Below are 1,153,433 nucleotides of genomic sequence, written 5' to 3'. Positions count from 1 at the left end.
TTAATGTTATCCATGTCTCAGCATTTGCAATCGATCATGAACCAATATTTCATCGCAAAGTTTGTGCTTGTTGCACACCACATCAACTGACAGACAAACACTAACAACAGGAATGTTTTGAAAAGTCGAAACCACATTTAAGGCAAGAAAGGAGAAAATTCTCTCATCGCATAGTAACTATTAATGAGACACGGATCCATCACTTCGCCACAGAGTAAGCGGCACAGCACTGTGTGGGAACGCCCATCTTCACCTGCAGCAAAAAGTTCAAAAGCCAAATTTATGCGGGAAAATTGATGGTGAGAATATTTGAGGGTACGATAGGTCCAATGCTGATTCACTACATTACAAAAGGTGAAATCGTGATACATGAAAGGACCATTGCTGATTCACTACGCTCCAAAAGGTGAAATCGTAATTAGTGACAGCGTATTTTTCCTAAGTGTGGTGTCCGACCTCATACAGCTGGGAAGACGATCCATTACATTCAGAATCTCAGTTATAAGCTACTGGAGCACTCACTGTCCATTCCTAACATAGCTCCAAGAGGTTTCCACCTCTTACGTCCCGTGAAGGAATACGTGCGCAAATCTAAGTTTTCTGAGCATTACGAGGTTGTGAAGGCGGTGTCAAAGAGCATCTCCTAGAACGGAATTAAGGAGCTTGTGAAGTGCTGGACCAAGTGCATAGAGGTGGAGGGAGAGTATGTAGAGAAATGATGTATCTTGCTTTGATATTTTCTTTTAAGAAGTGCGAATTTATTGTTTTATTTTCCCTCACACACAATTCGTCAGTGAGCTCGCTCGAGTTCGACTTCTTGGTGGCCGACTCATACGGCTTTTGTTGAAATGCTCGTCACATCTGTAATGAATGCCTGGAAGCTGCTAGCGTAGCAGGAGGTGCTAGAACAATTCTCTAAATGGCAAATAGATTCATTTATATTTCATGAGTTAGACAATTACACAATAATTCCTTTTTATATTTACAAATATAACCTACTTTGATTCTCATTCATTATAGCACTACATTTTTTTTCAAAAATCTTAAATGATTTGTTAATGTTAACAATTGTAAAGCATTGCGTTAAGTTATTTGCTTTTTACTTCGCGGGAAAGCGAGGTGATGCTGTAGTTACGAGACTACATCGATTTCTGAGAGCAATGGTGGACGAGTCCCCACCAGATCAAGTTGATTTATGCCTACAGTGATTTCCCTAAATCACTGATCTTGGATCGTGAAATAATTGCTTCAAGGAGCTCACAGCGGAATTTCAGGCCGGTTCTCGCCGATCCGAGTAAGCGTTTCACTTCTGATGGCTAAGCCGTCGGCAGACTAAATAAACTACCTTCTTTGTATCTTTCAAATGGGTGTTCTTTTGTAAAGTCGACCGGAAACACTTTTAAGGCATAGTATTTCAATAATTTGTCTCAATGCCATCGTCAGTAAGTTACGTCCTGTTCTTTTGATCGATCGATGAAGAGCGAATGTTTTTTTATGTCAGCAGAGCACAACTGAGCTATAATTGCTAAGTGTTCGGTTCTCCTCCTGTGAACACAACGCTTCCTTCCTGAAGAACTGGTAGAGTTTTCGTGAATTGAATACGAAAACATATTTTTAATTTCTTAATTGATGGGTGCATAACGAGAGATTTTGGTAGTTGCGTAGGCCTGTTAGTTCCTAACGACTGCGTGAGCCCGTGGAGTGAAGTTGTTTTATTTACAAATGTGCTGTATCTTGTTTGAACTTATAATGTAGTGGTCACTTGCGGTGGCAACGAAGTGGGGTATTGTTTTGTGTAGAGACTGCCGAAGCCTCAGCTGAAGAGATATGATAGACTGAGAGAGGCGATGCAGTGGTTAAGACTGAAAACGTTCAAGTACCCATCCGACCAACTAGATTTCGTTTCACGAAATCGCTTACGTTGAATACTGGGATGATTCTTTTCTAAAGAAAAATCTGAACTTGTGCTCCATCTCTAATAACATCACTTAGATGGAACTTCAGACCAAAATCTTTTTCCCTCACGCTGTCATAGACTAAACCTCAGAACCACAAAACAATTTCTGGCGGTGTTTCTCGACTCCAGTTTCTAAAAGAACCCTTTACCCTTACAGTACAAATACATCTCATTGGAATCAGTGTGTCATTTGTTGAAAAGTCTGTTGATTTACTCTCAAAAAGTTAACTCCAATGTGACCCTAATCTCCATAAAACTGTGGAATCACATTCCAAACCCCGACAGCCAGTGAATACATAGTGTCCATGAAGTCCCACTATCATTTCAAAAGATGAAGTCTTCCCTGAGAGAAGGTTGTATATCACATTCTTGTCAGTATTAAGTTTTCAGGTAAATCACATGAGACATGCTACCGTAGCAGCGGATGCCTCTTTTTCTGCTTACATGTTGAGCTGTTTGTAGTTGTAAGACTGACCATCATGGAAGAACGTTGACATCAGAGAAAATTTCTTCCACCGCCATGATTCCAAACAAGTACCGCTCCTCGAGAAACACTGCACGTGTGTGAGTTAGCGACCTCAACCACGGAGGACACGGCGTATCTGCAACTGTTACTAATGCTTGCAATCACAGTTCTAATGCGCAAATCTTGATTTTTCTTAAGCACTGCAGAAATATGTACAATGTTACCTCGTTTATTCTAAGTGGGATAGTAGGTCATCCGAATTATCAAAAATCTGGAGCTTACTTGTTTCAGGAATTAAAATGCTTCAATCTTTTTTTTATTATTTTGAGCAGCTGCTGTATCACCTAAAACCCAGTCACTGGCAGCTGGCGTACTGCATGTCGATCTTTCTACCTTTGTAACCAACCCTGGCTGGTTGTACACTTAGGATCACAATTAGAAAACATCTTGTTTAAACGCATCTCTTTTTCTGCAGTATCGGGCCTGAAATAGGAATCCAACTCTCCCTTTTCGCTCAACTCACATGAAAATTGTGTCATCCATCGATTCATTCTTTGCTTTTTTGGTTGCCTCGTAATTCTCTAAGCTGGTCTTTTTGAAACAAAAGTCTTCAATTTCTTTCCAATTATTCTTCAAGTCTGACGCCATTATCATCGTCATCGTCTTCCTTTCAAGGATTAGGCTGTTGCCTGTTCCGAACTCACAAGCAAAATCATTCCCGTTATTTTCGAGCACTTACAATATCTCTTTCTCCGTTCGGTTTGTAGTTCAAAGTCTTCTGGAGAATTCTGCGACCTCATATTCTCGTGAGGGGTTGTCTTCAATCTTTTGAATTTTTGCATTCATGTTGAAAATATTTCATACTGTCCTGATCATAACTCTTCTTGTGCAGCCCTTCGTCTTTTTTTTTTTTTTTTTTTTTTTTTTTTTTTTTTTTTTTTTACTGAGTCTTCCCATCGTTAGGATCACACTGGAACCGCCATCACTTTACGGAATTTCATGGTGGTTTCATTTTGTACTTTATGGTCCAATGTTCTGCTAATATTAACACAGACGGCTTGGAATATGTGTATTTTATTTTCAACATCAGGGTCAAGATCAAAATTTATAGCAGAGCCTAAATAAGTGATTTTAGAGACTTTTTCTAAAACTGAATCACCCAAAACAACTTTTGATCTGACTGGATATTTTCTTGGAAACGCCATTATTTTCGTTTTATTACTAGAAATTTTAAAATTATACATCTTGCATATTTGGTTCAGTTCACATACGGATCTTTCGAGGTCATCTTAATTCTTTTGAAAAGTAGCGAAATCATATCTAACGAAAGTACATTCAGGTATTGCTGATTCACTACATTAATTTCTTTATTAACTTTGTATTTTCGTTTACGAAGAATGAAGTCACTGTAAATATTAAGAAGTGTGAGTGATAGGCCACATCCTGATCTAACACCTTGGTTAATAATTATTTCTTCTAATCGACCCATGCCTGGGTTTTTTACAGTGCGAGAAGTTCCATCACCAAATTCAGCAGCAATGTTTTTCAACAATTTTTCTTTATCTGTCCTATGCAGAGCATTTATCTTTTTGTCCATGGACACTGTTGTTGTTGTGATCTTCAGTCCTGAGACTGGTTTGATGCAGCTCTCCATGCTACTTATCCTGTGCAAGCTTCTTCATCTCCCAGTACCTACTGCAACCTATATCCTTTTGAATCTGCTTAGTGTATTCATTTCTTGGTCTCCCTCTACGATTTTTCCCCCTCAGGAGACACCGCCTTAACGAAACACTGTCCGTGTTGGCGAGGGGGTTTGTGTGATCCAATGAAGTGGAGGGCTATGCCGGCGGTGTTGTAACTACCGGCAGGGCCTCCCAAGCCGGACAGGTCTCCATAGAGGATCCAGACAAAGTGTGTCTCACAACGTCCCGTCTAGTGTCCTGTCCCATCCTATTCTGTTCTGTCCCATCCTATACATTCCCTTCCTTTCCTTTTCCTCCTTGTGATTGTGTGGCAGCAGACACAGTCCCCTAATGTGGACAGCGGAAGATCCTTGGAAACCAGGACAACGTTGATGCACATAGGCCTTACTGCGAAGGGATGGATAGCGTTCTGTAGTCGTGGTGAAGACAAGCTATCTAAGGGGTAAGCCCCTGAAATAAAACCTTGGCAGGTGTCCAGGCCGTGAGGTGGCAGCCCCACCAGGACACTCGGGGGCTGTGGGCTGATAACCCGCACCACCAAAAAACACATATCACAGAAACTAAAAGGAGAAACAGCCGGATGGATCTTAAGGATATGACCTTTGGCCTGAAAAGGAAAACCCGTATCGGTTTTTGGAATGTAAGGACGTTGAGAGAGGCAGGGAGGCTAAGACAAGTTGAAAAAGAGATGGAGAACTATCGACTAGATATATTGGGACTAAGTGAAGTAAGGTGTCCAGAATCTGGGGAATTCCAAACACAAAATGGTGGAGTGTTGCTGTATGCGGGTCAGACAGGTGAGGACGCGATGCACAGGAATGGTGTAGGGCTCTTACTATCTAAAAGCAGCAAGAAGGGCTTACTGGAGTGGAAACCAGTCTCAGAACGGATAATAACCGCACGCTTTAAAACAAGTGTGCGATATGTCACTGTAATTCAATGCTATGCACCTACTGAAATAGCTAAAGGAGAATTAAAAGATGCATTTTATAGAGAGCTTAACGGAGTTCTTAGACAAACAAATCCTAGGGACATAAAAATTTTAATGGGTGACTTGAACGCAAAAGTTGGTTCAGAAAATGAAGGGCTTGAACATATCATGGGCGTGCATGGCATGGGGATCAGGAATGTAAATGGTGAACTGTTGATAGATACATGCGCTGAACATGACCTAGTCATTGGAGGCACATTGTTTCCACATCGTAACTGCCATAAGATAATGTGGGTTTCTCCAGACCACGTTACCGAAAATCAAATAGACCACATAGTTATAAGCTGCAAGTTCCGACACTCTCTGTTAGATGTCAGAAATAGAAGAGGGGCAGACGTTGGAAGTGACCACCACCTAGTTTTGGCGGAATTCAGACTGAAGATAGTGGCAAATAGAAACAAGCTCAATCATAGGTGCAAGAAAATAGAGGTGGCAAGATTAAAAGACCAACAGATCAAAGAAACATTTGCCCTTGAACTACAAAACAGATTCCAGGTCCTCTCTGAAGAAAACTTTATGGAAGAGGGAATTGAAACATGTTGGCAAAAAATCAAGAACAGTTATTTAGATGTGGGAGAAAAAATTCTAGGATTTAAGGCACATCAAAGGAAGGAATGGATCTCCGATGCTACGTGGAATGAAATCAGCCACAGGAAAGAACTAAAACTTAAGTTAAATTTTTGAAAGACAAGAGCGCAGAAGAGCGAAGCGCATAAAGAATACATGGAGGCGAACAAAAAAGTGAAAACATTGCTACGTCGAGATAAAAGGAAATGGATAGATGAGCAAGCAAAATTAGCAGAAGAGGCAGCAAGACAAGGAAATATGAAAGACCTCTACAACATTACCAAACGGTTGTCAATGAAGAACTTCAGACATGAAGGACCAGTTAAGAACAAGAATGGTGTGATGCTTACAACTCAACAGGCACAGCTACAGAGATGGGAGGAGCACTTCAGGGAACTGTTAAATTGTGAAGACAACCAAGAGGAACAAGTAAGAGATGTTCCAGAGGAAGTCGAAGAAGACCAAGATATAAATTTGCAGTGCCCCACAATGGACGAAATTAGGATTGCCTTGAAAACACTAAAAAATACAAAGGCTCCAGGCCTAGACAACATAGCACCGGAGCTCTTAAAAGTACTCTTGAAAGTACTGTTAAAATGCTCCATCCTTTGCTGAAGCATATTTGGCTTGAAGAGAAATCTCCAAAGGAGTGGAAAAATGGCTTGGTGGTAAAGCTCCCAAAAAAGGAAATTTGTCAGACTGTAACAACTGGCGTGGTATTACATTGTTGTCAGTGCCCAGTAAGGTCCTCACCAGAATTATTTTAAACAGAATTAAAGAATCCCTTGAAAAGCGACCGCGTAAAGAACAGGCCGGTTTTAGGGCACAACGCAGCTGTGTTGATCTTATTAACACTCTTCGGATCATCTTAGAGCAAAGCAAAGAATTCCAAGCAACCATGTACCTGGCATTCATTGATTTTCAAAAGCCCTTCGATTCCGTGAAACATAAAGTGCTCTGGCAGGTGTTGCGGAAGTATGGCATACCACAGAAGATCTTAAACATCATAAAAGATCTATATGATGGCTACGAATGCTGCATACTCCACAAGGGAAATATGACAGAGCCCATAAAAGTAACAACTGGAGTCCGGCAGGGTTGCATTTTGTCACCAACACTTTTTCTACTCATTCTAGACTCTGTTATGAGAACAGTCACAGCAGGCAGGAAACGAGGAATCCAGTGGGGGATCCACGAACGTCTGGAGGATTTGGATTTTGCAGACGACATAGTTTTATTAGCTCCAAGGCTGACTGATATGCAAGCTAAATTAAACTTGCTGAAAGAAGAAGCAGAGACTGCTGGCCTCAAGATAAATACAGGCAAAACAAAGGAAATGAGAGTAAATTCAGGTAACATGGAGGTGCCCCTGTTAATAGGTGAGCAGCGAGTGGAGACTGTCAACTCATTCCTATATATGGGTAGTATAGTGGCAGAAGATGGTGGAGCTGGAGATGACGTGAAAAACCGCATTAAAAAGGCAAATGCTGCCTTCATACAATTATATCCAATATGGAAAAATAGAAATATCACATACAAAACAAAAATCCGTATTTTTTAATACAAATGTGAAGGCTGTCCTTCTGCACGCCAGTGAAAGCTGGAAAATGGATAAAAAGATAACAACCCAGTTACAAAGCTTCATAAATAGATGTCTTCGACGCATCATGAATATCTGGTGGCCATAAAAAATATGTAATGAGGAGCTCTGACGAATAACAAACCAGATACCTGTAGAAGACCAGATACGAGAGAGAAAGTGGGGCTGGTTGGGGCACACCTTGAGAAAACCAGATGGAGCCATCGAGAAAAAAGCATTGGAATGGAATCCCCAGGGAACAAGGAGGAGAGGAAGACCAGGAGGCACATGGAAGAGGACAGTGGAAGGGGAAGCAAAAAGAGTTGGCAAGACCTGGGCAGAATTGAGGCAAATGGCCAAAGACAGAGACGGATGGCGAGTTCTCCTGGATGCCCTATGCCCCCATAGGGGCCAAAGGAATTAAGTCAAGTAAGTCAAGTCTCTACGATTTTTACCCTCCACGCTGCCCTCCAATACCAAACTGGTGATCCCTTGATGCCTCAGAACATGTCCTACCAACCGATCCCTCCTTCTAGTCAAGTTGTGCTACAAACTTCTCTTCTCCCCAATCCTATTCAATACCTCCTCATTAGTTATGTAATCTACCCATCTTATCTTCAGCATTCTTCTGTACCATGGACACTATCATCTACATTTTCTTTGATGTCATTTTATTAAGGGCAACAAACTGGTACATAGTCTATCGTCAGTGTTAACAATTATGTAAATAATAGAGGCGGGGGGGGGGGGGGGGGTAATGATACCAGCTGTATAGGAACTTTATGAGGAATCAGCAGTGACGAGTAACAATGTGTGCCGGACCAGGACTGGAATGCGGGATCTCGGAGCTCCACCTGTCTGCAGTCCCCGCCCTTATCCTCCATGCTCCCTAATTTTACTTGCCAGCCAGAGGACGAACGTTAATATGCATCTGCACTGAAGTTTATGGATTCATTGCACATCGAGGCGAATCAGTTATACGAATGTAGCCGGCCGAAGTGGCCGTGCGGTTAAAGGCGCTGCAGTCTGGAACCGCAAGACCGCTACGGTCGCAGGTTCGAATCCTGCCTCGGGCATGGATGTTTGTGATGTCCTTAGGTTAGTTAGGTTTAACTAGTTCTAGGGGACTAATGACCTCAGGAGTTGAGTCCCATAGTGCTCAGAGCCAAGTTATACGAATGCTCGTAGTGGTTGTTCTTTCGGATGTATCCGAAAGAATAGACGCCACGCAAAATCCGCAGGGGTTATACATATTATGCAAATTGTAGGTGGAGGGAGCAGAAAGGAAAGGAAAGGAAAGAAGCTTAATGATATAAGTTGCATCGGGACTTCATGCGAAATCAGCGGCAACGAGTGACAATGTGTGCCGGACAGGGATTTAAAACCAGTATCTCCTGCTTACTAGGCAGTTGCGTTAACTATACTCATGCTCATAAGTTAAGGATAATGCTGATACATGGTGAAACAACGCTCTGGTGGGCGGTTTGCGGGTTTAAATCACCTCGGGGTATGGCCATGCGGTGCAGTTGACCTGCGGTTGTCGCACGGTGGCGCTGGCAGCAGTCCACATGCGCAGAGGTGTGTTGGTGCATGTCAGAGTACGGTGCAGCAAGTAAGTGTGCAGACATTTCAGACGTGCTAATGGTGACTATGTGTTGAAAATGGCTCAAAGAACACATATTGATGACGTTATGAGGGGTAGAATACTAGAGCGGCTGGAGGTTGGTCAAACACAGCAGGTCGTAGCACGGGCCCTCCGTGTGCCACAAAGTGTGATCTCAAGATTATGGCAACGATTCCAGCAGACAAGAAACGTGTCCAGGCGCTACAGTACGGGACGTCCACAGTGTACAACACCACAAGAAAACCGATATCTCACCATCAGTGCCTGCAGGCGGCCACGGAATACTGCAGGTAGCCTTGCTCGGGTTCTTACCGCAGCCACTTGAACAGTTGTCTCCAGACACACAGTGTACAGATGACTGAACAGACATGGTTTATTCGCCCGGAGACCTGTAAGGTGGATTTCACTGACCCCTGATCACAGAAGAGCCCGTAAAGCCTGGTGTCAAGAACACAGTACATGGTCATTGGAACAGTGGTCCCAGGTTACGTTCACAGGCGAGTCCAGGTATAGACTGAACAGTGATTCTCGCCGGGCTTTCATCTGGCGTGAACCAGGAACCAGATACCAACCCCTTAATGTCCTTGAAAGGGACCTGTATGGAGTTCGTGGTTTGATGGTGTGGGGTGGGATTACGATTGGTGCACGTACACCCCTGCATTTCTTAGACAGTGGAACTGTAACAGGTCAGGTTTATCGGGACGTCATTTTGCACCAGTATGTCCGCCTTTTCAGGGTTGCAGTGGGTCCCACCTTCCTCCTGATGGATGATAACGCACGGCCCCACCGAACTGTAGTCGTGGAGGAGTACCTCGAAACAGAAGATATCAGGCGAATGGAATGGACTGCCTGTTCTCCAGACCAAACCCCATCGAGCACGTCTGGGATGATCTCGGTCGACGTATCGCTACACGGCTTCAAACCCCTAGGACACTTCAGGAGCTCCGACAGGCACTGGTGCAAGAATGGGAGGCTATACCCCAGCAGCTGCTCGACCACCTGATCCAAAGTATACCAACCCGTTGTGCGGCCTGTGTACGTGTGCATGGTGATCATATCCCATATTGATGTCGGGGTACATGCACAGAAAACAGTGGCGTTTTGTAGCACATGTATTTAGGGACGGTTTTCTCAACTTATCACCAATACCATGGACTTACAGATCTGTGTCGTGTGTGTTCCCTATGTACCTATGCTATTAGCGCCAGTTTTGTGAAGTGCCACGTTGTGTGGCACCACATTCTGCAATTATCCTTAATTTAAGAGCATGAGTGTATTACGTGAGTCGGCCGGCGAGCGTGCCGAGATAGTCCACGCATTTGCTATGAACGGTGCGTCCGGGTAGTGCAGTGGTTAATGCAACTGCCTATTTATTTATTTATTTTAATCACGAGATAGCGGGTCCGAATCCCGGTTCGGCACACGCTTTCACTCATCGCCACTGATTCCGCATAAAGTCCCGATGCAGATGATAACTTTAGTTCCTTCCCTTACCTTTCCTGACAGGGTGCAACGATTCGTTTATGGCGGCTAACTGAACTGTCCTCGTCGATTGTTGTACTATTAGTATCGGAGTAGCTATGTTACCAACGGCAGATCCGGGAGACGGTCGACCGGTAACAGTACCAGACTGCTTTTCTAATGGCTTCCAGGAGCGACAAAAATTTGATGTGGAAAAGAAGAAACGATCTGAATGAACCAGGGATTTGCATTAATGAGGACCGGATAATTGAGGTTCCCACGTTTCTGGTGTTCATTTATGATAACCAAACCTTGAGGTGTTCTAGCTTAAGCATATCTGGTTGTACTGTAATGTTAGCCACTTCCCAAAAATGCTATATTTTCGTTGGAACGAGTCAACCATGCGTAAAATAACTAATTGGGATAGGTTACTTAGAAGCCATCATGCCGCCCTTATTGTACGCTTCCTCAATATCCAGGAGGATCGTTGCAGTACAATGACAACTGTGTCTTTTCAGATGTTCTCAAACCAACGTAGTGATTGTTAGACTGTGTGGGCTGAGCAGAAGGGGAACGGCATAATAGTGATGGTAGAACTATCCTTGATCAGGATGGAACATTCCAGAAATTTAAACATGAAGATCAGGAGTGGAATGTGACGATAATTCCGGTGAGAATGGTTCTCATCAGATTTCAATTGGATTATTGAGTCATTAATTTTCCAGATCGCGAAAAAACGTGTCAGGGCTAGATGTAGGTCGTAGACTGTGGTTACTTTAGAGACGATAGAAGTGGTAGATATTTCAGTTAAAGGAAGTGGATCTGATATGTGTCTAGGGATTGTTGTTTCCTAAGTGTGAAGTGTAAGCACTAAACAATCTCAGATCCAAATTCTAGGCCTGCACTAGTTTTTCCTCATATGATTCACAACTGCGTCCTTTCTTTCACCCTCATTGTCTTCTATGTCTGAGTGCCTTTTAGACTGTTCATTCTGTTCCCCGTCCCTATGAACCTCTAGCTAATACGTTGTACTCTACGCAGCTAGCAGTAATCATATAAATGTGAAAGCTTCTTCCATACACGTTGTTTAGAGACTGTCAGATTATAAATGCTTTTCGGTAGGACTGCGAGACTTGTAAAATGAAGAGCGTGCAGCCGAGTCCCTGTTCTCTCTGCGTCACACTGAGCAGCTACTGGCTGTTCCACGAGCTTCTGTTGACCCATCCGCAGTGTCTCGATACGAGACACTTCGAGATAGATGGCAATTACTCACCAAAAAGCCTACGTGGAAAGTTTCAAGAATCAACATTGAGTGACGAATGTAGGAATACCCTATAGCCCCTGCACATCGCTCCTGTAGTGTTCGCGATGACAAGATTAAAACAATTAAAGCCCGTATAGAGGCATTTACGCAGCTGTTCAACTCGTGCAATATTCATAAATGTAAACGCTGAGGTGACAAAAGCTATGGGACAGCGTTAAGCACGTATGCGGATGGCGGTGGTATCGCATACACAAGGTAGAAAATGGCAGCGCATTGGCGGAGCTGTCATTTGTACTCAGGTCATCCACATGAAAAAGTTTCCGGCGTAATGAATCTGTTTGCGAGGCCTCCTCCTCAGCAAGCACAGAAATATTTGTTTTGTAAATACGAGGGCAATCCCAGAAGTAAGGTCTCCTATTTTTTTATAAGTACATGGACCTGTTTATTTCTACAATGGTTTACATCAGTTTACAGCTTGAACATTTAGCTATTTTTCGACATAATCATCATTTCTGTCGATGCATTTTTGTAGACGCTGTGGCAGTTTTTGTATGCCCATGTCATACCAGCTCACCGCCATGCTGTTCAGAAAGTTATGAACCACTTCTTCCTCCTCGTCGTCGGAGCTGAATCGCTTTCCGGCCAAATGACTGTGTGCCAAGTCAGGACTATAGGGTGAGTGGGTGATTGTGTTCCACTGAAACTGCTGCAGGAGAGCAACGGTTTGCCGAGCGATGTGTGGGTGAGCGTTGTCTTGGAGAATGTGTAAGCCCTTGCTCAACATTCCTCTTCTCCGGTTTCGACTTGCCCGTTTGAGTTTTTACAGTGTCACACAGTACCTGTCAGCGTTAATTGTGGTCCCAGCGATTCAGCTCCGACGACGAGGTGAAAGGAGAGGTTCATAACTTTCTGAACAGCATGGCGGCGAGCTGGTATGACATAGACATACAAAACCTGCCACAGCGTCTACAAAAATGCATCGACAGAAATGGTGATTATGTCGAAAAATAGCTAAATGTTCAAGCTGTAAACTGATGTAAACCATTGTAGAAATAAACAGGTCTAGGTACTTATAAAAAAATAGGAGACCTTACTTTTGGGATTACCCTCGTACAAAACGCCTTCTCTTACTGCACTGTATTTTATTCTCCCAGATGCGTTTCGCCTTTTTTCATTTTAAGGCATCATCAGTGGGATCTATAATGATACAGTTATGATACAATTTTGTTTTGATATGTATCATTCGTAGATTATAATACAGTTCACATCTCGCTATTTGCAGCTATTCATGGACTTCGTGTCCCCAAACAAAGATGGAAGTTTTGTGGATGACAGTGTACCATGTCACTGGGCCATAATTGTTCGCGATTGGTTTGAAAAAAATTCTGGACAAATCGAGCGAATGATTTGAGCACTCAGATCGCCCGATATGTATCCCACCGAACATTTATGGAACATAATCGAGAGGTCAGTTCGTGCACAATGACCTGTTCTGGCAAGACTTTCACAGTTATCGACTGCTATAGAGGCAGCATGGCTCAGAATCTCTGCAGGGAACTACCAACAACTTGTTGAGTCCATGCCACGTCGAGCTGCAAGCACTTTACAGTGATTTGCAGAGTTTGTATATAGATGCACAAGGCACGGTAATAAATGAATATTGACATATCCAGTTTAAGGTGGACTTTGTTCCATGGGGTCAACAAATCGTTGCTAGAGGTGACACAAGCAGTAAATGGAAACAAATCCTTGCGCCAAAGCATAATTGAACTTCAACTATTTAGAAAATAATCTAGTATGCCTACTTATCGACTGACCCGCCGACACTGATAAAATCTACAAGCTAAACACACTTAAAAGTACTACGTAAATTGGAGGTGGAGGGTTCAGAAAGGAAAGGAAATGGAAGGAACTAATGATATCAGCTGCATCAGTACTTTTTGCGGAATCAGCGGCAACGAGTGAAAATGTGTGCCAGTCTGGGACTCGAACCTGGGATCACCTGCTTACTAGGCAGAGGCATCAACCACCGCGCCACACTGATACAGCGTTTATCACCGACATGCGGACTACTGCGGCATGCTCCCCGGCTGACTCACATTCCCACCTAGTGCCATCTGTCCACAGTTTCCGTCCTCCATGCTCACTAATTTTTAGATTCCTGCTGAAGGTCAAATCTAGATGTGCATCTGCAGTGAAGGTTGTAGATTCATTGCCCATCGAGACGAATCGATTACATGAATATGTAGTGTCTGTTCTTTCAGGCTCATTTGAACAGGCAACAGCCTAGTAAGTAGGAGATCTCAAGTTTGGGTCCAGATCAGGGACATATTTTCGCTCGTCGCCACTGATTCCGCAAAAAGTCCTGTTGCAGCTGATATCATCAACTTCTTCACTTTTTCCCCCTCCACCTCCAGTTTACGTAATATGTGTCACAGCTCCAGATATCGCGTGGTGCGTGTTCTTTCAGACATATCCAAAAGATTAGACACCACACATTCGTATAAACGATACACCTCAGTGGGCAATGAATCCACAACCTTCAGTGTGGATGCACTCTTACTTTCGACGTCCAGCGGGAATCTAAAAATTAGCAAGCATGGTGGACATGGACAGCGACCGGGAGTCTGCCGAGATATCCATGCGTTTGCAATAAACGCTGTGTCCGGGTGGCGCAGTGGTTGGCGCAGCAGCTTAGTAAGCAAGAGATCCCGGGTTCGAGTCCCGGTTTGACAAACGTTTTCACTCGTAGCCGCTGATGTCCCTAAAAGACCCGACGGGACTAATATTTTTAGTTCCTTTCCTTTCTCTCCCCTCCAACTTCAGTTCACATAGTATGTATCACGGCTGCGGATTTTGCATGATATTTGTTCTTCCGGTCATGCCCGAAAGAACAGACCCCAAGCATTCATATAACTTATACAGCCGTTTGTTAGTGAAGAATTTATTATTGCTATCCAGAAGACGTACGTAAGTCGCGTGAATGAAGTTGACAGGTTTTCACTGAAGAGGGGAAAGGGTACCAATAACTTCAAAAATTGCAGTGTAAGTTCCACTTCAAGATATAACGAGCTGCTGATATATTTCGTCTGCTGGAATTGATACTGCCATATAAGACCGCGAAACCCGGACCGCTGAGACATCTATCGGTGCCATCGGTAATCCACGGTCCACAGCCTGTCTCTGACGAAGTGCTACTTTCGCGAATTAACGATGTGTTGTATTTTTGCATTAGAAACTTCCTCTAGCTTCAATTTCATTAAATCTGCAGTGAAGAGTCTGAGTCACCACGCGAATAGCAGGGTATTAACCTAAGCCGCACATCGCAGAATATAGAATACAGGACAGTGTACCGAACCTACAATAAAATCATCGCAGTTGACATGTGCCCTGTCTTTCTCCACGAATTCTTTTGTTTATCTTCCCTACAACTTAGAAAAATCAGAAATAGTTCTTCTACCTAAATATGTATCTTCTGCGCCAGTAGGCGAAATATGATTCCTTGCCTTGGTCTCTATGCAAACTGACCAGCGGCTACCAGACGCATTTAAATTCAAATTTTGTGACTCTCACAATTTTCCAGGAATGTTCCTGTGCTGCCCGCTACCAGTGAGCTTAACAGTTAACACATTTAATTGAGCCCTGTGACCGCTGCTAGTAATTCGATCCACAATGATATACCTTCTTATCGATATAACGCAAATCTTCGATAGTTGGACCGACGCATTAATCGACATAGCGAACTACGGTGCACATGGTGGTGAAATGTATTAAAGTGACAACATAGTGCTGTAAACATTGTGATTTGTATGAATAACGTAAAATTATTCCAGAAGTAATTAAAACAACCATCGGAAATGGCAACCATCCTAGAAAAGATTGCAGCGATAGAAGCTGAGGTAAATTCACCGACATTGAAAGGGGATAACATGTCTTTGAATTTATGTTAAGAGAGAAAAAAAATGTTTTGACATATTGTTCACCTACATAGATTAACAGAGACATTCCCAATAAATTTTCATTTTGTAAAGTTAAATATAAAGCTAGCATTTTCTTAGGATATAGGGACTATATACTAAGTGCACACCAAAATTTATAGTAGTTTAATTAAGATTTCGATTTATGAGGCATACATTGTAAATGTGATGAACACCAGTGCAAATGTGTTATTCGTGTAGATGGCCAGGACGCAAAAAAATAAAGCTACTGCTGGACATCTTGGCTTGCTAAAAGCTCGGTTAGCAAAACTTCGTCGAGAGTTGATTACACCCAAAGGTGGAGGTGGTGGCCCAGGTGAAGGTTTCGATGTAGCGAAAACAGGAGATGCCAGAATAGGATTTGTCGGTAAGTATTATTTATTGTGGATGTCACTTGTTTACTGCAGTGGTATTAGCTTTCACCCATTATATATTTTTCTTGCTGTTAATTATTCTAGGGTTTCCATCTGTTGGAAAATCTACATTGCTCAGCAATCTCGCTGGAGTCTACTCAGAAGTAGCTGCTTATGAATTTACAACTCTCACCACAGTACCAGGATGCATAAAATATAAGGGAGCTAAAATACAGGTACACATGAAACACAATAGTTACCAGGATTTTACTTGTTAATTTTTGCCCCCTTTGCACATTAGTTTCCTCATGTTCCTACATCAACACTTGACACAAAGCTTTGGGAAAGAGAGAGATGGGCTGATTAGTTATGCATACTACATGTAACATATCCAGAGTTTTTATTTGATATAGGTCTATTACATTACATTGCATTAATACTTGTTCCATAGATATGAATATGACATTTCATAGTGCTGTGGAATGTGTAATTTTTCATTGTTGGTTGGCTATCTGTCACACTTTTAATGCTATTTCACAAGTGACCAAAGATTTTTGTGGCACATAATTCACCCCTTTCTGTGTCAAAGTCAGATTATAGAACATGTAAATTTATTTAGAAGCTTAATCATGGTATGATCACATACAGACCAGTCACATTTATTCATTGCTGACTTGTCCATTAAACACAGCTAAGTTGCAAAGTATTAACTAAAATATTAGAGCAGTTATGAGAGGAACACATTAGATTTATGCAATGGGTTGTTTGGTGTAGTGCAGTTTATCATTTTGTAGCTCTGTACTTACATTCTGAGGTACAGCTAATCCAAGCTGCTGCAATATTTCAAACAGTACCTTGAGTATTTGATTTTGATTGATGTTCATTACTCATCTGCTTTCCCGTGTCCACACTTCTTCACTGGCTATAAATATTTAGACAGGCCTGACACAACGTGTTTGTTAGACACATTTGTGTAGTATTATATGAATATCCAAAAGTTTTTGTACCTATGTTTATTTAATGAATACATTAGCCAACTTAACAGTCCAATAAATAATTGTTTTGTGGTAGATATGTTAGACTGTAGATTTGTTAGATCATTGTCAGATGATAAAATCTTTGAATTCAAGTATTTGATTTCCAAGTAGCTTATGAACTTTTGTAGAAAACCACCTCTTTCATAGTTCATGAAAAAATGTGTTATCTCTCATAAATGACAAACAGATGCCGAGAAACTGTAAATTGTGAGTGCATTGTTATACAGTTACTATTCAAAAGACGTTTCACAAACATGAAGAAAAGTAGGCCATATTCCATTAACATTATTTATCCCAGATAGAAGTTAACTGTTTTAGAATGATGGAAAATGGTTGTGTAGTATTAATCATGCCACAATTTTTCCCTTAGCTACTGGATTTGCCAGGGATTATTGAAGGAGCCAAAGATGGAAAAGGACGAGGTCGTCAGGTTATTGCTGTGGCTCGAACCTGCAGCCTCATATTTATTGTTCTGGATGTCCTTAAACCATTGCAACACAAAAAACTAATAGAGCATGAATTAGAAGGCTTTGGCTTGCGTTTAAATAAATCTCCACCCAATATTGTGTTTCGTAAAAAGGATAAAGGTGGTGTAAATCTTCAGTGTATGGTAAGTGCTCCTGCATGTATAAATTAATTCTTTTAGTTACATACTGACACTTTATTTTTTTATTTCTGAGTTACTTACTATGTACATACAATATCACTGTATTTTAATGATTTATTGCTGACCAGAGACATATTTGATTACTTGTTTTGTAAATAAAACCGCCTTTTCCTGCTGCTACTTAATTTATTTTTCCCAGGCACGTTTCACATTTTTCTTGCTCTAAGGCATCATCAGTAAGATCTATAATGAAAGAATTTTGTTATTTTTAGATTATCAAACAGTTCATGCTGTAATTTTTTATGGAAAAAAGGTAATTTCTTATGATTTGCTGTGGTCTGAGTTTCCTCTCATCTGGTCTGGATGTTGCATTACCACTTTATTACCTAAATATAAGCATAATTTTGAGTTCTGGCCTTTTTCACACTGTTCACCATGTTTTTCCGTTTCTTTTGTGGTGTACTATTTTTGTATTGCGATCCAATAAATCTATTTCTTCGGACACTGCTTTTAACAATGTAAATATTGTAACTTGATTAGGGCCTACTTGTTTCCTCATCTTTGGTGTGTTTACCTACTTGTTGCCAACCTAACAAAGTATATATTCAAGGCCAACCTTCTATTCATGATGTTTATATCGTGTGTGTTTCAGAGAGAGAGGGGGGGGGGGGGGGGTATTAGCGTTAGCGAGTGGTTGGAAGCTTTGGTGACAGCAGATTTGACTTTTTTGACTTTGTTTCAATGTTGTGAGTGTAAAGATGTTGGGTGGCATTATAATTATATTGGATGTTATTATTATATTAATCCTCTCTGGGAGCATTATTCAATTATTTTATCTATTAGTGTAAACAGTGAATTGTTTGGTATGTGTACTTGATCATTCCGCAGGATTTTCCTTCCTGCTTTGGTTTTCTGTATGTGGTAATTTTCTTGCAGGGTTAGGAGGTGTCTTTTATCGTTGATTCTAATTATTTTCATGTCTTCTTCTCTTGTGGTTCATTTATGGTCATGTTCTCAGAGGTGTTCTGCAAATATGGTGTGGTTTGGGAAATACGGAAGCGTCCGATCCCGCCCGTCTGCTTTGACCCATGACATCACAAATATGGCGGAAATGACCATAAACCATGATTCCAATACGGCGCATATAAAGTCGTTACATACACATTTTGAGGACGAAAATACATCAAAAAACAAACACACACACGTTCCACAAAAAGCCTAATGACACTAATGGGACAAGCGCTGGAAATAGGGGGCTTTTGGGTGGGGACAAACTAAATATAAACAAATATAGACACCCACCCCCATACAAAACCACGCAAAATGATGAAGAAAAACGACATCACAAAAATCCCCAAATACCACTAAACACAAAAATCATCTGGAATCTGACACTTCCCTTGACCTATATAGCTCAACAGCAGCTCCCGGTCCCAAAAATTGGGATCGAACACTTCCGTTGACCTATATAGCTTAACAGGAGCTCCCGATCCCATAAATTAGGATCTAACACTTCCCTTGACCTATATGGCTCAAAAACATCTCCCGATACCAATACCAACATTCACAGCCAACATTGGGATCGAACACTTCCCTTACGACATACAGCCGTCCCTGGTCCGAGACGCCGGAACTTTAAGTAAGCCTCATTTCTTCACGACATACTGAACACTTCACGACATACTGAACACTTCACGACTTCATCCGAATAGTTGAACAAATTTTATTAGAGACAACGCGCTGTCCCCCAGCATAGCCGAAAACCAAAAACTGTTGACCCTGTCAGTCATAAAGACATAAAAAAAGCAATTTACCAAAATTCACACACGCCGCCACACTCTGAAACTAAACCAAAAACATCACCTAACACACCACCAGAGAGCACCACTGATCGCATCAAAACGACACCTACAAACACGCCACTCTCACAAAGTAAATTCCGTGCCGACGTGATGTCACACACCACAACAGCCTTACGTCACAGGTCAAAACCAACGGGTGAGATTGGACATTTCGGTCGACCCATGGTTTGTCCCATATTTCCAGGCTCTCATGTGTTCTTTGTATTTGACATCAAATGTTCTACCTGTTTGCCCTATGTATCTGCATTCATAAGTGTTACACTGTAGTTGATATATACCTGCTTTCTGGTATATGTCTCTTTTTTTTCAGTTTTCGGGTGTATTTTTGTATAGAATTGTCTGTTGTGAATGCTATGTTTATTCCCTTTCTTTTGAAAATGTTGGTAATTTTATGTGATAGTTTGTGTTTGTATGTCATTGCTACCATATTGTGTTTTCTTTCATCTTTTTCTGATTATCCTGTGTAGTTGTTGTGGGACTGGGTGTTTGTGTTTGGTTCTGTTGTGTTGTTGCCTGTGGTTTGGTGCTTTCTGATTTTATTTTACTTTTTATTTTGTTGTTTAGCTTTGTGACTATGTTACTATTGTAACCATTGTCTTGTGCTGTTTGCAATATTATGTCCAGTTCTTTGTGGTAGTTTTCGTTGGTGAGTGGCTCTATGTTGAGTCTATGGAGCATGTGTCAAAGTGCTGCTTGCTATTGTGAGTGTGGGTAATTCGAGGATTGGGGAATGATAGCATCCATTAAAAAGGAAACCCATACACACTCTTCAGCTCACTCTCTCTCTCATAAACTCACACGATATAGACATCATGAATAGAAGTTGGTTTTGAACATATGTTTCATTATGTTAGCAACAAGAAGGTAACCACGCCAAAGAGGAGGAATCACGTAATGGAGTTGGAATATTTATGTTGTTGAAAGCACAGTTTCTGAAGAAATAGTTATACCGAGTGGCAAAACAATTTTAGTAGACCACAAAAGAGGAGAAACATGGTGATCAGTGTGAGAAAGGTCGGAACTCAAAATTGTGCTTCTATGTTGGTAATAAAGTGGTAGTGCGACCTCCAGACCAGATGAGAGGACACACAGGCCACAGCAAATCAAAAGAAATTACTTTTTTACTTAAAAATTACGACATGAACTGTTTGATAATAACAAAATTGTATTGTTATGGATTCCACTGATGACGCCTTAGTGCAAGAAAAAGGTGAAATGCGTCTGGGAAAAATAAATTAAGTGGCAGCAGGAAAAGGCGGTTTCATTTACAAAACAAGTATTTCTGTGCTTGCTGCGGAATATGGCCATGCAACAAACTTTTTATATTTGGAATCATTCAAAATTATTTGAACATAAACTTAGGGGTACAAGACACACTAACAGTTAATAAGAAACTAAGCCAAGAAACATTGTCAATACCGAATGAAAAATCTGCTGTTCATAGTACAACTTTGTTGACATGTTGATGCTGTATTGCTTTTTGTAGCATTTAACTTAGAGATGATACAGATCAGCTCAATAACTTCTGAGCACCAGAAGTGGTAAGTATTTTGTAATTCTTCTAGTATATAACAGAAAAAAATACAATAATCCATGTATCACTCACACATAATGTGAATTAATGAAGAGTGTCAATTGTCTCCCTGCCTTCCATCCAATGCAGCCTCTGTGAACGTAAATAGTGGTGTATGTTCTAGGATTTATTGTTTTGCATTATCTGAAATTGACATTATGAATATTTCTCAAAACAGTACTAATCTTACCATACATTTATGACATCAAATGGGACAAAATAAATTGGTCATATTTTATTAAAAGGATTGCACTCATTTGTGGCTCACTTTTGGAAATTATGTTGTCATACGTATGTTACATTTTCGAATTAAAACAGTAGACCCATTGTTTGTAATGGCCAGTAAAACATTGTTGTATGTGTACTTGTAGGGTCATGCAGTGTGAAAGTGGAGTACACATTTGCAGCCATAGAATGATAAGTAGAGTAGCAGTATTTAGAAAAGATGGCGTGCCACCATATAGCATGCTGCTACCTGCCTTCTTGGGCTGAGTGCTGCTGGAAGAGTTGTGGCCGAAGGTCAATGGTAATTGCATTACTGGGCAACAGGCAGCCAAGCCTGTTTGCTGTGAACTTGGGCAAACGTTGCTGGCACACATCTGATAATCTGTAATTATTTAGCACTGCTGTATTAACATGGTCATAAGTGATCCAGGACAGCCATGTTGATATAAGTGCATGTCTCCACATTCAGTTGTTCGCATGTGCGAGACTGTGCATTTTTATAGTGGACAAAGCTTTCAGCCAACAACTGACTCCATATCTTTACAACTGTATCAGAAGTTTATGCTGCACGTCGGACAATCTGATGAGAAATCAAATTGCATACTTATATTACAACAGTGTTGCTAAAATCAAAGTTCATACTACCTAAAATGGTTTAACTCAAAAAATATTCATGCCACCTGAGAGATTGCTTCTAACTGCTCGCAAGTACTTAAATAAGGTGCTGTTTAGAAGTGACACTTGATGGTTCACTGGCTGCTGCTGCTGCTGCACAACCTTATGATTAGTGATACTGTACCAGCAATCATCTGCAGATATCAGTATTGTATTTCTACGCTGGAAATTGTGTACTCAAAATGCCTACTTCTCCCATCTACAGCAATTTTAGTAGTGTGATCACAATTCCATAAAGTTCAAAATGAAAGTAACAATGTATACCTTTTTGCTTCTGGAATTAGGGCAAATAATTGACTATGGAAAAAAAAAAAAATTTGCAAAGAGCGAGAGCTTACTCTGAGCGTGATTAATTCATTACACTGTCATATTAGTGACACTCAGACTGTTCAAGATTTGAGTTTTACGTTGCATTTCAAGCAGTGAACATTTACACAGTTGTAGGTTAATTCTTACAAAGAAGAAAACTGCAACCAGCCACTATTAATACTGCTATTTATTTAGGTAAATAGCACCGTTACCAGTTTCGAACTGGCAAGTTCATCATCTGACGGCTGTTCACATGATTTTTAAGATACACGTTACATTATCGTCCGTTTTCAATTTTTATTGTTCCACTGTTGCGAAGTATTTTTGGTGTGTTGTTGCCGTCGAAAATTCCGTGAGATTTTGTTGCGAAGTTGCAGGATTGTATTTTTCGCATATTCCTAAATATATCCAGCACTAACTTGTACATCACCATATTGTGCAAAGCACCACACACACACACACACACACACACCAAAAAGAATTTGCCACATGTGTAGTTACCACAGAGATTGCAGATTTACAAACACAGCGCTATTTACCTAAATAAATAGCAGTATTACTAGTGGCTGGTTGCTGTTTTCTTCTTTGTAAGAATTAACCTACATTAATTGTACACAGCCACAGTCTCACCATGTCAGTTTTAGACAAAATAACATTTACACAACTATTTCCAACATGATTCGGCATTAAGTGCAGACTGATTTGAAGTGTATAGATTGCAGTTCCAAAATGAATGCACCTGTCCTGTAGAAACATACTACAAACATGAATTTGGATGCCTTAATGACCAATTGAAAGATATGGATAACCTAGGACTGTAGTATCAATTCCCTAACTAACAACTCTTTGGAGAATCCCTGTTTCATTAACTTCTTTCACAATATTTTCCTGATTTGATGTGTCTATTTGTCAGATCATTTGTTTGGACCACTTACTTTTAGCTGAAACTCCCATGCTCTAAGGATCTCAAGATAAGGTCTCTGTAGTGATTTGCATGTAGTTTATTTCATAAATAAAACACAGTTTTCCTTTATTCTATAACCAGGGTTTCACCATGTTTGGGTCAGTCATTATATTTTAATTGTTCAGCTTACCCATCCGTTATTGCTGAAGTTATAGGAATAACTCTTAAACTTTTTGAACAACCACCATATGGAAAGGATGTGGAGTCCAACCAAACATCCAACTAAACATTTTTGGACAGTTAAAGATCCTAATCAGCCTTCATGTATTATATCGAAGGAAGATTAGACTTTATTGTCCCACAGATGATAAATTGTTAGAGATGAAGAACAAGCTCAACTAAAGGAAACTGGCCATGTCAGTTTCAAAGGAACCATCCTAGCATGTGCCTTAAGTCATGTATGGAATCCTCAGAAAACCTAAATGCGGATGGCCATGCAGGGATTTGGTCCACGGTCCAGTGTTTTACACCTTCACCACCTAACTGGATTACACATAGCACAGATAATTTAGGAGAATTATGATGAAATGTTTAACAGACTCTACTGGTGAATAATTAATTACTGTGTACAACTATCCCAGTCTTGAAAAAATTGTTACTACTATGGAAATTGTTTGCCAGATGTGAACTGAAAAAGTGGAAGATAGAAAACTAAAGTGACACAAGGTGAATAATTTTCATGATGAGGAAAAAGATTATGTAGGCATGGAACATAGGAGGTTGAAGATCATGATAACATAAGCAAATGAAGAAAGTATATTTTGAGACAAATCCACTATATATAACTCATGAAATGCAAGCAAGACAGAAATACTAGACTACTGTATAATGAGGGATTTGTAAGAACTGTATATTTAGGAAGTAATGCTGATAATCATTTCTCATGTGAGGTTGCAGGATGTATTGTGTATCTATTTAATAATGTACAAAGCTCTAGAAATTAGAATGGTCCTCATTGTGTTATTATTAAGAGGATTATATGAATACACATGTAGTGCTAGTGGATCAAAGTACTTGTGGAAAGCTTCATTTGATGTACGTGACTGCATCTCTCAATAACATATGCTAGTGACATACCATTAAATAACCAAAAAAGGAAGCCTTAATTAAGAATCCAGTAGCAACCATCTGAAGGTGGCATTAATTAGCCGAAAGCGTTTATGGTGGTGTTTGAATAGAGATTTTATACCTCTCTTTTTAAATTATAATCCTTGTAATTGTTCTACTGTCAATAGAATTGTTCTACAGTCATTTTTATTGTTTGGCCATGAATGCCCAATATTAGCAATATTATGTGACTCATACTAACCCAGTCATTCTGTGAAAATCAGATGTTTATAAAAAGTTATTCAGTATGTCTGTATTATTTATCTTTCTTTTTGGTAACAATACTTTTTTTTTCTTTTCTTTTTTTCTATTTAAAGGTACCACAGTCAGAACTGGACAGTGATACAGTGAAAACAATTTTGTCAGAATATCGCATTCACAATGCTGACATAACTCTGAGGTACGATGCAACTAGTGATGATCTTATAGATGTAATTGAAGGAAATCGAATATATATACCATGCATTTACCTGCTCAACAAAATTGGTAAGTAGCATACTGACTATGAAGCAAAATCTCTTGTCTCTAAATTAAAACACATTTGCTTTTCTACTGTCATCATTATGTAATCAATTGCATTATTTCACATAACGTTATTACAGTGTGGTAAGAGCAGCTCATTATGTATTGCATGGCAAGAATAAAAGGAACTATCATCATCAATGAACAGAGTAAAGGTGCAAAGGTGCCCACTAACATTATAGTTGCAACATGTAAAAAACTGAAAGAATTTTATGAAATGGATAAGACCATTCCTCAAAAGAAAATGCCATTTTTCACTGTGTTTATATTTATGTTCTCTATTATTTATTTCTCATGATCAGCTGATCTCAGTAATGTGCTTTCACATATCCTCGTAATTTTACTAAATCACCAATTGTGAGTGTATACAAATGAAGTCTGTCTTGTAAATAGGTTTCTACTGTCGTCATAAACTTGAATGAGAACAACATTCCATACTGGTCAAGGGCTGTAACAGTGAGCTCATATTCTCTAGCATCTAGCTGTGAATAAAGTCACCACTTTTTAAAGAACTTTCCTATATCTAACATTTCTCAGAAACCATAACAACATTAGGTGAATAGATCTCACATTTACAATATGATCGTATCCAGTCTAGATGTAACAAGTCATCAAATGACAGATAGTAAGTAAGGAAGAGATTACACAATATAGCTTCATTTGTTCAGGGGCTAGACCACTGTCGTCTGGCACCTTCTCTGGATTTGACACTATTCCTAAAACATGACTGCAATGTGTAAACAACTTCTCCATCGCAACTAAAGACTCTCATTCTTCATCATAACTTGTGGATGCACTGGCTCCCTTTTTGCCCATCATATCTGCACACGAATCCAAAAAGCATGTGGACAGTGGGTCCTTCTTCCTGCACAACTAATTAAAGTCATGTTTCTCCATGAACATTTTTCACTAGTCTAGGAGGAAGAAGTGAGACATGTTGCTCCCCACCAAAATGAAAGATGTCATGTAAAATAACTTACATAACTAATTTTGTGTGTGTGTTTGCATTTGTTTGTGTGTCTATCAACATACCAACGCTTTCGTTTGGTAAGATATAATTACAGTATCTGATAGCTTAGACTGTTTAGTAATTTATAATTATTTCTACATCTGGGTCTCAAGGGACCTAAGTTTATTTTGTTTCTCTCCATAGCAAAATACATGTGTTTGGGTGTATTAAGTCCTTATTATGAGCTAATAACCACTTGGTTTGGAATTGGGTGGATAAAAAAATGTATTCACCAACCAGTGGCAGGAGAACACATATATAAAGGTATTTAAATCTGCTAGCTTTCTGGGGCTCCTTTTCCCGGCAGGAGGATTCAAGGGGAAGTAAGAGGGGTGAAAGAAAAGAACTAGTCAGTGTTAGGAAATGGGGAGAGTTAGGAAAAGTTGCCCAGAACCTTGGGTCATGGAGACTTACTGGGTGGGATGAGAAGGAAAGTCCGTTAGTCTCCCGTGACAGGGAACAGAAAAAATAAATCCCGATCCTCCAGTTCTCGTTATTTCATCCATGCCTAATGGTAGTAGCAACAATGCATCTGGTAATATATTTTCTGAACCTTTTTATGTAATTTACTCATATTTCTTCTGGATGCCCACAACATTAACCAACTATGTAACAATCTACTTTCCATAAGGAAAGCCAAAGCCAGATGATCTCTATTTGTTATGTTCTTGGAGCCCCAAATCAGCATTTGAAACTTTTGTATGCTCCACAACAGTTAATAATTCCTTCTCTGTAGCCATATAGTTAAATTCATGTTTGTTGAGAGTTCTGCTGATGAAAGATATTGTCTTATGATCTCTGAACTCAGTATTCAATTCACCTTGAAATAGCTCACAAGCTACACCATATTTGGAAGCATCTGTTGCTAACGTAATGGCTTAATTCATTATTGAGGTTTTATATGGACACATCTACTACTGCCTGCTTAATATTATGAAATGCCTCTGATGCTTCTTCATCCCATATCCACTTGGATCTTTGCTTTAATAATAATCTGGTGTCATTTGTCAGTTGAAGCTGTATGTAGTGACAACGAAATCTAGCTCTTTCCAAAAGAGAGTGCAATTGTTTTACATTTTTTGGTTCAGGACAGTTTTTGATGTCATTCTTCTCTATCCAGTCTTATCACATGGGTTTGTACTAGATGTCCTAAAAATTTTAGTTGTTCTCTTCCAGAATGCCATTTGGATAACTTAATTGTATGTCCTTTTCACTAAACTTGTGTAATGTTTTACTTAACAATACGCAGTGTTATTCCCACGTCTTGGACACAAGTAACATATCATGTACATAGTAATTAACTTTTGTAATAATTATTTCCCGGGGTCTTCATGTATAGCTTGTATGAACACTAAAACATAAATGTTCAGTGCAAAAGTTAATACTCTAAATTGATTCCCATCGAATAAGAATAACATATATTTTCATGAATTTTCACATGGTTTTATCCGCCAATAACTGCCAGTCAAATCCATTAAACTAAAATACCCTCCTTCTTCAAATTTAGCCAACACCTCATCAGCAGGTGTAGCCCTTTTTTGTTTCTATATGTTTGTTAAGTGTTTGTGCGTTGAAAACTAAGCTTACACCTCTTTACTACTAGTAAAAGCTTACTGTACACACTCAGACTGCTTTCTATTATGTTATTTTCCACCATATTGTTTATTTATACATTTGCAGCTGGTCGTAAACTTATTGGAACTGTATACAGCAAAAGAGTAGTTCATTATCTCTTATCTTAAATTGGCAAACATATTCACAATCACCCCTGGTTTATCAGAAAAAAATACTTCTATATTTCAGTAATATTTTATAAAAATTGTGTTGCTGTTCTTCAGTTGGTGAATTAGGTTCATGGACTTTAATCATTATTTGTTCATTTAATTCATCAAGGTTGCCTGTTGTTTCTTCTGGGTGCATACACAAACAATAAAAAATGCCTGGTTAAAAATACACTTTTTTCCAGGTGAAAACACATTATACCCTGGCTTTTTCCATATTAAGTGACAATATATTTTCCTTTGAGGCTATAAAACTTACCAGTCCTTTGAATGGTAAAGGTATTATACATAAGCATACAACTTCACTGCACTTTAGGAAATAAAACCCGCAAAACCCAATGCATTTTGGAAAGTTGTTTAATGTGTGGCAACATGTGCACTGTATATTTTTGTATTATGAAAGTATAAATACAAATTCCACCAAGTGCAGCATGGTAGCTTCCACAGCACTGAAATCAAGAGTATGATGCACTTTTGTCAGCCAATCATAGCTCATGTCATGTGATCTTGTCAGGCAGTGACAGCAGATATTCAGAGCTGAGAACACATGATGTAGTCAGCCAAAGCAACATCACTGTTACGTAGCACAAATACATAAATAAGAAAAGTTTATAGATTAATCCATTAATTAAAACTTCCAGGCTGAATTGCTGTGGTCCATATATAAAACTACTTCTCCTTCCTGATGTTTCATTGCCAACTGCGGGCAACATCTTCCGAGGTGAGTCGGCGACTGGCTGCTAGGCGCTGGAGGTCCCGCTTATATAGAGCGCTTAGATGGTGCCATCACTCATCACGTGCTTTCGACTTTAAAACTATCTCTGGCTAGTGCCATCTCTCTAGATTACAGGTAATCGATTGTCACTTCGTTGGTGGAAAGTCGACCGCTATATCTTGTCTAGTTTTAATCCTTCTTCTTTTTTATTAAAATTATTTTCATGCTTGTAGATCTCTATAGCTTCTCTATACATTCGGGTATAATAATATGAGGTACTAGCTATCACGTTTGTCTCACTAAATTTTATTTTGTGATCACCGTCTTTGAAAAGTGTTCCGCTACAGCTGATTTGTCAATTTGTCGCAATCTACAGTTCCCTTTGAGTTCCGTTAGGCGGGTATTATCACTCCTTTTAGTTGTGTCAATATAAACCGTGCCACAGCTACACGGAATTTTATACACACTGGGGTAGCTAAGGGGTGTCGTGCATCTTTCACCGATCTTAAACTTTCACTAATTTCTTGGTAGGTCGAAAGATTGTCTCCACTTGAAACTTGACCAAAACTTTCCCAATACGGTCCGTGGTGTTATGAATAAATGGAAGAAAGACTTTTCCAACTGACGGTTGTTGTTGTCGTAAGAGCACAGCTGAAATTGCAGCAGCTGAATATTTGTGACAAGCACAATTATAAATTTCACATACGTGCACCAAACATTTCATGAGTTATCTGGCAGAATACATGTTCCATTGAGCGCTTCAACTTTTCCATAGAAAAGCCAGTTATGTGTGAAATCGTTCATTATTTGTAATCTATGAAAGAACTGAGATAAATATGAAAACTACCCTTGAAGTGTGGTCTTTTTGAATGTGTTTACACTTTTAACATATATCAGACACAGGTGTGCTAAGTGACTGACCTCAAAGTGTTAAGTTTTGAATGAGTATCAAATTCTCGATGATTTAAGAAATTCATCACACATTCTCTCACAGAACGTAATTCGTCTTGCATAAAAGAAAATTTACTTCGAAAGTAACGCTTCTCAAACTGCAATTCACAATAGTTTCCCGCAATGTGTTGGAAATGTAAATAGTTGTGATGTCACACTCATCGCAAGCAGTTTGTTGTTACAGAGTATTGCACAGTCTTCATCCTAAAGCCTTTGACACATTTTGCTGTTGGCAGATGCTTATGTGTGCGCTGTGCTTTGTTGTTGTAAATGGCACATTTTCTTTGCAACTTTCTGGTGTTATTCTCCCATTTACATTTTATGGCATCAGTATTATTCTTCCTTAGCAAGCCAAAGTAAAATTCTTCATTAAAGTATCAGTTCTTTCCAGTCAAAATTACAGAAATTTAACTGAAAGCCAAAACATTTGAAAAATACCAAGAATTCTAAAAAGTTCCCAGGTTTTCTCTGTGTGAAAAGAATTCCACATTTTTGCCGGAGTTCCTGGTTGTCGCCCCATGTATACACCCTTTTTCCTTCACTCACTACTTGGGCATTAGCAACTAAATGGATCTTGTTTAGCAATACATCAATATTATTTACTAAGTGGTTTATCTTAAAAAGTGCAGTATAATTAAAACCTTCTTCATTCCAGTATAATACTTTAGTATTGAGGTCTAGCTTTACTGCATATGTCAATAACCAATCAATGCCTAATAGTATCTCTGAATTCACATTTGGCACCACTACTAAAGTGTATGTCAAGTTGAAATTACTTATTTCTAATGGTAGCTGTGTTTCTTCTGGAATTACCTTACCTTTATTTCCATTTATACCTAGAATATATAAACTCATCACAGGAAACATTAGACAATTATTCTTATTTCTAATCATTTCCAAAAATCCTTGGGATACTAAGGAAATTTCACTTCTTTAGTCTTTATACATATCTTCACACTTTCTTCATACTTTTGCTGTTGCAGTAGGTTTGGCTTGTTCTCCCTCTGAAACATTATCTTCTTGTAGTAACCATTCGGATGGGAATAGTTTGTGTGAAGGCAATTAATCTTTCCGTATGAGGGCCTATCATGTGGGTGTTACATCCTGGATTCTGGCCCACATTCCAGGATGTTGTCTGCATCCGGCCATCCTGATTTAGGTTTTCCGTGATTTCCCTAAATCACTCCAGGCAAATGCCGGGATGGTTCCTTTCAAAGGGCACGGCCGATTTCCTTCCCCGTCCTTCCCTAATCCGATGAGACCGATAACCTCGCTGTTTGGTCTCCTTCCCCAAAACCAACCAACCAGGATGTTGTCTGTTTTCTGCTATTGTTATAGGATAACTACTCGTATCTATGTTTTGTTTAGGGAAAGATGTGATGAACTCTATTGTATTGTCAACAGTGCTTGTGTTACTACCTGCAAATACTTGTGAGTTATTATTTAATTTGTTGTTCCTCGTTCTATTGCTTACATTTTTGTGCCTCCTGTTTATACGACAGAAATTAATTTCCTTTCTCCTGGTAAATTTTGGAGGATAACGATTATCTTCACTGTTTTATGTGTGTCCGTTTCCTGTATTGTGATTGTCTCATGATTAAAATCTCTCCGTTATTTATTTAATGTATCCATACCATCTACATATGTTAATAGTTTATCCACACTCATCCATCCACTATACAAGATTTATTTCTGCACAAAATAAGGTAATATCCTCACAAGGACCTGTACCAAATGCTTTTCATCTGTGGATTGTTTAAATGTTTAGACCAAGTCAAATGGCACTAAATATGTTTCTTTTAGCTAGGATCTAATGATTCTAATATTAACTTTTGACATTATTGTGAAAAGGATAGATTACTACTCACCAAAGCACCAAAGGCCTTCATCGGAAATACACACAAACAACTCACCCAAACGCAATACACACACACACACACACACACACACACACACACACACACACACACATGACCACAGTCTCTGGCTGTCAAGGCCAGACTGCGAGCAGCAGCGCATTATGCGAGAAGCAATCTGGGTGGTGGCGGTATTTATTTATTTATTTATTTATTGTTCCGTGGGACCAAATTAAGGAGAAATCTCCATGGTCATGGAACGAGTCAATACATGAAATTATAACACGATATTAGAAACAGATAAAATGAAATATAGAAAAAAAAGAAAAAACATATTCAGGTGACAAGTCATAAGTTTAAATGAAGACAATCAACAATGTAACACTGGAATTTGCTTAATTTTTTAGCTCTTCCAGGAGCTCCTCGACAGAATAGAAGGAGTGAGCCATGAGGAAACTCTTCAGTTTAGACTTAAAAGAGTTTGGGCTACTGCTAAGATTTTTGAGTTCTTGTGGTAGCTTATTGAAAATGGATGCAGCAGAATACTGCACTCCTTTCTGCACAAGAGTCAAGGAACTGCATTCTACATGCAGATTTGATTTCTGCCTAGTATTAACTGAGTGAAAGCTGCTAACTCTTGGGAATAGGCTAATATTGCTAACAACAAACGACATTAAAGAAAATATATACTGTGAGGGCAATGTCAGAATTCCCAGATTTTTGAATAGGGGTCGACAAGAGGTTCTCGAACTTACACCACATATAGCTCGAACAGCCCGTTTTTGAGCCAAAAATACCCTTTTTGAATCAGAAGAATTACCCCAAAAAATAATACCATACGACATAAGCGTATGAAAATATGCGAAGTAGACTAATTTTCATGTTGAAGTGTCACTTATTTCAGATACTGTTCTAATGGTAAATAAAGCAGCATTTAGTTTCTGAACAAGATCCTGAACATGGGCTTTCCACAACAGCTTACTATCTATCCGTACGCCTAGGAACTTGAACTGTTCCGTCTCGCTTATAACATGCCCATTCTGTCTGATTAAAATGTCAGTTCTTGTTGAATTGTGAGTTAGAAACTGTAAAAACTGAGTCTTACTGTGATTTAGCATCAAATTATTTTCCACAAGCCACGAACTTATTTCATGAACTAAATTATTTGTTACTGTTTCAATATTACACACAAGATCCTTCACTATCAAGCTGGTGTCATCAGCAAACAGAAATATTTTTGAATCACCTGTAATACTAGAAGGCATATCATTTATATAAATAAGAAACAGCAGTGGCCCCAGCACCGACCCTTGGGGAACGCCCCACTTAACAGTGCCCCATTGGGACTGAACATCACTACCACTCTCAATATTGCAGAGAATTACCCTCTGCTTTCTGTTCTTAAAGTAAGAGGCGAACCAATTGTAAGCTACTCCCCTTACTCCATAATGGTCCAACTTCTGCAGTAATATTTTGTGGTCAACACAGTCAAAAGCCTTCGTTAAATCAAAGAAAACACCTAGCGTTCGCAACCTTTTATTTAATCCGTCGAAAACCTCACAGAGAAAAGAGAATATAGCATTTTCAGTTGTTAAACCATTTCTAAAACCAAACTGAACATTTGACAGCAAATTATGTGAATTTAAATGCTCCAGTAACCTTGTATATACAACCTTCTCGATAACTTTAGCAAACACCGATGGCATAGAAATAGGTCTAAAATTGTCAACATTATCCCTGTCTCCCTTTTTATAAAGTGGCTTCACTACCGAGTACTTTAATCGGTCAGGAAACCGACCACTCCTAAAGGAAAAGTTACAGATATGGCTAAGTACTGGGCTAACATACATAGAACAATACTTCAGTATTCTGCTAGATACCCCGTCATATCCATGAGAGTTCTTGGTCTTTAGTGATTTAATTATTAACTCAATCTCCCTCTTGTCAGTATCATGGAGGAGCATTTCAGGTAACAGTCTCGGAACACTTTTTTCTAAGAGCGCTATATGATTCCCTGTTGGAATTAGGTTTCTATTTAGTTGACCTGCTATATTCAGAAAGTGATTATTAAATACTGTACATATATGCGACTTATCAGTAACACGGACATTCCCACTACGCACTGATTCTATATCCTCGACCTGTCTCTGCAGACCAGCAACTTCCTTTACGACTGACCATATGGTTTTAATTTTATCCTGAGACTTAGCTATTCTATCTGCATACCACATACTTTTTGCCTTCCTAATAACATTTTTAAGCACCTTACAATACTGTTTGTAATGGGCTGCTGCATTTAGATTTTGACTGTTTCTAACGTTTTGATATAATTGCCACTTTGTTCTACAAGATATTCTTATCCCTCTAGTCAGCCACCCAGGCTGCCTGTTTGTGCTAGTACCCTGTTTTAAACGTTGTAACGGAAAGCAACTTTCAAAGAGCATGAGAAAGGTCTTTAGAAAAGCATTATATTTATCGTTTACTGTCTCAGCGCTATAAACATCTTGCCACTCTTGTTCCTTTATAAAGTTTACAAAGGTCTCTACAGCAACCGGATCAGCTTTCCTGAACAGCTGATGACTATATTTAACACGAGTTGCAGCATAAAAATCTTTTAAAGTTAAAATTTGCGCATCATGATCTGAAAGGCCATTCACCTTTTTTCTAACAGAATGCCCTTCTAGTAATGAGGAATGAACAAAAATGTTGTCTATGGTTGTTCTACTGTTCCCTTGCACTCTCGTTGGAAAGAATACGGTTTGCATAAGATTATATGAATTAAAGAGGTCTACCAGCATCCTCTTCCTTGCACAATCACTTATACAATTAATATTGAAGTCACCACATATAACTAACTTTTTGTATTTCCTATAAAGTGAACCAAGAACCTCCTCTAGCTTTAGCAAAAATGCTGTGAAATCGGAGTCTGGGGATCTATAAATAACAACAGTTACAAGTTTAACTCCGTTAAATTTAACCACACCTGCACAACATTCAAACACCTTTTCAGTGCAGTACTTTGAAACATCAACTGACTCAAATGCGATGCCGTTTTTCACATACATGGCTACTCCCCCACACCGCAAAGAGCTCCTCGAAAAGCAGCCAGCCAACCTGTATCCTGGTAAAGGAAGCCTCTGAATTATCTCCTTATTTAAGAAGTGTTCAGATATACCAATAATTTCAGAGTCAACATCTATAAGCAGTTCACTAACTTTATCCCTAATACCTTGTATATTTTGATGAAATATACTAATTCCCTCATTACTCGGATACCTAAACTTTGTCAAAAGTGATTCCCTTGTTAGAGAGACTTCCCTTAAGCAGGAATACCTATCAGCTGACTTCAATCTAAAAAAGGTGCAGCTCTAACACACACTACTGCAGGAATTTTCCCATGAGTGATCCCACCAACCCCACCTATGCTGTCACCTATAAGCTTTGCCAACCTCCCCTTCCCATACCTGTTGAGGTGCAGGCCGTGTCTAGTGAAACCCGTCCTGCTGATAGACTCCACCGACACCACTGAAATGTGACCCATGCTTTCTGTCATCAGCGCACCCCCAAGTCTCATGTTATTACGCCTGACGGCTGTATTAAGATGAGGCCGATCGTGACGCTGAAACAGTTCCACGAAATGCACATTCGTGTTGCCAGTCTGAGTGGCTATCTTTTCCAGGTCACCATCTATGTTACACTCCCCATCCCTACCAATACTATTACCAGCCCCACCCACAATCACTACCTGATCCTCTTTAGTAAAATCCCTACATAACCCCCCTATGTTAACAGTCACCTGAGCCAACCCTGCATTAGGCTTCACAATGCTGGTGACCTGGTACTCACTTCCCAGCACTTCCTGCAACTGCTGGCCTACACCTCTGCCATGTGAACTACCTAACAGCAGAACCTTCTTCTTCCTCTTCGACTTTGCAACTGTTCTAGGCACAGTAACTACTGAGGTCTGCTGCATACTTCCTACATCTACAGCTACTAGAGATTCCTCTCCACTAGACTCTGACAGTTGGTCATATCTATTGTAAACACCAATAGTAAAACTATCTGAAAATCTTCTTCTCCTAGCAGATCTCTTGCCAACAGCCAGCTCCCATTCCCCAACCCCCTTCTCCCTCCTCATCCTATCTAGCTCCTCCTGTGCGTTTTTCAACTGCACCTGAAGGGCACAGATCTTACGCTCCTGCTCCTCTATCAGTTTACTCTTGCTACATAACCTGCAGTTCCAGGAGAGGATCTCACCAGAATGCCCACTGGCTTCCCCACTGCATTCCCCCCAGTGAAAATACTTCGAACAAGTGTCACACCGCAATCCACTACTCACGAACCTACGACAAAGCCCACACTTCTCACTCATGGTAAAATTTTACTTTTTCTAAGTTCCGCTACTACAATAAGAAGATGCTAAAAACCTGACTACAATAATCACAAACTTACTCTACAAGGGAAGTAACTACTATTATTAACAGTATTAATAAACAACAAATGTGAATATAACAAAAGACTAATACAGAAAGAGAATCAAACGTCTAATCACACAGTAACGAGCTGTAAACAGTTCCCAAAAGGTTCTTCTGAAATTATTTCACCAGAAAACACCAAGAACACCGGTTGAAGACTACTAAAGTTCCTAAATAAATCACTATGCACAAACAATTAATTAGTACTTAGCTTTCGATGCGCCGCTACAGCTGCAACTGGTCAGCGCGGAATGTAAACACAGGCAAGAGGTTAAGTTGCTCGATACGAAACACTCACAAATATCACGTCACAACAGAAGAAAGGCAGAGCTGAATGAAGAAACCACTAATACGTCACTTATATAGTAAATATTATCACAAAAACCGTTAAAATATGTATCTGGAACCTAAAAATATATGAAAACTTAAGAGAGCGATCTCACACGCAGTCACTCGCTTATGACGTCACACTTGGACACTTGGGGCAGAGAGGGAGTGGGATAGCAGTGCAGGGGTGGTGGACAGTAAAGTGCTGCCTGTGGGAGCATATAAGGATGAGATGGAGAGAGGGTAGGGTAGCTAGGTGGATTCAGGAGGTTAGACAGAGGGCACAGGGAGGGGGAGAGGGGTGGCAGTGTGAAAGGAGAGAAGTAAAAAGACTGTGGATGCTTCAGTGGAATAGAGGGCTGTGTAGTGCTGGAGTGGGAACAGAAAAAGTGATAGATGGGTGTAGGGCAATGACTAATGAAGGTTGAGGCCAGAGGGGGGTTGTGGGAACATAGGATATACTGTGAGGAGGATTCCCACCTGTGCATTTCAGAAAAGCTGGTGTTGGTAGGAAGGATCCAGGTGGCACAGGCTGTGAAGCCGTTATTAAAATGAAGCGCATTGTGCAGCATTGCTCAGCAATTGGTGGTCCAGCTGTTTCTTGGTCACAGTTTGTCGATGGCCATTCGTGCAGACTTTAATGTATTTTAATTTATTTATTTAATAAATTTGCTGAAGGAAATTCTCCACTTCTTACTTATTTTTGGTATTTTTAGTTATGATTTCCAGTGGTTTTATTTAGGCTTCAGTCTTTTAAAAACTAAAGAATAGAAGTCTTTGATTTTAAATACCACAGTAGAGCTAGATATATGTCCCGCAGCGTCGATCTTACTGATACTCCTCGTCGGAACTGTTCCACCTGAAATCTCTAAAATGTTTATTTCGCTACAAAGATCATTCGGTACGAGGTGCTATGTTGTATGATGCGTATGGTTTGATGTGTCCAACTTTTTTTATCAACGAAAAGTTTATTACTTCTGAGATATTATCTCGAAGTAAATTGACCGTGAAAAGATGCCAGCTCACACTATCATTCCACACTGCACCTTTGATCGATCTACGTCAGGTGATATCTGAAGAATGTTTGTCAAATCTTTTATAAATTGATAAATACACACCTTGAATGCGTATTATTTTCTTCAATTTGTTTATTGTGCCATGGACTAACTAAACATTCACAATGGAGCTTAATAGCATAGTACAATAATAGCAAAATCTCTCCAACATAAAACACGTCCGATCTCTGTAATTGCTTCACACAGAGTCCTCAGATATACATATTTGGTTACTTATTCCAGAGAGATGCGCCCGTAGCACGGAACGTCCAGTTCTCGCAGGAAGTTTATACTACTCTCGGCATTAATAATTCGCTGCACTTGAGTCAGAGTTTTTCACCATTTACGATCCATTATAGGACACACAGCTTCTTGGTTGTCATGCCCACGTAGAATGCAACACAGTGGTTGCAGCTTAGCTTGTACATCACATGACTGGTTTCAAAGGTAGCCCTGCCTCTGATGGCATGGTGGTGGTGGGGGAGAGGGGGGGGGGGGGGAGGATGTATGGGACATGTCTTTCACCTAGACCTAATACAGGGATATGAGCCCTGAGGTAAGGATTTGGGAGCAGGGGCTGCATTGGGATGGACAAAGATATTGTTTAGGTTCGTTGGGCAGCAGAATACTACTGTGGGAGGGGTAGGAAGGACAGCGGGTAGGACATCCCTCATTTAAGAGCACAACGAGAGGTAGTCCAGACTCTGGTGTAGAATGTGTTTCTGTTGCCCCAGTTCTTCATGGTACTGAGCCATGAGGGGAATGCTCCTCTGTGGCCAGAGAGTGGGACTTTGGGTGGTGGGGGTTGACTGGAGTGATAAGGCTCTTGTTTTTGTACAAGGTTGGGAGGGTAATTAGGGTCGTGAAGGCCTCAGTGAGACCCTTGGTATATTTCAAGAGGGATTGCTTGTTACCACAGATGTGACAGTCAAGGGTGGCAAGGCTGTATGGAAGCGACTTCTTGATATGGAATGGGTGGCAGCTATCAAAGTGGAGGTATTGCTGATGGTTGGTAGGTTTGATAGAGATGGAAGTATTGATGTAACCATCTTCGAGGTGGAGATCAACATTGAGGAAGGTGGTTTGTTAAGCTGAGGAGGACCAGGTGAAGGGAATGGGTGAGAAGGTGGTGAGGTTCTCGAGTAATGAGGATAGGGTGTCCTCACCCTCAATCCAAGTCACGAAGATGCCATCAGTGAATCTGAAGTAGGTGAGGGGTTTGGGATTCTGGGTGGTTATAAAAGATTCTGAAGCACATTATTAGGTAGGCATAGGATGGTGCCATGCGGGTGCCCTTGGCTGAACCCTGGATTTGCTTGTAAGTGATGTCTTCAAAGGAGAAATAATTGTGGGTAAGGATATAGTTGGTCATGGCGATCAGGAAGGAGGTTATAGGTTTGGAATCTGTCAGGCCCTGGGAAACATGGTGTTCAGTAGTGGCAAGGCCATGGGCATTAGAGACCTTAGTGTAAAGGGTGGTGACATCAATAGTAACAAGCAGGGCATCATGTGGTAAAGGAACAGGAACTATGGCAAGTCGGTGGAGGAATCGGCTGGTATCTTTTATATAGGAGGGAAGGTTGGGTATTAGGCTGAAGGTGTTGGTCTACGAGAGCAGAGTTTCTCTCATTGGGAGCATAGTAATCAGCCACAATAGGACATACTGGGTGGTTTTGTTTATGGACTTAGGAATTATGTAGAAGATAGGAGTATGAGGAGTGGTAGGGGTGAGGAAAGGGACAGGCTTAGGGGAAAGGTTCTGAGATAGGCCTAAGGATGTGAGGAGAGACTGGAGATCCTGCTGGATTTCTGAAATGGGGTCACTGTGGTAGGATTTGTAGGTAGATGAATCTCCTGCCAGGTAATCCTTGCAGTTGAAAACAACAGTGGTGGAGCCTTTGCCAGTAGGTAGGATCATAAATTTGGGACCAGTTTTTAGGGGTGGTTTGTGGTTCTTTCTGCAGATGGAAGGTTGGCTTTCGTGTTGAGGGATGAATGATGGTGAGACAAGATTCGAGGTTAAGAAATTCTGGTTAACTGGAGGTTGTGATTAGGGGCAGTTGGATCACAGTTGGATAGAGGAGTGAATGGAGTCAGGCAGGGTTCAACATTTATCTTTGGCTGAGTCTGAATGGTAGGGTTGGCGGTGAAAAAGTGTTTCCACTGTCTGGACCGGGAGAAGGAGAGCAGGTCTTTAACAAGTCCTGCATGATTGAATTTGGGAGTGGAGCAAAAGGCAAGACCTATGAAAAGGACTGATACTCCTCTGTGAGGATAAGACGTTTGGAGGAAAGGTTCATGACTGTGTTTCAGTTCTATGGGATCCGGGATTTTCAGATTTATAGCAGGAGAATTTTACCGATGGAGAGGAGATATTGCAAGAAGGCTTGGGCCTAATTACATGGTGTTGCAGGACTGTGTTGGTGAGGGTTAAGTACTGGTAGAATCTGAGCAGATAGAGGTCATTGTGGAAGGAGAGGTTGCAGCCAGAGGTGGGTAATTTGATGGTAAGGCCATTTGCGAGGATTCCATGAGCCAAGCAACAACTCAGGAATAATATGTGGGGCTGGGTTCTGACTAGAAATAAGTAAACTTTCCTATATTGACACAGATGGAAGGAGCAAGGATCCATGGCGAAGGATAAAAATGTGAAAAACACATAAATAATGTAGGAATACATGCAAAAAATTCACGAAAATACACCGGGAAAAATCATAAAAACGATAAAGCGGATGAAGTATGGGGAAACAAGATGAAACCTGAGAGAGTAGGCTGAAACTGAAAGGCGAAAACCAATGAAATTGCTGTGAAAACACAATGATATCAAAGAAAAACTAAATAAAAATATTGTAATGTGGGTTGAAGGTCTTTAGGTACATAAGTGTGAAGAAGGGGGACAGCAGATGTGACTAGATTAGGTGAAGTCAGTATGTGTAAACTGGAATAAGAGAGGAGAAAGAGTGTGGGGAGTGGTTATTACGATGAGGTGCAAGTTTGTGTGGCACAGGAAGATACAGAAAACAACACACAAAAATTCGCAAGATTAACGCGGGAAGAGTACTCAGTTTACAGGTCTAGGATTGATGAAATTGGCAGTAGTAGTGTGGGACACGAGATACTACACCAACAGTCAGCACAGTCTTGTAGCCATCTGTTGTACTCGGCCAAGGTAGTTGATACAGTGTGGCTAATAAGTAGAGTATGCGGTGCAGTTTATAAGCTGCCAAATGAAACAGAAAAGAAGAGAAAGAAGGATGGACACTGAGTATAGTAATACATTACAAAATAGTAACAAAGGGAAACAACAGTGTTGAAGAAAAGCCATTAGGCAGAATCAAACAATGGAAAATCCAGGATGGAGTAATTACAATACCATGAAAAGATAGAATGCTTCTAGTCACGTAGCAGAGACATTGAGTCACAGATAGGCACAAAAACAAGTAAGCTTTTGCCCATAAAGGCCTTCATCGTAATTAGACAACAAACACACACACACACACACACACGGGAACAGGGAGGGGACAATGAGTAAAGAAGATTGAGGCCAGAAGGGTTACGGGAACATAGTATCTACTACAGGAAGAGTTCCCACCTGTGTGATTCAGAAAAACTGGGTACAGGCTGTGAAGTAGTCATCGTTGTGTTCTGTGCAGCATGGTCAGAAACTTGGTGGTCCATCTGTTACTTGGCCACAGTTTGTCAGTGGCCATTCATAGGGATGTTCATAGGGACAGACTGCTTGTTTGTTGTCATGCCCACGTAGAACTCAGCACAGTGGTTGCAGCTTAGTTTGTAGATCACATGACTGTTTACACAGGTAGCCCTGCCTCTGATGAGATAGGTGATGCTTGTGCCCACCTCGAGTAGGTGGTGGTGGAAGTATGTATGAGCCAGGTCTTGCATCTATGTCTGTTACAGGGATATGAGCACTGAGGAGGGGGTTGGGAGCAGGGGTTGTGTAGGTATGCACGAGAATATTGTGCTGTCTGGATCCTTCCAACTAACACCATGTTTTCTGAATTGCACAGGTAGGAACTCTCCCTTCATTATATCATACGTTCCTGTAAGCGTCCTGGTTTCACTCTTCGTTAATCATTGTCCTACACCCAACCGTCCCCTTCCCTGTTCCCTCTACAGCTCTACACAGCCCTATATATATATATATATATATATATATATATATATATATATATATATATATATATATATTATGAAAGCGCTGGCAGGTCGATAGACACACAAACAAACACAATCATACTCACAAAATTCTAGCTTTTGCAACCAACGGTTGCTTCATCAGGAAAGAGGGAAGGAGAGGGAAAGACGAAAGGATATGGGTTTTAAGGGAAAGGGTAAGGAGTCATTCCAATCCCGGGAGCGGAAAGGCTTACCTTAGGGGGAAAAAAGGACAGGTATACACTCGCTCTAGCACGCGCGCGCGCGCGCGCACACACACACACACACACACACACACACACACACACACACACACACACATCCGCACATATAGAGACACGCAGACATATGTAAATGCAAAGAGGTTGGTCAGAAATGTCAGTCGAGGCGGAAGTACAGAGGCAAAGATGTTGTTGAATGACATGTGAGGTACGAGCGGCGGCAACTTGAAATTAGCGGAGGTTGAGGCCTGGTGGGTAACGGGAAGAGAGAATATATTGAAGGGCAAGTTCTCATCTCCGGAGTTCTGATAGGTTGGTGTCAGTGGGAAGTATCCAGATAACCCGGGCAGTGTAACACTGTGCCAAGATTTGCTGGCCGTGCACCAAGGCATGTTTAGCCACAGGGTGATCCTCATTACCAACAAACACTGTCTGCCTGTGTCCGTTCATGCGAATGGACAGTTTGTTGCTGGTCATTCACACATAGAAGGCTTCACAGTGTAGGCATGTCAGTTGGTAAATCACATGGGTGCTTTCACACGTGGCTCTGCCTTTGATCGTGTACACCTTCCGGGTTACAGGACTGGAGTAGGTGGTGGTGGGAGGGTGCATGGGACAGGTCTTACACCGGGGGTGGTTACAAGGGTAGGAGCCAGAGGGTAGGGAAAGTGGTTTGGGGATTCTATAGGGATGAACCAAGAGGTTATGAAGGTTAGGTGGACGGCTGAAAGACACTCTTGGTGGAGTTCGGAGGATTTCATGAAGGATGGATCTCATTTCAGGGCAGGACTTGAGGAAGTCGTATCCCTGCTGGAGAGTCACATTCAGAGTCTTATCCAGTCCCGGAAAGTATCCTGTCACAAGTGGGGCACTTTTGGGGTTCTTCTGTGGGAGGTTCTGTGTGTGTGTGTATGTGTGTGTGTGTGTGTGTGTGTGTGTTTTGTCTAATTCCAACAAAGGCATTTTTAGTCAGAAGCTTACTTGTTTGTCTTTTGGTTGTACCTATCTGTGACTAAACATCTCTGCTATATGGTGAGTAGCATCTATCCTTTTCATAATATTGTCATTATTCCATCCTGGATTTTCCATGGTTTAACATTAACTTTTCTTGCTTACTCATTGAAAGGGCCCGGGTTCGATTCCCGGCTGGGTCGGAGATTTTCTCCGCTCAGGGACTGGGTGTTGTGTTGTCCTAATCATCATCATTTCATCCCCATCGACGCGCAAGTCGCCCAAGTGGCATCAAATCGAAAGACTTGCTCCAGGCGAACGGTCTACCCGACGTGAGGCCCTCGTCACACGACATTTCATTTCATTTCATTGACCAATACTTTTTCTTAAATTACTTCTGGATATCATCCCATGACTTAAATTCTTCAGGATGGGTTGTATCCCATTCTGCAGCATCAGGTCGAAATGATGCAGTGCAAAATCTATTTTCTTTCAATCCTACCATTTCTTTGGAAGAGATTAAGAGAATACCCTTAAAATGTGTTGGGTGTACATCACCATGTGACTGAAATTTTGGAAACTGTTTGGGTCAACTCATTTCACTTCTTATTTGCAGTTCTGTTACTTTATTAAATAATCTAGTGTTGGATACAATTGTCTTATTCCTAAGTTACTGCTTGATATTCTGTAATTCTTGCCATGATTTTCAAATTCTTTATGATGGTCAGCAGTATCTTCCACAGAATTAGTGCTAGCACTAGTGGTGTACTTTTTCTTGTACCTTTTGTTCTTGTAACACTTGTAGATGCATCTCCAAATTAGTCAAAGTTTTTGGATTGCTAGCTGTTTCAGCCGGTTTCCAATTCTAATTTGCTATCTTGCTGTGTGTATCTAAAATCTGATTATTAATAGTTTTGAATTTATTAATTCATGGTTTCACTAGTTTTTTCAGCTTATCATTTACACCTTTAAATTGTTCCTCAACTTCTTTCCAAATCAAATCACGATGTGTTTTTCTCTTTTTTTCTCTCTCTCCTTATGTAAAGTGACTAAGATTTCCTTTATTTTAGAAATTTTATCCACTTTAGTAGTTGTATTATCTAATTGTTACAACTTATCCCATCATGTTTTCAGTGTAGTCATATCTTCTCTTTGGGCTTTACCGTCTTTTGATGTTTCATCTAATTTATTCATTTTAATAGCTACATTATCTAACTGTTTCAACTTTCCAAATAATTCCATTAGTGTGCAGCGATGTCTCAATGAGACACTGTAGCTGTTACGTAGTCAGCTAACTGACCGCTATCTTGCAAAGTGAAGCTGCTCTCAAGTCATGGAGTGTGACTGCCACCTATGTCATCAGAAGTTGCGGCTTCACTCACAGTCTGAGAAACAGGTTGAAGAAATCTTCAATTTCATGTTGGCAGTTATTTCTACATGTAAATGTTTGTCTATTATTGACCTGGTTGCTATGGTCAACTACTCCTTTTTATTTCTTCTCTTGTGACAAATCACACTTATTTGGTTTTTTCCAAATCAAACATTACTTCTTTTTAAATATTGGAAGTAATTTGGTCAACACTAAAGCATGTGCTGGTCTGTATATTCTTCACCATTTACTTTGGTTGTTCTGGGCAACATCCTGTTTTCTTCGTTACTTTTTGAAAATTTTTCATAAAAGTCTTTTCTTTTCACATCTCTTATCCATGTCCTACACATGTGGTGCCAAAGTGAAGTGGTACAGTTCACTCGGGTTTATGTTTGCCTTACTGAAGGTACCTGCTTCATGAAGAGATCTCTCACACTGATGCTGTTCAGAAGACATTTACTGTAGTAGCCACCAGAAAGATCGCGGGAGGCGCACATTGGCACGGCGCGTCACGGGCGGTAGTTGCCGCAAGTAGAGTCCCGTCCACCAGAGGGCACGCGAGAATTCGGACGCGACCTCTGCCGGCGTAACGACAAGAATAACAACAACAACAACTCCGGCAGCACGGGCCGTGCCCAGTCAGTTAACATCGGGCATGCCTAGGACACAGTCCCGGTCTACGCTAAGTGAAGTGCGACGTAACGTGAACAGTGTTACTACACAATTGGTGACGAGTAGGGTCGTTCTTTCGCGCGTTGCGTCGTTGTTCCGGTTTCGCAGCTTCTCCACGGCATGGAGGATTTGGTGCGGGTTTTGGTGGCGCAGCAGACGGAGCTCATGGCCACCATGAAACAAGTGCTTCCGGCATTGCTCTCCACGCCGTCTGCTCCGGCGCAGTTCCCTCCTCCCTTTCCCCCGTATGACGAGACGGCGGAGGATTGGGACACATATGAACATCGCCTTCGGCAGCATTTCCAGGCGTTTCATGTTGCCGGTGCTCTCTTCTTGTCTTGGATATCTCCCTCGCTCTATCAAGTTTTGCGGCAGCTAGCGCCGTTGCAGGAACCCTCGTCCTTGTCTTTTGACGCATTGTGTTCCTTGCTGTCTTCATATTATCGCCGCCGCACGCATGTTGTGGCGGCTAGGGTCGAGTTCTATCAATGCAAGAAACAGCCCCATCAGTCTTACCGGGCATGGGCCGCTACCCTGCATGGTCTTAGTCGCAAGCGTCATTTTGTCACGGAGCAGTCGCGAGAGTCGTATGTCCACGTTATGGTACGCAACGTCATTGTTCGTTCGGCCCCTGATAGGGAGGTCCGGCAACGGGCCCTGCAGTTAGAAGACCCTTCCCTCAAGGAAGTCCTGTCCATTGCTCAATCGTATGAAGTCTCTCACGCAGCAGGTCAACAGCTGGAAGCGTGGTGCGACGTCGCGGAGGTTCAGGGCGGCGCGGCCGCGTCCACTGTGTCCGGGGTGGACGACGTGCGAGCGGTACAATCCGGCCGTTACGGCCGCTCCCACACGGCGCGTAAACAGAATTCCGGCCGCCGGCCCCTGTTGCCGTCCTGTGCGTCGTGCTATAAACATCATGATCGGTCAGAGTGCCCCTGGCGTTGGCCCGTTTGTCGCAAATGTAATAAAAAAGGTCACATTGCTAAAGTTTGCCGCTCAGACTCGAAAGAATCGAAGGAAGCAAGTACAGAGGACATGGACGTTGACATTCAGGAAGTTTCATCGGGCCAGGCTCCCGACGCATCGGCACGCAAACTCTTTATCGAGGTGTCGGTTCGGTCGCGCCGGTTACAACTGCAAGTAGATACGGGCGTGGCAGTTTCGTTGTTGAATGCACAAACTTATTCCGACCTTGGATCGCCCCCGTTGGCGCCAGTTTACCGGCGTCTCCGCGGTTATGGTAAACAGTTCATTCCCCTACTGGGTCAATTCACTACCGACGTGACTTACAAATCAGTCACTCGGCCTATTACTTTTATTGTTGTCAGTGATGCGAGCTCCGCTAACCTTTTTGGCCTGGATGCCTTTCAAGCTTTCGGTTTTTCTATTGCTGACACCATACAGTTGGTCTCCGAAGACGTTCCCTATCACTCATTGGAATCTTTGATCTCAGACTTTCCAGATATTTTTGAGGAGGGCCTGGGGTGTGTTTCCGATTTTGAAGCTCACATAACGTTGAAGGCGTCGGCTCGCCCGTGTTTTGTACGCGCGAGACAGATCCCCTTGGCTCTCCGCCCTCAGGTAAAGGAAGAGCTAGACCGGCTGACAGCCCTAGGGGTCGTTCTTCCCGTTTCTTCCAGTGAGTGGGCTTCGCCCCTCGTTATTGTCAAGAAGCCCTCGGGAAACTTACGTCTTTGTGGCGATTTCAAGGCCACCATTAATTCCCAATTGGTGGTGGACACCTATCCTTTGCCTCGTGCTGATGAATTGTTCTCCGCCGTGGCGGGAGGCCAATATTTTTCGAAAATCGATCTGTCGGAGGCTTATCATCAGATACCACTTGATGAGGACTCCAAACGGCTGGCGGTCGTCAACACCCCGTTTGGCCTTTACCAATACCAGCGGTTGGCTTTTGGAATATCCAGTGCCCCGGCGATATTCCAGCGTTATCTTGAGCATGTCACGTCGACAATCCCTCATTGTATTAATTACCTGGATGACATAATTGTCACAGGCCGCAGCACGAAGGAACACTTGCACAACCTTCGCACCCTCTTTCTCAAATTCAGGTCTGTGGGCTTGCGTTGCAACCTGCATAAGTCAACCTTCTTCCAACCGTCCATTGAGTATGTGGGCTACACCATATCTCGGCATGGCATCCAGCCACTAGGAAGTTTGGTCCAAGGTATCGTCAACCTTCCTCGGCCCACTTCGCTGAAAGAGTTACAAGCTTTTTTAGGCAAGATAGCCTATTACCACCGGTTCATTCCCAGGGCTTCCACTATAGCCCACCCCCTGTACTGCCTTCTGCACTAGGGTGTTCCTTTTGATTGGTCACCTGCATGCGAGCGAGCGTTCACCTCGTTGAAGGGCCTTCTCACTTCAGCCCCTTGTTTGGCTACTTTTGATCCCCATAAGCCGTTGGTCCTGGCTACAGATGCTTCGCAGTATGGGGTGGGGGCGGTCCTGGCCCATCGCACCGCAGATGGTTCCAAGCAACCACTGGCGTTTGCGTCTAAAACGCTTAGTCCTGCGCAGGCCCATTACTCCCAGGTGGAAAAAGAGGCTTTGGCCATTGTCTACGCTGTTACCAAGTTTCACCCTTTTTTGTATGGCATGAAGTTTCAGTTAATCACTGACCATAAGCCGTTAATATCGTTATTTGGCCCCGCCTCTCAGATTCCGGATAGGGCGGCCCACAGACTACAGCGCTGGGCCTTGTTCCTCTCTAAGTACCATTATGACATTCATTTTCGCCCTACAGGACAGCATGCCAACGCCAACGCTCTTTCCCGTCTTCCGGTGGGCCCGGATCCTACGTTCGATCGAGAGGAGATTATGTGTTTTCATTTGGATGTGGCGTCCCACCAAGCAGTTGATGGCTTCCCGATCACTAGTTCTCGAGTCGCCAGGGAAACGGCGGCTGACTCGGTTCTCCGGCAAGTAGTTCGCCTCATTCAGCAGGGGTGGTCCTCCCGCCCTCCGGGCCGGGCCTCGGACCCTCTTCGTAATTATTTTCTTCTACGAGACCGCCTCTCGGTCTTGGAAGGAGTTCTCCTTCTGGCTACCGATGATACGGCTCCTTGCGTGGTTGTTCCTGCAGGTTTACGAAGGGAGGTCCTCACGTTATTACATGCGGGGCACTGGGGTGTTTCCCGCACTAAAACCTTGGCTCGCAGACATGTGTACTGGCCCGGTATTGACAGAGAAATTGAGCACTTGGTGGCCGCCTGTTCCCAGTGTGCGAGCCAACAAGCATCTCCCAGGGCAGCGTTCTCTTCATGGCCGCCGGCAACCCAAGCATGGGAACGTGTTCACATCGATTTTGCGGGCCCGTTTCTCAATGGCTTTTGGCTCATTGTCATTGATGCTTATTCCCGATTCCCATATGTGGTTCGCTGCTCCTCAACCACTTCAGAAGTTGCAATCCAGGCACTAGCAAAAATCTTTTCTGTGGAAGGTCTGCCAATCACCCTGGTCTCAGACAATGGACCGCAGTTTATTTCGCAGACCTTCCAGGATTTTTGTAGGCGCTTCGGTATTCGGCACGTTTGCTCTCCCCCCTTCCATCCACAATCGAATGGGGAAGCCGAGCGCATGGTGCGCACATTTAAGACGCAGATGAAAATGTATGTGCACGAATTTCCTGCAGAGGAAGCCTTGACGTTTTTCTTTACGGAATACCGGACCACACCAATGGGCGAACGCAGCCCCGCAGAGCTCCTCCATGGGCGTCAACCTAGGACTCTGCTGCACCTCCTCAGGCCTGGTCCTCGCCAGTCTTCACAAAACGGAGTACCTGGCTTTCCACTGGGTATGTCGGTCTGGGCCCGTGGGTTTGGTCGCAATCCATGTTGGATACCGGCGGTGGTCCTGCGCCGCAATGGCCGCCAGCTCTATACCTTGCAGGTGGGGGATCGGGTGGTACGTTGTCACCAAAATCAGCTACGTCCACGTTCGGGCACCCACCCTCCGACCTCTCGGACACCCATCCTCCGACCTCTCGGACACCGGCTTCCCCATTGCCGGCACCTGTATTGGTTTCACAGGGGACGTTACCTCCTCTCCCCGCTGTGACTCTGCCGCACTGTGATGGTTCTCAGCCTTGGCAGCCTCCAGTAGCTCCAGCACCGGCATCGCCATCATTCGAGATGCCCCAGCGAGAGCCGGCCCCCCTAGCAAGCCCGGTTTCTCAGGGGGCTAGTTCACCTGTGGTCGTCCTTTCCCCTTTGTCCCTGCCACGGGGTCTTGCCCCTCCCGAGGTGGAACAGGATCCGGAGTTCGACAGCTTGTCACCCGTACTGTCCCGAGCTCCGGTTGTGGGACGACGGGGGCCTCTTCGTGTGGGTCACTTCCAGCCGTATTCGAAGGTTCCGGCTCGAGGGTTGGCAGATCCCCTCGACTCCGGCCATCCAATGGATGTGGAGGTCATCGCTCCTGCCCGAAGCTCCACCTTCCGCCGCAGTGGATCACAGTGGCTTCACCCCCCGAAGGAGGAGGAGTGTAGTAGCCACCAGAAAGATCGCGGGAGGCACACATTGGCACGGCGCGTCACGGGCGGTAGTTGCCGCAAGTAGAGTCCCGTCCACCAGAGGGCATGCGAGAATTCGGACGCGACCTCTGCCGGCGTAACAACAAGAAAAACAACAACAACAACAACTCCGGCAGCACGGGCCGTGCCCAGTCAGTTAACATCGGGCATGCCTAGGACACAGTCCCGGTCTACGCTAAGTGAAGTGCGACGTAACGTGAACAGTGTTACTACATTTACCTTGAATACCTTCTTACGGTCACCTTTTCACCAATTCTTAATGTAGTAGTCCTGCTGTGCAGTGCACTAATTATACTGTGGGACTTCATTTCCAACTGCATTGGGTCAAAGGCTGTAAAAGAGAGCTCATATTCTCTAGCAACTAGCTACAAAATCACTTAATCACTTTTTAAGGAACTCTTCTATGTTTAATGTTTCTCATAAACTGTAATAACATTGAGTGAACAGATCTCTTATTTACAGTATGCTCATAGCCAGTCTAGACAGTGTCAAATGACAGGTAGGTAGTAGTTAAGAGATTACATAGTATAGCTTCATATGTTCTGGGGCTAGACCATTGCCATCCAGCCACTTCTTCTCTGGAATCCACAGCATCCCTAAAGCGTGACTGCAAAGTGTAAACAGTCTCCCCATTGCAAATAAAGTTACTTGCTTGCCATCGCATATTGTGGATGCACTTTGCTCACATTTTGCCCTTCATATCTGCGCATGAATTCAAAAATGTGTGGACAGTGGGTCATTCTTCCCATGCAACTAATTAAAGTCATGTTTCTCCACGAACATCTTCCGTTGTTGTAGCAGAAAGAAGTGAAGCCTGTTGCTATATTAAATTATAACATATCTCATTACAGGTTGTATCGTACAAAGAGGATGAAAGGAGGAAGATTGGGAAAGAAGGGTGGCTGATGACAGGAAGAGAGAGGTAGCAAGCACACAGGTTAGGGATGTTGCACTTGTAAGTTCACTCTGCCACAAGCTGCGGGAGTTGCTTGTGACCCACAGTTATATGGAGGAGTTGGTTAGGAGAGGGAGGCAAAACAGAAGAAGAGGGAAACTGCTAAAAGGGGAAGGCGAGTGTAGTATCGGTGAATTACATAACATGGGGACAGTGCTGAGATGGGTGTGGACAAGGTTTATAAGGGGTCAAGGCCAGGATGATTGCAGGATTGAAGTATGTGTTAGCTATATAGTTTATAGATGCTGTTATTAAGGAGGAGGAACCAGGTGGCATAAGTTTTGAAGCAGCCATAGAAGCTCAGCAGTGTGCTCCTCTAGTAGCAGGTCAGCTCTGTTCTTGGTCAATGTTTTGCGGTAGCCATTCATTCTGACAGACAGCTGGTTGATGGACATACTCATATTAGTTCTGCGATAGTGACAACAGAGATGCTATAAGCCTATGATGGGGCTAGAATAGGATGTGATCCTGTGTATGTGCGGCGAGGGCGGGAGTACATGGAGCAGGCCTTCAGCAGGGACATGTTGAAGTTCTTCCAAGACAGAGTGTTACTGGGTGATGATGGGTTGCTCCTTTGTAACTGGTTCATGGAGTTGTCTGAAGATTAAGGCACTCTGTGAAAATGGTATAATTCAGGGCTAAGTTTGGTATGTAATTCCTGTCTGTGAAGGTGCTAGAGAGACTTTCAGCATAGTATTCCAGGGATTGCACAGCACTGTTTCCTCAGAAAAATTGATCTGTGACCACGAGACTTGATGATGGGGTTAGTCCATTTCTCTGTACTCGCTTTTCAAAATGACATTTTTCCCAGCATTGGATGACTCGGCAGAGACCTGGGATGTAGAAGTCAGCAGTTTTGGCTGTTTAGGAAATATTCTACCTCAAAAATCAGCTCATTATCAGCCCCACTGCCTACCGCCACACTATGGTTTCTTCGCCCATGGAAACAGGGAGAAGGTACTAGGTTCTGTGTCCGGATAATGTGGGGAGAGGTGGACCAGACTCAAAATTTGATAGAGGCAGTGTGTGACACTGTGGCCTGTGCAGAATGCAAGGTATTGTCAAGGGGCAAAAACACCCCCTTAGATAGCCTCCCACAACACTTTTTCATGACAGTCTCTGGTAATAATCTCATATTTCAGTATTTGGCTCGTTGTGGCAGTTTGTCCTTTAAGAGAATAATTTTTTGGCATCATAAATTGGCAGCCGAAAAAAAAAGAAAAAATCCCAGTGATGATTGGGTCTTCGCCCTTTTCTGTAATGGTGAATGCCTTTTCCACTATTGCTTTGTTCCTTTGTCTGGAAGTCATATATCCAGTCCTCAGAGGTAATTAGGAAACTAAATAAGTCATTTGTATTGGCCCAGCACAGTTGTAACATTTCTGCTGCTGTCGTGGTTCGGCAGGGTTTTGAATGTGTGTGACTAGCCATGGAACCCAATGGGGGTTGCATTTTTATTGCTCAGTTTTCAGTGTCATAGTTTAGTGAACCAACCATGAGGGCAGTTTTTAATGGTGAAAGGTGAACTTTACAGCATTTTAAGTAATTCTGTCTGTGGAGCAGAGTTTGTCCCCTCTCCCTCCCCACAGGAATGGATGACAATTCATAAAGGTGCTAATGCCTGTGCTGTTGAGAGCCCCACATACATCACCACCACCACAATCATCCCAACCATTGTCATGTTCAAAATGTCATGCAAGACATTGATACCTGATTGTCGACTGATTTTCACTTTTCCCTCTATCATCTTGATTGTCGTATTTTTAATACGAGAGCCTCCACTTCTTTTCTGATTCCTGGTTCTTCACAGTAGCCGGTCTGTCACTTTATTCTTCCTCAAATGTATTTGATCACACTGAAAGCATCTGAACCACCTAAGCACTATGTCATGTGATGGTGCATTGTTGCTGTACACTTCCACCTACTTACTCCACTTTGTTGCAGTGATGTTCCCCTTTCAATGCAGAAACAAATTACTGTATGATACTGCACTGTAGCAATGAGCTATGCCATTTTATTTTAGCTCCTCTAGCAGTGTGGTGTAGTGATGTGACATGAGAATTTCTATGTTACCAAACTACTGACATTTGCCTCCTAACAACACAAAAAATTGTTTACATAACTTTATCTTTTCAAGGTATCAATTAAAACTTATGACTTAACCGTTGTATTGATATTTGTATTAATGGGATACAACAAGTAGCTCGAAGTGACAATTTGTACCCCGTACCCCCCCCCCCCCCCCCCCTTCCACAGATTTTTCAGTCTGCATTTTAACATAGCCTTCACCTCAACGATGTGAGCAGTTACCAGCAAAAACACATGGTTCAGATTCCATGTTAAACTTAGGTCCCCTCTCCCCGGTTGGATAAGTGGGGTAGGTTAGGGACACGAAAGTTGCCAAAGTGGGTGTCCAAGACTTGCAACAAGCCATTGAGTTATTATTATTAAAATTATTATTATCATCATCATCATCATCTGTATACATATTTAAGTTTGTATGGAACCCTCTGAGTGTGAGTCCCACTTGCACTTTTTTTAAAGTCTCATGAATTCATAAAGTTTGAATTTATTAACATATTTGTGTTACCTGCATGTGTGACATATTACAGAGCAGATGTACAGTTATGGGATTATTTATTTGTTGATGCTCTTGGTGTATGTTATTGGATGTTTATCATTAGTTAGCTGTCACGGCTTTGGAGTACCACAAGCCCAGACGACTAAAAAACTGCTTTTGAGTAACAGTTTGATACAATTAAACAAATTGTCAGCATGTTGATTCTTAATTGTGTGTAAAGGTGATATGTTACTGAAACATTAATGTTTTTTAAATCAGAGTCCATACCAAGTTTCATAGTGTCATATTTCTAGACTAAATAATATGCCTTACCCTTGAGTGGGTAAGTATATTCCCACACATGTGGAAACACACACATACAGTTTGCTGTAATTACGCTATCTCACAATAGTAAATATTCAGTAACATTTGTTTTTTTATGAGCTATTTTTAGTCTTCAGATTATTTTCACAAATTGTATATATGATATGTATCATTTGTTTCAGACCAGATCAGCATTGAAGAGTTGGACATCATCTACAAAATACCTCATTGTGTGCCAATATCTGCTCATCATAGGTGGAACTTTGATGATCTGCTTGAGAAAATGTGGGAATACTTGAAGTTAGTGCGAATGTAAGTAACACCTTGCGTTCCTTATGATATTGCATATACAGGGTGTTTATAAGTAACCTTTAATTGTGAAAAGGATCAATAACTTACAGAAACGTATGATACAGCACTTACTGCAATACATTTTCAAGTTATATTCCCACCTAACACTGTCAGTTCCCAACGTTCTGGCTAGGTGGCCTGCACGTATGAGTTCTTTTGACCGTCATCATGGAATCGTATTATGGTGCAGAGTGCACACTGTGTTGTTTATGGTTTCATGATCCTAATCTGCTGCAATTGAGCAAGTGTTACATTCATAGTCCAGATAAATCAATGAGACACGGCAGCTTAGAATTGAATATGCCTGATATTACAGTGTGGAAGGTATTACAGAAAAGCCTGTTACTCAACCCCTACAAATTGGAACTGTTTCAGGCTTTAAGAAAAAAGTACTGAAGAAAACATACTGAATTTTGTGTAGAAATGTTGTAGAAAATTCAGACAAAATGATTTTCTTAATAAAATTGTGTTCAGTGATGAAGCCACCTTCCATACCTGCAGTAAAGTGAATCAGCATGTTTTGATGTAGGTTGAGCAGAAACTACATCACATAATCAAACATTTAAGGGACTCGCCTCATATAAATGAATTTTGTGCTGTAAGCAATAACAAAATTTGTGGACCTTTATATTTGCCAAGTCAACTGTAGCTGTCCTGTTGTACCTGCGCATGCTATTTAATGCCTCTGTTACAACAGGATATGGGCAAAGGATTTACTTCCCAGCAAAACCACTTCATCACCCTCAAGCTGTTACGTATCTCTTTAGGAATATGCTGACTTGGATTGGACATAGTGGAACAATATCCTGGAAGCCATGATCACTTGATTTAACCACAGTGGACTTCAGTGTTGGGCAGTGTGTTTGTTCCTCCGCTTCCAGGAAATGCCGACGAGCTGCGAGAACAGCTAACACTGGCAGTTGCCACCGTATATCAAGACTTGCTTCATAATATGTGGCAGGGAACTTATTACAGATGGGACATTTGCCATGTTACAAAAGGCAGTCACATTGAACATATGTAAATAAAAATTGAAGATATACTGCAGTGAGTACTATATCAAACAATTCCGTAAGTTATTTATCTTGTGCATAATGAAAGGTTACTTTTGTATAACTACTTTATAAACACTTTGTATATGATATTCTATTAAAAAGAACCCAAAATTTTGTACCTGGTTACCAACACAAAATAAAATTTGGGTAAAACAGGTGTAAGTGTATTAATGAACAATTAAGGATAAGAAAGCACACTTTAATTGTTCTTAGGTGGACTGTTGCCATTTAATTTTAAAAAATATATCCTAAAATCAAACAAAAATTGTGATAGTCTGTAGCTGAATGATGGGTGGTGGAATCACACACTTAAAGATACAAAAATAACATAACTTCTTAAGCTTTTACAAGGTGTAGAACTTTGCTTCCGCCGTTTGCCGATAGGTGGCGACAACGGTAAGTAGCTGTCGAAAGAAACAGATCGCAGACATCAGGCAGTTAGCTTGGACCTCGGTCAACATAACCTCATTCAAACATTAGTCGATTTGTGTCTGCATCATAAAGTTGTTCTTGATTGGAAAAAAAAAAAAAGTCAGTTTAGGAGCCTAATTCTCGTCATTTGCGGGAAGTCTTACTGTTTTGTTTCAATATGAAGAAAACAGCAGCTGAGTCTCATCGAATGCTCTCAAGTATGTATGGTAAGGATGCTATTAGTGAAAGAATGTGTCGTGAGTGGTTTCAATGCTTCAAGAATGGTGATTTAACGTCGTAGACCGGCATAGTGGTGGAAGAGAGAATGTTTTCGAAGATTAAGATTGAACGGCATTTGTGTGTTCGTGAACAGTTGCTTCAGAGACAAAAACTGAATGGATTTCTGCATCTCATTGTGACCGGGAACAAAAAACGGGTTCATTACGATAACCCTAAATGCAAAAAATCATGGGGATATCTCGGCCATGGTTCCTTGTTGATGGCCAAACCAAATATTCACAGCTCAAAGATCATGCTCTGCATTTGGTGGTACCATCACGGCATCATGTACTATGAGGTGTTAAAACCAAGTGAAACAATCACAGGTGGTCATTATCAAACGCAATTAATGCGTTTGAGCAGACCATTAAAAGACAAACGGCCGCAATACAGCAAGAGGCATGATAGTGATTTTGCAGCGCGACAGCGCTCTACACCCCATTGCAAAAGAGGTCAAAACGTTAAAATGGGAAGTCCTACCCTACCCGCCATATTCTCCAGACATTGCTCCCTCTGATTATCACCTGTTCAGATCAATGGTACATGACCTGGCTGACCAACACTTCCAATCTCATGAAGAAGTCAAAAATTGGATCGGTTCGTGGAACGCTTCAAAAGATGAACAATTTTTTCAACACGGTATTCGTACCTGCCCGAAATATAGGAGAAAGTAGTGGCCAGCTATGGAAAATACTTTGAATGATACATGTTGTAATGGTCGCCTAGTCGTAGATATTGCTAATTGCTATAATCGCACTATTTCACTCCCATTTACGGAGCTTGTTAGCACTTGATGTTAGGTTGGCACCATTAAAATGCATTGTGGTAATCGCTGCTGCTTGCTGGATCGATGCTGTGTCTCGATGCTGATGCTGGCTCTAAATCTGGTTGTCTAGGGTTAAAAACATGAGGTCCCGTGTTTTTTATGTGCTGTTGATGATAAAGAACGAGTGAAACCAACAAATATGTAAACATCAAATATTTATTTCTCTGGTGGCCATGTTAATTCCACTGTCCACCAAAGACCATGACACAACACAAAGTAGTACTTCCTTTACATGTTCTTTGCATTGTTTATCCACCTCAAACAATAACACAGAAACACACTTTACCAAAGTGACATTCCAACTGCCTCCCGATCCTTCTTGCTGCTTGTATTTATAACATTGTCAAAGAACTACTAAAAAGAGATATAGTTTATAAGTCACATGTACATCTGTTATCATAATTTGTGCAGAAAAGTTATTAATTTGCATCGAGTGACATAATTTATCATGTTATTAAAATGACAGACAGATTTGTTGACTTGCCAGAATAATTCTTTGTTACAAAAAGGCCGTTTTATAGAAGTTTGTCAATTGACTTCTCTAATTTGCATAAATAAGTAAATAACATGAATTATTAAGAATTACATTGGTTTTCGTCTAAAATATGATTGATTACTTGAATACTGAGTGAAAACGCTCCTAGTGAACAAATAGGTTTCACTGGGTGATTTTTATTTAAGGAGATCCAAAATACCTAAGTTGGCCACTATTTTTCGTACTTCATATTAATTATTTAAGATGAACTTAGTGTTTTTACATGATGACATTTGCTGTATCAGTGATCAAGTGATATTAACTTTTGTGTGGGTCAGTTATTCAGTATAATTTAATGGGTTGACTGTTTATGGAGACATGTTATGCAATCATTGTTAACATACACAATAACTTTTCTATAATCATAAATACTCGTTAAACTGGTTGAATTTGGAGGGTATCGCAAACTTCGGTAAAGTAAAGCCTTTAATATGTTCCGTTACAATGTGTAACCAATTTGTTTCATTAAAGCCTCAAATGTTGGGGAGAAAACGGCAGAAGCAAAGTTGTACACCTTGTATTCTCTTTATATTAGCACAATGTTTGCTCTAAAATTAGAAAAAGAGCTAAGCTGAAGCAATTTTCAGATCTGTAGAGGGTGCGCATACTTCATCTGTAGGTGAGTGGATAAAGGTTCTTCATTTTTATTTGTTATGTATCATAATCAAATTCTTTTGTGCTCGGTGTGGTCCAGTTCTACCAAAACGTAGTATTTGTAAGGTGTAGACTGAAGTGTTGTGTCCCCCCTGCGGGTCCGGGGTAAGAATAGGCCCGAGGTATTCCTGCCTGTCGTAAGAGGCGACTAAAAGGAGTTTCAACCGTTTCGGCCTTCCATGTGATGGTCCCCCTTGGGGTTTGACCTCCATTTTTCAAAATTCTACAGAAGTACGAGCCTTTTGGGGAAGGACACCATACGTGGTGTACCACTGGTCCTAAGTGCACTAAGACCTTGGCACTCAGCATTGTACCGGCGTTGTAACCATACCCATTATTCCTCAAATTGGGCCTAAACGCCTGATGGGTTGTACAAGTTACGCCCATAGTGCGTCCCCATCTGCACCTACGATCATGATGGACTTTCCATGGCACCAGAAATCCATCACAGTAGCCAGCCCGTTGTGGTGGGGTCGTCATGTACCCTCTAGGTTGTAGCCCCCTGACAACACAGGGATTGTACTGCCGATACCTGAGCTGGACCCTCCCCACGTCGGCCAAGGAGTAGATGCCCGTCTCCTTGGGGCATCAGGACTCCCGGCAACGGTCATCCTGCCAGGTGGCCCTTGCTGAGGCTGGGTGGCGCCCGTGGGGAGAGCCCCTGGTCGGAGTGGGTGGTATCGGGGCGGACGTTTCGCAGATGAAACGTCAACACGTATCAGGTCGCTCTGCGGCCGAGTCTTTCAAAAGAAAAGGTACCGTTTCTAGTTCTGGTTCTCCTGCCCTTTCCCCCTTGGCCACTCCTTGGGAGGAGGGACAGGCCCGCCGGCTTGGGGCGAAGTACTTCCCCCGCTATTTGGTCTGTTCTCGAACCGATGGGGGGACGTTCGCCACCTCCAAGCCCATGTTCTTTGTTCAGCACATTGAGGACATCTTCGGGGAAATCGAGGCTCTCAGCAAGATGCGTTCAGGGTCCGTTCTTATCAAGACCACCTCCGCCACACAGTCGGCGGCGCTCCAGGCGTGCGACCGCCTAGGGGACATCCCAGTGTCCATTGTCCCGCATCTGGCACTAAATAGGACGCAGGGGGTTATTTTTCATCGTGACCTCCTGCTACAATCTGATGAGGAGCTCAGGGCCAACCTGGAGCGCCGAGGCGTGCATTTCGTCCGGCGAGTCCAGCGCGGCCCCAAAGAACGTCGCATCGACACCGGGGCCTTTATCCTCGCCTTCGAGGGAGACGTTCTCCCGGAGAAGGTAAAGGTGATGTGCTACCGGTGCGACGTGCGACCCTACGTCCCGCCTCCTATGCGCTGTTTTCGGTGTTTGCGCTTTGGGCACATGTCGTCATGGTGTGAGGCTGAGCCCCTTTGTGGCGATTGTGGACGTCCTCTTCGTGAGGAACATACATGCACCCCACCACCTCGGTGCATTAATTGTCCTGGCATCCACTCGCCTAGATCCTCAGACTGCCCCGCATATCAGAAGGAGAAGAAGATACAAGAACTCAAAACTTTGGATCGGCTCTCTTATTCTGAGGCCAGGAAGAAGTATGACCGCCTCCATCCCGTGCCGTTGACCACTTCGTTTGCCTCAGTTGTGTCCACTCTTTCCGCGGTATCCTCACCCCTATCCTGTCCCCCCTCCGCCTCCTCCGCCCATCAGGGGGCTCTGCCTCCGCCTCCCAAATCCCTCCCTTCCAAATCCTCCTCCCCCGTGGCCCCCGCCCCCTCTGCCCCAGGGGCCACCCTTCCTCCTCCTCCTCTCCCCCCGCCACCTGAGAAGCGATCCTCTTCTCAGGCATCCATCGGGGAAACGTTCCGGACCCCAGCTTCCGAGGTCCGGCGTTCCAAAACGGACCCCGCGCGTGAGGACCTTCTTCGGGTCCAGCCCACCATCTCTGTGCCTCCTCGGCCTTCCAAAAAGGCCTCCAAGAAGTAGTCTCTATCCCCCTCTCCACCCCAGCGCATTTCGTCTGACGCTCCATCCGTGAGTCGCTGCTCCCGGCCGTCCTCAGTTTCGCCGGGACGCTCTGCTGCCAGGCGCTCAGCTGGCCTCTCGTCGGCAAATGATGCTGCCCCTCCTACACAACCAGGGACAGCGGCTGCAGTTGGCAACGACTCGATGGAACCGGATCCGCCTCCCGCCGGTTGTAGCGTTGTTCCCTCGCAACCTGGCCCTCCGCGGCCGTCGAGGTGACCAGCTCTTCCCCCGTCTCGTTCCCCCAACTTTTTGACTAGCGATGGCCTTGTTACATTGGAACATAAGAGGTATTCGATCTAATCGGGAGGAATTACAACTGCTCCTCCGCCTGCACTGTCCGCTCGTCCTTGGTCTCCAGGAAACCAAGTTGCACCCGACTGACCGTATTGCCTTTACCCACTATACCTCGGAGCGATATGACCTCACCCCTGTGGACGGTATCCCAGCTCATGGTGGGGTCATGTTGCTCGTTCGGGACAATGTCTATTACCATCCCATCCCATTGACCACCCCACTCCAAGCAATAGCTGTCCATATTACTCTTTCTGCTTTTACTTTTTCAGTTTGTACCATCTACACTCCATCGTCATCTGCTGTTAGTCGGGCTGACATGATGCACCTGATCGTTCAGCTTCCCCCGCCGTTTTTATTGTTTGGCGACTTCAATGCCCATCATCCCCTTTGGGGCTCTCCTGCATCCTGTCAAAGAGGCTCACTCTTGGCGGATGTCTTCAACCATATCAATCTTGTCTGCCTCAATACCGGCGCCCCGACTTTCCTCTCGGACTCTACTCATACCTACTCCCACTTGGACCTCTCGATCTGTTCTACCACTCTTGCCCGTCGGTTCGAGTGGTATGTCCTTTCTGACACCTATTCGAGCGACCACTTCCCCTGTGTCGTTCGTCTCCTGCACCACACCCCATCCCCACGTCCTTCGCGCTGGAACATACCGAAAGCTGACTGGGGACTCCTCCCTGGCGACATTTCCGGACCACGATTTTCTCAGTTGTGACAGTCAGGTCGAATACCTCACGGCTGTTATCATCAATGCTGCCAAACCTTCCATTCCTCGTACTACCTCTTCTTCACGTCGCGTTTCCGTCCCCTGGTGGAACGAGGCTTGTAGGGACACTATCCGTGCTCGACGACGTGCTTTACGCACCTTTCGCCGCAATCCTACGTTGGCGAATTGTATTGAATACAAACGACTCCGAGCGCAATGCCGTAGAGTCATCAAAGACAGCAAAAAAGTTTGTTGGGCCTCTTTCACCAGCTCCTTTAACAGTTTTACTCCCTCTTCCGTCGTTTGGGGTGGCCTGCGCCGGCTGTCGGGCATTAAGGCCCACTCCTCGGTACCTGGCCTGACCTCAGGTCATGAGGTCCTTGTTGATCCTGTGGCTGTCTCCAACGCCTTTGGCCGCTTTTTCGCGGAGGTTTCAAGCTCCGCCCATTACTACCCTGCCTTCCTTCCCAGGAAAGAGGCAGAAGAGGCTCGGCGACCTTCCTTCCACTCGCTGAATCTGGAAACTTATAATGCCCCCTTTACTATGCGGGAACTCGAACGTGCGCTTGCACTGTCCCGGTCCTCTGCTCCGGGGCCAGATGCCATTCACGTTCAGATGCTGGCACACCTTTCTCCGGCGGGCAAAAGCTTCCTTCTTCGTACCTACAATCGCGTCTGGACCGAAGGTCAGGTCCCCATGCGTTGGCGTGACGCCGTCGTTGTTCCTATACCCAAACCCGGGAAGGATAGACACCTTCCTTCTAGTTACCGCCCCATTTCTCTTACAAGCTGTGTCTGTAAGGTGATGGAGCGCATGGTTAATGCTCGGTTAGTCTGGATTCTTGAATCTCGACGGCTACTTACTAATGTCCAATGCGGCTTTCGTCGCCGCCGCTCCACTGTTGACCACCTTGTGACGTTGTCGACATTCATCATGAACAACTTTTTGCGAAGGCGCCAAACGGTAGCCGTGTTCTTCGACTTGGAGAAGGCTTATGATACCTGTTGGAGAGGAGGTATCCTCCGCACTATGCACAGGTGGGGCCTACGCGGTCGCCTGCGCCTTTTTATTGATTCCTTTTTAACGGATCGAAAGTTTAGGGTACGTGTGGGTTTCGTATTGTCTGACGTCTTCCTCCAGGAGAACGGAGTGCCTCAGGGCTCCATCTCGAGCGTAGCCCTTTTTGCCATCGCGATCAATCCAATTATGGATTGTATTCCACCTAATGTCTCAGGCTCTCTCTTTGTCGATGACTTCGCGATCTACTGCAGTGCCCAGAGAACATGCCTCCTGGAGCGCTGCCTTCAGCGTTGTCTAGACAGCCTCTACTCATGGAGCGTGGCAAATGGCTTCCGGTTCTCCGAAGAGAAGACGGTTTGTATCAACTTTTGGCGATATAAAGCGTTCCTTCCGCCATCCTTACATCTCGGTCCCGTTGTTCTCCCATTCGTGGAAACAACTAAGTTTCTAGGACTCACGTTGGACAGGAAACTGTGTTGGTCTCCACATGTCTCTTATTTGGTGGCCCGTTGTACACGTTCCCTTAATGTCCTCAGAGTTCTTAGCGGTTCATCTTGGGGAGCGGATCGCACTGTCCTGCTTCGCTTGTATCGGTCCATTGTCCGATCGAAGCTGGATTATGGGAGCTTCGTCTACTCGTCCGCTCGGCCATCCCTCTTACGCCGGCTCAACTCCATCCACCATCGGGGGATACGTCTTGCGACCGGAGCCTTCTACACTAGTCCTGTCGAGAGTCTTTATGCTGAAGCTGCCGAATTACCATTGACCTACCGGCGCGACGTACTGCTGTGTCGGTATGCCTGCCGACTGTTGTCTATGCCCGACCACCACTCTTACCAGTCCTTCTTCGCCAATTCTCTCGACCGTCAGTACGGGCTGTATGTGTCTGCCCTGCTGCCCCCCGGAGTCCGCTTCCGTCGCCTGCTTCGACAATTTGATTTTGCCCTCCCTACCACCTTCAGAGAGGGTGAGAGCCCGACACCACCTTGGCTCCAGGCTCCGGTTCATATTTATCTCGACCTCAGCTCACTCCCGAAGGAGGGTACTCCGGCTGCAGTGTATTGCTCACGGTTTGTCGAACTTCGTGCTCGACTTGCCAGTCACACCTTTATTTACACCGATGGCTCCAAAACTGACGATGGTGTCGGCTGTGCCTTTGTCATTGGGGCCGCCATCTTTAAATACCGGCTCCTCGACCAATGTTCGAGCTTTACGGCCGAGCTTTTTGCTCTCCATCAGGTCGTTCAGTATGCCCGCCGCCACCACCATTCATCGTATGTAGTCTGCTCTGACTCACTCAGTGCTCTTCAGAGCCTTGGAGCTCCCTATCCGGTCCATCCCTTGATTCACCGGATACAGCAGTCCCTCCATTCTTTCGCTGATAATGGTTCTCCTGTCAGCTTTCTGTGGGTTCCCAGACATGTAGGAGTGCCTGGGAATGAGGCTGCGGATGCTGCAGCCAAGGCTGCAGTCCTCCTGCCTCGGCCAGCCTCCCATTGTGTCCCGTCATCTGACGTTTGTGGGGATGTATGTAAGAGGCTTGTGTCGTTGTGGTGGGATGCTTGGTCATCCCTCCAAGGAAACAAGCTCCGGGCAGTAAAACCACTCCCAACTGCTTGGACAACCTCCTCCCGACCATCTCGGCGAGAGGAGGTCCTTCTGACCAGGTTGCGGATTGGGCATTGCCGGTTTAGCCACCGCTACCTGCTCTCCGGTGACCCAGCCCCGCAGTGCCCTTGTGATCAGGCATTAACAGTGCGCCATGTTTTATTGTCGTGTCCCCGTTTTAGTCAATTTCGTGTTGTCCTGTCCCTGCCATCTACTTTACCGGATTTTTAGCTGATGACGCTCGAGCAGCTGCTCGTGTTCTGCGTTTTATAACTTTGACTGGCTTGTCCAAAGACATCTAACCTTTTTACTTATTTTATCTGCATCTTTGTCAGGTCTTTCTGGTGTCCCCCCTCCCCTTGAGTTTTACTAGATTCCATGTGCTCTAACAACAGTGACTGGGCACTAGTGACCTCAGTAGTTGAGCGCCCTTAAACCCCACCAAAAAAAAAAAGTGTTCTGTGCCTTACTATGTGGAGAGTGGGAGTTGTTGAGATAACTATATGGTTCTGTGCTTCATATGACTAGCAGTCCGCCACTTTCAAAGCCATCTGACTGGTCTGATGCAGCTCACCATGACTTTTCTCTAGTGCCAACTTCTTCATTTTATAGTATCATTTACACCCAGTGTCCTCAGTTATTTGTTGGATGTATTCCAGCCTCAGTCTCTCCTTGCAGTCTTTTCCTCTGCAATTCCCTCTTGTACCATGGAAGTTGTTTCTTGATGTCTTAACACATCCTAACATCCTGTCTCTTTGCTGATTCTGTGGAGAACCTCTTCATTCCTTATCTTATCAGTCCACCTAATATTAAATATACTTCTATAGTGCCACACCTTGAATGTTTAGATTCTTTTCTTCTCAACTTCTCCCATAGTGCATGCTCCACTTCCATGAAATGCTGTGCTCCAGATATACATTGTCAGAAATTTCTTCCTCGAGGTCAATGTTTGATACTAGGAGACTTGTTTTGGCCTGAAACGCCGTTTTTTTTTCTGTTCTAGGCTGCTTTTTTGGTTCTTCTTGCTTTGTCTGTCGTAAATTAATTTGCTTCCAAGGTAGGAGAATTCCTTCACTTTGTCTACTTTGTTGTCCGCAATTTTGATGTTAAGTTCCTCATTAATCTCATCTCTGCAACTGTCATCATTTTTGTCTTTGTTCGGTTCACACTCAGTCCATATTTTGTGCCCAGTAGACTGTTCATTCCATGCAATATGTCCTGTGATGTTCTCTCGCTTCCACTGAGGTTAGCAATCTCGTTAGTGAATCCTGTCATTCATACCTTTTCTCCTTGAATTTTGATCCCACACCTGAACCTATCTATTAGTTCCACCATTGCTTCTTTGATGTACCTTTGAACAGTAGAACACAAAGGCTGAATCCTTGTCTTACCCCCATTTTAAGCTAAGCACTTCATTCTTGATCTTAGATTCCTATTGTTCCTTGTCAGTTCTTACATATATTGTACCAATATTATGAGAAGGAAAGTTGCTACTCACCATATAGCAGAGATGCTGAGTTGCATGTGTGAGTTGTGTTTGCATGAGTGTGTGTGTGTGTGTGTGTGTGTGTGTGTGTGTGTGTGTGTGTGTGTGTGTGTGTGTGTGTGCGCGCGTATGTGTGTGTATTGTTGGCAAAGGTCATTCGGCGAAAGCTTTAAGTGTGAAACTCTTTTTGCTGTGCCTACCTGCAACTCAGCATCTCCACTATATGGTGAGCAGCAACTTTCCTTCTCATAATATTGTTACATTCCATCCTGGATTTTCCATTGTTTGACTTAACACATATTGTATATTATCTGTCTTCCCCAATAGCTTATAATGATTTTTTGAGGATCTCGAACATCTTGCACCATTTTACATTGTTTCATGGTATTTCTAGATTGAGAAATCCAGTGAACTTGCCCTTGATTTTTCTTAAATCTTTCTTGAGCTATCAAGTACATCAGAACTGCCTCTAGAGCCTTTATCTTTCCCAAAGTGAAAATGATTGTCATGAACAGATCCTCAGTTTCCATTTCCATTCTTCTGTACATTATTTGTATCAGCAACTTTGATTCATGAACTGTTAAGCTAATTGGGGGATTATTTCTCACACTTATCTGCACTTGCCATCTTTGGCATTGGGTGGATGATAATTTTCCAAAAGTGGATGGTACATCTCTGGTCTCATAGATTTTCAGAAATTCTGAAGAAATGTTACCTATGCCTTCCACCTTGCTTGACTGCAAGTCTTCTAAAGCTCTATTAAACTCTCATTAATATTGAATCAACTATGTCACCAGTATTGACACCCTGAGTCTTCTACTGTAATGTCATCAGTCGGCTCCTCCCCTGCATTTAATGGTGGAATTCCTCTTGTGCTCTTTAAAGTTGACTCCTTTGCTTTTAATTTCACGGAAGGTTGTTTTGACTTTTCTCCATCCGAATCTGTCGTTCCAAATGAGCATTTTCAAAATCCTGCAGCCACTTCACCTTAGCTTTCCCTGTGCTTTTTATTTATTTAATTTCTGTTTTATATTGCTGTATTCAAACCAATTTCCTGTGAGCATTTTTGTATTTCCTTCTTCCATCCATCAGTTGAAGTATTTTCTCTGTTTACCCAAGGTGGTGTTTACATTCCTTGTACCAGTATTTATCTGTCCAACTTCTGTGATTTCCCTTGTTAGAGGTATCCATTACTCTTCCAGAGAACTGCTGCTATGGTATCCATAATCCCAGTATAGAACTTTAGTATCCCGCTTCTTTCTACTTTGATTCTTCCTGGTGATTCTCTTAACCTTAAGCCTACTTCTCATCATTACTAAATTGTGGTCTGTGTCTATATCTGCTTCTGGGTATGCCTCATAATCCAGTATCTGATATTAGTATCTCTGTTACACCACATTGTAATAAAATGGCATCTTCATGCGTCTTCAGGCCTTTTGCAAGTTTATCACCACCCCTTGAGATTTTTCAACAGTATATTCACTATTACGAGTTGAAGATTACTGCAGAAGTCCTGTCTCATTCCTATTACCAAGCCCACATACAGAACCCTGTCTTCTGTTCTTTCCCCTACTACCGAATTTGTCACCCATGATTATCAGATTTTCATCTCCCTTTATGTACTGAAATATGTGTTTAATATCCTCATATACTTCCGTTGTGTCTTCATCTTCTGCTTGTTTTTGTTGGCATTGGTTTGCTGTCGATTCTGATGAACAGTCTTATCACTGAATTGTTCGAAATAACTCACTCACTACCCTACCTTCCCATAAGTAATGAATCCTACTCCAGTTATACCATTTTGTACTGCTATAGATGTTACCCTACATTTGTCTGACCAGAAATAATTATCTTCTTTCCATTTCATTTCACTGATCTACTCGCCTGGATAGCTGTGCACCTTAAAGTGCCTCTTTCAGGATGGGGAGATGCGCTGGCCTTAGATTGAATCTGCCCCGCAGATTAACGATGAGGGTCGGTTTGCCAGCCAGCCTGTATGTGGTTTTTAGGTGGTTTCCCACATCCTACCAGGTGAATACTGGGCTGGTACCCATGTCCAATCTCGGTTACACAATGCACCAACATATAGAAAATTTTTGCTCACTTTCGCATGAATAACTGTATACAGACATTTGGGCTACACACCTTCTGTCCTGAGAGGTAACAGGGTTGTGACAAGAAGGGCATCTGGCCACCCCTTAAATTAACCATGAAAAATCCGTTCATAACGAAGCTGACCCCTGCACCGCTGCAGGAGAAAGACACAAGAAATATAAGTTTTCACCTCACTGCTCTCCCACTACATTTAAACTGAATCTTTACATTTCTCATTTGACAAAGCTTACCTATCAAGTTCAAACTTCTGACTTTCCACACTTCTACTCATGTAGACTGCTGCCCATTCATGGTTATTCAGTCTTCTCATGGTAACCTCCCCCTTGGCAGTCCTGTCCTGGATATCCCAATGTGAGACCAATGTAGAATGTTTTGCCAGTGGAGAGAGCATTATTTCACTCTTTCAGTTATCAGTAAAGAGTGTGTCAAAAATTACATATACTAAGTTTTAGAGGAGATAAACATATTGTTTTTTACATGACAAAAATATCAGAGGTGTATCATTTCTGTGCTGCCGACATCTGGGGAGGGGGGGAGGAGGGGGGGGGGGTTCAGATGGAACCTTTACGAGGCACCGGTAGACGTTCCAGAAGGGCTGGTTGCCTGTATGGATGAAGCTGCAGCCATTATTTAGAAACACTTGGTTGTTTTGAATATTTTAGATGACCACTAACATACAAATTTCAGATCTGCATTAATGTAAGTGGGCAACACTTTCACCAACACCTCTAAAACAACAGTCATCAGTTTGAACACCATCTCTGACTATCAGCAGTGTCAAAATATTCCCGCAGCCCTAGTGAGGAAATGATGCCCCTATGAAATATTTGTTCCATAAAAAAATTTCTTTTTATCTCCTCTAAATGCTCTAAAATTTTGTAAATGAAGTTTATTTCATACCTTGTACTTGAGCAAACAGTAAGTGTTTCCTTGCTTCAGTATGGTGTAACGAAAAATTACTGCATCACTCATCTTTAAATATGGACATTGTTCTCTCGCCATTTGAAGCAGTCGATAAATTTATGAGTGTCTCACTCAAATAGTTATCTCTGTTTTCTAAATCAAACATAATGGTCAAAAGATGCTGACTAGACCAAAGTTAATTCATTGTACTGACCAGTGTTACTTTAATGTGTTACAGATACACAAAACCTAAAGGGCAGCTTCCTGACTACGAGTCACCTGTTGTACTTCACTCTGACAGACGCAGTGTGGAAGACTTCTGCAACAAGCTTCATCGCTCAATAGCGAAAGAATTTAAATAGTAAGTTTGCAGAATTGCAACAATTGAGTATAAATTATATTTTTAGAGTAATTCACCACTAGAGGTGTAGATTACATCCAGAACATTAAACAGAAGCAGTGCAGTTGTCTCAGCATCCATAGTAATTATTTTTGTCTCATAAATAGGAAGCAATAGAGTACATCTGTGTACATATTATGGATGGTGGTTATTACTGAAACAACCGGTCTTCGGTGATATTTTTATTTTATTTATTTATTTTTTTTTCCCCCCCCCCCCCTCCACGCCAGGTTAACCTGTTAGTTAAGATCACTAAGAATAACCTGTTTCTGAAATAACCAATTTTCAGTTTTTTATGCTTTTTATTTCCTGTGATAAATGTTGGAATCAAACAAAGCTTGAAATAGTTTGATTCTCTCAGTTTCAAGATACATAGAATCAAAAATATTAGATTAAATAGGCAAGTAAAAGAAAATTTAGTCCATCAACCGTTCACTTCTTTTCTCGGAAAAAGATAAGTGGTTGAAGAATACAAAAAATCGCCAGTTTTTTCCGATTGATTCTAATTTTTTGAGACTCCGTTCAAAAATTATGTTGTAATTGGGGCTCTCACCCTTACTCGTGTGGCCTAAAGGATGAAAACTGAGGTTGAAGAATTCTGTTTTTCATGTTCATTTGTCCGTTGTCAAGGGCTACAAGCAGATAAAGGTATATTATGTAGACACAGGCAGCAGATTAGCTAATTTCTACTTATATTATTATTTCATAGAAATGGCAGACAGGTCTTTAATCTTTTGTGGCAAACAAAGCAGTGTACTTCATTACAGTGTCACTTGGTAAAAATGTTTCCAGTCTAGGTTTGGTGCCATTCTGAAATACAACAAATGTCTGGTGACAACAGCAAGAAACTACCATAAAGATAAAGTGCGGACAAGTCTTTTGCACAGTGTGAACATGCATACATTAACTCACGACATGCAGCAAAAGGGATACTATTGTATCAGCGATGCTGTACCTGTGCTTATGCCATGTGTTTATTGCTCATTTTTGTTGGCATTGTTGTTAAAATAGCACTGATTGTGTTTCCCATTTTCTATGATAATGCAATATTTTATGAATAAAAGTTAATTCTTTCTTAAAAAAAAACATTTGAAAATGAAAAATTTTAGCACTGCTGCTATGGATAATTGCTATATTAGTTTTTTTACTCAGTTATTAGTAAAAATAAAAAAACACATCTTTTAAGAGACCAAACAAATACAAAAAAATAGCATTTACTCATAATTTAAGTATCGGTATAGGTTTTAACCGTTTGCTTTTTCCCATCTCTAACACACATCCAAGAGCATTTTAATATATCCAGTCTTTAACCAAAACCTAAGGCATGAATAATACGCAGTCTTTCAGTATGTAATAAAACATATAAAATTAAATAACAATGGAAGAAATTTAGAAATGAAAGGGTTTGGGGAAAAATGTGAACTATTAGAAAGACTTACATAAGATAGCAGTATGCCTGTGCTTCTAACAGAAGTTGAATGGCTTGTGGATGACTGTCACTTCTTTATAAGAAGTGGAAGCTGGTGTATTATTAGTGTGTTGTGAGGAAAAGATTGTGTGTAGAATCAGACATGAAATGCGTGCTAAAATTCGACAATTTATTGAACATCTCATTTTAAGTGGTCCGTATCTCCACCTACTTGTCCATGTGTTTGACATTTAAAGTGTTCTGGCAGCTTTTCTTCGAATACTCCGCAGACATAATGGCTCTGATACTTGGATAAACACCGACATAACTATAATAAGCTCTTGCATCATAAATGGAAACTGACCAAGTGAGGCCTCTTTTAAGTGTTCTTGATCATCTTCAAGTTACCCTAAAGACTTGCCCACAAATTAGGAGATAGAAGTTACATCATCATTTACTGTTCTTAATTCTACAACCATCTTTGGGCTCTGGTCTTCGTGGAGAAGAATAGAAAGACAGCTGCACTCCATGTTATTTGGGTGTAACTATGTCCTCTGCCTAATGCATATTATTTCTTAATGCTTGGCCATATACCAGTGTCCACTTCTCTTTTCCTTTTTTTGATTGTAGAGATGTACCAAATGTAATATTCCAGTACTTTGGGTTATAGCAGAATTTTCGCAAAGGGGCCAACTCTCAAAGAAGTAGCGTAGTTTTCAGTGCATTGAGCACTTAAGTTTTCTGTTTAGATACACCTTTTGGCCATTTTCTAAATGAACTTCAAAGTGGGACCAGTTGTAGAAGCACTCATGATTGTGGGGACCTGAAAATGCAGCATCTATTTTTGGCGAAATTAGAACTTTTTTCTTTACAAATGAGCACATGTGTAATTTTGAAATGTTGCACACTACATTCCCAAGGACAAAGCCTCAGTGCTGTAAAATGGATTGCTACAAAAAAGATATTAGAGATAAAAATTATAAAAGTGAGAATAAATTTCCTCTTTGTTTTTCCCTGAAATAGACTTTTCTTGTTTTCTTCTTTTGGCTCTACTTAAGCTTTCACAATTATTTCTGTTAACAAGTGCTTCTCTTTATCTTTTTCCCTCCCATGTTGAGCATTACAGATTCAGCAAAACACTGATCTCAAATCTGTAGCACATAATCCCTGATTAGCATGTTGCAGAGCCCTTTCTTGAATATTCATCATCATTTGACACAGATAGAATTGTAAGATACTTAGAGTAAAATTAAAACTGAAAATAACTCTTTACGCTTCACAGGAAGACTCTCAGCTACATCAAAATTCGTTGACCAGTTCGCTGAACATTATAAACTGGCAGTTGTGTGGGCGCATAAACAAATGAGAACTTTAAATTGCCCAAGGGAAGAAGTGCAGTGAGGGGAAACAAGCCCTGCCACCCTCTTGCAAGGCTGGCAGCCTAACCCTTCTATTGTTACTCCAACTGCAGTCCAGGCTAAAATACTTCTCATTATGAGAGATTCATTGTAGTATGAGAGTGATGTAGTTTTTGTTGTGGAATATTTAGTTATGAACCATCGAATCTCCTCCACCAATAAAGTCCATCAGGGGTTGCATATTGGTGATTTGCCTGGATTTCAAACTTGATGCAAACTTGGATGTTTTTCCAACGTGCAGATGAATCCATTTAACAACAGATGTATTTTCTGAAAGCAGTTACAAAGATATTCACGCAGCAGCTGTTACAGACTTTTCGTCATTACATTGGCTAAACTGTGATGGACTTAAAAGAGCTTTGCATCGCACATTTACTGATTTTATAATGAAAAGTTAATGATTTGCAACAAACTGTACGTAAGGTTCTAAAGACAATAAATCATGATTCATTCTGAATACATTTCTAAATATTGTTCTTTTGACTTGTGCAGAAATTTGGTTATGAAGTTACATTTACAATACTTATAATATCATTAATTACATTTTGATTTCACATTGGATGTACTCTGAACATTAACTGAGGTACAGTACAAAATGCCAAAATGACTGAAAATCAATAGTGTTTACATCAGAATGTTCGAGCACTGTTGGTGAAAAAGTTAATTACAACTGATCTAATTGGTTTTTCATTATTTACATGATACATAAAGGGCAGAAATCACATTAAGTACATCAGATGACAGATAAATGTTCAAAAAGTCTTTTTTTACGTAAGTTGAAATTAACAAATTTTACTATTAATTATTGGTTTCATTACAACATAGATATTTCTCCTGACATTTCTGTGGGGAATGCAATAATGCAATCACGTGAATGAAATTATAAATTTTTCTGAAATTTACAACAGATTACATCATTAGGTTTTATAACTAATTACAGCTGTCTGCTAATTACACGTAAATGATCTGAAATAATTTAAATGATGCTGATTCGGTATATAAGTGAACCATACAGTTTAATTCACTGATAGGAATTATGAAAAACCATAATTTACCACTCTTGTCCCTTACATATTGTGGATCAGGTAATACACAATCACTAAACTTTTAGTGATACTGAAGCTTTGGTTAAATACCCTATAAGTTGTCTATAGCCTGCATTTCATTATTCTGCAAAAGCAGAACTAACAAATGGTTATAGGGATCGATTATCCTTTCTGGTGTCATAAGAGTCAGTCTCAATCAGAAAAGAAATGAATGAGCAACACACAACCCAAAGCAAAGAAGATTGTATGAATCATTTGGTGATTGCTACTGCGCAATTGCTTGTTGAGGTTGGCAGCATTGAAGCAAGATATTTCAGGCCTGACCTCTGTTGTTACCTTATGCTACCATAATTCAAAATACCCTCACCTAAAACTGCGATGTTACAAAATGTGTGCATAATACCAACTTTAGCTAGCTGACAAACATACGTGTTTCTCTGTAATAACTTCAATCTTTCCCAATACATAAAAGTTTCCCTATCCTTAGCCAGAACCCAGTCCCACCTACCGTTCCTGAATTAAGAACGTAGGCTTCTGTGGCCAGTGTCATAGTGATTAAAATTCTTCTGGGTATTATGCCGCGTCATTGCTAAAAACTAACAACAAAAATAAACAAAAACCGACATTTTGGCTGAATTGCAACGGCCTTCCTCAGGGCACGACTGTTTTGCCTGGGGATAGGTGCTTCTATTTATTACAGACTATCGATGTCTGACGTCACCGTTGTAAAACTTTTAATTGGCCCTCTAATATGATTGGCTGGTCATGACATAAGGGAAGAGGGAAAGAAAGAGTCTATTCGTGGATGTCCATGTCGTCAACGATTGGTAACTGTCCGCCAAACAGCGAGCGGTTACAGGGCAGAAGCTACACGGGACACAGACGCATCTGCACAAACAGCTGTGGAGCAACTGTCAGTCCACTTCCACACACACCAGGAGGAAACTTGCCAACCAGAAGCCGAATGCTGATTGGCGGACAGTTACCAATCATTGACAACATGGGCATCCACGAATAGCCTCTTTCTTTCCATCTTCCCTTACATCATGACCAGCCAATCATATTAGAGGGCCAATTAAAAGTTTTACAACAGTGACGTCAGACATTGATAGTCTGTAATAAATAGAAGCACCTATCCCCATGCAAAACCAGTCGTGCCCTGAGGAAGGCCGTTGCAATTCAGCCGAAACATCGGTTGTAGTTTATTATTGTTGTTAGTTTTTAGCAATGATGCGGCATAATACCCAGAAGAATTTTAATCAATGTTCCTGAACTGTTGCGTAGTTCATGGAATTTTCATATCTGGCTGCAACCCCTCCTTCCACAATGATGTCGTGTGTTCAAATTCTGACTGTCCATAGCCCTAACCAACATAGCCATGCAAAACCATGTACATCAGGCTCAAACTTGCCTGCAATACCTCCTCTCCAATCCTAAATTCCTGTACTCCATCCGGATGGAAACTCTTGTGGTCCAGGAACTAGAGCAGTGTGCACAATGACACCTCAAGAAACTCTCCAACCTGTTCATCTCCTCCTTCCGCCTTGAACTGCCATCATCCACATATTTAAAAGAGCCTTCTAACATCACCCACATCCTATCATGGCCAAAAACCCTGTCTTGCAGACCTCCTACAGTTACCTCACTGTCAGAAATTCCGTCCCATCGCCATAGAGAATCCAGAACCTAAACAGACCTGAAACACAGTCATGAACCTGTCCTCCAAAAGCCTAAGTCCCACTGAAGTATCATTATTTTCTAAAGGCCTTCCCTTTTGCCCCACACCCAAATTCAGTTACGCTAGACTTTACCAATCAGACTCAGTCCAAAACCAATATTGAACACTGCCTGACTGTTCACTCCTCCATCCAACCATGAACCACCCCGTTAACCTCCCAGAATTTCCTAACCTCGAAGGTTGCATCGTTCCCCAAATCCCTCAACATAGAAACCAACCTTACATCCACAAAAAGAACTGTAGTCCACCACCTAAAATCTGATCCTAACCTTATAACACTATCTGCAGACAAGGCTCCCCCCCCCCCATTGTGCTTACAAAGTGCAGGGATTACCAGCTGTCAGATTCATCCACCTACAGCCTGCAGCCATAGTGATCCTATTTGAGAAAGCAGCAGGATCTCCTGTCCCTCTTCAAATACTTAGGCACATCACAGAACCTCTCCCCCAAGTCTGTATCTCTCCTCACCCCTACCGCTCCCTGTAGATTACTGCAATCTTCTACTTTTTCAAGATTTTTCCTATGAGGTCATTGATGTCCTTAATGAATGGCAGGAAAACTTTCGATTTCACCAGCGCTTGAGCATCGCTATGATCTCTACGTGGTGGTCTTAACGCTCTTTTCACCTCGGCAAATGAATAACCATTCTTGGGCAATGCATTGGTGAGATGTTTTAATTCTGCATCAAGCAGCTCTGGTTCACAGATTTTCCTTGCTTTGCCTGCCAACTTTTTTTTATGCCTCGCTTTTCTTGTGGGTGGTGGTTCGAATCCCGGTGTAGGAAAACGGTCTGTCTGCGTCGGTTTTCGGTAAACCATGTGGCCCAAGCTACCCTCTTCTATCTTGAAAATTAGCACATCAAGAAAATTTAATCTTCTGCTTGCCACCTCGTCTTTGGTAAACTGAATCTTTGGATTGATCCCGTTCAGGTGTTGTGAAAACGATCCAGTTCCTCGTTGCCATCCTGCCACAAAACAAATGTATCATCGATGTAACAGAACCAAAGATTCAGTTTCTCTTTCGCAGTTTCCAAAGTGTGCTCCTCGAATTTTTCTATAAAGAAGTTAAGCGGGCTGAAGGGGCTCCCCATCCATTTGACCACTGCATAATAGCCTGGAACATTTTATTGTGTGACATTTCTGGCCATGAAAGCTTACATTTTACAGTCAGTTATACTGCCTCCGAAATATTTATGTACTGTCTTCCTTGTTAACCTACATGCAAACATACACTCCTGGAAATTGAAATAAGAACACCGTGAATTCATTGTCCCAGGAAGGGACACATTCCTGGGGTCAAATACATCACATGATCACACTGACAGAACCACAGGCACATAGACACAGGCAACAGAGCATGCACAATGTCGGCACTAGTACAGTGTATATCCACCTTTCGCAGCAATGCAGGCTGCTATTCTCCCATGGAGACGATCGTAGAGATGCTGGATGTAGTCCTGTGGAACGGCTTGCCATGCCATTTCCACCTGGCGCCTCAGTTGGACCAGCGTTCGTGCTGGACGTGCAGACCGCGTGAGACGACGCTTCATCCAGTCCCAAACATGCTCAATGGGGGACAGATCCGGAGATCTTGCTGGCCAGGGTAGTTGACTTACACCTTCTAGAGCACGTTGGGTGGCACAGGATACATGCGGACGTGCATTGTCCTGTTGGAACAGCAAGTTCCCTTGCCGGTCTAGGAATGGTAGAACGATGGGTTCGATGACGGTTTGGATGTACCGTGCACTATTCAGTGTCCCCTCGACGATCACCAGTGGTGTACGGCCAGTGTAGGAGATCGCTCCCCACACCATGTTGCCGGGTGTTGGCCCTGTGTGCCTCGGTCGTATGCAGTCCTGATTTCCTCGCCGATACCCCAGGAGCAACAGTGTCCCTAATTTGCTGGGAAGTGGCGGTGCGGTCCCCTACGGCACTGCGTGGGATCCTACGGTCTTGGCGTGCATCCGTGCGTCGCTGCGGTCCGGTCCCAGGTCGACGGGCACGTGCACCTTCCGCCGACCACTGGCGACAACATCGATGCACTGTGGAGACCTCACGCCCCACGTGTTGAGCAATTCGGCGGTACGTCCACCCGGCCTCCCGCATGCCCACTATACGCCCTCGCTCAAAGTCCGTCAACTGCACATACGGTTCACGTCCACGCTGTCGCGGCATGCTACCAGTGTTAAAGACTGCGATGGAGCTCCGTATGCCACGGCAAACTGGCTGACACTGACGGCGGCGGTGCACAAATGCTGCGCAGCTAGCGCCATTCGACGGCCAACACCGCGGTTCCTGGTGTGTCCGCTGTGCCGTGCGTGTGATCATTGCTTGTACAGCCCTCTCGCAGTGTCCGGAGCAAGTATGGTGGGTCTGACACACCGGTGTCAATGTGTTCTTTTTTCCATTTCCAGGAGTGTATTTTATCAATTTTACACTTCAGTACTCCACATTGATGTGAACCTTAAAATTTAAAAAAAAAAGGACATAACTATGAGGAACCATCCCAGGACCATTTACAGTGTCAGTAAAACCACATTTGTCGGGGGAATGTCTCCTATACTGAAAATAGCTATTGTCCCCAGTCTCTTTTTCACTCCGCAAATGCCTGTGAAACCTTTTGTTGGAAGTGTTATCTTTCATGCATGACAGTTTACAATTGAATCTTCCACAAAATACATGTATCATGCCGACTTTCACAATTTTGAGAACCAATTGCAATAGTGCTGCTCCACTGTACATAGTTGCAGGTATTGAGTCCTACGTATCTTGCCCACAGTCTTAATAAGCCGATGTGATCCAGCATGCTTGTTTACTGTGTTGAATGAATAGTTAATCAACAGTATTTGACATGTAGTGGAAAATTGGAATTGGCTCTTTTTTTATATCTTTGTGAACACAAAGAGTTATGCAAAGCTACAATTTCAAGTTTCCGTGGTAAGTGGGGCATTTGCTACGTTAATATTTACATGAACATGTGAAGAAATTCACAGGCCACATCACACTGTATTATCATTGAGGTCACCCGTTCAGTTTACAGATACCGTTGTGAAGATGAAACATTACCAATCTATAACAATGCCTCCAAAGTCTCAAACATTTCTTGTTTGATAGACTTCCTGTGATTGTTGGATTTGGTAAACAGTTCTTAACTAACATTGCAGAAATTACTTTTCGGTCGTCTTGGTTTATTATCGCATAGTAACATTTCAGTGACTAGCTTGTGTTCAGGAATTTTGGATTTCACATCATCTAAGAGCGGCTAAATATTTTAAAAGTGGCAACATTTTAATTTTATACTTTAACTACATAGCAGTGACTGGCAAATGACATAAATAAAATAATGGCTGAATAGTTTGACTACTTGCCCAATACTGACAAAGTAACTTTGCACTATGATACCAACTGTCTGAAAATTATGTGACGAAACCTAGATTGTTTGCATAATGAATGCTAGCTTCTGACTCGCTAAGGCTTTGTGCATGATGTCTATGTATAACTGCATGTATTACAGGAAATTATAAATTAACAAAATACTGGACTGTTACATTTTAGTTATTAACATATAGGCCACAAAGATACAATAGTTAAAGAAGTACATTTGATTAACCATTAGCTGTAAAACTAACAGATGGCGAAATCATCAGTACTGTTTTATGGAAATCAATTTAATGTGTAATGGAATTCCTAAAATTTACCATGGGTTCTTGAGAAAATTAATTTTTGTAACTGGCCTAATTAACAAATTAACAACTCATTTTAGTGAAAATTGGGGTTACAAAACTATAGTTATGAATTTTGAAAATAATTACATTTAATATTGGAACTCTCTGGAAAACAAAAATTTTGAATACATATAACATCTGAGATATTTATTGAGTTCTTGGAAAAAGTAAAACATTCATTGAAACATCAGTAATAAGAGCTTTTAAATAAACTAGGTCAGTCCTGAAACAATCAAATTTTAAAATCCTTGAATATTGACAGGCACGTGGTCTTTAGGTATCATAAATTATGAATATTTTAGTAAATAGAATATTTCTATGTGAACTAATTAATTATTGTAATCAGTAATTGGGGAAATTAATAAGATTAATATTAAAGTTACTTGAAATATGTGAATAAGAATTCAGTCATTGCTACATGCAGACTATGTTGACAATCGGCAAAGTGGCAAATGGTAGCAACTGTGCCTTTATGGCTGCTCCCATCAGCCACCACTCCGATTGACAACGTAGTTTGCACATACAGTATGTGTGTTATATGTATGATGGAAAACAGAAAAAAATTATTTACATAATGAGTAGAATTGTAGCAAATGGAGCTATTCTGCATTGCTAGGTCTCAAAGTGCCTTTCAGTTGCACTAGTAATTATTTCACAGTTGAAGGTGATGATAGTCACAAAGATGTCTTGGACTGAAATTCTTGGCCACAGTTCAACCATGTGCATGTGGTATTCGAACTCAGGAGGGTGTTGGATGGTAGTAGAACAAATACTGAGGTTGATCTTAAAGTTAAAAGAAGTTAGTTTCTGTATAACGGGTGGATACACTGAGGTGACAAAAGTTACGGGATACCTCCTAATACCATGACGGATCTCCTTTTGCCCGGTGTAGTGCAGTAACTTGACATGGAATGGACTTGACAAGTCATTGGAAGTCCCCTGCAGAAATATTTGAGACATGCTGCCTCTATAGCTGTCCATAATGACGAAAGTGTTGCCATTGCAGGATTTTGTGCATGAAATGATTCCTCAGTTGTGTCTAATGTTGAACAAGATTTGTGTTGGGCTATTTGCATGGTCAAATCATTCACAAGAATTATTCAGAATATTCTTAAAACCATTTGCGATCAATTGTGGCCTGGTGACGCGACGCATTGTCATCCATAAAAGTTCCACCATTGTTTGAAGTCCATGTATGGCTTCAAATGGTCTCCAAGTAGCTGAATGTAACCATTTCCAGTTAATGATGGATTCAGCTGGACCAAAGGATGCAGTCCATTCCTTGTAAACACAGCCCACACCATTATGGAGCCTCCATCAGCTTGCACACTGCCTTGTGTCCATGGCTTTGTGGGGTCTGGACCACACTTGAACCCTACCATCTGCTCTTACCAACTGAAACCTAGACTCGTCTGACCCAGCCACAGTTTTCCAGTCATCTAGGGTGCAACCAATAAGGTCACAAGCCCAGGAAAGGCACTGCAGGTGATGATGTGCTGTTAGCAAAGGTACTCGCGTCAGCTATCTGCTGCTGCCATAGCCCTTTAACACCATATTTCAGCACTCTCTCCTAACGGATATGTTCATCGTACACCCCACATTGATTTCTGTGGTTATTTCACGCAGTGTTGCTTGTCTGTTAACACTGACAACTGTACGCAAATGCTGCTGCTCTCAGCCGTTAATTGAAGGCCGTTGCCCACTGTGTCATCTGTAGTGAGAGGTAATACTTAAAATTTGGTATTCTTGGCACACTCTTGACACTGTGGATCTCAGAATATTGAATTCCCTAATGATTCCTGAAATCGAATGTCCCTTGCGTCTAGCCCCAACTACCATTCCGCATTCGGAGTCTGTTAATCTCCATTGTGAGACCATAATCATGTCAGACACATTTTCATCTGAGTACAAATGACAGCTCCCCTAATGCACTACCCTTTTATATCTTGTGTGTGCGATACTACTGTCATCTGTATATGTGCATATCATTATTCCATGACTTTTGTCGTCTCAGTGTATGACAGCAGTGCACTCAGTGAAAGTTCTTGAAGTCACGAATGGTTAAGCTGACAAGCTTACAAGGCTCATTTATCGTGGGAAGGACGTTTTAAGATAGGCGAGCAATGTTGTAATGGAGAAAGTTTTTCAGTAAAGGATCTGAAAGTCACAGTTGATGCCATAATTGTTTGTAGGACACCCTTATTTAAATATATATGGGTGTTATTCAAAATGTCTTCTGCTAATTTAAAATCCATAATCCATTTTTTCCTTCTCATCCCATCCAGTAAGTCTGCTTTGACACAGGGTTTTCTGTAATTCTCACCAAATTTAAAAAAAAAAAGATGAAACATGTCAGTTGCTCTAAATATGTGGAGCCGGAAGAAATTACAAACTGTTTTCAGGTGGCACACAATGGTGTGTGGAAAGGTACTGAAAGTGGCCAATATACTTGGACTGAAGGGCTTCTCCATATCTAATGGATGGGTTGATAGATTAAAGTAGTGGTATAATGCAGTGTACAAAACTGCATGTGGCGAAGGGGACAGGTAAATGTAAACATTTTAGTGAATGGCAAAAAGAAATATAAACCAAGGGACATCTTCAAGATAAATGAAACTAGGATCTTTTTCAGCATTGCTAATAGTCCTGAAAGAAATTAATGATTGTGTGTGTGTGTGTGTGTGTGTGTGTGTGTGTGTGTAAGGGGAGGGGGGGGGCATTGTTTTAAAAGCATTGCCAACAAACTACAGTGCCAGTAACAAAGCATGGATGACATCTAAACTATTCAAGAAGCAATTGCGTAGCCCTGATGCAAGAATCATAACAGAAAATTCTGATTGTGGATTGTTGCCCTGCACATCCAAAAAATATAAATTTACACATTGTGCGGTGTAAGTTCCTGCTACCAAACTGCAGACCTTCAATGTGAGAATTATTCATGCTTTCGGAACTTATTAGGTTTTAAGTCTGATGACAAATGGAAAAGACATAGCCTCCTTTAAAGTGTCAATCTCAAATGCTTTACTATATTGCTAAGGCATGAACAGATATTAAGGAAGCATACAGTGCAGTGGTGAAAGTATATCTGTTGAAGTGATAGTAATGATAAGTGGGTTTTGTTGTATTGTAGATGTAAATGCAGCAGTGAAGACAAATACTGGAAAACTATTGTAAATTACAAACCACAGTACCTATTTCATCATGTCCCATTTATTAAAGATCATCCAAATGAAAGGCAGTATAATAAATAAAATGGTTTTATAGAACATTAATAAATGTGTGCATAAAAGGTTAAAGAGCGATAGTGGATGGGGGATAACATATGAGGGGAGAGAGAGAGAGAGAGGTAAATGATTTTCTAAAAAGTTTGCTAATAGCATGTTTCCTTATATTTTCAGTGCACTTGTATGGGGATCTTCTGTAAAACATCAACCTCAGAAAGTTGGCAAGGATCATATGCTCATGGATGAAGATGTTGTCCAGATTGTGAAAAAGGTCTGATTTTGTATTTTTTGATGGCACTGAAAACTTAAGGCTTCTTCTGATAGTGCCAACTTATAAACATCAATTCTGAATACTTTGAAATCAATGGATATTTGTGAATGTTGATTTTATCAAAAATAAAATATATTTAGTGAATCCAACCTGTACGAAAATTGACTCTAGAATAAATTTACCTGGTATCCAGTAACTTATGTTATAGATTACTTATCAAAAAGTGAGACTGTACACACAAATTAATTTTGTAATAATTTAATAATTCAAACTTCAAATTTTATAGACCAGTTCAGAAACTATGGTGGTCCACGCAGGTCTAGGTATGGACAGGGAGTATAGAATTGCCAGTTCCAAGCATACAGATGCTTTGCACTTAAAGAAAGCGAGTATCCTGCGATTTATGTCTCACTTGCTTATGTAGAATGTCACACATCACTATCAGCCATATAATTTCCAGTAAATGGAATAAAAATTCATTAACTCACTCATTATGATTATGTTTAATGCTCACACTGGCTACAACATTCATGGCATAATGTTCAAAACACTCCAGGGCTGTTAAGAGTATGTATTACATCAGGTGCACAGAACACACCTAAAGTTGACTGCCATTGTTTGTGACTCCAACTATAGTACATTACTAGAGACTGTAAACATCACTCACAAGAGTAAGGTTTGGACTTAATGTTTATCATGAGAGAGGGACAGAGTAAGAAAGCTAAAACGATGCAATGTTTAAAGAAAAATGTTTTAATTCCTGTAATATAAGAAAATAATGTACATATACAACATATATTAGAAAAGAATCTTTCTTATTCCATGTGCTGCATGAACCACAAAACTGAGTTTATAAGGTTGTCCATTTCCACAGGAACTTGACTAAGTGGATGATTGTCCTCATAAAGCAGCAACCTAAAACAAAAGAAATCCTTATGTATGCATACCGGAAATATTTCATAGCTGAAATAAATTTTCTTTTTTGGTGTAACAATTCATAATATGAATTTTGCACTAAGTACTGCATTATGAGTGTGTCTGTAAAGTAACACCAGTTATTACAGTTGAGAATAATGAAAATCTTTCCTAGGAGAAATAAGTGCTAGGAACTACTGGTCTGTTGCTGAATAGAAAGGGTACAGTCATATGGATAAGAGTACCTGTTACATCCAGTAACCCATTAAATTGCAAGTTGCTCCTTCATTTACTTCCTTCTACCCACTGAGATAGGAAGTATTTTCCTGACACATAGCTACTTAATTCAGTGGGAGAAGCCACCAGTTAACAAATACAGCACTCCACCTTTTAAATGAATGATATTTATTTTTTAAAAATTTCCTCAAATCATGAAGAATGGCCCATTTACTAATTTCCCACAATCACTATCCCTGTTCTCATGATGTAGTCAGCAAACTCTGCACCCATATTGTATCAACATTGGTGAGTTCAGAGCCCAACTGTTTAAAGAAGTCCTTGCACACAATCAAAAGAAATTTCCAATTTATAAATTTGATTGCAGTAAATCCCGTAACATCATTCTCGACATTGGGAACAATTTTTAAGAGTGAACTTTGGAAGATGCTGGAGAAGACTTGAGGTATAAATGTTACATTACTGAATTGGTGCAAATCGTTTCAAAAGATGCAAACATGAAGACCATTACAGTAGTCTCTTCAAGCTTTCATTAAGTGTAAAGTCCTTCACAGTTAACATTAGGGTGAACTGGAATGATGACCACTGGTCACCTCTTGATCCTGAAGACATTCATGTGCTTGGTTGGTTTCAAGTGACTGGTATGCTGGATAAGATGACCTACTCTAGTCAAATGGTATTCCAAGACACAAGCCAACTTGTACAAAATGCACTGTCTTGATAACTGTGACATGTTTTGGTCCCCAAAAGCCCTGATTTGACTTCCATTTGCAGTAATACCGAGAGAGCCTGCAACAAGTCGAGGCATGCCAACACATCCTTTTAAGTAGCTGCTACGTATTCCGGGTGACAGGGGACAAATGAACTGGGCATACTCTTCACTCAGGTGCAGAATAGAGGCAGGTCAAAAAAAATTTTAAGAGTCAACAAAAATATAACATTCAGCTTTTTAGTGTGCCACAACAAACAATTTTATAGTTAAAAGCTTGCTTTTATCTCACTGTTATTACATGCATTTATTCCTGTTCCTTCCACAAAGAGAATTTTTCGTCTTGTTCTTTTGAAGGTAAAGCAGTCACTGACCTAAAAATTGCTTTGAATGAAGGGGTTTAGTAAGTACTGTCCATTTAGTGTTGGTACGGCCTAGTAATCACCAGTGATAGTCATTTTTGATCTCAGGAATAACTGTAGGACCAAAAGAGAGTGGACCACTTGTGAAGTATACTACTACAGAGGCAGTAGAATAATTTCATGATGTCTAAAATCACTGAACCTTTTAATATCTCCAAAGGCTTTTGTAAGTAGAATCAATTACCAGGTAAGTTTTATAAGCATAAAACTCTCATAATATATTAATCACCTGTTTCCGAATTCATTTCAGCTGCTGTAAAATGACCCCCAACTATTACTAGAAAAACTATTTCTACCAAATTATTGTACATAGTGTTCTTTTCAGCTTCAGCACACTTTTTGGCACAACTGCCAACAAACATAACATTTTTTCACACACACGTCATAACATTATGCGTACATTTTAACTAATGTAACAAGCCCAGCTCCATGTATAAATTAAGTAATCCAACTCTCTAGGAATTTCATACTGATGGCTGTTATCTCACATTTCTTTATACACTGACTTCAAGCTGCTCTATTAACTTGGAAAGTGGAATTTTAACTGAAACCTGACTTTCCATACAGTCAATTACGAAAATTTACTTTAATATTCTCTATATAACAATGCCAATAGAAAAAATGGAAAATCCAGGATGGACTGCAACAATATTATGAGAAGGGAATTTGCTACTCACCATATAGTGGAGATGCTGAGTTGCAGATAGGCACAACAAAAAGATAATCACAAAGCTTTTGGTGATTACGCCTTCGTCAACAATACACACACACACACACACACACACACACAAAACTGCAGTCTCAGGCAACTGAGAAGGCTTTACTCGCCGAAAGCTGTAATTGTGAGAGTCTTTTAGTTGTGTCTATCTGCGAATCAGCATCTCTGCTATATGGTGAGTAGCAACTTTCCTTCTCATAATATTGGAAGAAAGATTATGGTATATTTTATTTAAAGAGTTGACATCCATGAGACTAATGGAGGATGGGTTTGGCATTTATTGAACTCTGGTAAACAGCAAATGCCCAAATTTCTCAACAGTGTTTGGACCATTTAAATTAATAATAATAATAATCTAATTGAGTTGCCACCCACTAAAAGGTATTGAAGAATCTTTACAGGTGGTGCACATAGTGAAGAAAGAAGCTTGACCTACTTAAAGAGCTAGAAATATCAGTCAATAGGAGGGATTTGATAATGTGCTCAATGTACAAACGGATGAGACTGGTAACAGATTCTTGAATGGGTTAAGAGATCTTTTTTAAATTTAACTGTAATATGATATATACGAGGCCTGTTCAGAAAGTAAGCTCCGATTGATTGCCAAATTGAAACCACAGTGAACATCAGAAATGTTTTACTTGTAACAATTAGCTACACCTTTCAGCTACTTCTCTACGTAGTCGCCGTTCTGACTTAGACTTTTGTCATAGCGTTGTACCAACTTTTCAATAGCCTCATCATAGAAGGCAGCCGCCAGTGCTTTCCGCCAATTCTCCACGCTGGCCTACACCTCGTTGTCTGTGTCAAAATGTTGTCTTCACAGACAGCGGTTCATGTGACCAGAGATGAAACTCAGGGGGAGACAATTGCGGACTGTATTGTGGGTAATCTAACATTTCCATTTGCAAACGATGCAGGAGCATCTTCATTGCCCCTGCAGAATGCGGCTGAGAATTGTCTTGAAGACGAAACAGCACGACAGTTATGTAATGTTAGCTGCATAGCTTCAGGCGAAATTTCTCACCAGGCCCTCGTACTTGGCGGCAGACGCTATTTTCTAGACATCTTTACGCACTCACTGCGAGCTCAGAAATGAGAAGAGCGACGTGATGCTAACTGGGGTTATACTAGAGACACTACCCAACACATCTGTGCAAAGCTTTATCGGATTTTCATAGTCGTTTCCATTTCGCGACCGATCGGAGCTTACTTTCTGAACGCCCCTTGTACATCAGAAGTTTTCACAAATACAGCGAAACCCCCAATCACGCAAAACTGAGAAGACTGTAGAATCGATGAAAATATTAAAATGCCCAAATTGCAAGCAAAAACATATGTAATTGGTATCTATGATTAAAAATCATAATCTCTCCAATACATTGTATAAAATCTGTGTAAGTGAAGGAAATTAAATGTACAATACAACAATAATATGGACATTTTTATGTCTGCAAATTGTAATTCTGCCAGATATTTCAGTTTCTCATACGATTGCACTAATTTATACATAAATTAGATGCCTATTTACTATTTTAGAAGTAAGGAAGGGTAGCTCTGGAAATGAGATGCTCCTTGTTTGTTGTGGTATACAAGTTTAAGATTTCTGTACCAGCTTCTCTTACACATTTCATCAGTACAACAGAAATGATACTATAACAATAAAAACAATTAAGAAAAACTGTTTCCAACTCAGGAAAAACCCTACAGGTTTCAACAGGGAACAGAAAGAATAAGTACCCTTTCTTCTTCCGCAGCACACGCACACAAATTACAAGTTGTTGTGGATCGCATGAATGTCTTTTACAGTGTTTCTTGTGATTTGTGTATTCAAGGAGCAGCACTGACACATCGGGCCCATTAAAGAAATAAGAAAATACAATGCTACATCATCGATCTCTGCTTTCTGAAATGCTTGCTACAAGTCTTGACAGTGGGTAGTAGCCGTCTTCCTTCCACTGTGTTTATTTCTAGGCAGTACTTTAGGTAGCTCCAAAAACGGGCCGTAACTTATTTTACCAAAAATTCTTTGAGCAGTGAACAATACGTGTAATTTGGTATTCCAACAACAAGAACATTAAGACTTCTGCCGAACTTCAATATTGTGTCATGACGTAAAGACATAATGTCTTCATTCCTTTCAGCCAATTAGGAAAATAAAATATTTGTATAATACACATTATATTTATAATAACACTAAAAGGATAAATTGCTGCTCACCACATACAGGAAGTACTGAATGGCAGACAGGGACGATTATTATGACTGGCCCACAGCTCAAAAATAATAAGTTGTCAATATACAGTATAATGCAATGAAACATCATGAAAATTTCATATTAGGTGGTATGATATAAAGGCAAATTTACAAATAACTTGCAGATCCACAGGGTAGCATTATTATTTGCAACTATTTAAGCGTAATCATTTTTACCTCCCTTCAGAATATCAAACACTTGCTCAATGTCAGATTACCATATACAATCTTATTGCATTACAACACACAATATAAGTAAGAACATAAAACTAAATCACTTTTCTAATTTTTTTTATACTGTGAAAGTGGTTTTCATTAACTGTGGTTATAAATTTTCTAGCACCCCAAGTGGGTGCACCTTGTGCAATCATTTATTTTGTTTCTTCTAAAGAAGACACACTTACTTTGTTTTAACATTGTTAGACCGCAGAAGGTGGTAGTAACCAATTGCTTGACTGCTTGGCACTCTTGCATCCTTCTTCCCAACCATAAATAATGTTGGGGCAACTACATTATTTATATGGTTAACAGGCGAACATTTCTTCATCTTCTCAAATGCTTCAAGGCTCATGTCTTGTAGCACATTGTACTGATAGCCAGCTTCCACTGCCGTCCTAGAATATGAAGTTGCATTTTACGTGAGATTGAAAGATGTAACGAGATTAACAATTCAGTTAACTCTAGTTCCATTTAAATTGCAAAACATAAAATGTAATAATCAAAAAACAGTCTTACTTCAAAACAAAGAAGCAGCATGAACTGGAGTAGACCACAAGTGGAAGAGTAAATACAAATCTCATATTTTCTGGCTAGTAAAAGTGGAGATAATGCTTAAGGTAAATGGCATTTGAATGGTAAGGAACATAACGAATGAAGTCCCAAGTCCAAAAATATTACATCTTGTCTGTCACACTTGCATAGGCTTCACAATGACGGTTTCCACTCTAATCCATTACAGTAGACTCATTATTTCGAAACTCACTTAACCAATACTAGCTTTTGAATCCCTACCGAATAACAGCAAAAAATCTACCACTTAAACCTAATTTTGTATAACTTGTACTACAAACTAAAAGCTGGTCCCCACATTACATGTTCCAGTTCATATTCATCATCTAAACTGAATAAGTATGTATATATGTAGTGCACTACAGTATTTTCCGTTATGCATTTCATGCATTTCACATAATTTTTCTCAATAATGTACATAATTTAATTCTGAAACAATGGCCCAATCGCTTGCTTGCTGCCCATGTGTCACTTCCACAGTGTAAGAGGCAAGGGTGGGGGAACTGAGGGGTTTGTCAGCACATCACATGGTGCGGGACACGCAACTATCAAGAGGGTTTTTGTCACTGTTTGTGAACAGTGAGTTCCATCACTCACAACATGATGCCAAATCAGAAACAAGATCACAATGCTCTGGTATTAAAACAAAAGCAGCAATTCTACATTTGGTCAACAGTGGAGAGAAAATAAAAAAAAAAGTTACAGAAGACTTTCAGATCTCATTGATAATAAGTTCAAGATAGAAAATAGAGGCAAGTCTGGCAAGATCTTCATTTAGCAACAGCAGAAAGTGTATGAGGCCATCCAAACATGAAGAAGTGGAGGATTCCTGTTTGAATGGTTCCAAAACATGCACTCACAGCAAATTCCATTGTCCAGTCCCACGATTCAAGAAAAGGCTCGTGAAATCACACACTAGAAGGTAAATGGTGGGTTTGTGTTCTGAGGGCTGGATATGATGTTTTCAAAAGAGGCATAAAATCAGTGCTGTCTTGCCTGTGGGAAGAGACATAGAGGAAAGGAGGAAGATGACAATGAGTGGACATAGGGGTTTCATTCCAAGGTCTCTAATTTGTATCTCCCAAGAGATGTGCTTAATATGGATAAAGGTGGCGTTTCTATAACTTGGTGCCTGAAAAAATACTACTTGTTAAGGGCAAAAAATGTTATGGACGAAAATGCAGTAAGGGAAGACTAAAGTCCACACTACTTTAAACGCGCCAACTTATTCAATCTGCCATGCCATTACGAAAGTAACAACAGACACTGGAAGGCCAGATCTCTCCTCCATAGCTGGCTCTTGAAGGTTCAATAAGAAATGGCTATGAGGGAGAGAAAGTTTGCTAACTTTCGACCACTCCTCAGCACATCAGTTTGACAGCTTGAACTTCTCAAGAGAGAAGTTGTCTTCTTACCAGCTAACAACACAAGATGTCTGCAGACTTTGGCTCAAGGAATAATTGCTTCATTGAAGTACAATTATAGACACTGGCTTGTTAAGGCTGCCATCTGTGCAGTCGAACTACAAGAAACAGTTCCACATTGAAATGTCCTGCAAGCTATCCGCAACATATCTTCTGCTTGGGATGAAGTTACAACAGACAAAAAACCAACTGTTTTAAGGTGGCCTGGACAGCAACTCATAACACTGCTGAAACTGAAGGGGAAGCCAATGATTCAACATCTGAATTTATTCATAATGTGGATACAAATTAGGATCTGATCTGATCTGATCTGATCTGCTCTTCTAAGGCTTACATCCAGTTGGTTCCCTCTTGTAGTGTCAATATGGAAGAACGGACAGTCGCGTATGACACCATTTATGGTGCTGAAGAACCAGTCATAAATTACGCTGATGATGCAGAAAGAGAAGATAATGCTTTACTATCATCATCTGGTAGAAGCCGACCTTGGGGAAGATCAGTCTGGATTCCATAGAAATATTGGAACACGTGAGGCAATACTGACCCTACAACTTATCTTAGAAGCTAGATTAAGGAGTACAGAAACCAGATGGCAGTTATAAGAGCCGAGGGACATGAAAGGGAAGCAGTGGTTGAGAAGGGAGTGAGACAGGGTTGTAGCCTCTCCCCGATGTTATTCAATCTGTATATTGAGCAAGCAGTCAAGGAAACAAAAGAAAAGTTCGGAGTAGGTATTACAATCCATGGAGAAGAAATAAAAACTTCGAGGTTCGCCAATGACACTGTAATTCTGTCAGAGACAGCAAAGGACTTGGAAGAGCAGTTGAACGGAATGGACAGTGTCTTGAAAGGAGGATATAAGATTAACATCAACAAAAACAAAACGAGGATAATGGAATGTAGTCGAATTAAGTCAGGTGATGCTGAGGGAATTAGATTAGGAAATGAGACACTTACAGTAGTAAAGGAGTTTTGCTATTTGGGGAGCAAAATAACTGATGATGGTCGAAGTAGAGAGGATATAAAAGGTAGACTGGTAATGGCAAGGAAAGCGTTTCTGAAGAAGAGAAATTTGTTAACATTGAGTATAGATTTAAGTGTCAGGAAGTTTATGAAAGTATTTGTATGGAGTGTAGCCATGTATGGAAGTGAAACATGGGCAATAACTAGTTTGGACAAGAAGAGAATAGAAGCTTTCGAAATGTGGTGCTACAGAAGAATGCTGAAGATTAGATTGGTAGATCACATAACTAATGAGGAAGTATTGAATAGGATTGGGGAGAAGAGAAGTTTGTGGCACAACTTGACTAGAAGAAGGGATCGGTTGGTAGGACATGTTGTGAGGCATCAAGGGATCACCAATTTAGTATTAGAGGGCAGTGTGGAGGGTAAAAATCATAGAGGGAGACCAAGAGATGAATACACTAAGCAGATTCAGAAGGATGTACACTCCTGGAAATTGAAATAAGAACACCGTGAATTCATTGTCCCAGGAAGGGGAAACTTTATTGACACATTCCTGGGGTCCGATACATCACATGATCACACTGACAGAACCACAGGCACATAGACACAGGCAACAGAGCATGCACAATGTCGGCACTAGTACAGTGTATATCCACCTTTCGCAGCAATGCAGGCTGCTATTCTCCCATGGAGACGATCATAGAGATGCTGGATGTAGTCCTGTGGAACGGCTTGCCATGCCATTTCCACCTGGCACCTCAGTTGGACCAGCGTTCGTGCTGGACGAGCACACCGCGTGAGACGACGCTTCATCCAGTCCCAAACATGCTCAATGGGGGACAGATTCGGAGATCTTGCTGGCCAGGGTAGTTGACTTACACCTTCTAGAGCACGTTGGGTGGCACAGGATACATGCGGACGTGCATTGTCCTGTTGGAACAGCAAGTTCCCTTGCCGGTCTAGGAATGGTAGAACGATGGGTTCGATGACGGTTTGGATGTACCGTGCACTATTCAGTGTCCCCTCGACGATCACCAGTGGTGTACGGCCAGTGTAGGAGATCGCTCCCCACACCATGATGCCAGGTGTTGGCCCTGTGTGCCTCGGTCGTATGCAGTCCTGATTGTGGCGCTCACCTGCACGGCGCCAAACATGCATACGACCATCATTGGCACCAAGGCAGAAGCGACTCTCATCGCTGAAGACGACACGTCTCCATTCGTCCCTCCATTCACGCCTGTCGCGACACCACTGGAGGCGGGCTGCACGATGGTGGGGCGTGAGCGGAAGACGGCCTAACGGTGTGCGGGACCGTAGCCCAGCTTCATGGAGACGGTTGCGAATGGTCCTCGCTGATACCCCAGGAGCAACAGTGTCCCTAATTTGCTGGGAAGTGGCGGTGCGGTCCCCTACGGCACTGCGTAGGATCCTACGGTCTTGGCGTGCATCCGTGCGTCGCTGCAGTCCGGTCCCAGGTCGACGGGCACGTGCACCTTCCGCCGACCACTGGCGACAACATCGATGTACTGTGGAGACCTCACGCCCCACGTGTTGAGCAATTCGGCGGTACGTCCACCCGGCCTCCCGCATGCCCACTATACACCCTCGCTCAAAGTCCGTCAACTGCACATACGGTTCACGTCCATGCTGTCGCGGCATGCTACCAGTGTTAAAGACTGCGATGGAGCTCCGTATTCCACGGCAAAGTGGCTGACACTGACGGCGGCGGTGCACAAATGCTGCGCAGCTAGCGCCATTCGACGGCCAACACCGCGGTTCCTGGTGTGTCCGCTGTGCCGCGCGTGTGATCATTGCTTGTACAGCCCTCTCGCAGTGTCCGGAGCAAGTATGGTGGGTCTGACACACCGGTGTCAATGTGTTCTTTTTTCCATTTCCAGGAGTGTAGGTTGCAGTAGGTACTGGGAGATGACGAAGCTTGCACAGGATAGAGTAGCATGGAGAGCTGCATCAAACCAGTCTCAGGACTGAAGACCACAGCAACATCATCATCATCATCATCATCATCATCATCTGAGGAGGAACATGAGGATATGACATCGCCACCCATGGCTGAAGCTGCAGCTGCAATTGCTGTTTTCAAGATATTTACTGTCGCTTCTGATGCCTTCATGGCAGATGTGATTTCTTCAGAAACTGCCTTAATGACACAACCAACAACAATTAATGATTCTTTTTCCAAATTAATGTACAGAAGTAAAATGTATTGTGGCTAGTAACTGTTTTAAACTAAAATGTATTTAAACTAAAATTTAGTGTGTTAAAGAACAGTACATGAAGTTGTTTATTAAGATTATTATCATTTGTTGTATTCCATGATACACTAATTCAATAGGTACAATATTGCTGCACAGTATGTATGTAATTATTTTGTTTGAAGAAAAAAAAAAAGCATTTGAAAATATGTACTTTCTCAATTCAATTAAACAAATGCTGTTGTATGTATACAGAGCACCCTTATTTGTTGGCACCCACAACAAGAGAAAAGAGTGAATTCAATAGTTGTGCATAAAAAAAAAAAAGACTTGTTCATTTGAAATTCATTACACCAAACTGTGGATCTACTGTACTGTGTTTATCTGAACCCCTAAAAAAAAAAAAAACCCTTATTTGAAAATTCCATATACTTTTGACAAAAGCTTTTATCGAGTCGCCATCACATAAGATAATATACACATTACTAGTTTCAGCTGATTACATTCATCTTCTGATGTAGAAATATTTCAATAATTTTGACAATGAAATTCACCAAAAAGCAGAAATTCATCAACACATACTACACAACAGCACTTCAAAACATTTCAGTAAATCTGTGACAAATAGCTACAGTTTGTAACTATTTGAACTGTACTGTGATAGATAATACACAGAGTGTTTAAAAAATGTGCAATATTCCCAAGAAAGGTAGTGTTGGTTAAATTAAAAATAAGTTCCTATAATGATATGTCCGGAAACCAACTCCTGTTGAGATATGGGCCAATCTACCCTGTCATTTCCATGGGTTGACACCGTAGGCAGTGCTTTAAGTGGTTAGCACACATCCATCAGCTTTTCTCCATAGCGGATCATGCATACTACTCCATTCAGATGGCATCCCATGCATTGGTCATATGCTCTTATAATGTCTGCACATTGTCAATGGGTTGGGCATATATCAAAACCTTTAAATGTCCCTACAGCCAGAAATCCAACAGATTCAGTTCTGGCGGATGGGAAAGCTATGCTACCAGACCACCTTGACCAATCCCATCACACACAAAACACTGTGGTGAGGTACTGCAGCACGATCTGCAGAAAATGCCACAGTAGTTGTCTTTCTGCAAGGGTAACGTTCTCCAAAAAGACACCATCATATACTACACATTACTCCATCACATGCAAAATGGCCTACACCTCAACAGGTACTGGTTTCCGGATGCATAATTATAGGAAGTTTTCTTCTAGTTTTAACTAATATTACCTACTGTAGGAAGATGTGACATTTTTTAAACACCCTCTGGGTTGACATTTTGCTGCTTTTTGTTGACTCACGTGGTGACAATTACTGCAACACTGAAACATCAGAAGATGGCTGCCTGTGGAAACCAGTTGTGCACATATGTCTTGAGTGATCATGATTGAATAAAAATGTATCTTGTATTGTACTGTACTGTATGTTACCGGGGGCCTAGAAATGACAGACAAGCTCCGTCCCCGCCGCATCCGCAGTGGTCCACAACCCCACGATGACTACCGTAGTCCACTTCACCCCTCCGCCGCCCCACACCAAACCCAGGGTTATTGTGTGGTTCGGCCCCCAGTGGACCCCCTCGGGGAACGTCTCACACCAGACGAGTGTAACCCCTACATTTGCTTGGTAAAGTAATGGTGGTGTATGCGTACGTGGAGAACTTGTTTGCGCAGAAATTGCCGACATAGTGTAGCTGAGGCAGAATAAGGGGAACCAGCCCGCATTCACCATGGCACATGAATAACCGCCTAAAAACCATCCACAGACTGGTCGGGCCGACATAGTGTAGCTGAGGCAGAATATGGGGAACCAGCCCGCATTCACCATAGCACATGAATAACTGCCTAAAAACCATCCACAGACTGGCCGGCTCACTGGACCTCGACACAAGTCCGCTGGGCGGATTCGTGCCGGGGACCAGGCGCTCCTTCCCACTCCGCAAAGTCGTGCGTTAGGCCGCTCAGCCAACCCAGCAGGCTAAATGTATCTTAGTCAGAGTTCTAATTGATGCTATATGTAAATGTTTACTCTTTATATTCTCTACTGATACAGTCTAGCTGAACTGAATATATGCAGTCTTCTTTGTATGTACAAATTATTTACATGTACACTACATAAACTAAATAATCCTTTACAATACAGCGTGAAATGGAAGAAAAAGTTCCATAAAAGATTCCAGCGCTAACAGTATTTTATAAACAAGTTGATAATTTCATTACATTTTTGGTCAGGAAGTTATCATTTAATATTCCTGACTGTATATATCACTACAAGATTTCAACAGAAATGTATTATCACCAGTTCTATCCTGACACTCCTACTGGTCAGAGCACAGTCTATCCGTCCATGTTCGTTGACTGGGGCTGTTAATATCCAAACATGAACAATTCCAGTTATCTACAAGCTACCAAAGAGTTTGGACATTTCCCTATGTGAACCTCTGTTTGCAGGTCCTTATCCACCCACGATGCAGCATTCAATTTAACGACAGTATGCAATCAAACTTGAGAAGTCTGCTGCCAAAATGTTTCCACAGAGTATCTGATCACCACAGACGGCAATGCATGCTCGTCAACGAGGTCACATGCTGGCCACAAGATTAGTAAGACTGAGCAGAAGTGGGACTGGTGCAGACTCACTCTGGCAGACTACTATTTGTTTCCTCACCTCAAGATACCCATGAAAGGAGACAGGTTTGAAACCATCAACAATAACACCTGCTATTGCATCTGCCCCACAGGACTTTCCAATGTGGGTCTTCCCTTGTGTCTGCAACACTTGTAAATCTTGCTGGCAAAAATTATTGATGTGGGGGTCCTATTTTGAATATTTTTGACGCATTTTTCCATTCTGATCAATAAATTAAGTTTTTATGGACTTTTTGACATTACTTTCAGGGCAAAACTTGTATACCTGCAAAAGAAAATTCAATTCTCGTAACAATCAACAGTACTTTTTCTTTATCTGAAAATTTTGCGAAACTTTTATGTTCACTGACATCAATGCTGTAACACAAATCCATTTCTATCTCCACAGTCAGGAACATCTATTTTAGAAATGTGTTAAATTCACAAAAGAGCAGATCGACTGGCCAGCAATTATCTTTAAGAGGTGCAACTCTCAGTACAGTCTAGAAATACACAAATAAATAAACAGTACTACCAACTTCTAGAATCACAGATTACTCAACCAGAGCTGTGACTTTCTCAAGTTGAGTCATGAAATAATATCAACTTCCCTTATTCCCTCCCCACACCACCCACAGCTGCCTTTCATCATCCTTGTAAAAATCTGTAACATCCTTGTCAAATCATATAAGATTTCAGACCACTATCTTTACCCTAGACATGCACCCACCAACAACCACTTCCCCAAGACACTCCCAATCACTACCACCAGCAAAATCTATAACATCGAAGCACAACTACATGTGAGATAACCTATACCATTTACAATCCATCATGTGTTCACTGCAAAGCATTCTGCATAAAAATGACCACCAGTGAACAAGCAGAACACATGAATGCACACAGATGAATTATGCTTCTATGGTTCCATTCTGGTTCAGCAGTGTTAGTTAAGGTTTGCAGGTATCTATAGGCTGCGACACTGTGTGAATTCTCTCTGCCAAACAGTATATGCACACTAAGTCTATGAAATTTAAGCCAACAGCACAGTGTAAAAATATTTCATGGCTGCACTCTCCAAGTAAAATACTTAAGACACTATGTTAATTAAATGAATGTAAAAGACTTAAAGTGCATGTATGCGTACTGATCCTCTGGCACTCCTCAAAATGCAATAAGTGGTTATGAACCTGGCCTGTCACCAATGATAATGCCAGTACACTGCAAAGATCCACATTCTGTTCTGCTTGAAGTGATTACAGCACCTCCAAATGGGCATGTTTGCATGATGTGAATCATGCAGGAATGCCTTCTTTCCCGTTATCAGGAATTTTTTAAAATAATCATGTTAAAGCAACTGATGTCAATATTACAAATCCCTGTTCAAAAATAAATCATAAATCAAGTTTTACTGGGACCTACTTAAAATGATTGTTTCGTCCTGGAAAGAAAGAGAGGGATCATATTTAGATTACTAACTCTGCCGTAACTTCTTTCTCAATTATCTATTACCACAGGAATGGCCACAGAGAAACTTTATTTGTTGCAAAACTGCATTACAGCGGAGTCCCGGTAATCCGAATGTTCAGTTAATCCTAACAGAAAAATGTCAGTCTAAATATGGAAAACTGTGTGGTAAACTGCTGCACATACACACTATTTTAATTTACAGAGTACAGAAAACATGTATTAGAAAAATTGGCAAGAAAACATTAGGTTTAATTAATACATAACAATGAAAGAAAACCTGTCAAACTTACTAAAATAGAGTGGACATTTTATCTCTACTTTTTAGATGACAAAAGCTCAGTCATTGTTTTTTGGCATAATGAAGACAGTCTGTTATATGACGCATAGTTGCACCATCGTCTCAAACATCCAATCAGCAGGTGAGCAGTGGGCTGTTGCTCCAAATAACGTAGCGCGACATCAAGGGCTTCTGCTACGTCGCTGTGTGGCACCAGCTCTCCTTTGTTGCTTTCAAGCTCATTGTCACTTCCATCACAGCATACCACTTCTTCCTGGTCTTTATTCACAGCAGCAACTAAATCAGCGTCAGTAAGGTTCTCCACATATGTCCACCTGCTGCCATCCACTCATCTATGTCTCCTTCACTAGTTTCTTCACATCAAGGGATTGTCTGTATCATTTGTAGCAGATTTTCCTCTTCATTTTCAACTAGGCTGTCCTGAAATTTCATGAGATGTCCAAAGTTTTCTCCACGATTTTCTCAGAGTATTTTATGAAATATTCTGCCACGCCTCAGCGGCCCAATAAACAACATCCTTCACATTGTTATTTTTTATTTTGTCAACTAGAGGAATGCTATCATCTTGGATCAGCATTCTCAAAAATTGTTCTCTGTAAATCATTTTTGATGTTTGCAGTACGCCCTGGTCCATCGGCTGTAGAAGTGGTGTAACATTTGGCGGCAAAAACATCGCCACAATTTCTCCATCACATAATTCCTCTGTCTTTGGGTGAGATGGTGTGTTATCAATCAAAAGGATTGCAGGGAGACAAATGATTTTCCTTAGAAAACTGTCAAATAGAAGGAACAAACCGTGAAACCATTCTTTGAACAGCTTACCATCTATCCAGGCTTTTTTCTGGTTACAATAATATACGGGCAGGGACTTCAAGTTAAAAGTTCTGGGCCTAGCAGATTTGCCGATCAGCTTTAAAGGTAGCTTGTGATTACCAGTAGCGTTGCTACACACTAATAAAGTCACACAATCTTTGCACATTTTAAAACCAGGAGCATGGTCTTTGTTGGCAATGACCTAAAATTAAGGTCCATCTCATCAGCGTTATAAATTTGTTGGGGAGAATACTTTCCCTCTCTTATCATTTTTTCAAACTCAGCCAAGTATTCTTTTGCTGCATCATGGTCAGAAGAAAGCTTCTCTCCAGTAATTGTTAGCTGATGGATTCCATGACTTTTTTGAATCTGTCCAACCAACCCGTACTCGCACTAAAAGACTCATCACCATTCATTAACTTGTTCAGGTAAACAGCCTTCTCCTGAACCAATGCTCCACTCAAAGAAGTTCCCCTTTCTCTTTATCATATAAGCCAAAGGAAAAGAGCTTCACCCACTTCATCATACTGGGACTGTTTCAAAGTCTTCTTCAAGCTTCACTCAGTTCTTCTACCAATCACAAATATTTGCTTTACCTACACCCAGTTCTGTCGCCAGTTTAGATACATTCTCACCATTGTCTATCCACTTCAAAGCATTCAGATTTCCTTTGTCTATCCGCTTCAAAGCATTCAGATTTTCTTTGAAAGTTAATGGTTTATGTTTCCGTTTACTCATGACGAAAATACGTACACCGCTTACACCTGAACGAATACAATACAACTTTTACGCATGCCAGCGATCGATAACTACCATAACCAAGCGCTTTGGGATCCAACTGGCAGTGCACTGACTCAGGCACTACAAAGGTCTCAACAATATACAACAACAAGGGCAGGGAGTGAGAGTGAGCCATTGTTCCCAGATTTGTTCCCATTTGTAACCATGGTGTACCTACTTATCTGCTTGATGTACTTCATTCTAGAAACTCATCACCGTAATTCCGGCTAATCTGAACAAATCGGTAATCTGAACAAGGTCCAGACCCAATTAGTTCGGATTAATGGGACTCTGCTGTATATATTATTATCACAGATAAAAATTTTGATCTGTTTAAAAACTATTCACCAAAACATTTTCTTTATTTTTTTTTTTTTTCCAATAATGAATCAGTTGGGAAACTCACCAATCTGGAATATCAGTGACGGTAAACATTGCTGCCACATCTGTCACTGGATTTCTTGCCACAACTGCTTTATAGTCTTTCTGTAATAAAAAAGAGCAAACACACACACACACTGCTGGAACATTAATTCCTTATAAATGCCACAATTCATGCTTTTATTTTGCAACTTACTGGATACTGCCCACTGAGGTGCGTCACTAGAAAACCACCATGTGAACCTCCAAACAGAAAAAGCTTCTCAGGATTTAAGAAAGGAAACTGTTTCAGTGCTTCAGTTGCTGCATAATGTACATCTTTGACATCAGCATCACCAATTCTGCCTGGCAGTGAGTCTACACTATCTTGCCCTGCTCCAACTGAACCTCTGAAGTTCACCATCAGCACACCAAAACCTGAAAAAAATATTTCTTAGAAAATGTAATTTTCAGACACACACACACACACAAACTCACTCACTCTTGCAACATTCAGTTTTTACTTCAATTACCAGCCATTAAACAAAAGTAGGAAAACTGAACATCTGATGAGAGGACGGAAAAGGCAATCATTCGTAGGAGCATGCTGTGAACGAAGTAGAAGCCACATGAAAATACTTATCATAACAACAACTTTATTTGACCTGCTGAAAAATGATCCACTGGGATCACAATGGATCTGTAAATATTGTTGGCATCCCATGTCATTATCAATTAACACAATTCCTGCAAGAAATTTACGTCCAGTGATGATATATCATCATCTTGCAAGAAGACAGTATAGTCTTTGAAAAGAACTGCTCAATGTGTTGGACATATGGTGTTACACATTTTATTAGTTGCCCATTGGAGTTGCACATGTATGTCATCCTGGTTCTGAACAGCATCAGCATAAAAATTCAGGGACTGAACTGCCATAACAGGCAAGGAATCATTGCTGACCACATGGTGACTGCAGAACAAATTTGGACCAATGTTGCATTCCAAATATCAGGTACAATGTAGGTGGTCTCTGAGCAAGTGCACTGTTCATCAGGCTTGCTCTTTCACCTCATCACTGTGCAGCCCACCTCAAATAATTTGATGAAGACACAACAGGAGGGACAAATTATGCAAAGTTGTAATCACAGACATAATCAGATTCTGAACTGGCATCAGTAAAGGTAAATTGAAAATGCAATCAAGTCGAGCAACTACTACCATGAAGAATATGGTAGTGGCAACAACATAGACCAATTCTAAACATCTAGTGTTCCAGAAGGAAAATACTCAAGTGCAAACATCTCATGCAGGCTAATATGATCTCCAAAATGTGCACTTGCTCCGTTCAGCACCATTACATCTGCCTCACACCAAGTAAGTGTGGGGCATGATTGGCACAAGTGGGCTGGCCTGCTTTAACAGTTATTTCCCTTGCTAACTGTGACAACCTCTATATATTGTTATTGTTGTTGTTGAAGAAGAATATTATTATTATTTTTTTTACTTTCTCAGACGTTAAGTCTGGTTAAAAATGGAAAGTGGCGCGGACCTTGATCAAGCGTCTTTTCCTTTTAACTGTACGGTATGTGTTATATTGCATTTAGGAACTTTCGGGTAATTGAACATGTATCAATAATTACAGATTTCTGTAGTTGTATATATAAGTTTGGATGTAGCTGTATTGCATTGATGTACTGGTGGATATTGTGTGGTATGACTCCTGTAGTTGATAGTATTATGACTATTATTATTATTATTATTATTATTATTATTATTATTATTATTATTTCCCCCCCCCCCCATGAACCATGGACTTTGCCATTGGTGGGGAGGCTTGCGTGCCTCAGCGATACAGATGGCCGTACCGTAGGTGCAATCACAACGGAGGGGTATCTGTTGGGAGGCCAGACAAACGTGTGGTTCCTGAAGAGGGGCAGCAGCCATTTCAGTAGTTGCAGGGGCAACAGTCTGGATGATTGACTGACCTGGCCCTGTAACAATAACCAAAACAGCCTTGCTGTGCTGGTACTGCGAACGGCTGAAAGCAAGGGGAAACTACAGCCGGAATTTTTCCCGAGGGCATGCAGCTTTACTGTATGGTTAAATGATGATGGCATCCACTTGGGTAAAATATTCCGGAGGTAAAATAGTCCCCCATTCGGATCTCTGGGCGGGGACTACTCAAGAGGATGTCGTTATCAGGAGAAAGAAAACTGGCATTCTACGGATCGGAGCGTGGAATGTCAGATCCCTTAATCGAGCAGGTAGGTTAGAGAATTTAAAAAGGGAAATGGATAGGTTAAAGTTAGATATAGTGGGAATTAGTGAAGTTCGGTGGCAGGAGGAACAAGACTTTTGGTCAGGTGAATACAGGGTTATAAACACAAAATCAAATAGGGCTAATGCAGTAGTAGGTTTAATAATGAATAAAAAAATAGGAGTGCAGGTAAGATACCGCAAACAGCATAGTGAACGCATTATTGTGAGCAAGATAGACATGAAGCCCACACCTACTACATTAGTACAAGTTTATATGCCAACTAGCTCTGCAGATGATGAAGAAATTGATGAAATGTATGATGAGATAAAAGAAATTATTCAGGTAGTGAACGGGGACGAAAATTTGATGGGTAGATCACATAACTAATGAGGAGGTATTGAATAGAATTGGGGAGAAGAGAAATTTGTGGCACAACTTGACTAGAAGAAGGGATCGGTTGGTAGGACATGTTCTGAGGCATCAAGGGATCACCAATTTAGTCTTGGAGGGCAGTGTGGAGGGTAAAAATCGTAGAGGGAGACCTAGAGACGAATACACTAAGCAGATTCAGAAGGATGTAGGCTGCAGTACGTACTGGGAGATGAAGCAGCTTGCACGGGATGGAGTAGCATGGAGAGCTGCATCAAACCAGTCTCAGGGCTGAAGACCACAACAGCAACAACAACAATTAACTTATACAGGATGATTCCTGTGTCTGCTCATCATGCTTCAAGCAATCTGTCATTTTCTGTGCTGTTGTGACAGACATGAGTCACCTCAGTCATTGCTAATATAATGAGATTTTGTAAAGTACAGTGTCTAGTCACGTTAATGTGACCAACTGTCAACAGCCTGATAAACCACCTTCTGCAGCATGGACTGCTGCAAGACACACTGGAAGAGAATCAGTGAGGTTCTGAAAGGTACCAACAGGAATGTTGAACCATGCTAACTTCAGTGCTGTGGCCAGTTGCGCTAGGTTTCTCAGTTGAAGATCCATGGCAGATACAGCCTGATCGAGGCTGTCCCACAGATTCTTGCGTGGTTTAAATCCCGGAAGTTTGGTGGCCAAGAGGGTATTGTAACTCATGCTTGTACTCTTCGAGCCACGCATGTACTCTGTGAGTTGTGTGACGTGTTGTATTGCCCTACAGGTAGATGCTGTCATTATGAGAAAAAACAAACTGCATATAGGGGTGAATGTGGTCCATACTTGCTTGGTCCATTATGCTTTGCTGAATGAAGAGATCAGCCAGGGAATGCCATATTAACTTTCCCCAGACCACTATGCTCCGTCCTGTGGCCTCAACCCTTATGGTGTTCATTGCATCATCCTGATGCCTCAGGATGTGTAGTATCAACTGATCCCTTTTATTAGACAAGTTGTGCCATAAATTTCTTTTCCCCAACAATTCCTTTTAGTAACTCCTTATTAGTTATTAAACTTATCCATCTAATCTTCCACAGCACCACATTTCAAAATCTATTTTCTCATTGTCTGAACTGCATATCATCCTCATTTACTTCATACAAAGATACACTCCAGACAAACACCTTCCGAAAAATATAACAAACATTTAAATTTGTATTAGATGTTGCCAAATTCCTCTTTTTTAGAACCAACTTTTTCTTTTACTTTTGTTGAAATTCATCTTATAACCTCTTTTTAAAACACTGTCTATTCCGTTCACTTGCTCTTCAAAGTCCTTTGCCATCTGACAGAACTACAATATCATGGGAAGATCACATAACTAATGAGGAGGTACTGAATAGGATTGGGGAGAAGAGGAGTTTGTGGCACAACTTGACAAGAAGAAGTGACTGGTTGGTAGGACATGTTCTGAGGCATCAAGGGATCACAAATTTAGCATTGGAGGGCAGCGTGGAAGGTAAAAATCGTAGAGGGAGACCAAGAGATGAATAAACTAAGCAGATTCAGAAGGATGTAGGTTCCTGTAGGTACTGGGAGATGAAGAAATTTGCACACAATAGGGTAGCATGGAGAGATGCATCAAACCAGTCTCAGGACTGAAGACCACAACAACAACAACATTATTATTATTATTATTATTATTATTATTATTATTATTACTTATGGTGCTAAACTGCACAATCATCAGAGCCCTTACATAAAGTAAATAGAGATGACCAATTTAGAAAGGTGCCTGATTATTGTGGCTGCATGACCATAAGTGAGACAACCATACTGCAACATGCTAACATCTCCTTCCCCAAAATTTTGAGAAAGAAGCCAGATACCACACAAAATGTTAAAACACATATCACACTCATCTCACTGTCATTTAAAACAGTAGGTAGGTCCAGTATAAAACACAAACTAGTTCTTAAGTCAGCATAAGCACACTGAATTAAAATATTGTGTACCAATAACCCACATTTTACACATTCCACACACTGGTGGCTACTATGTCAAGGGACAGTGTCCCACTCTTAGCGTGTAAGAGCTCCATTTTCTGTTTGAGGTAAGACAAGGTCACATTTTAGATTCCACTGACTGCAGCTGTTGCCTCTCACTTCCAACCACCGAGTCTCCCACAAAAGCACTGCCTTCCTTGTCATGTATTTGGCATCTGGAGGGCTAAGCAGGAAGCAGGTTGGAGAGGGCTCCTCGGCAGCTACCCAGCAAGCTTACCCCAGAGCCCCACTTGCCCCTGGATCTAATACAAAATGCTCTCCTCCTCCTACCTTTGCAAAAGTAGTGTACCCTCAATGTTCTGTACAAGCCTGTCTGCTGAATACATCTATCCAATGAGAAGTAAGGCACAACGGGAATCGGAGCAGATAAAGAATTTCTACCCATAATGTCATTTCAGTTGTTCCAGTGTCCTCAGGTCAGCAGATAAATCCACATAATAGATAGAAAACTGCTGCAGGGTCTTATTCTGGGGATATGTTTTGGGAACACAACAGAGTATCCAATAAAGGCCCCCAGCATGGTCCCAATTGTGTAAACACAAATAAAATCCAGATGCCAATTTAAAAATGTCATAGAACTTATTTTTTGAAAATGTAATAAGGGGAACAAGCCTTCCTACACCGTTTCATTCTAAAGTTAACCTTGACCACATCATTCTAAAGTTAACAAGGGGGTTCCCCTATTCAACGACTGGCTTTGTACCCTGTTCTATCAACTTGTAAAATATCAAGCTTGTCCCTCATAAAGATCTCAAATGGCCTCATTGCTATTGATGATTGTTGAACGTTGTTGAACAAATGTTCCAATGATGGTCAGGCAAGGGATACGGATTCGGGTGCCAGCAATTTTGGAATTGAAACTTCCTGGCAGATTAAAACTGTGTGCCCGGCCAAGACTCAAACTCGGGACCTTTGCCTTTCGCGGGCAAGTGCTATACCATCTGAGCTACCGAAGCACGACTCACGCTCGGTCCTCACAGCTTCACTTCTACCAGTATCTCGTCTCCTACCTTCCCAACTTTACAGAAGCTCTCCTGCGAACCTTGCAGAACTAGCACTCCTGAAGCTGTGAGGACCGGGCATGAGTCGTGCTTCGGTAGCTCAGATGGTAGAGCACTTGCCCGCGAAAGGCAAAGGTCCCGAGTTCGAGTCTCGGTCGGGCACACAGTTTTAATCTGCCAGGAAGTTTCATATGAGCGCACACTCCGCTGCAGAGTGAAAATCTCATTCTGGAAACATCCCCCAGGCTGTGGCTAAGCCATGTCTCCGCAGTATCCTTTCTTTCAGGAGTGCTAGTTCTGCAAGGTTCGCAGGAGAGCTTCTGTAAAGTTTGGAAGGTAGGAGACGAGATACTGGTAGAAGTGAAGCTGTGAGGACCGGGCGTGAGTCATGCTTCGGTAGCTCAGATGGTAGAACACTTGCCTGCGAAAGGCAAAGGTCCCGAGTTCGAGTCTCGGTCGGGCACACAGTTTTAATCTGCCAGGAAGTTTCATATCAGCGCACACTCGGCTGCAGAGTGAAAATCTCATTCTGGAAATTTTGGAATTGACGAGACCATACGTATTTGTCACTTTATGCAAAGAAACTGTTTTATGTATAGTGTGGGGGTCACTAGGCTCCACACACGAGCTAAGAATTTTACTCATGCAGTAAGTTCCCACAGATAACGTATTGAAGAGGCTAATGCGAGGCTAGAATACACACAAAAAATGGAGGAATCGGCAGGGAATCAGGAGCACTCTATAGAGCTCTTCAGGGTAGCCGCAAAAACATTTCTCAATGTGATGAATACCATTATACTTAAAAAACCTCTTTGAGAGACACCGTTCGCCTGCTTAAAATGTTCAGAGAGTAAAGTCTTTACTCGGTCTCTAAAAAATCTTCCCAAAAAAATGACCATAGAACAAAGACTGGAAGGCATCCACAGAAATCACATTTGTGGAGATGAAGCAGCATGCTCTTCGTCCACATAGTGTTGTAGACTCACTCTAGATCAAAGAATGCATCCACAGGGCACAGCCATTGAATTGGCAGTTCCACCCGTCGGGTTATCAAGCTTACATTAACACCTTCTGAACTCATATTGGAAATGACTTAGTACTGACCAGGTTTCAACAAGCTACACCATGTGACAGATGGATAAGTATGTGCTGAGCAAGTGGATTAAGGACAGCTGTGGTTTACGAACGAAAGTCGAAAAATGCTGGGGAAGCAAAGCCTGTTGCACTCTCAGTTCAAAAGCACATAGAAATGATGACAGGCAAGATTTAGCAAAAATTCATCCATTTGTAAAAAGATAACTGTACAAAGCATATAACAACTACCACTGTCATACCTTAGCAAAAGATCACACCAAGAAACAGAGGAAATTCTAGTCCTTTGTAAAATCACTAAACTGGTCCAAGGCTTCTATCCAGTCACTCATTGACCAGCCTGGTGAGGCAGGAGAAGATAGCAAAAGGAAAGCCGAAGTTTTAAATTTCGCATTTAAGAAATCGTTCACACAGGAGAGTCAAACAAACATACCACCATTTGACCATCACACAGACTTTCATATGGAGGACATAGTAATAAGCATTTCTGGCATAGAGTAACAACAGAAATAATTGAAAGCTAGTTACTAGGTCCTATGGAATCCCAATTAAGTTTTCCAAAGAGTGCCCTATAGCATTAGCCTCTTACTTAGATCAGATCACATTTATCGTTAATCTCTCACACAGCACCAAGTCCCAAGTGACTGGAAAAAAATGCAAGTGATTCTTGGTGTAAGAAGATAAAAGAAGAGACCTGCAAAAGTACAGGCCAATATCCGTAACATTTGTTTGCTGCAGAATTCTTGAACATGTTCTCAGTTTGAGTAAAATATGTTTCCTTGAGACCGAAAAGCTTCCGTTCAAGAATCAGCACAGTTTTAAAAAGCACCTCACTTGTGAAACTTAGCTTGTCCTTTTCTCACATGATAGCCTGAAAACCATGGACAAAAGGCAACAGGCTGAGTCCATATTTCTAAAAAGCATTTGACATAGTGCACCACTACAGACTTTGAAAGTATGAGTATACGGAATAGGTTCCCAGATATCTGAGTGGCTCAACAACTTTTTATAACAGAACCCAGTGTGTTATCCTCAATTATGAGTGTTCAGCAGAGATGAGGGTATTTTCAGGAGAGAACCAGAGAAGTGTGATAGCACTGCTGTTTTTTTGTATATACATAAATGATCTGGCAGACAGGGTGAAGAGCAATCTGTGGCTGTTTGCTGATGATGCAGTGATATATGGAAATGTGTCATCCATTGAGTGACTGTAGGAGTATACAACATGACTTAGACAAAATTTCTAATTGGTATGACAAGTGGCAGCTAGCTCTAAATGCAGAAAAACTTAAGTTAATGCAGATGAGCAGGAAAAACAGTCCCATAATGTTTGAATACAGCATTAGCAGTGTGCAACTTGACACAGTCACGTCAATAAAATATCCAGGCGTAATGTCACAAAGTGATACGCAATGGAACAAGCATGTGAGAATTGTAGTACAGCTACAGGAGACCACATATAGGACACTAGTATGACCTATTCTTGAGTACCGCTCAAGTGTTTGGAATCTGCACCAGGTTGGATTAAAGAAAGACATTGAAGCAATTCAGACTTGGGCTGCCTGAGTTGATACCAGTAGGTTACTGAGCTTCTTTGGGAACAGCTTCTTTGGGAACACAAATGGAAATCCTTAGGAGGAAGATGACATTTTATTTGAGGAACACTATTGAGAAAATTTAATGAACTGGCACTTGAAGCTGGCTGCACAACGACTGTACATTTCATGTAAGGATACACGATGATAAGGTAAGAAAAATTAGGGTTTGTCTGGAGGCATATGGACAGTCATTTTTCCTTGCTCTATTTTCAAGTCAAACAGGAAAGAAAATTACTAGTACTGGTACAGGGCACCCTCTGATACGCACTGTACAGCAGCTTGAGGATTATGTATGTAACTGTACAAGGGTGATTCAAATGAAAACCTTGAAAATTCCATAAAATTGTGAAACGTTGTGTGATGGGAGTTGGTAGGTGGAAGCAGTTTTTCTTGAGGTTCAGAAAATGACCAACAGGTCACAGAGTGATGCTACAATACAGGAGAAGGCAGCAGCATCCACAACAAGATGGCCACCCTGCTGTCAACATGCACCGCGATTGTGACGTGTTTTTATGTGTAGTGAGTGTGTCAAATCAACGGAAATTCATCGCAGAATGATAGCGCAGTACAAGGATTAGTGTTTGTCACTGCAGCAAGTGTATGAGTGGTGTGGGACATTCAAAAGTGGTGTAACTTCCGTGCAACATGCCCCAAGACCAGGGCAGGCTCACCATGTAGTGACGGATGAGAACATTTAGTTAGTGGAGGAGCCCCCTAAAGGAGAACAGATACGTGACTTAGAATGGAACAGCCATAGGTTTGAAGATTAGAATTGGTTCAGCACAGAATATTGTTCACAACAAACTGCATGTCAATAAGGTGTCTGCAAGATGGGTGCCACGTCAGTTGACTGCCGAACTGAAAGACCATCGTGTCAATGGCTGAGAAGAACTTTTGCATCATTTCCAAGTCAAAAGTTATGCATTTCTAGGAAAAATTGTTACAGGCGGTGAGACCTGGTCCACTGTCAAGAACCAAAAACAAAAAGGTCAAGGAAAGAATGGCCCCACACCAAAAATTCTGCACTCAACCATCTGCTGGAAAAGTCACATTCATTCCCTTTCAGGATGCAAATGAAGTAATTTTGTGTGTTACACGAATAGGGGAGTGAGGATAACAAGTACGTCTCGTTCAGACATGCTAAAAAATCAATTTCACCCTGCAATCAGGAGTAAACGACAAGGATTTCTGACTTAAGGGGTATTGTCATAGTGGGACAACACCTGGGGCCCTATTCTGTATCGTTCATACCGATCGGTGTGGTAGGTTAGTCTCGGTAGTGGCGTCATTTTTGGTTCTTTATCGAAATATCCTATTCAGTAAGCTTCTGAAACTTGTTACCGAACGGTCCTCCCACCGATTTTACAACAATTGTACCAAGAGGTTTTGGATTTCGGTCTGGTCCTGTCGATCAGTGAGCTGTGGTTTATGTACACCTATACTTTGTTATTTTAAATATATTTAGCGGTTTTAGCTTTGGATTTAGTGATTGTGTTACTAAAGAATCACCAGTAGATGCATCCGGTTGGAAAGTGAGTTCATAATAGACTATTTTCCTTTGTTAGAAATGTGGTTAGGTTAGGTTGTTACTGTGAATGATTACATAAAAAAGAAAAGAAAAGAAAAAAGAAACATTTTTGGTTAATATTCTCTCAAAATGTGTGTTATTTTTATGCAAACAAGAGTTTAAAGATCATTAAATATCAAGACATCGGCTCTGCTTTCGTATATTACATGAGTATGAACTGACATTACTAGTGCCCTTGTGTACTTTTCCCCCAGAAATGGGTTAGTTAGTAATTATCGAAACGTGTTTACAACTTTCAAGTAACAATGAAAAGCAATTATGTGAAGCCTGATATTGGAAACCTTCTAAACTATCACGCATTTATGACTTACGTAGCACCGTTTGGCAACGAAGTCAGCCTACTTTCCTCTGCACAATCCTCTGCAATTGAGCACTGCATTCCTGTTGTTTGGCATGGCCAAGTTGTTAGCGTGCGGGAATGCGATACGGAAGGACATGGGTTCGTGCATGGTTGGATGCAAAAAAAATTTTTTTCCTCTACATGTATGCAGCACGTTCTGAGACATTGTTATTCGTTAAGCTAATATTTTTCTGAAATATTCGTTATTACTTACATGTAAGAGCACACTTCCTCAGTAATGGTTTCGTGATTTCTGTGTGTTTAAAATATGAAATATGAAATTGTTGGAGATGAAATTACTGTGAGTGAAACAACCGACAGTGACCTTTATATTTTTTTCTTGTCAGAAATAATTCACCATTTTTTCCAAATACGTAGCGATTTCTGAGTATGTGGTTAGACAGGAATCTAAGATCACAACTTAAATTACAGGGAATGTAACTAGCAGCAGTCATCTTCATAATCTTGCTTGTCACAATTATTTATCTGTGATCGAATCCTCAACCACACTAGACAGAGATGAAAGATCTCTGCCGTAATATTTTTAGACTGTAGCACCATATACGAAACATTTTCATTCATGAGATGCATGTTATAAACTTCAACGGACTGCAAGAGCTCTCAAAAATGCTTTTTTTTTCTTCTTTTTTTTCAGTTTTGTTTTTAAGACCCAAACCGTTGACGTATGATACAGGGAAGTGGGCTACTTAATCATTTGGATCTCTAGGAGCGAGTTATAACCACATTCTGTTTATCTTCTTATTCTTTGAAACTCTCAGAATCAATTTTTCGGGTGTTTTTATAGATGTATTAGTACAATGTAGTACTACACACTATTCCTAACTCATTTTCCGAAACGTAAAATCCAAAACACAATGTCAGTGTGACTGGGAATAAGATGACATAATGCGGCATTTATGACAATCTGCAGAATACAGTCAAATACGCTATCGTTATTATGCATGCATGGAACATGTAAAAATTTTTATGCATTTCAGCTGAGAATCATGGAAATTAATATACTGTGCCTGATACTTTTAAGGAGGAGGCAAGGGTGATTAAGGCGGGCACGTCAGCTCTATGGAATGTGGCGTCATGCCTTATGGCAACGTAAACGCAATTTTCGGTACTTGGAAGAATAGCACACCTGTGTCATCTACTAGCTGCTTTGTGTTCATGGCGCTGTGCGCGCTGCAGTGCGCATGTGTGGATCTGCGGCCGCTTGCTTTTGACTGGCTTGCGCGACACGAACCGACAACAGCGCTTCGGTTCTCTAGACCCAAACAGTATCACTACCGAAATGCATACTGAATAATGCAGGGACTCTAATTCGAGTACTAGACCATTCGGTGCTCTTCTGTACCGAAACGATCGGCACAACGGTGGAAAGATACAGAATAGGCACCCTGGTTATATACATATATAAGACAGTTGAGATTATTCAGGAAATTAAATCTGAGTGTCTGGTCCATCATTCTCAGTCACCAGATCTCACTCCTAGGGACTGGCATCTGTTTGGTACACTCAAAGAAACAATGGGAGGAAGGAATTTCAGAAGTGACAAAGAGGTGAAAACTGCAGTGCCCATCTGACTACATATGTGACCAAAAGAATTCTTTCATTGTGGCAACTACGCACTTCCGAAGTTGTGTAATATGTGCACTCTAGTCAGGGAGATTATGTCAAAAACTGATGTGTAAGTTTTTTTGTTTATTGTTACAATTAAAAGGATTACAGCACTTTTAAGGTTTCCATATGAATCATCCTCACAGATGACTATGCGTTCTTCCCTATGGAACTGAGACTAATGCTGTGGTAACTACCAATGGAAGTATAATCCTTTTCCTGTGCTGAAGCTGGATTAAAATAGTTGTTTCCAAGTAGTGGTAAATATTCCTATTAGCAAAATTTCAATAAAAAAGATGAAAGACAATTTCTTCTACAGCTGTTTTAATGTACAGGCAACACAAAATCCAACTCTCACAGGGAGAAGAGATAGTTATATATTTCTATGTTGGCTGAATGAAAATCACAATCATCCTTCTTCTGTGCTGCTCAGTTGTGATGGACAGCTGGATACTGGCTGTTGACAGCCATAATACACATGTATTGTCTGGGTAATGCTGTTATTAAAGAATGTCTCTGACATCATATGGCTGTTATCAGCTGTCCTGAATGCTGCCTGGAAATCCTCATAATAGCCACCCACACAACTTATGGATACACAGGTAAGAAAGATCAGAGTGTGACACAACAGTCAGCTTTCATTTGTGACAACAAAGATGATGGATATTTTGAGCTAGAATGTGGCATTATTAATTGTAAAGTAAATGAACAATGACAAACACAAAACCAGTATTTTATTTTTCAGCTCACTAAGTGCACCGAGAGAGAGTGCGAGGGGAGGGGAGGGGAGGGGAGGGGGGGGCTGATATGGAATATTGCACGTACCAGACGTAACTTCACAGCTGAAGTTAACAATATGATAAAATATCAACTTCAACCGTAACTTCATTCAAGAAAGCAATTTCAGAGAGCACATGTCTATACAGTTCACAGGCCTGCTTATAGAGGCAACCTGGGTCGGCCCCCTACTGCACTCTGATGGCCCACCGAAAAAATAGCATTATTTACGCAATCACAAATGAGTTCTCAGCCTATTCTTTACACTGTATTACTGTTGCCCAGTCAATGCATTCAGTGCTATGCACAAACTGTATCTTATGTGTTACTGTATTAAATACCATGTACCAAAAACTGTGCTTTTTCTTGCTGTAACACAATAACAACAAATATTTTCTTTTCATAACTTCAGTTACATAGATCATCTTAAGAATGTCATAAACAGTAAAAATCATCCGAGTCTTTCCTTCAAATAATTTCTGCTACATGGTCAGGATTGCCAAGATGACACAAAAAAATAGCTCCCGTAGCACTAGACCCATCTCGGAGGAGACAGGAAATGCAAATGTAAAGAAGACTAAGCCATTTAGAGTCTACTCTGGTGACATCTGAGAACAGAGGAGCAAGACAGTTTTCACCCATGGCTCTGATTAGTCTCTCATCCTGCAGCATGATTTGATTAGCGGACAGCTTTGCTGACAATGATTTGAACAGGTCGCATCAGTGGAAAGGAAAAAGCTAAAAAAGTTGGCCTCTTTGTAAAATTTAAATAATAAAATTTCTCACATTTGGGCCATATGATGTAAGGAGGCTTCCTTGTAAGTCTTCTTGAACAACATGAACACACAGTGTCCAACATCCTTACAGTGACCGAGTAATCACCAGGGTGGAACCATCTGGTTGCCAACAGAACAGAATTTTGAAACACAGCAGTTTGTTTTAACTGCACAGAGTAATGAAGCCTTGTAAGTAAATTTTATTTTGATTTCATTTAGCATTCCTGATTATGTCCTTTAATTAAGGTCATAATTATTTAATGGACCAAATAAACATCGTAAAATTGAAAAAAACGTTAATGAGTGGAAGGCATCTAATAAACTACTTGAGTAAGTTTTTCTGAGCATTAACCAGAATGACGTATGAAACTGAACAGATTTTAACAGTGAAAGTATAAAATGAGCCAAGTACAAAACATGACACTTCTCACTGCATTAATGTGTCTCATAAACAAATAATAATCCATTTAAAATAAACACATGCAGTGTGATTCCTTTGATCCAAATTTAAATGAAATGAAAACTGTGTGACACCTGCCCAACGTCAAGGGACACAAAAGTGAATCAATAATGTTATGAGTGTTACAGGTTTGTCTGTAATGGGCCTTTACCCTATTAAATTTATTGGAAAAAGAAATTTGATTAAATACTGGACAAAGATCTTTGACAGGGCACAAACAGGTGATATTACACTGTCATTCAATATTTTGTCAGAGTTTCAGAATGGCAGACCACAACTTGTTACCATGCTCTCCAGTTGTGTGTACTACAACCGCATTGTGTTTGCATTTGGAAGATGGGGTTGGGTTGGATTGTTTGGGGAAAGAGACTAAACTGCGAGGTCATCTGTCTCACTGGATTAGATAAGGACGGGGAAGGAAATCGGCCGTGCCCTTTCAAAGGGACCATCCCGGCATTTGCCTGGAGCGATTTAGGGAAATCACGGAAAACCTAAATCAGGATGGCTGGACGCGGGATTGAACCGTCGTCCTCCCGAATGCGAGTCCAGTGTGCTAACGCATTTGGAAGATGAGCAGAAAAAAAAAAAAAAAAAAAAAAAAAAAAAAGGAAAGGAAACATACATGGATGAAGCTTTGGATTTCACAGCAAGATAATTAAAACAAAATTTTTGTGGGAGCTAGAAATCAAGGACGTTAAGTCGTATGAAAATTATTTGCACATAAACAAGACTACATTTCAATAAGTGCTCAGGAAAGTGGCTCCTCATATTGCAGAGTAGAACCATTCACCTCAGAAATGCTGTATCTGCAGAAGAAAGACTTACCGTAACAGTAATATTTCTTGTAAAAGGAGAAAGCTACTCTAGTTTTCAATATAGCACTAATACCACAGTGCACACTGACGAAAGTAATACCAGAAATGTGTGAAGCTATTTAAGGAGGAATGTCTGAAGAAAAGTAACTGATTAGCACATACTGTAGCCGCTAAGAAATATTATTGTTTCTACAAAAGTTGTAGATTTTCTCCTTTACATCCTCAGGGTACATTGTGGCCATATTTCACAGCTAACGGCCTTCGTAATTTTTTTTACAGCTCTCACTTTTTTCTTATTTTATTTTTGTATTCAGGATGCCACAAGTTATACAGAGCTTCATCTGCCTCATACATCCGTCAGTGTCGTTGTCAATGCGAGACATCAAGTAAATTTCAAAGCCATGTTGATAAATATAACAAGTCAGACAGCTGCAGCATTGCTAGCATTCCAAGCAATTACATTTCTCCATGCAGTGAACAGAAGCCTAATAATTTCTTTGATCAAATTTAAGGCGAGGCACTAAACTTGTTAAAATAAATTGGAAAACAGGTGACATGTGACAAAAGTTCCCTAACACACTATGTCCAATATGTTGGACAAATCAACTTTGTCCAATAAATTTGATAGTGCATTATTGGCCTAAAGAACATGCCAGAGTAAGAGTGTTGTGTAATGAGTGTTCACCGTATGAGGTGGAGAGTGAGTAGAAGTTTATTTCTAACAAAATTCCTTATTAGGGATAAAACATGTCATATTACCTAATTACAATATCGTTTACATAGTATGTAGCAAATGAATACTGTGTGTTAAAATAATTTTTGGAATTATAAGAACGAACTAAAACCACATAAGTGCATGAGTTTCACAATAAGTCAATAATTATATTTGTGGTAATATTTTACATTTTATCACCTTACAGTTGCTAGAATCACTTTGGGGTAAAAAAAGACATCTCACATATAGTATGTTTTTCCAGAGCTGATACCATGTCAGGTTTAAGCAGCTCATTTAATCAGTTTTGCATATTAATAATTGACATTACTGCAGTTATTAAGTACCGTACTGACAATGTTTGATCTATAGCATCTTAACATGTTTATATTAGTTTGTGATACTAAGGCTTCTGTCTGTTATACCACCACCTTTCCCTAGCTGTATCTTATGTTGAACCCTCTTTGCTCTGTAGTGTCAATATACTATCTCTTTACATTCAGACAACGGGAACACGTGAATGTTTCTTAAATGTCAATCATATTGTATTTTTGTCATAAATGGCATTAAGCTTCTTTTTCAGTTCCAAATTTCATTACCTAACACTATTTGTAGTTAGGGCATTTTGTAATCTTTCAATCAAGAAACCGTCAACCACACCCGTATGATTACCCTAAATGTAATGTGGCAATACAATGACGTTAAAATCAGATTAGAGCAACTTCAGCTGCATTATTCAATTCCACTACAAGTAACAAGTCAACACCCATTTTCCAGTGGCACTGCCAAAAAATCATGTCATTCAACAAATACAAGTAGTTGCAGTAGCAAAACAGAGAGGAAACAATATTAAGCAATTACTTTTATACATGCTTTTCCTTTGTCATTGAAATTAATGTGTATGGACTTTTATGGTATTTTTAGTAAAAATGGTCACTTCAGCAAAATAAAATAAAAGCATATTTTAAAGAATCCATTTTCATACAAATCAACATAAGAGCATAACTTACCAAGAAGTGTCAGAAGTGCAGCATCTAACATGAAAGCATTGGCAAAGGCACTGTGTGGTCCTCCATGAGGCCATACAATTAATGGTATTTCTTTCTCCTTTGTGCTCTCTGGACCAAAATAAATAGCACAGTATGATTCTGCAAGATCCAATACAAAAATTATGTAATACAATAATTAACAGAAATGTATTTTCATGTATAGCTTCAAACTTCAAATTGGAAAATTTGCTTGCATAAAGATAACAATGAATATAAAGTAATGTCTAATTACAAATGAGGAAACGAAAGGGCTAAAGCAAAATTTAAATGGAAAAAAATTATATTACATGCTGCACAGGTTCTTGAATGTTAAAGAACCTGCCAGTTGTACGACATATGATGCAGCAAGGAAGGAGTTTGTCCTTAATTCAGAGTCCTCTTTCCTTGCAATGCTCTACTTTCTCCTGAGTGAAAAACACGCATTTTCCATGTTAAGTGACAGTATATTTACCCTTATCAATCCTTTCAATGGTTATGGTTTTATACACGCAAGTAGAAATTCCCTGCACTTTAGAAAACGAAACTCAGGGAAAAAATACACGTTTTGGAAATATCTTTGATGTGCAGCAACATGTACGTTGCGTATTTTCGTATTACGAAAGTATACATTGGAATTCCACCAAACACCACATGCTACTTTCCGAATCATTGAAATCGAGATTGTGATGCACGTTTGTAAGCCTGTCATAGCTCATGTCACGTGATCTCACCAGCTGATGGCAGTGGATATTCAGAGCATAGGACATGTGATGTAGTCAGCCAACAGCAACAACACTGTTACGTAGCACAAACACACAAACTGGGAAAGTTAATAGTTTAAATTAATATACATAGTGTTGTTACGAGAAACGCAAAGCTTTCACATATAAAACTGGTCTCTAAGGTTAATAAGCTGCAAGAGAAGCTAAGCTTTTGCATATAATGTTGATCTTTCTTCCGCGTGTTACACTTAAGATATGTCACACAAATGTGGCAGTAAAATTTTTAATACTGACATAAATGTCTGATCTTCAGGGTTCGAAATTCTTCTAAATGGCTCGTCATCAAAGAGTTGATTTTTAAATGCGAGTCAAACACTCTGTGATTTAATAAATTCACGGTACATTCTCGCACATAGTTCAACTTACGTAAAAGGATATTTATTTTGAAAGTAACGCTTTTCAAACCAGCATTCGCAATATTTTCCCGTGACCTGTTAGAAATAGGTTCGTTTCAGCAGTTGTCAGAGAGCGCAGATAACAGGCAACACTGCGCTTGCGCAGCTATCATGACGTAGGAAGCCCGTATGTACGTACGTGTAAAATAGTATGTCATAAAAGAAACAAGACATCAGAGGATACTCCAAGAGCATCGGAATTTCGTGAACCATACTAAAATGTGCACATTTAAAGTGCATACTTAAAGTGCACATTCATATGTTCAGATTCCCAATGAAGTAGACTTCGACCTGATATTAAGCTTTTCAGTGGGCTATTCGGGATGTAAATTTTCTTGGAGCACCAGTACTGTATTATGTTTGGTCTTTACTATGGCAAAATGCCATACGTGCTAGAAGATGAAAACATGCACCTGAACTGCAGTGAACAGTTGAAGCTAGCCAGTACTGTGGAATTAAACATTTCGTTTCAAATACATTGACTGCCTCTGGGGATAAAGTTTATGAAAGTCAAATCTCTTTAGCAAACAGCCAAAAATAACTTCATTGTTCCACAAGGCAATTAATGCTTGACTATCAGAAAAGTGGAAATAAAATAAAATCTGAAACTAATGACATATTTTAACCTTCCATAATTATGTGAATGCATTTTAATTCACTTGATAGCTCGCGGTCACAGATATCCATTTTGTTTTCATTTGACGTGAGAGCAAACGAGGGGGTAACAGCAAAATCACTAAATGTAAACACCGGTCACATGGAGACTAACTGCTATAACTCAGGCTGCTCTGCGCATCAGCCCCGGATCTACGATATTTGCGAACCAGGTCAATACTAAAAAAATTGAATTTTCAAAAATATGTTCATCTTGTAGCGCATATCCTTCTGGAAAGTCTGAAACATAAAACATGTATGTTCGAGGAAATGTAAGACATATTATTTGGTTTTAAGTATGCCAAAGTGCAGTGCCACGCCTTTTCATAAAGCATTCTTCTACCGCAAGTCACTGGAATTCGCTCTGTGGAATTGAAACATGTATATTTTGTAATGGACGCCATCAAATTACATTCAGGACAGTGGAAACTGATATGTCCTGTGGTGCCTCTCCTGCTCCCAGTCGGCCGGTTTGACATCCTGTCCCTCTTTTAAAAAAATCTCACAATTAATAGCGGATGGGATTATCTGTAATTGGGAGAACTCTTCAGAAAATTTGCACTCTTTATTGCCTATTAGCTAATAACTTGCTGTTTTGTGTGATATAAAATTAAATATAGGATACATAAAACCAATAAAGACAAGAGATAAGCAAGAAATAAACACATTTCTTCAACCCTTAGCTCCTAGCATTTTTTTCTCTCTAATCTTGCAACAGCTTTACATGGCGTGCTTTCCTTTCTGCAAAAGAACCTATTACCTCATCAAAGTTCGTCAAACGTTTTGCTATATGAAAAATCGAAATGTCGTTATCTAATACTGAAAAAGCTGTTAACACAAATAATACCCAAGAATGGTGTGGTTTCTCGATCTGATTACATCTATTTTGTCACTGACTGCTAGATAAAACAAAATAGGCCTTTCTAATATTGCAGCAATTTTGTAACACACACCAAATAAATGAGATTGTTTTGGTACCCGTGGCCATTTATATAACAAGACAATGTAATTCACAAAGTACCAATTTCAAATGCCTATTTGGCCTACTACAAGCAAAAAGCTTTATGTTAGGAAATAGTTTCACATTTCATTCATACGCACCAGTTTCTCAAGCATGGGATCGAAAAGTAGTATCACGAAATTTTTATATAAATTCGGAATCGTCTTATTCTTCCATAATTTGTGTGATATCCCTGTTTCTTCTCCTTCCTCGTTCTAACAAACAGTCTTGTCATCATCATTTCTGTAGCTATTTCTGCCATTGTCAAAATTTGTTCGCCGATTAACTTCACTAACCCTGCCAGAATCACAGTTTTAATTATCCCGCGATTATTTTCTGGTTAGGCGCTATTACATGTTCGTACAACACGTTTTCCGCGTTACTTCCAATACTGAATGTAAGCGGCTGCTAGCCAGGGACTGTACAACTGGTCCTTACTAATATAGCGAACTGGCCAAAAATTTTCTGTCAAACTTTCATTTTCTTGGATACACCGAGAAGATAATACGTAATCTTTCTCACCTGTTATTCCTGTCAGTCGTTTATTTCCATTCTGGTAATCTGAATCTATAGATTTCGCTAGTAATTATAACAATGCTGATTATTCGCAAACCCAATCAACCACATAATCAGACAGCGATTGTAATTCATCTGTTCAGCTTTACTCTGCTCAGCTCGTATAGCCCCATCCCCTTTTGTCTGCAGAAAGTTGATTTCTAGATGCAACGAGGATTCTCCTGACAGACATCACGCATTCAAAAATAAACTTATGATTGATACAGAAATCAACTTAAAATGTGTTCAAAAATGTTCAAAAACCAACAGGGAAGCGTTTCAAAATCATATGTATAATCATAGACAAACGTGCGCTGGATGCTAGGCATTTTGTGAAACAAGTTCTTTTCCTCAAGAATATGAATCTGGCGCCCCCTTTTGCCAGTATCATCTAACTGCTTGCATAGCCAACAGCCACATTCCAGCAGCAACTCAAACGTGACTCAACTGCGCATGCGCACGAGCCCGCTCGTAACTCTAAAACAAATCTAATGTAAACAATTGTGACTTCACGCTCATCGGAGGCAGTTTGTTGTTATGAAGCATTGCATAGTCTTCCTAAAGCCTCTGACATTCTGCTGTTGGCAGACGCTTGAATGAGCACTGTGTGTCGTTGTTGTATATGGCGCATTTCCTTTATTTTCGTTTTCTTCTCTCATTTATGTTATATTGCTGAAATATTATTCTGCAGCAGTGGGATACAGTAATATCCTTTGTTAAGAGTATCGGTTCTTACCAGTCAAAATTACAAAAATTTAACTGAAAACTAAAAACAATGAAAAATTCTCGGAATTCTAAAAAAAATCCCGGGGTTTTCCCAGTTTTCTCCCGGATGAAAAAATTCCCGGGTTTTTCCCGGATCTCCCGGTTGTTATACACCGTGGATGAGCATGCGGATGTAAAATTTCTGCTGTTATAGAGGGATTTACTTTGAGTAACTCTGTAGTGATGTTGTCCAGGTCAGAACTGTTCCGTTTTCTTATTTGTTGGGCTGCTTTAGCGATTTCTTCCTATGGCAGTTCTACGTTAATTGACATATCTTGTGGGAGTCCTTTTCCATACACATTCAGCTGAGTTAATAATAATAATAATTCAGCTGAGAAGAAGAAGAAGAAGAAGAAGAAGAAGATGATGATGATGATGAGGAGGAGGAGGAGGAGGAGGATAATTTATTATTATTATTGTGTGTGGCTCAATGGCCATGAGCTGGTCTTCTAATTGGACACCACTTCAGCGAATTGAGTGCCCAAAACCCATCCCAGTTACCCAACTAGGGAGACGGGAATTACAATTTAAAGTGGAATCCAAACCTCTCACATTGTTGAAAGGTGGAGATTAGATTAAAAGCAGACTGAAAATTTCTGTGGTTCAATTGGGATTTAATTCTGCGACCTCTCGGTTTAAAGGAACACATTTTACCACTCAACCACCACGCCCAAGGTAAGTAGATATTATGTGCAAGTGCCGTCAGACACGTCACACTGTAGCCTTCAACTACACCTTTCAATTCACCTCAGCATACTCACTGATATGTGGGAAGGAACTCTATTGCCATCCAGTACAATGGTCTCACAAGACATACTTGAAAATTACAATGATGAAGTTGGCCAATAGTGAAGTATAAAAAGTTTTGTTCAGTAAAATAGAGTATTGAAGAATAAAATACTTCAATTAATGGTATGCTTTAAAGTATTCAGCAAAGCTGCTGATTCCATTTTTCTTCTCAATATATTGCTGGCCAACCCAGTCTACTAATCCACATGCTGTGAGCTTTGTCTTCTTGCATACTCATGGCCTGAAATCTAATTAGACTGAAGTACTACTGGTGATGGGCCACTACCCACAGACAAGTTTGCTGTTTTGTGCCCCATATATCCTTTGATGTTCATTTGCTTTTGGTAGCCTATACTGACATTCCACGAAACACACATTCTCTCAGCACTTTCCAGCTCTGATGGATGAGACGGCCAGAGGGATCTTAAGAAACTGAGTGCTGAATCCCAAGTCTTGCTCAATTTTAAATACTCATACTGGTTTAATAGCTCTTTTTTGGCAACTTATTTTGATAGATCCTTATTTACAGTGACCCAGAAACTTCATATTTCCACCACTATCCTGGTCTCATTGCATTTCATTTTATAGTTATACTAATGGCAGTGCACATCAACAGCTGACTTGCCTCCTTGTTTCAGTCAGGTGTGTGTCTAACGTTCCTCACACTTTGCCTCAACTATTCTAATAGTCTGCCTCACGCACGACATGTCACGTTTGTGTGTAATGTAGTGCACACTCAATTCAATCATCTTGCCATTACAAATGAAACTTTTTATCTCCGTTCAAAATTGGAAAATATATTGGGTGCCATGTTTCCATAGAAGTCTATCAATCTTTCCAGAGATTAAAGCAGCATTCAACAGGTAGTGATTCTTGACTTTTCCTTTTCTTTCTCAGTCTCAACCTCCACCATTGTTGATTTTGAAGCAACACCAACCCAATTTGTAGATCTGAGTACCCATTCCATCGTACCATTGTTTGTAGATGTTTTTATTCTTCGGTGAGGCTCTCATTGTCTGAAAAGGTTTGAGCTTTGTCGATGAGAGTCTTTACCAAAGAATTTCTGTGTGATAGGTGGTGTTGGCCCAATGCTTGGAGATAGAGGTCAATGTGAGCGAGCTTTTTGTATACTCAGAGATCCAGAGGTCCACTGGTTCTTCTCTTAATTAACACATCAAGGAAAGAGATGACAAAACATATTTCATTTGATAAAGGACAAAGAGTGGCAAAAACTACCCATCACGACTGAGAAAGAGCAACAGCTACTCAGAGCTGAAATTAACTGTGGATACTACCTACAATTCTAACCAAACACGTTTATATGCTATGGGCCATGAATCACATCTTTTGCCAAGAAAGCCAAATGGCACTACAATCAGAAATAAGTATGAAGTTCCTGAAACACAATGTTTTGTGTGAAAAACATCAACACATTAGCTTGAAGTGGGTGAATAAGGAGTTGTAGTGGTACAGCACTTCTGAGAGATCTTGCATTCTGTGGGTTGGTCCTGTAGGTGCTGAGAAACAGAGGCAATGGCGAGTCTGCTAGTGAATCTGCAAAGCACTTCTGCGAGTGAGTCTTAAAATGGGCACACCACATGCTCTGTCTCCCCATCCGAATGTGGTGAAATGGTAAGGTGGGTAATACCTCTGTCAATGCAAAAAGTCTGAAACAACACCAAAACAAACTGTGAATCATTATGAGAGACAATTGTCTGGGATAGTCCCTCAATCACGAAAATCTAGTTCAGATCCCATACAGCAGCTTCCACTGTGGTGGTGCGCATGCGAATGACATATGGATAGTGCATTAACTACTATCAACCACACGGAATTACGTTAAGGGCCTGCAAAGCCAATGTGAACACTGTCCCACAGCTTACTGGACATGGGCCACTGAGTATAGGTCTGTGGTGGTGCTGCATGCTGCTCGGCACACATTTTTGCGCTCACGAACAACCTTCTCAATTTCTGAATTAATGCCAAACAAATCGAAATGCAGAGAGCTTCATGCAATTATGCCCCAGTGACCACTGTAGGAAAGCAAGTATATGAGCTGGCAGGACCGGAGGGACAATAATGCTAGGGTCATCGGAGTTGGTGTTAAGGAGGAGAGCATCGTGGATGACTATCAGCTGATGCAGGAAGATAAAGTTGCATATTGGACCAGAAACACTGGGGGAGAATGCTCGGGCCAACCCTTGCGCACAAAATGAACCACCTGACAGAGCACAGGATCCTGACAGGTGGCCTAGGCTATGCAATGACTTGAAGTCGATCAACTACTTGCTGCAAACAATCATTGATCTGAAAGCAGGCACGACAACACATCCACATTTGCATGGTCCACTGTCAATCTATACTACACCTCACAGAGATATGCACTCAAAAACTAAACCCAACACTGGAGTCACTGTGCGGCCATGTAAGGAACGTTTGAACGAGAGCTGAAATGCATCACAAGCAGCTTGTTATCGGTGATTAGATCCAATAAGCTGCCACAGACGAAGATTTGGAACTTTTGGACTGCACACACAATAGCCAGAGCTACCTTCTTGATTTGAGAAAAATAGGGTTGCGCAGCTGTCAACATCTTGGAGGCATATGTGATAGGCTGTTCAGAACCATCAGCATTTTTGTGAGCTAAGACTGCCCCAACCATTTCTTCGCAAGGACAAGCTGTTTAGTACCGAGGCATAGCGATGATTCGAGCAGCAACTTTATGTTGGCAAATGCTCTGTTGCAATTAGCTGACCAAATGTAAGGAACACCTTTTTTATACAACTTACTGAGTGGATGAATGATGTCCACCACACTGGAGAGAAATTTGGAATAATAACTGACTTTACTCCAAAACGAACTGAGTTCCTTCACATTCCGTGGTGGAGGTAGGCTGGCAATTGCTGTGACATGCTCTGCCATAGGTTTGATGCAGCCAAAAAAAAAGGTGGCCCAGATATTTGATTCCCATCTGAAAAAACTGACTCTTGCAAACTCCACTTGAGGCCCACCTCTTGCAGTTTTGTGAACAGGATACAGTTAGCAAGATGTTGCTGCCTTGAGGGAGTGGTGATAACAATGTCATCAAGATAGTTTGCACAGCACAGTAAATCCCACATTAATTGTTCTGAAAATCTCTTAAAAATGGTGGGTGCACTAGCGATGGTGAAAGGAAGGCACATATATCTACATAACATGAAGGGAGTGCTAATGAATATAATTTGTTTACAGGAAGAGTCAAGACGAAGCTGCAGTTACACCTCTGCCAAGTCAATTTTCGAAAACATTAACCGCGTGCCAACTTCTTGAGAATTTAGCTGACGCGTGGAATCTGGTAGCAATCATTAATAGTGGACTTAAAATCTCCGCACAAACAAAGCATCCCTGTAGGCTTACAAACAACCACCTGAGGTGTAGCCCACTGGCTAGAAGGAACTGATCCAGTGATGCCCAGACCTTGCAACCTGTTCAATTCGTCCTTGACAATCTGTCACAAAGCAAAAGGGACAGGCTATAGGTTTAAGGGTGATGTGAACCTTGCAGTCCTTTGCAGTACCCAGCCCAGATGAAAAAAGGGACCTGAATTCACTGCAGAGCTCGTCCAATGCCAATACAGTCAGAACCAAGATGCACAGAGTCCTGACAGGGAACTCCAAAAACTCTAAATGTGTCAAGACCAAACATGTTTTCTGACATTGCACTGTTGATTGCCAAAAAATTATCACCTTCATGTCATAATGATATGTAACATTGATCAGGAACTGGCAGCAAACCAAATGTTAATCTGCTGAGGAAAGAGTGGGGTGACCTAAACAATGATAGGTTTCAAGACTCACTAGAGATACAGTGGTCTCTGTATTGACCTGCAAATGCAACGGCTGTAGCTGAATGTACACTTTAATATAGATGTTGCTGGAAACATTGCTCCTGGCTGCACACCGACATAAGACTATGGACTTCTGTCAATTCCACATCCATGATTGAGGAATGACTGCGCAGACAGCTACGGCACACGGATTGCCACATGACCTTGTTTATGACATGCCAGCACTGAACCTGCTGGTGAGGGTATGTGCATGGAAACAATCACTGCATGAGGGGAACCAGCACTGGACGGGGGCCGTGTCTGACTGCGAACTGCATGAACCCAATGAGCATGATGAAGATGTCACTAAACAACGCCTTTGCTGCAGAAACACATGCACCAATGCAATGTCCAGGACGTCCCCAAATTGTTCAGTCACAGCCTGAGACACCTAAAATCCCTCTACTGTCAGATCTTCTAGAGTGTCTGCATACGAATGTTGACAATGAGCACAAACGAATTTGAATTTCCTACTTAAAACTGTGGATGTCGGCTACCCACACCTGATGGGCCTGGCCCAGTTTCTTTTGTCCCTAGTGAAACTCCATTTGGAAGCAACAACATGGCTTTGCTTAAGATAATAAGTATTGGGCAACTTACACAATTCAGGAAACGACAACTCTGTCAGGTTCAAAAAGGAACATGTTTTCAAAGCAAGTGATATGTTTCGGGCTCAACTCAAGACAAGAAGAATGACTTTGGGAAAGATGGTGCTCTATCTGAAATCTGCGAAACGTTGATGGAAATGGTGTACATACAAGTTCCAATTTCCTTCGCTTCCTGGAATGGTGGTAAAGCCAGGGGAACACTTTGGCGTGCAGAGGGGAGTTGTGGATGGCCAGTTTCACTGTGTGAATTCATAACCAACTGACGAAATCCAACTGCTGCTGCTGCTGTTGTTGTTGTTGTTGTTGTTGTTGTTGTTGTTAAGTGAACCAACACTGAAGCCATCACATTCGTGGAACATGTGTGGAAACAAAACAATCTCTTTGTCAAAAATTGTAGTATTTACAGTTTTTTACCAACAACAACAACACAAGATTATGTCTAACAGCGGTGAGCCAAGCACTGGAATTACCATAAGCATGAGAGAACACTGACTGAAACATAAAAGTCCAGGTTGAGTCTGATCACATGCTATGTCATCCTATAATGACAAATAGCTGTTTGAGTTTGTGAGCTGGACCTTCACCTAGCATGGCTGTGCACACGGGAGCGAGGCCACACTGGCAGCGTGCTGCTGGGAACACTCATTCAGAGGCAGCGGTGCTGCCATCGAGTGAAGCAGGCACCCTCATCTTGTCTTCTCCCAGGTGGTTATGATGGCGGCTTATGTGAGCTTGCCGCCACAGTGTTAGACCTCCTAGCAACAAACAACTGGCCTGAAATTATCTAATCAGCTAACATAGAGGAAAGTTTCAGTTATCATAAGGCTGTGATAGCAACCATGACTATGGGTATCACAAGGAATGTTAAGAAATATAGGAAAATATTTTTGCTTAGCAAGAGTGACAAGACATAAATTGCAGTATATGAGAGTAGTCAGTATCAAATATTCTGTGCTGAGGACAAAGATATGGAGCACAAGTGGAAAAAGTTCAAAGGCATACTTCAATATGCCTTAGGCAAGTATGTTCCAAGCAAGGTCTTAAGGGATGAGAAAGACCCACCGTGGTTTAACAGCTGTATTAAAAAAACTGCTATGTAAACAAAGAGAGCTTCAGCACAGATACAAGAGAAGTCAAAACTAGCAGACGAATGAAGTGAAAATGAGTTTAAAGAGAGCAATCGGAGAAGCATTCAATGACTCTGAAAGTAAAATTCTGTCAATCAATCTGACTACAAATGTGAAGAGGTTTTGGTCTTATGTGATATTAGTAAGCAGTTCAAAATCACCTATTCCGTCATTCAGTGACCATATAGGCAGCAAAACAGAAAATAACAGACAGAAGGCAGAAATACTGAATTCAGTCTTCTGAAATTGTTTCACTATGGAAGATCGTAATACGGTCCCTCCTTCAAATCATCGTATGAATGTCGAAATGGCAGGTATCGAGATGACCAATCGTGGAATAGAAAAGCATCAGAACCAGATGAGGTACCTGCATTCTAACAGTGTTTATCGTAGATCAACAAAGCAACAAAAAGGACCTACTACAGGTCATTCCATTTTCAGGAAGGGTTATAGGACAGATGCACATAATTATAAGACTACTTTGTGGATGTCAAATCTGTCTTAGAATTATCGAAAATGTTTTATGCTCAATAATTATGACGAAAATCAATATGGATTCCACAAACAGAGATCCTGCAAAACAGCTTGCCCTGTTCCTCTATGAGATCCATAGTACTGTAGACAATGGCGCTCACGTTAATGGCATGTGCCTGGACTTCAGGAAGGCATTTGAAACTGTCTCACACTAACCTTTAGTGAAAATAATTGAAGCTTACTGAGTATTGGACCAGATTTGCAACTGAATTCAAAACTTCCTTGCAGACAGAACTCAACACATCACTCTTAATGAAAAAAATCAATAGATATACAGCTAATTTCCACATTACCCCAAGGAAGTGTGATAGTACTGTTTCTGTTTACAATGTGTATAAATGACCTAGTAGAAAGTGTCGGAAGCTCTTTCAAGACTGTCTATAAGAAAGAGCAATCTCAGAAGATAGTATCAATTCGCAGAATAGTATCAATTCGCAGAATGATCTACAGAAGATTGATGAATGGTGCAAGCTCTGGCAGTTGACCCTGAGCCTAAATAAATGAAACATAAAGTGCATACACAGGAAAAGAAATCCACTACTGTACAACTACACTATTGATAGAATGACCTTAAGTGGAATGGCCACATAAAGCAGACATTAGGAAAATCAGATGCCAACTGAGAGTCATATGAAGAATCTTAAGGAAATGTAATTCATTCATGAAAGAACTGGGTTACAAGACCAGGGTGTATACGCGGAAAAGAAAAATATTTCCCGGATTTCTCGGTTAAAAATACACTTTCTCCCGGGTGAAAAACTTTTTCCATGTTAAGTGACAGTATATTTCCTTTTCAGAACTGCAAAACTTATCAATCCTTTGAATTGTTATGGTTTTATACACGGGCGTAGAATTTTCTGGCACTTTAGAAAACAAAACTCAGGGGAAAAGACATGTTTTGGAAATATCTTTGATGTGCAGCAACATGTATACTGCGTATTTTCTTACTACGAAAGTACACATTGGAATTCCACCAAGCACCGCATGTTACTTTGCGAATCATTGAAATCGAGACTGCGATGCGCTTTTGTGAGCCAGTCATAGCTCACGTTACTTGATCTCACCAGCCAATGATAGCGGATATTCAGAGAATAGGACACTTGATGTAGTCAGCCAACAGCAACATCACTGTTAATTAACACAAACACACAAAGAGGGAAAGTTAATAGTTTAAATTAATATACATAGTGTTGCTACAAGAAAAGCAAAGCTTTCACTTATAATATTGGTCTTTAAAGTTAATAAGCTGCAAGAGAAGCTATGCTTTCGCAGGTAATGTTGATCTTTTTTGCGTGTGTTACACTTTATATATCACACAAATGTTCCAGTAAAATTTTTAATAATGACATAAATGTCTCATCTTCAGGGTTCGAAATTCTTCTAAATGGCTTGCCATCAAAGAGCTTCCTACGAGTAAAACATTAAAAGATCATACATTATGTCATAAAAGAAAAAAGACATCAGAAGATACTCTAAGAGCATCAGAATTTTGTGAACCATACTAAAATGTGCACATTTAAAGTGCATAAGGATGTAGGTTGCAGTAGGTACTGGAAGATGAAGAAGCTTGCACAGGATAGGGTAGCATGGAGAGCTGCATCAAACCAGTCTCAGGACTGAAGACCACAACAACAACAACAACAACAACAACTTAAAGTGCACATTCGTACGTCCAGATTCCCAGTGAAGTAGACCTCGACCTGCTTTCCTTTCTACAGAAGGATCTATTACCTCATCAGATTTCGTCAAACGTTTTGCTACATAAAAATCGAAATGTCATTATTTAATACTGAAAAAGCTGTTAATACAAATAACACCCAAGACTGGTGTGGTTTCTCGATCTGATTAAGTCTATTTTGTCACTGTCTGCTAGATAAAACAAAATAGGCCTTTCTAATATTGCAGCAGTGAAGACACTTGTCTGATTGATTCCTGAGTACTGTTCATCAATCTGGGACCCTTACCAGGTAGGACTGACAGTAGAGATAGAGAAGATCCAATGAAAAGCAGCATGTTTCATTAAGAGATTGTTTAGTCGGTGCGAGATCGTTTCACAGACGTGCAGCACACACTAATGGCAGACATTACGAGAGAGGCATTGTGAATATTCACAGAAGTTTAATATTGAAATTTCAAGAGAGTACTTCTCAGGAAAATTCAGACAACATATTACTTCCTTCCACTTGCATCGCACGAAATGACCACGATGAGAAAATTCGAGAAATTAGAACTAATACAGAGGCTTACCGAAAATCATTCTTTCCACACACCATTCATGAGTGGAACAGGATAGGAAAGATCAGTTAGTGATAAGAGAAGTATCTTCTGCCACATACAATAGATGGCTTGCGGAGTACTGATTTAGAGGTCGATGAATAAAGGATTTTAGAATAAAAAGTCCAACAAGCTAATTGCATCAATTCAGTGAAACTACTTGCCTCATATAACTGTAAAAAAAGAAATAAAATTGTGAATTCTCACGTGCTGTGAATTCTCACTTGCAACAATTTTTTTTTTCCTTCGTGTATCTCTCTGCATTGTGAAACACTGTTGCTATCAGTTTCTTTCGATGTTTAGGTAACTTGCATAATATTTAGAGCAGGAAATTATTCCAATTGCACTTACATATAATACGCAATACTTCAACAAAGAGAGAAACTATGAGCTTATTATTTCAACAAAGAAACAAGCAAACAAGCTAGAAAGTAAGTAGGTGAGTAAGTAAATAAGTAAGCACGCAAGGATAGCAACAATAACTTTTCTTTTATCTTATTTTTGCCATTTAAACAATAAGCCACCGTCAGGTGGCTTGCGGAGTATGGATGTAGATGTAGATGTGGAAGAGGGGGGTGAGAACTCTGTGCATACTCACTGACAGTGGCTTCTGAATCATTTTCCTGTGTAAGGGCCAAGGTGTGGCACACGAGGCCATCAAGAGCAGATGTAACCACCCAATTGGTAACAGGGAACCACTGCATTGTCTTTTCACTGCCTGCTGGTGGCAACTTCCCCAGAACAAGGTTTGCAGGTGTTTTCAGAGAACTTCGTGAGCAAACCACTATATCATTCCATACATCAAGTACTGATTGACTGCCATCATCCCACTCCAGTTCTGTTATTGTTTTAGTCTCTGAAATTACAAAATATTCATTAAAATTATATTCATTATTTCCTAACTGAATTCTAATAGCTATAATCTAATAGACATAAATTTTTTGTACTTACTACCTGTGCTGAAACTTTCACTGTAATGAACCATCATATGGCATTAAAACTGAGCAGGACCAAATGGATAAGACAATACTATGAATGTCAAAGAAACAGATTCATGCATCGGTCTAGTTTCCAGTTTAATGTGTCATGAAGGCTTATTTTACTTATTTGCAGAAAATCCCATAACATGAGCAATGCCATGAATAACACCACTTTAATCATGTTTTATGGACATTTAACATAACTGTAATAAGATCTTAATTTCTTTATCTTAGATCTACAGTTTCTCCTCATCTCTCAGAACATACAGTGATGAGCCAAAATATTACAACCACTGCCCACCACAATATTTAGTGTTGCTAGGTGGTGTTACACGTGAGGACATAACATACTAAGGAAAGAATATAAGCAGAGTAGAGAGAAATGGACGAATGGTTCTAGTGACAATTTTTAATTTTCTATTTTACACATCTAATTCCATAAGGCCAAATTGCGGAGCAAATATCCAAGAGCATGGAACAGGTCAGTACATGAAATTACAACATAAAAGTAATAACAGATGAAATAAAATGTTTATGAACCCAAAAAAAGACAAGCCATAAGTTTAAGTAAACATAATCAATAATATAACATAGGAATCGACTTAATTTTTCAGGGAACTCCTTGTCAGAATACCCATGAGGAAACTCTTCAGTTTCAATTTGAAAGTGCATGGATTACTGCTAAGATTATTGAATTCTTGAGGTAGCTTATTGAAAATGGCTGCAGCAGTATACTGCACATGTTTCTGCACAATATTCAAGGAATGCAATCCAAATGCAGACTGGATTTCTGCCTAGTATTAACTGAGTGAAAGCTGCTAATTCTTGGGAATAAGTTGATACTGGTAACAAGAAACGACAGTAAAGAATATATATATTGAGAGGCCAGTGTCAGAATACCCAGACTAGTGAACAGGACAAGAGGTTCGCGAACTTGCACCACTTATTGCCCAAACTGCCCATTTCTGAGTAAAAAATGTCCTCTGAGTTATCCCAAAATACAATACCATATGACATAAGCGAATGAAAATAAGCAAAGTAGACTAATTTTTGTGTCGAACGATCGCTTACTTCAGATACCGGTCAAATGTTAGAAATGGCAGCATTAAGTCTTTGAACAAGATCCTGAACGTTGGCTTTGCACAACAGTTTACTATCTACCTTAATGCCTAGGAATTTGAACTGTTCGGTTTCACTAATCGTATGCCCATACTGTGAAATTAAAATGTTGGGTTTTGTTGAATTGTTTGTTAGAAACTGTAAAAACTGAGTCTCACTATGATTTAACATCAGTTTATTTTCTACAAGCCATGAACTTAAGTCATGAACTGCACTATTTGAAACAGAGCCAATATTGCATACAACATCCTTTACTACCAAACTAGTGTCATCAGCAAACAGAAATATTTTGCAATTACCTGTAATATTAGGGGGCATATCAATTATATAAATAAGGAACATGAGTGGCCCCAACACTGATCCCCGGGGCAGCCCCCATTTGACCAAGGCCCACTCAGACACCACATCACAGTCATTCTCAACTGTGCATAATGACCTTTTGTTGTCTGTTGTTACAGTAAGAGATGAACCAATTGTGAGCTACTCCCCGTATTCAATAATGGTCCAACTTCTGGAGCAATATTTTGTAATCAGCACAATCAAACGCCTTAGTTAAATCAAAAAATATGACCAGCATTCAAAACGTTTTGTTTGATCCATCCAGTACCTCACAGAGAAAAGAAAATATAGCATTTTCAGTTCTTAAACCACATCTAAAGCTGAACTGTATATTTGATAGCAAATTATGTGATATAAAATGATCAATTATCCTTAGATACACAGCCTTTTCAATAACTTTAGCAAACCCTGATGGCATAGAAATAGGTCTAAAATTGTCCCTTTCTCCCTTTTTATAAAGCGGCTTTACTAGTCATAACTTTAATCATTCAGGAAACTGACCATTCTTAAAGGAAAAATTACAAATATGGCTAATTACAGGGCTAACATGTCTAGCACAGTACTTTAATATTCTGAACCAGAAACTGCGAAATCCACAGAAATAGGTGACTTTGACAAAGGGTAGATAGTTAAGGCCTGGCACCTCGAAATGAGCATCACAGAACCAAAAGAGCTGCTCTGTTGTTCACAAGCTGCTGTCATCAGTAGCTATAGAAAGTGGTTGAAAGATGGTGAAATCACAAGTATGTGACAAGGTATTAGATGTTCATACCATATAGCATACAGTGGAGGTTGGAGTCTAGCACACACTGTAAATCAGGATACGTAGCAATCTGTGGCAGATCTGATGACAGAGTACAATGCTAGTTCAGGCTCATTTGTTTTGGAGCACATTGTCCAGAGCACAGTATTGAATATGGGGGCCCACAACAGACAACCTCTGTGTGTTCCCCATGTTGACCCAACAACACTGTCTATTATGATTGTAACGAGCATGGGATCACTGATACTGGTACCATGGATCAATGGAAACATGTCTCCTGGTTGGATGAACTATGCTTCTTGTTATACCAGGTCGATGGTCATGTCCAGATAGGCCATCATCCTGCCAAACAACTGCTCAAAACATGTATTGTGTCCATGCAGACCATCTGCAACCCTTCATGCTTAATGTCTTCCTCAATGGCGATGGGATCTTACGTTAAGAGCTTCGGAGGTCTTAAAATCAAATAAGGCGGAAGGGATGGATCACATTAAATAAGAATTTCTAAAATCATTGGGGGAAGTGACAACAAAACGACTATTCACGTTTGTGTGTAGAATGTATGGGTCTGGCGACATACCATCTGACAATCGGAAAAGCATCATACACACAATCCCCAAGACGGCAAGAGCTGACAAGTCCGAGAATTATCGCACAATCAGCTTAACAGCTCGTGCATCCAAGTTGCTTACAAGAATAATATACAGAAGGATGAAACAGAAAATTGAGGATAAGATAGGTGACGAACAGTTTGGTTTTAGGAAGGGTAAAGGCAGGAGGGAGGCAATTATGACGTTGCGGTTAATAATGGAAGCAATGCTAAAGAAAAATCAAGACACGTTTATAGGACTTGTCGAACTGGAAAAAGCGTTCGACACTGTAAAATGGAGCAAGATTTTCGAAATTCTGAAAAAAGTAGAAATAAGCTTTAGGAAAAGACGGGTCATATGCAATATGTACGAGAGCTAAGAGAGAACGATAAGAGGGGAGGACCAAGAACGTAGTGCTCATATTAAACAGGGTGTAAGACAAGGATGTAGCCTTTCGCCCCTAATGTTCAATCTGTGCATCGAGGAAGCAATGATGGAAATAAAAGAAAGCTTCAGGAGTGGAATTTTAATTCAAAGTTAAAGGATATGAATGTTACGATTCGCTGATGAATTTGCTAACCTGAGTGGAAGTGAAGAAGAATGTACCACAGTGATTTTAGCAGAACAGTAGTGAACTCCCATCATCAACGTCTTGGTCACAAAATTCACCTGATCAGATGGGAAACATCTGGGGCACTATCAGGTGACAGCTCCATGCCCACAACAAAATGAATTTCGTGACCTGTGCCCGACGTTTGGTGCCACATGCCACTAGAGACCTACCAAGGACTTGTCAAATGTATGCCAAACTGCTGAATTATGTTTCTACAGCGGAGCAACACATTATTAGGCATAATGTTTGCACCTTCAATGTACCTTACATTTTAGGTGTCATGTCTGCAAACTATTATAATTATGCCTTCAGGAAACTGATAGCTTTCATTGCATTTAATTCAACTACAGTGTCAGGTTAGAGATAGTTGGGAGTTATTCCACTGAAATCCAACTGAAAGGATTGTGAGGCAACCAATAACTTGGCTCAGAAATTTGGCCAAAAACAGGGAATAATTAAAACAGTATAAGGGTTTGAATCTCATTGCCTGTATTCTGATCAAAATTAAATCCTTTTGGCTCTGAAAACTGAAAAAATCTTTAAAGAATACAGAGCTCTCTTTCCATAGTTCAGTGTTTCTTGAATATTGGTACTACCACATTACTGAAACAAATAACCATCAAAACTATTTAGTCGATAAACTTCATATGGCTTAAAAGTCTTTTTCTTAAAAGTAAGTGAACAATCCTTTCTTGCATCATTTTTCATTGACTGACTGTGACACACTCTCAAGAAATTTAAAACATGCAAATGTGACAATATCACTATAGATGCAATTGTTCACTAACCTAATGGTTTCTATTACACTATTGCCAACTTTACTATAAAGAGGGAGCGACATTGACAGACCTTTTAGGTTTTCCTCAGGAAAGTACGTTGGGACCCTCACTATTCATGTTGTACATTAACGATCTTGCAGACAATATTAACAGTAACCTCTAACTTTTCATAGATGATGAAGTTTTGGACTACTGCGTTAAAAAAGCTACATTAATATTCAGTCTGATCTTGACAAAATTTAAAAGTGGTGCACAGAAATGTAAAATTGTGCATGCCACAAAACGAAAAAACATACTATCCTATGACTACAATATAATTTAGTCACAAATGGAATAAAAACTCATACAAATACCTGGATGAAACAATATGAAGAGATATAAAATGGCACAATCACATTGGCTCATCATACAATGCAAGCAGAGAAATATGCCTCTGACCACAGCCTAATGACCATAACCAGCCTTGCGCACAGAGTTTCAATGAAGCTCACAATTTGCAGGATTGTCTTCAGAACTGATTGTGTGTCCTTGGTGCTGAGTCAAGTAGAAAGACTGAACCAGTGACTTAGAAGGTTCTGTGACAAGCTATGGTGGGACTTCCTGGAATTGGGCCATAGGATTGAGATCGGCAGAGTCCCCATAAAAGGCTCAGGTGTGCACTACACATCAGAGGCTGCTACCATGGTAGTTCACTGTGTGAGGGGTGCAAACAAGAAATTTTTTAGATTAGGAAACTCTCCATCCAATGCAGATAACAATCTCTGTAGGAAACCCAGAAGTATCAGTGTCAGATCAAAAGAAATACCTGCCACACGTCAGAGTATTAAAATCTTAGTGGTTAACTGTCAAATCATTTGCAACAAAGTGCCAGAGTTTGAAGTGCTCATGAAAAGCAGTGAAGCTCACCTGAAATTGATAGCACTGAGATTTTGGGGGGAAATTTAAGTGTATATGAAACAGGTAGGCAAATGGGAAATGGAGGTGGTGTATCTGTCACAGTAGATAAGAAATTGAAATACACCGAGACAGAAATTAAAGCTGCACATGAGATTGTTTGGACGAGACTCAGTATCAGGGGTCAGCATAAAATAATAACTGGATCCTTCTATCGCCCACCAGACTCGTCTCATAATGTAACCGAAATCTTTAGAGAAAATCTCAATTCACTTGTACATCCCCACTTATACTTTAATCACTGACAAAGACTATAATCATCCAACAATTAATTGGGAAAATTACAGTTTTATTAGTGGTAGGCGTAATAAGAATCCCTGTGAAACATTACTAAATGCCTTGTCTGCGAACTACCTAGAACAGATAGTTAGTAACCCCACTCATGAGTAAAATATATTAGATCTAATGACAACAAATCGACCTGACCTCTTTGAGGATGTTCATATTGAAACTACTATCAGTACCAACAATGATTAACAAAGTAGAAAGGACAACTAAAACAAGAACAAAGATATATATGTTCAGTAATAAGGTAAAAAAATTAATATCTCAATGAGGAACTTGGAACTTTCAACACAGGGTACGAGAATGTAGAGGAACCATGGCTCAAGTTTAAAAGAGTAGTTAACAGTGCACTGAATACACATGTACCCTGTAGAACAGTTCATAATGGGGGGACCCACCATGGTACAGTGTAACTGTAAAGAAACTTCTAAAGATACAAAGACTACTGCACAATTGGTGTAAAACAAAGTTTAGGACTGTAGATAGGGAGATGCTGAATGAAATGCATTTGGTTGTCATGAAAGCAATGTGTAAAGCACACAATGACTACTGTAGCAGATTACTGTCAAATGATCTTTCACAAAAACTAAAGAAATTCTGGTTGTATGTAAAGGCTGTTAGTGGTACTGAAGTTAGTGTCCACTCCCTAGTAAATGAGACAGAAAAAAACTGAAATTAAAGTTGGCAAAGTAAAAGCTGAAATACTTAACTATGTTTTAAAAGGTTCCTTTACAAAGGAAAACCCAGGAGAATTGTCCCAATTTAAAGTATTACAGTCATTGGTGTTGAGAAACAGCTGAAATTATCAAAATTTACAAAGGAAAACCCATGAGTATTGTCCCAATTTAATCCTTGTACCATTGAAAAGATGAATGAAATAAGTATTACAGTCAGTGGTGTTGAGAAACAGCTGAAATCATCGAAATTGAACAAAGTTCCAGGCCCGAAGTAAGCCCATTCAGATTCTACTCTGAATTTGCAGCTGAGTTAGCTGCTCTTCTAACTATAATCTATTGTATAGCCCTCAAACAAAAAAACCATCCCCAGTAGTTGGTAAAAGCACAGTCACACACATCTACAAAAAGGGTAGTAAAAGTGAGCCACAAAACTACCACTGAATATCTTTCACATCAATTTGTCGTCGAATCTTGGAACATATTCTGAGCTTAAACATAATGAGGTATCTTGAACAGAACAACCTCCTCAAAGCCAATCAGCATGTATACCGAAAACATCAGTCATGTGAAATTCAACTCGCACTGTTCTCACATGACGTACTGAAAGCTTTTTGGACCAAGGCAGTCAGGCCAAATAGTATTGATTTCCAAAAAGCATTTGACTCAGTAGCACACCTACCTTTATTGTCAGAAGTTCAATCACATGGAGTATCAAGTGAAATATATGATGGGATTGATGACTTTTTTGGTAGGCAGGATGCAGCATGTTATCCTAGATGGAGAGTCATTGTCACATGTAGAAGTAACTTCGGGTGGGCCCCAGGGAAATGTGTTGCTGTTAATGTTTTATATAATGACCTTGCAGGCAACGTTAATAGTAAAATCAGGCATTTTGCAAATGATGCAGTTATCTATAGTGAAGTACTATCTGAAAGAAGCTGCCTAAATATTCAGTCAGACCTTGATAAGATTTCAAAGTGGTTCAAAGATTGGCAACTTGCTATAAATCTTCAAAAATGTAAAATTGCACACTCCATAAAACAGGGCGGGGGGGACGGACTCTAGTATCACTGAGTTTCTGCTGCAATCAACCAACTCATATCAATATCTGTGTGCAACACTTTGTAGGGGTAAGAAATGAAATGATCACATAGTCACGGATAAAGCAGGTGGCAGACTTCAATTTATTGGTAGAATACTGGGGAAATGCAATCAGTCTACAAAGGATATTGCCTACAAATTGCTCATGTGAACCATTCTAGGATATGCTCAAGTGTTTGAGACCCACACCAATTAGGACCACAGCACAGGACACTGAAGGTATATGCAGAAACACAAATGGTCACAGGTTTGTTTGACCCATAGGAGTGTGTCACAGGAATGCAGAATAAACTGAACTAGCCGACACTTTGAGATAGTTTCATGAACCGGCTTTAAAAAATGAATATAGGAATTCAACTCTCTGCATAACACTCATAGGGATCTCGAGGACAAGATTAGATTAATTACAGTGCACACAGAAACATTTTAACAACCATTCTTCCTGTGCTCGATACGTGAATTTAATGAGAAGAAGCCCTAATAACTAGCACAACACTCTTCATAGCAGTTTTCAGAGCATGAATGTAGACGTAGATAAAGAATAAGAAACACAGTTTCATTATAAAATTGTTTCTTACAAACATTGCATACTACTTCAGTACGAAATTCGCAATTTCCCTGAACCAATTTTTGTTGTTTCTGTGAGAAAATTTTATTTCATTAGTTTTCATTGCCACAAAGGGAATTATCTGAGTTGCAATGTAACTTATTTGTGATTATTCCAAGTTCAGCTCGGATTTGCATTTTCATCAACGATTCTTTAAGCTATGACCTCTTGCTGTCTCTGGAAATTCTTTCATTATCATCTTTTCATCACAATTATGCACCATGCCTTGTCATCGTGCAATAACCACAAAAAGTATATGAGAAATCCGAGCAGGAACGTACTCTGACTGTCACCTTTGGAATGTTATAGCAATACATATTGGTAGCAATGATGCATCATGTTTCAAATCAGTCAAACTTCACACTAAGGTCAATGCTTATTTCACTGAAATAAGTAAACAAGAACTGAAGTCTGAATATACCATGCAGATACACAAAATTTGCCTTTTTAAATATGGGTCTGTGTTTAAAAAAATGAAATAAAAAAATTAAAAAAAACCACCACCTTTACCTTTTTGTGAACAACAGTCCATTGCACTCACAATCATGCAAAGTGCAAAGAGAAATGGACCAGGAACCCAAAAAAACACAAACAACAACAAAGGTTCCCAAGATCGGTGGGCACACTGAGGGCAACCTGTATTGAATAACAAACACTGCAACAGTTAAATCCAGTTCCTCAGCTATCCTTTCATGACTCCACAATGACCTTTCGTGACTCCACAATGATTCATGTCTGAAGCAGAATCTCTGAGTAATTTGTAACAAAATAACACAGAACTCCGCTTGTTTCCAACTCCCCACAGAGTATCTAAAAATTCCATGAGATTCCCTACATTTTTCTAGTATATTACATTTTCCTGAGAATTCCCAATTTTCCAGGTTTCCCAGACAAGACCCTAAAAAATGCTGATATTGCTAAGAAACTATTTGTCATGGCCCACCTGGTTTTTTCCTTACACCACCAGGTGTTTCGTTTAAACTGATCAACTCACTGGCAGCGTCCTGCAGTTAACTATAAACATATTCTTGTCCTCCACAGGACATTGTTATGTATAAGGTCAAACACAAAATAAATTAAACTGTTGTTGGAAATTTGTATACTAATCAAGCTGAATTAATGACAGTCACGTTGAAATTGTAAGTCACATATCTACATCCACTATTTCAATATTCACAACATTTGAGAACACATTTTCAACAAACTGTTCATCCATTGCCACCAAGTCAATTATTTTTCCCCCTGAAACTTGCAACAGTGCAAAAACAAAAAACACAGGTCAACATCAAAACAACCTAAAATTAATACAAGATGATAAATAGCACCTTAGTAATATGAGCTGCCTCATTTCTTAGGTTTCAAACGAGAAGACTAAGCCACAGCCTACACCGAACAACTTTAATGTGTCCAGCAAAAGTGAAGATTCAACTTAATATGTGGAGAAGAAAAAAAAATTCCCAGGTTTGCCGGCTAAAAATACAGTTTTCCTCGAATGAAAATATGCTTTTTCCCAGGTGAAAATATGCTATACCTCTAGTGAAAGCATATTCTTTCCATGTTAAATGACAATATTCTTTCTAACAGAGCTGTAAAACTCTCCAGCCAATGACAGCAGACATTCAGGTCATAGGACATATGATGCAGGCAGCCAATAGGAAGATCACTGTTAAGTAGTGTAAACACACAAACAGAAAAAGTTTATGGTTTAAATTAAGTAGCTAGAAGAAAAGCTAAGCTTTCACATATCATACTGGTCACCATAATTCTTTTGCTCGTCCCCCCCCCCCCCCCCCCCCATCTGAGGATGTAGTTATGCAGGATCCTAAGCCCATAACTTAAAGTGCAGCAGCACAATATTTCCAAGAAGCATGATTATAAATTTCACTGCTGTGCAAAAAACATTTTGTGGGTTACCTGGCTGAATACATGTTCAGTCGAGCACTTCGACTTTTAAATATAAAAGCCAGGTACTTGTGACATTGCTCAAGCACTCACTTTGCATTGTTTTTGAAGGATATTTATACTTTTTGGCATCGTCATTGCATAATTTGTAATTTAGGAAAGAACTAGAATAAATATGGAAAAGTAACCTTGATACTTGGTCTTTTTTAGGGGGTGTTACCCTTTAAGATACATCAAACACGTATGTGCCAGTAAAATTTTAAATAATGGCATAAAGGGCTGATCTTCTGGGCCTCAAATTTTTCCAAGTGGCTGGTCCTCATTTAAGTTTTAAATGAAAGTCTAACGCTCCGAGATTTAAGAAATTCATCACACATTCTCACCCACAACATTAATTCATCTTGCCTAAAAGGAAATTTACTTTCAAAGCAACACTTCTCAGATCATCATTCATAATATTTTCCTGCAATCTGTCAGAAATGAAAATAGTTGTCATTCTCATCAAAACAAGGCCCACAAGAAGGACACATCACGAGCAGTTTGTTGTTATGAATTATTGTATAGTCTTTAACACATTTTGCTATCAGCAGAAGCTTGTGTGTGCACTGTGTTTGTTGTTGTAAATGGTGTATTTTCTTTGCAACTAAAGTTTTAGTTTAGTCTCATTCTCTCATTTATGTTTTATTGCTGGAGCATTGTTCTGCAGCAGTAGGCTAAAGTAAAATTCTTTGTTAGAGTATCAGCTCTTACCAGTCAAAATTACAAACATTTAACTGAAAACTAAAACAATGGAAAAGTCTCAGAATTCTAAAATATTCCTGACTTTCTCCCAGATGCAAAAATTGTCAACTCTTTCCTGAATTTCCCGGTTTTCTGGGGTGTATTACACCCTGTTGATGTACTTGTACACCTGGTCAATGTTGGCCTGGTTTGTTCACTGTATCAACGATACAACTGACATGTTGCTGGATATGTAAGAGGACTATATTTTTTAAGGATTAATTTTTAATTAACCCTGGGATGCCTGGGGGGGGGGGGGGTTCGTTGAACCCATAATTTTTTTATGTCTCCTGCTTTTGCCCAAGTAACTTTCATACTACATATTCCCTTTGAGTTATTGTTTGTTGGCTATTTTATGAAATGTTAGTATCAATATATTTCATAGAAAATTCCTGCTTTTTAAAGAAAAAATACATAAACTTATTATGGGGCCAACAAACCCCCCCTTAGGCTTCCATGCTATAGAAAATTTCCCTTAGCAGGATTTCGTATTTCTCATCTCTACAACAATGCAAGTTAGTTTCTTGTTGGTTGGTATTTCTTGATATTCACAACAATCGGTTTACTTTCAGAGAAAGTGATTGCTGGTGTCAGACAGCTGTTACCTATCTTGTAAACTTGCAGTGAGTTAGTGCAGTTCCCATCACGTAGGCCTCCAGTAACTTTGGTGTCCTACATAGCAAAAACGAATTCAAGTAAAAACTTACTGATGTCAACAATGCACCAAGATAAAGGCACTGTTGGAGGAGAAAAGAATAAAACTGAGATAACTGCATATTCTTCTTCTTCTTCTTCTGCTTTTACGGCCTCATTGGACCACTTCAGTCAATCATTTCTGGTCCTCTTCTTTGGTATTTTCCCCTTCCGAGTGGCCCAGTATCTCTTCATTCGTTCCGATGCTTTTCGTCGTTCCTCATCTGTAAATACCCTTTTCATTGTATGTCGTTTGTCAATTTTTGGTTTAAATCTTATTTCTGTGTCCCTCAACTTCTTTAAATTTGGCGTTTTGTTCTGCAAATCATCCAGGGTTATTTCCAGTTCTTCCATATCCTCTCTTATTTCCTTAAGCCATCCTCCTTGTTGTTTCAACTTCCAGAGTTTCTCAATAATTTTCCTTGATAATCTGGTTTCTGGTGTCCTCAGAATGTGACCACAAAAAGAGATCCTTTTCTTTCGTATAGTATCAGTGATGGGCTCCAGTTCTCTGTATACCACTTCATTTGGAACTATCCGCCATTGCCCAGCTTTTTGATATTTCTTATTTATGCATGTTCTAGCAATTCTTCTCTCTACTTTTAAAATTTTGTCAATTCTGTTTTTCTGGGTGACTTTAAAAAGAGTTTCACTTCCGTATGTAACCTCTGGTTGAACCACCGTCTTGTAATGTTTTAATTTTGTTTTAATTGATAGACATTTTTTATTGTACGTAGACCACGTTAGTTTTTGAGCTTTTATCATTTTATTAGTTCTTGCTCGCCATGCAGGTTTCTCGTCCAATTTATGTGTTATAATTTCACCCAGGTATTTAAATTGTTTCACTATTTTAATTTCCCTATTATTCACTGTGATGTGATCTATTACAAGTGGATCCGTTACCATTATTTCAGTCTTTTCAAATGATATTTGGAGTCCTAATTTTTGTGCTATATTTTGTAAGCTTGTTATTTGTTTCGTGGCTTCCTGAATATTATTAGCTAGTAATGCTAGGTCATCAGCAAATCCCAAGCAATTTAGGTTTATTTTATCTTTCTTAGTTCCAATTTTAATATTCATAGGATTTTCCTTGTACCATTCTCTCATTACATATTCAAGAGCACAATTGAATAGCAATGGTGATAAACAATCTCCCTGTCTCAACCCTGTTTTAATCGTAAATGGTTCAGATATTTCTCCTCTAAATTTTACTTTGGATTTGGTGTTTGTTAAGGTTAACTGTATCATTTTTATTAATTTAGGATGAAGTCCAAAATTCCTTAATATTTTCATCATTGAAGATCTATGGATGCAATCATACGCCTTTTTGAAATCTACAAAGGTTATGACTAGTTGTTTTTGCCTTCTTTTGTAGACATCCATAACTAACTTCAGGGTGATTATCTGTTCTGGGCAGCTTCTCCAGGATCTAAATCCTCCTTGATATTCTCCCAGTTCCAGTTCTAGTTGATCTTTACAGCGGTTGTATAGTATTCTTGACATGATCTTATACGTGCAGTCCAAAAGGGAAATTCCTCTATAGTTGTCTGGATTTGATTTTTCTCCTTTCTTATGTAATGGATGTATTATAGCAGTAGTCCAATTTTCTGGTAATTTCTCTTCATTCCAGATTTTTACTATGCATTTGTGTAATGCTATCTTTACTGGTTCTGCTGCATATTTCCAAAGTTCAGCAAACGTTTGATCTTCTCCACTTGCTTTGTAGTTTTTGAGTTCTTTCAAAGCTCTGTAGACCTCATTAATTGTAGGTGGATTTATATTTTCTGCTGGTGTTTTAATCTGCATATTATAATTCCACTAAAGGTGTAATTGATACCATTGATCAAATGGCGCATATGTACACCTACAAGAGGGGAACAAAGAGATGGCCTCTATCTGTATTTTACTCTCTCATCGACATTTGTGCTATCAATGTAACCACCATATTCATCCAGCAACATCCAAGATGGAATGAGAAGAACCACAACAAACGGAAACTTTATCTTCTGCAAGCTGGGATGGAACTAGTGAAATTACAGGTAGAAGAAAGAAGTGCCAATGCAAAAGGGTTATCTAACCAAATTGTTCAATCAATGGAGACTATTCTACAAAAGAAAATCAAAGAAATGACAACAGAAGCACGTCAGCCTCCTGCAGGGAAACGTCGGTGACATATTTGTGTAAGAAAAGCTAAAACAAAGAAGCAGAAGTACAACAATCTAAGTAAACCAAAACAGTATTGTGGGCAGTGTCATAAACATGTGTGTAACACACATTCAGAAAATATTGTGAAGTGTGTCTCTTGCCTTGAAGTTGAGGACTGAGAGTAGTCTATTATATATGAACACATCTGTATTTTGTATTGTAATATGTCAATTTTTTATTCACTCAATCCAATATTTATAACAATTAACAACATTATTGAACTGAGCCTTAGTTAAAATACATAAACCATTTTTAAAGTTGTAATTTTTCATCAGTAAACATATTTAATACCTGTGGGCTCGCCGAACCCCCCTTAGGCATCCAAGTTAGAAAAGAAGGCTTGGGCGTCCTAGGGTTAACACAATCAGTATTACTTCTCGTGTCATCATTGACAAACCAACTATTACCCATTTTCACAAAAATCATGACAATCATCAATGATTATGAAAGAAAGAAAGAGAGAGAGAGAGGGGGGGGGAGGGAGAGATTGGGGGGGGGGGGGAGGGGGGCTGAGGAGGTGTGTCAAAACTGCAAGTATTTTAAAGGTAATTAACAGAGTGCACAAGCATCTGTGGATACACATTGCACAACCATAATTTGCTTCAGGAACCTCAGTTCAGAGTAATTTCTTGAGTGTATCTGTTTAGCAATTCTATTCCCAATCTTTTTTTATTATCTATATGTAAACTGTTCAAAACACAATAAATAGCCTGGTGGAAGACACTTTTCACCACACAATCTATTAGCATTGCATCTCACTCCATTTACAGGTGAAGAATGTGAGGAATAACTGCCTCTATGAGAGAAGATGTAAGTCTAATTTTACTTTCAGGAGATCTGTGAACAGTGTTATTCCAAGAATTTTCTTAAAAATGGGTTTCAAAATTTGTTAGCCATTTTCCTTTGCAAGTCTGCTTAGATTTTTTGTCAAATTTTTGAGTGGAGAAAAAACAAGACTCCATAAAAATTATACAACGGATATTTGTCCAAATTTTCAAAGTCAAACGAAGAGTCCACCAAAAATGTAAAGCCCACTCACCAAACTTGTGCTATTGACACCACAAGCTTCACCAGTTTGAGGGTCTTCTGGATGAATGGCAGCAGCTGATGTTGCAGTAGACACTTGTACTGCTGCCTGAGTGTTTGTGGCAACTGTCCTTGCTTTGTTGTTGTGCTGTGTACTGTAAGTATGTTGTATTTTTAGATAGAGGTTCCAAAAACGCAAGAAACACGTGCAATGATGACACAGGAAACAGTTGAAACTTTGGTGAAGGAAATGGTCAAACAATCAGAGCAGAATGTCACATTACAAAAACCAGTAGACACTTTAATAATGAATAATGGGTTTCAACAGAGTGAACTAGCTGGGATGATACAGGCAAAAGCTACATTCAGTGTAACTGCTCCTTTAGTGGATCTCATTATGGCTAATTTCATGGCTCCTTTCTTGGATAAACCCAAGGATGTGTCAGCCTTTACTGACAGGCTGCAAGCTGCTGCTACTCAGGATGAAGTTACAGTTAGTGGGTGAAGCAAAGATGTACATCATGTATCATGAGGGGTTGAATAAGGAGTGTACGTTTGAACAACTTTACCTTCGGTCAACAATGTGAAGTGCCAAGACATGTTGCACAATTGTGAGTCTTTTAACCCAACTAAGTTTTGAAGTGCAATGCATCACTTTCTACATGTTACAAAAAAATGAAGTACCACGTGTTTTAAATATATACTTCTCCCTCACCACCTACCACTGACACATGCATATGTTTGCCCCCCCCCTTTTTTTTTTTTTTTGACACATACATTGTAGACGGGAGGTTAATTAGGGACTATCAGTGTTACCACAAGCAGAATAGTGTTAGATCCTTAGGGCAGATCAGGAAAATCAATGTGCAAAACTGTAAGTTAACACAGAATGAGGAGACACGTACAATTATTCTTCAAGAGGACCTCCACTCTGTATGTCATGAAGAGAACAGATAAATAATTCCAAGGATTTGACTGCTGCCACTAAAGTTGCTATGCAACTAGAGAAAGTAGACATAGCAAGTCAGTTGCTGGCTAAAAGGAGTGTTTTTTTCCTCAGAAGTGAAATGATATGGCATGGATGCATGGGCAACATTCAGAAACAATGCTGCCAACCACAATGCTATGAATGTGGGGTGGTGGTCATTAGGTGTGAGTTTGTCAAAATAAAAGGTGAAGTTAACAGCATCATGGTAATTGTTCTTTAAAACCCCAATAGAAATTGCTCAACTGATGGACGACATTCCCAACAAAGTGTAATGCTACTAAGGCATATGCAGAGGCAGAGTGCTGCTTGGTGGGCATGGTAAACAGAATGGAACACAGGTTTTTTGTGGACACAGAGGCTCATGTGTCAGTAGCCAGCCTGGACCTCCTGGGCAGCCAGAGACTGAACTCTCCACAACATACACGAGGTGGTATCACTGGAATCAACACTTCTAAGTTTCTGTATTGGAGCAAGGAATTTTCAGGAATATATGGAAAAACTGACCCCTGATGGTGAGGGGTACTGTGTAATATTAGGGCTGAATTTTCTGAATAAGCATCACGCGAAAATTGATTTTTTGCTGCACATTATCAAATCTGGTGGAAGATTGCTCTTGCCGGGGACTGATACTTTCTCACAAGGTTCACCAGTCAAGAAGGTGGAGCCAAGTTAACTGCAGACACATTCACTAAAGCTCAGTTCACATGATAAAGTACCAAGAAGTACAGGGAAGCTACTATGGGAGAGTGTGGCTACTGATTTACTGAACAGTAAGTTCTGTGTTACAGATTGGATACTTTGGACTGTTGTCTGCATACAAGCATGGCATGGATGCAGGAAGTAAATGAGGAGTACATGATTCCACTGAGTGTGAATAATTTTGGCTCTGACTAAGTAGAGCTGCCAATCTGGATATCCTAGACGAGGATGACGTAGACAGGTTGAGTGGAGTCATTGATACATACACAAGAAAGTACGGCATTTAAAAGGAAGAGATAGGACAGTTATGGAAAACCTGTCAATACAATTCATGGATATGTTCAATCTTAGTGGACCGTTATCACCAACACACATGATGCAGCATAAAATCCTAACAGGGGATAATCTTCCGGTCTGCATGAAGCCACTTACAGAGTACCTCTGCACTTGCAACTGATAATGGTGGAATTCAACAATGCACAGTTGAAGGACAGCATTACTAAGGATACTGATAGTTCCTAGGGAGCACCTACTGCCAACATGCAAAAATCATCAGATGGGGTGAAGAAATACAGGTTTTGATGTGATTATTCATATCTGAATCCAAGAATGATGATGGATGCATATCCTGTACTGAATATAACAGAAATGTTGGACAACCTAGGTAAATGTAAATGCTTCCCCATGATGGATTTAAAGAGCAGATACCACCAGTTAGGAGTGGTTTCAAGAAACCGGCTGAAGACCACATTCACTGTTCCATGGGGACACTACCAGTATCGACAGATGTCATCTGGGCTTAAGAATGCACCGGTCATGTTCCAGAGGTTACTGGATGGAGAGCTAAGGGGATCCGGGCGAAGTCAATGTATGACCTATTTAGACGATGTTTTTCTAAAGATCTAGAAGTATAGCACAACAACTGAAGAAAGTGTTTAAGAGGCTGCATTTCGTACATTTAATGTTAAGTACTGAAAAGTGGCATTTCGTGTTTGCAGAGGTAAACTATCTACGTCATGTGATTAGCCAAGACAGTGTGAAGACTGACCCAAGTTTGAAGTGTGCTGTCTGTGATTTCTTACCACTGCAAACAACACAACAACTTCAATCATCTTTAGCCCTATGTAATAATTACAGAAAATTTGCCAAAGGGTTTGCTGAAATCACTAAACCATTAACTCACTTGGCATTCAAGAAATTGAAAGAGGCACTAAGAATCAGCCCCAAAAATTTCCCAATTACGAAAATGAATTCATCCCATCCTGTGTCGCAAGCGACCAGGTGATTAGATGGGTCGTGAACAGAATTACTCACCCAAGGAATTTCTTTCATAAAGAACAGTATCCTATCAATAGGCAATTATTCAAATACCAGCATTTGCTTTGTCTGCAACAGCACATACATAATCAGTTCACTTCATATCCCAAATATAGTTGATTCCTTGCTATTTGTACAATACATTACTGATCACATTTGTCACTCATGGTGTTAACAAAGGCTATTAAATTTTTATACTAGGTTAAGTGCACAACTTAACCTGTCCATATAATGAGCAACTACCAAATATCCATACCAGGTTAATTTGGTCAAAATTCAACAATAATTTTCATTAGATAACAATTCAACACAGATAATCTGACCCTCTAGGACACTGTAAAACTGCAAGTATTACTATGCTGTCAGTCATTAACACATTACAATGAACAATAATGGACCTATTATACTTCATGAGGCACACACTAAATTAGTTATACATCACAGTAGATTCACTACTAAGAATAACATGATACATTCTGCTGTAAAAAAAATTTCAATCTAGTTGCAAGCTGTGATAGAAATGCCATTTCAACGTATTTTGCTTAGGAGATGCCTAACTTAAAAGTTTTTTGTAAGATAACATCTGGTTATTTGTATCCACAGTTCTTAAAGTATCACATGTGAAGAGTGCAGGCTGGTTTCACACAATCATCTGGTTGTCTGTCTGTCCAGCTGTTAAGAACCCTTTTTCTCAGGAACTGGTAGACACATCAAATTGAAATTTTTGTCACATACTACAGTGGCATAAAAAAATTTAAGATTCCACGTCAATTCAATGAAAAGGTACGGCCATTTAAAATACATACGAGGATCATTCAGTAAGTAATGCCCTACATTTTTTTAAAAAGCCATTAACATACACAGACAAACGTTCTTGTTGGTGCTTCACATTTGATGTTTGTTCTGTGCGTCAGTGAAGTTTCAAACCATTCTGGCACAGCGTCAAAATGGTGTCCATATACAACTCATGTTACAGGCAGTGTGCTGCTACTGAATTCTTGTGTGCAGAAAAAATACCTTGGTGAACATCCATAAACGTTTGTGAGCAGTGTATGGCAATGCTGCAGTTCATAGTAGTACAGTTGGGCAATGGGTAAAGAAAGGTACAGCCTCAGGAAATGCAGAAACAGAGCACTATGATCAGCCACACTCGGGACGTCCTGTCACAGCCAACCTACAGTCCAGATCTAGCACCCTCGGACTTCCATCTCTTTGGGCCGCTTAAAGATTCTCTACAGGAAACACACTTTGAAGATGATGAGAGTGTCAGTCATGCAGTGAAAACACGGCTACACATATGGGACAAGAGCTTTTACCAGCAGGTTGGTTGGTTTAAAAGAGGAGGAAGGTACCAACCTGCTTCGTCATCAGTCCCTTGTTCCTAATAAAACAATGCCACGAGGGGGAGAATAAAACAAACAATGTACAACACGAGAAAGAAATCAAAAACCACGAGACTGAAGGAAAGGTAACAAACACTAAAAGGAACAAAAGAGGACCAAAAAACAACAGAGAGACGCAAGAAACAGTTAGAAGAGAGTAAAACAATAAAGCAAATTACAGTGGCTGGCTGACCACAAGAATAAAAAGGAGAAGCCAGCCACTCTGCAACACATTAAAACCTCCACCCTAAAAGCGCTAGGGTGGAGTACGCAGAGGGACAAAGGACATGAGCGAAAACTTAGAGCAAATGATAAAACCCATCCTTACGAATAAAATGTAAAACTAGAGCTGCTGTTGACGCATTGTCGCCCAACACAGAAGGCAGGGTTCTGGGAAAGTTAAACGTCCACCGCAAAGTGGCTAGAAGTGGACAGTCCAGCAAGAGATGGACAACTGTCATTTGCGAGCTACGGCAACACCGAGGTGGGTCCTCGCGACGGAGGAGGTAACCATGCATTAGCCACGTATGGCCAATGAGGAGCAGGCAGAGGACAACTGGTTCCCTGCGAGAGGCCCACATGGAAGACTTCCACACATTTGAATTCTCCTTAAACACACGCAGTTTGCTGTGTGTACTATTACGCCATTCCGTCTCCCAAAGTCGAAAAACCCTGCAATGTAAGACAGAACGCAGGTCAGGTTCAGAGAAGCCGATCTACATAAGCGGTTTCCGCATAGCCTGTTTGGCCAGCCTGTCGGTAAGTTCATTGCCTGGGATTCCGATGTGACCTAGGGTCCAAACACCACTCAATGACTGGACTGTTCCAGGGCATACAAGGACTCCTGGATGGTTGCTACCAAAGGATGATGAGGGTAGCACTGATCGATAGCTTGTAGGCTACTCAAGGAATCAGTACACAGAAGAAATGACTCCCCAGGGCATGAACAGATGTGCTCAAGAGCACGAGACATAGCCACCAGCTCTGTAGTGAAAACACTGCAGCCATTGGGCAAGGAATCGTGTTCTGTATGTCTCCATGGACATACACGAAACTGACATAACCATCAGCCATCAAGCCATCAGTGTAAACAACCTCATGGCCTCGGTACATGTCAAGAATTGACAGGAAGTGGCAGCAGAGAGCCACGGGGTTAACTGAGTCCTTAGAGCCATGTGATAGGTCCAGGCGAAGCCGCGGCCTAGCTGTACACCATGGAGGTGTATGTGAATGGACCTCAAGTATAAGTGGTAAACGCAAGGACTCAAGTTCGGATAGAAGGGATAAGACACGAACTGCAATTGTAAGCCCTGACCTGGGCTGCTGATGTGGGAGATGAACCACATTGGGTGGAAAAAGGAGATGGTAATTCGGATGCGCAGGAGGACTACGAACATGTGCAACGTAACTGGTGAGCAGTTGTGCATGCCTAACTTTCAATGGAGGGGCCCCAGCCTCCACCAGGAAGCTGGTCGTCGGACTCATCCTAAAAGCTCCTGTTGCTAGTCGAATGTCACAGTGGTGTGCTGGGTCGAGTCAATGCAATGCTGAGGGTGCCTTGGAATCATAAACCACGCTCCCATAGTCAAGGCGGGATTGAACATGGGCTCTGTAGAGCTGCTGCAGCATAGAGTGATCTGCACCCCAGTTGATGTTGCTCAGGCAGCAGAGGGCATTGAGGTGCTGCCAGCAGATCCGCTTAAGCTGACGAAGGTGAGAAAGCCAAGTCAATTGGGCATCAAAACCCAGTCCTAAGAATTGATATGTCTTCACTACAGTGAGTGGATCGTCATTAAGATAAAGTTCTGGCTCCAAATGAACGGTACAACGTCGAAAGAAGTGCATAACGCATGACTTTGTGGCCGAAAACTGGAAACCGTGGGCTAGAGCCCATGACTGCGCCTTGTGGATTGCTCCCTGTAGGCGCCGCTCAGCAACACCAGTACTGGTGGAGCAGTACGAAATGCAGAAGTCGTCTGTATACAGAGCAGGTGGGACGGAATCCCTACAGCTACTGCTAGACTGTTAATGGCCACTAAAAATAGAGATACACTCAATACGCAGCCCTGCGGGACCCCATTCTCCTGGATATGTGGGGAACTATGGGAGGCACCAACTTGGACGAACTGTGGGAGGCACCAACTTGGACACGGAAAGTATGAAGCGACAGGAAATTCTGGATAAAAATTGGGAGCGGGCCTCGGAGACCCCACTCGTATAATGTGGCAAAGATATGATGTCGCCAGGTGGTGTCGTACACTTTTCGTAAATCAAAAAAGATGGCAACAAGGTGTTGGCACCTGGCTGTTCGGATGGCAGACTCAAGAGACACAAGATTATCAATGGTAGAGCAACCCTGGCGGAAACTGCCCTGGCATGGAGCCAGTAGGCCACGTGACTCCAGGGCTCAACCTAACCGCCGACACACCATACTTTCTAGCAAATTACAAAGAACATTGGTCAGGCTGATGGGCCGATAGCTATCCACATCAAACAAGTTTTTGCCAGATTTGAGCACTGGTATGATGGTGCTCTCTCCTGGCATTGCAATGGAAAGACACCATTGCACCAGATCCAGTTGAAGATGACGAGGAGATGTCGCTTGTAGTCAGACGAGAGCTGTTTAAGCATCTGACTGTGTATCCAATCTGGCCCAGGAGCTGTGTCGGGGCAATGTGCAAGGGCACTGTAAATGGGGTGTTATAGGGTTCACTGTGGTGTGTAGTGAACGAGAGGACTTACACTTCCATCTGCCGTTTGAGAATTCAAAAGGCTGGGGGGTAATTCTCCGATGCAGAGGCTCGATCAAAGTGCTCGGCAATCGTGTTTGTGTCGGTAGATAACACGCCATCGATTGTAATGCCAGGGATACCTGTTGGGGTCTGGTACCCAAAAACACATCTGATCTTCACCCAGACTTGGGAAGGTGACATACGGCACCCAATGGTCGAGACATACCTCACCCAACACTCCTGTTTCTGCCTTTTGATAAGTTGGCAAACAAGGCCATGGAGCCGTTTAATGGCTATTAGGTGCTCTAGGGAAGGGTGGTGCTTATGTCGCTGTAGAGCTCGCCGATGCTCTTTAATTGCCTCAGCAACTTCCGGCTCAACCACAACATCAATGGCACCATGTGGGGGAAATTCAGCAGTGACAGCAGAGGTGAAGGCTTCCCAGTCTGCCTTGTTGAAAGCCCATTTGCATAGGTGTCCGTGGGCATGATAGGAAGATGGGGACGTGATCACTACCACACAGGTCGTCATGTGCTCTCCAGTGGATAGATGAGATAAGTCCTGGGCTGCAAAGTGATAAATCAATGGCTGAGTAACTACCATGAGCCACACTGAAATGTGTGATGGCTCCAGTATTTAAGAGGCAGAAGTCGAACTGAGACAGTAAAGTTTCGACATCTCTGCCTCGGCCAGTAAGCTCGGTGCCACCGCACTAGGGGTTATGAGCATTAAAATCTCCCAAAAGTAGGAAAGGTTTAGGCAGTTGAGCAATCATTGCAGCCAATGCATTCAGAGGTACTGCACCATCTGGAGGAAGATATACATTGCAGACAGTTATTTCCTGCGTCATCCGTATCCTGACAACCACAACTTCAAGAGGGGTTTGAAGGGGCACAGGCTCACTACATACCAAGTTCAGGATATACATGCAAACTCCACCTGACACACTATTATATTTGCTGTGGTTCTTGTAATATCCCCTGTAGCTGCAAAGGGTCCACATTGCTGGGAACTGATCTCCTGGAGGGCAACGCAGAAAGCTGGTTAAAAGCTTAACAACTGCCGTAGCTTAACCAGGTGGTGGAAAAAACCGCTGCAATTCCACTGGAGGATAATGTGACTGTGAGGCTGGGAAGGCATGGAACATTCAATGAGGCAGTTTACGCATCAGGGTCACCTGCCGCCGCTGACTTATTTCTTGGGTAGTCTATATCCATTGTGTCTGAGGGTCTGGTGAGAGCTAGGTCCTCAGTGGATGGCAGAATCTCCACCCCGTCCTCAGATTCAGAGCTTGTAGGTAGTGGTGGTGTGGCTGCCACTGCAATTCCCTTGGTTTTGGAGGTCTTCTTTTTGGGTTTCTCTCGCTGCTCCTTGGTTTTCTCTGGCTGTGAGGGCTTCACTGATTCAGCTCAGGGACTGAGGGTGATCATGAAGCCCTACGACCAGCTGCTTTTGGGCACTTCAGCCACTGGCAAGTGTCATCTTTCCCACTAGCAGAAACCTGGGAAGGGAGAGACCCAAGGGATCCCTTCCTAGCAAGAGAAACCGAAGAAGACTTCCGACTGAGAAGTGGGAACTGGTTCCCCGATGGTTGTGGGGGCAGTGCTCCCAAGGTAGGTGGTGTGGGAGCAACAGGAAGGGAAGTTCCCCCACCATCAAGGGGGCAGGTGGAGTCTTCTGGCTCTGAAAGCTAACTGGAATTCGTGGAACTGATGGGGCTACAACTATTCTTGTAGCGGCGGCGTAAGAGGAGGTCATAGCCACAGGATTCCTCTTAGCCTCAGTGTAGGGCAGTTGGTCCAGGGTCTTATATTCCACGATTTTCCTTTCTTGCTGTAAAATCCTGCAGTCTGAGGAGCAAGGGGAATGATGCTCTCTGCGGTTGACACAGATGGGAGGCAGGGCACATGGAGTATTGGGATGCAAAGGATGTTCACAATCTCAACATGTGACGCTGGAAGTACAGCGGGACAACATATGGCCAAACATCCAGCACTTAAGCACCGCTTCAGGGTAGGGATATATGGCTTGACAGCACAGCATAGACCATCACCTTGACCTTCTCGGGCAATGTGTCACCCTCAAAGGCCAAGATGAAAGCACCAGTGGCAACCTGATTATCCCTCGGATCCCTACGGACGCGCCAGACGAAATGAACACCTTGGCGCTCTAAGTTGGTGGGCAGCTCGTCGTCAGACTGCAAAAGAAGGTCCCTGTGGAATATAATACCCTGGACCATATTTAAGCTCTTATGAAGCGTGATGGTAACAAAAACATCCCCCAGGGTATCACAAGCGAGTAATGCCCGTGACTGGACAGAGGATGCCATTTTTATCAAGACTGACCCTGATCACATTTTGGACAAGCCCTCCAAATCCTCAAACTTGTCTTCTAATGCTCAACAACAAAACTGAGGCTTCATTGAAAGAAAGGAGTCCCCATCAGCTCTTCTACATACAAGGTATTGTGCCGAATAAGATTCACTGCCATCCTTAGCCTGACGTTCCTCCCATGGTGTGGCCAGGTAGGGGAATGATTTAGGGTTGTACTTCCTTGCGTTGTACTGAGACTTGGAACACTTAGAGACTGCTGGTGTGTGATCACCAGCAAGTGATGACATGGTACGCTTCATCGCGCGTCATCTGCCCTGATGCCACCCACTCTGACCAGCGGCCCTCCCCAAGGGCACCACCCAGTCGCAGCAAAGGCCACCTGGCAGGATGGCCATTGCCGCGAGTCCAGATGTCCCAGGGTGACAAGCATCTACTCCTTGGCATAAGTGAGGAGTTAACAGCACAGGCATCAGCAGTGGTCAGGGGGCTACAACCAACAGGGTACATGGCGGCCCCACCACAACGGACTGTCTACCGTGCTGGATATCAGCGGCAACCAAGCAAACAGGTCCATTATCATCGTCAGTGCAGAAAACGATACTGCACAGTGGATGGAGGAAAACACACCCAGGAGGGTGACCTAACTCAACAGCTGGAGAATGAGTGCAAGTGCAGATCCACGTCAATGAAGGATGCGAGAGGTCTCAGCGCATGATGGACACGAACCACCATGTAAGGCACTCTTTCCCAATTGGCTCGCTCTTCAGGAAAATTTGGAAAAATTGAGGTCGAACCAAACAGAGGACCATCACCTAAAGGCCAAAACGTGTGAGAATCCTTTTAGTCACCTCTTACAACAGGCAGGAATACCTTGGGCCTATTCTAACCCCTGGACCCACAGGGGGAGCTTTTACCAGCAGGCAATACATGCTCTTTCACAACATTGGTGTACAGCCATAGAACGTGATGGAGACGACATAGAAAAATGGGACATGGACAAGACATGTCTTAACAATAAATAAATTCTGAGAAAAAAATGTGGGGCATTACTTGTTGAATGACCCTTGTATTTTGATATCTTGCCAGTATCAGTATCAATAAAATAATTTATACAGAATCCTTCAAGTGCAAGTTGTCCTCGCACTTAACTTCGAATAATCCCCCCCCCCCCCCCCCTAACCAGTAGGTCGCTATCAACTCTTAACAGTGTGCTTTTGGGTGTACTGCTGAGCTGTTGATGCCACTTTTTACACACAACATTTCAATGACCAACTCAGTGATCTTCCTCAGATGCTGCAAGCTGCTCGTCAAAACATTGTTCAATGATACACCCAAAAGTACACCATTACTCAATCAAATCAAGAAAATTGAAGAGATCACTATGAACTCTTTGAGAATTCTCTTAGTTACAGACCGGGGAGAGTGGTATGGGACAGTACATCACTTGTTCTCTCTGTGTTGTAGATGGGTTGACCTATGCTCTCTCAAAATGCCTCCTCAAGCAGTATTTCGTTAATTATGGTTAGACTGGAGGCACCCATTTCAAATTCTGTACAGAATTTGTTGCCTCGTTGAGTGTTTGCAATTTCAGCTTATCAGGTGTAAAATGAATACTGTCAATTTTCCTGCTCACTATTCTTGATATAGACTGAGAATCACAGAGATATCAGACTTACCTATGTCAATCACGTAGGAGTTCACCTTGTGTCTTTGAGGGGTACTCAGTAAGATGCGTTTGGAATCACTACTCCAACAACGCCGTGGCAGTGCCTGATTGTACAGTCCATAAAATGGACTACCACCAGCAGTTTTAACACTGCGACGCACAATGTCAACCAAAACTTCCTTCTGTAAATAATATCAATGGAAATAAATTCTATAATTTAATTTTGCACACAAATTATCAATGAGATATTTTATTTCTGCTTGATATTAAATTGCTATGTTAAAAACAGGATGGCACGAAGAATAATAACTTACAAGTTTTACTTGCCTTTTTTGTCATTCCTTGCCCTGCTTGCATGTGGGAAAGAGAGAGTATTAAAGATGTAAAGAGCTTTATAACTCACTTTCAGCAATGTGTTACTACATATTATGCTACGAGCTCACATAATAATTGTTTTTGCCTCTCCCAATCATTCATAATTTCTCTTCTCAGTATTCAAAGTATAAAGATGCTACAATACCAGCAAAAAATGCCATAAAGACCAATATTTATCCACATTTTTGTCATTTGTTGCTGTTATATAAAAGAAAAAACAGCAGACTTTACAGTTCCAATTCAAGAAACAAAATTCTAACTCTACTTTTTTTAAAAACAGGAAGTTCTTTCATTTTAGCATCAAAGCAATTTATTGCCTGTAGTGGCAGCACCTGACTTTACTACGGAAACTGAGAAGCTGGTGGAATATCACTGTCAACCACTGTGGTGCAAATAGTCAGATGGTGCTGGTCATCAGGAGTATCCTATTACGAGACCACACCACAATCCAGCATATAAGCAAGCCCAGGGCCGCTGTGATTCAGGTTGCGATCTGTAAACTGCACAACAAGTGTGCTACTGGTTAGGCTTTTGTGTATCATGGATCCTATTTTTCTTAGGCAGAACTCTGACATGGCAAGGACATTACTTTGCATTGGAATATGGACTTAAGTTAGCTTGTTCTGTTTCCAAGGACCTTCTTATATTTATCTCTTGTAGACAAACCAGGGTGAGATCTCACTTGCTCGTGTGCAACTCACAATTTACAAAAGTATCAACGATTCATGGCCTATGACAGACGCAAACAGAACTTCGAACATTTTTGTAATTAGACAAGCGTGTGGCTTCCTCCGCCCCCCAAACCTTGAACGAACTACAATTAACACAAACCATGTGGGGTTGTCACACGTTAATGGCAGTAATATTACAGGCAGTGTAAGTATTAGCGAGTGTAACAGATACGTCTTCCATGCACCCCGGTTTTGCAGGCTTCCCCCAACAATTGCAGTTATATTTTTCAGCTTGTCAAATTTCTGATATGGAAAGACAAAAGCTCATGTTCTTGTTGGGAAATCCAGAACTGTAACAACATCTAGTACAAAAATGAAACTTGCGAACTTGGCTTGCCTAGAATATTTTATTTATTGCAAGACCATTTTTAGATGAAGAAACATATTATGCACCCAGATTAGTAATTTAGTTGCTGAAAATGGGCCCCAATCTATATTCTGGAACTGTCACAGACCTACATGGATTAAGTGGATATTGCGATTTCAAATGTTTACGTGGACAGAATTATGAGGACTCTATAAGGGATATTGAAGTGTATCTGACCCCCAACTTGGACGTGAGGAACCATGTAATGCAGGATTTGTATCCTTCACTGAGGGGAAATAATGCAAATAGCTCAAGTCTATAAAACTGCCCATGCAACCCAGAGTTTGTTTCTGATGAAAGATGATGTCATGGAGGTCAGCTCTCTGGCACTTGTCCCAAGGGACATTACACTGCCTCCAGTACAGTCCTCACCTGCTCCATGGTCCAGACAACCTCATAAACAACTATACCAGTTGTGATGATTCAAGTCAGCAGATCACCACCAAATCTTTCTGCCCATGGGCTTTATCATGTGCCCTTGCTAATAAAGTTTCCAGTTTTGCTAACCACCAAGTCACCCATCCAGTACATTTTATAGTGGTAGCTGATCCCACAGTGAACACCGTTTTTGGGAGAGACTTATTTCACACTTTTCGGTTCATGATACACAAAACAGCAAACAACTAAAAAGTGTTCTTTCAGGCAACCATCCGTGAATAGATATGGAGTTTAACCTTCTCAGCCAATGGACTCAAACAAATAAAAATTATGCTGTGGCTGCCCCGAGCAAGGAAACAATTTTGACACCACACCTGTGTTTTCTAGCAACTTACGTGGCCACCATGATCGAAGATCGCAGCCCAGCAGAGTGAATTCAATGGGCACCTATGTTATGTCCACAGCCAGCACACTGCACTGCTTTCCAGGTGGGCACCCCACTGTGGGACCATAAGCACAGACACTGTCGAACTTGGGTCTGCGGAGTGATCTCAGCCTGTCTCAAGTTAGTGACATAGCCCATAGCCTCTGCCCATGGACTTCAGAGATGCTACCGAAATCACCTTCACCTCCACCATCCTGGTTAGCAGCAGCTTGTTTCGCTGCCCCCACTAGACCCTCCAGTCCTGTGGTGATTAGTACAACTACCACTGAGCCTTGTTCTACCCCATCCTTTCATAGCAATGCATATACAGCAATCCAATGTCTTTTCTGGTGGTGGCTCCTCTGGACCAAGGACGACCTATTTTCATCTCCACCTGCAGTCAACCGCTGACAGGGTGGGGTGAGATGCAGGAGGTGGATGGGAATTGTCATGCCACTCGACATTAAAATGGAAAACAAGTAGCTGGTGCAACAATACTGCCGACCACCATTGCGTCACTACTCAGATGGTGCTGGTCATCATGAGCACCCTCTGATGCCGACCATGCCATAATGAAGCATATAAACCAGCCAAGATCTGATCTGAGTCACCCATGATGCAATCTGTGGACTGCATGGCAAATGTGCTATTGGTTAGGCTTTCATGCTACCACAGCAGATTGTGTTTGTATTAGGAGGAACTTTGATGTGGTATGGATTGAACTTCCTGTAAATAAACTGGGATAAGTCCTCAGTGGCTTTTGTGAAACTCATCCACATTTAATTCTTCTATAGAAATAGTAATAATTCCAAATGTTGTAAATGAAATGGTTGATGATCCCCACCTGCATTTTAAATATCATGAACATCACTTCACAAAGTCTAGTATAAACTGCAAGTAGAATTTATTCCTGTGAATCAGCACTTCTGGATGACCACAACTGCAGAGGTAGAAAATTGTTGACACTAACACTCATATTCCACCAATGGCACAATCAAAGGTAAAGTAAAACTTAGTTACACTTTCTAATACAATTATTGTAAATTTGATATAAATAATGTAGTGCAAGGGGGTGCCGAGGTCGGTTGAAATTCGTCCGCTGTGCGCCATAAACTGGGCACTATTACATCTGCTATGCAGATGTTAAGATAACGAACTCGGTAACAATGCACAGTTCTGTTCTTTGTTTTTTTTTTTTAATAATAATTATTGTTATTTTTTCACCAAGAAAAGCTTAGAAGAAAAAGAACACTGACTTGTTAACTACCTAAATTCAGTTTTTTCCTAGTTAACTGCCTTTTATAAGAACAGTCATTGGACATGCAATTTGAGGAAAAGGTTACACAAGGCGAGAATCACTTTATCTACAAAAGATTATCAGTGAAAAATAACCCCTTCACCTGCTATGCAGTCATATGCTATGATGTTTGTTTAATATTAATCCAGACTGACAACATATTTATGCAACAGCCTTTCATACATGAATGAACAGCACTTGCCAGTCTCATCTTAAGTATGAACATTTATTTACTTTATAGTGAGAATTCTGCCTATGGATGTTCTCTTTTATTTTCTGGGCAAGAACACATAAAAAATTCAATATCTGACTGGTCTGTATTCATTACATTAATATCTACATACAAAATACACCTTAATAGGTATGACTGTATCTTGTACCACAATAAAAGTGTATTTAACAAAACCTTTTAAGTAACTTACAAGACAATAACATCACATAACACTTAATCCACATTCAGTTTGTGTACTTTGTTCACGAATAAGATTTGATTATTAAATGAACATATACTTGTGTGTACACCAAGATTTCCCCTTCACTCATTCACCCACCCCACCCCCACCCTACTCTATCCCACCCTATCCCACCCCACCCCCAATAAAAAATTAACTACTGGAGAATCTTAACACTCCTACTAATCCTGTTCGAATAAGTTGATGCTCCTCACTGACCACCCTTGTGGTGGTAGCTAGGAAAGGTGAGGCAGGGTTGAGATGTGTGCAACACAATTTAATCAACGTCTTTATTAACCAGATGAAAAGTGACAATTTAAAACGCAAAGTTAACATTTACAATATAATACTCAAATTATAGTGACCTCAAAGCATAGCCATTAAAAGAAAACCGAAAACAGCGTTACTTCGACAGAAATCTATCATATTTAATTCTCACACTAGCCATTTGGCAATGCCACAATTAAATTAAATGCACTAAAAATCTCAGACCAAATTATTTACAAAACACTCATTACGATTGGGGCCACCACAAAATAAGCAGTAGCTGAAACACGGGCACTAAGGAAGGCTGCAAATTATCTAACACCCTTGGAAAAAACAACAAGGCTCGCAACATAGACCAGATTACTGAATTTACCCGAATCTAAGCCACACTTGAACGTAAGCTGCACCCAAAAAATGAGACTCGAAATTCAAGAAAAAAAGTATCCAAATCTAAGCCACACCTGAAAAACCAGACTCGAAAGTCAAGTTGTAGGCCACACTTCAAAACAAATGAAGTTAGTTCATTCTAACATGCGGCCATTTTTTAATCGGTTGAACCACTCCTTAATTTGTGTTACACCCATCGCATTTTCTCCAAACACCTGGTGAATCTTACAAATTGTTTCGCTTTGAGAATCACCATGTTTCTGACAAAATTTGATGCAGTATTTTTGCTCAACACATTCAGTCATCTTGAGAGAATCAGTAATCTGATGAATGTGTTGTGTAGCACCTCACTCAGCGACCAATAGGCAGTGACTGACACACTGGAAGGCGGGGGACAAAATTCATGCATGCGCATAACACTCTCTTCCTTTACTGTGCACAGTGGAGCCGTACTATCGTCTCTATTTTGCATGGGAAAATCAAAGATCGAATACTTTTTAGACAGACCTCATAAAACATGTTATTTGGTCTTAAGTGAGCCGAAGTGGCAGTGTCACGCCTCTTCACACAGCATTCTTCTATCACACATCACTGTATTTCACTCTGTGGAATTCAAACATATTTATTTTGTAATGGATGCCATCAAATTATATTCACGACAGTGGAAATTAAAATGTCCTGTGGTGCCTCTCCTGCTCCCAGTCGGCCAGTTTGGCATCCTGCCCCTCTTTTAAAAAAACTTGCAATTAATGCTGAGTGGATTTATTTGGTACTGGAAGAACAAGAACTTTTCAGAAAATTTGCTCTCTTTATTGCCTATTCCTTTATAACTTAGTGTTTTGTGTGACAAAATTAAATATAGGATATATAAAACCATTTTTTTCTCTCTAATCTTGCTACAGCTTTACACGGCATGCTTTCCTTTCTATGAAAGGATCTATCACCTCATCAAAGTTCGTCAAACATTTTGCTACATGAAAAATTGAAATGTCACTGTCTAATACTGAAAAAGCCGTTAATACAAATAGTACCCAAGACTGGGGTGATTTCTCGATCTGATTATGTCTATTTTTTCACTGCCTGCTAGACGAAATGAAATAGGCCTGTCCGATATTGTAGCAATTGCAACACAAACCCAATAAACGAGACTGTTTTGGCACAAATGGTCATTTTTATAGCACGACAGAACACAATTCATGAATTACCAATATCAAATGCCTATTAGGCCTACAAAAAGCAAAAAGCTTTTTGTTAGGAAATAAGTTTCACACTTCATTCATACATTCCAGCTTCTCAAGCATGAGATCAAAAAGTAGTAGTACAAAATTTTTGTATAAATTTGGAATCGTCATATTCTTCCATAATTTTTGTGATGTCCCCATTTCTTCTCCTTCCTCGTTCTAACAATCTTGTCATCACTAATTCTGTACTATTCTTGTCAGTGTCAATACTCGTTCTCTGGTTAACTTTACTAACCTTGCCACAATCACCTGTTTAGTTATACTGCATTTATTCTCTGGTTAGGTGTTATTACGTGTTCGTACAATGTGTTTTCCACACTACTCCCAGAATTGAACTTAAGCGGCTGCTATCCAGGGACTGTACAACTGGCCCTTACTAGTGTACTGACTGGGCCAAAACTTTTCTGTCAAAATTTCATTTTTTTGGAGACACCGAAAAGATAATCTTTCTAATCTGTTATTCCTGTTTATCATTTATTTCCATGCTGGTAGTCTGAATCTATGGATTTCGCTAGTAATTATAACAAAGTTGATCATTCACAAACCCTGTCAACCACATAACAAACAGCAACTGGCATTCACCTGTTCGGCTTTGTTCCACTCAGCTCATAAAGCCCCATCCGCTTGGTCTGCAGGGAAGTTTATTTCTAGATGCAACCGGGATTCCTCTGGCAGAGACATAACATACATTACGCACTCATTCAAAAATCAACTTATGATTCATTCAGAAATCAACTTAGAATGTCTTCAAAAATATTAAAAAATCAACAGGGATGCATTTCAAAATCATATGAATAATCGATAGACCAACATGCGCTGGATGCTAGGTGCTTTGCGAGACAAGGTTTTTTCCCCCCTCACGAACATGAAATTGGCGGCGCCCATCCCTGCAACTGCCGCCCACGGTAGACATCCCGGTGTTGGGCGGAGCCAGAACTGGTGAATGCAGGGGCCAGAGACCTTTCATAATTACTCTGTCTCCAAAGATTTCACCGAAGGGGTTGACGTGTCTTATGAGCAGTAGCATTGCCTTGTTGGAAAAATGAATTATTGATCTCATTTTCATTCAGAAGGGCAATAAATGGATAAATTATCTGGGAACAATAGACACCAAAAGTGATGGTAGTATCACAAAAGATCGGCCTTATAATTCACACTCACGTTATGGCAACCCACAGTACAGTTTTCTCTGTGTGCAATGCTGTTTCTCTAAAGGTATGCGGATTTTCTGATGACCAAATTCGTGAATTTTGGGAATTAATGTAGCCAGAAAGGTGAAACGAAGCCTAATCCGTGAAAAAGGTTCAATCTAAAACACCAACATCATTTCAGTTAACAAATTGCTAAAATCATTTACAATACACAATTCGTTTCACATGATTCATAAAATGTAATTGTTGCAAAGCAGTAATTTTATAGGGATAAATCCTCAGTTCTTTGGTTATGGTCTTATGTGCCATTGTACAAGAGACTTTACCCTCTTGCAACAATCTAACTGATTTTGTTGGATTCCGCAATACGATTTCCAAAATGTCGTTCAGTTTCCGTTCTGTTAAAGTAGTGCACCTAACAGTTCATGGTGCATCATGAACTGAACCTGTTGTCTGGAATTTGCGAATTAAATAACAGTGCCATGATGCGGATACCTCAAATCAGGAAAACAATCTAAATTGCCACCTCACATGCTCTATAAAGTTTCTTCCCACATGGAAAACCTCTTCCATAAAGACCATTCTCTCAGGAATAGTAAGCATTCTGACTACATTCAGTTTACACAAGAAGTAGACAATAACACAACAGCTGCAATGCGTACACAACACTACTTGCCCTACCGCCAACCCCAACCCCCCCCACCCCCTACCCACCCACTTTCAATGCAGGTCCATGGAACACATTCAGGTGAGACATGAACCCTACACGCCCCGCAAGGTGAGACACCTGAGGCTCACCGCTGTGGAGAGACTTTGTGGACACATGGTACACTCCGGTCTAAAAATTACTAACTGTTACTAGACACAAAAACATAACATATTGGGCAACCAGGTTACGTATTAGCAGTCACTGGTCATGACAGAGGTGCCGCTTCCCTGGTTTCATAATTGTTTGTCCTATACAGCATTTTCCATTACTCTACACCAGGCTCGTCCAAACTGTGCCCCTGGGGCGCTAGCACCCACGATCGCCCACGGCCAGCGCCCCGGGCGAATTCGTATGTTGTCGTAGTGGCCGAGCCGTGTCGCTTAGCTGGCCATGCGGACCACCCGCCGAGCCTCGCCATGCCACTGTATGCGCGCTTCGTACGTAACTGTCTTCTTTAACAATGTTGACTGTAAGAATTAAAGAGCTTTGTAGCCATAATTCTGTTTTTTAATAAGTATTCAAACTTGATCCGTTAAAATTATTATGTGCAAAACAGCAAACTAATTACATGTAACTGCTAACAGTAAGAATGAGACAGTATATCCCTTACATAAAATTATTTCTAAAATGGAATATTTATGACTAGTTCATTTAAGAAACTGATATTTTTTTTCAGAAGACGCCTATTGTACATAATGACGAATGCGCATGTGCAGTACTAATAGAATGAACCTGTGGGTCAGGAAACAACTAAGATGTTCTTCGATTCTTGTTTTGGATATTGTTTTCTAAAGCTTTGCGTAGTAATTCTGCCACACGAACACTAGTTGTTACTTAAACAGTAAATGGTTTGCTTGTTTTACCGCTCATCAACCTCTTTTACAGAGGTGTGCTTCCTCTGTTACGTTGTTTACGTTGAACCTGACTGCGGGACAGTCCAGCGCAGCTCAGCGCAGTGTCACGGACGGGGCGCTGAACTACACTGCCTTGCACCCGCGGGGCACTGGCGCACCCACCGGGCACAATTCTTGGATGAGCCTGCTCTACACAATGGAAAAAACTTGGAACAGAAACTTCCTGGCACACTGAAATTATATGCCAGACTGGGACTCTAACCTGGGACTTTGCCTTTTGAAGGCAAGTGCTGAGCAATCTAAGCACAATTCACAATATGCTAGTCTCACAAAGCATGCAGGAGAACTTCGGTGAAGTTTGGAAGGTAGAATATGAGATACTGGTGGAAGCAAAGCTGTGGGGGTGTAGAATTCCTCATGAAAGCACAAGTAAACATATTAAAATAATAGTGCATTAAGAAAAAACTTGTATCAAATTAATGATAATTGAATTACAAAGTTTGGATAAATGTGACATTACCTGTGATTGCACCAGCAGTACAAGTATGAATGTTAGTGTCAATAATTTAGTGACACTATAGTACCTCTTCATCTCAAATATTTGCAATGTGTAAAACACCACTAATGTTAAATCTATTTTCAGTGTGTACAAACAACACCTAATTAATAACTGCTGCTTCAATTCTTAGCCAGCAACTGGACAAATGCCAGGCTCTTGCAGAACACAGAGTCCAGCAGTAAAAATACTGTCTGCACAATTCTTTTTGTTATGTACAGATTTGGTGTCAGACATTTGGTACATCCTACATAAAAATTACAGCTCTGTATGAGCTTCAATACAATAGGCTTTGTCACCACATATTTGACTATGTACCAAAATGTAACAATAATTTTAAAATAAATAATTATGGAACATGTTTTATGCTCACAGCAGTTTACTGAACTATTTGGAGACTGTGTATCTCCTCTGCATGAATCATTCATTGATTTCACAGTGTCATGTGAACTCAACTCACTGTACTCATCCATGGGGGTCCCCTCTCTCTCTCTCTCTCTCTCTCTCTCTCTCTCTCTCTCTCTCTCTCTTTCTGTGTGTGTGTGTGTGTGTGTGTGTGTGTGGCCCCGCGCACATGCGCCACCGCGGGTGGGGGGGGGGGTCACATGCACGCGTGTTTGTACCCACATTTTAGGCACACTCAAAGGCGAGGTTATCAGGGCCCTTTAAAAAAAAAACAACTGAATGTCTGTGTCGGTCCTGAGGACAGTAGTTTGCAACACCCAGACTAATGCCACATTCCTTGATGTCTAGAAAGTGTACGATACAGTTCAACACTGATACTGAGCTAATGAAGGATGAGCTTCAGGAACATAGTACCAGCCTCATGATTCGACCACAGCCTTCTATCACACAAAACTCAGGATACCACTCTCAAAATGAGGAAACTGTCAAATGTAAAAGCATATTCTGCCATATCCCAAGAGAATATTATAAAACAAATACAGCAGTGTCCCACTAATCCAAACACCAGTAATCCGAACGTTCGGTTAGTCCGAACATGAAAAAAGTTAGTCAAGTATAGAAAACTGTGAGGTAAACTGCTGTACATACACACTATTTTAATTTACACAGTACAGTAAATATGTATTAGAAAAATTGGCAAGAAAACATTAGGTTTAATCAATGCGTAACAATGAAAGAAAAGCTGTCAGACTTACTAAAATAAAGCAGACATTTTATCTCTACTTTTTAGATGACAAAAACTCAGTCCTTGTTTTTTGGCATAATGAAGACAGTCTGTTATATGACACATAGTTGCGCTATTGTCTCATAAACATCAAATCAGCAGGTGTAGCCATGGGCTGTTGCTCCAAATAACGTAGTGCTAGGTCAAGGACTTCTGTTGCATCACTGTGTGGCACCAGCTCTCCTTTGTCGCTTTCAGGCTCATTGTCACTTCCGTCACAGTAGTCCACTTCTAGTCCTGAGTCACAGCAGCAACTAAATCAGCGTCAGTAAGGTTCTCCACATATGCACCATCTGCTGCCATCCACTCATCTATGTCTCCTTCACTAGCTTCTTCACGTCCAGTGATTGTCTGTATCATTTGTAGTAGATTTTCCTCTTCATTTTAAACTAGGCTGTCCTGAAATTCAAGAGATGTCCACAGTTTTCTCCATGATTTTCTCAGAGTATTTTATGAAATATTCTGCCATGCCTCAGCGGACCAATAAACAACATCCTCCACATTGGTATTTTTTATTTTGTTCACTAAAGGAATGCTATCGTCTTCAATAAAATTCTTCAGGGTATCAGACCGCATCGTCATAATTTAAAATGCGCCAACGTTTCGGCCAGCATTGAAGCTAGCCTTCATCAGGGCCTTACGTTAACTGCTAAATGAACACACTTGGTTCCTTAAATAGCTGCACGAGAAAACCATGTCGTTGCTTGATTGGCTGTAAGAGGAGGAGGAGGAGGGGTGAAAGGTATGCTTTATTGGTGTTTCCTTTATTATCTGTCATTGGCTGAAATAGCTGTTTTCTATTGGTCGTTATATTAATCCACCCCATTGGAGGAGACGGACGAATAGCGAACAGGTGATGGCTGTGACGTCACACTGTTTCCATGCTGTCCAGAAGCCGGCTGCGGCGTGCCATTGCTTTGTGTGCTCGCGACCTCTACTGCGGCTCTCCGCGTGTCTGCATGGGCCGCCACGGCTCTGCCGCCGCTCCATAGCCCTGCTATTGCAGGCAGCCAAGACCTCGGAAGCTTGTACCCGTCCTCTCTATTCATGTTGGCGGGTCTTTTGGCTATTTCTATCGCCTCTCTAATCTTTCTTTTGAAAGTGAGAGGCTGTTTCGCCAGGACGCGGGCTTCTTGAAAAAATATTGGTTTCCCGCACTCGTCTCGGTGTTCCGCCACTGCTGACTTAGTGTGTTGTTTCAGGCGGATATATCTTTCATGTTCCGAGAGCCTTGTGCTAATCGGACGTCCCGTCTCACCTATGTAGACTAATCCACACGCACACCCAATTTCATACACGCCAGCTGTGTGTAGTTTGTTAACTGCATCTTTGGTAGAACCGAGCATGTCTGATATTTTGTTTCTGCTTCGGAAAATTGGTTTGATGTCGGCTTTTCGTAGAATTTTGCCAATACGTTCGGTGACCCCTTGTACATATGGTAACACAGCATAGCTCTGTGCCTCCTTCTCCTCTTCCCTATTAGTCTTCTCCCTTGTCGACATGGTGCTGTCTATCATCTGCTTCTCATAGCCATTAGTTCCGAAGATGGACCTGAGGCGTTCAAGTTCTGTCTTCAGATGTTATTCGTCGCTTATCCTGTACGCTCTCTTCGTTAGCGTGTGCAGGGCGGACTTCTTCTGCGTGGGGTGATGGTGGGAGGAGGCGTGAAGGTACCTGTCCGTATTGGTTGGTTTCCTATACACTGTGTGGCCAAGTTTACCATCAGGTTTTCGATAAACTTCCACGTCGAGAAAAGGCAGCACCCCATTCTTCTCTTTTTCCATTGTAAACTGAATTTTCCTATGCTGTTGGTTGAGGTGCTTGTGGAAGTTCTGTAACTCCTCTTCTCCGTTGGGCCAGATGACGAAAGTATCATCGACATAGCGAAGCCAACAATTTGGACGTAATGGTGCGGACTGGAGGGCTGTTTCCTCAAATGCCTCCATGAAAATTTCTGCTGCGATAGGCGATAGGGGTGAGCCCATAGCTACACCGTCAGTTTGTTCATAAAATTGACCTCTCCACTTGAAATAGGTGGTCGTCAGACAGTGGCGCACAAGCTCACATATATCAGGTGCCACGCGTTCTTCTATGATGCTCACAGTATCTGACACTGGGACATTCGTGAATAGGGATTTGACGTCGAAACTAACCATCAGATCTTGGTCCGTAACACGCATTTCCTTTAGGAGAGACACGAAGTGAGTGGAATCCTTAACGTAGGACTCGGTTTGATGCACTAGGTGTCGGAGCCTAGGTGCCAGTTCTTTCGCTAGGTAGTAGGTCGGCGAATTTATACTGTTTACTATGGGCCTTAAGGGGAAGTCGGTTTTGTGTACCTTCGGTACACCATATATCCTTGGTGCCTGTGTCACTTGCGAGATGAATCTTCTGGCCTTGTCCAAGTTGATTCTAGAGTGCTTGAGCAGTGCCTGCATCGTTTCGATTACCTTGGCCGTCGGATCTCCCTGAAGTTTCTTGTAGATAGGTTCTGCGAGTATATCTTCGATTCGTTTGTTGTAATCAGTTGTGTCCAAGACTACAGTGGCGTTGCTCTTATCTGCCTGTACCACTACTAAGTGGGGGTTGTCCCTGAGTTCCTTGATGGCATGGTATTCCTCAGCGTTGATGTTTTGCTTCGGTGGCTTTCCTTTATTCAGAACTCGGACCGTTTCCTGCCGGATCTTCTCCGCCTCGGCCTGTGGCAGATGACGTACCGAAGCCTCTACGGATTCTATGATATCTTCTTTTGGAACTCGCTTAGGTGCGACTGCGAAATTCATCCCCTTGGCCAGAATTGCTGTGGTTGTTTCGCTCAAGGTGTGGCTGGAGAGGTTGACCACTGTCCGTCGCCTGTCCAGCGTCAATGTTTCGTCCGTGGCTTTCTGTTGTAGTTTGTCGTACTTTCTCATCTGGCGGTTAGTAATACTACTGCTGGTCCTTGATGCTTGCTGATGCATAGGAAAATTCAGTTTACAATGGAAAAAGAGAAGAATGGGGTGCTGCCTTTTCTCGACGTGGAAGTTTATCGAAAACCTGATGGTAAACTTGGCCACATAGTGTATAGGAAACCAACCAATACGGACAGGTACCTTCACACCTCCTCCCATCACCCCACGCAGAAGAAGTCCGCCCTGCACACGCTAACGAAGAGAGCGTACAGGATAAGCGACGAAGAACATCTGAAGACAGAACTTGAACGCCTCAGGTCCATCTTCGGAACTAATGGCTATGGGAAGCAGATGATAGCACCATGTCGACAAGGGAGAAGACTAATAGGGAAGAGGAGAAGGAGGCACAGAGCATTGCTGTGTTACCATATGTACAAGGGGTCACCGAACGTATTGGCAAAATTCTACGAAAAGCCGACATCAAACCAATTTTCCGAAGCAGAAACAAAATATCAGACATGCTCGGTTCTACCAAAGATGCAGTTAACAAACTACACACAGCTGGTGTGTATGAAATTGGGTGTGCGTGTGGATTAGTCTACATAGGTGAGACGGGACGTCCGATTAGCACAAGGCTCTCGGAACATGAAAGATATATCCGCCTGAAACAACACACTAAGTCAGCAGTGGCGGAACACCGAGACGAGTGCGGGAAACCAATATTTTTTCAAGAAGCCCGCGTCCTGGCGAAACAGCCTCTCACTTTCAAAAGAAAGATTAGAGAGGCGATAGAAATAGCCAAAAGACCCGCCAACATGAATAGAGAGGACGGGTACAAGCTTCCGAGGTCTTGGCTGCCTGCAATAGCAGGGCTACGGAGCGGCGGCAGAGCCGTGGCGGCCCATGCAGACACGCGGAGAGCCGCAGTAGAGGTCGCGAGCACACAAAGCAATGGCACGCCACAGCCAGCTTCTGGACAGCATGGAAACAGTGTGACGTCACAGCCATCACCTGTTCGCTATTCGTCCGTCTCCTCCAATGGGGTGGATTAATATAAAGACCAATAGAAAACAGCTATTTCAGCCAATGACAGATAATAAAGGAAACACCAATAAAGCATACCTTTCACCCCTCCTCCTCCTCCTCTTACAGCCAATCAAGCAACGACACGGTTTTCTCGTGCAGCTATTTAAGGATCCAAGTGTGTTCATTTAGCAGTTAACGTAAGGCCCTGATGAAGGCTAGCTGCAACGCTGGCCGAAACGTTGGCGCATTTTAAATTATGACGATGCGGTCTGATACCCTGAAGAATTTTATTGAAGAAGACAACGGCCGCGGAAGCCTACGCTTACATTTAACAAATGCTATCGTCTTTGATCAGCATTCTTAAAAACTGTTCTCTGTAAATCATTTTTAATGTTTACAGTATGCCCTGGTTCATAGGCTGTAGAAGTGGTGTAACATTCAGCAGCAAAAACTTTGCCACAATTTCTCCATCACGTAATTCCTCAGTTCTGGGGTGAGATGGTGTGTTATCAATCTAAAGGACTGCATGGGTAGACAAAACATTTTCCTTCGAAAACCATCGAACAGAGGGAACAAACTGGCTGTGAAACCATTCTTTGAACAGCTTACCATCTATCTATGCTTTTTTCTGGTTGTGATAATGTACCGGCAGGGACTTCATTTTGCAGTTTTTAAAAGCTCTGCGCCTAGCAGATTTGCTGATCAGCATTAAAGGCAGCTTGTGATTACCAGCAGTGTTGCTGCAAGCTAATAAAGTCACACAATCTTTGCACATTTTAAAACCAGGAACATGGTCTTCTGCTTTTGATGCCAGGCTTTTTGTTGGCAAGGCCCAAACATTAAGGCCTGTCTCATCAGCATTATAAATTTTTTGGGGAGAATACTTTCTCTCTCTTATCAGTTTTTCAAACTCAGTCAAGTATTCCTTCACTGCATCACAGTCAGAAGAAAGCTTCTCTCCAGTAATTGTTAGCTGACTGATTCCATGACATTTTTTGAATCTGTCCAACCAACCTGTACTTGCACTAAAAGGCCCATCACCATTCATTAACTTGTCCAGGTAAATAGCCTCATTCATTAGCTTGTTCAGGTAAACAGCCTTCTCCTGAACCAGTGCTCCACTCAAAGGAGTTCCCCTTTCCATTTCCTACGTAAACCAAAGGAAAAGAGCTTCGTCCACTTTATCGTACTGAGACTGTTTCAAAGTCTGCCGAATTCCAAGGGTTTTTCCCGAAGTCCAGCAGTATATTGCTCCCTCCTACGTATATCTCGCGAAGAGACCATGAGGATAAAATCAGAGAGATTAGAGCCCACACAGAAGCATACCGACAATCCTTCTTTCCACGAACAATACGAAACTGGAATAGAAGGGAGAACCGATAGAGGTACTCAGGGTACCCTCCACCACACACCGTCAGGTGGCTTGCGGAGTATGGATGTAGATGTAGATGTAGATGTAGACGCACAGGACTGTTTAAACTTCGCTCGGTTCTTCTTCCAATCACAAATGGTTGCTTAACCAACACCAAGTTCCGTTGCCAGTTTAGATACATTCTCACCATTGTCTATCTGTTTCAAAGCATTCAGTTTTTCTTAGAGTGTTAACGTTGTATGTTTCTGTTTACTCATAACGAAAATACGTGCACCACTACATCTGAACGAATACAATACAACTGTTACGCATGCCAGCGATCGATAACTAACATAACCAAGCACTTTGTGAGCCAACTGGCAGTGCACTGTCCTCAGACACTACAAAGGTCTCAACAATGCACAACAACAAGGGCAGGGAATGAGAGTAACCCATTGTTCCCACACTTGTTACCATGGTGTACCTAATTAACTGCTTGGTATACTTCATTCTAGAAACTTGTCACCGTAATTCCGGTTAATCCAAACAAATTGGTAATCCGAACAAGGTCTGGTCCCAATTAGTTCTGGTTAATGGGACTCTACTGTACTGTTGAAATTTCATTTAAATGACCTGGTGAATAATATCAGAAGCCAAAGCTTTACCAAATGATGTTCCTCTGTGCAGGAAGTCATTAAACAGAAAATTGTAATGAAATGCAGGAAGACTTTTACAACATCATCTCTTTATGTAGATATTGGCAGCTGATCTTCAGTTTAAATAAATGTAATGTATTGAGTACAAATAAATAGGCAGAAGCACTCCTTATTCTCTTATTACACAAATGAATATCAATCATAACCATTAAATATATATGATTGAATGTAATACACCAAAATTAAGGAAACTGACAACATGAAACTGTAATTCATACAAAAAGAAATTTTTCAGTATTGCTCAGCAGCTAAGACCTTTATGAGGTAGGTTTAATAAAGAAGATAAAAAAATAGGCTGTTTATTTCTTTTAAGATACAATTAATATGTGCAAAAATGTCACATAGATGCCCAGTGGTAGATGCTGCACAAGTGAAGTATTGTACATCACAAACTGACTTACTATTTAAATTGAGGTGGTGTATTTTTCAATAACAGTTTACAACAACATATAATTACTTTCCAAACACACCTTGTGAAATGATCACCATTGAAAACATCTGAGGAATTTGAGCTTGTACAGGAGCTTACAATCTTTCTTCCTGCACACCATTCAGGAATGGAACAGGGGAATAAAGGAGGGACGGTCCTAGTAATCCAGACCCTCCACCAGAGAAGCATAAGGTATCTTGTGACATATAGCTGTAGATGTATTATAATGAATTACGAGGGTGGTTTGAAAAGTTCTCGGAATCACCACGAGAGGTCAGCGCTAGTGCAACAAGTTGTTCACGTGATATTCATTGGACTGCTGCCTGTAAAAATGTGCCATGTCAGTGCTCTTGGAAGAGAGCTGTGGTGGTGACGTGGCTCTGTTGTTGTTCCCGCATAGAGATTTGTGAAGATGGGGAAAAAAAAATTGAGATTCAAGCAGTGACTAGGAACTTAGTGCAGTAAGGTATGAAAGCAAAGGACGTTCATGCCAATTTCCAGAATACACTGGGGCACTCTGCTCCTTCATATTCAGCTGTTGCCAAGTGGACAAATGAATTTAAATTTGGTCAGGAGAGCTTAGACAGTGACACGCGCAGTGGTCGGCCAAGATGTGTCGCTACTTCAGAAATCATTGCAAAAGTGCACAAAATGGTCATGAAGGATTGCCGATTGCAAGTGCTTGAAATTGCTCACGCTTGCCAGATGTCATCCGAAAGGGTATGTCACATTTTAAATGAAGAATTATAAATGAAAAAATTATCTGCAAGATGGGTGCTGCGACTCTTGACACTGGATCAGAAATGCACGAGAATGAACATATTGGAACAATGTTTGGCTCATTTTAGGAGAAACAAACAAATTTTTTGCACTTGTTTGTGACCATAGATGAAACTTGGGTGCACTACTATACCCCAGAGACAAAACAACAGTCAAAGTAGTGGAAACATGGTGATTCTCTGCCACCAAAGAAAGCAAAGACAATTCCTTTGGCAGAAAAGGTTATGGCATCAGTGCTCTGGGATGCAAAGGGGATTCTGTTTGCAGATTATTTCCCCACTAGGCAAAAATTACTGGAGAAAACTGTGCTATGACTGGACAAATTGCAACAAAAGATACACGAAAAAAGGCCAGGTTTAACAAGAAAGAAAGTCATCTTCCATCAAGACAATGCGCACTTGCACATATGCCGTCGTCATGGCACAATTACATGAACTAAGGTATGAATTGTTGCCACATCTGCCTTATTCCCTTGATATGGCTCCGTCAGACTTCCATCTCTTCCCAAAACTGAAAATTTTTCTTGGTGGATGAAGATTCACTTCAAACAAAGAATTGATAGCTGGAGTTGACAACTATTTTGCAGGCCTGGAGGAAACTCATTTTCGAGATGGGATCAAGGCACTGGAACATCCTTGGACCAAGTGCATTAATCTACAAGGAAACTACATTGAGAAATAAAAAAGTTCAGTGATGAAAGTACTTTTTTTTTCTATTCCATTCCGAGAACTTTGCAAACCACCCTCGTAACAAAAAATATATGTGCTTACAAACACAGAAAATGAGGTTTGTAATAGCAAATATCAAAAATTTCCCAATGAAACTGAACTGTTCACAAACTTGTAATGCCGATTATGTGCAACACTCACTGAGGACTCAATCATACTTGTTTTGTGACGTACACTGCATGTCACATTGTTGTTGTTGTGGTCTTCAGTCCTGAGACTGGTTTGATGCAGCTCTCCATGCTACTCTGTCCTGTGCAAGCTTCTTCATCTCCCAGTACTTACTGCAACCTACATCCTTCTGAATCTGCTTAGTGTATTCATCTCTTGGTCTCCCTCTGCGATTTTTACCATCCACGCTGCCCTACAATGCTAAACTTGTGATCCCTTGATGCCTCAGAACATGTCCTATAAACCGGTCCCTTCTTCTTGTCAAGTTGTGCCACAAACTTCTCTTCTCCCCAATTCTGTTAAATATCTCCTCATTAGTTATGCCACATTATATGAGCGTAAAACACACCATCAAAATATTACCTTTTTCGTTTCCCAATCATAGCACACAAGTTTGTGTGCTGCATGATGAGGGCCACCAGCTGTCCGCTGCAGCCATATCAAATTCCTGCCATCTGCACTGAATCTCGGAGAGCGGACTGCCTGGCCGTCATCGGACAGTAAACCTTGAAACAATATCAGTGTATCAGTCTATTTTCCCATGCAACATCCAATCAAATGACCTAAATTACTTAGAAGTGATTTAACAAAGCACTAACAGATGCAATGGAAACCAAGAATATGATGCACTGAGAAAATAAATGTTAAATTAAGTCCTATAGGCTAGAGTTCAACGTGTTTTCTCCTTTGCACATTTATAAGTCCTGCTCTAACTATTCCATGCACACGCACGCCTGCACGCGCGCACACACACACACACACACACACACACACACACACACACACACACACACACACATGCGCGCGCGCTAACGCAACTTGCACACGCCTGCAGTCTTAGATAACTGAAACCACAGAGACTACAGACTTGTGTGCAAGTTGCATTTGTGTGTGTGTGTGTGTGTGTGTGTGTGTGTGTGTGTGTGTGTCTATTGCTGACAAAGGCCTTAATCGCCAAAAGCTATAATTGTGTGAATCTTTTTGTTGTGCCTATCACGACTCAAACATCTCCGCTATATGGTGAGTAGCAACTTTCCTTCTCTAATATTGTTACATTCCATCCTGGATTTTCCATTGTTTAAGAAAAAATGAACACCTATTCATAGATTAAAACAAGTTTGTGATCGATGTTTCAGCAAGCGGCAGGAGCCTGCTGCCAGCCAATTTCAGTTCTATCTTGAGCAACAGATACTTGCTGTATTACCTGCTTTGTAGGTACTTTTTGGGACTTGTAATGTGTGAATAGTTTGCACAATGGCATCACCGCCAGCCATGTCCACACTCCCCCCTCCCCCCCCCCTCTCCTCCCCCCAAATTCCAATCCATCAATCACCGAGTTATTTTACTTACACAAAATTCATAACAAAAAATTTAAAAAGCTAATAAAAAGTAGATGTAATACGTCCAATTTTTGAAAATCAGTTACAGAATACTGTAACTAAGTAATAGGCAATTTAAAACAGTGTATTGCAGGGAAAGAGAAGTTATTTCAGAGACATGCTCAGCAAATACTATAAAGAGTGAATGGAAGGATCTGAAGATATCAGATGACTCACAGTAGAAAATATAATTTTAAAGTACTAATAATTTGCTTCATCACCTACAGGTTGCAAATGGAAACAAACTATAAAACAATCAAAAAATGTAGAAAAAGATTTCGGTAAAACTGGGAACCAAATAGAAACAAAAAGGTTAGGAACACAGATACTAAGAGAAAAAGAGAGACAGTGGAATGGAATGGAAATAGAAGAAAGGAAGAAAGAAGGCTAAGAAGCCCTTCTTCCTTCCTTTATCTCTCAGTCAGTGCACAAGCTACTAAAAGAGTTATGGACATTACAACAATGAGGAAGCATTCTCAGACAAACAGTAAGAAAAAGCCTCAATTTCAAGATAAAAGAAGGCAGATGAACAGAACAAACTGGAACCTTCAATTAAGACACGCATGTCGAAGCAACTAGATGACCAAATTACTGACCAGAAGAGGGCACAAGCAGCGGCAGAAGACAACCAAGACAGTTTCTCAACTGAATGACCATTTAGTTATTCTTTCTATGGGATTTGTGTCTGCAGCTCGTGGTCTAGTGGCTAGCATGGCTGCCTCTGGATCACGGGTTCCTGGGTTCGATTTCTGGCCAGGTTGGGGATTTTCTCTGCCCGGGGACAGGGTGTCTGTGTTGTCCTCGTCATTTCATCTTAACACATGAACATGACAAGATTGGACTGTGTACAGATTGGGGCTTTGTACGGGCTCTGATAACTATACAGTTGAGTGCCCCACAAACCAAAGATCATCATCTGGGATTTACTGTTCCATAAGACAGTTTTTCACTTCTCATTAACACAGAAATACTGCCAGTCAGCTGAATTATTACTGAATCCAAGCTAATACAACAACGTCTTCTCATTACGTCTGGTAAGCCGCCTGTCTCAGGGTTCTGGGTAACTTTTCAGAACTGTACCCTCTTCCATAAATCTCTCGAGTTCTTTTCCTTCACCCTCTTCCTTCCCCTTCAACTCTTCTGCCAAAAGAAGGAGCCACTGGCTCCGCAAGCTTGTAAAAGTTAAACCCTTTTGTGTGTGTGTTCCCCTGCCGCCACTTGGTGAGTGTATTTTTTATCTATTCATTTAAATCATATGACCCCAACCTCTGCAAATGCTTGTCAGTATCTCTGGCCTTTCCTTTAAATCCCAGTTACAAATCTCTGTGACAAACAAATAGTACACAGACTTGGTACAAGTACCTGGAAGATCTCAGTTTCTACATTTTGTGTACTCAGTTACATGCCACACACAGCTACAACCACAGAGTGTACCACTAGTAAGGCAGCCCCCAGGAATGGCATCACAAGTGAATGATCAGTCCCTATATGGATGGCGCACTTAACAGGAAATTTATTAGGCTTTTACCACAAGACATTAAAATGGTCTGCTACATGTGCTGCAAGTTATGTATGACACCACAGAGAGCACTGAAACCAAAAATATTTCCTGCATCTGCTACATACAGCACAGATCACAATCCATCCACCGATTGCAGAAAGAAGGGCGGCACCGATCTATCCACCAATAATGGATAAAGGTAATAGCACACCTTCACTCAGCTAGTCACTGCTCAAATGTCACAGTCGCCAACCAATTATCGACCACAGCCAATTATCACAAGTTACTGCAGTTGTAGCCCAGCATCTATCAATGGGTGATTATCAGACAGTTAACACCAAGTGTCACAAGTGTTTATTACTAATCATAATCTAAACTATAAACTGTCTAACTGCAGTTCACATTGGACTATTAGATTAGTTACTCATCACCGAGATCAGTGTCTGTATCTTTTACTCCACTGGCACTCCTGTTCATCATCAAACTAATATGAGTATTTATCTTGCACATTATTTTAATATATGATTATAATTTGTTACTCGTGGTGTTGGCAATGCTGTTGGTGTTTTAGTTACAACAGCCCTATGATGAGATTAGTTGCAAGTGTGCAAGCATGCCATGCCACTTCAACAACCACTTTTCTGTGGCAGAGGGTTCGCTTCCTGATACCGTTTATGTTGGGCGAATACAACATAAAACTACACAAGCATTTATTTAACAGGACTGGTTGATATTTTAAGGGCAGTTGGTTTTAATTATACTTTCTTAAATAGTAAGTACAACAACCAGTTGCAAGGTTTAAGATTAATTCTTATGATAGTCCAATGTTCACATTCTCTCCTTAATCCTTCTACCTTCGTGAATACAGTGATCATGATAGCTTGAAGACAATAAAATTTCCAAGCTCATTCATTAGTACAGCCATCACCAGTAGAAGACTCAGATCTTAAATATGCCTGCGGATCAGGGTGAGAAGTGAACACAATCAGTTTTAAGCCACAGAATTTGAAGTAGCTTCTGCTTACTGTTCATGCTCACATTCTCAAGTTAAGTGACAAATATCTTTAAGAATATCCCAATGAAGAAAAACTAAAATAAATATTGCAAGCAGGATTTACAGGATTCCTGGGCCTTAGTATCTTCAATGTCTCTTGTTACCTTCAGTTTGTTAAACCGTTTGCATTAATGATAACCACACACACTTAAAACTGACTGATTTGCTGGGAGCGGTGTGACTGCATCTGAAGCTATTCACATTTCCAAAATATTGCTTGCTATTTACATTTTCAGATAGCATGACAAAAGCTTCGTCACTTTAAGCAGTGTAATGGGCTTGTTAGTAGGGCCTGACTTCATACTCAGTAAAGATAATCTTCAAATTGTCAGGCAGCACAGCAAACCTGAAAGCAATTATTAAAACAGTTTCATTTTTCAGTTAATGAACATCAATCTTCTTCTTATTTTCTGGACACTGAGATCAGAAGTTAACATCTTGCATTTAGCAAGAGCAGTGGGAAGAGAGATTAAAACACTGAAATACTGTTAATAGATTAATCTCTAGTAATATGGGCCACAGCTTACTCAAAAAAAGTTTAGAAGAAACCACAAGAGTGGGAAACAGACTGGAAGCAAAGATAGACAAGAGAATTATATTACATCAATCTACATCTACATCCATACTCCGCAAGCCACCTGACAGTGTGTGGCGGAGGGTACCCTGAGTACCTCTATCGGTTCTCCCTTCTATTTCAGTCTCGTATTGTTCGTGGAAAGAAGGATTGTCGGTATGCTTCTGTGTGGGCTCTAATCACTCTGATTTTATCCTCATGGTCTTTTCGCGAGATATACGTAGGAGGGAGCAATATACTGCTTGACTCTTCGGTGAAGGTATGTTCTCGAAACTTTAACAAAAGCCCGTACCGAGCTACTGAGCATCTCTCTTGCAGAGTCTTCCACTGGAGTTTATCTATCATCTCCGTAACGCTTTCGTGATTACTAAATGATCCTGTAGCGAAGCGCGCTGCTCTCCGTTGGATCTGCTCTATCTCTTCTATCAACCCTATCTTTGTTTTCGGATTCCATTTCCTAAGGATTCTTCCAATGAATCTCAGTCTGGCATCTGCTTTACCGACGATCAACTTTATATGATCATTCCATTTTAAATCACTCCTAATGCGTACTCTCAGATAATTTATGGAATTAACTGCTTCCAGTTGCTGACCTGCTATTTTGTAGCTAAATGATAAGGGATCTATCTTTCTATGTATTCGCAGCACATTACACTTGTCTACATTGAGATTCAATTGCCATTCCCTGCACCATGCGTCAATTCGCTGCAGATCCTGCTGCATTTCAGTACAATTTTCCATTGTTACAATCTCTCGATACACCACAGCATCATCCTTCAGGTGCTCAGCCACAACAGCTGCTGAGCCAGGGGGCCTATAGAGACATCCAATTACCATGTCTGAGCCTGCTTTAACCAAGACCTTCACCAAAATTATTTCACATTTCGGATCTCCGTCAATTTCCTTCGATACTATTGCACTTCTTATCGCTATAAACACGCCTCCCCCTTCGCTGTCCAGCGTGTCTCTGCGGTATACATTCCAATCTGAGTTTAGGATTTCATTACTGTTTACGTCTGGTTTCAGCCAACTTTCTGTCCCTATATGGGCGTTGTGACCGTTTATTAATGACAGTAGTTCTGGGACCTTTCTATAGACGCTCCTGCAGTTTACTATTAGCACATTAATATTGTTATTCCCTGTTGCATTTTGCCTACTCCTACCTTGCCGCATCTCAGGAAGCGTCTTGTCGGGCCTAGGGAGGAAATTCTCTAACCTAAAAAACCCCCATGTGCACTCCACACGTACTCCGCTACCCTTGTAGCCGCTTCCGGCGTGTAGTGCATGCCTGACCTATTCAGGGGGACCCTACATTTCTCCACCCGATAGCGGAGGTCGAGAAATTTGCACCCCAGATCTCTGCAGAATCGTCTGAGCCTCTGGTTTAAGCCTTCCACTCGGTTCCAAACAAGAGGACCGCGATCGGTTCTGGGAACGATACTACAAATAGTTAGCTCAGATTCCACCCCGCGAGCGAGGCTTTCCGCCTTCACCAACTCCGCCAACCGCCTGTATGAACTGAGGATGACCCCTGAACCCAGACGGTAGGAGTCATTGGTGCCGACATGAGCAACAATTTGCAGTCGAGTGCACCCAGAACTCTTTATCGTCGCCGGCAGGGCCTCCTCCACATCTCGGATGAGACCCCCCGGCAAGCAGACAGAGTGAACACTGGCCTTCTTCCCCGACCTTTCCGCTATTTGCCTAAGGGGCTCCATCACCCGCCTAACGTTGGAGCTCCCAATAACTAATAAACCCCTCCCCCCGTGTGCCTGCTCGGACCTTGCTGAAGGAGCAGCCACATGTCCACTCATAGGCAGAGCGGGCGAAGCCACACAGCCAGCCTCCACATTTACCCTCCGCCTCGTGCGCTGCGAACGCCGATGACCCCCCACTCCCCTTGGCCCAACCGCACCCGGTACCCGCGAATATGTCTCGACAGCAGGGACAGTGAGTGAAGCATGTAACACCTGGGGTGTACCATGCGACGCACCAGACTCCCCACTGCCACTACACTCCGAGGCAGCAGCCTGAAGACGGTTGACGGTGGCCATCAACACGCTCAGCTGTTTGCGAACAGTGGCCAGCTCCTCCTGCGTCCGTACACAGCAGTCACACATCCTATCCATTCTAAGCAATCAATTTACTGTAGAGAGTTAATCAACTTTTAACTGGACTGCTAATTCACTAAAGGCGGCTGATAGTTGACTAAACTGTGATTGCTAGCCACTTCTTGCAGAAAACAATGAAAATAGCACTACCTGTCTCTGGACTGTATTGAAAACAAACACTAGTATTACTGGCACTATGGTTGACTAAGAGGACTCTCTCTGACTATTCAAAACAAACACGAAATCTATGGAACACTATTACTAGGACTCGACAATTAAAGCTTCCTGAAAGCAAAAACACACGGAAGAAGAAGTGATAAGTAAGAAAAATACAGTTAATACTGAAATTAAGGTAGTTCGATGCACAGCACACGTGAAGCAGATGGCAGTTACGATGACACTGACACTACTGGCACTATGGTTGACTAAAGGGACGCTCTGACTGTATTCAAAACAAACACGAAATCTATGGAACACTCGACAATTAAAGCTTCCTAAAAGCAAAAAATTGCACATTATGAATGATTTCGGAACAATAAAAAACTGCAGCTTACAAGTGCCTAAAATTCACAGCTACACAACAGAACTGCTATGCCTCCTTTAAGCACCTGAAACTATGTTAAACCAACAGATACTCCAAAGTCATATTACAAAGTAGGTGTTTTATCACACAGAACTGAATTGAACCTCCTGATGAATCATACAATGAGAAATCAGAGCACGAGTAGGACACCTTTTGAACACACTTAAGCAAATCAATTATGGCATCAAGATCAGTGTTCCGAGCCACATTTGGCAACTGCATTTAAGGCTACATGCACAGCAGTGAAAGAAGTTATGGGACAGTGATATGAACATATACAGATGTCAGTAGTATTACATACACAAGGTATAAGAGGACACTCCATTGGCAGAACTGTTAGTTGAACTGAGGTGATTAATGTGAGAAGGTGTTTGACATGATTATGGCTACATGACAGGAACTAACAGACTAACAAACTTTGAATGTGAAATGGTAGTTGGAGCTAAACGCATTGGATATTCCGTTTTGGAAATAATTATAGAATTCAAATTCTGCAATCCACAGTGTCAAGAGCATCCCAAGAATGCCAAATTTCCAGCATTACCTCTCAACCATGAATAATGCAGTGGCCGACGGCCTTCACTTAAAAACAAAGAGCAGCGGTGTTTGTATAGAGTCTTTAGTACTAACAGACAAGCAACACTTTGTGAAGTAAGCACAGAAATGAATGTGGAACCTACAATAAACATATTTATTAGGACAGTGCGACAAAATTTGGCATTAATGGGCTATGGTAGCAGATGCCAGATGTAAGAGCCTTTGCTAACAGCATGACATCGCCTGCAGCACCTCTCCTGGGCTCGTGACCATATCAGCTAGACCATAGACAACTGGAAAACTATGGCCTGGTCACACGAGTCCCAATTTCAGTTGGTAAGTGCTAATAGCAGGGTTCAAGTGTGGTGCAGATCCCACAAATCCATAGACCCAAGTTGTCAACCAGGCACAGTGCAAGCTCGTGGTGGCTCTATAAACGTCAGCTGGGTTTACACGAGTCACACTGGAAATGGTTATGTTCCGCTACTTGGATACATCTGCAGCCATTCATGGACTTCATGTTTACAAACAACAATGGAATTTTTATGGATTATGATGCGCCATGTCATTGGCCCACAATTGTTTGCAACTGGTTTGAAGAACATTCTGTTTAGCGCCCGAAAACCTCAAACCACACACACAAAAACACACACACACACACACACACACACACACACACACACACACACAAGAACATTCTGGACAATTCAATGGAACGATTTGGACACCCAGATCACCCAACATGAATCCTGTCAAACATTTATGGTACATAATTGAGAGGTCTGCTTGTGCACAAAATCCTGCACTGGCAAACTCGTCCGCATTTACAGACAACTATAGAGACAGCATGACTCAAAGTATACAGCATACAAACTTGTGAGCTAACAATAGAGTTAACTGCGTAAACACAATCTATCAGCTGAGAGCCATGTTAGAACAGAAAGGAACATATGCAGATTTATCTTTATAAACTTGCTCTTTCTCTTTGATAAATTACTTGTGAAGTAAATAGATATTAAGAGATTAGTGGTAAATGAACAAACTCTACTTAGTATAACTGGAGGAAGCAACAGGTCTACTGCAAAATTTGCTATGCCTGTTCAGACAGTGTAAGCACAAAAATAATATGGAAGTTTAGTAGCACTCAATTTTAAAACAATATACAGAATTAGAATCTGACTGCTGCTGCCTTTCACTAATGACTCGTCTGATGTCCATGAAGGTTGTACTTCATGATGAGATCCACAGTACATAATGGATGGATGGTTGGATGGACAGATGGAATGCAGGAGACTTCAAACGACTTGTTGAGTCCATGCCACATTGGGTTGCTGCACTAAGTCAGGCAAAAGGAGGTCCGACACTGTTAGAAGGTATCCTACAATTTTTGTCACCTCAGTGTATGATGTAGAGGCAGTCCAGTGTATGATATGGATCCTTCAGATGTATCTTGGATCACCGTGTTGTCCTAATGTAGTCATTTGCATAAAAGTGAAGCAGAACTGGTAAGGGAACGACAAATCACCAAACCAGCTTTAAATTTAGCATGTGGCATAGCAACACAAATGAACAACATTCATAGCTCTAAAGCAATCAGTACAGGAATCATAATGTTCGCAGCACTAACATATACAAATGGTGACAGGTATGAATGTTGCCGAGTCCTGCAGGTGCAGTATTACACAATATATGTAACTATGAATCAAAAACTGGTGCTGACGCAGTTGGCAACCACCATTTGCAACCTTTGCCTGGCCTGCGCATTATGATTAATTACCCTACAAGCATGCAGGACTTGGATACAAATGTGGTTTGGTACCAGTTACCATATCTGAAATGCTTCCACAATTATGTCAGGCTGTGGGAAGCGTTTTCAGTTACCAAAATTCCTATATTTCTGGAAGCAACACTCAAGTCTGCTAACACAGATCACAGTAATATCTTGTAATGACAGAAGTCAGAATAAAAGCAAACAATGGTAAATCCAGGCTGGAATGTAACAATATGTGTGTGTGTATTGTTGACAAAGGCCATTGGTCAAAAGCTTTATGTGAGAAACTCTTTTTGTTGTGCCTATCTGCAACTCAGCATCTCCGCTATATGAGAAGTCAGAATAAAATTTTTCAGTCATAATAAATGTTTTATACTCCCCAAGCAGTAAAGAAGTCGCGTCAGCTTAACTGACCCACTAACAGACAAAAGCGGACAGACAAATAGGTGATAAGACTGTCAAATCCTAATGAACTTTAACATATCTAACTCCTTAAAAGGGCATTCTGTCCAAACAGAGGTTTTTTTTTAAAAAAAAAAAAAAAAAAGAGTGCATGTTTACACAGGAAATTTCCTAAGAGTTTTAACCTTGCTCTAACAAAATAGTTGGTGCCCTATACTGTATTCAAGATTAAACAGCTCCTACTCTCGGCCCTTATGTACATGGCAATTAAGTAGATGTCCTGTATGGCTTTCTTTTGCAGGTTATTAGTAGAAATGGTAAACTGCTCTCACTGTTTCACCTAATTTGTACGCTGTGTCTAATATGTGAATTTTCAGTTCCAATACACGAATACGATGTTAAATGTCAGAACTGTACGCTAAAGTGAATGTCAAAGGGAAAAACCTATTGCAGAACTTCTAGTTCTCAAATTTCAAAAAAAATACAATGTAATGACTATGTAGTCTCTAAATGATTTTAGTATGAGCCTATTCTCATGTTTGCTAATGTGGTGTCTAAAAGGACTGTATTTATAAAATAAGAGAAGCAGGTTTCATACACTTACATAAAACCATTACACAATCTCTCCAACTCGCATAACATTGATGATTGTGAACATTTTAAACTTCTATTGTGTGTGACAAACATAATAACTGCAGTAAGAACAGGCATAGAAGCTGAACGCAAGAGCATTCTGTACTTTCTGTTTCATTGTAGAAGCTCTAATGTTCGATTATTCTCCTCTTAATAATAAAATTCAGACAAGAATCAAAATCTCCCTACTAGGTGCTCAGCAGTCTTCCGCAGTTTCCCTTTTTTTTCCTTTTCTTCCACTAGTGCAATAAGAATTATTATACTCTCACATAACAGCAAAACTTGTAACCCATAGCGAAATTATTCCATAAGCAAAATGTAGCTTTAACAATCACCCTTTTTCACATTTACAGAAGAGTCACACTAACAAATCAAAACAAAACACACTAAAAATACTGTAACGTAATTCTTAAAAATAATTAGTAATTTAAAAGTAGTGTGCAAAGACTCACTGAACGCCCCATCCATTGTCAAGTGAAATATGTAACTATCTCGGTTGGTGCAATAAATAAGACCAAGTCTGCGAGGCTCATTCTTCCACACGACGCCTATTACTCCTTCTCCATCTGGTGTCCAGATTACTTGACCAGGTGAAAAATGTGATGGTACTCCTTCCAAAATTTGTATCTTATCTGTTTTTGTGTCACAAATACTAACTACTGGTTGGTGCTTGCCGACCAGCTGTTCACCCCAGTCTGGACGGAAAAGATATTCTTCACCCTGAAAGCAAAAGTTATGATTTCACTTTCAGATTGCCCCATATTTAATGTTTAGATGGTGTTGTGAAATAGCAGTGTTTTGTGTCCGGAAGTTTCTTTTCTGATAAATGAAAATTTTTTCTTAAATATTAGTACGTACTGTGTGCTTCATTTTACAATTGAAGAAATGAAACAGATTCCAACTATGTTAGATGAAAAATCTGAAGTTTAGTATACAAGCCTCTGTATCTAGGTTCTCCAATACTTTGTACCAATGGCGAGTTCATTCATCAATTTCAAACCTCAAAAAACCAGAAAACACACTGGGCATATGAGAATTGTGTACACGAAAATAGACAGCTGCCAGAAATGGTCTTTCCTGACATTAATAAGTGATTAAATTAATCCAAGCATCTGCCATTTAGGCCAGAAAAGGAAGTATTCATTCAGAGGAATAAATGACAAAATAACTTAAGTAGCGTAAGAGAGCCCATTTTAAATAAACAGAATCAGATTCTAGAAACAATTTGCTATGGTAGTGGAAAAAACATAAGAATGGAAAAATGGTTCAAATGGCTCTGAGCACTATGGGACTTAACATCTGTGGTCATCAGTCCCCTAGAACTTAGAACTACTTAAACCTAACTAACCTAAGGACACCACACACATCCATGCCCGAGGCAGGATTTGAACCTGCGACCATAGCAGTCGCGCGGTTCCGGACTGAGCGCCTGGAACCGCTAGACCACATATTATGTATGTTGAAGGTGGAGGGGGAGGAAGCAGATGAAACAAAAGGAACTATTCATGACAGCTGCATCTGGACTTTATGCAGAATCATCAGTGATGAGTGAAAATGTGTGCCAGACTGCGATTCAAACCTGAGATCTCCTTCTTACTAGGCAGTTGCATTAACCAATGAGCCATCTGGACACAGTGTTTATTGCAATTGCGTGAACTATATCAGAATGCCTCCCGGCCAACTCACATTCCCATTGAGCACTTTCCCATCTACAATCCCCAAACACGTCCGTCATGCTCGCTACTTTGATGTTCTCGCAGGTAGACAAGCGATATTGCGCATCCTCACTGAAGGTGGCGGATTCACTGCCCATCAAGGCACATCAATTATATGAATGTGTGGTATATGTTCTTTCAGGGAAATGAATCAACCACTTTCAGTGCGGATGAACAATATTGTTTGACCTCAAGTGGGAATCTTAAAGTAAAGAGCATGGGGGATAAAGATGGGGACTGCGGATAGGTGCTGCTAGGTGGGAGTGTGGGTCGGCCAGGAGATGTGCCAAGACAGTCTGCGCAACTGCGATAAACACTGTGTTGAGATGGCAAAGTGGTTAATGCAACTCCCTACAAAGCAGGAGACCCCAGGTTCAAATCCCGGTTTGTAACACATTTTCACTCGGAGCTGCTGATTCCATATAAAGTCTTGAAGCAGCTGACATCAACAGTTTCTTCCCTTCCCTTCCTCTCCCTCCTCTTTCAACTTAAAATGAAACAATGAGGATATCACTGCACTTGAGCACCACATACATCTTAAGCTCTCATCTTATAGACTGATGACCTCAGAAGTTAAGTCCCATAGTGCTCAGAGCCATTTGAGCACTTATCTTATATGTTATTCTCATGATTCTTATGTAACACATACAACACAGGCAGAATTTGTACAAAGGTTATGCCTCTATACTGTTCCTTACATTTAATCAAACAATGTTTATGACAACTTTACTTCATTTCTTGCAAATATTCCCATTCTAAGTCTCATGTTGCTGCTGTAAGTTGTATCAACTGTACCAAATTGAAACAAACCTAGCAATGTGCCTGAATTTTTCCAGTGTCATCCTTCAGGTCAAGTTGATAACAACCTTAAATACCATAGCACTCTTATAGAACAGGTCACACTACAATGTCACATGTGGTATTCTTCACACATTAATACTATTCTTTCCCAGAAGTCTCCCAATAAATCTTAACCTCTCTCTCGTCTTTTTTTTTTTTTTCTATTACTGGTTTTACAAGTTCATTCCAATTCATATCACTACATAGTGTTACCCTTAAGTAAACATCATAATAGGTTCCAGAATTTTACAACTAATGCTGTAATCTGACACTGTTGGCTAACTTCAGCATAACAAGTACAATTACTGTCTAAGTCAATCTGTATTTCCATACAATTATCCAGCAAAGATCCTTTCCTGAAAACAGGTTCATCACTGAACCATTAGTGCTGCTAACTGTAAAAGTCATGCCAAAATGCAAATAGAAAACTGATGTATCAATATGTGTAACACTGCCCACATATGCAGCAGGAACACAGCTGGTAATAAGCATTCCTGTAGAGAGCAAATAGACCACTCGGCATTGGTATCTTCCTCAATTGCTATTTTCTGACTCGCCTCTGCTAGTGCACCTAACCCTACAGAAGCAGGCAACATGCACCTGTACATTCAGCACTTTCCGTAATATTCTGCACAGCATGCTGTTATATCGAATATAATTTCTGGGCTATTTGTAAAGTGGCAGTGCTATTTTCCCATACAATCTTTTTCTGTTTCTCTGGAACATCAGGAGTCACATTTTACATGTTCTCAAGTCTGGCCTGCACACTTACACAAATACCTTCTCAAGGCAGCAATTTTGTAACCATTTTCACAACCTTGCTCCAAAACAATGACAAGTGCAATCCTGTAACTATCACTCTCTGAGCATCCAAACATGGATACATCCGTCATGATGCTGTAGACAATCCAATAAGATGATATTGTGACACTCTTGTGTGTCTGCTACTGTGACAGGAAGTTCCACTCACATTCGCTGTTCTAACAGTCTGTGACACTTCAAACACTTCGGAAAATTTAGTTTCTCCTGTTTTTATAATGCTGACCACAATTTTGGCCTCTTGTATGTTAAATGTCAATTAAAAATCTCTTCTAAATTCAGTTTTTGATTGCATTCTTTTATTACAATCCTTATAATTATTCTAATTATTGAAATAATTGATCCCCAATTTGACACAAAAAAAAATTGCAAAGTCACCTGCCGTTGGAAGTGTAACAGAATTCTTATTACTGGAAGTGTGCTTAGTGCCCAAATAGTGCCTTTTATTCAACTCACCCACAAACTGTCTCGCATTTAAATTGTGGATTGCATGAATATTCCACCAAGAACTATTATTGTTTGGTTTGCGAACTAATAGACAACTTTAATTTGTTGTTGTGGAAGCTAAATTGTTGACCCTAAATGAGGGTTATAGCATTGGCAACAAGAAGGTTGCTGTTTTGGTTCACCAAGCACACCGTGGAGGCCATATTTCTAAGACTTTGGCAGTAACATTAAACCATCATCAGGACTTGACCAAGCAATGAACTAGTTCACCTTTGCAGCAGTCACAGTTGCTGTCTGCTAAATCGACATTTCAGCCATTTAACAAGGCTGAGAAATACTGGTAAGTACATCAAAAACACCTCATGCTGCATTTCCAGGCAAGTCAGGTTAAACACCTAAATCACCAACTGAACTTTTCGCTGGATACATATCCTATGTTATATCACTTGATTGAAAAGTTAGCCCTGTCATCTGAGCCATCTGTGTTACAATTGTATGACATTCTTTTTATGGTCCATGCATTTTTGCAATAAAATGCACGTAGCAACAACAAGACCAAAATTCTCACAACATCGAAAGATGAAAACTGTCATTTATGCATCTTGGATTGAAGATTTGAAGGAGCTGAGTCCGAAATGCAAGTTCATATGCGAGTGTAGTAAATCACACACAGAAAGTTTAATTTGTATTTTAGTGGTAAGCTTAAGCCCAGATAAGAAATTCCACAAACAAGCTTTAAGACAGTCTGATCCATCTCTAGCTGAGGCTCTGCGAATTGCATATGCATTTGAAATACTACAAGCAGCACAACAAAATTTTTCAGCAGTCTGACATTCCACATGTGGCTCAGGGTCATGATGATTCAGTGCAGCAGTTTCTGTAACAGACTCTAAAGTGGTTAATTTCCATTCAGCAGCTGCTAGCCCACCGCATTCTCCACAATCTCTGAGCTAGTGCCAGGTGTCATTTGTGGCAATCTACTTCATTTCCAAGTTGCATGGACTGTTTTTCTTTACATTCCAGATTGAAATGTTCACATTATGAGGACAACTGTTATAAATGTTTACATAGATGTCATACTGCAGAAGTAAGTCATAGCATGGCAGGCACCAGCCATCAGCCCCAGCTAATACAAATCAATAACATTTCAGGTAGTGATCAGGTGCCGGCACTGTGTAAAATTTTGTTGCGGACAACCGTATAGGACACTGCAGTGACTTTTCTTTTAAATACTACCACATAAATGTCAGTTATAAAAAATTCTATATATGTAAGTGCAACTGCTCCCTTGCTCTGTGAAGCACAAGATGCCACTTCTAGGGTGCAACTGACAGTAACTTACAATCAGGTGTCTCAGACATTATCATTTTTGCTGTGGTGTATCTGTCAGTCAAGAACATATTTGGTCTTGATGAAGATTCCACTATCACATTTTCATTGCATAATGCAATGCATTCCCTCAGATCATCAGTATCCTGTGCTGCCACTGACACAATTCGTAAGCAGTTTGCAGTACAGTTTGAACTGTGTTTGGGGAAAGAAATTGACTCTCAGGTCCACTCTGTCTTAAAGCTGACAGGAAGTCCGAGATTCTGCAAAGCAATTCCACTGGCCATTAAGGATGAGATTAAAATTGAACTAGATGCAACAGAAAAACAACAAGTTTTGTCCCTTGCTTCCCAATTAGTGGTGTTCAGGAAACCTGGGTGTCTCTTTGGTCATGTGGAAACTTTACGCAAACCATAAAGGCTCACAAGGACTTGATTTTCATCATTTGTCTTGTTGAGATGAACCCTTTTCTAAACTTTCAGAAGATAAAACTATTTTCAGAAATCGATCCCGCAAAAGCATATTTTCAGTTGCCTCTTGACGAAGACTCATGGATGGTATAAGTCTTGAATGCATCATTCAGACTGTATCAATATAATAGATGGGCTTTTGGCATGACTAGTGGTCCCATCATATTCCAGAGGTCTCCAGAACAGATTTTTGCAGGTATTCTGGTCACTGATCATACAAGATGAACACCTTCACAATCTCTGTCTGGTTTTTGCTGTCCTTGCACAAAAAAATCCTTAATTTAACTTTACCAAATGCACCCTCCTTCCATTAGCTGTCACTTACTTATGTTTTATTCACAGTGAAGAGGACCTTTGGACCACCACAGAGTATGGAAAGGCTATTCAGAATATGCATATGCCTAAATGTGTCGAGACTTTCAGGTATTTCTTGGAAAAGTGAATTACTATGTGTGATTTATTCTCCAAGCAGCCTCCATGTCCCTCCCATTAAATTGTCTTTGTAAAAAGGAAGTCCCTTTTTAATGGTTCAAAGAGTGCCACTGGGGTTTTCCCCACTTAAAATCAGCCCTCAAATCACCATCTGCCTTGTGATTTACCAGCCCCACTTGCTGTTGGTGCTGGTGACACAGTCATCGTCACACAGCCTCATGCCTTTTCTCTCTCAGAAGTTAAGAGGGTAATAGCTCGGGATCATTATTCTGAAATCACAAAGGAAGTGTGGAGCATCATCTTTGCTCCCCATAAATTTTGCCCTTTTTTTTTTTTTTTTTTTTTTTTTTTTTTTTTTTTTTTTTTTGTCACAAGCTCCATCTTATCAGTCAACTACAAACCACTTATGTCACTTTTTGTTCCCAAAGTTAAACTGTCACAGTACGCAGTGCATCACTCTTATCAACAGAATAGACATCTGACGTATTTCAAGTACCCTTTTCATTATTGCATTTTTACTAAAACAGGATGCACTGTCTCACCTTCAAGCCGGTCTAGATCCTGAATCTGAGAACCAGGAAACAATTTATTCTGAGCTCAAAAGTCAATTGGAGCAATCATTCAATGAGTTCCCTATAAATTTTTAGGACATTGCTACAGTATTTATGCATAATCTGCTTCTTCAACGGATACTGCAGTATGTCCAGTCATGTTGGCCTCCCAAGCTATCAAGCGCAGACACACCTGAGCTTTGGAGTTTCTTTCAGCAACGCCATCAACTTCAGGTTTACTCTTCACTGAAGACGAATAACAATGCCAGTTGGTTGTATTGTCCTCCTTGCAACATTTGATGCTTCAGCCCATGCATCAATCACATTGAGGTATATGAAGAAGGAAGCAACTGGCATGCGACTAAATCTTGTACTGATGAGGATATTGTATGGTTGGTGCGACAGTGCGCCTCTTGCCCAGCACATCAGCCAGTCCATCCTAATCATTCGTGCCATAGCCAAGGCCAATGCAGTTACTGGATCAATGTCCAGCAGATAACAATGATGGCTTCTGTGGGAGGCTGGGACCAGATCATCACAACAGAGAGTTTATACCACACACTGATTACCAACAACAGTCCCCACAGCAATCAATTCCAAAAAGTTTAGCAGCCACAATGGAATCAGAGCTGTTAACATACTATCTTTCCATCAACCTCAAATAGTCTGGCGGGCTGACAGAGAGGTTTGCTCACAGTTAAACAGAGTGAATGCTGAAAATCTTATTGTCAATGGTCAAGGCCTCGTGGAGCTCCTTCTTGAGTGCCCTTACAGGATGCTTCTGGATCTCCTGTGTACATCCCTGGAACACAAACACATATGCAACCCCGGAATTTTATTGGCCCCAGTGTGGGCACACACAGTTAAGTGGAATGGATCCAAGGGTCTTTGGCAAAACAGCGGGGGTTCCATGTGGTCTTTGTGGTGGAATGCTGCACCAGCACCACAGCCAGCTCCGGTTGCTGCACCCTGGTGAGTGGGCGCCCTGATCGGGGAGTCCACTGCCGCCACTAAACCATAAGGCTCCCTCAATTTCCGGGTCACAGAGGATGGCCACCTGGTCCTCCCTGCATATTGTGAGACCCACCCAAGGACATCATTATGGCTTAAAAGACTTTTGAATTACCGGACCTGCTTTGCCCAGCAGGGACACCTCCACTCCCATCAGTTTCCAGGCTTATGTAAGAAGCTCCGTATGCAGTACTACTGTTGCTGGTAGTCCTGGCAGCCTTCCAGGAGCCTTCTGTCTTGACTTCACCCAGCTCCCCACCATTTTTGCCATATCGTCCTTCCCTACACTGGCACTACATGTCAGCTCCAGGAGGGAGGGATTTAGTTGCCCTGTCGGATGTGTCATTGGAAGATATGGACATAACGATACACTTAACATTGCTCACATCTGCAAAGAGAACATGGTCGGCACTGCAGGCCAGTCACTTGAACTTCTGTGATGGGCAAATGTAAGGTGTAACGGAACATATTAAAGGCTTTACTTTAATGAAGTATGCGATCCCTTCCAAATTCAACCAGTTTAACGAGTATTTATGATTATAGAAAAGTTATTGTGTATGTTAACAAAGATTGCACAACATGTCTCCATAAACAGTCAACCCATTAAATTATACTGAATAACTGACCCATACAAAAGTTAATATCACTTGATCACTGATACAGCAAATGTCATCATGTAAAAACACTAAGTTCATCTTAAATAATTAATATGAAGTACGAAAAATAGTGGCCAACATAGGTATTTTGGATCTCCTTAAATAAAAATCACCCAGTGAAACCTATTTGTTCACTAGGAGCGTTTTCACTCAGTATTCATGTAATCAATCCTATTTTAGACGAAAACCAATGTAATTCTTCATAATTCATGTTACTTACTTATTTATGCAAATTAGAGAAGTCAATTGACAAACTTCTAAAAAACAGCCTTTTTGTAACAAAGAATTATTCTGTCAAGTCAACAAATCTGTCTGTCATTTTAATAACATGTTAAATTATGTCACTCGATGCAATTTAATAACTTTTCTGCACAAATTATGATAACAGATGTACATGTGACTTATAAACTATATCTCTTTTTAGTAGTTCTTTGACAATGTTATAAATACAGAGCAGTCGGAGGCAGTCAGGGGCAGTCGGAATGTCACTTTGGTGAAGTGTGTTTCTGTGTTAATGTTTTGTCAAAACAATGCAAAGAACATGTAAAGGAAGTACTACTTTGTGTTGTGTTATGGTCTTTGGTGGACAGTGGAATTAATATGGCCACTAAAGTAATAAATATTTGATGTTTACATACGTGTTGGTTTCGCTCGTTCTTTATCATCAAAAGCACATGAAAAACACGGAACCTCATGTGTTTACCCTAGACAACCAGATTTAGAGCCAGCATCAGCAACGAGACACAGCAGTGATCCAGCAAGCAGCAGCGATTACTACAATACAATATTTTGTAATGGCGCCAACCTAACATCAAGTGCTAACAAGCTCCGTAAATGGGAGTGAAATAGTGCGATTACAGCAATTAGCAAAAGATATCTACGACGACTTTTGGCGGTCCATTTACAAAAGTAGGGGCTCGTCCGGGATCTTTAAGTGCATCGATGATAATAGTGCAGCGATAAATTTCGTAAGTGCTTAGCATTCCAAAAAAGTTTATTTGTGCAGTGTGGCAACAGTGAAAATATCTCAAAAATAAATAAATAAAGTGTGTTTGTGCGACTACGAAGAACTATCATCACACCGCTCGGAAGATTAACGTCTGGATTATGTCAATGGATTTCATCAATCAAGACTTCATCTTCGATAAAACTGAATAGAAGTGAAGAAAGCCAACAAGAACACCGATCACGACATCATAGCATAAAGCAAGGTATTTTGTTGTTGTCATTTAAAATAATTATTTGTTAAAATGTCTCTACCTGAGAGGGATGAGAGCGTAGGAAATGTAAAAATTGAACCAGGGGAGGGTGAACAATTAAACTTAACAGAGTGGCTAGCAGGGTTTGCAACTCAAATAAGCTCGCAACTTAAACAATCAAGTGAGAAAGTAAGTTTTGATTTTCAACAATTAAGTGAACAAGTAAGTTTGAAACATGAAGAAAACACAGATAGACTGAATAAGTTAAGTTTGGATTCTAAACAAGCAAGTGAGAAAGTAAGTTTGGATTTTCAACAATTAAGTGAACAAGTAAGTTTGAAACTTGAAGAAAACACAGATAGACTGAATAAGTTAAGTTTGGATTTTGATCTATTAAGTACTCATCTCAATGAGAAGTGCGAGGAAATTAAAACTACCCTCAGCAAGAACACTAGCGAACAGTTGATACACTTCAGAAAAGAATTTCAAGTTAAAGTTGAAAGTTTAAATGAAAACATACAAGCGAACACAGACAGCATTGCTGTCATCTACAACAGAGTAGATACTGAAGCTAAAAGATTAGATCAGAGAATAGACAAAACATCAGAAAACCTTAAACAGGAATACAACCTGTACACCACTAATGTAGATACAAAAGTAGAAAATATACACACTAAATATACACAATTGGAAGATGCATTGATGTCAAAACAAATGTTTGACAATCAAAATACAATGTATGGGCACATCCATGTGAAATGCTTTCCTGGTGAAAATCTGCACCCTATTGACTTTATTCACCAATGTAAGGATATGTTTGTTGTAGGAATGTCAGATAACCTAAAAATTAAGTTAGTAAAACGGTTTCTAGAAGGGGAGGCCCTATCCTGGGCAAATGAGAATAATGATTCTTGGAATACGTTTGAAGAGTTTGAAGCCAAATTTATTTGTAAATTTTGGTCACAGTCCATACAAGCCAGATTAAAGTCAGAATTTCTAAATGGACCAGTGTATAGAGGGAAAGTTGGGGGAATGCAAAAATTTTGCAGAGATCAATTGAAAAAACTTGCTCACTTAAATAATTCTTTTGATATTATGACACAAATTGATGTTTTAAAAAGAAGATTACCAGAGAGACTGCAGTGGGAATTGGTCCATGGACCAGACGATTCAATGGAAGAGTTCCTGAAATTTGTAGATAGATTAGATAGGGCCTTGGAAAGAGAAAATAACCAAAGTTTTGGCTCTGGCAACAACCAGTATGGGGGGGTGGAACAGGAATGTAAATAGAGATTATTATGGGAGGAGAGACTTTGAAAATTCTGGAAATAATGCTCCAAATAGGGGAGATAGGAGATATGAAAATGATTTCAGAAACAATACGCAGGAGGGAGGATGGAGGAGAGATAACAGGAATGATAGAAATAGGTATTGGGGAAGAGAACAAGATAGAAGGGGGTTTGTTGAAACTAGTGAACAAAACGACAGCTACAAACGGACAGACCGAGGAAACCAGCCGGGAAACGGTGGACAGTCCCATTAGATGTCCGTAGTTTTGGGGCTAGACAATATTATGACAGGACAACACATAACCGAAACTGGAAAAGGAGAGGATACAATGTAAAGAGTAATTACCATGAAAATACTGAAGTTGTTAGAATGAATAAATTAGAATTTAATAAAAGGTTTTGGGATACTATGAGTAAAAGTGATACAGTTAATAAAAACTGTGTTCAAGCACAGGTAGTTAGTGAAAGTGCAGAAGTTGAAGGTATTGCAGAGTTCCATAGTTGGGCTGAAAAGGATACTGGTGTGAATAACAAGTCAGACACACCACAAGTAGAATCTATTTTGGGGGGTTTATTTGATAAGAAGGGGGATGACGAAGTGTTTAATGGAACCAAAGACTCAATTGCTGAGATTCAGATACATAGGGGGGAAACTGAAGATGGGGTTGTTGTTGTTGAGGAGGAGGAAGAAGTAATAGAGGGACATTTAAATAATGATCCTAAATCAAGTGATGTTATTGATGAGAGTGTAGAGGAAGAAATAAAAGTATTTGTAGAATTGAAAAGTGATGATGAGATAAAGGTAAGTGATGTGACAAACATGGGTAATAATGAGGTTAATTTAAGTGAAATGCAGACTAGGGAATGTGTATCTGAGGACAAGCTATTGCCTATTGGGAACTATGAAATGCTAATCTATGAGAATGGTAATAAGAATAATATTAAAGAAAATATAAAGGGATGGAATGTAAATGGGTGTTTTCAAGAAAAAAGGGAAAAGTTTTTAGAAGTTTTGTGGAACAACTATGGAAACTGTATAAACAAAGATGCCTTTTGGAAAGAATTAGCAAAGGTAAGTGCAACCTTGTATCCTATATGGTGGATAAAAATCCGTAGTGGACTTTATAAAAAAGGGGGTGAAAACAGTAGGTTGTTAAGTGACAACACAGTGTTAAAAGGAACAGATGAATACAAAGATTTATGTTTAAATGTCAATGCTTTGCAAACAGAGAGGGATGTGTCTAAGTGTAGGAAAGAGGAATTAGACTTAGGAACTAAAGGAATTGAAAATGATCTATTGTTTGAAAATACTGAAGTAGACAAAGATGTTGAGCTAGGTTATCTATATGTTAAAGTAAACATTGACATTTGTCCATTTGAAATAAAAGAAAGCCCACGTCCTAATGCGTATAGACTTATCTTTCCCAGATCAAGAAGGTTATTTGGACTAAGAAACATCACTGAATTGAAACCATATAAACATGATTAAGCACATTTCCCTGTTTAAATACAGTTACTTACCCATTTTCCATAAAGCATGTGATCAGCAAAGATTTTTACTGGATGTGTCAAGTAGCAACTACCACTCATACTACAGACCCTGGAAAAGTTCCAGATTTCTGAGAGAATGTTTTTATATTTTTATTGTCACCGTTGAATATTAAATTTGGAGACATCTTCTTTACTTGCAAGGGGCAAGTTTAACCATGCACCCAAAGAGGTGACAAACATTTATTACTTTCTTTTTGTATTGTTGAATATGGGACATGATTGCACCAAATAAAAGACAATGTAAAAATTTTGGTGCAAGACCCATCATTGTGTTACTATTGTTTTCTTAGACATAAGATTTGTGGACAATTTTCTACAGCTAATCAGATGTTCACCAAGTTTGATGTTTGTGTTATGTTGTGACCAATTTAAGTGTCCAATTTTAGTATTCATATGTTCTTGTACTATCTTGACTATGTGTCTCAATGGGAGACAAGTTTTTTAAATATTTCATTTCCTTTTTAAATGCATATTATATTCATACATGTGACTTCACTAGTGTGTGTATTTATATATCATGTCCATACTTATAATTATGTTCTTGGTTTTCATTTCTTTTATGTGGCTCAAAAGAAAAAGACAGTTGCAAAATTTTCTTATGGACATATGACCTGTCCATCTATGTAATATATTTATGTTCCTTCTATTATCTTGACTAATCTGTGACACAATGAGAGCTGACTTTGAAATAATTTACATATTTATTTTTTATATATCTTAAAATCGCATGTGATATATTTGTGTCTGTTTTTGATCATTTTCCATGTGGCTCACTGGGAGCAAAGATTAACATTTTTTTTACTTTCATGTATTACTAAATATTTTTATTATGCTGTCATACTGATTGACATAACACAAAGTGCATTTGAAACAACACAACTAAAATATTTTCAGGAAAAAGTCATTTTGAAACGGTGTAACGGTTGTTGTATACATACACATCATGCATAGTAATTGACACATTTGTCCTAGTCGGCTAATATCATTAACATTCTGTAAATGATATTACCCGAGGGGGGTATTGTAACGGAACATATTAAAGGCTTTACTTTAATGAAGTATGCGATCCCTTCCAAATTCAACCAGTTTAACGAGTATTTATGATTATAGAAAAGTTATTGTGTATGTTAACAAAGATTGCACAACATGTCTCCATAAACAGTCAACCCATTAAATTATACTGAATAACTGACCCATACAAAAGTTAATATCACTTGATCACTGATACAGCAAATGTCATCATGTAAAAACACTAAGTTCATCTTAAATAATTAATATGAAGTACGAAAAATAGTGGCCAACATAGGTATTTTGGATCTCCTTAAATAAAAATCACCCAGTGAAACCTATTTGTTCACTAGGAGCGTTTTCACTCAGTATTCATGTAATCAATCCTATTTTAGACGAAAACCAATGTAATTCTTCATAATTCATGTTACTTACTTATTTATGCAAATTAGAGAAGTCAATTGACAAACTTCTAAAAAACAGCCTTTTTGTAACAAAGAATTATTCTGTCAAGTCAACAAATCTGTCTGTCATTTTAATAACATGTTAAATTATGTCACTCGATGCAATTTAATAACTTTTCTGCACAAATTATGATAACAGATGTACATGTGACTTATAAACTATATCTCTTTTTAGTAGTTCTTTGACAATGTTATAAATACAGAGCAGTCGGAGGCAGTCAGGGGCAGTCGGAATGTCACTTTGGTGAAGTGTGTTTCTGTGTTAATGTTTTGTCAAAACAATGCAAAGAACATGTAAAGGAAGTACTACTTTGTGTTGTGTTATGGTCTTTGGTGGACAGTGGAATTAATATGGCCACTAAAGTAATAAATATTTGATGTTTACATACGTGTTGGTTTCGCTCGTTCTTTATCATCAAAAGCACATGAAAAACACGGAACCTCATGTGTTTACCCTAGACAACCAGATTTAGAGCCAGCATCAGCAACGAGACACAGCAGTGATCCAGCAAGCAGCAGCGATTACTACAATACAATATTTTGTAATGGCGCCAACCTAACATCAAGTGCTAACAAGCTCCGTAAATGGGAGTGAAATAGTGCGATTACAGCAATTAGCAAAAGATATCTACGACGACTTTTGGCGGTCCATTTACAAAGGCCAGCTGGCAGTGGTCTCTTCCTCAGTTTCTCTTGTCCTACTCACCTCTACCAGAGGACTTAAACGAACTTTGATTACTAAAGGGGAAAAAAAACCACACACACACACACACACACACACACTGATGCAAGCGGCCACTATTTCTGGCCACTTTAGACTGATTAAAGTGGCCGGAGATAGTGTTCATTCATGACAGTGCTGTGCCTCCTGGTGTTAATGTATGCGTGTTTTCTTTTCTTTTCTGTAAAAGACTTCGGCCAAAAGCTTTGTGTGTAACAGCCTTTTTGTTGTGCCTGTCTGCAGCTCACGTGTAATCTTTACGGCACGTAGCAATCTGTCCTTTTCATAACTGCTGATATTCTGACCAGTATTTCCCATTGTTTGATTATTAATCAGGAACTGTCTCATATTAATTTCTACTGTGGCTCAGATGAATATTCAACCAAAAACTATTACTGTTCAAAAACTATTACTGTTATTGGTCTGTGAATTAATACACAATCTAAATTCGTTGCTACACAACTAACTTGTGTTCAATAAGCACTGATGGCACTACATGAGGGTTATAATACTATCTCATAAATCATTAGGTATATTAAAGACATTAACAGTCTTATTACACTTTCTTGCAGTAAAGCTGAACATGCAGGGTGGTACCAACTGAAAATACTTGCAGTCAGTCACATAGCTGATAAGGTACTTCATTTGACTGTGTCTTTGTTTTCAGCTAGTGATGTGGTACAGTGTTGAATGCCTTTTGTAAACCTATGAAAATACTATCTACCTTTATCTTATTACTTTCAAGACACTATGTGCAGCAAGAGAGCTGTGTCAGGGTTAAAGGTAAGATAACGGAATTAAATAATTGCTCATTCTTTAAGATCAAAATTACTGCTGAGGAAGAAAATGGTTCAAATGGCTCTGAGCACTATGGGACTCAACTGCAGTGGTCATTAGTCCCCTAGAACTTAGAACTACTTAAACCTAACTAACCTAAGGACATCACAAACATCCATGCCCGAGGCAGGATTCGAACCTGCGACCGTAGCAGTTGCACAGTTCCGGACTGCGCGCCTAGAACCGCGAGACCACTGCGGCCGGCTGCTGCTGCTGCTGAGGAAACCACTTAAGCCTTCACTGAAATGAGACTACTATTTCAGCCTGTAGGGAAGCAAACACTGACACCTCCATCAAGCTAAAAAAAAAAAAAAAACCCTCCCCCAAGTATATATATGTTGACATATACAGTTAATTACCATCATTCTATCTATTGCTTTCCCTTGCTCTTTCAAAATAGTGCACGCACTGCTGCAGAGTGCAAGATTCATTTTGAAAATAAACCCATACGCTGCGGTTAAGCTATTTTTCTACAGTATCCTTTCTTCCACGAGTGCTAGTCCAACAGAGGAACTTCTGTGACATTGTAATTAAGAGAGGGGTGCTGGCACAATGGAAGTGTGTGGCTGCCCTATAAATCATATCTTAATATATCAAGTCTAAGAGAATTGCCTGGAAGGCAAATTTCTGAGTTTGAGTCCCAGTCTGGACTCAATTTTTATCTAACACAGTGCTTCAGTTAATTTTGTTTCCACTACAGAACCACACTGATAATGAAATCACAAATCAAACATAAATAAAAGAGCAATTAGAAGAGAGGAATGACAGGAAAAACATACAAAAATACCCTCAAAACAGATCTTGGTTCATTATACTTATGGCAGAATGCATTAGAATGGCACATCAAAACACACTGTGAATTACTCTCATGAAGCAAAAGTATAAACAGTATTATTGAGTTAATCCCTGTATTACCAGTGGTTCTATACTTACTCTTAATGGCTTTGCATCACCCGAGCCATTGCCCTTTGTATCCAGTGGTTTTGGTTTATAAAATGGTTCAGTTTTAGGTAATTTCTTTTCAGCTATGTACAGAACCTTTTCACCACATGGTGACCATTCGAATGAGCCAAAATCAGCTGAGAATGGTGAACATACCAACAAATACATTAATTTTTATGCAATGTAATTTGTAAAAATATGAAACAATGTTTATCTAAGTACTCGTATGTAAACTTTAATAATGAGATAACAAAATAATTGAAACAAATTAAATGATTCCTTAATAGCAAAATGTATATGCTCATACAAACTGAGATAAAAAACTTAAAAACCTGCCATTAGAGACTGACAACAGGCTCAAACTAGGCATCAGGTGGGGAAAGAAAGCCGCCATTTTCTTTTGCAAAGAAACTGACTGCAACAGACTTTGGGCAACCATAGAAAATCTAAAGCTTGATGGATGGTTGTATCAAGAAATAAGGCCCCTCATCTTAGGCAAGAATGTAGCAGTGCCATTAAAACAGATCTTTTACTGCCTTTACCTGCCATACCCATTTTGTGAATCAGACTATTATTTATTTAAAAAAGCTCCACAGCCAGTCTCAAAGCACTACAAACAATAAACAAGGACTAATTAATACAACTGAGAAAGCAGCAGCTTTCCTCTGAATTTGTTAGCTTACAAACAGTTAGCATAAGCACAAATATTATCAGGCAGTACAGCGATAGTTCATAGCTAATGCAGTGTACGGATTAAATTTGTAAAATTTGCTTCTCTTTTTTTAGTGTATTCGTTGATGGGCTCTCTGAACACAATGACTGAATTAATCAATAAATAAGCAAAACAGAATGAACGAATGAATAAATGAATGAATGAGTGGGTGAAAATGAACAAATTAAAACATTAATACTGCACACATGAAAACAAAAACGAATAAAAAATGCCTCATGGGATGTTCACCATGGGAAAAAAAAAAAACATTTTTGAGTTAGCAGTCAGTTAACGCAAACCATGGGAAGTCAATTTAGAGGCACATGTCAGAAATATGGTTTGATACCAATACAGTTGTTTTATAGTCAAGTCTGTAAGTAAACTGCAAATGAACTACAACATGCCAGCAGGAAGGTGCTCCATAACTTCCCAAAAAGCCAACATTGGCCAGTCATGCTTGTGCTTGGTATCCAGACTCCATCATCACATCTTTTCTTAGACTATGGTGGAATTTCCAGAAAGATGACTGGTGCAACCTTGCCACAGGCATGGACAAATGCTCATGGTGGATTGCAACTGCATCATCCAAATATAACCACAGTGTTGGTGCCGTTATACCGACAATTTGAAAGTAAATCACCAGAGCATACCAAAAGAAATATTTATCTCACTAGAGTAAATACTGGTTGGTTAGTCAGTCGGTCGTTTGGTTGGTTGATTGATTGATTTGGGGGTGGGGACCACACAGTGATATCATTGGTCCCGTGATCTAAGATAGTATAAATCAAGGGAGGAACAACACAAACAGCACAGTCCAGTTGAGGGGAAAGGATAACGTGCAAACAAAGAGGAAAAGGGACATCAGGGCAACAGTAAGAGGACAGAACAGGAGGGGGGTGGGTGGAAACAAGGAGAACAGGAATGCCCCAGAAATGTTAAGTGCAGAGGGACACTAACATCGCCACCGAACCATCTCGACACCCACACCACACTGTACTATACCATTATCATGGTACAACAGGAAGGGGCAGAAGATGCAAGAAAAGAGGAAACAAAACAGCACAACACACCATATAAAATGTAGGGAAAAGGCGGAGAGAACCTGGCTGGAGTGAAGGCAAGGTCAACAAGGCCTTAACAACCAATGCCTATGCTAACTGAGGGACTCAAATTCCAGAGGAAAATTCAAGAACTTATACCTGCGAGTACAAATCATTTTTGTGAAGAAAACGGAGGACACATCTAATAATGCAAGGTTTGTCCACCAACAGCCAAAACAAGGAAGGTAGGTGGGCACATTTAGTGTGAAGAGCCGAAGCAGGGGCTGTCCAGCAAAATATGGATCACTGTGAGTGGAGCCGCATAACTATAAAGGGGGAGGGGGGGCGGGTAGGGGGAGATGGGAAGGGAGCTCATTCTGGAGTAAAAACCCATAGATCAACCTAGTATGGCCAATACGAAGATGGTAGATTCCACCAGGAGAGGCAGAGGGAGGAATGCCACTTGGAGGGAGTCTCCTTGAAGGCACAAAGTTTATTAGCCCTGGTGAGGGGGGTGGGGGGGGGGGGGAGGCTCCCAAGAGTATACCCACAATTGAGCGAAAAGGGATTTCATGTAATGCCACAAATCTGCTCCCAGAGGAGTCAAAGAGAAAAGGGGGGTAGATGCCCCCCCCCTCCCAAAACAAGATGATCAGCAAGTTTATTACCTATGTGACCAGGAACGCAAAGGAAGTCGACCAGACAAGCAATGGCACCACGATCAGTGAGAAGGTCGTGGATAGCAGAGCTTAAGGGATGGCGGGAGAACCACTGAGTGATATCCTGAAGGCCAGCCACTGAGTCCTTACATAATAAAAATCAGGTGCGGGAGAAGCGTTTAATAAAACAGAGGGCCCAACAATGGCCATCAATTCTGCAGTCAATACCCTACACGTGGCACGCAAGAGACGATGTTCCATGCCAATGGAACACGTGATAGCATATCTCATGAGATCATTTAAAATCATCGGTGTAAAAAAAAAAACAATGGCATTCTGAAACCCATGTAAAAGCATTGGGAACAAACCACGGAACACTAGTGGGGCTATTGAGGCGTTCAGACCCCGGAAGAGATCCATCTGAATCTAATGCCAGGGAGCTACCCAAGGGCGGGTTGTTGGAAGAAAACATGGGGAAGAGGACAAGGAGCGGAGATGGAAGTCACAGTAGAGAGACGGAAGGCAGAGTCCAACCGGTAAACCCAACCGAGGGTGGGCAGCAGGCAGGCAACAGCCCAAAACTCAGAATAGAACAGAATAGGAAGGGTGAGCAGGGGAAGATCAGACAGTAATAGTGTAGGAAAGCTGGAGCTGGGTCCACCAAATTGAAAGGGGACAGATCCCAGCGTCAAAAGAACACTATTGACAAGGGTAGTGAGACAGGAACTGGTGGCTAAACGGATACTACAATGGTAAACTGGGTTCAAGAGAAGCAGCATGGAGGAGGCAGCTGATCCGTAAAGTTGACAACCATAGTCCAGACTAGTCAGAACGTAATGCTCGATAAAGGCAAAGAAGAGTCGAATGAACCACGTCCCGAGAGGCAAGGAAGCAAAGAACACTGAACTCACGAAAACCACCAACTTTCAAACGACGGATATGACGCAACCAAGTAAGCTTGTTGTCAAAAAGAAGACCCAAGAAATGGAACTGGGGGACTACAGTCAGACGTTGGGCATTGAGACAGAGCTCTGGATCATGATGGATTGTAGTATGGCAATAGAAATGCACTACCCTCGACTTAAGGTGAGATCTTTGAAAAAAGTGCGAGAGTGTCCACAAGGAAACACACCGGTTGGCACCCTGCAGCTGTCATTCCACAAAGGCCACCGAGTGGGAGTCAGCCCAAATACAGAAATCATCCACATACAGAGCAGGGGTGACCAACAGTATGGTAGTGGTCACAAGTCCATTAATAGTGATCAGAAAAAGAAGGACACTCAATACAGAGCCATGTAGAACGCCATTCTCCAGGGTCTATGGAGAGCTGAGAACAATACCAGCCCAGACTCTGAACAACCAGTGGGCCAGAAACTGATGAGTAAAAACCAAGAAGGGTCCATGAAGACCTCACTCATGGAGCACAAGGAGGATGTGATGCCACCAAGCTGTGTCGCAGGCCTTACGAAGAACAAAGAAAACTATTGCAAAATGGCAACAATGAGAAAATGCCTGCCAAACTGCAGTGTCCAACTGAGGCAGATGATCTATCAGAGACCATCCCTCCTGAAAGCCACCCTGGTAAAGGGATAAAGGGTTCTGAAATTCAAGGACCCAATTGAGCCGACGAGCCACCATCTGTTCTAGTAACGTACAGGAGACATTGATCAAGCTAATGGGCTGGTAACTAACTTGAGGAAAGACAGATCCTTGCCAGGCTTAAGAACAGGAACCACAATACAGTCCCTCCACTGGGTGCGGGGGGCAGAATGCCTCAGAGCCAAATACGGTTAAACAACTGGAGGAGACACTGGCGTCGTGGAGGAATGCCTCTGAGCCAAATACGGTTAAACACCTGGAGGAGACATTGGTGTTGTGGAGGACTGAGGTGTTGAAGCAATTGGTTATGGATGGAATCAGGGTCAAGAGCTGAAGAGAGGGCCAGAAGACGCTCCCATTCAGTGAAAGGTTCACTGTACGACTCTGCCTGAAAAGGGGTAAAACATAAGCAAGAAGCTTCAGCCTGCTGTTTCCCGAGACGGAAGGCAGCTGGATAGCAGGCTGACACCAATGCTTTTGCAAAATGGGTCACGAGGTGTTCTGCGAGAACTGACGCATCTGAACAAAGATCAGCTGGCACGGCAAGGCCCGGAATTTAAGACTGCCACTTACTACCTTGGAGAGTGCAGGGTGTAATCCACACATGTGACAAAGGGACAGAAGAATCTAGAGCAGAGACAAAGCATTCCTAACACATCTGTTTGCACTGAATGATTAAGTAAGGGGTTTTGGCAAGAAGACATTTAATGGTTAACAAGGCTGTCAGGGACTGGTGCCACTTGTTGCAAGGCATGACGGCAATCATGGATAGCGGTGGCAATGGCCATGCTCCACCACGGAACTGGCAGGAGGCAAACGGAGCCCATCACATGGGGAACAGCAATGCCAGCAGTGCACATTATCTTATCGGACAGATCACGGCCAATTTTGTCAATACAACTTGACAGAGAAGGTGAAAACACAACTTGGGAAGTATATATAGAACAATCAGCATAATGGGAAGGCCAATGGGGTAACCTGTTCAGTGGGAGGTGTGAAGGGAACAAGAGAAAGACAAGTAGCCACTATCGCAAAGATCATCATTTGGCAACCAGTGTACGGAAGGGAAAAGGGGAGGGGAAGAGTGTGAAAGATCAATTGTAAAAAAGTGTGATATGTGGTACTATAGTGAGTAGTGCAAACATTATTAAGAAGCAACAGGTCATGGTCTACAATGGACAATGAGCAGCCCCCGACTAGATGACACAGCACTGCCCCATGAAGGGTGATGGGCATTAAAATCTCCAAGTAGGAGGAAGGGAGGGGGGAGTTAATTAAGGAGGGCAGCTAGAGCAGCAGATGTATAGGTGGCCCCTAAGGACACAGATATAGATTGCAAACCGTGACAGAGGAGGCCAAGTGGATCCAAATGGAAACCAACTCTATAGTACAAAGTGGGGTCCTCGTACTAACTTTATACAACACAGATTTCCAGGTTAAGCTTGAATTTTTACCTTAACATAAGATTGATGCTTTATACAGTCGACCCTGAAAATCCCATGACTACAGCTCAACTGTTGCATTTGGCAGGCTAAAATCCAAACAACTACCAATAAAAACTGCTGCAGATCTCCTTGCTAAGAATTTTATATACACCATAAATTGGTGCAAATATGGACCCAGAAAGCACCACCAGGAGTACAATCTGACCTGAAAACCCACACTAAACCAGAAGACTTTGATTTGTCTTGATATATATGGAGACAATTAACAGAATCCATTCACACCATGGTACATGCAAGAATTTTCTTTTCAGGTGAAATGAAGTGTGTGATCCATCTTCTAACTGCAATGAAAAACCCATGCTATGTGCCACACTTTGCAGGAGTTTAATCTAATATCATAAGTATTTCTCCACTAAACTACTGTATCATATACATGCAATGTCACACTCTTGTTTGATTTTTTTCATTAGTACCATTGCTTTACACCTGTAATGTAGGCCTATAATAACACCATTCGTTGTGCTAACAAACACTAAGCAAATAAGCACCAGTAAGTTAATTAAATTCAATTCATTCTTCAGTACATGCATTTATGGTTTTTGCTTTGTAAATAGGCGCACGTATACATCTACATCCTGCAAACCACTGTGAAGTGCATAGCAGAGGGTACTTCCCAATGTAATGGTTATTGGAATGTCTTCCTGTTCCATTCAAGTAAGGAGCGCAGGAAGAATGATTGCTTAAATGGCTCTGTGTGCACTCTGCCTAGTCTAATCTTGTCCTTATGACCCCTACTGGAGTGACATGCAGAGGGTTATGGTGTATTGCTAAGATTCATCTCTTAAAGTTGGCTTTTGAAACTCCGTTAGCATGCTATCTCAAGATAGTTTGCAACTATTTTCAATTATCTGCCAGTTCAATTTTCTCAGAATCTCCACAGCACTCTCTCATGGGTCAGACATACATGTGGCCATTAGTGCTGCCCTTCTTTGTATACATTCAATATTCTCTGTTAGTCCTAATTGGTATGCTCCCACACAATTGAGCAATATGTTAGAATGGGTTGCACAAGTGTTAAGCAAACTTCCTTGTGGACTGATTGCATTTTTCTGGTATTCTACCAATGAACCAAAGTCTGCCACTTGCTTCAACTACAACTGATACTATGTGAACATTCCATTTCATATCCCTACAAAGCGTTATACCCAGGTATTTGTAGGAGTTGACCAATTCCATTTGTGACCTATTGACAGTATAATAATAGAAAGTTACGTGTTTTCATTTTACTAAGTGCATAACTTTACATTAGCGATTATTTATAGTAAATTGCCAATGATTTGTGCAATTTTAAAACCTTATCAAGATGTGACTAAAAATTTGTGCAGTTTTTAAAAAAGTACATCATTACAGACAACCACATCGTCCGCAAAAAGTCTGAGGTTGCTACATATTATCTGCAAGATCATTAATATACAACTGGAATATTAAGTGTGCCAATACACTTCCCTGGGGCACACTAAAAGTTAATTCTACTATGTCTGTCAAACCTCCACCAAAGATAACATATTGCCTCCTCAATGCCAAGAAATCTTCAATCCAATCACAAATTTCTTTTAATTCCCCATATTATAGTACTTTCAATAACAAGCATAGGTGTGGTACTGAGTTGAATGCTTTTTGGAAGTCAACTTTTACTGTGTAACTGGCTACCCTGATGCACTGTTTTCAGGAGACCACATCAGAAAAATGCACGATGGGTTTCACATAATTGACTTATGACGATATATGACAAAAGCTGACCAATATTGTATCAAAAATTTCAGCATTCACAGTCCAAAGATTTAGAGAAAAAAATGGGATTAATAACATTAGCACCATCACTGTATATAGGCCCCTACTAAAGCAGCAATGCTCACTGAACATACACCAGACACATACGTGACCACTGGCCACAGTGCCACTACAAGATCGAACTCCACAAGATGCACTTCCAGTCCCTAGTAAAATACCGTGTGTTTTAAAATGCATTCAGGGTTTTAAGGCTTTGTTGTATTTATTTTATTCAGCCTACAATTGTAAATAACACAGCAAATGAAAAAGCAACTCAAACTGTTTTTCTTACAAGTGTTCAGTGTGAGCACCATCCATTCTGCTTCCCCAACCATGATCAATGTGACTGGAGTAATTGTTGCAACGACTGTTTCAATCCTGTTTCTTAAGTTGGATGGATCAGTTGGTGTCTGAGGAATATGATCCTTTATGAATCCCCAAAGGTAAAAATCGCATGGCTCAGATCAGGCAAACGCAGAAGCCATGAGAAATGAGCTCTGCCATATGGCCTCTTGCGACTCATCCTCTGGTCAGATACAACATTGTTTAACCAATGGCATACCGAGTTATGCCAGTGAGGCAGCACACTATCTTGCTTCCAAATGAAGTTATGTGGTTCAGCTTCTTCCAATTGAGGAAAAAGCCACAGTTCTAGCACATCAACATAAGAAACATCAGTTACAGCAGTTGCTCCAAAAAAGAGAAAAAAAAGGCCCATAAACTTTCCACCAGAATATGACACAAAAAAATTCAATTTAGGGGAGTGTTGTTGCAGTTGTACCATCTCACAGGGATTTGTTGACTCCCAGATGTGGACATTATTAGTGTTCACATTTCCACTTAAGTGAAATGTCGATACATCACTGAGGACAACATGATCCAGAAAAACTTCGTAGTCATGCAGCAACATTTCATTTGCACACAAACTGCACTCTGTAGGCTTTACAGCTTGCACATAGGTGCAGCTAGAGTTGCTCTTTCATTTGATGTATTATTTATAACAGAAGGTTGAATGTACAAGGATGTGCTGAAAAGTGATACCTCCAAATTTTAATGTGGAAATTCAGAAAGCTTAAAAAATATTTATTAATGTTCTACAATGTTATTCCTCATGCAACTTCCTGGCAGATTAAAACTGTGTGCTGGACCGAGACTCGAACTTGGGACCTTTGACTTTTGCGTGCAAGTGCTCTACCATCTGAGCTACCCAAGCATGGTGCTAAGTTCAAGTTTCGGTCTGGCACATAGTTTTAACCCACCAGGAAGTTTCATATCAGCACACACTCCACTGCAGGGTAAAAATCTCATTCTGTTATTCTTCATGTCTATATATTTATTTCTTAACATAATCACCTGGTGAAGAACACACTTCTCCCAACGAGAGACCAGTTTTTCAATACTGTAACTGTAGAATCTTTTACTTCATTGACTGAGCCACACTCTCACCTCTGCTTGCACTGCTTCATCATTATCAAAGTGAAGTCCTTGAAGGTATTCTCCGAGTTTTAGAAACAGAGAAAAATTGGATGTGGCCTAGTAGGGACTGTATGGAGGATGATCAATGGCACGTTCTGTGGTTAGGAACTCTATAACAGCATGCTGTTTCTCAGGTACTGACATAGTTGCATCACACATCGTCATGTTACATGCTACAATTTGGAGCAATTTAGCAGCAGAGGGCAGCAGATGTGCAGACATTAAGAATAATGATGTAGAATGTAAATAATGTTTGTTTTATTTAACAAAATTAAAGTTTTCACTTAAAAAATTTGGAGGTATTACTTTTCAGCACACCTCAGTAATAAACGTTACAAAGCCTTAAAATCCCAGTATTCATTTTGAAGCACTCGGTATTTAGCAGCATGTTCCTGACAATGAATATTTAGCTTTTTAGTTGACCCATTGCAGCAACACATGGCTTCGTAAAAGTGAAATGGAATGATCACAGATTCCATCCTAGACAATACAGATAGCAGACTTTGTTTATTGGTGTGATGCTAGAAAAATACTTGTCTGTCCCATCTTAGCATGCTGCTCAATTGTGTATGATCCAAACCAAATAGGTATAACAAGGGATACTAAATGTAAAAACAAATATGGGCACAGGACAAATACTTACAAGTAGTGAACAATCTTCCAATTCTGGTGGATTATGTAGAATACGTGTAAATTACAAGCATCAACATACTGGTCTGAGATTTGTTCACAGTCTAATACAGTCTCACTGAATTTCTCTTGCAGTTTTAGTTCTTACAATGAAAAATGTGTCAAAAACGTGAAGTGCACTAAATATGACACAAACAAGGACATCATGATACACTACCGATCAATCTGTTACCACAACATGTATTTTGCATTTAAATTCCTTCACTTCACCATCACACAGTAAATTATTACCTTCAAAATAACTTACTTTTAACAATAAACAATATGAAACATAACAGCTAACAAAAACATGTATTATGTTTCTGCTGTGAAACAGGGCTATGGTACAGACCATTCTGTAACTATAATTAATTTTTCAGTGGGAATCATTAGCACACTCTAGCCCTCCATTGGATTCCCTAACATTCTGATCACAAGTGACTAAAGTAATCAAGTCACCAACTGCACAGATCTTACAACAACTATTTTTGCTCAGCTATCACGACTGCTCTATCTCACTTCATATCCGTAAATTCATGTACAACACAGTTTAACCACAGCACTGAGCTACCATCATTGAAACTAATTTAAAGCACATATATTAAGTTACTTATTTATAAACTACTGCACGCAATAAATGAAGGTTTTGACAACACGAAATATTTAAATCCACTGTTACTTGACACACAGTTCTTATGAATACAATCAGAGCTTACCATCAGCATAAACGTCACCATGAACTTCAAGTGCCTGTAAATCATAGTTTTTCCATAACTGCCTTTGCCTCCAGACCTCAAGGTACTGTTTCTTTTTAGTTTCATCTTGTGGGACTTCTCGAAGAACTGCACGAAACTCTTCTGAACTCGACATGCATGACAGTAACCTACACACATAAAATTCAAGCTTTTGTTAAACTAATCTGGTGACGAAACAAAATTAGCTAATTGTTGGCATTTGCTACATTATATTTCAAAGAAACCAGCTACTTACTTTTAACAATAAACAATATGAAACATAACAGCTAACAAAAACATGTATTATGTTTCTGCTGTGAAACAGTGACTAAAGAACTAACAAAAAATTAATACTACACATGGGACACACTGTGCACAGCTTGGCACTCAGTGAATCCGGTTTTATGTTGACTTGCAAACCATACTGCAATTACACTTAAAGGCAGCCACAATTATAGGAAAATTTTCCAACTTTATCCTTAGCGAAAATTCAAATACAATAATGTAATAGCATAATACACAGCTAACATTGAAAACATTACAACTTACTCAAAAGTAGTGTCCACCGGCACTAGTTCTGTGGGGTTTTGCAATGACGCGTCCACGATGTACATTTGTTGAAATTTTATCGATTTTCCTCTTTCTAGATTCCTTTGTGACCATGATGAAAGCACAGTAACACCATTACCATTCACCAACGACTTTAAAACCCTTGCTGATGTAAGCGATGGGTAATGGGCAACTGTTTTGTAGACATTTACTACTCTATCGATCTAAATAACAGAATATTTAGTCAGCGTCAGTCAGTTACTTTATTTACAGCTGCAGCAAAAGGAAAATAACTCTACTATACCTGTGATTCCATCTTGCCAAGCGCACGACTAATGAACTGCATACAGTAACTGAGGACAGCAGGTATTTATTCTACAGATAACGAAAGCCCAAGCCGTTACAGAACAATGCGCATTAGATAACGATCTCATTAACTTTCGTCCGTAGACACCTTCCAAGCAGCCGGCTGATGAAATTAACACCAACCACCGGTAACCAAAATCTTTGTTACAATCCAGACCATCCAATTATCTTTTGTTGGTAAACACGAATCTACAAACTACTGTCATTCACCTCGCTTAACTCAACATCATATTTCCCGGTCACAGACACTATCGCCCACTCCCAGTGACACACAAATCCTCTGCAACAATCATAAATTACCTCTCAAAGTAAGCAGAGATAATCTTCGACAAACAATGTGTACGCAAGTAATGCACGATTGCCAACAGAACAGGTGGACGGGTTGATGCAATATCCACATCATTTCTGCTCCTCTGTCAAACGTTTTCCTGTAATGCAGAGTTTTGGTGTCATTAGAACTCTGTAGCTTCACGAAATTTTGTATGAATATTGGCTTTATGTTTCCTCTATCAGGTTTCATATAAATGACAATATACAAAATTTTATTTTCCTGTAAATAAGGGTATTTCTTATTAAATTTTTATTTTACCGCAAAACAACTAGGCATTAATTATCATCTGTGAGCGGCCACTCACAGCCGCATACACCAAAATCTTCAGCTATCAAGACCAGTTAATTTGGAGGTGATACCGATTGTAGGTCTAGAGAGAATTAATGACGTATTGCTTATCTTGGGCACAAACAAAAAAAATGAATAAACGTTAGAAAATAACAAAAAAAGGTTCATACATAAACAAAGAGATTTAGCTTTTCATTTAATTTTTCATCAAATTCACATTTTAACTTATTATATCACGGGAAATGTGAATTTAAAAAAAAAGTTACGAGAATCGTCAACATTATGAACAACTGATCACACACTAATATTTTGATTGATATTGACAGTGGCAGGGGACAGTGATGCCATCCTGAAGCCAGACAGATTCAGAAGGTGCTGCCACAGTCTAATATAGCCTTCGCGACACTCCGTCTCGTTTTTATTACTCACAGCGATAGCAGCACCCCAAGCGACCAGAAAGCGACACTTATGAACACTATACCGAATGAGTGCAAATACTAACGTTAATATTGATATGTAACATAGTTTCCACAGAAGGGAGTGTATGTAGCGCCACGAAAATCGACAATAATTGACAACGACACAGCATCTCTCATTACGTATTTTCCAAAGGACCCTGGGAGGTACGAAACAGTACTTGACAGAGCAGTTTATTTACCATTCCCCTGTGACGTACAAATATTTACTGAATACTGTCGTTTTCCATTAATTATAAAACACAGCCAGTACACATCAGAGGAGATGACGTTTTGTAGAAAGACATTATATATCTACCCAAAAACGCGAGGTTGTGTCCAGTACATTCAAATCAGTGATTGTGGAACATAGGAAACCTATATAGAATGTAATACCTACATTATTTAACGCACCAAATAAAACACCACAGCTGTAACTTAAGGGAAGTCTACATAGATGTGATAATAAATCGTTAAAAGCAATAAAAAGGCATCCCAACACAGAAGAAACCAATTCATCATCTGATCCACAAATGGCATCAATCTACAACACAATCGCTTTTGAAGCAAAAATAATTACATTCACAAAAATATGCTTGTACCAAAAAAGGGAGTGAAGCATGAGAATGGGTGAATTGTTAGATTCCATAGCTTTTCTTATAGTCAAGGAAAGTGTCTATGATAATAACAGGTGACAACAGCAGAAAAATACACTGATGAGGCAAAACATTATGACCAACTTCTTAGTAACTTGTTTGTCCGTCTTTGGAACGAAGTACGTCACTGATTCTGCGTATCACAGGTCTGACAGTTTGTTGGTAGGCTTGTGGAGGAATGTGGCTTTAGATGTCTTCCCGCAGCTCATGTAATTCACGTAAATAATGGGTCGCTGATTTGCGAACACGGTGATAGCGCCCGATAACGACCCAGATGGGCTTCTTAGAATTTACATCAGGCGAATTCGGTCGCCGAAACATCAACGTCAGTTCACCGCAATGCTCCTCAAACCACTGTTGCACGGTTCTGGCTCCGAGACACGGACAATTATACTGCTGAAAGATTACATCATTGTCAAGGAAGATGTCAACCATGAAGGTATGCAGGTGGTTTACAGCTGTAAGCGTGTCTTCGATTACTATCACAGGTCATGCGCAACCGCAGAAGAATTTCTTCTGTAGCATAATACTGCTCCATACAGCATGGGCAGAATGGATCAGTGGCGCGCTACACGTTTGGGGCCACAGTTCAGCTCGATGGTGACGTTTGTGGAGACGACCATCGATCTAGTGTAGAAAAAACTTGATTCACCTGAAGAAGCGACACATTTCCATTGATTGACAGTCGAATCCGGATAGTTCCGTGCACTAGTGGCCGAGCGGTTCTAGGCGCCACAGTCTAAAACCGCGCGACCGCTACGGCCGCAGGTTCGAATCCTGCCTCGGGCATGGATGTGAGTGATGTCCTTATGTTAGTTAGGTTTAATTAGTTCTAAGTTCTAGGGGACTGATGACCTTAGCAGTTAAGTCCCATTGTGCTCAGAGCCATCTGAACCATTTGGTTCTGAGCCCACTCCAATCGTAACTGAAGATGTAGCTGCATCAACATGCAAACATGTGGGGCTGGTTTGCTGCTGAGTTGCATTTCCAACAATGTACAATGAACGGTGTGCTCCAGAACACTTGCATGTGCACCAGCATTGTGCTCTTTCACCAGAGATGCCATCCTACTTTACACAGCAGACAAGCCTCTGAACCTCACATTCTGAGAAGAGTCGTGGAGTCCTACCACTTAACACGTAGTGGTAGTTTCACTGCCCTTCTACTTCTTTCTGTAGACGCTCACTATAGAAGCACGTGAACAAACTACTGATCGTCCATGTTTCACTTCCATATATGGCTACACTCCATACAAATACTTTCAGAAACGACTTCCTGACACTTAAATCTATACTTGATGTTAACAAATTTCTCTTCTTCAGAAACGCTTTCCTTGCCATTGCCAGTCTACATTTTATATCCTCTCTACTTCGACCATCATCAGTTATTTTGCTCCCCAAATAGCAAAACTCCTTTACTACTTTAAGTGTCTCATTTCCTAATCTAATTCCCTCAGCATCACCTGACTTAATTCGATTACCTTCCATTATCTTCGTTTTGCTTTTGTTGATGTTCATCTTATATACTCTTTTCCAGACACTATCCATTCCGTTCAACTGCTCTTCCAAGTCCTTTGCTGTCTCTGACAGAATTACAATGTCATCGGCGAACCTCAAAGTTTTTATTTTTTCTCCATGCATTTTAATACCTACTCCGAATTTTTCCTTTGTTTCCTTCACTGCTTGCTCAATATACAGATTGAATAACATCAGGGATAGGTTACAACCCTGTCTCACTCCCTTCCCAACCACTGCTTCCCTTTCATGTCCCTCAACTCTTATAACTGCCATCTGGTTTCTGTACAAATTGTGAATAGCTTTCGCTTCCTGTATTTTACCCCTGCCACCTTCAGAATTTGAAAGAGATTATTCCAGTCAACATTGTCAAAAGCTTTCTCCAAGTCTACAAATGCTAGAAACGTAGGTTTGCCTTTACTTAATCTAGCTTCTAAAATAAGTCGTAGGGTCAGTATTGCCTCACATGTTCCCATATTTGTACGGAATCCAAACTGATCTTCCCCGAGGTCGGCTTCTACCAGTTTTTCCATTCGTCTGTAAAGAATTCGCGTTAGTATTTTGCAGCTTTGACTTATTAAACTGATTGTTCGGTAATTTTCACATCTGTCAACACCTGCTTTCTTTGGGATTGGAATTATTATATTCTTCTTGAAGTCTGAAGGTATTTCGCCTGTCTCATACATCTTGCTCAGCAGATGGTAGAGTTTTGTCAGGACTTGCTCTCCCAAGACTCTCAGTAGTTCTAATGGACCGTTGTCTACTTCCAGGGCCTTGTCTCGACTTAGGTCTTTCAGTGGTCTACCAAACTCTTCACGCAGTATCATATCTCCCATTTCATCTTCATCTACATCCTCTTCCATTTCTATAACATTGCCCTCAAGTACATCACCCTTGAATAGACCCTCTATATACTCCTTCCACCTTTCTGCTTTCCCTTCTTTGCTTAGAACTGGGTTTCCATATGAGCTCTTTATATTCATACAAGTGGTTCTCTTTTCTCCAAAGGTCTCTTTAATTTTCCTGTAGGCAGTCAGAAGGCAGTCAGAAGGATAAGAAGTTGCATATCTAGCTACCTGTCAGCTTTCATGGTTTACTTGTTCAGTCTTGCTAGGATCAGTGCGATTTGTGTGTGCCGTGCAGACACAGGAGGAACTAGCCGCAGTTTGTGAACAGTTTAATGTGGGTTTGGCTGTGGTCAGTCATCTTCAGGCTACTCCTTGGGTTTTTAGGTGATAGCAGAGTATCTGGCTCATTGCCTGGGACTCCTCAGGTGTCGCTCTTTTCGCCCACGGCTCTGCTGCGAAAAAACCTCCTAGTGTACCCAATGCAGTGGATTCACCCTCACACCAGGGTGGGTGGCGGGATGTATCGCATTAGCATCAGTCTAGACTGAGGCCAATGTGGAGTCTGGGCTCTGGCATTGCCTACTCGCCCTGTGAGTGAACTTGAGGCCAATTCTTCAGCAGGGTCAAAGCAAGCACATGTGGGCAAGGACTTGCTAGCTATGTGGAGCTCCAATCTCAGGCTTGTTATGGAGCCCCTGAACCAGACAGCGTTTAACGTGGAAAGAATGTCAATGTGTCTTTGGTATGTCTACTAGGAGGCCACATCTGAGATACGGATGCAGCCCTACCACCAGAGGATGTCCCTGCCCCCCTCCCATTCTCTATCTCACTCCATCCCTCAGCCCCTTCGAGATGCCTCTGGAAGCTTTCCACAGAGTGGGTAGTCACTTCCTCTGATACCAAAAGCCTGGGAAATTAGTCAAATAGCTGAAGACATCCAACAGTAACTGTTTTGTCTTCCAGCGGCCTTGACATACTGGTGGCAGTAAGTCACATAGGATTCTGGCGTACTGCACCCAAAATAATATTGATGAGACCTGTCAGCCTATGGGGCAGTAGAATGTTTTACTCTCCTCTTCACCCTAGGACACCTCTTCCTCCATGCCCCCACCCACCATTGGTTCGCATGTGAACAGCTTCTACTGCCACCACCAGGTCACAAACCACCACATGTGCATCAGGGCTGTACCACTCCCGGCCAACAACCCACCACTCTCCGTGCTGGACATCTGTTAATGATTCCAGACTCGCAAAAGTTATCTTATGCTTCTGAGAAATGTATGCGAACCACACTAACAAAACACCCCTGAACTTTGCCCTTGAATGTATGTATGTATGCAACCTGCACTAGCAAAAGACCACAGAACCCCCTTGCCATACTATTCTCGAGTAGCTGCTTCCTTTGTGAAGTGCACCACTGACCTATCAAGTGGAGTCCAACAATTCCCCACCCAATAATGAAGGTAGAGACCTCTGCAGCGCTACTGAGTTGATGAAGCCTTTGGTTGAGACCCTGCACTCGCCTCCAAACAAAAGGACCCACCAACTTTGGTAATAATGCTGGAAATTGCAGTCTTTGGTCGCACCCCATTCACAAGGCCAGCAGCCTTCACTAGCTCCACAGCCACCTGTATGAACTGAGGAGAACCCATTCGACAGGTGTCAATGGTGCCAATGGGAGCCACAACTGCACCTTGCATTCTCGATAGCTGCAAATAGGGCTGTCTCCATATCCCGGATGTGACCCTCTGTAGACATACCGAATGCACATTGGCTCTCTTTCCACCCCAAATACTGTATGCTTCAGGGGCTCCATAATACACCTAATGTTGGAGCTCCACATAACTAGCAAGCCCTTGCCCACGTGTGCCTGCTTTGATCCTGCTGAAGAATTGCCCATAAGTTCACTCACAGGGCGAGTAGGCAAGGCCAGATCCGAGCTTCCACATTGGCCCTCCATCTCGACTGATGTGGATGCGCTACTTCCCGCCACTCACCCTGCTGTTACTGTGGATTCACTGCGTCAGGTACACTAGGATGTGCTTTGGCAGCAGAGCCATGGGCGAAAAGATTGACACCTGAGGAGTGCCAAGTGATGTGCTAGATGCTCAGCCATCACTAAAACCCCAAGACAGCAGCCTGAGGTTGGATGACCACACCCAAACCCGAATTTAACTGTTCGCAAACTGCAGCCAGTTCCTGCTGTATCCACACAGTATAAACACATTGTACTCATCCTAGCAGGACTAAGTGAACAAGTAAACTATACAAGCTGACAGGTAGCTAGATATGCAACTTGTTACCCTCCTGACATACCACAAAAGAATCTGATAAAATAATGAACTGTGTAGTTGGCTGTTCAGAAAAAAACACAACTGATACAGAATATATGAATTTACACTTACAAAACGCTAGAATAAACCTCCTGAATACAAAAACACGCACGAAATTTGAAGATAATATATTAATAAGAAAGCACATGAAGAACTAGATATATAACTTGCTGCCCTGTAGATGTATCGTAGGCGACAGCTGGAGCCAGACTAAACAGCTTATTAGGCTGAGCTAAACAACCACTTGTCGTCAAAACAAACAAATGAGCTACTACATCACTACTGACTGGCTAAATATACTCTTCAACACGCGATAATAAACCTATTAAATAGAAAAACAAGCTCACAATTTAAGCAATATACGAGGAGCTACTTTTCAATCCGCATTATGTCCCAAAAAGTAAATTTTTCAGGGGAAGCGTAAAACGTATAACGAAAAAAATATTCGATTAATTTTTACGAATTTTACACCACATACTCAGGTAGGGCTGTTGATCAAAATGTGTTTAATGCAAGGAAATTGCTTTTTATGCTTTCAAGCTATGAGCACTTTAATGATCGACAAAATGCGTTTTGATCGGTTCTCTTGGAGAATCTGCCTTTTGATGTAAGCTATTTTGGACATAATGTGTTTTGATTAGTTTTCAGTGACATTGAACTGGTAAATATGTTTTTTATTGTTTGAAAATATTTGTACATTTTTTAGCATTCACTGATACATTTTAACACCAGAAGCAGGAACAAAAACGAAAATGGGCTTCATTTACAAAAACAAAGTTCACAATATTTTTCCCTTTCTAAACAATCACAAATAATACCTTGGGCAATAAGTTCGTTATATAGAAGGCTGATTGAGTGAAAAATTCAAGTATTTAATTTTCTCTCCAGTTGTTTCCATATCTGAGGCTTAGTAGTTTTTCCACATCATCTTTCTTTTCCTGTTTCAACCACATCAGTGATGACACTTTGGAGATGTTTGGTACTTTGTTCAGGTGTATCCACGTTTACCTAATGGCAAAAAGCGCTTTGAAGGGTCATCATAAAAGTAGGTGATGTGTGCTTTGATTTTCACATCAGTTACCCTATCAAATGGATCCTTTTCAGATCACTGATCCCTTCTACAGGCCTCATAATTGTACTTAGTTCCTTGAAATCAAATATTTCCCAGTCTTTCCCTAAAAACCTTGTTCCGCCCACTTCCTGACAAGTGTTTGGATTCAATATTTCTGAAATTAACGAAGTTTCTTTCCTACTCGTCCAAATTCTCTGCCAGGAGGTAAAAAAGAATGTCCTCGAACTGACAAGCAGTGAAGTACATGTCACTTGCACTGGAGATTCTTTGAATAACCAGAAAGCAATTGCATGAATAACGTGCTAATTTTTGTTTTGGCCAGCACGTCCATCTGCGAACAAACTGAGAAATGTGGCAGATATGTCAATGGTCAATTTCTTTAAGAAATCTTTGATCGCTGAGGAAATTTCTTGTGACCCTCTACCTGCCTGCCTTTCATTCTAAATGTAAAATGTAGGTTCTGCACCTGTCACATTTGTTACACAGAATGAGTATAGAGATATATGTATTGCAGAGTATGCCTCACCAATAGATAATTTTGGAACAGGTTTTACCTGCTGTAAACCAAAGGCAAATGTCAGGCTACAGTCATAGGTTTGCTTCATAAATTTGTGAAAAGTTCTAGCTCTTAATTTACGTGACCCAAGTTGAACCATTAGCTTATTCTTTGTGTTGATGTCTGTAGCAGTTTTCATTTGGTGATACATTCTATAGCAGAAGCTACAGGTATCACTTGCTTGAGTTCCAAAACATAGATTAAATTTTGTATTAAACATTTTCGTATAAAATGTTTTATTCACTTTCAGATCAGATGTGACTGAATTGTTATACATGAGGAATAGTTAGTTTATACTCAGAGCACTTGGCAGATAAAGGCGCTCACTCTTACTTCTGGAATAATAACTTCCCTTGCTTGTAGAAGTGAAATGAATTCAGTTACCTTTTTCCTCTCCAACAGTCACACATTTTCCAGCTTTATGGTCTCCTCTCTTGTCAAGCACTCCTTTAGCTGTTTTAAGACCATAAGCGATGGCATGCACTCTTATTTGACCAATGCCAAAAAGCTACCTGAAGAAAGCAGCACAAGCAGGAACCCCACCAACTTTTGAATAAACCTGAGAAGCATTAAATGTAGCAGTTACAATATTATTTCTCTAATGCTTTTATCAGAGTAATAAGTCACAAATTTGACGACTTTTTACTTACTTGATACTGCACTGTTAGAGCAGTTGGTTTATTTATCGGATAATTCCGTAATCTCCTGCACTTAGGACTGCTCACATTGAGAAGGAAGGAAAGCCTTTTTGTTCCTTTTTGTCTGGTTTAGCAAACACTGCCCTTTTAGTTTTGTATAAACAGGAATCGAACAACAGCAAAAGCGTCCTACTTTATGCTGGCAAGAAGGTTCGAAGCTCATGAGATGAGGATCCTTATCCCAGTATCTGACAATAAAAAATTACAATAGAAATAATTATACAGGTCAGTAAAAATAGATTAATTTGTATAGCTCTGCAATAGCAGTAATTTTATTACTCTTTACTCTTATCTGATTTCATACTCTAATTTCCTTTTTGATTCTTTCTTGATTCATTTCCTCTCCAACAGTCACTCATTCACTCGTTATAATATTCTCCATCTTAGCATAACAACGTTTTTACGTCTGACTTCTGTAAGTCTACACAACAGTGCTGTGATACTGAAATCCAATATTAACTGGTCACTGTTGGTGAGTCAAAGGGTTCGTTTTAGGCCACCAGTCTTACATTGTAGCCAACATAGCTTAACAAAACAAAATAAAGGCAACTGTTGGACTTTACGCAGTTTGATTCAATCATACTAGAGGACAAAATACTATTTGTTGCATCTGCAACTTTTCAGCGCTCTTTTTGAAGGTGTTAAAATGCGTTTGGACACAATCTGATTGCAGGAGTGTGTAGAGCAGGTGATAAAATACCGGATTTCATATCAAACGCAATTTTGTCCACCAGTGAACAAAATGCATTTTGAAGAGTTGCTCCTCATATACTACTTAGAAAACATAGGAAAAACTAAATACACAGTTTGCTGCCATGGAGACATGTCACAGGCGACAACTGGAACCAGACCAAATGACTAACTAGGCTGAACCAAACAAGTGTTCACATCAAACAAATGAGCAACTAGTATGCAACGAATTGCCTGAATATACACTTACAATTCACCATAATAAACCTCTTAAATAGAAAGAATGCATAATTTAAGCAAGGTGCACTTCTATAAAAACAAAGGAGAAGCTGAATAAGTAACTTGCTGCCCTGGATATGTGTTACAGGCGACAGCTCGAGCTGTACACTTTTTCCTTTTTAAACGAGGCATAACACGATTTTCTCACTACCAAACAACATTGAAATATGCTTTCTGAATGAGAAACTTATTGTGTATTCTCTCCTTATATACAGAATGTAAGTAGAATTATTCCTGCCTACTTTGTATAGATACGCTAAGATGTTAATCACTTGCATATCCAACCATTTAGTACACTGCTTGACATGTTTGGGGATTGTTGAATAACGCCTTCATGATGGTGACAATATTAATGGCCAGCTGTGTATTTGCAGATCTATCTTTAGTTTCATGTGACACAGATGTTAATATAAAGCTCTTTTTCAAATACTTTGGCTCAGATGTCATCAAAAATTGCTGGGAAAAAGAAAAGACTGCTGCAGTATACATGAAATCGTCATCCATATTGTTAGATAATGACTAATGAATGATCTGAATATTGGGGGCTAACATTGGCTACATTTTTTTTCGGAGAAACCATTTAAATGTTCTCCAAAAAATACTTAACAGCAATGTAGAAAATTTAGATATCGGCGACTGGAAAGCTATTTGAAAATTTTGTCTCCTTAATTTGAATCCTGTCTATTTCATTGCCTAATCTGTTTGATACTGGCTGTGAGATTTTTATCTGGATTAAGTGTTATTGCATAACATGTATCACTGTTATAATTTGATCAACAAGGCACATATATCTGTATCACATTTTAGAGTTGTAGCATAAATATTATGTTTCATAAAATAAGTTTTATTTGTAAATGAGTGCTAATTACATAGATTTTAATTTCACTAATATCATTAAAAATGCGAACAGAAATATTTAACCAAGAAACGAAAACGTTTCCCATATATTACTCTTTACCACTCAATAACAATATGAGAAATTTGGAACATTTAGTTCATACTGTTTCTTAAAAACATCTTAGTCCTTAATGCGTATTTCTTGGCGTAGGATGACGTTTGCAAGTGATGAGTAGACAGATGAGTAGGAACAAAAACTTAACTCTGCAAAACAATCACTAAAAATATAAAAACCACAGCGAATACCAAGAGTTTTGAGGTACAGAAATACAGATAAGTAAAAGTGAATTAGTTAAGTACACTTCACTAACAAATTAACTAATGACAAATGATGTGACAAATCTCATTAGAAAAAACTACTACTAATAGATGAAATCGTAAAATGTGAAGAATGATATTACTCATAACAACATTATCTTCTTGGTCCTATGGCAAAACATTATCTTGACCACTTAAGAAACACAATTAAGTTAGGAAAGACACGCTCACAGGAAAACAGTATTCATAATTATTTGTTAAACAGATAATACCGTGCTTTCCCTGAGAATACAGCGAAATATTAAGAAACCATGTTTTTAGTGCCACATTTTTTATTATAAATGTGGATGAAAATTCCTCATTGAAGATAATTTAGATTGAGATCTGTCCAAGAAGAGATCTGAAAGTAACATCTTATTTTCTTTTCCCCTGGCTGTTTAACAAAACTCACCCAGTCTTTGGAAATCTTTCGAAAATCGGTGAAAGTGGGATAGGGAAAGAAAGAGTCCCCTGAAGGGAAAGAGAATGAGCAACTGAATCAATACAACAAAAAATGTATATTTGTTGATATTTGTTATCAAGCAAATATTTCTTATTACATAGAATAAAATCTATAAATGCATGGTCTCACAGCGATATGAATCAATAAAATATTCTCAGACTTCCAGCCATGTCAAATGGTTAAAATCCCACGAGCTTTCGACTGAGCTGTCCTAGGAAAGTGATAAACGACTGCTGAGTCACTGTTGTCTCACTGTCACAGAGCTCCACTACTGGCTGCAACATCCCTGCTGCCCTCTCCCTCACCAGTTGTGGTAATGTTTACACCCCATATCCACCATGGCAGCTTCAACCTTGTGATGGCTAGGTCCCACGCTGTGCTGAAATGCAAACCGCCGTTGTTTCAGATATTTTTATTTCAGCCACTTGTTTTATAACGCTATCCAACAATCCTTTCATCCTCATAATGACAGATTTTTCATTGAATAGAATTTGGAGTCATTTTTCTAAAGCATGTTCTGCCATAGCTAATTTTTCAGGATAGCATAGGCATAAGCACCTCTCGTGTTCCATCTGGCATTGCTCCACAGCATGTACTATTTGGCTGATATAGTAGCAGCCACACTGATACGATATATGGTACACTCAAGGCGTTCTAAGTCCTAGATCGTCCTTCATAGGTCTCTTGAGTTATTGTGTTTTCACTGGAGCTCGAACAATAATGAGATGTTGTGTCTCATCAGAGACTGATAATCTTTCCCGACATTTTATCATAGAAATGTAGTTTCTTGTTGCCTTCTTCGGTGATGTTTACCCTTCGTGTCTCACCAGAAATTACCTCTGATACCTGGCGGTGACTCTAGCCATTTCCCCAGAAGACTTTTAAAAGAGGGCTTGGTTCTAGTGGCAGATCTTCAGCGTCTGAGACGACCTTAGCACAGTTACTGAGAGTGTTCAGGACGCCACGTTTTTGTGCTAGATGGTGGTGGCTAATAGCGTCCAGATACTGATCCATGTGTGTATGTTTCCTGTACATACTGTGATTGAGGTTTCCATTGGTTTTCCAGCGAACAAAGACTTCAACGAAGGGCTATGTACCACCTTTCTCTACTTCCATCATAAACCTAATATAGTGGAGAATGCAGTTTAGGTGTTCTAAATTCTTCCAGTTCTTCACATCCATGGCGCCATTATGTTCCACAAGTTCTATATGTAGTACCATATATATAAACATAATTACATACTAAATTTTCCATATACAACATTAACACTAATCGATAGCAACTACTATGTACCACAGTACAATGAACTTGGCATAGGAAAATTTTAGAGACTTTGTTGAAATGAAATAACTTATATTGAATTGGGGGTGTTTAGAATTAGTAAATGAAATGTACATCTTAACTGACATTACATACATTCCATAAGCATTATGAATATTCTGTTTATTTATATTTTAATTCATTTACAAATATTTTGTATTTACCACAAAGGTAACTCACATGAAGTATTTCTGTAAATGGATGATGCCTATTCAAAAACACACTTTCAATATTCCACTTTCGTCATACTCTTTAATACCCAATTTTATGTACCAAAAGGCTAATAAACCTTCTAATTTCTGGCAGTAGAGAGAGAAAGTCTACTTCTAAATGAAACTTTCGTAGAGATTTGAAAGAAAGTGAAATTCGAGCCAAAAAGCTAAAATGTTTAGAAAAAGGATTGTGACCTTAGGGAAAATGATCTGCTTAAACGATATGAATCCAAAAGTTAACGGTTTATATTTTCCAGACCCTTCATCCTCCAAATGAATTTGGAATATTTCGCGATGTAGTAGTATGTCTGTCGATGTGAAACTCCTTGTCTGATTAAATTTGTGTGTATGTTAACGACTTGTTTTAAAAATCAAAGTCAACGATGCCTGCATCCATAGTAGTACTGTAGGAGGCTACTCATCTTTTCGAAGACTGGAGAAAGCAGCTGAGCTGAGTCTTGTAAGTTGGCCCAAACAACTAACTAGCTAACTCTAACCGAACGGGCCTCGGCGGCCCCAAAAATACCGACCAACCGGCATGTCATCCTCAGCTGATAGGAATCATTAGATGCAGGTATGGAGGGACATGTAACCAGTACATCGCTCTCCCAGCTATTGTCAGTATTTGTGACCATGCCACATCTTAATCAAGTAGCTCCTGAACTTGCCTTACAAGGGCTGAGTGCTCTGCGCTCGCCAATAACGTTTGGCAGATACAGACGATTACACTTTCACGTGATAGCCCACCCGACAGCGCTTAACTCCATTGATTTGACGGAAAGCATTTGTAATCATCTTGTTAATGTTGTACGCCATTCACTCTACATGCCTATCCACAGCTCCCTCTCTCTCTCTCTCTCTCTCTCCCTATACTGGAAACACATTCACACGAACTAAATACTTCACATGTCAACAATCTTCATAATCCGTGCGGCGCATCCCAAATAAACACGCCACGAAACAAATGAACACTACACAGTCACAACAACACCTAGCGGCGTCGAAAACTGTACTTGGGAAGAAATAATATATAATGAATGTGGAACACAAAAACGAAAGAAATAAGCGTGTTACCCCAACAAAAAAAAGGAAAAACACCATAGCACCAAAAAAATCTAACCAACACGAAAAGCAAGTCGATACACAGTGGTTCTCGGTCGGAAATTCATAACAAAAAATAAAATAACGTGTTACTGTTTAGAGATTACAAGATGTCGACTATATAGTGGGCGCAAAGCTACTAGAATAAATGTCCCATAGCTGCATGTGAGCTATGTGTACAAATGCATACATCACTTTATTTCCAAATGTACTATAATACTAGAAACCTTAGATATATCTGAACAAACAACACAGACTGCCTCAACTCAGTGATACACGTCTCAGCTCTGTACTGTACGCAAACCAATGTAAAAACATTACACAATAATTGCTTATTTCACAGATGTAAATATTTTGTGCCTAAAGTTTCTTTAAAGATTAACATGTAACAATTTTGCAAAACGAAAATAAAAGAACCTCCTGAAGACAGAACAAAAAGGGCTGAAACTTACCTAGATGAAAACAAAACTATGAACGTGTCTTGCAGAAGGCGGAATTCCTCTCCAAGAAAACAAACAGTCACATGTGTCATAAGGATAATGTTTATTTTTGATTATTTTCTGTAACAAAATAGTTGTTATATTTTTACGTTCCATGAGTTATTAAATTACCAAGAGACACGAATTATCATGAAATACATGCAAAACCAGCCAAATCACACTGATTCCATGACATAAGCTACATCATGAAGAAGTACTTTCGAATATGTGTATATGTGCAGCTCACTCCACTGAAGGCGAGGGAATACAAGCACATACCTCATGCATGAGAAGCATACACTGATAAGCAAGAACCTTATGACGACTGCCTGTCGCCAGCCTGGATGCCACCTGGTAACGTTGCAGGCACGTAACGCGCTATGAAAAGTATGTAAGCACAGCAGATGGGGGATCACCCTAACGAAGATATGAGCTGCAAATGGGGAAATCCACTGTGATAAGGAACTTTGTCAAATGATAGATTATTATAACGCAAAGTCTGTGAACCCGTATCTCGAAATCGGCGAATCTGATCGAATGTTCACGTACTACTGTAGTGAGCATCTACAGAAAGAGGTAGAAGGGCAGTAAAAGTACCACTAGGCGTTAAATGGTTGGACTTCACGACTCTTCACAGAACGTGAGGTACGTTGGCTTGTCTGCTGTAAAGTCGGACAGATAGTGATGATGTTGGCAACTCTGCTGAAAGAGCACAATCCTGATGCACACTCATGTGTCCCGGGGCACACCGTTCATTGAACATTCTTGACAATGCAGCTCTGCAGCAAACCAGCCCTACATGTTCGCAGGTTGATCCAACGACATCGTCAGTTACGATTGGAGTGGGCACGGAACCACCGGGATTCGATCGACGATCAATGGAAACTTGTCGGATCTTCAGGTGAATCAAATTTTTGCAACACTAGGTCGATGGTCGTCTCCACAAACGCCGTCATCGAGATGCTCCAAACGTGTAGCGTGCCACGGACCCGTGCTGTTGGGAGAAGCATTATGCTACAGAAGACATTTCCCTGCTGTTGCATGTGACCTGTGATTGAAATCGAAGACACGCTTACAGCTGTGAAGCACCTGCACACCTTCATGGCTGATTTTTTCTTTACGGCGAGGTCATCTTTCAGCAGCATAACTGTCAGTGTCTCGGAGCCAGAACAGTGCAACAGTGGTTTTAGGAGCATTGTGGTGAACTCACTGAGCCGTTCGCGGCTCGTGTTCACGCTGTTTATTGTTTGTCATCTACTCTTTACGGTACTGCCGCCTCGTTTTCTTAGTAAATTTACCGGCGTCACTGTCTTACCTGCCCGTGAATGGCAGCAGCAGCGCTTATCGATAAGAGCACTGTCGTATTATATTTGAAGCGACCGCTAGTATTTCCGGCTCGTCGTGTGCCGGGAGTTCAGTCGGGAGGGCGAAGCAGTCGGGGACGGAACGCCAGTGAGGCGCGGACAGTCAGTACTTACCGACCGCTGGCCACACACATGAACTGTCCGACGGAAGGAGATTGGAGCGGGAACGACCGCCGGTTGGTCGTCTCATTAAGCGACGTGTATTTGGTCTTTTGACCGTTTCTGGGCCTCGTCAGTTGGTCATCTTGTCGGACGTCGGTCGGTTCCTTCCTTGTGCAGAGATGTCGTCGTCGATAGGCAAGAGTTACCTCTGCATGGATGGGTCAGAGCCAGTGTGCCCAGTGTCGCCGTGTCTCCGAGTTCCGAACGGACATCGAGTTGAGTCGGGTTGGAGCTGCAGTGAGCTCCGGACAGCCAAGACTCGCCTGACCGTTGCTGACACTCATAACTTGAGGACGACCTTGGTTGGTCGTTCGGTCGGTCGTCTCATTAGACGACGTGTATTTGGTCGCCAACCGCTTATGGAAACTCAGTGTGTGTGTGTGTGACTTGTCATTTCTCCTTGTTGTTGCACGGTGATTGGTTTTAGGATTTTCAGAGTTCTTGGTGCAGGTGTTTATGTGGAACTGTGTGTAGCTTATGTGATTTCCGCTGAGCAGATGAATGCTGTCGGTGAACTGGAGTAGTAGTTGGTCGGTTGGGACGGAGCAGCGAGGAAGTTTCTGTGGTGTGAGGTCAGACTGGGGCTGCTGGTGGCGTGCACGCGTGGTTGGAGTTGTGTGGCACTAGCTGCGAGAGCTGCAAAGTTCGTCGCCCACCGAACCAGGATACTGGAGTTGCGCAATCAATGAACCTGTTATGAAACCTCAACTGCTGTGACATCTCTTCATTGATTGCTGATTGTTGCTTCCTGGGATGTTCCTGCAAACAGGACGAATAGGAGCTCTGGGTTGTATCCGCAGTGCCACCTACCGCTGTCGAAAGATGAGGGAAGTTTGCTGTCGTGGATAAGTGCCAGGTGGTTTAACTCGGCCCACGCCAGAACGGCTTCACCGTTTTTGTCTTCTTGTGCATATCCCCATACGTGACTATGGCTGTTGAAATCACCGATGATGAAAGCCGTTTTCTGTTTACCGATTTTTACTGGTGGTTCAAAGTGGAAGTCTATATCTGGGGGCTTATACAGTGAGGTCATCGTGTATTCGCCAAATTCCACCGTGATAATCTCGATATCTCTCTCCTCAGTGTGATCCACCACCCTCACTTGGAGATCCGGTTTGGTGAACACGGCATTCCCGTATTGCGCGTGCCGTCTTTCTGCTACTAGTTTCATCCCTGGAACCTTGAGGCGTCGGTGTTGGATGCCCCTATGCGTTTCTTGCACGCAGAGTACGTCACATTTGGTTTTTTGACAAAGCTCGCTCAGCAATTGTTCTTTGCAAGACGAAAGACCTTCTATGTTCACAGAGATGATCGTCAAAGCCGGTTCTGATAAGAACCTATCCGGTTTTTCTCGAGACATTATGTCGCTCTACTGTGATGCTTCTGGTGTGAGAGAATCTGCCAGCTTAGAGCCGTTGCCCAGGGGACGCCCTAATGTGTTATTAATAACACATCCTTCGCGGAAGCTTCTCTCGTGTCCCCCTGCACTTCACTAATAAATTGTAATCATTTCAAAAGTTAAACACAATACAGGAATGTGGCTGCAACATTTTTCCGACTCCAGCACACCATCACATGGCTGCTTGCGGGAACAGCCCAGGAAGCAACAACCAGCAATCAACGAAGAGATGTCATAGCAGTTGAGGTTTCATAATGGGTTCACAGATTACTCAACTCCAGTACGCAGGTTCGGTGGGCGACGAACTTCGCAGCCCTCGCTGTTAGTGCCACACAACTCCGACTACACGTGCACGCCGCCAGTGGCCCCAGCATGACCACACGTCGCGGAGACTTCCTCGCTGCTCCGTCCCAACTGACCAACTACTACTCCAGTACACAGACAGCATTCATCTGCTCAGCGGAAATCTCAAAACCTACACACAGTTCCACGTAAACACTTGCACCAAGAACTTCGACAATCCTAAAACCAATCACCATGGAACAACAAGGAGAAATGACAAGCCACACACACACACACAGAGAGTTTCCATAAGCGGTCGGCGACCAAATACACGTTGTCTGATGAGACGACCGACCGAACGACTCAACTCGATGTTCGTTCGGAACTCGGAAACACAGTGACACTGGACACACTGGCTCGGACCCACCCATGCAGAGGTAACTCTTTCCCGTCTCTGCACAAGGAAGGAACCGACCCACGTCTGGCAAGATGACCAACTGACGAGGCCCAGAAACGGTCAAAAGACCAAATACACGTCGCTTAATGAGACGACCAACCAAACGACCAACTGGCGGTCGTTCCCGCTCCAATCTCCTTCTGTCAGTTCATGTGTGTGGCCAGCGGTCGACGAGTACTGGCTGCACGCGCCTCACTGGGGCTCCGTCCCCGACTGCTTCGTCCTCTCGATTGAACTCCCGACACAAGACGAGCCGGGAATATTAGTGGTGGCGTCAAAGATAATACGACAGTGCTCTTATCGATAAGCGCTGCTGCTGCCACTCACGGGCAGCGAAGACAGGAACTTAGTGACGCCAGTAAATCAAATAAGAAAACGAGGTGGCAGTTCCGTAAAGAGAAGATGACAAATAATAGACGGCACGAACAATAGCAAAATTTGACTTGAACACCATGGCTCAAATCTCACATCTTGTGTCCAATATGGCAACTTTTAGATCAATGTTCTATCACCCTCACAATGCACCCAAGGCGAAGGAGCCACAAAATCCAGAATTTCTGGATCACATATGTCAATGGGTACGATTTCAGTTATGTAAGGAATATTAATAAGGATATACTGTGCAAAAAAGAACTCGCTGGGAGAAGGGAGAGTCAAATGGAGATGAAATCACACGACAGAGATTGGATTAGGGGAAGATGATTTCAGTGGGTACCACAGGATACCATACTTTGGCATGACTTTATAAAAAGTAGGCAAGAAGTTAGCGCAAAGGAAGATAAAGCCAACTTCCTCAGAATCTTGGCCAAAGATTTGTACATAGACTGAATGTCACTTGTGAAAAGTAAAATTCTGCTGGTGTATATTGGATGAGTTGTGACATGTTCTGCAAGGTATTTGGGGTAGACTGGCTGAAGGTTTGGGATTAGGTTTAGGGAAAACCAAAGTATAAACTTTAAGTAACCAGTTACAGGATTTTAGCCACTATGTTACAGGTGTAGCCTATAATTTAAGTGTTACACAGAGAATATAAGGGAAGACCTTCAACATTCTTGAAGATATTGACGTTATGCAGAGTCTAAAAAAAAGTATCCCATCAACATACCATTAATAATCAGGTGGAGTTAAGGCACTACAATGTACTGTCCATCTTCCATTGCTTTCAAGGATATAAAGCCATGGTTTATTGACTGCCTCATATTGGTCCTGGACATTTCTTTAAATTTTCTTGTGTCTGGCATACTTTGTTCTACCCACATATTTTTGTAAAATATTTTCTAGTTTGGAGTGGAGAGTTTTGTAACCGGGTTCTCAATCAGTCTTATGATTTTTGAATACAAGTGGAAATGTTTGTTACTTCCCCACTTCTGCCTGTGTTGGCGCTACTGCCCTCTGCTGTGACACATGTGAGAAGATTCACTATCTGTATGGCCCTGTATGGCAAGGCAGTTGGAGGGATTCTGTTCGCTGCTTCCTGGTATGATGTGAGTTTTTTAATTATTGGGCTCTACCACCACTAGCTGGGACTCTTACTTTGTAGGTTAACACAGTCTTAACATGTCTTTTTCAACTGTTGAATTGCATTCATTAAATCCTGCTTGTTGCAGGTAACAGGATTTTATATGGAGAAGGCTGAGCCTCTCTTCTTCCCATCTTATGAGCTTAGTGTTTTAGCAATGTGTGTTGCTTGTCATATTGATTGTCATGCAGCTTATTCTATTAGAAGTGGTGCTCGTTTTGGGATCATATTTTTTACATTATTCAGATGTACACAGGAAGATGTGATTTGATATAAAGAAACCAGTCATATTCCTACAAATAAATATTCATATACAGCTGGAAGCAGTTTATATGGGAAATATGGTTAACATGTTCATGACACTAACTGAAGACCACCAACAAGTGTGTTGAAAGAAAGGCAAAAGTTGTGTTTAGTGAGGTATTTGTAAGTTTCAATTTCCTATGTGTACATTATGATGATTTGTTAATGCTTCCCATTTTTTATTTCCATATTATATCTTCATTTGTGTTTAGAGAATAGTGTATCTCTGGTACTTCGAATGCTTGCTAAGAAATTTGTAAAGGTTCTGCCTCAGCTGTTTGACATGACAAAACTAGTTGTAAAAGAAACCTATCCTCTGCATGTACTGACTGATGTAGTTATAAAAACTAATTTATCGATAATTTTTATACGTGATTAATTGGAACTACTGTAAGAGGACATTAAAGTGTCATGCAAAAGAAAAGAACGTAGGTCTAATAAAAGAGACTTTTGTGGCGGCGTTCGTAGCGACAAACAATTCGCTGTAGAAACGGCTTACGAAGTCACCGCCACACTTTTAATAGCGGGCCGACCGGTCCGCTGGAACAGTGAACAGAAAGATGAAAACCCAAACACTCTGATTAAATAAAAGTCGGTACTTATCTTTATTAACGAAGATACAGGAACACAGTAGTGAACTCCGTGTCTACAGAAATCTGTCTAGTTCGAGTCGGAGCGGCTAGGTCAGCGTCGGCTGACGACAACAACAAATCTGCTGCGATGAACACACAACTGACTAGCAAGTACACAATTCGGTGGCGAGTATACAACTGAGCGGCGAATACAGAACTGTCCTAGCGCTCGCGACTCCAGCGCTTAAGAAGCCAGAAGCCAGCGGTGGCGCGCACAGACTTCCGGCGATTTCCTGTCTCGCTGGCGCTGCTTATGCGGACGGCGTCCGGACTTTGATGCTGCCAACCTTTTGGCAGCGGGCTCGGGTGGCATTACTGGCTAGGATATAACACTCCTCCCCCCCAAATCGCCGCACCGTCGTTGAATAATGACGTGGCGAGCGTCGACGGCGGGGGAGGGGTCTGGCCGCAGGCGTAGCAGAAGAGACCGGGACGGAGACTGTTGTCGGTGGCAGTCCCCGGTCCGCACCCCAGCATTGGCTGCGCGGGGCCTCGGGAAACACCGACTGAAAACCGAGGTCAGGGTGCACGCCTGTGACCACGGGCGCAGCTTCTGGTACTGGACGCGACGGGGCGTCGGGACCCACGAAGAGAGGCAGCGTCTCCTGACGCTGCGTCAACGGCTGCCGAGTGGGCGCCGGACAAGGCGCTGCGGTGTCAGACTCCTTGGGGGTGCCCAAGGAAAGCGGCTGCAGGACAGGCTGCACAGCCACCGCTTGGGAAGGCGGCCCGGCTGAGGGGTCGACGTCTATCAGCTCCGAAGGCGGTGGCGACTGAAGAGGGACCGCAGGCGCCGGAGCGACCACCTGGGGCGCTCCCGGATGAAGCTGCGCGGGAGGCATCAACGGGACGGGCTGTCGGCGTGGTAGCGGCGACGGCTGCTGCTTCTGCCCTGGGGGCGGCAGCGAAGTCGGAAGGCGCGGCTGGAACCCGCCGCGGACCAAATCTGTGGACAAAGAACGAGCGGCAGAATCCGGGCGGTCAGCGCGGCGCAACTGGTTCTGATGCCTCCTGTGCACCCCAACAGCACCTTGAACAGTATAAAAACCGCGACCCTGGACACTTATCACGGTACCACGTTCCCAACGACGGCGACCGTGATAAACTCTAAAAAAAACGGCGTCGTTGCGCTGAAAACGCGTACGATGCTCAGAAGCGGCGGGTCGATCCGGGGGGTGCAACAACCGTAGTAGGGTGCGATGACGACGGCCGTGGAGAAGCTCCGCAGGCGAAGGGCCGTCGCGTGGCGTGGTCCGGTACGACGACAGGAACGTGATGAGGGCCTGCTGACGAGAGTGCGTAGCACGAAGGCGGTCCATATGATCCTTGAATGTGCGTTCAAAACGTTCCGCTGCACCATTCGATTGAGGGTGGAACGGCGGAGTAAGAACATGGCGAAAGCCATTGGCAGAACAAAAACTTTCAAATTCAGCAGAGGTAAATTGTGGACCATTGTCAGACACTAAAACTTCTGGAAGACCCTCAATACAAAAAATTGAAGTCAACGCCTGTATAGTTTGTGCAGACGTTGTAGACTGCATGGGCACAACAAACGGAAAATTACTAAATGCATCTATCACGATGAGCCAACGAGAATTCCAATATGGACCAGCGAAATCAATATCTACTCGCTGCCAGGGACCGGCAGGGCGTGCCCACTCAAAATAGCGTTGAGGCGGAGCAGCTTGGTGTTCGGCACACGTCGAACAATCTGTAGACATCTGCGTAATCTGCTTATCAATGCCGATCCATGTACAATGACGGCGGGCAAGCTGCTTGGTGCGGACCACTCCCCAATGACCTTGATGCAACAAGTCGAGGACCTTGGATTGGAGCACTTGGGGAACCACTACACGAAGCTGGTCATTCTCGGTGCGTAACAGCAAAACTCCGTGCGAAACAGACAACAGATGACGTTGCGGATAATAGCGACGAACCACAGGATCCGATATGTGCCTTGGACGGCCAACCACGTTGAACAAAACGTAATAGTAAACTCAGATGAGGATCCGTAGCTGTCTCACGTGCCACCTGACGATAATCAATCGGAAAATCCCGGAGGGATTGATGCTCATCGGCGTAAATCTGATGGCAAGAGTCGTCAGAGGAATCGAAGACATCATCCGCAGCAATCGGCAATCTAGAAAGCGCGTCAGCGTTTGCATGCTGAGCTGTAGGGCGATACAGTATCTCATACTGGTATTGTGATAACAAAAGAGCCCAACGTTGTAGTCTCTGAGCTGTCCGCTGAGGAACTGGTTTAGACGGATGAAACAGTGACGTCAGGGGCTTGTGATCTGTTACTAAATAGAATGGTCTACCATAGAGGTAGTGGTGGAATTTTGTGACACCGAACACAATAGCCAACGCTTCCTTGTCCAATTGGCTATAATTACACTGAGCTTTGTTTAGCAATTTAGATGCGAACGCAATAGGACGTTCGGTGTTACCGACTCGGTGAGACAACACAGCACCGAGGCCGAAAGAAGAGGCATCACAAGCTAACACCAGAGGCTTGTTAGGGTCGTAATGGACCAGACAACGATCATTCAATAAAGCCTCTTTAAGCTGCTGAAAGGCTGATTGGCAATCAGCTGACCACACAAACGGAACATTCTTACGGCGGAGACGATGCAACGGTGCAGCAATCTGTGATGCATTAGGTATAAACCTAATATAATATGTCAATTTGCCAAGAACTGCTTGCAATTCATGCAGATTGCGAGGGGCGGGCAAATCACGAATAGCTGCTAAATGTGACTGGGAGGGATGAATGCCTTGAGCATTAATAACATGTCCCAGATACTCCAACTCCGTAAGGAAAAATGAACATTTATCGATGTTGCAACGTAGGCCTGCCTGAGACAACACTGTAAACAAACACTCCAAATTACGGAAATGTTCAGCAGGCGTCCGACCGGACACAACAATATCGTCTAAATAGTTGCAACACGATGGCACATTAGCCAGAAGTTGTGACAAAAAACGCTGAAAAACAGCTGGAGCTGACGCACAACCAAAAGGCAAACGCAGAAAGCGGAACAACCCCAACGACGTGTTTATGACAAAATACTGTTGTGATTGCTCGTCGAGGGGCAATTACAAATATGCTTCACGGAGATCAATTTTGGAAAAGAAACGAGCTTCCCCTAGCTTATCCATCAGCTCGTCCGGTCTAGGCAAAGGAAAAGAATCAATGACAGTCTGAGGATTAACTGTCGACTTAAAATCAGCACACAAACGTAACTTGCCAGACGGTTTCTTTATAATAACTAAGGGAGAAGCCCACTGGCTCGTTGAAACGGGTTGAATAACACCGTTGTTTTGCCAACGACGAAGTTCATCTGCTACAGGTGCCCGGAGGGCATGAGGCACTGGACGAGCACGAAAAAATCGAGGCTGAGCATTATCTTTTAACGTAATATGAGCGGCAAAGTTCGCAGCACAACCTAGTTCGTCTTTAAATATGTCACTGTATTGTTTACACAAATCGGTTATGCTGTCTTGAGGAACAACAACAGAATTAATTTGCAACACATTGTCTTGGATAGACAGGCCAAACAAGTCAAAACAGTCTAATCCGAAAATGTTTACACTGTCTGTAGCGCGGAGCACTGTGAATGAAACTGTTTTTGTATTGCCACGGAATGTGGCTGGCACGCTACATACACCTAACACAGGAATTTGTTCTCCACTATAAGTAGCCAAAGAATGTTTTGCCGCTGAAAGTTTAGGGCGGCCGATAGCCGCATACGTAGCACTATTTATGAGAGTCACAGACGCACCAGTGTCTAATTGAAAATTGAAGGTCTTATCCTGGAGGCGTAGCTTCACAAATAGTTTATTACACTGTCTCTGGATCGGTGCAGCGGAGGCGGAAGACACAAAATCAGCGCGTTTAGCGCGTGTTCGCTGCTTACGACAACTCGTGGGTTGGGCGGGTGGAACAACAACTCCCGCTTCACTTGCAGTCTGTACATTACTTTTTACAGCGTTTGAATTACGCTTGGGTCGCATAGCAGAGGGCTGGGTGGGTGGCTTATTGCGAACAAGTTTATTACCCACCCGAACCGTGGAAGAGTCTTTAAACGCGACCTTCTGGGCGGGCTGGCTTTGAAGAACATGAATATCCATGGGCTGGGCAGCACTAGAATTGTTCTTGCGTTTACGCAAACAAACAGTCTGGATGTGTCCTTTCCTTTGACAAAAGTGACAAACCGCGTTTCTTAACGGGCAACGTTCACGAGGATGAGCAAGTGTAAGTAGGCTGTTTAGGTTTTTTTATTGGTAACGCCACCTCTGTATGAAAATCACTGGCTGTGCTGTGTGCAGTCTGTGGCTGCTTTGCATTGTTGTAATACTCGCCATTGTAGTGTTAGGCAGCTGGCTGTGAACAGCGCGTAGCGTTGGCAGTTGGAGGTGAGCCGCCAGCAGTGGTGGATGTGGGGAGAGAGATGGCGGAGTTTTGAAATTTTATCATGAGCTGCTCTATATATATATATATATATATATATATATATATATATATATATATATATATATATATATATATGATATCAAGGTAAATACATTGTTTGTTCTCTATTAATATCTTTCATTTGCTAACTATCCCTATCAGTAGTTAGTGCCTTCCATAGTTTGAATCTTTTATTTAGCTGGCAGTTGTGGCGCTCGCTGTATTGCAGTAGCTTGAGTAGCGAAGATTTTTGTGAGGTAAGTGATTTGTGAAAGGTATAGTTTAATGTTAGTCAGGGCCATTCTTTTGTAGGGAATTCTGAAAGTCAGATTGCGTTGCGCTAAAAATACTGTGTGTCAGTATAAGCACAGTCGTGTATAATTGTTTAAAAGGGGACGTTTCATATGTCGACCCTTAGCCTAGGATACCTCACTGGAATCTTCTGATTTTTTTTCTTGTAGTTTGTGTAATTAGTGTAGATTTTGTTTATTGCTAGCGCGTAATTGTAGAGAGAATCTCCTTTGTAGTTGCAGTCTTTCATTGTTGTACAGTAAAACAGGTGTGGCACGCATGTAGATTTGCACCAAGTATTTCGCAGCTGCAGTTAACTAGATATTATTTTCAGTGCTATGTTAATGTGTTCCCCTATTTTTGCTCTTCAAATTGTGTTTTTCTGTGTTGTCGTGTGAAATACTGTGACAATAATGGCGTGTGAAAAACGTAATACTAGGCTCCAAAGTAAACCGAGAAATGACAGTGAAAACGAAAGCAGTGTGTTAGCGCCACCGAGTAATGAATTAACTAATGATCAAAGTAGTAATTTGGTAATTGTGCATAGGGAAATGGAGCGGGCGGCAAACAATGGCGTAGACAGTGAAATAATTAGTGTGCAGGGAAGCATTATCGATCGGTCGGTCGACAACAGCCCGCCTCAGGAATCGGGAATGACAGGACACAATTTTGCAAATATTGTAGACTCAGGTTTTGGGTCCTCACCGTTTTCTCAAATGAGTCAAGACACATTTTCTGCTTGTCAAAATGTGAATGTTGACGGTGAAAATGCACTGCAAAAAAGCATAGAGAAACAGATTCCAGACACTAATACATTATTATTGCAATTAATGCAACAAATGGGACAAAATCTTCGAAAGTTAGACACAGTGGAACAAAATCAGAGACAAACACAGCAAAAGCTTGAAAAATTAGACACAATGGAACAAAATCAGAGACAAACACAGCAAAAGCTTCAAAAATTAGACACAATGGAACAACACCAGAGACAAACACAGCAACAGTTAGACGCAATGGAACAAAAGCTTCAAAAGTTAGACTCAGTGGAAAATAAGCTTGAACAAACACGTGAAGATTTAACTACCGAGTTACATAACATTGAATCGAAATGTCAAAAAGTCTGTAATGATGTAAAAACACAAATTTGTGAGCATTTCCAACCTATTTTTTCGCGTCATGAAAATGCACTACAGAATCACGAAGCAGCCATAAAAGAACTGCAAACAACTGTTCATGAAAATCATGAGACCTTGCAAGCTAAATTTGACTCAGTTGCATCTACCGATTCGGTTACGCAACTTGCAAAAACTCAGGAAAACTTAAAGGACACAGTAGATACTCTGAAACTTGGTTCAGAAATACACACACAGGAAATAAGTACACTATCGGATAAAGTAGCCGAACTTTCGGATGAGTTCACTAACTTATCTACAAAGGTAGATGAGGATCTGAATGACACAACACCTGTAGCCTTCACTGACACTGAAGAGTATGAAGAAATTAGAAAATTCAAACAAAATCAAAATCAAATTAATACACAGTACAAAAGAGAAATCCGCGAAGTACAAGTTCAGCTGACACAGGTAATACAAGAATTACGTATTTCAGAGGACACTCGCGCCCCAATACAGGAAGAGGGACATAGAAATACGGAACAGCCACAAAAGAATGGCCCTGACTAACATTAAACTATACCTTTCACAAATCACTTACCTCACAAAAATCTTCGCTACTCAAGCTACTGCAATACAGCAAGCGCCACAACTGCCAGCTAAATAAAAGATTCAAACTATGGAAGGCACTAACTACTGATAGGGATAGTTAGCAAATGAAAGATATTAATAGAGAACAAACAATGTATTTACCTTGATATCATATATATATATATATATATATATATATATATATATATATATATATATATATATATATATATATAGCAGCTCATGATAAAATTTCAAAACTCCGCCATCTCTCTCCCCACATCCACCACTGCTGGCGGCTCACCTCCAACTGCCAACGCTACGCGCTGTTCACAGCCAGCTGCCTAACACTACAATGGCGAGTATTACAACAATGCAAAGCAGCCACAGACTGCACACAGCACAGCCAGTAGTGATGGGCTAAACTGCGATTTTCCGATATCAGTGATTTCAGTGAATGCTACTTTTCAGTATCTGTTACTCTTAACTGCGATTTGTCGCAGTTAAGAGTCGCAGTTAAGGAACATAGGTCGTGTATCCCTCCGCCACTGCTATTTCTGCTACTTCCGCGATTTCTGCGACTTCTGCTACTTCTGTGACTTCTGCTACTTCTGTGACTTCTGTCCTTCTGTGACTTCTGCTACTTCTGTGACTTCTGCTACTTCTGTGACTTCTGCGATTTCTGCTACTTCTGCGATTTCTGCTACTTCTGCGATTTCTGCTACTTCTGCGATTTCTGCTACTTCTGCTACTTCTGCGATTTCTGTGACTCCTGCGATTTCTGCGACTTACCACCATATGAAAAAGTTACATCTGTCAACACAGAAAATTGCATCGCAACAAACCTGTCATTGGCAAGTATGTTTTACGTTTTTTCTTCCGTTGGCTTTAATTTTGTATTAAAGAAACAACTGTGAAAATATTAATAGTGTAATTAATATGTAAGTAGCCGTACAGTACCGTAATAGTTCGTGTTTAGAAAATGAATTCTAACATATTGTTATGTTCACAGGTACCTGAACTACATTTCAGTCACTCAGTAAAGTGATAACTCAAAATATCATTGTCAGCAGATCTGAAGAAATTTGCCACTGCGTCTTCAGACCGTTTTCGTCAGACGAGAGGTTAGTTTCTAAGCGTTTCGATGGACTTAATTACTTCAGTGAGATCGTTCTTGCAAATGTGACATTCATTATAGCAAATATTAGCAATCTACTCTGTCAATTATACTGCTAGTAATTAGTGACAGCAAAAATTGTTTAATAATCCTTGTGTTTTTGCAGACGCAGTTCTGACTCTGATTACTGGCTGCTGTACGTATCTATCCACATCAAGGCTGTTGAGAGAGATTCGTGAAAATTCAAGACAGCTCTTAGAGGATTTGCTGTTTAAAAGTGAAATAATTGTGAAATAAGTGTGTGAAAGATTAAACTGTGTTTTATTGAAGTTGTTGTGCGATTTTAAAGGCATAATAAATGTTAAATACAGTGAGTGAATAATAAAAATCTCATTTTCCACATGTTAAGCCGTCCAATACCCGTAATTTTCCGCCACTTACTTATTGGTAAACACTTGTTGGAAAGTGACATGCCGCCCCCCCCCTTTCTCCACAATCTTGGTGTGACACTGACCTGTAACATATCCCGAAGTCTACAATATGCATTTTGAGGCTTTTGATGTGAAAGTGGGAAGTACAGATCTTCCAGTTAAATCGGGAATAGCTTAAGTGCATTACTTGAAAGTAACACAGGAAAAGGTTACTTATGTAGGTGGTATTAGTGTCGGCAAAAAGTTCTTGTGTGTGAAGTTGCCATGTAGAACACCAGGTGTAAAACTTTTCTCCCGAGTCTTGAACTGTGTCTGAACAAAAGTGAGGCATTCATATGACTGTTTTCATTTCACTACACTTGTACAGATGTCTGAGTTCTGCTGTGTTAACATTGCAAAGCCCTGTAGGCATGTGGAGTATTAACCAAAACTGTCATATTGGAAGCAGAATCAAACACATCTGTTACGTTACTTGATATTTTCAGGAGAAAAAGGCAATGTTGCTTCTTATTAATATAATACATTCAGAGTCACAGCAGTATTTGACCAACCATAACTGATGCTGAATGTGCATGTCACCATATAATATGAAAGGCTTATTTCAATAGTGGTACAAGTCCATTACCTCCACTTTTCTGTCTATAATGCTTCTGAAATTAATGATCCAAGCAAACATAAATAAAGATTCATCTCTAGCAAGAAGCCATATGCTTGAATATTTCTGGTATCTCAACTGCAGATTTTTCAGCGCTCATTTAACTTTACGACTCTATATCTCAAAATGAACAAAAATGGACTTGTACCACTATTGAAAAAGCCCTTCATATGCACACATAGCACATCGATCTCGTGAGGCACAAGGCTCTCATTACGAAGTACGTCCGTCGGTCAAAAGATGGCACTAGGAAAAGTATGTTAACTGCGCTTTTTAGTTGCTACTTGCGACTCTTAGTTGCGATTTGTCACAGAAATCGCAGTTTGACTCGGTAGCGAATAGCGTAGTATGAACTTTGCTCAACAGATGGGAGTGCTAACTGCGCTTTATAGTTGCTACTTGCGACTCTTAGTTGCGACTTGTCACGGAAATCGCAGTTGGACTCAATAGTGTATCGCAGAGATGGGCGTAGTACGAACTTTGACCCACAGATGGCACTGTTAACCGCGCTTTCTAGTTGCTACTTGCGACTCTTAGTTGCGACTTGTCACGGAAATCGCAGTTAGACTCGATACCGTATCGCAGAGATGGACGTAGTACGAACTTCGGCCAACAGATGGCACTGTTAACTGCGCTTTTTAGTTGCTACTTGCGACTCTTATTTGCGACTTGTCACTGAAATCGCAGAAAGCAGTGCTAAATTCGACCAATAGATGGCTCACGTCTTTGAATGTGAAATACTACTTGCGACTGCTAACTGTGACTGAAATCGCAGTTAGATTCTGTAAAGTTGCTACTGTGATATCTGTGACTTCTCAGTCACTGTGATTTCTAACAGATACGCGATTTCCTGCCCACCACTAACAGCCAGTGATTTTCATAGAGAGGTGGCGTTACCAATAAAAAAACCTAAACAGCCTACTTACACAAGAACACGCTTAGGGCAAGACTTAACTCTATCATTTTGCACACGCAGCTGACGAATGTGTTTAACATGACGCGGCCGGCTAGTGTTTACAGTCTGACTCTGCCGGTGGGGCCGCGGGCGTGACATAACTTGCTTAGCACAGGCAATTTGAGAAATACATGGCTGATCTAACTCACACTCAGCATAGTCAAAAGTATCTTGGGCTTCAATAATGTTCATCACAGTCTCTAATGACGGGTCAGGCAACTTTAAGATAGCAGCACGAATACGAGAATCTGCAATGTTTTGAGTAATAGCGTCTCGTAACATGACATCACTGTAGGAAGCTCCACACACACAATTAAATCGGCACTGACGGGTGAGGCCCCGTAAATCTGTTAACCACTGTTTATTAGATTGGTGTGGCAGTTTCTTTAATCTGAAGAACTTGAATCTGGCTGCTGCCACATGAACTCGCGACTCGAAATACTCAGCAAGCTTGTTAACAACAACGTCATAGTCTAAAGCTTCTGGCTTGGATTCCGGGAACAACTTACAATGTAGTCGATAGACTTCCACGCCTGCAGTTGAAATTAAATAAAGCTGCCGCTCAGTACCCGTGATTTTGTAGACTGTCATGTGCGCCTGCAACTGCGCGAAATATTCTCGCCATTCTTCTCTTGATGCATCAAAAGCACGGAAAGGTGGTGCTGCCTGTGCTTGTTCCTGTTGTGTTGGAGGATTAGCCGCTTGTTTGGCGATTGCTTCCACCAGACTTTGTATTTGCTGACTCTGTAACAAGATCAACTGTTGTAATTCGGCAGACATAGTGAATACAAATTAAACCAGCCTCCAAAATTTTATCGCTATAATTAGTATAACCAGAAACAAGTTGAACCAGCCCTGCACACGAGTTCGGAAGCCCTCGTCGCCAGTTTTGTGGCGGCGTTCGTAGCGACAAACAATTCGCTGTAGAAACGGCTTACGAAGTCACCGCCACACTTTTAATAGCGGGCCGACCGGTCCGCTGGAACAGTGAACAGAAAGATGAAAACCCAAACACTCTGATTAAATAAAAGTCGGTACTTATCTTTATTAACGAAGATACAGGAACACAGTAGTGAACTCCGTGTCTACAGAAATCTGTCTAGTTCGAGTCGGAGCGGCTAGGTCAGCGTCGGCTGACGACAACAACAAATCTGCTGCGATGAACACACAACTGACTAGCAAGTACACAATTCGGTGGCGAGTATACAACTGAGCGGCGAATACAGAACTGTCCTAGCGCTCGCGACTCCAGCGCTTAAGAAGCCAGAAGCCAGCGGTGGCGCGCGCAGACTTCCGGCGATTTCCTGTCTCGCTGGCGCTGCTTATGCGGACGGCGTCCGGACTTTGATGCTGCCAACCTTTTGGCAACGGGCTCGGGTGGCATTACTGGCTAGGATATAACAGAGACATTGAAAGTATCGTGTGAAATAATTTTAAATTGCCACTGAAAGTAGTAACGAACTCTTATTCAAGAGAAACTCACCATAATAAGTATTGGACAAAAAATGCGACACATTTTCAAGAATGATGAGTAAATGAATTTGTAATATTGTGTGTTTATCATTAAAAGTCTACCTAAATAGTAATGGAGAAAACATTATGTTATATTCAGTTTAACTTCTGCGCCCTATGTATAGTTAACAGTTATTTTTGGCATTCTTGAAGTATGTAGGTAGTGCTGCCTAACTAGTTACAAAGAAATAATTTTCACACACCAATTTTTTGTGGTCATTGCATTACAAATTCTTTATTCTACATCTACTGCTATATGCTGCAAACCGCCATCAGGTGCATCCTCAGTCATCCACATCAACATCCTCATGAACACTCTGCAAATCACACTCAAGTGCCTGGCAGAGGGTTCGTCGAACCACCTTCACAATAATTCTCTATTATTTCACTCTCGAATAGTGCGCGGAAAAACGAACACCTATATCTTTCCATGCAAGCTCTGATTTTCCTTATTTTATTATGATGATCGTTTCTCCCTATACAGGTCGGCGTTAACAAAATACTTTCGAATTCGGGTAGAAAGTTGGTGATTGAAATTTTGTGAAAAGTATCTACTGCAACGAGGAACGCCTTTGTTTTAATGGTGTCCATCCCAAATCCTGTATCATGTCTATGACTCTCTCTCCCCTATTTCTCGATAGTATAAAACGTGCTACTCTTCTTTGAACTTTCTCGATGTACTCCATTAATCCTGTCTGGTAAGCATTCCAGACAATGCAGCAGTACTCCAAAAGGGGACAGACAAGTGTAGTGTAGGCAGTCTCTTTAGTAGATCTGTTACATTTTCTAAGTGTTCTGACAGTAAAATGCAGTTTTTGGTTTGCCTTCCACACAACATGTTCTATATGTTCTTCCAAAATTAAGTTTTTCGTAATTGCAATTCCTAGGTATTTAGTTGAATTTATTGTCTTTATATTTGACTGATTTGTTGTGTAATCGAAATTTAACGGATTCCTTTTAGCACTCACGTGGATGACCTCACGGTTTACACTATTCAGGGTCAATGCTAATTTTCGCACCATTCAGAATCTTTTCTAAATCGTTTTGCAATTTGTTTTGATGTTCTGATGAGTTTACTAGAAAATAAACGGCTGCATCATCTGCAAACAACCTAAGACGGCTACTCAAATGGTATTCTAAATCGTTTATAAAGATAAGGAACAGCAGATGGCCCCTAACACTATCTTTGGGAACCGCAGAAATCACTTCTGTTTTACTCGATGACTTTCTGTCAATTACTACTAACTGTGACTTCTACAACAGGAAATCAGGACCCAGTCAGTTAATTGAGACGATATTCCATAAGCATGCAATTCACGACAAGCGGCTTGTGTGGTACAATGTCAAAAGCCTTCTGGAAATCTAGAGATATGGAAGGAGCTAGTTGTGTTTCACAAGAACTATGTTTTCCAAATCCATGATGAGTGTGTGTCAACAGACCGTTCTTTCAGATGTAGTTCACAATGTTCGAACACAATATAGGTTCCAAAGTCCTGCCGCATATCGACGTTTATGTTATGGGCCTGTAATTTAGTCGATTACTCCTACTACTTTTCTTGAATGTTGGTGTGATCCGTGCAGCTTTCCAGTCTTTGGGTACGGATCTTTCGTTGAGCAAGCAGTTGCATATGATTGTTAGATATGGAGCTGTTGGATCAGCATAATCTGAAAGAAACCTAATTGGTATACAGTCTGGACCAGAAGACTTGCTTTTGTTAAGTGATTTAAGTTGCTTCCCCACTCCAAGGATATCTGCTTCTATGTTACTCATGTTGGCAGATGCTCTTGATTCGAATTCTGTAATATTTACTTCGTCTTCTTTGGTGAACGAAATTCGAAAAGCTTATTTTAGTAGCTCTGCTTTCGCAGCCCTGCCGTCAATAGTATTTCCATTGCTATCGCACAGAGAAGGCATTGACTGTGCCTTGGCGCTGATATACTTTACTTACGACAAGAATCTCTTATATTTTTTGCCAGATTTCCTGATAAAGTTTCCTTGTGGAAACTATTGTAAGCATCTCTTATTGATGTCCGTGCTAAAGTTCGAGCTTCTGTAAAAGATCATCAATCTTGGAATTTTGCGTTTGTTTAAATTTGGCATTAGTTGTTTCTGAAACTGTGTTCTGACCCGTTTTATGTACCACAGGGGATCAGCTCCGTCGTTTGTTAATTTATTTGCTGTCGATACTACACTCCTGGAAATGGAAAAAAGAACACATTGACACCGGTGTGTCAGACCCACCATACTTGCTCCGGACACTGCGAGAGGGCTGTACAAGCAATGATCACACGCACGGCACAGCGGACACACCAGGAACCGCGGTGTTGGCCGTCGAATGGCGCTAGCTGCGCAGCATTTGTGCACCGCCGCCGTCAGTGTCAGCCAGTTTGCCGTGGCATACGGAGCTCCATCGCAGTCTTTAACACTGGTAGCATGCCGCGACAGCGTGGACGTGACCCGTATGTGCAGTTGACGGACTTTGAGCGAGGGCGTATAGTGGGCATGCGGGAGGCCGGGTGGACGTACCGCCGAATTGCTCAACACGTGGGGCGTGAGGTCTCCACAGTACATCGATGTTGTCGCCAGTGGTCGGCGGAAGGTGCACGTGCCCGTCGACCTGGGACCGGACCACAGCGACGCACGGATGCACGCCAAGACCGTAGGATCCTACGCAGTGCCGTAGGGGACCGCACCGCCACTTCCCAGCAAATTAGGGACACTGTTGCTCCTGGGGTATCGGCGAGGACCATTCGCAACCGTCTCCATGAAGCTGGGCTACGGTCCCGCACACCGTTAGGCCGTCTTCCGCTCACGCCCCAACATCGTGCAGCCCGCCTCCAGTGGTGTCGCGACAGGCGTGAATGGAGGGACGAATGGAGACGTGTCGTCTTCAGCGATGAGAGTCGCTTCTGCCTTGGTGCCAATGATGGTCGTATGCGTGTTTGGCGCCGTGCAGGTGAGCGCCACAATCAGGACTGCATACGACCGAGGCACACAGGGCCAACACCCGGCATCATGGTGTGGGGAGCGATCTCCTACACTGGCCGTACACCACTGGTGATCGTCGAGGGGACACTGAATAGTGCACGGTACATCCAAACCGTCATCGAACCCATCGTTCTACCATTCCTAGACCGGCAAGGGAACTTGCTGTTCCAACAGGACAATGCACGTCCGCATATATCCCGTGCCACCCAACGTGCTCTAGAAGGTGTAAGTCAACTACCCTGGCCAGCAAGATCTCCGGATCTGTCCCCCATTGAGCATGTTTGGGACTGGATGAAGCGTCGTCTCACGCGGTCTGCACGTCCAGCACGAACGCTGGTCCAACTGAGGCGCCAGGTGGAAATGGCATGGCAAGCCGTTCCACAGGACTACATCCAGCATCTCTACGATCGTCTCCATGGGAGAATAGCAGCCTGCATTGCTGCGAAAGGTAGATATACACTGTACTAGTGCCGACATTGTGCATGCTCTGTTGCCTGTGTCTATGTGCCTGTGGTTCTGTCAGTGTGATCATGTGATGTATCTGACCCCAGGAATGTGTCAATAAAGTTTCCCCTTCCTGGGACAATGAATTCACGATGTTCTTATTTCAATTTCCAGGAGTGTATTTCTCTGAATTTAAGTCTACTCTTACATTGTTAATTTGGAAGGAGTGGAGAGTGTCTGTCAGGAAAGCGTCGAGTGAATTTGTATCTGCTTTCTTGAATAGGTATATTTTTAGTTTATGCTTGCAGGATTTGGGGGTTACAATAGAGGGGCCCAGGGGAAAAGGGGCAAATGCCATCTGCGCAGTGATTTTGTGATTTTGGTACAGAAAGACAGACGATGCCATCTAGTATCGTAGGTGTGAACTTCTAGCACAGTGACATGTGCCCGTTACTTTAAAAAGAGCATATTATATTTGCTGTTATTCAGGACTGACACATTCCCAGTGGAAAAGAGGCCCATGCCAATAGTATCTCTGTGTCTCATGAGCCGAATCGTCTCATTGGATGACTTGGGTTCCAAAAGCCAATCAGAAAGAGATCCTCAAACATGTTCATACGTTTCCAAGATGTCGGCAATAGGTGTTGCTATTAATGTCACTCACAAAGAAGATGCAACAGTACATGTAAGAAAAATTCGTATAGAAAATGAGTGGAAATATAATGAAAGGAAGAGGTTAAGAAACAATGGAAAAAATATAAATCCCGAAAAAATACGATTGTACCCAAGAAAGTGTTTCATACTGCCAGTGTTCCATGCTGCAAAACTAGTTTCTGGAAATACTCAACATTGAATGAAGAACAGAAGGAGTTGATATTTACTGAGTTTTAACGGTTGGGAGATTATAATAAGCAAAATGCTTATTTATTTGGATTAGTGCGACCTAATAAGTGCAATAAAGTGTATCCAAAGAAGAGCGAGGTTCCAGAGGAAGGCTAAATGGTTCAAATGGCTCTGAGCACTATGGGACTCAACTTCTGAGGTCACCAGTCCCCTAGAACTTAGAACTACTTAAACCTAACTAACCTAAGGACATCACACACATTCATGCCCGAGGCAATATTCGAACCTGGGACCGTAGCGGTCGCTCGGTTCCAGACTGTAGCGCCTCGAACCGCTCGGCCACTCCGGCTGGCCAGAGGAAGTTTTCTACCAGGTATTTTATTCTTGACACTCCAGTTACTGAGGCTGAAGCGTGTAGGACTGCTTTTTTAGCTGTTCATGCCATTTCTGTTAAACGTTTGAGGACTGTCCATAGCAATGAAGAATGTGATACTGGGAGTCATGAATCTACAACACATGTATCTCTACATAGACCTAGACAGGACAGAAGAAGCAAGCATTCTAAAAGACCTCATGCTATTGGAAACGAGAGAAAAAATAAGGTCAGAAATTACATCAAAATGAAACTTCCTGGCAGATTAAAACTGTGTGCCCGACCGAGACTCGAACTCGGGACCTTTGCCTTTCGCGGGCAAGTGCTCTACCATCTGAGCTACCGAAGCACGACTCACGGCCGGTACTCACAGCTTTACTTCTGCCAGTATCTCGTCTCCTACCTTCCAAACTTTGCAGAAGCTCTCCTGGTAGAGCACTTGCCCGCGAAAGGCAAAGGTCCCGAGTTCGAGTCTCGGACGGGCACACAGTTTTAATCTGCCAGGAAGTTTCATATCAGCGCACACTCCCCTGCAGAATGAAAATCTCATTCTGGATACATCAAAATGTTCCTAGGGTACACATCATACCATAGTAAAACACAGAATCCGAGCAGTCCTACATAACATCTGTTCACTCGATTGCTAGAATGTATTGTTTGTACTGTGAAGATCTTAAAAATACAGATGAAGTCCCAGCAGGGGCAGTGGCAAGGGGGGGGGGGGTGGAGGGCTATGGGGGCTATAGCCCCCTAGGCCCCCCCCATCCAATGGAGTATCATATTACACTGGATAAAATGACTTCAGAAATCAGCGAATAGCAATATAGGTGGCAATGTATATTAACCACATTTTTAACAAAAGGATAAGAGTGGTAAATAGCTTACTATCTAAACCAATAAATATAATTTAGAAACTTCGTGGCAGATTAAAATTGTGTGCCAGACTGAGACCCGAACTCAGGACCTTTGCCTTTTATAGGCAAGTGCTCTACCATCTGAGCTACCCAAGCACGACTCACGACGCGTCCTCACAATTTTACTTCCGCCAGTACCTCGTCTCCTACCTTCCAAATTTCACCGAAGTTCTCCTGCGAAACTTGCAGGACTAGCACTACCGGAAGAAAGGATTGCGGAGACATGGCATAGCCACATCCTGGTCTGGCACACAGCTTCAATCTGCCAGGATGTTTCAAAACCAGTGCACACTCCGCTGCAGAGTGAAAATTTCATTCTGGAAACATCCCCCAGGCTATGGCTAAGCCATTTCTCCGCAGTATCCTTTCTTTCAGGAGTGCTAGTCCTGCAAGTTTCGCAGGAGAACTTCTGTGCAGTTTGCAAGGTAGGAGACGAGGTACTGGCGGAAGTAAACTTGTGAGGACGCGTCGTGAGTCGTGCTTGGGTAGCTCAGATGGTAATGAAAACAAAATTAATTAAATAAAAATAAAAAATGAGTAGCCTTGAAGTCTCAGTCTGAGCTTGAAACCACCTTTACCCCATTTTTCTTACTTTAATACATTAAAAAAAAAAGATGGTAGAGCAGTTGACCGCGAAAGGAAAAGGTCCCGGTCCCGGGTTCGAGTCTCGGTCTGATACACAGTTTTAATCTGCCAGGAAGTTTCAAAACCAGCACACACTCCGCTGCACAGTGAAAATTTCATTCTGGAAATATCATTTAACTTAAAATGAGCGTCTTATTATTTATTAATATACACTGAATGTATATTAATGTGCGAGCACCACTTACAATAATCAAGAAAGCTAAATATGCCAGGTATGCCTACTAACACTTAAATTGCTGACCCCAGACAAAAACTTTGAAATCGCCGGACAACTGGGTCATATCGTATTATTTTCCCAGGCCCACACATTCTGTAGACACGTTTTTACCCTGAACTCCAAAACAGTTACCAAAAACTACTTTAAGCAACACCAAATTTTACCAATTTGTCGGTGGAGGACCCCAACTCTCCTTTTGTTAAGCGATATTCCATTCCCCCAACCCCCCTCCCCCCCCCCCCCCCGGCGATTAGCCCCCCACTTGACTGACTTCTACAACCGTCCCTGAGTCCCAGTGAAACTACATGTGTATGAAACCATTTTCAACACAACTATAATATTGGTTTTAAATTGCTATCGAGTGATGCATATCGTATTTGTGGTTCTGCTAAGGCACGTAATAACACCGAATCCACAGACATCAAACTACACCTTGAGAAAGCTGAAGCTGCATATAGTGCTCTCAAAAGTGACTCAAATGCGTATGGTAGTGATGCACTCCTTTTGTGCCTGAACTTACAACAAGCAATGCCAACACCATATATTTTGACAGAAGCAGTTTTTTTTTATAAGAGACAACTTTGGACATATTATTTCTGTATTCACCGTTGCAGTGATGAGAAGGCAGTGATCTGTGTCTGGTCAGAGAATGTTGCATCTAGAGGGGCCAATGAAGTAGCTAGCTGCGTTTTAAAGGCTTTAGACATGGTGAAGGAAGAACGTCATCGAAGGCTCAACATTTATTCTGATTCGTGTGTTGAACAAAATAAAAACTATATTATGCTAGGTCTCTGGTTGTACCTTCCAGATTAAAAAAATGTTTTGATGTTGTTGGGCACAAATTTCTCCTCCCTGGTCACACGTTCCTGTCATGTGACATGGATTTTGGAATTATTGAGAAGCTGAAAAGAAAGACACAGGCTGTGTATACTCCAGCAAAATGGGTTGAACTTATAAGAAAGAGCAAACAAAAGAACCCATTCATTGTGGTTGAAATGAAGAAAGACGACTTCGTGTCTTTGTCCTCTATAATAAACATTATCGTCAAACCTAACGTTACTGTTGACAAAAAACCTGCAGACATCAGAAATGCAAATGGTGTTTAGATTAGTGAGCGCTGAACATACTGTATATATCAAATATTCACACAATCAAACTGAGAAACCCGTGCGAATTACTTTGCAGAAGAGTCGTGGACGATTTACAAAGCTTGCAGACTGCCAGTTAGTTCCTAAGTATCCAAAGGGACGTCAAATTAAGGCATCAAAGTTCAAGGACCTTCAAAGCTTACTGCAATTTGTGCCTTCAACATATTCAAGTTTTTATCAGTCACTGATAAGTGATGGTAGTGACGCTGCAATGGAATAGGAAAACATTGACGACGAGTTTGACTATAAATGACGTGCTATGTAATGTGTCTACATGTCAATAATTTCATTTTCTGTGCTAATTGTAATAAAGTGGCCTAATATTTAATAGTATTTGCAAAACACCATCTAGTTGCTGTAACAACTGTTGGTACCACAGCAGGAATTCACATTACTACACAAAATCAATTTCCTTGATTCCCATTTCCTGATACAACATACTCTGGTGGCATGTGATCCTTTTCCACTAGGCCCCTCTATTGAATCTCGCTACGACAGCTCTGTGTTCACTGATCCCTGTATCCGTTTTGATGCTCGTTATTAGCTTGGGATTATTTGTTGCTAAGAGGTCAAGTGTGTTTTCACAACCATTTATTATTCACATGGGCTCACGAACTATATGCTCGAGATGATTTTCAGAGAATACGTTTAGCACAATTTCAAACGATGTTGTTCGTGTACCTCTGGATTGAAACATGTTTTTTCGCCAACATATCTAGGATTAACTAAGGTCAACACCAACTATAATTCTATGAATCAGGTGGATTTTTGAAATTAAACTCAAGTTTTCTTTGAACCTTTCAGCAGTTGTATCATCTGAGTCAGCAGGGGGTACCTCCCATTGTGCTAGTTATTAGGGTTTCTTCTAGTCCCATTCACGTATGGACCATGGGAAGAATCTACATCTACATCTACATGCATACTCTGCAAATCACATTTAAGTGCCTGGCAGAGGTTTCATCGAACCACCTTCACAATTCTCTATTATTCCAATCTCGTATAACGCGCGGAAAGAATGAACACCTATATCTCTCCGTACGAGCTCTGATTCCCCTTATTTTATCGTGGTGATCATTCTGCCCTACGCAGGTCGGTGTCAACAAAAAATTTTCGCATTCGGATGAGAAAGTTCGTGATTGGAACTTCGTGAGAAGATTCCGTCGCAACGAAAAACGCCTTTCTTTCAATGATTTCCAGCCCAAATCCTGTATCATTACTGGTAAGGATCCCACACCGCACAGCAGTTTTCTAAAGGAGGACGGACAAGCGTAGTGTAGACAGTCTCCTTAGTATGTCTGTTACGGTTTCTTAGTGTCCTACCAATGAAACGCAGCCTTTGGTTAGCCTTCCCCACAACATTTTCTATGTGTTCTTTCCAATTTAAGTTGTTCGTAATTGTAATACCTAGGTATTTAGTTGAATTTAGGGCTTTTAGATTAGACTGATTTATCGTGTAACCGAAGTTTAAAGAGTTCCTTTTAGTACTCATGTAGATGACCTCACACTTTTCGTTATTTAGGGTCAACTGCCACTTTTCGCACCATTCAGATATTTTTTCTAAATCGTTTTGCAGTTTGTTTTGATCCTCTGATGACTTTATTAGTCGATAAACGACAGCGTCATCTACAAACAACCGAAGAGGGCTGCTTAGATTGTCTCCCAAATCGTTTATATAGATAAGGAACAGCAAAGGGCCTATAAGATAACCTTGGGGAACGCCTGAAATCACTTCTGTTTTACTCGATGACTTTCCGTCAATTACTACGAACTGTGACCTCTCTGACAGGAAATCGCAAATCCAGTCACATAACTGAGACGATATTCCATAAGCACGCAATTTTACTACGAGCCGCTTGTGTGGTACAGTGTCAAAAGCCTTCCGGAAATCCAGGAATACGGAATCGATCTGAAAACCCTTGTAAATAGCACTCAGCACTTCATGTGAATAAAGAACTAGTTTTGTTTCACAGGAACGATGTTTTCTAAACCCATGTTGACTGTGTGTGAATAGACCGTTTCCTTCGAGGTAATTCATAATTTTCGAACACAATATATGTTCTAAAATCCTTCTGCATATCGACGATATGGGCCTGTAATTTAGTTAATTACTCCTACTGCCTTTCTTGAATATTGGTGTGACCTGTGCAACTTTCCAGTCTTTGGGTACGAACCTTTCTTCGAGCGAACGGTTGTATATGATTGTTAAGTATGGAGCTAATGCATCATCGTACTCCGAAAGGAACCTAATTGGTATACAGTCTGGGCCAGAAGACTTGCTTTTATTACGTGATTTGAGTTGCTTCACTACTCCGAGTATATTTACTTCTACATTACTCTTGTTGGTAGCTGTTCTCGATTCGGATTCTGGAATATTTACTTCGTCTTCTTTTGTGAAGGCATTTCGGAAGGCTGTGTTTAGTAAATCTGCTTTGGCAGCACTGTCTTCGATAGTATCTCCATTGTTATCGCGCAGAGAAGGCATTGATTGTTTCTTGCAGCCAACATGCAGGGTGTTTCAAAAATGACCGGTATATTTGCAACGGTAATAAAAACTAAACGAGCAGCGATAGAAATACACCGTTTGTTGCAATATGCTTGGGACAACAGTACATTTTCAGGCAGACAAACTTTCGAAATTACAGTAGTTACAATTGTCAACAACAGATGGCGCTGCGGTCTGGGAAACTCTATAGTACGATATTTTCCACATATCCACCATGCGTAGCAATAATATGGCGTAGTCTCTGAATGAAATTACCCGAAACCTTTGACAACGTGTCTGGCGGAATGGCTTCACATGCAGATGAGATGTACTGCTTCAGCTGTTCAATTGTTTCTGGATTCTGGCGGTACACCTGGTCTTTCAAGTGTCCCCACAGAAAGAAGTCACAGGGGTTCATGTCTGGCGAATAGGGAGGCCAATCCACGCCGCCTCCTGTATGTTTCGGATAGCCCAAAGCAATCACACGATCATCGAAATATTCATTCAGGAAATTAAAGACGTCGGCCGTGCGATGTGGCCGGGCACCATCTTGCATAAACCACGAGGTGTTCGCAGTGTCGTCTAAGGCAGTTTGTACCGCCACAAATTCACGAAGAATGTCCAGATAGCGTGATGCAGTAATCGTTTCGGATCTGAAAAATGGGCCAATGATTCCTTTGGAAGAAATGGCGGCCCAGACCAGTACTTTTTGAGGATGCAGGGATGATGGGACTGCAACATGGGGCTTTTCGGTTCCCCATATGCGCCAGTTCTGTTTATTGACGAAGCCGTCCAGGTAAAAATAAGCTTCGTCAGTAAACCAAATGCTGACCACATGCATATCGCCGTCATCAATCCTGTGCACTATATCGTTAGCGAATGTCTCTTGTGCAGCAATGGTAGCGGCGCTGAGGGGTTGCCGCGTTTGAATTTTGTATGGATAGAGGTGTAAACTCTGGCGCATGAGACGATACGTGGACGTTGGCGTCATTTGGACCGCAGCTGCAACACGGCGAACGGAAACCCGAGGCCGCTGTTGGATCACCTGCTGCACTAGCTGCGCGTTGCCCTCTGTGGTTGCCGTACGCGGTCGCCCTACCTTTCCAGCACGTTCATCCGTCACGTTCCCAGTCTGTTGAAATTTTTCAAACAGATCCTTTATTGTATCGCTTTTCGGTCCTTTGGTTACATTAAACCTCCGTTGAAAACTTCGTCTTGTTGCAACAACACTGTGTTCTAGGCAGTGGAATTCCAACACCAGAAAAATCCTCTGTTCTAAGGAATAAACCATGTTGTCCACAGCACACTTGCACGTTGTGAACAGCACACGCTTACAGCAGAAAGACGACGTACAGAATGGCGCACCCACAGACTGCGTTGTCTTCTATATCTTTCACATCACTTGCAGCGCCATCTGTTGTTGAAAATTGTAACTATTGTAATTTCGAAAGTTTGGCCGCCTGAAAATGTACTGTTGTCCCAAGCATATTGCAACAAATGGTGTATTTCTATCGCTGCTCGTTTAGTTTTTATTGCCGTTTCAAATATACCGGTCATTTTTGAAACACCCTGTACTTCACATACGACCGGGATCTCTTTGAATTTTCTGCCAGGTTTCGAGACAAAGTTTCGTTGTGGAAACTGTTATAGGCGTCTCCCATTGAACTCCGCCCTAAGTTTCGAGCTTCTGTTAAGGATCGCCAATGTTGAGAATTTTGCGTCTGTTTGAATTTGGCATGTTTGTTTCGTTGTTTCTGCAACAGTGTTCTAACAATTTTTGTGTACCAAGGAGGATGAGCTCCGTCGTTTGTTAGTTTATTTGGTATAAACCTCTCAATTGCTGCCGATACTATTTCTTTGAATTTGTGCCACATCTGGTCTACACTTATATTATTAATTTGGAATGTGTGGAGATTGTCTCTCAGGAAGGCGTCAAGTGAATTTTTATCTGCTTTTTTGAACAGGTATATTTTTGTCTTATTTTTCGAGGATTTGGGGATTACAATATTCAGTCTCGCTACGACAACCCTGTCTTCACTAATCCCTATATCGGTTTTGATGCTGTTTATGAACCAGGATTATTTGTTGCTAAGAGGTCAAGTGTGTTTTCACAACCGTTTACTATTCACGTGGACTCGTGAACTAACTGCTGGAAATAATTTTCAGAGAATGCGTTTAGCACAATTTCGGATGATATTTTATGCGTACCTCCGGAATTAAACATGTATTTTCACCAACATATCGAGGATAAATTAAAGTCACCACCAACTATTATCGTATGAGTCGGGTATGTGTTTGAAATCAAACTCGAGTTATCTTTGAAACTTTCAGCAACTGCATCATCTGAACTGGGAGGTCGGTAAAAGGATCCAATTATTATTTTATTCCGTTTGCCAACAATGACATCTGTCCATACTAACTCACAGGAAGTATCTACTTCAATTTCGCGACAAGTTAAACTACTTCTAACATCAACAAACACGCCACGCCAACTGTGTTTAGCCTATCTTTTCGGAACACCGTTAGGTTCTTCACAAAAACTTCGGCTGAGCTTATATCCGGCTTTAGCCAGCTTTCAGTGACTATAAAGATTTGAGCATCAGTGCTTTCTATTAGCGCTTGGAGCTCTGGTACTTTCCCAACACAGCTACGACAATTTACAACTGTTATACCAATGGTTCCTGTATCTATGTTCTTCCTGTGTTCAGCCTGCACCCTTTGAGATCGAACCCCAGCTTGTGTTTTTCCGAGACCCTCTAACCTAAAAAATAAATAATAATTGTTTGAATGCTGTTGGGTGTGTAGCAATTATTCTAATCTTATTCTCATGATCCCTACGTGAGTGACACATAAGGGGTCTTAGTATATTCCTAGAGTCATCATTTAAAGGTGGTTCTTAAAACTTTGTTAACACACTATCTTGGGATAGTTTAAATCTATAAGTAAGAGCCTGCCAGTTCAGTTCCTTCAGTATCTTTGTGACTCTCCTATGGATTAAATGAACCTGCCACATTTCATGCTCCCCTTCAGTGTATACGTTCAATATCCACTGTTAGACTCAGAGGGCCACAGACACGGGTTCCCAGGTAGATGCCGTGTTTCTTGACATCCGCAAGGCGTTCGATACAGTTTCCCACAGTCGTTTAATGAACAAAGTAAGAGCATATGGCCTATCAGACCAATTGTGTGATTGGATTGAGGAGTTCCTAGACCAGAGAACGCAGAATGTCATTCTCAATGGTGAGAAGTCTTCCGAAGTAAGAGTGATTTCAGGTGTGCCGCAGGGGAGTGTCGTAGGACCGTTGCTATTCACAATATACATAAATGACCTTGTGGATGACACCGGAAGTTCGCTGAGGCTTTTTGCGGATGATGCTGTAGTATATCGAGAGGTTGTAACAATGGAAAATTGTACTGAAATGCAGGAGGATCTGCAACGAATTGACGCATGCTGCAGGGAATGGCAATTGAATCGCAATGTAGACAAGTGTAATGTGCTGTGAATACATAGAAAGATATATCCCTTATCATTTAGCTACAAAATAGCAGGTCAGCAACTGGAAGCAGTTAATTCCATAAATTATCTGGGAGTACGCATTAGGAGTGATCTAAAATGGAATGATCATATAAAGTTGATCGTCGGTAAAGCAGATAACCAGACTGAGATTCATTGGAAGAATCCTAAGGAAATGCAATCCGAAAACAAAGGAAGTAGGTTACAGTACACTTGTTCGCCCACTGCTTGAATACTGCTCAGCAGTGTGGCATCCGTACCAGATAGGGTTGATAGAAGAGATAGAGAAGATCCAGCGAAGAGCAGCGCGCTTCATTACAGGATCATTTAGTAATCGCGAAAGCGTTACGGAGATGATAGATAAACTCCAGTGGAAGACTCTGCAGGAGAGACGCTCAGTAGCTCGGTACAGGATTTTGTTGAAGTTTCGAGAACATACCTTCACCGAGGAGTCAAGCAGTATATTGCTCCCTCCTACGTATATCTCGCGAAGAGACCATGAGGATAAATTCAGAGAGATTAGAGCCCACACAGAGGCATAGCGACAATCCTTCTTTCCACGAACAATGCGAGGCTGGAATAGAAGGGAGAACCGATAGAGGTACTCAAGGTACCCTCCGCGACACACCGTCAGGTGGCTTCTGGAGTATGGATGTAGATGTAGATGGCACAGGTCCAACACACTTGAGCGATATTCTAGGATGGGTCACATGAGTGATTTGTAAGCAATCTCCTTTGTAGACTGATTGCACTTCCCCACTATTCTATCAATAAAGCAAAGTCTACCACCTGCTTTAATCACGATTGAACCTATGTGACCATTCCATTTCATATCCCTACAAAATGTTACACCCAGGTATTGGTATGAGCTGGTCATTATGATTTTTTTTTTTTCGTTTTGTGAAGTGTGCATTCTTACATTTTTGAACATTTGAAGCAAGTTACCAATCTTTCCACCACTTTGAAATCTTATCAAGATCTGACTGCATATTTATGTAGCTTCTTTCAGACAGTACTCCATTACAGATAGCTGCATCATCTGCAAAAAGTACAACATGAATAGGAAGAATCCCAACACATTTCCCTGGGGTATGTCTGAAGTTACTTCTACATCTGACAATGACTGTCCATCCAGGATAACATGCTGTGTCCTCCCTATCAAAAAGTCATCAATCCATCACAAATTTCACATGATACTTCATACGATCGTACTTTAGACAATAAGTGTAGGTGTAGTATGGAATCAAATGATTTTCGAAAATTGATAAATACTGCACCTATCTGATTGTCTTGATCCAAAGCTTTCACTATATCATGCGAGAAAAGTGCGAGTTGGGTTTTACATGATCGATGTTTTTTGAAATCCATGCTGGTTGGCACTGAAGAGGTCATTCTGTTCGAGATACCTCATTATGTTTGAACACAGAAATGTTCTAAGATACTACAACAAATCGATATCAAGATTATTGGATGGTAGTTTTGCGGATCATTTCTATTACCCTTCTTGAAGACAGGGGTGACCTACGCCTTTTTTCCTAGAACTGGGCATAGTTTTTTGTTCGAGGGGTCTACGATAGATTGTAGTTACAAGACAGAGTAACTCAGCCGCAGATTTAATATAGAGTCTGACAAGGGTTCCTTAGGCCCCTGGAGCTTTGTTCGTTTTTAACGAATTATGCTTTTCCTCAACAACACTGACGCTAATACTTATTTCATTCATCTTTTCAGTAGTATGGGCGTTAAATTGGGGCAATTGTTCTGGGATTTCCTTTGTAAAGGAACATTTGAAAACGGAGTTAAGCATTTCAGCTTTTGCATTGCTACCTCGAATTTCAGTTCCTGTCTCATTTGCTAGAGACTGGACGTTAAATTTGATGCATAGACAACAGTCTTTACATACGACCAGAAGTCCTTTGGGTTCTGTGAAAAATCATTTGACAATATTCTGCTATGCTAGTCATTGAAGGAATCACACATTGCTCTCTTGACAGTCAAACGTCTTTCATTTAGCATCTCTCTATCTACAGGGTGAAAAGTATTTAAACCGACAAACTCTGGGAGGCTGTAGGGGCCATCAAAACAAATATTTTTCCCTAATGTCATTTTTTCCTATGAGGAGTATTTAAACCGGTGGAGGCCGTATTACGCTCTTCAGATGTTAGAGGCCGTATTACGATCTTCAGTTGTTAGAGGACGTATTATGCTCTTCAATTGTAGGCAACTGCTGTCCACCAGTGTAGTAGTGCATTGTCTCTGTGTACTAATGGAGCGATACACCTGGCGTGAGTACACTGACATGCTTGGTGCGTACTACGTAGCGCACCAAAGCGGGCGAGCTGCACAGCGGGTTTATCAACAACAATATCCTAATCACCGTATCCCGCATCATGCGACCTTTGCTGCTGTGTACCAACGTCTGCGTGAGACCGGGTCATTTAGCAGATTACTTGGACAGGGACGCCGTCGCACGGGAAGAACGTTGTAATTTGAGAAACCTGTCTTGCAGCATGTTGTAACCTCCCCACAGAAAAATAATAATGAAAATCGACCATGAGCCATGCGTACACTCCCCACAAAAATAATAAGTAAATGAATTTGTTAATATTGTAACCTCAGAACAAAATTGGTTTTAATGTAACCTCTGAACAAAATTGGCTCCCATTTATAGTCTGTGTGCAGAAATGCATTCACATTTAATGTAACCTCAAAATTCAATTCATAAACCCGGAAATAATAATAATAAAAAAATTAGTAACCTGGTAAATTTTATAAGGACAGCAACGCTGCCCTTCGGCCCTGTATTCTGAATAAAAAAGCAAAAATTCTTACCTCAATAAAAACTGCAAATATATCTGCTCTTACATAATAATTTTCGACACAGCTTCATGCAATGCTGGAGTATATTTTTTTTTTTTTTGATTCTTGGAAGGAATGATCGTGCATTGGAAATATTCTTTAAATTGAAATGAATGCTTTTCTTTAAAAAATGTTACTTTATATTCTAAAAATTATTATTGGGGCATTTTTTGGAACAAATTAAATGACAAATAACATACATTATTAGATATGCGCAAGGCTGCTTCTTTACCTTCTACAACAATACTCATCCTCCAGAGCCCTGACCAGAGTCCTGAGCAGAACACACAGCTGACACGCGCCGACTCACGCAGACTCAATACTACTGTCGACTCGCGCAGACATGCGCACACTAGCGACAAGCAACAACTAACGACATACTACTCTCTGGTCAGAGACTCTGCCATGCCTCGCCCATCGCCGGCAAAGCATACGTTTTACATAACCCTCCACTGGGGGGGGGGGGGCAAAAATTTGGCAGCGATGGTGAGTCAATTGGACTTGCCATGAGCAACAAATTTTTCTTAATTAACTAAGTTAACAATCACAGAATGTATACATGTATATAAGTGCATAACATGAAATAAAATATAGTGCACATGCAATGAGTACAGAACATATCAGGCAATGACAAAATGTATACACAATGAGTACAAAACATATTAACAAATGACAAAAGTGCACACGCACTGTAGTACCGAACATATCAGGAAATCACAAATGTATTGGCAATGAGTACAAATCATATTGAGAAATGACAAAAGTGCACACGCACTGTAGTTCAGAACATATCAGCAAACCACGAGATGTATACGGAATGAGTAGAAATCATATTAACAAATGACATAAAGTGCACACGCACTGTACAACTCTTTAGCATTTTTACAACCAATAAACATATCAAGGAGTGAAATAAAGTGCACACCCACTGTAGAAGTCTTTAGCATTTTTACATAACATATCATGGAGTGAAATAAAGTGCACATGCACTGTATGAGTCTTTATCATTTTACAAGAATTTAAACGCATTGTATAAGTGTTTACCATTTTACAAGTACTAGGAAAGGAATGGGAAGGATTGCCTCATGGTTGTAGCACTTTAGGTTGCACGCAGCTGCACTGAAAGTCCATATCTTTTCACAGAAGCACAACACCAAGTGAGACAATCCGAAGTTCTTTTCCTTGAAGTATTAATCAGTGTAGCCAAGACACTGAAATGTCGTAATAATATTCCATGTTATCATTTTGGTAGTACATTAGATACACCAAACAGTGGGACCATAATAACATCTCCATCGCTCAAGGTGGTGGACAGCATGTCGTGTCAACACCACGTTCTTGTAAAGTACACCAACGTAGAATTAGTGCAAAAACCAAATATAGTGCTCCATGATCATGAGGATAGACAGGACAAACGGATATTGCAGTAATTTCTGGTAATTAGGTCAGGAGGTGAGGGACATTAAGTCACATACTAGTCTTCGTTGAGAATTACACTAGTCTAACAACTGATTTGAGTAATTGGTGGCACTCATCGCCCAGTTACTGAACATTTCTGTACCATGTATGAAGTATTACAGAATAATGTTCAGAAATGATCTGTTTACAGAGAACATTGGCACTCATTGTCCAGTTACAAACCATCAGAAGTCATCATTCAAAACAGGAGGATAGTATTAACATAATTCATTTAGTTATAGTAATCATTGGCACTCATTGTCCAGTTACAAAACATATAGCAAGTATTGAATAATACAAAACATTTTTCATCATTCAAGTGACATATGACATATTTAAAATAATTATTGGCACTCATTGACCAGTTACAGAGTATTCTTATATTTTTATAAAACCTTATTCAGTGTTATTCAGAAGTTATCATTCAAAATGAGAGTCAATTATTGGTATAGCATTTATAGAGTATAACAAAATATTATTTACAGAAATTATGGGCATAGTATTTATGCATTATTACAAAGCATCATTCAGTATTACTCAGAACTGATCATTCCAGTGACATAGAACATATTGAAAATGTAACATACTGTAACTATTATTCAAGGTCTGTGGTTAGAGAACATTATTCAGTATTACTCAGAATTCATCATTCAAATGACATAGAACATATTGAAAATGTAACATACTGTAACTATTATTTAACGTCTGTGAGTAGAAAACATTATTCAGTATTACTCAGAATTCTCTTTTTTTGTGCTAGCAATGCATTGCGTTGAGATCGATAATTAATTACTGGGGCATAACAATGTTTGCTTTTGAGTTATTGCTGCAAATGAAGATGTGTAACGTCATTTGTCATGAGTCAGCTGTAGCAAGGTTATGAAACAAGTTGAGTATATGTGATCACATTCATAAATGACACAGGTTTAATGACCAACTGCTTACAGCACATTAATTTCATGAATAATTTCACCTGCAAAAAATACAAAATGGATTATTAAACTGAAAGAAGAAACGCATATTATGCTGAAAAGTAGTGAACTTCGAATTAACAGGTAGTGAAATGTGTATAAAATATATATGTTCTCTAGCTGTCCTTTCCAAAACCTTCAGTCATCATACCATGCGATGTAAGACATACTGTCAAAACGAACTGCAACAAATACTTAAATAACTACATAGCATAAATACATAAACTTCAACATTATCCTCATCTGCAAAGAAAAACTTCATTATCCATATTATCATAACTCCATTATTATCATCACCTGTAAAGAAAAACTTCATTATCCATATTAGCATATACTTCATCATTATTCATCACCATTCATTATCATCTGCAAAAAAGTCACTTCATTATTCATTAAACAACTATTCCTTATTTCTAGCATATTTCATCACTAAAACTAAGATGTGTAGTTCTGTCTGACAGCCTGCATCAATCGCCTCGTATTCTGAAAGAAAAAAATAGTTAAGACTGCTATTCTACGATGAATATACACTCCTGGAAATGGAAAAAAGAACACATTGACACCGGTGTGTCAGACCCACCATACTTGCTCCGGACACTGCGAGAGGGCCGTACAAGCAATGATCACACGCACGGCACAGCGGACACACCAGGAACCGCGGTGTTGGCCGTCGAATGGCGCTAGCTGCGCAGCATTTGTGCACCGCCGCCGTCAGTGTCAGCCAGTTTGCCGTGGCATACGGAGCTCCATCGCAGTCTTTAACACTGGTAGCATGCCGCGACAGCGTGGACGTGAACCGTATGTGCAGTTGACGGACTTTGAGCGAGGGCATATAGTGGGCATGCGGGAGGCCGGGTGGACGTACCGCCGAATTGCTCAACACGTGGGGCGTGAGGTCTCCACAGTACATCGATGTTGTCGCCAGTGGTCGGCGGAAGGTGCACGTGCCCGTCGACCTGGGACCGGATCGCAGCGACGCACGTATGCACGCCAAGACCGTAGGATCCTACGCAGTGCCGTAGGGGACCGCACCGCCACTTCCCAGCAAATTAGGGACACTGTTGCTCCTGGGGTATCGGCGAGGACCATTCGCAACCGTCTCCATGAAGCTGGGCTACGGTCCCGCACACCGTTAGGCCGTCTTCCGCTCACGCCCCAACATCGTGCAGCCCGCCTCCAGTGGTGTCGCGACAGGCGTGAATGGAGGGACGAATGGAGACGTGTCGTCTTCAGCAATGAGAGTCGCTTCTGCCTTGGTGCCAATGATGGTCGTATGCGTGTTTGGCGCCGTGCAGGTGAGCGCCACAATCAGGACTGCATACGACCGAGGTACACAGGGCCAACACCCGGCATCATGGTGTGGGGAGCGATCTCCTACACTGGCCGTACACCACTGGTGATCGTCGAGGGGACACTGAATAGTGCACGGTACATCCAAACCGTCATCGAACCCATCGTTCTACCATTCCTAGACCGGCAAGGGAACTTGCTGTTCCAACAGGACAATGCACGTCCGCATGTATCCCGTGCCACCCAACGTGCTCTAGAAGGTGTAAGTCAACTACCCTGGCCAGCAAGATCTCCGGATCTGTCCCCCATTGAGCATGTTTGGGACTGGATGAAGCGTCGTCTCACGCGGTCTGCACGTCCAGCACGAACGCTGGTCCAACTGAGGCGCCAGGTGGAAATGGCATGGCAAGCCGTTCCACAGGACTACATCCAGCATCTCTATGATCGTCTCCATGGGAGAATAGCAGCCTGCATTGCTGCGAAAGGTGGATATACACTGTACTAGTGCCGACATTGTGCATGCTCTGTTGCCTGTGTCTATGTGCCTGTGGTTCTGTCAGTGTGATCATGTGATGTATCTGACCCCAGGAATGTGTCAATAAAGTTTCCCTTTCCTGGGACAATGAATTCACGGTGTTCTTATTTCAATTTCCAGGAGTGTAGTATATTCTTGTTAATGCTTGTTAATTCTGATCCATTTACTCTTCGTCACGAGGTATTGCATCTTCTTTCGTTCATTCTGAATGTGAAATTCCCATTTCTGTTTAATTTATTTCTTTTACACGTTATTTCTTTCTGAAAATGATGAACAAAGATTAATGTCTTGCATTTAAGTCAAATACCCACTAAATAAAAACTGGTTTATAGTAACATAATTGAGCATACAGCATAGCATGACAGAAAACGTAATATGTCAAAAACATAGACAGTGTGCAGGTGCAAAAATGTACACAGAGTATCAAATGTACCAGCAAAAAAAAAAAAAAAAAATGTAAAATAGTCACGATGTTGAGCTATCATAAGGCAAAATGTTAAAGTCAACTGGTGTTTGTTATATCTTTAATATTTGATAGTGCACACAAACAAAACAGGAAAACAATCATACATACATGAAAAATGGAAAATATGTATACGGTCTGATATATAACGACAAAAAATGTGACCTTCTTTGTGTTCAGCTTATATGTTGTGTAGTTAATAGAGGCGAGAATTGAAGACTTTAATGGACAGAGAATTTAATAAAATTAATGTGTCACTAGATAGAATTGCATAATTATTCATAAGATACGTAAGTTTATCTGGAAAAATGTGCATGGTCTGATGTGTAACGACAAGAAGAGCGACCTGCTAGCCTTACCTTGCCGGGCACTTGCCAAGAAAAAATACGATAATCATCAGTACGTAGTCACATAAATATAATTGCATAAGTGGTCATAAAATGTGTAAGTTCATCTGGAAAAATATCCACGGTCTGATGTGTAACGACAAGAAGAGCGACCTGCTAACCTTACCTTGCCGGGCACTCGCCAAGAAAAAATACGATAATCATCAGTAAGTGTTCATGTGAATATAATTGCATAAGTGGTCATTAAAAAATTAGGAAATGGCATTACAGTGTTGTAAATCATAAAGTATGTTCATTCAATAAAAGGTTTGACGTTCGACACGTGGTGGTTCCCTTTGGTTTTTCTGGTTCTCAAAGTTTCGACGTGTACTACATTAGGGTGAGGAATGCTGCGAATTCGATATGGACCTGCGTATAGAAGCTCAAATTTACTGTATCTACTCTTTCCTCTGTTGGATAAATAGTGTGTACGTACTAATATCTTCTGTCCAATGTGAAAGTCACGGCGTGTACAAACCTGTTTTTGCTGTCTTCTCCGGCGCTCTGCGGCACGTTTGATGTTGTTCAGCGCAATGTCAATTATTTCATGGTGTCGTAGTCGACGAGATGTGGGAAAGGTTACTAATTCTTTAATTTTGTTAGGTGGTTCAACATTTTTCAGTATAACAGACGGAGATAGCATAGTAGATTCATTTGGTATGGAATTAATTACATCCTGGAATGAGAGTATGTATGTGTCCCAATCAATATGTTTTTTATGACAGTATATTCTACACAGTTTACCAATTTCTTTCATTAATCGTTCACAACGGTTCGAAGAAGCATGGTACCTGGATATATAGATCGGAGAAATGTTTCTAGCTCGTAACATACGTGTCCATATAGCAGATCAAAACTGTGATCCATTGTCGGAAATTACTTTCAACACATGCTCTACATGAAATAGAAAATGTTTTACAAATGCTTTCGAAACAGTTATAGCAGTAGCTTTGCGTAACGGAGTGAAGGTAACAAATTTTGAAGTGAGTTCAACAGCGACAAAGATGTAGCAAAAACCTCTATTAGTTCTGGAAATCGAACCAAAAATGTCTACAGCGGCCATATGTCTCAATTTAATCGGTACAATAGGATGTAATGGAGGAATATGTGAAGTTGTGTCTGTTTTAGCTTTCTGGCAGATTTTACATGACGCTAAAACTCGTCGTATACGTTTCTTCATGTTGGCAAAATAACAGTTCTGTCTCAGTATAAGAAAACATTTTCTGGCCCCGTAATGTGCGTAACTTAAATGAGTATACCAAATTAATTCGTTAACAAGTTCGTCAGGAATGCATAATAACCAATTGTTGCTGTCAGGATGAGAGCGGCGGAACAGAATATTATTGCGTACAGTGTAATGGTTTCTAATGGTAACATTATTCCTATCTTGCCAAAGGTGTTTAATTTCTTTCCACACGTTGTCTTTACTCTGCTCTTGTGCTATGTCTTGTAATGACGACGAAATGAAATTCTCAAATGCAACTTGTTGAATGTACATGACGCTGAAATTTGCTTTGCAGAAGTTGGTTGCGATGTCTTGCTGATTGTTGCTGAGAGAACGGGATAGTGCGTCTGCTACAATATTTTGTGTACCGGGAATGTGCACAATTGTAAAATTAAATTCCTGTAAATGAAGTTTCCATCTTCTTAATCAGTCGTGTGTAAATTTAGCCGAAAGTAAAAACTGTATCGCTCTATGGTCTGTGTAAACGGTAGTATGTCTTCCATAAAGAAAATGCCGAAATCTCGTAAATGCCCATACAACACATAATGTTTCAAGTTCTGTAACAGAATAATTGCGTTCAGCAGGTGACAGAATGCGGCTTGCAAAAGCGATGTTGTTAATTACTGTACAACCATCTTCTTCAATTTCCTGAAAAATACACTCCTGGATATGGAAAAAAGAACACATTGACACCGGTGTGTCAGACCCACCATACTTGCTCCGGACACTGCGAGAGGGCTGTACAAGCAATGATCACACGCACGGCACAGCGGACACACCAGGAACCGCGGTGTTGGCCGTCGAATGGCGCTAGCTGCGCAGCATTTGTGCACCGCCGCCGTCAGTGTCAGCCAGTTTGCCGTGGCATACGGAGCTCCATCGCAGTCTTTAACACTGGTAGCATGCCGCGACAGCGTGGACGTGAACCGTATGTGCAGTTGACGGACTTTGAGCGAGGGCGTATAGTGGGCATGCGGGAGGCCGGGTGGACGTACCGCCGAATTGCTCAACACGTGGGGCGTGAGGTCTCCACAGTACATCGATGTTGTCGCCAGTGGTCGGCGGAAGGTGCACGTGCCCGTCGACCTGGGACCGGACCACAGCGACGCACGGATGCACGCCAAGACCGTAGGATCCTACGCAGTGCCGTAGGGGACCGCACCGCCACTTCCCAGCAAATTAGGGACACTGTTGCTCCTGGGGTATCGGCGAGGACCATTCGCAACCGTCTCCATGAAGCTGGGCTACGGTCCCGCACACCGTTAGGCCGTCTTCCGCTCACGCCCCAACATCGTGCAGCCCGCCTCCAGTGGTGTCGCGACAGGCGTGAATGGAGGGACGAATGGTGAGAGAGTCGCTTCTGCCTTGGTGCCAATAATGGTCGTATGCGTGTTTGGCGCCGTGCAGGTGAGCGCCACAATCAGGACTGCATACGACCGAGGCACACAGGGCCAACACCCGGCATCATGGTGTGGGGAGCGATCTCCTACACTGGCCGTACACCACTGGTGATCGTCGAGGGGACACTGAATAGTGCACGGTACATCCAAACCGTCATCGAACCCATCGTTCTACCATTCCTAGACCGGCAAGGGAACTTGCTGTTCCAACAGGACAATGCACGTCCGCATGTATCCCGTGCCACCCAACGTGCTCTAGAAGGTGTAAGTCAACTACCCTGGCCAGCAAGATCTCCGGATCTGTCCCCCATTGAGCATGTTTGGGACTGGATGAAGCGTCGTCTCACGCGGTCTGCACGTCCAGCACGAACGCTGGTCCAACTGAGGCGCCAGGTGGAAATGGCATGGCAAGCCGTTCCACAGGACTACATCCAGCATCTCTACGATCGTCTCCATGGGAGAATAGCAGCCTGCATTGCTGCGAAAGGTGGATATACACTGTACTAGTGCCGACATTGTGCATGCTTTGTTGCCTGTGTCTATGTGCCTGAGGTTCTGTCAGTGTGATCATGTGATGTATCTGACCCCAGGAATGTGCCAATAAAGTTTCCCCTTCCTGGGACAATGAACTCACGGTGTTCTTATTTCAATTTCCAGGAGTGTATGTACGCCTAAAGCGGTGTTAGAACTGTCGGTGGCAATGGAAAAATTTCTAGTAAGATCTGAGTACGATAAAAGTGGTGCATTCAACAAGGCTTCTTTCAGGTTCACAAATTCAGAATGTGCTTGCCTGTCCCAGGACCAAATAGTGTTTTTACCTGTCAATTGACATAATCTAGGGGTGTCTAAAGCAGAGTAATGAATAAATTTACGGAAAAAGTTAATTAAACCCAAAAAACTGCGTAGTTGTTTCTTCGTCGTAGGAACAGTAACGTCACGTAAAGCTTGAAGTTTTTCCAGGTCAGGCATAATACCCTCTGCTGAAATTACATGTCCAAGAAATTTTATAGAAGTTTTACCAAAGTGCGATTTACTGAGATTAACTGTGAGTCCTTGTGCACGAAAAGTTTGCAACAGTTGTTCAAGAATCAGATTGTGTTCAGACCAGTTAGCTTCTGCAATAAGAATGTCGTCTACGTACGTTGTGATTCTGTCTTTAAGTTCTGTCGGTAGTATTGTATTCAAACCGCGAATAAAAGTTGCTGAAGAAATAGTTAAACCAAATGGTAATTTACAAAATTGATAACAGTCACCAAAACAGAGAAAAGCCGTGTACTTTCTGCAGTTCGGATGGAGTTGAATTTGCCAAAATCCCGATTTCAAATCTAATGTGGAATAAATAGCAGTACCATGAAATTTCTGTAGAAGTTCTTCTAGTGTCTGTGGGCGATCTGTTTCATTAATAATAATGTCATTGATGTGACGCGAGTCAAGTACAAGGCGAAGTGAACCATCTTTTTTCTTAACAATATGGAGCGGGTTTATATACGGACTAACTGCCGGTTCAATAATTCCTTGGTCAAGCATAGCTTGCAATTCTTTCTTAACTTGTTGTCTGTGAATATACGGAATGGGATAATGTTTCGCTTTAAATGTGTCGTGCTGTTTAACTTGAAATTCATACATAAAACCGGACATAGTACCAGGAACATTGTCGAAAACTGGAGCTTGCTGTAAAAGAATTTTGCGTAGTTGCGTGCGTTCGTCGTCTGTATTTGCACTGCTCTGCTTAACTTTATCAGAAATTATCTGTATAACGTCATAGTCGGCTTCGTCTGGAGTATTGTAGTTGTGTACGTACGTATCTGTGAACAATGTGGAATGACAGTCTAACTTACGTGATGCGGAAATGACCTCTGTACGATTAATTGTTTGTTCTTCTGCAGATAAAGAGTGCTGAAATTCTAGAGCCAGTTGTACATTTTCATCCTTTAACATTAAATAGGAATTTTGAAAGTCAATAATTGCGTCGTGTTGTACCAGAAAATTCGTACCTAAAATAACGTCTGTTGTCAATAAGGGAACAATCCAAAAATTTGAGTGAAATGTATGACCTGCAATACAAAATGATAAACGTGTCTGTAATTTAACATCTACTCCTTTACCAGATACTGCTCCTTTTACTTTCGTTTTACCTAATGGTAACGTAGGATAGGTATTCTCTTTGTTACACTCGTTGAAAGTTTCTTGATTTATAACTGACACAGGTGATCCAGAATCGATTACTGCTGAAAATTTCGATGATCCAATCTTTACTTCGATGACAGGGTGTGAAACGGTTTTTTGAATAACTGGTCTTTCCTACAAAAGAGTGTCTCGGATGTCGTCAAAAGTAATAACATTTTCGTGAACAAGATTTTGTGTATCTGAAGTATTGATTACGTTGCTGGAAGATGCAACCTGTACTGTATCTAGTCAAATTCTATCTGATGTGCTATTATTTTCGGGAGGATGCTGTGGCATTTCCACTATTTGTACTGTTCTGTTATTTCTTCCTGACGTATTACGTTCGGGATGATATCTACTGTCTGGTTCATTCATGATAATATGTTGTTGATGATGTTCTTGCTGCTGATAAGACCGACTATTATTAAATGTACGCTGTTAATTGTGTTCATTACTTTTACGTCTGTCATGATAGTCATTTCTATACGGTGCATTGCGATAGGAATTGAAATAGTGTGTTTTCTGTACGTACTGATTCCCTTGTTGCTGTGCGTTACTATTTGTTGGAGCTGATGCTAGACGTGCACGCGGCGAAACATTAAAGCTTGATTGACCTTGTGCATTACATTGTTGGTTAGGTGTGCTAACCGGTTGGTTTTGTTGCTGTTGCGGAGAAAAACCTCTATTGTTACCAAAATGTGGTTCCTGTTGCTGATAATTTTGACGATACTGATAATTTGTCGTTCCTGAAGCGTCTATTATCTTTACTATTGAAATTGCGTGGCTGATCGTAATTGCTGTATGTTTGTTGACCTTGGTTACTATATGAAAAATTTTTGTTTATAAACGAATAATCCGATTGCTGCACTTCCAAAAGCTGTAACAGATCTCTGAATGCCGAAATATTTTCTTTCTGTTGACCCGTTAGAGGTGACACTCTTAATGATCATGGTAATTTAGAAATACATAATTGAATAAGTGCAGATTCACTGTATGGTTCACTTAAGTACTGGTTTTGATGGACCATGTGCTCAAAAAATTGCATGACAGTGGAAAAATTTAAGTTCTCATAATTTGGTAAACTAATTAATTGATCCTTAATTCCGCGCTGTGTCGTCTTCGACCAATGCACTAACAGAAAAGCATTCTGAAATTCTTCTACCGAGTAGCATTGTCTCGCAATCGGTCTCATACGAGTTGCCGGTTCGCCTTCCAAAAAACTGCAAATAAATTCAAGTTTATGTGTTACGGGCCAGGCCGGTGGAAAAGCAAAGCTAAATTGTTGTATCCAATCCAAGGGGTGAATCTGTGTTCTGTCATTTTTAAATACTTTAAATTTTCTCACAGATAGAAAATGTTTGTAATCAAAATTATCGTCTCTGTATGTCTGAACAGGTTCAGGATTGTATGAGAATCTATTTGTCTGTGATTGTTCGGAATCTAAGTCACGTACTCTCTGTTAATTACATAAATTATACTGGCTGTGTGAGTGTGACAAATGTTCGGAATGTGCCGTATGCTGTGACGTATTATTGACTGAAATATTTTTTATCTCTGTCACCTCTTGCTGTAAAGTTGACAATTTTCTACGTAATGTATTATTGGACGAATCTATCTCATTGATTGCTGTAAATTTTGGAATTCAGGTGTTTGATTAAACGAAATCGGTGAAGTATCGTCTGATTTGGTGTCATTATTACTTTCAATAACATCAATACGACTGGCCAATTCATCATATTTTTCAGTCAGTGTTTTTACCTGATCATCGTTTTTAGTGTCACAAGCATTAATCTGTTTTTGTATTTTACGTGTGGTTTCGTTCAATTTTTTAATGTCTGCTTTGATGACATCGGGATCCTGTATTAGTTCTAATCGTTCGAGTCTGTCGGTCACTGAAAGTCTACTGTGTGTGTATCTGTTTTTGATTTAAGATCGGAAATTTCATCACGCAGTTCGGTATTCAACTGTTTGATAGTATTAATTTTGTCTGATACTGTAGCAATATTGTTGTCTACATATGTTTTTACTTTCGTAAACAATTTACGTTTATCTTCCTGTCTCTGTGCGGTAATTGTTTCCATGACTTGTCGTTTTACTTTATTTTGTTCGTGTATGAATTTACGGAAACGCGTTTCACTGTTTTGTAGGTGGTGATTAAAGCGTTCGTCAATTTGGCTGTTCTGTTGGTCGAATTTCGCGTCTACTTTTGCATCCAGTGTGCGCGAAAGTTCTGCTGACATTAATTTAAACTCGTCGCGTAACTGTGTTGCGTTTTCAGAGCATTGTTTACCGACTGCACTAATTTCGTGTCTAAGTGATTTAGTTGTTTCTGCATGTCTATTATTTAATTCTTGTGCCACAGATCTAATTTCTTCACTACTTTTCCTAGCACAAGCCTTAATTTCCTCACGTAATTGTTCCTTAGCATTATGACATTGCCCGGCAACGGCTGTAATCTGTTCACTAAGCTGTCTGGAATTGTTGTCTAATTTTTCATTAATTTTTTTAATAAGTTGTTTGTGACTGTAGTCTTGCTTATCATCCGACTGTTTGGAATTGCTGTCAATTTTTTCATTCATTTGTCGTAATAATGCCATAACTTGTTCCCAGCCAAAATTATCGGCTCTATTCACTGCGCTATTTGATGGCGTACCTGCAATTGTCACGTTTTGTGTAACCATTTGGTCATTCTGTGATTCTCGAAAAGGTTTTCCAATCGGATGTGCACTGTTAGTCACTACCTCGGAATCAAATTAATCTGACGTATTCTGATTACACTGTTCATTTTCATTAGAAAAATTTGTCTGTACGTCACGTAAATTTTGCAAATCGGGTGTGTCAAACTGGGCAGCGTTCATTGTAACAGAACGTCCCGCGTCATCAGTTGTCTTTAAATTAACAGAGGACACAACTGAGTTTGTTTGCTCATCACTAGGATAAAAATCATTACTAGAGGTCAGTACGCATTGATTGTCTACAATTAGGGGATTATCATCATTACACTGAGTGTCGCAAGTACTATCAGTCAAATTATTTGAGTCGACTATTTCACTCATTACACATCGCGATGTACTGTTAACAGTTTTTGCGGCATTTTTCACAAATCAAAATTAATCACAAATGAAACAACGACAATGCAAAAATACAACAAACACAATTACAACAAAGAGCAACAAATTGCCGATGATCTGTGGAAGAAAGAGTGACAAATTAGTAAATGCGTTGCGCCAGATGCAAACTACATTTAAGTAAATAAGAGCAGATATATTACTACTTCTCAGAAGATTCACAAAGAAATACGATCCTGGCCGGATGTCGCCAAGTGTAACCTCCCCACAAAAATTTTATATGAAACCATTAACCAAGTGTAACCTCCCCACAATATTATATAAATGAAAATGAACCATATGTAACCTCCCAACAAAATTATTATAATTAAATGAACCTTTCTAATATTGTAACCTCAGAACAAAATTGGTTTTAATGTAACCTCTGAACAAAATTGGCTCCCATTTATAGTCTGTGTGCAGAAATGCATTCACATTTAATGCAACCTCAAAATTCAATTCGTAAATCCGGAAATAATAATAAAAAAATAGTAACCTGGTAAATTTTATAAGGACAGCAACGCTGCCCTTCGGCCCTGTATTCTGAATAAAAAAGCAAAAATTCTTACCTCAATAAAAACTGCAAATATATCTGCTCTTACATAATAATTTTCGACACAGCTTTGTGCAATGCTGGCGTATAATTTTTGTTTTTTTTATTCTTGGAAGGAATGATCATGCATTGGAAATATTCTTTAAATTGAAATGAATGCTTTTCTTTAAAAAAAGTTACTTTATATTGTAAAAATTATTATTGGGGCATTTTTTGGAACAAATTAAATGACAATTAACATACATTATTAGATATGCGCAAGGCTGCTTCTTTACCTTCTACAACAATACTCATCCTCCAGAGTCCTGACCAAGAGTCCCGAGCAGAGCACACAGCGGACACGCGCCGACTCCCGCCGACTCACGCAGACTCAATACTACTGTCGACTCGCGCAGACAAGCGCAGACTAGCGACAAGCAACAACTAAGGCCGGTATTACACTATCAAATTTCTTTGTCAAAGATTTGATCAAAGATGTGATCCAATATTCCGTCCAATATATTTGACAAAGATCTTTGACGTAGCGCTACAAGGGGTATTACACTGTCATCAAATTTTTCGTCAAAGTTCAAGATGGCTGACAACAACTTGTTATTAACCGCAGCAGTTCTACGTACTCCAATTGCATTGTGTGCACATGCGGAAAAGAAGTGGGGGAAAAATGGAACCATACATACGAGGTTGACAGTCTTAAAAGTCCTGGGATTACAACTTGATAATAAATTCAGTTGGGAGGAGCACACCACAGAACTGCAGAAACGCCTTAACAAATCTGTATTTGCAATTCGAGTGTTAGACATAGGCAACATAAAAATGAAAAAGCTTGCATACTTTCATTCCATAATGTCATATGGGATAATATTTTGGGGTAAATCTTGAAGCCAAACAAACGTTTTCAAGGTCCAAAAGCGTGTAATACGTATTATTTGTGGAGTAAATTCACGGACCTCCTGCAGAAACCTCTTCAAGAACTGGGTATACTAACTACTGCCTCTCAGTATATTTACTTCTTAATAAAATTTGTCGTAAATAATATATCTCTTTTTCCAACAAACAACTCAGTTCATACATACAATACCAGGAACAAAAATGATCTGCACAAGGACTTAAAAGCACTTACTTTAGTTCAAAAAGGGGTCCACTACTCAGGAACACTCATCTTCAATAATTTGCCAGGAAACATAAAAAATTTAGTTAGAAATAAAGATCAGTTTATCAGTTTAAAAGGAGCCTGAAAGACTTACTACTGGCCAACTCCTACTCCATTGGCGAAATTTTTAATAGAAACAAATGATGTATTGTATTTATTCATACTATTAGTATTTTTATTTCAGCTTAAAAAAAGATCGACATGTTCCACATCCACGAGGATCTCCTCAGCACGGATCTATGGAACGAAAAACTAATCTAATCTGGGTGAAGCCGTGGGTTTTACGACGACACGATAAAAGCATTCAACAAAACTTGTTACGTGAGCTTACAGTGGAAGACGTCAAGTCGTACATCAATTACTTAAGAATGGATGAGCATACATTTCTGTATGTGCTCAATGAAGTGTATCCTCATATCACAAAGCACAATTTTCACTTAAGAACTGCTACATCTTCAGAAGACAGGCTCACTATAACACTCCGATTCCTTGCAACAGGAGAGGGTTATGTTAGGTTAGGTCAGGTTAGGTCTCCAATCTTCTTAATCTATTTTTGTATTCAGGGTGCCTCACGTTGTAAAGCGCCTCTTCAGCTTCAGACATCTCTATTAATTCTGTAGTTGTCGGCACACACCAATTGTATTTACCGGCAATGGTTATAAAAACACTACAGACGACAGAACGCTGCAGCGATGCTAGCGCTCGGCGTGGTAACATATCGCATTGCAGTGAACAGAAGACAAGCGATTTCTTTGATCAAATATACAGCCTCGGCCTAGATTTGATCAAATATTGGACGACATTTGTCAAAGATCCCTATTACACTATCAAATATCTTTGACAAAGATATTGGACAAAGATATTGGACAAAGAAATTTGATAGTGTAATACCGGCCTAACGACATACTACTCTCTGGTCAGAGACTCTGCCATGCCTCGCCCATCGCCGGCAAAGCATACGTCTTACAATGTGGAGCGGGATCCGTCAATCAGCACTCGTGCAATTGCACGTAACATGTGGACAAATCAAAATCCTAATCACCGTATCCCGCATCATGCGACCTTTGCTGCTGTGTACCAACGTCTGCGTGAGACCGGGTCATTTAGCAGATTACTTGGACAGGGACGCCGTCGCATGGGAAGAACGTTGTAATTTGAGGAAGCTGTCTTGCAGCATGTGGAGCGGGATCCGTGAATCAGCACTCGTGCAATTGCACGTAACATGTGGACAAATCAGACGAATGTAAGAACAGTCCTTCGAGAGCAATTGTTACGTCCATTTCACTTACAGCGTGTCCATAACCTGGAACCAGTTGATTATCCACCCAGAGCACAGTTTTTGCAGTGGTACCTGGGACACTGCGAAATGCATCCTACATTTCCATCCTCTGTGTTGTTTACCGATGAAGCAACGTTCGGTCGTGTTGGAGTCTTCAACATGCATAATTCGCGTGTTTGGAGTGAGTATAACCCACATGCCACAGTTACTAGCGCTCATCAAGTGCGGTTCTTCGTTAATGTGTTTAACTGGGCCGTATCTGCTACCTAGGCCATTAAATGGCAGGCACTATTACAATTTTCTCGCCAGAGCATTGCCAGAATTGCTGGAAAACGTCCCGCTCCCAACAATACAACGCATGTGGTTCAAACATGATAGGGCGGCGATCCATCAAATATCAGACTAATATGACACAACCAAAATACATATCTTATAGATGATGAGTGGACATGTTGACAGCTCAGATCACTGGTATTTGTATAAGTGAAGATGATCCAAGAATATCAAAGTTAACTCAAAGATATAGCATAATACACATTAGATGATACGATCCACACTACGACACAATTATACTCTGCAAGATAATGACTGAGGGTATATAAGAGAAGCTAAATAAATTTAGCTGAAATATGAGGAATGTAACGACAGAAACATGAAAGGTGGCCCCACAGATGTTACACATCTTGACTACCCTGATGATGAATGGTAATCAGCTCATAACAACGTTTAAGTGATAATCATCATAACACAGATATCTACAGCCTTGTGATATTCCAGATTAACGGTCAAAGCTAAATAGAAATTCACTGTCATACAAACATTGGGGTGAAGAACTAGTATGGTCGAATAGGGAGGGAGCGTCACACGAAAATCGTCACTGGAACGATGATTCCATCTCCTCATACCAGTACTGTCTCAATCGTCAATGTTAATGGAGCTCATGATGGCAAAGGACATGAACATTATCACGCTAGATAACAGACCAGTTACACGTGCCTCCTCACTGCGTCAATGAGCCTGCCTTTCTATGTGCTGGACTGCCCCTCTTCTTTTGGCATACACCATCCCAATGTGTGAGTGTGCCTTGATGACGTGTGTGCACCAGAAGGGCATGCTTTTTATGCACCGGTTATCAGCATACGTGAGAGCGCCATGAAGTCGAGAGTGCGCTGTGGGACAGCCTGACAGAGCAAAGTGGGTACAGCAGTGGTACTCAGCACACGCCGCTGAGAACATTTGCGAGGTGGCATTTCTCGGCGGTCCATTGGGCAAGGAGGGGCCCCTACACACCCACACCGATGTGGTGACCAAACCAAAAGTTCTACTGTCACCTCCGTATAACATGTTAGTTTTCGAATCAGGAGTCACAGGATGCGGGCTGTGACATTATCCATGCATCTGGGTAAGATTACTCATTTACATGGTCCATCAGGAGACAGAAAGTGGACGAAAGCGATCGAAGGATAGCGGTTGTAAAGGCAGAGGAAAAAAAGAGCAAAGGCAGGCACCAACGGAAAAATCCTCTGCGAAAGTAGGACGAGTAGTAAGGGCAGTAGCGGCTTGCTAGCTGCGACAGTGCATGCAAGGTGAGGTTATGTTAGTGTGAGGTATCGTGCATCGTTACCTATGTCGCTGGGTGTTCGTTATAGCTGGGTCAGTCCGGGTGCTGCAGCTGGTCTCATGTGGGTTCTCCTCGGCCTTCTGCAGTGGCTTCGTCCCTGTAACAAAGGAATTCAGTGCGGCAACGCATGCGTTGCCATTACGCTCTCTACTGTGCCGAGTCATCAGTGACTTGGCACAGCTTCATCAGGGTGGTGCTGAATGGCGGCAGCCCGCCGCCGTTCGGCGTCCTCTGCTACTACATGCTGCAGCTCTGCTGCAGCTGAGCCTCGAGCAGCTCTGCTTGATCGGTGAGCTGCGCCGCATCAGCGTCGGAGAAATGCACGCCGTTCGCTTGCGCTTGCGCGGTGAAGGCTGTCTGTTTGGCTTCTCGGTCCCTTGCGGGGGAGCCGCTGCCTATACCGCTGGGGCGGCGGTTGTCTTCTTTGCACCTTTCACCTGCGGTGCTGCTGGGGCTGCCGCTGGGGCAGGCACGCGAACGTATTTCTGCGAGGTCGAAGGATTGTTTGCAGAAGTTCGAATCCATTCTGCTGCTTGGAGGCCTTGGGTGAAGACTGCACGCACTTGCTTCAAGCCCTCTTCCTTCTCTGCAGCCACGGAGGCTGCGAACGCAGCCCTCTCTGTGGCCATGACGGCTTTCAGGGCTGCAGTGCCCTCCTTCACGGCGATGCTGAAGTCGAAACCACAGCTCTTCTAAGGGGCGTGAGCTACATCCCGACCGCCCGCCTTCGGGCGGTCGTCCTCGCTCCGCCATTGTGCCAATCGTTTCGGTACTCAAGAGCACCAAACGGTCTAGTACTCGAATTAGAGCTCCTGCATTATTCAGTATGTCTTTCGGAAGCGATACCGTTCGGGTCTATAGAACCGAAGCGTTGTTGTCGGTTCGCGTCGCGCAAGCCAATCAAAAGCAAGCGGCCGCAGATCCGCGCATGCGCACTGCAGCGGCGCACAGCGCCACGAACACAAAGCGGCTAGCATACGACACAGGCGCATTATTCTTCGAAGTACCGAAAATCGCGTTTACGTTGCCGTAACTCATGACGCCGCATTCCATCGAACTGACGTGCCCGCCTTCAACGCTCTTGCCTCCTCCTTAACAATATCAGGCACAGTACATCTATTTCCATGATTCTCAGCTGAAATGCATAGAATTTTTTACAGCTTCCCTTACCGCATGTTTCCATGCACGCATAATAACGATAGCGTATGTGACTGTATTCTGCAGATTGTCGTAAATGCCGCATTATGTCATCTTATTCTCATTCACACTGACATCGTGTTTTGCATTTTACGTCTCGGAAAATTAGTTAGGAATAATGTGTAATACCACATTGTACTAATAGATCTATAAAAATATCAGAAAAATTGATTCTAAGAGTTTCGAAGAATAATAAGATAAGCAGAATGTGGTTATAACTCGCTCCTAGAGATCCAAATGATTAAGTAGCCCACTTCCCTATATGATACGTCAACGATTTGGGTCTTAAAAACAAAATTGATAAAACGCAATTACGAGAGCTCCTGCAGTTCGTCGAAGTTTATAATATGCATCTCATGAATGAAAATATTTCGTATATGGTGCTACAGTCTAAAAATATTACGGCGGAGATCTTTCACCTCTGTCTATTGTTGTTGAGGATTCGATCGCAGATAAATACTTGTGACAAGCAAGATTATGAAGACGACTGATGCTAGTTGCACTCCCTGTAATTTAAGTTGTGCTCTTAGATTCCTGTCCGACCGCATACTCGGAAATCCCTACATATTCGGAAAAAAATGGTTTATTATTGCTGACAAGAAAAAATATAAAGGTCACTGTCGGTTGTTTCACTCACAGCAATTTCATCTCCAGCAATTTCATATTTCGGTTTTTGAACGCACAGAAATCACGAAATCATTACTGGGGAAAAGCGCTCTTACATGTAAGTAATGACGAATATTGCAGAAAAATCTTAACTTACACGAATAACAATGTCCCAGAACGTGTTGCATATATGAAGAGGATAAAAGAATTTTTTGCATCCATCCATGCGCGAACCCATGCCTCTAAGTACCACATTTCCGCGCGATAACTACCTGGCCACACCGGACAACAGTCAGACACTCCACCATTCTTGAAGTATTCTGTAGAGGAACGTAGGCTGACTTCTTTGCCAAACGGTGCTGCGTTAAGTCATGAATGCGTGATACTTTGGTAGGTTTCCAATATCAGGCTTCACATAATTCTTTTCCATTGTTACTTGAAAGTTGTAAACACGTTTCGATAGTTACTAAGTAAACCATTTGTGGGAAAAAGTACACAAAGTCACTAGTAACGTCAGTTCACACTCGTGTAATATACGTAAGCAGAGCCGATGTCTTGATATTTGATGATCTTTAAACACTTTTTGTATAAAAGAAACACGTATTTTGAGAGAATATTGACCGAAAACTTTTTTTTTATGTAATCATTCACAGTAACAACCTAACATAAACATCCAGAATGAGATTTTCACTCTGCAGCGGAGTGTGCGCTGATATGAAACTTCCTGGCAGATTAAAACAGTGTGCCGGACCGAGACTCGAACTCGGGACCTTTGCCTTTCGCGGGAAAGTGCTCTACCAACTGAGCCACCCAAGCACGAGTGACGCCCCGTAGAGTTCGAATCTCTGTCCGGCACACAATTTTAATCTGCCAGGAAGTTTCATATCAGCGCACACTCCGCTCCAGAGTGAAAATCTCATTCTGGAAACATCCCCCAGGCTGTGGCTAAGCCATGTCTCCGCAATATCCTTTCTTTCAGGAGTGATAGTTCTGCAAGGTTCGCAGGAGAGCTTGTGTAAAGTTTGGAAGGTAGGAGGCGAGGTACTGGCGGAAGTAAAGCTGTGAGGACGGCGCGTCAGTCGTGCTTGGGTGGCTCAGTTGGTAGAGCAGTTGCCCACGAAAGGCAAAGGTCCCGAGTTCGAGTCTCGGCCTGGCACACAGTTTTAATCTGCCAGGAAGTTTTTAACATAAACATATTTCTAACAAAGGAAAATAGTCTATTATGAACTCACTTTCCAACCAGATGCGTCCTCTGGTTATTTTTTAGTAACGCAATCACTAAATCCAAAGTTAAAACCGCTAAATATGTTTGAAATAATAAATTATAGGTGTACTAGTACATAAACCACAGCGCACTGATCGACAGGGCCACACCGAAATCCAAAACCTATGGTACAATTGTCGTACAATCGGTGGGGGGACCGGTCGGTAACAGGTCTCAGAAGCTTATTGAATAGGATATTTGGATAAAGAACCGAAAATGACGTCACTACCGAGACCAACTTACTACACCGATCGGTATGAATGGTACAGAATAGAGCCCCTGGCAGGTGGAGCTGCTTCTGCGCTGTCCCTTAGCTGTGCCGGGCTGGTCTGCGCCCTACGCCTTTGCTGACGTCGTTTTCTCTTCTTCAGCTGTGTTGGTGCGGCCGCCTTCGGCACGGCTGCGGCTTGAGAAAGCCGGGCAGCTACGCTAGATGGCGACGTGCGGGCCCGCCACACCGGACGCAAGTCGGCAGAACGTTACTGCCGCGGTCGCAGGCGCGGCTGTCGTGCTCGCCGGAGCACTTGACGCACCGCACCATGCTGCGGCAATAATTCGCGACATGGCCCTCGCCTTGGCACCTGAAGCACTGTGTCTGGGGGTCCATGGCGGTCGGGAGAGCTCCTGTCGTAACCGGGAAGCCCAGCAACTTCCGCAAGCCGAAGATGTCGCTCTCGCCGTCGGCCGTTTGCGCTGTCACGGCATAGAGCGGTGCCCTCTTCTTGTTGGTCCAGTTGTGCAACCTTGCGGTTGCATTACCAAACCCGGCTCGCAGCAGCCTTTTCCGGACCGCTGGCTCGTCACAGCACCAAGGTAACCCCCTTAGCAGTGCCTCGGTCGTCTTCTTCCTTCCAACAGAAGGTGCCTTCTCACGCGCTGGCGGCCCGTCGACAATGTGGTCGGCCACGGCGACCTTGATCGTCCTGTGGTCAGCCACGTTTGCTGCCCGAACGCAGATCAGCGAGTCTGTGTCGACAGACTCGTAGACGACCTCGTTCTTGGCGCTATTCGTCATTAAGTCGAACAGCACTGTCCACTCGCCTTTGCACTTGACGTACAAAGGGGGAACAGGCTGCGACTCGTCTTCGGGTCTTCCTTGCTTGGTCGGCAGATTCAGTGAGTTGCACAACCGAAGGACCCCTCGTAGCAGCAGGTTTCCTCTGCGCGTACTTCCTTCCCATGCTCTGGGGCGCAGAACACGACAATCTGCTGGCGTTGTGAAAACAACACACGACAATTTGCTTCCCGCGGCGCCCACAGCACAGGACTTCTTCACGAGCTCACCACGGCCGAGTAAGCGTAGCGCGTAGCGGCAGCGATGCGCACACCTCGCTAGCTCTGCTCTCGTCCAGTGATGGCAGTTTTTGTCTAGGTGCAGCACAACACTTTCGGACGTGACGTCTCCCAGTGGGCCACGGAGGAGCAGGGTGGCTAAGGCAGGGCTGCCGGCGGGTGACCACGAGCGAATAGCTGCAGCCCTTGCACACGACGCTCTCGGTTGCGGCTTGATTCCTTTGCCACTTCTAATCAGAGCGAGCTCTGTGGGTTGTCCCAGTTCACCGACCAGACGTAAGAACTCGACCCACGAGTTGCCTGTAGTCTGCTCCACAACATACAACACCGCTCACAGAGAAAATGTACACATGTTAGTCCAAAAATCTTAACTACTATACGCTTTCCACACTCAAATACAGCAGAACAAGCTATACAGTCGACATGCTCAAACAGCCATCTAAAATGATTCTTCCCTTAATTATTAGAGTCTGAGATGCCTCTACTAGGCAAATTTCTCTCAGTGACAAGTGACAGAAATGAACAATACAATTTACAAATTCTTAATAAACTATTCAGTTAACACTCTTTGACACAACTTTACAAAGGGTTGACAGTGTTCACAGGTTAGTAAACATGTATATATCATACTCTGCCATTACTTTGGGGAAGGGGACCAGGATTTATAACCACCTAGATTAACCCTTATTTACCCTTTAACTTACCTGATACGGCAGTCATGTCTTTGACCTACCCCAACGCTCGAAATGTTAAGGTGGTACTACCACCATGCACTTAACGATGCTCTCTGCCTATCGGGGCGGCATTTCAAAACATTCGTACTTTCAAAACTACCCAGAGACTCTCTGGGGAGGTTTCCGAAGTCGACAAACGGGAATCAATGGATAATTGTCTGCATTGACTGTCTCACCATCTATGCTGTCACTAATGCTGCACCGACTGCCAAAGTTCCGAAAATTGCGAAGTTCTTGCAGAAGACATCATTTCGGAGCACGAAGTACCCCGTCTGATGATGTCTGATGGCAGACAAGTTTTTCAGTTGAGACAAGAATCACAGGGAATTTCACTTTGCAACATCACCCACAATATGAAAACTGTCTACCATCCACAGACAAATGACATCACAGAATGCTGTAATAAGTTGCTGGCATATATGCTCTCAATGTGCGTCTGGCATCGAACAGAGAAATCGGGTTAGAATACTGCCCAGAGTGACATTTACATACGACCCAGCGAAGCAAAGCACTATTGGGTTTACACAGAATTTTCTACTCCGTGGCCACAAGGTCAAAACGACAAGGAACACACTGTTCCCGTTTCAGCCAGACAATATTCAGGATAACTACGTGAACCACCTCAGTACTAGGACCAAAGAAGCAAGACAGTTGTCTCTCCTACGGATGCCCAGGAGAGAGACTGAGAGCACTACAGTGCCAACCACTGACCATTGAGATACAGCCCAGGCGACTTGGTTTGGATTTTTAAGACTGTGCAGAATGTAGGACTACCAGAAAAGTTACGAAAGCGCTACTTTGGGCCATATCCTTTGTCGCTTCTCGGACGTCACATATGAAGTAGATAATTATGACCCTTCATCAAGAGGACAAAAGCACAGAGACGTCGTCCATGTCCTCTGTATGAATCCCAAATACAGTCCAGAGGCGCAGATCGACGATGGGAAGTTCAAGGAAACTGAAGACCCACACGACTATCGCGAAGCATCAATGGGAAGGGCTACCTTAGATGCTCATCGTAGTGAAGAGGATGTAACAACACGTCTAGAAAGAGAGGATCTGCCAGCGCCGCCATACCGGAGACCATTGACCAGATGTAGATCCAGGGAGCTGTAGTCGGCTCCAATGAGGACTTTTGAAACACTGGGACGCAGTTTTTTCGGGAGAGGGAGCAATGCCGCGAGCTCTCGAGCGTGCAATGTGGTGTAGCGTTTAATGGCTCTGGCTTGTTTGCTGTAGATCACTGGTTCAAGCCTAACGACTCGCTATTATTTTATCTTGTATTTATGATTCCTGGAAGGTTTTTGAAATGTCTTATGTTTGTAACGCTTGTTTACCTGGAATGTTTTGTGATTGTATAAATACTAGCATTTCGGATATTTGGTGTTTGTATAAATAACTGCATTCTCCATGCAGCAGTTAAGTTCTGTTCTGCCTGTACTTTGGTGACAGTGAAAAACGTGTTAACAGTTCTAAGTACTGTACTTCACTGACGACACTGCGTTCGGATTTGGATTTACTGTTTCGAAATGACAATACTGAACGGAATGTTTCAGGTGTACTTTCACAACTTCACTAACTCAGTAGCATTTTTATTAGTATTGTTCATCCATTTCCAATAAGACTCACATTTTGTTAATTTGCTGTTTCTCTAACTTCCTAATTAAATTTTGCAGTTTGCCACTGAAACAAATCCAGATGCAATTATAAAATTGCAGTATTATCCATCAAAACAACACATCGGCGTTGCTTGCAGTGTTGCGTGCGTTGACTGGTAACTGCTTTAATATTTCTTACGGCCAGCTGCACAGTTTACATGCAGATAAATACAAGGAGTGACGTACCTAATAGCCCATACACTGAAGTTGCTGTGGTATCAGCACACGGGCGGGAAATGCTTTATGTATCGGTTTTTTACCACTGAGGCTCTAGAAGAAGTGGAACTGCGAAACGGCGGTGTCTTCTTGGGCTATTGTCTTGTCTTTCTCCTCGGTAATTTGTTGTTTAAGAACAACCAAACCGTGTTGCAAATCTGAAGTTGCTCATAAACCGTCCATTGGTATTACTGGTTGACAGAGGAGGCTGCAGACATGGTATAATTTTCTTGAGATTGTGACACTGTCCACACTTTTTTTGTGCTGAAGCAAGCTAATATCTACCTCTGAATTAATGTCATTTTTGTCGCACATTATAACTTGAAAGGTATGTGCTAAGGTCTGATCAGGGTAGCTCCAGAAAATAGGCAGTAGTTGCCAACCGCAAGGTGCAACGAGTATAATATCTTTGAGTAAGAGGATCTTTGATGGTTAAGAGAGCTGGGCGCTCGCAGTAAAAAAACCAAGGAGTCGCAGGTAGGTGCCCGCAGGAAGCAGACGTGTGCAGACAGCTTTAAGGGGGCAGTCGCAGCTAGGTGCCCGGAGGAAGCAGCAGACGTGTGGTGACAGCATTAAGGTAGGTCGCTGCCCCTGACCAAACTTTAGCACATAAATGAGATACATAATCATTTCAAATTGGTTTTGGTTAGATAATGTTCAGAGTTAGGATCTGTATGTCCAAGGTTTGACGCAGTAAGCGTTTTGTAAAATTTTTTGTAAGAGTGATTCGTGCTACAAAAATGTTTGAAATGGTAGGTTTTGTGTATGACTTAAAATTTTAACAATATATATATTGAGATCAACATTGTGTTTAAATCTAACAGCCTGAATCATAATCCACATCCTTTGCTTGTATTGAACATGAAAATGAGTAGTAAAGTTACCCACCAATGAAAGAACCAGGTAAACATCAGGGCCAAAAGTTAATTTTCCAGTACCATCTTAATGCCATTGCACAAACGGTATTATTTTCTTAAACTTGATTGCTGAGTCAAAAGCATGTTGCATTTTTGGCAAAATGGAGGAGTGGAAGAAACAAGTTCACAGACGCAGTCAGATGCTGGTTTTCTGATTAATTAATTTAGAACAATCTTATCAATGATACTTTCACTTGGCGACATCCTCTGTGGTGACGTTCTTGGATATATTTTCTGCAACTGTGGACTTTGTTTTCGAGCATTCTTTTCAACACCACTGTTTCAGCTGTGCGCTGCATAGCTAGTTGCGTAATATTGCGTTTGCTGCTACACCACCGTTCCAGCTGTGCGCTGCATCGCTAGTTGCGTAATATTGAGTTTGATGCTGTTGTTGTTGTTGTGGTCTTCAGTCCCGTGACTGGTTTGATGCAGCTCTCCATGCTACTGTATCCTGTGCAAGCTTCTTCATCTCCCAGCACCTACTGAAGCCTACATCCTTCTGAATCTGCTTAGTGTATTCATCTCTTGGTCTCCCTCTACGATTTTTACCCTCCACGCTGCCCTCCAGTACTAAAGTGCTGACCCCTTGATGCCTCAGAACATGTCCTACCAACCGATCCCTTCTTCTAGTCAAGTTGTGCCACAAACCCCTCTTCTCCCCAATTCTGTTCAATACCTCCTCACTAGTTATGTGATCTACCCATCTAATCTTCAGCATTCTTCTGCAGCACCACATTTCGAGAGCTTCAATTCTCTTCTTGTCTAAACTATTTATCGTCCATGTTTCACTTACATACATGGCTACATTTCATACAAATACTTTCAGAAACGCCTTCCTGACATTTAAATCAGTACTCTATGTTAACAAATTTCTCTTCTTCAGAAACGCTTTCCTTGCCATTGCCAGTCTACATTTTATATCCTCTCTACTTCGACCATCATCAATTATTTTGCTCCCCAAGTAGCAAAACTCGTTTACTACTTTAAGTGTCTCATTTCCTAATCTAATTCCCTCAGCATCACCTGACCTAATTCGACTACATTCCATTATCCTCGTTTAGCTTTTGTTATGTTCATCTTATACCCTCCTTTCAAGATACTGTCCATTCCGTTCAACTGCTCTTCCAAGTCCTTTGCTGTCTCCGACAGAATTACAATGTCATCGGCGAACCTGAAAGTTTTTATTTCTTCTCCATGAATTATAATACCTACTCCAAACTTTTCTTTTGTTTCCTGTACTGCTTGCTCAATATACAGATTGAATAGCATTGGGGAGAGGCTACAACCCTGTCTCACTTCCTTCCCAACCACTGCTTCCCTTTCATGTCCCTTGACTCTTATAACTGCCATGTGGTTTCTGTACAAATTGTAAATAGCCTTTCGCTCCCTGTATTTTACCCCTGCCACCTTCAGAATTTGAATGAGAGTATTTCAGTCAACATTGTCAAAAGCTTTCTCTAAGTCTGCAAATGCTAGAAACGTAAGTTTGCCTTTCCTTAATCTTTCTTCTAAGATAAATCGTAGGGTCAGTATTGCCTCACGTGTTCCAGCATTTCTACGGAATCCAAACTGATCTTCCCCGAGGTCGGCTTCTACCAGTTTTTCCATTCGTCTGTAAAGAATTCGCGTTAGTATTTTGCAGCTCCAATTTTCTTTCTCCTGATAACGATGTCCTCTTGAGTAGTCCCCATCCGATGGGGGACTATTTTACCTCCGGAATATTTTACCCAAGAGGACGCCATCATCATTTAATCATACAGTAAAGCTGCATGCCCTCGGAAAAAATTACAGCTGTAGTTTCCCCTTGCTTTCAGCCATTCGCAGTACCACAACAGCAAGGCCGTTTTGGATAGTGTTACAGAGCCAGATCAGTCAATCATCCAGACTGTTGCCCCTGCAACTACTGAAAAGGCTGCTGCCCCTCTTCAGGAACCACACGTTTGTCTGGTCTCTCAACAGATACCCCTCCATTGTGGTTGCACCTACGGTATGGCTATCTGTATCGTGAGGCACACAAGCCTCCCCGCCAAAGGCAAGGTCCATGGTTCATGCGGGGGAGTTCGATGCTACGCTTGTGAATATTTTTTTTTAGCTCTGCTTCTGCTTATACTGATTTTATGTGTCTATTATAAATATTTTACCTTTTGTGTACAAAATATCGTCTTGTGAATTACGACCATTTCTAGATTCTGTCCGCCGTAGTGTCTCCCTCAAGATGTCCAAAACAAATCGACAGGATATCATTGAAACGCATAAGCGCGAAGTTACCGGCCTTAGGGACTGAATCAATGCAGTACAATTACGCAGTTCCCCAAAATCGCCTAAGCAACAACAACCGGACAATGCCCTAGTTTTGTCAGCTAACCCTCCTACTACACAAAGTGATCAGAAATTTGACAACAATGCTGCGGCAAGTAATGACGCCACAGAACCACAAAATTCCGCATCGGTTCCTCTTCTGCCTTCGGGTTCTCAGAATGCAGTAAGCCAATTAGAAACAGTTTCCCATGACTCGTTCATGTTAATTCAACCTTCACAAAGCCATGTGGTTGATTCCGACAACCAATTTCTCTTGCAATATTCTTCCACAGACAGAGAAATTGTTTCATCTGAGACTTCTCAAACAGTTTTTAGCAACCCTCCCCAGCATTATGAGTTGCAACACCCAAATCCCCAGGTGACATCCCCAGCTCTAGCTGAAGATAAATTAGATTGTTTTCTTCGACTGTTGAGCGAATGTGATGCAAAGCGTGATGAACAATTTGCGCAATACCGTGCAGACAATGCTAAACGTGATGAACAATTTGTTCAGTACCGTGCAGAGAATGCTAAGCGTGATGAACAGAACGCAAAACGTGACGAATACCTCACCGGTAGCATTCAGAAATTAACACAAACTATGGACACATTTAAAGAAATAACTGACAATAAATTACAGGATATCATTGAAACGCATAAGCGCGACGTTACTGACCTTAGGGACTGAATCAATGCAGTACTTCCACCAGAATTTATTGAAAAGTTGCAACAAACTTCCGCTGCTCATTCTGAGCACATACAGGCCTAAGAATCATGTACCGAATCCATGACATCTGACGTCACTCAACTTAAAACAAAGATCAGTGAACAGGGTGAGCAATTCCCCTCACAATTAGAAAACATAACAGAAAGAATAGCCGCTTTGGAAACTAATGCAGAAAATGAATTAGATCAGACAACCCCAGTTCCCTTTTCAGGGACAACTGAATACCAAACTCTGGCTAAATTTAAGAGTAAACAAATTACTATTAATGAACAACAAAAACGAGAACTCAACTCAATTCATAGTAAACTTTCCGATATTCAGCAACAATTACAGGACGACAGTGCGCCTCGTAATTTGGTCCCAGAACAGCAGGAAAATCCGTTTTCATACCAGCAACAACGGCCCCCATTCTTATCTTCACAGGCTCCATTTGCACGAGATTACCCTGTACAAAGCAGTACCTTCCCAGACAATTTTCCTTTGCCCCATGATGCTCCTTCTTTTCCACGCCAAGTCAATGTAGATTACAAACACGTCCTGTCAATCAAGAAATTTAAGACGTTCCGGAATAACCCGAATGATTTACATCCTCTTGATTGGATTCAGCAATTTACATTCGCTTTTCCTCCAAATTGGCCAGTGGCACATCAATTAGAACTTGTCTGCAGTTTCTTCGAAGGCGAACCTGCAACGCGAATGAGATACATTGCACGGCAATGCTTGTCTTTCCAGTCATTCCAACAATAATTTCGTGATGCTTACTGGAATCCCACTTCACAGCGTGCGGTGAAAGATCAGTTGCTAAATGTGCCACTCTTTAATAATTCACAATTTGGCACTTTGACTCAATATTTTGACCACATGATTCAACAGAATCAACATTTAACTGTACCTAACAGCCCTTCCCGTCTCATTCAGCTTTGTATTTCAAAATTACCTAGATCATTGAGAGTTCCTTTGCTGATAGGAAATCGCACAGAAAACTTGAACACTATTCGTGATGTTTTACAGCTTCTTGAACTGGATGAAACACACATTCCACAATCTAGTCAACACTCTTTCCCGGAATCACAAAAGAGTAGAGACAACCGTTTCCGTAATAACGGCAGGCAGTTTCCGAATAATGGACCTCAATGTGGAAACGCAGGTCGCTTTCTTCCACAACCCCAGTATCAGCAGAATGTTGTGAATGCCTACCCATACAGGAATCAAAATTACCATTCCCTTCCATCAATGTCGATCCGCAATGGTCAATATGGCAATACCCCACAAAATAATCGGCGGTAGAGTAACAACCAGAGAAACTGGGAGAATCAGCGGAATAATTTCAACACTTCTTTTGTACAAAGAAACCAAATGTGGCACCAGAACCGCCATCAACCATACGGAACCAATGATTACTACCAACGATGACAAACCTTTGATCGCCCACCCACTCATCAGTACAGTCAATAGAATTTTCCAAATCGTAATGATAGTTATCCAAGTCATAACCAGAGACAAATAAATGACAGTCAACAGAATTACGGCAATGACAGATGACTACCATTTCATCATTTCATCATTTCCCGGTTCCACCCCAGGTATGATTTTAATAATTCATCAGGTAAAACACTGCAGTTCGTAGAAGTTCGTCCACCAAATCCACGAAACAATGGAGATCATCAGCGTCAAACAGAACACCAACAATAGCAACTAACTGTTCTGCCTACCGCGTGCTCGCAGCAGCGCGACCGGTGCCATGATTCTTCTGAAAATTTTACATCACACGTTATCCGTTGTGACGATATACGAGAAGACCTTCTGCTGGAAAAAATCGAACTACACCAACTGTTCATCATTCCCTCATTAATATTTCGATAGCCACACACAAATTCTCTGCAGTCCTTGATTCGGGTTCTCCCATTTCTGTTATTACTGAAGCCGCTTTATAAAAATGCGCCACTGTTTCTACCATTCCAACACTTCCGCTTTCTCATACTAAGGTCAGTGGTGCTGTTCCTGGCAAAAGTATAGATATTAAACAGCAATGTTATCTGCAGTTTCAAGTCGATACACATTTTTATACGCTACATTCTTAATAGTTCCGCTTCTCACTACAGACGTCCTTTTGGGGATCGAGTTTTTGAACAAATATAATGCAATTTTAGATTTTGTAGATCATTGGATTCGTCTCTGTGATGATGGAGTTTGCTTCTTTTTAGATTTTCACAAACATTTGTCGCAAGCAGAACAAGACCTTAACAAAATTAATTTCATTCAGTCTCAGCTCCCGTCGGACGTACCACTGACGTCATTTTTTGTTCCTTCCCCAAACATTGACAATGACGATACGACACCAGACATTGGTAACATTATTCAGGAAAAAATCAAAGTAGTTGATTCAGCTTCAGTTAAAGAAAAGGAAGATTTACATGCCATTTTAACTGAGTTTTCCCATGTTTTTGACACGGCTCCAGGCACAATTAAAGATTTTTTATATGAATTTCAAGTAAAACCCCATACCCCTTTTGCTGTTACAACTTATCCAATACCGCTAGTTCACTGTGACAAAGTCAAATAGGAAATCCAAAATATGGTAGCTCACAATGTTATTGAAACTGCTACCAGTCCACACAATTCCCTAATACATGTCGTGCCTAAACGGGATGGTTCAATTCGTCTTGTTTTGGATTCAAGACAGATCAATACGATCATCATACCAGAGACAGATAGGCCACTAACTTTGGATGAAATCTTACAACAGTTTCACGGCGTATCTATTTTTTCCTCCTTAGATCTTCGGTCCAGTTTTTACCAAACAGAATTACACCCCAACTGCCGCAAATACACAGCTTTTCTCTGTTTTGGTCAGTGCTGCCAATTTTGCACACTCCCCTGTGGGTTAACAATCTCATCTGCAGCCTTTATCCATGGACTAAATACTGTGTTGCCACCTCATTTGAAAGACAGGATTACCACTTATGTGGACGATATTCTCATTGCCATTTCTTCCTGCCAACAGCATAATGGAATATTGTCTCAACTTCTTCACTCGTTTTCTAGCTTTGGTGTTATAGTAAATTTAGAAAAATCTCATTTTGGACAAGCCCAAATCAAATTTTTAGGCCATCTTATTTCATCATCCTGAATTCAACCTGACCCTGATAAGCTACAAACAATCCATGACATCCAATCCTCGCACTAAAAAGCAGCTTCGCAGTTTTCTTGGAATGATAAACTTTTTTCGCAGGTTTATTAGCAGCAAAGCTTTAGATACGCCAACTTTATGTAAATTAACAGGAAAAAATTCTCTTTAGATTTGGGATAATACTGCTCAAAAGGAATTTAAAACACTAAAACAGTCTCTTATAGGTGCACCCCTGTTATCTCACCCCGATCTTACTACTGAGTTTTGCATTTCAACAGACTCCTCAAACACAGCCCTTGGAGTTCATCTCTTTCAACAGCTTATTGAAGGTGAAACTAAGGTACAAAAAAGCATTGCATTTGCTAGTCGAGTGTTATCTTCTTCAGAAAGAAACTATTCCATCACTCTGGCTGTTGTATGGGCATTTTCCAAATTTAGACCTTTTCTTTTTGGTAGACACACCACACTATACACAGATCATAGAGCACTAGAATTTTTGATGTCAGCTAAACTATCTCATGGTCGTTTAGCGAGATGGGCTCTCTTGTTACAAGACTTCTCCTTTTCCATTGTGTATGTACCAGGACCTCAAAATGTCGTTGCTGCCGTTTTGTCACGCACTTTAGACACCGACAATACTGATCCAGCCAACATCTTTTGCCATAACAACTTCAGTTTGCTATATATATGCGCCAGGTCGCATTTGAAAACTTTGTTTCCGATGCCCTGCACAACATTGCTTCAGAACAGGATAAGGATTCCATCTGGAAAGATGTGAAACAACAATGGCGCGATGTTAATAACACCATTCTGCGACAGTATTACTTAACACATAACAATATTCTTTTCCGCCGTATCAAGCCTGATACTACAAATTTGGCTGGTTTGTATCCCAGAAGACCTAATTAACAAAAATGGTTCAAATGGCTCTGAGCACTATGCGACTTAACTTCTGAGGTCATCAGTTGCCTAGAACTTAGAACTAATTAAACCTAACCAACCTAAGGACATCACACACATCCATGCAGGATTCGAACCTGCGAGCGTAGCGGTCGCTCGGTTCCAGACTGCAGCGCCTAGAACCTCACGGACACTCGGCCGGCCCTAATTAACAAACTCATTTGGTATGTTCACCTTAGCTACGCGCATTATGGACCGCGCAAATGTTTTCAGTTGCTCAAACGAACATCTTACTTTTCCAACATGGAAAAACGTATTCGCCAAGTCCTCTCAAGATGCAGACTTTGTCAAAAAGCAAAACCACCCACTGTATCCTTTGCTGCTCAAACATTCCCCATCATCCTGTTAAGTCTTCGCCAGCTAGCGGCCGCTGATTTATTTGGCCCAATTCCCACTACAAAGAGAGGTTATGCCTATGTTTTTGTCTGCGTGGAATTAACTTCAAAATTCGTCACTTTCACCCCACTACGGCGAGCTATGGCCTGCACTGTTTCACGTGCTTTTACTAAACATTTTCTGAAAGAAGTGGGTCATGTAGCATCAGTAATCTCCGACAATGGGCCGCAGTTCCGTTCTCGCACTTGGCGACGTACTCTTCAGACTCACAAAATTTCCCCCATTTATATCTCCAGATACCATGCTTCATCGAATCCCTCAGGAAGGTTAATGAAGGAATTGGTGAAATTATTTAAGATCTTCTGTCATGCAAAACACAATGAATGGGACAAATACCTTCACATCGTTCAAGATGTTATAAATTATTTACCAAATACTTCCACACAGTTGTCTCCACATCTTGTGTTAAAGAATCAACACCCGCCTGACAAGATTAAAGAAATCATACGTTTCCCGAAGTCTCGCTGCCTACGGCATCACGAGACTATTCAAATTGCAATTACACAATATTAAGCGAGCTGCTGACCAACGGCTGAACCAAATGAAGTCACCAAAGTCAAGTAGAAGACAAAGTTCTGGTCCGCTCCCACAGGCTATCCCATAAAGCCCACAATCTATGTAAAAAATTCTTTCTGTTATATAATGGTCCATATCAAGTAGTCCTTATAGTACATCCTAATGCTGTTGAAATCCAAACATTACGTACAAAAAAATCATGTGGTGTACATCATATCACAAACTGCAAACATTTCATTGAATAGACAGTACAGTTTTCGTTGGTAACATTTAGGGTTCACTACAACGGCTTATTACAGTAAATCCCAGCTACATATGTCCCGCTATTTTATTTATATTATTTCTCCCTGTCCTGGGAATGGGTTGCAGACGTGTAGCGCCTCTGCGGTGGTAGCCTGGAACCCTCCTAAGGGCCTGGGTGGCACAAATTCCTGTCACAGCTGGCGGTAGGCCTTAATGGATACAACACGCAGCACTGGCAGGAGAGACCCTTTTCACGTCATTAGGCCTGGGTCGCGTGCATTTCTTTTCCAGCGTGCAAACATTCAGAATATTTCCCCTTGTAAAAGCTCCAAATAACACCACCTCTGTTCTGTTCTAGCATTAGATAAAGACATGAGTTCGGAGACATCATTTTCTGGAGACAGCTTAGTAGTGTGGCCTGCTTTCTTTCCAGAGCATTATAGGTTTCTACTTATTGTAATAACCTGGGATTATTTCAGTACATTGCTGATGAACCACTTTATTGTTTTCTGTGAAACTCTTATCATTCTGGCGTTTGAAGTTGACATTACAGTTGAAAATTTCGGTCATCAAATTGATGTTGATACTTTCTACATGATATCTTTGCTTCTATTTTTTGTTGGATGATTACATCTGTTACTTTGCGATGACTACGGTGAACTATGTTTATATGACATAATGACAGTAACTGTAACAAGATTTTGTAGGAACGAAGGCCACTTTGTATGTTGATGTTAAGCTAGTGGTACCAATTTTCCTGAAGTTTACTTAGGTTTGTCATGCTAAAGGATGTAATATGAGTATTGACAATGTGTATAAGAAGATGAGACTAATGATTTTTATGGGTTTTAGATATTTGAAGAAAGGGTGTGTTCATACGAGTTTTTAAGATGATATTTGAAACTTAAGAGCAGAATGAGATATTGTTAGATTTAGTTCCTTTTTTGAGACTTCGGAATCTTGGATGATTAGCAAATACTATGTGCTGAAGTTGTGACCACAGCAACATGAAGTGTGAACGATGTTATTCTACATTTTCCAGAAGTGTTGATGGTTATTTTCTGACGAGTTTCATAATTAACTTTAATTCTATTTAACAATTAATTTTCTCCGCAGCTTTTAAGATGAAGTATCAACTATTTTACGATGTACCGAGTAACTTTTGTTTCTGATCCTTTCCTTTTTATAATAAGCAAATACTTTTCTCTGGAAACTTAACATTTTGTCTCCAATTATATACTGTTTATTAATTTTCAAATATTTTTCAGATGCCATTAATGAAATAATATGATGACTTGGGATTACTAGAGTCCAATTGGGATTGTTTTTGGACTCATTGTTGAGGATTTAGTCAGGACTTGCCTCATGACATACTACAAGCATTCTTTAATCATTTTTTTCTTATACCTACAGCACCACAAGTATCATACTTCCTACCTTCTATGTTGCCTTTTTCTCTTTTCACGCGTTTTTTCAAGTAAAAGATATAATCATCTGTTAGTATTTCATTGTCTATCACTTGTGCTATGCTTTGCTTTATGTGTCTCTACACTTTTATTTTCTGGAAGTGTTACCTGTTTCAGGATTAAGATAATTTTATGGTCCATGCTCGCAGTTAAAGGTTTTGTTTTGTGTTGGCATGCTATTTTTGCTTTATTATCTGAAGATGACATATTACTTTTTGTTACAGTTACTTCTGGACTTTCTCTGAGTCCTTATTATTTTTTGTTTATCATAGAGTGATTATGGAACTTTTAAACAATGTTTTTGTCTTTGTACTTTGTGATGCTAATTATGTTGCCACTTGCTATACATATATTGTTCTATTTATGCACACATTTGATTTGTCACACTATTATTTTGAGACATGACAGTACCTCTCCTTGGCTGAGCTCAGTGTTTTGTCCATTCCTAATGCCTGTTCCTTAAGTGTGACAGTATTTTCATTCTACATTAATATAACATTATTCCATGACAATTTTTTTTGGTTACCATAACTACCATTATTTTCAGCTACAGCAATTACTGTCCTATTTATTGTCTCTGTCTATCATTTATGTAAGTAAATTTGTTTACTCTTTGTCTCACAAATAATTTCTATTATTGGCATTATTTCAACACTTGATAACAGATTATCCTTGTGGTCTACAAAAAATAAGCTATTGGGGTAGAGGGTTGGTTATTCTTTAACTGACACACCATGTGGTGTTGGTGCCCCATATCCTTGAGCTCTGTAGAACTCATTCTTCCTTTCTGAGTTCTCTGTCTACTCTTCTTACTCTTCTAAATAATTTTCTTATTTTTCTAAGATATCTGTGTGACTGTCCTCTGATAGATAAACAACTTTTTTAATTACTGTACTGAAAAGAAATAATATTTATACTGTGGTGTTAAAATAATTATTCAGACTTTATCAAAACTCCTATTTTAGAAGGTTGTATGAAATTTGTTACGGTATTACCTGTCAATACTTAATGTAAAGTGAACACAAAAATGACGACTGTGATTGTGCAGGTTGTTGTAATCATTAACTTATATATATGACTATGAATCATTTGTAAATAGCGTCTTTATGACGATTTCAATACAGCATTGTTATCAAGTATGTGAAGTAACAAACTGACTACTGCAATTGTGCAAGCTGTTGTAATCATTAACATTATATATATGACTATGAATCACTTGTAAATAGAGTCTTTATGACGATTTCAATACAGTGTTGTTACTGAGTATATGATGTTCTAAAAATAAATACTGCGATTATGCAGGTTGTTGTAATCATTTATATATATATATATATATATATATATATATATATATATATATATATATATATATATGACTATGAATCTCTTGTAAATAGAGTTTTTATGACTATTTCAATACAGCATTGGTATTGAGTAGGTGAAGTTCTAATATTCACTTGTAAATAGGTTCTTAATGACGATTTCGATACAGCATTGTTACTGACGATATGAGGTTCTATTCACTTTAAATACATACAAACATTTATTTTGTAACAAATGTCCACTGAATAGTGTTATTATTATGGTATACTACCTTTAGTAGGAATTTTTTTTGTACATAGATTCTGTAAAACAAATTACTGTTATTGCTACAGAGTATGTGATGTTATTGTTACCATCAAGATATATAAAAATTTTGCAACAAATGTCCATTGCATATAGTTATTGTATATTACTTTTCATATTAATTTCTTGCACAATAATAATTCAATGTAACTAAGATTACGTTTCTGTCACGATGACCAACGATTTTGTAAATGTTTTTAACTTAGTGTCACACTAAGCTGTTGCCTGACAGGACATATGTCCTGCATCTGTGAGAATTTCATGATTGTGTTTAAGAGTCAGAATGGATTACCACCTGACATAACGAGCTGCCTGTGTCTGCGTAAATACAAGTGATACTCAGACTAAACTGTCATCTGACATAATAACTGGTATGAGTCTACGAGAATATAAAGAAAGTCAGTGTGAGCTACCTTCTCACTTAAAATGTGTCCTATAACAAATTGAATATCATGACTTTAAGGGTAAGTCAGTGTGAGCTACCACCTGGCATAATATGTGTTCTATGACTGATAGAATATCATAATTGTAACTGAATGTTAGTGTGTGTTGTCACCTAACTTGACATATACTTTACAATTGATACCACCATGGCTCAGTGTGTCCCGTCACTGGATGCCCATTCTTCTTCAGTCTTATTGTACTACTGATCACTATTAAAGTCAGAGCGTCCAATCACCTGATGTGACAGGTATTGTACAATGGACATTATTTGTGGCTCAGAGAGTTTCATCATCAGAGAGACCTGTTTGTGATATAATATAAATTTTCATTGTGGTAACTGAAACAGGGTGGGTTATCCCCTGACTTAACAGGTATTCTATGGTTACAATAAGGTGGCTTAGTATGTCCCATCACTTGATGCCCACTCTTCTTCAAGTTATTGTACTACTGATCACTATTAAAATCAGTGTGTTCTATCACCTGATGTGACACCTATTGTACAATCGACATTATTTGTTGCTCAGTGTGTTTCATCACCTGAGGTCCCATATTTTACTATGGTTTACAAGTAGAATCTGTGTAAACTGTCACCTGACGTGACATGGGGTGTACAATTGACGCTAGTTATGGCTCAGTGTGTTTCTTCACCAGAGGCCCAACATTTTACTGCAGTTTACAATTAGACTCAGTGTTAACGGTCACCTAACGTGACATGTCTTCTTCATTTACTATTGTCAATAAAACTTGCCATGTACTCTAGGTCTACTAAAAGGTAATGATTGTAACTGAAAGTCAATATCTGCTGTCACCTGATGTGACACAAATTTTATATTTAATGTTGCTATTACTTAAAGTATCTTATTACATTATTTCACTGGCATTAAGAGTTCTCTATGAGACATTTATGCACATTTGCTGTTAACTTCTAGTGGAGATTTAACTGTTTTATTTATTTTACCTCAATTTCTACATTTCTGTTTGATAAAGGTGATGTTATTTGAGGTATTATACCCCAAATTACTATACTTTTATAGAGAGTCTTTATGTCTTTAATACTATTTTGTAACTTTTAATACTATTTGGTACACTTCTCTTTAGAAATTTAAGTATATTCTGCATTTTACCCCACATTCTACATTTTTGTATTATAACTTTTGATGTTATTTGAGACAATTCAAAATCTAAATACCTTATCGATATTACCTCACCTTATTTTCCTCTGTTTTGTAAATTTGATGGTATTTGATACACTTCTCTTAATAACGTAATGTCTGATATCTGTGCCCTAAATTCATGTGTTCCTGTTTTGTACATTTTGATGTTGTTTAATTCACTGTAATTTGACAGTCTAATGATATTATGCATTTTACTTCATATCTGTTTCTATTGGTAAATTTTATTGCTGTGTAATACTCTTTTAATTGGAATACTATGTATATTTTGTATTGTGTCTTACATTGTATTTTTTTTACGAATTTCATGGGGAAATCTGTGCTAACTGCACAGATCCCCCCACAAAATTCTGGTCCAGTGGACAAGGGGGTTATGAAAGATATGTGTTAAGGTCTGATCAGGGTAGCTCCAGAAAATAGGCAGTAGTTGCCAACCGCAAGGTGGAACGAGTATAATACCTTTGAGTAAGAGGACCTTTGATGGTTAAGAGAGCTGGGCGCACACAGTAAAAAATCCGAGGAGTCGCAGGTAGGTGCCCAGAGGAAGCAGACATGTGCAGACAGCTTTAAGGGGGAAGTCGCAGCTAGGTGCCCAGAGGAAGCAGACATGTGGTGACAGCGTTAAGGTAGGTCGCTGCCCCTGAACAAACTTTAGAACATAAATGAGTCAAGATATATAATCATTTCAAATTGGTTTTTGTAAAATAATGTTCAGAGTTAGAATCTGTACGTCCAAGGTTTGATGCAGTAAGCGTTCTGTAAAATTTTTTGTAAGAGTGGTTCGTGCTACAAAAATGTTTCAAATGGTAGGTTTTGAGTATGACTTAAAATTTTAACAATGTATATATTGAGATCAACATTGTGTTTAAATCTAACAGCCTGAATCATAATCCACATCCTTTGCTTGTACTGAATATGAAAATGAGTAGTAAAGTAAAGTTACCCACCAATGAAAGAACCAAGTAAACATCAGGGCCAAAAGTTAATTTTCCAGTACCATCTTAATGCCATTCCACAAACGGCATTATTCTCTTAAACTTGATTGCTGAATCAAATACATGTTGCATTTTTGGCAAAATGGAGGTGTGCAAGAAACAAGTTCACAGACGCAGTCAGATGCAGGTTTGCTGAATAATTAATTTAGAATAATCTTACCAATGATACTTTCAAACTGCTGTTACAACTGCCTCTGCCATGCACTCCGCGCGACTGCTACGGTCGCAGGTTCGAATCCTGCCTCAGGCATGGATGTGTGTGATGTCCTTAGGTTAGTTAGGTTTAAGTAGTTCTTAGTTCTAGGGAACTGATGACCACAGATGTTAAGTCCCATAGTGCTCAGAGCCATTTTGCCATGCACTTTACAGTAGTTTGGAGAGTTTAATAATGTGTAAAATAAATAAAGGAAGAGATAGCAGCCACAAATTGATCCAGATATGACGTAATATTGCCGAATCATCATTTATTGCTCGTATGAGGCGAACACCCCCCCCCATGAAGCATAGACCTCGTCATTGGTGGGGAGGCTTGTGTGCCTCAGCGATACAGATAGCCATACCGTAGGTGCAACCACAAAGGAGGGGTATCTGTTGAGAGGCCACAGAAACGTGTGGTTCCTGAAGAGGAGCAGCAGCTTTTTCAGTAGTTGCAGGGGCAACAGTCTGGATGATTGACTGATCTGACCTTGTAACACTAACCAAAACGGCCTTGCTGTGCTGATACTGTGAACGGCTGTAAGCAAGGGGAAACTACAGCCAAATTTTTCCCGAGGGCATGCAGCTTTACTGTATGGCTAAATGATGATGGCGTCCTCTTGGGTAAAATATTCCGGAGGTAAAATAGTCCCCCATTCGGATCTCCGAGCAGGGACTACTCAAGAGGATGTTGTTATCAGGAGAAAGAAAACTGGCGTTCTATGGATTGGAGCGTAGAATGTCAGATCCCTTAATCGGGCAGGTAGGTTAGAAAATTAAAAAAGGGAAATGGGTAGGTTAAAGTTAGATATAGTGGGAATTAGCGAAGTTCGGTGGCAGGAGGAACAAGACTTTTGGCCAGGTGAATACAGGGTTATAAAAACAAACTCAAATAAGGGTTCAAAAATGGTTTAAATGGCTCTGAGCACTATGTGAATTAACATCTGAGGTCATCAGTCCCCTAGAACTTAGAACTACTTAAACCTAACTAACCTAAATACATCACAGACATCCATGCCCAAGGCAGGAATCGAACCTGCGACCGTAGCAGTTGCGCGATTCTGGACTGAAGCGCCTAGAACCGCTCGGCCACTGCGGCCGCCTCAAATAGGGGTAATGCAGGAGTAGGTTTAATGATGAATAAAAAAATAGGAGTGCGGGTAAGCTACTACAAACAGCATAGTGAACGCCTTATTGTGGCCAAGATAGACACGAAGCCCATGACTACTACAGTAGTACAAGTTTATATGCCAACTCGCTCTGCAGATGACGAGATAAAAGAAATTATGCAGATAGTGAAGGGAGACGAAAATTTAATAGTCATGGGTGACTGGAATTCGATAGTAGGAAAAGGAAGAGAAGGAAACGTAGTAGGTGAATATGTATTGGGGGAAGTAATGAAAGTGGAAGCCGCCTGGTAGCATTTTGCACAGAGCATAACTTAATCATAGCTAACACTTGGTTCAAGAATCATAAAAGAAGGTTGTATACATGGAAGAAACCTGGAGTACTGACAAGTTTCAGATAAATTATATAATGGTAAGACAGAGATTCAGGAACCAGGTTTTAAATTGAAAGACATTTCCAGGGGCGGATGTGGACTCTGACCACAATCTATTCGTTATGAACTGTATATTAAAACTGAAGAAACTGCAAAATGGTAGCAATTTAAGGAGATGGGACCTGGATAATCTGACTAAACCAGAGTTTCAGGGAGAGCATAAGGGAACAATTGACAAGAATGGGGGAAAGAAATACAGTAGAAGAAGAATGGATAGCTTTGATGGATGAAGTAGTGAAGGCAGCAGAGGATCAAGTAGGTATAAAGATGAAGGCTAGTAGAAATCCTTGGGTAACAGAAGAAATATTGAATTTAATTGATGAAAGGAGAACATATAAAAGTGCTGTAAATGAAGGAGGGAAAAAGGAATACATACGTCTAAAAAATGAGATCGACAGGAAGTGCAAAATGGCTAAGCAGGGATGGTTAGAGGACAAATGTAAGGATGTTGAGGCTTATCTCACTAGGGGTAAGATAGATACTGCCTACAGGAAAATTAAAGAGTCCTTTGGAGAGAAGAGAACCACTTGTATGAATATCAAGAGCTCAGATGGAAACCCACTTCTAAGCAAAGAAGGGAAAGCAGAAAGGTGGAAGGAGTATATACAGGGCCTATACAAGGGCGGTGTACTTGAGGGCAGTATTATGGAAATGGAAGAGGATGTAGATGAAGATGAAATGAGAGATATGATACTACATGAAGAGTTTGATAGAGCACTGAAAGACCTAAATCGAAACAAGAACCCAGGAGTAGACATATTCCATTAGAACTACTGACAGCCTTGGGAGAGCCTGTCCTGACAAAACTCTACCATCTGGTGAGCAAAATGTATGAGACAGGTTCAGCTGTAAACTCTTTGTGGATGGTGTTGGAAGAAAGTATTGGTTATAACAAACTTGTTTTCCTGACAGAACCGAATCAGTCAATCGCCACGATCATTTCTTTTGTCTAAACTGTGACAGCCAAGTACTTCATTTGATGAATTGCACTTCCCTAACATTTAGGGTACTCAATCTAGGCAGCTGTAAAGAGAGTCACAAAACTCTTCTAAATCTTCATCATCAGCTGTTGAAATTGGTGCATATGCCAGTAGTACATTTAGCTTGCAAGGTCTGGTGTTGAATTTCATGAGTGTTATTCAGTCACTCATGGGCTTGAACTCAATCACTGTGGCATTCCACCCCTTGTGTACTCACAAGGTAACACCACTGATGGAGTTATCCGGTGTACTAGAAAAATAGACTGTATTGCCATGAGCTGTTTTAATGTGTCCAGTTCCTTTCCAGTTCTTCCTTGGCACACCAGTGTAGAAGTGTGTACACAATCAGCTAAATGAAAAATCCGTGCAATACTGACATTTATTTACATAGAAAAGCTGACTCTGAAATTTTCCTTGGTGTGAAACTGTGTGTAGAAGATTTATGTGTGCTGATCTGATGTTTTAGATTCGTATATTTTTCCATTTGCATCGCTCAAGGACAGGCTCTCATTTAACAGAAACATTTTTCTTAGTATATCAGAGTTTGGTTTCCAGAAATCTTGCTTGACTGAGAATACTTCTTATATATTCAGTCAATAAACATTTCAAGCCTTTGAATCATACTTAACAAACAGAATGGAAAAAGTTGTGGTGGATAATTCAAAAAAATGTGGGGAGGTTAGAAAATTTTATTGACTTGGGAGAAATCACGAAAGGGAGTATCACATCGCTGAATTTTGGGTCACTCCTACTCCTTACATAGTTTATGTAAATACCCTTCCTCTTAAGATCCAGCAAGCAGCATTTGTACTTTTTGTAGATGATACTAATGTTACAATGAATCTCATCAGAGGGGAAGCAACAGAAGAGACTGATAATGACTTTTTCAAGGAGTTATTAAATGGCTTTCTGAAATTGAATTCTCTTCAAATCTTAAGGAAACACAGTATATTCAGTTCTGTTCAACAAATAAAATCAGACAAACAACTCATGCAGCACATGAGTAGAAGTCAGTAAACAGGATTGGGTGCTCCTATTTTTTGGATGCACATATCGATGAAAACTTGAATTGGGACAAGCGTACTACAGAGCTTCTCAATTAATTGAGTTTAGGTACTTTTCCTAGTCTTGGAAATAAATGAATTAACCTCCTGACCTATTTAGCATATTTCTACTCAATAATACATTATGGAATAATTTTCGGGGTAACTCATCACTCAGAATGTAAGTACTTATTGATTGCATAGAAGTAATACATCACAATTTGAGAAGAATAGTGATGTCCATAGCTACAACACTAGCAGAAAAGTTACCTTCACTACCCGTTTTTAAAGTTGTAAGTGGTTCAGAAAGCAGTTAAATATATGTCAACAAAAGTTTTTCATCATTTTTCCAACAACAGAAAATGTTTGACTGATAGTGAATTAAATTTTAAATCTAACTTAAATTCGTTTCTAGTCAACAACTCTATCAATTACATGGAAGAATTTCTATTTTAAACAATAGTAACCTATTAAAAAGAAACTTAGTTTCTAACTATAGTTGCACGAGTAGGACTAAAAAATATGTTCATTAATGTTAATACTGATCATGTATACATATTCTGTAAACAGTCTCTTTCCACATTCTTTCGATAAAAATGTCGTTCACATGATATATGGAACATGCAACTAACTAACTAATAAATTTACTGATGTGTTGCGTATCAAAGTGAGTTGTTGTGAATATGATACACAGAACGTTATTTTTGAAGCACTGAAATGTGTTTCAAACACAACTCGAAACTAAATTTTGATAGTCACCAACTTATTACCAATGTAAGAAGGAAGATTAGTCATGTGAAAGACGAGATCATAAGAGACAAGTATAAGCTCCAATTGGGGGAAGATCGAGAAGTAAATATCAAAGGAACCATCACAGCTTCCACCTTAAAAGATTTAACAAAATAACAGAAAACATAAATCCGGATGGCTGGATGGCGATTAGAACCGTCTCCTCTCAAAACTTAAGTCTACTGTCTTAAAGCCAATTCACATTTGCAGTTACACCACATCAAAACTTCCAACAATATGTTTCAAATGGTGAAATTCATACAAGCTATCAATGGACTGTCCATCAAGGTTTCTTGGGATGAGAGTTCTGACAGTTTCATTATCTGCTGCCACCAGAAATAAACCTACTTCCACGACGCTCACCCTTGTTGTAGTAGTTGAATTTGTGCTTTTATTTTAATATTTTGCATTGGATGTTCCTACATAAGCGAGGCCAGCCAACTGAAATCGAAAAATGATTTAGGTTTTACAATAATAGAACAATACTGATGCCTACATTGTGTACAAGTAACATAAATTGATGAAGTAATTTTCATTAAATAAATTAAACTGAAACGTCAGCTCCATTGAAGGAGAAAAATAAAGTTTTATGATGTTATTTGCTACTTAGGAAAAAAACATAATGGAAAGGTAAACATGCACTACGTTTCCCTTAGAAAGGCAAATTCTCACCATGAGTGTACTTCCGAATTGCGGCCTATAGCACGGCAACCATTTATAGACATGGCGAGGCATTTGGCTACTTATGATGGACCGATTACCATCCAAGTCTTACAGCAAACTCGAAGTATTTCCTGAGTGTATTTTCAAATGTCATGTTCGTCGCGAGTCATTTGGCTGCCTTATCATTACAACAAGTTTTAGGTGTGTCATCATTTTCAATATTTCATGTGAAATCACCTGAAATGTGGCCTGTACTGTGGTTTTCAGCCATGCTCGTGAACAGGAATTTAACTACCTTAAAATCGCCCAGTAGATGTGAAAATTTATACAGCAAATTTCGGGCGGTTCACAAGTTCATTTTCTAAATTTCGAAACAAAAGACCCAGAACTGTGGCGTGTATCGCGGTATGCAGTCATACTCGTGAAAAGGCTTCTGGCTACCTTACGAGTGACCAATACCTGTGAAAATTTATACTGCATATTTCAGATGTTTCACAGGTTTAGTTTCAAACCTGTATTACGGCCTATAGTGCCGTGAGCACCCATAATCGGTAACACCCACTTGGCTACCTTACGATTGCCCTATAGCCGTTAAAATCTATACAGCATGTTTCAGGTTTTGCACAAGCATGTCTTCAAAATTGCGAACCGAAAGACCAAAAATAAAAGTATCTATCACAGTTGCGATCACCAACTGGGATGCTGTGAAGCTCTTGTTCGTTAACTGAATCTTATGCTGTGCAGACGCGTGGCAGAGAGAACAGCGTTGAACATTATCTCAGTTTTTGCGTCCCAACTCGGTTTACCTCGGTTTGAACTCGGTTTACACAAACTTTGCATGCGGTTAACTCGGTTTGGTGGTAAACAACAGTTGGCCCATCGCTACTTTTGCGGATGACTTAATCAACAATGGTCGGATGACGTCAACTGCCAAAACTTTCTTACCGAGAATCATTGAAGGTGCTGTGCCGTGACGTAACGGGACGGCCAAAGTGGATTCCGCCATTTGAAATGCATTGGCGAGTGTTTTAATGGGACGTGACATGAACAGGACAGCCAGTGTGAATCGACCTTAAGCATGGTTTAATATGTTTGTATGTATATATTATCACTACAAATACATATCGATGTTTTTGAAGTTTCACTTCTCAGCACTTTAGCACGAAACACTGATCAAGAACATGCCTTATGGAGTTTGCTTTGGACAGTCATGACTCATGAACTTCGTTATTGTTAGTTCCTCAATTCCGACTTTTTGTATCACAAATAGTATCTCAGAACCTTTCTTTCTCCGTTAGGCACTGGGCTAAGCGAATTAGCCCGATATGACGTTCAGTTCATACCTAGTGTAAACCGGCCTTTACACTTTTACAGTAAAGGAAATGTGCCTACATTTTAGTCAGTGGAAAAAAACAGAAACAGGAGATCATTTGTGAACAATTATACCAATATAATAACAGAGCAGTGCATTAAATGTAACAGAAAAAGGAAGCTTATGACACGAAATGTGTGAAAAAACATTATAGTGTCAGATACAACAAAGGAATAGTCATAGTTATGAAGGAAGCAATATTTGTAGGAATACCTTTAAATATAAGATTACTGCACACAAAATTTTATAACTACAGCCAATTCCACATTAAATCCATTTGATTAGAAAAGTAAAACATTTCAAGTCAATTAACGACCAGTTACTGTGCAGCAGATCAAGACGAGTTCCCATCAAAACCTCATTCAAACAGAACCCAACTTCAGAAATATTTTCAGCTTGAGGCTAAGCCATGGTAGTTTTTCAGGTCTCTGTATCGCCTTGAACTTTGTAAAACACGCGGTTCCGAGCGGAGAAATGGACCACATATCGATGTTAACCACTTTATCTTTGTTTACTCCAGGCTACAATTCAGCAAGGAAAGCTAATTAAGAACTTAATAAAGGATGATCATCTTTCCCCGTCGTTCAGCAGTGCTCTTATTGCTGTTAAATGTTACCCGTGAGTAAACTAATTTTTACTTTAAGATTGTGGTAGTTATCTGCAGACACCTCAAGAGTTCGTCTTCAGCCATCTTTGGTTGCGGCTACAAAATAGTGCATTCAAGGAGCAGGGGGTCGAAGTGAGGCAAAGGTTCTATTGCGCGAAAATGGCTGCTATAGCACAAGGTTTGCGGTGTGTCTTGGCGAGAAATGTGTGTGCATTTAGGACTTTGCCTAGAATGACAGCAATTTGTGTGCAGCAAAAGTATTTACACCAAAACAACCTGTCAGACACAGTTCAAAGGCCAAAAATACTTTCCGGCCAGGTTAGTTCTTGTCGGCATTAATGTTCTGCTTTAACACCTCAAGTCAAGAAAAGTTGCACGGAATGTGTAAACATAGGTTGTGATTTTTCTCAGTTGGCTTATAAAAAATGACTGGTTCGCACAGTAAAGTGTAAAACCTCTCCATCAGGAAATGTGCCACCTTGTGCTGAGTGGTAAACGAAAACACGATATTTCCTGAAGTGCACAGGGGTATTTGAAATCGGCCAGCTGATTTGTGTGTTGGTTACCTCATATCGTGAATAGGCATTTCAAGCAAGATAACACCATGTTCTTTCAGAATAAAATTATCATACCTGTTCTCTATATGATGAGGACCGGTACCAAACATTATTCAGTGCATTGCATTTCGGTTAAGATAGGTTGTAGGCACACATACCTATATTCGCACCTTCTTGTAGATAAATGCTTACTGCCTCACTGCGATTTCGGTGTTAAAGTAGAAGTCATATTTTGTGGTGGGTAAGCATTAGGCCATTGCTCAGGTAGCTTATTCATATAAAACCTGAAGTGTCAAGTAAGTAGGCAGGCGTTTGTGGAACCAGATGTAATAGTGACATGTGTGTTTCGCAAGTATCAGAATCATGTTCGGATGCAAACAATGAAGGTGGCCTGCTTCATTTGTAGAAATTGAGTTACTGTATTTCACTCTGCAGACAGCATAAAGGAATATGAATGAATGAATTGTGTAGTAAGTTCTGCATACAGTGCTTCACATATTGTGAATTCATTGAGTTTGAAGAAGTATTGAAAATAATTAGCAGTTAAGTAGTGATGTACACATACATTATTGGAAAATAGTTTCTAAGATATGAAACTTGCCATCTGATTTTATGATGGATGTAGTTATGCTTACACAAGTCATAGGTCACACGGAACATAATTGAGTATTGGTTCAGTGGAGGAAGTAATTAAAGTACTGTAGACATGTTTCTTAAAGTTATGTAAATACAAGGTGTATTAGTTCTGGGTGGTTTGCAGTCTGGAGATTGTAAATTACATAGCAACTGCAGATTTTTTAAAAGAAAACATTTAAATTTCAGCAGTGTCAACCTTTCAGATGTGAATTCAATAACCCCAGTGACCTTGTAATAGTATACATTACTTGCCATACCTGTTTACTAACCAAGAATAAATTCTTATAATTAACAATCTGTGAGATGTAAAATACAACTACTGGAAGGTGCAAAAGTAAACACTCTCAGTAGAGTTGAGGTCCTGAGTGGTTGGCAGACACATCAAGATTAATATTGTCACTAAGCTTCAGGGCAATGATATTCCTCAGACCTAACAAAAAACCCCGCACACAAACAGTATTTTCCTACCACTGTTTGCAGGTAGTGTATGAGTGTGGAGGGAGGGAGGTTATGCTGTGTGAGAAAAAGACAGTGTCCAAAAGAAATGTGATACCTAAGTCATATGGACCACTGAATTATATGGTATTCAATTTGTTATTTTAAGGATACATTTACCGTAAATGTTTCATTTTCAGTTCTTATGTTTCTTGGTATGGCTCACTATTTGTGTATAATGAAATGATATGTCAGTGCTGATGCTGCAATTACAAAGACTGTTTAAATGTTTGACATAACTTCAGTGTTTTGGCATTGATGATATATGCTTTCTGAGATATGCAGCTAGATATCATTGTAGGATTTGCACAATATTTCGATCTGCATTGTTGAAATTTCATTAGTCCGATTCTAATATTTTACTGCATAACTGAGAAAGTATCAGTAAAAGGTTTGAGATTTCTATTTTAACTTGTAGTTAAGTATGAGTTAGCTATGGACCTTAAGCCATTTGTATCTGATGTTAAATCTTACCTCGATAACAGGGTTTCTGGCAGAAGGGACATGTCCGACACTTTGCCGAGGCTAAGCCAACAATGGACAAGATTCGTGAAAGAGTGCTTAAAGTTTGTGCAGCTTATGACAAGGTCACTGCAGATAAGGTACACTCATATTATTTCTTTCGTTATTTCAGATAACGCCAAAACGATTTTACAGTGCCAAGGAACCACTCACTCTTGAGCTTATAAAGGACAGAGTGCTTTTGGTATTAAGGCTATATGATAAAGTAGATCCAAATAAGGTATGATTGTACATGAAATATAGTAGTGTAAGAAATAATTTAATTTTAGTAGCAATATTTTCTTTGCAATAGAGTAGAAGTCAGTTACTGTTATGAATGAAAGGTCAGCTACAAAACAAGACAAGGTCTGATTTATGTTAAAGTTCTAGTAGCATTTTCCACACAGAACTCTTCCCTTTTGTAGGAAACACTTGTAAGAACCAAGATGTCATGCTTGGGTAGCATAATCTTTGAGAGATTGTATAAAATTTTAATCTGTTAGGAAGTTACAAAGCAGGACACTTGCTTACGCAGTTAAAGATTCGTACTTAATCATGTTATATGTACAGTGTAATGTTCATTACATAACTAAATGACATATCCTTCCAAAGTGCATAATATCTTTCATGACCTAGTTATGTGTGGCATTTGTTATTTTCCAAGTTCTTGAGATTGATTTGCATGCTGGGTTGTCCAATTAATGTTCAGACATTCATTGAGGCATGTTTAACATACGTATTATACAATTTTACAAATGTTTCTCCTATCCACTGTCAGGCTCAAACATAATGGAGATTGGTAGTGTTAGTATAAAGCTTTTAATGTTTACAGCTATAGAAAGTAGGCTATTTATGCTTTGTTGGCCAAGTAGATACTTTTTTTTTTTTTTTTTTTTTTTTTTTTTTTTTTTTTTTTTTTTTTTTTTTTTTTGCAAGATTTAACAGTGACATGAAATTCTGTGTATCTTAAATCAGCTGTTGAAAACCACAATGTGAAAACCTATTTAAAGTTGTGCGGTCCTAATTTTGGCTCATACAAAGCAGAGATAGCAGAAGTGGTGTTTAATGTAGAATTCCATACTTTAGAATATTGTGCTTGGAACTGTGCATTGTTCAACACCATGGGAGTGACTTGGATGCTGTTGGTTTATTTTTTTGTGGAATGGTTTTAGATATCCTGATTAATTTCAGGCTTCTTTTTAAGGGTTACTGGAAGTTATCATTAGGCAGTGTAATTGATAATGTAATCCACCTGACAGTCTATCTTATGACAAACAATTTTATTCCAAATCAAATCTAGTTTTATTAGAAATCTGTTAATTGAATATTTCTGTCTTTAACATACAGAAACCATTTGATTTACATAACTTGTGATGTGCAGGAGAGAAACTGTAAAAAAATCAAAAGTATCATCATAACTGTGGCTCTCATTTTGAAAAGCTGATCAAAATCAATTTCGTGATATCATCTATAAAACGGAATGTTAGTAGAAAATAGTTGTAAACATTCATACAGTAGCAACATGTTTGCACAAGAGTAAACATGGATGACAGTGTTGAATGCATTGGACTTTCATTTGGGAGGAGCAGTGCTCAAATTGTCTTGCTGTCAGTAAATTTAGATTTTCCACAGTATATTCTGTGATGGTTCCTTAAACTCCCACATCCAGTCCATGTTTATGCTTTCATCTCTAATGATCCTCTTATCAGGACATTAATCTATAATCATCCTTCCCTCCTCCCACTTCCTTACATGAAGCATTAGGAGACATTCCAAGAAAATAGAAGAAAGAAGGTATGCATTCGTATAATCATATGGGAAAGACATTGTTCAAATAATTGCTTTCTTCAGTACATTCTACGAATGACAGTGACATGTAATTGGAAACAACGAGAGATTAACTACTTTGCTTCAAAGTCAAGGAAGCTCATGCACTCTCTTCATTGAAAGAATGTGCTGCAGGCTGATAGAATATGTGGCTTGACATTTTGCTATTATTGTATGAAGCTCACATTTGCTGTTACTTATATAAAACATAACCTTCCTTGCTTTTTCATATGCAATATCGGGGAATTCTGGTAGTGATGCAATTCTTATTTAACATGTGGTAGATGATTCACCACGGCCTCAGGCATGAGGCTTTGCTGTGGCCGCCAGGGGGCTCATGGCAGTCAGCGTGTAGAGTGCAAATGTGTGTCTGTCAAACTAAAATCAGACAAATCTTAACTGTCATTTTAACACACCCAAGATACAGTTCAGTTTCACTATTTTTTTTTAAATAAATGGGACATATATATTAACCATTAAGCTACAGCACACAGGAAGATGAACAATGCATTTAACATAATATGCACAAGTACTGTCTAATTCATACAGAGAAGCTCACTCAGTATGAGCAAACAGCATTAAGTGAATGCCATTGTTTACCATGTGTGTAAAAATGAATGCTGTTGACACATGGAGGGTCACATGGTGAGGACACACTAGCATAATAGGTTGCTTGCTAAGGGCATGCTGCCATTGCTGTTTCATGGCAGGTTACATGATATGGTCATGCAATTGTTGTCCCTGTTGTTGTTGGTGAGTCATGTGATGAGAAAATACAATCAGCATATCGTGTGCCATCTCGTGCCTAAAGGTTTAAACACTAAGCTTATAGACAACAGTGTGGTTAGACAACATATACCTCCTATGTGAAAAGAAAATAATTTCTTAATCTCGTTTCAGGTGTATTATTGTTCAGTGAAATACATCCATTGAATTGTCTAATAACTGTCATACGTGTTCAGAATGCCATTGCATTGATGATTTCTGTAGCAGTGAGAGGTAGTTCTATGTGTGTGTCCTTGCAAGTGATCATAATGAGTATCTAATGTTTGAATATGATTAAGTGTAACAGATTTGGTTTAGTTACAAAAGCACAGTTGTGTGTGCTACTTTTATTCCTCAAAAGGATTAGGCCTATTGGTTTTAATGATGTGTTGGCTTATTATTGTGCGGCTCTACAGTTTCACTTTTATTAACAATTTGATGTTGTATTTAAAAACTATGTTAAGAAATAGATCTCTAACATTTATCTAACACAACTGGCATTCTACAAGAACAATGTGCCCATGTCAGTTTCTTGGGAATTGCAGAAGCTGCAGATAATTCCAATCCAAACATCTTCTGTGACCCTCTGAATTGCTTCTTTGTTGTCATTGATTCGCTTTATGCTTAGCTGAATTCTATGACTTTGCCTCCTGTTCAGTTACTGGTTAGCCAGTGACTTGAGACCTTATATTAAATCTAATTGCTCCATTTATCAGCTGCACAGGTTTATTCGTAGTCTCCAAGATTATTGTTGTTACTTCAAAGCACTGCACAGCTGAATAGTTTCAAAACATTATCAGTTTTCTGGCAATTCGGATGTAATTGTGCATGCCTGCATGAGTTTTTCCAAGCACATTATCAGTTTGCAGTAATTAATGAAAGGTAATCCACTGAAAATGCTAGCTGGTCTCATCAGAGCTTAAGAACTGTTTATAAATTGAGCACAAATTCCAGGAAAGTATTAATATTCTGCTTTGTTTGATTTGTATAATAATAGAGATCAACAACACTAATGGCAAAAAACTTTTCTTGCCTTGTTGTAATTTGTTGTGCAGAATACCAAGGAAGTTTCATAAAGTTCTACAAAGCCTAGCAGAGAAATTGAGGACATTGTTACATGTTTGCAAAGTTATTGAATCACATCATTGTTGTCACAATGAAAAATTATATTCATCTAAATTGTCTTTTAGCATCAATAAAACAGAAATTTGTCTTTGCATGTGACTTTTTGTACATTAAATTCCTAAAGAAAAACTATAAAATCTTATTTTTATTTTCAACAGCTCACCTTGGATTCCCATTTTATGAATGATCTCGGTTTGGACTCTCTTGATCATGTAGAAGTCATAATGGCGATGGAGGATGAATTTGGTAAATTATTATTTATGTACTGTAATTAAAATTTTAGCACTGTAATTTTCTCTTGCCATGTACTTATTAAAAAAACAGCCGAATTAAAAAATGGTTAACTCTGCCAAAACGTTGTGCATCAATGTACATCAATGACTGTCAGAAAGACAGTTAACTTATTTTCTATCTTTTTCTTACTTTGGAATAAGAGGATTCAAATTTCCATTCAACCATCCAGTTTTAGGTTTTCTGTGGTTTCTCCAAACTACTTAAGGCAACTTTGTGTATGTATGTTTCCTTTGAGAAGGACATGACTAATTTCCGCCCCCCATCCTTTAGCTGTCATAGGCTGTGTTCCGTCTCTGGTGACCTAGTTGTCAGCAGGAAATTAAACTTTAATCTTCACTTCCATGTAAAAGAATGAAATAACATAAGGAGATAAGAACACACAAAAAACACAAATACTGTGAGATGTGTAATACACAGTACACAGTTTTCAACCATATTCCACTTAACCCTTTAAAAAATAGAAATTTTAATACATAACTGGATAGTTTCAGCCATTAGTGTTTATCTTTAGGGCATTTTACAAAAATGTGTATGGTGTCACATCTTAAGTAAACATTATCTGTGTATACATAAGTTGTTACAGTATTCACCTTGTTGCACAAGGTTCTATAGATTACCAATGATAGTTGAAGCTGATATGTTAGAGCAGATGAAAGTATCAGTTAATAAAACTGCAAAATCAATATGCTGAACATGGCCTTTCCCTTTGATAGTATATCAGTTTTCCAGAACTCTTAAGTTTGGGAGGTTCTAACCATTTTGTTTATTCTTTATATTTGTTGCATGCCATTTTTATCTGACTTTGTACAATACTTGTCATTTTGTAGTTCTCTTTATGAACTCTTACTGACATACTAACTTTTTTCCAGGATTTGAAATTCCAGATTCAGATGCGGAGAAACTAGTGAGGCCCGCTGATATCGTAAGATACATTGCGGACAAAGAAGATGTATATGAGTGAAAGTGTCCTTTGCTTACACCGTATATATGTATATTGTACCGTAGACTGCCCGCCAGTGATTGGATGGAATTTAGATTGAAATTTGAAGATGCTAGCCATCACTTTTAATTTTTGTAAGTTTTTGTTTCCAGAAGTCACTCAATAATTCAGTCACAAACACTGTACATAAATAAGTGTTTAGGACATTTGTGTCATGGAGGAACATTATATGTGAACTAAGTGTGATACTTTGTTTCAATCTGATCAGGTGTTACTGTTGAAGTAAACTGCCATTTTGGCTAAATTCATTTGATTTAATTTATTTTCAGTTTTTCTCCTTTTGTTGAAAATGTAATAAATTATAGCTTTCAATTTTGGCTGTGTTATGCAGTGGAATTGGTGCTAAAGCCAATTATTGATGAAGTTTCTCTTTTGGGCTGGAATATAGATCAGTAAATTGTTATCTCATCTCCCAAAAAATGGTGTAGTCTGAAGAACATATGCGAGTAAGATACATCAAAATATAAATTATTCCTGTCCAGTTACAATTAACTGTGGTTCCTGAAAACCATAATGTCTGTAAGTTGGCATTTCATTCTCTTGTGTTAATGTAGAATTGGAAAAGCTAACAAAACTTAAATGATGTACTTGAGGGTTCCTTTTACCTCCAGTTACACACAGTCAACAACTCATAATGAATGTAATCCATTCATTTCTGTTCTATGTTGTTGTTTATGTGTAAATCATAATTATTGCTATGCCGATTTTATCTTTGCTATTTTGCCAGATTTGCTGTATTTTTGTCAATGAAATAAATACACATTCCATATTTTGTATGCATGCTAAGTAGGATGAAGAAAGCTGTAATTAACATATTCATGTGCTGTTAACAAAAAAGCACTGCTTTGAAAGGGTTTTAGTGTTAACTATTCTCAGAAGGCTCGAGGTTTGGGTAACATGAAGAGTGCGCATGCTATCATAACACAACAAACTTTGAGATAAGGAGAGCATCTCATCGAAGAGTGGAAGGGCTGAGTTGTTGACAAGCACAAAAAACTTCTACAATTTGGTAAGTTGTCTCCTTAACTCCTAGCTTATTTACATAATCCCAGAACTTTCCTTACCGTATTAAAACTTTGAGATGATTGTATCACACAGACAATTAAAATTGTAAGGAGACAGGATGGTTGGCTGCCACTGCCTTCAACAGTTGAAATTCCAGTAGTTAAGAGATGCATTAAAAATAGAGAAAACTATATTTAGCATTTGGATCTGTTAGGTTGTTCTTTCTTCATCAGTGGAGGGTATTTAAAAGGCTTTCTTGTTGTGAGGCATTCTCCTTGATGCAGACAATTACCATTTTACCCGGTTTTCAGATGAGCTTTTTTCCTAAATTCATCAGTCGAGAAGTATGGGGTCAGCTTACATTTGCAGAGTAAGCTACTGCTGCTGAGGTCAACATTTTTATGTTGTTTAATAGATTAATATAGGGCTTGTCCTATATTTACGAATGAAGCTTTGACTTTTAAGTTTTGTACAAATGTATTTTGAACATGCCAAAGGGTAAGACATGTCAACCAATACTTGTGTCTGAATGGGCCCAAGATTTCCTAGTCGACAAATTGCTCAGTACAGATGGACCTTACTCCAATAATCACATGACATTTGACTCACGGTGCCAGTGCAAGGAATACACAAGTATTTGGATGCAGACTTTTTACAGCAATCCACCACAATTCTCACCTCGAGCCTTCACTGCATGTAGTTACCCCACCAGCCTAAAAAGCAGAGTTCCTGGGCCATTACATCCAATACTGGTACTGCTGATCCCTCCAAAAAATAAATTTGGAGCAAACCATTGCTGACCCTGTATTATCCTGGCCGGGAATGTATAAATCAGCTATTTTAACAGGGCCATGACTTCCTAAAATCATGCTCTGAATTGAGATCCATTCTGTCTGAAATTTTGCCCGCCATACCTAGAATAGCTTTCCGTTGCCCTCCCAACCTCCGCAATATTCTTGTCAGACCCTATGCTCCTGCATCCATCTCGCTGTCGTATGGCTCCTATCCGTATGACTGTCCCTGCTGTAAGACTTGTCCTACGCAGTCTCCTACCACCACCTATAACAGCACTGTAATATACTATCAAAGCGAGAGCCACCTATGAAATAACACGTCATATATCAGCTGTTATGTAAACACTGTTCGGCCTTCTACATCGGCATGACTACCACCAAATTATCAATTAGGATGAATGGGCATAGGCAGAGGGTGTATACTGGCAACTCAGAATATCCTGTTGCAGAACATGCTCTGCAACGTGACATTCATGACCTCGGGCGTCTGTTTCACCACACGCACCATCTGGATTCTTCTCCCAGGCACCAGTTTCTCAAAACTTCAAATGGGATCTAGCACTGCAAATTGTCCTTGGTTCTTGCCACCCACCTGGACTTAATTTACATTAATTTCTCCACTGTAACTACTATTTTCTTCACTTTCTAAGTTTTCTACATCTTTCATTGCTTTCCTGTCTATTTTTCACCAACCCCTCCCACCTCTGTTATGTACCATGCATGTAGTTTTTCACTCTTGTTAACTCGTGAATGATGTTTAAGCAGTAATCTCTGTCTGCATATTACCCTGTTGTCCACCTTCAAATCTCATCCAATGCAGTCCCCACCAGTCTGTCTTGCCTTCTTATCCCGTACGGTAAGTCTCCCCTGACCCGCGGTTATTGGTGACTTTACCGAAATCTACCACTTTCCCAAACATGTCCGGTCCTTTTCCTTCACCCCTCTTCCTTCCCCATAACACTTCTGCCTGAAGAAGTAGCCACTGACTCCAAAATCTTGCCAATTACGACAGTCTTTTATGTGTGTGTACTTGCATACTTTTGTTGTATTTGAACTGATTTGTTACAAAAGTTCTCATACATGTGGCACAACTTGACTAGAAGAAGGGATCGGTTGGTAGGACATTTTCTGAGGCATCAAGGGATCACCAATTTAGTACTGGAGGGCAGCGTGGAGGGTAAAAATCGTAGAGGGAGACCAAGAGATGATTACACTAAGCAGATTCAGAAGGGTGTAGGCTGCAGTAGATACTGGGAGATGAAGCAGCTTGCACAGGATAGAGTAGCATGGTGAGCTGCATCAAACCAGTCTCAGGACTGAAGACAACAACAACAACAACAACAATAGCAAAAACCCCTTAAAGGCAAAAAATATTGTTCTTAAAACAATGATTACTTGATTCTGAACCAAAGTCAGTATTTCACTTGGTTATAAGAAACTAATGATGTGGGTTGCAAATGAGAAATTCAGTTGCTGAACACCTTTTAGAATATCAGAGAAAATCATTACCAATTTTTAATTGTGTTTAGAACAAAATGACATGAAACAAGAAGGAATATTAATCCAAAATGAAATGTCTAAAACAAAATAAGTCGTAGTAAAGTGATTGTAATTGTTGTTGCGAGAATAAATTAGAGTGAAAAGACCCATCGTGGATATAGCATAAACAGACTTCACTAGAATGGGGACTAGTGAATGTTTGAGAATTGGACTGGAGATATATATATATATATATATAATTTTTTTTTTAAAAAAAGGGGGGGAACAGTCACTCAGTTTGGCTGAGAATTATGAGTGTGTAGAGGACAGTTAAATAATGGATCCATAAGAAAGGCTACATAAGTACTTAATCAGTGTAAAACTTGGTCATCACCTTTTACTAGAGGTGGGAAATCAAAGCACATGACCAAGAATCTTAATAAATAAGATTTTCTTGTAAAGCACGCCTCACGAAGTTATTAAGGAGGAGAGACTAATTTCTGGTAAAAGCTACAAGTCTGAGGGGCCTATATGAAGATCAACTGGAAGGATTGTATGTAGGTAAAGGTAGTGGGACTGTTGTGGGAAGGGAAAGTCTGGGAGAGGTTATGGGTATAGATATTGAGAGACTTGGTGTTGGAGATGATATGGGAGTTGAGTGATATTGAAGGGATGGCAGCTGTTGAAGCAGAGAAATTGTGCTTGTGTGAACTTCTACCAGTTCAGTATGTGCAGCTTCTGTGAAGTGCTGTGGCCCACAAAGGTTTACTTAAAGTCAAGGCTATCTTAATTCACATAGCCAGCCATCTAATTGTTTCCTTGTATGTGCAGAAATTATGGGAAAAGATGAAGCTGAATGCCATCAAAATTAATGAGGTTTCTGAAAAACTTGGCATGAGTTGTTGGGATACATCAGTGTTTAATGCTGACAACCCAAGTGTATGTCAGATGTTGTGCAGAGGTCACATTGATGATGGCAAGGAAGGTTTGTAGTGGGTGTGGAGGATCTGACACTCCAAGAAGTGGTTGATTCTTATGTTGTGCAAGGTAGGAGGCCATGTGTGATACAATAGAGGTGCTGGTCTATTAGCCGCCCCCACCCCCCCTAGACGCGCGTGCGTCTATGGACACACGTCTCAGTAGCTTAATAATATTCAGCAGTATACTTTCAATGTAGCTGTCTGCTACTCAGTGATTCCTGTATGTGGTGAAAAGCAATCTACTATATTTCATATTATTGGGTAAAGGATTGTGTTACATGGGTAAGGAGTTCTGTACACAGTTCTGAGGCCTTGAGGCCACCACAAGTTTTTTAGGATTTTCTGTGCTTTTATCTGGATAGAAGTAATGGTACAATGAATACTTTTGCATAACGGGTGATCAAAAAATTTCTGAAACTTCTTGGCAGATTAAAACTGTGTGCCGGACCGAGACTCTAACTCGGGACCTTTGCCTTTCGCAGGCAAGTGCTCTACCAACTGAGCTACCCAAGCACGACTCGCGCCCCGGCCTCACAGCTTTACTTCTGCCAGTACCTTGTCTCCTACCTTCCAAACTTTATCCACAGAAGCAGGAGAGCTTCTGTGGGTATGTTGTCGGAACATGCATTGTGTGTAATTTTCTGACATTTGACCTTCATCCCTTCAAAATTCTTATAGTTTTTAGAGCCATGTTGAATTATATCAGTGATACAGCATCTCTTTGTTTCAGCCCTGTGATTGTGTTAATGCTCTTCTCGATTTGGTTTCTGAGCTTCACTTTGCATTTTGAATCAGTGAGACAAACTCTAACTAGACTATAAAGTTTCTTGGGTATCCAAATTTGATTAGGAAATCTGGCAGAATCTTCAGGTGAATGAAGTTTTATCTATGAAGAGCATGTAAAGGTCTTTGCCATAGTTCACTTTTGTGTGTGTGTGTGTGTGTGTGTGTGTGTGTGTGTGTGTGTGTGTGTGTGTGTGGGAAGTCATAGTACATAGATGTTGCCCACAATCAAACAGCTCTTTTACAGTTGGACAGGATCTTACAGCACATGTTCAGGAAGGCAATTCCTCTGTAGTGTGTGGAGTCCAGTGACACCCTCCCCCCCTACCCATCGCACAAAAAAATTTTAAGTACAAAGTAGTGAGTGTTAATACAATCACAGCTAAGTCTTAGCTTCTTGTTAATGCCAAAGTCATCTCCAAGTTAAAGTATACTAGTGTGCAAAACTTAATGACAAAAGTAACTTCCGCATGATGTCGCACTACCAAGTAATATAACTCGATGAAACTTGGACCATACATAGAAAGAACTACTACACTGTAATACAGAAGGTTACTGAAAGTACACGATGAGATGAACAGAACTGTCCGTGTTATTCAAAGACAATAATTACAATGAAGTCATCATAATTTATGATGGCCCCTTGGATATTACAGAAGGTGGGACATGGTTCTTAATGGAATGTATTAGCACCATAGGTGGCTGTGCATACGTTGGCTACAAGGTTGGTAATGAATTCTTGTGGTACAATGTTGTATTCCCCCACCGGTGTGCTTTACAACTGCTAGCTGTTTGTTGGTGCATGTGAACGTGCTGGAATATGTCTCCACAATGAATCCCACATGTGCCCTATGGGATTTAAGTTGGGCAAATCAGCAAGACAGTCCATTTGCTGAGTATCTTCTCATTGCAATAGCTGCTTCACCTGCACTGTTCAAAACGCTCATGCATTGTCCTCCACAGAAATGATGTCTGGCCCAAATGCACGCCTGAAAAGATGCACATGGGGTAGGAGTGCAGTGCCACAATAACATTGACTGGTGGCTGTACTGTGTTCAAAGATTATGTCTCCCCACACAACATCTGGACCACCAAAACGATCATGAGGAGGAGGAGGAGATGATGAGTGTTTAACGTCCCATCGACAACAAGGTCTTTAGAGACAGAGTTCAAGCTCAGATTTGGGAAGAATGGAGAAAGGATAACAGCTATGTCCTTTTGAAGGAACCATCCCAAAATTTGCCTTAAGCGATTTAGGGAAAATCAAAAACCTAAATGGGGACGGCCGGATGTGGATTTGAACCATTGTTCTCCCGAAATTTTGTAATGTCCAGGGGACCACCATGAATGGCGGTAATAGTCTTTGATTAAAAGTATCATTTCTCTTCGTCTGACTGTGTATTTATTTGCTGCTTTACTTTCTGTTCCACGCTGTAAAGCCATAGTACTTGGCAGTGACCCGTCATGCATAAGTTACTTTCGCCATTAAGTTTTGCTCATCAGTGTACTAAAGTGTAGTGCAGTGACTGTAGTGTGTTACATTATAATCAGCCTGAAAATGAGGCTGATCATTTTTGGCAAAGCAACAAGTCTTACTGGCACTATACAAAAATCAAAAAACAGCTACTTTGGAAACAGAATTGGCCTTGCTGTTACACAGGAAGAGTTAGCACAGTTACGATGTCCAGCTCGTAGAAATAATGAATGTCAGGACTAATTAACATCCTTGAAATTAGACCAAGCATTTCAAATCACTGGAAAGTGTCTGGGTTGCTGAAAATTTCATAGTTCAGTGCCCTGAGCACTATAGACTGGTAGACAACATAATATATTCAGAAGCAGTTTGACGGTAAAGATATAATGTGTAAACTAAGATCAAAAAGCAAAGGCTTAAGAACTCTAAGACAGTACAGGTCTCAGCAACATGATCTGTTGATTGAGGCTCTCTGGGGGATAGATCCTACATCAAAAGGTATGCATGCAATCATCTGGAACACTGTCTCAATTACCCAACTGAAAGTAACAACAAGCGCATTACTGAAAACATCTCTCCGCTAATGTGATTCTCCAAGTTGTCACAAGTCCTGCATAAGGCGTTTCATCAAATTTGTTAAAGCAGACACAGTATAATCACCGAAGATAGCGTGATTCATACATTCATCACCTCGTGCCATCACATCGTAGGTGCCAAAAGCTACTGAAAAAGGCTGGTATCCAATGTTTTTACTAGGTTTTCCCCAGGGGCAAATTCTTCAGAAATATAGAACAACATAGTAAAACTCTGTGTTAATCTTTCTATCTGTGTGTACCTGCTGTTCTTAATTTTCTTCAGGATTTGTTAAACATAACTTAATCCATGTATTTCTCCTTCAGTTTTCCTCTCTTCTGCTGCTCCCAGTACAAATTTAGGTATGACATGTCCCATAAACTTTCCCCTCTTTTAATAAGAACTTTTTCATAGATTCCTAATCCATTTTTTTACACTTATCTGTCCATTTTAACATTTTTCTGTAGCCTCACCTTTAAAATACTTCCATTTTTCTTCTCACATTTACATTTCCTTTTCATAAAATATTCAATGTTCTTTCGTTGAAGAAAGTGTTCTGCATCTGTTTCTGTTGCCTACCTTGCAGCGTCCAGCTTGCATAATTTTGCTACCTACATTCCTCTATTCTCTCTTCCTAAATTTTGATGTTTAACACCTTCCCATTTTTTCTCGCTAATATTCATAATTTTCATCTTTGTTTTGTTATCCATAACCCATGCTGTTCACTAATCAGTCCACTAGATTCAATAGTTCCAAGTCTTATCATTCCCAGCCAGATGGACTGTATCATTCACCTACCTTGGTGCTGGTAACTGTTACCCTCTCTTTTATTCCTCTTCCAAAATTTTGTTTATTTCCTCAGTTACTTCTTCAACACCCAAGTTAGGCAACAAGCTGCGATCCTGCCATGTACCACTCTTAACATAAAAGTGTCTTTCTGCATTTTACACTAGCAAAGGATTTCTTTTCAGGAAAAGTTTTAATCATTCAAATATTCATTTTCTTCCACTTTGACCAGAATAATCATTCAAGTTATTTGACATTTCATTTATCCCAAATATAAGACAGTACGTAACAACAATATGTAACTGATGGGAGTGAATTCTGTGAGGGGGGGGCATTCTGAGTCGTGCTTGGAAAGCTCAGTGTCATGACTAGTTTATGATCTGAAGCCATATCCATGCATGTTTATTCTATGGATTCTTGTATTTGGTTCTTAAATGTTATGAAACAATGACGTTGGATCCTACGGGCTTTCCTCTCACCACCAAGAATATCTTCTTTTTTATCCGGAAGAGGGAATTTACTATGACTAGTTGATGTCTGGAAGACCTTCTCCTTGTTTTATCCACTCAGTCCGTAGTACGCAAAATGCACCAAACCTATTAAACGAGACTCAGAAAATCAATTACATAAAGTCATTCATGTGTAGAGTGAATGAGGCTCGATAACAAATTAGCTCACCAGAAAATAAAAATATTAATCACACCTTCAAACAGCATACCATATGCTTTGAAAGGGCCGTAGATAGTATAGAACTGTGACCATCTGCTGCTCACGTACGTCATAGCAGTGTGTGTGTGTGTGTGTGTGTGTGTGTGTGTGTGTGTGTGTGTGTGTGTGTGTGTGTGTAAGTGCGCGTGCGTGCGCCCCCCCCCCCCTTAATGTACATGCCCCTGTAACACACACGTGTGTGATCAGCGCAGTAAGATGATTTGATGTGATATAATGGGCTTGCCTAGGACAACACCATGAATGTCACAGCCCAATTTGTTGGTGTATCAATGCAGATAGATTGTCCGATGTGTCTACAAGGAATGGTGCAGCACTGACGGCCATGTAACAGCATAAGAATAGTGGCCATGAAAAAAACCTAATCTACAGGGTTCACAGACAATTGTCATAACTGTCAATGACAGTTGGTTTCAAACCCGACAGTAATTACTTTTGTCAGTGAATGCAGGTTCATCAGAATCAGTTTTTAAGCCAAAATTGCGAAGGGAACTGCATAAAATAGACATTTGGAGTCAGGTACCTTCCAAAAAGTGATTGCTGCAGCAGCACATGAAGCTGAAAATCTTCAGTGGGGCAAACTACACAAAATGGACAGTAGCTAACTGGAGGCACCTAGTGTTGCCCAACTAGCCAAGCAAGATTTTTTTGCCTCTTTTCAAACAATGAATGTCACCAAGAGCATTGACATCCCAATGATTCATTTAATCTGCTGCTTGTTGAGGGTGTAGTTCAGGCCAGGTGTGATTCTTCGAGTTTTGAGGGTGTTTTTTCAACCATTACTTCTACATCTCCATGATGAATACGTAGTGGACACTCCCAAATTCCATTGTGATGACAGTCATCTTCACTGGGCTGCTTGCATACTTTCGTATAATCTGTACGGCGAGAGAAGAGCTCTGACAGTTGAAGTGGCCTTGGTGCACATGCTTTGCACGTCCACAACGACTTATCAGATCATGAGATTTTGTTCACGTTACCATGGCAGGCCAGTGTTGCTGTAGTTCTAGGCAGCCACTGCTTCAGTGGTGCCATGTGCTTTGTTAGAGTTTGTATGTATATTAGTGCATTCCACTAATTCTGTGAAGTTCTTGCCATGTGTGTGTGCGTGCAAATGGCTTCCTTTAATACAAAGAGGATTTTTGGAACAAGCTACAGTGAAATCTCAAGCAAGCAAATTTATATATACACTGCATGTTTACTTTGGAAGGGAAAGAGACCAATGGTGACCCTTTGATATCAGTGAGTAAAGTGATTGACAGGGCGGCAGAAACACTGAACATTTCTACAGAGACATTGAAGAAAGTCACTGCCCTGTTATTGTGACATGTAGGAAGTTGAGGAAGGAATCGTGTCATGTGACTAAGACAGACAACTTTGACAGAAGTGCAATCAGGCTACATATATACACATACTACAGCAGGAAGGAGTACCAAGCAGTTAAAAATTCGATGGCTACAGTGTCGGACAGTGGTTTGTTCACAGGCAAAATGATAAGTCTCTCCATTAAAACTGTGGGCAGGACTTTTGCCTTTCGTGGGCAAGTGCTCTACCATCTGAGCTACCCATACAGTGTCGCCCCCAAATCCTGGAAATCAGAGAATATCAAATGTGTCCGGGAAATATCAGGGAAATTAGGAAAAAAACAGTGGAAGAAAACTCATTTTTGTCTCTGTAGATGAAATGGATTGTTTACAGAGGTGTCAAATGGTTGCTGGCTGGGCGCAGCTGAGTGTTACGAGGTACAGTAGAACCTTGCATAGCACGTGTAATTCATTCCAGAATCTTACTCTTAGTGCGAAACATTGATTAGGCACAACAATTTATCCCATATAAATTAGTGTAAAGTATGATAGTGTGTCACAGACACTAAATCATAGTCATTCATTACGCAAAACATTACTTGTTAAGTGAGTCATTCTTTTACAATTTGTTTTGCTCGTTATGCGAATTGTGCATTATGGAAGGTGCTCGTTAAGTGCGGTTCCACTGTATTAGTGTACTGTCTCCTGGGAGGCAACTAATTTTTTGTCCAGTATGCTTATGAAGTGTTACTCATTGCTGAAAGAACAACTGAGCCACCTCATCTGCTGGTAGTGGATGCATTGTTACCGTACAGTGTGGATTTGCATAGAGGAGTAGTAGTGGTGGGAGGGGGGGGGGGATAAGGAGGGGGGGCTCCCACGTTAGTGAGGTGATAGTCTCCAAATATAAAACAGTTATGTCTACAAGCAAGTCCACAGAGGAGAAGCAGAGAATGTGCAGACTTCACACAAGACATTTGAGGTTCTACTGGTAACTATTTAACACATTGGTTGCAGACAGCTGAGAGCTGTGTGTCGGCAACAAATAATGCCTGTTGCCTTGGTTCTGAGAGCATCCTTTGTTCCTTTTGGTGGCTGGCTGAAAATTGAGAAGACTGTTAGACCTGACTGTGGTGTGAAATCAAAGTTTATGATTTGCAGCATTGTCCACAGGATTTGCAGTGCCCTTAGGTTTGGAGTCAGGTGGAAGGTTTATACAAGGGACTCTGCAAACAAGCCAAATGTAGATTTCTAGACTTATACAGTTAAGTGGAGAATTGCTGGGTGTACCTTGAAAGGTCCCACAGGCACTACACCTTGGATGTAGCTACTCTAATAGAGTGTGGTATGCACAGGAGGGCTTTTGAACTGTAAGTATACAGAATGAGCAGTTAAGTAGTGCTCTGCAGAGCCATGAAAGGTCATGTGTAGTTGTGGGTCAGGGAAAAAAAATTGAGGAGGAATTGATGCAGTTTATTCAAAGATTTGATAAGTTATATGAAAGGAGAGTGAGATTACTGAGCTTATTGATATTTCCAAAGTTTGCCAGAATTGTGCATTTTATTAATATCACCACAGAAAACAATATTAAACACAAGGTGAGCATGGCACTGGTGAGAGAATGGATTTGTTTCAGTCGGCATGTATTGGATTCTGTGTCCAGAGATATGTATTCTTTGCGTTTAGAAGTAGCAGTAAGACTATCATTGTAGTCTTTCGACTGGATGGATGATGTAACATGGGCCAATGCAAACTGGATCCACGACAAGGCTACGTTGAAGCAGAGTGCGAAGATTGACCGACTTTCCAGGAAATTCCTATTTGACGATCCGGTTACAAAGATGTCTTAATTACGCCCCTACACCTGTTCGACCATCACTAGTAGACTTTTTCAGTTCCATCAAAGAAGCTGTGCACCATCTTCCAATGGATGTAGCAGAGGAAATTCATTGAGTCTTGCTGTGTGTTGACAAGAGCCGCACCACTGCAGCATAACATCTTGCATATGGAAGGAGCAGCCCTCCATAATTTACGAGCAGATGTGGATATGGTAAGTATGTAAGTCGGATAACGGTAATATTACTTTTCTTATGCAATGGGGGACTATATTAATAAAATCAAAGTTTTATTGAGTGACTCGATGTATCGCAAAATTGATAAAGATTCTACCAATTGGTAGATGTGGAAAGCAACAAAACTTCTATCTAATAGTTCTCTACCAAAGGAGGTCATTAGGAGACTGAGACCAAGTAGGCTGTATTGACTCCCCAAGGTTCACAAAGGATGTGTGGCTTTACGTCCTATCTTAAGCTATATTGGAGCAGCCACCTATGATGTGGCCAAATACTTGGTACCTTTACTGAAACACATTGTACGCAAGTGTCCACATCATATAAGAGATTCTAGTGATTTTATCAGCAGATTTCAGTTACTTAAGCTGGAAAGCAACAATTTGTTGGTCAGTTTTGCTTTTTACAAATGTGCCTCTTGTGGACTCACTGTATCTCATCGGCAATAGGTTTGCAGCTTTTTCAAGCACACTCTGTCCTCAAGGTATTTTTTTATTTAACAAGTTTTTGGAACAATCTGACTGTTGCAATGGGGAGCTCTTTGTCTCCCCTATGGCCAATCTTTTTATGGAAGATTTTGAAGAGCAAGCATTTGCCTCAGTTATTTTGAAACCAACAGCATTTTGGCAGTATATTGATGCAACTTTCATAGTTTGGCCTCATGGTTTGGACAGTCCGAGAGTTTCTACAACATCTGAATTTCCTATATGAAAACATAAAACTTACTATGAAGACGGAGAAAGACAGTTGCTTGTCATTTTTAGATGTTTTGGTGTGAAGGAAGAGTGATGGCATACTTGGACATTTGGTGTTTTGAAAGCCCTCTCATACAGACCTGGATCTGCAAGCTACTAGTTGGCATCATCTGACACAAATGATGAGTGTTCTAAAGACCTTAATCCACCAAGCCTATACCATCTTGGATGCCGACATCTGCAAACGGAACTGGACCACCAGCAAACTGTGTTCCTGAACAATGGATTGTCCCAGCAAGTATAGAGAGCACTATGGATGTACAAATGACAAGACAAACAAGAGGATTAGGCCTTCAAAATGACTGCTTATTTACGACATATTGGAAATATTTCAGACAAAATTGGCAGAATATTAAGAAGTCACCGTTAAAGCAGTTTTTCGTCCTCCTCCAAAAATCTTGGCACTATTGGGCTCTGTTAAAGATGACAGAGCTGTGCAGGGCGGGTGTTTACAAAATTCTGTGCAAATGCGAAAAATCTTACACAGGACAAACAATGCAACCAGTGCAGGAATGCATCATAGAACATCAGTGGTATACTCACCTTCATGCCAATAAGTCTGCTATTGCTGAACATTGTATTTCCACTGGTCACTTGATGAAATACAACCAAATGAAAATTGTGGCCCATAAGTCAAACTTTTGGATCTCCGTCATCAATGATTCAGTGGAAATATGACTGCCTGAGCCCCTTATTAATGGATATGGTGGTTTCCAGTTAAATTCTGCATGGAATCCAATCAGAAAAACTTTGTGCTCTGCATAGCCGATGTAATTTGCCATGTGAAGACAATCAATCCGATATCGATGAAGCTAGCTTCCACCAAGGAGGGCACACAACATAGAGCGCAGACTTGCAGACAAACAGTGCATGTGCAACGCCAACTAGACACACCATGCATGTGCTCCGGCAGGGTCTTAAACACGTGAGCTCAGTGCCTTTCCTGTCAGAATCCACCTGAAGATTGCCAGAAGACATCCGACAGTTCACCTAAAATTTTATGGAACAATATAAATCTAAATTAATTGCAGAAGAGTTCAGGCTAAGAACTACTGTTATTCATTGATGGTAAAAGCACACACACCACTTGAGTGTTAGGCATAAATTATGCCCTAAAACAGTAATCACAAGTTTGTGTCATTCATATATCAACCAAGTATTGAAATGTTGGAAAACTTTGGAGAAAACATGTAAATTCTCCAAACAAGATAAAGTAAGGGGCAATATTTCAGTTTATCATTGTTAGACTGAGAGTTGCACGCAGTTAGTGTAGGAGGCAGGAACAAATAATCTCATGGCATTATACTAAATGTAGTTTCTGAACTTTATGAGACAACTGTAAGGGAAACATATTGGATCTGCTGTCAAAAAACAGGATCCAACTTTTTGATTTGATCACAATACAATTCCTAACTTCGACCATTGCCCAAGTGCAAAAAAACAGGTATAAAGGTATATAGGTGCAGATCTGGTGCCTGTTAGATTCTATGTTAAATGCATAAAAGAACTGGTCTCTCTCCTAGGAACAGTTTATCAGTGACTCACTTAAGTATGCCATGTGATGGAAAATTACAGGTCATTCAACTCCAAAAGGGTCACAGGACAGATATATTGCAATATTGTGGAAAATAGTTTTTTGCTGACATGTAATAACTTTCCTAGACATTCAACAAATACTTTGAAGAATCAGCATGGTTTCCACAAACATTGACCATGTGAAAGCAGATTGCTCAATTTGTTCAGGAGATTCAGAAGGCACGAGGTACAGTAGAAGTTGGCGTCACGCTTCTCAATTTCCAGAGAGCCTTTGATAAAAGTTTTACATTTTCACCTAGGAAGTAGCAAATACACTTTGTTCCAAAATGTAGAGACGTGGAGATGATCACCACCTGGTGCATAGATACTCTTAACTACATAGGGTGGAGAAAAATTGTGTCATTAAATTTTAACCCTGGATAGGTGATCCAGTAGGAACCAAAATTACTAGTGTTGTGTAGGTTGACAAATCACCATTTTTAAACTACGGAAACTTGGCGGCGTGCGCTCAGATTGGTTGTGGGACTGCCCTGTTGCTGTTTGTCGGTTGATGGGCAGCACTATGGTTGTCGGTTCACACATCCAAATGTCCCCCGCCCTGTCACTGCCCCAATATGATACGCACAAGTGTCAGATGGGTCTTGCTGTTTGTCTCCACCTATCGGGGGCATTCGAATGTAAGCTTCGCTTCGGAGCTCACACGTCACCTACGATTTAGTCATACAGTAAGCATGGCGGCACAGTATTCGTTTGAAGAACAATGAGATATGGTTTTTGTTTATGGATTAGCTGACGGTAATGCACATGAAGTTCAACGGCTGTATGAGGAATGGTACCCAGCAAGAAGCCACCCACACCCGCTAATGGTTTCAGCAATTCACCAGCGACTTGGTGAAACAGGCTTGTTAGTGGGATATCACGGTGATGCTGGAAGACCTCAAGAACGACGGGAAGCTGTATTTGAAGAGACTGCTCTCGAGCGCTTCAAGGAAGCACCTATGACAAGTACTCGAGTGGTTGGACACAACATGGCGGTCACTCATCAGTTGGTCTGGGAGGTTTTGAGGGTTGACAGTCAGCATCCAGCCTTGGATACATTGCGATCTTCGGCAGGCAATGCATTTGCGGTCATGCGTTGTCCAGACCATCTGGCAACAGGGCAGTCCCACAGCAAATCGGAGCGCATAGTGCCAAGCTTCCATAGTTTAAAAATTGTGCATTGTCAAACCCACACAATAGTAATTTTGGCTCCTACTGGCGTCAGCTATCCAGGGTTAAAATTTCGTGACACAATTTTTCTTCACCCTGTATAATCAGTAGGAGAGGGGAGAGTATCTATAAATATGCACCCAGATCTCTAAGCATATGAGTGAGAGAGAGAGTGGGTGGGGGGAGAGGGGATGGACTAAAAACAGTTATGAGTGTCAAAGAAATGCTCTACAACTGCAAAGGAAAACGCCAAAATAAAAGGTGCAGCTGAAAACATTTTTCACAAAATTTCAAGTGCCTAAATAAAAGAAGAAACAGAACATATCTCCTCTTCCAAAACACACTTTTTGTAACTACAGTAGTCAGTGTAAAAAAGGGGTGTTGACAGTCTTTCTTCCTGCACATAACCTGTAAGTGGAACAGGAAAAGGGGTATTAATATGGTACAATATGTGCCCACTCCATACACACCATACAGTGGTTTACGGAAAGCAAATGCAGAATGGACCATGCCATGTCTGGAATGCTGTTTTGACAGATGGCTAAAACTGTCTGACGACAAAGTAATAGATTTGCAGTGCATAGGCAACTGCATCTCAACGATGAACACTATCATTCACTGGTATAAAATGTACAAAGAGTCAGTATCCAATATATTAGATGCCACACCTGAAAGGTTTCACTTTTGATACTAAGAGTACTTTTATTTATTTTTATAATATGAAATCCTTTTACATACATGCATATTTACTTTACTTCTTACGAAAGATGCAGCTACAGCACTTGCCACTTGGGTCTTGTCTTGCTTTACCCATGGCTCCTTGAGGAGTGTTATAATGAGATGTTACTTCACATAACAAGAACTGACTTCCAATAACAGCCATACCACTTGAAGCTAGCAATGAGAGCTCATGTACAATTGATTTGTAACAATAATGTAATATTGGAAAGCAAAAACATCTGAAGGAAGGAGAAAAGTTTATCACTGACCATATATAGTAAATGGTTACCTTTTCTCCATTTATAAGACTGATTTTTTAACCACGTTAAACCATCCAGTGAACTGTAATATTAGCTATGTACTCACAAGCACATGAACTGCTACACACACTGTCTATTTTGCCAACTGCTCAATTTTTGCTGCCCTTATTTGTTTTAAAAACATCATAGGTCTTTCAAGAAAGTCATTGGTAGGATGAGGGTGAAGGTTCCTAGTAGAAGTTTTATTCAAAATATTCATTGTTGGAAATGAACCCAGTTGTTGAATACGTTAACCATGGTGATACCATAAATCTGAAATTAGTATAATACTGTGAAAAAATATTACAACAATTCTGTAAAATATTTATTAACATATTTACAAGATAAAATAATATTACATTCCTGAATGGGATAATCATTCACATATTATTTAAAATACTGCTTTCAGTCATGGAAGAATATATTCTTCAGTTGATTACTGCAGAGTCTTTTCACCTCATCTGCAAAGAAAGACAAACAAGCCAATAGTTTAGTTAGAGGCATAAAATGTCTATTCTATAATTTTATTATTCACTGAATTCGAATTAATATTGAAATTTTGAAATGTAAGGAACAATTTGCAGTAAATAGATGGAAATATTTTACTGTATTTTAGAGTCACAAAATTGATATTAAGCAAAATGAGAGATACAAGTAAAATATGTAATAAAGCTTATAAAAAAAACTGATCATAACTATATCATGAGGGGAAGAATAGGATGGAGCTTCCATAGATAAAAGGGCAAGGAGAAAATATCTCAACCTGGAAGTCGTAGACAGATTTTTTAGGTGCAAAATGCATTTTTTAAACACATATTTCCCTTCAACATACTTCGCTCAATACTGTTCCTGCGATTACTCACAACTGAAATGTGATTCTACAAAGCCTGCAACATACCCACCAATAGCTGTTACAACTTCTTTGTTGCACCCAAAATGTTTTCCCAGACAAGTTTCTGTGGGTATGGAAATAAGTGGATGAGTGCCAAATATGAACAGGGTGGGTGTTCCAATAATTCTTACTTCAGACGCCTCTATTTTCTCATTGTCAAACATTTTTTGTGGATAGCTGCAATGTCCCAATGAAATATCATTTACAACCCAAAAACTTCTCATTTATTTCCTCACGCAGTTGCTCCAGAAGCCTTTGTGTTTTACCCTTTGTTACATTAATAAATAAGAAGGATCCTCTGTGCATCCAATACTGGCCTCAACTTTTCCAGGAGATGAAACTGACTTCAGCTCTTCTGGTGCAGTAGGTCCCACCTACTGCTTTGATTAATGTTTCTGGCAAGAAGTGATATATTTGTCTCCTATTCCCATCGGCAGTTTGGCATATAAAAATCAACTGAATTCTACTAAACAGAGTAAAAATAAAAAAAAAATTGTTTCCAAATTTTCCTTTTGCCAATATTCAACAAATGCAGCATCCATCTGGACAAAACTTTCTCATAATATATTCTTCTTGTAAAATGTACCATTTCAATCGCAAATCATTCTAGGCCAAACATGAAGAGCTACTGGAGTACTGATCCTGTCATCAGCTGTAATTTTTGTCCCAGTGTTTTGTCAAGAGAGAGATTTATAAACGTTTTATCTATGTTTAACCTCAATGATAACACAAAGGCAAAAAAGAAAGGTGAACTAGGTTTTGATGCACTTTATAAAGTTAGAACTCTTCTCAATTCATTGAGAGAGAAATTCCAAAATATTTATTATCCAGAGGAAAAAGTAACAGTTGACGAAGAAATTTGTCCCTACAGAGGAAGACTAGGCTTCACAGTTTATATGGGCAATAAACCAAACAAATGTGGTATGAAGCTGTACATTTTGGCTGAATCCAGAACAGAATATATCTGGAATTTTGAGGTATACCATGGAAGAGATGAGATAGTAGGCAACAGTGCTTCTAATGTCATGAAGTGTTTGACCAGTAAGCTTCTGGGTAAAGGGCACACTGTGTATATTGATCATTTCTACACAAGTGTTCAATTAGCTGATGATAATATTGGTATTGTTGGGACAGTGATGAAAAAGAGGAAAGGACTTCCAAAACTGCTAAATGATGCAAAGCTGGAAAAGGAGAACATGTCTTCCATCTCAAAGGGAATGTGCTCGCCTTGCACTGGAAAGATAAGAGAGATGTCTGGATGATCAGCACAAGGCACACAGCTACAATGCAGAGTGTCAGAACAATAAGAGCAACAGAGAGACTGAAACCTGCAGCAGTTGTTGACTATAATAAAAATAAAGCTGGGGTGGACCTAACTGAACAACGACTATTGTATGGGGCTCTGGATCACAAGACTGTGAAGTAGTGGAGGAAAATAGCTGTACTTTGCATAATAATGGCAGTATCAATGCCTGCATACTGCAAAACACAATCAAAAAGAGAGGAGGAGGGGGAAAAAAACAACTTGCCACCTCTCAGTCTATTCAAGAAGTATGTGCAGGACTGGTGTTGTCTGCTGGGGATTTGACAAAGATCTTTCCATGTGGATCATCAAAATTAGCACGACTCTCACAAAAACACTTCCCTAATTGTGTCAACATTCCAGAAGGGAAGAAAAAGGGTCAAAAGAGGTGTTTAGCGAAAAGGAGAAATGTTCAACAGGGAAGGCTGGAAGAAAGGACATCTCATATGAGTGCACCAAATGTAATGTCAGGTTGTGTATCTCCCCCTGCTTCAAAGTTTATCACACCATTGTCCACTATGAATGCTAAATTGTGTACTGAACTTATGCTTATTGTTATTTTTCTTCATTTCAAATGTTTTGTAAATATTTTTAGAGGATAATAACATGTATCATTGTATATAACAGTACTGTAATTCTTTTTCAATTTTTTTCTGGCAATAAATGTCACTCACTTGAAATTTCATTGGTGCCTTCAAATTTTAAATTATTGACCCCAAAATTTGAGTACTTAATGTAAAAAGTCCAATAAACATAAAAATGTTTTGGAATTCCAACAACAGTGAGCTGAACAGTAGTAAGAAATTACAGAAGAACAGTGATTTTACCCAGTCCGCTGGTGATGCCAACTACAAACTACATCAGCACTGTAAGTGTTAAATTGAAAAATCATTCCAGGCATGCCCCTTGACTTAACCACCATGCTTTTTAGTAACACAAAGTTTTCACTCTCTTCATTCAGTTCCCCTGAAAACTGTTGCACCTTCAGTTCAGCAGAATCGTGATGTCAGCACTGTTTATTCTTCAGTATTTGTTGGTGATATGAAGGACATTCACTGGTACACTACCTGTCTGCGCAAATAGAGAAGCAGTTTAATGATCTACTGACACAAGCCTTTAAAATTTTTACAGTATCTATTATGCTGTTGCATTATCGTTGGATACAGCAAACTTATTATGATGCAACATTACAGTACAATGCTAAAAAAGAATTTAAAGATTTAGTTGACAACGAAAGAGCAAAAAATTATAATTATCAACAGATGGGATTCATTATTCTGTACATTAAAAAGCACTCTCTGCTAAATTTGCAGACATAGAGCACTTGAAGCAATTGGTGGAATGAATAGTAAAATTTCTGTAGTGGCATGCATTATTCCACTGTCAGTTGCATAGTTTTTGATTGGTATTGAATGAAGAGTATGGAGACTTCACATATTACAGAAAAGTATGGTGGTTACATCAAGGGGTATGCCTGGAATGATTTTTTGATTTAAAACCCACTATTGTTAAAATTATGAAGAAAAAAAGGAGTGCAGCAATGAAAATTAAAACATCCATAACGGACTGAAGACCTAGCATTTTACATAGACTTGACTGCACACAATCCATAGAAAGACACTGCAAGGTGAGAACTGATCTCTGATTTGATGGAGATGTATTAAAAAAAAATATCCCCCTGTAGAAGGGACAAATTCTGACCAACTGAGTCCAAATCCCCAAGCTGACTGGCATTAAGGAAAACCTGAGGTTTGTAGAATTCATTGTGGCCTTGAATGAATTACAAGGATAGTTTTCTAAAGGTTTTGAGGACACAGGCAATTTTACATCTCTTTCTGAGCTGTTTTTGAGACTGTTTGCCATTTCAGTTGAAAGTATCCCTGTGCATGTGCAGATGTAACTGATTGATCTGCAATGTAAATCCCATTTCAAAGGCAAATCTTTTTACATTAAAACTGTTCAGTGTGTTTATATTATTTTCCTCGAGTAGAGTTTCCATATGTCTACAATGAGCTTGCAAAAGTGCTCCAATATTTCGATCAACATATGTGTGTATGAAAGACCTTTTTTTGATTATGAAATGAAGTCAGTTGCAATGACATGGCAACATGAGTGTGAAAATCTGTGAAATTGCCTCTATCCATATGCCAACAGTTTGTACAAGACAAAAATTATGACTTTAGTGCACCAAAATTAATTAAATAATACTCAAAATTTGTTGAATCTGTGATCTCTGTTGTTGAGAAATGTGAAGTATAAAACCAAGTGTATGCAGTGTGACTGAATTGCTTTTTAAATCCAGCATGTTCACAGTTTCCCCTTCTACATGCTTAGACAATGCATCATGGTGGTGGGCGAAATGTGCAGCTACGCTCACTGCTATTGCACTCAAGTCAAAGGACAGCCTGCAAGCTGAATTCTTAGTCGCCCTTGAGATAGATGAATTCCTCAGATGACCTATGTTATTCATAGGCAACACTTGGTGTGTTTAAAATCCAGTGAAACTGTGACCAAATGTGTAATGTGTACTTGAAAAGAAGTATCAACACATGCATTGGTGAAATCAAGAAAAGCTGTCAGTCTGGACAAACTGATATGTCAGCTGTAATTAAAACTGCTTTCCAGTATGGAGACCATGAAATAAAATTTCAAAATTTTAACACTTTAGCCAAAAAAATGCATTGTGTGTGTGTGTGTGTGTGTGTGTGTGTGTGTGTGTGTAGATTGCAACAGAAATTTATAATATCATAATAATTATAAAATAAAGGATATGGGAGTCGAATAAAATAAAATATGGATGCAGACTGCATAATGAATGGATTTTTAATAACTGAGTACCTATAATCCAGTTTGTCACGTATTAATGACTATCACATGCGTTTGACATCACTTAACAAATTGCAGAGCCATCTCTGCAGAATCATAATGCCTCTATGAATACTGACTGAGAGTTAACTAAAGAAAGATGAAATACTGAGGAGAAATGGAAATAACATTAGTGACAAACTTCACATAAAAGTTGGGATCCATAAAGTAGAAGTAGTGAATGAATTGCACTAACCTGGAAGCAAAAAAATGCACAACAGTCAAAGCGCAAGGATGAGATAAGAGGCAGAATAACACTGGCTGAGAGATCATTCCTCAGCAACAGAAATCTACCAGTATGAAACACAGGCATTAATTTGTGAAACATATTTCTGAAAATGTATAGAACATTGTCAAGACATCTGGTAATAACCTTCACAGTTCTCAAGGATGCCAAAGGACACAGAATTTTGTACGAATATAGCCATCAAATAATTGAGAACTTTTGGTGAATGTGATTCCGAGATGTGGTAACTGGCATAGGAGTGGAAATTATGGCAGGGTGCATCAAATTAGTCACAAGACTGGTAATATAAAACCAGTTTTGATATATTCTGTACAGTTCTCAGTGTTTCCATCTCTTAAGATGTCATCTGCAGACAGGGCCGAAACACCAAGGAATAGTTCCACGCAACGATCACAACCTCTCTGTCCAATGGTTTTAACAGAAGTAAACACCTAAATATTGTATTATCTAGAACATGAAAAATGTTGGTTCTGAATGAATTCTTTCTTGAAGACTTCAAACACATCAAGATCAAAATAACACAGCTTCAAAGAAGCCAGTTAGGTGATTTGGTCCGACCTTGATGTAAAACATAAGTATACCCGTTTCTAAGTCCAATACAGCTTTGCTTTTTTTTTTTAAGAAAAAAAAGGAGAGAGAGAGAGAGAGAGAGAGAGAGAGAGAGAGAGAGAGAGAGAGAGAGAGAGAGAGACCAGTTGCAGCTGTAGCGGCGCATCAAAAGCTAAGTACTAATTAACTGTTTGTGTATAGTGGGGTTTATTTAGGAACTTTAGTAGTCTTCAACTGGTGTTTTTGGTGTTTTCTGGTGAAATAATTTCAGAAGAACCTTTTGGGAACTGTTTTCAGTTTCATTACTGTGTCATTAGACGTTTGATTCTCTTTCTGTATTAGTCTTTTGTTATATTCACATTTGTTGTTGATTAATACTGTTAATAATAATAGTTACTTCCCTTGTAGAGTAAGTTTGTGATTATTGTAGTCAGGTTTTTAACATCATCTTATTGTAGTAGCGGAACTTCGATAAAGTGGTTTTCTTGTTTCAATAACTGTAAAATATTACCATGAGTGAGAAGTGTGGGCTTTGCCGTAGGTTCGTGAGTAGTGGATTGCGGTGTGAGATTTGTTCGAAGTATTTTCACTGGGGGGAATGCAGTGGGGAAGCCAGTGGGCATTCTGGTGAGATCCTCTCCTGGAACTGCAGGTTATGTAGCAAGAGTAAGTTGATAGAGGAGCAGGAGCGTAAGATCTGTGCCCTTAAGGTGCAGTTGAAAAACGCACAGGAGGAGCTAGATAGGATGAGGAGGGTGAAGGGGGTGTGGGGAATGGGAGCTGGCAGTTGGCAAGAGATCTGCTAGGAGAAGAAGATTTTCAGATAGTTTTACTATTGGTGTTTGCAATAGATATGACCACCTGTCAGAGTCTAGTGGAGAGGAATCTCTAGTAGCTGTAGATGTAGGAAGTATGCAGCAGACCTCAGTAGTTACGGTGGCTAGGAAAGTTGCAAAGTCGAAGAGGAAGAAGAAGGTTCTGCTGTTAGGTAGTTCTCATGGCAGAGGTGTAGGCCAGCAGTTGCAGGAAGTGCTTGGGAGTGAGTACCAGGTCACCAGCATTGTGAAGCCTAATGCAGGATTGGCTCAGGTGACTGTTAACATAGGGGGGTTATGTAGGGATTTTACTAAAGAGGATCAGGTAGTGATTGTCTCCGATTTCCCAACATTTTTGCTAAAGCTAGAGGAGGTTCTTGGTTCACTTTATAGGAAATACAAAAAGTTAGTTATATGTGGTGACTTCAATATTAATTGTATAAGTGATTGTGCAAGGAAAAGGATGCTGATAGACCTCCTTAATTCTAATAATCTTATGCAAACCGCATTCTTTCCAATGAGAGTGCAAGGGAACAGTAGAACAACCATAGACAACATTTTTGTTCATTCCTCATTACTAGAAGGGATATAGTCATCAGCTGTTTAGGAAAGCGGATCCAGTTGCTGTAGAGACCTTTGTAAACCTTATCAAGGAACAAGAGTGACAAGATGTTTATAGGACTGATACAGTAGACGATAAATATAATGCTTTTCTCAATACTTTTCTCGTGCTCTTTGAAAGTTGCTTTCCGTTAGAACGTTCAAAACAGGGTACTAGCACAAACAGGCAGCCTGGGTGGCTGACTAGAGGGATAAGAATATCTTGTAGAACAATGTGGCAATTATATCAAAAAGTTAGAAACAGTCAAAATCTAAATGCAGTAGCCCATTAAAACAGTATTGTAAGGTGCTTAAAAATGTTATTAGGAAGGCAAAAAGTATGTGGTATGCAGACAGAATAGCTAAGTCTCAGGATAAAATTAAAACCATATGGTCAGTTGTAAAGGAAGTGGCTGGTCTGCAGAGACAGGTCGAGGATATAGAATCAGTGCGTAGTGGGAATGTCCGTGTTACTGATAAGTCACATATATGTACAGTATTTAATAATCACTTTCTGAATATAGCAGGTGAACTAAATAGAAACCTAGTCCCAACAGGGAATCATATAGCGCTCTTAGAAAAAAGTGTTCCGAGACTGTTACCTGAAATGCTCCTCCATGATACTGACAAGAGGGAGATTGAGTTAATAATTAAATCACTAAAGACCAAGAACTCTCATGGATATGACGGGGTATCTATCAGAATACTGAAGTACTGTTCTATGTATGTTAGCCCAGTACTTAGCCATATCTGCAACTATTCCTTTAGGAGTGGTCGGTTTCCTGACCGATTAAAGTACTCGGTAGTGAAGCCACTTTATAAAAAGGGAGACAGGGATAATGTTGACAATTTTAGACCTATTTCTATGCCATCGGTGTTTGCTAAAGTTATCGAGAAGGCTGTATATACAAGGTTACTGGAGCATTTAAATTCACATAATTTGCTGTCAAATGTTCAGTTTGGTTTTAGAAATGGTTTAACAACTGAAAATGCTATATTCTCTTCTCTCTGTGAGGTTTTGGATGGATTAAATAAAAGGTTGCGAACGCTAGGTGTTTTCTTTGATTTAACGAAGGCTTTTGACTGTGTTGACCACAAAATATTACTGCAGAAGTTGGACCATTATGGAGTAAAGGGAGTAGCTTACAATTGGTTCGCCTCTTACTTTAAGAACAGAAAGCAGAAGGTAATTCTCCGCAATATTGAGAGTGGTAGTGATGTTCAGTCCCAACGGGGCATTGTTAAGTGGGGCGTTCCCCAAGGGTCGGTGCTGGGACCACTGCTGTTTCTTATTTATATAAATGATATGCCTTCTAGCATTAAAGGCGATTCAAAAATATTTCTGTTTGCTGATGACGCCAGCTTGGTAGTGAAGGATCTTGTGTGTAATATTGAAACAGTATCAAATAATGTAGTTCATGAAATAAGTTCATGGCTTGTGGAAAATAATTTGATGCTAAATCACAGTAAGACTCAGTTTTTACAGTTTCTAACTCACAATTCAACAAGAACCGATATTTTGATTAGACAGAATGGGCATATTATAAGCGAGACGGAACAGTTCAAGTTCCTAGGCATTCAGATAGATAGTAAGCTGTTGTGGAAAGCCCATGTCCAGGATCTTGTCCAGAAACAAAATGCTGCTTTATTTACCATTAGAAGAGTATCTGAAACAAGTGACACTTCAACACGAAAAGTAGTCAACTTCGCATATTTTCATATGCTTATGTCGTATGGTATTATTTTTTGGGGTAATTCTTCTGATTCAAAAAGGGTATTTTTGGCTCAAAAACGGGCTGTTCGAGCTATATGTGGTGTAAGTTCGAGAACCTCTTATCGATCCCTATTCAATATATGAAGACAGTAACTGTTCTCGAAAGAACAGATTACTGTTGTAGACTGCGCAGCTTTTTCCCTGGAATAATCTTACGGGAATCGCCAAAGCGTGCGCGAGTAATGAGTGAATGGGCAAATGTCTATAAGGTACATTACATTTGTAGAATTGTGGACAGTTGGGAATGTGAGTCTCACAGGAAGCGTGCAAGGGATAGGTCCCTGCAGTCGCGCTATTCATCTGTGTCCTCGGTGGCTCAGATGGATAGAGCGTCTGCCATGTAAGCAGGAGATCCCGGGTTCGAGTCCCGGTCGGGGCACACATTTTCAGCTGTCCACATCGAGGTTTATCAACAACACCTGTCGGCAGCTGAGGATTTCAGTTAGTCATCATTTATCCCTATTCAATAGTCTGGGAATTCTGACATTGCCCTCACAGTATATATTTTCTTTAATTTCGTTTGTTGTTAGCAATATTAGCCTATTCCCAAGAGTTAGCAGCTTTCACTCAGTTAATACTAGTCAGAAATCGAATCTGCATGTGGAATGCACTTCCTTGACTCTTGTGCAGAAAGGAGTGCAGTATTCTGCTGCATCCATTTTCAATAAGCTACCACAAGAACTCAAAAGTCTTAGCAGTAGCCCAAACTCTTAAGTCTAAACTGAAGAGTTTCCTCATGGCTTATTCCTTCTATTCTGTCGAGGAGCTCCTGGAAGAGCTAAAAAATTAAGCAAATTCCAGTGTTACATTGTTGATTTTCTTTATTTAAACTTATGACTTGTCACCTGAATATGTTTTTTTATATTTCATTTTATCTGTTTCTACTATCGTGTTATAATTTCATGTATTAACTCGTTCCATGACTATGGAGACCTCCTTAATTTGGTCCCACCACGGGAAAAAAAAAAAAAAAAAACAAAAGAGAGAGAGAGAGAGAGAGAGAGAGAGAGAGAGAGAGAGAGAGAGAGAGAGAGAGGGGGGGGGGGGGGGAGAGAGATAGAGACAGACAGAGACAGAGAGAGAGAGAGAGAGAGAGAGAGAGAGAGGGGGGGGGGGGACGGAGGGAGGGAGAGAAGCCTTGAGCAGGTGAGCAACAGTATGGCACACAGGTCATGGAGTAAGATATGTTTAATAGGTCTGCCGTGGAATATGGCTAGCCCTAAATAGTCCCACAGCCGACTTACTTCATTGAATCATGGTATGCTATACCTAATAATTTCAGTTATGTTGATCGGGTACCACAGATCCACATTCAACTCAGGATTGTACAAACTATCAGCAAAAAGAAGAGGGCATATTTTTCTTTTGCTGCCTATGCTTTATGTCTAACACTTAAAAAATGCTGGAAAGACCTGTTCTTGGTTTCAGAGCCATAACAATGACACCTTAATTATCAATTATTGTATATGATTTACTGCTGTTCCAAGTCCAGCAGAAGAGTGCGAGAAAAAGTTATCTGTAAGTAAAGAACATTAAATGGAACACCTTTCAATACATGCTGTCATTACTTGCACTATGGACACTGAGCACACTTACAACATTACTTCAATTGGGCGTTCGAAATAATCAGGTAGTATTTCTGTAGTAACCTGCACATTACTATACCTACGCCATGACTACAGCAGTGCATGTCACACATTGGATTATCATGCCGTTTGTCTGCTCCAGGTCCCCACTAGAGGCTGCCAACTGTGGACAGCACCTCAATCACCTGCAGCTGAGAGCCAGCAGTCCCTGGTAAGCAAATGCTTTTTATGCTACCGTGCACTGGCTCTGGCTGGCAGTCTTGTTCATCTCATTAAACTGTAGTGTACTACCTATGTTAATGCTGTCACATCGTGACCTAATAAAAAGTTGTTGGTTTCTCATGATCATGTTTTTTATTGTGTTCAATGTTAGAACACAAGTGGTGATGAGTAAAACTTTCATGTGCTCAGCTTGTGACAGTTTTTTCATGTGGCTTCTCCATGCAGGTGGAACTTCAGTCTCTTCACCAGCAGCAGAAACTTACTGCGGCCAATTTGGAAAGATTTGTGGCTACGCCGACTGTCAGGCTCCACGGTCTCAGGTGCACCCACCATTGTTTCTGCCATACGATGACTCTGTTGACAATTCGGAAGCTTAAGAAAAACGGCTAAGGCAGCACTTTGTTGCATTTAAGTTGATGGATGTGGACACTTGTAAAGCTTTGTTTTTGTCTTCGATTCCACCTCGTAAGTACCAGTCATTGTGTCAATCAGTGCTTTTTCAGGAACTGGCCTCACTCTCCTTTGATGTCATGTGTAATTTGTTGTTTTATTATCATTGCAAGTGCACCCAAGTCATTGCTGCTTGCACAGAATTTTACCAGTGCTGCAAGCAGCTCCATCAGTCTTACCAGGCTTTGATGGCAGAGCTACAGGGTTTGAGCCACATGTGTCATTTACCACTAGAACCTCCAAGGAATCCTATGCAGACTCCACAATTAAGAGATGCAGCCACCCACCTAGCATCCTATAAAGAAGTTCACCAGAGAGGCCTTCTGTGGTGTCACCGCTAGGTGGTAGCTTTAAATCGGCCGCGGTCCATTAGTACATGTCGGACCCGCGTGTCGCCACTGTCAGTGAGTGCAGACCGGGCGCCACCACACGGCAGGTCTCGAGAGACTTACTAGCACTCGCCCCAGTTGTACGGACGACTTTGCTAGCGACTACACTGACGAAGCCTCACTCCTTTGCAGAGCAGATAGTTAGAATAGCCTTCAGCTAAGTCCCTGGCTACGACCTAGCAAGGCGCCATTAGCCTTACATAGCTTGTATCTAAAGAGTCTCACTTGTATCGTCAAGAGCGATGTACCACAAGGATGGATTAAAGTTAAGTATTCCAGGAGCTACGTACTTTTCTTTATAGCATTCATTACGTATCCTGTTTCAGACCTATCTCTAGTAACTAGTATCTCAGTAACGCGTGCCTTTCGGCTACTTCCGAGTGGCGTGGCTGTCTTGTTACGCCACAACAGTTGGTGACGAGGCTTAAAAGAGGATTTAGTGTTCGTATTGCACTAATTTACTTCTGTCATGACTTCGCCACATTCTCCAGATGTACTCTCCGAATTTTATCGCTTGCAGAATCAGCAGACGCAGGCCTTATTGGATGCCCTTGGACAGCTCGTCCAGGGTCAACGTGCAATGCACAGCGATGTGGCAGCCGCCGCTTCACCGCTACCGCAGCCACAACATGCAGTTGCACCCCCGTTCCGGCCATTTGACCCGGCCATGGAATCCTGGACGGAGTGGTCACGCCAATTTGGATTTCATCTCGCCGCCTACAGAATTCAAGGTAACGAGCGGCAGCCTTTTTTATTGGCCTGTGTAGGTGTGTCCACCTACCGTGTGATAGTGAAATTGTTTCCCCGACGCGACGTAGCGACTCTATCCTATGAAGAAATTTTGTCGACGTTAGATGCCTATTTCAAAGAAACAGTCAATGTCGTTGCAAAAAGGTATACGTTCTTTCGTACAAAACGTACGGCCGGTCAGACTAATAGGGAGTGGGTTGCAACATTGCAAGGTCTTACAAGGGATTGTGCTTTTGAGTGTGAATGTGGACTCCCTTATTCAGATACTATGGTACGTGATGCAATTGCACAGAACGTTTCTGATGTTCGTATACGGGAGCAAATTTTGAAACTAGTCAATCCCTCCCTTCAACAAGTGCTAGACATATTGGATAGGCAAGACACACTTGACTTTGCTCAGGAATCATTTGAAACTTCACCAGCCGTGTGTCACATTCACCGGCCCGCCGGGCGCGCTGCACGGAACGATAAACAGCTCTCGCGCTCGTCCGCGCAGCTGCCGCCTCGCTCTCCACGTGTGCTGCGTAAGCGAGCAACGGCAGTGAAATCATGCCCGCGGTGTGCAACTAGACATTCGCGTGACAATTGCCCGTCACGCCAAGCTATTTGCTTTTACTGTAATAAGAAAGGACATGTTCAAAGTGTTTGCCAGAAAAAGCTCAGATCAGACAATCACAACCATTCCAGGCCCTTTGCTTCGCGCCGGAATCGAACCACGAATACTCAGGCTCGTGAACCTTCGCCCATGGTTATTCATGTAGTTAATTCCACTCCGTCCACTGCCACTTTCTCTACCAGTGACTGTGTTCGTCACACAAAAAGTGTGCGTCGACGTCGCCGGAAATCTCGTGAGGTCGCAAGTGCTTCTGTACCTGTATCAGTTCAAATTGCGCGAGAAAGTCGCTCTTGTCGTCGGCAGGACAAACTTTTTGTAGACTTGGACATTAATGGCACCGTGATCCCATTCCAGCTCGATACCGGAGCTGCAGTTTCCTTGATCAATCACGACACGTACAAACAGCTGGGCAAACCTCCGTTGCGTGCCGCAAATGTTAAGTTAAATAGTTATTCAGGACAGAATATCCCTGTGTTAGGACAGTGCACTCTTCTTGCAACATACAAGGGACAAACAAAACTTGTGTCTTTTTACGTTCTTCTTCTGCTGTAAACTTGTTTGGTTTAGATTTATTTCAGTTGTTTAACATGTCTATAGTCAATCCAGTCCTATCAGTGAACCAGACTGTGCCTTCCGCCAGTGTTTCTCGTCTATGTGAAGAATTTGCAGACATTTTTGCCCCGGGCCTTGGTTGCACTAAGAACTATGAAGCACATTTGGAACTGAAAGTACACGCGCAACCGAAATTTTTCAGAGCGCGCAATGTTGCCCACGCATTGCGTGATGAGGTCGCAAGAACATTACACGATTTAGAATCACAAGGTGTAATTGAACGTGTGCAGGCTTCTCTCTGGGCCTCACCCTTAGTAATTTTGCCAAAACCTTCTGGAAAATTGAGACTGTGTGTGGACTTCAAGGCAACAGTGAATCCACAACTAGTGATTGCAACTTTTCCTTTACCCCGCCCGGAAGATCTTTTTGATAAACTGTGCCCGGGTAAATACTTTTCGAAGTTGGACCTAGCAGATGCGTACTTGCAGATACCAGTGGACGACGAATCCCAGCGCGTCTTGGTGGTTAACACGCATCTTGGTTTGTACCGATTCAAAAGACTGCCATTCGGGTGTGCATCCGCCCCTGCATTGTTTCAGCAGTATCTGCAAACTGTTTGTGCGTCGGTCCCTACTGCAGCAAACTATCTGGACGATATTGTGATCTCCAGAAAGACAGCAGACGAACATTTAGCCAACCTCCGCACATTATTTCAGGTCTTGCGACAAAATGGTCTTCGCTTGCGGAAGGACAAATGTGTGTTTTTTGCTCGTGACTTACCATATCTGGGACATCTAATCAATGCCCAAGGCATACACCCCAGTCCAGAGCACCTCCGGGCCATACAAGACTTGCCTTCGCCGCAGAATTTGAAGCAGCTACAGAGTGTGCTGGGTAAAATCAATTACTATCATAACTTTATCCCGCATGCCTCTTCCATTTCAGCTCCGCTTCATCGCTTACGCCGTCAAGGTGTTCCGTTCGTCTGGACGACGGAATGCGAACGCGCCTTTCGCCAGTTGAAATCGGCGTTGCTTTCAAATACTTGCCTTACGCCATTCGATCCTCAGAAACCCCTTTTGTTAATGGTAGATGCATCGGATGTCGAGATCGGTGCTGTGCTTGCGCACAAAGATGGATCGCAGGATCGCCCTATTGCCTTTGCGTCAAAATTGCTCTCGTCTGCGCAAAGAAATTATTCACAGATAGAGGAAGAAGCTTTGGCTCTCGTATTTGGTGTTACTAGGTTCCATGATTTCTTGTATGGTCGTCACTTTACCATCATCACAGACCACAAACCTTTGACATCGCTTTTTCATCCGAACAAGCCTGTACCTCCACGTACAGTGCAGAAATTTATTCGCTGGTCTATTTTCCTCTCGCAGTACCGCTACGATATCTTGTATCGGTCCACTGCTAAGCACGGAAACGCCGGTGCGTTGTCCCGTTTGCCTGTTGCTGAGGATAAAGCATTCGATTCTTCCGAACTTGCTTGCATGTTCATTGATGCGGAAACCAATAACGTGGTCGCATCGTTTCCGATTGATTTTCGTCGTGTAGCTGCAGCCACAGCTGCTGACCCTGTCCTTGCTACCATTTTGCGTTTTGTTGCTACGCAATGGCCCTTGTCAAAGTCGCGGATCGAGGATCTGCTGGTTCGCCGATTTTTTGCTCACAAGGAGAGACTTTTTGTACGACGTGGTGTTTTGTTGTTGCGTTCGGATAATGATCAATCCAGAGTCATGGTCCCACGTTCGTTACAGTCCTCTGTCTTACGGCTTCTTCACCAAGGACATTGGGGTATAGTGCGAACGAAACAACTTGCCCGTCAGCACTGTACTTGGTTCGGAATCGATGCTGCGATTACGAATATGTGCTCTTCTTGCATGGCGTGTGCCGAACAACAATCCGCACCGCCGCGGAGATTCTTTGCTTGGCCGAAAGCCACTTCCCCTTGGCAACGCTTGCACATCGATTTTGCTGGTCCCTTCTGGAATGCTCGATGGTTGGTTCTGGTCGATTCTTTCAGTAATTTTCCTTTTGTTGTCCGAATGTCTTCCACGATGTCATCTGCCACTATCCAAGCGTTGTCTGCTATCTTTTGCATTGAAGGTCTTCCACAGACTATTGTTTCCGACAATGGCCCACAATTCATGTCCGCAGACTTTCAGTCATTCTGCAAGGCCAATGGTATTCAACATCTGACATCCGCGCCGTTTTCACCTCAGTCAAACGGTGCCGCTGAATGATTGGTCTGGACTTTCAAGTCACAGATGTTGAAGTTGAAAGAGTCGCATTCTCGGGAGGACGCGTTGTTGCTCTTTTTGTCTTCGTATCGCTCTCAGCCCCGAGATGGTCGCTCGCCGGCTGAGTTGCTCCACGGTCGTCCTCATCGAACCTTGATGTCTTTGCGGCATCCGCCGCATCAGGTTCCTGTGCAGCGGCAGACTCCTGCTTTTGCTCCAGGCGACGTTGTATTCTATCGCAACTATCGAGGTTCACGGCGTTGGCTCGCAGGGCGCATTCTTAGCTGCCTCGGCCGCGCGATGTATTTGGTTTTGGGGGCCTCTGGTGAGGTGCGTCGGCATCTCAATCAGCTGCGCCTCTTTCGTCGCCCGGGTTCTGCCGCTCCCCGTCTGCTTTCAGCGACGGTGCCGTCCGGTCAGCGCCCTGGGGACCCATCTACTGGCTCGCCTCATCCCCAGGTGTTACCGACGCTGCCTTCCATTTTGCCCCATGGCGACGCGCCACCGCCGCCGCCGGTCCTCCCGCCGCCGCCGCCCGCAGTGGACGCTTCGCTGCTGCCGCCGGGCGCCACCCTGGGTCACGCACCGCCGATCGCTTCCCGTGACCAGCTGTCCTCAGACATGGAACTCTTGCCGGCTCCGGACCAGATGTCGTCTTCGCCCGTCGGCTGCCCCGCCCCGATGGAGGTCGACCCTTCGGCCCCTCCTGTCTCTCTACGGGCGCATACACCGCATGTTGACGTGCACCCTGGACTAGGTTTTCAGGCGTCTCCTAGCTCCCCTCGGACTGAATGGCAGGGTGCGGGTGGCACAGCCTCGCCTGTTGTTAGGCTCCCCACCTCGTCGCATACGTCCACATGGGGTCCTCCCCACGGCGGGCGGAAGCCTTATCACACGACCGTTCGCCGATTTGCGGGGGAGGAATGTGGTGTCACCGCTAGACACCACACTTGCTAGGTGGCAGCTTTAAATCGGCCGCGGTCCATTAGTACATGTCGGACCCGCGTGTCGCCACTGTCAGTGAGCGCAGACCGAGTGCCACCACACGGCAGGTCTCGAGAGACTTACTAGCACTCGCCCCAGTTGTACGGACGACTTTGCTAGCGACTACACTGACGAAGCCTCGCTCCTTTGCAGAGCAGACAGTTAGAATAGCCTTCAGCTAAGTCCCTGGCTACGACCTAGCAAGGCGCCATTAGCCTTACATAGCTTGTATCTAAAGAGTCTCACTTGTATCGTCAAGAGCGATGTACCACAAGGATGGATTAAAATTAAGTATTCCAGGAGCTACGTACTTTTCTTTATAGCATTCATTACGTATCCTGTTTCAGACCTATCTCTAGCCTGCGTCAGTAACGCGTGCCTTTCGGCTACTTCCGAGTGGAGTGGCTGCCTTGTTACGCCACAACACCTTCAGTGTGAGGATCCATCCTTCGAAGAAGTTTTAAAGATTGCTCGGCCTTTTGAAGTCTCGATATTGAGTGGCACTTCCATCATGTCCTCTTGCTTTGTGCAACATGAGAGAGCTGCATGACCCAGGTAGTGGATGTTGAGCCACAAGTGTCACAAGAAGGACACACTGCGTCAATCTGTCATTCTCAGCCTTCCCTTGAACAAATGAACACTGACATTCATTCTAGTTCATCACTTTCTGCAGTTCAGAATAAATTCTTCATTGAAATGCCAGTGCTGAACAAACCATTGTCGCTGCAAATGGATGCCAGAGAGCCTGTTCTACTACTCAACTCTTAAAGGTACACATGACTGGGCTCCCCATTGTTGGCTCCCATAAAATGCAGTCTGGCAAGCTACAATAAACAACATATTCTTGTTCATGGGCAATTTACTGCTGCCACAGCTTAAAAATCAGTAGACCATCCTATCACCTATTTGAGTGTTAACAATCCTCAGACTGAGAATTTGCTTGGTTTAGATACTTTCATTGCTTTTGAATTTTCTATTACTGGAACTGTACATCTTGTATTGTATCAGGTTCCTTACCTGAATTTTCAGATTTGTTTTCTGAGGGATTAGGATGTGCAAATTACTTCACAGTACATATCATACTTGTACCTTCGGTTCAGCAGCATTTTGTCCAGGCATGGTCCATACCTGTGTCCTTACATGAGCAAGTTAAGTCTGAACTGGATCAGTTGATGTCACTACCCATCATTTGATCAATTTCAAATGAGTTGGCTATGTCATTGGTAATTGCCAAAAAAGTGTTGTGTCAGCTCTGACTTTGTGGAAACTTTAAAGTTACTGTCAATGCACAGACTGTTACTGAGACACACCCTCTGCTTCACACTGATGAATTACTTCCGAAATTGGCCAGAGACCATTTCTTTTCCAAAACTGACTTAGTCTGAGGCCTACCTGCAAACTCCCTTTGATGATGCATCATAAATTTGGTTGTCATGAACACACTTTTTGGCCTTTATCAATATCAACGTTTAATATTGGGGTGGATAACACCCTGGCTATTTTCCAATACGTTTTGGAGCCATTCATAGCGGAGGTTTCTTTGCTGTATCAACTATCTTGGCGATATTGTAGTAAGGGGTGATACGACTGAAGAACACTTACATAAACTCCATTATATCTTTATTGTTTTGCAGACCAAAGGCCAGAAGTGTAACCTTATGAAGTTACAATTTTTTCAACTCTCTATTGTAAGTCTCAGTCAAGCAGAGTGTTCGAAACCTGGAACGGCATGTTGCCACTATTGCGGCTTTGCCTTGTCCAACCAATTTGCAGGAATTACAGGCGTTCCTTGATAAAATAGCATATTATCACAGTTTTCTGCTGGATGTATCCACTCTGGCTCACCTTCCGCATTGGTTGCTTCGTAAAAAGGTTCCTTTCACGTGGTTGTTGGTCTGTGAATATGCACTTGAGCAGATTAAAAACAAATTTCACACCTTGCAGTCTTTCAACACAGTAAAAGTTAGTCTTGGCCATGGATGCATCCCAGTATGGGGTGGAGGCAGTTCCGGCCCATCGTCATGCAGATGGCTCTGAGCAAACTATCACTGTTGCATTCAAAATGCTCAACGCAGCTCACAGCACTATTTGCAAGTTGAAGAAGCAGCCCTTGCAATTGTTTATGCCATAAGAGAATTTAACATATTCTTATATGGTGCAAAATTCCACTTAGTCACATGAGCCAAACTTTTAGTTTTCTTGTTTCACCCTTCCACTGCTTTAACTGACAATGTCACTTGTCACCTTAAATGCTGGGCCTTATTTTTGTTGATATATGATTACAATATCCATTTCTGCCCTCTGGTGCAGCACGTAACTGCAGACGCTTCGTCTCAACTGCCCATGGGGCCTAATCTGTTGTTTGATCAAGAAGAATTATTGTGTTTTCAATTTGAAACAGAAACAAGATGGTTTCTCCATTGCCAGCTCCAAGATCACATCTGCAGTAGCTGTGTACCCAGTATTTAAACAAACTGTGTGCATGTGACAACACGAGTGGTCCGACCAACTGCCAGGTCAGGAATCCGACCCACTGCAGAACTTCTATGCTCTCCGTGATTGTCTTTCCCTGTTGGATGCTTTCTTACTCTTGTCAACAGAAGGGCCGGCACCCAGTTGCGATTCTAGCAATGCTGCGTACGGAGGATCTAAATCTTTTCATCTTTTCTCCCGCATAGAACAATTGGCACATGTTCTGGCCTAGTATTGATCACAGAGTGGAGTGCCTGATTGTGCCCACAGCAAGTGTTCAAATCAACAGGTGGCACCCTGCACCCTTTTTCCACCCTTGCCCAGAGCCCACACTACCTTGGGAAAAAAACCTTTATCAGACACTTTTTGGTTGTTGGTGCCTTTTCCAAGTTTCATTATGTTATTTGATATCCATCTATCACAGCAGACAACGATCGAGGCACTATCAGCCATTTTTTCCTACTGACAGCCTACCTTGTACAGCAGTTTCAGACAATGGTCTTCAATTTTTGGCTCAATCCTTTCAAGGTATTTGTTCACGCAATGACATTCATCACATCAAGAAGCCTCCCTTTCATCCGCAATCCAATAGCAAGGCAGAATATCTTGTGCAGACTGTCAAAATGCAAATGGGCAAATGTGTCACAGAATTTGCGGCAAAAGAGGTCCTTACAGTATTTCTCAGCTATTACAGAGCAACTGCTATCCGGAACAAGGGGCCAACCAAACTCTCGCATGGCTGGCCCCCACGGATGCTGCTCAATCTCCAGCTGCCAGACAGATAACCTGCAGTGGCACTAATATTTTCACAGTTTGCACCCAGAATTCTGGTCTGGTCCCTAGGCTTCGGGTAACACCTGCATTGGATTCCAGGTGCCATCCATAGTTAGCACAGGTGCCATGTATTCATAGTGTGTACTGGCGGCTGCCTTGAGAGATGCAACTTCAGTCAGCAGCTCCCTTGGGTGGGCACTGATGTTTCTCTGCGGATAGCCACGCCTCTTCACCAGCTTTGCCATTCGCTGTAGAAAGTTCACCGCAGGGTCCATGCTCACCCACCCTCCCAAAATGGTCTCCGGCTACCAGTGGCCCAGCCCCACATGGGCGACGCAGCTTGGCCTATTAGCAAGCTTACAGTGCCCTCTCTTGTGTGGGGAAAACACAGATGCTGGAGCTTCACCAGCGTGCCTGCCGGCACCATCTACACCACCACAGGAGGCATCTTCTACACTGATGCCGGAACCACCTTCATTACCTACAGACATTGCGGCTTCCCATCTCACAGCACCTAGAGATGAGTCTGATGTCAACATGGCCCCTGCCTATGTGGTGCCAGAGAGCCATCTGCTCTCCTGGAGGGGAGGAGGGCAGGTGTCCTCACTTGCACCACTTCTGCCCCTACTTGCTGGTTTGCTAGCTGGTTTTGGGGAAGGGGACCTAACAGTGAGGTCGTCGGGTTAGGGAAGGATGGAGAAGGAAGTCAACAGTGCCCTTTCAAAGGAACCATCATGGTATTTGCCTGAAGTGATATAGGGAAATCACGGAAAACCTAAATCAAGATGGTCGGGTGCGGGATTGAACTGTCGTCCACCCAAATGCAAGTCCAGTGTTGCTGGTTTACGTGGACAAGGAACTGCTCACGCCCAGGATGTATACACCATTAATGCGTTGTGCAGGAGCCAATGTCTTTTCACTCTTCTCCCCCAAGGAAGGAAGAGTATAGTAACCTGCACATTCCTACACCTCTGCTGCTTCTACCATGGCATGTGTCACACATTTGAGTATTGCACTGTTCGGCTTCTCCATGACTCCAGCAGAGGCCGCCAACTGTGGAGGGGACCTCAGTCACCTTTGGCTGATAACCAGTGGCCCCTGGAGAACATATGCTCTTTATATTGTCATACACTGGCTCCAGCCGACAGTCTTGTACATTTGACTAAATGTATTTTACTATCTATGTTAATGTTGTCATGCTGTGACCTAACAAATAGTAGTTTGTTTCACACAGCGGTCTCTCTTACTGTATTCAGAGTTAGAACAATTTTACTTTTTCAAAAGAGGCTGAAAAAAGTTAATATGAAAAGAAATCACCCCAAGTTCTGCCCATGGAGCTGCCAGAGGACAATGAGGCATCCAGGTATCACAGGGCTTATCAAGATCAAAGGCCACAGTTGTCAGGTGTTGTTCTGATAAGAAAGCCACTTCTTTAGTGATCTTAAGCAGAGTCAGGTAGCCATCTTAAGCAGAGCTAGATAATTAATGCTAGACATTACACTGATAGTGGTTAAGAAGATGATGAGATTCTAACATGCAAGTAAGACAGTAGTTGACCCTTCACTCTAAGCCCTGAGATCTACCATCCACAAATAGTGGGCACTAAGCTACTAAGGTAAATATTGTCTTAAAGAAGTTTCAGGAGGTGGATGATTAAAATAGTGTCCTTCCTAAAATAAAGAAACTGACTATCTGCTAAACCCTATCAAACATGTTGAACAGGGTTTACTATGTATTCCCTGCTAGGTACCACTAAATGTTGTAATGAATTTCTTTCTTTAGCTGGTGTAATGTGGTCTATTTCAGATCATGTATGATGCAGCTCCACATGAATAAACGGCTGCTGTAAGATTCAACGCTGGGTAACCAAAGTTCCATCAATTATCTCAGACTTCCAATGCTAACTGCAGCATCTATAGATCAGATGCAATTTCTCCGTAAAATGCTGCTGACTGAGTGGATAAAAAAGAAGATAAGAGTTGGATGCTGGAGTGAAAACTGTCAACTACTTCCCACATTTACAAGGGAAGGCCGCACTATTGGGATCACAGATTTACTTCAAACTTTGTACATCTTTAGTATGTGATTAAAATAATATAATGCACAAGGAGCACAGTGCAGTATTCTAGCAATTCCGAGAAAACGGCGAGGGCGGTTTTAAGCATTTATTATGTGACTTATGTATATGTGGGTAGGTGTTGGACATTAGAATTCATGATGGTCAAGTGATTAGCGTTCAGGCTTCATAAGACAAATGTGTGTGAGGCGGTGATCCGACTCCCGCTCAAACTTGATATTTAATCTATAGTTTTTTCATCACTGGTCATTATGATTTGCATTCAAACTACTGGAAGAAAGAGAAATTTTTCAAATTGTTAACGAGTTGTGTTTTCCCTTAGAAACTCTAAACATTTCTTGTAAATGTGGAAAGCAGCAATCAATCAATGTAGTAAATGCTGTTTCAAATTATGTTATGACAAATACCACCCTGCAATGTGTGATGTCGAGAGCACATCCGACATGTAATGGTACATTACTGTTGTGGTTTGGCACACTGTCATTTACATCAATCGCATAATTATTTATCAAGATCTGACGTGGATTTTCCAAGCCTGTCCCTCATCCTTGAAAATTTAATTAAAAATAGTAAACAGCCAAATAATGTATGAAATTCACGAGAACTTCATGAAAATGCATGTCGTCTCTTGTTTTTTTCATCATACACACGCACAAAAAAAAGTTTTACATCACCCCGGTTCCCAGAACTCTTGAAGACAGACGTTGATTGTGGATATTGTATCACAGACACAGTCCCTTTGACTGTTCAGAGATATCACAAAACCTGCCCAAAGCTGTAAACAACCATGCATGAGCAGAGGCTATTAGACGGAGGGGGTCTGATAGCTGATCAGTTCCAGTCATTCCACCACGAAGGAGGTACACAGCTCGTGTTGTCTTTAGTTCAACCACACTCCCTCGTGTTTGTAGTTCAACCATGCCTAGATGGTCAATACTGAGGGTTCGATCGTGTCCGCATTGTTACTTTGTGCCAGGAAGGGCTCTCAACAAGGGAAGTGTCCAGGTGTCTTGGAGTGAACCAAAGGGCTGTTGATCGGACATGGAGGAGATAGAGAGACAGGAACTGTCGATGACATGCCTCGCTCAGGCCTCCCAAGGGCTACTACTGCAGCGGAAAACTGCTACTTATGGATTATGGCTCAGAGGAAACCTGACAGCAATGTCACCATGTTGAATAATGCCTTTTGTGCAGCCACAGGACATCATCATGTTATGACTCAAACTGTGCGCAAAAGGCTGCATGATGCGCAACTTCACTCCCGAAGTCTATGGCAAGGTCCATCTTTGTAACCACGAGACCATGCAATGTGGTACAGAAGGGCCAAACAACATGCCAAACGGACCGCTCAGGATTGACATCACGTTCTCTTCACTGATGAGTGTCACATATGCCTTCAACCAGACAATAGCCGGAGATGTGTTTTGAGGCAACCCAATCAGGCTGAATGCCTTAGACACACTGTCGAGCGAGTGCAAGAAGGTGGAGGTTCCCTGCTGTTTTGGGGTGGCATTATGTGGGGCCGACGTATGCCGCTGGTGATCATGGAAGGTGCCATAATGGATGTACAATACGTCAATGCCTTCCTCTGACCAATAGTGCAACCATATCGGCAGCATATTGGCGAGGCATTCATCTTCATAGATGACAATTCACGTCCCCATTGTGCACATCTTGTGAATGATTTCCTTCCGGATAACAACATCACTCGACTAGAGTGGCCAGCATGTTCTCCAGACATGAACCCTATCGAACATGCCGGGGCAGATTGAATAAAGCTGTTTATGGATGACTTGACCAACCAACCACTCTGAGGGATCTATGCTGAATCGCCATCAAGGAACTTGAAACTTTCAGCACACGGCAGGAACATGCAGAGGAATTCTGGCCCAAGTTTAAAAGAATAGATGACCATGAACTGCATGGACATTTACCCAGGAGAACAGTTCATAATGGGAAGGAACCTCCATGGTATACAATCACTGTAAAAAAACTTTGAAACAGAAATTACTGCACAATAGCTGTAAAACAAAGTGTAGAGCTATAGAGACAGAGATGCTGAATGAAATGCATTTGGCTGTCATGAGAGCAATGTGTGGTGCCTTCAATGACTACTGTAGCAGAATATTGTCAAGTGATCTTGCACAGAATCCAAAGAAATTCTGGTCATACGTAAAGACTGTTAGCATAACTGAAGTTAGTGTCCAGTTCCTAGTGAATGAAACAGGAACTGAAGCTGAGGGTAGCAAAGCAAAAGCTCAAATGCTTAACTCCGTTTTCAAATGTTCATTTCCAAAGAAAAACCCAGGAGAACTACCCTAGTTTAATCATTGTACCACTGAAAAGATGAATCAAATAAGTATTAGTCAGTGGTGTTGAGAAACAGCTGAAATTGTTAAAATTGAAAAAAGCTCCAGGTCCCAACAGAACCCCTGTCAAATTCTAATTCTATATTGATTTTGCAGCTGCAATCTATCATAGATCCCATGAACAAAATACTGCCCCCATCCTTGAAGCCGGCCGGAGTGGCCAAGCGGATCTAGGCGCTTCAGCCTGGAACCGCGTGACCGCTACGGTCGCAGGTTCGAATCCTGCCTCGAGCATGGATGTGTGTGATGTCCTTAGGTTAGCTAGGTTTAAGTAGTTCTAAGTTCTAGGGGATTGATGACCTCAGATGTTAAGTCCCATAGTGCTCAGAGTCAATTGAACCATCCTCGAAAACAGGCACAGTTCCCACCCATCTACAAGAAGAGTACTACAAGTGATCCACAAATCTACCATCCAATATCCTTGACATCAATTAGTTGCAGAATCTTAGAACCTATTCTGAGCTCAAACATAATGAGGTATCTTGAACAAAACAACCCCCTCAATGCCAACCGGCATGGATTTCGAAAATGCCGATTTGGTGAAACCCAATTCGCAATTAATGAAAGCTTTGGATAGGCAACCAGGTAGATGCAGTGTTTCTTGATTTCTGGAAAGCATTTTACACAGTACTGCACCTATACTTACTGTCAAAAGTATTGTCATATGGAGTATTAAGTGACATTTGTGTATGGACTGAGGATTTCTTTCTAGTAGGGAGGACACAGCATTTATCTTGGATTGAGAGTTATTGCCAGATGTAGAAGTAACTTCGGGTGTGCCCCAGGAAAGTGTGTTGGGACCCTTGCTGTTCATGTTGTATATTAGTGGCCTCACAGTCAATGTTAATAGTAAAATCAGACTTTTTGCAGATGATGCAGCTATCTACAATGAAGTACTATCTGAGAGAAGTTGCATAAATATTCTGTCAGATCTCGATAAGATTTCAACGTGGTGCAGAGATTAGCAGCTTGCTCTAAATGTTCAGAAATGTAGAATTTTGCACTTCACAAAATGAAAAAAATCTAGTATCCTATGACTAAAACATCAATGAGTCATTGTTGGAATTGGCCAACTCATACAAATATGTGGGTGTAACACTTTTGTAGGGATATAAAATGGATGATCACATAGGTTCAGTTATGGGTAAAACAAGTGGTAGACATCACTTTATTGGTAGAATACTGGGGAAGTGCAATCGGTCTACAAAGGAGATTGCTTACCAGTCACTTGTGTGACTGGTTCTACCCTCATGCTCATAAATTAAGGATAATTGCAGAATGTGGTGCCACACAACGTGGCACTACACAAAACTGGCACTAATAGCATAGGCACATAGGGAACACACACAACACAGATCTGTAAGTCCATGGTATTGGTGATAAGTTGAGAAAACCGTCCCGGAACACAAGTGCTACAAAACTTCACTGTTTCCTGCGCACATACCTCAACATCAATATGGGATATGATCACCATGCACATGTACATAGGCCGCACAACAGGTTGCAATACTCTCGATCAGGTGGTCGAGCAGCTGCTGGGGTTTAGCTTCCCATTCTTGGACCAGTGCCTGTGGAGCTCCTGAAGTTTCGTAGGGGTTTGAAGATGTGAAGTGATACGTCGACAGAGCATTCCAGATGTGCTCAATGGGGTTTAGGTCTGGAGAAAAGGCAGGCCACTCCACTTGCCTGATATCTTCTGTTTCAAGGTACTCCTACACGATGGCAGCTCGATGGGGCCGTGCGTTATCATCCATCAGGAGGAAGGTGGGACCCACTGCACCCCTGAAAAGGCAGACATACTGGTGCAAAATGACGTCCTGATACACCAGACCTGTTACAGTTACTCTGTCGAAGACATGCAGGGGTGTACGTGCTCCAATCATAATCCCACCCACACCATCAAACCATGACCTCGATACAGGTCCCTTTCAAGGACATTAAGGGGTTGGTATCTGGTTCCTGGTTCACGCCAGATGAAAACCCGGTGAGAATCACTGTTCAGACTATATCTGGACTCGTCCGTGAACATAACCTGTGACCACTGTTCCAATGACCATATACTGTGTTCTTGACACCAGGCTTTACAGGCTCTCCTGTGACCAGGGATCAGTGGATTGCACGTTGCAGGTCTCCAGGCGAATAAACCATGTCTGTTCAGTCATCTGTAGACTGTGTGTCTGGAGACAACTGTTTCAGTGGCTGCAGTAAGGTCCCGAGCAAGGCTACGTGCAGTATTCCGTGGCCATCTGTGGGCACTGATGGTGAGATATCGGTCTTCTTGTGGTGTTGTACACTGTATGTAGCGCCTGGACACGTTTCCTGTCTGCTGGAATTGTTGCCATAATCTTGAGATCACACTTTGTGGCACATGGAGAGCCCGTGATACAACCTGCTGTGTTTGACCAGCCTCCAGTCACACTAGTATTCTACCCCTCATAACGTCATCAATATGTGTTCTTTGAGCCATTTTCAACACAAAAGTCACCATTAGCACATCTTAAAATGTCTGCACACTTACTTGCTGCACTGTACTCTGACATGCATCAACACACCTCTGTGTATGTGGACTGCTGCCAGTGCCACAGTGTGACGACCGCAGGTCAAATGCACCGCATGGTCATACCCCGAGGTGATTTAATCCTGCAAACTGCCCACCAGAGCATTGTTTCACCATATATCAGCATTATCCTTAATTTATGAGCATGAGAGTAGAATACTGCCCAAGTGTGTGGGACCCATACCAGATAGAACAAACAGGGGATACTGAACGTTTACAGAGAAGGGCAGCATAAGTGGTCACATGTTTGTTTAATCCACTGGAGCGTGTCACAGAGATGCTGAAGGAACTGAACTGGCAGGATCTTGAAGACAGATATAAACTATCCTGAGAAAGTCGGTTAACAGAGTTTCAAGAACTGGCTTTAAATGATACTCTAGGGATATACTACAACCTGTCACATATCTTTCACACAGGTATCGTGGGGGTAAGATTACAATTACTGCACCACGGAGACATTCCATATGCGAATGGAACACGAAGAAACCCTCAAACTGGTACAATGGGATGTACCATCTGCAATGCACCTCAGATGGATTGCAGAGTATAGATGTAGATGTAGATATTCCTTAGAATAATTTCTATTATTGTAACGTGTAAATGGAGGTGGATAGCAATTACCAAATCACATCTGTATATTTAAAATAAAATAATCTCAAAAATGTTCAGCATGTAGCCATATTTACAAATTAATTTGCTACATGACTAAAATGATTTCTTATCATTACCATATTTTGTGGAAAATAATCCCTGGACCTAACTAACCTAGTCTTAAGACAGACTGCAACGACGCTGATTAAAAATCAAGATAACAAAGCGTCTCGTGATCACAGCGAAAACTTAATCATGATTATGTTGTCTTTGTGCTGTACCAATGTTAAATGCCGGTTAGCGAAACGTGTTCAGCTAACCAGGAATCTGACCAAGGTTAACTCCACCTGTTACAATGGAAAGTGTCCGTTATACATGCAAAGATAATGACAATCGCTGCTTGTGGTACTTACATGCATTTTTTTATTGTTACTTCACTGTGGAGAACAGAAAACGGAAGCCTTATTTTTCAAAACTTGAAATTGATATCCTTTTACAGCTGGTCAGCTGTAACGCAAAAATTTTAGAATGCAAAAAGATGGACATGTGTAGTGTTATAAGATTCTGGGCTCGTCGATGGCTTGAACATCAAATAATGCTGTACAATGACCTAGCATACATACTGGTAGATGTTATTTGTCAATTGAGTTGAACCTACATCAAGTTTTTGGTTTTAAATAGAATATAGTTACAGTATAGTGCCTAATGACAGTCTGCACATGTATAATATCCATACTCGTAATGCTGTATTGACTAACATCACAATGAAGTACCATACTTCATCACATAGATTTCAAGACCGAGATTCATTTTGTAATTTAAATTGAACAGAAGAGGAGATTCTTTTAAAGCTGCTAATCATCACAGAAAAATATATTTACCGATAAGACACAAACATGAAGCTGCCTATAAAACCAAGAGATAGCTATATATATTTTACACAAAGTTTCATAACAAAAACTTCCGGTGTATAGCTTGGAGGAGGAGGAGGAGGAGGAGGAGGAGGAGGAGGGGGGGGGATTAGTGTTCAACATCCTGTCAACAACAAGGCCATCAGAGATGGAGTAATGCTCAGACTGTGGAGGGATGGAGAAGGAAATTAGTCGTGTTATGTCAAAGGAACCACACCGGCATTTGCCTTAACAAATTCAGGGAAATCACAGAAAATCTAAATCAGGATGGCCAGATGAGGGTTTAAACTACTGTCCTCCCAAATGAGAGTCCTGTGTGCTAATCACAGTGTGTAATATGTGTTTACTTTCTGACAGAGCTTGACAGTTATGTTAAGATTTCTGGCCAGTGCAACAAGAATTGCAGAAAATACATTATTTGTAATAAATAACAAGGACTACTGCATGTACTACTTCTATTAAATTAAGAAGACAGACCCAGAATCCTTTATAACCAGAATCTTTTAGAAAAAGAAACATTGGACAGAGGTGAACGCAAACCTGCTACATTTCTCTTTACATCTCATGACACTATCAATTAAGCTACGGCTTAAACAGAGCAACTAGGTGTCAGTATCAGTAAACACTGTGTAAAGAGCATATCTAAAAATGTCATTATTCAATATTTAACTATGGCAAATTGTGGCAAAATAGTGCCATTTTAATAGATCTTGGTGCCACATCATTGAAATACACTGTACCAACGACTCCAGGAAATCCACCCAGTACCATGAAACTATCCATAACAAAGTGTAAGTCTGCTTGAGAAGGAAACTTTATGTATTGTGTAGATATTGCTAATATAATCCCCGATATATCACTGGTAATTCTTTGCGTTTTTGTACTATGTACATTAGCACTATCACCAATAACTATATTAAAAGCACATTGTGACAGTTGCATTCCGGTCTCCATGGCAGCCACGTGTTTGAGAGATGTGCTTGCTTATGTTACTGAAGGTTGTGTGGGATGTGTGTGGGGTGTGTGTGGGGTGCGCGCGTGTGTGTGTGTGTGTGTGTGTGTGTGTGTTTCCTTTTCTGATGAAGACTTTCGCGGAAAGCTAAAGTGTAAGTGTCTTTTCATTGTGCCTGTCAGCAACTTAAGGTGTCATCTTTATGATAATAGCAATCTATCTTTTCCTTATACTGTTTATATTAAAAGCACCTGTTGCATATGCCCTCGGTGTCATTAGAGGTCTCTTCATGGGTGAGACAAGGTTACTCTGACAAGTAGGAAGTTCCAACCTCTCGTTTATTTTACCTAGTAACCAACACACTGTTTCTTTTGAACGACAAGATCTCTCTTCAAATGTCATGTCCCTGTTGCAGTAGCCACCAGAAAGCTCGCGGGAGGCGCACATCAGCACGGCGCGTCACGGACGGTAGCTGCCGCAAGTAGAGTCCCGCCAACCAGAGGGCACGCAAGAATTCGGACGTGACCTCTGCCGGCGTAACAACAACAAGAACAACTCAGGCAGCACGGGCCGTGCCCAGTGATTTAACATCGAGCATGCCTAGGGCACAGTCCCGGTCTACGCCAAGTGAAGTGCGACGTAAACGTGAACAGTGTTATTACACAATTGGCGACAAGTATGGTCATTCTTTCGCGTGTTGCGTCGTTGTTCCGGTTTCGCAGCTTCTCCACGGCATGGAGGATTTAGTGCGGGTTTTGGTTGAGCAGCAGACGGAGCTCATGGCCACCATGAAACAAGTGCTTCCGGCGTTGCTCTCCACGCAGTCTGCTCCAGCGCAGTTCCCTCCTCCCTTTCCCCCATATGACGAAACGGCGGAGGATTGGGACGCATATGAACATCGCCTTCGGCAGCATTTCCAGGCGTTTCATGTTGCCGATGCGGAGGTATGTCGTGCTCTCTTCTTGTCTTGGATATCTCCCTCGCTGTATCAAGTTTTGCGGCAGCTAGCGCCGTTGCAGGAACCCTCGTCCTTGTCTTTTGACGCACTGTGTTCATTGCTGTCTTCATATTATTGCCGCCGCACGCATGTTGTGGCGGCTAGGGTCGAGTTCTATCAATGCAAGAAACAGCCCCATCAGTCTTACCGGGCATAGGCCGCTACCCTGCACGGTCTTAGTCGCAAGTGTCATTTTGTCACGGAGCAGTCGCGAGAGTCGTATGCCCACGTTATGGTACGCGACGTCATTGTACGTTCGGCCCCTAATAGGGAGGTCCGGCAACGGGCCCTGCAGTTAGAAGACCCTTCCCTCGAGGAAGTCCTGTCCATTGCTCAATCGCATGAAGTCTATCACGCTGCAGGTCAACAGCTGGAAGCGTGGTGCGACGTCGCGGCGGTTCAGGGCGGCGCGGCCGCGTCCACTGCGTCTGGGGTGGATGAAGTGCGAGCGGTACAATCCGGCCGTTACGGCCGCTCCCGCAAGGCGCGTAAACAGAATTCCGGCTGCCGGCCCCTGTTGCTGTCCTGTGCGTCGTGCTATATACATCATGATCGGTCAGAGTGCCCCCAGCGTTGGGCCATTTGTCGCAAATGTAATAAAAAAGGTCACATTGCTAAAGTTTGCCGCTCAGCCTCAAAAGAATCGAAGGAAGCAGGTACAGAGGACATGGACGTTGACATTCAGGAAGTTTCATCGGGCCAGGCTCCCGACGCATCGGCACGCAAACTCTTTATCGAGGTGTCGGTTCTGTCGCGCCGGTTACAACTGCAAGTAGATACGGGCGCGGCAGTTTCGTTGTTGAATGCACAAACTTATTCCGACCTTGGACCGCCCCCGTTGGCGCCAGTTTACCGGCATCTACGCAGTTATGGTAAACAGTTCATTCCCCTACTGGGTCAATTCACTACTGACGTGACTTACAAATCAGTCACTCGGCCTATTACTTTTATTGTTGTCAGTGACGCAAGCTCCGCTAACCTTTTTGGCCTGGATGCCTTTCAAGCTTTCGGTTTTTGTATCGCTGACACCATACAGTTGGTCTCCGAAGACGTTCCCTATCAATCATTGGAATCTTTGATCTCAGACTTTCCAGATCTCTTTGAGGAGGGCCTGGGACGTGTTTCAGATTTTGAAGCTCACTTAACATTGAAGGCGTCGGCTCGCCTGAGTTTTCTACGCGCGAGGCAGATCCCCTTGGCTCTCCGCCCTCAGGTAAAGGAAGAGCTAGACCGGCTGACAGCCCTAGGGGTCGTTCTTCCCATTTCTTCTAGTGAGTGGGCTTCGCCCCTCGTTATTGTAAGGAAGCCCTCAGGAAAATTACGTCTTTGTGGCGATTTCAAGGCCACCATTAATTCCCAATTGGTGGTGGACACCTATCCTTTGCCTCGTGCTGATGAATTGTTCTCCGCCGTGCCGGGAGGCCAATATTTTTCGAAAATCGATCTTTCGGAGGCTTATCAGATACCACTTGATGAGGACTCCAAACGACTGGCGGTCGTCAACACCCCGTTTGGCCTTTACCAATATCAGCGGTTGGCCTTCGGAATATCCAGTGCCCCGGCGATATTCAATATCAGCGGTTGGCCTTCGGAATATCCAGTGCCCCGGCGATATTCCAGCGTTATCTTGAGCACGTCACTTCGACAATCCCTCATTGTATTAATTACCTGGATGACATAATTGTCACAGGCTGCAGCACGAAGGAACACTTGCACAACCTTCGCACCCTCTTTCTCAAATTCAGGTCTGTGGGCTTGCGTTGCAACCTGCATAAGTCAAACTTCTTCCAACCGTCCATTGAGTATGTGGGCTACACCATCTCTCAGCACGGCGTCGGACGCCACTAGGAAGTTTGGTCCAAGGTATCGTCGACCTTCCTCGGCCCGCTTCGCTGAAAGAGTTACATCCTTTTTTAGGCAAGATAGCCTATTACCACCGGTTCATTCCCAGGGCTTCCACCATAGCCCGCCCCCTGTACTGTCTTTTGCGCAAGGGTGTTCCTTTTGATTGGTCGCCTGCATGCGAGCGAGCGTTCAACTCGTTGAAGGGCCTCCTCACGTCAGCGCCTTGTTTGGCTACTTTTGACCCCCATAAGCCGTTGGTCCTGGCTACAGATGCTTCGCAGTATGGGGTGGGGGCGGTCCTGGCCCATCGCAACGCAGATGGTTCCAAGCAACCACTGGTGTTTGCGTCTAAAACTCTTAGTCCCGCACAGGCCCATTACTCCCAGGTGGAAAAAGAGGCTTTGGCCATTGTCTACGCTGTTACCAAGTTTCACCCTTTCTTGTACGGCACGAAGTTTCAGTTAATCACTGACCATAAGCCGTTAATATCGTTATTTGGCCCCGCCTCTCAGATTCCGGATAGGGTGGCCCACAGACTACAGCGCTGGGCCTTGTTCCTCTCTAAGTACCATTATGACATTCATTTTCGCCCTACCGGACAGCATGCCAATGCCGACGCTCTTTCCCGTCTTCCCGTGGGCCCGGATCCTAAGTTCGATCGAGAAGAGATTATGCGTTTTCATTTGGATGTGGCGTCCCGCCAAGCGGTTGATGGCTTCCCAATCACTAGCTCTAGAGTCGCCAGGGAAACGGCAGCTGACCCGGTTCTCCGGCAAGTAGTTCGCCTCATTCAGCAGGGGTGGTCATCCCGCCCTCCAGGCCGGGCCTCGGACCCTCTTCGTAATTATTTTATTCTACGAGACCGCCTCTCGGTCTTGCAAGGAGTTCTCCTTCTGGCTACCAATGATACAGCTCCTCGCGTGGTTGTTCCTGCCAGTTTATGAAGGGAGGTCCTCACGTTATTACATGCGGGGCACTGGGGTGTTTCCCGTACTAAAACCTTGGCTCGCAGACATGTGAACTGTCCCGGTATTGACAGAGAAATTGAGCACTTGGTGGCCGCCTGTTCCCAGTGTGCGAGCCAACAGGCATCTCCCAGGGTAGCGTTCTCTTCCTGGCCGCCGGCAACCCAAGCATGGGAACGTGTTCACATCGATTTTGCAGGCCCGTTTCTCAATGGCTTTTGGCTCATTGTCATTGATGCTTATTCCCGATTCCCATATGTGGTTCGCTGCTCCTCAACCATTTCAGAAGTTGCAATCCAGGCACTAGCAAAAATCTTTTCTGTGGAAGGTCTGCCAATTACCCTGGTCTCGGACAATGGACCGCAGTTTATTTCGCAGACCTTCCAGGATTTTTGTAGGCGCTTCGGTATTCAGCACGTTTGCTCTCCCCCCTTCCATCCACAATCGAATGGGGAAGCTGAGCGCATGGTGCGCACATTTAAGACGCAGATGAAATAGTATGTGCACGAATTTTCTGCGGAGGAGGCATTGACGTTTTTCCTGACGGCATACCGGACCACACCAATGGGCGAATGCAGCCCCGCAGAGCTCCTCCATGGGCGCCAACCTAGGACTCTGCTGTACCTCCTCCGGCCTGGTGCTCGCCAGTCTTTGCAAAACGGGAGTACCTGGCTTTCCACTGGGTATGTCGGTCTGGGCACGTGGGTTTGGTCGCAATCCACGTTGGATACCGGCGGTGGTCCTGCGCAGACATGGCCGCCGGCTCTATACCTTGCAGGCAGGGGACCGGGTGGTACGTTGTCACCAAAATCAGCTACGTCCACGTTTGGGCACCCACCCTCCGACCTCTCGGACACCAGCTTCCCCATTGCCGGCACCCGTGTTGGTTTCTCAGCGGACGTTACCGCCTCTCCCCGCTGTGACTCTGCCGCACTGCGATGGTTCTCAGCCTTGGCAGCCTCCAGTAGCTCCAGCACCGGCATCGCCATCGTTCGAGATGCCCCAGCGAGAGCCGGCCCCCCTCGCAGGCCTGGTTTCTCAGGAGGCTGGTTCACCTGTGGTCGTCCCTTCACCATCGTCCCCGCCACTGGGTCTTGCCCCTCCTGAGGTGGCACAGGATCCGGAGTTTGACAGCTTGTCGCCCGTTCTGTCCCAGGCTCCAGTGGTGGGACGACATGAGCCTCTTCGTGTGGGCCACTTCCAGCCGTATTCGAAGGTTCCGGCTCGAGGATTGGCAGATCCCCTCGACTCCGGCCTTCCAATGGATGTAGAGGTCATCGCTCCTGCCCGACGCTCCACCTTCCAACGCAGTGGATCACAGTGGCTTCACCCCCCAAAGGAGGAGTGCAGTAGCCACCAGAAAGATCGCGGGAGGCGCACATCAGCACGGCGCGTCACGGACGGTAGTTGCCGCAAGTAGAGTCCCGTCCACCAGAGGGCACGCGAGAATTCGGACGCGACCTCTGCCGGCGTAACAACAACAACAAGAACAACTCGGGCAGCACGGGCCGTGCCCAGTGAGTTAACATCGAGCATGCCTACGGCACAGTCCCAGTCTACGCCAAGTGAAGTGCGACGTAAACTTGAACAGTGTTATTACACCTGTACTCTTCGAAAGGATTTTCCCTCCCTGCAAGTAGCCAATACGGTTGCGGCAATGCTTTACATAGTAAAACTATAACATTTTTCACCTTCTATGGAATTTAACACATCAAAACAGACCACTTTCTTAATACAGTACATGTTTACTTTATCCTAACTGCTATCCGTTCAAGGTAAACGAGCCTCCAACCTCGATCAACTTTAACTGTGATAAACTCCCTCATTTAACATTAACCGAGGTTGATGCAGTCAAATTTTGTGTTGGCTAGGGTTACCTTCCGGCTTAACTGTGGTTAACTTCTGATCAATGTTGGTGCACTTGGTCCTCAGACTGTCTCCAGGTGAAGATGTCATTTACAGTCTAGTAAAGTCATCAGAAGATCAGTTACCTAGAATATCTGTATGATGAGAAAAGTGGAAATTTATTCTAAGTAAGGAAAAGCGTGAGGTCAACCACATGAGTACTAAGAGAAATACATTGAACTTCAGTTACAGGCTAAATCATACAACTCTAAAGCCTGTCAATTCAACTAAAGGCCTAGGAATTATTATTACAAACAACTTAAATTGAAATGAGCATAGAGTTAATGTTGTGAGGAAGACAAACCAAAGACTGTGTTTTATTGGAAGAACACTTAGAAGATACATCATGTCTACTAAAGATACCACCTACCCTACAATTGTCCATTCTGTGCTAAAGTATTGCTCTGCGGTATACGAGATCATTACACGATAGGATTGATGGAGCTTATTGAGTAAGTCCACAAAAGAGCAGCTCGTTCTGTATTATGGGAAAATAGGGGAGAGTGTTTGTGGATATGATAAGCGAGTTGGGGTGACAACCATTAAAACAAAGGTATTTTTTGTTGCAGTATGGCCTTTTCGCAGAATTTCGATCACCAACTCTCTCCTCTGAACGTGAAAATATTTTCTCAGTGCCAAACTGCAGAGGGACAATGATCATCGTAATAAGATAAGAAAAATCAATTCTCTATGAAAGATTTAAGTGTCAATTTTTCCCACACGCTGTTAAAGGGCGGAACGGTAGACGAATAGTCTGAATGTAGTTTAATTGTATCAGTTTTTAAAAGGACACCATCTATTCCAAGCACAGAATGCAATCTTGACTCCACACCATGGATGCCAGAATAATACAAGTAGGGTTGTGGAGAGATACAATGTCTTCTTGTCTTGTGAACTGCTTTGCCACAATTTCCAACAGTTGTCAGTCCCTTGCGTTTCATTAAGGTGTGTCCAATATCTTAAAGAATTTATAATCTGAGGCTGTACATTAAGACATATGGACTTTTTGCTTATGTAATCTGGATGGACAGGTGTATTTAAAGCCAATAAAAAATCAGTAATAATCTGTGGCTTGAAATTTACATCATACCACTGACAGAATATACATATCTTTCTTCTTTCTATTCACTCTTTCCTATACTTTCTGCGTGAAATTATGTTTCTCTTGAAGTCATAATTTCTGTGAAGCTCTGTCAAGTTTGTTCACTATGAAATAATGAACCTCGGCAGGAGATAGCAGCCCATCATTGGAATCTCATTTCTGAATCTTTTCCTGTCTGTATTTAGTTTTTTGAATGTAGAAATCAAATACCTTTTCATCACTACTTGCTTCACAACTAAAAATACATTTTTGACAATTGATATGTCACTATTTTCTGGTTTAATTGTTACTGTTGTCTCCCAGGAATGAGCTCTTTAATTATTTTAGGGGGAGGGGATAATATACTAAACAAAGAACTCAAATGTCACATCTTTGATACAACTACTAGTCTTTACTAACAGTTAATGAAATAATAGGAAAACATAACATAATGCGGACAGTTTTGCAATTCCTCTAAGTTTAATAGTGTTGTAGGTGTTGCGGAGGTAATTCATTAACACATGTTTCTATCTCAGCAACCATTAAAATACTTGAAAATACATCTAACCTAGTCATTCAGAGATTTTCGACTCATGTTCGTACCATTAATTATGATTCAGGCAAGATGTCTATTCTCTGTTAGATATTATGTTCCACAGCTTAATGTGAAAAGAGGAAGGTAACACTGATCAGCTATTAGTGCGGGAGCTACAGATTCACCTGACCTGAAAGCAGTTAGGTTACACCTTTATTAACAGCCTCGATCTTCAATTTGAGGTTCCTACAATTTTTGGAGAACCCATATTACTCTCTATAGCTTATCAATAAACTGTACTGTTTACTGAAGTATGAATTTTCTTAGAAGCAGCTTTGTCAACTACCTTTCTTCCTCCAATACATTTTAATGAATTCATTGTATTCTACAGAGTACTGTAAACCATTTACACTAGACCCATTTCTTTTAAATTGTATAATTTATACCATAAGCAGTGCTTGATTTGTGAGGATTGTGTCAGTCTGCCACACTGAAATCTCTGACAAAAAATGCATTAAAATAACGTTTCAAGATGTTTGAATTTAAATTCCCCCCCCCCCCCCCCCCCCCCCAATGCCCACTCACAGAAGGTCACAGCACTAGAACTTTTTTTTATACAAATCAAACACTGATTATTACCATGCAGCACAAAAGAGAATAACTATATCTTAACACTTACCATTGATATCTATAAGGTTTGCACTTTTTTGCTGAATTACTGCATAAAATTCTCTTAGATTTGAAATTTTACCTACAACCCAGTAATCACTCATGGTTTTTAAAATAGTTTCTCCAGTTGTTGACATCCTGAGGGGACAAAAATTAAACAAAGTTTCTATATAAATGGCATGGCTTATGGAAATTAGAATGAGTTAAATAATTACAGCAACACATAACTGTTATCTAAAATATAAAATAAAAAAACTCTTCTGGATCAGAAATAAAGATTAGCACTACATATTATTAACCAACCATTTCACATTTAGGACAGCTTTCAGTAAATGTTATCAAACAGAAAATCTAATCGAGTAAACTGCTAAAATTCCAAGGTAATGGAATGGATGACCAGCATTTATCCTTAGGAGCCAAATTTCCTTAGAGTAGAACATACTAGTCAGGTTCCGGAACTAAATGTTCCTTATTCAAGAAGGTGAGACAGGTTAGTTGGGGAAGACTGGAGTGGGGGAGGAGTGGGAGCAAGTCACTAAGATTCTAGGTTTGGAGAAACCCACTACGCAATAGATGTTTCCTTTCTGAAGATGAGAAATTTCCATGGAAAAACTAGACATACTATTTCCTACGTTTTAAGTGTTTCTATGGACAGTACTAGAAATTTTCCCTCTAAAAGATTAAGTACTGGTCATCCATTCTGTTTAGATGTTTTAAGTACATCATTTCCCCTCTGTATCCCAAAAGTACATTTTATAAAGGTTAAAAACTTATCAATTGGGAGAGACCACTCATATCATCCCATAGTCATTCTAGCCATCCAGCGAAACCAATGACAGTCCATTACCGACTCAATTAAACAGAATATGAGGTTACTTTATTAGCCACAAAATATGGAACTGTGACTAAATGGTTCTATAACAATAATCTGTGCAGCCCTTTTCTCTGGTCAACACAGTATACATAACCTACATGCAGCTTTCGATTACACAGAGCTACACACATTACGATGCCAAAAGTCTCTTCTATGACAACTCAATTTTTACATTAAAATGCTGGATATTCAAAAATTATAGCAATTGCACATAAACAGTGCATGTTGATACATATCACGTGTTACAGTTGCTTTTGGTTATGAATGAAATGTTTGATGTGCCTATTGGTCACCTGTATTGGATGGATACGAGTGGACTCTGTGTAATCATGTCATAAATTGAGATTTTCTTTGCTGATACAGATAACATCATTTTAAAAAATATTAAAACCATTAATGGTCTGACAAACACTGACCAAACAACCATCAAGTCTACCACAAACAATCAAAGGTGTCTCCCACATCCCAGAATTCAATTTTCTTAGAAACTGATAGTGTCAAAAAACAAATGGTGTGGAAATGTAATTTTTGCTCTTAGAATAATTACATATAGTGCCATTTTAATATTGGGTACAATTTTAGCAGTAATACTACATTTAATTAAAATTCTCTTAATATACCTTTTATATCTTATTTACACATAATTTAATTTTGCTGCCTTAATCAATTGTATACCTATTATTACTTCAGAACACTTGAATAACTTTGTTTTCAGTGTGTCTATCATACCTTTCCTTATCAGCATTTATGTCTGCTAATAACCTCAGAACTTCAGGTGTAACTGCTATGTTTCCTGTTCTCCTGTTATCAAGATGAACGGTTGTTTTCTGAGCCAAATTAAGTTGGTTAAAGTATACAAATTTAGGACTAGAATCTGGTGAACTTGCACCACTGTTAGCAGCTTGTTTAGAACAGTGTTCTGCTACTTCAGACACCAGTGTTGTCAGCTGTGGTCCCAAGAATATATCGAGGCGTTTAAACAGATCCATATTCAGTATTAATGAACCTGTAATGACATTTTTCATAAAAGTACATAAGACATTAGTTTCTTAATCAAAGACAAAATGTGAAAGCAGATCACCAGAAGGTCCTAATGAATACCACAAAATCTACCCAATTTCCGGGGAGTGGAAAGTAACTTATCAAGCCCACATTGAAGATGTAACAAGGGCGGTGAGGGGGGGAAGAGACATGATTTTATTCATGAAATTAAGACTGTATATTCATAAAATAATGTTCTTAAACTGGATATTAAACACTCCCAAATCAATCCTAAGTTCAAGCAGATGTGTTTCATGTACTCCACTTTCATTTTTACATTGATAATTAAATGCAGACTAGTTTTAATTTGTTATACATACTTCTGAGCTAACAAATTACTTCTTTATTTTGTTATACAATGAAACAATTAAGAAAAACTGGTTATGCTCTTGACACAAAAATTAGATAGGTAAAGGAGTGATTAGTTAAAGTTGTCATCAACCTACAATTGAAATTCACATCAACAAACATTGCCACCAGGTGAAAGAGTTGATAAGAGGCGAATCAAAATTCCTGAAGTGACTGGGGATCAAAGTCAACACGTTTGGATCTGCAGTCTGACAATTTACCATGGAAACACCAAGCCACATTAAGGAGTGAAGGTTATGAATTATATCCAATTCAGCTGTATATCATTTATAAGCGATTTCTGCAATGTAACATGCATACTAACAATATGGGAAATGTCGCACTAGGCTCTGAACTCTACACCTGACAAATGCGCCTTTCCATGAGATTGTATCCACTATCTTCACTACAATGTTACAAGACTAATGGAAGAACAAGAAAAAATATTTACAAAATTACATTTTTTCTTCATTTTTTACCATGGCTGAAGTTTCATGTAGCAAAACTTTATCTGCTAAATCTGCGTAGCAGTAATAACTGTAGCTGTGGCAATAATGAAGCAGAAAGTGACTTGTCAAACTACAGTTTCTTGGATCACTACAAGAATATTTTACTGAAGCAATAATAACAAAATTATGAACAACCTGAACTACTAAACAGTTGCCATGTGTAATTCTGACAGGTCACAACCCTATGTGCAAAATACTTCATGTTCTACTTACCATCAATGAAGAGACAAACTGTTGCACTAAGGGCTCGATAAACCACTAAGTGAAACATTTCAGTAGATGATTCATGGTTGATATACACTTTAGGAACTTTCCCAGTACTACTAGTACCATCTTGTACATTTTGGGGCCCTGTAACAAACCTGTAATGTGTGGACAATATGTTTCATTACAGAGAGTCTGAGCCAGATAATTATATTACAGTTATGGCTACATTTCTTAGATTAATAAAAACTGTGAAATGTTGAAAACATTGCATTTTGCTGTGTCTGGATGGTTTGCAGTATTTCCTTCTCACAACATTCAAATAGAGCACTCTTTGAATTGTATTGATAGGAAATCTGAAGTCAAATTGCAGAAACAAAACTACTACAGTAAAACCATGCAACACAACTATAATTCATCTGTATGAAAGAAAATATCACTTGAATGAGTTCACTTATGAATGAAATGTAATTCCTTTACACTTTAGACTATAATCAGAATGAAGAGTACACCTGTAAATGATGCAAGTTGGCATTTTGTTTTACCAAAACAGTTCCATCACAAGCTTTTGTTTGCCCATTCTAAGATGGCAGACATTGGCTTCAATTTTGTGATGTCATAACAACTCCCCTTGTTACACCTCCATGTTGATTAACTAGAAACATTCTGGATTGTTTTCATAAACAAGGGCAAAGTAACGTTGGTACATGCTGTACAACAAAATAAGTCAATTGTCAAATTGATCTAGAGAATTTTTATACTACTTTTTAAGTAGCTGTGTTCAGTGTGTGTAGTTCAACTGGATCAACAGGAATACTTTGGAGTCAAAATTTCAGACCAACAGAATTTATTTGCAAGTTTTGGACAGTTTATAAAGCACACACTTCCTAATTTTCTACAGTAAGAAATTTCTAATTAAATTACAGGTGACAATACTTCTCTTGAAGACTTTTTGCGGATGATGCTATAGTATATCAAGAGGTTGTAACAATGGAAAATTGTACTGAAATGCAGGAGGATCTGCAACCAATTGATGCGTGGTGCAGGAAATGGCAATTGAATCTCAATGTAGACAAGTGTAATGTGCTGTGAATACACAGAAAGAAAGATCCTTTATCATTTAGCTGCAATACAGCAGATCAGCAACTGGAAGCATTTAATTCCATAAATTATCTGGAAGTAGGCATTAGGAGTGATTTAAAATGGAATGACCATATAAAAATAATTGTCGGTAAAGCAGATGCCAGACTGAGATTCATTGGAAGAATCCTAAGGAAATGCAGTCCGAAAACAAAGGAAGTAGGTTATAGTACACTCGTTCGCCCACTGCTTGAATACTGCTCACCGGTGTGGGATCCATACCAGATAGGGTTAATAGAAGAAATAGAGAAGATCCAACGGAGAGCAGCGCGCTTCATTACAGGATCATTTCGTAATCGCGGAAGCGTTATGGAGATGATAGATAAACTCCAGTGGAAGACTCTGCAAGAGAGACGCTCAGTAGCTCGGTACAGGCTTTTGTTGAAGTTTCGAGAACATACCTTGAACGAGGAGTCAAGCAGCATATTGTTCCCTCCTACGTATATCTTGTGATGAGACCATGAGGATAAAATCAGAGACACTCGAGCCGCCGGCCACTGTGGCCAAGCAGTTCTAGGCGCTTCAGTCTGGAACTGCGCGACTGCTACAGTCACAGGTTCGAATCCTGTCTCGGGCATGGATGTGTATGATGTCCTTAGGTTAGTTAGGTTTACGTAGTTCTAAGTCTAGAGGACTGATGACCTCAGATGTTAAGTTCCATAGTGCTTAGAGCCATTTGAACCAGATTCGAGCCCACGTAGAGGCATAATGACAATCTTTCTTTCCACAAACAATATGAGACTGGATTAGAAGGGAGAACCGATAGAGGTACTCAAGGTACCCTCCACTACACACTGTTGGATGGCTTGTGGAGTATGGATGTAGATGTAGATATCTACTTGAAGCTCATTCTTAAAATGCAATCACAGATGAAAACATCAATGTCTACAGTATTAAAGTGGATAGTCAGTGATTACAGGTGTATGGCATAGCTGACATCACAGGTATATTAGAAGAAAGAGTATGGTCAAGTTTACATGGAGAATTAGCAATGAGATATCTTTGTGCAGGATGGGCACTGTATTTCTTGAACACTAAGCAAAAGCAGATTTAAAAATGAATTTCTTAACATTTCCAAACTGCTTTAAAAAGATCCAGCTGATTTGTACGTATGGATGAGGCATGGGTCCACCAATTTACACCAGAAACAAAAGCAACCAAAACAGTGGGTTACAGCAATGACCTTGCACAAAGAGGTGAAATCAAGTTTTAACTTTTTATTAAAATTTCAAATTATTTAATTTTAATAAGCAGTTGCCACAGATGAATCTGCCTGTGTATTATGGAGCTCATCAGTATGCTATATTTTCCTCGGGAATGCTATTAGAGTTACCACTTCCCTCCTATAGTTAGAAACATTTGTTCCTGTAACTTACTCCTTAAGGAATACATCTGTTCTTGTTATGTACTGTGGGGCATACTTCCCTAGTTTCTCTATCATGGGGAGTACAGCTTGCACTGCTATTGGCTCACAGAACTACACTTTTCACATACATTCAGCTAGTTCCTGGTAAAACTGTACATGGATAAATGTAATTTTCTGACAAAGGACACATGCATTCATCTGGCATATGTTTATTGGCTGTACACTGGGATACTGTACTGCCTAAAACCCATTTGCACAACATGGTCCAATTATTAGCGCAAAAAATCTGGCACTTCTAAAGCATATTTATTACTGATATCAAATACTTGCTTTTGACAAATGGCATGATTAGCCGTCCCATTAGCCAAAGTGAAAAATATCTATTTAACATGAAACTGAAGTGATCGATTTATTGGTACTGCTTTAACATTAAAATTACTGATAATGGTCTTTGGTCAATGATTTTCAAAGACATACGCTCTGTTGTCAACCCAGCTAATTAACAATGTGCAACCACTAATTATGTATAACAAGACCAGCACTCTGACATATGTTCTTATCAACAGGGAAAATACTGACTGGACAAAAAAATTCAATAACACTACTGCAAATAACCTGGGCTTTACTCCAAACAACCTGGATCTACAGTTCACAATTTCTTACAAGACCCCCCCCCCCAAAAAAAAAAACACCACCACAACAACATTGTTGTAGTGACAAACTTATCTGTAGTGTAGCCCGACATCTATTTTCGGCTGGAAGGTGGTGGTAATCTGGTCGAGACAAAGACAACAAATGTGAACACCAAGAAAAGGTTGAAGTAACAGACTGACTTGTATGTAGCATAGCATAATGTTTACATTTGTGGCATAGTTGGCAAACTTTGACACATTTAATGCACTTTTTGTCATAAAAACTAAAACTGGATTACAGACAAGTCTCTGGTGAATTTTCTGATGCATATTATCAATGGGTATTTATACAAATAACAAAAATGAAAGTTCACTATGAAGTTTTTAGTCAATTTTCAAATAAGGCATTCTTACTAGTGTTGCACAAAATCCTACATCCGTGCTCTGCAAACCACCATGAGGTGCGCGGCAGAGGGTATGTCCCATTGCACCACTTATTGCAGTAATTATTCTAATCTTATTCCTATGATACCTATATGAACGATACATAGGGAGATGTATATCCCTTGAGTAATCATTTGAAGATTGTTCTTGAAACTTTGTTAACAGACTTTCTTGGGGTAGTTTACATCTATCTTCAAGTGTCTTCCAGTTCAGTTCCTTCAGTATCTCTGTGACAGTCTCCCACACATTAAACAAACCTGTGACCATTCATGCTGCCCTTCTGTGAGTCCTATCTTGTACTGATACTATATACTTGAGCAATATTCTAGAACCAATTGCATGAGTGATTTGTATGCAATCTCCTCTGTAGACTGACTGCACCTCCCCAGTATTATACCCACAAAATGAAATCTACCATCTGCTTTACCCAGGACTGAACCTATGTGATCATTGCATTTCATACCCCTACAAAGTGTTACACCCAGGTTTTTGTAGGAGTTTGCCGATTCTAACAGTGACTCACTGACATTGTAGTCATATCATCTACCTGGTTGCCCTGATCCAAAGCTTTCAGTATGTCATGTGGGAAAAGTGAGAGTTGAGTTTCACATGATCGGATGTTTTTGAAATCCATGCTGGTTGGCACTGAGGAGGTCATTCTGTTCAAGATACCTCATTTGTGCTCAGACGTTCCAAGATTCAACAACACACTGATGTCAAGGATATCAGATAGTAGTTTTGTGGATCACTTGTACTTAGACTTCTTGTAGACAGGTACGACCTGTGATTTTTTCCAAGAACCGGAAACTGTTTTTTGTTCGAGAGCTCTACGATAGGTTATGGTTAGAAGAGGGGCTAACTCAGCCACAAATTCAGAATAGAATCTGATAGGGATTCCATTGGAGCCTGAAGCTTTGTTCAATTTTAATGATTTCAGCTGTTTCTCAACACCACTGACACTAATACTTATTTCATTCATTTTTTCAGTAGTACAAGGGATAAATTGGGGCAATTCCTTTGGGTATTTCAGCTTTTGCTCTGGTACCCTCAGTTTCACTGGACACTAACTTTAGTGATGCTAACAGCCTCACATATGACCAGAATTTCTTTGGGTTCTGTGAAAGATACTTGTCAATGTTCTGCTACGATAGCCATTGAAGGCAGCACACACTGCTCCCTTGACAGCCAAATGCGTTTCATTCAGTATCTATCTATAGCCCTTTTGCTTTGTTTTTCACATATTACACATTAATCTCTGTTCCTTTCGAAGTTTCTGTGCATGGTCAACTATTCTTTTAAATTTGAGCTATCGTTCCTATACATATTCCTGGTTGGTTGGTACTTTGGTTGATTTGGAGGAGGGGACCAAGCAGTGAGGTTATTGGTCCCTTTGGATTACGGAAGAATGGGGAAGCAAGTCAACTGTACCCTTCCAAGGGAAATATCCCAGCATGAAGCAATTAAAAGGAAATCACAGAAAACCTAAATCAGGTGGCCAGATGCGGGTTTGAACTGTCGTACTCCCGAATGCGAGTCCAGTGTGCTAACCACTGCGCTACCTTACTCAGTTACATATTTCTGTCCTGTGCAGAAAGTTTCAAGTTCCTCATTGAGATATGACACTACTGAGTTTTTTTTTATCTAGTTTACTGAGCATATATATCCTTCTGCATGTTTTAGTTGTTCTCTGCACATTGTTAATCATTGTTGCCACAGCTGGTTACTGATACCAGTTTCGATGAGGACATCCTCATAGAGGTCAGGTCTATTTGTTGCAATTAGATCTAATATATTTCCATGTAGTTTTCAGAGAAGGCATTTAGTAAAGTTTCACAGAATGTCTTATCATGCCCACCACTAACAAAACTATATTTTTTCCAATTAATTGTTGGATGATTTAAGTCTCTGTCGATTATTACACTATGACTGAGGAAATTACGACAAGTGAACTTAAGTTTTCTCTGAAGTTTTCGGTTACATCAGAAGATGAGTCTGGTGAACTATATACGGATCCAATTATTTTATGCTAACCCATGAGATCGAATCTTGCCCACACAGCTTCACAAGCAGCTTCAATTTCTACCTCGGTGGATTTGAGTTTCTTGTCTACTGTGAGAAATACACAATGTCCATTTTCCATTTGCCTAACCTTTCAATATACACTTAAATTTTCCCCAAAATGCTCACTGCTATCAATTTCAGATTTCAACCAGTTTTCTGTACCTAGTATTACATGAACTTCACTAGTTTTCTCGAGTGCTTCAAACTCTGGCACTGTGTTGTGAATGCTTTGGCAGTTTAGCATTAGGATTTTAATACATCCATCGGGGGAGGGGGAGGGGGGGGGGGCATTTCTTTCAATCTTAGATTGATACTTCTGGGTTTCCTCCAGCTATCATTATATGAACTGGATGGAGAGTTGCCTAATCTAAAAAACCCTTGTGTGCACCCCACACATGGTCAGTTAACTCAGTAGCTGCCTCTGTTGTGTAGCGCACACCTGACCTATTTAGTGGGACCCTACAGTTCTGAACCCTACAGCGAAAGTCCAGGAATTCGCAGCCTACCTTGTCACAAAACCTTCGAAGTCTCTGGCTCTGTCCTTCCACTCAACTCAGAACCAAAGGACCACGATCAGTTCTGGAGACAATGCTGCAATTGTTAGCTTCGCTGAAACTCAACATGCAAGGCTGGTCTTCTCAACCTTCTCTGTCAGTCACTGGAATGACCTCTGAGCCTACATGACATGCATAATTTGCTACAACGTGCGCCACAATCTGCAGCTGGTTGCATCCTATCCCCTCAATGGCTGCTGGAACAGCCTCTTCAACATGCTGAATGAAGGCCCCCAGGCATGCACACTGAGTGCACCTCAAGTACTTTTCTGTCCCTTGCTGCCATTCCTTAAGGGGTACCATCATTCACCACACATTTGAACTGCTGATGATTAATAGACTCCTATCCTTTTGTGTTTGCCTCCTCCTGATACCGCACAAAACAGGTTTCCCCAAAACTAGCTCAGTTTGTTTCAGTTTCAGTGAAAGACAGCACCTCAAACTTGTTGGTACAACACCCTGAGTACTCCTAGGTCCTTGTCCATCCTGTACAGGGTGCCTAGATCTATCACTGACATGTAAGGTGCAGTCAAGTGGACAGGTAATGACAGATCCTGTAGTTCCTGCAGAGGAGACAGGATCCAAAGGAGAGGATAGTACTTGAGGTACCTCTCGTATAGGTATCACAGGTACACGACTCTCGGGAGCTCTTTCAACACATTGATTCACAGCAGCCATCAATCATTTGACAGCAGTCAGGGCAATTACCAGCTGCTTACAAACGTTAAAAGTAAGAAAAAGTTTGTGTGTAACTGAAGTATCTTAATATTTTTAGTACGAATTATACGTTACAGTCAAATGGCATTTATGGGAAATTTTAAGCAGCTAAAGCAAACTTAGAGCAGAAAGATTTATTGAGCAACAGTCAATATGTTACAGAGGCAACCAAGCTCAGTAGATTTTAATCACTATGCTGTGAGCTTAACAAGATGCATATTTACCTGACTAAGCATATTATATTTTTGGAAGACATTCAAATTGGCATGGTAGCTCTCTCAACTAGTCATCACTCTTGAAGCTTTCAGTACCACAAGCGATGGTGTATATTATCTGATCTAAAGTACCCAGACACCTATCAGTGGAATCAATTTGGGGTATGTCTATCCTTTGGCTTTATGATTGCTTCAGTTCTGCAGGGGAGAACTTTAAAGAAGTGTCAATGTCTATGGAGGAATGGCTGCCAACTCTACCCCGAGAGCCGAACGCATTGATGTTGGATACTGGCATCTGGAGCAGAATTGATGTTGTTGATCCCAAAGGTGTTCCATTGGGTTCAATTTGGGTCTCTGGGTATGCCAGTTTATCTCAGGTATGTTACTCTTCACACACTATTGCCTCACAGATGTTACTTTATGACAGGGTGCACTTTCAAGCTGATACAATCAATCATTGTGGTTGAAACTTCCTGACAGATTAAAACTGTGTGCCCAACCGAGACTCGAACTCGGGACCTTTGCCTTTCGCGGGCAAGTGCTCTACCATCTGAGCTACCCAAGCACGACTCACGCCCCGTCCTCACAGCTTTATTTCCGCCAGTACCTCATCTCCTACTTTCCAAACTTCACAGAAGCTCTCCTGCGAACCCTGCAGAACTAGCACTCCCGGAAGAAAGGATATTGTGGAGACATGGCTTAACCACAGCCTGGGGGGTGTTTCCAGAATGAGATGTTCACTCTGCTGTGCAAAAGTAGGAGACAAGGTACTGGTGGAAGTCAAGCTACGAGGACGGGGTGTGAGTCGTGCTTGGGTAGCTCGGATGGTAGAGCATTTCCAGTCATCTGCAATCCAGTGGCGATGTTCTGTACATCACCTCAAGCATCACTTAGCAATGACTACAGAAATGTATGTCTTATGAGAAGCTGCTCAGCCATTGTATCCCATTCTTTTTCAATCGTTATGCACAGTCATCGTCCCAGCTGGACTGCACTTAAGAACTGACAAGTGGTTCCTTCCCCTGATTTCATGCAATTTTTTACAACCGCCTTCTGCAATTCATGATCATCCTTATCAGTCTTTGCATGACCATCCCTATCTGTCAGTACATGAGATCTATCTAGTCCTGGTTTAGCTGGGGTTGGTCCTTCAAATTTTCACTTCACAACTTTGTCACCACCATTCTACTTGGGCAGCTTAGAAGGACTGAAATGTCCACATTCAAAATCACTGATGTCTCCTGACCGGCCTGCTCTGGTGGTAATGCTTCTCTAATGACAACACAATACCCCCTCCCTCATTTGGGACCTCTTGTGAAATCGCGTGGTTAATTCTGCATTATATACGCCTGTTTTTATCATATAGTGTATAATCTATGTTGCTGCTGAGATGATGTCATTGTGTCATCTCATTCAAAGAGTCCATTTTGTGTAGACTTCACAAAGACAGAAGGGATATTAGGGGTCAGAGAGGAGACAGAGCTTGGAATACATAATGTTAGGGAAGAATACTGACCAAATCTTTTTTATGTGAATCACCCATAAGGAAATTGAGGAAATCATGAAAAATCAAAATATGGATAGTTTGATAGAGGTTTGGACCCCATAGTAAAACACTGTTTCATTCGAGCATGTAGTACACAACAATATCTGTTAAGACAAGGGTGAGGAGGGGGGGGGGAGAGGGGGAGAGGGGGAGGGGGGGGGAGAGAGAGAGAGAGAGAGAGAGAGAGAGAGAGAGAGAGAGAGAGAGAGAGAGAGATGGTGGAGGAGGGGTTGTAGTATGGACAGGAAAGATTCTGCTTATGTATAGTGGCAGAAAGAGGGGGTAGAGGGAGGCTGTTACATTGCCAATCCTTGAAAAGTGTTATAATGAATGAAAATCTTTACCCAGTGAAGTTGGACCAGAGTGCAAAATGGAGAGAAGTTGGCACTGCACAGTGTTACTCATGGCAAGGTGTGCAGATGAAGAGTAAACTTCACTTGTTACTGACAGTAAATGAAGATGAAATGGGCAGAACACTACACAACTGGGCTGCATCCTTATGTGATGTGCATGACAATGCCAGTTCGTAAGACTTGCCGAATGGGTTACAAAAGAATACGTGACTCAAACTCACTGTGGTCCATTGGAAGCTATAACTACATCAGATCTGCCAATGAGGCAAAGATTTAACAACTGCAAGTCAACTCAATCAAACACTTCTGAATTATGGAATCTCTACAGTACTAAAGGTGCGCGATTTGGATCCACTGAAACTACCAGGTCAGCTTAATCTGGTGACATGGTGATGATGAGGGGGATTAAGTCATAGGTGTGCAAACAGAACACTGACAATATTTCTTTTGCATCTATATTATTTTAAGGAGAGTAGGTTGTGGTGACAGAGTAAGCTGTAGTGTACGGCAAGGTCTAGGTTATGCTGAAAGTTTTATTGAAAGTTGACAAAGCCATATCTAAGTCTTCAGTTAATCTTAGGATTTTGTGTTAGAGAGCAGATTTAGTTTGACACATTCAAACTAGTTGACAGTAATGGACATAAAAACTTAAAACAGAAGACCTCTAATACACTTATGACATGGAATAGTCGAAAGCTGCTTGCACTTGCACTAACACGAACAGGTACTTAAGTAAAATGAAAACATTAGCATTATTAACAAAGGAAGGTCATAATGTTTTCTTTACAACAATCATCTTTTTTGAGATAAATATGAATTATACTAAAAACTTATTATTTAAACAAAGAAAGGATATTTCTCTGTGATTATACAGGGTTATTCTAAAAAATGACCCCATTTTCAAAAAGTCTATGTATTCAAGTACAAATTCAAAATGAACAAGTTTTATACCAATGAAAAGAGGAAGTTCAAAGTTTTTGGTGGGCGGCGGCGGGTGGGCAGTGATGGTTTCAGAAGTGGCCAGTAGAGTTTGCGTGGCAATAGGGCCGTCATTCCATTTCACGGTCAATTGTGAGTCAGAGGGCGACTGTGGAGAACAAAGTTTTCTGCATTCTTGAGTTCGCAAAAATTGAGTGCAGCGGGCATTTCGTACCAAATTTGGTATTCAACCACCAACTTGCAAAAGCATTAGCTGCTGGTTTAAGCGATTTAAACAGATTGGGAATGTGTGCAAAGGGAAAAGCACAGGCTGACCTCATGAGTCTGAGTATGATGACCGACAGATTCAAGAAAGTTTTGTGCGCAGTCCCAGTAAGTCTGCCAATAGAGCCAGTCAAGAACTTGAAATACCCCAACCAACTGTATGGAAAGTTCTGAGGTGGCTTTGCTGTACTAGCCCTACCAATTACAACTCGTGCAGGCTCTCAACCCCAATGACGAAGAAAAGCGTCTCACATTTTGTTGTAATGTGCTAGCAAAGATGGAGGATGTAGCATTTCTACAGCGTGTAATTTTTAGCGGTGAAGGATGTTCCACCTTAATGGAAAAGTCAACAGACACAATGTTCGTATATGAGGTTTGGAAAATCCACATTCACCACTGCACAACGAAAGAGACTCACCGAAGATCAAGGTGTTCTGTGCCGTATCCCGTACAAAGGTTTATGGATCATTTTTCTTTGCGGAAAGAACTGTAACGGGAATCATGTACCTGGACATGTTGTAACAATGGCTGTTCCCTCAAGTTATGAAAGACTCCCAGGACTTCATTTTCCAACAGGATGGAGCTCCGCCGCATTGGCACTGTGATGTAAGAGGCGTTTTGAATGACTCCCTTCCTCAGCGATGGATCCGTCACAGGGGTCTTCAGGACCTGGCTCCGCATTTCTGGCCACCGAGATCTCCTGATCTCACACACCCTATTTCTTATGGGGTTATGTGAAGGAAGCTGTTTATATCCTGCATCTACCAACCACTCTGAACAATCTGCGGAACTGGATCACTGCTGCCATGCACTCATTAACAGCAGATATGCTTTCTCGCGTGTGGGACGAGTTTGGCTACCATGTTGATGTCTCCCGTGCAGCCAACTGTGGCCACATTGAACATTTGTAACATTTATCACATTTCTAATTATATTTACAAATTATTAAAAGCTAATTAATTACAAATTACTAAATTTATTAAACTGATATCAAACATTATGAAAAAAACCTTGACACTTCCTCTTTTCATTGCTATAAGGGTCATTCCATTGAAAATCATCAGATTTTAGCCAAAGTGGGTTGCATCACGGTCACAGATTTCAATTAAATTTGGTAGAGTTAATATCTGCACTAAATTAAGTTCATATCTCTGGTATTGAAATGTGAGACCCCCAGGGGGCTGAGTTAGGCTCTCCCAAAGTTACAATGTTGGTCTTTTTTTTCCTCTTAAAAAAAAAAAAAAACATGTTACCATGTGTGACGTCCTAGCTCCTGTACTAAATGAGATGCAGCCAAAAGGTCTCATTTGAAAGGTAACACCTCTCACTTGTAGGAGAAAGCAAGGATGTGTTGCAATGGGCCATGGTTTGGAAGTAATACATGGGCAAACAGCTACACAAGTTATCAAACTTTTGCGTTCCCAATATTTTTAACCTCATGTGTGAATGATAGTACTGAAACAACATTTGGTATGCACAGACAGCTGATAAGGCTGAATTCATAAAACAAATTTGGTTTTGTTACTTGCATGCACACACTGACTTTTTGGATTTTGAAAATTCAAAAATTGTTGAAAATCACTATTTGGGACCTCCCCTAACACAATGTGTGCCAATCACAGCATGCTGAAAATTGCTTCATTATGTAGCTTGTATGTAAGTCTAATTACCCCCAAAATTTCTGTCCGTTACTCCAACGCGTACTTTTTTATTGTACTCTTTAACAGTGTGTATGCGTCGATACGTGTCGATAAGGACAATATCGTAAGTGCCACAGAATTTGACACAAGAGACCCATTATTCTGCAACATATTCAACCTGAATTAGCAGAAATAATATGTTTAACACTCTGAACACATCAATCATTATCTAAATAGAAAGTTACATAGGAAGCACACGCACTGAAGATCGGTGCCTTTCCTCACTTTGACTGCTGAAAGTTGTTAAACAACTGGAGTATTTCAATTTCATTTGCCCTGTCCAGTGCATACTGTCTGCCTGTTATAGTGTTTGGCAGAATATTTGTGTTTAGAAACACACAAAATGCAAATAAAAAACATTCTGCTATACCAACAAAAATCTGCAGGAATCACACTTCTCTTGACCTATATAGGGCAACCAGAGCTGAGCATACCAAATCATCAATACCTCAAACTAAAACTATGAAAATTGGAATCAGTCATTTCCCTTACTTATATAGGTCAGCTACAACTACTGATACCAAAAAACCGATACGTACACCTACAAAAAATAAAACCAAAACCACATTATCTCAAAAATCTAAACATCAAACTTCGCTACATAAATTAAAACACATTCAATACACCATAAATACACAAAACATCACAACTCGAGAAGAACAGACCTAAAAGCATGGACAATATGCCCTACCACATCTCTGACTGCAACATAGCAAGCACTGTTACATTTCATCGTCATATCCACACCCAACATCAGTAGCCACACAAAAAAAGGGGCACTGCCAGCGACTTCACACACACACACACACACACACACACACACACACACACACACACACACACAACACCACCACCACCAAACAACAAGACGACATCTACAAACATTACAGTTCAAAGCAGACGGGTGGAATCGGCCACTTCCATTGACTCATAAATTATTATTACATGCATCAGGCTCTCCACAAATGACGGATGGGACATTTGGAGTTAGGGAAATGAAAATAAAATGTTTAATTTAAATCCTTGATTTCTTTAGCTGGAATTCAAACAATTATTATTAGATAGATAAGACTGATGGGCAATTTCAGTGATTCACCATTATTTTTGTCTGCAGTTAACTAATAGTTCTGGATTAACACCATAAAAATAAAACAGAGTGAAAAATTAAAAATTTAATGTTGAATTTAACTTAATTCAATTTGGACACTTCAGAAAACATCACTGAAACATAACAGTGTATGGTTTGATGCTTTGGGGATAGGTTTTAACTTAATTATCTCATATAAATTGTCCCATCCATCACATTGTTTATCCAGCAGTGTTTATGTATGAAAAAACAACTTTAATTAAAATATAACTTATAGAATTCAGTAGTTCTTGAGCATGACTCAATGAAATGAAAGTCTTGCCTTACTATCAAAAACCAATGCACGATTTTAGTGACAGATGGGAGAGCTTTCATTGAAAAAAAAAAATTAATGCAAACGAACTTGGTGATGCCTCCTAGTTTAGCAGTTATCTAGCTATGCTTCTGAAAACATGCTTAATAATGAACTGTTTGTCAATAATGTTGGGCAATCATTACAACAATGAACTGTTTGTCAATAATGGTGTTAAATCATTGGAAACTTGACAACCTACTGTTTACTACTACCACCCACGAGTGTAACTTCTCTAAGATTATGGTGATAAATGAAAGGAAAAAAAAGGTTGCAGAATGATTCTATTCTCTACATGTAACTTCAGTGCCTCAGGATTTGATTGAAACTATTCACAGTCATGACTTTCACATTTTTAACTTCCAATCATAGGCTCATTCACTCATGGAATGCGTGGTATAATATGTGGTGTATCTGTATTAGACCATTGTTAAATGACTTACAGTAAATGGGAGTCACACAAAGATATTTTGGGGGGTAATTAGACTTAGAAAGAAGCTACATAATGAAGCAATTTGCAGCATGCTGTAACCTTGCACATATTGCATTTGGGGAGGTCCCAAATACTGACTTTTGACAATTTCGCAATTTTCAAAATCCAAAAAGTCAATGTGTGCATGCAAGTAACATAACCAAATTTATTTTATGGATTCAGCCTTATCACCTCTCTATACACACCAAATGATGTTTCAGCACTATAATTCATACATGAGATGATAAAAATATTGGAAACTTGCAAAAATGTGATAACTTGTTTTAGCTGTTTGTCCATGTATTACTTCCAAACTGTGGCCCATTGCACCACATCCTTGCTTTCTCCTACAAGTGAGAGGTGTTACCTTTCAAATGAGACCAACCTTTTGGCTGTATCTGATTTACTAGAGGAGCTAGTATATCACACATGATGGCACCTTTTTTTTGGCCAAAAATTGTAACTTTGGGAGGGCCTGGCTCAGTCCGCCAGGGGATTCAAATTGCAATACCTGATATATGAACTTACTTTAGTGCAGATATTAATTGTAGAAATTTCATTAAAATCTGTAACCATGATGCAACCCCCATCTGATGATTTCCAATGGAATGGCCCATAAAGCCTGTTCATTTTGGATTTGTACTTGAGTAAATACAAAGTTTTGAAACTGGGACATCATTTAGAATAACCATGTATATGGTGTGGTTTGCTCATTAATTGTACAGTACTTCCACACAGAAATTTACAAAATAAGAAGTGCAACAAACCTTCCATAATGAGTAGTTGAAAACTGTGTTGTTGGATGTCGGGGCATAGATCCACCTTGCAACTCTGTCTCTAAGTGAGCTGGAAGAAGACTTGTTACTAGATACCTATAAACCACTTGCATATCACAAGGTTCTAATCCACTCCTGAAAAATTAGGGAATTATTTCCAAGATGTTAGGGTTTAACGAAACAATTCATTTTCTATATGAATTAACACTTACCAGACTAGTTGGTCATTGTACAGGAAGGCTGTATATTTCACTTGTTGGAACATAGCCTCAATGAGGTTAACAAAACACTGCACTCTGAGGAATGTTTGTTTATCTAATGGAAGGAACTGAATTCCTTGAAATACATCCAGTATGTCACAATGGTTGAGCTTCAGTGTGAGGAGATACTGCAAAGATAAAATTTAATGCCCCTAGGTATTCCTATATTTAATGTGATAGGAAAAATTAAGAAGATCCCCCCGCCAGATATAAAAATATTATATATCACTTGATCCTAAATTTTAAAGAAAAAAAGAGAGATAGACAGACACTGCATTATACATAATTCAATAAGGGGAGAGTGGACTGGAAAAGGGTTCATTTGATTAAACTTAAAAACACCACAAAACAATAAAAACACACTTACTAATTAATAATTTAGATACCCAAGTACATTAAATACCAGGAATATTAATACCCACAGTAAGTTTTCCAGTGCAATTTACATGTGTGTTGATTTGACAATACTCAGAACATTAGGAACATTGATTGTATCAATTACATAATTCTACAGGCAACACAACAGTAAAATCTTACTCTCGAAAAGAAATTTTCCAGTTTCTGTTTCAAGTATCCAACATCTCCATCCTTACTATCAAGAATGGCTGTGAATGAGTTCTTGAACAAGCGAAACATCTGATATGACTGTTTTAACACAGCCAAATAGACAGTGTCTTGGACATCATCACTCTGATATTCCAAATACTCTGTATCATCTTTCGTCTTTGAGACGCAAGGAATGTTGACAGTCTGTAAATTAGAAATTTTATTTTCGAATTAGATTCAAACGAAGTATTTAGCAATTGAAATAATCTTAAGAAAACATTGAGAACAGTGTGTGAGTGTGTGTGTGTGTAATCACAACAACTCTCCCCCACTTGAAAAAATGGTTTTCCGCTCATATTAATGTGTTTTGCTCTTAGAATGGTTTCATATTCACTGAGCTTGTAAAGCCACATGAAAAACAGTAAAACTATTGCCTAGCAGGGGCATTCCTACTGGCAAACAAATAATTTGTGTGTCCACTGTCTCCCAATGTGGCTAGATTGCTCTCAGTAAATTGGTAGGCTTGTGTAATTGTAATGTTTTGTTACTACTTTAAATAAACTCAATGGAAACCATCGAATAGTTACTAACGCATTCAGAAAAATAAATATATTTCGGCTGGTAATAATATGGATTCTACATGTTATTCCATATTGCATGTTTTAACTGATTAGAACTTTGTCTTTTTCTGTTGGTTATATGGCGAAACAACTGTGCTATGTTTTGACGGCACTTCGCCAATGAAATTTTACAATGCCAGGCAAAAATCCTAATTACCATCACCATCCAAAAACCGCTCTCTGGTTCATAGTAAAGTTGCTTCGTCTTCTGTGTATGTAGTGAGTCACATGGTAGGTCTGGACTGAAAGTACTGCAATCATAAAAAGAAAAACAAACAAACAAAATGATCTGTTGACTACTGCTCCAAAAGTAATATTTACTTGAATTGCATCCGATATACTTACTCGGTAAACTTAATTATTGCTTCACTAAGGCCAACATTTTTCATCTGAGTATCGACGTCTGTTTGCGGCGGGTAATAATACAATATATTTTTGAGTTCCTGCAACGAGAATATCAGTTTCCTCTTTACTAATTAAGATTTCCTGTAATTCTCACAAAAATAAGCGTCATGGGTCCTACCTCCCCTTCCTTCTGCCCATACGAAGAATTGTAAACATAGAAATTTTGGAGGTTAATTTCAGATTTAGTTGTCATTATTCCATTTTTCGACACAACTATTGGTTAACGTCAGAAAAACATACTCCCGCAACTACTTCATAATAAATAAATTCTGTCTCAAAATTTGTACACACTGCATTTCCGCAATCTTTAACACGACCTCCTGCACCTGCTTCACAATGCAGTAAGCATCTCCGACATTCATTTCTATGTTATCTGTGGAGGTGAAGTGCTGCCATCTGTTGTCGGCAGTAGACGACGAAACGACATGGAGGGTGCGAAGTGCGGTAGTTGAAAGTTTCAGAACGACGTTCTTTAGAACAGCGAACTTTATGAAGCATCACTGCATTCCCTCTGGTAAGACAACATTAGAAATAAACAATTTCAATAAACGCTTTTCTCCCCAGCAATTATAAAAATATCAGTTGCTATTTTAAAGTGACGTGCGCGCTTCCGTATAACTTGCGACTTATTTCCACTCCTCTATTCTAAATTTATCGCAGTGAAAGAAAAAAAAACTAACATAATTGTTGTTGTACACAAAGACGTTTCGTATCGTCACGAGAGATATTTAAACAATGTTTCCACGCAACTTTTCATAAGAGCGCCGTAGCGCACACTTTAAAAACCGAATAGTGCGCACTATATTCCTGCCAGTTATAGAAAGTGATTATTAATTTTGTTTTACCAGGCGTTTCTTTTTCATTTTCAGTGAGATAACGAAAACGCTAGCCAGCGACCGTGGCATCAGTAGCAAACAAGGTTTTGCAGCTCGACGGTACCAGTTTTTCTGCACTTTCAATACTTCGTAAGTACTCGTTGTAAGCACTAATCACTTTAACTATAGACGGGCTTCGTTGTTTCAGCAGCCTTTTAGCGTAGTTTCGCAGGCATTACAAGCTGTTGAAATTAGAACAGATGCTAACTCTTTGTGCGGTTTCGTATTACTTGCAGCGCGTGGCGTCTAACGCGGACCACTGGTTTGGCTAAACTTGGAAGCGTTGGTCATCTTCGTAGCTCTCAGGCAGGAAATTCCATTGATGGACGTTGAATGTCAAATTAAAGTTAGCTTTCCATAGTCGCTGACATAAATGCAGAGTTCCCTTGTTGTGCATGGAACAGAAAAGTAGAACGCTGTGTGGAATCCATCCATAAGACGGCAGTATATAGCCACGAAAGAAACGAGGTATTTTTATTCCTATTTACATTTCTAAATCTTATGTCATCCTCGGTGTTAGAGATTCGTATTTACAATGATCTGTTATTTGGGTTCTTTAATTCATAAAAGCAAAATGAGGAGTGTGGCGATAATGGCACAACGAACAGTAATTAATTTCTGCCTGAAATTTGAAGGTAGTATGCACCTCACCCCATAAAAATGTTTGAAAGCTTCTCATCCAGTGCTAAAGTGAAAGTAATACAGTACTTAACCACAAATACTGCCAGGCTTACTCCAGCACAGTTATGTGAAAAGTCGATCGTTTTTCAAGATTAGAAGTACACCGTTACAGTTATCACACTTTGCTCTTAGTTATTCATTCAATTTTATTTATTTTTTAAGTATCCAGCGCCACCGGTGTCCTCTCGCTCTCTCCAGCGTAACATTGACGGAACACGAATATCCGAGTCCAGTGAAGAAAGAAAAAAAATACAAAGAACGCGGGGGTTCCTGTCTATAAAAGCGAGGGCGCTGTATGAAATTTAATTACATCTCTCTAGAGCCAATTGAAGTTTCTATTTATTATGGATGTGCTCTCCTACATTCAGAAGTCGGTGTGTTTCAAACCGTTCGCTTTTAAATACTGTGATGGTAACATCAGATTTTTGCTTCAATCGAAATTCTTAAACCTTTATGTTCGTCGAATAGTATATCTTCATAACTAGAGGCTTTTGAACTCTGTATCGAGCAACTAATCGTGCGTATACGGTGGAAAGCTGTAGTGACTTTTAAAGTGGAATCGTTGTTTAATACCATAATGTATAAATGGACGCATCACATCACTGCTCGAAATGGTTCCTCAATCTTTAATTTTTTAAATTAATTTTTCGTGGCGTAAACACAGTATTTGTTTTTCATGCCTTATTCAAACGGTATATACAGCTTATAATTGTCTGTTTCTTTTTTATTTCCTGAGTTTCAGAGAATCTGTGTTACACTGTCGTTTCTAACGTTCCTGTCTAGGTTGAGACCGTCTCAAAACACAAAGACGACCATACTTAGCAACATAGGCTTCTACAGCCTGTCTTGTATAGAGACAAAAACCATTACTACTTTAGACGGTGTTGCATTTTACGTTAAATAGATTATCAGATCAAAATATGTCAACGTAATGATATCCTAGAGCAACAACGTACAGTCCGAATTACAACGATGCGACGTTACGCGCGATTAATGTAATGACATTGAAAACAGTAAGGAAATTGGAAGCAAATTAACTTTTCAAGAATGCGAGGAATACTTGGACAACAACGTTATGTGGAATTGAAATTTTGTAAAAAAATTGCAGTCCCACATTTTGATGTTGCAGCGAAATCTGAATGAGGAAACTAAGGTCAAACGTACATTCATTGCAGTTACGGGATGTGTAGGACTAGATACCATAAAACGGCCTCTAGACTGTCAACAGTACTGCACAGCATTGTGCAATATTATTGACGTTCACACCGGGCTGCTAAACACTATTGTCAATAGTAGCCTAACGTGAAAAAAAAAAAAAAAAAGTGGTTCGGAATGTTGGACGATGAAGATGCTACTACTGTGATGACTGCTCTACTTTGTTGCAGGCAGAAGAAAGGTCGATGGAAAATTAGTTCGAGGAATGTCGAAGTAGACTCACGATAACTTACTGAGAGTGTACGGAAAAAAAATATTAGCGGAACTGTAGGTGTGTTAGTGATCGATACATTACTAGAAATGGTTATCGCTATACATTGTCATAACTTCTGCAGCCGCCCATGTCCTCATCATCAAAAAACAAAATAATACTTTGCGAGGCTCAGTTGCACCAAGTCAGCATTTATTACGCTACGATATCTTGCTACTGGCAGTTCTTTCGAAGACTTGAAACTTAAAAGGGGTTCGACCCTACATTATTTGAGACATGGTAATGGAAACGTACTGTACAACAATACGTGCGCTAAAGGATTATATTCGGGTAGTAATGTATGCACAGAGAAAAATATCTATATATACTCTTATTCACAATTTTACATTAATTAAATTTTTTGGAATCATCTTCCTGCGCAGCCATTCCGTGTATTTTCTGAGGAACAAATCATACTCTTTATCATTCTATCACTTCCAATTTTTTACTCATCTGCCCAAACCTTGCAATCTCGATTTTTATATTACGAGGACTCTAATAATAATGCTATTTTGTCTTGTTTTGAGCTCATTTCCCACATAACATTAGCGAATCTAACCTAACGTAATCTTTTTGGCTTGTGCAACACGCGAAAAGACTGTCAAGCATAGTGTCAATACTGCGCACAGACTACGGAATATTTCCATGAAGCGCAGTATACAGTAGAACCCCTCTAATCCGTCACCTTCGGGACCGGGACCATGGTCGGAACGAAAAAAAGGTCGGATTATCCGAAAAATCTAATATTTATTGCAAAAAATATCAAAAAACATTTAGTACAAGAAATTAAACGATTTAAGAACTAAAAGACGTCTACAGTAATATAAAAAGACGTTTTTTACACAGTGTTAAACAATACATTAACTAAAAAACGTCTACACACACTATAATATGTATTGGTTTTAAAAGGAAAAACGACAAACAAATTACAGTACTGTACTGTACTTAATAACGTATTAACGATATATACTGTAAACTAAGAAATGTTTATTGCACTGTATATAAAAAAGAAATTTTTTACAAAGAAATAAACTACTGTATATATAAACTAAGAAATGATTATAATGATGCATTGTTTTTACAGTAAAAATGAAAACAAATCACTTGGAAAAAAAGTCAATGCTACATTTTTGTTTAGCAGATGTTATGCTAGATTTAGCTGCAGTGTCCCTCCATTTTTTTATCCACAAAACGTCCATTGGAGTTGGATTCTGCTCGACGTACTGAAGGGCGAGGTTAAAAGCGTTTTTTGCATCGTTGTGTGAAATCCGGGTGGGGGGTTCGTCTTCGCCGTCCGAGTCCTCATTCACAGTTTCCTGGCTAACAGCGGCAACAATCTGGTCGTCATTGAGCTCTTCAAAAGTGTCAGTCTTTGTCTTCAACTTCATTCGCAGGGACGTTCGGCTCCAGAGTTTGTAGATCTTTAACGATTTCCAGGGCGTCGTTGCATTGCTCATCTTTGGTATGCTCATTTTCAGTTATAACTTGTGGCCAAAGCTTACGCCACGATTTCCGCAGTGTGTCAGGTTTCAGTTCATCCCATGCTGCAGCTATTGTGTAGATAGCATCTTTGATATTCAGGTATTTCATTGCCTCAAATAAGTTATGACCTCCTTCAGATTGTTCCAAGATTGAGCTGATATACTTTCTGCTATATCGCCTTTTTAACCATTCGATAACGCCCTGATCCATTGGTTTGATGAGTGAGGTCACATTAGGAAGCAGAAAGAGAGCTTTTATGTCCCCTTTCACCAAATCTTCCTCAGATGGATGTGATGGTGCGTTATCCAACAGCAGTAGAGCACGAACAGGCAGATTTTTTTGCTTCATGTCTTTAGGTTGCAGTCCATCCAAACATTTTTGATTGTGGTAATAAACCGGCAAGGAAGTTTATATTTTTAAATGCCCTTGGCTTCTTAGATTTGCCAATGACGAACAAGTGGAGATTGTGGATACCATCTGAGTTACTACAAGGAATGACTGTTGTTCTAAGTTTCGTGCCTACCACAGAATCATTTGAAGCTGCGAGCGTTTTTGTTGGCAACATTTTTAAGTTCCCGTCGATGTTATACACTTGGCAGGGTAACAGTTAATTTTCTTCTATAATTTCTTGAAACTTAACAGAAAACTCCTTAGCAGCTGCGGCATCGGCAGATAGTTTTTCACCGGAAATAGAAACAAATCGGACACCATGACGGGTTTTCCAACGATCAATCCAGCCTTCACTGGCAGCAAATTTACATTCGGCTTCCAGATTTTTGTGCAAGACTATCGCTTTTTCTTGGAGAATTGGCCCGGATATTGGAGTTCCTTTCCTTCTTTCTTGACAAAACTACATACACGATGCGTTATCAAGCAGTTCGAGTTTAGGCTTTTTTAATGTTTTGCGATTCTTCAGAGTTTTCACCATCAATCGTAACTGTATAGGATTCAATGTCTTTCCGATTCTTCCTCCAATCCTTAATTGTCGTAACACCTACATTCAGTTCCTTTGCAAATTTTTGGAGCGATTCTCCTTCGTCTAGTCTTTTTAGCACCGCTAATTTTTCATTTAGTGAAAGAGTTACGTGTTTACGTTTGAATCCAGACATGTTGAAAAACAGACAACTGTACACACAATGAATCTACAGTAATAAGTATTGTAGAGAACACGGAATAAAGCAAACAACGACGTTTTTTAATCCAAACAAAGGATAAAACTGCACAATAACGTAGAGTATAGCAATATGCACAGCGATGGACGCCGCAACAATGGCCCGACAGGCGTCCAGTCAGTGACAAGTCGGCACAGGCTCGCGAGCCTGAGCATGGTCGCACTAACCAGAGTGACGGACGGATTAGAGGGGTTCTACCGTATATCCAAAGTTTTTGATGGTTCAAATGGCTCTGAGCACTATGGGACTCAACTGCTGAGGTCATAAGTCCCCTAGAACTTAGAACTACTTAAACCTAACTAACCTAAGGACAACACACACATCCATGCCCGAGGCAGGATTCGAACCTGCGACCGTAGCGGTCGCGCGGTTCCAGACTGTAGCGCCAGAACCGCTCGGCCACCAGCGGCCGGCAAGTTTTTGATGTTCTCGATATTATTGCGGAATCTCTAGGAAAGTTTAGGAGTGAGACGGTCAATATTACTGCGCATCCGGGAAATATTGTCAATATTATTGACCTTCTAGGGGCCGCTTAAGAAAGGACTCTGTTGCCATGATTACAAAATAGACTGTCATACCTTCTTTTCGTAAACACTACTCATACGAAGGCCACTGCAACAGCCACTGAATTGTTTGATCTTTAATGCTACATGACGGCAAGGCCACATAACTAGAAAAGTTTTGTTGAAAGAGATTTCAGTTTCTTTATTATAGTACAAGAGAAATGATTATGTTAGTCAAGACAATTTAAAAAGAAACGGAACAATAAAAAACATTGAGTAGCTTAATGTAGTTTCCGGTACTTCTGCTGTGACTGTCAGAAACCCGTAATGGAATGATCATACGGGCTCTGTTGTAGGTAAAGTGGGTAGCAGACATCAGTTCATTGGTAAGCTACTGAGAAAATGGACTCAGTCTACAACTGAGATTGCTTACGAAACGTGGTACCCACATGTGTGAGACCCGTACCAAACAGGAGTAGAGGGAGATATGAACGTGCAGCACTGTTCGATTCACGGGAGAGCCTATTTAAAAAGTTTCAAGAACCAAAGGCAAAGAAGTATGGTGGGGTGACCAGTATAAAAGGCGGACCGATTACATTAAACGAAACAGACAAGGCAGCGTGATACGTCTTAAGAATTATGTCTTGGATGGTCACTTTAGCGCAAAAGGAGGTACCGTATCTGTCCTTGATGGTATTTGCTTCTGCAGTGCCGGAAAACAGGGCCAAGGTCATTTATTTGACAAGTGATATGACAGGTAGTTCATCATTATAGGTGTATATGATAGCAAATTTAGACCAAATGAAACACCCAGTCACTGTAAAGTGTGCCCAAACAGTCGCATTAATACGAGGGGCGTTTGAAAAATCTGTCCAAAGTCCGAGAGATGGCACCATCAGCTCGTATCAATGTCATGCATTAGTAGCATCTTTAGAAAGAACACACACCATGTTTCAGCCGTATTGGTCTATTTCTTTGTATTTGGCATTCGTGTGAATCAAGGAAGTCTGATTGTCAAAAAAAGGACGAAAAAGAATTTCGTGTGGTGATTAAACATTACTTTATGAAAGGCAAAACGCCTCAGGAGACTAAAGAGAAGCTTGATAACCATTAAGGTGACTCTGCACCTTCGATTAGAACAGTTTGTAAGTGGTTTCAAAATTTTCGGTGTGGCCATATGGGCACAAGTGATGCTGAACGTTCTGGACGCCCTGTGGAGGTTACGACTCCATAAATCATTGATAAAATCCATGATATGGTGATGGAGGACAGAAGAGTTAAGGTGCCTGAGATTGCTAGTGCTGTAGCCTCTCGAATGAACGGGTACATAATATTTTGCATAAACATTTCGGTATGAGAAAGCTCTCTGCAAGATGGGTTCCGCGATTGCTCACGCTTGACCAAAAACGGAATCGTGTGAAGTGTTGCAGCTGTTCAGGAAGAATCCGCAGGACTTTAAGCGTCGTTTCGTCACTGCCTCCGTGACGAAACATGGATTCATTACTATACTCCTGAGACCAAACAACAATCCAAACAACGGGTTACCAAGGGAGAATCTGCACCAAAAAAGGCGAAGGCCATTCCTTCGACCGGAAAGGTTGTGGCGACTGTCTTTTGGGATTCGTAAGGGATAATCCTCATCGACTTTCTGGAAAAGGGTAGAACTATTACAGGTGCATATTATTCATCGTTACTGGACCGTTTGAAAAATCGAGCTGAAAGAAAAACGCCGGCGATTGGACTGCAAAAAATTCCTTTTCCATCACGAAAAATGCACCAGCACACACCTCAGCCATGTGGTCGCAAAATTAATGGAAATAGGATTCCAACTCGTTTCACATCCCCCCTATTCTCCAGATTTGGCTCCCTTGGAGTATTATTTGTTCCCCAATTTGAAGAAATTGCTGGCGGGACAAAGATTTTATTCAAACGAGGGGGTGACTGCAACAACTAATAGCTATTTTGCAGACTTGGACAATTCCTATTATTCGGAAGGGATCAACAAATTAGAACAGCGTTGGACGGAGTGTATAAGTCTAAAAGGAGACTATGTCGAAAAATAAAAAAAAGGTTTACCCCAAACACGTAAGTAGTTTTTATTTTTGCATGGACTTTTCAAACGCCCCTCGTACATAGCTTACCCTCCTCTGGTGGCAACGCAGGCGTGTATTTTCGAGCGCCTAACGATCATAAAGGGCCGAATGGCAGCCGGCGATAGATTTCCCCAGGCATCTTGCACCATTTGCCTCAATTCGGCAAAAGGCTTTGGAGAACGAGTAATTTCCTGCTTCATGTCCCATACGTGTTCATTTGGTAAAAAAAAAAAAAAAAATCTGCTGATCTTGCTTGGCAGGGCAGTTGTTGTACGCTAGGAAGAGCACGTTCGGTCGCAGCAGCCATGACATCCATTGTCCTGCTGAAAAAGCACGTCACCGTCCTGTCGAAGAACTGGCAGTAGCACGGCGATAACGACCTGTGCGATGTAGCGGGCACTGGTTACTCTACTCTACAGGAGCACCAAATGTGACAGCGTCTTGTAATTGTGGCCCCAATACCATGAAGCCTGGGGCGGGACCTGTGTGTTTGGGTGAATACACTTCAGAATAGGCCGCTTAGCAGATCTACGCCGTACAAGTCTACGTCAATCTCTTGCATACATACAGACCCTATTCTCTTCACTGAAGACAGCACAGTGCCATTCCACTCTCCAGTCGACTCTCTCACCACACCGTAGTAACCATGTTAGGCGGTGTTGTGGTGTCGGTGGTAGTCTGGTCAGAGGTACGCATGATCGTAGTCTTGCTGCAAGCAGGCGTTTCCCAACGCTCCGTGGTGACACATCAGGTGTAACGCGCTCCCAGATTTTTTCTGTGGATGATGTTCGATTGGCCACTACTGTTCTCACCATGCGTCGATCTCGATATGCGTCCGTGCTGTGCGGACGCCCAGAACCTGGACTGCGGGTGGGTGAATGTTCCATAGACCACTGCTGAAAATAGCGACGCACCACCAATACATTGTGCCCAACATGTGCAGCGAGCCGTCGGTACGTCCACCCAGCTTGCCGCAGGCCCATAGTGGCCCACTGTCAAATGGCTGAAGTCGTTCAACAGGAGCACGTATGAAACTTCCTGGCAGTTTAAAACTGTGTGCCGGACCGAGACTCGAACTCGGGACCTTTCCCTTTCGCGGGCAAGTGTTCTACCGACTGAGCTACCCAAGCAAGACTCACGCCCTGTCCTCACAGCTGTAATTCCGCCAGTACCTTGTCTGCTACCTTCCAAACTTCCTTTCTCCCAGGAGTACTAGTTCTGCAAGGTTCGCAGGAGAGCTTCTGTGAAGTTTGGAAGGTAGGAGACGAGGTACTGGCAGAAGTAAAGCTGTGAGGACGGGCCGTGAGTCGTGCTTGGGTAGCTCAGTCGGTAGAGCACTTGCCCGCGAAAGGGAAAGATCCCGAGTTCGAGTCTCGGTCCGGCACACAGTTTTAATCTGCCAGGAAGTTTCATATCAGCGCACACTCCGCTGTAGAGTGAAAATTTCATTCTAGGAGCACATACTTCGGGGCGGGGGGATTGTTGCGCCCTAGAATGAATTTTGCAAACACTGTTCACCTCTAAACTCAGCACAGCTACTGCTTGCGGAGTCAATACACAGACAGGTCTCCAGAGCGCCATCTGATCATCGATGACCGTGATAAATGAATCAGCAACATACAATCCCTCAGTATGGACGTATACCCTAGCAACACTGAACACAGTCCGGGAGCGTGTTGCATTTTTTCCCGGCAGTGTTGACTCAAGTCTAGTCTCCAAATTGTTACACGAAAGCGCTTCAAAATGGACAGCGTGACGCGTTTTTCCGTTTTTTTATTTACCTCAGTACGACTCACTTTATTCTTTGGCTATTATAGCGGCGAATGAATGGAAAGATTTTGGTGGTAAGTACGTTAATACAGCGACTGATTCTGCCGTGAAAAGAGTGTGCGTACGGATTTCTAAATGAAACATCCGACTCTGGATGAGAATTGCGCTTCTTAGCATTCAAGCGGACTATACTGCAGGACGTGATTCGTACGCTCTGTTCGGAAGAGACGACGTTCGCTATAGGAGGCAGTCACTTCCGTCAGACTCAGCTGTTGCTGTTGTTAGGTGGAATGATGCAGAACACACAAATCACAGCCTGATGCCAGGTTTGAAAGAAAACGTGTCGGTTAGTCAAAGAATCCGTATGTCTCTGGCTTCCTTCAGTACGTTAAATAGTTTATGTAACTAGTACGAGGAATGTACAGTCGATGTGTAGGCCTCTTTTACTTATAGTAAAAATTACAATACTTTCTCAGGTATGAACCATGGGCGAGCACGCAGTGGGGTGGATTATATAAGACACCAAGCGCGACTCATTGAGTAACAGATGCCGGAGAGCAGCAGTAATAGCGAAATGTTCGACGGAAACTATAGTAACGTACGGTGAGCTCCAAGGACACGTAGTAGGTCCTCAGATCTCAATATGCATGAAATATTTAACAAACAGTGCCAGTAGCACTATCACATTGTTCGCTGTCCGTACTGTTGGCTACAGAAAATGCAGAGATATACTTGGACAAAATTTTTAACGTATTAAAGGGTTGCTCTTTTTAAATGTGGGTAAATGCAAAATAGTGCCTATAAGAAAGAGAAAGAACCCTACAGTTTTCCGTTACAAGATTAATGATGAACTGGAGCACGCCAAACCGAATAAATATTTGAAGTAACACGGTGAAGCGATATCAAATGGAACGAACATGTAAAGTAGTAGTTGTGAAAGCGACTGGAAGACTTAGTTTCGCCGGGAAGTGACGGGTGCATATGTTAAGGAAATCGTACACAAGACGTTAGTGGGACCAGTTCTTGAGTACTGCTACGACGTGTAGACTCATATCAACGAGGCACGATAGCAGAATTCGCAAGAATTCTGATACGTGCTGCTACGATTGTAACAAGTTGGCATAGTGAATGTATCTGACATTGTCAGAATAAAAGAAAACTATCTTAAGTAGATAATAAAATAACGGTCAGACATAGGTAAAGACTCTTTGGTTACTTGCTTTAGGGTAATTAATGGGAGAAACGTTTTTGTTCGCCAAATTTTTGTGTCGTTGTATTCCGGATTAGCTCTGTAGTGTTAGGATCAAAACAGTACATTCCTTATGTTTTAAAACTGCATCTGCTTTAAAAACAGACTTTGGCTTATTATAAAGCACAATTTATAAAATCTCATTCCTTGTGCAGTTCGGTTCAAAGCTGATTTTGCTCTGAATGAGCTATTCAGTTATATCATTTTTGCGAGTTGGAGAAGCTAGGGTTTTATTTGTGTGAAGACTGTGATACGGCGTATTATCCAGAACAATAATACTACCAGCCTGGATATTAGGAATCAGTTTGTCTTCTAACTATTTGTGATAGTTTTCCTCATTCGTACCATCGTGATAACCTTTGGATTTAGATTTCCAATCAGAAATGAACTCTGTTTCTTCTAGGAAACCCACTGCTCCTCCAGCGTGAGCCATAGTTCTTAGGCCTGCATTGCTGTTAGTCATTACACCCGCAACTCCATGATGTCAGCACTTTTTTACGGTATAACGCGTCTGCACCCATGCTTAGTCCGTGTATACCACTTGTTTATTTGGCCGCTGTTCATTATTTCTAATTGCTTTCACGTATTCTACACGCTTTTCAAGATTGTCGGAATGTCCTGTTAGGATCAGTCTCCTTTTTTTTTTACATTTTGAAACGAAATCCCATCTTTTTCAGAATATTCCTACATTGTTTGTTCTCCTCTCTTGAAAATGTATCTCAGTTTTTGAAAATATAAGAAGCTTTTTCAGTGTTGGGATTTACTTCTTCTGCTCATAGTACTCCAAAAATTTTCTTCAAGTTCGTGCTTTATGGAAGTCATCTACAGAAACTACTTTTCTATAACGCCATTGTCTTTTGGCGTTTTAATCTTTCCCCCTTTTCTTTCGTTTTCTTACATTCTTTTGAAATGTATTTAACTGTTATTTCGGACATCCCTACCATTTTTGCCGCCCACAAGATTGCTTTCTGTAGTTCAGTAATGTTTCACAAGTTACGCGTTATTTCTGTTGTATTAATACTACACTGTCCTCAGCAAGGATATGTTCTAGTTTACAAAAGGTCCTGAAAGCAGAAGAAACTACAAACGTCAAAGCAAATCAGCAAAAAGTCAATGTTACCTCAACTTGTGAAGTCGCTGCCGTGGACGTGACGAGACTCTTCAGTCTCAATCATATTTTACGTTATAATTGGATTTTACAAGGGTACTGTATTGATATTTCATCTAAATTAACGTTATTATGTACAAAGGTAACTAGATAGAAATTATCATTCACCTTAGTTCACATAAAAATCTTACTTTTATCTACGTGACCATGCAGCGTTGTTCCATGCACTAAGCATCCAATTGCAGTTCGATTATACACATTTCAGGCTGATACATTGGTTTCGGAATAACGTGCAGTCAGTACTGACTTCAGCGTATGAAGCACAAACTCTATGGAGCGGGACCTACAGGGTTGACGGGCTGTTGAGTTACATACTTCTACTCCGCCGGGACCCCTAAATCCAGCCAGCAAATAAAGGGCTAAAACACTGAACTTGGAGGAGCGAAGTTAAAATCCCCGTCCTCTTATCATCCTCATTAATTTCTCCACGTTTTCCCCAAACCACTTCAGATGAACGCAAGGAAGTCCCTCAAGTAAGGGCGTGGTAAGTTTCCTTCCCCATTCTTCTCCTGCCCGAGCTCATGTTCTGTCTTCAATAACTACAACGTCTACAGAATGTTACGCTCGAACCCTCATTTCTTTCGTTCAGTTCCTTCACTCGCAGGAAAGTGTAACAGGAATGCATTAAAATAAGAATAGTTGGGCACTCGAAGAAAGACGCCTACTACCACATCAAAACTTGTGTTGAAAATTATACGAACTGACGTCAAAGCAGAACTAACGAACATTCTTCATGGTGCCTAAATTACAGACGAGTACGGAAAGTCGTATTTTTCCGCATCTAGAAGAACCGAAATTCCAAAATAGCAAACCGTTCTTTGCACTGAGTATACCTTACTTTACTGAAAGTTTGGGTAATGCAATGTCTTTTGAAGAGTCATGACAGTACCCTATTTTCAATGACTGGAGTAAGCTGAAGTTCTTGATACTTTTCCGGTTTTTAATGAGATGGAAATGAAGAACTCTAAGAAGCAACATATGAAGGGCGTTCAATAACACTTTTTTTCTGAAAGCAGGTTGGTTTTATTCAGGATTCCAATATACATACTATTCCCCACTTTTTGGCTACAAAACCCTATTTTTCAACATAATCTCCGTTCAGTGCGACGGCCTTACTGGGAGACTTGTATGCCTGCATGCTACCACTCTACCGATCAACGTCGGAGCCAACGTCTTGCTGCATCAATAACCTCCCCATCATCCACATACTGCTTCCCGCGGAGTGCAGCCTTCGCTGGGCCAAACAGATGGAAGTCTAAGGGATACTGGCTGTAGGGTGGCTGAAGAAGAACAGACCAATGAAGTTCCGTGAGCTGATGCGCAGACGGGTGTGGGGCCTTGCGTTGTCATGGAGAAGGAGTAGTTCGTTTGCATTTTTTATGGCGACGAACACTCTGAAGTCTTTTCTTCCATTTCCTAAGGGTAGCACAATACTTTTCAGAGTTCATCGTTGCACAGTTAGGGAAGGCATCAAACAGAATAACCCCTTCAGAGTCTCAGAAGACCGTCGTCATTTCTTTACCGACTGTGGGTGAGGCTTTGAACTTTTTCTTCGGAGGAGATGTAATGTGGCGCCACTCGATGGATTCGGAGTGATAAACACATGCTTCGTTGCCTGTGATGACGTTCGACAAAAAACTGTCACGATCAGCCTCGTAAAGCGCAAGCAATTCCGCACAGATGGTCTTTCGTTGCTCTTAATGGTCTTCTGTTAGGCTGCGAGGTGACCAATGGGAACACACCTTGACTACACCAACTGGTGGACGAATGAGTCAGCATTATCAAACAGAAAAGTCCAGCTGAACAGCGAGGTGTTTAATTGTGATCCTTCGATCACTGCGAATGAGAGTGTCCACACGTTTCAGTATTGCAGGAGTCACAGATGTGTGCGGTCGGCCGGCACGCGCGCGATCGAACAGGTTTGCGTGCGTTGTTGCGAAGATGACGGACGCCTCGCTCAACGACTCACCGTATTTCTTCTACTCACTGCCAGGTCTCCGTAGACATTCTGCAAGCACCTATGAATATCTACGATGCTCTGGTTTTCCACCAAAAGAAACTTAATGAAAGCTTTCTGCTTGCAGTGCTACGTTACAGAGGCCATTTTGAAGGCTACATACAGCGCCGACACCTATCGGCGCTTCATGAAACTATAGGAGCTGAAGCAGGACTATTTCACAATGTCACACAACAAATTACGCATGTTTTCAACTGAAATTAGCTGGCAAAAAATGTATTGCATTACTTATTGTACACCCTTGTACTGTACTTATTGAATGTTTCCTTCAGCTTTTGTGAATCATTCGTGGAAAAGTTACAAACAATGATGAAGATCCTTGGTGTGAATGATCGTCAACAACAAAAATGATATCTGTGTAGAAGGTGCTAAGGTTGCCGACGATCGCTGTTTAATTGTCCGTGCAGTTCCTAATAAAGTAAACTTCAGTACAGGATCACACTTTCTTACTTAATTGTAAAAAATTAACCTCTTATCAGAACAGGCGCTGTGAAACCAATTTACATAAACATCACAATAGAAGTTGACACTTAGGATTGTAATGTTGAAGCTTACAAAAGATTATTTGTCCAAAATAAAAGACAGTTGTTTAAACACAAAGCTAACGGCTGCGATTCACGATTTCGCAGATGAATCTGCATTTTTAGTGAAAATGGGTCATTGACGTTGCATTATTTCGGCAATCTGCCTTGCTGCCATCTTAATGGGAGCCGGAACGATCAAAATGACAAAATTAAGGTTTTTTTGGTTTTTTCATTATAAAATTATTTGGAGTTTTCTGAATAAAACAAATCAAGTTTCACCCTTCTAAGTGTTGTGTTTATTGCTGCAAAGTTGACGCGCCACGTAAACGGTTGTAGCGACTTGGTGTGTCACCTCTGACGGCGCCGCTCGCTGGCTGCAAGCAGGGTGTCTTGGCGGAATTAGACAGTGATTTGTTTTCCAACGTTGTATGGCTTTATCTCTGTGACAAGTGACTGTTCATTTCGGTAAACATAAACTATACCTAGTGTGTTGACTTGTAGAGTTTGCTGTGTTGTTTAGCTGTTCAATTTTGCGTATTTGCCGAATTTTGCTCTTACCTGTTTTACGTATTTGGTTTGTGGATATCAGTATGCCCCGTTTTAACAGTCGAGTGTTAAAGAAAAGGCACAGTTAGTGGAAGAAGACATCTTTTGTTGTTTCGAAGGGAGATACTGCTCAGACTGCTTCACCGACTACTCCAAATGAATTTGATAGAACTTCTTCCAGCAAGAAACTTTGTGACAGCAAAGAAAAATTTGGAAACTATGAAAGTGACAGTAATGATGTGAATGAGATAATTATCATTTCCTTGCTCTCTAATATTTTGAAACATAACGTATTATGCCAAGTTTGCAAAGAAAGGGGACTGGAATTGAAAATAACTTCACACATTGGTTTGGCATGTAAAATGTATTGAAGTGTAACAAATGTGCTGCAGAAGTTCCATTTTCTAATTCTAACAGTATTCCTTGTAGTGGTAATAGTGGAAAGAAGGTGTATGACATAAATGTTAGGCTAGTGTATGGCTTGCGTTGCATTGGCAAGGGCAGTGTTGCAGGAACAATGTTATGTGGAATTATAAACTTGCCAAAACCACCAACCAAGTTTGGATTTTATAATGAATTGGTGGGATCTTCCGCTGAAGATATTGCTCAAGCAACAAAGAAGAAAGAAGTTGAAGAAGCTGTGATAGATAATGGGAATTGTAGAGATTTAACTGTTGCTTTAGTTGGATCATGGTAACGTAGAGGTCATAAACAGAGTTGTGACAGCTACCAGTGGAGACAGTTGCAAAGTAATTTATGTTGCTATTCTCTCAGAACATTGTGGATGTAAGGGCAATACCAAGGACGAACATAGCGAAAGTTGTGAAGCAAATTTTCGCGGCACGAGTGGAGCGATGGAAGTAGAGTGAGAGAAAGCAATTTTTTCCAGATCACAGGAGTGGTAAAATGTACGATAAACTAACTATCTAGGAGATGGTGATTCTAAGGGATATAAAGCTGTAGAGGAACGCAAACCTTATGGCAATGAAATTCACATTAAAAAACAGGAGTGCATTGGGCATGTGCAGAAGTGCATGGGAGCTCGCTTGGGCAAACTAAAGCAGACATTAGGATGCCAGAAGCTTAGTGATGGTAAGACCCTTGGAGAAAGACGAAGATTGACAGATGAAGCAATAGATAGATTGCAGAGGTATTATGGGTGTGCAATTAGGCAAAATACAAGAAGCATTGAGCATATGAGGAGAGCAGTATGGGAATTAATTTTTCATACTGCATCAACAAATGGGCATCCACAACATGCACTGTGCCCCACAGGTGATGACTCATAGTGTAAGTACCAATCAGGAAATGAATATGCCCAGAAAAACAGTTGGCCAAAAGCTATAACTGATATAATTACGCCCATATTCAGCGATTTATCACATCCAAGTTTATTGGAAAAGTGTTTACATGGGAAAACACAAAATCCAAATGAAAGTGTAAATAATTTAATTTGGATTAGGATTCCCAAAAGAGTGTTTGTACAGATTAAAACATTGTATTTTGGAGTGTATGATGCAGTGCCAACATAAAATGAAGGAAACATTATCAAATGTGATGTGCTGAAACGTTTAGGTTTCCAACCAGGACACAACACCATTTCCACAACGCGCCTAATTGCTGAAGAAAGACTAAGAGGTGCAGAAAGAAGAGATAAAAGCCGATAACATGCAGCAAAAGGGAAGAAAAGACCAGTGAAAAGGAAGCTAACACTGGAAAAAGAAGAGGATGCTGATAATCCATCATATGGGCCAGGAATGTATTAAAAAACTTTGGAAGCCATTTCCTGTAACTTTAAAATTTTCGTCTTTGAGGACCATTTTCTCAAAAACTGCTAACAGTATATCAATGAAATTTATACACAATATTGTTTACTTCTTTCCCTTCATTTTTATAACAAATTGTAAAAAAAAGTATAATTCAAGAGTTATAGAAGAAAAAGTGCAAAATATTAGAGAAGTAAATAAGCATGTGTTTAAAAAAATTATACAACAAAAACCAATAAATATTTCTTAACAAGGCATTATAACTTTGTAGAGAAATATTCACTGAACAGGTAGTCCAAATTTCAGAGCAATATGTTTAATGGTTTCAGAAAAAATGTTCCTTCTATTTGCTAAAATTAACATGGAGGAGATGGATCTTTCCGGCGCCCCTTAAGTGCTGATGAAGTGTTCAGTCATTGATGTTGCGAAACATTGAAGTGATGATACTTGTTGGCACTCTCAGCCTACTCGTGATGAATTCGCCAGAGGCGGTACACGAATAAAGAGGTTTGCGCTGTAAGAGAACCGAAACTGGGTGTTACCACGCAATGGCACTCAATCCTCTTGGTCTTAGGTGTTGTTTCATTCTGAAGACAAACTCAGAGTGACTCTGGTTTCGAATTACGCTGCTGCGAAAGAAAGATATGTGCAGCCACCTCAAGGACTGCGGTCAGTGGCACCAGGGTACAACATATGCGTAATGAGAGATTTTAGTGTTAATAATTCGTTTGTCACGAAAATTGGCGATGAGAGGGCGCTCAGAATGCCTACTTGTGCACCCTCTGTTTTGGCTCTGCAGGCAGTGTTCGCAATATTCATTCTAGGGTACCCCACCGACGAGTACGTACTACTGTTGCACAGCTTCAGCCGTATGAACAGCGGGAAGCTCGATGGACGTATCGGTGGATTGTTGCATGTTTTGGTCACAATGTATGGGCGGTTTGCCGTTGCTTTCAGCAGTGGTCTGTGGAACATTCCCACACTGTTAGACCAGGTTCTGGACATCCGCGTAGTGCAGGCGCACGTCAAGATCGACGCTTTGTGCAAGCAGCAAGTCGATTGAACATCATACAGCGACGAAAGCCGGGCACGTGCGACACTTGCTGTGTAATCAGAGAGCGTTGGGAACAATCTGCTTGCAGTAGGATTAAGGTCACACACGTGTGCTTCTGGCCAGGCTACCGCTAGCACCACGGTAGCGCCAAGCATGGCTTATCTGGTATCGTGAAGGAGTTGACTGAAGAGTGTGGTGTGCACTAGAAGTCCCATCCGAGGCTACATGGTGTGTGTATGTGGGGGCGGGAGGAGAGGGGAGGGGGAGGGAGCGGTCAGTTACAACTTACCATAATATTTGGTATATTTGCAGGGTAAAATAACCAGTGCTATCGACAGGGGATGTCAAATTGACTCCATATTTTTAGATTTCCAGAAGGCTTTCGACACTGTTCCTCACAAGCTTCTTCTAACCTGTGATTTCCTGTCAGAAAGGTCTAGTTCGTAGTAATAGACGGAAAGTCATCGAGTAAAACAGAAGTAATACCCGGCGTTCCCCAGGGAAGTGTTATAGGCCCTCTATTGTTCCTGATCTATATTAACGACATAGGAGACAATCTGAGTAGCCGTCTTAGATTGGTTGCAGATGATGCTGTCATTTACCGTCTTGTAAAGTTATCAGATGATCAAAACGACTTGCAAAATGATTTAGATAAGATATCTGTATGGTGCGAAAAGTGGCAATTGACTCTGAATTAAGAAAAGTGTGAAGTTATTCACATGAGTACTAAAAGAAATCAGCTAAATTTCGATTATGCGATAAGTCACACAAATCTGAGGGCTGTAAATTCAACTAAATACTTAGGGATTACAATTACAAATAACCTAAATTGGAACGATGACTAGATAATATTGTGGGTAGACTGCAATTCATTGGCAGAACACTTGGAAGGTGCAACAGGTCTACCAAAGAGACTGCTTACACTACGCTTGTCCGCCCTATTCTGGGGTATTGCTGTGCGGTGTGGGATCCGCATCAGGTGGGACTGACGGATGACATCGAAAAAGTCCAAAGAAGGGCAGCTCGTTTTGTATTATCGCGAAATAGGGGAGATAGTGCCACAGACATGATACGTGAATTGGAGTGGCAATCATTAAAACAAAGGCGTTTTTCGTTGCGACGGGATCTTCTCGTGAAATTTCGATCGCCAGTTTTCTCCTCCGACTGCGAAAACATTCTGTTGGCACCCACCTACATAGGGAGAAATAATCATCACGATAAAATGAGAGAAATCAGGGCTTGCACAGAAAAATTTAAGTGCTCGTTTTTCCCGCGTGCCGTTCGAGAGTGGAATGGTAGAGAGACAGCATGAAGGTAGTTCATTGAACCCTCTGCCAGGCACTTTATTGTGAATACAAAAGGAATCACGTAGATGAAAAAATGGTTCAAATGGCTCTGAGCACTATGCGACTTAACTTCTGAGGTCATCAGTCGCCTAGAACTTAGAACTAATTAAACCTAACTAACCTAAGAGCATCACACACATCCATGCCCGAGGCAGGATTCGGACCTGCGACCGTAGCGGTCACGCGGTTCCAGAATGAATCGCCTAGAACCGCACGGCCACACCAGCCGGCAGATGTAGATGTAGATGCCCGCTACATTGCAGACGCCATTATCCCCGAGCTATTGCCATTTCTTCGACAGGAAGATGACGGGCTTTTCCAACAGGACACTGCACGTCCACGTACGACTGCTACGGTGCAACGTACAACTGCCCTGGTCAACAAGTTCACCAGGGCTCTCACCAACTGAATGCATATGGGGCATGATGCAGAAACTTGCTCTTTCTGCAAAATCTGAGAGAACCATTGCCGAAATGCAGCAAGAGGTGCAAGATGCTTGAGCAGTGTATCACTGGACACCATTTGGCACCTTCATGATTTGCCGTCAGAAGGTGGGGTAGGGGTGGGGGGAAGAGGGGAGAGATACGCTGTGTGTTGATGCGACTGTTTAGGTGCCCCTTACTGTGACATGCGTATTTAATTTGGTCTGAATTTGTTTTCATAGAATGATGAACTGCGTGTCATCCCACTTTTCAATAAAACGAATTTATCCTTGCGGGTTTGCATTTTTTTCAGGCAGTGTAAAATAAAATTAAGAAACATTTTAGAAAAAAACCTGTGAGTAATTGTCACAAACGCATTACTGGAATGGTTACAAAAATATAAAGAATGCTAACGTTACTGCATAGCCAGGAGAGAAGAAAGCGTTGGTTAGTTTTTTGTTAATAAATTTTAAACTTATCAACGCTTATGGATATGAAATAATTAAACGCGATGCTCTTGAAGTCAGTATCTTTCGTGAATAAAATATCAAAAATGTAAAACCTATCTTCCTTGACCCTAATGTCAGCTTCTTCTTTGCGTCCCTTCTCCGATTCTGACTGCAGAATAGGCCACACTCTTGAGTCGTATCAAAATCAGTCTTGTTAGCTTGTCGCTTGACACCTGTAAACAGCTGAACGAAATCCTCTGATCACAAACCAAGAGGAGTGGCACAGTGTTTAGCATACTTGACTCCGATTCAGGAGAAAACGGTTCATGTCAGATTCATGTTTTCCATGGGTTCCGTAAATGTCTTCAGCAATATGCCGGGATGGTAAAGGAGGCTGATTTCTTCCTCAAGTTCGAGCTCGGGCTCTAATGACCTCGTCTTCGATGGTTATGTAAACTCTAATCTTTCTTCTTTCATAGACTACAGTGTCTATTGTTCCTGGCTGTTTAGCATTATTGAAACTCTCGGAAAGCATTCAAACTGAAGGAGAAGTTATATTGTGTTGGAAATGCACACTATCTTTGGGAAACAAATACAAAAAGAGAAAGACAATAAAAATGGTTCAAATGGTTCTGAGCACTATGGGACTTAGCTTCTGAGGTCATCAGTCCCCTAGAACTTAGAACTACTTAAACCTAACTAACCTAAGGACATCACACACATCCATGCCCGAGGCAGGATTCGACCCTGCGACCGTAGCGGTCGCGCGGTTCCAGATGTAGTGCCTAGAACCGCTCGGCCACCACCCGCCGGCAGATAATAAAAGTGGCTTCTTTTCACAGGGCATTTGATGTATTTTACAGAAAAAAATGAGTCTTCTTACAGATTTTCTGGTGAAAGTGAGAACAGTTAAGCACACGATGTTGTTTCATGAAAATATTGTATGGCCTGATAAAGTGAAATGTCTGTATGGAAAGACACTAGTCTGTTGGAACTGTCTGAGTCGAAGTATGCTCAGGATGTAATTTCAGCTTATTATTTTGTGGCATTTCTATGCAAAAAAGTTGTAACTGATATACTCCAATAACACAGCGCGCAACGCAAAATGTGCGATATAAGAAGGTAGACGTAAAACTGTGCGCTTTACCAAGTGCAGAAAAGTCGTATCCTATGACCATAATATTACATAATTAGTCACGATTGAGACTAATTTTTGTGTCTCTGTGTTCGTCGTCGAATATGAGGAGTCTAGGAATCCTATGTACTCGGTTCGCTAGACAAACAATTCAAAAAAATCTTATTAATGAGTTTTGTTACAAAAGGTAAAGATCACAATACTTAACTTTGTCACTTACACAGATGTGTAGCAAGAAAAGGACGACATGCAAAATAAGCAATGTTCTTCAGTACAAACAATCCTAAGTCGCTGCAATATAGATTCACTACTGGCCATTAAAATTGCTCACCAAGAAGAAATGCAGATGATAAACGGGTATTCATTGGACAAATATACTATACTAGAACTGATACGTGATTACATTTTCACGCAATTTGGGTGCATAGATCCCGAGAAATCAGTACCCAGAACAACCACCTCTGGCCGTAATAACGGCCTTGATACGCCTGGGCATTGAGTTAAACAGAGCTTCGATGGCGTGTACAGGTACAGCTGCCCATGCAGCTTCTACACGATACCACAGTTCATCAAGAGTATTGACTGGCGTATTGTGACAAGTCAGTTGCTCGGCCACCACTGACCAGACGTTTTCAATGTGCTGGTCAGGGCAGCAGTCGAACATTTTCTGTATCCAAAAGGCCCGTACAGGACCTATAACATGCGGTCGCGCATTGTCCTGCTGAAATGTAGGGTTTCGCAGGGATCGAATGAAGGGTAGAACCACGGGTCGTAACACATCTGAAATGTAACGTCCACTGTTCAAAGTGCCGTCAAAGCGAACAAGAGGTGACCGAGACGTGTAACCAATGGCACCCCATACCATCACGCTGGGAGATACGCCAGTACGGCGATGACGAATACACGCTTCCAATGTGCGTTCTTCGCGATGTCGCCAAACACGGATGCGACCATCATGATGCTGTAAACAGAACCTGCATTCATCCGAAAAATGACGTTGTGCTATTCGTGCACCCAGGTTCGTCGTTGAGTACACCATCGCAGGCGCCCCTGTCTGTGATGCAGCGTCAAGGGTAACCACAGCCATGGTCTCCGAGCTGATAGTCCATGCTGCTGCAAACATCGTCGAACTGTTCGTGCAGATGGGTGTTGTCTTGCAAACGTCCCCATCTGTTGACTCAGGGATCGAGACGTGGCTGCACGATCGGTTACAGCCATGCGGATAAGATGGCTGTCATCTCGACTGCTAGTGATACGAGGCCGTTGGGATCCAGAACGGCGTTCCGTATTACCCTTCTGAACCCACCGATTCCATATTCTCCTAAGAGTCATTGGATCTCGACCAACGTGAGCAGCAATGTCGCGATACGATAAACCGCAATCGCGATAGCGTACAATCCGACCTTTATCAGAGTCAGAAACGTGATGGTACGCATTTGTCCTCCTTACACGAGGCATCACAAAAACGTTTCACCAGGCAACGCCGGTCAACTGCTGTTTGTGTATGAGAAATCGGTTGGAAACTTTCCTCATGTCAGCACGTTGTAGGTGTCGCCACCGGCGCCAACCTTGTGTGAATGCTCTGAAAAGCTAATCATTTGCATATCACAGCATCTTCTTCCTGTCGTTTAAATTTCGCGTCTGTAGCACGTCATCTTCGTGGTGTAGCAATTTTAATGGCCAGTAGTGTACTTGAGACATCTACGTATCGCTTCATTACGGGGCCATGAGGACAATATTAAATTACATTGCACGTAGTTGCATTTAAGCAGTCATTATTCCCGTGATATATTACGCTATTGGAACGCTGTAAGTTCTAACATGTGGCACAACGTGTGCGTACATAGATGAGCCAGACTTTTCGTCTGGTACACTGGTCTGCATGAGTGTGGTTTTTATAAGGCTGTCTACTCTCCTACAGGCTAAGTTCACACTCCTATCTTCTAAGTTCACAACATGGTCTCAGAATACAGTGTAAAATTAGTAAAATACGAACATACGCTGAACAAAGTTTAAACAAAGTTGCCCACGGCTGTCCTCTCTCAATATGATTAACAACTGCGGAGACGGAAAGGGAATCCGGTTACAGAATTCAAATAAAATAGATACTGCCGAAATAAGGTTGGGTAACTGCCTACTACTTCTGGTCACTGTTATAAATTGAAAAAAAAATGCCTGAATAAAAATAAGAGGGTTAAAGGGGACATGTCGCCTTCATAAACTGCAAGAAGGGAACGATGGGAACTGGGATTTGAGAGAGAACTGGAGCTTCTAAAATGCAGATCAATGTGATTATTTTTAGCTGGCTTCCCAGACTCAACTACGGGACTTCTTAATTGGTACCACCGTTGCGTTTCAGCCCTATGATTCAGAGCAACAGTGCTACATAACAACAGGTGCAACGCAGGTAAATTAATGCCACTCCCAAGAGTTTCTTTGTCGCCAGTGTAAAGTAGTACAATTCGGTAGAAAAGTCAGTCCTGTTCACACTTGTTTATGGTATATGTGGCTGAAATGCTGCACGAATACTGTAGATATCTTAACTGACTTACGAAGAGATCTGAAATCGGGAGAAGATGATGCTGCAGTCACATAAATGATCCGTGGTGCATGCAAGACGTGACGTCAGGAATCCGTGCTCAGTGAAGGCGACGGCGTCGTGACGCCCAACCCAAAAATAACGGTCGCGGCTCCCGCAGCATTGGCCTTGCCGCCAATGACTCTGACGCGGAAATATCTCTACCTATATTCAATCGACAAATGTAGCCGTTCCGAACGACACTACGATCTTTAGTTTTCTGCGTTACAAAGTTATCTCGTGGTTCTGAACGGAAGAAAAGCTTGTTGTAGTAAAAGCGTTCATACAGTGTGTTTCAGAAAGAATGATCTGATTTCAAAACTCCGTATTTTTTGATAAAAAGTACCACAAACATGGAATGAGTTGAAAAATACTGACAAAATTTTAATGTTTAATGTATATTATTGCAAATGCTCTGTGTGTCCACCAGCAACAGTACGGACGACATGTAGACTAGCTAAATTCGTCACAAACTTCACACAATGCATTTGCTTTCACAGAAGTTGTGACGGCTGTTATTCTGCTCTTCACTTCTTCTGTATCACGAAATAAAGAGGAGATGAACACACGTTCCTTTCCAATAAAAAAAATAAAAAAAATTTAAAAAAAATCGCAAGGGGTCATGCCTGGTGATCTTGAAGGCCAAGAATGCAGGGCAGTGTCTCGGGGTACCATGCGCCATATCAGAGCATTGAGCTATCTTCAAATGCTGAAGAACTGGCTTGTTCCACAATTTCAGGAGGACTCCTATGACTTCTTATGCCAACAGGATGGAGCTACACCACACTGGCGCAACAACGTACGTCAGCTGTTCAATGACACACTGTCTTAACGCTCGATAGGATGCACGGGACCCCAAGACACGGCCTTCATTCTTGTCCTCCAATATCTCCAGATATGATCCCATGCTTTTTTCTCTTGTGGAGATAGGCAAAGGAAAGCGTTTCATCTCCCCTTCACCTCGTGACATAGAAGTGACGAACAGAATAACAACAGCTAATAACTTCTGCAAAAGCAGATACATTGTGTAAAGTTTATGACGAACTTAGGTATCGTCTGCAGTTGTTCCTGCTGTTGCTGGTGGACACATAAAACATTTTTGGTTGGCTCTGAGCACTATGGGACTTAACTTCTCAGGTCATCAGTCCCCTATAACTTAGAAGTACTTAAACCTAACTAACCTAAGGACATCATACACATCCATGCCCGAGGCAGGATTCGAACCTGCGACCGTAGCGGTCGCGCGGTTCCAGACTGTAGCGCCTAGAACCGCTCGGTCACACAGGCCAGCAAAACATTTTTAATAGCATAGCTAAGACTCTAAGATTTTGTATTTTACACTTCTTCCCATTCTTGTAGATTGTTTTTATGAATAAATGTGGAGTTTTGAAATCTGATCATTTTTTATTTTTGAAACACCTTGTACTTTTACGTACACCAGTTTCCGAATTTATCAGAAATCTAAGAATTACGAAAATGACTAGGAATTCTAGAAATTTCCCATAGAAGCTGTATTTAACACAGGATAGTTTGCAGTTGCACGTACAAGGACATACAAATGTAGCTGGGATTGCGACCTGACACCTACAGACAAAATTCGAGCCAGGAAAAGGTCTGTGTTCACAGACTGACAGTACATGCTTTTAACAACCAACCTAGAACGGTTCATGTATCTACAGGCACAACTGGCAAACTACAGAAAGTTAAGAAAAGGCAAGATTTTGTCAAAGATGCAAGAGTTTGAGGCTGTTAGAGGTCTGAAATAAATCGCATGACACAAATGGTTCTCAAATTTTTAGAGGAAATAGTGTATTTTTCTGAACTGCAATTTCTGGAAATGTATGTGAAGAAATGCATTCATTGTAATGGAATGATATACAAAGCAGTGTGTATATGTGTAGGCCCATGATCTCCTCGCAAACCCCTGTATCGATTTTAGTCAAATTTGGCACAGAAACAGCATGCCTCATAAGTATCAGTTCCATATGTTTTGTAGCCCCCAGTTCCAATAGGATCAGAGATACGGGCAAAAACATGTTTCTTTTTCAACCCTGGCATATAGGCGTATAAACTGCCCAGCACAATAAGTAGACTTTGGCAAACAGTATAGACCTGCCTTACCACACTGCTTTGAAGGGCAGCCTAAGACATTAAGGGCAAGAGACAGTTTTCCAGCCCCCAAAATGTAGGCTGCTGTGCACAACAGGTGTACTGCGTGGGAGTAGTAAAAGCCTGCTTTACTGACCTCCTTTGCAGCTGCTACATGTGCAAACAGGCACTGCTGAGCAGAGAGATGGAGGGAGAAGATGAATAGTGAGAGAGTGGGAGGATGTGGTGGACAGAGAAAAGGGAGAGGGGTTGGATGGTATGAGCAGAGAGACAGAGAGAGGAGATCAGGCATGTTGTTGCTGTCCAGGTAGCGACAGATGAAGGTGAACAAGATATGGTTGGAGGGAGGTATGGAGGAGATGGGCAAAGAGAGAGGAAGGGCGAGATGGAGACACAGAGTGGGAAGTAGGAGATGGACATATAGAACTGGAAGGATGAGGTGGCCAGACAGATATGAAGGAGGAAGAGGTGAACACAGGGAGGGGGGAAAAGGAGATGTTCAAAAATGGTTCAAATGGCTCTGAGCACTATGGGACTCAACATCTGTGGTCATAAGTCCCCTAGAACTTAGAACTACTTAAACCTAATTAACCTAAGGACAGCACACACATCCATGCCCGAGGCAAGATTCGAACCTGCGACCGTAGCAGTCGCGCGGTTCCTGACTGAGCGCCTAGAACCGCTAGACCACCGCGGCCGGCAAAAGGAGATGTCTGCACTATATGTGTCAAATGCTAATTCAAGCGAAGCTGCAGCAAAAAAGCTAATATAAACTGACAGAAATAATATTGCAAAACCAAGAAAAAATTGTGCAACATAAACGAAAGTTGGTAGGAGTGTTTCTACATCTGAAAGATGACGTCTGTTCAGATTTCACGCCGGTCGCATAAGAGTGGTGCTAGTAGCGTCACTATGAGGATGCAAATCAGGTTTGCTTTAAATACACATTGTAGCGGTCGTGAGCGTTAGTTACCTTTGAGACTGGACGCGATAAGTTGATGTTTGTCAAGAATGCCTTAAAAGCGAAAAAGACGCCATTATCAACACGTCACTGAAATTGAACAAGGTCATGTAATAGGGCTGCAAGAAGCTAGATGTTTCTTTTGAGACACTGCAAAAAGACTTGGCAGGAATGTAGCCACCGTGCATGACTGTTGCCAGCAGTGGTCACGAGAATGTACAGTCACAAGATGGCCGAACTCCGGACGGCCACCCGCATTATTGAAAGGGAAGACCATCGTTGTTCGGCATATGTCTCTGGAGCATCGTACTGCATCTTTAGCAGCAATATGAGCAGCAGTTGGCACCATAGTGACACAACAAACTGTTACAAATCGGTTACTTCAAGGACAGCTCCGAGTCAGAAGCCCTGTGGCGTGCATTCCACTAACCCCAAACCGCCACCATTTGCGTCTTCAGTGGTGTCAGTCGAGGTCTTATTATAGTGTGGAGGTCTGTTGTGTTTTCTGATGAAAGGTGGTTCTGCCTGGGTGCCAGTGATGGTCGTGCGTTGGTTAGAAGGACGTCAGTTGAGGGCGTGCGACCAGCCTGTCTGCATGCTAGGCACACTGAACCTACACTTGGAGTTACAGTCTGGGGTGCGATTTCGTATGCCAGGAGGAGCACTCTAGTGGTTATTCCACGCACCCTAAGTTCAAATTTGTACGTCAGTCTGATGATGCGACATGATGTGCTTCCATTCACGAACACCATTCCAGTGGTTTTTTCCCAACAGGATAACGCTCGCCCCTACCGCTTTTGTAACCCAAGATGCTCTACAGTTGCCTTGGCCTACTCGATCAATAAATCTACCTCCAGTCGGGCACGTATGGAACATCGTTGGAGGACAACTCCAACGTCATCCACAATCAGCATTAACCGACCCTGTAGTAACGGACCAGTTGCAAAAGGCATGAAACTCCATTCCACAAACTGACAGGCGGCACGACACATTCCATGCACATATTGCACGCTTACATTCAACATTCTGGCGGTTACACTGGTTGTTAGTGTACCAGCATTTCACATTTGCACTGGCTTACCTCGCGCTTGCATGCTGCTGCTGCTGTGGTCTTCAGTCCTGAGACTGGTTTGATGCAGCTCTCCATGCTACTCTATCCTCTGCAAGCTTCTTTATCTCCCAGTACCTACTGCAACCTACATCCTTCTGAATCTGCTTAGTGTATTCATCTCTTGGTCTCCCTCTACGATTTTTACCCTCCACGCTGCCCTCCCATGCTAAATTTGTGATCCCTTGATGCCTCAAAACATGTCCTACCAACCGATCCCTTCTTCTAGTCAAGTTGTGCCACAAACTTCTCTTCTCACCAGTCCTATTCAATACCTCCTCATTAGTTACGTGATCTACCCACCTTATCTTCAGCATTCTTCTGTAGCACCACATTTCGAAAGCTTCTATTCTCTTCTTGTCCATACTAGTTATCGTCCATGTTTCACTTCCATACATGGCTACACTCCATACAAATACTTTCAGAAACGACTTCCTGACACTTAAATCTATACTCGATGTTAACAAGTTTCTCTTCTTCAGAAACGATTTCCTTGCCATTGCCAGTCTACATTTTATATCCTCTCTACTTCGACCATCATCAGTTATTTTACTCCCTAAATAACAAAACTCGTTTACTACTTTAAGTGTCTCGTTTCCTAATCTAATTCCCTCAGCATCACCCGATTTAATTTGACTACATTCCATTATCCTCGTTTTGCTTTTGTTGATGTTCATCTTATATCCTCCTTTCAAGACACTGTCCATTCCGTTCAACTGCTCTTCCAAGTCCTTTGCTGTCTCTGACAGAATTACAATGTCATCGGCGAACCTCAAAGTTTTTACTTCTTCTCCATGAATTTTAATACCTACTCTGAATTTTTCTTTTGTTTCCTTTACTGCTTGCTCAATATACAGATTGAATAACATCGGGGATAGGCTACAACCCTGTCTCACTCCTTTCCCAACCACTGCTTCCCTTTCATGCCCCTCGACTCTTATAACTGCCATCTGGTTTCTGTACAAATTGTAAATAGCCTTTCGTTCCCTGTATTTTACCCCTGCCACCTTCAGAATTTGAAAGAGAGTATGCATGAACCTGTGATATTGCAGTGTTACCTGGATAAATGTATTCCCAAAATTTTATTAGTCCTCAATAATTATTTTTTGGTGTTGCGGTTTTTTCGTCAATGTATATATAATAATTTTTTATTATTACATTAAACATTTTGTATATAATATTGTTGTTATTAAGATAATAATAAACATCGATGACACATTAAAAGTGATGACAAATAATATTTTGGGACCCAAGCCTACCCCCACACCCACAGAGAACTGAACTCTGCTTCCGCGACTGCTGCCTAGTAACACCTTAACGCCGTCGTGCCCGTATAATGTTCGGTGAAGGAATCAGCAGTCATTCCCGGCGGGGTCAGGAATTTTCTCTGCCTCGTGATGACTGGGTGTTGTGTGCTGTCCTTAGGTTAGTTAGGTTTAAGTAGTTCTAAGTTCTAGGGGACTAATGACCATAGATGTTAAGTCCCATAGTGCTCAGAGCCATTTGAATCAGCAGTCAGCACCACTGAATCATCTTACATGCCATTAGGTTATAGTGCGGAGCTAGGAAAATCAATACCAGGTTTCTCAGTATTGGAAAGACATCTAGACCTAGTTACAGTCTCTCGTTCGATGAGTTTCACGTGGCTGGTTAGCTTTCATTGTGTAGAACTTGCGCCGGCCGTGGTGGCCAGCGGTTAAAGACGCTACAGTCTGGAACCGCGCGGCCGCTACGGTCGCAGGTTCGAATCCTGCCTCGGGCATGGATGTGTGTGATGTCCTTAGGTTAGTTAGGTTTAAGTAGTTCTAAGTTCTAGGGGACTGATGACCTGAGAAGTTAAGTCCCATAGTGCTCAGAGCCATTTGAACCATTTTTTTTTTTTGTGTAGAACTTGCAATTTAGTCTGTCTTAGGTCCCTGTGAAATGTGTGTGTATTCCTAAGGGATCAAACTGCTGAGGTCATGGGTCCCTAGACTTACACAGTACTTAAACTAACTTAATCTAACTTATGCTAAGAACAACACATACGCCCATGCTCGAGGGAGGACTCGAACCTCCGGCGGGAGCGCCGCGCAAACCTCTAATCGCGCGGCCACTCCGCGCGGCTAGGCCCCTGTAGACATTTCAGTCACTGGAGACGAATTTTCGAAAATAAAGCGGAGACTGCGGCATTACGCATTCCGTTTGATCTGTGGCGTAATGCATCAGACTGTGTAACCAACATGTCGACTATAACGCTATGTTTATGGCCGTACTTTGGATGTTAAATGAAACAGGCAGTTTTGACAGAATTCTGTGGACTGGAAAAAAAAACCATCAAAATACCACTACGATGCCCAGCAGGCCCGTATCCAGCGTTCGATTCGGGGGGGTGGGGGGGCTATATTTTGTCTGTGTCTCCCTCATACCCCACCCTCACTCTCCATCTCGCATGCAATTGATTTATGAAATGTAATAGAAAGAAATTCTCACAGTTTTGACCGTGTGATGTTTTACACAACATAAAATCGCAGTGAACCCTTACCTTTACTTATTAGTACGAGCGTAAACACAGGCCTACAGACCATGGCTAGCCGAATGTGAGTAGAAGTGGGATGCTGTATATGTGAGTCGTTTCCGCCCACGCCCGCGAAGTTAGCCCCTGTTATTTTTCTTTTTTTTTTTTTAGTCTTTTTGCCTTTCTACTTTGCCTCACTCAAATTTCTGTGGTTTGGTGGTTACATCCGCGAAGTCTCGATCCATTTCGGATTTGTTGTCAGCATCAACCATCCTGCCAGTTGCACCTTCTCCTGTCTGGCATGTTGTCTGAAGGCGGTCAGGCCGCAATCCATGCACGTGGCAGACACACAAGCAACTGAAAACTGTCCTGTGACGAACATAGCTTTTAATTTCTAGAATTCCTTGCCATTTTCTTACCATTTAAGCTTCATTAGTCTCTGAAAATTAACGGAGACCTTTTGAATTGGTATGTGTAAAGACATTAACACCTTTAACAAAACGTTTTTTGTGGGGCGATGCCCTTGGATTCGCGTCTGATGTCTGGTCACAGATTAATACAAGAAACATTTATTAGAAAGAAAACGAATTGAGTGTCATAAAAAAGCTCTACAGTTGTTGTAGAAACAGGGGTGCACAGTGTGAACTAAAAACAAGAAACAGTTTATTTATCGTTAAAAAAACGAAGCTACTATCACAAAATAAGCTTTAACTATTTAGCTCAAGTGGAGTCGTACCACCCATGGATAGGAATTTACAATTGGTCTAGGTTTGAGTGTTCAGCTAATTTAATTAGTAACTACGATCACATATTACAAGAGCTAGGCTAAAAGTGCCTTGACAACATCAATTTGTTTCGATAATGAGCTATAATGTAATAATTTCGTGTGACTGAATGGCTTGGTGCAAGTCTTTCAGTTGGACATCATTTCGACGACTCGCATGTTCGTAAAATACTCCAGTTGTCCAACCACAGAAAGGGGAACTACAGTTTAAAGTGGAATCCGAACCAAGTGTCATTTCTGGCGGATCTTCATATCGTTGGGGGATGAGAGCTAGGTTCCATTGCAGACTGAAAAATTTCTGATCCATATCATATTGTAAAAAATAAGCCCTCGGTCACAAATATTAAGTCAAAATTGACCTGGTTTCGACGCTACTATGAGCGTCGTCTTCAGAATTAGACTAGCTGTACTAAACTTGTCTTATTGCAACCCTTGTTCACAGTACGAGCAGCCCTCAGCGGCTCGCCACCTCACAAGTGTTCATGACGCCGCCCTTCCGGCTTAGATCTTTTCTAATATGTGACTTGTAAGTACTGCATCTTTTCGAGTCAGTACAAACTTTAATTTTATTAATGTACTATATACCTAATGTTTTAGTACAGTTAGTCTAATTCTGAACACGACGCTCATAGTAGCGTCGAAACCAGGTCAATTTTGACTTAATATTTGTGACCGAGGGCTTATTTGTTACAATATACGTAATTCTGACACGGTCACTGAACCTTAGCAGCTGTGTTCAAAGTTTTTTTTTTTTTTAATTTCTGATCCGTCTGTGTTCGATCCCACGACCTTTCAGTTTAACAGGCCCGACAGACAATAAGCTGTAGTTGGAAATCAGAACTGCAGTAAGATAGTCGATATGTGGTACTGTAAGGTGCAATGTGTTAACAGTGAAATCTCAAGGCCACATGTTCAAATTTTTGCTAGTGTACAGAATGCGTGAATTAACTTTTGTTGTGAATTTTTGGAAATTTGTAGTAAGGTCTTATGAGACCAAACTGTTGAGGTCATCGGTCCCTAAGCTTACACACTACTTAACCTAACTTAAACTAACTTACGCTAAGGCTAAGGACAACACACGTACCAATGCTCGAGGGAGGACTCGAACCTCCGACGGGGGGGGAGGGGGGGGGGGGAGCCGCCGCGGACCGTGACAAGACGCCTCAATCCGCGCGGCTACCCCGTGCGACTTGTTGTGACAAGTGGACAAGTGGGGGTAGAGTTAGAAGTGTTTCAACTAAAAAGAGAACACAGAAATTCAGTTTTGAATTCAATTTTACTCGTATCACATTTTTGCTGTAAACAGCACATGACAAATAGTGCAGCAAAGCACAGCAGCAGCAGCCCCGTCAAACCAAATAGCGCTGCTAGATACAACTAAACACGTTCATTCACCTTCCGCTCTCTCGTTGCCGATTGGCTGTCATTTTATGAGCACAGTTCCACGACGGCGCATTTCCGACCTGTGGCTATCTGGAAAATTTTGTTTCATTCGACGTCCCCTCTGGGATTGTGAACAGGTTGTTTTTGTCCACCCTGTTTATGTATTACATTGCAAAGCGAACCGTGGGTCCTGCCATAACTGAATCACCTGACTAAGTATAGCCACGTTCCACACAGCAAGCACAGGAAGTCTTCGCGGAAAATGCCTTCACCAACAGCCGCGACGGCTTGCTGTTAACGTGATGACATTTACTGGCGATGATAACCAGAAGGGAGCGACAATGCCAGAACGAGCAAGCGAAATGTTGAAGCCGACTAAGTCGATGGTGCGCAAATGATGGCAGGAGCGACACGAGGGAGAGGAGACTGGGATTTGAGGATCTGTACAAAAGAAGTAGAAGCAAAGTGCACACAATAAATATCCCGTTGACGATATGGGTAAATGTGCTGTTAGGCAGCAAAATCCATCGATATTATGAACAACTCAAAGAAATACCAATTTTCCGGAGTCTTCAGATCTCGTATCTCACAGAACAAGGCTGTCCAGGAAACTGTGAATTGTTCTCTCTTTGTGATGTGGTTTAAAAAGGTGTCAAAATAAACGAGTCAAATGCGAGCGAGACTGCATACTTTCAAGAATGCCATACTGCCTTGGATCTTCAGAAAAAAAAGAAAGCATCAGAATTAAACAGATCAATTGTTTTATTCGTACGTAATATAGATACATACAAATTATACTATGAACAAATGAAGCGTGGAAATATCAAACGTTCTGATGTAAAATTTCACATTTGTCAGAAGATTCAAAAAGCAATGTATCTCCTATTCTACATAACTTATTTGGATCCAATAAGTTGAGAAGCTATTATGATACCACAGAATTATGCTGCTCATTTCATACTGCAAAAAATAATAATACAAATTAGAAAATAAATATTTGATTAAGAACGTTCTAGATGTTGTATAGGGCAACTGTCTGGTTCTAAGTGCCAATAAGAAAGTTTTTTTTTCATGTGCCATTTAGTACTGAACTACTATGTTTTATTTTTGACAATATAGGTACAGAAATACATCAGTAATGTTTGTACTAGTAAAACTGTAGTCAACAAAAACGATTTCTCATATCCATTTTAATTTTTGTAGGAGAATAAAAAAATTAAATTAAAAAAATCTTTCAGTATTGACTTTTGTTTCTTCTAGAACTCTGTCCTTGAGGTCAGATGTTGTAAAGTTTGCTGTAGAAGATCCTGTGTTGTTGAGAAAGAAATGGCAACATTGTGAACAGGTCTTTCTGTTCTGCAAGTGATAAACATGACTCGTCTTACAGACGAAGTACGCCATGGCATACATCAGCCGTGGCCTTCTCTCTTTAGAATGCATTGACGTTTTGCGTTCTTCTGTTCCAGAAGAAGAATTTTGAATAGTTATTTCACATGGATCAGTGTGAGACCCTTTGATCATACTGCTTTTCCCTTTTTCTTCATTTTTGAAACCCAAATTAGATCGTTTGATTACAAGGACGTTTCATTGATACAAACAAAAGCTTACATGTATTCTGCTTGCCACACAAATTGTGCACCAATTGAATAGAGGAGACCTGGGCGTATAGTACTGCAACTCTAAACGAAAGCACTGCTTGGCAGAAACTCCTTACGCCGCCCAGTAACGACTGTATGAAACATTTTCTCTGTCATTTGGCACTTGGAACAAGTCTAGGAAGATGCATCTGAGTGCCGAGAACTCAGTAGATCTGAGAATGCATTGTGTGTAAAAACTGCACTTAGAACATTTGACACTTCCACCCTTTAAGTACGAGTATTATCACAGTGGTAACTTGCGAGAAGCAGAAGTGTCAGTCGTTGGGTAATAGCTGTGCTCTGCAAGGGACCGGCATGTAGACATACAGCACGTGTCAGCGCTCCGATAATAAGAATCCTGGATTATATGATATATTACATGCTGTCACTACTTCCCCTTGCAAAACAAACGGTGCTGCCAACCTGGCAAGGTCTCCAGGTCGCTCTGTCAGGTAACAGACGTAAAGGTGGATTGCTAAAGCTGTCCTCACATGGGTCGCATTAGCTGACATCTATGTGGAGCTGTACGAGTTTGGTAATGTTACTACCTCTTATTTCAAGTCGAGCAGGCATTACCGCTTGTGAAACAAAAAAATAAGTTTTGCGGCATTTCAGCATCTTGCTACGAAAGGTTGAACCAGTAAGAAGCAAGAACATATCACAAGCAGAACTTGGAAGACGCCATATTGGATTTCGCCGTTTTCAGTCTAAGCCCATATTTGCTGGGTTTTATATGATAATTTACGTCCTATGAATATTTGCTGTTTCAAAGCAACAGCACATTTATGGTCTCTCGAAAACCTGTCCTTATTGGTACGATATGTAGCAATAAAATGAAGGGAAACCTCATATCGATGGTTGAACTATTTTTGTATTTAGTTTATTTTTATATTATAGCTTGCGTGTTGTGAAAGGACACCATTTTAAAGCAACGGCACATTGAAGATTCATCAAAAAAGTATTGTTGGCGGTAGTATTTGTTGTAATTAAAAGTCAGTTAATAACATATAAAACAAGGTCAAATGCTGAATTTCAGCTAGAATATTGGATAGAGGTGTCGAGCTATGTAGTAATGCGTTATGGATACATGTCTTCCAGTTGCCAAAATTTTATTATTCACGTTCGCATTTTTAAATGGTTGTGAGACATTCTTAATTTAATATATTTCCTGCAGTATTCGATGTTACGTAAATATAAGTGCACTCTCTCTTATGAGTGAATTTTTTCGATTTTGTGAATTTTTGTAAGCTAATGTCCTTACTGACTGGACATGGAACTTTTCTTTTTGTGTTATAACGTGTTCACGAATATTAAAGTTTTCACTTATGTGTTCTGCAAACAGAACAACATGACTAGCATATGGACAAGGGCGCAAATGTGCGCTTTAATAGACCTAGCTTAGGTATTTTACGCACGTCCATTTTCGTAAACAAATGAGTGATTTGGGAGGTAAATACTACCCAACCGCGATACTATTCCACTTGGCCTCCCATGACCATTATCGGAAACGCGCGGTGACGTTGGAGTATCAAAAACCATGTCCATTTTTTCGACTGTCATATATACAGTATACTGTTGATGTTCCACGAGCATCTTGCCTGGTCGTTAGAACAGCACGTAATACACCGTGTTACAAACCCTCCCACTGACGCCACGTGCAGTGACGAGGGTTTGGGTGGCCGCGAAAGGCCGGAAACGAAGGATGAGTCGAGAAGTAATCAATGAATATGAAATCAGTTGACAGATTCGGCACCTTTTGACGAGGAACAAACCGCTGCTCTACCCATAATTAGCAAATCAATTTTATCTCGAAGTATCTAAAGATTAAACCGCTAAAGAAAGCAGCTAAATAACAACAGAAACCTTATAATATTAATTCCCTATATACAGAGGAAATGAAGTTTGTAAACAGATGTCGGCTATCGTAATTTTGAGAGCAATCAATCAAATCGTTCAAAATGGCAGCGACTGTTAAAAAGATTCAAATTTAATCGAAGAGTCTTCTTTGCCTTGAGGCGCGCACGAACACAGAACGTCCCGCCGTCCCAACGGCCGATGTTGCTCCGCGTTAGGAGACTTTTGGGGCAAAAATGGTGCGGACTGGTCTACCGCCCAGCAGGCGACAGGTAGCCGCGTGACCACGCAGCAGGTTGGCACCGGAACTACTTTTTTCAGCCGTGAACACACTAGTGTGAGATGCCGACAAGCTGACAAAACCCCTGAGCGTCGCCGCTCCATTCCAATTTTGAAATGTCTTCTTGGATGGTCACTAGCTGCCATCTTGCCCGCGACGGTCTATTGGCCTATGATCCTCGGATTGGATCGCCGTTTCGGTCTCTGGAGATCGCGAGTATTTCGCGATACTACGGTAGAGTACCAGCTCTAGCCATGTGGTAAGGTCGACCGAATCCTGCGACCAACCTTTTTATTGCTGAAACCTAGTTCTAATGGTTCAAAAGTGTCCTCATTTAAACTTTTGTAGCTATAGGTGATTCCTATTTGTACACGTCATTCTGTGAATGTGTATGTCTGTGGAGGCTACCCACGGTTAAGAGTACGTTGTACTGTGCTCATTTCAGAATATATCTCTTTGTGTTACTTTATAAATCTTTTATTTTGTGTAGTGAGTTCTACCACCTATCCCAAGTACTTATTCAAATCAGTGGCTCCTAGAAAGTAGGGTTGTATTCGGTGACTTCCTACGGTCTGATACTGGATGGAATAATAACATGAGCTCCCAATGAGCTATCAGTATTTATTTCGTCCACCAACTGGGACAAACTCTTTTCATTCAGACCGCCTGGGATACTAAAACTGTGCTAATTAGTTTAGGTGTGGTAGCGCAAGCAGAACACATTCTGATGGGCTTCAAGCTCACAGCTAAACACGAGAACAGACCGAAGCGCCTTCACTACCAAGTGTAATAATATTGTGGTCGCCTGATAAAGCCGCTAGTTAGTTATTTACGTGTTCCATTGATCAATATCACGGAAAAACCGTTATGATGTGGAACGTGTCAAATGCACAAGAAATGCGCACAGGAAACAAGTTTTCTTTTCTTTTTTCTTTTTTTTTACATTATAGTGTTATACCTAAATATTTCTATTATCTATCCCATTCTCTTAAATGGCACAAAATGCATATATTATATCTCCAGATTTATTTACTCATATTCAAGAATTCATCTATGGTATAGAAGGAGTTGTCAAGGAGGTATGATTTCAATTTGTTTTTGCAACTATTACTGCTGTCTGTCAGACATTTTATTTCATCTTGTAATTTACCAAAAAGTTTTATAGCAGGATATTTTACCCCTTTCTGTGCCGAAGATAGGTTAAGTAAAGGATAGTGTAGGTCTTTCTTTTTTCTGGTATTGTAATCATGAATGTCGCTGTTGATTTTAAACTGGTCCATGTTGTTGAGAAAAAATTTCATTACTGAGTGAACGTACTGTGAAGCAGTTGTAAGAATTCCTAACCTTTTAAACAGATGCCCGCAGCTCGTGGTCGTGCGGTAGCGTTCTCGCTTCCCACGCCCGGGTTCCCGGGTTCGATTCCCGGCGGGGTCAGGGATTTTCTCTGCCTCGTGATGGCTGGGTGTTGTGTGATGTCCTTAGGTTAGTTAGATTTAAGTAGTTCTAAGTTCTAGGGGACTGATGACCATAGATGTTAAGTCCCATAGTGCTCAGAGCCATTTGAACCATTTTTTAAACAGATGCCTACAAGATGTGCGACTATGCACCCCACACATTATTCTAACTACTTTCTTTTGAGCAGTGAATACCTTTTGCCTAAGTGTTGAGTTGCCCCAGAATATTATTCCGTATGACACCAGAGAGTGGAAGTATGCAAAGTATGTTAGCTTACTAATTTATACAGCCTCAAAATTGGCAATTATTCTGATTGCAAAAGTTGCTGAAGCTAGTCGCTTTAGGAGATCCAAAATATGAATTTTCCAATTAAAATTCTCATCTATATGTACACCCAAAAACTCAGTATGCTCTACCCTGGATACTGACTTCTTATGATGTGTTATGTTTATTGAAGGAATTATACTTTTTGCAGCAGAAAATTGGATGTACTGTGTTTTTTCAAAGTTCAGAGCAAGCCCATTCGCAGAAAACCAATTGATAACTTTTCCAAAGACCTTATTTGTATCATCTTCTATCGGACTTTCTTTTACTGGATTAATAATTATGTTTGTATCAGCAAACAGTGTCAGTTCAGCATCTTGTTTCATATAAGAAGGGAGGTCATTCACATATATCAAGAACAGGAGGGGACCCATGATCGAACTTTGTGGAACACCTAATGTAATACCGAGCGAGGTGGCGCAGTGGTTAGACACTGGACTCGCATTCGGGAGGACGACGGTTAAGTCCCGCATCCTGCCATCCTGGTTTAGGTATTTAGGTTTTCCTTGATTTCCCTAAATCGCTCCAGGCAAATGCCGGGATGGTTCCTCAGAAAGGGCACGGCCGACTTCCTTCCCCGTCCTTCCTTAATCCGATGAGACCGATGACCTCGCTGTTTGGTCTCTTCCCCCAGACAATCCAATCCAAACCTAATGTAATTTCACCCCAGTTAGATGATGTGGCAAATTCCTTTGAATTACTTGAAGCAGATAAAGCGACTTTTTGCTTCCTGTTCTGTAGATATGACTTAAACCACTCATATGCTGTTCCATTTATACCACAGAATTGTAATTTCTCTAACATAATGTCATGGTTCACACAATCAAATGCTTTGGATAAGTCACAGAGTATTCCTACTGGGGACATTTTACTATTTAAAGACTCTATTATTTGGACAGTGAAATTGTATATTGCTGTCTCACTGGAACAGCATTTCTGAAATCCGAAATGTGATTTACTAAGTATCCCATTACTGCTGAGATGGCTAACCACTCTTCAGTACATTACTTTCTCAAAGATTTTTGAAAATGCTGTAAGCAAGGATACTGGCCGGTAATTATTGACATCTGTGGTTTTCCCCGTTTTGTAGAGAGGCCTGACAATGGCATATTTTAACCTGTCTGGAAAAATACCCTGAGTCAGTGATGCATTACATATGTGACTCAAAACATCAGCTGAAATTGCTCCACGTTGTTTTCATAACTTGTTAGAGATGTCATCTACTCCAACAGAACTGGAGAGCGCTGTGGGCTCAAGTTCCATGTAACGTGTGAGTCACCTCGTCCCGTGTGAGGACGGCTTAAGGACAGGCGACTAGTTTCGTCGAGGGCGCACCTGAGAGAGATGGGGAAAGCGTGGTGCCCCCGGGCTGGTAGGTGGCCCCTCGCTGCGGCCGCCGTGGGCGCGATCTTCGCCTCGCCTCGCCGCGGCGCGGTTCCGTCAACATGCGGCCAGGCGAGCGTAGCGTCACCGCGGTGGGCGGTGAGGCACGCAGGGGCGCGCATTTATAGCTGGCCGGCCGCGGCGCCAGTGGCCGCGCGAAACCCGCCGACGCCGCGTCGCGCCGCGTCGCCTCGCGCCAATGGAGCTCTGGCTGACGCGCCACCCATGCCGACAGCCCGTGCTCAGGTACAGCAGACTGCAGAGCCTTGCACTGCCGCCTGGCGTCGACCGAGCTCGATACGAGCTACTTTGTCTCGGTCGACTCCTCCTTGCGAGTTTGTCGACTGCAGCGCCCCTGGTGTATTATTCCGGTACTGAGACTCGTGGTCGTTTTTGTTTACACGTCGATATCAAGACTGTGTGTGTTGTTAGTGCTGTCTGCTGTGCAGTTAGGCATCGGACCAGTGAAAGAGTGGTTAGGAGGAACTGTTCATATAAAATAAATGAAATGTATTCGCAGTTGCGAATATGGTTCAACCATCAGCTGTGTAATGGAATGACGACAGTAAAAATTTGTGCTGGACCTGGACTCGAACCCAGATTTCCCCTTATTGCGAGAAGTCGTCTTAACATTAGGCTATCCAAGCGCGCTCCGCGGCAAGAGCCAAACTTCAACATGTCGTCAACCACGTGCCTACACCCAGTACACCGAGAGATCATTATGGTTTGAGGGGGGCAGTGGACAAATGGTTTAATTCATACTTAACTGGAAGAATGCAGAAAGTTGAAATAAGTGGTTCATGTAATGTTAAAACAGCAGCTGATTCCTCAAACTGGGGGGCTATCAAGTACGAGGTCCCACAGGGTTCGGTCTTAGGTCCTTTACTGTTCTTGATCTACATTAATGACTTACCATTCCACATTGATGAAGATGCAAAGTTAGTTCTTTTTGCTGATGATACAATTATAGTAATAACATCCAAAAACCAAGAACTAAGTGATGTAATTGTAAATGATGTTTTTCACAAAATTATTAAGTGGTTCTCTGCAAACGGACTCTCTTTAAATTTTGATAAAACACAGTATATACAGTTCCGTACAGTAAATGGCACAACTCCAGTAATAAATATAGACTTTGAACAGAAGTCTGTAGCTCAGGTAGAATTTTCAAAATTTTTAGGTGTGTCCATTGATGAGAGGTTAAACTGGAAGCAACACATTGATGGTCTGCTGAAACGTCTGAGTTCAGTTACGTATGCTATTAGGGTTATTGCAAATTTTGGTGATAAGAATCTCAGTAAATTAGCTTACTATGTCTTCTTTCATTCACTGCTTTCGTATGGCATCATATTCTGGGGTAATTCATCGTTGAGTAGAAAAGTATTCATTGCTCAAAAACGTGTAATCAGAATAATTGCTGGAGCCGACCCACGGTCATCCTGCAGACATCTATTTAAGGATCTAGGGATCCTCACAGTAACCTCACAGTATATATATTCACTTATGAAATTTGTTGTTAATAATCCAACCCAGTTCAAAAGTAATAGCAGTGTGCATAGCTATAACACCAGGAGAAAGGATGATCTTCACTATGCTGGGTTAAATCTGACTTTGGCACAGGAAGGGGTAAATTATGCTGCCAGAAAAGTCTTTGGTCACCCACCAAACAGCATCAAAAGCAGGACAGATAGCCAACTAACATTTAAAAACAAATTAAAAGAATTTCTAGATGACAACTCATTCTACTGATTGGCTGAATTTTTAGATATAAATTAAGGAAAAAAAACAACAACAACTTCAACATTAGTGTCATGCAATATTTTGCGTAATTAATATCTTGTACAGACATATTTTATTAACCTGACACGTTCCACATCATTACGAAGTGTCGTATTCATGATCTATTGAACAAGTATTAATCTAATCTAATCTAATCTAATCTCTAATGTAGTGGTTAGCACACTGGAGTCGCATTCGGGAGGACGACGGTTCAATCCCGCGTCCGGCCATCCGGTTTAAGTTTTCCGTGATTTCCCTAAAACGCTCCAGGCAAATGCCGGGATGGTTCCTTTGAAAGGGCACGGCCGACTTCCTTCCCTAATCTGATGTGACCGATGACCTCGCTGTCTGGTCTCCTCGCCCACAACAACCCAACCCAACCCAACAACCACTACTCGCCCATTCATTGCAGATATTCCTGTACAGGGGAGACATTTTAATTGAAATTCGCTTGCCCAGTGTCGGCGAATAAATACAACGTTGCAGAGCCTGTGTTGTTCAGCATTACGATGCATTGTTCCTGCAGAGATGCAAGCGACTTTCAATTAAAATGTCTTCCATGTACGGAAATAAGCATAATAAATGTACGAGTGCGCCGGCCGGTGTGGCCGTGCGGTTAAAGGCGCTTCAGTCTGGAACCGCGTGACCGCTACGGTCGCAGGTTCGAATCCTGCCTCGGGCATGGGTGTGTGTGATGTCCTTAGGTTAGTTAGGTTTAATTAGTTCTAAGTTCTAGGCGACTGATGACCTCAGAAGTTAAGTCGCATAGTGCTCAGAGCCATTTGTACGAGTGCAGCTTGTAGACATATGGTTGATGATATAGCGTGCTCGTATAGCCTAATGCTAAGCGGGAAATCGCCGGCCGGAGTGGCCGAGCGGTTCTAGGCGCTACAGTCTGGAACCGCGTGACCGCTACGGTCGCAGGTTCGAATCCTGCCTCGGGCACGGATGTGTGTGATGTCCTTAGGTTAGTTAGGTTTAAGTAGTTCTAAGTTCTAGGGGACTGATGACCTTAGAAGTTAAGTCCCATAGTGCTCAGAGCCATTTGAACCATTAAGCGGGAAATCCGGGTATGAGTCTCCATCCGCCACAAGTTTTCATTTTTCAAAGTCAATAAACTTCACCACAGGCCGTATGTAATTAAATATATATAATTAAAAAACAGTCTTGATCGCAAATTTATTTTAATCGGAGTGACCGGTTTCAGTCCTTAAAGATCAACCTCAGACTCCAGAATGGCAGGTGGAGCGAGCAGTCAGTTCAGCGTCGTGGGCTGGCGCAGCTTGCTCCATGGAAGTCCACCTGCCGTTTTGCAATCCGAAGGTGATCCTTAAGATTTGAAACCGGTCACTCCGATTAAAAAAAATTGCGATCAAGACTGTTTTTTAATTATATATATTTAATTATTTTGTATAACATCGCTGATAATATTCTCAAAAATTTTATAAAAGCCGTACACTTTAAGATATTTTATTCTTAAAGCAACCAGTTTTGGCAATTCAAGTGTCACGTCTTCGTATGAAGCTTTTGTATAACGATTGGAATTCACTATATCAAGTGTTTTGTGGCACTATTCGATAAGTTCGTTTATTCGGATAAAAGCGTATGGGACCTGAAGATGGCAAAATGAATTGCCGAAACTGGTTGCTGTCAGAATAAATTAAAATGATTTAAAGTATACGGCTGCTTGTGAAGTTTGTTGACATTGAATAGTACTTACCAGCCTATGTCCGTCCCCTGGCCAAAACAGAACAACAGAGACAAGTTTTCACTGTCGTCATTCCATTATATGGCTAATGGTTGTCCATATTCGCAATTGCGAATGCATTTCAGGTGTTTCATAACAGCTGTAGTCCCCGCAGTGTTCCTCCTTTCGATACAAGCGACACTGTCTCGATCGACTGCTCGCGGCAAGTTAGTTTATCACAGTGCCCCTGGTGTATTAATCCGGCAGTGAAACTCGCCTGTCATAAGTGGTTGTGCGGCTCCGAAAGAAAATTACATCGTAATTCTGAACAACGTAGGCAGTGGAAAATCTTGTTCTTACAAAAAGTCCAATTACACTATCTGATCAAAAGTATTCGGAAACACCTATGCAGTGCGGAACTGGCCGCTAGATGTTACGAGGGGCACACCTGAAATGAAATGGGTAATGTTCTATTGTTAATAGAGAAGCAGTAATAGCATAATGGGTCGGTCAGTGGGGCTGAGTGATTTCGAATGTCGACTGGTCATTGGTTGTCATCCGAGTAACAAATCCGTCAGCGGACATTTCAACCCTTCTATACCTGCCCAAGTAGACTGTTCGTGATGTGACGGTGAGGTGGAACGTGAAAGAACAACGACAACTAATCCAAGAACAGGCAGACCTCATGTACTATCCAACAGGGACCGCCGAACATTGTAGAGGCTGGGTATAAAAAATCGCATGAAATGATTGCAAGGAATCGCTTGTGAGTGCCACAGTGCGACAAGCAGTTCACCTAGCACGATGGCAGCGCAAAGGGACCTAAAAAGAATAAGCTACAATGGTGGAGCAGCTCCTCATACGTAATACACTACTGGCCATTAAAATTGCTACACCAAGAAGAAATGCAGATGATAAACGGGTATACATTGGACAAATATATTACACTAGAACTGACATGTGATTACATTTTCACGTAGTTTGGATGCATAGATCCTGAGAAATCAATACCAAGAACAACCACCTCTGGCGTAATAACGGCCTTGATACGCCTGGGCATTGAGTCAAACAGAGCTTGGATGGCGTGTACAGGTGCAGCTGCCCATGCAGCTTCAACACGATACCACAGTTCATCAAGAGTAGTGACTAGCGCATTGTGACGAGCCAGTTGCTCGGCCACCATTGACCAAACGTTTCCAGTTGGTGAGATATCTGGAGAATATGCTGGCCAGGGCAGCAGCCGAACATTTTCTGTATCCAGAAAGTCCCGTACAGGATCTGCAACATACGGTCGTGCATTATCCTGCTGAAATGTAGGGTTTCGCAGGGATCGAATGAAGGGTAGAGCCACAGGTCGTAACAGATCCGAAATGTAACGTCCACTGTTCAAAGTGCCGTCAATGCGAACAAGAGGTGACCGAGAAGTGTAACCAATGGCACTCCATACCATCACTCCGGGTGACACACCAGTATGGCGATGACGAATACACGCTTCCAATGTGCGTTCACCTCGATGTCGCCAAACACGGATGCGACAGTTATGATGCTGTAAACAGAATCAGGATTCATCCCAAAAAATGACTTTTTGCCATTCGTGCACCCAGGTTCGTCGTCGAGTACACCATCGCAGGCGCTCCTGTCTGTGATGCAGCGTCAAGGGTAACCACAGCCATGGTCTCCGAGCTGATAGTCCATGCTGCTGCAAACATCGTCGAACTGTTCGTGCAGATGGTTGTCTTGCAAAAGTCCCCATCTGTTGACTCAGGGATCGAGACGTGGCTGCACGACCCGTTACAGCCACGCAGATAAGATGCCTGTCATCTCGACTGCTAGTGATACGAGGCCTTAGGGATCCAGAACGGCGTTCCGTATTACCCTCCTGAACCCACCGATTCCATATTCTGCTAACAGTCATTGGATCTCGACCAACGTGAGCAGCAATGTCGCGATACGATAAACCGCAATCGCGATAGGCTACAATTCGACCTTTATCAAAGTCGGAAATGTGATGGTACGCATTTCTCCTCCTTACACGAGGCATCACAACAACGTTTCACCAGGCAACGCCGATCAACTGCTGTTTGTGTATGAGAAATCGGTTGGAAACTTTCCTCATTTCAGCACGTTGTAGGTGTCGCCACCGGCGCCAGCCTTGTGTGAATGCTCTGAAAAGCTAATCATTTGCATATCAAAGCATCTTCTTCCTGTCGGTTAAATTTCGCGTCTGTAGCACGTCATCTTCGTGGTGTAGCAATTGTAATGGCCAGTAGTGTACATTTCTGTGGCCAGCTATAGGTGATTCTTGAGATCGTGTAAAGAGCTACTCTACTAGAAAGTGGATGACTGGAAACAATGAAGAATCACGCTACTTCCTGCGGTAGTCCTGTGGAATGGTCTGGATTTGACAAATGCCTAGAGAACGTTACCTTGCCATCAAGTGTAGTGCCAACAGTGAAGTACTGAGGATGTGATGGTACTATATATGGCGACATGCTTCCTGGTTAGGGTGTAGTTCCACTTTTACGCTTAGAAAATGGTAAATGCGTGAGGATGTCATGTTACTACGAGGGTTGGAACTTAAATAGTGGCAACTATTTATTCACAACCGATACAAAAGTGTTACACTACTGACCATTAAAATTGCTACACCAAGAAGAAATTCAGATGATAAACGGGTATTCATTGGACAAATATATTATACTAGAACTGACATGTGATTACATTTCCACGCAATTTGGGTGCATAGATCCTGAGAAATCAGTACCCAGAACAACCACCTCTGACCGTAATAACGGCCTTGATACGCCTGGGCATTGAGTCAAACAGAGCTTCGATGGCGTGTACAGGTACAGCTGCCCATTCAGCTTCAACGATACCACAGTTCGAGTAGTGACTGGCCTATTGTGACGAGCCAGTTGCTCGGCCACCATTGATCAGACGTTTTCAATTGGTGAGAGAACAGGAGAATGTGCTGGCCAGGGCAGCAGTCGAACATTTTCTGTATCCAGAAAGGCCCGTACAGGACCTGCAACATGCGGTCGTGCATTATCCTGCTGAAATGTAGGGTTTCGCAGGGATCGAATGACGGGTAGAGCCACGGGTCGTAACAGATCCGAAATGTAACGTCCACTGTTCAAAGTGCCGTCAATGCGAACAAGAGGTGACCGAGATATGTAACCAATGGCACCCCATACTATCACGCCGGGTGATACGCCAGTTTGGCGATGACGAATACACGCTTCCAACGTGCGTTCACCGCGATGTCGCCAAACACGGATGCGACCATCATGATGCTGTAAACAGAACCTGGATTCATTTGACAAAATGACGATACGCCATTCGTACACCCAGGTACGTCGTTGAGTACACCATCGCAGGCGTTCCTGTCTGTGATGCAGCGTCAAGGGTAACCACAGCCATGGTCTCCGAGCTGATAGTCCACGCTCCTGCAAACGTCGTCGAACTGTTCGTGCAGATGGTTGTTGGCTTTCAAACGTCCCCATCTGTTGACTCAGGGATCGAGACGTGGCTGCACGATCCATTACAGGCATGCGGATAAGATGCCTGTCATCTCGACCGCTAGTGATACGAGGCCTTAGGGATCCAGAACGGCGTTCCGTATTACCCTCCTGAACCCACCGATTCCATATTCTGCTAACAGTCATTGGATCTCGACCAACGCGAGCAGCAATGTCGCTATACGATACACCGCAATCGCGATAGGCTACAATCCGACCTTTATCAAAGTCGGAAACGTGATGGTACGCATTTCTCCTCCTTACACGAGGCATCACAACAACGTTTCACCAGGCAACGCCGGTCAATTGCTTTTTGTGTATGAGAAATCGGTTGGAAACTTTCCTCACGTCAGCACGTTGTAGGTGTCGCCATTGGCATATCACAGTATCTTCTTCCCGTCGGTTAAATTTCGCGTCTGTAGCACGTCATCTTCGTGGTATAGCAATTTTAATGGCCAGTAGTGTATTTTGAGCAGCTAGCTCTCCAGCCCACAGGCAGTGAAAATTATCTTAGTCCTTGCAGCTACAAATAAGCCGGATCTTATCGATAATATCAGTACAGAAATGGGGATCAGTGATCATGATGTCATTACAGCAACAATGGTTACCCAAGTTAATAAGTCAGTGAAGAAGTGTTTCTGCTAGACTGAGCAAATAAGCAGTTGCTTGTATCTCACATAGAGAAAGAACTGACGTCACTTATTCCCAGTAAGATGGACGTAGAGGGATTGTGGGCAAAGTTCAAGCAGATTGTAAATCGTGGTCTGGAGAGTTACGTGTTGAGTTACGTGTCTAGTAAGAGGATAAAGGATGGAAAAGACGCACCGTGGTTTAATAACGAATTATCGATGATGCTGCGGAAACAGAGGATGTTGCACTCTCGGTTGAAAGAAGAACGCACAAATGACGACAAGCAAAGGTTAGCAGAAATTCTTGCGTATGTCAAAAGATGTATGCACCAAGCATGCAGGAACTACCAATCATACCTTAGCAAAAGATGTGGAAAGAACCTGAGAAAATTCTGGTCCTTTGTAAAATCACTAATCGGTCTCAGGCTTCCATTCAGTCCCTTGCTGATCAGTCTAGAGTGGCAGTTGAAGATAGCAAAACGAAAGCCTAAGTTTCAGATTTAGCGTTCAAGAAATCGTTCACTCAGGAGAATCGTACAAAATATCGTCATTGACCATGGGACAGACTCCCGTATGGACGACATAGTAATAACCATCCCAGGCGCGGAGAAACAAAGATTTGAGAGCAAATATGTCACCAGATCCGGATGGAATCTCAATTCGGTTTTACATATAGTGTCTACTGCATTGCCCCATTACCTAGTTTGCATTTACTGCAAATCTCTCGCCCAGCACAAAGTCTCCCCAGCGACCGGATAAAAGCGCAGGTTAAGAGAACAGACCCGAAAAATTACAGACCAATATCCCTAACTTCAGTTTGCTGCAGAATCCTTGAACATATTCTTAGTTCGAATGTAATAAATTTTCTCGAGACTGAGAAGCATATGTCCACGAATCAGCATAGTTTTAGAAAGCATCGCTTGTGTGAAACTTAGCTTGGCCTCTTCTCACGTCATATACTGCGAACTATGGATGAAGGGCAACAGGCAGATTCCATATTTATAGTTTTCCAGAAAGCATTTGACACGGTGCCCCACAGCGGGCTGCTAACTAAGGAATGAACATGTAAAATAAGTTGATAGATATATGAGTGGCTCGAAGACTTCTTAAGTAATAGAGCGCAGTATGTTGTCCTCGACGCCGGGTGTTCATCAGAGACAAGGGTATCACCAGGAATGTCCTAGGTAAGTGTGATAGGACCGCTGTTTTTCTCTATGTGCGTAAATGATCTGGCGGACGGCGTGGGCAGTAATCTGCGGTTGCTTTTGCTGATGATGCTATGGTGTACGGTAAGGTGTCGAAGTTAAGTGACTGTAGGAGGATACAAGATGACTTAGACATAATCTCTAGTTGGTGTGATGAATGGCAGCTAGCTCTGATTGTGGTAAAATGCAGGTTAATGTGGATGAGTAGGAATAACAAATCTGTAATGTTCGGATACAGGGTTAGTAATGTACTGCTTGACACAGTTACGACGTTTAAATATTTGGATGTAACGTTGCAAAGCGATATTAAATGGGACTAGCATGTGATGACTGTGGTAGGGAAGGCGAATGGTCGACTTCGGTTTATTGGGAGAGTTTTAGGAAAGTGTGGTTCATCAGTAAAGGAGTCCACATATAGGGCGCTTGTGCGACCTATTCTTGAGTAGTGTTCGAGTGGCGTGTTTGCGATCCGTACCAGCTCGGACTGAAGGACGACATCGAAGCAGTTCAGAGGCGGGCTGCTAGATTTTTTACCGATAGGTTCGAACAACATGTAAGTGTTATGGAGTTGCTTCGGGATCTCAAATGGGAATCACTGGAGGGAAGGGGGCTATGTTTTCAAGGAACACTATTGAGAAAATGTAGAGAACTGGCATCTGAAGCTGACTGCAGAACGGTTCTGTTGCCTCCATCATAAATTGTGCGTAAGGACCACGAAGATAAGATAAGGGAAATTAGGGCTCATATGGAGGCCTACGGGCAGTCTTTTTCCATCGCTCTATTTGCGAGTGGAACAGCAAAGGAAATGACTCTTAGTGATACAGGATGCCCTCCGCCATGCACCGTGCGGTGGCTTGTGGAGTTTCTATATAGTTGTATATGTAGATGTAGCTTATCCCGAACACTCTGCCCCCCAAAAAATTAGTACATCCGTTTAGACGTTTTCATTTCACTCAAGATTTTTTGCTGCAACAGTCCATTTGGAGTATATGTAATGATTACATTTACAGATCAATAGCGTAAGCGGTCGTGAGGTACCAAGTATCGACCCCGGCTGAAACACGTACACATTAGTACGTGGTTTAGCCTCCATTGGCGGCAATTCAGGCGCAGACCCTGGCACCAGTCCATTGTACAGACGAAGAATACAGTTCTGGGATACTTTATGCCATGCCTGCTCGATCTGTTCATGAAGTTCCGTATGAGTTGTTGGTTGATGAGTCACATGAGTCACCTCTTGTCCCTTCACATCTTACACGTGCTCAGTTGGAGACAAGTCTGGAAAGTTGTTGCACGTTTTCCAGAGCACGTTGAGTTCCAGGGCAGTGTGTTAGCGAGCATCATCCTGTTGGAGCAACACATCACTTTCCTGTTGCAAGAAGGCAAAAGAACGGTTCTAACAACATTCTGCACATGCTGGGTGCTGGTTAGCGTCCCCCCCAGAAATACCGAAGGTGAACGAGGGTTGTAGCTCATCGCACCGCAGACCATAAGGCGTGCGGTGGGGTCCGTGTGTCTTGGACGAATGAGCTCTACAAGACAGCGCTCACCAGGTCTATGTCATAGCCGCTAACGACCAATCACTTGCGTGCATGCAGAATTCTATATTCATCACTGAAAACCAAGGCGTGCCATTCCATCTTCAAGAGATCCTCTGACGGCACCAGTCGAGCCAAACCCATCGACGCTGCAGCATGAGTGGAAGACGGAATAGAGGTATGCTTACCCGTAGTCCCAGCGCTCATAACTGGTTCGCAACAGTTCGTGTTGACACGTCTTGGCCCACAAGCTCTCTTATCTGTGCTGCGGTAGATGTACGATCTTCCACTGCTGCTCTTACAATTCGACGATCGTGGCGGGCGTCTGTGCTGCGTGAACATCTAAAACCTCGTCCACGGGTGTGAGAATGTTCACGTGACCGGTGATAACACATCGTTGCACAACTGACGCAGCACGTTCAACTTGTGTGGCAATGTTCCGAAATGATCATACCATCTCTCGGAAGGACACAACCTGACCACTTTCAAACTTGCTCTGTTAGCTGTAGGAAGCACAAGTGCATGCCCGTGGCATGGTTGCCTGCTTGCCTCACACGTTTGCACCACACTCAGCCTTCTGGCTGTGAGCATTCCCTATTGAAGGGTAGACGCAGTTCCCTATTAAAGGGTAGACGCAGATGACACTCTGGTAACTAAGCCACTACGTTATTTCTTGGAGGACAGCATTGAAACCATTACCGGTACCTATACTATCCCCCCAGATGGCATATGCCATCATCGGATCAAAATCGGCGTTGACTTTCCAGGTGTACTATTTTTTTGTGGCAATGTACGTGCAGTCACAATCACTGGAATCTGTAAAAACACGTGAAATATTAGATCAAAACCATATTCAACCACAAAGACGCTTGTAAGAGAACATTAAGTTTTCAGATATGAAATGTATACACTGAACTTTTGAATACGCATCATTAATGACAAAATATATCGTTCTATACTTATATTGAATTGACTGAACATCATCACGATATCTTGATAACTACTTCATAATTATCAGCAGCTATGCTGATAAATAAGAGGCATTAACATCTCTGGTATCAGATACGTATACCACTTACTAAAAAGTATTCACATTGAGGTGGTGGCGGTATGGACCACAGGGCATCGACCTCAAAACCGACACCATAACATTTTCATTAATGGCATCGTCTACTGCTGTACAAATAAATGAATGCATATCATCTCTCAATATGTCGACTGCCTGTACACATCCACATCATCAAATGTTGTACCTAGAGTATAAAATCATTATTTCGATTTCCAAACACCTCAGCAGTGCCTAGCAGATGCAACCTGTTGCCAGTGGTGACCCCAGTATCTGGGTTAATTCAGTGCTTCAACTTGACAGACAATGCATGCTACTGAACAAACCATCCCCTGTGGATGAGGCCGCATACACCAATGTGCCAAAACATTATGATCACCTGTTTAATGGTATCTTGTTCCACGTTTCAAATACGGTACAACAGATGTTCTTTTTGGCGTGGATTCTACAAATCCTTGACAGGATTCCAGAACTATGTGACACCAGATATCTACGCACAGGTCAAGCAATTCTCGCAAATTACTGGATGGTGATTTACAGGCACGTAGCTGGTTCCCGATATATGTTCCAATGGGTACAGCTAAGCACATATACTGGCCATGACATTAGTGTGAGTTCACTATAACGCCCCTCAAACCACTGCTGCACGATTCTGACCTTGCAGCAAGAACAGTTAACCTGCTGGAAGATGTCATCGCTGTAGGGGGGGGGGGGGGGGGAGGACTTCAAGAATGAAACAACGTAGATGGTCTGCAATAACGTTCATGTAGTTCACTGCTGTCATGATGCTTTCGATTACCACCACAGATCCCTTGGAAGCCCAACTCAACGTAAAAAAAAAAAAAAAGCACTCCGTCTCAGGCCACAAGGGGCCCATCAGGGCTATCCGACCGCCGTGTCATCTTCGGCTGAGGATGCAGATAGGAGGGGTGTGTGGGCAGCACACCACTCTTCCAGTCGTTATGATGGTTTTCTGTGACCGGAGCCGTTACTGTTCGGTCGAGTATCTCCTCAATTGGTATGACGAGGCTGAGTGCACCCCGAAAAATGGAAACAGCGCATGGCGGCCCGGAAGGTCACCCATCCAAGCGCCGGCCAAGCCCGACAGCGCTTAACTTCGGTGATCTGACTGGAACTGGTGTATCCACTATGGCAAGGCAGTTGTCCACTTCAATGTAACCCATTGCATAATTCTGCTCTCAGCGGCCTGCAACTGTGGCGCTGTGCACGTTTCAAGCAGCCATTCGCCTGGATAACGGCATGTAAAGACCCAAACATCGACCTGGTGTCGCATGAAATGCGAATCGTTCGATAGGCGACGCGTTTCTATTGGTCCGCAGTGAAATCTCAGTGATGATGTACCCACTGCAATCATAACTGACGACGTAATTGGGTCAGCACAGGAACACGTTGGGGTCATGTGATGTGGAGCTCGGTGTCCAACAGTGCCCTTTGAACGATGTGCTTCGAAGCACTTATGCTTGCACCAGCATTGTGTTCAGTCGTCAGATCTGCCACAGATCGCTGCCTATCCACGACTACACATTGGGGAATCCTCCATCCTCTACGTTTTGTGATGAGAGGTGGTCGCCCAATTCCATACGGCCTACTCGTTATTTCACCATCCTTCAACCACTTTCCATAGGTGCTCACGACAGTAGCACGCCAACAGGCGACCAGCTTCGCCATTTCAGAATTCTCGTTTCCAGCCGCAGCGGCACAACAATGTGCCTTTTGTCAAAACCGCCAATATCAATGCATTGGCGACCCTACCTTCACTATAAAACTTGCCTATTTGTCTCTCTTCCGCTTACATTCTTTCTTTAAAACGTCAGATGCTCACAACACCATCAGGTGGCATTTAAACTCGCGGTGGGCAGTGGTCATAACATTTTCGCTCATCAGTGTATACTGACAATGCTAAGGGTGGGAGGCATTCTAAGGATCACTGCTGCTTAGTTTAGACCACTATATATATATATATATATATATATATATATATATATATATATATATATATATATATATATATATATATATCAAACTATTTAGACACTGACAAATTCAATAAACTACCATACTAACCCTTTACCCCAACATTTCCAGCAAGAGGACTCTGAAATTTTCATCAGATGCCGCAACTCCTAGTTCGTACACAGGGAACAATACCATTCGAAACACATAACTTTCTTATCTCGCCATTAGCACTGAAACCAAGACATCTGCCATAATTTAGAACATTGTGAACCTTTTAGACAATGGTAAAATCAGAAAGCGGAAAGCAGTCAATGAAATAGGCAAAAGTCGCCAACATCAAGCAGTGCAGCACAAAATTACAGGGTATATGTCACCAGATTCCGACAGTGCACTCACAAACGTTTTCTACTGAAGATAACGGCAGGGCGAGAGTCCGTCATCATAACACAAATGGCGATCAATTGGCGAGCCACTTGCTACTATTTATGCTATAACATTGGATAATATGTTACAATTTTACTGTAACACGACAGTGTATACGGTAATTTACGTTTCAATTTCTTATTAACATGTACATAAACCAATTTCAGGTATTTCTTTTACGTACCAGTGATGGAAACTTTGTATCTGTTATGATATATTACATATTTTGGAACATTGAGTGTGGAATTTTAATTGCAATATCATCATTCACATCCCATTTTTAGTTTGTATCTAATGAATTAAAGTATATATTTGAGAATTTTTTGATGAACTATCCATGAAAGTGAAGAGGATTGTAGTTCTATAACCCATTGTCAGTCATGTCATTAAAGACAGAACACACTCTCGAATGGGGAAGGCCTGAGAAGGAAATCAACATTTTCCATCAGTTGCCTAAAAAAAAATTCCAACTGTAGTTCAATAGTATGGAAGTTCATACAACCGTACTATTATCACTTCAAGTTCAAACGAATAGACGACAATGTACAGGATGCGTGTATACCTAGTAGAACAGTTTATAATGGGGGGACAGTCCATGACATACAACCACTGTAAAGAAAGAGTGACTGCAACATAATATGTGTGAAAGCATATGACTGTACCTTGAGAAATACTGACTGAAACATGTTTAGATGTCAAGGGGGTAAAAGTAGAGAAACTGAACTGATAAATATATTTTCCATGAGACTTCGCACTTCCCTTGTTCAAGAGAGACAGGGTCTTAGCAATCACAATGTAAGAGAGAGACAGATTTGATGTTATGTTGGAGAGACTTTACACATTTTGGACATGAGATGAAACTTAGCAGTTCAGTCAATGATATGTCAGAGAGAGAGAGAGAGAGAGAGAGATAGAGAGAGAGAGTTAACAGTTCATACATCTGCAGTTATTTTTACTATGTTAGAAAGACATTGCATTCCATTATTAAGAGAGACGAAGAATTACTCATGTTACAGTAAAATTTTAATAAGCTGCCCAACACTATAGCAAAACTGTAAAAAATTACCCCATATGTCTCCATTGTTTACCCGTCTCTAATTCACACATCACCTAAAGGTATAGATGTAAGTGTCAGAGGCATTGAGAGACAGCTAAAACTGCTAATATTACACAATGCACCAGGATGCACTGGAATCCAAATCAGATTCTATATAGAACCACAGCTGAGTTAGTTACCAGTTTAACCATAATGATCCATGTACCATCTGCCTATAGTTTTAATTACATATTTACCTTTAAGTTGTCAGCTCTGAGTTTCCCTTCTGGCTCATCACCACCAATATAGGTAACCACAAACTACATCCACTTACAGGAATAATATAACAGCTCAAAAAAATTAATGCATATATGTGTGAGCCATACAGTTTGACTGTGGGAGGGAGGAGCCAGCCCCCTCATAAGTGTGATATTTGGACAGGATGGTACGGTGTGACAGTTTCTGGACAGTTTACTATGTTGCAGTTCACAGGCGGGATAGTAGCCTTGCGAGGTAGTAAGGCATGAAGGTACCTGGATGGAGCAGTATCCATACAAGATAGTGCAACATGATTGTATCTGTACATAATAGTACCCTTGCTGTAGAGTTTCGGGATACGGACATCACTTGGGCTACTCCAAGTATCACTTTCATTTTGTACCAAATCAGTGCAACACATGAAAACAACGATCTGTGACCACGCTGAAAATGGTAGTTCTCTTCTGTTGCAGGGAGGACTTAGAAAAGTATGAGTATACACGTATTAGTGTATCAGTAGTTGTCTATAATATTAGTGTAGTAACTGTAGAAATGGGAACCTTGGTAATTTAAATTTGTCAGCATACTCAGTCGGAGCATCCAGTTTGTTAAAAAGAAAATGGTTCAAATGGCTCTGAGCACTATGGACTTAACATCTATGGTCATCAGTCCCCTAGAACTTAGAACTACTTAAACCTAACTAACCTAAGGACATCACACAACACCCAGCCATCACGAGGCAGAGAAAATCCCTGACCCCGCCGGGAATCGAACCCGGGAACCCGGGCGTGGGAAGCGAGAACGCTACCGCACGACCACGAGATGCGGGCATCCAGTTTGTGATTGTCAGTTTAGGAGCCAAGTTAATGCAATGGTAATAAACTGGTAAAGGAAGAGCAACCATGTGTAACATCAACCATTACTGATCGATACGTTCTCGTCACTGGATTAAGACAGAGGCGCATTTCGTCGCTACAAATTCGAACAGTCGTTCTGGTTGTCACAGACCAAGCTGTGTTCGCGAATATGGTTCGCAGAGGACTCAAATAGAAGGCCCTTTTGTCAGGACACCAGTGGTAACTGCATCGCTTCCCTCGCGTCACGGAAATTGTGCGTGTCCTAGAAACAATTACGCACAATGAAAGTCGTTTTAGTGTGTAATTCTACAAAATTAGGGCAATATAGCGTCCTTCAATTGGCAAACAATGTGCAACTTGCTGCCGCCATTCGCGACACACGAAGTGCATGCAGTACAGTTTAGTTGGAAGCACTCTATGTACCATTGGTCACATATTGGAGGCAGACCACTACCTTAATTCGTCTTTTGGTTTGGGGACGTTCTCATGTGGTCCTGAGAAGATGGAGACCATCCAACGGAAACCGCATGTTCAACTAACTAGTAATATGCAAATGCATGAAGGTATGGGGGCTAGCATCACGCTGGGAAAGTGTCATTCAGAGTTGTTGCAATAGGCATAAGTATTTGATAGCAATTTATTTGTCATTGTCCGTTTTTCTGGCAATAAAAATGGCGTCAGTGACTGTCTCCCCTTAGTCTGCATCAGTTTATAACCTCTTAGGTATCTTGCATACATATTGACCCGGATATAAAACTGAATGTTCAGACTACTTACCTTGTCGCTAACGTAAAATACTGATTTTGCTGGAATACACTAAAGTAGCCCTCGAGTTCATATAAATCCCTCCCCATTTGCAAAATTCCAGTCTGCCAGTTCATATTTTCCGTGACGCAGTCTCACAAACCGCATAAACTTGTGACTATTCGTGCTGGCCTTCTTTTTGTACGTTCAATATTTCCTACTAGTCCTATTTGATATGCGTCCTATGCACTTTAGCGATATTCTGGAATGGTTCTCACGAGTGCTGTGGAAACATTTACCTTTGTAGACTGGTTGCATTTTACCAGTATCCTACCAGTGAACTGATGTCTGCTACGTGCTTTATCTAAGCCTATGCTAAGCCTATGTGATCATACCATTTTATATCCGTGCAATCTGCTACGGTCAAGCATTTGTATGAATTGATTGATTCAGATTGTGACTCACTGTACTGTAGTCACAGGATACGCCGTGTTTTCGTTTTGTAAAGTGCACAGTTTCGCATATTCCTACATATAAAGCAAGTTGCAAAACTATACAGTACTGTGATATCTTATCAAGATCTGATGGAGAAATTTATGCAGCGCCTTCATGATAATATTGTACTTCATAATTGGTAACTATATCATCTGCATAATGGTTCAAAATGGCTCTGAGTACTATGGGACTTAACTTCTGAGGTCATCAGTCCCCTAGAACTTAGAACTACTCAAAGCTAACTAACCTAAAGACATCACACACATCCATGCCCGAGGCAGGATTCGAACCTGCGACCGTAGTGGTCGCGGGGTTCCAGACTGTAGCGCCTAGAACCGCTCAGCCACTCCGGCCGATCTGCATAATGTCTGAGGTTACCGTTAATATTGTCTTCCTGGACATTAATATACAAAATGGACACGCTTGCCTAATGCACGACTGAAGTCAGTTCTAAATTTGTCTATGACTCCCTGTTCAAGATAACATCCTTCGTCCTCCCTACAAAGAAATACTCAATGCAGTCACACATTTCGTTTTACATCTTTTATGATCGGACTTTCGTTAAGATGAGCTGGTGTGTGCGTCAAATTCTTTTCAGGTGTCAAGAAATGCTGTATTACTTGATTGGCTTGATCGGAGCACAAAACCAGTTAAATTCTTCTTAGAACTGTCGTATTCATATATTATTTTGGTCAATGTCACAAATTTGGCTCCCGTGTATCATATACCGCGTTCATAGTTATTTCTTCATCTACGGCGTTCTGTGTTCTTTCTTTTGATATGTATGCATGTCACCTTTAATTGCCGGTCGTCCAGTACCATACAGTCCATTACCTCAATGGTTTTTTGCAGTGACTACAGTTTTTGGACGTCGTTCATGTCATTTTCAAGCTAAGCGCAGCCACGTTTGATTTCAGCCACCCATTAATTGTTGGCGTGGAAGGGCTAGATTGCTTATAAAGATTTTAGCTTTGTGACAAATTGTCGCAAAAATGTTATGTAGTCACGATACTCCATTTGATATATTTCAATGACAGACACAACGTCATTACTTTAAAAGCGGCTGGAAAAAAATTTTCCCCCATATTGATATGACTCTTTACTTAGCATATATCAAGATGATATGACAAATTGCATTGAAGTCAATGTGTTACAGCATAAAGTCAAGCGCCGAAACGCCAGTCAGGAACGTTAGAGCAGGGAGGGCTGTGAGGAAGACGTCAGACAATTGCATGGTGACCGACCCCTCTCCAGAGTGACAACGCTACGACAGCGCACTCTACGCAAAGAGAATGTAAGTGCTGCACCCGACTGGCTGCGGTCCAGTTCTACAGAAGCGTCAACACCATCGACCTGGATAGAAGCATCCATAATATTGCTTCACTTGTATTGGAATCGTTATACTGAAGGACACTGATTATATTGCCTGTCGCCCTTTGCTTGCGACACATCTAGGTATTTCTCAAAGTTAAGTACTGTCATTTATTTTTTGTAATAAAACTCTTTATCTAAGAAATCTTTCATTGTCGTAAAAAGTTAGTTTTTCCCACATAATTATTCTCGACTCGCGCTGACTGGCGAATAATGTTTTACTTTGGGTCCAAGGAAGTGGCGTGCAGTCACTGGTATCTTATGTTTCATGTCACATCTCTTTATGGCATTCGAGCATGACTAGTAACAAACTTAGTAGTGGCATCTTTAATCCTGAGACTCTCAACGATTTGTATAATACTGAATGGAGAGATAATTTTCCAGAATGATAGTCCTCAAAAATGGTTCAAATGGCTCTGAGCACTATGGGACTCAACTGCTGAGGTCATAAGTCCCCTAGAACTTAGAACTACTTAAACCTAACTAACCTAAGGACAACACACACATCCATGCCCGAGGCAGGATTCGAACCTGCGACCGTAGCGGTCGTGCGGTTCCAGACTGTAGCGCCAGAACCGCTCGGCCACCAGCGGCCGGCGATAGTCCTCCCACACACAAATTACGTCCAGTAGCCCTGCGCATGAGTGACCAGAATACCTAAAACTATCGGTGAGGTGACACAGCTCCAGGTGAGTAGTTGCAACAAAATAGATGCACATGTTATAGTTCGAGGCATAAAATAGAAAATCAGCCAAAAGTATGTACAAAAGACCCGCAGATAAGAAGAAGGAAAATGTGTTTCGCAGATGGTGTTATTTCTTAAGAAACAGAATTTAGAACTCACGAAAAAATGATATAAGAAACGAAGGTGAGAGTTTAACCTGCCGTTGACAAAAAAAATGGCTCTGAGCACTATGGGACTTAACATCTGAGGTCATCAGTCCCCTAGAACTTAGAACTACTTAAACCTAAGGACATCACACACATCCATACCCGAGGCAGGCGGTCGCGCGGCTCCAGACTGAAGGGCCTAGAACCGCTTGGCCACACCGGCCGGCTACCGTTGATACAAAAGATCAAAACAAGACTGATAGATCGACGTAAATCTTGATGAAAGAATTGTTGCGCTACTGACTTGAAACGATGTTGAATAGTCTGAATTATTATGAAAGGATATAAATTTATTTGTTATTGGTGAACACCACTGCATTACTAGATACGCGGGTATAATTATGTTTTCTACACGAATTATATGGAATATGCTTGTCAAGCAGACATTCAGATGAAACGAAATTCATTAGATCAGCCAGTACAGTAAGACTCAAGAATCAATTTTACAATACAATAGTACGAGATACGTACTAACAAGCAGAAGTCTGTGTCCAGTGGTGAGCCATACTCGGATCGCTAAATACGAAAACATGAAGCAGGGTCAGGCCGATTCGCCGTTAATAAATTTATTAAAAACGTGTTCTTAAATCTAAGGGAGACAGCTGAAAAACAAAACTTTATTGACCATATACGCAGATTAGCCAAAACATTATGATCACCTGCTTAATAGTGTGTTGGTCTAACTTCGGAACGGAATATAGCAACGATTCTGCGTGGAATGGATTTGGAAAGTCTTTGGTAGGTTTTCGGAGGCTTGTGACACCGGATGTCTATGTACAGTCATTTCGTAAATTACGGGCCGGTGGTTTGTGGCCGCCAAGCTGGCTCCAGATAGCGCCCCAGGCGCGTTCCATAGGGTTCACATCAGGCCATTTTAGTAGCCAAGACATCAACGTGAGCTCACTATCATGCTCCTCAAATCACTGTAGCACGATTCTGACCTTGCCACACGGACAGCTATCCTGCTGGAAAATGCCATTGTAGAATGGGAAGACATCGTGCATGAAGGGATGCAAGTCATCCGCAATAATGTTCACATCGTCCACTGCCTTAGATTACTACCACGGATCTCATGGGAGCCTCGGTGAATGTTCCCCACAGCATAATACTGTCCCCACCGGCCTATGTTTCGTAGTGCGGTGCATGTTTCGAACAGCCGTTCGATTGCGCATCCGGACACGTCCATAGACTGGTGCAACGTGAAACGTTATTCATCCGTCCACGTAACAGTTTTACATTGACCCACGGTCTAATCTTGATGATATCGTGCACTCCGCAGTCGCAACTGACGATGTCTTTGGGACAGGATGTGAGCATGTCAGCTTCGAGATTCCATGTTAAAAAATGTGCTCCAAAACACTCGCGTCTCCACTAGCATTGTACTTTGTCATTAGATCTGTGACAGATCCCCACCAATCGTGCTTTACAGAACAGGCAAGCCTTCGACTTCCACGTTCTGCTCAAAATGGTTCAAATGGCTCTGATGAGCACTATGGGATTTAACATCTGAGGTCATCAGTCCCCTAGAACGTAGAACTACTTAAACCTAACTAACCCAAGGACATCACACACATCCATGCCCGAGGCAGGATTCGAACCTGCGGCCGTAGCGGTCGCGCGGTTCCAGACTGTAGCGCCTAGAACCGCTAGGCCACACCTGCCGACTCCACGTTCTGTAATGAGGCGTGGACGTCCAACAGCTTGTCTCCTACTCGTGGTTTCCCCGCTCTTCAACCATTTTCTGTTGATGCTGACAACTGCAGTACGTCAACAGCAGATCATCTTCACCGTTTCAAAGATGTTCATTTCCAGGCATTGGTCCACAGCGACCTGCCCTTTGTCAAAGCCACTTATCTCAGTGGATTGCCCCGTTTGCGGCCTGTATAGTCGTTGGAATGATTCCCCATCCGTCTTTGCTTCGCTTATATACGTACCCTACCGCGTCACCTGCCGGCAACACCATCAGGTGGCATACTATCTTGCGGTGGACAGTGGTCGTAATATTTTGGGTCAGCAATGTAACTGTAGTGTGGGTCTTGACATTCCACATTTCAGTTTTTACTACATACCAGTCTGAATTACAGTTGCTAATGCTACGCCAGTGAGTGCCATCATACGTATGCGCTCACAAAGGAAAGGTAAACTGGTATAATATTCAAACAGACCGTGACGACAACGGGTCACCATTTCTCAAGAGATGTACGCCTGAAAAGAGACCTTTCATTGCAGTGTGCTCCTTTGTCGTGATACACGTACTACGACGTGCTATTCGTTTTCTCTGATGCAACAGTTTCCTATAAGCAGTCAGTGTTAAATCTGCATCCACTTTAGGTCGTACTCGAAAGAAGTATGTAGCTACTGGGTGTAAGACAATGAAATCTTGTGGCATATGGTGGTTATAAAACACTGAAAACTGATTTAAACGAACACCTAGAGCTAATAACATAGATGAATTCTGAGTTTTTTCGGAAAATGCGAAGATTGCATGTTTTTTCAGCGCTGCTGTTGTCTGATATATTATCGTATACGCTATAAAGATGCGAAGTCTTCTCGAAACAATATTTCAATGATGTGCACCTCCATCAAGAGGTCATGATCAACAACGACGTCGGAGTAAATCATGTATGGATATTATTCACAAATTGAAGATGTGTAGTTTTCGTACTAAGCGGCAACTGAGCAAGTTCCGCATCCGTCTCTCAGGATGCAATGACGGTAACTGCTCGAGAACGATATCACTGACTAAGCTAAAATCTTACTAACGCGATATGTAAAGCCAAAGGTGCGATTATGAGCTGTTCCTAATGACATAGAAAGTTCCTATTGTAGCTGAATTAAGCTAAGTAAACAGCCAGTGACGTAAAAAATCTGAATGGATTCATGTGGAGATCAAATAAAGCAGAACAGTTAAGTGAGTAACATGTTGGAGACACCGTAACTGCAGTAACGTAGTGAGAATTCTAACTACAATATCGTAATCGAAAACAGTGTGTTTTTACGCATACTGTGCAAATGTGAACAAATATGACTGTAATCACTAAACCACGAGCTCAGAAATGTTTTTATTTCATTTTTCGTAAAATGAAAATGCATATAATGTGAAGAACATTAAAAAATACCACCCTCCACTACGCGCTGTAAGGTGGCTTGCAAAGTGTGGCTGTAGAAATATAGGGTGTTCCAAGAGGAATGATCAGTTTTCAGGGATATAACAGGAACAATCATTCAAAACAAAAAAATGTCTAGTAAACATGGGTTCTAAAATGCTTTTCTTAACAGCAATGAGCTCTTCTCATCTTCGATACTGTGAAACAAATCTCTTCTACTACAAGCTCTTTGCTTTCAATTATTTGAGAGAAGATAATATGAACCAAAACAAGAAATAAATGTTCAGTAAACATGAGCTCTAAAATGCATACCTTAAGAAAAATGGTTCAAATGGCTCTGAGCACTATGGGACTCAACTTCTGAGGTCATTAGTCCCCTAGAACTTAGAACTAGTTAAACCTAACTAACCTAAGGACATCACAAACATCCATGCCCGAGGCAGGATTCGAACCTGCGACCGTAGCGGTCTTGCGGTTCCAGACTGCAGCGCCTTTAACCGCACGGCCCATACCTTAAGAGAGCACATCATATTCGCTCCTGTGAAACACATCTCTTCTACTGAACAAGGGCTCATAGCTCTTAAAATATGTATTTCAGAGCCCATTTTAGTGGACATTTGTTTCTGGTTTCGGTCCATATTACCTTCTGTCAAATTATTGAAAGCAAAGAGCTTGCAGTACAAGAGATTTGTTTCACAGTATCTAAGATGAACAAGTGCCCTTAGAGCCCATGTTTACCAGACGTTTTTGCTTTGAATGACCGTTGCTGTCATATTTCTGAAAGCCGTCCATTCCTCCTGGGAAACCCTGCAGGTATAGAAGCTCCCCCAGAACACTAGATAATGTTTGTGTGGCCAAAGAGAAACTAAAGTGATACACAAATGGAAAGGCGTCTATTACTGCGGCTACGGAAATAACTTGCAAACCAGAAGAGCGAAAGGGATACAAGAAATGTGTTAATATTGAATGGTTACATGTTTTGCAAACTGATATGGGAAGAGGAAGACGTATCGGTAGGACTTCATGAGCTACCATCTAGAAATAACTGTTGATGGTGTTAGAGAATATCACAAAAGACTGAAAACTGGAAAAAGCGTCAGGATCTGGCGTTTAACTGTTTCGTGATTTTAACAGAAAACTACGCCGCGTACTAAATTTTACAAACCGCTGCAAGCTGACAGTAATATTAAGTGCTTGTGATTCATTTCCAAGTAATATGATACAATAACTGCACTAGAAGTAAACCAATGACTTAAAAATAAAATTTACAAGTATAGGAACAGAAAGCTGACTGAGTTGTTCAATTTTTAGATGCTGAAACTAGATAAAAGTTCAGTGGGATACCGGGGTGAAATGCATCTAAATTATGACACGCGACGGATGCAGTGAAATTCGAAAAGCGACGAAATGCCCTTTTGTCTACTATTGATTAGTTGGCGCTGCAAGAACACGTTGAAGGAGCGATTCTTTGTTCGTCGCCTTCGCCGTGGAACCACAAGAATGCCAGCGCTTTTCTGCGGGAGGCGTGCATAAGTTTTGGTCGGCTATATCGGCACCAGCGACGGTCATCGCAGGGAACTTAAAATAGAACCGGCAGTTCGAGTCTGAAGCCGATTAACTTCTCTCTTGGAAGAGGGCCATGCCTTAGTCGTGGAGACTAAAGATCTGCAGTACACTACGCTACGATTATGCACGAGTAAAATCAAATCGATGCCGGAGGTCAGGAAGTCTATTTCTTGTTTCAGCTGCTGAAAAAAAAAAGACTGCTTCACCATTGTGAGTAACGCAATTAATTACAAGAAACTGTTGCCGGCTGTTGCCTACAAAGACCCCAATGTTGGCTTTTTTTGTGGTGTTAGATTTTAACAAGTTACACAAAAAATTGTTCATCAGTTTGTGTGGACGTTTTGTCGAGAAACTATTATCGATACGTATCTTAACAATAGAACAAAAGCGAAGAAAGGCTGTTTGCATTTCTGCATCGACCTCTACAACTGTACTCTGCAAAGTACTCTGAAGTGCATGGCAGAAGCTAATTCCCATTTTACCAATTATTAGGGCGTCTCCCTGTTCCATTCACGTATGCAGCGCTGCAAGAATGATTGTTTAAATGTCTCTGTGCACACCGTAACTATCCTAATCTTGTCCCCGCGATCCGTGTCGGAGCGATAGGTAGGGCGTTTCAGCATATTCCTAGATTCCTCATTTAAAACTGGTTCTTTAAACTTTGGAGGTAGGGTACCTCGGGATAGCTTGAGTCTGTCTTCAAATGTCTGCCACTTCAGTTTCTTCAGCGTCTCTGCGGCACACTTCCACAGGTTGAACAAACTTCTGACTATTCGTGTTGCCCTTCTTGTATAGGTTCAATGCCCTCTGTGAGTCATGTTTGGTATATTTGCGCAATGTTTTAGGATACTTCGCACGAGTGATCTCTGTGGACGACTGCATTTCTCTAGTATTCTACCAATAAACCGAAATCGGCCATCTGCTTTACCTACGACTGAGCCAACCTGTGTGATCATTTCATTTCATATCACTAGAAATTGTTACACCCGGGTACGTTTATGAATTGACCGATTCCAATGGTCACTCACTGATACTGTATTCCAAGGATACTATGTTCTTTCGTTTTGTGAAGTGAACAGTTTGCATTTATGAACATTTAAAGCAAATTTCCAGACTTTGTACCACTTTGAAATCTTATCAAAATCCGACTGAATATTTCTGCAGCTTTTTTCAGAGTAATAGTCCCAAACCACTTCCCAGGGCACAGCCATAGTTACCTCTACATCTGTCAATGACTCTATAACCACGGTAACATGCTACGTCCTGCCTCCCAGGAAAAAGCTTCGATAGACTACATGTCTTCCAACGTAACTAGCAGAAGTCAATGAAGTAGTACCGTAGTACAGAAAACTAAACGTTGAACCAACATTCCTTTGTTACAATGGTCACATGAATGCAGGCAGTGTGGCCCCCGTATTTGCGGAGCTGTATAGTGGGCACTCCCGCCGAATGCGTGGTTATCTCTTGCTGCCGCCATCGTTCCCGAATAAAAGTGACTCATTGTTATTCTATTGCTACAAAGTCAGTGCCCCTGTTTTATTTAACTTATCATCCTCTTCTTTTCTGCTACAGTTATTATGGTGTCTGTAAATCTCTACGACTTCTTTCGCTACTTCAGACTGCAGATGTTCTGAGAAGACACAGCCACCTCCGGAAAACTGCACAGGAACTTCCTTAACACTTTAGATTAATAACACAATGTCCGAGCACGATCTTCATGAAATGTTCAAGTTATCGTTGAAACAACGAAGGTAACGTTAGTTAGATGGACATAAAAATACTAGAAACGGTTATGTTCAGAACCACGGAGTCAGTGTGGAGAGATAACTTTTCAGTGCATTTCAGCTGCGATTTGTGAATGTATAAAGGAATTTAGATGCAATATGATAGACGTTTTCACGTCTGCAATTTATTAGTAGTTCGTGAGTCAAAATGGGAACATTTGATTGATTGATGGAACCAAGTTTGAGCAAATGTATCGAAGACTGCAGTTATGTTAGACACATCGAGAGTAATAGTACCCATGGGACAATAGCACACAACAACTCGTCAAACACATCAGCAGGGAAAGGAAATGATGACTGGAAACCAATCCTCGGTGACTGGGATCGTCAATCACAGAAGAGAATTTCGTAAACGAAGCGTGGAGCTAATGCGACATAAATTACTTCAGAACTCAGTCAGCAACACAAACCATCTACTCTTGTAATTGCAATCCGATACGATCTGCAGAAAACTGAAGCATCACGGACGTATGTTACCTCCAAATATCCCATAAACAATAACGCAACTGGTAACGGCAACGTGCAACATCGACCCACAAGCATCGGAGGAGCCAAATATGAGCTAATGCGTCATGCCTCACCGTATTCCGAAAGGGTTGGTTTATATGTGCTAGACGGCCAAAGAAGTGGCGAAAAACGAAGCATGAGTAGTTATGTTTGACGTCCCTTCACTGGTGACATCCAGAGCGGGATGTGATGCCCTTGCACGTCAAAGCAGCACAGTGGCTTCTTATACTGATGATCTAGCAGTCCACCATGGCTTGCCGTAATGTCTCTCCTTGCTGCCAACGCGCCTTCCAGGGATGGACGATCGTCAGGATGCAATCCGGTTTAGAACTTCTATGGATGTTCAACAGCATAAGTCTGAGAATCGAACTGTGCTGTTTGTAATGCCGTTGTAATCGCGGGTGCCTTCAACTTGCCGTTGTAATAGGGGGTAACAGGGGGTGACTTCAACTTGCCAGGTATAGATTGAGAGTGTTATGCCATCAAAATTGGTGCCAGAGACAGGGAATTGGCATTGTTTCGGATATATTGTCCGAAAATTACCTTCAGCGGATAGTTAGAGAACCAACTAGAGAGGGTAACGTCTAGACCTCCTGGCAAAAATCAGACCTGAACTCATCGAATCAGTTAACGTAAAGGAAGGTATCAGCAATCATAAGGCTGTCTTATATGTCAGATATATACACATCTGCCTGTGACATTTCTGTTTTGCATGATAATTGTACTGCAACATTTAACATGTCGCCTAGAGTTAATTCAGTTGCAAGCCAACCTAACAAATTCAGGCAGCTGTTTGACAGTCGGCTTACACCAGGAAACAGACATGGCGCAAGAGATAGACCTGTTATTTTTAATAGTTATTTTAGGTTAGTTCTTCGGTGTTTCAAAATGCGTTTGTTGGAAGAATAACGTTCATAGTATGCAACGAATATTAACAACAGACCAACTAACAAAACAAGGAACTTCCACACCGATGGGGAGATATGCTGAGATTTCTTTTACGTAAGCCTGCCGCACCCTCCTTGTCAGCATAAACGTTCCAGTCTGAAATCTGCGTCGGTGGAGCTGGCACGTTAGTCATTCGCCCACACGTATCAGTTTTGTTTTCCTGTCAACGCAGGAATCGCGCCTTGCTCTGATCCCTGCTAACGGACGCTACTAAAGCACTGTTCAAGAACTTGCAGATGTGCGGTCTATTGATTACCTGTAATTTCCTGTTATTATTTGCCTGATTCGCTTTAGTTTTTTATTTATAGGCTTTTGAAACGCGCCTATACAGCCATCTCAACGCAGGAAATGTTATACTACAGTTTATTTTGACAATTCAGAGTATACATCAGTTCACGTGGTACCTGGTACTAAGTTATGTAGGCTAATCAAGGACAGACACCGACATAAAACAAATTTTGCATCCACAGTATACTAAAACGAGTAAACAAGTCGAAAATGTAACATAAGATATGCAGAAATCTTACTGGTAGCACAATAATAAATGATAAATCGTCGTTAATACACTTTGAGATATTCCCTATTCGATCCATATTAATGACTACGTATCTAAATTAACAATAAAAATTTTTTTGTATGTCCTGTAAGACCTGTTTCAAAAGCTGCTGATAGAAATTGAATATTTGTACAGATCTGCATGTACCGCCTAGATAGAGCGTGAGATCAGCATACATGAACCAGATTTGGTATTACAGCTATACATTTCGATGCATAGTTTTCAGAACTGCATACAAGAGGTACATAAGGACATACATTTATAGGCTAAGCAATTCCTATTCTGCTGAGTCGCATGTAGGAACATAGTTAATTGTGCTTTGGTCTTGTGGCATAATAATTACCAGGAACATTAGATTAACGGCGCAGGGAGCTATATAAGGATATTGGCACTGTTGACGAACTCGTTCAGTATTTTATATGTTGCTGTATCGTTGGATGCTAGTAGTGTTTGGAGGCTGCCTGGGAACTGATGATCAAGAGCCCAAACTTGCAAGTACGTTTATGTGACACGTGTTCCGAGGACATTTTAGGAATATATGGTTTGGATTTTCTTCCTCTACGCAAACACATAGAGGGGTGGCGCTTAAGTTGAGCCGATAGAGGGGTCTGTTGAACTTCCAGTGATTAAATTTCACCCCTACTATAAGAGGCGTGAAGCTCCCCGATGTCCGTGTCTTATTATACCATGGTACTCTTGGAATCGTGAGATGAATTAATGCTTAGCGATTGCCTCTGATGTTAGATGTCCTCGACCTTTCCTCGTGCCAGTCCGATGACAACCGCTTTCTGAACGTGGGTATCTTATCTGTGATAGTGCGTATATCGCATTTAATAACTCCACGTAGAGATACTTGCTTTGGTAGGACATCTGCTTGTTCATTTACAGGTATTCCAGATTGGCCTTTCATCCACACCATGACGATATTGCACAAGATCTTCTGCACCCGAAACATAACGTCGATAGTTGCTGCAACTATGGAGTTATTACAATCATTATGATCGTTTATTATCAGCTGCGGGGCTGACACACTATCAGCATCATGACTGTTGTTTATGCTGTGGTCGTCTGTGCAAATGGCAGGGCTGCCAAAATGGCAACCAGCTCGGCTGTCATAATAGTGGAGCGTGGATCCAGCTTGTATAATAGGCCTTGTCGTTTGCTTCAGGTACCCAATGGGCACTTCCTGTTCCGTCACTAGACTTGAACCCAGCTGTATACACCTTGCACGCATCATGATAGTGATATAGGAATTCCATTGCTGTTGCGTTAGTTGGTTCCTGGTTTTGAAACGTTAAACTGGTGCTGCCAACAATCTTCATAGCCGACTTTTCGTGTGGCCTTTTTTAGTGTGATAAAAGAGGACTTTTCAAAACCTTGTGTCTGAATGCCTGCATCTCCATACACTGAGATGACAAAAGTCGTGGGATACCTCCCAATATCATGTCAGACCTCCTTTTGACCGGCGTATTGCAGCAACTCCACGTGGCATAGACTCAATAAGTCGTTGGAAGACTCCTGCGAAAAAACTGGGACATGCTGCCTCTATAACAGTGCAAAATGGCGAAAGTGTTGCAAGTGTAGGATGTTGTGCACGAACTGACCTCTTGATTATGTCCTACAAATGTTCAATGGGATTCATGTGGGACAATATCGGTGGCCAATCATTCGCTTGAACTGTCCAAAATGTTCTTCAAACCCATACCGAACAACTGTGGGTCGGTGACATGATATCGTTGTTTGGGAACATGAAGTCCATGGATGGCTGCAAACGGTCTCCACGTATGCGAAAATAATCATTTACAGTCAATGATAGGTCCAGTTGGGCCAGAGGATCCAGTCCACACCATTATGGAGCCACCACCATCCTGCACAGTGCCTTGTTTACAAATGGATCCATAGCTTCGTGGGGTCCCCGCCCCACTCGAACTCTACCATCAGCTCTTACAAACTGAAATCGGGATTCATATGACCAGGTTACGGTTTTCCATTCGTCTAGGGTCCAACCGACATAGTCACGAACCCAGGAGACGCGCTACGTGCCATGTCGTACTGTTAGCAAATGCACTCACGTCGGTCGTCAGCATCCGTAGCCCATTAACGCCAAATTTCGCCACACTGTCCTAACGGATACGTTTGTCGTAAGTCCTACATTGATTTCTGAGGTTATTTCGCCCAGTGTTGCTTGTCTGTTACCACTGACAACGCTACGCAAACGCTGCTGCTCTCGGTAGTTAAGTAAAGGCCGTCGGCCACTGCGTTGTCCATGGTGAGAGATAATGCCTGAAATTTGATATTCTCAGCACACTCTTGACAATTTGTATCTTGGAATACTGAATTTCCTAACGATATTCGAAACGGAATGTCCCATGCGTCTGGCTCAAACTACCATTCTGCCTTCGTAGTCTATTAATTCCTGTCGTGTGGTTATAGTCGTGTCGGAAACCTTTTTACATTAATTACCTTAGTTCAAATGACAACTCCGCCAATACACTGCCCTTTTATTCCTCGTGTACACGATACTACCGCCTTATGTACATGTGTGTATCGTTATCCCATGACGTTTGCCACGTCAGTGTATATTCAATCGCGACGGGTGGAAGTTGCTTATTTGGTCAGTGTCTTCGGTGCACACAGTAAGATGTTAATTCCCGGAGTTTTTCGTCAAAGTGGCCCCATATTAGTCGAAACAGAGCTGCCAGAGGAATTTCTTGCAGAAGAATATTCGTCACAGCTAGGACGATGGTTAATTCGCTTCATCCAGTAATTCGTTGGTTGGGGTTGATATAGACGCCCTAGTTACTCTACGCAAGACTTTTTACTGCTTAGTGTCAAGTCTTTGAAGTATACTATCGGGTGCTGATCCGTAGCACATGTGTCCATAATCAGAGAGTGTCCTTGGAGGGGACCGGTATAAAGTCGCCGCTGTCCACCGATCTGAGCCCCACCATATTCCAGTCGCAACTCTGATAAGATAGTATAGTTTCCCACATCTAGAATAATATGTCGGATATGACGAGCCCGTCTTAGTTTATCACCGATAATCTTCCCACGGTATTGTGTTGTTTTAGCCAATGAAAAATTATATTGTCCCAGTTGCACTGTTTGGGGAAGTGGAATCCTATGACGAGTAAAGATCATTAGAGTAGACTTGCTACCAGAGATTTGGAAGCCACTTTCTGTTCACCAATCATGCAGACGTACGAGAGCGGTGTGCATTTTCAGATGACAGGACTGAAGAATACTGTCTTTGTATTGTTATATTTGGATGTCACTGGCAAAGAGGTCAAGAAGATCTGCAGAATAGAGACTGAATAATGAGAGAGCCAAGACTGATCCTGCGGGAGTCCTCTGCTAGTTTCTCTGGGTCTCAGTGTAGTTCCGTCTTGCAAAATGGCTGTCTTCCTGTTATGCGGGAAGCTGAAGTTGTTACGCATGAGTGGTTTTGGAATCTGACGTTTCTACTATTTTTCCCCTAAGATTGACAAGACGCCGTTGTCGTACTTTTTCGTCAGTTCTATGAACGGAACTATCATATAATCATTCCGGGAGAAGTTCAGTTGTATTTCAGTAGCCAGCCATAAAAGGATTTCAGTCGTCTTTTTTCCTTATCGAAACACAACTTGTTTTTCTGCTAATATTTTCTTGTTTTCGCACCATCGTTATAACTGCTTAAAATGCCTTTTCATTACCTCCGCCGCACATGGTGGTAAGGTGATCGGCTGGTACAACTCGGATCTGTCACGTACTTTTCTCGATTTATGGATGGAGATTACGCGATATGTTTTCAGCGAGTCGATTTTTATCTTTTGAGTCCATAAACTGTTGTAAATTTTAAGCAGCAGCATTTTCTCTTTGTGTCTGGTGTGTCTTAGAACTGGGTAGTCAATATAATATGGACCAGATGCAGTACCCTTCCCTTGGGAGATCGCAATCTGAAGTTGTGCCAGCGAAAAGGGTTGTGTAAGTACCCTGTTGTCCTCTTCATATTCCGCCTGTCTTCCTTGTCAATGACGTCAAGTAGGGCTATGATACACAACGATTCTTAAAGTTCATAATTTGTGGAGACGTGTGCATGCTCATTGTCAGACCGTTTTTTATGTTCCTTATTACGTTCCAAATCTTGATTAATTGTTTTTCTTTGCAGACTGCAGTGCAGATATTTTGCCACGATTTTCTTTTTTTTTTCCTTATATATTTTCTTGGCTGTAGCTTGTGCTTTTGTAAGATCAGTAAAGTTCATACCATTAGAGTGAATTTTCTATTTCCTTAATGCTTCTCATCGTTCCCTGAGAAGTGCGTCACATTCCGGACCCCCTATCAACAGGGTGATGCCCTACGAGTAGTCGGCTTCTGTCCTTTTTGAGGTATTGAGATTTCCGCTGCTTCATTAATAAGCGATACCAAGACCTCACATTATCTTTCGTAATCCTCATTTTCGATGATCGATTCCAGTTTTTCTACAGTAGTGTTTTGCATAAGTTCCAGTTGACTTTGTTTGTGTTCCATTTGCGTCTAACAGCGTGTCTAACAGTGTCCCTAGGTTGTGCGTTTTTTATGATTTGACCTGGAAAGTGATCGGAACCTAAAGTATCCCGTATTGCTTCCCATATTATTCTGGTAGACAGTGTAGGGGATGCTACGCTCAAGTCTACTGCCGTCATGGCTTAATTTGGTCGAACTCTTCGTGTTGGTGAACCATCATTTAGTATTATAAGATTTTCCAAATCTAGTACATCCACTATCAATTTTCCCATAGCTTTAGCATTTCTGCAGCCCCATAGTCTATGGTGGCCATTAAAGTCACCTAGTAGCAGAATGGTGTTCCTGATGAAGTCAATTGTCGAAGTCTGTTGTTTGGAATGTCAGTTGGTTGGTTGGTTGGTTTGGGGAAGGAGACCAGACAGCGAGGTCATCGGTCTCATCGGATTAGGGAAGGATGGGGAAGGAAGTCGGCCGTGCCCTTTGAAAGGAACCATCCCGGCGTTTGCCTGGAGCGATTTAGGGAAATCACGGAAAACCTAAATCAGGTTGGCCGGGCGCGGGATTGAACCGTCGTCCTCCCGAATGCGAGTCCAGTGTCTAACCACTGCGCCACCTCGCTCGGTGGAATGTCAGTCGTTAGGCGCTTTGTATGCCGAGACAAATTTCAAATGGAGGTCCTTGATCTGCAGGCGGATACCCACCATCTGCAATGTGTCATGCTGAGTGCCAGTACTGACAACGGAAATATGGATATCTCGTTTCACCAACAACACCGCACCGCCATAGCCAACACCTCCATCTTCTCTCAGATGAGCCAGGGAGTGTGAACGGTTCGTTCGGTTTAACCACATTTCAGTGATGACACAAATGTCTACGTTAGTTTCAAGAAGAAAATATCGAAGGCTGTCTTATTTGCCTTGAGCGGTCTTACGTTCCTTTTATGATGTTATAGGCCATTTTGAGGGGTAAAGTGTGGGGTCAACATATTTTAGCTTTATATCCGGATCGAATCTCTTTCTAGTACTGGAGTGAGCCCATTATTAGCCTCTTGGTATTACGTATAATTCACAACAGCCACAATTATTACCTAAAATGTTATTAACGGAGAAATTCCCCACATCTCTCCGTTGGTTGAGTCTGTGATATTATGATGGGTACGGTTTGGGAGCCATTGGAGCAAGAGGAAGACTGCGTTCTGGTTGGTACAATTGATCTCGGGGGTCCACGTTTTGATGGCGTCATCTACGTACTGCGGAATTTACGCGTTGCTGGTGGTATAGATGGGCACGCTGTATTAGAGGAGGGGGCGGTGGTATCGGCGGTGAATCCACTGCGGGCTTCGCTCCTGACGTCTGCGCCATTATCCTCATGACGTGGGTTTGTTGTTGCATACTGGAGATGGCGGTGTGATGGCTGCGTTTAGCTGCTGTTGAGTCAGGAGGGGTGGGAATACAGTGTGTAAACTTTTAGATGGCAGAGCTCTCCCTAGTCCTGAATCGGTAGAAGTCGGTAAACGTCGGAAGGCTTCGGTAGGCACGCAGTTTCGACTGCTGCCAACATTACGTAGCTGACTGTGTTGTACAAGGTAGCCATTGTCGTCTGCTTCGTTATTGTTTTGCGCTGTACTGTTCTGCGTGTTTTTATTGTGCAGTTGTGCTAAACATTATCAAAATGAGTGAAGAGGCAGTTGCTGGTCCATCTCGGGAGTCGCCAACAACCCCTACTGGTAGGCCTACGGTTAGAAGGAAACCAATATTACGTAGCGATGCTCGCAAAATTATATTGCGTGTGATTGAATGCTGCGCGGCACTTTTCACGCATCTCGATGTTTACCACGTCATATCTCCTGAATTATATGTCGTAAAGAGACATAAATTTGCCGGCGCATTTACTGATATATGTGGATACTGTATGCGAAATATGTTGCGATTAGAGTTAATAGTAACGAAATAATACATTAAAACGTCATGCCTACTGCGGCAGATTTACGGTATGTACTGAGAAAATGTAGTAAGCGATAACCTTTTTTCCTTTCATTATTTTGTGGGGGTGTCAGCGAGAAGAATTTTCGTAAAGGTTTGAAATTGTATGTAACGTTTGTTGCTAGTCGCTAAGTGCTCTCATTCTCAAATAGTGGATGCATAAATCTGGGTCTTTTCCCGCGGTGGCATCTCATTGTTTATGACGTCATATCTCCTGAAGAATGTGTCTTATTTCTTTTTTTTCGGCTAGGAACCTTCTTGGGCGTACGGAGAACAACTCACCAAAGTTTCATTGCAATCGGATGAATGGTTTGTGAGTGCATTGTAGACAAACATACATACACTCATTTTTATATATATAGATTTTAATGCACATGATTATTTCAGTTTCGATACGAACAACATTTAAAGCGAGTTTTACTTCCAAGCCTTTCGTCTGCTTTCGTGTAAGCATGACGCGCAATTTGTGGTGCCAGCACTGCAACTGGTAGGGGTGCCTCCCCCCCCCCCCCCCCCCCCACCAACGGCTCCTCTCTCATCGTCAGCCCATGCTTGCTTCCTCCTCTCCCCGCACTCCCCTCACAACTCTGCCATCTTACAGTTAACACACTGTACTGCACCGTGTTTCTTAATGTTTGGGGAAGAAGAAACTGCATTCGCATAAGGCATGTTCACAAAAACAGTTTCTGCTTCTCAGAAGGTAATATTATTGACATAATTTTGTTAATTTCCTTGTGTTTGAGATACAATGTGCGTGTTTCGGACCACCGGTACAATGAATACAGGTACACGTCGGCTGATTAGCCCTCCCACAGGCATTATTTCTGAATGGCCCTGCACAGTACGCTCATCTTGTGTTACTTCTGCACTGTTTGTTGCTATGTGTCAAATCGCAATCACATACAGCTCTGTAAAATCGGAAGGTACATACACGTCCACTGGACAGCGACCTCTGTGAATATAAACAAACTGAGGGAGCGGCTGTGATCTAAATATCAAAATACAAACTGGCGACGGCTGTGTTACCTTTCCATGTTCAGGTTTGTAATTTTACTAACTGCCTGATGGCAACTACTTCGCAGCTACACGCCATTTCCATTATAAATTCGTCTTCCATAAGTGAAATTTCAACATTATTGATAATGCCTTTTTTAGTAGTGGAGAACTTCGTAATATAGACCTCCAAATTTGCTTTGTCTAAGACAAAATGTTGAACGAAGGCATCAACAGTTAATCCTGACACAGTCTCAATTTTCACAGGGTTTTTTCCTGCTGCTGTAATATTGATTGTATGCTTGCTAAATGACTCACATTCCCGTCTAATTAATTTGCCTAGCGCCACAGGGCGGAGCCTACTTTCAACAAACAAGGTGAAAGGCCCTTTGTCGGTAGGTGCGCATAAGTTAAGAGCACAACTTACATGTTGGTAAGTGATAGTTTCTTGTTGTGTCGCGTCGACATGAAACACTTTCTCTGTTTTATCTCGTCGACATGTAACATATTCTCTATTTTGCTTCGTTGGTCGTCGTGTCCTTTCTCCTCCGTACCGTTCCTTTGAAGTTTCTGCGAGGGGTGCAGGTCTCTTGTTATAGGTGCATCGACAAGTGGAACATGGTGGGACGCGCGCTGATTGTGTCACCGATAGCCATTTTACTGATGGGTGCATGAATTGCATCACTATCCATTGCGACACTGTGCATCTGGTTTTGCGAAGGTCATGTACTCGCCTTAGCTTTCCACTGACGTTCTCCTCCTAACCACGCTCACAATTCCTTTGAGTACTTTCTAAGCGATACATAAAATATTGCATTACAATACACTTATGATCAATTAGGTAAACCAGATTAAAAACTGGTCACCTCTAGGGGACCTAAGGCTACGGTAATACAGTGAGAAAACATCCGTCCCACTCTTGAAAATGGCTTCAATTCGATGAGGAAAAGAGTGATCAAGTTTCTTCAAAATGGTTCAAATGGCTCTGAGCACTATGCGACTTGACTTCTGAAGTCATCAGTCGCCTAGAACTTAGAACTAATTAAACCTAACTAACCTAAGGACATCACACACATCCGTGCCCGAGGCAGGATTCGAACCTGCGACCGTAGCGGTCGCTCGGCTCCAGACTGTAGCGCCTAGAACCGCACGGCCACTCCGGTCGGCTAAGTTTCTGCAGGTATGACATATACAGATGAAGTCGCTCATTGTGGATTAGACTCCGTGGTGGTGGTGGTGGTTAGTGTTTAACGTCCCGTCGACAACGAGGTCATTAGAGACGGAGCGCAAGCTCGGGTTAGGGAAGGATTGGGAAGGAAATTGGCCGTGCCCTTTCAAAGGAACCATCCCGGCATTTGCCTGAAACGATTTAGGGAAATCACGGAAAACCTAAATCAGGATGGCCGGGGACGGGATTGAACCGTCGTCCTCCCGAATGCGAGTCCAGTGTGCTAACCACTGCGCCACCTCGCGATTAGACTCCGTATAGCTACCAAATAGCAGGCACGTTGATTCATACATTTAATCCCCTGTTCAAAATAATCCCAGACATTTTCTATTGGATTAAGAAGTTCGGGCGATACAGGGGGGGGGGGGTGGGGGGGGGTGGGGGCATTCTAGGTGAGATAGGGTGCTTGAGTGTTCAAAAACCAAGAACGTGTGTGTTTAGCGCTGTGAACACGGCTTTTTTTTCTAATGCGGGAATGTCCACACCAGATTCATCGTCAAGAAGAAAGGGCAGCAACTGGTCACCGACAATGATGAAATAAGCATGCTGGTTTATGTTCACGTTAAGCTGAATAAATGGATCCAAGTGACGGTGCAAAAAAAAACTTTAAACATTAAAGAATTATCTTCGGCATGAACTATACCCTCCCCAAACTTTGGGTTAAAGGCAATGAGACGACGTGGCATTCGACGCCTTGCATCAATGAGGCAAAACAGTAACTCGCCGGACCGCGCTACACGCATCCAGTCCTCTGCTGTCCAGTTTCTGTGTTGTTTGGCTCATAGAAGACGTGCAGTTCTATGACTACGATTGTTCCTTTGCGATATGGTGGACCAGCATTCAGTGACTGCATCAGTTCCTGTCGGATACGAAACCGACTGCCAATGACAAGGCGTGACTCTCGTGTCCGGCCAGTGGCACACCATTCCTCGTACACACGATGGGCAGTCCGTGTTGATAGCCCAACAACTAGGACAGTTTCACTCACGGTGCCATTCTGTCACGTCTCCACTTATACACAACGCTTCACTTTTCATGTCTCCGAAATGTTCCTCTACTGTACGGAGTACAAAATACTGTAAAATGTGTTTCCGCATTTAGCGTTTTCTTAAGCACAATAAAGGACCACGCCTTAACAACGAAAAATACCTCTATACCGTTGGAATGAGTAACAGGTCACCAGCATTGTGAAGCCTAGTGCAGGGTGACTGACAGCATAGATGAGTTATATAGGAATTTTACGAAGGAGGACCAGATAGTGATAGTGGATGGAGCAGGGAACAGTCTTGATAGGGACGGGGAATATGATGTAGGTGGTGGCCTGGTAAAGATAGCTATTCAAGCGGTGGCACTAATGTGCATTTTGTGAAAGTGTTTCAGCGTCATGATAGACCTCGTCTTAATGCGGTTGTTAGGCGCGTTAACATGGGGCTGGAGAGGGCTCTGTTGGCAGAGGGCATGGGTCACATTTCAGTGGTGCCAGTTGGGTCTATTAGTAGATCGAGTTTTACTAGGCACAGCCAGCACCTCAATAGGTATGGGAAGTGGAAGCTGGCAAAGCTTAGAGGTGACAGTGTAGTGGGTGGTGGTGGGATCACTCATGGAAAAATTATGTAGTAGTTGGTGTTAGAGTTGCACCCTCTGTAGTTTGAAGTCAGCTGACAGGTATACCTACTTGAAGGAAGTCCCTTCAGAGGACGTAATGTTTCCCAGTAGAGAAGGAATTAGCATATTTCATCAAAACATAAGAGGTATTAGTGAAAAATTTAGTGAACTGCTTATAGATGTTGACTCTGAAATTATTGGTATATCGGAGCACCACTTAAATAATTTGACAATTCAAAGGCTTCCCTTAGCATCCAGATTATCTGGCTGTTTTTCATGGAGTTCCTTCCGGGTTGTGGGTTGGCTATGTACGTAAAAACAGTTTCCATTTGAGTCCATAGACGTATCACGGCATTGCATTGAACAGATATTTGAATGTTGTGCAGTTGAATTTAGTGAAACTAAACTTCTAATTGTTGTTGTTTATAGGTCCCCTATGACTTCAGAGCATTTCTGCTCAACCCAGAGAAGGTTCTTGATTCACTTTGTAGGAAGTACCAGAAATTTGTTATATGTGGTGACTTCAATATAAATTTTGTGTATTATGGTGCAAGAAAAAGGATGCTAATATATTTAAATTCATATGATCTGATGCAGACGGCGTTTTTTCCAACTAGGGTGCAGGGGAACAGTAGCACAGCCATAGACAATATTTTATTCATTCTTCATTACTACATGGGCATTCCGTTAGTAAAAGGGTGAATGACCTTTCAGACAATGATGCACAAATTTTAACACTAAAAGGATTTTATACACAAACAAATGTCACATATAAACTATGTAGGAAAGTTAATGCAACTGCAATAGAGAGTTTTTTAAACTTTATCAAGGAACAAAAGTGGCAGGATGTTATTAGTGCCCGTAACATAGATGATAAATATAATGCTTTCCTTAACACATTTCTCATGCTATTTGGAAGTTCCTTCCCATTAGAACATTCTAAACGGGGTACTAGCAGTAACAGGCAACCAGTGTGGCTGACTATTGGGATAAGGATACCACGTAGAACAAAGCGGGAATTACATCAAAATGTTAGTAGTCACAATCAAGCTACAGTAGCCCATTACAAAAGAGTATTGTAAGGTGCTCAAAATGTTATTAGGAAGGCAAAGAGTATGTGGTATGCAAATAGATTAGCTGATTCACAGGATAAAATTAAAACAATATGGTCAGTTGTGAAGGAAGTTCCTGGTCAGTTGTACAAGGTCGACGATATAAAGTCAGTTCGTAGTAAAAATATTTCTGTTACTGATAGATCAGATATATGTACAGTATATAACAATCATTTTCTGAGCATTGTTGGTGAATTAAATAAAAATTTAATTTCTACAGGGCATCATATAACTTTCTTGGCAAATGCCTTCGGAGATTGATGTCTGAAATACTTAATTAAATCACTGAAGACTAAGGACTCTCATGGATATGATGGAGTGCCTAGCAGAATATTGAAGTACTGTACTGCACATGTTAGCTCTGTATTTAGCCATATTTGTAATTTTTCCTTTAGGAATGGTCAGTTCCCTGAGCGATTAAAGTACTCAGTAGTAAAGCCGCTTTATAAAAAGGGAGAAAAGGATAATGTAGACAATTTTAGACGTATTTCTATGCCATCAGTGTTTGCTAAAGTTATTGAATGGGCTGTGTATGTAAGGATAATTGATTATTTTATATCACACGATTTGCTATCAAATGAACTGTTCGGCTTTAGAAGTCGTTTAACAACTGAAAATGCTATATTCTCTTTTATCTGTGAGGTACTGGATGTGTTAAACAAAAGGATTCGAACGCTAGGCATATATTTTGATTTGACTAAGGCGTTTAATTATGTTGATCACAAAATATTGCTCCAGAAGTTGGACCATTACGGAATACGGGGAGTAGCTCACAATTGGTTCACCTCTTCCTTTAGCAACAGGCAGCAAAAGGTCGTTATTCACAATGTTGAGAATGGCTGTGATGTGGAGTCTGAGTGGGGTATGGTCAAATGGGGGTGGGTGGTTGGGGTGCCCAGGGATCAGTGTTGGGGCCACTCCTGTTCCTTATTTATATAAATGATATACCCTTTAGTATTACGGTTATCTCTAAAATATTTCTGTTTGCTGATGACACTAGCTTGGTAGTGAAGGATATTGGATGCAACATTGGCTGGGTTTCAAATAGTGCAGTTCATGACCTAATTTCATGGCTTGTAGAAAATAAACTAACACAGAATCACAGTAAGACTCAGTTTTTACAGTTTCTAAAACACAATTCAACAAAACCTGACGTTTTAATTTCTGAGAATGGGCATATGATTAGTGAAACTGAACAGTTCACATTTCTAGTTGTTCAGATAGATAGTAAACTATCGTGGAAAGCCCACGTTCAGGGTCTTGTTCCAAGACTTAATGCTGCCATTTTTACTATTCGAAAGGTATCTGAAGTGAGTGATCGTTCGACACGAAAATTAGTCTACTTTGCTTATTTTCATTCGCTTATGTCGTATGGTATTATATTTTGGGGCAACTCTCCCCATTCTAAAAGGATTTTTTGGCTCAGAAACGGGCGGTTCGGGCAATACGTGATATAAGTACACGAAGCTTTTATCGACCCCTGTTAACGAGACTGAGTATTTTGACATTGGCCTCTTAATATGTATATTGCTTACTGTCATTTCTTGTTAACAATATTAGCTTATTCCCAAGAATAAGCAACTTACACTCAGTTAATCCTCGGCAGAAATCAAACCTGCATTTGGATCGGACTTCCTTAACTCTTGTGCAGAAAGGTGTGCAGTATACTGATGCATCCATTTTCAATAAGCTACCACTCGAATTCAAAAATCTTAGCAGTAATCCACGCGCTTTCGAATCGAGACTGAAGAGTTTCCTCATGGGTCAGTCCTTCTATTCTATCAAGGAGTTCCTTGAAAAATTAAGCTGATTCTTGTCGTATTGTTGACTGCGTTTACTTAAACTTATGGATTGACTATTTTCGGGTTCATTAACATTTTATTTTTATCTGTTATTGCTTTTATGTTGTAATTTCATGTACTGACACGTTCCATGACCTTGGAGATTCGCTCCTGAATTTGGTCCTATGGAACTTGACGTGTAAATAAATAAATTAAAAAAATAAACTACCTGCGCCGTACTTCGCTATTGGGACTACATATGATGACAGGTAACGTTCTCCAGGCACTGCCCAAGCTGATCCTTCCGGCTGGTTGTCACAGGGTATAGTATGATTCAACATTCCAAATCACTCATTTATAGTGATCCACTGTACAGTGGCGTCGCTCTAACACCACATGGCACTGACTACAGTAACTGGTAGCTTATGAGGAGCCGCTCGACCCTTGGACCCCATTGTTTTTATCTCCCTACGCACAGTCATTGTCCAACATGCACTGTTTGTAGCACTATAGAACTCTCAAGTGATTCGTTCCGCTGATTTCATACGATTTCTTCGAACTACCCTCTGCAGTGATCGACGGTCCGTTTCCGTCAGTACACCAGGTCCGGCTGGTGGTTGTTCCTTCCCGCCTCCACTTCACAGTTACATCACCAGTAGTCGATCTGTGCAGCAGTAGAAGGGTTGAAATGTCACTGATAGATTTGTTACTGAAGTGACTACGAACGTGGAGTTCGTAGTCACTGAGCTCTCCTGACGCACTTCTTCTGTTGTTAATGCTTATCTGCTGATAAAATAGTACTTACCGCCTCCTTTTATACTGACGGACCAACTTCTCGTGACATCTAGTGGTCGATTCCGCATTACTTAGTGATGTTAGGATAATTTTGATCGGGTATTGTACACCTATCTTCACAGGATGTCACTGGGTACAGAGTCTGGCATAGGCGCAGGAACGCAACGATTGGATGCTTGAGGCATGGAGAAAGGTCGTCTGGACTCGTAAGCAGCGGCACACGTTGTTTAATGCCGACGCTATGGTTGGATATCACTATTCACGTTCCAGAAAAATATAATAAAGAAATTGCTTAATGTTAATAACTCTAACATTTTTAATTCTATGTATTCATTACTATACATATCGTCATTATTATTATTATACAGGATGAAAATTTTAAGTTGACAAACTAGACTAACTCGAAAAATAAGCTTCTCTCGAGGAAATGTGTAGAATCCAAAGTTGATTATTTTCGAGGAGGACATCTGCTGGTGCTAAAATTACCCTGCCACCCCAGCCCCTGGGGGTGGGGAAGATGGCAACATTAAAATTTCAAATGTGAACCCCCATTTTCTATTGCAGAATCAGATTCTACATAAAAACTACGTACATTTTGTCTTCAACGTTTGTTTTGATTCTTGGTAGTTGGCGCTGTAATTCAAGAAAATCCATGTTCTCATTTTTACGTGTACAATGGTTACGGATAAATAAAAAGTACTTACTTTCTCCGTAAATTTTGATTCGCTAAAACTAAAACTCTCCCTCTCTTCCCATAGGGTGGGGTTTGAGAAAGAGTAATTAGAGTTTTACAAATGTTGACCCAAACAAAGTTGATCAAATGGTCAACATTTTTACTAAGTAAATAAGTACTTTTTATTTATCCGTAACCATTTTCCACCCAAAAATGAGAACATGGATTTTCTTGAATTACAGCGCCAATTACGAAGAATCGAAACAATTGTTTAAGACAAAATGTACGTAGTTTTTAAGGTAGAATCTGATTCTGCAATAAAAAAATGGAGGTTCCCATTTGAAATTTTAATGTTGCCTCCCGCCCCACCCCCAGGGGCTGGGGTGGCGCGCTAATTTTAGCACCAGCAGATGTCCCCCACGAAAATAATCAACTTTGGATTCTACACATTTTTTCGTGTGACGCTTATTTTTCGAGTTATTCTGGTTTGTCAACTTAAAATTTACACCCTGTATATGCTCATGTACTGTACAAGCTGTAATGTTGACTCACTAAGGATGTCTGGTTAGATGTAAGAGAGAGCCTGAAGATCGTAATTTACCATGAGAAATACACAAATAAATAATGTCTAAGTGTTTGGAAAATTCTAGCAAAACCAGTCACTCTCCTGGCATAAAATATTTCTGCGCGGTGATAATATTTTTGTGAATGCTAACGCAACAGATCCTTTTTACCCATGGTTGGGTATCTTTGGTGCGATAGAATCGAGGATGGCATTGTGGTATCAGAATAAATCAGGGCTTCTGAGAGGTCGAAAGCAACTGTCCCCCCTAATGTAGCACTACATCGTAGCTGCCCTCAGTGCCCTCTTCCGCACTATTTACTATCCGGGAACATGGTCACCACACCAAAGGCTGGCAACGGGAAAGCCTGGCAAGTATGTATGGCTTATCGACCAATAACCTTACTCAGAGCGGGCGCTCCACAACTGATTAACTTCCGCGGCTGGCGGAGGTGGTGGTAGACTCGACGGAGCGCCATGAATTCCTCGGAGCTGTCTTCTTTGGCTTGCCTCTTGTCTTTTAACAAATGCAACATAACGGCCCCCCTTCATTTTAATCAGGGATACCTGTGTTACAAGTCCCTCTCTTCCAAGCATACCTCCAAGGACCGACGTCCCACGTGTACGTCTAGCGTGGGATCTTTTTAGACCGTAACATCAATGCTGGTGTGACGGGAGGTGTTGGGGCCAATTCTCTGCACTCTTGTAACGGCCGATGTGCCAGTAGCAGACACGGTGCACACTCGGCGATCTTCGCATAGAGCACGGATGCCCACCATATTGGCCGACGCCCCCAAGACGTAATCTGTCGTAATGCCACCTTAGCCTGAAGTAATGCCTGGCTTAATGCAAGCTGTTATGACCAGCTATCGGAACCTCCCGCCGAACCTACAAAGCGTCAATGTTCATAGAAGCCCAGTGCGATGGAGCACAACTGCGCGTTAACTCAGCGTCACGCTGAATACATGGTTAACGTGGTGTCAGTATGTACAGGGACTCTGACGGGGGTCGCTGGACTACCTTAAGCGTCTCTAACCTCTGCTGAACCATACTTCATTGTTGCCGCAACACCACGACGTCATCGTGTATAAGTCGCTGCTTCGATCGGGACAATGCAGTGCGGGACAATGCAGCTAACAGACTGTGTCCGAAATCGTGCACTGCGACTGACCGAGGTACTTCCCCACACCGCAACAGCAGCGAGCCACAGTCCCGACGTCAGGAAGCGCTTTCGAGAAACTACATACTTCTAACTGCGTAACAAAAATAAGTTGTTGTCCCACAACTGTCGTATTCAGAGACCTGGACACTAACTCCCATCATAGTACCAATACAAGACGGCCAGATTTGCTTACTGGGTAACCAACACTTGGTGAATGAAGCAGTTAAAGAGATCATAGTAACAGACAACTAAATATAATGCACAAATTACAGAATAAACAAATTGGCGGAAATAGCTAGAAGGCGGCGGACTTCACCTCAATCAGTGTATGCAGAAAAAGAGTCTCTCAGGACTCCACTGCTTGCATCAGTTAATGGATGAGGGCAGATGCGCTGACGCTCTCCTAACCCACGTACCAGGAATAATCTATGAGTATTGTATTGTATGTTAACCGGGGACTTAGAAACGACTGAAAGGCTCCGTCCCCACCGCAGCCGCAGTGGTCCACAACCCCACGACGACTACCGCAGTCCACTTCACCCCTCCGCCGCCCCACACCGAACCTAGGGTTACTGTGCGGTTCGGCCCCCGGTTGACCCCCCAGGGAACGTCTCACACCAGACGAATGTAACCCCTATGTTTGTGTGGTAGAGTAATGGTGGTGTACGCGTACGTGGAGAACTTGTTTGCGCAGCAATCGCCGACATAGTGTAACTGAGGCGGAATAAGGGGAACCAGCCCGCATTCGCCGAGGCAGATGGAAAACCGCCTAAAAACCATCCACAGACTGGCCGGTTCACCGGACCTCGACACAAATCCACCGGGCGGATTCGTGCCGGGGACCCGGCGCTCCTTCCCGCCCGGAAAGTAGTGCGTTAGACCGCACGGCCAACCGGGCGGTATTTATGACTACTGATGGAGTAGTGGGCGAAACCTCCATCCTGTTGGATCGTCGTGAAACAGGAAAGTTGAATAACTGCACTTCAGAAAACTAAAAACTTTAAGGCGTCTTTTTGTATGTGGTATGCAGTTTGTCAAATGTGGAGAGTTGTACTAAAATTTTTCATAACAGTGGAAGTTTACTTTGCTACAACAGTAAACGGTCATATTATGGTCACTCCGATAACTTGCACATTCAATCGAGAAGAACACTTAAGCTTTCTACTTCAGAAGATTGCCACTAAAGATTACGCAACCCTCATAATAACTCTTGGAGCATTCGCTATAGCTTTTTATACTCTCAGAGTTCCTAGTCCAACTTGATATGGACCCCACACAAAAGAATAGTATTTCAGTATGAGCTATACAAGACCTCTCCGCGCAAACCTTTCTTAGAGAACAAGCTATTCGTCAGCATCCTACTAGTCGATCAAAGATTGCCATTCTCTTTGCCAACAGTTGATCCTCTCTGATTATTCTAGTTTCTGTACTCACTCGTTGCTACTACTACCGGGGCCGGCCGAAGTGGCCGAGCGGGTCTAGGCGCTACAGTCTGGAACCGCGCGACCGCTACGGCCGCAGGTTCGAATCCTGCCTCGGGCATGGATGTGTGTGATGTCCTTAGGTCAGTTAGGTTTCAGTAGTTCTAAGTTCTAGGGGACTGATGACCTCAGAAGTTAAGTCCCATAGTGCTCAGAGCCATTACTACTCCCGGGTATTACGTTCTAAGACAAAAAAAAGCACCACGAAGAAATTATCCAAATGGAACGGAAATCTATAGATGTGATGTACTACCTGTACAGACAAACAAATGATTGCAGTTTAAGAAAAATTGGATGATTTATTCGAGAGAAAGAGTTTCACAAATTGAGCAAGTCAATAAAGCGTTGGTTCACCTCTGACCCTTATGCAAGCAGTTATTCGGCATGATACGGACTGATAGAGTTGTTGGCTGTCCTCCTGAGGGATATCGTGCCAAATCCTGTCCAATTGGCGCGTCAGATCGTCAAAATAGCGTGCTGATTGGAGAACCCTGCCTACAGTGCTTCCAAACGCTTTCAGTTGTGAAGAGATCCAGCAACCTTACTGGTCAAGTTAGGGTTTGGCAAGCACGAGGACAAGGAGTAGAAACCCTCGTCGTGTGCGGACGGGCATTATCTTGCTGAAGTGTAAGCCCATGATGGCTCGCCATGAAGGGCAACATAACGGGGCGTAGAATATCGTCAACGTACCGCAGTCTGTAAGGGTGCCGCGATAACAACCGAAGATGTCCTGCTATGTAAAGAAATGGCATCCAGGACCGTATCGCGTGCGACAGTGAGGTTGGTACCCACCGCTGTCCGGGCTTCTCCACCGCGTTATTCACTTTCTCAGTTTGTGAAGCTCTTTCTCTCAAATAAACCATTCAAATTTTCTGAAATTGTAACCTCTTTTTTGTCTGTACATGTACATCCCATTTAACGATTTCCGCCCATTCGATGATTCCGTCGTGGTGCGTCGTTTATTCTTTTTTATATTTTTTCCTCTTTATTGTGTACTATGACATGATGGATCCCAGTTTTGACTTAGCTGTATTTCTGTGGAACAGGAAGTAGTCGTTAATCTTTGCTCCAAACTCATATTATGTCAAGATCTGAGTGGATATTACTACCATGTTTATGGGCGATGGGCGAGCACTTAGTTATTATAAGCCTATCATCTACAGAAAGTCTGAGCCTGTAATTAATACTATATGACAAGTCACTAACAAATGACACATATAATATTTCTTATAATCACATTTGTCTGGGGCACACTCAACATTACTGCCGTACCAGTGGAAGACTCTCTAATTCAGGATAACATGCTGCGTCCTGTCTGTCAAGAAGTTCTCGATCCAACCACAAATCTGACTAGTTACCACGTACGAACGTATTTCCAGTCATCGGTAGGGTCCGGACGGTCACTCAACATATTTCTCGAAAGGCTGCCAAATCACATTATTCACAAATGTTTTGTCTGATTGTGACTTTGGAATTCTAATCTTAGCTTTTGTAACGGCCTTATTGAGATTTTTCCACAGATTTCTCGACTGCTGGAAATGATTCCTGCCATGTTGGTGTGTGTTGTATCCTTTTCTTACCCGAAACGTATCCGGTTTGCAAGAGCTGTTTCCAGCAGCGTATTGCTTTGTCGGAGGGGCATCTTTGAAGCATCTGGCCACAAAGTCGTGTTGCACATCCTTCGCAATATTTTTCTATGTGGTCGTTTGTGTGTATTCAACATTTATCAATGCAAAAGAACTTCATTGAAGCATCTGCCGTGAAATATAGAAAATGACACGAAAAAACTAAGCTACACTATACATATAACGAAATGCACATCTGATATCCGCTCAAAACAATGTTCAAATGTGTGTGAAATCTTATGGGACTTAACTGCTAAGGTCATTAGTCCCTAAGCTTACACTTTACTTAACCTAACTTATCCTAACGACAAACACACACACCCATGCCAGAGGGAGGACTCGAATCTCCGCCGGGACCAGCTGCACAGTCCATGACTGCAGCGCCCAAGACCGCTCGGCTAATCCCGTGCGAAATCCGCTCATTAACTCTAGAGTGGAACCGATTCAACAGATCACTCTGCTTATTCTACATCAGTTATATATCAGAAAATTTTATTAAGGGAGATACTCCGATAGCAACAATCGTCTGTTGCCGCACTGAATTCTGCCACTTTTTAAGCGCCTTTATGAATCCGGCACTGCTGATTACAAACTACTAGAATACCAGTAAACCCCCGATTCTTTAAAGAATCGAAATCTCACTTATGAAACAGCTTCAAACGTCGAATTACAGAGTTTGTTTGTTAAATATTTGCTTTAAGCATGTAAGCGATAAAAAGTTTAGGAAAGGTATGAAATTATGCTTGAAGTTTGTCAGAGGTCGCTAAGTGATCTACTATTAAACGCTGTATGAATATAAACCAGGTAATTTGCGCTGTATTTTAAGCGAAAGCTAGTTTATCGCGCGTCTGAATGTTTATGACATCGTATCTCCCAAACTATGCGTCGTACAATGATATAATTTTGCAAGGGTATATGTGGACACCGTCTCCAAAATGTGTTGCGAATAGAGTTAGTAGTAAACAAGTAATACATGAAAACGTCATACCTGATGCTGATGTTTTAATGCATGCACAGCGGAAACATAGTACGTGATAAACTTTTTTCCGTTCACCATTTTTTGGGGGGCGTCAGCGAGAAAAGTTTCGAAAAGGTTTCACATTTTGCCTAAGGTTTTTCTGGAAGTCGCTAAGTGCTCTCATTCGCAGATACTGGATAAATCAAGTCCGGGCACTTGCACGGCGTTATTCTCGTTGGCTCGAGACAAACACACAGTTTCTAACTGTAATAGTTGTATTATTGTGTTAAACATTTAACACAAGATTATACCTCGTAATGACTATATTATGACAGCGTTTTAAATTATTAAATTCGATCAAAAATTACACGAAATATTGAAAATCTAATTTTTGTTGCCCCTGGAAACCATTAGATAGGCAACCTGTAAATGGGTTTGAGTACCGTGCCCGGTTTCGGCGGTAGTATTTTAGTAACATAGATAGAACTGCAGTAATTCGTCTATTTTCCGGTGAGTTACAAGAAGGCAACGACTTCATGTGTCGGCTTCTACTTTAGCCATTCCAGATCGTTTTGAGGAAATATTCTGCAAACTGTTTTGAAAAATTACTATCCTCCTTGTAGATCCAAGCCTGGGCGTATCATTCGCAATCACCGGAAATATTAGAGAGTGAAAAATGGTTCTGAACACTAAGGGACTTAACATCTGAGGTCATCAGTCCCCTAGAACTTAGAACTACTTAAACCTAACTAACCTAAGGACATCACACACAGCCATGCCCGAGGCAGGATTCGAACATGCGACCGTAGCAGCAGCGCGGTTCCGGGCTGGAGCGACTAGAACCGCTAGGCCACAACAGCCGGCTTAGAGAGTGAGGTAGCCTCTTGTGATCAACTGAAAATCCCGACACTTCGTGGAACTCAGATGAGGACCTATCGAGTTGTAGTCTAGAACGTTAAGCAAGCCGAAGAACACTGAGACTTTCGATTACTGTACAGTGTATCTGCTGAACCTTTTCAATGAAACCAACTTTCGCATCAGAGACATTTCATGCGTTTGATCTCTACGAACACACGGAGCTTTTGTCGAACTGAGTATCAGCACAGGCCCGAGAGAACTAAGCGCTGTTTCATATGAAGAAACTTAGATCCAAAGAGGGAAAAACACGTTAAATTCTTTTAAACTGTCAACGACTCTTTACTGTTGCTACAGGACGAATACGTCGCCCAGTGATACGCTGGGAAAGGAGTTAAGACCTGTGACACACTCTAAAAGCAAGGAACTTCTCTCGTAAAGAATTCTGTTGCTTTTTGCAAAGGTTAACTGGCACAGAAAGGCGTGCAAAATGCAAACATTACAAACTTCAAGCGCGACATGAAATATTCATCGTACAACCAGGATATGATTGCACTCATATACTACTCGTCGGAACAATGAAAAACTATAGATGAGACTCAGGTTTCTAGATGGCGAGGAGATATGTAAAATTGATTAAATGTGAAGCGAAATGACATTTATTGATATACAGGGTGTTACAAAAAGGTACGGCCAAACTTTCAGGAGACATTCCTCACACACAAAGAAAGAAAATATGTTATGTGGACATGTGTCCGGAAACGCTTACTTTCCATGTTAGAACCCATTTTATTACTTCTCTTCAAATCACATTAATCATGGAATGGAAACACACAGCAACAGAACGTACCAGCGTGACTTCAAACACTTTATTACAGGAAATGTTCAGAATGTCCTCCATTAGCGAGGATACATGCATCCACCCTCCGTCGCATGGAATCCCTGCTGCAGCCCTGGAGAATGGCGTATTGTATCACAGCCGTCCACAATACGAGCACGAAGAGTCTTTACGTTTGGTACCGGGGTTGTGTAGACAAGAGCTTTCAAATGCCCCCGTAAATGAAAGTCAAGAGGGTTGAGGTCAGGAGAGCGTGGAGGCCATGGAATTGGTCCGCCTCTACCAATCCATCGGTCACCGAATCTGTTGTTGAGAAGCGTACGAACACTTCGATTGAAATGTGCAGGAGCTCCAACGTGCATGAACCACATGTTGTGTCGTACTTGTAAAGGCACATGTTCTAGCAGCACAGGTAGAGTATCCCGTATGAAATCATGATAACGTGCTCCATTGAGAGTAGGTGGGAGAACATGGGGCCCAATCAAGACATCACCAACAATGCCTGCCCAAACGTTCACAGAAAATCTGTGTTGATGACGTGATTGCACAATTGCGTGCGGATTATCGTCAGCCCACACATGTTGATTGTGAAAATTTACAATTTGATCACGTTGGAATGAAGCCTCATCCGTAAAGAGAACATTTGCATTGAAATGAGTATTGACACATTGTTGGATGAACCATTCTTAGAAGTGTACCCGTGGAGGCCAATCAGCTGCTGATAGTGCCTGCTCAGGCTGTACATGGTACGGAAACAACTGGTTCTCCCGTAGCACTCTCCATACAGTGACGTGGTCAACGTTACCTTGTACAGCAGCAACTTCTCTGACGCTGACATTAGGGTTATCGTCAACTGCACGAAGAATTGCCTCGTCCATTGCAGGTCTCCTCATCGTGCTAGGTCTTTCCCAGTCGCGAGTCATAGGCTGGGATGTTCCGTACTCCCTAAGACGCCGATCAATTGCTTCGAACGTCTTCCTGTCGAGACACCTTCGTTCTGGAAATCTGTCTCGATACAAACGTACCGCGCCACGGCTATTGCCCCGTGCTAATCAATACATCAAATGGGCATCTGCCAACTCCGCATTTGTAAACATTGCACTGACTGCAAAACCACGTTCGTGATGAACACTAACCAGTTGATGCTACGTACTGATGTGCTTGATGCTAGTACTGTAGAGCAATGAGTCGCATGTCAACACAAGCACCGAAGTCAACATTACCTTCCTTCAATTGGGCCAACTGGCGGTGAATCGAGGAAGTACAGTACATACCGACGAAACTAAAACGAGCTCTAACATGGAAATTAAGCGTTTCCGGACACATGTCCACATAACATCTTTTCTTTATTTGTGTGTGAGGAATGTATCCTGAAAGTTTGGCTGTACCTTTTTGTAACATCCTGTAGAGTATGTTCAAGCTCAATGAGTTTTCCTGATGTTTACTCAACTGTATATGCTCTTGTATAGTGCAGGCACACTGGCGAGTTCTCAGCGGTGTGAACTTGGGAGCTAGCTTTTGCGCTAGGCTGAAGTGGCTATAAATCTGCCGTAGCGTCATCGCGTGGCCCGTGTGAATCACTCCGCTGCTGATACCGCCCGCCGCGACCCGAGTCCCGTGCCGCATCGCGCCTACTGACGCATCCTTCCGAAAATATCGCCACCACCACCACCACCAGCTCCAGCCGCGTGCGGGGTTCGATAGAAAACTGTTCCCTGCCTGCGGTAGTGTGTGTGCCGTTCGACTCTGCTTCTACTCTACTTGATAATGAAGAATGAACACTTGTCAACATGTGACACAGAAACATTGTATCTACATGGGGCACTGATAGAGAGGAGCAAAGGGCGACGATTTAAAATACCATTATGTGGGCAGAGCCATGTACTGAGCATGCGTGTGGCATGCTCAAAAGAATGGCGTGTTGTCGTTGTGGTCTTCAGTCCAGTACCTACTGCAACCTACATCCCTCTGAATTTGTTCAGTGTATTCATCTCTTGGTCTCCCTCTACGATTTTTTACCCTCCACGCTGCCCTCCAGTACTAAATTGGTGATCCCCTGATGCCTCAGAATATGTCCTAACAAGCGATCCCTTCTTCTAGTCAAGTTGTGCCACACATTTCTCTTCTTCCCGATTCTATTCACTACCTCCTCATTAGTTATGTCATCTACCCATCTAATCTTCAGCACTCTTCTCTAGCACCACATTTCGAAAGCTTCTATTCTCTTCTTGTCTAAACTATTTATCGTTCACGTTTCACTTCCATACATGGTTACACTCCATACAAATACTTTCAGAAACGCCTTCCTGACGCTTAAATCTATACTCAATACGTCTACATTTTATATCCTCTCTACTTCGACCATCATCAGTTATTTTGCTCCCCAAATAGCAAAACTCCTTTACTACTTTAAGCGTCTCATTTCCTAATCTAATTCCATCAGCATCACCTGAGTTAACTCGACTACATTCCATTATCCTCGTTTTGCTTTTGTTGATGTTCATCTTATACCCTCCTTTCAAGACACTGTCCATTCAGTTCAGCTGCTCTTCCAGGTCCTTTGCTGTCTCTGACAGAATTACAATGTCATCGGCGAACCTCAAAGTTTTTATTTCTTCTCCATGGATTTTAATTCCTACTCCGAATTTTTCTTTTGTTTCCTTTATTGCTTGCTCAATATACAGATTGAATAACATCGGGGAGAGGCTACAACCCTGTCTCACTCCCTTCCCAACCACCTTTCATGTCCCTCGACTCTTATAACTGCCTTCTGGTCTCTGTACAAATTGTAAATAGCCTTTCGCTCCCTGTATTTTACCCTTTCCACCTTCAGAATTCGAAAGAGGGTATTCCAGTCAACATTGTCAAAAGCTTTCTCTAAGTCTGCAAATGCTAGAGACGGAGGTTTTCCTTTCCTTAATCTATCTTTTAAGATAAGTCGTAGGGTCAGTCTTACCTCACGTGTTCCAATATTTTTACGGAATCCAAACTGATCTTCCCCGAGGTCGGCTTCTACCAGTTTTTCCATTCGTCTGTAAAGAATTCGTGTTAGTATTTTGCACCTGTGGCTTATTAAACTGATAGTTCGGTAATTTTCACATCTGTCAACACCTGCTTTCTTTGGGATTGGAATTATTATATTCTTCGTGAAGTCTGAGCGTATTTTGCCTGTCTAATACATCTTGCTCACTAGATGGTAGAGTTTTGTTAGGCCTGGCTCTCCCAAGGCTGTCAGTAGTTCTAATGGAATGCTGTCTACTCCCGGGGCCTTGTTTCGACTTAGAGGTCTTTCAGTGCTCTGTCAATTATTGTTTCGAAAAGCATAAGGGATTAGTCAACACTGTGCATTTGCCAGGGGAGAACGAACGAGATCAATTCGTACAGTCAATTGTATTTCACGGAAATCGTAATGTGAATTTCTGCGTTCATCAGTTACAGGAAATCGTGTTACCTGTGACTGTCAGTGAAGCAGGTATACTGCATCTGTCAAGCAAATCATCGACTTTACTCTGTGTACACAAACAAATACACTTACGCGTTCACTAGACTTCCATATTTCCCACTGGAATTTATTTATTTATGCGTTTATTTCACCTGACAAGGTCAAGACCGTCAGACCCTCTTTTAGATCTAACCAGACTTCCTCAGTGAGTAAGCGTTAGAAATGGCTCTGGGCACTATGGGTCTTAACTTCTGAGGTCATCAGTCCCTTAGAACCACTTACACCTAACTAACCTAAGGACATCACACATATCCATGCCCGAGGCAGGATTCGAACCTGCGACCGTAGCGGTCTCGCGGTTCCAGACTGTAGCGCCTAGAGCCGCTCGGCCACTCCGGCCGGCAGTAAGCGTTACAATTTGTATGTTACATGTGCAGTATAATAATAATAATAATAATAATAATAATAATAATAACATGTTCAATTACCCGAAAGTTCCTAAATGCAATATAACATATACCGTACAGTTAAAAGGAAGTGACGCTTGATCAAGGTCCGCGTCGTCACTTTCCATTTTTAACCAGACTCAACGTCTGAGAAAGTAAAGAAATAACAATGATAATAATAATAATAATAATAATAATAAATAAACCCCGTGGAAGCCCGGGAAAAGAATAGGGCTCCGGTATGTTCTGCCAGTCGTAAAAGGCGACGAAAAGAACAAACCACTAATGGGGCTAACCCCCCCTTTTAGTGTGATTAGTTGGTTCAGGACAGAACTAAAGAAGCCTCGGACAAGCGCTGTCATAGTGGGGAACGACGCTTGAACCACATGCCCGCCCACAATGGTAACGACACTGCTAGCCAACTGGAAAATGATTTAAATCCAAATAGAGGTGTTTTGCGGGATATGCTTCCTGCAACCACCCTAGAAGGAAAACAAAGACAGAGGATGAGATGGTCAGATGAAGTTAACCGACACCTCATGTTCTGTTATTACCAAGCAACAAACCTAGGAACCAACACAACTGGATACAGATCACAAGTATACACAACATGTATTACCAGATACCCAGAATTAAAATTTTTAACAGAACAAAGACTAGCTGATCAGATCCGTGTAATAATCAAAAATAACAGGATACCCCAGTCAGAATTAGAAATAATCAAACAACAAGTACAACAAATACTGGAACAAAATAATGTGCAATCAGAAGAAGAAGAAAATACAGTAATGGACTCAAACATCCCAGTGCAAACAAACAAAGAACAACACGCATCAATTAAACAATCAGAGGAAAACGAAATCTTAAGACAGCCACTAGAACAAGCACAAATAGAACACGAAGTGACACACATGTTAGATATAGAAGAAAAAATTTAGCTAACATATATAGAATACAAAGACACAAATACAGACATTAGACCATTCTTGCATAGACCACCAAATAACCCACAAGTCGAAACAACAATAACAACTATCAACACAATCATACACAACAAAATAAATGAAAACACAACTATGGAAGAGTTACAACTACTGATTTATATAGGAGCACTTACTACACTAAATATACACACAAGGCAGAGATCAGAACCAACCAACACACAGAAGAAACCCACAAAACCAGCATGGCAACACAGGCTACAGATCAGAATAGAAAAACTGAGAAAAGACATCGGACAGCTAACACAATTTATAACAAATGAAATGTCAGAAAAAAAACGAAAAAGGTTAGGTAAAATCTCACAACAAGAAGCGATAGAGCAATTAGATGAAAAGAAGCAGAAATTACAAGCATTGGCCAAACGACTTAGAAGATACAAAAAAAGTGACAATAGAAGGAAACAGAACCAAACATTCAACACAAACCAAAAGAAATTTTACCAGACAATAAATAACACAGACATTGAAATAGACAATCCACCAAACATAACAGACATGGAACACTCCTGGAGCAACATATGGTCAAACCAGGTGCAACATAACAGGCATGCACGGTGGATACAAGCAGAAACAGACACATACAAGATGATACCACAAATGACTGAAGTGATAATTTTGCAACATGAAGTCACCCAAGCAATTAATTCTACTCACAATTGGAAAGCCCCTGGAAGAGATAAAATAGCAAATTTCTGGCTAAAGAAGTTCACCTCAACACATTCACATCTAACTAAATTATTTAACAGTTACATTGCAGACCCATACACATTCCCTGATACACTTATACATGGAATAACTTATCTGAAACCTAAAGATCAAGCAGACACAGCAAACCCAGCTAAATATCGCCCCATAACATGCCTACCAACAATACACAAAATATTAACTTCAGTCATTACACAGAAATTAATGACACATACAATACAGAACAAAATTATAAATGAAGAACAAAAAGGCTGTTGCAAAGGAGCACGAGGATGTAAAGAGCAACTGATAATAGATGCAGAGGTGACATATCAAGCTAAAACTAAACAAAGGTCGCTACACTACGCATACATTGATTACCAAAAAGCTTTTGATAGTGTACCCCACTCATGGTTACTACAAATATTGGAAATATACAAAGTAGATCCTAAATTGATACAGTTCCTAAACATAGTAATGAAAAATTGGAAAACCACACTTAATATCCAAACAAATTCAAATAATATCACATCACAGCCAATACAGATTAAGCGTGGAATATACCAAGGAGACTCATTGAGTCCTTTCTGGTTCTGCCTTGCTCTGAACCCACTATCCAACATGCTAAATAATACAAAATATGGATACAATATTACTGGAACATACCCACACAAAATCACACATTTGCTATACATGGATGATCTAAAACTACTGGCAGCAACATATCAACAACTCAACTAATTACTAAAGATAACATAAGTATTCAGCAATGATATAAATATGGCTTTTGGAACAGACAAATGTAAGAAAAATAGCATAGTCAAGGGAAAACACACTAAACAAGAAGATTACATATTGGATAACCACAGCGACTGCATAGAAGCGATGGAAAAAACAGATGCCTATAAATATCTAGGATACAGACAAAAAATAGGAATAGATAATACAAATATTAAAGAAGAACTAAAAGAAAAATATAGACAAAGACTAACAAAAATACTGAAAACAGAACTGACAGCAAGAAACAAGACAAAAGCTGTAAATACTTACGCTATACCAATATTGACCTACTCATTTGGTGTAGTGAAATGGAGTAACACAGACCTAGAAGCACTCAATACACTTACACGATCACAATGCCACAAATATAGAATACATCACATACATTCAGTAACAGAAAGATTCACATTAAGCAGAAAGGAAGGAGGAAGGGGATTTATCGACATAAAAAACCTACATTATGGACAGATAGACAATTTAAGAAAATTCTTTCTAGAACGAGCAGAAACTAGCAAAATACACAAAGCAATCACTCATATAAATACATTGGCTACACCACTGCAATTTCATAACCACTTCTACAACCCTTTAGGTCACATAACATCAACAGATACGAAGAAAGTAAATTGGAAAAAGAAAACACTACATGGCAAGCACCCGTATCATCTAACACAGCCACACATCGATCAAGACGCATCCAACACATGGCTAAGAAAAGGCAGTATATACAGTGAGACGGAAGGATTCATGATTGCAATACAGGATCAAACAATGAACACCAGATATTACAGCAAGCATATTATTAAAGATCCCAATACCACAACAGATAAATGCAGACTTTGCAAACAACAAATAGAAACAGTAGATCACATCACAAGCGGGTGTACAATACTAGCAAATACAGAATACCCCAGAAGATATGACAATGTAGCAAAAATAATACATTAACAGCTTGCCTTAAAACATAAATTTATAAAACAACATGTTCCCACATACAAGTATGCACCACACAATGTACTGGAGAATGATGAATACAAATTATACTGGAACAGAACCATTATAACAGATAAAACAACACCACATAACAAACCTGACATCATACTCGCCAATAAAAAGAAGAAATTAACACAACTAATCGAAATATCCATACCCAATACAACAAATATATACACCTGGAAATGGAAAAAAGAACACATTGACACCGGTGTGTCAGACCCACCATACTTGCTCCGGACACTGCGAGAGGGCTGTACAAGCACTGATCACACGCACGGCACAGCGGACACACCAGGAACCGCGGTGTTGGCCGTCGAATGGCGCTAGCTGCGCAGCATTTGTGCACCGCCGCCGTCAGTGTCAGCCAGTTTGCCGTGGCATACGGAGCTCCATCGCAGTCTTTAACACTGGTAGCATGCCGCGACAGCGTGGACGTGAACCGTATGTGCAGTTGACGGACTTTGAGCGAGGGCGTATAGTGGGCATGCGGGAGGCCGGGTGGACGTACCGCCGAATTGCTCAACACGTGCGGCGTGAGGTCTCCACAGTACATCGATGTTGTCACCAGTGGTCGGCGGAAGGTGCACGTGCCCGTTGACCTGGGACCGGACCGCAGCGACGCACGGATGCACGCCAAGACCGTAGGATCCTACGCAGTGCCGTAGGGGACCGCACCGCCACTTCCCAGCAAATTAGGGACACTGTTGCTCCTGCGGTATCGGCGACGACCACTCGTAACCGTCTCCATGAAGCTGGGCTACGGTCCCGCACACCGTTAGGCTGTCTTCCGCTCACGCCCCAACATCGTGCAGCCCGCCTCCAGTGGTGTCGCGACAGGCGTGAATGGAGGGACGAATGGAGACGTGTCGTCTTCAGCGATGAGAGTCGCTTCTGCCTTGGTGCCAATGATGGTCGTATGCGTGTTTGGCGCCGTGCAGGTGAGCGCCACAATCAGGACTGCATACGACCGAGGCACACAGGGCCAACACGCGGCATCATGGTGTGGGGAGCGATCTCCTACACTGGCCGTACACCACTGGTGATCGTCGAGGGGACACTGAATAGTGCACGGTACATCCAAACCGTCATCGAACCCATCGTTCTACCATTCCTAGACCGGCAAGGGAACTTGCTGTTCCAACAGGACAATGCACGTCCGCATGTATCCCGTGCCACCCAACGTGCTCTAGAAGGTGTAAGTCAACTACCCTGGCCAGCAAGATCTCCGGATCTGTCCCCCATTGAGCATGTTTGGGACTGGATGAAGCGTCGTCTCACGCGGTCTGCACGTCCAGCACGAACGCTGGTCCAACTGAGGCGCCAGGTGGAAATGGCATGGCAAGCCGTTCCACAGGACTACATCCAGCATCTCTACGATCGTCTCCATGGGAGAATAGCAGCCTGCATTGCTGCGAAAGGTGGATATACACTGTACTAGTGCCGACATTGTGCATGCTCTGTTGCCTGTGTCTATGTGCCTGTGGTTCTGTCAGTGTGATCATGTGATGTATCTGACCCCAGGAATGTGTCAATAAAGTTTCCCCTTCCTGGGACAATGAATTCACGGTGTTCTTATTTCAATTTCCAGGAGTGTACAAAATAAAACAGGAGAAAAAATTTAAAAATACATCCAACTGGCTGAGGAAGTCAAGGACATGTGGCATCAGGATAAAGTTGACATTATACCAATTATACTATCAACTTCAGGAGTCATACCACACAATATCCACCAGTACATCAATGCAATACAGCTACATCCAAACTTATATATACAACTACAGAAATCCGTAATTATTGATACATGTTCAATTACCCGAAAGTTCCTAAATGCGATATAACATATACCGTACAGTTAAAAGGAAGTCACGCTTGATCAAGGTCCGCGTCACTTTCCATTTTTGACCAGACATAACGTCTGAGAAAAGAAAGAAATAAAAATAATAATAATACGTACAGAGTGATTCCTAAGTACCTCCAGGGTTTCAGAGGGCAACTGCCTGAGAATTGTGAGACATACAGAAAATAGACGCACATCAGTGGACAGAGCATCTCTTCAAGTTTTTAACTCAAATTACAGGTGCTCAAAATAGGCACTGTTTGCGACGTGACGAACGTCAGTGCGTGTGTGCAGCTCATTGAAGTTGTTAGCACAAATTTCCCGGGAAGGCGCGACAGCTGCCTGCTTTGGCAATTTATTTACTGGGTTGCCCATCTGCAGGCGCGAACTCATTCGATGTGACCGTATGGAGAGGATAATTCGCCTGCATGTCCTGAGTCGAGCGCGCCTCCAATCTCACCCACGATCACCTGCACAATCACAGTAGCTCTCATCATGGAAGATGGCATTAAGAGTGTTCAAATTTTCTGAAACTGTTCAGTAAAACTAAGAGAGACAGGAGGAAAACTAAAATAGATTCACAGCAATGTTTTGCTGGCTGATCACTAGCGAGGAACACAGAGGAGCAACCCACCCCGATAACACATTGAAAACGTCGCCCTACAGTTTTAGTCAACAAGTCAGACAATTCACAAAATTTTTGAAGTCTTACCACATTCGTTTGATTGTTAGTTAAAATAGACGGCATCTGTCGGCAAATGAGCTGCCGCTCTATGATCCGAAAACAAAATACAGTCTAATGTGGCTCACTGTTATCTGTGGGCCACACATTGGAGAATCCTCTCGTCATAGCAAGAAGCCATGCGTCATAGGGCTGTGGCCTATGCGGAGACGAATAAGGAGTACCTCATCCCGCCTGCGTGGCTGGAAGGCAGTAAGCCACGGCTGCGTTGTTGACTTAAGTAGACACATCTTCTTGTCTGTCTCTTCCAACAGCTCTTCTTCCCATCGACACACGACTCTGTACCTCAACAGCGAGGCTATAGCATGCAAACGGATGGCACACTGAACTGACAGTATCGCGACACGCCCCCTTGGCTGCTACTTCATCTCTTTCGTTCCGCGCAATACCCATGCGCCCTCGCACCCAGCAGAAAGACGCCTCCTTCCCCAGTCTTCGTGACTGGAGGAGGGCGTCCTGGATAGTCTGGACTACTCTACCTGCTCTGTACACGTGTTGTAGAGTGAAGGGCACTAAGGGACTCGGAACAGACAAGTAATTTAGCATTTTAAACACGTATCATTTGCTCCATGCCTGCAAGATCGCGTATAATTCCGGTTCGTAGACATTGAAGTCTTGAGGCAGTCGGATGTTGAGGACACAGTCAGAGAAAACAGCAGAGCAACCGACGGAGTCCCCCTGTTTAGACCCATCCGTCAATCCAGCTAAAACTTCATAAAATAATGTATTAGAAACGTATGCAGGAATGCAGGAGTGAAGCCTCTCTTGTACTGCTGCTCCCCCCCCCCCCCCCCGCCCTCCCCTAATGCCACTACACCACGACACACACTACGAATCGAAACTTGAGAGATGCTCTATCCACTGATAAGTGTCATAATTCTGTATGTCTTTTAGTTTGCGCGCAGTCGTCTTCTGTAACCACGGAGGTACTTACGAACAGCCCTGTACATTAATGAACACGTCGAATTTACAAAATTTCATTATTATTAACATGAAGTAATTTCCTCATTACGTGTATTAATGAATACGTGGAATTTACGAAATTTCATAGTTGTTAACATTTAGTAATTTCCTCTTCACGTTCTTCTCGGCTCTTATAGAGGTATCTGACAGAAAGAATGAAAACAGTATAAAAAACGATCAATGTGAAGAAGAAGTTGCTGATCAGAGAAAGAGCGATAAGTAATTGGGTAAGAGTAGCAGATGAAATGGAAGGAAGAAAAGAAAAACAGAAAGGGACGCGAAAGGCGTAGAAAGTGTAGAGTGTGCTATACTGGTTCGCTATTGGATAAAAAGAAAACATCTGGGATATACAGAGATGGAAGCTACACCGATGATCAAAGATAAAGCTTTAATCTCCTCGTGAATGCAGAATGGTTTTGGATAAGATGCAGGCTACACGGTAATTTCTTCCAAGGTAGTATGGGTGAAATAGAGAAGGAGGTGATGAAAGATTTATTGTTGTGTCAAGGTGCAGCAAGGATGCTGGACGTATCCTGTCCGGCATTGCAATTATGGAATTATGGAAGGTATTTTGTACATGAGGAGAGGTGCCGAGGACACCAGTGACTAATAAATGGATGATAGAACGTGAAAATCACGCCGTCTATCGTGTCACATCCAGCCTGAACATAGGAAGGACTGATACGCTCGAACAACCGAATCTTGTGCACACATATCTTACGCAACCGTTCATCGCTATTCGAGTCGTCTGGAGTTTTCCCCAGTTGTGCCATGTTGAACAACACCACAGTGGTACAGATTTGGCAGGACTAAAGAGTGAGTTAATTTTTTTTTAATGTGAGGGTTAATTTTTCTTTAATGTGAGGTGAAATTACTTTTCTAAATATTTTGATGGCACGTGGGCAGACTTATATCCCCATTCCCCCCCTATTCTGACGTTGGCGGTAAGACAGCCATAACACGAAATCCCTTCCCAAATATCCGCATTGGTACTTCCTATGCCTAACTAGCAGCTTGCCTGACTTCTTACCTGAAAAGATCTTGACTATATATTGGGTCAGAATTCGAACGGCTCGATCTAGCCCTACGGGTTGGAAATGAACAGTACGAAAAGCAACACACTACAGAAGGTTAGATAGAGTTTCTGAAGAAATGTTCATCGCTTTGGATGTGATATGCTACTTGAATATCAATATTGATTCGTTGTTGAACGCCCCTAATCCACAAACCACCAGTAGTCCAAGTTAGGAGTAAACTACCCTCATCCTTTTTCCTGGTAGCTGAACCATTCAAACGTACGACAAACCACTCTATTTCCCGAGCCGACTTCATCTCAAATATTGCATTCAGGGTGTTTTTTATTAAATTAAGGCAACTTTTTAAAAGAAATAACATTAAATACACTGACGGAAAAATTTGCACCACTAAAATATAATTAATGTAGAGTAATGAAATTTCGGGAATACATTTCTGTAGGTAACATATCTAAGTGATTAATATCGCAGGAGCACAGGCTGACGTAAACGCGAGATAAGTTATTGCAAATGTGAAATGATGATACATTAATACCGGTGTAACCGGCAGAATGTTGAATGCAAACTTTCAAGTGTGTATACATTGTTTTGTACACGTGCTGGACGGCAGTTTGTGGGATGGAGTTCTATGCCTGTTGCATTTGGTCGTCCAATACAGGGACGCTTAACGCTGGTTGAGTATGACGCTACGCTGACTCTGTACAACATGTTGGATTATAAAGGCGGTATGTGGGCGAGCGTTATCCTGTTGTAAAACATCTGCTGGTATGCTGTTCATGAGTGGCAGCACAACAAGTCGAATCACCAGACTGACGTACAACTTTACAGTCAGGGTGCGTGGAATAACGACGAGAATGCTTCTATCGCCGTCCGAAGTCGCACCTCTGACCATAAATCCAGGTGCAGGTTCGGTGAGTCTAGCACGCAGGCAGGTTAGTTCCAGGCCCTCAGCACACGGGCATCACTAGCACCGAGACAGAACCAGCTTTCTTCAGGAAACACGATAGTCCTCCACTGAGCTCCCATTTGACACCACTCAAATTGCAAATGGCTGTGTTTGGGGTCAGTGGAATGCACGATACAGGGTGCCTGGTTCGGAGCTGACCTTGAAATGACCGATTTGTAACAGTTCGTTGCGTCACTGTGGTGCCAACCGCTCCTCAGATTGCTGCTTTAGACGCATACGCCGAACACAATGGTGTCCCTCTCGGTAATGCTATGTGGCCGTCCGGAGCTCGGTCATCTTGCAACTGCACATTCCCATGACCACCGCTGCCAGCAGTCACGTACAGTGGCTACATTCCTGCCAAGTCTTTCTGCAGTGTCTCAGAAGGAACATTCAGCTTCTCGTAACCCTATTGCACGATCTCGTTCAAACTCAGTGAGATGTTGATAATAGCGTCTTTGTCACCTTAAAGGCATTTTTGACTAATAACAACTTACCACATCCAATATCAGAACTAAATGACGCTCACGACCGTTACAGTATATGTTTAAAGCAAACCTGATTTACGTCCTCGCCGGCCGCGGTGGTCTCGCGGTTCTAGGCGCGCAGTCCGGAACCGCGCGGCTGCTACGGTCGCAGGTTCGAATCCTGCCTCGGGCATGGATGTGTGTGGTGTCCTTAGGTTAGTTAGGTTTAAGTAGTTCTAAGTTCTAGGGGACTGATGACCACAGATGTTAAGTCCCATAGTGCTCAGAGCCATTTGAACCATTTACGTCCTCGTCCTACTAGCACCAATTTTATGCGAGCGATACGAAATTTGAACAAACATCATCTTTCAGATTTAGAAACAATCATTCCAGTTTTCGGTTTTGTCGCACAACTCCTTCTTGGCGCTGCGATTTTCTTCCATCAGTGTATTAAAAAGTAATAAAAGTGTTACTAATCATCTTGGGAGTTAATGTACCCCTTGCAAACCTGAAATCTTCTTGAAGAACATTAGTTTTTCTTGAAAAATGAAAATTCTTTCGCGGATCTAAGACTTTTTGAAGGATAAAAATCATTTCTTGAACTGAAAATCTTCCTCAAAGAAATTATCATCTTGAAATTTAACCTGAAACTCTATTCTTATTTCGATGTTACACTTACGCATAAGTCCCTTTAATCTACAATCCAACAAACCAGGTAGTTCTGGAATTTGTCCCTTTTCTTGTGTCTCACGTATCTCTTCAACGTCCAAAACTGCAGAAAAAGGTAATCTAGAAACTATTGCGTGCTTGGGTTGTTGCTCTTCATTGTGTAGCACGTGAAATGTTAGGATAGCCAACTGTAAGTATAGCGTTTTGCTTTGGGAAGGAAGTACCATTCAGGACGCAGGATATTCGTGATTTCAATGTATTGAGACACCGTCCTAGGTTATCAAGATTTACTCTTTTCTCGTCCCGTTCCAAATTAAAATGATACTAGAACTGACATGTGATTACATTTTCACGCAATGTGGTTGCATAGGTCCTGAGAAATCAGTGCCCAAAACAACCACCTCTGGCCGTAATAACGGCCTTGATACGCCTGGGCATCGAATCAAACAGAGCTTGAATGGCGTGTACAGGTACAGCTGCCCATGCAGCTTCAACACGATACCACAGTTCATCACGAGTAGTGACTGGCGTATTGTGACGAGCCAGTTGCTCGGCCACCATTGACCAGACGTTTTCAATTGGTGCGAGATCTGGAGAATGTGCTGGCCCGGGCAGCAGTCGAACATTTTCTGTATCTAGAAAGGCCCGTACAGGATCTGCAACATGCGGTCGTGCATTCTCCTGCTGAAATGTAGGGTTTCGCAGGGATCGAATGAAGAGTAGAGCCACGGGTCGTAACACATCTGAAATGTAACGTCTACTGTTCAAAGTTCCGTCAATGCGAACACCGAGACGTGTAACCAATGGCACCCCATACCATCAGGCCGGGTGATACGCCAGTATGGCGATGACGACCACACGCTTGCAATGTGCGTTCTTCGCGATGTCGCCAAACACGGATGCGACCATCGTGATGCTGTAAACAGAACATGGATTCATCTGAAAAAATGACGTTTTGCCATTCGTGCACCCAGTTTCGTCGTTGAGTGCACCATCGCAGGCGTTCCTGTCTGTGATGCAGCGTCAAGGGTAACCACAGCCATGGTCTCCGAGCTGATAGTCCATGCTCCTGCAAACGTCGTCGAACTGTTCGTGCAGATGGTTGTTGTCTTGCAAATGTCCCCATCTACTGAGTCAGGGATCGAGACGTGGCTGCACGATCCGTTACAGCCATGCGGATAAGGTGCCTTTTATGTCGACTGCTAGTGATACGAGGCCATTGGGATTCAGCACGGCATTCCGTATTACCCTCCTGAACACGCAATCGTGATAGGCTACAATCTGACCTTTATCAAAGTCGGAAACGTGATGGTACGCATTTCTCCTCCTTACACGAGGCATGACAACAACGTTTCACCAGGCAACGCCGGTCAACTGCTGTTTGTGTATGAGAAATCGGTTGGAAACTTTCCTCATGTCAGCACGTTGTAGGTGTCGCCACCGGCGTCAACATTGTGTGAATGCTCTGAAAAGCTATTCATTTGCATATCACAGCATCTTCTTCCTGTCGTTTAAATTTCCCGTCTGTAGCACATCTTTGTGGTGTAGCAATTTTAATGGCCAGTAGTGTATAACTGTGTTTCCAAGCACTGAAAAGTTAACTCGGAATCATCTGAGGTGTTTTTTTCCGGTGTCTGAAGTGCCTCTGTGACTACTTCTATACCAAAAACGATGTAATTTGTGGGCAGGGCCGCGGAACGATTTTTTTTACCAAACTCGAGGTCAATCTGTTTGTGTGTGTTTCATGGAAGGCGGTGTACGTGCACGGTGCTGCTCTCCGTACTTCGTCTGACATCTTATCATCCTGAAGATTGTCTCCGATGATGATGCCAAAGGCGCAAGGTTGTATTTAGCGAAAAGAGAAGTTTGTTCCTTACCTTCACTGAGCACCATTTGGGAGTGCGTCATAGTCTAGAAGCGGCTACTACCGAAGTGTATGCGGCAATGACATACAAGACTACATTCCGTGTATCCTAGCGTGTGAAGCCATAGCCTGCAATGACCACGAGCCTGTAGTATTTAGTAGTGGAACAGTGAAAAGTGCAGAACATCTCGAGAAAATCATCCAGCTCGTTATGTTGCCGTCTAATCACCAGGAAGCTGTGCCGCGACAGCATAGCAGCGCTCATAACCGCGCTTTGAAAACGTTTCTCCCTTCTCTTTCTCGGAGCTTCCGTGGCGTCGAACAATGTCCCATTCGCAACAGTGACCAGAATCCACACACTCTTCGCACTGTGCGTCACGCGAAACAAATTACGCTTTAGTTAATATGGAGAAGTTAATTTTTCCGCCAATATCCTGACATTGATCAAGAGAATGAGATGGAAAATAATCCGTAAGTCAGCGTACTGGAATGAATCTAATCCGTAGAAAAAAACTCTCTCTGACTGCATTTAAGAGGGGGGTTCAATACGTAATGCAACACTTTTTTTTCTGAAAGCAGGGTTTGTTTTATTCAGGATTCCAATACATAATATTACTCCCCACTATTCTGGCTACAAGACCCTATTTTTTAACATAATCCGCATTCAATGCACGGCCTTACGCCACCTTACTGGGAACACTTGTAACCGGCATGGTACCACTCTACTGGTCGACGTCAGAGCAAACGTCTTGCTGCATCAATAACCTCTCCATTATTCACGTACTGCTTCCCGCGGAGTGCATCCTACATCCTTCATTGGGCCAAATAGACGGAAGTCAGAATGCGCGAGATCAGGATTGGAGGGTGGATGAGGAAGAGCAATACAAAGACGTTTTATGAGCGCCTCTCTGGTGCGTAGGTTTGTGTGAGGCGTCGCGCTGTTACGCACAAGGAGAAGTTCATTTGCATTTTTCTGGCGATGAACACATTGAAGTCCCAGATTGGAGGAGTCACAGCTGTGTGCGGCCGGACACGTGGGACATCGGACAGGTTTGCGCTACCTTGTTGCCATGATGACAGATGCCTCGCCCAACGACTCGCCGTGCTTTTGTTCACTGCCAGGACTCCGTAGACATTCTGCAAGATCCTACGAATAGCTGTGACACTTTGGTTTACCGCCAAAAGAAAATCAGTGACAGCTCTCTGCTTGGAATGCACCTCCGTTACAGACACCATTGTGACGGCTGCGTATAGCGCCGCCACCTATCGGAACTTCATGAGACTATACGGTCTGTAGCTGGAATACTGCACGGTATCCCACAACAAATACCGCTTTTTTCCGACTGAAATTGGCAGAGTTAATAAATGTGTTGCATTACTTATTGATATCCCTCGTAGTAGCTCTGTGGGAGACTGAATTCAGTAACGACGCATGGCAAACAGCGACAGCGCATTTCAGTTAGAGTAATGCACTACCATATATCGATAGTGGCTATGAAGGAAATTAGTTAGTAGGTTATATACCGGGTGATCAAAAAGTCAGTATAAATTGAAAACTGAATAAATCCCGGAATAACGTAGATAGAGAGGTACAAATTGACACACATGCTTGGAATGACATGGGGTTTTATTAGAACCAAAAAAATACAAAAGTTCAAAAAATGTCCGACAGATGGCGCTTCATCTGATCAGAATAGCAATAACAGAGTAAGGCAAAGCAAAGATAACGTTCTTAACAGGAAATGCTCAATATGTCCACCATCATTCCTCAACAATAGCTGTAGTCGAGTAATAATGTTGTGAACAGCACTGTAAAGCATGTCCGGTGTTATGGTGAGACATTGGCGTCGGATGTTGTCTTTCAGCATCCCTAGAGATATCGGTCGATAACGATACACTTGCGACTTCAGGTAACCCCAATGCCAATAATCGCACGGACTGAGGTCTGGGGACCTGGGAGGCCAAGCATGTCGAAAGTGGCGCGCGCAAGAGATCTTTCACGCATCTGGCAATATGGGTTGGAGCGCCATCCTGCATAAACATCGTACGTTCCAGCAGGTGTTTATAAGCCAGGCTGGGGATGATGCGATTCTGTAACATATCGGCGTACCTCTTACCCGTCACGGTAGCAGTTACAAAACCGGAATCACGCATTTCCTTCGAAGAAAAAAGGCCTGATAACGGTAGATGTGGTAAATCCAACCCATACCGTGACTTTCTCGTCATGCAATGGAGTTTTCACGACAGTTCTAGGATTTTCGGTAGCCCAAATTCTGCAGTTGTGGGCGTTGACAGACCCTCGGAGCGTGAAATGAGCTTCGTCGGTCCACAACACGTTACTCAACCAATCGTCATCTTCCGCCATCTTTTGAAAGCCCACACCGCAAATGCCCTCGGCTTCACTAAATCGCCAGGTAACAGTTCATGATGCCGATGGATTTTGTACGGATAGCATCGGAGGGTACGCCTCAGTGCCAACCAAACAGTAGGTGTATGGAGTGCCGGTGCGACGTGCGACTGGACCAGCGCTGACTTCCCCGTGCATAGACGAACCCACTACAGTCTCCATTTCTTCCTGAGCTGTCTCAGCAGCATTACGCCTTGTGCTCGGTCGACCACTGCGGGCTCTATCGTGTAAACAACCCGTGGCTTCGAACTTCGAAATCATTCTCGCCACAGCTGCATTTGCCAACGGACCTTTACCCGTTAGAATCCCCTTCCTATGGCGATAGGATCGTAACGCTGAACTAACACATTTCCCATTCTGATAATACAGCTTCACTAAAAGCGCATTTTCAGGTAACGTCAACATGCTGCGACTGCTGGCGCATCTGATTCTCTCATTACAGCTCCTTTTATACACGATTGTCATGACAGTCACTGACGTTTTGCTGTCCAGCGCCATCTGTCGGACATTTTGTGAACTTTGTTTTTTGTTTTTTTTTTTGGTTCTAATAAAACCCCATGTCATTCCAAGAATGTGTGTCAATTTTTACCTCTCTATCTACATTATTCCGTGGTTTATTAAGTTTTCAAATTTATACTGACTTTTTGATCACCCGGTACATAAAAATCATAGCAATTTTTAGTTTATGATGCCGTACAGATTACTTAGAATAGTTGAACACTTAGTCTATCTATTCGAGCTTTTAAGAATATTGTATTCTTTATCTGTTCTTCGTCATTCGAGAAGATAATTATTTTCTCTAAGAACAATGTGCATACAAGCACTCAGGGATATCTTATGGAATTTTTTCTCGAACACTACGCAGGCTATGCCGTCCGGGATGCTAGCCGTCCCAAAAATACTCCTGTAAAAAGAGGTTTCCGAGAAACCACGTGTCCGAACTGTTGCTGGCTCGGTGCCGTGAATTACTTAATACTGGCATTATCCGCTGAAGCTCTTTCAGAGGCGTACTTGCAGCAGTAGCATCTTCTCCAACTTTTTAATATGTAATGACACAAACATTCAATATGGCAGAAACGCGAGGAAAAAAGCTATTGTCGCATTCGTAAAATATAAACCTACTCTATCTTGTAGTGATTGTAAAACACCAAACAGGTAAAAAATGACCATACGAATGGCATTGCTGTTGAGCATAAGCCAAGCTCAGCCTACTCCGAGGTACACAAAAATCCACCATGCAAGTCTTAGCACAGCAAAGACTATGCGAAGAAATCTTCCTTGGTTTTGCTAACGTACGTCCATGCTGACATCTTTGCAACAATCGTTTTATATAATGTTATACATTGTACAGTGTGGTCCATACTTGATGATGCTCATTCCCGTTCCGGATTTTTCGCTCTCTGAAAAACTGTAGTATGAAAACTTAACACTGAAGTCCTCTCGCATTAATTTTGACGGTCGTTGGCTTTGTTGTGATTAACATGTTCAAAATGAATCGTATATTGAACTAACGGCCCAGATTCCTTGGTACTCTTTTATTTATAAAACAGAGAGCTTCCATGTTACTTGTGGTCACAGATTGGTTTACTGAGGAGCTGAAAGATATGCTTTATCTCTTATTTAAATATGATGAGAACTGAAATGCAAGTAAATAACGGCAGTAGTGCGATTTCTGATGTTTTCTCGACATGGTTCATTGATAGTTTGTTTGTGGATTCATAGGTGAGTTGACGATTCCATTTTGCACCATTTCGACACCTGACCTAGTCTTTTTCAGTTCTTTAGCGGTTCTGACGAGTCGTCCCTTACGTACTTGATGACTGGACTGAAACCAGCCCGTGAAGTATAATTGGCTGTAGGAATATCAATGTTTCACTTTAAGCAAGATTCTGAATTGGGCGGAGTTTGTTAAGGTCCTTATTATGTCTGAAAGTCTAGTGATATCTAGTCTCTGTAGCACCAATACTTCTAAATATAATACAGCGAATACCAAAGTATTAAAAGAAATGCTAATTAAAATAACAAGTAAGACAGGATTCACTCATTTTTCTTACGACAGGACTATTAAACGATAAACTGTGACATTTAAATTTAAAAAATTCCTGTATGTTCATGTATCACAGACAGTAGCTCAGCGCGTCTCTAAAACAGAAGCAAACTGCGGCGAGACAGACCACAGCTAGAACCAACAAGCATAGTTAACGATCTGTTAGAAGGAAAGCCAGCAAGGAGGGACAACAACCACGAACAACACAACCCCCAGCGAACGTTTAGAGCTGGTTCCCTCAACGTTTTGGCCGGGACTTATCAATTCCTTCCCTCAAACCAGAACACCTAATGTTCACCTCAAACTAATGGTCAGGTGGAGTCCAAGCAGCGTAAAGCAAATCTGTGGCTGAAAAGCGTATGTGCTCTCCATCACCTCCCCCGGCCCCCTTTCCAGAGAAGTAAAGAAATGAAGGATGGGAAAAAAAGTCTAGATGGAGTCCAGGCAGGGAGCACACATAGAACGACTGCTCAGAGCACCAGACCCGACAAAGGGATCAGTCGTCAACTAAATTTTATTGCCATTCACGGCTAAGACCTTTGCAAGAGACTGATCGTCAGCCTAAGCGTGTTACCTCTCCTCCACCTCTTTCAGCGGATGGTTTACCGATTGTGGCTGCACTGCAGGTTCGAGAACGTTTTTCCACTCAAACTAGTCATCATTTGCCGCCTCCCTCCCTCTATTCCCTCGTACACTTTCACCCGTGTCAGTTTTCGCCACAAGTTCTGACATTCGCCATATACAGATCTTGCTCATGGGCGACCTACGAGGGTCACTCCAAAAGAAATGCACACTATGTTTGTAAAAATACAGTTTTCATTCTGCATGTGTGAAAGTTTTACAGTGTGTAAATACATCTTTCCCGCTTGTTTTCAAACTTAGTTCAACCTGTTCCCGTGAGTGGCGCCGTCACAGCATGTCTTCAAGATGACTGCTACACTTGACGTTCGTCGGAAGGAATGTGCTGTCATAGAATTCATGTGCTGTGAAAACGAGACAGTGGGAAACATCCGCAAGAGGTTGAAAAAGGTGTATTGAGATGCTGCTGTAGATCGCAGCACAGTTAGTCGGTGGGCAAGCAGGTTACGTGATGAAAGCGCGCACGGCAATATTGAGGATTGTCCTCGCAGCGGCAGGCCTCGTACTGCACATACTCCGGACAATGTGCAGAGAGTTAACGAATTGGTGACTGCTGACAGACGCATCACAGTGAACGAATTGTCACGCTACGTTGGGATAGTGGTAGGAAGTGTTTGCAGAATACTGAAAGTGTTGGCGTTAAAAAAGGTTTGTGCAAGGTGGGTTCCCAGGATGTTGACAGTGGCTCCCAAAGAAACAAGAAAAACGGTATGCAGCGAACTTTTGGAACAGTACGAGAATGGTGGAGATGAATTTTTTGGAAGAATTGTGACAGGTGATGAAACATGGCTCCATCATTTTTCACCAGAGGTGAAGAGGCAGTCAATGGAGTGGCACCATACAAATTCACCCAAGAAAAAAAATTCAAAACCACACCTTCTGCTGGAAAAGTTATGGCTCCAGTGCTTTTCGATTCCGAAGGACTCTTGTTTGTGGACATCATGCCAGGTGGAACCACCATAAATTCTGATGCATATGTGACGACACTGAAGAAACTTCAAGCTCGACTGAGTCGTGTTCGACCACATCGGCAAAAGCAGGATGTTTTGCTGTTGCACGACAATGTACGGCCACATGTCAGTCAAAAAACCATGGAAGCGATCACAAAACTCGGATGGACAACACTGAAACACCCACCTTACAGTCGTGACCTGGATCCATGTGACTATCATCTCTTTGGGAAACTGAAAGAATCTCTTCGTGGAACAAGGTTTGAAGATGATGACTCCCTTGTGCACATTGCCAAACAGTGGCTCAAACAGGTTGGTCCAGAGTTTTACCGTGCGGATATACAGGCGCTGGTTCCAAGATGGCGTTAGGAAGTTGAGAGGGATGGAAATTATGTGAAGAAATGAAAATATTGTTCCTAAAGGATGTATCTACACACTGTAAATCTTTCAGACAAGTAGAATGAAATATGGATTTTTTTAAAAAATAGTGTGTATTTCTTTTGGAGTGACCCTCGTATGTAGAAATCCCACAGTTGTGGCGCCTCTGGCGTCCCTCTAAGCTTGGCGGCTCAAGCGGCGGTTTCTTTCGCTTGAGCCTGAAATCGGCCCTGCGTAGCTATAGTTGTACTCAGAATGTATGAGAGCGCTAAGACAGGTACAGAAGTTATTCTCTGTTTCTCTCTCTCTCTCTCTCTCTCTCTGAGTCATTTCATCTTACAAGTGGGCGCACTCTCAGCGCCTCTTTTCTATGTAAATGAGTGACACCATATGTAATTCTCAACTATGTCTTACCTGTGGCCCACTTCTAGTGAGAATAACACGAACGAGATTACTTCACTAGCTTCCCTGACGTACCTTCAATCTTTATTCGTGACTAGGAGTTGGACCTCTTTTTCGACACTGATCTCGCGTTCATGTCGGGATTCCATACACACAACAGATAACGACTGAGATTCTCACCGTCGACGGAGTGGTCTCACGAGCTGTTAGTTGTCCAGAAAGTCAGTTAATGCAAAGTGGAAAAAAAGAACACACAAACGAGCACACATAGCAAATATCATTTGTGTGTATTGTGGACGGAAGTTTTAAGGAAACGAGTTTCCTTATCTGCCAAATGTAGCGAGACTACTGTACTGTAACACCTAGTACAAGTAATTTGACAAATTTCGAGAATTTTTTTGTTTCACAGCTGCGAAACAAGTTGCTGCAGTAAAGTAACTCTAAAGACCGGACAGATAGTTTCACACATTGCAGCTTACATCCAGCCACACTCATGAACACTTTAGTAACGGTTTGCGCTTGCTAAACAAGCAGGAGAAGGAACGCGCTGTTCTTGTTTCGGTCATTTCTGTAAATGAAAATTTGTGGTAAGGACTATGGGATCAAACTGCTGAGGTCATCGGTCCCTAGGCTTGCGCACTACTTAATCTAACCTTAACTAACTTACGCTAAGGACACCACATACACCCATGCCCGAGGGAGGACTCGAACCTCCGACGGAGGCAGTCATTCCTGTCTCGTCTCATAATACTACCTGGTAAAAGTTCCAGACTGACAAATAAAACCCATTAATTAATCGAGCAACGATTTTGTAAGCCACCTGTTTCATGGGTGAATTACGTAAGCTTTGAATTCATCCAATAAATCATAGTCTGCCACATGCTTTTCATACTACCAGCTTTTTTGTTCCACCTAAAATCTTTCCGGACACTTACTGTTAGCCGTTTTAACGATTGTGACGGTTTTCACTGACTTATTAATTCCAAATGTAATCAAACAATACTTCGTCCCCTCACCTATTCCTGTGCAGTACATTACGTTTGTTTATGTAGTGAGTCAGCTGTTAGTCCGTGGGTCTCGTGTATCCTCATCACAGAATGACGAAGACGCTGAGGTGTTTGATCTACTACCGGGCGAAGGCATGAATATAGGCGCGTACGCAGTAGGCCAACGAACGACAGCCAATGGCTTCGTAGGGCCGGAATTTGCTTAGTGTCTACGGGCGGCAAATTGGAACCGTCGAAGCGGTTGGCCTTTGTTGCGATTCGGTTTGCTGGCGGTAACGTCAGAGACAGGTGGTGGTTAGCGTTGGTAACACACTGCAAGTGTGGACGCCGGTTCGATTGTTGGATTAGTAGTGATTTGTTGTGTCTGTGGAACGGGTGCGTATTTAAGTTTTTCGGGACTGCCGCAAGTCGCAGTTAGTATGTTTTATTGACAGGTTTCGATCTTTAATTTGACAAGAGCATCATCAGAACTTCGGAATTTACAATTTGAAGTAAAGTAGCTGGCTGTTAAATTACAGAGCGAAACCAGTGAATGAAACATACGACTTGTGGCTGTTCCGAAAAGCTTAACCTGAACAGTCGCTTTTTCCTTCGCACGCAATGTCTGCTCTCGCTAAGGGTGTGTATTTATTGTGTTTAAAAATATTGGAATGTGGAGATAGCATTAAAGCTGATATAGTTTTATCGTGAACGGTAATTTTTATGGGCCCTACGAACTGTTCAAATGGTTCAAATGGCTCTGAGAACTATGGGACTTAACTTCTGAGGTCATCAGTCCCCTAGAACTTTGAACTACTTAAACCTAACTAACCTAAGACATCACACACATCCGTGCCCGAGGCAGGATTCGAAACTGCGACCGTAGTGGTCGCGCGATTCCAGACTGTATCGCCTAGGACCGCTCGCCCACCCCGGCCGGCTCTACGAACTGTGATTATAAAAACAAACTGAAAAGACCAGACGCTTGGAGGGAAATAACTCGATGTTTTTACTGGCATCTTTCCCCCACGAATGACAAAGAGAACAAACAAAACTGGAAGTGACGATTAACTTTCTGCTGTAGGTACAGCTCTCCTAAAAGAGGTGTTATCTTTGGAAATTTAAGGGCCTCCACAGTTGAATAACAATTCGAAATCAGTAGCTTTCATTAGAAAAAAAATTACGAAATGGCCTATATTCCAATTCAGCTTTAAGGCAGACATTAATTTTGTCCCATCACTCACCTCCCTACTTTTCAAAAGAGAGGTCGCCCACCAGCGTCATTCTTTTATGACGATTAGCTTGTTACAGTAAAATAAATGCTCCACGTGTGACGACTGCTAAATCCTCATCTTCCATTATAAAATCGGCCGGTGAAATTGTAATTAAAACGCTACTTTCTAACAACACCAAAACGGGAGCAACGTCGGCAAGTTATCAGATCGAACTGCGATTCCACATGACCGAATTCCTTGAACCCAAGCCCTTGGTTGGTGTGGATGAGAAGCCGAACGCCAGTGTATTGGCGACCAATGTTCGGCCGAATCCAGCCTCTGCCGTTCACTGGCCTTCGTTGGCCTAGTTTACATGCGCCTTTTATGACAAACCTTATGGGAGGCGGAGCCCGACAGAAGCCGTACGCAGCACTGGAGGCCGCTGAAGGCGCCGACTGACTGCGATGTGCGTTCACCACGGGGTCCAATGGTATATACGTCCGCCCAAACGTAGACGAGGGCAGGTCGCTCCGCTATACGGAGTTCTTCGGAACGCGGAGTGTTTACGGAACGGTTGACTCGCAATTTCTCCTGCGAAGACACTCGCCGCCCTCTTCACTGGCCAAGAGTAAACTCCGAACGTAACCATTACGTTCTCCAGCTAATCCATCCGCGTTTAGTCATTGCGGACTCGAACCTGGACTCTCGTTCTGCGCGTGTAGCGACCAGTGTTTGTTTGGATCTTGCGCTTTACATAATGGTCTATCTATCCTCAGTAGGTTATCGCGCATTTAGTTATAATTCTTAGGCGTGAGACTTTCCTTTGTAAAAGAGAAATATTAGCGTGCAACCTCCTCGAGCCTCCGGTGTTATCCAGCACATAGTGTGCAGTAAAGATTCTATAATTTTGCCCTGGAGTACACCTGATGTACTCATCTGACTGTTGCCGGCCGGAGTGGCCGAGCGGTTCTAGGAGCTTCAGTCTGGAACCGGGCGACCACTACGGTCGCAGGTTCGAATCCTGCCTCGGGCATGGATGTGTGTGATGTCCTTAGGTTAGTTAGGTTTAAGTAGTTCTAAGTTCTAGGGGACTGATGACCTTAGCTGTTAAGTCCCATAGTGCTCAGAGCCATTTGAACCATTTTCGAACCATCTGACCATTTCTCAGCGTAAAAATAACGTGCTAACTTCTGTTGGGCACGCAATTTTCGATCAATTCACGAATCAGCTCCGATATTCTGTAAACTTCTATTTTCTTCATTAATTCAACTACTGTCTTGCGTTCTTGTAATTCTATACTTGTAACAGCAATATAATTTTTGTACAAATCCATACATATTATAAAAATAAATGTATGTATGTTTGTGTGTATGTATGTATGTATGTATGTTCCACGTCTCCTCCTAAACCACTGGGCCTATTTCAACCAAGCTTTGTACACGTATCCCTTACTGTCAGGCAACAATCACTGTGCGGGTAAGAACCACCTGCATAATATAGTTCACGAAATAAGAAGTCATAAACAATGAGACACGAGAAAAACGCGGCACCATGCTTGACATTTAAGTTTATCACTTCTTTGTTACTAATTTCTTTCTTTCACTTGCTCCTGTGTCCCGCAATGTTCGCAGGGTCGGCGTGGTTACAACGGATTTGGCAAGGTTAATTTAAAGGGGTGGCCGGATGCCCTTCCTGCCGCCTCCCCATACCCCCCCAGGACGGAATCAGTGTACCCCAGCTGTCTGCGGCTAGTGTAAACCATGAAATAGTGTGGAAGTGTTACAAATGTCTGCGTGTCGTTTAACTGAGGCGGGATGTGGGAACCAGCCCGGTATTCACCTAGCGGGGTGTGGAAAACCGTCTAAAATCACATCCAGGCTGGCCGACACACCGGCCCACGTCGTTCAAATGGTTCAAATAGCTCTGAGCACTATGGGACTTAACATCTGTGGTCATCAGTCCCCTAGAACTTAGAACTACTTAAACCTAACTAACCTAAGGACATCACACACATCCATGCCCGAGGCAGGATTCGAACCTGCGTCCGTAGCGGTCACGCGGTTCCAAACTGAAGCACCTAGAACCGCACGGCCACACCGGCCAGCGCCCACGTCGTTAATCCGCCGGGCGGATTCGATCCGGGTCCGGCGCGCCTACCCCAGTCCAGGAAGCAGCGCATTAGCGCTCTCGGCTAACCTGGCGGGTTTTCTTTGTTACTAACTCTACTCGCAATATATTTCACAGACAGTATCCACGTATTCACCTCAATGTACCTATAGAAGTACATCACTGAGCGACACACGTTTCAATAGATATGACATCATTAACACATAGATGCGTGAAAAAGTGCCGCATTATGAATGAAGTTGTAATAGATTGATTCTTTACCGCTGAGACACTCCTACAGTCGAGTCAACTTAAGGAGTTCCTTATACCTGGCTGCGCTTGTGACAACTTTCAACTACGAAGCGCAAACGGCTGTAGTTGAAAACGACAACCGTCTATAGAGCTATTAAGAAGCGTTGCCGTAGAGACATTGACAAAATCTCGTTGCACACATGGGAAACAGCTGCACCCATCACACAAAAAAAATGGTTCAAATGGCTCTGAGCACTATGGGACTTACCATCTATGGTCATCAGTCCCCTAGAACTTAGAACTACTTAAACCTAACTAACCTAAGGACATCACACAACACCCAGTCATCACGAGGCAGAGAAAATCCCTGACCCCGCCGGGAATCGAACCCGCGAACCCGTGCGTGGGAAGCGAGAACGCTACCGCACGACCACGAGCTGCGGACGCACCCATCATACAAAAACTGTTCAGGATCACCTCGCACGGACTCTACTACAGGAGAACATAAAAGGTTTTGTTTCTAATAGAGAATTGGCAAAATGAATGCATGGGCAATGCCGAATTTGCAGCTAGTTCTATATAAACCTGGCCTATTTCAGCCCTGATAAATTCTTAATTTCAAAGAGTGTATGGCAGTCAAAAGCTTTTTCTAAGTCTACGGCGGTTTACGGTTGCTGAAAGTTCTGATTTAAGAAAAGAAGGCTACGAGTTTAGGAAGTGTATGTTGTCATAACAGGAGAGCACAACAGAATGGTTTGTTGAAATAAATCACCTCTTAGTTGCGCTCTCAAATTACACATAAAATTACAAAAACATTCTTAAGCCATTCTCCTGAAATGCTCATAAGCTTCAACTTTATAGAATGGTCCCTATCATTATCTGATACAAAGGTGTTGTACAGTCTCTACCCTAAGCCTCTCTCATGCTTACGGTTGCAACACTCATCACATAACGATCTTCCACTTCGATTATTATCTACTTAAGTCAACTCTTCTCTGACTATAGCTTCACTTGCTCTAAAATACGCTCTAAAACAGAAAAAAACGACACACCACGAAACAATTACCGAATGGGGCAGATATCGGTAGATGTGATTACCCATACAGAGAAACAAATACAGTAACTACAATTTCAGAAAAATCGGGTGATTTATTCAAGAGAAAGAGCTTTACAAATAAAGCAATTCAATAACGCTTTGGTCCACCTCCGGCTCTTGTGCAAGCAATTACTCCGCTTGGCACAGAGTTATTGCATATCCTCCTGAGCGATATCGTACCAAATTCTGTCCAACTGTCGCATTAGATCTTCAAAATCCTGAGCTAGTTGGAGCGTCCTGCCCATAATGCTCGAAACGTTCTTAATTGGGGAGAAATCCGGCGACATTGCTGGCCAAGGTAGGATCTGGCACGTACAAAGATAAGCAGTAGAAACTCTCGCCGCTGTCTGGAGCGTTTCCAGACACGTCTTCTGCCTGGAATCTCCTTGAATGGAGTCGACCGTCTTCAGTGATAAGCCCCGCTTAGAACTGAGCCCCGATGTCTAGCGAAGACACGTCTGGAGATACACTGGACAGCGATGGAATACCAACGCCACTATCGCCTAAGAACCAGGAATGACGGTTTGGGGTACCATTTCTTTTCATGGCAGGATCCCTGCGGTTGTCATCCGTCGAGCCCTTACAGCATAGTGATATGTCGACGATATTCTACGCCCCACTCTGCTGCCCTTCATGGCAAGCAATCCTGGGCTTATATTTCAACAAGATAACGCCCGCCCTCACACGGTGAGAGTTCCTAGTGCTTGTCTTCGTGCTTAACAAACCCTGCCTTGGCTGGCAAGATTGCCGTATCTCTCCGCAATTGACAACGTTTGGAGCATTATGGACAAAACCTTCCAACCAGCTCGTGATTTTGACCATTTAACGTGCCAAATGGACTGAATGCGACACGTTGTACCTCACGACATCCAAAAACTCTATTAATCAATGCGAAACCGAATATCTGCTTGCATAAGGGTCAGAGAAAGATCGACACGTTATTATCTTGCTCAGTTTGTGAAACTCTGTCTTTATGAAGTCATCCAATTTTTCTGAAATCGTAATCATTTGTTTTGTCTGTACATGTACATCACATCTACGGATTTCCGTCCCATTCGGACAATTCCTTCGGAGTGCGTCCTTTTTTCGTCATAGAGTGTATAATAGTGAATTGTAAAGGAGTGGGAAACCAGCAAGCAATTACATTAGCTTGTCCAGTGCTCGCTGCAGCCGTAAAACGTCGCGTTAAGCGAGAGTATATATAAGTCCAATTGCTGTCTGTTCTAAAGCTCTATAAGCGTTTCCCAACGCTATTAACCTGTATAAGTGGACACAAATGTGCCTTGAACGCAGCTACTCACGTGCAACTGAATAAAGCAAATAAATAAATTCTGGTGCACACATGAAGACTAATGCGACGGCAAGCCATTTCTATTGATACTGGCAGCGATAGCGACAGATAGCAATGTGTGTGTAGCGCACCAGGCGTTCAGCCGCAATGCTATCTGTCGCTATTGCTGCCAGTATCAATAGAAATGGCTTCCCATCGCATGAGTCTTCACGCGGGCACCTGAATTTATTTATTTGCTTTAATCAGGTGCACAGTTGAAGACTCATGCGATGGCAAGCCATTTCTATTGATACTGGCAGCGACAGCGAAAGATAGCAAAGTGTGTGTAGCGCACGTGGCGTTCGGCTGCAATGCTATCTGTCGCTGTCGCTGCCAGTATCAATAGAAATGGCTTGCCATCGCATGAGTCTTCAACCGTGCACCTGAATAAAGCAAATAGATAAATTCAAGTGCACGGTTGAAGACTCATGCGATGGCAAGCCATTTCTATTGATACTGACAGCGATAGCGACAGATAGCAATGTGTGTGTAGCGCACCAGGCGTTCAGCCGCAATGCTATCTGTCGCTATTGCTGCCAGTATCAATAGAAATGGCTTCCCATCGCATGAGTCTTCACGCGGGCACCTGAATTTATTTATTTGCTTTATTCAGGTGCACGGTTGAAGACTCATGCGATGGCAAGCCATTTCTATTGATACTGGCAGCGACAGCGACAGATAGCAAAGTGTGTGTAGCGCACGTGGCGTTCGGCTGCAATGCTATCTGTCGCTGTCGCTGCCAGTATCAATAGAAATGGCTTGCCATCTCATGAGTCTTTGTAGGACGTGTTTTGAGACAAGTATTACCCATATATTTCTTCAATACACTGCTTGCGTGCCTTTACCACCTGTCCATTAATACTCTGGATATCGGACCATCTTCGTCTTTCGACGACTGCCAAGTATCACCAGCCCCTCCTCGTACACCTAGTTTGAGTGAATTGCTGCAGTGCGTCGTCGGCAGCGCAGCCGTCGCCTGTCCCGGCCTGAGCTGACGGCAGGCGTGGCCTGTGGTTTGTTTACAGCGGAGGGAGCGCCGCGGCGGTCGCGGGCGCGGTCCCCCAGCAGCGGCGGCGGCGGCGGCAGCGGCAGCGCCAGCGGGCAGGTTCTCATGGCACGGCGCGCCGCCCATGGCCAGCTGTGAGGGCGCAGGCGGGCTCCTGCACCACTACCACTACCACGACTACCAGCAGCACGAGGCGGCCATGGCGGAGATGCCGCACAACCCGGCGGCGCACGAGCTCAAGCGCTGCAGCGCCAAGCTGGACCTGGCGCGCGAGCGCAGCTTCGTGCGCCACCAGGTAGGCTCGCCGGCGGCACGCGTCACGCGGTCCTCCGCTACACGGAGAGATCAGGAAAAAAAAACAACGAAGTTAAAACACACAAAGACAAAGTAAGACTCATCACGAAGGAATTATCCGAAAGGGACAGAAATCCGTAGGTATGTTGTACATGTAAAGCAAACAAATTATCACAGTTTCAGGAAAATTGGAGTTGGTGCGCCTCCTGCCATTATGCAAGTAGTTCCTGGCTTGATATTAGTTGACAGAGTTGTTGAGTGTCCTCCTGAGCCGGCCGGGGTGGCTGAGCGGTTCTAGACGCTACAGTCTGGAACCGCGCGACCGCTACGGTCGCAGGTTCGAATCCTGCTTCGGGCATGGATGTGTGTGATGTCCTTAGGTTAGTTAGCTTTAAGTAGTTCTAAGTTCTACGGGACTGGTGACCTCAGAAGTTAAGTCCCATAGCGCTCAGAGCCCTTTCAACCATTTTGTCCTCCTGAGGGACGTTGTGTCAAATTCTGTCCAATTGGAGCATTAAATCTATGAAACGTCCCCTTTGAACAATTATATACAAGACTGTGCTTAAACTGACACACAATATTTTGTTAGCGCAACGCAATCTGACTTTCAATAATCCCTACAAAAGAATGGCCCTGACTAACATTAAACTATACCTTTCACAAATGACTTACCTCACAAAAATCTTCGCTACTCAAGCTACTGCAATACAGCGAACGCCACTACTGCCAGCTAAATAAAAGATTCAAACTATGGAAGGCACTAACTACTGATAGGGATAGTTAACAAATGAAAGATATTAATAGAGAACAAACAATGTATTTACCTTGATATCATCATATATAAAGCAGTTCATGACAAATTTCAAAACTCCGCCATCTCTCTCCCCACATCCACCACTGCTGGCGGCTCACCTCCAACTGCGCAACGCTACGCGCTGTTCACAGCCAGCTGCCTAACACTACAATGGCAGACAACAATGCAAACTAGATACAGACTGCACACAGCACAGCCAGTGATTTTTATACAGAGGTGGCGTTACCAATAAAAAAACCTAAACAGCCTACTTACAAATCGTTAAAATCCCGAGGTGCTTCGAGGTTCTTCCTTAATGCTCCTAACGTTCTCAGTTGGGGGAGAGATCCAGACACGTTGCTGGCCGAATAGGGTTTCGCAGGCACGTTAATACAAGTAGTAGAAACTCTCGCCGCGTATGGGCGGGCATTGTTGTTGTTGTGGTCTTCAGTCCTGTGACTGGTTTGATGCAGCTCTCCATGCTACTCTACCCTGTGCAAGCTTCATCATCTCCCAGTACCTACTGTAACCTACATCATTCTGAATCTGTTTAAGTTATCATCTATTAGTCTCCCTCTACGGTTTTTACCCTCCACGCTGCCCTCCAATACTAAATTGGTGATCCCTTGATGCCTCAGAACATGTCCTACCAACCGATCCCTTCTTCTAGTCAGTTGTGCCACAAACTCCTCTTCTCCCCAATTCTAATCAATACCTTCTCATTAGTTATGGGCGGGCAATATCTTGCTGAAATATAAGCCTAGGTTGGCTTACCCTGAAGGGCAACAAAACGTGCTGTTGGATATCCTCGACGTACCGCTGTACTGTAAGGGTCTCGTGGATGACACCCAAACCAGTCCTGCTATGAAAATAAATGCCACCACAGACAATCGCGACTCATGGTTGTCGGGTCATACGGCGAGCGACAGTCAGGTTAGTATCCCACCGCTTTCCAGGGCTTCTCCAGTGACGTCTTCGGCCTCGAATCTCAGTGACTGGAGTAGAAATGTCTTCACTTATGAGTTCCACTTCGAAGTGATCCCCCACGACCTGCAAAGACAGATCTTGAGACGCCCCGGGCGGTGGTGGGATACCAGCCAGATTGTTGCTCGCTGTACTACCTAACAACCAGGAGTGATGGTACGGGGTGCCACTTAATTTCATAGCTGGACCCTTTGGTTGTCATATGTGGCATCCTTACAGAACAGTGGTACGTCGACGATATTCTACGCCCCGTTTTGTTGCCCTTCACGGAAAGCCATCCTGGGCTTACATTTCAGCAAGATAAAGCCAGCCTGCACACGGCGGGAGTCTGCTTGTCTTCCCTACCTTGGCCAGCAATGTCTCCAGATCTCTCCCCAGTTGAGTACGTTTGGAGCTTTATGGGCAGGGCCACCCAACCAGTTCGGGATTTTGAGGATCTAATGCGCCAGTTGGATAGAATTTTGCATGACATTCCTCAGGAGGACATCCAACAGCTTTATGAATGAATGCCAAGCCGAGTAACTGGTTTCGTAAGAGTCAATGGTGGACCAACGCGTCATTGACTTGCTCAATTTGTGAAGCTCTTTCTCTTGAATAAATCATCACATTTTTCTGAAATTGTTATCATTTGTTTCTTTGTACATGTACATCACATCTACCGATTTCCGCCAAATTCCGAAACTTCCTGCGTGGTGGGCCGTTTTTTGTTGTCTTAGAGTATATTTTATTTCTTTGCACGCTCATGCCTGTAGTCTTGGTACACACTGAAATCCACGCCCCACAGTACCGTAGTGCACCGCTAGACGAGCCAAACCAAAAGCGCCACTCGCAGATAAACTGAAGTAAGTGATGTAAAGTCGTGTGGTGTGAATGGCTGGGGGAATCCAAAAGGCAGGTTCAGCCGCCTAATTAGAAAGTTTTCTCCTATCCTTCACGCCCAAAGTCACTTTCCCTTCGTGAAATATAAGATCTGTGTATGTAAGTGTCTATGTGAAGTGTAGGTGACTCAGTGGTTTTGTGTGTAGCGTAGTGCCATATTTGTGTTGGAGATGATGAGATAAGGGAGAGAGACTGAAGCCTGGTGCCGGCACATAGCCTATAAATTTGAATACGTGTACTAACTCCTTTATGGCAGCAAGGGAAATGAAAACTACCTTATTGTCCGGCACAATCACAGTAATTTCGTTCGAAATTACTGGCTTTGGCCAACCACAGATCTAATACGTAAACAAAGCTGTCATCAAACCAAAGATTTGTTTGAGCACCACAGTGCTTGAAGCTTCCTGGCAGATTAAAACTCTCTGTTGGACGCGCACTCGAACCTGGGACCATTGCCTCTCATGGGCAAGTGCTCTACTGACTGACCTATCCGAGCATGATTCACCACCCACTCTCACACCTTTACTTCCACCAGTACCTCATTTCCTACCTTCCGAACTTCACAAAAGTGTAGAAATCAACCCGCGATCCGCTGCGGAGTGAAAATTCATTCTGGGTACAATCTCTTAGGCTGTGGCTAAACAATTTCTTCGTTATAGCCTTTCTTCCAGGAGTGCTAGTTCCGCAAGGTATGCGGGGAAACTTCTGTGAAGTTTTGAAGGTGGGAGATGAGGTACTGGCGGAAGCAAAGCTGTGAGACATGCTTGGAAAGTTCACCTGATAGGGTACTTGCCCACGAAACGAGAAGGTACCAGGTTCGAGTCGCGGTGCGGCATACACTTCTAATCTGCAAGGAAGTTTAAAATCAGCGCACACTCCTCTGCAGAGTAAAAATTCATTCTAGCCACAGTGCTTCGTCTAGCGGCGTGCTACAGTACTGCGGCACGGGGATTTGACTAAGTCCCAGACGTGCACGCGCAAACAAAAAACAAAGTAACTGCGTAATTTAAAAAAAAGCGACAATTGAAATTTTATGGTTACATCTCGTAGTTTTGGCTTCTGGATCACAGACCACTGTTACTTGTGCATACATCTACATCTAAATCTACATGGTTACTCTGCAGCTCACAATTAACTACCTGCTGAGAGTACAGGAAAGAGTCGCCACTAGGGAGTCCTTGCGTAAATGTTCTCGAGTAAATTGCCTCGTCAAATTCGGATAAAATTCCGATCTTCTACCAATGCCTTCAATCATTGGCGTCACGCTCACACTGTGAGCTATGTCCTTACCGTATGGGAAGTTAACATAGATACGAAGGACTTCGCGACGAAGTACTTGGATAAAAACCATTCGTGATGGTCATTTTTTGCACGTAGGTGTCGACAATATCTGCTGTATTAACTGTCTTTTATTTTTCAAACATATTTCCCTGACCAGTGTCGGGAATTATCGATCAACATCTGTGGCTAGAGCACATAAATACAGGGTGTTACAAAAAGGTACGGCCAAACTTTCAGGAAACATTCCTCACACACAAATAAAGAAAAGATGTTATGTGGACATGTGTCCGGAAACGCTTAATTTCCATGTTAGAGCTCATTTTAGTTTCGCTCAATGGAGCACGTTATCATGATTTCATACGGGATACTGTATCTGTGCTGCTAGAACATCTGCCTCTACAAGTACGACACAACATGTGGTTCATGAACGATGGAGCTCCTGCACATTTCAGTCGAAGTGTTCGTACTCTTTTCAACAACAGATTCGGTGACCGATGGATTAGTAGAGGCGGACCTCCACGCTCTCCTGACCTCAACCCTCTTGACTTTCATTTATGTGGGCATTTGAAAGCTCTTGTCTACGCAACCCCGGTACCAAATGTAAAGACTCTTCGTGCTCGTATTGTGGACGGCTGTGACACAATACGCCATTCTCCAGGGCTGCATCAGCGCATCAGGGATTCCATGCGACAGAGGGTGGATGCATGTATCCTCGCCAACGGAGGACATTTTGAACATTTCGTGTAACAAAGTGTTTGGGGTCACGCTGGTACGTTCTGTTGCTGTGTGTTTCCATTCCGTGATTAATGTGATTTGAAGAGAAGTACTAAAATGAGCTCTAACATGGAAAGTAAGCGTTTCCGGACACATGTCCACATAACATATTTTCTTTCTTTGTGTGTGAGGAATGTTTCCTGAAAGTTTGGCCGTACCTTTTTGTAACACCCTGTATAGTCGATGGATCTTCATAGTACCATGTTTACTTTACTAGACGCAAGCGATAACATACACAGTTCGATCACTTTGTAGAAGATTGTTTCCTATACCAACATACAATTAACTTATAAATAAGAGGTTATAAGTTGATGGGTTTTTGAACCGTTTGACTACAAATGCTCTAACCGCAGATGATGGGCGGTAATGCCCGAAACTGCTCCGAGGAAAAGCTTTGAATAAATAAGAAAATCGTACAAGCTGCTTTTGTCGACGCTTAAAGTATGGAAAGTGGCCTTTATCACATACATCGAAGTCACACGGCAAAACTTCAAAGCTTTTTAAAAAAAGTTCTCGGTTAATTTACTGCATCAAATGCGGGTAAAATTAAAGCTTTCGACGAAAGCCTCTACATTCGTTGTTAATAATGCCTCTGATGACCATCACGGAGGCTATAGTTGAAAGCACGGAATTTTATCCGACATGGCAAGTTAGTCGAGACCTTTTGTAATACAGATAACGAGAAATTTCCTTAGGCGTATAAATGGCAAGATGCTTTTCTTTCGTGTCCTCTCTTAAATATGTCTCTTAACTTCAGATCAGTGTAGTGATTTGGTACGGAGTGTAATGACATAACGTAAAAGGTGAAACCCTATGCCGGCCTAGTCCTCTGGAATAGCGGCCAGAGACCAGTTTAGTTTAACATCTTCCTTCGATTGGTGGAACAACGTTAGCAGCGCGACCGCCCTCTACTTCGGGCCGCACTGCGCAGAGATTTGACATTTAAACGTGGCTCTGGCACAAGATCTGCTAATCAGGCCAAATACCGGTAATGACAAATTGTTCTAGCATTGGGATTCGAACTGGCTACCTCTGCGTTGAGCGGCATGCACTTGCAAGCGTTTGCGCCCTAAGGTAGAGTACAGTTCTTAATGGTAAGTACTTACAGAGTCCCTCCGACTTCTTCTGAAGGTATTGTCATCAGCGAATTGCAGTCCCACCCTATTTTTGTTAAGAGATTTCCAGCTGAGCTAATACTAATTGACGCTTATCTGTTTGCACACATACTGTATTATTTCTTTTACTTGTTATACCGAGCGTAAACGTGATATGTTTGGACAACTGTGTTTGCCCACCAACGATTCTGCACCCTCTGCATGGCTTCGCCTTTGCATCGTTATCCGCCACTTTTCAGGGTTCCTGTACAACCACGGCAGCCTACGTGCGCAACGTGTAGGTCTGCAGTACAGTGAATTAGCCTTGTAGCCAGTCCTCTTCACTGTTTCCCTGTCCATTGCAGCACGAGGGGCTTACACACCTCCTGTTCAAATAAATGCAGGAAAAAAATGTGTGGAATTAGCAGAGAACTGAAATCACGAAAAGAACCTGCAGTGTTTTTAATATCCGATGTAAGGAAGGTTTCTATCTTCTGCGAGAAAACTAGCATAAATGTTGTGGTTAAGAATAGCTAGGGCCTCCTTCGAAGAAAAAGAATCGGGCTACGATTAAATAGATCTTAAATAAGTCCGAGACTCATCAGCATCATAACACTGCCCTTAGGATTTTAGCAATGCTCGCTTATTCTTTTAGTATAGCAACTCAAATATGACAACTGTTTGAGCGCAAGACGTGGAAAATATGTCAGCCACCATCACTGTAAAATCTGGGTTTCGTCTCTAGCTGCTTTGCTCGAATCCCGATGTCTGCATGACACAATTCAAAACATTCACGGGACCTTCTTACATTAACTGAGTAAAATTAATACATTTGCGTATTTACAGAACAGATGCTGATACAGAGTCAGACAGGCTTTTCAGTGCCACAGTCACAATTTGGTGAAATTGTTTTCTTCCACTTGTGCAAAGAGTCTGCACACCTTCCTGTGCTGGTGCTTATTCGGTTAAGAACTGACCAAGTCTTGCTTGGCAGTTTAAGGGGGGTAGGACGTAAACGGGCCGACTTGGAGCAGGAGAGGCACCACAGGACATTTTAATTTCCACTGTCTATACTTTTACAAATAAATTCATAAAACTTTGTCACCATGACCAGGAAGGATTGAGGACTCACAATTATCGAAGTGGAAGTTCAAAAAAGTAACAAAACATATGTCTTTTACATGTGAAATTTCATCATTTTTTTCACTTACTACTGGCTGCATTTGTTGCTACAGGTACACTTTTATTCCTAAGTAAGAGAGATTCTTCGATGACTTTTGCACAGCATACAAACCGTAGTTACAGGTGTATGAAACTCTAGAAGTTATTTAATTTATGAAAAAATGAATGAACTGTTACATTTTAAACTTCATGTTTACCAAAAGCTTAAGTTTTATAGTTAATTATCTCAATTTTTTCCACAGTTTTTTTAACAGATTTGGAAAATTCTAGAGTTTCATACACCTGTATCTACTGTTTGTATGCTATGAAAAATCCATCGAAGAATCTCTCTCACTCAGGAAGAAAAGTGTACCTGTAGCAAAAAATGCAACCAGTAATAAGTGAAAAAATGATGAAATTTCACATGTAAAAAAAAGGTGTTTTGCTACGTTTTTGAACTTCCACTTCGATAATTATGAGTCCTCAATCCTTCCTGGTCATGGTGACAAAGTTTTATGAATTTACTTGTAAAAGTATAGACAGTAGAAATTAAAATGTCCTGTGGTGACTCTCCTGCTCCAAGTCAGCCCGTTTGACGTCCTACCCCCTTAAAGACAGGTGGCTTCGTCGACAGGCATGGCATCTTTAAATTGTTCTGTCGTTGCACTAATCTGTCATCTCTCCAGCAGTCATCAGTATTAGAGCCGTGTCCAAATAACATTTTTGCGGTTTCCGGGGGTGGGTGACGACAGTGAAGTCTATCTCTGCTAATGTTTGCAATGTCTCCGTGAAGACGGAGATTAGGATTATTCTGCAGTTTTTTGATCCCAGTTCTTCAAATATCGCGTTTTAATGGAATGTTAAATGTGGCTGTCGGTATCTTTGTCAACCATGTGATCAATAAAACAGGATTCTGCTCAATTGAGGAATAGAAATATTATATTGTATTTCAATTCTGTGAAGATCATAAGATAAATTTTGGCAGTATGTTAGAAACAATGTTTCGTAATCATTAATAGGTTAATATTGTAACTATTATGTATTCAAATCAGAAAACAAATACAAACTTTGTTAATTACCATTACAAACAAAATGGAAAGAAGAATTAGCAAGCTACAGTGCTCTCGACCAAAATCTTGCAACTTCAGTTGCACCCCGTTTCGCAAACGGAACTTCTCCTGAGTAAGATACAAAGTATGCTTGACTATCCAGTACTCGTTCCATCGTCTGTGGTTCTCCGCAGTCACAGTTGATGGTACCCATGGAGAGGTGCCATTTCCGGAGGTGACTCCTGGATCCTCCAACTACAGAACGGGAATGCTTGAGTGACCTCCATATGATCGAATTCTGTTGATGCTTAGGTGGGGGGGGGGGGAATTTCCGAATCGAGACGTCTGGCGGAGTCGAGTGATCGGCAAATGTTTCCTTGCTGTCGCTGCTGTTCTTTGCAAGACTGGAGTGATCTTGAGGAGGCTTCTTCTGGACCTCAACTTTGGGGCTGCCGGAGCGTGGCCATGTAGTGGATGGTTTTCCTGATGACACTGGTTTGTTTTCTCCTCGTTAGCAATCACTTCACTATCAATGTCTGTTGGCGCTATTCCGGGAAGTTGGTAGAGTTTCACAAGTGTCATAGGTTGTAGGCAACCTGTAATAAGCCTGCACGTTTCCTGTAGCGCAGGGGTAGTAAACTTCATTCACCTGCCGCCCACTTTTGTATCCCTGTTACTAGTAAAATTTTCTAACCGGCACCACTTCCACAGTAATGGTGATTTATGAAGTAGGAAAGTAAATTTACGCTATAAAATTTATGAGGGAGGGTTGCAGCAAGTTTAGGTATATAATAATAATTACTTACGAAATACCTTATTTCAAAACGTTATGAAAACCTAATGAAAATATCTTTAACCCCCGTACACCTACCGCGCACCATGAAAGCTGAATCCAAGTTGAGTACTGCCGCTTTTGCGGCTTGTCCACTATGTTTGTGTGGATGCATTTGTACCAGACTAGGTACGCATACTCTGCAGAACTGTAACATGTGCTAGTGCCGTCATTGCCAGGGTTTGTGGTCTAGAGATCCTCATGCCACCAGTGATCTTGCGGAGGATATTGTAATTGTAATAAAATTGAAACAGGGCATTAATTCTGCTGCTAAAAATCTTGAATGCAGATGAACAAAATGTACTAGATGCGGTACTTCATTGTACAAGTATGTTATCTATGTAAAGAACGTCACTGAAATCCATAAACTACGTGCGCTGCATATTTTACATTTGCTTTCAGATACGTTTAAACACTACTGGACATTAAAATTGCTACACCAAGAAGAAATGCAGATGATAAACGGGTATTCATTGGACAAATATATTATACTAGAACTGACATGTGATTACATTTTCACGCAATTTGGGTACATAGATCCTGAGAAATCAGTACCCAGAACAACCACCTCTGGCCGTAATAACGGCCTTGATACGCCTGGGCATTGAGTCAAACAGAGCTTGGATGGCGTGTACAGGTACAGCTGCCCATGCAGCTTCAACACGATACCACAGTTCAAGAGAAGTGACTGGCGTATTGTGACGAGCCAGTTGCTCGGCCACCACTGACCAGACGTTTTCAATTGGTGAAAGATCTGGAGAATGTGCTGACCAGGGCAGCAATCGAACATTTTCTGTATCCAGAAAGGCCCGTACAGGACCTGCAACATGCGGTCGCGCATTGTCCTGCTGAAATGTAGGGTTTCGCAGGGATCGAATGAAGGGTAGAGCCACGGGTCGTAACACATCTGAAATGTAACGTCCACTGTTCAAAGTGCCGTCAATGCGAACAAGAGGTGACCGAGACGTGTAATCAATGGCACCCCATACCATCACGCCGGGTGATACGCCAGTATGGCGATGACGAATACACGCTTCCAATGTGCGTTCACCGCGATGTCGCCAAACACGGATGCGACCATCATGACGCTATAAACAGATGCGGGATTCATCCGAAAAAATGACGTTTTGCTATTCGTGCACCCAGATTCGGTGTTGAGTGCACCATCGCAGGCGCTCCTGTCTGTGATGCAGCGTCAAGGGTAACCGCAACCATGGTCTCCGAGCTGATAGTCCATGCTGCTGCAAACGTCGTCGAACTGTTCGTGCAGATGGTTGTTGTCTTGCAAACGTCCCCATCTGTTGACTCGGAGATCGAGACGTGGCTGCACGATCCGTTACAGCCATGTGGATAAGATGCCTGTCATCTCGACTGCTAGTGATACGAGGCCGTTGGGATCCAGCACGGCGTTCCGTATTACCCTCCTGAACCCACCGGTTCCATATTCTGCTAACAGTAATTGGATCTCGACCAACGCGAGCAGCAGTGTCGCGATACGATAAGCCGCAATCGCGATAGGCTACAATCCGACCTTTATCAAAGTCGGAAACGTGATGGTACGCATTTGTCCTCCTTACACGAGGCATCACAACAACGTTTCAGCAATCAATTCCGGTCGACTGCTCTTTGTGTATGAGAAATCGATTGGAAACTTCCCTCATGTCAGCACGCTGTAGGTGTCGCCACCGGCTCCAACCTCGTATGAATGCTCTGAAAAGCTAATCATTTGCATATCACAGCATCTTCTTCCTGTCGGTTAAATTTCGCGTTTGTAGCACGTCATCTTTGTGGTGTAGCAATTTTAATGGCCAGTAGTGTACTTAAACCTAACTAACCTAAGTACATCACACACATCCATGCCCGAGGCAGGATTCGAACTTGCGACCGTAGCAGCAGCGCGGTTCCGGACTGAAGCGCCTAGAGCCGCTCGGCCACAGCGGCCGGCTGAAGTGTGCATCCACACGCAAGTGACCAATTGCTCGTCCTCCCATTACTATATATAAATGCGGTGTTTGTTCTTTCGGGCATGTCAGAAGGAACGGACACGACTAATTAAAGCTTTATACCCTGTCTCTGAAAAACCGTCGTCACCTCCGTGCCGTTGACATCGTCACTACGATCTGTTCGTAACAACGAGCTTTGGCAGTGTTTCATTGCTCCCAAACATGATTAAAAAAAGAATCTCATTTAGGCGTTGTTTATGAAGTAAAGGTCTAGATGTGACGAAGGTAGTGGTGACGGACGGCAGCAGAGAGCGTGTCCTTGCTTGGCCGTGGGGGCAGCAGCAGCAGCAGCAGCAGCGACGGTGGCTTCCGGCTGGCGGGTATTCCTGTCCCGTGTTTGTTGCTGCCCGAGGCGGCGCGGCGGCTCCTGAGGCGGGCGGGAGAGTTGCGCTGCAGCGGTGCAGGCCCCCTCCCTCATTTAACCGTCTCCTTCCTCACTCACCTCGACCGCATGCATCCCTGTTCATCACACAGCTAGAAGAGATCGATCTACGCAAGTCTTCTGTGTGATTTCACCCCTGTCAAGTCACACCAATATCCAAAAAGGGAAGGTCTATATCACTATCGTCGATTTGCAGTATTATATACTGTATTCGAACATTATGAAGTACCTCGAAGAAAACGATTTATTGACATGTAGACAGCACGGATTCAGAAAATATCGTTCTTGTGAAACACAACTAGCCCTTTATACTCATGAAGTAATAAGTGCTATCGGCAGGGGATGTCAAATTGATTCCATATTTTTAGATTTCCAGAAAGCTTTCGACACCGTTCCTCACAAGCGTCTTATAACCAAACTGCGTGCCTACGGAGTATCGCCTCGGTTGTGCGACTGGATTCGTAATTTCCTGCCAGAAAGGTCACAGTTCGTAGCAATAGACGGAAGGTCATCGAGTAAAACAGTAGTAATATCTGGCGTTCCCCAAGGAACTGTTATAGGCCCTCTGTTGTTCCCGATCTATATTAACGACATAGGAGACAATCTGAGTAGCCGTCTTAGATTGTTTGCAGATGATGCTGTAATTTACTGTCTTGTAAAGTCATCAGATGATCAAAACGACTTGCAAAATGATTTAGATAAGATATCTATGTGGTGCGAAAAGTGACAATTGATCCTGAATAAGGAAAAGTGTGAAGTCATTCACATGAGTACTAAAAGAAATCAGCTAAATTTTGATTACGTGATAAGTCACACAAATCTGAGGGCTGCATAACACCTGGACCACCAAAACGATCACGTTCGACAATGCGACAGAAGAGGAACACGTAATCCAGTCAGGGAGATCGTCTAGCATGGTCGTTTTGGTGGTCCAGGAGTCATGGCGTGAGGAGGCATAATGCTGCACGAGCGTATGTTATGATCGTACAAGTCTTCATTTCTGAAGAATGTGCTAAATCTTCTTATTAGGACGATAATTTAAACCCCAGTTCTTCAAAATTCGAGTCTAGCGCTTGGGTCAGTACAAACCTAACTCAGTAACTTGCTTAAATACTAACCATGTACTACACTACTGGCCATTAAAATTGCTACACCACGAAGATGACGTGCTAGAGACGTGAAATTTAACCGACAGGAAGAAGATGCTGTGATATTCAAATGATAAGCTTTTTCACACAAGGTTGGTGCCGGTGGCGACACCTACAACGTGCTGACAAGAGGAAAGCTTCCAACCGATTTCTCATACACAAACAGCAGTTGACCGGCGTTGCCTGGTGAAACGTTGTTGTGATGCCTCATGTAAGGAGGAGAAATGCGTACCATCACGTTTCCGACTTTGCTAAAGGTCGGATTGTAGCCTATCGCGATTGCGGTTTATAAATCGCGACATTGCTGCTCGCGTTGGTCGACATCCAATAACTGTTAGCAGAATATGGAATCGGTGGGTTCAGGAGGGTAATACGGAACGCCGTGCTGGATCCCAACGGCCTCGTATCACTATGACAGGTATCTTATCCGCATGGCTGTAACGGATCGTGCAGCCACGTCTCGATCCCTGAATCAACAGATGGGGACATTTGCAAGACAACAACCATCTGCACGAACAGTTCGACGACGTTTGTAGCAGCATGGACTATCAGCTCGGAGACCATGGCTGCGGTTACCCTTGACGCTGCATCACAGATAGGAGCGCCTGCGGTGGTGTACTCAACGACGAACCTGGGGGCACGAATGGCAAAACGTAATTTTTTCGGATGAATCCAGGTTCTCTTTACAGCATCATGATCGTCGCATCCGTGTTTGGCGACATTGGAAATGTGTATTCGTCATCGCCATACTGGCGTATAACCCGGCGTGATGGTATGGGGTGACATTGGTTACACGTCTCGGTCATTTCTTGTTCGCACTGACGGCACTTTGCACGTGGCTCTACCCTTCATTCGAACCCTGCGAAACCCTACATTTCAGCAGGATAATGCACGACCGCATGTTGCAGGTCCTGTACAGGCCTTTCTGGATACATAAAAATGTTCGACTGCTGCCCTGGCCGCACATTCTCCAGATCTCTCACCAATTGAAAATGTCTGGTCAATGGTGGCCGAGCAACTGGCTCGTCACAATACGCCAGTCAATACTCTTCATGAACTGTGGTATCACGTTGAAGCTGCATGGGCAGCTGTACCTGTACACTCCATCCAAGCTCTGACTCAATGCCCCGGCGTATCAAGGCCGTTATTACGGCCAGAGGTGGTTGTTCTGGGTACTGATTTCTCAGGATCTATGCACCCAAATTGCGTGAAAATGTAATCACATGTCAGTTCTAGTATAATATATTTGTCCAATGAATACCCGTTTATCATCTGCATTTCTTCTTGGTGTAGCAATTTTAATGGCCAGTAGTGTGTTTCATCTTGACCTAAATTATCAAAATGTGTAAAAATGCACTGGTAAAGTTTGTCACCGGGCATCAGAAAGATTTCTTCCGAAAGCCGAGTGCACTGAATTTGTGGATGTGAAACTTTAACTTGGAACATAATTTTTAATATTGTTACAAATATAGTCACGAAATTGCGTAAATCGTTCACAAACCACGTCGTCCACGATGTCATCGTATTCCAGAGTAATCAGATAAACACTGTGGGCAGGTGTCACGATTTGAAGCAAAGTGGGAAAACGGCAATCTGTCTTAGAAGTAGCTTTAATTACTCCTGTACCATTTGCTTGATTAACACTGAGCGACAACATATTTCCACGCGTAAGTGCGTGGGCTGCAGACGAGGCAAGTGAGTGGCATTTCGTTTAGGAGAGTGGGCTGTAGCGACGCTGGAATGCGGTAAAGCAGCCTTTGATAGCTGCGTGCCAGCTCCGAACTCACTCGGTTGCTCTCATAATCGCTACAGCTATAAAAATGGGTCTAGGTCGCTCATTTGCTAAGCGGCGTAAGAACAGCCTTAAGTTATGAAAGAAGTTTATGTAGCTGAAAACGTTACATTAACAAAACGAGAAAAGTGGTAGAACACATTGCAAGAAAATGGACAGTGACAGGTTAGCAGCACTACCATCGTCCAGCACGCTGTTGCTTTGCCCTGAAGTTAGTTTATCGAAAGAGCTAGAACTGTTTCTCAGCCAGGTTTCGGTCGATTCCGGTCGCCATATTTCTTCATCTGAACTAGTGCTCCGTCTTTAATGACGTCAATACCGATAAATCGGTAAACCCTTGCCTTTATGTCATCCTTGCTTTGGATTTAAAAGTTCACAGTGCTAATCAGTGTTCAGTCTTCATTTAAAGATGAAAAATTCTTATTTTTAATTATTTAATTTCAGTGCAGAAACAACTTTCATTTTACACACATCAAAAAAAGTTTTGCATCACCTCGGTTCCGAAAGTTCCGGAACCTGTTCAGAAAACTGGAATAGAGATCAACATAAACATCATTTCCGCCCTTTTTATTGCTTATGAAAACCGCACACAGCATGTTGTATCACCATAAAGCGAGACCTTCAGAGGTGGTGGTCCAGACTGCTGTACATACCGGTTCCTCTAATACCCAGTAGCACGTCCTCTTGCATTGATGCATGCCTGTATCCAACTTGGCATGCTATCCACAAGTGCATCAAGGCACTGTTGGTCCAGATTGTCCCACTCCTCAACGCCGAATCGGCGTAGATCCCTCAGATTGTTTGGTGGGTCATGTCATCCATTAACAGCCCTTTTCAATCTATCCCAGGCATGTTCTAATAGAGCGATATCGTTATCCTGAAGGAACTCATTCACAAGATGTGCACGATGGGGGCGCGAATTGTCGTCCATAAAGACAAATGCGCCAGTATGCTGCCAAAATGGTTGCACTACCGGTCGGATGATGGCATTCACGTATCGTACACCCATTATAGCGCCTTCCATGACCACCAGCGGCGTACGTCTGCCCCACATAATGCCACCCCAAAACAGCAGGGAACCTCCACCTTGCAGCACTCGCTGGACAGTGTGTCTAAGGCGTTCATCATGACCGGGTTGCCTCCAAACACATCTCCGACGATTGTCTGGTTGAAAGCATATGCGACACTCATCGGTGAAGAGAACGTGATGCCTATCCTGAGCGGTCGATTCGGCATGTTGTTGGGCCCATCTGTACCGCGATGCATGGTGTCGTGGTTGCATAGATGGACCTCGCCATGGACGTCGGGACTGAAGTTGCGCGTCGTGCAGCCTATTGCGCACAGTTTGAGTCGTAAGACGACGTCCTGTGGCTGCACGAAAAACGTTATTCAACATGGTGGCGTTGCTGTCAGGGTTCCTCCGAGCCATAATCCGTGGTAGCGGTCATCCACTGCAGTAGTAGCCCTTGGCCGGCCTGAGCGAGGCATGTCATTGATGAAAGTTCCTGTCTCTCTCTATCTCCTCCATGTCCGAACAACATCGCTTTGGTTCACTCCAAGACGCCTGGACACTTCCCTTGTTGAGAGCCCTTCCTGGCACAAAGTAACAATGTGGACGCGATCGAACCGCGGTATTGACCGTGTAGGCATGGTTGGTCTACAGACAACAGGAGACGTGTACCTCCTTCCTGGTGGAATGACTGAAACTGATCGGCTGTCGAACCCCCTCCGTCTAATAGGCGCTGCTCGTGCATGGTTGTTTACATCTTTGGACGGGTTTAGTCACATGTCTGAAGAGTCAAAATGACTGTGTCTGCGATACGGCATCCACAGTCAACGTCAATCTTCAGGAGTTCTGGGGACCGGGGTAATGCAAAACTTTTTTTGATTTGTGTAATTAAATCTTTCAAACAAATAAGCGAGACAGAGGCAATGAAAGGCTGTGCGTCTTCTCCCAAAGAGTAGTGATTAACTTTTGACTACCAACGTATGCAGAAGTATGCAGGTAGTCTGAGCATATTTACATCTGCTTCTGGTGTTCTGGAATCCAGCGTATAGCGTGCACGGAGATGGATATGATCAATGATAGGCAAGACAAGTGATCGGAACCACGAGTGATGTAGATGGCTGAGTGATATGCTGTTCATTTTGAAGTAATGTAGGTAACGATTGTTCTGTGAGCAGACATACTTAGCACTGTGTGGACCTACGGAAATCACTTCCAATATATTGCTCGCACATGGCTTTCAGTGAAGATGTGGTTTCGACACATATTCTGATGTAGGTACACCATACTCGACCGAGATTGGAATTGACTGCAACCGAAACTGCTTTCGGATTTTATCTCTCTCTTTTTTTAAACCGTGAATAGGGCCAGAAATTAAAATAAATGTTATGGATATTTGGTTCAGCTTAATTATGCAAACCAAAAAATCTTATTGCTCAAACATATACCGGCATATTTGTGCCATAACCATTGGCTCATGTTTTATTGAGGCCTTACAGAGAAGCCTACGAGCAGTGGGTGGCTCATTGTTCGCGCAGCTGTAATAGATACCTAGATGTAACTAATGCTTGAAAAGCGCACCGGCATAGGGCACCATTTGTTTTACCTAAGTACCGAAATGTACTGCAACACCATTGCTAGTCTGTAGAAGGTTTTGTTTTGTAGGACCTTCGTTACGTGGTCAGATAGCTTGACAATGCTTGTCTTGATGTCGTTGCTATCACATGCGTGTTACTCTCTTGCAAACATAATCACCAAAACAAGGTACATCAAGAACATGATGTTTATACTCCTGCCCAGAACTCAGTCTGCAAACTAGGCTGCTGTTAGAACATAAAAAAAATCATTGGATATTACGGTAAGTATGTATGTTAGAAACGGTTTATGTACAGATACTGCATACATATATTGATAGGTTTTCAATTAAACAGTGGGGCGAGTGTAACATTTTCTTAACTGTGTACCGGATTTCGTGTGGTTCTGTCATTTGTAGAACCCTATCGTCACGGTGCCCTGCAGTTTCTTACCTGAGGAAGCCACAGAACTTTATGCCCCTAGGTACAACAAACAACGCTGTTGCATATTATGAGACATCGTGAAGGCTGCGCAGATACATCCAAACAAAAACGCTGTAGTCAGGTGCCTTCCTGCCGAGCGACGATGCACGACCGCATTCTGCAGCATGCACTCGACAGTTCCTTCAGCTACTCAAATGATGCGTGATGAAGCATCCACACCACAGTCCGTATTTGTTACCAAGTAACTACCAGCTTTTTCTGGAGATACAAAAGTGGTTGGACGGACGTATCACCCCGAATGAGTAGGTGGAAGGCTGAGATAAACAGACATCGGTCTCTTTGCAGAGCAATAGGGAAGCTGGTACGCCGGGCTGAATGACCGAGCGGTTCTAGGCGTCACAGTCTGGAACCGCGCGACCGCTACGGTCGCAGGTTCGAATCCTGCCTCGGGCATGGATGTGTGTGATGTCCTTAGGTTAGTTAGGTTTAAATAGTTCTACGTCCTAGGGGACTGATGACCTCAGATGTTAAGTCCCATAGTGCTCAGACCCATTTGAACCATTTTTGAAGCTGATACACGGTAACGACAAGTGTCTCAGTCGCAATGGACTTTATATTGAAAAATAATACGTGTGATTCATGTCTACTCATAGCCCCTTTCCATATTTATATTAATCCTCTGCCTTGTCAGAGAATGAAAATAATTAGAAAATAGTCTTCATACTCATTACGCGTCAGGAATTTGTCCACCGTTGGTCTGTTGCGTCACTCGAGAGAAGTGCCGAAACAAGACTTAGGACGCCGTCAGCTCTGGCATGAATATTCGGAAATGGCGCTCGTTTCGGCTACAGGCGGAGTAGTCTCGTGAGTTCAACTTTAGCATGACGGGGATGATTGCCATTCATTACATTTTATGGATTGATGAGCGAGTCTGTGGTTAGGAATTACCAGCGAACTAACTAGAGAAATATCATACAGTAGTTCCAGTGCAGTAACTGAATAATCGTCCGCCCCCGGTAGATGAGTGGTCAGCGCGGCAGACTGTTATTCCTCAGGGTCCGAGCTCGATTCCCAGCTGGGTTGGAGATTTTCTCCGCTGAGGGACAGGGTGTTGTGTTATCCTAATAATCATCATTTCATCCCCATCGACGCGCAAGTCGCCGAAGTGGCATCAAGTCGAAAGTCTTGCACCCGGCGAACGGTCTACCCGAAGGGAGGCCCTAGTCACACGACATTTATTTAACTGAATAATCGCTACCCCAACATATACTGTATTCAGTTGCGACTCAGAATCTTGCTGAAATCAAAGAGATTTCCTTGTTTCGTCGTACTCCCGTCATAACGTCTGAACGAGATGACGCAGTACCTTATCTTGCTCAAAAAGTTGACAACTCCTTTCCAGTATAGGAGTTACCGTTTCCTACCTGTTTTGCATCTGTGTCTGATATATCGCCTGTTCCAATTGCCCTTAACTAGGAATTGGTCCTGCAGCATCTTCCAACCAAAGATGTTGATGAGCTTATTAAGACAATAGGCTCCTTTTCGAGAGTGACCTTCCACGTTTAAATTTTCCGTTGTTTCTGTAATCTAAGTCACTTCTATTGAAAGAAGAGATTGTCTCATAAGGACGCGGCGGAATACGAGTATACCAGTAACAAGAAATGTAATGTCGATGACACGTTGTGTCTTTTGTCTTTCTAGCATCATCCATCACCTAGTTCTTGTGGCCTGGGGGCTGTGATAATTCCACCATAGCGTACAATCTAGAGCCGTGGTCGTCAAACCCTTCTGCTCAAGAGCCAGTACTGATATTCTGCGGAGGCGCCTCGGGCCACATAAGTGCTGATCTTATTATTGCCGGCCGGAGTGGCCGAGCGGTTCTAGGCGCTTCAGTCTGGAACCGCGCGACCGCTACGGTCGCAGGTTCGAATCCTGCTTCGGGCATGGATATGTGTGATGTCCTTAGGTAGTTAGGTTTAAGTAGTTCTAAGTTCTAGGGTACTGATGACCTAAGATGTTAAGTCCCATAGTGCTCAGAGCCATTTGATCTTATTATTAATTGATGACCTACATAAATATGTTCTCAGCCCCCAATAAGCTAGCTATAATATGGGCGCGATTGGCCACCGACCCCGAAGTATTCGTCGTTTAAAGTCGGCGCCATTCGGACCACTTCGTAGCGACTGCTCTCTGTTACGGGTTGCTCCCACCGTCAGTGACTCCGAAATTGAGACAATGAAATTGCCTGACGAAGTGTTGTGTTGTCTGCATGAGCGGATAATTAATTGATTAATAACAGTAGTTTCAATTATATTTAAATACATTATGCTATATGAGACGCAATCACAGATGATTACTAAGTGTACTGAATGCCATTTTTTCTGATTATTGCTTTGTATTACAGCTGGCTTAATTTATTTCATATTTCTTATTATAAATATGTATCGCATTTGAAGACGATCACCTCTGTAATGCTCAGTCACGAAGCTGTTTTACTTCCGTTTTAGATTTATATTATAGCAGCTGATTGATTCGAGACGAGCACGCCCGTGAGTTGCCAATAATGGAAAATAAACAATAAAACATTCCCCCCCTCGCATCTTCTAGTCCCGAAGTGACTGCGCTACTTACCCCTCTGCCCCTCAGATAAGCGGCCAACCTTACTTTGCTCACGGCCAAATTCACGAACATCAATTAAAATTAAGCACATCTTGAAATGTTGCTGTCTCTGTAAGCATTTAGGACCTTTACTAAATAGGAATACTACAGTCTTAAGAGGCTCTTAACGTTAGTTGAAGTTTTCTAGGTTCGGCTGTTAATTATTAGATGCATATTTCATAAAGTACGGCTGAGAACCACGGGCCGCAGTTTGCCGACAACTAGCGTAGAGCCTCTTGGTTCAGTGTATCGACATGTAGAAATTCTCGCTGCAGTCCGGTTCAAATGGCTCTGAGCACTATGGGACTTAACATCTGTGGTCATCCGTCCCCTAGAACTTAGAACTACTTAAACCTAACTAACCTAAGGACATCACACACATCCATGCCCGAGGCAGGATTCGAACCTGCGACCGTAGCAGTCGCGCGGTTCCGGACTGCGCGCCTAGAACCGCTAGACCACCGCGGCCGGCGCTGCAGTCCGGTTTTGACCCTTTCACTACCAATTGTTTTCTGGAGTGAAAGAAATTAATGTATGCTTTTTTAATTAATGATGTAGTCAGAAGTAACGACATGACAAAAACATTTCCCGCCGTTTCATTTTCCTCTGTGGGGAGTGGTTTGGCATACGGGGTTAACCACAAGCACCTCCGGGGTTTCAGAAGATGACTGTGCCAAACTTACAGAACATACATAAAACGGATGTATATCAGTGGATTGGGCACCTCTCCATGTTTTTAATATATATTAAACGAGCTCAATATAGGCACCATTTGTGACACGGCAACCGTCAGTATGCGTGTGCAACTCATTGAGAGGAGTTGCCCGGGAAGGCGCGACAGCAGATTGCATTCCACATCTGTTCATTGGGTGGCCTATCTGCAGGAGCGAACTAATTAGCTGCGACAATACAGAGCGGATGATCTACCTACATCTTGAAGACAGCACAGCCTGCAGGTGCAATCTGCAATTATAAGAATTCTGGAAAGTATTAACACGCTTTCTTTTATCAGTGCGACATTGTTTCGTAGAAATAACATGCAACAAATTCAGACTCGTTCTCTGATAACCAATGGGGGGACACATACACTAATGGAAAATAATCGGAACACCAAAAAATTTGTTTATGTAGAGTAATGAAATCTCAGGAGTACGTTTGTCTAGGTAACATATTACAATGACTAACATTGCGAGATGAGAGGTTAATGTAAGCGCGAGATAAGCCATTGCAAATGTGGAATACTGGTTTATTAATAATCGGCGTAACCTCCAAGATACTGAATGCAAGCATGTAAGCATTCACGCATCGTGTTGTACAGGTGCCGGACGTCAACTTGTCGAATGGAGTTACATGCCTGTTGAACTTGGTTAATCAATACAGGGACGGTTTATACTGGTTGTGAATGAAACTGGGTTCCTCGGCCGATGATGTCCGATACGAGCTCGATTAGAGACAGATCTGGAGATTGAGCAGACGAAGGCAACGTGTTGACATTCTGTAGAGCATGTTGGGTTACAACAGAGGTATGTGAGCGAGCGTTATCCTATTGGAAAACAGTTGTGATGCTGTTCATGAATGGCGGTACAGCGGGTCGAATCATCAGATCGACGTACAAATTTGCGTTGAGTGTGCGTGGGATAGCGACGAGATTGCTCGTGCCGTCATACAAAATCGGACCCCAGACCATAACACCAAGTGTAGACCCAGTGTGTCTAGCACGCAGACAGGTTGGGCGCAGGCCCTCAACTTGTCTCCTTCTAACGAATATACAGCCATCACTGGCACCGAGGCAGAACCTGCTTTCATCAGAAAACACAACCGATCTCTGCCCTGCTCTTCAGTCAGCTCTCGCTTGACACCAGTGAAGTCACAAATGGCAGAGGTTTGGGATCACAGGGCGTCTGGCTCGGAGCTGTCTTTGAAATATCCGATTTGTTACAGTACATTGTGTCACTGCGGTACCATGTGTTGCTCAAATTGCTGCTGTAGATGCAGTACGATGCGCCAGAGCCATATGCCGAACACGATCGTCTTTCCTCTCGGTAGTGCTACGTTGCCATCCGGAGCCCGGTGTTCTTGCAGCCCGCCAAAGTGGCCGAGCGGTTCTAGGCGCTACAGTCTGGAACCGCGCGACGCTACGGTCGCAGGTTCGAATCCTGCCTCGGGCATGGATGTGTGTGATGTCCTTAGGTTAGTTAGGTTTAAGTAGTTCTAAGTTCTAGGGGACTGATGACCTCAGAAGTTAAGTCCCATAGTGCTCAGAGCCATTTGAACCATTTTTTTTTCTTCTTGCGACCGTACATTCTCGTGACCACCGCCGCCAGCAATCATGTACAGTGGCTACATTTCTGCCAAGTCTTTCTGTAGTATCTCAGAAAGAACTATCAGCTACTCGTAGCCCATTTACGTGACCTCATTAAACTCAGTGAAGTCTTGATAATGCCATCTTTGTCGCCTCAGAGGCATTCTCGACTATCATCACATCCAATAACAAAGGTAACTAACGCTCACGACCGTTACAGCGTGTATTTAAAGCAAACCGGATTTTCGTCCTGATACTGTCGCCACTCTTATGCGACTGGCGCGAAACTGGAATAGACGTCATCTTCCAAATGTAGAAACACGCCTACCAAATGTCGTTTATGTCATATATCTCTTTGTTTGTGTTGCAATTTTTTTCAGCCGGTGTATCTTCCAATAGTTGTTAAAGGGTTAAAAGCTATTAATATGCTCGACTTTTTACGTCATTTTATCGGGGTATTTGCAACAGGCACAGATTTTCTGATGACTGTTTCGCGTTGTGGCATGTCGTGAGTCAGGCAGTTTGTTTAAGACTGCACTGACCCGTAATTCGACAAGGAGACGAACCGCACATGTGTTTAACCGTTTTCCCAGAATCACGGTCGGACAAAGGGACGGTTAGTCGTTATTTACGCTGCACATTCGTTACCGGAGAGGAACAAGGCGCTGTGGAGCCCTTGCACGGTGGGACGTACGCCACCTGCTTGGCCGGCCGCCCGCCGCTGACGTGCAGCTCAAAATACAGCCAGCCTTCTGTAGCTCCGCCGCACGTGCTCCTGGATACATCCAGCGTCCGCTTACGACTTTCGCGGCCGTCGAGTAAAACCCATCCAGACTTATTTATTGCCCACAGCACCTACAATACATACGTAACCACTCCTCGCGTGTGGTTTGAGACAACTCTAACGACCACTTACACAAAATTCTTAATGTTTCTTTTATTCGCGAAGGCAAAGCAGACAGTGTCTAAGAACAAGCACTGGAAGCAATTTCTTCCATAGAATATCATGGGCTACGCGGACCGAGCGATTTGTAGTGGAACGTCCACATACAATTAATCGCGAGTATTGCAGATGCCAGACTGAGATTCATTGGTAGAATCCTCAGGAAATGTAGTTCACCAACAAAGAAAGCAGTTTACAAAACACTCGTTCGGCCATACTCGAACATTGCTCGTCAGTACGGGATTTGCACCAAATAGGACTGATAGAGGAAATAGAAAAGATCCAAAGAAGAACGGCGCATTTCGTTCCAGTTTCATATAGTGAGCACTAAAGCGCCACGGCGTAGTTCATCCAACTCGAGTGGCAGACGCTGCAAGAGGGTCGTTTTGCATCACATTGTGGATTACTGTTGAAGTTCCGAGAGCGTATGTTCCTTGGTAAATTAACAAATTTATTGCTTTCTCCTCCGTATATTTCGCAAAAAGATAATGAAGATAAAATTAGAGACACTCGAGGCCACACGGAGGCTTACCGGCAATCGTTCTTCCCGCGAACCGTACGAGACTGGAACAGGAAAATGACACTGGTGCACGAAGTATCCTCCTCCAAGCCCTGCAAGGTGGCTTGCGGACTATGTAGATGTACATGTAGAAAGGTACTGTGTCCAAGCAGTGCGTGGCAGACAGTGTACGAATCACGTAACGAGCCTAACAACATTGAAGCCACCACAATTACAGAGTGACTGGTACGCTATTTTGAGCATAGTACTTGAAGTTGTAGACATGCCTCGACGGCCTCGAGGCGTATACAAAGTGTAATTTGCTAGAGAGCACAGATAAAGAATCGGTGATTTGTAGCAATTAAAACAACCTAAATTATCAGGTATAGGATAGCCAACGACTGTATACAGCGTGACAACTACTAAAAAATACGAAATAAAATCGTCGTAGCTTCTGAACGGTTTGCATTAGCACTTTCAAACTGCACGGTTGGCCGCGGGGCATGATGGGAATTAGTGTTTGAATGTGGTTTTGTTTAGCGACGAAGCACACTTTCATTGGGAAGGGTTCATAAATAAGCAAAACTGGCGCATTTGTGGGACTGAGAATCCGCATTTCGCAGCAGAGAAGTCTCTTCACCCTCAACGGGCGACTGTGTGGTGTGCAATGTCCAGTCATGGAATAATCGGTGCGATACTCCTTGATGGTGACTACCGAATAATACGTGAAGGTTTTGGAAGATGATTTCATCCCCATTATCCAAAGTGACAAGATGTGGTTCATGCAAGACGGAACTCGAGCCCATGAAAGCAGTAGTGTGTTTGATGTCCTGGAGGAGCACTTTGAGGACCGCACTGTCGCTCTGTTCAGATGGTTCAAATGGCTCTAACAACGGGAGGCCGCCAATTGTGAAATTCAGATCCGATTCATACTGCGCATAATAAAAGCTCATGGCCAGAGGTGTAATGTGGCAAAGCACCAAGATGCACTTCTCAGCCGTTGTCGAGAAAGTCGACAGTTAAAAGAAACCGTTGCGGTGAAATATTCTCTACGATTAATAGTTTTCTACAGCGTCGTGGCGCAGCGGTAAGCGCTCGGGTTCGTAATCCGAAGGTCGCCGGATCGAATCTCGCGCCATGCAGTTTTTTTTTTAATATTTGTTTTTTGTAATTCAAATGTGTGTATACACACACACACACACACACACACACACACACACACACACACACACACACACACATATATATATATATATATATATATATATATATATATATATATATATATATTAAATTCCCGGCAATCAGTTGCAACAATTATGCATATAATAAGTTGTTGAAAGTCGTTTGTCTTGGAAAAACTGGCGACTTCGAACATCATTATGTTTTCCGCAAACAAAGTTGTATTTCACAAATGTTATTAATTGTCTTTATAATGTTAACCATGTATAGTTAACGGAAGACGTAGAAACGATATTCCGAAACGAATAAGTATAGCGTAAGTCAAACGTTCGAATTAGAATAGAGACCCCACGAACACAAATTTGCTGTGGAAGGTATGAAATATAAACTCCGTTACTCGCTCGTTACACTTGAAGGACAGATGCTGAATGGGCCGAAACGAGCCGCCTTATAACAGCGTAGTTGCCTGCTAACTTCGAAAGAAGGTAGATGCGGCCCGTAGCGCAACTTATAACATCGTCGAAAATCAGTGCGGACGTGAGAGCTTTGGTACACCCTGTTAAACAAACGGAAAAATGGAGGCGGTACAATTGGAGAGCGACCCGCCTTCACCAATATGCATAAGCAATTCATTAATATATATATATATATATATATATATATATATATATATATATATATATATATATATACGAGGGCTATTCCGAAAGTAAGGTCCGATCGGTCACGAAATGGAAACGACTTTGAAAATCCGATAAAGCTTTGCACAGATGTGTTGGATAGTGTCTCTAGTATAACCCCAGTTAGCATCACGTCGCTCTTCTCATTTCTGAGCTCGCAGTGAGTGCGTAAAGATGTCTAGAAAATAGTGTCTGCCGCCAAGTACGGGGGCCTGGTGAGAAATTTCCCCTGAAGCTATGCAGCTAACATTACATAACTGTCGTGCTGTTTCGTCTTCAAGACAATTCTCAGCCGCATTCTGCAGGGGCAATGAAGATGCTCCTGCATCGTTTTCAAATGGAAATGTGAGAGTACCCACAATACAGCCCGTAATTGTCTCCCTCTGAGTTTCAGCTCTGGTCACATGAACCGCTGGTTATGAAGACAACATTTCGGCACAAGACAACGAGCCGTAGGCCAGCGTAGAGAATTGGCGGAGAGCACTGGCGGCTGCCTTCTATAGCGAGGGTATGGGAAAGTTGGTACAACGCTACGATACACGTCTAAGTCGGGTCGGCGACTATGGAGATAAGTAGCTCCAAGGTGTATCTAACTGTTGCAAATAAAACATTTTTGATTTTTACCGTGGTTTCCATTTCGCGACCTATCGGACCTTACTTTCGGAATAGCCCTCGTATATATATATATATATATATATATATATATATATATATATATATATATATATATATATTTGAATTACAAAAAACTAATAATAAAAAAAATAGCATGGCGCGAGATTCGATCCGGCAACCTTCGGATTACGAACCCGAGCGCTTACCGCTGCGCCACGACGCTGTAGAAAATTTTTAATCGTAGAGAGTATTTCACCGCAACGGTTTCTTTTAACTGTCGATTTTCTCGACAACGGCTGAGAAGTGCATCTTGGTGCTTTGCCACATTACATCTCTGGCCATGAGTTTTTATTATGCGCAGTATGAATCGAATCTGAATTTCACAATTGGCGGCCTCCCCTTGTAAGTACTATGGTCAGTACTGTGGTCATCAGTCCCCTAGACTTAGAACTACCTAAACCTAACTAATCTAAGGACGTCACACACATCCATGCCCGAAGCAGGATTCGAACCTGCAACCGTAGCAGCAGCGCGGTTCCGGACTGAAGCGCCTAGTACCGCTCGGCCACAGCGGTCGACTGTGGCTCTGTGGTACCCAGAGGCCACTGGCACGGGGCTCGATGGACCGCCATATTCTCCAGATATGAACACACTCGACTCTTTTTTTGTGCGGCTGTATTAAATACAAAGGGTACCGCAATAACCCCAAAGCCATTTCTGAGCTGAAAACAGCCATTCAGGAGGTCATTGACAGCATCGATGTTCCGACACTTCAGCGGGACATGCAGAGTTTCGCTATCGTCTGCGCCACATCGTCAATAATGGCACGCATATCAAACATATCATAACCTAAATCCGAATCTGTAGTGACGTTTACGTGGTGAATAAAGAATAGTTTGTAATTAATTTACGTTTTTTTCGTATAGTTCAATGATTGTCACCCTGTACATCAGGATATGTTGAAAGTTTTGTATTTTGTAACGCTGTGCGTGTAGTGTGTAGTGTAGCACGAAACTAATTACTGAAAAAGTTATTAGTTAAGCTGTGTATTGCGCACTCTAGTGAACAGTGGTGTGTTGCATGATATCACAGTGGGAAATTTTCCTATCTGAACGATATGACAAAATAAAACCAATAAAAATCACACACCAGATTAATCATCAAATATAAGCTGAATAATTTATACAAATTACTTCAATGAAAGTCTACTCCAGATTTACGTAGCTAATTTGCAAAACAAGCCTCAGAATACGAAAAATGGTTCACACACGGATATTCACACAATTCACTGAAGTGTAGTTTGTATAACTTCCAAGCTGAATGTAAGCTATCTGACCTAAGCACTGATTAACTGTGTAATGACACTTTTCTGTATGTATAGTGTAACTGTAGGACTATGTCTCTGAGCTGTTCTTGCATTTACCTTGGTAAAGGAAAGGTTCTCTCTAAATTGGAGCGCAACAAGCAGTTCCGCAGCAAAGCTAAAATAAAATATTAATAAATTAGAAATGATATTGAAAATTGTGTTTACCACCACATGTTGTCTGGACGCAAGCAACATAGTATTTCTGCAGGGGAATAATTTTGAGTGCTAATGTTCTACAAATGATGTTTCTGAAACAATTTTATAGCAAGGAATTTCTTTACAGCTTGATTTTCAAGATCGTGAACCATATTGGCTTTATAGAAAAATGACTGGTTTTTTTTAACAGGTTGATTATTCAAAAAAGCTACTTTACACAAAAGATAACCTGCCCAAATGATCTCTGTTCTTTCAGAAATGTATATGAGGGGGAGGAGAACTAGGACTAACTTCCCTAGCTGTGAGAAATCCGTGAGATATGTTTCAACCAGATTTCGGCACTACAATTTTATAACAGAGTGCTGACTACGTGCAGGTATGCAAAGCGGCAAATTTACCTTAAATGACAATTCTTTTCAGAATCAATAAATATCCTCATCATCATCTAATTCAATCATTTCCAGCAAATCTATATTCAATATTTAGCAACTCAATCCCAGATAAAAATTTCTTGACCTCTCGGTTCCACGTCTACTTCCCAGCACACCTCTACTAATAATAGTGTTTTCTCTGTGAGCGCCCTCAGGCTGCGGCGATGGAACAACACAACCAAAGACCGCGGATCAACATGGCTTGGTCGCTTATGTGTGCACATCGATGTATGAAAATAAGAAGTTAACAATTCTGTAATGACCGAGATGGCACGCACATTTCACACTGTTAGAGACTGAGGATGAAGATGATGAACCATTTTACTAAACAAAAAGAACAGATGCATGATTTTACAGAGCATGTTAGCGACTAGAAACGCCGCTGTGAGCAGATCATGATGTCGGAAATCGTATCGTGAGGGGGTCTGCCAAACCAGGCACCGCGGCCCACAGTCTAGAAAAAAAGATCGTGTCGACGAACGGCTTCTACTCCCACAGGTTTACTCTCGAACGTCCAGTGCGGGCAATATTTGTGCCAACCCAGCCTCTGACACCTCGGAAGTTTAGAAAGAGCGTCAACCCAGTCACTAGGAAGAGAAACATTTGTTCACAAGGGCAGGAACGCACAGAGCACTGTGACGGCTTCCCGGGAAGGGACCTTGGTGTGGCTAGGTGTAGGTCAGGTAATCTGCCTAACCGAGCGTGCGTTCGCTGCAGAGTGGGCGGGGCAGCTTCCTCCCGACGTCAGTGGCTGCCTCTGCAGCTGATGACGCCGCGGGTTTGGCAGCAGGCGCTGGCGGCTCGCTGGCAAGTCGCGACGAGACCATACAAGTCCCGCGGCACGCCTGACTCACGGCCGCCCCCTCTACGCCACGCCACGCCACAGCCACAAGAGGCCGCCTTGTGCGCCGCGGCCCACGTGGACGGAACGCGCTCACTCGCTTTATTTGCTATCGCCTGCAGCGCAAGTCTTGCGTTTAGCCATCGTCACACGGGACGAGTTAGTTAACGTTGACGTGGCGCTCTATGAGCTTTTGTGACGTCACTTCCTGCTGTTTCACGTTGAGGAGTCATTTCGACACCTGAAACACAAAATAAGTTCTGCGAGGTTTCGGCAACATGCTACGAAAAGTAGGACCAATAAGAAGCAAGAACACTTTCTACGTCACAAGCAAAACTTGCGAGACGCCATACGCTGAGATGACAAAAGTCATACACTACTGGCCATTAAAATTGCAACACCACGAAGAAATGCAGATGATAAACGGGTATTCGTTGGACAAATATATACTAGAACTGACATGTGATTACATTTTCACGCAATTTGGGTGCATAGATCCTGAGAAATCAGTACCCAGAACAACCACTTCTGGCCGTAATAACGACCTTGATACGCCTGGGCATTGAGTCAAACACAGCTTGGGATGGCGTGTACAGGTACAGCTGCCCATGCAGCTTCAACACGATACCATAGTTCATCAAGAGTAGTGACTGGCGTATTGTGACGAGCCAGTTGCTCGGTCACCATTGACCAGACGTTTTCAATTGGTGAGAGATCTGGTGAATGTGCTGGCCAGGGCAGCAGTCGAACATTTTCCGTATCCAGAAAGGCCCGTACAGGACCTGCAACATGCGGTCGTGCATTATCCTGCTGAAATGTAGGGTTTCGCAGGGATCGAATGAAGGGTATAGCCACGGGTCGTAACACATCTGAAATGTAACGTCCACTGTTCAAAGTGCCGTCAATGCGAACAAGCGGTGACCGAGATGTGTAACCAATGGCACCCCATACCATCACGCCGGGTTATACGCCAGTATGGCGATGACGAATACACACTTCCAATGTGCGTTCACCGCGATGTCGCCAAACACGGATGCGACGATCACGATGCTGTAAAGAGAACCTGGATTCATCCGAAAAAATTACGTTTTGCCATTCGTGCACCCAGGTTCGTCGTTGAGTACACCACCGCAGGCGCTCCTGTCTGTGATGCAGCGTCAAGGGTAACCGCAGCCATGGTCTCCGAGCTGATAGTCCATGCTGCTACAAACGTCGTCGAACTGTTCGTGCAGATGGTTGATGTCTTGCAAATGTCCCCATCTGTTGATTCAGGGATCGAGACGTGGCTGCACGATCCGTTACAGCCATGCGGATAAGATACCTGTCATCTCGACTGATAGTGATACGGAGCCGTTGGGATCCAGCACGGCGTTCCGTATTACCCTCCTGAACCCACAGATTCCATATTCTGCTAACAGTAATTGAATCTCGACCAACGCGAGCAGCAATGTCGCGATACGATAAACCGCAATCAGGCATCACAACAACGTTTCACCAGGCAACGCCGGTCAACTGCTGTTTGTGTATGAGAAATAGGTTGGAAACTTTCCTCATGTCAGCACGTTGTAAGTGTCGCCAGTGGCGCCAACCTTGTGTGAATGCTCTGAAAAGCTAATCATTTGCATATCACAGCATCTTCTTCCTGTCGGTTAAATTTCGCGTCTGTAACACATCATGTTCGTGGTGTAGCAATTTTAATGGCCAGTAGTGTAGAATACCTCCTAATATCGTGTCGGACCTCCTTTTGCCTAGCGTAGTGCAGCGACTCGACGGGGCGTGGACTCAATAAGTCGGTTGGAACCCTCTGCGGAAATGTAGGGGCCATCCTACCTCTATAGTCGTCCATAATGGCGAAAGTGTTGCCGGAGGAGAATATTGTACACTAACTGACCTCTCGATTATTTCCAAATAAGGTTCGATGGAATTCAAGTAGGGAGATGTGCGCGGCCAAATCATTCGCTCGAATTGTCCACAATGCTCTTCAAAACAATCGCGAATATTTGTGGTCCGGTGACATGAATCGTTGTTTTGGAACATGAAATACGTAAGTGGCTACAAACGGTCTCCAAGTAGCCGAACATAACCATTTCCAGTCAATGATTAGATCAGTTGGACCAGACGGCTCAGTCCATTCCGTGTAAACAGAGTTCACACTTTATGGAGCCATCGCCAGCTTGCACAGTATCTTTTTGGCAACTTGGAACCATGGCTTCGTGGGGTCTGCACCACACTCGAACCCTACCATCAGCTCTTACCAACTGATATCGGGATTCATCTGACCAGGCCATTGTCCTCCAGTCGTTCAGGGTTCAACTGATGCGGTGCCGAGCCAAGAAGAGGCGCTGCAGGCGATGTCGTGTTGTTAGCAAAGGCACTCGCGTAAGTCGTCTGCTGCCGTAGGCCATAAACACCAGATTTCGCCGCACTGTCCTAAGGATACGTTGGTCGTTCCTCCCACATTGATTTCTGCGGATATTTCGCACAGTGTTGCTTGTCTGTTAGCACTGACAACTCTAGCAAATGCCGCTACTCTTGGTCGTTAAGCGATGCCGTCGGCCACCGCATTGTCTATGATCAGAGGTAATGCCTGAAATCTGTTATTCTTTGCACACTCTTGACATTGAAGATCTCCAAATATTTAATTCCCTAACGATTTCCGAAATGTAATGTCTCATGCACCTAGCCCCAACTATCATTCCGCGTTCAGGGTCTGTTAATTCCCGACGTGTGGCCATAATCCCGTCGAAAACCTTTTCAAATGAATCACCTGATACAAATAACAGCTCTGCCAATGCAGTGCTCTTTTATACCTTGTGTGCGCATTACTACCGCCATCTGGATATCGCTATCCCATGACTTTTGGCACCTCAGTGTATTCTATTAGTCGTTTCGAGTTGAAGCCTTTATTTGGCAGGTTTTTTTTGTTATAACATATACCCAATCAATATAAACTTTTTCTGACCACAAGCACATTGAGAATATATCGAAAATGCTAACTGTACGAGGTTTCCCAATGGTTAGCACAATTGACTCGCATTCTGGAGGAAGACGGTTCAAACCAGCGTCCGCCCATCCTGATTCAGATTTTCCGTAATTTCCCTAAATCGCTTCAGGTAAATGCCGGGACAGATCGTTAGAAAAGGCACGACCACTTACTGCCGTAATCCTGCCCCAGTCCGAGCGTGTACTCCGTCTCTAATGATCTCGTTGTCGACAGGGCGTTCAACACTGATATCCTCCTCCTCGAAAATGTTTCGTAATTAGTACGATTTCTTGTGCTAAAATACCAGGAAACGTTATAGCTCGCGTGTTATAAAGGTACGCCGTTTTAAGAAAACGTCACACTGACGCTTCATCAAAAACGCGTCGCTCTCCGCAGGATTTGTTATAATTAATTGCTAGCGAATAACATATCCACGAATAAAGCCTTCAGAAGAACATAACATAAAATACATAACATAACATAAAATACAAAGTCATTCTTTCATAGCGTATTTGGTAGGGGCGCCGAGTTACGGAACATTGTGTAAAGGGTTCGCGTCCAACAGTATTCAGACGTTCTGTAGAACCAGTGCGCTGTCTGTGAGGAGTAAGTTTGTGCGATTTCATGAAGATTTGTAAGTTGATATTCTCACTGACTGGACGTGGAACTTTCCTTTTAGCCCTGTAACACGTTCATGGATATTGAATTTTTTATTTGCATGTGCTACGGACAGAACAACATGGCTAGCATATGGGCAAGGGATGAAATGTGCGTTTTAATAGAGCTAAAGTAGGAATTTTATGCGCGTCCATTTTTGTAAACAAACTATCTGATCTGCGAACCTAATAAAGTCGACAACTGCCGCTGGAGAGCGCTGAGATCGGTAATCAAGTTAACCAGCTCTTCCCGTGTGCCGACAGTGCTGTGTCTCATGAGGCCTGGGCCCGAGCGTGTCCTCGTCAACGTTAGTTCTCTAGTCCTGAGAGAGGACCGCTTAACACTGGATTCACCAGTAAGCTTGGGAGGTGGCAGAAGCCCCCTCTCATATTTCTATCTTACTCTGAGTAATTCGATTTTCATTTCTAATTGCATGCAGTGAAAAGTTGCTATTCCTTCACACGCAGACTTCCCACGCAGCGTCTCTCGTCACCCGGGTGGTCCGGTGACAGGCGGGCTCTGTTGATCTTGAAAGGGTTAAGCCGACGGGTGTGTGGGAGTCGAGTGAATGCTTTCCGGACGCCGACATTGTCATAATAGCCGCGGAGACACGCCCGCAGGGGCCTGAAGGAGCGGCTGGGCTAGAGGTTCCGTTACTTCGCAGAAACTTAGCGAAAACACTTCCTGGCGGGCTACCAGCGAGGCGTGGGAATGTCTTGTGTACCCAGGCAGTCTTGGCGGGCAATTTCCCGCGTTTTCTGCAAAATCGTAATTGTGATTGGCTTGCTCAGGTCATAGCTCCGTGACGTAGCAAAATCGGCGCAGAAATTGGCGCCAAGAATCTCCATTGGTGGAATGGTAGTGCTTCGGCAATAGAGTGGAATTTTCCGCCGGTTTTCGAGTTGCTGATTAGAACGTTTAACCACGGCCACTGTCATGGGGGCGGGAATGTTCTGTGTTTGGTTTGTATGGGTGCTCTTGTGGTAGTCGGCTCTCGCCTTTCGGTCAGAGTAGGTTACAAGACTGAGCTCTCGCTGCTCTGGACAGCCTGCCTTCCGTTGGCTGTCTAATATACTTTTATTTGATTGTAACTATTTAACTAAGTTGCTGAAGTTTCGACTTCAATGTAACTTTCCGAGTACAGTTGGCAATTGAGCGTTCTGCGTACAAGCGGCCTATGTTGTCTGTCTTGGGCAGTTTTGGCTAAAGTTGACTGTATCTGAGTTACAGTGTGAATTTGCTTGTTAAAATCAATCACTGTACCGTCAATGATTGTGTGGCGAGCCTTCTTTGTCTCCCTCAGAGGCGCATTTGTATTGATAGGAAGTCTTTAGTCTGGAACAACCAGACCAGGACAATTTGTTTCGGGCTATACTCGCGACATTATCATCACCACGACGGGACGTCGAAGCAACCAGCGATCACTTCCGGTACGCCAGATCGTGTCCTTGCAGTTAAGAAGACAGCTTGGTAATGTATGTCCGCAGCACCGACAGATTAGAGAATTTGCACTGTGATAATCAGAGCTCAGCAGAGCGCGCCTGTTCGTCTTTTTCTAACTTTGTTCTGTCTTGGGTGTTCATTGTCTGAGTTCTCACTACTGTAGCAGCAATTAATGTTGGGTTGGTTGAGTGTTTCTCTTAAGATTTGAGTTGCAAGGGATTGGCTCCACATACCACTTCGTCATAAATGTCACAATCTAGTTTATGGACAACTTCACCTTCACAGCATTTATTTGAGTATCAAATTTGATCCATTTTGATGTATTGTAAATGTTTCATGTGTTTTGTTTATGATTTTGAGTTTAGTCATAATAAATCAAATTGTTATTTTGGACAGAACTTTCATTCTGTTGATCGGTAGAGCAACCCTTTCATTTCTCACTACGTTACTGAAACTTTCCTTTATTTAATTAATGTCTATCAAATTAAATTATTGCAGGTGCCAAACTCTTTTCTACTCCACTTGCAGGGTCGATTACAGTCAGTTCGCGTTTCTTCTTAATCCATGTGCAAGAGCAAAAGTAGGAGTTAGAAAAGGGGGGGGGGGGGGGGGGCTTAGAGCATCATTTCCATATGAAGATTCGAGAAGAATTTAGTGTTAAATACACTGCTAGCCCCGGCACCTCGCAAGCTCTTTCTGATTTTCGGGATACGGTGAGCTACGACGCCTTCGCCATTGTACACTAAAGTACATTGTTGGCCATTAAACTGTCCAAGGATGGAAAATAAAGAAATTGTACTTATTTTGCTTGTAGTATCAGTGCCACACATACTACTACAACGCCGCGCCAACACAAGGTTGGCAGCCCGTCGTCTGCCGAGCACAGCGCACTCTAGCAGGCTGTGCAGCTCGACGGACCTGGAATGTGCCTCGTTAACTTCTTAGCTAGATTTCAACCTAGTTCAACAAGTTCTGTAATGTTTTCATTGATTCTCAGAGGAGGGCCCATCAGGTTTAGTCCCTGAGAATATGTTGTATTAGTTCATGGTATTCCATGTTACGAGATTGTCAGTTCATAGCCGCAGCTGCGGTCCTAAAAACTACTGAACATAAGTAATTTCATTGTACTGTGTGTTTCTTGAATAATAATCCTTCTCTCTAACAGTGTGCCGTACCGCATATTATTGCAACCTGGACCCCTTCGCTCCTATCAACTCGGCCTCCTACTTATTTTCATTTAGTAACAAGCTGAAAACACCCACGCGTTTTGTGCCTCTAAACAGTGAGACACTCGACCACCGTGTCATCCTCAGCCCACAGGCGTCACTGGATGCGGATATGGAGGGGCATGTGGTCAGCACACCGCTCTCCCAGCCGTAGGTCAGTTTCCGAGACCGGAGCCGCTACTTCTCAATCAAGTAGCTCCTCAGTTTGCCTCACAAGGGCTGAGTGCACCGCGCTTGCCAACAGCGCCCGGCAGACCGGATGGTCACCCATCCAAGTGCTACCCCAGCCCGACAGCCCTTAACTTCGGTGATCTGACGGGAACCGGTGTTACCACTGCGGCAAGGCCGTTGGCCAGATGTTTACAATGCGCGACAGAAATAGAGAACGTGCTAGCTAGGGCGACACTCCAACTTCTTCTGCATCGAGGTAATAAGGCAAGCCTCCACTGGGCACAAGTGGTCTTGAGTTGCTGTGTTTTGTTGAAAGATAACATCACAGAGACGTCGAAGCTAGGGTTCAGCCAATGGCCGTAACACGTCATATGTGTAATGACTGCTGCCCCAATTACGAGCTATTAGTACCAGAGGCGAGTCGCACCAGTGGCACCCTGTACCATGGCACAATGTGCGCGGCCTGTAATGACGAATAACGTTCAAATGTGTGTGTGAATTCCTAAGGGACCAAACTGCTGAAGCCATCGGTCCCTAGACTTACACACTATTTAAATTAACTTATGCTAAGAACAACACACATACCCGTGCCCGAAGGAGGACTCGAACCTCCGGCGGGAGGGGCCGCGCAATCCGTGACGTGGCGCCTCAAACCGCGCGGCCACTCCGCGCGGCTCACAATGTCGAATACAATCTGGCAATGGTTGTTTTCCTCGAAGCAGTGCCGTACAAAGAACAGGGAATCGTCTGAAAAGACGAAGTGATGCTACTCATGTCCATTGTTATAAATGAGCGGTCCACAGACGGCGTACCCTCTACTGCCGCGTCGAGAGAAGCCGCAATAACGGTCGCCGACAGTAAAGGCAGTCCTTTGTGCTCCAGTCGACATCACGCTATTCGCCTCTTTTTGGTGCAAACAAGCCCATTTCCTGACAATGTACGTGAGTTACAAAGGGACCTACTGACCTCCCCTTGATTTCATTCATACTGACACGATGTATGCGAGAATGTATCGTAGAACATTACTTTAACATATGTAAACAGGAAGACGCAACCCTCAATTGTTTTCTAGAAAATCAGGTTTGAAAATTTTAGGTGTGATTATGTTCTTTCGTATGGTCACTAATACTCAAGGAGCCCGCAGGCGTGCGAGTAAGCGCTTAAGCCGTCGGCACACGGACCGTGCATCCGAACGTTGAGCGTTGAGCGTGCCGAGTTTCTGACGTCACAGCATGGATTAGCACGCTCGGGAGTCTTTCCGAACGTGCAGAGCAATATCTGGCATGTCAGATATTCTCAGCGTGCGTCTGAGCGTTGACCAATGACATGGCACAACGCCACCTACGTCACACGCACGCCGTCTCCCTTCAGTACAGAGTTGTGACGCGCCATATTGTCATTCGTTTCAAGCCTATACGTATATATGCCGTTCCGAGCACCATCAAATTGAGAATCACTGCAAAACTCATTGTTAACTGTGTGATTCGTTCCAATAAAATAATGAGAAACATCATATTCGCGGCAAAATAATTATTGTAACTTGCGTATAATGAGAGTAGGCTATTTGAAGGCAGCGACACACTGAAGATCCACCCAAAACGCATTGTTCTTGGTACAATGTGTTATAATTAAATTTCAGTTAGTAAAATATCTACGATTAAAGTTTTTGGCAAGAGTTAAGGTACTATCATTAAATACAGCAGATGTGATGTTGGTATAGCGTAATGAATAGCATCATTGTATACTAATCAGGTTTTTTTTGTTGGGGCGGTGGTTCGCGTCCTGACACGACAAATTTTTTTTTCCTAACATTCGCGTTTTTATTAGGTTCTGATACTTTATTATTAGTTTAATATAAGTATAGACTGTAATGTTTGATTTTATGTAAATACAAGTTCACCTTTTTTTGAGGGGTGACTTTGTTCGATTGGCTTAATCTAAAGGACAGCTTACGCTACTTGTATAAAGGTATTTTTTCTCCTTTTTCTTTTACGCTTCGTAATTGACATGTTGCAAAGATTCTGCTACTGGGTACGAACAGTGATCAAGTAAGACTGACCTTGGGGTTTTACTAAAATGTGGGAATGATGAAATAATGTTTATCTTATGCGGAAAGTATTCCAATTTTGTAACGCACTGCTTGTAATGGAACTTTTATAAGCCTGTGTCCTTATTGATTGGACATGGTACTTTCCTTTTCGTGGACGATGGAAGAAATGTGCATTTTAATAGAGCTAACGTGGGAGTTTTTGCGCCCGTTGAGTAAACAGTGTGATTAACGAACTAGAAACATCCCTCAACTGTCGCTTGAGTGCGTTGCGATCGCGTATACCACGTTGGGGTCCACGTACCGTATGCACAAGTCGCATCGTTCCTGAGCGTTGAGCAGCACGTTGAACTGGGCACGCTCAACGTTAACGTTCGGCAGCACGGTCCGTGTGCCGACGGCTTTAGTTTCATAAGCATGAGGTCTACTGGTCAAGTCTCCTGCCGGTTCTTTTTTTCATTCCATCGTGATTCTAACAACAAATTTATTAAGGCTGCGCAGATTATGAATTCTTAGTGACTTATTTATTACCTTAATAATCTTTATCCTGAAAAAGGACTAAAAGGATTCGTAAAGATACTGGAAATAAAAACAAGGCACAACAGAACTTTCCACCATATCAGTATAGTCAATTCATTCAAGTTATTGTATTTACATTTGTGACAAGCATAATATGTAGTCTATGGACCACCATACGAATTAGGATGACACTGATCGTAGAAACATGGAAAACGGTAATTATTGCGTCATACAGCAAATGTAAGTAATTAACGCCAAATTTTTGCATGTTATTGATTTTCTTCAATGTGTCTATTGCAAAACAACCTGATTTACATTCATAAACAGTTATCGGTCATCGCACTGTTTTGCGGCGTACCATGCGTAGGGAAACATATTACTGGCACAGACAACTAACGGTGAACGATTGATTGAGTTCTCATACAATCTTCTCTAGATGCTATCTACGATCTCGTATTTTATTCAATGATTTATGCGCTATTTTTTAGTCGTTTGCCTGTAAAAATAAACGTCGCAAGGCTCCAACAGTAGAATACATTTTGGAAGATTGCTTTAATACTGCCCGATGGGAGACACTACCTGTCTTGAAAAGTTTCGTCGTTTAAAACCGGGTTCGTTTGCCCTCAATATAAATCGAAGAACAAAATAAATTGTTCTTCTCTCACGTATGACTTCAAGATGCCGGTTAGAAACTTCTTTTATAATGCTGCTATGAGTCTGTCGGACTTCGAAGATAATGTGGTACAGTTTCTGTATTTGCGTTCGTGCTGTAAAGAAGAACAGTACCAGCAGCGAGATTCGATCTAGAGACCTCGCGCTTACGAAACTAGGCGCATATTCGCTGGGCTGCGAACTTCTGGAGAGGCTTGGGTTGGGTTGGGTTGTTTGGGGGAAAAGACCAAACAGCGAGGTCAACGGTCTCATCGGATTAGGGAAGGGTGGGGAAGGAAGTCGGCCATGCCCTTTCAAAGGAACCATCCCGGCATTTGCCTTGAACGATTTAAGGAAATCACGGAAAACCTAAATGAGGATGGCCCGACGTGGGATTGAACCTTCGTCCTCTCAAATACGAGTCCAGTGTGCTAATCACTACACCACCTAGCTCGGTGGTACTTCTGGAGAATTAGCGTTCTTATAAAATATGTAAGCACTCCTAAAACTCGATTTTCTCGATAACTGTTTAGAGCTGCGTCTTCCTGTTTACATATGTTGAAATCTCAAAAAAAAAAAAAAAAAAAAAAAGGTTCAAATGGCTCTGAGCACTTCGGTCCCCTAGAACTTAGAACTACTTAAACCTAACTAACCTAAGGACAGCACACACCCATGCCCGAGGCAGGATTCGAACCTGCGACCGTAGCGGTCACGCAGTTCCAGACTGAAGCGCCTAGAACGGTACGGCCACACCGGCAGGGTGTTGAAATCTCAGTCGTGCCCTACATACCCTGTCAATATGAATCAAATCTGTTATGGGAAATTCGTACGAGCCCCTTTTTAGCTAAACGATTCTGCACTGTTGAGCGAATAATGTGTCTATCCTTTCGGGCACTAGTTGTGCAGGCCCGCTGAAATCTGTGTGGCTTTCAAAACGGCCATCCTGAAACTATCGATCCCATATTCGAATGACAGTCTAGGATCCCGACCAACGAGAGCAGCGATATCGCGTAACGATAAAACGCAGTCTCCATAGGCTGCTATCGTGGCTCTTATCAAGTTCTACACGCGCTGGTAGAGGTTTCTTCGTCTTACACGAAGTATAACACGATCTTCTGACAAATGAAAAACACTCAATCACGATTTCTTAATGAGAAAGTCGCCGAGTAATCTTTCGTTATATACGGAATGTAGTTGGCGTTAATCCTATGTACTTCGTGCGGTTGCGCTAATCATTCGTACAGCCAATCACGTAGCAAATGCCTTCATGGGGTTGAGCTTTCAATGGGCAGAATTGTAACATAAAACTTCCTGTGTCAGACCAACTTCCTTTTCTTTTATCGTGCAGTGCTCTACCAACAGAAACATCCGATGCAGTGCAGCCTAGGTCCTACCCGCTGAAACTGTGCTTCTTCTCGCGTCTCTGCACTGGCGATGTGTCCAGATGTTCAGATGGCTTAGCTTGTAGAGCGAGGGTCAAAGGTCCAGGTTCGAGTCCGTGTCCGACTCACAATTATGTCATTAGGGATCACTACAGGGTACATTCTATTGTACAGAGTGGTTTCATTACCAGTTTCGACTTACTTCCAAGTCTTCATCAGATCATATACACTGAAAAGAAGTACACCTACCTAACATCGTGTAGGGTCCCCGTGTGCACGCAGAAATGCCGCAACACAACGTGGCATGGACTCATGTCTGAAGTAGTGCTGGAGAGAGTTGACACCATTAGTCCTGAGAGTACGAGAGAGTGGAGGTCCCTTCTGAACAGCACGTTGCAAGGCATCCCAGATATGCTCAATAATGTTCATATCTGGGGAGCTTGGTGGCCAGCGGAAGTGTTTAAACACAGAAGAGTGTTCCTTGAGCCACTCTGCAGCCATTCTGGACGTGTTGCGTGTCGTATTGTCCTGCTGGAATTGCCCAAGTGTTTCAGAATGCACAATGGACATGAACGTATTAGGGTGATCAGACAATATACTTACGTACGTTTCACCGGTCAGAGTCGTATCTAGACGTATCAGGATTCCCATGTCACTCCAACTGCACACACCCCACACCATTATAGAGCCTCCACCAGCTTGAACAGTCCCATGCCGACATTCAGGGTCGATGGATTCATGAGCTTGTCTTCATACCCGTACACGTCCATCCGCTCGACACAATTTGAAACTAGGGTCCCCCGACCAGGGCACATGTTTCCAGTCATCAACAGTCCAATGTCGGTGTTGGCGGGCCCAGGCGAGGCGTAAAGCTTTATGTCGTGCAGTCACCAAGGGTACGCGAGTGGGCCTTCGGCTCCGAAAGCCCATATTGATGATGTTTTGTTGAATGGTTCGTACGCTGACACTTGTTGATGGCCCAGCATCGAAATATGCAGCAATTTTCGGAAGGGTTGCAGTTCTGTCACGTTGAATGATTCTCTTCAGTCGTCGTTGGTCCCGTTCTTACAGGATCTTTTTCCGGTCGCAGCGATGTCGAAGATTTGATGTTTTACCAGATTTCTGACATTAGAGGTACACTCGTGAAATGGTCGTACGGGAAAATCCCCACTTCGTCGCTGCCTCGGAGATACTGTGTCCCATCGCTCGTGCGCTGGCTATAACACCACGTTGTAATTCACTTAAATCGTGATAACCAGCCATTGTAGAAGCAGTAACCGATCTAACAACTGCGCCAGACGCTTATTGTCTTATATAGGCTTTGGCGTCCGCAGCGCCGTATTCTGCCTGTTAACATGTTCTGTATTTGAAGACGCATGGCTAGACCAGTTTCTTTGGCGCTTCAGCGTAAATACGTTACATAGAAACTCGTCAAACGAAGAGGTAAGAAGAGGCGCTGACCATGTCTGATTGTTGAAAATGAAGGCTATAGCTGACCACGTAGTGAATGATATAAAGTTGATAGCACTTAAAACGAAGATTTGAGATTAAAAATATTCTCAATGTAAATCTTGTCAAAGCGGAAAACCAATTATAAATGACTTAACAGCTGATGTAGATAAGTTAGATGTGCACTAGAAGCAGAGTCGACGACGGCCATCTGCAGTCGTGATCCAGGTACAGAATATTCGATCTGTTATGGCTTTGTTTTCGGGGGAACATAATATATTATGTAGTCTTATATCTTCTGCGTCTGGATTTACTTAAATCGTGGACATTAGAAACAATTGGTTGGGTTGTTTTATGTGTGTCTGGGCGTGCCCATATTGTTTATGTGTAATGTGTATATAACATGGCCCGTAGTTTGGCTGTGGAAACAGAACACTCGCCACTGTGCAGTGCGCTTGCGGCCAGCACAGGAGCAACAGGAGCCTGGGCGGAGCTGCGAACCCCGCTACCCCCGCGGCTCACATGTCCGCCGGCACTAATAGGGCGTAACGAAGCTCCCGCCTCCGCTGGCTCAGTTTTTCTGGCCGCCTACAGCACGCCGTCAGCGCTCACCTTCCGGTACAAAAATGACATCATTTAGTCAGGGGCCACATAGCTTTCCGGGAGACGGGGACACTGTAAGGCAGTGGACCTCCAAAAATTCACACACACACAATCACACTCACACTGAGGTGGCAAAAGTCATGGGATAGCGATCTGCACATATACAGGGTGAAAAGTATTTAAACCGACAAACTCTGGGAGGTTGTAGGGGGTATCAAAACAAATGTTTTTCCCTAATGCCATTTTTTCCTATGAGGATTGTTTAAACCGGTGGAGGTCGTATTACGCTCTTCAGTTCTAGGCAACTGCTGTCCACCAGTTTAGTAGTGCATTGTCTCTGTTTACTAATGGAGCGATACACCTGGAGTGAGTACACTGATATGGTTGGTGTGTACTACGTAGCGCACCACAACGGACGAGCTGCACAGCGGGTTTATCAACAACAATATCCTAATCGGCGTATCCCGCATCATACGACCTTTGCTGCTGTGTACCAACGTCTGCGTGAGACCGGCTCAATTAGCACATTGCGTGGACAGGGATGCCTTCTCACGGTAAGAACGCTGCAATTTGAGGAAGCTGTCTTGCAACATGTGGAGCGGATCCTTCAGTCAGCACTCGTGCAATTGCACATAACATGGGGACGAATCAGACGAATGTAAGAACAGTCCTTCGAGAGCAGTTTCTACGTCCATTTCACGTACAGCGTGTCCACAACCTAGAACCAGTTGATTATCCACCCAGAGCACAATTTTCGCAGTAATACCTGGAACAGTGTGAAATGCATCCTACATTTCCATCCTCTGTGTTGTTTACTGATGAAGCAACGTTCGGGCTCGATGGAGTCTTCAACATACACAATTCGCATGTTTGGAGTGATGCCACAGTTACTAGCGCTCATCAAGTGCGGTTCTTCGTTAATGTGTGGGTCGGTGTTGTTGGGGACTGTTTAATTTGGTCGTATCTGCTGCGTAGGCCATTAAATGGCAGGCACTATTACAATTTTCTCGCCAGAGCATTGACAGAATTGCTGGAAGACGTCCCGCTCCCTACAAGACAACGCATGTGGTTCCAACATGACGGGGTGCCGGCACATTTCAGTCGTCGTGTGCGTCGATTCCTGGACCGACAGTTCCCAGAAACGTGGATTGGCAGAGTTGGTCCTGTACCATGGCCTGCTCGATCCCCAGATATATCCCCTTTGGACTTTTTTGTGTGGGGAGAGATGCGCGACCTTGTTTGCGCAACTCCTGTTGTATCAGAAGAGGATCTGGTTGCCCGGATAATAGCACCAGCAGGAACAATTCAGGATACTCCTGTAGTTTTTGCCCGTGTCAGACAGAACATGATCCGACGGTGTAACCTTTGTTTACGTGTCAATGGAGGCATTTTTGAAAAACTACTGTAATTGAAATTGGGTTGTGTTAATCTGTTGTCTCTTGGTCATAAAAATGGAAAAGTGTTTGTTGGTTTAATTAATTTGCCGCCAGAGAGATCATCCTCTACCGGTTTAAATACTCTTCATAGGAAAAAATGACATTAGGGAAAAATATTTATTTTGATGTCCCCTACAACCTCCCAGAGTTTGTCAGTTTAAATACTTTTCACCCTGTAGAGATGGAAGTACCATCGCTTACACAAGGTATAAAAGGGAAGTGCATTGGCGGGGCTGTCATTTTTACTCAGGTGATTCATGTGAAAACGTTTCCGACGTGATTATGGTCGCACAACGGCAATTAACAGACTGTGAACGCGGAATGGTAGTTGGAGCTGGACGCATGGGACCTTGTGTTCCGGAAATCGATAGGGAATTAAATATTCCGAGATGCACAGCGTCAAGAATGTGCGAACAGTGGCAAATTTCAGGCATTACCTCTCACCACGGACAACGCAGTGGCCGACGGCATCACTTAAGGACCGAGAGCAGCGGCGTTTTCGTTGATTCGTCAGTGCTAACAGACAAGCAACACTGCGTGAAATAACCGCAGAAATCAGTGTGAGACTTACGACGAACTTATCCTTAGGACAGTGCGGTGAAATCTGGTGTTAATGGGCTATGGCAGCAGACTACCTACGCGAGTGCCTTTGCTAACAACACGACATCGCCTGCAGTGCCTCTTCTTGGCTCGGCACCGTATCAGTTGAACCCTAGACGACTGGAAGACCGTGGCCTGGTCAGATGAGTCCCGATTTCAGTTGATAAGAGCTGATGTTAGGGTTCGAGGGTTTCGCAGACCCCACGAAGCCATGGTTCTAAGTTGCCAGAAAGGTATTGTGCAAGCTGGCGATGGCTCCTTAGTGGTGTGAGCTATGTTTACACGGAATGGACTGGGTCCTCTGGTCCAACTGAATCGATCATTTACTGCAGATGGTTATGTTCGGCTTCTTGGAGACCATTTGCAGCCATTCATGGACTTCATGTTCCCAAACAATGATGAAATTTTTATGGATGACAATGCGCCATGTCAAGGGGCCACATTTGTTCACGATTGGTTTGAAGAACGTTCTGAAAAATTCGAGTGAATGAATTGGTCACCCATCGAAAATGTGTGAGATGTAATCGACAGGTCTGTTTGTGCACAAAATCCTGCACTGGCAACACTTTCACAGTATGGGCACAAGGGCTGCGTCAGTGCATTTTGTTAGTGTGGTTGCCTACATCAGGGGCAAGTATGCACTCAGCGGTAAACCTATTGTTCTCCCGCCAATTACCGAGCGAGGTGGCGCAGTGGTTAGCACACTGGACTCGCATTCGGGAGGACGACGGTTCAATCCCGTCTCCGGCCATCCTGATTTAGGTTTTCCGTGATTTCCCTAAATCGCTTCAGGCAAATGCCGGGATGGTTCCTTTGAAAGGGCACGGCCGATTTCCTTCCCCATCCTTCCCTCACCCGAGCTTGCGCTCCGTCTCTAATGACCTCGTTGTCGACGGGACGTTAAACACTAATCTCCTCCTCCTCCTCCTCCTCCTCCTCCCGCCAATTCCTAGGAAGAGGTGGCAGTCGGATGACTTAGGTTAGTGGAGGTAGCCCATGTGCCCTTTATCCTGCCATTTTCTTAGGTTAGTGGAGGTAGCTGTAGTATGTTGCATTGTCCAGATGGAATTTGAACTTCCTGCCATTTTCGGGGGCGGGTGGGGAGGGGATTTACCAGAGGGGGAGAGGTTAATTAATTGATCAATTTAATTAAGTAGTCAATCAAATTGATAAGAGTGAGAGGGGCCTATTCCAATAGCTCGGACTGAAAGTGTACCTGTAGCAGCGATGGGGGGGGGGGGGGGGAGGAGGGGGAAGAATATGTTAAATGCCTGTCAATCAAAAGGAAGGATCCTTTTAGTAGAACAATAGGTTAAGTACCTGCCAATGAAAGTAGAACAATAGGTTTGCCCCTGAGTGCAAACCTGCCCCTGATGTAGGAAGCCCGCACTAACAAAATACCATGACGCCGCCCTTGTCCCCCTGCTAGAGGCAGCATGTCTCAGTATTTCTGCAAGGGACTCCCAACGATTTATTGAATCCATGCTAAGCCGAACTGTTGCGCTACACCAAGTGGAAGAAGGTGACACAATATTAGGCGATATCCCATGACTTTTGTAACTTCATTGTAAACCGATCTGTGCAGGCTCAGTATCTAGACACACTTATGAACAGATGGTAGTTGAAGCTTCCTCACGTGCTCATGCCGTATAGAGGTGACTATAACGTGTCTGGCTCAACCTTTGCCTTTATTACAGTCCGCAGTCTCAGAGTGGAGCTAACGGTAAGGTTGTGAAAGGTTTCTGCACTGCAGGAGCACATTTTGTACAGCAATGTGAAGTGTCTGCAGTTTGGTCCAATATTTGAGAATTTTCGCCACTTCGGCTGATTGTGTGTCAATGGCGATAACACTCTGCCACATTGTTGAGGAAATCCATCTGTCGCTACAGAGAGTACACACGGCGAAATATTTCCCTTCTCTAACTAGCCATCCCCGTTTGAAATAGATGTCTACTTTCGTGGGCAGTGAAAACATACTTTACTTCTGACTGTACGGTCGAGACTACTACCCTCACAGAAGTCAGTGATTCTCTATTTGTCATGTAATAAGCGACACATGGGCTGTCATTAGTTTCGGGGAACGAATGTGAAAGGAGGCGGATGTGTTACATAACTTTGATTTTATCGATTGCTATTTCTGAATCGGATGCTTAGTCTAAATTAAAGAGGAAAACTGTGTCACCGGTGTCGGATTGTGATAGCCGAATAAGTGCAGGAGTAGGCGAGAGAGAAGCAATCACCTATAGGCGGGAACTGCCAATTCTATTCTTGATATTGATGCTATTAGCTGACAACCATGTGAGTAGGGCTCCCTACTGCAAGTACTGGGCCGGCCGGAGTGGCCGTGCGGTTCTAGGCGCTACAGTCTGGAACCGGGTGACCACTACGGTCGCAGGTTCGAATCCTGCCTCGGGCATGGATGTGTGTGATGTCCTTAGGTTAGTTAGGTTTAATTAGTTCTAAGTTCTAGGCGACTGATGACCTCAGAAGTTAAGTCGCATAGTGCTCAGAGCCATTTTAACCATTTTTTGCAAGTACTAGCCGGTAACAACATAAAGCAGGTCTAATGGCTAACAGTCACGTGATCTCTACCCAAAGTAGAAACTGGGTGACAACGTAATAAGTAAGCCTTTCTATTGAAGCTGCTAGCTAACAACCCCATGATTAGGCCCACCTCCAGGGTGCTTCAAAACTCAGTATTTATTGATTAAACATACTACAAACGTGGGATTAATTGCAAAATACTCACAAAAATCTTTAAAGTTTTAGCCATGCTGTTACAAAAGCTCTATGTGCCCACCAGCAGCAACACGTACAACATCTAGACGATAGCTGAATTCGTTATAAGCTTTACACAACGTATCTGCTTTTACAGAAGTTATGGCAGCTGTTATTCTGTTCTTCACGTCTTCTATGCCAGGAGATGGATACATTTTTCCTTCACAGATCCCCACAAGAAAAAAATAGCACGGGGTCATGTCTGACGATCTTGGAGGCCAAGAACAGAGGGCTGTGTCTCGGGTTCCGTGCGCCCTATCCAGCACTGAAGCAGTGTCATTGCGAAACTGACGTGCGTTGTAATGCAAGTGTGGTGGAGCTCCATCCTGTTTGAAAGTGAGGTCATCGGAGTCCTCCTGAAGTTGTGGAAAAAACCATTCCGCAGTATTTGAAGATATCTCAACGCTAGATAGGGTGTATGGGACCCCGAAACACTGCCCTGAATTCTTGGCCTCCAAGATTGCCAGACATGATCCCATACTATTTTTTCTTGTGGGAATGTGTGAAAGAAAGTGTATTCAGCTCCCCCTTTACCTCCTGGCGTACAAGAAGTGAAGAACAGAATAACAGCTACTATAACTTCCGTAAAAGCGGATACATTGTGTAAAGTTTATGACGAATTTAGCTATCGTGTAGATGTTGTTCGTGCTGCTGCTAGTGGGCACATAGAACATTTGTAATAGCGTAGATAAAACTTTAAGAGTTTGTGGGTATTTTGCAATTGATCTCGTGTTTGCAGTACGTTTTTGTCGATAATTAAGGAGTTTTGAAATCAGGTTATTCTTTTTAAAACACCCTATGCTGTAGGCATTGGCTGACAGCTACATACCTACTGTAGCTACTGTCAAACAACAGTATGACTGTATTCCTACCTACGTACCTGTTGCCTAACAACGACGTGATTAGATCTACTTAACGTAGAAACTGGCTCACAACTTCGTTGGGGGCATACCATGGTTAGCAGACATATGTATTGTAAGTACTGGATGACAGCCACCTAAGAAGTCCCACCTGCTGCGGCTACTAGCTGAGAAACACCTCAGTAGCCGTAAGTACTGCAACTACTGGCTGACACCCACACGAGTTAGTTCTATCTTCTGTAGATACTGGCTGGTGCTAGTCTCGTGCTCAAAAATCTCCTGAACTAGCGTTATGACCTAGTGTTCGAGGCACTGCACACTGTAACGCCCATTCCTGTTAAGGAATATTGACCGTAGGCTAATCGGACACGCAACGTTGTATTAATAAATGATTTCAAGCACATTTTTGAAATAAAATACTTCAATCAAGTCATATAATACAAACAAGATTGAAGAAGATGTGGTTAATGCTTTACAATAATAACATTCACATACATACACACTTACACACACTAAGTTGTTATTAAGCAAGCAAAAAATTTACAGTGCAAATCTTGAAAGTAACATACTATCGAAAGTTTTTAGTATCTAGTACAATACTGAGAAATGACTGTGTCATCTTTCAAGGTGTAATGTTATGAATCTATTTCGTGAAGCAAAAATAAATCTTCGAGAATGAATAAAAGTTGTGAATTTAAATGACACTTTTCAATGCTACCCTTCCATATCAGTGCAGTAGTTAGCTCTAGCAATGTCTATTGCAACGTTTCACTACAGTTCTCTTCGTCTTGCATCGTCTTCGGCTAACTATGCACCACGTAAAAGAATTACTTAGAAGAACAGTTCTTTTGAATCAGGTTCTTCTTCTTTTCTTCCCAGTGCTTTTTGATTCTCTCGCTCTGTTGTTGTTTTTGTTTCTGGATGAAGACCCTTCCATGTTTCTTCTCTTTTTCTTGAAGACTCTTGAAGTCTTATATTTTGGTTCTCTGAATTTTTTTCTGTTTTGGATATGTTCTTCAGTTATATTCATCTCTCATAAATCTTTTCGTCTATCTTTGATCCATCGATTTTTTCTTTGTGTTATTTAAATACTGGAAGATTCTTTCAATTAATCTATTGTTCTCCATTCTTTTCACACGCCCAAAGAAACTCACCGACATTCTCCGAATTGTGTCTAACAGTTTAGGATTCCTTTTGATAGAGTTCTATGTTGCTTCTTACCATTTTCATCTGTGGTGGGTCCCGGAATTACTCTAAGGATTCCCTCTTTTTTCTCCATGTTTTTATTTCTTCTACTTTAAGCTGAAGATGCAGTCTGTTGCATAGAGCGCTTGCGTTTTATAGCTGTATCATAGTTTCTAATTTTTCACATTAGTGGAGACTGCTGTTTTATTGTACGTGTTCTTGGAGAGTTGACATCTCCATCTTCTTGGGTGTGGCATTGTTTGCTTCTTTGGTCAGTCCATTAGTTTGAATAATATCGTCGAAGTATTTAAATCTTTGAAGTTCATTAATTTTTCTGAAATCTGTTTCAACGATTCGGGGATACTTACGATGTTTGTTGTACTTTGAAAGCTGCTTTCTCTTAGGTTCTTCCGAGGAGGTTTATCTAGGAGATAGAGCATTGTTATTTATTTGCCAAAGATAGAAAGATCATTCGCAAAGGTCACGCAGTAGATCTTTATACCATTTTCTTTCGTTCCTAGTTTTATTTGTTGATTTATTTCAGGCTTTTATTAGGCACTTTCCCATTCTCCGATTTTTTTTTCTAAAACGCAGTTAAAGGGCACGGTGGAGAGTCCATCCCCTTGTCGGGCTCCTCTTCTGATATCAAATGTTTCATAAATTTCGCCTTAGAATTTAAATTTTGGTTTAGTGTACGTGGGAAATTATTTGATCAGACAGAATTTTTTATTATGTACTCCAAATTCTTCTAGACTAGGGAACAGCAATGGTGGATTTTTAAAATCCATAAAAGTGGACAGCTGTGCCTCGTCATTGTGTGGTACCTTATTACTGAACTAGGGTGAAGATTTACTCCCAGCATGATCTGTTATTGCGGAAACCTTCTTGATATTCCCCTATATGTTTGTCGACTTACTTTTACAGCCTTGTTAGTATTTCACCAGAAAGAATTTCGTAGGTTATTGGGAAGTGAGAGATTGGGAAGAGTGAGACTTGTCTGTAATTGTTGGCATGTTTTATCTCCTTTTTGTGCGGGAGATGAATTAGTGTATATTTCCATTCTTCCGAACCCAAATGTTTGAACGTTTGTAACCTTCCTTTTCGGAATTAGATCTGCTATTTTCCACATTCTCGCTTATATGTCATCTTCTCCACAAGCTTTATGACTTTTTAGTTTTTAATAATTTCTTGTATTTTTTCGAAAGTAGGAGGTGAAGAATTTACATTTTTGATTTCAGATTGTAGAAAGTTCAGTCTTTCGCTTGGTTTCTTCGTAGTTAAGCAGTTTCTCAAAGTAGTCAGACAGCAGTTCACAGTTCCTTATGTTGCTCAGTGCCAGGGCTGCAATTTTTCTTTCTTACAGCATAAACCTTTCTCAAATGTTTTGTAAAAATCGGTTGTGTCGTTCTTGCGAAAGGATTCTTTAATAAATTCCAACTGCTTCACTTTGAATGTTCTTTTGGCATTTCTTAATATTTTGTCTGTTGACTTTCATTTTTCTATGAAGTTTTGATAATTTTCTTGGGTTCTATTACTGTACTATTTTTTCATGTCAACATACTTTTGGCTAGGGCTTCACCACAATCTGCGTTCCACCATATGTGTATCAGAGATCATCTTAGAAGGGCCACTTCCGCGGCAGCTTCCGTAATTTTACTGGAAATTAGCATCCACTCTACACCGTCAATTTCTCCCAGTCGTTAGCTGAAAATATGGACGCCTTTTTGAAATTTTGTTTTATCTTCTGCTCTTTTTTGTTTTACTGCAGTGTGTTTGCTTGAGGGATAATTCAGATTTTTATTTTCAATGTCACGATGTTAATTCCGCTTTCCACTTTGACATTCATAATTTCCTTCTGGTGTGGTTTAGATATTCCACATGGTCTATCTGAAATTCTCCAAGAGCTGGATTCGCTGATTTCCACTTCTTACATTTTTTGGGAAATTTTTGTGAAGCGGATTGACATTAATTTAATGTTGCAGGCCGAATTCTGTTTGCATTATGCCATATTGGTCTACAATATTTCTAAATAATTTTTCTTACCCTTTTTTAGAGTTTATGTTTTCCAACAATAATTTACGTTTCGCTTGGGGATTTTATTTAGGTACACTTTAGCTCTTCCCAGAATGTTGCTACTTTTAGTGTATTTTCTCTGTTGTCTGTCCATTGGTGCGTGACAATTGATTAGTGTGTAAAACTCGTTCGTACATTTAAAGATTCGCCGACAGGGAGCGAAACTTAGCAAGAGAATTTATTATTGCTCTTTGCTCAAAGAATGCAATCACGACACAATGAATGTTGTCTCCTGGCTTCCTTTGAAGATTGTGTAGTTTTTAGAGTCTACACATTGTTATCTGTAACGGTTGTTTCCAGACATATATATTCTATCTTGATCGGTAAACTAAATGTTAAAACTGCGGAATCTCCCAGAACAGTTTATTCTGAAAATTCAAAAAATATCGAGAGCTGCACTTCCACGTATGTGTGCTGCTGAACATGCGCATTGTCGAAGTAGGTGTCGTACTTTCAGTGGCAGACTGCAATTTCTCCCTGTTTGCAGTGTCTCCAGTATAATTTTGTGACTAATAGGCCATCATAGCGTTAAGTGGCTTGCACCGTCCTCTAAGCATATGCCACTTTAACCGCATCGAGGCACACACCTTCTGGCGGGCACCACCGTTGCACGCGCAACCGCTCGCAGAGACTGATGCAGCTGGCTGACTGCTCGTCACCTTGCTCAACAAGTAATGTATTTACTTTTGAATACATTATGGCAGAGAACAGTGATCAATGTGTTACAAAGATTTACTATCAAAAACAGTCTTGATCACAATTTATTTGTTACGGTGACCGGTTTCGACCACTACTGTGGTCATCTTCAGGCCTACAAGTCGTATACAAAGCTTTAACTAGAAGGAAGGAGGCAATTGGGGAATCAAATATACATAAAAAAACAGGCGTTTACAAAAACTATGTAATGACTGTGAGAAGCAGTATATTGTCCAAACTGGCCGTAACTTTCTAACACGTTTTAAGGAACATACTACTGGTACTGCACGTACCAAATCAATATTTGGTCAACATCTTGATTGATTCAATCATTCTGAGGGTTGCATTTCTAACAATTTGAAAATATTACATACTGTGCCAAAAGGACAACTGCTAAATCCTTTGGAAGAAATTGAAATCTATTCACTTCACAAAAATAATTCGTTATCTGATTTAAACGAACAACTTCAGTTCAAAGACAAACATTTCTTTCAGCTTTTCGATGATCTGCTTTAGAATGTTCACTCTTCTGTCCTTCGTTTTTAAATGGTTCAAATGGCTCTGAGCACTATGGGACTTAACTTCTGAGGTCATCAGACGCCTAGAACTTAGAACTAATTAAACCTAACTAACCTAAGGACATCACACACATCCATGCCCGAGGCAGGATTCGAACCTGCGACCGCAGCGGTCGCTCGGCTCCAGGCTGTAGCGCTTAGAACCGCACGGCCACTCCGGCCGGCTTCGTTTTTAAAATTATTAAGACCTTAAGGAAATATTTTATCTCTACTTTGTAATTTTATTTTACCAAACATTATTTTATGACTGATTATCTGGTTTTAGAATGTTTGCTCATATGCTTTTAGACTGCATATTGCTAATTCACATCCCTTTATTTTTGACACTACGGCTCATAGTATTATAATTTTAAATTCCTTCCATTTTCATTAATTTTATTTGTTTATAAGACTGGCATGCAACATATGACATAGCAATGCCTTTTTAAAAATTGTCACATGTCATAAAAAAAATGAAATCTCCATACGAACTTCATAGACAATATTTTATAAATATGCACAACTACTGTGCCCTCTCGATTTTTTTCATTTTTCTCTTAGTATTGATCTGTAAGAATTATTATGTAATCTGTGTAAATGAAAGTCTCTTATTACACCAGTAAATCGTATCTGTGCAGCATGTACTATACATGTCAGCTAAAGATTATTGCAGCCTACTCACTGAAAATCGTTTCAATAAAGACATGTTGCTCACAAGGGAACCTCCCCATCGCACCCCCCTCAGATTTAGTTATAGGTTGGCACAGTGGATAGGCCTTGAAAAACTGAACACAGATTAATCGAGAAAACAGGAAGAAGTTGTGTGGAACTATGAAAAAATAAGCAAAATGTACAAACTGAGTAGTCCATGCGAACATATGCAACATAAGGAACGTATGAACTCAGGAGCGCCGTGGTCCCGTAGTTAGCGTGAGCAGTTGTGGAACGAGAGGTCCTTGGTTCAAGTCTCCCCTCAACTGAATAATTTTTTTTTTATTTTCTCAAAGTTATGATCTGCCCATTCGTTCATTGACGTCTCTCTTCACTGTAATAAGTTTAGTGTCTGTGTTTTGCGACCGCACCGCAAAACCGCGCTATTAGTAGACGAAAGGACGTGCCTCTCCTATGGGAACCGAAAACATTTGATCGCAAGGTAATAGGTCAACAGATTCCTCCACAGGAAATCACGTCTGATATATTCTATACGACACTGGTGAGGGCAAGTGCGTCACATGACGGAATATGTTGTCGACCCAGCTAACTTGTACACTTGGCGAATGGGTAAAAAGATTCTTCTACATTGCCCGATTTAAGCTTTCTTGTGGATGTGAGAATTACTCCCAAAAAAGTGATGAAAATATAAGAGTTTGTCACATAAACTGCAACAAATGAATCCAACAGTTTCACAGTCGCACACTTTTCCTTGTGCTCTGTCAAAACATATGTTTTTAACGTTTTCAAATTTTTCCGTGTGTAGACCGTCAAATCCTGCATATGTACAAGCAAATCTGAATATGTCCTGGAATTTGGGAAAGCGAAGTTGATTATGTATGAGTGCCTGAGCTTTGATAATTGTCTGAAAATAAAATTTTAGGATCGAAGGAAGACTTGAACCAAGGATTTCTCGTACCACAGCTGCTCACGCTAACCACGGGACCACGGCACTCTAGAGCTCACAATAACCTTGATGTGGCCTATGTTGCCCATGGACTCCTCAGTTTGTATATTTTGCTTATTTTTTCATAGTTCCACACAACTTCTTCCTGTTTTCTCGATTGATCTGTGTTCAGTTTTTCAAGGCCTATCCACTGTGCCAACTTATAACTAAATCGGAGAGGGGTGCGTGGGGAGGTTCCCTTGTCAGTAGTACATCGTCTGACGTGACAGTCTTTGCCATTCTACTTTCGCAACAACTTCGTTAGAAAGAAGCCTGCTGCCACATCTTTGCACTGGCGTTTTTCCTCACCATGGCAACCACTAGTTTGCCTATCGACTTTACAACAACTTCAGTGGAAAGAAGCCTACTGCCTCATCTTTGAAACGGCGTCCAACTTCACCATGGCAACCAGTGGTTCCAAATGGTTCACTAACAGGCCTTGAGAGGCCAACCCATGTACTGTCAGAACGAAGTTCATTTATCCTACATGTTTAAATATTTTTAACGCTTCTTAATTGACAATAGCTGTTAAATAATCTAAGTTTAATGTGTGTTTATTTTTCTTTCTTGACAATGTTCTTTTAACTAAGAAATTTTACATTGTTATTCGACCTATAACCCATTGGTGAATAATGACATCATTCCGTCAGAAGTGGGCGGGACCTCCATTATACATAGTAAGATGTGCACTGGTTCCTCCAGTAGTGATTTTCCAGCAGAAGGAGGTTCTTACTCATTGCTAATTCATCGCTTTATAGCTTTATAACTTTATGTATTTTCTTTAATGTATGTAGCCCTCTAATTAAAGCTTTGTATACGAGTTGTAGGTCTGAAGATGACCACAGTAGTGGTCGAAACCGGTCACCGTAATAAATAAATTGTGATCAAGACGGTTTTTGATAGTAAAAAAAAGTAATGTATTTGATCCACGTAGTGAAGCTCTCTCTCAAATATTAAGAAAACGTTTACAAATGAATATTGTCTTTCACGCTACACATCCAGCTATTTCCATTTAATTAAAATCTTATGAAGTACAAAATGTATCATTACAAAATAATTAAAAATATAAAAATTAAAGTTTTCTGTTGACAATAGAAAAAAGTGAAACATTTCCGCGCACAACCAACAGGTGGCATCGGTTGTTACTTTTATAACTTATTGGCGCAATGTCGAAGTGTTTGAGAAAGAAGAGAGAGCAAAACTGTGTGTCAGTGCTTCGAATTTACTGTGTCATTACAACTCGCACTCGAGAAGAGCGTGGTTCGAATCACTGTCCAGCTGTCTTAGCTTAGGTATATTAGGGTTTCCATAAGTAAGTCCAGGTGAATTTCGGAGTGTTTTCTTCAGCAAGCCCGTAGGCGATTCCTTCTTCCGTCCTTATATAACTGCTCCACTCTTCCGTCTTTCGTGGCCTCGACGCTGTTTTATTCCTACTATCTTATGCCGTATTTAGCGCGTCCATGGTTTGGACTTAGTGGTATCACGCTTCGAGAGAAACCGTCTGACGAACACTTTTCAAAATGTATTGGTTAATTGTGTAGGCCGCTGAGGCGATAAAGCTTCTCGACAAAGATATATTCGCAATATAGATGTGGAGAAGTTGGTGTTGGATATCATTACTGTGAACTTTTCCCATGAGGTTACGCCAACTAGTTAGTGTGAAAAACTCCAGTAGAAACTGAAGAGGAACTGCCTATCTGACTCACTGTGTACCAGACAACATCAGTGTTTGGAACAGTGTGGCAAAATTTTATGTACCATTGCCGATGCATCCATTGAGACTGGCGCTCGTCTTTTTAAGTGCCTTTTTTAGCTGCAGTTGTTGGTATAACGAGTTATTTTTTATGTCTATAAAAACCTATATGTTCATTTTCGACCCGCAGTCATTTATCTCAGACATTCGAGTTGTGATAATCTATCAATAAGTAATATTGACGCTACAGGATACCTGTATAGCGTTGCATTCTCTTAAACTACTCGTTAAAAAATTAGTACTAATAATTCAGAAATGTTATCCACGGAAAAATGTGGCATAAAGTACCTTTGGTCTTTTTATCAGGAATTACCAGATTAATTCAGTGATAATTAAATGTAAATACAAACGGACTTGCAAAGGAGCTGCTGCTTCTTCTTTTCTGTATTTTGCTTTTTAGTGCTTACTTTAGAAAGTGTATAGTGACGCTTTTAGTTTTCTCTTAGTATTCTTTTTTCGGTGTTTGTGTGTCCCTTGTTTGTGTCGTATGTCTTATGCATCGATTGCAATTTCTTTTTAGGTCTGCTCCCGTGCACTTAGTTTGTGGGGGTTGAAGGGACCAGACTACCAAGGCCATCGGTCCTCCCGTGCACTGTCAATTTATATTCACTCCCGAATGAGATTTTCACTCTGCAGCGGAGTGTGCGCTGAAATGAAACTTCCTGCCAGATTAAAACTGTGTGCCGGACCGAGACTTGAACTCGGGACTTTTGCTTTTCGCAGGCAAGTGCTCTACCAACTGAGCTACCCAAGCACGACTCACGCCCCGTCCTCACAGCTTTACTTCCGCCATTACCTCGTCTCCTACCTTCCAAAGTTTACAGAAGCTCTCCTGCGAACCTTGTAGAACTAGCACTCGTGGAAGAAAGGATATTGCGGATACATGGCTTAGCCACAGCCTGGGGGATGTTTCCAGAATGAGATTTTCACTCTGCAGCGGAGTGTGCGCTGATATGAAACTTCCTGGCAGATTAAAACTGTGTGCCGGACCGAGACTCGAATTCGGGACCTTTGCCTTTCGCGGGCAAGTGCTCTACCAACTGAGCTACCCAAGCACGACTCACACCCCGTCCTCACAGCTGTACTTCGACCAGTACCTCGTCTCCTACGCGAAAGGCAAAGGTCCCGAATTCGAGTCTCGGTCCGGCACACAGTTTTAATCTGCCAGGAAGTTTTATATTCACTTCCTTCAGAAGCAGGGACTCTCGTCGGTGTGTTTCGTACACCGCTCTCGGATGTGGTTCCCTCCACAATTTTGTGTAAAGCACAAGTGATCGTGTAAAATCACTGTGTGAACATTAGTACAGATTCGTGACCGGTAAGCATACTCACACGTTAAAGTCTGAAGTGGGAAGCTTTGGGACCAAAATGACGAGACTGGCCACTTCCACCGCGGACGCACTCCGTCACATACCGTCGGCGGCTCAGCACAGACGTGGTTGCGCAGTACGGCGTGGCCTCGTCAGAATTCAAAATACGACGTGACGCGCGCACAGCCGATGGTTCGGTAGGCGGAGCGCGTCCGCTACACTGCGCAGTCACCAGCCAGTATGCGAACGTCCGCCGCACAGGCGCTCCCAGGTCCATGCGCCGAAACTGCTGGGCGAGTCTCGTGTCAGGACTTACACATAACAGCATCAGAGGATGAGATTTACACACATATATTCACTGAGGAGTCGAAATTTATGAGCACTGTCCACCGCGAGATCGAATGACGCCTGCTGGCTTTGCGTGCACTTGCTGCATTATGTAAGTATATGGCGTCTCCCATTTAGCTTGATCATCCCAACTAGTTTTTGTCCGGAAGCAAAATTAAAAATTTATCAGGCAAATGTTGTTTATTTACCACGGGCACATTAACCAAATCATTGCCTTTCTTGCAACTCTGTTCGTTACTATTATATGAACAGCTGTACGTCTTTTTTTAAAAAGCACCATGTATTTTTTATTAGATAATACAGTACCTCTCCTCAAGACTTGTTCTAAAACGTCGCATAGTGTACAATACACGTAAAAATGGCTTTGTCTCTCCCGTACTAATAGAAGTGCGGAAACGCAGCGGTAACATAACTCGTCCAGTTGCAGGAGCTGAAAGCAAACAAATGGGAACACAAGGAGTATTCGCACCGGTCATTCATTCAACCGAACTCGTCCAATTGTAGGAGATGACAGTAAACAAATGGGAACATAAGTATTCGCACCGGTCATTCATTCAACCATCTTCAGTTCAAGGTTTATTTGACTACAGTGCACACCGACGAAGAAAATGTTGGTCATCTATTCAACTGTTTGTACTATGTGGTAATTACATCTAATCTACCTTCATATCTGACTATAGAATTTTCACCAACAGAAGAAAGTCATCAAAATGGCTCCATGGCATTGTTCATTTCTTCAATAAAGAATCATAAAATCTGCTCCTCACACAGGTTACAGCTACAGAGAATTTGGTTCCTTTTTCTGTGTTACCATCTGATGTGAATCCCTGCTTAAACGAGAAGGTTCGTCACGACCTGTGCTGCGCAAATTATAACTGTTCGTCTCTTTTTAGGAACAAAACTAGATTTTGCTACTAGGCTGAGACGGAGAAACAGTGATTAAACAAGATATTAATTTTTTACAGCTGGAGTCCATTTCCACAAGGTTCTTCTGGGCTGTAGACGCGTCGTGTTGTAAAATGATGCCGGCCGGAGTGTCCGAGCGGTTCTAGGCGCTACAGTCTGGAACCGCGCGACCGCTATGGTCGCAGGTTCGAATCCTGCCTCGGGCATGGATGTGTGTGATGTCCTTAGGTTAGTTAGGTTTAAGTAGTTATAAGTTCTAGGGGACTGATGACCTCAAAAGTAAAGTCCCATAGTGCTCAGAGCCATTTGAACCATTTTTGTAAAATGATGAACCAACGTTTTGCAACTATTGCAAGTAGTCCTCGTCGGGGCATGTAATACCACTAAACTCCGTCCGAAGAGGACTCGGAAGGCCCAACCGTACTGACCGACCGCCGTGTCATCCTCAGTCTATTAGCGACACTGGTTGCGGATATGGAGGGGCGTGGGGTCACCACACCGCTCTCCCTGTCGTTGTCAGTTTTCGTGACCGGAGCCGCTACTTCTCAATCAAATAGTTCCTCAGTTTACCTCACAAGGGGTCAGTGTACCCCACTTGCCAACAGCGCCTGGCAGACAGGACGGTCACCCATTCAAATGCTAGCCAAGCCCAACAGCGCTTAACTTCGGTGATCTGACGGGAATCGGTGTTACCACTGCGGCAAGTCTGTCGGTATGTAATACCACTGGGAAATGCGAATTTACCTCCAGTATTGTGTTTTCATTTCTGCCCCTATAATAACTTATTTAAAAATTCATCATACAGGGTGATTCAAAAAGAATACCACAACTTTAGGAATTTAAAACTCTGCAACGACAAAAGGCAGAGCTAAGCACTATCTGTCGGCGAATTAAGGGAGCTATAAAGTTTCATTTAGTTGTACATTTGTTCGCTTGAGGCGCTGTTGACTAGGCGTCAGCGTCAGTTGATGCTAAGATGGCGACCGCTCAACAGAAAGCTTTTTTGTGTTATTGAGTACGGCAATGTCTGTATATTGGGCACTGAGAATCCGCGGGAAACAACTCAGTATGAACGTGACTCGCCTAAGGTGAACGTTTTCTGTGCCATTTCAGCCAATAAAGTTTTTGGTCCCTTTTTCTTCGAAGGTGCTACTGTAACTGGACTACAGTATCTGGAGATGTTAGAGAATTGGCTGTTCCCTCAGCTCGAACAAGAAGCACAACAATTCATATTTCAGCAGGATGGAGCGCCACCACATTGGCACTTATCTGTCCGTAACTACCTGAACGTCAACTACCCGAGGCGATGGATCGGCCGCCAGGCAGCCCGTGACAGAGCACTTCATCACTGGCCTCCAAGAAGCCCTGATCTTACCCCCTGCGATTTTTTCTTGTGGGGGTATGTTAAGGATATGGTGTTTCGGCCACCTCTCCCAGCCACCATTGATGATTTGAAACGAGAAATAACAGCAGTTATCCAAACTGTTACACCTGATATGCTACAGAGAGTGTGGAACGAGTTGGAGTATCGGGTTGATATTGCTCGTGTGTCTGGAGGGGGCCATATTGAACATCTCTGAACTTGTTTTTGAATGAAAAAAATCCTTTTTAAATACTCTTTGTAATGATGTATAACAGAAGGTTATATTATGTTTCTTTCATTAAATACGCATTTTTAAAGTTGTGGTATTCTTTTTGAATCACCCTGTATTATTGGATGCCTTGACTGAGTGGAACGGAGCTTATATTCTTTATTGATATAATTTAAGGCTGAGTTTTATTGGACCACATTGGCGAATGAGAAGAGAGCTTCTTCTGTGACTCGGTGCATCTCCCCTGGTATCCAGTGGCAATTAAAGCGACCAGTTCATTGTTTGCCTTCCTCTGTACTCCTGTCATTCAGTCACATGACAAAATCTATTTACGCTCCTTTTAAGCAATTATGTGGACAGGAATATAGACAGTGTACTACAGTTCCTCTGTTCCAATAGTATTACATACTCTGAATGCCACTTGCATTGTGTGCTGGCCGGAGTGGCCCAGTGGTTCTAGGCGCTACAGTCTGGAACCGCGCGACTGCTACGGTCGCAGGTTCGAATCCTGCCTCGGACATAGCTGTGTGTGATGTCCTTAGGTTAGTTAGGCTAAAGTAGTTCTAACAAGGGAACCTCCCCATCGCACCCCCCTCAGATTTAGTTATAAGTTGGCACAGTGGATAGGCCTTGAAAGACTGAACACAGATCAGTCGAGAAAACAGGAAGAAATTGCGTGGAACTATGAAAAAAAAGCAAAATATACAAACTAAGTAGTACATGCGCAAGATAGGTAACATCAAGGATAGTGTGAGCTCAGGAGCGCCGTGGTCCCCTGGTTAGCGTGACCAGCTGCGGAATGAGAGGTCCTTGGATCAAGTATTCCCTCGAGTGAAAAGTTTCATTTTCAGTTTACGTGACAAACTCTTATGTTTTCATCACTTTTTTGGGAGTGATTATCATATCCACAAGAAAACCTAAATCGGGCAACGTAGAAGAATCTTTTTACCCATTCGCCAAGTGTACAAGTTAGGTGCGTCGACAACATATTCCTGTCATGTGACGCACATGCCGTCACCAGTGTCGTATAGAATATATCAGACGTGTTTTCCTGTGGAGGAATCGGTTGACCTATGACCTTGCGATCAAATGTTTTCGGTTTGCATTGGAGAGGCACGTCCTTTCGTCTACTAATCGCACGGTTTTGCGGTGCGGTCGCAAAACACAGACACTAAACTTATTACAGTGAACAGAGACATCAATGAACGAACGGACAGATCATAACTTTGTGAAAATAAAGAAAGTAAACCTTTCACTCGAGGGAGGACTTGAACCAAGGACCTCTCGTTCCGCAGCTGCTCACGCTAACCACGGGACCACGGCGCTCCTGAGTTCACGCTATCCTTGATGTTTTCCTATCTTGCGCATGGACTGCTCAGTTTGTATATTTTGCTTATTTTTTTCATAGTTCCACACAACTTCTGCCTTTTTTCTCGATTGATCTGCGTTCAGTTTTTCAAGGCCTATCCACTGTGCCAAATTATAACTAAATCGGAGGGGGGTGCGATGGGGAGGTTCCCTTGTAAGTTCTAGGGGACTGATGACCACAGAAATTAAGTCCCATAGTACTCAGAGCCATTTGAACCAGTTGCATTGTGACCGAAAGATTGGTACATCATTTTACAATGTGACCCGGTCTACACCTTGGAGATCTCTATGGTAAATCTTCTTTCCAATAAAAAACTTTAGTGAAATGCGGGGATACTGAATTACTTTGACGTCATCTATTGCCTTCGTACGAAGATCAGCAGGTGAAAGACAATCAGTTTCCAGATGTGGAGATGACGTCTACTATATCTAAAATGGTTCAAATGGCTCTGAGCACTATGGGACTCAACATCTGAGGTCATCAGTCCCCTAGAACTTAGAACTACTTAAACCTAACTAACCTAAGGACATCACACACACCCATGCCCGAGGCAGGATTCGAACCTGCGACCGTACCGGTCGCGCGGTTCCAGACCGAAGCGCCTAGAACCGCTCGGCCACATCGCCCGGCTACTATATCTAATAGGGCCTCTTAGCAATGTTGCCAAAAGACAGTTAATCTTTTAAAACCAGCACAAATATTATGGTTCAAATGGCTCTGAGCACTATGGGACTCAACTGCTGTGGTCATAAGTCCCCTAGAACTTAGAACTACTTAAACCTAACTAACCTAAGGACAGCACACAACACCCAGCCATCACGAGGCAGAGAAAATCCCTGACCCCGTCGGGAATCGAACCCGGGAACCCGGGCGTGGCAAGCGAGAACGCTACCGCACGACCACGAGATGCGGGCGCACAAATATTACTATTCGTTTCTCCATTAACAGAAAGGTTACAGCCTTGCTTGTACCAGGCCAATCGGCGATTAACAAATAACATCTTCGGTCACAAAAACATGTTTTTACTACTGAACAATAAATTAAAAACATCAGGTGATGGTTACAATTACAACATACTTCTGCATCGTCTTAGCGTTGTAATTGAACCAACATCTGAAAATTGATCTGCTGCGCCAGCCGTTGTGACCGAGCGGTTCTAGACGCTTCAGTTCAGAACCACGCGGCTGCTACGGTCGCAGGTTCGAATCCTGCCTCGGGCATGGATGTGTATGATATCCTTAGGTTAGTTAGGTTTAAGTAGTTCTAAGTCCAGGGGGCTGATGACCTCAGATGTTAAGTCCATAGTGCTTAGAGCCATTTGAACCATTTTGATCTATTGCGCCTGAAACTTACTGTGCAGAAGTGGAAACATATTTTTGTTATTGATAATGAGATTTATTTATTAATGAATAATTCTTATTGCTGGAAGAGGATCGTCAACCGTCGTAATGTGGAATACATTTCTTGCATATGGTATCAAATGTGGAAAAAAAAATACTTTTAGCATAATACTTTGCGCCATGAACAGCGTCTATATGAGTCAACATAGAACTCGAAGTTTAGTGTATGGTTGGCGAAGAGGGCAGCTCGCGGTATGTATGAGGACAAATGAAATTTGGCGCAACTAGTGACCTCATACAGTATTCTCTATTATGGTCCCCAGAGAAGAAATATGAAAGACGCTGAGCACGCGATGTTGTCCCAAAACCGTTGTCCTTCCAGACACACTTCGTTTCGTCGGAGTGTCCAGAACATTTGCTTACAGAAACATTTACCGTACCACAATCGACGAAAATATTTTCGAGGTAAAGTATGGCTTAGTCAACGAGTGATTAACGTTTGTACTGAGTTCATATCAAATAAAAGTGAACAAGAAACAGTTTTATGTTTAATATGCATTAATACACAGCGACGGTATTAGATAGTGTCAAGTAGCGAGGTGCCGGGTGGAGAAGAGTTTGTACCTCTTTAATTCTGACGAGTTTTGCATGAGAACGAGACATGCACTCGACCTCCTCCTTCCCTACCACCTAATTAATTATGCGCACAACGGTAACGAAGGGAAATGATGGTGGACCTGCTAATTGGTGAAATACAGAGTGCACACTCACAATAATTTAATAAAAATCGTAATCTGCTCAGAGATAAAAAAGAACTTTATCATAATAAAAAACAGAAAATGGGATTCTGCATATATCTACGAAATGATATGCGTCCTAAATATTACAATGAGATTTATTATACATCAGAACATAAAGGTACATGATTATCGACACAATCAGTAGGTTAAAGGATAGGGTATTCTGAACTATTATGCGAATAAGAATTGGCTCGAGAACAAGGGCTCCTACTCTCTGTGATGCAATAGCGTGACGATAATGACTAGAGGTCCTAATTAATCAAATATTACTCTCTCGACTGTATTGCAGTATCGCGATTATAGTGAGAGCTCACGTGGGATCACATGGAGAAACAAGCAAGGTGGACTTGTGGCAAAGCGAGCGCGCATGCTGCTGAGGACTTCAGTATAAAATTGATAGGTCCTACAATGCCGGAGCCGCAAAATACTCTACCAATCCTGAAATTTGTAGCAGGTCGTCGGTAGGCAGCTTTCTGATGATGTAGGCGCCGACTTCTGGTGTGCAGCAACTCTGTTTCAACCCCTATCCTCGAAGGCTGTCCGAGAATTCTAAATGCTGCCGAAAAAAGTGCGACCAAGTCGCTAGACCGCCCGACTCCGAAGAAGATCAGATCCCGAATCTATTGCGCCCGCACAACGCAGGAGCGAAGTCAACGTTGCTCAAATCCCTACTCTCCTCGAAAACGGCTAATCAGCATTCAGTGCTGATTCCAAAATTCCCCCACACTGTCTCAGACCATCATTCGCGTCAATAGCGACCGCTCCCTCCAATTTCAAGCAGGGCTTTATGACGTCAACTAGCCTGTTTAAGTTGACCAATCATGCCTCTGCTATTCAGCTGAGGGCACTGAACTTGCCGTTTGACCGTCTACGAAAGCAACATGCCTAGACCACCAGCCATCCGGCGCCAGACAGCTGCACCCAGCAGGACACGGTCCACAAGTATTCTGAGAATCAAGAGAACAATGCAGTCAGTCGGTGCCAGGAGTCTTCGTTCTGGACGCGCCGGAACGGTAAACACATAAACTGTGGGGACACTCAGAGGTTTTGCAGGTCGTCTCGCCCTGCATACAATAGGCGAAACTCGGCCGACATCAGTCGTTCCGCCAGGTGCTTAAGCCCATTGTACGACCCTCTCAGTATTCGGAGAAGTGCAGCCCCCAACCGGAAACGCAATGTGCCACGTCCTCCGATGCTCGCCTCGCACAGGCCACCCTTAGAAGTAACCCAACATGCATAGGAAGCAGGTGAAAAGTATTTTGAGCTCTCAGTACAAATACTCTCATTGCAATAACCTTATTCAGTCTGTTACCACCGTGCAATGACACAGAGCATTAATAAAATTGATGAAAATGAGAGGCGACATGCAAAAGAGGGCATGGAACCTCTCAAAGTGTCTACAGAATAATACAATATCCGCACTTTAAGCAGTGCCAAGAGAGACATTGACAGGAAACGCATATAGGCGAATCAACGGAGAAAAACATTTCCACCGGTAGGTAAAAGTAACAAACGGAAGACCAAAGTGCATTGCATTGCAAGGTTCTGACAGTGATAGTAATAATGAGAGACACAGACTCAAAGCGGTCCTGTTTCTGTGTTGATAATAATGAGGGTTTACATTTCGGTACATCCTAGTATGTACGACTACGCAAGTTTTGCTCTTTTTCTCAAAGTAGATCGCTGCCCTATGACGTACACGAGCGAGGGAACAAAGCTAGACACGCAAGCGCTCTGTCATAGATTACTTTTCTCCTGAGTCAGCAGTTTACTTGCGGTCATTCCATACAGGGACTGCTCGCTGTGGTAACTTTCGTGACTCATGAGCATCCTCTAGCGACTGCATCAGCTACATCCTCTGTTTTGGCAGGAAATACTTGCCTGCAGCTGGCCAGTTCCAAATTCCTGTCTTCTCGTACACGTGCAACGCAGTTGCGTATGTGAAAGATTCAGAAGCTATTTCTCTGGGACGTTCAAACTAGCGTCGAGCATACTTGAAGATTACACAGTGCTTTGAAACTTTTTATACACCTAGTTTACCCAGCGAGGTTGCGCAGACACTGGACTGTATTCGAGAGAGGTGTGGGGCAAATTTACGCTTCATCATCTGGGGAATTAGGTATCCCGTTATTTCCGTTATTTACTAGAGTGGGACGGTGGAATGATTCCTTCAAAAAGTTCACAGTTAATTTTCTTCTGTGACTTTGCTAAACCTGACATCTACGCAGTGTTAAATTCAAACCTTTCTTTCTCATTCGTCTACTTCTGTCAAAGCAGAAATTCATTAAAAAAAAAAAAGTCTTACAGAGCAGTTAGCTGATCGACCGACTGGAAGACTGCGAGAGTTTGTAAATGAACAGCTAAATAGCTCAAAACTTGAATTGTTGATGAGCGGGATTTAAGTGCGCTACAACCCACTGTAATTAGATTTTCCGAGCTTCCCCTAAGTATATCAAAGCGAATGTAACCGTAGTACCTTTAAAAACGGGGATGGCTAGCTTGCTAAACCATCCTTGCCCTATCAGAGCTTGTGCTGCGTCTGAGATGTCCTTGTCAGTGACAATCGTTAAACCTTCACCTTCCTTCCTTCCTTTTTTAAGCGGAAATGATTTTCTCCCATGTACATTGGTATATTTTTTTCGCTGTGTGTGTGTGTGTGTGTGTGGGTGGGTGTATGTGGTTGTGTGTGGGTGTGTGTGTGTGGGGGGGGGGGGTGGGTGTGTGTGTGTGGGGGCGGGGGGGTGGGTGGGTGTGTGTGTGTGTGTGTGTGTGGGGAGGGGGTGTGGGGTGTGTGTGTGGGGGGGTGTGTGTGGGGGTGTGTGGGGTGGGGGGTGGGATGTGTGTGTGGGTGTGTGTGGGTGTGTGTGTGTGGGGGGGGGTGTGTGTGGGTGTGTGTGGGGGGGGGGGTTCTCTTAATTGTGTGTCATTGTACTGAGTGCGTATAGAGTTTAGTATAGTGTTTTACTTAGAGTTGATGGCTGAAACGCGATTCTGCCACACAAATCGTTTCTGTCGGACACCATCGACGAAAAATAAACAAGATCGCTACTTCCTGAGAGATTAAAACTCTACTCTGGATTGGGACTCGAACCCAGAACGCTGTTAACCACTACTAATGTTCTTACAAACTAACGAGATGCAATACAGTATCCTGGCTTCCCCTCCTTACAGCTTCAATTCTGTCAGAACGTGGAAGAAAGGGGTGCTAGCTCAGTAAAATATGCAACATTCTGTTGCATGTTGTGAAATTCGAAAAGTATGAGAGATAAATTGAAGGTGTAAGGAAGTGTAGTGAACAGAGTGTGGATAGCTTATTCCATAAGGGAATTTCAAGTGAAAGACACACAATTTTGATCTGCCATAAAGTTTCAAAGCAGTGCACTCTCCGCTACAGAATAAGAAATTCATTCTGAATTCAGACTATTTTTTAACTCTTCGTCGACAAATTAGTTATTAGAAACGGACCAAAAGCTTGAACAGGACCAGGAATTGGAGGAATATAGGCAACAGCCTTTTCAATGTAATAGTCTGGCCATTTTCTGTAACAAACTTAGAGAAATCCGAGTGTTCAGTTATGGATCTGAAATTCTGAACGCCGCTCTTTCTGAATGCGAATGCGAGATCATAACTACTTCCCTACTTGGCATAGTTTCACCTAGGAGACTGCCTAGCTTAAAGAGCATTTTTAGTCTTCAGATCACAGACAGATGTCGTTCCGCGAAGAAAAGAAAGACGCCATCTGATTCGGACAGGAGCGAAGGAAGAATCACTGGGGAAGTGGCACCCAAACGGTTATTCCAGTTGGTGTGTAGAATCTATGAGCCTAGAAAGTAGATACATACCATAAGATATTTGGAAAAATATCATCCTCACAATCCCGAAGATAGAAAGGACAGATGAGTGCGAGAACTATAGCTTAACGTCTCTTGCATTTAAGTTGCAGACAATAATAATAACTGACAAACTGAAAAGAAAATTCAAGATTCCTTAGGAAAGGTAAAGGCACCAGAGAGGCAGTTGTAATGTCCCGCTTGATAATGGAAGCAATACTTAAGAAAAATCAGGGCGCGTTCACTGGATTTGTCGACCCGGAAAAAGCGTTCGACAATGTCAGATGGTCAAAGACGTTCTAAATTCTAAGAAAAACAGGAGTAAACTATAGGGAAAGACGGATAACATACAACATGTACAAGGATCAAGCGGGAACAATAAGAATGGAAGACTAAGAGCAAAGTGCTCGGCGTTAAAATAATGTAAAACAGGGGTGCAGTCTTGTGCTGCTATTGTTCAACCTATTCATCGAAGAAGCAATGACGGAAATAAAAGAAAAAGATAATAAAAGATAAGATTAGCTGATGGTATTTGATGATTACAGCTTAACATCAAAATCGATGGTCACGAAGTAGGCGAAGTTGAGGAATCCTGCTACCATGAAAGCAAGATAATATGTGAAGGGTGAAGCAAGGAGGGCATGAGGAGACTAGCATATTCAAAGAGGGCATTCAAAAAATTGTTCAAATGGCTCTGAGCACTATGGGACTTAACTACTGAGGTCATCAGTCCCCTAGAACTTAGAACTACTTAAACCTAACTAACCTAAGGACATCACACACATCCATGCCCGAGGCAGGATTCGAACCTGCGACCGTAGTGGTCACGCGGTTCCAAACTGACGCGCTTAGAACCGCACGGCCACACCGGCCGGCAAGAGGGCATTCCTGACCGAAAGAAGTCTATTAGTATAAAGGCCTTGATTTGAGGGAGAAATATCTGAGAATGTGTTTGGAACACTGCACTGTATAGCAGCGAATCACGGGCAGTGGAAACAACAAAAGAAAGAGAGTCGAAGCGTTTGAGATGTGATGCTACAGAAGATTTTTGAAAATTGGGTGGACTGATGAGATAAGGAATGAGGGAAACACTAACTAGAAGAAGGGACAGGATGACAAGAAGACATCAGGGTTGCAGTAGAGAGAGCTGTAGACGATAAACACTGTATGGGAAGACAGAGATTGGAATACATCCAACAAATAATTGCGGATGTAGGGTGCAAGCGTTCCTCCGAGATGAAGAGGTTGGTACAAGAGAGGAAAGTGTGGCGGGCCACATGAACCCAATCAGAAGACTGATGAGCCAAAGACAAAAAAACCTCGTTAAGTTCCCGACAGATTAAGGACAGTGATGCTTTGCGCCACGGCTTGATCAGAGACACAACGTTCATCAGATGGGTCGAAAAGCTATGACAAATACAGAATTATTAACAAGGAGAATGTGAGAGACATTGTTTTATGGAATTCCGCTTGTCGCCCTAAAGAAGTACATGACTATGGCGGTGTCTGCGTGTCCCTGGCAGAGGCGGCCTGCCTGTGGGGGCAGCCGGTTACCGGCCTCAGCCGTGCAGGGGGCGTGGGGCGGCGGCGACCGGCGGCCCAGCTGATGCGTGGGAGGCGGCGGCAGCTCAGACAAGGCCGCGTGACGTCGCTGCCAGCCTCGCAGACAATGCGCCTCGCCCCATGCCCAAAACGCGGCCGTGGCGGCCCTGCTAATGGGACCGCTGGCGACGCGCCAGCACGCACTCTTTAAAGGGACGGCCAGGCGGCAGCTAATAGTATACCACAAAGCTCACATCACCTGCAGATAGGTAACAACCGAAGCTTCCGCCAGCACATTGCTCTGATTTCTTTCGAAGAAGCAAACAGCGAGCGAGCTTAAGATATTGCCTCTAATTGTCACAGGCATGGTTCTACACGAGAGAGTCACACTGCTGTGATTCGATCGTAGGTATAGCGCTTGCGGCTAGTAGACCACACCGTATATCATCTGACGTTCACTATACACGAATGCGATGTGGCTTACTCTCTCTCTCTGTCCAAATTAAGAGTACTTCTGTGGTTGGTAATGAGGTGATTTACCGAAAACGCAAAAAAGATTCAGCATCCTTCCGACCAAACGAACAATATTCCCTTAAGAGCAACGTTTATGAGCTGTTTACATTCCTGTGCGACGGAAGTGGATTAAAGGACTACAGAACCAACTTGCAGGTTTTCTGCCAGATTTGTTACCAGTCGCGGTTTGTTCAGCACGAGAACGTTATGAAAATGCTCGATGGACTTCGAAGGGTATCTTCGGAGAAAACAAGTCGATCTTTTCACGTAACTCTACTAAGAAAAAAATGATCGTGTGGTATTGTTGGGCGAGAGGCCACGTCCAGGAACGTTCTGCCCGCTGGGTGGAAGTCTTATTTCAGGCGACGCCACATGGGCGACTTGTGTGTCGGTGATGATGAGATGATGATGAGGACAACACAACACCCACTCCACGGGTGTAGAAACTCTCTAACCCGGCCGGGAATCGAGCCTTCTTTTTTTGTAACCATATATATTTATTCAAATTTTAAACAACTATACATTTTTAACATTTATTTCTATTAAGCCATTATATTCCTACAGCTGGTTAACATTACTATCGTTTTTATAGTTTTTCGTTTGTACATTGTTTTCTTTTTTGATTTTTCCCTTATTGTTGTTCCTCGAACCAGTTTCTGTAGCCATTTGTCGTCTTTTTTGTGGCTAAACCATTGCAGGACAGGCATAATAATTTATTACTTTTGAATGCATTATGGGAACAGCAGTGATCAATGTCTTATAAATAATTACTATTAAAAACAGTCTTGATCACGATTTATTTAACAAGGTGACCGGTTTCGACCACTACTGTGGTCATCTTCAGACCATTGAGTAGGAACCCTTTTCTGTTAGAGAATCACTACACTACTTGTTAAATAAATCGTGATCAAGACTGTTTTTAATAGTAATTATTTATAATAATTTATATCTAGCGAGAACACATAATTTATTATGAGTTCAGATTTGTGTACGCGATGCACTTTATGGTGGCACAGGCACATTGTGCATGCTGGTTTGATATCTTTCTTTAGTCAGCAGCCGACCGTCGTGGCCGAGCGGTTCTAGGCGCTTCAGTCCGGAGCCGTGCTGCTGCTACGGTCGCAAGTTCCTCGGACATGGATGTGTGTGATGTCCTAAGGTTAGCCAGGTTTAAGTAGTTCTAAGTCTAGGGGACTGATGACCTCAGATGGTAAGTCCCATAGGGCTCAGAGCCATTTGAACCATTTTTAGTCAGCACTGTTAGGTGGGACAGTATGAGAGAAAACATCAGCATGGCAAATGGAGCAAACGTGGAAGAAAATTTCTTACATATTCTACAAACTAAAAGCTAAATTGAAGAAAAAAGAAAAACAATGTCATATTATATAAGAGAAGCGGTGACGAAAGTGTGAGTAAACAATATAAGTTTTATAAAGCACACAATAAAGGAAATCATTCAATTTTTATGAGTAATAGGCTCTTTTCACTAAGTAATGCTTGTATCCTAAACAATATAGTACAAATAATGAAGTATACCTGGATGCTATGCAACACCGCATGACAGGAAGTAACTGTTACCTTCCTTAACAAACACACGATTAGAAAACACCTGTAGTACTACTGGACGTACTTTTGACTCTGATTGGGATGTGAACGTGACAGATGTTTAGTGAGGAGCACTTTGTAACACTGATTTCACTGAGAAGAAACACTTTAGAATACTATAATGACTATTTGAGGTGAGAGGAGAAACACTTTATCTTTTTTGTTACCCCCAGGCCCTCTGCATGGTAGGAAAACACGTTACCTCTCAGCTAAGTAAGCAAAGTTTCGTGAACCAGCATTTAAGAAAGACTGCAGAACTATTCCACTGTATCCATTGCTCAACTCACATAACGTCCATAAAGACAAAATAAGGAAGAATGAAGTTCGTCTAGAGCTATGGTTCCAACCTTTCTGAGAGCATTACACCTGCGTAGATATTAGTAGGACACCCCCCCCCCCCCCCCCATTCGCCGCCACCACCAACATTTGCGGTTAAGTAAACTCTGAAATGAAAAACAAATTTCCTTGAACACTTTCATTTTTAAAACGCTGAAATATAAATATTGAGTGTTTGTTGGTTTTTTATTAAACCACGAACTACCTAGTCAATGTGAAAATCGGTACTGCTTATTTCTAACAAACAATGAGGTGTTGATAATGGCGTCTTTATCGCCTTAAAGGAATTCTGGAATAACATCAACTCACCACGTCCAATCTCTAACGCTCACGACCATTCAAGCGTGTATTTAAATCAAACCTGATTTTCATTCTCATAGTGGCGCCTCTAGCGCCACTGTTTGGCGACTGGCGCGAAATCCGAATAAGATCATCTTTCAGATATAGAAACATGCCTAACCACTTTCTTTTATGTCCCACAACTCTTTCTTGGTGCTGCTATTTTTTTTCCGTCAGTGAAGTTACTGTTGTGTTGTGCTGTCAGTTGGTTGGCTGTGTATTGCGAAATGAGTAACAAGGCAACTTCTGGCCCTTTGCGGGAATTACCTACAGCTTGGAAAAGGCGTTTTCAGGAGATATTTATGTATATGTGGCTTATGTGTCTCAATTTTACTGTCGTAGATGCATGGTACAAGGTACAAAATATGCGTAATGTGTTATCTTTGCATTCGTTTCACAAGGTGTCACAAATTTTTTGCGGTAAGATCTTATGGGACCAAACTGCTGAGGTCACCGGTCCCTAAGCTTACACTTTACCTAATCTAACTTAAACTAACTTACGCTAAGGACAACACACACACCCATGCCCGAAGGAGGACTCGAACCTCCGACGGGAGGAGCCACGCGAACCGTACAGGATGCCACAGACCGCGCGGATATTCCGCGCGGCTCACAAGGTGTCATCTCCTCCACATTATGTCACGCGTTAATACTAGTATTTGAAAAAGTAATTAATGATAAATTACATAATCAGTATTACAATCTTACGAAGTAGTGACAATAGTAACGATATTTTAAAAATAATTTAGCTTCGTGCCCGAAACAAGATCGAACCTTCTTGTTTTTACCCTTAGAAATTTTCATTTTATCCATCAGAAGGTAATTACCCACAGGTTGGGATCCACTGGTGTAAATGGATTTAGGCACTAATTTTTCCCTGGCTGCATTTCCGAGTGGAACAGGAAAGAGAATACACTGTCTTGATGTATGTATATAGATGTCGATAAAAGTGCACTAATGATACTAAATGTGGAATCCTTTTAGCTGAAATTTCTAGCTTTCTTTCCGAGAAGGCCGGGGTCTTTCAGCGCGGTAATGCTCCTAGGCACAGCGCTATATGTGTCCACAAAGCGCTTGTAGAGTCCTGTGAGGAATCCAAGTACCTCCTTAGTCCCTACATTACCGCAAAAGGGTCACATGGGGCCTCGCTCGCCCTATGAATTTTATTGTCGCAGTGTCACGCCAGGCACCTTCCAATAGCTCAGGGAACTCCACCTACCGGTGCAGGCCCTGCATCACTCGAATGAATGTCTTCCAACTCGTCTAGCTACTGTATCTTCCGCAGATAGCACTTGCTCTGGATACTAGCAGTACCAATAGTGAGAGAACTAAGAGGGCACTGAGATGAGTAAACCAAGATTTTCCATTTAATCTAGATGGTATCAAATAAATAACTCGGCAACATTTTCATCGGAACAATTGATCGACGTTGCTTCATTTTCACATAATTCCTTTCAATAAAAGAGAGATATTTGTATATGCTGCAAGTTCCGTGGGCATATATTGTATAAATCTTCACTGGAAGAGAGTAAATACTCCACAGTTGCCGGCCGCTGACGGCCGAGCGGTTCTAGGCGCTTCAGTCTGGAACCGCGCGACCGCTATGGTCGCAGGTTCGAATCTTGCCTCGGGCATGAATGTGTGTCATGTCCTTAGGTTAGTTAGGTTTAAGTAGTTCTAAGTTCTAGGGGACTGATGACCTGAGATGTTAAGTCCCATAGTGCTCAGAGCCATTTGAACTCCCCAGTTATGCCTCCTATTCATGATTTTGTGCATTTGCATTGCGCCAATGGTGCTAAAAGTACCCCGAAGAAGTTTCATATGCCTAGTTTCCTGGTGAAAGCCGAGGCAAAAACAGCGGACCAGCACAGTATTGTCATCGGGTGTTACAGAATCCTAGAGAAGGAGGACTGGGAATTTCGAGTTTATACTTCAATAACTTTTCCAAATCACTTCAGTCGAAGTTGAGGATAGTGCCTTTAACGATGGCACTGTTCCTATCTTTCTTTAGTTAGTGCTGCAGTTTGTAATACTAAAGGTAACAGCGACACATCTGACAAAAAAATCTCATAATATTCACTACATTTGTCTGTCAGACTTACAAACATTCCCTTTCACATTATACATTCAGTATCTTTATACTGTAGACTGTTAGCGAGCAATACAATTCCTCTTCTTGTAGAAGAAATATTTTGCTTTACGCTTACTAACGAATAGGGCGGATCAAAGTAACTATCAATACCTCTTACAAGTCTATCATGTTTACGCTTGCACTGTGTTTGAGTGTCATAGCTACCAACTTCAAAAAATTACTCAAGTCACTTGTAAGAAATGAACATTTGGGCACTGCAGCGAGAGTAGAGCACGTAATAGCGTACATACCAGTGAAGTACTATAACACAGAGGCAATAAATATTATACAAATGTGGCACGGTATTAAGTCGGCAGCAGCTGCAAAGACGATGACTCCGAAGTGTTTTTTATTTGCTGAAGTGAAACAAAGAACAGAGACAGCCGTTGTCGCTTGTTACGTGTCTCCCTGCTCAGTGGGAGTGACTTAGGAATGCAGGTGCTAAGCACAGTTCATAAACATGTTACTGTGCTCCGTTGTCCTACTTTGTCGGGTAACATACGACAGTCGTCTGACGACTGGAACATCGTCATATCACGCGGGGCCTAAACAAGAGGCCGCCTGCCTCTCTGTCCTTGGTGCTGCCTCACGCTGGATGGACGACAGGAACAATACAGGCCAATGTCCGGCTGATGTCAACAAAATAGCTGGTCCGGTGGAAGTTCATCCCTTTATGAGAATGGAACAACCAGATTCTCTTAAGCGGACTTACAAGCACTGCTGGACTGAATAAACGGAGACAGTCTATCATCGAGCATCAAGAGTGACGACGTACTCCTAACAGCGCAAGCAAATTTTATATCGTCTAGCAAAACCTTACAGAAAATGCTTCCCTATCAGTACACACGCACACGCAAACACGCACATGCAGATGCAAACGAACTAATCTCCGCTGCCCAGGGATTAAGAAGAGAGACTGTGTATCCACTTCAGCTAACTTAAAAATAAAATTTAAAAAAACTTAAAATGGTGTACACAAAGACTGTTTCATTACTAATCTTGATGATAGAAAGTCGAAGCATAAAACAGCAGTGTGATATCGCATTTGCACTATTTCTAATGGAGTTACGATTTTTTCGCTGTTAGGGTTAGCAGCTAACCTGTTCATTTAAGATATTTACTGAATAGTTTAAGAGATCGTAATTATCTTCGTGTCCGGTTTCATGGAAATGATTGTCCCCTACGACCGTGATGTAATTCAGGACAGAAAGAAAGTCAACATCGGTCGTAATATCATGTGTCTTTTTTATTGCAGCCCTAGATTTCAGCTGACAGTGCACCTATCATAAGTGCGATATAGGCAGTCATGTAGACCCAACGTAATTATAACAACACATATTCCAATACAATTTAGGCATGTACAAGCATTAGTTCAACTCAGTTAATGCTTCTACATACCTAAGTTATATTGGAATATGTGTTGTTATAGTTGTATTCAGCCTACATGACTACTGTAAAGCACTGATGATAGGTGCACTGTCAGCTGAAATCTAGGCTTGCAATAAAAAAGACAGATGATATTACGACCGATGTTGACGTTCTTTCTATCCTGGACCGTAATTCTGTTGCTACCCAAATTAAATGTGAAAAGTCCTCACTAAATGACTCGTAGTCTGTTTCCATGCTTCCACAGGAGCCTCGAGCAGCTGCTCATTCCTACCACGTTCTGACGCAGCCATCGACAAAAAGGTAATATGGGCTAGTGAAAATGATAGGAGTGTCGAAACCGCCTAACCAATAAACAATACTATGAAAATGCTCAGTGAGCTCACGGTGCTCTACGCGACAACATAGCAAATGTGAACTCCGCGATTTGATATTCCTGGGTATTTCTCAGGGTGCCTCAAACATTTTTTGTTAATTTCTGTGTCATGTACATACCCGCTACTGGGGACGGACTGGCAGCCGCGAAATTGCCGCTCTTCAGTCATTGCAATACAAACTTTTGTAATTTTAGTATAAAAGTTTTCACACAGTGAAATACGAGATCACGTTTATGAGGCAACGGCCGGCCGCGGTGACCGAGCGGTTCTAGGCGCTTCAGTCCGGAACCGCGCGACTGCTACGATCGCAGGTTCTAATCCTGCCTCGGGCATGGATTATTTAGGTTTAAGTAGTTCTAAGTTCTAGGGGACTGATGACCTCAGATGTTTAGTCCCATAGTGCTCAGAGCCATTTGAACCCTTTTTCTGAGGCGATGTTAGTGATGTGATGTACATTCCCTTCATTACGAGCATGACATGGTGCGACGCTCCTGGTAACTGTGGGTAGGGCTTGGGATGTCGGGGTATTAGGGAAGGTCTTACATGGAAAATGTTGAAAGGGTACAGTACCGCCCGACATTGAAAATAGGTACAACATACTTCATTATTCTTGTCAGAACAACATATTTTTTCTAATAATAACTCAATTTCAATTAATACAGCGAAGCCGGATACCAGTGTGGGAAAGAATGACAATTTATTTATTTAATTGATCACATGTGCACTCCCACAAAATAAATCCCTACATCCAGTTTGGTGTGATCTGTGAAATGAATGAATGTATGGTCGATTGCTAACTGCAGATAGTGAATGTGAATATATGGTCATCTTTGAGACGGTACTTGGGTCACCTTGGGTGGGACCAAAGAGATGAAATTTACCTGAGCTTTGAGCGCCTGAAATGTGTCTGACCAATACGGTAGCAAGGTGCTCCCCCACTTCGGCAGAGGTGCGAGAGAACCTGAAGAACGGCCATGTTTCAGCACTCTGCCGCTGGATCTAGTGTTGGTAAGACCTGTCTTAGGTGTGCGCTGTAAAAACAAAAGAGTGGAGACGTGCTATGCATGTGAAATACTTAAGAGTAGTTTAGAATAATAATTTTTCTATTTCAGCAACTTTTGTGGGGAGAATTAAATGTCAGGCAGGTAATATTAAGGGGATCGTAGTAATCTTCGGAAGTGACCAACGGTCACAATGAGACCACGTGTAGCAATAAGTTGAAATACTTCCGACTGCTTAAGCTGAATTACTAGCGTGTGTACTATAAGTTGGAAATATTTAAGAAATGGCTTGTGCAGGACTTGAAATTAGAGACGAGTACTTCCACGTGGTGAGTACTGTGTGAGTCTCAATCTGTGTATGAGACAAAGGATAAAGAGAAGTACTCGTCCATGGTATCAGTTGAGGACTCGTGTGTGTGATGAATATGTTCTTATATTACTTTGCGTGTTATGTTTCCGTGTGACGCTTGATTCAAACTATAATACTCTGAGAGAGAAGCAAGGTGAGTCAGCCGTCTATCCAGCAACGCCACTTGTCTTGCATTGCTCAGGAAGACGTGCATATATCCTCCAGAGTTTGTAGTAGGAGAGAAAAGTTACGAAGTGGGGCAGTGTCGTGTGAAACTGGGATGAATACTAATTGAAGTGGGAAAGCTGAAAGTGATGTGATTATAATGTTGTGACTATTCCTTATGTTGTATTCCATGTTGCAGTGTGGTGTATGTCATGTAATTTAAGTATGTGTGGTTTGCATGGGAGAGTAGCAAGGTAGTTTCAGAGGTAGTGGCTTATGCATGTTCCTTTTGTACCGCTCGGTCTGGAGGAAAGTTTCGTGATGATGGTTGTGAGAGTCGAAGTGTGAGATATATATATATATAAAAAAAAGATCCACCATCCTATCCAGAACGTGCACTGTAGCATTAAATAATTACGAGACCATAAGATAGAGAATCACCAATGTAAAGCCATACCCACTGGGCGGAATTTCTCATGTGTTATTGTTGTAGGTTATAGAATTTGTGTGTTTAGGTTATAGAATTTATCGGAATAAATAAGATGGTGAAAAGAAAAAGATTGGTGGCCTTTTCCTTCGAATTGTATGTTGTCATGATATCCAGAATTTATAATGTGTGCGCCATTCATATTCAGTGCGATGGCCACGTGTTGATCAAAGCCGTTAAATAAGAAAGAAAATGTGGTATTGCCAATGCGTAGTGAACATTCAGAGTTCTGTAAATTACTGATTGTCAGATGTGCGTTTCCGTTGCGTAATATTCATACAGGAGGATAATTTGTAACTTAACTGTGAGTACGAGAGTTCATGTTACTCGATAAATAAGAATGAATCCACTCGCTTGGCAGACCACTCATCTTGCAGGCCTGACTGCTTGATGCCACAGTATGAGCAAGGCATGTGGGTGCCTCTCAATGTAAATGCGGGTGTGCATGTGACTAGGGCCTCCAATCGGGTAGATCGTTCACCTGATGCAAGTCTTTTTAGTTGATGCCAATTCGTCGACTTGCTTGTCGATGGGGATGAAATGAAGATGAAGACAACAGCACCCAGTCCCCGAGCGGAATAAATCTCCGACTGGACCGGGAATCGAACCTGGGACCCTTGCGTGGTATTCTGCCGCACCGACCATTCGGCTATTGAGGCGGACTGTGCGGAAAAGAATGTGGTATGTGTATGCGGGAAAGAACTGATAGATAGGCTTTTGGTGTTAAGTGATGAGTGGCTTACCAGCTGCTAAAGAAAGAGCCTTCCTTAAGGATATGGCGGAATGAGTAGGTTAGGTTATGATTGAACGGAAGAGAAGATTTCAAGTATTTCATGGTCTTGGGAGAGCAAGCGATTGTTTATCGCCAGTTAATAGTTTTAGTCTAATGCGCCCTGTCTTTTGAATGGCTAATGGCTGATGGTCCCAACTCATGCTTCCAGTCCGCCAATATATCTCTTCCGCTTTTCCTGGTGCCAAAAAGTCTCTCCTGCGTTCCTAGCTCGAGTATCAGCAGTCCGCTTGAAACTTGTTGCGAGAACATAAAGTACGAGGATTTCCGGGTGAAACGGCGTGCCGGTCCCCGGCACGACTCCTCCCGGCGGATTAGGGTCGAGGTCCGGTGTGCCGGCCAGTCTGTGGATGGTTTTTAAGGCGGTTTTCCATCTGCCTCGGCGAATGCTGGCCGGTTCCCCATATTCCTCCTCAGTTACACTATGTCGGCGATTGCTGCGCAAACACTTTCTCCTCGTACGCGTACGCCTTAATTACTCTACCATGCAAACATTGAAATATTCGTCTGGTGTGAGACGGTCCCCGGGGTTAGGGGGGGGGGGGGGTCCTTCGGGGGCCGAACCGCACAATAACCCTGGGTTCGATGTGGGGCGGCGGTGGAGTGAGTGGACTACTGTAGGTTGTTATGTTATTATGGACCACTGCGGCTACGGCGGGGACCAAGCATCTCCGTTGCTTCTAGGTCCCCAGTAGAATACAATACAATACAAGTACGAGGAGCGTAAATAATGCAACACATTTTTTTCTGTAAGCAGGTTTGTTTTATTCAGGATTCCAATACACCGTTTTATTCCCCACTCCTTGGGCTACAGAATCCTAATTTTGAACATGATCTCTGTTCAATGCGACGGCCTTATGCCTATATGCCTGCATGGTACTACTCTACTGGTCGACGTCGGAGCCAGCGTCCTGCTGCATCTTCTCATCATCGAAGTACTGCATCTCGTGGAACTATCCTTCCTTGTGTCAAACAGATGGAAATCGGAAGGTGCGAGTACCGGACTGTAGGGTGGATGAGGAAGAACAGTCCAGTGAAGTGAAGTGTTGTGTACGAGGTGTCAGCACTACCGGCAGAGACGTCCAGTTGTACAGCGCGGTGACTGACTGTGACCCGTCGATCAGCTCGAATGAGAGTGTCTGAACGCTGCAACATTGCAGGAGTCATAGCTGCGTGCGGCCGGCCGGCACGCCTCGCCCGACGACTCACCGTGCTGTTGTTCATTGCCAGGGCTCCGTAGACGTTCTGCAAGCGCCTATGAATATCTGCAATGCTCTGGTTTTCCGCCAATGGCAGCTCTCTGCTTGGAACGCACGGCATTTTGATGGCTACGTATAGCGCCAGCACCTATTGGAACTTCATGAAACTATTGGGGGTGAAGCGGGAATATTCTACGGTGCCCTACAACAAATTCCACACTTTTTTGACCGTAATTGGTCGAGAAAAAAATGAATTGCGTTACTCATTGAGTGGCCCTCGTAATTAGAGCTACTTTGGAATAAAGAGATATTTTTCTCGTGAGCCCACTGCGTCCTCCTGGACAGCGGCTGTCCGTGAAAGAGAATGCGGAGTGCCGGCAACCCGAGGACGGCGTCCGCAGCGTGTAGCAGCCGCGGGAAGGGGCTGCCGCCAGGGACGCCGCGCGTCACTGCTCGCTGTTGCGAAACGCGCTTCCTGCCCCGCGCGCGCGTTGCACCACCGGCTGGAATGCGGCAGCGCGCTTCACTCTCTGGCTGTTGCCCCTCTACCTGCGGCGCTTCCCCTGTTTGTTTACATACGCACTACAACATTTTGCACAGTTCTCTGTGGGCGGCGGACAACGGCGGTTTCACTCCACTCACTCTGCAGGACGAATAAATACCAGTACCGTCGAGGATACGTGAGGTAACCTTAAAATTACTAGTACACGTGGTTAATGATGACACATTTACATTACTGATAAAAAGCTGGAATTTTTCATCCTCAACCGAGCTGCAATTTCATTTTTTTTTTTTTTTTTTTTTTTTTTTTTTTTTTTTTTTTTTGTCGTGACAGACGAGCATTTGACGAGTTTCAGAGGTATTGTCTAGCAAGCTGTTACGATATGAGTCTACAGTTCATCAGCGTTCCAGTTCTTGGATAAAGTCGTCTTGTTATTATCTTGCCCTGTCGTATACAGACACGTTAGGTCAAGAAATAGTGTCTGATATGAAACTTCCTGGCAGATTAAAACTGTGTGCCAGACCGTGACTCCAACTCGAGGCCTTTGCCTTTCGCGGGCAAGTGCTCTACTAACTGAGCTACCCAAGCACGACTCACGCCCCGTCCTCACAGCTTTAATTCCGCCAGTACCTCGTCTCCTACCTTGCAGACTTCACAGAAGCTCTCCTGCGAACCTTGCAGAACTAGCACTGCTGGAAGAAAGGATATTGCGGAGACATGGCTTAGCCACAGCCTGGGGGACGTTTCTAGAATGAAATTTTCAGCCGGCCGCGGTGGTCTCGCGATTCTAGGCGCGCAGTCCGGAACCGTGGGACTGCTACGGTCGCAGGTTCGAATCCTGCCTCGGGCATGGATGTGTGTGATGTCCTTAGGTTAGTTAGGTTTAAGTAGTTCTAAGTTCTAGGGGACTGATAACCACAGCAGTTGAGTCCCATAGTGCTCAGAGCCATTTGAACCATTTTTGAAATTTTCACTCTACAGCGGAGTGTGCGCTGATATGAAACTTCCTGGCAGGTAGGAGACGAGGTACTGGCGGAATTAAATGTGTGAGGACGGGGCGTGAGTCGTGCTGGGGTAGCTCAGTTGGTAGAGCACTTGCCCGCGAAAGGCAAAGGTCCCGAGTTCGAGTCTCGGTCCGGCACACAGTTTTAATCTGCCAGGAAGTTTCATATCAGCGCACACTCCGCTGTAGAGTGAAAATTTCATTCTAATAGTCAGTCTGATATGTGCTATGCTTGCAAAGATACTTTGAATTTCCATGAAACATGTGATGGGGCGTTGGGTCACTTCATTATGGTCCTAGAAGTGTAGTGAACAATTTTTCAGACGTAACAGTTGTTCTCGATGTGGGATGAAATCAAAGCTTTCATGTAATTATCAAACACGATCTTAGCAGCACGTAACCTCCGGCAGACGTCTTTTATTCCCAATTATACATGGTGATCAGAAACAGTCTAAAAATCTTATAATAATATTGCAGGGTAGGTTGTGCTCATAAATAGTTATAAAAAAAAAGAAATTCGGTACGTTGCGCCGTTTCCGAGTTAATTAGCGTTGAAGTTAGCCAATCACGCCGTCGCGCGTGCAAATTCAAGCGTCCGCCAGATGCGTTGTCGCCAAGCGTATTCCCGTTTGATTTCCTACAACCGAACAAGAGAGCGGTACAAAAATTGGACATGGGGCTGTGGTAAGTATCAAACCCGAGCTAAAATCTGAGCAGTTTTGTACACTGTCATCCACGCAGTGAGAACAACTGACACTAGTTTCATCTGGTAAGCCTCTTGAATTAGCAAGCACAATGGCCTGATTGGCTAACTTCGTTGCTAATTAACTCGGAAACGGCTCAACGCATCGAATTTCTTTTCTTAACAATCATTTCTGAGTACAACATACCCTGCAACACCGTTACAAGATTCTCAGACTGGTTCTGACCGCCCAGAATAATGTTACATATCTATCAATATCTGTGCGCTCTTGTGTCATACACAGTGTGTAAATTTTAAGTTGACAAACCAGAATAACTCGAAAAATAAGCTTCACACGAAAAAATGTGTAGTATCCAAAGCTGATTATTTTCGAGCGGGACATCTGTTGGTGGTAAAATTAGCCAGCCACCCCAGTCCTCTGGGGGTGGGGCGGGAGACAACTTTAAAATTTCAAATGGGAACTCCCATTTTTTATTGCAGAATCAGATTCTACATAAAAAAAACTACGTACATTTAGTCTGAAACATTTGTTTTGATTGTTGGTAGTTGGCGCTGTAATTCAAGAAAATCCATGTTCTCATTTTTGCTTGGAAAATGGTTAAGGATAAATAAAAAAATACTTATTTACTTCGTAAATTTTGATTCGCTAAAACTAAAACTCTCCCTCTCACCCCATAGTCTGGGGTTTGAGAGAGAAGAATTAGAGTTTTACAAATGTTGACCCAAATATTACTTTTTTCCGCAGATTCGGATAAGTTTTGTTTATTTCGTTGTCATGAGGCCACATAACTTTTAACTATCAAAAAAATCATCTGACTACCTAACTAACTAACCAAACATCCTACGAAGTAAATAAGTATTTTTTATTTATCCATAACCATTTCCCATTCAAAAATGAGAACATGGATTTTCTAGAATTACAGCGCCAACTACCAAGAATCGGAACAAATGTTTAAGACAAAATGTACGTAGTTTTTTATGTAGAATCTGATTCTGCAATAAAAAATGGAAGTTCCCATTTGAAATTTTAAAGTTGTCTCCCGCCCCACCCGAGGGGACTGAGGTGGCGGGCTAATTTTAGCACCAGCAGATGTCCTCCTCGAAAATAATCAACTTTGGATTCTACACATTTTTTCGTGTGAAGCTTATTTTTCGAGTTATTCTGCTTTGTCAAATTAAAATTTACACCCTGTTGGTTAGCATTTGACTTTTTTGCCAAGATAAACAATGATTTAAGTAGAACCATTTAGTCTAAAAACCGAGGTATTTATGAGCTCAAGTTTTTGAACTTAAATCACAACAGATTGCCCTAATTACAGCAAAATTTTTTCCCAATTTGACCTTCTCAGTCTAACGTAAATGTTATACAATTCGGCTTATTCTGTGGCTATGAGAAAATTATGTGTTAGAAAGAATGTATTTTTGGATTTTAGCGACTGAACTAGTTAGGAACCACTTGCAACCTGCGGTATCGGTTCTGTCTGCTCTTTCCTCCCTCCTACCATCCAAAACATTTGAGCTGATAGCTTCTCCCGACACATGTCACTTTCATTTGTTACATGTATTAAAGATAGTCATAAATTTAACAACACATAGGTAAAATGATGTTCTGCAAGACGTATGTACATGTATTAGCACGATTTCATGAACAAGGCAATAAAGATAACGCAAAATTGAAGCGTCGATTGCAGTAAAACTTAATAAAATTGTAGTACATGTGTCATGCCGTAAACGGAAAAGTAGCACTCTTGTTCTGGCGGCCACACTTTTCGATACATCGTCCCCCCCCCCCCCTTTTCAACCCCTCACTCCCATAAATATCAGCCTAAAATTGTCTCCTTTAATGTTTGCTTCTCATTTATCGGGTGCATGAATTCCACTTTAGTTTCAAAGAGCGGTAGAGGTACATAATCTAACTTGCTTTAAGCTGATCATGGTTGTCAGAGAGAGGCTCCGATCTCACACTGGCTAAAGGAAGTGTAACTTATTTTCCACTTCGCTGAACAACGCATCATGCCATCTTTGTTCCGCCAGCTTCATAAGAATAAATGCTCACATGATCTCCCCTCCGTCGCCTGTACAGTGGCGCATTGTGTTAGAGTCGCTTGCCTGCCGTAGGTATTAAACGCTGACGAGTGAGCTATTGTATTGGTTTCAGCGAGGCTGATTCAAAGGAGCCTGAATTTCCTCTGCACTCTGAAACAATTCCCCTTTACATCCCCCTCTCCCCCCCCCCTCCCCCGCCATTCTTAACTCAAAATATCAAAACGGCTGTAAAAGCTACCTAACTTATTTATCCCCTTTCCCTAAGAAACTTGCCTATGAATTGCAACCTATAACCATCCCTCACAATACCGGGAAGCTAATAACCGAACCTTAAGAATCACGCACAGTATGCACGTTCCAGGGGCATGAACAGTGTTCCTTAGGGCCCTGTCATCTCTTCAACAGCGAGATTTTCTTCTCCCCCTTGCTATGCACAAACTATTACTCCTACAGAAAAAAGAAAAGGACCTTTTTGCAGGAAATTTAATGTACGAGGGTCACTCCAAAAGAAATGCACACTATTTTTGTAAAAATACAGTTCTCATTCTGCATGTGTGAAAGTTTTACAGTGTGTAGATACATCCTTCCCGCTTATTTTCAAACTTAGTTCAACCTGTTCCCGTGAGTGGCACCGTCACAGCATGTCTTCAAGATGGCTGCTACACTTGACGTTCGTCAGAAGCAGCGTGCTGTCATAGAATTCCTGTGCTGTGAAAACGAGACAGTGGGAAATATCCACAAGAGGTTTAAAAAGGTGTATGGAGATGCTGCTGTCGATCGCAGTACAGTTAGTCGGTGGGCAAGCAGGTTACGTGATGAAAGGGGGCACGGCAGTATTGAGGATTGTCCTCGCAGCGGCAGGCCTCATACTGCACACACTCCAGACAATGTGCAGAGAGTTAACGAATTAGTGACTGCTGACAGACGCACTACAGTGAACGAATTGTCACGCTTTGTTGGGATAGGGGAAGGAAGTGTTTGCAGAATACTGAAAGTGTTGGCGTTAAAAAAGGTTTGTGCCAGGTGGGTTCCCAGGATGTTGGCAGTGGCTCCCAAAGAAACAAGAAAAACGATATGCAGCGAACTTTTGGAACAGTACGAGAATGGTCGAGATGAATTTCTTGGAAGAAATGTGACAGGTGATGAAACATGGCTCCATCATTTTTCACCAAAGATGAAGAGGCAATCAATGGAGTAGCATCATGCAAATTCACCCAAGAAAAAAAAAATTCATACCACACCTTCTGCTGGAAAAGTTATGGCTACGGTGTTTTTCGATTCTGAAGGGCTCTTGCTTGTGGACATCATGCCAAGTGGAACCAGCATAAATTCTGATGCATATGTGACGACACTGAAGAAACTTCAAGCTCGACTGAGTCATGTTCGACTACACCGGCAAAAGCAGGATGTTTCGCTGTTGCACGACAATGCACGGCAACATGTCAGCCAAAAAACCATGGAAGCGATCACAAAACTCGGACGGACAACACCGAAATAACCGCCTTACAGTCTTGACCTGGCTCCATGTGACTATCATCTCTTTGGGAAACTGAAAGACTCTCTTCGTGGAACAAGGTTTGAAGATGATGATTCCCTTGTGCACACTGCCAAACAGTGGCTCCAACAGGTTGGTCCAGAATTTTACCGTGCAGGTATACAAGCGCTGGTTCCAAGATGGCGTAAGGAGAAAGTATGAGGAGAAATGAAAATATTGTTCCTAAAGGATGTATCTACACACTGTATAACTTTCAAACATGTAGAATAAATTATGGATAAAAAAAATAGTGTGCATTTCTTTTGCAGTGACCCTCATAGTCAAATTTTTTACTGGGATATGTTATAGCTAGAGGCCGTAGTTTTAGGGTTATTAAAGAACTAATTGTTTGCACGTAGTCGAGTGAGAGACTAAGAAAATCTCGCACTTGGTTTTTGAAGGCGTTGCGGGTTGCGTAAAACCCATAAGTAGGTGCAGCTGACTCACCCTGTATAACATGGAATTTTACTGGACTGATGTGCTAATGCATGATCGACGCATCAAAAACTCGCCTATCGAGCACATATTGCAGAGTCCTCCCTTGCTGTTATCGCCTGTGGAGAGACTGCGGTCGGCGGAGGGAGTGTTTGTGCTGACCGGAGGCTGCGCTTACGTCCGCGGACTGGCGGTCGCTTGATGAGCCAATTTGTGCCGAGTCCACGCACTGAGTCAGCTGGCCTCCGTTACGCCACTGCCACAAAACCTGACCCGGCGACGCAGCTCCGCGTGGCACGGTGATTAATCAGAAGGCAGAGATCAGCCGCTCGTCGTTCAGTAACGCGATCGCGAGTCGTACCACTGGGGATAGGCTTCATCGATACAGTTTTTTGGGGAAGTTTTCAGCGTTCCTCTCGTCAAGAAAATTGCGCTTTGCAGTTCTGTGGTCTCCAACAGTTTCAATAAATATTTTCACTTCACAAATCAATTTTGTTTACTTGGGTAAGTGAACTTTATTATCTCAGTTATTCAATACAACAGCAGAAACTAAACCGCTAACGTATTTGGCTAACATTAGGTACTGTGCCCCTTTGGTGACACAATATATCATCCACTAACAAACATTCTGGAGGGCAGTGAACTATTTTCAGTTGAAATATTATTGAAAAACTTCAATCAGCCACATATAGATTGAAAGGAGAAGTGCATGTTTAAGACAATGCCTCATTACGAGATGACTATTTGTATTGTAATTTAATTAGATAAATGCCGATGTGTCAGACATCGTACTGTATTTTTGCTGCTGCATAAACCTCTCCATGCGTGTTCTGACGAACTCAATAGAGTCTTAATCATTTAGTAATGTGCACAGTGATAAAGACAACATATTTGTGTTTCGTAGGAGACATGTACAAATCTAACTCTCCTGCAGACATCTTAAGCGCTTAAAACGTGAAAAAAATCGAAAATCATATTTCGTAACCTGTAATGAAAAGTCGTAGAGCACATAAGGTCAAATCTAAGATATGTTGTACCTGTCAGGTATAACTGGGCGTGCAGCATATTTGCGCCAACATTCATTTGAAAAATTGAACACTTAGTACGCTTCTTTTAGTAAAAGATTTTTATTTGACATTTTGTCGGCACATTGATAGGATTTAAATGGTTAAAAAGAGAATGCAGGGGGCATGCTTTTTAAATTATATACAATACAATTATTCGTGAAATTCTCGGAAATAGTTTATTCTCTTGTTCAGAGACACTTAGTGCATATGAATACTGTCTGTCCTTTAAATCTTGGTCTTCTACATCTATACCTTGTGTCCATAACCTGAGGAAAAAGTGCATTAGTTCGGGTAGACTTAAGTGGAACTGGTTATGTGGAACTCTTGTACTTCTTGCGTAGCAGTTCTGCCTCTACACTGGCTGAAGCCTATTTCTCCTTTACTCGTTTTAAGACGAATTTTAAAACTGTCACGGGCCCTCTCCGTAGGTGGTAAACAAAGTTTTAGAACTCCATTTACACTGCGTGGAGCTTAAAACCTCGGGGATCTATCGCTAATAAAGTAAAAGCTTCAGAGCATTAGCATTTCATTAGAATTTCCGCATCGCAATAAAAGTGAAAAGCAATCAGTCAAAACAATGTTACGGTCGGATGTTAATGTGAATTAGGTCACTGAAGTATTAATAATATAAATAATTTCATGTTAATACCTAGTTGATATTTTTGCAGACATCTTTGTCCAACGGGGATAGTTCACCTTATATAACGCACGACTAGACACTGAATTCAAAATCTCATCCTCTTTTCATTCCTCCGACTCTTTTTTTTTTTCCTCATTGCCTATCAATATCGAGATACATTTACTACAAGCCGAAAACGTCATAAGGTCTAAATGCTCCATTTCGTCGTTAACTGACCGAATTACAAAATTAATAATCATTTATATTTTATTTTAAAATACTGCCTGCAAGAATTCTTCACAGTCCTTCCCAGTACTTTCACGAAGCAAAATTGGCGTTAACATTCGCTGCAGCCAGGATAACTTGGCAGTCAAGCACAATTTGGTAGCGATCCACGTTGTCCCGGTAACGTGTGACCGGCCAAAGTGTACGACTAATGAAAGGCTTTGGAATCCCCATAGAGTAATCATACCGATGTAATTTGAAGTTGAAATCACCAAACTGCAAATTACAAAAGGCAGAAGACTGATCACATTATACAAGTCCTTGCGAGGATACAGCAGTAACCAGGCTCTTATTATGTCGATTAAATGTATTCGACAATCAAAAAAAATGGCTCTGAGCACTATGGGACTTAACATCTATGGTCATCAGTCCCCTAGAACTTAGAACTACTTAAACCTAACTAACCTAAGGACAGCACACAACACCCAGCCATCACGAGGCAGAGAAAATCCCTGACCCCGCCGGGAATCGAACCCGGGAACCCGGGCGTGGGAAGCGAGAACGCTACCGCACGACCACGAGATGCGGGCATTCGACAATCATCCGTTCATTCGTTCATTCATTCATTCATTCACATAGCACTGACTCAACAAGTCGTTGGAAGTCCCTTGCAGAAATATAATCTATAGCCGTCCATAATTGCGAAAGTATTGCCGGTGCAGGATTTTGTGTACAAAATGACCTCTAGATTATGTCCCATAACTGTTCGTTCGATTGGATTTACGTCGGGCGCGCTTCAAACCAATCGTGAACAATTGTGGCCTGGTGACATGGCGCATTGTCATCCATAAAAATTCCATTGTTGTTTGGGAACATGAAGTCCATGAATGGCTGGAAATGGTCTCCTAGCAGCAGAACATTACTAATTTCAATCAGTGATTAGTTCAGTTGGACCAGCGGGCACAGTCCATTACATGTAAACACAACCCACACCATTATGGAGCCACCACCAACTTTGCTAGGCCTTGTTGACATCTAGGGTCCACGGCTTCGTGGGGTCTGCGCCACACTCAAACCCCACCATCAGCTCTTACCAACCGAAATCAAGACGCCTCTGGCCAGGCCTCGATTTTCCAGCAGTCTGGAGTCCAACCGATATGGTCACGAGCCCAGGAGAGGCACTGCAGACGATTTCGTGCTGTTAGCAAAGGCACTGACGTCGGTCGTCTGCTGCCGTAGCCCATTAACGCCAAATTTCGCCGCACTGTCCTAACGGATACGTTGGTCGTACATCCGACATTGATCTCTGTGATTATTTCACGCAGTGTTGCTTGTCTGTTAGCACTGTCAATTATGTGCAAACGCCGCTGCTGTCGGCCACTGTCTTGTCCGTGGTGAGTGGTAATGCCTGAAATTTGGCATTCTCGGCACAGTCTTGACACTGTGGATCGCAGAATATTCAATTCTCTTTCAAATTCTGAAGGTGGCAGGGGTAAAATACAGGGAGCGAAAGGCTATTTACAATTTGTACAGAAACCAAATGGCAGTTATAAGAGTCGAGGGGCATGAAAGGGAAGCAGTGGTTGGGAAGGGAGTGAGACAGAGTTGTAGCCTCTCCCCGAAGCTATTCAGTCTGTATATTGAGCAAGCAGTAAAGGAAACAAAAGAAATAAAAACTTTGAAATTCGCCGATGACATTGCAATTCTGTCAGAGACAGCAAAGGACTTGGAAGAGCAGTTGAACTGAATGGACAGTGTCTTGAGAGGAGGGTATAAGATGAACATCAACAAAAGCAAAACGAGGATAATGGAATGTAGTCGAATTAAGTCGGGTGATGCTGAGGGAATTAGATTAGGAAATGAGACGCTTAAAGTAGTAAATGAGTTTTGCTATTTGGGGAGCAAAATAACTGATGATGGTCGAAGTAGAGAGGATATAAAATGTACACTGGCAATGGCAAGGAAAGCGTTTCTGAAGAAGAGAAATTTGTTAACATCGAGTATAGATTTAAGTGTCAGGAAGTCGTTTCTGAAAGTATTTGTAAGGAGTGTAGCCATGTATGGAAGTGAAACATGGACGATAAATAGTTTAGACAAGAAGAGAACAGAAGCTTTTGAAATGTGGTGCTACAGAAGAATGCTGAAGATTAGATGGGTAGGTCACATAACTAATAAGGAGGTATCGAATAGAATTGGGGAGAAGAGAAATTTGTGGCACAACTTGACTAGAAGAAGGGATCGGTTAGTAGGACTGAAATGTCCCCTTTTTTGAACAATTTTACATAACTGTGCTTATACTGACACACAATATTTTTTAGCGCAACGCAATCTGACTTTCACAAAATCCCTACAAAAGAATGGCCCTGACTAACATTAAACTATACCTTTCACAAATCACTAAATCACTTACCTCACAATAATCTTCGTTTCTCCCACTACTGCAATACAGCAAGCGCCACTACTGCCAGCTAAATAAAAGATTCAAACTATGGAAGGCACTAACTACTGATAGGGATGGTTAGCAAATGAAAGATATTAATAGAGAACAAACAATGTATTTACCTTGATATCATCATATATAAATATAGCAGTTCATGACAAATTTCAAAACTCCGCCATCTCTCTCCCCACATCCACCACTGCTGGCGGCTCACCTCCAACTGCGCAACGCTACGCGCTGTTCACAGCCAGCTGCCTAACACTACAATGGCGAGTATTACAACAATGCAAAGCAGCCACAGACTGCACACAGCACAGCCAGTGATTTTCATACAGAGGTGGCGTTACCAATAAAAAAACCTAAACAGCCTACTTACAGGACATGTTCTGAGGCATCAAGGGATCACCAATTTAGTACTGGAGGGCAGCGTGGAGGGTAAAAATCGTAGAGGGAGACCAAGAGATGAATACACTAAGCAGGTTCAGAAGGATGTAGGCTGCAGTAGGTACTGGGAGATGAAGAAGCTTGCACAGGATAGAGTAGCATGGAGAGCTGCATCAAATCAATCTCAGGACTGAAGACCACAACAACAACAACAACAACGATTTCCGAAATGGAATGTCCCATGCGGCTAGCTCCAGTTACCACTACACGTTCGAAGTCTGTTAATTCCGTCGTGCGGCCATAATCACGTCGGAAACCTTTCCGCATGGATCACCCGAGTACAAATGACAGCTCCACCAATGAACTGTCGTTTCATACCTTGTGTACACGACACGATACTACCGCCATCTGGATATGCGCATATAGTTACACCACGACTTTTGTCACCATTCTTTCTAAAAAAAAAAAAAAAAAAAAAAAAAAAAAAAAAAAAAAAAAAAAAAAAAACTATAGTGTATTTCAGCTTAAAGCACTGCAATCATTAGTGAAATACTTTCAGTCTTGATATTCCACTTATTTAGCTGATATCCTTTTCTTCATTAGCTACTGGTTCACAGTGATGACGAAAGAAACCGTTACCTTCAGTATAGAATTTTTGATCCGTGGCTCATATATTTTCTGTGGAAAAGTAAAGCTAGTAAGAGTTGTAATCTGAAAGAAAATTGGATCCAGCTCAAATCACAAACAGAGCATTCAGTTACAGCTGTCAGTCTGCATGGATTATGAAGGCACTGCGTTACAGTCGTCCTTTTGGACTAGCGCTAAAATGCTCCACTACTTTCTTGGTAAACTGTCAGTGAATAAGGCTTATCATCCTGCCTGCCGATGAAAGTGTCAAATGTAAAACTATGTCACTTAGATAACAAGGGAAAGTGACTGAGAAATGCTGTGCTGTTATGCTCAAATGATGAAACAAAGGAAAGCATACGTTGCAAAACCGGTGCAGGCACATACATGCATCTTGAAAAGCACCAAGGTGATCACAAAGCTTAACGACTCCATACGATGAACGAATCACCGTCAACAATGTGTATGAAGAATTCTGTGATCTGATAAGACATTAAAAAAGGTTATGGAGCTCATCCGACTAAATTTGCTCGGAACCTGATCAAGAATTCTACGACGCTGTCATCTCCCTTGGCTCATAAAAGCATCCCATGAAACTTTCTTTTGCTTTACCACATTGGAGGAGACTGAAATCTGGAACCTCTCTGTCTCATTCCCAGCTGACTATGATTTGAATTAAAACTACAGAGAATTGTACAAGTCCATGCAAGCCCTGCTAACTTGTTTAGAGAATTGTGGCTGTAGTAAATAATCAGAACACTGAAGTTCAAAGTTTCGTTGTAGTCCAAGGAGAAACCGAGATTTACTTTCAGCACAACATAGGAAGGCAGTTAAGAACTAGACACAAATTATCAATGAGCACATGTGCTCTAATAGTAGAGAGTATCAAATAAATTGCTGTGACTGTGATCGATATTACAGGTCTTTTCGACATATGTTTCAGGGGGCGTATGTGGCCACAGGATAGGGCTGGTCATTCTATTCTTTGCATCAAGAGAAATTTGCACATTTTACATGCTGCAGCAAAACGTTGTTTTCTCAGTTGATTAGAGGCATTAAAGACTCATAAAAAATAGGAAGAATCAACGTAGAAGAGTTCTCAGCGTACGACAATGCACTAGAACTGTCGTTCTCTTTATCTGTTTTCTGACCACAATCATAGGATGTTCACTTTCACATTTTTCTACGCGTGAGCGACCTGTTGGCCCTGTAGCGCGATTGCTGGCCGCATCGCAAGTTAAGTTACTTCTCCTATTGTCACAGAGGGCAGTGTTGTTTTGCATTTTACGTGCCTTAGCTTCTCCTTGGTTAACATTTTTACGGACTATGTTGTTATCCTGTGCGGAGATAGTGCCTGCATGCCCTCACTTCACGTGCGCTGAATTGTTCCTTACATTGTAACGGTGTTTTTGTCATCCAGTTTATTGCCGAGTTATGTTTGCTTATCAGTAAATTCACCTCTCCTTTTTTAATTTTTATTACTGCTTAATATTTCTAATGCTTCACATTACAGACTGCCGTTATGTTATTACATTTGGTCCTGCGAGGTGTATTATAACCAAGTGCTGTCGACCCGAAATACGTGCTTGGCACAGTGGAGATATGAGATGTATAGGTCACAACTTTATGACCAGCTCTCAGGTGTGATATCTATAGCTGCAAGGTGGTAACCTATATGGGCTACGCACTGGGAGTGCAAGGCCCACATCAATTGCCTCTTTGCATTTTCAAATAATTAATCAGGACAGTAACGACAAACAACATCATGGATGTGAACAAATTTGTGGTTCGTCGCGCTGTGTTAACAGAGATAGCTAACGGATGAGCAGTGAGAATGTGCTGCATTGCGTTAAGTGCAAATAATTTTTGGGGATTGAGTTTCGTGCGGGACTGTACTCAGCCAGTGACGGGATGCCAGCAGCGCGTTAGCCCAAAGTTCGAATTCTACAACCTACAGCACCCCATGGATGTTGGCACCCCAGGGCGATCTCTAGCGGCAGGGCTATACAGGGTGAAAAGTATTTAAACCGACAAACTCTGGGAGGCTGTAGGGGACATCAAAACAAATATTTTTCCCTAATGTCATTTTTTCCTATGAGGATTATTTAAACTTGTGGAGGCCTTATTACGCTCTTCAGTTGTTAGAGGCCATATTACGCTCTTCAGTTGTAGGCAACTGCTGTCCACCAGTGTAGTAGTGCATTGTCTCTGTTTACTAATGTAGTGATACATCTGGAGTGAGTACACTGATATGGTTGGTGCGTACTACGTAGCGCACCACAACGGACGAGCTGCACAGCGGGTTTCTACATCTACATCTACATCCATACTCCGCAAGCCACCTGACTGTGTGTTAAGCACTGGTTTGCTGTATGCCACATATGGATTGGAAGAATTTTGTTTATCAACAACAGTATCCTAATCGCCGTATCCCGCATCATACGACCTTTGCTGCTGTGTACCAACGTCTGCATGAGACCGGGTCATTTTGTAGATTACCTGGACAGGGACGCTGTCGCACGGTTAGAACTCTGCAAGTTGAGGAAGCTGTCTTGCAGCATGTGGAGCGGGATTCTTCAATCAGCACTCGTGCAATTGCACGTGAAAAGGGGACGAAACAGACAAATGTAAGAACAGTCCTTCGAGAGCAATTGTTACGTTCATTTCACTTACAGCGTGTCCGCAACCTGGAACCAGTTGATTATCCACCCAGAGCACAGTTTTCGCAGTTGTATCTGGAACAGAGTGAAATGCATCCTACATTTCCATCCTCTGTGTTTTTACCGACGAAGCAACGTTCGGGGGGTGATGGAGTCTTCAACATGCATAATTCGCATGTTTGGAGTGAGGATAACCCACAATTCGCAGTTACTAGCGCTCATCAAGTGCGGTTCTTCGTTAATGTGTGGGTCGGTGTTGTTGGGGACTGTTTAATTGGGCCGTATCTGCTACCTTGTTGTTGTCTCTTGGTCATAAAAAAATGGAAAAGGGTTTGTTGGTTTAATTAATTTGCCGGCAGAGAAATCTTCCTCTACCGGTTTAAATATTCCTCATAGGAAAAAATGACTTTAGGGGAAAATATTTGTTTTGATGTCTCCTACAACCTCCCAGAGTTTGTCGGTTTAAATACTTTTCAGCCTGTATACCACCCGACAGGCAGGCGGCCTTTCCCTCAGAACACTGCGAGGAGAGCAGAACGTCTCCCTTAAGTGAAGGGCCGTGTCGCCCTGGTCTCACAAAAGCGTCGCGAGCGACATTACCAGGAAGGAATGTACTTCCTCGAATCCCTCACTGTATATTTTTTGAGCATGGGACAGAGGAGCGGAATGTGTCCGTTTAGACGCTGACGCCAAGGAAGCTTCTGGAAAGTTCTTCGGACGAGCGGCGACTCTCACAGGCGACCGCGATTGGCCAGATCTACGTGACATAAGCGGTGTTTCCCGCGCATTCTCAGTCATTCGGGAGTAGCGCTCATTGGTGAAAAATTTGTTAAAATGTTGCGATTGGACAGCCACACCAACGGAGCGGCACGCCGCGCTAGGTTTTTGGTAGAGAGGGCACACTTGCGTTTCAGCGCCCGTCCAATAAGGACACAGTGCTCTGCGCCGGGCGATACGGAGTACTGCGGACTAGCTGTGTACCATATCCGTAATTCCGGATAATTTAGCGGAATTTTGTCGCGTACGCGCGACACTGTGATTGCAGAGACACCGTACCTGATCGGCATAACAACACGACGAGAACAGCCGGCTGGGGACCCTGCCGTGGAGCAGAAGAGCAGAATAGGTAATATACGCTCCTCCGGCTGTAGCACGATCAGCTCTGCAGTACGTAGAAGTTAAACGGGTGATCATTGGCCTATTGAGCATAGCAGCACATTGTCGTATTATTTCCGTAATTAGATACAGACGTAAAGTACGTGACCTAGAATCTTATGTTCTGATTCAGTAAAGGGGAAGTGCCAATCCGCTTCTCTAAGTTTTATAGTTGTAGATTCATGTTTTACTCATTTCTCTTTATTACGATATTAATCTGTCCACACTGAAGAGGCATCACCTCATTAATTCAATTTGTTAGTATATATAATTGTCAAATGGAATAAATCTGATTATCTTTCCCGATATTTTAGACTACACATATATAGAAACAGCTAACAGCAACTCTTTCCTAAACCAAGTCACAAATTTTGATGGAGTTAATTTCATTTTCTATGAGGCAAGCGACCTCACCCCATTAGATTCTTCAACAGAGGCGGGGATTGCATAGTCAGACGTCATTAAGAGATAAGAATCGCATTGGGGGAATTTATAATAGAATTCCGAGTTTAGAATATAGTTCATTTGCACATCGCCCCACGGTAGCAAAGGAAACTCGGAGGTCGCTCCCCATAGCGCCAGCTCATATTTGTCAAGAGTTGACCACTGAGTGTAAGCGTGCTCAGAGGCTATCTTTACGCATTTTTCCCACTTTTGTGTTGGGTAATGGATACGATTTTCTCGAGCTAAAAAAGTGTTAACCATCGACTTCCAACCCAAGGGGATTAGCGTTTCCGAAACGGCGAAGTTCCTTCACGTCTGGGGTGAACATGCGTGCATGTGTCATGGGTGAATTGACGATCCTACTGTGAATAGCTAGCTGCGTGCGCCAGTTACGTCCTATGACAGTGCACGAAGGCCAACCGAGATCTTACAATGTAACAGCTCACGGTCCAAATAAACAAGCAGATAACCAGACTCTGGTACATCACAACTGTGTAACGAGTCCTCCTGAGTATCGGAGTCAAAAGCTGTAGGTGCTGTGTTAAGCTATACAAACGTCGGAGTACCCTTGGAGAAGACTCGGATTCGCTCGTGCAAGAAACAATGCTGAACAACCACGCTTCAGCCACTGAACTAAGAACTCAGAGTGGTTGGCTGCCTGGGAGAGAAGATTGGGGAGATTATGAATCCAACAATCTGAAATCGATCGTCTCAAACCTAACCATGTAGTGCTTAACTGGACGCTTCTGAATCACTAGAACTCCTCCTTCCCTAGTGCAAGCGTATTTAGGCACTCAGCACAATTCGAGGATGATTATTTAGCGTACCTTTTTGCGCTGAAACTGTGTAAAGTGAACTGGCATTATCTTTGACCATGAGGCTCACATTAACAATAAACTTTGTCGCAGTTTTTAAGACAGCGTCTGGAGGCAATGTATATCCATACTGACGGTTTCAAAACCAATGATTCTGTCGGAAGCGCGTACTGCATACCGTGTTTGCAGAAGTCGGCGCTATTCAAATTACCAGCGGCGGCAAGTATCATGACGGCGAAACTTGTTGAGGTACGAGAAGCGCTTCGTTTCTGCTCACGGATGGCAGCATCTCTATTTTCCCTATTTTCCCTATTCCGTGACTTCTAATCCGCTTTTTTTTGGGGGGGGGGGGGGGGGGAGAGTCATCAGTTTTCTGACTGGTTTGATGCGGCCCGCCACGAATCACGAATTCCTCTCCTGTGCCAACCTTTCCCTCTCAGAAGAGCAAAATGTTCAAATGTGTGTGACATATGGGACTTAATTGCTAAGGTCATCAGTCCCTAAGCTTACAAATTACTTAACCTAAATTATCCTAAGGACAAACACACACACCCATGCCCGAGGGAGGACTCGAACCTCCGCCGGGACCAGCCGCACAGTCCATGACTGCAGCGCCCTAGACCGCTCGGCTAATCCCGCGCGGCTCAGAGTAGCACTTGCAACCCATGTCCACAATTATTTGGTGGATGTATCCCAATCTCTGTCTTCCTCTACAGTTTTTGCCTTCTACCGTTCCCTCCAGTACCATGGAAGTCATTCCCTCATGTCTTAACAGATGTCCTATCATCCTGTCCCTTCTCATTATCAGTGTTTTCCACATATTCCTTTCCTCTCCGATTCTGTGCAGAACATCCTCATTTCTTACCTTATCAGTCCAGCATTCGTCTGTAGCACCACATCTCAAATCCTTCGATTCCCTTCTGTTCTGGTTTTCTCACAGTCCATCTTTCAATACCATACAATGCTGTACTCCAGACGTTCGTTCTTAGAAATTTCTTCCTCAAATTAAGGCCTATGTTTGATACTAGTAGGCTTCTCTTGGCAGAAACGCCCTTTTTGCCAGTGCTATTCTGCTTTTTATGTCCTCCTTGCTCCGTCCGTCACTGGCTATTTTACTGCCTAGCTAGCAGAATTCCTTAACTTCATCTACTTCATGGCCATCAATACCTTTCTGATCCTGTCAAGAAGAAGAGGGCGCCGATCACATTTTCTCTGGATGCTGCAGACTAGCTGGACTACTAAAATCCCTTTAACAAGAACTCGTGAAGCTTAATCTTCCATTGCCAACCTGCATGACGCCTTTGTTAGCAGCACAGGATCATACACTTTTCCACGCGATGTACATATTTATCGTTGCTGCAAGCATCAACATCTAAGTCCAATATATCAATGACAAAGGACTGCACAAAATTTTTCTGCAACATTTGACAACAATGATTATGCGGTATTATTTTATCTCAGTTAATTTGGTATCTGTTCGGACCCATTCAGCCATCTCGATAATGGAAAGACGATAGGACAGAGTATTGATTTTCTTGTCAGTCACGATGATACGAACGTAAAGACAACGCAACAGCCAGTCCCCAAGTGAAGATTATAATGTGTTGGTCTATCGGTAACTACGTATGTTCTGTCTTCAAGGTGTGTGTGTGTGTGTGTGTGTGTGTGTGTCCGTACATGCAAACCAATATTCTAACACTAATTTTCTATAAATACCTGCGTATTTTACGTTAGTATGAGCTGGCTATTCGATGTAAACTGAAGGCCAATAAATTCAATTAAAAAGATTTGAGAGCATAGTATCATTCATTGAATATCCATTTTAAAGTCAACGTAATTCGGCACGTACTGAAGCTTGCATCTTCATGGATAGTGCAGAGGAACATAGAACAAAACCGCTGCGGCAGGAGCTCAGTTTCCACCCCGTGGATGTCCCATTGAGACATGCGTATTTTACGTTAGTATGAGCTGACTATTTGATGTAAACTGAAGGACAATAAATTCAATTAAAAAGATTTGAGAGCATTGTATCATTCATTGAATATCCATTTTAAAGTCAACGTAATTCGACACGTACTGAAGCTTGCACCTTCGTGGATAGTGCAGAGGAACATAGAACATAACCGCTGCGGCAGGAGCTCAGTTTCCACCCTGTGGATGTCCCATTGAGACATGGGCGTCGACCGTCCCGAAGGTCGCCGCATTCCTGCGCCAGTGATGCAACGCGCTGGCACGGCGCTACCAGCTACCAGCTAGCTATAGCTGTTCTGTTATCTTCTTTAAACGCCGCTGTCAGACGGGGCTGGTGCACTGTGGGATTCCGGCGGCGGCTGCATTCCTCACGCGTAAGTCTCTCGCCACTTTTACTTCAACGTCGTTGTCACACATTTAAGCAACGACAATTTTTCTTTAATTTTATCGAACTGTATGTATTCGTTCCGCAATGTTTATCTTCGCAGAATCAAAAAAGTTCTCAATCAGTGTAATGCACTTACGCTAGAGTTTTATTTATGTAAGAAAATGTTCCTGGAATGTGTGTTCCAGCAATTGCAGATCACTCTCCGATTTACCTTTCCTTCTCTTACGGTAGCATAAAATGCAGTGACCCGATGTTCTTTTTACATGACAGACGGTAAAGTGACATGCGTCCACATCCAGCAAGTGATGACTCCGCCTTTTATTTATTTATTTATTTATCTGTCTGTCTATCTATGTATTAAGTACCGTGGGACCATGCGAACCAAAGCCACTTGGTCATCTAACGAGTCAGTACATAGTTTATAGAAATCTTCTTAGATAATTTGTAAACAAAGAATCGAATAATTACAGAACACGAAAAAGAAGAGTATAGGAATAAATAACTCTGATTTGATCCATTATAAATGGTTCTGAAATCCTGCAACCGTGAAAACGATAGGTTTGTTTATAAATAACTCATCTGCTACCAGTCACTATTTTCTTTATTTTATTTTTCGCACGACGCATTTCGGGAAATGATTCCCATTTTCAAGTGCGTTCTTTGTGTTTATGTCATTCCTATGTGATGTTGTCTATGTGTGAGATTCTGCTTCATTTTGTTGACTTTACTGCAATATATAAGAAAACACGCGATTTTTAGTCGGTTGTCGATCCTTTTGTGAAGTTAGTGGAAAAATTTCGGCCACAGCGTCCGGCTGCTTACTAAGGAAAGATATCAAACCAGCATTCACAACGTACCTGTGGCACCATAAAGTGCATCACATACACAAAATCCGAGCTCATCATCAATAATGTGTTACCGCTAGATATAAATTATTATGCCTGTCCTGCAATGGTTTATCCACAAAAAAGACGATAAATGACCATGGAAACGGTTTTGAGGAACAACAAAAAGGGAAAAATCAAAAAGAAAATGAATATACAAACGAAAAACTATAAAAACGACATTAATGTTAACCAACTTCATGAATACAATAGCTTAACAGAAAGAAATGTTTAAAAATGTATCGTTGTTAATAATTTAAATAAATATATATGGTTACAAAAAAGAAATTCGTTCCCGACCGGGTTGGAAATTTTACCCGCTCCTGGACTGGGTGTTGTGTAGGCCTCATCATACTTTCATCATCATCACTGACACGCAAGTCACATAATGTGACGTCATCTGAAATAAGACTTACCAACCGCCGGTTGAGCTTCCCCCTTTTGGGCCTCCCGGCAGACAGACAGACATTTCATTTCATTTTTATGCATCCGTCCAGATGAAATGAAAGCAGTCTGTCTCGCATTTATAAAATATTCGCAGTATTTGACATCCAGATCATTTATAGCAAGAAATACCAGCAAAAGCGATGTGAACACTTAAGAAAGCTGTAGGGGATTGCAAGATACAAAAAAAAATGGTCGGCCAGGTTAGATATGAAAACAAAATGATTGTGACACGTGGAAAATTTTATTCTGAGTAATGACTTGATAGCTGAGCAGAATACGACACATTTGTCGCCACACGTGGAAAATTTTATTCTAAGTAATGACATGATAGTTGAGAAGAATACGGCACGTTTGTCGTAATGGAGAGAGCAGTGAGGGGTTAAGCCAGAGTAGTAGTTAGGTAGATGCAACTGAATTCGGGCTCGTTTACTACCTATTTTTCACGTGGCTCATCTGCAAAGGGGGTTGGTAGTAAACCGTTGCATTTGCGCCCCAATTATTGAGTCATATGTTGGCTAGCTTTTGAACAGCAGTGAATTGAACTATACACGTTCAGATTGAAACTTATTTATTCAAAAGAAACACTTTAACTTTGTGGCCATGGATTTTTAAGTTGACAAATAAATTCGATTTATACAAATGATAATCGGTGCGATTCGTACACTGATTGTCCCGCACCTACACACTTTCACGTTGTTCCTTCGCATACACTGGCGTCCATGCTTGCACTCGCGGCACTTTGCCGCTCCCAACTTAACACCACAACGGACAACGACAAAAGACCCCATTTTCCCGCTCATATCCACAGTCTTGAATCGGGTCACATGACACTACATTAGTCAAAATAATCCCTAAGCATGGCCACAATTCGTTTACAATATTTTATAACATTTAAATACTTAAATCTAAATACATTATATAATTTTACACATTTATCACCACACTTTCATAATTCGTTGCAATTAATAGAAAACCAAAACACTACGCAACGGAAATACAACGCCCATCAAAACACAAAATAAGTATTTTCCGGTCTACTTTGCCCAGCATATTATCTCTGCTGCGGTGCTTTAAATTTAAATTATGAACTACTTGAAAGAGCTCCATATTATTCCCTGTTACCTTACATAGATATATGTTACTAAAGCCGTGCAGAGGTGAAGAGGGTGCCAGGATGCAGAAATAATTTGAGGACTATGACTCTAAAAGACCGACGAACTTCAAGCGCTCTTTAAAACATAGCAGAGTAGCTGAAATTGCTGTAAGTGAATTTAAGAGAATACTTTCATGTATTTTTTCCTCCTCAATGATAGTGTGAAGGAAAGACCTAATTGCTGTGATGGTACATAGCACATGATACACGTTCCAGTCACAGTGATGGAGACCACCGCCTTCGTTCGACGTCAACGTGCAATAACCACACACAGACGGCAGGTGGCAGCACTAGAAGTGTAGGGTATATAAAGCGTGTCGGGGGGAGGACTCGGATAACAGTGCAGTCGTCATCGTAATTCGGAGACGGAGTGATTTATCTGATGTCTGTAACGACATGATCATTGCCTTTCGGCCAGGGATGGCAGCATTCCCGAAACGGCTAAGTTTGTAAATTGTTCGCGTGCCGCTGTGGTCAAACTATACCCTGCATGGGAAACTGGCGCTATCAGAAATTGCACCGAAGCAACTGTGGTGCACCACGGGCTATAGATGACAGGGGCGAGTGACGGCTGCGGAGATACGTCCGGGCGAATAGGCGTGCAACTGTTGAGCAACTGACCGCCCAGATGAATCAAGGAGCTACCAACAGTGTCTCCTCAAAGACTGTTCGGCGGTCGTTGCCGTGCATGAACCTCCGCAAGCAGGCGCATGCACCCATGCCGACTGATGGTCATCGGCGACGAAGGCTGGAATTTGCACGCCATTACTACAACTGGACGTTCACTGAATGGTGACAGGTGGTCTTCTCAGATGCACTCACTCCGCCTTCAGGCCACAAGTGGCCCATCGGGACCATCCGACCGCCGTACCATCTTCAGCTGAGGATGCAGATAGGAGGGGCGAGTGGTCAGCACACCGCTCTCCCGGTCGTTACGATGGTTTTCTCTGACCGGAGCCGCTGCTATTCGGTCAAGTAGCTCCTCTGTTGGAATCACGAGGCTGAGTGCACCCCGAAAAACGGCAACAGCGCAAGGCGGCCAGGATGGTCACCCATCCAAGTGCCGGCCACACCCGACAGAGCTTAACTTCGGTTATCTGACAGGAACAGGTGCATCCACTGCGGCAAGGCCGTTGCCCCGAAGTTACTGGAGAGGAGCAATAACTAAGCAAAAGTAATATAGTAAGGAAGGAAAATATTAGTTACTAATTATATTCTTTACGTGCACACTGAAGTGCAGGAGATGCTGAATTCTGTGATGATGCTTAGCTGGCAGAGCACCACCTCCCCGTATTATGCGAACTCTAGAGGACAGCTGGAATGCTGCAGCTATTTTAGCTATTTTTTTTAAAGAGCTGGAGCCCCTCCATCCCCACACCGGCATGATGGCCAACACAAAAGGTCTACTGCCATCTCACATCTCTGCATAAGGGTTAGTTTTCACTACAGTGAGGTCTCGCGGGATGTGAGTACTACGATCTTTGCGTACGTCTGGTTAAGGTTACCCATTAATATGCGCTCATCTGGAGATAGATTGGGTCGAAAGTTGAACGAAGGGTAGCGATTTGAAGGGCAGGGGAGAAAAAGTGCCAAGGCAAGAGTTAAGGGAAAAAGTCTCTGCGATAGTTGGGTCGGGTTGTAAGAGCAGCAGCGGTTTTCTTGCTGCGTGCGACAGGTCATACAAGGGTAGGGTTTGTTAGTAGTTGGTATCATGCAACCTTTGACGTTTTGCGGTGCTGTTGCTCGGCGGCTGCCGCTGGGTGACGGTGTTGATTTCTCGGTCAGCGTCAGCATACCTGTAACAGTTAGGTTCATCGTCGATAGGTCATATATCAGATTCACAGTGTAGGGTAATGTTGGCGGTTTGTTTGTGCGTCAGTGCGCGCGCAAGCTTGTCGGTTTCTCTGTCGGTCGGCTCTAATAGCAGCTGGCATATCCAGTCAACGTTGCTGACATGCAGGGGCTTGCCGATGTTGTCGCTTGTGGGTTTATGTTAGTTTGCCATAGGTGGTAATGTCCTAGCTAGTAGAGTCTTTGGCCGCTTATGTTTCCACCTAAAGTTGTGATATGCTGCAGCTGGGCAAAAGCCCTTGTATATAGCGGGAAGACGGCGCTTCGAATGTGATGTGAGCAGTTCGACGTAGTCGTCCGCGGACAACTCTTTCTGTTCATTCTGCAGTTCAGTGTTCTGTTTTGCCTAATGTATAGGTAGTCGCCTTCTATTCACTGTCAGTTTCCAAAGCATATAACCCTTCTGATTTGACAACTGTACCACAGTGTCTTTACTTGGGTCTAATGCTCACCGACTTCAGTGCTAAGGGAAGGCTGAGTCATTTGCTACTTCTTAAAACACAAGTGTCCTTTTCGTATAAAATGTGTAAGTGTTTACCTTTTGTCCGCATCTCGTGGTCGTGCGGTAGCGTTCTCGCTTTCCACGCCCGGGTTCCCGGGTTCGATTCCCGGCGGGGTCAGGGATTTTCTCTGCCTCGTGATGGCTGGGTGTTGTGTGATGTCCTTAGGTTAGTTAGGTTTAAGTAGTTCTAAGTTCTAGGGGACTGATGACCATAGCTGTTAAGTCCCATAGTGCTCAGAGCCATTTTTTGTTTACCTTTTTGCTTTATAAGTGAGATCTTTTACTGTACTCGAACACAGCTAATATTGTAATTCTCCTTTGAAAAATGTGTGTCTAAATCGGTTCTGTTTTACATTCGAATTGAGCCACTATAGACTAATAGTGAACAATCAATGTTATTTTCCATTTGTAGCTGTTGCCCTCTGCCAGCTTTGATGTCATGTCCGTACCTCTTGAACCGATCTCTCAGCACCTTCTTCTGGTCTTCTGAAGGGTACCCTCCGCCACGCACCATACGGTGGCTTGCGGAGATTGTGTGTAGACGTAGACGTAGAACTGTCCGAGTCTTTTTGCCTTTGGTCTTACGAAATTGTAGATCTCCTTTGTCAGACGACCACTGGACATTCAGAAGACGTGTCCAGAAAACAGCAATCTTTTCGTTTTAATCTATGATGTTACTGGTTCTATCTTTCTTTACAGTTCCTCATTTGGTCTCAAACATTTGTGCCCACTGATCCATCTGTTGCCTAAAATCTTCCCTGATATCCTGCGTTCTGTTCTGCCTGACGTATAGGCTAGTCGCCGTCTATTCACTGTTAGTTTCCAAAGCATACAACTCTTCTGATTTGACAACCGTACCCTAGTGTCTTTACTTGGCTTTAATACTCACCGACTTCAGTGCTAAGGGAAGGCGGAGTCATTTGCAACTTATAAGTCTAGAAACCAGTTTAACTACGTGAGTAGCGGTGTTCTTTAAGTACTATATCGGATGTTCTATCCGTCTGAGCTATGTGTTTATAATAAATTATCATATCGCAAGCAAGTTGCTCTAAGTGTAAGTTAAAGATGTGAGCAGAAATCTAAGAACTGTTGCCTCGAAGACGTCGGGTAGACGAGAAGGCGAACATGACGGTGCATAAGAATGCGCAGGCCAGGGTTTGAGGCTGGATCGATGCTACACATACCGCAAGCCGCCACGTGCCGCATGCCGACCACGCTGTGGTCCATCCGCAACCCTAGCGGCCGGCATATGGCTTCAGGTGTCTGTGTACGGGGGATATCGTTTACTGTTATTTGGTAAGTACTGCAACCTACCATCATTATCATTAAGCTTCCGGTTCGTAATCTCAAATCACCTTGAACAAGCGCTTGTTCTTTCACTGAAATGTTGCGATTGGTGAAGATGTATATTCACGAACAACTATACGTCAAAGTATGTTTCCGAATCTATTATTCAAACACAGTATTCAAACATCTGTTCAACACTACATAATTATGTGCTGCTGTGTCTAATAAACTGCTAGGGTTACTGTGTCTGAACTGCAGAGTGTCTTAGTCGTAACCCATAGAGTAAATATCTCATTCACATGCGCAGAACAGATTTTGTGTTGTCAACATACATTGCCGGCCTGGTCACGTGTTCTCGGGACGTATGTTTGTCCGTATAGCGCCCTGTATAATTCGAATGTCACTACACCCCTAGTACAGACAGATTCTTTTCGTACGTGTCGTGGATTATTTATATATGTGGCGCAGACATTTTAACAAAATCCATTTGATACCGGGAATAAACCAGCTACGTAAGTTTTAAGGGCAAGTGATATTGCATTCTGCTTCTTTGCGATAGGTGTCACAGTTCAGATGCACTCGATGTTTGGTAGTTTTCGGTATGATACGGCACTTTACAGTATTACAGAGCCTGACGTACATTTTTGCAGTGATAGTCTTGCAAAACGATTTTTGAGACCTAAAGCACAATTTTTCTTACTGGTGACACTCTGAAGTGTTTATTTACCGCATTTTACGTACTTGCTCCCATTTCATTAAATAAATAGTAGACTGAGTAAGAAGGGGGAAAAATGCGATCGGAGAATAAATGTACTGTAAAGCAAATACAGTTGGTCATGTAACAGTCAACCATATAACACTATTATGGGAAGTGGAAAGTGACACAAATGAAAGAGTTTGGGGACATGTTTACTAATATTTTACGCTTCTTAATCAAATGGTGAAGGAAATAAATTGAAGGCAAAATACACCAAAGAAGATGAATGTGTACTTTGATTAGCTACACTGTTGTGTTTTTTATTTGATTTGTACAGAAAATGTATTTAAGCTGAATGCAGAAATTGGTAGTCGGTGCTGTGGAAAATTAAAAATAATTGGTATAGTATCTATCTTCAGCCACACACGTCCAAATTTTCTCTGTCTAACCATTCCTCTTCAAAGTGTTTTGAACATACTTCGGAATATTTTGTGGGGACAAAAATACTCCTCCTTATTTTCTGGAGCCACATCTTTACTCACCGAGTGAGGTGGCGCAGTGGTTAGACACTGGACTCGCATTCGGGAGGACGACGGTTCAATCCCGCGTCCGGCCATTCTGATTTAGGTTTTCCGTGATTTCCCTAAATCGCTCCAGGCAAATGCCGGGATGGTTCCTTTCAAAGGGCACGGCCGACTTCCTTCCCCGTCCTTCCCTAATCCGATGAGACCGATGACCTCGCTGTCTGGTCTCTTTCCCCAAACCAACCAACCAACCACATCTTTACTCGTTGTTCATCCTTCGGGAAACTAAAATATAAATCACACATAATCATTCTCCATGTCCTAGACGCACTTAAAATGGTCTCCTTCTGTAACTTTACAGTAAACAAAAAGGTTTGGACACACATATTATACGAAGACAATTACAAACTCCCACTCTATTGAATTTATCTGTCTCCCATCTTTCAAATCTATATACATAATCGGCAAGTCACTGATAAATACATGGAGGATAGTATTTGCTGAAACAACTAACCATTCCCTTTCCTGTTCCACTAGCAAATTTACGAGAGGAAGCGATTGTTTGTAAGCTTTTGTACGAGCCGTAATATCAATTATATAGTCATAAAATCGTAGAAAAGTAGGTCTACAGAATCAAGCCTTAATTATAATGCGTCTCGAAATTTTTAAACATAGTACCCATGTAAAGTTACTGTCCCTCCTTTCACATATTTTTCGTTGCATCCGTAGTAACAACAGTAATTCACCATAGCTATTACACTATCAACAAACGGTGAAAACACAAAAACTCTTGATATCATAAATTTCAAACTCTGCGGAAAGCACACACGCACAGTGAAGTCCCGAAAACACGTGCCAATCCTGGTTTAATGTTGACAACCTGCGCAGAACGCAATGCTCACTCCAGAGATATTTACTCTATGTCGCAACCAATCGCGGAGCTTTCTTCGTGCCGGTACTTCGTTGTTGGCCTCATCTACCACTGTTGCCACCTGTCGTCTATGTCGATGACCTGACGTATGAATCGTGTTACCTGCCGTTCGGAAGAGAATGTAAAATATCGTGGTTCTCTGTGCCTTCCTTGAAATAAAAATGTTCGTCCTATTAGTGAAGATAAATCTCTATATCCACGAACAACTATACGTGAAAGTATGTTTCCGAATCTATTATTCGAGCACATATTCAAACATCTGTTCAACACTACATTAATTATGTGGGGCTTCCATCGTCTATAGTGTCTAGTAACTCTGTTAAATTTCCATGATTCCTAAGTGATAACTAGATAAATGTGCCACATCTTCTGTCATTATATTTGCACTTTTATTTTGCGGGCGAAATTAAAACTACTTTTTTATTTGAAACTTTTTATTCTTTCCTTTCTAGCTGCTGGTTATTATGAATCATTCTAAATTTTAATTTTATAAATGGCTTGTCATTTTTTGACTTTTTCATAAATTATTTACTGATGTTATGGTACTGAAATCTATAATGTATGTAAGTTAATGTTGTAAGCCAAGTTTCTATTTGAAAGAGAGGTGTATGTGGCCTTTGTAAACACACATTATTTAGCCATTGCTCGATCATGTTATGTAGATTATAAGCTTCAAAATTTTCAGTATCCTGTGGGGGATGGATATGCGAAGAATAATTTCGTCTGTCGCCGAAAACTGGGTGGCTGTGTAACCTATCACTCCTCAACTCCAATGAGGTCATCCTGTTGCTAGCAGGATCGCTAGTTCGGCTGATTTTCTCATAGCAATCATTTCGTAAGACGTATATGGGAGGAAGTAAGATGTTGCCTATCTCTTCCTAGAACACACGCTCTCAAAATTCAGCAGTGATGCACAACGCCTCTTGCAGCCTCTGCCACTGGAGTTTGATAGGCATCTCCGTAAGCTCTCGCGCCGATATCTTAATGAGCTGGGCGCTGTTCTTTAGATCTTCTGTATCTCTTCTATTACTCCAGCCTGGTAAGGTTCGTAGATTGCCGAGGAATGCTCGAGAATCAGTCCATCATATCTAGTGGCGCTCTGGATGGTCACACAAGACTATCGTGAGTTCTGCTGCAGGAAACTGCACTAAGAGAGATAGCTTTCACCTCTCTAGTAGTCCTTAAAGCATTTCTGAGGTGTATTCATTTTGAAGATACACTATGTGATCAAAAGTATCCAGACACACCCAAAAACATACGTTTTTCGTACTAGGTGCATTGTCCTGCCACCTACTGCCAGGTACTCCATACCAGCGAGCTCAGTATTCGTTAGACATCGTGAGAGAGCAGAATGGGGCGCTCGGCGGAACTCACGGACTTCGAATGTGGTCAGTCGATTGGGTGTCACTTGGGTCTTACGTCTGTACGCGAGATTTCCACACTCCTAAACATTCCTAGACCCACTGTTTCCGATGTGATAGTGAAGTGGAAACGTGAAGGGACACGTACAGCACGAAAGAGTACAGGCCAACCTCGCCTGTTGACTGATAGAGATCGCCGACAGTTGAAGAGATTCGTAGTGTGTAATAGGCCATGTGTAATAGACCATCATACAGGAATCCCAAACTGCATCAGGATCCACTGCAAGTACTATGATGTCTTCAGAATTCTAGTGTAGCAACACATTTCAAATGTTTCTATTCTTTTCTTGTCTACTTACACTGAAGTGACAAAGGTCAACCGGCTGGAGTGGCCGAGCGGTTCTAGGCGCTACAGTCTGGAACCTCGCGACTGCTACGGTCGCAGGTTCGAATCCTGCCTCGGGCATGGATGTGCGTGATGTCCTTAAGTTAGTTAGGTTTAAGTAGTTCTAAGTTCTAGGGGACTGATGACCACAGCAGTTAAGTCCCATAGTGCTCAGAGCCATTTGAACCATTTTGACAGTTGTGCAGGAGGTGAGAAAACTTGGATTTCATGGTCGAGTGGCTGCTCAAAAGCCACACATCACGCCGGTAAATGCCAAACGACACCTCGCTTGGTGTAAGGAGTGTAAACATTGGAAGATTGGACAGTGTAAAAACGTTGTGTGGAGTGACGAATCACGGTACACAATGTTGCGATCCGATGGCAGTGTGTGGGTATGGCGAATGCCCGGTGAACGTCATCTGCCAGCGTGCGTAGTGCCAACAGTAAAATTCGGAGGCGGTTGTGTTATGGTATGCTTGTGTTTTTCATGGATGGGGCTTGCACCCCTTATTGTTTTGCGTGGCACTATCACAGCACAGGCCTACATTGATGTTTTAAGCACTTTCTTGCTTCCCACTGTTGAAGAGCAATTCGGTGATGGCCATTGCACCTTTCAACACGATCGAGCACCTGTTCATAATGCACGGCCTGTGTCGGAGTGGTTACACAACAATAACATCCTTGTAATGGACTGCCCAGCACAGTCCCTACCAGAATCCTATCTGACACCTTTGGGATGTTTTGGAACGCTCGCTTCGTGCCAGGTCTCACTGACCGACATCGATACCTCTCCTCAGTGCAGCGCTCCGTGAAGAATGGGCTGCCATTCCCCAAGAAATCTTCCACACCTGACTGAATTTATGCCTGTGAGAGTGGAAGCTGTCATCAAGGCTAAGGGTTGGCCAACACCATATTGAATTCCAGCATTACCGATGGAGAGCGCCACGAGCTTGTAAGTTATTTTCAGCCAGGTGTCCGGATACTTTTTATCACATAGTGTACTATGACCTGCACATAGCAATATTTGTATGCAGCCTGACATCGTACTATCTTGTGGGCAGACAATGAAATATCTATAACAGTGCTTTAAGGTTGTGCAAACACTAGAGGTGCAGTCCTACACATCGTCACAGACATGCAGGTGATATGTGTGTCAGTCCGTACTGACGTCAAATTCAATGGTGAACAGCGAGGTTTAAGACTAGAGTTCTTTGAGGCACATGCCCCTACGGAAACACTTCACCCAGTACGGTCTTCAGTTTGTTGATGTACCAAATTACATTCTAGAGAACTGATCCCCTAAAATGTCAATCATATGCTGCCGCTTAAAATTGACAAATAATACCAGATAATGTTCGCCACTGCTCAGTTGTCTTTAACATGTGTGTGTGTGTGTGTGTGTGTGTGTGTGTGTGTGTGTGTGTGTGAAATCTTATGGGACTTAACTCCTAAGGTCATCAGTTCCTAAGCTTATACAGTATTTAACCTAAATTATTCTAAGGACAAACACACACACCCATGCCCGAGGGAGGACTCGAACCTCCGCCGGGACCACTTTAACATGTGTACAGCAAACAATGGGACATACACATCCCTCTTATACACTATTGTATACTAACCTTGAATATTCCGTTCTACACCTCTTTCAGTGTCTTTCGTTTAGAAGTTGCATATCGTTCATTTTGTTACTTCACGGTGCTGCAATTTTCACAGAAATCGGTATGGGATGGAAATATTTTCAGCGGCCACATCGTTCATTTCGCATAATGATCAGAGTCTAAAAAAATTCGTAATGGGGTTACAAAAGTATTTTAACCCTTTCACTACCAATTTCATTTCAAAAACATTAAATATAGTTATTTTATGTCATGTCCAGAAGTAGCAATTTAAATAGTATATTTCCTGCTGATTCGTTTTGCAAGGGCGATGGGTGGGGGGGGGGGGAGAGGGGGGAGGGGTGATACATACAGGATTATTCATAAGCAACTCCAGCGTTTCAGAAGACGACAGCGCAGAAACTGCAAGAGATATAGAAATATGATACACGTCAGTGCACAGAGTATCTCTGGAAGTTTGTGTCTCGCACTAGAGGTGCACAATATGGGCTCTGTTTGTGATGTGTCAATTCGTAGGTGCAATTCGTTGACATGATGTGTCCGGTAAGGCGAGAAGGTGGTGCGCTTCGCCCATCTGTTCCTAGGATGCCTATCCGCAGGTGCAAAGTAATTCGATGCGACAATACGTAGACCAGGGTTAACGATGAAAGTTAGTACAGCACAACCTACAGGTGCAGTCTGTAATTATAAGAAGTCTGCTAACCATTAGCAGGATTTCCGTTGCCAGTGGGACACTGGTACATAGCAAATTCCATCTGTTTCTCTAATAACCCATCGTGGGAAATATACGTCCCGATGGCAGTCAAAGGGTTAACGCAGATGAAGTCAAACGACAGAAATTTCCTCATGTATTGTTTGGCAATGCAGGCCTGCCAGATTGCACGTGTGCTGTTCGCTGTGAATAGAACCTATATTTACGACTTACCCTATTGGCCCATTCAGCAATAATCCGAGGCTCTTGTCCTCAGACTCTGATTCCCGCGGAACTGTGTCAGAAGTGCGGTCACATGCCTTATCAGAGATGCATCGATAACTTTTCAAGTGTGTCGAGACATGTGCTCTCATTTCCCAGCCATATGTTGTGAACTTATGTCAATTACTTAGTGTGTATCCAGAAATGTAGATGCTGCAACGTCATGACTGCACAAATCAACATACTCTGGTGACACCGAAAGCTTCGCCGAGTGCATTAAAAAATGGTTCAAATGGTTCTGAGCACTATGGGACTCAACTGCTGAGGTCATTAGTCCCCTAGAACTTAGAACTACTTAAACCTAACTAACCTAAGGACATCACACACATCCATGCCCGAGGCAGGATTCGAACCTGCGACCGTAGCGGTCTCGCGGTTCCAGACTGCAGCGCCAGAACCGCGCGGCCACTTCGGCCGGCCCGAGTGCATTAAAAGTGCCGAATAGATACTAAATAATTGAAATGGCACAAATGTGTGTAAGTTTTCCTGTGGTTAGTTGCCGGCTCACTACTGGGTTGGAGGACTGGTTTTTGAAGGAAACCTAAAAACATGCGGGATTGCGGCATCTTTTTTGAGAACATGGAACGGTGAAGAGTATCTGCGACTTCAACCACTTTTTCGATTTGAAAATCGCTTATTATGCGCTGATATTAAAGACGATAAGGGTAGCTGACATACCGAATGTTTGCAAATATCGGTAAAAGCGGTGTTTCTATGCTGTTTAGCTTATCGCTGTTCGTACTATGCAATACAGCAGCTTTAACTTACTGTAGGTAACCTTAATAATTAATACGTGACGCACAACTTGAAGAGCTTCCCTGGTGTTATATTTGTACTGCCGTTTGCATGACTTTGCTTCTATCGACTGCCAGCTGGCAGGACTGTCTCATTTAACAGCCCATTTGCTGCCCGGTCTCCGTCTGTGGGTTGGCTAGTCGAAAATGCATCAGAAGAATTTCAGTGCATAGGAGTCAAGTGTTACAGATTGGATTACGGACAGAGGAGTAAAGGGGAGCAAAACTTGTCTACATAAGAAGCGACGCACAAATCGGCGTATGCGTTAAGGAAATTACCAAATCGTGCGGAATATAAGAATAGTCGCTGAAAATGAATAAGCGTTAAACGTTTGCTACACTGGTAACCTGATAACCGCACAACCTCCCCGGCCTTCCGATGTAACGCTAAATCACGACATAAAACAAAGACTGGTGATGTTGACAGTCAGTGAACCATAGCTGACAGCACAAACACAAATTCAGGAAGTGCTAGAATGAAACATGACGACAAATCAAAACTGTGTACTATCCAGGACTCGAACCTTTTACAGATGATACTCTGCCTCTGTGACCGCGTACGATTCATGAACATTACTTTGTAAGTGCTGCTCTCCTATATTTCCACACTCTCCAGAGTGGCTCAGTGATTAAAACACTAGCTTTGTATTCGGAAGGAGCAGATTCATATTCCTGTGTTCCCATCCATGTTTGTTTGTAGTTTACCTAAATAATTCCTTTGGGAAGGACACGGTTGACAGAACGTGTTAGCTTACGGGGCAGAGAAGGCAATGACCGTCTAACAAAGGTTAATAGTGTTTGGTACATTTCGCAATTGACAATGTAATATATTTTACTACTCGGTCGACAACTATCCATATGAAAATCGTCAATCCCATTACTTTCTGTGTCATATTTTTATCTCTGGTGATGTATGATGGATTTTATGCTAATTGGCGCCATAGGTTTTCAAAAAATGGCTCTGAGCACTATGGGACTTAACATCTATGGTCATCAGTCCCCCAGAACTTAGAACTACTTAAACCTAACTAACTTACGCAGACATCCGTGCCTAAGGACAGCACACAACACCCAGCCATCACGAGGCAGAGAAAATCCCTGACCCCCCGGGAATCGAACCCGGGAACCCGGGCGTGGGAAGCGAGAACGCTACCGCACGAGCCATAGGTTTTATATCGCCATGTGAGCTGTTTCAAATGTGCTATATGAGTATGTGACAACTTATAAGGAGCGATCAAAAAGTTTCCGTTTGAGGGCATTGCTGCGTATCTGCAACGCACCGCAACTCCGATGCGGGTATGCAATCACCGACTTGTAGGCAATTGATTAGAGTGGCATTCGTGTCTTTCCCACGTGCGTGCGGTAATTGCGGAAACGTGAACAATGGAGACGTTACCAAATGCGTCCAAACCAGACGAACGTGCTGTTATTCTTTTTTTGGCTGCCGAATGACATCTAGATCTACATCTACATGGTTACTCTGCAATTCACACTTAAGTGCCTGGCAGAGGGTTCACCGAACCATTTTCATACTACTTCTCTACCATTCCAATCTCGAATGGCGCATGGGAAAAAGGAACACCTAAATCTTTCCGTTCGAGCTCTCATTTCTCTTATTTTATTATGATGATCATTCCTCCGTGCGTAGGTGGATGTCAACAAAATATTTACGCATTCGGAAGAGAAAGTAGGTGATGGAAATATCGTAAATAGATATCGCCGCAAAGAAAACCGCCATTGTTTGCGTGACTGCCACCCCAACTCGTGTATCATATCAGTGACACTCTCACCCCTATTGCGCGATAACACGAAATGAGCTGCCCTTCTTTGCACTTTTTCGATGTCCTCTGTCAATCCTACCTGGTAAGGATCCCATATCGCGCAGCAATATTCAAGCAGAGGACGGACAAGTGTAATGTAGGCTGTCTCTTTAGTGGGTTAGTCGCATTTCTAAGTGTTCTGCCAACAAAGCGCAGTCTTTGTTTCGCCTTCCCCGCAATATATCTATGTGGTCTTTCCAATTTAAGTTGCTCGTAATTGTAATTCCTAGGTATTTAGTCAAATTGACAGCCCTTAGATTTGTGCGATTTATCGTATACCCAAAATTTATCGTATTTCTGTTAGTACCCATGTGAATGACCTCGCACTTTTCTTTGTTTAGTGCTAATTGCCACTTTTCGCACCATAAAGAAATTCTCTCTAGATCATGTTGTAATTGGAATTGATCGTCTGATGATTTAACTAAACGGCAAATTACAGCGTCATCTGCAAACAATGTAAGGAGGCTGCTCAGATTATCACCTAGATCATTTATATAAATCAGGAACAGCAGAGGGCCTATGACACTACCTTTGCGGAACGCCAGATATCACTTCTGTTCTACTCGATGATTTACCGTCTATCACTACGAACTGTGACCTCTCTGAGAGGAAATCACGAATCCAGTCACACAACTGAGACGATACTCCACATGCACGCAATCTGATTAATAGTCACTTGTGAGGAACGGTACCAACAGCCTTCTCGAAATCTAGGAGTATGAAATCGATCTGAGATCCCTTGTCGACAGCACTCATTACTTCATGGAATCAAGAGCTGTGTTGCACAAGAACGGTATATACTGAATCCGTGTTGGTTATGTATCAATAAGTGATTTTCTTCAAGGTGTTTCATAATGTTAGAGTACAGTATATGCTCCAAAATCCTACTGCAAATTGAGGTCAATGATATGGGTCTGTAATTCAATGGGTTACTCCTATTTCCTTTCTTGAATATTGATGTGACCTGTGCTACTTTCCAGTCTTTTGGAACAGACCTTTCGTCAAGTGAGCGATTGTATATGATTGCTAAGAAAGGCGCTATTGTGTCTGTATACTCTGAGAGGAACCTGATTGGTATACCATCTGAACCGGAAGATTTGCCTTTCTTAAGTGATTTGAGTTGTTTCGCAACACCTAAGACATCTGCTTTTATGTCACTCATGCTAACAGCTGTTCTGGTTTCGAATTCTGGAATATCAAACACATCGATCAGAGAAGGAAGGATGTATACGGGACAGTGTGTCCGTTGACCACCATTGTGGAATGGAGTGCCGCTGCTTCAAGATAATGCACATTCCCATACAGCGAATGTCGTGAGGCAGAAGTTACGCCAACTCGAGTGAGAGACAGTCGAGCACCCGTCCTGTAGTCCCGATCCCTCTCCCTACGATTGTCACGCCCTCGGTGCCTTAAAAAAAAGCCTTGGACGGCCAACGATTCCTCTCAAACGAGGATCTGCAGCAGGCGGCTACAGACTTATTCGCGCAGCAGTCCGCTGTATTTTACCAAACGAGTATCCTTAATATGGTGCGTCGTTGGGATAATTGCCCCAATGCACACGGCGATTTTACTTGATTTTCATAGCGATTTTGGACTGTACGGACTTCAAACGTACATTTTTTGATCGCCCAGTGTATAATGTGAGTTTCGTGAAGATGCACGTCAGACAGCATTACACTGACAGTTAAGTACGAAGTGCATTTCATGTGTTATCTCCCTTAGTATACATGACACCTGATGATGGTCTGAGGATTGAAACTGGTTATAATAAAGAAGTATGTATTAGCAGCTCTTGGCAGTGAACTACGACTTCTTTTAAATACAAGATGCCGGTCACCAACTTCACAAAAAAAAAACTGACAGACGTAATGTAGAACGTTGGGGTATGGCAAATAGTTATTGGTCATATAGTGCGCAGAACAACGCCAAAAGATCCGTAGATCAATATATCCAGAAAATTGTAGCATTCCACTTCATACTGTGTTCCGAATATCCCATTGATTGTATCCTTTTACTTATAACAATGCATTTCGACAATGTTATAGAATTCATATTGCTCTCTTCGAAATTTCGTATTGCAGGCTGTTTCCGTTGTCTTCTTCCGGTCTGTGGATGATGTGTCAGATTTGTAGCTGTAATGTATGGAAGACTATGTGAGTGCATGTCAGTTCCAATTGGCTTGTGTTATGCACTGATGTTATACACTGACAGAAGTGAAAAGTGTTAAACCGTGAAGCACCAATCCGATATTTATCAAACTTTATGATCTTCACCACATAACGGGTATTAAATAATATAAAACCGATATCTACCATCATAGTGCGGGAGTGAAATGGCGCGGGTAATTGTGAACGTTCTCCAAAGTTGAAGCACGTGGACAGTACGATTCGTGAAGGCAAAATGTCTAAATTACACGCTGACTCACCATGAAATTCTAGCGTGTATGAACAAATGCGACGTCGTGTCCAGCCGTAGTGCAATGGTTTCGACAATTTGAACAAGGCCGCACAGACTTTGGTGATGCCGACCGAGAACGAAGGCCACTGGCATAGACCACAGAGGACAATGTATAGCCAGACGAGAAAGAACATCTGGAGGGAAAAGGTTTTCCAGCCATGACGACCTTCATACAGCGGATTTCGAATGACTCCCAAAAATCAACGAGCGGATTTCTATCATCGAGGAAACGAACGATTCGTAGAATGTTCCTCCGGTTGTTTATAGAATTTTGGTGACTATGCTGAAAAACAGTGTCATGCATCTTTGTTAGACTGAAGCTTACAGCAGCGTCCAATGAAAGTTACTTGGCCTGCCATAATAATGTGTAACTTACTTCTTGAAGCCCCCTTCTAACAATGTCCTTCTGTCTGAAATATATTCTTTAAACAGCATTTCAAGCAATAGGTAAGTCGTGCCAGATTCAATAGGAGCCAGAAGTTATGCTGTATTAGTTTCATCATTCAAATGACAGGGGGGAACATCAGGCTGTTTTGTAATTCTCCCTATTCTCTGTTACCTGCGCTTATTGACTGACAAATAAACAATGGATGTTAACAATTTCGAAGATCTTGGCCGTCGACCGAGTTTATATTTAGTGAAACACTGTATTATTAAACAACATTTCTGGTGGCAACTGGACTAATCAAATGGATTTTCAACATCACTACAGCTGGATAGACTTCTCACAGGAATATGCCACTTGTTTATTTCAAGAGAAGAACCGGATTAATGCGTTTTCCGGACAAAAAATTTGTAACTCGTTAATTCACGTTACAAATCATTTAAAGATTGTAGTGAATTAGGCAATAAGTGATGCGTCTATAGTTTGCAGCTCTCATTGTTGGGGAATAAATCATACGTTATGATGACATGGAACACATGATACTTGGTAACATAGTACAACACTTGCTGTCAGTTCCATTATTGGTCTTACATCGCTACACTAAGAGCATCGACAGGTCTGTTGCACGTCGATGACAGCTTGGAAATAGAGCCGATGTTGCCAGAGCTTGACGTTAGCTCTTATGTGTAGCAAATATGTTTATTCCACTCTGTATCGCTCTTTCAAATACCTTCCTCATCGCTGTGAACTACAATCACACACCTACTACACAAAACAGAGCAGTTGATTGATTCTGCGTTGCTCTCTTCTTTCCTGCAGTTCCATGCTACAAAGCATACGCCACTAGAGAAATATGAACTGCATTCCCAACCTTCTGATGTTAGTAGGCTGCGCACGAATAATATTCCTTTCATACAGTCACCTTGACCGCCGCACTGCAGTAGATGTTACTCCCGGTTATTTGCACATTCACGTGGCGCAGTGGTTTCACTAAATCCAGAATTAGTTCGAATAGATGACAAAGAATACAGATTTTAAAACCGAATGTTTCATGAAACAATAAAATATTTTGTTCAAAAAAGTTTTTCTTTTATTGTTATCACAAAAACTGAAAAAAAGCCCTCGTAAAATGTCTGATAGATAATAAAGAGTGTTCAAAAACTAAACTAAAATTTTTTCATCAACATAACTTACTTTTTAGTTTCATTGTTAAAATAGATATGTGCTGTGTAAGATTATTAAAATACGGGTACGATTTCTTCACTGTATTTACTAATCTGTAAATGGGCAGCAAATAAGAAAATACAGAAATAATGTATTTTGAAGTTCCCTGTGAACTATCTCGTACTACAGCACAAAATTTCTGCAAATTAAGTGTGGGACATAAAATTAACGAAGGAAATGATTTTAAAAAAAGTGAAACGTTGTACAACAGAAATTTAATGTTTATTTGTTTTCCCAGAAGGATGCTTTTTCGGAAACTATAAATTAATAAATTAATGAAACAACGCTTCAGTTGATAACATTTTGTAATAAAATTTAATGCTCTCTTTCCAAAAACTGATATCAAGTGGCGAAGAGTTTGCGTGATAATAGAAATTTCTTATTGTAAATAAGAAACTGACCAGCCACTATGGTTACTCTGTTTATTAATCACACATATGCTGGGCGAGCTACATTGAGAACCATTTTGACATAATTCGCTCGCTGTTTGCTTCGTAGTATTGTTTTTTTTTTGTGTCGTTTACAATGTTACTTCTGTATGTGCGAACAAGTGCTTCATTTTCTAAAGTAACGTCAATAATTTTGCCAGGGTAGTTACTCGTCGACTTACTATTGGGTCCTTGCACTAGACGTGTCAGAGTTCAGTATGACTATGCTCGATGTGTCCGCTCCCTGCGAGATGATACAAATGTTTCTGAAAGTGACATATATAGTCAGAATGAAAAGTATTCGGTCGCACGGATTTTTAGTGCCGAGAAGAATCGTTGTGAGACGCTGTAATGTTCGTTTGTTGCGTGAAGAACGAAAATACGAGCCACATACATTTAACTACATGATGCCCATCATCCATAAAGTGGAGATGGACAATAGCAAATAGGCTTCGCGAAACCATTGCTGAAAACAGCAATGTGAAAGTCCCGCGTGTTTGCAAATGGCTATTGATGAATTCAAGAATATGAGACGCACTTCATGTTAGGTCAAAAATTACAGCCGGTCAGTCGATGCGGTGCAGATATGAAAGTCTCCGGAAAGCGGAATGTAGTCCTGCAAAGTTGCTTTGCAAATCAACATAACCCCGTTAATGCCGTATAAGGTTTTTTTCCGCGAAATTTGGAACAAGATTTGTGTTTCAGGGATATTATTTGCGACATACAAATCCAAAGACATTAGAAGCACTCTTAGCTGATTATCTGTACTCATTACCAGAAAGAAAAACCTAATGACCAAAGACCACAAATATTTTTACTTAACTAAAATGCATGTATCAGAGGTAGGACATTTAAAACATAGCGGCAGCCAGAAGCTTGGTGAGTCACGCGCACAACAGAACACGCCCACAGAAAGGTTTTTTCAGGCTGACTTTAACTGCTACGTCTCTGCGCAGCGTTGTGCTGCCTTGCGGACACCGCTGCCATCTGTCGTCGGACAAAGTATCTACAGCGATGCGCAGCATTTCAGACGTTCATCTCTGACACTTTACTCTACAGGCGTCTAAAGCTAGCGAAATGAGGGATGCTCAACTACCGGACCTACCGATAGATGGCTCTACCAGCTGATTACTGTCGTCTGTATTGCCCGCCATATTCGAATTTGGCAAGAAGTTTCTCTCGGTCTGTACGGTGTATAAGGAATTACGGATTATCGAAATGGTGATTTCTTGTTCCGCTTTCAATTGTACGAAGTGGTGGAGTAAGGAGAGTGACTTACCATTTCACAGGTAATAGGACTACCGATACAATGCGATAAAAATACAGACTTAGTGCGTTTGCTAATTCGATGTTTTTGACCAGGTTTCCTCTAAAGCACCCAGAGCTACTAAAGACGTGGATTACTTCCGTGAAGCGGAAAGATTTTAATCCTACGTCTTGCAGTTTTCTTTGCGGAAACCATTTCCGACAAAATGATTACGTAGTGAGCCCTGTAACGTGGAAGAAACGTCTCAAACCCGAAGCAGTGCCATCAGTTTTTGACTCTCCGACACATTTGATGCCACCAAATAAACAGCCACGACGACATGTTAGGATTTTGAGTGACAACGATGATTCTCCATTTGAGGTAGCTAATTAATTTCCTTGCTATGTGTGTGCTTCTTACTTTTGTGAATTTATTTCGTACGCTACATAGGTCTAAGCAATGTTGTAATACAGGTCCATATTTTTGTTTTTAGCGTTCTGTCATGGAATCTGTGCTCGATTTGCCCATTGCAGACGCTACTGATTGCGTGGAGAATGTTGTCAATGAGAATTCTTCCGTGGAAAGCATGTCCCACTTATCCAATGCAGAAGCTGCGAATTGTGTCAAAAACGTTAGTATAAGGATGTTTTCACACCCCCATCGTTTTCTTATAATATTTTTTTATCAAGCCTTGAGTTATTTCAATCATATATAACGAAATTATTTCTTTATTTCAGAGTGCAGTTGGTTCTTCAGTAATTGATTGTGGTATACAGTCGAAAGTAGAAATGGAAGACATGGCGATCGAAACTCGCATTATTATTATTATTTTTTTTCCCCTCAGACATTGTGCACGAATTAAAACGTAAACTGAAGTGTGTCCATGAAAAACTTCGAAGAAAAAAGTGTTTTCCATGGATGACATCATAAGTTCATTGAAGGAGAAGGGGCATCTTCCTGAGAAGTTACATAACTTCCTCAATCATTAGAAAGGAACACAAGTGGAATTAGTGTGCAATTTAGTGAACACCTCTCTCTCGTCAAAGCGTAATAGATACACAACAAATGTGAAAATGTTTGCTATGACTGTGTACTTTTATTCACCAGCAGCATATGAATACCTGCAAAAATTAATGCCTCTGCCCCATACATCATTGATTTCCAAATGGGTGGCAAGTGTAGACTGTGAACCTGGCTTCTTAAAAGATGTTTTCAAGTACATTGATTTGAACCCAATTGTAAGGGACCAGTTCAGCGATTCATGTCTAATTGTATTACTATGGCTGAAACCTGGACTCTCACAAAAAAAGAGGAAAACAGATTAAGAGTATTTGAACGAAAAATTTTGAGAAAAATATTTGGACCCATAAGAGATAGGATCAGTGATGAATGGAGATTGCTAAATAACAATGAAATTTACAAATTATATAAAGACTCCGATATAGTGGCCAAAATTAAAGCCAAAAGACTGAAATGGATAGGGCATGTCATCAGAGCACCACCAAACAGGACCATCAAGAAAGTGACTGAAGAGATTCCCACCGGAAGACGACCTCTTGGACGCCCACGCATGAGATACTTGGACAATATTCAAGACGATCTCAGAAAACTAGGACATGACAGACAGTGGCAAATTACTTGTAAAGACAGAGCAAAGTGGTTCAACATTGTCCATTCTGCAGCAAAAAGCCTTCATGGATTGTAATGCTTAATAATAATAATAATAATAGTAATAACAGCATTTCATTTCTTTTTTTTATGTCATATGTCCCATATGGAACTGAAATTATCAAGTTACGATGAGAAAGGAAGAAATTAACATTAAGGAATCTTACTTCACAGAAATTATGTAACAATGGCTACATTTTTTGCAAGTTAACTTTGACATAAACCATTTAGTTTTCCATTAAGAGTGAAAGCAGTTGCTCGAGTCACGTAAAGAACAAAGTTTCCCATAGGGAACTAAGGTATTTTACGTTTGAGTTATTGCAGACCCAAAGTATTGTGATCTTCATATTTCTATTTTAAAAAGTTTGTAACTCAAATTCACAGACATTTTGGAATCTGTACATACATGTGTGTAACAAGGTACTTTTCATGTGTCATGTGGAACCTATAATTTTCTGGTTTAAATATAATTTATTTCATGAATTACCTTTAATACCAACAATGTCTGAATGCAATATTTACCATTTAGAAGAAGAAATATTAGTGTACAGAATAACAAACCTCATGAAAAATGCGAGAGATTGTAATGTACAGAACTTGGAATGGCTCTTTATCAGTAGCAGGTAAAAAGAAGGCTTCTATTAAATGTTCAACGAAACCAGTCAGTACCTCTTAATTCACCATAGAGGTGATACAGTAATAAAAGAATTTACTTTTTTCAGAATTTCTGCTAAGTATTAAAAGTGTGAAGACCTATTCAATAAGTATTTGCCTTACCAATAACCTGTAGTACAAGCACACGTTTAAGCAGGTAATTAAGGGAGTCAAGACTTATGTTAAAATTAAAGATACTGACTGGTATTACTTGCTGTACAGTTAATGCTGTAAGTGGTGTACCCAATGTGATTCCTGGAGGACATAATATTCTGTTATCCTATCGGAATTCACTGCTACCGCACCTATTGAAAGTAAGTCTTGCTGTGGAATAGTTGTATCAGACGTCTGTACCAGAAAACAAATCTCCACTGTGACACCCTCATGTTCTTGATATTCTGTTAGCTATTATTACAGGAATACTCTTCACATGAAGGAGGGATATATATATATATATATATATATATATATATATATATATATATATATATATATATATAAAATCATGTTCTTAGAAGGAGCAAGCTTTACAGCAGCATATGCTGTTAAAAGCATAGTGAGATTTTCTTTTTCATCATTTCCAACATTGTACACAACTTTCTTGCACTTTTATTTTATCACATTTTTCCCTTGAGAATGGAGAAGAGAGAGGAGGAAGAAGAAGAAGAAGAGAGAGAGAGAAAATTAAGTGAGGTTTCATAAGAACTGAAAACCCTACTTGTGTCATTTGTTATTTTCAAAATGTTACTCTCTTTTCAAATGCTGTTCTATTTCTTCAAACCAACTCTGAATTTCTCAGGTTATTACATATTATTTACTGTACATTGTCCAGCAATACTTCTGTTGTTACTGGATAGTTTGTAGCTAAGTAATACTTTAATAGTTCAGTTGTAATTTCTGTTGCCAGTAAAGATACCCCTATGCAAACGATGTCAACTTTTTTTCAAGAGACGTCTTCACTGTTTTCCACACTTGATTTTCCGAATTATACCTGCAGTTAAAAGCTTTGGCAACCAAGGTAATTTGTTGAGATCCATTGAATCTTAAATAGTATTTTAAAACGGGCAAATAAGTAAAGCGCTCATAAAATTAATAGTAAACAATTTATAGGCCAGCTTGTTAAACTTCCAAAACACACTCGAATTTAGGAATTTCATAGCAGAACTGTCACTGTTTTTTCTCGCTAGATTAGAAACACTTCATTATGTTGATGTGTAGATATCTAGAACATCCAATATAAAAGACTTATCAGGGCGCAGAACGAAAAACATTTTCATCCGTGTTTTGACACTTCGTTTCTCGCCAAATTCAGATATGGCGGACCACACTCAATGATATGATCTTTGGCCGGCACGTGCTAGAGCCATCTATCGGTAGGTCCGGTAGTTGAGCATCCCTCATTTCGCTAGCTTTAGACGCCTGTCTTTACTCTGTGGGATTCATCGTAACTTAAGATCTTTGTTATATCGCTGCATTCTGTACTTTGGGACTGATGCGACAACCGTTGGTTGCTTCGTCCATTATAGATAAAAGTGGCAAAGAAGGGTGGCGTTGCTCGTTCAGTTCTCTTGCAACTGCGCTTTATAATTTTTTACTGCTGTCGTATTGCACGAAACATGATGAATAACCTCTTCAGATGTAATACAATTTCAGATTTTACTACAACTTGTACTATCATTTCCGCATAATGCGCAGTTCCATCGAGAAACTTTACCTTGTTTAACACCCAAATTCGGTTCCTGTGCTACAAGGAGGCATGTCATCGACAAAAATTACATTTCTTACGTGGTATCCATCCATTTTTAACGATCTTCCATGTGAAATTTCCCGAACGATTGATCGCGACATAGAAACAAAATTACGAAAATTTTGTCACATATTTGGAACAATTCATAGAACTCTCAAATATAAAACAAAACAAAAAACAAACTAACGCTTCGAGTGGTTCTAAACGCTGCACCCAGATGGTTTCTTTCGCTTCTGGATGCTGAAGAGTTTAGGTTCAGGACTCCCTGAGAACGTTTGTGTTTCAACAAACGTAAACTTGACACGGACTCTGAAGAAATACTTGCTCAGTTTGATTTAACAAAATTACGCGTTAAGAAAATGGTGTAATGCGTAAGCTCAGCGCACAGAAAAAGCTGAAGGGTGTTACCACAAAGTAAAAATGGCGCGATAAGTGAAGCCGCGGTAAACGGTGAAAGGTGAGAAGAATCTCTGTTGGTCGAGAGTCACAAAAGTGATTAGAGCGTCCGCTGCACCCGTGACCCATTTGCGTGGATTGTGCGCATCCTTACAAGTCGTGGTGTGTCAGTTTACCACGAGATCACACGAGAAAAACGGCGTAGGTCGTGTAAGACTGACAGTAAGAAGAGAAAAGACGCTATGGAAAATGAGTTATTCATCTGGCTTCAAACTTTCGAATAACAGTAGGTTTTAGAGTATTGTGCAAAGAACGACGTAAGTGCAGGTTAAACCGCTGGCTTTTCATTAGCTACATTGTTCGATATTAAAAGCAAAAGCCGGAGAGTACCATTTTAGTAAAGGCATGTCGGATTCATAGTTTGGCCCGTATACTCTTTACTTCAGGCATCAAAAGTGTTTTTGCAAAGTACGCAATGTAGAAGGTAACAGTGGCAGTAATGGTGCGTTAGTGTGCATCAAAAATCTTAAGACACCATAAATGTTGCTTTAAAGTCTCTTAACAACGCTTTGACGTAGTAGCGTTTTTTTTTTTTTTTCAATAATTGGATTTACGTCGCATTTAGTGCGGAAAACGATCCGGCAGCAGTTACGTTGTAGAGCCAACAGCTAGCTGGAGGAGTACTTTTGCTGAAGAATCGGATTTGGTCTCATGTTGTTTCTGTGGAAAATAGCATGCTAACATTTAAGTGGTTGTAGACTCGAGTTTTTCTACTGTCCTGTGACGTTTCGCCCGATAGATTCAGGAAGATAGGATTTATGTAGAGACACAGGGGGTGTTTAACTACTGGTCCGATGGTCGTATTTGGAATTTTCGTAAGTGCAATCATTTACCGACGGGTTTTACATCAATAAAACAGAGGCCGAGAGATTGGCTAGCCTTGCCTCGGTCGGCTGGGAGCCTCGTTAAAACAGATTAACGGAGATAGTAGTAGAGGATGTGGACTCGTTATGCCAATAAAATGTTTTCTTTCGCTAATAATGGTAGCCGAAGACCATCTGTTGCCCATCCTCTGCAGTAAGTGCATGACAACAGCGATCGTTCTATCTCGTCGGCGCAGGAGCATTTCAGACTGTCAGTGTTCCTTCGTCCTTCAGGATGAAAAAGAAATTTGAAACAACGATAATCCATTTTTTGTTGCGAGTTTTTCTTTTGAATTACCATCATTTTGTCACGACGAATGACTCATTTTGTACTCTGTAGGGCAGTAAAGCAGAATTCTCCATACGAAGGGCGACATTTGATTTATTCTGCAACTACAATTGCAGAAAACGTTTTAAGTACCCTAACTTAATATGCCATAGAGTATAACGATAAAACGTCCAGTGGAAATGAAACCATAAATTCTTTTGCGGGAAGTCAGAGCTAATGAAAGCTTTTGAAGGAAGCGCGTATTACCTTCAAATAGAGATCTAGAGCACAGTTTCCATAAAGAGATGAAGACAGAACAACAACATGGGTAGAGCTATCTCAAAGAAATCGTCCCAGCATTCACTTAGGATCATTTAGAAAAACAGTGGGAAATTTAAACTACGATAGTCTCCCGCATACTGGCTCACTGTATAATGCGTTTATTAATAATACTCTCACTCCTTAATGTAAAACGCCAAACAACGCGATATAGGCATATTTTCAGCATTTAACCAACTTTTTAAAATTCGAATTAATTACAATGAAACGAAGCGTGGCCATTAGGTCTCATATTTACGGATTCAGTTTTCCTGTTCTAACTTACACGGGAGAAACCACATTTCGTCTGTTCTAAAGGGACCCATTCTTAACACAGAAGTTCCGGGAGGAAGCGAAGACAGCAGTGGGCAGCCATCCGCAGCGCGAAGGAGAGAACAATGACTGGGCAGGACTCACTGGAAATATTTATTTACTGCCCATTGTATGCTGCCAAGTTATTAGCTCCATAATGAGGGAGCTGCTCGTAAAGAATAAGACAACCGCTTACCATGCATTTTGACCGTATTGTTTGAGAATTCTCATATTTGCTCTTAAGCACGGAACACAGAAACTGTGGAAGCCGAAGCACCACGCTTTCTTGAGCTCAGTGCATAAGCGGAAACTATCTTTACGGCTTTGCACTGAAAACATAAAATTATCAGAAACAGCAACAGCACTCGAGTAATACGGTGATTTAACATAAATTGCTCGCTCACTTTCAAACCATTTTCGTACATTCAGCGAGCCATTCCTGGAACTTGAACCATCTCGGTCATTTTTTAGTCATAGAATAGGAATATCTATGGAGCGAGCATTCAGACGCGTAGAACAGAATTTTTGTCAGCAACATAAAAATGTTCAACTGTGTGTGAAATCTTATGGGACTTAACTGCTAAGGTCATCAACCTCTAAGCTTACACACTACTTAACCTAAGTTGTCGTAAGGACAAACACACACACCCATGCCCGAGGGAGGACTCGAACCTCCGCCGGGACCAGCCGCACAGTTGTCAGCAACATACTTTGAGTCTAAAAGCCAAGTGACAGTTGCGCCGTAAAGCTTCTCCGCAAACGCTCTGCAGTTTATATTGCTAGTACAGACGGTCCCAGTCAAAATCACCATGGCTCTTGTACATGCGCTTCAGAGGTATCTTAATAATTTCCGCGCGATATTTGGAATGAATTAAATGATCATTCAGCATTATTTAGGTAATTTGGCCTCCTGGTGCATTTCTTATTGCTTGACACCAGTTTGGCGGTATGTGCGTCTTTGTGATGAAGATGCGAGTAAATATTTTTAGCGACGAAATTCTTCCGCTCTTACTTTGTTTCCATATTTTTAATCTTCCTTCATACGTAGTTCAATTAATTGCACTTACTGATTCTCAACGTAGCAGGTACTAATAGTGAAGGTTTCTGTTGTGATTACTAGTAGAAGCCGACCTCGGGGAAGATCAGTTTGGATTCTGTAGAAATGTTGGAACACGTGAGGCAATACTGACCCTACGACTTATCTTAGAAGCTAGATTTAAAAAAGGCAAACCTACGTTTCTAGCATTTGTAGACTTGCAGAAAGCTTTTGACAATGTTGACTGGAATACGCTCGTTCAAATTCTGAAGGTGGCAGGGGTAAAATACAGGGAGCGAAAGGCTATTTACAATTTGTACAGAAACCAGATGGCAGTTATAAGAGTCGAGGGGCATAAAAGGGAAGCAGTGGTTGGGAAGGGAGTGAGACAGGATATTCTGTATATTGAGCAAGCAGTGAATTAAACAGAAGAAAAATTCGGAGTAGGTATTAAAATCCATGGAGAAGAAATAAAAACTTTGAGGTTCGCCGATGACATTGTAATTCTGTCAGAGACAGCAAAGGACTTGGAAGAGCAGTTGAATGGAATGGACATTGTCTTGAAAGGAGGGTATAAGATGAACATCAACAAAAGCAAAACGAGGATAATGGAATGTAGTCGAATAAGGTCGGGTGATGCTGAGGGAATTAGATTAGGAAATGAGACACTTAAAGTAGTAAATGAGTTTTGCTATTTGGGGAGCAAAATAACTGATGATGGTCGAAATAGAGAGGATATAAAATGTAGACTGGCAATGGCAAGGAAAGCGTTTCTGAAGAAGAGAAATTTGTTAACATCGAGTATAGATTTAAGTATCAGGAAGTCATTTCTGAAAGTATTTGTATGGAGTGTAGCCATGTATGGAAGTGAAACGTGGACGATAAATAGTTTGGACAAAAAGAGAATAGAAGCTTTTGAAATGTGGTGCTACAGAAGAATGCTGAAGATTAGTTGGGTAGATCACATAACTAATGAGGAAGTATTTAATAGGATTGGGGAGAAGAGAAGTTTGTGGCACAACTTGACTAGAAGAAGGGATCGGTTGGTAGGACATGTGTTGAGGCATCAAGGGATCACCAATTTAGTATTGGAGCACAGTGTGGAGGGTAAAAATCGTATAGGGAGACCAAGAGATGAGTACACTAAGCAAATTCAGAAGGATGTAGGTTGCAGTAGGTACTAGGAGATGAAGAAGCTTGCACAGGATGGAGTAGCATGGATAGCTGCATCAAACCAGTCTCAGGACTGAAGACCACAACAACAACAAGTACAACAGTTCCCAATTCCCATATAATATGGAGATACTACTGAGGCTGTCATACACAGATATTTTCTGCACATGAACATTGCTCGAAATGTGTGTACATTTAATGGATTGACTGCCAGCACACTCCCGCATTGCCGAATTTACCTAGCACTTGTCTCGTAAGTACACTGAGCCGTGCGGTGAGAAAAGTCACGGGATACACAGACGGCGGTAGTATCGTGTACACAAGGTACTGTGCTGCTCAGGTGATTCACGTGAAAACGTTTCCGACATTATTATGGGCGTGTGACGGGAATTGGAAATCGTTAGGGAACTCAACATTCCGAGATCCACAGTGTCAAGAGCGTGTAAAGAATACCAAATTTCTCTACCACAGATAACACAGTGGCCGAAGGCTTTCCTTAATGACCGAGAGCAGCTGTGAAATAACCACAGAAATCGATGTGGTATGTATGACGAATGTATTCGATAGAACAGTGCGGCTAAATTTGACCTGAACGGGCTATAGCAGCAGGCGACCGACGCGATTGCCTTTGCTAACAGCACGACATCGCCTGCAGCTCCACTCCTGGGCTTGTGACCACGTCCGTTGGACACTAGATGACTGGAAAACTGGCCTCGTCAGGTGAGTCCCAGTTTCAGCTGTAAGAGCTGATGGTAGGTTTCGAGTGTGGCGCAGACCCTACGTAGCCATGGACCCAAGTTGTCAACAAGGTACTGTGCAAGCTGGTGGTGTCTCCATAATGGTGTGGACTGTGCTTACATGGAATAGACTGTGTGCTCTGGTCCAGTTGAACCGACCACTGACTGGAAATTGTTATGTTCGGCTACTTGGAGACCATTTCCAGCCATTCATGGACTTCATGTTCCCAAACAACGAAGTCATGTCACTGGGCCATAATTGTTCGCGATTGGTTTTAAGAACATTCTGGATATTTCAAGCGAATGATTTGGCCACTCATATCGCCTGATTTGAATCTCATCGAATATTTGTGGGACATAATCGAGAGATCAGTTCGTGCACAACATCCTGCATTGTCAACACTTCCCTCTATAACGCAGAATGGCTCGATTTGCATGTAGGGGGCTTCTAATTACTTGTTGAGTCCATGCCACGTCGAGTTGCTGCACTATGACAACTAAAGGAGGTCCAACACGATATTGAGTGGTATCTCACGACTTTTGTCACTTCTGTGTAAGTAGACAAGAAAAGAATGGAAACATTTGAAATGTGTTGCTACAGGAGAATTCTGAAGATGAGCTGGACATATCGAGTAAATAATGAGGAGTTAGTGAACCGAATTGGAGAAAACAGAAGTTTGTGACGCAGCTTGATTTAAAGAAGGGGTAGCTTGTTACGAGGTATCCTGAAGGAAGTTGGGAGGGGTGTGGGGGTTGGGAAGGGCGTACAACTGTACAGGGAGACCAAGGGATGAATGGAGTAAGCAGGTTCAAAAGGATGTAAGTTGCAGAAATGAATAGGCTTGCACAAGATAATCTGCATTGGGAGCTGCATCAAACAAGCCTTCCTACTGAAGACAACAACAGCAGTGGCATAAGTTATTCCAACGTTATTTACTTCTTATTACAACGTGTTTCGACATTTTCCAACAAATAAAGCGCCTCTTAATTGTAACGTTAATGTAATTAGACTTCTGCGTTACTTATCAATGAAAAGCAGCATTTCGTCCTTTGATGTATTTAGTTTTAAATAAGGAAAATACGTGTAATGTTAAAGCCTATCTTAGTGGAAAAGGAAACAAATCATCATATCCATGTTACGTGACTATTTTGGTTTGATGCTGGTGGCCAGCGCAATACGCTACGCTCACTCCATAGACATTTTTACGCTATTATTTTCTCGTTCAGTTCGTGACTTCTAATCATAATAGGTGTTTGCTCTGTTGGTGCATACCTTCATCATTTACGTTTTTAGTTGCAAGACGATGCTACGAAATGGAAAACGAGGGTGCCTAATTTCTCACTATATTCGTACCATTGTATCACTGACATCACATATTCCGTCTGTTTTCATTCTTATTTTGGTGGTTGTTTATTTCTGGTAAACAGCAGTAAGACAAATGCTTCAATCGTTTCCGTATCTCTGCTGTTACCATCTCTGGATTGCGAAATTACCTGCTTGCTTCCCTGTCCTGCTCACCTACGTTACTCTTCATTGTTATGTGCAAGTGTCTATGATGACCAGTGCCTTGTACTCAACCATTTCGATCCTGTGTATGAAAGGTGACTCGCTGAGATTCACGGACACGTACTGCGGTAACAAATTTTAATTGTCGTGGAGACAAGGGCTTTTTAGACACAGAATAAAGCGTACAACGACAAGGTATCGGTAACTGGCGTTGTTGTCTGTGCGCGTGTCGCGACTGTAAGTTTCGGGTTAAGGTGTTTAATAATTGTAAAACGTCTCCAGGAACAATATGTTTGTAGTTTCAGTGATTTCTGACGTGCTTTGGAGATCATCTGATTTTACAGAACTACGTATGGATTTTCAGTTTTATATACGAGGATTGGAGCTTAAATAGTGGCAACTAATTATTCACAACAGATACAAGAGAGTTACATGTTTGCACCTGTTACTGTCCTTCAGAGCAGTCACCAGCGTTGTGTAGAACCCGTTGCCAGCGATGTGGAAGCCGTAGTATACCGTTAGCAGAGCCTGTTCTGTTGATGGTGCGAATGGAGCGGTCTAGTGCCTGTCGAATCTCTGGAACAGTTATGAAGCGAATGCCACGAAGTGGTCCCTTCATCTTCGGAATCAAATCAAAGTCACAAGGACTTAAGTCCGGGGAATATGGTGGATGGTACAATACTTCCCAGTCCCATCGACCGAACAGAGCAGCCACAGCTTGCGCTGTATTCGCCCGCGCATTGTTGTGCAAAATGATGGGTGGGTTGCGTAGAAAGTGTCGCCGCTTCTTTCGCATAGCTGGTCGCAGGTGATGCTCCAAAAACGAACAGTAATACTGTACATTGGCGGTGGCATTCGCTCCAGAACTGTTCCAGAGATTGGGCAGGCAGTAGACCGCTCCATTCGCACCATCAACAGAACAGACTCTGCTAACGGTATACTACATCTTCCACATCGCTGGCAACGGGTTCTAGACAACGCTGGTGACTACTTTGAAGGACAGTAACAGATGCAAACATGTAACGCTTTTGTATCGGTTGTGAATAAATAGTTGCCACTATTTAAGTTCCAACCCTCGTATATTTCCCTGATTTTAACTGTCATCAGACGTAATGGTAACAGCTGACACATTAAGAATTAGTACGTGAAAATGTGGACTTTTCTCACTATGCAGACGGTTGAAATTACATGGCGTCAGGCAGATAAACATAATTCAAATGGCTCTGAGCACTATGGGACTTAACATCTGAGGTCATCAGTCGCCTAGAACTTAGAACTACTTAAACCTAACTAACCTAAGGACATCACACACATTGATACCCGAGGCAGGATTCGAACCTGCGACCGTAGTGGTCGCGCGGTTCCAAACTGAAGCGCCTAGAACCGCTCGGCCACACCGGCAGGCTAAACATAATTATAAATGTTAAATTTCATGTTATATGCTATTATATAGAGAGCTATTTTACTTTTGTATAATATTATATGAAAATTAGTAGTTGAAATTGAAGCTGTTCTCCGACGGCGTCTGACGTCATAGGAACAACAAGAATAGTGGTTCATTATTATTATTAAATACCGTAACAAGGTTCCGTATTTAGTGGTTGTAGCGGAGGGGCCGATTTCAGAACAGAAGAACGGTTGCAGCTTAATGATCGCGAGCTTGTAACAACAGGGCACGAGCTTAGTTGGATACTGAATAGGTTGCAGATCAGCCACGCTCTGCGTAAAGGAAGCATCTCCACATTCGCCTAAAGTAATTTAGGAAAATCGTAGAAAAATGAAATCGAGTTGCCGACCTGAGTGGACGAGCGGTTCTAGGCGCTACAGTCTGGAACCGCGCGTCCGCTACTGTCGCAGGTTCGAATCCTACCTCAGGCATGGGTGTGTGTGATGTCCTTAGGTTAGTTAGGTTTAAGTAGTTCTAAGTTCTAGGGGGCTGATGACCACAGCAGTTAAGTCCCATAGTGCTCAGTTCCATTTGAACCATCCATTTTGAAATGGAGTTGCTGGGTGAGGATTTGCATTCCACTCCTCCAAAACACGAGTCCAGCGCTCTAAATACTATGTTACTTCGTTTCTTGGGATATCTGCATATCTATCAGTGACTGCCTCACATTGTTCCAAACGAATGCCGGTATGTTTCCTTCAACAGAAGTATGGCAGGGTTTCATCCGTAACCGATCATACCGGAGTCGATGAGCCTCAAGAGAAATGTGTTTCCTGATCGTCGTACATTATTGCGATAAATTCAGTAGCTATGTCACATTTTAGTTTTTCACTTGGTGCGATTTTCTTCGTGCTGTTCTTGAACTTCTTCCTATGGCTCTCGAGTATCTAATTTATCTTTACAATAATAATCACCATCATCATCTCATCATCATCATTATCGTCGTCGTCGTTGTCGTCGTCGTCGTCGTCGTCATCATCATCATCATCAGTGATACGACTGCACTTTGTGAGCCTTGGCCTACTGTAGAGGATTATTGCATTCCTTCCTGTTTAATGCTGAACTAGTCCACATTTGAATTCAAGTTTTCCTTATGTCCTCTCTGATACCTTCCTCCCACCTTAGCTTTGGTCTTCCAAATCTCCTGGCTCCTACGAGGACTGTGTTGAAAACAAGGGGTTCGTAAATTCCCATTACAAACTTCTAGGACTTGTAGAGGGGTGTGAGTCGATAATAATTTGAATGGGGACCCAAGTCCGGAAACAAACAGTTTTCGCTCTACGACGGTTTCAGTTCAGATGTTTAACTCATCCACTTTTGCTCGAGGAACGGAATCAGGCCTGACGCAGTGCAATTATTAGGTAACAATTCGAAAGAAAACATAATTAAACATCCATTTATCACTTAAGCTCATTTGCTTGCATTAACACTTGAACATTTCATACATACGTTATTCCAAAACAAAAAAGCAACCATCATATCGTACATGCGGAATAGTACTGGTGCATCACAGTAGCTGCTCGATGTGGCGACCACCAACGTTGTTACAGACATCGTACCTACGAAGCATGTTGGTTTCTAGTACCAGCAGTCTTCCTCTGTCTCTACAAGAATCTAGTTAGTTAAACTTCGCAAGGCAGATGTTAACTGACTTCACGTGACCTGTCTACCGTACTGCATACAAGGAGAAGCAACTCTGAGACTTCTGTCTTTGCCTCAGCCAGATTAGGACGCGTTATACATATGAACTGAAATCATCGTCGAAAGAAAACGGTACGTTTCCAGACATAATTATAATGTACTCACTCCCCCGTACAAGAACAAGAAATTTATAACGGGAATTTCCGAACACTTCGTACGTTCTTAATCATTCTGTCATTAGCTCTCAGTACATTTCGTGCCCTTCCAGCCTTTTAATACTAACACAACTGCCAATGTCTGGTTCATTATATACATTACATAATTCATAGCTGAATCTCTTCCTCCAATAATCATTTCTTCCACTGTCCAAGAATTTTTTTCTAGATCTTTTCATCAAATATTCGAAGTGGCTTTTCATCGACTTTCGTTAGCGTCCATGGTTCAGCACTGTGTGTTGGGACCCGCGTCACCAAAACTTTATGCATCATAACTTTAGTTTTCCTGAATAACAGCTTAGATTGCTGTTGTTTTTGGAGGCCATGGTTGCATGTGTTGGCGGGAAATACTTGTTTTTGCGTTACAGGACTGACCTCCTTCTTTCAGTTTACCATGCGTAAAATCGAACTTACGTTAAACAGTTTCTGTGAGTGGGGATTCATTAGGTTGGTTGATTTGGTGGAGGGGACCAAACAGCGAGGTCATCGGTCGCATCGGATTAGGGAAGGATGGGGAAGAAAGTCGGTCGTGCCCTCTCAAAGGAACCATCTTGGCATTTGCCTGGAGCGATTTAGGGAAATCACGGAAAACCTAAATTAGGATGGCCGGACGCGGGTTGGGGATTCATTAGGAGAATACTTCTTAGTTACATGCATATACTTAGCTGTACCGTAACAATAATGACGTATTCCATTTCACAAGCGAGTGTTACTATTTACGGTATATACAAATTACGTGGCCGTGCGGCTCCCCCCATCGGAGGTTCGAGTCCTCCCTCGGGCATGGGTGTGTGTGTCCTCCTTAGCGTGAGTTAGTTTAAGTTAGATTAAGTAGTGTGTAAGCCTAGGGACCGATGACCTCAGCAGTTTGGTCCCATAAGATCTTACCACAAATTTCCAATTTCCTACGTGGCCGCTCGTGGGCAGTGCTGTCAACGGTAGGGAAGTTGCAACGCCAGAAAATTATTGCGATACACAGGAAGATCTGTCGAAGGATGACATCTGGTTCAGAGACTGATAGTTGAACCATAAGTAAGTGTGGCGCATTGCGCACGAATAGACGGAAAAGCTCATTAATGTTACACTGCAGAAACGGCGACAAATCACTGAAAGCAGAAATATACATAAAATATCAAGAAACAGTCGTCAACAGCTACGTAAAGTGAAACGGCCATGTCAGGCTGAAATTCAGTAGACGAATGCTTACGAAATGCAATTCACCCACCAAAGAAGTAGCTTGCAAAACACCAGCTCGACCGATTCTTCAGTACTGCTCGTCGGTCTGCTGCGCTTACCAGGTAGATTAATAAAAAAGTTAGAGGAGATCCAACGGAGAGTGGCACGTTTTGTCATGGGTTCGTCTCCTAAGGGCGAGAGCTTTACGGAGTGCATTCGCTACAAGAGCACCGTTGCGCATCACGGAGATATTTATTGTTACAATTCCGAGAGCTTACGTTCCCAAAAGTCAGGCTACATATTGTTTCCACACATGCTCATCTTGCGAAACGACCACGACGCAGACTCTTAGAAACCCGACGTCACACGGTGGCCTACCGGCAGTCGTTCTTGCTATGCATCATTTGAAAATAGGACTGGAAAGGGTCCAGTGGTGGTGGTACTGAAATTACCAGAGAAGGTCCTGGACTATTCGTCGCTGTTGTGCGTGTACTACTTTGGCGACCCAGCCGTTGTTGACATTATGTTGAGTAGCTAATTCAGCCCTGGTATTCGCAAACTTGTCAGGGTATTAATTTTTGTTTTCATATTCATACAAAATTATATTTTGTAGGCTCTTCATTTATTTTAAAGTATACGTTGCTAAAGCATCGGCAGTCGATTTTAAAAATAGCAGAAATACACTGCCGGAAAGAAAAACGTACGAGGGTAATACCAAAAGTAAGGTACCCTATTTTTTTGTGAGTACATAGACCTGTTTACTACTACAATGGTTTACATAAGTTTACAGCTTGAACGTTTAGCTGTTTCGTTATAATCACCATCTCTGTCGATGCATTTTTGTATACGCTGTGGCAGTTTTTGTATGCCCATGTAATACCAACTCGCCGCCATGCTGTTCAGAAAGTTATGAACCTCTTCTTTCACCTCGTCACCGGAGTTGAATCGGTTTCCGGCCAAATGTTCTTTTAACATAGGGAACAGGTGATAGTCACTGGACGCTAAATCAGGACTATAGGGTGGGTGGGTGATTGCGTTCCACTGAAACTGTTGCACGAGAACAACGTTTTGCCGAGCGATGTGTGGGAGAGGGTTGTCATGGAGAATGTGTACGCCCTCGCTCAACATTCCTCTTCTCCGGTTCTGAATTGCCCGTTTGAATTTTTTCAGAGTCTCACAGTACCTGTCAGCGTTAATTGTGGTCTCATCGATTCAGCTCCGACGACGAGGTGAAAGAAGAGGTTCATAACTTTCTGAACAGCATGGCGGCGAGCTGGTATGACATGGGCATGCAAAAACTGCCACAGCGTCTACTAAAATGCATCGACAGAAATGGTGATTATGTTGAAAAATAGCTAAATGTTCAAGCTGTAAACTGATGTAAACAATTGTAGAAATAAACAGGTCTATGTACTAATAAAAAATAGGAGACCTTACTTTTGGGATTACCCTCGTAACACCCTCAGTAGCAGCAATGTGTAATATGTGTACACTGAGGGATTGTAGTGTTAGCGATTCGTTTGTCACGGTCATCGGCGATCAGATGGAGTTCAGGAAACCTGTCTGTGCGCCCTCTGTTTTGATTCTGCAGGGGTTAACTGCGATGAGTTTAGAGTCGAACAGTGTTTGCACCATTCATTCTTGGGCACAACCCTGCCCCACCGAAAAGTATCCTATAGAACAGCTTTAGCCATTTGAACGGGATCGGCCGGCCGTCGTGGCCGAGCGGTTCTAGGCGCTTCAGTCTGGAACCGCACGACCGCTACGGTCGCAGGTTCGAATCCTGCCTCGAGCATGGATGTGTGTGATGTCCTTAGGTTAGTTAGGTTAATGTAGTTCTAAGTTCTAGGGTGCTGATGACCTCAGATGCTAAGTCCCATAGTGCTCAGAGCCATTTGAACCATTTTTTGAACGGGGTTGCAATGCGGGCTTATGGGAAGATGGAAGAATGCTTCGACGGACTACTGCACGTGTTGGGCACAATATATCGGTGGTGTGCCGCTGCTTTCAACAAAGGTCTGTGGAACATTCACACACCTGTAGACCAGGTTCAGGGCGTCCGCATAGTCTGGGTGATGTGTGATGTCCTTAGGTTAGTTAGGTTTAAGTAGTTATAAGTTCTAGGGGACTGATGACCGTAGATGTTAAGTCCCATAGTGCTCAGAGCCATTTGAACCATTTTTTGAATCGTCCGCATAGTACAGACGCACTTCGAGATCGACGCATTGTACGAGCAGCGGTGGCCGACCGAACAGCATACAGGGACGAATTCTGGACACAAGTTACACCTGCTGTGTTATCGGGACCTTAGGGAACCGCATGCTTGCAGCAGGGTTAAGATCACACTTCTCTGGCCAGGCTACCATTCTCACCACGACAGCGCCAAGGATGGCTGCTCTGGAGACGTAAAGGAGTTCATTGGAGAGTGGAATGACGCTTTGCTGTCATGAGCGACGAGTGTAGGTTATGTCTGTATGCGACTGACGGAGGCAGAAATGTATGGCGTAGCCTGGTGCGCTGCCTGTACCAGAGCGCAATCGCCCACGACACGCAGGACTCATCCAAAGCGCCATGGTCTGGGGGCCATCAATTACAACTCGGGTTGCTCCTGCAGGGTGTAGTAACCAGTGTCTGCTACAGTGCACAGGCTGTTATCCCCGCGCTACTAACATTCCTTAGACAGGAAGTTGATGCCCATTTTCAGCAGGACATTGAACGTCCGCATACGGTTGCTGCGACGGAATGTGCCCCTCGTGATGTTTAATTTCTACCCTGGTAAGCAATATCACCAGATACCTCACCAGTTTAATATGTAAGGGACAAGATGAAGTGTGAATTCACTTGTTCTCCAAGACCAGCAAGAACCATTGCTCAGGATGCTTAGGACAATCTATCGTCGCAAGCCATTCGGCACCTTTATCATCGTTTGAATGCGAGAATACGTTTCTGCGTTGCCGCCAGAGGGAGCACACTGTGTATTGATGCGATTGTTTGGGAACCCTTTATGTGACATGTGTTTCATATGGTCTGAACTTGTTCTCGTGATACTCCTACAAATATGAACTACCTCTCACCTAACATGTCAATAAAATGACCTTGTCTTTGAAGGCGTTGCATTTTTTTCCGGCAGTTTATTTACAGAAAATCTGTTTTCCAAGCTTTAGTATTCGCTAAATCCTTGACAGTGTCACTAATTTGTGTGTGGATGTCATGTTCAACATTAGTCAAAGTTAAATTGCTGGGTCAACTAAGCAACATCGACCTGAGGTATTTTTTTATTATTTTTCATTTAGAAAAATTGCATGGGGGCTTAATTAAAAAGAATAAGATGCAATAATTTTAGGAGCTGTGTGACCGGTTACGAAGTCTCGTAACCGGTTGGCCCTGACTAGTGTTAGCACGCAATCTGACTGCATAAAATATAAAAATAAAGAATGACAAGGAATTTCCGTTAACACAATTGATTAATTAAGTACCCAGCAACTATAAAAGCTACGAAACAACAAAGCACAAGTGTAACCGTTCTGTGTGTGGTAGTGTGACTCAACGTACATGTATCTGGCTCTGTTCTTTCTCAATACGACAAAATATTTTAAACACCATTTACAATGAACTAATTGAAAAACCATAAATACTATAATTGCACTTAGAAACCAGAATTACACGTCTAATATATGAACACGAGCCAGATGCTTTGTTGACTATACCTGTGAGCAAGAGGCATTGTCATTAAAGAAAACTGTAATACGTTTTTACCTCATTATATATTGACGAAAATTTTCCATTACACCAACATCATAAATCAAAAGCCGATCTTCATTCTCAAATACACTGTGATAATTGCAACATCTTCCATCTATACATTACACCAACCGAACAGCATCTACTCTCTCGCCCGACAGAACAACAACTGCACTCGACATCCTCTGAACTACTACTGCACCAGTGGAGGCGGCGGAATAATAATCTTTGGCGCAATCTCTGGCGCTGTGACTCTGTGTAGCCACCTTTCAAAATATGTTTCACATTAGGTAGTGTGACTGGTAATGTTAAATAAATTCTAAGTGATGTTGATAAATTCAGAAATATTGAAATTAAATTCTTTAAAAATAAATAGTTCAGTACGTCTAACGGGGCTGTACAGTCAAGAGCGACAAAAGTTACATTTCATGAAAGAGATAGTTTTGATATAAGATTTTAAGCCTCTGCTCGGTTTTTATGTATTTGAGTTGAGCCTCTTGTAGATGTAATTTCTTGCAAAAGTTTTGTTAAAAGAAGAAAAATTCGAAACTTTCGTCAAAATTTTTTATAACGGTGTCCAACCAGTAATAGTAGAAGTTTAGTCTGAAAAATGTTTCTGGGTCTCTCATTGGCTCGCAAATTTTTTAATTTTTTTCCTCCTGGGCTGAGAGCCAGTCGGTACGGGAAATTCTGTATCGGCACCAACTTCTTCGCTCACTTATTGTGCATTATCAACCATTTCTCTGGACTCAGAGTCAATTTGAATTTCGACTAATTCGTTTTTCGCTTGAAGTAACATTTTGACCGCACCTGAAAGAATAGCGGTGGAGTTTTGTAAGTTTTGACTGACAGTTTTAATTTTGGACGTCGTACCAAATAATTATGGGGCCATCCTGAAACCGGCGCTGGATGCACCTCCGGATAGGGTCGCCCGGAGAATTACTCTGTGCGACGCACCGTAAAATCATTTGCAGAGAATAAATGTAGATAGAGATCCACGTCGGAAACACGACGCAGCGCAAAGTTGTACTACTGCCCCGCCGACGGCAGGTCTATTGGCACAGGTGGGAATGCGAGCGAAGCGCACACACGGAGTAGGCTGGCGCGGCAGACGGGTGTGACGCGAGTGCGCGAGTACGGCGCGCCTCTAGCTAGGCCAGCCGCCGCCTAACTGCGCCTCATCCGCTGCCGCTGCCAGTGACCCGGTTGTCTCCTGCCCGACATCGAGCCACCAGCTGCCGCCTTGACGCCCGGAGACTACTGACTGCACCCTAAGGCCTCTTACGCACTGTCGGTCAAAAATAAGGACAACCAGACGGAGCGGACCAGGGTGGAACGAATTTGGGATCTTCGCTTAAAGTGTGTAGCGAGATAGTCGCAGAATACGTAGCCGTGGTGTTTCTTCGGTTTGTATGGAATGAAACGGCCAGGAAAAAGAGAAAAAAATGTGTTCAATGGTTCTCAGTGACATGAGGATATCAGAAAGGGTAGTTTTGTGGCCTTTTTTTTGTTGATTTTATCATAGAGCAGCAGACTGCTACATAAAGTAATTTCATTTCATTTATTTCTCTTTATACACTCTCACACCAAAAAAAGAAGAGAAAAAACGACGCACCACGGAGGAATTACCGGGATGGGACGGAAAACGACAGCTGTGATGTACTCGTATATGCACAGACAAATAAATAATTACAGTTTCAGAAAAATTGGATGGTTTATTCAAGAGAAAGAGCTTCACAGATTGAGCAAGTCGGTTAATGAGTTGGTCTACCTCATGCTCTTAGGCAAGCAGTTAATCGGCTTGGCACTGATTGAAAGATACGTTGGATGTCCTCCTGAGAGATATCGTGCTAAATGCTGTCCAATTGGACCGCTAGATCATCAAAAATCTCGAACTGCTCCAAACGTTCTCAACTGGGGAGAGATCCGACAATCTTGCTGGCCGATATAGGGTTTGGCAAGCACGAAAACAAGCAGTATCAACTCTCGCCATGTGCGGGCGGCCGTTATCTTGCTGAAATGTCAGCCCAGGATGACCTGCCATGAGGGCCAACAGAAAAGGGCGTAGAATATCGTCGACGTACGGCTGTGCTGTAAGGATGCTGTGGGTGACTACCAAAGGGGTCCTCCTATGAAAAGAAATTGCACCCCAGATCATCACTCCTGGCTGTTGGGACGTACGGCAGGTGACTGTCAGATTGGTATCTCACCGCTGTGTGAGGCATCTCTAGGCACGTCTTCACTGGTCATTGAGGCTCAGTTCGAAGCGGGATTGATCACTGGAGACAATTCTACTCCAGTCAATGATACTCCAGGCCGAAGATGTGTCTGGAATTGCCTGGGCAGCGGTGGCATACCAGCCTGACTCTGGCCCGCCATACGGCCGACAACCAGGAGTGATGATCTGGAGTGCCACTTCCCTTCATAGCAGGACCTCTTTGGTTGTCATCTGCGTCACTCTTCGAACGAAGACTTTTTGATCGTCCCTTACAGTATGCGAGTTTAGATATTTGAGCAGCAAAATTAGTGATGATGGTCGAAACAGGAAAGATTAAAATGTAGACTGGCACTTTGGTCGCTGTATGGTTGCTAAACTGAGTATGCACTCGTGGCTTGCTTCAAACCACTCCAATGGTTGTCCCTCTCGTTGGTCGTTCCTGCATCCCTCGTCTCCGGTTTCGTTGGCTATGGCATCCAAAGTGGTGCGTAGCCGCCCATGCTTCCTTTATCTCCTGGTTGCTGTCACTTGGTTGCTGGCAACCACTCGATAGTGTTTAAGGGTTCCAACCAACAGGATATTGGCGGCATTTGCAAAGGGGGTAGGGCTGCCGGAATACCGCAGAATGGGGCCCAGCATAAATTTCCTGGACATTAGCTTAAAGATAGAAGACAGTAACAATAAATTTAAAATTTACCGAAAAGACTCCTTCACTGACACATTCATCCCAGCTTCCTCCCAACATCCTACAACCTATAAACATGCAGCACTCCATCACATGATCCGCCGTTTCCTTTCTATCCATATGTCCCAAGACGACTTTGACCAGGAACTTAACACAATAAAAACAATAGCCACAAATAATGAATTTGACCCCAACATCATTGATAAAATTTTAGCTAAATAGATGAGAAAGCAAGCCACATCCCTACTGTCCCCAATGAAAAACACAGACAAACTGGAAAAGAAATGGTGCAGATTACCTTTTATAGGGGAACATCAAATAGGATAAGTAACATTTTGAAGGCAAAGGGTTCCTCTGTGTTTTTCTATGTCCCTCAGACAACAGGTAGTTGCTTGTTCGATGCAAAAGAGAAACAACCAGCCACCACAAAAAGTGGGATTTGTAAAATAACATGCCGTGTGTGTCAGTCTTGCTACATTGGACAAACGGGGAGGTCAATCTGCACCAGACTTAAAGAACATCACAGAAGCTGGAGGCTGAAGAAGCCTGATTCAGCCTTTGCGGAACACTGCCTGAACAATAATCACAAATACATAATAGATGTACAAATCTTACAAACAGAGGAAAAGAGGGTTAAACTCAACCAATTAGAAATTTTAGAAATTAAAAAAAAGAGATATGTGGATCCCCACACCTGTTATTAAACGAGCAAACTCAATTCAGTTATTCACAACCCCAGGCTAGAAGCAAAACTTTGGGCCCCAATCTGACGTAGTTAAAAAGTTCTTGGCTGACGCATAACTTTAGTCCTGTCATGTTAGTGTACTTGCTGAATTGTGTAATTACGTATGTTATTTGATAAAAAATGGTCTTTGGCGTAATTTTACATAAAGCAGTGGATCGATACCTTAAGAAGTTGAGATGATTATCTTTGCTTTGTCATCATGTTCATGTGTGAATTTCATCTTTGGGATCAGTAATGTACTTGAAAATGGACTTAAAACCCGAAACCTAGTTTGTGTAGTAACATTAATAATATAAATTGCGAAACAAGGCGAAAAAGAGTGTTTGTTTAGTTAATTTACAATGTTTCACCAAGAACCCACAGTTGATTCAATTAAAATAAAATGTAAGTATTTTGTAGGAAATGAGGCAAGTTATAGGAGTCAACATATTTACACCGATCATTGATGCCAGTTCTCTTCATTTCTGCTTGTCCACATGGTCCTCTGTCAAGGTACTGATCGCAGCATACCCCACATTCGAGGAATAGATTTGTGTATCAGCAGAATCGCGCATACGGTTCCGTTCATGACACAAACAACAACAAAAGAAGCATACACAGCTTAGGTAGAATATATAGAAACGCAGCGATACTTAACAAGCCAGTAGAAGTACTCATACATCAAAACACAATCCGACCGGCATCATTGCAGTGTTCCCGAAAAATAATATTTATCAAGCAAAGTATGTGCTCTCCTAGGTAAGAGTCTATAACTTTAGATTGAAATCAATTACGCGCTGTAATACACTAAGAACACAGTCTCAAAAATTAAGACCATTTACAGAAAAAGATAGTTCTATAAAGGAGCAGCAGTACATGATGGAAGCGGAAGACAATTCCAACACCATTTGACATGTGGTCTATCTCAAAGAAGGCATGTTATTAGACATGTTGTAGCCAGATACAGTTACCAGAATTAATGGGGTTCTTTGGGATGATGTGATGTGGTGATCAACAAGAAAAATAGAGTATCTTTACTTCTACGAAATGCTGACTTTCTCTCCTTGTTACCGTCCTATCTTCTGAGTTGCCAACATAGAATTTGAACCATGAAAACATTTTTCCTAATGGTCACAGCATAAACGTCCTGTCGCTCTGACTCTTTCCAGCTATGCTGATGGCTACAGGTGAGTCATGTAGTTTGAGGGTAAATATTTTCAACACGCCCAGCCGCCCTTAAGATTCACCACAACCATTCGTATCGCAGTTAAAAGTAGCTTTGTTGGTCGACACAATTCACCATTAAGGACGTACAAATGCTCTGTATCTAACATCTCCATAGAAGACCTTGTCAGACCGTCAAAAGGACGTTCCGTTGCAGTTACGTGGCTGTGTGCGGCATCAGCGAGACTGCAATCCAGTGCACTTTTTTCCATTTGGTCAACGAGTCTCTAAAAAAAATTGAAAACAGAAAAAAATTACGGTGTAGGTTTATAATGTCTCCTCTTTCGCATTCAACTGATTTTCTTTCTTTATTTCTTTCACTTACGCCATAGGCCCACAGCGATCGCAGGGTAGGCGTGGTTACAACGGATTTGGCAGTGTTAGTGTTAGGGATGGCCGGATTCCCTTCCTGCCGCCACCCCGTACCCCCAGGACGGAATCGATATACCCCAACTGTCTGCATCTAAAAAATGGCCCTGAGCACTATGGAACTTAACATATGAGGTCATCAGTCCCCTAGAACTACTTAAACCTAACTGGCCTAAGGGCATCACACACATCCATGCCCGAGGCAGGATTCGAACCTGCGACCGTAGCAGTCACGCGGTTCCTGACTGTAGCGCCTAGAACCGCTCGGCCACCGCGGCCGGTGTCTGCATCTAGATTAAATCGTGAAATAGTGCGGACGTGTTTCAAATGTGTGCGACGCGTGTAACTGAGGCGGAACGTGGGGACCAGCCCGGTATTCACATAGCGGGATTTGGAAAACCGCCTAAAAACCACATTCAGGCTGGCCGGCATAGGCCCTCGTCGTTAATCCGCCGGGCGGATTCGATCCGGGGCCGGCGCGCCTACCCGAGTCCAGGAAGCAGTGCGTTAGCGCGCTCGGCTACCCTAGCGGGTCCTTTCGCTTTCAACTGATAGCAGAGATAAATTAAAAAGCTAGCCTTTAAATACGTCAGAAAAAGCTGACATTGCAGGGATATAAGAAGAAAGCGTGAATTATGACTACCTTTTGAACAATTTCAGTACCACATTTTTTGAATTCTCACCAAAAGCAGATACGAAAAGTAATTTCTCAGCTGACTTGTTAGTAATTATGGCTGAGACGTGTGTCTACTGCAGAGCCGAACAGGCCAGTATACCTTCGCCAAATGGGGCTTCCATCTGTCGGAGAAAACATGAACTGTGTTTTCTGAGATGCAAATGTTTTATTGTTATTGATTACCTTACAAAGGACCAAACAATAAAGAAAGATACTGGGCAAATCATCTGGACCAACTGTATGAGAAAATAAGATGCAAGAGCCCTGATTTACCAAAGGAAGAGAGTCTTTAATACTTCTGCCGACAAAGTTGCTTTGCAGTTCGAAAATTTAGTGATTTCAAACACAGATTGCTGCACCATCCGCCCTATTCGTTATATTTGGGATCGTCTGGCTTCCGGCTCTCTTCACATGCAAATGAATTTGTAGCTGTAGATGTTTTGAGTTCAAAGAAGAGCTTACAATATTTTGGAGACCCTCGTGAATTGCACTCCAAGAATGAGTCTCTTCACTGCAAAAATCTTGGACAAAGTGTTTTTATTTTAAATGGTCTAAGTCGTAAAACAAGTGCGTTTTTTACCTCAATTCTTTCAGTTTTAGGCCGAGAACTGCACATATTGTCCCTCTACAAAAACTTCACAATTTTAGTCAAGAGTCAGACTTCCGCACCACCAATGTACTTGTAACACAGTTTCGCAACCGATTAGGTATGCTTGAAACCCACAACATTACATTGAAAAATCATGAGCACAGAGATGACTGTTACTTCTATTTAATGCCAGTCAAAGGAAAAAGTCACATGACGTTAGATCTGCAGTCAGTGGACCTGGGAAACGTTTATACAATGATTTGCAAATGGCATTTGCGAAACGTTGCGTGCACCATCTCCATGATGTAAATTTTCGTTATTGTCTCACGGAGAGTATACTGACCTTATACAGTCTAGTAGCAGTCCCAGACATGTTTCGCCGATCGTTGTGCGAGAAAGAATAGTATCAGTAACATAAGATACGCAATCGTTCACCAGGCCGTTAATTTCGGAAATCATAGGTCGTTTTCGAGAGATTATGTTACCTGACCACAACGCATTGTCAAACAGCTCCAGCCATTCGGCATGCCAGCCTAAAACGGTTTCAGTGAACTCATTCGGCGGTCATAGTTTCCAGGAACAGCTTTTAAACGTAATGGTTCTACCAAGTAATACAGAATAGTTTCTGTTTCGGTACTGGTCTAGTTGCATAAACTGTTATGACTTTCGCAAGATCCTTGACGCAGTTACCCCTGATAATTACCTCATTAATGATAGCAAATGTGGCGTCTGTCCTCGTCAGCGTCGACTTATCGCATCGTCGACAATGCCCGTTATTATCGGCTTCCGAGAGCAACTTTGTTTTTACAGCTGACGTCGTATGAATACCATGTTCAGTCCTTAGATACCTTTTCCTGTCTGTTACAGATTTTCCAAACCTCATATCGCGCCATTATTGTCATTCTCTCGCCGCGCTCGTATGGGAGAAATCATCTTTCATTCGTTTGAATCGTTTTTGAGATAAGCTTGGTATAAGTAAATAAGGATTTTTGAACTGGCTAAACCATACTTACTCCTTTTGTAAGCGAAAAAATGTGTGGGGGAGAAGAGCCACACTCGACGCTTACTGCAGGTAACGACTCTTTCTTTTGAAACTTCCTGGCAGATTAAAACTGTGTGCCCGACCGAGACTCGAACTCGGGACCTTTGCCTTTCGCGGGCAAGTGCTCTACCAACTGAGCTACCGAAGCACGACTCACGCCCGGTACTCACAGCTTTACTTCTGCCAGTACCTCGTCTCCTACCTTGCAAACTTTACAGAAGCTCTCCTGCGAACCTTGCAGAACTAGCACTCCTGAAAGAAAGGATATTGCGGAGACATGGCTTAGCCACAGCCTAGGGGATGTTTCCAGAATGAGATTTTCACTCTGCAGCGGACTGTGCGCTGATATGAAACTTCCTGGCAGATTAAAACTGTGTGCCCGACCGAGACTCGAACTCGGGACCTTTGCCTTTCGCGGGCAAGTGCTCTACCAACTGAGCTACCGAAGCACGACTCACGCCCGGTACTCACAGCTTTACTTCTACCAGTACCTCGTCTCCTACCTTGCAAACTTTACAGAAGCTCTCCTGCGAACCTTGCAGAACTAGCACTCCTGAAAGAAAGGATATTGCGGAGACATGGCTTAGCCACAGCCTGGGGGATGTTTCCAGAATGAGATTTTCACTCTGCAGCGGAGTGTGCGCTGATATGAAACTTCCTGGCAGATTAAAACTGTGTGCCCGACCGAAGTAAAGCTGTGAGTACCGGGCGTGAGTCGTGCTTCGGTAGCTCAGTTGGTAGAGCACTTGCCCGCGAAAGGCAAAGGTCCCGAGTTCGAGTCTCGGTCGGGCACACAGTTTTAATCTGCCAGGAAGTTTCATATCAGCGCACACTCCGCTGCAGAGTGAAAATCTCATTCTGGACTCTTTCTTTTTTTCACAAGACAGTCAATAGTTCCTTCTTTAGTCTCTCGGTCTCTCTTCTATATGGAAGTAAAAAATTTTATTTGTTACACTATTTGAGAGTTAATTATTTGTGCAATGCGAAATCAGAAACTGTGATTCGCCTGTCGAGAACCTAGTATTCCATTCAGAAGTGTCACGTGGGAGCGAGCGTCGGATGGCGCTCGTATCGTCTTTCAGAGTAGCGGCTCTGCGAGTGAAGGGCAACTGGTTTGCTTGCTGGGGATTGGTACACGACACGGAAATGCTGTCTCCATTCACACGTTCAGCCGCCAGGAGATGTAAAAGTGTCTTAGACCAATCACAGCGGTCGCTTGACGAGCCGTGGTGGGTGCATTCACACCACCTACCGTAGAGGCACGTAGGAAACGCGATGCATCCAGACATTAACTTGGAGGCGTATGTGGCTCATTATGACAATGAAAACTACAACTGTTTATTGCTGTGTGTGTCTAACTGTTGCTGTGTGTGTCTAACTGACCATCCAGAATCAAACTACTCCTGATGTTGCAGATAAAGTTAACAGTTCCCCTCGTTTGTCCGTTATTTATGCAGTTGTACGTATTACATTATCTACATTGTTGTACTGAAAAGATCTTATTTTAAACCTTGTTATTGAAAGCAGTGTCCGTTACTTTTAACTTACGCGTCCAAATAAAAATTTTATCTTGGCGGTAGTCGTTAAGTTGCTGTTTCACGTGGTAGCGGGCAGCGGCCCCTCTCACGCAGATAGCTCGTTCGTTCGTTTATTACCCAATCTGCTTCGAGAAGAGGTGGCCATAACCAACAACAGTCGCGATTTTGCATTGTCCATTTTAACAGGTGCCCTTAAGCTACAAGTGCGCAGCGTAATATTCCTCGAAGAAAGGAAGAGCGGGGTTTTACGTCCCGTCGACATCGAGGTTATTAGAGACAGAACAAAAGCTCGACCTGTTTCAAGGATGTGGAAGAAAATCGGCCGTGTCCTTTCAAAGGAACCGTCTCGCTATTTGCCTGGAGCTATTCAGGGAGAGCACGGAAAAAACTAAGTCTGGATGGCCCGACGGGAATCCGAACCGTCGTCCAACCGAATGCGAGTCCAGTGTGCTCACCGCTGCGCCACCTCGCTGCGTGATTTTCCTCGAGAATACAGCACTACACTGCCTACTGCCGTAAGGAGCGTACGGATCTCGTGTTGCATCATTGATCTCCAAGGCGGCCTCATCACACGGTATGAGATCTTTTTTGTGAAAGGTATGTCGAAGATTCTGTGTCCAGATTTAGATTTCCGTGATCCCTATATAGCACCAGGCAAATGCCGGAATGGTTCCTTTGAAAGATCACGGCCGATTTCTTTCCCCATCCTCGACACAATCTGAACTTGTGCTCCGTCGCTAATAACCTCGATGTCGACGGGACATTAAATCCTACTCGTCCTTCCCTCTAACAACGTTGGGTGAATAGCAATGCCGCATAGCAACATCAGTAAATGGAATAACTTCAGATGTGATCACAAATTAAGGGACTAGTTTGATTATTATCATCTGGATGTTTGTCCTTAATGAGGCATGTCGAACATCTGTAAAAGATAAATGAAAACTTTGATACATAACGTAATTGTAAGAATTACCACGAAGTTTTATGTACATGCATGTAAAAGATACGCGCTTCTAAAACCACACAGTTCTTCTGTAGATAATCACCTTTTTTCCTACCTGTTACAATCTACTCCAAGTTTCAGTCTTCATTAATGCAGAAGACAGTCTTTTGAAATCAGAACCTTCTATACTTCGTTTGGCTACTTTATACAACAGTGACGGCTTTTACGTGTCATTGCAGCATCAGGCGTTCGTAGATACCGGGACAGCGGAAACCGGTACAGCAGCATATGTGCCACCATCCAGCCCTCAGCAAGTCTAGAATCATAGGCGCTGACAGGTCCACGGCTGGTGCAGCGTTCCAGCGTACAGTGGAGCATGACGATAGGATGGCAGTCATCTCTTCCTGTGGTCGCACTGGGTGGTCCAGCACACTCTCGCCGTTGCATACCACCCTCCTCTACTCAGTGGCTCCATATGCGCGCCGTAGCAGCGTGTACGGTTTAAAATGTCACTGTCTGACAGGTCTGTTTCACACAGAAAGATAATTCTGACCTGTTCGGACTCAAGTCAGAAGCTGATGTGCTCTTGACGTTCACAACGAATACTGGCACTTTCTTTCACGTCGTTTGGTGGTTCGTTTCCTGAGCATCGCTTAACACTGACCTATCAGATCACACTGTTCTACACATCCTCTCAATCTAGTTCTATTCGAGTTGATATTTTCATGAACATCAGTGTGTAAGAAATCCTTCCACTTTCAAAATTTGAATTAACTTTTCTGAACAGGGAGACATCTTAAGACAGGCGCGATTTCGCGAAAGCCTACTTCCGAAGTTTCAAGAACCAGTGTTCAGTGAAGAATCTAGGAATATACTACAACCCCCTACTAGTAGTTCCCGTAAGGATCTCGAACACAAGATTTGACGCAATTACAGTACGCACAGGCAATCCATGCTCCATACGCAAATGTAACGGGTAGAAACCCTAATACCAGGGATAGCCGGCCGATGTGGCCGAGCGGTTGTAGCCGCTACAGTCTGTAACCGCGCTACCGCTACGATCGCAGGTTCGAATCCTGCCTCGGGCATGGATGTGTGTGATATCCTTAGGTTAGTTGGGTTTAAGTAGTTCTAAGTTCTAGGGGACTGATGACCTCAGAAGTTAAGTCCCATAGTGCTCAGAGCCATTTGAACGATTTTGAACCAGGAATAACGGGAAGTACCGTCTGCCATGCACTTCACAGTGGTTTGCAGAGTATGGCTGTAGATGTAAATATTATATACGTAACTGTAAATATTACGACTGGAGTGTAACAATAATGTATCAAAGCAACCGATAAGCGTTACGAAAGATGGCTAAGACACATCCAAAAAATATGGAAAATTGTGTGTAGAATGATCTTTAAATATAAACAACATAAATCAACGTAACTCACATCATTTAGCTACAATAAAGCAGGTCAGCAACTGGAAGCAGATAATTGGTTCAAATGCCTCTGACCACAGCTGTGGTCATCAGTCCCCTAGAACTTAGAACTACTTAAACCCAACTAACCTAAGGACATCACACACATCCACGCCCGGGGCAGGATTCGAACCTGCGACCGTAGCAGTCGCGCGGTTCCGGACTGCGCGCCTAGAACCGCGAGACCACCGCGGCCGGCGAAGCAGTTAATTCCATAAATTTTCTGGGAGTATGCATTAGGAGTGATTTAAAGTGGAATGATCATATAAAGTCGGTAAAGCAGATGCCAGACTGAGATTCATTGGAAGAATCCTAAGGAAATGCAATCCGAAAACAAAGGAAGTAGTTTCAAAATGGTTCAAATGGCTCTGAGCACTATGGGACTCAACTGCTGTGGTCATAAGTCCCCTAGAACTTAGAACTACTTAAACCTAACTAACCTAAGGACAGCACACAACACCCAGCCATCACGAGGCAGAGAAAATCCCTGACCCCGCCGGGAATCGAACCCGGGAACCCGGGCGTGGGAAGCGAGAACGCTACCGCACGACCACGAGATGCGGGCAGGAAGTAGTTTACAGTACGCTTGTTCGCCCACTGCTTGAATACTGCTCAGCAGTGTGGGATCCGTACCAGATAGGGTTAATAGAAGAGATATAGAAGATCCAACGGAGAGCAGCGCGCTTCGTTATAGGATCATTTAGTAATCGTGGAAGCGTTACGGAGATGATAGTTAAACTCCAGTGGAAGACTCTGCAGGAGAGACGCTTAGTAGGTCGGCACGGGCTTTTGTTGAAGTTTCGAGAACATACCTTCACCGAGGAGTCAAGCAGTATATTGCTCCCTCCTACGTATATCTCGCGAAGAGACCATGAGGATAAAATCAGAGATATTAAGAGTCCACACAGAGGCATACCGACAATCCTTCTTTCCACGAACAATACGAGACTGGAATAGAAGGGAGAACCGATAGAGCTACTCGAGGTACCCTCCGCCATACACCGTCAGGTGGCTTGCGGAGTATGGATGTAGATGTAGATGTAGATGTAGATGTAGATGTTTTAAATGACATGGATGCTGGGTACGTAGCTGCTCTTGTGTGCTTAAAATGACGATCGCACGGGAATAGTCAACTGTGTACTTATTGGGGCATAAAACGAAGATTTCAACATATTATTATACTCTGGTCACAGCTTACAGTAGATGGGGGCAGAGCAACCATCACGCGCAACCAGGCGCTCTGCGTCGCTACAAAACGCGCAATTCAGCGAACAAGTGGCGCTCGAGAAAGAACTAGGATTGGATGGCAGCTGGCTCCTACCATTCGACTCGCTGAAACGTCAATCACAAATTTACTTTTATCGCAATATAACGGATGCCAGGTAGTTTTATGCTTATCTAGCCGAGTAATAGGCGTTGCTCGCGTACTAGTCCATCTCCTCCGTCTCCCTCCTCCCCTCCTCCGCTATCTGCCCATTTCCACCATCCTCACTCTCTGCTCATCTCGTGCACATTCTACTCTCTGTTCATCTCCTCCTACCCCTCTCTCTGTCCACCTGCTGCTTGCCCCTCTGTCCATCTCCTCGGTTCCCCTGTGATTCCATGTCCTCCTCCTTCCCCCTCTTTGCCCATCTGCTCCACGCCCCTCTCTCTCTCTCTCTCTCTGTCCATCTCCTCCTCACTCTGTCCATCTGCTCCTCTCCCCTCTCTATGGCCGTCTCCTCCCCCCTTCTCTCTCCATCTTACCATCCCCGTGACCATAGGAGGCTGGTGTTTCTTACCCCCACAGTATTTCCTTCCATATCGTTACTAATAATTATGTGTGCCAAGTTTGGTTGAAATCGTTCCAAGGGCTTAGGATGAGCTTTTTATCCGCGGTTTTGCGCGCGTACGCACATGTCAAATATATTTCACATATATTTTACATATTTCACCAGTATCTCTAACGAATTCGCGTGCAGTTTCATCTTCACACAGCTCAATGTTTATGACGTTGTATTATGTGTCGTACAATGATATGTTTTTTCTAGATACGTGGTGCGATATATGTGGGTACTGTCTGTGAGCCTGCCCCGTTAGCCGTGCGGTCTACGCACTGCTTTCCGGGCGGCAAGGCGCGCCGGTCCCCGGCACGAATCCGTCCGGCCGATTAGTCTCGATGTCCGGTGTGCCGGCCAGTCTGTGGATAGTTTTTAAGGCGGTTTTCCATCAGCCTCGGCGAATGAGGGCTGATGCCCCTTATTCCGCCTCGGTTACACTAAATTAGAGTAATATATTAATACCTTCAGCGGCTGACGGGCGTTGATATATATCAACGGGGACAGGTGCAAATGCGTGCCCTTACCGGGACTCGAACTCTGGATCTCCTGCTTACATGCCAGACACTCTATCCATCTGAGCCATCGAGGGGACATAGGATAGTGCGACTGCAGGGACTATCTCGGGCACGCCTCCCGCGAGACCCACATTCTCACCTTGTGTGTCCACACACTACATTCGTAATGTCCCTACCCAACACACTCATTACTCGTGGAAGACGTTGTTACCAAGTCCTGTAAGAGTTCGGGTAATATGTATGCATTAGCACAGAAGAAGAAGGTCTTGGCCGGTATTGCCGGAACTATATACTTATATGGATATGGTACCATATCCATATAAGTGTCAGTTACACTATGTTGGCGATTGCTGCGCAAACACTTTCTCCACGTACGCGTACACCATAATTGCTCTACCACGCAAACATTGGGGTTACACTCGTCTGGTGTGAGACGTTCCCGGGGATTCCACTGGGGGCCGAACCGCACAATAACCCTGGGTTCGGTGTGGGGCGGCGGAGAGGTGAGTGGACTGCTGTAGCCTTTTGTGGGGTTGTGTACCACTGAGGCTATGGCGGGGGCGAAGCCTCTCCGTCCTTTCTAGGTAAACAGTCTGTCTGCGAAATGTATTGCGAAGTGTATTGTTAGTAGTGAAGAAGCAATAAACTAAAAAGTCATGCATGATGTGGCAGTTTTTGATGCATCTCATTCGTTGACGTCATATCTCTTGAACTATGTGTCGCACAATGATGAATTTTGTAGGTACTTTCGACCATATATTGGATACTGTCTGCGAAATGTATTGCAAATAGAGTTATTAGCAACGATGTAATAAATTTAAATGTCTTGCGTGAGGCGGCAGTGTTTCAGTAATCTCGGTGTTCATGATATTTACGACGTCATATCTACTGAACAATGTGTCATACAACGAGGTAATTTTGCTGGTACATTCAGTGGTATATGTGAATACTGCGTGCAATGTGTGTCGCCAATACAGTTAGTAGCAAAGAAGTAATAAATTAAAGCGTTATGCTTCACGCGGCAGTTTTCCTGCATGAACAGCGAAAATGTAGAAAGCGACAAACGTTTTTCGTTTCATCATTTTTGGCAGTGTTGTCACCGAGAAAAGTTTCGAAAGGGGTTGAATTTGTGTGTAAAGTTTGTTGCAAGCCACTAACAAAGTGCCCTCATTCTCCGCGTCGTGGGCTACACACTGCGCCCCACCCCCTCCCTCCCCTTTGATAGGTAGATTGTTCTTATCCCCACAGCGATTCTTTCCAGTCATTAAGTGTTATGTGCACCAACTTTGGTTCAAATCGGTCCGGTGGTTTATGAGGAGATGTGGAATCTACATACGTACATACATTTTGAAAGTAAATAGCATATCAGAAGATGGTTCAAATGGCTCTGAGCACTATGGAACTTAACTTCTGAGGTCATCAGTCCCCTAGAACTTAGAACTACTTAAACCTAACTAACCTAAGGACATCACACACATCCATGCCCGAGGCAGGAGTCGAATCAGAAGAACCGCCTACTGGTCTCGTCTCCTTTGTTCAATGAAGACAGCGGGCAAAGTATCACAGCGAAGCCGGGCTTAATAATAAGTTTCATATATTAAAAAGAAAAGAAAAGAAAAAAAGGCGTCAACCGCCGCCTTATTCGGCAGCAGCTGAAAAGGCGAAATGAAATGGCGTGAAAGCGCGATGGTCAGAGTCGCGTACGCGGACAGGGAAGGCAACAGACGATTAGCAGCTTTCACTGCCGGCTACCCCAGCTATCGGCGTCGGGGCCCCTATGAGGAATGCGGTGGCCAGCGGACGCGCTCGAACTGTGTCGAGTAGCGGCCGACAATTCGCTGGACGCGTGCCACACGCGCAACAGGTAGCCGCTGTCTGCGCACGCGCCGTGCGCTGTCGTTCCCGCAACATCCTACAGAAAGAAAGATGCAACTACACGGAGTTGTTGGCGTAAATGTCATGTCAGTGTAATCAGTTATGGACGCGATTAGTTGGTAGAGAACAACGTCCAGAACAACTGGAATGTACCAGTTCGTTGGTGTCATTATCTGGACAGCCTTAATAATATAATCAGTAGAAGAACAGCACTGAATGTATTCGCTGTACGGTAAGCCACAGAAACGATATAGTGCGAGTATAGTGATTTGAAATATTCGACCTTTCTCTGTTGCAGTAGGGCCTGACTTATTCCTCTGTATTTATATTCCGCCAGTCATCTTACGGTACGAGGAGAGCGAAACATCGTGCGCTGCCGCCACGCCTCCCTCCCTCCCTCTCATTACCCACCACCCCAATTCCATTCTTGAATGGTATACGAGAAGACCGATTGTCGGTAAGCCGCTATGTAAGCTCTCATTTTATGTTTTTACGGTATATCTGTGAGAGGAAGTGCTATATGCTTCACACTTCTTGAAACTAAAAGTAGTGAGTGAGCGACCTCGGCTTTGGGGGCGTGACTGTTCGAAGCTGTTGGTCTTCCTCGCTGTAATAGATAGAAATGGCCACATCAGTCTGTTTATACGATGTATGTTACATTTATTTATATTGAGACGCAGCTACTGGTCTCCACATCAAGCGCCGATTTCAGCAGGTCTTCCTGCATTTCGATACAATTTTCTAATAATGAGTCTTCACCACATACTGTAGCATCATTCTCGAGCAGCCTCATTGTGCTTCACACGTCAGTCACCAGGACAGTTACATTCATCGCTAATACTAACGGTCCCAAAACTAATCCTCGGAGTGCACGTTGTCTCTAAGACTGTAGTCAGTGCATCAAATTGAAGTCAAGACGAGAACACCACCCGAAGTTCCTAGCCTACCCCATCCTTTCTAACCTTCCCCCAGTGTCCTCATATTTTTGTAGCAAAGCACCGAATACCCAGAGGCCGGCGACAGACGTGGCAAAGACCGAAGTCACCGGCCAAAGTGCTTCTCTTCCCTTGGCCTCACACAGCTCTTCAGTAGGAGCCCTTCAACGTTCTCTGCCAGGTGAAGGAAGACAGTGCCTCCCCGTCAGTACGCCCTTGAAACTTCAGTTCTGCTCGTACTGCCGCCTCCGCAAGTCGGTCTCCTACAGCCCTGTCTATAGCCTCCAGTCCTACGGGAAACGGCTCAACGGAAGACAGCGGAAGCAACCATCAAGCAGACAACTCGAACACTAATTATAGTAATATAGAAATGAATGTGAGATTAAGTAGACTACAGTCTAACGAAATATTTCAGACGGTACGTCGACTCTTAACGCGACTGACACACGCCAATGGGAGCATGATCAGCTAACCTACAACAGAGCAGACAGACAGAATGATATTACGACCTGAAAATTTACCGTCAAACCCGCACGAGCTACACTATGTGATCAAAAGTATCCGGACCTTACAAGTTCGTGGCGCCCTCCATCGGTAATGCTGGAATTCAACATGGTGTTTGCCCACCGTTAGCCTTGATGACAGCTTCCACTCTTGCAGGCATACGTTCAATCAGGTGACGGAAGCTTTCTTGGGTAATGGCAGCCCATTCTTCACGGAGTGCTCCACTGAGGAGAGGTATGGAAGTCGGTCGGTGAGGCCTGGCACGAAGTCGACGTTCCAAAACATCCCAAAGTGTTCTGTAGGATTCAGTTCAGGACTCTGTGCAGACCAGTCCATTACAGGGATGTTATTGCTGTGTAACCACTCCACCACAGGCCGTGCATTATGAACAGGTTCTCGATCGTGTTGAAAGATGCAATTGCCATCCCCGCATTGCTCTTTAACGGTGGGAAACAATAAGGTGCTTAAAACATCAATGTAGGCCTGTGCTGCGATAGTGCCACGCAAAACAACAATGGGTGCAAGCACCCTCCATGAAAAACACGATCACACCATAACACCACCGCCTCCGAATTTTACTGTTGGCACTACACACGTTGGCAGATGACGTTCACCTGTCATTCGCCATACCCACACACTACCGTCGGATTGCCACATTGTATACCGTGATTCGTCACTGCACACAACGTTTTTCCACTGTTCAGTCGTCCAACATTTACGCTCCTTACACCAAGCGAGGTGTCGTTAGGCATTTACCGGCGAAATGTGTGGCTCGACCATGAAATCCAAATTTTTTCACCTCCCGCCTAACTGTCATAGTACTTGCAGTGGATCCTGATGTAGTTTTGAATTCCTGTGTGATGGTCTGGATAGACGACCCTTTCAACTGTCGGCGGTCTCTGTCAGTCAACAGAGGAGGTCGGCCTGTGCGCTTTTGTGCTGTTCGTGTCCCTTCACGTTTCCACTTCACTACCACATCGGAAACAGTGGACCCAGGAATGTTTAGGAGCGTGTAATTCTCGCGTACAGACGTATGACACAATTGACGCCCAGTCACCTGACCACGTTCGAAGTCCGTGAGTTCCGCGGAACGCCCCATTCTGCTCTCTCACGATGTCTAATGACTACTGAGGTCGTTGACATGGAGTACCTGGCAGTAGGTGGTAGCACAATGCACCTAATATGAAAAACGTATGTTTTGGGTGATGTCCGGATACTTTTGATCACATAGTGTATGTGAAGTCAGGGGCAACGCTTGCACAATCCGCGCGGGAGGACTGAAAATGGACAAAATACCGGATGAATCAAGAGGAAAGGTACACGCTTTGAAGGGTGATACTATTAGTGATTCTAAACAATAACGTGTCCTTTTCTTAACAGTTTCCGATGAAACTAATAAAAACATTGTGGGGCAGGACAAATGTAGGTGATAGTAAATGAAACGTTGTGATCTAACGTTTTGTTTAATTGTGTACATTACCACACAAAAGATGCTCAAAAAGAAAACCACCAACTACAACGCATTTTGTAGCTCTTGTAGACAGCTTTTGTGTTGCTATGTTGCCGTGTTACCAAAGGAATATCCTCCAAGTACTCTGGTAACACATATTTCGAAGGAAATCAAGATACTCCATTAAGACGGTTATCTAAAACAACTGGACCGATAAGTTGGTCATCATTGAAATTATCAGTAAAGACAAAACCACATATCCAAATGTCAGGTTGGTTGTGTTCGCATGTGAGTGCTGGTGAAGAAAGACATGGGACTGACGCCCCTGATTTTCAGACAGCTGTATGTCGCATACTATTAAGGAAAGGACATATGTTCACTGGCAGCTTTTTGTTCAGTATCACCAGTACTACACCCCTCAAAGCACGTGCCTTTTCTCCTGACATATGCTGCGTACGGGGATCTTGTGATGCCGCACTGACGGTTGCACTTCGACATCTTTATCTGGTGTGCACATCTACGTACTCGCTTACCATGAGTAATTAGGATTCTGCAGTTGAATGCTGTGAAGAGGACATTGGCGAATGTGGAGCTCACCAAGATAGTGAAGCAGATACAGTCGAAATTAGTGAGCTTTAGAGAGGCCTGAAACAGAGGTTTGGCGGATAACATGTGTTGCGTCAGCTGCAAAGATATTTGTCTGTGGCAACAGACATCACCTTGTATGGCAAGTGTGTAGTCACGCGCCTTCCACAGCTACGCACAGAACACGTCATTATAGCAAAGGTCGTAAGTGGGAAAGATATGTGGGTAATCGCCTCCGCCTACGACTCATAGGACTGTACGTAGATATACGACAAATTGCACAATACACGACAAACAGAAGACTCGTAATAGCGGCAGATATAAGCGCCCGCTCGCTATGTGCGCGCAGACACAACAAACGAAAGGGGGCGAGCAGTTGAAGGCACCTCCCGAACATAATCTGTCGGTAATAAACAAGGAGGGACAGCCACACGCATTTTCAGATTGAGTAGCAACATCGACATAGTAACACAACAGAGCGCTGAATTACATACAACACTGGAAGGTGACGGAGGGACTTACCCACAGCGATCATAATGTGATCCTGATAAATACTGATCCTGATACGCAAATCCACATGACGTCCGAACGGTGCTTTAATCTGCGCAGTTCGGATTGCGAAAAGCTTGGTCACATAACATCCTCCTTCCCACTGCACGAAATGAAAGGTATTATAGAATAAGGACACATGTGCTGACTAACTTACCAACACGTGCGCGGAATGCCGTCATCCCAAGCACCTCCACAAGACCTAGAGAGAGAACGCCGTGGAGCGGGGAACTGGCTATACTAAGGGAGGACTCCAGAGACAAACGTAACCTTTATGCCACCAACCGGCCGTCAATAGCTAGAGACATTACGGTCCGACTTGAGCAGTTTAGACAGGCTAAAGCAAAATATCAGAACGTGCAGCTCCGACCTAGAAAGAGATACTGGCAGGATTAGGTGGACAGCAGCAGAAAGACAATCACAGGGGTTAGGCATATAAACTGCTGACCGAGAGGATAAAAACGCCATTAGGTTAGTTGGGAGGAGGGAACCAAACAGCGAGGTCATTGGTCCCATCGGATTAAGTCACATCACAAATCAGCCTGTACCTGACGAAACTTCAAAACGACGTCCCCCTTCCCCGGCTGGGACAAGTGCTTGCAACCGGATGGTGGTTAATACAGTCATTATTTAATAAATACGTGGACATAGTTCCTTCACAACCCAATCTCGTCTACCGATTTGCGTGCTAAGTTCACTGGCTAAGTTCGGAATCAACTCCTCTGTGGATGGTTTCAGGTACACAGTTGGGCCTCAGTCCACATCTTTCTCCTTTTCACCGTGAAAATTGATAGAGGACGCGGTTTTTCAGGTTATTAGTACGGAAAATACACAACAGCATTACTAATAGATACCGCAGGGGCTTTGATATATAGTGCCCCGCCATGGCTGAACGCCTTCAAGGCCTGCAGCTCCCTGCGGCCCTGAACAATAGTCTTCTTCACTATTGCAGAAATAGACACAAAGTGGCGCACAGTGGTCAAAAAGATAACTAAAGAGTGCTCGCAGGGATCGATTTACGGACCTATTTTCTAGAAAATCACAGCTGATCCCTCCCTAATACAAATGGAAGGTGGCAATTGCACAGAAGGTCCTGACGATTTCCTCCTTGTGGTAGGGGCCAAACCGAGAGAGCAATTTAAAGGGGAAACTTCGGCGGAAATGCAAACCATGACTAACGGATGTGCTGGAAATAAAAACTTCTATGGCATTGTTGGCCGGGGGTCACGAGCTGAGAGTTCGACCACCTGGTTCAGGCTTTGTGTTTGGCTCCACTTCCGCGACTTGGGCGTCGATGATGATGAAACACACACACAGAGAGAAAGAGAGACAGAGAGAGAGAGAGAGTGTGTGTGTTCCTGGCAGAGAAAATCCTCGACCCGGTCGGGAATCGAGCCAAGGGTCAGTTGATCGAGAGTCAGGAACGCTAACCACGAGACCACGTGCTGCTGACTGCTAGAAATAGACTCACCATTGCGGGAAATAAAACCCTCTAGGGTAAGGTTGCTATCGATGGGCCGCCTCCTTCGATGAGCCAGCTCTATTTCTCTGGGGATATAGACAATAGCGCAAGCTAATGGGCATTAACTGTACTCGATGTTGCCAAAGATTGGCAACAGGCGCAGGTGGTGAACTGTTTAAAGCAACAATGAAAAAGTTAAGACTTGCGCTATTTTCTTGTAATTGACTGGTATTAATGAAGGAAACGTCGTAGTGATATGGTAATAATGATTAAATTTCTGCAGCCATCATCGGGAAGTACGAGCAATTCTCACCATTCTGTCGTATTCGCAATATAAAGTTAAGTGCTGTGGCCGGAGACTAATTGTTATTAAGCGAGCCCATGCGGGTTGCCTCGAGTGACCCACCTCGAATTTTGTCTAATCTTAGGCCTCAGTAGACCACTGTGAACAAAATTTAAGTAATTGTTTTCGTTATATTATATTACATTATGGTTTGTGTTTTGACTATCAGTCAAACGTGTTTCTTCTTTTTACCTTCGAAGGCGGCATTTTTTTTCTTTTAGTCTCCTTAGTTTCGAATAAATTTTGTTCTCTTTCAGAAGCCAACAAAATATTTCTAAAAATAAAAGCTCTGAAATGTATGTATATCTATTTAGATATGTATAATATTTAACAGGTATTACCCAGTAGCCCGTTCACGGAAACTGCCTGGACCAATGAAGTAAATCAGTCCCTTTGGTGGAGCCAATAACAAATTATTTATATATATTTTTAAATATTTCATTAACAGTGAATATTTATGAGTTCTTGTCTACTATAGTGAAATACAAAAGATAATGTTCAAGTTACACTGAAAATAAAATATTTATTATAGCATTCCATGATTTTAAGAGATTTTATTCAGGTGGCCCATCGATAGCAAGCTTATTCTACATTATGTTGAACGAGGGCATGCAAGAGAATCCTACAGTTAAACTGGAAGGAAGTAACTTAGAAGGGAACATGGTTACAATATACTTGGACTTATTCCTGAACCAGAAATTAAACTTTAACCAATATATCAGAACAGCTACAGAAAGGGCATGCAAGGTACTGCATAAACTTGCCAAGATCAACACAGTTAACGACGGATTACCCATGACTGTAAAAGAACATATCATGCGCTTTGATCGAGTCGACATTCTGTTTTGTTGGCAGCGTGTGGACACATCGACTGTGCTCCGTGATTAAAACTGTGGTGGTGTGTTGATGACAGAGGGGTGTCCTCCTGCGGCTCTCTGAGACTTTCGCCATCACGTTGTGTGGTGCTGGTGACATACTACATAGACATAACTATTAAACATCACGCGCCAACATGTTGGCTGAAAACGGGCAGACGAGACACAGTGAGAGACATCTTAGCGGAGGAAACGCAAACCTTGAGGAAGCTCAAAACCTGAGGTGAACTCATAGCAAAGTGAGTGGGACAACTGCGAAAGGCCTGTACGGTATACGCATATAAACATCAGGGAGCTGTTGAAGATAAAACATATCAATCGCAGCTACAGCACGATTCATTTTCTAACTGTCCATAGCCGTACTCCATGCATTTACAGCATGTAAAAACAGAGCGGTAATTGTCCCTGTAGAAAGAGAGAAAAAACATGCTTATATACTGTGGCCATTGATCGCAGGAAAGACGACTACTGCATTCACACGACGATATTACACAGTCACTTAGGGACCATAACTTGTGGTCATATCTCAACGACTGTGCAGACGGAGTATCAAGAGCGTTACATACATAGTGACGAGACTACAGGCAGCAAAGAGCACAAGCGACGAAAGACTCCGCAGACAACACTAGCAAGACAAACAACCGTAGTAATGGTAGCAGAATAAATGACAGGAGCACGCGAAGACGAACATAGAACAAGTGCTAAATGTATGGCCACTGGAGTTCCGTTTAAACGTGTTCATTAGAAAGTAAGACTGATGGCCAGACAAATTTAGAAAGAGAGAACAGTACACGTTGCCATGTAGAGTTGATGAAAAATACGGCCTAACCTAGATGTAGGATCACGCTATCTGAGGGCGAGAGAATCAAAGTATTGCTGAGGTTGTCGCCCTCGGATGTCGGATAATGGTAGATCAGGCACTGGCTTCCCTGGGACGAAAGGCTCAATGTCTTACTGAGGTACCCACTGCTGGGCAGCATTAGCGGTGTCTTCTATAAATCAAAACTTTTTCACTGTCTTTCTATTTTCATGTCTTCTTAATACATAAAATGTTAATTTTAAGCACTTCCATTTCCTAATTAGTTGCCAGATTCCAAGTACTTTAAGCTGCAACTTTGGTAAAATACTAAAAAAATCTAATAAGCTTGATATTGTTGATTGGTGCATCCAAGTTCTGTATCAGAGTCGAGGAGCGTATGTGCAACGCTCGTTAAAAACAAATCTTTGATCATGAAAGTCTCTTCGGGTTTTGTTGCTGGATCCTAAAATCAACTTGACTCGATATTTCGGCGATCCAACTGGTCGTCATCTTCAGGAGAATGCTGCTTCTGCTGATGAGTCCCGCTGAGAACTGACGCCAGGCTGTAAATCGACGTCCTATATAGGCCGTGACGGGCGGCGCATGCACCGTGTACTGAACGGTGGCAGCATTCTCCTGAAGATGGCGACCAGTTGGATCGCCGAAATATCGAGTCAAGTTGATTTTACGATCCGGCAGCAAACGCGGAGAGACTTTCAAGACTTACTATGCCGGGGAAGCCTACGTAATCAAATCTTTGATCATAGAAGATAGGCGAGTGCAATGTCTGAACTCGTAATACAACTGATCATTGAGTTTAGCCACCGTCCACAACTACGAGGTGCATTCAAGTTCTAAGGCCTCCGATTTTTTTTCTAATTAAAAACTCACCCGAAATCGATGAAACTGGCGTTACTTCTCGACGTAATCACCCTGCAGACGTACACATTTTTCACAACGCTGACGCCATGATTCCATGGCAGCGGCGAAGGCTTCTTTAGGAGTCTGTTTTGACCACTTGAAAATCGCTGAGGCAATAGCAGCACGGCTGGTGAATGTGCGGCCACGGAGAGTGTCTTTCGTTGTTGGAAAAAGCCAAAAGTCACTAGGAGCCAGGTCAGGTGAGTAGGGAGCATGAGGAATCACTTCAAAGTTGTTATCACGAAGAAACTGTTGCGTAACGTTAGCTCGATGTGCGGGTGCGTTGTCTTGGTGAAACAGCACACGCGCAGCCCTTCCTGGACGTTTTTGTTGCAGTGCAGGAAGTAATTTGTTCTTCAAAACATTTTCGTAGGATGCACCTGTTACCATAGTGCCCTTTGGAACGCAATGGGTAAGGATTACGCCCTCGCTGTCCCAGAGCATGGACACCATCATTTTTTCAGCACTGGCGGTTACCCGAAATTTTTTTGGTGGCGGTGAATCTGTGTGCTTCCATTGAGCTGACTGGCGCTTTGTTTCTGGATTGGAAAATGGCATCCACGTCTCATCCATTGTCACAACCGACAAAAAGAAAGTCCCATTCATACTGTCGTTGCGCGTCAACATTGCTTGGCAACATGCCACACGGGCAGCCATGTGGTCGTTCGTCAGCATTCGTGGCACCCACCTGGATGACAGTTTTCGCATTTTCAGATCGTCATGCAGGATTGTGTGCACAGAACCCACAGAAACGCCAACTCTGGAGGCGATCTGTTCAACAGTCATTCGGCGATCCCCCAAAACAATTCTCTCCACTTTCTCGATCATGTCGTCAGACCGGCTTGTGCGAGCCCGAGGTTGTTTCGGTTTGTTGTCACATGATGTTCTGTCTTCATTAAACTGTCGCACCCACGAACGCACTTTCGACACATCCATAACTCCATTACCACATGTCTCCTTCAACTGTTGATGAATTTCAATTGGTTTCACACCACGCAAATTCAGAAAACGAATGATTGCACGCTGTTCAAGTAAGGAAAACGTCGCCATTTTAAGTATTTAAAACGGTTCTCATTCTCGCCGCTGGCGGTAAAATTCCATCTGCCATACGGTGCTGCCATCTCTGGGACGTATTGACAATGAACGCGGCCTCATTTTAAAACAATGCGCATGTTTCTATCTCTTTCCAGTCCGGAGAAAAAAAATCGGAGGCCTTAGAACTTGAATGCACCTCGTATTACGCCGTGATAGAGAGAACAACCAGCTTAACTGTGCACCAGGTTATATTTTTTATTAGTGGGTCGCCTATCCATGGAAAAGGTGTAGGAGAATGCAAACGATCTTTGAATGCAAGACTGAGATTAACAGTTATTTATTTAAATTTATTCGCAATTGCGAATATGGGCAACCATCGGCTGTATAATGGAACGACGACAGTGAAAATTTGTGCCGAACCGGAACTAGAACGCGGATTTCCCGCTTATCGCGATCTGTCGCCTTACCATTTGGCGGCCGGCCGTCGTGGCCGAGCGGTTCTAGGCGCTTCAGTCTGGAACCGCGCGACCGCTACGGTCACAGGTTCGAATCCTGCCTCGGGCATGGATGTGTGCGATGTCCTTAGGTTAGTTAGGTTTAAGTAGTTCTAAGTTCTAGGGTACTGATGACCTCAGATGTTAAGTCCCATAGTGCTCAGAGCCATTTGAACCATTTTGAACCATTTGGCTATCCGAGCACGACATACTCGCAGACTCAAACTTCCCTATGTAGTCATCCATGTGTCTACAATCTGTACTCGCACGTCCATTATGTATATTCCCGTACAGGGGACACATTTTACTTAAAAGTCGCTTGCCCAGGGCGATTTACGGTGCAAGTTTCCTACGGATGTGCATGCATGTCCGAAGGAACAGGCACTACGATGAAAACAGCCGTTATGAAGTACATTAAATGTATTCGCAGCTGAGAATATGACAACCACCAGCTGTATAATCGAACGACGACAGTGAAGCCTTGTTCTGGACCAGGATTCAAACCCGGAATTCCCGCATATTGCGAGCGGTCCCCATACCATGTGATTATCATAGCACGAGTCACTAACAGACTCAAACTTTCCTATGTTGTCAACCACGAGTCTACAATCTGTACTCGTACATCCATTATGTATATTGTCGTAGAGGGGAGATATTTCACTTCAAAGTCGGTTACCTAGTGTCAGCGGATAAATACGATATTGCAGCGCCTGTGTTATTCCGATGCAAGGTTTCTTCGGACATGCTTGCGTGGCCGGGAGACAAGTAACACTCGCGACGGGCGGCGATCGAACGACCACGAAACTCAGAGCTTTCTCTACAACTCCCTTAGAGAAAAAAAAAATATCTTCTGTGTGGTGCGGACGATTCATTGCTGTTGCCAATGTAATGGATAAGAATATCGCTTACTTCATGAGTGAACGGGGGAACACTGCAGAAACTCCCCACTCTTGGCGTAGAAAACTCACCTTAACAAATAAGAGGTTGGTACTGTGAGGAAGCAGCGTCCCATCGATTGGTCAGCTTCTTCGCGCCGAGCATGGTGGCAGAACGACACAATTCGATTGGGTACACCAAATTTTGAAGCGAAAGCAACGGACTTTCCCACGATGGTCGGTCGGCCTCTCGGTGTATCGCCCTTTGATGTCCGAACAGAATAGACAACAATGTCGTGCTCGGTTATTCTCTGGGGATGACTGACGGCAGACGCCTTCCGCTCAGCGCTAGGAAGATGCCGGCTGTGTCTACGAAACCACGAAGCAGGGCCGCAGCGTTAATTCCACAATAGCGATTAGACTCTTTAGTGGCCGAGCGGTTCTAGGCGCTTTAGTCCGGAACCACGCGGCTGCTACGGTCGCAGGTTCGAATCCTGCCTCGGGCATGGATGTGTGCGATGTCCTTAGGTTAGTTAGGTTTAAGTAGTTCTAAGTTCTAGGGGACTGATGACCTCAGATGTTAAGTTCCATAGTCCTTAGACCCATTTGAGCCATTTTTGAGACTCGCTATAGTTCCACGAAAACTCCCAAGCTCCCAGGGGACCTTGCCCCCTCCCCCCACTTACTGACGACCTTCTGCCGACAAAGAGGATCAAGAGATGACACCGAGGGAACACCTTCCTAGTGAGAAAAAAAAGACAAAGCTTCCCTCGTAGCAAATACCCCCAGTACACTCTAAATAAAATTAACCACGAAATCGTGACAAAACTTAATCAAAATCACGTAGCAACATCTGACAGTAATGTGATGTACATTTCAATATTGTGAAAACACGACTAGTCTTAAGTCAGTAGGTGGCAGGTCAGTTGTAAGTAGCAGCAAATAAAATAAAATAAAAATTAAGTGCAACCCAACCTATTTTCAAATCAGACGATTTCTCAGTGTTGAGAATGACATAATGTGTTCTATTTGATAGGAAGTCTTCAGCTAGGTCATTATTCCAGCATTCCACAAGCTCGTACTTCGTTCACTAGGCGATCGTGCGCGACTGGATCGATAGCGTCTCGGAATGGGAGGAGTACAGCGTCGACCCAGGCGTGGCTATCTGTGATCTTAACATTTCACAGACCAAGAAAGCCAGTTCAGATTTACATGTTCGTTGCCCACGGAGATACCAGACGATGACATCACCGATGGCCCACCGAAACGCGCAAGCTGTATCGTGGGAAGAACGCAACAACGCACTTACAGCACCGCAGAACTTGTGAATAACCAAGTGGTCATTTAATTAAATTAATTTAGATTTTGCGTTGTGACCAAGGTGTTCGTTCCCTGTTCTGATCTACTGGCATGCGTCCTTAGTAATAATTTAACAAGCAGCTCTTCTCACATATAATTATTTTCAGTACCAAACAACTCCGAGGAAGGAGTAGTTTGCTCGCTCTCCCTATCTGCAGCCCACAGACCGTCTTCAGGATATTTTCACGAGCAGTACCGCAGCTGGTCTTCTTGCAATCTCTAGACCAGGGCTTCCCAACCTTTTCAGCTGCCGGACCCCTTCTTCAGTCGAAAATCCAAGACGGACCCCTCGTCAGTTAAGAGCACAGTAACTTTAAATTTCAGAGCGAAACCCATTGGAACTGAAAACTTCTTAATGCACATGCCATGTTCCCAAATCGTATAAAATGCAAGAAACAATATTATTAACACATGGTTTTATGAGATTTTCTGCAATGATATGAGTTTTGCCTATTTTCGCCACTCGATAGCTAACCAAGAAAGAAGCTTTTAATGAATTTTTATTAATTGTTTTTGCATGAGTTTTCATGCAATGCTGAGAAGCAGCTAGTTCAGCACTCTTCCTTTTGAAAAAATCGATGTCTTTAGCCTGGAAATCCGGGTGAGTACCTTCAAAATGACGGTGCAATTTAATTGGAACCATTGAACTGTCCGGAAGGACTCGCGCACAAATTACACACTGAGCTTTACCCTTCTTTGTCTCCATAAAGCCCATTTCTAAATAGCTTTCGTTGTACTTACGCTTCTTGGTTATTCCACTTCCACAGGATATTGCAACAAATGGAGTACTTGCAGAGTTTTCACATAATAAATCCGACTGTGGAGCTCCGCGCATGCGTAAAAGGTTTCAGCGCATCTAGCGCCGTGAGCCGGCGCACAAACGACCCCCGTACTGTTGTGAAACAGTCGATCAGAGAAGCCAAAATTCTCCGGCTCTAAACTGTGTATTCGTTCTCACTTAGGAACCGCAAAGGCTGCTTGGGAATACGACCTGAAGTAAAAGTACACGTGTTTTTCACATGAAAAAAAATGATGAATTTCATTTTCACATTTTTATTGAATAATTTTACTCATTATTTTACACGATTTGGTGAAATGTGGCCGCGGACCACCTAGAAAGAGCAGGCGGGATTTTCAAGAAGAATGGCAGTTACTTTTCTGTGGAAGTCAACATACCACACGTCACTACGCGTGCTATACTGCTCTTTATGGCACTAACTCTCGGTTTTGGCGTTCCTCATGCTGTGCCAAAGTTTTGGCGCTTCTCATGCTGTTCCAAAACGAGATGCACGTTCTGCACTGCAAATATATTCTAACGTCAACGCTAGACAACTTCTGTGGCTGCATTAAGTGAAGGTCACGGATTTGAATCGCCTTTTTGTGTGCCTCTTCGCACTAGTTGCATTAACAGACTGTGTGTGAAATGTACGTATAACGATTTGAATGAGCAATTTACGCGTCTTGAACACATCAGTGGAACTGGCCAAATAAAAGACATACCTCCGAAAATAAATTCATAGTCTGTAATTGTGATTTATTACACTACTGGCCATTAAAATTGCTACACCACGAAGATGACGTGCTACACACGCAAAATTTAACCGACAGGAAGAAGATGCTGTGATATGAAAATGATTAGCTTTTCAGATCATTCACACAACGTTGGCGCCAGTGGCGACACCTACAACGTGCTGACATGAGGAAAGTTTCCAACCGATTTCTCATACACAAACAGCAGTTCACCGGCGTTGCCTGGTGAAACGTTGTTGTGATGCCTCGTGTAAGGAGGAGAAATGCGTACCATCACGTTACCGACTTTGATAAAGGTCGGATTGTAGCCAATCGCGATTGCGGTTTATCGTATCGCGACATTGCTGCTCGCGTTGGTCGAGATCCAATGACTGTTAGCAGAATATGGAATCGGTGGGTTCAGGAGGGTAATACGGAACGCCGCGCTGGATCCAAACGGCCTCGTATCACTAGCAGTCGAGATGACAGGCATCTTATCCGCATGGCTGTAACGGATCGTGCAGCCACGTCTCGATCCCTGAGTCAACAGATGGGGACGTTTGCAAGACTACAACCATCTGCACGAATAATTCGACGGCGTTTGCAGCAGCATGGAGACCATGGCTGCGGTTACCCTTGACGCTGCATCACAGACAGGAGCGCCTGCGATGGTGTACTCAACGACGAAGCTGGGTGCACGAATGGCAAAACGTCAATTTTTCGGATGAATCCAGGTTCCGTTTACAGCATCATGATGGTCGCATCCGTTTTTGGCGACATCGCTTTTTTTTAATCTGATTTTTGTTCTATTTTGTTCGTTGAATTTGTTCGTAGCGGACGTCCGATGACTCTCGTTCAGGTTGTTCGTTGATCCGTTTACTCATTTTTTTTTTTTTATCACAGATGGTAGCTAAACCGTCTGACCGAACACGCTGAGCTACCGCGCCGGCTCCACTTGCCCACCCTGAACTCAAACGTCTGGCACTGCGCACAGATCCGTAAGCCACATAATAGACGCGTAGAACTTCTCTTGGCCAGAGTAGTGCACATCTTACTGCTTGCACATTACGTTGTTTTAACGGCCTACCAGAGGTGTATAAAGGTGAATTACCAACGTCGTGGCCCCCCCTTGTCAATCTTGTCTACCCCCCCCCCCCCCTTTCCTGAATAAATTTTTGCAGGCGGCCATGTTCCCTTCGCTCCTTTAATCCACCCTGCTGAACATTGCATATTTCATATGCCAGAACAATACTTGAGAATAAGTCGCACGCAAGTTTTTCTCCTTTGCGCCTGCGTGACACTTTCTCTTTGCTTCTACTTCCTAGCCTGCGTTTTAAGGCGATCTGTCTTTCGTTATAGAAAGCCTTCCTTCTGAAAATCCCTGCAGTTACTCAGCGAAAATAATTTCCAGTGTTCGTGACATTTTGCCAGTTGTTATCGCCTGTTCTCGTAATTTATTTTACATGTGAATATGAAAGCGCCATTGTTTTCTACAAACACTGAAAGTAACCTGCTGCTCATTTCAAGGTTTGTCCTGATAATGTAGCGTAACTGGTGACGACAACTGCTGCTGCAGTACTGCCTAGTTGCGAATCTGATCTGACGTCTGCACAGAACGAGAATAAACACAACCATGGATCCGTCTTTAATTACAGCAAGGCTTTATGTGCAATGGTTTAATTTGTCTTAGTTGATAGTTCTTTCTTTTTCTTGTGGACAATGACGGAATGTGTCTAAAGTAAACCCCAGTAAGATAATGCCCGTTATCGGAAACTCCCCTCTAAAGTTCTGCTTGTTTTCGTCGCGTAGACTGTCTGCTATTCACTGAACATTTTTCGTGCGCGCTCAACAGGGCCTCGAAGTAGTAAATGTTGACGGTGCTTACTGTCGGATAATTGCTTACCTACGCGTCTGCTCCTGGTAGAGAACCTCTAAGAGAATAACCTCGATGATGGATGCTTGGACCACTACAGCGTGGCGTATGTGCGCGGGTGATATGAAAATACTCTCTTGCTTTCGAGAATAAACCCGCCGTGACGTCAGTGGGAGGCCCGGGCGACGGCAGCGCCGCAGCGAAGTAGCGGCCACGGAGCGCGACCTTCAGTCTCGCCAACGACAACCAGCGATTCAGTGCGTGTGTTGTGCGTGCGTCCTGTCTCAAATTACGTGCGCCTGTCAGTGACCCATGGCTGTCTTCCGCTAGACCGCATCGCTGAGTGCGCACAGTTCTGCAAATTTGTTGATATCTCGGACCTGTGAATCGCCGAATAGCCTCGTAAACGTCTCTGCTGATCAGCTGTAGAGTCGCTGTGTACCATTGTTGTGGCTGGTCTGGATTCGACAATATGGCAGGTAAAGCTGCGCGTGTGCTGTATACAACTGCTATGTTTTTTAGCAAACACAGAAACATCATATGTACAATTACGCAGTTCATTGATTTACTTTTTAATGTAATGTAGATGGTTATTAACGTATTTATCTGAAAAATTACTCGCTTACCGAAATGTGTTTATGTATTTGTAAAGCGTTATTTATGGCTGCAGTCTTAGGCAACATCTTACACTAGCACATACTCGGTACTAATACAAAGACTGACTCAGGGTTATATGAGAATTTATAATGCGTCTCATCATTATTTACCTCCGTCATTGCTACATATAGAGATGGATGAGCACTACCATTTTTTTTTGTTATTGCTAAGCTGTTTTACCAATCGTATTGCACTGCGTGAGCTCTAGACATTGAATTTTCTTATCAAAAGAAGCCCAATATATGCTGTTCTTACCCCAATTAAAAATACGCCAGTAATGAATTAAGTATCTTAATTCAGCATACTGTTTTTTTTTTTCGAAACATGTGTTACTAACATAGTTCAGAAATACTAAATGCTTTTTTTAATGTGGAAAAGGTAGGAGATTGCATTTAAAGAAAGAAAGTGGGTACTGCTTTTCTAAGCTAACTTGTCAACGGTGCGCTTTATTGACGTGTTGTGATGTGAAGACTGACATGGTGCGACTATCCAAGTTGGTTTATCCTGTACAAGCCTCTTTGCATAATAACTGCAACACATTTCAACCTGCCTTCTGTAGCCAAACCTTGGTTTCCCTCTACCATTTTCATCTCCCACACTGCCTTGCTTTCACGAGTCCTTGATGCCTCAGGATCCCTTCTTTTAGTCAAGTTGTGCTATCAATTTCCATTCTTTCAAATTTTATTTAGTACCTCTTAATCGCTTATCCAATCTCCCCATCTGATCTTCGTTGGTACCACATTTTAAAACATTCTACGAGTATTTTCATGTTGTCTGAACTGTTTATCGTAAACATTTCACTTTTACAAGGCTTTTGTACAGACTGATATGTTCAGAAAAGACTTCTCAACACTTAAACATATATTCGACGTTAACAAAAAAAATTTCATCTTCAGAAATGTTTTCTTGCTAATGCCAGCCTGCATTCCATATCATCTTTCTTCGGTCATTGTAAGTTATTTTGCTACCGAAATAACAAAACCCTCCACTATTTTTAGTGTCTCATTTACTAATCTAATTCCGCAGCACCGCCTGATTTGATACGACTAAATATCGTTACTCCTTTTTATGTTTATCTTATAGCCTCTTTTCAAGATAATATTCATTTCGTTCAACTGATCTTCCATGACCTTCACAGTTTCTAAGTAAACTACAACGTCATCGGCAAATCTTAAAGTTTTTATTTTTTTTCTTAGAAGTTTAATTACCCTTCCAAATTTCTCCTTGGTTTCCCTAGTTGTTGCTTAATATACAGACTGAAAAACTTCGAATGGTTGTATGGCTCTTTAATATTGCTGCTCAATGTGCATCGACTTCACAGAACCTTGGTATACAGAAATGTTGGCTGTCTTAAAGAGATGTAACTGTCAGAGGTGCTGTTTGATCTGGCTTTATCAGGTTATCCACAATGCGCCGAGGCTGTTGCTGGCGTAACGCCAGCCACACACAGGCAGAAACGACTGACAGATGCTTATGTTGCGAAACCATCGGACAGTGTTTTCCCTCTCGGAAATTGAGTTCATTGTTACGCTTGACAATAGTTGAGACTGGTTCACGGTTTGTGCCTCAATACTGCTGTTCACTATTAGCTTCATACTTACCAACATATAATAAGTTAACGAAGAGCTTACTTGGTTCTTCATCTACAGCCAAACCCCGTATGTCTTTCATATGTGACATCTGTAAGTCAAGATATGACAGTGTTATACGCTGTAGTAATGTACGTACCTAGCTACATAACTGTATACCGCCAGAGAGGGTTGCAGGTGGTTTGAGATTTGACTTTTATTCTAACAGTGAAGAACCATATTAGGCCTCGCGACATATTGCTCCACACGTTTGGCGGATACGTCCTTGGCTCAGGAACTTCTATTAAGTCGAAATGGTTCCGAGAAATTAACTGACGATCACAGATGTATTCTAACACAAATTATACCTAGTACCAAAAAGATTTACCAAAAACAGATCACGTTGATAATGGATCATGTGTCAGTTTACGTCAACAGCAAGTAATGATTGGCATTAGAATACTGACTGAAAAGGAAGATTTCTCAATTATTCACTGCGCTCTCGGTGTAACTAAACGCATTTTTAATTTTCTTGAGACATATTTTTCTGAAGAACTGTAAAATGATGACTTTTAAAAACCCCTGTTATTCTCTATATTCGTTGTAACTAGGGCATTTTGCAAGCAGTAGTGCTTCGTAGCACCATTGACGTCATAGACACAACCATGAGAGCGTACACAACTATATGCGAACTCTCACGAATCGTCGTGTCTAAGCAATAGTTAAATTTTCTGGTCTGTTAATCATGCAACAGCTCCGAAAGAGATTAACACTTGTGTTGGAATTCCGCTTCAGCGTTAGTGGCTACGCGCCTGGCACTTATTGATCATTTCCAGTGCCTCTGGATTCTCATGTATGAACCTTTTCTTTACACAGGGAACTTGTGCATTATGTGTACCAACTCTAAATTGCTTTTGGCTAAGGATCTATCCTTAGAACAAATTAAATAAGAATTCCATTTAGGTAACACTTACCTCTTCATGTGGTAAAGAGCATGAGGGTCGTGTCAGGGCCATATCCGGTTATCTCTTTGTGTGATTTACATTAGACTATACGGTCATTGCCGAACTGCTTACCTGTTTCTAGACACACAAAAAAGAATGAGTTTAACTAACGTTTAATCGATTGGGGAACGAACGAATAACCTCTCTATCTCGGTTTACTTGCGGCAGCAACTGATGAAGAGCATCATTAATTTGATGAAAAGGGAAAAATACAATTCTTGATAATGGATTAAATTTTTTTCTAATTTCAATTAGCGCAAATTAATTATCTGTGTCACACATTTATTTTATTGACGACGCATTTCGGGGCTTAAACCCTCAATCTTCAGTGGATTACAGGAGAATTCATTCTCTAGTATGTATCTACTTGTGTAATCAAGCTACAAATTAATTCTTCTATGTCCTTTGTAATCTTAATTTGGGACTGAAGCCATACATCTATACAATATACATGATGATTCCATAATGTTACAAACTTTCAGGGATGATGGAGAAGGATAAACACATCAATTTGAGGTAAGGTACCCTGGTCCGGAAAGGATCCACTCGAGAGTTATAAGCGAAAACCGTTCTGATATCTCTGACAGCGGACCGTGTCTACTAAAAGTACTTTGCTTTTCATATTTTTGGAGGATTTAGTGTGGAGCAAAACAAGAAAAAATTGTCCGTAAACATAGGCTATAATTACATATCTTAAGAGCTATGAGCACTTGTTCAGTAGATGAGATGTGTTTCACATTAATAAAAAAGAGGAAGTGCTCATTTCTCTTGAGATTTGCATTTCAGAGCCCATTTTACTGGACTTTTTTCACGTTTTGGTCCATTCTACCTCTTCCAAAAATAAGGAAAGCAAAGAGCCTGCAGTGTCAGAGGTATCATGACGGTTTTCGCTAGTAACTTTCTGCTTGGTGGTTTCCGGAACAGGGTACCTAGCCTCAAATTGGTACACACATATACACTACTGGCCATTAAAATTGCTACACCACGAAGATGACGTGCTACAGACGCGAAATTTAACCGACAGGAAGAAGATGCTGTGATATGCAAATGATTAGCTTTCCAGAGCGCCGGTGGCACCACCTTCATCGTGCTGACATGAGGAAAGTTTCCAACCGATTTCTCACACACAAACAGCAGTTGACTGGCGTTGCCTGGTGAAACGTTGTTGTGATGCCTCGTGTAAGGAGGAGAAATGTGTACGATCACGTTTCCGACTTTGATAAAGGTCGGATTGTAGCCAATCGCGATTGCTGTTTATCGTATCGCGACACTGCTGCTCGCGTTGGTCGAGATCCAATGGCTGTTAGCAGAATATGGAATCTGTGGGTTCAGGAGGGTAATACGGAACGCTGTGCTGAATCCCAACGGCCTAGTATCACTAGCAGTCGAGATGACAGGCATCTTATCCGCATGGCTGTAATGAATCGTTCAGCCACGTCTCGATCCCTGAATCAACAGATGGGGACATTTGCAAGACAACCACCATCTGCACGAACAGTTCGACGACGTTTGCAGCAGCATGGACTATCAGCTCGGAGACCATGGTAGCGGTTACCCTTGACGCTGCATCACAGACAGGAGCGCCTGCGATGGTGTACTCAACGACGAACCAGGGTGCACGAATGGCAAAACGTCATTTTTTCGGATGAATCAAGGTTCTGTTTACAGCATCATGATGGTCGCATCCGTGTTTGGCGACATCGCGGTGAACGCACATTGGAAGCGTGTATTCGTCATCGCCATACTGGCGTATAACCCGGCGTGATGGTATGGGGTGCCATTGGTTACACGTCTCGGTCACCTCTTGTTTTCATTGACGGCATTTTGAACAGTGGACGTTACATTTCAGATGTGTTACAACCCGTGGCTCTACCCTTCATTCGATCCGTGAGAAGCCCTACATTTCAGTAGTATAATGCACGACCGCATGTTGCAGGTCCTGTACGGGCCATTCTGGAAACAGAAAATGTTCGACTGCTGCCCTAGCCTGCACATTCTCCAGATCTCTCACCAATTGAAAACGTCTGGACAATGGTGGCCGAGCAACTGGCTCGTCACAATACGCCAGTCACTACTCTTGATGCACTGTGGTATCGTGCTGAAGCTGCATGGGCAGCTGTACCTGTACACGCCATCTAAGCCCTGTTTGACTCAATGCCCAGGCGTATCAAGGCCGTTATTACAGCCAGAGGTGGTTGTTCTGGGTACTGATTTCTCAGGATCTATGCACCCAAATTGCGTGAAAATGTAATCACATGTCAATTCTAGTATAATATATTTGTCCAATGAACTCCCGTTTATCATCTGCATTTCTTCTTGGTGTAGCAATTTTAATGGCCAGTAGTGTGCTCGTGGTCTCGCGGTAGGGTCCCGGGTTCGATTCCCGGCGGGGTCAGGGATTTTTACTGCCTCGAGATGACTGGGTGTTGTTGTGTCGTCTTCATCATCATCATTCATCCCCATTACGGTCGGAGGAAGGCAATGGCAAACCACCTTCACTAGGACCTTGCCTAGTAAGGCGGCGCGGGTCTCCCGCGTCGCTCCCCTGCGCTCTGTAAAGAAGTATGGGACTCATCATCATCAGTCTATACATACACACACACACACACACACACACACACACACACACACACACACACACGTGTGTGTGTCTGCTGGGAAAATGTGTAGTTTTGGTTTCTTTCTCGGAGATGGTTTTTACGATGGCAGAGCAATTAAACAATTAGGTAAATTTTTCGCATGGTCAGTTGTATGTTTCTCTTTCACGAACCGGTAGTTGAGAAAGCCAGTTCATACTCTTACCACGCATTATTCAGAAAACGAAAAAGTAGTGTAACCTGAAGTTTTGTAATTGTATTTCGTACCAAACTAAAAAACTTAAAGAATAAAAAAAAAAAACGAACACAAAGGAGCCTCTTTCATTCATATTCTGCTTGATTTATCATAATTTCGAGTTCCACACCTTCTAAGTGGGCGAAGTCACAATGAGGAGCCGAATTTTGCGCCCTGACACAATTTCCAGGGATACTCCACATAAGGAAGTGTTTCCAGTCCCCATACGTATTTAGCAATAGTGAAACATTTGCGGTTTCGCTTGTTATAAATAAAAACAAAGCTACTTACAAAGTGTTCCAGCAAAAAGAACAACTGAGTTCGTTTTATTTATATACATTTGTATCCATGGCTACCGCTACGAATCAGCGGTATAGACAACATGCAGATATATGTTTACATATTTAGAACGTTGTCATATAAATATAGACTCGTATTAAAAAGTTATACACATACATTTCAGTATATATGTGATAATGTATCTATTTCATGATTTGAACTCCGAGTTCAGGTTTTCATATTTCCGTCACTAACGTGTAGACAGCACTAAAAGTTGTTGTGTATCGTCTAGTATCCTTGAGAAGCTTCTAAAAAGGTCATTGCCACCATCTTAGCACTATCATGTTTTCTGTTATGGATGAAAATTTCTAACACTGCAGAGAGATTCATTTTGTGGTCTCTGTTTAGTTTATGAAGTATTATTAGATTGTCGTCTATGTTCGCACGACTTTATAACGTACTTTGAGTGGAATCCCTATATCATTGCTGTGTTTCCCAGTGGATTGAAAGACTCGTATTTCCTCAGCGCCCAATGCAAAGTCGACCCAGCCACACTGTTCTTTATTTACATACCTCCTACTGTCAGCAGTCGCAAACGAAGTGTGTACTTGGACCTGTGGAACGCATAGCAGAGTCCACGATTAGACGAATGTTCTAACTGACAACTTACAGCCGGTTTCTAACGTGGATACATATTGGAGCATTGCTTTGAGGAATAAGGCGTAACAATTTGCTTTAAGTAGTAACCATTTGCCTAAAGCGGAGAACGGAGAAATTGAAGCTATTTTGAGTGAAATTTAAAGACTGTTTAACAAGTAACAAATAAAATGCCTATTTCGGCCATGAAAAGAACTTTTGCTTTTAAGAACAGTCTAGGACTGTACCATCAAAATAATATCAGCCAGGTCGAACTGAATGTAACCTGTGACAGGTTTTATTAAACCATATATCCCAAAAATCTGCATTGAGCTCGATGAACTCGGTCCAGTGAGATTCCATTTGTTTTCGCCTCAGTAAGGAAATTTATTACTAACTCTGAATAATGTTATTTTAGAGCATAGATAACCAAAACAATTCTGAATATCTCTTAATATCAGTTTTGAGGTTAGGAAGCAGGAAAAAAATTACATTCTGGGAACAAATCGAGTGGCGAACTATTTCGAAACTCAGTTGGAACACTTCATCAATCACAAAGACCAGTGTGTTAGCAGGTGTGGTGTTCTCGTTTTAGAACACATTTCCTCTGATTATTCTAGGTCATGTCTTTTTCATTTCACCAACTAACGTTGCATAATAAGAGTCAATCACTGTTTTACTTTTTCACAAGTAATTAGTAGTCTTTATAATCTGTGATTCCCTAATAAAGGTCGCCGGCCATGTACCACTCGACAAAATCAATTTCCTCTCTGTTTTTAAGTACCTTAAATTTCGCCAATCTACTTTTTGAAAAATCCTGAGTACTTAAAAAAACCTACCCCGTGGGTAAAATTGTGATTTTTTTATTTTTTTCGTATTTGCGATTAAATAGTTGTTTAAATTATTATGATTAATTTATTCAAAACACTAACCCATTCTTAAAATCATTTTATTTGTGCCTCGTGTCTTGCCCTGTTAGCACTGGATCCATTGAGAGAATCTTCTCCACATACAGGCTTGACTGGTCAGAATTAAGAAATAAATTAGGAGAGAAGAGACCCAAGAAATTAGTGAAGGTCTATAAATATATATATTTAAACTAAATTGTACTTTATAGTCATTACTGTATAAAATTAACTTTTTTATGGAAGTGTAAAAACAATATTGATAAAATAAATTCTTATGACAGTAAGTAGTTGTCTTCAGTAAATATGACGGCTCTTTTTAGTTTGTGGAAGACTTACTATGTAACATTTTGTATGTTATTTAAATTTTCATAATTAAATATAGTTGGGCTTTATTGGGATTTTTGGCGGTTTTTTAAATATTTTTGAAACGCATGGTCTTTTTGGGTGGGATTGAATTACAACCAACTTCATTTGAATTGAGGAGCCACGTAACTCTAGAGCCACGTAACGACTCTAGTTTCACGGTATTACGTTTCAGGTTTTCGAAACGCGATTTTGGAGTACCTTTCCTCGATTATTTTTTCATCTGTGGACAATAAACGTCGCTCCGTTCGTATGCATAACTCGGTTTGGAAATGATATACCCGGTTATAGAAGGTGACTTCAAGTCCAAGGATTGTTATAGTTGACGCATCCCTTCTTTTGCCTCTGGAACTGTTTGTCGAAGTGAAAGATGACGAGCTGCACCGTGGTTAAATGGTATGTCCGAACGGAGGGAGGCATCTCCAGTAGGACCATGTCTAGTAAAGCAGTCCAATGGTCAAACCAACCTTCAGAGCGATGACATTTTTATCTATCAACCCCCTCACAGATCTTAATGCAACTGTCTTTTTTCATGATACCGTAAATGTTATTGACCTTTCTGCTTGAGAAACCTCAGTCGCGCCAAATCTTGATTAAAAGTGCGGGGTTGCCATGAATTTCTTCTCTTGTTTCTGCACGATAATCTACAAATCAAAAATCTTTTGACACCGGTCATTTTGAGATAGCTGCCAGCCAATACTTGCGTTAAAGCTGTTCCAAATATGAAAGAAACCATTAAAGTAATCATGCCTGCCAGCAATGATGCTGCTTAACAAGATGTCTCCCTATTTCATAAAAGTTTATCGGAGTTATCTGTTCATCCTTGTAGATCATGTTTTTTTCAGACACTTCAGTGATGTTCTGCTTGCTAAACGGAAGTGGCGACGTTAACCCTTTAAGTGACAAAATGTTTCATGTAGCATAACAATGAAATACATGTCAGTATGTACTCTTTGGGAATAGTAATCAGTAAAACTGCTCAATTTATTACATATTTCAAAGTCTACCATGAGTTATGGGGTGGCAAATATTTGTATTATTGAGTCAGGAGCACGAAATCTGTGCTGGTAAAGTTCGAAAAAATCTGCAAGAAATTAGCAATGTCATCTTATATTAGTAAACATATGCTCTCAGGAGGAGGACATTAACCGAAGGTCTGGGGTTCAAAACCAAATTTAGACCATGCATCTAAACCCAGATTTGCAGCCACTTGAGTATCAAGAGTCAGTTTCACGTCTTGCAGGAAACACTTCTTCAAGCACAAACAGTGTCTACCTGTTGCATCTGTACAAGACGTCTCACCCTCTGGTCCACGTGATACTGTGTTACGAAGACTACCATCGGCTAATATAGTAGTGTTTGAAACTGTAGAAATAGTAGCCACATCATCTGCATCAGTCTCTTTCGAATCTTCTGCGTGCTCGTCTGTCAGCTCTTCCCAACAGTTCGTTTCATGATTGGCCTGAACTTCATCGCCGTGGAACTTAGCCACCACCATAAAGTCATTCTTACAGATAAAAAATAATAATTTTCGAATGTTAATATGATACCTCTAACTATGACAACCAGTCAAAAATGAGTAAGTAATATGGCTAATACATTCAAGTGTGTGCATGAACTATTTTCGTCACGTTGCTTATTTTCAATCATCGTCGCACAAGTGCTCTGTCAGCGGAAATATTTTTTATTATCTCAGCTGCTAACATTTTTGAGGTACTTTGTGAAACAATATTATCTGCAATGTTCATTTTCACTAGACGAAGCATTTCACAGCATATAATCAGTAAAATTGGATGTAACTAGGAACTGAATTCACGACAGTCTATTTGGTTACAAGAAAGGCCCAGAATAAAACTGTCAAAATATTGCGTAGAAACAACTCCAGTATTGATTTTATACTTTATACTGCAGGAATTGTTACTGTGAATTGAATTTATATCGGAAGATGTCAGTCCTTACTCACTTGTTCGCTGATAGCTTAGCTATAAAAATTGTATTCTTATTTATCTGAGAAAGTACTGTGAATACATTAATACCAGTAAAATCGACTGTTTGTAGTAAATAAAGTAACAAACAGTATTTAAGATCAGCAGTATGTATATTTACTAGCGTCAAAGGGTTAAGTTAGCAGACACGTTGAAACCTATGGGAGATTGAGGAACCTGTTAATACCTGCGTATTAGTTAACAAAAAGGAACAGGAGATAATCGCCACACGACTTGTCTGTCGTTAAACTAAATGTATAAAAAAGAATATTTCTAGTTTGTTGATACAGTCCTATAATTTGAGTGTTCAGTCACCGGCACCAGCCTAATACAAGTTTTTTTATAACAAATTTAATTTTTTGTCCATGATTATCTTGAGACACAAGGACGTTCCGCTATTGCGGAAATTTGTAATAATGAAATGGCAACTCTCTTTGGACGATGCTCTTTTGGCCAAATCGGCTACGGTTAGTAATTAATCACCTGTTTTAGTGAATGTCTGAGAAAGCATACAGCTGCACACAAACATCATTAGCACAATCTGTACTAGACAATGCTAGTCCCTCAGACGTGGGAATCTATCACAGAGAATCACAAAGATATTGGCTATCAATTAATTTTATAAATCAGTGTAGTAGATTGCCAGTACGAGTAAATAAAGCGTGTGATCAACTACTCTCTGTAATGGGGTCGAGACGCCGTGTACAATTGCTGCCGGACTCGCCTGCTAGTTATGCTACCCTTTGAGGCATGATACAGAATTCCTCGAGGCATGCCGAAAATTGCATGCATGAAATCCCACGATTAATAGGTATGTACGTCGTCTCGGTTTAATAACATTGTCGCCGTTTCACGAAGGAAGGATTATTTTCTGTGCGAACGCTGAATGTATTAAAGCAGTTACACCGAACACAGCAATACGTTAGCTGTTAAATTGGAAACAAGAAATATTGGCGCTATGATTTATCTGTCACGATTTTTTCTTGTATACATTCGTCAATCTTAGCACTGGTTCTTCATCAAGCGACATTTAATGTCTTATACATCGTTGCCCAACATGTCAACGTCATTTCCATAGTCAGGAAATTAACTTTGGGGACGGATGCGTTTGTCTTTCATTGTAGTCCTGGACAAAGTCCTTCAAACTGTTACGAAATGTCACTAGTGTATTTGTTTCAAGAGGATGACTCATGAATGCAGTGCAGTGTTGTTATTTCTGTTATTACAGACGACGGAAAGGATAATCACGAAACTTAGTGCCGACACATAGTCTACTCTTCTTGGATTGGACTATTGGGGCTCCCGACCTTAATGTCTTCATCCGTCTAATAGGACACAAGTAAGAGGATTATACGCATACATCTACATGATTATTCCGCAATTCACACTTAAGTGTTTGGCAGATGATTCATACAGAACCACGTTCACATTCTTTCCGTGAGACTCTTCCATGCGAAAAGTATTATTTTTCTTATTTTATTACAATGGTCATTTCTCGCAATAAAGATTTTTTAGCATTCGGAGGAGAAAGTGGACGATTGTAATTTCGTGCAAAAAATCTCATCGAAACAAAAAATGCCTACATTTTAATAATAGCTATTCCGACTAGCTTTCCAAATCCGTAGCGGTCGCCCCTATTTCGCGGCAATGCAAAACGAGCTGCCCTTCTTTGAACTTTTTCGATGCCTTCTCCCGATCTTATCTGATACGGAGCTCATACCTCGCAGCAATACTCCAAAATACAACGGACAAGCGTAGTGTACGCAGTCTGTTTAGTATATTTGTTATGCAGCCTTTGGTTCGTCTTTTTTAAGTATTAGTGTGGAGGACCTCACATTGTTTGCTATTGTTGGTCCATTGCCACTTTTCCACCATTGACACTTCTTGTCTTGTAATTCGCTTTGATTTTCTCGTGACTTTATTAGACAGTAAACGAGCGTACCATCTACAAACAATCTAAGCGGGCTGCCAGATTGTTTTCTAAATGTTTACCTAGGAGGGCGTGCTGAAAAGTAATGCCTCCGATTTTTTTATGTGTAAACTTTTAAAAGTTTTTTAAATAAAAAACGTTATCATCATTCTACAGTCTTCATGTCTATACTTTTGCAGCTCTCTGCCGCTAGAGGGTCTGAATTCTAGCGTGAAACATGGCGGTGTGTAACGTAACTACTCTGCGCCACATAATTAAAGCATCACTTTGTCGAGGCACCGTAGATTCCCACCCATTGCGACGCTTAAGTCTGAAATTTGGCTCAAAGGTGCGTGCAACTTGGCTCTGTAATGGTGCAAACGTTTGGCGCCCTGCGATGTAACCTACGGGCTCGAGGACGCTTCAAACAGCAAGGTGTCGACACATGCGGAAAAGAATCCGCAGCTCAGAAGTTCATGTCACGTGTAAGTTTGGCTAACGACGTCACGTTGGCACCAAACTTCACCACAATTCTGTCCAATGCCACCGTGGACGTATCACGTGAGGGGAAGGTCGTCACGCCCCCCTCTTTCCTTCTTTTGGCGCCTCTGCGATGGAGGTCACAACTTCAACGCCCTGCGTTGACATCAGGAGGTTTTCTTATGAGTGGCCAATGAATACAGTCCAGACACACCGCAGCTCAGAATCGGCACGAGAAGACCACCGGAGGGGGGGGGGGGGGTCTTATGTGCGTCAGTGAAACCACCACTTTCTGTGGGACGTTGATTCCCACAAATTTCTCGGTTGCAAATCGATAGTCCTGTGGCGAGACGACGGGAGGTTCGACATTAACACATGCGTGAATAAAGTGGTAAAGTGTTCGTCTAAGATCACCTAATTCGGTAATATCCTCGTTGCCACCCACGCACGTTTATTGAGAACGTGAAAGATGTGCCGGTCAAAAAACTTCGACATCAATTTAGCCTAACAGCTGCTCTAGAGCCTGAGGGTTAGGCAATCCCTTCGACATCCTTAGGTAAATTTTGCCTACCTTCAGGTGCTAGAACAGCCACGAGACTGAATTGGAGCAGCCGAAGTCACTGACGTTTTCAACGTACTCAACGAAGGTGCAAGAGTGTCACCGAGGGTGTTGCTGAACTGGTAGGTCGTAGGGGGACACTATGTCATCTTATTCACGCAAGTGTCAACGTCAAACCCTCCCGTCATCACGCCACAGGAGGACGTGAAGAAGGAGTGGTGAATAAGCGTAAAAACACTTTACCACTCCATGAGCCACTGCAGGCAGAAGGTTTTGAATTGAATCTAGGACACTAACACAAAGTCAGATTCGTAACGTTACACCACCACCTCTCCTCTTTTCTTACTGACCAAATACTGGCTGTGAATATGCTTCCCACCTGGAGTCGAACCAGACTACATCAGAGTCGGGCACTACCGCAAATCGTGCGTTAGCGACTTCACGTACGTAGGCGAGTGCCGAACGCTAACAAACTAGACACTTTGCAACTCACAGTCACCTCAGAGACAGCGTAATGGATTTTTGGAAATGCTCAGAAATTTAGTTTAATTATTTGACAATTGCAGAGGTAAATAATAGAAACTTCACTCTCTCTTACAAGAATGAGTCGGAGCTTAATTACATCGGGAAGTCCGCACAACAAATTGTCAGCTGCATTTACATAAAAAATCATTCTAATACTTTGTGAAGGTGATGCTCTCACAAGTATTTAAAAAACGTCGTAGTTCAACCATCAAAAACTGCCAGTAAATTCCTTTTTATGCACAACCTAATTCAATATTCAGATCATCATCGATTATCTTAAAGTCATTTACAGCTGTTTATATGACAGTACTAAAACTGTGACGTTAAATAGCATAAAATCCATCGTATGTCATTGCTGCTGTCTTATTCTTCTTTAGCCGTTCCCCGTTTCTTCCCCGGGATCGGCGTTGTTATACGGGTCGATGCTTTGTTAGTGGTAGTTGGTGACCTTCCTGCGCCACCATTCCCCAAGGGATGGAATTTTGTGCACTTGTCTTCGTCTAGTGAAAGTCAGTCTTCAAGTCTGAGAACGTTTTCTAAATGCTTGCGTAGCATGTGACTGAGGCGGGACCTGGGTAACATTCAAGTATTTATGTATTTGGATGCGGAAAACCACCTGAAAACCACATCCAGGCTCGTCTCCGCGTATCCTGGCAGCGGCGCCTCGACGCGTTCGGCCATCTGGGCAAGTTATGTCATTGCTGCTGTCGAGTAATAAAATACAGTAGATTATCAAGAATAATATATACCAAGCACTGTTTATCTTCATTATACACATACAGTCAGGTTGCATAATTTCGTGTGGGACACCCTGCAAACTGGCAACTACAATGTATGCTGTTTGACACCACAGTTTTAATATTGCCATGTAAGCTGTTGTTAATGTCTTTAAGATATTCGACGGTGAAGACTGAAATTGATTGTGAATAAAGTAATAATTATTAGCAGCTCTTGGAAGGTAAATTATGATGCTTGTAAAAAATCATACTTATTAATCAGCAGATATTTTTCTCTGACCGAGAGAGACGCAATATCTAGTTGGCCTTCATTCATTTATGTAGATTTGTAGTCTAGCAGAACATTGCCCGAGGGGTACCATCTTCGAGCCACATAGCAGCACAATCGTTTTCGTTTTATTGAGAGAATTTTGGGAACGTGTAGCTCATATATAAAGGAAACGGCGTATAGAATGCTAGTGCGACCAATTCTTAAGTACTGCTAGAGTGTTTGGGATCCCCACAGGGTCGGATTAACCCTAGCTCTATTTACTAGTGTAACAGGAAAGGAAATTACTAGTAGTGGTACGTGGTACCTTCCGCCATGCACTGTACAGTGACTTACTAAGTTATATGTAGAGGTACATCGACAGTGTTCTCTCGCCAAATACTGCGCTTCTTGGTGGGCTAGAAGCAATCACATCAGCAAGATTGATGTCCAGCGTAACCACAGATTGAGAATTGTCACTGACACGCTCAAGTCAACGCCAGTTCCGTGGATTCATGTCTTATCCAGTTTACCACGAACAGATCCCAGACAACGACTTTCAATGAATCGATAACTGAGTGAAGCATGCAATGGCCCTGATCCTAGAAACTCTCAAATCAGCAATGTTTCTTTCTCAGTTTCCACATAACAGGCTCTCATCTACAACGCCTCTGTGGGATTGCAAGAGTTTCGACCAACCTGCCCCTCACCATTTACCAGAATGCTAGAGATCTACTTGGGCACTGTTTGCTTGATAGGCCTGACGAGTCTGATTTACCCACCACTATGCAGATGCAAAGAAAAACCTGGTGCCGCCTCAGCAGTAGCAGACCGAGGCACACAGTATGAGAAGCATCCCATTATAAATGAATCGCACACAGCCCTGAATTTGACTGTAGAACAATGGCGCTAAATGTAGACCACATTATTCGTGGATGCCCATTACGAAGATTTAAAGGAGACTAGAAACCATTCATCAGTGCCTGCCCAAAGGTTCTTGCACGATGAAGCTCCCTAGACATAGAGCTATGATTGAACTATTGAATTAATAACGTATCTAAATATTCGCTTGCTTTAATTTATACTAATTTATTAATATTTTCATACGTTTTTTTATATCTTATTTTTGTGCTTAAAGTGTCAGTTATGTAGTTTTTCCATACGGTAAATAAAATAAGTGGATATAAAAAAATCTTTAGTAATGACGTTCTTTTGAACGCAGCTGATAAGGTGATTCGGAAAACTTGTTATAAGTAATCGCTTAGACACTTGAAACAGATATTTCAACAAGTGTCTTAAATGTAAGGAGGTCGACTGGGTGCCAAGTGTACTCTTAATTAGACTGTACTTTTTTTTTAATTAGGAAAGTCAGTGACCATTTAATATATGATCAACTGGGGAGAAAAAAAACGCATTTCTGTAAATGACTTATTCCTGAATTTGGAAATATACTACAGCAATGTATCGCTGCTAGGATCGGTTCTCGGTTGACTACCATTAATGAGTTTTGTTGCGGATAGTTTCATATAATGTAGTTCCAGCTCATGTGCATTAATGTATCAGCATGGTTTGGGTCTGTTGAGTCTTACACAGGCGCTTTATCTTTTCCAGAACACTTTTATTATAGGCGCCACAATTAGTCCCTCGTGTTGCATGGCACATTTAACTGCCAGCTGCTGATTTCACGTTTACAGCGGTCTGGTTTTCCCTGGACGCAGCAGAATTCTATCTCTGTAGCAGTCTTGGCACCCGTCGTGCCCATGAAACAGACTGCGCTAGCGGCTGCTACTGTTTTCGTACATCAGTTTCTGCTGGATGTATCCCCTTCCAAGTAGACGGCTGTTTTGAACTAAACGGCGAGGATGTCAGCGAGGGACGCCTCAGTTTCACTACATTAGTCAAAAATGGCTCTAAACACCATGGGACTTAACATCTGTGGTCATCAGTCCCCTAGACTTAGAACTACTTAAACCTAACTAACCTAAGGACATCACACACATCCACGCCCGAGGCAGGATTCGAATCTGCGACCGTAGCAGCAGCGCGTATGTTAGTCATGTTTCCTTTAATTTACGTCTATGGTCACAATCTTTTCTGTTTAACAGATTACCGGTTTCGGTCTTTAATGACCATCATCAGATCTGCAGCAAAAATGGGGAAAATATAAATAGACTCGCACACTGTATACAGCTTAAGAACAATACATAGAGCATATTGAAAAGTAGTACTGACAAAATTTACATTTGTGCGCTTTAAATGTGAAGAGGCATACCTGTCTAATAAAAATGTAAATTTTGTCAGTACTACTTTTCAATATGCTCTATGTATCGTTCTTAAGCTGTATACAGTTTGCGAATGTATTTATATTTTTCCCATTTTTGCTGCAGATCTGATGATGGTCATTAAAGACCGAAACCGGTAATCTGTTAAACAGAAAAGATTGTGACCTTAGACGTAAATTAAAGGAAACTTATTACATATACGGGTCACTGTGTTTTTTCGCGACGATGTCGCAGCTTGTGATATTAGTCATGTGTTTTTTCTGTTATTCAGCCACCACAGTAAAAGCAACAACATCTTACTTTTTTTTTCAAAGATGGATGTCTATACAGTGTCCCAAGGCAGATTGTGCAGTCTATCGGCGAACCACTGGCCGATTCGTGTGTAATTTGGAAATTTGTGGTAAGTTCCTATGGGACCAAACTGTTGAGGTCATCGTTCCCTAGGCTTACACACTACTTAACAACACACACACTCGTGCCCGAGGGAGGACTCGAACCTCCGAAGAGGGGAGCCGAGCGAACTGTTGCAAGTGGCCTCTCCGCACGGCGATATGCGTGTGCTAGAGCCAGCACCGTAACGAGGCGACCCTGTCAGAATTGCAGTAGTTGCACTGTCGTGAAACTACCTTTTTGCTTTTTAATTGTATCTATATTTTGCAGCTGTGAGGACTATTATCTTCAGTACACAGAAAGTTTGAATAAAATCGTCCGCAGCCACAAATTTGTCATGTTTTATCAAATTATACGATGCATTTCGGACCTTGTGGGTCCATCTTCAGGTGCAAATCGTCTAATACAAAACTTACATTTTCTCTTGAGTAAGGTGAAATTCATTTACCTGTTATGAGAAAGTTAAATGTAAGGTCTCGTATTTTGTGAATCTTGAGTGCGGAAATATGTGAAAAAGAGTGGAAAATCAGTGAAAAACAAGGAAGAACACTTTTAACTTTTTGAGGTCAGCATAAGTTGGTTTATTCATATTGTCGTCACATATCACGTCAGTCACGAGGCACATTTGTTTTCCAAAGCAATGTAACAATTGCATTTTCCACTGATAGTAAATTAGGACACTTACTAGTCCACAATATAAAAACAGATAATCAAAAATTCAACGGCAATTTGACAGCACTACACAGTGAAGCAAGTGGTAAGACCCTAAATCTGTTAGAACAGTTGGAAATTCTGAATCTTTGTTAAATGAATAAACAATTTCGCTAGCCATAGCGATTTTAATAATTTTAAAGTCGTATTTTAAATTTATTACTTGCATTTATCAACTTTTTATATCTCAGATATCTGATAATATGTGATACAATTCATCTTTGGTTACATCAGGTTAAACTACATCTGTGAAGTGTTTTATACCGTTGTAAACAAATGTGCCCCTTGACTGACGTGATGTGCGACGACAGTATGAATAAATCAACTTATGCTGACCTCAAAAGGTTAAAAGTGTTCTTCCTTATTTGTCCTGTAATGTTTTCAGTGTTTAAAAGCAATGTAACCATTGCATTTTCCACTAATAATAAGTTAGGACACTTACTAGTCCACAACATAAAAACAGATAATCAAATATTCAACAGCAGTGGAGCTTATAATGTATCCTGCGTACTGTGTAGGGAAAACAGGTAGAAATTTCAAAATCCGTTTCCAAGAATACAGAACTGCTTTGAGACTCAAAAAGAAAAATCAGTTATTGCACAGCGTATGCTGTAAAACAAACATGTGATCAACAAGGTGGAATACAATTTGATAGCTCTACACAGTAAAGCCAATGACTATCATAAATCTGTATAGAACAGTTGCAAATATACCTCCACAAAATCAAAAAGCGTGAATCCGTCTTAAATTAACAAAGAGATTTTGCTAGCATAGTTGTTTTTGTAATTTTAAAGACATATTTTAAATTCATTCTTTACTTATATTAACGTCTTAAAACTCATATCTCTAACACTGTATGACAAACTTCATCTTTGATCACCTCAAGTTAAATTATATCTGTGAAGTGTTTTTAAACAGTTCTAAACAAACGTGCGCCTTGAATGGCGTGATGTGCGATAGCAGTATGAATACAACAACGTATGCTGACCTCATAAGGTTAAAAATGTTCTTCCTTATTTTTTCAATAAGTCTTTCGCTCTTTCTCACATATTTCCGCACGCGATGGACGAAATACTAACCCTTGCATCTAACTTTCTCATAACAGGAAAATGCATTTCACCTTACTCAAGAACAAATGTTAATTACGTATTAGACGATTTGCATCTGAAGAAGGGACCACAGGGCCCGAATACCTCGCGTAATTTCATAAAACACAAAAAAATTTGACTGACAAACTTCCTGTTTACCTTTTGCTGTTTCAGTTATAAGCACGACTTCAGTGTTGACGTAGGCACGGTGGTAACACAATGGAACAGAACCGCGGATTCTCTCACGACCTTTGCACTTTTCTCGCCAACTGGAAAATACTGCCGGAACCCCATGCGCACAAATTGCTATATCAAGCAAGGTCTGTCCCCAATTCGAACAATGAGGATCCATTCACAATTCAGCACATTTTGACAGCGTGCCCGACAACGATGCCATTATACACTAATGTATCTCAGTGTATTGAGGGAACAGCATTTGCATACTTCAAACAGCAGGTAAGTACAAGCTTCCCCCTGGAAAGAGCAGCTTTACGGCTAAGGATCTAACAGTAAGAGACGATCTCTGATCCGCATTGCATAATATCAACGCTATTCTGATAACAGATTCATGGAGCATCCTCTACAGCCCAGAATATGAACGCGGAATATGAAAACTATTGCTTCTTCGATGCATGGAATATACACTACTGGTCATTAAAATTGCTACACCATGAAGAAATGCAGATGATAAACGGGTATTCGTTGGGCAAATATATTATAATAGAACTGAAATGTGATTACATTTTCACGAAATTTGGGTGCATAGATCCCGAGAAATCAGTACCCACAACAACCACCTCTGGCCGTAATAACGGCCTTGATACGCCTGGGCATTGAGTCAAACAGACCTTGGATGGCGTGTACAGGTACAGCTGCCCATGCAGCTTACACACGATACCACAGTTCATCAAGAAAAGTGGCTGGTGTATTGTGACGAGCCAGTTGCTCGGCCACCATTGACCAGACGTTTTCAGTTGGTGAGAGATCTGGAGAATGTGCTGGCCAGGGCAGCAGTCGAACATTTTCTGTATCCAGAAAGGCCCGTACAGGACCTGCAACATGCGGTCGTGCATTATCCTGCTGAAATGTAGGGTTTCGCAGAGATCGAATGAAGGGTAGAGCCACGGGTTGTAACACATCTGAAATGTAACGTCCACTGTTCGAAGTGCCGTCAATGCGAACAAGGTGACCGAGACGTGTAACCAATGGCACACCATACCATCACGCGATGTCGCCAAACGCTGATGCGACCATTATGATTCTGTAAACAGAACCTGAATTCTTCCGAAAAAATGACGTTTTTCCATTAGTGCACCCTGGTTCGTCGTTGAGTTCACCATCACAGGCGCTCCTGCCTGTGCGTCGTCAAGTGTAACCGCAGCCGTGGTCTCCGAGCTGATAGTCCATGCTGCTGCAAACGTCGTCGAACAGTTCGTGCAGATGGTTGTTGTCTTGCAAACGTCCCCATCTGTTGACTCAGGGATCGAGACGTGGCTGCACGATCCGTTACAGCCATGCAGATAAGATGCCTGTCATCTCGACTGCTAGTGATACGAGGCCTTTGGGATCCAGCACGGTGCTCCGTATTACCCTCCTGAACCCACCGATTCCATATTCTGCTAACAGTCATTGGATCTCGACCATCACGAGCAGCAATGTCGCGATACGATAAACCGAAATCGCGATTGGCTACAATCCGACCTTTATCAAAGTCGGAAACGCGATGGTACGCATTTCTCCTCCTTACACGAGGCATCACAACAACGTTTCACCAGGCAACGCCGGTCAACTGCTGTTTTTGTATGAGAAATCGGTTGGAAACTTTCCTCATGTCAGCACGTTGTAGGTGTCGCCACCGGCGCCAACCTTGTGTGAATGCTCTGAAAAGCTAATCATTTTCATATCACAGCATCTCTTCCTGTCGGTTAAACTTCGCGTCTGAAGCACGTCATCTTCGTGGTGTAGCAATTTTAATGGCCAGTAGTGTAAAACTCGTATATCAGTGTATCGAACAGTGCAAAAAAACGCAAATTCTCTAGATGAAAGTGGATTACAGAACCATAGACAACGAAATAATTCACCAATTAGCGAACAGTAGTATCACGAAAGGAATACATTTCTTCGTTTACTTCATGTAGACTTCGTGACTACTGTAACGAAAGGGGCTTTTGATGAATGCTGCCGATTGTGGGAAACCTCTCAGATGACGAGAGGACAGTAACGCCTGTGTGGCTGGACGTTACGAAGGGAGCGGTTGAAGGCCCGTCGAGGGCAGGTGCCCATCCAGCCACCAACCCCAGGCGTGGGTGGGTGGCGGCTTGGTGACTGCATCCCTGTCTGACGCCCGTGGGCGTTAGTGAAACAAGATTAAAGATCCAAGCATTTATTGTTTATGCTGTATCTACGCCCCAGGCAGCGTTGGCCTGTGCGGCAGCTGAAGGCACCGGCAGGAGGTGTCCATCCGGTATGTGCTGCCCACGCGCGACGACACCGACAGCTCCGCGCGGCCCACGAGAAATAAAAGGCCTGCAACGAACTTGTGACGTCACACTAGTCGGCTTCGTGGGCCTCGCGTCAGCTACTAGTGACGTCACGACGCCGCCGGCCTCGCACAGCCAGAACACGCAGTCGTTCGTGCTGCCGAAACGATTGCAGCTTCGGAAGTGGGTGACCGAGCCGCGCATGGTCACGATGTGTACTGTGCGCAGGGAAGATAGCCACCGGCGGCAGAGTCCGCCCTCAGGAACAGGAGGTAAGCAGCCTGGACGGCTCGTCCCCTCGTGATAACGGAAGAGCAGCTGCACGTCCCTGACAGAACCTAAGACACTCAGGGGTTCAGGTGGCAGCAGTTGTAGCACAGCCCTCCAAAGGCCCGACTTGCTGCTCCTTGCAAGCTCGCAGCCAGCTAGATGAGAAGATGGCAAATTGACGTAGGTCCCTCATCCAGATTGGCTGGCTGCAGACTGAGAATACTTCCACTGGAAATCAGCAGCAGTTATGCAACACTGGGACGCACTCTTCATGCAGATGTGAGGCAATAACAACATCAATTGACCTGCTTTTCCCATATGATTAGCTTTCCTGAAAGCTCCGTGATGTCAGGCACTCTGGCCAATGTGTTCTGCAGCGTCTCTTGTGTCCAACTTAGGCGCTCTTGCTCAGCCGTGTCTGGTCACCAAAATGACATGGCTTCTCTCCCAATGATGTTATGGTGCATTGGCACTAGACAGAGCGGTGCCCTGTTCATGGGCGTTGCCCAACATTCCACCATTCCATGACCTCTTGTGTCACCCTCTTGGCTGCACTAATATATAGTTTCGCTGTGCAAAAGGGTGAAACTTAGCAAGAATTCAACCAAAAATTTCCGAAAGAACATGACGTTCAAAGTTAAAACCTTAAAGGCGACGTATAACATCAATAACTAGACTATAAAATGGCCACATTTGTTATCCTCCTTATCTCTACAGATTCAAAGTTTTAACCACTCTTTATGGCGAAGATCGCCCTTCAGAAATGGCAGATCTAAATGACCTACTGCTCGGTTGCTACCAATACGCCACAGGCAAACTTCATAAAGCAAGCACCAAACTCAGACTACCTCACAAATATCGCCACATTGCCGAAAATCCATGTCCGCATGATGAGATACTTTCATCATCTCTAAATTCCTAGATGTGACGGCACCAAGACACAGCAACCACATCACACAACTGACTAAACAGGTGCACAACAACAACTGATGTTGAATAAGGTGGAACCATCGTCACTCACTTTTATAACTGGTTCTTTGTGTACAGTTATTTATTTCCATCGATAAAAACCGGAAACCCTACGAACGAGTGAAAATGATTGCCGTATATTAACAACATGAGTATAAAAATAAGAAAGTTTCCTTGCTTTTATAACTTGGAGTGACAATAGTTAATTATTTATTAAGAAAGATGACTTAACGAAAATTCACTGTAAACATCGAAACTAATATGCAACTGTAAACATACTAAATAACAATGTATCTCACGAAATAGCTGGGTAGCTAGAGGCCAAGTAAATACAATAAATAAATATATCAAAAAAATTGAGGCATATGTGACTTTGCACCATTCCATGCACTTCCTTACAGCTTGGTGCAACAGCCACATGTACCTGCCGCGCATAGAAAGTTGTAAAGGTGTACGTGCAGCTTTAGGACTACTGACGACTGTGGCAACAGGATGAACACTTAGGCACAAATTTGAAACAAAACAATTTTCCCAAATCATGAAAACTATGGATCCTGTACGACGGGATAAGCACTACGAAGAGAGGCTGTTTTCTCGATTTCCTCTCAATGTGTTTCCAACGACTAGTGTTTTCTGTGTTATATTTAATAATTACTAAAATACAACTACAGTTAATAATTTCTTAGAGCTGATTGCGTTGGCACTAATTTTGTTAATTTGGAATTTGAAATAAATTGCTATAAAATCATTACACAATAAAATAAACGAAATAATACAAAAAATAATTGAGGCATACGTGACTTTGCTGCATTCCATGGTCTTCGTTACAGCTTGGTGCAATTGGAGACAATTAAAGTGCGCCTACTCAGTGAGATCCGATGAGGGCTGTAACTATCGTGTGGCAGCGAAAATTGATAGATATTCGAGTATGTTATTATGGAACCGATATACGCTGGAAAAAAATTAGTACCAATGTTGACCACCAAGTGCAAATCTGGTCCTGTGAGTGCAAGAAAGAAACGTTTCAGTACGTAATGGATTAGGAATGGGATGTGGGCAGAAAAGGTCAAACGAGTGGGAAAGCAGTAATCTTGATTTTTATTATTAACCATCACTTACACAATTTGTTTAATATGAGTAGTCTACTGGAGATGTCAACGAGATGCTTTACAGCGCCAGATTTACACCTAGTGGCCAAAACTGAAACTAATTTTTTTTGCAACGATGTGGACCTACATTAATGCATTAGCCTATCTATCAAATTTCGTTTTACAATACTTACAGCCCACGCTGGGTCTTCGTGGGTAACCGCACTTTAATTATAACCACCTGCGCTTCAGTTATAACCACCTGATATTAAGAAAACATTGTGCTTAAATTACATTACCTGATCCCCAAATATTCACTGTAGCTCTTACACTGCCTACAAACAAATGAGTTTTGTTTATACCTTCAAAAGTAGCTGATAAAATGTTTCCACTTAATTGATCACAGAAAAAAAATCTGCAGATCGAATTTGTACCTACGTCTTTCAGAGACGTTCTCCACAGAATGTACGCATCAGTAATTTATCATGTCATTCAGATATTCCAGTCGTTCAGGTAAGACCATTTTCGGCCGTCTCCCACACATGATTGTTACCACAGAGATTTGGGGGAAAATGTTATATTGTTTGAGAAAAGGAGTGGAAGTAACGTTACTTTTCGACCAGATCGCATTTCGTGTCTAGGAACGGCTGTTGTAGTGGTCATTGTGTCGTTTGCTTAAACAACATACAGTTTATTCTGAGATGGTAACTTATGCAGTATCCTGTAAGACGAACTTCTTTTATCAGCTCACAATCAAGTCACCTCGTCAAGTAACATACAGGTTGTAACGATTAAAAGTGCAGGTACTTCTATTGGTGACTGAGGACAGTCAGCTGAACAACATTATATTAGTATTTGCGTCGTTTGCAGACTAATAATTATAGCTATTACAAGTCTTTGTTTTTAGGTTGAGTAGTATATCCAAGAACGTGTGGCCAGAGCAAGCCATTAATGCTTATTACCCCGTGGGCAGCAGGTCAGGTGTTGAAGTCTGGACGACCTTAAAATCTGTAAAATTTTTGCAGCTATATCTATCTGCTTTTGTGACAGAGACGGTGCGATGATTCTCAATCTGGATGGAGGTAGCCACAAAAGAAAATAATTTGGCCTGTAATGAGAGTAGACAAAAAGCAAGAAAGAAGTGTCATGTAAACTTAAAGGTTATTAGAAAAAGAGTACTAACTCATTTCTTCAGTAATTAATAAATGAATTGGTGTTATCCTTGTTGAATATCGCGCCACTTTGATTTGAATTTAGAGAAAGCTCGCAGTATCTGAGTCAACTGTACGAGGGATTTGAACTATGATCCCCACGGATACAAGCCTAGAGTTTTTTTCCACTGCACCATCTTGTTCCGAAGAGCAGTGAGTCACCGGCTACAGAAGCTAATCGGGAGATTCGACGCCAGTCATCATGGTTTATTTCGAACCGGTCCATAGACAGAGTCAAAGATAACTTCCGCTTGTGACATTCTCGATGTACAACTTTCTGTCTGATAGAAAGGAATCCTGGGAGTTTGACACAGCGTCGGCGACTACGTCATTAGACATGGAGCACAAGCCCGGATTGGACAAGAAAGTCGGCAGGTATCATTTCAAAGAAGGCCATACCAGCCCTTGCCTTAAGTGAATTAGGTTACGTATTATATTTTACGATCTTTTACTTTGGCCCCCGTGTGGAAGGTGTGCTGAACTGCAATTTCCTCTTATCTAGGCGATTTTCCATTAAGGACCTAAGCTCCAGTGATTTATTTATTTGCTGACCCTGTCCCAGTGCGTAATGTATGTAAATTTGTGTGTAAGTTTAGAAAATGGTTCAAATGGCTCTGAGCACTATGGGACTTAACATCTGAGATCATCAGTCCCCTATAACTTAGAACTACTTAAACCTAACTAACCTAAGGAGATCACACACATCCATGCCCGAGGCAGAATTGGAACCTGCGACCGTAGCGGTCGCGCGGTTCCAGACTGAAGCGCCTAGAACCGTTCGATCACACCGGCCGGCGTAAGTTTATTCTATTCTATTCTAGAATATGCACAACGATTACTAAAAACTGTAGTATGAGAATAGAAGATTCTAGAAAGGAAGGAGAAAGACTTATTCTCTCGTAGCCAAGGAATTACACCCAATCTTGCTTTAGGAAAGTCGTAGGAAACCAGAATCTATATGGCGACGCATAGGTTTGAATCCCCGTTCTCCAAACTGTAAGTCCAATGCCTCGATCACTGGGTTCCCCTGGTTTCCCTAAAACATTCAATGTTGGCCTAAATGCGGGAATGTTTTCTTTGAGAATGACATGTCGATTTCCTACCGCATCCATCCTCTATCCGAGTATGTGTTCGGTCTCCAATAACCTCGCCGTCAACGGTGTTAAACCCAATTCCTTCTTTTCTCCTTTAGCTCGGTGTTAAGGAAGAAGGCTCCATTTCGGACGGTAATTATTTCGTGTTAAACCTCATGCTCTGCCGCTTCTTCAGTGACGTAACTACTGGAAGTAGAGTAGATGATTCATTACACAGCCGCGCACAAAGGTTAAGTCCACTATTATACAATTTATCTTTTGTTTAATTGTTATCGCAATCCCTTATCTGTTGCCCACGTAGATCTCCGAAATGACCAGTGTGAATGACTTAAGCTGGTCGTGTCTGTTAAGCGTGTTGTGGCACTTGCGCGACTCCGTGGCTTATTTCCATCACATGCTATGAGTCACTCGTTTCTAAATATGAACGGCCGACACACGTGCATCACTCACACGGTGGACGCCTCTGGCCCTTGCCTTTCGGATCATCATGCGCAAAGTTTCCACAGCGACATGTACTGCTATATTCTAAGGAAACTCTTGGAAATACATGGCATAAAATGAAGCTTCATTGCGTGATAATGCAGTCACTGAGACAGCGTATTATCACTAACGAAGTTTTAAAACGAACTGAGTGCGATATAATATTTTTTCTTGTACCATAACAGTATTGGCCCAAAACAGGATCAGTTATCGCCGACGCCAAATGTTCAGCTCTGTTTCACGTCAAACTGGAAGTTATTGTGACTGAGTGCTTCAAAAAAAAAATCAGGACTACACTGATGATGAAAAGTAGCAATACCAAAAAACCGCAACACCAATACAAAATGTAGAGTAATGAAATCATGGTAATACATTTGTCTAGGTAACATATTTCAGTGATTAACATTGCAAGATCCACAGGTTAATTAAGCGCTAGATAAGCCATTGCAAATGTGGAACGTAGGCACATTAATAACCGGCGTAACCGCCAGAATGCTGGATGCAAGCATGCAGTCGTGGATTCATTATGTAGTTCAGGTGCCGAATGTCAGTTTGTGGCATCGAGTTCCTGCTGTTTGTGGATGACGCTGGAGTTGCCTGACGATGTCCCATATGTGCTCGATTGGAGACAGATTTGGTGATCGAGCAGGCTAAAGCAATTTGTCGACACGTTGGTTTACAACAGCGGAATGTGGGCGAGCGTTATCCTGTTGGAAAACACCCGTGGAATGTTGCTCATGAATGACAGCACAACAAGTCGAATCGCCAGATAGGCGTACAGCGTGCGTGGGATAACTAATAGAGCGCTCCTACTGTCATACGAATTCCCACCTCAGACCGTAACTCCAGGTGTAGGTCCAGAGTGTCTAGCACGGTGGCAAGTTGATTGCAGGCGCTTAACTGGTCTCCTTTTAACCAATACACAGCCATCACTGGCACCGAGGCAGAACCAGCCTTCATCAGAAAATACAACAGACCTCCATTCTGCTATACATTGAGCTCTCGCTTGACACCACTGAAGTCGCAAATGGCGATGGTTTGTGGTCAGTGGAACGCACGCTAAGGGCGTCTGGTTCTGAGCTGTCCTTGAAGTAACCGATTTGTAACAGTTTGTTGTGTCACTGTGGTGCCAGCTGCTGTTCAGATTGCTGCTGCAGATGCAGTACGATGCGCCAGAGCTGTACACCGAACACGATGGTCTCCCCTCTCGGTAATGCCACGCAGCCGTTCAGAGCCCGGTTTTCTTCCGACCGTACATTCTCGTAACCACCGCTACCAGCAATTATGTACAGTGGCTGCATTTTTGCCAAGTGTTTCTGCAGTATCGCAGAAGGAACATCGAGCTCCTCGTAGCCCTATAATACGACCTCGTTCAAACTCAGTGAGGTGTTGATAATGGCATCTTTGTCGCCTTAAAGGTATTCTTGACTAACATCAGCTCGCCACATACTATCTGAAACGTAACTAACCTCACGACAGTTACAGCGTGTATTTATACGAGGGCGGTTCAGAAAGTAACCTCCGATTGGTCACAGTGCGGGTTGTGGGGGGAGTAGCGACGCCATCTGTGCGTTCACGCACTCAACAGGTCAGTCGGCATCAAGCCGTGGTCGAGTGAACGTCGTACCTGCGCTAGTTTAGTTTTTGTGGCAGTTTGAAATGTGTGCTGCAATAGAAAACCCCGCCAAATGTGAAGTGCGTGCTGTCATAAGGTTTTTTACAGCCAAAGGATATTCTGCAGCAGCTATTCATCGTGAGCTTTGTGCCGTGTACGGACCAAGAGTTATGAGTGAAGGAGTTGTCCGTGAATGGGTACGTTTATTTAAAAGTGGACGAGAAAACGTTCATGATGAAGAGAGGAGTGGTAGACCATCATTGGTGACTGACGAACTCGTTCAGACAGTTGATGCAAAAGTTCGTGAAAATCGACGTTTCTCAATGTCGGAGTTGTCTACTGGTTTTCCACAGATTTCTAAGACTCTCTTGTACGAGATAGTGACAGCAAGATTGGGTTACCGTAAGTTCTGTACACGATGGGTGCCCAAAATTCTTACCGACCACCACAAAACTCAAAGAAAGGCCTCTGCATTAGACTTTCTGTCACGTTATGAGGACGAAGGAGAACCATTGTTAAACAGAATCGTGACCGGTGACGAAACCTGGATTAAGTACGTGAACCCTGAGACAAAAGAACAATCAAAGATGTGGGCACATTCAAATTCGCCTACCAAACCAAGAAAAGCCTCGCAAGATTTTTCTGCCAGAAAACTGATGGCAACGGTGTTTTGGGATGCCAAAGGGGTGTTGTTGGTTGAATTCATGGAACGTGGTACGACCATTAATCAAGACGTGTACTGTGAAACAATAAAAAAGTTACGACGGGCTATACAGAACAAACGCCGTGGTATGCTGACTTCTGGTATCGTTTTTTTGCACGATAACGCCCGTCCTCACTCTGCTCGCAGAACAACGGCCCTTCTTGAGTCCTTCAAGTGGGACGTTATCAACCATCCACCTTACAGCCCAGACCTGGCGCCAAGTGATTATCACCTCTTCATGCATTTGAAGAAATGGCTCGGGTCACAGCGGTTTGATGACGACGAAGAGCTCAAAAGATGCGGTCACAGGCTGGCTCCAGGCACAAGCGGGTGATTTTTATGCAGAAGGAATTTCAAAGCTTGTGAAGAGATACGATAAGTGCCTCAATCGCTATGGAGACTATGTAGAAAAATAGTGCAAAGATGTAGTTGTAAGATGTATATATTAAAATATTTTTATTTAACTTGGTGTATTTTTTTAAATCAACCGGAGGTTACTTTCTGAACGGCCCTCGTAGCAAAGCTGATTTGCCTCATCATAGTGGCGCTACTAGCGCCACTCTTATGCGACTGGTGCGAAATCTGAACAGACGTCATCTTTCAGAATTAGAAGCACGCCTGCCAACGTTCGTTTATATTGACAGCCCCTTCGTGGTGTCACGATTTTTTGTTCGTCATTGTATAAGATGAGCGACACCACAGGCCTTTTGTTGGAAACAGTGCGCCGCATGGAGATTAGCAGGAATAAGATTACGTTTGTACAGTGTGACGATTATTGAACGATATGAAATAAAATCGTCATAACTTCTAAACGGATGCAGCAGGACGTTCAAACTGCACGGTTGGCCGCGGGGCATAATGAGAATTAGTATGGTCATGCGAATATGGTTTGGTTTAGCGACGAAGCCCACTTTCGTTTGGATGGGTTCGTCAATAAGCAAAACTGGCGCATTTGGGGGAATGAGAATCGCATTTCGCGATCGAGAAGTCTCTTCTCCATCAACGGGTGACTGTGCGGTGAGCATTGTCAAGTCACGGAACAATAGGTGGGACATTCGGTGATGGCACGGTGACTACCGAACGGTACGTGAAAGTTTTGGAAGATGATTTTATCGCCATTATCCAAAATGACCCTGATTTCGACAAGATGTAGTTCATGCAAGACGGAGTTCGACCCCATCGAAGCAGGAGAGTATTTGATGTCCTGGAGGAGCACCTGTGGGGACCGTATTCTGCCTTTGGGGTACCCAGGGTCCACTGGCATGAGCCTCGATTGGCCGCCATATTCTCCGAATCTGAATACATGCGACTCCATTTTCTGGGGCTATGTTAAAGACAAGGTGTACAGCAATAACCTTAAAACCATTGCTGAGCTGGAAACAGCCATTCAGTAGGTCATCGATGGCATCGATGTTCCGATACTTCAGCGGATCATGCAGAGTTTCGCTATTCGTCTGCGCCACATCATCGCCAATGATGGCAAGCATATCGAATATGTCATAATCTAAATCCGAATGTCTGTAGTGACGTTTACTTGTTGAATAAAGTGTATGCACGCCGTATTCGTACCAAATTTACGTTTTTTTCGTGTAGGTCAATAACTGTCACTTGTACTACTCGACGGTACGAACCCTAGATTCGCCTGTAACAGTCATTTGATCCCGTGGAGGTACAACCACGTTCCAGTTCAAATTGATGCTCGTTGTTTTCTCGCAGTGCAGACGTGGAAAGTCATCACGGAGAATGTCGTCGTGCGCAGACGTGATGGCTTGTTATTAATGTCACTACATTTGTCGATCACGATGGAACAAGAAGTGACAGTGTTGACGAAAGAGCCGACGATAACGTGCAAAAAAAAACTTAAAAGTTGAATAAGTGGATGGTACGACAGGGGAGGAACAGGATGCTAAGTGGAATGGGCGGGTAGCAGCACCCCCGCCTCCCCCCGCCCCCCTTCACCAAACACTTCTGTGTAGCGAGTACGTCAACAGCCAGACACTACGCCCAGGATTAAAATGTTGTTCCAGTATGGCTAACATTACAGAGTGGGAGGCGGACGGAAGCTGATAATAGGTTCTGGAGGATTTTAAAGACTGCAATTGTTTGCGGGAACTTCAAAGAAGGGCAGCTCGTTTTGTATGATAGCTAAATAGGGGAGAGAATGGCACGGATATGACAAGCGAGTTGTGGCGGTAATAATTGAAACAAAGGCCTTTTTCGTCGCGGCATAATCTTTTCACGAGATTTCACTCATCAATTTTCTCCTCCGAATGCTAAACTAATTTGTCGACGCCCAATTACATAGGGAGAAATGATCGCCATAATAAAGTAAGAGAGATCACAATTCGAACGGAAAGATTTAAGTGCTCCTTTTTTAGTATAACAAGTGTCTGGTGCAGTTATTAGATTGGTTACTGCTGCTACAATGGTAGGTTATCAAGATTTAAGTGAGTTTGAACGTAGTGCTATAGTCGACGCAAAAGCGATGGGACTCGGCACCTCCGAGGTAGCGATGAAGTGGGGCTTTTTCCGTACGACTATTTCACGAGTGCACCGTGAATATCAGCAGTCCGGTAAAACATCACATCTTCGGCATCGCTATAGCCGGAAAAAGATATTGCAAGAACGGGACCAACGACTACTGAAGAGCCGGCCGGGGTGGCCGAGCGGTTCTAGGCGCTACAGTCTGGAACCGCGCGACCGCTGCCTCGGGCATGGATGTGTGTGATGTCCTTAGGTTACTTAGGTTTAAGTAGTTCTAAGTTCTAGGGGACTGATGACCACCGCAGTTAAGTCCAATAGTGCTCAGAGCCATTTGAACCATTTTACTACTGAAGAGAATAGTTCAACGTGACAGAAGTGCGATCCTTCCGCAAATTGCTTCAGATTTCAATGATGGAACATCAGTACGTGTCAGCGTTCGAATCATACAACGAAACATCTTCGATGTGGGCTTTCGGAGCCGAAGGCCCACTCGTGTACCCCTGATGACTGCACGGCACAAAGCTTTACGCCTCGCTTGGGTCCGTCGAGCGGTTGGACGTGTACGGGTATGAAGACAACCACATGAATTCATCGACCCTGAATGTCGGCAGGGGACTGTTCAAGCTGGTGGAGGCTCTGTAACGGTATGGGGCGTGTGCAGTTGGAGTGATATGGGACCCCTGATCGTCTAGATAGGACTCTGTCAGGTGACACGTACGTAAGCATCCTGTCTGATCACCTGCATCAATTCATGTCCATTGTGCTTTCCGACGAACTTGGGCGATTCCAGCAGGACAATACGACACCCCACACGTCCAGAATTGCTACAGAGTGGCTCCAAGAAAACTCTCCTGAGTTGAAACACTTCCGCTGCCCACCATACTCCCCAGACACGAACATTATCGAGCATATCTGGGATACCTTGCAACGTGCTGTTCAGAAGAGATCTCCTTCCGTCGTACTCTTACGGATTTATGGTGTTAGTTCATCCATTACTGTTTCAGACATTAGTCGAGTCCATGCCACGTTGTGTTGCGGCACTTCTGCGTGCTCGCGGATGCCGTACACGATGTTAGGAAGGTGTACCAGTTTCTTTGCCTCTTTAGTGTATATTCTGTGAATAAAAGTCCGTTGACCATATCTGTATTTCGGTTTTTATGTTTTATTTCCGATACTTATCGAAAATGAAATCGAAAGCAGATTAAAGACAGAGAAGATTTTAAATTTCATTTCCAATGCACATCGGAAATAAAACCCAAAAACCGTAATATAGACAGGCGGTGAACTGTTATTCATAAAATATACTTGCTTCAGGAAGCATGTATGTTAGAAGTGATTTTAAAAATCCGGCTTATTGCCACGCCTTGTGCTACGAAGGGCGAAGTGTAAAACTTTTTTACATTTCTGACATTGCTAAACGGTTCATTTTTCTTATATCTGATTTTGTTTCTAGTACATGATGTTCGCCACCGCCATTTGTTGTAGTTCTTCTTCTAATTTGAAACGATTTTCTTAAAGAGACGTCTTTAATGCTACGTACATAAACAAATTAATAAAGTTTAGTGAAAATCATTTGTTGTGCTGTTTTTTCTTTACCATTACGTATTGCCTCAAGCAACTATAAATCACGTTGCAGATTTTAGGAACCATTGTAGACAATAATTTTGGGGATACTACTACACTGAAGCTGAGGTCCTCCTAACTTCTCTCAGTGGCTAGAAGCCATAGTGAAGCTAACAACGTTTCTTCGCAGCTTACAGCTTCTCTCATAACTGTATTATTTTTCGCCATGTTTGGTTTGACGACGTTCAGCAGGACAATGCGACACCCCACACGTCCAGAATTGCTGGTTTCATCTGTTCTTAAATAATTCTGAATATAATCACTTCCCAGCTCCTTAAGTAACAGAGCTTGGGCAAGCGTCTTCCTTTGCATCACCATTTCTTCGCCCACAGATTTAACCAGCATTTTTCCTCTAAAATAGCCAACGCAAATCCCAGTATTTGTGTCTGTGTCATACTAAAGCGCTACTACGTAGAACAAAACCAGAATGACACTAGAAAAATCGTCAACGAACGATAGGAACAGGGCGGTGATGTAATCGCTGAGTGAGTGCAGTCGGAACATGGATTCATATACATTACAGCTTGAATGAATGCTGTCAGAGAAATGTTGTGCGAGAATTATTGTCCAGCAATGCTATGGTGGGCAGTGGCGTATAGACGCGTACCGTGGGACAGTGCTCCCTTTTAAGAACACTGGAGTATGCCCTGTTAACTACCTCCGCTACGTTTCTAGAATGTAAACGAGATGGTGCTTTCGCCTTGGCCAGGTCTTCGATATGCTTTGCAGGGTGATTTTTAAGTGATCAGGAACTATAAATACACAAAACCGCGCACGGAATTCCATTACAATTTGTTTACCTTTTGACGGGATCGTGCAGTTATTTTCAAAATACAAACGGATGAAATCATATCCGATAGTCGCTTAGGCCACCTAAGAGTATCCTAGTATTGCATATGGTAAATCTGTCCAACCCATTACACCGGAGGGTTTTTTGCGCATAGAGAGACAGACGTTCTATTGCCATTCATGTGAGGGAACGGCGCAGTCTGTAGGAAAGCGGATATTGCTCTCCGTCGGGAAGGAGACAAAAAATCATTGTTTGTCGGAAGTTAGTAGAGGTTCATTTGCAGAAACGTTCGAAACTGGGCGGACTTCCAACGCGGCGCGCACTGTTGTGTTCGAATGCCTGCGAGATGAACCACAGTGACCCTCATCCCCCTACAGGTATTGCATTTCAACATCCTATCAGCAGTGTCTGAATACGAATTGTTATCTCCTATTGTCACAAAAGTAAACCATATCAACTAGGCGTCTCAAAGCGGTTTCCGAATCACTTAGAGTCACAAGACCGAACATGTCGAGCGCCCTAGATCCTCTCACACTCTTTATCAAGTTTGGTTTCGGTTCATATTTTCGGGCGTAGGCCACGGTGGTTTATGGTGTTGTTCTTTTCTCTAAGTCTGGGATTGAGATTCTTGGGTTCGCGACACTCTCCGGCTGCATACACATTGCCGATTCGGTAGCGCAATTTTCCCGCGCGGCTGAATCGCATTCTTTATTTAACGCGCAGGTTCCGTAAGACCTTAACGCGCTGACGATTTGACCGCACGACCCGCTCTGCTCCCGCTGGACCCTGCAAATGAACACGATTCAGCCGCGTTTGAGCACTGTACGCTTGGTGTTGTGCTGCATTTGTCGCTTGTTAGCACTTCACGATTGTTGAATTACATGCTTTTCATGTGTCGCCTCAAAGAATTCTCTTGTTCTTTCGTGCTGCAAAAATAACTTTCGGCGTGGAGTTGAAGTAGAATATCGTCCTGTAATTTGTGATTCAGTAAATGAGGATTATAGAAATAAGATCGAAAAAGGAAATGCTTCTCAGGAAAAAAATTTGTTCCTTACTTTGAAAATAGAGATGTTTAAAAAGCCAGTCTCCTACCGGTATATGTTATTTTATTATTTATGAGAATACATTTTATATCTTGTTCACTTGCCAAGGAACAGAGCCTTCAGTGCCAACAAAGTTATATGCGAATTTGTCCCGTATATTCGAGGCATAGCTGCTTCTTATTAGGCGTGGTGCTCCTTACGTCCTCGAAACCAATTATTTCTAAATTTTCATCCGACTTGAATATATCTCTTCTTCACTTATTGGCGACTTTTTGTGGCTCAAGCATTGTCAAGCTTGAGGCTGTAGGAAGCCAGCGAGGGTACTCTAAGATAGGAAACCAGAGCTACAACGTAGTTAGCCACCGTAGATGCTAGCGTTTGGGCTACACAAGGTAAACAGTAAAGAAAGGCGCTGGCTAACTGGATACACGCGGGGCAGGTGTCCCAGGATAGGAGTTTCAGTACAGAGAACTAACTGGCAACTTCATACGCCATCCAGATGCTGGTATAAAGTGCCATAGTAGGCGGTGGTCGCAAATAGGCACGTCTTAGCAAATGCAGCAAGCATGGTCCCTGCTCGTGAGTACAACAACGTCAGTAGATTCACACAGGTCAGAGTGAGACGCGAAATGAGTAAAACCCCTGGAACAGCAGTCCGCACTCCCGAGAGAGAGTTGTCTCATCCTTAGGGAGGGGCAAAGTGACGTAAAATAATGTTCTTGCTAGCCATGCTACGGAGGGCATTGACGTTCACCTTTCAACTAAACGCTGCTGCTACGAAACAAGGGATATGTTACTGCAAAGGCCAGGAACATTCCTACCTACATATTAGGAGAAGGGAAAGGACCTGAGCGAGGTTGGCCAAAGGCACCAGCGCGGTGCAGATCCGCACGTCAGGTTGATCGACGTGTGCGAAGCGCCGGCCAACCGACGGACCGACTGTAGATAGGGAGAAACCCTGCGCCACCACAGTCCTTTTAAAACCCAAGATTTTCTTATTCAGTCGATTCTCAGTCAGAATGATATGATGCCGACTCCGTGTCGTTCGGGTAAGCTCCGATTAAGTTTGTTTTCTCACTTGGAGTTCAAATTTTGTACTTTATGGTGTCACTGATTACTTCTGTTTGCTCTCACGCCATGGACTGAGACACTGACTTCCGTTGTGCCAACAGTTGATTCCTTTGCTTTTCTATTGCTTGGAAATAACCTTAAGTGTAGTTGTTAGACTGAATGCAATAAACAGGTATGTTTCAGACCACTGGGTTCCTTGATTCTCCACCAAGCATCCTTATCGAGTCCCAAAATCTACATCTCTCGTCGATGTCCTGTGACAGTGTTTGGCGCTGATCGAGACAGGCGCCTGCAATTACTGGAAGTTTGTCTTTCTGCATTTGCTCATAACCACTCGAAAACTGCAGACTGGCTCTCCCCCTAAAGTTCTCATATGCTGCATCTGCCCTGTGCCGGTACACAACACCTTTTGCAGACAAAGTTATGCAGATCACATGTTTGCGATGAATTATTAGCCATTTTGTTGCAATCTTGTAACTGTTCGCCCAAGCAAACACAGCTCTTGTCACAGAGCCTCAGCCGCGCAGCTCAGCCGTGGATCCGGCGATTCCACCGCACGACTCAACCGCACGAGCAACGCTTCAGAATCACGAGTTAGTCACCCGTGTGAAAGCAGTCTTCTCAATTCTACATTTCTACGAGAGCTAGATAAAGGATTCTGGAGCAAAAATAAATGAAAATGGTATCAGTTATGATGTGATTAAAAAGACCTTCCAGTTCTGGTTTGGCGCGGTAAGGGTAAACAACTAAACTCAATCTATCCAACTGCCTTACAAGCACATTTTCCCTGTAGATCAATTCACCTAAGGCATAAAGTAATAATCTACAAGAAATGTCTTACAGCCCATCCTTATCATGTAGCAACCTGTAGATGTCAGCTTTGCTACAGGCTGGGTATTGTTAAACTTGACAAATCAGAACTTCTCTGTGAGAAATTGATACATTGCGGCGTGGCAGATTAAGGGGGAACGACAGGGTGACGGTCGAAATAACTCGAAATTTTTTTATGGCGGAATTCGAATGTATATATGTGGAAGAATTATTCCCCAAAATATTATGCGCGAACTCCAAAAAGTAACGATTCTGTAAGCGTTTGAAGCCGGCGTCAGAGAACCGATTTCGCGCTCACGCTCCCTATTTATACCGATCTGAGTAAGCCTGATTTGCTGGGGCGTTGTTTGTGCGGCCTTACTCAAAATGTGAACGAAAGTTTCAATACTCTCATTCGGAGATACACTCTAAAAATAACATCCAGCCAAGTGAAATCGTCAACATTGCTTCAAATTTGGCGGTATGTCTATTCAGGTGGGCCGCACTGCATTCATGCACGTGACAAATGCCCTTCAAATTAAAATCGGCGATGAAATGCGCCGATACTGTGAAGACAGAGACGTCAGCGGCGATGCGCTCAGCAACGAAAGGGCTTTGAGGACGAAAATGAGGGCTTATCAGGTCAAAGTAGCCGCAATTCCACTAGCCGGGGCGATAATTCTCATGGACCTGGCATCGATGATATCCTATAAGTTCCAATCTCTTTTATATAACAAATACTTGTCAAACTTTAAACGCATTTACCTCAAAGCCATGTTTTTCAACATGGTTGTCGTCGCCCACGCTACAATTTTCATCCAATTTTAATGATTTTTGGTCTCCCTTGAAGCAAATTTAATTCTCTTCTGTTCATCGCAGCTGTTTTTTTGTTTTTGTTGACATTTAGTATTTTTTCGGCCAAAAACAAGAGGGGTCGAAACAATGGTCATTTTTTCAAATATCTGTAATTTCGCAAAAAAAATTGCGGATCCCTACGACGAACTAAAATTACATCTGTAAGAATCAGAGTGGTAGGCTAATTTCATGTTTCAGATAACCACAACCGGAAGTACAGCGACAACCGTCGACCTACCTCCTTCCAGAGCTGCCTTCGGAATATCCCAATTACACAGTGCAGATAGTAACATTTTTTAATAAAAAGTTGCCAATAAAAACTTCAGTGTCTGCTTTATTCATTACAGTAAATCCCATTTATCTACTACATTCCAGTACGGAGAAAAAAAATTCTAAATTGAGCAATATTCTCGTCCGTCACCCCGTCGTTCACACTTAAGGCATGCTCGCGCGGATAGCCGTGCACGTTAAAGCGCCACTTCCGGGACGGGGAGATGTGGCGGCCCCGACTTGAATTCACCCTGCGAACTAACGACGAGGGTCTCTGTGACGACCAGCCTGGATGTGGTTTTTAGGCGTTTTCTCCACACCCAACTAGGCGAATAACTGGCTGGTAACCAAGTCCAGCCTCAGTTGCACGATTTGCACCTATTTAGAAAACTTCCGCACACTTTCACATGAATAACAGTACAGGTAGACATTTGGGGTACGCATATTCCGTCCCGGGGGATAACAGGGCGGCCACCCCTAAACTAAGTCAAATCCGTTATCTAGATCGTACATTTTAACATAGATCCAGATTTTCGTCATATTGTACGTTCTCTTGACGTGGCGTTAACGTTTTTATGGATTGGGTTGTTTGGGGGAAGAGATCAAACAGCGAGGTCATCGGTCTTATCGAATTAGGAAAGGATGGGGAAGGAAGTCTGCCATGTCCTTTCAAAGGAACCATCCCAGCATTTGCCTGGAGCGATTTAGGGAAATCACGGAAAACCTAAATCAGGATGGCCGGGCGCGGGATTGAACCGTCGTCCTCCCGAATGCGAGTCCAGTGTGCTACCACTGCGCCACCTCGCTCGGTAACGTTATTATTCTGTGTATAGTCACCTACGCTTTCAGACATTGCCGCCTTATAATGCTTTCATTATCTCATATTGCATGGGCGTTAGATAACTCCGTCCGCGTTTGCAGGTCGAAGGAGGTGAGCTTTCAGCACTGAAATAATTCAGTGGTAAAAGTTGAAAAATTGTGCCTGATCGGGACTCGAACCCGGATTTCTCGCTTTACGCCAGCTGTCGCTTTAACCGCTTCGGCTATCCCTCAAAATATTGATATTTACGGCCGCTGTAGAACAGACACCACACATATATAGCATTTCTGTAAACTTTCCTGCTATGATATCCTTAGTGCGAATGCACAATAGGGTCCGAACCTCGAACGGGAATACGGGAATCGCTCCGTGCAACTGACGCAAATGGACAGGGACGCCACCACGTAGTGTGCGATAAGTTGAGAATTTGGGTCGGGCGGAAAGCGTGTTCAGAGATCCGTAGCGCTTAATGCGAACGCTCGCGGTTCGGTACAAACTTTCACCTTTCGCCATTGAATTATTTCAAGGCCAAATTGTGGCTGACGTCGGTAGCCTCTTCTGAATATTAATATTTACAGCCACTGTATCAAAAACAGTGGTGTCAGTTCTGTCGGACATGTCTGGCAGAACAGGCACCACAAATGAATGTAGACTTGGATCTATGTATGATTTTAGACTGGTCGCTATTAGGTAATGAGGATTAATATCCCAAGAAAGAAATATGTTTTCACCATGATGCACTTTCGTTTGTAGATTCTGTGTGTGATTTAGAGTAGTAGTCCATACAATATAAAACGAATTGCAACGCGATATTCCAGCTCTAAACTTCAACATTTGGTACTATACCCCGCAAGCCACCTTACGGTGGACATTTTTTAGAACTATGTTTTACCCGTCTCCCGTGTCCCATTCGCTAATGGTGCTTGACGAGACTGATTATCGGGAAACTTCCGTATGAGCCCCAATTTCCGTCATTTTCTCTTCGAGCTTAATTTAAGATGTATACACTGAAGAGCCAAAGAAACTGGTACACCTGCTTAATATCGTGCAGGGCCCCCGCGAACGCGCAGAAGTGTCGCAACACGACGTGGCATGGACTCGACTATTGTCTGAAGCAGTGTTTGAGGGAACTGACACCATGAATCCTGCAGGGCTGCCCATAAATCCATAAGAGTACGAGGTGGTGTAGATCTCTTATGAACAGTACTTTTAAACTCGGAAGAGTGTTCCTCGGGCCACTCTGCAACAATTCTGAACGTTGGGGTGTCGCATTGTCCTGCTGGAATCGCCCATGTCTGTCGGAAAACACAATGGACATGAATGGATGCAGGTGATCAGACAGGATGCTAACAAACGTGTCATCTGTCAGAGTCGTATCTAGACGTGTCGGGGGTCCCACATCACTCCAACTGCACACGCCCCATACCGTTACAGAGCCTCCACCAGCTTGAACAGTTCCCTGCTGACATGCAAGGTCCATGGATTCATGAGTTTGTCTCCATACCCGTACACGTCAATCCGCTCAACACAATTTGAAACGAGACTTCGTCCGACCAGGCAACATGTTTCCACTCATCGACAGTCCAATGTCGGTTTTGACTGGCCCAGCGAGGCGTAAAACTTTGTGTCGTGCAGTCATCAAGGGTACATGAGTGGGCCTTCGGCTCCGAAAGCCCATATCGATGATGTTTCGTTGAATGGTTCGCAGGCTGACCCTTGTTGATGGCCCAGCATCGAAATCTGCAGAAATTTGCGGAAGGGTTGCACTTCTGTCACATTGAACGATTCTCTTCAGTCGTCGTTGGGCCCATTCTTGCAGGATCTTTTTTCGGGCGCAGTGATGTCTGAGGTTTGATGTTTCACCTTATTACTAATATTACGGTACACCCGTGAAATATTCATACGGGAAGATGCCCACTTCATCGCTACCTCGAAGATGCCGTGTCCCATCGCTCATGCGCCGACTATAATACCACGTTCGAACTCACTTAAATCTTGATAACCTGCCATTGTAGCAGCAGTAAACCATCTAACAACTGCGCCAGACATATAGGCGTTGCCGACCGCAGCGCTGTATTCTGCCTGTTTACATACCTCTGTATTTGAATACACATGCCTATACCTGTTTCTTCGGCGCTTCAGTTTATTAGGGGTGAAGCAATATGCTGCTCGAGTATTCTGGAACATACGCTCTCGGAATTTCAACAAAAAACCACTCTGTACACAACGCTTTCTAGTAGCGGTTGCCATTGGATTTCGATGAACAGCTCTTTTGCCGATTAAACGATCCCGTGACGAAACGCGTCATTCGTCGTTGGATCTTCTTTATCTCTTGTATTAACCCAAACTGGTGAATGTCTCCACTGATGAGCAGTAACTCAAGAATCGGTCTTACCAGTGTTTTGTAAATCATTCTTCACGCTGTTGAACTACAATTCGTCTGGATTTTCCCACCGAATCTTAACCTCACATCCATATTTCCTGAAGCTTGTTCATGTCGTCGTTCCACTTTAGGTCGCTCCAAATGCTTAGTCCTAGGTATTTTAAGGAAGTTACTGTTTCCATTTATTTGTCACCAACAGTGTAATCAAACAGTAGCATATTTTTAAAAGTAACCCTATTCATCTTAACGGTGTCAGCGGCAGTTAGTCACACTTCATAACTTGTCCCGATCACATTTAATTATCATGTTCAGATTTGGAAAAAAGCATTAATAAGTGAGTGTTTAAGTAACTAATATAGATCGATAATATTTAGAAATTTTGAATTCTTAAAATTGTACGTGAAAAATGGTTAACATGATTGACAATATTTAAAATTTAAAATTCTTAAAATTATACATCATTAATTACGAGTTGTGGAAAGTCGTATTTCTTTCAAAGGAACATAGACATATGCTGTGAAATAAAAGGAATAGCACTGTAGTGCACTTGTGACAAATTTCAGTGGTATGGAGCAATTTACGAAACCGACTTCGCAAGACAAGGACCCGTGTGTCGTGATTGATGGGTAGGGGAAGAAGGAAGGTCGGAGGGAAAGGGGAGAGGCAACAGTACCGTCTGTTGTTTAAATGTAGAGGCACCTGCACACGCACCAACCAATCGACAAACTGGACTTGTATAGGCGCTTTGGCCAGGCGACTGACCACCCATATTCCACCCAACAAGCCGGCCGAAAGGGCCGCGCGGTTCTGGCGCTGCAGTCTGGAACCGCGAGACCGCTACGGTCGCAGGTTCGAATCCTGCCTCGGGCATGGATGTGTGTGATGTCCTTAGGTTAGTTAGGTTTAACTAGTTCTAAGTTCTAGGGGACTAATAACCTCAGCAGTTGAGTCCCATAGTGCTCAGAGCCATTTGAACCATTTTGAACCACCCAACAAATAGGTGCCCTGTGTCGCGCTGTTGTTCCAGTCGCCGACAAAAGTTCGTCATTTGTAACTGCATATGGGATTTAAAGCTGTAGATATGACGGAGTGGGAGGTGTACCAAATTTTAATGGCAGAGTCTCTGGGGAAATTTAAAGACTGCAGATGTTTGTGGAACATGTCGTGCGTCGAGTATAGCAATGGAGATGCAAGAAATGAAGCATTTTTTCGTTTTTTAACGAATCCATTGTGGTTTTATGTGGCATATAAAGTATAACATATGTATTTTATCAATAAAAGTCCGTCTACCTTCCGTATTTCGGTTTTCGAGTTTTGTTTTCCGATACTTATCCGAAAAGAAATCAAAAAACAAAAACAGAGATAGATTAGATTTCATTTTCGACGCGTATCGGAAGTGAAACTAAAAAATCGAAATGTAGACAATCAGACAGTTGCTAAATACTTCGTTCCTTACGTATATGTTGTTGTATTTATTAGATGCAGTGCGCCACTACCATTTGTAGTCCTTCTTCTTCTTCTAAGTAAAATTTACTTGCTTCATTGCTACAAACGTTAAAAAAGTCCAGCCTACATCCAAACCTTCTGCTACGAAAAGTGCAAGATTGTTTTATAGTTCAGACAGTTGCTAAATACTTCGTTCCTTACGTATATATTTATTAGATGCAGTGCGCCACTACCATTTGTAGTCCTTCTTCTTCTAATCTGAAATGAGTTTCTTAAATGTACAGGGGCATCTTTTATGCTACTTTACATGAATATGTTTTGTTTTATTTATTTTGCTTAAACATCTGTGGAAACTATAATTCACTTTAGGTTTCAGGAATCATTGTACATAATATGGTAATTGTGGGGATACAACAGCACTGAATTTGAGGTCCTCTTAAATTCTGCCAGTGGATAGAAACCGTAATGTAGCTAACAGCATCTCTTCGCAGTTTACAGCTCCTCTCATGAATGTATTCGCTTTCGTTAAGAATAATTTGATCAGCTTTCTCTCGGCTTTTTTGGCCTTGTTACCTCTAAAACAGTCAAGGCAAATTCCAGTTTTTGTTTCTATGTAAAACCAAGCGGGATCGCATATAACATAAACTCAATGAACTTGCATATACAAATCACAACTACAAGGCGGTTCTGTAATCTCTGAGTGCAGTGTGTCGGGAAATGAGGAGATTGCCACGAAATTGGTCGGTCGGTCAACCAATAAATTGTTGCGTGTGTGGGGCCTTAGCAAAAATACTGTCTAAAAGATGTATGCAAATTACTTAAAAATAACAAGCGATTTGAATAATGGACTTAATAACGGCACGCGAGACATCTTGATAAAATTCATGCATGATTAAATTAAAAAATGATCTGAAATACTGAGTGCTTGCAGGTGTCACCAGATGGCATCTGTGTTGCGTTTTTCAACGTGTGTACTTGGGCCCAGTCTGCCCGCAGCCACGCTGCTTGCAAGGTGGTGAGAGGGGCTGACTATGCCATCTGAGTACTTCAGAATACTGGAGGTTATTTTGCCTGGTTCGTTCAGGTAATCTCTATATGTTTCAAAGATGTTAAAAAAGCGTTTCTTAGGCGCCGTGTGTAAAATTTCAATGTATGTGTAATGGGTGTTTAGTTTCAATTTTATTATCTTCAAATGCTGTCTTAATATTTCGAAGTAGAGTGCGTTATCGGATTTCAAAAGGTCTACCAATCTGACTTATATACATTTAATTACAGTCGTTACATATATTACGCACGCTGTATTTAAAATTTATTTATATAATGTCTTGGTTTAAAAAAGAAGAGTGTAACTTACGCGAAAGCCTATTCTTAACCGATTTTTTCAAACCTGCTGCGCTGTATGTATCCGACACCTCTACAAGCATATAAATAGCTTTTCGCACTTGATGGCCCTGTTTTAACGTGGTAGTAGTTGTTCTCTGGTGTGCTCTGTTTAGTTTTTCGTTTTACTGATAGACCTACTTCAATCTTGTAATGATTACTTATAGCAACATTCCTTGTTGTTGTTGTTGTTGTTGTTGTTGTTGTGGTCGTGGTCCTCAGTCCTGAGACTGGTTTGACGCGGCTCTCCACGCTACTCTATCCTGTGCAAGCTGCTTCATCTCCCAGTACGTACTGCAGCCTACATACCTCTGAATCTGCTTAGTGTATTCATCTCTTGGTCTCCCTGCCCTCCAATACTAAATTGGTGATCCCTTGATGCCTCAGAACATGTCCTACCAACCGATCCCTTCTTCTAGTAAAGTTGTGCCACAAACTCTTCTTCTCCCCAATCCTATTCAGTACCTCCTCATTAGTTATGTGATCTACCCATCTAATCTTCAGCATTCTTCTTGTCCAAACTAGTTATCGTCCATGTTTCACTTCCATACATGGCTACACTCCATACATATACTTTCAGAAACGACTTCCTGACACTTAAATCTATACTCGATGTTAAAAAATTTCTCTTCTTCAGAAACGCTTTCCTTGCCATTGCCAGTCTACATTTTAAATCCTCTCTAATTTGACCATCATCAGTTATTTTGCTCCCCAAATAGCAAAACTCTTTTACTACTTTAAGTGTCTCATTTCCTAATCTAATCCCCTCAGCATCACCCGACTTAATTCCACTACATTCCATTATCCTCGTTTTGCTTTTGTTGTTCATCTTATATCCTCCTTTCAAGACACTGTCCATTCCGTTCAACTGCTCTTCCAAGTCCTTTGCTGTCTCTGACAGAATTACAATGTCATCGGCGAACCTCAAAGTTTTTATTTCTTCTCCATGGATTTTAATACCTACTCCGAATTTTTCTTTTGTTTCTTTTACTGCTTGCTCAATATACAGATTGAATAACATTGGGGAGAGGCTACAACCCTGTCTTACTCCCTTCCCAACCACTGCTTCCCTTTCATGTCCCTCGACTCTTATAACTGCCATCTGGTTTCTGTACAAATTGTAAATAGCCTTTCGCTCCCTGTATTTTACCCCTGCCACCTTCAGAATTTGAAAGAGAGTATTCCACGACATCCTTAGGAACGGCCATTTAATTTTTTTCATTTCGTGGTCAGTTAATGGTAGCTGTTTCGTATGTAGTTGATCACATGATGCAGAAACCGTTACGAAATCTGTAAAAGCGATTTTCCTGCAAATGCTACATTCATGTCTAACATCTTCTCTTGCGACAGTTACGTCAGTTGATTACCCTTGTAAATTTACGTTCAGCAGTAAATTTTACTGCAGGCTGGAAAGCACCGTCATTGGTATCACTTGCATTCCCTTTCAATAATGAAATGGAATCATCAACATAATAGTTACAGTATATTATTTACTTAGCTAATTCTTGGTGTTCATTGAAAAATTTTTGCCCTGTACGGTTCATAAACATTTCAGCCATGATACCAGCGAGGGCTTTACTCTTTGCAAAAAGTGCTGGTTGTCGTTTCCCGTACAGGCGCGTTTATCCATCAGTAAATTGTTGTTAATTAAATCTAGAGTTTCAGTGACTGGCACATATAAAAATCTTCGCTACGTGAAGTGACGAATCAACGCACCCTCCGACACTGCAGTTGGACGGTATCAGCAAAATCATAGGTGTTCTTAGTATGAAATTGTTGATTTAATGTTCCAGATGTGTTAATATGTGCATTAGGACCATTAAGTGTTCGAGATTATTCTCATGGATTGGTCTTGCTAGCGCAGCATAACCTGTACGGGTTCATAACAAGAAAATGTTTTTCAGTATCATTAAAAAGGAAGTTACGTCTTTGAGTTTTATGTCTGTAATCATTAAGAAATTTCGCTGCAGTGTCCTTTTTTATTTTTATTCTGCCTGAAAAAAAAATCATTTTCGCTTGTAATGACCACGGTGTCTTTATAACTAATTCCTTGCAATGTGTTTCAACTTTTTACTCTCACTGTATTCTCTTACTGTTATTTTTACATCCTATTTGCATTTGATTTGTTTTAGTAACTTTATTAGCGATCAAATTTTTTTGAGCCACGGATAGTTTGGCTGCATGGATAGCGCACTTCACCTCAGCTATAATTTGCTTTATATCCTTGTCGCATCGCCTAATGTGGGCTGCGGTATGTGTTCGTCATTTTGAAAGAAGGGAAATCTCATCATTAGAGAGCGTGATATCTGTTAAATTGACATATTTGTCGCCGAACGTAGGCAATGCTGCAGAACGCCATTACCATTTAATCTTGAAAGATATAAATATTTTTCTGGTGTCCAAAGTGACGTTGAGCATTTCAGTGAACAACATAATCCGCGAATAGCTTCACGGAGCCTCCAACGTTCAGCAACTTTGTACCGTTAAGAGCGACGTAAGGAAGTAACCTGATCCCAGTCACAAAACAGACTGAAAACAAGCATTAACCTTGCAGATAACAAACATTCTTGCTTATATTGTTGGAAGAATTCATTTTATCTCTGTTAGAAAGATAATTATGCCTGTTCCCGCGCCTAGTTATAAAAACTTCCACAGTTGCTAAGCACATCTTGTAGAGCTGTTGTAATGAATGTGCCGGCCGCGGTGGTCTAGCGGTTCTAGGCGCTCTGTCCGGAACCGCGAGACAGCTACGGTCGCAGGTTCGAATCCTGCCTCGGTCATGGATGTGTGTGATGTCCTTAAGTCCGTCTCACGCGGAGCAAGATACGCTGTAAGTTTCCTTGCGGGCTCCGTCCTCTGTTAGCGGGCTACCTTGCTGGGAACCTTGTAAGATTTCCAGGATAGGTCCGGTGCTATTTTTCTTGCAAGGTTCCCTGCATGCTACCTGCATTGGCCAATCATGAGGCGTTTCGTTTGTGACGTCAGACGCGAAAAGCTTGGGCGGGAAGCCTTTGTTGATAGCAGCTTTTCTGCTGTTGTGAGGTGCGCTAGGAAGTTCTTATAATTATTAAATAATGGCACTGCAGTGGTCCAAGGAAGCGATTGAAGCAAAATACCAATACATCCATTCGTATAAAATTTGCAAAGGATGTACGATGTTCTATCCTATAAAATAAAGTCGTATATAACAGTCATTATTGGTATATTTATAAAATCAAACAGTAATGAAATGGTGATACTTTTCAAACAAAAGTAGGTGTTATGCGAACTAACCTCAACGCTTTTGAAGCATGAAGAGCGCACCTTTTCCAGCGTTTCTCCTCTTAATCCAGTTTTCATCCATTCTTTCTTTCTTCTTCTCCCATTAACATGCATTTCTGCATCGTTTAGCATCAAAACAGCTAATAACGCCAGTTTCCTCTGAATATCTGTGCCTGAAGCAGCCATCTTCGTTCGATACAACATGCAGCCGATCACAACACAACTAGCTGCCGATCTTGCACCGTGGGAGAGCTTCGGCATGGAAGGTAGCCGGCTCCTTTCCCTGCAAGCCGGCAGGCATGCACGCCATCTCGCAAACTTGCAGCGAACCTTGCTCCGTGTGAGACGGGCTTTAGGTTAGTTAGGTTTAAGTAGTTCTAAGTTCTAGGGGACTGATGACCACAGATGTTAAGTCCCATACTGCTCAGAGCCATTTGAACCATTTTGTAATGAATGTGAACGATAAGTTACGATATAGCTATTATTACATGTTACTAACACAGCCCAGAGTCGCATCCCCGTAACAGATCCAATGAATAGGTCAAATTTCCTGAAATTCTTTTTCCGGTGTTTCTATTCCTATTACATTGTGGCAGAGCCTCTGCGAAATTTATGGAGACAGTTCAGTATCAAGTCGAAGTTCTCATTTCATAGACTACCAGCACACGGTTTTAACTTGTCACTTGTGATACTTTTAAACTGTACTGTGATGATTACATCTCATGACTTACACAGCTGGTTGAGGTTTTTTACTAGCTAAATAACCTGCCCACACTTTTAACTTGGGCGATTTTACTTGAGAGAGGCACGAGAGGAAAATGACGAGCGCAATACAAACGAACTGCCACAGAGATTGGGTGACGCTGAAAAAACGTCTTACATAGTGGCGTGTTCACTAATGCTTCAGTAAAATTACTTCCTGCTACAAATTAAATTACCTGTTGGATAAATGATAACCGTTCAACAATGGCTACGACAATTACACCACATTTTTTTATCGTTAGGGTGCAGTGATGGGTTAGATTACGAGATTTTACACACGTGCAAGGTGGGAGCTCCCAACAGCACAGCTATTACGAAGCACGCGAAGCGAATGTATTTCCTGGGTAGGGTGACAGGCGAAATGGATCAACGGGTTGTTTGGGAGTAGTGTAAACTTTCCACCAGTGTCAGGTATTAAAATTGTTTTTCGTCGGAGAGGAGCAACTATGCACCTGCGCGATGGAGGGCGCAGCCTAGTATTCAGGAAAGAATGCTGATTCTACACGTTTTGATAGTGCAAATGGTGCGGTAACTGCTGTCTAAACGCAAGTAGTTACAGGTGATAGCCAGACTTAGTATAGAGTAGGAAGCGTTCAGCGCCAAAGCAAACCAAAAAAGATTAGTTAAAAGTGTTCGGCTACAATCAATTTCCTATTGGCACTTTAATACCTACCGACTGGAAATTGAGGGACAAAAAGCCAGTTTTCCGAGAAAATGCTTCGAAAAATGTGTGTATCGATGAGGCTCTTCGTGTCTAAGGACTGCAAGCCAATATGGATTTACAGGGGATAGGCAAAATAATGTGAACACCTGTACTTACTTGGGAATATTTTATTAATAAGGGGATGGACCCCCACTTGTCCGTAATACGGATGCGATTCTTCTTGGAATACTGGCGTATAATGATTGTATAGTCTTCAGTGGAATGTTATGCCACTGTTCGATCAGAACCTCTTCTAACTCCTGTAGTGACGAGGGACTGTGCTGGTCAGGGATGACGCTGCAGTTCAGTTGCATTCTCCTCGTACTATCCTTGCTTTATGAATGGGTGCATTATCGTCGTGAAATATGACATTGTTGGGGAACAACATTTGAATCATTGGGTGCACCTGATCACCTAAACAAAATCGTTGTCTGTAACACGTGCTTTGAGAGTAATGATGGGACCATCAGAACACCATTATATGGCTGCTCGCATCATCATACTTCCACCTCCATGGTTAACCGTTGGTTCAAATGGTTCAAATGGCTCTGAGCACTATGGGACTTTACATCTGAGGTCATCATTCGCCTAGAACTTAGAACTAATTAAACCTAACTAACCTAAGGACGTCACACACATCCATGCCCGAGGCAGGATTCGAACCTGCGACCGTAGCGGTCGCTCGGCTCCAGACTGTAGCGCCCAGAACCGCACGGCCACTCCGGCCGGCTAACCGTTGGAATCAAGCAATCAGGATTGTAGGCTTCTTTTGGTGTTCTCCAGACGTAACCCCGGCCCGATGTTGGAGATAACGAAACGTTGACCCGTAGGACCATATGACGTGTTTCCACTGATCAGCCTTCAGGATTTATGCTACTGACACCATGTTTTACGCTTCTTTGCATTGGTTGTTGTCACTAGTGGTTTCGGTATAGCAGCTCGTCCATTAATATTAGCTTTATGGATTTCTCGGAGGACAGTGTCGATAGATACGGGGTCTCGAAGATGGCTATTGTGCTCTACGGTCACTTTAGCCACCGTAGTTTTGTGTTGTTTTAACACAATTCGCGTTGCCGTACGACGATTTCTATCATTTAGTTTTAATTTGCCCCCACTATTACGTTTACACGATAATTCTTTTCATGGTTTTGTAGGCTGTCATGACTTCAAACAGTTGCTCTTGAAACATTCAATAAGTTGGCTGTCTTCGTTACTGATGCTCCAGCTAATTGGGCTCCCACTGTCTGCCCTCTTTGGAACTCTGTTAGATCTTTCATTGCACGTCGACTTCCGCCTCTGAATGCAAATATGAAGTGTGCACTACACGTACACAACCTGCACTGATGCCTAGTCCTTACCTGAATTGTTGTCTGTCAGACACAACCATCCCATTACTACCACTGACCACGTTATTTTGCCTATCCCTGTATAAAGAAAGAGTGAGTTTCCTTATTTTTAGAGTACTGAAGGGCGATCTGTTTTTCAGTTATTAAAAACCATTCAAAAGCCAAGAACGCAGAAAATACTAAAATACTTTTTTATTTAACACAACCGGTTTCAGCAGCCATTGCTGTCATCATCAGGTATTTATCTTTCTGTTGTAAAACATGTTCATTTTACGCTAAACCTCACACACATGACGTAAAGTGGATATGTGTTGAGTTTGATCCACATGACATCTTGTGCGTGAGGTTCGGCGTAAAACGAACTTGTTTTACAACAAGATGATGTTAAAAACTTGAAAATGACAGCAGTGTCTGTTGAAACCAGTTGTCTTAAATATTTTATGCGATCTTGTCTTTTGAATGGTCTTTAATTATTTGTAAAGTACTAAGGGCTATAAAGGCCTATATAAGCGACTTGCGTCCAATACCCTGTGAAAACTGACTCAACAAAACATTCCAGGAACACACTGCAGTGCATTAACATCTCGCCAGTTCCAAGAAACAGCCGGAAAACAGAAACAATGAATACCCTAGCAGAAATTTTGCCGCCTTGTCGAAGATATTAACCTGGTTGTGGATGATTATAGGCCACATCATTTTTTTGGACATTGTGATTGTGTTGATTTATTAGATAAAAAATATTCGAGATACATTTATTCCAACTGTATATCTGTTTTAGGTGCGACGAATTGAAAGAAATCGTTCAAAATAATTCGCGACCTAAGGCTAAAAACGTATATTTTGATGATAAGGCCCAAGGCATCCCGAATTGCGTTAAATCTGATGTCGGACTATACATGTCAGTACCTCAGTGATTTCAACTGTTTGCGGTACGTACACAAAAGAAGTCAGCAGATACGGAGGGATGCAGATCAGAGAAATGCACAGTAGCAATACGTAGGCCTACATCGGCATTCACCATCAGACGATCTTTAACTTGTCTTTAAGATAGTTTGAAACTGTTGTGTACAGTGGATCGTGGTAACACTCTCGCAAAAAATTCCTGTACGTCACCCTGCTTCCCAGATTTGACAAAACAATACAGCAGTTCACAGTATGCTAATTAGTGGATCAAGTAATCTCTCCAGAACGCGACAAAGGGTTCTTCGCAATTCGACAGATCTGACAGAAATACGATGGCTTCCTACTTCAGGGCCGGCCGAAGTGGCCGTGCGGTTAAAGGCGCTGCAGTCTGGAACCGCAAGATCGCTACGGTCGCAGGTTCGAATCCTGCCTCGGGCATGGATGTTTGTGATGTCCTTAGGTTAGTTAGGTTTAACTAGTTCTAAGTTCTAGGGGACTAATAACCTCAGCAGTTGAGTCCCATAGTGCTCAGAGCCATTTGAACCATTTAGAGCCTACTTCAGGTGGAACATACACAGTCCATTGGAGCAACGCGTAGTGGGCTGACAAGACGTCGTATGGCTCGCCATTGCACTGACAGATGAATGCGGCGTGCCTCACTCTTGCTACCGCCTGTGCTACAGTTTACGAACGGTTCTGGTTTGCTTGTGCAATTGCCTCTGTCCCTAGTGTGATACCAGATCCTTTCAGTATGTAGCTACATAAATACCTTTTTCTCAAAACACAATGCTCCACGTAGGCTAAGAAAGAGAGCGTATTTATCAGACGAGAACAGTCGGTCAGCGAGTGCATAGACGTTTTCACATAAATAAACGAAAGTGTGATAAATTTTAAACTCTTGCACGAAGGGGGTGTTCAACAACGCCATCTGCCCGATAAAGTTTTAGGATACAGCTACATTTGTCTTTTTTTTTTTAGTCCAGTGTTAAGGATTATACAGATCAAATAACTATACAAATTCGAAATGTGATTTCTGAAACATCCCCGGCGCGAATGATCGATGGCTGGATACCGTCGTTGTTGGTATAAACATGCAATTTATTTTATTGTAAACATGCGCAACAGATACGATAAATGACTGTTAAGAATGAAGCAAGGGAGTCAGCATGCATTATAATTTCTTACAAGGTGTGACAAGGATGCTGTTGCCTCGCTCGTTTCGTGAACAAGTGACAATAATGCCATACATTCCGTTGCAGCATATGAATTAACCTGTGTTACGGCCTTGGAGAAAGTTATTGAAAAGTGAGACAACTATAAAATTTGAACATTTAGTAAAGCCGTGTTAAATTAGTGGTAGAAAGATTAAACAGTAGCAGATGTTTCTTTTCTTGTTTCAGAAGAACGTTCAGATAACACTACCAAATATAACAAGATAGAACAATCAAATTACAAAATTGTACGTGTGATTTGGAAATGCTTATGACAGCTCATATTTCCACAAATTTTTCTACCCTGTCAAGGTTTTTCGCTAGTCATCAAAAGTGGTGGTAGATTAGGGTTTCCGTATCTAGACGAGACCTCGTTGGACACTCTGACATGGGGGCGTACAAATGAAGTAAAAGATCTATTTAGCTAATTACTTTTTATTTGGAACACAGTTCAATGGAACTTGCTATGGCAGTAGTAGTTAGTTGGAACATTATATTATTCGGAATATTTCACCTCTTCAGCAAGTTTTTTTCCTTTTACTTATTTATAAAACTCCATGTAAGTCAGCTCACCGAAAGAGGTGGCACACTGGTCAGCACCCTGGACTCGCATTCGGTAGGACGACGGTTCAAACCTGCGTCCGGCCATACTGATTTAGGTTTTCCGTGATTTCCCAACATCGCTGTAGGCAAATGGTTCCTTTAAAAGTGCACGGACGACTTCCTTCCCTATCCTTCCCTAATCCGACGGGACCGATGACCTCGCTGTTTGGTCCCCTCCCCCAAATCAACCAACCAACAAATCAGCTTGTAGTCAAACTGACACTGTAACATTGATTTTACAGTCCCTGGCAGCAGGCAATTTCTTTTATCACTCCACCATTAGTCTAAATCTACTTTTCTTCCACGGAGTATTTAGCCTTTCATTCTTCCGAGACACGTGTAGTTTCTGAAAAGTTCTTCAGATACATATATTCCAGAAAACAATTTTCACCAGAATTTTTCTCACCAATTTTAGTCAGGTATATAATAGTGTTATCAATCATCACCCAATCTGGGGTTTCAGGTAGCGTTATCCAATCGAAGAATTGATAGTTATGACAAGAATTTCTCTAAGTAATCAAATACAGTGGCATAGAAAACCATTGTCTCTTCCTCAAAATTTCGAAATAAAATTATTCATTTCTTGATTAGAGTTCTCATTCTTTAATTTGTTCTAATTCGTCTTGGTTTGCATGCCAATAAATTTGTCAGTCCTCCTTCCATTCACACATCTTTAAGTGTCGATTACTGTATTTTTCGATTTTCGAGATACTTATGTTCCACGTCTTTTACTTTTTTTTCTCTCAGACAAGGTCAAGTTTGTCTGCAGAAACATTAAGTAAATTTCACTGATAGGACTATTGAAAAAATTGGAATTATTCCAGGTGGCCTGTCTAAGACGTCAAGAAATTGTTTGGAGCCTATTAAAATCTATTCTCTCGACTGCTGACGTTAACGACAGCCATCTCCTTTGAGAATCTCGTTTGAGAGAGAGAGAGAGAGAGAGAGAGAGAGAGAGTCTGATGATTGACATCAACTTATAAGCAGAACTCTTCCAGCTTCTGTCCTTACCGCGAATTTTGAAAAAGTAAATGTTTGCTTGACATTTATTTCGATGTCGACAGTTAAGAGTGCAGTAGCGCTTGATATACTGTTCGGGAGAGTATGTACAGGGCATCCAAGTCCTGTTATATTTTTTCGTAGTACTTCAATAATTTGGTGAAACATATTCCGCTAGCCGCGTCGATGAAGTTGGTATTCTCCTCACAAAAACCGATTAATGGAATCTGCAGTTGTCTGAAAGTGTCCAGACAACACTTTGCAGTTGCATTATCCTATGTTTCGTTATTTAGCGTGTCAAACTTCAACAGCCTATTTCAGTGAAGTATTGAACAACTAAAGGAACATATTTTCAACCTTATGATTCGATGCGTCGGTGCCTATGCCGTAAAATGAAACTTCTTGCAATAGTTTTATGCATTCGGAATCTTGAGTGTGGTGCGAGAATATTTTTAACAATCTCTCTAGCTGTGGTCCTCTCTGTAGACTGCTTTACGGCGTCTTTGGAGTCAAGATACATTGTGGCATTCAGTTTTACGGTACAGTCAAGAAAACGGAACAACTTTATAAGCTATAGTTAGTTTTACACCAACAACGAGCGATTTTTCCTGGGTATGTTCTTTAATCGTGAATGTAGAAAGAGGTTTAGATGTCGATGTGACTACGAATCTATTTATGATTCTTGGTAGAAATGAGATGCCCCACATCTGCCTTACCTCCATGAGTTACTGACATGAAACAGCTACAAATCTCACACAACACTTCGTGATACGTACGTCCTTTCTTGACAAACGAACACTAGTTTGTTTAATCATCCGAAAAGTTATTTTTCTTTCCATCCTTAGGCATTCTCGTAAGGTATGATACGTTTATTGCACGGTAAATAGTCGGATAATAACACTTCAGACGTCGAAGTACTCGTCACTATACACTTCACGCCCTAAATATCCACAGTAAACACTTCCAAGTTTACTTTCACGCGTTGTTGGTATTACGTTTAGCAAGAATAGTCTTATCAGATCGCTATTCAAATGGGAACTTCCAGATTCATCCGGGTGGTGCTGCTTAAATACACTCCTGGAAATTGAAATAAGAACACCGTGAATTCATTGTCCCAGGAAGGGGAAACTTTATTGACACATTCCTGGGGTCAGATACATCACATGATCACACTGACAGAACCACAGGCACATAGACACAGGCAACAGAGCATGCACAATGTCGGCACTAGTACAGTGTATATCCACCTTTCGCAGCAATGCAGGCTGCTATTCTCCCATGGAGACGATCGTAGAGATGCTGGATGTACTCCTGTGGAACGGCTTGCCATGCCATTTCCACCTGGCGCCTCAGTTGGACCAGCGTTCGTGCTGGACGTGCAGACCGCGTGAGACGACGCTTCATCCAGTCCCAAACATGCTCAATGGGGGACAGATCCGGAGATCTTGCTGGCCAGGGTAGTTGACTTACACCTTCTAGAGCACGTTGGGTGGCACGGGATACATGCGGACGTGCATTGTCCTGTTGGAACAGCAAGTTTCCTTGCCGGTCTAGGAATGGTAGAACGATGGGTTCGATGACGGTTTGGATGTACCGTGCACTATTCAGTGTCCCCTCGACGATCACCAGTGGTGTACGGCCAGTGTAGGAGATCGCTCCCCACACCATGATGCCGGGTGTTGGCCCTGTGTGCCTCGGTCGTATGCAGTCCTGATTGTGGCGCTCACCTGCACGGCGCCAAACACGCATACGACCATCATTGGTACCAAGGCAGAAGCGACTCTCATCGCTGAAGACGACACGTCTCCATTCGTCCCTCCATTCACACCTGTCGCGACACCATTGGAGGCGGGCTGCACGATGTTGGGGCGTGAGCGGAAGACGGCCTAACGGTGTGCGGGACCGCAGCCCAGCTTCATGGAGACGGTTGCGAATGGTCCTCGCCGATACCCCAGGAGCAACAGTGTCCCTAATTTGCTGGGAAGTGGCGGTGCCGTCCCCTACGGCACTGCGTAGGATCCTACGGTCTTGGCGTGCATCCGTGCGTCGCTGCGGTCCGGTCCCAGGTCGACGGGCACGTGCACCTTCCGCCGACCACTGGCGACAACATCGATGTACTGTGGAGACCTCACGCCCCACGTGTTGAGCAATTCGGCGGTACGTCCACCCGGCCTCCCGCATGCCCACTATACGCCCTCGCTCAAAGTCCGTCAACTGCACATACGGTTCACGTCCACGCTGTCGCGGCATGCTACCAGTGTTAAAGACTGCGATGGAGCTCCGTATGCCACGGCAAACTGGCTGACACTGACGGCGGCGGTGCACAAATGCTACGCAGCTAGCGCCATTCGACGGCCAACACCGCGGTTCCTGGTGTGTCCGCTGTGCCGTGCGTGTGATCATTGCTTGTACAGCCCTCTCGCAGTGTCCGGAGCAAGTATGGTGGGTCTGACACACCGGTGTCAATGTGTTCTTTTTTCCATTTCCAGGAGTGTAGTTCCAGCCTCCTACAGCTGGAGAAGTCTAGTATTTTCTCGAATGATGGCGCAAGATCTAGAAGATGCTTGCATTACCGATACAGGATACGCAACATGGAACGCCATTTGTGAAACATAAACTTATTGATACAAATAAAACTGAGGCTGCACTTACATATTGCGCTAACAGATGGTGTTACTTCAGCACATGAGCGAAGCTCGTAACATTATTTTGCAAAATCGGGACAAAATTGAGTCTTGCTGGGATGTCTGGGCAAGAAGGTCCATAACGGTGACGGTCTCGATATAACGGGATGGATGGTAAGCCTATGGCAGAACTTAAATCCTTTCACAGTAAGTGTGTCTTCAAGTTGGTAACCATACCTCTCGCATCAGTATGCTTTAGTTGCTATATCAACAGCAGAATCCAATTTCGTATTCGTTACTCGCTGGAACACACGCCGTTTGTTCGACGACATTTGAACAAAATCTGTTAATGAAAATTTCGTACATGAGACTTTCCGGAGACAAGAAAAATTAATGCACACAGTATAGCGCTAACTCTGCCGTTGGATCTGCTATTGTCTGTATCTGACTTTGAAATGAAAATAACAGAGGAAGCAGTGTGAACTTAGTGGCCGGGACTGACTTCATAAAACACATGCAAAAGAGAAACACAAGCCACAACTCCACATAATACATGATCATAATATCGGCTGTACTGTTTCATAGCCGGAAACTGGGAAGAGGTATGCTCTCTATCAAATTTTAGAAAGACGTGTGAGAGGTAACTTAATTACGAAGCAGTTGTGACTGTGGCCAATAATGAATCGTCAGTTCATTATCAGTCTGTGATTTGAGACCACAAGGTGCAAAAGAATCAAATTTTTTATGGAATACCTTCCTCAAAATCGAAAGAGACTGCATAGCGGAAAACTCGTGCGAATTTCAAATCAGAAATTTTTAATTCTTGGCACAAAAAGTAAATGTTTTACTGAGATACTAACCACAGACACAGGTAAAGCTTTGTTTGATTCACATAATACAACTTGACTAAAGCCAGAAGACATTCATGGTGCGAAGAAGAATTTTACGCGCCACTTCGCTGTTTGAATCGAGTCACATGTATGTCACGCCATTGCCATGCGAAAGAATACCACGCCACGTCGGTGGGTGGCCCTACCGTGGAGGTGCCCTTGCCGTACTATGACCGTTGAACTGATTTTCCTAGTAGTTGAAAGGGGACCTAAAGTTCCTAGTGAACTTCGAACTATGGTCTCTGACACGTGGCTCACAAAACTGCCAGGAAGATATTCAAATGGTTCAAATGGCTCTGAGCACTATGCGACTTAACTTCTGAGGTCATCAGTCGCCAAGAACTTAGAACTAATTAAACCTAATTAACCTAAGGACATCACACACATCCATGCCCGAGGCAGGATTTGAACCTGCGGCCGTAGCGGTCGCTCGGTTCCAGACTGCAGCGCCTAGAACCGCACGGCTACTCCGGCCGGCAAGATAATATTCAAAATACTCTGAGTAATAATGATGAGAATATATTAACATGATTAAGTCAGCTTGGACGGGATTCAAAAATGATTGCAACGACTCGGCTTAACTCACATCGGTCTACAGCAGCGACATCATAATCTTCAGTAATCGCTTATAACGCGCGACTTTCGGAAGTTTTATTTAGACTTACGGCCATCACAGAATACGTAAAGAATAATAGCTCGCTAAATACGATATAATTAAAACTCCATCTTACCTTGAATTATGAAGTTTAGTGCCCTGCGGTGCAACGAAGATAAATTGTTTCCAGTTAAAGTCTCCGATTATCGCGAAACAAGCTTCCCGATGTTGTATTGGCGGCTAAAATTCAGCAACTGTAACTTGATACAGCATGACAGGCAAGATGGTATTGGTACTTTCGCTCTGCTGTTTCTAATATTCTTTTTAAAAAAGATAATTCATTTTCAGAATTTGATTCATAACTATCAATTTGGCACCACAGAATTTTGTATCATATCGTCATACAAACTTTGCCCGCCTTCGATTGCAAAGTGCAGATTGGACAATTTTATTAGCGTTGTATTTCAGTCTTCTCCTTTAACCCTTTCGTGAGCCGTGGGAAACATGCTTCCCACTACAATGAACTCGCTCCTAGTCCCGTGGGATTCACAGTTCCCACCTCTGTATGGTGCTACCACCTAGTGAACAGTATAGGCTACTACTTCCAATCGGAAGTTCCCGCCGTTTTTCAAAAAATGGTTCAAATGGCTCTGAGCACTATGGGACTCAACATCTTAGGTCATAAGTCCCCTAGAACTTAGAACTACTTAAACCTAACTAACCTAAGGACATCACACACACCCGTGCCCGAGGCAGGATTCGAACCTGCGGCCGTAGCAGTCCCGCGGTTCTGGACTGCAGCGCCAGAACCGCACTGTCACCGCGGCCGGCTCCCGCCGTTTTTGCTGTACCTTCGCGCAGAGGCATTGTATAGCTGAGTGTTGCCCTGTAGAGGAGCCTTTCAGTGCTGTTTGCGTGACATTTTGTGATTTTTTTTTCCCTCAAAGCTACAGTATAAGGTAAATACTTTAGGTTTACCCATATTTATGAAGGAAAACGTAAAACTGGAACGAGGAGAATTCCAGTTTGAGACAAAAGAAGGCATTTCTGCAGTAAAATGGATGGATAACCGTCCAGTCCCTTTCCTGTCCTCAATTCATGACCCATGAGAAACAGCCACAGTGAAAAGGAAAAACAAGGATGGTACTAATACAAAGATTTCTTGTCCTGAAGTTTTGGCAGAATACAACAAAATAATGGGTGGTGTCGATAAGTTTGATCAATTACGAGAAAGGTATGTTATTGGCAAACGTTCTGTAAAATGGTGGCACAGAATATTTTATTTCCTGGTGCACGTTGCTGTAGTGGACAGTTTTATCCAGTGGAAAATAAGTAAAAGAGAAAGTGGACAGCATGATCAGCTCACATACAGGATCCATCTACTCAGACAATTGATCGTTGGCTCCTCATCCCAAAAAAGGCGTGGACAAAAACCTGTCTTTCTGGCAAAAAGGGTAAAGTACCTGAAGATTTTTGTCATGTGACTCTAGGGAAGCATCAAACCATTTTAGGAGAAACCTACTGGACGTACTGTCATTGTAGTACCAAAGCTGCGGAAAAGAGCACTCGCTGTGTTAGTAAATATTGTCAAATACCACTTTGCATAGACCCAGGTTTCAGAAAATTTCATGGCAAGTAATTGTGAACAATCATTGTAACAAGAGAAGTAAATTTATCAAATAAATATGACATGTATTGAACAAGTTGTTTTTGTCATTTTCATTTAACTCCAAGGAAGGGCAGTGGGAAGAATACTTCCCACCTTGTTGTGTGACCTCACTTTCACAGTTGGAGCAAATTTGATATTCTGTATGATAAATATACCTATCTGTTAACTACTATCTGCTCTCCATTCATTAAAAAAAAACTGCTCAATAATTTTGCCCACGAAAGGGTTAAGCACGGGGAAGTCTTGTGAACGACTGAAACGGAGATGAATTGATGGCTGCCGTAGTAACAGTAATTTATACTCAGCGATGGAATGTGAGATCATCCTTCACCTCTCAGAGGATGTCACTGCAAGTCACGGATGTCAGTAATACTCCATCTGATTGTTTGTACCAATCACCATTCCTGTCGGCTGTGCGCACAAGATGACATCCATCAGGTGGCGGAAGTGCGAGAAAAAGTGGAACGGATATCCTAAGGAAATGGATCGTGTGTACCGCTGGCGTGTAGTGTAGTGCAGTGACGTGGCGCCTAGGTGTCGCGGGAAAATTCTGCGCGTCCGCTGCTGCGTCGGCGCAGGGGGCCGAGTATTTCCGTGCCGAAAAGAACGCCGGGGGCGGCCGTTGTTATTGGAGCCGCTAGCAGCCGGTATAAATAGCGCCCGCAGAAAGCCGAGAGGCGGTGCGAGCTTCTTGCGCCTCACCTTCCACACCTACCTGGACGCGACCGACGAATGAGACAAAACTGATACGAAAGGCGCCTTCACTGGAAAGCCTTTTGAGTAGGTCTATCGCTCTGAAGCCACTTTACGCTGGGTGGCTGACGCAACTTCTGGTGCCCGTGCACTGTCCCATTTATATTTATTTTAGGCGGTTTCCCACATCCCAGTAGATCCGTTGTTCCCAATCTTTCAGAAACATAAACGAGATCAGCTGTCCTCCAATACCCGAAACAAATTTTGACCTAACCAAACATTAGACTGTAAAAAAAAATATAGCACTAGTATTTTTAGAGTGGCAGATTATTTATAATAGAAGTAAACTGAGGCGTTTGCCCCCCCCCTATTTTTTTATGTTTATTTATTTTTTTTATTTTTTTACGAATCCAAAAAATATTAAATCAGTGGGATGCTTGTTTGTTTCCGTTCATTTACATGGTTTGATGGCCGCCATTGCACGTCCGACGCTACGTAGGTAGTTCATTCAGTGCTTCAATTATTTCACAACTGTAAAACATGGCTAATGAAATCCGTATTCTTCGAGTAGTAATAGCAAGTAAACAATACCAGTTCTGCTGTATGAAAATCTATTTATAGTGTTTTGCCTTTGCCTGTACCTTGGCTCAGATTCAACGATTTGGAGATATTCATTCATCCACTGAAACTGGTCTTAGATTCCTGGCCAATTTTCCTAATCTGAAAAAATACAACTAGAATTTGTTACAGATGACAATTGATTACTGCCATTGGATGGACAGGAAAAGCAATAAATAGAAGAATAAAGGTGAACTTGAGTGCTGTTAGTAAAATAAAGAAATTTTATAATATGAAGCTTCCATGAAACTGGCAGTTAACAACAACAAAAAAATGGTTCAAATGGCTCTGAGCACTATGGGACTTAACATCTATGGTCATCAGTCCCCTAGAACTTAGAACTACTTAAACCTAACTAACCTAAGGACATCACACAACACCCAGCCATCACGAGGCAGAGAAAATCCCTGACCCCGCCGGGAATCGAACCCGGGAACCCGGGCGTGGGAAGCGAGAACGCTACCGCACGACCACGAGATGCGGGCAGTTAACAACATTTTCGACTCATGACAGTAAGACGTAGTCTTCTCTTACGAAAACCATTAAAAATTTGAGGATGGCTTGTTGATTAATGGAGAGAGATGTTGAAAATCACTCGGAGGCATAGGAAAGCAAATAGAAGGATTAGGAAATAGATTAGAATGAGAGACGGCTATAAAGCGCCGTTCATAAAAGGCGACATAAGATAAGCGATGTGTAGTAAGAAATATATTGCGTCGATATAATGCTAGGAGGGTTCATGACAGCGGACGATTGATCGGCGCGACATGAGCGATAAAAATGTAGTGTGAACACATGTCTCTCTACTTCGGTTGCAAATATGAGCTCAAGTGAGGAAGACGTTGTAGTGGCTTATTGGTTCAGGTGTAGGATGAGAAAAAGGAAATGCAGGGTACATCCCTACAATCTTACCATCGTGCACCACAGCTCGGCTGCTGTTTCTCGAGAGCTGTCTCAACATTAATCAAAACTGAGGGAGTTTTATCCAATGAATCCTGAAAACTTCCATTTTCTGAAGCGCCTAGTGTCAAAAACCATTGAAAAAAGATAGATACACCGTTCAGGAAGGCTATTTCTCCAGATGGCTTCTAATTACTACGAGGTAAATAGAAATGTGAACAGTAGTATTAATGAAATTGAGCGGTTTTATTTTTATAATGGTTTATAACATTTTACAAATTGTACCAATTAGTTTCACTTTCTTGCGGCAGTGCGGCTATCGTATTGAATCCCGAAGTCGTTGCAATATTGCTCTTGTTAGACTGAGTTTGTAAGATGTCCTGATGGGATGACGAACTCAGAGTAGGACGACTGGAACTGAAACACTGGATTCCACATTCTCTCGTTCGTCCTCTTCCAACAACTTACGTAAAAGGGACATTGTTTGTATTCTGAAAATCCTCCTCCAATGCGTGCTAAGGTTTTTTCAGGAAATGCTGTTCAGCATCTTGGTCACTTTTATTAGCAGATTTTTTCATGTTCATGCATTGTATAAAAGCATCGTCGACTTGGCCTTTTCCCTTTCGTTTTTTGTGTGTTTCACTTACGCTTTTACGAGCGGGTTTTTCAAGTAATTGCATGGAAGAAGCTTCGTCAGGTATTTCCTCTTTAACAAATGTGTGGCTTTCAGCATTTTGAGTAGTATTGGACTCCTCTACTGCTGTATCTTCAACGGGAAGATTGTCGGACGTATATCCTCCTTTCAAATACGGTTGCAGAAAAGCTAAATGCTCAGTGAAATGATATGTTTTGGTGGTCTCAGCGATCGCACATATGCTGTTCTGATATTTTCCATCGCTCTCGACAATTGTTTTCTGAAACAAGATTTGAAAGAGTAGACATCAATAGGATTTATTTAAGAATGTTGTTTGATAAAATGAAAACACAATGTTGTTTATACATATGAAAACAGCGAGACTTACCCAACTATTTACGATTTAAAACCCTCAATTTAGTTAATATATATGTTACAGTTCGTATTTTGTTTTTATTGTAGTGTCAAACAGGTTGAAGACGAAGACACAAAATTCATGTAGCTTTTCAGGTATATAGCTACTGTAAGCAGTTTTCAGGATCTTTGTTTGTAATTTTACAGAGGTGAATCAACTGTCAGTTACATTGTTCATTCGACTTGTGCTGCTATATGGTCTCACTTTCAACCGCTGTATATGCCACAACCAACGGAGGAAACATGGAGGCAAATATCTATCTGATAAGGATAACCTCCTTAATGATCACCTTCAGTTAAAAAAACAAGAATTTTTTTGAATGTTTTATGCCATTATTTAGGATATCATGACCAGAAAATGGTTGGTTGGCAGGAGCCGAGCATTATTTCGGTGGCGGTGTGACACATATGGTCGGTGTTTGATGTACTTTATTTTAGACATTTTTTTTGAATGTTTTATGCCATTATTTAGGATATCATGACCAGAAAATGGTTGGTTGGCAGGAGCCGAGCATTATTTCGGTGGCGGTGTGACACATATGGTCGGTGTTTGATGTACTTTATTTTAGACATCCCTTAAGGTAGTGGCTAGCATGCGTGCATTTGAGCACGTGACATTTTGGTATATGATTCCCATCAGGTTGTCTTTCCACGTACGGTGCTTACATAATTTTTAAATAATTACGATGCCCGCATCTATACCATAGACAACAGTCATATTCATATATGTGGTTGCTAGCCCACGAGAGGTGAAATGGAGCTTCAGGTGACAAGATGAAGTTTAGCTGGCACGTCTCGACCTTTTGGGATTTAATTCCCTTCACATTTATTTGTAGTTGCAATCCAGAGACGACTTCATCATTGTCCATTTATGGCATGCACATGGGCATATTAGTTGCTATCTTTTATTTCTTTTTAATTCTTCCCTGTGAAGCACATGCCGTTTTCCCATGTCAAGTGTTCATAAAATTTTCCTATGTGTCTTTTCTGGTCAAGCATGTTTTATCATATCTATTTAACAATAGCCTTTAATACAATAGGCGATAATTCTCTTTTGTAGTGCGTAGTGAAACTGACCTCTGTCGGTCGATAGAGTATAAGGGCGATGAAAGGGTGCTGCACGTCCGTTCACGCAATTACCATAATTTTTACAGGTAAAACATAATTTGACCTATGCTTGTCATCTATTACATGGCGATGAAGTGGCGTTCGTTCACGCACACGTTAGTTTTAGTAATAAGATAAAAAAAATTAATCTTGATAATATTCTTCATTCAGTGCGTGTCAGGAATAAGAAGTATATCTACATCAACTGATAAAAGCACCTACTCGACCGTCTGTGTACGCTACAGGTTAACCGAGATTATTGAATTATGGCGTTTACATACTACAGTTTCGCTGTTTTATGTCATATGTCATGTTTCATTAATAACGATGGGTGCATTATGCAGCATTCGTTGTGAAAGGGCCGATACAGTCTAATAGTGTAAGTCGAAGTAGTGTGTTCGAACTTATATAAATCCATGCATAGTTTGCTACATTTTAGTCATAACCTGGTGCAGAGGCTTAATGTTTAAGATTTTCAACCTTTTTATAAGTTATTTGTTTTAAGATATAACTGCGCTGGTCTTTTGACAGTCATAGTCTCAGTTAGACATGCGCAATGTTCCCCGCCATGTTGATCCGCAGCGCGTAATTTAGTCCTACTTAGTTTCACGTGAGGTCCCGAGGCCCACCGCACGGCGTCCATGGAGACGAGGCGCACGCCAGAGCTTAAGTCAAGTCTTGGTGTTGACTTAGGACTTATGTACCGCATTTTTAAAATGTGACTACGCTTACTCAGGCTGTTTGTATTATTTCTAGATCATGCCCTCTTAGACAAATTATAGATTCAGGCATATCTTCTGAAGAAGGCTCAATTATTTGGGCTGAAAGCTAGGTAAAGGTTGGTTTCATTACCGCAATCGAGGCTGTTAGTTTCGTAGATATTAGATTATCACGATTGCTGACTGTGCTGCAATGTTGAAAGTGCAAAAATACAAACAGCATCGTCAACGCAGTCACTATTCCGGCCGTAGTCTCCAACCTCTATAGCGTTGAGCATTCCATCTGTGTGATACAAAGCCGTTAGAACTATTGAAAAGAATCCTTTATAATTATAATCTCTGGGGAACACTGAATGCGGAAATGTTTGCCATCGAGAGAACCAATACAGTTAGGTAAATTCCATAACTCATAATAGCGTTTTTATATTTGCCTCCAAGTTTCCTCCGTTGGTTGTGGCATATACAGCGGTTGTAAGCGAGACCTTACAGCAGCACAAGTCGAATGAACTATGTGGCTGACAGTCGATTTACCTCTGTAAAATTGCAAGGAAAGATCCTGAAAACTGCTTACAGTAGCTAGATAGCTGAAAAAGTTTGACACTACAATAAAAACAAAATAAGAACTGTAACATATAAGTTAACTAAATTGAGAGTTTTAGATCGTGAATAGTTGCATACGTCTCACTGTTTTCGTATGTATAAACGACATTGTGCTTTCATTTTTACTAAACAACATTTTTAAATAAATCCTATTGACGTCTACTCTTTAAAATCTTGTTTCAGAAAAGAACTGTCGAGAGCGATGGAAGAACATCAGAACAGCATATGTGCGTTCACTGAGATCACCAAAGTCTGGTGCTAGCCAGAATTCAAAGAAAACTTATTATTTCATTGAGCATTTAGCTTTTCTGCAACCGTATTTGAAAGGAGGAAATACGTCCGGCAGTCTTCAAGTTGAAGATACAGCAGTAGGGGAGTCCAATACTACTCAAAACGATGAAAGCCACACATTAATTTGTTAAAGTGTAAATCTCTGACGAAGCTTCTTCCATGCAATTACTTGAAAAACCCGCTCGTAAAAGCGTAAGTGAAACACACAAAAAACGAAAGGGAAAAGACCAAGTCGACGATGCTTTTATAGAATGAATGAACATGAAAAAATCTGCTAATGTGACCAAGATGGTGAACAGCATTTCCTTCTTTTTCTTTTACCTGATCTGAAAAACCTTAGCACGCATTGAAGGAGGCTTTTCAAAATACAAACAATATCACTTTTACATAAGTTGTTGGAAGAGGCCGAACGAAAGACTGTGGAATCCAGTGTTTCATCTGGTTCCAGTCCTCCTACTTGGAGTTCGTCACACCATCAGGACATCTTACAAACTCAGTCTAACATGAGCAATATTGCAACAACTTCGGGATTCAAACCGATTACCCCACTGCCGCAAGAAAGTGAAACTAATTGGTACAATTTGTAAAATATAATAAACCATTATAAAATAAAACTTGCCAATTTCATTAATAGTACTGTTTAAATTTATTTCTATTTACCGTACAGTAATCAGAAGTTTTTCATCTGGAGAAATAGACTTACTGAAGGGTGTATCTCTTTTTTTGCCCCCAAGGGTTTGTGACACTAGGCGCTTCAGAAAATGGAAGTTTTGAGGATTCATTCGATAAAATTCCCTGAAATTTGATTCATGTTGAGACAGCTCTCGAGAAACAACAGCCGACCTGTGTTCACGTTGGTAAGACTATAGGAATGTACCCAGCATTTCCTTTTTCTCGTCCTACGCCCGAACCAATAAGCACTACAACGTCTTCCTCGCTTTGGACATGCTTCAGCAACCACTGTATGGCGCGGCTGTGGAACGATGTGTGTCACAGGGAAAGAGAGATATTGGCTTGACTGCCTGGATCCCAAGAATGGTAAAAACCTCTATAAAAAAAAACCTCAATCTCAAGGTGTGCTGTGCGCTAATGAGATGCATGGCTGTTGAGGTGGAACAGTCGTTAGCGGACAATCTCTGGGGAACCTGCCGCACCTTAGGTATGGGGCTTACCTAGGTACACGGGGCCCTGTCTAGGTGGTCTTTTAATTCCCCAGCTGCATGTGGGGCCCTGACGAATCCTTCCAAGTCCTTTCTTCTACCTCCCAGCGGAATGAGTGGGCCGCTAGTGGGTACCAACACCCAACCAGAGGGCTCGGGTAGCCAATCCTCCGGACTCGGGGATATTAACGATTTGTAGTGTCTTTAGTCACAGAACTCAAGCTGCTGGCTAGAGTGTGCTTTCATTGATTAAAAGGAATCCACTGGAGAGCCCACGATGACTTGTGTGGTGGTGATCACTTCCCCATCTTCCTGTCACTTCCCCGGCGTCATGCCCAAGGACACCTACCCAGATACGCTTTAAAAGGCAGACTGGGAAGCTTTCACCTCTTCTTTCACCCTTGAATCTCCCCCACATGGTACCATACCCCAACAGGTATCCCTGGCGTTAATATGGATGGCGTGTCATCTACCGACGCAAACGCAATTGCTGACCACTATGCTGAGCACTATGCACGAGCTTATGCATCAGATAATTACTCCTCAGCCTTTCGCACCCTCAAACGGCAGATGGAAGGGAAAGTCCTCTCGCTCACTGCACAGCCACAGTGAACCCTATGACGCCCCGTTTACAGTGGGAGCTCCTCAGCGCCCTTGCACATTGCCCCAATACGGCTCCTGGGACAGATCGGATCCACAGTCAGGTGATTAAACATCTCTCATCTGACTAAAAGCGATATCTCCTTGTCATCTTCAACCGGATGTGCTGCGCTGACGTCTTTCCGTCGCAATGGCGAGAAGGCAACATCATTCAAGTGCTAAAACCCTGTAAAAACGCACTTGATTTGGGTAGCTATCGGCCCATCAGCCTCACCAACGTTCTTTGTAAGCTGCTAGAATGTATGGCGTATCGGCGGTTGGGTTGAGTCCTGGAGTCGCGTGGCTACTGGCTCCATGCTGGGGCGGCTCCCGCCAGGGTGGCTCTGCTACTGATAATCTTGTGTCCCTCAAGTCTGCCATCCGAACAGCCTTTTCTAGATGCCAGCACCTGGTTGCCGTCTTTTTTGATTTGCGAGAAGCATATGACATGACCTGGCGACATCATATCCTTGCCACACTGTACGAGTGGTGTCTCCGAGGCCCACTCCCGATTTTTATCCAAAATTTTCTGTCGCTCTGTACTTTCCCTGTCCAGGTTGGTGTCTCTCACAGTTCCCCCCATATCCAGGAGAATGGGGTCTCACAGGGCTCTGTGTTGAGTGTATCTCTATTTTTAGTGGCCATTAACGGCCTAACAGCAACTGTACGGCCTTCCGTCTCACCGTCTCTGTATGAAGACGACTTCTGCATTTGGTACTGCTGCTGCAATACTGGTGTTGCTCAGCGGCGTCTACAGGGAGTCATCCAAAAGGCGCAGCCATAGGCTCTAACCCACGGCCTCCAGTTGTCAACCGCAAAGTCGTGTGTCATGCACTTTTGTCGGCGTCGTACCGTTCATCCAGAACCAGAATTTTACCTTAATGATGATCTCCTTGCTGTAGTGGAGACATATAGATTCTTAGGACTGGTTTTTGACGCCAGATTGACTTGGCATCCTCACCATCGTCAGCTTAAGCGGAAGTGCTGGCAGCACCTGTATGCTCTTCGCTGCCTGAGAAACACCAACTGGGGTGCATATAGCTGCTGCAGCTCTAGACAGCCCTTGTTCAATACCGCCTTGACTATGAGAGTCTGGTTTATGATTCAGCGGCATCATCAGCGTTGTGTTTACTGGACCCAGTGCACCACTGTGGCGTTCGACTAGCAACGGGAGCCTTTAGGACGAGTCCGGTGACCAGCGTCCTGGTCGAGGCTGGAGTCCCTCCATTGAAGGTTAGACGTGCACCAGTGCTCACCATTTACGTTGCACACATTCGTAGTTCTCCTGCGCATCCGAATTACCGTCTCGTTTTCCCAACCACTGCGGTTCATCTCCCGCATCGGCGGCCCAGGTTAGGGCTTACCATTGTGGTTCGCGTCCGATCGCTTCTGTCTGAACTGGAGTCCTTCCCTTTACCACCTCTGCACGAGGTCCAGTCACATACACATCCATGGTGTAAACCTCGGCCGAAGCTTCGCCTGGACTTTGCACATGGCCTTAAGGACCCCGCGGCTCTCTGATGTCATTTCCCCTCGATTCTTGACGTATTCCAGGGCTCTGAAGTGGTTTACACCGACGGCTCGATACCTAATGGTCATGTTGGCTTCGCCTACGTTCACAGAGGCCATATTGAACAGAATTCCTTGTCCGATGTCTGCAGTGTTTTCACTGCAGAGCTGGTGGCTGTATATCGTACTCTTGAGCACATCCGTTCATGTCCTTGGGGAGTCGTTTCTTCTGTGTACTGACTCCTTGAGCAGCCCACAAGCTATCGACCAGTGCTGCCCTCGTCTTCCTTTGGTAGCGACCATCCAGGTGTCCATCTATGCCCTGGAACGGTCAGGTCGTTCAGTGGTGTTTGTCTAGATCCCAGGTCACATCGGAATCCCAGACAACGAACTTGCTGACAATCTGGCTAAACAGGCTACAGAGAAACCGCTTATGGAGATGGGCATTCCAATAACTGACCTGCTTTATTATTACGCCGCAAGGTTTTTTGGCTTTTGGAGAAGGAATGGCATAGTCTCAGTACGCACAACAAACTGCCTGCCATTAAGGAGACTATGAATGTGTTGGAGTCCTCCATGCGGCGCTCTTGCAGGGACTCGTGGTTCTATGACAGCCACGCTTGGACGACGCATGGTTCCCTCCTGCGCCGGTGTCGGTGCGGCGCCCGGTTGACAGTGGCCCATATTCTTTTGCACTGTCCTAGTTTGGCTTCCCTGAGACATAATCTTCAGTTACCAGACTCGTTATCATTAATTTTAGCAGACAACGCCTCATCAGCTGATTTGATTTTACGTTTTATATGTGAGGGTGGGTTTTATCATTTGATCAAAGTTTTAGCGCATGTCCTTTGTCCCTCTGTGTCCTCCATCCTAGTGCTTTTAGGGGCCGGCCGCGCTGGCCGAGCGGTTCTAAGTGCTTCAGTCCGGAACCGCGCAACTGCTACGGTCGCAGGTTCGAATCCAGCCTTTGTGTGTGATGCCCTTGGGTTAGTTAGGTGTAAGTAGTTCTAGGTTCTAGGGGACTGATGACCTCAGATGTTAAGTCACATAGTGCTCAGAGCCACTTGAACCACTTGCTTTTAGGGTGGAGGTTTTACTGTTTTGCAGAGTGGCTGGCTTATCCTCTTATTGTCGTGGTCAGGCAGCCATGGTAATCTGCTCTCCTGTTTTACTCTCTTCTACCTGTTTCTTGCGTCTATGTTTTTCTTGTCCTATTTTGTTCCTTATAGTATTTGTTGCTCTTCTGTCGTTCTTGTGGTTTTTCCTTCCTCTCGGTATTGTGCTGTATGTCTCGTTAGTTTTATTCTTGCCCTTGTGGAATTGTTACAAGAGGAACAAGCATCGTTTTTATTGCTTATGAAAACCACACATTGCATGTTATACCACCATACAGCGAGACCTTCAGAGGTGGTGGTCCTCTAATACTCAGTAGCACGTCCTCTTGCGTTGATGCATGCCTGTGTTCGTCGTGGCATACTATCCTCAAGTTCGTCAAGACATTGTTGGCCCAGATTGTCTCATTCCTCAACGGCTGTCAGGATTCCTCCGCGCCATAATCCTTAGGTAGCGGTCATCCACTGCAGTAGTAGCCCTTGGGCGGCATGAGCGAGGCATGTCATCGACAGTTCCTGTCTCTCTGTATCTCCTCCATGTCCGTACAACATCGCTTTGGTTCACTCCGAGACGCTTGGACACTTCCCTTGTTGAGAGTCCTTCCTGGCACAAAGTAACAATGTGGACGCGATCGGACCGCGGTATTGACCGTCTAAGCATGGTTGAACTACAGACAACACGAGGAGCTCTAAGATGTACCTGTGGCCCTATATTCCAACAACATAATGTAAGATGACATATTGCCTGAAATGTCATGACCTATCTCGATACACGAGGAATGTTTATTTACGACCTTTTCTTTGTCATATCAAAACATTCATTCGTTTTTAATTGTTTCGTTGCCGATCATTGCAAAGCCGAAACAAGTAACACACGAAACACAGGATATACCTCACACACATCGTTGCGTTGGCTCAGACCGTACAACAATAGAAACAGCCTCTTGTGCACACGTCACAGCTGCTACTAATTTGCCGTGTTCAGACATCGTATAGTAAGGACAGTCAGTCAGCCAGCCAGTCAGCGTAGCGCCCTTATCGTTCTATTAAGTAAAATCACTTGCAGACCGGATCAATCTAGCTTTACCAATTGTACTGTACTTAAAAAAATTCTGTGTATTATAAAGTCTCCCCAGAGTTCCTAAAAACTGTGCTACTCCAGAGCTCATTGCCCCCTTCTCACAAACGTGGGAAGACGGGCCGCATCATCGCATCGATCTGCACCTTTCTCGCTGCATCTGCGCTGGACCGCCGGTGTCGCAGTTTCAGTGACGTCATCGAAACGCCGTCTCTGCAGTGCAGCATTTAAAGGGCGGAAGTGGGAAAGAACTTCAGTTTGATTCGACGCGCTGTATTTCTTCTATTCCAGCGAAGTAATACTTCGGTTTTTATTTCCAGTTACTTGACGTTCGCTGTAACAGTAAATTAGTGTAACCTTTATCTGATCATTATAACCATTCTCCCACAGTCATTCAAATCTTCTTTGACACTTTTTTCATTTAGCGCCGTTTTTACTAGTCTTTACACGAAAGGAACACTTACTCACTTTTACTATGTTCCACCACGTTAAGAACAATTACTTATTCACTTTTGCATAGTCCAATCCAATATTTTATGGGCTGAGATAGGGGCTGAGGGGCTGAGATAAACTCTAAAGGTATGTTATTGATCCTGGACGGTCCTCGTACCATAAGCCAAAATTTTAATCCAGTGCACTTGAATATTTTCGTCTTGGAAGACAAAGCTGACAGTGCCATGGTCTTCATTAAATTTGTGGCCAAACGCAAGAACAACGTAGTATTCGTTGGAAATTGAATCGAGAAGAGATTTTTATCCACTAGGCGTAACAGATTTTTTTCCGTAAAGTTAATCTTTTAACCACAGTTTCGTGTAGACCGAAAGGCCAGTACGCAGCAAGACATTTGCTGAGCCTGGTGCACACGACGCCAGTCACTTCCGTTCTTGTTAGTCCGCCACATCGCTATTTCTCCGCTACGGTACACAGTGGACAAAATGGGTATTATGCTATACATTTCCGTGCACACTGCACTTTAATCCTCTCTCGAGCTACAGCAGCCACCTTTAGAATTGTGATTCTGGGTTTAAGCGCGGCCGACACATTTTATATCCTCTTGCATTCGTTGAATTCTATGCGTGCGTTAGTACACCTGCTGTCATTGAAGTCAGGTTCTTCTGGCAGTATCGTTTCCGAACAGCTGACCTACTTTGTCACAACGGACGGTGCTTGGCGACATACAGCAGCAGAACTGTTTCCGGAAGAGAACTGCCTTGCGCTTTCTCACGGTCAGGCAGTGATTTCCTCCCACACAACACCGCCGCTGGTTTCATTAGATGTAGCGTAGCGTGCCTGCGGAAGCGTCGGCGGAGAGCTGTCTAACTGCAAGCCAATTACGTTCGGGACTGTTTTAGCGTAGCCGAACGACCTCGTACATAGTATGGCTTCTGTTCGAACACCCGTCAGGGTGGCCGCAGCTCGCACTAAAGGCTTCGTGAATCCTGCAAGTCCGTTTTATAAAATGTCTTCTACAGGAGAGACATCGATGTCTGGGAAGCCAAACATTGCCTGCTATCTACGAGAAAATAGCTAAAGGATTCTCTGTATATAAAGGTTAGTGTGTGTGTCTGTGGGGGGGGGGGGGGGAGGGGGGGGTTGTCTGGACCTCCTAGAGCAATTTAAACCAAGCGACATAGCTCACAAGACGTGAGGCATGACTTCCCCAAACTTAGCACTCATATTTGTGGCGGTGGGAGTGGGAAAGGTGACGTCACACCAATATCACTCAGAAACGTCTGGAGCAGTTTCAACCAAACATGTAGCATCTAGGGGGGGGGGGGGGAATACCGTTGCGGTAAGATGCCTTCAGGTTGCGGTAAGATGCCTTCAGGTTGTGAAAGGTGTGACACGTGAAGATAATCGAAAACGAACTATATTACTGTCGAATCCACAGTTGTCGGAGTTACTGAAGTGATAGGTGACATTGTTGACGGTATTTAACCCCTAGATATGCGGCTGACAGTGAAACGTAAGGCATAACTCTGGAACGTTAATAGCAGGTTCAAAAAAACTCGGTACGCTTATGATTTAATATCTATAGAAAATATACTCTGGAATTGGAACACTCTAATACTTCTAGGGGTGGGATGGGGTACGTGCCGGACTTTTTAATGGGGGTGACTAAGTCAGGAAACCATGGAGAAATTTCTCTTAAACTGTGGCTTAATAGCTATGAAAAAAATACCGTGGATGTAAGGTATTCCCAACATTCCTAGTTATGGGAGTGGAGTGAAGAGAATTGGTGACATATCGCTTCTCGGCAAGAACCATGACACAACTATAAAAAAAAAATAAAAAAAAATTTAAAAAAAACACTCTCTTAGGACAAGATACTGATGGGAGTGGACGTATGGATGTTGTTAAGTTAATATTACAATATGTTTGTTAAAGATTTTATTTTAAATGTGTTTACTGTATTCATCCTTTGAAAAATGTGTAAGTTAACAAATTTTTTCATCGCTTTTTCTCTCTTATAAGATTAGGAATAATTTGTTACTGCTGAAAGCGAGGTAGTCAGTTGATTTTTTAAAAGAAAATTCCCATTTACTGAAAAATGTTATACTTCTGTGGATACGAAATAATGGAAACTGTTAAAGTGAAGTAGTTGGCTGCAAGCCGCTTACAAGATTGTTTTATGTGATTTACGTATTCATAAACAATGTGTTCTTACATTAGCCTAGCAATCTTCTCGTGCGTGTAGAGGGCCCGGGTAGGTGTGAGTAGTAAATTATGTTTCAGTTACAAAGCATTAGTGAAGAAGATACACAGTAACGCAGGGCTTCCTGAACGCTTCCTCTGATGGAACACTTCGAGAATCATGGTACTTTGAAAGAACACCTTGTTTATTTTTAAGGTTAATAAATAAAAAATGGTAAGAAAACCTGTTTTATTTAGTGATTACGTCAATTTTAAATCATAACTAATCCACAAAAATCTTATTTAAAAAAAATAAGAAAACGTCTAAAAAAACGCCATGTTATAGTTCCTCAGGGAGCAATTAATTATTCATATCCCGTGGAACATAAGTGTTCAGTTGAACATAGTTCGGGAAACTTGGTTTACCGTGACATGCAAGTACAGTGCGTTTCGTGCGTGCCTTAGCACACTAGTTTGCTGATTGCAAGGGTGTTATTCAACATAACCACAACAAACTGTTTTCGCTCTTTTCCCAGCAGGCGCGGGAAAATGAGTAGATTATTTTGTATGTTCATCCCTACATCAATAAAACATTTCATCGCCTTAAAAAGATTCCTGTTCAAATCATTAGCTAACTGGCGCCAGTTATACCTCTTAGGAGTTCGTCAGAAAAATTGAGAAAAACCTTGCATACCTTACAAATATCAAGTTGTTTGTTTTACTTTATTGATGCTAAACCCCTGTGAGTCACGTAAAGAGTCGTTAACACGAACTGTGTAACCAGTGCACGTCATACAAATCTGCAATGGTAACTGAGAGGATATTTTGGATTATGAGATGGCCACCATATACCTTGGGCATGCAGAACGTAAAGTTACACACGTCCAATGCTAAGGCTATTGCGCAGTAAGAGCGGCAACTGTAACATTTGCATCGTAGTGCACGAATCGAATGGCGCGGAAATTATAAACACACTGCAACGTCGGAGGACGCGGGACTGCGCGATCCTTAAGGGCAGAACGTCTAAATTCCACACACATTCACCGTGAAATTCTGGAGGTATAGGGACGAAATGCAATGTTGTCCAGCCGTAATGAAATGGTGCCAACAATTTGACAAAGGCTACACAACGTGAGTGGTGCTGATCGGGAAGTAAGGTCATCGACATCGACCTCAGACGGCAGTGTCAAAGCAATCGAAGTATTCGCGGCAATCGTGGGGAAATATATTTTCCAACAATAAGTACGCTTACAGTTCTCGAATGGCTCTGTGATCAAGGAGCGGATTTCCGCCGTCAAGGAATGGAACGGTTGGTAGAACGTTCCGGCTGATGTTTACCGAGACTTGCTGACTATGTTTAAAGAAAAGTGTCAATCATCTGTGCCAGCTAGAATTAGTGCAGCGTCCAATAAAAATTACTTGGCTTGCCTTAGTAATGTGTAACTTATATTTGATGCCCTGTCTTATGTTAGTTAATGCGTTTTACAGATCGCAGCATGGCGTATGAATCTGTTCTTAAAATTTGTCATGACGTCAGTTAAGTATACGAGAACAGTAATTGACCGCTCTGTTAGACAGGCTGTATCGTAATTAATAGCCGAAACTTGACACGTCGAAATTATTCTATGATAAAAGCAAAAACAAAAACGTTCCGGTGAACATTAGCTCGAAAAGTGCCGTTTGCAAGATAAGTGCGTTACTGATTTCAGTACAAAAGTAGTTGAAATGCAAACTTTTCGATTAAGGCGCCATTGACTTGGGCCCGAAAGACAGGAATGTTACTTGCAAGATGGGCATCGGCACATTTTGCTGCTGATGTAAGACGACATCTAAAGCGAAAATATAGTCAAAGATAAGTCGAGCAGAGTCTTTACCTAGACTTCTCTTTGAAGTTTTCCTGATTTCCTCCGAATTTTCTGTGTAGGATCTAAATTGTGAAGTGTCCAGCACTCCCGACGGTGTTTGAAAGAATTCGTAACTCAGTGCAAAACCAAGTGCAGTATTGCATCTAAATGCGAGGGCGACACTTGGAACCTCCTTTTACCCATTGAATTATACAGCCTGCCGCAGGTCTCAAAATCCGTTATTACATAGCCGGCTATGACACGGGCCGAGCAGCAACAGCTTCTTTCTTCTGTGTTTGTACAATATCATCATCTTGGAACTCTTCCATTTGGTCCGTGTTTGCATAGAAAACCAGTAATATCACAAATTGAGTCCGCCTTGATGCGAAACACCGTGTTATTTGTTTATTTCTTTATTATCCCAAACTAGTTTCGGCGACAAATATCACCATCATCAGTGTTTTTTTTTTAATCTAAAACATGCAGAAAATGGTATGGTTGTACAAACACAGTAAAACATTATTACATTTTTACAAATCGTCTTTTGAAATATAGTTTTATATTGATACTTTTATACTACCTTATTTATTGTATGCTACAGCATGTTTTAAGCTATTATTGGCGCTGTTTGTGACATATTTTCTGTGCTCTTTTTTCTGTTGCCGTCTTTTTACTTAGCGAACATCATGTCATCTGCAACCATATGAGCGGCCGTTAGTAAACAAATACTCAAAGGTGAACTTCGCATGTCAGCAGTATGTACTTGGGGTTGTGGTAGTGTTGTGGAAACCAGTTATTTTGGTGTGTATTTAACTGTAGCTATTTCCCTGAGGCTAACGAAGATTACAAACATATAGCATTAGAAAGAAAGCCTCAATCGTTTCATCTCTAAAAATATGTCGTTGTATGAGCATCGCCAATTTGCTACATACCCTGTATTTAAAACCAGTCTTTTTTTTTTTGGGGGGGGGGGGGGAGTTTTGGCGTAACACAAAGCCATTTCGCAATGCTGCCGCAGCATCATTTATTCAAACTAACTCGGCAGTACGATTATGTTCGATGCAAACCTAAAAAATAGCGCTAACTACCCCTTGTTCTCTAACGACGACAATATTAACGGCCTCTGAACTGTGACACTTGGCGCAGACAAGTAAAATCCTTCAATTTATCCCTTCAAAGCCTTAAACCATATTAATTCCATTTATGGAAGTAAATTAAGATGCTAATGAAAAATGTAAGCAGAATCCGCGGCACCTTCAAACGGGATCTGTCTGGACTAGCGATGTAATGACACTTCAAACCTGGAGACAATCATCTTGTGGTGTTGCGAGGTCCTCATCCAAAATCTACAAAGTTCTTACGCGCAAATCTTACGCCAGCCATAGTCACATGACTTTGGAGGGTAACGTGATGTTAACGATAAATAATATGCGTAATCTATGGGCTCTGTCGCTGACATGATAACACATTGTGTTCATTCCTTACGTCATTTCTGGACTGAGTACCCTGGTCTTAATACCTATGGGCGTTATTTAACTCAGACACGCCGTCGTCGCATTTCGGAACTGCTTTACATTATCGGAACAAGTTTGAGGCACGCTTGTTGGTATGATATCAAACGTAGCCTAGCCGGTACGCAGCGAGCAGCCTGTATGTCTTACGAGGGGACCTTCTGAGAGGTGCATCGAGTTATGAGCTCCCACTTCGCCTGCTTACTGTGTGGGTAGGCACCTATCACACCCTAAAATTGTAGGTGCCAATGCGGCCTCGTTTTTGAAATATTGCCTGTTAAAGTTTGGGCAGCTCTTTATATGTACAGAAAAGTTTCACAGTTCTGGCAAGTGAGCGAGTAGCCGATGAACTTTACCACCTAAAACATTTCTTCGTAGAATATAGCTACATTAGACTAGGAACACCTGAGAAAGATGTCATATCAAAGTCAAGAAAATATACCAAAACTTAATGAACTTTCAGACCAAGAACATCATAGAACAAAAATACGTCGGTCACTCTTGGCATGATATCTGGAGGAATATACACCACCATCATTTACCAACAGAAGTGCGGTCATTGTGGTACTATTTTGTGAACAGGAAATTTCCAATGAACTCCAGACTACATTCCATTCATCTGGCTGATTCCCCTTTGTGTACCACTTGCAACCTGATTGAAACAGATGAACATCAATTTGTCTGTAGAAATGCAAATAATAGGTGGTTGTCAATCAGAAAAAAATTGGCAACTATGCAGAGAAAACCGCCGAATTTGATAACGCCAGCGTGCCTTTTATACCCGGAAGAAGAACTATACCCCACCTGGAAGAAAAATGCCGTCAACTGGTTGAAGGGACACGCGGTGTTTTACCTGCCGTCCAGTAAAGAAAGGAGCGAAGGAGATTTTTGGACGTACATTTCCGACCAGCATCACAAGCAACTACGCATGAATAATTATTATGGTACATACGCCAACTTCCTCAGAAGAACAGTCATGTAAACTCCATTTTCGATGATGCGATTCAGAACATGAAGAAACGAGAGACAATTTGATCTTTGTAAAACAAATACGATCAAGTGACGAACATCACTATCTGGTTTAGACTTGGATTTTTTCTAAAATGTCAAGGAATCTGTAATTAATTTTAGTTTGTTTTATTACTTTTAAATGTCAGTTGAAAATTATGTACTACTGTGGAATGTTATGACCAATAAAAAAAAAAAGTGGCAAGCGAACGAGACTCCAATCCAGGCGACCCTGGTTCGAGACCCGTCCGTGGTGCTTTTGTTTCCTTTTTTTCAAATGCCTGTTTTAATTTATAATTAATCATGAAAATTCCGCAAGGAATTGATTAAAAAGAATTACAAGCCTCTGTTGTTGTTGTGGTCTTCAGTCCTGAGACTGGTTTGATGCAGCTCTCCATGCTAAGCTATCCTGTGCAAGCTGCTTCATCTCCCAGTACCTACTGCAGCCTACATCCTTCTGAACCTGCTTAGTGTATCCACCTATCGGTCTCCTCTACGATTTTTACCCTCCACGTTGCCCTCCAATACTAAATTGGTGATCCCTCGATGTCTCAGAACATGTCCTACCAACCGATCCCTTCTTCTAGTCGAGTTGTGCCACAAACTCCTCTTCTCCCCAATTCTATTCAATACCTCCTCATTAGTTATGTGATCTACCCATCTAATCTTCAGCATTCTTCTGTAGCACCACATTTCGAAAGCTTCTATTCTCTTCTTGTCCAAACTGGTTATCGTCCATGTTTCACTTCCATACATGGCTACACTCCATACTTTCAGAAACGACTTCCTGACACTTAAATCAATACTCGATGTTAACAAATTTCTCTTCTTCAGAAACGCTTTGCTTGCCATTGCCAGTCTACATTTTATATCCTCTCTACTTCGACCATCATCAGTTATTTTGCCTCTATAAATCAAAATTACACATTGAATGCCAAATTTTGTTTCAATCTTTTGCGTTTTTTTATTTTAACAATATTCCATAATGTCAATGCAGTGGCGTTTTCTGAGGATTTGAGAAAACACAGACGCGATTGCGACGAAAATGAATGTGCATTCTTACAACGTTCGTGGTGTCGAAAGTACAAATGTTTTGATTGTTTTTATAACAAGTATCATCCGTCGGAATGTACTCGTCAAAATATAGGAAGTATCGATTAACTTTCCATTAAATGAAACACATTTTTAATCCCTCATTCGTTGGTATTTTTTAAATATTCCCTACCCCAACGGAACAAAATTAAAAATACAACAACAAAAACTGAACAATAATAAAATATTTCTAGAAATTACATTACGGTTAATTTCCTGTTAAAAAAACCGCAAAAGATAGAAACAAAATTTGACATTCAACGTGTAACTTTGATTTATCGAGGATTGTAATTCTTTTTAATCAGTTCCTTGCGGAATTTTTATGATTAATTATAAATTAAAACAGACATTTGAAAAAAAGGAAACAAAAGTAGCATAGACGGGTCTCGAACCAGGGTCGCCTGGACGGGAGTCTCGCTCACTTGTCACAACCATGAAACTGCCCAAACTAACAGGCAATATTTAAAAAACCGAGGTCGCATTGGCACCTACAATTTTAGGGTGTGATAGATGCCTACCCACACTATACGCAGGCGAAGTGGGAGCTCATAACTCGATGCACCTCCCAGAAGGTCCCCTCGTTAGTGACAATGGCAGCGAGCGAGAACGTCTCGTGTAACTGCTGCGTGCATCTCCTGCGTTGGGTCGTCTCCTAACACGTCATTCGGGTCGTCTATTCGTGAAATAAACGACAGTCTCACCCACTGACGAGTAGCGTAATGCAGGTTCGAGTAAAAGTGTAAATACTCTTAAATCCTCACAACTTATCATCAAGGACCCAGAATGAATTTACACTCTGCAACGGACTGTGCGCTGATATGAATATTCCTGGCAGATTGAAACAGCGTGCCTGACCGTGACTCGAACCTAGGACCTTTGCCTTTCACGAGCAAGTGCTATACCAACTGAGCGAGACGAGCACTAATGATGACTCATCCTCATAGCATTACTTCGGTTGTACATTTCCTACCTTCTGAACTTCACAGATGTTCTGCGAAACTAACGGACTAGCACTACCGGAAACGTAACCCAGTCTGTGGCTAAGCCCTGTCCCCACAGCATCCTTTCTTCCAGGATCGCTAGTCCTGCAGATTTCGCAGGAGGACTTCTGTAAATTAGAGCTGCTGACGTGTCATGAGTCATGCTCTGGTAGGGCGCGCAAAGGTTCGAGGTTCGAGTCCCGGTCTAGTACACAGTTTTAATGTATCAGGAAGTTTCACCGTCAAGGATGGCTTACCGAATGTAGAGAAACTATCAGCAAAATATTTTTAATATTTACCTACCTCGATTGTAGGGTTTTGCGATTGTTGTACACTGATATACGGGAAGAGGTCAGTCTGAGTGAGATACTCCCGATATATTACAGGATACAGAATAGCAGTAAATCAATTTTTACAAAGGGCACTTATTCAGTCTCTAAATAAGTACAGCCGGCTCTACACTCCAATTATAGATATTAGTGGTGTCTGTTTTGACTGACATGTCCAAAAGGACAGACTTCACTCGCAGTGAAGCAGCTGGTACGTATACGTGAATAAGTGGGGTGAAAAGAATGGAAAGGAAATGGAATGGGAAAGAGATGGGAAGGAAATAACGACTATCATCCGCACAGGGCATTGTGGTAATGCACCGCCGAGAGTTAAAAATTTGTGCCTGACCGTGACTCGAACGCGGGCGCTCAGATTCTCCAGAACTTTTGTCTTAACTGCTTAGTTGCGGTGTGGCGAGCAGGAAGTTGGGAATATGGGTCTGACGGAGAGCGTGTCCGGGTAACCGAGGTGGTTAAGGCAACCATTCTAGAGAATCTTAGCATCCGGGTTCAACACTCGCCGTTGCGTTACCGCAATGCCCTTCCAGATATGTTAGTAGTGGTTCGAAGACTTTGTGGGTGATACCCTGTGTGATCAAAAGCATCCGGACACCTGGCTGAAAATGACTTACAAGTTCGTAGCGCCCTGCATCGGTAATGCTGGAATTCAGTATGGTGTTGGCCCACCCTTAGCCTTGATGACAGCTTCCACTCTCGCAGGCTTACCTCCAATCAGCTGCTGGAAGGTTTCGTGGGGAATGGCAGCCCATTCTTCACGGAGTGCTGCACTGAGGAGAGGTATCGATGTCGGTCGGTGAGGCCTGGCACGAAGCGAGCGTTCCAAAACATCCCAAAGGTGTTATATAGTACTCAGATCAGGACTCTGTGCAGACCAGTCCATTACAGAGATGTTATTGTCGTGTAATCACTCCGCCACAGGCCGTGCATTATGAACAGGTGCTCCATCGTGTTGAAAGATGCAATCCCCATCCCCGAATTGCTCTTCCGCAGTGGGAAGCAAGAAGGTGCTTGAAACATTAATGTAGGCCTGTGCAGTGATAGTGCCACGCAAAACAACAAGGGGTGCAAGCCCCATCCATGATAAGCACGACCACATTATAACACCACAGCCTCCGAATTTTACTGTTGGCACTACACACGCTGGCAGATGACGTTCACCGTGCATTCCCCATACCCACACCTTGCCATCGGATCACCACATTGTGTACCGTGATTCGTCACTCCACATAACGCTCTTCCACTGCTCAGTCGTCCAATGTTTACGCTCCTTACACCAAGCTAGGCGTCGTTTGGCATTTCCCGGTGTGATGAGTGACTTATGAGCAGTCGCTCGACCATGAAATCCAAGTTTCCTCACCTCCCACCTAACTGGCATAGTCTTTCAGTGGATGCTGATGCAGTCTGGAATTCGTCTGTGATGGTCGGGATAGATGTCTGCCTATGACACATTACGGCCCTCTTCAACTGTCGGCTGTCTCTGTCAGTCAACAGACGAGTTCGGCCTGTCCTCTTTAACGCTGTACGTCCCTTCACGTTTCCGTTTACTAGCACATCGGAAACAGTGGACCCAGAGATGTTCAGGAGTGTGGAAATCTCGCGTACAGACGTAAGACACAAGTGACACCCTGACACTCAATCATCTGACCACGTTCAAAGTCCGTGAGTTCCGCGGAGCGCCCCATTCTGCACTCTCACGGTGTATAATGACTACTGAGGTCGCTAATATGAAGTACCTGGCAGTAGATGGCAGCACAATGCACCTAATATGAAAAACGTATATTTTGGGTGGGTGACCTGGTACTTTTGATCACATTGTGTGGAACTCTTATGCTGTCCTGGACTGCGAATATATGTAAAAGAAACAGGTAAAGTTAGGAATGCTCAAGGGAAATGACATAGGATCCCTCATGTACTTAAACGAGCTGTAGGTTAGCGTTGGAAGCATTCAGAGACTATCTTGATGACGCTGTTGTGTACGGGAAAGTGTCCTCGTTGAGTGTAGAGGGATTGTGAATGAATTGTGCAGAGTATCGTATCAGTTTGGCGTGAAGATGGATAATGTCAGTTATGCAGTTGGGTAATTAAAGGTTTGCTGCTTGTTTCCGTCACATTGATCGAATATGTAGGCTTAACATTCCGAAAAAATATGAAAATAAACGAACACATACGGTTTTATTGGGAGAGTTGTGACAAAGTGTAGCATACCTATAAACAAGACCATTTTTGAGTACTGTTAGTAGACTTCTTTAAAGTCAGTACCGCCATTTGACTTTATTTGCAGTTTTACATTTACACGATCATTATTTTGGCTTTAAAGTGACATTATCAAGTGTTTTAATGTTATACAGTACCTAAGATGGCATACTGTCGTATTTAAAATACACTATTAGACACATTGTATAAGGGTCAAAATTTCTGGTAAAAACCTACTGCTTTGTTTTATCACTGAGTATACCATTTTGACTGAATGACAGTTGGCTAAGTCTTAGCCAACTGTCATTCAGTCGCCGGCCGCGGTGGTCTAGCGGTTCTGGCGCTGCAGTCCGGAACCGCGGGACTGCTACGGTCGCAGGTTCGAATCCTGCCTCGGGCATGGGTGTGTGTGATGTCCTTAGGTTAGTTAGGTTTAAGTAGTTCTAAGTTCTAGGGGACTTATGACCCTTATGTTGAGTCCCACAGTGCTCAGAGCCATTTGTCATTCAGTCAAAATGGTATACTCAGTGATAAAACAAAGCAGTAGGTTTTTACCAGAAATTTTGACCCTTAGACAATGTGTCTAATAGAGTATTTTAAATACGACAGTATGCCATCTTAGGCACTTTATAACGTTAAAACACTTGATAATGACACTTTAAAGGCGAAATAATGATCGTGTAAATGTAAGACTGCAAATAAAAAAGTCAAATGGCGGTACTGACTTTAAAGAAATATACAGGGTTATTACAAATGATTGAAGCGATTTCACAGCTCTACAATAACTTTATTAATTGAGATATTTTCACAATGCTTTGCACACACATACAAAAACTCAAAAAGTTTCTTTAGGCTTTCACAAATGTTCGATATGTGCCCCTTTAGTGATTCGGCAGACATGAAGCCGATAATCAAGTTCCTCCCACACTCGGCGCAGCATGTCCCCATCAATGAGTTCGAAAGCATCGTTGATGCGAGCTCGCAGTTCTGGCACGTTTCTTGGTAGAGGAGGTTTAAACACTGAATCTTTCACATAACCCCGCAGAAAGAAATCGCATGGGGTTAAGTCGGGAGAGCGTGGAGGCCATGACATGAATTGCTGATCATGATCTCCACCACGACCGATCCATCGGTTTTCCAATCTCCTGTTTAAGAAATGCCGAACATCATGATGGAAGTGCGGTGGAGCACCATCCTGTTGAACGATGAAGTCGGCGCTGTCGGTCTCCAGTTGTGGCATGAGCCAATTTTCCAGCATGTCCAGATACACGTGTCCTGTAACGTTTTTTTCGCAGAAGAAAAAGGGGCCGTAAACTTTAAACTGTGAGATTGCACAAAACACGTTAACTTTTGGTGAATTGCGAATTTGCTGCACAAATGCGTGAGGATTCTCTACCGCCCAGATTCGCACATTGTGTCTGTTCACTTCACCTTTAAGAAAAAATGTTGCTTCATCACTGATAACAAGTTTCGCACTGAACGCATCCTCTTCCATGAGCTGTTGCAACCGCGCCGAAAATTCAAAGCGTTTGACTTTGTCATCGGGTGTCAGGGCTTGTAGCAATTGTAAACGGTAAGGCTTCTGCTTTAGCCTTTTCCGTAAGATTTTCCAAACCGTCGGCTGCTTGCTTTATTCGTCGACTTCCGCGGGTTATGCGTGAAACTTGCCCGCACGCGTTCAACCGTTTCTTCGCTCACTGCAGGCCGACCCGTTGATTTCCCCTTACAGAGGCATCCAGAAGCTTTAAACTGCGAATACCATCGCCGAATGGAGTTAGCAGTTGGTGGATCTTTGTTGAACTTCGTCCTGAAGTGTCGTTACACTGTTATGACTGACTGATGTGAGTGCATTTCAAGCACAACATACGCTTTCTCGGCTCCTGTCGGCATTTTGTCCCACTGCGCTCTCGAGCGCTCTGGCGGCAGAAACCTGAAGTGCGGCTTCAGCCGAACAAAACTTTATGAGTTTTTCTACGTATCTGTAGTGTGTCGTGACCATATGTCAATGAATGGAGCTACAGTGAATTTATGAAATCGCTTCAATCATTTGTAATAGCCCTGTATTATGACTGTGGCTCCACATTATGAAAAAATTATTAAATCTTAGTAGACTGTTTCGAATCCTCGCTGTCTCAGATTAAAGGAATGAACTGAAGTAATTTAGAAGCGTGCTGCTAGTCTGTTACTGGTAGGTTCGTTCAGTAAATGGGTCTCATGGGAATGCACCGTGAGCGTAGATAGGATTTCTTGGCGATAAGGCGATCTTCTCCCTCTCCTCTGTTACGATAAAACAAGGAAGAATAGGACTTGCACAATAGCTTGCAGGCAGTCATTTTGCTCTCGCTCCCTTTGCGAGTGGAACAGGGAAGGGAATGCTAAGCAGCGGTACAAAGTACCCTCTGCCATACATTGTACAGTGGCATGCGTAATATATAGATCCCACGTATGTAGTTAGCAGCCCGTAATGAAGTCATATGTTCTCCCATAGTTTGACTTTCAGTCCTAACCCAACCGTGTCAGTCCGAAAAGTTCCGAGACAGGACTAATAAAAACCAGAGGGAAGAAGGTTTTAACGCTTCATTTTTCTGCATAGTGGATGGTGTTCAAATTGCATATCACATTGGCTTGAATGCCGGGTTGTCGTGAAAGCAGTGCCCCTTCATCGGATTTCTGCACTTCATCGTTTTGCGGAAGGTTTCTATTGCTAACTAGAAGTCTCGTCACTCGAGATTTTTTCCAGAAAAGAATTTTCTCTGTCTCACAATTCAATGGTCGCAGCAAGTGTCCTCGCTTCGTGCTTTTGTTCGAGAGTTTAGGTGGTCAAGGTGTGTGTGCACAACCTTTGCACACACTTTTCTTTTCAGAACGTTATGGATAATGTCTTGACCAGTTGATGTTATAGATGTGTTGCTCATTGCGATTTGTGACACAACGTTGACACACTACAGTCTCACGTCCACTACTTAATTAACCCTTGCTCCTCACAACTGTGTAGTCGAATGCACGTTTGTAACAAGTAATACTTGGGTTACTGTACAGCTTCTTGCTTTAGCAATTGTATGCAAGTAGGTGTGAACGGCTATGACAGAGTCCCTGAACCAAAGGCATTCCTTTCACGAAAGTTGCTTTACATCCTGTGTGTAACCACCGCCCATTGTCCAATCCCAGCTTACCTCTTATTAGCACATTGCTTTGTTCTCTGGCGCGCAGTGTCAAGGTCTGGCATGCGGCACCAGGTGTTCAAGACTTGTGGTTCCCAGAATACATATTGGATGCTGATTCTTGAGCTGTTGAGGCCGTGCACCCAATTTATATTCAGCGTCGCTCACAGACTTCGCACACGTGGAGGCGCAACAAATCTGTGTTGTGAAGCATTGCCGATGTGCAGTGAAAACGATTCCTGCGCATTACTTTGAAGACAAACCGTATGATTAAAACGGTGTTTGTATTTTAAAACGCTGTTTGATGAATGTCACCTGTATTGTATCCATATTAACGAGGGGTGTTTTCTTCAATTCAAGGAATTATCCAGCTTTTTATGTGGTCGTACTTTCAGTGTAATGATCACGTTGTTGTGAACTAAAGACGAATTTAGGAGTAAAAAATGGTTCAAATGGCTCTGAGCACTATGGGACTCAACTGCTGTGGTCATAAGTCCCCTAGAACTTAGAACTACTTAAACCTAACTAACCTAAGGACAGCACACAACACCCAGCCATCACGAGGCAGAGAAAATCCCTGACCCCGCCGGGAAATTTAGGAGTATTTGAGTTCATTGTCATGCTGCTCATTAATTTACTTCTGGATAGAGGATTTCTGTAGGAAGGACACACTATAGATGTAGAATTAATTTCAGCGGTGCCCCAGGAAAGTGTGTTGGGGCTCTTGCTGTTTATGTTGCACAAAGTGATTCTTACTAACGTTTAAAAAAAACCCTAAGCGATGTAGATGACGCTGAGAAAACAATTTAATACAAAACAACGTGGGGTCGGAAAATGCCTCAAAAGCGGATGACAAATGCTGAACATAAGTGACGTTACCAGAGGTAACCAAGCAACAGCTGTTGTTGAGTTTTTCCTTTTGTCCCTTTTTTGCTTACAAAACTTACTTGATAAAGGACGCGTAGGTCATTTATGGGTAACGACGCAAATTCGAAGCTTAAACTCATTTACTAGTGACGCAATATGGTATGTTTTTGTTGTACTGCACTTTGCAATAAACCAACGGAGACTGCGAAACCGCTAAATAAAATAATAAAACTTACCACCGTATAAACACACGTCACACGCTGAAGTCCCGCACATCGGCCCAGAGCTCCACCGACGTGAAGAGGTGATTTGGTTGAGATGATCCGGTACAATAGATGGATAGGCTCAACGGGTGGAAGTATGGCGACGTACACCATCTGGCGATGTAACGTGTTTGTCATCTACTTTTCGGTTATTTCCCGACATTTGCAGCCCCATAAGTCTTATATTAAATTACTTGTCTCAATGTCACCTACGTCGCTTCGGGTGTTTTTAAACAATTATGAGGATCACTTTGTATACCGGCATTAATAACTTGGTGGACACTGTTTTAATAGTAACCTCAAACTTTTTGCCGGTGATGCATCTATCTGTAATGAAGTAATATCAGAATTGTTCACAAATGTAAAATTGTGCACAAAAATAAAAAAAGGTAATATCGTAAGACTAGTTTGAATCAACCACTTTATACAAAACACCTGGCAAAAATTTGTAGGGGTGTGAAGCTGATTAATCCCATAGATTCAGTGGTAGGTGAAGCAGTTGGCAGACTTCAGTTGAATGGTAGCTTACTGGGAAAATGCAATCGGTCAACGGAGATTGCTTGCAACGTGCTTGTGTGACCCATGCTAGAACATTGCTCAAGCGTGTGGGATCCATACCAGATAGAACAGCAGATACTGAACGTATACGAAGAAGAGCAGGACAAATGGTCACAGTTTCGTTTGACATGGGGGATTCTGAAAAACCTGAACTGGCTCACTTTAAGATCTCTCTCTCTCTCTCTCTCTCTCTCTCTCTCTCTCTCTCTCTCTCTCTCTCTCTCTCTCCCCCCCTCTCTAACTCTAACTCTAACTGATTAGTTGATTCCAACTGTCCATGACCCCAGGGACTAAAGCACACCAGTTTCTTCTGACCTGTGCAATCTCCCAGGTTGGACTCCACTACTTCCTTGATGCCATCGGTACATCTCATCGTTTGCCACCCTCTTCTTCCTCAGCATTAATGTCTTTTCCAGTGAATCGTGTTGTCTGAAGATCTGCCCAAGTAGATCAGTTTTTGTTTCTATTCAAGAAATACTCTAGTTTTAATTTCTGTAATACTGACCTATTTGTTCTCTTCCCAGTCCATGGAACAAATAGTTCCCTCCAACACCAGAATTCAAAGGAGTCTATACCATTCAGTCTTTCTAATGGTCCAGTACTCACATCCATACATCATAACTGGAAATATTGTACCCAATACTACATGGACCATTGTTATAGGTATGTCTCCACTGCTTAAAACATTATCAGGGTTCAACATTGCCTCTGTACCAAGTAACGAGTGTCCCTTGATTCGTGGCTCCAGTCACTAACAGCAGAGATCTGGGAGCCAATATAAATCAACATAGAAACTACCTCCACTGTTTCTCCTCCTAGATGCCATGAAATCGTAGGTGTAATTTCCTTTACATTCAGCATTAGGCCAGCCTTTGCACTACTTCTTTCACCTTCAATACCAGGGTCTTTAACTCGTCTTCACTTTCTGCCATCAGGATGGTTTCATCTGCATACCTAATGTTATTTATACACTCCTGGAAATGGAAAAAAGAACACATTGACACCGGTGTGTCAGACCCACCATACTTGCTCCGGACACTGCGAGAGGGCTGTACAAGCAATGATCACACGCACGGCACAGCGGACACACCAGGAACCGCGGTGTTGGCCGTCGAATGGCGCTAGCTGCGCAGCATTTGTGCACCGCCGCCGTCAGTGTCAGCCAGTTTGCCGTGGCATACGGAGCTCCATCGCAGTCTTTAACACTGGTAGCATGCCGCGACAGCGTGGATGTGAACCGTATGTGCAGTTGACGGACTTTGAGCGAGGGCGTATAGTGGGCATGCGGGAGGCCGGGTGGACGTACCGCCGAATTGCTCAACACGTGGGGCGTGAGGTCTCCACAGTACATCGATGTTGTCGCCAGTGGTCGGCGGAAGGTGCACGTGCCCGTCGACCTGGGACCGGACCGCAGCGACACACGGATGCACGCCAAGAACGTAGGATCCTACGCAGTGCCGTAGGGGACCGCACCGCCACTTCCCAGCAAATTAGGGACACTGTTGCTCCTGGGGTATCGGCGAGGACCATTCGCAACCGTCTCCATGAAGCTGGGCTACGGTCCCGCACACCGTTAGGCCGTCTTCCGCTCACGCCCCAACATCGTGCAGCCCGCCTCCAGTGGTGTCGCGACAGGCGTGAATGGAGGGACGAATGGATACGTGTCGTCTTCAGCGATGAGAGTCGCTTCTGCCTTGGTGCCAATGATGGTCGTATGCGTGTTTGGCGTCGTGCAGGTGAGCGCCACAATCAGGACTGCATACGACCGAGGCACACAGGGCCAACACCCGGCATCATGGTGTGGGGAGCGATCTCCTACACTGGCCGTACACCACTGGTGATCGTCGAGGGGACACTGAATAGTGCACGGTACATCCAAACCGTCATCGAACCCATCGTTCTACCATTCCTAGACCGGCAAGGGAACTTGCTGTTCCAACAGGACAATGCACGTCCGCATGTATCCCGTGCCACCCAACGTGCTCTAGAAGGTGTAAGTCAACTACCCTGGCCAGCAAGATCTCCGGATCTGTCCCCCATTGAGCATGTTTGGGACTGGATGAAGCGTCGTCTCACGCGGTCTGCACGTCCAGCACGAACGCTGGTCCAACTGAGGCGCCAGGTGGAAATGGCATGGCAAGCCGTTCCACAGGACTACATCCAGCATCTCTACGATCGTCTCCATGGGAGAATAGCAGCCTGCATTGCTGCGAAAGGTGGATATACACTGTACTAGTGCTGACATTGTGCATGCTCTGTTGCCTGTGTCTATGTGCCTGTGGTTCTGTCAGTGTGATCATGTGATGTATCTGACCCCAGGAATGTGTCAATAAAGTTTCCCCTTCCTGGGACAATGAATTCACGGTGTTCTTATTTCAATTTCCAGGAGTGTGTTTATCCCAATCATTGTAACTCTAATTTCGCCCTCATTTAACGCAGCATTCCTCATTATCCACTCTGGATACATAGTGAATAAATAAGTTGACAATATGCAGCCTTGCCATACTTGTCTCTTATCCTTGATCCATTTGGTTGCTCCATGTGAGGGGGGGGGGGGGGGGAGGGGGTGATCATTTGAAGATAGATGCCAGTTATTCTGTGTAAACCTACTCACGAAGTTCCAAGCTAAATTGAGTAGTCTGGGAATGCATCCTCCTCAGTGTCACTACAGTGGCAACTGCAAGAATAAGATAAGATTAATTACGGTGCACACAGAGGCATTCACGTGGTTCTTCCTGTGCATCATATGTGAATGGAACAATAAGAAACCCTAATATGTGGTAAGATGGGATATATGGTCCCTAGCGGCTTGTCGTCAGTGGGACGCTGCACAAGAACATACCTGTTACCTCTTTCCATAAGAGCTATTCAAACAATTTTCTACATACACCCAATCGATGTTCCCTGTTAGGGGCACACTGTAATTCTACTATGTGCTGGCAGTTGCGTGCCATATGTGCACCATACATTTTACAAAATGTCCTTTCCCTGTCTATGAGAGACATTGAACTTTACGCCTCTGAACTGACACAATCGCGGTTACTCCACATTGACGCAGTAAAGCAACTGGACGCAGTAACCAGTAGTAGTGGCATTGTGTGACTAAGGGTGCAGTCAGCATTGTTTCCAGATTCCCCTCCTCCTCCTCCTCCTCCCCTATCACATCATGCAACATTGCCAGATTTCTCCCCTCACCCATTTGACAGGCCAATGGCCTTGTGTATAAAATGGCAGGAAAAGAAAAAATAGGAGGCATTTAAAAAAGTATAGGGTTTTCAACGTTCCTATGGTGTCACAGCTGAGTGTCCAGGTAGGATAATGGTAAACACAAAAATGTGCCGTGAACCACTTGGTTGAAAATCCGAGATGGTGGACCCGAGAATATGAGTGCAGACTGCGCAGTTCTCAGATTTTGTAGGATTTCCCTAACCCTATGACTTCAGAATCCAGTATGGTGGATCTAGGAATACGGGAGAGGCTTGCGTGGGTGTCAGGTCAACTGTCCTAGTTTAAAATAGCAGGAAATTCAAGAATCGGTTTTCATATGACATTGACATTCACTCGCCTTAAGTTCAGAAACAGTGCAGCCTATATATTTAGACAATTTGTCACCATCCTTCTGACATCAAAGCTTGCGATCCTAAGTTTGGAGTGACTTGTCCAAAGTCCACTTGTGCTATGTTCATATTTAATGTTTAAACATCTTCACTGTTGCTGGGATTATATAGGATAGGAATGATTATCTTCATGTAAACTTAAATGCAGGAGGATCTCTTCAGCTCATGTCCCTAAGGGCCACTGCAGTCACCGACCGCATGCTTACATCACCTCGCCTACTGCTCTACTGGTCCTGCTGCTGGGCCACCTCACGATATCTGGCCACAAGCATACAGAGTTGTACACTGCCTTATATGCCCCCATGGACAATGAGCACAGAATCCTAAGTTCAGAAATCTAGACCCCCCATGTATACTAAATATAAGTTGGTGGGAAATCAAAGTTTAAAATGTTGTAATAATGCAGTTGTCCTACACTCTCCCTGACCCCTCCCCCTCAGACCACCTCTACCTGCCCCACGAACCATGGGCACTGGATCTCAGGTTTAGAATTTCCGAGCCCAATCATCCTAAGTTAAAAATTGTGGGAAATTTAAAATCCAAGATGGAAGTTCCCATTTCATGCATTAATATGTTGGCTGTTATGGTACTGAAGTCACCCTCACAACCTCTGTGACATCACAGCCTATGTGACCTTCATTAAAATATGGTGGGGAAATTTGAAAATACCAGCAGCAGAATTATGCTTTGACTCTTATTAAGAAATAGTGGAAGATGTAAAAATTGCCCTAAGTTTAAAATGACCAATAGGCCACTCACGGCTTCTATAGGCAAATTCAAGTAAACTTGTCCTCTCCTCTCACTTCTCATCACTTTTGTCACATAGAAAAAGTGACTGATAACATATATAAATATACATCAAACAGTTGGAAGGAAGTACATATTTGATCATGCTGATCTTCCACAACTGATCAATATGAATGTTCAGAAAACCACCTCAACTCTTGTTTTAGATGCTTTTTTGATTCAGTTCTATGTGAATATCCTCTAGTGACAAAGCGGCACAAATGTGCCAGTGTCATGACTTTAAATTTGCCCAATAAAAAGGTGAATGCGATAAATACAGTATTCCACTACATTCGCTGTGCTTGGTTGTTGCATTCCAACATGTGCCTTTCAGCATTTTATTGGGTGACTAAGCATTTTAAATCATGACACGGATGCTTTTCTGCCACTTTATCCCTTGAGCATATGTGCTTATTGAGTTAATACGTGCCTGCAGCAACTCACTCATCTTCCTCTCACCAGTACTTTGTTAATTTTACTTCAACAGTTCTTCCCTACTGAAGTGAATTACTTCAGTATAAGGGAATGTTTTTTGTTTTATTATGTATTGATAGTATAGATCTTTATAGTGTTGTTCTATAAATATGAACAACTACTACTGAAAATTATATAAAATGGAAAAGGCCTACTATCCATTACAGTATTTATGTTGTTTGTTACATGGCATAATTTAGTATAATTTGAAAATCATAAATTGAAGTGAGCTTAATTAGTAGTAAAGAATTTCATTTTAACTGTAGCTGAATGAACCAGCTTGCAAACTATGTGCAGCTGAGGTACAGTTGGCAATGTGAATTGCAGTATAATAAAATTCCTCTGAAAATGTTCCCTTTGATATACTATCAATAAATTTGGCACAGACATTAACAAATAGTGTAAGACCCATCTGAATTTGAAATTTTTAGAATGATATTAAGTTTGGTTAGGGAAATTCAGTGTTTAATGCATTTGGTTGAGTAGTGCCTATTTTAAAACGTACTATAAACTGAATAAAATGGTATACGTTTTACTGCTTCACCTCAAATAGTTTTTGAGATATGACCATTTTAAAAATTCGAAATGGGGTAAAAATCACACCATTTTGGAAACAAATAAATAATTCAGAAACAAAGTATCCAAAAATTCTATAATTTTTTATCTTTTTTTAATAGCTGCGCTAAAATGACCAATAATTGCAAATTGCAAAATAATAATTCATGTTTTTTTTTTTTTTTTTTTTTACTGATTTCACGTGGGGCTGGGCAGGCCCATAATAAAATTGAGTGTTTCATACAATAAAATGAACATGGCAGAATGTTCTGAATTAAACAAAACAAGTAGGAAATGTCTTAAAGAGGAAATGAGAACTTGCAGATAAAATTTTGTGAGAAAACACTTGAAAACAAAACTGATTATGTTGGATAGATACCATATTTCAGTGAAAATGAACAGTTATTGATAATATAATGTAAGTGGCTAGATAAAAAAAATCTACTCACCAAGTGGTGGCAGGGGGGGGGGGGGGGGGGGGGGACAAAAAGATTTAAAGTTTACAAGCTTCTGGCAATAGAGTTGAAGGGGAACGAAGAAGGGTGAAGGAAAGGGACTGGAGAGGCTTAGGGAAAGGGGTACATCTCAGAAAAGTCACCCAGAATCCCAGCTAAGGGGAGATTTACTGAATGGGATGAGAAGAAAAGACTGATTGTTGGGGACTATTCCAGATGAGATTTGAAAACCTGAGAGCTTGAATCTGGAAGACAGGGTAACATGCAAGACAGAGACTAGTTCTAAAATGTCATGCATGAGTTAATAAGAGTGAAACGCTGAGTGCACTGTGTGTAACAGAGGCGGGAGGGGTGTTGGTGAAAAATAGACAAGTCAGAAAAATGAAAGATGCAGAAATCTAAAATGGAGTAAAAGAAGGAGTAGTAACTGTGAATAAATAGGGCTGGTACTCCTGATCCCTCCAAAAACAACTTCGGAGAACACCACATGTCACCCAGTATTATCCTGGTCTGGAATGTATCAGTCAGCTACTTCAACAAGACCAGGACCTCCTAAAATCATGTCCTGAAATGATGTCCGTCCTGTCTGAAATCTTGCCCACCTCTCGTAGAATAGCTTTTCGTTGCCCTCCCAATCTTCACTACATCCTTATCAGATCCTATGCTTCTTCTGAACCCATCTGCCTATCCTATGGCTCCTACCCCTGTGACCATCCCCACTACAAGACTTGCCCCCTGCACCCTCCTGTCGCCACCTGTAGCAGCCTTGTAACTGGCAAAATATATACTATCAAAGGGAGAGCCACCTGTGAAATGACACATGATATACCAGCTGTTATGTAAATACTGTTCAGCCTTTTACATCACCATCACTACCACCCAGTTATCAGTCAGATAAATGGGCATAGGCAGAGGATGTATACAGGCAACACACAATATCCTATTGCAGAGCATGCTATACAAAATGAGTCATAACCTTGGTACCTGTTTCACCATACGCACCATCTGGATTTTCCCCCCAAACACCAGTTTCTCAGAACTCCACTGGTGGGAACTAGCGTTACAACACGTCCTTGGTTCTCACCCCCAACCTGTCCTTAATTTACATTAATTCCTTCCGTCTCAGCATTTATTCACAGTAACTACGCCTTTCTTTACTACATTTTAGTTTCTACATCTGTCATTATCTGACTTGTCTATTTTTGCCAACCCCCCCCCCCCCCCTCCCACCTGTGTTAAATATAGTGCAATTTGCATTTCACTCATAACAACTTGTGCATGATGTTTTAATAGTAATCTCTGTCATGTGTATTACCCTGTCTTCCACCTTTAAGCACTCGGGTTTTCAAATCTCGTCCGGTGCAGTCCCCAACTATCAACTTTTCCTTCTCGTTCTGTCTGCTAGGTGTACCCTGACCCGGGGTTCCGTGTGACTTTTCTGAGCTGTATCTGTTTCCCTCGAACCCCTCCAGTCTATTTCCTTTGCCCCTCTTCCTGTCCCTTCAACTCTTCTGCCAGAAGAAGGAGCCACTGCCACTGAAAGCTTGTAAATGTTAAATCCTTGTGTGTGTGTGTGTGTGTGTGTGTGTGTGTGTGTGTGTGTGTGTGTGTGTGTGTGTGTGTGTCACATTTCATCACTTTAGTAGGCACACGATGTAGTAATTTAACCCTATCCCACTAAATATATTTATAGCGTTTGAGGGAATATGTGTTACCACTTATCTCCACTCCTTGCATCTACACCAGCTGTAGTTTCTGTTTGTTGTGAAATATAGCTTTCAGTACAGTGGGAATTATATATCCCGCCAAACAATGGTGTTTTAATGATTATTGGAAAGTATGGTTACCACCAATGTAGTTTCGGAAGGGGTTTGGGAAGTATACTTACCACAAAATTGATCTGTCATTTGTTGTCCTAGGGAAGCATACTTACCACCAACTTAGTGGTATCCCAAAGCTTTTGAGAGTATGTTTTACCACCTCTGTCTTTACACTTATGTCTTGTGGTAGTACACTGCACCAGGTGTATGTAAACTGCTACAACACACTCGAAGTGGGAGGTGTTCAAAGAGTAATGTAAATATGTTTGTTTGAAAGGGGAGACAGAAATATAGACAAACATATCAACGAATAAACTGTAGTGGAAAACAAATTATGACTTAACAAAAAATGAAGTTGTGCCCAGGCCGACATGTAGACAGCAGATGGTGCTAGAGGGACCAATGATATACATTGCTGGAATTCAAGAGATACAAAAAGACAGAGTTTATAGGATAATTGGGCATGCAGTGAGAGACTCAGAAGAACTAAAGCAGAAAAGTGAAGAACTCCTCAAAATGTGTAATATGTGGTTTGGAACCAATGGATTCAGATTCATCACTCTAAAACTGCTAATATTCTTTCTAGACTGCACAGTAATGATAGTATCTCAACTACATTCCTTGGAATTCATTCACTGTGAACACAAAGTAACATGGGCTAATGTTGTTTGTGCTGGTGATTCACCCCGACTTTGAACAGGAGGCACTTAACATCTACTGCCTGACGACTTGTCTAGTGTAGTGGTAATAAATTATGGACACAGACTTTCCTTGTGAATCAGTCTATCTATTAGTGAAAACTGTACCAAAGTCCCTACACAAGTTGCTAAAATGAGCCTTCAAATACAGACAGAAAAGTGTGGTGGAGGGCTTTAATTCAAAATATGTAACGCTGTAGTTGGTGTGATTTTTCTGATTCATCTGTTTGCTTACCAAACATAGAATTTGCGTTAATGACTAGCTGTTCCTTAACTCTTACTTTGCCTATTTGAATCTTACGGTGTGTACTGTCTAGCAATGTTTTGTGCCCTACATTTGTATTTATTACTTGTATTGCATACAGTTAATTTATATTATCATATTTACATAGCTGCCGTATCATCATGTACATATACATTGTACATGTGTGTAAAATTCATGACGACATCTTTAACTTTGTACAACCTGTGTTCTTTTCTCACATGATATCCTGCAAACCATGGATGAAGGGCAATGGCAGATTCCATATTCATAGATTTCCAGAAAGCATTTGATACAGTGTCGCACTGTAGACTGTTGATGAAGGTCTGAGAATATGGATTAGGTTCACAGATATGAGTGACTGAACGTCTTCTTAAGTAATAGAACCAGTATTTTGTCCTCTGTGGTGAGTATTCATCAGAGACAACGGTATTGTTAGCAGTGCCGCAGGGAAGTGTGATAGGACCACTCTTATTCTCGATATACAAAAATGATATGATGGACATGTTGAACGGCAATTTATGGCTGCTTGTTGATGACACTGTGATTCAGGAAGGTGGTGGCATTGACTGACTGTAGGGGGATACAAAATAGATAGAATATCTAGTTGGTGTGATGACTGAGAGCTTGCTCCAAACGTAGAAAAATGTAAGTTAATGCAGATGAGTAGGAAAAATAATCCCATAATGTTCAAATACGGCATTAGTAATGAGCTGCATGACACAGTTACATCCCTTAAATATCTAGACATAACATTGCAAAGCAGTATGAAATGAAATGCGTAAGTCAGGTTGGTAGTTGGAAAGGCAAATGCTCGACATTGTTTTATAGGGAGAATTTTGGAAAGTGTAGCTCATATATAAAGGAGACTGTGTATAGAATGCTAGCACAATCCATTCTTGAGTACTGCTAGAGTGTTTGGAATTCCCACCAGATCAGATTGAAGGAAAACATTGAAGTGATTTGTAGGTGGGGTGCCAGATTTGTTACCTGTAAATTCAGTCAACACGTGAGTATTGTGGGGATACTTCATGAACTCAAATGGAAATACCTGGATGAAAGAGGACATTCTTTTTGTGGAACAGTATTCAGGAAGTATAACTAATTCATTAAAGAGAATTTTCTGATTCATGGATTCAATCCCAATTTTCACTATTCTTTTTAATTAATGCAGTGTCATATTGTCAACATTACTTGCATTCTGAATGTTGTTGTTATACTATCTTATTCCCAAATATTCTCTTTCTTTTACAGCAAAGAGAGTTTGGAAACAGAAGAAGGAACGCAATGCCGATTAGAGGAAAGCCAACAATGGAAATATATAGACCGCCGAGTAAGTAATAAAAAAACTTTTATTTTCTGGTACAATTCTAGCTACTCAAGCATTCATAATTTGATGGCAGTGTGTGGTAGAAGTCTAGGTATAGTGTCTTTGACTACTAATAAAAGCTTCTTGGGCGCCAGGTTTGAACCCAGCCACTGCTTAAATTTTGAATAAAACTGATCGGCACTGGCGGTTGAAGACTTCCAGCATAAGAAGTCACCATCATTCAGTAATAGGTGGAAGAATCAGTGACAATCAATGCCATGAGGATGCAGAAGTCAGTGGAAACAACTACATTAAAGAAATGTAATATGTATCCACACAAAATGTGGCCTGTAAATTGGTAAAGTGTTACGAGATCTCTTGATCTCCCCATTGGCAAAAGATTCTGGATTAGTTCCTCATTCACATCTCCACAAAGAGCCTGCCCAGGGGGGAATGACCTTCAGAAAAAATGGAATAGCCAATTGCTAGGATAACATTTTGTAAGTCAAAGTGTGGAATGTCAGAAGTTTGAAAATAGTAGGAAAGCTAGGAAATGAAAAAAGGAAATGCAAAGACTCAATCTAGATGTAGGGGTGTTCAGTGAGTGTGGAGAATTTGAACCTGGTTGTAGGTGAAAGAATTGAAGGAAGGGTTGTGGGAGAATATGGGTTTGGCAGTAGGTATGGGAGAGCAGAAACACTAATTGAGTTCAGCAATAAATATCAGATGGTAATAGAGAATACTCTTTTTTAAGAATCACAAGAGGAGGCAGTATACTTGGAAAAGATCCAGAGACACAAGAAGGTCCATCACGACCGGTCAGAGATTCTGAAGTCTGGTGTCACATTGTAAGACGTACACAGGAGCAGATATAGACTCGGATCTCAATTTAATAATGAAAAGAGTAGACGGAAGTTTTAAGAGAATTGGTGAAAGAATCAATATGGAAGGAAGTTCGTTACTTGAAGTAGTGAGGAATGATGAGACCTGTTTGTAATTCGCTGGCGATGTGGTATTACAATAAGGAACACCCAAGTAAGCAGTTCAGTTGAAAAGGAGTGGACATCCCTAAAAAGATGATCACAGATGTTGGATGGACAAATGTACAAGGAATGTAACTGCGAAGAAACCTTGGTTAACAGGTGAAGTACTTCAATTGAGGGACAAAAGCCGGCCAGTGTGGCCGAGTGGTTCTAGGCGCTTCAGTCTGGAACTGCGCGACCGCTACGGTCGCAGGTTCGAATCCTGCCTCGGGCATGGATGTGTGTGATGTCCTTGGGTTAGCTAGGTTTACGTAGTTCTAAGTTCTAGGGGACTGGTGACCTGAGATGTTAAGTCCCATAGTGCTCAGAGCCATTTGAACCATTTTTGAGGGACGAAAGAAGGAAGTAAAAAATGTTCAGGGAAAGACAGGAAAACAGCAGAACAAATCCTTTAGGAATGAAATTTGGAAGTAAAGGGCAGCCATGGCAATATGACTGCAAGAAAGATGGGAAGAAATAGAAAAAGAAAAGATTGTCAGGTGAGCTGACTCAGTGCATAGAAAAGTCAAAACAACCTTCAGTGAAATTAAAAGCAAGGATGGTAATTCTAAGAGTGCAATGGGATTTCCTCTGATGAAGACGGAAGGGAGAGCGGATAAGTGGAAAGAGTACATTGCAGGTCCATATGGGGGGCGACTTGTCGGATGACACCATAGAAGAAGAAATTTGAGTCAATGTGGATGATGTAGTGGATTCAGTATTAGTCAGAATTTAAAAGATCTCGAGGAGATTTGAGACCAAGTTATGGATACATAGACAGTGTTCTATCAGAAGTTCTAATAACAGTGGGGGCGGGGGGGGGGGGGGGGGGGAGGAGAACTTCAACCATATGACTATTCAGAGGCCGGTGACATACCTTCGGACTTTGAAAAATATCATCCACACAATTCTGAAAATGGCAAGGGCAGAAAAATTGAAGATTATTGCACAATCAGCTTAACAGCTCATGCATCCAAGCTGCTGGCATGAAAGACTGTAAAAGAAAATAGATCATCTGTTAGATGACGATTAGTTTGGCTTTAGGAAAGGCAAAGGCACCAGAGAGGCATTTCTCACTTTGCACCTGATAATGGAAACAAGACTGAAGAAAATCAAGACACACTCATAGGATTCGTTGACCTAGAAAAAGCATTTGCCACTGTAAAACGGTGTAAGAAGTTTGAAATTCTGAGAAAAATAAGAGTAATCCATAGGCAAAGTTCAGAAATATGTAATATATACCAGAACCAATGGAGGGGGGGGGGGGGGGAGGGAAAGAGAGAGACTGGAAGACAAAGAAAGAAGTGCTCAGACTAAAAGTGAGACACAGTGATTTAGTACCAAAAAGTGAGAGAAAGGGATGTAGCGTCCACCCCTGCTGTTCAATCTATACATCGACGAAGCAATGACAAAAATAAAAGAAAGGTTCAAGAGTGGGATTAAAATTCACAGTGAAAGAATATCAAGGTAAGATTTGCTGATGACATTGCTATCCTCAGTGAAAATGAAGAAGAATTGCTGGCTTATTAGATGGAGTGAACAGTCTGAGTACAGAGTACGGACTTAGAGTAAACCAAAAAAGACAAAGGTAATGAGATGTAGTAGAAATGAGAATAGTGAGAAACTTAACACCAAAGTTGGTTATCAATAAGTAGATGAAGTTAAGGAATTCTGCTGCCTAGGCAGCAAAATAATCCATGATGGAGAAAGAAAGGACGACATAAAAAGCAAACTAGCATAGGCAAAGAGGGCATACCTGGTCACAAGAAGCCTACTGGTATAAAACATAGATCTTAATTTGAGGAAGAAATTTCTGAGAATGTATATTTGGAGAACAGTTTTGTATGATAGTGAATCATGGACAGCAGGAAAACTGGAACAAAGAGAATCAAAGCATTTGAGATATTATGCTACAGATGAATGTTGAAAATTAAATGGGCTGATAAGATAAAGAATGGGGTGGTTCTCTGCAAAATCCATTTACAGAGGAACACATGGAAATACACTGACAAGAAGAAGGGACAGTGGTAAGACATGTACTGCGATAATAGGGAATAACCTCGATGGTACTGGAGGGAGCAGTAAATACATCTGTAGAGGAGTGCATCCAACAAATGACTGATGATGCAGGATGCAATTGCTACTCTGTAATGAAGTTATTAGTGCAGGAGAGGAATTTACGGTGGGTTGCGTCAGACTAGTCAGAAGACTCATGAGCCAAAAAACGTGAGGAATATGTGTTAACACATTGTCCTCCTGGCCATTAATTTCAGCTGTCAGAATTAAAGCTCTTTTTTATCCTTCCACTACCCTGCCATTGTACTCAAAAGAGTTTTTCTGCACAGGAAAAAATGCTGACTACTATACCAGCTTCTAATAGAGACCTTCCCCCCCTCCCCTCTAGCCCCTTACATTGCTAGCTCTAAGAATTCGTGTCTAAGACACAAAATGTGAATGGTGTGCTGTTATTCAGTTTCCTCATGGTGAGAGTCTCAATTCAGCTGAAACTTGTTGATGAGTTGAAAGTTCACGAATGACAGTAAATCGCAGTGACGATGCAGAATACTTGCAGCAACATATGCTGACTTTTAAGTCATAATAGGCTGTTAGAGAAGAAAGTGTCAAATGGGATTTATAATTAGTGTTTTGCCTGAAACAGACACCCCCCCCCCTCCCACCCAACATTTGAAGATGTGTTGTAGGCTAAGGTTTGATTAGTGCAAATATAATTGATGTCTGAAAAACATTCATATTACTTTGAGCTTTGAGTTTATGTGCTATTTTTCCCTTCTTTTTTAATTTTCTTGCATTTTAAATGGAGTACTAGTTCCTTTTTTACAAAAAGACCAAAGGAATTTATAGTTAGTTTAGTGAAGAAAACATCCTGGCTCTCACCAACATTAGGGGTTCCCAGTCCATGGTATGAGTACCATTGGCGACACAAGGACACTTCAGGTGGTACACAGACAAATAAATAAAACATGTACTGGTAGGCTATAGATCAAATTGTTCTCTTACGTCATTTCATTTTTAAAGCAAAATGATAATGAGAAAACTGATTGATAAAAGTAGTTTCTGAATGATAAAGAAAATGGATTTACCACAGAATGTTCCTTTTGGACTGTACACAGGACACAGGAAGGATGGACTGTAACCACCCCATTCCTCCATTCATTAGTAGTCCCTGTGTAGGCTGGGAATGTTTCATCTTGATTTGACATTGGCGATATTTTGATTTGATCTTGTCATTGTTTATTTGGAAGTTCTCGTGCTGTTTTGCAACTGCTGTCAGCTAATGTGTTGTACCAATGTGTGGCACTGCAGTAGTAATTATGCAGTCAACTGTTTATTACTGTTATTGTCACTTTGTTGGGTGATACCTTAAATGGCAGTGTGATGTGAAGAAAGTTTGCATTTGAAACGGAGTGTGTGCATATTACAATAAGCTGTTTCTTCATTGCTATAATTATGATGTGAAATTTATCTTTATTGTATGACTTACTTGTGATTGGTTTTTAAGTTAACCATGAAACAATTTTTAAGCAAGGAAACTCTTACTGCCTCAAAGAATACAATTTAAAAACCTAAATCAATGCCTAACCGCAGTCATGATGAAGTGACATACAGTTTGGCGTTACATTAAAGGCTGGTACACAAACCAGTGATGAACCAATTCTCCAATGCATTGTATGCTTAGAAACGCTGTCAAATCAATGCATAAGGCCTTTTTCATTCAAATGTCATCAAAGTTCTAAGAACTCGCAAGTAGATGGTAAACATTTGCATGAGGCCTTTTTTTATTCAAACGTCATTAAAGTTATAAGAACTCTGAAGTAGATGGTAAATATTTGCCATTTTCAGTTGAGATATGCATTTTATAAGAAAGAATCCTAATGTGTAGCAATTTTTACTAACACTGATACTAGAAGAACATGATAAAAGTTAGTTTTAGAATTGCAAAGTAATAAAAACCTCACGCAGTTGGTGAGTCTCTTACCTCCCACAGCTAGAGACATTGTCCAAGTGGTTTTAGGGTAAAAAATTCCCAAAGATATGCAAAAATTCCATTATCCTATTATGTAGTTCAATGGCTTATGAAGACCAGTCTTCAAATAAACATTATTACAACTGCAAAAGTATGCTTAGTTTGTTCTTCAACAGACATGAGTACAGTTGTTACAAACATGGCACAGTTACTTGCTTTTGTACATGATGACTATCATGATGATCTAAGAGTTTTTATTTTGCAATCTGGTTGATTCAAATGCTACAGCAGAAAAGATTTTTAGCATTACTGACTTTTATTTGTTAAAAGTACGTATTCCTTGGCAAAAACATGTTGTTATTTGACAAACTGGAAAATCCAGGATGGAATGTAACAATACCAGAGAAGAAAAGTTGCTACTCACCATATAGCAGAGATGCTGAGTCGTGATAGGCACAACAAAAGATTCACACAATTATAGCTTTCGGCCATTAAGGCCTATGTCAGCAGTCAGCAGTCTCCGAGAGAGAGAGAGAGAGAGAGAGAGAGAGAGAGAGAGAGTGTGTGTGTGTGTGTGTGTGTGTGTGTGTGTGTGTGTGTGTGTGTGTACTGACAAAGGCCTTAATGGCTGAAAGCTATAATCGTGTGAATCTTTTTGTTGCGCCTATCACGACTCAGCATCTCCGCTATATGTTGAGTAGCAACTTTCCTTCTCTGGTATTGTTACATGTAGTTATTTGTATAGATGGGGCAAGACAATATATTGTCACCTGACAGATCTGGTAGCAAAAGTGAAGAAAATTGCACCCAATTGTTGAAGCACACACTATTTAATACACCAAAAAGCATTGGCTTCCAGGAATATGCCTGAAACTCTTGTTGTTTTGGCAGACACTGTAAAGGTTATAAACTTCATCAAGGCAAGGGCTCTAAACTCACTGCTATTCACAATATTGTGTGAATATATGAGGGGTAAATTTAAAAGTTTGCTTCTTCATACTGAAGTAAGATGGCTCTCTCGTGACAAGATTTTAAACTGAATATTTGAATTGAGGTTTGGGGTTTTTATGTTTCTCAGTGACAAAAACAGTGACGTGAAGAATTTTTTAGTTGATCAGTGGCTATTGTTTAGCAGATACTTTTGGCACGGTTTACATTTTGAATGTGGGACCACAAGGACAAGGCACAACTACTTAGCAGGGAACAAAATATCAGCTTCCAAAGAAAGTAGACTTGCTTTAATTCAGAAGTACAGAACAATAACTTTTTTACATTCCATAAATTTTTGGAAGACAATGAACAAGCTCACATGGAAGATTTTTACATATTTATTATATTTTTATAAACAAATTATATTTAGAGATCCTACAAAAAAGTTTTGAAAAGTACTTTTACAAAGATTACACAAATTGTGACTGGATACAAAATCTATTTTCAGGAAAATTGCCAAAAGAAGTAATCATGACAAAAATGACTAGCAACATATCAATGGTAGATGCTTTGAAAAAGAAAACTCTCCTCTCTTTTTGGATGTGAACAAAAATGGAATACCCTTCTCATCAATTTTTGGAACCATTTGTTATGACTTACATGCATGAAAATGGGTTTTCAGAATTGTTGTATATTAAAAATAAATATGGAAACAGACTTAGTGTGAAAGACTTGAGAATTAAGTTGAACCCTATTGAGACAGACTTTGAAGCTCAGCTTCAAGATAAACAACAGTATGCTTCCAGCTGAAACACACACATATATTTTCATCAGAACCTAAATTAAAAAACTGTCGAATAACTAATTTTGAAGTATATTTTACCATCAAAGTTAGGTTTGATCCAACTTTTTTTTTTAACTTCTAATTTATTGTACACAGTGTTCAGTTTATTACTCTCTTGTGCAGCTAATTGATATTGTTTGTGATGTAAAACGTGAATTTATTTTAAATGTCATTCCTCTCTTTTTCGTTGGTTATTTGTATCAGAACTGGCTTAATTGAGTTTCATATTATTTGCTACATATAAGTACCACTTGTGAACAGGAATGGAATAAATCTGTAAACCAATGCTTCAATGGAACATTTTGTGTGTGTTTTCAGCACTGAGCACAAAGGAAAAAATTATACTCCCTCTACTGTTCCTCACCCCTCACTGATCAACCTTCTGCACAAACACCCCCCCCCCCCCCCCCCACTTTTGCCCCTCTATAGTACCACTCCCTCCTCAACTGCACTGTCCCTTCATGCACCTGGGTTTATTAAAAAGTCAGAAAGTTATAATGCTACACTTAAATTTCTAAAAATGTTAGATGGTACACAGTGACAAAAAGTCTGGAAACCACTGACCCAGATCACTTGGGAACAATGGAAATTGTTGCCATTTCATTTGCAAACTGATTGGGAACCAGTTGTCCTAGTATTTAAGCAACACAATTTTTTTAGTGTGTGGAACATCACTTGTATTTACCGAAGTTACAGTTAGATTACATTGTGTGATGCCACAGTGGTCAGCTGTGTTTCTGGACTTTCCTGCCATCAGTGATTTTTTTTTCTCTCACATCTCTTGCTTTTTTTTCCTGGTAAGAAAAAAAATTGTTAATTTGCTATATTACGAGGGTAATCCCAGAAGTAAGGTCTCCTATTTTTTTATAAGTACAGAACTCTGTTTGTGTGGTAGTTGGTCACACTGTTACAAAGAGTGCTTCATGCGCTGTGTGTAAACATGTGCACACCATGCTGAGGCGCTCAGTCTTGGCTTGGCAGCCATTGAGAATGGAGCTCCCATTGGATGTTACCACAAAGTGCGAATTGCGCGAAGTTATTTGGTTTTTGAACACAAAGGCCACTGTGCCAATTGAAATCCATCACCAATTGACGAAAGTGTATGGTGACTTGTGCATGGATGTCAAAAATTTTTGTAAGTGGTGTAGGGAGTTTACAGGTGGTTGGACCGCAATTCACAATGAACAATGGAGTGGGAGACCGTCAATTTCTGAGGAGACAGTTTTGAAGGTTGAGCTAAACATGCGTGAAGATCGGCGGATCACACTGGATGATCTCTGCATGTTGGTTTATGAGGTTTCCCGAAGCACCACTCACAGAATTTTAATGGAAACATTGAACTACCGGAAGGTGTGGGCAAGATGGGTGCCACGCATGCTGACTGAGGACCACATGCGGCAACGAGTTGATGCTTTCTGCGCATTTCTTCACCGCCTTGCAGCCGAACAGGACAACTTTCTAGACTCAATAGTCACGGGTGACGAAACCTGGGCATACCACTTTACACCTGAGACCAAGCAACAATCATGCCAGCGGCGGCATCCTTCCTCGCCAAAGCCACGGAAATTCAAATAAACACAGTCTGCCGGTAAAATCGTTTTTTGGGATCGGAAAGGGATATTATTGGTCGACTTTATGCCCACTGGGACCACAATTAACACTGACGGGTACTGAGAGACTGAAAAAACTAAAATGGGAAATTTAGAACCAGAGAAGAGGAATGTTGAACAAGGGTGTACACATTCTCTATGACAACGCTCACCGACACATTGCTTGGCAAACAATTGCTCTCCTGCAACAGTTTCAGTGGAACATAGTCACCAACCCACCCTATAGTCCTGACTTGGCACCCAGTGACTATCGCCTGTTCCCTAGGTTTTAAGAACATTTGGCCGGAAAGCGATTCAGCTCTAATGACAAGGTGAAAGGAGAGGTTCATAACTTTCTCAACAGCATGGCGGCGAGCTGGTATGACATGGGCATACATAAACTGCCACAGCATCTACAAAAATCCATCGACAGAAATGGTGATTATGTTGAAAAATAACTGTGAACTGATGTAAACCATTGTAGAAATAAACAGGTCTATGCACTTATAAATAAATAGGAGACCTTACTTTTGGGATTACCCTCACAGGACACACATGAAGTAAGGTTATCCTCACTGATGATTCACTGGAAGTGAAAAGTGGTCAAGGAAGTGTGATTTGTTGAAGTTATGGTTTTGTCACCCTCCTGGTCCTGATGATTTCATGTACTAATAAAATTTCTTGTGGTCTCCAATTTTAGTGATTCGAATCTGCAAGGCAAGGCCAAATAAAAGTGTTTGAGTAGTAGGCTACTGCCTTTGCATCCCTTTGGATGGTTGTTGGAATAGCTTGGAAGAGTTCTGTATTGAACTCCTATATTAACTCTTCTTAATACACTCTCATTATGTCCGTTCACAATAACTTTTATACAGTCTTTAGGACATGTTGTATGACTGACCAATCTTTACATCATCCTAGTTCAGATAAGATTCAAAAGGCAATTCATTACATTTTTTGCTTGTCACAACAATTACATTTTCTTTTTGGCTGCAAACACCTCCAAACCTTGATGTCAAGGAACAAGCAGCCAGACAACAGGTGAAGACGCTAACTCACCATCCTGCCTTGTATATGTGATGTGCCCATTTCTGATGTGATATAATGTGATATATTCTTTTATCAAAATTGATGTTCCACTTCTCAAAAGTTCGATTTATACAGTTGTAACTCAATGAAGTTCGACACACGTAGGTACAAGGAACATAATTTTGAAGAAAGCTTGGCTAGCTGAAGAAATTCTTCTGCAGACCAACAAAAGAAGGAAGTACAAAAATTTTCTGAGTAATCAGGAATACATAAATATAAGTCACTAAGGATTGAAATAAACAGGAAGTGCAAGGGGGGCTTTTGTGACATTAAAAACAAATGCATAAACATGAAGAGAGGAATGGGAATTCTGTAGTTAAACACAGAGGAAAGGGGGAGTAAGTGGAAAGAATACATTGCAGGTCCGTATAAGGGGTATGACTGGGTGATGACATTATTGAGGAAGAAATGGGAATCAGTGCGGCAGACACATGGGGGTCCATTATTAGAATAAGAGTTTAATAGAGCTTTGGGAGACTTGTGATTAAATAAGGCAAAATGGATTGATAATATTCCTTCAGAATTTCAGAAAGCATTGGGGAAATGGCAACCAAGTGATTATTGTAGAATGAGACTGGAGGCATACCATCAGACTTCTGGAAAAGTATCATCCACACAATTTTGAAGACACCAAAATCAGATGTTAATCAAACAATAGAAAATCCAGGATGGAATGTAACAATATTATAGAAGGAAATAATTATTGGCCGAAAGTTATAATTTGAGTGTCTTTTTGTTGTGTCTATCTGTGACTAAGTGTCTCTGCTGTATGGTCAATAGCAGATATGTGTGAGACCTTCCAATATACAGAATAATGGAAAATAAAAGTGAGGCTCTGTTAGTTGAAGTTCTTTTTTGCTTTAGAAAAGATAAGGCCACTATAGAGGCAGTTCTCAAGTGTCTGATAGTGGGAGCAAGACTCAAGAAAAAAAAATTGAGACATGTTCGTAGGATTTATTGACCTGGTGAAAGCATTAAACAATGTAAAACTCTGCAAGTTGTTCAAAATTCTGTGAAAAATATAAGTAAGCTATACGGAGAGACAAGCAATGCACAATATGTACAAGAACTAGGAGGGAATGATAAGAATGGAATGAAGTGATTGGATTCAAAAGAGTGTAAGATAGGGATGTCATCTTCCATCCCAGTTGGTCAGTCTGTACATTGAAGAAGCAGTGTTAAAAATGTAATAAAGATCCAAAAATGGGATTAAAATTAAGGATGAAAGGATATCAGTGTTAAGATTCACTGATGACATCACTATCATCAGTGAAAATTAAGAATAATTACAGTACATGTTGAATGAAGTGAACAGTACAATGAAGCTGAAGAAGATAAAGGTAATGGCGAGTAGCAGTAATGAGATCAGCGATAAGCATAATGTCGAAATTGGAAGTAGATAAAGTTGGGGAATTTTGCTACCTTGGAAGCAGAATGACACTCGAGGAATAAAACGTAAATCAGCACAGGCAGAAGGGTCAGTCCTGGCCAAGAGAAGTGTAGTATCAAACATCGGCCTTTATCTGAGAAAGAAATTATGACGAAAAGAGGTAATTTCGTTATTTCCTCACTGTACTTTTTCATAATCACAGTTATTAAAGTAGAAAAAGTCATGGAAGGCAGGATAAACCAACACAACCAATAAAGTCAAAATTAATTGTTGTTGATGAGAGAGATGACCACAAAAACATTTTTTTCTGTGTTTGTTGTATAATTTTTTGCTGTTTCTGTAATGAGCTTATTTCTTTTGTGTTTGTTTTTATGAATATTCTACTTTGTAATTCCTTTGAGTGACACAAGTAATTTAGAAGCAGAAGAAATGAGTTTTTGTTTTCAGTTGTAAAGAACTAGAGAAATGGGAGAAAATGTTCATACAGCCAAGCACTAGTTTTCGTTAATTAGCCAAAAATGAAAATATTTCCAACTTCATGTGATGACACATGATTTTATGTATTTGTTACAGACGTCCGAACTGATGTGATGCAGAACGGTACTATGCCACTCAATCCACGACTCAATGTCCATGCAAAAGAATTTACCATGAAGCATGGAGAACTGACCACTTCCAAGTAAGTGAAATGTAAAAAGAAAAGAAAGGAACCTGCTAGTACTGTCGCCCTATAAATATTTCCGTTACCTCTGATGTCTTATTTTATCCAAACTGTGACAGCAGTATTATCATAGAAGGATGTAGTAGTTGCAGTATGCCCCCCCCCCCCCCTCTCTCTCTCTCTCTCTCTCTCTCTCTCTCTCTCTCTCTGTCCCCCCCCCCTCTCCCTGTCCTTCTGTCCCCCTCCCTCTTTTCTTTCTGAAAGGAATAGAATGGTTTTGAAATAAGACAACATTTGTTTATTTCACTTTCACTGATTGTATTCTTAGAGTTCATTGCCATGTGTTCTGTCTGTTTTTCTAATTTTATGTATGAATTTTAATATTCATGTTCAGTTTGTATTTCTTATGATAAAGAAGAATGAAAGATAGATTGATATATCAGATTTTCTTCTCTGTACTTCCTCCAATCCAACCACATGCTCCAAATCTAATGAGGTGGCACTGTTGTAAGCACACTGGGCTTGCATTGGTGAGGACGATGATTTAAATTCACATCCAGTGATCCAGATTCAACTTTTCCATGATTTCCCTAAATCTCTCCAAGCAGGATGGTTCCTTTGAAAGGGCTTGGCCGATTCCCTTTACCATTCTTGAAACATTCACAGTGTATGCTGAGTCTCTAATGACCTCTATGTTAATGTTAAATACTGACTGACTGACCCACCTACCTACCTTCCATCTCTAATGACCTTTTCTGTGACAGAAGGTTAAACTCTTATCTTCCTTCCTTAATGCAGCCCATTGAATATAATAACAATTCAGAATAATGTTTTAGTTTCACCTAGATGAAGAGAAATGCATTTTATAGTGCAGAGTGAATACGCCATAGGAAATCTGGAAGAAACACAAGAATTTTTTCAGCTGGGAAGAAACCCAGAATTTGTTTAGAATTCCAAGTATTTGTCATTGTTTTAGTTCTCTGTTATATTTTTTAAAATTTTGACTAGAAAAAAGTGGTAGAGTTTTACTTTAGCCTACTACTGCAGGATAAGCCTTTGCCTACAGCAAAATGTGTCAGAGGTTTTAGGACAAATACTATGCTGTACTTTGCAACAACAGGCTGCTTTCAGTGAATATGATGCCACAACTGTTTACATTTCTAACAGGTTGTGGAAAAATATTGGGAATGATGGTTTGAGAAACATTAGTTTCAAAGTAAATTTACTTTTACACAAGATGAATTATGTTATATGCAAGAATGTGTGATGAATTTCTTAAATTAAGGAGCGTTTGATTCTCATTCAAACCTCAACACTTTGTGGACCAGCCACTTGGACAAATTTTGGGCCCACAAGAACAGCTATTTATGCCATTATTTAAAATTTTACCCTAATGTTTGTGTTTGGGTAACTCATGCTCAAAAAATCTTAAAGGTTAGTTTTTCATATTTATTTTAGTTCTTTTATAGATCATAAAGTATAATTATCCATGAAAAAACTGCTTTGGAAGCTACTGTGCTGTATTTGTTACACTTGTGATATGAAAATATGTGGCGTACATGTTGCCGCACATCAAATATTGTCCCAAAATGCATTGTGTTTTGCTGGGTTTTGTTTCCTAAAGTGCTGGGAAGTTCTACATTGATGGCTGAAACCTATACCAGTGAATGTACTGATAAGTTTTATAGCTCTGAGGGGAAAGCACATTGTCACTTAACCCAGAAAAAAATGTATTTTCACCCAGGTATAGTGTGTTTTCACTCAGGAAAATGTACCTCCCCCCACCCTCCCCCATACATATACACCATGGTAGTGTCATTGTTTTGTTCAGTTTTTAGTTTCATAATTTGTGATAAAGTTTTGCGGTTTCACCTTCACTATAACAAACCATTAATGGTACAGGTCATGGGATTACAAAGTCTTAATAGTGTTGCAAATAAGTTTTGTTTATTGTTAGACCTCTTTGCGTTTTCCCTATGAGGGGAGGAGGATTAAGTGTTTAATGTGCTGTCAGCAACAAGTTCTTTAGAGATGGTGTACATGCTCAGATTGGGAAAGGATAGGGAAGGAAATTGGCCATATCCTTTTCAAAGAAACCATCCTGTAATTTGTTTTGGTGATTTTAGGTAAACAACAGGAAACCTATGTCTGGATGGGGATTAGACCTGCTGTCCTCCCACACCACCACCTTGCTTGATTTTGTGCCTAGCATAAACCTTTTACTCTTTATAATAACACAGTATCTAACAATATGGCATTGCTTGTATTAGAGATAATCATTCCCCGCACTTACTGGGGCTGTACAAATATATGGGAATGCTGTGAGAAATGTGTGTTTGCACATAAAAACCAATGCTAACTAAGCCTCCAGGTTGTGATTGTTTGAGCATGAATGGCACCTGTGCAATTTCCTCAACATGTTGCAAGTGTCAGTGGTGACCAGCACAGTTTTCTGTGTAATTTTGAATGCATTATGTCAGAGCTAAGTGAATTTTAACATTGGCAAATTGTTGGTGCTGGTAATATGAGTTCTATCATAACCAAGGTAGCCAAAGTGTTTGGTGTGTCAACAGACACCGTATATCGCATACAGGAAAAGTGGAAAAAACATCTGCTAAGTCACAACATGTACAAAAGTGTGTGTTGAGTGGTTGTGATGGATAGTAATTGAAGAGGATTGTGGTGAAAAATAATACAATGGTGGCTACAGTAGTCACTGCAGAAATGAATGTCACTCTTATGAACCATGTCAGCACTGGAAAAACATGAAGGGAGCTCCATAAGTTGGGAATTTCAGGGTGAGCTGGAATTCCAAAACCACCTGTAAGTAATGGAAATGCCCGTAACATGAAAAGCAATAAAACCTGGACCATAGAGCGATGAAGGGTGTCATTGGGTTGGATGAGTATTGTTGCACGCAGTTTCTGACTTCTGGGGTTGGGGGAGGGGGGGACACAAGGTGTTGTGTTAGAGATGCTGTGACTGAAGAGATTTCCATGGTATAGATGGTGTTTCCAGGGATGACAGCCAAAGGTGCATGAAGATCTCGATCCGCCTGGATCGATGCTTTCAGATGAAAGTGATTAGGACGAGGGCGCCCTGCTACCTGTGGACATTGGGATGACTGGTGGACAGGACCGGTGTTGTGGGTGGTTACCATCTGGACGTTCAAGTGTATGATGGAGAGCACTGTGCATGCAGTGATTATGGCATAATGCAGAGGAGATACTAGCGATGGAGATGAGACTTCTTTCGCACTCCATGCAGTGAGAAGTGCGAGCACTGGCCACAGAAAACAAACCCACTGTTGATGCTGAAAAAACGTGCAACTGCACAACTAAGTCTACATCACCCCCAGAATAGCCAGGGTCAACCAAGAGCAAGGTGCCAGGACCGTGGCCTGAGTAGAGGCCCTGGACCCATCCTGGGATGCAGCTAGTTTCGGTGGCATGCAATGAGTATCTTTGGTTCAAGCGGTAAAGACACAGCACTCACAGGACATGGATGGTTCTAACCATGAAGCCACAGCACTCACAGGACATGGATGGTTCTAACCATGAAGCCACAGCTACTGGCGTGGTGTGGATGACAGTTGGAATCCAGTGAGGTTGCTGTCTAAACCCCTGGCCCCATTGGTGTGTGAATGGCAACAAAACTGACTGCTGGGGGTGCCTGCCTGGCCCCAAGAGGTTGAGTAGCATCCATGACTGACAACTGTGCAGGAGCTGGTGGGACACTTGGCTCCAGTTTGCTATGTTATGTGAAAGCCCCTCTGCCAGGAAATTTCGCTTGTGCATCTACGTCTTAAACATTCTGACAAAATGTTCCACCTCGCTGTTCAACTGTGGGTGAGAGGGAGATGCCATTATGTGGTAAATTCCATTGTGTGTACAAAAGTCCTCAAAAGATTGTGACACAAACAGAGAACCGTTGTCTGAAGTCAGGGTGTAAGGCAAGCCTTCTGTGAAATGTATCTTCAACAGGTCCTTAACGGTCCAATCTGCCATTGCAGATAGACAATGAATGACATGAGGAAAACAAGAAAAAGCATCAGCTGCCAGTAGCCATAAAATGTTTAAAAAGGCAGTGTCAGGACCAGCCATGGCAAAAAATCAATCTGCGGCAGCACGTACTGACCATGATAAGGTATTCTAGTCCCAGTCGATGCCAGGGAAAAACATGTAGTAGTGTGCAAACAGTTTTGTGCGAAAAATCCTCCAGTGATCCTGATGTAATAAATGGTGGACCTCCTGCCACAGAGCCACTGGGACGACGGTGCGGGGTGAGTAAACCCTTTTATCAACAGGAGAATAACACCATTTAAGAGGGAGAAGCAAGGGTGCAACATACAAAAATTCTGAAGTGAGTCCGCTGCCCAGTCCATCCAATGGTTGGCTTGCTTGTGAATCATTGACCTGCCAGAGCGCTAGACCCATTGCTGCAGCAGGGGTGATATGGAAACTGATGGTGGGGAACCCATCTACCATGTGCCTTGCCTCTGTATCCAGTTGAAAAGAAGACAGTTCCTCCTGGTTAAGTGAGTGATCAGAGCCCATTGGGAGCCAGCACAGAGTGTCCACATTTGCATGTTGTGATACAGGACATAAATGGATATCGTAATTGCACTGCAACAAGAACAGAGTTCAACACTGAAGACAGGCCCCACATGGAAACTAGGAGCTTATGGTGTGTAATCAAATGAAATTTTGCACCACACAATAGCACATGGAATTTTTTAAGGCTTTGACAATATCAAGAGCTTGTTTTTCCACCTGAGAATAATGTCGCTGGGCCAAATTGAGTGTTTTTGGTGTTAAGGCAGTAGGTTGTTCAGAGCCATCTGAATGATGATGGGCCATGACTGCCTCCAATCCATACTGGGATGTGTCTATTACCAGTTGCAGATGATTGCCAGGTTGAAGTGTTGCAAGACATGGTGTGGAGTCAAAATTATCCTTAAGCATACACACAGACTGCAGGCCAAACAAAAGAAACACTTTTCTGAAGCAACATATGGAAGGGTTGAGCAGTAGTTGCCTCTGTGGGAATAAACTTGTGATAATACACCACTTTGCCAAGGAAATGTCCGAAGTTGTTGTAGGTTTGACAGACGGGACAAAGCCGTAATAGCGATGAAGTGTGGTTCCAATGGACCACAAGCCCTGCCAGGAAATTTTATGACCAAATTAAAAAATGGAAAGCTAAAAAAAGTGAGCCTTAAAAAAATCGAGATGAAATTTGAAGCCTGTAGAAGAGTGGACGAAGAACAGACATTACGTAAGTGATCCCCTGTGGTAGCACATGTCATGATGATGTCATCCAGATAGTTAATGCAATGAGGGACAGTCATCGTTACCTGTTTGAAAAACATGTTGAAAGACGGCAGGCACATTAGCAACTGCAATCATTAGTCTTTGATAATGATAGAGGCCAGGTGTATTAACCACAAGCAACTGTTTTGATGATTCATCCAATGAAATCTGGAGGTAGGCTCAACCAAGATGATTTTCAAAAAGAATTGGCCCGCAGCTTACTTCGTGAGCAGTTCCTCCAGAGGGAGTGCGTGTGTTTGCAAGTTCCTGTACATTGATAGTGAGCCACAGAGCCGAAGCTGACTGGACTGCTTCTTTTTGATCATTAAAGGCATAGCCCATTCACTTGAGGAAATAGGTCTGTCACTTCTAGTGATGTTAAGCCAAACTAAATCTTCAATACTCGTATTATTAACCACCAAGTACATAATGGAACAGACAGCTGGCTTGTAAACTGTATCAGGCATAAATTGACTGAGAATAGTAATCTGCTGTTTGTTATAGCTTACCATTCGACACATAGAGTGTGCCAGTGATGGAGACCGAAGCCCGGCATACGTCTTGTGAGTTGAAAAGAGCACCGTGGCCCATATGTCAATTTGTAGGATTAATAGCTTATCCATTGCATGCATTTCAGTGGAAGGTTTGTTTTAGCCTGCAGACACTGGCGAACACATTTATGGCAAGAAGCCCACTGCTTGGGACAGAGTGCATGCTCATGTTGTATGAAATGAGGGACATGAAGGAAGTGGTGTTGGCATGCTTGTACAACAGCCTACTCTTCCCACAGTGTGCTAGGCTCCGTGTCCTGGCGCTGCATGCTGTTGACAATGGTGACATCACTCTAGCCTCTAATTGGTGGCCTATGGAATGGAAGAGCCCGAACACCTGTGCAGTATTCAAAACCTCTCCCAACATAGGATCCTCAAACCGAAGGGCACGTTGACACATGTCCATATCTGTGAGTGAACAAATGATTCTCTCTCGCACCATGGTGTCTGCACGAGATGAGACTTCTGAGACTTAGCCATGATGAACTGACACTGAAGACTGAGGCCATGAAGTTTGGCCGCCCCATCTTGGTACGATTATTGCAGCTGTTTGCAATATGGGTAGAATCACCACACGCAGTGACTAGTTTTGTACACACTTATGGTGATAAGAGGACAGCATCCTGCACACATCATCAAAAGAACGTGGCGCTGGTTCGTGCAGGGAAGCCCTGGCACAGTAAGTGATACATTCGAGGTAGTATGCATGATAACGAAATAGACCTCCATGTTTATCACCTGGGGTGCCAAGAAATGTTGGCAATGCCACTTCTCATGAATGTCCCAGTCTTTTGTGGATTTATCAGAGGGGACGGGGGTGGGGAAACAACTGGCAGCTGAGCTTGAGTCAGTATAGCCAACAACCTTTGCAACACTGCCATATGTGCCTGCTGCTGTTGCAGAAGTGACTGGAGTAAACCCTCAGTGGAAGAGATAAAGGGCAGAAAAACTGCAGAGTCTGAAACATGCAAAAATCTGATCCTTGACATTGCCACTTGTGTTCTAACTAGAAACAATTTGTTGGGTCATGGAGTGATAAAAGCAAGAATAAAACGAAAATAGTTTACGCATCTCGGACAGCTTTAACAACTGAGGGCCCGGAGGTCCGTGCATGCCCTTATAAAGATGCTATCCACATCAGGTGTCATTGGTGTAGTGCTGTGTGCACATGGAGCTGATGATGATGATGATGATGATGATGATGATGATGATGATGATGATGATGATGGCATTCAGTGGCAGGGTTGCCTCTGGTGGCCACCTCAGTTGTGGGCACTCTGTTTTAATGTCTGTGCACACTTCTCTTCCCATAGTGTTCTGACTTACGTCCACTGTGGGTGGTAGGTGTAGTAACCAGTGGGTTACTAAAGTTTCCTCCTCCTCCTCCTCCTCCTCCTCCTCTCGCCCCCTTCCCCTCCCTCCTTGCTCCGGTCTGCCCTTCCTCCTTCATTGTAGGACTTTTAAGAGACTTAAGGATATTCATTTCCGATTAAATAATTGGAAAAAAATCATCTTGCATCTACATTCCTCTCTATAGTTTCTGTGAGACAATTTTATGGGTGACTGAGAGACAGCTCCAACTGTTTTCTGCATGATGGATTTTTTAATATTTTTATTTGTATTTTTTAAAAACTTTTTTTGTAGTTGCTGTTTTAGCAGTTCATGTCATTTTGAAAATCATTCTTCAACATTACCATGGTATTACATGAAAACTGTGGTTCACAAACAGGCTTCATTAAGTATTTTTAATGGTTTTTGACAAATAAACTTGTTTTGTGCTTCTAAGTATTTTGCAAAAAGGCTTTTATGTTGGTCAGGAAACACAGTACTGATTGTATACTTTCCATAAAACTGCTAGTCACTTCTTGCAGAATTTTCTTTTATCAGGTGAGAGATTTCATTGTGCCCCTCATTTTGAAGTATAAGAAATGATTAAATGACTGTGGTATCTTTCCATTTTGAAATATAAGAAATGATTATATGATGGTGGTGTCTTTCCACTTAAGCTGTATTTATTTAGACCTCTCTTCTTTGTCCTTATAGGTGTGAATAAATACAGTCTAAGTCAAAAAATGCTGCCTTCATGTAGTTCAGGACTGTGGAGCCCTCTAGGAAGAAAGTCTATAAGAAAGTATCTGTCCTCTTAATTTTACATAAAATTACCCTTGACAGTAACCCTAACAACTAGTATATGTTATAGCCTTTCCTGGGCATCTTCCAGTATACATTCAGCAACTTTGTGAAAGGACAAGTTTTCTTAAGATATGTAAATCAGGTGTGTTGTAGCCATATTTTTCACAAAGCTTAAGGGTTTTTGACCTTCTTAATAATAATAATAATAATAAAAATAATAATGGTAATAATATTAATAATGCTGAAATTTGTTGTTTACAGGTCAAGTATTAATTTACCATCCACTCTCAACAGCACCCACAGTCACAATCATGCACATCGTGAAAATCATCGCCATTCACATTATTTGCAGACTTCCAAATCAAGTGGAAATATTTTGCACTCCCTGCAAAGTTCGAAGTCCAGTGGAAATGTACTGCATTCTCTACAACAGTCTGGTTCAAGTGCCAACATACCACAGGTTAGAATCTTTGCTAAGTTAATAAGTTTGTGAAGATAATATATTTTCTAATTAAAGAAAGCAAATGCTGTACAAATTAATGCACATCGTGTGACTGTAACCCAATTTTTCATCACCACCTCAGACAAAAATATCCTTATGGTTACAAAATATTTCATAATGGAAGCCATTTGATAAAAAGTTCTCAATCTACTTCCCATGTCAGATTCAGATAAAATCCCAAGCTATTGATGACTGCCTCCATTGTCATTGTCAGGGACTCAGTCTGACTTTCGTGACCGGCAAGGCTCCCAGTTTTTTCATATCCAGAGGACGGTATCTGTTTGGCAGGATTACGTCATCTGCTTGGCTGGATTACTTTAAGAGATGGTTATATTGTTGGTAAAAAATAAACAGCTGAAATGCTTAACTCTGTTTTCAAATGTTTCTTTGCATAGGGAAACCCTGGAGAATTCCCTCAATTTAATGTCACCGAAAAGAAGATTAATGAAGTAAGTATTAGTGTCTGTGGTGTCGAGGAACAGCTGAATCATTAAAATTAAATAGTGCTCCAGGGCTCAATGAAATCCCTGTCAGATTTCATACCGAATTTGTGGCTGAGCTAGCCGCTCTTCTAATTATAATGTACTGTAGATCCCTCAAACAAGGAATGGTGTCCGGTAGATGGGAGAAAGCACAGGTGACACCAGTCTACAAGAACGGTAACATGTGTGATTACAAAATTGCCATCTAATACCCTTGATGTCGATTTGTTGTGGAATCTTAGAACATATTATGAGCTCAAATGTAATGAGGTATCTCTAGTAGAATTACCCCCTCCACCAACCAGTGTGGATTCTGAAAAAGTCAATCATATCAAATCCAATTCACAGTTTTCGCGCGTGACATACCGAAAGCTTTGGATCAAGATAGTAAGGTAGATGGAGCATTTGTTGATTTCCAAAAAGTTTTTGACTCAGTACCACACGTACACTTATTGTCAAAAGTATGATTATATAGGGTCTCAAGTGAAATTTGTGACTATTGAGGACTTTATTTTAGGGAGGACACAACATGTTATCTTCAATGGAAAGTCGATGTCAGATGTAGAGGTAAATTCAGGTGTGCTCCATGGAAGTGTGTTGGGACCCTTTCTGTTCATGCTGTGTATTAATGACCTTGCAGACAGCAGTAACTTCAGGCTTCTTGCAGATGATGCAGTTATCTATAATGAAGTATACCATCTGAAAGAAGCTACATAAATACATTGTAGATGGGAATGAGTACATAATGTTTTGATTGGAGATCCGTATCCGGAAACGTACTGTTTCTGTGCTACAAAGGTTTCAATTCAAATGTGTAATGCATCCACATTTGCTGAGGTAAAGAGAAAAGTCTGAATTGCTTGAGCTGGTATGCAGTAGGGTCAACAGGATAATGTGTACTATTTCTTGTGGGGTTGTTGCAAAGTTCAATTAATGAGACTCCTACAGAGACAGGGGAAGATCTGCTGGCACAAATTCTGACTTGTGCACTAGAAATTGAAAACAGACCAGGTGGGATGGAGTGTGTTTACCAAAGCATGCTTAATAGGTCTGATGTCTGTAATGTCGGTGGTTGCTACTTTGAGCAGTTGTTGTAGTGCATCAGCACTGTTCTGTATATACAGTATGCAGGTTTTTTTTTTTCTATTTTGGAATAATTGTTCCGTGTCACACCTAATTCAATCCCTCAAGCATAAGTTAGCTGCAAAAGGTAGAGAATGTGTTTGTTTGGTGCTGCACATTATGTGATTTTTGACAGAGATAAACTCATGCCCCAGTGTTCTTCTTCAGCATGCCATTGTAGAAGTGTGCACAGAAACAGCTGAGTGAAAAATCCATGCAACACACACACACACACACACACACACACACACACAAGACTTTGGAATTTTCCTCTGTGTGAGACCACATGTACGAGATTCTTGTATCAGTTTGAAGTTCTATATTCACATATTTTAGTGTTTACCTCACTTCTGCATAATTTTTCATTGATTGTGTCACTACATGTTTGTATTTTGACATATTGTGAAATTTCAAACATTCAAGAGTGCCACGGGGAATTTGTACTACTGTCGTCAATCATAGTCTTAAGCTTTAGTGTGTTCTTTTAAATTTTTTGAGAATTGTAGGCCTATGCTCATTCAAAACGACCATTGTCTAAAGTCATTGTACAATTACGAAATAAGTTATTTTTGAAAAGTTTTGGATGCTTTCCAAACTATATTTTCGTAAGTTATCAGTATGAGTGTATATATAAAAAAAAAAAACTTACTTCATAGTAAATCAGCATTTTGTGGTTCCTTGTTGTGCCAAAGAATAATCATTCCTGAATTACATTGTACATCAGTGCAAATGAACATGCACGTGTGAGAATTTTCGGAAGCTACCATTGTCATTTCCATAATGTATGAGCAGTTTATATTAAATCTGTGATTGTGATATAGTTACTGTAGCAGATACTGTAACTAACATATTGTGTTACATCTAGTTTTTCCATTAAAGAGGAGTAGCCCTATATATTATCTGCATTTATCAAGAATTAACTCTGTTTTCAAGTTCGCTAACAACTATAATTAACCTCAAAACAATTTAGGAAACTAGTAATTTTTAACAAAGGTTTTGGTGTTGCCGTACCAGAAATCTTGTTTTGTGTATTTGCTTCAATTCTTGTAGGGAATTAGCAACGTTTTAACTCAACAGATTAAAAGATAATCGGCAGGCTTGATTTTACATTACTTTTTCACTGCCTTGTAAAGATGCACCTGCCAAAATATAGCCACATTGTGAATGTCATTCTCAAACACAGGGTGAGTTGGTTGACATTTGTATGTAGCTGGAAATTGCCCTGAATACTGCCAAACAATCGGCAGTTGTCGGGAATCAGTGTGTTCGAAGAGCTCTCGAGAGTTATGTACCCCTGATACAAGTACCATAGGTACCTCAAGTACTATTCTCTCCTGTGGATCCTGTCTCCTCTGCAGAAAGCTCAGGATCTGTCTTTACTCGTTCACTTGACTTCGAGTGGTGTGTCAGTGGTAGATCCAGGCATCCTGTACAGGATGGATGGGGACCAGGGAGGACTCAGGATGTTGTACCAATCCCCCTAACTGACAAATTTGAGGTGCTGTCTTTCACGGAAACTGATCCATGGGGACTCACTTCACCTGCTTTGGGGAAACTGATTTGTCCAGTGTCAAGCTGAGGGAAACACAAAAGGATAGGGGTCTATTAATTGTTGGCACTTCAAAGATACTATGAATTATGTTACCTCTTAGGGAAATGGCAGCAAGTGTCAGGAAAGGATAGCAGATGCACTATTGGGGGGGGGGGGGGGGGGGGGGGGACAGGGTGCAACCAGTTGCAGATTGTGGTTCATGTTGTAGCAAATGATGCCTGTTGTCTAGACTCTGAGGTAATACTTGGCTTATTCCAGTGACTTGCAGAGAAGGTTGCACATGAAGTTTCAACAAAGCTTGTAATTTGCAACATTGTGCCCAGAACTGATTGTGGCCCTTTTGTTCTGAGTGGAGTGGAAGGACTGAACCAGAACTTTGAATGTTCTTTGACAAGCTATACTGAGACTTCCTGGACTCGCGACATAGGTTTGAGAACTGTAGGTTGCCCCAAAATGGGTCAGATATGCACTGCACATCAGATGCTGCTGCTCAGGTAGGTTAGGCGACTCTCCATCCAGTCCAGGTAACAATAACTGTAGGAAACCCAGATGTACCAGTGTAAGATCAAAAGAAATACCTCCCACAGGTGAGAGTATTAAAACCCTAGTGGTAAACTGCCAAAGCATTCGCAATGAAGTGCCAGAGTTCAGAGCACTCATGAAAAGCAGTGAAGCTCACATAGTACTAGGTACAGAAAAGTGGTTGAAACCTGAAATTCATAGCAGTGAAATTTTTGGGGAGAATTTAAGTGTGTAGTGAAAGGATAGGCAAATGGGAAATTGAGGTAGTGTATTTGTCACAGTAGACCAGAAATTCAAATCCACTGAGTAGAAATTGAAGCTGCATGTGAGATTGTTTGGGAAAGACTCAGTATCATAGGTGGACATAAAATGATAATTGGATCCTTCTCTCACCCACCATATTCGTCTCCCTATGTAGCCAAAATCTCTAGAGAAAACCTCAGTTCACTTGTATGTAAGTTCCTCAATCATACTGTGATCATTGGTGGGGACTTTAATCATCCAACAGCCAACTGGGAAAATTACAGTTTTGTTAGTGGTGATCATGATAAGACATCCTGTGAAATTTTACTAATTATCTTCTCTCAAAATTACCTAGACCAGATAGTTAGGAACCTTACTCATGATGGAAATATATTGGCTCTAATGGCAACAAATAGACCAGACCTCTTTAAGGATGCCCTTGTCGTAGCTGATATCAAAGAGCATGATGCGACCATGGCAACATCGATTACCAGAGTAAAAAGGACAACCAAAACATGCAAAAGATATATATGTTCAGTAAACTATATAAAAAAAATCAATAGTGTTGTATCTCAATGAGGAACTTGAAACTTTCAGCACATGGCAGGAGTGTGTAGAGGAACTATGGCTAAAGTTCAAATGTATAGTTGACCATGCAGTGGATAGATATGTACCCAGTAGAACAGTTCATAATGGGAGCGAACCTCCATTGTATACAGTCACTGTAAAGAAATTTCTAAAGAAATAGAGATTACTGCATAATAGGCGTAAAACAAAATGTAGGCTGTAGGTAGAGAAATGCTGAATGAAACTCATTTGGTTGTCAAGAGATTAATCCATGATGCCTTCAGTAACTAACATAGCAGAATATTGTTAAGTGACCTGTCACAGAACCCAAAGAAATTCTGTCTGTATGTGGAGGCAGTTAGTGGCACCAAAGTTAGTGTCCAGTCCTTGATGAATGAGACTGGAACTGAAGTGAAAGATAGCAAAAAAAACTGAAATGCTAAACTCTGTTGTCAAATATTCCTTTACAAAGGAAAACCCAGGAGAACTGCCCCAATTTAATCATTGCACTACTGAAAAGATAAATGAAATATGTATTACTGCCAGTGGTGTTGAAAAACAGCTCAAGTCGTTAAAATTGAACAAAGCTCCAGGGTCTGATGGAATCCCTGTCTGCTTCTGTGCTGAATTTGCAGCTGTGTTAGCCACTCTTCCAACTATAATCTATCATAGATCTCTTGAACAAAAAACTGTGCCCAGTGCTTGGAAAGCAAGCTCAGGTGACACCCATCTACAAGTAGGGTAGCGGAAGTGATCCACAAAACTACTGTCCAATATCCTTGACATCAATTTCTTGTAGAATCTTAGAACATATTGTGAGCTCAAACATAATGAGATGTCTTGAACAGAACAACCTCCTCAGTGCGAACCAGCATGGGTTTTGAAATCCTCGATCACGTGAAACCCAACTTGCCCTTATCTCACATGACGTACTGATAGCTCTGGATCAAGGCAATCTGGTAGATGCTGTATTGCTTGATTTCCTAAAATTATTTGACTCGGTACCACACCTACATTTATTATCAGAAGTTCGATCAAATGGGGTATCAAGTGAACTTTGTGACTGGATTGAAGACTGTTTGGGAGGTAGGACACAACGTGTCATCTTAGATGAAGAGTCATCATCAGATGTTGAAGTAAATTCAGTTGTGCCTCAGGGAAGTGTGTTGGGATCTTTGCTGTTCATGTTGTATATTAATGATCTTGCAGACAGTAATAACCTCAGGCTTTTTGCAGATCATGCAGCTACCTATAATGAAGTACTATCTGAAATTCAGTTACATTTTGATATGATTTCAAATTGGTGCAAAGATTGGCAGCTTGCTTTAAATGTTCACAGGGTGTATACGACCCAGGACAACCAGGAGATCTGAGAAAAACCCTGAAATTTTTTCACCCAGGAGAAAACCGGGAAAAACCCTGGAATTTTTTAGAATTCAGGGAATTTTTTATTATTGTAGTTTTCAATTAAATTTTTGCAATTTTGACTGGTAAAAACTGATACTCTAAAAAAAGATATTACTGTATCCCACTACTGCATAATAATACTTCAACAATGAAACATAAACAAGAGAAAAAAATGAAAATAACTTAAATTGCAAAGGAAATGCGCCATATACAAAGGCGACACACAGTGCTTATGCAAGCATCTGCCAACAGCAAAATGTGTCAAAGACTTTAGGAAGACTATGCATCCTTCATAACAACAAATTGACTCCGATCAGCGTGAAGTCGCAACTGTTTACATTAGATTCATTTCAGCAGTTACAAGCGGGCTCATGCGCAGTTGATTCGTGTTTGAGCAGTAGATTCTCCAACTTCTGGCTGCAGCTAGATGCTACTGGGAAAAGGGGGCACCAAATTCATGTTCTTGAGGGAAAAAAAAAACTTGTTTCACAAAGCGCCTAGCATCCAGCACATGTTGGTCTATCGATTATTTATATGATTTTGAAATGCATCCCTGTTGGTTTCTGAACATTTTTGAACACATTTTAAGTTGATTTCAGAATGAATCATAAGTTGATTTTTGTATGCGTACGTAGTGTACGTGATGTCTCTGTTATAAGAATCCTTGTCGCATCTAGAAATAAACTTTCCACAGACAAAAGGGGATGGGGCTATACGAGCTGAGCAGAGTAAAACCGAACGGGTGAATGCCAATCGCTGTCTGTGTCGTTGATTGGTTATGGGAATGATCAGTGTTGTTATAATTACTAGCGAAATTCATAGATTCAGACTACCAGAATGGAAATAAACAACTAACAGAAATAACAGGTGAGAAAGATTACGTATTATCTTCTCAGTGTATCCAAGAAAATGAAATTTTGACAGAAAATTTTTGGTGAGGTCGCTACACTAATAAGGACCGGTTGTACAGTCCCCGGCCAGCAGCCGCTTAAGTTCTGTTCTGGAAGTAATGTGGAAAACATGTTGTACGAACATGTAACAATGCCTAACCGGAAAATAATCACAGGATAACTAAAGTGGTGATTCTGGCAGAGTTAGTGGATTTAATCGGTGAACAGATTTTGACAGTGGCAGGAGTAGCTACAGAATTGGTGATGACAAGATCATTTGTTAGAACGAGGAAGGATAAGAAACTGGGACATCACACATATTATGGAAGAATAAGACTATTCCAAATTTACATAAAAATTTCTTAATACTACTTTTCAATGTCATGCTTGAGATACTGGTGCTATCAGTTGAATTGTGAAACTATTTCCTAACATAAAGCTTTTTGCTTGTAGAAGGCCTAATAGGCATTTGATATTGGTACATCGTGAATTATATTCTGTCACGTTATAAAAATGACCATTTGTGCCAAAACAGTCTCGTTTATTTGGTGTGTGTTACAAAATTGCTGAAATATTAGAAAGGCCTATTTTGTTTTATCTAGCAGACAATGACAGAATAGACATAATCAGATCTAGAAACCACACCAGTCTTTGGTATTATTTATATTAACAGCTTTTTCAGTACTAGATAATGACATTTCAATTTTTCATATAGCAAAATGTTTGACAAACTTTGATGAGGTAATAGATTCTTTCAGAGAAAGGAAAGCACACCATGTAAAGCTGTAGCAAGATTAGAGGGAGAAAAATGCTAGGAGCTAAGGATTGAAGAAATCTGTACTTTTGTGCTTGTCTTTTGTCTTCATTGGTTTTATGTCTGCCCTGATAGCTGAATGGTCGGGTTCGATTCCCTGGCGCGCAGGTTGCCTAATGTGGCATCGAATGTAATAAGACCTGCCCCGTAAGGGGTCTCCCGGCCAATGACGTCAAACACTCATTTCCATTTCCATTGGTTTTATGTATCCTATATTTAATTTTATGTCACACAAAACAGCAAGTTACTAGCTAATAGGCAATAAAGAGTGCCAGTCTTCTGAAGAATTCTTGTCCTCCCGGTTACAAATAATCCCATCCAGTATTAATTGAGAGTTTTTTTTAAATAGGCACAGGATTTCAAACTGGCCGACAGGGAGCAGGAGAGGCGCCACAGGACATGTCATTTTCCACTGTCCTGAATATAGTTTGATGGCATACATTAGAAAATATACATGTTTCAATTCCACAGAGCGAAATACGGTGATGTGCGATAGAAGAATGCTGTATGAAGAGGTGTGGCACACTTAAATACAGTGATGTGCGATAGAAGAATACTGTATGAAGAGGTGTGGCACACTTAAATACAGTGATGTGTGATAGAAGAATGCTGTATGAAGAGGTGTGGCACACTTAAGACCAAATAACATGTCTTACATTTCCTCCAAGACATATGTTTCATGTTTCAGACTTATCAGAAAGATGTGTGCTACAAGATGAACATAGTTTTGAAAATTCGATTTTTTTTGTATTGACCCAATTCATTAATATCGTAGATCCGGGGCTGATGTGCAGAGCAGTCTGAGTTATAGTGGGTAGCCTCCACGTAACCCGTGTTTACATTTAGTGATTTTGCTGTTTCCCCTTCGTTTATTCTCACGCCAAATGAAAACAAAATGGATATCTGTGGCTGGGAATTATCAAGTGAATTAAAATACATTCACATAATCACAGAAGGCTAAAATATGTTGTTAGTTTCAGATTTTATTTTATTTCCACCTTTCTGACAGTCAAGCATTAATCCCCTTACAGAACAATGAAGTTATTTTTGTCTGTTTGCTAAAGAAATTTGACTTTTATTAACCTTTTCCACAGAGGCAGTCAATGTATTTGAAACAAAATGTTTGATTCCACAGTACTGGCTAGTTTCAACTATACGCTGCATTTTAAATGCAAGTTTTCATCTTCTAGCATGCATGGTATTACGCCATAATAAAGAACCAAACATGATATAACACAGTACTGGTTCTCCAAGAAAATTTACATCCTGAAAACCACACTGAAAAGATTAATATCAGGTCAAGGTCTACTTCATGGGGAATCTGGACATATGAATGTGCACTTTAATTGTGCACATTTTAACATGGTTCATGATATTCCGATGCTGTTGGAGTATCCTCGGATGTACGATCTTTCAATGTATTACATATACGTACATGTGGGCTTCCTGTGTCATGGTAGCTGCGCAAGCTCGGTGTCATCTGTTATCTGCACTCTCTGGCAACTGCTGAAATGAACCTATTTCTAACAGGTCGCAGGAAAATATTGTGAATGATGGTTTGAAAAGTGTTACTTTTAAAGTAATTAACCTTTTACGTAAGTTGAACTATGTACGAGAATGCACCATGAATTTCTTAAATCTCAGAGCATTTGACTCTCATTTAAAAATCAACTCTTTGATGATGAGCCATTTAGAAGAATTTCAAACCCTGAAGATCAGACTTTTATGCCAATATAAAAAATTTTACTTTCACATTTGTGTGATATATCTTACAGCGTAACACGCGTAAAAAAGATCAACATTATATGTGAAAGCTCAGCTTCTCTTGCAGCTTATTAACCTTAGAGACCAATATTATATGTGAAAGCTTTGCTTTTCTTGTAGCAACACTGTGTATATTAATTTAAACTATCGACTTTCCCTGTTTGTGTGTTCGTGCTACTTAACAGTGATGTTGCTGTTGGCTGACTACATCAGGTGGCCTATGCTCTGAATATCCGCTGTCATCTGCTGGCGAGATCATGTGACATGAGCTGTGACTGGCTTACAAAAGCGCATCACAATCTCGATTTCAATTATTAGGAAAGTAACGTGTGGTGTTTGTTGGAATTCCAATGTATACTTTTATAATACAAAAATATGCAGCGTACATGTTGCTGCACATTAAAGATATTTCCAAAACGTGTCTTTTTCCCCGAGTTTCATTTTCTAAAGTGCCAGGAAATTCTACGCCCATATATAAAACCATAATCATTCAAAGGATTGATAAGTTTTGCAGTTCCAATGGAAAATATACTGTTACTTAACATGGTAAAAGTGTGTTTTCAACCAGGAGAAAGTGTATTTTTTTGCCGGGAAATCCAGGAAAAAGCCAGGATTTTTTTTTCCTTGTCCGCGTTTACATCCTGGTTCAGAAATGTAGAATTTTGCGCTTCACAAAACGAAACTACATGGTATCCTATGACTATAATATCAGTGAGTCGGCCAGCGCTTACAAATATCTGCATTTAATGCATTGTAAAGATATGGAATGGAATGAGCACATAAGCTCAGTTGTGGGTAAAGCCAATGTAGACTTCAGTTTATTGGTAGAATACTGGGGAAGTGCAATCAGTCCACAAAGTAGACTGCTTACAAATCACTCGTACAACTGGTTCTAGATTATTGCCCAAGTTTGTGGAATCTATAGCAGATAAGACTGAAAGGGGACATTGAATGTATACAGAGAATGGCAGCAGGAATGTTGTCAGGTTTGTTTGATCTGTGGGAGGGTGTCACAGAGATACTGAAGGAACTGAACTGGGAACTCTTGAAGACAGATGTCCCAAGAAAAACTGTTAACAAAGTTTCAAGAACCAGTTTTAAATGACGAATCTAGGAATATACTACAATCCTCTGTGTATCGCTCACGTAGGAATTATGAAGATAAGATTAGAATAATTTACAGCACACACAGAGGTATTCAGTCAGTCATTATTACCACACTCCATACGTGGATGGAGTGGGAAGAAACCCTAGTAACTGGTACAGTGGGATGTACTCTCTGCCAAGCACATCAGGGTGGTTTGCAGATTATAAATGTAGATTTAGAAGTGGGTCAGTTAAACATTTGAATTGAAACAGTTGTAGAATGGAAGCAGTATGTTTATGGACATGGGTTTGTATTCAAAATAGGCCTATTACATTCTCACTCCCCTCTTCAAGTCCTAGACATTTGTAACAGGGATTTCTGAACACCCTGTATAATATCAGTCAGTTGGAATCAGCCAACTCCTACAAATACCTGGTAGTAATACTTTGTGGGAATATGAAACAGAACGATCACATAGGCTCACATTCTGGTTAAAGCAGGTGGCAGGTATTGGTAGAAGATTTGGGAAGTGCAATCAGTCTACAAAGGAAATTGCATACAAATCACCTGCGTAACCATAGCATAAGTTTGTGGTACCCCGTACCAAATAGGACTAGCTGGGGTTTTTGTACCTAAACAGCTTTGATATAATATCAAAGACAGAATACCAGTTCCTTATGAACATTGTCGCCAGATGGCCAGTCTTGGAGCTGAGGAGCACCTTGTTTGAAATAGTTGTGGTTCTGTGACTCTTTGTATTAGGACATTCAGCATAGCTCTTTTCCAAGCTGGGTGGTGAAAGCTAATCCCGTTGAAATTGTAGATCCACAGGCATGGTTTCTCAATTCACAAAATAGCTTAGTCATCAATCAGCTTTCCTTTTTAAAAACAAAAACAATAAATTTTTGATAAAATAAGTTATTGGATAGATAAAAAAATCTACTCGCCAAGTGGCAGCAGAGTGGGTTGTAATTAGGTGAGCTTTCGGAGTGAGTGGCTCTTTCTTCAGGCAGAAAGGTTGAAGGGAAAGGAAGAGGGGTGAAGGAAAAGGACTGGAGAGGTCTAGGAGACGGAGTAGATTTTGGGAAAGTCACACAGGACCGAAGATCAGGCAAGACTACCCGCAGGTGATGAGAAGGAAAGACTGATTGTTGGGGACTGCATCGGATGAGAATTGAAAACCTGTGAGCTTAAAGGTGGACAGGGTAATATGCAAGACAGACATTACTGCTTAAACATCATGCATGAGTTAATAAGAGTGAAAAGCTAAGTGCATTGTAATTAACAGAGATGGGAGGGGGCAGTGAAAAAAAATGGGTAAGACAATAAAATATGTAGGAAATTAAAACGGACTGAAGAACAGAGTAGTTACTGTGTGGAAATGCTGAGACGAATGAAACAAACATAAATCAAGGCCAGGTGGATGGTGAGAACCTAGGACATTGCAGTGCTAGTTCCCAATGGTGGAGTTTTGTGAAACTGGTGTCTGGGGAAGAATCCAGATGGCACTTGCGGTAAAACTGGCACCAAGGTCATGACTGTCATGTTGTACAGCATGCTCTGCAGTAGGATATTGTGTGTTGCCAGTATACACCCTCTTCCAATGCCCATTCATCTGACTGATAACTGGGTGGTAGTCATAGCGATGTAAAAGGCCAAACAGTATTTACATAACAGTTGGTATATGACGTGTGTCATTGCACAGGTGGCTCTCCCTTCAATAGTATATGTTTTGCCAGTTATGTGACTGCTACAGGTGGTGATATGAGGGTGCATAGGACAAGTCTTGCAGCAGGGACAGTCACAAGGGTAGGAGCCTTAGGGCAGGGAGATGGGTCCAGAAGGAGCATAGGGTCTGACAAGAATATTGCGGAGATTGGGAGCCCGGTGACAAAAGCTATTCTAGATGTGGTGGGTATGATTTCAGACAGAATGGATGTCATTTCAGGGCATGATTTTAGGGAATCGTGGCCTTGTTGAAGTAGCTGTGTGATACATTCCGGACCAGGATAATATGGGTGGCATGTGGTGTACTCCGAAGTTGTTTTTTGAAGGGATCAGCAGTACCAGGTTTGGATGTGATTGGCCTGGGAAACTGTGCTTTTTAACTAGGCTGGTGGGATAATTATGTGCAGTGAAGGCTGAGGTGAGAATGTTGGTGTATTGCTGTAAATAGTCTGCATCCGACACAAACATTTTTGTTCAGATGCAGACTCTTTACAGCAATACACCACCATTCTGATCTCAGCCCTCACTACATGTAATTACGCCACCAGCCTACTTCAAAAGCCACAGTTCCCAGGCCATCACATCCAATCCTGGTACTGCTGCTCCCTCCAGTGAACAACTTCAGAGCACATCACTGGTGACTCAGTATTATCGTGGCCTCAAATGTATTACTCAGCTATTTTAAGAGGTCCATGACTTCCTAAAATCATTCCCTGAAATGGCATCCATTCTGTCTGAAATCTTGTGCACCACACCTAGAATAGCTTTTTGTCACCCTCCCAATCTCTGCAATATTCTTGTCACACCCTATGCCCCCTCTGCACCCATGTCCCTGCCCTATGGCTCCTACATCGGTGACCATCCCCATTGCAAAACTTGTCCTATGCTCACTCCTACCACCATCTATAGCAGCCCTGTAACTGGCAAAACATATACTATCAAAGGGAGAGCCACTGTGAAATGACAAGTCATATACCAGCTGTTATGTAAATACTGTTCGGCCCTTTACATCAACATGACTACCACCAAATTATCAATTAGTATGAATGAGCATAGGTGGAGGGTGTATATTGGCAACATGCAGCATCCTGTTGCAGGGCATGCTCTGCAACTTGACAATCATGACCTCGGTACCTCTCTCACTACCTGCGCCCACCGCTACTTGTTCTTGGTGCTCGCCACCCACCTGGCTTTAATTTATGTTAATTTCTTCCGCCTCAGCATTTTTTCACATTAACACTCTTTCTTCACTCCATTTTAACTTTTCTACGTCTTTCATCGCCTTACTCGTCTATTCCCCCCCCCCCCCCCCCTTTCCACCTCTGTTACATACAGTGCACTTAGCTTTTCACTCTTATTAACTCGTGCATGATGTTTAAGCAGTAATGCCTGTCCTGCATATTACCCTGTCCACCTTTAAGCTCACAGGTTTTCAAATCTCATCCGATGCAGTCCCCAACAATCAGTCTTTCCTTCTCATCCTTTGTGGTAAGTCTCCTTTGACCTGCAGTTCTGGGTGACTTTCCTGAAATCTATTCCTTTTCCTAGACCTCTCCAGTCCTTTTCCTTCATCCGTCTTCCTTTCTCTTCAACCCTTCTCCCTGAAGAAGAAACCACTAACTCTGGAAGCTTGCCAAATTACAACCCTCTTTTTATATGCATGCTATGCTGCTGCTTTTGTGAGTAGATCTTTTATCTATCCAACTTTCCTATTTACCTATATATCAAAGAAAGGCAACCTCCTGTTCTATATCTCGAGTAGAAATCTTATATTAGGATGTATATTGTTCATATGATCAGTGAACTGCTGCAGTGCCTCAGTCCCATGTGGCAAAATTAAAAATATTAAATCATCGCCATTGTAAGCAGTAGCTAATTTTTTTCATTGAGTGGTTTGAAGAACGAATGTTGAACAGTGCTGCCTGCCCCCAATCCTTCCTGCTAGTTCAGATATGCTGATAATCCTTTTTTAATTTGCTGCACGGTAGTGATGCACTGCAGCAGCTCATTGACAATATGAATGCTGTAATATAAGATGGAGAACGAAAAGTTGCCCCTCTTAGATGTGTGTTGAATAGAAAGTTGATGGATGACTCTGCTATTCTGTGTATCATGATGAACACCATAATACACAGAGCCAGGACTCTTTCACATGAGGAGCACCTCTGCCACAAAATCAGCCATCTGACAATAGTGTTCAGTATGAACAGTTTTTCTGTCCATGTTAGGTCAACACTGTTGAGAAAACGTAGATGCAATGCCATTCAACCAATCTAGAAGGACAACACACAGTGCAGCTTCCATTTTGTGGTGCAACAATTGGTACAACAGGTAGAGTCCTAAACAGGCAAGGTATGAGACCATTCTTACTTGCGAGTGTGGCTGCAGTTAAGTGGGCTGTCTATCCAGACTGTCACCGATCGTCATGTTGGGCATCAGCATCACATTACATGGGAATTTCAAAGAAACAGGTGTTGATGAACAGTCTATTAGATGCACACAGAACTGTGTTTGAACAAATGAGAATTCTTGCTCAGCATTGAACTGCTGGGGCTGTGTAATCAGGGTAGCAGTTGAATTTAGACTATGCGAGAACAACTTTAATAGAGACATGGGCTATGCACTTGATAAAGAAAGACCACAGAGGCAGTCTTCTCATAGTTTAGCTCCTGGTGTAAGTGGTTTCCCTGTGAGTGACACCTGACAGCCTGAGCAGATGTAAACTATGGTTGCAGAGGGCACCGTCTCAGTATTTGCCTTCTGTGTGAGTTAATCCAGCCAATCAGATGCTGTCCTCTGGGCATAAAAGTGGGAGTCTCACCAGTTTCACAACACTCGGGCTCGCTCCCCAACATTGATGATGGAGGCAGTCATCAGATACCATATGTAGTGTGATATCATCAGAGTGAATAATGCAAGCTTCTTCTGACTGCAACTCTCAAAATTTTCAGTTATTATACCATTTTTCTGTCTCCTAAGTTTCTTGTTACGAGGGCAATCCCAAAACGAAGGTTTCCTACATTTTTAGATATGCAAACAAGTATTTATTTTCTGTAATATTACATTATTTTAAGGATGGAAGAGTACTTTATTTTTCTATATTATTGTCATTTTGGTCACCTCTTTTTATAGACTGCCATGTCCTTCAGAAAGTGTTGAACCCCACCTTTCACCTTGTCATTAGAGGAGAATTGCCATCCAGATAAATGTTCCCTCATCTTATGGAACAGGTAGGAGTTGCTTTGTACCAAGTCTGGACTGTATGGTGGGTGGATGATGACATTCCAGCCAAAGTTCTGCAGTAGGTCAATGGTGTGATGGATAATGTGTGGATCTGTGGATCGGCATTGTCATGGAGAATGCTTATGCCCTTGCTCAGCATCTCTCTCTCTCTCTCTCTCTCTCTCTCTCTCTCTCTTTCTCTCTCTCTCTTTTTAATTGCAGTTCTGAGTGTTTTAAGTGTTTCACAGTACCCATCAACATTTATTATTGTCCCTGCAGTCAGAAAGTCAACCAGCAGTACCCCTTTCAGTCCCAAAACACAATTTCCATGGCTTCTCTGGCAGAATGTGTGTGAATTTTCATGGCTTGGACAAAGAGGGATGCTGTCACTCAAGTGACAGTTGTTTTCTCTCAGGTGTGAAGTGTAATGTCCATGTTTCATCAGGTGTGGCAATAGAGTCCAAGAAGTTGTGCTTTTCGTCTGCATAGTGGCAAATAAATTTGCAGGCAGAATAAACTCATTACTGCTTGTGGTCATCTGTCAGCATATGTAATACACGTCTTCTACACACCTTCCAATATTGCAACTTTCCCATTAAAATCCTGTGGGTGGTGCTTCAGGAAACCTCAGTAACCAAAAATCAGACGGCATCAAGAGTGATCCTCTGATTTTTTTGCAAGGCGTCCACAACCATCATGACTGTCTCATCAGAAATTGGTCTACTGCTCCTTTCTGCATCATGAACTTCAGTATGACTAGCTGTAAACTCATTACACCATGTACAAATGTTTTTGACGTCCATGCATGACTGTCAATAAACTTCAGTCAATTGGTGCTGAATTTCAACCGGTTTAACACCTTTTGCATTAAAAAAAAAACACTGTAATTGCTTGAACTTTGCACTTGGTGGCGTTTTCAGTGGGAGCTCCATTTTGAGTGGCTGCCAAGCCAAGACTGAGCATCTGAGTGCAGCACACTTATGGTTATTTGGGAGCTGAGATAGTGATACCAGCAACGGTGTGGCCAACAACCATATTAACAAGTTCTCTTTGTCTGCAAAAAATAAGAGACCACTTTTTTGTATATTTGCAAAACATCAATTTCTTAGAACAAAGAATTTTATAAAACAGTTTCATATGAGGGATGTCTGAAATTTAAGATTGCAAGGCCCATAGTTTAACCCTGGAATTGAGTTTTTCGCAGTGGGGTACCAATGTTTTGTATGGTAACACACCTTGAAATGAATGAATGGTAAATGTCATCAGCAGCATCCCAACACACATTATGATGATGGTTAAAGGTGAGCACTTCCATTCTGTTTCCTGCAAAGTGCATGCAGTGATAAATTATCTAAATGCCAGAGGCATGAGCACCACTTGATTTATCATGAAATAGTGTCAGTGTATGGGGAGGAGGTTGTGTCATGACATTTGACAAAATGAGTACGGAATTTCACTTTTGGAAGAAAGGAAATTCACACTTGTCTGTTGTGACTGATAAAGCAGTGCAAAAACTTAAGAGCGTATTAGTTCTGATCACCATGTGACCATTGGTGACCTGCACCAAGTGTGTCCTGAAGTTTCTCGAACTGTCGTTCATGAAATCATGAGCGATTGACTGGGGTATTGCAATTTGTATGCACAAAGAACACAAAATCAACAAAGTCAATGCCAAATGAGTGTTTTTGATCATTTTGTGAGGGATGGATAGACTTTTCTCGACTCTGTAGTGACGAGACACGAAACATGGGTTTACTATCATACCACAGAGAACAAGTGATAATCAGTGCAATAGCACTACACTCATTCCCCTTAAAAAAGGATCAGTAATTCACTCAAAAGTTACAGCAACCATTTTCTGAGACAAAGGGTTTCTGCTTGTCAAATGTGTGCCTAGAATCAAAACAGTCATCTCAACACATTACTGTGAGACCCTTAAGAAACTCTCCAAAGCTGTAAAGAACAAACAACGTGTAATGCCGAGGAAGGGAGTCCTCCTTTATGACAATGCTAGGCCGTGCTCTGCTCGAGCATCTCAAGAGATGTTGACCTTATTTCATTGGAATCTTTTAAACCACCCCTCTCTCAGTTCCGATCTCGCTGCCAGTGACTATGTGGATTGAAAACACTTTTTCAGTGATGGTGAGGTGAAAAAGTGGAGAAGTGGTTTAAGGAATTGGCAGGAGACATTGACAATGCACGTATTATAAAAATCTTTGAATGGTTGATAAAGTGCATTGAAATAAATTTTGTAAATTTTGTTTATGTGGAAAATGATGTAATTCTTGTGCCACTGTTCCTATAGGTTTCATTGAAATACAAGCATTTTTGTTTGCGTAATAAAGTCTTGTAAGCATACTTTCTGGATATTCCTCATATTATTGGTTTGACACTGGTGAGTCTGTTGCCACTGAAAGCAGATAGGTGTGTAACATAGCTGACAGGCTTCACTTTCCAGTAATAGATTGCAGTACCTTCATTTACTAAAATTTATCCTGATTTTACCCCATTTATACCATAAAACTTAGGGATGACTGGTTAACTCCTTACAATTTTTCACAGAGTACTTGATTTAAAATACAGACTAAATTGTAAATTTCTTAAGGTATATAAGTTTTGCCTTAATTTAATTATCTCTGGACTTTTACTCATCAGTGACTTCATTTATACTATTATGGATCATGATGCTCAGTTTGCTACTGACTCTGTAACAGCTCGGGATGACGTTGAATGGGCAAGTGGGTGGCAGGTATGAAGAGGTAGTTCTATGGCCATCATGGAATCATAAACTCGATGGGAATGACAACATGATAATCCAGCAGAATTCATACTGCCGATGCAGATGTTGCCCCAGGGGCATATGATGACCCTGGGTGGTGGTGCTTTCCCAGTGAAGCATGGTGGCAATAAGGATGCCAGGTCAGGATGGTTGTCACAGTGACAGTCTGATGTCAGTGCCTTCAGCAGGCACGTAGCTGGATCAAGTCTGCAGATGTCAGCTGCACAGTGACAACAACCTCTGTTAGGTGTTAGTACAGAGGTCACCCAGTAGCTCACAGTGGGTTAGGTACCTATCCTGGTTTGCGAATCAAGGACAACATTGTGGCATCCAGGATTTGATTGATGTCACCCTGCAACTGACCCTAGTTGCAAGGTGTCAGTTCAGGTCCTCGAGTCATCAGTTCTAGGTGCGGCCCATTGACTATCATGGGCAGTGGCTAGTTGAAGATAAGGCTGGATGATCCACATTGGGTTAATGCCAGGCCAAAATGGAAGCATTCTCAGTGGAAGCAGTAGCCAACAACAGATACTCTATGGCCAGAGCAGCCTAAATTTACATGGGCTCATCCCTGTATTATTGCGAAAGGACACTTCTTCCCATCGCATGCAGGACTCAATATGTGGTAACCATGGTGCCAGAGCAGAGCTTTCACCATGCCAGTTCAACACTTTCCTGGCTCCGGCAGCCTGCTGGCTCACCTGGCCACAGGTGTAAAAGTCCAGAGATAGTTTGATAAGGTGGTAGTGTAGCATTCCTACCCCATATGCAACATTTAGTCCACCACTCGCAGGCAGCTGCCAAATCTGTAAATGACTTAAATGTTACCTGGTGTGTTTATAATTTTCTTTTTATGTTTATGTACACCTTTGACTCCTACTGTCCTTATAACTAATCCAGTCCAGTTCACAATATCTAATCCCCGTTATGCTTAATGACTAACAGTGACCTACTCGGTTGCTACTTGGTCAGAAGGAGTTCAGGAGGATGGACAGTTTTCTGTCATAAATAGATGTAAGCTGCACAGACCAGAATAGGAATCAAGGTGGTGCTTGAAGTTGGCATCTATCACCATGATTTTGTGCTGGTATTTGCTGCAATACTGCTGTAGAAACATTTCTTCCTCATTAATACACCCCTCCTGCACTGCTATAAATTTGTCAGGAACCAAGTAGGTCAGAAGTGTTGGGAGTGAGAGGATATTGTTCAGAAGTCTGTTTTTGGCAGGTAGTGTCTTCAAAGATTTGTCGGGCAAGTACAGTTGCGGATACCTCAGTTCTAGAATCATAGCCTTTGTTATGATCGATGGTAGCTGAAAAGTTGCCCCCAAAATATTACACATTGTCCATTTATTAAAATACGCTATCTTGTAGCTTCAGTAGTAGTTCCCCTAGGTTGGTAATTTGTGATAACCAACACTGGGTCATATGCTGAATATACCCAATGTGGACCTACCTTCTGTCAATAGGGTTGTAGTACAACGATGTTCTGCAGGCATCCTTCTGTTCCCGTTCCTCCTAAAAATATTTTCATTTCACACATCCCTCTGGCAGTCTGGACCACCCAGGATGGGCAGTTTGGTTTTTCCCCTCTTGGCAGTTTGGTTTTTCCCCTCTTGGCATAAACAGTAGTATTTTCTTGATCCCCAAGGCCCCTCATTTCAGAGGTATAGGTGAATTGTATAGCACTAGTATCGGGCATTGCTACTTACTGCTGGAAGGCGTCTTATCAGCGCATGGAAGTGGGTGAGGTTGGTGCTGTCCTGGACTGTCACAACTTGGTAAGACAGCAATAGAATTTTCTCCTCCAGTTGCAGTGCATCATCCCATGACTGACACAAACTAACCAGAGATTGTATTTGTGGCAACAAAGTAGGAATTAACTGACCATATGCTGGCATGGTATAAGGCTTCCTGTAATTATGCTACCTCATTATAGACATTCTGTATGCTAATGGAAAGCATGTGCAATATTTTTGCCACAGCCAATTGGATATCTCAATAGGTCTAACCGACCCTATATTAAACTGAGATCTTGGTTCACAGAAATGCTGGCCATTCTGATGCAGTGCTTCAGCTTTGCTCGTAACCCCCCCCCCCCCCCCCCCAGCATTATGGTATTATTCAATAATATGTGTTTGAGATTCGCTAACTGAGTCGTCTGCCATTCTGTCATTGTTCTGGCACCTTTGCCTCTCAGCATCTTTACTAGAATGTCGTTTGAGCCCCTGTGTATAAGTGTCTATTATTCAAAATATTGTTTTCAGTAGTCTGCCTCCTCCCCCCTCCTGCCACCCTCCCCCCGTCACCTTAATGTGCAAGACACCACATGACTTGCCGCAGCTAGTCGTGGAGGTGCTCATATGAGATAAACAGCATTCAGTTTTTCCTTTTGTCTGTCACTTAAAACCCCCTTATTCCTGGCTTCCAGGTTTAATTCTGAGCAAGTTTCATCAAGCCTTCACACCTCGATACTTACCCCCATGCATTATAAATTAACCTCAACATCCACTGATAGTTGCTCAAGACAGTGTCCTCTTGACTAATGAAAAGTGCCCTCCCTTAATTGGTCACTTTTGCAAGGTGTTCATTCAACCCCTTGCAACTGCAAAAGTGTTGATGGACCCTGCAGTCATTCTTGCTGTTGATGTCACCTGGAGAAAGGAAGCTGTAATCACTCTCCACTACCTGGCTTAAGTCTGTCATCCACAAATACCTATAACAAGATTCTCTGTATGCTGTACACACCCAAAGAAATGAATAACTTCAGTCTTCATTACCTGATGTTTCTTAGCAAAAACTATATCAACATGGCAAATCAGTTCAGGTAAATTACACACAGAATAACCCCCAAAACTATTGGTAACTTATCATGTCAAACTCCTCCTACATTTTTTTGTACAAAATCCATATATCTTCGTTACTGTGATACATCGCACAACAAATGCAACTAAAAAAATAAAAATATCTTAATACACAACTTTTTCAGGGCATTAATGCATGTGGTAACATGTGTAGCTTGCGAGGGTGTGGCCTGTTTTTCCTTCTTACTATCCCCCCCTGCCCCCTTATTTGGGAGTGGTGCCAGTACTGGTGGCATAAATCTGGTGCACCCTGAAAAAGACATACACATCTCACATGTATGACTGTTGATTGTGTCAGAAGCTGACGTTTAATCTTCACTGGTGAGGTTATCTTGATTACCTGGTAAGGATCGTGATACCATGTGATGATTTTCTTTTCCCTCTTTAGGATGTGTGGGCTTGTTAGCATTATCTGCAGATCTACACAATTCTTTGGTAGCTTAGCATTGCATTGCCCTCCCATTCCAGACATTCAAGGGTTCTGCTGTCAGTTCTCCATATCTGCTTCCATGCTTCCAATGTTTTCATGAAATTTCCCAATGGCTTGCCCTTTTTTCGCACCTTGGGTTTGAATGTTTTCAATGGCGACAGTGTTTTGCCATCGTACACTACTTCCTAAAATGCCTGTGCTTTCATGGATTTTTTTAATTGAAAGCTATGATATTGTATGACAGTGAAGTATCCCAGTCACTGTGATAGCTATTCACACAGTGGCGTAACATTTTTCCAGTTGTTTGATGTTCATGCTCCATTCTACTATTCTAAGGGGCTTCTCCCCAGCTTATGAACATGAAACAAGTGGCACAACTGCTTCATCAGTTCTGATATAAAATTGGTGCCCTGATCCATGATTAACTCTTCCAAAACACTGTTTTTAGTATCCAGTTATTCACAGTGGCCTATCCCAATGTGTTGGCTTGCTGATTCAGGATAGCACATAAAGCAAGAAATGATCTATTTTGTTTCAGACATAGTGCTTCCTTATTGGTGTCTGGCTAAAAGTCCTAAAATGTCCATTCCAATTGTTTCAAAAGGTTTATTAGCTTCCATTATCCTTTGCAGTGGAATATTTTGATGGCTCAAATGTGCCCACTGTGTGCACTCCAGTCAGTGTTTTACATGCTGCTCTACCTCTTGTTTCCACTTACCCAACCATTAATATTCAGCTACTCACTGTTACGTGCTTCTATGCCATCCCAAGGACTGGGTAATACATGATCATGAGATTGTTTTAAGACTCTCCCACAACATGCCATTCACCACATCATGCAGTCCAGGCTTTGTCGTATTACGCAACATATCATTTACAATGAACCAGGGGTGAATTGTACATTGTTTACATTCCTTGTCAGCAGCCTATGCTTTCTGCCACTCGGCAATGGTATGACCTTCTTCCTACTGAGGCCATCTGCATTACTGTGATTTCTACTGGGTTTATGGGATATGTCAAAATTGCTCATTTAGCTTCAGCATCAAGTGCTAACTACTTCAACACGGCCCGATCTGTTATTACTTTGAACTTTTTCCCATACAAACAGTAACAGGAATTTGTCAAGCTATTTATAAGGCTCAGCATTTCCTCCTCTGTGGTAGAATAATTCCTACCTGCTTTGGTTAACTGCAGCAGGTAGGCAATCCAGTGTTTTTTCCCTGCTCTCTCCTGACTTAAAACATAGGCTGATGCAGGATTACTAGCATCACAATAACATAATTCCTTTTTTGTAGTTCAAAAAGACCAATATTGGACTAGTTGTTAACAATTCCTTCTGGTTTTCAAATGGTTTCGCATTCTAGTGTACAGTGTACCTTGCAGTACTTTATCTGGCCAGTCTTCTGGTGCTACCTCCAGATGACAATAACCATTTTGTAACACCGTTGTGGAAAAGTAAGTACATTGCCCCAAATTTTCCAGTGTTTCTATTCTATTTGGAATTTAATATACTTCTGTAATTGTATGACTGTTGAAGTATCTACAGTGACAACAAAGTAGATATTCTTTATTCTGTCCAATCTCTTTTTCAGTGCTTTTACCACTAGTACACTCACAGGCTAGTACTTTTCTCAATAAGGCCATCACGTTATTGTTGGTTAATGAATTCTCCTGCACTGGTTATTGATAGTTGCAACAAAATAGATTCTTCTTCATTCTGTCCAAGCTCTTTTTCAGCACTGTCTCTACTGGTGCACTCAACGAGCTAATACTTTTCTCAATAGTGGGGAGATATCGCTTAGTATTCCACAGGAAAAGAAATGGGATTTCATCACATTGTTGCTGGTTAATGAACACCTCAGTCACTGGTTGTAAGTGATGGAGCACCTTATATGGTTTATGATACACAGGTGACTTATTCCCAGTTGGGATTTTGTATTGCACCTCCAGGTTCATTGGTTAAGATCCACGAGGATTAAACAGGTCCTCAGTTTTTTCTGTTCTTTTTTAAACACTTTATCTTCCCATGTGGTAGAGCCACACTGGGGGCTTGTTAATGGGTAGGGTCTGAATTCATTCGTACAGATCATCTTCATCTTGAACATCTAAATTGCCAACCAACAATCCCTTGGATAATCTCTGGTCCCAGAATTAAAACAGATGGACAAACACAGTACTTTAAGCAAATGATGATTTTCCATTAATGTCTCAACCAAACACTACATGTTTACAAGCAGCTCTGTTCCTTTGCTCATCTGTAGGAGTTTCCCTATACCTTGCGATACTTTAGCACATGAATTATCCTTAGTACTCTCGCATGCAGCTAAATTGGTTTGTCTTTCATGAGACGAGAGCCTTACAGCAGAGTACCCTTGACAAATGTTTTCCCCAGATGAAGGCCAATTTTTGGAATGGTGCTTACAAAGAAAATCTAACCCCAAGATTGCACAGTAACCATCACCCATAATAGACAAATCTTCCCTATACTCTGGGAACTGTTTTCCCCCACTTGAAAACTTAATGTCACCAAACCGAATGATTATTACCCACATAACTTATACTGTGGAGGGTTTACTGCCTCTTTCTGATAAGGTCCAATCCTGTGCTTGTGTGTCCAATAGATGCTTGGATTCCCTTCTATCTGCTATGCCAGTCAAGCAAAAATCCACCTCTGCATTCATTTACATTGCATCAAAAGTTAGTGGGGGCATCACTTGGTGATGCAGAGAGCTCTTTTTGCTGTTTAATAGTTGGCTATTTCCATTACAACCCTTCTTACTGTGACCATTACTTTCACTAGACCCACTTTCAAAGTCCAATTCTTCCACATTTCCTACATTGTGGCTGATGATATTCACACTGTATGTGGCCCAACTGTCCACAATGGTAACACTTGATGTCAGTGGAAAATTAAATCTCTTATAATGGACTCAAATTACCACATCTGTTTCTTGCAAAGTCATTGCTGTGCCTACAGCTCCAGCTGTCCTTCAAAATTCTGCATGCACCTCTCTCAACACATTGGGTGATAATCCTAATTTTAAAAAATGCATCTCAGTGCCCTCTGCTTCACTCCTAGCAGGATGACGGACCCTATTTGTGTTGTCATTGTCTGGTAACTCACAGGGATTAACACTGAAGTTTGTTATACTGTCTGTGAAACTTAACGTGGATTTGTACTGCTTCTGTGACCTCTTTTAATTGCTTGAGATAGTTCCTGTACCTAATCTGTTTTCTATATCAATGTACCAAACTTTCCCCCAGCACATAAAGTGTGGATATTTCTATGTCCTCATAGTACATTACATAATTTTTTCTGTCTCCTGTGCAACATAGTCCAGCCATTTGCAACAGCTGTTCATTTACCCAACATCCCAGCTTTCCAGTTGTCAGTAGGTTATCCGCTAATGCTACTATATCTTCACCTGCTTTGCCTGAGAAAGGGTCAACTGGGCTAGTAGCAGTAGTAGTAGTAGCTTATGGGATGAGGAGTGATAAATTAGACAAGGCTCTGTCGTTTTAAATCATCTGGTTGCCTTTGCAGATAAGTATTATTGGCTCTCATTTCAGCTACCTGATCCAATAAAGACAGGATCATTTCCTCATCACTTTTGATTCACTTTTTCAAAGCATTTGTCTAACACAGTAGGACAAATGGAATAGGATAAACACAATAGGATGACATGGAGAAAATATTAACTGTGCTATAACATCTTTTATACTACACTCCTGGAAATTGAAATAAGAACACCGTGAATTCATTGACCCAGGAAGGGGAAACTTTATTGACACATTCCTGGGGTCAGATACATCACATGATCACACGGACAGAACCACAGGCACATAGACACAGGCAACAGAGCATGCACAATGTCGGCACTAGTACAGTGTATATCCACCTTTCGCAGCAATGCAGGCTGCTATTCTCCCATGGAGACGATCGTAGAGATGCTGGATGTAGTCCTGTGGAACGGCTTGCCATGCCATTTCCACCTGGCGCCTCAGTTGGACCAGCGTTCGTGCTGGACATGCAGACTGCGTGAGACGACGCTTCATCCAGTCCCAAACATGCTCAATGGGGGACAGATCCGGAGATCTTGCTGGCCAGGGTAGTTGACGTACACCTTCTAGAGCACGTTGGGTGGCACGGGATACATGCGGACGTGCATTGTCCTGTTGGAACAGCAAGTTCCCTTGCCGGTCTAGGAATGGTAGAACGATGGGTTCGATGACGGTTTGGATGTACCGTGCACTATTCAGTGTCCCCTCGACGATCACCAGTGGTGTACGGCCAGTGTAGGAGATCGCTCCCCACACCATGATGCCGGGTGTTGGCCCTGTGTGCCTCGGTCGTATGCAGTCCTGATTGTGGCGCTCACCTGCACGGCGCCAAACACGCATACGACCATCATTGGCACCAAGGCAGAAGCGACTCTCATCGCTGAAGACGACACGTCTCCATTCGTCCCTCCATTCACGCCTGTCGCGACACCACTGGAGGCGGGCTGCACGATGTTGGGGCGTGAGCGGAAGACGGCCTAACGGTGTGCGGGACCGTAGCCCAGCTTCATGGAGACGGTCGCGAATGGTCCTCGCCGATACCCCAGGAGCAACAGTGTCCCTAATTTGCTGGGAAGTGGCGGTGCCGTCCCCTACGGCACTGCGTAGGATCCTACGGTCTTGGCGTGCATCCGTGCGTCGCTGCGGTCCGGTCCCAGGTCGACGGGCACGTGCACCTTCCGCCGACCACTGGCGACAACATCGATGTACTGTGGAGACCTCACGCCCCACGTGTTGAGCAATTTGGCGGTACGTCCACCCGGCCTCCCGCATGCCCACTATACGCCCTCGCTCAAAGTCCGTCAACTGCACATACGGTTCACGTCCACGCTGTCGCGGCATGCTACCAGTGTTAAAGACTGCGATGGAGCTCCGTATGCCACGGCAAACTGGCTGACACTGACGGCGGCGGTGCACAAATGCTGCGCAGCTAGCGCCATTCGACGGCCAACACCGCGGTTCCTGGTGTGTCCGCTGTGCCGTGCGTGTGATCATTGCTTGTACAGCCCTCTCGCAGTGTCCGGAGCAAGTATGGTGGGTCTGACACACCGGTGTCAATGTGTTCTTTTTTCCATTTCCAGGAGTGTATTTCCCATTTATATCTGATATCTGAAAGGGCGCATACCAGTGTCTCTCTTTCTTGCATTATCCTTGAATTCGCTCAAGTTTATGTCCTCTTTAATGTTCACAAATTTCACCTTCAAATAAGTCTCCCGATCTAATGAGCCTGACATCATGTAATACATGAAGGAAACACAGCTGGAAAAGACAGTGTATTTCGACTCATCATATTGCACTGATGATGCATGCGGGCCCATGGTCACCTTTGATACCAGTTATTATGGGTCAGGATGATCCAAGCAGTAGTGACCCCATATCTGATCAGGGCGACATTGTAGGCTGGGCAGCAGATAGAAGAGCCAGCTCATTGGCTGTCATGGAATTTAGAAGCCATTGGAAATGACAACATGTTTATTCAGCTGAATTCCTACAGTTGGTGTAGACATTGCCCTGTGGCATGTAATGACCCTGGGCAATTGTGATTCCCAGCAAAGCACATAGCAGCAACAGTGAAGTCAGTTGAGGAAGGTGGCCACAGCACTGGTGTGGTGTCAGTGTCTCTACAGGTGTGTAGGTACCTTAATTATACAGTTGGCAGGTAAGTAATGGCAGCAGACTGATTGCCAAAGTGGCCTTGCTGCTAGGTGTGAACACTGGTCAGCCAGCAGCACGCAGGGGGTTGGATGCAATTGAAGCCCAGTCTGTGAAGAAAGGATCCCTTGATGGTGCCCAGGAGTTGTTTGATGTTAATCCACAGCAGACCCAAGCTGAAGGGTACCTGTTCATGTCCCATCAGCATTAGTGCAAGGCATGGCTAGTGGCTAGTTGTGGATGAGATTGTATTACCCACAATGGGTGTATGGCTGGTGTGGGGGCGTTCAACATAGGCAGCAGTCGATGACACAATAATTAAATAAAAATGTGGGATATTTATAGATTTCAACATACTTTGAGAATTTATTGGCTTATCTTGTTTAAATAAGCTAATTCTTTAAAATATATAAAACTATGTGCATCTTTTCTTTCTGTCAGGGTCACAGGGTTCACTTCCAGTTGGACTCAAAAGCAGAATCTGAAGAAAGAAGCTGTGAAGACATGGCTGTTGCACAGAAGACAGCTCAGGCACCATCTGACTTTGCAGTGAAATCTCCACAGAAGTCATTTAGTGTATCAGAAATGAAATTAATATTTCCTGAAAGACTGGTGCCCATTGAGCCTAGTGAGAGTGTGACCTCTGGTTTGAGAGACTTACGAATTTCTGCATTTAGCCTTAAAAGATCTAAAAGTATGAGTGCAGCAGATATGGCTCTTAACAGAAGTGGACCAGGATTTGGTGTGGCTAAAGAAGCACCAGATTTAGGAAATTTTCCACTAGAGGTTTTGAGCAATATATCACGTGCAGTTGAAGGTAAGTTGTAATGCTTTTTCCTAACTTCATCTACAAACAGATTGGATCACATACATTTAGCAGTAGTACATATGTAGGATTAAAATACTTGTGGACAGAATATGTTGTATGTTTGATGACAGTTGTCTTCAGTTTTTAATTTAATAACTTACTGATACTTGAACAACTATAAATTAGGGAAACAAGCTATACAAAGAATTTTTCATTTGTCTTTGTTTATCAGTTTCAAAAGTTCCATGCCCAGTTTGCTTGTTGAAACTAGCTGCTTAACTAACACAAAAGCACATGTCAGGGTCATGACCATCATTCATCAGTTAGACAAAGAAGGGAGTCAACACTTTACTTTCCCCAAAGTGATACATTACACCACGTACCCTCCAACCCCCCCCCCCCCAGTCTCCCCCCCCCCCCCAACCCAGTTGAGGTGATTGATGTCGTCATAATTCTTATCACCTAACTAAACAAACGATTTCCTTAACTATTAAAAAGACTTTTGCTCTTATAACTGTGAATACAGACAACCTGAGTTGTGCATAGTATATGAAGCTCAGGCACACCCATTCTTATTATTCATTTATTTAAAATCATGTATGAAATGGATGCCAAAACTCAGATAGCTCATGTACTTCTCACTTTTGGAGTAAGCCTCAAAAACTGACAGTATCCTTCTTTAGTAGGAAAAGTCAAGTATATCATATTCTGCACACATATGTTTCCCAAACCACAATTTTCTGTTGATAGCAATAATGTCTCTGTATATTTTTTTACCCCCATTTCTTGGTCATGATTGGCCGGAGTGGCTGTGCGGTTCTAGGCGCTACAGTCTGGAGCCGACCGACCACTACGGTCGCAGGTTCGAATCCTGCCTCGGGCATGGATGTGTGTGATGTCCTTATGTTAGTTAGTTCTAAGTTCTAGGTGACTGATAACCTCAGAAGTTAAGTCGCATAGTGCTCAGAGCCATTTGAACCATTTTGAACCTTGGTCATGATTCTCCTGCATTGGGTCTACCTAATCTAATAAACACACACACACACACACACACACACACACACACACACAGATATATATATATATATATATATATATATATATATATATAAACAAAGATGATGTGACTTACCAAATGAAAGTGCTGGCAGGTCGACAGACACACAAACATACACACAAAATTCAAGCTTTCGCAGGAAACTGTTGCCTCATCAGGAAAGAGGGAAGGAGAGGGAAAGACGAAAGGATGTGGGTTTTAAGGGAGAGGGTAAGGAGTCATTCCAATCCCGGGAGCAGAAAGACTTACCTTAGGGGGAAAAAAGGACGGGTATACACTCGCGCACACACACACATATCCATCCACACATATACAGACACAAGCAGACATATTTAAAGACAAAGAGTTTGGGCAGAGATGTCAGTCGAGGCAGAAGTGCAGAGGCAAAGATGTTGTTGAATGACAGGTGAGGTGTGAGTGGCGGCAACTTGAAATTAGCGGAGATTGAGGCCTGGTGGATAACAGGAAGAGAGGATATATTGAAGAGCAAGTTCCCATCTCCGGAGTTCGGATAGGTTGGTGTTAGTGGGAAGTATCCAGATAACCCGGACGGTGTAACACTGTGCCAAGATGTGCTGGCCGTGCACCAAGGCATGTTTAGCCACAGGGTGATCCTCATTACCAACAAACACTGTCTGCCTGTGTCCATTCATGCGAATGGACAGTTTGTTGCTGGTCATTCCCACATAGAATGCGTCACAGTGTAGGCAGGTCAGTTGGTAGATCACGTGGGTGCTTTCACACGTGGCTCTGCCTTTGATCGTGTACACCTTCCGGGTTACAGGACTGGAGTAGGTGGTGGTGGGAGGGTGCATGGGACAGGTTTTACACCGGGGGCGGTTACAAGGGTAGGAGCCAGAGGGTAGGGAAGGTGGTTTGGGGATTTCATAGGGATGAACTAAGAGGTTACGAAGGTTAGGTGGATGACGGAAAGACACTCTTGGTGGAGTGGGGAGGATTTTATGAAGGATGGATCTCATTTCAGGGCAGGATTTGAGGAAGTCGTATCCCTGCTGGAGAGCCACATTCAGAATCTGATCCAGTCCCAGAAAGTATCCTGTCACAAGTGGGGCACTTTTGTGGTTCTTCTGTGGGAGGTTCTGGGTTTGAGAGGATGAGGAAGTGGCTCTGGTTATTTGTTTCTCTACCAGGTCGGGAGGGTAGTTGCGGGACGCGAAAGCTGTTGTCAGGTTGTTGGTGTAATGCTTCAAGGATTCCGGACTGGAGCAGATTCGTTTGCCACGAAGACCTAGGCTGTAGGGAAGGGACCGTTTGATGTGGAATGGGTGGCAGCTGTCGTAATGGAGGTACTGTTGCTTGTTGGTGGGTTTGATGTGGACGGACGTGTGAAGCTGGCCATTGGACAGGTGGAGGTCAACATCAAGGAAAGTGGCATGGGATTTGGAGTAGGACCAGGTGAATCTGATGGAACCAAAGGAGTTGAGGTTGGAAAGGAAATTCTGGAGTTCTTCTTCACTGTGAGTCCAGATCATGAAGATGTCATCAATAAATCTGTACCAGACTTTGGGTTGGCAGGCGTGGGTAACCAAGAAGGCTTCCTCTAAGCGACCCATGAATAGGTTGGCGTACGAAGGGGCCATCCTGGTACCCATGGCTGTTCCCTTTAATTGTTGGTATGTCTGGCCTTCAAAAGTGAAGAAGTTGTGGGTCAGGATGAAGCTGGCTAAGGTAATGAGGAAAGAGGTTTTAGGTAGGGTGGCAGGTGATCGGCGTGAAAGGAAGTGCTCCATCGCAGTGAGGCCCTGGACGTGCAGGATATTTGTGTATAAGGAAGTGGCATCAATGGTTACAAGGATGGTTTCTGGGGGTAACGGATTGGGTAAGGATTCCAGGCGTTCGAGAAAGTGGTTGGTGTCTTTGATGAAGGATGGGAGACTGCACGTAATGGGTTGAAGGTGTTGATCTACGTAGGCAGAGATACATTCTGTGGGGGCTTGGTAACCAGCTACAATGGGGCGGCCGGGATGATTGGGTTTGTGAATTTTAGGAAGAAGGTAGAAGGTAGGGGTGTCGGTGGGGTCAGGAGGTTGATGGAGTCAGGAGAAAGGTTTTGTAGGGAGCCTAAGGTTCTGAGGATTCCTTGAAGCTCCGCCTGGACATCAGGAATGGGATTACCTTGTCAAACTTTGTATGTGGTGTTGTCTGAAAGCTGACGCAGTCCCTCAGCCACATACTCCCGACGATCAAGTACCACGGTCGTGGAACCCTTGTCCGCCGGAAGAATGACGATGGACCGGTCAGCCTTCAGATCACGGATAGCCTGGGCTTCAGCAGTGGTGATGTTGGGAGTAGGATTAAGGTTTTTTAAGAAGGATTGAGAGGCAAGGCTGGAAGTCAGAAATTCCTGGAAGGTTTGGAGAGGGTGATTTTGAGGAAGAGGAGGTGGGTCCCGCTGTGACGGAGGATGGAACTGTTCCAGGCAGGGTTCAATTTGGATAGTGTCTTGGGGAGTTTGATCATTAGGGGTAGGATTAGGATCATTTTTCTTCGTGGCAAAGTGATACTTCCAGCAGAGAGTACGAGTGTAGGACAGTAAATCTTTGACGAGGGCTGTTTGGTTGAATCTGGGAGTGGGGCTGAAGGTGAGGCCTTTGGATAGGACAGAGGTTTCAGATTGGGAGAGAGGTTTGGAGGAAAGGTTAACTACTGAATTAGGGTGTTGTGGTGCCAGATTGTGTTGATTGGAATTTTGAGGTTTTGGAGGGAGTGGAGCTGGAAGTGGGATACTGAGTAGATGGAAGAGACTGGGTTTGTGTGCAATGAGAGGTGGTTGAGGTTTGCTGGAAAGGTTGTGAAGGGTGAGTGAGTTGCCTTTCCGGAGGTGGGAAACCTGGAGATTGGATAGTTTTTTTAGGTGAAGGGTGGCATGCTGTTCTAATTTGCGGTTGGCCTGTAGGAGGATGCTCTGAATAGCCAGTGTGGATGTGGGAGAGGAAAGATTGAGGACTTTTATTAAGGATAGGAGTTGACGGGTGTGTTCATTGGCTGAGTTGATGTGTAGGTGAAGGATTAGGTGGGTGAGGGCAATTGATTGTTCAGTTTGGAACTGGTATAGGGACTGATGGAAAGAAGGGTTGCAGCCAGAGATGGGAACTTTAAGTGTGAGGCCTTTGGGGGTTATGCCAAATGTCAGACAAGCCTGAGAAAATAAAATATGCGAGCGTAATCTGGCTAGGGTGAAGGCATGTTTGCGGAGGGAATGTAAATAAAACTTAATGGGGTCATTGTGGGGGTGTTGTGAGGGTGACATGGTATTAGAAGGTGGAAAGTGTAATATGAGGTTGAAATGAAAATGAAAGATAAAAATATATGGGGAGAGATAAGGGTGAACTAGAAAGTAACTGGAGATCTGGTATGAAAAAAGGCGAAAAAGTGTTGGTTAAGTTGATCCTGTGGTGAACTTGGGTTGGTAGACAGCGATGTGCATGAAGGTTAGGTGGTTGTGTTGCCGCTAAAACACGTTAAAGGATGGAGAAATTCGGGAAAATTTCGAAAAAACGTGTAAATGTATTAAAGGAGTGGTGTTGTGGTGAAAGATTACGAAAATGGGGCTAACAATTGTAATAATGACGTTAAAACCTGTGGGGAGCGGCTAAAAATGATCAGTGATGTGCGAAAAACGGAAGTGGAAATAAAGTGAAAGTTATTAGAACTGGTCGAAATGGTTGTTTAATACATGAAAGCAGCTGTTATTGAACTAGAAACGGTGGATTTTATAGCAGCGGTAGTGTTGAAAGCGGAAAATAAATTTTTTTTTGGTTATGGTTTGGAAGTGGGTTACGTATTATTGAATATATATAGGCGGGATAAAATTGTATTACGGTAAAAAGGGGAAGGTGAATACAAAGTGAGACTACTGGTAAAAACAGAAAGAGAAAATAAAGAGAAAATAAGACGACAGGAAAGATTTCGAAATGCAACAGAGACAATAACAAACGTAATTGTTGGGTTCAAATTAATGATATGGTTATAATAGAGGGAAACATTCCACGTAGGAAAAATATATCTAAAAACAAAGATGATGTGACTTACCAAATGAAAGTGCTGACAGGTCGACAGACACACAAACATACACACAAAATTCAAGCTTTCGCAACAAACTGTTGCCTCATCAGGAAAGAGGGAAGGAGAGGGAAAGACGAAAGGATGTGGGTTTTAAGGGAGAGGGTAAGGAGTCATTCCAATCCCGGGAGTGGAAAGACTTACCTTAGGGGGGAAAAAGGCCGAGTAGCGCGCACACACACACACACACACACACACACACACACACACACACACACACACACACACACACTTATCCATCCACACATATACAGACACAAGCAGACATATTTAAAGACTTTAAATATATCTGCTTGTGTCTGTATATGTGTGGATAGATATGTGTGTGTGTGCAAGTAAAAAAATAATCGCAATTTCTCTCTGTGTTTAGATGAAGAAGAAAAGTGACATATAATTTTAAGACAATTACTTCAACAACTAAATGTAATGAATTGCACTCATTTTTACAAGTATTGTGTGTATAGAAATTGGCACTTATTATACTTATCATTTCTGGAGCTAAAATATTTTTCACTATTTTTTCTGACATTGTGTGTCCACATGACATTTTTCCTATGAGTGTGATTGTCAAACAACTCTCTTAAGTTTAGACCTGTTGAAGAAGGTAGAGATTTTGGTAATTAGTTTTATCTCCCATTTCTTACTTTTATGACCTATGAATTAAAAAATATGTAATTATTACACCATTTCAAAGTATGATACCATGTCTAATTACAGTTCAATATAGAAATACCCTTGATGAAGTGGCCCAACAAAACAAAACTTTGCGTTACACGTGGACAAATATATTACATTATTAATTGCCTGCAGTAGATTCATGTTGTAGGAAATCATTGTTCGCTCTGTGTGAGATATTCTTTTGGCTTTGTTTGTTTTCAATTTACGCAGAACAAAGTGCTTTGATTGTTTTCACTAGGCAAATCAAAATAATTTTCCTCCCAGTCTGAAAGATAAGAACACCTTAACAAGCTTCTTCATTGCTGGTGTTTAATGGTACTCATCATTACTTTCACTACCACACTTCTATTATAACAGCCATACCGTAACTGTACAAGAGAAGAGAGAAGCACCCAGTGACACAGCCCCCACAAAAGAGAGTTTGAGAAACATAACCACTGCTATATCTTCAACTTCTGGTCTGTAGTGTAACAAAGTTTATAATTTAGTTCCATGTGGCAGTTGTAGAATCTATACCAGCATAAACTTACATAAATGCACACTTGAGTACATGCTTATAAAACTAATTTAATGTTTTCAGTGGTGCTTATGTGATGCGTAGTAGGTTCATTACTGTTTTGGAAAACGGCTATGGTGCCAATTTACAGTTCCTGCTGTCAGTCAGAACATTTCGATAATCAAAGTTGAATCAGTGAAAATCGAAAAAATATTCCACTTCAACGCACAGTATTATTGTATTAGAACGAAAAATGAGAGAAATGTAAGTCGAGAGACCGAAAAAAAGGCTAAAATACATGAAAATGTGGGAAACATGGTAGACTTGGCAACCCTACTTGAGAGTAGTCTCTCTGTGTTGCCCATCCAGGGGTGAGTGACCTGCCCTTCCTTTTTAATCTCCTCCCAGAAAAAGGTACTACTTTTACCTTTATTTGTGTCTATCAGCATTACTACACATTTTGCCATGTGAATATAAAGAATGGGCACTAATTCTCATAATTTATTAAAAATGTGATATGATGGATACAGCTGTATGTCATATTTAGTTTAAACTGTGCACAATTGCTATTATCTGGAACATGTTAAATGAGGAAGAAAGATGTGTTTTTTCCTTAAGCTGATAGTTGTGCAGCATCAGCGATATAAATAAAAGCTAGAGTGACTGTCAGGGAAATTTGAATAAAAAATGCTTGACTTGAGTAATACAGACCTCTGCAAAATCTCGGAGATAGTCAAAATTTCCGATTTCTTCATATATTCTGGAGTAGCAGCAAATAATGACCTACTTTTATTTGCAGCACCACTTTCTCATCTGTTGGTAAGGGGGGGGGGGTAGGGAGGTTTGGACACAAAGAAACAGGCTTGCTTGCTTTTTTTGGGATGGGGGAGGGGAGAGAGAAAGTGATAGATGATAGATGTATTGTGAACATCCTTTCTTTTAAGACAATCACATCTTATGATATGATCATAACTGATTTTGGCTATGTTCAAATGATATTGGTCACAGAGCATTGCCTGTCAACTTCTGTCTCAGGATCTTGGGCTGATGCTGGTGTTTCACCAGCACAAGTGCCTGACATTATCAAAGTTTCATCCTTCCTTTGCTGGTGGCAGGCTGCAGGCAAGCCCACGGCCATTTGCTGCAGCACAGGAAACCAGGATCCTTTTATCTTGAAGCTTTCTTCTTTCTTATTGAAACTATCATCATGTTCATGAATTTCTAAGGCTACCATGAACAAGAGGGCATTGTAGATTTTCTACAGAGTAAGAATCTCCTTGTCAGTAAATTTTCCTAAGTAGTTGGTCTCTTACAGTGCATGTTCTGCCACAGCCAATTTCACCACCTGTACCAGTCTGCAGTACCTTTTTGTGTAGTGATCCTGATAGCAAGCGGAGAACCACTGCAATAACGACCAAGAAAAAGTTTTCAGACATTAGTGCGGTAGGTAAATATAGCACCTACCTGCAGGCTCAACTCTGGTCTGCCACTACCAGTGATGGGTGAAACTTTGACATTGCCAGCCACTGATGATGGTGGAGCATCAGGAAATGGTGAAAAAACATTGGCCATTGTAATGTGTCAACAAGTAGTCACAGAAGCCTCAGTAATATGGGTCATTAGTGGCTTTTGATGAACAAGATGTTCGTTGTGTACATTCTGGATTTCCGTGTTTATGTCATCAACTTTTATTAGATATGGATAGTTAAATTGAGTATTATCTTTCATTTCCTCTTCTTCTGTAATGCAATACTACCTTGAACACTTTCAGATCCAAATAAAGTATCAACACGTACCTTAATGGAACTGGTACGCATAATAATGGAAAGAGTTTTGTATGGAGTTGCGTATGCTCTACCAGCAGCTAAACTTTGTATTACAATTATTGAGGTAAGTTCAGGTGCATGTGTACTTATTTTTTATATCATGTGTGATATTTTGCATACAGAAACAACAGCTTAAAATAATGAAAATGCAAATGATTAGTATTTCAATAAAACAGCACAATGTAGGTAGGAGTAACACCATTTACACTTCATATATATGGAATGGTTATTTTTGACATAAACATAAGCAGTTCTGGTCCACAATGGCTGTCTTCAAATGCAACCACATGAAAAATAAAAAGCTTATATTAAGACTCTAGAACAAGTAAAAATGTTTTTACTAGATCCTCTTGTGATTTAAATAATGTGCAACTAAAATACAGCAGCATTTGGTGAACATGCATTATCAGACTAAAAATATTACCTAAAATCAGGCATTTATTTAGGTACAAAAAGTGTCTGTTTCTTTGCACTCGATGTGTGCATCTCTGAAACAAATCTTTACTTGTGAAAACCATAAAATATGTTCAATTTACAATAAAAGTTCAGATAGCTACTTGTAAAGTAAAAAATAGACACAGATCGTTAAAGCAGTAAAACCATATTTATAAACAGAGTAAGTTATTTATTATAAAAAGAATAATTGTCATGGTACACATTACTGAAGGCTGATTTTGCTGCTCTTCGGACTGCCAGATGTTTACACTGCCACACACAAGCTCAGAGGAGACAGATGGACCAGATGACAAGGGTGGCATTCTGCTGCTTATTGTTAGAATTCTTCTTCTGGCTGTGAGATGTTTACATTAGTAGGGCAGATGTTTGGAAGTTAAGGCAATGGCACAATGTAGCACTATGTCCTAGAGAGGCCCAATCATTAGCTGGGAGCACACGAGGTGGAATCCAAAGTTTTCGGGACTGGTGCTGCCATCTGGAAAGTAGTAGTAGGTAGTGGTGGTAGTAGTAGTGGTGGTAGTAGTAGTAGTAGTAGTAGTAGTAGTAGTAGTAGTAATAGGAGGAGGAGGAGGAGGTCTTTGCACCAGAAGGTGGCGATAGCTGCATATCTGATGAGTCACTGTGCGGAGTGGCATTCAGCTGGGAGGACATGTTGCGTAATACTCTTGTGTTTGGTGTGTAGCGATTTTGTGATGGATCCACGAACAGAACAGCGTGTGTGTATCAAATTCAGTGTGAATCTTGGGAAAAGTGCTATGGAGACCCTTGCAATGATTCAACAAGTTTTTAGGGGACAGATCATGAGCCATACGCATGTGTTTGAGTGGCATGCTAGGTTTAGGGCCAGCCATACAGATGTCAAAGATGATGCTCACAATGGAAGGCCCATTAGCCGCACTCCGCCAGACATTGTTGCCAAACTTCAACAATTGGTTCGTGCAGATCGACGTCGAACCATTCAAGACCTTGTGGATGAAGTGAGTATTGGTTATTGGACATGTCAATGAATGTTAACTGAAGAATTGGACATGCATCGTGTCACCGCAAAATTTGTGCCAAGGATATTGACTGCAGATCAGAAGGCACAACATGTTGAAGTGTGCGTGGACCTTTGTCAGACCGCATCTGATGATCCAACCTTCTTCTCGCTGGTTATCACAGGCAACGAGAGCTGGATTTACGGTTATGACCCAGAGACAAAGCAACAGTCGTCCCTGTGGAAGAGCCTGGGCTCTCCAAGACTCAAAAAAGCGAGACAGGTGAAGAGCATGATCATCATTTTCTTTGATACCAAGGGAATTGGGCAAAAAAAATTCGTCCCACCCAACCAAACAGTGAATTCGCGTACTATTGTGACATTTTGCGACAGCTCCGTGAAAACATGCAGTGATGAGGGCCCAAACATTGGCGTCCAGGGAACTGGCTGCTGCATCATGACAATGTGCCCTGTCACACATCCTTGCTCACTATGACCTTTTTGGCGCCAGAGAGAGAGAGAGAGAGAGAGAGAGAGAGAGAAATGGTGGTTGTACCCCACCTTCCGTACTCACCAGGTTTGGCACCCTGCGACTTCACACTATTCCCAAAACTGAAACTCAGGTTGAAAGGCCGTTGGTTCAATACTTTAGACAGGATTCAAAAAGCATCGCTGGTGGTGAATAACACCCTTAAAGAACAGGACTTCCAGAAAATGTTTGAGCAGTGGCAGAAGCGCTGGAACCGGTGTGTACATGCGGATGGGCACTACTTCAAGTGTGATGGTGACCATTAGTCCAAAGGCAAGATTTTCAACAGATGGCAGCACCAGTCCCGAAAATTTTGGATAGCACCTCACATGTGGATGACACAGTGACTACCCCAACTAAATAGATTATCATAAATATTAAAATATGTATCTGTTTCAAACTCATTCTACTCAGAGGAGATTGACCAGTTCCTTCCGTTACACAACAAAAATATTCAGTTCTTTTAAAATATCTAAGTGTTAACTTTTTCAAATTTATGTAAAATTTGTAGTCTCCCATCATTGTTACCAATACCATGTCCCTGCTTTAGCATATGTGAGCCTAATGATGTTTCATTGCTGGTGTAGGTGTCCAACTTAACTGTCAGGTTTAGTTGATATAACCTTTTAACTCCTGATTCCCCATATATATTATTCTAATGTGAAAAGTATGATAAAATCAGGTTTTTGTAGTACCTGATGTGCGGAAGGCAATTGTAACCCCATTTATGCAGAATACCTGCACAATTTTATCTGATATTTTGCCTATGTATTTCATAGTAGTGCAGCTGACTTTATTGGTTCCTGTCAGTATATGTGCTTTATTTGTCTTGTTTGTCATTGCATTAATTGTTGGTGGATTATCTGAATGTTGTATTATTAAAGAATGAAGTTTGCCAATACTGCTAGTAACTCTTTTTATTGCTATTACTGGTTTCAGCAGATCTATGCTGTCATTATTTGATCTGCACTGTCATCATTGGAACTTGTAACATTATTAGATGTACACACTCTTTACAGCAATACCAAATGACTTTCAGTGTTGTAAAAAGCATGTACACTAATGATGTTAAAAGTTCCAGTGAGGACAGTCCAGATCTACTGAAACTGGTAATAGCAATGAAAGAATTACTAATGAGACTGCTATATATTTTAGTTTCAGCCAAAAGGCCTCCTTCAGAAGTAGAAAACACACACACACACACACACACACACACACACACACACACACACACACACACACAAAACTCGCACAGATGACTGCTGTCTCTGGACTCAACCCTGAACTTCCAATTCTTTTTAATTTTGTTATATCAGGTGTTTACTATATCAGACTCCCACTCATTTGCACAGGCAAACTCTTAATATACAAATTTCTATATTCCCTTTTGGTTAACATGGTGGAAGTCATATTATTCTATGTATTGTAGGAGCACAAGTATGCATGTTTCTGATGTAGGTGATGATTGGAATGAGCATTGATAATCACATACATACATACATGCCTGTCTCCTATATTTGTGAAATGCGTGCCTGCCATTTTTGTTACAAGTTGTAATATCTAAAAATTTATCTTTCCGTCTGTTACATGTTCTGTCATGAATTTGATCTTGGAATGCAAACTGCTCAATTTTTAGCCAAATTCTCGATTTGCATTTTGTTCCCTCTGTTAAAAAAATTGTAGCTGGTTAATAAAAAGTCTGCTATGGTTCTCACTCCACAGTTTCCCACACTGAGTCCATCACCATGCCTGTAACATTTATTGACAAACATAAAATAATTATATCACAGAACAGTCAATGTTATAATTGCAGTTTTGCCTAGGCATGTGTTACATATGAAATTATATAATTGTGTCTAAGGCCTCTTCAGTGGGAATCTTTGTACACACCTTCTCAGTGTCCACAGAGCTCTATTTTACCACTTTACTAATTGCTGATGGGATTTTCATTGTAGATTTGATACTTTATGGTTTTCACAATTGAGTGTGTTCACCAATGCTGCCCATAGGTATGATCTACATGCATGAAGTGGTGTAAAATGCCTGGACATTTATAAGTTGAGACAAATGCCCAACATTCATAAGTTCCCGGGCATTTATGCATTTTAAAGATTAATTTATAAGAAATTTAAATTGATCTTTATTATTGGAAAATCTGCTTCTGTAGTGGTTGGGTAATGAAGTTGAAAAAGTTGCTTGAAAATTATGGATGAGTTATTAGGGAAATAAATTGGAATGTAAACATGACTTTTTACATCTTAAATGAAGTCAGTTCTCGGGGTAGTACATAATTAAAAGAAAGAAAGAAAACAAAATTAAAGTTTAAAAGTAATTTTTGAAATAAAGTATAGTTTATATTAGGCAGATAACCTATGTATTTTTACTTATGCTATACTACTGTAAAGAAATTAGAGCAAAAAAGTTTATTCATAATGTTTTTAATATGTATGTCTCCAGTGCCGATTCCGAGAATCACCAATTCTATAGGAATTGACTAGTATCAGAATCGAACAGTTCTAGCCTCATGGGCATTGATTCTTTGTTAATAAATCTTTTTTATGTTAGTGTCCTCATTTTACCTTCACAGCAGTGTAGTCATATGAAAGTAGATAAACAAAGCAGAATAGAAAACTACAGTCTATCTCAAATGTCACTCACTGCAGCTGACAATAAAGCATTCTTGTTTTTTCACTGAAAACCATTTAACATTTAAGAATACATTTATTATCAAGAAACGCATGCTGACTGTTTAATACATTCAGCAATAATTTTGTTATCAACAATCATTCTTTAGTAATATTCAGAGATTTGACACGGAGATGATAAGCAGCTGTCATTGACACATGCCCTTCTTTGGTAGAGCAAGTTGGAATGCCAGTTCTTTTATTCATAGTAATAAAGGCAATGAATAACATACATAGGTTTCAGTGTAAACATCTCCTAACTTTTAATATCAGGAAGTATCATTTCATCCCATATTTTAATTGGTATGCTATACACTCCAGCAGTAAAAACTTTAAAAAAGTACTTTTTTTTTATAAGTGCACAGATTTTGGACATTTAAAACTTTGGGCAAATGCCCATTTATAAATGTCCTGCCCACTGGACACTCGCCCAGCCCACATCACTGTCTACATGTATTTTACTTACTTATTACTTAACTTACAAATAGATCTAGTTAAGATGTTTTTACTTTTTTTAAGATCTTAATAAAAGCTTTCAAGTTTTTCCTGTTATACTGCCGAAACCAGTTATGGTTGTACCGGAAAAAGTGATTGACTTGTTATAAAGTTTGTTAATTTTTGATACAGTCACTAATCTTCTTAAATGGAATGTTATTTTTTCCCCAATAGCATTTGAATGTTTACTGTGAAAATATTGTGCTATACCTTGTGTAAGGAGATGCATCTATCAGGATGTATCTGAATCTGACAGCAGGAGGATCACGGCCTTTCAAAATCACCATTTATTTTTATCCTTCTACAATATTGCTGCTAGTATTGGTCGAGATCCCACGACTGTCATATGAATATAGAATATATGGGTTCAGGATGGCCATTCTCAACATCTTGCCGGATCTCAGTGGCTGCATGTGGCTTGTACCCAGTATGGCAGATATATTACTCATTCAGCCATTCAAGATCATACAGACTCGTTACGTACCTTGAGTCAGAAAATGGGTTTGTAGGAGCGCAGTATCAATGCAGACAGTGAGACGATGTCTGGAGGATTATGGACTGGTCAGCATGGCAAGTGTTGTTGTGGTATCCCTTGAAATGGCAACAAGGTACACCAACAGTGGTGTTTCCATTGCCATCATGATGGGTGTACCCATGCGTGGAGCTGTCAGGAGAATGAATGTTGCTGATTGCATTTGTCATCGCCGTGAGGACCGAGCATGTATGCAATTGTATGGGGCGCCATGGGTACACAACAGGATTATCTCTGGTTTGGGTAGCCTATAATTTGGACAACAGCCATTATATTTCTGACATGTTAAGATCAGTGCCTGTGCCTTATCTTTGAGTTCTCTGTTGTGTTACCTTTCAACAACATAATGCAAGACTGTATGTTATCCGTGCTTTCCTGACCTACCAGGATATGGAGGATATTTGATTATTGCCCTGGCCAGCATATTCTCCAGGCCTCTCACTCATTGAAAACACGTAATAACAGGTTGCTGAGAGATGGGTATTCCACCACTTCCAGCCACTATGTTTGACCAAGAGTTGAAAAAGCGTGGATTGAAGTACCCGTATCTGTTATCAGAGGTCAGTTTGCACAATGCCCAGCTAGGCTAGAGCCATTGTTGCACAGGAGGTAGCAGCTATTGTTTACTATATTTTGTACCCTGTATTCCCACAACTCACCCAAAAATTTAATCCTGAATTCTTCTTGCTATGCTGAACAGTTTATATACTACAAGTAAAATTTCATTATTTCTATTCTTCCTGATGTCATTTTTATAGCGAGAAGTATGTTTTATAAGACTTTGCATCAGCACACCCAGAAGGATTTTAATGGTATACACTTCACTGACAAATCCTTGTCACATTGTGGAGTGGCTGCCACTTTTCACATGCACCATTCAGAGTATTTTTTTAACTATGATTATCAACTTTCCAATTTATTTCTGGGGCTAGTGTACAATAGATTTGGAAAGTCACTCACTTTTTTAGTGTGGATATAGTGACAGCAGTAGACTGAGAGACAGTTGGGGGGGGGGGGGAGGAGGAGGATATTAGTTTCAAACCCAGCATTCTCGATGATTTTGTCACAGATGCAAAAAAAAAAAAGACACCTAGTACGTACTTCCCATCAGTTTTGAGAGTATTCATCTGTTTGTCACAATTGTTTGGATCAGTGAGAATGCATATTATGATCTATTTTTGAAGTAAACTCTGGTTGTATACTGTGACATGCAGTTAAGATATGGAGACTGCTGACTTTGAAACAATACTCGGAAATTGTTGACTGTGACAGACTGTGACAGAACGAGATAGGGAGACTGCTAATTTTGATATAATGAGAAATGAAAAAAATTCTGTTTTAATCCAGGATATTATTTTATGAGTCTGATTTATATTGTTGAAAATAGTGCAAACACTTTCACAGTTCACATAAATACTGAGTTATTCAAGTAACTAATTTAAAAATCTTTATTTTACCCTGTTTCTCCTCTCCCCCTTTAAATGTGCCAAGCTATGTCTTCTTCCACTACATGTTCAAGCACTGGATCATTATTGTAGATAGAAACTGCAGGTGATGATAGTTCTGTTTTTGACAACACCTCTTTGTGGTACTGTAAGTCTTCATGCTGTCTCCGTTGCTCTCCAAATTGTCTTCTTACTAAGTTTGAATGTCTTTCAGTTTTACTGATTCCACTTTGTGGTAAGTACCTAGTGGTACATATGATCCCTGTGTCAATATTGGCAACAGACCCCTTTCTGCACATAATGTATTTTCAACAATCTAAGTTACTCTTGTAGAACTGTCAGGGTATATACAACCTGGAACAACTGGGACATCTGGGAAAAATGCGGGAGTTTTTTCATCTGGGAAAAACCAGGGAATTTTTAATAATTCCAGGAATTTTTCATTGTTTTAGTTTTCAGTTAAATTTGTGTAATTTTGACTGGTAAGAACAAATACTCTAACAAAAGGATATTACTGTATCCCACTACTACAGAACAATACTGCAGCCAACAAATTGCCCCTGATAAGTGTGACATCACAACTGTTTACATTAGATTCATTGAGTTTTCTGGCTACAGAAGTGTGGCTGTTAGCTGAATAAGCAGTAGCAGCAAGCAGCCAAATGCTACCTGGAAAAATTTTACTGACGTGCCCAAGCTCCCAGATTCACACATGCACAACAGGCCCAAATCTAGGGGTTAGTGGGGGTGGGGGTGGAGGGGGGGAGGGGCAAAACGGGATATCTGCCCCTTGTGGCAATTTTGGGGGAGTGGGGGCCAAATTCAAATTCTTGAGAGAAAAACGTTGTTGGTCTATCGATTATTCAAATGATTTTGAAATGCATCCCTGCTGCTTTTTGAACATTTTGAACACATTCTAAGTTGATTTCTGCTTGAATCGTAAGTTGATTTTTGAATGTGTGCAGCATAGTGTATGTGATGTCTCTGCCAGGGGAATTGCCATTGCATCTATAAATAAACTTTCCTGGAGACAAAAGGGGACAGGGCTATACGAGCTGAGCAGAATAAAGCCGAATGGGTGAATGCCAATTGCTGTTTGTTTATTTGGTTGGCAGTTTGCAAATGATCAGCTTTGTTATAATTACTAGTGAAATCCATAGGTTCAGAGTACCAGAATGGAAATAAACAACCAACAAAAAACAACAGGTAAGAAAGATTACATATTATCTTCTCAGTGTGTTCAAGAAAATGAAATTTTGACAAATTTTTGGCCAGACTGCTACACTAGTAAGGGCCAGTTGCACTGTCCCCATCTAACAGCCGGTTAAGTTCTATTCTAGGAGCAGCATGGAAAACCCATTGTACAAACACGTAATAACGCCTAACTGGAGAATAAACGTGTGATAACTAAACCAGTGACTGTGGTAGGTTTAGTGAAGTCAACCGGAGAATATATTTTGACACTGACAGGAATGGTTACAGAATTAGTGATGACAATATTGTCTGTTAGAAATGTGAAACTATTTCCTAACACAAAGATTTTTACTTCTAATAGGCCTAATAGACATCTGATATTGGTACTTCGTGAATTATATTGTCACGTAGAACAAGGTGTAGTTAGATTAATGATGAACACTCACTTCACTTAACGAAGGTTTATTCAGCACTTGCACATACAAGAGCGTGGAGCGAACTGCCTCTGGCCAGAACACGCACGGTATATATACAGTAGCAGAACCTTCCAGTACACTGATTCTTGACATTTGTGGATACTTCTTGAATGTACTCAAACTGAATATAGAAATTAAAATTTTACAGTTCAGGTGAGTTTTGAACTCACAACCCTCCATGCAACAGTCTAGTATCATTACCACTACACTACAGTGACTGTGCTACTCAGCTTCTTCTGCAACATTGCTCCCTCCTTAGGAAAACAGTGTCTTGGTGTTACGTCCTCCTAGTCCACGAACAAGTCATTGGTCCTGCACACTCCGATTCTCGATGACTGATGTTCGCCCTGGCGGTGATCTCCTTAGAGCTTCCCTTGCCACTATGCTTTTTGTCACCTTTCCGCTTGTTGCCTATCGCTGGAGCTTTGAATTTACCCTGGATTGCAGGATCCTTATAGGGCTTCTTTCAAAGGACGTGGACCGTATCTCTGATCTTTCATTGTCTTGTGTTGGGGTCAAAATCTTCAACTTCATAAGTAAAATCAGACAACTGTCTTACAACCTTATAAGGTCCAACATAGTGCCTGAGGAGCTTTTCACAGAGACCAACCTTTCCAACAGGAGGAAGATCCAGCCGAGGTCACCAGGCTGGTGAACAAGAGGGCAGTGGCTCGTGTAATACCTTCGGTCATAATTTTCTTGAGCCAGCAGCGTGCGGAGTTGAGCTAACTGCTGAGCTTCCTCAGCTCTGGTTTACACCTGGCCGTATGTAGTCATTGTCTGTGTCAGCAGGATGTAACAGAAACACAGTGTCCATCGTCGTCGTTGCCTCACGCCCGTGCACCAGGAAAAATGGCGTAAACCCTGTGGTGTCTTGTTTGGCGGTGTTGTAGGAAAATGTCACGAAAGGTAGCACCTCATCCCAGTTGCTTTGCTCAACATTGATGAACATTGATAGCATGTTGGCCAAGGTCTTATTAAGGCGTTCAGTAAGCCCGTTAGTTTGCGGATGGTAGGCAGTCGTCATGTGATAGTAATGTTGCACCGAAGGTTTATTTCTGTCACAAGATTTGGTTGAAAAACTTTCCCCTCAATCCATAATTAACAACGTTGGGGCACTGTGTTTAAATACAATGTCTTCTACGATGAATTTGGCTACCTTGAATGCTTCGGCTGGTTTCATGGCTTTTGTAATGGAATAGCGTGTCAGGTAATCAGTGCAAGCAATCCATCTATTGCCACTAGCAGATGTTGGAAATCGTCTGAGGAAGTCAATCCCAACATGCTGGAAAGGTGTTTTGGCTGAAGTAATTGGTATGAGTCTGCCAGGTGGCTTCTGAGGAATTGCCTTTCTCCTCTGGCACTCTCGACAGTGCGACACAGTGACAAACACTGCTAAATAAACCTGGCCAGAAAAATCTCTTGGGGATCCTATTGTATGTCTTAATAAATCCTCAATATCCGACCTCAGGTGTGTCGTAGAATTCCTGTAGATCATCTAAGCGCATGCATTTAGGAATCACTGGTAGCCACGTCGTTCCAAACGGATCAAAGTTTTTCTTGCAAAGTAATCCATTAACTACCTTAAATTGTCCTTTCACATCCTCCGACTGATTTAAGGCAAGCATAATTCGAGATATCTTGGTATCCTCCTCCTGCTCAGCAGAGAGATCATGGAGTGCAGTGGGACAGTCACTATCTTCATCATCCAGGAAGATGCGCATCCGAGTGTGTGGAGACTGTGCACTGGATAAAGTGATCATTCCTGCAGTAAGCGCTAGAAAGGTAACTGTCATGTGTTATTCCATGCATCAACCCAAGGATCTTGTAGTGGAATGCAAGAGAAGCATACAACTGAAGAATAACTTGGTCATCCCAGCCTCTGTCATCTCATTTAAGAATGGATTCGGTGAACTGTAGATAGTTAACTGTCACCGAGAACCGCAGATCCTTCCAAGATGCATGTGCATAGCAAATGCAGAGCAATTAATTGCAGAACAGTTAAGCCTCATAGGGAACTACCACGCCAAGTCTGTGGGTGAAATTAGCGCTACCATTACGAGACAAGATCTTCTAGCTCGACTATCACCAGATCTCACTAAGGAACAACAGAAGAAGCTACTTGCCATTCTTAAAGAGTTCTCTGAATACTTCAATCCACAGGTGAAGAGCAAATTAGACAAATCAATGGTGAAGCACTGGATTAGCACTGGAGACCATCAACCAATAAGCCAGAGAGCTTACTGTGTGTCAGCAATGGAATGTCGTATAATTCGCGACAAGGTAGAGAAAATGATGAAGAATGACATCATTCAGCTTTCGCAGAGCCTATGGTCGTCACCAGTGGTTCTAGTCAGGAAGAAGGATGGCATTTGGTGCTTTTGTGTTGATTACAGGAAGCTTAATAAGGTAACTAAAAAGGACATTTACCCCCTTCCACGAATTGATGATACACTAGATTGTCTAAAGGGGGCTCAGTTTTTCTCAACCATGGACATGTACTCGGGATACTGGCAAATCGAAGTAGATGAGGCTGATCATGAGAAAACTGCATTCATCACCCCTGAGGGCCTGTATGAGTTTTAGGCAATGCCATTTTGTTTGTGTAATGCACCAGCATCTTTGAATGGATGGTGGATAATCTTGTAAGTCACCTGAAGTGGATGATATGTCTTCGTTATTTAGATGACATTATAGTGTTCTCAGAGGCATTTGATGAACACATAAAAAGACTGAGGGCCATTCTTAGGTGTCTCCAATAAGGCGGACTGAAACTTAATCCAAGAAAGTGTCTCTTTGGTGCAAAAGAAATCAAAGTACTCGGGCACCTTGTGTCAAATGAAGGTTTGCCGTCAGACCCAGAAAAGCTGAGATCTATAACGGAATTTCCTATTCCTAAAAGTATTAGAGATGTGAGAAGCATCCTTGGATTATGTTTTTATTACCGTCGTTTTATCAAAGACTTTTGTATCAAAGCAAGGCCACTCCAAGAGTTGTTAAAAGCCAATGCTAAATTTATCTAGGGTGGTGCTCAACAAGATTCTTTTGATGTGCTCCGCAAAGCTCTGACAACTGACCCTGTACTTGGTCTGTATGATGAGAGAGCACCTACAGAACTACACACATATGCCACTGGGTATGGGATCGGTGCTATTCTGGTACAAATTTTGGATGGAAAAGAGATGGTTCTAGCCTATGCTTCTAGAACACTTACAAAAACCAAGAGAAACTATTCAACTACAGAAAGAGAATGTATTGCTGTGATCTGGGCCATGTGCGGAGTTTGACAGTATCTCTATGGAAGGCCATTTACAGTTGTTACAGACCATAATTCACTTTGTTGATTGACAGGTCTCAAGATCCAACAGGATGACTCGCCAGGTGGGCAATACGTCTTCAAGAGTCTAGCATAATCTTTGAGCAACCACAATCTATAATTGCCTGAGAAGCTTTCAAAAAGTCCCATCCGAGAATGACGTCATGTCTACACTCTTGTAAGACAATGAATTCTAAGGGCTGTGTAAGGCCACTGATATCCACAAAAATGACGCATCTTCCCGTAGGTTTTATATATTTCCCATTAGCCACCTTCAGCAGAGATGTTTTGTTGTCGACGAATTCGGTTTTCTGCAAGTGGCAACGGTAGTTCCCCGAAATGACTGAATATGATGCTCCAGAGTCCACAAGAGCTTGGGCTGGTTGGCCATCCATGAGGATATTGACGTAGTTTCCTATCATATTTGTAGTGATCAATGCTGGAGGATTTTTCTCTTCAGCAGTGTCATCTCCAAGGAAGGTCGCACCCTTTAGTTTTCCCGGTTGCAGCAGCTAGGTGATCGGTTGGAGCTTCTAAACGGCGATGGAGATCTTGATCAGCATGTTGGGGAGCATCCTCTCCAGTGGCTAGCTTGTGGCAATGGTGACCTACGTCATCCTGCACCCACAGCTTCTTGTTCATCTTCGTCATCCCAGAGTTGGCGTCGACTACGATTGGTCTGCTGTCTTCTGGCGCATGCATCATCAAATATCTGCCGCCTTTCTCAACAATAGCGCACCACATGTCCCGGTCGTCCGCAGTGGAAACAGCTGGTTGGTTATCCTGGGTCCTCCAGACATCAGTCTTCCTTGGTGCCCAAACAGGTTCCTCAAGTGGCATCGTAGGAACGTAACTTTGCCTGCATCTCAACTATTTCACCATTTTAAATGGAAATGAAGGACGAGAGATTGGGTTCAGTATTTGTTCCACTCCCTCCCTTATAACCTCTTGAAACGTCTTGGTTTTTTGCTCGCCATGCAATCCAAGTGCCTTCTGAACTTCCTCTCTCACTATCTGACGAAGAAGACTTGTGAAATCAGTTTCTTCCTTTATCACAGACATTGATACAATGTTTGGAAGCCATTCAAACTTCTTGTGTGTAATTCTTTTTTGATGCATTGTCTCGATATACTGGCACCATTTTATGAAGTCGACTGCTCTCAAAACCTCCTTCAGGAGTAGGGCTGATACATGTCCTCAGCAACACCCTTCATGAGATGTGCAACCTTATCTTCTTCCTTCATTCTAGGATCCACTATTTTACACAGCTCCAAGGCGTCTTGAATGTAGGATGCTGTAGTTTCTCCTGGACTCTGTGCCCTGCACTTTAATTTATCTTCAGCCTTGCACTTCTGTCATTGTGTGTCATCTGGAATACTTCCCAGCTTGTGAACTTCCCCCTCATTGTTCTCATACCGTTGCTTGGCAGTGCCCATCAAGTAGAAAAATACATTAGCCAAACACACGATGTCATCCCATCTGCTAAATTTGGCTATTCGTTCATATAGCTTCAGCCACTTGTTTGGATCTTGGCCATTGTCATCAGAGAACCCGAAAGGATGTCTCGTGTGGTGGCACACAGTTGCTGTCATCGTAACGTCCTCTTCTTCTTCTGTCTCCGATAGATTGCGATTTGTTGACTATGGCTCGAACTTGGGTTTCTCCCCATGTAAACGGCGGCTCTGTCATGGCCTGATGGGAGCCACTGTGTCATTGATAATGTGCGCTATCTCAAGTCCCAATACCAAGCGCCTCTACCAGACTAATGTCACCTAGTCACGTAGAAGAAGATGTAATTAGATGAGTGACGAACACTAACTTACCTTCACGAAGGTTTATTCAGCACTTTCACATACAAGAGCGCGGAGCGAACTGCCACCAGTCAGAACACATATGGTATATATACAGTTACAGAACATTGCAGTACAATGATTCTTGACATTTGTGGATACTTCTTGAATGTACACGAACCGAATATAGAAATTAAAATTTTACAGTTCAGGTGAGTTTTTGACTCATACTATTTGTATGAACATCTTTTTCAGTATTAGAAAATGACATTTCGTTTTTTCATGTAGCAAAACGTATGACGAACTTTAATGAGGTAATAGATTCTTTTGCAGAAAGGAAAGCACACCATGTAAAACTGTAGCAAGATGAGAGAGAAGACAATGCTAGGACTTAAGGATTGAAGAAATGTCTACTGTCTTCCTCGTATCTTGTTGTTACTGGTTTTATGTATCCTATATTTCATTTTATGTCACACAAAACAGCAAGTTATTAACTAATTGGCAATAAAGAGTCAGATTTTTTTGAAGAGTTCTTATTCTCCCAGTTACAAGTGATCCCATCCTGTATTAATTGTGAGTTTTTTAAGAGGAGCAGGCTGTCAAACCGGCCAACTGGGAGCAAGAGGGGCACCACAGGACACTTTAATTTCCACTGTCCTGAATATAGCTTGATGGCAGAGCGAAATACAGTGATGTGTGGTAGAAGAATTCTGTGTGAAGAGGCATGGCACTGCACCCTGGCACACTGGAGACCAAATCATGTGCCTTACATTTGCTTGAACACATGTTTTATGTATCAGACTCTTCAGAGAGATTTGCAGTACAAAATGAATATATTTTTGAAAAATAGACTCCACGTGACCCGTGCTCCCATTTACTGATTTTGCTGGTTCCTCTTTATTTACAGTTCGCACGTCAAATGAAAACAAAATGGGTTTCTGTGGCCAGGCGCTATCAAGCAAATTAAAACACAATCACATAATTATGGAAGGCTAACATATGTTACTAGTTTCGGATTTTGTTTTATTTCCACCTTTCTGACAGTCGAGCATTAGTCACCTTGCAGAAAATTGGGAGCTATTTTTGTCGGTTTGCTAAATGAAGTATTTGATTCCACTCTATTGACTAGTTTCAACTGTTCACTGCATTTTGAGTGCACATTTTCATCTTCTAGCACGTGTGCCATTTCGCCATAATAAATAACCAAACATGAGATAATACGGTATTGGTACTTCAAGAAAATTTACATCCGAGTCTGCATGTAAAAGTGTCCACTGTAAACCAAGTTGTGCATTTTAGTATGGTTCACGAAATTCCGGTTCTCTTGAAGTATTCTCTGATGTCTTTTTTTCTTTTGTGACATAATGTAAGCTCTTTTAATGTTTTACACATTTGAATATACAAGCATCCTGCATCATCATAGCTGTGCAAGCACGGTGTCACCTGACAACTGCTGAAACGAACCTATTTCTAACAGGTCACAGGAAAATATTGCAAATGGTGGTTTGAAAAGCATTACTTTCAAAGTAAATTTCCTTTTACTTAAGATGAACTGTGTATGAGAATGGACGCTGAATTTCTTAAATCACAGAGCTTTTGACTCTTGTTTGAAAATCAACTCTTTGAGGACGACTATTTCGAAGAATTTCGAGCCCAGAAGATCAGACATTTGTGTTGTTAATAAAAATTTTACTGACACATTTGTATGATGTATTTTAAGGTGTAAAGCACTCAAAAAAGAACAACATTATATGTGAAACTTAGCTTCTTTTGCAGCTTATTAATCTTCGAGACCAATATAATATGTGAAAGCTTTGCTTTTCTTGTAGTAACACTATGTGTATTAATTTAAACCATTACCTTTTTCTGGTTGTGTGTTTGCACTACTTAACAGTGATGTTGCTATTGGCTGACTATCTCATGTGTCCTATACTCTGAATATCCGCTGTCATCGGCTGGCGAGATCACATGACATGAGCTATGACTTGCTTACAAAAGCACATTACAATCTTGATTGCAATGTTTTGGAAAGTAGCAGGTGGTGTTTGGTGGAATTCAAATTTATACTTTCGTAATACGAAAACATCCAGTGTACATGTTGCTGCATGACACAGGTCTTTGCAGAACATGTTGTTTTCCTCTGAGGTCCCTTTTCTAAAGTGCTAGGAAATTCTAAATCGGTGTGTAAAACTGTAACCATTCAAAGGATCGATATGTTTCACAGTATATGACGGTAGTATCTGTTCGCGAAAGAACACATACCGTGGATGACCATGCAGCTTTGCTAGAAATGAAATGATAATTAAATGGACACCCTAGCTGCAAACAGGCGTTGATGTACTTCATTGGGGACATGTTGAAAATGTGTGCCCCGACCGGGACTCGAACCCGGGATCTCCTGCTTACATGGCAGACGCTCTATCCATCTGAGCCACCGAGGGCACAGAGGATAGTGCGTCTGCAGGGACTTATCCCTTGCACGCTCCCCGTGAGACCCACATTCCCAGCATGTCCACACCACTACATTCGTAGTGCGCCTAATAGATGTTTGCCCATCATACTCGTTACTCGTGGCAGATTAATCTACCAAGTCCCGTAAGAGTTCGGGCATAGCGTGTGCGTTCACACAAGAAGGTCAATGGCCGGGAAGCCATATTTTTAACTATATATGACGGTAGTATCTGTTCGCGAAAGAACACATACCGTGGATGACCATGCAGCTTTGCTAGAAATGAAATGATAATTAAATGGACACCCTAGCTGCAAACAGGCGTTGATGTACTTCATTGGGGACATGTTGAAAATGTGTGCCCCGACCGGGACTCGAACCCGGGATCTCCTGCTTACATGGCAGACGCTCTATCCATCTGAGCCACCGAGGGCACAGAGGATAGTGCGTCTGCAGGGACTTATCCCTTGCACGCTCCCCGTGAGACCCACATTCCCAGCATGTCCACACCACTACATTCGTAGTGCGCCTAATAGATGTTTGCCCATCATACTCGTTACTCGTGGCAGATTAATCTACCAAGTCCCGTAAGAGTTCGGGCATAGCGTGTGCGTTCACACAAGAAGGTCAATGGCCGGGAAGCCATATTTTTAACTATATATGACGGTAGTATCTGTTCGCGAAAGAACACATACCATGGATGACCATGCAGCTTTGCTAGAAATGAAATGATAATTAAATGGACACCCTAGCTGCAAACAGGCGTTGATGTACTTCATTGGGGACATGTTGAAAATGTGTGCCCCGACCGGGACTCGAACCCGGGATCTCCTGCTTACATGGCAGACGCTCTATCCATCTGAGCCACCGAGGGCACAGAGGATAGTGCGTCTGCAGGGACTTATCCCTTGCACGCTCCCCGTGAGACCCACATTCCCAGCATGTCCACACCACTACATTCGTAGTGCGCCTAATAGATGTTTGCCCATCATACTCGTTACTCGTGGCAGATTAATCTACCAAGTCCCGTAAGAGTTCGGGCATAGCGTGTGCGTTCACACAAGAAGGTCAATGGCCGGGAAGCCATATTTTTAACTATATATGACGGTAGTATCTGTTCGCGAAAGAACACATACCGTGGATGACCATGCAGCTTTGCTAGAAATGAAATGATAATTAAATGGACACCCTAGCTGCAAACAGGCGTTGATGTACTTCATTGGGGACATGTTGAAAATGTGTGCCCCGACCGGGACTCGAACCCGGGATCTCCTGCTTACATGGCAGACGCTCTATCCATCTGAGCCACCGAGGGCACAGAGGATAGTGCGTCTGCAGGGACTTATCCCTTGCACGCTCCCCGTGAGACCCACATTCCCAGCATGTCCACACCACTACATTCGTAGTGCGCCTAATAGATGTTTGCCCATCATACTCGTTACTCGTGGCAGATTAATCTACCAAGTCCCGTAAGAGTTCGGGCATAGCGTGTGCGTTCACACAAGAAGGTCAATGGCCGGGAAGCCATATTTTTAACTATATATGACGGTAGTATCTGTTCGCGAAAGAACACATACCGTGGATGACCATGCAGCTTTGCTAGAAATGAAATGATAATTAAATGGACACCCTAGCTGCAAACAGGCGTTGATGTACTTCATTGGGGACATGTTGAAAATGTGTGCCCCGACCGGGACTCGAACCCGGGATCTCCTGCTAGGGTGTCCATTTAATTATCATTTCATTTCTAGCAAAGCTGCATGGTCATCCACGGTATGTGTTCTTTCGCGAACAGATACTACCGTCATATATAGTTAAAAATATGGCTTCCCGGCCATTGACCTTCTTGTGTGAACGCACACGCTATGCCCGAACTCTTACGGGACTTGGTAGATTAATCTGCCACGAGTAATGAGTATGATGGGCAAACATCTATTAGGCGCACTACGAATGTAGTGGTGTGGACATGCTGGGAATGTGGGTCTCACGGGGAGCGTGCAAGGGATAAGTCCCTGCAGACGCACTATCCTCTGTGCCCTCGGTGGCTCAGATGGATAGAGCGTCTGCCATGTAAGCAGGAGATCCCGGGTTCGAGTCCCGGTCGGGGCACACATTTTCAACATGTCCCCAATGAAGTACATCAACGCCTGTTTGCAGCTAGGGTGTCCATTTAATTATCATTTCATTTCTAGCAAAGCTGCATGGTCATCCACGGTATGTGTTCTTTCGCGAACAGATACTACCGTCATATATAGTTAAAAATATGGCTTCCCGGCCATTGACCTTCTTGTGTGAACGCACACGCTATGCCCGAACTCTTACGGGACTTGGTAGATTAATCTGCCACGAGTAACGAGTATGATGGGCAAACATCTATTAGGCGCACTACGAATGTAGTGGTGTGGACATGCTGGGAATGTGGGTCTCACGGGGAGCGTGCAAGGGATAAGTCCCTGCAGACGCACTATCCTCTGTGCCCTCGGTGGCTCAGATGGATAGAGCGTCTGCCATGTAAGCAGGAGATCCCGGGTTCGAGTCCCGGTCGGGGCACACATTTTCAACATGTCCCCAATGAAGTACATCAACGCCTGTTTGCAGCTAGGGTGTCCATTTAATTATCATTTCATTTCTAGCAAAGCTGCATGGTCATCCACGGTATGTGTTCTTTCGCGAACAGATACTACCGTCATATATAGTTAAAAATATGGCTTCCCGGCCATTGACCTTCTTGTGTGAACGCACACGCTATGCCCGAACTCTTACGGGACTTGGTAGATTAATCTGCCACGAGTAACGAGTATGATGGGCAAACATCTATTAGGCGCACTACGAATGTAGTGGTGTGGACATGCTGGGAATGTGGGTCTCACGGGGAGCGTGCAAGGGATAAGTCCCTGCAGACGCACTATCCTCTGTGCCCTCGGTGGCTCAGATGGATAGAGCGTCTGCCATGTAAGCAGGAGATCCCGGGTTCGAGTCCCGGTCGGGGCACACATTTTCAACATGTCCCCAATGAAGTACATCAACGCCTGTTTGCAGCTAGGGTGTCCATTTAATTATCATTTCATGTTTCACAGTTCCAAAGAAAAGTATACTGTCACTTAACATGGAAAAAGTGTATTTTCACCTGGGAGAAAGTGTATTTTTAACCAGGAAATCCAGGAAAAACCCGGGATTTTTTTACCCTTGCCTGTGTGAACAGCCTGACTGTTCACCTCAAACTAATATATCTAAGTCACTTTGGAACTATGTTTTGAAGCGGATATCTGAAAATGCCAGGATCCTGTTTGCTTGAGATAAGTATCAGCCTCTTTATGCCAGTCTAACATTTGGTATTGCTCTGCTGCTTTAAACAAGATTATTTCTACATATTCCTTAGAATTGGATATCACTTCATGCTGTGTGAATACCTTTTCTAAATTTCCAAATGCCTTGTAGGGAGGAATGGAGTATTGTTACGTAACATAAAACTTGAGTTGTACAGATATATTATGGAGCTTTCAGCAACTGCTTCATGTGGCAGGGACAAAGAATCCAGTGAAATTTTTTAAAGTGCTTTATCTGAAAACTACCTTGAGCAGTTAAACAGAGAACCGACTCGTGGCGATAACATATTAGACCTTCTGGTGACAAACAGACCTGAACTATTTGAAACAGTTAACGCAGAACAGGGAATCAGCGATCATAAAGTGGTTACTGCATTAATGATTTCAGCCGTAAATAGAGATATTAAAAAAGGTAGGAAGATTCTTCTGTTTAGCAAAAGTGACAAAAATCAGATTACAGAGTACCTGACGGCTCAGCACAAAAGTTTTGTCTCAAGTACAGATAGTGTTGAGGATCAGTGGACAAAGTTCAAAACCATCCTACAATATGCGTTAGATGAGTATGTGCCAAGCAAGATCATAAGAGATGGAAAAGAGCCACCGTGGTACAACAACCAAGTTAGGAAACTGCTGTGGAAGCAAAGGGAACTTCACAGCAAACATAAACATAGCCAAAGCCTTGCAGACAAACAAAAATTACGCGAAGCGAAATGTAGTGTGAGGAGGGCTATGCGAGAGGCATTCAATGAATTCAAAAGTAAAGTTCTATGTACTGACTTGGCAGAAAATCCTAAGAAATTTTGGTCTTATGTCAAAGCGGTAGGTGGATCAAAACAAAATGTCCAGACACTCTGTGACCAGAATGGTACTGAGACAGAGGATGACAGACTAAAGGCCGAAATACTAAATGTCTTTTTCCAAAGCTATTTCACAGAGGAAGACTGCACTGTAGTTCCTTCTCTAGATTGTCACACAGAAGACAAAATGGTAGATATCGAAATAGATGGCAGAGGGATAGAGAAACAATTAAAATCGCTCAAAAGAGGAAAGGCAGCTGGACCTGACGGGATACCAGTTCGATTTTACACAGAGCACACGAAGGAACTTGCCCCCCTTCTTGCAGCGGTGTACCATAGGTCTCTAGAAGAGCGTAGCATACCAAATGATTGGAAAAAGGCACAGGTCATCCCCGTTTTCAAGAAGGGACATAGAACAGATGTGCAGAACTATAGACCTATATCTTTAACGTCGATCAGTTGTAGAATTTTGGAACACGTATTATGTTCGAGTATAATGACTTTTCTGGAGACTAGAAATCTACTCTGTAGGAATCAGCATGGGTTTCGAAAAATATGGTTGTGCGAAACCCAGCTCGCGCTATTCGTCCACGAGACTCAGAGAGCCATAGACATGGGTTCACAGGTAGACGCCGTGTTTCTTGACTTCCGCAAGGTGTTCGATACAGTTCCCCACAGTCGTTTAATGGACAAAGTAAGAGCATATGGACTATCAGACCAGTTGTGTGATTGGATTGAAGAGTTCCTAGATAACAGAACGCAGCATGTCATTCTCAATGGAGAGAAGTCTTCCGAAGTAAGAGTGATTTCAGGTGTGCTGCAGGGGAGTGTCATAGGACCGTTGCTATTCACAATATATGTAAATGACCTTGTGGATGACATTGGAAGTTCACTGAGGCTTTTTGCAGATGATGCTGTGGTGTATCGAGAGGTTGTAACAATGGAAAATTGTACTGAAATGCAGGAGGATCTGCAGCGAATTAACACATGGTCCAGGGAATGGCAATTGAATCTCAATGTAGACAAGTGTAATGTGCTGCGAATACATAGAAAGATAGATACCTTATCATTTAGCTACAAAATAGCAGGTCAGCAACTGGAAGCAGTTAATTCCATAAATTTTCTGGGAGTAGTCATTAGGAGTGATTTAAAATGGAATGGTCATATAAAGTTGATCGTCGGTAAAGCAGATGCCAGACTGAGATTCATTGGAAGAATCCTAAGGAAATGCAATCCGAAAACAAAGGAAGTAGGTTACAGTACACTTGTTCGCCCACTGCTTGAATACTGCTCAGCAGTGTGGGATCCGTACCAGATAGGGTTGATAGAAGAGACAGAGAAGATCCAACGGAGAGCAGCGCGCTTTGTTACAGGATCATTTAGTAATCGCCAAAGCATTACGGAGATGATAGATAAACTCCAGTGGAAGACTCTGCAGGAGAGACGCTCAGTAGCTCGGTACGGGCTTTTGTTAAAGTTTCGAGAACATACCTTCACCGAAGAGTCAAGCAGTATATTGCTCCCTCCTACATATATCTCGCGAAGAGACCATGAGGATAAAATCAGAGAGATTAGAGCCCACACAGAAGCATACTGACAATCCTTCTTTCCACGAACAATACGAGACTGGAATAGAAGGGAGAACCGATAGAGATACTCAGGGTACCCTCTGCCACACACCATCAGGTGGCTTGCGGAGTATGGATGTAGATGTAGATGTAGATGTAGATGTAGATGTAGAAGAATTCTATTTTTGTTTTGCCCAGAATATCCGTCTTATACTAATGTGACTTTTCTGAACTGGGACATATTTGTGTTTTGTAAACAACGATAAAGATCAGATGAGACCTGATTAGCTCCTTTGGGAAACTGACCTTCAATCCAAGTGTAACTGAAACAGTTTGCTAGATGCCAGAGGAGCTTAATTAATAAATTAATTAATTAAAAAAATAAAAGAAAGAAAGAAAGAGAGCTCTACCCGAATAGGCCACGAATAACCAATGATACCGACCAGCCGCCATGTCATTCTCATCCCACAGGTGTCACTGGATGCAGATATGGAGGGGCATGTTACCAGGACACTGCTCTCCCAGCCATATGTCAGTTTCCGAGACCGGAGCCACTACTTCTCAATCAAGTAACTCCTCAGTTTGCCTCACAAGGGCTAAGTGCACCTCGCTTGCCAACCACTTCAGTGATCTGACGGGAAACGGTGTTATCGCAGAAGCAAGGCCGTTGGCCGTGATGTCCTTGTAACTACTGTAAAATTATACAGGTATAGTTGCCTACTGCAATAAACCTACTGATATGGCACTTTAGGTAGCACCGAATTTTTCTATGTGTCAAAAGGAAATATCAGTAAATTTTCATCAGGGCAATGCAATGTTCCATAAAATGTTTCAGCTCTTAATGTATGAGCTCGTCTAATAACCATTACATCATTTTTCTATTTAGATCAGTCGCCAGAACCCACATTAAATTGTATTGAAAATAGGGTCCTAAAATGTGACTTCTTTGTGATTAGAAAGTTTGTGAGTTGAGCATTGTACATTTTCCAGATTTTAATAATATTAAGAGTGGGTGGCAGGTACCACAGCACAAGAGTAGAAAGGAATCGAATAAGAACAGTCTTGTGCTCCATGAACTTCATCTTCTTTCTAGCTCCACCACTTCTTTCTCCAGGGTAAAGCCCTGTAACACCAATTTGCTTGACAAATTACTCCTCCTGTGGTCAGTGTATTTTAAGTTCTTTCGGACACGTATGAAAGAACAGATACCATCAGTGACCATGCAGCTCGATTTGATAATGAAATTACAATGAAATCACTACGCTTATCTGCATACAGGCGTCAATATACGTCAATGGGGACAGTCGAAAATGTTGCCCTGACCGGGAAGTATGTTAAGAAATGTTTTCTGGCCCATTGGCAGGGATTTGGCTCCTTTGCATTTAATCAAGTATTTGGTTTAATATGTGTTACACTGATGCCTTTCATTTTTTGGCCTTCTGCTTGCAACTGAAATGACAACAATATTTCTTAATATCTTCATCTTTGTCAGTTTTATTGTTGGAAGCATAAAACATCCTGTAGAATGTCATTTTTTGGACATCCTGAGCTTGGCACACTGCAGAGCTTGATATTGTGTTTGCACCCTTGAATGTTCTGGTAGATGCATTGGCACATACCTGGGAAAGAATAAGGTGTAAGACTGAAGACATGGGTTTATGTCAGTGTGTGTGAGGTAATAAGATCATAAAATTTTACTGTAGCTGTCTCTGTTGTTTCACAACATTTTTTTGCATTTGTCCATTTGCCTTACCTGTTTTTTGTCTTCTGTTGGTGAAAGTGAAGAAACTGTTGAAGTAAAAGTTTCAGTGCTGACCATTTTACACGTAAAAATTAAACTTTACTTACTTACTCATATTATTGGAACTAAAATTTTTGAAACACTACCTTAACTCATTACAATGAGAAAGTAGTGCAGCTGGATGGCCATCATTATTCAGCCATGATTGGTCAGTTTGAAGATTGCAGGTTTGATGCAATGAAAGAGTGGAGAGTGCAAGATTTTGTAATGACAACCTTTTTTATTAACAGAAACAACATAGAGTGTAACTTGTTTGAAGGGAAGTGATATGTTAGATTTTTAGGATTCAATGTCACAGTTAACCCAGTACCAGTCACACAATTTACAATAAAAGTGGAGATTGTTTGGACTGAAACATGGCTCTCAACTATGGATTACCACAGAGGTTACAACAGTTGATCTCCAGTTATTTTCTTAACCACTCTACATTTTTGATATGGGTGCTAAGGAGTTTGAATTCTTTCTTTACCGTAACTCGTTCCTTGTTTAACAACTTCTGTGATGAAGTATAAGGTACTGCTATCTGCTGACTATCATCTCAGTCTTCAAATTTCAACAATAAGAGATTTATACAATCAGTTTCCCACTTTCTTCAAAGTAAATTTCGAGATTTAGCTTCTGCATTGTTCTTGATGATAGGATATACTACTGAATTTTCACTGTGTGATCCACAGGAATAGGTCAACATGTTGCAGCTTCCCATTCCCTGTCATTTTCATCCAACATGGAAGGTAATTGAGGAATAACCTAGCATCCAGTTTGAGGCTAATATCTTTGGAGCGTGGTGGCTGATATGATGACACCAAGCCAAGTGATGCAGTGGGGTTGAAATACTTGTGGAGCCTTCCACATTTAAGTTTTAAATCGCTTTGAAAAGGCCGTAGCTGATTTCTCCTTCCCCATCTAGCTCTTCCCAAGCTTGTCTCCTGTCTCTAATGACCTTTTAATCATACTATTTCATTTCCTTTTGGTGGAAATGACGTAGTCTTTTCTTTGATGCCAGAATATTCATCTGACAAGCTTATGTCAGCATTCTTGAAAATTGTGCAACTATTTTGTTTTCTTTTTTTTTTCTTTTTTTTTCTTTTCTTTTTTTTTTTTTTTTTTTTTCTTCAAATTTGAACACTCCAGAAGATGAATGCTGTACAAAGTACTCGCACAGTGAAAAAGCACTACAAAAGTGATAAAAACTGTGCAGTACTGACCACTCGTGAACAGATGCATTTGGTGAGACACTATTCCATTGGCTAACGATGTGATTGAATAATAGTTAAGAAACATAATCAATGGCCTTTAAAATGGTGGGTTTTGAGTTTAACATAGTAGTAAGACACCGTTTTTGTTTTATTTGTTTGATTTGTATTTGTGTGTTTGTTTATTCAGCAGTTAGTTATGAAACCAGAGGTTTGTGTAACAAATTGTGTTGCTGCAGTGTTATAACGTTTGTTACAGAAAGAGAAGAAAGAGACTTTTCTGGAATCACTGTTAAATACTTGCCAGCAGTGGTACCAAGAAAGAGAGAGAGTGTTGAAGAGCAACGGAGCCTCTAACAACCGATATTGTGCTTTCATCCACTTTGTTAATGAGATGTATTGTGAGGTAAGAGTAAAAACTTAATTGAAAAGTTTGCTTTGAATGAGATAATTTATATAACTAAAATACTTTCATGCCACTTTAGTTATAAATCAGATCAATAAAAGATTGCTGCACAGCTATGAATTAATGTTAGAAAGAATTAGTTCAATTACTCTCACAGTTGTCTTAACATGTTCATTTCTATGCACTTTGCACATGTGTAGGAATTGTATATGATTTTTATTTCTAGATAAAAAGTTTTATATAAGGTAAATTGTACTGTTGGGTATAGCTTTCGGCTGACCGTCATTTCTTCTTGCCCTGCATGAGCATGTAATGTGTCAGATTGGAAATTCACTTTGCAAGTAGCTGCATTAATGTGGTAGTGGATATCATGTGAAAATGAACAGAAATTAAAAAAGTTTTGTGTCCTTTTATAATTAGCTAGCTTTATATCCGCTGCTTTGCTCATGTGGACTGTATAGACTGCACAGAGTATTTTTAATTAAATTTTTGTTGTTCACATATTGCAACACCTTCTAAAATTTCCATGTTAGTTAAGGTCATAGAGGCATGGTGTTTCCCAAATACACTTATGACCAAAAAATGAGTCTGGTGGCTGGAGTCAAAGATTTTTGTTAATCACACCTTTTACGTTAGTGTGGTGGTATTTAATCCCCTAACACATATTTCTTTATATCTAACTGAGAAGAAAAATAGCAGTTCTCATAGATTTAGCTTTAATTTTTTTTAATAATGAAATATATTCTAAAAAAAATTCATCACCTATTTCAGCCGCTTAGCTGTTGATTTTCCAGAATGAGGAAACAATTTTTTTTTTTTTCATTTCTAATAGAGAAACCAGATACAAATTTTCGTAGATTTAGATTAAAAAATGCTTGCATAGTATTTCCACAAAATCTCTCATCAGAGACAGAGGGATTGAATTTCCAAATACAGTGAAACTTAACCCTCCCCTCCCAGGGAAGCCAAATACAAATTGTCTTATGTTGAGCTTTAAAAATGCTTTCATAATGAAATATTTTACTAAAAATTATCATCAACTATTTGAACATTTACGCATTGAATTTCCTGGAGTACTGAAATGCACATTTTTTTTTATTTGTTACCAAGAAGTCAAATACCAGTTTTCATAGATGAAGGTTTAAAAATCCTTCAATTGTTCTTTAATAATGATATATTTTAAAAAAAATACTTTCACACACTGTCACCTCCAAGGGAAACAGTTTCAAAAGATGCTGGAACCCATAATGCTTTATATCTTAGTGAGAAACCAAATACCAATGTTCGTATCTCTAGCTTCAAAATTGCCGTAATAGCAGCATATTTTCAAAAATCTGTCATCCCGTATTTCACCCCCTTAGGGATGAAATTTTGAAAATTCCTACAGCATAAGATAAATAACCTCTCCAAATATTAGATTTCTATTCTTAGCGATTTGGGCTGTTAGTTCATCCCAGTTAATCTCCTTCCAGAAGGTAACATGATGATTTGTCCTCTGTGCAATTATTCTGAAGCATATAAATTTGTTAGTCATGGTTAAATGATAATGGAATCCTCTTGGGTAAAATATTCTGGAGGTAAAACAGTCCCCCATATGGATCTCTGAGCTGGGACTTCTCAGGAGGACACAGTTGTCAGGAGAAACATAAGTGGTGTTCTACAGATCGGAGTGTGGAATGTCAGATCCCTTAATCGGGCAGGTAGGGTAGAAAATTTGAAAAGGGAAATGGATAGGTTCAAGTTAGATATAGTGGGAATTAGTGAAGTTCAGTGGCAGGAGGAACAGGACTTCCGGTCAGGTGAATACAGGATTGTAGATACAAAATCAAACAGGGGTTATGCAGGAGTAGATTTAATAATGAATAAAAAATAGAAATGATGTGGATAAGCTACTACAAACAGCACAGTGAACACATTATTGTAGCTAAGATAGACACAAAGCCCACACCTGCCACAGCAGTACAAGTTTATATGCCAATAGCTCCGTACATAATGAAGAAATGTCTGATGAGATAAAAGAAATTATTCAAATAGTTGCGGGAGACGAAAATTTAATAGTCATGGGGGACTGGAATTCAATAATAAGAAAAGGAAAAATAGTAGGTGAATATGGGCTGGGAGGGGGGGAAGGAATGAGAGAGGAAGATGCCTGGTAGAATTTTACATACAGTATAACTTACCATAGCTAACACTTGGTTTAAGAATCATGAAAGAAGGTTGTATATGTGAAAGAGTCCTTAAGACACTATAAGGTTTCAGATTCATTATATAATGGTAAGACAAAGGTTTAGGAACCATGTTTTAAATTGTAAGACATTTCCAGGGACAGAAGTGGACTCTGACCACAATTTATTGGTTATGAACTGTAGGAACTATAGGAAAATTAAAGAGACCTTTGGAGAAAAGAGAGCCACTTGCATGAATATCAAGAGTTCAGATGGAAACCCAGTTCTAAGCAAAGAAGGGAAGACAGAAAGGTGGAAGGAGTATATAGAGGGTCTGTACAAGGGCACTGTACTTGAGGACAATATTATGGAAATGGAAGAGGATGTAGATGAAGATGAAATGGGAGATATGATACTGCGTGAAGAGTTTGACAGAGCACTGAAAGACCTGAGTCAAAACAAGGCCCCAGGAGTAGACAACATTCCATTGGAACTACTGACAGCTTTGGGAGAGCCAGTCCTGACAAAACTCTACCATCTGGTGAGCAAGATGTATGAGACAGGTGAAATACCCTCAGACTTCAAGAAGAATATAATAATTCCAATCCCAAAGAAAGCAGGTGTTGACAGGTGTGAAAATTACCAAACTATCAGCTTAATAAGTCACAGCTGCAAAATACTAATGCTAATTCTTTACAGATGAATGGAAAAACTGGTAGAAGCTGACCTCGGGGAAAATCAGTTTGGATTCCGTAGAAGTGTTGGAACACGTGAGGCAATACTGACCCTACGACTTATCTTAGAAAATAGATTAAGGAAAGGCAAACCTACGTTTCTAGCATTTGTAGACTTAGAGAAAACTTTTGACAATGTTGACTGGAATACTCTCTTTCAAATTCTGAAGGTGGCATGGGTAAAATACAGGGAGCGAAAAGCTATTTACAATTTGTACAGAAACCAGACGGCAGTTATAAGAGCCGAGGGGCATGAAAGGGAAGCAGTGGTTGGGAAGAGAGTGAGACAGGGTTGTAGCCTATCCCGGATGTTATTCAATCTGTATATTGAGCAGGCAGTAAAGGAAAGCAAAGAAAAATTTGGAGTAGGAATTAAAATCCAGGAAGAAGAAATAAAAACTTTGAGGTTTGCTGATGACATTGAAATTCTGCCAGAGACAGCAAAGGACTTGGAAGAACAGTTGAACGGAATGGACAATGTCTTGAAAGAAATATATAAGATGAATATCAACAAAAGCAAAACAGATAATGGAATGTAGTCGAATTAAATCAGGTGGTAGTTAGGGAATTAGATTAGGAAATGGGACACTTACCCCAAAATAGTAGATGAGTTTTGCTATTTTGACAGCAAAATAACTGAAGAGGGTTGAGGTAGAGAGGATATAAAATGCAGACTAATGATAACAAGGAAAGCATTTCTGAAGAAGAGAAATTTGTTAACATTGAGCACAGATTTAAGTGTCAGGAAGTCTTTTCTGAAAGCATTTGCATGGAGTGTTGCCAAGTATGGATGTGAAGCATGGATGATAAACAGCTTAGACAAGAAGAGAAAAGAGATTTTAGACAAAAAGAGAAAAGAGATTTTAGACAAGAAGAGAAAAGAGATTAGAAGCTTTCGAATTGGGGTGCTACAGAAGAATGCTGAAGATTAGGTGGGTAGATCATGTAACTAGTGAGGAGATACTGAATAGAATTAGGGAGAAGAGGAATTTGTGGCACAGCTGGCCGGAGTGGTTGAGCAGTTCTAGGCATTACAGTCTGGAACTGCGCGACCGCTACGATTGCAGGTTCGAATCCTGCCTCGGGCATGGTTGTGTGTGATGTCCTTAGGTTAGTTAGGTTTAAGTAGTTCTAAGTTCTAGGGGACTGGTGACCTCAGAAGTTAAGTCCCATAGTGCTCAGAGCCAATTTGTGGCACATCTTGACTAGAAGAAATGATTGGTTGGTAGGACATGTTCTGAGGCATCAAGAGATCACCAATTTAGTATTGGAGGGAAGCATGGAGGGTGAAAATTGTATAGGGAGACCAAGAGACGGATACACTAAGCAGATTCAGAAGGATGCAGGTTGCAGCAGTTATTCAGAGATGAGGCTGCGCAGGATAGAGTAGCATGGAGAGCTGCATCAAACCAGTCTTTGGACTGATAACAACAACAACAACATAAATTTGTCCATTAATTTATTTAGTCAGGTCAACAATTGGTATATATATATAAATAAGCAATAATATTAGTTCCAATAAACTTTGTAAAATCTTTCTCTACAGCCATTTGTTTCATTATGGGGAAAATGATCAGTTGCACCAGAGTTTGGATTCTGCATTAAACTGTAGGCGTGCACCCCCTTGGAGGTGTTGTCAAGATGGGAAAGTGGTGTGGGCTTGTAATTAATACAAGGTGCTCATGTTTAGAAAAAGAAACCGTGTCAGTTTTTTTGCTCATGGGGGGGGGGGGGGGGGTGTTTCATGATAAGGATTTTCAGGACATCGAGAGAAGATATCTCCATATCTCCATATGACATGATTGGCAAGGTGGCTTTGCTGTCAATAATTTGGTCTATTCTGGTATGAACCAGTAGATTGTTGTTGCACCAGTTGAAAGATGACGGGTGAAATAGGTAGACTCTTTATAAATTTCAATAATAAAAATTGCTCACATTCAGGACCTTGGTATACCTTGTGTATCTCCTCCCCTCACACCAGGAGTGAACTCAGCAATCTCAGTGGGGCCATAAATACATGGGGTAAAAGTATTTAATTTTAATTTAACAATCCAATATTTCAATTTCATTTAACAATTCAAAACTTGAAATGTGGGTATAATAGTTAGGTCACCATGAAGTGAGAACATTTGTTGACACAGAACTGTGATGGTGGTGGCATTACAGAGTTAACTGAAGCTGGTTTCAGAGACAGCTTTGAGGAATACAATTAACTTAAAAACACTCATATAGCAAGGACTGGGATATAACATAAAAATAATAAATATGTGTATACAGATTGTTTCAAATCATTTTGCTTCCATTTTTTTATTGATAAAGAAGTGAATGATTAATTTGTAGTGTTGTTAGAGGAGGTAATGAACCCAGTGTAGTTTCTAATAGAATAGAAGATGTAGTTGGTTTGTTTTAGAATGTCCTTGCAGTGGCCGTGTAACCATCAGTGTGGCATCAGTTGTTTGCCAACCTGATGATAGCACTGAATTTTGAAACACAAAAGTTTGTTTTAACTGTAATAAGGGAGGATGGAAGCATTGTAAGTCAACTTAGATTACAAAATTACAATTTGTAACAGTAGGAAAATAAAAGTCGTCTAACTTTGGACTGTAACTTGGTCAAGGCACATGGTCAGGTGGAGTGGCTGTACGTATTTTACTACATAAATTGCATGTGGAACATCAAAAGTCCCATTAGGTATTAGAATAGCAGTAAGAGTGGGAGTTGCTACAGGAACTATTATATTGAATAAAAGTTGATAGAAAGCCATAATATTGGCAGCACTCACTCTAGTGAAGTTAAGTTCATTGGTGCTCCTGCACCATCAACTAATCCCAGGATTTGAACAATTCAATTTTGAGTTCAGTGTTGTTAGTATCTGGAAAAACTGGTAAAGGAGGATGGGCACTGAGAGGAAAGTTAAATTCTGGGATGAATAATAGGAATGGTTTGGTAGTGTCATTAAAGGTTCTTTTCAACAATGCGAGGAAGTGAAATTCAGGCCCCACAGTATAATAACAGAAAGTTCTGAATAAAAGTCCGCTATTATGCAGCATTACTGTGGGGAGTGAAATTCCAATGTGAACACACAGGTAAAAGCTGAATGGGGTATGGGGCAACATGCAACTAGCAGTTTCTTATGTTGTGGAACAAAGGTTGCATTAATTAAACCAATTAATTTGGGGACCAGTTGAATTTGTTACATATGAGAAAATGTCTTCAGTATGTTCTAAGAAGGAGCGGAATCCACAAAAATCCTGTATTGTGTCACCATTCTCTATTAGGAGATCGGACATGTGGAGAAGTGCTGGGTTGCACTTACTCAGTAGTGGTTGAACAATAGGTGATTCAGTTTGGCATAGAGAGGGATCTTATTTGTGCAGAATCCTTCAAAACAACACAGCAGCCCTTTTCATGATGATATATTGTGGTCTGCCCTTTCGTAACCCAAGTTTTAAAATTCCATGAACTTTGAACATAACTTGGCCTTACCAGACAGTGGTGAAAACTATGTAGCAACAAAATCATTCAGTAATAATATAAATAATAAAAATATAATAATAAAATATAAAGGAATAAATAAAAGAGCAGCAAAATTTGGCTGGGAAGGGCGTACCAGATAATTTTGTGATAACAAGGAGTGTGTAACATACAAATGTTAAAGTAGAGATGCATTAGTAACAAAAGGCTTGCTAGTCTTGTGGAACTGAGGTACAACCATGTTAGAACCCACAGTGGGCGAAAGATGTCATTGGTGTGGCTGGCGTTGTTTGATGAAGTCCAGATGTCCATAACCAACAGGCTATTGTTCATCCAGATGGGGAATAAGTGTTACGCAGACAGTAGCGATGACAAACTTAACATGTTTAAAAAAAACTGTAAGGCTGAGGGGCAACTTTACAAGAATGGCACAAAGCAAAATATTCTAGTTATCAGGACCAGTATCATCAGCATGGCTAAACAATACATTTGCATAGAAAGTACTAACTCTACTTCCACCTAAGACTCAGGAAAAATTTGTTCTCAGTCCCTAGACTATAAATTGTGCAGAGGGGCAGAACATAAATAATAGTGACATGAACTCATTGGTTGCTGTGTAACAGCTTTAGTGCACATTGGCTTATGCACTAAATAATTTTTCCTGAGTTTTGATGGCTCCACTACAGGAGATGGTTTATCACTGCCTTTATTTTCGGTTAAGCAATCAAAGTGAACTTTAGTCTTCCAATCTGGGATTTGGTATTCGGCATTGAAAGGCAATGTGAAAAGCAATATCTGAAATAGTACATTCCAGGGACACAAATTTTGTAGTTCTTCCCAGTCTCGCGGCAGTTTATCATAATATTATATAATCTCCTACATGGTACAGTGGCATCCTAGCATTCTTTTGACTATGGGCCTATTGCGTCTGTGTTGCCTCTGCATTGTTCTGCTGAATACTTTTCCAAATAAACTTTAATCTTTTAGCCATGTGCTTCACTTACCTGGAATTTATTCCAGTGGTCACTTCCCTATGTCAAATGCCGAGTGCATTTTACAGTGGTAAATAACTCATAGGGACTCACCCCTGTTGACTCATGTATCCTGGTGTTCTGTGATGAAATTACAAATGAAAAATCCTACCCTAGTCTTAGCATGAGCTGTTCACATAATAAAACATAATGTTTACAACTGTTTTATGAATGCGTTCAATACTGCCATTACTCTCAGCATGAAACGGGGTAGTTTTCTATTTCATTTTGAGGGTTGACGCACTTGTACCATAAGATTGGACATAAAGTTTGCTCCTTACTCTGTTATAATAGCCTCTGGACTTTCAAACGGTAGTGCTGAATAATTGACGAATGCTTTCACAACTGTTTCAGCGGTCATATATTAAATAAGTATCATAATAAGTTATCGAGAGAAATGGTTAGGGATAGATACAACATATCTCTTATTTTGAGCAGTTACGAAATGATCTGACTATATTGAGGGCTACGATCTGAAAAGGAACTACTGCTGTAGGCAGAGTTTGAAGAGGTATTTTTGATCTTGATCCTTGCACTCTCTTAGCACATGGAAGACAATTTAGAAAGTATTCTTTCACATCTTTCTTCTGTTGTGGCTACCAATAATTGCCTCCAATGCTTGCTTGCAAAGTGCTTTGTATGCTATCATGACATGGTTGTAGTGTCCACTTACAGATAAGCTTAGCACCTCATCCACTTGCAGGATCTTAATTTTAATACTCAACGCCTCTGTCTTTTTGTTTAACTTGCCAGGATTGAGTTTGGCTGTTGTTGTTGTTGTTGTTGTTGTTGTTGTGGTCTTCAGTCCTGAGACTGGTTTGAAGCAGCTCTCCATGCTACTCTATCCTGTGCAAGCTTCTTCATCTCCCAGTACCTACTGAAACCTACATCCTTCTGAATCTGCTTAGTGTATTCATCTCTTGGTCTTGACTATTTAGTCATATTCACTAAGTTTTAAGGCTCATCCAACAAGTCTACTACTGGGATCTTTTAAATTTAAAAAATCCATTGTAAAAATGGCATAATCTGTCATTACTGTGAACTGTCATCTGAACAGGTAACACCAAAAGTAATGGGTGTTAAAAACAAGTGCCAGAAGATCTTTTCCAGGGTACTGTAATTCAGTTCAGCTTGATTCAGCTGACTTTATCTGTAACCAGTTGGTTTTTCTTCACCAGCTTGTATTTAACTCAAAATGCAGCCGACACGTATGTTGCTAGCATCACATGACAAGGTAAAAGGTTGCATAAAATCCAGGTAAGAATTTCCTTCAGTTTTAACGTGGCACTCTCGAAATATGCTGTCCAAACAAAAGTAGTTCCCTTCTTCAGTAATTTTGTGAGCAGTTTTGGGGTGGCTGCATAATTTTCCATGAAACAACGATAGTAATTTGTTAATCCAAGAGATGATTGCAGTTCTGCAACATTTCTTGCTGCTTGAAAATTGCTCAATGCGTCCTTTTAATTGCAAATATGGTCAGATATCATCTGCAGCAATATAGAGCACTTGTGACTGCGCCAGCCGCGGTGGTCTCGCGGTTCTAGGCACACAGTCCGGAACCATGCGACTGCTATGGTCGCAGGTTCGAATCCTGCCTCGGGCATGGATGTGTGTGATGTCCTTAGGTTAGTTAGGTTTAAGTAGTTCTAAGTTCTAGGGGACTGATGACCACAGCAGTTGAGTCCCATAGTGCTCAGAGCCATTTGAACCATTTGAACTTGTGACTGCATAAAAGTGCACTTTCCCAATTTCAAATTCAGACTGGCATCACTAACAGAAATTAGCATGCTTCTCAGTTGTTCTGCATGTTTTCTTGTCATACTTGAAGAAACAGTTGCAGCATCCAGATATATTAGAAACATGATCAGCTTTAAACCACATTAAAGCATAACAGCAAAATGTTGAAATGTAGGAGTGTTTCAGAGGCCATAGAGCATCCTTAGGTATTCGTAATGACTGGAGGGCACAACAAAAGCTGTTTTTTTACGAACCTTTTGGAGCTATAAGAATTTGATGGTAGCCAGTGTTCATATATAAGGTGGTGAAGAATTTGCACAACAGTGTTATCCCCTTGGAAAGGGGATAAGTATCAAGTTTCATGATCTGATTGACTGCTCACATATCTATATTAATGTGATACATTTTTCTTAGTTATTGGTTTATTGAGAACAAACGGTAGGTAAAGACCAGAGGTTGAAAGGTGGTTTAATTATTTCCAAAATTATCTACTACACTCACTGGCAGAAATATACCTTTGCCTGTTGTACTCATTTTACATAATCTTTGCTTTCTGTTCACTATCTAATACCTCATTTCTTGTTAATGGATCCATTGAGAAAATATCTCCTCTTAAAAAATCTTTGTTCACTTCTGTCCAAACAGTTTCCCCTGTACTGCCCGATATTTTTTCGGTTTTGTATAACTTCAGTGCTGTGGTACCTGCTTTAGTGCATTGTCAGAACATGGCATTCATTCTGGAGTCCTTCACATTCTTACAGCAGGAATGCTACCAAAATGGTGAACATTTCTCCCAACTTGGGAGTTAACTATGTAATTAAAATGGTGAAGGAAATCATTGCCTAAAATGGTATCAGAGTTGTGGTCATGCTTCCATACCACTTTGTATATTAACTGGTACCTTCTTCCATCTATTTCCAGTTCCATGTGTTGCAAATCTTTTTGGCTAAATTACCTTTTTTCCAATCCACTCAGTCTATGATGATGTGGTGGTTTTAATTCTCAAGCACGAGTAGATTTAATGAACAAAATACTTACTTGGGTACCCATATCTGTGATAATGATAGACAGCCTACCATTTATTTCACCTTCGAAATTACATTTGCAACTTCAGTGAGTCCTACCTTTTACTGGATTCACTTCATAGAATGAGAGTGAGGGGCAGTATCAGAACCCCTCCTGCATGCTTTTCCTGTATTCGCATTCCTTTATGCATTTCCATAACCTATTTGGTTAGCCAAGTGTGATGCTGTAGAGACTGACAGTACACTCTCACATTTCCAGTCTTCCTACAGTAGGTGCACGATGGTGCCAAACTCTCAGGAGCTTTGTGACGTGGGAGTTTTCAACGAGTGCAGCATACATTAGCAATGAATGCACATCTAGTGGAGTTTGCCCTGGTGGAAGATGAGACAAATTGGGGAGAGTCCTCATGTAGAAATGTGAGCCATACGGCCACCATTAGTGTGCTCAGCAAAGCAAACTTAACCTCAGCACCTACTTGTGAGTCAGTCCTGCAAACAAATACATCTACACAGTGAGATTCAGCTTCACTGTGTAATACATCATTCCTTTCATTACCTTCTCCTAGTACATATGTATGACATGACACAGCTCTTATATTCTGTCAGCAAAATGATCTAAATCCTCTCTGGAATTTTGGCATAGGGTGGGAAATACAATAGCTAATGCTGTGCATTTCCTCATAGCTGTCCACTAGCCCTTTTGAAAGAAATCAAATGCTTGGGTATATCTGAGTCCTTCCTGGGTATATCTGAGCCCTTCCATGGAATTTACATAAGTGCGTACCTCTCCTTGCAACTTAAGATCGGCGACTCCTACCAACACTTCGTCACTCTATATGGACTACATCTACATCTACATCTATACTCCGCGAGCCACCTTACGGTGTGTGGCGGAGGGTACTTATTGTACCACTATCTGATCCCCCCTTCCCTGTTCCATTCACGAATTGTGCGTGGGAAGAACGACTGCTTGTAAGTCTCCGTATTTGCTCTAATTTCTCGGATCTTTTCGTTGTGATCATTACGCGAGATATATGTGGGCGGTAGTAATATGTTGCCCATCTCTTCCCGGAATGTGCTCTCTCGTAATTTCGATAATAAACCTCTCCGTATTGCGTAACGCCTTTCTTGAAGTGTCCGCCATTGGAGCTTGTTCAGCATCTCCGTAACGCTCTCGCGCTGACTAAATGTCCCCATGACGAATCGCGCTGCTTTTCGCTGGATCATGTCTATCTCTTCTATTAATCCAACCTGGTAAGGGTCCCATACTGATGAGCAATACTCAAGAATCGGACGAACAAGCGTTTTGTAAGCTACTTCTTTCGTCGATGAGTCACATTTTCTTAGAATTCTTCCTATGAATCTCAACCTGGCGCCTGCTTTTCCCACTATTTGTTTTATGTGATCATTCCACTTCAGATCGCTCCGGATAGTAACTCCTAAGTATTTTACGGTCGTTACCGCTTCCAATGATTTACCACCTATGGCATAATCGTACTGGAATGGATTTCTGCCCCTATGTATGCGCATTATATTACATTTATCTACGTTTAGGGAAAGCTGCCAGCTGTCGCACCATGCATTAATCCTCTGCAGGTCCTCCTGGAGTACGTACGAGTCTTCTGATGTTGCTACTTTCTTGTAGACAACCGTGTCATCTGCAAATAGCCTCACGGAGCTACCGATGTTGTCAACTAAGTCATTTATGTAAATTGTAAACAATAAAGGTCCTATCACGCTTCCCTGCGGTACTCCCGAAATTACCTCTACATCTGCAGATTTTGAACCGTTAAGAATGACATGTTGTGTTCTTTCTTCTAGGAAATCCTGAATCCAATCACAAACCTGGTCCGATATTCCGTAAGCTCGTATTTCCTTACATTTGTTATATTTTGAATGAAAGTGTGGATATTTTTGTCTGGTTTGCTTGTGAAGTTGGGGACCAGTTTGTACATTGCCTCAGGGATGTAATCGTGATTGGAAAATGGTGTGGACTTGTAGTTGATACATGGTACTCAGGTTTAGGAAAAGAAGTCATGTTGGTTTATTTGTTCATGGGGACTATGTGATGAAGATTCCCAGGATGATGAGAGATGACGACTCCAGTAGCTCCAGACCCATCTTGAAGGAGAAGGTAAAATTCAGAGGAGGAGAAACTAAGCCAATTAGCGTCAGTATAGATGGCACCTCAGTAAAGAAGAGAGAGATGTTTTTCAGTTGTGGCTCAGAAGCCCTCAGTTGACCAGTCAGGTGATCTGGTGGCAGGATTTGATTGGCAAGGAGGCTTTGCTGACGATGATTAAGTCTATTCCAGTGTGAATTAGTCGATTGTTACTGCATCAGCTGAAAGGCACTGGACAAAATAGGTAGAACCTTTGTAAAATTTAAATAATAAAAATTACTCATTTTCAGAGCTGGAGGATCACTTTGTACATGGTTTATCCTATAAAAAAGGTTGGTAAATCAGTTCATGCCATAGAAAAAATTGAGAAAGTATCACTTTAAATTTGACAATTCTTAGTAAAGTGCTGGGTGTCCATAATTGAAATTCCAATTTCAGAATGCTGTAGAAAGACAACAATTGCTCAGAATGAAATCAAATTTGGACAACATATTATTGACACAGGGAGAAGTGTCGTGTAACAAATTTAAGGAAAATTTTACCAGTAGATGTTGCTGTAAGCATCTTAATGTAAATATGTGGCAGCTACAAATTACAGATGAAACACAGCAAGGTGAATATGGTTTGAGTTGCACATTACACAGTCCGTACTATTAAGTGTGCATGACTTCACAAGTTCAACAGTCAACAGTTGCAGCACTGTTAGGTAAGTCCATCCACCACAGTAAGGTCATACCACGTTGGATGGGAAAAATTTGTTTTTAATTGTCCTGAGGCCAAAAACTGCATAAAGAGCAAACTGACGTCGGTTTGTATTTGCCTTGCGACTGGCATAAGACATGTTCAATATATTTTCCACCATTTTGTGCCTCAAGTTGAAATCGAGAAACAACATGTTCCACAACTTGTATGAGTGCCTCAGGGATCATGTTCAGAATGCATTGCGCAATGCTTGCATTAACTTCAGCTACATTTGTATTTAGAGCACAGAGCATATGATCTTCCAGATGACCCCACTGCCAGATATCACACAGATCAAAATAAGGTAATCTGTACAGCCAGGTTGTAGGGAGATGATGCCTGATAATCCTAGCATTTCTGAAATTCCTCTGCAGCTGCCACTTCACTGGCTGTGCAGTGCACAGAGGAGTGCTGTCTTGCATTAAATAATGCTGTCCACACTGTTGAAGGGTTGGAATAATGTTGATGCACAAAAGACTCTCGTAGCCTTTACCAGTCATGGTACAGATAACAGGACTCTCAGAACTCATCTTCTCAAATAAATACAGCCCTATGATAAACAATGGCATCAATCTGCACCACGTAGTTACCTTAGCAGGATGAAGTGTTACTGGTTGATGTGCTTGTGGATTTCCCATTGCCAGTCTTCTGTGATTTTGCCTACTGACACGTCCATGGAGATGGAACTGTACTTCGTTTGACCACATAATCTTCCATGGCCATTCATTGCCCACTTCCATGCTAGCAAGAAATTCCAGAGTGAACATTTGTGTTGCTGGCAGGTCTGCAGGAAGGAACTCTTGAACATGGATGATTTTGTATGGCTGTCAATGCAGGGTGTTTCGTAGGATTTTATGCACTGTGCTTGCAGGCATGTCCAGTGTATGGGCAGTTAACCGTGCACTGCATGTTCACACACCACCGCCTTACCCCTCCTGCAGTGGTCTGGCCACATCTTAGATGGATATTGGATCAACAACTTTTTCCCCTCTTGCATATTGCATGTCAAAAGCACCTGTCTTTTCGAAAATGGTAATCATTTTCTCCAGACCCATAGCAGACATTGGACCAATGCCTTTCTTCATACCCTTGAGTGCGCAGAACTTCTGCAGGGATACTGGTTCATAATCACTGTTCTTTTAAAAGAGCTTTACCAGCAACATGTAATGCTTCATGGAGATGGTCATGTTGGATGCCTGGGATGCAAACTGTGGAACAGCTGTGTGCCTTGTGTATGTTGGTGTGCATATTCTGACATTTACAGAGCCATCTATTGGTGTCTTCTCCCCCCCCCCCCTCTCTCCCCCCCCCCTCCCTCTCCTTCCTGTTTCCTCTTGCATCAGTAATATGCTCTTCAAATTTGACGTCCTTCAAGCAGTGGGTCTCTGTCTCCCCTGTTTTGATACTGGAACTTTAGTTATTGACACCCTATACTTTGGTTTTCAAAATAACTTTCATGTTGTTGGCTATTGTATTTTTGTTACAAATGAAAAACAATAATATATGAAATGTACACAATATCAATGACCCAGAAATTGTTGAATATATGCCTCACTGTGATAGGTTGCCAGTGTGTCATAGAACTAATAAAAAGATGGAAAAATATAGTGAGTCTTCATGCTTGTAATTGCCATTCAGATATTCCTATGTTCATTAGGGTAATTAATGGCATTTGTCAGTCTACATATGGTATAGGCATTTTTAGTGTACGAGACCTTCACAGCCAAATAAGCTTATGATAAGACTGCTCAAAAACAGACAAAAATTTATGAAATCCTTGGAATGGGGAAACAAAGCTGGAAATGTTGGTACAGATAAACAGTACCAGAACATTAAAAAAAATAACTGTAACTCTAGCCGTATTAATATATGTCCTTGTACATTTTTGTTAACAAAATTTTTTAAATATAATTAAGTCACCTCATGAGATTTTCTGGGGCCTCTTAGAGGCATCACAAATGTTTCAGATCCTCTGATTGGGTGGGCAATACATGTGCAACATTAGTAGGCAGACACAAATGTTGCACTGTTCAGATTGTAGTGAGATGAAATATGAATGAGGGATATGAAACTAAAGGGAATTTCAGTGTTGTTGTTGTTGTCCTCAGTTTGAAGACTATAGACTCAGCGCTGCATATTAGTGTATCCTGTGTGAAGACTCTTCAGCTCTATCTACTGCAACCTACACTCATTTGAACCTACTTGGTGCAATCAAGTCCAGCCTACACTTGACCCACCTTACAGTTCTTTCCATTACCAAATTAACTATTTGTTGGTCCCTCAGGATGTGTTCTATTAACCTATCCTTTATTCAAGCTGTTCCATGAGGCTGTTTACTCCCCAGTTTGGTGCATTCCCTCTTCATTAGCTACTCAGTTTACTCATCTTATCCTTGTAATCATTCTTTAAACAACATATTTCAAAAGCTTTTATTCTTCTCTTGGGTATATTGTTTATCATCCATAAGGCCATTCCCAAGATAAAGATTTTCAGAATAGGCTTCCTAGAACTTAAATTCAAACCAATTATTAGCAGTGATTAAATTTATCGGGCAAGTCCTCCTTTAATTACATCACCCTAGTCCATGTTCTACTATTTTCTCCCTCTCTTCCTTTCCCCACTTTTGAATCAACTGCAGAGCTACATGGCATATATACTTGTACAGCTGCTGATGGCTTTGTGCCTATCAATGATAACACATTCAATTCTTGATAGTTAACCCACATTTCTGTTTTCTGGTACATACTACCTCAGTTTGATTTTGTGTTGATAACCTGTTACTCAACTGACCAGAAATCCACTTCTTCCTGCCACCACACTTCATTAATTCACACTATGTTCCTGTATCACTTTCTCTTTTCAAGTTCTGTAACCTTCCTACACAGTTAAGGACACTAACACTACATTCTAGAATGCCAGATTTTTTATTTCTTCTTTATGTAGTTCAATAAAGCTTAACCTCTATAAGTGGAGTAACAATTGCTGGAATAGCTATGATAGCTGTGATAGGGAAATTACACAACAATTTTAAGGGTTATGCAATATATAAAAGGTAATCAAACTTTAATGGTTTTGGGAATCCTTTGTAATGAAGCCAAAGAAGATAGAAATGTTAGTAATGCATGTTAGAGGAATGAATTAATAAAAGCAGGAATGTGAAAGACTCTTAAAACAGTTGGCTCAATACAGAACTAATGTAGCACATAGAATGTGTATAAGAGCAACACAGAAGTCAGCAATTAAAGATATAAACTGCAGTATTACTTTGAGAAGCATCTGAAAGATAGAAGGGAAGATAAGAAAAGAATACATCAAAAGACCTTCGAGAAGTGTCCCTGTTTCATTGTCCAGAAGAAAACATCTAATTCGTAATGTAACCTAAAGAAAGTATTACAACTGAATCGTTTTCTAGAGTGACAACTTAACTGAAGTCCAAATAAAGTCAATAGTTCATATTTTACAATATCACATTATATATCATGAGATCACAATATTTCGTTCATATTTGATTGAAATTTAGTCCATGTAAAAAGAGTTTGAAATTAACAAAAAAACTATTTGAAATGTTTAATGCTCTGTATCTTGATCTCATATTTCAGTTAGTTGTTGTTCCAGAGAAAACCTTAACTGCTGTCTATGCTTTAACCAATCCAATTCATATTTTAATGACTTTCTTAGCAGTTTTAAAAATACTTTACCTTCACCATATGTTAGTTCAGGGGCCATTGTCCTCATCTTGTCCAGCATTGTGGTAATAAATTATGTAGTGGAAAGTGTATTAAAATCCCTACACTAGTTCCTGAGGTTAACTTACATGTACAGGCAGAAAAATGCAGTGCAGGTAGTTTAATTGCCATTTATAGGACATAGCTTACAGCCTCTTCTGAGTATAAAATATAATAATACTACATTACTGTTCAGTTTCTTACTATATGACCTGTTTTGTTGGTTATCAAACCACTGATGAAAGGCAGGTAGGCTAATTTTTTTTTCCTGGTCCATTCATTGCATATTGTCAACTGGATTGACCAGCCACAATAGCTGTTCTTAAACAAGTTCTCTGTATACTAAACTTCATTTTGTAATTGTTTCTTACTGGAAATGATTATAGTTCTGTATATTAACATAAAAAATACAGTTATCGTATAATGAAAGAAAGTGGACACAATGTTATATAAATACAAATCACAGTGCTTCCTTTTTCAGTAAACAGAGTAATTGCATGATCATTTGTTCTCAACTTAATGAGGATATTTGGAAATACACCTCCTCATTTTCCTTTAAATATACAGAATGACCACTAATTCATGAAATAATGTAGGTAGAGAGATAAAAATTGACACACATGCCTGAAATGACACGGGATTTTACTAAAATCAAAAGTGAGTGCAAAAACTGGCCAATATATGGCACTGGGTGGCAACACGCCAGTGACATCACATGAGAATTGTGTATAATATGAGCTGTAGTGAGAGGAGGAGTCAGCTCATCTCTAGCCTGGCTGATAAACATCTGCTGGAAGATGGGTGGCACTCCACCCCATATTGCTACATGTGTGAAAGACCTCTTGGGCATATTGTTTGGTGAGGATTTCATGCTGAGCCATCTCATCCGTCACGCTCGGCCTCATAGGTCCCCAGGATCACTCCATGTGATTATTGGGGGTGGGATTACCTGACGTCGCAAGTCTACTCCTCTCGACTGTGAGTGACGTGTCAATGGTAGATCTAGGTGTCCTGCACAGGGTGAACAGAGACCAGGGAGGACTCGGGGTGTTCCACTGACCCCCACCGCCCAACCAATATGTTTGAGGTCCTGTCTTTTACTGTAACTGAAGCTGAGCCAATGGGACTCACTTCACCTGTTTTGGGGAAACTTGTTTTATCCAGTGTCAGGAGGCGGCAAACACCAAAGGGTAGGCAGCTCAAATGTATGGAAAAGATTGTACCTCATAGGGAAATGGCAGCAAGAGAAAGGAAAGGACACCAGTTGCACTCAGTGTGTATGCCTGGAGGCCTCATTCAGCATGTTGAGGAGGCTATTCTGGCAGCCATTGAGGGAACAGGGTGCAACTAACTGCAGATTGTGATGCACATTGGAACAAATGATGCCTGTTGTCCGAGTTCAGAGGCCATTTGTGGGTCATTCCAGTGACTGGCAGAGAAGGTTGAGAAGACCAGCCTTGTATGTGGAGTTTCAACAAAGCTCACAATTTGCAGCATTGTCCCCATAACTAATGGTAGAAATTTCATTCTGAGCATAGTGGAAGGTCTGAATCAGAGACATCAATGGTTCTGTGATAAGCTAGGCTGCGCCTTCCTGGACTTTGGCTAGAGGGTTAACTGTAAGGTCACCCGAAATAGGTCAGGTGTGCACTACACATCAGAGGCTGCTACTCAAGTAGCTGACTGTTTGGGGGATGGGGGGGGGGGGGGGGGGCGGGGGCGGCACACAAGGTTTTTTTTTTTAAAAAAAAAGAATAGGTGACTCTTCAACTAATCCAGATAACAATAACTGAAGGAAACCCGAAGTATCAATGTAAGACCAAAAGAAATGCTTCCTACAAGTGAGAGTATTAAAATCTAAATACACTCCTGGAAATTGAAATAAGAACACCGTGAATTCATTGTCCCAGGAAGGGGAAACTTTATTGACACATTCCTGGGGTCAGATACATCACATGATCACACTGACAGAACCACAGGCACATAGACACAGGCAACAGAGCATGCACAATGTCGGCACTAGTACAGTGTATATCCACCTTTCGCAGCAATGCAGGCTGCTATTCTCCCATGGAGACGATCGTAGAGATGCTGGATGTAGTCCTGTGGAACGGCTTGCCATGCCATTTCCACCTGGCACCTCAGTTGGACCAGTGTTCGTGCTGGACGTGCAGACCGCGTGAGACGACGCTTCATCCAGTCCCAAACATGCTCAATGGGGGACAGATCCGGAGATCTTGCTGGCCAGGGTAGTTGACTTACACCTTCTAGAGCACGTTGGGTGGCACGGGATACATGCGGACGTGCATTGTCCTGTTGGAACAGCAAGTTCCCTTGCCGGTCTAGGAATGGTAGAACGATGGGTTCGATGACGGTTTGGATGTACCGTGCACTATTCAGTGTCCCCTCGATGATCACCAGTGGTGTACGGCCAGTGTAGGAGATCGCTCCCCACACCATGATGCCGGGTGTTGGCCCTGTGTGCCTCAGTCGTATGCAGTCCTGATTGTGGCGCTCACCTGCACGGCGCCAAACACGCATATGACCATCATTGGCACCAAGGCAGAAGCGACTCTCATCGCTGAAGACGACACGTCTCCATTCGTCCCTCCATTCACGCCTGTCGCGACACCACTGGAGGCGGGCTGCACGATGTTGGGGCGTGAGCGGAAGACGGCCTAACGGTGTGCGGGACCGTAGCCCAGCTTCATGGAGACGGTTGCGAATGGTCCTCGCCAATACCCCAGGAGCAACAGTGTCCCTAATTTGCTGGGAAGTGGTGGTGCGGTCCCCTACGGCACTGCGTAGGATCCTACGGTCTTGGCGTGCATCCGTGCATCGCTGCGGTCCGGTCCCAGGTCGACGGGCACGTGCACCTTCCGCCGACCACTCGCGACAACATCGATGTGCTGTGGAGACCTCACGCCCCACGTGTTGAGCAATTCGGCGGTACGTCCACCCGGCCTCCCGCATGCCCACTATACGCCCTCACTCAAAGTCCGTCAACTGCACATACAGTTCACGTCCACACTGTCGCGGCATGCTACCAGTGTTAAAGACTGCGATGGAGCTCCGTATGCCACGGCAAACTGGCTGACACTGACGGCGGCGGTGCACAAATGCTGCGCAGCTAGCGCCATTCGACGGCCAACACCGCGGTTCCTGGTGTGTCCGCTGTGCCGTGCGTGTGATCATTGCTTGTACAGCCCTCTCGCAGTGTCCGGAGCAAGTATGGTGGGTCTGACACACCGGTGTCAATGTGGTCTTTTTTCCATTTCCAGGAGTGTATTTAACTACTGAAACATGCGCAACAAAATGAACAGCAGTGAACTCACATTATATTAGGTATGGAAATCTGGTTGAAACCTGAAATTGATAGCAGTGATATTGGCACAGAAGAAGCTGAGTAGCACAGTCACTGTGGTGTAGGGGTTATGATAGTAGACTGTTGCATGGAGGGTTGTGAGTTCAAAACTCACCTGAATTGTAAAATTTTAATTTCTAGATTCGGTTCGAGTACATTCTAGAAGTATCCAAACATGTCAATAATCATTGTACTGGAATGTTCTGTAACTGTATATATACCATACGTGTTCTGACTGGAGGCAGTTCGCTCCGCACTCTTGTATGTGCAAGTGCTGAATAAACCTTTGTTAAGTGATGTTAGTGTTCGTCATTCATCTAATTACATCTTCTTCTACGTGACATTAGTCTGGTGGAGGCACTTGGTATCGGGACTTGAGATAGCGCATATTATCGATGACACAGTGGCTCCTATCAGACCTTGACAGAGCTGCCATTTACGTGGCGAGAAACCTGAGTTTGAGCCATATTCAACAGATCGCGCTCTATAGAAGACAGAAGAAGAGGAGGATGTTACAATGACAGCAACTGTGTGCCACCAAGTGAGACATCCTTCCGGCTTCTCTGGTGACAATGGCCAAGATCCAAACAAGTGGCTGAAGTTACATGAGCGTATAGCCAAATTTAACAAATGGGATGACACCGTGTGTTTGGCTAATGTATTTTTCTAGTTGGAGGGCACTGTCAAGCAATGTTATGAGATCAAGGAGAAGTTCACAAGCTGGGAAGTATTCCAAGCAGAACTATACAAGTATTTCGGTGACACACGACGACAGAAGTGGAAGGCTGAAGATAAATTAAAGAGCAGGGAACAGCGTCCAGGAGAAACTACAGAATCCTACATTCAAGATGTCTTGGAGCTGTGTAAAATAGTGGATCCTAGAATGAAGGAGGAAGATAATGTTGCACATCTCATGAAGGGTGTTGCTGAGAAAATGCATCAATCCCTACTCCTGAAGGAGGTTTCGAGAGCAGACTACTTCATAAGATGGTGCCAGTATATTGAGACAATGCATAAAAAAAGAATTAAATGCAAGAATTTTGAACGGCTTCCAAATGTTGTATTGATGTCTGTGATGGATGAAAAAACTGATTTCATAAGTGTTCTTCATCAGATAGTGAAAGAGGAAATTCAGAAGACACTTGGATCGCACAGTGAGCAAAAAACCGAGAAGCTTCAAGTGGTCATAAGGGAGGGAGTTGAACAGACATTGAACCCAATCTCTCGTCCTTCTTTTCCCTTTAAAACGTTGGAGCCCCAGGCGAAGTTATGTTTCTACAATGCCACATGAGGAACCTGTTTGGACACCAAGGAAGACTAATGTCTGGAGAACCCAGGATAACCAACCAGTATGTTTCCACTGTGGATGACCAGGACATGTGGTGCAATATTGTTGAGAAAGGCGGCAGATATTTGATGATGCCTGCGCCAGAAGACAGCAGACCACTGATCTTAGCTGACGCCAACTCCGGGACGACGAAGATGAACAAGATGATGTGGGTGCAGGACAACGTAGGTCACCATTACTGCAAGCTAGCCACTGGAGATGACGCTCCCCAACATGCCGAACAAGATCTCCATCGCTGTTTAGAAGCTTCAGCCAACCACCTAGCCGCCGCAACCTGGAAAACTAAAGGGTGCGACCTTCCTTGGAGGTGAGGCTGCTGAAGAGAGAAATCCTCCGCCGTCGATCACTACAAAAAAGATAGGAAACTATGTCGATATCCTCATGGATGGCCGACCAGCCCAAGCTCTTGTGGACTCTGGAGCATAATATTCAGTCATTTCAGAGAAGTACCGTCGCCAGTTGCAGAAAACTGTATTCATTGACTACAAAACATCTCTGCTGAAGGTGGCAAATGGGAAATATGTAAAACCTACGGGAAGATGAGTCATTCGTGTGGGTATCAGTGGCCATACACAGCCCTTAGAATTCATTGTCTTACAAGAGTGTAGTCATGACATCATTCTTGGATGGGACTTTCTGAAAGCTTCTCAGGCAATTATAGATTGTGGTCGCTTGAAGATTATGCTAGACGAGATGAGATACTGTGGACAGAAAGATGCACATCTGAGTGTGTGGAGACTATGTGTGCTGGATGAAGTGATCATTCCTGCAGTCAGCACTAGAAAGGTAACTGTCATGTGTTATGCCATGCATCAACCCATGGATCTTGTAGTGGAATGTAAGAGAAGCATACAACTGAAGAATAACTTGGACATTCCAGCCTCTGTTGCCTCATTTAAGATCGGATTTGATTAATTGTGCATAGTTAACTGTCGCCGAGAACCGCAGAGCCTTGCAAGACGCATGTGCATAGCAAATGCTGAGCCATTAATTGCAGAACAGCTGAGCGTCATAGGAACCTCCCATGCCGAGTCTGTGGGCGAAATTAGCACTACCGCTACGAGACAAGATCTTCTATCTCAACTATCACTAGATCTCACTAAGGAATAACAGAAGAAGCTACTTGCCATTCTTAAAGAGTTCTCTGAATGCTTCAATCCACAGATGAAGAGCAAATTAGACAAATCAACAGTGAAGCACCGGATTAGTACTGGAGACCGTCAACGAATAAGCCAGAGGGCATACCATGTGTCAGCAATGGAACGTCGAATAATTCATGACGAGGTAGAGAAAATGATGAATAATGACATTATTCAGCCTTCGCAGAGCCCATGGTCATCACCAGTGGTTCTTTTCGGGAAAAAGGATGGCATTTGGCACTTTTGTGCTGTTTACAGGAAGCTTAATAAGATAACTAAAAAGGTCGTTTACCCTTTTCCACAAATTGACGATACACTTGATTGTCTGAAAGGGGCTAAGTTTTCCTCAACCATGGACGTGTACTCGGGATACTGGAAAATCGAAGTATATGAGGCTGATCATAAGAAAACTGCATTCATCACCCCCTGAGGGGCTGTATGAGTTTAAGGTAATGCCATTTGGTTTGTGTAATGCACCAGCAACTTTGAACGGATGATAGGTAATCTTGTAAGTCACCTGAAGTGGATGCTATGTCTTGGTTATTTAGATGACATTATAGTGTTCTCAGAGGCATTTGATGAACACACAAAACGACTGAGGGCCATTCTTAAGTGTCTCCAACAAGACGGACTGAAACTTAATCCAAGAAAGTTGCTCTTTGGAGCAAAAGAAATCAAAATACTGTGACACCTTGTGTCAAATGAATGTGTGTGGCCAGACCCAGAAAAGGTGAGATCTATAACGGAATTTCCTATTCCTAAAAGTATTAGAGATGTGAGAAGCTTCCTCAGATTGTGTTCTTATTACTGTCATTTTACCAAAGATTTTTGTATCAAAGCCAGGCACTCCAAGAGTTGTTAAAAGACGATGCTAAATTTATCTGGGGTGGTGCTCAACAAGATTCTTTTGGGGGAAATTTAAGTGTAAATCGGAAGGTTAGGGAAATGGGAAATAGAGGTTGTGTTTTTGTTGCAGTAGGCAAACTCGAATCCACTGAGACAGAAATTGAAGCAGTATGTGGGATTGTTTGGCCAAAACTCAGTATCAGCGGTGAGCATAAAATGAAAATTGTATCCTTCTATCGCCCATGAGACTCATCTCTTTAGGTAACGAAAGCTTTAGAAAGAAAAACCTCAATTCACTTGTAAGTTCCCCAATCATACTGTAATCATCGGTGGAGACTTTAAACATCGAACAATCAATTGGGAAAATTACAGTTTTGTTAGTGATGGACATAAGACATCCTGTGGAACTTTACTAAATGCTGAAAACTACCTAGAACGGGTAGTTATGAACATCACTCATGATGGAAATATGTTGGATCTAATGGTAACAAATAGACCTGACCTTGTTGACGATGTCCACATCGAAACTGGTATCAGTGAGCATCACGCGTTTGTGGCAACATTGATTACCAATGTAAAAAGAACAACAAAAACAAGCAGAAAGCTATATATGTTCAGGAAACTAGACAAAATATCATTAGTGTCTATCTCAATGAGAAACTTGAAACTGCATCATAGGATAGGAGCGTGTAGAGGAATTGTGGCTCAATTTTAAAAGAATAGTTGACCATGCACCGGATAGATATGTACTCAATAGAACAGCTCATAATGGGAGGGATCCTCAATGGTATATATTCACTGTAAAGAAACTTCTAAAGAAACAGATTACTGTGTAATAGGTGTAAAACGAAGCATAGGACTGTAGATAAATGCTGAATGAAACACGTTTGGCTGTCAAGAGTGCAATGTGTGATGCCTTCAATGACTACCATAGAAGAATATTGTCAAATGACCTTTCACAAGATCCAAAGAGATTCTGTCTATATGTAACGCCTTTTAGTGGCACCAAACGTAGTGTCCAGTACCTCGTCACTGATACAGGAACTGAAATTGAGGGCAGCAAAGAAAATCTGAAATACTTAACGCCATTTTCATATGTTCCTTTACAAAGGAAGACCCAAGAGAATTACCTCAATTTAATAATCGTACCACTGAAAGGATGAATGGAATAAGTACCGTATTGGTATCAGTGGTGTTGAGAAACGCTCAAATCTTTAAAACAGAACAAAGCTCCAGGGCCCAATGGAATCCCTGTGAGATTGTGTACTGAATTTGTGGGTGAGTTAACCCCCTCTTCTAACTATAATCTGTTGTAGATCCCTCGATCGAAAAACCGTGATCAATTCTTGGAAAAAGGCAAAGATCACATCCATCTACAAGAAAGGTAGTAGAAGTGATCCACTAAACTGCTGTCCAATATCCTTTGACATCAGTTTGTTATATAATCTTAGAACCTATTCTGAGCTCTAACATACTGAGATATCTTGAACAGCTCTGACCAAGGACATTTCCTGAAATTTTATCTATGTGCCTGTTAATTTCACAACATCTCAGTTTTGCAGCAAGCGACACTTTGTCCATTCTCTTCACTAGGTGTGTAGTAATTTGCATGACTGATCCTTGCATTGTTTTATAGTCCATGACATAGTCAGTAATAGTTTTACAAACACAAAATTAAAAAGTTTTCCAGATTTATGACCATGTTGTAAAGTTATATAGAGCAGCATCAGTGTTAAAACACACTGAAACGATGTGATGATGCAGCCTTGTATCCATACATGTTTTATTAAAAATAACAAGTGTTGCAAAAGCCAATATTCATAAACATTAAGTTGTGTGCCAGGACATGCAGCCAAAATTGTTAACCACAGAAAGTTTGGCATTAGTGTTTGTGGCCATACTGTAAACAGTTTTTCTCATGATTATCAGTTTAATTTTCCCAGATCTTCCTGGCTGCATTCCTTCCTTCTTTCCTTCCTTCCTTCCTTCCTTCCTTCCTTCCTTCCTTCCTTCCTTGCCCCAATATCTGCCAGTTCCAGTTCAGGAGTGCTATGGGAATTCACCATTTTCATGGAGAATTAACCATACTTGTATGTAGGCTATTATTACACTGGGATTGCCATTCCCAATGGCATTTTAAAGGTACTGTCATTGCTTCTCTCTGGGGAGGAATCTGTGTACCTCTTCCTTCTGTTTCTAGTGTACATTGCACGTTCAGATGTGACAGTTTTTCAGTGTGTTGGTGCTTCATATAACTGGGGTGGTACATCGGAACCAGGCCTCTATTTACTGTATTTTACGGACTATAAGATACACCTTTCTCTTTTAAAATTTCCTCCAAAATTCATGTGCTTCTTATACTTGAAATTAATACAATTCCTGCCAGTCTTAAAAATGTCCATATATTCGATGCAGAAGGAAAACTCTCTATATGGCAACATTGGATTCAACTGGTAGCAGAAGTGCACCTATGCAATGAACATGAGTTTCAAGGGTTCACAAACTTGGTAACACTGTCTCCCTCATGCCCTGAAATCACAAACCCAGAACACTGTGTAGCCATTGCAGTCTACAGTGCCAGTGAAGAAAGTTATTTGTGTTATTGGTAACAGTACATCATTTCTGTTAGTAGCTACTTTCATAATGGAAAAAATAAAAGTTATTCGTATGATGAAGGCTATACGTGGAAGAACATGGAAACAGAGCAACTGAGTGGCATTTTGGTCCTCCACATACAGGAAAAGCCATTCGCAATTGGCGGGCTAGTAAAGAAGAATTGGGGGAGAAAAAAATGAGAAAAACCAAATGCGCGAATAGGGGACTGAATGTAAAATGGACAAAACTAGATGATGACGTACTGAAATGGATTCTAGGACACCGTCAAAGTGGCACTGGAATTAATACAAAAATGATTCGAATATATGCTCAAAAGCTAGCCCTAGAAGTGGAACTTAAGACTTTAAGGGTGGTGTTGGTTGGTGCTACAGGTTTATGAAGCGTCATGTACTTAGCATGTGAACCAAAACCAAAAGATCTCAGAAAATACCACAAGAGTATGAAGAGAAAATATTATCTTTCCATCACTTTATTATTCAGTGTGGAACTAAAGCAAATATGGCCGAAACTCCTCTGACATGTGATGGGCAGATTAACAAAACTGTTGCCATGAAAGGTGATAAAATTTTAACTAAAAAAAAGTGGATAAGAAAAAATGTGCTATGCTGTTGTACTTTCATGTTGTGCTGATGGTACTAAAGTGAATCCAATTATGATTTTCAAGCACAGAACAATGCCAAAACCCTCTGAAATACTGCCAGGCAATGTTTGTGCGCATGACAAGGGTTGGATGGACAAGGTTGGTATGGAATTATGGATTAACAGAGTGTGGGAGAGGAAGCAAGGTATTTTATTCAAGAAGAGTTCTGTTCTTTTGCTAGATCGTTTTGGTGGCCATTTGAAAAATTTTGTGAAATAGAAATTGAGACAGGGAAATACAGAGCTTGCTGTTATTCTGGGAGGAGATAACTTCACAATTGCAACCTCATGATGTCTTGAAAAATAAACTGTTTAAATTGTATATGAGAGAGGAATGGAACAAATTGATGATGGCTGAAACCCAACATGAATTCACATTGAAGAGAGCTTTGAAATGACCTTCAATCAAACAGTTGTGTCAGTGAATAAAACATTTGTGGTCTAGAGTGAGAGAACGTTGTTAAATATTTCAAGTGGGGCATAAGTAATGCTCTTGATGCCAGTGAAGACCATCTTACATGTGAAGAGGACATTGATGAAGAAGAAATAGTGCTCAGGGATTTTAAAGGTCAGTTCAGCTTTATACATTAAGAATTTCCTTTTAGCCTGGCTTTGTAGTTTGATAATAAAAACGGTATAATGTTACATTAAAAAATTACTTAAAAATTAAGGAGCATCTTCTAGTCCGTAAGATCAGTACCTGGAAAACAGTCCAATAACTACTTCCAGGCTAGCCAGTACACCAGTCCCAGTCATTAATCCATGAAGCAGATTGGACCTGGGACCAGCTTGACTCCTGTGTTGCAGAAACACACATTTTAACATGCTTATTTATTCAGGAGCTTGTTTTCCACCTAGCTTTTAGTTTGATAGGTAAGGTGGTTAACAGGTTTTGATATCTAAGATTTTATTCTGGTACTTACTGTGACTTTCATGACTGGTAATACTTTGTGGGTGCTCAAAATGCCAAATTGAACTATGATTCAGTTTACACACTAAAATGTTATAAGAAAACCTGTCTGGATAGCTGAGTGTGTTAGAGTACCACGTTATCAGAATGTGGATCAAATCTGCCCTGTGGTTTAACAAGTGTGCTGGTCAGCCGGAATGTGGTTTTGAGGTGGCTTTCCACAGCCACCTAGGTAGACACTGTAATGGTTTCTATGTCTCACCATAATGTACAAACACTTGGCACCACAGTGTCGTATTTTACCATGCAGTTTCACTGTAGATGGACATTAGAGGTACACAGATTCATCTCTAGGTAAGAACTGGCAGTAACACTAAATTGCCTTTGGGAGTGGCTACTCCATCATAATAATAACCTGTATATGGCTGTGGTTTGTTCTTCATGAAATAGAAGTAACATACTGGTCCCAATATGTCACTGGCTGGATAAAAGGGCATCACACAAGAAGGAAGTATTAAAAGAAATTTTGTATCACATTGACCATAAAGCTCCTTCACCGATTGTTTTCAATAACAGCCATAAACATAAACATCATGGAACAGTTCTATTTAGCTCAATGTATTATATGAATTTAGATGTCTTCAATTATTAAAAAATGCTGACAGACTCGAGTAAAGCACATTTCATTTCACATAATTTTGAATTGATGAAAATAGGAAATAGTGTTGAAATTGAGGAAATTGTTGTTACACCCAACACCAATTTAACTCATCAAGTGAAAAAATTCTTTTTCCAGCTGAAACGCCGCCAACTTCAGCTGCGGACACAGTATGAAGGTATACCTCCTGGTTTGGTGCTATTAAACCTATTGTACAAAGGTTGTCAGGACTGTGTAAAACCTCCTACCACTGAAGGCGATGTAAGTGAAGCATTGCTCATAATCATGACTTTTATATTGCTTACGTCTTTAAACAAGAGATTATTTTCATTTTGCTCCAGTCTTGAAATTTTCTTAAACAAGTTTCATCTGTAGTATAGCAAAGACAAAAATTTGCTGAATCTCAATTCTTTTCCCTTGCATTTGAGTTGATCAACTTCCTTAGTTGAAAATCTTTTTCCAAGAAGGATAGAGCAAAAATAAATGTGTCAAATATCAGCATTGTTACAACATCCACAGCACTTAATAGTAAGGGAAGTGGAAGTTTATTGTCTCTTAACATACAATTTCAAGTCATTGACTTAAAAGTACAGGAGACTCAACAAAACATAAAAACTGGTTTACAGTTTTCCTTATAATACCAGTAACATAATATACAGTACTGAATAATTACTTAATTAAGCAATTAATAATTTTTCTTCAGAAGTAACAAAGTTTTAAGATTAAGAGTCCTAAGTACTTACTCTCTCCTGCTCAAATTTTCAGGTTGTCATTTATGATTCTTCTACTGAATAGTAACATTTCTGCAGTAGTTTCTCATATAAGGATTTTTTCAGTGTTTCTAAATTTATGCTGAGCAATGCTCTTCTCTTCACTTTGTTATAAATTTTCATACACAAATGTTTGAGCATAAATTTTTAAACAGTGGGTTGGCAGCATAAAATTATTTTGATTTCTGGTGTTGTAATCATGCTGAAAATGATTTGCTACAAATAAATCAGAGTTACTGTGTACAAAGATAATCATCTCATATATGTATAGTCAGGAAACACATAGTATACTCAGATTTTTTAGGAGTGGGTGATACGATTTTCTTCGCCCTACATTGTGCATATTTCTAATGATGGTTTTCTGAAGTTTTAGTATTCGACACATATAGTTTGACGTACCCCAAAATACAATTCCATACCTTATTACTGACTCAAAGTAGCTGTGATATACTACTTTTCTTATGTCCATACTGGTAGCATTGTACAGTATTCTCATTGTATAAGCTAGGCTATTCAATTTATTTGCAAGGTACTGTATGTGTGACCCCATGATAGATTTATATCTAGTTGCATTCCCATGAATTTCACACAGCTAGCTTCCTGCAAAACCTGGTTTCTGTGACTGATCTGAATATCATTTAATTTTGCTTGTTTTGTTTTAAATTGCATTAACTGAGTCTTTTCCTTGTTTAATTTTAACCCATTTAAATCAAACCAGGTATCTAAGTTTTCTAAAGTATTTAATACGGTTTGTGGAATTTCATCTGTAATGTTACTTTCAATGGTTAAAGATGTGTCATCTGCAAATAAAATTCAGTGACACTCAATATTAAGTAGCAGATCATTTATGTAAAACAAAAACAGAATGGGACCTAAGACAGAACCTTGGGGTACTCCTTGTGATGAAATGGTTGTCCAATTATTTTAGAGACTGTTTTTAACACTTTTGTTGGCATCCCATCCCATCCTGCTGATGTTTTACTTTTCGGTGACAGTATCACGTTTTCTGTATCTTTTACTGTAGTTTTTGTAAATGTACTCAAAAATTCACCGTGAGGTTGCTCACCATTGAAGAAATTGACCGTGTCTGGATACTCTGCTTCATTGACATTAGATTTGTTTACATTTATAAAGAATTCATTAAACAATTTAAAAATTTGAGCAGAATTTACAATAGTGTTATCCTCTATCTTGATGTCAGAAATATCATGGACTCTACCTGTGGCACCTGTTTCAGCTTTGATCACTGACCATAATGCCTTTGATTTGTTTTCACTATCCAATATAACTCTATTATTTGCCAGTTCTTTGGCTGCCTTTACAACTTTTTTAAAAATATTTTTGTAATCTTTCACATGGGTAACAAAATCAGGACTTTTATTATGTTTTAGTTCCCTATGTAGCCATCTTTTTCTTGCACTCGAGATTTTTATTCCTTCAGTAATCCACTTTACTTTATTTCCTACTTTTTCATGATGCACAGTAAGGGGGAAAGTTTCATTAAAAATGAGCAGGAATTTATCCAAGAAAGTAGCAAAATTTTCAGAGCATGAAATACTATGATCTATAGACCACTCCACTTTATTTAATCTACATTCAAATAAGTTTATATTTTCTTTGCTGAACTGGCATTTGGTGTAGGTTTTTTTCGAGCAAGGTTCTATTGTTTTTGGCAAGTTCTATTGTTTTTGGTAACTCCATAAACAGAGCACAATGATCAGAAAGTCCTAAATCTAAACAAAACTTATTTGCCTCATTATAAGTGTAATTGGTTAAAATATTAGTGTAATTGGTTAAAGTATTATCTATACATGTTGCAGACACTTCGTTTACTTGAGTGAAATCAGTTAAATGTGCACTGAAACCCAATGTTTGAATCATATCAATGAATTTTGTTGAGTTATTGGCTTCACTGGCTAGATCTTTGTTGAAATCAGCGGTTATTATGACACTCTTCTTGGTCTCTTTTTGAAGTTTTTGCAATAGACACTGGAATTTCGACAAAAAATGTTTCATTATTTCTGCGCCCGGAATTCTGTGCACAGATAAAATTACAATATTTTGCGCTAATTCTATGCAGCAACTTTCAAATATACATTCTTCACTAAGGGAATCAAAATCGAGTCTTGCTTTATATTCCGTAGATCTTTCCACTAGTATGCATGATCCTCCTCGAGTTAAATTACTTCTACAAAAGCTGCTGGCAACATAAAAATTATCAAGGTTATTTAAGATTTTGATACTATCCTTTGTAAGCCAGTGTTCATTCAAGCATACAATCTTGATATTTGGTATTTCTGACAAAATGATTTGCAAGTCATTAATTTTTGTTTCTCTGCCATCTGTGTAATTTGAACTTAACCCATTTCTAATGGCATCTGATTTGAAACTTCGTTATCAATTTTTACACCCCCATCTTTGCATACTAGTTTCCCTTGTTAAGTATGTTCTTACATATATCACTATATATATTGCTGAATGTTGCTGATCCTAGCCTGTTCAGATGCAGTCCATCTTGTCCCAGACATTTATCACTAATAAATTTATTCGAATCCACGAAAACTGCACCAAGTCTGTTGCACTGTTCTCTGATGCGATTGTTTATCCTCTCTATGTATTTATCACTTACCGATCTTCTGTGCATGATACTACTAATAATGAGTGTCTTAATAATCTATATTACTAAGCAAGTACTTGGGGGTTTGGTAACACTGTTCCAGTTGAGGTTGCATATCCAGTGGCTCCTAGGTGTAACAGTTACTTGATTTCAGTATGTCCTGTGATTACTGGCCAAATTTAAAAATTTAAGTTACTATCATGCTATCATAACTAACCCATTAAAAAGTATAATCTTATGTTAAAGGTTTAATACAGTAAGACAAATACTACAGTTAGAACCCGTGTATGTGCCTTGAACAACATAGGAAATCACCCTGAGTGTATTCAACCAATATTTGAGAACAAGGGCTTTTAGTGATTTCCAACAAGTTTAAACTTAATTTCAAACCTTTGAGGGAATAGGATATAGTTGTAGGTAAACAATTAGAATTCTCTCAGATACGGATTTATTAGCACTTCGCTTCTACACAGATACAAGTCCGGAGGCTAACTGCCGTTAGCGGCCAACATCCTCCCCAAAGCCCTCTCCTCAAAGATAGCACACTCATACACTGAACAAATATCAATATTTATGGTGCTCTATGCCACACCTTTATCAATTTTTTCTGGCTGATATTCACCATGATGAAAGGAGAAAACATGTTGCTTACTACATTTTCAGTGTTCTTGCAGTAAAACTTCAGCATTAGGTGTGACATTTTAATTTATTACTTCTTTAACACTAACTCTATTTACAACACTTTTGCAGGCTGCCCAGTCTATATTCATTCAGTGTTTTATTAATGAAAGCACATTAAGCATGACTGGATACCTTTCCTAAACTAACCTTACTGTCATGCATAACATCAAATACATCTTGATGCATTAATTCATTTTTAATCGGACACTTGATGTTGTCCAATACACGGAAGCCTGATTCTTTAAAGAATCGGGGAAATACTCGTTAACTAATGTTAATGAAAAGAGTAGTGTGTTAATGTGGAAAGGGGGAGGAGAACGACGAAGTGAAAAAATGTCGGTAAATTACATGGTTTTTCTAACTGTCTTTATCCCCATGTTGCATGTAGTGAAGCAGCCCAAATCAGTGTTTTTAAAATTGATGAACAACTATTTTTTTGGGCTGATATTCTCTTTTGTTTTGCTCATAAATATTTTATGACAAGTGTGAATCACTGTGACAAAATTCTTCTTATCTATTCCATTTCCAAATTGTTAGTTTTTGATACTTTGGTCACTATTATTGTGTTCTACATCTAAAGGTCATTTGGAATTTGTCTAGAGAGCTGTAATATGAAATTTGCGTGTTAATGTTAGTTTATTACTTGACCCTTCTCTTACAGACGGATTGCTTGCTTTTTGTGCTGACTACTGCTGGACGAGACCTGGACCAAGAACTCCCACAACAACTGCAGCAGCTCCTTGCTAAAATAAGAGACACTTTCCTCACAGCAGCTGCTACTCCCCTCATTAAAAAGCATCTCCTGCAGTTGATTGAGCTTCACGCATCACGGTGGCAGTTACCTGCATCAGCTGTTATGTATTACACCACACCACAGTACAGTCGTTCAGCAGCTACCTAATTTTTAATAACCCACTACTCTGAAATCTCTCTGAATTGTGGAGTGCTGTATTTTCAAAAGTTTCCATGATTCTGCAAAGTTGAACTGTACCTTGAATATTTATTGTAGAATAATTAATGTGATCTAGGTCGGATGTGAAATTGATGCTTGCAAAATTTGAAAGAAAACATTTCAAGTTATTTAATGTTAAAGCTTTAAGGATACAATTATTGATGGCTTCTATAACATTGTGGGGCTCCACGTCACCTACAGAAAGGTATATACTGTATAAAATGACAATACTAAATATCTTTTAATGTTATATTTCGATTAGTGTAATCATATTAGAATGACTGCAGGATTCCACTGTTATTGAAAAATCAAAAGTGGCGATGTTTAATGAATAAGGGATTACTTGATTTGTCAAAGAGGTTGTTAGGCAGTATGTGGTGAAATATGATGACAGTAGCAACCTTTTAGCTGTAATAAGCTGCACTCATTTTGCCATAGCTTGCAGTAAAGAATCTTGGCCTCTTACACAACACTTCAGGGAACCGATGAAAGATTATGTTCTTTTTGTGAATTGTGTTACACAAGTAACTTAGTTTGAGAAATTGTGTTGTATCAAATATGTCAGCGCTTCAAGACATCATTGAAGGAAATAATAACATTGCTTGTTTTGGTACAACACTGCCAATTCTTGTGTTGGATTCCACTACTATGTCATAGGATACATCGAAATGTCCAGATATATATGTGATGTGTAATTCAAATAGATAAACAATAGAGCAGAATGGCAAGTAATATTTCTACCTGAATTTGAAACTAATTTAGTGGAAGTCCTTTGCTAGTTCATAATGTGTATACATATCTGTTAAAACAAGAACATTGAGTGTTATTGTGTATTAATTAAATGTAGTATGTGTGTTACTCATGACATGTTTTTCATGTTACAAAGGAGTTTATTTTCTTCTGGTAAATCATATATTTCATATTGGTAGCCAAACATTGCAAACGTGTATACTCATTCTGGAGTCCCTGTTCCTATTTACACTGTTTTACAGCCTACATACTGGTATATATGTCGCTCCATTCAATTAGACGGACAGACCATAACTCATTATATCATATGGCCAGAAAAACATATGATAACAGCAGCAGTTGTTGCAAAATACTTAACAGTTTGCTAATTTTGGATGAAAGTTGTAGATTTCATTGTCTAGTAATTTAAATGGTGCTTTTATACAACTTATAACCAAAGAGGCTCTTAATGAAGTGGTGCTGTTTATTATTATTTTGGATTGAATCTGTAAATAAAACATTCATAGTCATTGCCCTGTCTGAAACACGTGTTTCAGATCACTTCACAATATCTAAGCAGTATAACTTTAGAATTTTCCATTTCTTGTTTGTGTTTGTGCATTTTGAGTTAACTTGTCTGTTGGTAGATGAACACACAAAGTACTTGTGTTAAGTTTAGTTTCATGTTGATGTGCTCTTTTGTTAATTTCACATTTTGTTGTTATGTCATCATTACTATATTTATTTTCTGAAGTTTGGATTATTGATACAGAAGAATATGGCTCATCACTTAGGTGTTGTACTTAAGTTTCATGCAGCCATTCTGTATAAATTCCAAAGCAAGTTAATAAAATGCAGAGTTGAGACAGCAAAATTTGATTATATATAAAATATTTAAAAAAGAAATACTTTGTATATATGTGTTTTGTTATAAGATATACTTCATGTTTTGTACACTAGAAGATGTTACTTTCTTTACTCATTCCTCATATATCATCTTTTTTCTGGATGTGCCTTAGGAAGAAATCAGGGTTTCTTAACTAAATACTGAAATACATAAATATGTAACATTTTCTACTTTGTGAAATATCTAGTCTTATTGTTATACTACATTTGTATTTCTAATAAATAAGACAATTGAGGTTTGATAATTGTATTTTCTCTTCTTTCTTACTTTGTAAGTGCAACGCTCTTTCTTCATGGTGTGAAACAGTGTGCCACAGAGATTCAGTGACAGATTCCCTTTTTTAGCACAGCTGTTAAAAAGTTTATAGATTTCATTCACACAGCTCTGACCTACAGAGGGTAATAAATAAGAATGAATACTTAACATGGAAGTGAAATAACTAGGCTAATCATAAAATTGACTAAGTGGGGCACTGACCAACTGAAAGTAGTGAGTTATTCTGTGCATTGAATAAAAGTGAATTCAAAGACTGCATTATAATATTAACTTTATTGAAAAATACAATTGTACTTTACAGCCATGTTTTTCTGCATAAAATGACTGAAAATATTTTAAAAAATTTACCTCAAAAATAAAATAATGTTGTTGGGCCAAATGAAACTGCCATGCATGTTTATCCATAACAAGTTTTACTTACAGCAAAGAAGCCAAATGCAAATACTGTAGAAGGTAATTCTATGAAATTCTCTTCAGATTTGCACATGCTTCATATCTGCTCCCATCCCTCCTGTTTTTATATACTGTATGTTATTTTATAAAACAGCCAAAAAAGAGCAGATGAAGCCTTTGTAAATGATCACATAGTATACCAAACATATGGTACAGAAAGCACTTGGTGAAATATAAACCATTCAGAGACTAAAGGTAACAATTCACTGAATAATTGAGGTGCTGTGCTGAGTCAGTGACAGGCCCATAAACAAGACAAGTTGTTGCTAGCTTTTGGTAAAATCCTTCTTCAGACCTCTAATGATTTAAAGCCCTGCAGGATGATTTGTCTAAAAGCTAGCAACATTTTCTGTCTCATTTATGTACCTTTTGACAACTCAGGATCTTGGCTATTTGATGAGTATATGTCTTTACTCCTTAGCTAATTTATACTAGAGAAACTAAAATACTTAAAACTACTTAGATCTTGTAGTGAAATGAAGGTTCCTTCTCTATTTATTTATTTATATCAAATATCATCATTGCAGATATTAAGAAGTTTTTGTACAGTTTATTTATTCATTTTGCATAGCCACCATTGCAAATCTGGCTTTTTTTGTGTGTGTTAGGGCACAAAACAGCCTGGACCTGATCCATTTTCCATACATGTGATTTACAGGTTAATAGTAAATAAATTACAAAATTAATGAAAACTAAAGAAAAAGAACGAAAGTCATCTTCAGAAGAGAGAGCTCACCATCTGTCAGAGAGCAGTATCCATTGTGAAAGCAAGTAAGGAGTACATCATATCACCTTAGTGACTGACTTAGTGACTGCTCAACTGTATACAGTTGAGCAGTTTTGCTTACTGACCATAACTTGCTCCTCTTTTCCAGCCAGTCTTCCTCCCAATGGTGCATCCCTGTGTTTTAACATGAAGGTCATTGAATTGGGTTTCTGAATTTGTCAAATTATTGCCCTGAATTTCTACATGCTATAATGGAATATCAACACTTTTGGCAGTTGCTGCACATAAGGTGGTAGGCCTGGATGGGTTGAACTATTTTTTGCTGCAGAGTACATAAACTGGATGGCTGAAATGCAGGCAGGTAGTTGGAGCAGATAAATTTTGTACCTCAAAAAATCTCAACAGCTCCAGTGTCCTGCAGGTCATAGGTATCATTGCATCATAAATGGTCAATTTGTTCACTAAATGGAACTTGAGATGACTGAGAAAAGGCATAAAATCTCCTGTTTTTTTTTAGATTAGATTTACTTTCATTCCAATTGATCCGTAGTGAGGAGGTCCTCCAGGATGTGGAACATGTCAGAAAAACAACAATACATGACAAATATTTACAATTAAAACAAATAAGCTAATGTACCATTCCACAGGTCCCAAGTGGAATGATCGTCATTTTTTAATGAACACTAAGAGTAATTTTACAAATACTAATGCACTGAATTTAAAATAAAAAAGTTTTTTTATTTATTTATAAGGTAATACAACTACTGTAATACTTATTTACAATGAACACATTACTGCACTGAAATGGTGCAGAAGTTAGATTATACTAACACACACACACACACACACACACAAATTTTCAATGAACACATTACTGCACTGAAATTGTGCAGAAGTTATGTTGTACTTATATACAAATCAGTTGGTTTTACTAAGAAATTCATCAATGGAGTAGAAGGAGTTGGCCACCAATAAATCCTTTAGGCTTCTCTTAAACTGAATTTCATTGGTTGTTAAGATTTTTATGGCTGCTGGCAAGTTATTGAAAATGTGTGTTCCTGAATAATGCACACCTTTTTGTACAAGACTAAGTGACTTTAAATCCTTGTGAAGATTATTCTTATTTCTAGTATTGATTCCATGAATTGAGCTGTTGGTTTGAAAAAGTGATATATTTTTAATGACAAATTTCATTAAGGAATAAATATATTGGGAAGCAGTAGTTAGTATCCCTAGTTCCCTAAACAGGCTTCTGCAGGATGTTCTTGAGTTCACACCACATATAACTCTCACTGCACGTTTTTGTGCCCGGAAAACTTTAGCTTGGCTTGATGAATTACCCCAAAAAATAATCCCATATGACATTATGGAATGAAAGTAAGCATAGTATGCCAGCTTTTTCATTTTTATATCCCCTATGTCTGACAAAATTCGCATTGCAAACAGAGATTTGTTAAGACGCTTCAGCAGTTCTGTGGTGTGCTCCTCCCAGTTGAATTTATTATCAAGCTGTAATCCCAAGAATTTAACACTGTCCACTTCTTCTATCTTCTTGTCATCGTATGTTAGACATATACTCTTGGGACACCCCTTACAAGTTCTGAACCGCATGTAGTGTGTTTTTTCAAAGTTTAGTGACAAAGAATTGGCTAGGAACCAGTGATTAATGTCCACAAATATTTTATTGGCTGATCTTTCTAAGACTACATTTGACTTGCTATTTATTGCAATGTTTGTATCATCGGCAAACAAAACAAACTTGGCATCTGGTAATGTTACTGATGAAAGGTCATTGATATACACAAGAAAAAGTAAGGGCCCCAAAATGGAACCTTGTGGGACCCCACATGTAATTAGTTCCCAGATGGATGAGGCCTGATAGCTTGATACATGTCTCTTTCCTAATAACACCCTTTGTTTCCTGCCAGAGATATAAGATTTGAACCATTTTGCAGCATTTCCTGTTATACTATAATATTCTAGTTTACTTAAAAGGATATTGTGATTTACACAGTCAAATGCCTTTGACAGATCACAAAATATACCAGTTGCCTGCAATTTTTTGTCTAATGAATTAAGCACATTTTCACTGTAAGTGTAGATAGCCTTCTCAATATCAGAACCTTTTAGAAATCCAAACTGTGACTTTGACAGTATGTTATTTGAGATAAGATGGTTATAAAGACGACTGTACATTACTTTTTCGAAAATTTTTGAGAATGCTGGCAACAGTGAAATTGGACGGAAATTTGATGCTATTTCTTTATCTCCCTTCTTAAACAGTGGCTTAACTTCAGCATATTTCAGCCATTCAGGAAATATTCCACTAATAAACGACTGGTTACACAGATAGCTTAATATGTTACTTAGCTCAGAATCACATTCTTTAATTAACTTTGTTGATATTTCATCATACCCACTAGATGTTTTTGATTTTAAAGATTTTATGATGGACATTATTTCTGTTGGGGTAGTGAGGGTCAAATTCATATTAAGGAAGTTACTTGAAATGTCTGGTCTAAGGTAATCCATAGCAGCATCTACCGAACCTGACAACCCCATCTTGTCAGTAACAGTTATAAAATGTTTGTTAAAAAGTTCTGCAACACTATACACATCTGTCACCAATGTATCATTTACTCTTAATGCTATTTGTTCCTCTTCATGCCTGGTTCTACCGGTCTCCTCCTTCACTATATCCCATATTGTCTTTATTTTGTTATCTGATATGACTATCTTTTCCTTGTAATATATTTGCTTTGACATCCGTATTACAGTCTTTAATATTTTGCAGTATTTCTTATAATGTGCTATAGCATCAACATTGGAAATGTTTCGGAGTGCCAGATACAGTTTTCTTTTTGTTTTACAAGATACCCCTATTCCTCGAGTAATCCATGGCTTCTTTGTAGACTTTGCTCTAACCTTGGTAAGTTTTGGGGGAAAGCAGTGTTCGAATAAGGTAAGCACTTTATTAGCAAAAATGTTATATTTTTCATTCATGCCATGAACGCTGTAAACATCAGTCCAGTGAATGTCTCTGAGGAGTGTCCTAAAATAATCAATTTTTGGCTTACTGATTACCCTTTTGAGCTCAGATTTAACAGATTTTATATCCTGTTCAGTATTAACATTTAACAGAAGGAACTGCATGTCATGGTCTGAGAGGCCATTGACTATTGGTTTTGTAATATAATTTTGTTCATTGGACTTTTCTATAAAGATATTATCAATGGCTGTTTGTGAGCAAGTGGCTATCCTAGTGGGGAACTTTACTGTGGGAATTAAGTTGAATGATAGTGTTACTAACTCAAACAAGTTCTTATTGGGAGAGTCTTTAAGGAAATCTACATTGAAATCACCAGCAACCACTATTTCTTTGTTTTTGGTTGTTAAATGGGCCAGTACAGCTTCAAGGTGGTTGACAAACAGATTAAAGTTACCTGCAGGTGCTCGATATACACTTAATATTATGAAGGATTTTTTGTGAAATTCTAATTCTGTTGCACATGCTTCCATATGCTGTGTAAGTTGCCATATGATCACGATTATTAGAAGTTAATTCAAAAGTGCAGTTGGGAGTATTCTCCCTCCTACACCAATTTATATCTATTACAATCCTGGCCTTCTTAAAAATTTGATGCAGCAGCTGGAACCCCATTTGGTGGGTACTGACAAGGAAATTGTCATGTATGACATTTCAAGCCTTTCAAGAACTTTTTTTCACTGTAAGAGTACATTAATCAAAATTGTGTTCTAAAACACATTGGGGAGTATTTTAAAAGTTACTAGTGATACCCAATATTGATGCACGCAGAATTATTTATACATTCTTTCTTTCCTAATGTTCATAACAAGTAAAGATAGCACAATCCTGACTATTGGTCAGATTGGACTTAATACACACATGTGTATAATATTGTTACAATTCTCACAACAGTTTTTACATTCATCACATTTTCCCCACAGTCTCTCCTGTTTATTTCTTACAGTACATTGTTTTGGAGTACTGAAAATATTTTCTTTACTCTTAACAGATAAAGACTAATGCATCCAAGCACTTTGCAGTATGTAGATCATAAAACATGCATAACTGAAAACCAACAAATGGTTCATGTTCAAGATGTATGTTGTTGAAAGATGTGAAGTGACATATCTACTGGAAATTATATTCTCTGAGAATGTCCTGAAAAGTCCATAATGTATATTTGTCATTGAATAATGCTGGTTGTTCCCTATGTAACCACCTTTTTCTTGTCCTGCAAGACAGTAGTGTCATATCTGGGTGGAAGAGTCCAATAAAAGCAGTAAATTATTTTTGTTGATGGGTAAGTAGATATTCTGAGTGTCCTTAGTCAATCTCCCCTCATTTCATCTCACTTCATGCCAAATCTATCACCATTCTTATCTTCACAAGCACTATCAGGACTTAACTCTTGTCTTTTTGTCCCTTTGTTTTCTGTCCACTCTGGTAAACTCAATATGCATCTTTCCACTTGTAATTCAGCAAACCTCATTTTTTGGACTTTAACATCATTTTGTGTTCTTGTTTCACTTCTGTGTGTTAGTACTGGCAGTGTATATTGGCCATAAACTTGCAGTTTAAGGCACATTGCAGATTTACTTGTGACTACAGCCTTCTACTTCCTAAATGAACCCCTAAATGAACTCCCTTTTCCTTTCTTTAATTGTCCATCCACATATTTTCAGAAGTGCTGCAAAAAATCAGATTAATATTTGCTTAAGGGAGTTGGATGACTAATTTCTGTAGGTGCCGCTTCTAGTGTCATTCTTAGCTTTCAAAACTCCAGGTTACATCATCTTTATTGGAGATGTGGGTGGGACAGGTCACTTAGAACTTGTTGAATGGATACCTCGTTTGGTTCTGGGTAGTAACTTACTTGCAAAATCAGACAAGCCACAGTGGTGAATAGTTTTATGATGGAAACAACCAATGGTAGAACTAAATTCACTTGTCAAATTATGTAACAATAATGGAAACTCCTATGTTTTTGATTCCCCTAGATGTGGTAACAAATGGAGCCTGTTATTTACATGTCTAAAAAATCTCATCAGTTCTTTCACAATAATAGGGGAGTCTTATTTTTAACATGTTGCAATGAAATATATATACAGTAGTTTTCTTTATGTTGTTGTTTGTGGTCATCTTCAGTCCAAAGATTAGTTTGATGCAGATCTCCACACTAGTCTATTCTATGCAAGCCTCTATGTGTCAGCATAACTGATGCACCCTGTATCCTTTTCAGTCTGCAAACTGAAGTGACGAGTCAAATTGTGTAATAATAGTTTTTTTTCCAAATTCAGTTTGGTACTTCTTCATTGTTTACTTGATGCACCAATCTGATTTCAGAATTCTTCTGTAGCACCACATTTCAAATGCTTAGGTTTTCATCTTGATTTAACTGTTTAAGTCAGTTCCTCCAACATCCTCATGATGAGATGTTACTGGTAGATAGCCATCTCGGGAGTAGTGGAGAACCAAAGTACTGTAAAATCATCTGTGAATCGGGAATATTGTACAGTTAAGGTGGATGTAATGAACCCACATTAACAGTATATTGAATAAGTCAAACAAGATGGCAAAGCACCTGCTATAAATTCATATGCAGCTCTTGAAGGCAGCACCACATTAACTACTTGTGGATGTGCATCCCTCCTTTCATTAGGAGGGTAGTAGTATTGTAGCCATCCATGGGTTGGAAAAGTATCCAGTCTGTGAGATTCAATTTAACGTAACAAAGAGGATTTTTCTGGTGATGACTTTTACAGTTTTGCTATGTGGTGTTACGGATTTCACGAAGATCAACTATTGTCCCCTGGCCCTCCTTCGTGTTTTACCATCCCACATTTACCTCGTTGCCTTTAATTTGCATCTACCGTCATGTGATCAAACTTTTCTCTTAAGGCTCACATGAGACCTTTAAGGCTTTCTGTCCCTGTTCTCCAGTGTGCAAATTGTCTGCACCATTTTTAGTTGTTTGTTGTGTAATGAAAGCCTATCTGCGCCTAGGATTTGAAATTTAGGATGTAACCTTCAATAGAACAAAACTAACATTAATATGTTCAGGAAATGGTAGCAACTTGAATGTTAAACTGAAGACAATAGTTTTCTATAGCTTGTCATTGACCAAACACTGATCCCCCCCCCCCCCCCCCACCCACCCCCGATGGCTACGATTTATCTATTCACATAATATATTCTATAAATGTCATCATAAAGCAGTGTCTTCTGGGATGTCACACCAAGTTAATGGTATAACTGGCAAAAATTGCCATTTAAGACAACATTTGTAAAATATACAAACAGCTAATTTGTCACTCTCCTTACTCTTTTTTGCAATTTTTCAGTGTTAATTTTCATATCTCTACAGCTTATAATAGCCTCATTGAAGTTAAAGATGATGTGCTCTTTTTATTGGGGCACTGCCTCAGATTGTTGGTGTGCTGATCATCATCAGAAAGAATTTTTTGCTCTACTGCGGGTGGGTGACTTGAACCCCAAAAATTTGCCTTTCATGCGCAACACTCTTACCACTCGAGTTATTCATGCATGAGTCATAGTTCACCCCAACAGCTTCAATTCTACCAATAGATCACTCCTACCTTTTAAATGTTCCAAATCTCTCCTATGTGCTTGTCTTGCTGGATTGATTAACAAAAAACTACAGTAGAGCCCCATGATCCGAAAAAAGCACTGAAATTGATAATGTTCTAGAATGAATTTTATTTGGAAGTGTAACTGTCGGCCAGCTTTAATCCTTAAAAAATAAAAGGAAATTGTAGTTGCAGCTCCCCTCTCCATGTCTCTTTGTGGAGAACTTGATAAACAAAATAAATGTGTGACAGGTTGACAGCTATCAAAATATGGATGAAAAATGCACACACACCAAGTTCTGTGGGACCCACATGAAGAAACAGTATATGAATAAATAATACATTATAGAAAAAGTTCTCAGCTACTGAAGAATTCTTGTAGAGAATAGGAGTGTTCTACAAGGAAACCTTTCAACTTGGAGGTAAATACTCGGAGTTTATCACTCAAGTTCAGTTCTGCTGGAAGCTTACTGAAAATGAAATTTGCTGAATAGTGCACACTTTCCTGTACAGTGCTTAAGTAAGCATTATCAAGGTGTGTATTGTATTTCCATAAAGTGTTCACTGGATGACCCAGTATTGTCAACAAAATATCCTATGGTCAAATATACATACAGGGATGGCAGAGGGAGTATTCAGAGTTGTATATGGAGTTCATGAACTAACACTGCAGATCAGTTTGACACCTGTTTTCTGTACTAAGTATATTTTTGAGAGTGCACAGAGTTGTCCCGAACTATAAACTGTCAGACAATAAAATGACAGTAATGTAAACAAGCTTATGTGTTTGTGACATAAACAGTGGAAATCATTCTTATAGTGAAGATAGCAGCATTCAGTTTTTCCACAAGATCTTGAACACGATACTTCCAAGAAAGCTTTTGATCTACCCACAATCCTAAGAATTCAGAATACATGGCATTGCCAACTTAAACTTGACAGCTTTCGGACAGTAAAATTTTACTTTTATGTGAGTAATGTGTGGTTGAAATTATCAGATATTTTTGTTAAGTCCAAGTAAACAACTACTGTCCTCAACCTATTGTTTAGCCATGCTAGTTCCTCACACACAAAAGAATTAATACAATTTTTTGTGGATACTTCCTTCTGTAGTCGGAGTCTTGACAGCAAGCTGTGTGCCCTGAGATATGCCACTATTCTCCCACACATTATGTTCTCAAAACCTTTGGAAAACTGGTAGAGCAACTGGAGCGGAGGAGGAGTCTGGTGAGCAAGCTACGGACATTCTCCACAGGCATGGACTCTGCACACCTGGAACCAAGTTGGAAAAACTTCTGTGTGCAAAGCACAGCCACATTGACACCTCCCACAGATATGAGAGCACTGGCAAGCACAAGGGGTTTTGGTTAGGCCACCGCCCTTTTGGCCCCATGACCCAATCATGCTTGTCAAGTGAAGACAGTTTTCCTTCTCACCTAATTCAGACATTTCATGAGCCAGCTGGACAAAGATTATGTTGCCTAAGTGCAGGACATAATCACTGTCCAACTAACACAGGCTTCATATAAGTGACTAAAGGAGGAATTAATCTGGTGAATTTCATCATCGCAGGAATAACAGGTGTATCAGTTGCTGCAATAAGAGGAATGTGGTGACAGGAGGCCATCACAGTTCCTGTGCCATCTGCAGAGCCTGGCATAGTCTGACATGGTTCGGGACTCAAGAGTTGCATGCTATCTGTGTGAGCAACCTCCCAGCACAAGTGCAAGTGATCATCACTACATGGACAGAAATGCAGGTGGATGCCACTGTGCACTTGGCCAATCGGATGCATAATGCACTGGCAATGGTGCTTAATATCGCTGCTGCAGCAGCTTACGATGCCGTAATTCACCAGCAAGTTTCACTCCTTCTGCCACAGCCGCTGCCCCGGATGCTGACCTGCACCATCTAGTCAGAACTTGGCCTTCTAGTTGGCAGCAAGCAAGTCAACCAGTTGATGCATGTACAGCCAGAGGGCAACAAGCATTGCAGCAGTAGCAGATCCAGGTACTGCTGAACTGGCTTGCACAACTGGCAGTACAGTATCAACCATTCTGTCGGTACTCTGCCAGCATCTGATCAGTCACTGGGCAGCCTTTGCTGGTATCATATCCACTCTGGCAATGAAGTGAAAAAGTATCAGCCTCCCTGCTCGCATCCAACTACCATCTTCAATCAGGCCTAGATGCCCCCAGCTGTAGTGGAATATCCAGGAGGCATCTTTGTAGCAGAACGGGCTGGCAGTGTGAAGTACCATGGCAATAAGGGTTTCTGTCTGTCACCTCCAGAAGTCAAAGGCACTGTCTCTTACAGTGCCAAAAAACTGAGGCATAAAAACATTTGGCTCACAGCACCAAAATTCAGATCTCTGACTGCATCACACATTTGTATGTACATGGCTGACGTCAATGAGCTGATCCTAGGTGCGGATTTGCTCAGCCAGCACAAGCTGCTAGCTGACATTGCAAATGCCCAGCTGACTGATTCAACAGTAAATTTGACGATAGTGGGATAACAGCAGTAGGCCACTTCACTGTAAAACCCGTTATGTCTCCCCCTCCCCGACCATACGCTGACATGCTGGACAAATTTCCAGAGCTCACTTGCCCACCTGGTGCACCAAGGGACATCAGACATTCAACAATCCATCATCAATGGTCCTGTGCCTTGCACTTAGTCTCCAAGAAAGACAATTCATAGTGACCATGCGGGGGCTATTATGCTGTACTGCACATGTATGATTTTAGCCACGTGTTAACAAGTTCCCGTTTTTCCCTGTGTGAGCCTGTCATTGTTATTAACCCCTCAAAGTGTATACTTTGGGCCACAGAAATTAAGTTTCTAGACCATTTAATCATCCCTAGCGGACTACCAGACAAGGTACAAGTGATCTTGAACGTGCCGCACCCACAGACACTAAGACTTACGCCCCTACCTTAGCATGAGAAATTTTTGTCGGTGTAATCTGCCTAATGCTGCACTGCGTGCCCACCTAGAAGGGAAGGACTCCCATTATCTGGGCTGATTCAATGGAGAGAATCTTTTATTGAGTCCAAGTGGAGCCTCATAGAAGCAACGTTTCTCGTTCCACAGTGTGCAGTCCTGAACTGGCCATGGTCGTGGATGACAGCAAAACACTTTGGCACATTCCCTCAATGACTAGTCAGTAACTGGCTTCCATTCGGTTTCTTCTCACAGGAGCTATCAGAGTTGCAACGCACCAGGAATGTTCACAACCCTGAGCTGCTTGCAGTGTTCGAGAAAGTGATTTTTACTGACCACAAGCATGTAATTCACTTGTTTCAGAATAAAAATACCAAGTGAACACCACACCAGTTGTGACAGTTGGAGTATGAGGTCTGTTCAAAAAAATTCCGCAACTTTGTCCACAAAACTTTTCTATGCTTACCTTTTACTTATTGTGCATGGTCTCCTTCGAAATACTGTCCTCCACAAGTGATACACTGCTCATAACACTGTTTCCACTGTCAAAAGCAGTCTTGGTATGCCTCTAGCTGGATCGTGTGAAGTGCCATGTGGGAATTTTCTTTTATCTCATGTATCGTTGCAAATCTTCGTCCTTGGGTTTTCAACATTGGAAATAAAAGAGAGTCTGCAGGGGTCTGGAGAGTACAGATGCAATGGATACACACCGACAGGGATGAATGTGCAGGTGCATTATCGTGGTGCAAGAGCCAAGAATTGCCTCACCACATTTCTGGCCATTTCCTTCTCACATTTTCTCACAGGCGTCACAGCATGTCCCGATACTACCACTGATTAAAAGTTTGTTCAAGTGGCATGAATTTATGATCACCTAGTCCTTCAAAGTGAAAAAGAACTATCAGCATGGATTTGATATTTGACCTGACCTGACGAGCATTTTCTGCCTTGGGGAACCTTTCCCGATGCATTATGAAGACTGAAGATTGGTCTCAACATCATTTAGTGCAGACATGTTGCTCCTGTAACTATGCCATCTCGAAATTCGCAAACAGTGCAACACAACATTCTTCTCAATACAGCACTGAACAATAACTAATAGAAAACTTCCGACAGTTACACATTAACACAGGTGTGTGCAAGGATGACAATCGTATTGCCCTCCAACACACCATTGGCACGAAATTATGAGTGTTACAGAATCTTTCAAACAGAGGTTGTATGTGTCGTAGTTCTCCACTATAACGCCACACTTGAGCAGCTCCACCAAACACTGAAAGCCCCTATGACACTGCCTGGACAGTAATATTCCACTGGTACTGCTCAGCCTGTGAGTGACACTAAAGAAGAGGTCCTCACCTGCCAACCTTGTCTATGGCCAATCATTTGGCATCCTTGGAGATTTTATGGATGAGATACCACCACTCCACGACACTTCGGCACACCCTACTGGCAAAAGGTTTGCGCACTTACATGGGCAGTCTCCGACAGCACGCACCGGCGTGGCATAGCACTGGCAAAGTATTTGTACATACCAACAAAACTGTACATGCCAGTGCAGTACAATTACCACTTTGGCTGCTTTACACTATGTCATCACTGTTGTGAACTAATGCATGATATCGAATACAAGCACAAGCCAACCAAAGTGTCAACGAACCATGTCGAGCCAGCTTACGTCTTGGCCACTCCTGCTCCCATTCACTTCTTCAGTCCAGCAGAAGACGTGTCAATCGATGACTTTCCCCATCACCACTCAGACAGAGCCCATACCCATGACTCTGAAAGATACACACATACTGTCACTATGCTGCTATGTGTATGTCAGCCACACCCCATCTTGCCTAGCCAGATGGCATAGCTGCCAAAGCCACACCCACCAGAGCCAGCCAGATGACTCCTAGCATAAGTGCCAGCAGACTGTGTCACGTGCTCTGCCCCCTCCATCCACTTCAGACACCCGTGATACACCATAACAGCTTGCCACACAATGCAGTAGCCTGTACCCCAGTAACTAAATGAGTTACAAACTGTTCCCCCCAGCTGCCACCTGCAGGAGTCACCCTGTCTGCAGCAGGCTGCATCTTCAACAAATCACATTGAGTCGAGCTCCAGACTCCACCTCCCACGTAGCCAGCTGCATGTCCATCACAGCATCTAGACTCGTATTTGCATCCATCTGCCTCTGCTTGTTGGGTGTGGCCAGACTAACTTCCACATTGGTTATATGTGCTCTGTCCCATTGAGCTTGGACATCACCCTCCGCGCCATACCACTTGTCTGTCGCTGTTCCAAGATTCCTGTACAAGTTGCAACGACACTGTATTTGCATGAGTACAGACACATGCATAGTCTCCGTGTCTCTTGTCTCTGCTGTGTCCGAGTGCCAAGGCCAGATCAAATTCTGCGGTATGCTTCTGCGTCTGAGTGTCTTTGTGAATCTGAATAGTGTAACTTGTGTCATTCTGAACAATGTACAACTCGTGAGTGCTTTACTTCGCTGCCTCCATCGTGCTTGTGCTGACATCACTACAAAGCACACAAAACCTAAACATCTGTTACAGGAGACAGATGCAGGCTATATGCCTGCACTTTCTCACAGCTTTCAAGTTTTCTCTCCAAGGGGTAGACTTCTGTGGCAGCCATACCACAGAAATGTGCAAATGGACCAGAGCTACTCACAGCCAGTACAAGCTAGTGACAAATACCCACCAACATGCACATTCGCTTAGAAGCAAAATACTGGCAACAGTGTGGCATGCATGGGTACAGGTCAGCAAAAAGCAACAGCCAGTGTGAGTTGAGCCATTGTATAGTGCAAACATGTTTCCATCTGTGGACCACGTGGTTCAAGCCCAACAGGAAATCCCCACCGATGCAAACAGAAGTTAGTTTGATGCTCCCCACTTGTTTTCACCTTTGTTTCATTGATTCTGCAAAGTACATGGCACCCCATGACTGCGAAAAAGTTTGCTTCATTCCAGACACATGTCCATTGTTCTCCCACAATCACACGATCAGATGATGCACTTGTATCTCTGAGGAGTGTAAGCCCTCCTTGGATCAGTGTTTGAACAGAATTCTAATTACCCCGGCCATGCAATTGCCAGTGCATAAACATTATGAACTGAAATCACAGTCAGTTGATCATGTACTCACTTGTGGCAAATAAAATGCATCACTTGGTAAACGTGCTCTTCATCAATGAACATCACCATAGCCTATCCTGAACATAGTGTGTGGGTGTAGCAGTAAAGCCAGCTCACTGCAAGACTGTCTTGTTAAGTGGAGAAACTACTTGTTTTTGTTTCATTACTATCTGCATATCATGATCTGTCAGGCCACTACTATTACTAATTTTTCTCACACTTTGTCCATCATCTAGAGGACAATCTGTGAAGATATGTTCTATAACTTTGCTGTTATCTCCCTGAACTCTAATTAAAAAGTATACTGTGTGTACAAGGCTTTAAGATTCGAATAAATCCATTATAAATCTTTTCTCCGGAGAATCAGTCAAAGTTTACATTGAAATCTGCTCAGAATCAATTTCATGTCTCGATTAAGAACCGAGCATAGCACTGTTTCAAGTCTGGAGAGGAAAGCCCTGTAATGTGAACTGTGATATCTGTAGAGGCCTATAATGAAAAGTTTACTCCTTGAAAATTCAAACTACCGTGCACAACTTTCAAATATTTGATCTTAACAATATTTAGACATGTGATATCTGCATAAATGGCCATTCTCCCCTTCTTCAACAAACGCCTTGCATAGAAATCAGATATGATGTGCCCCTCCAAGGGAAGCCTTGGTATTTATTCACTACACAAATAATTCTCTTAGATACAAATAATTTCAGTGTCAAGATCTCCTAAAACTTTGATTAAATTAGCTTACTGCACCTACTGATCTGCATTCTCCATTTGTTAAGCTATCATTCAGCATTAAAGGAAAATTCTTCAACGAGATTACCTCATAACTGATTTTATTCTAAAAATGGTCTAACCCTTCTACACATTATCAATGGAATTTAGCCTTCAGTGGACCCATGTCTACTTACTATACTGTCATTATCTGATCCTCAGTAGCAAAATTCTTATGCAAAGCCCCGAAAAACCTTCTTCTTCCACCTTATTAAGCCCAGTTTCTAATTTCACAATGCTGGTGACTTCATACTCCCACAACTGTGCACCTATACTAGACCCAATCCTGCTACCTAACAGCAGAATCCCTTTCTTCTTAATTTTCCTATCTAACTTAGGCTTCCTAACAACACTGGATGTCTGCTGCAGACTACTTGCTCCTGCAGCTACTGGAAGCTCCTCTCCACCTGACTGACAGCTGACCAAATCTTTTATCAACATTCAAAATGAAACTATCAGTGTGTGTTCCCTTCCTAATGGCTAAAATGCCAACTGGCAGCTTCCACTTCTCCACCCTATCTTCTATAGCCTCTCTAGTTCCTGTGTAACATCCTCTACTGTGAGCACCAAGATGGCCGCGAGTGTAGAAGTGTGTGAATCTAACTTGAGAAATAGTTATAGCTATGCTGTTAAAAAGGGAGTTTGTAAGAATTGTAACACTGAAATATCAACGCTAAAACAACGAATTGCTAGCTTACAATTCATAGTCAGTTCCTTAGGAAGCGATATTGACTCACTAAAGAAAGAAAATCGGGATCTGCGATCGAAGCCAACACTAAGTGAAGTGATGCAAGACAAAAGTAATATATCGTCCGAGTGGGTAAAAGTGCCGTACAAAAATATTGTTCCAACTACAAAAAGAACAACAAAGTCTGCTAAAACTGTCACATTTTCGGAGAAAAACAAATATCATGTTTTGCAAACAAGTGACTGACAACGACTCTCCAAATGATCGTGAACTTGAAAAAGTCAGTGAACTGAAAATGAATAGCGTTTTTTCAAATAATGTCAACAACAAACACAGATCATCAGGGAAAAAGAGTAGTGTACTATTACTAACAGACAGTCATGGCAGGAATCTATCCAGCATGCTCCGTGAGAAAAATCGTGACATAGCAGTGACTAGTGTAGTGAAACTGGGAGCGGGATGTAAAAATGTTGTAGACATTAACTCTCAGACGAAATTAATGCAACAAAATGACTTTATCATCTGTATAATGGGTTCAAACGATGTGGCAAAAAATGAAGCAGAGGTTTGCGTGAAAACGCTACAGAATTTTTTACAAGCTAATAAATACAGAAACACAGTAGTTGCCACACTTCCTTATAGGCATGATCTGATTTATAGTTCGTGTGTAAACAAAGAAATTCGGAAAACAAACATTAAAACACGGAAACTGTGTTCTCAATACACTAAGTGCGATGTACTGGATATAAGCAAGCTGCATGGAAATCTGCACACGAAGCATGGAATGCATTTGAACTATGAAGGGAAAAGATTTGTTTGTGATCGTGTTAGTGAAATAATCAAAGAAAGACTTGTAAGGGATAGAACAATTTATCAGCTTCCTGAACATCCTTCCAACAGCGAGGAAAACAAAATAAACAAGAAAGAAGAACGAAAATACAACACTGCTGACGTTCCAAATTTAAACTAGAGGTATGTGATGCTGTAAATATGATTCCCAATTACCAAATCGTGAATACGCCCGAACTAAAAATGTATCACCATAATGTGCAATCCCTGCGTAATAAGATCGATGAAATTAACGTTCTATTAACACATGAGCTTAATGATATCTCAGTGTTATGCATTTCTGAGCACTGGCTTAACCCAGAATTAATCCAGAATACGAAAATAAACAAATTTGTCTTGGCTGCTTACTACTGCAGGAAAAACAGCAAGCAGGGTGGGGTAGCAATTTACACAAAGGATAATGTAGATTTTATTACACTACCTGACTTAACTAGGGCAAATGTCAAAAAGGATTATGAAATTGCAGCTATAAAAATTACTCAGTTCAACCTGGTTATTGCTACAGTTTACCGATCACTGTCCGGGAATTTTGAACTTTTCTTAAACAAAATGGAGTCATTGCTAAATAAACTAAATAAAATGGATTGTGAATTGATAATCTGTGGTGACTTCAATATTGACTTCCTAACGAATAGTGGAAATAGGGAGACCATTTTGAACCTTGCAACGTCCTACAATTTAAAGGCTGAAGTAAAAGCAGCTACCCGAGTATCAGAAACTTGTCAAACAGCTCTTGATCAGTTTCTAGTAAAGAAGAGTTTACACAACACCTCACTAAAAATTTTCAATGCAGGGTTTTAGTGATCATCTTGCTCAAATATTAAGCATGAAAGTACAAGGCAGTATTATTAACAACATGTCTTTTAGAACAGCATATCGAAGCTATAACCAGCATAATGTGAACTACTTCAACAACTTATTACAGAAAGAAAAATGGCTAGGAGTGTACAAAATGAACGATATAAATGAAAAATTCAACACTTTCATTGATACATTAACCCATTTCTTTGAACTTGCATTCCCACTGAAAACATTAACCATACGGGGAAACTCTAGAACAAACAGCTAGATCACAAAGGGAATAAGGGTTTCATGCCAGAAGAAAAGACTACTTCATGAAATATGTAACTCAAAAAATTCCTCACCTGTAGTACGCGCATACTATAAAAAATACACCAAAATATTAAGAAATGTAATAAAAGCAGCAAAAATAATGCATAATGATGAAATCATTTATAATTCAGCTAATAAATCAAAGGCTATGTGGAGTGTTATAAAAAAAGAATGTGGAGAATACAGACAACCTTGGAAAAATATAACACTATCACATAAAAATCAAAAAGTAACAAACCCCTTAGAAGTAGCCAACACATTCAACAACTTTTTCACAGGTGTTGCTGAAAATATGTTACAATCAAACTTTAAGAGCATCCAGGCAAATGAATATAAAATAAGTGCATGTAGAGGATCAAAGTACATCAGTTCTGTTTCACAAGATGAAGTAGCTAAAGCAATAAAAGGACTAAAAAATTCCAAATCGGCAGGTATTGATGGTATACCTGCAACAATGTTAAAGAAGAGCGCATCAAACGTAATTGAAGTACTCACACATTTATGCGACTGCTCACTTCAGGCAGGCACTTTCCCTGATGTGTTAAAAACATCAAAAGTTATTCCTGTATATAAAAAAGGGGATAAAGACAATGTAAATAACTACAGACCCATCACAATTTCCTCCTGCATCTCTAAAGTACTGGAAAAAGTTACGTATGAGAAACTTATGAAATTTATAAATAAAAACAGCATCCTATGTAATGAACAACATGGATTCAGAAACAAGAGGTCAACGACAACTGCTGTCTATGAGTGCATCAATTCCATCCTAAACCTGATGGACAAAAAACAGGAAACAATAGGAGTCTTTATTGACTTGTCAAAAGCTTTTGACATGGTGGACCATAAAATTCTGCTATAAAAGCTAGAAAGATGTGGTATTCGAGGTCTGTCCAACAAGTGGATCAGTTCCTTCCTGACAAATCGTATGCAGGCAGTGTGCGTCAAGCACACAAATATTGAACTAAAAACTGTATCTAATCACTTATCTGACTATAAACAAATAAAATGTGGTGTACCCCAAGGATCCGTATTGGGACCCCTTCTGTTTCTTCTGTACATAAATGATCTAAGCTTAAATATTGATGCACACAAATCAATCATATTTGCAGATGACACCACGATTCTACTAAAAGGAGACGACGATGAACAGTTACAGCAGACAGTAAACACGGTCACGAAACAACTTAGCAGCTGGGCACAGAGTAATCAGCTTGTAATAAACAGTAAGAAAACCGTTGCTCTAAAATTCCACAATGTTCCTAACAAGGACATGTTTATCCCATCAGTCTCTATCAACGACGAACCAGTTGGTAACAGTACTGAAACCAAATTCTTAGGACTTTGGCTGCAGAGTAACATCAGATGGAATAAGCATATTGAATATCTCAATGCAGAACTGAGCAAAACATGTTATCTTCTTTGTTCATTAAAATCATGCTGTAGTGAGAAAACAGTATTGAATGCATATCATGCATACTTTCATTCTCGTCTTAGATATGGGATCACCTTCTGGGGAAACTCTAAAATAGCTAATAGCACTTTTAAACTACAAAAAAGGGCCATTAGAATCTTGTTTGGGTGCAAGCCTAGAGACTCTTGTAAACCCCTGTTTAAGAAATCTGGTATTCCCCCATTACCGTGTGTATACATTATGGAAACCCTTTTGTTCTTTAAATTAAGTGTAATAGGCAAGGACCCGAGACTACATAAAAACTGTGATATACATGAGCACTTTACCAGACAAAACAGAAACTTACATATGACTCAAATCAGCACAGCACTGTGCCAAAAAGGTACTTTTCACATGGGAGTTAAGCTTTATAACAAACTTCCTGAAAACATAAAAGCTATCACTGAGGTCAATACATTTGGAAAATCTCTAAAGTCATATTTACAGCATCACTGCTTTTACTCCATTGAAGAATATTTAAATCTATGAAATGTGTTATATAAATACTTACGTGTAAAGTGTATTATTGTAAGCTTAAATATGTATGCCTTGAATTTACTTTCAGCCTGTATATTTATAACTTGACTTGTCCAATGTCTTACGCATAAGCTGCTATGTAGACAACAGGACCAATAAAATACAATCTACAATCTACATATTCTCATTCTTGCTCCAGCATTAATCTATCCATACTACAGGTGCTGCAGCTTCAGGAGAACCTTGTTGGATTCCCCACCAGCTTCATCACTACACTCACTCCAGTGAAAGCACTTACTATGCAGCTCATAGTGTGATCCATAACACATTGCAACAATTTGCACACATCTCACTTATGGTCAAATTTTACACTACTTTTAAACAACACACACGTCTAAACTTCACACACAAAAAGCTACACTTTAATCTAACTGTAACTTATCTACCTTATCTATCTAAAACAGAAGCATTATAAGTATATGTAGCTTACTTCCTCTGTTACAGGATGAAAAATATGAACTACAAGAACTACAAGAGCACTACCTGTCCAAGCTGTCTACAAACAAACACTTAAGGACCATGAAGATAAATAAAAGAAATTAGGACTCATAAGAAGGAATACAGACAGTCATTCCTCCCTTGCTGTATTTGCAAGTGGAACTTCCTCCCTTGCTGTATTTGCAAGTGGAACATAAAGGAAACGACTAGAAGTGGTACAGAGAACCCAACACCATGCACCATACAGTGGCTTGCAGAGTATGAATGTAGTTGAAGTTGCACTTCAGAGAAGGAAAGTGTGTATGAGGCCAGAGTGGACGAGGGAATGGGATGGAGGCGTTACTAGGCCTCACATGGGGTTACAGGAATGAAGGATACATCCCATGGAGAGGTCCCACCTGTGCAGTTTAAGAAAGTTGATGTTTGTGACAAGAATCCAGAAGGTATGGGCTATGACACTGTCATTGAAGTCAAGCACACCGTGTTGTGCAGCATGCTCTATAACTGGGTGGTCCAGCTCTCTCTTGGCAACAGTTTGGCGATGGCTATTCCTTCCTTGAGACAAGATTGTAAGTGGTCATGCCCATGTACAAAGCAGCAGAATGCAGCTAACTTGGTAGAACTCATGGCTGCTTTCACAGTTGGCCTTGCCTGTGATAGGGTAGGCACTGTCTGTAGCAGGACATGAGTAACTGACAGTAAGAGGGTCTATGGGATGGGTCTTGAATCTCAGTCTTTTCCAGAGATGTGAGCAATGGGGCAAGGGACTGGTAGCAGGAGTGGAATACAGACAGATGAGGCGACTGTGTACGTTAGGTGGGCAGTGGAACTGCACCTGCATTGTCCTTTCCTCTTCTCTGTTTCCACCCCTCCGCCTGTTACAGACTTCCAATGCTGCACCTAACAGCCCAGCATTAGACTTTGTTTGATAGCTTAATAATAACAAACAGTCTTCTTTTAAATGTGCGTGTCTGCCACTTAACTCCTCCTCCATGTGGTGAATAGCAAGCTATCCTAATTCATATTGTTATCAGAACTTAAAAATCAGGACCACATCCACCTCATCTAAAACACAGAATGTCACCTAGTAAACCCAGGTAGGGCCTCCTGCCAGTGCATAAAATGTACTTAGTTCCCCTGTTGATTGCCACATGGTTAGTGATGGAAGTTTCACAACCAGACAACAAGCCAGGCGTAGGGCGTTAGGCATGATGCTCTGCTGTAGCTGCTGATAGCCATATGTCAGGCCTCCTGTTCTGCTGCAGCTGGCAGCAGCCACACAGCAGTCAATGTGTTCAAAAATGGTTCAGTTAAACAAGTGCTGAAAACTGTTCGATCCTGTTTCTTGATGAAGGTAACCATGTATTTGGGAGACAGTGTGCTGTTCTCTTATTATTTTCTTCAGTAACTTCAGTTTTCATTGACACATGACCTACTTTTTCAATGCAGTGTGATTGCATGCTGGGGGGCCAGGGGTGTTCAGTATCAGGTTGTGCCAGTGTGGCCCCTTCACATGTCTCTGGCCACTATGTTGGCTTCGTTTGCCGAAACTACCTTGTGTCTTGATACCCAGAGGTATGAGATTTACAGTACTCCCCTACAAGTTGTAAATGGAGAGGAGTGTAATGAATGTCAGGGACAGTTTTCCCAGCAAACTACACATACTTCAATGCATCATAAATAGTAAATTGGGTGAATCTCAAAGGTATGGTCAGGAAAACCATTGAACACCTAGTGATTTCCCCTTGCAGTGAACTACACAAAAATCAAACATTCATCTAAAATTAAATAAAAATTGTTTCAAACTTTCAGAGACTTCTTACACTATGTAAATTTTTATCACTCAGACTCATTAATAATCAGTGTAGAAACTTAAACCACGTGTTTCCAGTCCTAAACTTGTGGGATTGTTCTTTGAACTACAGCTGAGTGCGTTCCCTGCTTTTCTTTTAACATGTTGACTGCCGCATGCATAGTGATGAATGTTTCACAGCCAGGGCAGCAGATACACTGTGTCAGGCACAAGAGGCTCTGCTGTGGCCACGGATGGACTTGTGGCAGTGACTGTGTTAAGCCAGGAAAATGCACTCAAATAATTTGCTGTACATTGGTCATAGTGATGTTGATGGCAATCTTGTCCAATTTTTATGCAACAAGAGCTGCCTTCTGACTGAAACAGGTGATCCAGCAAACTCTGCAAAAAAACTGTGAATGGGACTCTTTCCGTAGGCTCCGCCACCAACCTTATCCTATTAAATAAAAATAGTCTTGATTGCATTTAAGTTATTAATTTTATTTTTTAAAATGTTATCCTGACTTTGTTTATTAAATAAGTTATTAAGTTATAATATTAATAGATCAATGTTCCAAAAAATTTTAAACTTTATATCCTCCTGGTGGGAAAGCTAGCAGTTTCAAGTAATTTTATCGCACAGATCCGTAAACTACAAAGTCTTAATTCAGGTAGGGCCGTACAAAAGATTAATAAAACTGCACCCTGCAAAAATTTTCTTCATACCAGATCCTGTTACTGGTGAACTTAACAATGTTTAACGTGCAAATCTCTGTAACTTCATATCTATCACATATGGCAAGCTTGAAAATTGATCAGAAAATTTGAGACCTAGCAACCTCATCAGTAATTTAAAATTACGAACAGCGACCTGAAATTACATTAAGTAAATTTACATTACTGTCTTTTGTACTAAAAAAGTTAGAACCAATCATTTTTTCCCTCCAATCATCTAGTCTCCCAACACTCAGCTACAGCTTCTTCTTTTTCCTCCTCCGCCCATTACTCATGCAGGGTAAGCATTGTCATAAGAACTGAAGCAATGTTAGTTAGCTGGTGGGGCCAGGTGCCACTCCTGCCGCCTCTCTCTCTCTCTCTCTCTCTCTCTCTCTCTCTCTCTCTCTCTCTTTGACAGAATCTATACCCCGTCTGTGTGCCTCTAGAGTAAATTATGTTCAAGTATGACAACATTTTTTTTAATGTTTGTGCAGCATATATCTGAAACTGGACATGGGTAGGAGTGTGGTCTTTACCTAGTTGGATGAAATAAACTGCCTAAAAACCACTTTCAGACTAGCAGGCTTGACAACCCTCTTCAATAATCTGCAAGGTAGATTCAGTCTGGGGCAGGCTTGCCTCCCTGTGCTCCAGAAGTAGTACTTTAACACACACTGTTATCCATGTGGGTGGGGGCTTTCTATCGAAAGTGATAAGCCGTTTATTGCTATAGCAAATTGAGTGACCCTTAACATATACTTACCTGCAAGACCCTATTCTTTTGCATAAATTAGCGTAAAAAGCAAACTGCAATTTAATAGAATTTCACACAGGCAGAAAAGATTTAAAAAATATTATGACAGCCAGCTAGAAAAATTCCACTTGTAAAGTTAATTTGGAATACTATAAATTTTTTTCTTGTTAGTTTAGGGTTTTATGTATCTTGTTAGCTTAGGGTTCTATGTAGCTGCTGGCTCGCTCCTTGTAGATGAAGCTGAATCAGAAAGTTTCATGATATTTGTCATGTGGCAGAACATTTAACATATTTACCTTTTCTTTTAATCCAAGTGCCGTAATTTATACTCTTTTAAGTAGAGGTCCAGCTAATCAGTATCTCTGAAATGCCACGTGTGGCCTAGGAAAGGTGCGACTTCTTCACATTCTGCAACTGTTACTGGAGAAAATGAAGATAACTGCTACTAATGTCATGATAAAGCATATTCACTACTTCCCTTTTACAAACAAACATATTACCTTGAATGAGTGTACAGTCATTAGTGTGATTTCGTACTACATACGCCTCGAAGGCTCAGCATGACTATCCACATTACAATATTTCATTTGCCTTTTGTTTTCAGTCTTGGAGAGTGTGGTTGCTCTTTGATAGTCAAGCCACTGTCAAGCTGCAATACCAAAATGTTTATTTGTTGCCACCTCTAACCATTTTCTCATATTCCATACTGCCCATTTAATGTCTGCACATACTAAAACAAACACCTGTGCACAGGATATGTTCCACTGCTTACTCCCTACTTAATATCATTCTGTCATGATCATCTTTCCTTGTAGTACACAAGGAGTGTGAAATGTAATTTGTCTAAATGGCATGTAACACATCAATATATTGCCTTGCATTTTCCGTGTTGAACGAGATGCCTGTTGGATTTTTCCATAGGAAAGACTTCTGCATTGCTGTCTCCAGCAGGATCATGTTTCTAAGAGCAATGCTACTGTTGTAGATTGTAAATTCTACTATACAGACCATAAAGAGAAGAGATCTTGCAATAGGAATTTTTCATAGAACCTGAAGAAATTCTGGCCATATATAAAGGCTGTTAGTGGCACCAAAGTTAGTGTCCAATCCCTAGTAAATGAGACAGTAACTGAAATTGAGGGTAACAAATCAAAAGCTGAAATTCTCAACTCTGTTTTCAAATATTCATTTACAAAAGAAAGCCCAGAATTGCCCCAATTTAATACTAATACCACTGACAAGATGAATGAAATAAGTATTAGTGTCAGGGGTGTTGAGGAACAGCTGAAATGGTTAAAACTGAAAAAATCTCCAGGGCCCGATGGAATTCCTGTCAGATTCTGCACTGAATTTGTGACTGAGTTAGCTCCTCTTCTAACTATAATCTACTGTGGATCCCTCAACAAACAGCTGTGCCCAGTTCTTGGAAAAAGGTCTAGGTCACACCTGTCTACAAGAAAGGCAGTAGAAGTGACCCACAAAACTACTGTCCAATATAACTGACAATGATTTGTTGTAGAATCTTAGAATATATTCTGAGCACCAAACATAATGAGGTATCTTTAACAGAATGAACTCCTCAGTCCCAGCCAGCATGGATTTTGAAAACATTGATCATGTGAAACCCAACACTTTTCTCACATGACATACCCATGCTTTGAATCAATCAAGTCATGTAGATGCTCTATTTCTTGATTTCTGCAAAGCATTTGACTCAGTACCACACCTATGCTTGTTGTCAAAAGTACGATCATATGGGGGTATCAGGTGAAATTTATAACTGAACTGAAGATTTTTTGGTAGGCAGGACGCACCATATTATCTTGGATGGAGAGTCATCATCAGATGTAGAAGTAACTTTGGGTGTGCACCAGGGAAGTGTGTTGGGATCCTTGCTGTTCATCTTGTATATTAAGGCAATGAAGATAATATTTTCAGTAATATCAAGCTTTTTGTAGGTGATGCAGTTATCTATAATGAAGTATTATCTGAAAGAAGCTGCATAAATATTCAGTCAGATCTTGATAAGTTTTCAAAGTGGTGCAGAGATTGGCAACTTACTCAAAAGTAGAAAATTTTGCACTTCACAAAATGAACTGTTGGAATCGGCCAACTCTCACAAATACCTGGGTGAAACACTTTGTGGAGATATGAAATGGAGTTAGCACATAGGCTCAGTCGTGGGTAAAGCAGGTGTACACTTTGGTTCATTGCTAGAACACTGGGGAAGTGCAATCACTCTACAAAAGAGACCGCTTACAAATCACTTCTGCAACCGGTTCTAGAATATTGTTCAAATGTGAGAGACCTGTACCAGATAGAATTAACAGGGGATATTAAACGTATGCAGTGAAGGCCAACACGACTGGTCACAGAGTTGTTTAATCCACGATAGAGAGTGACAGAGATACTGAAGGAACTGAAATGGAAGACCCTAGAAGTTAACATAAAACTATCCGGAGAAAGCCTACAATTAAATTTCAAGAAACTACTTTAAATGCTTACTATACGAATATACTACGACCCCCTATGTATCTCTCACATAGGGATCAGGAATAAAAAATGAGAATAATTATTGCATGCACAGAGGCATTCAGACAATCATTCTTCCCGTGCACCATATGTTTCATATGGACAAAGAAAGGATAGATTTGGTACTCCTAATGGAGAAGTAAGAAGAGGGAAATAGTAAGGCAAGTGTGTTATGATTGAAGAAGAAAAAAAAGACAGTACCCCAGAGATGGATTCCCTTACCAACCACCACCCCAGGGACCGCATCTGCTAAGGTACTTCACTGTGGCACCAGAGGGAGAAGTCCCTACAGAATGGACTTGTCACGGCTTTGCCACAGTCTAACATTAGACTGTGAAATGGAAACCCTCATTGTGTAGCTGATGCAACTGCATGGAAATGGCTATTATGATTTGCACTACCCGGCACACCCAATGTCTTGAACACTGCCATAGGTGGACTGCACTGTATTGTACAACAGCACCTCTGCAGCGTTACTCAGCTACTGCTGCATCTCTGCCGATGTCAGGATTCGAAATCTTCTACTCCAAACTTGCTTGGAAATTACACCATTGTATTTAAAACATTCTCTTATTCATGTGTCAACGTTGTTTATTTGATATGTTCTTTAACTGAAGCTGCCATAATACTTGTAGCACAATTGTATAAGTAGGGTTTGTTTACAGATTTTGTGAAATGATCCAATATTTCTTTTCGCTTTCTTCTTAATGGATTGATATTGAGTTCTACATACATTTACTTACGGTTAATCCTTGTTGCTCTTAGCAATGTTGTAGTTTATCACTGGTTGAATTTCTAGATTTTGTAAATTTATAGTTCTTTATTTTCTTCCTTTTGTGCCAGTGTTCCAAGCCCTGCATACTGGGAGCCAAATGAAGTGTTTTTCTTGTTGGTTTAGGGTTTTGTGTAGCTGCTGGCTCACTCCTTGTAGTTTAAGCTGAGTCAGAACACTTCACTTCATAAGGTCTGTTACCCGACAAAACATTTAAGAGATTTATCTTTCTCTTTCAATCCGGTCACTGTAGTCGATTCTCTTGAAGCAGAGGTCCTGCTAATCAGTACCTCTGAAATCCCATGTGTAGCTGAGGCAAGACTTGATTTCTTCATGATCTGCAGCTGTTATTGGAGCGCTCCACTGACTTTTTGTCAGAATAGATTCCCACAAGCGGTAAAGATAATAAATATCCACTTTGTAAAAAACGTTCTTTAACAAGCCTAATCTTACTGGCCTGCAACTGAAGCGGCAAAAATTATCACCAGAGACTTTTGCATCAAAAATCCAAACATCCCATTAGCCTTGAGGTTGAAACTTCCTGGCAGATTAAAACTGTGTGCCCGACCGAGACTCGAACTCGGGATCTTTGCCCGGGCCTGAGTCGTGCTTCGGTAGCTCATATGGTAGAGCACTTGCCCGCAAAAGGCAAAGGTCCCAAGTTCGAGTCTCGGTCGGGCACACAGTTTTAATCTGCCAGGAAGTTTCATATCAGCGCACACTCCGCTGCAGAGTGAAAATCTCATTCTGGAACCTTGAGGTTGACATTGGTACCATCCTTGGGATACAGGAATCTAATCCAAGGTCCCCATTCTATTGAACACACAATGTTCCACTGCCACACCTGTTTATGGTTGTTGTTTAAGCAGAATTACTGGATAACCAGACCAGCCCCCGTACTGTAATCTCAGGTTTGCCCAGTCAGTACTCATAAGGGGAATATATGAACATCTCCCCAATGTGATTCATATTGATAGGGGGTATGTAGAGCACAACTAGGACCTCAACATATGTAAACATGGAGATGCAACTTTCAATTGACTTTTTGAGAAGATCTAGTTTGAAAATTTTTGGTGTGTTTATATACCTCCCATGACCACTAGTATTCTAGGAGTATGCAGCAAAGCAAGGAAGCACTTTGTTTCATGAGGTTTCTGGATCAAATGTTACTTTAATTTTTTTTTCTCCTTTTCTTTCTGCATAATTCCAACAACAGATACATGTTATACACGCCAAAACTGTGTGATTTCAGAGAACCATATACGAATGTAAACCAATTTTGTTTTGCTGTCCACAAACTGAGAAAACCAAGCTCATGCAAAAATTCAGCTTTCATTACATCGTGTATGCAGCAGTAATTACTGTCTCCTTGTTTCTATGATCATTATCAACCTATTTCATGCGGTGCTCCAAGATAATATAAATAAAATGTCTATACTGATTTGATTGAATTTAGTTGTATATCCTGTTTAAAAATCCGTCTCCTTAAGAAAATTTTTTTTTTTCCTTTTCCAACAAAGATCATCATGATAAATGAATTTTTAAATATTGATAATTTGCACAGTCATGATAAAGCTGTTGTTAGAATTACACTGGAATGGAAAAAAAGGTGTGTACCAGCAGTGAGTTTCAATTCAGAGATCTCGTCCTAATTAAACTAAGTGTTTACTTCAGTGGCTGTAGACTCCTTGAATCACAGTTATCACATGAGTACACCTACAATTTTCAAACTCAATTTTCTCACAAACATTTGAGAATTGCATCTTCCTGTTCACATATGTTTAGGTCCCAGTTGTGTACTGCACACCCTGTCAGTATGAAGAGAATTGGTGAGAGGGAGTTCATACAACCCCTTTGTCAACATCCTCTGAATAAATTCTGTATGCTCACCATTTTGACAGTACTGAGAGGGGGTGTGGGTTCAGTCCCAATTTTACAAAATGTTGTGGGTTCACTGCCACTTGCAAAGTTAAGAATGAAGTGCACATAATTTTATATCTTTCACTAAAAATCATTGAATTAAGAATGAATCCTACGTCGAGTGTATAAGGACATCTTGTGCACAATGAAAATGAATTTCAGGTATAGTCCAATATCTGTGAGAGTGTTAAAAAAAAACCTATATTGGACAGCTGTCAGTGTCTTCATGAATGGCAATTTCTCTGCTCTGCAGATTTTTGTGCAGTATTTGCCAATAACTGTATTGATCTTGTTCAAGTGATTCTGCTGCTCCATTTAACAAGTCCAATGAGCAACATAAGTTTTAGAGGATTTTTAAAAATAGGTCTCATAATCTTATAGGAGATTATACAGTCTAAATGAGGTAGTCATGTAAACATGTGTGCAACAACAAATACTTACTGACATATGGGTCCTTCTGTCTTACAGTAGCCACCTGTGTTTTGACACTTTAGTAATTAATTTTCCTAGTTCTAATTAGAATGTAATAACTGTGTGATCAAGCAATGCATCATTTTATATTGAAACCTAACTAAACTCTGTCCAAACAGGCCTTGAAGGCCCAATGGTACCAACTGACCCTTGATGACTCAGAATGTGTCCTATCAAGCAACTCCTCCTTTTGCTCAAGTTATACAACTTTCTTTTCTCCCCAGTTCTATTCATTATCTCCTCAATGTTTACATAACAAACCCATCTAATCTTCAGCATTCTTCTGCAGTACCACATTTCAAAAGCTTCTATTCTCTTCTTGTCTGAACTGTTTATCGTCCATATTTCACTCCCATCAAGGCTACACTCCAGACATTTGCCTGCAGAAAAGATTCCCAAACACTTAAACCTATATTCGATGTCAACAAATCTCTTTTTCAGAAATGCTTTTCTTGCCACTGCCAGTCTTTTCTGTGTCAGCCACTGACAGTTGTTTTACTGTTCAAATAACTGAACTCATCTACTACTTTACATATCTTGTTTCCTAATCCAATTCCCTCAGCATCACCTGATTTAATGTGACCACATTCCATTACCCTTGCTTTGCTTTTGTTGATGTTCATCTTATATCCTCCTTTCAAAACACTCAATTCCATTCAACTGCTCTTCCATGTCCTTTGCAGTCTCCGACAGAATTACTCGTCATAGGCAAACCTCAAAAATTGTTATTTCTTCTCCTTGGACTTTAATTCCACCTTCAAATTTTTCTTTGATTTCCTTTACTCTTGAATACCATCAGGGATAGGCTAAACTCTATCTTAGTCCCTTTTCAACCACTGCATCCCTTTCATGTCCCTCCAATCCTAAAACTGCTGTCTTGTTTCTGTACAAGTTGTGTATAATCTTTCACTCACTGTATTTTATCCTCTTTACTTTTGGAATTTCTAATCAACATTATCAAAAGCTTGCTCCATATCTACAAAAGCTAGAAATGTAAGACTGGCTTTTCTTAATCTACCCTCTGATCTGAGTCATTGGGTCAGTATTGATTCACATGTTCCTATATTTCCCCAAAATCCAAACTTAAGTCAGCTTCTATCAGTTTTTCCATTCTGCTGTAAATAATTTGTGTTAGTATTTTGCAACTATGGCTCATTAAACTGGTAGCTCAATAATATTCAAACCTGTCAGCTTTCTCTGGAAAAGGGATTATTACATTCTTCTCGAAGTCTGAGGATATTTTGCCTGCCTCGTACATCTTGCATACCTAGTGGAACAGTTTTTGGAATAATTTTTCACTCTGCAGCAGAGTGTAGGCTGATATGAAACTTCCTGGAAGATTAAAACAGTGTGCCAGACCAAGACTTGAACTCTGGATCTTTACCTTTTCTATGGAAGTGTTCTTTTTTGGATAGCTGGTTATAACTGGCCCTCCTAAGGATATCAGTAGTTCTGAGAAAATGTAATTTATGCCGGGAGCCTTGTTTCAACTTACATCTTTCAACACTTTGTCAAATTCTGCACACAGAATGATATTTCCTGTCTGATCTTATCTACACCATCTTCTCTTTCTATAATTTTGCTTCAAGTACATTTTCCTTACATATCCATTTTATATATTCCTTCCATCTTTCCCTTCTTTCATTACAATACTGAAATGTCTTGGACTATGATTAACGACTTGACAAAATATAACCACTCCCTATGGAAAAGGTGACAAATAATGGAAAATCACACAAACTTTGCTTTACTTTCCCCTTTTCAAAGCATACAAAAGTGCAGCCATTAGAACTCAATCAACCAATAAAAAGAAAGGTATGAAACTTCCTGGCAGATTAAAACTGTGTGCCTGACCGAGACTCGAACTCGGGACCTTAGCCACATGGCTTAGCCACAGCCTGGGGGATGTTTCCAGAATGGCTAAGCCATGTCTCCGCAATATCCTTTCTTTCAGGAGTGCTAGTTCTGCATGGTTCGCAGGAGAGCTTCTGTAAAGTTTGGAAGGTAGGAGACGAGATACTGGCAGAAGTAAAGCTGTGAGTACCGGGTGGAGTCGTGCTTCGGTAGCTCAGTTGGTAGAGCACTTGCCCGCGAAAGGCAAGGTCCCGAGTTCGAGTCTTGGTCGGGCACACAGTTTTAATCTGCCAGGAAGTTTCATGTCAGCGCACACTCCGCTGCAGAGTGAAAATCTCATTCTAAAAAGAAAGGTTATTGTTGAAGTCCTGCTACCACAAGTGCTTTAGAGGCGGAGCACAAGCACTAATTACTCCACAATCAGACAGGAGTAACACCTTAACATGGATAGTTTGATAGCAAATTGAAATTTATTCTGAATAAGAGCCCATAATCTTAACCACAACATTAACTTGCTTGATTTTCTAACAAAAAGGCAAGAAAGAAGACAGGATTATGCTTTTAATGCAATAGTTATCAGTGTGAGCAGATTAGCATAAGGGATAATTCGTTGTTTAGTAAATTTTACGGACGTTGCCTGCAGCAACTACTTCTTCATGATGGGATTTATGCAACACAATGAGTTAATGAATGATTGAACAATCAAACGACCACTGACAGTTTATCAATGGAAAATGCTATCAAAATTTTGGAATGGAAGAATTGCAATAGCATTCCAGTATGAAATACACAATCACACTTTGAATATGCTGTAATTGGTAAAACACCATATGAAAACCCTATGAGACTTTAAACAAATAAGTATTTAAAATACACAGATGCTGTGAATGAATAAATGAAAGAATCACATCAATTAGTTTCAGTAATAGCAGTTACTACCTAAATGCTGAAATAATGTAGATCAATTACAGAATTTAAGAAATAACATTTGAAATATTACAATAACAAATAAAATTTAATAGGAAGCAGTTGATTAAGTGTTTCTGACTTCATGCATTGCTGACATTTATTTTATTTATCATATTCACTGAGGAAAAAGCTATTAATCCTGGAATTTCTTCACTAAATGCCAATATTTTAATTTTAATTATTGTTTGCACTGTGTCTGTAGCAAATGTTAGAGCAGTCTAATCATTTTGTCAACTAAAAGGCAACTGCAGAAAGTGTTTCATTACATTTCATTTCCATGAAAGACAATCTACGTCCAGTACCACAGCCTCTGTAGCTGGATGGAGCAGGTGATATGTATCATACCAAAATCCACATAAAGAAAATGTAACTACATACTACAGCGTTTTTGTGCTGATCATTTAGCTGGCTATCAATCTAATAATGAAAATTAAGATGGTGAGACTACGAAGGCACGAACAAAGCAAAGCAAGTGGATTCAAAAGTACCACTACACTGAATAAAAAATATGTAACAAAAACAAAACAGTTGACTGTTAAATGTGATTTATTTAACAGATGGTGTATCCGTTAAAGTACAATATACATTGTTGACAGGAATTTTTTATATAAATATATTAACATAAATATCAGTCTAAAAAGACTGTACAATAAGGCATTCAATTGGAACATAAATGAAATGCCATTATTCTAGTCATTTCTTAAAAACTGATTATTGTTATTAAACCACATTCTGTTCTACTATTTCAAAGTTTATTTGAAATTCTATCAACATTAATAGAGACTTTTAAAATCAAATTCCGATGCCTCTGATGTGGCAGCATTTCATAGAAATGTTGCTGTTTTCACATAATCAAGAACCAGAAGTCAAATTCAGAAAAAAATATTACTTATATTTATCCACTGAAGGAAATTTAAACAATGTTTAACTTTAAAAATTTTACAACTCATATGACACATACATCATTTAACCACATATATAAGCTGAGAATACTGAATAAAATGTATACACAAAGAAATTTCATAACATTTTTAATGCTCAAAGAAATGAAAAAGTCGAGTACCTCATGACATAGTGATGGTATTTGTTGTTTAAACCTACGATTAAAATGCTCAAAAATTTTTGTACCATACTGTTCAACCATTTACTATTTATACTATCCCTTCCTATCCTGCAATCAAGTACAACATGCAGTCATTTGAGAAAGACAACAGGTGACTAATCTGTCATGCTATCAACACTGATCAAGTATCACTGTGCAGGAAATTTCCAGCAAAATGTATGTCCAGTACAATGCCAGCACCATAAAGACATTTCCAGACATTTTATTTGCGTTGAAATTCTCATGTAACTGCTGAAAAAAGGAATATTTCCACTGTGTATTAATAATGTCTTTCAATATGCAAAGCTTAACTGTTTCTATTACAAGTACTAACATTTTTATGTGTAACTGCTAGTCAAGAACTATAATAAGCAGGTATGATAATACTAATATTATTTTCTGTACCTGGAACTTACTTAATATAAAATACATCTGATGTGTTCAATAAAAAAATGCACATATGCAACAAGCAAGGTAAAATGATTTTACGAGTCATTTATTGAAACAGTGTGTGCAAGTTACCAATTCATTTAGACTGGTAACTCATTTACCTGAAATTTTTGCTATGCAAGAGGAGCCAGTTTATATTAAAACTCTCACACTGCTACTCTAATATACATGCTGTGGCGAGAAAGATGGCTTCTGAAGCACTATTTACCCCTTGAGCCAGCAAGGAGTGTACAAAAATATAGTATCTTTAGGAGATCACACTAGCTATGCTACATATATACAAATGGCATCTCTGCAAATTATGTAACATGCAAGGTGATAACTTTACAATTAAAAACATGGCTGCAAAAGAAAAACACGAACTTAAAATAATGAACTGTGTTTTTCCTGAGATTGTTGCCCTCTACAACAGCATTATGGTGTCAAGATGTTTTGGATGGGCCACTTTTGCTATCATAACATCATCTTGATGGACAGGAGCTAGTACCAGATCTAGTGCTTTTGCCTGAAATTCCACTATGTGCAGATTGCAGACTAGACATAGAACCTCTGAAAGAATGAAGACAAAACATTTTATTAAACTTTTTTCAAAGACAGATTTTAGTACAAACATTCAACCAACTATGAATTTCTAAAGCTCTCTCTCAAATACCTGTAGTCTGATGATCGAAGCTGTTCATAGTAGTACATGACCTGGGCTTTATGAGCGGTAATTGAATCAATTATATCTAGTGGATGATTACAGTGGAATTTCCACTGGAGAATGTATGTACCCACATGACTTGTGACATGAGAGCCCTGAAAATATATAAATCATTTATCATTCTTATTTAAAATTGCAAAGTGTGCAACGTGATTCAACAAACAGTGAGCATGAAGCAATAGAAATTAAAAGAATATTGTAGAGCTGCAAGTCCTTCCAATTCCTTCTCTACAATGAAGAGTCATAGTACAGATGAGAAACCTTGCACTCAGCACACACAAATAGACTGTACAGTGTTTCAACTGCAAACTGGTAAGATACATTAGTTTGTTGTAACCTATTTAGGTTTATGCTTACTCATAAGCTCATGTTATCCATGCTGCATATGTTCCTTTTATATCACACTAGCAAACCCAACAGTGCTTCGCAATTGCTACGTATGTATGGGACTTTGATATATGTTCTGCTATCCTTCTCCCCTCATCTATGTCCATCTCCTCCTCTCCCACCTCCATTGATCTCCTCCTCGTCCTCTCCTCGTTCATAACTTCCCTCCACCCACTCACTCTCTGTCCATCTCCCCCTCCCCGCATCTGCCTGCACATCCTCTTCCCTACTCGCTCTGTCCATTTCCTCCTTCCCCCTCTCACTGACCTTGAAACTTGTTTATTGTTACAGCCAATGAAACCTTGAAGGGGAATCGAAATTGCTTAAAATAAATGGGTAAATCAGATGTTATCATTGGTATACAGAGTGTGACAGACTTCTCCAGCTGCCGGATCTGTGAGGAGAGAAGCTTTAATGACAGTAGTTCACATAGTTTTAATTGCAAACTTGTAGGAGAATGAAGTTTCAGACAAGTCAGTCCTGTAGTAATATTCTAATCATAAACCCATAGCCATAAATACAGCTTTCCTGTTAAAAGCAACTTTGAGGAAGAAAACAAAGGAGCACAAGTTGTTTATATAATTTTTGCTTAAAAGGAGAAGAAGTGCATATGGAAGAAACAATTTGTCTAATGGTTGTAGAAAAATTTTCGCTACCAGTCACAATAAAAGATTATTTATTCATCACATGACCAGTTTCGGGCATGTGCCCCTCAGGTGTTTATGCATTCATGTACATGTTTATATTGTTGGAGATCACTATATAAATACAAAGAAAATTATTTGCTCGTGACTAAACAGATACAAGTGGAACAAATGCAAGTGGCAAGGTAACATTTGTCAAAAATATATGTGCACGTAACATAAAGATGAAGCATCATTATTACAATTATGCTGTGCTGACAGTTTTTCCACTTAGTTGCACATTTGTTATCATTATCACACCCACATTTCAGTTTTATAAAATTTGGCTGCATATTTCACTATTGCAACGTGCACTCGTGAAATACAATGTGTTTACATACAAACATATGGGCTTAAAAAATGCATAATGTGGATCAAAAAACTTCGCAATTTATAATAGCTTTTTAAGTTTCTATATGTGCAACATCTTTGCTCTTCCTTTGGCTAAGTTCTTTGTCCATAACCTACATGTTTCTGTACAAGCAACATCTTTACACCTCCTACATTTAGGTTCTTTGACCATAGCCCTTATGTTTGTATCTAAACACAGTGAATTCCACGAGTGCACATTGCAATAGTGAAACACGCAGCTATATTTTATAAAACTGAAATATGGACATGAAAATGATAACAAATGTGCACCTAAGTGGAAAAGCTGTCACCACAGCATAATTATAATAATGATGCTTCACCTTTCCGTAAGTACAGATACATTTTTGACAAATGCTGCCTCATCAATTACAGCTGTTCCACTTGTATCTGTTTAGTCATCAGCAAATAATTTTCTTTATATTTATACGGTGATCTCCAGCAATAGAAACATGCACATGACTGTATAAACACCTGAGGATGGGCCCAAGTCCAAAACCGGTCGCATGACGAATAAATAATCTTTTATTGTAACTGGTAACGGAAATTTTCCTACAACCTATAAAGGAACAGTCACAGAGTTCGACAGCATCCTCTATGGATAAAATTCACTTAATTTGTCTAATGTTTTAAATATTCTACTATCATAGTTTGCAATGCTGCTCCAGTAAATATATCAAAAAGTGGGAACCTGGATATTTTAACAAACCATACTACCAAACACTCCAGCACACACAGGATAAAAACTATTAAGTGCTTCTGACTTTTTTTTTTATTCCTCACCTGAATACTTTCACCATCATGGCAGACAACTGGGGCTTCAACCCTGAAATAATCTTGTCCTTCTCGCCAACTCTTCTCAATAACTGACCGATGCTCAGGGTCTGTTGCTAGAGGATTCATTTGCTGAATTGTCTGCAGAGGACCTGTGAGAGTCAGATGTATAAATGCAAGATCCAAATCAAAAGAAAAGTCATCAACTTATCACATTCTGTATTATACCTGTAGCAGTATGTAACATCACGGGAACGCGAGTTCTGTAGACTGAGAACATTACATCCTGCCTCATTACATCAAAATCCCAAGTGATTACACTTCCTGGATCATCATTTGATATCAGTACTTCATGAACCTAAAAAAAAAATAGTTTAATCTTCTAATGATACATGTAACTTTTCAAAAAATTAAATAAGAAGACATAATAACCTGAATTATGTTCAGTTACAAACAACTGCCCTTCCTGACACAAAGATGAAAGATTCTGCTTACCTGCCCTCTGCCTAAGGTGACACAGTGATATATGCTGTCCTCAGTAAGAGGACAGCCTTCCTTTCCCAATTCTTCCTCCGACATGTATAATGATTTTGGTACTAGGCCACCTTCCTGAACCATCGTCTGGAAGTGTACAGTCAACATCAGATTAATTTACTAACAAAGTATTTTAATAATGCATTCTAAATGCTACTTACATAAAAAACAAAATTTCTCACATTATAAATTGCAGTTCTCATAAGAGGTGAGATTCAATTATCCAAACAATTAATTAAAGAAGTGTGTCAGTGATTACTCCACTTTCACATACTATTAACATACGTAAATTTTGTCCAGTATCTAAGCAGCCAAAGGGAAGAGACATGTCACTTTTAGTCCAAACTGAAGAGGGGTCACATAGCCTCCCTCTCTTTTTCCTTTTCTTTATCCATTTATTTTTTAATCAAATAACATTGAAACTTCCAATATAATACTTGTTGTTCTTTTTTTAAATTATAAATCATTGGATTTACATCTGGTGAGTGGTGAAGTTTTGTTATGATTTTGTATATGACTGATTTTGGTACCCTTCAAAAACAAGTCCTAGAAACAGCTGTAGTTAAAAAGAAGGCCTTTATTTGCACTATTTTATGAGGCGTGTTTTATAAGTAAGGTCTGTTTTGTTGTAGACACTAGCAGTTCACGCGCATACCGCAACGAGCGCATGTGTCGTGTACTGGCACACCTTGGGAAAAGCTGTGCTCAGTTTCAGCTCTGCAGCTAACCTGCACGGTTCAGTTCTGTGCTTTTAAAATGTTTAAGACTATCAACTCACTCACCGCGTGTGAGGTTTGCTCAGTGATATGGTTTTTGTCAGCAAGGAACCTGTCTGCTGCAGAAATTCACTGACAGATTTGTGAAGTGTACGGTGATACTGTTATCAGTGAAAGCAAAGTGCATAAGTGGGTACGAGAATTCAAAGATGGCCGTGACAATGTTTATGATGAGGACTGCTCCAGTCGCCCTTCTTTGATTACAGATGATGTGGTGGCTTCAGTTGAAGTGAGGACGTGAGAACAGGTGCTTCACAATAACAGGTCTCGCAAATAAATTTCCTGACATGCTGAGATCAGTGCTTTATAACATTGTTTCTGAACACCTAAAGTTTAGGAAACTGTGCTCCCATTGGGTCCCAAAACTCCTAACAGAGAACCACAAAAACCAAAGATCTGAGCGTGCAATGAAGTTCTTGACTCATTATCACGAAGAAGGTGGCGGCTTCTTGAGTCAGATCGTAACTGGAGACGAAACATGGGTTTCACATTTTGGGATAGGCATGGTGTTTTGTTGGTCGACTTAATGCAACAATGAACCACTATCAATGCAGAAGCACACTGCCAAACCCTGAGAAAGCTATGCAGAGTGATTCAAAACAAAAGACATGATACGCTGACAAAGGGACTTGTCCTTCTCCATGACAATACAAAACCTCACACTGCAGGTCAGACCAGCAATTTATTGGACAGTTCTGGCTGGGAAGTTTTAGACCACCCACCCTACAGTCCTGATCTTACGCTGAGCAATTGCCATCTGTTCCTCCACCTCAAACAACACCTCAGTGGCAACCGTTACAATGACGACGACGACGTGAAAATGGCAGTGAGCTCTCGGTTATTGGAGCAGGCGGCAAGTTTTTATGAAGAGGGTATTTTAAAATTGGTTGAGATGTATGATACGTGTTTCAACAAACTTGGCAACTATGTCGAAAAATACAGTGAAGTATGTACTCTCTGAAAATAAATTTACTTTTTTGAAATAGTCTTTCATTGTGTACTTATGTTCAAATGGACCTTACTTAAAAAAACACGCCTCGTATTTTATAGAAAGGAACTGTCATATCTGAATGGAATTTAGATAATACGCAAATCATAGATCTGCAACACAGGACACAGTACATGTACAACAGAGATAAAAACTAAGCCTTCCACAAATATTTATATTTTAAACAATCTGCAACTTGTTATACACCATTAGTCATCATTAGTTTGCTGTGATTATGAAATTTAGTTTTACTCATGAGTAATGAGTTTCAGTTTGGCTTAACTGTGACTGGTAAAGGACTGTTTTGCTTTAAAAACACTACAGACAGTGTAGTTTCGTTCCACACAATATAATAGCTGAAGAACCTTAGAATAGATGTCATATTAAATGAGTTTCACTATAAATTATACTGCCTTAAACAAATAAAACTAAAACAAACAAACAAACAAACAAACATGTGCGCACGCACCAGCGCGCGTGCACGTGCGCGCGCGCCCACACACACACACACACACACACACACACACACACACACACACACACACACACACACAAAAACTGGCTACAACACTGTGTTTTTGAAAATATAGTGAACACAAATTCTAAAAACATTAAACAACATTCAAAATGTGTCCACATGAAATTGTTAGTAGCATTACTACCTTGTTTCTAACACATGAAGTCTACTTTAAGCCCATAAACAACTTTAACAATATGCAGCCAAGGTGGAGTAATGGTTATATCCTTCTCACATCATCAACAATATATATTAAATGTTTCATTACTAATGATTATCAATATTACTTAGTTTCAGTGATGGTGTTTGTGACACTAGAACAAAATATATCTCCTTACCGATTTCTTTTGTGAATAAATGTGGCAAAACTTTGCATTTAAACATACATTCTAATTTTCTCACATCCATATAAACTGCCACAAAAACCTAAAAGTTGCTTATGGTATCTAGAAGTTACTTCTTCAGTTTTTAGAAACACACTGTATCTATACTGTGTACACTACTTCTAAAAGCTATATCCGCATCTGATGAAGTTAAATAGCTTTATTTTTTCTGTAAATGATGCCGCAGGAAATGTTACTTATGTGGCTGTGAAGATTCAGTATGTCTACAGTCAATGAAGATATTCTGTCATTCATCACCACCCACACTTCCTGTCACGGCCTTTGCACCTTCTATACATGGCCATTATTTATCATTGATACCAAATCATTCATAGCAGCAGTACTTGTATTTGCAGATGCTGTAAAGATAGACTTCCAGTGCCCTTGCGGCAGGTAAGGGTAATTTTTAAAAAATTACAATAATGGAAATTTCTGGATGTAACAAAACGTAAAATAAAGGAAAGGAAACCACTTTTATTTAAGCAAACAAACGTATGGTACATAGACACATGTAACAAATACAGTATTAACTAGTTTCAAGCTTTGTCTCTTCTTCTGGTGGCAGCAAGCACACACATTCACACAAAGAATCATACATTCACCCAAAAACACTAGTTAATACTGTGTACTGTTACACATGCCTATGCAACACACAGCAGCCTGCTTAAAGGTGAGTGGCTGCCTTTTCTTTATTTTACATTTTTGAATGCAAAATGGGCAAATGGAATTTTTTTTTAGGTACAGCTGTGCAGTAAAGACATGTTGAAATAAGAAATGAATTGCTAATCATGTTGTTGGAGGTAATATGCTCTTGTCTTCCTCCAACCTCACAACAAACTAGTTTTACAAGTTTTGTGAAGGCCATCATATACAGCACAAAAACTATGATACAATGTGGCATTTTCAGGCACTTACAACACTGCCCGAGATAAAAGTCATTCCAATCTGTGGAGACGAGACAAAAAGAAGAGAGAGAGGGGGGGGGGGGGCAGGGGGGGGCAGGGGGGGGGGGAGGAGATAGAGACTGAATCCAAAAACCACACACACACACACACACACACACACACACACACACACACACACACACACACACACACAAATTTGAGGTGCTTCTTATACTCTAAATTAATATAAAAATGCTCAGTATTTGATTTAAAATTCCTGCCAGTCATAAAAATGGCCATACATTCAATGTTGCAGGAAATATATCTCTATCTGGCAACACTTGATTCAAGTGGCAGCAGCACTGATGCAACAAACTCCACTTGCAGGGATTCACAAGCTTTGTTAACACTGTCTCCCTCTCACCTCCCCATCACAAATCCAGAACACTGTATAGCCTAAGATGTGTCATAGCAGTCTACCGCACCACTTAAGTTGAATGAAAGTAATTTGTGTTATTGGTAACAGTAGAATATTTCTGTTACTAGCTAGTTTCATAATGGAAAAAAAATAAAAGGTATTCATATGATGCGGGCTGTAAATTTAAAGTAATAGCATACACAGAACAACATGGAAACAAAGCAGCTGAGTGGCATTTGGCCCTCTGCCAACAGAAAAAAAAACATAAAACTATTTGCAGTTGGCAGAATAGTAAAGAAGAACTGAAAAAATGAGGAACACAAAATGTTCAAATGGAGGACTGAATGAAAAATGGCCAAAACTATAAATGACGTACTGAAAAGGATTCAAGGACACTGTCAAAATGGCACTGGAATTAATACAAAAAAGATTCAAATACTTGCTCGTAAGCTAGTACTGCAGCGGAACTAAATGGACTTTTAAGTTTGAAGTTGGTTGGTGCTACAGGTTTATGAGGCATCACAGACTTAGTATGTGAATCAAAAACCAAAAGATCTCACAAAATACTGCAAAAATATGAAGAGAATGCCACAAGAGTAAAAAGAAAAAATATTTTTTACCTCACTTTATTATTCAACATTGAAAGAAAACCAGTGTGGAACTAAGCCAAATAGTGAATGTGGACTAAACTCTTCTAACATTTTGTGTGCCAAGTAACTAAACTTTTTCCATGAAAGGTGCTAAAACTGGGAACAAGTGGACATGAAAAAATGCAGTACACAGCTGTCTTTTCAATTGTGCTGACGGTACTGAACTTAATCCAATGATCATTTTCAAACACAAAACAATGCCAAAATCTTCTGAAATACTCCCACATACATGACAAGGGTTGGATGGACAAGGCTGACTTGAAATTATGGAATAACAGAGTCTGGGGGAGAAAAAGGTGCTTTATTGGAGAAGAGTTCTCATCTTGTGATAGATCATTCGAAGAATTCTGTGAAAAGAAATTGAGACAGGGAAATACAGAGCTTGTTGTTATTCCGAGAGGATTTAGTTCACAATTGCAACCTCTTTATGTCTTGATAAATAAACCATTTAAAGTGTATATGGGACAGGAGTGGAACAATGGCTGATGGATGAAACCCAACATGAATTCAAGCCAAATGGAGCTTTAAAATGAGCTACAGTCAAACAAGTGTGTTGGTGAATAAAACAGTCTTCGTCTAGAGTGATATAAGACATTATTATTAAAACTTTCACGAAGTGTGGCATAAGTAACATTCCCAATGCCAGTGAATATCATCTTATATACAAAGAGGACAATGACGAAGAGGATTTCAGGGATTTTAAAGGTCAAATTGGTTTTATAAACTATGAATTTTTTTTAGCCTGGCTTTGCAATCTAATTACATAAATGATAAAAATGTTATTTTTTAAATTGATTAAAAACTAAGGTGCATTTTGTAGTCTGTAGGATCTTATAGTCCATAATGTCTTATAGTCCATAAAATACAGTATTATTTTTCAAAACTTAGTTTCATTATAGCAGCATAGTGACTTTTCTCATAGTCAGTAGCAATGTTAGCACTGTACTGATTTTCCTTGTTTAACCTGGTAATTTTTTTCAGGTAACTCTGAAGCAAGTAACATTTTTCCTCCAATAACATTAAATTTAGTATCTATCATTTCTAACAGCATTAATTCTACAAGGCAACAACCATCTTAGATCCTAGTTACATAGTGAAGGGAAAAATTTATAACTGGTACCTCATCTGATCTCTCCGAGTTACACAAAACTGAATCAAAATAACAGTCAAATATTTCTAAATTAATCTCTCACAGAACTACTAGGAATTGTCAATTGCATCCATTGTTGGGGAAGGATGTATCACAGTGATGGGTGAATATGCAGAGGATGACAAAAACCATAGCCAAGTTTAATGGTCAGAGCTTTATTTGAATATTATAAATAGCCCTTGTACATTACAACTTGCTATGCTCAAAGGTGGAATGTTTGTGTAAAAAATAGCTTTGTGGACCAGTACAATTTCTACATCACACAACTTGACCCTGTTTTCTATAAGTAGTGGTCACAAGTGACATCACTCCAGGTAGAACATCCAACTATCTAGTGCAAAGAAGAGACAGGTCCTAGGTATATGGTTTTGGATTGTGGGTGATTATTCCCTGGTGGTGTATGCTTCATGTAGTCAGTCATCCAGATATTTTGCTACATATCCATACCTCACTGCCAAGAGGCCTAAGCTGAATTTCTGCACATGATATATTTGTAATACTGACACACTGTTTCATTTGTGGAAGAAGAATAGCAGTCTTCCAGCTCATGGCCTACAGGACTGCCACCAATCTTCCACAAATGAAGTAGTGTGCAGGTTTTACAAATATTGTCTCAAGTTGAAACTGTGTAAATTGCACTTGTGTCCCATTACCTCCCACGGACATACATACAATAGTTACTGTACAAGAAAAAAGATGTTAAAATAGTACACATTTTGTGGAAAATAATCATTTTCATAACTTCAGGATTAAACTAGCTGATTAGTTCAAAGCATCGGCTTACCAAACAATTGGGATGTGTATGTGCTGAAAGATTTTAGAACTGAAAAAGTGTAAACAAGGAATCAATGCCATTTCGTGCAGCATGTTCAAATGAACCCCAGGAGCTACTTCACTGTGAAGATGGTGCGTCACATTAGTACCAGTTAGCTTAAAATTGTTCATCATAAAACTACATCTAGCTTGAGACCAGTGCTTCACAGTGAGACAATCTCTGTCACTTCACTTCACGATACAGTGCCAAACCCCCAATTCCATTCCCACCAGAATCTGCCTCGGTTCAGACTGTGCAACAACTGATACGATATACAGAAAAAAAATTGCCAAACAGTTGCCACCTTTACAGTTCAAACTTAACTTAATGATACAATCTGCAACAGATTTTAGCAAAGACAGTGGATGTTTAGAGCAGACTGTGATTAAGTTTGGATCAATCATGTCTGAAAAATTAAAGCTTGCATTTTCTATGCCTAGAAATATAAACATTAACGGCAGGCTTTGTATAAGAATAAACTACTAGTGAATGCAAACTGTGAGTATGGACTCCATTCAGAAATGTGGTACAGCACATTCTGGGAAAGACTAAGGCTGCAAATTACATCATTTCAGTCACAGAGATGATACAATCTTACAAACTATTTAACTGGAACAAAAGTATCAAAGTTCACTTTATTCATGCTCACCTAAATTATTTTCCTGAGAATTTTTGTGATTTTATGAAAGAATATGGCAAGTGTTTCCATAAGGCTACTGAAGTGTTGAAAAAGATATATGAAGATATGTACAGGTGATAGTGTACTATCATTGGCTGTTGAAAAGAAACTGTACAGAAGAATACCAAAGCCAACCGAAAAAGTTCCACAAAGTAAATGTTAATGAATGTTTGTTTTTAAACATTTGTGTGTCTAATTCTTACACGAGCCTTCTGTTGATTTAGCAGTTTCACAATATAGCTATGCTGTGGGGAAAAAAAGAAACTTAATTTGTACTATTTTCTTTACTTGTGGGAAAACCTGACATGATTCAGAATTTTGCAAATCATTTTCTTTTGAGAAAGTTGTTTCTGATACTGCTATTCATTTCAAAATAAATCTTATGACCATAGGACATCACAATTTGATACTTAACAATACATTTCACTTTTGTACAGAATCTCTTAAAAGAAATTACAGTTAGCACAGACTATCAAAGACAGATAATCTGTTTTAAGATTTTTGCTATGTATCAAATGTACTGACATCTTAGAAGATAATATGTGCTGAAATAACATAGTTTGCTGCACTTTTACCAAACAATGGAAATGACAAGGTAATGAAGATATCTCCTACTTTCTATGTTAGAAGACGAACAGTTGCAGCTAAAAGGACATTCTTGAGAGATTTTGTTACATTAGTGAATGTCACATTCAGTATTGAAAAAAATGGAGAAATAGCTTCACAATTTCTGATTTACTATGCTGAAACAACAAATTATTTGAAGCAACACAGAAAAGTGAACATGTTTTTCTTTTATATCCTCATGGTAACAAAGAAAGAAAGATGCACAAAAAACTATTCTTTTATACCCTCACAGTAACAAAGAACACACACACACACACACACACACACACACACACACACACACACGAGGAGGAGGAGGAGGAGGAGGAGGAGATGCAATTTTAACAGTACAGTGGCAATGTTATCAGACAGAGAACATGCCCTGCTAGAGCAAGTATGGGCTGGAAATTAATGTCTTTTTCAAATGAACCGTTCTGGCATGTACAATAATTTAGATCAACTTCTAAAAATCAGGATTGCTGGATGGGTATTTGAAGCTTGCTCCTGAATGCGACTCCAGAGTGCTAACCGCTGCATCGTCTCTCACTGTGGATTGGTTGGAGTTTAACACATTGTTAGCAGTGAGGTCATTTGGCAGTGTACCAGTTCAATAGACAGACGACACAGAAAGAAATTAAATATAGCCTTAACTAAAGAAAGATCACAGAAATACCTTACATCTTGAAGGGAAACTGCAAAAACAAAATAGTCCAACTGGAATTTAAATACCTGTCTTATTAAATATTAATTGTAGCCTCTTAATGACACAGCTTGCTTACAGAGATTAATTAAACATTTAAGGTACATACTGAATATGCCAGCAATTGCAAAACTAATGCAGATCAATAGTTCCGAGGTTGATGGGAGGGGGTGGGGGGGAGGAGGAGATACTGGTTACTTACAAATTGTTCATGAACTTATTAGCAACACATCTATTGGGACTGCTTTGTTAGATTAATAGGTGTAAATGTGTTCACTGAATTATGATGCGAGTAAAGACAAGTAACAAACTAGCCTACGATTTCTGGCTACTGAAACAGTTATGAGCATAGTGGAAGAACATAAAAGCATACAGGAAATTAAATACTCTCACTGTGGTGTATCTCGTGATTTAAGCCCTGTGCACATTCTGCAGTTGTGTGTTCAGATTGGTTATGAGGTGCTGTAGCACTGTGACCTAGCACATAAATTTCTGAAACATGTAAGCAACACCAGCAGCACATGTATACTGAGTTCTACAGCAAATACGCTGACAGAAGAAAGGGATAACTCCTTACAGTAAAATACGTTGAGTCTTCCCATGTGTCGAACATTGAGAATGGGACAGATCCTGGCTCGACTGGGAAGTTTGGCTGCCACAGACATCATAAAATAAAAACATTGATTTGCTGTTACCAATAAAAAAGATTGTTACTTAAAGATAACATAGAAATGCTGATTTGCTGAAGTACCCTTGCAATATAATTCTGGAATATAATGTCTTCATCTTGTGAATAAAATTCCAGACAATTCTATTTCATAACTTACAAATGTACCTACTTACAGAATTTATATTCAGTTATGTGAAATTCTGTACACAATATAAACCCAACTGTGCACTATTTTCATTGAGACTGCATTCTGAGTAAAAGTTCTGACAAAGTCCTTGTACTACCCAAGGTTAACAATATATTGCATTTGCTTAGCTCTTGCTATTTATCTTTCACAGTTATGTATATACATCTTTATTTTTATTGAAGAAATATAAAATCCAATGGGCACTTGACAGAAAGGAGGAGTCATGTTTGAAAAAGAGATGTGTAAACACAATGACACTTTTCCTGAAAATGAAGAACTTGTGAGGCATGATGAAAAAGAAGATTGTGATGTGAGGAATAAACCAATGTGATATTAGCAAGAGTATTTTACTGAAGTCATCAACACAGTCTGCAGTAAGGATGAGTATGTTCTTTGTAGCTAGTACAAGATGAAAAGAGAAACCTGTAGTGCATTTTCGTGAAATGAGTTAACACCCACGCGTCACTTAAGTAACTTGCACAAAATATTTCTCTTTCTTATTTTAAAACTTAGCACTAAGTTCATTTTTTAAACAATATGTTAAATCTGCATGTTGTTCACACACACACACACACACACACACACACACACACACACACACACACACACACACACACAGAGAGAGAGAGAGAGAGAGAGAGAGAGAGAGAGAGAGAGAGAGAGAGTATGAAGATAGTTATTTCATTATTTGATACTTACTCTGCATGAGCCACCTAAAAAGTCTGGAATGTACTGCTCTGGAATCCAGTTTTCAAGACCTTCTGCTCCCTGGTAGTCATTTCCCCCATAGAAAAGGAACTTGCTACGTGTATTTTCATCTGTAAATTGATGGTATTAAGAAACAACATTTGTACTTGTGCTTTTAAGAAAAGGGGGTGGATTGGAGGAGAAGAAAGACAGGCCAAAATAATTTTTGGAATTGAAGGAAAGAAGGAAGGTTAAAATATAACATCATGTTGACTAAGATCATTCGAGACTTAGCATAAGCTTAGTTGCATGAGGATGGAGAAAGAAATCAGCTTTCACTTATTCATAGCAACAACACTGGAATTTTCCTGATATTATTTAGGAAATGAAAGAAAACTAAGTCTATGACTGAAGCAAAAAACTACATTAATGAAAGGAGCTAAACTTGTTTATGTATGTATCTGGATTAACATTTCAAACTAGCAAAGGAAACAATATACCTTAACTACAATTTGATTAAAAGACAGAAAAGCGAAATGTACTATAATCATAAACTGAGTAAAGGTGGGGAATTGTATGCCAAGTTATTTAACTCAATACTTACTACAAGTAGTAACTGCCATCACTCAAGGCATATAACTGAGTATGTTCACTTCCTCAAAAATACTTTATTCTTTGTGCATGCATAGCATTTCTTTGTATTTTGTGCAACATATGATTTCTCTTCTCAATATCCTAATTAACCTGCATTATGAGAATCAGTTTATTTTGATTTCCTTATTTTACAGACTACAAGCCACTACAGACTATAAGACACGCCTTAATTTTCAAGCAAAATTGGTTTTAAAAAATATAACATTTTTACCATTTTTATTAGTGGGTTGTAAACCCCAACTAAAAGAATTTCTTACTCCTTAAAACCAAACTGACCTTTAACATTCCTGAAAATTGTCATCTGAACTTTCTTCTTCTTCTTCTTCTTCTTCTTTTTCTTCACTGTTGTCCTCTTCATATATATGAGATGATCTTCATTGCCATTGAGAAAATTACTTCTTGAAAGATTTAACAATAATGTCTTCTCTCAATCTAGACCATGACTATTTTATTCACTGAAACACTTGTTTGACTGTAGGTCATTTTACAGACCCATTTAATTTTGCAAATGATCTAGCACAAGGTGAGAACTCTACTCCAATAAAGCTCCTTTTCTTCTCCCCCAGACTCTGTTATTCCATAATTTCAGGCCAGCCTTGTCCATCCAACCCTTGTCATGTATGTTAACAACAGGTGGAAGTATTTCAGAAGATTTTGGCAATGTTTTGTGCTTGAAAATCATTGGATTAAGTTTAGTACTGTCAGCACAACTTGAAAAGCCAGCAGTGTAGTGCATTTTTTCATGTCCACTTGGTTTTACTGTTGCAGTTTTAGCAACTTTTATTGCAACAGTTTTGTTACTCCGCACATGAAATATCAGAGGAGTTTCATCTATGTACACTATCTGGCTTGGTTCCACACTGGTTTTCTTTCTTACGATTGTGTACTTGAATCATTTTTGTATTAATTCCAGTGACATTTTGACAGTGCCCTTGAATCAATTTCAATGCTTCATCCACTACTCTTGGTCATTTTGCATTCAGTTCTCTATTTAAATATTTGGTTTTCCTAATTTTTTTTTCAGTTCTTCTTTACTATCACACCAACTGCGAATAGTTTTTTCTGTTGGTGGAGGGCTGAAATGACGCTCAGCTGCTTTGTTTCCATGGTCTTCTGCACATGCTATTCTTTTCAACTTATAGCCCGCATCATAAATACCTTTTATTTTTTCTATTATGAAACTAGCTACTAACAAAAGCATTGTACTGTTGCAGGTAACGCAAATCACTTTCAATCCAAGTTCACTGGCACTGTAGACTGCAATGTCACATCATGGGTTACAGAGTGTTACCAAGCTTGCAAATCCCCACAACTCATGTTCATCACATCAGAGCACTGCCGCTGCCAATTGAATCTAATGTTGCCATATAGAGATTGGTCTCCCGCGGCATCGAATATATGACCATTTTCAAGAATGGCAGAAATTTTAAATCAAACATTGGACATTTTTACATTAATGTCAAGTATAAGAAGCACCTGAATTTTGGAGGCAATTTTTCAATGAAAGAAGTGTGTCTTACGTACATAAAATTTTGTTTCCTCTTCCTGCTGTGGATAGCTGTCCATTTTTACTTCTAGTATTCCAAGTAATTTATTTTTCTGTGCATCAAAACTGTTCCCCCATTAATATCCCACACAAATTTCCATACTTTTACTGTCTGGTGCTTCTTGTGTGGTATTTTTTAAGCCACATATATGGAATATTTATTTTTAATTAAGCTTCCTTGTATCTTCACTTATCCACCATTATCTCCCAGTTTTTTCTTCAGTTCTGTAGTAACTTCAGTTTTCACATTAATGAAAAGCAGTAAGTATATATTTATCCCACTACTCCTGATCACTAAATATACCTATCACATCCACTGTCTTGGCCAGTGCAACACCTTTTGTCCCTGCCCCCCCTCCCCCTAAATAATTGTAGTAACTGGACATGGTAATTCAAAGTAAGGTATTTAATCTCCTCTTGCAATTAATTAATGATTAACCCTCATGCAAAATAAATTTTTAACACAAACACTTGTTGAAAATCTTGTTATCAATGGGTGTCTCAAAAATCAAATGATCATGAAACTTCCTGGCAGATTAAAACTGTGTGCCCGACCGAGACTCGAACTCGGGACCTTTGCCTGGCAGAAGTAAAGCCATGAGTACCGGGCGTGAGTCCTGCTTCGGTAGCTCAGATGGTAGAGCACTTGCCCGCGAAAGGCAAAGGTACCGAGTTCGAGTCTCTGTCGGGCACACAGTTTTAATCTGCCAGGAAGTTTCATATCAGCGCACACTCCACTGCAGAGTGAAAATCTCATTCTGGAAACATCCCCCAGGCTGTGGCTAAGCCATGTCTCCGCAATATCCTTTCTTTCAGGAGTGCTAGTTCTGCAAGGTTCGCAGGAGAGGTTCTGTAAAGTTTGGAAGGTAGGAGACGAGGTACTGACAGAAGTAAAGCTGTGAGTACCGGGCGTGAGTCGTGCTTCGGTAGCTCAGATGGTAGAGCACTTGCCCGTGAAAGGCAAAGGTCCCGAGTTCGAGTCTCGGTCGGGGACACAGTTTTAATCTGCCAGGAAGTTTCATATCAGCGCACACTCCGCTGCAGAGTGAAAATCTCATTCTCAAATGATCATATTTACGTAAAATGAAGACTAGCCAATTCTGCAATCATACATGTATTTTATTTTAAACACAGGCATTAACTTTGTAGTTAGTTCATACAGCACTGCTTAAATGTACAACAATTTATCAAAGAAAAAAAAACAGCAATGACAAGATATAAACATACCTATGAAAGTACCAACAATTGTCCACAAAATCGGAAAAACACGCGGTGCTCTTATAATGAGAACTCTACCCATTGTCTCTGGATAGTTAGCTTCCACTATTTCTATTATTCTTAACAGGGCCTGGAAAATTTTAGGAGATGATATTAGGTGCGAACTGCAACAACGGGTATCTTTTTTTTTTAACAGAACAACATATCTAGCACATTCACTCAATTAAATATACATGAAATTAATCGGCACGTATTTTTTTAATGTCTTTGCATTAATGTCTTGTCCAGTGAAACATCTTAAGTTACACAAAAAGAAAATTTTAACAAATGTCTTTTGTGTGATACTACTGACTTGCTTACAGAAAGCATAAATCATCGTATTCTATACAGCTTTAGAATGTTTGACTCCAGTGAAGAGCATGAGAAACAAATGGTTTTCAAATGAGTGACATGTTCCATGTGAGGGAAATAGGCAGTTCCCACCACCAGTGCTGACTTTGCTCTTTCAGTAGCGACTGCACAAAGAACTAGGAAACACTGTGTCTTTTATAGGGGAGCATACTTTTAAAACAAGCAAATCTGTGGTTAATGTTCATCATCTCTTCAATTAATAGTTCAAATGTTTGTGAGACTGTCTCGAATATGTGGTGCATTTTGAGTTACATAAAACAAGTTATTAGGGAACCACCCAGCCTTCCCCAAAAATAGAGAATCACAGACATGAGCAGTTCTTTTAGTTTAAAACACTCCATACATCATACAATGTCTTTGAAGATACATTATTACGATCATCTCCAAGGTACGTATTCATACTGAACTGTACTTCCACTGACGATAGCTCCCATCTGTGCAACTCATGAAAGGTGGTGGTGGTGGTGGTGGTGGTGGTGGTGGTGGTGGTGGTGGTGGTATGGATGTGAAGTAGCCATCGAAATCTCGCATGTTGTGCCATTGGGTGGTCCATTTTGGTTTTGGGAACAGTTTGGCAGTGGCAATTCACTCTATTTGACAGCTAGTTGGCTGTCATACCAATTTAAAATGCTGGGCAGTGGTTGCAGCACAGAAGGTATATAACACAGCTGCTTTCACAAGTGGCATGGCCTCTGATGGGATAGGATAACCTGTGACAGGACTGAAGTAGGTGGTGCTGGATGGGTGCATTGGGCAGGTCTTGCATCTGGGCCTTCCACAGGGGTACAATCCCTGTGACCAGGGATTGGGGTAGGGTGCGACATAGGGAAAGACTAGGATGTTGTGGAGGTTGGGTGGGCAGCGGAATACCACTTTGGGAGGGGCTGGAAGTATCTTAGGTAGAATTTCCCTCTTTTCAGGGCATGAAGATTGATAATGAAAGCCATGACGAAGGATGTGGTTCAGTCTTTACAATGTGAGGTGGTACCGGTCGACTGGAGACAGCTGCTTTGTGGTTGGTTCTTGGGATGGATGTGAAGATCAGCTTTGTGTGAGGATATGGCATGGAAGATCTGTTTGCGAATTAGGTCTGGATGGTGTTGCCTGGCTGCAAAGGCCTTTGTGAGGCCTTCAACATGCTGGGTGTGGGAGTCGTCATCACTGCAGATGTGTCACACATGGTCGCATGAGACTTATTATACCCTGTATAATCAGCTGTGTCCGTTACAACAGTTGTACATGCAACTCCACATGCTGTGTGATTCTCAATAGCAGTGTAACGCACTTCTAGCAACTCAAAATCCCCCCCCCCCCCACACACACACATATTACTCCTGGTCTGCCTGTTCTTGTTTCCTCTTTGGCTCTGACACATGACAACAAATCACGTGTGAGCGAATGTATTTCATGTGCATGGTGATATATCATGCATGATCAGATATACACCAGTCACAATACTACCCCCTGCTCCTAACACAATTCCTTTAATTCCTTACACCTGTCAAAGTTATTCAACTATCCCTACAACCATCTGACACCTTTATTTATTTGCAACTTCCAATGCAAATTTTGTTGCCCAGCACTGACTCTCCCCCCTCCTCCTAATGAAATCCTGCTCCATTTATTTGGACCAGTTCAGAAAACTTTCCCAGTCACTAGCCAAAACCTTGTCCCATATCCTGTTCCTTTAATGTTGCCTAAGCCATGGAATTCCCCTCAATTGCCTAATCATAAAAACATCTATTTCTGGATCCCACTCCTCCTTCCACAATGGCCATCTTTCCAGATTCACTGGTCCCTTTCCCCTCACAAACCTGGTCCTACAACAACAACTTCCACTCCCTCCGCAAAGTACTGTTACTATGCAATCCCCACTACCTATACCTCATCACCCAAATTGAAATCCTGACACTCCCACTCCTAGGACATTCCAGACATCACTTCCTAAAGCTATCCAGCCTGCTGACATCCTACTCCCACCTTGGGGCACCACTGTCCAACCCCCATCCTACCCCACAGTGTTCCTCCTTGGCAACCTCTCATAGCACCCAGACTTTGCCTAGTTGACTTTCAACTTACCACATCCTCCAAAATGCACCCACCAACATTCCACGAATAAACGGTAACTGCCAAACTGTTCCCAAAAACAAGGTCGACCACCCACCTGGCACAACAGGCGAGATTTCAATGGCTGCTTCACGACCTGTGTAATGTGAATACTCCACCCCACCCCCACCACCACCACCTTTTCTGAAATGCACAGATGGGAGCTATCCTCATAGCACATCCTTCGCTCCATAACCTTCCTGTGCTAAGGCTAAGGAAACTCTTTGGACCCCACCCAATTTTGTGTGTGTGTGTGTGTGTGTGTGTGTGTGTGTGTGTGTGTGTACACATGATTTTTTTCCTACAAGCTTGAAAAAGGAAGTTATTCCAGAAGCTAGCAAATCTCTGTACCTTTTGTTTGTGTACCTATCGATGACGCAGCCCGTCTGCCTTTAGGTGTGTATCCTTTATTCCTAAATAATTCTTAATTATCAACCAGAACTTTTTGTACATAATTGTAATAACAGTAGTAGTAAACCACTGTCACAACTGTTATCAGCTGAAGTATCAAGACAGTACCTGTAGGCGTTACACAAGTAGTGCAGGGGTACCAGTTATTGATCCTTACCTTCACACCTGGACGCCAAAGATGCCTCATGTTGAGTCCTTCAAGATCAACAAGTAAGGACCATGTTGATACTGGCTTTCCTTGAGTTCTTGTAGCTTCTTCCATAAGCTGCAGACCCTCTTCACAAACATGCAGTGTCTGTATACAATGAGAACACAATGACAATGTACATCTGTAAATCACTACTTTTTAAATATTCAAAAAGGAAAATAAATATTGCCATTTAAGAAGCTTCTTTTAATAAAATTACTTAAACTTTCTGATGATGATGAATTCCATCATCATCTTTATTTGTTCACAAAAACTTAACGTTTCTGATCATTGCTTTTGTTCCTTTCGAACAATGGTACCATACCACATGGAGAGTGATCAAAAAGTAGCAGGAATTTTTGTTTTTCTTCAACAAGCTTTATTTATTCATCAACATCAACTTTGTCCCCTTATTGTAATCCTCCTCCGATATACGCTTGGCCCAGCACCCTTTCCATTTTGGAACCACTTCCGGAACTCAACTTTTTGTTATGGTGTTCAGTCTCTTCAGCAATTCTGTTTCCCTCTGTTATTGTGAACCACTCTTTTCAGAATGCATGCTGTGTATTATTTAAGAAGTTGTATTCCTAGAAGAAAGATTTCATTTCATTTAGACTTACTCTTTCAAGTAACTTGTCCAGTAATCAAGTCAATGAAATTGGTATGTAATTATTTGCCAGTGGTTGCTCCATTTTTGTACATTGGTCATATCTCAATGATTTTTAAAAATCCTCGAAAGGTCCCCAGGGTAGTTCAGCCATGTATTAAAAGTGATACTGGTTTTATTAATCCATTTCTGCATTCTTTAAATAATGCAGGTGATGTGTCATCTCATCCACTACATATTTTTTAGCTTGAAGATTAGTTTCATTCTCTTACACTTCTCAGGAAAAATTAATAGCTTGTTTTTAATTGAGTTTATATGTAGCAATGACTCATCCATAAATTATTCTCTGCATACCATACTAAAATGTTTCTAGAAGGCCTCACATAATGACTTTCACTCACTCATCAACATTCCATTTTCCCATCCTTTGTTTACTATGCTCTAGGCTGTTTTACTAACATAACTGGGTTCATTTACCTGTTCAGTGTAACAATGTGCTTTTAGAGTCTTCAGTGATTCCCTGTATGTTTTTCTGCTGCTTCTGTACTTTGTTAGGAAATAATGTAGTTTTATATTCCTGAACTGGATGTAAAGGTGCTTCACATTTTCCTTTAATTTATGGATTTCTGGAGGAACTTTAAGTTCCTTTGTGTAATGCGATTTCCTTCCCCCTTTTTTTCTGATTGAAATTTTGATTAAATCACCGAATAGGAAGTCCAGGTTGGAATATCAACAACAATGGAATGGACAGATTGCTGCTCAATGTAAAGATGACATGTTGAGTTACAGACAAGCACAAGGAAAAAAGCCTTCTTCAAAAAAGAAAGAAAAATATACACATTCACACATGCAGCAGGCACAGATTATTTCTATTGCTGGCTGCACTGGCCTGACTGCTACTGTTTTGAATGAAAGGAACAATTCTGAGTGGGGTAGGTGGGGTAGGAACAGGAAGGGATAGCAGGGTAAGGGTTGGCAGGGGGGGGGGGGGAGAAGAGTGCTGTCTGACAGAGCATGCAGGGATTAGAAGGCGGCAGGACAAGCCTGCCTAGTGCATCGTCAGGAGGCTGTGGGGGAGGAGGGGGGAGAGCAGGAATAGAGAGGTGCTGAGGAGTACAAAGGGAGGGTGAAGGTAGGAGAGCTGGGAGAAGGTGCTAGGACAGAGGGGGGGGGGGGGCATAAACTATCACCTGGTACTAATTCATGTCCCTCACTGCTATTGTGCACTGCTATCTGCCAATGCACCCCACCAGTCTTTTCCCCCCCTCTCTGCTTGTCTCCCTTTTTTTCCCACACTGGGCATTATTTCTAACAAAAGATTGAATGGAATCTGTCACAACAATTCAGTAACAATGAAAAGATGGTGGTGATGGTGGTCTGTTCGACTGAGGACCAAATGTAGGATATTTTCTTTACAAGCTCATTTTATATTATTACACACTGAAGAAGCTGGTTATATGGAAGCTGGTTATATGGAATGAGTCACCTGTACCTCACATTCTTAAAATAGTAGCATAGATTTGGGATATTCCTTGTAAATTCTGAGGCTACTCTTTTTTGATGCAGAGAGTAACAGGAGCACTAGTTCTAATCAGAATCAACAGCAGACCAACACCGACAATGATAGTTCAGGTATACATGCCGACGTCGCAAGCTGAAGATGAACAGATAGAGAAAGTGTATGAGGATATTGAAAGGGTAATGCAGTATGTAAAGGGGGACGGAAATCTAATAGTCATGGGCAACTGGAATGTAGTTGTAGGGGAAGGAGTAGAAGAAAAGGTTACAGGAGAATATGGGCTTGGGACAAGGAATGAAAGAGGAGAAAGACTAATTGAGTTCTGTAACAAGTTTCAGCTAGTAATAGCAAATACCCTGTTCAAGAATCACAAGAGGAGGACGTATACTTGGAAAAGGCCGGGAGATACGGGAAGATTTCAATTAGATTACATCATGGTCAGACAGAGATTCCGAAATCAGATACTGGATTGTAAGGCGTACCAAGGAGCAGATATAGACTCAGATCACAATATAGTAGTGATGAAGAGTAGGCTGAAGTTCAAGACATTAGTCAGGAAGAATCAATATGCAAAGAAGTGGGATACGGAAGTACTAAGGAATGACAAGATATGTCTGAAGTTCTCTAATGCTATAGATACAGCAATAAGGAATAGCGCAGTAGGCAGTACAGCTGAAGAGGAATGGACATCTCTAAAAAGGGCCATCACAGAAGTTGGGAAGGAAAACATAGGTACAAAGAAGGTAGCTGCGAAGAAACCATGGGTAACAGAAGAAATACTTCAGTTGATTGATGAAAGGAGGAAGTACAAACATGTTCCGGGAAAATCAGGAATACAGAAGTACAAGTCGCTGAGGAATGAAATAAATAGGAAGTGCAGGGACGCTAAGAAGAAATGGATGCAGGAAAAATGTGAAGACATCGAAAAAGATATGATTGTCGGAAGGACAGACTCAGCATACAGGAAAGTCAAAACAACCTTTGGTGACATTAAAAGCAACGGTGGTAATATTAAGAGTGCAACGGGAATGCCACTGTTAAATGCAGAGGAGAGAGCAGATAGGTGGAAAGAATACATTGAAAGCCTCTTTGAGGGTGAAGATTTGTCTGATGTGATAGAAGAAGAAACAGGAGTCTATTTAGGAGAGATAGGGGACCCAGTATTAGAATCGGAATTTAAAAGAGCTTTGGAGGACTTACGGTCAAATGAGGCAGAAGGGATAGATAACATTCCATCAGAATTTCTAAAATCATTGGGGGAAGTGGCAACAAAACGACTATTCACGTTGGTGTGTAGAATATATGAGTCTGGCGACATATATTCACACAATTCCGAAGACGGCAAGAGCTGACAAGTGCGAGAATTATCGCACAATCAGCTTAACAGCTCATGCATCGAAGCTGCTTACAAGAATAATATACAGAAGAATGGAAAAGAAAATTGAGAATGCGCTAGGTGATGATCAGTTTGGTATTAGGAAAAGTAAAGGGATGAGAGAGGCAATTCTGATGTTACGGCTAATAATGAAAGCAAGGCTAAAGAAAAATCAAGACACTTTCATAGGATTTGTCGACCTGGAAAAAGCGTTCGACAATATAAAATGGTGCAAGCTGTTCGAGATTCTGAAAAAAGTAGGGGTAAGCTATAGGGAGAGACAGGTCATATACAATATGTACAACAACCAAGAGGGAATAACAAGAGTGGACGATCAGGAACGAAGTGCTCGTATTAAGAAGGGTGTAAGACAAGGCTGTAGCCTTTCACCCCTACTCTTCAATCTGTACATCGAGGAAGCAATGATGGAAATAAAAGAAAGGTTCAGGAGTGGAATTAAAATACAAGGTGAAAGGATATCAATGATACGATTCGCTGATGACATTGCTATCCTGAGTGAAAGTGAAGAAGAATTAAATGATCTGCTGAACGGAATGAACAGTCAAATGAGTACACAGTATGGTTTGAGAGTAAATCTGAGAAAGACGAAGGTAATGAGAAGAAGTAGAAATGAGAACAGCGAGAAACTTAACATCAGGATTGATGGTCACGAAGTCAATGAAGTTAAGGAATTCTGCTACCTAGGCAGTAAAATAACCAATGACGGACGGAGCAAGGAGGACATCAAAAGCAGACTCGCTATGGCAAAAAAGGCATTTCTGGCCAAGAGAAGTCTACTAATATCAAATACCGGCCTTAATTTGAGGAAGAAATTTCTGAGGATGTACGTCTGGAGTACAGCATTGTATGGTAGTGAAACATGGACTGTGGGAAAACCGGAAGAGAAGAGAATCGAAGCATTTGAGATGTGGTGCTATAGACGAATGTTGAAAATTAGGTGGACTGATAAAGTAAGGAATGAGGTGGTTCTATGCAGAATCGGAGAGGAAAGGAATATGTGGAAAACACTGATAAGGAGAAGGGACAGGATGATAGAACATCTGCTAGGACATGTGGGAATGACTTCCATGGTACTAGAGGGAGCTGTAGAGGGCAAAAACTGTAGAGGAAGACAGAGATTGGAATACGTCAAGCAAATAATTGAGGACGTAGGTTGCAAGTGCTACTCTGAGATGAAGAGGTTAGCACAGGAAAGGAATTCGTGGCGGGCCGCATCAAACCAGTCAGTAGACTGATGTAAAAAAAAAAAAAGGTCACCACCACCACCACCAGAAAAAAAACTCTTACCTCATTCTACAACACAAAATATTAATGGAAGTCCTATTATATCACATTCCCTTTCATCCACATCTTTCATAATTATATTATTTATGTAGTTGGAATACTTGAATGTGAAATATATCTGTGTATCTAAAAGATGATTCATTACCATAATACTTCACATCAATTACAATGACTTGTTACTTCCAGGTATTTTACTTTCCTCCACCTTACTCCCTTAACACTTGAAGTCCCGACAATATTAACAAAATATATAATTTACAAATTTTTCATAAACTTAACCTTTATCGTTATAATAACTAATACATGACGAAATTGGCAAAAAGTGAATAATAAAGTGTTTTAAGGAGGTGGTTTCACTTTGGAATGATGAGGACATACAGTTTCCAAGCAGTTTACATGATATATTTGAATGTAATGTGATATATTTGAATACAAGACACATCCCACATCTCGAAACTTCTATGAACTCATAATGCATAAAACTAAGTGGTCCTAAAGAGCAAGCAAAAATGGGCCTAATGTTTAGTAAATTTTATATTTAGAACTACATGTTGCCCCACTGGTTTCATTTCAAAACCACTGTTTCTGGCCGATGAGACCCGACTGCAGAGTGCAACAATACCTAATGGGAGAAACAATCTGGCATGGGCAGTAGGGATAAGGAGGAGGCTGGAGTGGGGAGGACAGGGGATAGCAGGTTAAGGGTTGGGGAAAGCTGTAATGCTGCTTGTGGGAGCCTGCAGGAACATGGTTGGGATGTGATAGGGCTGCTAAGTGCAGTCTGGAGGTAAGGAAGGGGAGCACACATGGAGAGAATTAGAGAAAGAGACAGCTGTCTCTTGGTTACAGTTTGTCGGTGGTCATTCATGTGGACAAACAGCTTGTTGATCGTCATGACCACATAGAAATCAGTGGTTGCAGCTTAGTTTGTACACCACATGACTGCTTGCACATCCCTTTGATGGGATAGGGGAATAAGTTGACCAGGATGGAGTAAGAGGTAATGGGATGACGTATGGGAAAAGTCCACAGTTTTGTGTAGGTACCGTCCCATAGACAACTTTATGATTTATCTTACTGGTTTGTATTTTCTGTGACCTGTATAAGACATTTGACTCTGTGAATCACTACATCCTCCTAGATAAACTGAGGTTTTGTGAAATTGATGGTGTAGCCAACCAATGGATAATCCAACCAAAAGACTGCAGATAGTTGTGCTCAGTAATTAAACTAATGTAATCAAGGGAGATTATTCTGACTGGGGAGAAATCACATATGGGGTTCCCAAGGGTCAATCTTTAGTCCACCACTGTTCCTCATGTATGTAAACAGTCTACCACATAATATACAAGAAGAATTAGTTCTTTTTGTAAATGACACATGTATTGTAATCAGTCCAAGCATACAGACTCCCCCCCCCACCACAGACAGACAGACAGACAGACAGAGACAGAGAGAGACAGAGAGAACACTCATTCCACATCATGATTTATCGTGCAAATGATCCATGGGACATGAAAGTAACTAACTATAAACTAACAACATATTCCATCCTGGATTTTCCATTGTTTAACTATAAACTAATTAACTCTAATTTCACTGTCTCTATGTCTCCTCTGATTTTTTTAATTAGATAGTGTAGAATCAAGTGTTTCCCCATTTTACTGCCTCAGTTGCAGCATGAATCATTAACGTTTTAGTTGTTCAGGTACTATACTATAGTGAATAATGAATGACACCTGAAGACAGACACACATTTTACGAGCAATGTTACAATACTGAAAGGAAGAAAAATATGTTTTTGTACAGCCACAAAAATGGAAACTTTCTATCTCTTTTTCTTATTTTTCATTCAATAAAGTACTGCTCACTTGTAACTACTAGGAAGACAAATTTACATTGGACTTTCAAAAACAAAGTAATAATTACCAATTTCAAGAGTCCCTCTTCTCCTACTGATTTGAAAAGTCCTTTAACATCCATTTGACCAAGACGCAGAAGATACAATGGCCGACCATCTGAAAGTACAACACAAAAACTTTTAAGGAAATCATTAAACCAAAAAACCAAATGCACACACGCCATTCCCCCGCATTTTACCTTTATCCATATGGTGCCACCCTCCAGGAAAGTAATCTTGCACCACCTGAGGGATTTGATATTCAGAAAGTATACGATCCACTTGATGTTTTTTTCTCCAAATGAGTGACTGTGACAGCATTTCTCTAGCCTTCTCCACATTGAAATCCCTGGCTCTCAAAAATCTTAGTAAAGTTGAATCACTTGGGACCTGCAAAGATGGTATTTCATAATAAATGTTCTCCATTATTTTAGGTTGTTTGTAACTAACCTCTTACAAGTAGCCAACACAATTAACAACATTTTCAGTTGTTGCTGATAATATGACAAAATCAGACTTAAGTAAGAACATGCCAGCCAATGAAAATAAAGTAAGTGCATGTAGAGTGTTCAGTGTACATCAGCTCTGTCTCACAAGATGGAGTAGCAAAAGCAATAAAAGGACTCAAAAATTCCAACTCCCGAGGCATTGATGGGGTCCCTGGAATAATCTTAACGACGAGTACACCAAGCTTAACTGAAATACACACTAAATTGCTCACTTCAGACAAGCGTTTTCTCTGATTTATTAAAACATCTGAGGTTATTCCAAAACACAAAGGTAAGAGATGTAACATTAGTAATTATACACTCATCTCCTCTTGCATTTCAAAAACATTGCAAAAAGTTAGGTGTGACAAATTTATGGAACTTGTTAATCAAAACAATATACTATATGGATTCAGAAGCAAGAGTTCTACAACAACTACATTTCCAAGTTTATCATTTGCATACTAAACCTGACAGACAAGAAACAGGATTCAACAGGCTTATTTATTGACCTATCGAAACCACCTGACAGGATGAATCATAAGATTCTGCTGTCAAAGCTTGAAAAATTTAGCATTCAAGTTCTGTCCAACAATTGGATCAGTTCCTTCCTGAGTAATCTTAAGCAAGCAGTGTGCATCAAGCACACAGACGTCAACTTAAAAACAGTCTCTGAACACTTGTCAGACTATAAACCAATTACATGTGGTGTACCCCAAGATCAGCAATGAGATCCCTTCTGTTCATTCTGTACATAAATGATCTAAGCTTTAACGTGGGTGCATATAAAAGAATCACATTTGCAGATGACACCACACACTACTACAAGGGGAAAGTAAGGAAGAATTACAGCAATTAGTAAACACTATCACAAAACAACCTAGCAACTGGACACAGAATAATTAGCCTGTAGTACATAGGAAAAAATCTATCACACTAAAATTCTACAATTCTCTGAACAAGTATATATTTATCCCATTCGTTTCTACCAATGATGAAATAGCTGGTAACAGTACAGGAAGCAAATACTTGTGACTATGGCTGCAAAAGCAATGTAAAATGGAACATACATAATAAATATCTTAATGAAAAATTGACCAAAACATGCTACCTCCTTTTCTCACTAAAATCCTACTTTAATGAAAAACAGTAAAGAATGCATATCATGCCTACTTATATTCTTGCCTTAAATATCAGGTAACTTTCCAGGAAGACTAAAGCAGCTATCAGCACTTTCAAACTGCACAAAAGGGCCATTAGAATTAAATTCAGATGAAAACTTAGAGGTTCACGTAAATCTCTATTTAAGATTTTTAGTATTCCTCCTTTACCACATATCAACATTATGGAAACCCTTATATTAATAAATAAATAAATACATAAATAAATAAGTGTAACTGTTATAGAATACTGATTACAAAAAACCTGTGATATTATTGATCACTTTAATGAACTACAGAAAATTTTAATCTGACTGAAACCAACACATCCTCAAAACTTCCTGGCAGATAAAAACTGTGTGCCTGATGAGACTAACTTGGGACCTTTGCCTTTCATGGGCAAGTGCTCTGGAAACATCCCCGAGGCTGTGGCTGAGCCACATCTCAGCAATATCCTTTCTTCCAGGAGTGCTAGTTCTGCAAGGTTCAGAGGAGAGCTTCTGCGAAGTTTGGAAGGTAGGAAACGAGGTACTGGCGGAATTAGATCTGTGAGGATGGGCTGTGAGTCGTGCTTGGGTAGCTCAGATGGTGGAGCACTTGCCTCTAAAAGGCAAAGGTCCTGAGTTTGAGTCTTAGTCCAGCACACAATTTTAATCTGCCAGGAAGTTTCATATAAGCACACACTCCAATGCAAAGTGAAAAAGTTCATTCTGGCAACACATCCCTGTGCCAAAACATTATTTTTCACATGGGAATTGAACTTTAGAACAGACTCCCAGAAAACACAAAAGCAATTATTGAGGTCAAAACCTCTGGAAAACCTTTCAAGTCAATTACAGCATAATTGCTTTCATTCAACTGAAGAATATTTAAATTTATGAGGTGTGCTATATAAATACTTAATATATGAACTATATTGTTGTAATCCTAAATAAGTATGCATAGAAATCACTTTGATCTGCATACTAACTGACTTGTATAATGTCTTATGCAAAAGCTGATTTGTGAACAACAGGACAAGTAAAACATATCTACAATGTATACATCCTCAATAAGCTCTTTACACAGAAGATTTTATTTTTAAATAATGGTGAAAATACAGCTGGCAAGGCACTAACTAAAGAGTACAGTCAAAACTACATGAAATGCACAAGATACTTATTAAGTGGAAACATGAGAGACAAAACAATGAATATATAACATACCTTCCCTTTTTGGAGATCAGCTACCCATTTCCGCAACTGCACAAGGGAAGATTCTTGAATGAGACTCAGTTCCCCAAGGTATCTTTGAATGTAATCTGTATCTAGTTCAAACTGTGATTCTGAAATATTCAAACCACTTCCCTATGAATTGTGCATATATTAATAAAGAAAACTTAATATTGTACACCATGACTATTAATTTGAAGAAATTAATTGCACTCAACAAAAAATAAACACTATGTATGAAACTGGCGCCCAGTGTCAAAAAATGTGATAAAAAGCTAACACTACACTACATTAATATTTGAATGTTTCATAATGTAGACATAACAGTTAGAAGTATTTTAGCATTCTGATTTACAGAAAGGAGGCAAGTTCAATTAGATCTCTAATTTTCTCCACAACTTTTAATTATATCATAACTTTATTCTTTCACCTCTTTCTGGAATACAATCATATTAAGCATGTTAAAACTACAATTTTTTTCAGAATAAAAACTTACCAGCACTTGGAGACAGCATGGGAGGGGATGGTAAGGCTGCACTGATGTTTGAAGCCGATGCTCCCAAATCAAAGTCCCCAGATGAATCATTTGCTGTTTGTGCCCTGAAAAAACATATATGGTTACAAAAGTTGTTTAACACAGAGTACCACCACAGCTGCCTAAAACTATCTCAATATCACACCTCAGCCACCTCAGTAGAATCATGTCTGCAGACTGCTGCAACAAATGCAAACTCACTGTAGCATGACATGACCTGATCTACTTTTAACGCATCAGCGCACTCACCTCTCTTCCTCAGCTGCAGCGGAACCATCTTCAGGTTCTTGCCATGGTGGTATATAAACAACGCCTTCCTTTTTGAGCTCATTTATAAAGTGCTCAATTATTTCCTTTCCCTGTAGATTTGAAGTATATACAGATGATTGCCATTTTATAATCTAACACAGTAGTATTAAATTTCTGAATTTTCTTGAAACTGACAATAGTAATAAATTTCCCAACCACTTTAAAGTATTTTATTGTTAACTGTAGACTTGGTTTGTACCCATAGATTCTCTAGCACATTATGCCAGGATAAAAGCATATTCAACTCACCTTAGCTATGTTCTGTGAATACTGCTTCATAGCTAACTTCTCCATTGAATTTTCAAAGCCAAAAAAGGATTTTATGTCAAGAGTGGCAGACTGGTCGAAGCATGTCCAGTCTGGATTTTCAGGGTGGACCTGTATGGGTCAATATCACACACATGAAACTATTTGCACTATTTAATACTTCTAGGTTCCATTCACTATATTTCATTTGAACAGTGTTATTGTGATACTGTTTTACACGACTTAAGACTACGTTTCCATGTCTATGTGAAGGCCAATCTCAGGAGCTACCATAGGGATTTTAATAAGGTTTCCATTACTAGATATACTGATTCATGAGGAAGGTTTCTGTACATAATTTATTAACACTACGTTATATGTTTATTAACACATGTCGTCCAGCCATAGATACTTAATGCAACCTATGCAAAGCTGGGACGGTAGCTTGTGTCCATATACAATATTTTATTATAACAGAAATATTGATCAAATCTCACCTAACTTGCTCTTTCTTTCTTTCTTTCTTTCTTTCCTCCTCCCCTGCAGGTTTGCATTTTGTGGAATGTATGTACAAACTTTACCATTTCATGAAAACTGCCACTATCATGGATGTCTGTTACTAGCTAACAGCCTTAGGTGAACACGATAGCTACCTGTATCATTCACAGTGTACCTTCAATATGAAAACAATGCATTCAAATTCTTGCATGCTTTTTTGAGCACATACTGGAGCAATTCTAATTCACTTGGTTAAATTTAATGCAGTGTACAAATTAATTTATTGATCTCCCCTTTTTTTGTTAATGTATACATTAACTCATTCACCATCCTTTATGAAGGTTCCTCATTAAAGGGAGCTGTAAAAATCAATGATTGAATGAACCTCCTGTGGTTCTGATAATTAATGAAAGCGTGTAACTTGTCACCATTGTCATCTTCCACCATCACCGTCATTTTTCATCACCTGTGAGTGTGTATCACTAGTATTTTTTTCTGAACAAAGACATGGCTGTTCATTTGCAATTTCAGTAGACATGAATTTATGTAGTGTATCTCTTTTCCATGATTTATCATTTTCCTCGTAACTGTAGATGACACTGTTAATAGGTAAGTCATTTCAGGTTGCTTAGCTTCCTAGACTACCCTTTATCTCCAGGATGATTTGTAATGTTCCAATATATACTAAAACAAGAATATAATTTGTTTCTGCACTAACTGGATGGAGCCAAGACATTTTTAATGGTAAATGGTATATATGTAAACAATACAAGCTGAATTAAGTTAACAATAAACTCTACAATGATTTTTGCTATTTCTCCATCTTCATAATATTGGACAGCCTCCTCTGTCACAATCTTCTAATACCATGCTTTTCTTTACAGTAAGATAAGATTGTTCACCCTCAGCTGAACTATCTCCAGAATAGTGAAGCATTTTTTTGGCAGTGTGAACTAAGTATGTGCATATAATTTGATAGCTAATCCTATTACAAACATCTGGCACTTCCAGTAGTTCAGCCATTGATCCACAAATACTGATCAAAGTTAAATCTAATAATTTTCAGATACTTTGTAAAGTAGCTAGGTCAAAAATCATCTAACATAATAAAAATCTAACGTAGTTTTCCCTGTATCTGTTTCTCTCTTAAATGATCCACATGAACAATCATTTATTGGTTATCCTCGGCAGACAACATCTATCCTCCCTTGCTGCTATGATTTCCATACGCAGATTGACACACAAAAACCATTATCATCCATTCATTATAAAAGGCCCATCATAAGGAAACTTTGTTGGTGTGTGATGACTCACAATGTACAGAGCGAATCAAGATGAAAGATACGTGCTTTTAGGGATGATAGTACTGGTGATTCCTTAAAAAGACATATGCTCTGTTCTTAACAGTTTCTGAGGAAACTAATCAAAACAGTGGGGAAAAGAACAAATGTAGGTTTGTACATTTCTTCACAAAACATGTTCAAAAAGTCTATCTTCAACTGCAATGCATTTTGCAGCTCAAGTGAAGCACACATTGAAATGGTCAGTAAATACGACACTACATAGCCTAACATTGCTTTGGTTCTACCCACATGTGAGTGCTGGTGAAGAATGACTGTGGTTGGCGGCAGTGATTTTCAAACACCTGTATACAGTTAAGAAAAGGGCATATGTTCATTTGAAGTTTTTTGTTCAGAATCACCAACACTATCACCCCTCAAAGCATGTACCTTTCCCTCTGTCTCACCCTGAATATTAACAAAGAGGTTAGAAAGTTGTGAGATGCATGTGCACCTCAGGTGTTCCAGTTTTGTGTCTGCGGGTTGAGTGATTGGCATGTGTAACTATGTTTCCAATTACTTTTCATCATCAGTAAACACTTCCGGGCTAAGTTGCCATGGTCGATCTGTAGAACTTCTTCTCCCTGACGTTTCATTCTCAACTACGGAGAACATCTTCCGAGAAGAAGTTCTACAGATCGACCACGGCAACTTAGCCTGGAAGTGTTTACTGATGAAGACGCTGGCCGTGAAAGCCTACATGGGATGATCCAATTACTTTTGTTAATTGTAAATGTGGGAGTGCATTGCTCACTAATTCTGGTTTCAAAAATGGGCTTGGTTGGGTGTGCACCTGCCTGTTGCAAATATTATGTAGCAGTAATATGTGTCAGAGATTCACTGTGTGGAAGCAGGTCTAGCAGAGCACACTAGTCTGGCACATTATTGAGTAGTATGGTTTATATTTTACATGCAGCTGATGATAGACTTTTTGAACATGTTTTTTGAGGAAATGTACACACCTACATTCTTCCTTTTCCCCCACTGTTTTCATTAGTTTCCTCTCAGAAACTGCATGGCACTGGTACTTGTGCCATAAAAAAATTTAATAACTATTGTGATAGATTTTTGTGGAACTGATAAAATGAACATATTCTTTATTCAATATTGGTCAACTCCATCTACACCTACACCTTTAGTATGCAAACCACTGTGAAGTGCAAGGTAGAGGGTACATCCCATTGTACCAGTTATTATGGTTTTTTCCTGTTCCATTCACGTATGGAACGTGGGAAGAATGATTGTTTGAATGCCTCTGCGAGTGCAGTAATTAATTTAATCTTATCCTCACGATACCTGAGAGAGCGGTAGGTAGAGGATCATTTAAAGAGAGTTCTTGAAAATTTGTTAACAGACTTTCTTGGGATAGTTTACATCTGTCTTGAAGAGTCTGCCAGTTCAGTTCCTTCAGTATCTCCGTGACACACTCTTATGATTTAAACAAACTTGTGACCATCTGTGCTGCCCTTCTCTATATACCTTCAATATCCCCCATTAGTCTTATCATATACGGGTCCCACACACTTGAGCAATATTCTAGCTCTGGTCACACAAGTGATTTGTAGACTGATTGCTCTTTCCCAGTATTCTACCAATAAACTGAATTCTACCACCTGCTTTACCCACGACAGAAGTTATGTGATCTTTTCATTTCATATCCTTACAAAGTGTTACACCCAGGTATTTGTACGAGCTGGCCACTTCCAACAGTGACTCATTAATATTATAGTCACAGGATACTGTGTTTTTTGTTTTGAGAAGTGCAAAATTTTACGTTTCTGAACGTTTAAAGCAAAGTGGAAAATTTTACATTTCTGAACATTTAAAAGAAGTTACTAATCTCTGCACCACTTTGAAATCTTATAAGAGCTGACTGAACATTTATGCAGCTTCTTTCAGATAATACTTCATTATAGATAACTGCTTCATCTGGTTTCACTATTAATACTGTCTGCAATATCATTAATATGCAACGTGAACAGCAAAGGTCCCAACACCTGTTATTTTCCCAATTAATTGTTAGATGATTAAAGTCTTCACTGATGATTGCAGTACGATTGGGGAACTTGCGCACAAGTGAACTGAAGTTTTCCCAGAAGGATCCAATTTTCATTTTATGCCCACCCTTTATACTGAGTCTTGCCCAAACAATTTCACATGCAGCTTCAATTTTTATCTCAGTGGATTTGAATTTCTTGTCTACTGCAACAAATACACGACCTCCATTTCCCATATGATTATCCTTTTGATTTACACTTAAATTTTCCCCAAAAATCTCACTGCTATAAATTTCGAGTTTCCAGCTTTCTGTACCTAGTATTGAGTGAGTGACACTGCTTTTCGTGAGCACTTCAAACTCTGACACTTTGCTGCAAATGCTTTGGCAGTTTACCATTCCCACCTGTGGGAGGCATGTCTTTCAATCTTACACTGATTCTTCTAGGTTTCCTACAGCTATTATTATCTGAATTGGATGGAGAGTCACCTAACCTAAAAAATCCCTTGGGTGCGCGTGCCCCACACACAATCAGCTACTCTAGTAGCAGCCTCTGCTGTGTAGTGCACACTTGATCTATTTCATAGGACCCTACAGTTCTCTAGCCTATGGTAGAAGTCTGGGAAGTCGCAGCCTAGCTTGTCACAGAACCTTCGATGTCTCTGGTTCAGTCCTTCCACTCCACTCAGAATCAGACAGCCACAATCAATTCTGGGGACAGTGCAGTAAATTGTGAGCTTCATTGAAACTCCATGCACAAGGTTGGTCTTCTCAACCTTCTCTTCCAGTTGCTGGAATGACCCGAGAATGACCTCGGGAGCCCAGATGACAGGCATCATTTGTACCAACATGCATCATAAGCTGCAGTTGGTTGCACCCTGTTCCCTCAATGCCTGCTGCAATAGCCTCTTCAACATATTGAATGAGAATTGCAGGCATACATGCCCAGTGCATCCAGTATCCTTTCCTGTCTCTTGCTGTCATTTCCCTAAGGAGTACCATCATTTGCTGAAAGTCTGAACTGCTGACAATTAATAAACCCTTACCCTTCTGTATTTCCCCCCTCCTGACACCGGACAAAACAGGTTTTCCCAGAATAGATGAAGTGCCTAGCTCAACCTAGACACGCCACTTGCAGTCAAGTGTATGAGTAATGACACATTCTTACTTTCTGCAGAGGAGACAGGACGCACGGGAGGGAATAGAACATGTTAATCCGTGATCTCGCAACTCAGTAGCCTACCACTAAAGTTTGTGAGCTCGCTCTCTAGGCAATGTGCACAGCAGGATGAGAGCAAAAATTTTATTCAGCAAGATATGACAGGGTAGGAGTTTACAAAGTGTATTAATTATTAACTACTGTCAAAGTGCTGTGAATGAGTATTGCTTGTTGTCATAGTCTTCATTTCAAAGAATGGTTTGATGCAGCTTTCCATGCTAGTCTGTTCAGTGCAAACTTCTTCATCTTTACACAACTATTGTCACCTAAACCCTCTTGAACTTCCTTATTGCGTTCAAGCCTTTGTCTCTGTCTACAACCCTCTCCCTGCTTCCATCTGTCAGCAAACTGATGATTCTTTGATGTGCCTGGATGTATCCTGTCAACCACTCCTTTCTTTCAGTTCTGTTGTGCCAGAAATTTCTTTTTTCAGGTCCTTCCCATTAGTTATTTTATCTGCCCATCTGATTCTCAGCATTCATCTGTAAAACTTCTTTTCAAATGCCTGTATTTTACTCTTGTCTGTTTTTATCTTCCCTGTTTCACATCCATATAATGTTGCACTCTAAACAAATAATTTCAGGCAAAGAGTTCCTAACACTTAAAACATAAATTAATATTTACAAATTTCTCTTTTTAGAGAACTTCTGTTACTATTCCCAGTGTGTAGGTCATACCCTTTTTACTTCTGCTATTTGTGCCACTAAATAACTGATGATGGCACTACTTTTCTACTACTTTTTGTACTTCATTTCCTAAACAATTCCCTCAACTTCACCCAATTTACTTTGAGTATATTCAATTACCCTTGCTGTAGTTTTGATGACATTTATCTTTTAACTTCCTTTCAACAAACTTGATCCTTTGTCATCTCACTCAACTGCTTGCACTATGTACAGGCTGAACGTTTTTCACTCACTCCATATCTACTTCCTCTCTGTCATGTCCTTCATCTCTTAATTACAGTCTTGTTTCTCTATAACTTGTAGTAACTTTTAAGTTCCTGTATTTTGTCCCCAGAAACTTCAGAATATCAAAGAAGGTTTTCCAAACCACATTGTCAAAAAGTTTTCTCTCTATCTAAACATGCTGTAAATGTGGGTTTTTCTGTAGTCAATCTGTCTTCTAAGGTAACGCTTTAGTTTTGTATTGCCTCACATGTTCCTACATTTCTCTTGAACCCAAACTGATCTTTCCCAGGTTAACATCTACCATTCTCTCCATTTTTCTGTAAATAACTTCACAAACATAACTTGTCAAATTGAAGCTCAGTAATATCTGCACCTGTCTACACCTGCCTTCTTTGGTATTGGTATTATTTTCTCCTAGAATTCTGAAGGCATTTCACCTGTTCCTCATCTCCTAGAAACCAAGTGGAAAAGTTCGGTACGGACTGGTTCCCACACAGATTTTAATAAACCTGAGGGAAAACCGTCTACTTCAGGTGCTTTGTTTCTATTTTGGTCTTTCAGTGCTCTGTCAAATTGTTTCACGATAATTTTAAAATGAAACTTAAAGTAACAACCCTGGAAAAATTCTGCTCCTTCCTCAATTATATTAAGTAGCTGCTGTTTACCTCTTAGTGTTAATACACAGGGTGTCTCACAATTCCTATAACAGGTATCTACAGATTGTAGAAGGGACTTTAGTTGACAAAGTTTTGATAAGAAACCCATGTCCATTTAGATATAAATTAAGTTTGAATATCAGATCACTTTCAAAGCTCCCACTTCATGGTACACATGAACTGGTTACAACGAATTCTGACCTGGGAGCTCTCCATGAGCCTACGGCATGGACTATGTTTCAATTACTCATCATTGGGTTCCTTTCTAAGTGATGAAGGACGTCCTCTGCGAATTCTAGAGTGCGGCATGTCCATGGAGCAAGTCAACCCTCCTCTATCAGTTTCTCTTTGCCATTGTTTTGGTTGAACGAAAATGGTATGTGATGTCATAGCTATGACAGGGACTGACAATGGCACCCTCTTCTCAGTTTGTGTGCTTACCATGAAGTGGGAGATCTGAAAGTGATTCCAACTTTGGACTTATTTTATACACAAATGTTAGAATTCCATACATGGATTCCTTATCAAAACTTTATCTACAAAGTCCTCTCTACAAACCCTAGAAGTCTGTAATATGAATTGTGACTCACCTCATGAAGATGAATAAATGTTTATATGTTGCAAGAATAGAGGCCAGTTTACAGGGTACAGTTTTACCTGTTATATAGCAAAGGTGTATGCCTACTTGTTTAAGACCTTTGTACTTTTTACTGTACTTTGTACTGTGCTGTGTACATTGTAATCAATATGAAACTAATTATTGTAGTTTGTAACTAATGTCATTAAGAAGTAAATTTATTGAAATGTGAATGCAGGAACTTCAAAAATTTTTAACACAATTGTTTCCTGTGCACAATGTTTTTGCTGTTTGTTATTGATGAGTAATAACTTTATTAATTTTACCTGTATTACCCTACATAACTTGACAAAACACCACTCAGTGACACTACGCAGAGAATCAAAGTATCCAGCTCTCCAAGTCAATGCAGTGAGGGGTACTTAACAGTGAAATAACTCTGCAACTTTATTTCTGTGTCAACTCTATTCTGTCACTTTATTCAGCCGAATATTAAAGAATTTTGTACACATACTGTTTCAGCAAAATGCAAGGCCAATGATGGCCTTCACATAAATGTAAAGCAGCATGGGAAGTTATCAAAACTGAAATAAATTGTCAAAAGAAAGACAGCAGCATTCCAATTCCTCCTGACACACTAAACAATTACTTTGCCAATCCTATACCAGAAACCAACATCACCAGCTGCTGTGGCCAAGCGGTTCTAGGCTCTTCAGTCTGGCGCCGCACGGCTGCTACGGTCGCAGGTTCGAATAGTGCCTCAGGCATGGATGTCTGCGTAAGTTAGTTAGGTTTAAGTAGTTCTAAGTCTAGGGGACTGATGACCTTAGATGTTAAGTCCCATAGTGCATAGAGAACTTTTTTGAAACCGATATGAAGAAAGATGTAAGCAAGGCTGAAGCACTGTTGCCACCATTACACAATAAACCTCTAATTTTGTTATTAAATAGATAAGAAAAGGGATAATAATGCCCTTAATTAATAGAGAAAATATCAACAGACAGAGCGTACGCAGAATGTCTAAAAATATCCATAATCAAGCCAGTCCATCATCACTTGGCAATTACCAACCAATTTAACTAGTCCCAATTATTTCCAAAATAACAAAGCACTGTATGCACCAGCAGATGAACCAATATTTTGAACATAATAATCTAATCTGTCCTCTCAATATGGCTTTAGATCTACCCTCTTCACCGTGAAAGCAGTTGACAGTATTAAACAAAAGTATATGACTTTTTTGAAAATAAGTCAGTAAGTTGTGCGACACTACTGGACTTAAAGAAAGACTTTGATACAATGTCCCATGTTATTCCAATAAGAAAGCTATGGTACTATGGAATTGTGGAGAAGCCCCTACTCCTACAGCAGTCATACCTAAGTAACAGAAAACAGTTAGTGCATGTGTGAATAATAAAAAAATCAGCTCCTCTATGTGTTAAAAAAGGAGTGCTGCAGGGCTCCGTTCTTGGGTTCTTTCTGTTCATCACATATATAAATGATCTGCCTTCCTTATTGCCCTGTGGCACTGTACTACATGCAGATGACACGACATTAATAACTCAGAATACTAACATGGATGAGTTACAGCTGAATGCTGAATGTAGCAATAGCAGTAGATGTGTGTACCTCCTGGTTTCAGGCTAATGCGCTACACAAATAACAGAAAACAGAGAACACTGTATTTAATCTGAATGCCCCAAAGGAGGAAAATAAATCAATAAAACTTCTTCAATTCCATATTGATCAAAGTTTAAGCTGGGATACACATACAGCTCCAGCCTCACACATGTGATTTATCTGCTATATAAGTTGAGAGGCCGTGTAAGCGAAACTCTGCTGCACTATGCATGCTTTGCTTTCTTCAGTTTCCTTCTGACACAAGGAATGGGGAAACTCACCTGGATCTAAGACTGTATTTAAACGGCAAAAAAAGGCCATCAGATGCATTGTGGGACTCTCACCACGAGAATTATGTAGATACTACTTCAAGGAAATGAATATTATGATTGTACTTAGTTTATACATTTATAGTTGCCTAGTATACACCTGGATAATTTTGACATCAAGATGTCAATACACCATCATAACACTAGACAGAGACATGCAATTGACAAGCACCATGCCACACTAGCAAAGATCCACAATAGCTATAAATATCTTGGTGTCACATATTTTAACAAACTACCCAAAAATGCCTAGATTATTTAGATACAAAGAGACTAACATGATATGCTGAATCATTGTGGCATACTGTATTTGGTTTGCACAAAGAGATCATTTTGTATTACAATGTACTTTTCTGAAGTAGTTACTTATGTAACAGCCTCCTTACAACATAATTATGGAACGACAATTGTAAAGTGACTGTAATGTTGTAACTATAAAACATATGATGACACCAATTACATGAAAACATGTTCAAAGGTGAATAAATATTCAATTCTATTACATTTTTGTTTGACAGTCTTTGCTTCTGGTATCTGCAGATCATTTTGGTTTGTTTGAAACTGCTAATGCGAGTTTTTGTGAGATTAAAACAAATCATTTACTTTGAACCTGTTGTAGATCCATTCTCTCATCTCAAAGATGTCTTGATTGGATGTGTTTGGGGCCTTTATTTGTAGAATTATGTTGTCAGGGAAAACAGTTTTGAGCAGCCCCCTAAACTCAATGAGAAGTCATTTATGTAGACTTAGAATATGGATCAAGTCAGTACTGAACCCTATGGTACTCAAAACAAAACTCAGAATGAGGGAACAAAATATGATGAAGCGCAATTTGTCACAGAGTTCACTGCAAGATTACAGAGAACTCCAACGAGGTAACTTGCTGTTCAGCTCTTCTGGGACTTTACAGACAAAGCTAAACACGATTGGTAAATGAGAAATTCTATTTCAGTATATGCAGCATTTCCTCATTCTCAAGTACTTTTCACTTTTGAAAACTGATAAAATATAATTAAAGTGCACAAAATTGAAGATTCCTTCTTATTTTTCTTTTCTTGTAGAAGAAATTTTTTAATTAACATAATTCTGAAAGAAGTTGATGCACACCATATTCCTATTAGAAATCAACTTTATTCATAGTGAATTTGGTAGGTGGTACCAGAAAAGTCTAATTTTAATTAAAAATGTTAAGTGGTTGCTGTTACCAGTGGCAGTTAGTGTAAACCTTGCCAGTTTATACGCATTTATTTATTGTTTTCTAAATGACAAACAAGATGGTACATGACCATTTTTAACAGGCTTGAGACGCAGCAGTCACCAGGAATGATACAGCAATGGTGGAGAAGCAGTAAAGGACAAATGCAACACTTCATGTTCGAACAATTAAGAGATTTCATGTGGATTTGATGTGTGTTGGTATGTTATTAAGCACAATAGTAAACAACTACTCAGAAGAAGAAGAAGAAGAAGAAGAAGAAGAAGAAGAAGAAGAAGAATGCATCTCCAAGAATTTCAAGAGCAAAAATACAAGAGAAGGAAAGTTGCTACTCACCATATAACGGAGATGCTGAGCCGCGACAGGCACAAGCATCTCTGCTGTATGGTGAGTAGCAACTTTCCTTCTCTCGTATTGTTACATTCCATCCTGGATTTTCCATTGTTTAATTTCAAGAGCAATATATTTTAACACAGACTCACATCATCTGACCATTTTGCAGTAAGGACCATGTAAATTGGAGCACTATCACGTTTCACAATCTCATGTTGATCACTTGATAATGCTTTTCCTGGTCAGGTAACTGAATTATGTGCAAAAATCTATTTATCACCATTTAATACCTTTGGAGGTACAAAAACAAAATAGAGTGTGTGTGACAGGAAAATCCATAACTTGTTATCAAAAATGTTCCTTACTACAGAGGGAGGTGCATATGAAATTGCAATGTAACATACTGCTTGAGACCATTTGGACATTACATCCTTCTTGCAGAAACGACAATTGCAATAAGGCAGAGTTGATACTACAGTCAAGGAATCCAATTACACCATCCTGCATGTCTTGTGGTTATCCAGTTATTTTTTATCGTGCTGACATTTTAAAAAAACAATGCTACTCTCAAAATACATAAGCAAATAATACATTGAATATATTTCTTTAGTTTTGTTTGTATACTCACTCATGCATTTAGGTGTCTCACATCCAAGAAGCATTTTGTTTCATAATGTGTCAGTAAAAAGATCTACATGTATAAAGGTGTGAATTTCATAAGAATAAATAGCCTCTGATAACTTTTTTTTCATTTATATGATGATTATAACTGTCAAAATTATTGCTGCTATATGCTCTGAAAAGTAGGAGCCACGCATACTGACCCAACAGCAGTTATTGCCACAGGAAAGGGATTACGATTTTGCTAGTTTTCCCTGTTACCGTAGCTAACTATACTCACATCCACCGATGAACTGTGACTTTCGCATCTTCAGTGTAGCCTTGACACTGCATCCGATCAAGCTGTTCACAGCCTTGTTTACTGATGTACCTTGCTGTCACTCTTAGGTCATTCTCAACCTAAGGAAAACATTACTATTTGATGTCTTACTTTTTGTACATTAGTCTCTGGGTCATTGTCCTGATGCAATGAAACAATGCCTGCATCACTTAGACATTTATCATTTTAATTTAACCCTTTATTTAGCAAATATAAAAGTTGTAGAGAAAAAAATTTTCCTTGTTTTTTCCTCACTATATAGACTTAGAATAATGATAATAAATGTTTTAATTGTAATATTTATTTGTTATATAAAAAATACAAAATGTCATTTGAGAGCAACATTGCCAAACAGTGACACTGATATGCCAAAGGTAATCTACTTTGTGCTTTACTTCAGTTCATTTGTGATAAACGTGTCCACAAGCAACTTATTGTCTTCATATATGAAACTGTCAATCTCCTGATACACACAACTACTGAAAGCAAAGGTTACCATTTATGGATAGTTTCACATATCAATTATATTTTGCATGAAAAGCTTTGCAACAATTTCTTCCAGGTACAAAACACAGAACTATATTGCACTTACAACATGTAACTGTCAAGTAACCTCTTGGGCAATAACGACATCAACCTTTTGATCAACGTGTAGACCAGTGGTCATGGCACTGAACCTCATGTCTTGTACAGGCACTGGAATCTTTGCTCTCTTCTTGGGAGGTGGCAAAATTAACTGATTGGGCATAAATTACTACTGCATAAGCATTCCAATAAAACATACTCAAACACTTGTGTCAGTAAATGAGTACAGGGAATACCAACACACCTTTTGTGACATAATATCACGACAAGCTGGCAATGCTAACGACAAACTGTCACTGTATCACAGTAATGGCACTGTCTGAAGAGGAAAATGTGGTGGAAAACCATACTGCAATGAAGTGTGCCTATAATCTACAAAAAGTAAATTGGGATTTTCTGCAGTCACACCAGCTGCTGGATGCCATTCAAATGGTAATTAACAAACAATATCTGTGACAATAAAGAAAGGAAAGAAAAACTCCATGGAGTAGATGCCCACAAAATCTTAGAGAACAAGGCAGACCAGGTGGTGGCATCAAAAGGGATCAAGTAGAGTTACACATGAGAAGGCTAGAATATCACCATTCTGTTATACTTCCCAGTGCGAGTTCTTGGTGTTGAATTAAAACTGATTGGTGACTCCATGGAGTGCTGTGTGCACAACAACCATATATGTTAAATTAAAAGGAATGTCAGCATTGGCCGTAATATTGATGTTTTATTGATGGCAAAATCAATTTTCAATCACATAGTGATCATCTTCAGTGCTGGAAGTTAAAAATTTCACATAGCGATCAGTGAATAAAAACAAAAATACCTGTGGTGTACAAATTAAACTCGTAGACACTGGTATCTAGTTATCATTAACCAAAGCTGAGAAGCGATCACAATAACTGAAACCGCTGTTTACATTCACCTATACAGCAGACCTCGGTGTACAGGATCTTTTAACGCCCTCCATGTGGTGTGTGTCATGTGAAGACTTAACAATTCTTTATTTGCCAAGAGATTACCACAAAAATACCAAAGTTCACTTGCAAATTATTAATTGAATATTTCAATTTTAAAATTGTACATTAAAAAACGTATAGCAAAAAGACGGGGGAAATGCACATCTTGCCAACATGCGCTGGCATGTTATTTTCAAACAACTTAAAAAACATGTCCGAATAAAAATTAACAGGTGAAGTTATATGTGTCAGATTACAGGACTAGAAAAGAAGAAATATATACAAATAACATGATATCAAATATAACAGAATTTGTTATCCTGTGGCTTGTCAAGTTTCACGACGCCACTGAAAGTGGGCATTCTCGGATTCATTAGTATTAAAGTTTTTTTAACAAATGGGGTGAATAATGCATCCGTTTCTCTAAGTGCCTTCTTAATTTCTGCGACGAACTTAGCTGTGGGGTTAAAAGAGTATGTTTTGAACATAGGGCTGGAGAAGAAGTTCTGTGCTTTTCGCACATAGTCGGCCTCCTATTAGTGTATTTTTTATGTATTTTTTTTGTTTTTTCTTCATTTTAAATGTAAACCACTAAATTCAAATTGTGCATGGCGGGGCTAGTGGCCCCGCGTTGTTCCCTCCATCAATAGATGGCAGCACTTTTGCCACGCTGGTTTACCAATTTGCCTCATTGTTCGCATCCGCTACTCCCTGTTCTGCACTCGTAGGCAGCACACTGCGCCTGGTACATGCGGCACTCTGGGACCACAGCCCAAGTGTCATGATATCATTTGTATATTTCCCTACCCAGGCAGTCATCCATAGTACTGTGTGGGGCCACTCGCACATTGACATACATTTCACAGCACCCAGCCCGACCAGCAGTTTCAAAATGTTTTTTAAAAGTTTTTAAAACTTTCTAGGGAAAAAAATTTTTGTTTGCTTTTTGTGTGTGTTTCAGCATGGGAAAATTATCTCCCGTCTTTTGCTATTTCCAGTACAACACCTGAGGATGGGTTTGTAACAGTCCAAAACCGGTTGTGTGAAAAAAAAAAGAAATTTACAATGGCAGCGGTATTTTCAACCTCTTCCAAAGTAGCCAAGATGGTTTCCATAAGAGAGCTGCAATATTCAAAGACAAAAGAGGAATTACACTGATCTACCATGAAGATGTAAATGTAACTGAAGATCATGACAGATGTCATGTCTTGTATGTGGCAGGGTGATAAGCATTAGGAACTGCCAGTATTTACTTCTGTGGACCTCGAACTGCTGTCCATGACCTGTTGCTGCAGAGAGATTGAAGGAAACCAAAAGACCAAACACTTGCTGTCATTTTAGTGTACATCCTTGCTGGAATCATGTGGGCAGTGTAAGAAGTGGAGCATGTATGGCTCTGATAGAGGCACAAATTGGTACACACATCAGTGGAAACTTAAAGGACTGTGAATTTCAACTCTTCACCACTGTCATGGTATTCTGCATTGTAGAAACACTATGGTAGTGCTGGAAGCTATAAAGCTGGCAGTATCTATTTTTTAAATAAGTGCAGTCAAGAAAAGGCTGAGATCTTAGTAAGTAAGTAGGCTTGAAATACCTCTGCTCATTAATCAGAAGTCATTTGTTAAAATACATAAAGATCATACTAGCCAATAATTCTGAACCCCACAGATGAGCTGGATGTTCTGAGAACAATAAAATCACTCAAAAATAAAATGTCATCTGCTCTGGATGAGCTACTAGTTTGTATATCTGACGTGCTACTGTAATTTCCAAACCTCTATCACACATTAAAAAAATCTTTTTATAAGGCATTTTTCTGGCTGAATTAAGTTTCCAAAATAAAGTCTCTAAACAAAAAACAAGACATCCAGAAATTGGTAACTATGGACTCAATGTCAGTCTTTTCAAAAATATTAGAAACTACTATAAAAAAACAGTTACTAAATGTATTGTAAAATTTTTACCTCCTTCCTTCAATTCAGCACTCCTATAAAAGTAGGACTACTGAAAAATCTACAGGTTCATCCATGGATGACACTGAGTGGATTGAGCCAAAACACAGCATTACAGCAATACATTTTGACTTATCAAAGCTATTTGATACATCTAATACAGTATCTTGCTGGAAAAACTAAATGACATTGGTATAGTCATAGTCATTGGGATAGTAAAAGAATTGATTCTGTCTTATCTTGAAAATAAATATCAAGTAATAGAAATCACCTTGACTGACAGTCAAAATCAAGGAATTAAATTCACATGGCGCTTCCATCCAGTAACAATACCTGAAGACTTCTCATATTCGTTATTTATGTTACTGATAATGCTGACATTATTTGCAGATAAGACAAGAGTTTTAATAAGAGATGTAGATCAGCCATTAGCAAACATGCGAGCACAGTTCTGAGGGAGACTGATCCATCTCAAATTTACTGACTGTAAATCTTCCAAAAAGCTGTTTCATTCATTTCAGGAAAACAATGTCTCAAACAAGAACTCTGTATCAGTAGCCATCAAATAGAGACGGTAGCTATTAAATTATTGGGTTTGTATTTGGATGAAAATATAGATCGCTAGGCCTATAATCTACCCAGTATGCTCTGCTTTACGTTAGTATCTCAGATCTGCAGAATAGAATTGCCAGAACTGCATATTTTCACACTGCTGTTACATATGGAATACCATGGAGACATGGTAAAACTAACCTAAAAACGGTTTTGCCATACAGAACAGGCTGCAAGAACGATTACAAAAAGTTCCACATTAACATTCTCAAAATAACTATTTGTTCAATTAAACATACTTCCTTTGCATTGTCTCTATATTCATAAAGACTGCAATCAGCATAATATCAAATTAGGACAAGCTGAAAATTAATTCCTATGTACATCCATTTATGTATTCTGATGTCAAATATGTTATATACACAGTTGAGACTATAAATACTTTAATTTTGCCCAAAACTTTGCCATTTCCAAAGTGTTTTTGGCTCCATGATGAAGTTCATTTCTGTGCAGGAGGCTGAACACAGCAATATTTAACAACTTACATGTAATGGGAGTAAATTTTGGAAATGGGTGGTAAGTTCCTATGGGACCAAACTAATGCGAGTAAAAATAAGGCTATTCAAATGTCTTGAGTATTAGACAGTGTAACACACTTTCAGATGCCATAAAAGCTATCAAGAACATAACAATGTTCAATGACATAGATGCCTAATCTCCCCTGTTGAACTGCTTGTCTGATGTGATTACTTGGGCCATATGCAATAAATAGTAGTTGAATCTTACAGGAAAAGATCGTGATATTTACATCAATTATTAATGTTAATTAAGCATTCGGAAACTGCTGAGGGAGCAGAAGCTATTGCACTCTTGGTTCAAAAGAGAATGCGCAAATGATGACATGCAAAGGTTAGCAAAGATTTGTATGTATGTGAAAAGATCTATGCGCGAAGCATACAACTACCACTGCTGCCATACCCTAGCAAAAGATCTGGCAGAGAATCCGAGAAAATTCTGGTCCTATATAAAACCACTAAGTGTGTCTAAGGCATCCATCCAATCACTTGCTGACCAGTGGTAGTTGAAGACAGCAAAACGAAAGACCAAGTTTTAAATATCACATTCAAGAAATTGTTCACACAGGAGAATGATACAAAAATACAATTGTTTGAGCATCAAACAGACACCTATGTTGGTGACATAGTAATAAGCATCCATGGCATAGAGAAACAACTTAAGGAGTTTAAAACAAACAAGTCACCAGGTTCAGATGGAATCCCAATTTGGTTTTTCAAAGAGTACCCCACAGCATTGGGTCCTTACTTAGTTTGCATTTAACATGAATCTCTTGCCCAGTGGAAAACCCCAAGTGGCTAGAAAAAAGGGCAGTTGACTCCCGTGTATATGAAGGGCATAAGAACCGACTTGCAAAAATTATAGGCCAATATATCTAATATCAGCTTGCTGTAGAATCCTTGAACATATTCTCAGTTCAAAAATAATGAATTTTCTTGAGATCGAGAAGCTTATGTCCACGAATCAGCTCATTTTTAGTAAACATCACGTGTGGGAAACTCAACTTGACCTCTTCTCACATGATATACTTCAAACTGTGGATGAAGGGCAATGGGTAGATTCCATATTTCCAGAAAACATTTGATGCATTGCCTCACTAGAGGCTGTCAAAGAAGGTATAGTATATGGAACAGGTTCACAGATATGCGAGTGCGCCAAAGACTTCGTAAGTTATAGAACCCAGTATGTTGTCCTCGACGACTAGCATTCGTCAAAGACAAGGTATCGTCAGAACTGCCACAGGGAAGTGATAGGGTGACTGTTGCTCTCTATATAAATAAATGATTTGGCAGACAGGGTGGGCAGCAAGCTGCGGTTGCTTGCTTCAATGCTGTGGCATACAGTAAGGTGTCGAAGTTGAGTGATTGTAGGAGGTTACAAGAAGAGATAAAATTTCTCGTTTATGATGAAGGGAATCTTGCTCTAAATGTAGAAGAATGTAAATTAATGCAGATGGGTACAAAAAGTAATCCTGTAACATTCAGATACAGCATTAGTGGTGTCTGCTTGAAACAGTCACATTATTTAAATATCTGGGCATAATGTTGCAAAGATAGATGAAGTGGAACGAGCATGTGAGGATTGTGATACGAATGGCAAATGGTTCAATTTAATTTATTGGGAGAATTCTACGAAAGTGTGGTACATCAGGAGACCACATATAGAACACTAGTGCAGCCTATTTTTGAGTACAGCTAGAGTGTTTGGGATCCATGACACGTTGGATTAAAGGAAAACATTGTGGCAATCCAGAGGCAGGCTCCTAAATTTGTTACTGGTAGGTTTGAATAACATGAAAATGTTACGGAGATGCTTTGGGAACTCAAGTGGAAATCTCTGGAGAGAAGGTGACATTCTTTTTGAGGAACACTATTGAGAAAATTAAAAGAACCAGAATTTGAAGCTGACTGCAGAACAAATATGCTGCCTACAACATACAATGCACATAAGGAGCAATAGGATAAGATATGAGAAATGAGGGCTCATAAGGAGGCATATAGACAGTCTTTTTTTCCCTTGTTCCATTTGCAAGTGACACACGAAAGGAAATAACTAGTAGTGGTAAGGGGTAGCCTCCACCATGGGCAGTAAGGTGGACTGCCGTATATCCATGTAGATGTAAATGTAAATACTTTTTTTTGCTCTTGTTATTGTCTCTCACATTTTATATTCTTTCAGATTTATTATATTAAATCATATTGTGTGGTTATTCTACAATGCGGACTACAATGTTTGATTTTATTGGGCTGTCCTATATTGAAATAGTTTTTTATAACTTATATTGCACTGTGTATTTGTTATAGCTGGATATTGTGTGTATATTTAATGATACTATGCAATGTGATTTACCGGGATGAACAAATGAAATGAATTAAATGAAAGTACCTTCTCCTGAATCATTTCCTTAACATTAGTGTCATCTCTTACATTATTCTCCCCAAACCATCAACCTGATGTAGTTTTTCATTCATTGTCCTTGTAACCTGCATGTCACACTGATCAGATTCCTACACTATTTTTCAACTTACCACTTCACTTGTGGAAGAGTATTCACTAGATACAAGCTATTCATAACACTCTCCTTGCAGTCCCTGACAAGACCTACTCCATCAGGATGAACACTAATTGTGCTATGAACTAAACATTGTCATCGTCTTGGATGCATGTACTGTTTAGATAACAACTAAACCACAACACTGTCAGTGCAAATTAATCAACACAGACAGGATTTATACTATTCACTGTCTAACCTGTTGCAAAATCACACTCTGTAGCACCACATCCATGGGCCATTTTTATTCTTCACAACGCCACCAGCAATTCTGAGTTTAACGAGACAAATTGTTTTTAAATCAAGCACCTGGTTCCAAGCACCAACCAAATATGAACTTCAAGCTACTGACTACTGTCACTTTCTACTTAGTTTGTCAGCCTCTCTTTGCTTATGATCTTCAGTTTAATTTTTCCTTCTTCATATCTCTTGTTCAATGAGAAAATAATGTGACCAGAATGAAAAAAATAGTTCTGCTTCAAGATTATTATAACACTTAAAATGCTTCCCTGGGCACCTCTTCTCCACTATTTGCATCATTCCTTTTTCTCAGTTTGTACTTTTTCTTATGTGTGTGTCTTATTTTCAGTCTGTATTTATGTGATCTCTGACCCACTGACACACACTCCCAATTCGTCCTTTCAGGACTGGAAATCTTTTCTGTTGTTCGCATTTTAATTGTTTATTTCCATAAAATCTACCCTTTTAGTTTTAGAGCATAGATTACTTTCACACTCAGATCAACCATTTAAGAAATACTGTATAACAGCAAAGAAAATTGTACTTACAAAATATCGACATTTCTCTACAACTACTACTCTGCTTGCGAAGCTCTCATTGTACGCTTCAATATGGAGCGTTCGGTTTCTCCGGTCCAAATTATTTTTCTGGATGAAGTATACATGATCAACACCAATGATCTGAAAAATGAACATACTGCATTCATACATTGTTTTGAAAAATCACTAATGTTTATTATGTTTGTATTACAGAAAACAGCAAACAATACGAGACTGTGCACTGGTCTCTGAGGAAAGTTGCGCAAAATTCCAGGTGGGAATTCAAATAGCTGCAACAGCATAAGACTCCGCATGCTCAATGTACTTTTACTCTAATTCATCAAAGCTAGAGAAGAATTGTATCAACTGAATTTATTTTACAGATTTGCTGTATAATCCTTAGCCATTAATTTCTATGAGGTGATGCAGTGCAACTGCTTACTAACCTTTTTAATCAAGTATGGTGCTTCAACATTTAGCTTACAGCGTCTTTCTTTTAGAGAAACAGCTCCATCAGGGCTAGTAAATTCTGACGTAACTTCACATCCGACAAACACAGGTATAAGAGGACATGTTGGGAATCGCCTTTCGTATGCCTGAAACAGTTCATAAGATTTACTATGTTAAATTCCATTATGCAAAATATGTAGATACACAGTGGTACTAAAATATGAAAGAAATAGGGTCAAGTGTAGTTTTCATTCTCAATTATGCTTTGCTTTTCAATATCTTAAGCACGCAACACTGCGTTTGAAGTCAAAATCTATGTTTTCCATTTTTGCCTCTGCTCTAACTTGTTGGGTTTTACACAATGAAATGGAATGAAATCAAAATGATAATGAATGTCAATGACAAACTCTGAAATTACAATCAAAGCACATATTATACTAATAGTAGCAGCTGCTGCATTGCAATTATTATCTATAACAACTCACTAAAATTCAGAAACATAAGAAAGTTTCATTCAGAAATATACTGAATAACTGTACATTTTAAGAGTTATGTTGTGATCATGGAAATTCCACGACAGTATAAAACAAACTATATGAGGGAGGGGAGGGGAGGGGAGGGGGGAACTGTGGGTGGCTTATAGGAATAATGATTTTCTGTTCTTTTGTGTATGTTGTTGTTGTTGTTGTTGTTGTTGTCTTCAGTCCTGAGACTAGTTTGATGCAGCTCTCCATGCTACTCTATCCTGTGCAAGCACCTTCATCTCCCAGTACCTACTGCAGCCTACATCCTTCTGAACCTGCTTAGCGTATTCATCTCTTGGTCTCCCTCTACGATTTCTACCCTCCACGCTGCCCTCCAATACTAAATTGGTGATCCCTTGATGCCTCAGAACATGTCCTACCAACCGATCCCTTCTTCTAGTCAAGTCGTGCCACAAACTCCTCTTCTCCCCAATTCTATTCAGTACCTCCTCATTAGTTATGTGATCTACCCATCTAATCTTCAGCATTCATCTGTAGCACCACATTTCAAAAGCTTTTATTCTCTTCTTGTCCAAACTATTTATCGTCCATGTTTCACTTCCATACATGGCTACGCTCCATACAAATACTTTCAGAAACGACTTCCTGACACTTAAATCTATACTCAATGTTAACAAATTTCTCTTCTTCAGAAATGCTTTCCTTGCCATTGCCAGTCTACATTTTATATCCTCTCTACTTCGACCATCATCAGTTATTTTGCTCCCCAAATAGCAAAACTTCTTTACTACTTTAAGTGCCTCATTTCCTAATCTAATTCCCTCAGCATCACTACATTCCATTATCCTCTTTTTGCTTTTGTTGATGTTCATCTTATATCCTGCTTTCAAGACACTGTCCATTCCATTCAGCTGCTCTTCCAAGTCCTTTGCTGTCTCTGACAGAATTACAATGTCATCGGCAAACCTCAAAGTTTTTATTTCTTCTCCATGGATTTTAATACCTACTCCGAATTTTTCTTGAGATCGAGAAGCTTATGTCCACGAATCAGCTCAGTTTTAGTAAGCATCACTTGTGGGAAACTCAACTTGACCTCTTCTCACACGATATACTTCAAACTGTGGATGAAGGACAACAGGTAGATTCCATATTTCCAGAAAACATTTGATGCATTGCCTCACTAGAGGCTGTCAAAGAAGGTATAGTATATGGAACAGGTTCACAGATATGCGAGTGCGCCAAAGACTTCGTAAGTTATAGAACCCAGTATGTTGTCCTCGATGACTAGCATTCGTCAAAGACAAGGGTATCGTCAGAACTGCCACAGGGAAGTGGGATAAGGTGACTGTTGTATGTATGACACATCATTCATATGCAGGTATAAGGGTGACTGTTCTCTTTTTTTATTACTTCTTGTGTTTTTTAAACATGTTTTAAGGATTTAAAAACTTAGTACAAACCAGTACTAAATTATATTCATCACTGAACACTACAAGATATCTCTCTGTACACGAAAGAACCACAGAGATGGAAGCTTCCATAAGAACTTCAATATTTTCTTCCATAGGATATTCCTTGAAACTACCTTAAAACGAAACACTATGACGTGCAACATCAACCAGTTGTTTGGTAATAGGTCATATTAGCAATAGGAAATACATCAAGAGATTTATAATTATTGTCAGTTAACTCAGTTTTCTTTCCTTCAAGAAAAATGGCTACTGTGGATTTGTACTCTAAAATATATACAAAAGAAGGAACTAATACTAAATGGAGAAAGCAGTATTTTCTTTTATGCATGGAAATTTAAACAAGAGACAAAATTAAAAGAAATGAGAAATACAAGAAAATAATAATCTTGGCCTTCTAGAAAGCAATATTTGCTTGCTGTGCTGCAGCCAGAGAGAATAAAAGGAAACTTTCAAGATAGTGAAAGAAAACGAAGAACCACACACAAATACAAGGTAGGTACCATAACTCTTAGTAAGTACACATGTTGACAGTAACGTTTCTACTTCCAAATGGTCATGGATAACATCTCACAGCCTACACAGAAGTGGGGCAAAGCTTGTTGATGATACACTAAAGCTATCGAGCAAAAGAGTTATAAATGCAATTTTGATAGCTTTGGGACAATCACAATGAAATTTTTTATGTCTATATCTGCCACACAGCATACCACAAGTAATACTTCATTACTTTTCCCACTTCTTGACAGAAGTATAAACTTTGGAGCCTTTGTTCATGCGTATAGTCGTGGGATACCTAGCAACTGCAAGGCTTCCTCTCAATAAGATACGAGTCGATTATTAAACAACAGCCAATGCCATTTTATAGTATGCATAGAAATCTATAATCACTACACACAACTGAGTTATGCAGCATAACCTGAAAGCTAATAGACACCTTTCTGTAGAGTCTGGGTTCAAATATCCTACCGGCCACTTTATTTAAGGTTTTCGTAAATCATTACAAAGCAATGGACCAACTTCATATAGGGTACAAGTCATTACTCTTTCCAACCGAGCTTATGTTAGATCTTGAACCAGTGTGTGTGTGTGTGTGTGTGTACATTGTTCAAATACAATGCTGATAAAAAATATGAAGCATCCAGATGGTGAGGAGCAAATGAAAAGAAACTTCACAGGGTGAGACCGTATGTGATGCTTTTTCAATGATTACAAGAACTTGGAATTATAAGTCTCCTTGTCAAAATGACACCCTCTGGCCTGGGTGTCTGCACTGTTTCAGATGGGAAGGATGTCATGAAGCCGTTATATCCTCTCCTGAGGCAATTGGCCCACACATCCTGAGGGGAATGATACACTTGCACTAAACTACCTTTTTTCTTTACCGGAGGCCTTCCTTCCTTAGTGGTCACTGTTGGTAACTGCAAGTAAAACTGACTTTCATCCTGAAAACGTGCAACAATAAATTAGATACTACACTAATGCCAGATATCTCAAAGCAAGATAAGGGATATGAACATTGACATCTCAAGAATTTTCTGAGCGATGTTTGTATGCACGTAATGGAAACGATAAACTGCAAGTTATCTGTACCGGTATATTAGGACATCCTTGTTGACATGTCATTGAGGAAATACTACTCGCTTATCCAATTCAGTTTGTCCTCCGATTCACTGAACCTGTTTCAAAACTGGTTCAAATGGCTCTGAGCACTATGGGACTTAACTTCTGAGGTCATCAGTCCCTCAGAACTTAGAACTGCTTAAACCTAACCAACCTAAGACATCCCACACATCCATGCCCGAGGTAGGATTCGAACCTGCGACCGTAGCGGTCCCGCGGTTTCAGACTATAGCGCCTAGAACTGCTCGGGCACTGTGGCCGGCACTGCACCTGTTTCACAGTGAATAAATGGTTCGTCAGCATAGTAATTACATAAACGAAACATAACCAGTCGATATTTTTGGACGCTAGAAAGGCAAAGCCACTTTTTTCAGAATTCCCGAGTGTACGTGTAAAGGAAGAGGAAGTGAAATGCAGGTACCAATTACTGACTGTATTAAATAATCCTTCATTCATATTACTTACACATTTCTATAACATGTGCAAAGATCCAAGTGATATTACCCCATTCCCTGATTGACTAACAGAATTATGGCAATTTCCAAAATAACTGATCACTTCCACGCTCAAACCAGCTGGCAATGGTCGCTGAGTTCTGAAAGCGACTAGCGAGAGTTTTGGTGTTCTTGTAAAGATATGTCATTTTAGATTATAAAAACAAATAGTTTAGTACTGATTAAGTGGTAAATAGGTGTATTAGTGTGCCTTTTAAGCGTACCATTAAAGGTTTCATTTTCCTTTACGTAATATAGCCGAAAACGCGAAAAGATCGGACAGTCGTATTTTCTGTTTACGTTTTGCCGCAGCAAATCTAAAGAATTTCATTTAGTTGTTCTTTGCTCTCTCCAGCAATTCATCTGTAGCGTACTTCTTCATTATTTAACTCACATTTCCGGAAAATAGCGTAAAGTTTAAGTTGTTGTTTCAGAAACTTTGCATTGTTGTTCTTGTTTACACACAGTCATGTGTAGGCCAAATTTGTGGAACCATATTTTCGTGTTTATCTATAATTTAACTGACTTATTCTTAATAAACTATTACGTTTATTATGAGTGAAAAGTGCTTGACTTGCCGTAGTCGGGTCTTTGGTGTGACGGGTGCTGTAGTTTTTTTCCATGTGGGTGGACTGTAGTGGCGTGGGAATAGGGGAAGTAAATGAGACTCATCAGTGGTTTTGTACGAAATGTAGTAGAGATAGGAAGATACTGGAACACGAGGGGAAAATTGCCGCCCTTCAGGCTGAGTTAGACAAGGCCAGGGGAGATCTTGACACATCAAAGAGGGAGAAGGTTAAAGAGAGGTGGGAAGTGGCAACAGGCAACAGGAGGAACTGGCCTAGAACTATCTGACAGCTTCGTGGTGAACGTAGAAAATAGATTTGACCTGTTGCTTCAGTTAGAAGCTGGTGAGTCGGAAGCAGTTAAAGATGTAGACAGAACACAACAAACTTTCAGCGGCAAATTGAAAAGTAAGAATGTGGGGAAATCAGTAAAGAGAAAGAAAGTTTTGTTGTTAGATAGTTCCCATGGAAGAGGTGTTGGCCAACTTTTGAAGGGTGAACTAGGATCAGAATACCAGGTCACCATTTTTAAACCTAGTGGTGGTCTGGAGCAGGTGACAGGATTTAGGATCGCTTTGCAAAGATTTCACTAAGGAAGACACCGTGGTTATAATGGGTGGGGCAGGTAATAGTATTTACAGAGATCCCGGGTCCAGAATAGAGTGTAACCTGGCAAACCGAATAACTGTTTGCATAAGGGCCATTGATGGACCAACGCATTGTAGGCTTCCTCAGTTCGTGGAGCTCCTTCTCTTGACTAAGTCATTCATTTTCTTCTGAAAAAGCATTCATTTGTTTGTCTTTACATGTACATCACATATACGAAGTTCCGTTTCATTCGAATAATTCCTTCGTGGTGCGTCTTTTTTTTTTATCGTCGAGCGCATCTCGCGAGATGTAATACATAACTCCCCTATAAATCGTGGTGTCGTTCGCGAACATTATTGAAGATCCCCTGGTATTAAGTTATTTACGCATGAAGTGAATCGTTGCACGTAACAGCAGCACGCACGACTTTGCATTTTCTGTAACTATTACACGGAAGAACTGTACTGAAATCTTGATGGTAAGAAGTTATTGATATAAACGCTTCTCACATAGAGCAAAACTGTAATCTGGTCAAGAGTTTAGTCAACGACAGTTCATTGTGGCAGCCGTCTTATGCACCGTATCAGGAATTCTCGTAGACAGGACTCTAAAGCTGATAGTGAAAGATAGCGGAACTGACCGTTTCATGGCCGCCACGCTGCTTACGCTCTCTTTATGAGTAATTTAAAAATGGCTTTCCACAGACCTCTCAGTTTCATTTCAAGTAGCAAAAAGGACCGTATACGTGGTTATGACGGGATATACAGACTCAACAAAAACGTGGCTACACGTCAAACCTGGTGAGAGATCTGGGCAAAAGTGATGTGCTAAAGAAGGTCTAAATTACTTGCACTGAAGGAAACAGTGAAAGAACTGCCTATAGCAATCAGCTGAAAGAAAGTAATATAATCTCAAATAGTTTAGAGAGATTCCAGTGGCAGGTTTATGTATTTTTTGCTTTTAAAACGAAATTTAGTTGCTTAATTCTGACGTGATATAGTTTGTTTCTTTTTATTGCCAGATATATTATAGGCACACACTGTATTTTGAGGAAACGCAGACCCTTAATTTAGAATCCAGGGTTTTCTATGAACATTGTGATTCATAAAAAGAATAAGCACTGTAAGGAAACAATATCAGGTAGTGCCCGAGTCGGGACTCCCTAGAACCATGTAGCACCTCTTCAAGAGGGAGGAATGGAGAGAGGGGGGGCAGAGAGAGAGAGAGAGAGAGAGAGAGAGAGAGAGAGAGAGAGAGAGATAAGGGGGAAGAGAAAGAGAGAGAGATAAGGGGGAAGAGAAAGAGAGAGAGATAAGGGGGAAGAGAAAGAGAGAGAGATAAGGGGGAAGAGAAAGAGAGAGAGATAAGGGGGAAGAGAAAGAGAGAGAGATAAGGGGGGAGAGAAAGAGAGAGAGATAAGGGGGGAGAGAAAGAGAGAGAGATAAGGGGGGGGGAGAGAGAGAGAGAGAGAGATAAGGGAGCAGAGAAAGAGAGAGAGATAAGGGGAGAGAGAGAGAGAGAGAGAGAGAGAGAGAGTCAAGGGGGCAGAGAGAGAGAGAGAGAGAGTCAAGGGGGCAGAGAGAGAGAGAGAGAGAGTCAAGGGGGCAGAGAGAGAGAGAGAGAGAGTCAAGGGGGCAGAGAGAGAGAGAGAGAGAGTCAAGGGGGCAGAGAGAGAGAGAGAGAGTCAAGGGGGCAGAGAGAGAGAGAGAGAGTCAAGGGGGCAGAGAGAGAGAGAGAGAGTCAAGGGGGCAGAGAGAGAGAGAGAGAGTCAAGGGGGCAGAGAGAGAGAGAGAGTCAAGGGGGCAGAGAGAGAGAGAGAGAGTCAAGGGGGCAGAGAGAGAGAGAGAGAGTCAAGGGGGCAGAGAGAGAGAGAGAGAGTCAAGGGGGCAGAGAGAGAGAGAGAGAGTCAAGGGGGCAGAGAGAGAGAGAGAGAGCCAAGGGGGGTGAGAGAGAGTCAAGGGGGGTGAGAGAGAGTCAAGGGGGGTGAGAGAGAGTCAAGGGGGGTGAGAGAGAGTCAAGGGGGGTGAGAGAGAGTCAAGGGGGGTGAGAGAGAGTCAAGGGGGGTGAGAGAGAGTCAAGGGGGGTGAGAGAGAGTCAAGGGGGGTGAGAGAGAGTCAAGGGGGGGTGAGAGAGAGTCAAGGGGGGTGAGAGAGAGTCAAGGGGGGGTGAGAGAGAGTCAAGGGGGGTGAGAGAGAGTCAAGGGGGGGTGAGAGAGAGTCAAGGGGGGGTGAGAGAGAGATAAGGGGGGGTGAGAGAGAGATAAGGGGGGGTGAGAGAGAGATAAGGGGGGGTGAGAGAGAGATAAGGGGGGTGAGAGAGAGATAGGGGGGGCGAGAGAGAGATAAGGGGGGGCGAGAGAGAGATAAGGGGGGGGCGAGAGAGAGATAAGGGGGGGCGAGAGAGAGATAAGGGGGGGCGAGAGAGAGATAAGGGGGGGCGAGAGAGAGATAGGGGGGGCGAGAGAGAGATAGGGGGGGCGAGAGAGAGATAAGGGGGGGTGAGAGAGAGATAAGGGGGGGTGAGAGAGAGATAAGGGGGGGTGAGAGAGAGATAAGGGGGGGGGGGGTGAGAGAGAGATAAGGGGGGGTTAGAGAGAGATAAGGGGGAGTGAGAGAGAGATAAGGGGGGGTGAGAGAGAGATAAGGGGGGGTGAGAGAGAGATAAGGGGGGGTGAGAGAGAGATAAGGGGGGGTGAGAGAGAGATAAGGGGGGGTGAGAGAGAGATAAGGGGGGGTGAGAGAGAGATAAGGGGGGGTGAGAGAGAGATAAGGGGGGGTGAGAGAGAGATAAGGGGGGGTGAGAGAGAGATAAGGGGGGGTGAGAGAGAGATAAGGGGGGGTGAGAGAGAGATAAGGGGGGGTGAGAGAGAGATAAGGGGGGGTGAGAGAGAGATAAGGGGGGGTGAGAGAGAGATAAGGGGGGGTGAGAGAGAGATAAGGGGGGTGAGAGAGAGATAAGGGGGGTGAGAGAGAGATAAGGGGGGTGAGAGAGAGATAAGGGGGGTGAGAGAGAGATAAGGGGGGTGAGAGAGAGATAAGGGGGGGTGAGAGAGAGATAAGGGGGGGTGAGAGAGAGATAAGGGGGTGTGAGAGAGAGATAAGGGGGTGTGAGAGAGAGATAAGGGGGTGTGAGAGAGAGATAAGGGGGTGTGAGAGAGAGATAAGGGGGTGTGAGAGAGAGATAAGGGGGGGTGAGAGAGAGATAAGGGTGGGTGAGAGAGAGATAAGGGGGGGTGAGAGAGAGATAAGGGGGGGTGAGAGAGAGATAAGGGGGGGTGAGAGAGAGATAAGGGGGGGTGAGAGATAGATAGGGGGGGTGAGAGTTAGATAAGGGGGGGTGAGAGTTAGATAAGGGGGGGTGAGAGATAGATAAGGGGGGGGGTGAGAGATAGATAAGGGGGGGGGGTGAGAGATAGATAAGGGGGGGGTGAGAGATAGAAAAGGGGGGGTGAGAGATAGAAAAGGGGGGGTGAGAGATAGAAAAGGGGGGGTGAGAGATAGAAAAGGGGGGGTGAGAGATAGAAAAGGGGGGGTGAGAGATAGAAAAGGGGGGGTGAGAGATAGAAAAGGGGGGGTGAGAGATAGAAAAGGGGGGGTGAGAGATAGAAAAGGGGGGGTGAGAGATAGAAAAGGGGGGGTGAGAGATAGAAAAGGGGGGGTGACAGATAGAAAAGGGGGGGTGAGAGATAGAAAAGGGGGGGTGAGAGATAGAAAAGGGGGGGTGACAGATAGAAAAGGGGGGGTGACAGATAGAAAAGGGGGGGTGACAGATAGAAAAGGGGGGGTGACAGATAGAAAAGGGGGGGTGACAGATAGAAAAGGGGGGGTGACAGATAGAAAAGGGGGGGTGACAGATAGAAAAGGGGGGGGTGACAGATAGAAAAGGGGGGGGTGACAGATAGAAAAGGGGGGGTGACAGATAGAAAAGGGGGGGTGACAGATAGAAAAGGGGGGGTGACAGATAGAAAAGGGGGGTGACAGATAGAAAAGGGGGGTGACAGATAGAAAAGGGGGGGTGACAGATAGAAAAGGGGGGGTGACAGATAGAAAAGGGGGGGTGAGAGATAGAAAAGGGGGGGTGAGAGATAGAAAAGGGGGGGTGAGAGAAAAGGGGGGGTGAGAGATAGAAAAGGGGGGGTGAGAGATAGAAAAGGGGGGGTGAGAGATAGAAAAGGGGGGGTGAGAGATAGAAAAGGGGGGGTGAGAGATAGAAAAGGGGGGGTGAGAGATAGAAAAGGGGGGGTGAGAGATAGAAAAGGGGGGGTGAGAGATAGAAAAGGGGGGGTGAGAGATAGAAAAGGGGGGGTGAGAGATAGAAAAGGGGGGGTGAGAGATAGAAAAGGGGGGGTGAGAGATAGAAAAGGGGGGGTGAGAGATAGAAAAGGGGGGGTGAGAGATAGAAAAGGGGGGGTGAGAGATAGAAAAGGGGGGGTGAGAGATAGAAAAGGGGGGGTGAGAGATAGAAAAGGGGGGGTGAGAGATAGAAAAGGGGGGGTGAGAGATAGATAAGGGGGGTGAGAGATAGATAAGGGGGGTGAGAGATAGATAAGGGGGGTGAGAGATAGATAAGGGGGGGGTGAGAGATAAGGGGGGGGTGAGAGATAAGGGGGGGTGAGAGATAAGGGGGGGTGAGAGATAAGGGGGGGTGAGAGATAAGGGGGGGTGAGAGATAAGGGGGGGTGAGAGATAAGGGGGGGTGAGAGATAAGAGGGGGGTGAGAGATAAAAGGGGGGGTGAGAGATAAGAGGGGGGGTGAGAGATAAAAGGGGGGGTGAGAGATAAGAGGGGGGGTGAGAGATAAGAGGGGGGGTGAGAGATAAGAGGGGGGGTGAGAGATAAGAGGGGGGGTGAGAGATAAGAGGGGGGGTGAGAGATAAGAGGGGGGGTGAGAGATAAGAGGGGGGGTGAGAGATAAGAGGGGGGGTGAGAGATAAGAGGGGGGGTGAGAGATAAGAGGGGGGTGAGAGATAAGAGGGGGGTGAGAGATAAGAGGGGGGTGAGAGATAAGAGGGGGGTGAGAGATAAGAGGGGGGTGAGAGATAAGAGGGGGGGTGAGAGATAAGAGGGGGGGTGAGAGATAAGAGGGGGGGTGAGAGATAAGAGGGGGGGTGAGAGATAAGGGGGGGGTGAGAGATAAGGGGGGGTGAGAGATAAGGGGGGGTGAGAGATAAGGGGGGGTGAGAGATAAGGGGGGGTGAGAGATAAGGGGGGGTGAGAGATAAGGGGGGGTGAGAGATAAGGGGGGGTGAGAGATAAGGGGGGGTGAGAGATAAGGGGGGGTGAGAGATAAGGGGGGGTGAGAGATAAGGGGGGGTGAGAGATAAGGGGGGGTGAGAGATAAGGGGGGGTGAGAGATAAGGGGGGGTGAGAGATAAGGGGGGGTGAGAGATAAGGGGGGTGAGAGATAAGGGGGGTGAGAGATAAGGGGGGGGTGAGAGATAAGGGGGGGGTGAGAGATAAGGGGGGGTGAGAGAGGTGGGGAGAGAGAGGGGGGAGAGAGGAGAGCGAGCGAAATTACATTCTACCAATTATACCACCCACTGCGACAATTCTAATAAAGGTCTTTTTCGCCCATTTCCGAATATCATATGTTGGGATCACGTTATCATTTCGGGGCTAAAATTAACATTTTTTTAAAATGTTTACATGCGCTCTACCTAAGCGGCTGCTTACTTGTGTATGATGTGCAGACGTAAAATCGGAGCTAGATATACGAGATAATCGTTCCCATTCTTCCTGTGGCTGCAGTTTCTCTTGAAATAATAGCCCCTTCTCACTGAAGTGTTCCCGCACGGATTGCTCCACACACAGGCTCCGCAAGGGGGCATGCAAGAAGGGGCACTCGCCACCCCACCTGCCACCCCTTTAAGTTTTTATTCATTAAAGAACTTCCGTAGACTATATATAACCATCAATTTTTTGGGATATCTTAAGTCTTTTGTGTCACTTATTAAATTAAGTTCTACTTGGTTCAAATGGCTCTAAGCACTATGGGACTTAACATCTGAGGTCATCAGTCCCCTAGACTTAGAACTAATTAAACCTAACTAACTTAAGGGCATCATACACATATATGCCCGAGGCAGGATTCCATCCTACGACCGTAGCAGCAGCGCGGTTCCGGACTGAAGCGCCTAGAACCGCTTGGCCACAGCGGCCTGCAAATGTTCTAGTTGCACGACACGTATGGAAACTGACGAACTTATTTATATTTTTAAAAATGGCAAATTTTGAGTTCCCTCTCCTACTCAGCGTAAATTTCTGCGAACGCTAGTGACTCCAGCCAGTAGTATCTGCAAAATCTTGAAAGAAAGACTATGTAGTTCCCGCGAAACCTTTTCGCCAAATTTAGAGAACATGATCCGAAGACAGTGCGACCATTAAGCCGTCATACCACCCTGTGTCTCGCTAATAGATCGTGAGGATAAGATAAGAGATGTTATTAGAGCACGAGGAAAGTAGATAGTGATTTTTTCCCCTAGCCCAATACGTGAATGGAACAGGATTTTTTTTAAAAAAAGGTCATATTGGTATGGTGTAATCGCCGCCATGCTCTGTACATTGGCTTGTGGATACATCTATCCAGAATGTGAATGCGACGTACACTGACAGAACGTTCCTAAATAAAAAACTAAAATAAACGAAAAGATGCCGGCCGGTGTGGCCGAGCGGTTCTAGGCGCTTCAGTCTGGAATCGCGCGACCGCTACGGTCGCAGGTTCGAATCCTGCCTCGGGCATGGATGTGTGTGATGTCCATGGGTTAGTTAGGTTTAAGTAGTTCTAAGTTCTAGGGGACTGATGACCTCCGATGTTAAGTCCCGTAGTGCTCAGAGCCATTTGAACCATTTTTTTAAACGAAAAGAATCTATAAGTATCGACAAAATATTCGTGATGTTAGCAGTCACATGCTGCTGATTTTTGTAGATTTTATTCCTTCGCGTATGCCACTGAAATTTAGCTGTGAAAAGACTGTTCTGTCTACTATTAACTTCGTAACCTCGCCAAATCTCGCTAACACTACAGCGTAAGAGATGAGTCGCTCAGTTCAGAACCTCCAGACAATTACAAACGCAAGTTGCGTAGGAACACCAGTTACATAATCCACGTACGGAGCGGCTCACAACGGCAACTAAAGGAATTCCTTTACTTGCATAAAAAATTGCCAACGTGTCTCAGTGCGTACAAGATTTATAAGACACAAGATAGTCGACTCGATTTACCGCTGAAGAGCTAGCTGTGATTATTTAAAATGGAAAATTCTGCACATCAACAGTGCTGCAATCGCTCATCGGCTGCCTTTCAGATTACTGTTGCTTGGAAAGACAAAACACCCACGAATTAAAAAGTCATCGTAAGTATTATAAGTGATGGATCGTTGTGACGTATAAATCAAGCCCTTGGAGGCTGCATTTTCTTCATTTTTTATAGTTTAGGATTTTTTAAAAACAGAAGTAATGCCAGTTTGGAAATTATAGAACGTTTGACATTGAAACCTTATCGAATCCGCATGATGCTGCTGCTGCTCTGTAGACTGCGTTGTGCTATTACGAGCATACACTGTAAATGTGCTTTGTCAGCTGGCGTACCCTCACATTTTTTACGAGTACATTTTAATCATTCGCGACATAACACGCAGCACCTGACAATGGAATCAGATTGGAGGAAATATATATGTTTCACGACGATCACAAAGCACCTACAATGCCACACAGTATTGTCGTATGATACAGTGCTTCAGGTACTATGAAATGCCATCATCACGCAGACATATTCTGAAGGAGGAAGGAAGGCTGATGCAAAATACCTGACTACTGTTCTCACAAGAGGGTAAAGTCCATTGTTATCGCATGAGTGGCGTAAACAGTTTTAATTGCGCGCCATTTCCGTCTTCGGTCGCTGAACTCTTCGTCGCTAATTCGCATTCGATGTGACATAAAATTTGCAACTAATTTGCTACATGCACTTTGTCGGAAATGGATTCTCTAGAGACCATTACCTAAATGAGAGTTGTCACGACGGAAGTAGCGACGTTCTGTTTAAGATTTTACAAAACTGTGCAAAAGTTTGACAAAATTATTTAACTGGATACATAAAAAAATCTACTCACCAAGCGGCAGCAGAACACACACATAAACGGTTGTAATTGGCAAGCTTTCGGAGCCATTGGTTCCTTCAGGCAGAAGGGTTGAAGGGGAAGGAAGAAGGGTGAAGGGTGAAGGAAAAGAACTGGAGAGATCTAGGAAAAGGGGTAGATTTCGGGAAAGTCACCCAGAACCACGGGTCAGGGAACACTTACAGTACGGGATGAGAAGGAAAGACCAAAACTTTGCAAAACTTTTTTACGAAATATCCATTCCACTACTCTGCAACACTGTTCTTTATAGGCTAAAGCTAATGCTACAACATGTCTTGGCGAGCACATAGCCTCGTAGAATACAAAACTCGTCTAAAACAGCGCAACGTCGCCCGGTTTATCCCTAGTACACAATACTGTTTTCCAAATAAGCAAGTGAGTAATGTAAAAAAAAGTGTTCATTCCTCACTACCGTTTACCGCCCACACTACACACTTATAGCAAAGCACATTTATCTCGTTATAATTTCGTGTGTGTCGGTATAATAACAAAGGTGCTGTAGTCCTGGATTACATTCACATAAAGCAGAAGGAACGAAAAATTGCGCAGAGCTATGGAAAAATTTATTTCACGGTGTCCGTATTTTGCGGTCAGATGAAACTAAAATGTACTTAGCAACAGCATGTGTAACAGCTTCCAAAGCCCATGGATCAGGGGACGTTACCAATACTCTGTCAATAATTATTTTTTCTCCGGCATTATCTCGTATGGTTTCTATGTAATTTCTCTCATCGCCGATACCTCTTTCTGAATGTTCATACCACACAAACTTCTGTGTACCCATTCAGTAATTTTTCTATCTTGCTTCCTTTAGATAAGAAAGAAAGCATTAGGAATTGATCATATTCTCCTTCCTCCTGTTGACTGTTTCCGTTGTTTAAGATGTAAAGCACGTCCAATAAGCTTGGAAGTACAGCTATCTGTCTGCTTTTGCTTACAAAAATGTTACTCTTTGCTCTATGGTATGTTTATATTTATCTGGCTTTATTGCAAATTTGATTTCGCTTCACTTTACTAAAAAATTCCTCAAGATTTGCTCAAGATTTGTCAGTAACGTTACTATACATTGACATCTATTAATTCACTCTTCCACCATCTCACGTAGTATCGTAAGAAGTATTTTTTGGGAATACTGGCGGATGCAGTGCCAACTGACGAAGCACTCCGTTATCGGTGTCTAGTTATTAAGAGCAGCTCACAAAAGAATTCAAGGAATCGAGTGTCCATCTGGAAATTTCCATCATTGTTACTGCTTTTCCTCATTAAATAGACACACTGTCATAGTGGTGTGGAGAGGGCTAAACAGGGATAGGCCTACTCTAGTTTACGAATTTACGATACTTATTTCACCAATTCTCATTAGGAACTTAAGTTCCAAGGATCCCTCAAATCCAGACTTACACTGTGTGCTGTTTCACGTGTATCAATATCTTTCATCTTTGGCACTATCGTGCTTCAGAATAGCGTTAGTACCTAAAAACGTGTGCGACTTTGGATGTGGTACAATTACATTCGTTAAAATTTGCTAAGTATTTTTGTTATTGGCATTGTTTAAAGAGAAAATCGTTTAACATTCATTATAGCACAAGTTTAATTAAAATTGTTCGCATATTTCCAAACTGAGAAAGTTGCAATATAATACTCAGTTAGAAAGTAAAGATGGCAGGAACTCACCATCGCAGTACGAATTTCGTGCTATATGAGAATGGATGTGGATGTGACGTGAGAGACGGTTAACTTGGAATCTGTATCCACTCAAAATGTTAACTGTGTTCATGTTATTTGGAAGTTGAAAGATTAACTCTGTGTAGGACCGAGACTAATTACACTCTTAATTTCGCGGTTAACGCTTTTACCAAATCGACTATCTAGGCATGCTTCGCGCATTAACTTTGCTAATACCTTCCTCCTATTGCCAGTCGAAACATATTAGGGAAGTTTGCCCTCAGCGTATATTCCACAGCAAAGTGAAGGATTCCCTCTGCAAACAACCCGGAGGCTGTGAGTGGGTGGCCCGCTCTCCGCGATATCTTCTCTCTCGGGAGTGCCACTCCATCACGGTACATAAAAGGGGCGCCTGGGGAGTTTGAAGCAGAAGAAAGGTGTAGGCAGATGAAAGCGGTTAAGCAGGTGTCGAGGCGCGGCTGGGTGCTCAGTCACAAAATCGACGCAGTATTAGATGAACCGAATTCCGGTGTGCAATTTGGTTTCGAACTGAAAGTCATTATATTTCACGTCATCCACCCTTGCTGGGAGGAATGATAGGGCGACAGCCACTATATAACCAGTAATACGTAAAACAGCTGTATTTTCATCTCTGATTTATTCCAGAGGCCACCTGTTTCGGTACTCCATTATGCCATCATCAGGCCCTTTAGGGCCTGATGATGGCATAATGGAGTACCGAAACAGGTGTTATGGCAACACTGGCTGAGTTTATACTGTCAGACAAAATTCATGTAAAGCGAAACAGTATCCGCACTTGTTTTACGAGTGTGTAGCCGCTGGTGTGGATACTGTTTCGGTTTTGTATGAATTTTGTCTAGCAATATAAGCTCAGCCGGTGTTTTACCATAGAGGGCCAGATGATGGCATAATGGAGTACCGAAACCGGTTGTCTCCGTAATAAACCCGAGTTAACAATACAGCTGTTCGTTTGTTTATTGCTGGTTATATGAAATTCACTGCACTTCTATATACAAACTGCAAACCACTGAAATGGATGGTAGAGGGTATTTAGAATGGCATCACATTTTAGAGTTTCTTCCCGTTCCGATCGAGTAAAGAGCGTGGAAGAACAACTGCTTAAACACCTCTGTGCGTGCTATAGTTAGTCTAGCGTTGCCTTCATGGTCTCCATGGAACGGTACGTAGGGGGATGAATATCTCAATCACTTAATACTGTGACCATTCGTGTTCCCCTCTGGATACGTTCAGTATCCTCAGTTGGCCCTTTGTGTGGTGGGTCCCACACACTTGAGCAATATTCTGACATGGGACGCGGAAGTCATTTGCGTGCAGCCTCCTTTGTAGACTAACTGCATTTTCCCATTTTCCTGCTAATGAACCGTTCTGCCACCTGCCGTACCTACGATTGAGCCTATGTGACTATTGTAATTCATGTCTCTACCATTTGTTAAAACCACGTATTTTTACGAACCGACTGATTCAAATTGTGACATACTGATGTTACACTCTTAGGAGTCTACTTTTTGCGTTGTGTGAAGTGCATGATTTTAGATTTCTGAACATTTAAGGCTAGTTGTCGAACTTGTCAAGATATGACTGGCTATACAGTATGCGAACCTCTTTTCAGATAATATTTAAATCAGTGATAACTTCATCATCTTTTTTAAAGTCTCAGATTACTATTAATACTGCCTGCCAGAACATAACTTTACAACATGAGCACACTTCTCTACGGCAGTTACTTCTAGATTTGTCGATAACACAGCAATCTAGATAGCTTGCTGCGTTAACCCTACCAAAAAATCCTCAATCCAATCACAAATTTTGTTTGATACCCCATATAATCGTGTTCCTTTAAATAATCGTTAGTGTGTTGCCGAGTCAAACGCCATTCGAACGTAATGAAATGCTGCCGCCTCCTGATTGCAGCATACGGTCTCAATACTATGGATCAAGGCAATTTCATTACATTTCCTCGACAGCTGTGGAACACATTACAGCTTTAACAACAAAGACAGGTTCTTAAAATTACGTTCGAACTCTTTCTGTAGGGGCTTTTATCATACAATTTACCTTGACTTAGCACACGAAATGATGAAACTCGTCCTTTTTATAAGACATAACTTATTTTTTTAGTGTGGTGTAAACTGAAGGCCTGTAAATAAAAAAACACGTTTTGAAGTAGGAGGTTGACTTACGATTTACTAAACTCGCCTTCTACTAAGTTTATCATTTTTCTTTCTTCACTTCTCACGGAGCTACATTACTCGTGGGTGACAAGAGCAGTCACGGAAGGCAACTAGCGCATGGGTTTTCGTGACCCACTGTGGCCTGAAGACACCGTCACCCTGCGGAGAATATCGCCAGTCAACGTGGAAACACGCACGTTTTGCCTCGCATCGGCCACTGTTTATTCCGGCAATCCACTAAATTCGTATGCACAGAATATCACAGTGCAATACACTAACACCCTTTGTCATAAACGGTATTTTTCTTTCCACAAGAAAATGTGGAGAGCATGGCTGACCTAAAACAACCTCTGTAAAGATCTCACGGGGTTAACATTAGTGCAAGTCAGACAAAGTGTATACATGTATCCAATAAGCTACCGCAGCACATTTAAATGTCGTGTAGATGACGAAGTGGACTTTGAATTAATGAGCTTTCTAACGGGCAGCTCTTTCTACCCGAAAAGTATCTTCACAGAAAGGAGTTTCAATATTTCACGTTAAATTACAATTAGAATTAACACTGTAATACAGTAATGTAACGTCATTTTACTATTTTGGACTTAAATTCAATGTTTTATGCTCGCGCGTTATGACATTTCTGGAAACAAAGCCTCCACTGTAGGAACAGCGCGTTCCGGAAACAACGATCGTGTGAACCCCAGGTCGCTCTGTTCGTCCAGAGACGCACAAGGTAGCCAGGTAGATGCAGTATTTCTTGACTTCTGTAAGGCATTCGACACAGTCTCGCACTGCAGCCTAGTGGAGAAAACACGTACGGAATGTCAGATCAACTGTGTTATTGAATTGAAGAGTTCTAGCAAACAGAACATAACAGGTCATTCTCAACGCAGAGAAGTCACCAGACGTAAAGTGACTTCGGGGGTATCCAAAGGGAGTGTTATACGTCCATTACTTTTCAGTATACATACAAACGATATAGTATGTATTATTGGAAGTTCCATGAAGCTTTTCGCGGTTTATGCTGTTGTATACAAATACGCCGCGATCGATGTTTGGTACAGCGAGTGGCAATTGACTCTCTATATAAACAAATGTAACGTATTGCTTACTCCTAAACAGAAAGACCTCTTATCGTATTGCAGAAAAATCGATGGAAGCTGTTACTTCCTTTAAGTTATCTAGGAGTATGCGTATGGAGCGAATGAAAATGGAATGACCACATAAAACTAATGGCAGGAAAGGAAGATGGCAGATGGATTCATTGGACGTATGCTCTGGAAATGGGGCCCCCCAGTAAAGGGGGTAGCTTACAAAACCCTCGTTCAACCAATATGTGAATACTGCTCGTCGGTATGGGATCCGTACCAGGTAGAATTGATAGAAGAAATAGAGAATATCCAAAGAAGAGAAGCGCGTCTCGTTACAGGTTCGTTCATTAAGCACGAAGGCACCGCGGATATGATCAATCACGCAGGAGGAGGAGGAGGAGGAGGAGACGTGTTTAACGTTTCGTCGACAATGAGGTTATTAGAGACCGAGCACAAGCCCGGACTAAGGAAGGATGGGGAAGGAATCGGACGTACTCTTTGGAAGGACCCATCACGGCATTTGCCTTAACCGATATAGGAAAATCACGGAAAACTTAGATCAGGCTGGCCGGACGCGGGTTTGAGCCGTCGTCCTCCCCAGCGCGAGTCCAGTGTGTTAACCACAGCGCTACCTCGCTCGGTATGATCAATCGCTACAAGAGGTGTTCTGCATCACGTTGGTTTACTGTTAAAATTTCGGGAGCGTACTTTCCTAGAAGAGGCAAGTCAAAAAACCTATTGTTTCTTCCTACGTATATCTCGCGAAAAGATCAGGAGGATAAAATTTGAGGGACTTGAGCCCACACGGTAGCTTACCGGCAGTCGTTCTTCCTGCGAACCATTCGCGTCTGGAGCAGGAAGAGTAGCAAGTGACACCGGTACACGAAGTACCCTCCGGCACACACCGCAAGGTGGCTTGCGCAGTACTGCTGTAGAAATTACGCTAAATGCACATAAATGACTACTCTCCACATCCCAGAGGAAAAACAGCGGGCGTCGCAACTAGAAAGGAATTCTACGCGCTGAACCGGATATATGAATGCCCTTGTCTCCGGCAGCAGTGCAACAGAAATTCTCTCCGCAGGGCTCAGGCTGTAAACCGTTTTAGGCCCGCATCATGCTGACATTTCCCTTGCAGATCTTATTTTTATTTCATAAAAGCTGCGAAAATGTTCGAAGGCCCAACTAGTGGATCGGCGTTTTACACCCCACAGCGACTTGAGAACTTATGTTCTATCACAAGCAGCGGCGCGTGTTTTTGCACTGGGAAATCTACGCTACTGGCCATTAAAATTACTACACCACGAAGATGACGTGCTACAGTCGCGAAATTCAACCGACAGGAAGATGATGATGTGATATGCAAATGATTAGCTTTTCAGAGCATTCACACAAGGTTGGCGCTGGTGGCGACACCTACAACGTGCTGACGTGAGGACAGTTTCCAACCGATTTCTCATACACAAACAGCAGTTGACCGGCGTTGTCTGGTGAAACGTAGTTGTGATGCCTCGTGTGAGGAGGAGAAATGCGTACCATCACGTTTCCGACTCTGATAAAGGTAGGATTGTAGCCTGTCGCGATTGCGGTTTATCGTATCGCGACATTGCTGCTCGCGATGGTCGAGATCCAATGACTGTTAGCGGAGTATGGAATCGCTGGGTTCAGGAGGGTAATACGGAACGCCGTGAAGGATCCCAACGGCCTCGTATCACTAGCAGTAGAGATGACAGGCATCTTATCCGCATGGCTGTAACGGATCGTGCAGTCACGTCTCGATCCCTGAGTCATGAGATGGGGACGTTTGCAAGACAACAACCATCTGCACGAACAGTTGGACGACGTTTGCAGCAGCATGGACTATCAGCTGGGAGACCATGGCTGCGGGTACCCTTGACGCTGCATCACAGACAGGAGCGCCTGCGATGGTGTACTCAACGACGAACCTGGATGCACGAATGGCAAAACGTCATTTTTTCAGATGAATCCAGGTTCTGTTTACAGCATCATGATGGTCGCATCCGTGTTTGGCGACATCGCGGTGAACGCACATTGGAAGCGTGTATTCGTCATCGCCATACTGGCGTATCACCCGGCGTGATGATATGGGGTGCCGTTGGTTACACGTCTCGGTCACCTCTTGTTCGCACTGACGGAACTTTGAACACTGGACGTTACATTTCAGATGTGTTACGACCCGTGGCTCTACCCTTCATTCGATCCCTGAGAAACCCTACATTTCAGTAGTATAATGCACGACCGCATGTTGCAGGTCTTGTACGGGCCTTTCTGGATACAGAAAATGTTCGACTGCTGCCCTGGCCAGCACATTCTCCAGATCTGTCACCAATTGAAAACTTCTGGTCAATAGTGGCCGAGCAACTGGCTCGTCACAATACGCCAGTCACTACTCCTAATTAACTGTGGTATCGTGTTTAAGCTGCATGGGCAGCTGTACTTGTACACGCCATCCAAGCTCTGTTTGACTCAATGCCCAGGCGTATCAAGGCCGCTATTACGGCCAGAGGTGGTTGTTCTGGGTACTGATTTCTCAGGATCTATGCACCCAAATTGCGTGAAAATGTGATCACATGCCAGTTCTAGTATAATATATTTGTCCAATGAATACCCGTTTATCATCTGCATTTCTTCTTGGTGTAGCAATTTTAATGGCCAGTAGCGTAATTGCAGACTAAATCGGACGCGCGACCACCATTGATTTTCACAACCGCTTTAGCTCGTCGTCACTCAAAGAGAAAGCGACGACACTCCAATGGAGTTTCACTTTATGCTTACGGAGCCACCTGAGCATATTACTGTGCAAGCACTGCAAGGCGAAAACATCGTAGGCAGACATTTTCTAAGCAATTGGCTCTTACTTCTGAGACAGTCTTCTTCTAAGAAATTACTTTCATTCTTCACCGAGTTCACATCCAATCTCTCAACACAGTCGATATTCGTACATTTTCCGCCAATTCGTCTACATTTTTCTCCTATTTTAGAAATGAAGCAACGTGAGTACACTTTACTGTCCAGAAATTCATTCCGCGCTCCGCACGCGAGCAAGATAGAAAGTTCTCATACTGGCACCCAGAAATGCACTTATTTTTTGACACAGTCCCGTTTTAAGACAGCGCAATTCGTCAAATGTTATGTTTTCCACCGAGTATATTCCACCCAAGAAGTGCGATTCTGGTTACCCCGCAAAATATTCATCTAGAGCTGCCATTACATCATTGTTAAGCTTGAAATGTTTCTTTAGATGCTGTGACGGGTGTATGTCATGAGTGCCCAAATCCAATGAACTGGATGGACATTACAACATTCGTTCGTTTACGCATGGCCTCGTGGAGATATGACTATCATCATCTCGAGCTTGCAGTCGTGTCAAACGGTTAAGATATGCACTAGATTTCAACTGACAAGTTACCACTTGACAATGTGACGAGTACTTGGCGAAAACCTCGCGCATGTCTGACCGTTTCACGCAGTTTGGAAGGCCTAGACGCTTTTCTTCAATTGTTATTTTAGTAATCCACTGCCGAAGCACCATCGTCTTCATTTTTTAAAATTTAGTTTGCTTTCCGCATTGCTTCTCCCGTATTGTTGCTTACAAGTGGGTTGTATGACTGTGATACTACTTTTATTATAGTAGGCAATTAAGCTATAAAGTAAGTCTCTCGAGAGAGGCGGAGAGACTACTTGACATCATTCCCGCTGTACACGAGTAAAAGGCAACGCCTTTCAAACAGTAATTATTGGCAGTCACCAAGATCGCGGTGACCGTTAGAGGGGCTCCTTGGTTAAAGAAAGACGCCAGAAGCATAGGGATACATCCCTAAGAGGTGATTGGCAGCCGGAGAAGCGGCCCCATCCACCGTACTGGTTAATGTTTTTGTTATATGTTCACTTGATGTGGCTCTTAGTGTCACGAAAACGGTAATGATCTAAAAATAAAGGATTAAATACAGCTGAAGCAGTTTATTAATACCAAATCTGCCAACTGAATCAGCTATTTCATGCATCTTCAGTCTGCTACCATCCAGTACGAGCAGAATACGAAGAGAACCATTAACCGCGGAAAAATTCCAAAACTGACAATTGCCTTTTTTTTTCATCGGAGCCCACTTTAATTTCTAAATCTTACTGCCGGTAAGAGGATGTGTATCTGACATCGTACGAAGGAATGGTACCAGGGCTTTGGCGAAACAGGTGAACAGAGGGTCACAAAAGATTCTCACGTCTTACTGCCCTCGTGGAGATCCGTACCACGTGACGTAAAAAAACTGACAAGATAATACACTCGACAGCTACCTACACATCAAATTTAACTCTTGAAGGACTAATTTTGAATTGTTTTTTCTTCTTTCAGAAGTAATGAAGCAGAATCTTAGAGGCTACTGGACAGAAGAAATCCAAGACTACCTCTAGTTAATACACACACTCGCGAAACGCCTTTCCCACTGCCTGCAAACACCAGTGGAAATGATAACTGAATTTAAGCCATAGTTCAATGTGGCAGAATTTCAACGGACATTCCACCACGGGCGATTTTCTCGATCATCAGTCCAGTCGGGCAGACTTACAATGTTAACGAGTTTCACCTTAGAGGTCTCCAATCACTTTCTGTCTTGCAGGAGGTCGTGGGCATGTCGTACAAAGCCATCTAGAACCGGCATAAGTGAGTTGGTGCAAAGGTAAAAATGCTGACGTACAATATTTGGGAGAAGTTACTTTCACATACCCATGCCGCCATCTTGCTTTATGTATGCCGTGGTTCCTTAAATAATTTCGTGGAAACACTCTGATGGTTAGTAAGACAAGCTCACGGTCAATTCTCTCCCTATCCACACTAAACTGACCTAGTGCTCCACTCCCTTCCGCTCCCTCCCTGCCCCAACCAACAAACACAATGCTGAAATAAACCCTAGTACTGCAAACCAATTAGGAGACTGTTCAAAGCGAATCTAGTATCTCTTGCGTAGCGAATAGTTCCACGTGACGGGAAAACAACGCTGCTGATACCTGTTTAAAAATAGAGTAAAAGGAAACGTATAGCATTACAGCCCACTATCTCTGAAGTCCATCTGTTGCAGGATCGCAGACTATTTTTAAGCTCTGCGATTATGCAGACTATTCTTACGCTCTGCAATTATGATGTCTCTGTCGGAAAAAGAAAACCTCCTCAGAGAATCAGCTCAGATAATGGAGCAGCCACTCGCGCGGGAAACGGCTGGCTTTATTCACTCAAATACCATGGACTCTACCTGGGTAAATTCAAACCGATAGTTTAGTCTTCGCAGATTTTCGTGAGGTATTCGACACTTTGCTACATTGTCGACTAATAATAACGATATGATCGCTTCATGAAACGAGTTTCGCTCAGGTGACTTCGCATATGAATGGACACAGCGACACCAATGAAGACTTCGGCTTCGCCGATTTGTGAGAGCCGGAGTCGTGTCAGAAATCGTTCGTTTGCTCAAAATCTTACATCTCCTTAAGTTCTTCACCCATTGCTTTTAAAAAGTGACACGACGTCGCATTCGGATTCGCGAGTTTTAACTCGCCTACTGGAGCGCCATTGTTGGACATAAGGATACATATGATACACAATAGGGAACAGCTACACGTCCGGCACAGATGTGCCACCACAAGTAATCTGTCTTCTCTTCTTTGACACTTTAGACATCTGTTTCTGTACATCAGTTACAGTTGGAAGCTGTTTTTAAAGCCACCATGACATTTTCTCACGCCACTCGAACGTCCGTTATCTCCTCCATCGCAGTTATTTGAACAACGAGAACGCGGGAGTCGTCAAGTCAAGTGTGGAGAGGTGAATTATACAACACCAAAAAGCGACATAAACAATCTAATTTTTCGGCATGCAGAAATGGACTATAGGCACGTGGAAATCTAATTCTGAGCAACCGTGAAAATAAATCAATACCTATTATAAAATTGATGTATTTAGTTTTATGTATATGGTAGGGTACACATCTCCTAGATCACTGGTGCTAAGCACCATCTACCCAGCATAGTTCAGGAGATGTGAAAAACTCTTAGATGCGAGAAGAAGAAGACGAAAACGCATCATGGATGAAGTTATAATACATTATTTCTGTACTATTACGACACTGCTACTGACGGGTCAACTTGGAGAAATCCCTGGCACCTGACAGAGTTTTCAACAGCTTTCAACTGCGAAGCGCAAACAGCTTTAGGCGAAGACAGTTCCCATCTATACAACTTTGAAGATGAGTTGCCATAAAGACTTTTACAAAAACGTATTATTGACACGTGAAGCAGTAGCGCCCGATGTACAGAAACTGTACGCTACAAACACAGCTCAGTTTTTGTTTTCGTTTCCAATAGAAAATTGGCGAATTGAATATCCGAGCAATGCCGGATTTGTCAGCTAGCAAATAAAGCGTTCGGGAAGAGTGTAATGCGCACATGGGCCCGCCTTCCGTCAGGCGGGTGTCAAGTGGCCGAGGTCGGTTCAACATAGCCAACGTCTCTTGGCCCCGGATTAACCGGTTAAGTTCAGCACAGAGAAAACCATTCTCACTCATGGAACGTCGACCGGCAAGACGAGAGAATGAGCTTCGCTGTTCTGCAACTTCTCATAGTACTACAACAGTTGACTGTTCCTGTAAACGACGCATCTGTTGCTGGGCATCTGTACAGAAAGTACTAGTTTCATCCCTGGAGCAGGGGAGCAAGGCGAAACAAAATTCTGGTGCTGAATAATTATTATTCACCCTGTTAATAAGTAATCGCCATCTCTGAAGTCAGGACGGATAATTTATATGTGATACATAGCAAGAACAACTACCTCAAAGTGTGCGCCTACGCCAGGTAGCAAACTGCGAGCCCCTTTCTCCTGTCCAAGAACATCGCTAAGAATGTCTCTACCACCACATGCTTCTTATGGGGGAGGTGGTCGTCTTTTGCAAGAAAATTTAGACTAGCCTTTCCTCCATTAAGCCATACAGCGTCACACAACACAGACCCACGACCGTAATACAAATTCAGGTCAGCATTAACTATTTATCACCAGTCAGACTGCGACATGCTAGGCTGATTACTAGAACAGACATTTTCCGTGAGTAATCAAAGTGTGAGACATCTCACATATCACTACCACAACCACCAGAAACCGTTAATACTTTCACGTACCAAGCGCTGACCACTAACGGTCTGAAGTATTTTCGTCACTGATCTGAAATATTCTGACATTCGCGCAGATAAATGAAATCTCACAATGTGTGCATGGCCCATAAATGATCCCTATTTAGTACGAAAGGCACAATTATCCTTCAGATCATTTTTCCTATAAACGATGATTTGCATTAACTATCACAAAACAAGTAACTTCCATCTTACTTTCCTAGTGAATTAAAAGGTCGTCAGAAATAGCACATTTGATTGTCCTGTAAGGGCGAGGATATTTCCTTTCACTGTTGTCGCTTCCTTTCATCTACCGGACACGTGCGCATCACGTTCTCTTTAACAACTAGCTTCCTTGTTTGAGGTTCTTGCGCTACGTTCAATACGGTTCTGCTGAAAAATCCCCTGGAACTAATCTCTGTAATATCGACATGTCAAACACCGGCACAACATTCAGCAGTACACTCGTATACTTTCGTCGCCAGAGTTATTTAGCATAAAATTCCTCTGGGTTATAGACCAAGTCACGTTGTGAAAGAATACAACGACTGCGTCACCATTTGAAGTGGTCTTCATCAGGGTATGTAAAACGGCTGAGAAATGGATTTGGCGCCATATGAAAGCTTGATATCTTGTTCTGTAACTGTGTAAATATCGTAAGTTTCCGTTACTTACAACTTTTTAATTTTAGATAGAATTTGAGATGAGAAACACACCACTTTTACGTCTATCGAACTGCGGGGCGTCTTTAGTAGTTGTTTCTCCAGCGAACGACTCCTAAGGACATTCACACTCAGATGCCAAACACTAGGATCAAGTGATCTTTCTACAGCACTTTATGTTTCATACCAATGATGAGCATTTCGCCGCTGAAGATGAACCCCGCAGTGAATGGAGTACATCATTGACACACTTGGCAACAAGCGATGCCGTCCAATAGTAGATTCTCAAGGACCAGTTAATAACCGCAAAAAAAAAAAAAAAATAAATAAATAAAAAAAATAAAAAAAAACTGGACATTTCGCAGGAGCTGCTGTTTTCATTATTAGCAATATCGTATAGACTTTGAAGCTTTTAGTACAGTTTTTGCCGGGATGTTAAACAGTGAAACTAAGGCACTAATTGATACATCAGTAGGTCTTTCGGCTCATTTTTATTCCACGAAGAACTTTATGGCAAAGTTATTGACAGGTTGAAACTCGGATCCACCCTTACATCCCAAAAGCAACGAACGGTCAACAGAGATGCATTATGGTGCGTCATTGCACCCAGAAATAGATCAAAAACTTCGTGGCGTCTATTTTCTGGTGCAAAGACAGTATTCTGTAAGTGGGCTATCTACCTCAGAGTTTTAGTATAACTGGAGATTATCCTGAAGCCTCCTCTAGCAGCTGAAGGTGGCAAATTAAGACGGTAGCAGCTGAAGGTGGCAAATTAAGACGGAAAGCCGCGGAAAGTTGGGAATAGGTGTCCTCTTGTTGCAAGGTCATGCAGCTCTTCATAAATTCAAAGCTGTTGTTGCTTAATTGGCGTTTCCTATATTGTTCCATCACCCCACTTATCATCTGAGCCGACTCCCATCGGATTACCATTAAATCCGAAGAAACATATGAAAATTCGTTATTTTGACGACCCCAAGGGTGTCAAACGTGCTGCGAGAGCTGGTCTGATCTTGCATATTCTTTCTGAAAGGGCTAAAAACATCGATATAACAAATTCGCAGTCTCTGAGTAAGTAGATATGTAGAATGCATATACCGTCAGAACTTTATTATTTAGGCGTATAAAACAAAGGGCCAAAATTTTATTTACGCCCCTTTTAAAAGAATCGTAGGAGCGTTAGTGACGGTATATTAAAGTTTCATTATCCCAGCAGTGTTTTCTGCCATGAATATGGTCACTTCAATTAGCGGCCGAAAAGTTGGTAGATTACAAATTAAACGGGAGTTATTCAGTCATTTGCGACCGTAATGACCACAGTCCAAACAAGACTTTATTACAGTCGCAAAAGACGGAGTAACTCCCTTATTACTTGATAAACTGAATCTACGGAAGAAAGGCGTCAAAACCAAGAAGCTACTCTGTTGGCAGATAATTTTATATGGCGCAGTCCACAACCCTCGAGAATTTTACAGAAATTTTTTCAGTTACTTAGATTGGTTTCTTGAGACGAAAATGAGGGTCTAGGGTCCCTGATAACTGCCGCGGTATGCTAGAAAATTACTGCGGGAGTGCTGTTAAATTTCTCTCAGATAAATGCACAGAATTCTCCAACAAATTTAAGTCAACTACTTGGTTCAAATGGCTCTGAGCCACATGGGACTTAACTTCTGAGGTCATCAGTCCCCTAGAACTTAGAACTACTTAAACCTAACTAACCTAAGGACATCACACACATCCATGACCGAGGCAGGATTCGAACCTGCGACCGTAGCGGTCGCGCGGTTCCAGACTAGCGCCAGAACCGCTCGGCCACCCCAGCCGGCTAAGTTAGCTACTTGTTCTCCCACGATCGTTCCATTCCATATCGCTGTAAAATGTTACGCCTAGATATTGAATACAATCTTCAGAGGAGTACTACTAATGTATTAGAATGCTGCGGTTTTTTTCCCCCTCCTGATTTCGTTCACTGCCTTTCATTTGCGCACTTAGGACGCACTTCTGTTCACCACAACCACTGGAAATACTGAAAGACATCTGCATCTACACTCCGCAAACCACCTTATGGTGCATGGCGGAGGGTACTTTGAGTATCAGGGGTCACGTTTCATGTTCCAGTCGCGTATAGTTCGCGGGAAGAATGACTGCTCGTAAGTCTCCGTACGGTCTCGAATCTCTAATTTTATCTTGATAATATTTTCCCGTGTTATACATATTTTCGAAAACTTAACAGTAAACCACACGGTGACGCAGAACGCCTCTCTTGCAGCGCCTGCCACTGCAGTTGACTGAGCAGCTCTGAGACGCTTTCGCTCTTACTGAATGAACCTGTAACGAAACGTGTTGCTCTTTTTTTGGACCTTCTTTCAGTCCTATCTCGTACGGATCCTCTACCGACTATCAGTATTCATTGTATATTCATGTGTTGTAAGCTACCTCCCTTATTGACAGATCCAATTTTGAGGATTTAGCGAACGATTGTCTGGCATCTGCCTTTCCTGCGATAAGTTTTACGTGGTCGTTCCACTTCAAATCGCTCCGTAGACATACTCCTAGACATTTATGGAAGTAACTGCTTCCGGTGTTTGTTCTGTAAGCGTGCATTCACGTAATGAAGGGTCTTTCTACCAAGGTAGTCTTAATAATGTTGAGGCTTAATTGCCACTCCTTGCACCAAGCGTCGATCTACCACAGGTCTTCTTACATTTTGTCAGAATTTTCTATTCTTCACTACAACTACTATGTCATCTATGTGTATTGTGAAAAGTAATGGTCCTACAACACTTCCCTGGCGCACGCCCTAATTTTCTTGTACGACTGAAGACTTTTCTCCGTTCCGAATGAAATTGTAGAAGTTTCTGCAGTTAACCGGCAGTGGTTTCACTGTGGGCAGCAACAACGCGAGCGTGACTAGGTAGCTGTGTAGTCTCATAAATGCTGCTATATTGGGCACCCTCCGGGACGTCTGCGACAGAAGTGGGGGAGGGAGGGGGGTGAGGCGCAGTTCAGCGCCGGTCCCCTGGGAAGCCGCACAGCTGTTTCCGCCGGGCGTCGTCTCACGCGGCTCCAGTAACATCAGCTGCGACCGATCGATCCTGGCTGCAGCCGCGCTCGTTATTAAAACGCAACGCCGACCACATGCCACGCCAGCCGTCGCATCTCGACTTGCGGCGATTAACTTCTACTCGCCGGCGCAAGTTGCGAGACAAACGTGGCGTAATATCTGTGGCGACAATAATATAGTCTCTGCTTTCCGGTGGCAGTTCTCTCAGACGCCTGGAGATGCCAACGTGCGTTCAGCACCATCTGGGAATTTATCGGACATAGCAAAGATGCCATATGCCAAATAGTGAGGAGGAGGTTGTCTGCAGAAACAGCGAGGAAAGGAATATACGGAAACTGCTATATTTCGTTCACCATAAGGATACTCCTAATGTAAATAAATACAAACGTGAAGACTGGTCAGCAGCCGAAGCATAATGGTGTTGTTACGGCCTTGTAAATGAGTCTTACTTACGTATTAAATATCTAAGAACTTTGTTACTATAAATGATACTAGGATTTTCTAATTTGTTTACCTAACAGCCATCGACATTTTCTTAATCATACTTTAGCGGTGAAGTTTTTATTTCAAAAATCGTGTACAGTTGCAGTCTGTAAACTCTTGTGCTTTAAGAGTCACGCAGTTAATATGTACTGGAAAATAGCTGACGCTGCTTCCTGCTCCATAGTGAAAGAGCATGGAACACCGTTAAAAATGGAGAGAACCAGAATTTTCTTAATGTTTCTGAAAAGTTTACAGAGAAAATCGGCTCGGAAATTTTCCGAGCAACTGTTTGTCAAGACGCGCAGTGTAATCGGTGGTGAGTGACATTGGTAAACGGATATTCCGTGGATCGTGTGTTCTGATCTCCCAATACGAAATTCATGAAATAGATGCTAATTAACAAATCTCAATAATTTTTATGATGCAAATCATCTTGTTTCTAATTACATACTGCACGCAAAATTTCAGTTCCATTACAAATGTGAATTATTAATTATACACACTTTATAAAAGATTTATTAATAAATTATTTAAGAAAACATTACAAATTAAATTTTTTGGACAAAAATTAAAAATCAAGTATCTTTCTTTGGACTATGTCTACTGTTTTATACCACAGATGACGTCTCACACGATCCGAAGTGACAAGCGTCATAGAAACACACAAAACAATTTTCAGGCATCAAGCACACCATAAAACTGTTGCAGTTTCACAGCTGCTATCATGCAACTGCATACTAAACACACCATAATTGATATGGGGCCAAGTTAATAGATTTATCGGGAAGTACGACATTTAAGCTGCCTGACGTACTGGAACTAAATGCACGAAGCTCTGTCACACTTCACTGTTAATCGCTGGCGGGATGCAGACGAGCATACAATAAAATGAGAGAATGTGGCGCTTAGTTGACTTCCTGGATTCTGTTGTTGATCGCCTCGTTATCAACGTAGCAGCTGACAGTTCCTGTGGTTCGAATATGATACGTCAGATCACCAGTCGACTGACTTACTTTCAATGGCTTCAATATTTAACTATGAGGTGAAATCCCTGCAATACGCTTTTACGTTACATAGCTCACGCAGGAAAAATTACCCTGTGTTTAACTTGCGCATTTTCAACGCTCTTAGTTATAATTACAGTACTATGTCACTCAAGAGCGAGAGCATGTTACGTTTTCCGTCTAGTCCTCTAAGAAGCGTATCGCGGAAGTTTTGCCGATATTATTCCATCCTGTTTAAAAGTTAAATGACATTCGAAGCTATAATTGTTTACGTCTTAACTACAAGTCACTGCAGATCAGTTGTCGGTCCAAGTCAAATGCGCCGTTGTGTTGTTGTCTTCAGTTCAGAGACTGATTTGATGCAGCTGCCCATGCTACTCTATCCTGCGCAAGCCTCTTCATCTCCCAGTACCTACAGCAACCTATATCCTTCTGAATCTGTTTAGTGTATTCATCTCTTGGTCTCCCTCTACGATTTTTACCCTCCACGCTTCCCTCCAATATTAAATTGGTGATCCCTTGATGCCTCAGAACGTGTCCTACCAACCGATCCCGTCTTCTAGTCAAGTAGCGCCATAAATTCCTCTTCTCTCCAGTTCTATTCAGTACCTCCTCATTAATTACGTGACCTACCCATCTAATCTTCAGCATTCTTATGTAGCATCACATTTCAAGAGCTTCTATTCTCTTCTTGTCTGAACTTGTTATCGTCCATGTTTCACTTCCATACATGGCCACACTCCATACAAATACTTTCAGAAACGACTTCCTGACACTTAAATCTATACTCAATGTCAAATTTCTTTTCTTCAGAAACATTTTCCCTGCCATCGCCACTCTACATTTTATATCCTCCCCACTTCGACAGTCATCAATTATTTTGCTTCCCACATAGAAAAACTCATTTACTGCTTTAAGTGTCATTTCCTAATGTAATTCCCTCAGCATCACCTGATTTAATTCGACTACATTCCATTATCCTCGTTTTGCTTTTGTTGATGTTCATCTTATATCCTTCTTTCAACACACTGTCCATTCCGTTCAGCTGCTCTTCCGGGTTGTTATGAATCCCATATTATCGCTGATAATGAGTCGAAAACGTATCCTTATTATCGTACTTGACTATACTCAAGATATGCGAAATGAAATCCAATGAGATTCCAGAAGACGCGGAAGGATACACGTTGTAATGTTAACATCAAGTTTATTCTTATGGTGAACGCAGTACAGAAGAGGAGCAAGACGACAAGCGTTAAGTCACAAGCTTTAACGCTACAGCCTCTGAACCTTCTCTCAGGTAAACGTGTGGAATGCAGTTCTCTGGAAAACGTGCTGAATGTAGCTGACGGCATTTGCTACGAGCTAGGATGTGTGTGCTTTCCGGTACCAGCAGGCAGGATGCAAGGATTTTGTGACCCGAAGTCGTGGAGAGGTGCGTGTTGGATGCACGAGTTTGAAAATCTTTTTACGCGATTCTTTTTTTTTTTACTGCACATGATGTTCCAGCGACGAACAGGGTTAGAATGTTTAATACGCGATTGCTTTAACTTAGAAACTTACGTTCGTCTAAGTAATTTTGGTAGCCGTGCCCGCCTCCGTTGCAGCCACATCGTGGTAACGGACAGTGGAAGGCAGTTGGTAACATGACCCGACTTCGTCCGAGGATTAGTGCTAATCTCTAGTTGGCAGAATTCGCGCAGAGCGAATCACTTTCATGGCACTAGAAGGAGCCGTAAAGGGCAAAACATTGAGGGGGAAGCAGAATTCGATTTACGCACAACACGTAACTAAGGACATTACTTTTTGGTGCCACTCTGAGGGGAAGAGACTGTCACAGGTGAGTAAATCCCGTAGTGAACAGCTGCACAGGCTGATTTGCTAAAGGGGGATGAACTGCAGGGGAGAGTATGAGGTACATTTAGACATATGGCCAGAAAAGGAGATGTATCCACTTGAAGCTGGAGATGAAATATCTTCTTAGTGATTGAAAGTACACGTAGGAACACCCCTGCCAAGTGGTGATGTTCTGTCTGTACAAGCTTTTAGCTCCACAATTAAGAGGTGGTCACCAATAATGTCCACTGGCACGTTGAGGCTGAACAAGTGCCGATGGTTCGTGGCCTCCGTGCCATGAGAATTCTCCACAACTCACCACAGATCGTCATTGTAAAAGCTGGCGACGCCGCACCTCGTAAGAGTAGTAGCCTCACCTGTGAATAGGGTGATGAGCGAAATCCCAGAGCGTGGCCTGTACGACAAACAACCGACAAAACCGATGTCGCGGAGGCAAGTGACAGCTGTGGAGGATGTTCCACATGGTCGTATGGTTTACCCCATGCTGGCAGACCACCTGCCTAGTGCTGATACTGGGGTTCTGTAAAATATGTTAATTCTCTACTTCCCCAATTGGGCGCACCTCCCTATGTCCATATAATCTTATTTTGCTCCTTGCTCTCCCAAGGACAGTCTCCTGCAGTTTTCCTCCATTTACCAAAATCGCCCTGTACCAATCAAAAGTCTTCGACGTTTATGACCACTCCCTTGCCACGATGACTACAGCACGTATGTCACAGTGAATATGTCATGGATACTGCAGAGATTTACGTTCTACACGAACATTAGGTTCACAAGCAGAAACGATGCAGCAGATTTCCAAAGTTGTTATGAAGCCTATGACAGAAACACCAAGAGAAAGAAGATTTTGCGATTGTGTTGCAATAATGTGCGACCTTAATGCCGGCTGTTGCAGGAGACCTTAGAGCTCTGTCGTGTGACCGTGAACGTACGGAAAACACGTAACGATTCTTCTAACAGGATGAAGCAGCGATGATGGGAACACAATTAATACTTTTGTTAGGTACTATGCTAATGATTAAGCAGTGACAGGTTTAGTGTTTTAGAGTCTCACTAGTAACGCTCGTTTTGTACAGCTGTTTTAGCCTGTCGATCAATACTATCTTGACACTGCTGTAAGCTGTGTTAATACTTGACTAAGGGGGCACTGATGGCTACTGACAAAGTACACATTTCCATTGTTTCGGTCGAGAGTATCTCTAGATCAGATTACACTGGCCGCACTCAAGGTGAAAATTTCTGTGCTAACTATCAGAAAGACAACATCTTTTCAGAATGAAGTCAGGTAACAGGAATGTCAGCTTTTGCAAGGTTGCTTCAACCGCAGAAATTAGTTCAGTAGGTGGGAAATGTAGATAAGAAGGCTTCAGGAGCTTATTTCGCCAAAGAATAAGGAAATAAGAGGGAAGTACCGGTATAATGACATATTCACAAATCGTGACTGACATTTCCATCTCAGATTTACATTTACAAAGAGATGGAATAACACGACTTTCTTTACAAGGTTATACCTTTGCATTCTTTGGATATAAAAGGAGATGCGATTTCCCCAATACAATAAGTAATAAGTTTGGATAAATAATGTTATAAAAATATCACTTAATAAAAAATTCGATCGTTACAATGAAGGACTGCCACGGTCCAGCTACAATATTTCACTACAGGCAAAGTGGTGAAGTATTTAAGAATGTCAGGCAACGGCTGAAAGCAAGGGGAAACTACAGCCGTAATTTTTCCCGAGGGCATGCAGCTTTACTGTATGATTAAATGATGGCGTCCTCTTGGGTAAAATATTCCGGAGGTAAAATAGTCTCCCATTCGGATCTCCGGGCGGGGACTACTCAAGAGGACGCCATTATCAGGAGAAAGAAAACTGGCGTTCTACGGATCGGAGCGTGGAATGTCAAATCCCTTAATAGGGCAGGTCGGTTAGAAAATTTAAAAAGGGAAATGGATAGGTTAAAGTTAGATATAGTGGGAATTAGTGAAGTTCGGCGGCAGGAGGAACAGGACTTTTGGTCAGGTGAATACACGGTTATAAATACAAAAACAAATAGGGATAATGCAGGAGTAGGTTTAATAATGAATAAAAAAATAGGAGTGAGGGTAAGCTACTACAAACAGCATAGTGAACGCATTATTGTGGCCAAAATAGACACGAAGCCCACGCCTACGACAGTAGGACAAGTTTATATGCTAACTAGCTCCGCAGATGACGAAGAAATTGATGAAATGTATGATGAGATAAAAGAAATTATTCAGGTAGTGAAGGGAGACGAAAATTTGATAGTCATGGGTGACTGGAATTCGGGAGTAGGAAAAGGGGGAGAAGGAAACATAGTAGGTGAATATGGATTGGGGCTAAGAAATGAAAGAGGAAGCCGCCTGGTAGAATTTTGAACAGAACATAACTTAATAATAGCTAACACTTGGTTCAAGAATCATGAAAGAAGGTTGTATACATGGAAGAACCCTGGAGATACTAAAAGGTATCAGATAGATTACATAATGGTCAGACAGAGATTTAAGAACCAAGTTTTAAATTGTAAGACATTTCCAGGGGCAGATGTGGACTCCGACCACAATCTATTGGGTATGAGCTGTAGATTAAAACTGAAGAAACTGCAAAAAGGTGGGAATTTAAGATGGGGCCTGGATAAACTGAGTAAACCAGAGGTTGTACAGAGTTTCAGGGAGAGCATAAGGGAACAATTGACAGGAATAGGGGAAATACAGTAGAAGAAGAATGGGTAGCTTTGAGGGATGCAATAGGAAAGGCAGCAGAGGATCAAATAGGTAAAAAGACGAGAGCAAGTAGAAACCCTTGGGTAACAGAAGAAATATTGCATTTAATTGATGAAAGGAGAAAATATAAAAATGCAGTAAATGAAGCAGGCAAAAAAGGAATACAAACGTCTCAAAAATAAGATCGACAGGAAGTGCAAAATGGCTTAGCAGGGATGGCTAGAGGACAAATGTAAGGATGTAGAGGCTTATCTCACTAGGGGTAAGATAGATACTGCCTACAGGAAAATTAAAGAGACCTTTGGAGAAAGGAGAACCACTTGCATGAATATCAAGAGCTTTGATGGAAACCCAGTTCTAAGCAAAGAAGGGAAAGCAGAAAGGTGGAAGGAGTATATAGAGGGTCTATACAAGGGCGATGTACTTGAGGACAATATTATGGAAATGGAAGAGGATGTAGATGAAGATGAAATGGGAGATATGATACTGCGTGAAGAGTTTGACAGAGCACTGAAAGACCTGAGTCGAAACAAGGCCCCCGGAGTAGACAACATTCCATTACAACTACTGACAGCCTTGGGAGAGCCAGTCCTGACAAAACTCTACCATCTGGTGAACAAGATGTATGAGACAGGCGAAATTCCCTCAGACTTCAAGAAGAATATAATAATTCCAATCCCAAAGGAAGCAGGTGTTGACAGATGTGAAAATTACCGAACTATCAGTTTAATAAGTAACAGCTGCAAAATACTAACGCGAATTCTTTACAGACGAATGGAGAAACTGGTAGAAGACAACCTCGGGGAAGATCAGTTTGGATTCCGTAGAAATGTTGGAACACGTGAGGCGATACTGACCCTACGACTTATCTTAGAAGAAAGATTCAGGAAAGGCAAACTTACTTTTCTAGCGTTTGAAGACTTAGATAAAGCTTTTGACAATGTTGACTGGAATACTCTTTCAAATTCTGAAGGTGGCAGGGGTAAAATACAGGGAGCGAAAGGCTATTTACAGTTTGTACAGAAAGCAGATGGCAGTCTTACGAGTCGAGGGGTATGAAAGGGAAGCAGTGGTTGGGAAGGGAGTGAGACAGGGCTGTAGCCTATCCCTGATGTTATTCAATCTGTATATTGAGCAAACAATAAAGGAAACAAAGGAAAAGTTCGGAGTAGGTATTAAAATCCATGGAGAAGAAATAAATACTTTGAGGTGCCGATGACATTGTAATTCTGTCAGAGACAGCAAAGGACTTGGAAGAGCAGTTGAACGGAATGGACAGTGTCTTGAAAGGAGGGTATAAGATGAACATCAACAAAAGCAAAACGAGGATAATGGAATGTAGTCGAGTTAAGTCGGGTGATGCAGAGGGAATTAGATTAGGAAATGAGACGCTTAAAGTAGTAAAGGAGTTTTGCTGTTTGGGGAGCAAAATAACAGATGATGGTCGAAGTAGAGAGGATATAAAATGTAGACTGGCAATGGCAAGGAAAGCGTTTCTGAAGAAGAGAAATTTGTTAACATCGAGTATAGATTTAGATGTCAGGAAGTCGTTTCTGAAAGTATTTATATGGAGTGTAGCCATGTATGGAAGTGAAACGTGGACGATAAATAGTTTAGACAAGACGAGAATAGAATCTTTCGAAATGTGGTGCTAAAGAAGAATGCTGAAGATTAGATGGGCAGATCACGTAACTAATGAGGAGGTATTGAATAGAATTGGGGAGAAGAGGAGCTTGTGGCACAACTTGACTAGAAGAAGGGATCGGTTGGTAGGACATGTTCTGAGACATCGAGGGATCACCAATTTAGCATTGGAGGGCAGCGTGGAGGGTAGAAATCGTAGAGGGAGACCAAAAGATGAATACACTAAGCAGATTCATAAGGATGTAGGCTGCAGTAGGTACTGGGAGATGAAGAAGCTTGCACAGGATAGAGTAGCATGGAGAGCTGCATCAAACCAGTCTCAGGACTGAAGACGACAACAACAACAACAACAACAACAACAACGTAAGGGCTAAAGCTACGCATTACACCCCGGGAACAGGTATCCCTCAGAACAAAATTAAAGCTGGATGGTCTGTTTATCTTCAGCACCAACCTACTGTCCTGGTACTTTCATCTATTTGCATGTCAGTTGCACAAACAATTGTCACTTCCTGTCAACAATTGGAAATTTAAATGAAAAATGTATTGGTTCAGTGAAGTATGTAGAACTTTTACCAGCTAATAACCCGAAACTGTAAACTGTTTTATGTCCTAGCACTACAAACAATGAAAATCACTTTTTTAATATCTTACAATTTAAAAAATTAAAGACTCACGTGTGCATAACAAAACTTCAGTTAGGCTTACAGGGATCAGCGCAGCACGCATTTAATCAGCACTCCGTTACACGTCTAGCGTGACTTTCACGTGCAGTCAGTTTCCAGACAACATACTCGTTGGTAAAGCCAATTTACAAAAGGGATAGATAGCAAACAGGTTATGTCCTTTCGAAAGGCAACAGTCCGGTGGTGGCTGTAAGAGGTTTTGGGACACCACTGGAGGCGTATATCCGTGATACCGGATGCGTTATCCTAAATAATCTATCAGTCACAAAAATACGTCAAAAAGAACAGAATAACGAAATTTAACAGATGTGGCTTTGCGAAACCGGAATCCGCTTGAGCGAGGGACAAGGGGGCGTCGAACGGGAGAATGATTTAAACAACGCCTTCCTTAAGTCCAACACACGTTTTACATAAAGAAAAAAAAAAAGATGGTGGGCCCCAAGGACGTTTTTGCCGGTCTGGTATCACATGGCTGAGACCGCCGTCCAAGGCTGATATTGAGTAACGGACTGTCACCGGTCGACCTTGCTTCCGGTGACAAGCGAAATTTCAAATCTTCACACCGTTCGTGAGAACTTTAAAGTGAACGGAATCTCCATGTGATCACGTAATTTAAGGCTGTGCAATACTGTTTGGCAGTACTCTTTTTCCTTTCCCCCGCGTTACTTTTAGTTTATTGGGTACTGCAGCCTTAGTTTGGCTTTTTGTCTTAATTAGTAACAGCATTTTATCTGCTAGTGAGTATTGTATAGATAATTCTGAGACTTCTCATTTTCATCTTTTCTTTGCAAGAAAAGAATAAGGGCAGAAGCAATTTATCTTCTACAGTAAGACAATTTCCGTCAATAAACTACCATAATTCACTTCTTTCTAATTCCCCAAATCAATTCAAAACCATGCAATGTAGACATATTCATTTCGTCAGTTCGTCGAGAGGTTGTTACATCGTATATCTGCCGGCCGAAAGTCATTGCTGCAGTGAGGTGGTGGTATCCCAGTTGATTCGATATTGTTTGCAAATGGGGCGTACACAAACACAATGCACAACCAGACCCACCGGAGGAAGTAACCTGTGATGTATGTGCGAACCGTGCCGTTTTGTTCCGACATCATAAAAACACATTAGGCTGTAAGTATATTCTGTCCTATTTTAAGAGTGACTGTAAAAGGTATAGTTAGCTTTTCTTTTTTTCCCTCTCCAGTGCAGAAATACAGAAGACTACAAAACAAAGACGTCATGTGCATATTGTATATCAAGTAGGTCCACAACACATCGCTGATCTACGCTTGGTCGAACAAAACTCGAAGAATGATTAATAAGGAAGATACACTATGGTTGCTTCTTTTACAAAAAGTATAAGGAATCTCATACATACACGAGACTGAAAGACAACTAGCACTTTGTTAAATGTCACGCAGAAAGCATACGCCGACGTGACATGCACATATTCAGATGGCTGTAGTATCGTGTACGCAAGATATAAGGGCGCAGTGCATTGGTGCAGCAGTCATTTGCACTCAGGTGATTGATGTGAAAAAGTTTCCAACGTGATTATGGCCACACGATGGGAATTAACAGACTTTGAACGCGGAATGGTAGTTGGAGCTAGACGCATGGCACATTCCATTTCGGAAATCGTTAGGGATTCAATATTCCGAGACCTACAGCAAAGAGCGTTCCGAGAATACCGAATTTCAGGCATTACTTCTCGCCACGGACAACTCAACGACCGAGAGCAGCGGCGTTTGAGAAGAATTGAAGTGGTAACAGACAAGCAAACACTGTGTGAAATAACTGTAGAAATCAATGTTGGGTGTACGACGAACGTATTCGTTAGTACAGTGTGGCAAAATTTGGCGTTAATGGGCTATGGGAGCGACACGAGTGCCTTTGCTAACAGCACATCTTCTACAGCGCTTCTCCTGGGTTCTGACCATATCGGTTGCACCCTTGACGACTGGAAAACCGTGGCCTGGTCAGATGAGTTCTGATTTCAGTCGGAAGAGCTGATGGTAGTGTTAGATTGTGGCGCAGACTTCACGAAGCCATGAACCCAAGTTATAAACAAGGCACTGTACAAGCTGGTGGCGGCTCAGTGGTGTGGGCTGTCATTACGTGGAATGTACTCGGTGCTCTTGTCCAACTGAACCCATCATTGACTGGAAATGGTTATGTCCAGCTACTTGGAGACCATTTCCAGCGATTCATGGACTTCATGTTCCCACACAACAATGAAATTTTTATAGATGACAATGTGCTATTTAACCACGCCACAACGATTCGTGGTTGGTTTGAAGAACATTCTGGACAATTAGAGCGAATGATTTGGTCACCCAGATCAGTCAAAAAAAAAAAAAAAAAAAAAAAAAAATTGGTTCAAATGGCTCTGAGCACTATGGGACTCAACTGCTGTGGTCATTAGTCCCCTAGAACTTAGAACTACTTAAACCTAACTAACCTAATGACATCACACACATCCATGCCCGAGGCAGGATTCGAACCTGCGACCGTAGCAGTCGCACGGTTCCGGACTGCGCGCCTAGAACCACGAGACCACCGCGGCCGACCCAGATCAGTCGACATGAATCCAACTGAACATTTATGGCACATAATCGAGGTCAGTTTGTGCATAAAAAGATGCACCGGCAACACTTTTGCAATTATGTACGGCCGTAGAGGCGCCATAGCTCAATATTTCTGCAGGGGACTTACAATCACTTGTGGAAACCATGCCATGTCGAGTTGTCGCACTATGTCGCGCAATCTGAGGTCCGACACGATCTCAGAAAGTATCACATGACTCTTTCACCTCAGTGTAGTGTGTGTGTGTGTGTGTGTGTGTGTGTGTGTGTGTGTGTGTGTGTGTGTGTGTGCGCGCGCGTGTGCGTGTGCGCGCGCGAGCGCGCTGCAGACTTCCTTTTCAATAGTCTTCCGTCTGAAATTTAAGCGACGAGCCAAAAACATACGTCAAAACACCTGACTTTTCTTCGCGGAAGGGATTTTTCACATTACCGAAGTTTCTCACTATTTTTATTTACAAAAAGTGTAACTGACGGTAAAACTACGTAATACCTGCAATCTGTAAAACAAACGTGGACGAAGTGAGTCAATTAACTCTACGCGCTGCCGTGATGGATCATTCTTGGGGGATCATTTTTGTTTGTTATTTTACAGTGGCGTCTCGGGTACTAGGTAACACCGTACGCACAATACCGAATGAAATGAATTTTGCCCACGCCAGTTACATCAACAGGAGTCGTTGTTAAGCGCCCGACACCGTTTCTGCAATTCTCAAACCATCACCTTTCAACTTGATCTACACCTCGGGCTATGTTAGATGTTAGAAAGCATCCTGTTACCGCAACCATCACAACCTGCAATTCAAAAACTGATACATACACAAAACAAATATTTTCGGTGTACGGTTCTCTTTCTTTTGGTGCACGTATGACGCAATACGCCACATTACTAAATGGGATAAAGCTGACGTCTGGTATCGGCAGGATCAGTGATCTCCATGTTTAGCTTGATGCTTTCAACAGCGCATTTTCCATTTGCTTCCAGCTGAAAGTATTTGAAAATTGGAATTTCACATTTTACTTGTGCGTTAAAAATTAGAAATAAACGTTTTTATGTCGAGTGCGATAAAGATCCAACAAACTGTTATACTGATGTCTACTCTGGCGAAATCAAATAAATTCGAGCGGTTTGAATAGAAATACGTGTTGCTGTGAGAACACAACACCACGCACGTCACTGCGGATGGCGAAGACCTTTAAGTAACTGCAGCGCTAGCTGAAACTTATTGCCACTGTAAGATTTCACTCGTCGGCCACATACTCTCTGCGGTAACAATAACAGTTTCTTATTAAATCACGGACGTCATTTTGCAGTAATAACCAGCTTCGTGGAATACGTAATGTTTCCTACGTGAGAAAACTATAAACGAAACGGAAATTATAGCGAGCGGATCGGGGTGGGGGTGGGGGGGGGCGGTAGGTGATCTGGACAACAAGAGGTAGATTGATATTCGTATCGTTATACGAGGATGTCCACAACTGACTAGATGCAGACAAAATCCATGATATCTTGCTAGACGCACCCAACAGCCAGAACTTGGAATCATTATTTGATAACTGAGAGAAAGCAATGTTTTTTTTTCCATTAAAACTGCACTGTGCTACCTTTGTAGAACACGTTGCACATGTCTATAAGAACCATCGAGTGGAGCATATGCAGTTCTCTTAGTTAATTACCATTAGATATTTCTCAATCACATCAGACATTTAATATTGATACTATCTAGTTCACGTACAAAAACCACTTTTTTGGTCGTATGTTTCGATATTGAACAAACCCTGAAGTTCTCTACTTCTTCCGAGGCACTTTATACCTTCGACGATCAGGCCATTGCTCATTCTACAGTGAGTGAAAATGCTTTGTCCAGTTCTCAGGACTAGGGATGGAAAAAACCGCCGGGTTAAAATGGATACCGTAATTACAGTTCTGCATACCGATATTTGTTTGGTATCGGTTATAATAGGTGTTTATTCTTTACTAATAAATGGGTTAAGAAGCGAAATATCAATTATCCAAGCAGCATCAAAGAAGAAATCTTGGGAAGACTTTGGAAACAGTTTGGAGACTTTGGGTCAAGCTGCTGGAAAACCATTCTGGAGTGTAATTAGCAGTCTTCGAAAGGGAGGTAAGAAGGAAATGACAAGTATTTTGGACAGGTCAGGAAAACTGCTGGTGAATCCTGTGGATTCCTTGGGCAGATGGAGGGAATATTTTGAAGAGTTGCTCAATGTAGCTGAAAATACGATCAGTAATGTTTCAGATTTCGAGGTACAATGGGATAGGAATGTCGGAAATAGGATCACATTTGAGGAAGTGGAGGAAATGATCAATAGATTGCAGTGCAATAAAGCAGCTGGGGTGGATGAAATTAAGTCGGAACTCATCAAATACAGTGGAATGTCAGGTCTTAAATGGGTACACAGGATAACTGAAATGGCCTGGGAGTCGGGACGGGTTCCATCAGACTGGACAAAAGCAGTAATCACACCAATCTTTAAACATGGAAAAAAGAAGAGATTGTAACAACTACAGAGGTATCTCTTTAATTAGCTTTGTGGGTAAAATCTTCTCAGGTATTGTTGAAAGGAAAGTGCGAGTATTAGTTGAGGACCAATTGGATGAAAATCAGTGTGGGTTTAGACCTCTTAGAGGTTGTCAGGACCAGATCTTTAGCTTACGGCAAATAATGGAAAAGTGTTATGAGGGGAACAGGGAATTTTATCTATGCTTTATAGATCTAGAAAAGGCATATGACCGGGTTCCTAGGAGGAAGTTATTGTCTGTTCTACGAGATTATGGAATAGGAGGCAACTTTTGCAAGCAATTGAAGGTGTTTAAATGGATAGTCAGGCAGCAGTTAGAGTTGACGGTAAATTGAGTTCATGGTTCAGAGTAGTTTCAGGGGTAAGACAAGGCTGCAACCTGTCTCCACTGTTGTTCATATTATTTATGTATCATATGTTGAAAACAATAGACTGGCTGGGCGAGATTAAGATGTGCGAACACAAAATAAGCAGTCTTGCATATGCGGATGACTTAGTTGTGATGGCAGATTCGATTGAAAGTTTGCAAAGTAATATTTCAGAGCTAGATCAGAGATGTAAGGACTATGGTATGAAGATTAGCATCTCCAAAACGAAAGTAATGTCAGTGGGAAAGAGATATAATCGGATTGACTGCCAAATAGGAGGAACAAAGTTAGAACAGGTGGACGGTTTCAAGTACTTAGGATGCATATTCTCACAGGATGGCAACATAGTGAAAGAACTGGAATCAATAAGAGTATACTGCTGATTTTTTGCAATATTAAGCCACTTATCACTTTTAGAGAAAAGCAGCGGGCGGTGGACGGAGAAAGTTTTCTTGTATTTGACTATTTAATTTAATATTTTGATTCTGTTTGTCTTGAAACTGAGGGATTCAAACTTTTCAATCTTCGTCCGATTTCTACGTTTATTGTAGGAAATGAAATAAAACACGGAAAGAGGTTACTTCAGGAACCGGTTATTTTGAGCAGTTTTAACATTTGAGTTAAAGTGCTGCTGAAAAAAAAAAAACGATATAACTGAAAACCAGTTGTTCCAGCGGTAACCGCCGTTCGTAATGTTTAGTCCTTGCTTTAAACGCAATTCAGATTCAACGCATTATGGTGCAACCTTACAGCGGTGTGATTATTTGTCCGAATCTCTTCGTGAAATGCTCTTCTTTTTAGACATGATTTCGTCAGACTTCAGTGGAGTAATTGAAACAATGACTTTCGTCCTTTTCACATGCAAAGCATTAGCTTATCCTGTTCGTTACCAACTCTGGAAAAGTTAACAACATTGTCGTACGCAGTCAACAGACGATTTTGAAATTGATTTGAATCAACACACCTTTTTTTTATCTTCCGTTGGTATTTGAAACTTTTATAATCGCTCCTCTAAACCCGTGCCCGAATTTAAGATCGATATTTTAAGCTTTGCAGAGTTCTCGTAGCTACAAACTGCTATGAAATGAGGGAATTACGACATTAAATTTAATAAGAGTGTATTTTTTTTCTCTCTCCAAAAAAACCGAAATAAACTGTGCGAACAGCAGTAAGGTTTTATATACAGATACTATATACATTACCACATAAGTTTTTGTCTTTCGCGGTGGCATGCTTCAATGCTACACACATATACCGATTTCTGCATCCACTGAGAAATGTATCATAATCTTACAGCGGCTACCCCATTCCTCTCCTCTGACTTTTGCCTATCGAGTCAAGCAGACACCTCACTCCGGCGAAACATCGTCCACCCAATCACTTAACTTCCGCGGCAAGGACGAAGTCACTTGGTACCAAATCTGGACTGCGGGTATAGTGATCATTACTTCCCATTACTATCATGGAAACCGTTGATTAGCTGCAAGCGGCGGAACTCTGTCGTGAAGCAGAACAATTGACTGCTAAGGCCTCTTCATTTACTTCAATGCACCGACTGGTATTCATCTTTTTGATGCCGACAGAGTTTGCGCATTGTATCGTAGTATACAACTGCGAAGTTTATTGTCCTTGGCAGCATATAATCAACAAAAAACAGAACTTTAAGCTTTTTGTTGCTAAACGTGCCGGAGAAAACTGGTTACCTGGTAACACGCTCCTCTGAGTCCAGGGTCTCTACCGCCGAGCTGTACCGAATCGATTACCGGGCTACATGGCACACCGCCAAGATGTTGGACCCGCTCTGTGCACAACTGTTTCTATTCCAGGATGACATGGGCGCCTGTCACAACGGTGGCACGTGCTGCTATATCGAGGCCTATTTATCAACATCAATATATGTTCCAGCCATAAAGCTACCAGATCTTAGACTACTGTCAATCAGTATCTTTCGTTTTCGATGTACTGTCCTTTAAATTCAATGCCATTTTACGTCCGCCTAGTAACTTCTTGAAGAGTATACATTACTACCGGTCATTTGTTGCAATTATTATTCATTTTCTGCGTCTACATGCATAGGGTGGATAAAAATATGGTTACACCGCGAGAAATGCATGCTTGAACATAAACGCAGATGCAGGTTGTGCTGTTGCATTTGATGTGGAAGGCACGCCTGCAATGTCCTCAATACATTGTGTCAGTCGTGGTCAGAAAAGTGTGGTGTGTAGTTGTCACTGCATTATGTTGGAGCTAAATGTATCCGAACGTGGGGAAAATTGTCGGCACTCTTATGGTGGGTGGTTCCATCACCAGAGCAGCGTGCATTATTCGGAAAAACAGATAAACATCATCCGCTAAGTTACAATGCGGTCGAAGGTGTGTGTGTGTGTGTGTGTGTGTGTGTGTGTGTGTGTGTGTGTGTGTGTGTGTGTGTGTGTTGAGTGATCGTGACAGACTGTCACTGAAGAGGATTATGATGAAAAAAATAAGGGGACGGAGCTGCAAAAGTCATTGCAAAATAATGTCGCACTCGCGAATCCCCTCAGCACAAAAAACAACACGAAGAGGAATTTCAGGGCGAGCTTAAATTTCAAAATCACTCTTCAGTGACGAAAATTCCCGTAAGAGGGAAAAGTGGTGTGGAAGCGGTAAAACGTGGACTACGAGCCATTGGAAGAAATTCATTCGGTCGTACGTGTCTTGTCGCACATTCTTTCCAACTTCTGGCTGAGTTGACGACTCAAGAGTGAAACATGGCGGGGGGTTCGTTGATGACTTGGGTAGCCGTATCATGGTATTCCATGGGCCATATAGTTACTCTGAAAGGTCGCATTACTGGCACGGATTGTGACCATTTTGGCCGATCAGGTACATCGCACGGTAAATGGTGCTGCTGTGTTCAAATAAGACAGGGAACCTGTTCACATGGATCGCCGACCCCGGTGGCCACGCGGTTCTAGGCGCTGCAGTCCGGAACCGCGCGACTGCTACGGTCGCAGGTTCGAATCCTGCCTCGGGCATGGATGTGTGTGATGTCCTTCAGGTTAGTTAGGTTTAAGTAGTTCTAAGTTCTATGGGAATGATGACCATAGATGTTAAGTCCCATAGTGCTCAGAGCCATTTGAACCATTTTTTCTGTACTTCTACAAAGGCATTGGCGAAAACTGCAACTCTTCTTCCAAGGATTGCCCAAACAATCCTGTTACATTTTGTCCTGGTCTATACCGACCTGATACGATCCTAACAGAGCATCTCTGAATTCGTTCGACGCCTGTTGCCCTGACTGCTTAATAAAGATTCGCAGCACTGGAACAATACTCTAGAATTGGTCGCACAAGCGTATCGTCGTTAGCAGAACTTGAAATTAAGGCTCTTTTTTCTACCTCTTATTACGAAAGGGAAGATCTTACCGAACAACGTGAAGTGTGGAGAAGTGTCAACAACATATTTTCAATCTACGCGCTTATTTAGTAGCAGAAAGCAAAAATAATACTGACAAAACTCTTTCTTGTCGCATACCTATCAGTAATTGTTCTTTGTCGTCACATTCTTTCAAGAAAGACCGTGATTAATTGTCGCCTAAGATCTAGTAAATTAATTGTCGCCTAAGATTTAGCAAACATAGTTTTCTTCTGACAGCATACTTTACGATTATGCAGAAACATATCGCTATCATTCAGTCATTGTTAAAACTGATATCAGTTAAGGATTATCTGGCTTCCGGAAGTCGTTCTATAAACAAGGTCGGAAAAAAGGTCATTTTTTGACAATTGAGATGACAGGTAGGTCATCATTGTAGGACTATATGATAAATTCGGATCAAATCAAACAACCATATAACGTACAGTAAAGAGTGCCCAGACAGTCGCATCAACACATGGTGTACCTTCCACTCACCCCCCCCCCCCCCCCCCGCGCCCTCTTCTGGCAGCAACGCAGAAATGTATTCTCGCATCACGAAGGTGCCGTATGGCATCCTGTAAAAGACTGTCCCAAGCATGTTGCGTCTTTTGTTGCAAATCGGCAATGAGTAAGTTTCCCCCTTCATCAAGTCAAACACTTGTTCGTCTGGCGAGAGATATGGTGCTCTTTATGGCCGGAGCAGTAGTTGTACACCACAAAGAGCACACCGCGTCGCAGCAGCCGTACGTGGACGTGCACTGTCCTGCTGAAAAAGAATGTAACATTCCTGTTGAAGGAACTGCAGTAGCATAGGGATAAAAGCCTGCGCAATGTAGCGGGCACTAGTTACTTTGTTCTGTAGAAATATCGAGTTGTAACTCATGCCCCCCCCCCCCCCCCCCCAGTTAGCACACACCGACCCACCCACCCACACACACACACACACACACACACACACACACACACACACACACACACACACAATATCGAGTTGTAACTCATGCCCCCCCCCCCTAGTTAGCCCCCCCCCCCCACACACACACACAAAACATGAAGCCTGCGTGGGACATTGCCGTGTACGAAAGCCCTTAGCAACAGGCCGCTCACCAGGTCTACGCCAGACACGAGCACGTCCATCACTCGCAGACAGACAGAAGCTACTCTTATCAGTGTAGACAACAGAGCGCCATTCCACTTTCCAGGTAACTGTTTCACCACACCAGAGTGGCTGGTTGTCCTCTAAAATGAATACTGCAAACAATGTCTCCTGAGAGCCATCTTAGCCCCTTTGACCGTGACAAATGAACCACCTACACCGCAACACCTTAGTATGCACATACTATACACTGGTGCCACTGACCATAGTCCTTCAGGATGTAGCTTTCTTTTGGCAGTGTAGAATCGCACTGTCGACTGGTGAATAAAGTAGTAGCGCACACGATACGTAACCAGCTCTTTGACTGGATTCAAAACGGCCTTGTCACGTCAACTTCGCTCGTAATTCTAAACGAAGAATAATCTTACGATGGGGAAGTAGCTAAGATGAACTCCAAAGGAGTTATGTACGTGTATGTTCGTAACTAATCACGATTTTGTGGATAACTGTGGAAGTTGGACGAGGATGTTCGTATCTAATGCTGCTAGATGTAGGAAGTCAAAATGCCAGAAAAGGTCGCCTCCGTGGCATAAAGGTTAACGTCGGTGGCTACTAACGCGGAAGTTCCGCGTTCAGTTTCCTGTGACATGTCCGTGGGTTATGTTAGGCGAGGTCTCACCATTAGGAAATATGCCATTACAACTGCTGATTAACAATTTTATTACTAGAAAATAACTTCGCCCGTATAAACCTGGCCGAAATGTTCTGGCGATGTATAACAGACGCTTTGTTCTTTGAAAAGGGTCAAAAACATTTCATGTGTAAAAAAAAAAAAAAGGAGTTTTGTGATCAGTTTCACAAGAACGATATTTGTAGTATAACAAGGATACGCTTAGCATATCATAGGTCGTTGTGACAAACGCGGTCCTGCTCATAAGGAAAATTACAAGTAACATTAGAATTCTACATCTCCTCAGGGTCAAGGGAACTGGGAACTGAGGAACGATAACTTGGGCAAGGACAGGGAATGCATCTGGCTGTGGCAGACTTCGCCACAGTTATCACCAAAGTTATTTGAAAAAAGAAAAAAATAAACAGAATAGGTAACTCAGATTAACCGGGCGGAGATTCGAGACCAGGTCCACCGACACACGTGTCCAGAGGAGGTCAACGTGGAAGGAGACGTACAACTGCCTCACAGCCGCGCAACTGCATCTAGTGACGGCACAGCCTGAGTGCTACGCTAAGGAACAAGCGTGAATGTGCTAATCCTTCACGGTCAGATTTCCAGTATGACTTTTGCTGCAAATGTATAACCGTCATATTTCACACAAACTACTTTACGCTGCAGAGAAACTGAGAACAGAGAATAAAAATTGTAGAAATTCTTCACGAAATCACTTGAAACAATCTACCTTCAAAGCTCTAATTTGCTTCATTTTTGAGCTTTTGTGAAATATGCAGCTTGGAGCTTGATATAATTTTTGTAAACTGTTTGTATATCACACAGTCCAGTAAAGCAAACTTGCAAGGAAAAGACTCCACTACCCATAAAGCTGCATTTTTAATATAACTTCTGTCAACATGAACAGTTTTTTCCTTATTTTGCAAAAGCTGGATGTGGAATTATTTCCCAATATGTCATGTTTTAAGTGGCTTCTTTTACAACTTTACCAAATACGCGTGTCTCAGAAAAGCGACATATTTAGCACAAAGTACAGCATTCTTTCCATGTGAGAAAACTGCGCGATGCATTGCTCTACTCCACGTAGCATGAATGTTCATCTTTCGGAAATAAAAACTTAGGTATATTTGTTTCCTTGTCTATCCTGTAATTTACAATACAACTTGGTACATACCTACAACAAGTAACAAAACCGACACACCCTTTTGGAAATAAAAATCGTACTGTACACGATTAAACAATGACTAACACAAAGCATTGTACGTACCCAGCGTTTACGTCAGACACACACAAGTCTAGAAAGAAATTAACGCAAAAGTTCGAACGCAGACATTAAACGATCACTGAATATATGCAGTAGCCCAAAACCGTATGATTATGGGAAGAGGACTCCGCCGGAACCTACACTGGCAGCAGGATTCGACACAAGACACGCCTTAGCGCGGCACTTGCTTCCTGACGTCAACGCGTTATCTTTCAGTTCTCGCTGGCTTTATATTTTATATCCCTTAGGCTACGGTCCAGGGCCTTAAAGTAATATGTCGGCGCGCACAGATTCTCCTGAGGCTGCTTGGTCTCAAATCGACTGAAAGATTTAACGCAAATGTATATTTCATTGAGGAAATTTTGAAAGCAAGAAGGGCGAAGTAAGTTAATGGTAGTTCAAGTACAATCGAGAGCGTTTTGAAATGTGGAATATCTGATCGGAAACGATGGCATCAGTAACGCTTGGGTCACTTCGTTCCATGTCTCAGGAGATATAAAAACCTGCATTGTATATGAAACCTTAAGGAAACACTTTATTCATTAGTGAGTGGCGCACTACACATTTTCCTTTAGTTAAAGCAACGTAATCTATTTTGAAAAAGTTCTTAGATAACTTCACTGGAACACTTTTTTAAATTATGAAGTTCTCAGGGATAAAGTACTGGAGCGAAATGTTACCCAGAACTTTTACAGAAGGCTGCACTTTTAAGAGACTAAAAATATGAAAAAGAAGCAGTAAATGAGAACAGAGAGGTGTGGGGGAGTGACTATAGCCGATGCACCTCGTTATTAAATTTGTAAACAGACCATGCATTGAGGGGAACCATAGAGAAATTTGTAAGAAGAACTGAAGTTCAGAGAGAACCAATAAAAATTATGAGGTGTTTCGATGACATAGCATTTCTATCAGGTACAGCAAAGAATGACGAGTATCGCCTGGAGGGGATGGATAGTTTTTTGAAGAGAGATAAGATGATCAATTCTGCGGGAATCAGACTGAGAAATATGACTCGAAATATGTGTTGGTATCTGGGCAGTAAAATGATTGGCGACGGCAGAAATAAAGGGGATTTGAGATACAGACGAACCATAACAAGGAGATACTGGAAAAGGTCAGTACATTAACGTGTCATTAGCCGCTACGTGATGGGCAGTGCCTTACGGAAATCTTGGAACACGTAATCTACTTGTCAGCAACGGGCGGCGGAGGAGGAGGGGGGGAGGGGCAGGGTGGGTGGGGGGAGGCGTGTGTGAAAATTGTAGTGTAAGACCAAGGCTCGAATACAGTAAATAGGTGCTAGTACATGAGTGGTGCAACTGTTTTATTACAGATGTAAATACTTTCACAAAGTAAACTACGTTGTTGACCGCATGCGTTCAATGAGCGCTCAACATCTATGCGAGGACCACCGACTGCTATCGAACTTCGTTAACAGTTAAATTTGTTTCTCGACTTTTGAGTCTTCGTATCAGGAAACTGTCCAGAAACGGACGCAATTGCTAGGTACATACAATCTGTTATACAAGTAATTCTTGTTTAATCGAATGCAGTGCGAATTTTCTTTATTCCGAAAAAGCTGTGTCAAAACTATTACTACTCCTAGGTATTTGAAACGGCACACATACCCCATGTACGAAGTTAATAATGCAAATTATAGGATGGACAAGGAAATAAATATTTCTAAGTTTTCATTTCTAAAAGATGAAAAACATTCATGTTAAGAGGGTGCGAGCAATTCTTCAGACAGTTTCCTCACATGGAAATAATGTCGTAATTTGTTCTAAATGTCTCGCTTTTCTGAGACGCATACATGTCGTGAAGGTGCGAAAGAAATCTCTTAAAACATGTCATTTAGGAATTATTGTCACAAGCAGTTATTCTGAAATACGGAAACGGTCTAAGGGAGTTATTTACACTTTTAAAAATTGCAGATTTCTATGTAGGGATGTCTTGTCCTTACGAATTGAAAGCATGTTTTTCTGTACCGTATGATACAAAAACTTCGTTTTTGGCCCTAGATCGAGCTCTAAGCCGCAAATTTCACAAAAAATCGAAAATGAAGAAGGTAGGGACTTCAAACAAAATTGTTTGAAACAACGTTGGTGAAGGCTGTTTATAGTTTTTATACCCTTTGTCAAATCGTCTACAGCGTAATGTAATGCCGGCCGGGTGGCCGAGCGTTTCAAGGCGCTACAGTCTGGAACCGCACGACCGCTACGGCCGCAGGTTCGAATCCTGCCTCGGGCATGGATGTGCGTGATGTCCTCAGGTTAGTTAGGTTTAAGTAGTTCTAAGTTCTAGGGGACTGATGACCTTCAGAAATTAATTCCCATAGTGCTCAGAGCCATTTGAACCATTCGTAATGTAATCTGCGTCAAATGTGACTGTTTATACGTTTGCACCTTGATTTCAGACTGGAAATAGAACCGTGAAGCTGCTTCGTTTGTGTGCCCGTGCGCACCACTCACGCTATGACGTCACTAGATGCAATCTGTGGCCCACGAGAAAGACAGGCTGCGGCGCGTACGACACGAAGGGAGGCCGAGCTCGCTCGCTCAACTCAGCAGGCAATTGCGTTTCTACACCTATTAACTCTTAAATGCGTGTATATGAACAAACAGAATTTCATCTTCTACTGGAATCCACTGTTATGGAATCTTACTGTTATTAGCCCTACAATAATAGGAAGTCCACAGGTCTACTAATAAATTGTTACGGCGGTACAATAAAATTAAAATCATGCCAAAATGATCATCACTTGCATAAAGCACCACATGTCGTATGAAAAGAGGACTGTTACGCAGAAGAGAATAAATGCTATGAATATGCCGTTTTACCATTTATGTCGAGAATTGATCTTAAATTGTGTTGTACGACTAGTAATCAGTCTGAGTTGAGCCAGCGAGCACGCTGATCTAACTTCGTGACGTACGCGCCCTGGCTTGTCTTTTTCGTGGGGCTGGAGTCGCAGGTCTCCTTCCAACTACAGGTCGTATGGACACGTTTATGGGAGGGCCAGGTCTCGAACCTCCGCCCGCTTAATCTGATTCACCTGCTCGTTGTCTTCCGAAATAACTCCAGGCGAATTTGTCACGCCCGAATAATTTCCCTGTCCTAGTCCAACTTAACTGTTACGCAGTATCCAGATTGATGAGTACAACAAATGATTCCCACTGTCTGTTGTGCACGGTTTGCCGCTGCCGTTAGTGCTTCGTAATCGGGTAAGTTACGCAGTGTGACCTGGCCTGTCTGGCACTTCTGTTTAAGAGAAAAAGTATTCTCGTCAGAGTCAAGAATTAAGATTAAATATTGAGTACGTCGGCGGAAGATTAGCACTGAACTTCCTAGAACCGTACTCGTGTACGTCGACACGCGGCAGCCGGCGGGTTTCCGGTGTCAATACCCGCACTTCACAGAGACTTTCATCAATCTGCAATGAGGCGCCGGACGCCAAGCGACCGTGACCTTCGACACTTAGCCCTGCCTCGTCACGAAGGAAACAGGATAATTAATAAGCACGGTCAGAGGAAATCAATCGGGAGAATGCTCTGGATTTTGAAGCGACCTTACCAAGTTATTGTCACCTCTATTAATTTTTCACAGCGGAAGTCACTCACGCAACTGCAACTAGTTATGAGATGCAAGTTCGGGTAAACGCCTTAACGCGATTCGAAGTGACTGCAATTACACTATTTCCCATTAAATATGACGGAAAAAATGGGTCACATACTCGGCAATAGCCGCGAAAACAAAACAATTGACACGAATGTTGACGGTATTAATACAGTAATGCAGCACAGAAAAATAAAAATTAGCGTAAGGAGAGCCATGCGTGAAACATTCAGCTAATTCGAAAGTAAAATTCTCTCCATCGAATTGACAGCAAATACTAAGTAGTTTTGGTCGTATGTTAAATCAGTAAACGGATGGAAGCCATCTGTCCACACTGAGACCATTATGGCACTGAAACTGAGGGTGACACAGAACAGGCCGAAATACTAAACGTATTTTTACAAAACTGTTACACAGAGGACAATCGCACTCTAGCGCCTCCTTTAAATCGTCGCACGAATGGTAAAATGGTTAAAATGAAATATTTCACGAAGGGATAGAGAAGCAACCGAAACTGCTCGACAAAGGGAAACCCACTGCACCTGCAATGAAAAAGCGCCAACTGATGGGCACAATGCAAACTCTGATCTGTAGATTTAATACTTTAGAAAATACGTAAGTCCGAAGATTAATGAATCATTCTACCTGTACAATGCTGATCCATGCTCCTGCACTACTATCGCGCCGAGAACAGCTTGAGAAAATCTTTCCCTCTGGAGGAACACACTCGCTCAGAGCACCTCAAACTGTTATTTTAGATAAACTGCTTCTTGGGACACGCCACAGTCCATTCTAACGTTACCGAAACCTGCTCTGTGCGAAACTGTACGTTTTCAAAATTTTAAAAATGAGTCTTCTCCGCGTATAGCCGTATTTGAATGTTTCATTTACGCCATGTCACATATGCTTTGACCAGTTTCTTGTCCTTCGATCAGTTTCTTCAGATTCGATTTTTGTCATTTCATGGCACACATTAATTAGTTCAGTTTCTAGAGAATTACAGTTTTTAAGTAATTCGGAGCAATAAAGCACGAAGGGGGTCAGTACTACGGCCTTCGATATCTCAGCGCACAAATAGCTAGAATAGTTCACGGCATTGAGTCATTCAAGTACCGTAGTGGAACATTCAATTGTTTCTAGTACGTACTAGCGGACACATCCAATAACTGTGATGGATCGTACGAGATTTGAAACGCATTTCATGTATCCAAATATGTACTGTTAACGATTACCGCCTTGGCAGAGACTTCTCAAGCACCACGCACCAAACTGATGCTGAGATGAAGACTTCCCGTATATGGTGCAGATCTAAATCTGCCAATATTCACATTTCTGCTGCTGACGTCGCCGACATCTGAACTTTCATTGTGTTAATTCAATGTTTTCTAGTCCGCAATACCTCGTCTCAGTTTCATAATCTTTTATATAGCCATTACTTATGGCACGTGGCATCGTGTACCTTCGTAGACCACACTAGACACTATAGCCCGTAAGAAAGCCAACCATGGAAAGGCCAACCAAAGGACAAGGCGAGACGAAACACAGATAAGCTAATACACGTTTAAACTCGAGTTCATTAGCGACACGACAAACAAACGATTTATCTTAATAGGAAACAAAAAAAAATCCTCGGTTTAACACATTTTAATGGAAATTTGTTGTCAACTTCACTCGACATTTTTATTTACATGGATTATTACATAGTTTGGCGTCGATTAATTGAAATACAATGTTTTGATTTCTATAGCTAAGCGGCAATGTAAATGCATACAGTTTGTAAAAGATGATAAAGAATGCGCTCCGTTTTCAACAACTAAGAAATGGCTGCCTAAATTCAACTCCGTACTTGTGATACCAAGTCATCACATATTTGTGATTAGCAATGTGCAGAGAGATGAAGTGGAACGATAACATACGCCTCAGCTGTAGGTAAAGAAAAAGGCAGGAAACGTTTCACTGGTACAACGCTCAGAACCACAGTCTGCTACAAAAGAAATCGCCGGAGTGCAACTGTGCGACTAGTATTTTAACACTCCCCGCGTGTTTTGTAACCATATGGGGTCGGGATACAAGGCACATCGAGGGCACGCTGTCTGATCGAAAGTACCTGGACACCCCTATGTAACGCGGAAATGACTACTACATAATACGAGAGGCGTACCCACAAAAAGGAGTTGGGAAGTATAGTATTGTCAGTTGAGAATCAGTAACAGCATACTTGGTCGGTCATTAGAGCTCTAAAGCTGCCCAAGTCGACTGTTGGTGATGACATGTGTGACTGAAGTTTGTGTGAGGTGGAATCGCGAAGAAACAACCAGAGCTGAACCAAGACCAGGCAGATCTTATATACTGATATACAGGGAAATTCGTACGCTGAGGAGGGTGTCTGTAAAAAATAGCATGAAAAAAGCGGAAGGAATCAATAGTTCCATAATGCTACCCATAGTTCAACTAGCACAATGACTGTGTTAAAAAGACTAAATTTGAAGTGAAGAATCACGCTATACCCTGTGGCAAGCCGATGGAATGGTTTGGGTTTCGCGAATGCCTGAGATCGTTACCTGCCATCACGTGTAGTGCCAACACTGAAGTACGGAGGAAGACGTGTTACGGTATGGGAGTGTTTTTCGTGGTTAGAGTGGCATCCGCTTATTGCGCTTATAGAAGCGTTAAATGCGGAGCGTTATGAACACATTTTAAAGCTTTGTGTACTGCGTACAACAGAGGTACAGTTCGAAGACAACGATTGATTGTAGGCTACGAGCATGACAAAGTCTGTCACAAAGCGGCTGATGTGAGAATGGTTTGTGGCCAACAACATTCCTGAAATGGACTCGCCTGCCCAGAGTCCCGATCTGAACCCAATGCACCTTTGAATGATTTAGGCCGTCGACTTCGCTGCAGACTCCTGCGTTCAACATCTGTATCTTCGCTGGCTTCGGCTCTGAAGGAAGAATGGGCCGCCATTCCTCCACAGACAGGCACACACGTCACTGAAAATGTATCAAGCAGAGTTCAAGCCATCATAAAGGCGAAAGGTAGGCAACCACGTATTGTTGTTGTTGTTGTTGTGGTCTTCAGTCCTGAGACTGGTTTGATGCAGCTCTCCATGCTACTCTATCCTGTGCAAGCTTCTTCATCTCCCAGTACCTACTGCAACCTACATCCTTCTGAATCTGCTTAGTGTATTCATCTCTTGGTCTCCCTCTACGATTTTTACCCTCCACGCTGCCCTCCAATACTAAATTGGTGATCCCTCGATGTCTCAGAACATGTCCTACCAACCGATCCCTTCTTCTGGTCAAGTTGTGCCACAAACTCCTCTTCTCCCCAATCCTATTCAGTACCTCCTCATTAGCTATGTGATCTACCCATCTAATCTTCAGCATTCTTCTGTAGCACCACATTTCGAAAGCTTCTATTCTCTTCTTGTCCAAACTATTTACCGTCCATGTTTCACTTCCATACATGGCTACACTCCATACAAATACTTTCAGAAATGACTTCCTGACACTTAAATCTATACTCGATGTTAACAAATTTCTCTTCTTCAGAAACGCTTTCCTTGCCATTGCCAGTCTACATTTTATATCCTCTCTACTTCGACCATCATCTGTTATTTTGCTCCCCAAATAGCAAAACTCCTTTACTACTTTAAGTGTCTCATTTCCTAGTCTAATACCCTCAGCATCACCCGACTTAACTCGACTACATTCCATTATCCTCGTTTTGCTTTTGTTGATGTTCATCTTATATCCTCCCTTCAAGACACCATCCATTCCGTTCAACTGCTCTTCCAAGTCCTTTGCTGTCTCTGACAGAATTACAATGTCATCGGCGAACCTCAAAGTTTTTATTTCTTCTCCATGGATTTTAATACCTACTCCGAATTTTTCTTTTGTTTCCTTTACTGCTTGCTCAATATACAGATTGAATAACATCGGGGAGAGGCTACAACCCTGTCTTACTCCCTTCTCAACCACTGCTTCCCTTTCATGCCCCTCGACTCTTATTACTGCCATCTGGTTTCTGTACAAATTGTAAATAGCCTTTCGCTCCCTGTATTTTACCCCTGCCACCTTTAGAATTTGAAAGAGAGTATTCCAGTCAACATTGTCAAAAGCTTTCTCTAAGTCTACAAATGCTATAAACGTAGGTTTGCCTTTCCTTAATCTTTCTTCTAAGATATGTCGTCAGGTCAGTATTGCCTCACGTGTTCCAGTATTTCTACAGAATCCAAACTGATCTTCCCCGAGGTCCGCTTCTACTAGTTTTTCCATTCGTCTGTAAAGAATTCGTTTTAGTATTTTGCAGCTGTGACTTATTAAACTGATTGTTCGGTAATTCTCACATCTGTCAACACCTGCTTTCTTTGGGATTGGAATTATTATATTCTTCTTGAAGTCTGAGGGTATTTCGCCTGTTTCATACATATTGCTCACCAGATGGTAGAGTTTTGTCAGGACTGGCTCTCCCAAGGCCGTCAGTAGTTCCAATGGAATGTTGTCTACTCCGGGGGCCTTGTTTCGACTCTGGCAAACTCTTCACGCAGTATCATATCTCCCATTTCATCTTCATCTACATCCTCTTCCATTTCCATAATATTGTCCTCAAGCACATCGCCCTTGTATAAACCCTCTATATACTCCTTCCACCTTTCTGCCTTCCCTTCTTTGCTTAGAACTGGGTTTCCAATTGAGTTCTTGATATTCATACAAGTGGTTCGCTTCTCTCCAAAGGTCTCTTTAATTTTCCTGTAGGCAGTATCTATCTTACCCCTAGTGAGATAAGTCTCTACATCCTTACATTTGTCCTCTAGCCATCCCTGCTTAGCCATTTTGCACTTCCTGTCGATCTCATTTTTGAGACGTTTGTATTCCTTTTTGCCTGCTTCATTTACTGCATTTTTATATTTTCTTCTTTCATCAATTAAATTCAATATTTATTTCGTTACCCAAGGATTTCTACTAGCCCTCGTCTTTTTACCTACTTGATCCTCTGCTGCCTTCACTACTTCATCCCTCAAAGCTACCCATTCTTCTTCTACTGTATTTCTTTCCCCCATTCCTGTCAATTGTTCCCTTATGCTCTCCCTGAAACTCTGTACAACCTCTGGTTTAGTCAGTTTATCCAGGTCCCATCTCCTTAAATTCCCACCTTTTTGCTGTTTCTTCAGTTTTAATCTACAGGTCATAACCAATAGGTTGTGGTCAGAGTCCACATCTGCCCCCGGAAATGTCTTACAATTTAAAACCTGGTTCCTAAATCTCTGTCTTACCATTATATAATCTGATACCTTTTAGTATCTCCAGGGTTCTTCCATGTATACAACCTTCTATCATGATTCTTAAACCAAGTGTTAGCTATGATTAAGTTGTGCTCTGTGCAAAATTCTACAAGGCGGCTTCCTCTTTCATTTCTTAGCCCCAATCCATATTCTCCTACTACGTTTCCTTCTCTCCCTTTTCCTACACTCGAATTCCAGTCACCCATGACTATTAAATTTTCGTCTCCCTTCACTATCTGAATAATTTCTTTTATTTCATCATACATTTCTTCAATTTCTTCGTCATCTGCAGAGCTAGTTGGCATATAAACTTGTACTACTGTAGTAGGTGTGGGCTTCGTATCTATCTTGGCCACAATAATGCGTTCACTAAGCTGTTTGTAGTATCTTACCCGCGTTCCTATTTTCCTATTCATTATTAAACCTACTCCTGCATTACCCCTATTTGACTTTGTGTTTATAACCCTGTAGTCACCTGACCAGAAGTCTTGTTCCTCCTGCCACCGAACTTCACTAATTCCCACTATATCTGACTTTAACCTATCCATTTCCCTTTTCAAATTTTCTAACCTACCTGCCCGATTAAGGGACCTGACATTCCACGCTCCGATCCGTAGAACGCCAGTTTTCTTTCTCCTGATAATGGCGTCCTCTTGAGTAGTCCCCGCCCGCAGATCCGAATGGGGAACTATTTTACCTCCGGAATATTTTACCCAAGAGGACGCCATCATCATTTAATCATACAGTAAAGCTGCATGCCCTCGGGAAAAATTACGGCCGTAGTTTCCCCTTGCTTTCAGCCGTTCGCAGTACCAGCACAGCAAGGCCGTTTTGGTTATTGTTACAAGGCCAGATCAGTCAATCATCCAGACTGTTGCCCTTGCAACTACTGAAAAGGCTGCTGCCCCTCTTCAGGAACCACACGTTTGTCTGGCCTCTCAACAGATACCCCTCCGTTGTGGTTGTACCTACGGTACGGCTATCTGTATCGCTGAGGCACGCAAGCCTCCCCACCAACGGCAAGGTCCATGGTTCATGGGGGGGGGGGGGGGGGGGAACCACGTATTAATGTCTGCTAAAAGATGTCTGGAAAGCACTGATCAGATAATGTACACAAACAAGAGGTGTACACATATGTTGGAAGATTGTAACGGGTAGAACGTCTAAGAAGGCCTCCGTCTTGCGACAACCTGCTTAGACAACTTCGTCAACCGTCTTCAAAGGTGAAGAATACCAATATTCTTTAACAGCCCCCCCCCCCCTCAGATCCCCTACATATCTCTCTCTCTCTCTCTCTCTCTCTCTCTCTCTCTCTCTCTCTCTGAGGTCGCATACAGACAGCAGCTCGCACTTAGCAATACAAGTATTCTTCCCACGCTCAGTGAATGAAACGGGCGAAACCTTGATACATACTGTATGATATACACCACAAAAAAAAAGTTACGCACCCCAGAAGAGGAGGAAGAAACGAAACGAAACTTTATTGGTTGAGAGGACTTGTGTAATTTCAATAGTTGCAAAATCGAGTCCAATTTACAAAGAACTTAGCAGTATGAGTACACTTGTCAATATGACGTTGTATCCCCCTGGCCTGGAAGCGTGCACTTACTCAGTAGAAAATGGTTCAAATGCCTCTGAGCACTATGAAACCTAACATCTGAGGTCATCAGTCCCTTAGAACTACTTAAACCTAACTAACCTAAGGACATCACACACATCCATGCCCGAGGCAGAATTCGAACCTGCGACCGTAGCGGTCGCGCGGTTCCAGACTGTAGCGCCTAGAACTGCTCGGCCACTCCGGCCGGCGACGATGGTCATCCAGGGTACTGCAGTATAGAGCTGTAGATAAAATATCGATTTTCCAATTTCTTAATAATATCGATATATTCAGACGATACATTTCCACTTGTATCGATATCGAAATGGCAGTATCGAGTGCTGATATTTTTATTTTATATTATATTTTTTTCGCAATTTCGGTAAATATTTGAAATTGCTCTTTTGAAATTTTAATAGAACATAATTTTACTTACACTGTGTGAAACAGTCTTACTACTTTTTGAGCTTTTCATCGCGTCCAGCCTTTGACTGTGTGAAGCAAGTAGAGATGGGACAACGAATTAGTCCGATTGTACTGTGGGGTGGCTGTGTAAATGGAATAACAACGTATCCGATGTGGAGAAAAAGCACACCAGTTGCGTCAAAAACAATTTTTAACGCAAGTAATATTCCTTCACACAAGCAATCTTCATAAACAGTTGCTAAAACTGATGAACAAAAATCTAAACAACAAGATTGGTGTTTGCGGTGGGCGGAGAAGTGTGAGGGGAAATGCAGAGGTAATCGGCTGTCGGTGTCGCCAAGAGAAACTGCAACGTTTAACTTCCCACGCAATTCTGAAACAACTGCTAGGTCGCTAGTGTTTGCAGAAATGAGAAACAAGGAAGCGGACACGAAGCGTTAAAGATAAATCCGGTATGCGACGAGACCGAACCACGCACCCATCGGAAACCTTTTACTGTGCCACTTACATGCAGTTTCCATTGTTAGCAAAGTGGTTATCGCCAAGCATGAACGTTCGTTTTCTGAGGGATAAGCAGGCTGCAAGCTTGTTGGTGTACAGGATATCTAATAATAAATAATACTAAAAAATACAGCTCTAAAACTCGCAATATATTTACAATGTGCTGCCGATATTTTTTGGGTCGGTACGTCCATATTGCTTACGGCGATATATATGTATAAATTTTCAAATGTATTAATGGTTTATAGTGACATTTATTAAATGTCGATATATCGGATTCCCTATATTTTCAAAAATATGAACAGTCCTGACTGCAGAACCGCGGTTCATCACCGAACACAATGCGATGGCGTCCATCAGCACTCCATGCCTCACGGTCGAGGCACCACTCCAAACACAGCCACCTGCACTGTGTTGAAGGCAGGGTACACACGGATGACAATACCCTAGTTAGTCTGCTGTTCGTAACAACCAGTGGTTCGACGTGAAACAGAATGTTGCAGGGGGTCCATACTTGTTCTCGGAAGGCAGGGTGCAGAAATGAAGGGGTTACGATGTGCCTGGTGCACAATACGGCAGTCCTCCGTTGTCAGACGTTGTCGACCTGCCCTAGCGTTCCCAAGCAGTCAAACATTCGGCCACACACACATCCGAATGCCCCACGACAGCTGGACAAATTGAGACCCCACAATGATTACCTATTTCGAAGTCTGTCAGGTGCTGATTACGCTCTCTCAGGAGTACGCGGCATCTCCGCGTCCTTCACAGTGATCTCTCAACATCTGACGCCGTTCACGCCTCTTTATATACACTACCATGCCTGGTACCAATACTTAACACTAATGCATTCGGGTAGCCGTTTTACTCACTGAGAACTGCAACTTTCTCCATGCCCGATGATGCTGTCTGTGTACGCTTATGAAGTTAAACTGACATCCATCCACGTCCTGTGGAAGCTTCACTTTTTTCGTCGGGGAGTTTAAAATCATTTGCAACGCTCGTCAGTAGTTTACAGACAATAGAAGTGCCGCGAATGTAAGCTCAGACTGTTATAGAGAAAAGTGCCACTTTGGCAAAAAGTGGCTAGCATTTTCAAACCTTTTAAAGTTGATACCGCTTTTCAGACCAATAATACGCTGCGATTTAAACTAAGAAATAATTTACAGCAGGAAAGCGATAAATATGAGAGAGCTGGGGTCTATAAAATTCAGTGTAACACGCTCAAGGCAAGCTATGTAGGCCAAACTGGTAGGTCCTTTAAAGTACGTTACAAAGAACATAGCGATGCTTTCCGGCTTAATAATTTCGAAGTCAGCTGTAGCCGCGCATATTTGGGAAACGGGACACCCCATGTTGGGAATCGATCAGGATCTCGTTATTTTACATAGACAGGACAAAGGCAAAAAGCTGGATCTACTAGAACAGTTGGAAATAACGATACATAGCGTGGATAATCAGAACACACTGAATGAACAGCTAACGGGTGATACTAATAACTTTTTCAAACATTTCACTGGTTTCTTTTAGTAACTACATTTTTAGCAATTGGCAGGATACCATCATTTTATGAGGCCCTTGGAACATGTATACGTTATCGGTTTGTATACACATCTCTGTGACTTCCTTGTTTACTTGCGCGTGAGCTCACTCGCGCTTCAGTGTCGTGTTTGGCTACGTGGTGTGTGGTATCAACGAAGACGCACGGGCGGTTTACGACGATAGAGGAGAGAGCCATGTGGATGTTGAACACCATAGGCGACACCATTTTAGAGTTTTTTATATTTTGACGACTATGTGGAGATGCACCTTGGAAGACACGGCTGCAACAAGGGAAGTAGCCACGAGGTTTTAATTTTGTTATAAATTTTATTGTACCTGGTACACTTTCCATTTTAGCGAGTTTTAACAGGTTCTTTTTATTATTCTGATGATGGAAGCTTGACTTCCGAAACGCGTCAATCTTAGTATTTTACACTATAAACAAGTGGTTGAGCCGATATATTTTTTAACACTGACATTCACAACCACGACCTCTCATCCAGTATGGATAAAATCCAAGTTTCTGGGCTCCTCTGTTTCGGCTTCCTGAAAGTAAGGCACGTACGGTCAGGTCAACCTGTGGGCGTCTTTAGCTGGTTGGTTCCTTTTTTTGCAACCAGTGAGGCTGAAAGACCTTGTACATGGATTAGACCTTCAGATCTCAAGTAAGCAACTAAAAAGTGGAATGCCTTGCCATTATTATCGGACATTACCCTCCAAAAGTTGGTTAAAAAGTTCGGAAACTGAAAAATAAATCAGCAATTAGTTCTTCGGCCCCGCCTGATCATTATTCTCCAGTGGTTCCGAACGCAGCGGTGAGCGCAGTGCATTGTGCAGAGCAAGCATCGGTGGGTCACGCGGCCGGCCATTCGGAACCGGAAGCCGTACAGAGGCGCCGCCGCCGTTGCGCTGTAAACCGGCTTACAGCGGCTGGCTGCTGCACGTGCACCCACACACATACACACCCAGCCACCCGCAGCGCGGCCTCTGTTGTCCCAATCACGGCACGCGCGGCCTCTGCCACAACGCCTCCTGCATACACTACCGCACACCGGACTACCTTAGCCTAACCTACGGCTTCGCAACTGGGTAGCATACGCTATGCACTCCGTTCGCAGTAAATTGCCAACTGACTTCTAGGGATGAGAAAAGCCGACCAGTTAAAACCAATATCGTTGTTTTAGTTCTGAATAACCGGTATGTTCGGTATTTGGCTTCTGTTATAGCAGGTGTTTTTCTTTTAATTTTACTAATAACCGAGTAAAAAACCCGAAATACCGATTAGCCACAGAAGTAGTTGTTGTTGTCTTCAGTCCTGAGACTGGTTTGATGCGACTCTCCATGCTACTCTATCCTGTGCAAGCTTCTTCATCTCCCAGTACCTACTGCAACCTACATCCTTCTAAATCTGCTTAGTGTATTCATCTCTTGGTCTCCCTCTACGATTTTTACCCTCCACGCTGCCCTCCAATACTAAATTGGTGATCCCTTGATGCCTCAGAACATGTCCTACCAACCGATCCCTTCTTCTAGTCAAGTTGTGACACAAACTCCTCGGTTATGTGATCTACCCATCTAATCTTCAGCATTCTTCTGTAGCACCACATTTCGAAAGCTTCTATTCTATTCTTGTCCAAACTAATTATCGTCCACGTTTCACTTCCATACATGGCTACACTCCATACAAATACTTTCAAAAACGACTTCCTGACACTTAAATCTATACTCGATGTTAACAAATTTCTCTTCTTCAGAAACGCTTTCCTTGCCATTGCCAGTCTACATTTTATATCCTCTCTACTTCGACCATCATCTGTTATTTTGCTCCCCAAACAGCAAAACTCCTTTACTACTTTAAGCGTCTCATTTCCTAATCTAATTCCCTCTGCATCACCCGACTTAACTCGACTACATTCCATTATCCTCGTTTTGCTTTTGTTGATGTTCATCTTATACCCTCCTTTCAAGACACTGTCCATTCCATTCAACTGCTCTTCCAAGTCCTTTGCTGTCTCTGACAGAATTACAATGTCATCGGCGAACCTCAAAGTTTTTATTTCTTCTCCATGGATTTTAATACCTACTCCGAATTTTTCTTTTGTTTCAATAGCAGAAGGTTTTATATAAACCTCCTTTAAACGAAGTAATTTATATTCGTAAAATTTAATTTGGTATGAAATACTGCGTTATTGTAGAAAACGGGGAACGCGATCATTGGTATTTTAATAACAATGCCGACGGAAACGAGTACTACATACATGGCATCAGAATTGGCACAGCACTGCAGACAATGGTGTCCCTGTGTAACGTCGCGAGTCCATACGCGACAGCATTTATTGCACTACTTTGCAGTACGACTTGTAGCTTTGGAGACGTTGGCAGTGACAGAAACAGCCGCTTGTATCTTAGCGAGACTCTTTCGCACCTGTCACAGTTCCAGCGACAGAATATTCAAACCCCTAAGAATCTAAATAAACAGTACTAAATATTACTCAATTTTGTTAAAAGTGAATATACTGCCCTTTCTTATTAAAAAGAAGATTGTGTAAAAATCTCGGCTTTATAGCTGGCATACTTTCAGAGTTAATTACCTAAAACACCCCAAACCGACACTTGAAAGATTAAAGTCAGTCAGGATTCATAACAGTTGGTCTTTTAGTATCAATTGGAATCATTACTGAAGTTCACAAAATGTTACGTCAATTTGTTTGAATTTTCATAATTAAAAACGTTAACTGTTTTTCATTTCTGTAATCTAAAATTCAGAAAAGATCAATATTTATTTAATGTGTTGTTGTATGAGTAAATATGAATGAGTGAGTGTGTATGTCGGACATACGAAAAAATTCAAATTATCTCACGTTAAACATTACGTAACTATGTCATGGGAAAGTGTTAAACAAGCAAGTTGCAATGAAAAATGTAATTTTTCTAAAGAGATGAAGCAATTGCCCTCCACCCGAAAACTGTTATATTACAGGATATTTCCAGAATGAGATTTTCACTCTGCAGCGGAGTGTGCGCTGATATGAAACTTCCTGGCAGATTAAAACTGTGTGCCGGACCGAGACTCGAACTCGGGACCTTTGCCTTTCGCGGGCAAGTGCTCTACCAACTGAGCTACCCAAGCACGACTCACGCCCCGTCCTCACAGCTTTACTTCTGCCAGTACCTCGCCTCCTACCTTCCAAACTTTACAGAAGCTCTCCTGCGAAACTTGCACAACTATCACTCCTGAAAGAAAGGATATTGCGGAGACATGGCACACACTCCGCAGCAGGGTGAAAATCTCATTCGGGAAACATCCCCCAGGCTGTAGCTAAGCCATGCCTCCGCAATATCCTTTCTTTCAGGAGTGCTAGTTCTGCAAGGTTCGCAGGAGAGCTTCTGTAAAGTTTGGAAGGTAGGAGACGAGATACTGGCAGAAGTAAAGCTGTGAGTACCGGGCGTGAGTCGTGCTTCGGTAGCTCAGATGGTAGAGCACTTGCCCGCGAAAGGCAAAGGTCCCGAGTTCGAGTCTCGGTCCAGCACACAGTTTTAATCTGCCAGGAAGTTTCATATTACAGGATAGTTTGCTACCAGAGTTTCCGCGGACTTCGCAAACGGAAGTATTGACGGCGATTTTCTTCAACGCAGGTTTTAACGCCGTCTGAACAGTATCTACGTATGCAGATAAACGGGCTGGTGATCAGACGCCGTACTGAGGTAGGTGGAAGTTGTGTAGTGCACAGTGCGACGAGAGACAGTGATCAAACAATTACGCCAAATTAGACCCCCCCCCCCGCACCTGTTGCCATGTTTCGTGGCTTAAGGTACTGTGTGTGTGTGTGTGTGTGTGTGTGTGTGTGTGTGTGTGTGGTGCCCAAGACTTGCCCCCACCTGCTCTATACCGTAGTTTCTCGCTGTCATCGCCGGACACCCGTTGCATTGCAGAATGGCATCAACCCCTGTCTGGAAATATTTGTACGGAGTGACGTAGCAATGAAATACAATGCTTCCTTTGCTTCAAAAGATTAAAGATATGTCTGCCACTTCTATGAAATGACAAAAGAGGAAGGGAATTACGGTAACAATACGCTTTTATCTGCTTGTAGCCTTCGAAAATGGACAAACTAACATGAAAAAAATCAGAGAGCTTCAACTTCAGCTTTAGTTAGCAGTGGCTATTCGTAATGCGCTAATAGTGTCATATCCCCAATTATACGGTGACTTTTGAGCAGACTTCCAAAACATTAGTATCAATAGGAAAATACTGGTGATTTTTTGTAATATTAGGCCATTTGTTTTTCGAAAGAAAAAAAAAACAGCCAACAGTTAACTGACTAAGTTTTACTTTAATATTTTCATTCTATGTATCTTGAAACTGAGTCAAAATTTTTCAGTCTTTGCTCGATTTCTATGTTTATCACAGGAAATAATGGGAATGAAAGATCCTAAAATGAGTTAGTTCAGAAACTGGTTATTTTTAGCGATTTTAACAGTCAGGTTAAACTGGTGTGGAGAAAACCGATGTAACCGAAAACCTGTTTCAGCAATAACCGCCATCCCTACAGGCCACCGTACACCGCCTCCTGCGATGAAAAGCAAGTCTGTAAACAACAAATATCCGGTCGTGTTACGTTGACGCCCTGCATGTCGTTGGAAGAGAGAAACGTATCCTTAGGAGTGACCCATGAAAGTGTAACAGGACTGCTCTTATTCTCTACAACATAAGAGGGTATTGCAGAAATGTTCCGGAACTCAAAAGGGAATCCCCAGAGATAAGAATAAGTTCTTTCAACGAAACAACATTGAGAAAATTTAGAGAATCGGCATCTGAAGTTGACTGCAAAAAGATTCTAATGCCGCCCACATATACCTCGCGTGACGATCGCGAAGACAAGAGAAATCATGGCTGGTAGCAAAGCACATAGTCGTTTTTCCGTAGTTCTAATTGCGAGTAGAACAGGAAAGGAAATGATCACTGGTGATACGAGGTAACCTCTCGCAGACATCGTTTGATGGCTTGAGGAGTACTTGTATAGACGTACGTGAATGCCTTTCTTTACATTTAGCGAGACCCTTTCCACATGCGTTTGATCCTCGGCGACAGGAATGAATGAATGAATGAATGATGTAGTAGAAAGCGTCGGAAGCTCTTTCAGGCTGTTCGCAGATGATGCAGTTGTCTATAACAAAGTAGCGACGCCAGAAGATGGTAACGATTTGCAGAATGATCTCCAGAGAATTGATGAAGGGTGCAGGCTCTGGCAGTTGACCCTGAACGTAAATAAATGTAACGTAGCGCATTTGCAGGAAAACAAATCCACTACGGTACAGCTACACTGTTGATGACAAACCGCTGGAAACAGTGTCCACAGCAAAATTACTAGGAGTAATTATCCAGAGTGTGGCATGACCGCATAAAACAAATAGCGGGAAAACCAGATGCCAGACTCAAATTCATAGGAAGAATCTTAAGGAAATTTAACTCGTCCACGAAGGAAGTGGTTTTTAAGGCATTTGTTTCAGTTAGTGGCACAAAAAGTATCCTCCGCCACACATCATGAGGTGGCTCGCGGAGTATGTTGCAAATGAAGGAAGGAAGATTACTGCTTAATACATTGTCGACTGCTAAATCATTACTGCCCAAATAATCATGAAATGGTCACGGGCGACAAGAAAATCGGTCATGTCATTTTCGAAGGAACCGGTCCAGCATTTGGTTTAAACGATCTAGGGAAACTATGGAAAAAGTACTTGGACGATGTAAGTAAAGACGCCATTATTTTTTCAAAAACAAATTGTTTTCAAGAAAGTTCCTTTTAGAGATATTAACCAATATTTTTTTGTCTCTATGACGACCTATTTTCGCCAGTTCTTAAGCCACTTCATCCTGTTTGGGAATAAGAAGAAATCACAGGGAACCAGTTCGGGCGAATTGAGGATAGGAGGGGCGGCGTCACACAGTCATGCAAGTTTGGAGAGAAACCTCCAGATAGATGTGCTGGAGCGTTGAAGTGATATAGTGCTTTCTTCTTTACCAAACGGGGCCGTGATTCCTTCAACTTCTTATCAAATCGGTTCTATAGCTCGTTGTCCTATTGTCGAGAGTTCTCGTTCCATTTTTCTGGGAAGGCTGGAAAGGATAACATTCGGATGAACAAAAAAGTGTCCCAATGCTCTTCCGGCCGGTGGGATCACGTTCAATTTGTTTGGAGCAGATTCACCGGCAGCAACTCATTGTTTTCATTCGTTTCCGGTATATAATGATGAATCCGGGATTTGCGGAAGAGACTCGTCGCCGCAAGAAAACCACATTTTGCACAAATTGCTGTAAAACACAGCATCCATATTTACAGGCCTCGCCCGTTTGTTGTTGACCCTCAGCAATTTAAGAATACAGTTTATTCCTCAGATTTAGGGAAATGTGTCTTCCTGAAAGAGGCGGAAGGGACTGCTGGCGAGCATAGTTTCCACAGCCAATATTGACAGCGTCTGATAACGAAGCATTCCTGAACAACTGTCATTTGGAAAAGATTAGAAGCTGTCCCATCGACAAAAACATTAGAGAACAGAGGACTCACGCAAGAATCTTAAGGGATAGGAAGTCTACTTCGTCCTTCCCAGAGTAACCATTCCAATACCTCCTTAATAAAGAACAATATTATACAGAAAGAACAGCTTCTAGTTCTTCGTACAGGAGATGAACTGGTAAGCTGTAAGACAACAATTTCAACTGCTACGTATGCAGTTCCTTGTTCGACGGTGACGACATAAAGAAATAACCACATAGCACATGATAACTGCATATCGTTTCTCGGTCGCACCCATGACCCTGCTCGTTGCAGATAAAATGTTACACAGGGTGCCCTATTACATAACTTCCGGCTCACATGACCTCTCGAGCATGAATAAATGGTCCATTCTTAAGCCCTTGTACACGTATCTTTATCTTTGAGGCACAACTGAAGACCATTCGAGTTCATGATACAAACGACCAAATTACAGTAAGAGCCTCAGTACCCTAAATCCATACAATACTCAACAGGCTTCTCCACGTTGTCATTCCTATTCCTACCACGTATGACTCCAGGCCATCATACACGTTACAGGTACACACTTGTTTTACAGCCCGATGTGAATATCAATTCATTAAATTTACTGAACAACAAGTTCATTGGCTTGTCAAATTTCTGTTACTGCTACATAGGTTCCGTTTATAAGAAACAAATATGCCTTCAACGTGTTACAACGTGGTGAGGGTCAAAAGACGATATCTAATGGTTCATGAGTTTACGTAGAACAACCGTACGGAGCTTATGACTACCGTTAAAATGTCATTACATACACTATACATTAAATATGGTATCAACAAGCTGATCTTTCACGAAAATGAATTTTCTCTCTGTGGCGTAATTTATTCTGGTTTCAAACTACCTGATAGATTAAAACTGTGTACCGGACCGGAACTCGAACCCGCAACCTTAGCCTTTTACTAGCAAGTGCTCTACCGGATGAGCAATGTGACAGGAAGTTTCAGACGAGAACACACTGCGCTACAGAGTGAAATTCATTCTAGAAATCCCTTAGGCAGGGCTGTCATTTCTCCTTAATATCCTTTCTTCCAGAAGTGCTGGTACTGCAAGGTATGCAGGAAAACTTCTGTGAAGTTTTGAAAATAGGAGAAGAGGTCCTGGTAGAAGTACTTCTGTGAGGGTGGTTCGTGATTCACCCTTGGATAGCTAGGTCGGTAGAGCACTTGCCCGTGAAAGACAAACGTCCCTGGTTCGAGTTCTTTTCCGGACACAGTATTAATCTGGCACGAAGTTTCTCCTTGTACGCTGCTGACAACTTGTCAGAGTACTAGTTCAGTCCTATAACGTATGAATGTTCCTATCCCGATTACCAACGCCTGACGAAAATGACGACTTGTCATTGCCTATATGAGCACTGGAAGAAACTTCCCTATGTGCTGCGACCAAAACAAACGCGTCACGGTGACCTCGTTTCAGCATTCGACTCTACAGAATCTTGCAGTTATATGCCGTACTAATATAACATGATGCGAACAGGAGATGTTTCCCTGGACAATGATGCCCTGTACACAGTGTTTTTATTTTTCATTTTCGTTCCTTATATGCAAACGTGTACACCACAGGAAAAATACTGACTACATAATGCATTATATATTTATATATATATAATGCATTACAGGGCACTGAAGGCGCTTTATAAATAAAAGAAACGGAACATGTATGGCAAACAACAAACTGCAGTTGCAAAGACGGAACATACCTCTGTAAATTTTGAAGCAACTAAGGAAAACCGGAAAAAAATACAGATATCTTGTTTAACTCTTTTTGAAATTACTTTTTCCAACAATTTTCAAAATTTTTACTTCATATGTGCCCTCCTAACTGTTTCAATGTTAGTCTCACTTCGTTACGTTACACCGTAATTCAATCTCTGTGACTGTGATATACTTCTAATGCGCACTCAAAAACATCCCAACTTCATCTTCTACTCAAGTGTGTTCTGTTCTTTTTATCTACATTTAACTTTAGCCGATATTCATAGCAGAATTTGACTGTTTAGTCCAACTCATTCTGAATATCTCTTCATTTACCTAAGGATGGCCGGCCGTTGTGGCCAAGCGGTTCTATGCGCTTCAGTCCGGAACCGCGCCGCTGCTACGGTCGCAGGTTCGAATCCTGCCTCGGGCATGGATGTGTGTGATGTCCTTAGGTCAGTTAGGTTTAAGTAGTTCTACGTTCTAGGGGGCTGATGACCTCAGATGTTAAGTCCCATAGTGCTCAGAGACATTTGAACCATTTTGAACCTAAGGATGACAAACATCTAAAAAATGGGACAAACGGGAAGTGCAAAATGGCTAAGCAGGAATGGCTAGAGGACAAATGTAAGGATTTAGAAGCGTGTATTAATAGGGGAAACATAGATACTGCTCACAGGAAAATCAAAGAGGCCTTTAGAGAAAAGAGAAGCAGCAGTATGAATATCAAGAGCTCAGGTGGAAAACCAGTCCTAAGTAAAGAAGGAAAAGCTGAAAGATGGAATGAGTATATAGGGTCTATACAAGGGAGAGGAACTTGCAGGCAATACTTCGGAAATGGAAGAGGGCGTAGATGAAGATGAGATGGGAGATATGAGACCGCGAGAAGAATTTGACAGAGCACTGAAAGACCAATATCGAAACAAGTCTCCAGGAGTAGACTACATTCCGTCAGACCTGATAGCTTTGGGAGAGCCAGCCATGACAAGTCTTCCACCTGGTATGCAAAATATGAGACATGCGAAATACCCTCACACTTCAAGGACGAAGTAATAATTCCAAAGGAAGCAGGTACTGAAATGTGAAAATTACCGAACTATAAGTTTAATAAGTCATGGCTCCAAAATACTAACACGAATTCTTTACAGAAGAATGAAACAACTGGTAGGAGCCGATTTCGGGGAAGATCAGTTTGGATCCCGGAGAAATGTGGTCACACGCGATGCAATACTGACACTATGAGTTATCCTAGAAGATACAGTGGGTTGAGGAAAAGCAAACCCATGTTTATAGCATTGTAGACTAACAGAAAGCTTTTGACAGTGTTGACTGGAATACTCTCCCTGAAATTCTGAAGGTATCAGGGGTAAAATACAAGTAGTGAAATAGTATTTACAACTTGTACACGAACCAGACCGCAGTTATAAGAGTCGAGGTGCATGAAAGGAAAGCAATGGTTGAGGCGGGAGTGAGACAGGTTTTTACTTTCCCCCGATGTCATTCAATCTGTACATTGAACAAGCAGTAAAAGGAAAAAAAGAAAAAATGGAGAAGGAATTAAGATTCAGGGAGAAGAAATAAAAACTGTGAGGTTTGTCGATGTCATCTTAATTCTATCAAAGACAACAAAGACTTGGAGGAGCAGTTGAAAGGAATGGTCAGTGTCTTGAAAGGTAGATGTAAGATGAACACACACAAAAGAGATAAAAGAATGTAGTCGACATAAAGCGGAGGGAATCAGATTAAGAAACGAGACACGTAAGGTAGATGAGTTTTGCTATTTGGATAGTAAAATAGCTGATGATGGCCGAAGAAGAGAGGACATAAAATGTAGACTAGCAATGGCAAGAAAAGCGTTTCTGAATAATAGAGATTTGTTAACGTCGAATATTAATTTAAGTGTCAGGAAATCTTTTCTGAAGGTATTTGTATGGAGTGTAGCCATGTTTGGAAGTGAAACATGGACGATAAACACTTTAGGCAAGAAGAGAATAAAAGCGTTTGAAACGCGGTGCTACATAAGGATGCTGAAGATTAGAAGGGTAGATCATGAAACTAATGAGAAGGTAATGAATACAACAGGGGAGGAAAGAAATTTGTGGCACAACCTGACCAGACGATGGCATAGGTTGATGGGACACTTTCTGGGACAAGAAGGTATCACCCATTCAGTATCAGAGGGAAATGTGGGGGGTATAAATCGTAGAGGAAGACCAAGAGATGAATAGAGTCTGCAGATTCAGAAAAATGTAGGTTGGAGTAGTTATTTGGAAGTGAAGAGGCTTGCACAGAATAGGATAGAGTAGCATGGAGAGCTGCATCAAACCAGTCCTCGGACTGAATACCACGACACCACCACCTGAAGATGATTCTTCTCTATAAACAACAACATCAGAAGCCAATTTGGTTTTGTTCACACTGTCAGGCCGTTTATACGGTACCGGCTTCGCACGGCTAACAGGAAGCATCTACGGATGAATGATTTGGCCGGCCTGTGGTGATAAATTACATACACAACTCTTTCGCGAGACTCAGTCTTAGTGAAAACCGTACCAAAGTCCCTGTAACTAGTTCATGAGATAAGCCTTCACAAGCAGGCCAATAACCCTAAACATTTGTAATTCAACAAGGTGCACTGTACCACACTTCCTACAGCTGTACCGACGTCACCTAGTCAAATTTCACACCATTAGCCATAGGATATCGCTCACGGACACCAGACTGCGCTGCCGCCTAACGACACTGATCTAGAAATGCTGCCGGCTGTTTACAGCCAGCCACGGGTCGAGTTGCGTCACATAGTCTCAGACGACCAGTTAGCGGCGCGGAAATTTCCCGACTTGGCGGCTTCGATGAGGTCTCCTCTCAGGTGACAAGCTGCCGACGAGGACGGCCTCTAAGCTCGTTGGGTCTAACGAACGACCGAGGTCTAGGAGTACACGGGAGGGAGACCCACACCTGCCGTTTCACTTTGCGAAGTTGTCTGGGCGCGTTTGCTGGGAGAGCCTGCCGTCGCGACACGTCTCTGCACGGAGTCGCACTGTACCCGTCGTGTCACAAAGGTACACGTCGCGCATCTCCGCGCTGAAAAGCGGCAAGCGACAGCCATTCAACACCAGCCACCCCTCGCTCTGTGTTCGCTAGTCATCGTGCGCACCCTCGCTTTGGAACTCAGAAACAAGAGTATGAATAACAGCCATACACGCTCTCATCTGTTTCCCACAGAGTTAATGCCTCAGGGAGGCGTCAACGGTATTCACTTTACGCACCTCCGTTTGTTTTGTACGTAATTTATCGATCACAGCGTACACCCGGCGCGAGCTACCGCAGACTTCCCCAATGGCCAGGACACATCGGATATTAAACTGATGATAGATTTTTTTGTATTGCGTAATATTTATGGAGTGTGAAGGAAAATTCAGAAAGAAGATCACACAGAAGGGCTGGCGATGGAGTCGGGCGGTGAAATTTTACGTTAGGTGAAGGACAGTTTCTTACAATTTTCGGTAAGAACCTGTTTTTCGCTCATATGTGCGCTGCATTTTAATTGAATACATGTAAGTTTTCTTTTTTTAACTCTCTGAACTCGACAACCATACAATGTAGAAGTAATTTCAAGGGAATTAGCGATATAAAACCTGCCTTTGGCTGTAACGAAAAACTTCTTGCGCTTCTCTTCTGTAGGAGCATATCTATCTATGCTTTTCAAATGTCTTTGTGCTCGGACTGACTTAAGCGAGCAGACCCGTATTGTTACATTATTCGATGTTAACTGGCTGTATTCTTAGAATTAAATATGAAACAGGTGAGAAAAACCTTTTGTTATTATTCTGATCATAAAACCTCCCAGTGTGGATATTTACATGTTTGTGTGCAAAATAAGAGTGTTTCAGATTGGTTTGGTTGAAATAACGCATTAATTTTACACTGCTCTGAGCGAAGTGCGGCCCTTACATTTGACGCGTATCATTTTAATGCGTCTTGCGCCTGCACGTACAAGAAATTATTGTGAATGATTCGGTCATTCGCCTCTGATCAAGGATCCTGTATGGCTTCGATACCGTCTGATACAAGCGTCACTAGGTAATACTGAAGGATGGTGAGTTACAAAAATCAGCTCAGGTAACACATTTGTAGCTTTTGCCGAACATCTTACGAGGTCATGCCACGCACAATAGCAGTGCATCTTTATAACCATATTCCAGCCACCTAAATGATGTGTTGCTCTCCCCCCTCTTGGTGATATTTGCATTATTGTTGAAGGATTTCATTTATGTCAGTTTCTATTACAATAAACCGATCGCTACATTCACGAACTTTGGTTCAAATGGCTCTGAGCACTATGGGACTTAACTGCTGAGGTCATCAGTCCCCTAAAAATTAGAGCTACTTAAACCTAACTAACGTAAGGACATCACACACATCCATGCCCGAGGCAGGATTCGAACCTGCGACCGTAGCGGTCGCGCGGTTCCAGACTGTAGCGCCTAGAACCGCTCGGCCACTCCGGCCGGCCTTCACGAACTTTACGTCCAATCCAAGTAAGAACAAAATTTCTGAAGGAGAGTAACACATCAGGGGCAGGGAAGAAGCCGAAGCCCGGAGCTCCCATCATTGCCACGAAATGTCTTTCCAAACGCCAATTAAGTACGAAAACAGGTATAACACTTGTCTCCTGTGAACTTCCCTGTTAAAATTTTTTTACGTCTTATAAAAGTGACGATATTCAGTTATCAAATGTTTTACTGAAGTTATACGAGGTCTGTCTAAAAAGTATCGGACCTTTGATTTTCCCGCGCAGAATAGAGACGATAGTGCAGCGCCACTGCACACAGTAAAGGAAGAGACCTTTATCCACATACGTGGATTTTGTTCCCGCCTTCCAGCACGTCAGTCGCTGCCTGTCGGTCGCTGAGTGAGGTGCTACACAACTTGTTCGTCGGATTCCCGATTCTCTCAAGAGGACTGAACGTACTGAGCAAAGATACTGCATCAAATTTTGTCAAAAGCTAGGTGATTCTCAAAGCGAAACAATTCGTAAGATTCAGTAGGTGTTTGGAGAAGATGCGATGGTTGTAACTCAAATTAAGGAGTGGTTCAACCGATTCAAAAATGGCCGCACATCAGCGGAGAGTGACCACCGTTCTGGCAGGCCCCAAACTGATCGGAGTGCAGCTGTCGTTGAGAGGGAACAAAATTTGGTGATGGCATATCGTCGTTTGACCATGTGGGAGATTGACCCGAGGTTGGAGTGAGTAGATTCTGCAAATGCAATTTTGCGTGATGATTTGAACATGCACCGAGTGGCTGCGAAATTCTTGCCCAAGTTGTTGTCGCCGGAACAGAAAGACCTCCATTTTGTCGTTGCACAGGACCTTCTGGACACCACCAACACTGATCCTGGGTTTCTGAACCCCGTGATAACTGGAGATGAGTCATGGGTGTAAGTGTACGACCCAGAAACAAAAAGACAGTCGCCGCAATGTAGGCATCCCGAGTCTCCAAGGCCGAAGAAAGTGCGGCAGGTGCGAAACAAAATCAAGGTGATGCTGACTGTCTTCTTTGATGTCCGTGGAATTGTGCATCATGAATATATGCAACGGAAGGGCAAACAGTGACAAAGGAGTACTATCAAGATGTTCTCCGGCGACTCCGTGACGCAGTTCGGCGTCAAAGATCACGCATGTGGACGGCGAAAAACTGGCAAATGCATCACGACAACGCCCCCGCACATTCATCCCACTTGATCCAAAATTTCTTGGCCAAACATGGAATTACAGTCGTTCGCCAACCTCTCTAGTCTCCAGACATGGCTCCTTGCGACTTCTGGTTGTTTCCAAAACTGAAGACGCCACTGAAAGGATACCGTTATGACAGTAGAGAAGGGATAATGCGGGGCACGAAGAGGGAGCTGAACACCACTCCAAAAGAAGACCTCCAGGGGTGTTTCCGGCAGTGGAAGGATCGGTGGGCTACGTGTGTGCAAGCACAAGGGGCCTACTTTGAAGGGGATTAGGGTCCCAACTCCGTCAGATATTCGAAATATTTTTTCTGGCCAAATGTCAGATACTTTTTAGACAGGCGTCGTATTATGCAGCGGTCATAAACAAAATCACCGCTATGCCAGACAATTCATCCGACCGTAGATACTTCGTTGCCCCCGTCTGAAGCCGGGGCGGGTCGCTGGCGAACATTAAGTACCTAAACTGTGCTCGAAGGGCGACGAGCAGTGACTGACACGACCGGCAGCAGACGATTCCACTGATAAGCTACACAGTGGCTGCAGAGAACTGAAAACGAGGCTCTGCGCCATCTTGGGAAACAGCTCTTAAGGTTCAATGTCAAACCTCTCTTCAGTCCTGTGCACCCGGATGCATGTCTCCTATTAAAAAGCAGCCTAGGATGTTTAACTTTTAAGGCCCTGGGAAATTTTTGGAGTCCCCTGAAGTGGAAAATGTACAACCGAGCGAGCAACAGCTGCTCGTTCGAGGTAGCGCTCTGGAAGCACCAGAAATTACTTCAGTATATACACGGCGATGTCGCAGGGGTAATCGTGCAGTAGTTCTAGAGAAACGACTTTAACCAGTAAATGCTTTGCGAGAGCGCTTCAGCTAAGTGCAAAAATCTTCAGTCAACAGCAACACTTTAGAATAAATTCTCTTATTGAACAGTTCAATGTAATGAAGACTTTATTGTAAACTGGCCACATAATACACAATTAAAATTTAATTGTGATATAAATTAGTCTTTCTGTTAGGAAGTAAACTAGTTTAGCGTTCACTATTATAGTTGTCAACCAATTATAGGTATACCATGTGGTCATAATTAAAGTGCAGCTACTATCTGAAGTCCACTGTGGCATGTAATTATCGTATGGCAGCGAAAACTGACACATATACTAATCTGTTAATGCTGAACCGATTTACGATGGAAAAAAATAGTTCAAATTTTAACCACCAGGCGCTGTACAGTATCTCGCCGACGTCTCTGGTGCCCATATTCAACAAACTGTAAGCGGCAATTACTAATAAAATCAACATTATGCATTTCTCGTTTATTTAACATTTTCTGCTCACGTTCCGTTTCTGATCCTATACATACGGAAACATTTGTACATGTCTTTCTTGCATTTCCAGCGCCAGATTTGCACCACGTGGACAAAATTGGAACTAATGTTTTTTTCTTGCGTAAATCGGTTCTGCATTAGCACATTAGAATATCTACCAAGTTACGCTGCCATACGACAGTTAAAGCCCAGGCTGGACCTCTGTGAGTAGATGCACTTTAATTAAAAACACCCGGTATTTATCTTACAACAGTAGTTTGATAACTCTGTCTATAAAGTAATCAACGAATAAGTGTTTTGTAGTGTTTAGTGAGCTGTCTTTGATTGATGGGGTTTCACTGTCCGTATATCATACCTCATATCATAGGTGCTTCTTTCAGTACCTGTGTATTAATCAGCGTGTAAGTGCAGAAGGTCCTTTTACGTACCTGAATTCATTCATAAACGAATGAAGCTAACACTGACTATTTTCTTCCGCCTACGTATTCGAGCATAAACGCCACACTAGAACACACACAGAAAACAGTTGAAAAGAGATATTTAGCTACATCATTTCCATGCTGATGCGGTTTTGCGGCGAAACCCTCACAAAATTTTTCACACACGTGAGACAACGCAACTTTCTTCTTTATATCAAGCGGTACTCCTAGCGACATGTGTTTCATATTTCAGGCGCTCTCTTCATCTCTTCAATAAACAGTTCTGCATCGTTCGTGCAAGGGTTGCTAACATGTGTGACTGGCCAGTTCTCCGCAACGAATGCTGCTTCGCGGCGAACTGCGACTTAGCCCCTTCACTGTCATAGTGTGCATGGCTCCATCTTTTCACGTGTACGTACTGCCAAAACGCGTGGGGTAATAACGCTGTGATCTGCGATAATAAACCGCTCGTTTGCATTCAGCCTTATACCCTTCTTCAGCCGGAACCTGACACTTTCGCACAGGTCTTGTACTATTTTCCCATTTCTTACTTCATTTCCCCCTCTTCCTTCGTACATCTTGCCATTTTCTTTCTTTGTAGGAGCCATGACGTTTCAATTTGGTTCTTACGGAACGTGGTCCACAGTTTATTCACTGCGACCACCTCACTAACTCTTATCTTCTTGTCTGACTTACAAAAAAATGATTCAGTGCCATCGAGTAAACGTGTAAAATGTCATTGCTGACCGACACGAGGTTTGGAGGGAATGATTAATGGATTCGTATTTTAATTCGTGTACGGATTTCATATCCTTTTGAGTCGGACCAGATTATGGGCACATCTATTTCGTTGTTATAATAGAGCCAGTGTTCGACATAATTCGGCTTTGTCTGCCAGCATTGAGCTGTCGACGGGTTTCTCTCTCCCTAACCTACGTAAAGTGTGTAGCAGATGAGACTGAGGTAGACAATACGTTTTGTGGTCAGAGCCTAATAACCTGTCTGAAGGTCTTCTCGTTTTCTTCCCGGACAGGAAACAGCAGTTCCTAGAACAATTCCATTAGCGGCAGAAAGGAACCAATGCGAATAATAACGGCATTCTGTTCCTGTAGCTGACTGACAGGAACTCCAGATGCTTAAACAATTTCGGAAGTTCGCTGGAGCTCTGAAATCATGGAGTCAGTCAGCAGCTGTCCCGGGTATACAAGGTGAAGTTTGGTTTCTGATATCAGAACTTAAATTATGCTTAGTGTAGAAATGTTTATTTTCCATCTACATAAAACTTATAAATTATTCTAAGTGCATTACCGCGCTAGTATGTGTAACTCTGATCCATTTTCCTCGATGATCGGACGCGTGTGCCGTACCTTAGGCCGTCGTCTCACGGAATGTGAAAACGCATGTGCACGGTTAGCTTGTGATGTCATAGCGTCGAATTCCAAGTCACAATACGCTGCGGAGCGTGAAATACAGAATCTGCCAGGTTAGATTTTTGTCCCGTGAAGAGGAAAGTGGTCAATGACATGCTACATAGTTTTACGCCATGTAAAAAACATCGTGTTTGGTGGGTTTTCTTTCTCAGGGTACGTGGTACAAGCCGCTTCAGACCACTAGCAAATTGAGGATCTCTCGAAAACACTTCGTTTTAGTTACGATTTGGCAGGCAACTACGTATTGGTAGGTAAATGCTTCCTTTAATTGACGTTTTTAGTATTATAACTTGAGATCTACGCGAGTATACAGTTTCAATGCTAAGGCACAATGACGACCGACAAAAAGGGCATCTTTTTGGTACAATTTGCAAATTAAATATGAAATGACGACATGTGTATGTTATACACGGGTCCCCAGTCGGCATCTCTAAGCATTAGCGCATTTAATAGCATTGTGAGCTCGTGGGTTGGGAAGAGTAAGGTGGCAGGTTCGTACCCACCTCCTTCCAATTTTTTTTCGCCATTTGTTTTCTACGACATTCTAGGTCTTTCTTAACTGTTTAATGGAAGTATTACATAAAAAGTCTATATTATAAATAATGCATTTGCTGCAGTTCTTGCTGCAAAGCCCAACGACTGAAATGTTTCCCCGGTGCACAGAAATCTTAAAAGTGACTGCCATCGTGTATCTGAAAGTAAACCATTTGTTTTCTGAAACATTCTCGGACTTTCTTAGTTATTTAATGGACATATTAAATAATAGTCGATGTTATTTATTAAAAATGCACATGTGTTGGTAGTCAATGCAACATCGAGAAAGTTTATATTACGCATGCGCAAACTGATAGACACTACACCTTCGCTATTTTCATTTTAAAACCGATAATGGGATGAAAAATCAAATGAGTTAACGAATAGCTTATAGCAATATGTGCGTCAGATGGTGGTACAGTATTCGCCAGAAATTCGCTGTTTAAGTCATAGACGAGTCCAGAATCTCCTTTGTGATTGTCACCGTTCATCTTAGATATTCGCTAACACAGTAAACACGGCTGTTGTACGCGAGCCCAATTTCGTAAGGAAACTGGGTAATTTCCGAGCTCTATAAAGCCGAATACGGCCGCTGGAGAGCGCAAATCACGTTAACCAGCTCGTCTAGAAAGCGCTCTCTCTAGCGTCAACGTCAACGTTAGCTGCCTCGTCCGCGTGCTAACTGCTTTGGGGAGTGAGCACGTGACTGAAATGCGGAGACGTAATGATAGATAGCTGAACATTCAGCTAGTTGGTTGTGGCGGTAGGGAACGGACATACTCAGCGAGGTTTAATTAATGCTAACAGGCTACATTAGACAACTTTAAGTAGTTTTATTTTGGTGTGACTCCACCTATTAATCTCTGAACTTGCACATTGTTTTATCTCTGACGAGATTCCTCCGATCCGCGTTGATCGGAGACAAATTACGTCACGTATTGCACTAATGCTGAGCCAGGGAACGTTTACCGGTAGATCCGGATCAATTATCGGCACTGCAACATGTCTTGTAAGAGTTCTTAATTCGCAGCGACCCGCGAAACAGGATTAAAATTACCTCTTCTGCAACGCCAATGATAAATGCTCTGTAACACTCTTAAATACATTCAGAAAGGTTGTAATATCAGACCAACGGATTGGAAAACGTACGCCGCTAGTAATTGTTACACTTCAACTGTTTCCTTACAACTACCGGAGGAACCTCGTCAGAGATAAAACAATGTGCGAGTTCAGAGATTAATAGGTGGAGAGTCACGCCAAAATAAAACCACTTAAAGTTCTGTAATGCAGCCTGTTAGCATTAATTAAACCTCGCTGAGTATGTCTGTTCCACACCGCCTGGACGACAACACGGCATCCCTGAGGAAAAGTCGAAGGAACATTTCATTTCAAAGCTTAGCAACTCTGTTAATATGTTCCCTTCTTAAAGTTGCAATAAATCTGCACTTTCGTTCCACAGAGCGGTCTGCGTTCGTGCGATACCTATTACAGTCTGTTTTCCACATAAAGGCTGTGACTTCCCCAAAATCGTGACCGCGATTTTGTCATCTTTGACTGAAGAGATGTGAAAAAGCAACATACAGACACGTACTACATCTGTGATAGCGTGCGCATTTCGTATAGTTGAGGCGACTCCAGAGAGCAAGTAAAATGGCAAGGCCGTTGACAGCCGGCGCCAGCGCATAGCCACTTGCAGACAGGTGTGCTGGCCGTGGGCAGCTGCTAACTGACGAGACGTCAGCATCGCGCCGGGAGGCCACTGCCTGCATTTATCGCCTGTTTACCTCGTTAGCGGGGTAGCGGGCGACAGGGCCGTTAGCGCCCGATACAGTAAACTGTGACTGTGTCCCCGAAGGGGGGCGGGGGGGGGGGGGGGGGGGGGGGCAAGGCGCTTCTCTCAACTCAGGTGCGTCGATATCAAAACTGCTACACCCAAATAGTCCCACTTTAACACACCATAATTTTTTTTATTTTTTGTCCCATTCTGCCACCTGGATGTGTAATACAGACTTAGGATATTATCAGGAGTGAATGTTTTGCGGGTCATCACTCTCACTAATTTGAAGCGGCCCGCTACGAATTTCCCTCGAATAGCACACATAACGTCCTGAATTACTTGTCTTCCCATAGACTTTTTACATACTACAGTTCACTCAAGTATCAATGACGTTATTTCTTGATATGTTAACCCATGTCCTATCAACCTGTCATTTCGTCTTGCCAATGTTTCTCTCTAGGTCGCACCTGTGGACAGTCACATCATTCCTTACTAATTCATCTAATTTTCATCTTTTTTTAGCACCACATCTCAAACACTTCGATTCCCTTCTTTCCCGGTTTTCGCACAGTGCATGATTTACTACCATACAATGCTGTGCTCCAAACGTACAGTCCCAGATATTTCTTCCTCAAATTATTCCTCAATTATCAGTAGACATCTTCAGGCCAAGAATGCCCGCTTTGGCCATGATAGCCTGCTTTTTATGCCCTCCTCGCTTCGTCTTTTATGTGTCACTTTGCTTCCAAGGTAGCTGGATTCCTTCACTTCGCGATCCGCAAGTTTGATCTTAAATTTATTGCTAATCTAGTTTCGTAATAACTTTCGTCTTTCCTAAGTTCACGAATAAGCTGCAGTGCGTACTCATTAGACTGTTCATTCCACTCATGATTTCCTGCAATCCTTCCTCACTGTTATCGAGTCATTAGCTAATCTTATTGCTGATATCCTTTCATCCTGAATCTATTCCCACTCTCAGGCCTTCCTTTTATTTCGGTACTTGCTCCTTCGATGTACAGATTCAACACTGTGGACGGAAGACAACGTCCCTGTCTTACATCCATCCTGATCTGGTCTTCCATTGTTCTTTTTTGCCTTTCGGCTCATGTGCATAATGTATATTACCCACTTTCCCTATAGCTTATTGCTATTTTCCTCAAATATCTTTGCACACTTTTACATTGCCTAACGACTTTTCTATGTCGTCAACTGCAATGAACGTGTCTTTATTTTTCATCCCTCTTGCTTCCAATATCAAGCGTACGTCACAATTACCTCTCTGGTACCTCTACCCTTCCTAACAAGGGAACCTCCCCATCGCATCCCCTTCAGATTTAGTTATAGGTTGGCACATTCGATAGGCCTTGAAAAACTAAACACAGATCAATCGAGAAAACAGGAAGAAGGTGTGTGGAACTATGAAAAAATAAGCAAAATATACAAACTGTGTAGTCCATGTGCAAGATAAGCAACATCAAGGATAGCGCGAGCTCAGGAGCGCCGTGGTCTCGTGGTTAGCGTGAGCAGCTGCGGAATGAGAGGTCCATGGTTCAAGTCTTTCCTCGGGTGAAAATTTTTACTTACTTTATTTTCGCAAAGTTATGATCTGTCCGTTCGTTCATTGACGTCTCTGTTCACTGTAATAAGGTTAGTGTCTGTGTTTTGCGACCGCACCGCAAAACAGTGCGATTAGTAGACGAAACGACGTGCCTCTCCAATGGGAACCGAAAACATTTGATCGCAAGGTCATAGGTCAACCGATTCCTCCACAGGAAAACACGTCTGATATATTCTATACGACACTGGTGACGGCATGTGCGTCACATGACAGGAATATGTTGTTGACCCATCTAACTTTTATACTTGGCGAATGGGTAAAAAGATTCTTCTACCTTGCCCGATTTAGGTTTTCTTGTGGATGTGACAATCACTCCCAAAAAAATGATGAAAACATAAGCGTTTGTCACATAAACTGAAAATTAAAAAATTTAACTTTTCACCCTAGGGAAGTCTTGAACCAAGGACCTCTCGTTCCGCAGCTGCTCACGCTAACCACGAGACCACGGCACCCCTGAGCTTGTTCTTTCCTTTTGTTGCCTATCTTGCGCATGGACTACTCAGTTTGTATATTTTGCTTATTTTTTCATAGTTCCACACAACTTCTTCCTGTTTTCTCGATTGATCCGTGTTCAGTTTTTCAAGGCCTATTCACTGTGACAACTTATAACTAAATCTGAGGGGGGGTGCGATGGGGAGGTTCCCTTGTAAGTGATCTTTATCTAACAGATCCTCTATTTTTTCTTCCATTCTTCTGTGTATTACTCTTGTCAGCAACTTGGATACATAAGCCATTAAGGTGGCTGTGCAGTCTCCCCTTGTCTTCTTCAGAACTGTGTGGATACTGTAATATTTTTTGATAGTCTGATGGTGTGTCTCCAGACTGACAGATCCTACAAACTGACTTGAATAGTCGTTTGGTTACCACTAAATTACTAGAAGCTTCAAATTTTTAAACATGCAGAAACAAAAATTCAGAAAATTTAATATCATCAGTATATATTAAAAAATCATGTGATATGCTATAGTGGTTAAACGCTTTAAGTAGATCTGCATGACAGGTTACAGTTTCGGAGCACGCAATATACAGGGTGATACAAAAAGGAACCGCCAAACTGTCAGGAAAAAATGACTCTGAGCACTATGGGACTTAACATCTGTGGTCATCAGTCCCCTAGAACTTAGAACTACTTAAACCTAACTAACCTAAGGACATCACACACATCCATGCCCGAGGCAGGATTCGAACCTGCGACCGTAGCAGTCGCGCGGTTCCGGACTGAGCGCCTTAACCGCGAGACCACCGCGGCCGGCATGTCAGGAAACATTCCTCACACACAAAGAAAGAAAATATGTTGCGTGGACATGTGTCCGGAAACGCTTACTTTCCATGTTAGAGCTCATTTTATTACTTCTCTTCAAATCACATTAATCATGGAATGGAAACACACAGCAACAGAACGTACCAGCGTGACTTCCAAAACTTTGTTACAGGAAATGTTCAAAGTGTCCTCCGTTAGCGAGGATACATGCATCCACCCTCCGTCGCATGGAATCCCTGATGCGCTGATGCAGCCCTGGAGAATGGCGTATTGTATCACGACCGTCCACAATACGAGCACGTAGAGTCTCTACATTTGGTACCGGGGTTGCGTAGACAAGAGCTTTCAAATGCCCCCATAAATGAAAGTCAAGAGGGTTGAGGTCAGGAGAGAGTGGAGGCCATGGAATTGGTCCGCCTCTACCAATCCATCGGTCACCAAATCTGTTGTTGAGAAGCGAGCGAACACTTCGACTGAAATGTGCAGGAACTCCATCGTGCATGAACCACATGTTGTGTCGTACTTGTAAAGGCACATGTTCTAGCAGCACAGGTAGAGTATCCCGTATGAAATCATGGCGGTGAATCGAGGAAGTACAGTACATACTGACGAAACTAAAATGAGCTCTAACATGGAAATTAGGCGTTTCCGGACACATGTCCACATAACATCTTTTCTTTATTTGTGTGTGAGGAATGTTTCCTGAAAGTTTGGCCGTACCTTTTTGTAACACCCTGTATATATAGGCCTACAGTGTATGGAGACATATCGAAATACGACTCTTCACACACAGCATGCCAAAGGCAGATCTAGCATCCCAGCTTTATATGCATGCACACGGAAGTAATTTTTTTTGCATTATGACAAAATTGTGAGCTTTTTTAAAAGGAATACATAGTAACAGCTGATTCCGTTGCGAATAGGGGGTCCTAAAGTAATAATTGTCAACATATGAGCAAGTGAAGTCTTTCAAAAACATATGCAGGAAATACGCTCCAACTAAACGCCGAGGGTACTATCACTGAGTAATTCTACTTTATTCGAGCAATGTTTACATAGCAGTGGGTGTGAATCTATGCTAAACTGTCGGCTTTGCAGTGCACAAATTACAGTTCCTCAATTTATTGCGAGGAAAAATGTTATTGCAAATTTTAACAAACCCGTCACTGCACATCTATTTAGGAGGGTGTTGAGTAAGGCAATAAACTACCATTCCATCTAAAAAATATATCATCAATTTAAAGTATCTCTTTCGATATAAATGTTTAAGAAAATTATCCACACAGAGCAACACTTTTTCCTACTTGCCAAAAACGTTTGGTCAATGTGATGAAAATTTTATGGAATAATGTGCGTCATCAGTTATGTTTTTTTCCAATGTAGCCAAATTGATCCAAACGCGGATCTTATACCACTTTCCCAGCACACCACTCATAAGGGAAACTCAGATTTAGTGGTAAGGGGGTCTTAGTGAACAGCCCGATAAAAACTGAACACAGATCAAGCATGAAAACAGGAAGAATGTGTACTGACCTGTAAAAAAAGCAAAATAGAAAAAGCGTATGGCCCAAGGAGAAGAAGTGCAATATAGAGCAGCCGAAAATAGGTAAGGCAACGTGGATAAGTGGTCACGGTGTTGGACTGCCAAGCGGGCGAATCGTGTTCAAACCTCTCTCGTGATTTTTATTTATAGTATTCAAATTTGTGTCTGTGTCGTGGTGTAACGTCCGTTTGCAACAGCGAGGTATAGGGTAGCGACCTACAATGACAGTTGAGTCTGCACAACTACTTTATTAGCAGCCGAAAGGAACTGGCTTTCGAATGGAAACCGCAAAGGTTTGATGACACGGCGACAAGTCAACCGAATCTCCACCGGAAAGCACGCCTGGTGTGTTATACATGGCATTAGTGACTTTACGTGTGTCATATGATAGGCATCTCTTATCGACGTAGGGATCGATGACCTCAGGAGTTTGGTCCCATAGGAACTTACCACAAATTTCCAAATTTTTTCTTATCGACGCACCTAATTTGTACACTTAGTGAGTGAGTGAGTGAGTGAGTGAGTGATAGATAGATAGATAGATATGCCTCTCTGTACGGTTTGGGTGTCCATATGAGTGTGATCACTCATGAGGAACTGATGAAAACATAATGAACGCAACTGTTTCACAGTCACAGAGTTTCTCTATATTCTGTCAAAAGAATTTTTTTTTTTTTTGCGTTTCTGTAGTTGCGTTCCGCTTTGGAAGTTTTGACTCTTGAATCCGCACCCGTCTATTTGTTGTTTTCATTTAGATGAAACGTCTACATGGCATTTCGCCTGATATCACAATTCATCACCTTTACTTGCGACGCTAACGTATTCTTACCATGTAACTCATACTCTATAACCAATATACAGTGTGACAACTGCCGAAACTACAGAAAGAGAAACATTTCAATGACCGAACGTAAAGTTCATTGAGTTGTGTGAATAAAAATAAATAAAAATAAGCGACACGAGGGAGTTTCGAACCCGGCTCGTCCGCTTTGTAGTCCAACAGCGTGATCACTTAACCTCGGCGAGACGTTTGTTAGTCGTCTTTTCTTTTCGTGTTCAACCCTGAGGTTGGTTTGCAGCAGAGCGACATTCCTCTCTTCTGTCTGCCTTCCTCTTTATTTCCACGTATGTGTTACACTCAACGTCATTCATGATCTGTTGCATGTATAATATCCTTGGTCGCCCCAGCCGATTCGTTCCCTCAATAGCCCCTTCTGCTATTGTTCCAATGATGATGTGTCGTAGGATGCACCCTACAAGTTTGTCTCTTCCTGTTTAGATGTGCCTCCACAGATATCTTGTTTCCTGTATTCTTCCAAGCACCTCTTCATTTGTCTCTCCAGCTGATCTTCATGTCCTCCTATGGCACCACATCTCCAGGGCCTCTAGCCGTCTTCTCTCTTCTCTTCCAATTGTCCAAGTTTCACATACGTGTAGGGCCACACTCCAAACGAAACCTTTCATGATACGTTTCCTTATTTTCAGACTGATGTTGTTGCTGGTGATTAAGTTCCTACTCCGATTAAATGCAATTTTGGCCTTTTATGTTCTGCTCGCAATTTCTTTCCGGCTTCTACCATCCCTTGTGATTCTGCTTCCCAGGTAAGTAAATTCCTCTATCACTTCCAGCTCCTCTCTTCCAATTCTCATTCTCAGATATTCATATTCTGCTCCTGTACTGCATCCATCGCGCTCAATTTTACACTTGTTATGCTTGGGCCGTTCACTGTTGTTTTTTTTTTTCCAGTTCAGGACACCTTCTTCCTGTTTCCATGCTTGATCTGTGTTCAGTTTTTGACGGGCCATCAAATGTGATGGGGTGTGATGGAGTTTCCCTTGTCAGTAACAGCTTTCCGGATGGAAATCCCCAATTCCCCGGTTTCTCTGAAACTTTAAGGATGCAGGCTTGATAAATACACAAAAATTACTTATTTCTGAGCATTCTAAGCGATCCCAAACGGGTTAACTTTTTTGGCGAAAAGGAAGCCTATGCTTTCACATGAGTTACTTTGGAGTGGTCTCCAACTAGCAAGCCAAAGTTTGCGGAAATCGTTAGCTCGTAGCGTCTGGTCTCTTTTAGTTAGTATCGTTGGCAGTCGTTCTGCCGCAGTGGTAAGGCCGGAGTAGCTTCTTGATTGCTCGGGAACTTTGTTTCAATATTAGACATGGCGCAGTGTACGCAGTAGGACCGGAAGGTTAAGTGCCAGAAGTGCGCGCCCGTCTTGGCGCATGGCGTCGCCAGCAGGCTAGGTCGGAGCTAAGAAGCAGGCGCAGAGAGAGAGAAAGAGAGAGAGAGAGAGAGAGAGAGAGAGAGAGAGAGAGAGAGAGAGATGCGGAGAATTCAGCGGGTCAAGAGCCTTCGAGTCCGCAGCGGCTGGGCTGCGGCGCGAAGCGAGGCGAGGCGGAAGGATCCCTGCTGTTCTCTGCCCTGGTGTGGCCCGCTATCGCCTGCTGGCGCTGATTACGTCACAGGCGGTGCTCTCGGCCGGACGAGCACGGTGCTTTGCGGGCCGACAAAAGAGAAGAAAAGAGAGGCGAACAGATCAACACGCTTCGTTTGGCAGAGAGAGAGAGAGAGCAGGGGCATCCAGCCGAACACAACCGACTCTCTCAAAGAGGAACTGTCAACAACAAACACTTGCTGGAGACCGACAGAGCGGGGTGATTGCCTCGCAGCGACGCATAGCAGATTATTTTGAACTAACTTATGGGCATAACAGAAAACGAAAAGGATGACGCGTACCTACGCGAGAGAATTGCGGCCAACACATCTGAAAAAGATCTGTAAGGTAGAGGGTTAACAAAATGGGAGGGTATATCATCTCAACAAATAAGTTTTTACAAACTGTCACTGTCCGACTAATTGTTAAATATCAACAAAGTTATGAAAAGGATGGATTGTTACTCACCTTAATGATGGCACGCTGAGTTGCCGACAGGCAAGGCGAAAAGACAGTTACACATAAGCTTTCTGCCAATGCCCTCTTCAGAAAAGAATATGACGCACACATTCATTGTTTAAGTACTTTTTTTCTCCTAAATCCGAAAATTTGCAGGCTTGCTGATAATTTCCCTCAGGAAGGGTGGATGTTCTTGCGGCTCTATCTGCAGCTAACTATAATTTCATCCATTAACTCCTTTCTCAGTCGTATTCTTCCCTCCATTACTCCCCAGATCAGAGAAGTGAACTGGGATGAATGAAGGAAAAGGTGACTAATGATGTTATTTCTCCTAGCAGTGGCTCTTTTGTGTAGGTTCCTTGTCTCTCCCGCTCTTGTTTTCAATTTCTTGGCCTCTGGTATTAACAATTTAGCCGGAGAAGTGATAACTACAGAACTGGTATACAGTATCATATATACGGCATAGGCACAGAAAATACATCAATTCCATGTAAACTTCATGGTACACTCTGCACATTCACATATTCAACGAAGTCCATATATCACAACTTCTTACGCTGGAACCTTCGTGTCTGACTTATAACTGGGAATCCGCTTTCTGCAGAAACCGAGCAATACTGACATAGTCTGCTCTGGACATCTGTCGAAACAGGTCCGTCGCAGATTTTGATCAAGGCATTAAGTAACTTGCAGCGTTATCCGTCATAGTGTGAACACGTAAGTAACACGTGTTTGACGTCTGCAATCTCAGCTGAGTCATTCGTCAGTATCAAACCCCATCAATCTTTTGGAGAAACCTCTTTATGACACACTGACTTTATGACCGCAAATCTTGTTACATGGGTGGCTGACTACTTGACAGAGCCATCCAATCAGACCTCATTGACTACTACTCCCCAACACTTCAGGTAGGAGGTGTGACACGTAACAAAATTGTAAAGTGTGTGTTTCACTGTTCCTGATGTCAGCTAGAATGGGGATGGATCACCAAGCAAGTAGATGGCGTTACGTCAGCATACGAAACAAATGTAGTTAAAATATTTTGCACCGTTTTGATATTCCACAAACTTCACAGACTGGTAGATCATTTTGCAGGGGTACAAAATTGTGTGTGAATGGATAATGACCTGTTCTTAATCTGGTTCCTTCCATCTATGTGGCTGTCAAGAGGCTCGCCACGCCTGAGTGGTCGATTTTACTGACCCCAGTTTGTTGCCTAACACCTACAATCACTCTTAGTCCCACTACGGCATGTATGATCCTGTTGTCCGACGATGAGTTGCTACGGTGCAGGGATAAGGCACACCGAATCACATCGCCTACTCTAGCCGCTTCACTGGCTGCTTTGTCGAATGCATCATTTCCCAACTCTGGCGGTATACAGCGGAATCCTACCTCTTTGCCCCTGCTTTTGGATCTGCTGTAAGGCATCTTGAGCAGTTTGCAAAACAAAGACATCCAGCAGGAGAAAAAAGATTCATATTTTTGTAATAGCTCATAACCTTCTATAGGATTCTGTACAATATGACACAACTTGTTAGTTGTTGCATATGCATATGCTCCGAATGTAGCTCGTTAAGAACCGTAGCCCAGGATACAACGTTTGGTGTCCGTAGTTTTCTTTTCTGGATAAGTGATTCTTTCGCCCGGGTTATTCTAGCTTTGGCATCCGATGTACCTCCACCACCTGCTGTGGTACAACTTGCGTGGTACATAAACGTAGTCAGTCACTTGTGCCAACTTTTCGCCTTGAAGGTGCGCGCCTGCCCTGTTTCTCATCTCTTTTGTACCTCATGATTTTTGTTTTGCTTCTATTTATCTTCGTTTTGCACTTTTGTGTTAGAATATTCATTCCGTCTGTAGCTCGTCATAATTTCTGCTCAACAACACAATGTTACCTGCCAAACGGATCGTTTGCAGCATTCTTCACTAATAGCTACTCCTAAATTACTAATTTCTTAGAATTCTTTCATTACGTTTTCAATGTACAAAGTAAATAACAGTAGAGACAAGCCACAACTCTGTCTTATTCCATTTAATATCTACGCCTGCCGTCCATTCTCCCGTATGGTAGCAAGTTTAGTCTTTCAGAGCTGCCTATTGTTCTTCTTCTTCCTGTAGTCTGTTTCTATATTCTTTATCTCTCTGAACAAAGTGTTAAACATTGTCGTCAGGGAATACAATTACACCCCTGCCACTATGTTCTTTTTTAAAAGCTGCTATTTTCAGAGGATTAATCAAACACCTTTAATCATCTTACCACAGTGATGCACCCAAGTAGCAGCGTGTACCTTAAAACGTCCTTCAGGCATAAAGACTTGATTTAACTTAAACTGGAGTGTTAGGTTTGTTAAGGCACAGTACTGCACCCACGTGACAACGTTTACAAAATGATAGAGGTAGATTTGAATTTGGTGCCATTAACAACTGTCGAACACGTGTCACACTCGCTTATGACCAACCGGAAGGTCACGCGTAGCATTCAAAATAAGGTTTCCCTTGAAGAGCAGTTACAAGCTAAAGAACGAATATCCGAGAAGGATCTAGTAACTAGTCAAAACTGCAAGCACATAAGACAATCATGAGCTATCTTCTTTCTGTGGACACTTTAGATGAATAGGGTTGGAAAGGTTGCCCAACCTGCCTTCCTTTTGAATAATAAAACCGAAAGATCTGGTTGCCAAACAGCAAAGTGATTTACAAGCATTCGCTACTTCACACTCTAAATTTTAGTCTTTAAAAAGAACGGAATTAAGTACACCGAAAAATTGCGAGTATTGGGTTAAGATTAAAGCTCAAGGAAGCTTTAAATAACGTGATTCATAGCAGTCTGAGTAATAGGCAAAATAAAATAACTATGGAACTTTTAAATCAAATTTTTCACGTAAAAATCGGAGATAAGAAAGCTTATTCTTTCAATAGTGCAGACAGTTTTGTGGGCAAATATAAACAGGGACGGGACGGATAAAAATCAATGAGCCAGAGATGTGAGCGAGAAAAAGGGCGGAGAAGGGAAGTGGGGTGGGGGAAAGAGAGAGGGAGAGGGGGTGGGAGGGAGGGAGGGAGGGAGGGAGGGAGGGAGGGAGGGAGGGAGGGACGGACGGAGAGAGAGAGAGAGAGAGAGAGAGAGAGAGAGAGAGAGAGAGAGAGAGAGAGAGAGATGCAGTAACAAGACTATTATTTAAAAGCCGGAAACGCACTAAATTTATTGAACCCAAAGATCAGATTACCAATGGCCTGGTTTAAGAAAACGGCCACTTCTCCCGACCCAAGCAGCGGAGCGGGAAACAATCCAAACGTAGTACAAATACGAAAACCGCATTTCGGAGGCAAGAGGAAGTAAGGTAAAACTGTCATCAAACCGAAGGTTAGTTTGAACACCACACTGTTTTACCGGGCGTGATCCATTTGGAGGTAGTTCGTCCCTGACCGCTGAACAGACTAACCAAGGAAGTTCTACGCAGACCGTAGTTTAACGTGGACACCGTCACATGGCGCAACTCTGTATTTTTTACATTAACAAATAACAATAAGTGACAGATCAAATCCTACGACCACCTGAGGATTGAAGACCAGGTGTTCGGATTTGCAGTCAAAGACTTAACCACTCAGCCATCGAGGCACACTAAGTGCAGAACCAAGTTGTTAACAACACTTACTTGCAAACTATGAGGTTCATTCAAATCAAACGTGGCCATGGCGTCTACCTTTGCCTTACACGTAAGCTGGCATCTCGTAACTGCGGGTATGTGGCGCCATCTATTGGTACAGAGACTGACGCGTGCGCATTGTTTGATGTTGCATAGGGCCAGTGTGGTTTCACGCCGAAGAGAAGGTGGTCACAGAAATTATCGTCCACTGCCGAACAAGCACGCGAGAAAGCAGGAACAACGAGGAGTGATTCGATTTTTGGCGGCGGAGGGAGTTGGAGGCCGTGAAATGTATCGACGCATAAAGGCTATGTACGGTGAGCACAGTCCGAGTCGTTCAAGTGTTGTGGAATGGCGCAAACGATTCATTGAGAGGCGCGAGTCATTGGAAGACTACGCTCGTCCTCGACAGGCTCATCGTGTCATCACACCGGAAATGGTTGAAGAAGTGAATGCTTTAGTCTTGGACAACCGTAGAATCACCGAGGACGAGATCCATCGGCTACTGGGTATCAGCGTAGGCACCGCCCTCAACATAATGCATAAACACTTGAACTTTCGAAAAATCTGTGCGCAGTGGGTTCCTCACCAACTGACCGCCGAACAGCGCAATAGTCGAATGGCGCTGCCTTTGAGCCAACTGCAACGTTATCATGAGGAGGAATACGGCTTTCTGTCGCGTGTTGTCGCAGGTGACGAAACATAACGTCACCATTTTGAACTGGAAAGCAAGCGTCAGAGTAAGCAGTGAAAACATGCGACTTCACCACCTCCAGAGAAATCAAAGGACATGCACAACACCAGTTCTGGTAAGGTCATCATGTCCTTTATTGAGCACAAGGGCCCACTGCTTGCCGAGTTCCTGGAACGGGGAACCACCATCAACGCCCAGCGTTATCAAGCCACTTTACAAAACCTTAGACGGACCATCAAGTCGAAAAGCCGAGGCATAATGTCCAACGGCGTTATCCCCCTGCATGAAAATGCCCGCCCACACACGGCCAATGCGGTGAAGACGACATTGTAGCAGTTTCTGTGGGAAACGCTAGAAAACCCATTGTACAGTCCCGACCTTTCACCGTGTGATTCATGTGTTTGGACCTATAAAATAAGCTATTCGTGGGCATCGATTCGCAACGGACGACGAAGTGTGTGACTCGGTCCAAGCCTGGATCCGACAGAAGCCTACTAGCTTCTTAAAAAATGGAATCGACCGGCTAGTGTCGCAATGGGATAAATGTGCCAACAGTTTTAGCGACTATTTTTGAGTATGCGTACTGTGTATAACAACATTTTTAAGTTAATAAAATCGTTACCTTTAGTTTACACTAATGACCGGGTTTTATTTGACTGTCACTTATATAAATTGTTTAGTTCTTGTTCAACAACAGCTACTTTTCCTGACTTCCCTGGTTGAATAGAGAGGTAACAGTGCACAAACACCGCAAAGAAACAACGTAGCAGCGAGTCCAGCAATCCTTAGTCGCCTTCTTAAATGATGTTCGCACGGAAGGAGCTTCCCGCTATGACAGCTAGTAAGCTGTGCTGTGATCTGAGGCTAAAATGTTGTTCTTTTCGTGGACTGCCCTCCTTATCTCTTGTTCGGTCCACGTGCTGCTATAGCAAGCCTGTACAAGATCCAAGCTACTGCAATGTCGTGAACAAGAGCGACCAGTTAAGTTAGACCAGAAAAACAGAAGTGCTACTCATGAAATGCTCAATATTATTACTGCAAACCACCTGTATCAACGAAATATAGTGTTTTATTGTTACTACGTCAGCACTCAGTGTCGTCGATGTCTCATTCTACACAAGTCAGAGACTGTTTTCTCAGCAATGGGCATATCTCCTTTGTTGGGAGAATGTTGAGCTTCCCCTTCGACTCCATTAGCGGATGGAGCGTTGGACGAATGATGCTATCCGCAGTGAGCGCTGTAATCTTATCTTCGTTATCCCTGTGGTGCTGATAACGTAAGGATTTGAGATAACTGGATTTATCATTGAAAACATGTCGATACATATTTTAAGTCTTTCTTATCTGCGCCTTCCTGGGAGTATTCATCAACTGACGTTTTCCATTTCTGCTACACACTCCCATTTCCTAAACAAACCTTAGATAACAGCACTGTTCCTGTCTGTAGAATCTAGCATATAGGTCGTCTATGTAATTTATTTTAAGCTGTTACATAACCTCTACAGCGCTAGTATCCCAGGGTACGTAGCTCATGCAGTTAAGCAGTATGTATGCAAAAGTTGAAATTTCCCAAGATCCCACAATGAAGCAGAGGCTACCATGTGCTACGTTCATGACGAAACTAACGACAGCTCCACTTCTATATCCCACCCACGATTAGTCGTGAAGCGCAGATGTAATACGTTCAGTGTGAACATAAAAATGAAAGTAATTTAATGAAGAACATGGCTTCAGCAAACACCTATTCACGCAAATATATTCTGGTAAATGACATTGGTAACAGATTACGACGTAAGAAAAAAATGCCATGGGTTAAAATGACCTTTTCTTCCAACTATGAATAAATTTCGCACAGATTAATGCCACATTAAATGGTTTCAAATCTAGGCGGTATTTCGGAAATACCCTTTTGCACAGTGAGGACAGGCAGGCAGGAAACAAGCAAAGACATCGAGGCTGTTGCAGGCGGTGGATTAGATAAGTCGGAAAAACATTCTGGTTGGACATGGAAAGGAATTATAGGTGACATTGTTTTAAGAATTGCCTCAGATTAATTTCAAGTAATTAAGCGAAGCTACGGAGAATCTGTCTCGACAGATATTTTAACCTCAATACTCCCGAATGCGAGTCCAGAGCTGTAACCTAAATCAAATCCAATCTGTGTGAAATCTTATAGGACTTAGCTGCTAAGGCCATCAGTCCCTAACCTTACACATTACTTAACCTAATTTGTCCTAAGGACAAAAACACACACACACACACACACACACACACACACACACACACACACAAAGCAAGACTCGAACCTCCGCCGGGATCAGGCGGACAGTCCATGGCTGCAGCGCCTCAGACCGCTCGGCTAATCCCGCGCGGCGAGCAGTAACCACTAAGAGAACTTGCTCGGTAGTGCCTGTTATGATCCAGTGACAGACGAGCAATTAAATATAATTCATTATTAGACTAATGAAAATGAAAGCTCCAAAACTAGCTGCAATAAGGAACTATATTTGTAATTTACACCACAGATCTGTTCCGGCTTCATTACCATTACGAAGCGACCTGTGAAAATAACATTGGTACGATTTTCTATACGTGAATCGTGGTTGTTTTATGTTTACGTTTGCATTGGTATTTAACTCTAGTTGAGAGTGACGACAGTATTTCATCTACATTAAATTTGTTCAGTCAAGCCGTGGTAAGTTCCAGTATAATATTTTTTGTGGTTGCGAAACGTAAAAATACGTTTTTGTCATATTTTGACAGCTCTTTACTACGATGCTATATGTTTACAAAGTGTATACAGCTTACCAGCGACGTTAATGTCGTTTCTATTTTCTGTCGAATTTTATCTATCGTTTGTGTAAGTTTTGTTTTCCATATGACTTGCTTTTCGTATTATGTCAATAACGTTTTCTAGATAGTATTTAAGTTTAAAGAGTGCGTGTTCATTTAGAAAATCGTATAGAACTCTGTAAGTATAGGTTTTGTCTCAAATACCAGGTGCAGTTTCGACTGAACGTCCACAGATAAAAACCGCCCCACATCCGGCGGCGTACGTAGCTAGCAGTATTGCCATTTCCGGGACGATCCTGCCGTTCGCAGTTTCAGTGCACCGGTGTCACGCGTTGTTTCAGTGACCGTTCCGGCCTGATATTTTTCCTGATCAATAACACCGTATATTTCGGCTAGTGTTACATTGCGTTATTGCATTTTAGAATTCTACCTATTTTTTTACTAAACGTGGTGTAAATTACATTTCATTTGCGGTAACATCATGACATTCAGTAAAGACTTATTTTGAAATATATTGCGAAAGCGTGCCAAGCCCACAACTGATTTTGAGTAATACATTTTTAGTGCATTTCTGTTCATTAATAATATCAATTATTTGGTTGTTGCTATTTTGTTATCTACGTTGTCCTTGCGTCACATCCATACAGCTGGAGTAATTTCAGAGGCTTTTTCGAAAATACCTGGTCATCGTTGTCACTGCAGGTCGAGTTTTCTCTAGTCTTGCATTTGTGTGTTATAGTACTCCTCTCGTGTCTGCTTACACATACTAGCGTGCAAGGTACCTGGCAGTAACGCGTTTTAGCGGATTCTTAAATGGCGTCAATAATCTGAATTCTGCACTCGACCCCCGACTACGCTGAAACCCAAGAGCGCTGCCGCGATTTCCATTTATACTTCAACAATACGTGGCGCATCGATAGGTGAAGAACATCGCACATGGCCGCAGGATACCCTATTTTCTTAGTTACAATATGAAGTCTGTTTCACATTAAAAAAAAGAAAGTCCACGCTTCAGACACGACAAGTATCACGAAAGAAAACTTATGATAATTTCATGTGGAAGAAGTGCATAAAAACGAATAGGCCGTAATTGAAAGGAAAGAAAATTATAGTGCGACAGCTGTAATTGGAGAGGGGAAAAAAAACGTAGTACGACAAAATCACTGCGACGTACACTCCTGGAAATTGAAATAAGAACACCGTGAATTCATTGTCCCAGGAAGGGGAAACTTTATTGACACATTCCTGGGGTCAGATACATCACATGATCACACTGACAGAACCACAGGCACAGACACAGGCAACAGAGCATGCACAATGTCGGCACTAGTACAGTGTATATCCACCTTTCGCAGCAATGCAGGCTGCTATTCTCCCATGGAGACGATCGTAGAGATGCTGGATGTAGTCCTGTGGAACGGCTTGCCATGCCATTTCCACCTGGCGCCTCAGTTGGACCAGAGTTCGTGCTGGACGTGCAGACCGCGTGAGACGACGCTTCATCCAGTCCCAAACATGCTCAATGGGGGACAGATCCGGAGATCTTGCTGGCCAGGGTAGTTGACTTACACCTTCTAGAGCACGTTGGGTGGCACGGGATACATGCGGACGTGCATTGTCCTGTTGGAACAGCAAGTTCCCTTGCCGGTCTAGGAATGGTAGAACGATGGGTTCGATGACGGTTTGGATGTACCGTGCACTATTCAGTGTCCCCTCGACGATCACCAGTGGTGTACGACCAGTGTAGGAGATCGCTCCCCACACCATGATGCCGGGTGTTGGCCCTGTGTGCCTCGGTCGTATGCAGTCCTGATTGTGGCGCTCACCTGCACGGCGCCAAACACGCATACGACCATCATTGGCACCAAGGCAGAAGCGACTCTCATCGCTGAAGACGACACGTCTCCATTCGTCCCTCCATTCACGCCTGTCGTGACACCACTGGAGGTGGGCTGCACGATGTTGGGGCGTGAGCGGAAGACGGCCTAACGGTGTGCGGGACCGTAGCCCAGCTTCATGGAGACGGTTGCGAATGGTCCTCGCCGATACCCCAGGAGCAACAGTGTCCCTAATTTGCCGGGAAGTGGCGGTGCGGTCCCCTACGGCACTGCGTAGGATCCTACGGTCTTGGCGTGCATCCGTGCGTCGCTGCGGTCCGGTCCCAGGTCGACGGGCACGTGCACCTTCCGCCGACCACTGGCGACAACATCGATGTACTGTGGAGACCTCACGCCCCACGTGTTGAGTAATTCGGCGGTACGTCCACCCGGCCTCCCGCATGCCCACTATACGCCCTCGCTCAAAGTCCGTCAACTGCACATACGGTTCACGTCCACGCTGTCGCAGCATGCTACCAGTGTTAAAGACTGCGATGGAGCTCCGTATGCCACGGCAAACTGGCTGACACTGACGGCGGCGGTGCACAAATGCTGCGCAGCTAGCGCCATTCGACGGCCAACACCGCGGTTCCTGGTGTGTCCGCTGTGCCGTGCGTGTGATCATTGCTTGTACAGCCCTCTCGCAGTGTCCGGAGCAAGTATGGTGGGTCTGACACACCGGTGTCAATGTGTTCGTTTTTCCATTTCCAGGAGTGTATTTGCTGCCCGCGGTGAACGCAATGTAGAAATTCGCGCCCACTGAGAAACTAATATAGATACGTATATGTTGCAGTAGTTATTCGGAAATGAATAGGCTTGCACAGCATGGAGACCGGCATCAAACCAGTGTTCGGACTGAAGAAATAAATAGTAGTAGTAGTAGTAGTAGTAGTAGTAATAATAATAATAATAATAATAAAAACCACCACCACCACCACCACCACCACCACCACCAAAACAACAACCTTCTATTGTGATACTTCGTTATCTTTGGTGGACCTGGAACTACCCTAACTCGTTTAAATCTAACACACTTAAAGGTAGATTTTTCTGTATAATGGTGACAGTACTTCTCTAAAGCTCTGAAGTTTGACGGTGATAAGAGTAGTTCTTCACATCCACTCTTTTATTTAGCCATTCCCGCAGCAGATTCCAGATGAGGTTAACTGCGCACTATTCGAACACAGAGCTCAACTGCCTCTGTGGGTTGCTTACTTTGAACATCAGCTTGTCTAACTGTCGCCTGACAACTAGCAGAGCCACCACTGATTTTACCGCTGTATAAGTTATTTCTACCAACTTCGCTTGCCAGTCTGTGAACTACATAAACGGAATTCGTCCAATCTATGTTTTTATTTAGCTGCGACTTAAGAAAACCAGCAGAGACTTTAGTGTAGATAACTGTACTGGACAAACACGAGCAACTAATCTTTACACACGAAGATATTGGAGCAGCGGAGACAAACGATATAACGGAGAATACAGTTTTGGTTGCATCACTCAGTTTGCCCGCCTCATCGCCTAGCCATAAGATGGATGCAGCCTGGGCTGTGATGTCAGGAAATACAAAACGTGGTATTAAGTGGCCTGTGCTACTTTCCAGCTATCGAGTCTTCTACAGACAGTAAGACGATACTTGCGCGGTGGTAGCCTTTGCGGTTTGCGTGCAAGTAAATACGGCTCTCAAACTAACCTCAGCTCCTGAGGCTATGACAAAACAAAGCAGAATGATTCGGGGGTGTTTTGAGCACAAACAGGTGCTAGAAAGGTATTATCACATCATTCAAACCGATATGAGGCAATGTTGGCCTCTGCATACGATCTATTGTCAAATGATCGAAGTAGCGTGGTTAAACAAAGATTTTCCTTAACAGACCTCTGTGTTGTGGCAGGTAATGATGAAGAGCGTGTCATACTGATTTGTAATCAGTGTACTATTCGAGGCACATCACCCGCAATAAGTTTAGGCGAAAAGTCGTCACCCGAGAAACATGATGCCGTATCTGCCAGCTACAGAAGACGTCCGTGTGCACTACTAACATATCTAGAGAGTGTCCAGTCTCGAGTCTGTGAAAACTATGTTCAAAAATGGTTCAAATGGCTCTGAGCACTATGGGACTCAACTGCTGAGGTCATTAGTCCCCTAGAACTTAGAACTAGTTAAACCTAACTAACCTAAGGACATCACAAACATCCATGCCCGAGGCAGGATTCGAACCTGCGACCTTAGCGGTCTTGCGGTTCCAGACTGCAGCGCCTTTAACCGCACGGCCACTTCGGCCGGCGAAAACTATGTTAACTTTTGACATGCAAACGGTTCAGTCAATGTTTGACTCCAAAACTTCCACCAGTTCACGGTACAGAGAAGAATAGCTTGAATAAGATTCTAAAAATTACAACTGTCACCAACATTAAAAAGACTTGGTATGTTTCTCACCAGAACAGAGATTTTTTTGAGAAATCCGCCTGAGAAAAATGCTAGTGACAATTATATATTTCTGCATGCGTCATTCACGTGATTTTCTGTAGCGTAAGGTTTTCGAACGAATCAACTTTAGTCTGAACAGTTATTTGCATGTCACATCAAAATTAACATTGTTCTCGTAGATGCCAGAGTTTAATACCCTGTACACATCACAAAAGAAACAGTACATTCATATAGAAAAAATCCACGGTTAATTTAAGTCATGTTCAGAAGTCAGGTATTCTAGTTTGAGGTACGGTCCGATATAGGTTCCGGCATTTGTCACCGTTCGCTTGAGGCATACACTTCGTCCTTCTACAGGTAGACAATGATATCTTCCTTCGTATCCTTCGTTATCCGGACGTTTCACTACTTATCTGGATGTGAAGGACGCTCACCTACGCAGATGTCGAAGACAGAGTGCAACTGCAAGAGTAATTGTGTGACGTGTATCTAAGCTTCTGAAAATCTGGGCGACAAAAGGATCAGTTGCGTCGACTCTTACGCGTATGTGAAAGGACTACATAATTCACTCAGCTCTTTCTCTGCAGTTACTGAAACTAGGCTTTTTTTTCCTACAAGAAACACTGACTTCGTTTGCTACATCTACTAGCTTGTGCTACTTTAAATGACGATGTGTACGAAATGGAGCTGCTTCGATTTTCACGTTTGGCAGTGTCTCAAGACATCCGCGACAATCTTCTGAGTTGCAGGACCAAAACAGAAAGGATCATTTTTCTTAAAAAGTTAATCTTTTTAACCTAGATTTTATGAGTTCTATATATCTGAAGTCCGCAAGTTTTTGACAATGGACAACAACTGTACACAAATTAAATGCTATTAAAGTTATGCTAGACAGCATTTACAATAAATGTTCAAACATTATGTTTTGAGCCTCATTTGACAGTTGATACCATCGCTGCAATGACTATCCAGACCTTGGTCGATTATAGCAGAATTCTTTCTCGTGTTATAAAATTAATTATGCTCTTCTGGCAATTTGAATAATGTAAATGAAACTCCAGAAATTAATCCAAAGAAAGCAACCAAGGTACATTACAGGAACATCAAATCTGGGCAACGCATTGGACACACATCAGTATCTCTTTGACCAACGCTATGTCCCTTGAGGTCTGGAAAAAGAAGTTGTGAAAAATAAACGGTACTGTGTCCAGCGGTTCCGTAAGTGTAGTAAGCAGAAACTGAAGACTGATGTTAGCTGTTAAACTGATAACCAGCTATCGTTAAGAGTGCTGGCCACACTATAGACATGGAAGTTCGAATGATTCTAATGCTTATAAATTCTGGAAATGTTACACGTGTAGGTTGTCATCCTACAACACGGTCCAATTAAATACACGATCTGTGCCCAAAGCATTGGCCACAATATGTGTATCACTAAATCTCTCTATTATGACATCCCAACATCCTTGTCCTCACAGAGCGCCTACCATGGCCAACATACTTCGGACAAAGACACTATATTTCCTCATGTGTCAATAATGCAACGAAGTACAGGCGTAGATTTGTATGAAGCCGATACGGGAGCGCCTTGCAATGACCATAGCTAAACCGTTAAATACAATCTGTCAGTGATCTCAAGCTTAAGTTCATGTTACATTCAAACCCTCACTCACAATCAACCACTAGTAAAGCATAAAGAAGGTTTAGAAGCAGACCACAACAACAAAAAATACAATAATTACGAGTTGGCTACGTCCTTTGCTGACCATGACTAATGCGTCTCACTCAGGCACGTAACACAAGAAACTTTTCGTTAACAGAATGTTATCTTCTGTGAGACGCAATGTCGCTTAAAGTTCGTTGGTGGTCCTGAAATACGCTGTATACCGTAGCCGCAGAAGAAACTGAACACACTTCAAAGGCGATATTTACATCATGTATCTGGAAACCTGAAAGTAATACAACAAGCTGGGGTGTGATCTCCAAACATATTACAAATACGATGCTGTAGCTAAACATTGCGGTCTGTACATTAACAAACGCAGTTGTTGTGAATATAGCTCGTACAATGAATGGTAGTTTTAAGGACTGGCAAAATAATGTTGGTCATTAACGCCGTTGAAACCTTGGGCATGAAACAGAACAACCAGCATAACTAGAGCGATTTGATGCATTCTTGGTAAGCTTCAAACTCTTGGAACTGTTTGGTGTGTAGCCAAGCAGAGACTTTGCACAGCAAACAGACAGCTTCCTTGTTTATGACAATGGAACATAATGTTCCTAGCAAACTTTAATGAGGACTTTGGTGGAAAACGGCTTGGTGCGCCGACTTACGCCTGTTTACTGTTCCGTTGGCGTTAACTGCGAGGGTGTGGTAAAATGGAAGATCATCCACATTTGTAGGAAACAAGTCACTATCAAGAAGTTAATATTACGTGTAGCACGTCAAAGAGTCTAAGCCTAAGCGTGCACATCCGTCTTCCCCCAACGCCCTCCCTCTATGATAACAGGAATTTTACAGTTAATCACATATCGCATCACTCTCCCGCACACATTACCGACGAGGCCAACGAGCTTCCCTCGATACTGCATAGGACTAGGAGTTTTGGTAGAGTTTCCGCCTTGTTCCCCGGGTTAAATCCACTAGACATTTGCCTATCAAATCTCTAAAGCATAGTTTCTCAAACTGCACTCTGCGAAGCACTTCGTGCCCCACGAAACAATTCCAACTGCTCCGCGAAAGGGTAAGGATTTTTTTAATTAAAATAATTATTTTTATTTTTAAGAAATAAATGGGGTAATGATATCAATATAGCGATTTCTTTCGCCCTTGATCGGAGTGCAGAAATGTATCGAGTAGGGTAGAGAAGAATGTTTAGTACCGTTCATATAAAACACAAACTGTACAGAGGCCAGTTGCCGTTCCGTTTAATATTTTCGCCCGTCAGCTCCTGGGAACCGAAATATCGGAAGGATACACCGTGCATACAGACAATACGTCCCGCTGTCAGACGGTGGTGAAACTCAATGTGTCTCCTGTGTGTCCGCCTGGCAGCAGAGACAAAGGCGAGACGTTGAGAAACGCTCCGGAAGTGGGACAAATGTCGCTTCCAGTGTTTTTCATTGCACACAGGACCTCTATTCACTTTCTTCTAAAGTCAGTAACTGCTTCTCACTTTCTTTCAGTTGTGTCACTGGGGAATCGACAGATTAACTTTAAAAAAGGGTTATATTTGTACATATCTGTCAACTATCCCGATTTAGGGGAGTTTTGAAGTTCACCTTTTACGTTTACTTGATTCTTTGAACTCCAATTTTTTCGAACTGTTTGCAAGGAAACAGTAATGAAAATGTTTGGGTTGTAAATCCATACTCTGTATCGAAAAAAAACTGCCTCTCGGACGTCACAGTAGTATGAATGCTTGCTTGATATGACATCAGATTCAGAGATAACCGCAATGTCTGAAACTAAGCAATCTGTCTTAGATTTTTGGTGTACGCAAAAAGATGAGTTTAAAATCAGATAAAACTACACTAATTCTTCTGCCTTTCTCAACCACTTATTTATGCGAATAAGGGTTCTTTGCATAAGTTTCTACTAAAACAAAATACAGAGTTCGTCTAATGCACAGCAACATATTCGGTTGCGATTGTCCAAAACTCACAATTCGGGAGTATATAACATAGTGCAAATTAGAACAGTCTCATCCTTCTCATTGAAATTCCTGATTTTTTCGAAAACAAGTAAAAGCTTGTAACAACTTCTTTAAATAGCTGTTTATGTGTATAAAAAGATTTAGATCTGCAATATTTGTTCTGTTGAATTCATTCTCAAATGTTTTGTTTTACTACAGTTTTGTCACAATGTTTTTTTGTGCGTGAAACTCTGTATAATGTGAAATTGGTGGGTAAAACAAACATTTGCAGTGATCAGCCTTAATGATTTGTATGCTCAAATTGTGGAACTACCTTTCTTCGTCAATAATACTCTCATTTTCTTGAAATTACTGCTAACCAGTCCCATTTTGTTTTGTTCCTCAATTTTTATTATCTTATTACCGCTTTTCGAACTGCCTAACGATTCATCATCAGACTATATATTTTTATTGACTGATTGCAGTAGTGTGGGAGTCGTGTAGCTGTGGCAAGATGTATAAACGGAACATGTAAGCACTAAGTGTGGCGAGAATTCTTCACATTACGAGATCGATTCTGTTGCGTTACTTATCCGCTAACCGTTTGTTGATTGTTGCTACACATCGTACTCTGGAACACACAATGAGTCTACCGAAGCACGGGATACAACCAGTCGGCTTTGACCAATGACGTCATAGGTTACTCATAGATATTATGTGTTTACTTTCGAGCCATAGATAATAAATTGGTTGTCTGCTGTGGATAAGCGCCATAACTGTACATTGAAAAAAATGAATGTTGTTTTAAAAGATAGGCTAGACACTGCGTAAATTTTTTTCCTGTGCATTGATTTAAATAATTGGTTGTTTGCAATTCATTCGGCACTTAATTTCATTCTTAGTGAGTTTGAGATAATTTGGACGAATAGTTTCTTTTTTATTTTAGGAGAATTTTAAGTTTTTCGTTTCCGTTTGTAGATATGGATTTATTTATTCCAATGAATCTGGATGACTTAAAGGAGGCTATGGGCGTAGACATGACGGCAACCACTCGATTTATAGAAATGTCTGGTCTTGTTGCCCATTACGTTCGATGTCGTGAGTGCGGCGACCATATGCGCCTCGTAAGTGTGTCTGCTTGTCATACGACTTATTCGTATGGGGGTGTAGCAAGGATCGGTTATGGCGCTCAATTAGACGAGGAACGTGGTTCGAGAAATTTAAGTTCGCCTTGAGGGACATCATAAAAATTACATACTGTTGGTGTTTGAGGTATCCTGTATGGCTGTGTGTAAATGAATGTCGTGCGAGTGTGTACTGCTTCTCCTGGGTGGACCTGGGCTTAAAAAAAAAAAAAAAAAAAAAAAAAAAAAAGTATACTAAATATTACGATAAATTTTATAAATAATCGACAAGTACGCCAAAGAAGAAGAGATAGAACTACAATGGACATGTTATTCCATGGACTCTTGCGCTTCTATGCATGAACTATCTTTCTTTTGTCATTCGCTTATCTTATCTGCTTGGAATCGGACCTAAGAGGACGTTCTTGTGTAAAGCTCATCTTGCTGTACCAGCTTATAATGTAAGTTGAGCTTAAAACTCGAAAAATATAATGGTTATTTTGTCAAAGGAATTTGTGTATGTGGTCAATCAATTGATAGTCAAATACCTTAATTGTCTTTAGTAGATATGGGCCTCAACAAAGAATTTTCGTTGTTAGGCGCCATCTTAGAAAAATCTTTAACATTTTTCTTTTAGCTCAACTACGAGACCTGCCGTCGGTTAGGACAATTAACTTTATTTCAGATCCCACGAGACCAGAGGCAGCTACTAATAATTTAACAATTTCATTTACAGATTTTCTTTATATAACGAGATAACATCCCAGGCAGAAAAGGTCTGGTCACAGGGGATTCCAGTTCCATTACAGGATTTCATTTCTTGTTATCTTATATTGGGGAATCGAGACGAAACCACGACATTAAGTTACGCACTACATTAGTGTACATCGAACAGACTTGGCAAATATTCTCTGGTGCAATAAGCACACGACTTCTCACGAGCCTAGTGTTGGATAAATAAGAAAAGGACAATTAATTATGGACGATTACGTAACTACCCTGAGAACTGAGCTAGTTTACTGAATGCTTATACACGTCGGACTAACTTAAACAACATATTACACTTAACAACATTCCTACATTAGTTGTTTCTGTTTTATGCTGAGCCATTGCATTAAAGTTGTTTCTTTTTTGTATAAGTCGCGGCTCATATTTTATTACATTATACTAATAGTCACAAAATAATAAACATTTTTTTATTGTATTACATTACAAGTGAGCGTACCGTTGTAGACTAGTACTCTTTTTGTAGGGAAGTTTGTGGGGAATACATAAAGTATAGGGGGCCGGGTGTTATAGTCGAAATCGATGAGTCGCATTTTGGCAAAAGAAGTACAACGGGGGGGGGGGGGGGGCGGAACCTGCGATAGGATTATGGGTTTGGGGGCTGTAATTTCAGGTGCAGAATGTGACGATGTATTTTTTAAAGTAGTTCCTAATCGAACGAAGGAGGTTTTGGTGAAATTAATTGAAGGTCATGTTGCAGAGGGTTCCGTAGTTATTTCCGGTGGGTTTTATTCATATAGGGATTTGGGCAATAGAGGTTTTCACCATCTTGTTGTTAATCATAATATTGAATAAAGATCTTCATCAATTGGGACTTGCACCAATAGTATAGAAGGTTATTGGTCAGCCATAAAATCTGTTGTAGGGAGGGGGAAACGACGGATTTCGACACTACAGAGTCTCTTAGATGAATATTTATGGAGGCGTAGTGTACCCGATACATATTGCCCGTTTAAGTGTCTCCTTAACGCGTTGGGCAAATGTATCGTCTAAAAATTGTTAATTTCAGATAGGGATGGGGCGGTTGAGGTAACTGATAATTAAGGAGAAGGGTGCGGTCGGTAGAGCCGGTTAAAATCTTGATTTGGATTTCTTGAGGTTTATCCGTCATTCTTCATTTTCTTCTGTGGATTTTTTTTAAGTTCACTTCGTTGGTGTGTGTGTGTGTGTGTGTGTGTGTTCGTAATGTTGTGTTTCTTGTGTATGTGGCTATGTGATTTTTGTTGACGTCTTTCTAGGCGAGCTTCGGGTTTTTGCGGAGGAGTTTGCGTGTGGTAAGTCTACTTTTTATTTTTTTGTTGTACTGAATTTGTCTATTTTGATTTATTTCATTGTTGTATTACGCTTTTTTGCGTTACTTATGGGTTCGTCAGCTGCAGTACGCAATACAAATTTTGCAGCTGGTACTAACGCGAATTCTGTACAGACGAATGGAAAAACTGATAGAAGCCAACCTCGGGGAAGATCAATTTGGATTCCGTAGAAATGTTGGAACACGTGAGGCAATACTGACCTTACGACTTATCTTAGAAGAAAGATTAAGGAAAGACAAACCTACTTTTCTAGCATTTGTAGACTTAGAGAAAGCTTTTGACAACGTTGATTGGAATACTCTCTTTCAAATTTTGAAGGTGGCAGGGGTAAAATACAGGGAGCGAAAGGCTATTTACAATTTGTACAGAAAGCAGATGGCAGTTATAAGAGTCGAGGGTCATGAAAGGGAAGCAGTCGTTGGGAAGGGAGTGAGACAGGGTTGTAGCCTATCCCCGATGTTATTCAATCTGTATATTGAGCAAGCAATAAAGGAAACGAAAGAAAAATTTGGAGTAGGTATTAAAATCCAGGGAGAAGAAATAAAAACTTTGAGGTTCGCCGATGACATTGTAATTCTGTCAGAGACAGCAAAGGACTTGGAAGAGCAGTTGAACGGAATGGATAGTGTCTTGAAAGGAGGATGTAAGATGAACATCAACAAAAGCAAACCAAGGATAATGGAATGTAGTCGAATTAAGTCGGGTGATGCTGAAGGAATTAGATTAGGAAATGAGACACTTACAGTAGTAAAGGAGTTTTGCTATTTGGGGAGCAAAATAACTGATGATGGTCGAAGTAGAGAGGATATAAAATGTAGACTGGCAATGGCAAGGAAAGCGTTTCTGAAGAAGAAAAATTTGTTAACATCGAGATAGATTTAAGTGTCAGGAAGTCGTTTCTGAAAGTATTTGTGTGGAGTGTAGCCATGTATGGAAGTGAAACGTGGACGATAAATAGTTTAGACAAGAAGAGAATAGAAGCTTTCGAAATGTGGTGCTACAGAAGAATGCTGAAGATTAGATGGGTAGATCACATAACTAATGAGGAGGTATTGAATAGAATTGGGGAGAAGAGGACCTTGTGGCACGACTTGACTAGAAGAAGGGATCGGTTGGTAGGACATGTTCTGAGGCATCAAGGGATCACCAATTTAGTACTGGAGGGCAGCGTGGAGGGTAAAAATCGTAGAGGGAGACCAAGAGATGAATACACTAAGCAAATTCAGAAGGATGTAGGCTGCAGTGGGTACTGGGAGATGAAGAAGCTTGTACAGGATAGAGTAGCGTGGAGAGCTGTATCAAACCAACAACAACTCTTTTTTCCCTTTCCCAGCACTAGTATCACTACGATTTTTTCGAATCTATACTAGCACTACCAAAGGCGAAAAAACCGACACACGTAATATTTGTATCCCGGACTTCAGTTGACGAATACAGGTCAACTGAAGTACGGGATACTGCTGGTAGCAAGACGAAAAAAAGCGATATATGTAACATTGATGTGATTTTTAGGTCAACAGAAGAGCAGGATACAAATGTTCTGCATGGCGCTATTTTGCCTTCGGTAGGACTAGTATCCTATTCTTCAGTTGAGGTACACAGGTAAATTGAAGTACAGAATACTCACGTTATAAATAATGTTATTTCCCATTCGGTAGTACTAGTATTCTATTCTTCAGTTGATCCCTATAACTCAACTAAAGAATGGGGTACAAATTTCACTGGTTGTTTTTCTTGTCGTCGCTAGCAAGACTATGATAACTTGCTGTCGATACTATTAACATTGAAGGAGAAAAAATGTATCCCATACTTCAGTTGTCCTATTTAGGTCAACTGAAGTACGGGATGCAAATTTTAAGTGTATCGTCTTCTTCCGCATTAGCGTAGTTGAAGTGAAGTGAGGTACAGGTTGCCAATGTAACTTACGTCGATTTCCTCGTCTTCCTTAGCAGTAGCATCCTGTTCTTCAGTTGACCTATATAGGTCAAGTGCAGTGTGGGATACAAATATCATGTATGTGGATCTTGCCGCCTTCGGTAGTAATACTATCTACGTAAGAACAGACTATTATTAGCTGTAGCGCAGGCGAAAGAAACAACGTCTGTAAAATTTGTATCCCGTACTTCATTTGACCTATGTAGTTCAACTGAACAATAGAATAGTAATGCTAACGAAAACGAAGAAATCGACATACATTAAATTTGTAGCCCGTACTGCAGTTAACCTAAACAGCTCGACTGAGGTTTGAGATACAACTCATATATATGTCAAGTGATGTATTCTACGCTACCGCTATTTCTATCCCTTTCTTTCCTCTATTTTTTTACAGAAGTACTAGGACTCAAACAAGCGATATCCTTAACTTTATGGTCGAAATATTACTAGCCGCGATATATCTCTAACATCTGTTTTCTCTCCTGCAACCCTTTGTTTACGAACATTATTCGTCTTTGCTGTTAAAGCTGTCTAACAAATGATCCCTGCCAAATTCTGACGTCATTGGTCAAACCCGACGGGCTGTATCCTGTTCTTCAGCAGTCCCCACAAAATGAATGTTTTCCAGTGACAATTTTACTGCACTTCACACACTTAGCCACAAGTAACATACTCAACATGCTTTACAAAACGTAAATAAACGAAGGAGTACAGCTACAGTCATGTCAAAGAGTTTGTTTTAGGTCGGAGAGTCTCTTCTGCTCTTGTAATACACACTGGCGACGGTAAGTGTGTATATTTCTCTATGGCAAAATAACCTAACTATATGGTAAAATTGACATATGCTTTTAAAAATCTATTAAACAATCAGTTTGGAAGAGAGTACATTAGGAAGATACTAAATTAGTACGCACCAAATAACAACGAATCTTGTAGCATCTACACGACACGCTAAAATTGTTTCAGCACCATATTAACACATTGTTTCAGAGTCCGATAATATACTTCGTGTAAGAAGTATCACCAAAAACTGTCACTGAGAAAACATCTAATGTGAGTACTTCACTTGGACGTAGTCAATCTGTGTTTCCGAAGTAGAAAGTAATGCAGCTACGCGCGTTACAGTCTTACAACCCTCAATTTTGGAAAATAAGTGTTAATCTCTTCATTTTGAATCGATTGTGTTCATTTACACTACATAAATGTCCAGTGATGTGGCTTGTATTATTTTGAGAAAAAACTTAATTTAAACACAAAATCAGTAAATCCTAATGGCAAGAATCTGCTCAGTTAACATCACCATGTTAGACTGCACATCACTGGAAATAATGGTCTGATAAGTGTTCAACTGCCAGCGCACCAGGGTTTTCATGTACAGGCTCATATTCTACATAATTCGGTAAAGTTGTTAAGTAGAAGTAAAAATCTGATCCAAAAATACTGTTACTACACGAATTATTCTGAAAATAGTCAGTGGCAGGTATGTAAGACAATAGTACATGGTGCGAGTATAAACCGAACGGTGTGACGAGGCCCTACCCCCCACTCCCCACCCAACCCTTCCCCACAATTGTGTCAATTTCAGTCGATGCAGTTACCTAAATGTCGGGTAAGAGAGGTCGAACTAGCTGCATGTCCTGTTAGAAAAAAACAGATTTAGTAAATTATTTGTGACTGCAATGGGTCGTGCATTATTCCGCCAGAGAGACAAGTATCGAAAGGGCCTTGACATATTGATTTACTTGCTGCCTTGTGTGCAGTGACACGGGATCGATGCCTATTATGTAAGCTAGGCGCCCTGTGACGCAAATTAATTGACTTCTCAGACTGGTGACAGCGCTTCCTGCCGCAGTGTAAGGTGATTTTCTTTTTCCAATGTCTACTGAAAGCTCCTTACCGTTGCCTATTTGTCAATTTGACAGTCGATCGGGCGTTTGTGTTGATCGATACACTGCGCCCTTTGACTATCAGTGTCTACAAATCATTTTGTCATCAGTTAAGTTTACTTTTCTGTTATAACACATCACCGAATTTTAAGTCGTGGTTGAAAGAGATGTGAAACATAATTTGAGTTCCGTCGTTGCACATCACGCAACAGTTGAGGTTACCGCTGCTCAGATCACTTTCATCTATAGCCCATTCCGTGTACCACAACCATTACTCCTCAAACTCCCCCAACCCCCTTTACCGTCATCTTTTCCCCATGATTGTGTACAGAGCGGCTGCATACACGCCTCATCCAAAACACGGCTTGTTTCTAATTTCATCGTCTTAGTCATTAATCAAGATGTATGTGGAAGAGTAATAAATTCCTTTCCTTACGTCGTACGCACACGCTACATTACTAGGAACACTTCGTGTAATCCACAACGCGCTACCTCTCCCACTGGACGTCACTAGCGTTTCTTTGGTGCTCTCTCGCTGACGAAATACCACCTTGACCAATTTCCCAGCTTTTCCCTTAGTATTTTCTAAAGTTTCCCTCTCCAGCTCTCGGCGGGTCCAACTGAGAGAGAAGACAGTGCTCAAATCCCAGTGCGGACAAACTTTCAACTTTGACTGGTTTAGTTGAGGCGAACACCAAGAGGTTTCCTTTGGAAGAGAGAGCCAAGATCCACATGTGGCTCTCATGACCGCCGTCAAATCCAAACCATCCTTTCGGTAAGGGACCCAAGTAGCGTGCAGTACCGGACAGTGTCACACGTTGACTTTCTTCATGGCTAATTCATATGTCTGAATAATCTACCGATTAATCCAGAAGTGGAATTTGTCTTCCCCTAATGTACATTTTCGTCATTCCACTTACATTAACGGGGAAGCCACGTTGTGACCACGTTATTAATAGCGTTTTGGTGCACCTCTGTAACTCAATGCAGCACTGATTCTGGGATCAGAAAGGTCCTTGTTAGGTTTCCATAGGTATGCGGCACGCAGATGTCCATGCCCAGATCACACGCAATTACTGTACATTACGCGGAGATGGTGCCCTATAGCGTCCAAGATGTCTTGCTTTTAGATTAGATTAGTACTAGTTCCATGGATCATGAATACGATATTTCGTAATGATGTGGAACGAGTCGAATTTAACAACATACTTAAGTTAATATAACAACTTTATTTTATTGTGTTTTTTGTTTTTCTTTATTTTTTATTTTTTTTATTTTTTTCTTTCTTAATTTATATCTAAAAATTCCTCTATGGAGTAGAAGGAGTTGTCATTCAGAAATTCTTTTAATTTCTTCTTAAATACTTGTTGGTTATCTGTCAGACTTTTGATACTATTTGGTAAGTGACCAAAGACTTTAGTGCCAGTATAATTCACCCCTTTCTGTGCCAAAGTTAGATTTAATCTTGAATAGTGAAGATCATCCTTTCTCCTAGTATTGTAGTTATGCACACTGCTATTACTTTTGAATTGGGTTTGGTTGTTAATAACAAATTTCATAAGAGAGTATATATACTGAGAAGCTACTGTGAATATCCCTAGATCCTTAAATAAATGTCTGCAGGATGATCTTGGGTGGACTCCAGCTATTATTCTGATTACATGCTTTTGTGCAATAAATACTTTATTCCTCAGTGATGAATTACCCCAAAATATGATGCCATATGAAAGCAATGAGTGAAAATAGGCGTAGTAAGCTAATTTACTAAGATGTATATCACCAAAATTTGCAATGACCCTTATTGCATAAGTAGCTGAACTCAAACGTTTCAGCAGATCATCAATGTGTTTCTTCCAATTTAATCTCTCATCAATGGACACACCTAAAAATTTGCAAATTCTACCTTAGCTATATGCTTCTGATTAAGGTCTATATTTATTAATGGCGTCATACCATTCACTGTACGGAACTGCATGTACTGTGTCTTATCAAAATTCAGTGAGAGTCCGTTTACAAGGAACCACTTAGTAATTTTCTGAAAGACAGTATTGAAAATTTCATCAGTTAATTCTAGTTTGTCAGGTGTGATTACTATACTTGTATCATCAGCAAAGAGAACTAACTTTGCCTCTTCATGAATATAGAATGGAAAGTCATTAATATATAATAAGAACAACAAAGGACCCAAGACTGACCCTTGTGGAACCCCATTCTTGATAGTTCCCCAGTTTGAGGAATGTGCTGATCTTTGCATGTTACGAGAACTACTCATTTCTACTTTCTGCACTCTTCCAGTTAGGTACGAATTAAACCATTTGTGCACTGTCCCACTCATGCCACAATACTTGAGCTTGTCTAGCAGAATTTCATGATTTACACAATCAAAAGCCTTTGAGAGATCACAAAAAATCCCAATGGGTGGTGTTCGGTTATTCAGATCATTCAAAATTTGACTGGTGAAAGCATATATGGCATTTTCTGTTGAAAAACCTTTCTGGAAACCAAACTGACATTTTGTTAGTACTTCATTTTTACAGATATGTGAAGCTACTCTTGAATACATTACTTTCTCAAAAATTTTGGATAAAGCTGTTAGAAGGGAGATTGGACGGTAATTGTTGACATCAGATCTATCCCCCTTTTTATGCAAAGGTATAATAATAGCATATTTCAGTCTATCAGGGAAAATGCCCTGTTCCAGAGAGCTATTACACAGGTGGCTGAGAATCTTACTTATCTGTTGAGAACAAGCTTTTAGTATTTTGCTGGAAATGCCATCAATTCCATGTGAGTTTTTGCTTTTAAGCAAGTTTATTATTTTCCTAATTTCAGAGGGAGAAGTGAGTGAGATTTCAATTGTATCAAATTGCATAGGTATGGCCTCTTCCATTAACAGCCTAGCATCTTCTATTGAACACCTGGATCCTATTATATCCACAACATTTAGAAAATGATTATTAAAAATATTTTCAACTTCTGACCTTTTGTTCGCAAAGTTTTCATTCAATTTGATGGTAATACTGTCTTCCTCTGCTCTTGGTTGACCTGTTTCTCTTTTAATAATATTCCAAATTGCTTTAATTTTATTATCATAGTTGCTGATTTCAGACATGATACACATACTCCTGGATTTTTTAATAACTTTTCTTAATATAACACAGTAGTTTTTATAATTTTTGATAGTTTCTGGGTCACTACTCTTTCTTGCTGTCAGATACATTTCCCTTTTCCGGTTACAAGATATTTTTATACCCTTAGTAAGCCATGGTTTGTTACAAGGTTTCTTACGAGTATATTTAACTATTTTCTTGGGGAAGCAGTTTTCAAATGCATTTACAAAAATGTCATGAAATAAATTATATTTTAAATTGGCATCAGGTTCACAGTACACCTCATCCCAGTCTAACTGCTGTAGGCTTTCCCTGAAATTTGCAATTGTTAAATCGTTGACTGAACGTACTACTTTGGAGGACTGTTTAGTATTGCTGAATGGAGCTATGTGTTCCAATGAGTTCAGATGTGGTGAATTTCGTGGCCACGACGTCAACGTGACTTCACCATTGTGCTCCTCAAACCGCTGTAGCGGGAGACTGTTCTCGTGGCACGAAAAGTTATTCTGCTGTAAGATGCCATCGCCGTCGGGGAAGACATCCAGCATGGGGGGATGCAGGTGGTCCACAGTATCGTTCATCGTAGTCCACAGCTGACATGGTGCTTTCTATTACTGCCACAGGTGACATGGAAGCCCACCTGGATGTCCTGTCCTCCATATTATCACACTGCCCCCACCGGCCCGCGACCGTGGCGCGGTGCATCTTTTGAGTAGCCGCTTGTCTTCATGAAGTCCTGCCCAGATACGACCTTGGACCTAGTGTAACACGAAACATGATTAATCCTACCTGCCAATACTTTTCCATTCACCCAGACCCAACCTCGGTGATGCCACACCTACAATAATCGTAACCGACAATGATGTTGGGTCAACACGGAAAGGTGTGTTCTGTTCCGAACCATTTAGCCTGGGATCTGCTACACATCACTGGCTATGCTGCTTTACCGAGCAAGCAAGCCTCCGACCTCCACGTCCTGTGGTGCGGCGACGGTGTCCAACAAATTGACTCCAACTCCCAGTTCCTCCGTCTTTCAACCACTTTTCTTGGATCAGGCATTGGTAACCAGTGGAGATCCAAGGGCCCGACTCTCATACTTAAGCTCGTGGGCAGTTTTTCACGACGTGACAGCAATGCTCCTACAGTATAAAGTCAAAACTACAGCGTCCGTGACAGGTTTTTATGGGGTAACGCACCGATATCGATGGCACTTTTCCGGACACGCCACGTTAGAAAATTACGCCTCAAAACTAGTGTGTGTGAGAAAACGTTAACTTTAGGCCGGATTGAAATCAAGTGCGGGATGCTTGTTGCCCACCCGTTTTCTAGACGTTCGCCGCTGCTCCGCTCGTGTAATTTCCTTACCGCGTAACGTGGTCCCAAAACCACTAGATGGGATTCAGTCTCGCGATGGGCAGTGGTCACGCTGTTTTAGTTCTTAGTGTATATCCAGCACCAACACTGGTTCCAAAAATCGCATCCCCATTTGCTCTGTCAGATAACAGGCATGGTACGAATTCCGTTCAAAATACGAGAACTCATCAGCGAGCGATGGGTAGAAAAACGTTGGCAATTACCAGGAGACGGCAAAACAAATACACTGATGGGAAAAAAATTAATACATCTGGAAAGACGACGTCGATTTTCATCCATGGCGGCGCATGTCATCTGGGGGATAGTAGATTTACTGATAATGGTTTCACCGTCGTCCACTAACAGGTAGCGTAGTGGCTTAGCTACAGAGCGCCATCTTTGTCTACCCTTTAAAACTGAATGATCACAACCACAAGGCTCTGCGTGGTGCTAAATTGTGAAGCAAGCTTGCAACCATGCCAGGGAGACGCACTCTTGCTTCCTACAGCCAACTGAGGAAGTTTGAAAGGGGCCAAATTTCGGCCTCGCGGGTGGCGGGATGGTCCTTTCGGAGAACTGCCTCACAAGTGGGACGTGCTGTGTCAGTTGTGTAATGATGCTGGTACTAATGGTCACGTGAACATTGTCATAGCCGTAGACGAGTTTATGGACGATTACGCAACACAGACGCCCGCCAGGATCGCCGTATTGTATTGACAGCAGCGGCAGATCTTACAGGTACCATTGCGCAGGTACTTGTGAGCCCAGACATGTCAACACGAACTGTTGCGAATTCGTTACTAGCAGTGGAACTACAGGCTTGCACACCACTAGCCCATCTTCACTCACGCCACAGCATCGACGTGCACAGCTCCACTGGAACCGCCAGAGGATCATTTAGACGGTCAGCCATGAAAGCAGATTCTGCTTGCATGCAAGTGATGATCGTTTGCGCAAACGACGTAGTGTAGACGGGCTGAGCACTGTCTCGTAGAGAGCATTCGTTCAAGACTCACTGGCGCTACCCCCCAAGCCTTATGATCTGGAGTGTGACAAGCTACAACTCTCTTTCACCTTTTGTCCTTCTGAAGGGGACGCTAACCAGCGCCAGGTACATGGAGAATGTTGCTAGACACATTTTGCCGTTCTTGTAACAGAAAGGTGATGTGTTGTTCCAACACGATAATGCTCGCACACACGCAGCCCACGAAACTCAACGCGCTCTGCAAGACGTGCAGCAACTTCCCTGGTCAGCACGATCTTCGGACTTATCTCCAGTCGAGTACGTGTGGGATGTAATAGGGGCTAGAGGCGACTCGTCAACCAATAACTTATGAACTACGTGAACAGGTCGAGCAGGCGTGGCATAACGTATCCCAGGACAGTATTGGCCATATGTACGATCGACTCGATGCCGGAGTCAGTGCCTGCGTTGCCACCTGGGGAGGCTAGACCACGTACTAATATGTATTTTTCAGCATAGGTCGAAATGTGGTATCTAAGAACCGCTTGTGCTATTGATCTGTAAATGTAATCATTTCATGTACTCCACCTGCACTCTTGCACTAATAAATCTTGAGTTAACTGGAAACATCTTAAAGGGTGTACTATTTTTTTTTCTAGCAGTGTATATCGAGAAACAAACAGCGGAAGACAACTATGGGTTTGGTTTGAAACGGAATGGAAGTAGTCAGGAAACCTAGCCATGCGAATGGATGGTAAATAGCACAAGGAAATTCGGTGGAGGCCAAGACGAAGACCGACAGAATGTGTAGAGATGGCATCAGGAAACACACAGCAACAACTTGAATGGGTATAGCTGAAGATCTTTACTTACGGGAAAGTCTGGCGAAGGTCTTTACCCAGCACACGCAGACGGCGGGATTGTAAACAGCGCCATTACCAGAGCAAGCCGGATATTCGGCCGGTATTACACTATCAAATATCTTTGTCAAAGATATTTGATGGTGTAATAGGGAACTTTGTCAAATGTCGTCCAATATTTGATCAAATCTAGGGCCTCGCTGTAGATTTGATCAAAGAAGTCGCTTGTCTTCTGTTCACTGCAATGTGACATGTTACCACATGGAGCGCTAGCATCGCTGCATCCTGTCGTCTGTAGCCTTTTTATAAACATCGCCGGTAAATACAATTGGTGTGTGCCGACAACTACAAAATTAATAGAGATGTATGAAGCTGATGAGGCGCTTTACAACATGAGGCACAACCCAACCCAACCCTGTCCTGTAGCGAGGAATGTGAGTGTTACAGTGAGCCTGTCTTCTGCAGATGTAGCAGTTCTTAAGTGAATATTGTGCTTTGTGATATGAGGATACACTTCATTGCGCACATACAGAAATGTATGCTCATCCATTCTTAAATAACTGATGTACGACTTGACGTCCTCCACTATAAGCTCACGTAACAAGTTTTGTTGACTCCTTTTATCGTGCCGACGTAAGACCCACGGCTTCACCCAGGTATGTTTCCTTTTTATCCCCCGCCTCTCTTCCGCATGTGCACACAGTGCAATTGTGGTACATGCAACTGCTGCGGTTAATAACAAGTTGTTGTTGTCAGCCATCTTGAACTTGGACGAAAAATATGCACGGGCTCTGGCAAGGAAAGCTCTACGCCGGAAGAATAGCCTCCAAACGCCTTATTTCGGCTGCAAATGAGGAATTTTTCCTCTAGTGCGCTCAATTACGGTGGCAACTGCAAGAGGAAACAATCTACCCATCTACAGTAGCAATTCCCGCGCCTGCGTCAGTTTAAATTATAACACCCATTACATTTTTTTCCTGATGATATCCCCCAGAGCAGTCCCCGCCCGGAGATCAGAATGAGCACCCGGAATATTTTACCAGAGGAGACGTCGCCATTGTATCAAAGTAGAACAAGTCGTCGCGAAATACACTGACGGAAAAATAATCGCAACACCAGAAAAGAGCAGTGCGACGAACGAAAGTATCTACATATGAAAGAGGATGTTCATTCAAATTTCGCGCCAGTCGAAAAAGACTATGAGCACGCAAATGAGATTTGCTTAAAATACACGCAGTAACGGTCGTGAGCTTTAATTTACCTTTGAAATTTGACGTGGTGAGCTGATATTGGTGAAGAATGCCTTTAAGGCGACGCTATCATCAACACCTGAGTTTGGACGAGGTCGAGTAATATGGCACGACAAGTTGGATGTTCCTTCTGAGATATTGCAATTAAAAAAAAGTGTGAGGAATGTAGCCGTTGTACATGATCGCTGGCAGCGGTGTTAATGAGAATGTACGGTCACAAGGCGACGGGGCTCCCGACGACCACGTGCCACTAACGAGAGAAAAGACTGTCGTGTTCGACTTATGACTCTGGCGCATTGTACTGCTTCTGCAGCAGCAATCTAAGCAGCAGTTGGCACCACAGGGACACAACCGACTGTCACGAACCGTTTACTTCAAGGGCTGGTCAGAGACATACTTTCTGCAGTGTGCATTCCACTGATCCCAAACCATTTTCATTCGCGATTTCATTGGCGTCAAGCGAAAGCTCGTTGGTGGGCAGGGCGGAAGTCTGTTGAGTTTTCTGATGAAAGCTGGTTCTGCCTCGGTGCCAGTGATGGCCGTGTGTTGGTTATGAGGAGGCTAGCCGACGATCTGCAACCTACCTTCATGCATGCTGGACACTCTAGACCTACTCCTGGAGATATGGCTACATACAGCTGTTGCAAGCCAACATGGTCTACAATAGCGACAGGTTGCCTTGGCCTGCTCGATCACCAGATCTGTGTCCAATCGAGCACATATGGGACACCATCGGACAACTCCAATGTCATCCAAAAAAAAAATGGTTCAAATGGCTCTGAGCACTATGGGACTTAACATCTGTCGTCATCAGTCCCCTAGAACTTAGAACTACTTCAACCTAACTAACCTAAGGACATCACACAACACCCAGTCAAATGTCATCCACAAACAGCATTAACCTTCCCTGTATTGACCGACTAAGTGCAACAGGCATTTCACATTTGCAATGGTTTACCTCGCACTTACATTAACCTGAGATGTTGCAATGTTTATCACTTAAATATCTTTCCTAGACAAATGTGACTGCGAAATTTCATAACTGTACATAAATCATTTTTTGGTGCTGCGATCTTTTTAGCGTCAGTGTACAACAGCTACAGTTTCCCTCTCCTTTCAGCCGCCTCTCTGCACATCAGTCTGTCTGAAAAGACTCTTGATAACACAAATTCCCAGAAAGGGCTTGAAATGTCGTGTGATGATGTTGGTGACTTTTGCTATAGCCGTGCTGCCCCTCTACCGTTGCCATGCGCTTGGCCGTATACAAACACCGTTTCGGCTTGTTCCCAACATGAATACCGGCCCATTCTGCTGCTTACAGTACGCTGCGTCTATCACATAGCCTGCAACACACAAGTAATACAAGGCACGTGGTCAGAGGAGTCATTCGTCAGAGCCATCTACCGTGGCAAATGGTGCATTTCCGGACAGACATTCATAGCACCATTTTCCTCCTTTTCCAGTCACTAATCCGTTCCTGCTGTTTGTCGCTTTTATTAATGTTCACCCTGTATATTTACATCTGGTGTAAAATTTATATTTGCTATAACGTACCGTATATAGACGTTTATGTTTTGCCGGAGCTTCTAAGTTGCATTTTTAAGGAAGTTTCCATAAAAAGACTATTTCAAAGGTCTCGCCTTGAATGACACATCGATTGCTGTGCTTCCTCCACTGCCACGCATTTCAGCCCGGTTTACACCTTCCTTGTAGCCACAGCATGTTTCCGGCGACGAAACACTGCCCCTTACATTCCGAGTTGAGTTATTGCGTCGTGTTACCACAATTTCAATAAAACTATGATACTGCTAATTACTGAACGTGCCCAGAAAGGGGGTTTACTCTAAGAAAGCTCCGATGGCAGATACCACCTTCCCATTACGAGAACTATTACTTTCTGATACAAAACCTAGCCCCAAATATTAGAGTCAAATTATTGGATAAGATGCTGTTGTCTATGATAATTCAGTGATCGCCTTTTGGTTTTCAAAGAGATCAGTAACAATATAGATAAGGTGGCCGATCGGGAATTGGCATTCCTGTGTAGCTGTATGTTTGTAGTCGCACTAGTCACAACATACTACACCAGACTATCTTTATTGCGCACTCTGGTATGGGTTTCGGACTTCAGTCCATTATCTGGTATCTTATCATGCTTAACTTTAACGCAACATACGTTTGCACACTATAAAATAACTTTTTATAGCACTATCTGTTATTGCTGTTATGTTTAAAGTATCAACAGCTAGGTAGCTTCAAGTGATAACGCGTATTTGACGTAACTCACTTTTGACGAATTTCACGGCAGTGCCCTGTTTGACAGCTACTGTTCTACATCCAGATCTCGTCCTGGAAGGCTGAGTTAACTCGCTGTATGAACAGACAAGCACTCCTATATCTCGATAAGGCAAGATTGTTGCGCGGCTCCAGCGCGAAACTAGCGACGCATCCGAATTCTTAATATTAACTCCGCTTCACTAACAGCTTTCGACATATGGGTGTGGGGAGTACGGTCCGTGGGACTGTGGAAGTATGAATGTATGACCATATCAGGTACTTATGCTAAACTAACAATGTTGCAAGGAGCAACGGTGAAAAATATCTTCTATTTAAGCGACTTAAGAATTATGATCTTTTTAAAAATGGTTAATTGTCTGCCAAAATCGCATAAAATTTCAAGTGGAAAGACCGGTCTTCGGTTTTCAATGACATCAGCCGCATTTCAGCACTGAAATGAATCAATGGCAACTTGTTCCGACCAGGACCCTAACAGATCTCCCGCTTGACGCGAGCGGTCGCCATAAGCGCCTCGACCATCCGGGCACACTTCCTATACGGCTGCACACCCTAGCGTAGTATCACCTACCCATGTACCACTCACTCGCCATTTCGGATTCACGTTAAGACATCGTGTTTGATGTGCATCCGCAATGAATGAATGGATTTTTGGTTGCCGCGCCTGGATGCGGCACGTAAAACCGGCACGTCGTACGCAACGATATGTTCCAGTGCTACAATAATAATGGAAAACGAGACACGCCGTCCAAACAGTCGCGCGCGAATTAATCATTTCCTCGGGTGTACCGACACTGCACCAGTGAAACTCGTCGAAACTAGTTGAGAGAAAGGTCTCGTTATGTGAAACCGGCTTAGTGTCAGTGTGTGATAATGCGGTATTCGTTACGCGAGCATGTTGCCATTGTTGAAGCGTTTATTTGCACTGTATCTTTTGTGAAAGCAAATAATTTGTTTCAGAAGAAATTTTCGGGACGTTCTGTGAAAGAAAAAAGCACCACACAGGAATTGATTGAAAAATGGCGGCATACAGGATCTGTTCAAAATGCTCTCAAGAACCTGTCTGCATACCTGAAATAAGGAGGCAAGTACACGAGATAATGACAAGCCTTCGTAAGTCAGCCGGAAGCTCGAGTCAACAGTTTCATGCGAGTGAGAAAAGCTGCAGACGTATTTTAAGGGAACTGAAGTTAAAACTGTTGTGGAAGAACTGAAGGAGTGTGACCTGCAGAAGAGAGTGCATTTCTGTTCATGGCTGTTGAGAAATGATACCAGTGCTGTCCTGGACCCACTAAGGCTCTTCATGAGTGACGAGGCGTGGTTCCACCTGTCTGGGTATATAAATTCCCAAAACAACCGGTATTGGCCGACAGAAAATCCTCACGCGATCCACCAGGTACCCTTGCATGACGACACGGTGTTTGGTGTGCCATTTCCGCCACACGCGTTATGAAGCCCATATTGATTTTGTTCTTTCAAAAAAGTAATGTGGTTCGAGAAGCTACACAATCACAATGGCCAACCACGTTTCACATTGCAGTGGAATGGACTTCCAGTGAGAACTTTATGTCGGACAAGGATTCTATACTGAAGCTTGGTACGGAAAGTACCTTTACAGCTGATTTTTGGAAGAAAATATTTTTGTCCATAAAGTGAGATGGACGTTAACGTGGATCCAGTAGGTTTCTACTGTGTAATATTATCTAGATAACGTAAGAAATGGTGGGTAAAATGCGGCGATCGGTTATTTCTACATCTACACTCCACACTCCGCAAGCCACCTTATGGTCGGTGGCGGAGAGTGCTTTGTTTACTACTGCCACTTCTTCCTTTTCGTGTTCCAGTCGCGAACGGATTGCAGTAAGAACGACTGCTGGTAGGTTTCCGTCTGAATGTCTCTAATTTTAGCTTCATGATCTTTTCGAAGATATACGTAAGAGAAAGCAATATAATATATAAATTTATTCACTTCTTATTTAGCCTGACCAGATTACGGCCTTATGGTCCGTTCTTACATCTGACTAGGAACAACATATACCAGAGATATTACAAAAACATTCAGACGAATAATAATAATAATAATAATAATAATAATAATAATGTAAAGGGCATTACCGATTAATTAATTTAGCCATTTGAATACATGTCTAGAATTATAGAAGCGGAAATGACAGTGATAGTGGCTTTTAGGAAAGAATAGAATTTAAATAAAGACCTTTGCCAATATGTGGTAGCGAAAAGTTGTGGTGGAGGGGGATTGCCTGGAGTGAGTTGCAGATGAGTGTATGGAAGAGATGGGTATTGTGACAGCAGGTGGGCCATTAACAGTCTCTTCAAGTTTGGGAGGAATTTAATTCTTCTGATTTTTTGAAAAAGAATGTTCCAAAGTAGATTTCCTTATAAAGAAAATAGTTGACTGTTCTGGAAACCTACGCTCTTTGATGTAACTGTAGTCTTGCTAATGGAGTTGGATGAAAATGTCCCTGACGCTTTCGCACTTACTAAAGAAACTTAAAGTGCGCTGCTCTTCTTTGGATCTTCTCTGTTCCTTCAATCAGTCATATCTCGTACAGTTCCCAAACTAGCGATGAAGATTCAAGTATTTGTCGGACGAGGGCTTTGTAACCTATCTCCTTTGTGAGTGGGCTGCACATCCTGACGATTCCTCCAGTGAATCTCAGTCTGGAATCTACCTCACCTGCGATTAGTTTTATGACGTCTTTCCCATCTAAACCTCTCCATACGCATACTCCTCTATATTTTATAGGTGTGACTGCTTCCAGTGATTGTTCTGCAATTGAGTAATCATACAGTAATCGATCTTTCTGCCAAATTCTGCACAATACAGTTTTGTTTATATATAGGGGTCAATAGTCAGTCCTAATGACTAGCGTCGATCCTCTGTGGGCATTTTTTTCCCTATACAATTTACTGGCGGTGCAGTAACCGAACACGCAAGCGTTTTCTCGAGAGCACAAAGAAATGACCGTATTTGCAACCATATTTGCTCATCTTTTTCGGTAACATATCGACAACTGCGAAGTTTGCGACAGCGTCCGACTTTGACAGCAAGTGGGACGCGCGCTACATATCGGACAGAAAGGCGAGATACGGCTTATCTGGCAAGGTTGCACAGTACAGAGGGAGCATATGGCGAGGCAGCGCGGATAGAAATGGGAGCCCACGGCCGTAGCGAGCGCGAGGTCAGACCGACCACGGTCGCTGCTCGAGGCCTCACGTACTAACTAGACCAGGCTAGAGGGCGCTGCCGCAGCACGGGCACAAGGCGGACCGCCGAGTCACACCGACCTCAGCTGGAGAGATCCTGTTCAATCGGGCCCGTTCGAGATCATGGCACTTCTGCTAACGATTGCTCGATTCGCCAACAAGCGACTAGGCATGTTCGACGTAAAAATTCGACAACAGCTTCGCCACGTTAAATCCAACGTGTTCCTCTCATTTGAAACTACACTCCTGGAAATGGAAAAAAGAACACATTGACACCGGTGTGTCAGACCCACCATACTTGCTCCGGACACTGCGAGAGGGCTGTACAAGCAATGATCACACGCACGGCACAGCGGACACACCAGGAACCGTGGTGTTGGCCGTCGAATGGCGCTAGCTGCGCAGCATTTGTGCACCGCCGCCGTCAGTGTCAGCCAGTTTGCCGTGGCATACGGAGCTCCATCGCAGTCTTTAACACTGGTAGCATGCCGCGACAGCGTGGACGTGAACCGTATGTGCAGTTGACGGACTTTGAGCGAGGGCGTATAGTGGGCATGCGGGAGGCCGGGTGGACGTACCGCCGAATTGCTCAACACGTGGGGCGTGAGGTCTCCACAGTACATCGATGTTGTCGCCAGTGGTCGGCGGAAGGTGCACGTGCCCGTCGACCTGGGACCGGACCGCAGCGACGCACGGATGCACGCCAAGACCGTAGGATCCTACGCAGTGCCGTAGGGGACCGCACCGCCACTTCCCAGCAAATTAGGGACACTGTTGCTCCTGGGGTATCGGCGAGGACCATTCGCAACCGTCTCCATGAAGCTGGGCTACGGTCCCGCACACCGTTAGGCCGTCTTCCGCTCACGCCCCAACATCGTGCAGCCCGCCTCCAGTGGTGTCGCGACAGGCGTGAATGGAGGGACGAATGGAGAAGTGTCGTTTTCAGCGATGAGAGTCGCTTCTGCCTTGGTGCCAATGATGGTCGTATGCGTGTTTGGCGCCGTGCAGGTGAGCGCCACAATCAGGACTGCATACGTCCGAGGCACACAGGGCCAACACCCGGCATCATGGTGTGGGGAGCGTCTCCTACACTGGCCGTACACCACTGGTGATCGTCGAGGGGACACTGAATAGTGCACGGTACATCCAAACCGTCATCGAACCCATCGTTCTACCATTCCTAGACCGGCAAGGGAACTTGCTGTTCCAACAGGACAATGCACGTCCGCATGTATCCCGTGCCACCCAACGTGCTCTAGAAGGTGCAAGTCAACTACCCTGGCCAGCAAGATCTCCGGATCTGTCCCCCATTGAGCATGTTTGGGACTGGATGAAGCGTCGTCTCACGCGGTCTGCACGTCCAGCACGAACGCTCGTCCAACTGAGGCGCCAGGTGGAAATGGCATGGCAAGCCGTTCCACAGGACTACATCCAGCATCTCTACGATCGTCTCCATGGGAGAATAGCAGCCTGCATTGCTGCGAAAGGTGGATATACACTGTACTAGTGCCGACATTGTGCATGCTCTGTTGCCTGTGTCTATGTGCCTGCGGTTCTGTCAGTGTGATCATGTGATGTATCTGACCCCAGGAATGTGTCAATAAAGTTTCCCCTTCCTGGGACAATGAATTCACGGTGTTCTTATTTCAATTTCCAGGAGTGTATTTTAATCCTAGGGTGGATGAAATATAAATAAAAATGTTTACACATTTTACTGTGTCAACATTTTCAGAAAACGGAAAGATGGTTCTAGAGTTTTTCTACACAATTCCAGAAGGCAGTGTAACATGCTCACAGTAAAAAAGGGTCCGATGGACGAGAACAGAACGTGCTTACTGCAGGCACGCCTTCTACAATTTTCACTCTAAATACTTCCCCTCCATCACCAATATAGTCACCCATTCAAACGTCAATCTGTGTCTTATCAAACGATCACTTCTAGTAGTCGAGTTGATCGGTAAAGCTGTTTTCTCTCCATCATCATTCAACGTCCCTTCTTTAGTTACTCCCTCTTCGCATGCAATCTTCACCAATCTTCGCTAGCACAATATATCGTAAGTTTCAATTATCTTCGTCGACGTCCACATGATTACCCTGCAGTTCACAATTAAGTGGATTAAGAGGGTATGTCGAAGCACTTTCAAGCAACGTGTCTAGCGTCCGGGAAAAATGAACACTTAAATACTTCCGTTCGAGCTCTGACTTCTCTTATTTTATCACGAGGATCAGGTGTGCGCCAGTAAAACATTCTTACAATCTGAGCAGAAAGTCGGTGATTGAAATTTCATGAGAAGCTCATACCGCAGCGAATAAAGCCTTTGTTTTAATGGCTGCCACCTCAATTAGTATATCGTATCCATGGCATTTTCCCCTTATTTCGCGATAATACTAAACTAGCTGTCCTTCTCTGAACTTTTTAAGTGTTCTCCGTCAACTTATCCGAAGCAAATCCCACACCGCACAGCAATATTGCAGTAGAGCACGGACAAGCGTGGTGTGAACATTCTCTTTAGCAGACCAGTAACATTTTCTAATTGTTCTGGCAAGAAATCGCTGTCTTTGGTTTGCTTTTCCCCACAACATTGTCTGTGTAATCGTTCCAATTTAAGTAACTTGTAATTATAATCCCCAAGTATTTACTTGAGTTTAAGCCTTTACATTTGCGTGAATTATCGTGTAACTGAAATTTAGCGGATTCTTTTTAGTGCACACTTTTCGTGATTTAGAGTCAACTGCCACTTTTTGCATCATACAGATATCTACGCAGCTCCAGAAGGCAGTTTGCTCACGGCAAAAAAGGACTGATGGACGAGATGTTAAGTTCGTAATTGTCGTCACCGTGTACTGCAAGCTGCATCCATTATAAAGCGGGTACTGCACGAAAGCCTTCTACAATTTTCATTCCCCATACTTCCCTCCATCACCAAATTAGTCACGCATTCATGACTCAGACAACAGTCAGCTGAGAAGAATACCTGCGACGGGGTAGGCGGGGAGTGGGCAAACAGTCCATCGCCTCGCTTCCTTCAACCCCGCAGCAACCATAGTTTTGTTACTGCACGTCCCACAAATACAGTCTTGCTGGTAGACTTTATCACCCTTGTTTCATTCTTTTCCATTTACGGTCCCTCTATTTCTTTTATTCATTATGTACAGTACGAATACGACGCAGGAAAGTTTTACTAAATTTTTCTTGCTGACATCACTAGCACACTGGAAAAAAAGGGAAAAACCCTGCCATTGGCGACGTTTTAACCGACTAAAACAAAAATTGTATCACTAAGAAAAAATCATTTTCATAATTGCACGGACAACTCCAGTATTAATAAAATACTGACAACAACGGCTACTTATGCTATCAAATAACAGGGATACGCCGCTCGAACCTGTTCAAAGCAGTCGCAATTACAATGCAATTTCGTGCATGAAAATGTTTTTAAAACTTTACGTACTATTCTTTACAGAAAGCGTCCTGTTCCGCCCATTCCTTTCAGCTGCGGACAAGATTGTTCATCGTCCACGTTTCTCTTCCACATAAGGTTGCACTATAAATATTGTCAGAGAGGATTTCCTAACTTTTGCCTTTAACCGTTCCGAACACCAGCTGCTAATACAAATTCCTGTAACCATCAGTCACATTTACCCTTCTTTCCACTGTGAGTTTCGAAGGATTGTACCTCTAACATCAGATGAATTTATTTTAATTAGTAAGGCATGGACGATTCGTATGCAAGAAAAGATAGGTACCTACCTCTCCCTAAATCAATTTAATAATAATAATAATATTTCTTCTTCCTTATCATCATCATCATCATCATCATCATCATCATCATCATCATCGTGTCTCAAATTTGCCAGTATTTATCAGCATTATTATTCTATACTTCTATCGCACTTTAGATTGTAATATGTCCTCATTACATAATTATTACAGGAAGCATTTTTAATGCTATTGTGCATCAATGTTTGTGAAAACTGCAGAACAAGCAGACTACGCATGACTGAAAACAACTTTATAACCCAAGTTACATCACAATGTACAACCTATTACGACTGAGCAATTGTCCACGAGGATCTGCGATATTTGAACATGCCATGAAGCTTGCTGATTTATATCTGATCACATAGTAACGTGCCACTATTCCGCCGTCAACCCAAACGTGTCAAGCAACAGCAGTACACTCAATCGGGTTTATTTGCACTGTAATAAAGCTTCCGCTATATAGCTACTGACACTTTATTAGGCAAGTTTCACACAAATCTCAATATATATTGAAAACTGTCTAATTTTAAAATTCATATGAATATTTGGGAAAGTAGTTTGGAAGAAGTGTCGCAAACTCATTACGCCTTGGGTGTGAATTTAATTTTACTCTGTCTCATCAGTCCTGAGAGCTGTGTCGCTTACTTCCGCTGTGCGCAATGTCGACCGCGTTTCAACGGTGATCAGCCACATTATCCACGTCGGAAGTCTTCCTAATACTCGTAAACATGGTCGTTTATGATTGGGCCTGTCAAATATTTTATTTATCGCGATTGCAATTTTTAGTATTATTCATCTTCAGGCAGTTGGAACCATACCGCAAACCAGTACGTACAAGACTAAAACAACGGTTTGGTCAATATAAAATACCAAAAACTGAGAATAAGCTGCGGTTACAAATCTCATATGCAAGTTAAGCATACAACGATTAAGACAACCGCTAGACAAACATGAAGCGAATAAGAATGGTGTCAAAGTCACAAACTAGCTCCTCGCCAGGCAGTGAAGGCCTAAGGGATGTCTACCGACCTCGTGTCATCTTTTGTCTTGGGGTTTCATTCGGATGCGGCATGGCGTGTGGTTGGTACACCGCTCCCCCGGCCGTTTTGCTGACTTTCAAGACCGCGTAGCCGCAACTACTCTGTCACGTAGCCCCTCGATTGACATTACGAGGCTGACTGTTCCCTGGACCTGTCCTCCCACCACGGAAAAATCCCTGGCAGTACCGGGAATCGAACCCGTGTCCACCACATTGCAGACGTTTACCCTGACCACGCAGCTATGGAGGTGGGCGAATAATCAGAAAACCAGATAAACACAACAGTTAACGCATTCCTTACGTTCGTATGGTCACGGTTGGCAACTGGTTAACAAATGCTACAAGTTAGGACTATGGGGACAACTTCAAAGATAGTGTGACCCTCTTGGTGCAAAGGTAGTGATTAAATAGATAAAGAGCTTGGTACGTAATTTTATACACATGTAACCGGACTATGTAGCAATTTTTAACAATTGTCACTTGAAAGTTGAAGAGTGTGAAGTGGTGAAAAATGTCTAATGGTAAATTTAAGATATAACTTTACTAAAACACGAAATATAAAAACGTAACGACCAGGGAGAATGTAGCACGATATGGTGGCAGCAGTCCAGCTGAAGCATACTGTGTACGACCTGTGTTGTGGGATGGGACAGACAAATTATGCACTTTCCTTCATTATTCATTGACGACTTTTTTCACAGCTCTTATTGGTCCATCTCCTATTCCGTTCAGATGCGAAAAACTGTAAGACGAAACCTCTTCAATCCTCGTCGATAAAGATATTCTCTATGACCACAGTCAGGGCCAATCCCAATCACCGCGTCAGTATCTTTATTCAACCTAAGATCGGCCACTGCAGGGTATTCACCAAAAAGCACTGTCATGACATAGGTGGTGTGTAAAAAAAGTTATGAGACTGACTACACAGCGAGCGAACTGGCAACGCCTTGTTGTTCTACTCCAGCTCCGTACAGCCATCAAGTGATTTTTGACAGAGTCATCAGTGAAGCTGTATTTTTGTTGCGTGTTACAAAAATGGAACAGAGATTTAGAACGAAATTATGCCATCAAGTTTTGCGTTGAACTTGGGGAATCTGCGAGTGTGCGCTTTTGAAAAGTTGAAACAGGCCTGTGGGGGACATCACTTATCAAGGGTGTAAGTTTTTCGCTGGCGCAAATCATTTTTGGAAGACTGAGAAAATGAACCACGCTCGGGGATGCCTACATCTTCAAAAACCGACGAAAATGTCGAATGTGTGCGTGCTCTTGTGTGATTTTTCTTCCTGGACAAACTGTCAACAAAGTGTTTTACAAAGGTGTCCAACGCTCAGGAAAAGGATGAACTGTGTGAAACTGACATTGCAGAGAAATGGATGCATCATCATCATCATCATCATCATCATCATCATCATCATCATCGACAACACACCAAGTCACACGGCTACTTCCATCATCGAATTTCCGATTTCAAAAGGCATCCCTGTTGTTCCACAGACCCCCCACTCCCCCACTCCTATTCACATAAGCCAAGTCCTTGTGACTTTTTTCTTTTCCCGAAATTGAAAAATCTCTTAAAATGATGTCATTTTGGGACTCTGGAGAAAATTCAAAAGAATGTGACCGTCATGTTAAATGCCCTGCGAGTTGAAGTCTTTCAGCGCTGCTATCAAGACTGGGAAAAACAACTGCGCCGGTATATACATGCGGAAGCGAACTACTTTGAAGGGGGCAAATTGCTGTTTGAAAAAGGTTTGGTAGATAAAAAAATCAGTATCATTACTTTTATCACAAACCTCGTATTTCAACTATGATAACCTCTGTAAGAGTTTTACAGTGACATTCTTCATCTAATGCGGTGTATCACTACATCTGCGGAGCAATGGTTGGAAGTGTGATGGCTTTACGTATTCGAATATTATTCATTTGCACCCTAGCAACTCTGTCCAACAAAAGTCATACTTTGTGGAGATTTAGTTCCAATTATTCGGAAAATCGAGGAATAAAACATTCGGGTAGCTCAATCGAAAAGTCCATAATTTTTCGCTGATATTCAAATATTTCTTACTGACAGGAAAGCATTATGCCTTTTACATGAGAAAGTAAAATGGTATTGGGATAGTTTTTGATTGTTTCTATACTAACAGGCCAAGTTCGTCTTCCGGTGTGTTTTCCAGCGAACGCTGAAACAGATAATGTTATGTGGTCTTATATTAATCTGAACATGCGCAGTCACTGCGGTCGACTGTTTAATGTTAAATCTCGTTTATGGCCGTTTTAATGTGTTTTCGTGTTTTGAATGAACGTCCTGTGATAAGCTGTGCTACAGTTTCCATGTTTACGCTGTCTCGCTGTTGCCACGAGACATATTCAGTTTTACAAATTGCGCAATCCAGCTTTGCATTTTTTTTCGCGAGGGATGCTGGGGCAGAGGAATCGATGGAAGTCTGTATTCGCCTATTTCCGCTCAGTGACAATTTGTTCGCAATAGAGCTATACAAAAGTGTTATGTAATTTCAAAGAAAGAAGATATATTTACGATATTAACAAACTGTAAGCGGAGGTTACCTTCGCGTGTCGCCCTTGCTTTCGTGGAAACCCAAGTGCATGTTTGCTTTGTACACTGCTTGTTCGTCTATTAGTCCTCAGTTTCAACTCGATGCTACTTATTGTTTTCTCATGCCTTCTCTTTCTTCCTGTAAGTTTTTTTTCGTTTATTTTGAACGTTTTTAATATTATTCAAGTACAGCATTTCTGGTGCGTCCTTTCTTACCTTGACGCTAATGGAGTTGATTAGAACGTAGTATTCTTTTCCTTTTCCGAACAAGTTTTCAGTATTCCCCAAGGTCAGCAACTATTTTCAGTTGTATATACGACGTTTCCATCTCTGTAAGAGCTTCCTTGTTCACCACTGTATTGTCGGCGTCTTCGTCCTCGTCTGCCGGTCCGTCCGTCCGTTCTTCCTTCCTTCCGGCTACTGGTTTGACGCTCGTCTATGCTCTGCAAGTCTCTTCACTGCTTAACTATTGCAGCCTACGTCCATTTGAATCTGTCTACTGTAATAAAGCCCTGGTCTCCCTTTACACTTCCACACTACTCTGGATGGGTACTATCAAATAATCTACTCTTTTACTCAAAGTCTGCCATTTAAGTTTCTTTTTCCCCCAATTCTATTTCCTAGCTCTTTATTATTTATCCTATTTACTCACCTGATCTTCAGCATTCTTTTGTTACATTCACGTCACTGTGTAGGGACTTTTTTTCTCGTCTGGACTGTTGATCATCAAATTTCGCTTTTTTTTTCTTTTTCTTTTTTCTTCTTTTTTTCAAGTTACACTCCAGACAAATACATTCCGAAAATACTGAGTTGTTATAGTTAAAGTTTGCCTATTTAATCAAATACAATGCGGAAACTAATTTCCATACGAGTAGCACACTTGGTAGCACTGATGTCCAGAGAATGAGTTGCACGATTTCCATGAGTCGCACTACCACCGTCCAGTCCCAACTATGGCCACCAAGTGCCGTGATCAGTCATCCTGATTCATAGTCTCACGCGCCTGGATAGTCGCAATGCGCTTGTTGACGTGTCAACTGAGCTTGGACAAAAGGAGCAGGGCATTACTGGTGAGGATCTATCAAAACAACGGTAATGCTGCAGCTGCGAGAATATCGCCGGCTGAAAGGATTACGGTAGGGTGGAGAATAATGATGAAGTTCGAATCAACTGGAGAACGGGCGTCGCTCCGGGGAGAGGCCGACGCTCGGCTGCACCACAGGTCCTTGTTCACCACTGTATTGTCGGCGTCTTCGTCCTCGTCTGCCGGTCCGTCCGTCCGTTCTTCCTTCCTTCCGGCTACTGGTTTGACGCTCGTCTATGCTCTGCAAGTCTCTTCACTGCTTAACTATTGCAGCCTACGTCCATTTGAATCTGTTTACTGTAATAAAGCCCTGGTCTCCCTTTACACTTCCACACTACTCTGGATGGGTACTATCAAATAATCTACTCTTTTACTCAAAGTTTCCATGTTTACGCTGTCTCGCTGTTGCCACGAGACATTCAGTTTTACAAATTGCGCAGTCCAGCTTTGCATTTTTTTTCGCGATGGATGCTGGGGCAGAGGAATCGATGGAAGTCTGTATTCACCTATTTCCGCTCAGTGACAACTTGTTCGCAATAGAGCTATACAAAAGAGTTATGTAATTTCAAAGAAAGAAGATATATTTATGATATTAACAAACTGTAAGCGGAGGTGGTGAAACGATGCGCACAATTCTCCATCGCCAGGAAATGCGCGCGTGCTGTGTCACGACAGCTGAACATCCCATGGTCCACTGTAAGGACTGTGCTTCGAACCATTCTTAAATGGTTTCCGTACAAGACCCATATCGTATAGCAGCTTGTACCACGGGACTTACAAAGACCTGTTGACTTCGCTCTCCAGTTTCTCGCAAGGATCGAAATTGACGAGGGCTGGCCCTGGGCCATCCTCTGGACAGACTTAGCTCAATATTCTCTGAGGGATGAGATCAACACAAGGAATTGCCGAGTGTGGGGATCTTCACCTCCAGTCACTGTGCATGATGTTCCTCTGTGTGGTGAACGTGGCTTTACGGCTACTTTCATAATTGGTCCACTCTTTTTTAGAGACGCATTGAACTCAACAGTTTTCATGCAAATGTTCAAATGTGTGTGAATTCCTAAGGGACCAAACTGCTGAGGTCATCGGTCCCTAGACTTACACACTACTTAAACTATCTTATACCCGCTTATGCAAAGACTACCACACACACACACACACACACACACACACACACACACACACACACACACGCACGCCCCCGAGAGAGGACTCGAACCTCCAGTGGGAGGGACCGCGCAATCTGTTCATGTCACCTCAAACCACGCGCCCACTCCGCGCGGCTTTTCATGCAAGATTAGGCCCCGCCGCACATCGCTCGTGAAGTTCATCTGCTTCTCCGGAACACATTTGGGAACGATCGAATTATCAGCCGATCGTTTCCAAACGCTTGGCCGCCACGGTCACCTGATCTCACTTCCTGTGATTTCTGGTTGTGGGGCTGCCTGATGGACAGGGTTTACCAGGGGAACATTTCACATATGTGCTGATCTGAAGCGCAGCATATCAAGAGAGGTAGCCAGCATTCCTACGGATATGCTTCGTTCTGCTGTGCAGAATGCAATTCTGCGCTCTCAGACTCTTCTGGACACTGATGGACGCCATACTGAGCCCTTTTGTAGCAGTAATGGTACCGGTATGTAATGGTATGATGTACCGCAGCAGCACGTTAAAAATGTTTCAATTGAATTGATTCTGCATTATTTCTCTTCCAGATGTCCTTGACAATGCTACCATGTTTGGTACTCGTATGGGTAATTAGTTTCCGTGTTATAACGTGTTCAATAGAGAAACTTAACTATAGCCACCTCGTAGTTTCGAACTGTTAAATTTATATATGACGTCAACAAATTTCTAGTTCTTGCTACTGCCCGTCTACATTTCATATTCTCTCTATTCCTCGATCATCACCAAAACTCATTTACTGCCTTTAGTGTATCATTTCTTCATCTAATTCCCCACCATAGCCTTATTCGACTAGTTTTCATTCTGCATTTTTTACTTTTTGTTCATATCTTATAACCTCTTTTCAAGGGATTATCCATTGTGTTCAACTGCTGTTACAAGTCCTCAGTCGTCAGACAGAATTACAACGTCATCGGCAAGTTTTTATTTCTTCTCCCTAAACTACAATCCCTTTTCCAAATTTCTCCTTTGTTTGTCATTACTGCTTCCTCAGTGTACAGATTGAATAAATCAGGAGTTGGTAACAACTAAGTCACTTCCTTGTCAACTACTACTTCCCTTTTATGTCCTCCGATTTTTCAGACTGGGTTTCTGTACAAGTTGTAGATAGTTTATGCTCCCTGTTTCCTTTTATCCTCGCTACCTTCAGAATTTCATGTATTCCAATCAACATGGACGGAATCTTTCTTTAAAGCTATAAATGTTATTGCGTTCCCTTGCCTTTCTTCAGTCTTCCTTCTGAGAATAGTTGTAGAGTCAGGACTGCCTTGCCTGTTTTCGCATTTCTCTGGAACCAAAACTTATCTCCCCCGGACGTCTCCTTCTACAATTCTTTCCAGTCTCTGTAAATAATTCTTATCCGACGTATAGTGTTATTTATGACAATGTTCCCAATCATCATTATCCCAAACAAATGAGAATGTAATAGAATATACAAAAGTTTTATCAAAATCAGTTCCTGTGTACGGCAATGTGATGCATAATATCCCGTCGATGCAACGACAACTCTTGAGATAGAAAAAAGAAAATATTAATGTTAAGCTGACTAATGTAGTTCAATTTGTCATTGTTTACGGTTGGAAAACTAGATATAACCCAACGTACCAACGTCATGTATTACGGCAAGATCACACTATATCCAACTGGGTAAAGTAAGACCACCACTTCCCACTCAGTGATATTTAAGACTGACCCCACAACGTTAATCTGAACTGAAGTACTCAAGAGGTAAAAGCTTTTCATTATTGTGAACTTGAGAATTATTTAAGGGTAACCGCTCATTCTGCCCTACATTGAATGCAAAAGAGAGTGCCAATAATGATTTTCGGCCTGTAGTGAGACGTTTCGTCCAATAACGATTTCCATTCACAAAGCACAGAGGTAAATGAAAGCTGAGACAGATTGAAATCTGAATGCAAAGCTTTGTTCAACTGACAATGATCTGTCTAATGGAAACTTGTCATTTCACTTAGATTTAGCGAATGAAAACGAGAAATCTGGATCCATACTCATGTCCAGCAACATTGTTAAGTGACACAGTAACCGTCAAACCTCACATACTACTCATGTGTAAAACCGAAAATTTTGAATTTACTTTGTAGTCCGTAGAATGCGTTACTTATAATAATGAGGACAGGAAATAAAGTTACCTTCCTACGATATTTAAAAATAACGGGAGATTTTTTAACGAAGAGTGGAGAAATTTGCAGGTTGCAACGGAAGATCAAACGTAGACCTCTAGTATTTGACTAAGCAACACGGATTGGAAATATATAAAGTTTCATAAGAGCATCCATGACAGCAATTCGCTAACTATGGACCATAAGAAAGTTGCACAACTTTTTTTTTACGAGAACTCACACGAAAATAACACTTCACATCACGCACAGAACGTACATTCTTCACAAAAGAAACGTATGGTCTCCTACCAAATTTGCACAAATAAAGATTCTACGCATACGCAATAACGAGTTACTACCGCGCCGGATGTTTCTTTACTCATATGGAAACATTACATACGTGTGATATGCTTTTATTTATGTTAATTTCCCAACCAGTGGCGAAACTTTACATGAGACTCGCTATGACCGAATTCGAAAAAGTTGCTTGGTCTGGTGGTTTGTTTGTTAAGTCCCTCGGCCGAGAGGCAACTCATCTTTAGTTGGTGACGCCCGCTAGAAATTTGAAAGTACATAGGAGTGGAAAAATCGAGGCGCTGAAAGCAATATTGAAATCGAAGCTGAGAAGAATGTTAGGAGAAATAAATGTATGTGGGTTGGGATGGTACTTAGGTCAAACCAGACATGGGAGTCTCCCAGGAAATTCAAAAAGACCTGCAAAGGCGTTTGGCGTGATAGTATACGCAGTAATTTTCAATATACATCGGAAAAAGTGTGGTGATGCAACATTTTAATAATGGTGAAGTAAAAAACAAGATAAAATATAATTACTTTGCACCAAGAAGGCAACGGTGACCAACAAATATCAAAGAAATCTGAGGTCTCTATTAGCGGAGGGGTCAGGACCATACACCGGTATGGTCCTCGCTCTGGAGCAGGCGGGAAAAGTATTTGGTAGTTACCAGTACAAGTAACAGATCCAAAACCGTACGTGAATTGACTGCTGGACTAAACTCAACTAGGGGTACACCAGTGAGTGAATCAACAGTGAGACGCGCCTTGCAGAAAACCTCCAGGTATACATAGCAGCGACAAAACAATGTTGCACTCTGTTAAGACGAAACGGCTTCAATGCGCTACGACAGACCAACATTGGACAGCAGGGGACTGGAAAAGAGTCTTATTCACTGATGAATCCAAGTTAGAAATAAACGCCGTCAATTCGTAAGCCTCTTACACCATTAAACTTCAGTGCGTAATTCCAACTGTGAACCCGTGGAAGGGGTTCTGTTATGGTTCAAATGGCTCTGAGCACTATGGGACTTAACTTCTGAGGTCATCAGCCCCTAGAACTTAGAACTACTTAAACCTAACTAACCTAAGGACATCACACACATCCATGCCCGAGGCAGGATTCGAACCTGCGACCGTAGCGGTCGCGCGGTTCCAGACTGTAGCGCCTAGAACCGCTCGGCTACTCCGGCCGGCCGGGTTCTGTTATGGTACGTGGATCTTTCGGAGAGAATAAAGTCGGAGATTAGGTAAAAGTAGATCGAAAAATGAACCAAAAGCATTACCATGTCATTCTATAGCGACATGCCAAGACACCTGGTTTGCGTCTGATTGGGAAAGGGTTTGTCTTGCAGCAAGACAACGACCCGAAACGTACATCTCGCTTGTGCCAGAACTATGAAGATTAAGAGGTTCAGAAATTTTTAAAAACGTAGAATAGACTCCCCAGACTCCTGATTGTAACCCGATCGAGCTACTATGGGGAGTGATGTTTTGAAAACGGGAAACGTGAGTGGAAGAAAATCCTGGGCGGTCGTGCAGCAAGGACGGATATTAATTCCAACTGAAACCCTGGCAAAATTGATCCATTGCCTGCAGACAGTATGCAAGCCAATAATTAGAGTAGAGGGTGGAAATTTTGAGGAGTGTAAAATTTAAAGGTTCCGTTTACCTATGCATAAAAACTTTGAGGTTCGCCGATGACATTGTAATTCTGTCAGAAACAGCAAAGAACTTGGAAGAGCAGTTGAACGGAATGGGCAGTGTCTTGAAAGGAGGGTATAAGATGAACATCAACAAAATCAAAACGAGGATAATGGAATGTAATCGAATTAAGTCGGGTGATGCTGAAGGAATTAGATTAGGAAATGAGACACTTACAGTAGTAAAGGAGTTTTGCTATTTGGGGAGCAAAATAACAGATGATGGTCGAAGTAGAGAGGGTATAAAATGTAGACTGGCAATGGCAAGGAAAGCGTTTCTGAAGAAGAGAAATTTGTTAACATCGAGTATAGATTTAAGTGTCAGGATGTCGTTTCTGAAAGTATTTGTATGGAGTGTAGCCATGTATGGAAGTGAAACGTGGACGATAAATAGTTTAGACAAGAAGAGAATAGAAGCTTTCGAAATGTGGTGCTACAGAAGAATGCTGAAGATTAGATGGATAGATCACATAACTAATGAGGAGGTGCTGAATAGGATTGGGGAGAAGAGGAGTTTGTGGCACAACTTGACTAGAAGAAGGGATCGGTTGGTAGGACATGTTCTGAGGCATCAAGGGATCACCAATTTAGTACTGGAGGGCAGCGTGGAGGGTAAAAATCGTAGAGGGAGACCAAGAGATGAATACACTAAGCAGATTCAGAAGGATGCGGGTTGCAGTAGGTACTGGGAGATGAAGGATCTTGCACAGGATAGAGTAGCATGGAGAGCTGCGTCAAACCAGTCTCAGGACTGAAGAAGACAACAACAACAACATGTATTGTTTGAACTTACGAACATTTACAAACCCATAACATGAGGTTTTGTTGTGCTTTTCTTTCCGTTGCCGTAATCACTTGGTATTTCCAAACTTATAGATGGTAGTGTATGTTGACAGAGCGTTTTCAAAGCGCAATGTGCACAATGTTCGAGCAGATGACGATGCGAGGAGATCTTAATGCTGCTGAAATGTATATTCGTGACAGAAGGGAGAATCTCGCACCAAAAAACGTGCTACATTTTTCTGCCTGCTGGCACGCAAGCCCGATATTCATTTTAGCGCCGCTGCCTGGCGCTATGACGCAGTACACACGCTCCAGCGCCACTCAGCAGCGTGGGGTGGGGTGGGACGGCTCATGCTGCGCCGCTGGATCGTAAATTTCTGTTTATAACACAACGTCGCGGCTCAGCGCATAAGCCCTAGAGTGAAGCTGGCCATGAGAACCACTATGACCGTAACGTTATCCCGCACCTCTAAACGGCCGTACCAAGCGACGTGGCGCAGCGGTCAGTACACCAGCTTCGCATTCGGGAGAACGACGGTTCAAATCTGCATCCGGTAATCCTGATTTAGGTTTTCCGTGATTTCGCTAAAACGCTGCAAGAAAATGCAGGGATGTTTCCTTTGAAAGGGCACAGCCGATTTCCTTCCGTATCCTTGATACAATCTGATCTTGTACTGAGTCTCTGATGACATCGTTGTCGACGGGACGTTAAAAACCTACTTTTTTACCATTCCTACCCACGGACATTTCGACTGTGAATAACCAAACAATCAATACTATGTTTGCCCTCATTGTATGCTAGTCTTCGTTCCCAAAAGAATATTTCAAAATCGCTGGATTGCCTGAGAAAGATTAAATATACCGTCGTCCATATAAAGTTGAATTGATTCTAATCACACAATTAACTTTGTCCATAGACTTCAGTTTCGTAACATTTGTGCGAAAATTTTATGTGGTTACCACATTTTAATCAAAAGTTTCTGTTGTGATGATAATGTTAAATGAGACCGCGACAGGTTACAAATTCTTCGGAGAGTTTTTTTTTTTTTCCTTCTTCGTTTCAGACAGCCATATCCACACCTTTCGGAATTTCTTCCGCTGATTTGTTGTGAGAGAAAGAAGTATTTACTCACCGAGGGTCACAAACTGCGTAGAAATTACCAGCAACGGTTAAAACCAAGCGTAATTCTTGATACTAATAAGTGTTCGAAGCAAAAAAGGAACGAATAAAGTGCTTGTTTACATTTGGTACAGTGATCGATTTAGCAGTCGTCCTGTCCTAGCACAGTGTTGTCACATGTCACACGCTATACCTGTTTGCGACTAACATGGGCCCCACTGCTTTTTGATGCCTCGTATGAACGCCTCCTACTTTTAACATACTATTCACGACGTCAGGCACGCGCTTACCAAACGCTGTTTTAACTCACAAAGGAAGTCTTCGTACTAAAAATTTGTTTGCAGGCTTTCTCGGCGTCTTCATACTCCATGTTTACTCATTTCTTTGAACAAACAAAATGTACTTGTTTTTCAAGGAAGGAAAAAAGTACCTTGTATCAAAATAAAGTGTTACTTATTTTGCTTAATTATTTTGTTTAAATTGTACATACGTTTCTGCTAAAAATACAGATCGCGTCTCAATACAAAGCAAAATTTGTTTAAAAATATATTTTTCTGTCTTTAGCAATATTTAACAAATAATCGTAGCTGCTCAACAGCATTATTGCATCTGTAGGCGTCTTTATTTAAAATTAATAAATAATTCATTTTATCAAATTCGGGGACGGTTTCTTTCTTTCATTCTTACATTCATCGCAGAAAAAACTCTGAATGCTGACGTTGGCGGGACGCAACAACCAATCAGTTATATGCAAAAATAATAGTCACACGAAGAACTCATCATTCTGCGAGATTTGCATATCGGGGCCGTGTGAACGTAGTAACATAACCGACTAATCGTTGCATTGTGGGCCTAATGATGGCTCTTGTTTTTTCTTCGTCCATTCAGAAGCGTATTTCTTAGGACACCCCGAGGATACCAGTCTTAAGTAGTGCAAGAATCTTCAATACTGGGGTATCAGCGAAGGTGAGCCACCGTAATATATTGTCCCGATGGAAGAAGATACGCGTCAACTGATTAAAAAATTTAACAATGACAAGTGTACCATTTTACTGAGACAGTATGCTCTTAATATGCACTGGCACCTCCTGCTAAGTGCGAGAGCCATACAGCAATTTTCCTTACTCCACAAAATATATGTGGCAAAAGGAAGTGCGCAACGATGGATGAGCGTAGCGCCCCCGACTTGAAGCTGCGTTCGGGAGCAGATGGCCTGGGGTGGCGCAGAGCTTCCCTGGCAGGTGGCCAGCGAGGAACACCTGGCGACCAAAGGCTGCTGCGGCCTCGCGAGGAAAGAACCGCTTCGCGTGATAGTACTCGCTGCATCTGGAACGTCGTCTCGACGCCACGTCAGAAAACGCTTTTGAGTCACGGTTAAAGCAAGCTTAGGTTACAAAGACCTCCTTTAATTCAATTCACGACAGCGTTCCCTGCCAAGACGCGGGTCGTCTTAACAGTCTCCGAGAGCAACAAAGCCTTGGCGCTTTTTACGTAACGTAATCATACTGTTTACTGGTCCTGCGGACACTGGTGGGACATGCCCTGTTCCATGCAACGCAAACGTGGAAATCACGCAGGGGCCCTCACGCAACACGCGATGTTGCAGAATACAATGTGGATCTGCATATTATATACTATGGCCGTTTTAAAAACGTGAGTGTATCGTAACTCATGTACATCGGTCATAACCTTCCCATTAAACAGCAGCAGAACCAGTAACTACTGAAATATCTCTTTACTCCTTAATGATGTCGAAAAAATACGGTCAATAACTACATGCTTTCCATGTTCTTTTCATCATCACGTGCACCTCGCTTTGAAACACTAAACCATCGTCTCTGATTTCCACCAACAATTATATTATAAATTACTTTCCTATTTGTATCAAAGCAAAGTGGTATACTCCCAACATTGCTTCGAGCCTATCAGGATACAATCTGAAAAAAAAAATTCAATCACACTGATATTGAATACTAACTGACAAACACCACATTGCCCGGGTATTCAAAAATGGTTCAAATGGCTCTGAGCACTATGGGACTCAACTGCTGTGGTCATCAGTCCCCTAGAACTTAGAACTACTTAAACCTAACTAACCTAAGGACATCACACACATCCATGCCCGAGGCAGGATTCGAACCTGCGACCGTAGCAGTCGCACGGCTCCGGACTGCGCGCCTAGAACCGCGAGACCACCGCGGCCGGCCCGGGTATTCATTTTATGAATTTTCTATTACAAAAGAAAAAAAAACTGTTTGTAGTGATGTATCGAAAAAGTTTCATTTCCACATATTCGAGGAAACACCTTTCAAATATAAAACAATAGTACGAAGAAATATGCATAGTGTGCAGACGTGTTAAGTGCAGTACCCAGGTCAAGAAACAAGATCCCGGGCAGCTGCCGTACAACGCGCGTAGTTTCTTCGCGTGTCAACAACGCGATTTTGTACAGGTATCTGTGGTAACTCTAGCTCTATGAACGGCAATTCATTTCGCCTACAGCCGTTTGCGCTTCGCAGTTGAAAGCTGTGAAAAGCGCTGAGAGGTGTCAGGAATTTCCTCAAGTTGACTGGGCTGTACGAGTGTCTTAGTAGTAAATAATAAATGTATTAAAATTTCATGCACGATGCAAAATTTTTCATGTATCTCGAATTCTACGTCGTTCAATGAGCTATTTGTGTAAGTTCATTCAGCTGCACATCTGGATACTGTCACCGAAATATGTTGCGATAGTTAGTAAGAACACGTAATAAAATCGAAAGTCACGCATAATGCGGAAGTTTTTTTACGCGTCTCATTGCTTATGACGTCATATCGCCTAAATTATGATAGGTAGGTGGTTCTTACCCCCACAGCGATTGTTGCCTGGCAGTAACGGATGTGTGTACCAAGTTTTGTTGAAATCGGTCCAATGATTTAGGAGGAGATGTGCAACATAAAGGTACTCTTTTTTCGTAATTACAATGACACATATGGTAAAGGAAGACGAAACTTACCAATATTAGATCTACAGTCTACAGTGAAGCTATATATCAAACGTCAGCGCGACTCCACAATCTTAATGTGCATTGACGTCACGATCCAATCACTGCATATGTATGGGTGAAAAAAAAGCTTGCTCAGCTAGTTTAGGTTCGAAACTACTGAGTCTCTACAGCCCCCAATGATGTCTCTGACGTTAGGAGAAGAAAAGCAGGGCATGAAAACATGCGTTAAACAACGTTCTAATACTCCAATAAAAAGTAAACAAATAAATCACGAGGGATTTGATTATGTTATTTCTGTGGTCCCCCGGGGGTGATACGGAGATTTGGAAGATATTCGCAAATTATATCTGTAACATGGATTCTTTGAATTTTCGCAAGATATTTGGTGATTTCCCTCCAGTGTGTGCCAGATCAGACTTTGCACTTTACTATTCTACAGATCCACTGTAAACTGCCTGTGCCAATTCTTGTTGCTGGTTTTTCTATGAGCCGATAACTTCTGTTAGTCTGTAGCACAGATCCCACACATTTCGGTAGTATTTTCTTCAGTCTCTTAATTGAATTCATCAGATCCTACATAGTTCCCCCTACTCTCTTACGGTTGTACTGCAGCGAATGGACAAAAACCGTCGAAGAGGGTGAACTGGAATCACCCTCTCAGTTGCGTAAACTAACAGGTTACCGCAACTCTCAGCTGTCACACTTGCTACGTATTGCGTTCCGCTACACCACACATGAGGCGGTACAGAAAACCTATGACTGAAGGTAAGTTCGCAGCGGTAACATGTACACTCCAAACAAAGTGTTTCTCAAGAAACGCAAGGGGCGAAAATATATAATTACGAATAATATTTTATACAAAAAATTAATTATTCAGCCTGTCATGTTGTCTGAGCTACATAATCTTCAACGGAAAATATTCGCCAACGCAAGTTATTACTCGCTGTAAACTTGTAATCTGCAAGTACGATAAACACTAAGCGATAGTTACGTACATTTTCAGACACGACGCTAACACAGTAGTTGCAGTTTTTCCATAGCTCCAAAAACGATAAATCAGCGCAGTAGTTAAGAATTTTAAAAAGCAATAGTGTTAATGTACTCAAATACATCCTTTACCGCGATCGACAGCTAGCTCTTCATTGTCTCACTGGCTATCAGACGAGATAACAGTTTAAGTTTTGTTTATGAAATATATATTTACTTTACTAGATTAACATGAACTTTAAAGGATGGGCTGAACGGGGTTCTAAAAAAGGAGGTTGTCTCATTGAAACAAAATGTTTTGTTGCACTGGTATCTCACCCTCACAGTTACGGTAACAACAGCTGAATACTAACATGACTGATTGTAACAACAAATCTGCGGTAGTATCTTTATCTCAGCATACTGTTTACACTCATGGAATGAAGTCCCGTGCCCGGAACACAGCCATGTCGCCACAGTTGAAAGGTGCGATGGAGTCTGCCCTTACCTGTACGATGATCTGAAAATACATCAGGAATTTGAGTCATCTAAATAAGTACTTTTAAACCGGCTTATGACGGGGCCGAAACACTTCTTTCCAAGAGGAGTACTTGTTCAATTGAGCGACGCAATCACGAACACTCAAATCCGTCAACATTTTGTATTGTTTCCCCGAAGTGTTAGCGGATTTCGTGACTCTGTTTTCGCGCAGCAGTAGCAGCGCTGAGATTTTATCGCTGACAACAGAGACTGCGATTACATTGAAATTAATATCTCTGTAATTGGATTATCTATGTAATTTAAGCCAACAAGGACTCGCAACTTTTTTGTTCTCTCTCTTCCTTTCCAGCCACTGTCTGGTACGGTCATAAAATATATTGCTTGGTCTACGTTTTGTAGAAATTTTGTTATTTGTGCTCATTTTGCATAATAATAAATGTTTAATTTCATTGCGTTTGTTATTACTACTAATCATACCTTTTTTCCTCAGCTTTTTTTATGAATTTTACAATTAAATGTGGCTTACTTTGTGTGGGGATGTCTGTTAGTGAATGATCGCGTATTAACGGCACCAATCAGTGTAATACGTTTGGTTTGCTTTCAGAATAGAACCTGCATTTAAAATTTCACTTTTCACAAAACAAAGTCCGATAACTTTTAGGCATAAATCACGTCCCAAAATTATACTCGCCAACAGACAATCCCCGCAGAGGAGCCTAGCTAAAAATATGGTGTACACCTGGCTAATTGCATTAAAATTTCAATATTTAAAAATATTTATACATAATTTTTCAAGTACGTAATTTTCCTACTTTAATTGGAGACATTTAGCCAAAGATAATTTTAATTTGATCCAGACTTGCATTTGTGTTTTAACGTTTTAAAAGCCAGATTAATATAAAATTAAATATTAATTTCAAAACCGAATAATTATAATAATAATAAAAAGAAACCATTAAAATTTCTCTCTACCACCCACACTTCCATATGCCACAGAATGGACACTTTAATCGGAATGGATAACGTGAGTAGAAGACTGATTTTCCGAATGAAATCTCAATGTGCAGCCTGCGATGGTTCCAGTTAGGACCACAGTTCCGAAACCCCAACCTCATCCTAAATCATTCACGCAGCAATCAACTTTGGCCAGTGTTGAAGACATTCTCCGCTCGGCCTTTGCAGCCAGTAGCAGTAGTCTAACAATTTCCACAACAGAAGGAATATTAATGTCCCGCTGTCGATAAGATTATCAGAGATGGAGCCTTAACTCTACATGGGGAACGGAAGGAAATGGGGCGTGTCTTTTTCAATGGAACCATCCCGCCATTTGGCTTCACTTATTTTGGGAAAGAATATACCTAATATCAGTATGGGCAGACGAGGTTTGTACCACCATCCTCTTACCATTCTCTGGAAAGAGTTCGGCGTCACGGTTTTACTATTCGATCACCTCTCGGTAATCTGGCCTGGTGGTCTACCGGTAAAGCGCGTGCCTAGAAACTGACAAGCCGCGGCATCAAATCCTGGTCGGGCCACACATATTTCAATGCCTTTAACCAACCTTCACTTCATAGTGATGTGCAGATTTGACCGAAATAGCACGTGGTTCGGATTCCACTATAAACTGTAGTATCCCTTTCCCCTTTGCTATAGATGGGATGGGAATGGGAATGGGATAGGATAGGATAGGATAGGATACGGACACGCAACGCGCCGAATGATGTCCAATTGGAAGACTTGCACCAACCCATTGTCCAACACGAAATAAAAGGTGGCATGGAATTTGAAACTGCTGAAAGGGAGGGGTGACAGATTAAGTAAGTTAAGGGTGCCAGAATAGCAGAGCACTATCCACGAATGAGAATACTTTCTTCTGCCCTGCCCGCCACACTTAAGTTGTCGCTCATGTCCATTCACCATAATAAAAATATTTAAAGGTACCGTTTGCATAAGATTTTGGCAAAGAATCCTATCTCGGTTCCCAAAAGTAGCAAAACTGTTTTAAGTACCACTATGCGTTCATTATCGCGATCCCATTCCTTTCGGCCTGCACGGCAACTTTTCATTGCTGATACGTTTCTACGTCTGTAGCACTTTCGTAGTTTTGAGAAGAAAAATCAACAAGACAGTAGTAGATATGTGTGACTACGTCAACGACAGAGGCGCGGAATGTATCTTCCGCAACGAACATTCAGTGCCCTGGCGGTGACTTCAGCATGAGCTCAGAAGTATTCACAGCTGATGCAACCATGAACAGGTGGAAGGAGTCAAGCTGTGTCCTTCACAAACAGCCAGCCTTTTATTAGACAACTCTTCATGGAGAAGCATTTTACGGAACAATTTATGAGTATCTGTTATGAAATCATCATTTGATTGGAAATGAATAATATTATCAAGTGATTAATCAGATTCCATGAGGAAATCCCCTTTTGACTTATTAATATTTTCGATTTTCTACCTATAGCACAAATATCAAAGGTAGCGATGATAATTTAATTCATTAATTCACTATTACTCTTCTCACAGCGTCGACCACTAGCGTAACTACTGAAAACTTGTGACAACGTTTATACTAAAGGACCTCAGAATCACCTATTAAACGAACAATATACAGGGAACTTAAGGAGGCCACATAACGTTTCAATGAATACTTTTATAGTTAAATATACTGCCGCTAAATGTAGCTATATTGAACTATATTGGTACTGAATGTCGTTTGGGAACTTAATTAGGGTGATTATTACGTGACCGGTAACAATTTATACCTACAAAGGTTTTAAATTCTAGTCACAGGAAGCAATAAAGAAATATGCAGATTTGATATCCCGTCGATATCTACGTTAGTAAATATGAACCACACTCTAGGAATGGACGACGATAGAGAAGGAAATATGCTGGGGACTTGTTGAAGGAACTACCAGAGTATTTAGTACAAATTATACGCAAAGACTACAGCAGAAGTTAATTACGATGGCCGGACAGGGATCCGGGTTCCACTTCTCCCAAGTACGAGACCAGTGGCTCAATCACAGCGCAACCATCTTCGTCAATGGAAGATCTTCTGTCCTGTGTACCTGTAAAATTTACTTTCTTGTTTCTGGGTCTCTTTTCCGCAGTCGCATTTATCCAAGTAATGTAGGCTACGTACTGTCATTTGCGAATGTAATAAAAGTCTTCTTTAGACCATACGTGTTTCATTTTATTTCAAAGTATCTTCAGTAGTCACTGTAATAATGTGGTCTTCCTTAGAAATCTGCTTGCCAAGATAGCAAACCGTCCTGAGGTTTTTAAACTACTACTGCTAAACAGTTTTAAATAATGTAATGATGTGATCGTATTGCATTCGCGCCACATGAGCGACTTGCATGTCAATGAAGATGAGATGAAATGATGACACAAAACTGAATTCCCGAGGAAAGAAAATCTCCGACTCGGCAGGGAATCGAACTTGGGACCCCGCAATATCCAAGCAACGACGCTTACCATTGGACCACGAGCTGTGGACTATAAAATAATAAGTAACCCGTGTGGCCTAAATAAAACCTTTATTATAGTCGCAAAAGACGGAAGGTAACATACAAAATGTGATCAACAGTATCCGGACCTTACAAGTTCGTGGCGCCTTCCATCGTTAATGCTGCAATTCAATATAATGTTGGCCCATCCTTAGCCTTGATCACAGCTTCCACTCTCTCAGGCACACGTTAAATCAGTTGCTGGAAAGTTTCTTGGGGAATGGCAGGCCATTCTTCACGGAGTGCTGCACTGAGGAGAGGTATCTATGTCGGTCGGTGAGGCCTGGCATGAAGTCGGTGTTCCAAAACACCCCAAAGGTGTTCTGTAAGATTCAGGTCAGGACTCTGTGCAGACCAGTCCATTACAGACATGTTATTGTCGTGAAACCACTCCGCAACAGGCCGTGCATTATGAACAGGTGCTCGATCGTGTTGAAAGATGCAATCGCCATCCCCGAATTGCTCTTCAACAGTGGGACGCAAGAAGGTGCTTAAAACATCAATGTAAGCCTGTTCTGTGATAATTCCACGCAAAACAACAAGGGGTGCAAGTCCCCTCCATGAAAGACAAGACCACAATACAACACCACCGCCTCCGAATTTTACTGTTGGCACTACACACGCTGGCAGATAATGTTCACCGGGCATTCGCCATACTCACACCCTGCCATCGGATCGCCACATTGTGTACCGTGATTCGTCACTCCACACAACGTTTTTCCACTGTTCAGTCGTCCAATGTTTACGCTCCTTACACCAAACGAGGCGTCGTTTGGTATTTACCGGTGTGATGTGTGGCTTATGAGCAGCCGCTCGACCACGAAATCCAAGTTTTCTCACCTCCCGCCTAACTGTCATAGTACTTGCAGTGGATCCTGATGCTGTTTGGAATTCCTGTTTGATGGTCTGGATAGATGTCTGCCTATTACACATTACGGACCTCTTCAACTGTCGTCAACAGATGAGGTCGGCCTGTACCCTTTCGTGCGGTACGTGTCCCTTCACGTTTCCACTTCACTATTACATCGGGAACAGTGAGCCTAGGGATGTTTAGGAGTGTGGAAATCTCGCACACAGACGTAAGACACAAGTCACACCCAATCACCTGATCACGTTCAAAGTCCGTGAGTTCCGCGGAGCGCCTCATTCTGCTCTCTCACGATGTCTAATTACTGAGGTCGCTGATATGGAGTACCTGGCAATAGGTGGCAGCACAATGCACCTGATATGAAAAACGTAGGTTTTTGGGGGCGTCCAGATACTTTTCATCACATAGTGTATATTACAGTAAACCATGTGTATACTTCAACAAGGCTATGGTGGTTTTCAGTTTGAAGGCTGGTTATGCAGCCCTTCAAGTTTTTCTACTCTGTACTGCGCAGGTCTCTTCATCTCTGAATAACTAACGTAACCCATATCCATTTGAACCAGTTTACTGTATTCAGAGCGTGGTCTCTCTACAACTTTTGCACTCTTCCTCTGCACTTCCCTCTATCATCAAATGGATGATTCCTTGATGTCTCATGATGTGTCATTTCAACCGAACAGTTATTTCAGTTAAGATAATGCCATTAATTTACCGTTCCCACAATTCAACTGAGCGTCTTCTGATCAGTTATCCGAACTAGTCATATAATCTTCGCCACCACATTTCAGAAGCTTCTATTCCCTCATTTTCTAACCTGTTACCATCTACGTTTCACTCCCGTACAACACTACTCTCCACACAAATACTTTCGGAAAACTTTACCTAATACTTAAATTTACATTAAATTAACAAATTACTTTTTCCAGAAATGTTTTCCTTGATAATACCCGCCTGAATTTTATATCTTCTTCAGGTCGGTCATTCTCAGTAATTTGTTGCCCAAATAGCAAAACTCGTCAAATTTTGTGTCTCATTTTTAATCCAATTCCCTCAGCATCGCCTAATTTAATCCTGCTACATACCATTGTCCTTACAGACTACCGGAGGAAAATAAAGGACTGTTCAGTGACAGCACAATGAGGAGTTGTAGGCTTAGTGATTAATTTGTCAGGGTCAGCGGCGATCAAACGGCTCTTAGGGGGCCTGTGTGACCACCCTATGTTTTGACTCTCGGAGGTTGGTTCAAATGGCTCTGAGCACTATGGGACTCAACTGCTGAGGTCATTAGTCCCCTAGAACTTAGAACTAGTTAAACCTAACTAACCTAAGGACATCACAAACATCCATGCCCGAGGCAGGATTCGAACCTGCGACCGTAGCGGTCCTGCGGTTCCAGACTGCAGCGCCTTTAACCGCACGGCCACTTCGGCCGGCTGACTCTCGGAGGAACAGTGCTGTGTTTAGAAGTGAACAGTGTTTGCAACATTCATTCTAGGGTACACTCAAGCCCCACCAACGAGTACGTGCTCCTGTTAAACAGTTTCACCCATCTGTACGGGGTCATTGTGGGCCTGCTGGAAGCTGGATGGACATATCAACAGATTGCTGCACATGTTGGGCAAAATATGTCGGTGGTGTATCACTACTTTCAACAGTAGTCTGTGGAACAGGTGTAGACCACATTCTGGACGTCCGTGTAGTGCAGACACACGCCAAGATCGACGCAGTTTGCGAGCAGTGGTGACTGACCGAACGTCACCCAGCGACGTAATCCGGGCACATGTTGTGCCTGTTGTGTTGGGAAGTAGGTTCCCAGTAGGAGTAAGAACACGCGTGGATCTCGCCAGGCTACCACTCGCACCACGACACCGACAATCAAGGCTACTCCGGTATCTGGAAAAAAGCTGACTGGAGAGTGGAATGGCGCTCGGTTGCCTTCAGTGATGACAGCAGGTTATGCGTCTATGCGAGTGATAAACGTACACGTGTATGGCGTAGACCTGGTGAGATGCCTGTTCTAGAGTGCATGCACCCACAACACTTGGCTCACATCCTAGGCTTCATGGTGTGGAGGCCAATTAATTACAACTCAGACTTCGTGTTTCCGCAGGCAAAGTAACCAGTTCCCCATACATTGGAAAGGCTGCCCTTGCTACAGGAATTTCTTCGATTTGAAGATCATCTCCTTTCGCAGCAGGACAATGAACGTTCACGTACGTCTGCCATGAAGCACCATGCTCTTTGTGGTGTACAGTAACTGCCACGGCCAGCAAAATCACAGACCTGTCGCCCATTGAACACGCGTCCGACATTATGAAACGGGAACTCACTCCATCTTGCGTCCGACATTATGAAACGGGAACTCACTCCATCTTCAGGGCCTGCAACAATCATTTGCGAACTGCAACCTAGCGCGCAAGACGCTCGGGGCAATTATCGCAGGATGCCATTCGGCACTTCATGATCCTCTGCATGCGAGGGGACACGCCTGCGTTGCCGCCAGATGGGGATACAATGTGTACTGATGCGACTATTTGGGCACCCTTTACTGTGAAGTGTCTCTCATTTGGTCTGAATTTATCATTACACACTGCTACATCGCTGAATAGCCGGTCACCTCACTTGTCCCTGAGGCTGTTGCTTTTTTTTTTTTTTTTTTTTTGGATACTGTAGTAAGGGTCTAACATTTCGTTTCACTCTTCGACACGCAATAGAGACGAACTAAATAAAGGGAAAAATTTTACAGAAAACACGCTGTCGATATGCAAGACAGATGTTAGGACGTAAACTGAAAGCGTTCAGACAGCTGGAGATCGGCCTTCGACGTTGCTTAAGGGCCATCATGTCACGCTTTCCCCGCAGACCACGAAGTTGCACTAACCCGCTGACTTCAAGATCAGTCAGTCACACTGCTATATCTAACACATACTGTATTTTCAGACTATTCTCCTTCCATAATCAGCTTGGGTTTTTTTTACACCGCCGTCACCGGAAACGCATGGGCTGAGGGGCAAATTCAGCCGGCAAGCAGCCGCGTCCGGTCGTCCAGGTCACCAGATGCTCCAACACAGCCGCATTTAGTCCGGTTGGTGCACTTCCTACACATACTGTCCACGTCCGACTCGTCTTCATATGCCGTCTTGACTGAGCGAGTGTCTGAGCTACGTCACTGCTGTCTCGCACGAGGAGTGCAGATTCGGAGATTTCTCTGAACTTTGCGCTGCGCTCTATTTCTTTTTGCTGGAAGCTTGCAAAACTAACTGGTGTTCTTGGCATTTGTACTTACGTTCCTATCAACTCTAAATAGTTCAGCACGTATCCAAAATCGTTCGGTAAAATGCTAAAAAGTCAACAACATTGCAGTACTCACATCAACAAGCTTAAGCGTAAATTGAGCCGGCCGCGTGTGACCGAGCGGTTCTAGGCGCTTCAGTCTGGAACCGCGCAACCGCTACGGTCGCAGGTTCGAATCCTGCCTCGGGCATGGATGTGTTTGTAATGTCCTTAGGTTAGTTAGATTTAAGTAGTTCTAAGTTCTAGGGGACTGATGACCCACCGAGCGAGGTGGCGCAGTGGTTAGCACACTGGACTCGCATTCGGGAGGACGACGGTTCAATCCCGTCTCCGGCCATACTGATTTAGGTTTTCCGTGATTTCCCTAAATCGTTTCAGGCAAATGCCGGGATGGTTCCTTTGAAAGGGCACGGCCGATTTCCTTCCCAATCCTTCCCTAACCCGAGCTAGCACTCCGTCTCTAATGACCTCGTTGTCGACGGGACGTTAAACACTAACCACCACCACCACCACTGATGACCTCAGATGTTAAGTCCCATAGTGCTCAGAGCCATTTCAACCATTTCTTAAGCGTAAATTACAAAGCGTGGTGGCAGTAGCTTGCATGTAGGTCGTATATTGGAAGTACAGATGTCACGAAGACTCGTTACAAAGATTAGCAACTTTCTGTTCTGCGGTACGAAACTAACTTCATGTATAAAGTATGTTCGAATACTGATTACAGAAAAGAAAATCATAAAAGAGGTAAACGGTTGTGATGCACCTACACGAAGCAAGGTCTAGATTGCACTTCATTTATCCACATAATTTATGAATTTCGTGTTTAATCAGACATGTACATTGTACGATTCAGTACAGAAACTGATATATTCTATAAGGGATATTTCATCATTCTTATATACGCAGTCCTCCGAGACGCGTTATTTACAGCTGATGTGTTATAAAAAGCCGCGATCCAAATAGTGTTTTGAACGCAGATCCGCTTTAGGAGGAGGAAACTTTCAATAATCAGGTTGTTGAAAACAGGAGTGTAATCTTTCGTTCTAACCCGATCACTTGCCCAAAATCGTAGGTGCTAGTGCGACATACTGAAATTCTCTCTCTCTCTCTCTCTCTCTCTCTCTCTCTCTCTCTCAGCGATAGTTAGCAGCAGGTCTCAGAATACACTAAATGGTCGCGTCGTGCGTAAGTGACTTCATCCTGTTGCGTCACTGCTTTAAGAGACGGGGCGACCATAGAACAAGGTTCGGTTCTCTTCGCGCAACCGAGAAGGCGTGCGGCAGCCGAACGACATTTTCGCGTGACAACCTTTCACCGCTGTAGCGAAATGAAATGCCACTTGAGCTGGCAGCCACAGGTTTACGATAGCAATACAAGTGTTAACACCCCAAAGAACAGGCAGTACACTGCTCATGACTTCCTAAGTAGACTCCATCTCTACAGGGGGGCAAGCCTTACAAGTGTTAGGGAAACAAGCTGCCCTCAACCCGAAGTTTGGCTTGAACACTGCTTTACTGGGCATCTGCTTGTTGAAGGTGGCAAGCCATCGCCTTCATTAGACCTTTTAACTGACTTGCCTATCCATCTATAACGGGACATGGTCGAACTTGGCATTTTTCAATTAAGAAATCATTGCCAGTGGCGAAAGAATGGGATAAGTGACAAAAGAATTTCAAGCAGCGACCGAAGATTGAACGACCGACTTTTGCCTACGTAGTCTCATACCCGCTGAGCTACCTAAACAGAACTGTTTTACCCCCTTTCCTTATCACAGATCACTTACTTCATAAGGCGATCTCTCTCTCTCTCTCTCTCTCTCTCTCTCTCTCTCTCTCTCTCTCTCTCTCTCTCTCCTTCCCCCCCCCCCTCTCTCTCCCTATACACTGACTTTTCCCTGAGTTGTTAACTCTTCCATTCCTTCAGACAATAACTGCACCGTATCATAAAAGGATAACGATGGCGCGTAAACCGCAATTGTTTCAGTAAATAGCGCTGATAGGCACACAGCAATGGCGTATTGACGCCCATACACACACAAGGGGATCTCCATGACACCTGCTTTACGAAACAATTATGCCATTCCGAGACCACAGAACACGCAAATAACTAATTAACACAGTGAAAAAACTGATTTCAACTGTTACACGAGTTTTGTTTTGTTAAGCCAATTGTGTGTTTCACGTGTAGTCTGCGATAACTTTTGGGGTAATTGGTTAGTTACGCCGACAACTAATGAACAGACACTTTTCAATGTCACAAAAACTATTGTATAAGATATCTGCAAATGCATGTTAAGTCGTAGGAACTGTGTGACCCGTGGCAGCTGTGAAGAACCTACAACGACCGCGAAAAGCTAAATGTGTATGTGTTGGTGTTTGAAGGAAGCGGGAAAGTATTTTCTAACAGTAAACATTGACTTATGACATCATTAAAAAGCTCCTTAAATAGAAGGATCTGTCTACAACGTTAATTTTTTGATTCCCAACGTTCATGTGATATGCTTCAAATTTTTACATGAAAAAGCCAACGGTCTACTACTTACAATGGGAAGTTTACAGGACTGAAGCATCGGTACTTTAAGACTATTGAGAGCTGTGAACGGCACACACGAACCCAGGAAAGTAACGGCTTACGAGGCGTTGATGGAGAAGCCGTATGAACATTTCTGGCTAATGGTGGGTAAAACCATATTTCCAAACCAAACGAGCCCTAGGAAAATACATCATCCTGTGCTTAGTTTTCGCCAATCACAGTATGCCGTTTGTCGCATGTAGATGTTTAAATGATTATAACTCAAGCTAATAACTGTTTCCTTAACACTTTTCGGCATCCACCCAGCAATGACTATCAGCATTGCGTAAAATAATCATAACCCGACTGGCCGGATGAAGTGAAAGCTTATCACGCCAGGAAAGCTGTAAGATCGCACCCATTTGCACGCTGCAAACGTCATTTCCGATACGCCAAGGCATTTGATGGCCCACGGTGGCAAAGAAATGTGTAGCTGTGTCTAGTAATCCATCAAGTCTTAAGTTAACACAAGCTAGCACGTCTGTTGACAAGTGCCTTATCAAAACATTCCATCATCTGGTCTTTACAGGGGAAAAAATCAACATCCGGTCTCTGATACGTTGCGCAACAACGTTGACCATGGACGCGTGTGTACTCGTTGCTGCCAACAGGCTGCTATCAGTTGTTTACATGGCTACAACGACCGCGCTGGTAGCCATTCTGTTTGTGACAGGCCACGGAGCTTATCGACAGGTCTGCGCGTTTCGAGTCGCTGATACGAGATGTGACGTTTCACACAGCTCCAATGAAAAGGCCCGTCACACACATTTCAACAGCTGACACCAGCAGGAGACAGACATGACGCTATCTACTTCTTAAACAGCTTCTGCGTGGGCAGAAATGCTTTTAAACAGCGGCGTAGCCCAAGTTGTCAATTTCTGTCAGCACAAAACTGATTTCGCGAATCGAGTCGGGCGCCATTTAAAAACCTAGTGCGTCATGTATCGCGCAAAAAAAGGCTGCCAGTCTTTCTGTCGTGACGACCTGTATCGCCTTCAGCCACTGAAACACATGCACTTGTCAAGCTGGCTTCATTCTCTCTCTCTCTCTCTCTCTCTCTCTCTCTCTCTCTCTCTCTCTTTGGTTTAAAAGAGGGGGGAGAGGGGGGGGGGGACCAAACTGCGAGGTCATCGGTCCCTTGTTCCCAGTAAAATTATTACACAACCGAAAGAAGAAAAGAAAGGAGGCGTACAGCACAATAACAAGAGAAAGGAAGAACCAGAAGAACGTCATTACCGGTGTGCTAACAGCACTGGTCCACCAAGTAATACACATACTACGGCAGGAGCAACTAAATTTTTTCTGCCCTCCTGTTTACCTAATTTATTCATTTTTCACTTTTTTCTCAACCTACTCTAGCGTTTTCACTATCCTGATTGACCCACGACAATATCTGCACTATCTAATCTAAAATTATCTCTGCCTGTTAGAGGCTCGGTGAATACCACCCCCCCCCCCCCCCCACACACACACACACACACAAAACTAGTGGAGCATTGTCATGCGTTCAAAGTCAAGCGAAATACGAACTTTGACCGAGACAACAGTAATTCCCGCTCACAGTTGCTTTGCTGGCATTAACTCTCAGTTTAATGTGTGGTTATGTACGTCTCGTCTAAATGTAACCATTGTCATTAACTTGTGATGCGTCAGTTATAATCTGACTTACCACGTATGTTTTATTGTTTACAAACGATCATTTGTTTATATGGAAGCTTAAGCCAGAGTTCAGAATATCAAATGATGTTAAGATCACGCATATTAGTATGTTATACTTGATCCAGTACAAAATAAATAATTGATTAATACCACAATCATTTATTCATAGTCATTGTCCTTTAGGGTAATTATCTACATAAAATTCAAAAGAAATTGTAAATACTCTTTGACTCTGGCGTTACTGTTATTGGCCAAGCTGATCGTGCGACCAAGCTGATCAATTTTATGGCACTCAACAGAATGGTTATCAGTGCCTTCGTCGAATAAGAGTGTGCGCATCTAGTGAGATAAACAGTCATTACTAGTTAGCAATCTCTTTGAGACGATGGTCCGTAGACACCACTTTTTTAAGCAATGTCTGGCAATGGGAATGTAAGGTGGATGGCCGCTCCCCACGGACGGGACCTGGAAAGAGCTGACCCGTTCCAACCCACGCCAACGCCAAAACTGCCACGTGTCTCATTTTCTCTTTCCACCAGGCACGTAGCAGGCACGGGACGAACTGCATTAATGACGAACCAAAAGTCAGATACACATCTACAGTTATACTCCGCAAGCTGTCGTAGAGTGAATGAAGGAGGGTACAATGTACAAATATTATCGAATTTCTGTCCTCTTTCATTTGCGTATCCTGCGAGAGATGATGACTATGTATGCGTCTGTACGCGCCCTAATCTCTGTTATCTTATTTTTATAATCCCGACGCGACATACACAATTGCGGTCGCACAGTCTTCCTCCCATGGTGGTATTCTAAAACTACGCAACAGGCTTTCGTAGCACATACGTCATCTTTCTTCTTAGGATTCCCATTGAAATTCAAGCCTTTCTGTTACACTTCGTATGGACCATACCGAACAGTTAACAACCCTGGCAGTGAGACTCTGAATTACTGTCTCTTGTCACGCCTACTTAGTAATGACTTAACAAACGGAACAATACTCCAGAATTTGATGCAGTTGCGTCTAAACTGCACTGTGAAACAGTTTTCACCACTCAACACTGAATTAAGAACGTCTATGGAAGTGAGAAAGACCGCCCCTCGAGGCTACACCCGTGGCGAAGGACCCCCGCCGCCAGCTTTTTCCACGCAGTAGCTGCATCATATTGCGTCTATGAATTGGGATTTTTCCGTGGTGTGTTCTGTTTCATCCTTTGTAAGCTAACTTTTAAGGGAGCTTGATGTTATGAACGATTATCAAAATTTTAAACAAAATATGGAACATTAAATGTTCTCTGTGCACTAATCGCGTTAATTAATACAATTACACCGAGAACAAATAACAGAAGCAAACTGTGTTTGGCAGGTACGAATGAATACGTTCTCAGTATTAATCCTTTACAAGACTACTGCTGAAGTGCTAAAATTAGCTGCTAGCAAAATCAGACTAGCCAGGCACACTGTGAAGATGTCAAAATTACCACATTTTTAAAGTTCGAACGAAATTATATCCAAGCTGTATGGAACAATCTATTAGCCTTATTTATCAAAATTCGCTCGTTGGCTGTCTCTCGCTGCTGCTGTTGTTGCTGTTGGTAAGTTACTAGAAAGAAGAATATTATTTTAAGGTGAGTCTGAAACAAGTCTACAATTCAAAATAATTGATGTCATGCCACTTGTTGATGTACTGCCTACTGGCTTTTGTCTCGGGATATTCGGCCGAAGTTTATTTCACGATTTCTCTAGCGTTTCTCCAGTCGATCGTAAGGGCTCCTGGCTCAACATTTTGCTTCTCCGGTGGCTCAGCGATGAAGTGCCGGGCTACAAATCAAAGGGTCTCAGGTTCGGTCCCCGCACAATTCTGGGATTTTTTTACCTGCACTTATCACCTTTCGCCTCTAGTGACGCTTGCTGATACGAAAAATGGCGAGTTGCAGCGTGGTTCTGTAAGATCCCTATGGCTGGCAGGGTGTAAGGCCGAAGAAAGGCAACGGCTCCAACAGAACCGTACCTAGTAAAGCACTGTTCAAAAACTTCGAATTGAAGATGTTTTACTTTACTACTTCAGCAATATATGGGAAAGACCGATACACTCATAAGTGACTCGGGACATTCAACTGAGAAGTTGAAGGTTTGGTTTGGTTTGGGGGAGGAGACCAGACAGCGTGGTCATCTGTCTCATAGGATTAGGGAAGGAAGTCGGCCGTGCCCTTTCAAAGGAACCATCCAGGCATTTTCCTGGAGCGATTTAGAGAAATCACGGAAAACCTAAATCAGGATGTCCGGACGCGGGATTGAACCGTCTTCCTCCCGAATGTGAGTCCAGTGTGCTGAGACGTTGAAGAAACTAAAACCTGAACCAAACGGAATCCTGGTCAACTTTGATGGTGATTCTATAGTTACCAAAGTGCCATCCGATTCCATTTTTACGCAGGATAACAACGCCGTTTTGTGCAAGCCTTAACAAGAGCAACGTTATGAGAAAGTACGATTTCTACGAACAACTTTAAGGCTTCGTCATGGTTAGTGCATGGTTACTAATTATTTTACGGGGCACTTTGAAAGACAGGCGCTGGTCTTAGGACCTTGAAAACTTACGATATGGTACTGTTACGTCTACGACGCCTTCCTCGTGTGAAGCCATGGAGAAGAACAGCTCTATGATTTTCTAAGACACGTGAACAGTCTTCGAGCCATTATTAAATTTACTCTGGGAATAAAAAAGGTTGAACAGTTATCCTTTCTAGATTTTTTGGTTACGAGAAATGGTGAGAACCTGGGTCCTTCAAGGAGCAATGAGTACTCCACCAGTTGGGTAAGAATTGCCACAAAAAAAAAAAAAAAAAAAAAAAAACCGGCAAAGTGACACTTCGGAAGAAGAAATGTCGGGCACGTCCTTTCTGCCACATATCCGGATGGTGAATACAAAATCCTCCGTACTTTGCGCTAACACGGATACTTACTACATAGCAAGAAGGTCAAACAGTATCTCAGATTGGCCAAGGACAAAAGAAATTATTGGAAATATAATGGAATGTTTGGAGGATGATACATCGGTACCAGGATCACCGAACACATACGGTATTGCAGTTTGGGGCAGGTGGAGAAATCGGGCGTGGCGGCGGATGCGCTGTGTGAGACCGGTCACGGTTCGCTGACACGCTGGTTGTCGCTGTGGTTAACTACCACGCCCGTTTCTTCAGGGAAGTCATACAAATTCACAAACATGACAACAGTTTTAACAAGAAAGAAGAAAGCCCCAAGCTAAACAAATCCTGAATTCCCTTGCTTGTTGGTGCTATAGATGCATAATATAATACTCGGCCACGGACTTTACTCCATACCGCCATCAGCAGTGGAGGGTGACACTCTGACAAAACCTGCTACTCGTACTGGCGAAACGTCAGAAAAATTGTGAAATGTCGGCCGAAGATCCTCACAAGGGAACCTCCCCATCGCACCCCCCCTAAGATTTAGTTACAAGTTGGCACAGTGGATAGGTCTTGAAAAACTGAACACAGATCGATCGAGAAAACAGGAAGAAGTTGTGTGGAACTATGAAAAAAAAAAAGCAAAGTATACAAACTGAGTAGTCCATGCGGAAGATAGGCAACATCAAGGATAATGTGAGCTCAGAAGCGTCGTGGTCCCGTGGTTAGCATGAGCAGCTGCGGAACGAGAGGTCCTTGGTTCAAGTCTTCCCTCAAGTGAAAAGTTTAATTTTTTATTTTCCCAAAGTTATGATTTGTCCGTTCGTTCATTCATTGACGTCTCTGTTCACTGTAGTAAGTTTAGTGTCTGTGTTTTGCGACCGCAGAGCAAAACCGTGCGATTGGTAGACGAAAGGACGCGCCTCTCCAATGGGAACCGAAAACATTTGATCGCAAGGTCATAGGTCAACCGATTCCTCCACAGGAAAACACGTCTGATATATTCTATACGACACTGGTGACGGCATGTGATCGTGTGTCATTTACCAAAGTTCAGGCACTGACAATCAAATTCGCTCTCCAAAATTCCAGGACATGTTCAAATTTGCTTGGACATATGCAGGATTTAACGGTCTACACACGGAAAATTGTGAAAACGTTAAAAACATATGTTTTGACAGAGCACAGGGAAAACTGCGCAACTGTTGCAGTCATTTGTTGCAGTGTGGCAAACACTTATATTTTCATCACTTACTTGGGAGTGATTATCACATCCACAAGACAACCCAAATTGGGGAAGGTAGAAGAATCTTTTTACCCATTCGCCAAGTGTACAAGTTAGGTGGGTCGACAACTTATTCCTGCCATGTGACGCACATACCGTCACCAGTGTCGTATAGAATATATCAGACGTGTTTTCCTGTGGAGGAATCGGTTGACCTATGACCTTGCGATCAAATGTTTTCGGTCGCAAAACACAGACACTAAACTTATTACAGTGAACAGAGACGTCAATGAACGAACGGACAGATCATAACTTTGCGAAAATAAAAAATTAAACCTTTCACTCGAGGGAAGACATGAACCAAGGACCTCTCGGTCCTCAGCTGCTCACGCTAACCACGGGACCACGACGCTCCTGAGCTCACACTCTCCTTGATGTTGGCTATGTTCCGCATGGACTACTCAGTTTGCATACTTTGCTTATTTTTTTCATAGTTCCACACAACTTCTTGTTTTCTCGATTGATCTGTGTTCAGTTTTTCAAGGCCTATCTACTGTGCCAACTTATAACTAAATCTGAGGGGGGTGCGATGGGGAGGTTCCCTTGTCAGACAAAAGCCAGTACGCAACACTGTTTATCGATACGTCAAAATGTAGAACAAAAGCCTGCTACGGCAAGTGCTTGCCTACACGCATATTTCTTCACGTTTTAATAAAACTAGTACAGCCGTGACACCAACTACGTAGACAAGAACTGCGACAGTTTGCCAGAGCTGGCTTTCTGAGGTGTTGGAGGGAGGTGTGAGCCGTCGGTTGAGGAAGACAACAGGTTCCGCTTCGAAGACCTTGTGAAGCCTGTCAGCGAGTGACTGCGAAAGCGCTTGCTTCCGTTCCGGCCTTGGCTGGCTCTTCCTCGGCTGCACGTGACCGCCAGAAGAGCAGACCCACAGACTGCAGGCCACGGACCGGCGTCTGCGGCGCTGTCCCCCACACCCGCTCTCACATCCTGCTCACAGCCTGAGTCACCAGCGAAGGGGAAGGGCAACGGCACTGCCCACTGCACGGCCGGCACCTCGCCACTGACTATAACGCCTCCATAGCCACACTCGCCTCGAACACAAGGCCAGCACATTGGGAGACAATCACTCTACTCTGCCTGGCATACGAGGCACTGATATCAGCGGAACTGTGTTCTCGCTGCGTTCGTACCGATACCGGACGTCGGCTTGGTACTCTGATGTAATGGTCCGGTCTGTGACGTTCAAATGGCTCTGAGCACTATGGGACATAACATCTGTGGTCATCAGTCCCCTACAACTTAGAACTACTTAAATCTAACTAACCTAAGGACATACACACATCCATGCCCGAGGCAGGATTCGAACCTGCGACCGTAGCGGTCACGTGGTTCCCGACTGAAGCGCCTAGAACCGCACGGCCACACCGGCCGGCGTCTGTGACGTAATACGTGCCCCAACAGAGTTATAGTCCTCGATTTTCGGAAAACGTTCGACACAGTGCCCACGCGGTGGTCCACAGCAGACTTAACGAATCTCCCAGCATACGGATTAGATTCCCAGATATACGAGTGGCTCGAAGGCTTCTTCAGTTGTCCTCGGCGAAGAGTATTGAGAGACATGTTTATCGTCAGGAGTGTCCCAGGGAAGTATGATAGGGGCGCTCTTCTTCTCTATACGGGGCGAGTCAGGAGGAAAGGTACAGGCTTTGAGGGGCGATAATGATTTCAAACAAAAAACGTCATATGAACATTCGTCCTGTTCTTAACAGTTTCCGAGGAAACTAATGAGAACGATGGGAAACTGGATAATGCAGGCGCTAGTAAATGAAACACTGATTTAATATTTTGTTTAATTGTGTACATTTCCTCACAAAATTGTTCAACAAGTCGCAGAATTGTTCAAAAAGTCCACCGCCTGCTACAATGCATTTTGCAGTTCTTTTACACAGTTGCTGTGTTACTGATCTGAGTTCATCCGTACGGTCCGCTACCAGAGCACACGCATGTAAGATATGTCCGAAACGTTCCTAATTTGTGTCCACTCTACGCTTGTAACGTCGCTCTTAAGCCAACTCCACAAACAGTAATCCAGTGGAGCAAGATCGGGGGACCTCATTAGCCAAACAATGACTCCACGGCGATCTATCTAACGCCCAGGATCCGTTTCACTGAGCCGGGCGGGGTGGCCGAGCGGTTCTAGGCGCTACAGTCTGGGACCGCGCCACCGCTACGGTCGCAGGTTCGAATGTTGTCTCGGGCATGGATGTGTGTGATGTCCTTAGGTTAGTTAGGTTTAAGTAGTTCTAAGTTCTAGGGGACCGATGACCTCAGAAGTTAAGTTCCGTAGTGCTCAGAGCCATTTGATTTTTTTTAATGTTTCACTGTGGTACTGTGTCAACGGCCGTACGGAGTGTATATGTGAAGAGCTGTTGCATGTTCAGTACATTGACCCGTAGTGTTTTAATTGTACACACAACAACTCTGTAGTACACTAGTGTTAGCACTTTAGTACTGTGACGTGAGGTAAACAACGTGTACACTTGCAGTACTCGTCCCCCACCACGCGCAAGTGAAGAACTCATTGAAACGTTCAGTAAAGACAACACTATGTAGCCTGATGTCGCTTTCGTTATGTTCGTATGTGAGTGCTGGTGAACAAGGTCATGCCTCTGATTCCCGTGATTTTCAAACAGCTGTATGTCTGGGCATTTGTTCATTAAAGGTTTCCGTGAAGAATCACCAATACTATAACCTCTCAACACACTTACCTTTCCTCCTGGGCCAAACTGTCGGTCTGAAGGACACGATCAGCAGCAGTCTGCGACTGTTTTCCGATGACGCTATAGCGTTCAGGAAAATATCGCCGTTGAGTGACTGGAGGAGGATACAGGATTACAGGGTTTCTCCAGGTGTGATGAATGGCAGATTGCTTTAAACACAGAGTTGAGTAAGTTAATGCAGGCGAGTAGGAGAAACAATACCGTAATATTCGACTACAGCTTTAGCGGTGTCCTGCTTGACACAATCGCGTCGATTACATATCTAGACGTAAGGTTGCAAAGCAACACGGAATAAAAAGGGCATGTAAGGGCGATAGTAAGGAAAGTGAATGGTCGGACTCCGCTTTACTGGGAGAATTATAGGCAAGTGTAACTCATCAATAAAGGTGACCGCATATAGAACGCTAAAGCGACCCTTTCTTGAGTTCTGCTAGAGTGTTGGGGTTCCCCACAACGCTGGACTAAAGTAAGATATCTAAACAATTCACTGGCAAGCCGCCAGATTTGTTACAGATATGTTGGATCAACACGCGAATATTACGGAGCTGCTCTGTGAGCTCAACCCTGGAGGGAAGACGACTTTCTTTTCGCGAAGCACTACTGAGCAAATTTTGGGACCCCGAATTTGAAGCTGACTGCAGAAAAATTCTACTGCTGCCGACTTACATTTCGCGTATGTACCACGAAGATACGAAAAATTAGCACTCGTACGTAGACATACAGAAAGTCTTTTTTCCTCTCGCTGTATTTGCGTTGGAACAGGAAACAATGAGACTAATGCAACAAAGTATCCTCCGCAATGTACCATATGTTGGTTTGCGTGATATGTATGTGTATGAAGATAACAGAACACTAACAACATTTACTTTGGATTATTATTATTCTTTCTTTACTCAGACGTTATGTCTGGTCAAAAATGGAAAGTGACAAGGGCCTTGATCAAGCGTGACTTCCTTTTAACTGTACGGTATATGTTATATTGCATTTAGGAACTTTCGGGTAATTGAACATGTATCAATAATTACGGATTTCTGTAGTTGTATATATAAGTTTGGATGTAGCTGTATTGCATTGATGTACTGGTGGATATTGTGTGGTATGACTCCTGTAGTTGATAGTATAATTGGTATAATGTCAATTTTATCCTGATGCCACATGTCCTTGACTTCCTCAGCCAGTTGGATGTATTTTTCAATTTTTTCTCCTGTTTTCTTTTGTATATTTGTTGTATTGGGTATGGATATTTCGATTAGTTGTGTTAATTTCTTCTTTTTATTGGTGAGTATGATGTCAGGTTTGTTATGTGGTGTTGTTTTATCTGTTATAATGGTTCTGTTACAGTATAATTTGTATTCATCATTCTCCAGTACATTTTGTGGTCCATACTTGTATATGGGAACGTGTTTTATAAGTTTATGTTGTAAGGCAAGCTGTTTATGTATTATTTTTGCTACATTGTCATGTCTTCTGGGGTATTCTGTATTTGCTAGTATTGTACACCCGCTTGTGATGTGATCTACTGTTTCTATTTGTTGTTTGCAAAGTCTGCATTTATCTGTTGTGGTATTGGGATCTTTAATAATATGCTTACTGTAATATCTGGTGTTTATTGTTTGATCCTGTATTGCAATCATGAATCCTTCCGTCTCACTGTATATATTGCCTTTTCTTAGCCATGTGTTGGATGCGTCTTGATCGATGTGTGGCTGTGTTAGATGATACAGGTGTTTGCCATGTAGTGTTTTCTTTTCCCAATTTACTTTCTTCATATCTGTTGATGTTATATGATCTAAAGGGTTGTAGAAGTGGTTATGAAATTGCAGTGGTGTAGCCGATGTATTTATATGACTGATTGCTTTGTGTATTTTTCTAGTTTCTGCTCGTTCTAGAAAGAATTTTCTTAAATTGTCTACCTGTCCATAATGTAGGTTTTTTATGTCGATAAATCCCCTTCCTCCTCCCTTTCTGCTTAATGTGAATCTTTCAGTTGCTGAATGTATGTGATGTATTCTATATTTGTGGCATTGTGATCGTGTAAGTGTATTGAGTGCTTCTAGGTCTGTGTTACTCCATTTCACTACTCCAAATGAGTGGGTCAGTATTGGTATAGCGTAAGTATTTATAGCTTTTGTCTTGTTTCTTGCTGTCAATTCTGTTTTCAGTATTTTTGTTAGTCTTTGTCTATATTTTTCTTTTAGTTCTTCTTTAATATTTGTATTATCTATTCCTATTTTTTGCCTGTATCCTAGATATTTATAGGCATCTGTTTTTTCCATCGCTTCTATGCATTCGCTGTGGTTATCCAATATGTAATCTTCTTGTTTAGTGTGTTTTCCCTTGACTATGCTATTTTTCTTACATTTGTCTGTTCCAAAAGCCATATTTATATCATTGCTGAATACTTCTGATGTCTTCAGTAATTGGTTGAGTTGTTTGATTTGTTTATGCCAGTAGTTTTAGATCATCCATGTATAGCAAATGTGTGATTTTGTGTGGGTATGTTCCAGTAATATTGTATCCATAATTTGTATTATTTAGCATGTTGGATAGTGGGTTCAGAGCATGGCAGAACCAGAAAGGACTTAAAGAGTCTCCTTGGTATACTCCACGCTTAATCTGTATTGGCTGTGATGTGATGCTATTTGAATTTATTTGGATATTAAGTGTGGTTTTCCAATTTTTCATTACTATGTTAAGGAACTGTATCAATTTAGGATCTACTTTGTATATTTCCAGTATTTGTAGTAACCATGAGTGGGGTACACTATTAAAGCTTTTTGGTAATCAATGTATGCGTAGTGTAGCGACCTTTGTTTAGTTTTAGCTTGATATGTCACCTCTGCATCTATTATCAGTTGCTCTTTACATCCTCGTGCTCCTTTGCAACAGCCGTTTTGTTCTTCATTTATAATTTTGTTCTGTGTTGTATGTGTCAATAATTTCTGTGTAATGACTGAAGTTATTATTTTGTATATTGTTGGTAGGCATGTTATGGGGCGATATTTAGCTGGGTTTGCTGTGTCTGCTTGATCTTTAGGTTTCAGATAAGTTATTCCATGTGTAAGTGAATCAGGGAATGTGTATGGGTCTGCAATGTAACTGTTAAATAATTTAGTTAGATGTGAATGTGTTGAGGTGAACTTCTTTAGCCAGAAATTTGCTATTTTATCTTTTCCAGGGGCTTTCCAATTGCGAGTAGAATTAATTGCTTGGGTGACTTCATGTTGCAAAATTTTTACTTCAGGCATTTGTGGTATCAACTTGTATGTGCCTGTTTCTGCTTGTATCCACCGTGCATGCCTGTTATGTTGCGGCGGGTTTGACCGTATGTTGCTCCAGAAGTGTTCCATTTCAGTTATGTTTGGTGGATTGTCTATTTTAATGCGTGTGTTATCTATTGTGTGTAAAATTTCTTTTGGTTTGTGTTGAATGTTTGGTTTTCTTTCCTTCTATTTTCACTTTTTTTGTATCTTCTAAGTCGTTTGTCCAATGCTTGTAATTTCTGCTTCTTTTCATCTAATTGCTCTATCGCTTCTTGTTGTGAGATTTTACCTAACCTTTTTCGTTTTTTTCTGACATTTCATTTCTTATAAATTTTGTTAGCTGTCCGATGTCTTTTCTCAGTTTTTCTATTCTGATCTGTAGCCTGTGTTGCCATGCTGGTTTTGTGGGTTTCTTCTGTGTGTTGGTTGGTTCTGATCTCTGCATAGTGTGTATATTTAGTGTAGTGAGTGCTCCTATATAAACCAGTAGTTGTAAATCTTCCATTGTTGTGTTTTCATTTATTTTGTTGTGTATGATTGTGTTGACAGTTTTTATTGTTGTTTCGACTTGTGGGTTATTTGGCGGTCTATGCAAGAATGGTCTAATGTCTGTATTTGTGTCTTTGTATTCTATATATGTCAGCTGAAATTTTTCTTCTATATCTAACATGTGTGTCGCTTCGTGTTCTATTTGTGCTTGTTCTGGTGGCTGTCTTAAGATTTCGTTTTCCTCTGATTGTTTAATTGATGCGTGTTGTTCTTTATTTGTTTGCTCTGGAATGTTTGAGTCCATTACTGTATTTTCTTCTTCTTCTGATTGCACATTATTTTGTTCCAGTATTTGTTGTACTTGTTGTTTGATGTTTTCTAATTCTGACTGGGGTATCCTGTTATTTTTTATTATTACACGGATCTGATCAGCTAGTCGTTGCTCTGTTAAAAAGTTTAATTCTGGGTATCTGGTAATAAATGTTGTGTATACTTTTGATCTGTATCCAGTTGTGTTGGTTCCTAGGTTTGTTGCTTGGTAATAACAGAACATGAGGTGTCGATTAACTTCATCTGACCATCTCATCCTCTGTCTGTTTTCCTTCTAGGGTGGTTGCAGGAAGCATATCCTGCAAAACACCTCTATTTGGATTTACCATTGTGGGCGGGCATAGGGTTCAAGCGTCGTCCCCGACCATGACGGCGCTTGTCCGAGGCTTCTTTAGTTCTGTCCTGAACCAACTAATCACACTAAAAGGGGGGTTACCCCTATTAGTGGTTTGTTCTTTTCGTCACCTTTTACGACTGGCAGAACAATACCGGAGGCCTATTCTTTTCCCGGGCCTCCACGGGGTTTATTATTATTATTATTATTATTATTATTAGTAGTAGTAGTAGTAGTAGTAATAGTAGTAGTAGTAGTAGCAGCAGCAGCAGCAGCAGCAGCAGCTTTATTCGACCCTTTCTGATGCAACTTCGTTCTGTCACTACGGGTCTCCCGTCCAAGTATCTGAACTGTTTTTCAGAGTTCTTTCCGTTGTTTTAGCACAAATTTATGAAGGTCGAACTGTCTCATCCGGTGCCAGTGGGTCAACATCTGCTCCCTTTAAATCCTTCTGGGTGTCAGCAAGCCATCGTCCTCTCATGTTTCGGGTCCCATTTACGGCATTGATAATTAATCGTGATTCGTCCATTTGTCTTACATACACACAAATTTCGGGCAATTTATGTGCAATGAAACAAAATCGTTCATTAGCTGATTCTATTTCATGTTTTGGGCGGTAGTTGCGATCGTATACTGATGTATAGCGTAGCTCGCAATCTGCGTTAGGTTGTAAATAATGATGTTTGGCTTGGGGGACGCCCAACTGCGCGGTTATCGGCGCACGTACAAATTCCCAACCTTTACTCAGCCCAATCTCGCCACTTTCATGAATGAGGATGAAATGATAAGGACAACACAAACACCCAGTCATCTAGAGGCAGGTGAAAATCCCTGACCCCGCCGGGAATCGAACCCGAGACACCGTGCTCGGGAAGCGAGAACGCGACCGCGAGACCACGAGCTGCGGACGTTAGGTTGTAACGTGACTGCTCGGTTGTGAGTTGGCGAAGCCTACGAATGTGTAGTAATGAGAATAACAGTAGTCTTCTCAAGGTGATTTTTTACGCATACTGGAACGGTGCACTAAACTGATGCGACGATAAGTAATGAGATTGCGATACGCACATACACGGATGTCGGTAGTATCGTGTACACAAGGTAGAGCAGGGCAGTGCAATGGCGGAGCTATCATTTGTAAATTTATGGGACATAATCGAGAGGTCAGTTCGTGCACAAAATCCTGCACCACCAACACTTTCGCAATTATAGATGGCTATAGAGACAGCATGGCTTAATATTTCTGCCGGGGACTTCCAACGATTTGGTGAGTCCATGTCACGTCGTGTTGCTGCATTGCATTGGGACAAGAAGGTCTGCCACGATATAAGGAAACATCCCATGACTTTTGTCACCTCAGTGTATTTTACTAGGCAGGGACACCTTGCGGATAGTCTGCCAAGGCATCCAGGAACGATGAGAAAACCTTTCGATAAATCTGGAATCAGAGATCCCAATCGATTGCACTCGCTACTTCGTGAGAATAAAGAGCAGTTGTGTTTCAAAAGAACGATATTTCCTGAATCCGCGGTTATCTGTCGATATAGATTTTTTTTCCTTCTCGAGATATTTCATAATGTTGGAATATAGAGTACGTTTCAAAAACCAACTACAAATCGATGCCAGTAACGAGGGTATGAAAGCTGGCGCTGAAATTTTTTAGTTTAATATCCACAATCGTGTGCTTCCTGTTATATTTGCACAGTGCGTGAGAAATGTCTCGTACGTTACTTAAATGCTTTATTCTGGACTACGCAATTAACTTTGATCAGCATAAGATAAAAGCTTACTTCAAATCCCACAAGACTTGCTTCAAAATATTCTACTTAAGAAAACAGGGCCCAAAAACTTCTGACGGGTTATAACTGCACAGATTTGATTGAAACGCAAAGCGCTGATAAGGTCGCGCTATGTGTGTTAGGAACTCAGTTTCCACTCAGCTCGCGAAAAAGCGGCATGGACTTCGCGCTGGATCTTTCAGGGAATTCAAGGCCTGGAAATATACACGAACTTCCACTTCTGTTTCACTGCACGGTGTCAGCGGAACGTATTTACCCGCTGGCTAGAGAGCTAGGCACTCAGGGGCTATCAATCGATCGCAGCTGGGCGTAATTAATTACGTGTTCGCGTCGAGAAGCAGGACCTCCTATAGCAAAAATACCATCCACTGGCGAAATCGAAAGATCGTTTCTCAACATAAACAAAGAGAGCATTTCGAGGTGCTTATTGACGCGCAGTTGAACGCTTAAATGTATGGCATAGCGACCCCGAAGTGCGCAAGACGTTATCTGTTTCCTAGACTCTGAAGCTGTATTAAAATAACTGCGGAAATTCAATAACAGCATTAATCTTGCACATTCTGAAATAGTGTTTCTTGCGTGTAAGACGAAAACAGAAAACATTGGTGGCGTTAATTGCTTTTTCTTGCACAGTACACCCACTTTGTCAACAATTTTTGCTGATTCAGCTCTGCTAAGAACATTTTTATTTAGCCCAAAACCTAACTACAAAACCCATCATCTATGAAAAATACTGAAACTTGCGTCCGACTATATATAAAACAAAGCTTTATACAACGTGCTTCTGTGAGATGCTGTCACAACAGCTTCTAGTCAGGTTCAGATTTCCTCGCCAGTAATTCGATCGTTGCCTTCATCCAAGGTTACCGAATCTTACCAGCTCAAGTTTACACGTAATGACTAATGTCATTCACTTCCGTATGGTTTAAAACTACGTCCAAACCAGTTTAAATAAATGTCATGAAGGCCTTTAGCTGAGCAGCCTATATCACAGTACCTCACATTTAAATCCTGTCTTCAGTTCTTGTCTCCTTCTGCAACGAACCAACGGTTCGTCAACAGAGCTCTCGACTAAGCCGTTCAAGAAACGCAAAGACAAATATGAAATGGAAAAATAAGGAACTGTAAACCTATGGTTGAATGCCTAACTGCTGGAGAATTTTAGGCTTCACTTTACTAATGGCTAACGGCACTGAAGAACTCAATTGTTTACTGACCATGCCACTAACTTGTTTCAGCATAAATCGTTCAGAAATTAATGTTAGAGCCAACACATGGGTCACGGCGCGGACAAATCTCGAAGTCAGAATATAACTAAATTGGTAAGCGCGTGAATATGAAGTTAATAATATAAATTCAAAATCATTCCGAACCATCTAACTAGATTAGCACCATTCAGATCTAAAAACGGATTCTGAAATAATTTTTCAAGGAGGCGGTTGGTTCTTTTTGCTTTTGATGTGGTCTATGGTGGGCTTTAAGGAGCACCATTAGTTAATGGGCGGTTCCTTAGTTAACAACCAAAAGAGATTAACCATTTTAGTACCAAAAACCGAAACGATATATTTCTAAGATCCCTATCTCGAACAACCTTGATATCATTATCTGTTTTCTAGGTATAGGTTTTCAAAGTTACCTTACCTGTACACGTAAAATCCAGTATGAGGCGCAACAGTTTATGAAGTGAGGTAGCATGGAGGTTATGTAGTAAAGTGTCTCCCCATCGTCATCATCATAAGGGTTCTCGGAACCCCATGTTGTAGTACCGAAGTAAATGCAAAATTTTTGTGCGCATAAAATCCGGTGTGATGTGTAAAATTAGTTTTGCGTTATTTCAATTTCACATAACAAAATTTTGGTGCCCCAAAATTTCTTTTCACATGAGTCACGTACCCTGTTGTGGCAGGGAAAAGAAGGGAACTAGAGGAAAAATGCTCCTATGGAAGCACAAAAAAAGGGTGAATATGCTCCTGTTTAAAAGACTGACTGACTGAAAATTGGGATGTTAGCTGCCTCATTCCAACTTCTTTAGCACCTTTAAAAACTTTCCTAAAAATTCTGGCATGCGAACGTATCCGCGCTTTTTATGCTGAGACACGAGGAGACAATCGCAGTGGGAAAGAGACGGAGCAGAAATTTGGAAGAAGAATAATGAGAAGGAGATAGTGGATGTAGGTGAGAGCCAGTGACAATGAGACACAGAGTCTATGACGATGACAACGAGAAGGGGACCGAGATGAAGACAGTGATATGAGACAGCAGTAGTAAGACAGAAAGAAGGAAACCGTGGCTTCAAGACACGAGACAGTGACAAGTAACGGCGCGTTTACACCCGTGCGCCTTGCGGCTAGTCGCCGTTTGGCTGCAGCTCACACCCCACACGGAAGTAACGGTGTCCACTGTGAACACAGGTGTGAATGGAATTACTCGCAAAGCAAATGCTGAGGAAGAGTGCCTCTACTTGTGTGTTGGCCAACAGTCGCACGGCGATTAGACGCACAGATGCAAACCCACCTATAGAGAGAGCGAAAGTGCTAGCGGATGGATATGAGAAACTTACCGTGATAGACTACTGCATGTGACTTAGCGAAGTGGCGGCAGTGGTTAGCGCACCTGATTTGGATTCGAGAGGACAACAGTTCAAATTCGCGTCCGGCCATCCTTATTTAGGTTTTCCGTGATTTCCTTAAATCGTTTCAGGCAAATGCCGGGATGGTTACTTTAACCATCCTTTCCTAATAAGAGTTTGTGCTCTGTCTTCGACCTCGTTGTCGACGGGACTTTAAACACCAACCTCCACCTATATTGCTTGTGAGCGAGTTACAGTTAGGGGTGCAACTGGAAATGAGCTGCATGTTAAAAAGATCGCGAATATGTTCGTCGCATGCCAAAACATCTGGGACCCTTTTCAGTCTTAGTCTTTCAAACAGGAGCATATTCACCTTTTTTGTTCTCCGACAGGAGCATTTTTCCACTGTGGAACAATGACAAAACTCTACGAGCAGCCCAAGGCGTTGCTAGCTACCTGTTTAATACTCTCAAGAGCCACAACGCTAGCCCTGAAGAGGTCCTGTCGTTATGATAGAAAAGGCGCATGATGACGAAAACACTCTGGAATTCTGTTGGACAACCATAAAACTATAGAAGCTGAATAAGCTAACAGATTACTTGGAGAGATGCAGATTCGCATTTAATTTCGTTCAAGCTTTCCATAGCTAACTACGCTTGATCTACGAATTTCAATTTGTCATCGGCGGCGCAGTGCTCCATAAAGTAAGGGAAAATATTCCCCTCCGGCTGACTCATCTCCACGGTGTCCCCCACCGCCCGCGGCGCCAACCCCTGCGTTCTCAGTCGTAAATGGCGAGGGGACGAAACGGAGATTGAAGACTGTGATACGAGCAGTGAAGTTCCCTGCAGTAGAATCAGTGGGAGAACAGATCCCAGACGAATACACCAGGAATATTTTTACCGACGTTCAGACGGTCAGGTGACTCATACTTGCGGTATTTAATGTACCAGAGACTTTAATTAAACGCAGGACAAACAATTCTATTGCATCCCCATTTACGCAGATTTAAATCCTATTTGCGTAAGTGCACTGAATGAGTTACCATGTACCAAACGAAAAATTGTGATAATAAAAGTGGACAGAATGGCGCAGTCATTAGTGATAATACGAACAATCGTCTTAAAACAGAACTCTTCCAATGGTCAGATATTTCTTTCTGAATTACGTGAAATTATAGGCTTCGTTGTATCAGGTTTGCTAGTACTTACAGAGCCAATAAACACAGGCAGGAAAAACTAGTGGCAGAGGGGGCTGGATGGAGCGACGTAACAACCCCCACACCTCCCCACCCCCAAAAAAGACAGATAGCCGATTAACAATATTTTATTGTAATTTTAATTAAAATCCTCGGCATTTGTGTCACGTTAAATGAAAATAGCCCTGATTCCACGCCTTTGAGAAAATTGTCTCTATAGACTTGTGCTTTTCAAAAATATTCATATGGCACGACTTACTTCGTCGCCGCAAAGTCGATTTCCACATTACTGAAAGTGGCTGCATCCTAACCACGTCGTTATCAATCGCTAACGACGTGTGTGCGGTAACTGCAGGATCCGCGTTTATTTGAAGTGTACGGCCACGGCTGAAGAAGCAGCGTATTTCTGCCGACCCGCTTGTGTACATTGTTCTCAATTAACGGCTTGATCGGACAGTAATTGCAGCCGCGTTGTGCGACTGACATTGTGATTAATGACGTTTTGTGTTCGATTTTTCTGGAGAAAAACGTACCCATTAATAGGAGATTTAAAAAAGATACGAGTGTATCAGTTCAATGATGATAAATTTTGCAGGATAATTAAAGTAATTTTAAATCTAGCGACAAAATTATTATATTTACATTTTACTAATAGTTGCTCCTCAATGGATTCCTACAGTCCAGATATCAGTATCAATTATGGCATTCTTTATTCAGCTGGTACCACAGTGAAGCTCCTACCTCACAAGATCATTCATTAACTGTCAATTTTCGCCGACATTCTGTTCGGTCTTGTCCGTTAACTCGTTGGTCTGTAATCGGTTGTTGGATCTGGCTTTCGCTTCCATTTGTAGGCGCTTACATTGCAATCGTGATGTTTCCCTCACGTTGTTCGACGGTTCCCCGAAATCGGGATGGGAGGATTACAGATCCAATGTTGATGCAGCCTAATGTTAATGTCATCACTCGCAGGGAAAGGCCTTTACTTTGCGATTGCCTAACTTCGCGCACTTTCGCTATACGGGCAACTGTTGACTTTACCGACAAACCAACATTTACGCTGCAGATATGGCGATACTCTAAGCAAAGCCGCAACTCTAGCACAAGGTCACAAAACCGCCACTTTTGATGACCATGGGGCAAGTTTTCAAATTAAAAGTAACAGATGAGCCAGTGAGATTATGTATCAAGTAATGTTACGGGTTTATCACATAACACAAGAAAAACGTTGCAGAATTATGAACCCATTCACCCACACACTACTCTTCGTGGAGTCAATGATTTCCACCACCTGAAATTCCGAATAATTATATCTCTAGAACAAGTCGCTTCGTGAATTTTATTCTACCCCACTTTTCTTACTTCGCCACAATTTAACGTCAACTGCGAATGTGTTTTAGCTACTAGCAAGTAGCAAAGGCTTTCGTAAATTAAAACTAGATATTTTAGTCAATGACAGGAAAAACCCATATTCGGCTTACAGTACACCAAATGTTCAAATGGCTCTAAGCACTATGCGACTTAACTTCTGAGGTCATCAGTCGCCTAGAACTTAAAACTACTTAAATCTAACTAACCTAAGGACATCACACACATCCATGCCCGAGGCAGGATTCGAACCTGCGACCGTAGCGGCCGCTCGGTTCCAGACTGTAGCGCCTAGTACACCAAATTCACAATAATTTTTTTACTACCATTGTCTCATTTATTTGGTATAATACAATTACGGAAGAGTATGCGTCATCTCTCTCATTAGGTGATAAAATGTATGATAAGACGGTACATCGTCACTAACGTGTGTTCATCCTCCAAAAGTAATGATGAACCTCACGGGCAAATACCATGTCATTTTCTGGTCCACCAGTTTACGTGCATTCTTCACTGGGCAGCAATTCACTGGCCAACTGAAACGTACACTTCTTGCTACGTTATGCACGTTTATTACAGATTAAGTCTATCTTCCACACAACGTACTGGAATCGCACAAAAAAAAGTTATGTCGCGATGTCAAAGTGGAACAAAGCTGAATATCTATAAATCTTATTGTAATTAAATACAAGCCTACGCCGTAAAGTCTGCATCATTGCTGAAATAGAAATTACACATTAAAAAAGTAAAACAAAAATACAGATTTTTTTTCTTGTACCACACATACACTGAAAAATGCCTACTGTGACCAAGAGTTGTGGCGGCAAAGTGTGCTCGCTGTCATGATTAGACATTGCAAATGATGCACTAATCGAAAGAAAGCTTTGCTAAATGCTTAAAAATCTGGTTTCCCACCATTTGTGTGGACTGTATGTTTAAAGACGTAGTATACAACGTTAAAACAATGAACCAATTGTTTTTCACCGCATAAAAAATTGCCACAAAACATGAGACACCTACAATTGAAGGAAAACAGTGAAATAGGGGGAGGGGACTAACAGTATGTCGAGTTGTTCCCCAGAACTTACATTGAGTATGATCAAACTGTTGACATCATAATATTCTCGGCTCAGTCTAGAGAGTAGTCGCGGACGTGGGATAAAGGGCCCAAAAATAGACGACAAACAAGAAATATTAATGGTTAAATTAAGATTTCCTGTTGGGAAAACTTAAACCTGTTAATTACGTATTTCAAAGGATGCTCACATAGCTGGCAATGGATTGGGCTGTATCTTACACCTAATGATAGATCCCCAGACTTCCAGACTACTCTTTCTTCCGCATTCGTGGGAGTTCCATATTTTCGCAACCCTACAGCGACTTAAATCATTGTTCCGATGAGACAATGGTCGCACGTTTCCTCCGACAGAAGTCAGCAGCTAGACCTAGGAAAATGTACATTATATTAAATACTGCAATACAGAATTAATGAAATTTTACACTGAAAAATATAGCAGAACTGTTACTAATGGTATAGACAGTACGGAATTGACAGGATCTAATACTTCTGGCAAATGCGATCTAAATCAACGAGAAATAAACTACAGTAAATTGTAAAGTAAACAAAAGCGACGTGTGGAAGCTGTAACAGCTGTGACAATCCTTTAAATATTCATCTGATAAATTCCAGTAAACACAAGTCACTTCCAAACCGAATATGTAATGACAGATTTGTGAGCTACTGGATAAAACGTACACGCAGTGAAACTACAACATTTGTTGATTTTCACCTTTGTTATCAACAAACACACCGTAGTTGGAACATTCATACCTTAGACGAATTTGGTTCCATCAAGTAAACCAAATAATTAAGTTGTACAACATGAGCCTTAAATCTATCTAAATTACCTCAGTGCATAATACTACGATAACTTCATTTCTCAGAAACATCTTCAGACGACAGTGTAGAAAGTGTCATCTGTTTGCGCTAGAAAGCAGATTTTAGTGTTGACATCAACATTTCAGTGGATGCAGATAGTTTTTGTATGCATAGACATGTGGTCACAGCTATCACAAAATAAAGATTATCACAAACATCGAATACAGCCACAACTGTCACTCTCAGATCCACACCTAGCGAGATGTTGACAATCGTACCTGACATGCTAGCTTCCCATGAAGAACACACTGTAGATATAGTCATAATTACTGACTGCAGGAAAACTGCGGGTAAAACAATGGTTTTCCAGACAGCATTTACTTTTGATTACAAGCATAATAGTGGACGCCAAATAGAAACAATTTGACACATAGAGTGCTTACCGCCATCACAAGTTCAAACGGATATTTGTAGACGCGCACGGGTGACTGGTACTTCTGAACCATTTTGAAGTCAACTGCTGTGAACTTGCGTCAAGGAATCATAAATAAATACAACATAGCATCAGACAACGCACTCTCCTCAACCACTGGTAGCAGACTACAAGGAGAAGGTCTGCGTAACTAAAGCTGTCAAAGATTATAACTCAATACGCTACCGTATGCAACTCCCATATCGATACTCAATGATCGATCTTTACGAATGTCGACAGTGTTACACATTGCATCGACTTACAAAACCTTATCGATACAAGCTAAATGCCATGGTAAACAGTAAACACTAAACAGGACACCGAAAGTAGACAGCACTACAACAGTTTATCGCAAATATACGTGCTTTGTAATTTGAAAACAGTTGATTATTTAGTAATAATATCTTTTAAGTTGTACGCCCCGCTATCTCAGTATACACAAGTTTTTTCAAAGCGACAGTCGATGTTATTCTAAGCCACCTCAGTTACAATGACTAGTAGTAACGTTTGTTATTGATTACATAAAGGGGAAATACGTGTAAACTCGAGGAAACGATATGTGCGTCTGAAGGAGGGTGGGTCATTTTGGAATTACAAGACGTTTATTGTGACCAGGACGTTCATACGTGTTCGTTCTCGAGACTGGAGATTAACAAGAACGTTATAATTGAGCCTGATTCTCATTTGCAGAACTATACGAATGTTGTGTCTTCTCCACGATCGACACAGCACATTATTATTGTCATCGGGATCACACAAACTTCGTTTAGACAAGCAATAGACACACCTTATTTAAGGGTGTAATCGTTAGATATTTAACGAATGCCCGAACATCACTCAGCTTAACTAACAAGTAATAAACAGTGACAAACGTCATTTGAAAATGATGCAGTAATTAAAAGTTCGTTACTGCTTTTGTCAATACAGATTTAGACACTGATGCCAATAATGACTTGTAACCATACAGGGATACTGATCACCATCAGGGGTCTTGAAAAATTTTTGTTTCTTTGTTATGTAAGAGCTATTTGAGTAACTTATGTTTCAATAATATCTGTAATCAGCAAATGATACAAGTGTAATAAAGTCAAATATCACGATATCAACATATTTCTGAGAACCATGAAAACTATTGTTAACAAGTCATTGTTCTGCAGAAAAGCATTCAAAGACTGTAACATAATATGCGTGACTCTCTTGGGTTTGTGAAACCCTGACGACCTTTATCATGGCATTGGAAAAGCAGACAGCTTGTGAAAGCATTGGTCATCTGGCATATGAAATAACATTTAATGTTGTCAGAACTGATAACAGCGTTTTGATTGATACTCTGGCCACTCAGTGCTACAAGTCACACAATTTTCTTTTCTTCTTTCCTTTCATTTTCAGAAATATGGTATCATACTTTCTTCCCACAAAGACATCTGTTATGTATCTAAACAAATCATTGCATTACAACAATATACATATGACCACATATACAAACAAAAACTCATGAACATCAGTAAAACTAAAAATTCTGCAGTTTTCTTATCAGCTGTAAATGTATTGTCCCCTGCAGTATTTTATGTTCAGGTTACGCTGTATTCACAAAGGGCATGCTTGGTGATGTATCACACTGCCTCAACTTTTTCTTGCATTGTAGCATCATCAGTTTTAACACAAACTTTCTTGTGCTGTAGAGGATTTCATAGTCAAAAATGTATTCTTCCTTGGTATTGTTGAACTGTCCCTTACGATGTAGAAATTGTCAGAACTGCATTTACCAGTACCTATCAGATGTATAACATGTAACCAGCTTATTATTATGGGCAGCATCATTTGCCACTGTTAGATCAACAAATTCAGCTCATATTACCGTATCTCTTACTACTCCGTCTGCAGTGTGTCATGTCAAAGTTAGGAACTCCCTGTGTGAAATCCACATTCTTCCTTTATAAG

At 41.7% G+C, this 1,153,433-nt stretch overlaps 7 protein-coding genes, 9 non-coding genes and 1 pseudogene across 22 annotated transcripts; 7 read left to right on the top strand and 10 right to left on the bottom strand.

Moving 5' to 3' along the window:
* The first annotated feature begins 15,338 nt into the window (after window positions 1–15,338).
* Window positions 15,339–80,379, top strand: LOC126256733 (GTP-binding protein 128up). Its single transcript, XM_049955505.1, has 8 exons — window positions 15,339–15,511; window positions 15,791–15,956; window positions 16,048–16,178; window positions 17,350–17,589; window positions 24,619–24,787; window positions 52,955–53,084; window positions 67,245–67,367; window positions 80,139–80,379. Exons 1-8 carry the CDS (start codon window positions 15,470–15,472, stop codon window positions 80,239–80,241), a joined length of 1,104 nt encoding a protein of 367 aa, XP_049811462.1. The 5' UTR covers window positions 15,339–15,469; the 3' UTR covers window positions 80,242–80,379.
* Window positions 80,380–80,972: 593 nt separating this feature from the next.
* Window positions 80,973–210,350, bottom strand: LOC126256707 (acylamino-acid-releasing enzyme-like). Of its 2 annotated transcripts, XM_049955503.1 has the most exons (13): window positions 209,969–210,350; window positions 209,665–209,888; window positions 209,098–209,264; window positions 198,943–199,088; window positions 183,123–183,390; window positions 172,489–172,631; window positions 153,668–153,839; window positions 127,726–127,983; window positions 113,762–113,899; window positions 97,485–97,705; window positions 97,314–97,393; window positions 85,897–86,106; window positions 80,973–81,150 (listed from the first exon to the last, which is right to left on the bottom strand). In XM_049955503.1, the coding sequence occupies exons 1-13, from the start codon at window positions 210,008–210,010 to the stop codon at window positions 81,051–81,053; spliced, it is 2,169 nt and encodes a 722-aa protein (XP_049811460.1). In that variant the 5' UTR covers window positions 210,011–210,350; the 3' UTR covers window positions 80,973–81,050. The 2 variants fall into 2 exon arrangements, with proteins under 2 accessions (XP_049811460.1, XP_049811461.1); XM_049955504.1 differs by lacking the exons at window positions 80,973–81,150; window positions 97,314–97,393 and having other exon boundaries at window positions 85,911–86,106.
* Window positions 210,351–218,940: 8,590 nt separating this feature from the next.
* Window positions 218,941–280,867, bottom strand: LOC126262469 (uncharacterized). Its single transcript, XM_049959167.1, has 3 exons — window positions 280,852–280,867; window positions 231,108–231,584; window positions 218,941–218,969 (listed from the first exon to the last, which is right to left on the bottom strand). Exons 1-3 carry the CDS (start codon window positions 280,865–280,867, stop codon window positions 218,941–218,943), a joined length of 522 nt encoding a protein of 173 aa, XP_049815124.1.
* Window positions 278,673–278,747, top strand: Trnas-cga (transfer RNA serine (anticodon CGA)). Its single transcript has one exon. It is a non-coding gene; the product is annotated as a tRNA-Ser (tRNA).
* A 24,088-nt stretch (window positions 280,868–304,955) lies between the features above and the next one.
* On the top strand, window positions 304,956–312,303 carry LOC126256681 (acyl carrier protein, mitochondrial). Of its 2 annotated transcripts, none has more exons than XM_049955501.1 (4): window positions 304,956–305,173; window positions 307,029–307,145; window positions 310,920–311,007; window positions 311,925–312,303. In XM_049955501.1, exons 1-4 carry the CDS (start codon window positions 305,015–305,017, stop codon window positions 312,014–312,016), a joined length of 456 nt encoding a protein of 151 aa, XP_049811458.1. In that variant the 5' UTR covers window positions 304,956–305,014; the 3' UTR covers window positions 312,017–312,303. The 2 variants fall into 2 exon arrangements, with proteins under 2 accessions (XP_049811458.1, XP_049811459.1); XM_049955502.1 differs by lacking the exon at window positions 307,029–307,145 and adding an exon at window positions 307,178–307,285 and having other exon boundaries at window positions 304,959–305,173.
* A 16,603-nt stretch (window positions 312,304–328,906) lies between these two features.
* On the bottom strand, window positions 328,907–385,888 carry LOC126256655 (vacuolar fusion protein CCZ1 homolog). 2 transcript variants are annotated; one of them, XM_049955499.1, is made up of 10 exons: window positions 385,631–385,888; window positions 385,453–385,550; window positions 385,265–385,358; window positions 384,479–384,691; window positions 383,894–384,069; window positions 383,673–383,816; window positions 369,073–369,221; window positions 367,691–367,967; window positions 366,098–366,225; window positions 328,907–329,008 (listed from the first exon to the last, which is right to left on the bottom strand). In XM_049955499.1, the coding sequence occupies exons 1-10, from the start codon at window positions 385,703–385,705 to the stop codon at window positions 328,953–328,955; spliced, it is 1,410 nt and encodes a 469-aa protein (XP_049811456.1). In that variant the 5' UTR covers window positions 385,706–385,888; the 3' UTR covers window positions 328,907–328,952. The 2 variants fall into 2 exon arrangements, with proteins under 2 accessions (XP_049811456.1, XP_049811457.1); XM_049955500.1 differs by lacking the exon at window positions 385,631–385,888 and having other exon boundaries at window positions 385,265–385,365; window positions 385,453–385,487.
* Window positions 385,874–890,406, top strand: LOC126256619 (uncharacterized). Of its 3 annotated transcripts, XM_049955497.1 has the most exons (12): window positions 385,874–386,026; window positions 386,382–386,477; window positions 386,624–386,855; window positions 506,363–506,638; window positions 773,608–773,686; window positions 785,082–785,187; window positions 793,427–793,625; window positions 821,293–821,668; window positions 829,745–829,863; window positions 855,086–855,232; window positions 883,645–883,767; window positions 888,236–890,406. In XM_049955497.1, exons 4-12 carry the CDS (start codon window positions 506,468–506,470, stop codon window positions 888,473–888,475), a joined length of 1,560 nt encoding a protein of 519 aa, XP_049811454.1. In that variant the 5' UTR covers window positions 385,874–386,026; window positions 386,382–386,477; window positions 386,624–386,855; window positions 506,363–506,467; the 3' UTR covers window positions 888,476–890,406. The 3 variants fall into 3 exon arrangements, with proteins under 3 accessions (XP_049811454.1, XP_049811453.1, XP_049811455.1); XM_049955496.1 differs by lacking the exon at window positions 386,624–386,855; XM_049955498.1 differs by lacking the exons at window positions 385,874–386,026; window positions 386,382–386,477; window positions 386,624–386,855; window positions 506,363–506,638 and adding an exon at window positions 676,367–676,619.
* LOC126210187 (5S ribosomal RNA) lies at window positions 542,051–542,168 on the bottom strand (annotated as a pseudogene).
* Window positions 562,913–562,987, bottom strand: Trnar-gcg (transfer RNA arginine (anticodon GCG)). Its single transcript has one exon. It is a non-coding gene; the product is annotated as a tRNA-Arg (tRNA).
* Window positions 846,060–846,134, bottom strand: Trnat-ugu (transfer RNA threonine (anticodon UGU)). Its single transcript has one exon. It is a non-coding gene; the product is annotated as a tRNA-Thr (tRNA).
* Window positions 846,501–846,575, bottom strand: Trnat-ugu (transfer RNA threonine (anticodon UGU)). Its single transcript has one exon. It is a non-coding gene; the product is annotated as a tRNA-Thr (tRNA).
* On the bottom strand, window positions 846,942–847,016 carry Trnat-ugu (transfer RNA threonine (anticodon UGU)). Its single transcript has one exon. It is a non-coding gene; the product is annotated as a tRNA-Thr (tRNA).
* Window positions 847,383–847,457, bottom strand: Trnat-ugu (transfer RNA threonine (anticodon UGU)). The gene has a single exon. It is a non-coding gene; the product is annotated as a tRNA-Thr (tRNA).
* Trnat-ugu (transfer RNA threonine (anticodon UGU)) lies at window positions 848,176–848,250 on the top strand. The gene has a single exon. It is a non-coding gene; the product is annotated as a tRNA-Thr (tRNA).
* On the top strand, window positions 848,617–848,691 carry Trnat-ugu (transfer RNA threonine (anticodon UGU)). Its single transcript has one exon. It is a non-coding gene; the product is annotated as a tRNA-Thr (tRNA).
* On the top strand, window positions 849,058–849,132 carry Trnat-ugu (transfer RNA threonine (anticodon UGU)). Its single transcript has one exon. It is a non-coding gene; the product is annotated as a tRNA-Thr (tRNA).
* A 32,139-nt stretch (window positions 890,407–922,545) lies between the features above and the next one.
* LOC126256593 (SEC14-like protein 1) lies at window positions 922,546–1,151,634 on the bottom strand. 2 transcript variants are annotated; one of them, XM_049955494.1, is made up of 18 exons: window positions 1,151,464–1,151,634; window positions 974,290–974,439; window positions 973,853–973,984; window positions 954,264–954,392; window positions 953,955–954,064; window positions 953,667–953,770; window positions 953,165–953,283; window positions 950,512–950,701; window positions 950,341–950,429; window positions 943,576–943,713; window positions 940,500–940,620; window positions 937,085–937,203; window positions 936,106–936,180; window positions 926,925–927,050; window positions 926,658–926,787; window positions 926,439–926,581; window positions 924,166–924,311; window positions 922,546–924,062 (listed from the first exon to the last, which is right to left on the bottom strand). In XM_049955494.1, exons 1-18 carry the CDS (start codon window positions 1,151,524–1,151,526, stop codon window positions 923,975–923,977), a joined length of 2,172 nt encoding a protein of 723 aa, XP_049811451.1. In that variant the 5' UTR covers window positions 1,151,527–1,151,634; the 3' UTR covers window positions 922,546–923,974. The 2 variants fall into 2 exon arrangements, with proteins under 2 accessions (XP_049811451.1, XP_049811452.1); XM_049955495.1 differs by lacking the exon at window positions 936,106–936,180 and having other exon boundaries at window positions 922,547–924,062.
* Between the last annotated feature and the right edge of the window lie 1,799 nt (window positions 1,151,635–1,153,433).

This window comes from Schistocerca nitens, chromosome 1, assembly GCF_023898315.1.
Source record: "Schistocerca nitens isolate TAMUIC-IGC-003100 chromosome 1, iqSchNite1.1, whole genome shotgun sequence".
NCBI lineage: Eukaryota > Metazoa > Arthropoda > Insecta > Orthoptera > Acrididae > Schistocerca > Schistocerca nitens.
The sequence above is the reverse complement of the archived record's forward strand: the minus strand, read 5'-3'. Positions and strand labels throughout refer to the sequence as shown.

Bases quoted from the DNA above. Each gene is read 5' to 3' on its own strand.
- LOC126256733 (XM_049955505.1), top strand. From the start codon at position 15,470: ATGGCAACCATCCTAGAAAAGATTGCAGCGATAGAAGCTGAG. The intron at 15,512-15,790 runs GTAAATTCACCG...TTATTCGTGTAG, and splicing joins TTGCAGCGATAGAAGCTGAG to ATGGCCAGGACGCAAAAAAA. The intron at 24,788-52,954 runs GTAAGTAGCATA...CATTTGTTTCAG, and splicing joins TTACCTGCTCAACAAAATTG to ACCAGATCAGCATTGAAGAG.
- LOC126256707 (XM_049955503.1), bottom strand. From the start codon at position 210,010: ATGCAGTTCATTAGTCGTGCGCTTGGCAAGATGGAATCACAG. The intron at 209,265-209,664 runs GTAAGTTGTAAT...TTATGTGTGTAG, and splicing joins CCGGTGGACACTACTTTTGA to GTTACTGTCATGCATGTCGA. The intron at 199,089-209,097 runs GTAAGCTCTGAT...CACCATTCTCAG, and splicing joins TGGTGACGTTTATGCTGATG to CTGATTTTGGCTCATTCGAA.
- LOC126262469 (XM_049959167.1), bottom strand. The intron at 218,970-231,107 runs GTGCGGACCGGG...TTTTATTGTCAG, and splicing joins CCCGCGCAGCCAATGCTGGG to ATACTGGGATAAGGATCCTC.
- LOC126256681 (XM_049955501.1), top strand. From the start codon at position 305,015: ATGGCTGCTATAGCACAAGGTTTGCGGTGTGTCTTGGCGAGAAATGTG. The intron at 305,174-307,028 runs GTTAGTTCTTGT...CCTCGATAACAG, and splicing joins CAAAAATACTTTCCGGCCAG to GGTTTCTGGCAGAAGGGACA. The intron at 311,008-311,924 runs GTAAATTATTAT...ACTTTTTTCCAG, and splicing joins GGCGATGGAGGATGAATTTG to GATTTGAAATTCCAGATTCA.
- LOC126256655 (XM_049955499.1), bottom strand. From the start codon at position 385,705: ATGACAACTAAATCTGAAATTAACCTCCAAAATTTCTATGTTTACAAT. The intron at 384,692-385,264 runs GTAATTAGGATT...TCTAATTTACAG, and splicing joins GCGGTTTTTGGATGGTGATG to ACTGTCAACATTCCTTGCGT. The intron at 369,222-383,672 runs GTTTGTTGCACT...CACACATTACAG, and splicing joins TCAACTACTCATTATGGAAG to GTTTGTTACAGGGCCCCAAA.
- LOC126256619 (XM_049955496.1), top strand. From the start codon at position 506,468: ATGGCCAGCTGTGAGGGCGCAGGCGGGCTCCTGCACCACTACCACTAC. The intron at 821,669-829,744 runs GTAAGTTGTAAT...GAACACTTTCAG, and splicing joins TATATCACGTGCAGTTGAAG to ATCCAAATAAAGTATCAACA. The intron at 855,233-883,644 runs GTAAGAGTAAAA...TTCTTTTTCCAG, and splicing joins TTAATGAGATGTATTGTGAG to CTGAAACGCCGCCAACTTCA.
- LOC126256593 (XM_049955494.1), bottom strand. From the start codon at position 1,151,526: ATGGTTCAGAAGTACCAGTCACCCGTGCGCGTCTACAAATATCCGTTT. The intron at 950,702-953,164 runs GTATGTTATATA...CCATCTTTGCAG, and splicing joins CTGATCTCCAAAAAGGGAAG to GTCCCAAGTGATTCAACTTT. The intron at 943,714-950,340 runs GTAATTATTACT...CATTGTATACAG, and splicing joins AAGAGGGACTCTTGAAATTG to ACACTGCATGTTTGTGAAGA.